The sequence below is a fragment of the Macrotis lagotis genome, chromosome 6 (assembly GCF_037893015.1).
Source record: "Macrotis lagotis isolate mMagLag1 chromosome 6, bilby.v1.9.chrom.fasta, whole genome shotgun sequence".
Classification (NCBI taxonomy): Eukaryota; Metazoa; Chordata; class Mammalia; order Peramelemorphia; family Peramelidae; genus Macrotis; species Macrotis lagotis.
The window spans coordinates 187934077-189087509 of NC_133663.1; the positions used below are offsets into that span (position 1 = coordinate 187934077).

The 1153433-nt window shown below is 36.3% G+C and overlaps 4 protein-coding genes and 3 pseudogenes across 8 annotated transcripts; 2 read left to right on the forward strand and 5 right to left on the reverse strand.

The window, feature by feature from the left end:
• Nucleotides 1-6615: 6615 nt before the first annotated feature.
• SOWAHC (sosondowah ankyrin repeat domain family member C) lies at nt 6616-12282 on the reverse strand. The gene has a single exon (XM_074192137.1). It carries the CDS (start codon nt 12183-12185, stop codon nt 10353-10355), a length of 1833 nt encoding a protein of 610 aa, XP_074048238.1. The 5' UTR covers nt 12186-12282; the 3' UTR covers nt 6616-10352.
• Nucleotides 12283-12820: 538 nt separating this feature from the next.
• Nucleotides 12821-81058, forward strand: SEPTIN10 (septin 10). Its single transcript, XM_074192141.1, has 11 exons — nt 12821-13136; nt 43366-43434; nt 44439-44553; nt 45429-45624; nt 47776-47962; nt 51105-51266; nt 54298-54394; nt 56144-56312; nt 64879-65011; nt 78487-78674; nt 79843-81058. Exons 1-11 carry the CDS (start codon nt 13107-13109, stop codon nt 79856-79858), a joined length of 1362 nt encoding a protein of 453 aa, XP_074048242.1. The 5' UTR covers nt 12821-13106; the 3' UTR covers nt 79859-81058.
• LOC141491527 (profilin-2 pseudogene) lies at nt 23062-25068 on the reverse strand (annotated as a pseudogene).
• A 78338-nt stretch (nt 81059-159396) lies between the features above and the next one.
• SH3RF3 (SH3 domain containing ring finger 3) lies at nt 159397-731985 on the reverse strand. Of its 4 annotated transcripts, none has more exons than XM_074192143.1 (12): nt 721691-731429; nt 711786-711953; nt 710384-710561; nt 416935-417210; nt 396604-396699; nt 334760-335113; nt 301294-301391; nt 272086-272256; nt 262228-262481; nt 250707-251041; nt 176314-176654; nt 159397-160246 (listed from the first exon to the last, which is right to left on the reverse strand). In XM_074192143.1, exons 3-12 carry the CDS (start codon nt 710513-710515, stop codon nt 160078-160080), a joined length of 2226 nt encoding a protein of 741 aa, XP_074048244.1. In that variant the 5' UTR covers nt 710516-710561; nt 711786-711953; nt 721691-731429; the 3' UTR covers nt 159397-160077. The 4 variants fall into 4 exon arrangements, with proteins under 4 accessions (XP_074048244.1, XP_074048245.1, XP_074048243.1 ...); XM_074192144.1 differs by having other exon boundaries at nt 710384-711288; XM_074192142.1 differs by lacking the exons at nt 710384-710561; nt 711786-711953 and having other exon boundaries at nt 731365-731985.
• A 16053-nt stretch (nt 731986-748038) lies between these two features.
• LOC141492297 (adenosine 5'-monophosphoramidase HINT3 pseudogene) lies at nt 748039-944248 on the reverse strand (annotated as a pseudogene).
• A 128246-nt stretch (nt 944249-1072494) lies between these two features.
• On the forward strand, nt 1072495-1120563 carry EDAR (ectodysplasin A receptor). Of its 2 annotated transcripts, none has more exons than XM_074192147.1 (11): nt 1072495-1076576; nt 1078870-1078992; nt 1081521-1081702; nt 1090472-1090557; nt 1105160-1105246; nt 1107459-1107584; nt 1107693-1107767; nt 1108082-1108154; nt 1112081-1112240; nt 1112715-1112775; nt 1118115-1120563. In XM_074192147.1, the coding sequence occupies exons 1-11, from the start codon at nt 1076481-1076483 to the stop codon at nt 1118435-1118437; spliced, it is 1392 nt and encodes a 463-aa protein (XP_074048248.1). In that variant the 5' UTR covers nt 1072495-1076480; the 3' UTR covers nt 1118438-1120563. The 2 variants fall into 2 exon arrangements, with proteins under 2 accessions (XP_074048248.1, XP_074048247.1); XM_074192146.1 differs by having other exon boundaries at nt 1072496-1076576; nt 1107456-1107584.
• On the reverse strand, nt 1102853-1102953 carry LOC141492393 (U6 spliceosomal RNA; annotated as a pseudogene).
• Nucleotides 1120564-1153433: the final 32870 nt, after the last annotated feature.

Genomic DNA, 1153433 nt, shown 5'->3' on the forward strand with positions numbered 1-1153433 from the left:
TGTGACCTTGGTTGAGGCCTTCTCCCTTTGCTTGAAGGGAGGGGTTGGAGCTATTGAATTCTTTTGCCTTCAATCAATGGTGGGCTTTACCCTGGCCTGAGGTCATTCCTCAGCTGGGCTGGTTCTTCTGCTCACACACCTGGGCCTGAGGCTGAAGTAGTTTGCATTTGTTTGTTTGGGAGGAGGTCTGAGTTGTAATGGGACCAGAGGAGCCCAGGATGGTGTCCTCAGCTCTCCTGCACCAGAACTCTCCCCCCAGCCTGGTCCCCAAGCTCCAGGGGGACAGCACCAGCACCAGTGCCTCGGCTCCCCTGCCGACCCAAGCCCCTGTCATCCAACCCCACCGCTGATCCAGCTTGTCCGGCTCTTGGGCCCTCAGACTCCTGGTTCCAATTCAGCTGTTAATCTGGCTGATCTGGGGCTGTTCCTCCCTCTGAGCCCAGACTCACCAGCCCAAATTCTGGCCAAAGCTGCTGCTGGAGACAAATCCCGAGGTAGATGTTCTTTCTCCTGGCTTTTCTTTCTGGGTTTTGTGGGTCGGATTTCTTTTAAGAGGTTTGTTTCATGCGATAGATGGGGAAGAGATCAGGAGACTTTAGAACTGTGCCTGTCTTCTCTCTGCCATCTTGGCTGGAAGTCCTTGACTTTAACAGTAGACATGAAAATCTTAACCTTTGATAGGAAATTCTAATGGAAATTTCAGGCATTATGGCAGACCTAAGGATGAACTTGGGGCAGGATAGCCCTAAGAGTACCCTAACAATACCTACAGACACCCTTTGGGGTTTACTTGACAAAGATACTGCAGGTATGCCATTACTTTATCCACCTCATTTTATGGATGAGAAAACTGAGACAAACACTGCAAGTGACTTACCCAGGGTCACATAACTAGTAAATGTCTGATGCTAAATTTGAACTATCTTACCATCCTACATATGAGCATCTAGTTCCACCTGCAGAAAAATCTGACCTTGACTGAACCACCAATTCAGGAACTTCATGAGGTCAAGGAGAGTCTTGTTCTGTGATTGGTACCAAGAAAGAGGCTTTAAAGATGCCATTCTTTTGTAGGATTAAAAAATGCAAAGCAAGGGGTGGCTAGGTGGCATAGTTGATAAAGTACCAGTCCTGGAGCCAGGAATACCTGGGTTCAAATCTGTTCTCAGACAATAATTACCTAGCTGTGTGGCCTTGGGCAAGCCACTTAACCCCGTTTGCCTTGCAAACCGCCCCCCCCCAAACCAAAAAAAAATGCAAAGCAAATCTCAGGCAATGGAGAAGGAAGTTTTGAGGTAAAGACCCAGCTTTAACTGACAGGGAGAAAAAGTTAGTGACTTTCAATATGAAGGTAACTGAAATGGAATGACACAACAGAAGACAGAATAAAGAAGCCAGATAATAAAGGTGAGAATGTTTCCTGCTTTAAAGGTTTTATGGTTTGGCTTATCTCTGCCAAACCACACATCAGTAGGACATTATTGAGTACTTTTAGAAATAAATCTATGTTCAGTTTTAGTATATTTGAACTGGGCTGCCATTGGCCAATCCTATTCCTGTGAAAATTGATATTTTCTAAAATTTCTGACAATTAAAAAATTTTAAATAGTACATTAAATTTTTTTTTTCTAAAATAACTAGTCCCTTTCAATGTTGTAAAGCTATGTTTTTACTTTGCTCTCTAGTGTGATTTTTGGTCAATCTTAAAATGGAAACTGAAAGAGTAGGAACTAAAAAAAAATTGAATGTCTAGTAATTGTCCCACAAATCTTTAAATTGATGTAGTAAGAAAAGAAACATTTTCTTCTTATTCTGTACTCTTCCTTCCAACTACTGAAAATAATTAGTTTAAATGCTGAGCTAGTTTCATTTTCTCTGGATCTGAATTAGTGGGCAAGCATTGACTAGAAATAAAATGAAACAGAATGCTTGGTGCCAAATGGATTAATAAATCTTACCTCTTGTTCCTCCCCCATTTGAAGATTAACTTTTGGTTTAGCTAACAAGCTAAATAAATGATTAGTTCTATGCAAAGAGCAATAGACCATAGTTGGAAGATCTGGATCTTCGTTTGAATTTTGTTCTGCCCCTTAGATTTTGGGAGCCTCAGTTTCCTCTTCTGTAAAATGAAGTTAGACCAGATGCTAAGTCCTTTTCAGCTCTAAATCCATGATTCTAGTCTACCCCTATCTCAATTACCAAATAATTAATCACCAATAATTTAAACTAACTGGGGAGATTCAAAATTAAATTGGAGATGCTTATGTGTATTTTAAAGTAATTTAGTGATGTTACTTCCTTTCCCTCTGCATCTTTGTTTCCCTAGATCCTAATTTAAACTTATTCTGGAGAATCTTTTCTATTTTTCTAGGTAAAAGATAAAAGTTATCTGATAATAAGAATAACAGTGAACATTTAAATTTCAATTGCAGGTTTGCAAATCACATTACAGTTACTCCTTAGAATAACTCTGTGAGGTGGATGGCAGTTGCCTCAAACAAGTTAAAATGTAATTGGGAAATATTTAACAAAATAAATAAAAATGCAATAGAACACAGATGATGCTGATATGTAGTTTTCTAAGTCAGTATGTAGCCAGCAGGAATCCTCAAGTATGGTTGAGTGGCCTCTGTTTCTATTTGAGTTTGACATCAGTTTTTTTTTTTTAGATTTTTGCAAGGCAAATGGGGTTAAGTGGCTTGCCCAAGGCCACACAGCTAGGTAATTATTAAGTGTCTGAGACCGGATTTGAACCCAGGTACTCCTGACTCCAAGGCCAGTGCTTTATCTACTATACCACCTAGCTGCCCCGACATCAGTGTTTAAACAACTAAGCATCTCCCATAATATATTCTGGACTATTCCTACCCAATACAAATTAATTTAAGCTTCTATGAGATTGTGAAAACAAAAATCAAAATTCGAGTCTGATTTTTTAATCAGTGATAACATTGATATATTCTTTTCAATGTTTGTCCTAGACCTCTGGAGGAAAAAAAGTTCATCTAAGAGACCTATGAGTATATGAGGCTTTTCTTTGATACTCTCTATGAAGTCTACAACTATATTGTGAATGCTCATATGCAAGTGGTTAATCAAGAACATATAACAAAAGCACATGATGCTGTAGACCTTTGGATTGCCACCAATCTCTCAATTATCAATCCACATTTATTAAGCAGCTAGTATGTTGCCAGGAGCTAAGCATTAGAAAAACCAAGATGAAAGTGAGTCAGTTCTTGCTTTCAAGGAACTTATAGTTTGCAGTTGAATAAGTGTAAGTTATGTTAAAAAAATAGGTTTTTGTTTGCAAGGCAAATGGGGTTAAGTGGCTTGCCCAAGGCCACACAGCTAGGTGATTATTAAGTGTCTGATACCAGATTTGAACCCAGGTACTCCTGACTCCAAGGCTGGTGCTTTATCCACTATGCCACCTAGCCGCACCCCTATGTTAAAAAATAAATGCAAGGTGATAATGTGATTGGCTTACCAGGAAGTGCTTCCCCTATCATATGGAGCCTTGTCATTATTTCACATTTTGCTGGATAAGTGAAAGCCTGCCCAGGTTTCTAGTTAATTTCACCCTTCATCTATTTTATATTTGGCAAGTCCTCGAACTCGGGATGGTTAGTCTTTCTGATTGCACTGTATCACAGATTTAGAGCTAGAAGGGCCCTCAGAGACCCTCTAGTCCAAACTCCTTCTAGTACAGTTGAGAAAGTGAGGCACTGGCATAGTAAATGACTTGCTCAAAGTCATATAGTACATAACAAAGCTGGGATTAGGACCCTAGGTCATTTCACTGCTACTATTCTAAAGGTTGTTCAAAGATTGTTGTGACTTTTGGCACCATTGATAAACAACTGTCCCTCCTTAACTCCTAGGCTATCCCAGGTCTTTATTCAGAATGAACCATTTCATTTTCTAAAAGCCCTAGAGTGCACCACCTTGTCATTCTCATTTTGGCTAGCAGTTCATAGATACTACTGTCTGAAATGGTGCCTGCTTGCATGCTTAAACATTTTCTTTGAGTTAGTCTTGATAACTCAGTCTATTACTCCTGCTACAATATCCAATTATCATCTATCCATTATACTAGATACACATCCAGCAATGAATTATGTTATGGCAAACATAGCTGCATTATTTTTAGATTGGTAGCATTTCAGATTTGCTTGTGGTGATTTCATGCAACTTTTTATGCCACATATAATTTACAGGCTGGGACTTATCTCCAAAAGACCAGGTCACAGATTTTTTTTCCTATTAATTTTTTTTCAGTCATAGCAACTCAAAGAGGATTGTCTATGAGACCACAAAGGATTTCCAGAGGTAGAAAGGCTTCAAGGAGTTGAAATGGTTACTCCTTGAAGTATGAAAAAAAGAAAGCCTAATATGTTTATAGTTTTATTATATGTGGGACATCTAGGTGGAGCAGTGGATAGAGCACCAGACCCAGAGTCAAGAAAAACCTGAGTTCAAATCCAATATCACACATTTATTAATTGTGTGACCCCAGGCAAGTCACTTCACCCTGTTTGTCTCAGTTCCTTTCTGTAAAATGAGCTGAAGAATGAAATGGCAAACCACTCCAGTATCTCCACCAAGAAAACTTCAAATGTGGTCACAAAGAGTTGAACAATAATATTTATAAAAAAGGTTCAAAGATGCCACTGAGCTGTATCCTAGATGAGGGCTGATTTTCCCATCTTGCTTAATTTAACAGCTAGTCAAACACCAGACTAAGTTACTAGGGCTACAAAGAATGGCAAAATCATTTCTATGTGATTGTAGTACACAATGCCTCATTTTGTTTTCAGTCACAGGAAAAATTTGTTAAAACCAGTCATTAAGCCAAATGTGACAATTGGGGCAAGCCATTTGTACTCTGAATACTAACTCCACTTGAAGTCTGATCTACTATACTGACATCATCTTCATGTGTTGAAGGGATAATCAGATATCATAATGGAATAATAAGGCAGCTTGGGTAACAGAATTCAGTGACTGCTCATATTGCCAATGAAAATCCTTAGACACAAAGGTTTCCCTGATACAGATAGCCTTAGTATTTTTCATTCTTTTGATTAAGGCACTTTAGGGTGACTTCTTTTTTGACTTTTCTTTGTGAATTCTCCATCATCATATTAAAGTGGAAACATCTTTAGATTTAGATTAACATAAGTTATGGTAGCTTCTACCAAATTAGAAGGCTTTTTAATGTATTGACAGACCACCACTCTTATTTGAGAACTAGACTAGATAAATTAATAGTCTCATCACTTGAAGGTTTGATATTTGATTTGGTTAACCCAAACTTGAGAACTACTAAGTCATAGAGGGATTTCAATTTGGGATTAAAGTTTGTAATCATGTCAAATGAAGTGATAGATCTTTGGCTGTTTTCTAACAGGAATGCTCCTGGGGCAACAAGTTCTCTAGTATCAAGGATATTTGGGAATTCTGGGGATTCCCAACCAAAGTTCATATAATTGTCAAATGGGATAGGGAATCAGGTCAGCTTCCTTCACTAGTCATCTTGGGCCTTGTAGGAACATCTCAGAAATGACTATTTTCCCAGAGACCTTAGAAGTTCAGGGTACAGCAAAAAAGAGGACATAGGCTCAGATCTCAGCTCTGATCCTTATTATCTTTATATTGTTAGGCAAGTCACTTTGTTCCCCCTGTACTGGACTCAGTTCTTCATCTGTAAAGTAAGGGAGTTGGTCTAGATGCCCTCTGAGATCACATCCAGCTTGAGTTCTATTCTATGATTCAGGCCTGGTATAGAATCAAAGGAGCTAACTGATAACAGAGGCAGATTCCTTCTAAGGAATCTGACCAAACCAGAAAGAAGCCCATTGCATTTAATCAGATGAAAACTAAACATATATCATTTAATTCTTCAGATTGGAACAAATTTACTATGCCAAACTCACACCGGAAATTTCTCTGCTTTTAAAGGAGTAGTTATTACACAAAACAGTTTAATAAGCTAAGATGAATTGCTGGTACCAGGATATATATTATGGAATTATAGTATCTGAAGAGATGGAAAGGACCGAGTCTTTACACTTTCAATGTGGTACATTCTATGAAAATTCTCCCCCCCGCCATACTTGTGACCTCCTTAAAGAATTACCAATGAAGAAACTCCTGAACTTGCTCTTCAACTTATGATGTCAGAGTTGTCTGAGGGAACTGAAAGTTAAGTGACTGGCCCAGGGATAGATTGATGTTAAGAGGCAGAAATGTGTGAAACCAGGTCTTATTCACTCAAAATATTCACTAAACCTTCACTTGTCTCTCATCATTTCCACATGGCTCTAATTAACAACTTCGACTATAAATTCTGAAGCCAGATGGAATAAATACATTCCTTTTACATGAATGTCCTTCAAGTATTTGAAGTTACCTATTTTGTCTTAATATTTCCTATCTATGAAAAAGGTACACTTCTCATATATATGTAATTATCTAGAAGAAAACCAGTGATATGATTTGCAAACAAAAATGGAAGCAAGAAAATCCACAAAACTAATGTACATTTAGAGAAACTTAAGAAGACTGACATTTAAAATCCATACATTAATATAATATTAAATGGGGAAAATTCAAAAGAGGCATTGAAGCAGTACTGTTACTGTTAAGGGATGAGTATATTTGTAGTTGTTTAAAGTCAAGTCATTTCTAATACAGAAGATATATTTAGGGAACTTGTGTCAGCTGTTTAAATAGAGTATTCATTGTTGTGATTAAACTTTAAATGTTTATAAAACAAAGAACTTTGTTCTTTCACATAAGGACATATTTTCAAAGATATGCCTCCAAATGAATTGTTCAGAGTACCCTATATAAAACATACACTTCAAAGGAAAAATAGTATTACTACTTCTTAGAGGTAAAAAGCAGGGCTTTAATCTTTCAGATTAATTAAAATATAAAAATGACCAATTCTTCTAGGTTTTAAAATAATAATGAGCAAGCTCAAGTGCTATTAGAGAGAGGGGAGAACCATGCTTTTCTAAATCTGTGCAACTCTGCAAGTCCTCTCTTCAACTTCTTCATTTTCATAGAAGTGAACTCTGAGTAAGATGAAAATCACAAAAGCAACACACACTGGATTTCTAGTTTTAGGATGGTTTATTGTTGACTGATCTGTTCCTTAACTATAGGTTGCTTCTTGTTGTTGCAATTATTTTTAAAAGCATCTTTCTCTCCACAAGCTATCTAAAAAAGTCACTTCTTAACTTTACTGCATCAATGGATGGGGAGGAGAAAGGCTGAAGTTCCTCATAGCAATGTCAATCTGTTACAGAAAGACTATAAACACTGACAACACAAAGAAAACTGAGCAAACTTCTAATGGGCAACTTTTATTTGGCAAAATGAAAGTTCAACTTCTTGCACACCAATCAAACTCTCAGACTTCCAAACTTTTACACATATATATCTGTGTGTATATATATATATATATATATATATATGTATATATATATATATATATATATATATATGTATATATATGTATATGTATATGTAAAAGGACAAGGCATCCTGGCCCCCAAGTTTTTAGGCATAAGACACAAAAAATGGTATCAAATTTTCAAGTTATACAGGCTAGCTGCAGTACACATACCATAAAAAGTTAACAATACACATTCAATAATTTCAAACATGTTCATTTTTTTGTATCACAGTTTTTAAATAAACATCTTTTAAAGTATCCAATACACATATATCCATGAATAGGCACACTTTACAAATTTCAGGTGAATACTTATAATTTGATTTCAAATTCTCTTGATTTAGAATTCTAAAAAATAATCAAGAGGAAATTAAAGTGTCAAAAACTGAAATATATGCTACAATTTTCATAGCTCACAAGCACATTATGACTGGGTAGATTTAAGATAGCTCCTATCTGGAATGATTTTTGAAAATGATACGAATATAAAATTTTGACATGTAAGCCAAAACAGATACTTTGGTGGGAAGGGGGAGGTAAAAGCAAGAAATACACAAACTAGGGCTACAAAGAGTTGGAAGATTAAACTCAAAAAATTCTTCAAAATAAAATATTCTGTTCAACTAGGTGCCACTCCTAGTTAGCTTAGTATTTTAACAGTACATTCAAATATATTTGTATTCTAATCAAAATATTATTGAATTATATTTGTTATTTTAAAACAGGAATGTCTAGACTATGCCAATCTTTACATTAGTCATTTAGAGGATTACAATTTTCAATCAAGATAAATTTTACATATAATTATAATTTTAATGCAAATTAGGAGCTGGAATTTTCATTTACAATTCTTCATTATTAGATGTTTTGAGCTTCATTTCACTGATGTTTTCTTTATAAGCTATACAAATGGTATAGAGCAAGTGAGATCTCTTAGCTTAAGAAATCCATTTTTTTTCCTTGCACAAGATTACAGATTGGCTCTTGACCTATCTGTGTGAGTAAAAAGTGCTTTTCAATCATTGATATGCCCCATTTTTATAACCACAAACAAAAAAAAAAATAAAGGCACCAAGGAATATAGCTTATGTTTTTAAAGGATAATTTTTCATATATGTCTTTATGCAACATTCCTCATTTAATGAAAGATATGACCAACTTGTTGCTCATTTCTGTAGGATGATATAGAACTCTAAATGTATTAACTCTGTGCAAACTATGCAGGGTTAAATTGGTCAGTTAAAGGATGTTCTCTCACTCTCTAACTACCAGAGTAGGTAGATGCTTATAAGGATGCAACAGAGTAGATGAATGCTATTTAAGTGAAAACTAATAAGAGCAAATCTGCTTGGGCTAGCTCTTTCTTAGAATTTTTTCATTTCTGTGACAGAGGCCTTGATATGCTTTAGTTAAGATTTCATATATGTGTATACATACGAATGACTATATTTCACATATATCTCATATATAAGAACTGTAATTGGGAACAACACTTGAAAGTCTTGGATCTTAATTGGCATTATTTTAATTTTGCTTATGTACAAAGAGACTGGGCAACCAGCAGCATTCAAGATATAGAACCAACCCTGAATTTTACTTCTTGAAGGGAAAGTGCCATTTTTAAACTTGGAAGATTTACCACTTGACTTTTAATTGACATCTTCCTTTAGTATACATATCTATTAAGTGAAAACTGTTAAAGTTAGCTAATGGGTTTAGATTAAGATCTTAAAATGTATATAACATTACTTCAGAGCACAGATAATAAGAAAGTTCAATTTGAAAAAAAAGTGAATTGTACCTTAAGTGAGAATTATTTAATAATAATAATAGTCTATTAAAGTCTAACTTAATAGCTACTTCCTAGGTCCATACTAGTAGATTGCCAATTCTAGTAAGCATTTCAAATCAGATATTATTTCTTTAAGCATCTCCACTCCTAGACTATGATTTAGGGTCAAAAAGCAAGGTCAATGGTTAGATGACCTCAAAATTATTAGCCAATTAAAAAAGTAATGACTAGGAATAGTTAATACTTAAACTGATTTAGGTCTGCCTAAAGAACTATTCATTTACAGCATGATTGGGTGCTGAATGTTTTAGGTCTGCTGGGCAAAGTTTCTAATGATGCAGCCCAGTGCTGAGTGGAGTGCTCCTGTATATAGTTAAATGGAATGTACTTCAGATTAACAACTCAAAAATAAATGTTACTTAATATTTGAGTTCACAGTAATAATAGACTGAAATTGTTTTTGAAATAGTTAAACTGCCACTGAAGATTGCCATTTTTACTCACATTAATCTTTATCAGTGCTTTTGCATTCTGCTAACTTTGCATTCAGTAGTAATAGTACCTCAAACAGCAAATTCATTTATAGAAAAACAATGGCAGCACATACAAATTTCATTACGAACTGCATACTGTGTTCCTATGAGAGTAGGGATATTTTTAAACAGATGCATCAAAAATTATGTACTCGATGCACAAAACCCAGTAACAGTAAAAGGTAACACTAAAAAGTTGTCCTTCCCACTTAAGTTTCTATCTAGATCCTAAAAATCTAGAAGGAAAAAAATCCTAAGGGAAGGAATCTGTTGGCACTGATACATACACCTCGCCCAAAACAAGCCAGTGTTTGTAGAGACTCAGCCATTTAGGGAAAGGTCTAAAAACTTAACCCAGTAGTTTGTTTATACATGGGTTTACCAAAGGGAATGCATGACCTCTTTCCCTTTTCTTCCCTTCCCCCAAGTACAGAACATGAGTTTATTTTCCTCAACTTTCCCCTTCCCCTTCCTATACTTATTCCTAATTCTGTTTAATACCCAAAATTCCCATGCCAGAGGACACATACTATATAAATTGCGCCCAGAAGAATAAGTTTTACCCAAATACATTGGACTTTGGTCTCAGTTTGAAGGAGGATGTGGAGGAGCTGCTTTTAAGGGGCCTTTCCTCCTCTGACAGTGGTTGTTCAGGGTCCCTGAAAGAGGGAGTGCTGTGAATGATCTGTGTTCGGAACCGGATTTTGTTGAGTCTGGGTCTCATCCTGCTGCTATTGTTGCCGCTGCTACCTGATGCTTTGCGATTCACTGACTTGCCCCCCGACAACCCATCAGCCAAGGAGTGGTGGTGGTGGTGGTGGTGGTGATCTCCCCCTTCCTCCAATACGTGAGACAGTTTATACGTGATCAGATGTGAAGGGAGCACTTTCGAGAGCTTCCAACGACCACTCCCACTTTCCGAGGTACTGTCCTCGTCCTCGTCCGGGGCCCCGACCAAGTTCCTGATCTCCTCTGCGATGCTCGGGTTCAGGTACTGAGAGGCCTTTTTCCCGCTGTAATCCCTGACGTCCACGTCGGCATCGTAGGCTCCCACCAGCAGCTTCACCACCTCCACATGTCCGTGCATGGCGGCCAGGTGCAGCGCCGTGTAGCCCGCACTGGTCCTGGCGTTGATGTTCACGGGCAACTGGTGCTTGTTGGCGAAGTTGACCAGCATGGCCAGCAGCTCCTGCTTGCCGTGCTTGGCGGCCCAGTGCAGGCAGGTGAAGCCGGTGATGAAATCCCGCTTGGCCAGGAGTCCGGGCTCGCAGGTGAGCAGCCCCTCCAGGCTGTCCCATTTGCCGTCGGAGGCCGAAAGCATCCAGGCGTGCTCCAGGGGGTCCAGGGCCACAGACCCTGCGGCGCTTCCTTCCTCCTCCGTGGAAGACGAGGCCAGGGAGGCGGTGTCCGAGTCTCCGCCGCCGCCGCCTCTGGCAGCCCGGCCCCCTCCCGCAGAGCCCCCGGGGTAGCCCCCTCCCACAAAGAAGCTCCTCTTCAGCTGCGGGGAGCTGCCCATCACCAGATCCAGCAAGTTCTTGCGGCCCGGCCTCGGGGTGCCGCCGGCGTCGCCCTCCTCCCAGCTCCTGGGCGGGGGCTCGGCCTCTTCCCCCGGGCAGGACCCCGGCAGCGGCCCCCGGAGCGGAGGAGCGTTGCGGCGGGAGTTCTTCCTGCGCGCCCCGACCCCCGGGGGCTGCACCTGCCCCGCTCTGGACGGCTCCTGCCTGGCGCTCTCGGCCGGCCCGGGCTGCGGGGGCGATTCTGGGTCCTCGGGGAGGGGGTGGCTCCCGGCAGCGGGAGCAGCGCGTCCCGGCTCTACCTCCGGTCCATTCGGGGTGGCCGGCCGAGCGCCGCCCAGGGGGCCCGGGGCCTCCCCGAGACCCGCTGCTTCCGTCCCCGAGACGCTGGGCCCTCCCCGGAGGGCCACCAGCCCCGCGAGGTCGGGCTCCCCGCCGCCCGGGGAGGCCGGAGGGCTTTGCGCGTCCTCCTTTCCCGAGCCCGCCGGCCCAGCCGGAGGCGAGGGATGATGCTCGCGGCCGGCTCCGGGGGGCTGGTCGGCTCCGGGGGGCTGGTCGGCTCCGGGGGGCTGGTCGGCTCCGGGGGGCTGGTCCGCTCCGGGGGGCTGGTCGGCTCCGGGGGGCTGGTCGGCTCCGGGGGGCTGGGCCCCGCCGCAGAACTTCTTCTTCAGGTAGACGTACTTGGCCCCGTCGGCGGGGTCTACGCGCACCGTGGCCACGGCGTTCACCAGCTGCTTGAAGCGCTCCCGGGCCCGCGCCCGCCGCGCCGGCTCGCCCCCCAGGGCCGCTCTGAAGTGCTCCACCAGCTCGGCGTGGCGGGCGCGGCCCCCTCTCTGGGCCAGGAACAGCAGCACCGCCTCCTGCCCCGGCTCCTCCATCCCTCCGCTCCCTGCTCCTCCGCGCTGCCTTCCCGGGGGCCGGCGGGCGGCGGCTCAGCCCGGCCCCATGGCAGGCGGGAAGAAGGGGGCGGCGGCGCGAGTCCTGCGGGAGCCTGCGGGGCTGGGCCGCGGCCCGTCTCCCCCGGCACGCCCGCCGGCCCGGGGCCCCGAAGCGCCGCTGCCGCGCCCCGCGAGGAGCGCCTCCGGACGGCCGCGGACACGGGCGGCCGCGGCCGCGGAGGGACGCGGACACGGAGGGACGCGGCTGCGCTGCCTCCCGCGGCGGCCGATGGCCACCACCTCCAGCAGCAGCCCAGGCGGCGGCAGCCCCGACCCCGCCCCCCGCGCCCCGCCCCCTGACCGGCCCCTCCCCGGCTCCGCCCCGTTTCCGGTCCCGCCCTCCCGCCGTCCAATCTCCGGCGCCGCTGAGCGCGGGGGCGGGGCTGGCCGTCTCCCCACGTTCCGTTCATTCTTCAGGCTCCGGAGGTTCCCGCCGGCGCGCGCAGACCTCCTCCGCCTCCTCCCTCTGGGCTCCCCCCCCCCCCCCCCCGGCGGCGGGGCCCGCGTGCTGGACCCGGGGCGCAGGCGAACGGCGGGCTCGCCCCCGCGGCGCGCGCCCCTCCCGGCCTCCGCGGGCTCGCGCCGGCGCCCGGCCTTGAGCGGCGTGGCGCTGGCGCCCCCCGGCGGCCAGAGCCCGGAGTCGCCCCGCTCGGCCCGCCCCTCCTGCCCCTCGGGGGCCGCTTTCCGCCCCGGCCGCCCCGGCCCCGCCCTCCCCGAGGCTCCTTCCAGACTCCTTTGCGCCGCTCGCTGCACCGGGCGCTCCCGCGGCCGCGGCGGCTCCTCCCTGGTCCCGGGCGCCCCGCTGCCTCGACGCTGGAGGGCGCAGCGCCCGCGGCTCCCGCCTCCTCCGGGCCGGGGGCCATGGCTTCCTCCGATGTGGCGCGCCAGACGGTGAGTGCGGCGGCGGGAGGCCCCCGGGGCTCCGCTTCCCCGCCTTCCCGGGGGGCTCCCCGCCGGGCCCGGGGCCTCGCCGCGCCGCGGGCGGCAGCTGTGCCCCCGCGGTGGGTGTGGGCCCCGACACCCGCACTCGGGCATCCGGCGGACTGGCCCCGGGCTGCGAGGGGGCGCTTCTGGGCCGGGGGGCCCCTGGGAGAGGGGGGACTGAGACCCAGAGCCCGGGCCGGAGACCCGCAGTTTGTGAGTAACTTGGAACGCTGGCACGCCCAGTGCCCCGCTGCACATCGCATGCACTTTTGGAGGATAACGCACACACTGGCATCCTGGCACTCGGGGCCCGGCTTGCCGTTTGGCCATTCCCAGCCCCTACCGGGACCCCTTGGGGACGCTTAGACCGGATTCTTTTTCGGTGCCTTTGCCCCCTTCCTGCGCTTGGCTGCTTTTCTTCAAATTTGGATCACCCTTTTAAGGCTAAGATCATGTATTAGACTTTAATAAAAAAAAATACCAATACCAAGCTTGTACTACAGGTAGGGAATTGTTTTAGGCATCAGGAAAACCAAAGTAAAGTCTCACAAAAAAGCTGTGGGAAATGGATTTGAATTTGATTTCCCAGTCTTGGCCCTTCCCAGCACACTTTCCACTATTGCTGCCACCCAGAACTATACAAATTAAGAGAATTGAGGAGCTAGATTACATAGCTTTCATTTACATATCACCCTAAGATTGCAAAGCCTATACTCTAAAATGCTATTTTAACTTAATTTTCCATTTGTTCCCCTTCAAAAAGTCACTCGACTTCTGTCTTCAATAGCCAAATAGAGATATATTTTCTATCTCAATGCTTTTTGCAAGACTTTAAGGTGTTATGCTCTCATAGGATTATAATTTAGAGTTAAAAGGTCCTTGGAGGCCATCTCATTCAACCTCATTTTACAGATGAGTGTTTTGGAGACTATACAGATGCTATTTATTATTCTCATTTGGATAATCAGAGCAGGACGAGTAGATGCTGATAAACAAATGAAGTCAGATTTAATTAGTAGTGGATTTGGATCTAATACTGTCTAGTTCAATTTCCACTATTATTTCCACAGGTTATAAATTTCTTCTATTTAACACTTTGTTCAAGTTGCAGCATTCTTTGAGCCTTAAGTTCATAAAACATCTTGATCTAGATTCTTATTTGTCCCTGGGTTCAGTCAAAATTTGACGTGTTCTATGCCCAACTATGCCCAATTCCTTTGAGTCTGACTTGATTTAAAAAAACAGCATTATATATATATCTATATATCTATATATATATATATCTATATATATATCTATCTGTAATTTGTTTCTTGTTTGGGAGTCACATAATATTCCTTTATCTGGTTACTACTGAAGGTAGGTTAGGAAGTTTTAGTTTTTTGGAGTTCTTTTTTGGTCTAGTCTTTGTTTGGGTGATGCCTTTTATACGTTAGGGGCTAAGTCATACAGCTCATTTTTCAGAGTTGGGACTAAAAAAAGTTTTTCTGACTCCAATGATAGAACTTTCTATCCCATAAATCATACTGCTTCTGATCTTTATTGTCTATTTCTGACAGCAGTGGGACTTTTTGAATGCAAGTGCTTTATTACAATTTTGTACCTTTGAAGGGATACTCATAATTTTCCATCAAATGACAACATTGGGTCTGTTGACTATTTCAGAATAGTATTACAGACATCTCAATTGCTTTTTCAGTTGTTGCGAGCTTTGGATTCTTTTCTTCTCATTCATTTCCCTTTTAGTTTAGTAAGTTTCAGCTTAATGAAAGGAAAGCTTTCACAACTATTAAGTCCTCTTCCCTTTCCCCACCATTACCATTTTAAATTACAGAATTCATGCAAATTCCTGCATCTACAATTTTTTGTTTTGGTTGTTTTCAGACCATTTTAGCTACCTCTGTCCTGTCTCTCCCCCCTCCCCCATCCAATTTCTATCCTTTCAAGGCCTCTCTTGAAGTTTTCCCTTTACCACTTCAGCCAGCAATGATCACAGTACCATCTCTTGCCTATGAACTCACAGCACTTTAAATGATTGTGCATACTGTGCATACTCCTTTATGATATCTTTTTGTACCATCATTATTGACTTACGACGTAAAAGTTTGTGTTTATGGTTTTTCTTCCCAGTAAATTTTTTTAACAATTTGAGGGTAGGAAAAAGCCATTAATTTTGTTTTGCAGATAGCACTTTATTCCTGAGTGGTATTTGCTAAAGGAATAAATTATCAATTCCTTATAGGTTTTAGTTTGTCTATGTTCTTTAAACTCCTAGTGTCGTTGTTATGCTATTTCTGTCTATATTTTCTAGATTATTCTAATTCTTTATCAAATGCTAGAAACATTCAACATGTAAATAAGAAGGCACAAAGAATATGCATCTTTGGTGAGGCAGAGTGTATTGGTATAGGGCACTGGAAATATAACCTGAATTCTCAAATGTAGAGAATCTTCATCTTTACATAGGGGACAGACCTTGGTATGTAGCAGGAACTTGTATTTAATTGAGTTGGTTGGGCATTTTGTTAAAAGATTTGTATTTGTTGATGAGATCACAAGACTGTTTCAATCTCCTTTTTCTTCTAAATAACTTAAAATAGACAATTTCCTAGGATCATGGAATGCACCTCAATCCCCAAAAGATAGCTTGCATTATATATTACTATTCATAAAGGAAATGTGGAGAAGTGAATGTTTCTACCCACCACAGCAATTGAAACAAGTTAAACATGTACTTGAGTTATTTTTGTATGATCATCACATAAGAAATATAAGATTTGAATTTTTATTACTATATTATTTGGTGTTATATCATGTTGCAAATTTAATGTAATAGTTGAACACTGTTCTACATGAAATCATAATGGGTAGGACTTCAGAATAACCTGGAAAGACTTGCATGAATTGATGCTTAGTGAACAGTGAGCAGAACCAGAAGAACGTTATACATTAACAGCAACATTAGGTGATGATCAACTATGATGGACTTGATCATTTTCAGTAGTACAATAATCAAAGACAATTCTAAAAGATTTGATAGAAAATACAATCCATATCCAGAGAAAGAACTGTGGAACTTAAATGCAGACCAAAGCTTATTAGCTTCAATTTTTTAAAATTGTCTTAGGTATCATTTTTTTTGATTTGATTCTTCTTTCACAACATGATTAATATTGATCTGTGTTTAGCATGGTTATACATGTATAGCCTATATTAGATTGCTTTCTGTCAGGGGGGAAGAAAAATGCAAACTCAATACCCAGCAAAATATGATTGTTGAAAATTACCAATGAATGTAGTTGGAAAAATAAAATATTTAAATAAAAATCAATTGTTCTTTTCCTAGTATCCTTACTGGCTGTGTGATCTTGGGCAAATTATGAAACTATTAGTGCTTCAATATTCCTCTGTGGAATGGAGGTTATAATTTTTCAACTAATATGGAGAGATTAGTAGAATAATCCTCTGATGCCTTTTATTGTGCAGTGTAGCTCTGTGCTTTTGAATGTTTGTCAGTGGAATGGAAACTCTGGCAGGTCCTATCAAGTTAGAAACATTTTGAGTAAGGGCTGGCAGTAATTCCCTTAGAAGAGTACCTACTTAAGATGTTAGAGACTTATTATCAGGGTTTATTATCAAGTGATGAATTATTTCTACCATAACAACTTATAAAGGTGGTAGCCTTAGGCAGTGTTCTCAAATTCTGGGAGTCATGAGAAGAAAATATTGGTTTGAACCAGTCCTCTCTCCCAAATGAAAAGCCACCTTTTCTCAATGACTGTTGGACCAGGACTGTCAGCTTCTCTCTCCCTCTCCAAATCTCTTTAAGGCCTGGATTGTGGTTTTTATGCAGTAGTCTTCTAGTTTTTCTCCATGCCTCAAGAACTTCCCCACTTGAGTACAACTTCCATTCAGGTGTCAAATCAATCTTCCTAAAGTGCACTCCCCAACCTCCTCAGTCAGTAAACCCTAACCTCCAAGATCAAAAATCCTGTTTGATGTCCAAAGACCCTTCAGAATGTGGATCAGATCATTTAGCTCTTTCCAGTACACTTCTTCCCCCCCCCCCCATCCTCATGAACTCTGCAGTCCAGTGATACTAACTTCTTTGCTTTTTTTTTTTTTTATCATTTAGAATGATTTAGCTCACGAGTTTCTTAACCTGGGTTCCACAATTTAGGGATATGTTTCAGGAGTTCTAGAAATTGGATGGAGAAAAAAACACCTATTTATTTTCACTAATCTCTAGTTCAACTTTATCATTTCTTTTCAAATATTTAAAAACTTTTGAGAAGGATTCTGTAGGCTTTCAAAGAAAGGAGTCTGACACCACAAAAAGTTAAGAGCTCTTGAAGAAGTTAACTGCTTTTTGATCTTTGTTTTAGAGAAGACAATAAACACTAAAGGGGGTAAGTCCTTCAGTTGCAAAATGGATAGAATTAAAGGTTTTTATCAACAGCAAGGTGATCCTATATAGCAATTCATAGAGACTATATAATAAAGGGAAGGGTTCTATAGTCAGGGAGAATATCAGGGAGGATGAAAGTTTGAATTCTTGAAATATGGGAAATTTGATATAAATAGAAAAACATGATAACAGTTCCTGAATACCTATTCTGATTAGGGGAATGTGGAGTATTTATGCTGAAACAAGGAAACAATTTTAAGATAACATTTATCTATTATAATAGTACACAATGTACAGTAATGATACTTTTTAACAAGCACCTATTCTGTTGGCACACTATTGCCAGAAACATTATCAGAAGCATAGTCAAGGATTCATTACTAAGACTACAAAAAAGAGCAAGGGCTATTGTAGTTTGTATAACAAATGTGTCCAAAAATGTATCTGAAATCTTTAGTCGAGTAAGGGTATTAAAGTTAGAAAGGAGGTGAGACCACCCTTAAATGCTTATCTTAGTTTTAGAAATTCAGTAATTTCAGTGTTCCTTTCCTTTTTTTTTAAAAAAAAAATTATTAATTCTCTGGAACTCAAGTACAAAGCCTCTTTTAAAAGCTGTTTCTTAAGATAAATGCACTTTTAATTATTCATTTTTATGGTGGTAGTGTTCTTTCCCAACCAGAACCCTGTTGCTCTCTCTTAGAAGGTAAGCCTTTGATTATAGATGTCTTGGATCTTTTTTCTTATTTTATTTGTGAAGTATAATAATAGTCTGTACAGGTTTAGAATAGTAAGGATGGAAATAGTTTTTTTAATAAGCATATATATATATATATATATATATATGCTTTAAGGTTTGCAAAGTACTTTTTTTACTTAAAGATTTTATTTAATTTGAGTTTTACAATTTTCCCTCTAATCTTACTTCCCTTTCCCCACCTCCCACAGAAGGCAATTTGCCAGTCTTTACATTGTTTCCATGGTATACATTGATCCAAATTGAATGTGATGAGAGAGAAATCATATCCTTAAGAAAGAAACATAAAGTATAAGAGATAGCAAGATCAGACAAAAAGATATCAGGTTTTTTTCTAAATTAAAGGTAATAGTCCTTGGTCTTTGTTCAAACTCCACAGTTTCTCTGGATATACAGATGGTATTCTCTATCACAGCCCCAAATTGTCCCTGATGGTTGCACTATTGGAATGAGCCAGTCCATCAAGGTTGATCATCGCCCCCATGTGCAAAGTGCTTTTACAAGTATGGTCATATTTTATTCTCACAACAGCTGTGGGATTGTCCTCATTTTACAGATGAGGAAAATGAGGCAGACAGCACTTATGTGACTTACCCAAGGTGTTAAATGTCTTAAGGCTGATAAGTACTTCTTGACCTCCAGGGAGGTATTGCACTATTCTTTTTAATTTCAAAGCTGTCTAAAAATAAATTAATGAAAACTTACTGAATTTCTATGTTGCTTTTTAAAAGTTATTACGTGAAAGGCAAGGTTTTAAAAATTATACAAGGATCAGAGATTGAGTTGGAAGAGAACTTAGAAGTATACATCCAAATCTCTCATTTATATATGCTATTAAAAAAAGTGGAAGACAATTTGATCACATATCTTTCACAACTATAAGTTGGGAATATAGTCTTTTTTTGTTTTTTTGTTTTGCAAGGCAATGGGGTTAAGTGACTTGCCCATGGTCACACAGCTAGGCAATAAGTGTCTGAGACTGGATTTGAACTCAGGTCTTCCAGACTTCAGGGCCAGTACTCTATCCTCTGAGCCACCTAGCTGCCCCAGGGGTACATTCTTAAATAAAGTTTAGCTATGATCACAAAAGGCAATAAATAATTTCAATTATGGAAAATGGAAATGCCTTTGCATAAAGCAGAATGAATGCAACTAGAATAAGAAGAGAAGTGGTCAGTTGAAGGAAAAGTCTTTGTAGCAAATGCCTTTGTTAAACATATATAATAGGCAATGTTTACATACATACATCTCTTTTTCTCCGTGTGTGTGTGTGTGTGTGTGTGTGTGTATACATATACATTTAGAAATTAAGTTCAATGCTCCTTTCCTTTTTTTTTTAAACATTTATTAATTCTCTGGAACTCAAGTACAAAGCCTCTTTTAAAAGCTGTTTGGCAAGACAAGTACAATTTTAATTATTCATTTTATGGTGGTAGTAATCTCTCCAGACTGGAGCCTTGTTCTCTCTTAGGACATGGGAACACACACACACACACACACACACACACACACACACACGTTCCTCATCTCTAAAATGAGTTGGAGAAGAAAGTGGTAACCTCCAGAAAAAAACCCAAATACGACCACAGTCTTGGATATGACTGGAAATGACTGAACAACCCATGTATGTAATGAACTGAATCATAGGAGACCAGAATAGTGGTCAATGGATATGAATAATGGTCAATGGATATGAATTGACAATTCATAAAAGAATTGCAAACTGTTAATCATTTTGGAACTTTTGTACTGATTTGGAACTTTCTTATGTTCCAGAAGCTTCCAAATCACTAATTAAAAAAAAAGAAAATCAGGAAAATTGAAACTTTTCCCCATATTCAACAAATTGACTAAATTGATAAATAATGAGAATAGTCTGCATTAGAAGGGTCACAGACAGAGAGAAAGGCATTCCAGTGCACTGTTGGTGAAGCTGCAAATCAATTTTGGAGAGCAATTTGTAATTATGTAGAAAAAAATGATTTAAATGTTCATATTCTTTGACCCAGAGAAACCTGAAGGATATTTACCATAAGGGAGTGATTGATTAAGAAAAAAAGTCCACAAGGGGCAGCTAGGTGGCACAGTGGATAGAGCACTGGCCCTGGAGTCAGGAGTACCTGAGTTCAAATCCGCCCTCAGACACTTAAAAATTACCTAGCTGTGTGGCCTTGGACAAGCCACTTAACCCCATTGCCTAGCCAAAAAAAAAAAAAAGAAAAAAGAAAAAGTCCACAAATACACCAAAACATTTATAGCAGTACTTTTAGTAGCAAAGAAGTGGGAACAAAGTAATTTCCATTGGCTAGGGGTAGGCTAACCAATTATGGTACACTCTTCATTTCCTACCCATCTCTGGATTCTTGGAATTCTTTGGACTTTCTTTGCTGCCCTCAGGAAACTTAACATTGAGAAATTGAATAGTCCTACAAGATCAATCAGCCTTGGTACTCAAGGCTTCATAGGAAAGAAAAACATTTTTATAGAACCTGCTGTATGCCTGATACTCTGCTGAGTGCTTTGTAAGTATTAATTCAGTTGGTCCTCAGAATATTTCTGTAAGGTAGATGCTGTTCTTATCCTCATTTTATAATTGAGGAAACTGAGACAAAGATTTAAGTGACTAACTTACTTAGTGTCACATGTGTATATATTTAACATGTATTTTTATTTTATTTTTTATTTTTTTGTTATTTGGTTGGAATAAATTTATTTCATCTGTCTGTAAACAAGGTGTTTTAATAGTTATGGCATTTTTGAAATGCATATTAAACCAGATGAGTTAGACTGTATTCCAGATGTAACAAAGTGCAGGGAAAGAAATGGATAAATCAGCAACAAGATTTTCTTTTTAAAATCTGTACATTATCCACAAGGCCCAAACAATATAAGCAAATACGAGAATGTCCCTAAAATAGTGCCATTCAAAATGAGAAACTCTTACTGGGTTAGATAAGGTCCATCTCACAATAGCAACAGTTCATTTTTAACAATAGTATGGTACAGAATACATATTAAAAAATTCATCACAAAACAGCCAAGTCAATTATTCCAACCAATACCACCTCCCATTTATTTTTTCCCATTTATTTTCTATACAGAAGTCTTCATTTGTATTTTATTTTTATTATTTTTTTATAATGAACATACAAGTTAGTTCCGTGCTTTGAACCGACAGCTTGGTTACATATACTTTGGATGACTGGAGCACAAGGCAAGTTTACTCTATAGCAAAGGTGTCACAGGCCAAATGCAGGTTTTTTTATTTTTTTATTTTTTTAGGTTTTTGCAAGGCAAATGGGGGTTAAGTGGCTTGCCCAAGGCCACACAGCTAGGTAATTATTAAGTGTCTGAGACCAGATTTGAACCCAGGTACTCCTGACTCCAAGGCTGGTGTTTTATCCACTACACCACCTAGTCACCCCTAAATGCAGGTTTTCAAATTTGAAATGTATCTATTTCAACTATTTTAGCTTATAAAACTTCCAGCCCTTATCCAAATATTGGTATTAAAGCAGCAATTCCATTTACTAAATAAGTCAGTCTAGACTACCAGTAAATATATATAGCTGAAGGTGGCAGTTTTTTCCACAATAACATAATTTCATACAAAAACCCAAGCTGCAAATAAAAATTGGGCCTATGAAAAAATTCGGACACACTCCAGATGATTATGTTGGGAGTATCTAATGTCCATGATGGCAGCCTTCTATAAATCAAATTTCTTTTAATTTTTTAATTTTTTTTTGCAAGGCAGTGGGGTTAAGTGGCTTGCCCAAGGCCACACAGCTAGGTAATTATTAAGTGTCTGAGGTTGGATTTGAACTCAGGTACTCCTGACTCCAGGGCCAGTGCTCTATCCAGTGCCCCACCTAGCTACCCATGTAAATCAAATTTTGAAAAACAGAAACAGGAGCTGATATGAAAAGACAAGACAGAGACCTCTCAAGTGCCTGAGTTATTGCAGTGACAGAAGGTCCCTGGGGAGTTAATCCAGATAAGTTCTGTAAGATCAAGGAGGAAGTGCACCTTTTGCTCTCCTGTGCTGTTGTACTCAAAGTAGTGTGTGCTCTAGACACTAGGACTGTGCCATTGTACTCAGAGTAGTGTGTGCCCTAGACACTAGGACTAGACACTCTACTGGAGTACAACACCACCAAGGCAAAATTTCCTGCAGTTCTCAGCAGCTCATAAACAAAAATAGTGTTAAAATAGATGAATAATTTAGGCACTGCATGAATAGATGGAAGCAAACAAAATACTGGATGTGGGAGGGGAGGGAAGAGGGTAGGAGAGAAGAGAGATGCATGCACTTTTTTCCTCCCAACCATGCTCTAGAAAAGGAAGACTAAGGGAGTCGTGTAATTGCTCAAAGTGCTGAAAGGACATTGATCAAATTGAAGATCATACAATCGGCACATCGCTTATTAGTGTTAACTTATTTGAGTAGTCTCAAGATCCTACTAATTGCTAAAAATAAAGCAATGCCCAAATTGGCATGCCCCCTACCCCCCAAAATTTCAAGGTATCATGCATATCATTATTATGCTGCAGTAATGGTGCCAGATAAGGTTTCTAGTACATACAGTGGTTAACATACAAATGATCCATATGGGTAAAAACAGAATCATGACATTCAAAAATAGGTCAATCGAAACAAATGAACTACCAGAGACAGTCTGGTAGCTATGAACATAAACGGGTGGTGATGAAGACAGTTGGTTGCTAGGTGGATGGGGAGAGGCTGCTTAGATGTCAGACCTCCTCAGGTATAAAGTCAGTTCAAATGTTTTCTTGTTCAGTGTCCCTCCATGGACACCTTCCTTTCCCATGACTATAACCAATGCTTGGCCAGCTCTGCCTGCAGCAACATTGTATGTGGGTTCTCCCCCTTGATTCTTTGTCCCAATGTCCATGGTGCAGTCGCTGTCCATCGTGCAGTCACGGTCCATGTACAGGCTGTCTCTGATTACTGAGCACTTCTTTGGCCCGTTGGTGAAGAAGCCCTCCTGGTCTTTGCCCAAGATCATGTCTGTTTCTGTTGGCGTGATGCTCTGGAAGATGTCCCCGGGGGTGGCCGCCCACACATCCTTGGTGTCGCAGTAGCCCACAATGGGGCCTCCTGGCAGCAGCCATGGCACATCAGGCTGTCCACGTAGCTCTGCCAGCTAGCCGTCTTCGAGCCCTCCCTCCGCACTGCAGCGGGGTGCGTGGGGCGAGTGCGGCGAGTGCATCGAGTGGGGCTCGGGTGGGCGGGCGGGGCCGCGCAGGCACAGAACCACTCGCTGCGCTGAGCCGAGCCGGGCAGAGACTCTGCGCCGCGGGCCTCCTAGGGCTGCCGTGCCCAACGCGCCCCCCCCCCCCCCCCCCCCCGTGAGAGGCCGCGGGCACCAAGGAGCATCGGCACAACTCTAACATGTATTTTTAAAAAAAATTATTTAAGGCAATGGGGTTAAGTGGCTTGCCTAAGACCACTCAGCTAGGTAATTATTAAGTGTCTGAGACCACATTTGAACTCCTGACTCCAGGGTCAGTCTGCCCCCCCCTTAACATGTATTTTTGAAAAGTGTTTTACCACTAATATATTTTCATTTCTCCCATTTTCTTCAATATATCTTTATCATAGGGATCCCAGACATTTTTGTTTTACTTTGGATAAATCTCCTCCTTTACAAATAAAAAGACCTTAAAATGCATGTTACTTGAGGTAACACTCCAAAACTCATTTTAATAAAATGAATCTAAGTAAATGATTAATAATGAATCCTAGGAGCTGAAAGAGCCAGAATCTAGAGGTGAGGAGAAATTTACATACTGTGGGAGAAATGGAATTCTCTGGGTAAGATTTAATAATTTCAATCAATATTTTTTAAAAGTGTTCATTTCAAAGGAATACTTTCATTGAATTAAAAAACAATTTTGATTACAAAATTAATAGGAAATTTAAATAAATATTTTAACACTGATTTAGGATGAAGTCAGTTGCCCTTTTAGTCTGCTACTCTTGCTTGAAATGCCAGTGGACTGGCCTCAATATATCAGCAAGTTGGAAAGCACTACAGGTTTTGAGCTTACAGTTGTTCTGAGCTCCATGCCTTGGCTACTCTGCAGCAGATCCTAGGACAATTGTATGATTTGATTTTAGAGGCACAGAAGTTGCCCAGAACACAGCTTCATCCTAAGACCAAACTGGATCTGTAAAAGGCTCTTACCCTGGTATACAGTCACAGGTCCTTCAGAACTCTGGGACCAAAATGACACTTGTGGCTCCTTTTGTTGATCCTAGGAGATCCTTGAAAAAAAGTGCATCTGAAGAATACCTGAAGAAGCAATGATTTATAAAGTATCTTCCTCGCTTGTTCCTATTTTTTATCTTACAATAACGGAATTCCAGTTTCCTCTGTAATGTCTTGGAAATTGTTGCGTCACTAAAATATGATATTGTACCCTTGCACACACCTATCTACCAGAGCTCTGAAATGTGAATAGACTGCAATGTGGCATACAGAATAAAGGTCAGAACACCTGAGCTGTTTCATGCATGGATAGTTGTGGGTAAATGTCTTTTCTAAAAATGAGAGGGACTGGATTATGTAACATCTAATTCCTTCTAGCACTGTAGTTCTGAGTTGAGGGAATCTATGAACATACAACCTTGTATCATATTGGAGGAATTGTCTTTTAGAACCATGTGAGAATCTAAGAGGAAATTCTCATCTTCACACCTGGAAGTACATATTGCTTGAGTTCTCACAGTGCAGTTCACTTTAGAGTTTCTCACAATTAAGTTCAATGTGAATGAATGAATTGAAATTTATTAAGTGCCTACTATGTGCCAGTGACATAGTTGACTCTGTTCATAATCCTTGAATACTATGGATCAAGGACACCATTCTGTAGATCCCAGTCTAGTCTCTTGCTGTAAGATTCTACTTGGTTCTTCCCGCCTTGAGTCCTTTTCATGATGCCCATTGGTTTTTGGCACTTTTTATGTTGACCTAGACTGGAAAAGTCATGCACTATGGTTTCTCCTTATATTTCCTGATCACTGCCTAGTTTGGTGTTTTTATTGAATTTAAATGTTGGAATAGTTTTAGAAGAAAGCTAGGGTGGAGCCGAGGTGGCAGAGAGAAGCCAGGAAGATGCCTGAGCACTCTCCAATTTCCCTCAGAAATACTGTTAAATCAAACCTCTAAATGGATTCTGGCATAACAGAACCCACAAAAAAGATGGAGTGGAGCAATTTTCCTGTTTAAGATATCTTGGAAGAACTTCAGGAAAGGTCTTTCTCACTCAGGTGGGATGTGGGAAAGCCAGTGAGAGGCTCTTGGCTGCAGCACAGATAGACAACTGAGGACCCTGGGTCACAGTTCAAGAGAAAAGTTATGAGGCTTTCAGTCCAGCAGAGAAGGCAAAATATTGGATCTAGGGCCCAGTGGGCATGACTACATAGGACTAGTGCAGGGAGCAAACTGCAAGCCAGGCTTCATTGCGGAGAGCAGGCCCCCTGGCCCCCAGCATAAGAAGCTCGGAACAGTGTCCCCTTTACCCCAGAAATGGGTTCAACTCTAGAAAATGAGCCCAAAACCCTCCAAATGAACCCTGCCTATTGAAAGCCACTCGGGCTACAGAGAAGATCAAAAAACAAATTCAGAACAGGAAAGCAGTGGCAAAATAATCCTGTGTGCAGCCTCAAAGAGGCATATATGAATTAGTTTCAAGCTCCCCCCCCCAAATCCTCTTGAAAGAATTCAAAAGGGATTTCAAAAATCAAATAAGAGAAGTATAAGAAAAATTGGGAAAATGAGTTAATACAAGAGAATTTGAAAAATTGGAATAGGAAGCACAGTGGTACAAAAAGTGGCCATATATTAGAACATGACATCACAATCAAATGCAGAAAGGCAGAAATATTAAATATGTCCTTTTAAGTTCATGATATAATAAAAATCACATGTAATAAAGAACCATGGAAAGATAGACTAAAAATTAGTTGGAATCTAAGTAACTTAATTCTAAAGAATGAGAGATCATAGAAGCAATAATTTTATCCAAGAGAAGGATGTGACTACATATCAAAATGTATGAGATGCAATGAAAGCAGTTCTTAGGGGAAAATATATATCTTTAAATGCTTACATGAACAAAATAGAGAAAGAAGAGATAAATAAATTGTGTATCAACTAAAAAAGCCAACTAAATATCCCCAATTAAATACCAAATTAGAAATTCTGAAAATTCAAGGAGAAATTAAAATGGAAAGTAAGAAAACTATTGAGTGAATAAACTAAGATTGGTTTTATTAAAAAAATATGCCAGTATCAGAAATGAAAAGGGTGTATTCAACACCAAGGAAGAGGAAATTAAAGCAATAATTTGGGGCTATTTGCCCAACTGTATGCTAATAAATCTGACTATAAGTAAAATGAATGAATATTTATAAAAATATAAGTTGCCTAGAATAACAGAAGAGGAAATAAATGCTTAAATAATCCTATTTTAGAAAAATAACAAGCCATCAGTGACTTCTCTAGGGCTAGATGGATTTATAGGTGAATTCTACCAATATTTAAAGAACAATTAATTCTAATACTATATTAACTATTTAGAAAACTAGGTGATCAAGGAGTCCTGCTAAATATGTTTTATAACACAATATGGTGTTGATATCTAAACCAGGAAGAGGCAATTATATAAAGAAAATTTAAGACCAATTTCCCTAATGAACATGAATGCAAAAATTTTAAATAAAATAGTAGCACAGAAATGACAATAATTTACCATTAGGAGAATACACTATCACCAGGTGAGATTTATACCAGGAATGGAGGGTTTATTCAGTATTTGGAAAATAATTAGCATAAATGGCCATATCAATTACAAAATTAACAGATACTGAAAAAAACTTGTCAAAATACAGCACCCATTTCTATTAAAAACAACTTGAAAGCATAGAAATAAATGAAGCTTTCCTTAATGATAAGCAGGATTTATTTATGATAGTTTTATCATTGAGCATTGTATGTAATGGGGATAAGCTAGAAGCATTCCCAAAGATGCCTATTAAGACCATTATTATTATTCAATATTTTATTAGAAATATTAGCTTTAGCAATTAGAGAAGAAAAAGAAATCAAGAGGATTAGTATAGGCAATGAGGAAACAAAACTCAGTCTGCAGATAATATGATAGTGGTATACTTAGAAAATCAACTAAAAAACTACTTGAAACAACAATTTTAGCAAAATTGCTAATATATAAAATAATTATCAGCATTTTATATTTTACTAACAAAACCCAGGAGAAAGAGGTAGAGAAATGCCATTCAAAATAACTGTCAACAATATAAAATATTTGGGAGTTTATCTGTCAAGACAAACCCAGGATTGAATACAATTACAAAACACTTCACACAAAGTTAGAGCTAAACAATTGGAAAAAATATTGCTTATGAGTAGGCCAAACTAATATAATAAAAATTGCACTTCTGCCTAAATCTACTTATTCAGTGCATCCCTATCAAACTACCAAAAAATTATTTTAAAGAGCTAGGGGAAAAAAATAGGACAAAACTGAGCAGTATTGCTTCTTCCATTTGGGCGAACTTTGCTAGTCTCTTGGGATTACTATTTCTCAAAATAGCTATATAGTTGTTTATATTATATGTATGGGGATGGTGGCAGAATTAGCATTATCATTTCACTGACATGAAAATTGGATGCTTTTGCTGGCTTATCTATAACCTTCATAGTTATATTCATAAAATAATATAACATTGCTATAACTTCATTTGGAACCTAATGTAATTCTAAACCAGTTTCAGGGTTTTCTTAACCTTAAGGGTATATAATTATCAAATTAATTTTCAAAGATTCCTAAATCTTGGTGTGAATTTTTAAGAGTGTTTGGATGTTTTGGAATTGACATATGTCTAACACAACTACCCCCATCTCTTTACCTCCCTTTTAATGGAATTCCAGGAGATATAAGTTCTTGGAAGTTCTGTAGAATATTTTAGAATTCCCTCATGTTCTGTATAGGTTATTTTTCTTTCAAAACATAAAAAGATCTAAGATTTACAGCTAATTTAGAAACTTGTCCCCCAGTATCCCATGGTCAAGCTTAGGTGGTATGGCAAATTTATATAAGGTAGTGAATTGCTGTAATATTTGGTTAGTAGAGTGCTTTGGGGAAAAATCATAAAACATTTTGGCCATGTGGAAGAACAATGAGTAACTCCTAACCAATGTCCCTAAAGAGTGCCTTGAATTTTTTTCATTGCTACTACTTTAATAACTTAAACATAAATGACATAATAATAAAATAATAACAAACATAAAAATAACAATTCTACCTAATTTATTCCTCTTTTTCAGTACCATACCAATCAAACTATCAAAAATTATTTTATAGAGCTAGGGGAAAAAATCACAAAATTTGGAAGAATAAAAGATAAAGTATATAAAGGGAATCAATCAAAAATTGTTAAGAAATGTGACCTAGCTGTACCAGGTCTCAAACTGTATTATAAAGCAGTAATTATCAAAACAATTTCATACTAGCTGAGAGAGTGGTAACCAATTCAGTGAAACTTTTGGAACAAAAATCATTATTTGATAAAAACTTCTGGGAAAATGGGAACCAGTATGGCAGAATCCAAGAATAGACCAATATCTCATACTATACACCAAAATAAGGTCAAAAATGGGTACATGGTTTACATATTAAGAGTGATACCATAAAAAGATTTGGAGATCATAGAATATTATTTGTCAGATCTATGCCTAAGGGAAGAATTCAAGATGAAAGGAAATATGGAGACAATTTTGATTATATAAAATTAAAAAGTTTTTGCATAAACAAAACCAATGCAGCCAAAGGAAAGCAGAAAATGAGGTAAAATTTTGCAACAGATATCTCTGATCTTAACCATATAGGGAAGTGAGTCAAATTTATAAAAGTGCAAGTCTTTCCTCAGTTGATAGTCAAAGGATATGAACAGGTAGTTTTCAGAAGGAAAAAAATCTAAGCTTACCTATAGTTATATGAAAAAGATGCTCCAAATCACTATTGCTAAAGAACTGCAAATAAAACAGTTCTGAGGCACCACCTCACACCTATCAGAATCACTAATGTGACAAAAAGGGAAAATGATAAATGTTGGAGAGGATATAGGAAAATTGGGACATCAATGCACTGGTGGAATTGTGAACTGATCCAACCATTCTGGATTATTTTATAGCTGATATATTATAAATATATTATATTATATTGCATTACATTATATTATATTATATTACATTATATTATATTATATTATATTATATTATAACCAAAGGACCATAATACTGTACCTACCTTTTGGTTCAGCAATAGCACTACAAGAGATTAAAAAAGTGGTGGTGGGGGAGAAGACAATTTGTACTCTTTATGGTGGCTAAGAACTGGAAAATGCGAGGATGCCCATTAATGGAGAATGACTAAATAAGTTGTGCTATATGATTGTGATAGAATATTATTGTGCTATAAGAAATGAAAAGCAGGCTGATTTCAGAATAACCTGGAAAAACTTAAATTGATGCAAAGTGAACTGAGCAGAACCAGGAGAATGTTGTTCATAGTAACAACAACATTGACCGATGAAGAACTAAATGATTTAGTTATTCTCAGCAATACAATGATACAAGATAATTCGAAAGGTCTAATACTGAAGAAGCATACTATATACCTTCAGAGAAAGAACTGATCCTAACTGAATATGGATTGATGCATTCTAGTTTCTATTTTCTTTTTTTTTTAAATTTTATCTTCTTGTACACAATAATATGAAAATGTTTTATATGATTGAACATATATGAAGTATATAGAATTGCTTACTATCTCAAAGAGTGGGGAGGGAAGAGATAGAATTTGGAACTGAAAACTTAAAAAACATGTAATTGGGGGAAAAATAAAATATTAAAAACATAAGTGAAAGAATAAATAGGTCTACATCTCTCCTAAACCTGGAAACATACCCAGAGTACACAGAAATGCATCATCTTGGGAAGTGATCCCTAGGGAGATGAGAAATAGCAATCCGTCCTGCAGAGGCTATACTCAAAGGTACTGAAGAGTCAGAAAAGAAAATTTTTTGCTGCCTAAGTCTTTGACACTGTCAAATGGTTCAACATCACAGTGGAAATACATTAACAAAAGTGGCAGTAATGTCTACTGCCAGTACTATATTGAGAGCAAGGGCTGTCCCTTTTTTAATCTCTTTGTGTCCTAAACACTTTGCATAATACTTTGCATAAAATGAGCATTTAATAAAAGCTTTTTCACTTATTCATGCATACATTAAATAAAAGTACTTGTTAGTCACTTAATTTTTTCTTTTTTTTGACAAAATTTGAAATATTGTAGGAACAATTTTGGGAGGGGGTAGTGGGGATTTTCAAATTTCCTTTTTTCAGTTAGTTTCCTTCATTAATCTGTCAGCTGTCAGCTTTTTGAGGGAAGTACTATCTTCTTTTGACTTGTATTTATATCACTAGTACTTAATAGTGCCAAATATAGTAAGTGCTTTATTAATGCTTATTGACTGACATTATGATTTTACCTTGTAGATTAGTTATTCTCCCTGTAATTCCCCTTGTAGATAAGGTTGAGAATTTCTTGACCTTATAATGATACAAAGTTTGAGAGTCACTTCTGATTGTTATCAGCACACATTTGGTATTATAATTCCTACAAGAAAAACATTTTAATCCTCAATTTATAAAAACAACAACCATGTAATGTCTGGAAGATATTAAGTTGACAAAGCTATTTATGTTTCTTCTAGGTGACTCAAACTTCCTGATCAAAATACTTGCCTACAAGGCGATTATAGGAAACTTTTGGGCAGTCCTCAGAAGCTCAGGAAATGAATAAACAAAGGAGGATATTTGATATGAACTTTGAATAGAATATCTTAATGAAGATTATATGGAATTTTGCTATAAAAACTGCAAAACATATCCTGTTGTCATATAGTTATTGTCTTGAAAACAAAATTTGCTTGTCAGTTAAGTTGCTTATTAAACTGTGAGTGAACTAAAAAAATAAGCCATGTACATCAACGGGCATATGAAAGCTGAAAACAAAACTATCAGCCAGGGTTTATTTGGTCCTATGAGGTCTCTGATTAATTAGATTGATTACTTCAAATCTCTAATTACATATCATTATCATGGGTATAACTGCCCATTATTAGATTTGTTACTTTTTAATGCCTCTGAAGTTGTTAGCTTAAGAAAGTGAATTGTAATGGTAATTTGATGACTGAAAATAATTTTTCTCTGGCCTGAAAATATGTTGCTTCCCTATCCAAAACTTTTGAAGACTCCTTTTATCTACCAATTAAAATCGAAACTCCTTAGTGTAATGTTCAAGATCTTCCATAATCTTTTGGAGGTCTATCTCTTTGGATCTATTGAACTTATATATTTATATTTACAATATGTATGTATGTGTGTTTATAAGTATAATTATAATAAAATTTCTCCCTAATCAAGCAGCTTCACTCATTCTTCCTTTACCTTTGTTCATCAGTTCTAGATTTTTATCCAAGTTTGAACTTCCTCTCTTCCTCCCTCTATATTTCTTTGTCTTTTATTTTCTCAGAGATTCTGGAGGAACAACATATGAGCAAAAAGGGTTCACGGTATTCATTCAGTAAACATTTATACCTACTGTGTGTCAGATACTTAATGGTAAGCACTGGGAACCAAAAAGAGGTAAAAGACAATCTGCCTTCAAGGAATTGACAGTGGGATTAACAATGTGAAAATAAATTTATGCAAAGCAAGCTATAAGTAGGATAAGTAAGAAATAATTAAGAGAGGGAAAGCATTGGAAGTGCCATGGTTTAAGGGAGGTTCTTGCAGAAGGTGGGATTTTTGTTGTTTGTCCTTTGCTCTCATAGAAGACCATGACATCAGAGATGTGATAGATGCCATGACATGCTAGTGATTTGGATTTAAGTGAGGGAAAATGTGCAAAGTCACCAGCTTCATCTGCTCCTTCAGAGCCATCTGGGTCCAGTAGTCAGATATCTATCAGAATGACTGTAGTTGACCCCAGATGCAGTTGGAGACCTTGGTCTTTTTAAAAATTAAGGACTTTCCCAGGTCTTCGTTAAACTGAGGAAATGCCCATTCAGTGATTAGAAGTGAAGCAGAGCCAAGATGGTGGTATTAGGGCAGAAATTTATCTCCAAAAAACTACAAAAGCTGTCAAATTATGACTAGCCAAAATTTAGGGGGGCAAAACTCACAGAAAGACTGAGTGATACATTCACTCAGTCCAAGAAAACAGGAAAAGTCTGTTTCACCAGGGCAGGGGTTGAGAAGAGCCACAGCACAGCTGGACCAAAGCCATGCCTGGCCAAAGCAAACTAGCTTCAGCGTTCTAGGAACATCCTGTGGGAGTGTCTGGGTCCCTAGGGGCATCTGGGTCCATGCCAGAATGGGAAGTTTCCAGACCTCTTGGCCCAGGGATGGCTTGAAGGAGCAGTGAGAGAACTGCCACACCAGAGTGAGCACAGAGCCAGCCTGCCTTGGAACAGCCCTGCAGAACCACCAACACTTCCAGAGTGCTCAGCCAACAGATGGTAAGGGGGTGGGGAGAGAATGCAGAGGTCTCTCTGCTATCCCTGGGGCAGGACTCTCATGTTTGCCCACACTCAGATCCAGGTCACAGTCTGTAGCTCCTACTACCATCTACCCTCTAGCAGGGCTCCTCCTCACAGCTCCATGGCAGATGGTAGTATTTGTGGCTCTCCACAGACCAGAGCACAGGCAAGAGAGCACTCAGAGCCTCTCATAAGACTTTGGAGGAATTAAGGTCCCTGTGGAGTGTCTCCAAACCCCCCAAATCTTGGCAGTATGGTAAATTAGTCATAGGCTGAGGAAATGAGCAAACAACAGAAAAGAACCTGACTATAGAAAATTACTTTGGTCCCATGGAAGATCAAAATACACCCAGACGATAAAGTGAAAGCTTCTGTATCCAAAACCTCCAAGAGAAATAGAAAATGGGCTCAGGCTATGGGTGAGCTTAGAAAAGACTTTGAAAAGTGAGGTAGAGGAAAAATCGGGAAGAGAAATGAGAGCAATGCAGGAAAAACATGAAAACCAAGTCAGCACCTTTACTGAAGTCAGCCAAGTCAGCACAAAATACTGAAGAAATTAACATTTCAAAAACTAGTTTAGGCCAAATGGAAAAAGCAACCCAAAAGGCAAATGAGAAGAATGCCTTAAAAAGCAGAATGGGGGAGCAGCTAGGTGGCACAGTAGATAGAGCACCAGTCCTGGGGTCAGGAGGACCTGAGTTCAAATGTGGCCTCAGACACTTAATAATTGCCTAGCTTTGTGACCTTGGGTAGGCTACTTAACCCCACTACCTTTCAAAATAAAGAAAAAAAGAATTGGCCAGTTGGAAAAGGAGATAAAAAACTTTGGAAAGAAGCTAATGACTTTGCAAGAAATCAAGAAACAGTAAAAAACACCAAAAGAACAAAAAATTAAAAGAAAATTTGAAATATCTAATTGAAAAAATAATTGACCTCAATGACAGATCTAAGAGAGATAATTTTAAAATTGTTGAGTTACCTGAAAGTCATGCCAAGAAAAATAGCCTCGACTTCCATTTTTAAGAAATAATACAGCAAAATTATCCTGAGATCCTAGAAACAGAGGGAAAATAGAAATTGAGGGAATCAACTGATCACCTCCTGAAAGAGATCCCATCCAAAAAACTCAGGAATATTTTAGCCAAATTCCAAAACTTCCAAATCAAAAAGAAAATACTACAAGCAGCCAGAAAGAAATAATTCAGCTACCATGGTGCTCCAGTCATTATTTTTTTTAAGGCTTTTGCAAGGCAAATGGGGTTAAGTGGCTTGCCCAAGGCCACACAGCTAGGTAATTATTAAGTGTCTGAGACTGGATTTGAACCCAGGTACTCCTGACTCCAGGGCTGTTGCTTTATCCACTTTATCCACTAGCCTCCCCCTTCAGTCATGATTACACAGGATTTGGCTGCATGTACATTAAGGGCTCATGGGACTTGGAATATGGTATTCCAGAAGGCAAAAGAGCTTGATTTACAACTGAGAATCAACTACCCAGCAAAATTTAACATCCTCTTTCAGGGGGAAAAGATGGACTTTCGATGAAATGGAACTTTCAGACTTTTCTGTAGAAATGACTAGAGCTGACAGAAAGTTTGATTTCCAGGTACAGCAGTCAGGTAAAGCATAGAGAGACTGGTTGGGTAGGACTAATTATGAGGAATTTAATGATGCTGAACTGCGTGTATTCCTGCATGGGAAGAAGATACTGATAACTCCATTTGAATATTCTTATTTATAAGAGCAGTTAGAAGGAACATATATAAATGAGCCACAGGAGGGAGTTGAATATAATGGTATAATATGATAAAGATGGAGTTAATGGGTGATAAAGTAAAGTACCGGGAGGAAGAGAAAGGAGAGGAAGAAGGGGATAAGATATTTCAGATAAGAATCAAGAAAAAGCTTTTTCAATGGAGTGGAACGGGGGAAGGCAAGGGGAAATGAGTGAGCCTTCATTCTCATCAGAAATGGCTCAGAGAGGAAATATCATACACACTTAATAGGGAATAGAAATCTATTTTACCTTAGAGAAAAATGAGAAGATAAGGATGGGATATGGGAGAATAGGGGGGAGGAAAGGGGCGGAATAGGTGATAGAAGAGAAGGAAGATTGTGGGAGAGGGTACTCAGATACAACACACTTCTGAGCAGGGACAAGGTACAAGGTGAGAGAGAATAGAATAAATGAGAGTGGAAAGGATTAGAATGGAGGGAAATATAGCTAGTAATTGTGATTGTGGGAAAAGATATTGAAGCATCTTCTTTGGTGGACTTATGATAAAGGCAACTCATCCCAGACACTGAGCCGATGGAATCTGAACACAAACTAAAGTACACTTTCCCCCCACTCTCACTTCATTTCTCTTGAGGTTTCTCTATCTTTTTTGGGGGAGGAGAGTTTATGTTTACTTCCATAAGATTATTGTAATAATAGGAAAATAAATCATAAAAAAAGAAATGAAGCAAAGAATGACTTCTTTTACCTAGTTTTTTAAAAAAAATATCTATCTGGGCAGGTGAGATCCTCTGGGTTTCTGGTCAAAACAGAAACAATTCCAATTTGCATTCACTCTGGGTCAATCAGCACCCAAACAGTGACCTAGTGGAGTTAGACTGGGACCTATTAGATCGAACTTAAAGGAGGCTGGGCTGCTCAGAAGTTCATTTGGAGGAGGAGCGTTCCACATATGGAATACAGTCAGAGAAAATGGCTAGAGCTGAGAGATGGAATATGGATTGTTTGTGGAATAGCCAAGAGATCAATGTCCTTGGATTGAAGAGTACATGTTGGGGAGTAGTGTGTAAAAGGACTGGAAATGTAGACATTGGCATAATAGACTGTGAGAAGAGAGACAGGAAGTGAGAGTGACAAAGGCAATATGTGGTAGCAGAGTGCTGGATTGATCACAGAGTCATCCTCTCCAAGCTAAATATTCACATTTAACCAAAGCAGCGGTCCCAAGGCAAAATGAAGAATTGCTGTCAAGAGATTAGGAATAGTTTTGCTAACTTGGAGGGAACACATGGTTAGCAACACATGGTGAGCAACAGTGAAGCATAATAGGAGTGGTCAGTTTTCACAGATTTGAATGTACAGCACTGTATTTGCTCATCTGGGTCAGAACATTTGCAAACATTAAGACTGGTTTGATGAAAATGATGGGGAAATGTAGAAGCTGCTAAATGAAAAATGAGAACTCCATTCTAAGAAGGCAGACTTTAATTCAATGTAAAATACAAGTAAAGTGTAGAGAGATAAAGAATTCTTGGTTCAGTAGGAAGGCAGATGAAATTCAGTTTAATGCAGATAATAACAATCCAAAGAGCTTTTATGATGCCCTAAAGGCTTTATGGGCCATAGACATGGTGCCTCTCAAGTACTCAGTGCTGAGTCACCTTGATTAGGAAAAGGGACATGATCCTAGAGAGATGGACTGAAAGCTTTCATAATATTTTTTTTTTAAAGAAAGATTTTATTTATTTTGAGTTTTCCATTTTTTCCCCTATTCTTGCTTCCCTCCCCCACCCCCCACAGAAGGCAGTCTGTTAGTCTTTACATTGTTTCTATGGTATACATTGATCTCAGCTGAATGTGATGAGAGAGAAATTATATCCTTAAGGAAGAAAAATAAAGCATAAGAGAAAGCAAAATTAAATAATAAGATAACGGTTTTTTTCCCCCAAATTGTAGGTAATAGTCTTTGGTCTTTGTTCAAACTCCACAATTCTTTATCTGGATACAGATGTATTCTCCATCACAGATAGCCCAAAACTGTCCCTGATTGTTGCACTGATGGAATGAGCAAGTCCATCAAGGTTGATCATCACCTCCATGTTGCTATTAGTAGAGTGTTCTTCTGGTTCTACTCATCTTGCTCAACATCAGTTTCATAATATTCTTAACAGACTCTAATCAATTAATGCAGAAACCATTGACCATTTACCTCAAATTGAAGTAACTCCATCCCTAGCTGAAGTTGCGACTGAAAAAGAGGTTTTGAATGCCATGTGGCAAAGCATCTGGTGCTGATTCTATTCCAATTGAGATTTAACAAGGTGGAGGGTCCATTGCCCATTGAAAAATTGACTAAAATTTTCCAGGTTATATGGCATAAAGAGATAATCCTGGGTGGGGATGGCTAGGTGGCACAGTAGATAGAGCACCAGCTCTGGAGTCAGGAGTACATGAGTTCACATCCTGCTTCAGACACTTAATAATTACATAGCTGTGTGGCCTTGGGCAAGCCACTTAACCCCACTGCCTTGCAAAATCCTTTAAAAAAAAAAGTTGTGATTGCCATAGTCACACATTATGACTTGTGGAAATGAATCCTGAGAGAATTCTATCATTCTAAATTAGCCACAGTCAGACACACCATAATTTGTCTCTAAAATACAGATGTTATTTTGGTCTTCAATAAAGGACAAGAATCAATCAAGAAGGGGGCTAGATTATGAAGAGCACTGCATTTTATATTTGTTCCTAGAGGCAATAGGGAGTCACTGTGTTGAATAGGGCTGGAATGGGGAGTTGGGGTGACATATTTAGACTTGCATTTGTACTAGAAGAATCAATTATTATGTTCATGTAGTTCATAATGTTTTATTTTTTATTTTTTAATAATTTTTTTGAATTATATATAATAATTTCTACCTATGATTTTTCTGTAAGGTTTTGAATTTTACAATTTTTCCCCACCTACCCTTCCCCTCCCCTATTCCCCTCCAAAAAGAAGGCAGTCTAAAAATTTTAATATTGTTTTTGTGCTATACTTTGCTCAAAATTGAATATGTTGAGAGAAAAATCATATCCTTGAGGAGAAAATAAAATATTAGCGATAGCAAAATTATGTAGTACATAAGACAATTTTTTTTTAAATTGATGATAGTAGTCTTTGGTCTTTGTTTATACTCCACAATTCTTTCTGTGGATACACATGGTATTCTCCATTGCAGATACCCTAAAATTGTCCCTGATTATTGCACTGATGGAATAAGCAAGTCCATTAAGTTTGATCATCACCTCCATGTTGCTGTTAGGGTGTACAATATTCTTCTGGTTCTGCTCATCTCACTCAGCATCAGTTCATGCAAGTCTTTTCCAGGATTCTCTGAAATTCCATCTCTCCTGGTTTGTAATAGAACAACAGTGTTCCATAATGTACATATACCACAATTTGTTCAGCCATTCCCCAGTTGATGGGCATTCACTTGATTTCCAATTCTTTACTACCACAAACAGAGCTGCTATGAATATTTTTGTACAAGTGATTTTTTTTTTACCCTTTTTCATGATCCCTTCATGGTATAGACCCAAAAGAGGTATTGCTGGATCAAAGGTATGCTCATATTTATTACCCTTTGGCCATCATACATTTGTTTTGGTAGGCATACTCCCAAGTATTTTTATACTATCTAGAATTATTTTTTAAGCAGAGTATCTCTTATCTCTTCCTGCAAGGTTTTGTTTGTGATTTATAGGAATGCTGATGATTACTTTATATCCTGCTACTTTGCTAAAATTGTTTCAACTAATTTTTAATTGAGTCTTTGGGATTTTCCAAATATATCATCATATCCTCGCCAAAAGAGATAGTTTTATTACCTCATTCCCCTTCTACTTCCTTTATTCCTTCCAATTATTTCTAATAATATTGGTAATAGTGGACATCTTTGTTTCACACCCTATCTTAGTGGGAAAGCATCTAACTTATTCTCATTAAAAAATGTTTGCTAATGATTTTAGGTAAACTTTGTCTATTTAAGGGGCAATCCATTTATTCTCATACTTAACAATTTTTTTTAATAGACATGTGTTGTACTTTATCAAAATCTTTTTCTGCATTTATTGATATGGTTATATGACTTTAAAAGCTTTTTATTAATATAATCATTTTCTATGTGTTAAGCCATCTCTATATATTAAAATCCTGATTGTAACATAATCTTTGAGCTTTGACATCCATATTCATTGATGAAATTGGTCTAATTTTCTTTATGTATTTTTAATATTCTTGGTTTAGGTGTCAATGCCATATTTATTTTTGTAAAAAAAGAATTTTTAACCCATTATTTGAAATTATTTAATATTGGAATTAGTTGATTTTTAAATGTTTGATTGAATTCACTTATAAATTCATCTGTTTCTGGTACTCATCTTTCATAGAAGCTGATATATAGCCTATTCAGTTTCTTTTTTTCTACAATAGATCAATTTGGATTTCCTTTTCTGTTTATCTGGGCAATTTATATTTTTATAAATACTTTTCCATTTCACTTATTGTTAGAATTTATTGGCATATAATTGAATAAAATAACTAATTTTGTCCATTTTTTTGGTTTTTCATGAAACTGACTCAGTTTTATTCATTTTAACATTCAATATATTAATCTCATTTTTAATTTTTTAGGATTTCCAATTTAGTGCTTAATTGGGGATTTTTTGTTCTTTTTTTAGTTTTTTTAAATTACATACTCCATTTGATGTTTCTTTATTTTCTTTATGTGACTGATCTATTCTTTTTTCCTTTTATTTTAGCAGCTTATTATTGTAATCAGGTTATAATACTGAGTTGTAGGTAATAGTGTCCCAGGCCTTAGTTCCTCTTTTGTGTTATTTTCTGATTCTGGAGGGCTGGGGAAGCCTAACCTCAGACACTTCCTTTTCTCCTCAGGTACTCCCACCACTCTGTTCTTGATTTCTCTAGTGCCAGTTTTACACTCACAGTGCTTTACTTGCTTCTTCTTGCCTATATCTATAGCACAGATCCCATCTGGTCATTGTCCTTAGGCCTGGCATCTGGAAACAATGGGAGTCCTTCACTTTTTCCTCCTTTCAGCTGACTGATCCCTACATTGTTCCTTAGATGAAAGATCTATGCATTACTATACATCACTATGATCCCGTGATACTGCCTCTTTTGATGCTTCTTGCACATGGCATTTTGTTTCCTGATTTTTTTTCCCTTTCTACTGTCTATCCCCCATTGCTGTAATGTTCTCTTTTTTTCACTTCTGCTTCTTTGGCTCTGCTATAGCTTCCTTCAAGACTCAGCTCAATCCCGCCCCCACCCCCAAAAGCAATCTGTCAGTCTTTACATTGTTTCCATGTTGTATATTGATCCAAATTGAGTGTGATGAGAGAGAAATCATATCCTTAAGAAGAAACAAAAAGTATAAGAGATAACAAGATCAGACAATAAGATAGAAGTTTTTATCTAAATTAAAGGGAATAGTCCTTGAACTTTGTTCAAACTCCATGTTTTTTTTTTATCTGAATACAGATGGTATTCTCCATTGCAGACAGCCCCAAATTGTCCCTGATTGTTGCACTGATGGAATGAGAGAGTCCATCAAGAGTCCATCATTGCCCCCATGTTGCTGTTAAGGATATACAGTGTCTTTCTAGTTCTGGTCATCTCAGCATCAGTTCATGCAAATCCCTCCAGGCTTCCCTGAAGTTCCATTCCTCCTGGTTTCTAACAGAACAATAGTGTTCCATGACATACATATACCACAGTTTGCTAAGCCATTCCCCAATTGAAGGACATTTACTTGATTTCCAATTCTTTGCCACCACAAACAAGGCTGCTATGAATATTTTTGTACAAGTGCTGTTTTCACTCTTTTTCATCATCTCTTCAGGGTATAGACCCAGTAGTGGTGGTATTGCTGGATCAAAGGGTATGCTCATTTTTGTTGCCCTTTTGGGCATAGTTCAAATTTCTCTCCAGAAAGGTTGAGTGAGTTCACAGCTCCACCAACAATGTAATAGTGTCCCAGATTTCCCACAACTCTTCCAACAATGATCATTATCCTTTCTGGTTATATTGGCCAGTCTGAGAGGTGTGAGGTGGTACCTCAGAGAAGCTTTAATTTCCATTTCTCTAATAAGTTGATTTAGAGCAATTTTTCAAATGACTATGGATTTCTTTGATCTTCTCATCTGTAAATTGCCTTTGCATATCCTTTGACCATTTGTCAGCTGAGGAATGGCTTTTTTTAAAAAATATCACTCAGTTCTCTGTATCTTTTAGAAATGAGTCCTTTGTCAGAAGCATTAGTTGTAAAGATTGTTTCCCAGTTTACTACATTTATTTTGATCTTGGTTGCAGTGGTTTTATCTGTGCAAAAGCTTTTTAATTTAATATAATTGAAATTATCTAGTTTGTTTTTAATGATGTTCTCCATCTCTATTTAAGTCATAAACTGCTCCCTTATAGATCTGACAGGTAAAGTCCTTGATTTTCTAATTTGTTTGTAGTGTTGTTTTTTATGTTTAAATCCTGTATCCATTTGGATCTTATCTTGGAATAGGGTGTGAGGTGTTGGTCTAATCTAAGTTTCTTCCATACTAACTTCCAATTTTCCCAGCAGTTTTTATAAAGAGAGAGTTTTTAATCCCAATAGCTGGACTCTGGTTTTATCAAACAGCAAATTACTACAATTGGCTATTGCACCTAGTGTATTCCACTGGTCCACAGGGTTCATAAAATGTCCTCTGTCCCTATTCAGTATCCTTTGCTAGCTAAATTAACCTTGATTAAAACCTTAGCTCTTTTTCTTGGCTTTTTCCAAGGCCTTTGGTATAGTGTAGCAGGGTGTTTAGGTGCTGTGTAATTTTTATTGTAGCTCTATGATATTTAAATTCTTTTTTCCTTGTTACTTGTAATATTTTCTCCTTAATCTGTTAGAGAACTTTGAAATTTGGCTATAATGTTCCTCTAACTTTTCCTTTGAGAGATTTTCAGGTGGTGAGTGGTGGGTTTTTTTTTGTCTATTTCTGTTTTACTTTCTTATTCTAGAATTTAAGAACAAATTTTCATGATAATTTCTTGTGGTATTTTATCAATTCTTTTTTGATCATAATGTTCAGGTAGTCCAACTATTTTTTATTGTGTCTTCTCAGTATTGTTCCTCAGATGAGTTGTTTTTTCTGATGATATGCTTAACATTTTTTCTCTTTTTTCCCCCATTTTGATTTTTTTTTTATTTCTTGGTAACTTAGAACATCATTAGCTTCCCCTTGCCCAATTCTTGTTTTAAAAAGAGTTATTTTCTTCCTTAAGTTTTTGATTCCCTATTTCCAGCTGGTTGACTTTCTTTTTGTAATTTTCTTGCTCTTTTTCCACCTAATTTAAGATATTCCAAAAACTCTTAGGGGGGATGGGACCATTTGACAATTTTCATTGAAAAAGGAGTGACTCTTTTAGCCCAACTATCTTCCTCTGGATACGAACCCCGATGTCTATTTAGCTATAGTGGGGTTCTCTCTCCTTTACTTACTCATTTTTAGTTTTTTTTTTTAGTTTTTTTTTTTTTTTTTTGCAAGGCAAACGGGGTTAAGTGGCTTGCCCAAGGCCACATAGCTAGGTAATTATTAAGTGTCTGAGACCGGATTTGAACCCAGGTACTCCGGACTCCAGGGCCGGTGCTTTATCCACTACTCCACCTAGCTGCCCCCTCATTTTTAGTTTTATTTCGTTTTTAGCAGCTAATAATATAATCAAGTTTTAGTCCTGAGGTGTAAGGAATGATGCCCCAAGCCTCATGTCCTTGCTACTGTAATTTTCTGATCATTGTCCTAGGACTCTGCTTTCCATCCCTAACCTACAGTTAGGACCTCTAGCTAGGCTGTCCCTTGCTCCCTGTGGACTGCTATTTTCTCTGCTCTGGAACTGAAACCAGGGACTCTGCTCTCCTGCAATTGCCCTTGCCCCTCTGCTACCACACTCAGCAGATATCCAGGATTCTCCTATTCAGACTTCTGACCCCACACTTTAAGTGGTGAAAGTTGCTGAGGCTATGGCTGCTTCCCTCCTCCAGCTGACCCAGGGCTTGTTGATTCTGCTTGGCCTGGAGGTGTTTGCACTTCACATAGCCTAAGGAGGCCAAGTCTTTCCTGGAGTCTTCTCAATTTGTCTTAGGAGGACAACTGCATTACTTCAACTCCCATTTATTTCTGCTGCTCTATGTTCACTCTGAGGTGATGTTGTTTTTTTTGTTTGTTTGTTTGTTTGTTTTTTTGTGGAAGAAATTTGGAGAGCCAAAAGTTTTCTGACATACTCTGCCATTTTCCTAGAATCCTCTCTTAGAAACATTTCTTAGAATCCTCAGTAGGTTCTGCCTACGGGTTTTGCACAAGGTTATATAAGTGATAGATGAAATGCCAATCTGCTTTGATAAAGTAACTTTCTATGCCTGGAGTTCCTTACCCTAATGAAATCAAAAGTTTAGATCCTGCCCTCCTCTTCCCTTCTCCTCAGAAATAATGTTATTTAAAAATTAGTTTCTTTTAGGTTGTTCGGGCATAATCTTTTTACTTCCTTTTGTGTTTGGTGAATTTTTAAAGAAGTTTTTAATTTTATATTTTCAGTTCTATCAGTCTCTTGGAGGAATGAAAACAACATGTTCCATCTCACAGGCAGGCAAAGAAGAAAAAATAGTAAGTATATCTTTAATTATATGATAATGTGAATTATACTTTAAAAATGATGCCGTGATTTGATTTTAACCAAGAGACCTTATGTGATAGAGACTTATGTTTGGCTTTAACTTATCTACAAATGTGTTCTTGGACTTAAAACCAGAATGATGAATTTAATAATTGTGAAACTTGTCAAATGTTTTTGATCTGGAAACCTCTCTTATCCAAGTAAAATACTGTTTCATATTTCACATCAAAAGAGAAAGAAAAGCACAGCTTTATCTCATTAGACCTAAATGCAAAGCATAGTATTATTTTGATGGATGCAGTCTTAGAAATTTGTAAATAATAAAGCTATCTATCTGATTGTGGGAAAAAGCTGCCCTAAGTGTTTAGGTTAACTTACTTTTCCTTGGACATATGTAAACCCACCGGATATCTGTCTGGGGATGCTTCATTGATTGAGGGATTAGATTAGATGACACTAAAGGGTTTTTTCAGTTCTAAATTATTTTGTTCTCTAATAATGCAATGAGTTTAATACAGTTAATTTGGATTTAAAGGGAGGAAGGCTAACTAGCATTAAAGAGATCTTTTCAATGATATATATACAATCATTACCAGTTTTTAAATATTATTTTATTTTTCCAATCACATGTTAAAAATCTTTAAACATTCATCTTTTAAGCATTATTAAAAATTATTTTTGTCAAATAATGAGTTTTTTTCCCCCAAAGCTTGGATCTTTGAGTTTGTTAAACAGTAAATTACCGTGATTATTAAACACTGTGTACTGTGTACTTGATCTCAGAGTAGAATGGCCATAGGATTTAGAGTGGGAATGGGACTTTGGAAGTCATCTATGCTAGAGCCCTCATTTTGCAAAAGAATTATGTAACTGATTCATAATCATACAAGTAAAGAATGAAGTAGTGGGAAACTAACTTTTTCCACTAATAATAATACAAATTCTTAAAAAATTAAACATTCTATATTAATTAAAGATTTCTTCTTATACTCAGGATGATATTCCTCGTTGTTTAAATATTACTGGCCATGTTGGTTTTGAAAGTTTACCTGATCAGTTAGTCAACAGGTCCATTCAACAAGGGTTTTGTTTCAACATTCTTTGTGTGGGTAAGTTCCAAACTTTCTTGACATTTTCTAACATTCTCAAAACATAAAGCATAAAGTCTTTTTTAAAAAAAAATCACAAATGTCCATTTAACATTTATCCAAGTGATTCCTAATCTGTAACCCACCTAAGTAGTCCTTATATGCAGTTTTTTAATTTTGATCTTTATTTACTTTAAACAAAATTTATATATCATTCAACAAATAAATGTACGTACTTTGACAGAATAAATGCTTTTGGAGTGTAAGTAGATGTGAAAAAAATAAAAGTTTACTGAATATTGATAGTAGTTTTTTATAAGCATTTATTTTCTTCAGTCAATATATGTGCAACTACTCTCATGTGGAAGTCTGCTAAATTTTTTTCAGTTTAAATCATAATCTATATCATACTTTTTTATTATACTCAAAATCATTTGAAACTACTCTTTAGATATTAGTTTTATAGTGACAATTTCTATTTGAGACAGTGGGCTAGAGTTTTAAAATTGATCAAAATAGCACTTGAATTCTTGAAATATAATAATTAAATAATACTTATTCTCTAATTCTTTAAGCATTTTACAACTTTTTGAGGGTTCTGATATGTTCCATGTATATTCATTTTGTTGTTTACTGGGCTCTGGGGGGCCCTGTAAAAATAGGGACGAGAATATCATCTACAGACTTGTTGAGAGAGTCAAATAAATAAATGCAAAATACTTAGCACAGCTGACACTTAGTAGGTGCTATATCAATGTTGGCTATTATTAGCTGTTATTACTGTAAAACACCATACTTTTAGGACTCTTGGGATCCTGAAGTTACTATTGAATTTTTGTTGATTCTTACCTCGCTGTGTTGCTCAGATGTATTTATGAAATTCCTTCTCATTTCAGGGGAAACTGGAATTGGAAAATCAACTCTGATTGATACACTGTTTAACACAAATTTTGATGATCTTGAATCTTCACACTTTCATCCAAATGTAAGACTTAAAGCACAGACATATGAACTCCAAGAAAGCAGTGTTCGGTTGAAACTGACCATTGTTAATACAGTAGGATTTGGTGACCAGATAAATAAAGAAGAGAGGTTAGTTACTTAGTTTTTCCTTGTTGATATAACATTTATTTAATATAATATTAATCATTTAAAGTATTTTTTTTTTAAAAGACAAACCTGTTTTCATGTAACTGCGATCTGCCTTTCTGCTTATGGTAGTTATATGATTTCCTTCTGTTATGTTTTTATCAACTTATATTTTGTATTTTGTTACTTTTGTCCAATTCCTTTAGTTTCTCCTGTTTTAAGGGACCTTAGGGGGTAGATCTTATTATTTGTATCATCTCCTTTGACTCAAATAACCTAAACTTCTTTTAGTCATTTCCAACAATTGTGACCCTATTTGTATTTTTTTTTTAGGCTTTTTTTTTTTGCAAGGCAATTGGGGTTGAGTGACTTGCCCATGGCCACACAGTAGGTAATTATTAAGTGTCTGAGGCCGGATTTGAACTCAGGTACTCCTGACTCCAGGGCCGGTGCTCTTTCCACTGCGCCACCTATCTGCCCCTATTTGTATTTTCTTAGCAAAGATACTGGAGTAGTTTGCTATTTCCTTCTCCAGTTCATTTTGCTGATGAAGAAACTAAGGCAAACAGCATCAAATGACTTACTAAGGCTGGATTTGAACTCAGGAAGAGGAGTTCTGACTCCAGGCTTGGGCACTCCATTCACTAGGCTCCTCTGTACTCTATCGAACTTTAGTAGTTGCTTAATAAAGTGCTTGAATGAAGGAAATGTGAATTGTCCACTTATTTAAAAATTAGCTTTAAGGGGTGATTAGGTGGCGCAGTGGATAGAGCACTGTCCCTGGAGTCAGGAGTATCTAAATTCAAATCCGGCCTCAGACACTTAGTAATTACCTAGCTGTGTGGCATTGGGAAAGCCACTCAACCCCATTGCCTTGCAAAAAAAAATTGCTTTAGAGTAAATTTTTTAAATTTTGATGTGTTATTACATTTTATAATTTTATAATTATCTTACCTTAAATGTTAAGAAATTGCTTATGTGGACATTGTGGAAGTGAGGGACTGATACTAAATGCTAACACAATGATTAGAAACAAATGAAGGTGGCAAATTTTTAAACTTTTAGCTTTACTTCTATTCAGAAATAAGTTTTCCTGAAAATTTCCAAAAACAATTTAAAGGGACAGCTAGGTGGTGCAGTGGATAGAGCACCGGCCCTGGAGTCCAGAGGACCTGAGTTCAAGTTTGACCTCAGACACTTAATAATTACCTAGCTGTGTGACCTTGGGCAAGTCATTTAACCCTATTGCCTTAAATAAATAAAATTTTTAAAAAACAATTTAAACAGGATCTTACTATATCAGAATTGTATAAATAAACAACATTGTAGTGTAGAGCAGTTCCCTGAAGAAAGCATAAGGATACCTTTCTTCATGTAACAGTTTTTTAAAAAATTATATTTATAATTTTTAGAAGTTGAATTTTATTATAATAATTAAACCAGAAGGAGTTGGGAATTTAAGGAATTCCTATTTTCTGTTTTCTTATTTAGTAAAAACAAATTTGAAAAGTGAATAATCCTCATTTCTTTTTCTTTATTCTTTTTCTTTTTTTAATTTGTGATCTGTATATCTCAAGTTTGTGTATCATGATACACATTTGTATTATACACATTATACTAAATGATCTGATTTAGAATTGTATTTGAATTTCTTTGAAAATAAATTAACTTACTCTTTTTAATAGTTACTGTATTTGCAAAAGAGTAATTCACATAAGTACTCAGGAAGCAGTTGAATGATTAACCAGAAGCTTTTCTGATGATAGTAAGTATTCAGATTTACAATGGAAATTGCTTTTAGCTGTTCAACAATTTTTGGTTTTGCTTTTCATTAAGACTTGTTTTTTAAAAAAAAATCTAAAAATTATTTGATTAAAATGTTTATTTCGGTAAGGCAGGATAGTATAGGTAAAGGCAAGAAGATCTAAATATATATGTTTCCATGTATAAAACTCAAAATTTCAAATTAAGTATCAATATTCCTTCCTGATTGGTCAATTGCATTAACCCTGTATATGAAGTGAAGCACACTATATTCTGTTGGAAAAATTGTTGATTTAGCAAATATCTTTACTATAGCATAACTGAAATTAATACCTTACTGGAATGTAAATATATGGTATAAAATACTTGAATAACTTTTTTTTTCTCCAGCTATCAACCAATAGTTGATTACATAGATGCTCAATTTGAAGCTTATCTCCAAGAAGAATTGAAGATAAAAAGGTCTCTCTTTAACTACCATGATTCTCGAATTCATGCCTGCCTTTACTTTATTTCACCTACGGGACATTCCCTTAAGACACTTGATTTGTTAACCATGAAGAGCCTCGATAGTAAGGTGAGATTTAGAAAGCAGACAATGTATTACTTCACCCATTTTCTGTTCTTTTTAATTTATTTATGTGAAGGCTAATCTTATTTTTTAAAAATGTACTTACATATATTTAAATTATGCTTATTTATGAGTGTTTATACATCTTTTTTCATTTATTCAATGACTGGGATATTTTAAGATATTTTTGGATATCTTAATATCCCTAATTAATATCTTTATTATATTAGGATATCTTTTAAAAATAATTGTAGATATTGGGGTATCTTTCAATAATTGATAACATATATTGGACTTTATGATTTATGATGAGAAAACTGAAATTTATGTGATTCTTCTATGGTTACACAGGGAGCACAGCCAGGATTTAAGCCCAGATCTTCTTATTTCAGATCCAGCATTCTTACCACTAAATCATAGCTATCTCTCTTGGTTTACTATTTGGAGACCCATAAATGTTAAACTCAATAAAGCAAAGTGAGCATAGACTAGGAACATTGAAATTAAAACTTGAATTCCTCTAGCATGTCAGCCTGTTTTTGGAATTCAGTTATTTATGAATTGTTTTCATAGTTAAATGTAGAGAGAAAAGATATGAATGATTGCAGTATGCCCCTAAATTCTCCTCTTGGCCCTATTAGGTTAGAGAAAGAGGAGGAAATTCATCAAGCAAATACTTTAGATGAAGTTCCCTGGTAGTGATGATGGTGTGAAGAGAAAGGTTTCAATATGTGTGATGACCATGGCTTCTGGTCAGATGAGAAGCTAGGATGCTGAAAGTAATGTAAATTCAATCTAATTTTGAAATAATATTTGAACACTTTCATTCTGAGACTTCACTAATGTGCAGAAATGGTATAGTTGTTCATTGTTATCAACTCCATACTTGTTGACTAGATAAAAAAAAGATTCTATGCTTATAATATTTTAATGGTTTTTGCAGAATCTCAGTGAAACTTGCTTGTTTTTACTTTTAGAAACAGTAAAGATGTCATAGGTAATTAAGAGTTGTGTAGCACATATAACTATAATTAGGAATCATTAAGCTGCTTTATATTAGTGAAGTAAACATGTCTGAAGAGGAAGGTGCAAGAAATGATTATGAGCCATTTGGAAGAGACAGCAAGTATTGTAGATCAATAGCAAAGTGAATAAAGAGTGTATGTGTGTATATATGTATATTATATATATCAAATCACTGGGAAAACATTATAATGTCAAAAATTGAAGAGGAATGCCTTAATTAAATATAAAATATTTTTAATAGTAAAAGCAGAGTGTATTATATCATTTTAAGAGGATACTCATTTGTTAAGCAAGCTACTTTTGATTATGTTTATTTTGAACTTGCCACATGAAAAATGTTTCAATATTATGTTTCTCTTGGCACCAAGAATTTTTCTGTTTAAAGAGTCATACACTTAGTAATATAAATTACTAATCAAGTAAGCATATAGATTAAAGAAAATTGATTTGCTCACATAATAGGGAGCCTTAGAAGGTCCTTTCTGGGCTAGTTGCTCTTTAGGCAAATAGGTGCCAAAATCACCAATATCCTCCAATTTATAGATTATCCTTGCAGTTTTTCTCATTTAGGCCTCTTCAGCTTTAATCATTCTTAATGATTTTCTGGCTCAATTTCTTAATTCACAGTGAGATGTTAGCATTTCTTTTTAGAGTCTCTATTCATGTTTAATACTGTGAAGTCAGTAGTATAAATGAAGAAATAAATTTTCTGTTTTGTAAAGGGGAAAAAAATAACCTGGAATTTTCTAATAATTTTATCCAGAGTAAATTTAGCAGTTAGGCTTTTATAGATAAGCTGATAAAAGAATATAGGAAACCAAATTCCATGAAAACAAACATGAGTAAGATGACTATCTTTATAAAGTAAGAAACAACAGGGGACTTTCAAGCCTTAATTGATTGTTCAGTTATTTTAAAAATTATTTGACATTATCCCAAAAGGAAAAACTCCTGTAGATTATTGTGACATATCACAAAGGTCAGATCACATGAAAAATTTAAGTAATTTTATTAAGACTGGAAAAACATTATAATGTTCCATTTAATGATCCTTAAAAACTGTTAGCTGAGTTTGATTTCCTTTTTTTATTGCGGAATGCTGTTGTGCATATAGCAGTGACAGCATTTCCTTTTAAAGGTAATTTTTGTAATGAACTGACTTGGATGTCAGATGAACTTTGGATGTCAGATTTTTGACTTTTCATTTGATAGGCAATTTATCATCAGTAGAACAAATAAATAGATGTTATTAAACAAAAAAAACACATTGTGAGTGAATAAAATTTAGTATAGGGGAAATGAGGAAAGCAAAAAATAGACTCTATAAGTGCTTTGTGCTACAGATTCTGACACTACTATATATAAGTGCATAAAGCTTTCACCTCCAAAAGTGAACAGCCAAAACTGCTGTGCAGTTGAATAAATAAAATTAGGAATAAGCTCAACTTTTTTCCTTCTTCCTCAAAGGATCTTTCCCATTCCCAGCCTGTCAGAGTGTGAAATTGTACTAGTGTATGTGTGTGTATATGTGTGTGTGTGTGTGTGTGTGTGTGTGTATTATATATATTTAAGTTAAGAGACTTTTTAATGTTTAAAAACTTTACATGAAAACTTAAATGCTCTTGAGAGGTATGGTAAATAAACTAATACCTAGTTGGATAAAGGGCTATGGAGAGGGAATGGGGTATTATCACATAGAAATAACTCTTTGTGAGGGGAGGAAAACAGAAACAAATCACCATTGCTTCTTGCACAGGGTTAACCCTGGTCACTTTGCATCTAAACTAAAAGGAAAGTAGAACTATCTTGTGCATTATATCATAAGATTTGAATATTTAGGTATATTGTTATTACCTGAACTTTTTGGAGGAGGAGAAGTCAAGAAAGAAGAGATTGGATTTCTAACCTAGATAGATTGTAAATTTTTTCCAACTTACAACTGACACTTTTCAAGGTAAACACCTATAGTTTGTGTGGTACATTAAAGAAATGATGTTAAAACAGAATTTGGTAAAAAAATTTTTATTGTCAGACTTAATTTTAACTGGGAAAGCTTTTATGTAAAAAATATAAAAATAATTTTTGGATGTCTGAATTTTTTTTTTTTAACAAATGCTATTAGGTAAATATCATCCCTGTGATTGCCAAAGCAGATACAATTTCTAAAACTGAATTACAGAAGTTTAAGATCAAACTGATGAGTGAGTTGGTCAGCAATGGAGTCCAGATATACCAGTTCCCAACAGATGATGAAACTATTTCTCAAATTAACTCCTCAATGAATGTAAGAGCTTAATATTTGAGTATATTTTTGTTTATGGTTACTATTATTGGCTAAGAGTTCTTTCATTTTAGTTTTCTTCAGCTATTAACTCTGAACATATTTAATTAGAAAAGTCTGATACTGATGTTTTATTTTACTGATCAGGGAAAATTGCTTTGCAGATTTAAATTCTTTTTTTGTTATTATTTTTATCTTTTTGTTTTTGCAAGGCAATAGGGTTAAGTGATTTGCCCAATCAAGGTCATACAGCTAGGTAATTAGTAAGTGTCTGAAGTCAGATTTGAAACCCAAGATTTAAATTCTTAAGAATTATTTCTTCCTGGGACAGCTAGGTAGTACAGAGGATAGAGCACTAGCCCTGGAGTCTGGAGGATCTGTGTTCAAATTTGACCTCAGACACTTAATAATTACCTAGCTTTGTGTGACCTTGGGCAAGTCACTTAACTCCATTGCCTTAAAATAAAAATTAAAAAAAAAAGAATTATTTCTTCCTGCCCTTATTCTTCAAACCCCTTCAGGACTGGAAGGAATTTTTAAATTGGATTATATATGATAATGTTTCAATCATTTAAAGTTAAGGAGAGCTTCCTACCATTTAATTAAAATTTAAACTGATTCTGTCATAAAGCTGGAAGGTACTTTTGAATTGATTCAGTTCTTTTAGTTTGTCTTCAATGAAAACAGGACATCTATGTTTACAATCTTATATATATGCACACATGTATTTATAATCTTGCTTTTTTTACCTTATAATTTTTTGTTTATTAGTGATGTTTGTCTTATGCATGGTGACCTTAGGGCAGCCCCAAATCTCCTGGTTCAGTAGTTTGATTAATGAATCTAACTTGTAAAGAAAATCTCCATTGTCTTTACTGTTTCATTCAGCCCTTCACTTTGTAGGTAAGTCATTTTTTTGGTGAGAATGTGTCCCTTTCTCACATATGTACCTATCAAACCTGTTCCTTTTATTGGACATATCAAATGGGTAGAGGAAGTCCAACTTGGTCTTGATGATCACATAGAAACCTGCATTACTCTCAGATCTTAGGTTATTGATGCTACCAGTCGAGGTGGTCTTGCTAGTTTCTGGCTTCCTCTTTTACCATGTCTGGTTTAAACTTCAAATTTCTAGTGAGGATCCAAAAACCCATGGTGATATGAGGTAGTGTTATCCATTAGTATAGTTACTTGTGGAGGAGAGGTCTACTAATATCTTCTCTTCTGAAAACCAAGGCTGTCTCCTTGTAACCTTGATACCCAAAAAGGATTTAAACATTTGATTAGTAGTTACAAATCTGGGTAGACATCTCATGGAAAGGGAGTGGAATTCTAAGTTAGAAGAGATCACCTGGGTTGTCATGTCAGGGTCCTTTGAGGGCACAGCACCACAGCAACAAATACTAGGAAATAGTATATTTCTGAACAACTCTTATCAGCATCATCCATTTTTTTGGTTGTTTCTCTCTCTTCAAAGAACTATATGACAACCTTTTGTACTTCTTCCATGATGGGATGGTTATGTCTACTTTGCCAACTGTTGGAAGCTTATCTCCTCCGCTCCTCTTTTTGTTGCTGTTGCAAACTTAGTTTCAAGGGTTGCTTTTGCATCTGTGGCAGTTCTCAAAAGACAAACTGCTGACTGGAGCCATATCTTCCCTGGGGAGCACTTCTGGGGTTCTATATTCACAATTTGGGAAGCATATAAATTCTTTATTAGCTTTTTTTTCCTTCAGACTAAATGGTTTTTTTTAAAAACACCTTTTTGCCTCAAAATCTTTTACAAATCTCTAATAGGCAAACAAGTCTTCTGGAGTTTTATCTTTCAGCCTTTGCTATTCTTATTTTTCTGTGTGGAATTTCTTTTGCCTTCTTTACTGCCTATTGGAAATTCTATTTATTTTTCAAATCCTACATTCCAACCTACAGGACTTGAGTATTTTATTTCTTCTCCTTTTCCCTCCTTTCTGTAGCAGTTAGTACAAGCTCATTTGTGAACTGATTGTTAAATTTGTGAGCATTTACACATCAGAAATCGGCATACTCTAAAAAAAATCATTGTTTTATTGATTGTACTTAAGAAGGTGATGGAGAAAATGTTCATGATTCATAAATGTTTAAAATCTGTGTTGTACATAGTGGTTTTTTTCTCTGAAAACATTAAATATTAAACATTTACCAGTATGCTCTTGTTTCTTGATCATATCTTCCTACTGCTTTAAATATATTTCCCAATAAGGAAACATTTTTTTACTCATTATAATCTATACAAGATCTATACTATGCTTTGTGACTAATAAATGCATTTTAATTAATTTGATTGTAGAATTTAGGGTTGCTTTAATAGAACTCAACTAATATATACAGTATTCACTGAATTTTTCCTTCTCTAATGCCTAAGCTGTTTTATGATTAACTATTATTTCAGAATTATTCCTTTTGCTAGTTATATATCCACTTAATTTGGTCTAAACCAGTTTTTTGAGTTTCTTGTTATGTCAACTAGACCAGAAGCAGTGCCAGAGTCAACAATGACTGACATTTATATAGAAGCAATTTACTTATCAATTTTTTACCTTTACAACAGGTATCTATATATCCATACATCTACCTGTCAAGATCTAAAGCTGAATTTGTTTTAGGGGTTGCTATGTAGTCAGTTTTAACTTAATGTCAGCTGGAAGTAAAATGTGAGGCAAGGGCTCAGGGCAGGACTATTTTTTGCATTTGATACTGTATTTTCAAGTTCCTTGCTTAAGTGCCTTGACCATTGTGAACATTTAATTAATGTTTGATGGATTTCAATTTTGTGCGTACATCTTATTAATATTATGTATGTTATTATTAATGAGAATAAAATCATGAACTTTGAAACCTAGTTTTAGTAATTTTAAGACACAATGCTAAATTATAAATAATATTGTTTTAAATAATTTTATTATGATATTCACTTCATCCAAATACTTGGAAATTTTGGTGTTTTTGTTTTCACATAGATATGAGAATGTGAAACATAACAGGAGATCTTTTTCAGGGACACTTGCCATTTGCTGTTGTGGGCAGTATGGAAGAGGTCAAACTTGGAAATAAGATGGTGAAAGCTCGTCAGTACCCATGGGGTATTGTTCAAGGTGAATATAATGAATATAAACAAGTATTTGAATGATCGTTTTAAGGAAATTTGCTTATAGTATAATTATCATAATTTTCAATCAGATGCATTATTTTAATCATTTATAATTTGCCATTGTAATTAATTTAGAAATTTAAGTTAAAATGGAAATTGGATCCAGTATTTTGATCAGGGTAGTGCTTATTGTAGGTGATAATTGTTTTAGAATAGCTACAAAAATGTTAAAAACAGATTTCTTTACAAATTGAGATGTACAGTCCATAGTATTGTGGATATAAATTTTTAATTGATCAAATTGTACATATATATATATATATATACATATATAAACATATATATATATATTTATATAGTGGGAGAGATAGGGGTCTGTGTGTGTGTGTGTGTGTGTGTGTGTGTTTTCCATGCAGGTTATTATTTTTTTATAGGTATTTTTTCCCCCAAGGCAATGGAGTTAAATGGCTTTGCCCAAGGCCACACAGCTAGGTAATCATTAAGTGTCTGAGGCCAGATTTGAACTCAGGTACTCCTGATTCCAGGGCTGGTGCTCTATTCACTGTGCCACTTAGCTGCCCCTCCATGCAGGTTATTAAAAAGTACAATTAACCATTCAGTCTCATTATATAAATTATACCTGTGTTTATTTTTTTTAAATTATTTCACCACAACCAAAATATTAGTGTTTTCATTGATGAGGCTATTTCTTCTAAGATAGATCACAATATCTATATAATTAATAGTGGATAGTTTTTAAAAGTGTGTGCATTCTCTCTTCCTTTCCCACCCCAAGTCATCTGGTCTAGCACATAGTGGGAATGTTGTTGATTTATTATTGTGGGGACAAATTCTTTGGTGATAATCTCTTTGCTCAGTTGATCCTAAGATGACATTCTGATCCTGGGACCATTTATTAAATCTTTCTAAGTACTTGCCAAATATGGTGCCTCTTTTGGATACTAAAAATAATAATAATATAATAGAAATTATTATTACGTATGCACTATATATGTCATATAATATGTACTTCGTTGTTGGATATCAGACTCTGATAAAATATCTATTTTCTTAATGTAAGAAATGTATAAAAATTTTTAAAAAATTACTCATTTTAACTTATCACATTGTATTTATACTATTTAGACACAACACATTTAGACTGTAGGAGAAACATACTTTGTGTCATTTATAATACAGTAATATAGTACACTTAGTACAAATAGTACACTTAGGTACTATTTGACTAATTGCTCAGAATCTTGGAAAGTTTGTAGCATTTATTTTTTGAGATTAGCAATTATTCTTTTCTTTTCGGCAAGGCAGTGGGGGTACGCAGCTAGGCAATTACTAAGAATCTTGAGGGCCAGTGCTCTATTCACTGCACCACCTAACCGTCCCAAGATAAGCAATTATTATTAATCAGTTTTAGATGAAATGACCTGATGACAGTTGTTTAAGGAGTATTATTAGAGAACCATTGGAAAATATGGAGCTAAATATCTAGATTACATGCATATATATATATATATATATATATATATATATATATATAATGCAAAGAGTAATTAGAAAATAGCAAAAGATACAAATCTATCCACTAGACATTGAATTTTTAACATCTTTCTGATTTCTTAATTAATTTTGCTTATAATTTAATTTTAATACAACTCTTTTGCTTTGGAATAGAATACAAGTTATTTCAAATGTTTGCATTATACAACACTTTTCCTACTGCCCTTTTTTTGACTAGTGGAAAATGAAAATCACTGTGACTTTGTAAAGCTCCGTGAAATGCTTATTTGCACAAATATGGAGGACTTGAGAGAACAAACCCATACTCGACATTATGAACTTTATAGGCGATGTAAACTGGAGGAAATGGGTTTTAAAGATGTAAACCCAGAGAACAAACCAGTCAGGTAAGTTGAACATTATTTTGTATGAGAAAGAACAGAGGTTGCGTTGTAATATTTTTTAATATAGAAGACCACCTGTAAGAACTTTATAGAAGGATATATGGGAGGGGCAATTATTCAGTGTGGCTTAGTGACTAGAGAACTAGCTTTGAAGTCAGAAATTAAGAATTCAGTCCTATTTCTGATGCAAACTGGGATAGGTCATTTAAACTCTGTGCCCTATCCAACTTTTATAAAGACTGTAGGTTAGAGAGACTTTGCTTTTATGCATTGGTAGATAGAATAAGGAAGTTTCCTTATTTGAAGCTTCTGATAGTAATGTAAATTACAGGTATGGTTCAAAACATTTTTTTTTATCTTTTTATAGAGACAGCATAGTATAGGTGCTAGAGGGCTGACCTCCAAGACAAGAAGACATGGGTTCAAAGTCCTGCATCTGGGGAAACCACCCAATCTTTCATTGTTCTAGAAGACTTGCATACCAATTTGCATTGGTAAAGGGAATTTTCTTGCTCTAATAACCAATGTAAAACAAATCCAGTCTCTCTCTTTCTCTATCTTTGTGTGTGATATAGATCTATGTACATATAGATATATGTACATAGGAAAACAGTAAAAACTGATTTTAAAAAACGTACAAAAACTGAGCACCAAATATTCTGTTGAAAATATGCCTGGGAATTAATTGTAAGACTATGTTACTTGATACTACATTTAAAATATTTAAAATAATTTTAACTTTAAAATCCTAATATTTCAATGCATATTTGAATTTATAATTTTGATGAGATTTATCATGGTAAAGCTTTGCAGAAAATTATTCTTATAGATGATTTGAGGTCTTTCTCTTCCTTCCCCATCCTGTTATCTATATTTTGGTCATATCTTAGCTTTTTACAAGGATAAGCACAGAAGATAGGAATGTTGAACTTTAAATCAGTTTGATTTTGCAACTCTTTAATCATGGATCAAGTTTAAATTTTGGCATAAGGGCTATTTAATTTATTTGAAGATTCCATTTTTATAGATGTCATAAAGCATTATTGATACATCAAGACTTCTTAAAAGATCCCTTTCTTGATTGGATTTCTCAAGCACATATACTTTGACTCTAGTCATGATGTTGTAATATTAAATAATATCACAACATCATGACTAGAGTCAACAGATGTCTGTCACTCTTTCCAGAGGAAAATCTACCTTTAATTTACTTTCTTAAGATTGGGGAAAGGAATGACATTGGTGGTTGACCTGCAATTGAGTAGTTATTTTTCAAGATAGATCAACTGACTAGTTACCAGTGGCTTCGTAAATCTTAGCTAGAGGTGTCTATCAGCAGAGTTGTCCTAGTTTAAATACTCTGATATAGACTGCCAAGGCTTCAGTTATCCACCACCTGTTTTGTTTCAATATTTATTGAAAACATGATATTTTCAGATAAGTAGCCCACTCAAACAAGGAAATAGTTGGTGTCTAAAAGCAACTGTTGTATTAATGGCTTAGTTAAGCACCTTTGTTAACTATAAAATTTAAGGGATGTAGAAAATTTTTTCACTGAGTAAAAGCGATAAATGAAAAATAAAAGTACAGAAGAAAAAAAACTGTCAAGTATTGAATTAAGAATTTGATAGATGCTATAGGAATGAAAACTCAATTTATCAGACATTTAGTTTCTGTTGTTTTATTCCAGTTCCTATGTTTTTGTTGTTGAGTAGTTTAGGTCACGTTCAACTCTCCATGACCTCCTTTTTTGTTGTTAACAGCAATATTTTTGACAAAGTTACTATTTGCTATTTTCTTCTACAGCTCATTTTACAAATGTGGAATTGAGACAAACAGGGTTAAGTGATTTGCTCAGGGATACACACAGCTGGTGTCAGAACCCATATTTGAACTCAGGTTCCCCTGTCTTCAGGGCCAGAACTTCTAAACATTGTCTTCTAGCTGCAATTTCCTTTTTTCAGTTTGTCTCCTTTCTTTTTTCCTGTCGTCATTTGAAGATAAGATCAATCAATGTTATTGGAAATTGAATTTATGTTTAAAAAGAAAGAAATATTGGCAAGGAAATTGTCATTTATATAGACTTGTCTATAAAGTTGGAAAAGATGCAAGTTCATGGGATAAGTTCTTTGTAAATCTGTTTCTGAATAATAAGCAAAATTACATGGTTTTTTCCTTGAAGGTTTTTTTTTTTAATTTTTCAAGGCAATGGGGTTAAGTGGCTTGCCCAAGGCCACACAGCTAGGTAATTATTAAGTGTCTGAGGTCGGATTTGAACCCAGGTACTCCTGACTCCAAGGCCGGTGCTCCATCTCTTGAAGGTTTTTGATCAAATGTTCTGGTTTAAATCTGAAATTTTTTAATTAGGAGAGTATTATGATCATCAGATAACTTCAAGAGCATTTCAAGCTATTCAATTCCAAAATTATTAAACTATTAAAAACTTTTTTCCAGTTTGTTTTTATGTCTAAATGGTAGTGTTTAGGGAAGGGAAGAACAATAGAAAAGAGCATTTATCTTTGTATTATGGTATCTTAACACTATGTGTATAATGGGGAAGGTAGAAACATAAAAGAGTATGAGATCATGTTGAAAGACTGCAAGAAGGAGCAGTATTTTAAAAGCCTTGTTTTCAAACATGATAAAGCAAAGGAAAGGATTTACCTATCAGAGATGGGGTCAATAAGGGGTCGAATCCAAGTTTCTGATGGAAGGAGAGATAGATTGATAGTGGGGCCATGGTGAGGAGACACTATGTTTTGAGGATATATATCACCTAGAGAAAAAAGTATAGAATTATTAATTTTTTAGGGTCTGTATTTAATTTTGGAAAAGTAACATAAACTTAATCTTTAACATAAAAACAGAGTTAGGCTGGATGTAGTAGTCAGCTGCCTGTTTCATATTGAGCATCTTGATAATATTACTGTTTTGCATTTTAGCTTTTAAATAATGGTTAGCATTTTTCTAATTTCCAATGATTTTTGGTCTCTTAATGTTTTCAGATTATGTGATTTTTTAAAAATAGAATAATAGTAATACCTGATATTCACAAAGCCCTTGGAGTTTTATTTTTTTTTAATTTTTAATTTTTTTAGGTTTTTGTAAGGCAAATGAGCTTAAGTGGTTTGCCCAAGGCCACACAGCTAGGTAATTATTAAGTGTCTGAGACTGGATTTGAACCCAGGTACTCTTGACTCCAGGGCTGGTGCTTTATTCACTGTGTCACCTAGCCACCCCATTCACTATGCCACCTAGCCACCCCTGCCCTTGGAGTTTTATAGAGGATCTTACATTTTATTGGGAAAATGACATGTACATGGAAGTGTACAATGTATATATAAATATAACTCATGAAATGGCAGGATTATTGACATGATAGAGAAATGAATTTGAAGTCAGAGAGATTTCTGATACTCACCAGTCCTGTGACTCTGGTAGATCACTTAACTCTCTGAACTTCAAATTCCTCATCTGTAAAAGGGGGAAATAATAGCACCTTTGTCAAGGTCATTGTTGAAATCGAATGAGATAATCTTTTTATGTAAGAACTTTAAACAACTTTCAAACCCATGTAAATGTGACTTACTTCAATAGACTATAACCTCATAGACCATAAATAGATTTCCCTAGCACCTAACCTACCAGTAGGTGATGAATAAATGTTTCAAAGCTCATTAGTACAGATATTATGAACTACCTTGATTCATTTTTGGATTGTTGCTTGGTCAAATTGACACCTTAATCTTTAAGCATATATCATGTATAGGTCATGAGACCTATATAAATGGCATTAGAATGTCATGCTTTTAATTAATTGAGCATAATCTTATTTATATTAGGTAAAAGAAATGCCCAAGTTTCTCATGTTTCATTAGTTCATATACAAACCAAAGTCTCCACTAAATCCTAAAAGCAATCTGCTACCCCAGGTGTGGCTAGCTGCCATGTTTTTACTATTAACACACTAGTCATTAAAATTTATACTTTATAATTGTTGTCTGATGAAATTTTGGAATTTTTAATGCTCAACTTTGAAAAACAAGCATGCTCTCTAACCATAGTTGCAGAGTTATTTAAATTCCTAGCATAATCACAACAATAAACTTCCTTTCCCTAAATCACTTAACCCTAATTGCCTCACATCCAGGGCCATCTCCAGTCGGGCTGTGAGTATTGGAACCCAGGTACTCTAAAGGAGCGAATCAATCAGCATTCAATTTAAAATGTTTATTGATATCTTATGTTTTTTATAACACCTTCATTTCTGAATTTACCTTTTGCCTTGCTCAGTGAACTATTCTGTGAACCAAAGAATTTTTTAAAAATCATTTCAGCAAAACTACATTTGATAAAGTCTGACGGTATATGCAGTTTTGCAAGCATTTATTAATCACTTAAGATGGGTCAGACTCTGTGTTAGGGCATACAAAATCAAAATAAAATAGTCACTTCTCTCAAGCACTTAGTAGAACTTAATAAATAAATGTTTTGATTCTGTCAGGGAAATTTTTATGTGTGTGTATGTGCATATATATGCACTATATATACATATATAAGTAGGAACTGTGTATACAATATAAATAATATATATGTATAAGCATACAAATATAGTTAAAATGTGTATATTTTATCTATATACATTCAAACACACATATGTGTGTGTGTATATCTATATATTATCTATGTCTAATATCTCTATATCTCTTTACACAAACATACACAAGTTATGTTGGAATGCCACATGTTTTCTTATCTAAAAAAGACTATTCTGTGGAGAGAGAGTAGCTAGGTGACACAATGGATAGAGCGCTGGGCTTGGAGTCAGGAGGACAGGAGTTAGAATCCAGCCTCAGACGCTTGTTGCTTGCTAGTTGTGTGACCTTGTACAAGTCACTTAACCCTAATTGCCTCATATCCAGGGCCATCTCCAGTTGGGATGATTCATATCTGGCCACTGGACCCAGATGGCTCTGGAGGAGAAAGTGAGACTGATGACTTAGTACAGCATCCCCTCACTCAAATCCAATTCATGTGTTTATCCTGACATCACCTCCCTGATGTTAGGGTCTTCTTTGAGAATGAAGGACAAATATCATTCTGTGGAGAGTTCACACAAAGTGAGCACTTATCTAGTGGTCAGAAAAAGCAATACAAGGACAATCTCAAGATCTCCCTTGAGAATTTTGAAATTGCCTGACATGGAAGACATGTTAAAGGAATGAAGCCAAGTTTTTCTGACCACAAGTCAACTGTGCCCTATCCACCATGCTTAGGGAATAGGAAGAACAAGAATAGTCTTCAGTTCAGGGAAAGCTTCCTGCTGGAATCGATACTTCAGCTGAGTTTTAGGATGCTAATCTAGTAAACTAGGTGCTAAGGAAGTGCATTCCAAGCATTATGGGCAGCCTATAAAAAGATAAAGATGGGAAATATAATATCTAGTGGGAGGGATAGCAAGCATGCCAGACTTTATAAAAGAGAGTAATATGTAATAAGTAATAGGTCTTTAAATAATTTCCATGCTGTTAATGCCTCAAAATATGAATTTTTGTGCCTCTTTCTTAGAGGACTACTCACTTTATTCCTCTATTATTGTGTCTGACTTTAGCAGCCTTACTTCTTGTTCTAATTTAATGTTTATATTCTGTAATGAGCTTAGAAAAATAGACATCTCAACTATCCTAAGTAACCCTTGTCCATCCCCTCCCAGAAAACCATCCTATATCACAAATAGTATTGAGAGAGAGAGAGAGAAAGATCAGCTCAAATGATTAATACATTGAAAAAGAAATCTAAGGAGTAATACCTATAGATATTCCATGCCTTATCATATGAATTCTGCTTGATCTTTATAATTGTTTTATTTACTTTTGTTTTTTGATGTGTAGTTCTTTCCATTTGCATTCTTATAGGTGCTATGTATATTATTTTCTTGACTGTTTACTTCACAAGAGGCAATTCATAGAGATGTTTCTATGCTTTTCTGTTTTAATCATGCACACAATTTTAATGTGTTATTTAAATTTGTAAATTCAGTTTCTTATTTTCAGTGTTGGGTCATTTTTCTTTGCAATATTCATAAAACTCATTATTTAACCTAGAGGTCATGTTTCCTTGTTTTATACTATTTTCCTGGTTTATTTGTTTTATATTCAAGGTTTTTGAGTTTGCTTTTTCCTGAGATCCTTGGCAGTTTTTTTTCTCCTGATATTCCCCTATTCACTTTCTGAAGCGGTAGTGGTGGGGGCGGGTAGAGTCACAGTCTCTTTTCATAACAGACAATTCATGGTTTACCAGCTCAGGTCTCTGCCTCAAGTGATTTTTGGATATTCAAAATTGACTCTAGATGTGCTCTTTATCTCGGGCTTGGTAGAGTGCTTCTAATTGTGTCTACTCCTCCATCCCTCCCCACAATGTCCTGTCCTGTTCTCTTTTGTTTCTTAACTCTTTAGCCTGGCAGTTAAAAAATCTGCCTTGTTGATGCCATAGGGTTATCCAATCCATCAGTGGTAGTGATCAAGTTATGAGGTTGCAGCCACTGACTGTTGTGTTTTGGTAAAATTCTGAAGCCTAGAGTCAGAGTCTACACAGCACTCAAGGGAGGGGAGAGGTGACCAAAATTTGTGGTTGATCTTGTTATAAGCTTGTGTTGGTCCTTGAGTCTGCTTGTGTAGCCTTTGTGGGAGATGCTGATAGGAGGTAGGGGAGAGATCCTGGGGTAACTCAGGGTCAGTGCATATCAGTTCATGAATTTTATTTTTAACATTTTTTTGACTTTTGGTGTCTTATGACCAAAGAGACAGATGAAATTGCTTTATTTTTGGTGCACAATTTGTTTTGAGAGGTCAGATTTCATCAGAGAAAATGTCAGTTCTCTATATTTTTGTTCCCATGACCTGGAAGTCTTCTTTTTAATATTTTATAGTGTTCAATTTGATTTTCAGCTGAAGTACTACTTAAATATGTGATACCTTCCATATGAATGGAGTAAGTTAACTGGAAAATAGAATAGAATATATGCACAAAGAGAACAATGTATAATGAATATGGAAAAGTTGTTTGGAATCAGAATGTAAAAAACTTTAGGAACCATTAGAGAAGAGTTTGTTTTATCTCAGAAACAACTTTCAATCACTAGTTTGTGCTTTAGGACTATAACTTGTCACCTATATGAAGGATGATTGAAGAGATTTGAGGGATTGGGAAAAGTTAGGAGATTATTGCAATAAACCAGATGAGAAGAGATTAGAACCAGAATCAGTTTGGTTGAAAGAAAACGCCAGAAATAAAATTGACAAGATGATAGGAAGAGGGAGACATTTTGAGAAGAATGATAGTGTATTCTACTTTGGAGATATATGTATGTATATACATACCTATATACATATACACATATACATACATATATATGTATATTATGCATATAATATACATATATAGTTTCAGATGTTAGAGCAGCTAGGTGATATAGTGGAGAGCTTGCTGGCCCTGGAGTCAAGAGGATCTGAGTTCAAACAATTCAACAACAGCAATAAATTTTGAAATCTAGTGTCTATTAGCTTTACATTTAAAGAAAAATTGTTCTCTTGATTTTTAAGATCTTATATTCTCTGAACTATAAATGACATTTCTTATCAATTTAATGAGTATAATCTTTCACAAGTCACTTAACTTGATGAGCCTTAGTTAATTTAGCTGTCAATTTCTTCTCCCTGGGCATTGTCAGGATCAAAGGGAGATGCTTTATGTTATAACAAAGTGTGGTATTATTGTTTTACTGTATATTGCCCCATAATACCTGGCACACATTTGAATAAATGAAGATTATTTGTCACTTGATATTTTTAAAAAGATATATACTAAGATGGATAGAGCACTGACCTTGGATTCAGGAGGAGCTGAATTCAAATCTAGCCTTAGACCCTTAATAATTACCTAGCTATGTGGCCTTGGACAAGCCACTTAACCCCATTGCCTTGCCAAAAAAAAAAAACCAAACCTAAAAAAATAAGATATACTAAGAGCAAGGAATTTTGTTGATATGAGTCATAATGCAAATGTTGAAAAAATTTTTTTCTTTGTAATTACTAAGTTATTTCTAATACTTCATATTTTAAATGTAAAATGCCAGTTATAGGAATAAGTAGCAGCTGCTATTTTGACAAATTGAAATCTTTGCCTTTACTGTAAGAGGACAGTTTATTTCATGTCTCTTGGAACTCTTAAAGAATTTATTTTTGAAATACTGAAGAGAATCAGATAGCACTGAATGTGCAAATGAGGAAAAATTTGCCTCATATAGAGAGTTATAAGCTCACTCTTAGTCTCTAAGAATTTCAGTAGAATTGTGCCTTGGGGAATTTCAAATTGTGTTAAATGCATCGAAGTTATGTGAATTCTACTGTTATTATCCTGCTTCATCACTTTGATAGAATGGAAAATTCTGTGTTGGGTTGTTCTAATGGAAGGGTGTAAAATGCAATAGACTGATTATAGAGTTTGCCTATATGATTGTATTTTTCAATTCTACCTATGAATGCATTGCATTTTATTATATCACTTTTAGTCTTCAGGAGGCCTATGAAATTAAAAGACATGAATTTTATGGTGAACGTCAAAGAAAAGAAGAGGAGATGAAACAGATGTTTGTGCAGCGAGTAAAGGAGAAAGAAGCAATTTTGAAAGAAGCTGAGAGAGAAGTAAGTGTTGCTGGTTTGAAGTTTTGTTTGTTTTTTATGTATTCTGTTTATTTCTTGTGAAAGAGTACTCTAGGAGCCCACCTGGTATTTCTTAGAAAGTTATCTTGCTGACAAGAAATCTGACTTACAAAAATTGGGCCCTTTAGGGGAGTACTCTTTCAACAGACAGGTCTTCTTGTCTAAATGTTATTGTGTTAGCATGCCATTCTCTGGGAGCTATAACTTTGTTTGAAGAGAAACTGATTCAGACTAACCAGATTTTTCAAAGCAGGTTTGGAATATGGAGAATTAATTGGAGGAAAGAAAGGGATGATCAAAACATTTGTTAGGAAGTTTATTGGATTGGCTGAGGAGTATGATAATAGGAGAAGAGTCAGAATCCCTTGGATTTGTCAGGATTTGGTCACTTGTTGGAAAAGTTTTTAAGTCTTTGAGAAATAGTTGTCAGAAAAAGATGCAGGTTTAAGAGGAAAGAGAAACTTGATTTTACACATTTATTTTGGGCTACCCATCTCTAATTTGGAGATGTCTTATAGACAACTAGAAATAAATGTCAATCTGGAACTTGGGAGAGTCAGAACCTTGATTTGTAACAAAGTGAGTTATCTGTTTAGGGCAGCTACGTGGGTATAATAGATAATGCACTGGGTCTGAAGTCAGAGCACTCATTTTCCTGGATTTAAATTTGGCCTTAGATATGTACTAGCTGTGTGACCCTGGGTAAGTCTCTTAATGTTTGCATCAGTTTCCTCATCTGTAAAGTGAGCTGGAGAAGGAAATGGCAGATCACTCCAGTACCATTGCCAAGAAAACACCAAATGGAGTCATGAATTGAATGGGACATGACTGAACAACAAGAATAATCGGCATAGAAGTGATAGTTGAAGTAAAGGGAAATAGTAGGGGGGGCAGTCAAAAGAATTCTGGATTTGAGTCAGAGAACCTGAGGTCCTCTCCTGCTGTGATCTATGCTCTCAGAATAGAATTGCCAAGGAAAAGAGAAAACAACCAAAGAATGACCCTTTTGAGAAGGTCTGCATTACATGATCAAGAAGAGACAAAGGAGATAAGGTCTGAAACCTTAGCCAGGTTCTCTAGAATAATAAAATATTCTTTTGTGAAAAATATTATTAATATTGTTGATCCTTCGACACTAAGTAGTTCAAGGAAACTAGTTATTTCTAACTTTTTGCTCTTTTAAGTATTTCTGGGTTTAACCAATAGATTTTTTTTTCCTTTTTAAAAGAAACATTTAAAACCGTGTGACAAGCAACAAATAGAATTAGCAGTTTCCAACACATTTTAGAACAAAATTGTATATGAAGATATTTTCTTTTTTAGTACTTGATAAATTCAACATGTAACTTTCATAGCTATTCTCCTTATTTGTTTAGTTCTTCTGGTTTTCTCTGGGGGAAAAACAAACATAGTCAACAAATTAAATTCTTACATTGGCTGTTTTCAAAAATGTATTTTATTCTGCATTTTAAGACCTAATCAGGAGGTGAGAATTGTGCATTTTCTTTAGTTCTCTGGAATCATCAATGGTCATCAATGATCAGAGTTTGTTTTTCTGGTTCTTTTCTCTATCCTGCTCCACCCAAGCTTTTCTAAAATGATGCCTTTCATAATTTCTTATAGTACTGTAATATTCTATTACATTCATATAGCCCAAGTTCAACTAATCCCTAGTTGATGAATATCCTTTTAGATTGAAGTTCCTTGCCACTACAAAAAGAATAGATATACATATATTTTTATGGACAGATCAAAGGCAAGGCATAGTTTAATAACTTGGATCATAGTTCCAAATGGCTTTCCAGAATGACTGGAACATTTCTCTAAGTGTAAGTGTCTTAGAAAATTTATTCATAGGGCTGTGAAATGCTAAGATTTCTTCCTTTGACCATTCATCATAGAAACTTGCTACAAAGATCATCCCCTGTTAAATTACCTATTTCCTTTCTGATTTTAACTGTTTTACTTTGTACAAAAACAAGATTGCCCATTTTGTCTTCTGTGAGTTTTCTCTTTCTGATTTGGTCACAAACTGCTCATCTGTCTAGAGATCTGTAAGATAATTTCTTTTTGGCTCCTCTAATTTGCTTTAAAATGAATTTTTATATGTCTCATATATCTTCTTGGAACTTGTCTTGGTATTCTATATTTAATTTTTGCCAGACTACTTTCTAATTGTGACAGTTTTTGTCAAATTGTGAGTTCTTTCCCTGTTGGCTGGAATTTGGGAGTTTTATCAAACTTTAGACTGGAAGGGTCATCTGCTGCTGCATATTTTGAACATGTTCCGTACCACTTATCAACCTCTGCTGGTTTGTGGATAGTTTGAGCTTTGGTACTGCTAGATCCTTCTTCCTTTATAATTTTTTCTCTATTATTTCCTTAATATATTTAATCTGTTTTTTTCCTCTAGAAGAATTTTGTTACTATTTTCTTACTTCATATAAAATCCTTTTATTGTTCTGACATAGAATAAGTAAATTATAATAGAGGTTTGGAATAAGTAAATTATAATAGAGGTAAAATATTGGCATTTTTATTTTTATTGATTTCCTGAATGAATCTATTTTGTTTATAGCAAAATATAGTTTTGATGAAAGAGTACTTGAGAAAGGAGAGGATCTCAGACTGGTCAATATGACTAGAAAGGACAATGATCAATATTGGAAGGGATGTGAGAAATCTGGGACACTAATGGAGCTATGAACTCAATCCAGCCTTTCTGGAGAGCAGTTTGGAATTGTACCCAAAGGGCAACAAAAATATGCATACCCTTTGATCCAGCAATACCACTAATGGGTCTACACCCTGAAGAGATTATGAAAAAGGGTAAAAACATCATTTGTACAAAAATATTCATAGCAGTCCTGTTTGTGGTGGCAAAGAATTGGAAATTAAGAAAATGTCCTTCAATTGGGGAAATGGCTTAACAAACTGTGGTATATGTATGTCATGGAACACTATCGTTCTATTAGAAACCAGGAGGGATGAGATTTCAGGGAAGCCTGGAAGGATTTGCATGAACTGATGCTGAGAGAGATGAGCAGAACCAGACAGCAACATGGGGATGATGATCAACCTTGATGGACCTGCTCATTCCATTAGTGCAACAGTCGAGGACAATTTTGATGGAGAATACCATCTATATCCAGAGAAAGAATTGAGGAGTTTAAACAAAGACCAAAAGGGGGAAAAAAACCTGCTATCTTGTAATTTTGCCATCTCTTGTACTTTATTTTTCTTCCTTAAGGATATGATTTCTCTCTCATCACATTCAACTTAGATCAATGTATACTATACCATGGAAACAATGTAAAGACTTACAGACTGCCTTCTGTGGGAGGAGGGAAGCAAGAATAGGGGACAATTGTAAAACTCAAAATAAATAGAATCTTTCTTAAAAAAAAAAAGAGAGGGGGAGGCTAGGTGGTGCAGTGGATAGAGCACTGGCCTTGGAGTCAGAGTACCTGAGTTCAAATCTGGCCCCACACACTTAATAATTACCTAACCATGTGGCCTTAGGCAAGCTACTTAACCCCATGCCTTGAAAAATCTTAAAAAAAAAAGGGAGAGGAGATCTGGGTTTGAACTCACTTCTTGCGCTATTAGCTGTGTGATGAATCATTGTAAGGCATTTTACCTAGTTCCTAATCTTTTATAAGGTTCCATTAGGTAATAGAGATACATATTAAAGACTACATAAAAGGCATCTTTTTATTAATATCATTATATAGACTAGGCTAATTAGAGTAATGTAAATATCTACCTGTCTATAAACTGCCTGAGACAGGAGTACTTTTCCATCACCCTGGTAGTGTTTCATCTAAGTTGTTGTTTTCACCCATTTGAGGTTGTTGTTTTTTTTGGTTTTTTTTTGGCAAAAGATAGTTGAGTAGTTTGCCATTTTCATCTCCAGCTCATTTTACAGATGAGGAGCTGAGGTAAACAGAGTTAAATGGCCTGCCCCCTGTCTGAGGCCAGATTTGAACTTGGAACTTACTGACTCCAGGCCCAGTGCTCCAACCACTGTGCCACTTAGATGCTTACTTTTCATATAAAGTAAATGCTTAATAATGGTTTTTGAATGAATTAATGAATCCAAATAAGGGTTGTTTCTTGAGAATTTTTATATAGTCCTGTAAGATGGTGTATAGCTTAGTTTTTTTCAAGTTGATTGATATTTTAAATGCAATTAAAAGAGCTTGTTATTGAAAAGAAGCCTCATGTAAATAATTTGAGAAAATGAATTTTCTTTGTTTAATTAATCATTCTTTGTTTAAATTGGGGTTTTTATTTGCACATTTAATTCACACATTCAAATTTATCTAAAGCAAGCCACATGAGGTCTTACTTTGTAGTAGCATAAATAACTTTAGTTGCTTTTATTTTTTATAATTTATCAATAGGGAAACATAAAGCATTGGTAATCTGTGATGGATTAGTAAACATTTTAATTATACAGATCCTCACTGTCATGAGAAAGGGGGAAAATAGGTCAATGCAATTCATTTGAATACTTATAACTATTTTAAAAGTTCATTGGAGAAGACTTATGACACTGTGTTTCTCTCAGGGGCAGTTTCATATATTAGAGCACTAAGGAGAACCCATATCTTGTTCTGTCTTTGTTATATATAAACTTTTGTAGGAAAGTCACTTGCAATCATTTCTGTATGATGGCTTTCTTAAGTTGCTGTGGGTCTCTGAGATACTTTTAATTTCTAGAGTGCTATGATTTTAAGTATAGGCAGCACTTAGATTATAAATTATTTCCAACTTGTAAATGGAATTGTGAACATTTTTCCCATAGAAACCATAAAAATTAAGTTCTAAAACCAGCCTACAAACCCACTTACCACACAATGCATTTCAACTATAAATACATACATGTTTATATGTATATGCACACACACATTATCTCTCTCTCTCTCTCTCTCTGTGTGTGTATATATATATATATATATATATATATATATATATATATATACACACACACACACTTCTTAGAGAAGTTTTTTTGGATCCATGTTGAATGTTTGAATAGAAGTAGATGTTCTCTTTTCCCCTGAATTTCCCTTTTTTCTCCATCTCTCTCCAAGTGACTGGATTATTATCCAGCATACCCAGCATAGATTCCTTGTCTTCAGAAATCTCTGTTTCAGGTCACCTACTCTCACCAATGTCAGATTTGGTCCTTCTCTGACAGTACAGAAAATAATTTAGAGGCACATGAGAACTTTAAAAAGCTAGTTCTTTCTAGAATTACTGCTTCCTCCCTTCTTTTGGATGGGGTGAAGAAAACAGAACATTTAGGTTACTCAAGTACTACTTACTTTACCACCTGGGAAAAAGTTAAATGGTTGGTTTCAACAGACTCGACTCATCTCTTCTTTTTTTCTATTAGTCTCCTTAAGGTTAGGAAGAATTCAGGAATCTTGGTATTATATCTTACTGTTTTTTAGTGATTTCTTGGGAGGGAAGCTAATTTGATTTTTTTTAAAATAAATTTTTGTTATCATTTTTATATCATCTGTATTTGTCCCTTTATCCTCATCACAGAGAGCAGAGCCATCCCTTAAAATGAAGTTCTCATTTACCTCTAAATTATTTTCTTTGGTGTCAGAGAAGAACCAAATCTGAAATTAGCCAGCTGAGGTGGCCGGGAGCAGAAATTGTTGAATAAGAGAAGTCCATGCTAGACATGTGGACTGACAGTCCAACCATTTGGAGAGAGATAGAAAAGAGGATCATAATTTCATAGATTTATAGATAAAAGACTATGTAATTTTAACTCCTCATTTTGCCAATAAGAATCTGAGGCTCAGAGAGGCTAAATTATTTGCCTAAGGTTATATACAATAAGTAAGTTTTTATGTGATCAATATATTCTAGCCCCTTCTCTGTAGTAAGTTAATAGAAAAATATTTCTCCTACATGTTTAATATTAACTAAGCTTTCTGGTATATGAGATATCTATTATATAACATCCTTATGGAGAAATGTAATTAAACTATTTTCAACAGCTATTCCAACATTCTCTAATATCTTCACAATTTAATGGTAGTAAACAGCAATGGTTCAAAGAAATATAGCATTGCTAAATTGGATAATATAATAAAATTATTTTTATGAAATCTTTGGGCTATTGATAATATTTATGAATTCAGGGATTAAAGAATTAATATCAAAGCAGAATTATTAAATTCTAAAAAAGAAAGTAGAAAAATCCAAGTATAGTTTAAAATCATAAAATCATGGAAGTCTTAAGAGTATTATGTTTGGAACAGATTTCAGTAGTAGCCAACTCATCCTACTCATATCCCTAAAGGAACCCTACTGTAAGAACTGACAAATAGTCTTCTGGCTGAAGACTCTGGCATAAGAATGCATCTCTGAAAATCAAACTCTAAAGCAACTCTTTTAGATGGCTCCTAAGAACACTAAACCAGATTAAAATGTAATTGGGAGAGACTTCCGGCCAAGATGGTGGAGAGAAGACAGGCACAATTCTACTTGATCTTTCCCCATCTATCACATGAAACAAACCTCTTAACAGAAATCTGACCCACAAAATCCGGAAAGAAAAGCCAGGAGAAAGAACATCTATCTCAGTCCTGGCAGGTGAGGCCCTGTGCAGAGGGCAGCTCAGTCCCGGATCAGCCAAATTAGCGGCTGAATTGGAGCCAGGGAGCCTAAGGTTCCAAGAGACAGACCTGCTGGATAAGCAGTGGGGTTAGACTGTGGGGGCTTCAGTCAACTAGGGAGCAGAGGCATTGGTGTTGGTGCTGATCCTTTGGAGCTTGCCGACAGGGCTGGGAGGAGAGTTCCTGTGCAGGAGAGCTGTGGACACCATCCCTGGGCTCCTCTGGTCTGAGGAACTCTGAGTCCATGCCTCCATCGCTGCTGAGGCCCCTTCCCAGAACAAACAATAGCAGAGTACTTCTGCCTCAGACACAGGTGTGTGAGCAGAAGAACCAGCCCAGCTGACAATAGGGAGAGGGATGACCTCACCCCAGGGTAAAGCCCACCATTGATTGAAGGCAAAAGGTCCATAGCTTCAACCCTTCCCTTCAAGCTAAGGGAGTAGGCCTCAATCAAGGTCACAGACACTCCAGAGAAAGAAACCAGCATCTCCTACTGGCCAGCCAGAGAAATTGCACTCAGCGAGTAAAGCCTCTAGCGATCCCAACACCAAACCCCTGTGAACCAGCCCCTCCCAAACTCTAGGTCTTAGCAAAATGAAGAAGGGCCAGCAGAAAGGTGGATCCATAGAAAAATTCTTGGAAGGAAAAGACCCTAACTCAGAGAGACCTAGAACCTCTGAGGAGAATATGATCTGGTCTCCATCACAGAAAGACTTCCTTGAAGAAATAAGGAAGGACTTTAAAAATCAACTGGAAAATTTGGGCGAGATAATTAATACCTTGCAACAAGGAAACAAATCCTTAGAAAATACAATTGGACAAATGCAAAATGAGAATAAATCCCTCAGATCCTCAGTTGGGGAAATGGAAAGCTCTTTCAAAAGTACAATTGACCAATTGGAAAAGGAATTGCAAAAGGTTAATGAAGTAAACTCCTCCCTGAAAAAAAGAATGGAGTCTGCAGAAACTAATGACTTCATGAGAGAGAGAAAGAGCCTGTCAAACAATATCAAAAAATAGAAAAAAATAGAAGAAAATGTAAAATACCTCATCAACAAAACCACTGACCTTGAGAATAGGTTGAGGAGGGGCAAACCAAGATTACTGGACTTCCTGAAAACATTGAAGAGAACAAAAAAAGCCTGGACTTATTATTAAAGGATCTGGTGATGGAAAATTGCCCTGATATCATGGGACCAGAGGGCAAAGTAGTTATTGAAAAAACACATTGGTCCCCTCCAGAAAAATATCCTAAAATAAAAACACCAAGGAATGTTGTGGCCAAATTCCAGGACTATCAGATAAAAGAGAAAATCCTGCAAGCAGCCAGAAAGAAACAATTTAAATATCAAGGTGCCACCTTAAGGATTACACAGGACCTGGCTGCATCAACATCAAGGGATCAAAGGGCCTGGAATGAGATATTCCAAAGAGCAAGGGAGTTTGGAATGCAGCCAAGAATCCACTATCCTGCAAAGATGAGCCTTCTCTTCCAGGGAAAAAGATGGAAATTTAACAATATGGAAGAATTCCAAAAATTCCTGATTAAAAGACCAAAGCTAAATAGAAAATTTGGACATCAAACTGGAAGTTCAAGAGACACATGAAAAGGTAAAAAAAAAAAAAAAAAAGGTGGAAAAAGAAAAAAAAACTGCTATCCATAAGTTGAAACTGGCTATATGCCAGCATGGAGAAAAAGATTCTCATAAATCTTGAGAATTGTAACTCTAACAGAGAGAATATACCTAGCCAGAAGTGATGGACATTCATGACCTGTCCATGAGACTGCTATCTAATGGGATGTAACTAGCTTTTTAAAAAAAAATTTAATATTTATTCTCATTTTGTACAAACAATGTTTTTTTATGCATTAATAAAATATTCTTGGTTAAGGATAACTGAAATACCCCCTCCCCCCCAAAATATAGACTCACTTGAGCGATAAAGTAAAGGGGAGAAAAAAAATTAAAATTAATATTAAAAATAATAATAGTAATAATTGTAGGTATGGCCAGGTGGTACAGTGGATGGAGCACCAGCCCTGGAGCCAGGAGCACCCAAGCCCATATCCGGCCCATATACCCAACAATCACCCAGCTGTGTGACATGCAAGCCACCCCAACCCCACTGCCCTGCATAAACCAAAAAAAGAAAAAAAATACCTAAAATAAAATAAAAGGAAATAGTAATAATAGTAGGGGTGGCTGGCTGGTGGACAGAGCACTGGCCCTTGAGCCAGGAGTACCTGGGTCCAAATCCAGCCTCAGACCAATGATCACCCTGCTATGCAGCCCCAGGCAGGCCACCCTGCCCCATTTGCCCTGCACTCCCCCCCCAAAATAATAATAATAAAAAATGTGCTTCAGTCTATGTTCCAACACCACCAACTCTGTCACAGGTGGATCACATTTTTTATGATAAGTCCATCACAAAAGTTACTTCCATATTTTTCCACTGTTGCCATTGCTGATTGCAACTCCTTCCTTTTGTACTTCTCCACTACCATGTACTATATTTTCTCTCTCCTTTCACTCTGTCTCTTCTGTAGGGTAGCTGAGTGGCGCAGCAGACAGATCCCTGGCCCTGGGGCCAAGTGGCCCCAAGCCCTCATACCACCCCTTAGGCCCAGCATCTACCCAGCCCTATGGTCCTGTACAGGCCTTCCAATCCCAGCCCCTTGCAAGAAGTAAAAAAGAAAATGTGTTATATCTGACCACTCTCCCCTCATGGTCCATCCTTTCCTCCTTTATTCACATCCCCACCCCTGCTACCCCCTCCTTCTTACTCCAGATTTCTATACCCATTGAGTATATATGCTGTTTCCTCTCCTAACCACCTCTGATGAGAGCGAAGATTCCCTCATTCCTCCTTGCCTTCCCCCCTTCCATATCATTGCAATAGCTCATTGTAATAAAGAAAAATCTTATTATGTGAAATATCTTGGCCTATTCTCCCATCTCCTTTTCCTTTCTCCCATTACATTTCCCTTTTTTCTATTGACACCATTTTTACACCATAATTTATCTTCAAATTCAGCTTTCTCCTGTGCTTCATCTATAAAAGCTCCTTTTACCTGCTCTGTTAATTGAGAAGGTTCATATGAGTATTATCAGTGTCATTTTTCTATACAGGAATACATGCAGTTCATCATTATTAAGTCCCTCATATTTTCCCCTTCTCCTCCAATCCCTATGCTTCACCTGAGCCCTGTATTTGAAGATCAAACCTTCTGTTCAGCTCTGGCCATTCCAACAGGAACATTTGAAATTCCCCTGGTTCATTGAAAGTCCATCTTTTTCCCTGGAAGAGGACATTCCGTTTTGCTGGGTAGTTGATTCTTGGTTGCATTCTAAGCTCTTTTGCCTTCTGGTATATTATATTCCAAGCCCTATGAACTTTTAATGTAGTTGCTGCTAAGTTCTGTGAAATCCTGATTGCAGCTCCATGGTATTTGAATTGTGTCCTTCTGGCTGCTTGTAATAGTTTCTCTTTGACTTGGGAGTTCTGGAATTTGGCTATAATATTCCTAGGGGTTGGTTTTTTGGGATCTCTTTCTTGGGGGAATCTGTGGATTCTCTTCATTTCTATTTTACCCTCTGCTTCTAGAATATCAGGGTAATTTTCCTGTAGTAATTCTTTGAAAAATGATGTCAAGGCTCTTTTCCTGATCATGACTTTCAGGTATTACAATAATTTTTAAATTATCTTTCCTAAGTCTGTTTTCCTTATCTGTTGTTTTTTCAATGAGATGTTTCACATTTTCTTCTAATTTTTCATTCTTTTGGTTTTGAAGTATTGATTCCTGATTTCTGGTAAATTCATCAATCTCCCTGAGTTCTGTTCTTTGTCTGAAGGATTTGTTCTCCCCAGAGAGTTTTCTTATCTCTTTTTCCATCTGGCCAATTTTGCTTTTTAAAGCATTCTTCTCAATAACTTTTTGAACTGTTTTATCCATTTGACCTAAGCTGGTTTTTAGCATGCTATTTTCTTCAGCATTTTTTTGGATTTCCTTGACTAGGCTGCTGACTTCATTTTCATGTTTTTCCTGCATCTCTCTCCCCTTTCTTTTCCCAGTTTTTCTTCTAACTCCCTCATTTGATTTTCAAAGACTTTTTTTGAGCTCTGTCATAGCCTGATCCCAATTTCTGTTTCTCTTAGAGTCTTTAGATGCAGGAGCTTGTGCTTCCTCATCTTCAGACTGAGTGTTTTGATCCTTCTTGGGCTCATATGCAAAATATTTCTCAGTGGTGTTCCTCTTGTTTCTCTGCTTGCTCATTTTCCCAGCCTGAGCCTTGTTTTGGGGGTGCTTCCTGAGCTTTTGGGACACTCCCACAAGGGTCTCAGTGTGTGAGGCTCTGTCCTCCCTCCTGGTCTGTGAATGACCATGTGTACCCCCCTCTGCCACAGGGCTGAGATGGGGGGCCCCCTGCTGCTCTATTGGGGGGCTTAGACTGCGATCAGGATCTGAATGTGGTCAGAACCCCAGAGTCCTGTTCCAGGGGTAGAGGACAGAGCTCTGCAGTCTCTCTTTCTTCACTCCCCTCCCTAGGTTCAATGGGCTCATGCCCTGGGAGTTCCTGCTTATGGGCTCTGCCTGCTTCTGTTCCTGGAACTCAGCTGTGCTGGCCATGCTGCTAGTTGTGTGCCCTGAGGGCTGGGCTTCACGTGTTTGCTCTGGCAGAGGGCCCCCGCTGTTCCCCCAATTTGTGCCCCGTGCTTCCCGGGGTGTAGGTCAGGAAACTCTCTCGCTGCTGTGAGCTGCAGCTCCCAGCTCCCTGGGACTGCCTCTGGGAAGCTTAAGTTCTTTTGCCCTGGCTGCCCCTCTGGCTGGCCGCCCCTCCATCCCTGGGGAGCAGAGCCTTTCTGCTCTTTTCCAGGTTACCTTGAGTAGGAGAACTGCCTCATTGGGTCCCTCTGTGGGTTCTGTCTCTCAAAAATTTAGTTAGAGTCCTTAGCTTATGAGTTTTATGAAAGAGCGCCTAAGACAAGATCCGTTCTTGTCGTCATCTTGGCTTTGTCCCCCTAAGCCATATTTTTAAAACAAAAAAAAATTCCCCAATTGACAAATGGTCAAAGGATATGCAAAGGCAATTTACAGATAAGGAGATCAAAGCAATCCATAGCCATATGAAAAATTGCTCTAAATCATTACTTATTAGAGAAATGGAAATTAAAGCTTCTCTGAGGTACCACCTCATACCTCTCAGACTGACCAATATGACCAGAAAGGATGATGATCATTGTTGGAAGGATTGTGATAAATTTGGGACACTATTACACTATTGGTGGAGCTGTGAACTCATCCAACCTTCCTGGAGAGAAATTTGGAACTACGCCCAAAGGGCAACGAAAATGAGCATACCCTTTAACCCAGCAATACCACTACTGGGCCTATATCCTGAAAAGATGATGAAAAAGGGTAAAAATTTCACTTGTACAAAAATATTCATAGCAGCCCTGTTTGTGGTGGCAAAGAATTAGAAGTCAAGTAAATGTCCTTCAATTGGGGAATGGCTTAGGAAACTGGTATATGTATGTATGTATGTCATGGAACACTTTTGTTCTTTTAGAAACCAGGAGGGACAGGAATTCAGGGAAGCCTGGAGGGATTTGCATAAATTGATGCTGAGTGAGATGAGTAGAGCCAGAAAAACACTGTACATCCTAACAGCAACATGGGGGTAATGTTCAACCTTGAAGGACTTGCTCGTTCCATTAGTGCAACAATCAGGGACAATTTTGGGCTGTCTGCAAAAGAGAGTGCCATCTGTATCCAGATAAAGGGCCGTGGAGTTTGAAATAAGTTCAAGGAATATTCCCTTTAATTTAAGGGGGAAAACCAGATATCTTATTGTCTGATCTTGTTATCTCTAAGACTTTTTGTTTCTTCCTTAAGGATATGATTTCTCTCTCATCACACTCAATTTGGATCAATGTGCAACATGGAAACAAAGTAAAGACTGACAGATTGCTTTCCGTGGGGGTGGGGGAGGGGGGAGGGAAGTAAGATTGGGGGAAAAATTGTAAAACTCAAAACTCAAAATCTTTAATAAAAAATATCTTTAGAGAAGGGAGGGTGCAGGAAAACTTAAAATTCAAAATCTTATCAAAAAAAGGTAGGTAGAAATTATCATTGTATATAATTGGATAATAAATAAAATACCTATATAATAAAAAATGTATGTTCAATGCTAACCTATTTGCTGAGGGGAGGGCAATGGGAAGGGAGGGTGGAAGGAAATTTTTTAACATAGAGATATATGCATACGAATGAAAATAAATTTTTAAAAACTAAAAAATGTAATTGGGAAATGTTAAAATAAAAATTCAATATGATATAGTTAATGTTAATTTATGGTTTTCAAATTTAAACAAAGCCCATAGAAATCTATTTCTTTTTGAGATTGACATCATTAATATAGTAAATAAGCACTACTCTTTGAGCTCTTACTAGCTGTGTAAATCAACTTAGCAAATCACTTAGCCTCTTATCCTTATAGGTAAATAATAATAGTATTACCTCATGAGGTTGTTGTGAAGAGCAAAGAAAATAATGTTTCTTAAATGGTTTTCAAATCTTTAAGTAATATGATTATTAGTAAAATACTTTCATAGAACAGAATGGTCTGTATCTTCACATCCTGATTTATTTTGTAATCAATCATATCTTTACAATGATAATCAAAGACAGTGGTGAAATTCTACATGGGAGTCTTTACTTGTTTTAAGAACTTGTGAAATAAGGTGAACTGATTCTTGGAGTTATGCTGCCACCATATGTATGATAATCAGAACTACACATTGGTTTCTTAGCTGCAGGCCAAATTTGAACATCTTAAAAGACTTCATCAGGAAGAAAGAATGAAACTTGAAGAAAAAAGAAGATATTTGGATGAAGAAATAAGTGCTTTTGCTAAAAAGAAAGCTGCATCTGAACTACTACAAAACCACCCTTTAAATGCATTTGGTTCGGGTGTGAAGAAAGAAAAAGATCGTAAGAAGTAAGTATTCTCTGAAACCTAGATCGTTAATGTAGGAAAAGCCACTACACTGAAAAGGGAGGTAAGCAAGAAAAAAAACAACTTTTCTCTGAGTCTTACCTGTACCTCAAGTATACCTGTGATAAATTCAGATGTGCTGTTACCTCAGTACAAGCTCAAACTAAAATTGGAATTAGAGGTATAAAGATAGTCTAAAGAAGTCTAAATACACAAGATTTAAAAAGGCTTTCATTCTTGAAATAGTTTTTCTTGATATATTTTGCTGATATTACTTATAGGAGAATTTTTATTTCAATAAGACTTTTCCAGACTTTGAATTCTGAGCCATGATGCCAAGCTTATAAAATGACTGAGCCAACATAGAGGGCCACCCTCATAGAAGGGGGTGACCAGGAGTAGTAGTTGAATTGTCTTGCGGGTCCAAACAAAAGTTAACTATGTTCAGAATAACTTTGGAATTTTCTCTTCTGGGATTGAAGATTCCCTTCTGCCTATTGCCTATCTGGCAGTTGCTATAATTCAGAATAACACCTTCTATATATAGTGATACCTTTGGAGATCTTTGCCCCTCTAACCTATCTTTTGGGTCACAGTGGCTTGAAGATTGTCAAAGAATTTTATTGTTACTCTGGCAGTGTGCATTACAAACTCAGCATTTTCAGAAATTAGAATTCAGTCTTAACACTTCTGAAAATGGAACCCTTGTACATAGTATCTAATACCTATAATTTATTCAGTTTCTATTTCATTACAATGTTCTTTCAAATTCATGAAAATGCTTAAATATTAAGACTTAGTTTTAAGTCAGAACTCAAAGTTTCAACTTTATTAGTTAATTAACAATTTGTTATTCCTTTTTTATGCTTCTCTTAGAAAGAAGGGCAGTAATTTTTTTACTGTTTTGGGTAATTTTTGTTTACTGTTGTCAATGAAATCACTAATTATAGTTTCTGAAGACTACAGATCATTAATTTTGAAAAACAGCATTATTTTCAAAATTCAGTTGTTCACAGTTTTGTCTGAAAATTCAAAGCTATTACTTTTTCTTACCCTTATGAAAATGTATTAATGTGGTTTTTAGCAAAGGTTATGCCAAACACATAACTCTAGGCATGTCTGTTATTTTCTCTTATACCAATGAGTCACCACTCTTTTTTTCCTCTTTCAGCTCCAGCTTTATGTAATAAAGAAGTTCCAGATTTATGTAGCAAAGATGATTATACAAATAAACATTATCTTTAGAAGTATGCTTTTAAAAAAATTATGTAATGTTTCTTTTGTTGTTTTTGGTTGTTTTTTACATTGTTACTTTTTTCTTAGGACATGTGTTAGATGACCGTAGCAAACTAGCAGTTGACATAAAACTACTTTGAATAGGCCAATATATATATGCCATCAGAAACTGATGTTAGTCTTTATTGCTGCTACTTTGAAATGCACTTAAGCTGTCTCTTTGTATTGCCAAATTCTTGACTTTTTTGCAGATGCATTGTACCAAAGATTAAACTTAATGTCATTAAAATACAGCACTCAGTCACAATACAAAGGCTGTATTATTGCATTTATATTCACATGAATATGTACAAGAACCATTCTTTTAAAAAAACTAATCATTTTGATTATTTTTAGCATACTAAAGCACCATTTAATCTTTTAGAGCTTTAAAGTAATATCTGAGACTGTTTAAACACTAGTTATAGATTATTGGTAAGGACTTTTTATAGCTGCATTATCCAATTATGGAATATGATTGTAACCTTTTATATCTTGACTTGCCTTAATTGATTAATGAAAACATGAGCAAGAAACTGCCTAAGTTTGGCATCCTCTTTTCTAGTGATTATTGCCCTTTAATTTTTGTGATATTTGTTTATATTTCATTGATTCATACCACCTAATTATTTGAATACTCTAAAATTATGTCTGGTATGTTAGGTAGGAAAAAACATGGTGAGTTCTTAGAGATAGATAATGCTTAGATAATAATCACAAACATCATACTATTAAAGATGTATACAAGTTTTAGATATCTCTGCTCTTCCCCCCAACATTGTATATTTGAATTCAAAGTGCCTTAATAGCATACCTGAGAATAACATTATTTGTAACCATTAGTTATAGTTTTGGGTTAATAATATTCTGTTTTTGTATTTGAATATCATTTAATAAAACTGACATTTAACTCTTGACAAATAAATGAATATATTTGCAGAATGTGTGTAAATCTCTTTAAACCTAACTCAAGAAACCTTTCCTGATTTAGTCAACATGGACTCTACTTTACTTCCATTTTAGTATCTGTTTCAAAGAAGACTTTTCACATATACATAGCACAAGGTTTGTCCTATCATTATCACTTGGAATCTTCTCTACAATCTGATGAGGTAGGCGAGATAAGGACTCCAATGCCATACTGATTCAGGCAAAGCACCTCTATTCATATGCCCTTGTCACTTAATATGTATTCTAAGGCTTGGTGAACTTTTCATGTTCATGTGTGTTAACAGACTTGTAGGTATGTTAGAAACTAAACAATGACTTCTTTTCACAACTGAATAATGATATATAATATATATTATATGAAAGTTATACATTCTCTTGATCACACTAAGTCTAAATTTTGATGTTTAAAAAGGCACAAGGACTATTTAAAAATTTAAATTCATGAAACATGTATAGAGAAGTGATTATTTGAAATAGTGAAGGAGCTTTGGTTAGACTATGACATTTTTCTAGACTTTCAATTACAAAAGCTGAGTTTCATTTCTGCTACATGGAAGGGTTTTTTTTATTGTTTTGTTTTTAAATAGGAAGCAAGTCAGGTTTATAAACAGTTGTTTATAAATTGTGTAGAGAAATTGTCACATATCTACAGCTTTATGAGAAACTGCTTTAATGCACAGTTTCTATTTTTTTTCTGGCTCATAACCAATCTTTAGAAAAACTTTAAAGTCTTTCTTCAATAAGTTCTTTTTCAACTTGATTTTGTGAGACCCAGTCTCCTCTTTCTTCATATTATTTTTCTCCTAGTTAATTAATTTCTCTTTTTCACTATAGGTGATCAGAGCATTCTATTCTCTTTTATCTAACTTCCTTTTTAAAATCAGAGAAGGAATCTGTATCAGTCATTTGAACAGGTTCGCTGAATGGCTGGGTTACCTTGATTTTGAATGCATTTCAAGATAGCCCAGATAGTATTTGCATTTTAAATATTTATTGCCTTTATTGGTGGAAATGCCTATTTACTATTTAAATGAGGGATTTGGGTTTTTGGTGAGCCGGTAGATTATGGAAAACTATGATCCAAGGTAGGATGATATGCTCACAAATGGAGATACAGACAACATCTAAGGAAATTTTCAGAGAAAGCCACTTTGAGAGAAGACAGTATTCAAAAACAATCCCTTTGCTGAAAAAAAATGAGGGAAATCAAATAGAGCAAGAGGAGGTGGTATCTATATTGACTCTTAAAGGAGAGAATGATGTCCCCAGGTCTAGATGAAGTACACTTGTGAAACAGGAGGTGGCATATTAGGTTTGGTTGATAGCTACATTCTTGGGAGGGTATCCCCAAGAAAATGCTATGCAAATTTTATTAGCATATTCCAGGACCTACAGCACATTTACATTTATTAAACACTAGGCACAAAACACTTGGTACAAAAAGGAAGTTTGAGAGGCCCCCATAATCTCTGGCCTGCACTATTAACAATTGTTTTCTACTTGATCTCTCTGTATCAGTTCTTTCACCAATTTGTCCTCCATTTACCAGCTAAAATAATTTTTTTTGAAAGTTCAAATTTGGCCATTTCACCCCTACTCAACAAATGTTAACAACTCCTTATTAACCCTTAAAATCTGGTTCCAAGCTACTTTCCCCATCTTATTAGACATTATTTCCCATCTCAAAGTCAACAATTCAGCCAAATTGCTGTTTCTCACTAATAAAAAAAATACTAATGTCTGAAATCATTTATTACCATATAAAGAAAGAAGAATGAGGGGGCGGCTAGGTGGCACAGTGGATAAAGCACTGGCCCTGGAGTCAGGAGTACATGGGTTCAAATCTGGTCTCAGACACTTAATAATTACCCAGCTGTGTGGCCTTGGGCAAGCCACTTAACCCCATTTGCCTTGCAAAAACCTAAAAAAAAGAAAAAGAAAAAAAAAGAAGAATGAATGCATAATCCTGAAGACTTAATGGTAAGTTGAAATGAAATAAAATGTACTTTTACTTCATTTTGGAGACAGTGAGAATATGCATGAAGAGAAAGAAAAGCTGTCATTTACCTCTTCAATGACCTGTTATTTGTAATTTTGTATATCTCAATAAAACAAATCTCAAAAAATCTACCTTTTTTTTAACAGATACATATGTGAAATTGAATAATTACTAATAAAGAATTATGTACAGACCTGTCCTATTCCCCAAAGAATATACAGGGATTATTTGAAAATAATGAAATATCCAGTCATATTACTCTTTATGGTTTTTATCATAAAATTATAAATAAATTTGCTTTCTTTTATAATTTTTATTTTTGTATATATTTTGTAAAGTCAATACAATTTATACTTAGCCTTTATGGGGTAATGTTCCCGGGAAATGGAGCAAAAGTAGAAAACATAAATGTTAAATTGAAATAGGTTAGATATCCATGACCATCAAAAACTAATCTTTTTTCTACAGGCTGCTGATAATAAGCTTTTCTGCATATAATTCTTTATAACAAAACATTAATTCTGCTTATGTACACTTTTCCTAAGGCAGTAACATGTCAGAGAATGATACCAGTCTACTCCAATATATTTATATGTCCATAATTGTGGCATCGAGGGAGCCAAAGCCAAAAATGTTAGGCAGGCAACCAGAGCCCACCCACTACTTTGGACCCTTGCTTATTAGGTAAGCAATTCTAGGAAAGTACTGGAAGTAATTCTCTAGGAGATGTTAGTTGAAGCCTCTAGAATGAAGATGCCACTTGTAAATAAGATAAACGTTCCGCTTGTAGAGGCTAGTTTACAGGCAATCAGTTTTGTAGTAGCATTCCAATGGTGGCTGGGCCAAGGGCAGGCATCAGTGACTTTATCAAACTTGTATGTCAAGGTCACTATGTAGTCTGGGTTTTCCCTCACCATTCCGCAGAAGAACTCTACCAAAGAAATACTTTGTGTCTATGATGGAGATGAAATTATGAATTCTCCCCAAGGACAGGACAGAAACATTTTGAATGATTTGTAAAAAGTCATAGAAAGAGATGCCATACTGAGAAGTAACCTGTAAAAGTTGGACCATTTTCCAGAAACATTACCCCCTACAAAAGTTGAGGATAAATTTTATTACTATAAAATATAAACAAAAATAAAAATTTTATTTTCAATTTTATGATAATGATTAAATTATTATGATTAAATTATGATTAAAAGTAATAAGAACTATAAAGACAGTGGTGGTAATAATGTATGATGATGAATCCTGTTAGCCCAATGGAAGGGCACATCTATGTCTGAAGGAACTGGTTTAAGAACATACTAGTAAAAATAGTAATGTCAGACAAAGTTTGGTTGAGATGGGTTTTATTTCAAAAATGGTCATGACCCTTCTAAATCATTCTCTTCATGGGTTATTTGAATGACATTAAGGACACAGTGAACATAAATAGATTATTCTGGCAAACTCCTGTCTATAGACAGTCCTGGGCAGTAAGTCTGCTACTTGGCTATCCAAGGTCACTGGGATCTAGAGGGAGATTGGCTGTATTATATAGACCAAGAAAAGAGTATTTCAAGGGGATCAAGACCTGTTTTAAAAGTTTCTAGAACAACTGTATCCTTTCACAAAGGAATGGCAGAAGTCTAAACATTTAGAGACAGGACCATTCTTTGTAAATTACATTCACAAACTAAATACACAAACTGATTTTTCTGTAAAGTCAGCAGAGGGTAAAGAGTAGAAAGAAAAGGCTTAATATTTTGCCATAATGCCTCAGCCTAGAACTTTCCTCACCTTAAGTTAGGAAGGTCTCCTCACCCTGGAATATTCTTTCTGCTTCCCCCTTCCAGAACTTTAATTTTGAGGAAAGATCCAGGCCAACCATGCTTCACTTCTTGCTTGACTCTACTTGTTGGAAACATGGTAGAGTGGCAGGAGGTACATACAGCCCAGCTTTCCCAGTACAGATCTTTCCCCTGATTGAGAAACCCACAGCAAAAATCTGAATTATTTTCCTCCAGTTTATTTTGGCATAGACAGATCTATGGAGATTGGGTACAAAGTCTGGTTAGGAGCGTGCTCCATGAACCGAAAGAAGGCTGGCACCAAGACAGAAGTGGTCCCATGGGTCCCTGAACTGAGCAGTGTTGGAAATGGGTACCCCGGTAGATCTATCACTACCCAGTTCTGGGTCAGAGACCTGTGGATTGAAAAGGGGACTTGTATCTAGGGGTCAGAGAGAGTAGTATACTGAATGAGGAACAAGTCAGAAGCAAAAAGTAGCTGTGTATTTCTATCCAGGGAACAGAGCAGGTACTCAATTCTAGCTTCCAGCCCAGTCTGAAATAATCCAGGAATAATCAGGGTAGGAATTCCAAAAGAACCTGTAGTTTGGTCTTTGAACATGTAAAACTCAGCATATTGATAAGAACTTTAGTCTACTGAGACTTAGAAACAGGAAAGTAGTCTTGCTCAGAACCAAACTAGGGTCAAGAAAAGAATTCAGACTGGAGAACAGCTAGTGGAATGGATCATATACTTTGGGAGTACTGAAAGCTTGCAGGGGCCCAACCTGAATTGTCCCTTAGATCATGAAATAATAACCTTCAATAGCCCAAGAAACAGTTGAGGGATCCAAAAGGATCATAACCTCTAAAGTGCCAAGAACCCAGAACACTGGTTCAAAGTCAAATTGACTGTAAGAATGAACAAGCAACTCTCCCCTCACCCTGGAAAGAGCTATTGAGATCAAGACACAAAGCTCAAAGAAGAGTATGACTCCAAAATATAAGCAAAATCTCAGAGAAAAATGTAGCTAGGAAAAATGCCAGACTTGTTTGATTTTTAAGAGCTAAAATTGCCTTTAAAACATAGTGGTGAAGGGGGGAAATGGGAAAAGAAAAGAAAACTGAAAGATAGAACAGGAAGTACAAGATGATACCCAAGAAAATATCTCACTGAAAATTGGGATTGACCAAATAGAAACTGGTGATTCATGAGGAATCACAAAATGTCCAAACATTCAAAAGATGAAAAAGCAAAATAGAAGAATCTCATAGCCACAATGCTTGACCTATAAAACAGCTCTAAGGAGAAATTTTTACAAAATTATTGAACTTCCTGAAAGCTATGATCAGAAAAAAAGCCTAAATATTATATTTTCTTATCATTAAATCATAAATTCAGAGAAAACTGCCCAAATCTCATGGGTAAAATAGAAATAATTTCACTAGTTCACCTCGTGAAAAGTAAAACATTGCAAATGAAAACTTCCCAAATAATCTTAAAGAATGTGAGTCAAAGAACTTATAGAAACAGTAGTTTCATTGGAGACAATATACCTTTAATGAAATTTGTTTTTCTATGATAAGATAGGGAGATATAGCCTTACAGTACTTGGGGAGAATTTAAATATTATAAAATATATTTTATAATTTTAAATTATAAAATTATTAGAAATTTTATAGTTCCATCAGTTGAAGAGAGAAGTAGATCAATGAATTGAGTGTGCAGTTGAAAACAAAAATTTCCAACTAAACACCAAAATAGATATTCTATAAAACAAGAATTGCATGAAATTGAATTCAAAAAAACTATTAAATCTCAAAAAACTAGAAACTATTTAGAAAACATAAAATAGTTGTCATTACTAATTTGATTTCAAATAAGAAAGCATCAAAAGTAGGGAAAATTTACAACCAATGAAGAAATCAAAAGAAAGCAGTAGCTATCTCACCCAATTATATACCATTAAATCTAACAATCTAAATGAAGCAGATCAAGATTTTAAAAGAAAAAATGAACTTGCTCAGATCAACAGAACAAGACATAGAGGACTTAAGTAGCAATTAGAAAAAGAAATTGAAGATGCTATAAATGAACTCCCAAAGAATACGTCCCAGGATCAAATGGATTTACAAGTCAATTCTACTGAACATTTAAAAACAAACTAATTACTATATAAGTTTTGAAAAATAGGAAAGAAATTTCACAAATATAGTCTTCGAATTTGAATCAGAGAAGATTCAAAATAAAGGGGAAAAAATAGCCTTATAGCCCTAATGTATTTTAATGTAAAAATTTAAAATAAGATATGAGCAATGGTGCTATAAATTATATACTTATTTATTTATGTCTTTGAATCTTATCAGATCAGATTTCAATCAGGCATGCCTGGACAATGCAGTATTAGGAAAGCCAAACATACAAGGGACCATAGCAATAACAAAAATGATTATCTCAATAAATACAGAAATTTTTTTTTAACAAAATACAACATCTATTCCCAGTGGGTTTTTTTTAAGCCATTAGAAAGGACAGGAATAATGAAGTTTTCCTTAATTATATAAATAACATCTATCTAAAATCAAGAATGAGCACTTGTAATGGAAATAAATTAGAGAACTTTCCAATAAGGTATGGACACGAGCTCTGTTACGTTTGTACTAACTGATCAAATATGCTAAAGCTTCCTTTTTTTTTCACAACAGAACCTGTCAATGGAGAAACACAACAGCTAGCCAGTCAGGAGGACTTAGCCATGCCCAGGTCTTGACATACTAGTAGCTCAGAGAAAAGCAAACATCTTGACTTTTGACTTCTCTAAGGGAAAGCAAACATCTTGGTTCCTGATTTATCTAAAGAGCAGCAAGCATTTTGCTTTCTGATTTATTGCATTTACATCTTCTCCCTAGATCCCTATTTCCCACCTGACTTCCTAATTTATTGTTTCTCCCTTAATCCTGACTTAGTCACAAATATTTTATAAATACCAAATCATTTCTCCCTCCTTTTGAGCAGTTGGGAACATTTTCTCTTTGTTTCAGCTTGCAAGTTTCTTCTTAGGTAATAAATGCATTTATGATCTTTGTAAAGAAGGATCAGATCATGTCATTCCAGGTTACTCTTTTGAGTAAGGGTTTTTGTTAAAGCAGAGTTCAGTGTAGCTAGGTGGTACAATGGATAAAGCACAGGAGTTGGGAGGACTTGAGTTCAAATCCAACCCCAGACACATGCCATTTACTAGTTGTATGACTCTGGGCAAGTCATTTAATTCCAATTTCCTGTCCCCCCCCCCCCCAAAAAAAAACCTTAATGAAATTTAGTACTAAAAAGTTTAACATAGTATTAGAAATGCTAGCTATAGCACTAAAACAAGAAAAAAAATTGATGGAATGTACAGGGGCAAAGAAGAAACAAAATTATTCTTTTTGCATATGAGATGATTATCATTTAGAAAGCCCTAGAAGGAAGGTAAATGAGTTTTTGTGTCTAAAACTTGTGACCACACTCTTACATATATTATCTATTCTTACCTTTCTGCTTCCTTTTATGTATTGTCTTCCACCATTAGAATGCATGCTTTTTGAGAGTAGGAACTGCCTTTAATTTTGCTTGTATTTGTATTCCCAGTCCTTAGCACAGTGTCTGCCACACAGCAAATACTTCTTGTCTAGTATGCATTTTTATTAAGCATGATTCAGGGCTGAGGATAGAAGAAAAGGCATAAAAATAAAATGTCTCTTGTCAAGGAACTCATGGTCTAATGGGAGAGATAACATGTTAGCAACTATGTATTACAGGATAAAGTGGGGATAATTTCAGAGGGAAGGCATTAATCTTAAGGATGAATGCTTCCTTGCAAAAGATTTGATTTTAGGTAAGTATTGAATGAATTCATAGAAGCCAGGAAGCAGAAAAAAGGAGAGATAAAGCTACAGGTATGGGAGACAACATGAAAATGTTCAGTCAGATCATAGAGTATCTTATTCAAAGAAAAGCAAAGGAAGCCAATGCGACTGAATCAAAGGATTTGTGGAGGAGAGAAGGTGTCAGAAGACTAGAAAGATGAAAAAAGGCTCAAGTTGTTAAGGTTTTTAAAACCCCAAACTGGATCTTTGATCCTGGAGGCATTAGATACTCACTGGGGTTTATTGCATGGGAGCAGGGCTCTATGGGCATACCTGTGCTTTAGGAAATTCAGTTTTACAGATGCAGGTTGGGTTAGAGGGGGAAGAAACTTGAAGAAAGGAGATCATTCAGGAGAAGGGTATTAAAATGGTCCAGGCATCTTGTTTGGAAGCAGTGTAAGAGGAGAGAAGGGTACATATACAAACAATGTTATGAAAGTAGAAGAGATGGTACTAGTTAATTGAAAATGAGATGTGAAACAGAGTCATGGATAATATCTAAATTGTGAGCCTGGGTGACTGGAAATATGGTGGTACATACAACATTAATATAGCAGTTAGGAAGATGGGAGAAGGTAATGAGTTCAGTTTTAGAACTGGTGAGTTTAGGATATCTATAAGACTCCCAGATCAAAATGTCCATTTGGCAGTTGAAAATGAGCTAGAAGAGAGGTTAGGGATGGACAATGCTGAGAATCATCAGCATTGAAATGATAATTGATTCCATGGAAGCTGATGAGAGGACCAAGCACAAGAGTTATAGAGGAAGAAGAGAATAGGGCAAAGACAAAATCTTTGAGGACATCCAGGATAGTCAGGCATACCTCGGAAGAAGATCCAGAAAAGAAAATTGAAAAGGAGCACTTAAACAGGTAGGAAGAGAACCAGGAGACAACTGTTACAAAAACCTTGAGAGAAGAAACTGTCAAAGAGAAAAGGATGATCAGTAGTTTAAAAGGTTGCAGAGAGAGCAAGGAGCAAAAGGATAGAGAAAATATCATTAGATTTAGCAATTAAGTGATCATTGGTAATTTTGGAGAGCAGTTTCAGTTGATTGAAATTTGGAGTCAGATAACAGAGTAAAGAGAGTGAGAGGAAATGAAATGGAGGTCTCTACTGAAAATAGCCTTCTGGTGGGGGCGGGGCGGCTAGGTGGCACAGTGGATAAAGCACCAGCCTTGGAGTCAGGAGTACCTGGGTTCAAATACAACCTCAGACACTTAATAATTACCTAGCCATGTGGCCTTGGGCAAGTCACTTAACCCCATTGCCTTGAAAAAAATCTAAAAAAAAATAGCCTTCTTCGGGCATCTAGGTGGCATAGTGGATAAAGCACCGACCTTGGAGTCAGGAGTACCTGGGTTCAAATCTGGTCTCAGACACTTAATAATTACCTAGCTGTGTGGCCTTGGGCAAGCCACTTAACCCCATTTGCCTTGCAAAAACTAAAAAAAAAAAACCAGCCTTCTCAAGGGATTTAACTAAAAGAAAAAAAGAGAGATAGGTTAATTACCTAAGAAGATAGTTCTAGTAGTAAATTTTTTTTTGAGTATGGGAGAGACATGGGTATTTTTGTAGAAAGCAAGGAAGTAGCCAGTAGATAGGGAGAGAATGAAAATTAGTGAGTTAGTAAGGCTGATACAGGGCACAACTGCTAGAGAAGATAGTTTGAAATGGGATCGTTTGTGCATTTAGAGGTGTTTGCTTTGGCAAGGAGAAGATCCATCTCTTCAAGGGAAATTATATGAATAATGAGATGTAACAGAAGGCATTTGAGTGATGAGATGAGGATGGGAGGAAAAGAAGGAGCTTTGGGTGAATAGCTTCAGTTTCTTTAGTGAAATATGAGAAAAGTTCTCAGTTAAGAAGTTCAGAGGATTGAGGAGGGATGAAAAGGTTGGGAAAAGCAGCTGTGATGAGTGGGACAATGAATTTATTAATGAGTTGTAAAAGGATCACCTTACTACCGGGTGAGGGACCAGTTAAGGTTTATATAGCAAATTTGTTGTGGATTCAGTTTAATTTCATGATTTTCTCTAACTTTGTTCAGTATCACTAGAATAGGAGTGAAAATAGCTGATGCTGGAATAACTGAAGGTTGGGATTTGAATAAGATTTGCAATAGGATAATTGGGCAAACGGTTAAAGAGAAGAGGACCGCGTAGAGTTGATCTGGTTTACCAAAGGGTCAGGATGGGAAAATTAATTAAGTACAGTGAATGTAGGGATGATAGCCTGGGAAAGAATTGAGGGACATAGGGATTGTGGAGGTCTCAGTGTTGGTAAAGAAGCAAAGAGAGAAGTGAAATGACAATATATAATCAGATGAACGAATTTTCACAGTTCACGTAAATGGATGTGGAGCACCTGGGATGATGAAAAAAATCAAGTAGGACCCTGTATAGCTGAAATGGACTGGAGAAATAGGTCAATGTAAATGAGTAAGTTGAAAAACTGGGAGGCTAGGTTGTTTGAAGACGTATCAATATGTGTGTTGAAATCCTTTAGTGCTGAGGAGAACAGAATGACTAAGCCAGACACTGAATTTATTGAGGAAGGGAAAAAAAGGTCCTAGTGGTCAGGAGACAACAGCTACCAGAATCTTGATTGGGTGGTAATGAATGATTTTGAAAAAGGCAGTGGGGAACAAGGAGCAATTCAGCTCCCCTATACAACTCATGAGTAAAGGTCCAAGTCACCATATAACGTGCTGGAAAGGGGAGCCAGGAGCAGCTAGGTGGTACAGTACTCCAGCCCTGGAGTCGGAAGTACCTGAATTCAAATCCAGCCTCAGACACAAAATCATTACCTAGCTGTGTGGCCTTGGATAAGTCACTTAACCCCATTGCCTTGCAAAGAAAAAAAAGAAAAGAATGAAAAGCGTAGCCAGAGAATCCATGTCATCAATAGAGAACCAGGTCTCTGTCAATCAAACTAAAAAAAAAACTGCTTCAGTGCCTATATTTCCTTTTTTCTCTTTCTTTTCTAAACCCTCAGCAATCTCTCTTCTGATCTCATTATTCAACTGCTCTCTCCAAAGTAATCAAGTGTTTAGCCATTTTTTTTCAGTTGTGTTCCATTCTTTGTGACCCCATTTAGGGTTTTCTTGGCAAAGAGACTAGAGTGCCATTTCCTTCTTCACCTCATTCTACAAATGAGGAAACTGTGATAAACAGAATTAAGTGACTTAGTCAGGGTCATACAACTAGTAAATATCTGAGGCTAGATTTGAATACAGGAAAATGAGATTTCATGACTCCAGGCTCTATACTCTACCCACCTGGCTGCCAATGAGACTTCTTTACTCTCCCCTCTAAGGTTTTTGATTTCTTGTTTTTTCTTCTGTTTGATGGACCCTTTCTCAATTTCCTTTGCTAAATCATCAGTCATTTTATGCCCCCTAACTGTATGTATGCCCCCTAACCTCAAGTTTCTCTTTGCTCTTTACATATTCTCTCTTTGTGTGTGGGTTCAATTATCTTTCTTATTCCAATGATTCCCAGGTTTATATTTCCAACCCTAGTCTCTTCCTTAAACTCCGGTCCTTCATTACCACTGTTTAATGGACATTTTAAACTGGATACACTATTGGCAACTGAATCAAAGATCTGAAAGATCTGAAAGAGAACTCATTACCCTTCTTTCTTCTCCACCCCCCCCCCCAACTCACTCTTCTTCTGAATTTCCCTATTACTGTTGAAGGCACCACCATCCTTCCTGTAATTCAGATGTCACATATGATTCTTCATATCTAAGCAGATGCCAAATCTTGTTCTTTTTATCTTCATATCTGTAGCAATGCTACTTTCTCTCTATTCATATAATCATCAATTTAGTTCATGTTTCTTCTAGACTATCAAAATAATCTTATCGTTCTTGACTCCTTCCTAGGAGGTAGCTAGGTAGTTTAGGAGATAGAGAGCTAATTCTGAAGGCTGGGTTTAATCCCTTAATCCCTCTTTAAACACCATTTACTAACAGTGTGACCCTGGGCAAGTTACTTAACCTCTGACTGCTTCTGTAAAATGAAACTATGAAATGAGGATAGCAATAGCAATTGAGGATCAAGTGAGATAATATTTTTAAGTACCTTGCACATTGTAGGTCTTAATAAATGCTTGCTTCTTTCTAATCTTTATTCCTCCAACTACTAAAGTGATTTTCCTAAATCACAGGCCTGTGTCCCTTCCCCAATTAAATTGCAATGGTTTCTAATAGTTCTAATTGTTCAATTTTCAGTAGTATTGGATTATTAGTGACACAATTTGGGTTTTTTGTTGGGGGGGGCAAAGATGCTGGATTGGTTTTGCCATTACTTTTCCAACTCATTTTATAGATGAGGAAATTGAGGCAAACAAGGATAAGTAAATTGACTAGGATCACACAGCTAAGTAAGTATCAGAGACTGCATTTGAACTCAGGTCTTCTTGACTCCATGTTGGGTATGCTTGTCTGGCTTCCCTAATATATTTAGGCTCAAATATGTACTTTTTAACAATTTTACCCAATCCCACCTTTTCAAGCCTTCTGACCCATAACTCTTCTCCAGGCATTCTAAGGTATAATCATATTATTTACACACACAACACTCCATCTTCTATGCCTTTGTTCTGGCTGTAGCCTATTTCTGGAAAGCTACAATCCTTTAATACTACTTGCTAACTAAACATTTCAAAGTGGATACACTATAGACATATGAATCAAAGTATCTGAAATAGAACCTCATTATCCTTTCCCTTCTTTTTTCTTCCTTCTTGGAATCCCTGGTATCTAAAGCTCAGTTCATATCTGCTACAAGAGGCCTTTCCAGGCGATGCGCAGCTGCTAGTGCTTCCTTCTTCAAAGTTTCACTGTATATATTTTAAATGTCTGGCATATACCTTTTATATCTACAGGTCTGACCACTAGAATGTAAACTCCTTGAGGGATGGAAATCTTTTGCTTTTGTCTTTGTATTTCTAGCACCCAGTTATTAGTGAAAACCTAATAACCATCAGCTTGTGTGATTGACTTCTCATCTCTTTCCTGCCATGTGTCTATTCGAAATTTAAATAAGACAACCAGATTGATTGTTTGTGTCCTTGCTAGCTTCTTTCCTAACTGCTAGTAAATTTTAGATAATTGTGCAGAATGTGTCTAGGGAAAAATGTAGATCTGAGTAAACCCCCTGATAGAAATAAACTCGTTATCTACCCCACCTTATTGAAGCCCTGCTTTTTACTCCTAACAGGAAACCACCTAAGATTATAGCTTCATCAGTATTTCCCAAGAAAGTTGAAACAGAAATCTCTCCCCCAGAAAATGGATGTTTCCTTGTCCCTGTTGTGCAGATGAAAATAAAACTTAACTATGTTTCCCAACAGAAAAAAAATCTAATTTAATTTCTTATGAGGATAGAGACAGCAGGATATCAAAAAAGATAAATCAATTCCTCAGTACTTGGTTTAGTTGCTTCCTGCCATGCGTTCCTATAGCAATGAAAGCAGGAGAGCTTGGAAGTCTCTGTAGCATATCTCCCTTGGCAAAGATATGGGAAGAGAGCTGAATTTAGAGGCAGAGGACCTATGGCCAAATCCTGCCCTGATTATTCACTCTCTGGATAACTTTGGCCAAGTCCTTCATCTGTCATAAGAAGGGCTTGGCCTAAATGGCCTTGGAGGCATTTTCTAGTCCTAAATTGATGATCTGTAATCCTTTTTTACTTTCTTAAAACAAGATTCTGCTATGAATTGGCTACGGAAATGCACATAATTGTCACTTAGTTTGTCCTAATGAGAAAAACCTGCCTATGGCCCTTGAATTCCCCTTACAAAAATATAGACATGTTTTTTCGCAAACAGTCTTTTCCTTTGCAAAGTCAGTGTGTTTATGACTTTGGCCAGCAGATGTTGCTCAATTGTCACTTTGGATCCAGGGTGTAGCTAGAAGACTGAGATCACCCAAAGCTATCTTCCTGACAGTCATCAATCCTGCAGGGGCATATTAATTGATTTTAATATGAGACTTACTAAAAGCAAAGAGACACACCTCAAACCAATGTGGAACAAGTGGTAATCTGTTAAATTGATCAATACTAACTAGGAAATCCAGGGATGGCAAGATTGTGGATAGAATTTAATGAATGTTAAGAGTAACCCCTGAATGTTCTCAGGGAAGGTTGACATAAACAAAACATATAGAAAAAATTGGGAGCAGCTAGGTGGTGCAGTGGATAGAGCAACAGCCCTGGAATCAGGAGGACCTGATTTCCAATCTGACCTCAGACACTTAATAATTGCCTAGCTGTGTGACCTGGGGCAAGTGACTCTTAACCCCATTGCCTTAAATAAATTTTAAATAAGTAAACTTCACAATGAGCAAAAGTAATTTATTGCCCAAATAAGAATAATAGACATGTTTACTTTTCTCTCTAACCCAGAACTACACTGGTGCTCCTGAGTTCATATAATGAGATGGTAACTATAAGGACAAATCCAGCTATTTTTCAAGGTAGGCTTCTGATCTTAAGATTTTCCAGTATAATGAATTTGAAGGGTCAATCATCTCCCTAAGCTCTATTGTTCCTTTGTCAAATGTTGTAGGACAAAAAATAAGCCCACACAAATCACCACTGTTCCTGTTATTATCCAGATTCTCTCAGGAAGAGATTAAAAGAGAATTGCATTTAAAGTAACTGCAGACAATAAAAGATATTTGGGAGTCTACCTGTCAAGGGATACACAGGAACTATTTAAACACAATCGCAAAACATTCTTCACACAAATAAAGACAGATCTAAATAATAAGAGTAATGCTAATTGTTCCTGGGTAAGCCTAGTCAATATAACAAAAATAACAATGCTACTTACATCAACATCCTCGAATAACAAAACTACTAAAGGATTATTTTATAGATCTAGAAAAAATAAAAACATTTGGAAAAACAAGTGGTTAAGAATATCGATGGAATCAATGAAAAAAATTGGGTAGAAAGGGAGCTTAGCTCAGACCTCAAACTATATGTTAAAGTTGTAATTGTCAAAGCAGCTTGGAATTGGGTAAGAAATATAGAGGCTGATTCATAGAAAACAAAGGTACATGATATGGAGAAGCAAATGAGCATAATAGTTTAGTATTTGATAAATTCAGAGATCTTATACTATATAACAAGTTAAACTCAAAATGAGGGCATGATTGTTGTATAAAAGCTGATATCAGAATCAAATTAGTGGAACATGGAAGAAATTATCTATCAGATTTAAGGAGAGAAGAGGAAATGATCAAACAAATGTTAGACAGATTCACATAAACCAAAATGGACAATTTTGATTACATAAATTTTAAACAAAACTAATGCATTTAAAATTAGAAGGGAAGCAGGAAATCATTGCATCAAGTTTCTTAGAAAAAGAACTCATTTCCAAGATGTGGAAATGAATCAAATTTGTAATAATTAAAACGATTCCCCAAATGATAAATGGTCAAAGGATAGAAACATGTAGTTTTCCGAGGAAGAAATCTAAACAATCAATAGTCATATGAAAAAATACTCTAACTTACTAAAAATTAAAGAAATACAAATTAAAACAACTAAGGTATCACTTCATACCATCAATGATCATCATATCAATCATCAAATTGGTTACATGGACAAAAAAAAGAAAAATGATAGTATAGTGACAAAATAAGTAATTTAATGTACTACTGGTAGAGCTATTACTGGTTCAACCATTCTGGAAAGCAATTTGGAATTAGGCCTCAAAAGCCTCAAAAAATTATACATAATCTTTGACCCAAAGATGCTACTACTACTACTACTACTACTAGGTCTATACCCTTAGGAGATCAAAGAAGAAGCATATCCATGTGCATAAAAATATTTCTAGCAAATCTTTTTGTGCTGGAAGAATTGGAAATTGAGGGGAAGCCCATCAATCGGGGAGTAACTGAACAAGCTATGACATTTTAATGTGATAAAATACAATTGTGAAGTAAGAAATAATGAAGGGGATAGTTCCAGAAAACCTAGGAAGACTTTTATGAACCAATAGAAAGTGAAATGAGCAGAAGCAGGGTCACAATTTATGTAATAACAATATTGTAAAGATAATCAACTTTGAAACATTTAGTATCTCTGATCAACACAGTGATCAAAGAACTGGATTTCAAAGGACTCATGATGAAAAATATTGTCCACCGCCCCCCCCCAATAGAAAACTGATGGATTCAGAGTGCAGATTGAAGTATATCTTCTATTCTTTTTCTTTTTATATGTGTGTGGAAGCATGGATAGTACAGGAATTTGTTTTGCATTGACTATATGTATATATGATGGGTTTTGTTTTTCTTGCCTCCTCAATTAATACAGGAGGGGGAGAAAGAAGGGACGGAATTAGAACTTGAAAAGAAAATTGAATTTTTAAAATGTCTTTAAAAAAGAAGTTGTAGGGGACTTCCAGCCCAGATGGCAGAGAGAAGCCAGGTCCTGTGCTAAGGGCTCCTGATAAACAATATGAAACAAACCTCTTAATGGGAGTCCTATGGACAAAACCCAGAAAGAGAAGCGAGGAAAACAACATGTACCTCAAGGTCTGTTTTTGGGGATCAGGGGTGTGGTGAGTGCAGAGGTGACAGCCAGTGGGGGAAGGGCCAGAGCTGGACTAATCTGAGATCAGTCCAGGGGGCTTTTCGCTGTGGGAACCGCTTTGCTCTGAGAAACAACTGGAGAGTGGAGGTGAGGCCATGCGACTAACAGTCTGGGACTTATAGAAAGGGATGGAGGGGAGGTTCCAGGCTCCAGCACCCCTACTGGCTGGGAGGAGATATTACACGCAGTGAGAAAGGCCTCCAACACCCCCTACTAGAAACTCAGTGAGCAAAGCCTCCAGTACCTCCTACTGTCCAGCTGGAGATATTGCACTCAGTGAGGAAAGCCACTAGAGATCTCAACGCCAAACCTGTGTGAACCAGCCCCTCCCCCAACACGATATCTTAGGAAAATGAAGAAAGTCCAGTGGAAAGGGTGGACCATAGAAAAATTCCTAGAAGGAAAAGATCCTAATTCAGAGAGAGGTAGAACCCCTGAGGAGAATATGATTTGGTCTCTGACACAGGAAAGACTTCCTGGAAGAACTCAGGAAGGAGTTTAAAAATCAATTGGAAAATGTAGGAAAAGAAACCCAAGAGAAAATTAACATCTTGAAACAAGAAAACAAATCCTTGGAAAATACTATTGGACAAATGCAAAAAGAAAATAATTCTCTCAAAACCTCAAATGATCAAAGGGAAAACTCTTAGAAAAATAGAATTGACCAATTGGAAAAAGAGGTGTAAAAGGTAAATGAAGAAAATTCTTCCCTAAATAAAAAGAATGAAGTTTATGGAAACCAATAACTTCATGAGACAAGAATTGGCTAAATAAAAACAAAAAATTGAAAAAATAGAAGAAAATGTTAAATACCTCATCAGCAATACCACTGACCTCAAGAATAGATAGAGGAAAGATAACCTAAAAATTATTGGTCTTCCTGAATACATTGAAGACAAAAAAAAAGTCTGGACTTAATATTGAAGGATTTAGTGATAGAAAACTGCCCTGATATCATGGAACCAGAGGGCAAAATAATTATTGAAAAAAATACATTGAACTCCTCCAGAAAGGGATCCCAAAATGAAAACACCAAGGAATATTGTAGCCAAATTCCAGAGCTATCAGATAAAGGAGGAAAATCCTGCAAGCAGCCAGAAAGAAACAATTTAAATACCAAGGAGCCACAGTAAGGATTACACAGGACCTGGCAGCATCAACATTAAGGGATGAAAGGGCTGGAAAGCAAGGGATCTTGGAATGCAGTCAAGAATCCACTATCTTGCAAAACTGAGCCTTGTCTTCCAGGGCAAAAGGTGGGCATTTAATGAAAATAAGAGACTTCCAACTTTTCTTGATGAAAAGACCAGAGATTAATAGAAATTTGGACTTCAAACAGGAGACTCAAGAGACACATGAAAAGGTAAAATTTTAGAAAAGGGGGGGGAAGGGGGAAAACTGTTATCAAATGAGATGAAACTGGCAATATCCCTATCTGGAAGAAAGACTTTAACAACTATCAAGAATTGTAACTCTATTAGAGGGAATTTAATTAGCCTGAAGAGATGGATACACATGACTTAATTGAGAAACTGTTATTCAATAAGATGAAAATGGATATATCCTTACCTGGGAGAAAGACTCTAATAACTCTCAATAATTGTAATTCTAGTAGAGAGAACAGCCAGAAGTGATGGACACTCATGTCCTTTCTATGACTCAGATAGAATGATTTAAAAACAATACCTCAGGGGCAGCTAGGTGGCGTAGTGGATAAAGCACTGGCCTTGGAGTCAGGAGTACCTGGGTTCAAATCCAGTCTCATACACTTAATAATTACCTAGCTGTGTGGCCTTGGGCAAGCCACTTAACCTCATTTGCCTTGTGAAAAAAGAAAAAAAATACCTCCTTAAAAAAGGAAGAGAGTAAAGAGATGGGAGGATGGAGGGGACTGAATGGGGTTCCATTCTAATTCTGTCCCTTCTTTCTCCCCCTCCTGTATTAATTGAGGAGGCAAGAAAAACAAAACCCATCATATATACATATAGTCAATGTAAATCTCATTACATTAAGAGGTACAAAAGACCTATTGCAATAGAGGAGAAGAAGGGAGGAGGTGAGAACTGCCTGAATCTTAGTCTCATCAGATTGGCTTAAAGTTAACCAACACACACTCAGTTAAATTAAGAAACCTCTCTTGCCTTTAAAGTGCTAAAAAGGGAAAAGGGGAGGGAGGGAGAGGAAAGGGGGAATCAAAAGAAGGAAGGGAAGGAAGAAGGGACAAAGGGAAAGGGGGGGAAGGGGGGAGGAGGATGGATATCAGAGGGCAAACACACTGAAGGTGGTGGAATTCAGAAACAAAACACTCAGGAATATGGATAAAAGGGGGAAAAAAGGGCAAAAATACAAACAGAGGGAAGATAACATAGTAGGCAATAAAGAGTTAGTAGTTATAACTTTGAATGTGAAGGGGATGAACTCTCCCTTAAAGTGTAAGTGAATAGCAGAGTGAATTAAAAACCAGAATCCTACAATATGCTGCTTAAAAGAAACTCATCTGAAGCATATATATATATATATATATATATATATATATATATATATATATATATATATATATATATATATATATATATATATATATATATATGGAGAGAGAGAGAGAGCAAGTAAAAGTAAAAGGTTGTAGCAAAATATATTTTGTTTCAGCTGAAGTGAAAAAAGCAGGGGTAGCAATCCTTATCCTTATTTCAGAAAAATTAATCTACTTATATAAATCTGACATTACAATCAATATTCCATACATATCTCTGTAAAATAAAGAGGTACATTTTCTCATCTCTTTCCAGACCATCATAAGTATATAACATTTAGTTTCAGAATTTTGCTCTTTACAGTGAAGTCATTTAGATTTAGTTTTCTTGGTTTTTGTTCACTTCACTCTACACCAGTTTATATCTTCCAGTTATTTTCTGAATTTTTCATATTCAGCAATTCATATAAAACAGTAATAGTCCATTCTATTAACATACCACAATTTAATTAGCCATTCCTCAATGGGACATACTACAACTTCTTTTCTTTTTAATTTTTTAGAAATGTTTTATTTATTTTGAGTTTTACAATTTCCCCCCAATCTTACTTTTCTCCCCCCACCTCCCACAGAAGGAAGTTTGTTAGTCTTTACATCATTCCCATAGTATGCATGATCTAAGTTGAGTGTGATGAGAGAGAAATCATATCCTTAAGGAAGAAATATATAGTATGAGATATAGCAGAATTGCATAATTGGACAAGTTTTTTTAAAAAACTAAATTAAAGGTACATAGAAAGTCTTTGGTCTTTGATCAAACTCCACAATTCTTTCTCAGGATACAGACTGTATTCTCCATCACAGATATCCCCAAATTGTGCCTGATTGTTGCCCTGTTGGTATGAGTAAGTCCATTAAGGTTGATCATCACCCCCATGTTGCTGTTGGGCTGTATAATGTTCTTCTGGTACTGCTTATCTCACTCAGCATCAGTTCATGCAAATCCTTCCAGGCTTCCCTAAATGCCCATTCCTCCTGGTTTCTAATAGAACAATAATGTTCCATCACATACATATACCACAGTTTGTTAAGCCATTCCCCAATTGATGGACATTCCCTCAGTTTCCATTTTTTTCCACCACAAACAGAGCTGCTATGAACATTTTTGTACAGGTGATGTTTTTACCCTTTTTCATAATCTCTTCAGGGTATAGACCTAGTAATGGTATTGCTGGATCAAAGGGTATGCATTGTCTTTTGGGCATAATTCCAAATTGCTCTCTAGAAAGGTTGGATGAGTTCACAGCTCCACCAACAATGTATTAGTGTCCCAGATTTCCCACATCCCTTCCAATATTGATCATTGTCCTTTGTGATCAAATTGGCCATTCTGAGAGGTGTGAGGTAGTACCTCAGAGATGCTTTAATTTGCATTTCTCTAACAAGTAATGCTTTAGAGCAATTTTTCATATGACTATGGATCACTTTGATTTCCTCATCTGTAAATTCTCTTTTGCATATCCTTCGACCATTTGTCAATTGGGGAATGGCTTGTCTTTTTTTAAAAAAATTGACTCAGTTCTCTGTATGTTTTACAGATGAGTCCTTTGTCAGAAATGCTAGTGCTAAAAATTGTTTCCCAATTTACTACATTTCTCTTGATCTTGATTACAATGGATTTTTTTCTGTGCAAAAGCTTTTTAATTTAATGTGATCAGAATTATCTAGTTTATTTTTAATTGTATTCTCCATCTCTTCCTTACTCATAAATTGCTTCCCTTTCCATCGATCTGACAGGTAAATTAGTCCTTGATCTTCTAATTGGCTTATAATATTGTTTTTTAATGTCTAGATCCTGTATCCATTTTGATCTTATCTTGGTATAGGGTGTGAGGTGTTGGTCTATTCTAAGTTTCTTGCATACTAACTTCCAATTTTCCCAACAGTTTTTATCAAAGAGAGAGTTTTTATCCCAATAGCTGGACTCTTTGGGTTTATCAAACAGCAGATTACTATAATTATTTCCTGCTATTGCACCTAGTCTATTCCACTGATCTACCACTCTATTTCTTAGTCAATACAAGACAGTTTTGATGGCTGTTGCTTTATAATATAATTTTAGATCTGGTAGGGCTAAGCCACCTTCTTTTGCACTACTTTGCCCCATTTGCATTGTAAAAACCTAAAAATAATATATGAGAAGGGAATTGTATCATTTTACAAATGGTTCTTTTTTCCTTTTTTGCAAGGCAAATGGGGTTAAGTGGCTTGTCCAAGGCCACACAACTAGGTAATTATTAAGTGTCTGAGACCAGATTTGAGCCTAGGTACTCCTGACTTCAAGGCTGGTGCTTTATCCACTACGCCACCTAGCCACCCCTCTCTGAGCCATTTCTGATGAGAATGAAGGCTCACTCATTCCCCCTCACCTTCCCCAATTCCACTCCATTGAAAAAAGCTTTTTCTGACTCTTATGTGAAATATCTTAACCCCTTCTTCCTCTCCTTTTTCTTCCTCCCAGTACTTTCCTTTATCACCCATTGACTCCATCTTTTTACTATATTATACCATTATATTCAGCTCCTTCTTTTGTCTTGTCTATATATGCTCCTTCTAACTGCTCTCATAAACAAGAAAGTTCACATGAGTTGTAAGTATCTTCTTCCCATGCAGGAATACAAACAGTTCATCATCATTAAGTTCCTCATAGTTAGTCCTCCTCATCCACCCCCTCTATGGTTCACCTGAGTCCTGTATTTCAAGATCATTTTGCTAGGTTGTTGATTCTTGGTTGTAAACCAAGATCTTTTGCCTTTTGGAATATCATATTCCAAGCCCTAACAGCCATTAATGTAGATACTGCCAGATTCTGTGTAATCCTGATTATAGAGCCATGGTAGTTGAATTGTTTGTTTCTGGCAGCTTTTATTATTTTCTCTTTGACTTGGGAGTTTTGGAATTTGGCTATAATATTCCTGGAAGTTTTTCTTTTGGGATCTCTTTCAGGAGGTGATTGGTGAATTCCCTCAATTTCTATTTTACCCTTTACTTCTAGGATCTCAGGGCAATTTTGCTGTATTATTTCTTGAAAAATGAAGTCTAGGTTCTTTTCTTTGTTGTGACTTTAAGGTAGCCCCCAAATTTTAAAATTATCTCTCCTGGATCTGTTTTTGAGGTTGGTTATTTTTCCAATGAGATATTTCACATTTTCTTCTAATTTTTGGTTTTGGGGGAATAGTTTTATTTCTTCTTGATTTCCTTGCAAAGTTATCAGCTTTAGTTTCATTCTGCCTTTGAAGGAATTATTTTCTTCAGAGAGCTTTTTATCTCCATTTCCAGCTGGCCAGTTCTGCTTTTTAAGGCATTCTTCTCCTCATTTGCCTTTTGTGTTGCTTTTCCCATTTGGCCTAAACTGGTTTTTAACATATTATTTTCTTCAGTATTTTTTTGTATTTCTTTCACCAAATTACTGATTTGGTTTTCATGATTTATCTGCATAGCTCTCATTTCTCCTCCAAATTTTTCCTCTATCTCCCTTAATTGTTTTTCAAGTCTTTTTTTGAGCTCATCCATATCCTGAGCTCATTTTCTATTTCTCTTGGAGGCTTTGAATACAGAACTTTGAGTCTGTCATCTTTTGAATCTTCCATGGGACCAAAGTAATTTCCCATGGTCAGATTCTTCTTTTTCTTTCATTTGCTCATTTCCTCAGCCTATGGACTGATTTGCTGCACTTCCAAGGTTTGGGGCTTTTGGGACACCCCACTGGGACATTAATTCCTCCCAGGTCTTATGAGAGGCTTTGACTGTTTTCTTGCCTGTGCTTTGATATGTGGATGATCACAGGCCCTTCTTTCTTCCCTGGTGCTGTAAGGAGGATCCCTGCTCAGCTATCATAGTATGGAAGTCCAAACTGCAACCTGGATCTGAGTGTGGGCAAACAGTTGAGTCCTTCTCCAGGGAGAGCTGAGAGATTTCTGCAGTCTCCCCCAACACCTTTACTGTCTGTGGGCCATGCTCTAGATGTGCAGGCTGGCTTCGCTGATTCCTGCTGCAGGTTTTCACCACAGGGCTACTCTGAGGCTGGTACTAGCTCCATACTCATTCTGGTACAACAGCGTTCTCTCACCACACCTTCAAGATTCCTGGTGATCCCTTTGCTGTGCTGTGTTGTGCTACACTGTGGCTGTGGCTGTGGCTTTTTTCTAACCCCTGGTCCTGGTGAAACAGACCTTTCCCGCGGAACTTCTAAATTGCCTTGGACTGGGAAATTGTATCACTCAGTCTTTCTGTGGGTTCTGCCCCCTAAATTTTGACTAGAGTCATAACTTGGTGACTTTTGGTGTTTTGGGGGGAATGAGTTTCTGGGAATTCCTGCCTTCACACTGTCATCTTGACTTCACCCTGGGCTTCTTTCTTAATCATATTCCTCATTTTCTTGTTTTTCTTATTTCTTATTATTTATTCTTTTTTTATGTGCTGTCATCCTTCATTAGAATATGAGCTCTTTAAGGGGAGGATTTATTTCTTTTTGGCTTATATTTGTATTTTTTTAAAGCAGAATTTGATATTAGGAGGACTTCTCTCTAGGATGAAAGACTGAATTGTTTTCTGTATAGAGGGTGCCTTACTTTGAGAGCTTGTTTAGTTGTCATTCCTGGTGATCATGTAATAATTGGGAATGAGACAGGCTTCTAACCATGTATTTCTCATTGCTGTGTAGCAACTTCCAATTGGCTGTTGAGCCTGAATTCCATGGATATTTTAAAGGGATATTGTGTCCATTGTTTGGCTCTTCTGGCTTCAAAGAAGTGAGATATCTTAAACTATCCAGTCAAGGCTAATGCTTGGTATGGGGCCACCTTCCTTTTATGCCTTTTTTTTTTGCTTTGAAACAGGATTTTGTGAGAATGTGAATAGTCTATAGGTCACAGCATTAGCATCTCCTACTGTTAAAACTTTTCCTTGGAGTAGCAGTAACTGATCAATTAATTAATAAATTAAAATATCCACTATGTGCTAGGTACTATGCAAAGATATAAAAAGAATCAAAAGACACTCTCCTTGCTGAACTCACAATATAAGGGGTGGAGGCAACAAACAAATATATACAGAACAAACTATATACAGATTAAATAGGAAATAATTAAAAGAGAGAAGATACTAGAATTAAGAGGGGTTAGGAAAAATTTCTGTAGATTTTAATTAGGACTTAACGGAAACCAATAGGAAAATATGAGAAGAAAAAGCATTCCAGGTATATGGTATAGCCAGAGAAAATACCTAGAGAAAGTGATGACGAACTTCATCAAGCAGTTTAGTCATTACCAGGAAAGAATGCCCAGACGATAGCAGGAATGGACTGGCATGAAGGAAAGAGTCAGCAATGGAAAGAAAATATTATCATCAAGAAGACCAAAGTTAGTAATTGTTCAGAAAATATATAATAAAGATGAAATATAAAATGGCTAATTAGCAACCTTGAAGAAAGTGTTCCTTGTCCCAGTGAAGCTGGAATATTGACCTCTTAACTAACTATCCAGAAGTACTAGGTTCCTAAATTCTAGTCTAATCAATTTATGAGGCACACTCTGATTCTTTTTGTGGTTTATCCTTTTCTTTTCTGTGTGGAAATAAAGGATCTGTCCCAAACCTGATTCATGTTCATATCCTGGGTACTTTTGCTGATTTCTCTTTTGGGGAAATCTTATACTAGGGCCAAAATTAGAATTATTTCCAAAGTAGGCAAAGTGGGGGTACTGAACTAGCTAATGTGAGGGTAGATTTCTCCCATTGAGAAGACAGACTTCCCTATCAATAGACCTAGAATATAACCACATGGATAGGTTCAGAGAAGTTAGGTGTAATTACCCTTGAGTCCCTTTGAGTCCCAGAATCATTTACTTTTAGCCCCTATACTAAATCTGATAATTCTTAAAGAGTTACTAAAATCAGTTATTGAGTTGTTCAATTACATGGCAGTAGTACCCTAATTTGGTGAGGATTAATCATGTGGACTTTGCCCAAATTCTGGAACATCACCACTGAAAATTTCCCCTTCATGTCTTGCCTATCATCAATCTTATTTATGGTGCCCTTGTGGTGCCTCATGGTTGGAAATGGAATAGAAAGGGTGGGGCAATATTGCTTCCAGGTAAAGCAAGCTTGATATAAATTAATATGAAGAACTGACCTTGGAGTCAGGGCATATTGGGTTCAACTCTAACCTCTTAAGTAAAAGTGGTTGTGTGACTCTAGACAATTCTTGACTTATAAGTGACAGAGCAGGTGGTGATCTGAACTGATATAGGATGAAATCATGAGTGTGGTTAAATAATTTGCTTCCAGGTACCATCATTGATTATCATACCCCAAATTATTGTCCTCCATTTGAGGACTTTATTGAGTCTCATTTGATCCCAGATTGTTCATACTTGATAATTTTCATTGATAAATTTATTCTAAAGTTATTCTTCCTTCATTCTACTTTGTACCATAAAGTGGATCTTGTTGTCTAAAAAAAAAGGCTATTGGTACTACGTACTTAGTTCATTTAAAAAATTAAAAATAAAGGTCATTTTTAATCTTTGTTTTAACTTGGCTTTATTTTTAAAAGGGGGGAATAACCCTCTTGGTGTTTTTATCTTTTCTTCTTTTTTTCCTCCTGTTCCCCTGGTAATTGGTGCACTGGTTTTAAATACTGTAGCTGTGGCACCCTCCAGCTGGAGGGACAAGCTGTGCTGTTAGTTAAAAGTGTCTCCTGCTGCCGAACCCTGCTGATTCAGGCTATTACTCAAACAGTAGCCACTCTGCGGTGGGTCTCATTCCCTTTACAATTCTTTCTACAAACAGCTCTCCTTGGACTTTCCTTCTTCCCTGTATAAAATGGAATACTTAAAGGATGTGACCCTTTGTATATAGAAAGACAATGAGAGTGGGATGGGATTTTTAAAAAAGCAAAACAAAAAAAACCCCTTTCTTGTATAACTCTAGGAAGATTAGTTTTCCTTAATTTTTGTTGCAATGGTACTTATATATAATGGATGCTAATATATAATGATTACAATTGAATTGAATGTGAGGCTCCCTCCTATAAATATAATAAACTAGAGATCTGTATTGCAGCTAGGTAGAGTACTAGGTCTGGATTCAAGAGAAGGCAATGAAAAACTATCCCAGTATCATTGCCAGGAAAAGCCCAAATGGGGTCACGAAGAGTCAGACATGACTGAGAAAAACTGAACAACAAGAGTTCTGAGGTTAATGGACTTAGAATACTACAACTAGAAGTCAACATCATGGCATGGTAGAGAGCATACTGGAATCGGAGTCAGAGGAATAGGTTTAAATCTAGATATGAGATTTGCTAGTGGCATGACCTTGGGCAAATTGCATCATCTTTGTGGGTCTTAGTTTCATTTGTAAAATGAGGACTAGGTCACCTCAGAACCAATCCTTCCAGTCCTAAATCAATGGCCAAGGAATCATAGATTTAGAGAAGCTGAGAGAGAGATTAAGTGAATTGCAATGATCAAAATGTTCCAATCCCTTCATTTTGCAAACAAAGAAAATGAGACCCAAAGAGATGAGATAATTTGCTGAGCATCATGCAGTTAAATAGGTGGTGGATCCAGGGTCTGAATCCTGATCCCTTTATTCTGGTGGCTCTGCTATATTAATGCACAGGTACTTCTCTACTAAAAGATACTGCCCCCAGGAATGGGAAAGAGAAAGAGAAGAAGGTATTGTCATCCTCCAAATAATGACTTAAGGGGACAATATTAAGAGATTTAAGAAGTTTGGAAAAAATTGTGAATGACAGAGCCATTGAGTGGCAACAAAAAAGAGCTGCAACATTATTAAGCTTTTAGGTCAAAGTCGACCCACTTAAATTAACTCTGAGGAGTCTTAGATTCTAGTTCTGACAAGAATGAACATTCTCAGATAATATTTTTGATGTTCAGTGATTTTTTCAGTCATGTATGATTCTTTATGACCCCATTTGGGGTTTTCTTGTAGAGATGTTGGAATGGCTTGGGGAAAGTGAGACAAACCAAGTTAAGTGACTTACCCAGGGTCACCTATCTAGTAAGTGTCTAAGAACAGATTTGAATTCACTAAGTCTTCTTGATTCCAGGTCTGACACTCTATCCACTGTGCTGTCTTCCTATCCTTGAGACTACATTAATTACCATTAATTAATAATTAATTAATTAATCATTAATTAAACTTCATGGCTTTCCTGAGAATCATCAAAGATACACGATGAAGATCAATCCTCATGGTAGTTGTAATCAAATTGAATAGTCCCTCTGCCTGGCTAACAGGGGTTCATCCTAGGTCCCAATGACAACAGTTGCATGAAGAATGAAAGTCTTGCCAGGGAGTTCGAGGAATGACCCTAAACCTTGTGATCAAGGACTACTGTAACTATTATGACTACTTTAATGGCCCAAATACTTCATGTCATTTCCTCCTGTGGGTCAACATGGAAAACTGTCAAAAAGGGTCCAAAAAACTAGGAGGTCTGAGTTTCTAGACCCTGCACCTCTCCCATTTTATTATCTTATTTTACTGGGCTTTTTTTCTTCAGCCATGTTATTCTATTCTCACCTAGGGAAATTTTTATTATTACTACTGGACTTGAGTTACTTCAGTTTATTTCTATATACAACAATCTCTTTTCATGAACTTGGTATTGTCTGGGAAATTATCCCTCCTTGCTTTTCCCCTTTTAGAACACTGGGTACTGGAACTCTCTAAAAAACATTTCATTGGCCAAGAAATGCCCTTTTATCTCTTCAGGAAGCTAGGATTCAGAAACTCCCAATATTCTACATTGGTTCCCTTCTCCACAGATGCAAAATCTGTCCCAAGGTTTTTCTTGGTCTGTATATTTCCCTAAAAGAAAAATGGGCTCACCCTGCCAGTAGTATTAATTGCTACCAATTTCTCTAGCATGAATAAGCACCTGTCTCCAGATATGGGTTCCTCACTCCCTTCTCCCAGTGTCCTTCCTTAGGGCCCAGATAAGAACCCACCAAACTTTACTGATTTGGGGAGTGTGCCATTCCCTCTGGGTTCCTTCTACTTGAAGCTCAAACAGGGATCCAAATTCCATCTAGGCTTCCAGTGAACTTTTTTCTATCATTCTTCCTATCTTCCGACTTGTGATACTTTCCTACAATGAAGCTGGTTTGCTTTACTGTTTTGCTGTGAGCTCTATGTTTTCTTGTATTGGACAGTTTGATATTTCCCAAATATTATTGAGTTTGTATTGAGGCAGAGGTATATTGGAAAAGTGTTGACTTTGGAATTGGGTGGTCTATGTTCAAACTCCATCTTTTCTATTTATTCTCTCATGACGCTGGGATTAGACTAAATGTGTTGTAAAGTATCTTCTAGCTCCAGATTCAGGTTCTTATGATCTCCCTGAGGGAAAAAAAGGCAAGAGAGCCAATTCTTCAATAAAGACTTCCTTTTATAAGCCTAGTGCAAAGTGTGACCTCTGACCTACTATAACTTGAATCCACCAAATCCTCCCTATTAGGAGTTATTTTTACTTCTTTTAATGAGGTTGTTTTGGGGCCTGCTTCTTTAAAGTAAGTAAGTTTATCAAGTCCATTAGGCACCTTCCTGGTTAGTTAGAGATCTGAAATAATTTTGTGACTTTCTAAACTAAAACACTCCTGCTAACTTACATATGATATTTCCCTTATTAGAATGGAATTTCTTTGAGGACAGGGAATTTCTCCCTTTAGTATTTGAATCACCAGCTCTTAAATTAATGCCTGTCTAACCCCATTTAGTATTTCTTGGCAAAAATACTAGAATGATTTTCCATTTCCTTTTCTGTTCATTTTACAGATGAAGAAACTGAGGTAAACAGGGTTAAATGACTTGTGTAGTCATTTAACACAGCTAGTCGCTGAGACCACATTTTTGATCTCACATCTTTCTGACTCCAGGATGGGCATTCTATTCACTGTACAGCCTAGCTGTCTTAGCGGATAGAAAATACTTAATAAATGATTTTAAATTAATTTGTTCAGTCAGTGAACAATCATTTATTAAGCACGAGTTCTGTGCTAAGCATTGGTGACATGGAGAAAGCCAAAAAAGGTCCTGTCCTTTCAGTGAGAGAGACAACATTTGCTCACTCACTTACTCATTCATTCATTCATTCATAAACCTTTTCCAGGTCTAAGTCCTAAGATCCTTTGTTAGATGCCTATAACTAGACATCATAAGATTTTTCTTCAGCTTTATGTTAGTCTGACATTGTCACCTTTGCTGTCAGGGAAAAATAAAGACTGTGCTGTCAAAATACCTCTGGGTCTTGAAGAGCATTCTGAAGTTTTCTAATTCAATAGAAGTCATTCACAGAATTACTTTCAAAAAGATAAATCAGTAAGGCTTCAGATTAACAGATGAAAATCATTCAACAAACTGAATTACATTTATTAGGCCATGATGGATTTTGAAATGCTATATTAAACAGACGAGTTCAGAGTAACATATTGGATTTGCCATCATTTTAATAACTGAGATATGCCCCTGGCTCTGTGCCTGCCCTCAGTGTACAAGTGCACAGAATCATTTAGCTACAATCAGAGGCGGAGAAAGCAGACAGAGAAGAGCCTTCTCTGACCACATTTCTGCTTTATACCCAAGGCTGTAAAGGGCCAACCTTAATCAAGAAGTGAATCTAAGAAAGAGCGAATTGTTCTAACATAAGAAACTGAGGCTCAAAGGACTGCTTTGAGCATAAAAAAGGACTTATATTATTGATATACAAGCATCAGTTCTAGGATCACATAAAAACATAGAATCACAGAATCTGAGTCAGCCTCACTGCTCATTGAGTCCAACCCAAGAATCCCTACGACAATTAACAAAGCAAGGGGTCATTCATCCTCTGTTTGAATGAAGAGGGGTCCATTACCTCTCAAGGCAGTTCATTCCATTTCTTGACAGATCTAATTGTTAGGATTTTCCAGGAGCAAGGTATGGCTGTGAGGGTTGGACTATATAAGGAAAGCTGAGTGCAGCAGAATTGATGCTTTGAAATTGTGGTGCTCGAGGACTTTTGAGAGTCCCTTGGACTTCAATGAGATTAAACCAGTCAATACTTAAAGAAATTAATTCAGGCTTTTCACTAGAAGGTCAAATACTGAGGCTGAAGCTTACATCCTTTGACCACATAATGAGAAAATGGGACTCCAATGGAAAAGCCCCTGATGTTGGGAAAAAGTGAAGGCAAAAGGAAAAGGGGATGTCAGAGGATGAAATGGCTAATGTCACGGAAACAATAAACATTGAACTTGGACAGACACCTGGTGTGCCATGGTCTGAGGTCAAGAAAAGTCAGACAGGACTGAACATTGAACAATAGCAACAAACTGTAAGGAAGTTAGAAAGAACATCAAACCTCTTTATATCTATTGCTACAAGTTCCAACCCTCTGGACCAAATAAAACATGTCTTATCTCTTCTCCACATGACAGATATTCATGTACCCCCTGAGCCTTTTCTATTCTAGGTGAAACATTTCCAGCCTCAACATATGACATGGTCCAGTTCAAAATAGCTTTGAACTCTAACATAATTTTTTTTGGAGAGGTGAGCCTGGGGAGTATATGTATTTTAGCGTGTACATGATGTGAAATGGGAGTAAACCTGTATATATATATATATATATATATATATATATATATATATATATTATATACATATATATGTATATATATCTATATATATAAACATTGGAGATTATGCAGAGGAATATGAGAATATGAGAAGTCAGACATGGTAGATTCAGTTCATACCAGCTCAAAATGAGAACTGATTGTTAAATTTTCAACACAATAATTTACATATCAAGAACTGGAAAATACCATAAAGCAGGGTTTAAATTACTGGTTTAAGTGGAGAAAATGTGAAATATGAGCATTAGGTAAATTTGTAGAGACTGATTGTGAGAGTGTGTGTATATATTTGGAATGCATGAGGAGGAGTGATGGGAAAGTGTGTGTGTGTGTGAAGGAATTTGGGAATAAATATGGAGGAGTGGGTATGAGGTAGGTAGGTTTGGGGACCCATGAATGAGTGTATAAAGTTGTAAAGGGGTGTGTGTGTGTGTGTGTGTGTGTGTGTGTGTGTGTGTGTGTGTGTGTATTTGTGTGTGACCTTGCATTCTTATAAATGTAAAGTTACACAGGGATGGGAGAAGGTGTTGGGCTAGAGAATTTGTGTGGATGCAAGGGGTGGATATGGGTAGGTATACATGTGAAAGAGATGAGAGAGAACATGTGGGTATGTAGAAGGTTTGTGTCTGAGTAAATGGGCTAATGGGGAGAAAGGGAACCTATGACTTCTAATTGGGAGTCAGACAATGACAGAAGAAGTCCTAGTGTGAAAAGTGTGCAGAGGAATCTAATCTGGGCAGAGACATAATGAAACTAAAATCTTTACTAACTGTGCCTCATTTTTCTGCAGTGCCTTTTCAGAGCTCATTCTTAATTTCAGTGGCTTAGTTCTTAATTGAAAATGAGTCCCCTGTAGGGACATGGGCAGCATGTGGCAGGTTTGTATTGAACAAGCCTGAGTTACCACTGAATGGGGTCTTACAAAAGCGTATGGTTTTTCTGGGATCGAGGGGACAGTCACATGTTGTGGATTTTGTAGTCTCCTGCACACTCAGCTGCGGAGTGCAGTTCATTTCAGAGGCTAATAATGCTGAGGATTCTGATTAAGCAGAACCAAGTTAGGCATGAGAACCTGCAGTGACAGCAGAAAAGAAATGATCCTTCCATCTGCTTCAGAGGACGGGCTAGAGAATAAGAGAGACCCCGAAATGGAGAGTCAAAAAAAATAACCCTAACTCCCCAAATGATGCTTTTAGCTGCCTGGCCATTCACTTGAAGGGCACAAAACAGTGAGATTGATGAAAAGGAAAGACCCCATATATTTTAGAAATGGAGCCAGTTTTATGTAGTAGGATAAACCTAATGATCAAATAAATCATCATAACTCACACTTTTCACTTATTTTTTTTATGACGAATGAGTTCTGGGGAAGAGTGTCCTTCACTGTATGGCCCAGGTGACCAAAGAATAATGATTCCCTCCCCCCTCCAAAAACCTCTAGAATGTAGGCTAAGACAAAGAAAGATCCTTTAGGGTTAACTTTACAAGTGAAAGACAATTAGCTAGTGCAGTGGATAGAGCACCAGTCCTGGAGTCAGGAAAATCCAAGTTCAAATCCAGCCTCAGATTCTTACAAGCTCTGTGAGCTTAACCCTGCTTGCCTCAGTTCCCTCATCTATATAATGAACTGGAGAAGGAAATGGCAAATCACTCTATAACTTTGCCAAGAAAACCCTAATAGAGTCACAGAGAGTTAGACACAGCTGAAATGGTAAAACAACAACAAAGTGGCAAAGTACTAGAAACTCCAGGAATGCTCATTAATTGGAGAATGGCTAAAAATGTTGTGGTATATGATTGTAATGCATTACAACTGTGATGAGTTCACCGCCTCTCATCTGCATGTTTCTAGTTACCTCATCTTTGCTTTCAGAGCTATCATTTCTCATCTACTTATTTCTTATTACCACATCTTTTTGCATTCTTGCCCCTTCCCTCCTCAGTTGAGTTGCTGGACTTCTTTGGGAGTCCAGCCTTCTCCTGGGGAGCATGATCCCCCAAATAAATGTTTTTTACTTGAAAAAATGAGGAGCTCAATGATCTTAGAAAAACATGGAAAGACTTGCATGGAATAATGAAGAGCAAAATGATCAGATCCAAGAGAATATTGTATACAGACACAACAATATTGTTTTAAAAACAACTTTGAGTGAATAGATTATTTTGACTATTATAACTCCCTAAATTAACTATGAAGGACATATGAAGAAAGACTCTATTTGCATCCAGAGAAAGAAGTGATAAAAAGAAGTATGTATAGAATAATTTTACATACACACCTATTTGGATCTAATGGTTGCCATCTTTAGGGTGGGAGGGAAGAACAAAAGGGAAAAAAGAAATTTACACAATAACTTTGTTGTATATTTAAAAGGAAGACCAAATTATATGTAACAGATTTGCAGTTTCATATGCAATCTTTTTTTATTCTACTATGTTATGGAAATGCTTGTTTTATTCCATAAATGCTCCAGGGTAATTTGTTAACTCTGGCACAAGTAGTCAAAGGGTATAATGAGAATTGCAATGTCATACAGTGAGTTTTGGGGAGTTGTCCCTAAGAGGAATGAGTTCTGAGGAATCAAAAATATAGACTTGACCTAAGGGACTCATTCTTGCTCCTGTGAGTTGTGGCTAAAGGTTTGACTCTCAGAAGAGCTAAAAATGCCCAAAGGCATATTTCCCAAAAAACCCAGCATACTTTCAGTAGAAATAGGGGGAGCAGAGAAGCAGCAGATGACAGCTGTTCAGTGAAAAAGCAGTAGGTGGCAGAAATAGCTCAATGGAGAAGTAGTAGAGCTTTATGACATTAGCACATCCACAGCAAAATAGTACATAGGAGCATCAGAAGCAGAGAGATGTTCTGACTGGGATGCACGCCTAAGGTATTCTCTTTCTGGCTTAGTGGAAGCTGAATCTGGGGAAAATTATGTCCACATATGGGGCATTTCTCCTTGTAGTTTATCTTGCTATTCTGTTTAATAAAATACTTTGCTTTGATTTAATGTCAAATCTGGATGGAACTGGTGAAGAGAATAAAAGATTTGAATAGAGACTGACCCAAAGAGAAATTTGAACTTTTTTGTAGCTTCCAGTGAACCTGAGGTACATACACCCTTTTAAAAAAATCACTGAGAAATCTCTACAGGCATTGCAAGGAGGTTAAAACTGAGTGGAGAAGTTCTTCATATTTGAAAAGCCCTCTGGGGAGAGAAGAGGTTTGTCTCAAATATACAGTCTTATATAGAGTTTTATAGAGACTTTCCCACAGATATAGCTGGAAAGTTAGAATCATAATTCTCTGATGACAATAAAGGACATAGCTTGGAAGTCATGCATTCTCTGTGATTCCTACTGGGTTTTGCCTCCAAAAGGAATTGAGTGTGTATAGAAAAGGTGAGTTATACATTTCTGAGAACTAGAATGGAACTTTGGGTAAGTCACAGAAATCAGTAGGTGATAGTTGTAGTCTAAAATCCTGGGAAACATGCTGCTTTTTCTTCAATTAGTAGCTGATTTTTTTCCCAAATCAGGTTCTTTCTGACCATATAAAAGATGTATTTTTTTTAAAAAAACAACTAATTATAGGAAAGACTTCTAGGACATTGTATTTCCAGTAAAATCTCTGTGGAGATTGTACAAAGACATAAATAAGAGTCACCCTGACTGATTGCTTACAGTCACTAAATAATAAGCACACCAGAGTCACTACTAACTTCTCCCCCTTCCCCTGCCCCTGTGCAAGGGAGAGAAGGAAGGAGGGTAGATTAATTGGATAAACTTTTATTAAAGATATATTATGTGGGGCAGCTAGGTGGCACAGTGAATAGAGCACCAGCCCTGGAGTCAGGAGTACCTGAGTTCAAATCTGACCTCAGACACTTAGTAATTACCTAAGTAATTACCTTGCCTTGGGCAAGCCACCCATTGCCTTGGAAAAAAACCACCCTAAAAAAAAGATATATTATGAGCTATGAGCCAGGAACCTTGAGTTAACCTGTGTTAATTGCTGGGAACACAAATCCAAACAAAGTTCTTGAACCCTCAGGGAGCTTACATTTAAATGAGGAAAACTATGGAGTAGAGTAAGTGGAAAGCAGGGGAGGGAAGGAGAGGCAGAGCTAGACAGGATTTTATATTTGATCTTGGAGGTGATAGGGAGCCATTGCTATTAAGTAGAGGGGTGATATGGTCAAACCTATATTTTATGAAGATTAGTTCCCCCTAAATAGGGAAGAGACTTAAGGCTAGAACTCAACAGCAGACTGTTGCAGAGGAGTCTTGAAGTAAGGTTATGAGGGCTTGGATTAGGGTGGTAGCATGACAGATAAAAAGTAGTCCTGACAGGATTTGATGGCTGATTGAATATGGCATTGACTATATCAAATTGCTTGGTATCTTGGTGAGGTGGAAAAGAAATGAGAGGAAAATAATTTGAAACTCAAAATTTTTAAAAAATGTTAAAATTGCTTTTATGTATAATTGGAGAAAAATATAAAATTATTCAAAATTTAAAAAATAAGAACATGAAGAGTCATTGATAACACAGATTTTAAACTCAAGGCTCTGGGCACTTATCTATGCCTATAAATTTCAGAGAAAGAAATTGAAGTGGTTTGCCATTTCCTTCTCCAGCTCATTTTACAGATGAGGTAAACAAGGTTAAATGACTCATCCAGTCACCCAGCTAGTAAGTACTCAGTCTTCCTGACTTTATTGATTTGTGCCATCTAGCTCCCTGCTACTTCTATTACTAACCAAAATTTTGGATGATTGATAGAAAAGAATGACCCTAGTGACAGGAATAAAATTGCAACGACTTTGTCATCCCACCCTCTCCTTTATCTTCGACACACAAATTGAGGTCTCTCAAGAGTTAAAAAATAAATATTGGTCTACTGTTTAGTGGCCGTAATCCTTGGAATCCCTGTAAAATTGTGTCTCCAGTATCATCTAATTGCACCAGTTCTTCTAAATGGCAGAAAGACCCACTAAATGTTTCTATTTTTGATATAGCTCCTGACCTAATGTCAGCATCTGAGTGTGTTGATCCTCTCCCTCCCGTGTTTTCAATACCATTCTGGTAAGCAATAGTAGCAATAACTGAAGCTCTCATAATAAACTCAGTGAAACTTGGCTTTCTTCTCATGCAGTAATTAAACATTGGGACGGAATGCCTCTCAAAGAGAATACAGAAAGGAGAAGATGTTATCTTCTAAACTATAACATACATGAGAGCCGTAGTTTCAGGAAATGAATCTCATGAGACACTTATCTCCATGGCAGAGATTTTGGACAGATTTATTGGATATATAACTATTTTCACATTTGAATGATAAGGGAGAGTTAGAAGTGACTTCATCTTTTATTTTCTTTTATAATTTCTTTTAAAAATTTTCCAATTAGACGCAAAAATAGTTTTCAACATTCATTCTTTTGCAAGCTTTTGAATTCCACATTTTTTCTACCATTCTCCCTTCTTTCTCCCATCCCTCTGGCATTTACATTTAAATTTGATATAGGTTGTATATATATGTATATGATACTTTTTAAAAACATATTTCTATATTAGTCATGTTGTGAAAGAAGAATTAGGACTAAGGGAGAAAAAACCCTAAAATGGAAAGAAAAGAAATTTTAAAAAGTGAACATAGTGTATTTTGTTCTGTAATCAGAATCCATAGTTTCTTCTCTGAATGAGGATGGCATTTTCCTTAATAAGTCTCTTAGTATTGTGTTTGATCACTGACCTGCTGAGAGAAGTTACTTCCACTATACTTGATCATCTCACAATATTGCTATTAATGTATACAATGTTCTCCTGATTCTGTTCATTTCATTCAGCATCAACATATAAAATCTTTCCAGGCTTTTCTGAAGTCAGGCTGCTCATGATTTCTTATAGAACAATAGTATTGTTCTTTATACAATAGTATACAGAATGTTCATAACATTCATATAATATAACTTGGGTTATATAAGGAGTATTTCACAAGATTTCATAATACATCTGTTAGCCCTAGCTTTATAATATCCTTTTCCTTTTTTTATCCCTTTTGGTTAAATCTATTTTTGTTTGTGCTTTGTTTGAGATAAGAATTTCTATCCCCTGCTTTTTTTTACTTCAGCTAAAGCGTAATATATTCTGCTTCAACCTTTTCCCCTTTATCCTGTGTGTATCTCTCTGCTTCAAATGTGTTTCTTGTATACAATACATTGTAGGATTCTGGTTTTTAATCCTCTCTGACATCCACTTCTGTTTTATGGGAGAGTTCATCCCATTCACATTCACAGTTAAGATTACTAATTCTATATTTCCCTCCATTCTATCTTTCCCTTCTTTGTACTTTTCTCTCTCCTTTCCCTTTATCCCTCCTCATCAATGCTTTGCTTCTAACTCCTGCATCTGTCAATCTGCCTTCCCTTCCACCAGTCCTCTTCCCTTTTCTTCTCCCATTCTCTTTTTACTTTCTCTTTACCTTTACTTTTCCTTTTCCCTTTCCTTTTATCACTCTCACCTTCTCCTTTCTTTTCCCTCCCCCAGTAAGGTAGGATAAATTTCTAAACCCATTTGGGAATCTATGTTTATTTCCTCTTTGAGACAAATCTGTTGAGAGTAAGATTTACTCAGTGCTCACACCCTCTCTTGTTTTCATTTACTGTAATAGAACCTTTGTGCCTCATCATGTGCTGTTATTTATCCTTCATTATCTTTTTCTCTTTTTCATGCCTAAATGTTTTATACCTGTCTTGTACTCATACCCTCTGTTAAAGTTTACTCCTTTAACTGTCCTGATAAAAGTACAGTTCTTAAGAACCATAAGTATCCTTACATCATAATGAATTTAAAGTTCACATCCTCTTTTCAAGAACAATCCCTCCAACTAATATAAATACAATCCTCAAGATCTAAAAGTTCGATCACATCACAGTCAATTTATACCCACACCCTCTGTCTAAATACCTTTCTTTCAATTGTCCTAAAGAGAAATATAATTCTCAATCATTAACTAATATTTCTCTCCCTTCTGTTTACTTTTATGCTTCTCCTGAGTTCTGTATCTTTTTATCAAGGAGTTTGAAAGTCCTCTATTCAAAAAATCCATTTCCCCCTAAAAGACTAGGTTGAATTTTACAGGGTAGTTGATTCTTTGCCCTCCAGAATAACATATTCCAGACCTTTTGATCCTTTAATATTGAAGCTGATAAGTCCTGCAGAATCCTGACTATGGTTCCCTGGAATTTAGATTGCTTCTTTTTGGCTGCTTGCATATGTTCTTTAGTTGAGAATTCTGAAATTTGGCTACAATATTCTTTGGAATTTTTATTTTGGGATCCTTTCTGGGGGTAACTGATGGATCTTCTCTTCTAGGATATTAAGACAGTTTTCCATGATAATTTCCTGCATATTGTCTAGGCTCTTTTTTCTGATTGTGGCTTTCAGGGAGATCTAAATTCCTAAATTATCTCTCCTGGATCTATTTCCCAAGTTGGTAACTTTTCCTAAGAAATACTTTAGATTTTCTTCTATTTTTTTCAGCTTTTTGGTTTTTTTGATGGAATCTTGGTGTCTCACAGAGAGTTATCCATTTTCATATGTCCAATTCTAGTTTGTAAGGTCATATTTTCTTCAGTTAGTTTTTTCTTTCCTGTTCTAGTTGGTTAATTTTATTTTATGGCTAAGCCTTTACTTTTAAAATTATTGTTTTCTTTGGTTAATTTATCATAGTTCTCTTGCATGACTCATTTCTTTCCATTCTTCCATTTTTCTTCTTCTTTTCATCTTTTTTTGAGCTTTTTTTTGGAATTCTTTTTGGAGTTGAGATCAGTTCACCAAATGCCTTAGAGGCTTCAAATGTAGGCAGCTTGTTATTGTTTTCCTCTTCTGAGATGGTATTTTTATCATTCTATCAAAATAGTTGCTGTCAATTATTAGCACTTTTTTTTTGTCATTTTGTCAGTTGAGCTCTGTTCCTGTGGTAATAGAGTATATTGTCCTAAGCATTTTTTGGCTGGGGGCTGGGGTTCTGAGCCTTGACTTTCCACTCCAGTATTTCTGGCTTACTCCATGAGTGAAGGATAGGTCAAAGGAAGACTAGCTTCTCAGGGCTCTGGGAAATCTTCTCTCAGAGCTAGGGTGGGGACCCTAATTGCTGGTGAAGCTATGTGACCCTAGGCATGTCATTTAACTTATGACTCAATAATTGTAATGTGTAGAACACTGTCTAGACATAATAAGTTATATAAATAATAGCTATCATCATTATCATCACCATCTCTTCTATGGAAAGGCCTACATCTTAAGTTACTGTTAAGTTATGTTAATACTGAAATCAGTGTTATTCCCTGAGAAATGAGACAATAAGATTCATCTGCTTGGGTGAATATATGAAAGAAATTTGGAAAAGTAGATAGAGGAGAAAGACCTGGGTTCAAATATGATTTCAGACAAGTGAATCTGAGCAAAACCACTTAATTTTCAGTCTCAGTCTCCTCATTTGTAAAATGGGAGAATAATAGCTTTTACCTTACAGGACTGAGGATCAAAATATCAACAATGATAAAAATGATAGATAACACTTTAGTGTTTTACAAAATCTTGACAAATATTGTCTCATGATTCTCACAATAACACTGAGAAAGAGATGTTAGAATTGTCCCTATTTTACTGAAGAGGAAACTGATGGTTAGAGAGGTCTTCCTGACTCTAGTGCTCTATCCATTGGATTACCAGCAGCCTCATATAAAACAATTCTTAATTCTTCAAATAGCATGTAAATGCTACTTTGGTAGTTATTGTTATCAAAACCTGATACTCTAAACAAGCTAGCTACAATCACCCACAGACCCATGGATTCTGGACTGGATGTTTCTCCTAGCAAATCTCTTTGCCAGGATAAACTTTGACATATTTTCAACTGAGTCTTCCTCTGAGGTCTGTTTGCCATGGGAGAGTTTTCAAAGGGTCCTGGCAACAAGATCATAAAGGTCACTGAGTCATGTAAACCTTTCTAACACAACAAGGTTTAGTCAAAGTGGAAATGCAGCAAACGCCAGAAACTTGAGCCAGAGATGCCCATAGAAGGAAGCACCTGGGTTAATTGGGGGCAAGTGGCCATGCTCCTCTTGGCTCAAACTCCCACCAGAAACCTGTGGAAAACCTCTTAACTGGACAGCTCATTATCTTGGTACCAATTCCATAATTGCAAGCAAACTGGCCACCATAAAAGGAAGATTTTATTAATAGGAATACTAGAATCAAAGAACATTGTGTACCCTCCAAGTGACTAACTGCATCCACACTTTCCACACGAAGTATTTTCCAGAGTCTCTTTTAATTTCCAGTATGAGTGTTCTTCTCATATCGGATATTCCAGGTCATTCTACCTAAAGTATGCCATAGTAGACAGAGAACTGGACTTTGAATCTGGAAAACTTGATTCTTACTAGCCATGTGATCCCAGGCAAGTCACTACCTTTGTCTGTCTCAGTTTCCTTGTCTGTAAAATGAAAGGGGTAAACACAATGACCTTTAATATCCTTTTCACTTTAAATCAATGATCTATGATCTTATTAGCCTAGCTGCTGCTACCCTACATGGGCATCACTTGGTGGAAATTATCTAAGATGAAAATCTTATGCATTAGAGTAAAGTTAAATAGGAAATAGGGCCCACTAAGTTGTAATGAAGTTTGCTATAGCCACATCTTGACTTATAAAACCACAAATTGTATATTTATTGTAAATATTTTCCAGTTATGTTTTAATCTTTTTTAAGCCACATCCTGTAGTATTGTTGGCCTCATGTATATGGGCCATGGACTGCACTTCTCTCTTAGAGCAGCAGATTCCAGACTTTTAAAACTGTATACCCTAATCATTAAAAAAAAATTGAACAAGCACCCCCAGTATATGTATATCTGTATAAAAATTACGTAGATGTCCTACTATATATAAATTAAAAAATAAAAATAGGTATTTAAAAGGATTACATAAGATGAAGTAACTTTTATCTATTAAAAATGTTAATTTTATTAATGGTACAGAATTTTTTTGATTTATTAATAAAACTGTTTTTAGCCAGAACAATGTAATTGAATAAGGCTCATTACCTTTGGAAAAAAAACTCTTTGTATGTCCTGGGGGAATAGGGTGACTCTAAAAGTGATAACAGTAATTAATTATTCACTTAATTGATCAATATAGCAAGCTAGTCAAGCAGGTGATTTTGCTGTTAAAGATAATTTTTAATTGAAAGATACACAATGGAATAATCAAATAGCAGGTCACAATGATCAGGGATTACAACAGTTCATCAGGAGGCATTTCCCTGGATTGTAGACATTTTCCATGTACAATGCAAAGAGATGCAAAAATACCTGATAGTGAATAGCATTGTTTTCAATTTAATTTCGGTCATTTTTATATTGGATTATGTAATGGATGATATCAACCTTATTTGGAGATTATATTTGGATATATTAGTTGTGTTTCTGTATGAATGTTAGGAACACTAAGAAGGCCAATTGGATTATCCTCATTGATGTTAGATAAAAGATGTACATAGTAAAGTTGGAAAGAGAGTCTGGAGCCAAGTTGTCAAGAATTTAAAAACCAAACAGAAGGGTTTACATTTGATTCTAGAAATAAAAGGGAGGTCTTGGATTTTGGGGAACACATCCCAAATAGATGTGCATATTCTTTTTTTAGAAATTATAACTAAAGCATACATTATAATTAGATTATATCATATTATATATAATTAATTATGTTAAACTATAATTACACTATTCTTCTATAATTAAATATTATAATTATAAAACTTATACAAAGTATAAACTTTTTTTTAGGTTTTTGCAAGGCAGTGGGGTTAAGTGGCTTGCCCAAGGCCACACAGCTAGGTAATTATTAAGTGTCTGAGTCCAGATTTGAACTCAGGTACTCCTGACTCCATGGCCTGTGCTCTATCCTCTGTGCCACCTAGCTTCCCTTCAAAGAATGAACTTTTAAAAGATAAAGATAGTATAATTTTGATCCTAAAGTCAATAAGTAGTCACTGGAGTTTGTTGGGTAGGAGAGTGACATGGCTTTTGTTGTGTCAATGTAGTTGCTTTTGACTATTTATAACCCTATTTGGGTTTTCTTGGCAAAAATATTGAAGTGGTTTGCTATTTATTTTTCCAGATCATTTTACATAGGAGAAAACTGAAGCATACAATATTAAGTTACTTGTTCAGGGTCACACAGCTAGCAAATGTTTGAGGTCAGATTAGAACTCATGAAAAGAAGTCTTCTTGACTTGAGATCTTGCACTCTATCTTGCACTAACTTGCCCCATGATATGGTTAGCCCTGCCTTTTGGGGAAATAACTTTGGCAGTTTGAAGAATGGATTGAAGAAAGGAGAAACCAATTAGTATGCTACTACAAGAGTCCAGGTGAGAGGTGATAAAGGCTTGAACTAAGGATGTTGTGAAAGTAGAAGATAGATGGAACAGATAAATAAAATTACAAACAAATGGCAACTGCTTGAATTTGTGAAGTAAGATTTCAAGAGATCCTGGAAGGAAGGCTCCCTCAACAGAAATAGGAAAGTTTGGACTTGGGGGTGGGAATAATATAATGAGGTCTGTCATGCACATTTCAATATTTTTAATTCCTTTCAAAGTTTCAAACAAAAAGTCAAACTTCACAACTCACAACAAACAAACATTTGCTAATGGATGGTGACAATCTTGGGTTTTTTGTATTAGGAGCCTTAGTTGTAGTGCCTCAGACTTGCTCTTGGGCTATACCAATGAGATTAGTGGAGCATCTCCCATGGGATATGAGGAATTCTGAGAGTCTGAGCTGAGTAGTAAGAAAGTGAGAAATAAAACAAATGGAGATATGGGTTGCTATGTTGAGGGCCAAGAGTGTTATCTGGAGTTGACATACAATTAATACCTGAACTAGGGGGAGAAATGAGGGACAGGGACAGGATGAACAAAGATACAGATCTTTATGCCTGTGACTGGGAGCTGTGCTAACCTGGGATTCTGGGAGAGGTTTCCTCAGTTTTGTTAGTTAGGTTTTCTATAGGTGCATGGTTTCCTTCTTGGTTTCCCATTAAGTACATGAGCAAGACTTCAAACTTAGATCCTCTGAATCCAAATCCAGCCACCTTCCACTCTCTCAATCTTACTCCTTTGTAAGGCCAGCCCAGACCTGCTCTGGTCCTAGCCCTTCCTCCTACCACCTGCATCAGCCTCCATGGAAACACCCTTTATTTAAGAAACACTAGACCCTTATAAAGTAGCAGGTCAACAGCTGCTTATATTGTTCACTATTTGGGAGGGAGTAATCTTTAAAGGCACTAGCTTCAATTAATAGCTACTTATAACAGGTACTTAGCTAATAAGTTGACTAAAGTGGTAATTAAAATGTCAACATCAGGAGGCCTTAACAGACAAAAAGTACAGGTTGCATCTACTAAATGACCAACAGCATCTTAATGACAAGTCAATGTGAACTATATTGGTAAAGTAGGAAAAAAATTGCTAGACTTTAAGTCATCTTTTAAGTTCAAATTCCATCTTTGGAACTTATTAACACTGACCACAGACCAGTACTGATTCTGTAAATAGGGTATCTTTGGGACAACATAAAACATAAATAAAAAAAGGAAATATTTTTTCATATACATTTGCTGCAAAAGTTTTCCCCCAGTCATTTGTGGGGTGTCTTCTTTTGCCTATTCATAGTTACACATAACACTTATCTCAGTTTCTCTATCTGAAAAATGAGAATAATCATATTTGCATAGCTATTATGAGGAGTAAATGAGAAAGTGCTTTGAAAAACTATAAATTCTATATTTAATCTATCCTTACTGCTATTTAGTCTGGAAAGGTATTTTTCCTATGATTTTTACAGCTAATGAATATTAGTGACTATCAGGAACAGGGACATGAACAGTGTATCTGGTTAAATCTTCAAGTTTCAAGGAATAGCAAAATAGAAGTTCTTTTTCAGACATGGAAGGGGCTTTAGGCATCACCAAGACCCACAATCCAGAGGAACAACCTTGCCCTCCTGAGCAAGGAGTTCACTATCTCACAAAGCAGCTCATTCTATCTTTCTGTCAGCTCTACTTAGAAAATTCTTTTTTGTTTTGAGCCAATGTCTGTCTCTCTAAAACAATGTCCACCAAGGGGTCCAGTTCTTCTTTGTGGAACATTGTCTATATCATCTTCTGTCTGACAACCCTTCTGATACTGGCAGAAAGGGTATTTCCTTCCATACTAAAGTTTCTATTTTCCTAGATAAATCTTCTTTTTCTTTTCTTCATATGGTAGGACTTCTGATAAAAATAGTGATACAACCTAGATCAGATTCCTCAAGAAACTTTTCAAAGATTTTAAAATATGTCACATGAAGCAAAGAAAAATAAAACTAAAGGGCAGCTTGAGTAATTTCCCTATCCAGTCCAAGATTGTACCACATGACCGATGAAAGCTTGTGGGTGCTATGATCAGGGTTAGATAAAGGGGGCCTGAAGCCAGCACAATCTGTGGTATACTGGACCTGAACCCATTGGAGTTTTGGTGCTGACCTGATGGAAGTACAGCAGGGAAGGAGTTTCTAATAGGTCATTGCTTAAGGAGACCTAGACCAATGGCTCTGCCCAACGATGTTGAATACCATCTCTGGTCCCCCTAAAAGACCTGAAGCCAGTTTGACCTCTAATATCTTGTCAGAGATTTAGCAAAGGAGAAACTCTACTTCTGGTTGGTGACAAATCAAGAAAATAAACAAACCCAGGAGAGTCTAGGAAGTTTAAAGCAAGAGGATCTCCATAAAAACTTAAAAGTCAGCCCAATCTCCTATATCCATTTGAATTCTGTTATAACCATAGCAGGGAACAAAGCCAACTCCTAGAAGTTAGCTGCACAAACAGGAGAAGACAGAGACAAGGATGAAGCTAGTACCCATGTTGAGCCAAAAAGAATAACTATAAAAAAGGAATTGAGGTAGAAGGCAAGGCTTGGTCCCATATGACCCAGAGTCCTTAGAACCAGAGGAGAAAGTGGAAGTAGAAAGAATCTTCCGGTCACTTCTTGAAAGAAAGTCCTGAACAACAGGAGTTTCTGAGTCAAAGGAAAACTATTATAATTAATCAGGAAAAATGGGAGGGAAATAGACAAAGGAGAAAAGGGAGAAGGAAGAATTGGAGGAAGGGTAATATTAAAAAAAATATAAAATAGCTTAACAGAAGAGGATATATCTATAACCTAATGTAAGAAAAACAAAATTTAAAAAATCATGAATTAATTTGCAAAGAGAAATCCTCAAAACCAGATGAATTTAAAATTAATTATAGCAAGCATTCAAGGAAAATTTAGCTCTGATGCTATATAAATTGTTGGCAAAATAGAAAAAATAAAGGGATCATGACAAACTCCTACAAAACAAATATAGTCCTCATGTTCAAATCAGAGAAAGATAAAATAGAGAAAGAAAATTAGATTTAGCTATGAATGAGACAGATGCATATGATGAAAAATACTGAACAGTCCTATGATATGGTTTCCAGATTTCCCCTCCCCCTGTCAGGCCATTATTTTCCCATCCCACCTTTTATTTTGTCATTATTTCTTTTATAATTTAAAATTCCGAACTAAAAGCAATACTTTAGTACAATGTGATTATTGAGCTCCTCAAATCTGTATGCTATGTTTTTGTTACTGTAACCTAAGTTTGTATTTAATTTAGAGGAACTAAATTTTGGTTCACATTGAACCTGTGTATCTAGTTCATTGATTTCCTCTTTCTCTAATTTATTCATATAAGCATTTTAAGATATAATATATCACCTGACAGCCACCTTGAGTGTATCCCATAGGTTTTGGTATGTTGTTTCATTATTATCATTATCTAGGATAAAATAATTAATTCTATCTACAATTTGTTGTTTGATCCATTCATTCTTTAAAATGAGGTCATTCAGTTTCCAATTAGTTTTGAGTCTATATCTCCCTGGCCCAATATTGCATATAATTTTTATTGCATTATGATCTGAGAAAGATGTATTCACCATTTCTGTCTCTCTGCAATTGGTTATTAGGTTTTTATGTCCTAGGATGTGGTCAATTTTTATGTAAGTGCCACATACTGCAGAAAAGAAAGTAAATTCCTTTCTATTCCCATTCAATTTCCTCCATAGGTCTGTCATGTCTAGGTTTTCTAACATATCAGGAAGATCTAACAATTGATTTACCTCCTTAATTTCCTTCTTATTTATTTTGTGATTAGATCTAACTAAATCTGAGAATGGGAGGTTGAAGTCTCCCACTAGTAGAGTTTTGCTGTCTATGTCTTCCTAAAAAACATTAGAGAAAGAACAAAAGTAAAAACCCCCAGTTAAATACCAAATTAGAAATTCTAAAAATTAAAAGAGAAATTAATAAAATTGAAAGCAAGAAAACTATTGAACTAATAAATAAAACCAAGAGTTGGTTTTATGGAAAAATCAATAAAATTGATAAACCTCTGGTCAATTTGATTAAAAAAAGAAAGAAGAAAACCAAATTGCTAATATAAATGAAAAAGGTGAACTCACCACCAATGAGGAGGAAATTAAAGTAATAATTCAGAATTATTTCTCCCAACTCTATGCCAATAAATTTGATAATCTAAATGAAATGGATGAATATTTACAAAAATATAAGTTGCCCAGGTTAAATGAAGAGGAGATTAAATCCTAAATAACCCTATTTCAGAATAAGAAATTCAGCAAGCCATTATTGAACTCCCTAAGAAAAAATCTCCAGGGTCAGATGGATTCACAAGTGAATTTTATCAAACATTTAAGGAACAACTTGTTCCAATTCTATATAAACGATTTGGAAAAACAGGTGAAGATAGACCTCTGCCTAACTCTTTCTAGGACACCAATATGGTGCTGATACCTAAACTAGGAAGAGTTAAAACAGAAAAAGAAAATTATAGATCTATCTCTTTAATGAATATAGATGCAAAAATCTTAAATAAACTCTTAAAATGACTGCAACAAGTTATCTCTAGGATAATACATTATGACTAAGTAGGATTTATCCCAGGAATACAGGGTTGGTTTAATATTAGGAAAACTGTCAGTATAATTAATTATATCAATAGCAAACCTATCAGAAATCATATGATTATATCAATAGATGCTGAAAACGTTTTTTGACAAAATACAGTACCCATTCCTACTAAAAACACTAGAGACCATAGGAATAAATGGATTGTTCCTTAGAATAATAAACAGTATCTATCTGAAACCATCAACAAGCATTATATGCAATGGGGATAGGCTAGAGGCATTCCCAATAAGATCAGGGGTGAAACAAGGATGCCCACTATCACATTGAACCTGTGGCAAACCAAAACCTCTAGGTTTTTTCTTTTCTTTTAAAAATGTTTATTATTAAACCTTAAATATTTCAATGGATACAAAAATATTAAAATAAAATGGGAAATAACATTTCTAAGTAAACTAAAAATCTGAATTAATTCTATTTTGCTTAAAAAAGAAAATATTTAACAAAATAATAAAAGCTAGAGGGTGCAATGGAGAGAGTACTGGGACCAGAGTCAAAAAGACTCAGAAATTTGATGAGTTAAAATTCAGCCTCAGGCAAATGCTTAAGTTGGTGGATACTAATCTCTGTCTGCTTCAGTTTCTTTAACAATAAAATTGGAGTGATAATAATAGCATCTACTTCCCAGGGTTGTTGTGAGAAGCAGCTGAGACAATTTTTGTAAGATACTTAGGACAGTGTCTGGCACAAAGTAGGTGGTTAATAAAAGTGTATTCTCTCCCTTCTCCAATCCCTTTTCTAAGTGTACATAGTGATCCTTTGCTTCTATTCACTAATTTTATATGTTTGTAGCCAATGTGGAGACCAGAAGTATCCAACATGACCTGAGGGCTCATAATTTTTCCCTTTGCTCTACTTTTCACTCCCTTGGAAATATTTAACAAAATAAATAAAAATAGAATTGAACAAAAATGAAGGTAATATGTGATTTTTTGAGTCAATATATGGTCTACAGACATCCTTATGTAAAGTTGTATCCTTTTCTATTTGAGTTTTTTTTTTATCATCAGTGAAGTATACTTCTTTTAAAAATTATTAATTATTCCAATTACATATAAAGATAATTTTCAACATTTATTTTTGTAAAGTTTTCTCCTTTCCTACTCTTCTTCCCCACTTTAGGATAGCAAGAAATCTGACATAGCTTATACATGTACAATCATGTTATACATATTTCCATATTGGTAGACCATGATTTCAATATTGCATCCTTTGATCTACATTGTTCTTTATAATTATTTCATTTTCTTTCATATTCAAATTTGTCATTTTAATAGCACAGTTATGTGTTAGGTCACAATTTATCTGCACATTCTTCAACTGGACAAAAGGGTTGTTTCCAAGTGGATTAGCTTAATTTATTTTTGGTTATTGGAGGTGTAGTGGTTAAAGCACTGTGCTGCAGTCAGGAAGATCCATATTCCTGAGTTTAAATCTGACCTTAGATATTTCCTACCTGTAAGACCTAGGGCAAGTCACTAACCCTGTATGCCTCAGTTTCCTCACCTATTGTAATGAGATAGAGAAGGAAAAGGCAATCTCTCCAGGATCTATGTCAAGAAAACCTCAAATAGGGTGGTGAAGAGTTGAACAAATTGAATAATAAAAACAATTAGGAATAAAGCAGTTGTGGATAATTTTGTATAGAGAAATACCTTTTATTTATAATAATAATTATAGCTCACCCACATATATCACTTTAAAGTTTGCAGAATACTTTCATCAAAAAAATTCATGAGGTAAGTATTAAAAATAATCAACTGAAATGATATTTGTAAAGTGGTTAGCTCAGTGCCTGAGACAAAGTAGGTTATAAATCCTTGTTCCCTTCCCCTTCCTTTTTTCTTTATACTTCCCTTATTTTTTAATAATGAAAATGAGATGAAGAAAGATTGAGTGAGTGACTTGTCTTTGCTACTATACCCAACAAACATGCAGATTTGAATGAAGTTCTTAGCTTCTTTCATCACAGAATGTCTTTCTTTAGGACTTAAGTCTAATAATGCCATCAATAGGTCAAATGGCATGACCACGTTTGTAATTTTAATTATGTTGCCAGATTTCTCTCCAAAAAGTTTCATTTCATAACTCCACTATCAATTTAATAGAGTACTTGCTTTGTCACAGCTCCATTGTTACCCTTAAATTTTTTTAAGTGTTTAGTCAAATTGAAAGATATAATAATGTACCTTAAACTTGTTCTAACTTACATTTCTTTGATCATTAGCAACTTGTGTTCCCTCCTCTACAGTCTTTTTTGGATGCCTCTTTGTAGTGTGAAGATGACCCTGTGTCCTTATAGGCAGTATAGAGATTGCAGTAGGTTTTACCAAACTGGAAAGAATTTGGATGGGGATTCAGTGTAGGGCTTATATCTACTGTCTGAGGATCAATCTAGTGAAGTTTGGGGAGATTCATCTTCAGGTTGCTTATGGGGTGATAAATTTTTCTGTCACAACAACTCTCAAAGACTGTCTATTAAGTTATAGAAGGGTTGTGACATATTAGTAGAAGGAACAACTATAGAAGAGAAATGACAGATTCTTGAAGTATGTTTCTTTTTTCAAAAATTGTCTTCATATATTTTGACAACTGAGAATGGGTACCAGTCTTGTAAATTTATATCAGTTCCTAGTGATGATTGATATATTTACTGAAAAGATTATTTTCCCTTCAATATTTTCTTCTCTTTAGTTTGGAAACATTGCTTTTTATTATCTAAATATTTGACTTTAGCTCTAATCCTCCTCTTTTGTCTTTTATGATTTATATAAATTTCTAAGTCACATAGTAAATCCATTAGAAAGTCATATGTAAGGATTTAAAAATGGATAGAATTAAATCAGGAGGACTCATCTTCCTGAGTTCAAATCCAGCCTCAGATACTGGACAAGTTACTCAGTCCTGTTTTCCTCAGTGTTCTCATCTGTATAATGATCTGGAGAAGGAAATGGGAAACCACTTCAGTTTCTTTGGCCCAAAAACCCCAAATGGGATCATAAAGAGTTGGACAAGACTGAAATAACTGAATAATAACAGCAGCAACAATAAAGAATTAAACAAGAGGAGAGAGGCATGAGGAACAATAAACATATAGCCTGTGTTCAGGACACAAAATACATTTGGGTGGCAGAGTTCTATGCAATTCTACTCTGACCAGAACAGAGTATGTGAAATATAATAAACAATCAATGTGGAAATCTGAAGAAGAGGAGTAAAATATATGATTAAGGATTTGATGATAGGGTAAAACCAGTTTCAATAGCCTCTCCTACAGAAAGTATAAATGCTGGTACTACTTCTTTATGAGGCATTGGAATCTTGAACAGTTACAATTTTAACTGCATTCTTTGAGGAATCTCTGAGGAGACTGAGAGCTTAACTGTTGTTTTGGAGAGGTACTTTTCATGTTAAAGAGAGTCTGAGTGAGGGAGAGAGCGAAATCTGATGAAGAGAACTTCTTTCCCAAGGGATTAATTTTAATTTTACCAAGATACATTTTTAAAAAAAGTTTTATTTATTTAAGACGATGGGGCCAAGTGACTTGCCCAAGGTCACACAGTCAGGCAATTATTAAAGGAATGAGGTCAGATTTGAACTCAGGTCCCTCTGACTTCATAGTCCATTCCTCTATCCACTGCACCACACAGATACCCTCTTTAAAAGAATTCTTAAAAGAGCTGAATGGTAGGGACTATTTCCTGAATTGGGAATTTTGCTCAGCACCACCTCATTCATATCGAATTCACTGGCATTTCATGGTATCACATCCCTGATGTCACTGTCCTCTTTGAGAATGAAGTACAAACAACAACAGATGAAGAAACTAAATCAGACAGAGGTTAAGTAACTTGTCCAGGATCTCACAAGCTAGTCAGTGTCCAAGAACATATTTAAACTTAGGTGTACCTAACTCTGGAGAACCCTAAAAACTGCATTGATCAAAAACATTAAATTTTCACATAGGTATTTTAGAAGATCAGAAGACCTCACCCACCTATTAACTTCTGGAGGGAAAACTGAAGATGGTGGGGAAGAGGAAGTAAATTCTCTATCTTTGATAAAAGGGAAGTCTAAATTAAGCCAACCAAAACAGTTCTTAACATAAAACAGAGGAGTTTTGCTTAGGGTGATTCTATTATATTGGATCAATAGTAGAGATGAGATTAAGAGCATATTTCCTTTTTATGTAATGAATAAGAAAAATACTATACATTTGTTATAATTTATGTTGAACTATATACATATACATAAAAACACATATTTAACATTTATTCTATAATATATATGTTCTCTTTTGATTTGTTGTTTTCAGTTGTGTCCAATTCTTCAAACCCCATTTGGGGTTTTCTTGGCAAAGTAATTTGTCATTTTTTCTATTTCATTATGCAGAAGAGAAAACTGAGACAAACACATTTAAGTGACTTGCTTAGGGTCACACAGTAATGCCTGAGCCTAAATTTGAATTTGGGAAGATGAACTTTGCTGACTTCATTCTTGGCACTCCATCCACTATCACACCTGTAGAAAACATATTTATTCCAGGAAGCCTTAAACAGTTTCAAAAATGAAAGAGTGGTTTGAAATTTATCATGCTATTCACACATGATGTGGATCAAAGGTGAAAAGTTGGTTTATATTCTTTAGCCACTTACCTTTTGATGAGGGTCTTATATTTTTTTGTCAGTTGTCCACAATTCTAGGATACCAGATATTTAGAAATATGATACAATGTTTTTTGCAGTTGATTGTTGCTCTTTTTATTCTCATAGCACTGATTTTCTTCCTGAAAATGTTTTAAAATTTTATAATATTGAAATTTCCCCTATTTTTGTGGTCTTCTCTTTCTCTTGTTTGACTTGGAATGCTTCTTGACAATTTGAAAATATATCATTCTATTCTCCTGTGATGGAACGTTTTATATTTTGGCCATATTTCCTTTTGAAGTTTATTGCAGTATATGATAGAAGTATGATCCTAATTTTTTCCAAACTACTTTTCAGTGTTCCAACCAGTTTTTGTTGTTTATTGTAGTTTATCAAATACTGGGCTAATATGCTAAATTGCTTATGGGTTTGGTTGGTTAGTTTGTTCCACTAATATGCTTTTCTATTTTTAACCAAAACCAAGTAGTTTTAAAGATTACTTATATTTAATATAGTTTAAGATCTGGTAATACTATTGTCTTTATTTTTTTCCCTTTATTTACCCTTGAGGTTCTAAACCCTTTAAAAATTAAAAAAAAATTCCCCCCAATTACTTGTAAAAAACAATTTTTAACATTGATTAAAAAATTTGAGTTTCAAATTTTCTCCCTCCTTTCTTCTTCTCCCCTCAACAAAAAGCAATTTGATATAATATATATGTGCAGTGACACAAAACATATTTCCATGTTATTTGTGTTATAACAAAAAAAACAAGAAAAATAGTGAAGAAAAAGTATGATTTGATTGGCATTCAGTTTTGAAAATTTTTTTCTGAAGATGAATATCATTTTTTGTCCCAAGTCTTTCAAAATTGTCTTTGAATCACTGTATTGTAGAGAATAATCAAGTCATTCACAGTTGGTTATCATACAAAATTACTGTCATTACAATATTCTTCTGGTTCTGCTCATTTCACTTTGAATAAGTTCATGTAAGTCTTTCTAGTTTTTTCTGCCATTTCTTATAGCACAATAATATTCCATCACAATCATATGAAATAACTTGCTTAGCCATTCCACAAATGATGAATATCTATCTACTCAGTTTCCAATTCTTTTTTTTTTTTTTTGGTTTTGACAAGGCAGTGGGGTTAAGTGACTTGCCCAAGATCACACAACAAGGTAATTATTAAGTACTTGAAGTCGTATTTGAACTCAGGTCCTCCTGACTCCTGGGTCAGTGCTCTATCCACTCTGCCACCTAGCTGGCCCTCCATTTTTTTAATGAAGATATAAATATTATATGTATATATACTTAAAGTAATATAATAAAATATATAAATATTTTGTACATGCAGTTTCTCCTCCCTCTCTCTTTCTCTTTCTCTAAGAGTTGTATTGCTTGGTCAAAGGATATGCACAATGGTATAGCCCTTTGGGCATATTTCCAAATTGTTCTACAGAGTGGTTGAATCAGTATATAACATCACCTACAGTGCATTAATGTTTCAATTTTCCCACATTTACTCCAACGTTTGTCATTTTTCTTTTCTGTCATATTAGCCAATCTGATAAGTATGGGGAGGTAGCTCAGGATTGTTTTAATTTGCATTTCTCCAATCAAGAATGATTTAGAAATTTTTTTCATATGATTATAAATAATTTTGATTACTTCATTTGAAAACTATTAATATTCTTTGACAATTTGTCAATTGATGAATGACTTTACTTTCTATAAATCTGACTTTATTCTCCATATATTTGAAAAATGAAGTCTTAATCAGAGAAACTTGTAAATTTTTTTCCACAGTTATGCTTACTAAGCATTTCCATTCATCTTACTTTTCTCCTATTTATCCTACTCTCTTTCTCTTTTCACCCTGTTCATTCTCTTTTTTTTTAGGTTTTTGCAAGGCAAATGGGGTTAAGTGGCTTGCCCAAGGCCACACAGCTAGGTAATTATTAAGTGTCTGAGGTCAGATTTGAACCCAGGTACTCCTGACTCCAGGGCTGGTGCTTTATCCACTGCACCACCTAGCTGTTCATTCTCAATGGTGTTTTGCTTCTGACTTTTACTTCCCCTAATATGCCCTTCCTTCTATCTACCTTCCCCTTCTCTAATTCCCTTCCCCTCCTACTTTCCTGTAGGATAAGATAGATTTCTATACCCAAGTGAGTGTGTTTGTTTTTAAGATTGTTATTATTTTGTAGCATTCTATAAAGTACCACCTTAGTGCCACCTCTTGTATAGCATTAAATCTGTAAATCAATTTGGGTGTTACTGTAGTCATTTTTACAGTATTGGTCCAGTCATTTATTATCTCTCCAATAATATGTCTTCCTTTAATTCTTTTTTTTTCCTCCACAAGGCAATTGGGATTAAATGACCTGCCCAGGGTCACACAGCAAATAAGTGTGAAATTTCTGAGGCCAGATTTGAACTAAGGTCCTCCTGGCCTCAATACCATGCTCTACCCATTTCACCACTTTAACTATTCCTTTAATTCTATAAAAAGTAGTTTATAATTGAATTTATTTCAGCTAGCTCCAATTATCAAACTGTCTTCCTATATTTTAAGACTTTTAGATAGTGAGACCTCTGAAGGAAGCTGCCGTTAATCAGCAGTGCTAGCATTTAGCATTAAGTAAAACCTATTAGCTATCAGATCCAGTCTCTTAGCAGACACAATAGTTCTCACTGAAACTCTTCACCACAATATCCTAAAACATTGTCAATCTCTTTTTCCACTTACTTTGGCCTGTTCACCCCAAGGATTACAGAATCAGAGAGAATTTCTAGTGATGATCAGCCTTGTGGTCTTCTTTGAATTATTTTTGCTTTTAATAATAATAATAATAATGCAAAGATCTCATTATTAATTGTACATTTGACTAACAGGGTTTATTGTGAAGGAGCTCTATATTGGCAAAAGCATCTGGACTTGTCTGACACCACACAGCTAGTAAGTGGTCAAACCAGGACTCAAACCCAAGTCTTTTGACTCCTAAGTTCAATACTCTTTCTGCTACATTATTAAATTTAAATTGCCAAGTTGTCCCTCCAGGTTTCTGCTTATTACCAAATGAGTTGCTCAGATTCCTGAGTTCTCTGGCCCTTTGACCCCTAGTTCTATCTTCCCAGAATTCTCTCAGTAGACGTAACCTCAGCCTTCTGTCTCCCCTACAAACCTCAAACAATAATTTAAGTAGCTTTTCTTATGAGTAGCAAACCACTGCATCAAACCCCAAGTATACAAGATCCAACCCAGAAGTTACCATATGACTTCTGAGGTTGCCTTAGGAATGGTTAGAGCTTTCAGGTCAAGCAAGTTCCTTTAGTGTCTCTCCCCTAAATTTCACATTTCAGAATTTTGCCAAGTGATATCCTGAAGAATCTATTTTTTTTAAACTGCTGTTTTTGTTTCCTAAAGTGAATAAGTATCCATGTGACATGTAACCAGGCAGTCTGATTCCCGGGGAAGTATGTAATTGAGTCAGCTTCCTCAGCACTCAGCATCTGGAGATGAAGAAGCAATGTTTAGAAAACCCAGTACATTTTGCCAGAGCCCCGTGTTGTTCTCAGGAAGGTTGAATGCAGGTTTCCGAGCAGCTTACCCAATGTGGGACTGATGGAAGGAATGCTTCCTGTAAATGATAACCACAGTGATGAGGACTTCATTGGCATCTAGGATTGGTTATTTCTGTTTCCAGGGCTAATGAGGGAGACTTTAGATGCTATACTGACTATTTGTAATTACATTGAGACTTCTAGAGGGGCTACTATTTATGTACTTTAAAGAATTTTTTTTATTCATTTAAGGCAATGGGATTAAGTGACTTGCCCAAGGTCACACAGCTAAGTAATTATTAAGTATCTGAGGTCACATTTGACCTCAGGTCCTCCTGAGCCCAGGGCTGGTGATCTATCCCTTGCACCACCTAGCTACCACCTAGCTGCCCCCCTACCATTTGTGTACTTTTAAACTCAAGATGAGAGGGAACATAGCCTAGACTAGAGATTAGACTGCTGCCTTATGAGTCAGCAAGACCTAGTTTCAAGTCTTATCTCTGACATATCATGGTCATGGCAAATGACTTAATTTTTTTTTTTAGGTTTTTGCAAGGCAAATGGGGTTAAGTGGCTTGCCCAAGGCCACACAGCTAGGTAATTATTAAGTGTATGAGACCGGTGCTTTATCCACTATGCCACCTAGCCACCCCATAACTTAATTTCTTAATGTGTCTCAAGAATATAAATTGCAAAGAAGGTCCCAAACTACCCTGGCAGAGGAAATTTCCATATCTGGGAGTTCTCTCTTATCAATAAAATCACAGGCTTGGTCCCTGTTCCTATTCCAAATCCAGCCTTTCTATCCATAAGCTTTCCTCCTTACTAGAGGATCACTAGAGAAGTAGAATATGATTGGGTGGGAAGAACAGAGGAAACATTTGGTTAATTTAAAGATTTAAAGACCAGGGCTTTTGGGAACCATGAAACTTCCCCTCATCACTTGACTTCCATCAACAAGTCTAAAACTAATTTATAAACTCCATACAGGCATACTCAGTATTGTGATGTATAAAAAATCTGAGACATAATTTCTGGGTAATAATTTTGTTAATTATTGATCACAGATAATTAATAAAAAGATTGGTCATTTGACTGACTCTCATGAACCAAAGATGAATCATGGTGGCTTCTTGATGCTTATATATCCTTGGAAGAATGGATTTTTCTTACAAGTGGCAATCAACTCTGATTGGTTACTAATTAATGAGAAGGAATTTTATAATGAGAGGTGAACCTATTTCTAATGAGGGCCTGAAGATGTAACTTTGATTATGTCATTCATTTTTAAAATGATACTATTTGAAGCCAGACCATCCCCAACCTAAGGTAACCTAGACAAAGAATCTTTACCCTCTTTCCCATCTCCCAAGCCTGAATAGAACACAGTGAGCCTGAATGCACCTTAGATTAAATATTTAAATTAAATTAAGGTTCTCTAGTTGGATGGGGTCTCCCACCTAGATTTAAAAATATGTATCCTATGGATTTAGACAGTCTTATGCATCAACAATGCCTTTCAGAGACTGAACAACCTATAGGTTTCTGGTTTCTGGATGAGGAAATAGGAGGGGGAAAAAGATCCTGGTCCTAAATTAGTAACTTATTATTAATATGAGAGAAATAACAATTTTTCTTAGTATCTTATCTGAACTTTATACTTCTTCTAGCACTCATCATGGAATTCTGCACAAGGAAGTGTCAAAAATGAATGTTTATAAAATGAATGAATGAATGCTGGCTCCTTGCTGTATAACCATAATTCTTCTCTAGTCTGGGTTACCTAAATCCTTAGCTTGGCTTATAGAAGAGAACAGACACATCTCTTGGCTAGTAACTGATAACACAAAACCCTTCCTTTTATATGTTTTAAGAGATTTTACACATGAGTATTACAGGGAAATATAAAGGAAGATTACAATATCAATCAAGATGAAAGTCATAAGTTGTTACAGAGGTGCTATGGGCCAATCCTGACCCTGTCCAGACTGATAGCTCAGGTTTGATGGTGGATGAAACGACATAGACTAGAGCAAATATAAAATTGAGGTATCCTTAGCCATAGAAGGAAAAGGACATTGAGCAAGGAGACCCCACTGACTCAGGAAGACACTATCTGCTTGTCTCTGCAGAGAGATTTGTGTGCTCAGCAGGTCAGAAAGATATGTATAAAGTCTCAGGAAGACTGACTACACAAAGGCTTTTGTGCCCTTAGGGAAGCTAGGTCAATGACTCAAGCCTGAGACCCTAGGGACAAATAAATCTCAAGGATGCTTTCAATACCTTTTAAAGGAAAGACTGCCCTCATCTGTGTGGAGTGAGGCACTAGGAAAAGCTTTCCTAGTCCACACGGCAGGATTCTAAGAAATATTGTTCCACAGAGAACATTTTCAGTCAATTTCAGTCTTCTTAGCTGCATTAGAGGAAATAACAGTTTTAGCTCTTTCTTTGTTTCTCTTTTCTTTGCCTGATTCCTCATTTTGATGAGATCTTGGTTTTTTTTTATTTATTTTTTTTATTAAAGAGTTAATTAGCTGGATGTGTCCTGGATTAAATGTCAGAATCATGTAGAGGAAGAGCGTTGGATTTTTAGGAAAAGGAAATAGAATGGAATACTGGCTCTGTCATTTAGCACCTATGTGATATCTGATCTGTTTTCCAATTATAAAGTGAGGGATTTGGCCAGTTCCCTCTAAATCTGTGGTCTTTTGGTCCTATTATTTGGATTCCTAGGCTAAATTCCTTTCAGTAACTTGCTTTCTTAGTCCTCAATGCAATCCAGTTATATCTAAGCATTTATTAAATACCTATGTGGTAGCTTTTGGGGAAAGTTTGGAAAAGACATGGTCAAGAAAGTTAACATAGTATAAGGTCAGGGGCAGGGAACATTCAGTGTGCAGGTTACATAAGGCTACCAAAATCATAAGGTCTGGCACTGCCAAGGCAACTACAAATGGGTCTTGAAACTCAATATATCTATTAGCTTTTTAGGGTTGAATTGAGTAAATGTTTGACCAAATACAGGAGGCTAATTTTTAAGTTTTGACCCTTGGGAGAGAAAGGTTTCCCCATCCCAGATCACTCCATAGAATAGGTTTGAATTTTGATTCTTCTGTTTATTACTGTGTGACTATTGGTGATTCACTTCACCTCTCTCTGGCTCTCAGTTTCCTCATCTGTAAAATGAGGAAAGTGAACTCAACAACCTCCAAGATCCCTTCGTGCTCTAAATCTATTATTCTCTTGCAATCAGTTAAGTAGGGAGATATGACATTTGCCTTATAATACAAACTAATACATGAGAGCAAGGAACAAAGCACTGCATTAAGTCTAGAATCCTTAGACCTGGGGAGGTTGGGAAAGGCTTCCTGAAGGAAATAACATTTGAGTTGGGCTTTGGAAGATAGGTACAAAGTCATTAGATGGAGGATGAGAAGGGCATTCCAGTGGACTTGGTGAAGAAAGACATGGATAAGAAGGAAGTTCAGAGTTTGTATGAACTATAGCAATTATTACTTTGGTTGGAGGACAGAGGAACATGGGAAGAGTTATAAGGCAATAAAAGTAGGTTGATGCCCTGTCAATTAATCAATAAGCATTTATGCAGCATGTATGCCATGCAATGATGATAGAAAGGTAAAAACACAAAAATAAGTCCTGTCCTCAAGGAGCTAATACTCTATTGGGGGAAATAATATGTAAATAAATATAATGCAAATGGCAATCTGGTTTACATGTATAAATAGATATACACTGTGTATGCATGTACACACACACACATACACACACATACACATACACATGGTAGAAGGGAAAGGAAGCTTAGCCAAAGAAGGATAGATTAAGATTCAAGAGATAAAGGATAAATGCTGAAACAAATTCCTGGAGGTTTGTTACCAGAGTATGAACAACTTCCTTTGAGATAGCAGGGAAGAAGGAGAGAGTAAGCATGACAAGGAAAAATTCTTAATAATGAAGAAGCAAAGTTTGAAAAACTCTCACTTCATAGCCTCTCCTCCACTTAAGCAAGAGACTAAGTTGTTTATTCTAAGTAGGCAATAAAAGTATGTTTGTGGATCTGGGGATAAATGAAAAAGTTTAGAGCATTTAATGTGGGAAATGAGATAGGAAATCAGTAATTTGTTGTTGTTAGTGGAACAGGATTGACAAGCAATAGTCAAGGCTTGGAGCAGCTAGGTGGAGATGTAGAACACAGTGGCTAGGCTTGGAGTCAGGGAGAACCATCTTTCTGAGTTCAAATTGGGCCTTAGACACTGGGCAAGTCACTTTAACTTGTTTGCCTCTATTTCTTCATCTTTAAAGTAAACGACAAACTAGTCCAATATCTTTGTCAAGTTGGGCTTTGGAAGATAGGTAGGAATTCATTAGATGGAGGATGAGAATAGCATTTCAGTGATTAAAAAGTCCATGTCTATTTAACCAGTAATTCCATTCTGAAACATTTATTATAAAAAGATCAATGATAAAAAGTCTCCAAGTTATTTATAGAAATACTTTTTGTAATGGTTAAGAACTGGAAGCAAAATAGAGATCAATTGATTGAGGAATGGTAGGATTAGCTGTGGTATATCAACATATGGAATAATATTATGTTATAATAAACAATTTATATGATGAACACAGAGAAGTACAGGAATACATATTAAATGATACAAAGTCAAATAAGTAAACAATATATACAATGACAGAAATAAAAATAGAAAGAACTCTAGAACAATTGAAACAAGAGCAAATAACTCATTTTGACCATTATAGATAGCTAAACTAACTGTAAAGGACATATGAAGGAAGACTATTTGCATCCAGAAAAGTTGGAAAATTATAGTTAAATTTGACCCTAAAGAAGAGATATAAGAAGGTACCACTCATTCCCTTCTTAGTAGGGGTGGGGAACTCTGGGTGCCAGCCTTATTCCATATGTTGGGTAGTTTTACTAAACTGTTTTTGTTTTAAAAGATGACTTTCTGGGAGACAGAGAAGGCACTGAAAACTATAGGAAATGTAAAAATAGAAGATGTCAATAAGAACTTAATAAAAAAAAAACCCTGAAGCCTTCAAGGTGCTTAATGAGGAAACTGGAAGAGTAATCTAAAATTCAGTGCATGATCACAATCAGGATAGGGACAAGGTCGTATGTAGCACATTGTATGGATTTGATGTGGCATGCCCAGTCATCTTGCTTTGTTCAACAAGTAATCCAATTTCTGTTGTTCTTTGTTTTCTACAAAAGTATTGCTAAGTCTCTTTGTAAATATAGAAATTTTCTTTCTTTCTTTAAACTCTTTTGCTTACAGATATTTTAGTCATTCTCCCCCATGTAATTCCTTTCCTCAATGCTTGGACCAATTATGCCCACCAATATTGTATCAGCATATCAACAATGACTTTAGCCTTTCCAAACTTAACTATTTTCATCTTTTGTTATATTTGCCAAATTGCTAGGTGTGTGAAGTGAATGTAGTTTAAAATAAACCTCAAAATGCCAGAGGAAAGGATGCATACACAAAGCAGTGGGAATGGCTAGCTATTATGGAATATCATAAAACCCAAGCTCTAAAATCTTCTAGTATATTTATCAGAGACTAACTGTAATAATACTTTCAAATTTTAGCTCTCCCTTACACCAGGGTTCCCAAGACCAAAGCTACAAATCTCAGAATATCTAAGTTTCAGCTTATATAACTTTACAGTTGTTGTGAGTATTCCCATAATTCTAGCAGCACATTTCAAATACATTGCAAATCTAGTATTCATAGTTCTGTCTCATTTTACCCACAACTATTCCATGAGTGCTCTGAGAAACAGAAAACTGTGTCAAATATGATACAGAATGTCTATGGAGGCTGAAAAAACATACATGACCCATCATTTGGCTGGTACTGTTTATGGAAATGCATAGATATATGTCTCTTTTACATCTGTCCCAAGAATCACATGAACTTGGGGTCTTAACTTTGGTAATAATGCACCTTGGAATATTATACTCAACAGCAGGTTTTCCCAAAGAGTTCAAAAGGAAGCCTTTTAAGATTCCTTAAATTAGTTAAATTAGAAACTTTTAGATTGGAAATTAAAATTGGCATCAAAATTATATTCAAATGCTTTTTCTAAAGGAGTTGGTTACTACTCCATGAAAGGGGTCTCATTATAAATAATACTTTGAATTACTATTTTTAACTTATAAGGCAAAATAAACTGCTGGTTAACAACTTTTCAATTTGTGTTTGTGATAAATCTCTTCTAGTTGCTCTTTATTTTGATTAGATATATGTATTCTAGTTTTGCCTACCCCTCTGAATGGTTTTAAAATTTCTTCAAAAACAAAATCTAATTATCCTTTTAAAATATCTATAGTTTCTTACTTTTGTAATTTATTTTTAAAGTTCAATGGCAATTTCATTACCATTACCCAAATTATTCACAAGATGCTTTTGTGTTTCTCCCCAAATCCATAATCAAAGGCAGATGCATCCAAAGGAAGTATAAAATGCAATGTAAACTATTCTTGAATACATGAGAACCTTTAATTTTACTTTATCAATAATAATTCATCCAATTATGAAAGAAACATTTAATTTCATCAATCATAAAATATCATATTTGGGTCATATCAGCATATCAGTATCTATCCTAATATAGCTGATTTATCTATCCACCCAGGGAATAAGAAAATGGATGAATATCTATTCTCTTGAGTATGATTCACAGTTGGACAGACAACTCATAGAACTTTTTCAGTATGTATGTCTTGGACATATGCTGCAAATAGACAATGACTTGAGTCTAAAGTTTAGCAGCAGGAGGAAGGAAGGGTAGATTGCTCTGGAAAACTGCAAAGTTCTTTTAGTTACTTACCTCAGTGTGTTCCTGAAACAAAGGCCCATGTTTCAATATTACAATTCTTCCAGGTATGTTGTATAGTACCTACTTGTGTGCTGTACTTATATTGTGACTTGTGTCATAAGTTACATGGAATATTAATTGCAGCCTCCTAAGAATTAAAGTTGAGAATCATCCAAAGATGATTCACATGAGGGGCTATCAGACAGTACAAAAAAGGAGTTTCAAAGTAGGAGCAACACAAAAGATATCAACAAAAGACTTTATAATTGAAGAAATAAAGGGTCACAAGGTAAGAATTTCATTGGTATCCTCAAGATTTCAGGAGAACTTAAAGAAGTCCCTGAGTAGATCGTGTGGATCTCTTTATTGTACTTACCTTATGAGTTGATAGAAAGAGTGATAAGAGTTGGTAGACAGGAATGAAATAGAATACGTTTTGTTGAAGGGAGTATTTTTAATTGCAAGATCACAGATCCATTAGAGTTGAGTGTAATTTGGAATCCATCAAACTGCCCCACAGAAGATCATTCTTGTGAAAGAATTTTAATTAATAGAATAAAAAATCCAACAATACCACTTTCATGTAAAAAATGGGTTAAAAAGTTTCAGGATTTTAGCTATCCTTTGAGTCACACTGTGAAAAGAAATACTCCTTACAAAACTTATGGATTGATGAGCTTATTAAAACAATTAAAAAATTTACATAACCTCCCTCAAGAAAGCCTATGCTGAAATAGCTTCCTATATTCCCATTTGATGATGATCAGTCTTATGATGAAACTGAATCTTAGAGAAATTAAGTTATTTGCCCAAGGTTATGATAGTAGTGTTAGCCATTTACTTACCTTCATACGGCTAACAATGGCTAACATTTACTACTACTACTAATCTTGGGCTAGTCATTTGACTTTCCTAGGACCTAGTTTACTTATCTGTGAAGTGTTTGGACTATTTGGCCATTTCTGAGGTCCCTTTCAGCTTTAGAGCTATGACCTTAGGTCAATCAACACTCTCTAATATGAATTCCTATAAATGTCTAATAATGAATTAAAAGAACCCTTGATTCTATCTCCTAAATTATCCTGTACTTTGAATGTGGTTAGAAAAAAGAGATAATTTTCTAAACCAAATTAATATTGATGAGCACAAGTTTATATAGCTTGGGCCATATAAAAGCATTGTCAAATTTAACAATGTAAAATAAAACCTTTAAAATACTTACATATCCATAGGACAATGGTGGATTTCCAGATAACTAGGTTTTCTAGAAAGTTTATTTTGTTTACCTCAGTGCCCCTGAATTCTGCCTCACAACCACATATAAGCATATAAGTTGGGAAAGATATTATAATTTTCTTCTCCAACTTCTCCATTTTCTTCTCTTTCAGTTGCTTGCCTTCTGCCCTCCTCTCTCTATATCTCTCTTCTGCACATGGAAGATAGGTTAATTTCTTACCATGAGTCTAAGGCTTCTTCCTCTCCTGTGAAAGAAGTCAGACAAACCCATAGTCCTTATTTTCTTTCAATTCAATCTTCCAGTTCATGATGGGCAATTTTCTTCTATTACTCAAGCACTGAGAAACTTGTTTTGTCAAATCCCTTCTGGTACAATATACTTTAACTACAAAAAGAGATGTTTAATTTTGAATTTCCAAGTGTAATAAGTGATTCACCTAAGGATGTTTATCAACAGACACACCAAATCAAGTGGAAATCAACAGCTACAAGATTCTTTCCAGTTGCATTCTCCTTGAAGTAGCAGTCCCATTCAGCATAGCTGGTTAAACTCCAATTCCTATCTTGGTTGTTGATAATCAAATGTACAGGACACTAATCAAAATATCACCTATTGACTCAGCATTCAGCCAACCCACCCTTCTCTGGAACTAAGGGATTTTTGCATTTTATTTTTATTTTTCATATGAGGACCGAATAGAAAAATACTCTCAGGAATGTCTTGATTGCTATCATTTCTTTAGAAAGCCTCATGCAAGATACCTCATATGACTTTTGTGATCCAAGTCTTATGTAAATAGTTGTATACGATTCTTCATTGAGAAGATGGATTAATGATTCATGCTTCACACCTGTGTAAGGGGAAGAGTTGGCAAGAACTCGAGAGAAGAGATCCTGGTCCTTAGACTTGCAACTGAGAAGAAGACAGTCCTACTGGGGTCTTTGAGGGACCAGAAATTGAGAAATCAGTTTCTACGAGGAGAATCTTATGTACATGACTTTAAGAGAAAGAGCTCAGACTAGAAGAAGCTTACAATTATTGCTGTTTTGGGGAAGGGGTTGTAGGAACTGAAAGATACTAACAGAAATTTAAGACAAGAGTTTCATGGTTTAATTGTGTCTGACTCTTTGTGATCCTAATTGGGTTTTTCTTGACAAAGATTTATCTTTTCCTTCTCTAGCTCATTAAAAAAAACCAGAAACTGAGGCAGAGTTAGGCTATTTTCCTAGGGTCACATAGCCAGAGCCTGAGGTCAGCTTTGAATCTGGGGAGATGAGTCTTCCTTACCGCAGCTCTGATACTTTATCCTCTGCACTATCTGGCTGCCCCTGAAAGAGACTTTAGACGTCATCAAATGCAATCCCTTTATTTTACAAATAAGAAAAGAGAGATACAGAGGTTAAATGATTTGACCTGTATCACATAATTTGTGTGTGTGTTTGTGTTTGTGGTCTGTAAAATTTGAACCTGGATCTTTCCAGCAATGGAAATGAAAATGAAAAACACTAAGCTTGACTGGCTGTTGCACTGATTGCTACTTAAAACACTATTTGGAAATACACCAATAGATGTTCATTGATTTCTAATCTAACGATTACCATGCTTTAGGTTTGTTGAGCACCTCTGGTCCAAAGAGAATCAAGTAAGCCAAAAAGTTCTAGGCTGGAATCCTTAGGTTCTCTGAGGTAGCTCTGAAGAAGAAGGCCAGAGACTGAAAGAGAGGTGAATTGAGGGACCCACCTCTCATCCTTCCCTCATTGTGATATTTCTAACTTGTCTATTTGGAGTCTGAAATAATCAGTTAATTATAAAAATCCTGTTCTCAAGAGATTCAGTTTCCTCACCTGTAAAATGAAAGGGCTGGTGTAGATGATGATGTAATTAGCTAATGCATAAAAGAGTAATAGGTAAAACACAATACAGAATGTAGTCAAGGTCTTGAAAAACAAGACAGTTATGAAATTGTGAGGCCTTTACATGAAAATAGTTCTCATGGATAAGATCAAATCAGCAACCTTGATTTTGCTGCCCATTGATAAAATAGTTTTAGTCCCAGAATGATTAGCCTTTGAAGTTATAGTGATGTTAAGTTTCTTTAGATTCTACTGTCCCTTTGAAGGAGTTGCCACAACAGAAACAGATGAGTCTGGAGCAGTGTGGACATCAGAATTTGAGCAAAGGGCTTTGTAAAGAGCTGCTGAGGCTCTCTGCTGGTTTTGATTTGTCCAGACTACAGGGCCAGCCATATGGTTCAGTGAATTGCTTGCATGTTCCTTGGCATAAGGGAAAATCAACTAAAGTGTGTATATTCCATCCAGTTAGCAATTTTGAGGCTGAGGGTAACTGCAAGTGTTATTTGGTTAGTTAGGCTAAGTCCCTCAAGAAAAGGGGATCCTATCTCTGATGATGGAAGGATCAGGGGAGAACCAGGTGTGTCTCATACTTTGAATACCCTTCCCCTCCCTTCCAACCCTTGCTTACCTAACTTGTGACCTCACAAGGAACTATACTTTTCTTAATCCCCAACCTGGAGATGAATTTTGACAGGAGAGAATGGGACTGGCAGGGTGGAGGAAACCAAGTGGCAGAATTTAAGTGGCCATGTCATTTTCCAATTGCTGCTGCCTCCCTGGGAATCACTCAACTCCAAACTGGGGCAGGAGATAGGCTGTCTTATGACTGGTTAAAAAGCCAAGTCAAGTTGGGCAGGTCTCTAGTGTATTAAGTGCTGGAGGAAGACTGACCCCTCCCCTCAATCTTGGTAAATGGTGGCTTTTCTGAGAGTCTCTGGGAAGTGAAAAATCTCCTCTTCCCCTCCCTTCCTCTAACTGCATTGTCCTATTATTTTTTGCAGAAGACCCAATCTCTTGGCTGCCTCCAAAGGCTCCTTCATTTACATTTAGATAGTTCAAAGCCTGTGGTTTCAAATCAGACGCTTGGAGGATATGACTGTCAGCCTAGTGCCACTGTGTCGGTTTCCTTCCTGGGCAACAATCTTAGATCTTGATAGAGGCAGAGAGTCCAGCATAGGGAGAATGAGAACTTTGTTGTATTCTGTCCTTGTCAGAGCTTAGCCACGGTATAGTGTTCAATTCTGGGAGCCATGTTTTTGAGAGGACATTGAGAAATTGGAATGAACTCAGGAGAGCGAGTGGGGTGATTAAAAACTGGTGGAGGGACTGGAGATGCTTAATATGAAGGAGAGAAGACTTGAGGGGAATATACCTTCCAGCTAGCTGTTTGGAGGTATTTGAAGGGCTGTCAGGAAGAGGAGAGATAAGATATATTTTGTCTAGTTTCAGATTTTTTTTTTTTGTGTGTGTGTGTGTATGTGTGTGTGTGTGTGACACTGGGCAAGTTACTTATGCCTCAGTTTCCTTAACTGTAACAAACTGAGGATAAGAATAGTTCTTGCCTCGTAGGGTTGTTGTGAGGATCAAATGAGATAACGTAAAGCATTTTACAAATTTCAGAGTGCTATATAAATGTGAGTTATTAGTGTAACCATTATCTTAGCATAGGAAGGAGATTTGTCTCTATTAGAGCTGAGGTGGGGAGTCCACTACCTCTCAAGAGAAACTCTCTTCATATTGGGGCAGCTCTATTAGCTGGGAGTCTTCTTAAGCTGAGATAATCTTTACAGTGAAAATGATGATGATGACTGTGACAACTCACATTTATATAACATTTGTTGTTGTTGCTATTGAATTATTTCAGTTCTATCTGACTTTTCATGACCCCATTTTGGGGTTTTCTTGACAAAGATACTGAAGTGATTTGCCATTTTCTTCTCCAGTTCATATTACAAATGAGGAAACTGAGGCAAATTGACTTAAGTGACTTGCCCAGGGTCACATAGCTAGGAAGTTTCTGAGGCCAAATTTGAACTCAGAAAAATGAATTTTCCTGATTCTAAGTCCAGTGCTCTATTCATTGCACCTTCGAGCTACCCCATACAGCACATTAAAGTTTTTAAAGTATGTAGCATAAATCATCTTATCTGATTCTTTTTAACAATCCTCAGAGGTAGGTGCTACCCTTACTCTGTGTTAAAGATAAGGAACCTGAGGCTTAGTGAAATTAAGTGCCTAGAATTCAAATTTGTGTCTTCCTAACTCTAACTTCAGCATGTTATCTATTGTTTTACCTAACTGCCTAAAAGCAATCATTAATGAAAAAAATACATAAACATACATGCATGAACATATACATACATACACATATATTTGCACACATTCATACACATGCATATATATGTATACACATAAATACATACAAGTCATTCAAATGAATCCTGGACATTTAGCCCAAGTGAAAAAAATCTTCATCCCTAAAGCCATCATACTTAGCAGAGGGATTGGTGTTGGATCTCAGCCAAGAATCAGTCAATCATTCTTCACTGTGTGCCTGAAAGAATTACACAGTGAGATGCTATACAAGAGTTAAGTAAGAAGCAGCAGATTTCCCCTTCTACTTCTTCCTCCCCTGCCCAGGGAGGGCCAGCCTTGGAATGGAAAAATGTTAACAATTGCATTGCCTTCTGGTTCTGAGAGTTTCTACCAATTTAAGCCAAGTACATGGGGAAGAATGTTTGTGTGTAAGGAGGAGTGTGTGGGTGACAGGGAAACAGTACATGAGAGCAATACAAGGGAGGAGAGAGATGGAGTGAGAGAAAGAACATGTAAAAGGGAGCATTTGGAAGGAAAAGAGTCTGACTAACTTGGAACATAAATGGTGTGAATGAAATTGAGACAAGCTGCCCAAGTTGTCTTTCTCTCCCTCATCTCCCCTAAGGAAATCTTGCTGTCTACTTCACACGATACAATAAAGTTGAAAGACAGAAGAAGAAGAGTTCTAGAAGCTAATCAATCACAGTGTCTCAGAAAGTGGAAAATTGGGTAGAAAAATATCATCCAGGTTTGGATTGTCTCTAGAGGAATAGCTGGGAGAGTATGGGCCTGTGCATTCCTGTGCTTTGCTTACATAGGCAGGCTGCAACTTCTAAGCCCTAGTTAGGGAAATCTGTGCATTTAACCCTAGGTCCCAATCCATTAGGGAATTAAAGAAATAGAAGCATTTCCCTCCAAGAAAGAAGGCATTTAAACTTCAGTTCCTCACACACAGCTGTGAAAAACACTAAGCTTGACTGGCTGTTACACTGATTGCTACTTAAAACACTATTTGGAAACACACCAATAGACGTTCATTGATTTCTAATCTAACGATTACCATGCTTTAGGTTTGTTGAGCACCTCTGGTCCAAAGAGAATCAAGTAAGCCAAAAAATTCTAGCCTGGAATCCTTAGGTTCTCTGAGGTGGCTCTGAAGAAGAAGGCCAGAGACTAAAGGAGAGGTGAATTGAGGGACCCACCTCTCATCCTTCCCTCATTGTGGTATTTCTAACTTGTCTATTTGGAGTCTGAAGCTCCATATTGAATAGTTCAGAGCTCAGTAGTGGCTTCATGTTTGCTTACTAAGTTATGAATCATAACAAAATTCTAGGAACAGCTAGTCCAACACATGGGAATTCCCAGGGAGTTACATAAGATAGAAATCTGGCCCGAGGAGAATTGGAACAGAGTTACAATTTTCAATGAATCTCAAAACCAGTAGAAGCATATGTATAGAGGAGACAGAGGCCCGAAGTCCTCTGACAAGGACATGGAAAAATGAATTCTTTTAAAGGTGGCTCTAAAACCACATTTCAGGAAAAGTGAGATCTCTGGCTATTTAGGCAACTGCAGGGGTGAGGCTGGGGAGGAAGGACCCAGGACGTTTATGAACTCCAGGGGAGGTCTTATATAAATGGATTCTGAGGCAGCTTGTTCTAGGCCAGCTTCTGTGGATGTGACCCTACATTATCCACTGGGTAGAATAATCATGACTCACATTTCTATAGCAATTTCAGGTTTACAAAACATTTTACTTCCAGCTTTGGCAAGTCATTCCCTCTGTGTTCTTACCCATAGCCTGAGGATAATAATACTACACAGAACTGTTGTAATAAAATATTTGTAAACAATAAAAATAGCCAACATTTATATAGTGCCTACTGTATCTTCAGCACTTCACAATTACTATCTTGAGACTCTATATCAATCCTGCGAGATAAGTGCTATTATAATCTCCATTTTACAGTTGAAGAAACTGAGGCAGAGAGATTTCGACTTGTTTAGGGTCATACAACTAGTACATGTTTGAGTCAGAATTTGAATTCAATTCTGCTTGAGTCCAGGACTCTACTACCACTACAAATCTTTCAGTCTCCTCTAAACTTTCTCAAGTCTGGTTTGTTGAACTCTCTTCCCTACTTCAGAAGTCCTCTAAAAATATATGGCATGGGAGAATAATGGAGGAGAGGAATAAAAAGGAAAAAATAAATAATAGTAACACATTTTAAAAGGGCAATATCTTTTCTGTTTTTTAATTGATATTTTATTTTTTCCAATTACATGTTATGAAAGTTTTTCAAAATTCATCTACATGCACATGCATATATATGTATATATATATGTATATACAAATTTTTTTTTTTGGCAAGTCAATAGGGTTAAGTGCATTTTCCAAGATCACACAGCTAGGTAATTATTGTCCTTGGTTGGATTGGAACTCAGGTCCTTCTGACTGAATGGAACTCAGGTCAGTGCTCTATCTACTACTATCTAGCTGCCCCTCACATGCATATTTTTAAGTTATATGATTTCCTTCTACCCTCCCTTCCCACTCCCCCCAGAATTGAAGAGTCAGGTGAATATTGTAAATACTCATTTATGTTTAATATTGTTTACAGATTAGTCATTTTCAGTATGAGCAATTAGGATTAAGGGAAAAGGAAGAAAACTATGAGATAGAAAAGAAATACATGAGACATTAAAAAAATGAATGAAAAAAATGAAGTGTTCATACACAGATTCTGTAGAGAAGTTTTGTTTGTTTTGTTTTGCTTTGTTTTCCTTCCTCTGGATGGGAATAGCATTGTCCATAGCAGATCTCCCAGGGTTGTTCTAGTTCTCTGAACTGCTGAGAGGAGCTACATCCATTATCTTTGATCAGCTCCCAATATTGTTAAAGTGTACAAAAAGGGGCATTTTCCAAACTAAGTTGTTTCCCTAAGTTTTTCTAGGAACAGAGGACTGAGGAGACCTTAGAGAGTCAAGTTGAATCCCTTTATTTTTCAAATAAGGAAAATGAGGTGTGGAGGGGAAAAGTGACTTGTCCCACAATTCATTAAAAATAGGACTTGAATTAAAACTTAGATTTCCTAACCAAAACCTGAACTGTACTACTCCCTCTTTTCCAATCAATGTATTGAAAAAAATTAGATTATATATGAATATATGTGTATATTTGTGTATGTATAGATTAGATATAGATAGATATAGATATAGATATATAGATGATAGATATAGTTATAGATATAGATATAGATATAGATATAGATATAGATATAGATATGTGTTATAGTTGCACCCAATCTCTGCAGAAGAATTAGGGGTAGGTATCTTTTGATAAGAGATATATTCTTTCAGCTGTTGCCCATGTAGGGTCCTTTCCCACCTTGACAGACACTTAGCTGCCTGCCTATTCAGTGATTAATTAGTCAATCATGAAAAATAAAATTACAACTAGATAACATGGTATAATGGGGAAAGGGTCTGGTTTTTGGAGTTAGAAGATCTGGGTTCGACTTTCAATTGTAATGTGCTAACTATAATAGGTCCCAAGCAGGTAATTTTACCTGTCTAGGTCTCATTTTCTTTATCTATTAAATGAGGGAGTATGCATTTTGCTTTTAATGAGCATTTCTATCTGTAAGAGCCTATTGCCTGCCAAAGGATAAGGCTTCTTTTAATGTGGAGTGTTTCAGATGGTCCAAAATAATGTATGCTCAGTAGACAGTCTTATGGGCTGGGCAGAGCTCCATCAGTGTTCAACAATTCATTGTTTTGGAATGAGGTCTGAGAGAAGCACTTGGGTTGGAAGGGGCTGCTGAAGGCTGAAAACCAGGAGCAGCTGGTTTTCTATTTCTACTGCCTCGCTCATCATTTTCCTTTACAATTTTATAATTGGGAATAAATGTGTCAAATCTGCAAGAGCTATTTTGGGGGCATGCAAGTCTAGGACACATGGACAGAGCCTTTCCCACAAACTGCCTCTCTCTGCATGCTCCAATACTCCTTTCACCCGGGCACTACTCATCAGTTTGGTTTGGATTCTGCTTATTCCACATTGATGCCAGACTCACCAGTTTGAGAAGGGGCTGTGGAGAGTTGAAAGCACCAGGAGATTATGCCATATGGAGTCTAAGGGCTTCTCTTCCTGGAGAGTAGGAATGAAATTGCTTGAGAGTAAGATAGTTACTTACGCTGAAATAAGAACAAGCTAGCCTTGCCTTCCCCTTGTGAGCTTTCTGAGCTCTGTTAATATGGAAAGTAGCTTGGTAGAGAGGCTATCCTTTTTGTTGTTAAAATGTTTTCTTATTTTTATTTTTAAATCACCTAAAATTTTCTCTGTACCTGTGTCCATTCCTCTCAGAGAACTATCCTTTCAAACAAAAAAAATTAATAAAGGAAAAAGAAAATGAGGAAAGATGCAAAACCAATCAATATTGGGGAAAAAAACTGACAATATGTTGCTCCATAATGCAGACTATCCCCTGTCCCCAACCCTGTGAAAGTGGATGGAGTTGGCTTCTGATAAGAGTTATCTTTCTGCAGGACAGCATGGGTTCATCTATGATCCTTCCTCACTGTGACTAACACCTGACTGCTTGCTTCCTACTGTGACCAATCAATTAAAAAACATATTAAGTATGTGCCTAGGTGATGGAACTATAAAGATGAAGAAGACAAAAAAAGATGAAGGAAGAACAGGAGGAGGAAAAGCAGGAGGAGGAGGAGCAAGAGGAGGAGAGCAAGAGGAAGAGAAAGGAACTGTAAAGATGAGAAAGACAAATTAAAGGAGGAGGAGAAGTAGAATGAGGAGGGGCAAAAGGAAGGGGAGGAAAAAGAGGAAAAAGATAGGAGGAGGAGGAGAAGGAGGAAGAGAATCACCTCCATTTCTAATTGCTTAAGTTCTACCAGGACAGACATTTATATCTATGAGTATCTCCAGAATAAGTAGAAAATGAGTACCAGATATTTAGGCATTAGTAGCTTAGGAAATGTACCCTGCAGAAGGAAGTACTTGGGGCGACTAGGTAGCGTAAATGGGCTGCTAGGTGGTGTAGTGGATAAAGCACCAGCCCTGGAGTCAGGAGTACCTGGGTTCAAATCCGACCTCAGACACTTAATAATTACCTAGCTGTGTGGCTTTGGGCAAGCCACTTAACTCCATTTGCCTTGCAAAAACCTAAAAAAAAAGAAGGAAGTACTTGAACTACATCAAGAAGAATGTGAGGGATTCTAGGAGTCAAAGAAAAGGAGGAAGTGTTGTAGGTATGGGGGATGACCCAGAAGAACAGAGGGGAATTTAGGAGATGGGAAGAATGGTGGAACTTTCAAAAGAAAAAGAGAAGTTGAATAGAGATGAATTTTGCTTTGCACATGTTAAGAATCATTTTCTCCAAGGTCATTTTCTCCTAGCATCTTCTTGCCTCTGTCAGAAAAGATGGAGCTGAACTAGATAATCTCTAAAGTCCTTTTTCTTCTCTACATCTTATTAAAATCCATAATCCTCATAGATTCAATTCTCTTGGTTGTCATTTCATCTACAAGGTAAGTTGCAAACTGGTCCTAGGGTCACAGCTTTAAGACTGGAAATGTCTTCAGAGATTAGGTAAACCAAACTATCACTTCATAGATAGAGAAACTGAGTTCCAGAGAAAATCATCTACTCTAGATAATCAATAGAGTGACAGAACTAGGAGAAATGAGGTTATGATCTTGAAATTCCAAAGTCATTCTCACATTTTTTTTTCAGGTTAACTTCATGAGGACCTTGCAAAATAGGCAGGACTCATTTATCATCTCTGTTTCATGGTTAATGAAATGAAGCTCCAATACATGGGATGATTTGTCCAAGGTCATGGAGCTAGAAGTCATAGAGACAGGTCAATAATTCATGTCTAGTTCCTTCCTGCAGATATTGTATGCAAAAGAAGGACACTGATACTAACTTACAAGCTATACTGCTCATTTTCCTCACTAGTTCAATAACTTTAACATTTGCTGGGGCAGAAAGAATAGTGATTTAAGTGAAACTGGAGGAATGCAGGCCAAAGGTTGGCAGTTCCCTCCTTTCCCATCTCTACCTCCTCCAAGCCTTTAATTACCTGAGCCCCCAGCAACACTTGTACCTTGTACCTCTGAAGAAGCAGTCTAGTAGTAATTTAGCAGATGAGCAGGAGAGGGCAGTAGCAACCCAGTGGAGAAGCGGCCCATGACAGCCCACTGGAAGCAGTTCAGCAGCAGATGACATCAGCAGCAATGCAGGGAAGCATTGAATGCTAGCTTCAAAGAGTTTTTGAGCAGGATTGCAAGTATAGGACTATGAGTTATTTGGGACATAAATGCTTCTCCTCCAGCTACTGCTGTGATTATCTGTGGGAAAATGTGCCCTAATATGAATAGGAGAAATTTTTTCCCCTTGCTATTTACCAATCAGACTATTCCATTTAGTGCTTTGCTTTGAATTAATACGTTTTCTAGAACAGGGGTTTTAAACTTGTGTGTGTGTGTGTGTGTGTGTGTGTGTGTGTGTGTGTGTGTGAGATGGACCTCTTTGGCAGTCTGATAATACCTAAAAACATTTTTAAATAGTTGAAAGAAATGCTAAATTTCAGTTAGAAATTAGTGAAAGTTAAGATGCAAATTTTTTCTCCATGCAAGCTTATGGATCCCCTGAAATCTATCCATGGTTCATGAACCTCAGGTTAAGAACTCTTTTTCTACTCTGATAAAAGGGAAATACTAGATGAGGGCTTATAATCTATTCTTATGCAGAGTAAGTTTTGTAGGGGACTATATTAGGAAGGGGGGAAGGATGTGAAAAAATAATATGTCTAGTTTTGCATTTGTTGAATTTGATTTTTCCTTTTATTCCTTTGGGAAATGGTAATGAGAAGATAAAGCCAAGGCAAGCTATGTTAATCCACCCTGTGCAATAGGAAAGCATAATACTCAAAGGCTCAACCTAAATTCTAGAACACACAAGGTTTTCTTCCCACAGCTGTTTGTTTTTTCTCAGGGGAGGGTGGGGACAAACTCTCTGGAAAGACTATTGGAAAAGAGAGAAAGGGTCACAAATAATTAAATAAATAAAACTTTGAGACAAGAAGACCAAAGAGAACCTTTACTTGTTAGCTATGGGGGGAAGGACTTCTTAGCCTGCTCTGGTTTTTCAATCATACCTGCCCTTGAGAATAGCAATCAACATCTTCACATTCCAAGGTCAGTGACATGGATACACAAAGCTGATTGGAAGGGGGAGAGAACAAGAAGGAGGGAGAAAGGGCAGATGTATTTGAAATATCTTGTCCTGAGACAAATGTTGATAGCATCATACGTCATCTTTAGGTTTCCTGTAGACAAAAACGTGCTTTCCTTTTCCCTAGAGAGGCTGTGTTGGCAGTACTTGGACTTATTGCTATGTTAACCTAGCACTTTTCCCAAGAATTTCAAGGCACAAAATAGTGCAAAAGCTTTTCTTTACTGGAGGAGCTCACTAGATTATAGAAATTCCCACACTGTTCCAGGGAATCTTGATGTCTTACACTCCCCAATTCAGAGTCACTCCCTTGGTCCAGCTTGGCAGAGAAGACCTGACATACCCCCACTTGACCTGTCAATGCCTGCTCCAAAGAGATGGCACAGCCCAGGATAAGACAAATTCTTCCTTTCCCTTCTTCTCTTCCCAACTTTCTATCAACTTGGGAGTCACACATTCCCTCTTTTCTTCCCAACCAGATCCTTTCTCTGTCCCTTCCACCAAATAAAAAAAAAACACTCCAGGGAGTCACAGAATTTCAAGTGGGAAGGAAACTAATATTCCATCTAGTATTAAAAAACCTTCATTTACAGATGAGGAAACCGAGTTCTGAAGAAATGAAATGAGTGAAAGAGGGAGCTTATGAACAATGTTCTTGCCTTTAAACTGTGAGTTAAAAAAAATCCTTGGCTAGGCAATCAACTTTTATAACTTCTCTTTGGGTATGCTCAGGAAGGCAGTTTGACATCACCTGCTTGCCTTGTTTAATTCTATGACTTTGTAGAGCTTCTGCACAACACATTTCTGCTGTCAGAAACACAAACTTTCCCACACAAATGGTGGGGCCAATTAGAGTTGGCAGGAAAGCCGAGGAAACCTTTCTTCATTAAAGTGAAAAAAGGATGAAAACAATTCCACCGTACTTTTCATAGACTTCCTCCCTCTCTGGGAGAATGATGCTCTATTTGCTGTTGTGACTGGTACTTCTCCCCATCCTTTACCTCCTTTAAGTAGATATTCTTGATGTAATATTAGCTTCTGTTTACTGGCACTTTGTGGCTCTCTGACAGTATTTCAGATATTAAACATTGGAGATAAAAAAAAACCCTGAAGGTTTTATCTCCATTTTTCAGATGTAGGACCTGAGGCACAGAGAAGTTAAGGGATTTCATATGGTTACTAAAAAACAGAGCCAAAAGTCTTACTCCTGTGGCATGTCATTTTCTTCAGGGTTTATTATCACTGGAGTAAAGAAGTCCACTTGATTCAAGATTTTTCCATATTCATTTTTATTTAAAGACTCAGAACACAGTCATCATAGTTCATTTGTAACCATCACTGTCAATGTTTCTTAAATCACACGCTGACACTCGGGTATAACAAAAAAACATTTTTCTGAGCTGTGCAAAGTACAAAGGAATTGTTCAGAGTCAGTTAGCTGAGACCATTCTGAGTAGAGCAAACTTGGCATTTTATAAAATGATGCTGCTGTTGGCCAGAAGAATGCTTTTTGCTTTGAAGGTAGGAAGTGCATGCACATTCTCTACTTTGCTTATCTTCCTTTCCTTGCATTCTCTTTAGTCAATGGGGTCAGGCTGCAGCTCATCCCTGCTGAAAGCGCAGGATGTCCTTGGCAACCCAGGACTCCACTTACATCATTTGCTGGTTGGTTACACATTCCAGACTGTGCTACTGCTCAAATGGTATCAGTTTGGCCAACAATGGCAACAACAACAACAAAAATTACTCAACAATTAAAACAAATGAACCATTCAGTCAAACCAGAAACAGGGGCTGCAAATAAGGTGTATGGTTTCAATATATCAAACACCAAGACAATACCATTACAGATTCTTCAAGGCAAGATACCCCCCACCCCTCCCCCCCAAAAGTGACACTTTGCTCCTTTTTGTTGTTGTTTTTGTGGTTTAAGTTTCAATTAACTAGGACTGTCACAAATGTGCTCAAAACACTGATTGAAATCACTGATGCTGGTTGTGTATTTCCTCCTTCACCAAATGCTCTGGCTTTGGTCCTATGAGATTAAGAGCCTTCTAGAGTTTGCATCCTGGGACCCTTGGAGGTGAGGCTGACTGTTAAGAGGTCTGCAAAGGACCAAATATCTTGTTTCTTCACTTTTTTTCAAAAAATGAAAATAGCGATTATTATTTTCTCCCTTCTCTCATCACCCAATAAAGTATCCCATTTGATGGTGTTGGAATTAAACAACTCTTTTAATTTGTCATTTCATGGGCTATATCATGTAAACCATAAAAGCTTCCTTTCTGGCTTGGATTCTCATGACCATATTTCTGCTTTTTAGCATTATATGAGCAGGAACAGAGAGTGAAAATGAAATTCACACCACATTCTTCCTTTACTTGTTAGCTGCTCTCCTCATAGAATATTTGAGAAGGGTGAAAGTAAGGGTTTTGAATTATCTGAAGGTATCGATTATCTGAGCTTTCACTAGAGATGAGAGTTGCCGGTATTTATCATTTAGGTGTCTCCATCAATCAATACACATTTTGTATAGTGATATGATTTTTATATACACACATATGCCTTTTTGGCAATTTTTTGCTTGCTAGTCAACTAATTTATCATCCCTGATGGAGATGTGCTGGTCTTGATCAATTCCACAGTCAGTGCTCTCTATTTTTAGGCCAGTCCCTCTCCCTTTTTTTAAAGGAACAAATTTCTTAAGTCTGCTATCAGCTTGGAAAGAGGGAAAGAAGTCCTTTTCCTCCTGACAATAACAAGATCCTTTTGGTGTTGGTTACCACCCAACAGTAATAAATAGCCACTGAACCATCCAAAAATATGAGATCTGAAAATAACAGCTCAGTATTTCAAAGGCACCATGTCTGGCGGGAGGCTGACTGTCTGGAATTTGTTTGTCACATCCATGAAAGCCAAGGAAACCCTACTTTCCTAAGGACAAATTTATGCAGTTCAACCTATTCAGAGTGTTTGTTTTTAAGGACAGGGAACATATGGATTTTTATCCTTTTATAGAGGAAAACATATCTCTTGGGAAACAAATCTTTTTTTGAACAAAACTACCTTTGAGATGTGACCACTTAGGTGGTCTTAAATGGTTGATCTATAACCAGTGCTTCTGTGATATACAGAAAAGCAAATATTTTTTCATAGATATTTTTCTCTAAAAATCACTTATTTTAAGATGCAATGCAATCAAAGCCTCCTGTTATCTTCCCCTTCTTCCATCCCTTCCCCCTACCCCCCTGACTTAGAGTTCTACAGAACAATACTATTAGATTTTCTTTTCCATCTTTGTGACACAAAATTGAATCTACTTGCCTTTATTGCACCTTTTAGTCCCTGGTAGATGGAAATCTGCCCTGGCTGGTAGAGAATGATATTGTTCATTTCCAATGAAATCTTGACCAAGCTGTGAATCTGCACAATGGTTGAGAACTGTACATTTTTAACAGTAAGAGATCACATTTTGAGAATACTAATTACAGCCATTGACGTTTCCCTCAAATGGAGTGAGAGGAAAATTCCACCATCTTGGACCAGTGTGGACCTGCAGTGTTCTTTTTATTGCCACGTAAAAGTCAGTTAAAATGGTTCCCTTCTCCTGGAAATGATCCCAATTCTTGAATAATTGTCACTGTCTAGACAGAGCATGGGGTTTTAGTAAGGGTTTAAGGAAATTGGCTTTTTTCAAGTCCTCTCCCCCTACCACCCAAATGGATTCTCTCACTTGCTCCATGAAACATCAGCCAAGGTTTTGATCTTCAGGACATGGACTTGTTGGTTTGCTCCAAAGTTCATATGGTAAATATAAAAACGTCTACTTGTTTGATGTCTCTCCCTCCCTCTCCCTCTTTCTCTCTCCCTCTCTCTCTCCACTGACATTCTCTCTTTTAAACAAAACCAAGTCATTCATAGTTTTACCAAAAGGCAGCACCAGATGTATGAAAAAATAGGAAATGTATGACCTATTAGAAATATATAAAGTCTAATAGCTTTTACATAAAAAGGTATGCCATAAGAAAAAAAGGTGATACTGGAGGGTAAAAACAAAGCTTGCTGCATATACTACTGAGAGGAGACACACAGAAAAGGATTCCCCACCCCCCTCCCTCCCCAAACAACCCAAAACCACATGGGGGGAATCTCTAGCTTTGGGAGGCCTTGCCCAGGGCAGTTCTCCCTTTCCCCCTCCAGATGAAAAAACACCTCCCCTTCTCTGAGCACCCTTGCTGAAATGATTAGGCAGCAGATTACTGAGGTATATAGAAAGGGTGACATTAACAATTTGGATTCCCCACTGGATCCTCCAGGGCAATGCCTGAATGGGAATTCTCCCTAAATGCTTCTCTACCTATGATACTTCCTCCCAAAAGAAGCATCAATGCTTCCCAGCAGCTCTCCTGGACCTCTCAAATCCCTCTTGCATAGGCAGGAAACAAGAGCACTGCAGCTCCCACAAAATAAGTTATAGTAATAAATCAACTTTCTTCTTATTTTCTTTTTAAAAGATATTTTCTCTCTATAATTTACACAAAGGGAGTTGGCATTTAAGTTGAAAAACCCAAAGTTGTGTTCTCTCAGTTAGTGTCCAGGCCAGGTCCCTTCCCCACCCTCTGGTCCCCTGGTTACAGAAACACAGCAGCACAGCCCTAGGCCTTCAGAAGGGAAAGCCATGGGAGTGTCTTTGGAAGGGATGGTGACAGTGGAGAAGAGTGAAGTCTCCCCTTTGTTTTCTTTTCTTGTGCTATGGAAATTTCCTCTGGAAGTTCTTTCGGTTTGGAGAATGGTGGTGGATGATTGGGGGAAAAGCCAGCCAGTCCTCATCAGAAACTTTCAACAAAGCTTCCAGGGAAGAGGCCTGTCCTCCCATTCCTTTGCAGTGTCCCTTTGTACCAGCCGTCCTCTCTCTTCTTGTGCACGAACACAATGTCTCCTTCTTTCAGCTCAATCTCAGCCTCACTCTGAGGAGGGTAGGAGACAACAACTCGGTACCTTGGAAATAAAACATCAGAATGTGTTCTGAGTACAGTTCTCAAGGAACATTCTCAAACGGTCAGTTTTATTAAGAAAGGGAAAATGTCACCATGATTAAAATGGAAGGGGTAAGACCAGAAGACAGGTATGAAATCTGACTTTGTCACTTATTACCTATTTGACCTTGGGGAAAAAATGATTCACCTCCCTTGGCCTCAGTTTCATCATTTGTGAAATGAGGGTTGGAGTAGATGATATCTAAGCTCCTTTGAAAGTCTAAATCTAAACCCATCGTCTTGTAACCATTTTTTAAAAATCCAATTTAATTTGTAATAGAAATACAGTGGTAGACCTCTGGTAAGATCCACTGTACTCTACATTGGTCTGATCACATTTGAAGTACTACTGTACATCCATTTCAAAGGGACACATTTTTAAGAGGTTCAGTTGAAGAGTATCCAGGAAGGTAAGAAGACCCCAAATCATGAATCTGAAATTGATTGGTATGGAGAAGAGAACATTCAGGTAGGAGATGGTCATTATTCTCCAATATTTGAATGGTAGTCATGCTTAGTGGTTTTTTTCTTTTTAGCCTACTAAGGTCAGTGGATGGAAGTTTCAAGAAGGTGAAGCTATCAAACAAATGAATCAGAAGACCTCACTAGGTAGGGAATTTCCAATTCATGATTTGGTTGGACTTGAAAATCTCATGGGTTCCCTTATTCCAGAGGGGAAGACTTACATGGATTTGAGGTCTTCTTTGCATCTCTGAAATTAGACAAGATGTCATTTGTCAACTTTATCTACCTATAAAATTGGTCCTTCTTCCCATGGGGCATGAACCTTTTCATAAAAAGAGTACTTAAGGAAAAGGATTGTTTAATGGAAACTTTGTGACCTCTGCTAGATGAATTATTCTAGTTTGTGTGATGGCAGCTAAAATTTTGATTGCTATAGTGATGAAAATAGTAATGATTTCTCATATTTATAACCCTTTAAGGTTTGCAAAACCCTTCACATAGATTATCACATTTGTTCCAACAATGTCATCATCATATAGAACAGAAAACTTAGAGAAGTTAATGCAATTGATAAGGGTCTGAGGCAGGCCTGGAATTCAGGAACTTTTGGTATGATGTTCAGGCTCTTATCACCTCTCACTATTTCAATAGCCTTCTCACTGGTTTCCCTGCCTCAAGGCTCTTGCCACTTCAGTTCATCTTCAACTCAGCTGCCAAGGTGAGTTTTCTCGAGTATAGACAATGTCATTCCCTTGTTCAATGAGCTCTACTGGCTTCCTATTTCCTCTAGGACCAAATATGAACTTTTTGGCTAGCAATTTAAACATCTTCACAATCCAGCTTGTTCTGTCTGACCTTTCCAGTCTTTTGACAATTTACTCCCCTCCATACATTCTATAGCAGGCAAATGTGGTCAGGGGAGGCAGAATGCAAAGTAAAAAAACAATAATGATAAAATAAAATAAATATTAATACTTGCTCATTGATCTGTGTTGGATACGTAATTTGTATGAGATTCCAGTCATTTTTTTTTTAGGGTTTTGCAAGGCAAACGGGGTTATGTGGCTTGCCCAAGGCCACACAGCTAGGTAATTGTTGTCTGAGACCAGATTTGAACCCAGGTACTCCTGACTCCAAGGCTGGTGCTTTATCCACTACACCACCTAGCTGTCCCTCCAGTCATTTTTATAGGCAAAAAAAAGCTGAATTTTTGTATTTTATTCTCAAATACAGAGAAAGATGTGAGGTGAGGCAGCTGTGAGCTATGCCTCACTTCAGGTTGAATTGGGCTCCTACAATAAGCATGTACTTATTGCTATTTCTCTGTATGTCACCAGTATGTAGATTCTTTTATTATCCATGCTCATTTTCCATAATTTAGATAATGTATTTCATGTATGTATATAAGATATTTAATATTGCTAATTTTGATTTTAACTGCCCCCCAAAAACCACCAGATGAGGCAGTAAGAGTATCTGCCTCACTGAAGGAGGGTGAGCCTCTGTTAGGCTCATAGAATACTGTTCATGCCCTCCCAATCATGGACTCTACCACATGTCATTGCTCTGTACAGCTACAATGACATGGTTAGTTATTTCAGTCCTCTTTATGATGCCACATAGAGTTTTCTTGAAAAATATTCTGGAGTGATTTACCACTGCCTTCTCCAGCTCTTTTTACAGATGAGGAAACTGAGGCAAACAGACTTAAGTGACTTGCTCAGGGTCACCTAAGAATCTGAGACTGGATTTGAACTCAGGAAGATTACATCAGGCACAGTACACATCCATTGAAGCACCTACTTCCAGTTTTTCAAGCACAGCACCCCATTTTTTATCTCTGTAATATTGCACTATCTCCCCAAAGTCTGGAATGCTCCCTTCTCTGTCTCTTGGTTTACCTGACTTCCCTGAAGACTCAACTCAAAAGCTACCTGATCTCAGAGGGATTTCCTCCTTTTCAGATTATTTGCCATTTATTTTGTACATATTTCACATGTAACTAGTTAGAGGTTGTGTCCCCCCCCCCCCCCCCATTAGAATGGAAACTCTTTGAGGGCAGAGCCTTGCTTGGTTTGCTTTTCTTTCTTTTCCTAGGATTTACCATTATGTCTGTCATTTGTTGTTGTGGTTTAATCATTCAGTTACATCTGATTATACATGTCCCTTTGGAAAGTCTTTGGGGTTTCCTTGGCAAAATACTACTTTGCCATTTTCTTCTCCATTGTGTCCCCATTTTACAAATGAGGAACAGAGACAAATAGGGGTTAAGTGACTTGCCTAGGATCAAATACCTAGTAGTGTCTGAGGTCAAATTTGAACTAATATTCCTGATTCCAGGCATTGTACTCTATCCACTAGCTAATGGTCCAGGCCACTGGACTCAGATGGCTCCAGAGGAGAAAGTGAGGCTGGTGACTTAGCACAACACCCACTGCCCACTCAAATCCAATTCATGTGCTTGTCATGGCATCATCTCCCTGACATCTTGGTCTTCTTCAAGAAAGAAGGATAAACAAACAATGGTCTGGTATTTAGTAAGAACTTAACAAATGCTCATTGATAGAAGTCCAAAGCTGGATCCCTGATTATTTCTAGGTTGCCTCTAATGAGTAAGGTGGATGGAATTGTGAAGATGTGCCTTTCAATAGCTATATTAATGCTCCAGGGGAAAAGGGGAGGGGGATATGAGACTTTAAATTGGCTGAGGGTAGTTTTAGGCCGAAGAACTTTCCAGCTGATTTGAGTGGCCTTGAAAGGCATATCAATATTAAGCAAACAAACCAAGCCTGAGAAACTTTAATTAAGACTAAGTTGTGAAAGTTTACCTAGCTTGAGAATGAGCATATATATTTTTATATTAACTTTATATTGACTATATTAACTCTATTGTATCATTTCTGAATTTGTACATTGTCTTCTCATTTTTAAACAAATTCTAGAAAATACTCTCCTGTATGGTCCCTCAACTGACCTCTGTGGTTTCCTTAAAGTTCAAATTAAAATTCTATCTTCTAGAGAAAGTCTTTCCTAACTCTCTTAATTCCAGAGCTTTCCCTCTGTTATTTCCTATCTGTTTTGAAATAGCTTGTATATATTTGGCTGCATGTTGTCTCCCCCATTATTTCTCGTCCTAGGAGGACCGATCACTTATTTGTGGAGGAAATCTGGAGAGTTTGGAATTTGCTGACTGACTTTGCCATCTTCTCAGAATCACCTAGATAGTTTGTTTCTTGAGGTTAAGGACCTCTTCTGCCTCCTTTGGTATCTCAAGTGCTTAGCACATAGTAGACATTTAATAAATGCTTGTTGATTGATTTATTGTGGTCTGGAGTATGCCTGAAACTTGACACCAAGATGGATGTAAATGGATGGTAAATGGATAGAAAATGGGAAGATTGGAGTTCAGTAGAATCTGATTCATGGAATCCCAGGCAGACTCATGGTCACAGAAGGTCAATCAACTCACCCACAAACCTTTATTCATGTTGGCAGTGTGTCAGGTCCTATGCTAAGTGCCCTGGGGATTCAAAAACAAATGAGAAAAGGGTTCCCATCTAAGAAGTTAACTTTTTAGTGGGGAAGTTGACATATATGGTCTCATGTATATGAAAAATAAATAAAAACTAAATATGAGGAAGTATAGGGAAGGAGAAGTAATAGTTGGGGGGAAGGGTAAAGAAAAGTTTTATATGGAAAGTAGTGTCTGAGTTGAGTTTTGAAACAGGGTGAGAAGGGGTGCATTTCAGGAGTTGGGAAAGGCTGAGAGACAGCAGATGGAACATTGGATATGAGGCACAGAAGGAAGACCAGTGTGGTTGTCCAGTGCAGAAAGAAGAGTAATGTATAACAAGGGAAAGCAGGTGGGGGCCAAGTTGTAAAGAACTTTAAAAATCAAACAAAGGGTCAGGTAGGTGGCAGAGGATAAAGCACCCATCCTGGAGTCAGGAGTATCTGAATTCAAATCCCGTCTCAGACACTTAATTACCTAGCTGTGTGGCCTTGGGCAAGCCACTTAACCCCATTACCTTGCAAAAAACCTTAAAAATATCAAACAAAGGAAATTATAGTTTAGCCATTAATGTTTATTTAATTATTAAGTGGTTTGATCAAACCTTCTCTCTCTCTCTCTCTCTCTCTCTCTCTCTCTCTCTCTCTCTCTCTCTCTCTCTTTTTTTTTTTTTTTAGGATTTTTGCAAGGCAATGGGGTTAAGTGACTTGCCCAAGGCCACACAGCTAGGTAATTATTAAGTGTCCGAGGCCGGATTTGAACTCAGGTACTCCTGACTCCAGGGCTGGGGCTCTATCCACTGCCACCTAGCTGCCCCCAAACCTTTTCTCAAGGAAAATCACTTTGGCAGCTATGTGTGAGATGAATTCCAGGGCAGATAATTCAGTTAGGAGACCATTTACATGTATAGTCCAGGTGAGAGATGATGAGAAACTGAAATAGGGTGGTGCTTTGTAAATAGTGAGTAGGGGATAGATGTGAAAGATGTTAAGGCAGTATAAATGACAATACTCAGTGCTTGATTGGATATGTGGGATGAAGGCAGGAGCCAGTTCCTCTGGAGAGTCAATGGGTAAATGTTCAGTGTGAGTTATAAGCAAATACTACAAATCAGGACCAAATTTATTGTTTTGTTGACTTAAGAAAATGATGGAGATAATGTCAATAACTAGAGAAATATTACAACTTCTTTTGCAGGGAAAGCTGGTTATTAAACATTTAGTAGCAATGAGGCTGAGGAAGACAGAGGAGTCAAGCATAATGTTAAAGTTGCAGGGTGGCATGAGTTGCAAGGTCAAGAGGCTCAGTGCCTTGAGTTAGGGGTTCAAAGATTGTGAAGATTTAGAAAATCTTAAGAGTAAATTGAGGGGGCAGCTAGGTGGTGCAGTGGATAGAGCACCGGCCCTAAAGTCAGGAGGACCTGAGTTCAAATCCAGCCTTGGACACTTAATAATTACCTAGCTGTGTGGCCTTGGGCAAGCCACTTAACCCCATTTGCCTTGCAAAAAAAAAATCTAAAAAAAAAAAAGAAATTGAGACAAATAGGGTTAAGTGACTTGCCCAGGGTCACACAGCTAGTAAGTATGTGAGGCCAAATTACACTCTATCCACTATACCACCTAGCTGTCCTATTTGAAGCTAGGGCCAAAGGAATGGTCCCCCGGACCCTCTCCAAGCAGAGGAATTTATCACCTGATAGCTCATGGATGAGTCTTTTTTTTTTTTTTGCAAGGCAAATGGGGGTTAAGTGGCTTGCCCAAGGCCACACAGCTAGGTAATTATTAAGTGTCTGAGACTGGATTTGAACCCAGGTACTCCTGACTCCAGGGCTGGTGCTTTATCCACTATGCCACCTAGCTGCCCCATGGATGAGTCTTAAACCCTGGGATTAGATCCTTCATAAAAATATTCTATACATTCCATAGTTCTCAAATTTTTTTCCTTTTGAATATGATCCTGATGGAAGCTATCCTTTCTGGGTCACATATCTAATCATCAAGGCTTTAAACTAGACTATGTCAATACTGTTAGTGATTATCTAAAAACAGCATCTTGGGCTATCTTAGAAGAGGGTCATCCATGAATGACTTTCCACTCAAGCTGACTCAGTAATCTGGACATGTACTTTGCATATTTGCATAATTACTAACAATAGCATACATTACAATCAGTATGTGGAAGGTGTGAGACAAGCAATGAAATTCTCAGTAACATAGATAGAAGGGAAATAGAGGTAACATTTAGTACACTCTCAACAAAGGCTACATTTACCTATTTTGTACTCTTAGAGCCTACAAACCTTCAGAGGATGGAGAGCAAAGGACAGAAGTAGTGATGCAGGGAAAAGATGAAGAGAATTGTGAATGTAGAAATTGGGTGGAGATGTAAATTGATTAGCAGTAGAGAATTACAGAAACAACTGTAAAATTAAAAGCTGCTTGGGTGGAGACCTTCCCCATTCTTGATGTCATTGTTTAATCCTAATCTCTAAAGATTTTACCCTCTACCTAATTCAGGGTCCAATATGGGGAAGGGAGTTCACATTTTGCCCTCTGGATGAGAGGCAAGACATAAAAACCTGGGTTGGACCCTGAAAGAACCTTCCTCAAGCTCTTCAAATGACCTTTATTTTTCAGTCAGGGGTCCAATCTCAGAAGTTTAAACCTTGTTTTTTTTTGGAGCCTCAACAATAGATTAAAACAGGATTTCCTCTGTACTCACCTTAGTCACTGATTTTCTGCATTTCTCCTCTGGGAGTAGCCTTTCTCCCTGTCCTCTCTGTCCCATAAGGTTATTTTTAACCTGAAGGTGTGAGGTTGACCCTATTTTGAGACCAATTTTGTGTCTGAGCAAGTTTACTATAGGGTGTCTAAAAAATCTTAGTGTTATGTTAAGCTTTAGTAACTTCAGAGGAATAAGTACTTCAAGCCTACAAAAACATCATTTGAAAGTAGAATTATTTCTTTTTCCTTTACATTCAGTTTTATGAAATTTGAATGATAAATTTTCATTTTAAATTTAATTTTCTGAATGATACTTCCTCAGGGCAATAGATTGGTAGAGGAGGTGCTCTTGCTTGGCCACTTCAGTCACTTGATTCATTTCCATAAGTTTTTTTCTTGCATACATCAAATGTATGCATCAGACTTTCATTCTTCAGATGATAGAAGGGATAGGATTTTCAGTCACTGAGTATCAGCTGGTTTTTATGAAGTTCCAAAGTCTAATAGTTTTAATAGAGTTTTAAAGTCAACTAGTATTTTTACCACTAGGTTGTACTGAATTTTAATAAGAAATATATTATTTTAAATTTTTAGTTAATTAGTCTTTCAAATGCTTGGTGTTATTGTTGTCAGGTTTTATTTGTTGGTTGGTTGGTTGATTTTTAAGCATTTATATTTTTCAAGTCACAGCAGCTTAAAAGTCCCCTAAGACTTCGGCCTTCCCTTATAGGGAGATCTCAATCATCCTGATGACTTATTATCAAACTCTATTCTTGTATTCTTGTTCTCTTTGACTGGGTTGCTGATCTTTTGTCCCTTGACCTAAAATCCTGATCAGCTAACTTTCCTGGACTTTAGACCTTCCTTAAGCTTATTATTATTCTCCTTCATTTTTGAAGAGGACCAATGACATCACAAGGTGATGTCTTGACTTGTTTATGAATTGGATTTAAGTGAGTTGCCCAAAATTGTCAGCCTCATTCTCTCTTCTGTAACCATTGATATAGAAAAATATTTGAGACTCAGAATTTTAGAGAAAGTCCTAAGTGAATTAACAGTTGAATTAACAGTGAATTAACAGTCTTGGGGCATTGATATTAGAAGAATTGAGCAGCTAGGTGATGCAATACCTAGCTTGGAATCAGGAAGACTCATCCTCAGAGTTCAAATCCAGCCTCAGACATTTACCAGCTCTGTGACCTTGGGCAAGTCACTTAACCTTGCCTGCTCCAGTTTCTCATCTGTAAAATGAGCTTAATAAGGAAATGATAAACCACTTCAGTATCTTTGCCAAGTAAAATCCAAATGTGGTTATGAAGGGTTAGACCCAACTAAAAGACAAAACTCATTGAGCTAGAAGAGCTGCAGTCACATTGTTATCTGTATAAGGTGGCCTAAGACATCTCTGGTAAATAATTTGAAGCCTTAGCAGGTATAAGGATTTAGTAGCTGGCAAGTGAATTATTTGAAGATCAATAACTGTTTTACTCCATGCAAATCCCTGTATTGAAGAACCATTTCCCTTGATTCTGCAAACTATATTTGTGGAGGAATGGAAGTGATGTAGTTAAACAACTGCTGCACCTCAGTTAATGTTTTGGGAATAATTCTATATTTGCTTAAAATCATCATCTCTCCAGATTTATAATTAAGCTCAGGCTCAAAGACCTGATTTTCTAGTATTGTCTTAAATAAGAGTTGATTGCCGCTAGCGGGGGAAGAGAACAAGTGCATCTTGTGGAAGGCAAGGCTGGCTGTGAACATATCTGTGTTGGCCCAGATTCCACACCAGCTGGGGAAGACAAGGCTTCACTGGGACAAGGGACACGGATGCCCCATATGATCAAAGCTCCTACTCCTGTGGAAGGGCGTTCAGTTGAATTCTGCATGTCTTCCATTAACCTGCTAATTAATAGTTGCTTCTCAAGACCTAGTGGCCCTGGCAGATACACTGGTGCTCCAAATGCGCAAAAATCAATTGGTCATCTTTTTCCTTGCATAATAAATCTGGCTGTCACTCCCTTTCTGGGTGCAAAGACAAATAATAGGAGTTGAAATGTGCTTGACTAGCTGAGGAGGGAGAAACAGTCTTATCATATACTGTCACCTTGTGTTCTCACTTGTGGTCCTCTGTGGGATAAGGACCCCATGGGCAAAACGGAAATGGGAATGCAGAATCTCCTTAAGTCAAATGATTTCCAAAGTGATGAATAAGAAGATCAGAGTGTAACCATGCTTGGCTAAGTCTTTGTCAAACACCAGGTCTGACCTCGGTGTCTCGGAGCTCTCATGGCTGGTGGATCTATTTGGCTGGGAGTGGGGGGAAATCCCATGTGATTAGTTTGGAATGCAGGGATTCAAATGATGGACTTCATCAAAGCTTTTGTCCAGCACCTGTAATTTCAAGGTGGTATCAGAATCCTTTTCTTCACCCTTCAATATTATTTAATTATATCCTTGTCAAAAAAAAAGAAATGTAGTATATTGTATTATAGAGTTGTCCTTGGAGTCAGGAAGCCCTGAATTCAAGTCCAGCCTTTGGAACATTGAGTCTTTGTGATCTTTGGCAGATCCCTTCATCTTTCAGTGCTTCAAGGCTCTTTCTAAGCCTGGAGTTCTTATTCTTCCAGTATATAGACTTGTTTTAAAAATTATTTTGGTAATACTTCAATGTAGTTAGTTTTCTTTGTAATCCTAAGTATTTATTTTATAGTCTTAAAATCATTATTCTGAGAAGGGGCATATAGATTTCACCAGGCTTTCTGAGGGGGGTCTATGAATAAAAAAATTAAGAACTATAGTTCTAGGAATTTGAATTACAAAGCAGGTGCCAATATGCTTTGGTAGTGGATGTCAGTGAAATCATAGATCCTTTCCAAAAGGGGGGGAACCCCTTTCTACCCTCTCTATTCATTACACATCTCTGTGACTCCTTTATGACTTTTATTCTCTTTTCTTGTGGAGAAGTGAAGCAGTTCACTGGCCATCTAGTCATAGGGACCTGGGTTCAAATCCTACCTTTTCTGTTTACCTTTTTGACCTCTAATAAGATACTAGCCTCTGTGCATCTTGATTTTTTCGTCTATAGAATGAGGGGTTCAGAACCTGAGGTCTTTTCTAGATCTACATCTAAGATCTTTTTCCTGCAGTTGGGAAATAGACTTGAGAGGCCAAAATAGACTTGAGAGAACCTGAGGTCTTTTCTAGATCTACATCTAAGATCTTTTTCCTGCAGTTGGGAAATAGACTTGAGAGGCCAAAGATTCTTGAGATAAAAACACAGCTGCCCTGAGGACAGAACAGACATTGTGAATAAAGCTTTTGCATCAGTCTGATACAGAAAGTCAACCAAAGGGCTGTCTACTCCTGGCTGGTCCTCCTTTGGATTCTTCCAAATCTCCAGTTAGTGGGAAGCAGCCACTTTGGCATCTGTTTTCCCTTTCCTTCCAAAGTCTGTGTTACATGCTTCTAGGCAAAACTTTGCTCCTGACTTCCTAAAAGAATTCTAGCAAAGCAAGTGGGCCCAAGAGGCAAAGATCTGAGGCTTCTATAGTAGGGTTTCCCAAAGTCAGCTGTCCTATGGAGCCCTCTGGGGCTAATACAGCTGGAGTTGATCTATTATCCCCACAGCCTCCAGAAACCTGGGATTATTTGGAAGCAGTCACAAAATTCAATCTAATACTGGAAAGCCTGGTGGAAAAACCTTAAGCTAGGAAAACAAAAATCTCTTATTTATACTACCTTGATTTCTGGTATGGGAACACCTTCGCTGTCAGAGTGAAAGGAGGTCATAGGGGTCAGGAGAAAGAGGCTGCTGTTCTGGAAAGGAAATTTTTTTGTGCAAAAATAAAAAGCAAGTTAAAGCTCTCTTCTCTGCACACATTGTCAATGAAGGGTTAACATTCCTGGAGATGATGATCTTAACCAAGTGTTCCAGCAGGGGATTCACCTTTTGTCTCAGGATAGCCCTGGGGTATTTTAAAAAAACCAGACTATAACTTCCACAAAAAATACCTTTATCCTAGGAAGGGAAAAAATTCATTTCTAGTCGTTGGTAGTGGTCATAAAGATGGCAAACCAAAGTCCTGGCATGGTGGCCTTGTTAGCTCTGGCATCTGCATGAGTCTCTTCAGGAACGCCAGGAAGAACAAACAGTCCCTGAGATTGCTCTGTTTAGGGCAGTACAAATGTGAACAGATGGCTGCTAGGAAGTAAGAAACAGCCCAAGCTACAACAGAGAATACACAGAGGTGGTTTTTTCCTCCCTTCCTCTCTCCCTCCTTTTGCACATGCTCACATTCTCTGGACATTTCCACTGGTATATGAAGCTCTGTGTGTGTGTGTGTGTGTGTGTGTGTGTGTGTGTGTGTGTGTGTGTGTATCTATCATGTAACAGAGGAGCAGCTTCAGGGGAGAAAAGAATGCACAAATCCTTATTCCTATTATATTTGCTTCAACTCCTTTCCCACCTACTCTCCTTACTCCCCCATTCTTAAGAGGAAAAAAATACAAAAGATGAGATTTCTCAGCGACCAAGCAGTTCAGTTCTGGCTTTTGCCTCAGCTGCCAGATGTGACACAAACAAGCAGTTTTCAAAATGTAATTTGTTAGAAAAAAAGTAATTTGGTGCTTCTGAGCAATTCAGTGATTTAATGAGCACAGATGGATGTGGGAAGAATTTAGAAGAGACAAGTGTTTAACGTTTCAGTTCAAATTATTCTAAGACCATGCACTATTCTTTCCATTGCATGAAGGTAATTAATATTCTCCATTATGGGCATTAAGAGCCACAAGACCAGTTAAGGATTGCAGCTATACCAGTGCAATGCAAGTTAAATCACAAATCAATTAGAGAATCTGTCCTGCTGTGTTTAATTAAGATTATTTCAATTACATTATTTTTAGGTTCAAAACCTCAAAAATCAAAGTGGTGAAAATCAAAGTGAATTCTTATCACAGCACATTGCAACTAGTTTTATTTGTATCATGGTGACCATCTGATCCTTTCTGCAATAAAACAATAATCAAAATGGACTCATTTGGTGATGATAGATTTAAGGGTACTAGGGAATGAGCATTCCATTCTCCTGCTTGCAGTTGGTGGATGGATGAGTGGTGAGTACATTTCCCACTTCCTTCTTCTTAAGGAGAAGCACTAGATTTATAACATTAGGAAAGCCTATATATGACATTAGTGAATGCTCAATGAAGGTAAAACAAATAGAAACTTAAGTGAATGCTGTAAAATCAAATGCAAGTGGTAATCCAACTGGGATTTTGATGGAAGCCCTCCACTCCCTACATCCCCCCTACTCAGAGTATGTATGTATATCTAGTACATACACACAGCTGTTAGTCTTAATTTTCCCTTTTCAAACATGTTTCCCAACTCTCTAACCATAAAAAAAGTTGTCCTAAACTCAGCAGGTGCTCATTCAACATTTGTCAAATGGCTGAAAGAGATAAGTTGACAAATAGGGTCAGATTAATGTTTTGGAGTATTTTGAGATCACATGAAAGGAATGCTTAAGAGACAATCTAAGGCAGAGTGATCAAAGAAGAATAAAACCTGAATTCATAGCAGTAAGAACTGGGTTTGAATACTGATTATAGCACTTACTACTGGGGCATATTGCCACTCTTAGATTCGTCCTCTATCAGATGGTATTAATTGTGTTGGAAGAGCCAACCTTATAAGGTTGATGTGGGGAACACAATAGGTAAAACACATGCTTTGTTATCCTTAAAACCAGCTGCTGTTATTATAAGTAGTAGACTAACCCCTGATTTTTGCAGATGAGTAAACTCAGGCAGGGGAAGGGTCTTGTTAAGGTCAACAGTGAGTTAACTGTAGGACCAGGCCTAAATCCTTGTCCAATGTTCTTTCTACCATGCTCTACTTCCTCCCATGAGCTCCACTAAGCAAGGTGGGTAAATTACCCAAATCCCAGGGCAGCTGCCCTCCTTTCTAACAGGAGGAGGAAAACAGTCACCTAATGGATTCTGGTGACAAAGTCTCACTGTCTTCTGGTATGACTCCAGTCCCTGGACTTCAAATTTCTATATTTGGAAAGAAGAGGGAATTGGACTAAATGACCTATGAATTCCTTCTATGTCTAGAACTATGATTTTATGATAACTCATGATGACAGCTTTAGTTCAGTTTCAGTCGTGACATTATTTGGGGTTTTCTTGGCAAAGATACTGGAGCAGTTTGCTATTTTTATCTCCAGCTCATTTTACAGATAAGGAAACTGAAGCAATAAAGTCAAGAGACTTGTCCAGGGTCACACAGCTAGTAAGTATCTGAGGCCATATTTGAATTCAAGACAATGAGTTTTCCCTGACTCCAGGCCCAGTCCTCTATCCGTTGTACCAAAGAACTGCCTGTGCCTTGATACTAAAGATCTACTTAGCCTCCAACAAGTGCTTGGGTTATATATCTATAGATTTTAAGCTTTTGGGGTACAGAAGACTTGGAATTTTTGTCTAGAAAAGCATCTAGTATATAATTCTAAGATGCTTGTTTCATGACAGGCCATATAGAAAAGGATGATGGCAAATCAGGTGAGTGAGATTTGTGTCTGGCTACTCTTGAAGGGCTATGCTTTCAGATTTGCCCTGGACTTATTGAGATTTTTACAAAGCATCTGGGGAATGAGGAGAATTAAATGCTGTTTCAAAGGTTTTTGTGGCCTTTTGGATTTTTTTTAAGCATTTAAAGCTAAACAAGTAGCAGAGTAAAATCTAATTAATGGGAATGCACAGTAAGGATTTGTGGAATTTTCTGAATAGTCAGGCTCCTGTGAAGATAAAATGAACTTACAAGTAAAAGTGCAAAGCATTAGGACTTTGTAGTCGTAAAATTAATAATAAGAAATGAGAAACTAAATATCTTAGAGCTGAAGAGGTCCTCAGAGATCATCTAATATTAGGTCTGTAACCAAGTCACATAAGAAAAAGTGGAAGGAGTTGGAGCTGTTCAATCTGGGGCGGGGGGAGAAGATTTGAGAAGACACATAGCAGAGATCTGCAAATACTTGAAAGGATGTCATGGAGAAGAATCCATGGCATAGACAAACTCTTTTTATTAGAAAATTTTTCCTTGGTACCTAGGTGCAGTGGTTAAAGCTGTAGACTTTAATTCAGAAAGACCTAAAATCAAATCCAGCCACAGATACTAGCTGTGTGACTGTGGGCAAGTCACTTTATCATTCTGCTTCAGTTTCCTTCTCTGTAAAATGAAAATAATAATAGTACTTACGTTACTAGATTGTAAGGATCAAATAAAATAATATATTTGTAAAATGTGTTGCAAACTTTAAAGTATTCTATACATTGTATTATCATCAGCATTGTTATTGCTTCTGGGTCTTTTCATGATTCAGTCACTGATTTTTTTTTTCCATTCTATACAGAGCAAGGGAAGAAAAGTCTTACATGGGTGAAAGATTGTATTTAGATGATTTCTAATGTGCTTTCTATCTCTAATATTTTGTGATTTTTAATGCCTTCATTTTATATTTAGTCAGAAAACATTTATTAATTCCTTACTTTTTGACAAGTACTCAGCTAAGATGGGAGTGATGCAGTCCTTGTCCACAAGGAGGTCATATTTTACAGATGAGGAAATGGAGGCATAGAAATTGTTGAGTAAATTCCCTTGTGCTTTAACTTTCATACTGAAAACCTTCTAAAATGCAACAGTTATGATCATTTAAATCTGATTATTATTTTTAAATAAAGACCCCAGTTTCCTTTCTTGTCAGAAAAACAAACTGATAAAGTAAACAAAAAATTTAATCCTTTGATACCTGGGGATCTTAGTGGGCCTGCCATTCTGAATATCAATTATAACTATATAAAATAGAAGGAGATTTGCAAGACATGTCCCTTGCCCAGGAAATATGTTAAAAACTTTTGTTTGTGATTTCTAAAACTAGCAAACAAACAAAACCCTCCCCAAACTTAAATACCTCATATGTTCTAATCCTGAAAGGAGAAGACAAGGAGAAAAAAATAATTAAATAGTTGTTTCAGTGAACTGGGTTCTGGCTATTACAATTACACATTTTTACTATAACTGCTGCATCAGGCTCAACTTTAAAACATAACTATAAATTAGACAATGGAGTTCTTTTAATGGACCTAAAATGGGTTCCAAATAAGCTTTTATTTAGGAGGCATCTTCTAATGTTTTAAAAATTGGGTGAACAAAACCTTATTTGCCATCACCTTTTTCTATAAGCTTACAACCCCTCTTCTTATTTTTCCATGAAGCAGTGAATTTCTGAGTACAAATTTACCTGAGCAGGCTTCACTTCCTATTTTTTTTTTGGCATGGAAGTAGGAGGAAGGGTTTTTTTCCCCTTTTGGAGCTTTGTTTTTTCTATTTAATAGAGCAGAAGGTGGCCCTTTTTGAAGCTTCTCCTTGTCCAGAATTTCAATTTCATCCAATAAAATATGGTTCAGAGAATTAAGATAGCTCTCTGGACTTAACCTTAAAAAGTACAACTACATTTTTTATCTCTATTTCCTGTACCAAGGACTCAGTAAATATTTAAGGTCCTGGTTGGTCTTTTCAGGAGAAAACTGACATTTGACAAGGTAGATTGAAATTATAGCATGAGAAGTTCCTGTAAGATATATAGAACTTTCTAAAAATGAAAGCTGGAAAAAGCTTTCTGACAGAAGTTATGGTTTCTCCTTAGGACATTCATATGAATTTGAGGAACTACATGACTAAAAAAGTCAAAACAGAGTTATGCACAGATTAATTAATTGGTTACATGGAGAGAATAACCTCTGATTTTTGTCATAGCACAACTAGTTCTTTTAAAGGTATCAGGAAAGGTTTAGGTTCAGGCCAGGGGACTGTTAATCTGTTTTTGTATTTTTTTTAATTAAAAAAAATTTTTTTGGTCTGTGCATATGTGTGTGTGTGTGTATGTGTGTTGTGTGCACTGTATGTGTTCTGTCAATCTGTTTTTGATGGAGGCTGACATTCCTATATATATGGTATTTTCTCAAGATTGCTTGTTTATTTCTAATGAATTCTCTTTCTTGTTGGATACGACTCACATTGGAAAATAGAGCTAAAACTGGAAGAGGCCTTAGCACAACATGAGAAAGCTGAGGTCCAGAGAGGATAAATATTGGCCATATACTGGGAGAGCAAGAATCTGAACCCAGGTTCCATGATTCTACATTTAGTGTTCTTTCCATTGGACCATGCTGCCTTCCCATGTTGAGACTGAACAACCATATCCCCCACCCAGTATTACAAAGAACAGGGAAGGACACAATGCCTATTTCTCTTGTCCTCATTACCTCTCTCGGGGCAATGGCTTGGGTTCTGGACGAATGGCTGCCATAGAAGGAGGAGGCTGCCTGACTGGGGATGAGATGGAGAAGTTCAGATCCAAGGAGCCAGTCTTCCGGTGCAGTGGTTCCATCCCCATGGCCCCTTGCATCTCACTCTCAATTGGGCAGGAACCAGCCCTTCCATGACTAGACAGCAATGACACTTCAGGTCCCACAGCACCCTGGAGAGCTCCCTCAGCAGCTGCTGCCTGGGGATCATGAGTTGGGGACACAGATGGCGGTGAGCGGGACTTCTTTTTGGTAGATGCTCCTGCTAGAAGTTTCAACAGTCCGCTTTTCTTCTCTTTCTGGAAAAATCACATATGAAATAGAAAACAAATGTTTTAGTTCTTTCAAATTCCCATGTTGTTAGCATGAGAAAGTCAGTTTAATTCTATTTGAAACTCAATAAAACAGAGTTATTAAGTTGGTTAGAAGAAGAAAGCAAGCTGTTTCAAACTCTTGTTTTCCTTTCTTTTTCTAAACATGATCTAAACAGATAAACATGGCCAACACATTTGGGGAAATTTGTTCAAAAGGGATTCTGTCTCATGAATGGATGATTCTCTTTATTATATTTCAAGAGGTCAAGGATATTTTTCTTGTGGGATTTCACTGATGTGGAAATTCCTTTAATAACACAGATTGGAGCCATCTACAGTATAATTTAATATATGATTTTGTTTCTGAGACTTTAAGTGATTTGTCCATGGTCACAGAGTCAGGCATAAAATTTGGACTCAGGTTTTCCTTACTCTATCACTGTATTCACTATGCCACAATACCTCTCATATGTTCTCTCTCTCTCTCTCTTTTTTGTTTTGTTTTTTTTTAGGTTTTTTCCAAGGCAAATGGGGTTAAGTGGCTTGCCCAAGGCCACACAGCTAGGTAATTATTAAGTGTCTGAGACCAGATTTGAACCCAGGTCCTCCTGACTCCAAAGCTGGTGCTTTATCCACTGTGCCACCTAGCTGCCCCCTTGTTTTCTCTCTTTTATGTGAAAATTCAATGGATATCACTCCTAAAAAATATTGAAAATCCAAAAGCCAATAAAAAGAATGGTTAATCTCAGATTCTAGCAATGACTCTTATCTCTACCCTCCAATTTATAAACTACAAAAGGAGACATGCATGAAATACTCATTTTATAGTAATAAGTAATATACTCTTTATTAATACTTCAATACTTCAAAATGGGTCATTCAACATATATTAGCTAACTTCATCCAATTCTTGCAAATTAACTTTGAAGTTCAAATGACAATTTATTAAGCAGTTTTAATAATCTCTTCAAGATTATGTTTACCCAAACTATAACAAAATTCACAGGTCTATGTTTCTAACCCTTTTCTATTCCAGGAAGTTTATAGCTTGAACTCCGACTGCTTTAGAATTCATAAAGATTGGGTGTACAGCAGTTGTAAACCCTCTACTCTTTTATTATTATTATTTTTTTTTGCAAGGCAATGGGGTTAAGTGGCTTGCCCAAGGCCACACGGCTAGGTAATTATCAAGTGTTTGAGGTTGGATTTGACTCCAGGGCTGGTGCTCTATCCACTGTACCACCTAGCCACCCCAAGCCTCTACTCTTTTGACTTTAAACTTTTAACTAAATATTTCCATTTTTCTTAGATTCTCAGCTTTAGTTTGTGAAGATACATGACTACTTCTGTATTTCCTACTGTTCTTTTCTCTAGTATGTATCTGATTTCCTATTTAGTCTGTTTAAACAATCTCTATTACTGCATGTTATATTCAAACATTGTTTAGAGTCTAGACTAAGAGCATCAGGGACATAGGGTTGGACTAAGTTAGCTAATTATTTTATGATAGGCTCCTTGGGAAAAATACCCAGCAATTCCTAAAGCCCCATTTTTCTTCCACCCATAGGCATCATTTGAAAACAAACATTGAGCATAATTTTACTTATATTTTCTTTCCCCCCAAAAGGATCCTATATGAGACATGAAATTCCATAGTTACATGAATTCACTGAGAAACTCATTGTCCTGGAAAGTCAAGATCAATGTTTAGTTAAAATATTAGAATCTACTCCAGCTCATCTGCAGTTGTTTCATGGTCCTGCTGAGTCTGCTTCTAGGATTTTCCCTTGGGTTTTCCCTTCTCACTATCCAAGGACAGATATAAAAATGGGCATGCTAATTCCTCTTGCACTAACAGCAAAAAGGAGGGTGAGTACTTGAAAACAATCAATTTTTGGCTCATTTTGCTGCTGAGGAAATACTCTAGTTGAACCACTAAATTCCCCACCATCAATCCCTCTTCTACCTCCAACTCACAAAAATGTACCCCCCACATTCTAATTTAATGGAAAGAGATATGAGGGGTTATCACAATATTCAGGCCAATATTGCATATTCACAAAGAACAAAGATTGTGAAGTAATTGGAAAGTTTAAAACCTTAAAATTATGAGACATTTCTCTCAGCATCCTCCCACTAGGAAGCTTCAACAATTCCCATTTCATAAAGTCCCCACCCCTCTGTCCCAAATGAGAACATCTGTGTTTGTCAAATAGATTATTCAGAGACTGTTCACCTTCAGGTCATTTGCATGATACAATAACTACTCCAGAGAAAGCCTTCTCTGATTAAATTCATGGTCTAGTGGGGCTCCTTTATTTACAATATACTGCTTTCACAATCATTTTATTTGCATTGTACAGACACTTCCTTAGAAAATTGAACTGACCAATCAATAAGCTTTGAATTGTTTTACAATTGAAGATAGATTTCCACTGATCCAAGATCATGTGATATTTATCATGTGGACTATGCTATGGAATAGAATAAAACCATCGGCTAGCATTGAAAATCAAACACCTATTATGTTCTAGGTAGTCTGCTAATCCTTGAGATATAAAGAGAAAACCTCAACAGTTAATGTTCACAAGAAGCCTACATTCTAATGAATAAGATAACACGTAGGTCTGTCTGGTATCTAATAAATATAAAGTGAACAAATTTAAATATAGTTTGGGAGGGAGGATACTAACAATTGAAGGAATTAGAAAGGTTTTTTGCATTGGATCTTGAAGGAAGGAAAGAATCCTATGATGTTGTGGTAAGAATGAAAAGACATGGAGAAAGAGTTTAGTATTCAAAGAACAGAAACAGTGCAGTTTGGCTGGGTTACACAGTATAGACCCAGGGCTAGACTGTGGATAGAAGTGCATGGCTTCATTAATACTATACTCTAAATGAATTGGTCTAATTGATTATAGACTCTAGATTGTATATGTATTGAAAATGGATGAGTCCCAAAGTGCATATTCTATCACTCAAAGTGAACTTCAGATGACTTGAAAATAGACCCTGATACTTTTGTGCCTTTCACATTCTACTATCCAGTTTAGCAGACACTTTATGATGAATGCATATGGCTTTTTCCCCTCTGGTGAACTTCTGGAAAACATGGGCAAAAATTACTCTGGATGGTCACAGATTTTTAAAAATTTAAGTTCTATATTTTTTTTTTTGCGAGGCAAATGGGGTTTAAGTGGCTTGCCCAAGGCCACACAGCTAAGTAATTATTAAGTGTCTGAGACCGGATTTGAACCTAGGTACCCCTGACTCCAAGGCCAGTGCTTTATCCACTACGCCACCTAGCTGCCCCTAAGTTCTATATTTTAAAATTTTAAATTTATTTTATTCTCCCTTCCTCCACCCCTTCCCTTACCCACTGAGAATGCAAAAAATAATTGATCTATTATGCATATGAAGTCACACAAAATGTATTTCCACATTAACCACCATGGAAGGGTTTTGATCTGTATTGATGGATGGAATTACAGAATTGAGACTCTATTTCAGTACATGGGTAAATATTGCCTGTCTACTGGAATCTCAAACAAAAATTCTGCATGAGATTAGAACTCTAGAAAGAATAGGCATTTCTCAGGATATCTAGAATGAGAATGAGGCCTGAAAAGGGCAAGTGACTTGGCTGAGGTCTTAGAGGCAGTACATGTCAGAGGATTTGAACCCAAGTTCTTCTGACTCTCGAGCTAGTATTATACTGAGAAATTTCCACATCTACTTGTCTAACCATCTGTTATATAATATCTATGGAGGATAGTAATGGTTCTTAGTACTCTTTGCTTGATGATGAGAGCACTGCGGACCATATCATTCAGAGGTTTGGGATGTTTATTAGAGAAAAGAGATTCCTTGGGAAAGGCAAGACATTTAGGCTAAGGAAGAGGGTGCTATATTTGTTCAAAATGTATGGTCCTTGAGAAGGATGATTTTATTTTTGTCTTTACATCCCCTGGTGCCTAGCATTGTGTCTGGTATGCCATGGAGACTTAATAAATGCTTGCTGAATAACTGATGATATATTTTGTCTCAGAGGACAGACCCAGGAACTCAAAAAGAAAGTTTCACAGAGATAGGTTTACATATGAAATGACTGGGGGAGGGGTCATCATCATGTTTGTCCTTCATTTTTGAAGAAGACCATGACATCAGGAGGTGATGCCATGACAAATACATGAATTGGATTTGAGTGAGGGGGTGCTATGCTAAGTCACCAGCTACACTTTCTCCCCCAGAGGCATCTGGGTCCAGCAACCAGAAATGAATCAGGAAGACTGGAGATATCCCAGAGGCAAGGCAATTAGGATTAATTGACTTGTCCAAGGTCACACAGCTAGGAAGTGTCAAATGTCTGAGGCTAAATTTGAACACCAGTCTTCCTGATTCTATTCACTGAACTAACAAAAGAAGCTTTGCAAAACTGGAATGAGTTCCGTCTGGAGGCAATGAGTTTTCCATTACCACTTGGAGGTAAGGTGGGGTGGGAGTATAGAGTAGATTCTTTAAAATCCTAGTTGTCACTAAGGTCCCAGACTCAAATGCTTCATTAAGTCTTCTCTGATCCTCCTAATTAAAGGTGGTCTCTCTCCTATGTCCATTTCAGGCTCTACTTTATATTACTCATTATATTTATTTGTACAAATGTCTTATCTCCTCCATTATGCTTTTTAAAATTTCTTTATTTTATATTATTACAATAAATTAGTTATAAGAATAAACATAGGGGTGGTTAGGTGGTGTAGTGGATAAAGCACAGGCCTTGGAGTCAGGAGTACCTGGGTTCAAATCCGGTCTCAGACACCTAATAATTACCTAGCTGTGTGGCCTTGGGCAAGCCACTTAAACCCATATGCCTTGCAAAAACCTAAAAAAAATAAAAAAAAGAATAAACATAACCCTCCCTCCACCCCAAGAAGATGAGAAACCTCAAGAATATATATATATATATATATATATATATATATATATATATATATATATAGAGAGAGAGAGAGAGAGAGAGAGAGAGAGAGAGAGAGAGAGAGAGAGAGAAAAGATGTATTTCAGTCTATGTTCAGATTCCAATGGCTCTGTCTCTGGGGTGAGTTGCCTTCTTTATCATAAGTCTACCAGAGAAGCTGCTTCAATATTTTTGCAACAGTTGCTATTACTAGCTGTATTTCCCTCCTCTCTATTTCTCTCTCTTTTTTCATCCTGTCCCTGTCCAAAATGTGTTGTATCTGAGTACCCTCTCCCACAATCTTCCCTCTCTTCTATTACCTATTCCCTCCTTCCCTCCCCCCATTCCACCTTATCCCATCCCTTTCTTCTCATTTTTCTCTAGGGTAAGATAGATTTCTATACCCTATTAAGTGTGTATGCTATTTCTTCTCTGAGCCATTTCTTATGAGAATGAAGGCTCACTCATTCCCCCTCACCTTCCTCCATTCCACTCCATTGAAAAAGCTTTTTCTTAACTCTTAGGTGAAATATCTTAGCTCCTTCTTCCTCTCCTTTCTCTTCCTCTCATTACTGCTCTTTATCATTCACTGACTACATCTTTTTACTATATTATACCATTATATTCTGCTCCTTCCTGGGCTCTGTCTATAGCTGCTCCTCACAGCGCTTATTAATGAGAAAGTTCATATGAGTTATCAGTATCTTCTACCCATGCAGGAATACAAACAGTTCAGTATCATTAAGTTCCTCAAAATTAGTCCTTCTCTTCCACTCTCTCTATGGTTCACCAGAGTCCTGTACTTGAAGCTCAAACTTTCTGTTCAGCTCTGGTTGTTTCAATAGGAAAGTTTGAAAGTCCCCTGTTTCATTGAAAATCCATCTTTTCCCCTGAAAGAGGATGTTCAATTTTGCTGGGTAGTTGGGTAGTTGATTCTCAGTTGTAAACCAAGATCTTTTGCCTTCTGGAATATCATATTCCAATTCCCACGAGCCCTTAATGTAGATGCTGCCAGATCCTGTGTAATCCTGACTATGGAGCCATGGTAATTGAATTGTTTGTTTCTGGCAGCTTTTAATATTTTCTCTTTGACTTGGGAGTTTGGAATTTGGTTATAATATTCCTGGAAGTTTTTCTTTAGGGATCTCTTTCAGGAGGTGACTGGTGAATTCCCTCAATTTCTATTTTACCCTCTCCTTTTAGAATCTCAGGCCAATTTTGTTGTATTATTTATTGAAAAATGAAGTCTGGGCTTTTTTCCTGGTCATGACTTTCAGGTAGCCCAATAATTTTTAAGTTATTTCTTCTGGATCTGTTTTCAAGGTCAGTTGTTTTTCCAATGAGATATTTCACATTTTCTTCTAATTTTTGGCTTTTTTGAAAGAGCTTTATTTCTTCCTGCTTTCTTGGAAAGTCATCAGCTTTCTTTAGTTAGTTCCATTCTGCATTTGAAGGAGTTATTTTCTTCAGAGAGCTTTTTTTATCTCCTTTTCCAGCTGGCCAATTCTGCTTTTTAAGGCATTCTTCTCCTCATTTGTCTTTTGTTTTGCTTTTTCCATTTGGCTTAAACTTATTTTTAAAATATTTTCTTCAGTATTTTTTTGTATTTCTTTCACCAAGCTGCTGATTTGGTTTTCATGATTTATTTGCATAGCTCTCATTTCTCCTCCCAATTTTTCCTCTACCTCCCTTAAATGTTTTTCAAAGTCTTTTTTGGGCTCATCCATAGCCTGAGCCCATTTTGTTTCTCTTGGAGGTTTTGGAAAGAGAAGCTTTGATTTTGTCATCATCTGAGTATGTGTTTAATTTTCTATGGTCACATTCTTCTTTTTCTGTTGTTTACTCATTTCCTCATCTTGAAACTAATTTACAGCACTTCCAAGGCTTTGTTTTTTTTTTTTTTGGACACCCCACTGGGACCTTTATTCCTCCAAGATCTAATGCTCTCTTGCCTGTGCTTTGATTATGTAGATAACCACAGGTACTCTCCTCTGCCCTGGAGCAGTGAGGAGGATCCCTGCTCTCTTAGTATGGAAGGCCAAATTGCAACCTGGATCTGAGTGTGGGCAAACAACAGAGCCCTGCCCCAGGGAGAGCAGAGAGATTTCTGCAGTCTTCCCTGACCCCCTTACCATCTGTGGGCTGTGCTCTGGAGGTGTAGGCTGGTTTCTCCCAATTCCTGCTGCAGGTTCTTGCTGCAGGGTTGCTCTGAGGCTGGTTCTCCTCACTCCACACTCATTCTGGTGTAGCAGAGTTCTCTCCCTGCCCTTCAAGCTATTCCTGATGATCCCTGGGCTGGGTTGGACTGGGCTGGGCGAGCTGTGGCCGGGGCTTTTTTCCAACTCCCGGTCGCAGTGAAACACGCCTTTCCTGCAGAACTTCTAAGCTATCTTGGACTGGGAAAATGCATCACTCAGTCTTTCTGTGGGTTCTGCCCCTCTAAATTTTTGCTAGAGTCATAATTTGATGGCTTTTGGAGTTTTTGGGAGAAGGAGTTTCAAGGAAATGCTGCCTTCACATTGCCAGATTGGCTTCCCCCACTTATAAGTTTCTTAAGAGCAGATATATGCATTATTTATCATAGTTTTATTGTGATGAGAGTTGGTGTCAGGGGTAGTAGGGTAGGAGAAATTTCTAAGCTGGTAGTTTCTTACACCAATGAAATCTTAGGTTCAATATCTATCCCTTATCCCTTCATTACCACACTAAGTATCTTGAATGAATCCTGTTTATCCCATAATTCAATGGAAGGCATGCACAAGGTCAGGAAGACTTGAGAAATTATAATATACAACACTCTAAAATTTCAGCTACTAACATCATAGTCCACCTTGTAGAAATAATGGGCTGATATCTGTGGTATAATTTCTAGGGCATCTGGAAGACTATTCTCCTTCACTTCTTCACTTTTTTTCCTTTACTAAAAAGAAACTAACCTTTCACTGTTTCTACTGTTATAGATTCATTTCATAGAGTCACTGGCATGTTCCTTATTAAAATGTAAATACTTCCTAGAGAGAGTAATACCTGAAGCTGCTCTTTAATTATTTATTTTGGTGTGGAATAGTTCATCAGAACCTAAATAAGAGCTGGAGAGAGGTTGTGAATAGAGATACTCAAAGAGAAACTCCTTCTCCCCAAAACTCCAAAACTACAAATATAAGATTGGGTAGGCCTGGCTAGAAAACAATTTCTTTGAAATATTGATAGGTTTGTCCATATTGCTCATTAGTGGCCAAAACAGATAATTTGACTTTAGACTTTGTAGAAACAATCTGTCAGTCAAAGATTATTTATCAAGTGCTAGCTAAGTTTCCATCATTGTGCCAGGGATGCAAATTGAATGAATGAAACAATGCCTTCTCAAAATAAGTTTATGTTCTAATGGAGCCTAAAATTGTCTTACCAATATTATCTCACTTGATCCTCAGAACAATCCTGAAAGGAGGATGCTGTTATTATCACCCCCAATTTATATATGAGAAAATTGAAACTGAGGCTAAGTGATTTCCTTAACTAAGGTCACATAGCTAGTTAAATTTCTAAAGTTGGATATGAATTCAGGTTTTCCTTGTTCCAGGCCCAGGATTCTATCTATTGCACCACCTTACAGCTGAAGGACATGGTAAGCTGAAAAGTATTCAGATGAACTTGATAGAGCATACCATTATGAAGATGAAATCGTCATGTTTCCGCTCATGAATCTTAAAGGTCTGTCCCATGAAATGGGAAATAGGCATGTTCTGTTTGACTTCCAAAGACAGAACAAGGAATAATGGTGGAAGTTACAAAATGACATTTGTAGACTTAATGTAAGGAAAAAAATTAACAGCTAGAACTATCTAAATATTAAATGAGATATCTCTGTTAAGATATTCAAGCAGAGGCTGGACATCCACTTTTAGGGTATATTATAAGAGGAATTCTCATTTAGTTATGAGTTTAACTAGATGATCTCTGGGATCCTTTTCATCATTCACTTCTTAGGGAGGGGAGATGTGGACAAGTCGGGGTGCATAATATATTTAGTAACTTAAAGGGGGGATCTTTTTATCAAATTTAATTCTTCTCTATTATAAGCTAAAGTGCTCCAGAAATTTCAATATTTAGCAAACAGTAGGTGAATGAATCAAGTCAAGAAACATTATGATAAAAAAGTCCAGATGGTTGAAAATAACAACGAATGATAAAGTACAGATTAAAGAAATATTGCAATTACTCATGAAAATACATTTCTACTAGCCCAAACTCTGTATATCTTAAGTTATGTGAATGGTATATATTTTTATGTGTATTGTTAATCCTTCATTCTTGAGGACCAGTGACATGAGGAGGGTGGTATCTTGACTTGCAGGTGAATTGGATTTAAGTGATTCAGATGCAAAGTCATCAGCCTCATTTTCCCTTCCAGAATCACTGGAGTCTAGTGGTAAGACTTTAGGTCAAGAGGGGTGGAGCCAAGATGATGACAGGAGAGGATTGTCTCTTAGGTGCTCTCTTTCAAAACTTATAAACTAAGGACTCTAACTAAATTTTCAAGAGACAGAACCCACAGAGAGATCCAGTGAGGCAGTTCTCCAACCCAAGGTAATCTGGAAAAGAGCTGAAAGGCTCCACTCCATGCGGTTGGAGGGGCAGTCCGCCAGAGAGAAGGAACTTCAGCCTCTATGGCTCACAGCAGTGAGGGCAGTTTCCTGACCTACACTCCAGGGAGCATCAGGCACAACTTGGAGGATCAGTGGGGGGACCCAGCCCTCAGGGCACTCAGCTAGCAACCCAGATCTGGGAATTGGAAGCCTGTAAGCAGGATCCCTGGGGCATGAGTGCTGAGCCTAGGGAGGGGGAGTGGAGAGAGACTGCTGAGCTCTGTCCTCTGTCCCTGGAACAGGACTCAGGGGCTCTGACCACATTCAGATCCTGATTGCAGTCTAGGACCCCCATAGAATAGCAGGGCCCTCCCCACCTCAGCCTCCTGGCAGAGGGGTACACTTATGGTCATTCATAGACCAGGAGGGAGGACAGAGCCTCACACATGGAAATCCTTGTTGGGGGGGGGTGTCCCAGTAATACTTCCAAAACCAGGCACAGTCTAGAGAAATGAGTAAGCACAGAAAAAAGAGGAACACCATTGAGAAATATTTTGCCTGTGATCCTAAGAAGGATCAAAATACTCAATCTGAAGATGAGGAAGTCCAAGCTCCTGCATCTAAAGACTCCAAGAAAAATAGAAATTGGGCTCAGGCTAGCTCAAAAAAACTTTGAAAATCAAGCGAGGGAAATAGAAGGGAAAACTGGGAAAAGAAATGAGAGAGATGCAGGAAAAACATGAAAAAGAAGTCAGCAGCTCAGTCAAGGAGATCCAAAAAAATGTTGAAGAAAATAACATGTTACAAACCAGCATATGTCAAATGGATAAAACAGTTCAAAAAGTTATTGAGGAGAAGAATGCTTTAAAAATCAGAATTGGCCAGATGGAAAAAGGGATAAGAAAGCTCTCTGAGGAAAACAAATCCTTCAGACAAAGAATGGAACGGAGGGAAGCTGTTGAATTTACAAGAAATCAGGACACAATACTTCAAAACCAAAAGAATGAAAAATTAGAAGAAAATGTGAAAAATCTCACTGAAAAAACAACTGATATGGAAAACAGATTTAGGAAAGATAATTTAAAAAATTATTGGAATACCTGAAAGTCATGACCAGGAAAAAAGCCTTGACGTCATTTTCAAAGAATTACTACAGGAAAATTGCCCTGATATCCTAGAAACAGAGGGCAAAATAAAAATTGAGAGAATCCACTGATGTCCCCGAGAAAGAGATAAAAAAAAACAACCCCCAGGAATATTATAGCCAAGTTACAGAACTCCCAAATCACAGAGAAAATATTATAAGCAGCCAAAAGAACACAATTCATGGAGTTGCAGTCAAGATCACACAGGATTTAGCAGCAACTACTTTAAAAGCTCACAGGGCTTGTAATATAATATTCCAGAAGGCAAAAGAGCTTAGAATGCAACCGAGAATCAACTACCCAGCAAAACTAAATGTTCTCTTCCAGGGAAAAAGATGGACTTTCAATAAACCAGGGGAATTTCAAGTGTTCCTGTTGGAATGGCTAGAGCTGAACAGAAGTTTTGATCTTCAAATACGAGACTCAGGTGAAACATAGAGAGTGGAGGAGAAGGGGACAATATGAGGGCCTTAATTATGATGAACTACATGTATTCCTGTATAGAAAAATGATACTGATAATACTTATATGAACCTTATCATTTAATAGAGCAGGTAGAAGGAACTTTTATAGATGAAGCACAGGAGAAAGCCGAATTTGAAGATATATTATGGTATAAAAATGGAGTCAATAGATAAAAGGGAAATGCAATGGGAGAAAGAAAAAGGAGAGGTGGAATAGGCTAAGATATTTCATATAATAAGATTTTTCTTTATTACAATGAGCTATTGCAATGATATGGAAGGGGGAAGGCAAGGAGGAATGAGGGAATCTTCGCTGTCATCAGAGGTGGCTAGGAGAGGAAACAGCATATATACTCAATGGGGTATAGACATCTGGAGTAAGAAGGAGAGAAGGGGGACAGGGCAAAGGGGAGGATGTGAGTGGTGGAGGAGAGGATGGACCATGGGGGGAGAATGGTCAGATATAACACATTTTCTTTTTTACTTCTTGCAAGGGGCTGGGATTGGATGGCCTGTCTGGGACCATAGGGCCGGGTGGATGTTGGGCCTAAGGGGTGGTATGTGGGCTCAGGGCCTCTTGGTCACAGGGCCAGGAATCTGTCTGCTGCACCACTCAACTACCCTACAGTGGAGACAGAGTGAAAGGAGAGAGAAAATCTAGTACATGGTAGTGGAGAAATAAGAAAGGAGGGAGTTGCGATCAGCAATGGAAACGTTGAAAAAATATGGAAGTAACTTTTGTGATGGACTTATCATAAAGAATGTGATCCACTCACAACAGAGCTAGTGGTGGTGGAACACAGACTGAAGCACATTTATTATTATTATTTTTTGGGGGGGTTGCAGGGCAAATAGGGCTGGGTGGCCTGCCTGGGGCTGCACAGTTGGGTGATTGTTGGGTGTCTGAGGCTGGATTTGGACCTGGGTGCTCCTGGCTTAAGGGTCAGTGCTCTGTCTACCACCCGGCCACCCCTACTACTATTATTACTATTTTATTTCACTTGGGGTCTTTTTTTTTGTTTTTTGCAGGGCAATGGGTTTGGGGTGGCTTGCATGGGGTCACACAGCTGGGTGATTGTTGGATGTCTGGGGCCAGATTTGGGCTTGGGTGCTCCTGGCTCCAGGGCCGGTGTTTTGTCCATGGAGCCACCTGGCCATACGTACTACTACTATTACTACTACTATTATTATTATTATTATTAATTTTAGTTCTTTTTCTCTCCTCTTTACTTTATTGCTCATGTGGGTCTATATGTTTTGGGAGAGGGGGTATTATGTTTACTCTTAAACATGAATATTTTAGTGATGTATAAAAACATTATTTGTACAAAATAAGCTAAACAAATAAATAAATAAATAAATGAGAAAAAAAGACTTAGGTCAAGATGACTGGTGATTACCCCTATATGGGTGTGACATATATGCTAGATGACTGGTGGAGGGTAATGACCGTTATAATTGCAAACTCTACAAACCCTGGATTGCATGTTCACTAATGATGAAATGGACCCAGATGTCATCTAGTTGACACAGAGGTCATCTAGTTGAACTCATAACTAAATGAGAATTCCTCTTATAATATACCCTACCAGTGGATGTCCAGCCTCTGCTTGAAGATTTCTAATGACTCTCCCTTAATGCTTGGCCTTAGTTTTGAACCAAATCATGAGAGCTCATTGATGATGTTCAGTAAGGTAAAGCTGATTGACAACTTGTCACAATTTTGAGTTCAGGAGGTGTGACTACCATAGATTTGGGCACTTTGAATAGATAAGATTATGTGATTATAAAAGAAATGTTGGACTTGAAGTCAAGAAACCTGACTATAAGCTGTGTGACCTTGTCAAAATTACTACTAGCTAGAATGACCAGCAAACTTACTTCTACCTTACTGGTCCTTAGTTTCCTCATCTGCAAAATGGGGAGAAGGTTATTTATACCACCAACCTCACAGAGTTGTAAGGACAATATTTTGTATACTCTGAAGTGCTAAAGAGCTGTCAGCTTTTAATAATAAGAGTGTTAATTTTGTATTAAATATTAGACCACAGTATATTTCTAATAGCTTCCAGTATGGAAAAAGCACTGGTTCTTCTAGTGAGAAGGTTTAAATATTGCCTCTTATGGTTATTGCTTGGGTGACCTTTGGTAAATCTTCAGTTTCTTTAGCTTTAAAATGATGGGCTTGGATCAGACTGCTATTAAGGTCCACTTCAGTTCACCTAGAGGTAACTAGATGACACAATAGAGCTTGGAATTAGGAAGACTTGCCTTCAAATATGATCTCAGACATTCACTAACTGTGTGACCCTGGGTGAGTCATTTAACCTTTCTCTGCTTCAGTTTCTTCAATTGAAAAACGAGGTCAATAATGACACCTCTGAAATTGTTGGGAAGACCAAATATTTGTAACATCTACCATATATTTCCTAGCACATAGGTACTTAATAAATGCTTATTTTCTTCCTTCCTTCCTTACAGTTTTGATTGAGCAAAAGATGAAGTATATTGAGGCCACCAGAGGGCACAATAAGATTGTTTCTTTCTTTACGAACTTTCTCCCCAAGTTGTCAAAGGATTGGCAGTACCATATCCATGCTCCACCCCATCCATCTCAGCCAAAGACTGGGGCTTTAACTACTGTAGGTTCTCTTTGGGATATACATGAAATAAGAGGATACAAGGTTAACCCAGGTCTCTTGAGAGTGTGGAGTGTCTCTTGAGAGGATAATCAAATTAAAAGCAAGACCTCCAGAACGCAAATGGAAGGTCTAAGAGAATGAATTTACAACAAATTATGTTGGCTAGTGGGTTGTAATGATATTGCTGGTGGTACAATGCCCCCTAAGTAGTACCTAAAGGCTTAATAGAGTTGATGAAAGTGACATAATGCCAAATGCCAAAACTAAGAGTCAAAATGATTATAAAATCAGCAAGAAATTGTCCAAAAAAGAGAATTAATTATGAAATTGAGTCCCATAAATTCAAAACAACGGGAAACTTCATTTTGAAATCCAAACACATTTAAAAATTTGTATGGCGAAAGTATATTTAAAATGCCAGTCAACATGGAGCATATGGATGTTCATTGCCAGATATCTAATAAATTCAATCTAGAAATAGTTGGAATTCCTGAAGGACATCTGTGACTCTCCCTTAATGCTTGACCTTAGTTTTGAACTAGTTCATAGGTCAATCTTGGACTTCTTTTAAAGCCGCATGATAGTTGAACGGAAATCCTAAGTTTTAGAGGGTTGAAATTAAAAGATTTTCTTGGGTTGTGAATGCATTCTGTTTCTATGGGGCACTCTACATTACTTACTCTTGGTGTCCAACTGATATATTTCAACTACCTTGATAGAATGGGAAGATCCTTGAAGACAAGGATTGTTTCATTTCTGGTCTTTGTCTTCCCAGCTACTAGCTGGCAATTCAGGTTCTTAAAAATGTTTGGTGGATTGACTGACAAAGATTGACAAATTCAGGTCTGGTAGCATAAAACTGCTACTTCAGCAAACTTCTTCAAGTTTTGTAGATTGTGGGATACATTTAACCAGAAGAGGAATGGTTTCATGAAGAAAGACTGGTCATTTCACATGAGCACTTTTTTTTAATGGATTTTTATAGTTCCCTTTCCCATTAAACTTGTTTTTATGAATATTCTTATATTCCATCATTTTACATAGCATTTTTTTAGGTTTTTTTTTTTTTGCAAGGCAAATGGGGTTAAGTGGCTTGCCCAAGACTACACAGCTAGGTAATTATTAAGTGTCTGAGACCGGGTTTGAACCCAGGTACTCCTGACTCCAAGGCCGGTACTTTATCCACTATGCCACCTAGCTGCCCCTACATAGCATTTTAAATTATTTTATATACACTATCTCATTTGATTCTTTTACAAATTTTGTGAGGTAAGTACAACACATTTCACCCCTTTTCACCCCCATTTCACAGATAAGGAAATTGAGTCAATCATTTAACAGTCAATAAGCATCCAATTAAGAATCACTATTTACCAGGTTGAGCTACCTAGCTATACCAAAAAAAAGGCAAAAGAAGGAGAAGACATTAATTAATCCAGAAACTTCAGGAAAAAATTGGTTAGAGAGACTTTAAAATTTAGTTAAAATGAGATTAGATAATTATGTGTATACTTTAATTATTTGTGCTACCATAGTATAAGTTAGTGAAATTTTGCTGAAGGAAAAATACCTCATAATTCCTCATTATTGCTTCTTGTTACAAATAGTGAGTGTTTGCTCTTGTATTCAATTTTTTCTGCAAGTATGAGGTCCCACTCTTTGAAGCCTGAGGTTTTCTGGGGTTTGTTGGATCAGGTAGTAGGAGCCCTGCATTAATGAGGTATTGGATTTGATTTCTGAATGGACCAGTTAGCTTTTCCCTAGTCTCCAGTTACCATCCCAGCTCATTTTACAGATGAGAAAACAGGCAAACTGGGCTAAGTGACTTGCCCAGTGTCACATTAGTGACTGGTCACAGCTAGTAAGTGTCTGAGGTCAGCTTTGAACTCAGATCTTCTTGATTCAAGTCCAGGCACTCTATTCACTCTATCTGACCCACAGTTCAATAGAGGAAACAAAATACACATAGAAAAGATAATTTGAAACAGCATGTTATACATACAAGTCAGTTTTCTTATTTATAATATGAGAGCTATAAAAGCACCCACCCAACAGGATTGTTGTGAGACTAGGGGAATTCAGACGATAGAGAAAGCATTCCCCACTGGGGAAAAAAGCAGAAAAGATAGTCTCTATTTTTCTTAAAGGATAGGAAGCTACTGAATTTCCTGAGTGATGGGGTAAGGAGTAAAGATACTCCAGATGTCTTGAAGGCTGGGAAATAAGATTGGGGCCACATCTGTGGTGAAGTTAAAATCCTGAGTGAGTTTATTTGGAATCTACCCTTCACTATCATCACACATTCATCTTCATTCAGATCTACTCAATTTATATCTACCACCCAATTAAAATTATGGTAGTTTTGTTTGCCAACCTCCAGGACCCTCCCCTTCTTTCCTCAATGAGTTCAGTGCCTTTCTCAGAATACTTTTCTCCTCCACATCTCCTGCCCTTGTACTAGGGGACTTCAACATATACAATGAATGATACTCCCTTAAACAATGAATCTCTCACAATTCCTCAACATACTCACTTTATATTATGTATTATTTTGTCCCACTTCAAACCACACAAAGATGGTCATATTTTTGATTTTGCCATCATATATAATTATACCACTTCCATGTTCATGAACTTTGAAATTTCCACATCTAATCATAATGTCTTTTTATTCACCTCTCCTTTTGCCTTCCAAACCCATACTCTATCCTTAATTCACTCTTTTATCCATGAATCACTCAATCCCTCTATTCTTTTCAAGCTTTACTTCCCATCTTGACCTGGTGAACCAGTTCACTTCTACACTGTTTTATCTTGAGTTCCTTGCCCTATTATCAGGTCACTGTTCTTGCTCTGCCAAGATCACTCCCATCATCTGTTGTTTTTACTCTTTTGCATGAACTACTGAACAAAGTTGGAGAAAGTTATGAAACTATTATGACTGGGTTGACTACAAATTTATTTTACATAACCTCAATTGGACCCTCAGTGCTGCAAAGTAATCAGTCATTTGTATGACCATAATTAATTCACTCAGTACAGCGACTCCTCCAGACCTTTTTATCACCCTCAAACATCTTATGGTTCCTGTTTCTTAACTGACTGAAGGCCTTTGAACAAGGGGATGTAATCACAGCTGAGCACTAAGTATATTAATTTAATAGTATTGGGGTTGGGTGGGCTAAATCTAGTAACTTATCTGCTGCCATCACCAGGGATAAAAATCAATTAGCAGATATATTAGTTCTTACCCTACACCAAGAAAGCATTGTTACACTAGATTCAAAATGAGATTTAAAGAAGTACAGGACTTGCCATTTAATATCTGTATAACTTCAGGCAGATCATTTAACCTATCTGAATCTTAGTTCCTCACTTGTAATAAAAAAAACTGTTAATAACAATACTATTTAATATTTATACTGTACTTAATATGTGCTAAGCACTTTGTAATTATTATTTGTTTGATCCTCCTAATCACCCTATAGTTATTATCATTATTTCCATTTTACAGATGAGGTAACTGAGGCAAATAGAGGTTAGGTGATTTGTTCAGGATCACACTGGTACTAAATGTCTGAGCCCATATCAAAATTCAGGTCTTCTTGACTTTAGACCCAGTGCTCTACCCTTTATACTTCATGGCTACTCCAAATTTACAAAAATGAGGTTGAACTTCATGGCCTCCAGATCCCATTCAACCCTAAATCTATAGATCCTGACCTCATGGTGATATGATCTTATATAAATATCAGTAGCTACAATTTTCAATTTTTTTAGTCGTTTAAAGAAATTTTCCACATTATTTACAGCATTTTCAGAAAAAGCATCATGATTACTATATAAGATTGTGTATATACACATTTGTATGTGTGAATATATATGTTGATAAATTCATTTTTAAAGCCTGACAGTTAATATTTCTGAATCAATAATCCCTGATTAAATATGACTGATTGGCTTCTTTATCTGGTTTTGGCAAGGACTGACAGGATAGTTGGTGAATACTCTCCAAAAGTTTTTGCCTTCCAAAATGGAATCTTCTTTAACGTCTTAAGCATCCAATTATTACAAATTCATTTGGAATTCAGTATAATTGCAGTCATTGCTCATGAGGAATTCATTTAATATTTATGGAGATGAGCCCACGCACTTCCTTTTGTAGCTGTTCCATTATAATTCAGTTAAGCATTAGTTAATGGACACTTTAAGTACTGTAGAGAAAAAAAATTGATTATAGGACCAATCTCACATAAGGACAAAAGGGTTTTTAAGAGGATACAATTTATGGTCAGTCTAAGCTAAAAGTTTTCTTATGTTGAGGGAAAAATGGATTTTTGAGGTTTCCACAAGGGATGCTGCTATATTAATATTTGTCAAGGACTCAGAGCATGGAGGAAGCCACTTTCCTATTATATTAGGTAGGAGATCACTGTTCTAGGTCTCCAAAAGCCATCAGCTACCTCTTTGCTTTCTTTTTTCTCTTGTGAAGGATTACTTCCTAAAAATAAGATTTTAAAATATTTTGTTTTATATCACTGATAGCTCTTTCCTTCTCCCAGTTCTAGAGAATAATCCCTTCTAACAAAGAATAAAAAAGAGGGAAAACTCTTCAGCAAAACCAACCAATACATTTAAAAAAAATTGATGTTATATGTTGTGAGAAGATGAAGGTGGGTAGGGGCAGGGAAGTGCCTTTTCATATTTCTTCTCTGGAATCAAGGTTCATCATGATATATTTCCAGAATTTAGTTTCAATTGTTTTATTATTGAGGGATAAGGATTATTTTTGATTCTGCCATTCAGAAACTGAAGAACACATTACTAACATTCTCTAGTTCTTTTAGCTATATATACATACTTGACCAGTAAAAGTCTAACTTGAGAAGGACCAGCTGACCATATTTAAAGACAAGCCAGGAATATCCCAATTTGAAACAGAGGAAGATTGGGATCCTGTTCCTGGATCAACATAAGAATTGGGGGAACTTAATCTTAAAGGTTAGTGCATAGAAACCTTACTATGACCCTATGGTAAAATGAAAGCCAGTCTTAGATTCCCACCACAGTATATTATGGTTGTTGTTCACCTTCCATTTTTGAAGAGGACCAATGGCATCACAGGTAATGTCTTTTTTTTTAGGGTTTTTTTTTTGCAAGGCAAATGGGTTTAAGTGGCTTGCCCAAGGCCACACAGCTAGGTAATTGTTAAGTGTCTGAGGTCACATTTGAACTCAGGTTCTCCTGACTCTAGAGCTGGTGCTCTATCCACTGTGCCACCTAGCTGCCCACAGGCAATGTCTTGACTTGTTCATAAATAGGATTTAAGCGAGGCAGAGTTGCACAGAGTTTTTAGCCTCACTATCTCTTCTTAAATCACTGAAGTGGCTTGCCCAAGGCCACACAGCTATTAAATGTCTGAGGCTGGATTTGAACTCAGGCACTCCTGATGCCAGGGCCAGTGCTATATCCACTGCGCCCCTAACCACCCCTTTAATCTGAAACATGAACTGTCAGGGATCTCTGAGGCAGGCAACATACCTTTTCCCTCAAGAAAAGGTCAAATTCCAGACTTTTTGAGTGACTGAACAACAAGATGTGAAATGGAGACATTCCAAAGTATATGTCTCTTATGATAGAATTATCACAAACACTAACTACCAAGGTCATAAAAGGACCAGTGTATAAGTCAATTAGTGAAAGGGGAAAGAACACCAAAGGATCTTCCAATCTAATGAGGAGAGGGACATGACAGGTTACCAACTATATATATTACAAGATAGAGGATAAATTGGAAAGAATTTCAGAGGGAAGGGACTTAAGATTGAGGAGGACTAGGAAAGACTTCCTGTAGAAGGTGGACCTTGAGTTGAGATCTGAAGGAAACCAAGAAAGTAAAGAGGGAGAAACTGGCAGGCATGGGGGCTAACCAAGGAAAATGCCCCAAATCAGAAGATAAAATGTCACATGCAAGGACCACTAGAAGCCCAGTGTCATTGTAAGAAGACTGAAAAGACAAGAAGGGGTCAGGTATCAAAGTCTTTAAAAACCAAACAGGATTTAAAATTTTAAATTACTATCTGAATGTTATTGGGAGCCTCTGGACTTTGTTGAATAGGTGTACAAACTTATGCTTTAGGAAAAGCAATTTGACAATTGAGTGGAGGATAGATTAGAGTGAGTAAGGACCAAGGAAGCTCAACTCATAATTGAGGATAAATACTCACACCTATTGCAGTCAATTAATCAAAAAGAATTTATTAAAAATACCAGATGCTGATGATACAAAGACAAAAATTAAGCAGTCATGTCTCATAATAGTCCCATGACCCTCATTCTGAGCTATTTTAATCTCTATTTTTCTGTATTTGACATTATTGTCTATGTCTTTTTATTTAGACCCAGAGGTGAGAACTAGTATAGTGAATAGGAATGCAAGGAGCCAAATAGTCTTGATGTAAGGAAAACTTTCCTAAAAATAAGAGGCAACCTAGAGTCTATATGGCAGCTAGGTGTTATAGTCAGGAAGATCATCTTTGTGAGTTCAAATTCACTCAGACACTTACTACTTATGTGACCCTGGGCAAGTCACTTAACTCTGTTCACCTCAGTTTCCTCATATGTAAAGTGAGCTGGAGAAGGAAATGGCAAACCACTCTAGAATCTTTGCCAAGAAAATCCTGAATGGTGTCATGAAGGGTTGGACACAACTGCAACGATTCACCAGTGACAACAGGGTCTATAAGGAGGTGACGGGTAGATCTCCATTAAAGTCTTTGAGTAGAGGGTTGCTTAATTCTCTCAAAAATGGCACCACCCAACCACACTCAGAAGTGAAGTCTGACCTGGATTAAAATGTAATTGAGAAATATTTAGTAAAATGAACAAAAACAATAGAATTAGTTATGTGGTTTTCTAAGTCATTATTAAATATAATAATGTCATAAATTAACATGTGGTTTTCTAAATCATTAGATGGTCTGCAAGGATCTTTATGTAAGATTTGATAGCACTTCCATTTGACTCTGCCATCTGCATTGTACCATGCAAAAGTTGTATTTCTTTTGGGGAATGTTCAAATAGATGTTTGTGGCAGTACTTCATAGCAAAGAAATTCTATGATTCAGTTTATATGCTTCATTCACTATGCTAGAAGCTTTCTTCTAATGTATACATCCTTTAGAGACAGGGAGATGCCTCAGTATATTGAATATTAGGCTTAGAGTCAGGAAGATTTGAGTTCAAATTCAGCCTTAGACACTTAATAGCTGTATGACCCTGAACAAGTTGTTTAGTCTCTGTCCTAGTTTCCTCAAGTCATTTAGCCTGTCTGCCTCAGTTTCCTCAAATAAAAAAAGAGGAAAATAAAGTACCTAGTTCTCCCAGAGTTGTTGTGAGGATCAAATGAGATAATATTTGTAAAGTACTTAGCACAGTGCCTTGTATATAGTAGGTGCTTAATAATAAATGCTTGTTTAAATAAATAATGAAAATCCTTTCTTAGATCATTTACATTACTTCTTCTATAAGTCAATATTAATAATAAATTGATTTCTATTTGCAACTGCTATGCATCTTACTCATTGCCTTCCTCCTCTGTGTGGCATTCAAAGCTCTTCATAACCTACTCCCAATTTATTTTTCAAGTCTCATTATTTATCACTCCCATGTGGTTCAATCAAACTATTCTAACTTGTTCACATATATCTCTTGTCCCCCATGCTTGGAATGAGATCCTTTCTTATTAATTTATTTTAAGATCCTTAGCCTTATTCATCGTAGTTCAATCACTATCTCCTTCATGAAATTTTTGTTGTTTTTACTACCTGTTTGGGCACTCCACTCTCAACAGTACCTTTTATAGTACCTTTTGTACATATACACATGTATATCATCTCCCAATAGAATGGATATTCTTTGAGGACAAAAAGGACAACTTTAGTTCTGTGTCCATTTCATCTAACATGATTTCTAACACATGTAGGAGGTGCTTGCAGAATATCTTTTTTGTAATAGAAAAGAGTTTATGAATTATATTAAGACAATTAAAAACCCAAACAATAATCAGTTCCTTTCATTTAAAGAGTCTTTATAGTTCTCAATTTTTTCATATGATTCTTCTAAGCTCCTTTTGCGGAAGACAAGGGAAGTATTTTTCAGATGAGGGTCTGATGCTTAAGTTCTTTGCCAAAGGTCATATACCTAGCTTGGTCATTTTTTAAATCCAAGTCTTCCTGTTTGTCCAGTGCTCCTCCACTATCATGTTACCTCTATTTGTTGTATAAAGAAAGATATGTAATGGTTTGCTGACCTTTAATTAAGTCTATCATCTGGAAATGGCAGCATATACAACATGAGATTTAGACAGTAATTATTCATATTTCAAAATGTGCTATTGTATGATTTCCTTAAAAAGCAGTTTCCCTAGGGCATTATAGCATCTTGTAGATCATTACCAATACCAATTAACTACTGAAAAGAAGGTATGGGGCAGCTAGGTGATTTAGTGTATAGCATACTGGCCCTAGAGGAAGGAAGACCTGAATTCAAATATGACTTCAAACTTTTACTAGCTGTTTGATTCCAAGAAAATCACTTAAACCCCATTACCTCCAAAAAAGAAAAGAAAAAAGTTAAAGTTTTGGGGAGTCGCAGAATCTCAGAGGGAGAAGAGACCTAAGAGGTCTAGTTGAGAATGTGCTAGTAAATTTTTAGAAACTCTCCAGAAAACTTCATGTACACATTATATTCTTTTAAGTTAAATGTATTTTATTAACACTTTCTTTATCATTTCTTACATCTACACATAGTTATCAAAAGAATAAATCAAACCTTGATTTGTAGTGTTTGCTTGTTTCAGAGATATAAATGCTCACACTGAAAATTCAATAATCAGCTCTTGTTGGAGCTGGTTTTAGTACAGCTAGGTCTAACACAATTGTAAACTTGGACAAGAACCTAGTTTCCAACAATAACTGCTAATTGAAAGTCAATTATATGAAATTATGATAAAATAACTGTGAAACAAAAACGAACTTGGTTTAGTGCCTCACATGTTAGAGTACTAGATTTGGAATCAGGAAGATCTAGTTCAAATTCAGCTTCAGTCATATTAGCTTTTTGTTCCCGGGAAAATAATTTAACCTTTGTCTGACTCAGTTTCCTGTAAAATGGGGAGAATAAAAGCATTATTAATATTATGAGGTAATAAAACCTCATAGGATTGTAAATGAAGATAAAATGAGATAAAATTTGTAAAACTTAAAGACCCACATGCTAGCTATTAGATAAAGAATAAGTTATATATCTTTTAGACATGGCCAACTAGAAATTTGTTTTGTTTGACTACACTTATTTGGTATGAGGGTTTTCTTTTTTCTATTTTATTTTCACTGGCATAGGATGGGGGAAGGTGGGAGGGAGAGAAAATAGAATGTTAATTACAATTTTTATTTTTTAAAAAACAAATCCTTAGGAAAAGGAATTGAATTATAAAAGGTTAAATTTGTATAAAACTTTTCAGGAATACAATTTGCTCTACAATGTGAGGCCCCCTGGCATGTGTAAAGTTAGAAAATGCCACATGCTAATGGAGAGTAGCAGTGGTTCATAATTCCCTCCCTAGCAGATTTTCTTTTCTAATTACAGTTTCCTGGCTAATATTGTAATTGGTTTGCATTCTCTGAGCATGTGCTAACCATGAGAAAATTTAGAAATTAAAACTTACAATGCAAGCTAGCCTGCATAAGAAAATCTATTATGGGAAAATATATAAAAAAGAGCATCCATGATCCATGTATGATACATGATCAAGAATTCATTGTGTATACCAGTCAACATCTTTGTAAATCCTAGGAGTATAGGAAATGAAGACCCAGGGAGTTACATAGCTTGTTTAAGATACTACTACTAGTAGTAAGTGAAAGAGCAAGGATTCAAAATTAAGTTTTCTGGATCCAATTCCAATCTTTCTATTACACACACACACACACACACACACACACACACACACACACACACACACACAAAGCAGATACAAAAACAAGGTCCTATTTGATTAAAATTGACACAAGAATATTGATAACTTCCTTAAACTGAAATGAAAGCTGGAGTTATTGTTACTCAAAATTGTTTGTCTTTAGAAATTACATAAATTATTCTCTTTGTACTATTCATTTTCTTCTGCATCAGTTCATATAAGTCTCAGGATTCTCTGGAGCTATTTCCCTTAACAATTTCTTTTGTTCCAATTTCACCTCTAGCAGCACAATATGAATTCTCCAAGTTGACCCTCTAAATTGTGGCCCCAGTCAAAAACAACAAAGCAGAACCAGGGTCCTATTTTATTATTTCTAAATGGGGTATCCAGGAGACTTGGGTCTGCTTAGAACCCTAATTTTTCCTCAAAGTAAATGCTTTGGGCCCATGGACACTCAGCAAAGAACTATAAGGGCATTCTGAGAGGTAGGGGCTGGGATAGATGGTGGTTCACTGTTGAGATCATCAGCTTGCTCCCAAGATCCAACTATTGAGCTGTGTAACTGCAACAACTTTAATACACAATATTGGAACTGGATTTACCCAGGCTGCTGGCACAAGACTTGCCCTCCAGTGGATCCCAATTAAAGGTTTTAAGTGTACTCCTTCCAGTTACACAGCCTTGAAAGAGTCCTGTAATGTTATTTTTCATCACTACCTTCCCAAGTTGGGTAATTTGCTTAGACTGGCATCAAATGGACCAGATCAAAAGTATTTGCCAAGCATGTTTTCATTAATCAAGAATGGGAGTTGTTCTCATGACCCCTTGGGAAACTTCTGGGAAACCAAAGTCTTTAGGTTCCAGGGGGAATATGGTGTCAAAACCAAATAGAATGTATCATTGAGTGATAGGTTAGCTTTACCATACTGTTGAAATTTTGTCACCATAAAATTAAACCATCGAGAGACAGGTTAGCTTTACTGAAATGTCAAAAGTTTGTTGCCATATGATCACCAACTATCCTGATCTTTCTATGTCAGGTCACTAGACTCACATGGGATAATACAAATAGCATCTTTGCATGCCCCCCTTCAAGTCATGACATCACAATCAAAGGACAACTTCTACTACTAGAACTATGTCCCAATAGTGTTTTATTATATTCATTTATATCATAATTTGTTCAATCATTTCCCAATAGATAGGCAACTCTTTAATTTCTAGTTCATTGCCACTATTAAAAGAGCTGTCATAAATAATTTAAATATATTATATATATATTTCAATATATATTATATATATGTCATTTTCTTCTATATTTGATCTTTTTAGGGGTAGAGGCTTAATAGTGGTCTTGCTGAGCTAAAGAGTATACACAGTTAAATAACTTTTTGTTTACAATTTTAAACTGCTTTTCATAATATCTGTGATGGAATTGATGATAGAATGAGACAGATTTTTTTTTGGACATGGTCAACTTTCTTCTTGAAAATGCATATTTCTTATAGGGTTTTTGTTTTATTATTCAAAGTCTGAGAGTTACAAATAGAGGGAAAAAGAAATTTTTTGCTCATTGAAAATATTAAATTTAATTATCTAAAGAAATGAAGCTCGAAAACAAAAAAGTTTGAAAAAAAAGACAGGCAGTGTGACTCTTCTATTCTCTAGGATACTGAGCTATTAAGAATTAAGGGGCTATAAAGAACCAGTTTCTTTGTTCATGTGACCCTAGGGCTTTTTATTTAATTTTTACTACTTTCAGTGTGTGGAATGTTCTACATTAATTTTTCTCTTCTACCTTACCCTTTGATGATTTGATGAATGGCATCAATATTTTTGGTTGATACAGTACATACAATTTTAAAAGAAGCAAAAGGAAGCAGTTAAATTCTTAGAAGTTATAATAGAGGGAAAACAGGTTACAGAAAACAATGGCCTCAAGGAAGGTCAGAACTTGGAAAGTGGAGAATTTTTAATTGCTCAAGCATTGATTGGAATAATACCATTTGTAAAACTGAGGAAGGAATGAGGAAAATTGCAATGAGGTCTTTTGAGGAAAAAAGCACTGCTAGGGACCTAATTCTTATCTGAGGATATGAGTTCAGCTAGACAAATAAGACCAAGGGATTTAATAAGCTCTCAGACATTCAAAATGGGGAAAAAATAAAAACAACTAAGGGAAACCACATCCCCCTTAGGTTTATGGAGTCTGACTCCAAGGCAAAATGACACACTCGGAAGCATTCTGATTGGAATTTTATGTTTGGGAGCCCTCCTAAAGGAGACAGAGAACAAGCAATTAAAATCTGTACCCTGTTAAAATTTTGATGGGGAAAGGGTATAAAGCTGACTATGTACAGAAACACACAGTTACTGTAAGCAATAAGCAGAAGGTTTATAACAATATAAATAGCCTGAAAATATACTTTAAGATAGCTCTTTTATTTCTCTACTCTATTTAAAATAAGCACAAACATGTTAGAAAGCTAATTAGAAGAGACAGAAAAATTGGGCTTGAACTATTGGGCATTTTAAGCACTAAAAACATTTCTTAAAAATATTGCACTTGTGAATAACAGAAGATAAAGAAAATTGATTTCCTAAAAATAATGGGGAACAGAAATCAGAGGAGATTGCAGTTTGAGCCTGTTTTTTTTCCAAATTGAGTTTTTCAAAGAAAAGGTAAATAAAGAAGAGATGCTTTTAATTTCTCAGCATTCATCTTTTCTTAATTTGGAAAGGAATTATAAGTCACAAAAACATCAACTTATTCTAGGTCTTGTTAGGGTCAATAAGATTAGATTTTAGGACTGAAATGGAGCTTTGGACAACAATGCAGGCAGCAGACAGTATGGTCCAGTTTATCACATACAACAGAAGAGCAAGAAACAATACCAAGAGTCTTGAAACTGTTATCTGTTAGAAAAATGTTCAATGTTGTTAGAAGATCTGGGATTTGACAAGTAATTTGAGACAACCTGAGAAATTAAGAAAATATTTCTTGACAGCACTGTAAAATGTAACTTACTAATGGGAAATGGAAAATCTTAGAGTTCTGTAGAGATAGCAGAAAACAGAATGGACAACTTGCTTTGAAGGCAGGTGGACCAAACCACACGGTCAATTAGGCAATTTATTTTTATGACTTGAGGACCTAAAGGTATGAGATTGAAACCATTAGTTGATTCAACAAAAATATTTATTTATTTATTACCAAAAGATTACTTGGGAATGCTATCCATATTATCTAATGCCTCAAAATAAATTCCGAGTCAACAAAAATGCACTAAACTGTAGATGTTCAATATGTGTAGAGGCATCGAGGTAATTTCAGTCATAAAGATTAGCAAAGACAGTTTTTCTGCAATGATGAAAGGCATCAATACACACAAACAGCTACATTTTAAAATAATTTAACGTGGTAAGTATAAAAGAGAACTATGAAGTGCTGTGGCAGATATGAGAAGGGAAAGGCCATTACTGATTAGGATGATGGGGAGAGAGATCAGAGAAGGTTTCTTGGTGGAGATGACATCTAAGTTGGTCTTTAAAGGGTGGTTAGAACTTCAACATTTGAGTGAGGAGGAAGGTAGTTAAGGAAGGGGGGTGAATTCATACTACATGGAACAGTAGAAGCAGTGATACAGAGTCAAGAAAATATGGGGGGGGGTGAATAGACCTGTCAGACTGAAGCTTACAGTACAAAAAGGAGAGTTGAATGAGAAAAGGCATTTTAGGTTATTAAAAGGTTATTTAATTGAGTAAGGTCTTGTTCAAATGAATGAGGATTCCAACCTTTCTTGGGAGACAACAGTGAGCCAACCATTGTTGGGTTTTGAGCAGAGGAATGATATGACCAGGTTTATCTGCAAAAGAAGAAAAATCTAGCAACTATAGAAGAAATGGATTGGAGCTGATAGAGTGCTAAGGTGGAAGATTTTTTCTGTTATTTTTCTTTCTTTTTCCAAATTACATATAAAGATGATTTTTAAATATTCATTTTTTTGTAAGATTTTTGAATTCCACATTTTCATCTTCCCTTTCCTCCCTCTACTCTCCCTAAGACAAGCAAGTGATCATACATTTACAATTATGTTATACATTTCCATATTTGTCATGTTGTGAAAGAAGAATTAGAATAAAAGGGGAAAAATATGAGGAAGAAAAAACAAAAAACAAATTTCAAAAAAGTGAAAATAGGTGGACTTTGGTCTGCATTCAGATTCTACAGTTCTTTCTTGGGATGTGGACATTATTTTCCATTACAAATCTTTTGGAATTATCTTTGATCACTGTGTTATTGAGAAGAGCTAATAAGTCTATCATAGCTGATCATCAGACAATGTTGCTGTTACTGCGTACAATGTTCTGCTTCTGCTCATTTCAATCAACAACAGTCTTTCTAGGTTTTTCTGAAATCTGCCTTTCTTCTTACAGAACAATAGTATTCATATCATTCATATACCATAACTGACAGGTATCCCCTCCATTTCTAATTCTTTGCTACCACAAAAAGAGCTGCTATAAACATTTTTGTACATGTAGGTTCTTTTTGGGGGGTGATCTTTTAAGATATTACTACCATCACTATTACTAAGGTAATCATGGCAATTGGATTGGAGAAAGAAACATGAGGAAAATACTGCAAAGGTAGAATTAAGAGAAACTGGTATTGGTTGGATTAGAGAGGCAAAAAGCAGGGAAGGGTCAAAGACAGCATCATGATTTCAGAAATGATAGACTCTGGTAGTACTACTGAAAGAAATAGTGAAGCCAGGAAGAGGAACAGATTTTTTGGGGAAAGATAAGCAGCTTTGTTTTTGACATGTACCTTAAGGAATCAATGGGACATATAGATGGATATGTCCTAGAGACAACTGAAGATGCTAGATTCTGGAACAGACTAGTTATGTTAAAATTCTGAGGATGATGTCAAGGAAATGCATGTTACTGGCTTATAGAGATTCTGAACCACACTGTAATTAGTGATGTACAATGGAATAACAGTTCTATAAAGACTCAGGTCTCATGCCAATATTTATTGGGGAAACCCAATACATATTCAACCAGGTGTGTTAGAGAAAGAGTTGAAAATTGTCTCCAGTTCTGGTTACTGCCATAATGTAGCTCCAAATGCTACAGCAGTAGGCAAAGAAATAGAAAACTGAATTTTTAAAAGTTCACCATAGGCTCTGGGAAATTTCCAGAGAGAGCATGGCCAAAACACTGTTGTGGGATTCAGAATGCATTAGCAGAGACTTGCACTTAGTTGCCCAACCCCGGATTACATGCTAAAGATAATGGCTACTGCTGCTGAGCCACCCCCCTCACTACCAGCAAGCCATGGCAGCCAGTTTCTAATACTAGTGCCCATGAATTGGCAAACAGTACAAAGCAGCTCAATCTTCCCAGCATGAAAAGTCTTCAGCTGGCCCTTATGTAACTACTTCCCCACTTTTTTTTTTTACTCCTCTTATTGCTGTAAATCAAGGAACAAAGATTTAGATCTGGAAAGGACCTCAGAGATTAGCTAGTCAAGGATTTTCCTCATACAGAGAAAGAAACTGAAGCCTAGGTCACAAAGGAGCTTAAGTGACTTTGCCTATGGTCATTCAGGTGCTGCGATGTGAATGCTGGTTTTCATTGGCTTGGAGTCAAACAACCTGAGGGAATTGAAGGGATTCAGACAACAAGAGGTTAATTGTGGGAACTGAGTGAACCACACCATCTTTTGACTCAATTCTGGAGCTAGCTCAATTCTCTTTCTACTAAATTATGGGCCTAGTCCAACTTCTGTCTTGTGAGAAAAGTTTATTCAGTTGTGGGAATTAGGAGAAAATCTTATTATATTGTTTGAACCTATCCTTGCATGGCTAGGAAGCTGGACCACCTCTACCTGCTGCTTAGAGACCCTTAACTAAGGACCCAAGTTATGTTGACTAGGAGCCTGTTTAGATCCTAAAATTGGTGCAAGGAGTTTTCTCACAATTGTACATCTCAAGAAATTCCTATGTCTTATCTGAAAACTGGTCTGCACTGATCAGTTAGTTATTGTTTCCACAAACCTTTCAGTGTTCACAGACATTTGGGGGCAGTGAATTCGGGGAATAGGTCTCCTCCCTCCCAACTTGGAAAGCCCCTAATCTTTCCTCCAATTAGAAATCAGATTATCCTAGCTGATTTCATTTAGTTAATAGATCTCATTTTATTGTTTTTATTACATAAAAGTCTGCTCCATCTGCGTTTGGGCCTCCAGTCTAAGGTGAGGAAGGGGCCTGGTCCCAATTTGTTAGGCAATTGGCATGCACTACTCAATAAATCAATATACCTGGAAGCATGAACTTTTGTTTCCTCAGTCATTTCATCTTTCACCCACCACAGATCTGAGAGGTAACATGTCAGAGGAGATTGTTTCTAAACTTGGAGTCAGTAAAGTCTGGATTTAAATCCCAGGTCAGACCTTAATAGCAGTGTGACTGGATTAGTCATTAGTCATTGGTCTCTTTTAATAAGCTTGATATACTCACCTATAAAATGAACTCTAAAGTCCTTTCTATTTCTAAATCTATGCTCCTATGACCTGGACTCACCTAATTCCTCTGGTATTTAACTTCTTCTGGAACCTTGGTCAAAATCATTTAACCTCTCAAAGCCTCAGTTTCCTCATTTGTAAAATTAAGGGGCCTGGTAAGAAGTAAAAGGCTCTTGAGATCTCCCATAGCTGTAGATGTATAATACTTTGATTCCATGACTTAAAATCACATCATGATGTTTCTTTCCAAGGTCCATATCACTTTGTTACTGTGATTGTCTCTTAACTTAGTCCCCATTTCCCATTTCTTCAGCTTCCAATCCAGTCTGCATACCACTGCCAGATTAAACTTCTAAAAAGCATGTCACTGATCATGCCCCTCCACTAAGAAGACAAAACAAAACCCTCCAACTGCTTCCTCCTAGCCTATAGAAACAATTCCCCAGCCTACAGCTCTACTCATAGACATCTGCTGTCATGATTCTCCAGACTTTTCTCAAAATTATAATAACAATAGAGACAATATGATAGCATTTATAGTGTCCATTATGTGCCAAGGACTATTCTGAGCTCTTTACAAATATTATCTTATTTGATTCTCACAACAGTACTAGGACTGTTTTTTTGGGAACATCCCCTCTTTATCTTTCTACTATCTTCCCTAAGTATCTTGAGCTTTTCATTGAAGAAGGAAATAAATGCCTGTAGCAAATTCTGTAGCAGCAGCTACACCTAAATTTTCATATGCTAAGACTGCATACTATGTGAATATTGAGATGGCTACTGACTAATCAAGAGTCACATTGCTATTAAGGTCTGATGCTATTATTTATCCCCATTTTTAAGAAATTTGAGGCAACTAGAAATTAAGTAACTTAACCAGGACCACACAGCTAAGGGTCTGAGTCCAGATCTGAACACAGTTCTTTCTGACCTCCAGACTCAGAATTCTATCTATTGGGTTTAACTATTTGTAACAGATTTGCATAAATATAAAATAATTAATAATATCTAGCATTTACGACTTACTAGAAATTTTTTTTACATACTCAAATTGTTTTATTTTCTGCAGTACTTGGCAAATTTCCAAAAAGTTCTATTTAATTATTGATGGCCAACCCTTCAGTTACCAAAACCTCAAATGTGAAACCCATGAATGTAGAGTGATAACTGTATGTCTACACATGTGTGAATATATACATGTGTGAATATACACATATACATATATAAACATACATATGCTGAAGGAAAATACAGAATTCAGAATTTACTTAGATATTGACTGCTGGAAGCAATGGTGGCTAATCAATGAATAGGCTATATAGATTCAGATCACACTGTTTTTGCTGCTCTCTCCCTTGGACAGGCTATAATAATTGAATATTTGTTTTGAATCTTTCCCTGTTTTCCATGAGATATAATGAAGATAAAAAAAATCTTCACCTCTAAGACTCAGCCAATACTTTCTAAATTTTGTATTTTATGCTCTCTGTTATACTAATTAAGCCTTGTGCTATAAAGGTCTCCTCTCATGTGAATTAGGGACTAAAAGTAAATACTATATAGTAAATATCATCATGGAAGAATTTCAACAACTACTTTGCTTAGTTATATCAGCAAAAACATGAAAGCAAAATTTGCAAGGGATAAATGGATGTAATTTAATTAATATTTGCAATTGATGAATTGAAAGGTACTAGCCTCAAATAGAGGTAATTCTCACCCAAAACAATGATATTTTCACTGAAAAGGGCTTTCATAGAATCTAAAGAAGTTAACCTTAGAAATATGGCTAAGCCTCACTGGATTATAAGGTAGAAAATAGACTCAAGCTAGCAATAGAATCAACATGATCATCTTTGGGATATAGAGAATGACATTCATGCATACACATCACACCTACATTGCACTGGAAAGCAAGGATGATATGAATTCCAACAGATTTCTTTTGTAAGAGCTTATAAAAAATACCATTACTATGCACAATAGCTATATGTACATGAGGCTTCCAAAATAATAGATGTAAAGACTGACAGTCTGTTGTGAAGGATTCCAAAAATTCAACTTGAATTTATTTTTTACTAGAACTATGACTTCTAGATAAACTAATACAATCAACCCAAATAGCAGTGTCATAAAATCCAATGAGATAACATTTCACATTGATGGGGCAGTTAGAGTCTGGGAGGTTCAATTTAGGTTTTAAGGCATAACTGGGAATTGGGGTGGAAGGGTTTTACTCAAAGGACAAATTTCTCAGCAAGTCCATTGAATACAAAGTGGTACAAGCCTGAATGTGTCAAAGAGACAGCTAGACAGTTTTATGGGAACTTAGTGAAAGAGAAGGAATTGAAAAATACAGTGAGAGCTATTGAGAAGGAAGGAAGAAGCTTAAAGAGGCTGTTAGAGGTCATAAACAGCATCTGAATTGCTTGCCCAAGAACCTGCTTCCAATCTGGGAGCTCATACATCTATCTACATGGTCTTGTCTACTGTAGTAAGATCAAACACTTGATGAGTCCTTTTAGTCCCGTCAGTAAACCTGACACTCATTATCATATTTTCTCAATCATTATCACAAATCTCCATGAATATTCAAGTGATATTTCATTAGAAGTAATAGTTATGGGGGAGAGGGAAACATATGTGGAGAAATTTCAACCAGCAGTTGGGGAAAATTTCCACTGTGTAAATCTATTCCAAGAGGATTTGGTACCAGTCATGCTTTGATCATAATTAGTTCAATTCTCCTCTTCCTGCTGGGGAATGTATTCCTCAAGCAGGAAAGAGAGAAAGCTTTCAACTGCCTCAGGCCTATGCCTGGCTGAAAGAGAGACTGGCTGAGCAGCTGGCAACCTACTTAGAGGCTTGTAGAAAGCTTACTGTCATCCTTTTAAACAAACTAGGCAATGATAAGAAGGAGTAACATGATTGAGATGGGAATAGAAAAAGCCTTCACAGGCTCCCCAAGAGAATGACCAGTCATGTAAGGTTGTCCCAAGAACCTCCCATCTTCATTTCTTCTGTGGCTGTTCAAGAATGGAGAAATTCTTTTTGCAGGGGTTGATGGTCTATTTATCTGTGGGGGAGAAGGAAGTCATTATTTTCTCTCTATATAAACTCAAATTAGCTACACCAATGTGAAATTACAGAACACTTTCTCTTGGGGTAAGGAGAGAAAACTGACTTTAATGTTTTCAAGTTTTCCAAAATTCCATCATGATCTAGATTAAGCTCTCTCTGAAAGCAAAAGGGGTCAGAGATTTACATAAAATTTAGATTCTATTTGGAACTAGATTGCAGAGCCCTGCTACAAAAGAGCATGCTATCTAAACTTCAATACCTTCATATCATAACGACTTTACAAAGAAATAATCACTTCCCTATATTTTGTCAAGTATTTCATGACATGTTTTAATCAAATCATCTCAAGAAATAAGCACAATCTGCATCATCTCCATTTGTTTTTTAGTTTTTTCAAGGCCATGGGGTTAAGTGGCTTGCCCAAGGCCACACAGCTAGGTAATTAAGTGTCTGATTTTGGATTTGAACTCAGGCACTCCTGACTCCAGGGCCAGTGCTCTATCCACTGTGCCATCTAGCTGCCCCCAATCATCTCCATTTTCAATGAAGAAAATTATTTTCAGAGAAGCTGTCATAGGTCAAAAAACTCCTAGGGAGTAGAATAAGAATTCTGACATCTGGTCCAGTGTACTTTCTCACTACCTACACAGTTGGCCTACTAAGATAGGAGGGGTGGGCAATAGCCCCCTATCAGGGTGCCATTAGAGTTGTCTCACAAGTTGTGGGCTGAGGAAGCTGACTGAGTTGGATTCCTCCATCAGCAGCTATGCATCGCCTTACTATTTTTTTCTTAAGGGTTAACCTTAGTTACAAGAGAAAAACCAGAGATACTGAGGTTTGAGTCACTGTCTATTAGTGCTAGGTTTTTTACTTTTGGGGGGGTGTAGAGGTGTAGTGGTTCATGTATCTGTGTGAATTTAAGGTTTTTTCTCTTTCTAGGGGGAAGGTGATATGGGTCATGAAAATGTTACAGAAGGCCCTGGGGATTTGTATATAAAGTTTGAGAACTGTTCCTTCTTCCCACCTTCCCCCATGCAATCTGGAAAATAGTGGATTCCCTTAGGCTGAATCTGGCTGCTTTTGCTTCTTTTCAGAGAGGAATCTGTTTCACAGAGAGATACTGAGCTCTTTAGGGAGCAGTTAGTGAGGCAAACCCAGGGAGAAAAAGAATGACCTTACTCCTTAAAGTTCCAGCTTGTGTTTGTGTTCATCAACTCACAATGCAGGGAATTACTGAAACCATTTTTTAATCTTCCCCAAATGCCTCTTGTGACAACTGGGAAAGATCTGTTCACACCCTGCAAAACCCAAAGGAAATACAGTCCATGTAAATGACCACCAGAATCCAATGCTAAACAGAGGGTACACTTCCATAGGAAGTCAAGATAGCTGTTCAGTCTTGGACATGTTTCCATCATAATATATTCTGGGTCAATCTTATATCTCTGATACTTTTTACATTTGTAGCCTGTTCACCCACAGTGTTATTCTGACTATAATCCAGGCTGCTAGCCAGTTTGAGGCCTCACACATTGTTGCCACATTTCCCTAGTGGAATACATTCACTGCTCTTGATTGCATCCATGTTTTCAATCAATCAAGTACTGCATCTGATAGTGAAGTTAGGGTTTAGACACACACACACACACACACATACAAACACATACATGCACATGCACATGCCTCTATTATGACTTGGAAAGAAAACACTCTTGATTAGCTTCTAGTTGTAGGTTCAACTGACTCAGAACCCCAGAGAATATTCTTTTCTTCAGTCCATTATTGTCAGATACATACATTACCATCAGGATCTCTATATAACCTAATTTTTTTCCTTAGGATGCACCATCTTGTTCTCCTCTCCTCCCTCCCCATAAAAAGATAGCAGTAGCTGCAGCAGAAGTGGATCTTTATGGGAAAACACATATATGCATGACCACACACAAAACCCAACAATCAAGGCGCAGTTCTTTCAGGGAAGAAAAGAGACTTGGGAGGGGATTCTGTGTGTGGGTGGGTATGTGTATGCATGTATAGTCTCATGTGTATATCTAAATTCTCTGACCTTGTGGTTTTCCAGAGAAGTCAGATAATTCCCCTTCCTGTTTCAGAAAATTTTATCGTTTCTTCTCAAAGTCCCTTACGAGTCAGTGTGGTGAGATCAAATTCAGAACACATATGTTCTTGTGAAATCACTGTCCCTGAATCCACTGGAGTGAAGAGGGTTCTTTGGACAGGGGAAAACAGGTGGATAAGAGGGAAGAAGATTATGTGTCTGTCTGTTGTCTGTGATGAAGTTATGGAAGCTACAAGGGTTAGCTGAAAAGCCAGAAACAATCAGATACACATACACATAACATACTGATGCTGGGTCAATGTATTCTCCTGGTATACCTTTTCCCTTACTCAAGGTATTAGGTATTCATAGTGCATATAGTTTAAATGAGTTGACTTGGGGAAGCATCAAGAAAAGCTCGGACACCTAGGGAAATATGCCCTTTGTTCTGCTGTGCCTAGAGGCCATGGTGAAATAAATGTTCATTGCCTTTTGGTAAACAGACATGGAAATATAGTAAAATGCTTAGTTTCCCAATAGATGTTTTTCTGGGAGATATATATATATATATATATATATATATATATATATATATATATATATATATATCTGTATAAAACAGTGGTCTCAATTATTAGGCCTTCTAGGTTGTAATTCCAAATTCCCAGGGTAACTCTGGAATGGATCTGTGAGGGGTTCTTTGTGATATAGGAACACATCAGCTTGAATTTAAGATAAAAATTCAAATCATCTGATCAGGAGCTATTTCTCCTGGTGAGCATTGTTAAGACCTGGATGAATTAACTGCATACTATGTGTGGATGTATCTATGTGTGCTGGGGTAGGTAAATATTACTGTTAAATCAGATGGGACTAAATGCTGAGGTTTGAATTCTCCTTTACAAATTCTTCTGGACTCAGTGCTTGAACCCGTGAACAAGATGTGACCCTTGTCTTCTTGCCTGTTCTCCCCCATGCTCTTATCTTCTCACTAAAGCAAGAAAACCCCTTGAACCTAGAAAAATTTATAGCACAGCATTCATCCTTTAAAAATGGACACAAAAGAAATTAGAAAAAAGAAGGGAAAGACAGAATGGAGGGAGATAAGACAATTGAACAACTTGGCTTATTCTCTTCTATGATGTGTCTGGGGTGTGTTACAGCTTCATCCTGTTGTAATAACTTCATCTTCCATTTGGATTTCAAACAGGCCTTTGGCATGTTTTCTTTAGCACAAATATAATGCTGCCATAAATTATTACATTAAGTGAAATGGCATTCAAGTAAAATCGCTGTAAAATCTGGCATCCTTCTGAAGAATTTTTGGAATGGAACAAAGATTAAATACATTATTATTTAGTCAGGTATGCCAAGCTCATTGCACTTTCCAGGCTCATTTTTAAATGAAACAGATGTATGAGGATAACTGTTCAATGGGCTAGAATGGGAAAAGTAATACATTGAGAGAATCACAGACTTCCTAAATTGGAAAGATCTCAGGGATCATCTAGTCCAAGTAATACCTGAAAAAGACAACGCTGTATCACATCTACTAGACAATGATCACTTAGCCCTCTTTTTAAAAATCTCAAGTGATGAGGAACCCACCATCTCTCAAGATGGCCTCTTCTATTACAAGATAGTTTTCATTTTAAGTTTTCTTTTACACTAAGCCTTCTATCCATTGCACCTAGTGTTGCCTTCTGGTACCCAAGTCCTTCCCTTCCACATGCTAGCCCTTCAAATACTTGACTGGAAGCCACAAGACCTTGGTTCTAGCTTTGACTCTTTTATTAATTCAGCATGTGATCTTAGAACAGTTACATCCCTCTTGATATCTGTAAAAAAGCAATATTTTATTGAGATCTCTTTTAGCCTGGGAAGTGCTGGGACCAGGTTCTTGAGAACCAAATATTAAATTTTCAGTGTGAGCATTTATACTTTGGAAATTGGCAAATACTACACATTAGGTTGTAATTTAGTATTTTGTTGATTATATAGTCTTCAGGGACTGATAAAGGAACTATACATATTTCTCCTCTGGAGAGCTGATTGTTAAACATTTATAAACACAAGGCTGCTTTTAGCTCTGATAGCATCCTGCCAAAATTTCTTAAAGAATGACTTTTTGGGGTGGCTAGGTGGCACAGTGGATAAAGCACAGGCCCTGGAGTCAGGAGGACCTGGGTTCAAATCCGACCTCAGACACTTAATAATTACCTAGCTGTGTGGCCTTGGGCAAACCACTTAACCCCATTGCCTTGCAAAAAAAAACAACCTAAAAAAAAAGAATTACTTCTTCATATACCACTCTTTGTTTCTTTTATTTTCTTTTGCAAGGCAATGGGATTAAATGACTTGCCCAAGGCTACACAGCTAGGTAATTATTAAGTGTCTGAGGCCAGATTTGAACTCAGGTCCTCCTGACTCCAGGGCTGGTGCTCTATCCACCACCTAGATGCCCCATACACCACTCTTTGAATATCAAGAACCCCCAATGACTCCCCTTGGCTATCATGCCATCTCAAACTCTGTACCTAGTTTTCTCAGATCCTACATAGCTAAAATTCTTCATTAATAGTTGGCATTTATACAGGGTGTCTCAAAAGTCTCAGTTCAGTTGTTAGTCATCAAAGCTTAAATTTATTTATTTATTTGTTTGTTTGCTTACTTATTATTTTAGGTTTTTGCAAGGCAAATTGGGTTAAGTGGCACCCAAGGCCACACAGCTAGGTAATTATTAAGTGTCTGAGACCGGATTTCAACCCAGGTACTCCTGACTCCAGGGCTGGTGCATTATCCATTACGCCACCTAACGCCCCTATTTATTTTTTAAGTTTTGTAGAGTGCTTTTTACATTTTATCTTATTTGATCCTCACAATAATCTTATGAGGTAGATATTGCCTCCATTTTAGAGTTGAGGAAATAGGTCTAGAAAAGTGACATTCCCATGTTCACATAGCTATAAAGTTTTTGAGATCAGATTGAATTCAGTCTTTCTGACTCAGTAGTCTAGCTATTTCAATACACTTTCCTACTGGATCTCTTAAATAGCTTTTAATGAAAAAGCATCATTATTTTCTGATAATATATAATGTGTTTCTCTGGACAGATAACATTCTGAATAGTAAAGCAATATTTACAACACCCTATGGTCTATGAATTCCTGGGGGCACAGGGTACTACAGAATTATTTCAATGGACTCATGAATGTTTAAAAAAACAAACTGCCTTCTGTAAATGAGATAATATCTAACATTTATGAATTGCAATTTTCCAAATGTAAATAGATTTTATTGTGATGAATAAACAAATTAATTTATTCATCATAATAACTTTTTGGCTCTTTATATCTTCTATTTCAAAAGATACTATCAGGGTCGGCTAGGTGGCACACTGGATAAAGTCCCAGCCCTGGAGTCAGGAGTACCTGAGTTCAAATCCGGCCTCAGACACTTAATAATTACCTAGCTGTGACCTTGGGCAAGCCACTTAACCCCATTTGCCTTGCAAAAACTAAAAAAAAAAGATACTATCAAGTGGTGGGTGACAAATTTTTTTGCCTTTAAAAACTTGGTCCTCATGATCACTGTTGATGGAGCTGAGAATTGGTTCAAGCATTTTGAAAAGTATTTGGAAAATTCTCTTTGAACCAGGAATCTATCCTGATGCTAAAAACAGTTGAATATATGCCAAAATATAGTAATACATTTTTTTTGTAGTAGCAAAGAAATGGAAATAAAATAAATACTCATTGACTGGGAAATAGTTTAACAAATTGTGGTATATGAACACGATGAAATATTACTGTGTTAGAAATGATGAAATATAATGACTGCAGAAAAGCATAGGGAGATTAATATAGATTGATGCAAAGGGAAGTAACCAGAATCAGAAGAACAATAAACACTATGTAATTATTCAACAATGTAAATGGTAATAATAGCAACAAAATGGTTGAAATTAAATTTTAACAAAATATAATGACAAAGCTTGACCCCAATGAAAAGATATGAGAAAGATCCTCCCTCTGTTCCTCCACAGAGGCTAGATGCCCCACTGCTACCTTGATCTTGACAAGTCCAAAACAAAACATCTGTCTTCTTTCAGACCTATCCATAGCTTTAACTTGTCTATATTTAATGAGTCACCAAAACTCATAAATTCAGCCATTTTTAGATATGGAGAGTTAAGGACAAAGAGAGAAGAGTTAAACTGTTGTTGAAACTGTGAATTGTTCCCTTTGTCCAGTCCTTTTGGTCTTCTTCCCTAACCTCTCACAAATCTTTCCCTCTCTTATCCATGCATACTACACCCACCTTCTATTTATATCCTCTTCTCTTTTGAATCTTGTAGATTCTTCTTGAAATGACCTTTTAAGATAATCTAGATAAGATATCAAAATGTATTGATAAACTTAATTTTGTTTTTCCTTTGCTGTGTGGAGGAAGGGAGGGGACACTTTGAGAAAATAGGTGGTATAAAAACTATGAAATTAATAAAAATAACTAAAAAAGAAGTCTCATAATCAGAAAGATAATCATTTTGATTATCTTCACATATTCATCTTTCTCTAAAGACAATCATTTACTGGTAGGAAACACAAGAGAATAATAAAAATCAGCTAACATTTTAAAGGTTACATAAAACAACTGACATCTCTTGTCTCATTTGATCCTCATAGCAACGCTATAATGGGGTTGATATTATTACCACTCTCATTTTATAGATGAAGAAAGTAAGGCTAAGAGACATTAAATGCTTTCTATATTTATTCAGCTACTAAGTATCTGAGATAGGAGGTGAGGCCAGGTTTTACTGATATCATGTCTAGCCCTCTTTCAATTATGGCACCAATTGCATATACCCAATGTACATACTAGTGTTATAAATGAATGAAAAGAAAAACCTGTTAGAGTGAGAGAAAATTGTACATTTTATTCATGAAACTTGCAAGATATATCTTACAAGATACAGGTACCTCACCTGGGGTGAAGCACAAATTAGTCTTCAAAGTCAGGTAATTTATGGTCTTCAGAAACTCTTTCCCCCTCCCTCTTGGATGTTCATAGGCTCTCAGAGTTTGAGTTACAATCTAAAAGGTCCACCCATTCCATGATATGCCCCTAATATGACCCCCCCCACATCATATGACACATGATATGCTAATGAACCCCAATCTTCACAAGGGGTGTGTGGGTTAATATTCAATTGCCTAATTGTGCAAACTCAGTAGCATTAGGTCAAGATCTCTAGGTCACTCTTGACCAGTTAAGAACCAGTTTGGTATTCCTGGAATGGGGTTAGGAAAACTCTTCCAGTCTTGTCATTGGCTGGGCCATTCCCCCTTTGTAAGGGATTCCCTAAGGGCTCCCCTCCACACCCTGTGAAGACCAACACCCTACATTTCTCACACTAAGGAGATAATATTTTAAAAAAAACTGACAAAAAATCAAAGTACACACAAACATGTGGCTTGATATTTTTCATTCTTTCTTTCATTCCTTAAGTCACTTTTGTGACCAGAATCCCTGGAGTCCATATTATAACTTTTACCTGCTAATTTTTTCAGACCAACAGGAAGAAATACTCAAGATTTTAATTCAAACCAGGCATTATTGTTATCCAGTAAAAAAATATTCATCCTAATGACACATTGCTCCTTTTCACCCTGTTCCCCAACACCTATGTCAGACCAGGGCAGGGCAGGTTTGCTCTGAACTCACCAAAGGATGTCAATCACAAGTGTATCTGGCACAACACAAATTATCAGCATAATGAATAGTATTATGCGCTGTTTTTCCTCATGTTATCCAAAACTTAATTAAGAAAATCAATTCAAGAAAACACTGACAAGCAAACATTCCTGATTAGCTCATGTTTGTGGGCTCAGGAAACCTAAGTTCTTCAAATTTAAGATCAGAGAAATTCCAAGGCTCTGTATTCAGATAGACAGTGGTTCTCAATCTGTCTGTCCCTGGAGGGAGAACTGGCTGTCATAAAATCATTTGGAGGCTGCCATTTAGCTTGAGTGAAGGATCACTTCTGGACCCATATGATGACTAGGGCAGACTGATATCGTTTAGTCATTTTTAGTTGTACTTGATTCTTCATGACCTCATTTGAGTTTTTCTTGGCAAAGACACCAGAGTGCTTTGCCATTTTCTTTTCCACCTATTTTGCAGAAAAGGAACTAAGGCAAACAAGGTCAAAGACTTGTCCAGAATCACATAGCTAGTAAGTGTCTAAGGACAAATTTGAACTCTAGTCTTCCTGACTATAGGTCTTATATTCTATCCCCTGTGTCACCCAAGGGTCAGTCTAGAAGCTCTACAAAGAATCCTATATAGTATAAGATTTTTGAGCTGGAATAAACTTTAGAGTTTATATATCCAAATATTAAGGTTAAGTGATTTGCCTTAGATTGAGTAATAAGTAGCAGAGTCAGAATTTGAATTCAGGTCTTCTGATTCCAAATCCAGGGATATTTCTTACCTGATTCTAATCTCATACTTTTTCTAGTGAGAAAAACCCCACTATGCCAGACCCCTGAGCAAAATTTCTAAGGCACAGGAGACTCTGTTTTTCCTTCTTCCCTTGAAGGTCCCAAGTTCTGATTGCCTTATGTTTCACTAAACACATATTTTCTCCAATACAAAGTCATCTATATAGCATGTTTATTGATAATGATGTTTGTCCTTCATTCCTGAAGAAGACCATGACATCAGGGAGGTGATGCACATGAATTGGAATTGAATAGGGGGGCTGTGCGTCACCAGTCTCATTTTCTCCTCCAGTTATCTGTATCCAGTGACCAGATATGGATCCGAATGACCAGAGATGGCCCTGGATGTGAGGCAATCAGGATTAAGTGACATGCCCAGGGTTCTACAGTTAATAAGTGTCTGAGACCAAATTCCAACTCCTATCTGCCTTACTCCAAGGTCAGTGTTCTATCCACTGTCCCACCTAATTAAGCCTTTGTTGATAATGGTACATTGCAGAGGCACAGTAGATAGAGTTCTGGTTTCAAATTCAGCTCAGACTCTTACAAGCTGTGTGACCTTGGGCAGGTCATTTAACCTTATTTGCCTCAATTTCCTCACTTATAAAATGAGCTGGAGAAGGAAATGGTAAACCATTTCAATGTCTTTGCCAAGAAAATTTCAAATAGGGTCCTGATGTCAAAAACAATTTTGTTGTTCAGTCGTGTCTGATTCTTCATGACTTCATTTTGGGATTTACAAAGTGTTTTTCCATTTCCTTCTCTAGTTAATTTTATAGATGAGGATCCCAGATGAATAGGGTTAATTGAATTGCCCAGGGTCATAATGCTAGTAAATGGACTTGAGGTTGGATTTGAACACATGAAGACAAGTCTTCTTGATTCCAAGCCCATTTCTCTCTCCACTTGGGTCACTTAGCTGCCTCTAAATCCCTTATTTTTTTTTGTATCCACTATTTTACTGCAACTGCATTCTTTAAGATCATTAAGGTCCTCCTTTTTTGTCTGTTTCTTCCTTTACATCTTTACATTGTTACCCATTCCTCTCCTTGATCCCCTCTCCTCTTTCTTGGTTTAAAGGACACCAAACTTCTATGATTCTTCCCTCTACCTCTCTGATCACTCATTCTAGGTCTTCTTTGCTGTTTCCTTATATTCCTCCCAAGCTTTAGACAAAGGTGGCCCCTGAGGCTCTGTCCTTGACCTTCTCTCTAATCTCTATTCACTCTATGTTTTAAATGACCATTCTTTTGTAAGATGACTGCTGAATTTTTATCTCTACCTTAACCCATTTCTCCAGAATTCTAGCCTCATATTTCCATCTATTTAATTGGTACTTCAAACTCAAAAATTTCAGAACAAAACTCAACTATTGCTTTTCTCCAGATTTGTCTCTGTTCCTAATTTCTCTCTATATATGTATCAGCTGAAAATAACACAATCTTTTTGATGAATTAGGTTTATAACTTCAAGAATAATCTTTGGATATGGGGAATGATGTAAAAGGAGTCAAGTTGCTGCAGTTGTTAATTGATCCTGTTGCCATATTTCTTTCCTTCCTATCTATACAACCGTAATAAGCATTTATTACTATATTTCTTATTGTGCTAGATGTTAGGGGTATGGGTTGAAACACAGAACAGCCTCAACCCCTAAGATTACCTTCTATCAGGAGAGAGAATTGTAATAGATACAGAGAGGCACTAGCACTATAGGGTGGGGTTATGAGAGAGAGACAGAGAAGCCCTTGAATAGATGATAGTTGAGTTGAACTGTAGCCAAGCTGGGGTTTTTAAGGGGCAAGGATAAAGAAGGAGAGCATTCTTGGTATGGGGGACAGTTAATACAAAGACATGGAGATAGAATGTCCTCAGGAAGACATTCAAAGAGGCCAAAGTGTATCTGACCCCACATTCAGAAATGATTCAAGTTATAAACCTGAGTGATTTTTCTACAGATTGTATGAAGGAGAATGCTGTCTCACAAGCCTGGGAAGATGGGCTGGAGTTAACTTGTGAAGAGCTTTTATCACTCCAAAAAGAGGAACTTGGATTTGATCTAGGAGGAAATAGGAAACCAGTGGCGCTTATGAGACAAAGGAGTGACATTGGAGTAAATCTGTACATTAGGAAGAGAGCAAAGCCTTAGTATCCAGTCCAGCATGCTGCTCTGACCTTATCACTCCTCTTCTTATATTTAAACTAAATTAACAAGCATTTTCGAAGGACATCATGTCCAACAGGCACTATGCTTAGTGCTACACAAATATCATCTCATTTTATTCTCACAACCCCTGGAGAGTTGGGGGGATAGACATTATTATTAAATCCCTTTTATGGATGAGGAAATGGGCAAACAGACTAAATGACTTCTTCAGAGCAAGATAGGTGGAACACTGGATAAGACTGAAGTCAGGAATTCAAATCTGGATGTAGAGGTTAACTAGTTGTGTGATTCTGGGCAAGTCACTTAACCACTCACTGACTACCTCAGTTTCCTAAATTTACTATTGGGGACAAGGATAAAATGAAACCATATTTGTAAAATGCCTAGCACACTGCCTGGGACATAGAAGATATTTGATAAAAACCTTATTCTTTTCCCATATAGCTAGTAAGTATCTGAGGCCAAATGGGAACCCAGGTCTTTCCAGGTCTAGCACTCTCTTTAGCCAATGCATTACTTAACTTCTTCACATCACTATGCTAGATAAAAATATCTTCAATATAAAGAAGAATAAGAGGTCTTATAATGGGGAAGAGAGATATATTGTTATATTATGACTATATTATATATAATAGGACACATATGTGATATTATACAAATCATTAAATGCTGTTATATAATATGGAACATATTATTTATGACATTATATAGCTTTACATAATATTATATAATGTATTATATATATATATATACATATATATGTAGCTCTTACCCATTACATTTTATGTTCTTGAGAAGTCATGTTTTTGCATCCCTCCAACCTAGCTCTGTGCTTTTCATGTAAGAGTTGCTTAATGGTTATAGAAATTAAAGCAAATATTGTTCCCCGATGCCCCTCCCCCCCATAGAGAAGGATACAGGCAAGAAGTGGAAGAGACTGCTTCTCCCTCTTCTCTTAGCTTGAAGGATCAGATCAGGATCAGAATCATTAAACTAATAGAAGAGTTATCTATACACATGTGAAGTTCCTCCCACTCTCTGAGTTGTTATGCTTTGTTTCTAAACCCCCTTCTCAACCCCACATCACACTCTACATGGAAATAACTACCACAGCAAAATTTTTGCTGGGGGATCCCCAGACCCAACCTTGCTCCATTCCTGATGGAAAAGAATAGATAAAATAAAGCTTTAAATTATTTTCTTAGTGCCTCCAGGCAATAAAGAGGGAACCCCTAAAATACCTCAGTTTCCTCATTTAAAAAATGAGGATGTTGAACTTTAAGACTTTCTATGGACCTATAATTTTAGAATTTCCTGTACAGAAAATAAACATCCTATTTCCTAGTCCTCGGTTCTCAATATCAGGAAAGTTGTAAATAAATTTAACTCTTGTGAAGCAGTTTCCTGCAAGATGACTTTAAATAAGCACTTAAGGTTCTCCTAAATGGTCATATTTATTATAAATATTGCCTCTCCCACAAATATGTTCTTAAAGCCAAGGGCCTTGAAGTTCCCTATGTATAGCAGATGTCATATAAATGCAAAATTATTATCAGTCACTTTCTTACAGCACATGTTTTTCACACTTTCGTTGCTCTGCATTACTTTGTCCTTAAATGTAAGTAATTGACTGAAGCACCACACACCAAATACCTCTCTTTGTACTTGTTGAGAATTTAAACATTGACTTTTACTGGAGACAACAAATGCAACAAGCTGAGACTTTAGTATGATCCCAATTCCTGCATATTTCAACAAGGTCTCATGTTTCTTTTCATTTTTAAGCAAAACAGGATGGGCCAGAAGCAAGGCACACTAGAAGCTTGTAGCCATGATTTGAATGTTTTCTATTCTTAATGGGGGGCAGCTAAGTGGTTCAGTGGACAGAGCATGAAGCCTAAAGTTGGGGAGACCTGAGCTCAAACCTGACCCCAGATACTTTCTAGCTGTGTGACCCTGGGCACATCACTGTACTCTGTAGCCTCAGTTTGCTCCTTGGAAAATTACCTGGAGAAGCAAAGGGCAAAACCATTTCAGTAACTTTGCCAAGAAAACTTTACTAACTGTGTGATACTGGCAAGTCACTTCACCCTATTTGCCTCAGTTTCTTAATTTGTAAAATGAGATGGAGAAGGGAATGACAAACTACTCCAGTATTTCTTCCAAATGGGGTCATGAAGAGTTGGACATAACAGAAACAACTGGATGACTAACAAAATTCCTAATAGAAGCAGCCATTAAACATGGGACTGGCATATTAATTTGGCCATTGATATTTATCAAATGTCTATTATATGAAGTGTGATAGTAAAGTGAATAGATTCAGAAAGTCTACAGAGCTGGAAGACCTGAATTCAGGTCCTTTTTCTGATACAGACTGTGTGATAAAGGGCAAATTATTCTTTTAGTGTCACCAAGCAACTTTTTTTTAAGGTTTTTTCCCAAGGCAATGGGGTTAAGTGGATTGCCTAAGGCCACATAGCTAGGTAATTACTAAGTGTCTGAAGCCAGATTTGAACTCAGTTCCTCCTGACTCCAGGGCTGGTGCTCTATCCACTGTACCACCTAGCTGCCCCTGAAAGTAGCTTTCTAAAAGGAGTTGCTGTAGAGGAAGGGATCTTCTCATTTGAAGTTCGCCCACACTGATGAAATCACACATCTGAACCAGCTCCCCTCCCCATAATGGGAAAGGTGAGAAACAGACAGGGAATAGAGGGAGAAGCAAAGATAAAAAAGCTACATTTCCTACCAAAAGGCTGCATATAATTAATTGAGTAGGAAAGATACAATAAATTTTGAAATAATTATAGTGAGAATACATATGAAGAAGAATTAATTCTCCTCATGAAGAAAAGAATATGGGAAATGGCCCTGAAGATTGTGGGTAGGCTTTTAATAGGTAGAGATGTGGAAAGAACATCCTACCTATAGTGCACTCCTGTGAAGGGATGGTCACTTCCCTGAGTATGACTCTAGATTTTGGCAGAGAATATGTTTACATATCTATGTATGTGCTTATTTGTAACCTGTTCTACTGGCTATAAGCAAACTGACATTATTCTTAGACACAATTCCCTTATCCAGTCCCCAGTAGAGGCTTGTGGGTTGTGATTATCATTATCATAATTCAAAAGAATAGTGCTTTAATTCACCTGGGGAAAAAAGTCAAAGATGTCAAAGTCCGAGTCTACAAAACCATCAACATCAAGATAATTTAGGTCCAAATAGGCTGTTTTTCTCCTAACTATGCAGATAATATGGAGCAAAACTAGCATTTTTGGGCTGAACAAATGAGTTATTATTTCAAACTCTCCATCTATTTGCCATCCCTTCATTTATCCACTTATCCCTGTGCTGTTATAGAGTTAGTTTAAAAAAAATCTAGTGGAAATGGAAAAGAGGATTGTAAATTTATTCTTTAGGGATTTAGTTAAGTGATGAGTGGCACCCTGAAGTCATTAAGAGGAATGATGTTTTCCCCTTTCTTAACCCTGAGCCTACTCCTTTTTGGTAACAGCTTTCTTCTCTGAAGATAAAAAGTACTATGTCTAAATTGAAATGACTACATTTTTGATATGCCAATGTAAAATGCAGGGTCTATAAGAACATAAAAATGCCACAGTGGGTCAGACTCAAGTCTTCTCTCTGATAGCAACACTAAAGGAATGGTGGGTTTCTTTCTTTTTTGTTTTTTGCTCCAATATTCAGAAGTTAGGACATTAATGTGCATACCAGCTATACTTAAAAAGTTTCTCAAGGATCTTTAACCCATGAATGAATTGAAACTTGTTAATTCAACAAATAACAAATACTCCCTATATCTGAGGTATTGTGTTAGATTCTAGGATCATAAGATCATAGACTAAGATCTGGAAGGAACCTTAAAAGTCATGAAGTCCAACCCCCTGAATTTACATAAGAGGAAACTGCCATAAGGAGAGATTAATTGATTTTTCTAAGATTACAGAATTAAGAGTTTGAGGCAGAATTTGAACTCAAGTCTTCCAGTGTATGTTCAAACATCTTTCACACCTTTCTTCTTTCCCTCTCTCCCTCTTTTTTCCCTTCCCTCCATTTTCCTCACTCCTTTCTTCCTCTCTGTCTGTCTCTCTATCTCTGTCTCTTGTCTCTCTCCTTCCTCTCCCTCTTTTCTTCCCTCTCTATTCCTCTACTTCCCCCTTTTCTCTCCTCCTTGTTCCTTTCCCTCTATCTTTCCCTGCCTTCTCCTTTTCTCTCTCTCCTCCCTCACTTCCATCTTCTTCCTCTTTCCTCCCCCTTTCTGTTTCTCTCTCTCTCTCTCTCTCTCTCTCTCTCTCTCTCTCTCTCTCTCACTCCCTCTCCCTCCCTCTCATTCTCTGTCTCTCTGTCTTAGGGAAAAAGCAAATGCACTATGTTGTAGACTATGAAAGTGTTTTAGAAAGTACAAAGCTATATATAAGTACAAAATGTATCATTAAGACAGTACCACCTTTTATTTGTCTTAAAACTACAATGCAGTTTTCAAGCTTCAGTTTCCCCTATTTTGAGTTCATGTGTCAGCTAAGGATGAATATAAAAAGAAGACACAAACCTTTAAGAATAATCATTGGGAAGTGTGCATTTTGTAAAAGGCATCTATATCCCTTTCATACTAAGTTGCCATAAGGTAATAAGGAGCTGACACAAAAAGAATGATAAAGAAAATAGAACTAGAATGGCAAAAAAGGAGGGGAATACTGCTTCTGAGACGATAGCATAATAATAGAAAGGGAGAAGTCAGAGCTACTCCAGAAGGGAAAATTGTCTTCATAGAGAAAAGAATAGAGTCATTATCACACAGAGAAAGAAATTGAGTCCATAATAAGTTTCTAGGTCCACATATATTTTTTTCAAATGTTCTGAAAGATCTTGAAGTTGTCGGTTCTCATGAATCTGAGAAATTAATGGGGAGAAGTATCAGCAGATGGAGACAATCAAACACTGTCCCTCTTTTTGCAAGGGAAGGAGAGATGAAGGTCTATATGTGTATATGTGTGTATATCTATATTTCTGTATCTATATTTATTATATATATATATATATATATATATATATATAGAGAGAGAGAGAGAGAGAGAGAGAGAGAGAGACAGATATTCACATACATATACACACATATCCCCACCTCTAATATTGTCATTATTTTTTCCTTCTCTTTCTCTTTCTTCCTATCTTGACAAAGGTGGAAGTACAATGACCACTGATGGCCCTGACTCCCCCTGCCTGTCAGCTTTGACTTGCTCTATTTCCAAGCTAGTCTCATTTGCCCCACTTGAAGCAAACCTTGGTCTCACACTCCCAGGGCTTACCATCTTGGTATGGGATTTATCATGAATATAAGATCACTACAGCTCTGCTACTGCTCAGAATTTCAGAATGCAAATGATCATTACTTTCAGTCCCCCTTAGGAGCAGACACTATTGGCGTATTGCTATCAAGTCTAGTTGTAATTTACAGTCTTAAAAGAGTTTCCTGGAGTACAAGAGGTTAAGTAGTGTGCCCCAGATTACAAAACCAATATGTATTGGAGGAAAGGACTTGGAAGCTGGTGCTGAGGTCAGTTTTCTGCTATGCTACTATGTCTCTTGTGTCAATGAGATATATTATTTTATTTTGTTGACCTTTAAACAAGGACCCATACACCTCCCAGAAAGTTCTGTAAATATTATGAATTTTCCATTTCTGGTTCTTTTTGACCTTTGTTTTATAAGATTTAAATTTTTTATTTTATTTTACCCTGGTTACTCGTAAAAACAAGTTTTAACATTCATTTAAAAACTTTTGAGTTCCAAATTCTCTTTCTTCTTCCTACCCCACTCCTCCTCATTGAGAAAGCAAGTTATTTGATATATCAATAAAATTTCCATAATAGTCATGTTATAAAAATAAACATAGGCTTTCCTCCCTCCCAAAAAAAGAAACCTCAAGAAAAATAAAGTTAAAAAAGTATGCTTCAATCTGTATTCAGACACCATCCAATCTGTCTTTGGGTATGGATAGTATTCTGTATCACAAGTCCTTCAGAGTTGTCTTGGGCCACAGTATTGCTGATAAAAGTAAGTCATTCATGGCTGATCATCCTATGTTGTTGTTACTTTGTAAATAGTACATTTCCCATTATATCTGCTTATGTAAATCTTTCCAAGTTTTACTGAGAGCATCTTGCTCATCATTTCTTATAGCAGTATAGCATTCCATGATAATTACATATCTTAATTTGTTCAATATTCTCTAATTTATGGGCATTTCCTCAATTTTCAGTTCCTTGCCACCAGAAAAGAACTGATATATATATATATATATATCTTTTTCCTTCATGTTTTTCTTCTTCGGGAATACAGATGTTGTAGTGGCATTGCTAGGTCAAAGGGTAGATATGATTTTATAGCACTTTGGGCATAGTTCCAAATTGCTCTACAGAATTGTTGAATCATTTCATAACTCTTCCAATAGTACATTAATGTCTCATTTCCCCTCCAACATTTGTCATTTTCTCTTTCTGTTCTACTAACCAATCCAATAAGTATAAGGTAGCAACTCAGATTTGTTCTAATTTGCATTTCTCCAATCAATAGTGAACTAAAAATTTTTTTTTAAAATATGGCCACAGATAGCATTGATAATCTCATCTGAAAACCTTTCATATCTTTTGATCATTTATTATTTAGGAAATTACTCTTATTTTTAATAAATCTGACTCAGTTCTTCCATATTTGAGAAATGAGGTCATTATCAGAGAAACTGTTTCAATACCTTTTCCCCATAGTTATTATTACTAACTGTACTTCACTCCTATTCCCCTACACCCATTTATTATATTCTCACTCTCCTTTCATTCTATTCCTTCACTTTCTTTTTTTTATGATTTTTGCAGGGCAATGAGATTAAATGACTTGCCCAAGTTCACACAGCTAGATAATTATTAAATGTTTGAACTCTGGTCCTCCTGACTCCAGGGCTGGTGGTCTATCCACTGCACCACTTAGCTTCCCCCTTTCCTGTTCCTTCTCAAGAGTATTTGCATTTGTCTATCATATCCCACAAATCTTCCCTCCCTTCTATTACTCCCCCTCCTTCCATTCCCTTCCCCCCTGACTTTCTTCTATACAGGGGTGTCCAAGATGTGACCTGCAGGGTGATTTTATGTGGTTGCCTATGGATTTACTAAATGCATTAGTAAACTAAGTTGAGCTACTGCAGAGCTCTCACTAAAACGACAAATCAAAATATAGTGTCTATTGTTTCAATAAAAAAACTTTTAAAAGTAAAGTTGACCAACCCTGCTCTAGAATAAGACAAATTTCTATATCCAGTTGAAAGTGTATGTGTATGTGTGTGGCCTCTCTGAGTCAATTTTGATGAGAGTAAAGCTCAGTCACTCCCTCTCAACCCCACCTCTCCCACTACTGCAAAAGCTTTTTCTTGCCTCTTTTATGTGAAACAACTTCTCCCACTCTATCTCCCTTTTCTCCTCTCTCACCTTCCATCTTTTTCATATATTATCCCTTCATATTCAAATTCCACCTGTGCTTTATCTATTTATGCTATAATAAATGAGAAAGTTCATATGAATTATCAGCAGGAATATAAGCAGTTCAATATCAAGTCCCTTATGATTGCCTTTCCTATTTATCTTTTTATATTTTACTTGAGTCTCATATTTGAAGATCCAATTTTTTGTTCATCTCTGGTCTTTTTATCAGGAAAGTTTGAAAGCACCCTATTTCATTGCTTGCCCATCTTTTCCCCTGAAGGAGTATATTCAATTTTTCTGAGCATTTTTAGTTGTAGTCCAAGCTCTTTTTGTCTTCTGGAATATCATATTCTAAGCTCTACAATCTCTTCATGTAGAGACTGCTAAATCTTGTGTTATCCTGAATGTGACTCCATGATAATAAGTTTTTTCTTTCTGTCTGTTCACAATATTTTCTCCTTGACCTGAGAGCTCTGAAATTTGTCTATAATATTTCTGGCATTTTTCATTTTGGGATCTCTTTCAGGAGGTTATTGGTAGATTCTTTCAATTTCATATTTACCCTCTGCTTCTAGGATATCAGGGCAGTTTTCCTTGACAAGTTCTTGAAAGGCTCTTTTTTTTTTTTTATTGTGTCTTTCAGGCTATTAAAAAAGTTTTAAATTTTCTCTTTGGATCTATTTTCAAGGTAAGTTGTTTATATGATGAGGCATGTCACATTTTCTTCTAGTTTTTCATTCTTTTGGTTTTGTTTTATTGTTCTTGATTTTTTCACAAAGTCATGAACTTCTCTTTGCTCAATTCTATAGTTTATGGCATATTTTCTTCAGTGAGCTTTTGTTTCTTCATTTCCTTTTGGTCAATTTTACTTTTAAGGCATTTATCTCCCCTTTTGACTTTTTTTGGACCTATTTTTCCATTTGACCCAGTCTCATTTTTGGGATGTTATTTTCTTCAGTATTTTTTTGTCTCACTAAGCTACTGACTTTGTTGTCATGATTTTTCTGCATCACTCTCATTTTCCCAATTTTTCCTCTGCCTCCCTTATTTAATAAATCCTTTTTGAGCTCTCCCATGGTTTGAGACCAATTCATATTTTTCTTGGAGGTTCTGGATGAGGAGGCTTTGACTTTGTTATCTTCTTCTAAATGTATATTTTGATCTTATCACCATAGTGATTGTCTATGGTCAGATTTTTTTTTTCTCATTTTGTTTGCTCATTTCCCCAGTCTATGACTTGATTTTAATCTTTGTTAAGTTAGGATTCTACTTTCAGGGTGGAAGATGCACTTTCCCAAACTTTTTATTTTTTTTTGCAGCTGTTTTCAGAGATTCTTCTTGGGACTTGCAAGTTTTCAATTCTTTCATGGTGATATGATCAAAGGAGAGGTTTTTAACTACTCTTTTGGTCTCAGCTCTGGTCTATGGATAACTATAAGCAGTCTTTTCTGCCCTGGAACTATGAGGAGGGTCCTTTCTCCCCTGCAGCAGCAAGAAGAGCTTCTCTTCTTCCTGAGACTGAGGCAGAATCCTGCCTCAGTGACTCCCTTCCCATCTGTGGACTGAGAGTCCTGGAAGCAGCTGCCTCTGCTGATTCAGTGGCTCCCAAGGACCACTCCTGGTGTGCTGGGGCCAGGTCTGTGCTGCTGAAGTCCGAGCTGGACTGTGCTCCTCTCTCATTTCAGTGTGGGAGACTTACTGACTCAGTCACCCTTCCATCTGTTCCTGAGTGGCTGGGGTCAGTTCAATCTGGCAAGGCTCTGCTACTCTGTATTCCTCTCTCACCCTGGTGCAGCAGAATCTTCCCCCAGACCTTCTATGATTTCTTGAGCTAGAAAATTGTTTCACTCACTTGTTTCACTTTTTGAGGGTTCTGTCACTCTAGAATTTGCTTAGAGTCATTATTTAAGGATATTTAGAGTGGTTTGGGGGAGAGCTCCAGTGAGTCCCTGTCTTTATTCCACCATCTTGTCTCTGTCCTCCCTTTCCTACTTTTTAGCATACATACATACATACACACATACAGTGACTGGCACTATTACACTAGTACTAATTTCATTAAAGCAATAATGTTTCATTTCATATTAAGCTGATTTTTTTAAAAAGACTTCAAAGTTTTCTATTGAGTTTAGCTAATAAGGGTTGTTTTGGGGAGCTGTGTTGTGAAAGTGGGAGGAAAACCTATGAGATGATGTCTGGCATAGGGAATTACTCATAAAGAGCCTCTGTAAATTGCTAACTATTTTGCAAAGTTTAGCATTAGAGAACAACCTAGGGCATGGAGAAGTTTGACTAGGTTGTCTAGGGTCATACAACCAACCATTATGTGTCAAAGATTGGATCTGAACCTGAGACATTCAATTCAGACTGATCCTCCAAAGCAGTGTTTTTTATCTTCTGCCCATTTGCCTTAAAACCTTAAAACTTAATCATCTTTAATCAGGACTGTTTTAGTAGCTTACTAATTGCCTCCCTTACTCCATTCTCTTCCCTTTCCAATTTATTCTCCACCTAACTGCCAAAATTATTCTCCTAAAAGGCAGGACTGACTATGTCATCTCTCTGTTCAACAAACTATAGAAGTTCTCTACTGGCACCAAGATCAGAAATAATTTCATCTTTAGCTAATTCCTTTTAATTTCTATTTTTGTATATTATAGTATAAAGTATATAATTTTAATAATAACTAAATATATCTCTATTTAGGATGTTCCAAAATTTTTTATTGCTAGGGGTACATCAACCAAAAGCCTGGAGACTGTTATTCTAATTTATCCTTGTAATACTCCTTTGATAAAGATATGTAGAATATGCTATGTGAATTAATAATTAAGGAAACTGATATTTAATTGCATTATATGACATGAAACATAGAGAACAGGGAAAAATTGGGCACAGAACCTCATATCACTTTGGCCTGAAATTTATCCAGCATAGCTTTTCAAAAAAAAGTTATCTAGATACAGTAGTTTTCATTCAACTCGAATTATTTCTGCTTGTAAATATGAAGGTATGTAATCCAGGAGAAGATTAATGAGTTTTATTCTCTTGCTATATGCAAATATTCCATGTGACTTTGTAAGATGTAGCCTGGAAGGAATTACTAAGTATACAACATGCCAGGCAAACAAAAATATCAAGTCTGCCCCAAGAGAGACTTTGCCATATGGTGAAATGATTGCTTGAGGCTCTCTTATTCTATTGTGGTTGTGGAACCATCTCTGTATACTCTCCCCCTTAAAAAAACTCCAAACATGGGGCGGCTAGGTGACGTAGTGGATAAAGCACCAGCCCTGGAGTCAGGAGTACCTGGGTTCAAATCCAGTATCAGACACTTAATAACTACCTAGCTGTGTGGCCTTGGGCAAGCCACTTAACCCCATTTGCCTTGAAAAAAACCTAAAAAAAAACCCCAACAAACTCCAAACAAACAAACAATCCCCACAGATGCATATTGCCATCCCCACCATGAGCAATACCAACAAATGTAATACTAACTTTCTCTTAGTTTATCTTTGGTGATAACCTTTGGTTATATGATTAAAATGGACACACATCAAAGAGTTATCTTGAAAATTTAGAAAATTTGTGTCTATGTGTGTCATGATACAGAGGTTGGGATACTGAGATAGTATGCATTTTTAGTACCATCCGTATGTATTACCTTCTGGTGTGGTTTATAGGATGTGTGTGTTTTTCTTTTGTACTAAAACCATCATCTCTGGGCACAGAGGGCTGGAAAAAAATATCACATTTCTTCATGAGCCGGGTGTGGAATATGTCAATTGAAAGACTGTAATACCAGCTGAATTTCATGACAATAGAGCAAGATCTTAACTTGACATCGGAAATGAAGTGTGTCCAGTGGTTCATGGCAGCTGAAGTATCTACGTTCCACATCAACGGTCACATTGTTAAATCTCTTGGTTGTCCGACAGCTCTAGTTCATGTGCTATTAGGATTATTAGAGTGAAAATAAAAAAAAACCCAACACTTGACAATCCTAATTAGTTCTGGCAAGCCCTACATGCTGGAGGGGGTTACAAGAGATGTACCATTGCTCCAAGTGATTCACAAATCATTTTCCATTTTCAGCTCTTTTCTTCTTTTCCCTTTAAAATTTGTGAAATTCTCTTCAGTGTTTTAACACAGCTGAAATTCTTTCAGCTAAAATATTTTTTCTTGGATCCATCACTATGGTGAAGTGTTGGGGCTGGGCAAAGCAGCACTTCTCAGGGCTTAGGCTTAGTACCTTTTAAAAATCATTTTAAATTAGCTCCTTTGGGTGGGCATGGGGAAATGAGACTGAGACAAAGGGCCCTCCTAGGCTAGGATGATGTGGAGGAGATGCCAATGTTACTGGTATTTTTGTCAAAATTTTAAAGCCTTGGAGCTGCTGAATCAGTTTAAGTTGAGAGCATGAGTTCTTCACTCTGACTTGAAGAAACAATAGTTTCCAGATTGAACCAATGAGTCTGGTTTAGGCTTCAGAATGAAATCTTCAACCTTTGGATCACTCACCATGCTTTTATTTGGTATCTATAGTAGCTTGCCATACATTTTGTTTTTCTGGAAAAGGATTTAGAAGTCACCTTACACTGCTTCTCCCATTTTACAGATGCAGAAGCTGAGGCCCTGAGAGGTTAAATGGCACTAGTAAGTGTCTGAGTAGGATTTGAACTCAAATCAATTTTACTGATTTCAAGTCTAATCTTCTATCCACTGTATCACATAGCTGTCAAGGAAAACAAGATGTGCTTTCCTAAGAAAATTCCATCAATATTGTTATTTTTTCCAATGTTACAATTTCAAATTTTGTACTTGTTTTTCCCCCAACATGGTGATTGCTCTCATGTGGATTTATCCATGACTTTCTTCAATTACTTTTGAGTTGTATTCACTGTCAGTAGGATTCTTGCTTCTCTTTTGATCCACAAATTGGCTGATTCTTGCTTATGTGCTACTGTTGTTTTTTCAGTCATTTTTCAGGCATATCTGATGTTTCATGATCCCATTTGGGGATTTTCTTGGCAAAGATATTAGAGTGGTTTGTCATTTACTTCTCATTTTACAGATTCCTTCTCATTTTACAGATGAGGAAACTGAGGCAAAGAGAGATTAGTGACTTGCCTAGAGTTACACAGCTAGTAAGTGTCTGAGGCCAGATTTGAACTCAGAAAGATGAGTCTTCCTGACTCTCCCACTGTACCACATGGGCAAAGAAAAATTCTCATGGTACCCAATTAGGTTAAGGAGTTGACCATGCTGAACTATGAGAAAGTAGGAAAATCAAATGGATGATTCAGGTTCTAGTCCTAGCTTTGTCACTAATAAGCAATAGGACTTTGAAGAAGTCACCTAACATCACTGGGCCTTAGTTTCCTCATATATAAATAAAGAAAAAAAAGATTAAATTCTTTTAAAAGTCACATCCAATTTAAAAATTTTGTGGTTAGATGCAAATTGTTATAGATGTGCTCAGGTCCTTGTTGCTCCTCATTATGTCTCGTGCATTTTATATTGTCTTGCTCACGATACTATCTTTGATAGAGAATTGGAAATCTCAGATTCTAAGTCCAAATCCTCTTACTTTACAGTTTAGGTAACTGAAGCCAGGGTGATCAAGTGACAGACTCATGTTTGTACAAGTAGTGATTCCATGTGAGATCCGAACCCCAGTTCTTTGATTCCAAAACCAGTTCTTTATAGTGGCAAGAATCACTCAGAGTCAGGGCCAATGTTGGCCTGTCTGGGGCATGGTGAGCTAAGTTTCGTGCAATGAATAGGATCCTCCCCATTTAGCCAAGAGGAAGTGTGCTTTCACCTCTCCTGGCTGATTTATTCAACCAGGATTTACTTTAGGGGATTAAATAAAGAGATTTACAAAAACTGATGCTGGTCACTCTTTGAGGCTTTTTTTTTTTTGACCTTCCAGTTTAATACTATAGTGTGCTTTTTTTTCTTTACCACTTATACAGTCTTGGCAGAGGGAATATTTTCAGACATTTGGAATCCATATCCTTGAAAGGATGAAGGTTGTCCCACTCCCTGTGAAGGAACTCAGCACAAAGATTTTTTCACTGAGATATTTGGTTCTGTGCTATGTCACACACTCAGCCCATTCCTGACTCTGATTTTAATATCTGTGAATCAATAAATAGCCCTGTGACATCTTTCCCCATCACTGGCTGTGTTTAATAGGCTTATGCAGCTAGTGTGTGATTACAGGAATGCATTTGCCTGTTTTAAAATTGGAAACATGCTTCCAGCAAATGGGAAGTCAAAGTTACTGAGCTTAAAGCAATTTCCTTTACATTCTGCATTTTGAGAGGGAAGGAAATGATGATACAAGCAATGGAGTGCTCTTTGTAATTAGAGGGGTGCTCTACCTTCCTTTTTCTGAACTCATAAACAGGGATTATTCTTTGAATCACCAAAAGATTTGCCCAGGAACCCCTTTGAACAGCAAGTTCCCCTGGTGCACTTAAAACATAATTGGATTTATAAAAAACTAATTTACATATACTTTTCCTGAGATTCATTCATTCATTATGTCAATGAAGATCCATTTGTGTAACTAGTTACTGCCTGTTTGAACTGACCCAGCTCCAAGCTGCCTGTAGAATTTTTTTTAGGTGCCTGTAGATTCTTTAGTGTTCTTATGCCACACCTATATCAATTTTCTAAACCTAAAGGTCAAACCATCAAAATGATTTAATTTGATTAAAGTATAAAAGATATTAACTTTCTTCCCCATTAGAATGGAAATTTCTTGAACAGGGGCTGCTTCATGTTGTCTGTGTATCCTCCACACTTATCAGGCACTAAGTGTCAGGCACTTAGAAGGAGCTTAATAAATGCTCAGTGACTGACTGCAACAAAAGAGAAATTTGTAATGGTAAAGAATATGTTGAACCAGACAGACAAGTGGCCAGAGTATTTGTGTGCTCTTTCCAGTCAATGTCTCCTCTGCATTGTCTTGGTTACTCCTTATGCTTGGTGATTCTATGCTCACCAGGCTTAATTAGGAGGGAGAGAACACACTTTTAGTCAGTGATATGTTACAGAACTTTAGAATAGAACAAATCTAGCCTGATACCAGGTGCAGAGGAAAGAACACTGGGTCTGAAGGCCGGGAGACTCATCTTATTGAGTTCTAATCAAGCCTTAGACACCTACTAGCAGTATGACCCCTGGGCAAGTCACTTAATCCTGTTTACCTCAGTTTTCCCATATGTAAAATGAGCTGGAGAAGGAAAAAAGCAAACTTCTCCAGGATCTTTGCCAAGAAAACCCCAAAATGGGCTTCACAAAGAGTTGGTCATGATTGAAAATTGACTTAACAGTAAGAACAACAAATTCTGGTTCTAGTCCTTGTTTTGTCCTTGTGTAGTTTGATGGGTTTATATAAAGTCACTTAATAAGCCTTTATTAAGCACCTACTATATGTGAGGCAAGATGTGAGGTGCTGGGGATAAGACTACATAAATGAGAAACAGTACCTTCACTATAAAACTCTCAGATCTTAATTTCTTCAAATGTGAAATGAAAGTTTTAGACTAGAAGACCTCCCCCACCCCCCATTAAGGAGTTTTGAAGATGTGATATTCTATGGCTCAGAAACAAATTTTCCCAGTGCCTTTATATGGAAGCTAACTGACTTCTACACTGTATTCTTAAACTATTTTAACCATTTCTGAACAAAATGGTTTTGTTGACAAAGGTGATAAGGTCAAAATCTCTTTTTCTAGGTTAGGTTAAGTATCAGAAAAAGATATACTAGGGAAAAGACTATCTTGTATCTTATCTCTCCTTCCCTTTTCTTTTACCTCACTTTAGGACCTCAAAATCTATTGATTTCCAGGTTACTTAAAATCATAGAATCTGAGATCATATGGTTGAACCTATTCCTAAACAGGAATCCTTTCTACAGAATCCCTGCAGATTCACAAAGACAGGGAATTAAGTACCTTTGAAGCTGCCCCTTGTACCTTTAGACAGCTCTGTTAGTGATTTTTTCTTATAAATTCTCCTAATTCTGTTCTTTTGGAGTCAAAAAGTTCAAGTCAAATTTTTTTTGAAGAGAATAATTTTTCTTGAAGAGAGCAATCATATTTCCCTTTGAGTTTTTCAAATATATATTAAGTAATTCAGTTTCTTAATTCATCCCTGTGCATTACTACATTTAATCCCTCACCTTCCTGAAAATATCTTCCCTCCAATTATCCCAGACACAATCCCAAATTAGACAGTTAACATCATTCATTGATACTATACCATCATCTTGAAATTAAACTTTCCTTTTTGTATTCATTCTACAGTACTTCCATTCATTCTATAGTACTCCTTGCTCATGTCTCTTGAAGCTGCTTATTGTCTTCAACACTGATCTCTGGTCCTGCAACTTTTTCATTGTTCCAGTTTATAATTCCTATTCTGGTTTCTCTTTATTTCCTCTGGTTAAGTTAATAATCAAACCTGGTCAACCTCTATCATCTATTTTCTCAACTTCTTTTCCCAGATGCTGAGTGCTTCTTGGAAAGTATGAAATCATACTAATTTTCCCCAAAGAGTTCAAAGGCCTAGAATTATGGGAGTGATTCAAATTAGATAAAAGTGAATAAGAAGTATAAATATGAGAATCTTATCTAATGACCAAATGGACATATTGCAGGAAGAACTGAAACATATCAACTTTGAAGTTCTTATAATAAATGAAAACATAAGACAAAAGAAAATTGTAACTCTAATAGAAGGATGGCTCATGGGTATTCTTTAAAATAGCAAAGAAATGAGTTTTAGCATATGTTCAGAGGTAGCAAAAAATCTTTCACAGGATAGTCAGTCATCATATGAAGATAAGTATGAAAATAATTGCAGCTACTGCAGAGGCTGCTGGATCTCCTATTTTTCCCTTTATTTTCTAGTAAAATCTCCAGATCAGATGATTCCAATATCTGTATTGAAAACCAACTACAGATTGGATATATATTGACAGATTCACAAAGGAAAGAAAGTATACTATGACTAAAGGAAGTGTCTTGAGGAAAAAAGAACTTCCACTAACTAAAAACTATTTTCTTTGCTCTTTTGAACCATATATGTATTGTGCATCACGATACATGTTGCTAAGGAGGAAGTGGCAGAGAGCAAGGCAAAATTGTGCACACCCTCTTATTCTTAGTAAGTTCAATGAAAATATGGGAATCAAGGTCTGGGAAAAAGGAATGAGGGATGTCCAAGGAAGCCTCAGGGCTCTATATCATGAACTCTTATAAAAGAATTGGTAGGTGGCTATATATGATAAGTAATAACATAAAGAATAAAATATTATATTTGTTATTAATGTGGAAGTTATCTCTGAGTCACTCTTACATATTCAATCAAACTATCAACTTATCAAGAAAAAGAATAATAATGAGAAAAGGAGATGGTGTGCATTAAAAAATAATTTAACTGAACCATCTAAACAAATGAAAATGAGAAATAGGAAATGGACAAGAGAAATGATAACATTAATTATAAACATTTTATGCAGAATATAAAGAATGTATAATGTAACAGTAATAAGATTAAAAGAGCCCATAGAGTACCATAGGTCAGCAAACATCTGACTTAACAGAGAGGTATGGCTGCTAAGGTTAACAATGAATTAGAATATTTAGTCATTTGTGAAATATTACAAAGAAAAATAATAGATGATTATGAGCAATATTATCTTCTAATGTAGAATTAGTAGATGGTAAAAACCAATTAAATAAAGTTTGGCAAGATATCTAACCAAGCCAGTCAACCCTGGATCATATCAGTATGAAAATGCAAGACATACAAAGGAAAAACAGAAAATATTAAAACTTTTTAACAAAATCTTTTTGCTGGGTAGAAAGACCTGACATGTACTGGCTATATGATTCCAGGCAAGTCATTTACCACTTAGGGTTTTTATCAGTTCTCTAAGACTATATAAGATGCAGAGAATGTGTTGACAATATTGTGCTAATTGCATCAAGTCCCAAAATATTTGAGAACCTCATGAAAGTGATCTTAATCATTTGAAGATGTTTGGCTTAACTATAAACAATGGAAAAACTAAAAGGAAGAAGAATATTTTTTACCCAATGAAAAAAAGCATTATTTATTTATTTTTAGCATTCTTTTCAATTTGAATTAAAAATCCTCTTCCTTTGTCACCCACTGAGAAGACAAGTAAAATCATATCAATTACACATATGAAATCATACAAAACATATTTTCATATTAGCCATATTGCAAAAAAAGAGCAAAAAAAACAAAGTGAGAAAATTATATTTAATTTGTACTCAAGAGTTTTTAAGAGAAAGAATTCTCTCTGGAGGTAGACAGCATTTTTTTTCATCATAAGCTCATCAGAGCTGTCTTGATCAATGTACTAATCAGAACAGCCAAGTCTGTTTTTTTTTTTTTGCAAGGCAATGGGGTTAAGTGACTTGCTCAAGGTCACATAGCTGGGTAATTATTAAATATCTGAGGTCAAATTTGAATTCAGGTCCTCCTGACTCCAGGGCTGGTGCTCTATCCACTGCTCCACTTGGCTGCCCCATAGCCAAGTCTTTCATAGGTGATCATCATTGTTTTTATTGTGCACAATAATTTTCTGGTTCTTCTCACTTCACTTGTCATCAATTGATATAGGACCTTGCCATGTTTCAACTGAAGCCACCTCCTTCTTCCTTTCTTATAGTATAATAGTACTCCTCATATACCATGACTAGTTTAGCTATTCCCTACTTGATTAACATTCCTTTAGTTTCTAAATCTTGACCACCACAAAAACAGCTGTTGTAAACATTTTTATACATATTGGTCCTTATTCTTTGAACTCTTTGGGGTAAGATCTAGTAGTAGTATTGCTGGGTCAAAGGGTATGGCACAATTTTATGGCCCTTTGGCCATAGTTCCAAATTGTTCTCCAGTATGGTTGGACCAGTTCACAACTTTGTCAAAAGTGTAATAGTTTACTTATTTTTCCTCATCCCTTCCAGCATTTGTCAGTTCTGATAAATGTGAGGTGATATCTCAGAGTTTTTTTAAATTTGCATTTCTGTAATCAATAGTGATTGAAATTTATTTTCTTCATCAGAAAAATGCCTTTTTTGTATTCTTTGATCATTTATCATTTGGGGAATGACTCTTATTTTTATTTTTTTTATAAATTTGATTCAATGTCCTATATATTTCAGAACTGAGGTCTTTATCAATTTTGATCGATTTTTAACAAGCATTTCAGTAGATACTCTACAGAATTTAGTCAAAAGTTTGACCAACAGTCCAGATGTAGAAGTTGTATTCGGAGTTAAATAGTAGGAAAAGAGCTTTTGGGAAATGACAAAGCTCCTTTTATGACTTCAAGCTTCCTATAAAAGCCAAAGTCTACCTTTCTAAAAAATGAGTATCACACAGAAGAGGTACATGGTGGCTGTGAGCAAGCTACAACATATAACCAACAAGAAAATTTGAAAAACAACAATATAAGATGTTCCCAAGGAACTGTATGATAGGAAGAGAAAATGGTCTAACAAAATGGCAAAAATGAGATGCCCTAGAAGAGAATGATCTCTCTTTGATTCAAATGATTAGATATCTAATCAATCAATTCAATTGTGGACCTTAGAATAATTGTGAAAAGTTATTTGATAAAGTGAAATGATGCAAGATAGAAACTGGGGAATTCAAACAACTAGATTGTGAATTTATAGTAAAAACACAAAGGAGAACTACTTGTGGGAGAAGGTTAAAAAAAAATCTCATCTTCTGCCCTGGACAGATCTCTTCCTTACACACTCTTTCCTGCCTATTTAAGGATAATTTCGTTAGTTTTGAAGAGTCCAGAGGCTGCTGAATCTCCTATTTTCCCCTTTATTTTCTAGTTAAAATCTCCTGATCAGATGATTCCAATATCTGTATTGAAAACCAACTACAGATTGTACATTTATTGACAGATTCACAAAGGAAAGGAAGTATACTATGACTAAAGGAAGTGTCTTGTGGAAAAAAGAACTTCCACTAACCAAAAACTATTCTCTTTGATCTTTTGAACCATTTTTTCCCTTAGATGATATATGTATTGTGTAGCACAGACTTTTAGGGGAATGTTTTTTGTATCAACTGTTCTTACCATATCACCTTGGTAAATATTCCTTTATAAAAGTTACCTGATTCTCAACTGACAATCATTGGGGGTGGAGAACCTATATTCTCACTCATCCTCTTTTTCCTTTTCCTAAGTAAGAGTGGGGCCCTCCCTCTTGGCAAAGACTAACCTCTCTTTTTGTTTATGTTATTAAAGATTTTATTTATTCTGACTTTACAATTTTTCCCCCATCTTACTTCCCCCCCCCCACAGAAAGCAATTTGTCAGTCTTTACTTTGTTTCCATGTTGTACCTTGATCCAAATTGAGTGTGATGAGAGAGAAATCACATCCTTAAGGAAGAAACAAAAAACGTAAAAGATAACAAGATCAGACAATAAGATATCTGTTTTTTCCCCCTAAATTAAAGGGAATAGTCCTTGAATTTTGTTCAAACTCCACAGTTCTTTCTGGATACAGATGGTATTCTCCATTGCAGACAGCCCCAAATTGTCCCTGATTGTTGCAATGTTGGAATGAGCAAGTCCATCAAGGTTGATCATCACCCCCATGTTGCTGTCAGGATGTACAGTGTTTATCTGGTTCTGCTCATCTTGTTCAGCATCAGTTCATGCAAATCCCTACAGGCTTTCCTGAAATCCTGTCCCTCCGGGTTTCTAATGGAACAATAGTGTTCCATGAAATATATATACCACAGTTTGCTAAGCCATTCCCCAACTGAAGGACATTTACTTGATTTCCAATTCTTTTCTACCACAAACATAACCTCTCTATTTTTGCTATTTGTTGCATACTTTTTATTTCTCACTCAATCAACCCGTTATTCTTTCTTTTTTAAATACTATTTCAGCCTCCACTAATTCCTTCTTTGTCTATAAACCCACTTATAACTTAAAAAAATAAAAGTCAAACTTTCCTTTTATTTTATTTTCCTTTATTCATCCCCTCCCCCTCCCTTTTCTCTTCCTCTCTTCTTCTCCTTCTTCATTTGGTCATTGTCATAACATTCTTCAGTAAGTAGTTGACATTTGTGACCTTTATTGTTTCACCATTCATTACTCTTCAACTCCTTGCTGACTCTTGTACTCACTGTTCTCCTAAAACTGCTTTCTTTAATTTTATCATTGACCTTCTAATTTCTAAATTCAATGTCTTTTTCTTAGTTTTTTAAAATGTTTCTTGACTTCTTTGTACTCAGTGACACTGTTGACCATCTCTACCTTTGCTTCATACTTCCAATTCCTTTGGGCTTCTAAGTCACCAAATTTTATTGATTTTCCTTCCCCCATTTTTTCTTTTGCTGGCTTCAATTTCACCTCCTATAACTCTGCAGTGATTTGTTTTATACCTTATTTCTTCTCTTTCCCATAGAAGGTTTTAATATGGTTATCATATCTGAGTTCAGGGGGTCTATGAAAAAAATTATATCACTTCCTCTAATCTCTAACTGAAGTTCAGCATTTCTTTCAATTATTTAAAAACAATGAAAGGAAACTATAAAAATAATAAAATTTAAGAACCATAAAAATTATTTTTGAAAAATACATTTCTGAGAAGGGGTCCAAAAGTTTTATTAGACTTACAAAGGAGATAATGACAAAAAAACAAAGTTAAGAAGCCCTACTCTATTATTATTTCTTTAATGATCTTATTCTTCTCAAAGTTTTAAAAGATCTCATTGAAGTAGCAATTCACTGATACTTATCTAATTTCTTTTCAAAAATGTTCTTTCTCTAAAACCTTACTTTGCATTATTCACATCCCCAACTATGAAAGATATTCTACAACCACTCCTTGTTTCCTGACCTTGTGTCATGTTTGCTTCCTCTGTCCTTTGCTGCTTTTTCTTAGGTCTTGGAATCCACTCCCTGACATTCATATATGTCATCCTTTTTTTCAGTGCTCAGCTATTTCCTCTGTGAATCCTTTCCTTGAATGTCCCCATCCAGAAATTATCACTCCATTCCTCTGACTTTTACATAATGATAAATTTCTCTTTTGTATCCATTGTATTCTGCTTTGTAAGAGCATTTTTTTGCATATATGCCGAACCATTCTTATTACATTATAAATTCCCAGAGAACAGGGATCATGTTTTCTTATTATGCGCTGTATCATGTAGCAGAGTATACTATTGGCATTTAATAAGTATTTGTTGACTAAATAATGGATGGATGTCACAAGATAATATAAAAGGCTGATCATTAAATGATTTTTATGGATAGAAACTGCTTTTGGAACTAAGAAGATGGAAATACTTTAAGGCTGCAGAAATCAAGAAAGTCTTTATGGAGCAGGTAATAGTAATAATTATAACTAGCATTTATGCAGAGCATCAAGGTTTGCAAAGTGAAAGACAGTTATTATCTCATAATTTTCCCAACAATCCTGAGAGATGGATGCTATCATCTCCTCCCTGGTGTCATGGTCTTCTTCAAAAATGAAGGATAAACAATATTATTATTATTATTATTATTATTATTATTATTACTATTACTACTACTTCCATTTTACAGGAAACTGAGGCAAAGAGAGGCTAAGTGATTTGTTCAGTTTCATATTAATTAGTAGATATCTAAGGCTGCATTTATACTAAGAGCTTCTTAATTCAAGGTCTAGAACTCTATGCACTGTACTACCCAGTTGTCTCTAAGTGGTATCAGTCTCAAAAGATTATCAGGTTATGAATTAGTGTGAAGAAGAGGGAATATATAGTTTTCCTTTCCCCCTACTGGAAACATTTATGGTAACTAAATATTCACAATATTAGCCAAGATAATATCTGAAATGGGATGGAAAAGTTTCTTTTCTCTGCTATATCACTTTTTCACATAGTTTAATATTTTAATACTTTAATGAATTCATGATTTCATTGCTCTAAGAGCTTTTGTCAGTGGCAGAGATCATGATATATTCTCACCTCATCATCCTGGGTGATTCTTTTTCTATATTATCTTTTTTTTTTTTCGATTTTTCAAGGCAATGGGATTAATGCCCAAGGCCACATGGCTAGGTAATTATTAAGTGTCTGAGGCTGGATTTGAACTCAGGTACTCCTGACTCCAAGGCCAGTGCTCTATCCACTGTGCCACCTAGCCGCCCCTATTTCTATATTATCTTAAAAGTCCTTTTCTGAGAGTCCAACCAATATGCTTAGAGCACAACAGTTTTTTTGGCTTCTACATTACAAGAACACCCATACAGCCATAGTCTGCCTATTATCTCCATTCTTGAAATATGATTGGCAAGCCAGGCATAAATCTCTTAACTTTGTATCTTTTATACCATTTTTTAGACACACAATTCATTATTAAATAACATATTGCCGCTTTATTATGCCTCCTGTACAGAAAGTATTTTCCCCCTTTGGGTGATCTGCAACTTTGAATACTGAGAGATTGTGGAAATCTATGATTTATAGCCTTAATACACCAATGGAAGAATAATGGGACTAAAGTAGGATTATATCTTAGGGATAAGCTTGGGGGTCTCTGAAAGTGCTGGGTAAATCTTTTTTAAAAAATGTTTAATTTTTCTCTGATTCTCAACATGAACATCTTCTATATATGTATATACATACATATACAGTGGGATATATACATTTATAAATGTGCATTATATATACACACACACACATACCTAATACCTGTGGAAAATAATATAATACAAATTCAAATGAGTCAATTGTACAACAGAATAAACCAAAAGGTTTATAGGTTGCTTTAAGAGGTATAGTGACTAGAACTTGGGAAGCAGTTGTCTTGCATACTGTAATATTTAAAAAGTTCAAGAGACATATTTCTTGGATAATTTATTCATTTTATTAATAAGGTTAGTGAATTTATTAATCAAAAGAAGTCAGTGATGCTCTTGAGTGCCAAAGACACCCATGGTAGTGGGCTTACAGTTTATATGCCTTTAAAAAAGGTTCCTGAGGGTGGTAATCAACTCTGATTATTAACAATTAATGAGAAAATGAAAAACATGCTGAGGGACTTATTTTACTGAAGATTTGGGGATGTATCTGAAATTTGGACTACTCAAATCTTGATCAAAGAGACTTATGAATTTCCATATCACCTGTCTGACAAAAGGGAAAACCCACATTTTGCCAGACCTGACTGAGTGAACACAACAAACAGAAATCCACTCATTAACCTAAAATTAGAATTTCTTTTTACTGTTTTTGATTAAATATTTAGTCTAGATATATCTTTGATAGAGATTTCTGGATGAGGAAGTAGAATAGGGGAAAAATATCTTAGTCCCTATTCATTTCTTAACTATTAATATAAGAGAGAAACAATAATTTCTTTCAGTATGCTGCCCTGGTAAGATTCCAGTTGTATTATGAACAAGTCCAAGTACCATATATTCCATGTGTTCCGTATGTTCCGTAAGTGAACTGACTAGAACATTAAGAGACTTTAAGCATATATCATCTTATGGTAGGTGGAAGTACTGAAAAAAGACAAGAAAAGCTCAAGGAATGAGTTGTGTCTACAAGTATTCAAGGAGTTATAGTGTGAAAAGTCATAAGATGAATTATATTTGTCTCTAGATGAAAAAACAAGCAACAGTGAGTAGAAGAAGCAAAGAGATGGGTTCAAGCTTGATCTGGGGAAAACACTGTGACAGTTAGGGCTGGCCCAGAGTAGGATGGTTGCTTTTCACTAGAGGTTTTTTAGCAAGGTTAAATGATTACTTGTCCAAAATATTTCAGAGGATATTCCCTCTTGGTTACAGGATGGATGAGATGGTCCTTGAGAATCCTTCTGACTGAGATTCTGTGAATGAAGGAACACTATCCAACTGAAACTGTCAGGGCCCCAGGGCAGGAAGGACACTGGTTCAGAGCTCAACCAACAAGAAGAATCACAAGTCCTGTCAGCACCTGACCCTTCCCTTGAGGTCTTTCATCCCACACCAGGCCTAGCCAGGCTTAATTTGTGAGGTTGCTTGGAGCAGAGCCTGAAGTGAAGTCTGTCAACACAATGAACATACTCCCTATCACCACTTATGTGGAAAAGGAATAATGGCATGCTCCCAACCATTTCCATGATAAAAATGAAATGCAGTATGAGCAAGGTTAACAGCATATTTTCTTCTCCTTACCCAGGGGATATCTCTGTACAAATCTCCTGTCCTCTGAGAACAAAACTACCACCCTTCTTTCTCCCAAGATGCCCAGAAGGACCATTAATCATGGCTTCTTTTTTCCTACACTTTTGAATGTGACTGTATCAAATTTCAGCCAAGTTCTGCACTACCAAAATGTTCAGTGCAGAAGAGTTTGGGTCTCAATGGAGAAAGAATGAAGCAGTGAGAGCTCATTGACTTTTTTTTAAAGAAAACTCCATAATGTTACAGGCCTGAGATTAGTGCCAAATACTTAAGAAATATCCTTTTGTTCCATAACCAGACATGAAATTCTAAGACAAGATTGGCTTGAAATGCATACTAAAGTGATGGAATTGTTTTTGTTGAAGGATCCCAGGGTAGTGCTGGAAGGGACCCCAGAAGCTTTCTGGTCCAACCTCTTTATTTCAGTGATAAGGAAACTAAATATCAGGGAGGATTGACTTGCCCAAGGTCACATAAATACCAAGCATAAGAAACGAGATTCAAATTCAGGGCTCTCTCAAGACTCAAGTTTTGCTGTCTTTCCACAGTACCATTTTGAGAGGTAGTAGTTCCTCCTGTTTCCTCCCAGTTGCTAGTAAAATCCTTTCAGTTATACTGAAAAAGATATAGATCTACTGCAACTTAGCTAACATTCTGTCAATAATTATGCTAACAATAAAAATACTTATAAGTTTCTGGTGCCTATGTATAGGGAGCTGAATATACATTTAGTTGTAAACAAAAGTACTGAAGGTTGTCACACTTACACTTCCAGGAACAAGTAGAATGTTTTAGACCTTTTATAAATTAAAAGAAACCTATTGATTAGATGGGGAAATTCAGAAGAGAAAAGCTGAATGAAAGAGAGGGTTGCTTGTCCTTATGATTAAAATGAATAATGTGAATTGCATACATTGCATACATTGCTCATAGTAAGGATCTTCCATCATATTCTCTGGGGTGTTTAGACAAATGTCTATTTCTATGGCATCTAATGCTCCCAGAATCTCATAATAATTTTAACTGACTGTGAAGGAGTCAAGAAGAAAAGCTTCTCACTCTGCATATACATAGCACATTCCTAAAACCACAACTTGGGTGGGTATTGGGCCAATTCTTGTCCTAGGCATATCAGCCACTAAGGGACATCCAGGAGAACTTGAAATGCAACATATTCTGCAAGGGGTGAAGGATGCAAAGTTGTCAACTCTCTTGTTTCTCAAATGTGGATTGTGAAGCCAGATTTAATCAAAAGGCATGGGGTTGTGGCGTCTATTGGACTAAACCCTCACTGCTGATGTATGAGAACTGTTAGCAGAGTGTAAACCCTGGGTGAAAGCAAAATATTTGTTAAGTGTCTAACAGGCTGAGAATGCTGAAAGCAGTCCTAGTCCTGGTTTTCATTAGTAACACACTTAGGAGGACACAAACATTGAAATATCATTTCCAATGTTGATCCCTGAGAGCTTGAATCTACAGTGTATCAATCACAGACAGCAATGAGTCATATTTAAGCCAGTCCTCTCTGTTGTACTGAGCCATAGCAAAGCAATTTTCTGAAAGAAATGGAAATGTTTACAGAACTCTTAAACATCTCCCACCATTTACAAGTCTGGCTTATTATGCTCCATCTCACCAGCCAGAAGGCCACTGAAATATCCCATCTTCCATCTAATGAGGCAAATTGGCTTCAGGGTCAGATGGTCAAATAAGAAACTAGGAGTGCACTCTAACTTTTATCTACCATTGTTGCTGATTTATACAATTTGACCATATCTCATGCAAAGTGCTATTAGAGAGAAATGAATGGATTAAAAACTAAACTGATTTTTCAACAGCATATCAGCCAAGCTACAGATGATCAGATGTAGACAAAAATAGACCATAACTTTTAAACTGAGAGCCTGCAGGCTGTGTTGGCTTTACCAAGTTATCAAATTAGTTTGAATCCATGACCCTAGGCTTTGACTTCTCTAGGGAGGGATGGCATAGCAGTGGGAAAAACCAAGGCTCCTTCTCCATAGCCATTAGTGAAGAATATTAATGGACTTAATTGTCCTATCATATGAAAATAACATAAATAGTATGTGAAACTGGCCAAAAGATCGTTGCTGTTCATCCTTTGTTCTCCAGGAGGCAATGAGGAGGGTGATGTCTTGATTTGCAAATGAACTGAATTTAAGTGAGACACAGTTGTACTATTATCAGCCTCACTCCCTCCTCCAGAGTCCAGTAGTAAGACACAGATCAAGACAACTGGCAATAGCCCACTCATCTGTAAAATGATGGGGGCTGGTCTATATGGCCACTTATAGAGTATCAAGTGAAGAAGAATCAGAAAGTTCTAAGAGACTTCTGAGTCTCTTAGATTCTAATTGGTTTAGATTAAGCTAATGTAACTCTCAATTTATAGTTTGGGAAACTGAGATACAAGGTCATAGCTTTAGAGCTGGAAGTGACCTCAATTAACTTAATTAAACCCCCTCATTTGATAAATGAGGAAACTGAGGCCTAGACATTAAGTGATGTATGCCAGGGAAATAAAGACTCTTGGCAAATGTTTCATACATTCAGAAACATAGCAGCTTTGTCACCAAAAGAAATTGAGGGGATACCCATTGAATGGACACTGACTGAACAAGTTATGGTATAAAAATGGAATGAAATACTATCATGGTATAAAAATGATGAAGGAGATAGCAAAGAACTGAAAACTAAGGCTAAACCCATGAACTGGAGAATGGATGAACAAGTTATGCTATAGAATGCAAGAAATTTTAAGGGTATAATTTCAGAGACACCTGGGAAGAAATATAAACACTGATGCAGAATGATGAGAACAGAAGCAAGAGAACACTTTATGCAATAATAACATTTTAAAAGCAAATAACTTTGAAAGACTTAAAGAATTCCAATCAAAGCAATAATCAATCATGATTCTAGAACAATGACGAAACATGCCATCTCCTGAAAGATGAAAGACTCAGGGGGCAGATTGAAACCCATAATTTTTAGACTTGGCAAATATGGGAATTTATTTTGACTATGCATATTAGTTACAAGGGTTTTTGTTTTTCTGTCCTTTTCCCCCCAGCAGGGTACAAGGCTAGTGAAATAGAAGGGATAAAAATAACTTTTGGTATGTTAAAAAATAAACAAAATTAGTAAGCAAAGTCTCTTTGGCAATTTTTAGAAGGCCAGTTGAGAAGTAAAATGGCTTGAGAGGTAAAATTCATTTCTGAGCACTTTATCTAAATATCAAATTAAGATCACAGTAGCTCTGAAATGTAGTTGCAAGGTAGGTATATTCATCATAGAAAGTTCTTTGAATACAGATGAGGAAAAATCAAGTATAATTCTTCATAGAAGCAAGGATCATGAAGGAGGGAGAAAAGGAAATAGATTTGAACAGGTTTTCAATATGTGGATATGAAGAAAGAATTCCATCCATAGTGCATTGCTGTGAAGGAATGTTTATTCCCCTTGAGATGTTTCTACAAACTTGGTAGTCAGGACCTTCATATCTATGTATAAAATCTCTGTTATAAACTGGTATATACCCAAGTTCAAATGGATAATTATTCTTAGATACATTTCCTCTATCAAGTCCCCAAAAGAATTTTGTGGGGTTATGATCAATCAATAACTTTAAAAGAATAGAACTTTAGGGGCGGCTAGGTGGCGCAGTGGATAGAGCACCTCAGTTCAAATTGGACCTCAGACACTTAATAATTACCTAGTTGTGTGGCCTTAGGCAAGTCACTTAACCCCATTTGCCTTGCAAAAACCTTAAAAAAAAAGAATAGGACTTTGATTCAACTGAGGGAAAAAACCCAGAGATGCCAGAATTCAAACTTACAAACTTGCTGTCTTCAAGATGACTCAGGTCCATACATACTCTTTTCTCCCAAATTATCCAAATAGTATGGGGAGCAAAATTAGTATTTTTGGACTAAACCATATGTACCAACTCACTATCATTTCAAACTCTCCAACTATGTGCCACCCCTTTTCTTATTCACTTGTCCCCTATACTGTGATATGTATAGTTTTTTTAATCTAGTAGAAATGTAGAAGAATATAAATGTAGAACTGTGAGATCTGAGTTATATGAGTGGCGCCTTGGAGTCATCAAAAGAAAAGAAGTGATTTACCCTCTAGTCCCCTTTCTTAGCCATAAGCCTTGTTTATTTTTTTTGAAAACAGTTTGCTTTTCTGAAGATAAAAGTAAATGAAAAGAATCAGATTTTTGATATACCAAGGTAAAACAGGGACTAGAAGAACATAAAGTTGCCATCATGAACTACATTCATTCTTTTCTCTGATAGTAACATCAAAGAATTTATTTTTTTGTTGGAATATACAGACTTTAGAACACTGCTGTGAATGAACTTTCAAGTCCTGAATTAATTTAAATTCATTCTGAACTAATATTTTAATTAAATTCAACAAACATTAAGTACCAATTAGGTGAAAAGCACTGCTAGGATCTGGGATCATAAGATTATAGCTTTAGAGTTTAGAGTTTTCATTAAACCCCTCCCTATTACAAGGGAAGAAACTGAGGCCCATTTAGGGAAAGCATCTTTCCAGAGTTACTCAAAGCAGATACAGGGAGGTAGAAGCAGCATTGTGCTTCCTAGAAATACTGAGAGTGGTATGCTTTCACATGAGAATCTGCCTAGTTTGTTTTTTTGGGGGGGGATATTTTTAGTTCTAGTTGGAGTTCTCTATCTTTGAAGGATATTAGTTAGAAGATATTTTTATTTTTTAAAAAAATCTTTATTGCTACTTATAGATAAGCCAATTCCAGGCTGTGGGTTCAAAAATTTAAGATTCTAATCTTAGCTCTGACAGTGCCTACCTTAGGTCTTGGAGTCATTCTGCCTGTAAAAATAGGCCAAATTTCCTTCTCAGGAGAATAGTGAAAGAAAGATTGGCTGCTCCCTCCCTGCTGTTAACACCTGGAAGAATCTGCTCACTTTATCCCAAACACCAACCAACTTTCTTGATTTCAGTCTGTTTCTGAGATGTACTTGAATTCCAACTAAGAAAAGAAAAAAGCTTTGAGACCACCTCTTAATTCCCTACTGTACATCTGATACTACCCTGGTTCTTAATGCTACCTATATAGGTGAGGCATTAGACACACAGAGCTTGCCCGGAGGAATGATTACCTTTTCATTCTTTTTCTCCTCTGTTTTGCAGGCTGTGTTGGTTGGGCTGGAAGTCATCAAGCTACTTATGGGCCCGCTGCCCATATCTCCATTCAGGTTAGCTGCACTGACATTGGGAGGTGTGATGGCCGAGGCTGCCGATGTGAGAGGAATGACAGGTCTGGGGCACTGGGCTCCAGAGACGACCTGAATTGGAGATTGGTGGAGGTGCTGTGGAGATACGACGGTGTGAGGCCTGATACCTGTGGCTGGCAGTCGGGATGGAGAGCTTTGGGTTCGTAGAGGTGATACTGTTGCAGTGGGTCGGTCTTGAGTCTGAGCAGAAGGGTGGGCAGCTGGATATGAATGACATTGGAGAAAACAGAACTTATGAATACTTAGCTTGAAAATTTCAACCCACTGCAAGATTATTATTTTTTAAAAAAATATCAACAAATGAGTAAAAAAGCATTTCCTAAATACAAGTGATAATAGAACAACCAATCAATCCCTGCTTTCAAAAATGGAACTACCGTGTCCTTGACCTCTTCAAAAAATTTCATCACATACCAACTCTATCACACAGATGGAGGAACTGAGTCACAATAATATTGTGTCTCATTATATAAAAACATTCTTTAGAAGCATCTGCATAGCTACTGAGAAGCAGACTCACAGTCAAAGCATTTCTGGGGATCATTGACCAGGAGTCCAAACCTCAGTAACTGATTAAAAAGCAAGAACAGAAGCATAATGATTAGTCTTCCTAAACATTAGCCTTCCCATTTTTACTTTGTTCATCTTGGAAACTCCCACACTTTTGCCTGATCAGTTCAACTAATCAAGAAGTGTTTATAGACAGTCAGGTACTAAGTACTAGAGAGGATACCAATTGTGTCAAATAGTATCCCCGCCCTTTGGGAGCTTATGATCTATTTGGGTGACAAGATTAATTTGCAAAACAGGGAACAGGGAGCTGTTTAATATAATTAAGTGTTAGATTGGGGGGATGAATTTCCCTTCTCTGCTTCTATTCATTGTACAAGGAGAGGAACACACTGCTTACTTGTACTGTGCCCCCCCCCCCCCCAGTAGATGCTTAATAAATATTTGTAAAAGTGAATTGTGGAATTAATGGGCATTCTCAAACTCAGATGGTAAGCAATGTGGTATAATGGAAAGAACTCAGAGGCAGAAGACCTGGGTTCATTTCCTACTTTTGGCATGAAATAGGTTTGTGTTAGACTACATTGGGATTCTTATCTTTTTTGTGTCATAGAATTTCTTAGCAGTCTATTGAAGTCTATGGGCCCCTTTGCTGAATACTTTTATTTGTTTTTTTTCTTTTTTTGGTTTGTTATTTTACAAGGCAATGGTCACCCAGCTAGGTAATTTTTAAGTGTCTGAGGCCGAATTTGAACTCAGGTCCTCCTGATTCTAGGGCCAGTGCTCTTTTAAATACATAAAATAAAATATGTAGGTCGACAAAGCAGCTATGATCTGGAATAAGGACAATTCATCTTGGTGAATTCAAATGCAGTCTCAGCCACTTACTGTGTGACCCTTGGCAAGTCACTTAACCCCTTTTGCCTCCTCTGAAGGAATGAAATGGTAAATCAATCCAGTATCTTTTGCCAAGGAAATCTTCAATTCAGATATGACTGAAATGATTAAACAACAATAACAGCAACAAGAGGAAACTGATTATGCTGACATACAGTTATCAATATGTTGAGAAAGCAAGTTCAAAGATCTCACATTGAGAATTCCTGGATTAGACAGATGATCACTTAGGTCCCTCTGAGTTCTAACTTCCTATGATTTCTCCATTTTTTCATCATTAACTGAGTAAGGTCTTGCTGACTCAGTTGTCAATTATAAAGTATGTATATGGAAGGTCAACTAGTCATCCAGCCTAGGGTTAAGGATGACTGCAGGTCATTCAGAAGATGAAAGGCATCCCTTCTCCCACATTTCATGGGTGAGGTAGGAAGTTAGGCAGGTAACAAGATGGAATTTTGGGAGGAGAGAAATAAAATATATCAGAAGGAAGCTTATTGGGTGGACATGAAATAGCAGTAGAAACTGAAAACATTTTTTTCCCCTCAATTATGTAGAGACTTAAGTGCCCTTTGAAAGAATAGGGCATCATACTCTCTTTTGAAACCCTGGTCTCTGGGGTGAGGATAGGCCTACATAAAGCAGTTGGTTGTGGAAAACAACATTGCTAAAGTGTTCATATAGATAAAGTATGTTGAAAACTTTCAGAGAAAACAGAAGATGATTCTATAATAATATATCAGGTGTGATTTAAAGTAGGGGATTATCAAGTACTGCCACAGGCACAAGCCTGGATTTAGGATTAATGTAGATAATAGTTCATTGTTTCTCCTTTGTCTCCTCATTTTCCCACCTTCCCCATGCCCCATCCCTGCCATACCCATTCCCAAACCTATTATTTAATCTTTTGTCCAGAATAAGGTTAAGAGCATTTGACTCCATTTTCTAAGAGCTTCTCCCCTCCCCTAACAAAGGCAAACAGTCAAAAGGTATAATGAATCAGTTTTAAGGGGAAAAATTCCTATCATTTGAGAAAGTGTTCAAAATCTAATAATCAGATAAATGCAAATTAAAACAATTCTGAAGTTATTATCTATTACCCAGAACTGTGAGGGATCCCTAAATTGTTAATTATTAGTGAAGATGGCAGAAGATGAGAAGATTAAATATTGGGTGTTGGGAAACAAGCACGATGGTTCACTGCAAGGGGTACTACTATGAAATGGCATGACCATTTTGGAAAGAAATGGAGAATTATTAGTGAAAGTTACAAAGCTGTTCATGTCTTTTGGTCCAGGTAGTGATGTGATTTTTATCAGTGGAAATGACATAAAATAAGATGCGTTAACATCTGCTTTGCCACTGTAACTTAAGACATGGGACTTTTCCATCTGACTTAGAGGGAAAACCTCCCATGTGTGTTGTCTCCTGTGTTACACTGTGAACCTCCTTGATAGCAGAGACTGTCTTATTTTTCTATCTGATTTCCATAATATTAAAAGCTTAGTGCAGGCTTTATCTATTAATTTATTTACAAAGAATGAATATTTTTTCAATTAAAATTTTTTTAAAAACTTTGAGTTCCAAATTCTATCCCTCCCTCCTTCCCACCCCCCCTTCTTCCCTTCCCTGAGATAGTAAGCAATCATGTAAATTTTATATGTATAGAGTTATATAGAAATTTCCATATTAGTCACTTTGTACAAGAAGACTCAAATAAAAGAAATAATGAAAGAAAGTGAAAAATCACATGCTTCAGTCTATATTCAATCAATATCAGTTCTTTCTCTGGAGGTAGATAGTCTGCTTTGGGATTGTCTTGGATCATTGTATTGCTGAGAACAGTTAAGAATTCACAGTTCTTCATCAAACAATATTGCTATTATAGTGTACAATGTTCTCCTTCATCTGATATCATGGTTATTACAATCATATACACAGTTTGTTTAGCCCTTTCCCAATTGATGTACATTCCTTTTATGTCAAATTCTTGGCTATCACAATAAGAGCTACTATAAATATTTTTGTACAAATAGGTCCTTATACCCTTTTTTTGCTATATCTTTGGGATACAGATTTAGTAGTGGTATTGCTGGATGAAAAGAATACACAGTTTTATAGTCCCTCTAAGCACAGTTCCAAATTGCTCTCCAAGATGGGTAGATCAGTTCACAACTCCACCAACAGTGCATGGTGTCCAAATTTCCCCAAATTCCTACCAAAATCCAATGTTTTCCATTTTTGCATTATTAGTTACTCTGATAGTTGTGAGATTGTACCTCAAAGTTGCTTTAATTTGCATTTTTCTGATCTATATTTAGAGCATTTTTTCATGTTACTATAGATAACTTTGATTTCTTCTTCTGAAAACTGCCTGCTCATATCCTTTCACCATTTATTAATTAGGAAATAACTTGTCTTCTTATAAATTTGCCTTAGTTCTCTCTACATATTGTATAAATGAGCTCTTTATCAGTGATATCCCCTCCCCCGCTTTTTGCTTTCCTCATAATTTTGATTGCATTGGCTTTGTGCTAATTTTACAAAATTTTATATAATCAAAATAGCTATTTTTACATAATGATTTATTTTCTTCATTCCTAATTTCTTCCCTATTCCACAAATCTGAGAAATAACTATTTCATGCTCTTTTAATGTGCTTAATATGTACCCATTTTGACTTTGTTTTGGTATATGGTGTGAGATGTTGATCTATGCCTAGTTTTTGCCATACTGTTTCCTAGTATTCCTAGCAGTTTTTGTCATAATAATGAGTTTTTGTTCCTAAAGCCTGGATCTTTGGGTTTAATCATATACTAGATTGCTATGGTAATTTATTAAAATGTAATTTGGACCTAATTTATTCTACTGAACCAACATCTATTTCTTAGCCAGCATTAGATTGTTTTGAAAATTACTACTTTATAATACAGTTTTCATTGATTCTCTTGACATTCTTGAACTTTTGTTATTCTACATGAATTTTTCTATTTTTTTCTGGTTCCATAAGATAATTTTTTTGATAGTTTTATTGGTATGGAACTGAATAAATTAGATTAATTTAAGTAGAATTGTCATTTTGGTTATATTGACTTGGCTTATCCATGCGCAATTAATATTTTTCCAGTTGTTCAGATTTGACTTTATTTGTGTGAAAAGTGTTTTATAGATGTGTTCATGTAGTTCCTGGATTTATCCTAGCAAGTAGACTTGCAAGAATTTTATATTGTCTTTAGTTATTTTTAAATAAAATTTCTCTTGCCTTTAGACTTTTTGATAATATAAAAATGCTAATGATTTATGTGGATTTATTTTGTATCCCACGACTTTGCTAAAGTTGTTAATTACTTCAAGTAGTTTTTTCATGAATTCATTACCCTAATTTTTTTTTCCTAATTTTTCTTCTCCTCTCTAATATTCTTTTAAAAATCGTTTTTTAAGCTAAGACTCTTTTTGGCCTGAGAGGTTTCAAATGTAGCCTTTTTAAATACTATTGTCTGTTTCTAAGTTTATACCTTCCTTCTTCCTATCACTAAGCTAGCTCTTGATGGTCCAATCATCAGTATAGTGATTTTATGGCAATAGACTTTTGACTGTAAAGTCATACTAACTCATTTCATAATGGGTTACTCATCAGCAACAAGCTTTTGACAGTAGGACAAAGCCAACCTGTCACTTAAAGGTCTATCCTGCTCAGCTTTGCATCTGTACTCCCCCAGGCTAGAGCTCACCAGGTGTCACTGGAATCTTAACACTTTCCATGGTGACAACCCCTCTCTCAGAGTGAACAATTGCTTGCAATGACTTTTTTTTTAATATGCTATTTGATGAGCAGCTAGATGGTCCAGTGGATAGGTCCCTGGAGTCAGGAGGACCTGAGTTCAAATCTGACCTCAGACACTTTATAATTATCTAGCTGTGTGACCTTGAGCAAGTCACTTAACCCCAATTGCCTTACAAAAAAACAAAAAAATTATGCTATTTGGGATTAGTTTCTTTGTTTTAGCAAAACAAAATTTATCATTCACTTTCTATTAAATATTTGATTGCTGTGAAGAGACTCAATGAGATCAGGGTCCCTTTATCCAACTCATAGCAACAGAGCTCCAGTAATTCTTGATTCCTAAATCAAATGAAAAAGAAAGGTAGATTTATTCCTTTAGGCCTCTAAGGGTTTCAGTTTTCTGAGCTACAAAGCTGAGATAACAGATGCCAATCCACCTCCCTGATGTTTAATGGATTGCTCCTTAAAGATATGAGGAATCCCAAAGTATCAAAAGTTACAATAATCTCCTATTTGAATGAATCAAATGCACTATAGATCCCTGCCAAAAGTTAATCCCTTTACTGTACAGAAAAGAGAAAATTTCAGTGAATCATTTTATTCATCCCAAATAAACAAAAAAGGAGAAAAAGAGAATGAATCTCAGGATAATAACTGTTTTAACCTGACTCCAGTTTGACACAACTGTCACAGCCCAGGTCGTAACAACAGATGTTATTTCATATTAAGCACTCAATCTAACATTATGCAATTTAAACTTGAGCATTATTGTATTGTTGTGCCAGAGGAAAAATTACATACCACACTGTAATTATTTTGTACCACCAGAATTTGTGCATTCATGGTTTTAACAACATAAAAAAAACAATAAAAACACTATTCTCAACCCCTGAATATGCCTTGAATATATAATGTGCTCATAAATCTTAACAGCATTTGCTGGGGATGTTAAATAACTTCACAAAACAAACAAAGCCTACTCAATCTGTGAATTCTGCCTCTTTTCCTTCTCACAGAGCTGTGTAGGAATAGCTTGCTAGATCTAATTATGTGATCACGAATTCTCTAGGACTTGTTGGAGCACTGATAGCTCTTGCTGCTCAAGGGGAATGAAAGAGAAAGGTTGATTTATGTCTTCAAAAATGATTCAGGGTTTTGAATTGTAAAAAGACCTTATAACATTGTGAGCCCTAACAGAATTTAGCTCCTTAATTTTAAAAAAGAACGACGGACAGGTCGACCATACAGATCAAGAGAAATGAAGCAACTTGGTTCATTTTATCTTTTCAGAGACAATTCTGTGACCTGCATGGTGTAGCTCTTTTGGGGGGTAATTTACTTGTCTCTCTAAATGACTGAACTCTTTTTCACTTAAGTTGTTTATCACCCAGATAGGAGGGAACAGTACTAATCTTCCAGGAAAGAAGAGAGATAGAATGGTCCACAGAAAACATCCCTTAAAATTCAGGCAATTTTGACAGTCAAAAAGGTCTACAGTAGTCCATTTCCATCTTCTACATTAGTCCATCTCCATCTTCTTGATGTGTTTTGCTAGGCTCTTCTATTGTTTTTACATCAAATGTGATTTATATATACGGAATAGTCATTTATTTACACACTACTAAGTGTCTCCTTTGTTTATAGGAAAGCATATTTGAGGACACCTAGCTACCTTTCCTAAGGAAAGTCCATTCTACCAAGGTGTCATGGACTGGACATTATTGGAAATCATTCTTTTCAAGGTAGTTTGGAAATCACAAATTGAAAAGAGGCATAGCCCAGTACTGTGGTTGAGTTTTAAAAACAACCAGAAACTACCCAAATCTCTTGTTCTACATAGTTCAAGTTATCTTAGGATTTTTTACCAGTTAGGATCAGATGTGATTTACTTTCTCCCTACCTCCACTCTTAGTTTCGCAACCATGTGTTAACCTGAAGTACTCTCCTACTGGTCAAAACCCCATTGAGATTTTTTATTTTTCTTTGAAGCATCAGATTATTGACAGAGGGAATATTGGATGAGGTTCACCAGGTTCTTATCCCTATGGGTATCCTGATTGCCTTTAATAAATATACAATTCCTCACAGCCAAGAGTTTCTCACTTTGTAAGGACTTTGCTGCTCCCATAGTCCTACTAACAACATTATGATCAGGGAGAGAGAGAGAGAGAGAGAGAGAGAGAGAGAGAGAGAGAGAGAGAGAGAGAGAGAGAGAGAGAGAGAGAGAGAAGTAGAAACTAGACTACTTTTATTTTTTTAATTTAAGGGGTTTATTCATTTATTTAATGGGGTTAAGTGACTTGCCCCAGGTCACACAGGAAACTAGACTACTTTTAGAAGAAAGAATTAGAGTAATCCATTTGAAAAAGTCACAATTGTCTATTACAATAAACAGCATTAGTTTGGTAGTCAAATCCCTGGGTTCTACCCAAGACATGTTGTATGTGCTTGGACTCATAGTCTTGGTTTCTTCATTTGAAGACAAGGAGGGGGTTACCCGAAGGCAGAGATCAGGAAACTATGATGTCTGGGTAAAATCTAGTCTGCTACCTGTTTTTGTACAGCCCTGTGAACCAAAGATTTTTTTCATTTTAAAAATATAATAAAGCATTATTTAAAATAGTGAAAATCATTGTTACTTCATAGTCCAAACAAAAACATGCTGCAAGTATGATTTGACTCAGACATCATAGTTTTCCAGCCATTTGCTTGGAAAGGGTTATTAACCTTGTTTTGTGCCATGGACTTCTTTGACAGTTGGTGAAACCCATCGACTTTTTTTTTTTAGATTTTTCAAGGCAATGGGGTTAAGTGGCTACCCCAAGGCCACATGGCTAGGTAATTATTAAGTGTCTGAGGTCAGATTTGAACCCAGGTACTCCTGACTCCAAGACCAGGTGCTCTATTCACTGCACCACTTAAGCGCCCCTGTGCCACTTAGCCGCCCCTGCGCCACCTAGCCTCCCCTGACCCATGGACTTCTAATGATTAAAAATGCATAGAATGAAAGAAAAAGGATGACAAAAAACTCAATTATTTTGAAATACAAAAACCCCATGTTCTAGGATGGTGTAGTGGATAAAACTCTAGTCCTGCAAACAGAGAATCTGAATTGAACTTTAGCCTCAGAGACTTACCAGCCTATGTGTGACCCTGGGTAAATCATTTAACCTGTTTCCCTCTGTTCCTCATCTGTACTGAGCTCTGGTGTTGTGGACATGCTGAGGAATCATTTTTAACCTCTCTAGCTCAGTTTTCTCATTTTAAAATTAGAATACTTGACAAAGTATCTAGTTACCATGGTAATAAGTATGGCTATATTTTTCACTCATCATTTCCAGAGCCTTTGATGCTAATATTTACCTTGTGACAATATGGTAGTCGCATTTCCATTGTCTGAAAGAGATTTTAGTAAAGTACTTTCCTAAGCATAGCGTGAAAGGTACTTCCCATGGTTTTTCTCCTCTCTCATTCTCCATAATGCCAATTCTTCTGCCATTTTGAGGTTTGTAATGTGCTTTCCTGTCAATTCTTTGAGTTACATTTTTATAAAGCATTAAGTATAATAAATCCCAATGTGTATTAATAACTGATTACTGAATTAGGACCAAGATTTTCTCCCTTTTCTACTTCCTCATTCAGAAATCAGCTCCTGTAGATTTTTTTTAGGCAGCCTTTGAAGTTTAGGACTGATACTGAGAGGGAAAACTCAAATCTTTTCAAAAGGTACAGAAATTTTAATGTGGTTGAACTGATGGATTCTGGACCATGATTTACTTAGACAGATTTTAGAAAATGTGGATTCTCTCTTTTGTCATACCAGTGTTATGAGTGTAGACAATTCTCTTTGATCAAAACTAAGTAATCAGAGTTACAGTCCTTTAGTCCCTCACTAGAATAAGCCCACCTCTCATTATATTCTTCTTCTTACTTGCTAACCAATCAGTCAATTGCCACCCTCAGGAGCACCCACTTTTCTTCCAAAGGCATTTAAGCACCAAGTGGGTTCCATGAGGGGTCTTTGGCATTCTAGAGGGTCCCTAACTCCTTTAATTAATTATCTGCTAGCATTCTTAATACATGATTAACTATCCAGAAACTATGACACTTTTTATTCATCACATTTAGGTATCCTTGAATCCATTACTTTGTCCATTACACCACAGTGCTTAGTTACCTTTGAAAATCATTCAACTCTCCATCAAAACAGTTGCATCCGTAGTGATGGCAAGGAAGAAAAGATTCTCAGTTATATAATTAAGCTTGCATAAAAATCCCTGATTGGGAGTGAGTAGAAGGCAGGAGGTATGGAGAACTAGGAGAATACTGCTGAGGACATGCCTTAACAATTTGCCTAACACTGCCCCTATTCTTCAACTGATGTATTCTAGGGGGTATGAAGTACCCTTTACTCTATATCTCTCTCCTTGATGAAATGAGAATCTATAGCTTCCATTGCAAGAGGAAAACAATGTAAACTCCTTGCCCATAGGAATTTTTGATTTTTATTTCCATCCCCAGTATTAGGCACAAGCCTGACACAAGTAGATGTATTGATTGATTAAAGTCTCTTTGTACTCTGCTCTTTTTAGACTTGGAGAATACTATTCTAGGTTCTAAGACTCAAATGGGATTATGAAGAGTTGGACATGACTGAAAATGACTAAACAACAAAATATGGAAAGGAGCAGCTAGGTAGTACACACTGTCTAGAGTGCTTAGCCTGGAGTCAGGAAGACCTGAATTTAAATCTGACCCAAGATACTAGCTGTGAAATGGGTAAGTTACTTAACTGTTTGCCTCAGTTTACTCATCTAGAATGAACTGGAGAAGGAAATGGCAAACCACTCTGATATCTTTGCCAAGAAAACCTCAAATGGGGTCACAAAGAGTCAGACATGACTGAAACAAATAACAAGAAAATAATGGATAACAATGAAATATAGAAAAGGTTGCTCTTTGATGGTGCAGTTTCCTCATTATTGTAAAGTCTTTAAGTAGATGGCCACTTGAAAAACTGAGGGCTACAGAAAATGTTTTAATGGGGATGCCTATTCATGTACACAATGGATAAGATGATCTCAGGTCTCTTCCAGTTCCATGAACAGTGATATGTTTAGCTAGTTTCTGATTCTTACCAGTGTTCCATCACTTTGGTGGGATTACAGGTTTTGCCCTGGGGTATATGACTTCAAGTTTTGTTTTTGTTTTTGTTTTTACCTTAAGTCTCAACAGACCACAGAACTGATTTTGTTCTCCAAATGGAGAAATTAATCTGGTTTCTCAGGTCAAGGAGTTCAAATGGAATTTTTTCTTCTATATAGTATCCCTTTACATTCTTAAAAAGAGCTATCATTTCACTTCAAGCCAACCGATCATTTCATAGTCTGGGGTGGGAAAGAGAAAGAAAGGGAAAATCTGCTTCATTTAAAAGGGACAAATTTACTTCCATGTGTTTTTTATTATCCTGACAGTGCCATGCTACTTAGCACAGCATCTTAAGACCATTATGCAACTTTAGCCCCTAGCATCTTCAGAGTCTTCTCGAGAACAACACGTTGCTTTCAAAACAAGCTGTGTTTACTTTTTTTTGCCTCAAAGATCCACCCCATAATTTCTTTTCATCTCATGCCATCCTGAGGCAGGCTAGTCCTCTTTACACAGTGTCAATCTGGCAGTGGATGAGTCTGGAATATAAACAAAGAACATCAACGATACCCACCTTCCTCAATCTCTACCACATATTCTTAGACACATTTCTGAATCGTAGCCCCTCTGAGAACTGGGGATTACTTATCACCTGTTCTGTGATATGCTGCCTAATTGGGGGATTTCAAACTGCATGGTATATTCAAAGTGCTATGTGATTGAACAACTATTGCTTCATCCATGACTTGACCGTAGGCGCCAGTGTTAATCTTATTAGTTGATTCTGTTCTCTGGCTAAATAAAAGGGTAAATATTTGTAAATTCTCTAATCTGTTTCAGCTGCTGCAATAGAATAATAAGATAAAACCAAGCAAACTTCCCCAAGATTAACAAAAGCTTATGACTATGATAAGCAAATAAAACTTCCCCTTAGACTGGACTAGCTGAGAGGTAGGTCAAAAGTTTTTTCAGAAGACTTATGCACCAGGGACTCTTGCATGTCAAACCCTGAATAGAAAGTAACAGGTACAAGTTAATCAGCATACATACCTATCTGCAAGGCGCTTCGAGCCTGGTTGGCTGCCTGCTTAGTTGAATGCCTCAGACAATTGCTCATTGGAGGAGAAGCTGCCTGGTGTTGGGGATGAGTCTGAGGGGCAGTGAGTGGAACAATGGGTCTGACAGTAGTAGCAGGGTTGGAAATGCTCCCTCCTCCTGGAAGAGCAGCTCCTGCCATCCCTTTAGCCAGTGGAGACCCTCCAGGAATATTATTTCGGGGCTGCCCAGCTCCTCCTATAGGAACCCTGAGTAAATAAACAGAATGGAATAAGGTAAAAAGATTCTGATGCAGACTTACCAAGTAGGTTATGTATAGGGAGAAACACCATCAACTCTTTGTAGAATTCAAAATAAGAGGGCCATATAAATGGAATAGTCATGAAAATATTTTGAGGGAAATTTTTACACTTGAAAAATGAATGTACAGTGCTCATTCTTACATGAGACCAGGCCACTCAAGCCATTCTAAAACAACTCTATGATGCACCTGTTCTCAATATGAATGCTCTGTGGAACACAGAGATATGAACTTTTGACAAAAACAAATCAGAAACACCAGAGAGTTTGATTTGGGGAAGAAATCATAGTTAAAAGAATATTGGATTTTGAGTTGGAGGACTAAGGTTCAAAATTCAGGTTTTGCATGTTCATTTCCTTATTTATTTGATGAAGATGTTTAGACTAGATGACTTCTAAATGTCCCTACCAGTTCTAGGATCTTGATTCATTCTTAAAATAAAGAACAAAAAACTCTGACCACATCTAGATGAAACAAATGACTCAGCTACATCTGACCAGGATGTTTTATGGAAGGGATGGAGCAATTCAACTAGTTGATTTTGTCGGAACGCATCTTTCATTTTATTTCCAAAGACCCTTGACCAAACTTCTGGGAAGTGGAACAGAGGGCATTTTTTGCCTTGATCAAGAATTTCAAGGGTTGTCAAAGTTCAAGACCAGAAACTGATGTTTTTTACATCAAAGTTTTAAAATGAAACTCAGTTGAAAGTGTTTAAGAAATGTAAAAGGGAGGAGTATGCAGAATCACCTTCAACTATTCCTCCCTGTGCTATTTCTTTATGCTGTTTCTGTCACTTATTTGCAGGATTCCTAGCTTTTCTAAAAGAATCAAAGGCATTATATCTGATCCCAGAGACATTAAGATGGACAGCTAGGAGTTGGGGAAATTTCTGCCTAATACTCAGTCCCTAAACAGAATGGAAGCAACTTGGAAAAGGTTAACTTGTGCCACCACAGTGACATAATGATATGTGGTCATTTGGTACCATGGAGTTGGGGCTTCAATCAGAGAGAAGACCCTCGATCCTTGATTCAGTGTTTCTGTTCAGTGGATATGGGAAAAACATTCAGCTGTCAAGAGGGGATGGGGCTTTTCTTAAACCATCGAAACAGGCCTGAAAATAACTACTCAGGAGGGACTCTGTCAGAAAACTAACAAGGAATGGTGATTTTATTGCAATTGCTACCTGGTGAACTTGCTTTCAAGCCAAGAGGCAAATAAACAAACAAACAAACAAACAAATAAATAAATAAATAAAGTAAGCTAGTGCATTATAGTTGCAAGATCACACTACTATTGTGCAGAACCACTTTGCTAAAATGATACATTTGAAGGACATGCAGAGTCTATTATTTATTCTATCAGCATTGACAAGACTTCAGTGAGACACCAACAGAGAGAAACTTATAATAATAATAAGTGATATTTATATAGTATTTTATAGTGTACAAAGCACTTTACTTATTTAATTCCATTTGAACCTCAACTCTGTGAGGTGGGTAATGTGGATATTATCTCCATTGTATAAATGAAAAAAAAATGAATAAAGAGAGATTAAATGATTTTCCCAAGAGCCATAAAGCTCATCTAATAGAAGTGAATCTATTTTGCATCAGGTCCTCTGAGAATGGTTCAGTTATGGAGCCTTGAAAAATTTTCTTATTGTGACTTTTCATGTAGCTTCTAGTAATTCACTATGCTTTCTCCTTTCTTTTTTTTCTGAATCCTCCAATTCAATTGAACATGTATTCATTAAGTACCTTCTCTACAGCAGGGACTGTGGTCAGCATTGGGGATGTGGAGATAAAAGAGAAAAAAGAAATGGTTCAATCCTCTAAAGATCTTACATTCTACTGGTTGGGCTCAAAGGTTATTGGATGGTAAGAAAAGTTGAAAAGGTTTTGGTATAAAGGGCATTATGTAATTAAGGGTACATGTACAAAGATTATCCCCATCCCTTTTCTTTTTCTTTTTAAAAAGAATATAATTTTATTTCTCTTCAAAAATAGGCTTATTGATATTTTTTTGTTTTTATCACTTTCATTTCTGAAAATATCCTTTCTGATTCTATATCCAGTAAATCCATTCATTTTAAATGAGAATTAAAAAGAAAGAGAAAAGAGACAAAAAAGAAAAAGAAAAAAATCAGCAAAACTAACCAACAAGTAAAGCAAGTCTGAAAATATATGTAATATTCTAAATCTCTATTGTCCTGCCTTTCCAAAGTAGGGAAAGAATGCATATTCTTACCTCTCCACCAGAGGTCAATTGTAGCCCTTATAATTTCACAGCTCTTAGTTTTGTTTGAGTGTTTTATAATTGTAATGTCTTGGTGTACTGACTCCCAGGTACATTTTGCAATTATTTTTAAATAGGAGTTCACCTTCTATTGTTTCTTACTTGATTTTGTTATTGCTATATAGCAGCTGTTCTAGAACTTTGAATCATCAGCATTTTTTAAAATTACTGAGAACTTACTCCAAAGAGCTTTTGTCCATGTGACATATCTATTGATAGTTATTATATTTGAAATTAAAACTGATAGCTTTTAAATTTTTTATTTATTAGATAATTTAAAATAACTAACTCATTGCATATGAACATAAATAACATCTTTTTTTATGAAAATACCTGTTAAAAGAAAAAACTAAAAAGAATGGCATCATTTTACATATTTTTTAAAAATCTTTTATGTCTGGCTTACCAAAAGACAGTTGGATTCTCATATCTGCTTCTGAATTCAATCTGATGTGAAAGGTTACTTTGGTTGAATAATATGAAGAAAGTCTGACTTCATATAGATTTATGTAGTTGGCAAAGGAGGAAGTATTTTAACAAGTGAATTATGTAAATATTATTATGAAGATAGTTTTGACCCTGTAGTTCCCATGAAAGGTTTTGGGGGGACTCTCAGGAGCCTATGCATGAAACTTTGAAAAGAAATGTTGGTGATTTCTGTGGATTTATTTTGAATCCTGATACTTTCTTAAAGCTATTATCTCTATTAGTTTCTTTACTGATTCTTTGAGTTTTCTAATACATTGCTAATATTCCTTTCCCTTTTGTCTATGTTTATTGTTTTAATTTCTTTTCTTTTTCTGGTTGCTATGACTTATTCTGTTGTTTTCAGTTGAGTCTGACTCTTTGTGATCTCATTTAGGGTTTTCTTGGTAATGACACTAAAATGGTTTGCTATTTCTTTCTCCAACTCATTTTACTTATGAGGAAACTAAGGCAAACAGGGTGAAGTGACTTGCCCAGGATTACACCTAACAATTGAGGCCAGGTTTGAACTCAGAAAGGTACCTTTCTCCTCTAAGCCTAGCACTCTAACTACTGTACCACCATTGTTGCTCAATTAGATACAAATAGCATATCTTGAACTATTATTGAATAAAAATCATGGAAAAAGACATTCTCACCTTTCTTCTACATGTATTGTATAAGCTTCTAGTCCATACCTATTGCAAATAATGCTAGCTTTCATCGTTAGATATGTTTCTCATCATATTAAGAATGGTCTCAAGTATATATTACTTTTCAAACAATATTTTCTTTGGGAACACCTATTTTTTCAGTTTGTGAAGTGTTGATGCAGGAACTCATTCTATTAACTCAGATCATGACCCCTCTAAATTAAGACTTAGTTAAATACTAGGAGATTGTCAGAGGCACATAGAAATTTTTCAGAGTTACATAGCTAAAAAATGTAAAAAAATATGATATGAATCAAGATCTTAACTCAAATTCTAGCACATGATCCAGGCTCTGCTGCCTCTATTATTATTTTAATCAATGATGATAATAATAATAACTACATATAATTAATGCTTTACTGTTATTCAGTCATCTCAGTCATGTGGTTTTTTTGAAAAAGAACTGTGGTAGTTTGTCATTTCTTTTTCCAGTTCATTTTTTAGGAATGAGGGAACTGAGGCAAACAGGGTGAAATGACCTGCCCAGGTCACACAGCAGATAAGTTTCTAATGCTAGATTTGAATTTAGGAAGATAAATCCTCAGTTTTTCACTGAGGAGCCACCCAGTGACTCATAGTTTGTATAAACTTTTACAAGTATCTTCTACTTTTCTTTTGGATAAAATGATAAGGTTTGGATAAGACAAATGGATAGATAGGGTCAGACTTGACCATACTGAAGTTCAGTTAATGCTTCAATGTCCATGTGACAAAGATTTCCATTAGAATACCCAAAAGATCTGTGATTGACAATATAACATTTTTCGTCACTGACTTTGGATATAATACAGATAGTATAGTCATCAAATCTGTAGATGACACAAAGCTGGGAGTGAACCTAGCAGAGAAGAGTCAGGATCCCAAATGATCTTGACAAGTCTGAATCTATAAGATGAAATAAATAGAGATAAACATAAAATCTTACATTTAGGTGCAAAAATATCAACTTTACAAGGACAAGATAAGGGAAGCACAGTTGGAGTGAAATTTTTCTGAGAGAGAACTGGTCTGTTTCAGGGAACTGCAAACTCAGTATGAGTTTGTAAGGAAATGTGGCAGTCAACAAAGCTAATGTGATTTGGGGTTGAATGAATGAATATTAAAATATTTCTTAAGTACTTACTTTGTGCCAGACAAGTACTACATTAAGTATTATGGAGAGATAAACTCAAAGGAGTAAAGCAGTTCCAATCCTCAAGAAGCTGACTTGCAAAACACACGGACAGACAGACAGACAGACAGACACACACACACACACAGACACGGAATCTAGGAAGAGTAGAGGAGAGAGGAGCTACAGTACAGTTTGATAATAACTGAGAAGTGAGAAAAGTAAGGAAAAAAATTCACCTAGAAGAGGCCAGGTGATTCTGGTGGTAATAGTGGTAGGTAATGAGGTGATTCTGGTGGTAATAATGGTAGGTGATGAAGAGGATGGCCAGAGAGGAGATACCTTGTCTGGAAGTGACCTCAACTGATGAGGAAGTCTGGATCCAGAAAAGATAAGGTAGAAACATTAATTATTTGACCATTAGTACAGTTCCAGGTGGTTCCAGTGGGAGTGGGTGGAGGAGAATGGGTGTAGTAAGAGGCATCCTTTTCAGGAATAGATCTAGCACTATTCTGTTTTCATCAGACCTCATCTGGAGATTGTTTTCTGTCCTTGCACATTTGAAAGACATTGATAAGTTGAAGAATATCCAGAGGAGGTCACCAGTTTAATGAATGACCTTAGGCTCATCTTATAAGGAGGTTAGTTAAGAGAACTGGGTCTATTTAGACTGAACAAGAAAAGATCGGGAAAGAATGGGAGTGGTGCAAGATAGCTGTCTTAAAATGTGGAAGGGATATTGTTCTATTTTGCTTCATCTCAAAGGGCAAAACCAGTAGCAATGGATTCTTGCTGTTGTTGAATCATCATTTAGTACTTTCTACTCTTTATGACTCCATTTGGGTTTGGGCTATTTTTATTTGTTTTTTTGTTTGGCAAAGATACTGTAATTTAATTCTTCTTTACAGATGAGGGAATTGAGGCAAATAAGATTAAGTGACTTTCCTAGGGTCACACAACTAGTAAGTATCTAAGGCTGCATTTGAACTCAGGTCTTCCTGACTCTAGACCAGGCACTTTATCCACTGTGCCACCTGGCTACACCAATGGGTAGAAGATGAAAAAATACAAATTTAATCTTGATAACAGAATAAAAATATTCTTAAACATGAGAACTGGATGACAGAGAGTGGAATTGCTTTAAGAAGTGATAAGTCCTCCATCCTTGAGGGTCCTCAAGTAGCAGACAGAGAAACATTTGGTAGGTATGTTATAATGGGGATTACTACTGAGTATTAACATAGATGGCTGATGAGGCTCCTTCCAGCACTCAAATTCTGTGATCTCTAAGGTGCCATTAAATGTAAAATCCTATGACACTATGGAAAATCATGATTTCACAGACCCCCAAAAGAGCTCTGATTGGCTTGGCATAGACTAGACCTTCTAGTCACAAATGATATTTTTTTCTTCCAAAGAGTCTTCGTTCTCAGTCTCAGATCTATTCAATGACACGGTCAGTTCTCATACTCCCTGAATGGCACTACACTACCACATTCTGCTCATTTATTTCATAGCTAAGCTATTTTGTCAAATCCAGGTGGAGGAATGTAGGTTAATGAGCAGTTTAAGCATTAAGGGGGACTAGTGTTAATCTTCATTGACTGAAATGCAACTCTAGACCTGCCAGAGCCAATTATTTTCACTGACTCAAGTGGTTTCTAAAAGGGAAACAAAAATACACTGTTGGCATTGTTGCTATATCCCCAGTCACTGGACACGACTCAGTCCCAGGTGAACTTTTAAGATTATTTTGCCTTAAGGATTGCAGGGAATTGGGACAAATCCTTTTTTTTTTTGAAAGGGAGGGATGAAAATGGTGAGAGTTAAAAGACATAGCCCGCAAAGACTGGCATTTGAAACCAATACTCACATCTTCTTTCTTTAAAATCTAGCACTGGAATGCTAACAGCTGGGAAAGTTATTCTACACCAATTAAAAAGTGCTAACAGAATTGAGGGGGAGAATTTAGAACCCAGACAAGCTTCTTTCTGACTTTTATTTGACAAGGATGAAGCCTGGGAAATATCTACCTGATACAAATGCTTTTGCTGTCTACTTCGTGGTTTTTGAACATGTCCTTATTGTGGGTCATATGAAGGGTATGATTTGACCTGACATTACCTCCCTGGACCAGTGAAATCTTCAAGTTCTTGTGCCTATGGTTAATCAAGAAAGGGTAAGAGTCTACAATGTGCCAGGCAATAGGCAGCTAGGCGGCACTGTGGATCGAGTGCCAGGCCTGGAAGGAAGACTCCTTTTTTTGAATTCAAATCTAGCCTCAGACATATCTGAGTTGTGTGACCCTGGGCAAGTCACTTAATTCTGTTTACCTTAGTTTCTTCATTTATAGAATGAGCTAGAGAAGGAAATTGCAAAGTACTCCAGTCTATCTGCCAAAAGTAACAATAACAACAACAAAACACAACCAAATGAAGGACACAAAGAGTTGGATAAAACTGAAAAATGACTCAACAACAAATGTACCAGGCATTGTGCTGGAAAACAGAGATAAAAGGACAAAAATGAAGCAATCCCTGGTCCAAGGGAGTTTGAACTCTGTTGAAAGAATGCATCAAACCTACACATACAAAGACATTCTCTTTCACAATTGAATGCAAACTGTTAGGTCAGGGACTGCTTTATATTTGCCTTTATATCTCTATTTCCATATTTCTGTGTATATGTGTATATATATATATATTTTTTTTTCACATTAACATAAATAAAAGGTAATAAAATACCAAGTAGTTTGCAAGGTAAGACACAAAGGGTTGTTGTTCATCTTTCATTATTGAAGAGGAAGAATGTAGTAGGAGGGCATCATATAGGAGGCAATACTTAAGTTTCATCTTGAAGGTAGCCAGGGATTCTATAAGGTAGAGGTGAAAAGAGTGTGCGTTCTCAGACCAAGGGACAGCTAGGGTAAATAAATGGACATGAGACATGGACAGCCATATGTGAAGAATAGAGAGATCAGTTTGGTCCAGGGTGGCCCAAGGGACTAAAGAAGAAAGTCTTTTAGAATTCTTTGAAAATGTTAGGTCACTGTGAGTAGGGATGATTTTATTTTTTGTAATGTCTAACACATAGTACTTAATAAACATTAGTTGATAGATTGATTTAGAGATCACACAGTGTGAAAACCACTGGCTAAGGAATATAGAATAATGGGTAAACTCATCAATTTAAAATAAATCAGTTATCTCTCTAATCTCCAAACTAAAACAGGGTTCATTAACTTCTATATAAGTCTGATGAGCTATAAAATATGACATAGTTACTCTATGTTCAGGTATATTAGTACTGTTTGTGGACTTTCAACATCCTAGGTTGAGTTCTCAAAGTACTTGGGCTCTGTTATTTGTCCATAGCTGTATATACACGATTCTGGGTTACACTTAATTTATTAGGCTATAAGTTCTTTTGAAAGCAGGAAGTAGGCCATATTTACCTTGACTTCCCTATTGCTAAGCCCAGTCCTTGCAAAGAGAAGGTACAAAATGTATTTTTGGGGAGGGTTATATTCGTCATATATACATGGCAGTACACACCATAATCCCAGATCCTAGGGAGGCTGATTTTTGTTTGGTGAATCTCTTAAGTTCAAAAGTTCTAAGATGAAGTGGGCTATCAGGTTGGGGTGTCCATAAATTTAACATCACTTTGATGAGCCCCCAGGAGGGTGTATATGTGTGTGGGGTATGGGCCACCACATTACCTATGGAGGGGTCAACTGGCCCAGCTAGGAAATGAGGCATGCCAAAGTTCCTGGGCCATTTCCATTAATTAATGGAGGGAATGCCATTCAGTAGGTACTGAATTTCAAGCCTTGTTGAGGTAAGGAGATCCAACTTTGAAGTATATATAAATGAATGGATGACTCAATAAATGAAATGAAATGTCTCCTCAGTGACAGAGAGAACTTTAGGCTTATTGAGGTCTCTTATACCTAGTTCATAGTAGATACTCAATGCAGTAAACTTGAAAAGTCTATTTTTGTCTCTCTTTGAGTTAATTTGCTTTTGTGTTCAGTCAGATTCCCCCAAATTTAAAAAGATCGTAATTAAAACATTACATGAAAATCTTTTGATTATTTCATAAAATTGTATAGGTACAAAGTTTGGTCAATGATTTATAACATCATGCCTATGAAACTAATGATTCACCAAATACCCCACATTTGTGAAATCATATTGTTTCATTAAGTTAAGGGCATCATCCCTGTAGTTTTACCTATTGTGGATTTTCAATGCAAAATTAGTGAACACTCTTTACCTCAATATTAACTACTAATGTAGTTAGGAGAATTTCACAGATGAAATAACCTTAAAGTTCAACTGGTCAGCTCCCTTTAAGTTACTTTATTGAGAGCTAGAAAGGACCTTAAAATTATCCAGTCAAGTCCTTACCCCCCACCCCATCCCCCTGCCTTCATAGAGAGGAAACTGAGCCTAAGAATGAAATGCTTTACTTGTTATAATTATGAGAGGTAGGATTTGAACCCTCTTTTCCTATTTCTAGATTCAATGCTTTGATTAATCATGAGCCCTCTCTTGTTTCTCCTCTCTGAAGTAAATAGATTGAAATGACAAATGGATTGGTACTGCAAGCATTTTCTTGGTTGCAGTCTGGGAGTTATAGATTGTATTAAAACCAAGAATTTTCCTAGGTACATTCCTCTAAAGTGTTTTCATGTTAAAACAAAGTTAGAAAGGCAAGTATGAAAAGCTTCTTCTACATATTTTCAAATGTAGAAAGGAAATTTAGTCTGCTATTAGTTAAAATGTGCAAGTGAAGTAACTCTGTTGGTTCCCTTAAAAAAATTCACCATTCTTCCCAAAGTCAAATAAAGATGACTTCTAGATGATTAAGATTATGGTATATTCTTGCATTTTCTGTAACCTTTTGGGCCTTGAAGGCCCAAATTTGAAGGGGACTACTTGTTCTATTCTCCTCACCTGGAGACAGGAGTCACGTAGTTTCCTGGGAAGACTCCAGAGATCCCAGTTCTCAGGGATGTTCCCTTGAACCAACCATCTTGACATTTCTCAATGACTCGGTACATTTCCCCCTTGCGCAGTTCCAGCTCATCATTCTTCTGGGGCTTGTATGCATAAAGTGCTAGGTATCTGTGGAAGAAAGCCATACACCAAAGGGTAAGCCAAGATGCTTAATTAAAGAAGGAAGAATAGACTTCACTTATGCCCCATAGTTATGGGATGACCTTCAGTGAACCATCTTACCAGCTATATAATTTTTTTCTTTCTTTTTCTTTGGGGGGGGGCAATCAGGATTAAGCCCAGGGTCATACAGTAAAAGTCTAAGTCTGAATTTGAACTCAGATCCTCCTGACCTCAAGATCAGATCAGTGCACTATCAACTGTACTACCTAGCTGACCCCATCTGAATACCCTGAAATATGACATCTTTTGGGAAAAATCAAGGTATGAACCAAGGAACTAATAATAGTAATAGTTTATCTATCTACATATCTATATCTATACAGCTATAGCTACAGCTATTTCTATCTATCCATTTATCTATCTATAATAAATGCTTTAAGGCATCCAAAGTGTTTTTATATTATTATCTCATTTGATCCTTTCAACCACTCTGTGAGATAGATGCTATTGGAAATAAAATATGAAAGAGACTTGTTCAGGGTCACATAGCTATTGAGTATTTGAGGGAGGATTTGAACCTAGACCTTCCTGACTCCAGGTCCAATACTTCAGTTACTTAAAAACCTACCAGTGATTTTCCAACCTTAGTTTAGGTGAAGACTTGCTTTACCCACTTTGTCCTATACCATCTAAAGGAGTTTTGTTTTGGGAGGATCTTGAACTGCTTCAGAAAACAAGAATCAATTGCATCTATGAAGCATAGCAGAAGTTTCAATAAACCTCAGGAAAGTTTTAGAATAAAAGTCATTGAAGTATAAACTTTTATGTCTTCCCCACATGTATAGGTTGCTTTAGGATATGAATGAAATCTCAGAGAGAAATGGGCTAATAGATTATCATTTACTTCATAAACTTAGCTGACAATAGTTTCAGGCTCCCTAGGTACTAAAAGAGGACACATCCCTCAGCTCAAAACATTTCCCTTATACTTAGAGAATGACCTCTCATCAGGGGAGTATGAACAATAATGATTGTAATAATAACTAGCAGAGTAGAAAGTGAAGAGTAGAAACTTGTTACCACATAAGTTTCAAGGTGGAAACAAAATGGTACCCAATCCAAGCAGGGTATTTTTATTGGTTTTGATACCATATGCAAAGCTTCTATATATAACTAGTAGATAGTGAAAGGCTGGTGCTATAGTGGATAGAGATCTGGTCTTAGAGTCAGGAAGGTTTGGGTATAAGTCTGGCTCATGACACCTAATGGTTATATAAGCCAAGCAAGTCACTTAACTCTTAGTACTCTAGGAAACAAGTTGCAGAGACTTGCCTTAGTGGAGGGAGTTATCTCACCTGAGAGTTCCACATAGATCTAATGAAATCACAGGTCTAGTGCTTATCCCTAATGATAATAATGCTAATAGCTAGCTGATATTTTTATGTTCCTCGAGATTTACAAAGAACTTAACATACATTATTTTATTTGATGCTCATGAAAACCACATAAGGTAGATGGCAAAGATATGATTATGCCTCTATATTAGAGATGAAGAAACCAAGGACAAGGAATAAGGTTTGCTAAGCAAGAAAAACAGTCTTTTATGACAAGCTAATGAATTTTTATTAGTGTACCAGGAAGGAGCAATAGCACAGGAGATCTCTGTAGATTTCTTGGATTAAAAAAAGGCAAACAGAACATTTTCACATATTTCAAAATTCCTAATCCTATATATTCTAAATGCTTTCTTCTTAAGTCAATAACAGGTTTGATTTCTCCCCCCCCCCCCCGCCGTGTGGCCCTCCTTTCTTTCTTGCCTCCTTTCCTTTCCTTTCCCTTCCCTTCCCTTTCCTTTCCCTTCCCTTCCCTTCCCTTCCCTTCCCTTCCCTTCCTTTCCTTTCCTTCCTTTCTTCTCTTCCTCCTTCCTTCCCTCCCTCACACTCTGTCTCTGATCCTCTCTTTCCTCTAGCTCCTTTCTCTTGCTTCTTCCTATCTTCCGTTAGGATCATATCTTGTATGATGAAATAGTGACAACAGTGAAGAAAATGTAAAGATAAACATTCAAAATTAAGAATGACATTTCTGCTTTGGGGAGAATAAGTAAACCCATTATTAAAAAATTCCACCCAGATCTTCATGAGCATAAATATTCAAATTTCTGCTACTATCCCCAGGTGAGGAAAAAATAAATCCAAAGTATCTGGATTCCCTTTTCATGTTTGCTCAATTTTGAGTGCTGTTTGCTGGTAATAAGGAAAGATGACTAGAAATAGAAAAGTCATATGAAAACAGAATTTACACAACAAAAGCCAATGTGACCTTAAAATGGGGATAGTTTGCTGTGGCAAGGGGGAGGGGTTCCAGCCACACTGCCAAGCTGAGACAAAGACTATATGGAGAAAGAGGGAAGAAAGAAAGGGTTCCTGCCATAACTGGAGGCTTGTAAACCAATAAAAATGACACACAGCTTTTTTATTTCTGCTTTCAAGGAAATATAATTGAAGAATAAATCCTGCTTAAGTTTGCCTCATTCTGCCTCTTTATGATGTCAGAAAAATCTTTTTGATTCTGTGGACAGTAAATAAACAGAAGTAATGAGCAGAATACCAAGTGTTGGGCAACGGTTCCTCGGGGTGTGCTTAGGTTGATGTGCTTGGCTCCATTTTTCTTGTGCACGTGGTATGAGGTCCTAATTAAATAATTATATTGCATTATTCACCAGATGGGAGAAACCATTGTGTACAGTCTTTGTTCAGTTTGCATAATCAGGTAGAAAAAAAGGAGGTCTCATTAACTGTCTCACAGAAAACAAGAGGCTCCATACATCCCTAAGTGCCTTAAAACAAAACCTCCTGACTTGAAATCTTCTGGTACCAGTGGCTATCCAGCCCTACCCTACTGGTCTGCTGGAATATAATGGCTGAGTCAAAACAGCATGTGGTACCACTGCCTTCACTTAGGCCAATAATTATCTTATCTGTACCATACTGTGTAGAACAACAAAAGTAAGTAGTCTCACACGGAAAGAGATGTGTTTACATTTATGAGCTGTGGTGAGAAGGGGAAAAATATATTGCCAAGGGTTCTAGGCTATTGATCTGCCATCTGACTTAGGGCCTGCTACAAACACTGGGAAGCTTCCTCTTTCCTCATTTTCCATATGGGGTGATGCTGTTGGCAAGTTTGGTAAACATTTTCAGATGAAAGGGACACAGGATCTGGGCCCTCCTGCTCTGGTACCCCAGAGTCACTCTCAAAGGGTTTCTTTTGTTTGATCAGAGCCCTGGCATGAGCCCTAAGCCTTATTCACAGCTAGCCTGTATGGTGTCATGTACATGTGTGCCACAGATCATAAAACACTTTAATGAGAAAAGTCTTTGGTTTCATTGAAATCATATGCAGAGTGTCTCCCAACCTCAACTATCTGGTTTTACTTCTCTGCTAAGTTTTCCTTACTTGAGAAGTCTTCTAGACTTGTTACCACATAAGTTTCAAGGTAGAAACAAAAATGGTACCCAATCCAAGCAGGATGTTTTTACTAGTTCTGATACCACATGCAAAGTTTCTATTCTTTTCTCCCATTCAGCTCCCCAGCTATCTCCACCCCACACAAAACTTGTGGTTTCTTCTGCAGCTGTGTCCTCCTGTGACATCTGAAGTCTACTTGGGGGAATTATGACCAAATGGCACCTCTTTGATTGCCAGTCAAAGTAAACTCCCATAGCGTATAGAGGAAGTCCAGACCCCCTCTGTGGAAAATCTAAAACTCAAGATGAAATTTAGCTGCTGAATATCCTTGGAACGTATTCCTTCTTTGCCTAGTTTCCCTTGGGCAGTAAATAAGGTAGTATCTTCTGCACGAAGCCTTTACTTATAGCCCCATTGGACATCCCTTCCTGAATCTCTTGTATTTAACATGTGTGTGTGTGTGTGTGTATACATGTGTGTGTTTATGTGTAATTACAAGTATGTTTGTCTATATGCATGTATACATTTGAACAGCTAGATAGTGCAGAAGATAGAGTGCTGATGTGGAATGTGGAAGACTTGTCTTCATGAGTTTGAATCAAGCCTCAGACACTTTCTAGCAAGTCACTTAACCCTGTTTATCTCAGTTTCCTCATCTGTAAAAGGAGTTAGAGAAGGAAATGGTAAACTATGCTAGTATCTTTGCCAAAAGAATTCCAAACTGAAGTCATGAAGAGTCAAATATGAATGAAACAGCTCAACAACAAAAATGCATGTATTTATTAGGATGGAGGAGTTTACTTATCCTTTCCTATATTTCCTTGTCAAATGGAAAAAAAAGAAAACCAAAAAACTTTATACCAAACATGCACAGTGAAGTTATGCAAATTCCCCCATAGATTGTATTAGAAAATGTTATGTCAAAATTTGCTATTTGAGTATCACCTCTGTCAGAAGGTGGGTAACAGGATTCCTTGATCCTTTAGTATGGTGGATGGTCATTGTGTTGAACAGTCAAAATTGTTTGTCTTTTCCTTGAGTTACCCTATAAAATGTTCTCCTTGTTCATTTGATTTCATTCAGTTCCTACAAGTTTTTCCAGATTTCTCTGAAATCAACATCCTTTATAATTTCTTGCGCTCTTCCACACTCTGCCAAACTGGCAGCCATTCTTACTCCAGGGACTTAATTCCTTGCTCTATAATTCACATAATGAGAGCAAATTAGGAGAAAAGTGAAGTGGAAATGAGTGGAAGCAGGCCTATAAGGAAGAATGGGAAGAAAAGCAAAGATCAGTGGAGGAAACTATCACAAGAAACAGATACAGAAAAGAGGGGAGAAAAGGTGAACTATGACTGTTGAAGGAATTATAGGATCAGAGATTTTAAATTAAAAATAACCTCAAAGACCACCTGGTCCAACCCCCATTTTATAATTGAGGAAATTGAGGTCCAGAGAGTACTGATTTTTCCAAGGCCCCATGTAGAAAGTATACAGATCCCTAAGCTTAAAAGTCAGCATTTTAGTAAAGATAAAAAAAATAGCAGAGGGAATATAGTAAGTGTGAAAATAATTTTTACAGCTAATCTTTCTGATAAAGGACTCATTTCTAAAATACAGATATAACTGAGTCAAATTTATAAGAATATAAGTCATTCTCAATTGATAAATGGTCAAAGATATGAACAGGCAATTCTCAGATAAAGAAATTAAAGCTATCTATAGTCATGATAAAATGCTCTAAATAATTGTTGTTAGAGTAATGCAAATTAAAACAACCCTGGGTACCACCTCACACCTATCAGATTGGCCAATATGACAAAAAAGGAAAATGATTAATGTTGGAGGGGATGTGGGAAAACTGCAACCCTAATACATTGTTGGTGGAGTTGTGAACTGATCCAGCCTTTCTGGAGGGCAATTTGGAGCTGTGCCCAAAGGGAAATAAAATTGTGCATACCTTTTGATCCAGCAATACCAGTATCCCAAAGAGATATCAAAAGAGTAAAAAAACCTGCATGTATAAAAATATTTATATATTTATAGCAGCTTTTCTTTTCTTTAGGATTTTTTTTTTTGCAAGGCAATGGGGTTAAGTGGCTTGCCCAAGGCCACACAGCTAAGCAATTATTAAGTGTCTGAGGTGGCATTTGAACTCAGGTACTCCTGACTCCAGAGCCATTGCTCTATCTACTGTGCCACCTAGCTGCCCCTATAGCAGCTTTTTCATAGTGGCAAAGTATTGGAAATGAGGGGATGCCCAGCAATTTGGGAATGATTGAACAAATTGTGATATATGAATGTAATGGAGTATTTTGTTCTGTAAGAAATCATGAGTGGCTGTACTTCAGAAAAGCATAGTTAAAACTTGTATGAACTGATGCTGAGTGAAGTGAGCAGAACCAGAAGAACATTGTACACACTAATAGCAACACTATGTGATGATCCACTTTGATAGACTTACTCATCTCAGCAGTACAATAATCAGACAGTTCTAAAAAATTTGTAATGGAAAATACTATCCATATCCAGAGAAGGCACTGATGGAGTCTGAATTCAGATTAAAGCTTATTTTTGATTTTTAAAATTTGTTTTATATGTTATGGTTTTTTCCCTTTTTTGATTTGATTCTGCTTCCACAACATGATTAAAATGGATGTCTAATCTATATTAGAATGCTTTCTGTCAGGGGGAGGGGGAGGGTATAGAGGGAAGGAGAAAAATATGACTGCTGAGGGGGTGGAGCCAAGATGGTGGCATGAAGGCAGCATTTCCGAGGAACTCCTTCCCTCTGAAACTCCAAAAGTCATCAAATTATGACTCCAGCAAAAATTTAGAGGAGCAGAACCCACAGAAAGACTGAGTGATACATTTTCCCAGTTCAAGATAACTTAGAAGCTCCGCAGGAAAGGTGTGTTTCATTAGGACCCAGGCAATGGGGAAAAAACCCTGGCCTCAGTGCAGCCCAGACCAGCCCAGGGATCACTGAGAATAGCTTGAAGGGGAAGTGATGGAACTCTGCCACAGCAGAATGAGTGTGGAGTGAGGAGCACCAGGCGCAGAAGCTGCAGTGAGAATCAGGAGAAACCAGCCTGCACCTCCAGAGTACAGCCCACAGATGGTAAGGGGGAATGGGGAAACTGCAGAAATCTCTCTGCTCTCCCTGGGTCAGGACTTTGTTGTTTACCAACACTCAGATCCAGGTTGCAGTTTGGCCTTCCATACTAAGAGAGCAGGAATCCTCCTCACAGCTCCAGGGCAGAGGGGAGTGCCTGTGGTGATCTACATGTCAAAGCAAAGGCAAAAGAACATAAGACCTTGGAGGAAGAAAGCTCCCAGTGGGGTGTCCCAACCCCCCCCCAAAAAAATCTTTGGAAGTGTTCTAAATTAGTCTTGGGCTGAGGAAATGACTAAACAACAGAAAAAGAAGAATCTGACCATAGAAAATTATTTTAGTCCCATGGAAGATCAAAACATACTCAGATGATGACAAAACCGAAGCTTCCATATCCAAAAACTCCAAGAGGAATAGAAAAATGGGCTCAGACTATGGATGAGTTCAAAAATGACTTTGAAAATCAGTTAAGGGAGGTGGAGGAAAAATTAGGAGGAGAAATGAGAGTGATGCAGAAAAATCATGAAAACCAAATCAGCAGCTTGGTGAAAGAAATACAAAAAAAACACTCAAGAAAATAATATGTTAAAAACCAGTTAAAGTCAAATGGAAAAAAGCAAACAAAAGGCAAATGAGGAGAAGAATGCCTTAAAAAGCAGAACTGGCCTTCTGGAAAAGGTGATAAAAAAGCTCTTTGAAGAAAATAACTCCTTCAAATGCAGAATTGAACCAAAGGATGCTGGTGACTTTGCAAGAAATCAGGAAGAAATACAACTCTTCCAAAAAAGCCAAAAATTGGAAGAAAATGTGAAATATCTCAATGGAGAAAAACAACCAACCTCGAAAACAGATCCAGAAGAAATAATAATAAGAAATACCTGAAATTCATGACCAGGAAAAGAGCCTAGACTTCATTTTTTTTGTTTTTTTGTTTTTAGATTTTTGCAAGGCAATGGGGTTAAGTGGCTTGCCCAAGGCCATACAGCTAGGTAATTATCAAGTGTTTGAGGCCAGATTTGAACTCAGGTATTCCTGACTTCAGGGCTGGTGCTGTACCACTGCACCACCTAGCCGACCCTACACTTCATTTTTCAAGAAAAAATACAGCAAAATTGCCCTGAGATCATAGAAGCAGAGGGTAAAATAGAAGTTGAGGGCATTCAGCAGCTACCTCTTGAAAGAGATCCCAAAAGAAAAACTTCCAGGAATATTATAGCCAAATTCCAAAACTCCTAAGTCAAAGAGACAATTCTAAAAGCTGCCAGAAACAAACAATTCAACTACCAAGGCTCCACAGTCAGGATTACACAGGATCTGGCAGCATCTACATTAAGAGCTTATAGGGATTAGAATATGATATTTTGGAAGGCAAAAGAGCTTGGTTTACAACTGAGAATAAACTACCCAGCAAAACTGAACATGCCCTTTCAGGGGAAAAGATGGACTCTCAATGAGACAGAGAACTGTCAAACTTTCCTATCGAAACAACCAGAGCTGAAAAGAAAATTTGATCTTCAAGTACAGGACTCTGGTGAACCATAGAGGGAGTGGAAGAGAAAGACTATGAGGAACTTAATGATATTGAATTGTTTATATTCTTGCATGGGAAGAAGATATTGATAACCCATATGAACTTTGTCATTTATAAGAGCTGTTAGAAAGAGCATATATAGACAGGACATAGGAAGGAATGGAATATAATGGTATAATACAGTAAAAAGATGGAGTCAGTGGGTTATAAAGAGAAGTACTGGGAGGAAGAGAAAGGAGAGGAAGAAGGAGCTAAGATATTTCACCTAAGAGTCAAGAAAAAAGCTTTTTCAATGGAGTGGAACAGGGGAAGGCGAGGGGGAAGGAGTGAAACTTCATTCTTATAAGAAGTGGCTCAGAGAGGAAATAACATACACACTTAATAGGGTATAGAAATCTATCTTACCCTAGAGAAAAATAAGAAGAAAGGGATAGGATCAGGGGGAATGGGGGCAGGGAAGGGGGGAAATAGGTGATAGAAGAGAGGGAAGATTGTGGGAGAAGGTACTCAGATACAACACACTTTTGGACAGGGCTAGGATGAAAGGAGAGAGAGAATAGAATAAATGAGAGTGGGGAGGTACAGTTAGTAATAGCAACTGTGAGAAAAATATTGAAGCAACTTCTCTGCTGGAATTATGACAAAGAAGGCAACTCACCCCAGAGACAGAGCCATTGGAATCTGTGCACAGACTGAAGTACATTTTTTTTCTCTCTCTCACCATACTTAAGGTTTTTCATCTTCTTGGGGTGGGGTGAGAAGGGGGTTTATGTTTACTCTTACAACAAAATTATTATAATAACATAAAATAAATAAGCCAAAATCATACTGAAAAAACTAATATTTCTGACAAAGCATTAATTTCTAAAATATACAGAGAACTGAGTCAAATTTTCAAAAAAAAACCAAGCCATTCCCCAATTGACAAATGGTCAGAGGAAGACGATTTACAGCTGAGGAAATCAAAGTGATCTAGTCATATGAAAAATTGCTCTGAAGCACTACTTATTAGAGAAATGCAAATTGAAGCATCTCTGAGATACCACCTCACACCTTTCAGACTGGCCAATTTGACCAGAAAGGACAATGATCAATGCTGGAAGGGATGTGGGAAATCTGGGACACTAATACATTGTTGGTGAAGCTGTGAACTCATCCAACCTTTCTGGAGAGCAATTTGGAATTATGCACAAAAGGCAACAAAAATGTGCATACCCTTTGATCCAGCAATACTACTACTGGGTCTATACCCTGAAGAGATGATGAAAATGGGTAAAAACATCATTTGTGCAAAAATATTCATAGCAACCCTGTTTGTGGTGACAAAAATTGGAAATTAAGTGAATGTCCTTGAATTGGGGAATGGCATAACAGACTGGTATATGTATGCCATGGAACACTATTATTCTGTTAGAAACCAGGGACAGGAATTCAGGGAAGCCTGGAAGAATTTGCATGAACTGATGCTGAGGGAGATGAGAAGAACCAGGAAAACATTGAACACTCTAACAGCAACATGGGGGTGATGATAAATCTTGATGGATTTGCTCATTCTTTCATTGCAATAAGCAGGGATAATTCTGAGCTATCTGCAATGGAGAATATCATCTGTATCTAGAGAAAGAATTGTGGAGTTTGAACAAAGACCAAAGACTATTACTTTCAATTTGGGAAAAAAAAACATGTTATCATATTATGTAACTTTGCTATCTCTTATACTTCATTTTTCTTCCTTAAGGATATGATTTATCTCTCATCACATTCAACTGAGATCAATATATACCATGGAAACAATGTAAAGACTAACAGAATTTCTTCTGTGGGGGTGGAGGGGAAGGAAGCAAGAATGGGGGATTAATTGTAAAAACTCAAAATAAAATCTTTCTAAAAATGATTGTTGAAAACTATTTTTGCATGTAATTGGAATAAAATAAATAAAATTTTTTAAAACAAAAGAAAGAAAAGAAAAGAAACAGCAGGGGATAAATGCAGTAACAACTTGGCTAAAGAAGTAGTCTTGAAATTTTTCACCTTAATACTTTGATCAATAAAAGACCTTTGCATATGTACTCTATAATCTGTTATATAATTATTTCTGTTGCTCAGTCATGTCTGACTTCTGCAAAGATACTGGTATGGTTTGCCATTTCCTTCAGCTCTTTTTATAGATGAGGAAACTGAGGTAAACAGGGTTAAGGGATTTGCCAAGGACAATACAGCTAGTAAGTGTCTGAGGCTGAATTTGAACTCAAGTTTTCTTGATTCTAAGCCTAGCACTCTAACCACTGCACCAGCTATCTGCCCTATATGTATTTAATTACCTACTGACAAGTTATAGAAGATATTAATGTAATAATAATATCAATTTTAAAATTTACACAAAAATAGAAATTAAAAAGGATGAAATGATAAGAAAGTAATATGTGATCCTAGGATCAATACATCATAGAATCAATAGGGAGTCTCCAGAGTTTATTAAATAGGGAAATAACATTTTAGGAAAATCACTTTCTTAGTTGTCTGGAAAGTGATTTGGATTAGTAGAGATTTGAAGCAGAGAGATCACTTAGGAGTTCAGGTGAGATTTGATGAGGGATTGTACTAAAATGACAGCTGTGTGAATAGAGAGAAGAGAGCATCTGTTATGGTAACAAGAGTTGGACATACAGAATAAAAATGAGGAGTTGAAGATGATGTCAAGGTTTTGGACTTCAGTGACTTCCTCTTGGAAAGGAAAGTTGGAAAGGAGGAAGATATGTGGGAAAGGTAGAGATTTGTAATGCAGAGCAAAGTTTGTGCATACCTACTCATCTTGTATAATTTATTCTGTACCTCTGAAAACCAAAGGACTCTTCCTCATTAGCTACTATTTGACATCCCCTTGGAAAGGAAAGTAGGAAAGGAAGATATCTGGGAAAGATAGAGATTTATAATGCAGAGCAAAGCTTGTACATATCTACTCATCTTGTATACTTCATTTTGTGCCTCTGAAAACCAAGGGCTCTTCCTCATTAGTTACTATTTGGGAGTACCACTGATTGGTACCTACCACAGACATGATGTCATCTGGGGAGAAGAGTGTAATAACATTAAGAAATTGGGTTGTAAGTTTTGTCTATATGACTAGGTACCCTCAGCAATTAGGAAGTAGCAATATGGATCCAGGAAGGTAGGGCTGGGAGTGGTGTGTGAGAAGGGTCATAGAGTTTTGTTGAAGACAAGTCCAGAGTTGATTATTGGAAAGATAAAATAGAACCTATGATCTTACCCACAGATATCCCTTATGGTCATGCCATGCCCCTCTGACTAACTAGAATTAACACAATCCCTATATTTTGAAGGTAGTTAGATGGTGCCTGGAGTCAAGAAGACCCGAGTTCAAATTCTGAACTTAAGAAATTTACTAGCTCTGACCTGGGCATGTTGTTTAACCCTTCTTGCCTCTGTTTCCTCATCTGTAAAATGAGCTAGAGAAAGAAATGACAAGCCATTCCAGTATCTTTGCCAAAAAAACCCTAAATCAGGAGTCAAGAAGAATCAGACCTCACTGAAACAACTAAACAACAAACAACAACAATGTGTTAGGCATTGGGAATATAAATACAGTGAATAAATACTACTCCCCAAAATAGAAGGGGAAATACTGGTGTTCAAGGTGCTTCACTTATGAGAATGCCATGTACCTCCACATAGAATAAGCAGCATAAGTTACTCCATGGACTTCAAGTATGATTCCCCTGCTGCCACCTGAACCACTCCTCCCTCTACCTCTACCTTTCAACTTATGTCACTGATACCATAAAACAGCTGGGGCAGGACAGGAAAATGAGATAACAGGGTAATTGGTAATTGAACAGGCTATTGCCAAATGAGCCCCACTCTCTCATTCCTTTTCCTTTCCCAGTGTGGGAGCATCTTGTGCCTTATGTCCACTGACTATGTTAGCCAAATAAATAGCTGTCCAAACAGGAGATCATAAAATCTGAAATGATATCTGGTAGAGCCAGCTGTCCCAGGTCACCTGGGAGAACTCTGTGAAAAATGTAGAAAAAGCGACTGCCCACACTATGCTTAGTCAGGGCTCTTGGTGTCTCACGTTTCACAGTCATCAAACTCACACCCAAAATTCAAAAATAAAGCAGGGTGTTAGTCACTTTTTTTTAAAATTAAAAAAAGGAATGTGAAATCATAAGTCAAGTTGCTTGATAATCAAGTATGATTAATACTTATAATATTGTATATTCCTTAGTGAAAATTCTTTGTAAAAAAATTATGCTCATTAATGTTGAGAAGTGAGTTAATGCTGTTTTCTCAATCTTTTATAAACTTCATATCTTACTTTGCCACTGACTTCTGGGCATCTAGGTGACACAATGGATAGAGTGCTGGGCATAAGGTCAGGAAAACTCATCTCCCTGAGTTCAATTCTGACCTCAGGCCTTACTAGCTGTGTGATCCTTGGCAAGTCACTTAATCCTATTTGTCTCATTTTTCTCATTCATAAAATGAGCTGCCGAAGGAAATGAAAAACCATATTTTACTTAAACATGAATATGTAAATTATTTATATTTAAAGGAAAACAGATTTAGAATTGGAAAGGACTTCAGAGACCATCTAGTCAACCCTTTCATTTTATAGATAAGAAAACTGAGGCCAAGGGCGGCTTAATGGTTTGTCCAAGATCACAAAAATAGTAAAACTCAAAAAATGAGATTTGAACCCAGGTTCTCTGACTTCAAAGCTAGGGTTCTTTCTACTGAACCACACTAAGGCTAGAGCCTTTTTCTTCCTAAAAGAATCTTTGTTATTAATTTTAAATTTCTACTTTTGAATCAAGTACATAAATATACACATAGTATTTTAGAAGAAATGACAAAATCTTGCAATGAGCAGACAAAAGTACTATGAACCAACTTCTACCCAATTTGTGTGATTCATATAAGATACCTAATGACACAAAATCCAGGGATATAACTAGATTTCTATGTTTTCTCTTGCAACTTTTCAATTTAGGATATGATGACAGACTGACATTACTATGTAGTCCCTGCCTCTTTTCCACCTCTCAGCAGAGGATCTCTCTTTTGTTTTCTTCTGAAAAGATAACTAAGATTGTGCATTCTTCTCTCTCCTATCCAATTCTACACTTCAAATCACTTCAACTTTCTTTTTCTCCACTTTTTCTACAGGCTCTTGTAAGGAAATGTGCTTGCCTATATCAACCCCTATAATAATGCCCTTGATATGATTCCCTTTGTATTCCCCCCTTCAATCATCCCCTTTTGGTCTTTGATTTTCAATATTTGTACATTCAATAGTTTTCTTCTGTGCCCAGATTGCCCTCGACTTCAAAAATATTTATTTGACCTTACCATTTCCTCAAGATATCCTCTTATATCTTTATACCATTTCACAGTCAATCTTAGAAAAAGCTACTTACATTCATTGCCTCTACTTTCTCACTTCTGATTCACTTCTCATCACGTTCCAGTATAGCTTCTATCCCCACTACAAAATATTTAGCAAAATATTGCCAAATATATTTATTAATAAATGCAATAAATTTTCATTGAAAATAAAATCAAAATTATTTTCATAGTCCTTCTTATTTCTCTGCTGTAATTCGTACTATTAGCCTGTTTTTTCCAGGGCAATGCTCTCTACTAGCTTACTTTGGACCTATTTAATTGATCCTTAATTTTTGAAAGATCATCATCTATATTCTAGTCTCTATGTAAGGATGCATCCTCAAACTCTGTTTTAGGTCTTATTTTTATAATCTCTTGATGATCTCATTAGTTCCTATAGGTTCAAAGATCATCTCTGTGCAGAGAATTAACAAAAATACATATTCAGCCCTCATCTCTCCTGAGCTCCTGCAACTCTATCTTCCTCCTGCACACCTCCATCTTGATGATCCATAAGCATTTCAAAACTCAACAAATCCAAACTGGAATTCCTTAATTCTTCCCATAAAACTATCCCTCCTCCTAATTTCCTTATTTCTATTCAGGGGACTGTCATTCCTCCAGTTACCGAAGTTCAAAACCCTAGGAGTCATTCATGACACTTTAGACTCACCATCATCACAACAATAATTTCAAAAAAAGTGGAAGAAACTCATTAACCACTCACTTGTCAAATTTTGTTGATTTTATTCCTTAACTTCTCTTGCATTCATCCTCTTTTCTCTACACACATCACAACCATCCTCAGTCAGCCCTCAATCTAACACCTCTCATCTAACACAAAGGCCTCCTAATTATTTTCTTCTCCCTTTTCCAATCTGTCTTCATCATAGCTTCACAGTGATACTCCTAAAGCAATGATCATGGCATTATCTCCAGGATAAAACAGAATCCCATCTGGCATTTAAAACCCTTCATAATTTGACTCCAATTTATGTTTCTGGGCTGACTATTTTTTTTAGGAATTCTTTATTTCTTTATTTTATTTTCAGGACTAGAGAGACTTGACCATGTTCATAGAAGAGAAAAAAAATGAAGATAAGATAGAGGGATGACTGAAAGACCAAAGATAAAGGTAGTTTTCCTATTCATCTATTTGCAAGTTTATGAATTTCATGTTTTTCTACCACCCTCCCCATGGAAGCCAACAATCATATTTCCGCATTAGTCATGTTGCGAAAGAGGAATGAGGAACTAAGGGGGGAAAATACCATGAGAAAGAAAGAAAAAAAACATAAATGAAGTTTTAAAAAGTCAACCTGGTATGCTTTGCTCTACATTCAGACTCCATAATTTTTTCTCAGGATGCGAATGAATGCATTTTCCATAACAGGTCTCTGAGGATTGTACTTGATCACTGAACTACTGAGAGGAGCTGTTGATTATTGTACAATGTTGTTGTTAATGTATTACAATTTGCTTTTGGTTCTGTTCACTTCACTCAGCATCAGTTCATGCAAGTCTTTTGATGCCTTTCAAAAGTCCAGCCACTCATGATTTCTTATGGAATAGCACTCCATAACATTCATGTACTATAACTTGTTCAGTCATTCATCACCTGCTGAATATTCCCTTAATTTCCAATTCTTTGCCACTACAAAAAAAGTGTTGCTATAAATATTTTTGTACATGTGGGATATTTCCCAGTTTTTATGATTTCTTTGGGATACACACCTAGTAGTGGTATTGATGAATCAAAGGGTATGCACCACTAGTGCATTAAGTGTCCCAGTTTTCCCACATTCTCTCCAACACTGATCATTTTCAAGTAGTTTTCCTTTTCCATTTGGTTAATTTTACTATTAAAGGAGTTGAATTCTTCTCTCAATGTTTCATAACTCATCAGCATGGCTCTCATTTCTTTTCTCAATTTTTCTTCTTCCTCTCTCATTTTTTGCTTTTAAAAACCTTTTATGAGCTTTTCCAAAAGGTCTTTCTGAAGTTGAGGCCAATTCACAAACTCCTTTGAGGCTTCACATATAGGCATTGTTACTGCTCTCCTCTTCTGAAATAGCATTTTTATTGTCCCTATCAGAATAGTAGCTTTCTATGGTTAGCACTTTTTTCCCCCTTGCTCATTTTCATAGGTGAGCTCTATACCTAGGGCTCAAGGAGTATAGTACCAAGCTTTTTGTAAAGCCCAGTAGGATCTGAGATCTGATCCTTGGCTTATCATTTGCCTATGGCATTGCCAAGTAGCATTTTGTTCCCTGTGTTAGGATAGCACAACCCAGTCCCATCTGTTGCACCAGTGTTCCCCAGGCTCAAATTTTATTTTCTGACATGGTGTTGGGACCCTCACTGCTGTGTCTTGACCTGAGCTGTGGCTAAGAATTTCGCTGTGGCTAAGAGTTTCCCAGTGGCTTTCCCGCTCTTCTGTCTACGCTACTAGATGCCCCTTCAACCCAGAGACAGACCTTTCCTGAAGTTCCTCCAAGATATCTTGAGTTGGGAAGTTGTTTCATTCTTTTTTTTTTTTGGATCTATAGCTTTAGAGTCTGTGTAGAGACTTAATTTAAAATTGTTGGGTTTTGGAAAATCTCAGTTTTACTATTCTTGACTCTGGTTTATGCATTTTTACCTTCAGAACAAAGTGCCCTCTTGTTGTTCTTCATTGATTCACCTCTACAATATTCTTCTCATTTATTTCTGCCTCCTTTTTTTATCTATTGCTTCAGGATGGGACAAATCATGGGAATAGATGAGATCACCAAGACCAGAGCAATGAGAAAGAAGAGAAGAGGTTTGGAGACTATTCACTTTTTGAAAATATGAGGAATAATGCAGAATAAAGTGAGCAGAATCAGAAGATCACTGTACATAGCAACAACTACACTGTGATGATCAACCATGATGGACTTGTTCACTTCACTTAATCAGTACAATGATCAAAGCCAATTCTAAAGGACTTGGGATTCATATCCAGGGAAGGATATGTGGAGTTTAAATGCAGACCAAAACTTACTATCTTCAATTTTTAAAAGTTATCTTATGTATTATATTTTTTCTCTCTGTTGTTTTTTAATTTTGATTTGATTCTTCTCTCATAACATAAATAAGATGGATCTATGTTTAGCATGATTATGCATGTATGACCTATTTTTTTTAATTTTGTTTTTTAGTTTTGCAAGGCAATGGGGTTAAGTGGCTTGCCCAAGGCCACACAGCTAGGTAATTATTAAGTGTCTGAGGCCGGATTTGAACTCAGGTACTCCTGACTCCAGGGCCGATGCTCTATCCACTGTGCCACCTAGCCACCCCATGTATGACCTATTTTTGATTTCAGTCTATCACAGGGAAGGGGTAGGGAAGGGAGGGAAGAAGAAAAATGTAAAATTCTAAACCTTGTAAAAATGATTGTTGAAAACTATTGTTCCATGTAGTTGGGAAAAATATAAATAAAATATTTTAAAAAAGAAAGTAAGAGGGGGAAGAGAAACCAACAAAAGAGAATAGAGAGGATTTAGATATTTTGGAAGAAATCCACTTAGTCAACAATCATTTAGTAAATGCCTGTTTTGTGCTAGACATTTCCCTAAGGTGATGAGAACAGAAAGAAGGGCAAAATTGATCTTTCACCTTAAGGCAATCACATTATAATGGGAAAGACAATATGCAAACAACTATGCTCAAACAAGAGTTATCATTTTCAGACTGTAGTACAAGTTTTTCTCTACACTGCCCAGAAACCTCCTCACCCTGGAAACTTAATCTACCTCTGAACCTCATCAATTCAAAGTATTCTACTACTCTTTTGGACTCTCCCTCTGATTGACTGGGTCCCCCAGAACTTCCATTTTAAGGAAGCCCAGGTTGGCTATTTGAAGTCAAAGAGAGAACATAGCTTGGGTGAGGGCAAGAGGAAAGTGGTGGATAACATAATACAGGATATTTTCAGACCAGAGAGACTTAATCATATTCATAGAAGAGAGAAAAATGACAATAGAGGAATGACTGAAAGAACAAAGACCTGGAAGAATACGACCAAAGACCTATATGAAGTAATTGATTTTGGTAGGGGAAAAATGCTCAACTGAGCTTAGACAGTATGAATCTATGGTAGACCCAGTCACCAGGATTTCATCATTTTTTCCAACAGTATACTTCAGGTCTTAGGAGCAGGAAAATTCAGGCATAGGGATTATCATGGTGCAAACTATTTAAAGACAGAGGGACAAGGAATTTGAACATGGAGGGCATTGCATGGCTGAAATAACTAATTTTGAATTGAAAAATGAAAAACTAAAGCCAGCACAATGCTGAGAATTTGGCAGAATAGGAAATATTCTAATAGGGTTAGCTAAAGGATTACATTATATAAGCAGCAGAGATTGGTTTATTCTAATCTTCCAAGATATAAAAGACAAAGACCCTCAATATTGACAGTAACTGTACTGGCTTTATTGTTGTTGTTGTTGTTCAGTCATTTTGGTCTTTGTGATTCCATTTGTGGTTTCCTTGGCAAAGATACTCAAGTGGTTTGCCATATCCTTCTTCCACTCATTTTACAGATGAGGAGATTGAGGCAAATAGGGTTAAGTGATTTGACTAGGGTCAGACAGTATCTGAGGTCAGATTTGAACTCAGAAAGATGAATCTTCCTGTCTTTAGGCCTGCTACTCTAAATATTGTACCACATAGCTGCCCTCATTGGCTTCATATTAAAAAAAGTATTATTGTAAACAAGCTATCTCAAGGGTATAAGGAAGACAAGATGGAAGGGAGAAAATGAAGATACTGCCTCCTTACATTTGGGATACAGAATCTGCCAATGTATAATCTGCAGAGACTAAAATCAAGATAGCCAGATCATGAACTGAATAATGAAGCAATATGAAAACATAAAATTACTATATGTTCAAGAAAGAGTAAGAATCTCATAGTCAGCTCAACATGTCTTAATTGGAACTTGCTGTCTTTCCTATCAACTCTTCCATTTCAAACCTTCCTATAAATTAAATTATGAAGTCACCATCATCTTCAGTCACTAAGTCCTGCTATGTCTGTGGCATCCTTAACTCTTCAATCTCATTCATAACAAATACACAATCCACCAACAAATCTTGTCTTTCCTATCTTCACAAAATTTTTAAGTCCTCTTCACTCCTTTAGCCATAACCCTAGATTTGACCCTCTTCATCTATTATGTGGTATATACTGCAATAACCTTTTAACTATAATCCCTGATTCAACTCTCTCCACTCCAATTCTTCTTCCACCCATTTGCCAAGATCATTTTTCTAAAGTCTCCTGTTCAGAGGACTCCAGTGATTTCCTATTAATAACAGGATCAAATATAAATGCCTCTGTTTGACATCTAAAACTTTTCACAATTTTCTGATGTTCTTATATTTGACTCCTTCTTAACACATTTTGTGATCCAGATACAGATGACTTGCAGTTCTTTGAACCTAATACTGTCTCCTATCTCAATCCCTTTGCATTGATTGTTAATCATGCCTGGAATGCTCTGCTCCCTCACCTTGATCTCTTAACTTCCTCCAAGACTTAGTGTGAATCTCACTTTCTTCAAGAGATTCCCTGGCTGCTAATGGCTTCTCATTTCAATTAATGCTCATGGATGTAGGCATCTCTCATCTAATTACTTATGTTGTCTCCATGTAAACTCCTTGAAAGCAATGACTGATTTTTTAGCACCAATAAGAACTTTATAAATGTTTTTTGATTAACCTTAGTAGGACAAAGCTGATCTAGATTTGTGCTAAGACATATCAATGATATTATAACAAGAGAATTGACAGCAAAAACACCTGGGGCTGATGGATGAGTAATTTGGAGGGGGGGGCAGGTAAGACAAGGGTGATGCTAATAAATACTGTGGGGTTGGGAGGAAACAGGATAGGGATTACTGAGTATGAGGTACCATTAGTTATCCAGAAGGCAGATAAATACAAGTTATGCATGTGCAGATTCTTCCCATAGCTTTTTGTATAGGTATAATAAAGCATTTAGATAAGTTCAGACTTTGTCTATTACTCCTGCTCCCAAACAGTTGCCTAACACTTAGAGGATGTTTTTTCCTTTCCTTTTTTTTTTGTTTTGTTTATGCAAGACACTGGGGTTAAGTGACTTGCCCAAGGTCACAGAAAGTAAATATTAAGTGTCTGAGATCCATTTTGAACTCGGATCTTCCTGACTCCAGGGCTGGTGTTCCATCCACTGCACCACTAGGGCAACTAAGCGGCACAGTGGATTGAGCACTGATCTTGAAGTCAGGAAGATAGGAGTTTGAATTCAGCCTCAGATATTTATTAGCTGTGTGACCGTGGGCAATTCACTTAATCCTGATTGTCTCACATCCAGGGCCATATCTAGTCTTCCTGATTCATATCTGATTACTGGACCTAGATGACTGTAGAGGAGAAAGTGAGGCTGGTAACTTAGCACAGCACCCCATCACTCAAATTCAATTCATGGGTTTGTCCTGGCATCACCTCTCTGATGGTCTTCTTCAAGAATGATGGACAAACATTCTTATTAGTTACTATGATAGAAAAGAGCATTGGGATATAAGATGAAATTAGTAGAAAGTTCACAATAGCATAAAGACTTAAGTTCAGGAAGGTGAAAAGGTACAGATGGAAAGATAGGAAATTATGCTCAGAGAAGGGAAAATGAGAGTCAAGAATTCTGGGAAGGGAATGGTTGGGGTCACAGCAAGGTTGAACAACCTTAACTGACCCAATCATAAAAATCCAGTAAGACATTTCTGTGAGTGGCTGAGGCATGATAGGAATGGAAATAATGGAAGCTGAGGAAGTCAGTGAAAACTGACATGTAAATATAGATTAATTTCCAAAATTTGGAAAATGACAAATTATGAAGACTATGAACAGTGAAAAGGACACAGATATCACAGAACCCCATTAGACAGCTGGTTTATAGTTCTTTAGAAGGAGAAACAGTGATTATAGGAGCCAGTCCAGGTTCACTATGAAGAACTTGCACCAGACTAACTTAATTTTCATTTTTTTGATAAGGTCATTAAACAAGATGATCAAGGGAATTCCAAAATCATGGTGTCCTGGTAAACAGGATAAAGAAATGGGAACTGGCTTATGAACTAGGTGAATGTAGGGCTTACCGAACAATCATATCAAAAATGTTTTGATTGATGCATCTATATCAAGGTTCTTTAATCTCATTTATATCATAGACCACTCTGGCAATTTGGTAAAATTTGGACCTTTTCAGAATAATGTTTTCAAAGGAATAAAATAGGTTTATATAAGAAACTAATGATACTGAAAGTATTAAAATGCTTTAAAAAAACCCCAAATTCATGGATTCCAGGTGAAGAACCTCTGTTCTATGTCAAATTGGAAGTTTATAAATACATGATGCAGGGTTTTGGACTTGGAACTACTGGTTTTGATAATGTTATCAATCAGCTTGAATGAAGACAAAGAAATCATGCTAATTCTGTTGCTCACTAACTGTGCGACTTTGAGCAGGTCACTAACCTTTAGGGTCTTTACTTCCTATAATTGAGGGGATTGGACCACCTAATCTTAAAAATTCTTTTGAATAAGTGGTATTCTGTTAAGTGTTTCACAACTGGCTCTCTGAAAATACTTGTCCACTTTTAATATTAATCTATATTTACGAATGTTTTCTCCTTCACTGTGTTATGTTTAATAAAATCAAATCCTGATTTCAGCCTTTGTTGATTTTCAAGGCGTAAACACTCATACTTAATATGAACTTAAAAATAAAAACTTAATAATCTGTTCTTACAAAGTGACCTGAGCTGGCTCTAGTACATCCTTGCTTCTAACTCAGTTCACATATTTATGAATGTCTAGCTCTCATTTACCAGCTATATCACTATCACTGAACCTCTATGAATCTTAGTTTTTTCATCTATAAAGTAGGGAGGGATACTACTGCTATTACTCCAACTCCTATTGCTACTGCTGCTACTTATGTTTTCATGCTAAAATATTAAATAACAAAGTCATATTAAATCTCATATAAATATAATGATAAATGTATTGTAAAATATTAAATCATAGTCATAAATGATATTATTTTTCAATTTGAAAATAGTGTGGATATCCTTTATTTTTGCTTTAAAATTTCCCCAACTTTCCTTTATGTTGTATCCTCACAAAATCTAGAATAGTATTTATTGGTTCAATGAACATACTTTAAGTCCCATAGTGTTTTGTCACCATATTAGTTTGGGAAATGTTGCCTTAGATTTCTATAGAACACAGTTAATTGCTATAGAATTTCTATAGAACACATTGTTAATACTAAACTAGTGAAAGAATGCTGATTCTAATGTCAGAGGATTTAGATATAAATTCCATCTGTATAACTTGCTAATGTGGCCTTGAAGAAATTATTTTCTGGGCCTTGGTTTGAGCTTCAACATGAAGAAGACTAGACTAGATGACTTCTATCACCCTTCTACTTCTAAATCTAAGGTGCTATGACCCTAGATCATCCTGTATTACCAGAGATAATTCTAACCTACTTCAAATCCTGTGATCAGCCATCAGTTATCTGGATCCTACTTCTTTCAGGTCCTATTTGAAGCCTTGATCCTTACATGACTATTATATCCCCACAATGCTCCTACTACTGGCAGGAAGCTCCATCACCTCCAGGAATAGGAAGTAGCTGATGGGACTTCATAAAACTGAAGACAAGCTTAGCATCACACCTAGAGAAAGTTAAAACAAAGAAATGAAACCTTACTGAATGCAGCTCTGAAAGTGGTACCTTGTTTTCCCTAGGAGAGCAGTTATGTGGAGGCTTAGTTGGAGGGGAGCCCTTGCATTCTTTCATCTCCTTTGCTTTTAGCTCTCAGTTATGATGATTGCAGAAAGAAGAGCAAGGGGCAGTGATTGTTTAACATGGCCCTCATGTGCTTGGTATTTTCTTCTTTATTTTACATTTGCTCAATGACTATCCAGTGAGTAATTCATCCCCTAGTTTAAATATTTCAAGTTCAGTGTCTAGGTGTACGTTGCTGGGGGAACTAGAATGTCAATAAGTGTGACTTCACCTTGAAAAATCTCTCCCTCTCATGATTTCTTTTCTTTGAGTTCCTCAGAGGAGAAACAAAAAGCAGATGGTATTTGTTGGATCATTTCTTTTCCTTGCATGTCACTGTTCTACACATAGTATCTGCATATCATACATGTGACTAATGGTGTAGTAAGACACTGGCCTAGTGTGGATGAATATGTCATTCTGGGTCTGTTTTTCTTACAAAAATGACTCAGAAAAAAAGGCACCAGATGGACCACACTTGAAGAGTGATTTATATCACAAGGAATGGATCAGCCTTCCTCTCAACTGAATGCCCCCAAGCATTCTCTTTCTCCCTGGGGCCCACTCTATTCAATCCCTGGGCATTCTGGAGTCCCAAATAAGTGTCACTAACCCTCAGGGTTGCCCCAACCTTTCTGTTTGGTTTAAACTCTGTTAGGAGTGTTAGTTTTTTGGACAAACAATTTCCTGGCAAAATTGGACAGAATTCCACAGTGCTAAGAAATGAAAGTTCTTATAGTCAGTGGCTGGCTCTTTTGGGGAGCCAGCTCTTTGCAAGGACAACTTTGTGTCTGGTAGGGTAGAGGGGAATGTTAATTGTACTGGCAAAGGATGCTTGTGAAAGGAAGGGATGTTTGTAGATAGCAGACTTCCACACTTCTTTACCTTTGTTTTCACTGAAAACTTACATTTTTTTCTTTCTGCTATCATATTGCATATACCCTACAGATCTCGGGATTGCTGCTGTTGTCGTTTTTTAGTTGTGTCCTACTCTATGACTTCATGGATATCTTTCCATAGGGTTTTCTTGGCAAAGATACTGGAGGTCACAGAACTATGAAGTTTCTGAGGCTGCATTTGAATTCAGGTCCTCCTGACTCCAGGGCCAACACTCTATCAGTTGTTCCTAACTGCTTTGATCTCAAAATAGGAAGAACTAAATTCATAAACATATAAGGGATCAATCTCCTTGTCCTTTTTCCCACTCCCAAAGTCCCCAATAATTCCATAGACACAAATACATTAACTTCTCTATGAAATAGTAGCAACTAAAAACTTATCTTCTTGAATTATTTGAACTAAAATCCATAGGAAGAAGGCAAAAGCTGAGTATTCACATCCAAGAAGAGGATGGAACTACTAAAAACAGAGTAGGGGTGGGAGAGGGGAAATTGAATAACATTCTTCACTGGCCAGTAATGAAAAGAGAATTGTCAAGATTTTTATTTGTTTTTGGTCTGCATCTGTGAATTCAATTGTGTAGGGAACTCCTACTCAGAAAACTTCTCCACTAATGAAGGTCAGTTGGTACTTTCTCTGGACTTTTATAGAGCTATCTGGTGCACTCAAGTAATGAGGACTTGCCCTAGGTCACATAGTACGAATGTGTCAGAGGTGAGACTTGAACTCAGGTCTTCCTGACTCTAAAGTCAGCTCTCTGTCCTCAATACCACACTGCCTCTTGGACAATAGGTACCTTTAATACTTTTGTCTGTTCCAGCTTCTGGGATTCCTAGTCCAATCATTCTGAGACAAAATGCAATGAGTTTATTCCAATTCCTTCTGCCTATCCCCTAAGCATCCCTGGTACTTCCCTTAGGTCAGTATAACATTTCTTTTCAAATACTGGCATTTGGTTCAGGAAGCATGCTTCCCTATTTGCTTTAGTGTCCTCATGAGAATATGCCCTATACCTTCTGTACTTAGACTTGACTGTTTTTTTTAGCACAACAGTCACTCATCCATGCTACCAACTAGAGCAAAGTCTTCATTACTTGTTAATTGTCCACTTTGTATTTTTTAATCTTTTCTCTTTTATTTTTAATTATTTTAGTTTTTAATTTAATTTATTTTTAAAAATTTTAACAACTATTCCCACTTTTTATTTTTTAAAAATTACTTCAACTTTTTAATATTCATTAATTTTATATCATTTCTCTGTTATGAGGCAATCATACTCTTTTCTGTCTCTTTAAGTAATAGCATTTCTTATTCTCCAAAGAGGATCCTTCAAAGAATTCTGCCTCTCTCTTTAGGAGAGTCAGGGTCAGACTGGCTGAGAATGAATATGACCACATTGTAAGAAGTTGCTTATGAGGGTAATCTACATTTTTCCTAAGAGTGGAAGGAAATAGAAGGGATTTGCTGGAAACTGAATTACTTGAGATTCTAAGAATTCTCAAAGTATTTTTTTTATCATGATAGTATTATGAATTTAAGAGCTGGGGGGGGGTTCTTTCATACATACCCCTTATTTTTCAGCAGAGAAAACTGAAATCCAGAGCAAATCATTCCAAGTCACAGAGCAAGTAACAGAGCTGGTTTGAACCCATGGATTCTGACTCCAATTTTCCAGTGTGCCTTGCTTATTCACTTTCTTCTTCTTCCTTTTTGTTTTGGGCATGACCTCAACTTTAGTGCACTTGGCTCTGAATAGACTACCTTATAATTATTATTAATGTTCCCCAGGGTCCCAAAGTCCCAAGTGCCAAAGCCCACTGAGATGGGATTCTTTCTTCATTGGAGGAGATCAACTTTATGCATGTGCAAGGGGTGGAGTTGATTTCTACCAATGAAAAAATAATCTCATTCCAAAGATCTTAAAATTAATTTGTTCATCTTGGATTTTCTGAGCTAGACATTTGAAGGCCTAACAATTCAGAAACTAAGAATCTGGTAATATGACAGGTAGACTTCTTGAAGCACTTTCCTGAATAAAACCTAGGGACCTTCTATAGGATAATAAGATCCATATGGTCAATGATCCAGTGAACCACATAGATACATACTGATTGTGTGCTCCTGGATAAGTCACTTAACCTCTCAATGGTCCCAGGCAACTTTCTCAAACTGTCATTTGCAAAGCATGTGCTAGTCTGTTCTTGGGAGTAACTCCCTCCAATAATGAAATCATACACTTGGTCAATTAAATTTAATCAGAGTGGGTATCTGAATTTCAATAGTAACTCTACTACTTTGAGCAAATCACCTAAATTCTCATGTGTAAATATTACTTTTTCTACATAATTCATCCATTCATTATGGGGAATTATGCATATAATGTCTGTACAAGCAACTCATTAACTACCAAGAACTATACCCATGTAAGATGGGGGGGGGGGAGGGAGATTAGTACAACAATAAATATTGACTTTGATGTTAAAATAATAATAATGATAACTCATGGAATGTTTCTAAAGATTTCAAAATGAGTTCCTTGTAAAAAATTATCAATCTTTATTTTATAGATGTAGATATTAACATTTTCCCTGGTCACACAGCTCATGAGGACAGAGGCCAAGATGTAGAACCAGGATCCCTGATTCAAAAGTTCAGTATTTTTTTTCCATTTGAGGTGTAAAGTATATTCCAAAGGGCTGTTTTGGTGATCAGGCTATTGGGGATTGATATGTAGACACTATTCATCAGCTTGCTTTATTGTTTGTTCACTAAAAAGGCTATATTCCTAGTCTTTATTTTTTTTAGATACAGTTTTAGGGAGAACCATAAGATACCAAACTTTCTGTACATTTCACAGAGTAAGCCCAGAGCTTTTATATCTAAGAGCTATGGAGTGAATCCAAGTACTGCAGAAAATCTGCTAATTCTCATTTGATAAGTTGACATGGTCAGAGATATCATTTTATCCTGCAGGAATGAAGTAAAAATGTGTTTTAGGGAGGGGAGTCATCAATATTGTATTGACCACTCAACTACACCCACTCACCCCCCCCCCCCCCCCACTGTATTCTGGTTGATAAAAACAAGTTATGTGATACACACATTCAGCATTAGGAGAACAACTCAAAACATAGCATTGGACAGAAAGTAAGACTTCCTTTCCTACATTAGATATTTAACAGCTCAGGGGAGAAAATTCCCACTGGAGCACATGTTTTGTTTTGGGGGTCAGAATTTGATCCATGAGTTTCTTTTTATCATTATAGAAATTACAGTGAAATTCAACAGAAGGAAAGCATCAGTTACACCACCCCCCAAACACAGCTATAGGTCCAAAGTCCAATAATACAGGTAGAGAACAATGAACTTTTAACCATGTCTTGCAGTTTCTATCTTGGTTAGTGTCAGATTGGTGGGTTAGCTTAAACTGAAAGGGCTGGCTATTATCCAGGAGACTATAGGTGGGGGAGACTGTCTTTATTTTTGTTTTTTGTACCCCCAAGATCCAGGATTGTACCTGGCACAAAAGGGACAATAAAGGCTTTGGTTAGCAACCTTTTAATGTGTCTATGGGTTTCAGATGGTTTAAGAGACCTCCTTTTATCTGCAGTAATATGGGACAGGGAAGCAGGGTAGGAGGGAGTCTGTTCTGGTTTAGTTTAGTCCTGGGAAATTGAAATATTTTCCAGTGGCAGAAAATGTGGAGATAACCTAGGAGATTTTGGTTGAATTGGCATGCACAGAAAAGATCTCTTAAAATTTTGTCTCTAGATAGTTATTGTGATACCTAGGTCAGGGAGGAAGTCCTTCACATCCTTTTCCAACCCAGAAAAGAGTGTCAAATTTTAGGGAACCCCTAACTACAGCCTAGTCACTGTTGTTCTTGCCTACATGTGGGGAAAGGTTGTAAGAGATTAATTACTTGCTATGGGTGTTCATCAGCTTGAATGATATAGAGAACAGAACAAGCCCTCTGAAGATGAAACACATCTCCTATTACTCTATCTCAATCTTATGACTTGTGAGACTGTGAACCCATAGTTAAGATTAAGTGAATCAAACTGTACTGAACAATTGCCAATGGTTGACCTGGGAGATCAAAAATTAAATGTGACTGCTCTTTGATCAACCCCAAGCTTGAATCTCATTCTCAATTCTCAACCTAAAATTTGGAATTTTTCCTACAGACCTCTTATGTTATCATCATACTTAGAGAGCCTCAGAGAATAAATAATCTTTTTTAGTTGACTGGTTGTAGTAACAGATAACTGAAACAGATGATCCATCAATTTAAGTCAAATATTTCACCACATAAGTCTTAAGGGATGTGTACATGGCTATACATGTGAATGTAATTAGTTGAGTCACTTCTAGAAAACTTTTTGAAATTAATCAACTTTTTAAAATACAGAGATAACCTAGGATTTGTTTTTGTTTATGCAAGCTGCATTTCATAATGACAAGGGTCCTTCATATCTTTAATGAGAACCTCATTTAATGCTGCCTCCAGTCCTTGTTGCTAGCTGTAGCTAGCAAATATGTTGTCTTAAACAGTCATTAAAAAAACCCAGTTATTTCTAAAAGATAAGAGCAAAAAAATAATCTAAGGTGTGAGATCATTCCTTTTAAAGAATGTGCTTTTAAACTATGGGTACCTTTAGAAGAGCTGTAATTTAGAACAGATTTTCTAAGTGAGACAGACACCTCCGACACCTTCACTTCCTGGCAATGATTCATCTGGTTATAAATATCCTCGAATATCCTGGAAATCTCAGAAATGAAAGGGAGGAGTCATTTAAACCTAATGTCCTTGTTTTTACATATTATAGATGAATAAATGAAAGATGAGAAATTTAGTAATTTTCATATCTAGTTAGTGGCAGGGCAAAGACAGGAAGACAGAGGTTCTGAGTACAAATGCTGCCACTACCTGTGTGGTCACGATCAAGTCACAACTTCTCTGTTTTCTCATTTGTAAAATGAAGGAATTGAATAGATGGCCTCTGAGGTCCCCCTTCCACTAGATTTTCACGGGTTTTGAGCATCATGTTTAGAATGTTCTTTTTCTTTATCTCATCATAGTAACCTTGGCTTCTTTCAAGTCTCTCAGAATCCCACCTTCTATTAGAAGGTCCTCCTTTCCTGATCTCAGTTCTAGTGCCTTCCCTCTGTTGACCATTTCCATTTTATATTATAGATAGCTGTTTTCTTGTTGTCTATCTCAATATACTATTAGTTTCTTGAAATGATAGTCTATTTTTTGACCTTTGTATCCCCAATGAGTAATAATCCATCAATAGGCACTTAATAAATGTTTACTGATTTCTTTGTCTGTGATCCTGTGATCTAGATCTCCTCAATTCCCCAGTCTACAGTGCTTTTTCACTAACATATTCTGCTTCATACTTAAATACTGAGATTGATCTGTGATCAAATGACATAACACATGTAAAGTTCTGTGCAAACACAAAATTATAAAATAATAAACATAAAGGTATAAAATATAAAAGTTAGTTATTATTTTATTAATTTGTATGCGCACTCAAATAATTCTGAGCCCACCTGTGCCTTCCCATCCTGTGTGACTCTCGCCCTGGACTCTTGATATTCATGTTTTCTGTCCAGATAACCTTGCTACTTACAGAGAACCATATTTCAAGGTGTAATGATAAATAAGAATCACTAAAACACCTCACAAACAAGCATAGGGTTGGGAACGGGGTGGGGTGAGAATACACACAAAATGATGGCTTACATATTGAGGGGAAGCTGGACCTTTGGGGATGTTCCCTGTTCTCCAACTGCACTTGTTCGGGGCCCAGCCACTGTAGCCGATCCAGCTGAAGAAGAATCCTAGAATTAGATAAGGGAGGAAGAAGAAAAGGAAAAGTAAGAATTTTTGAGTCCAGAAGGTGAGTTCCCCCAAAGATCAGGCAGTAACTAGACAAGCCTATTCCTTACTGACCTAGCTTAGCTGTCCTGTGCAGCCTTGGACCCATAGCCCTGTGAATTCCAAGAATACACTTCTGGAACAGGGGACATCAGCAAATTAGTCATGTTACTCTAGCCCTATCAAAATCACTCAGCTGAGACTTGTATGCTAGTCCCCAAACAACTTTGCAGAGAGAATCTACCTGACTAGCATTGAAAACCATTTCCTTTTAAAGTCCTTTGCATGGCATCCAATTCGATTAACACAACTCTATTTTCAAACAATTCAACAATATCAAACAATCCAATCTCATTAACATAACTCTGTTTTCAAATAGAGTAGCAGATTGTTTGTTTGGAGTCCTGTTTTACTCATACAAGCTAAATTTCTAAATTTATTATTTTTGAAAAAGTAAAGCAAAGAAATCTCACCAAAATCAAACCAAAATGTTTCATGTTACCAGACTTTGAGCTCCCTTAAATATTACATTATAGGGGACTTAAGAATAACTTCTTTAAAGAAAATGATAGTCATGGTACTGTACAAGAGGAAGGTATTGAAAAATGACCAAATTTTATATAGTGTGTCTGTCTGTCTCTCATATACACATACAGAAATATCTTTTATACATACACACATGTATACATACAACATATGCACACATGCAACATTATATCTATATATGTGTGTATACACATATACACATACACAATTCATTAGAATAAAAGCTCCTCAAGGTCAAGGATTGTCTTTTGCCTTTTTTTGTATTCTTAGAACTCAGCACAGTGTCTAACACATAGTAAGTGCTTAATAAATATTTACTGAATGAATGAATATATGTATTTATCTGCATCTATTTGCATATTTGTGTATATTTATATCTATTCTAAAATATCAAAACACTTTAAGAGCTTGTATAAGGAGACCATTTAACCCACTACTGCAGCAGTGATGAATTTTTTTTAAATCAAATATATAAATCTACTGAGAGACAATGACTTAAATAGATTAGAGATCTGGTTTCAGAATTAAGAAAATTTTGGACTTTATCCTTCAAGCTCTGCCTCTGATAATTTTTGACCGAATGACTCAGTGAACATCTCTTGTCCTTTCAAGGTCCTAGGCACCTTTCTAAATTGCAGAGAAGTTGCTTATCTGAATTGTGGGAGATTTTCTCATCAGAAGCTGCTATATCAACAAATTGATACGTATGGTTGAAAAAGAGAGAAATAGAGATTTGTTATTGTTCAGTCCTTTTAATTGTATCCAACCCTTCATGAGCCCATTTGGGGTTTTCTTGGCATATATACTACAATTTCCTTCTCCAGCTTATTTTACAGATAAGGAAACTGAGACAAGCAGACTAGCTTGCCCAGGTTCATACAGCTAGTAAGTATTTCTCAGGAAAATGAGTCTTCTTGACATCAGGTCTGGCATGTTATCCATTATACCATCTAGTTGCATATATACACACATACACCCAACAATTTAAGAAGCAAAAAGCATATTCTCTATCTGAAGGTAGAGCATACTAGAAAATCCAAATTACATAATTAGCCAAGCCAAGGGTACAGCCTTATGGTGGCTGGGACACAAGGAATGAGAGAGACCATAGGTATATGTCCATTTTTCATTACCCAGGTAATTATTGCTCCCTTCTTCAAGCTCTTATGTTCCATCACTTTTTGCACTTACTTCTGTGGCTCCTTATCAACTGATACTACACATTTCAAAGTCTTATGCTTGTTCAAAGCTAAGTGATGAGATAAGAAGAAGTAGGAAGGATACTCTCTTGGTATCACTGTCCCATGCTCTTAGTTGTTAGAGTGCTGTAACCTACTATTGTTTTTTTTATCTCTATGTCAATGGGACCTACCATCCTTACTGCAATCAGCAGCTGAATGCTCCACAGGGGACAAGAAGAGATGGCTACAAAAGAGTTAGTTGTCTAATGCTCTGGCTCACAGGTGAAGTTCACAAAGGATAATCAAGATAGAGGCTAAAGGGAAATCAGAACTCTGCTCAAACCAATCACTACAAAAATGGGGGAAAAAAGAGGTCTGTTGAGACCAAGTGAGTTGCCAAAAGTCACAGTTAAATGAGCATCATAGTCAAGATTTCTAAGTCCTTCGACTCTGAAGCCAATACTCTTTCCACTAAGCTACCCTGCTTCTCTGATTAGTTAATAAATTAATGAACTAAAGTTTGTATTGTTAGTTGGTTAATAAATATTTTATGGAACTACTATGTTCCAGGCATCTTCTAAGTGCTATGGATACAAAGAAAAGGCAAATTCACAGTACAATGTGGGATACAACATGAGAACAAGACACACATACACACACATAATGAGATAAATTGGAGATTTCCAATGAAGGCTTTAAAGGATAATCAGGAAAGGTGGGATTTCAGATGGAACTTTAAGGAGGTAGAAGGTGGAGATGAGGAAAAAGAGAATTCTATGCTAGAGTTCAGTTTCAAGCATGAGGGACAACCAGTGGAAAATATTTGGAGTCAGGAGATGGAATGTCTAATTTGAAGACCAGCAAGGAGACCAGTGTCACTGGATCACATATTACAAGGTAGGGATAAAGAGTCAGAAAATCAGAAAGGTAGGAAGGATGGAGTAATGGAGAACTTCAAAGGTAATGAAGAATTTTAAAAGTCAAAGAGAGATTTTATATTTGACCCTGCAGACAATAGGGTTGACATTATCAATTTGATAGCTTAGTGGAAATCTATACTAAAATGGGGAAGAGATTTAGGGCAGGAATAACAACCAGTAGGGCTGTTGTAATAATTTATTCTAGGCCATGAGGTGTGAGGGCCAGCTGTATCCTACCTCCAAAGGAATAGAAAAATTTGGAGAGGAGGGGAGTTTTAGGAGAAAGATAATAAGGTTAGTTTTGGACATGATGAATTTAAGATGTCTATAAGAATTAAGTCTGAAATGTCCAATAAGCAATTGGAGTTGCAAGACAGGAGGTTAAGAGAAAAGCTAAGACCTGACAAATAAATTTGAATATTATCTGCATTGGGCTGATAATTGAAACTGGAAACTGGTGAGGCTACTAGATAAAACAATATAGAAGAGAAAAGGACTTGGGATAGAATGTTGGGAGATATCTATGATTAACAGGCATGACCCAGATGAAGATCCAGCAAAGATCTACTGAATAGGAGAGATCAGATAGATAGGAGGAGAATCAGAAGTACATTGAGTGTATCCAGGTCAACATCCATTGCTGTAACCGAGGAGAATCAGAAGTACATTGAGTGTATCCAGGTCAACATCCATTGCTGTAACCATTCTACATAACAAACCGTTAAGTCTGAGACAACTGGGTGATCAAAAGACTGCGATGGACAGTGGATTTGAACAAGTTCCAGAAAGAAACATTCTCTCAGAAGATTTCTATTCATCTATAGCAGTTTCTTTGACTCTTCCTGGGTGATTTCTCATCCATATTCTAGCTAGTGCTGACCCTGAATAGTTTAAGAGGTCTAGCAAGGTAGAGCTGCAGGCAACCTATTGATTCTATACCATGTAGTTAACATCCTTCAATGACTGGGGACAAATAAAGGTGGTTAAAATATCTGGTTCTGTAAGCCACAGAACATCTGTAATCTATAAGAATCAAGAAACTATACATTTTTAAAAGCACAGAGTGTCTGGCAGGATGAAAAAATACTAGCAATAGTAAAACTAGGTTTCATTCATGTCTCCAAAGTAACTCCAAGTCTCAAAGGACTTAACATTTCAAACACTGACACTTATGAAAAAAAACACCTTAGATTTTCAAAGACTGCTAAGATCCAATTTTCAAGTTGCAATAGTCCACTTTTAGGTCTTGCCCTTTTAGCACAAATAGACAGAAGCCTATTTCCACACTTCAGAAAAGATGTAGAGGACCATATGGGAGCCCAGCTGAAGGGGATGGTCCTGGAACCCTATCCCTTTTTCAAACACACAGACCCTAGGGTATTTTTCCTTTTGCAGTTCAGCTACATTAAAATGGTTGGCAGTGTTTGTGCTAAATGTACTTGTACTTGCTCTCAATTAGGGTCAAAGATTGGGAAGCATTCTCCTACAAAATCTGAGACACGGCATATTCAAATCAAATGCATAGAATGACAAACTTGGAGTCAACAAGATCTGGTTGTAGCTCTGTGTATACTGCTGGAAAAAAATCACTTAGTCTCTCTAAGCTACAAGTTTTTTTGGTTTTGTTTTTTTAGGATTTTGCAAGGCAAATGGGGTTAAGTGGCTTGCCCAAGGCCATACAACTAGGTAATTATTAAGTGTCTGAGGCTGGATTTGAACTCAGGTTCTCCTGATTCCAGGGCTGGTGCTCTATCCACTGACCTAGCTGCCCCTAAGCCACAAGTTTTTATATCCATCCATTCATCTATCCATCTATCCATCCATCTATCTAGCAATCCATCTGTCATCAATATAGATATTTATAAATATATATAAATATAGATAGATATCTATAGATATAGAGATAAATAAATAGATGTAAGTATAAATATATATAGATAGAGATGTGTGTATATGTGAATATTCATGTATATGTGAGAAGCAGATAAATATGTTTATCTGCTTCTCACATCCAAACCAAATCTCTGTCTGCTTCAGTTTACTTAACTGTAAAATGGGGATAATATCAGGGCTGCTATGTGAGGATAAAATGAAATGATATTTGTATTTACAATAGCTAAATTTGTAGTTATAATAGTCAAATATAAATATGGTGACTTTACGTATCATGGTTTCAATATATCTTGGGCTGGCATAAGAAAATAAATGGGAATTTTGGGGTAGTTTTGTGGAAGTTGCAGACATGTGAAGGCCAGCAGATGACACAAAAAAATGTTTACAAACTCAGATATACAAGGAAAACATGTATAGTACAGTAAAATATCAATCCAAATTTTAATATAAGGTATTATACACAGTTAACAAGAGAAAAAAGAAAAAATTCAGACTTCTCTGGCACAAAAGGAAGGTCACCAAATTTTATGCAGACTTTCCAGATTGAGGGCAGCCTTGCCTCAATTTATGTGATGTGGAAGGGATAACTATATTTCACTGGATCCTCACAGAGCAACCCTGAGTGAGATAGGTGCTATTATTATTATTATTATTATTATTATTATTATTATTCCATTTTAGAGTTGAGTAAATTGAGGTTAGAGTTGGATGTGAGAAGCAGAATTTTAGAAAACTGCAGGTCAATATGAATCCTTATTGCAATCCTTCTCGTCCTTCCAAACACCCAACAAACAAAATAGTGCATTATGACCGAGAGAGAAGGGTAGAGGTTGAAGAGCCCAGCTCAGACTGTGGAATTTGTAAGATAAGGGAGTTGAGTACCATGGTATTAAAGGCTCAAGGTGCCATCTTTTCATGCATCCTCCTACTCCCCAGGGTGAACTGAACATAAAACACTCCATATGGTGAGGTTTTATAGGGCTCAAGGAGGATTCTACCAAGTATACATTTCAGCCTGAGGGTATTCAGAGATTCAGAGGACAAGATCAGCCCAAATCCTACATTTTAAGGAAAGATATAGGGGACTGATCCTCACATACAGCAGTGAGACTAAGGAACTCTAGGAGGAATTGATCCCTCTGCCTGAAAACAGATCCTAAACAGTTCTAAATTTGATTCAATTTAATATGTGTTTATTAAGTGTTTATAGTGTTAGGCACTGTAGAGGTGCTAAGAGTAGGTACAAGTCAATTTAATAAGCACTTATTGTCCACTATGTGCTAGACAATGGGGGATGCACTGGAGATAGGAACAAAGTCAAAAAAGCAGAGCTTATTTGTCAAGAAAGTCACAGTCTTAAAAATGAAAATGAAAATTGTCCCAGGATGGAAGGAGTGGAGAAAAGTAAACAAAACCATACAAATACAAACCATGCAAAAATAAAAATCATTATTTTTTGAAAGTGAATTACTAGGAAGCATTAGTGATTAGGGGCCTCAAGGTAGGTTTCAGGTAGTTGAGTCTTGAAGGAAACTGGGGAATATCAAGTGCTAGAGATGAAGAAGGAAAGTGTTCCATCCATAAGAAACTGCCTGTATAAAAGACACATGAGTAGAATATCTTTTACACCCCAAAACAGCAAGTAAGCCAATTGATTGGAATGAAGAGAATTTAGAGAGAGCAATGGGAAGGTAGGGGAAAGGTTTAGGAAATTAGGTTAGTCATATTTTAAATAGACTGAAATGCCAAACAAAACAGTTTATATTTTAATTCATAAAATACCCACCAAACAATATTTGCTGTTTTAAAAGAAAATATTTCTTAGGACAACTAGATGGTGTGGTGGGTAGAATACTGGGTCTGCAGTCTGTAAGACTCATCATTCTGAGTTCAAATATGGCCTGAGGAATTAGTTGTGTGACCTCAGACAAGTCACTTAAGCCTCTTTGCCTCAGTTTCCTCATCCATAAAATGAACTAGAAAAGGAAATAAATCACTCCAGTATCTCTGCTAATAAAACCCAAATGGGGGTCACCAAGAGTTGGATACAACCAAAACAACTGAACAACAATAAAAATTTCTTAGAGTTGGGAGTAGGGGTTGAAAAGAAATGAAAAGAACATTCTTCTTAATATCTTCTGAAAGCTTATATTGATGAAAGGTGAAATAGAATTTCAGTATCCTGGAATACTTGTCCTGAGCATGGAAATGTTGTTTATATTCCCAATCATGGAGCTTAGCTCAGTGAAAGGGGATACCTGATCAATGTTGTTGATTGGTGTTCAGGTATAATCTCTGCTCTCAGACCTTAAAATCCATGATGGAGAAAGGCAAAATTCTGAGCAACTTAATGATTAAAAGAATAACATATTTAACATTTCATTTTGAATTTTTATAACATGTCCTACAAAGGATTAGACCTCATCTGGATTAGACCGTTACCTCTAGCAGTTGCCACTTGATAATATTTTATGTTATAAATAATACAGTAGATGGTCCCTTTGGGGTGGATGCTCCCAGTACTGCAAACCATGAGGTCTAGGGAGAGGCCATTTTGAAATCAATAGTAGGGTGTGTTCGCCCTTCAAACCCAAAAGTAAGTTGAAGCAGGCCCTTAATTAATGTATATATGAATGAATATTGAATTCTATCTGTTACCTTTGATGGAATTTGGTTGAATGAAGAGACCCAGAAGAGATAAAGCGTTGGACACCTCTGCAACTAGTGCTTATTTCATTTTCTTTTATTTTAAATCAAGAAAAGGCTATTTTAAATGCATTTTGCCCAAAGCACAGATCTGTCTTATCATTGCATAAATTCCACTGGTTCCTTAGGGTTCCTCTGGGGTCAAATACAAATTTCTCTGTTTGGCATTTAAGGCCCTTTTCAGCTTGGCTCTAAGTTACCTTTTCAGGTTCATGATATATTACTCCCATTTCACTCCTGCTACAATTCATCCAGATTGGCTTTTTTGGTGTTTCTCATGCATCATGTCTGGTTATCTCTCATTCTTAGAATATTCTTCTTTCTCACCTCTAACTCTCTGAATCCCTTGTTTCTTTCAAAATCCAACTCAAGCACCATCCCCTATAAGAATCCTCTTCTTATTCCCTCTTCCCTGTCTTCCTGGCAAGTAGATAATGTCTTCCTTAAAAAAAACCCCTTCTACTTATTCCCTATATATTTTGTATGAATATAGCTCAAATACCTCTGACACATAGTGAACTGTATGATGGGAGTTGGCTATAGGTTGGAATGAAACCTTTGTGATTGCAATCATGAGATTAAGTACTAGAACACCAGACTTTAGAAATGAGCACAAGAGCATTTTTTGGAATTGGGGAGCAAGATCCCAGATGGCATGAATTGGTCGGTGGGGAAAGAAAGTAAGAAGCTTCTACAGGCACTTTGCCTTGTGAGTGCAGAGGCTAGAGCCTGAGACTTACAGGCTTGGTTCCAAAAACTGGTATCCATTTATTAGGAAAATTCTGATGTGTGACTGGAATAGATTGAAGTTATGACAATTTGTCAGTCCATTCGATTGGAGAAAGGGCAGTGGAAATTGAACTCCCAACCTTCCTCTCCTCCTTCTCCCATGCCTGCAGCTGACAGGAATTTTTCTACACAAATTCTCTATTTCTTTAAGTTGTTTTTAATTATTGATAGCTTCATATAAAACAATGACTGGTCATGGCTGCTGTGTGATTTGTGTATGCTTTAAATTGCAAATATGGGGATCAAAATGGAAGGGGCTGTTGGCTAGGATTGGTACAGAAAGATTGAAGTCTGCTTTGTTTAAAATAGATAATAGATAAAATAGATAATATTTGATCCTGAGTTTTTGATAATTTTGATGAAAAAATTAAATTATATAACATTGTAATATAATTATAATAGCATATTATAATATATTGCCTATTACATTATTAAATAATAAAATAAAATTATTTTTATGTGCTAATCATCTCAAATGAAGAATTAAAATTGGGTCTGGTTTATTCTGCTCCTTAGGTTGAAACTGAGGATCAAGACATATTGTTTGGTTGGGACTAGGCAGAGTGCACATACCACATTCTTTCCACAAATACCCAGTGTATAAGGTAATAACCTTGAAGAGAGTTACACTCCAGGACAGGTTAAGGAGGAGAGTCTGGGAAGAAAGATCATTAATTCAGAATCCCAAAGGTGGAATTCCAGAGAAGAAACTAAACACAACCATGCCTAGTTGTGTTCTCTTTTGGTTAAATATGTAGAAGTAGGCAACAGCCATCTAGAATCAACAATAATGCAAATTAAACTTTAAAGTCTATTGGATGTATTTTTTTGAGAGTCAGTTATTAAACATTTACCAGCACATCCCTGGCTATACATGTATACACTATAAGTCCCTTGAGGGTAGGATCTGTTTCTTTTTTTAACCTTTACATGCTTAGTGACTGGTGCAGTGTTTGGCACTTGATAAATATATGTTGAATGATTTATTTACTGAATATCAAAACAGAAATAAGTCAAGTCTCTTTAAATATCAGGAGGTATACTATATGTATGATACCCAAATAGGCTCCCAGGATAGAGTATTCAAATCAAAACAACAAGCAAGTTTTAAATACTATAAGACATGCCCTATGCTAAATACTCAGGATATAAATGACCCAAAAGTTCCTGCCTTCATGGAGTAGGGATACAAGAAGTAAAGAGATAAGCATATGTTACTATATGATGTAGCTACTTGATGGAAAGGATGCTTATGCTTGGGAGTATCAGAAAAGATTAGATGTGGGAAGGGTGGCTCTTGAGCTGGGAAGAGGTGTGGATTCCAGCAAAAAGAGGTGACAAGATCGGGTCAGAATGTGCAAAAACAGACACCGGAGATCGAATAACAATAAGGAAAGTTTGACCATGTCCATCCTTCATTCTCAAAGAAGACCCATTTGTCTTGCAAGTGATTTGAAGTGAGGATGTGCTGTGCAAAGACACCAACCCCACTCTCTCCTCCAGTCACTGGGATCCAGTGGCAAGACACAGGTCAGGAAAACTGGAGATGGCCTCAGATGCAGTGGGAAACCTTGGTCTTTTTAAGGTAAGGTCTTCCCCAGGACTCAGTTTGTCTGAGGCAATACCCATTCAATAGTTAAAGGCTAGGTAAGAGTTGATGTAAAAGATGACCTACTTTGCCTTCACAAAATAATCGATCATGGAAGGGAAGACCCTCAGAGTTTCTTTAGCTGGAATGCAGAGAACATATGGAAAACGAATGGGAATTAACTTTGAAAAGACAGACTGCAGCCAGATTGTGAATTATTTATTACCTTTCTTCTTTTTGATTGTAATTTTAAAAAAAATTCCCCTTGATTATTATAAACAGGAATGCTGTCTTATACAAAGGAGAACATAAAAAATTGTATAGGATATGAGTTGGGTTTTTGTTTTAAGTTTTTATTTTAGAAGAACAAAAAACTACTGCAGGTCCTTGAGCAGGTAAGTGACACAATCTATCTGTGTTTTAGGAAAACTATTTTTGGCAACTTTGGAGTTGAGAGGAGAAAGTGTGAAAGTAGATAGAGCAATCAGGAGGCTATTGGAATAGTGTAAGCAAGAGGTGCTAAGGGGTTTAAATTAAAAAGTAGGAACCTCATGGATGGAGAGAAGATCATGAATATGGAGATATTATGAGGGTGGAATAAGCATGACTTGGTAACTGACAGGATATGGGAAAAAAAGACAATGGGAAAATCTAGGATAGCTTCAAGTTATAAACCTGGATATTACTTAACTATGACTTCTCCAAGCTTCCATTTAAAGGTTCTTTTAAATGTTTCCACTTCTTTTACTAGCAGTTAGGTGGCATAGAGGGCCTGGAGTCAGGAAGATCTGAGTTCAAATCCAGTCTCAGATACTATATGACTCTGAGTTAATTCACTTAACTTCTATTTGCCTCAGTTTCCTCAATTGTAAAATGGAGGGTTAATAGCTGAAACTATGTATCAGAATTGTTACAAAGATTAGATGTAATAATATTTGTAATGACAATAATAATGGCTTTTATGGCTTGCATTTATATAGTAATCTATATGCTACATGTATATATAAATACACACAGAACTATATCATAGGTAACAAATACGTAATACATACCTGAGCTCAATAAATATGTAACTATATATTTTATGATATTTATTTAAAAATATAATTAAAATATATTTGTAATTTACAAATATGAGGCACTTGTAAAGGTACATATTTACAAATATATGTTTGCGGGGCAGCTAGGCAGTGCAGTAGATAGAGCTCCAGCCCTGGAATAAGGAGGACCTGAGTTCAAATGTGGCTTCAGACACTTAATAATTAATTACCTAGCTATGTGACCTTGGAGAAGTCACTTTAACCCCATTGCCTTGTAAAAACAACAACTGAAAAACAAAAAGCCCTGAATTTATGTTTGAAAAGTGTTTATTAGAGTGTCTGGCACATAATAGGTGTTAAATATATACTTATTTCCTTTTCCCTCTTCTTTGATTCTCTCTCTGATCTGTTGAGAAGTAGTCAACATTTCCATACTGCTACGTAAAATATCCACAGTGTCTTAACCAGTGACTTTATGTAGCTAAATTATTTCTTGCATTCTGATAGAGAAAATATCTCCTCAAACTCTAGCCTGTATTCCAGCTCCCCTTTTTGGCTCAGCTCTTCTCTATGAGTCTCCAACATCTTTTATGGTGGAGGAAGTGAGGTCACTATCCATTCCAGGTGATTCTAATTAATTAATTCATTATTTCCTTTGGGTGAATGACTAAACCTTCTTGAAAGAAGCCTAACTATTTTTCAATGTAATCAATTTTTGTCAAACAAAGTTAACCTAACACATTATAAATATAAATCAAAGAGTTTTTTATTCTCCTATATATATAACCATAACTATAGTACATATTTTTGCCAAGGATAATGGCCTACCTGCATCTCCAATTAATTATAACTTATAATTATAAGTCAGAGTCTTTATTGGATAATTCTCTTTATCTCCTACAGCATTCAGCATTCAGAAAGTTGATTAAGAGTGGAAAAGGACCTTAGGGTTCAATTAGTTCAATATTCACATTTTATGAATGAGGAAACTGAAACCCAGAGGGTTTAAAAGATTTCCCTAAGGTCACATGAAACATTAAACAGCTGGGCTGGAACTGGAACCCAAGTCCTATATCTCTGTGTCCTTTCTATTCTATTAGGCTCGCTTCTGGGGAGATGGGAATAATTTTTTAAAATGTAATAATTAATGAAGTTCCTGGAGTCAGTTGAGGTTGTAAATCTTTCATGGGAGAAGAAATTCTAGATGAGTTCTAATTCTGTTAGCTCAATATAATCCCACATGGGCCTCAGGTAGACTGTGGACTGAACTACTTGGTCTGGTAGACTGTGTCAAAAGGGCTGCCTCTTGAGAAGCCCAGAGTCTGGTCAAAATAAGCAAGCTGTGTTCTCTTCCTGTGTGGGGAAGTCAGGGAAGTTTCCTGTATTTATAGGCAATGGTTGCCAACCTGAAGGCCATAAATCCATACCATCCACTTTTTTTTCAATTGTTTTTCAACTGTATATGACTGTTCATGACCCCATTTGGAGTTTTCTTGGCAAAGCAACTAGGATGGTTTGCCAGTTCCTTCTCCAGTTCATTTTTTTTTAACAGATGCAAAAACTGAGGCAAACAGGCTTACCTAAGGTCACACAGCTCCTAGGTGTCTGAAGTTGGATTTGAATTTAGAAAGATAGCCACATAAAGCTCAGGGGAAGGAATAGGGTAGAGTACCTTTTTTGGAGAGTTTTCCTAGATGACATGCTTCTTAATAGAGCCTGAAAATCTCACGACTTGCTAAGAGGGAGGGGCAGCTAGGTGGAGTAGATAGAGCACCAGCCCTGGAGTCAGGAGAACTTGAGTTCAAATCCAGCCTCAGACAGTTAATAATTACCTAGCTGTGTGGCCTTGGGCAAGCCACTTAACCTATTGCCTGGCAAAAAACAAAACAAAACAAAACAAAACCCTAAAAAAAAAAAAAAGACTTGCTAAGAGGGAAAAATGCATTCTTTTAGAGTTCTATGATAAAGAATAATAAGAGAGGAAGCACAGTTCGGTGCAATGATGACAGATTCAAATAGAAAAGGGGGTCAGAAGCCTAAACTGGAGTAGCATATATTGACAGAAAACCATGAATCAACAATATCTATGTTTATTGTATTTTATTTATTTTGTGAAAAACTTCCAAATTGTGTTTTAATCTGGTTCTGGCCATACTTTGGAGGAGTTGCATGCCACAGGGTATGTCTGATGCCTCTGGTAAGTGTATAAAGACCTTCCAGTAAAAAACGATCTGGGTCTAAGAACTGACTCCTGATTGAGTCTGGCTGTGGGACCTTGGTAGAGTCATTTATCTGCCAGACAACTCTCTAAGACTCTAAGTTTGTATACAGCAGGCTTAACTCTGTATTGGTTGTGGGAGTTTCCTTTATCAATGGAATCATTCTTTCAATCCAAGAGAATGACTACAAACATGTTTCATGTTTCATAAATGATCAGCATGTACAGAAAAATTTGGAGATGATATAATGCTTATACCTGATATCCTTTTCAACATTAACACTCCCTTTTGGATCCATCAGCATTTATTATAACAATATAGGTGGTGTTAAGGCAAAAAAAGAATCTAATGACATGCAACAAACAAGAGGAATAATTTGGTTTGAAGTATACAATTTCATAGCAGAGTGACTGCTGCTTCCTCCATATCCTCTTCCCTTTGTCAGCATGATTTATATGTAGGCTAACTGGAAGTCAGCCTCTTTTTGCTTTCATAAGTTTAAGACAGATCTCTGATACTGCTTGTATTACTTTGGCAATTTAATATGAAAGGATTCTATGCCTTAAGGGATTGGCAAAGGCATGGCAGGAACAAGGGAATCAGAAAAAGAGTGATAAAACCAGGGAAGGAGAAAGCGAAGTTCTATGTGAAACTCCAGCTGCTTTGGAGAGAAATAATTGCTGCTATCAGACAAATGTCCTTATCACCATTACCATCACTGGCAGCCTGAAATCTTTACTCCAACTTCAAAGCCAAACCCTAGTCAGGCTTCACCATGAGGTCCTGCCACATTAACAAATTCAAAGGAAGATGCCTTTTAATGTATTAGATTCATATTTGCATCTTATTTTCAATCGTTTCTTTTTGAACCTTCTGCAAAAAAGGACAAAAAAATTGTTCACAAGGTTCAGCATCCTCAGATTAACACACCATTGACTGGAAGCATCCGAAGTGGAAAACCCAGCTAACGGCCCTTGAGATTCAGGCAACTCGTTTCTGTAATTCACTGACTCCATAAAACAATGACTCTAAGCAATCACTTTGGGTCTTAATGTTCCAAGAAAATAACGCAGAAGCATTTAACACCCACCAAGGCGGCCCACTATCGACAAACTGCGTTACAGGCAAGATAGAATGTCCTCATCAAATGTTAATTGCCAAAACAGGAACTAAAAAGGGTTTTTCCCTCTTCAAAACAAGCTCTTCTATCTGTCTCATCTTGGAAGAAAAGAATATATAATTCAAAGTAAATGATAATTAAAGTCAGAAGTTTTCCTCAGCTAAGAGTAAATAAGAAGTAAAATGATAGTACTGAGGGTATTCAGTGTAATTGACACAATCCTCATTCATTCATTTACTCATGCATTTGCTCTAAGGATCATGACTCTAGAGCTGGAAGGAGCTTCAGAGGCATCTGGTCCAACTCCCCCCCCCCCCCCATTTACAGATGAGGAAACTGAGACCAGGGATGAGTTGTCTTGTTCTGGGTCACATGGGTAGGGTTAGCAATGGGATTTGAACCCAGATTCTTCTCCTCTGGAGTCTGTGCTCTTTCCACTGTTCCAAATTGCTTCCCTGAAACCAAGTATTTATTAAATTTATACTGCATTCTAGGTACCATGGGGATACCAAGGCAGAAGCAAACATTCATATATATATAATATATATATATATATATATAGAGAGAGAGAGAGATAGATAGATATAGATAGATGAACATATATAAATCTATGTATATATTTATGCATATACTATATACATATATATATATATATATATATATATAGTCTTGAATTTATAGGGTACTTTGAGATTTGCAAAGTAGTATAATGTGGATCTTCACAATAACATTGTGAGTTTAGATGCAATCATTCACATTTGAAGTCCAGATAGGTTAAGTGCCTACGTAAGTGCTGGTAAGGATTTAAGGCAGGATTTTAACTTTGGTCATCCTATCTCTAAGGTGGTGTGGTGGATAGAGCACTGGCCTTGGAGTCAGGAGGACAGGAGTTTGAATATAGTCTCAGACATTTGACTCTTACTTCCTTGTGTGACCTTGGACAAGTAACTTAATCCTGATTGCCTCACATTGGGGCCATCTCCAGTCATCCTGTTTCATATCTGGCCACTGAACCCAGATGGCTCTGGAGGAGAAAGTGAAGTTGGTGACTTAGTACAGCACCCCTTCATTCAAATCTAATTCATGTGCTTTTTGTAGCATCACCTCCCTGATGTTGTGGTCTCAGAATGAAGGACAAAACATTTTGAATTCTATCCATTATTCTATCTCTCTCAAAACAACCCCTGCCCTCATGAAGTTTACACAAAAGAAATGACATGGACATAGAAAGTTGAACATAAAATACAGGGTGTTCCAAAAGTCTTAGACCAACTTCAAACTACTACAGCTTAAAACTGGTCAAAAAATTTTGGGACATACTATATCTACAAAGTGATTTTTCAGGTTAAAAGAGTCAGAAAAACCCAGACATAAATTTTGGCTCTATCATCAAATACTGAGAGCCCTGGGACAAATTCCTTTCCCTTTTGGAAGCATTATTTTCTCCACATAATGGATAATATCATCTGTCACCCAGTATTGTGAAAATTAATGGGTGAGTGATATGGAAAACTTTTTTGAATTACTATTCAATTAGACTGAAGTCTTTTCATTTTTTTTTATTATGTTACCCATACTTCATTATATTTTGACTTACTTTTTGTGGGTAACTAAGGTCCTGCTTTATTATAATTTCCTAGATTTTAAATGGTAAGCTTATCATTTAGACACCTGAGGGAGTTATGCTAATGTTAAAGTCATGAGATCAGTAGAGAAGAATGAGATCCATTATGATATGACTGGGATTAATAGTAGGGAAGATGCAGGTGGGTGGACAAAAAGAGGGCAGATAAATTAGATAGCAAAGTTCAAATCCCTTTCTCTGCTATAGAGACCCTAAAAAGTATTATCTCCTCATTTTAATTTTTAATGTGTCCAGAAAAGGCTGTAATCACCCCAAAGGAACAGTGAAAGACACATGTTTTATTCATTACAAGCTCCTACAATATTACACAACAGGGTAAATCAGACTCTTACAATCTTTCTTCCTCAAGAATACTTTATAATAAAACATTTATACTGGCCAATTCTTCCTTTCCTGGTTCTTTGGAGAAAAGTTGAACTACTTTTTTTAGGGTTTCCTAGATGCTAGACCAATGCTCATGCCTCCTATAAGCAGAGATTTACTAAAATGGAGCCAGCTGCTGACCCTGACATTTTTCCTTCATGCCTAAGACATGTTCAGGAAAGGGAGACTGTACTCACATAGGGACTTATTGCTCTGCCCTCCAAGTTCATACTTGTTCTGCCAAGTCTGGTTGTGACTTTGAACAATCACTTGCTTTTTTTGGACCTTTTTTAGTTTCCTCATTTTTGAAATGAATAGGTTATGATTGATAAGGTCCCTTCCAGTCTTAAAATTCTTCAAATGACCTTAACAATGAAGATATTCAAGAAGTAGAAATTGGTTGTAGAAAGGGAGACTTTACCATCAAGAAGCACTGTGAAATCATAGATTTAGAGTTGGGAGGAGTATCTGGACAAGAAACTATTGATTTCAACCTTTTTATTTGAAGGATAAGGAATGAACAGTCACCAATTTAACATAATTTCTTGAAGGAGTTATAAATGTACACACATATACATATAACAAATATATATGCATTCACAAATTTATATATATTTATCCACAGCTCAATACACATGTATATTACATGTATCTATGTATGCAGTACATACATCCATATATGCACATACATGCATGCATGCAAGTATAGTTGTCGCCCACCTCAATCCTCTGACTCCAAAAATAATGATCTTTCCACTGAACCACGTAGGCAAACCTGGTATTCTCCTCTGAAATATATCTTATCATTTTATACAGATGTGTTCTCTAACTTAAATCTGAAAAACAGCCAAAAGTCCAAGTATATGAATTTTCTTCTAAATCTCACTCTTGCAATTTCTTTCAGATTGACTTTTTTCCTTAGCTTAATTTTGCATTCTCACTTATTTCTCTTCCCATACTGACCCTGCTTTTTTTTCTAGATATACTCAGGGTCTGATTGTACTTTTTGGCTAAGTTACCATTCCTTCTCAGATAAGGTTTTCTAAGTGATTACTAGGTAGAAGACAAGAGGGAAGGAAATAAAATGGTGGAGCCTGGGAAGAAAAATGGCACAGCACATTAAGTCATCCTGGGTTTTGGAAATGGGGAGTTGTTGTCCTTGACTGCTGAGGTCAGACATAGTTATATTAATTTAACTGAAAGGAGGTGGTACCTATTCACCATGGTACCTGCTGTGTAGTTGGCCTGTTGCTGTTACTCTTCCAGAATTTGGGTGGATTTGACTCTCTACATCAAAGATGAATACTTATGTCAAGGAATGGAGGCTTCTTGACACTCAAGATTCTGCATTCTTACCATAATAGATCCGTTGCTGCTCCAATGTTTCTGGTTGTTCGTGCCTTAGAAGATGTGTGAGGAAGGGTGAGGGTGGTTTACTTAGGATCATAGCTATTGGGATTGTTTGATGGTGACAAATTGCCTTGGTACAACAATGTTCATTATTTTCACATAAATTGTTCTTGTTATTCACTTTAGTAAAAAAGGATAGGTGATTTGTTTTAATGGCAACTGGACTTAATAAGAAATTAAGTGGTTGCCTGAAATCAGGGGCAAAATAATTCGCTTAGAATAATTTGAATTCCTGCCCAAAGTCAACTCTTAAAAGTAAAAGGAAGGATGTATTGCCTCAAATTCTCCTAATGTACCAGCTAGCAATATTTATAACAAAATCAGATATGGATAATTCAAATATTAATCTCATTTTACAAGTGAGGCTATGGGCTCATTTTGGTCTAGACTCCAAAGCTAATGAGCAGCAAAGAAAGAATTCAAACTCAGATCTCCAAATTCTCCAGTTACCTCTTCCATATGATACAGTTTAAATCTGCCTGTAATACCTTCTTCCATCTTTAAACAGAATATGTTCCTTGAATGGAGCCTTAAGCATATCTTTTCTGTTGAAACCTGTTCTTCTTGCTTAAATGGTAGGCTTTTAAAGGCTATTTATTATTGTTCCCTCTCCCCCATCCCTTTTTTCTATATTATACTATAGTACTATCCCTGGAATCTCTGATGCTTGCAAACAAGAGTCCTGAGATTTGAATCATTACCTGAGAAAGTTATGGATCCACATTCTTGTCCTATTCCTGGCACCATCAACATTCAGCACTTTTGCTTGCAAATCTGCATACTCCCAAAGTGATGGTCTTTCTAAACCCCAAGTGTTTCTGCAACAGCATCTGGAATACTCTGCCCAAAGTGCAGCTCAACTATGTTTATAACATTTCAAGAAATACAGATTACAGAAGGAGGGCAATGTGTTAAAAATTAGTCCCATTAGGCAGGACTTTCCATATGATTCCTCCAATACTTCTGGAGCTGGAAGAGATCCTCTCCTTTTTGACCCTCTCCTTTTACACATGAGAAAACTGAAGCTCAGAGAGGTTGTGACTTGTCCAGAGTTTTGTATCAGAGGCAATATTTGAACCAATTCCTCTGACTCCAGAACTAATTCTCTTGTCCAGTTGTTTCAATTTGTTAAACTCTTCCAATTTGGGGTTTTTTTTTTAGTTTTTTTTGCAAGGCAAATGGGATTAAGTGGCTTGCCCAAGGTCACATAGCTAGGTAATTATTAAATGTCTGAGACCGGATTTGAACTCAGGTACTCCTGACTCCAGGGCCAGTGCTTTATCCACTGCACCACCTAGTCGCCCCTAATTTGGGGTTTTCTTGGCAAAGTTTCTAACTAGAGTGATTTGCCATTTTCTCCAGCTCATTTTACAGATGAAGAAACTGAGGCAAACTGAGACGAAGTGACTTGCCCAAGATCATATAGCTAATAAGTGTCTGAGGCCACAATTGAACTTGGGTCTTCCTGACTTCAGATCTGGTACTGGTTTCCCTAGCTGTAATAAGTCACAGAGGCTATTGCAACCTTTCCATTCATCATTGCTTTGGGGAAGAACATTTTCTCTTGCCCCCAAATATTTTTTTTTCTTTAAACAATCACAGATTCTTTTAAATGTCTCCTCTTTTATTTTTCCTCCATGAAACATTTAACATGCAATTAAATTTCTTCCTAGCTCAAAATGCTAAAAATAAAGCTCACATGCTCAGGCTACATGAAGTTCTCCTTGGTAGTGCTTTCTCCTCTTCAGTGGAGTTGGCGGTCTTTTTTACTGAGACTCAGTGGGCTTGAAAGCTGATAAGCAGCTGGCTAAATGAGTCTTTTAACTGCCAGAGCTCTGAGAAATGAAGTCATATTTCAGTTACTTCAATCTTTCTCCTAGCATTTTCTCCAGCCTTTAGCACCCTCACTTAGGTACAGATAACCACATAAACAAAGGGGGCTACACATAAAAATAGAAAATGGCAATGCCACATCTTAGCATTTTATGATGATGAATTTTAAAGATGCCCGGAATGCTTCCTAAGCTGAGTTCTTCAAATTTACTTCTCAGACACAAGGAATACATTTGAGAAATGTTCTCTTTTGATGTTCTCCCCCATGAATAGCAAACACTTATCCCTTATTGATTTGAAAGGGCATTTTTGTAATCTTAAGGGTTTTGTTTGTTTATTTGAAGTTGCTCTGTAAACCATCTCCCTGTTTAGATGTGCTGTCAATTTAAGTGCCATAGTCAGGTTTGTTTATCTGGACAGGGAACCTTGAAAAGAGCCTTGAAAGATAAGGGGTTTATCATCACCGCTATCATAACCACCATCACCATTACTGTCACCATCATCATCATCATCACCATCACAGATAGCACTTACATAATGCTTTTAAGGTTTTCACAGTGATTTAAAATATTATCTCATTTTATCCTCACAGTCACCCTGAGAGGGTGTAGTTGTTAGATTTGTTTTGCAGATGATTAAACTGAGACAAAGTTAAAGTGACTTGGCCCTAGAGTCCCAGCAGCTAGTAAGTGGCTAAGTCAGGATTTGAACTCAGGTCTTCCTAAATCTGGGCATCTATGTCTGGACAGTGGGTAGACCACCAAGCCTGGAATCAGGAGGATCTGCATTCAAATTCGGCCTCAGGGGGCAGCTAGGTGGTACAATGGATAGAGCACTGGTCCTGGAATCAGGAGGACCTGAGTTCAAATCCAGACTCAGACACTCAATAATTACCTAGCTATGTGACCTTGGGCTAGTCTTACAAAGACTTACAAAGTCCCACTGTCTTACAACAAAAACGCTAAAAAAAATTCAGACTCTGACATTTAATAGCTGTATGACCATGGGTAAGGCACTTCACCTTAGTTTGCCTCAGTTTTCTCCTCTGTAAAATGAGCTGGAAAAGGGAATGGCAAACCACTCCAGTAGCTTTACCAAGAAAACCCTATATGTGGTTGTGAAGAGTCAGATGTGGCTGAAACAACTGAACATTTCCTAAATTCATGTTGAACACTCTATCGACTGTGCTATTCATAGATTTATAGCTAAAAAGGACCATATAGATACAGTTCAAACATTTTGGAGATGAGGAAACAAGACTCAAAGAGATTAAATGACTTGTCCAAGGTTACACAAATAGTAAATCCAGAATTTGAACCAAGGTCTTCTGACTTGAAATCCAGAGCTCTTTAGTGTTAAAAAACAAACAAACAAAAAAAGCAAAACAAAACAAACCTATTTGAGCTCCTCTAAACCAAGAGATCCACCTTTTTCAATTCAGACTCATCCTTCTCTTAGTAAAACAGATGTGTTTATACAAACTTGGGCTTACACTGAATTTTTATAAACAAATTGTAATTTCTCCATTAACCTGCATTTTGGATTATTTTCAATTGGCAGAAATTCCCCAAACTTAAAAGTTTTCCCTGCTCCTAAGTCTCCTTGTTAAGCAACTAATGATCTATTAACAAATGCTTAAATGTACTTGGAGAAGTCTATACTTAAAAGTTTCTCCAGAAATGTAAAGACTTAGTAAGCTTTTTGATTTAAAAATATTTACACCAATACTCGTACTGTAATTTGATGTGGTTTATAAATTCAGCTTTCTATACAGTCTTTCCTTTAAGGGAGAAACCTGAATAGCTTCTCTCCCAGCTTCTGCCTCTGTTATCCTCTGCCTCCTACATTCCTCTCAAGGCAGCAGGATGACATGACTGAGTGCTATTTCATTATTCACGAGATACTTTTTTTTCTGGAATAAACTTAAGGATTGGGGGCAGAACCAACCCTATGACCTTTCTAAATAGTGGGGAGAAATAATTCATGAAGGATGAAAATGGAAGCAAAATGAGCCATCTGAGGTCTTGGCAAGCTGAACACACCATTGGGATTCTCTCGGCAGTCCCAAGGAGGGCAGGCAGCTTTGTTTAAAGTGCCACCATGACCTTCTCATAGGGCATTAAGAGCACTTGCATCTTAGGAGCCATGCTGGTCCTTCCACATGTGTATATGAGATGATTTAGCAATGGATGCTTTGGCATGAGTCATGATAACCATTAAGAATATCATGCCAATTCTCCAAAACTGACCCAAGAGCTGAGGAGGGTCCTCCAGGATAGGGACAGCAAAGGCAGGTATGTAATTTCATTTCATCATAGACTGAGCTTTCAGGTAGGTTCATTGAGCTATTTTTAAGTGGCCTAATTTGGATTACCTCAGAGCCCCAGCTTAATATCCTGATCTCTAAATACCAATCTGAGGATTAAAGAAAAATCTGAATTTTTTTGGTATCCCTACTAAGAATGCATCTTTGACACTCTACCTTTCTCCTTTTGTCAGATATGTAAACAAATATGATTATCTAAGGATTTGAGCTAAATTAAAAAGGAGTGATGTTCTTGCTCTAAACCTTACTCTTGGAGATTTCACCACTTTCCCAAGTATTCTAGCTCTTTTCCTAGTATCCATCCAAATAGATCCTGCCTACTCTCAGTTTCAATACTTTTAGTGTTCAAGATGTTCTTAACCTTTGAGCTACAAACTTCAGCTAGAAGGTATAGTGACTTTTGGTTCTATCTTCTACTTGCTATTTTGTTTAAAAAAATCTGTTGTATATAATTCCCAGTCCTTTTCTCATTTTTGTGGAGCACTTAGGGTTTGGCTCAACATCGAAGATACCAAGGTCATCCACTGCATCTAGAGCCAACACCAGTTGTCTTGAATCTGACTTGCCATTGGATCATAATGACTTTGGAAGAGAGAATGTAGTCAATGACTTCATGCAACTCAGCCTCAATTAAATTCAATTTATCCATAAATCAAAAGACATCACCAGATGGTGATATCATTTTGGTTTCCTTCTATAATGAAAGACAAGAACCAACCAACCAAACAGAACCATATGTGGTTCTGCATAATATTTAAGTTTGCATGATACTTATAGTTGCTCGGGTCTAGTTCATCCTATGATATTCTCTAGAAGGGATGTGCATGGTGGTTATCTGAATTATTTCCCGACTGCTTCCAACCCAACGTCTGGAACTTTGGAAGCCTGTTTGCAGTCATGCATAACTGAGGGGGAGGTACTGTGTGAAATGTTAAGCTGAAACTGAATTAGCCTACAGAGGTATGATCTCCTGGTCTTCTTTTTTTCCTTCCTGAATGGGTGAGAATCGGTGAGGCAGAAATGCAAGGATTGTCCAAGTGGAAGGAAGAACTATTGCTCTGTCTCTCAACTTGCTGATTGGGAGTGACCAGGCAAAATTTGGGATCTCCATTATTCTTCATCCAAAGTGTTACTTGACCACAAAGTTGGTAGCAATATCTACCAGAGGTGATAGCAGTGACTGATGAGGTGGTAGTGGATGAAGAAAGAGGAAAGTGCCTGTGGAAAGTCAGTTATCTATGGATGATAGTAGAAGTACACACTTTAGAAAAGACCCTGATCCTCAGAGCTCAGCAGACAACTATGAATGTAGAGGGGAAAAGGACTTTCAAGGTAAAGAATCTTGTGATATAGCTGAGTCTGACATATTCTCTACATATGTGCCTGACTACCTTTGTATTTCAAATTTGACCCTACTTTCATGTGCTAAAGAAGAGTGGGTCCCAATCTTGGGTATTATTTTTATATTATTTATTTTATATCTTAACAAATATCATTTGTAAAAATTAATAGTTTAAACTGATTTTAAGAGGGAACACACTAGTGGGGGGGTGCTTAGAAAACTCTCAGGGTTGTCCCTAGTATCTCAGGGAGAGAAGTTGTCAGCTTTGGCATCTCAACTTGCTAGTGCAAGTGGGATTTGGGAGACTGAACATGGTTAGGGTGAGGATGGGGTACTATCCTTTAACACTCATGCTGATTCTCCCAACTAGCTGTATTGGAATACAGTTTTATACAAATACAGACTAATTACCCCATCAGGAAGCCTGCTAAATGTCTAGTGTTTCTTTTTGGTATTCTATTGATATAACTAAGTACCTAATTTTCAACTCCCTGAAAAAATGCAAAAGAGTAGAGACAGTCTTCCTCAAATCTGTAAAATATTCTGTCTTTTTTACTGTTTACAAATGACAGTTCATGTTCTTTAAGATTTTTTTTCAAGCAATGGGGTTAAGTAGTTTGCCCAAGGCCACATGGCTAGGTAATTATCAAGTGTCTGAGGTTGGATTTGAACCCAGGCATTCCTGACTCTAAGGTTGGTGCTCTATCCACTGTACCACCTAGCCATTCCAATTCATTCTCTTAAAGTACTTATATCCTTCCCCTTGTCCTTCCCCTCCATTTTGAATTTGGTTAAAATAGAAATACATATAGAAGTGAATAATCAACACTGCCATTTGTGACATTTAGCATCTCAGCAAGATTTCTAAACACCTGAAATAGAATGTGAATCACCAAAAGTAGAATGTGAATCCTTTCCAACCTCTTTTTCCAAGGATAAACTATATTGTTAGAAGAAGGCAGAACATTTGGGACTGATCTTCTGACAATTTCTTATTTATTGGGGACCAAAAACAGGCAGAAAGATGTATATAAAAATGTACACACACAAATTTTGACAAACTTTTCCTTTAGATATCTGAGACCAGAATCTAGGTTTAGGAATCTGTAAATATCACCTTCACTTTCTGCTTCCCCAATTTCTATCCTTTTTCTCTCTTCAGGTTGAAGCTCAGAAACTGATTCTTTAGCTCCTACGGAATTTTCAGACTTAGAGTTTGTGATGCATAACAGACTTGTAGCTGCCCAGAACTGATGCTTAACAAGCTATACCAGAAGGAATTTCTATTTCCAGAATTCCCAGAGAGGCTATAGTGTCAATCTAACCAGTATACTGCTGGTCTCTAGAATAGCATTAAATGAGTATCTTTGAATTCCTTCCCTGAAAGAATGATTCTCTTCCTTTTTTCCCCTCTCATTTTTCCTTACCTTCTTTTTCCTTCCCTCCCCCCACTGGCTGTCATCAGCAATGAAAAACAATTATTAAATTTTTCTTTCATACCCCAGGCCAATATTTTCCCTACCTATGTCAGTATAAGATAAATGTCTCCTTGATGCAAAAAAATTGCCAAACTATTCTTCATGCATCATATTACATATTAATGGAGTAGGGAACTTGAGTCCAGGAATCCTAGGATCCCATTCTGGCAATAGTTTACTACTATTTCTTTGAACAAAGCAAAATGGAGGAGGCATTTAATGTCATTGAAATGAAAGATTAAAGTAATACAATTGTGGGATTTCCTGCTGGAAGGATCCTTAGAGTACATTTAGTTCAACCTTTTATTTTGATTATAAGGAAAAAAAAGAGAGGAAAAGAAAATGAAAAGAGTGAATTTTTGGCAGAGAAGATAAACCTTTGACTAGAACACAGGAAAGAAATTTGCAGGATCCAGAGATATGAAAACTTGCACCTGCTCTAGGTGACTGGAGCACCTGGCTGGTACAATGGATAGAGTGCCAGGTCTGGAGTCAGAAAGACTCAATCCAACCTCAAACCACTTATTTGCTGTGTGACCCTGGGCAAATCTCTTAACCTTACCTGTCTCAGTTTCCTCAACTGTAAAATGAGCTGGAAATGGCAAACTATTCCAGTATCTCTACCAAGAAAACTCCAAATGAGGTTACAAAGAGTTGAACCTGACTGGAAAATGACCTAACAACAACTCGAAGGTCACTTTCAGTTCCCAATCTATGATATTGTGATTCTAAAGGGAAAATATGAAGAGTGGGTGAGAACATCAAAAGCAGAATAACAAGAGTCTGAAAACTGTAGACACTTTGAAAGGGAGTAAGAGCTAATATGTTCTGGGTCTTGAGGCCAGGGATTCCTAAGCTGCCTTAGCCACATACCAGTTGTGTGACTGTGGGTAAGGCACTTCAACTCTCTCAGCCTCAGTTTACTCATCTGCAAGTGGGGATAACAATAACCCTAACTCCCCAGGTAGTCTTAAAGATCAAGTGAGATAATAACTGTATAATTCCTAGCATATAATAAACATGTTATTATGAAAATGCTATACAATATAAATTATATAATATTTAAAAAGCTATATAAATGTTGATTGTTGCTGTTGTTTGTGCTGTTAGACTCAAGTAAGGTAATATATATTAATGGCTTTGAGATATATATGTGTATATATATATATACGTTAAAGATAAGTGCTATATAAATGTTAGTATGATGTCATAAAAAATCTTTGTTTTATTAGAAATTGAACAAAATGTGTTTCTAGAAGGTGGCAATTTAGGCTTCCTTCTGACTTAAGATAGCCTTTATTTAATTTAACCTGTAAGTTATATGTGAGTTTTATGTCCTCATATTTGAAAATACTGCTAAAGGGCTATAACCTTTGGATCTTTTTGAGGAAGTTGGAAGAAGGTAGGGTTCAAATCTTGCCTCTGTGGCTTACTTGCTGTGATACTCCATAGTATCACAGACTAAGGGCCAGAAGAGCTTACTTAGAGCTAAGTGGACTCAGAGACAGCCCGCCCCCCCCTTTAGAAGATGAAGAAATAGATAAAGCCCAGAGACAATAAATCATTTGCCTGTGTTTTGAATCCAGGTTCTCTAACAACAAATCCAGCACAGTTTTCCATTTGCTCCTCACTTGACAAAATGATCTCTAGGCTCATTTTTTTTTTTTCATGATGAGGACCATCAGATCCAGGTAAAAGTTCTGGAGGATTCTGTTTTGGAGGATTAGCCTGTTAGAGCAGAAGGCTGAGATGAGACAATGCAAGTGGGTGGATCTCTAAAGATTATGTGTGGTCATTTTTATAGATGACATTGCCCAGAGATGTACTGGTCAATGTTTAACAACTAGCTCTTAGAAAAACAGGGTAAACTTTTAAAATTCATTTGTGCTAACATTTTCCTCTATCACCTTTAAATTCAGAAATCAACAAAACAATATACAAAGTCCTGATTTACAGCATTTGCAGATTTCTGAAGTTAAAAAAAATTCATGGGGCAGTGAATAGAGCACCGGCCCTGGAGTCAGGAGGACCCAAGTTCGAATCCAACCTCAGACACTTAATAATTACCTAGCTGTGTGATCTTGGGCAAGTCACTTAACCCCATTGCCTTGCAAAAAACAAAAAAAAATTCATGCTGAAAATTTAACAGTTGACTCTCATGAGTTTGAAGGAGCTGGTTCTTTAGACTGTGTCCCTATAAGGGGAGAGTACCTGAAATGATTGAGTAACAACAACAGCAACTACATAAAAGTCCTCTTCAGATGATAAAATGATTGCCTCACCACCATCTTGAAAGGGATGTAGAGACCTCCATATTGCAGATTGGGTAAGTGAGGGGCCAGAAAATTCAAATAATTTGCCCATTATTATGGATTATTAAGCATGAACTGACTTAGCTTAAGATTGAAAAGAATCTTAAGGTCAGTTAGGTGAACCCAGGAAATTTAAGACGAATATACCAGAAAATTAAAAGGTAATTTTCTATACAAAGAAGAATGATTTTGAGAATATTGCCTCATGAATAGGTAAGGAGATGGAGTACACTGAGACATTGATCTAATTGAGAAAATAGAATCCATGAAAGAGACCCAAAGATTTATAACTCCATTAACACATGGAGATGTGAGTAGGATTTTTGTAAGGGAATTCTAGGCCAGGAGCCAACATCAACATTGTCCTATTCAATGGATCCTGATGAAGCAGCCTCAGGATAGGGCCTGAAAGGGTGTGAGGCCTTGGGATGAACAATCAGATGACAGCTGGGCCTTTTTGATCTTGAAAATAATTTGCTCACAGCCTAGTAATCATCATGCATCCATCAATGCTAGTTTTCTTTGGTTAAATGATTAAAAATTCCAAGTATGGCTCACTAACCATATCAATTCTCTGGAGCTTAAGGAAATAGAAAACAAACCAGCATAAAGGAAGGAGGAAACCAAAAATTTTTGAGCCTCCTAGATATATACCATTGTGAGGGAGATAAGAAAAGGAGATAAGGGGTTCAGATAAGATACACCCCTTGTTCTCACATAGTTTAATGTATGATAGGGAAAATGATATTTTTGTGTCTAGGTGTATATACATATAACCATAACATAAAATCATGCATAAATGTATAGAGAAAGTAAAATAAAGGCTATGGAAAGTATGTATGATGGATGAGGGGTAAGTTAATTACAGAGTGGGGGATTGAAGCAAATTTATCGAAAGAGGTGGCATTTGACTTGGAAGGAGAAGACTTTAAGGTAGAAGATATTTCACAGAGGATAGAAAGTCCTGTGTGGAGTTGGAGAATGACAAATATTTTAGTCTGGTTGGAGCAAATGAATTTTATGCAGAATATATGGAGGGCAGTAATATAAAGTAGTATAATACAGATTGGGAAAAGTCTGGGATATCAGACAAAGGAATGTAATGTCCCTGAGCAATGGAAGTTCATATGAGTCTATACGGGGAAGGATGATTTTGAGAATACTTCCTCATGAATAGGTAATGAGATGGAGTACAGTGAGACATTGATCTGATTGAGAAAATAGAGTTCAGGTGGGTTCTTTATTTTTGTTTGTTTTTGCAAGGCAATGGGGTTAAGTGACTTGCCCAAGATCACACAGCTACGTGATTATTGTGTCTGAGGGCAGATTTGAACTTGGGTCCTCCTGACGCCAGGGTGGTTTCTCTATCCACTATGCCACCTAGCTGCCCCAGTTTTATTGGATTTTAACTCAGCTGGATCATGGACAGCTTTGGCCAAATTAAACAACTTATCTACAGATAATTTGGCTTCTCTTCTCTAACCGACAAATACAATCCTGATTAGAATCCTACATTCAAATGAGATCTTGACTGCTATTCATTATCATGATCAAGATGAGGCTCTCTCATCTCCTATACTTTAAAATATTTTATGAATTATGTTTTTTAAAAATAACTTTCATCTCTTAATCTTTCCTTCCACATAACAAAGAGAAAAGGAATATTCTGTAATGACTAGAGAGTTAGCCATGAAGCCAGGAAGTTCTGTCTCTGAAATCTATTGGCTTTGTGACCCTGGACAAGTCATTTAACCACTGGGTCCTCTTAGTTACAGACCTACATTGGAAGAGGGAGTTTCCTCATTCAGGAATTCTTTATCAGAGGTTCAGTCTGATCTTTTCATTATCCTGTTACAAAGAATGCAATTAAACAAAACAAATGGATGTAGTGACCATGGGTGACAGCATATGCCTTATTCTGCACCTGTATTCTGAAACTTCTCCTTTTGCAAAAAGAGACTGACCCAAGATGAAGAGAGAACTGGTTGGGTTGCTATGGTTATCTCCTATTTGGCACTCACCAAAGACAACATGCCTTCAGACGACCTGAATTTTCCCTTGCTGACTAATTTTGGCAAAGGGGAAGGATTACAACATGAAGGACTGGTCTCCAAAGCCCCTGGCATGTCTCACAAAGGGAGGGCATTACCTCTGGCACGAGTGCAAAGGAAGAAAAAAACGGGCAACAGAATCACCCAAGTGAGCCTCACAGCACACTCCCAATCCTGCTTTTCACATCAAGTGAATAATTAAAGGAAAAAAGGGAAAGAGGAGGAAATGGAAACTGCTTTTATAGAAGAAACATACACACACATACCCCAAGCAATCTAAATGAAAATCGATAGCCTTGACAAAACTAGATGTTTATGTTGCATACACAGCTGCAACGATGATCCTGTACAATTATTGGCACAAGAGTGGTGTTGCAGGAGGAGAGGAAGGTCCTCAGACATTGCGTGACTATACCCCTTATGGTGCTTGAGAGCAGACATCTATAAAGTATGGTAAGGTTTGCACTATACTTTAAAAAGGTTCTAACCTCACAATAACCCTATGAGGTTGTACTGCTTAATAATACCTGGATAGAGAAACTGAGGCTCAGAATTTTTGACTTGCCTAAGGTCACACAGCTACTACTTGCCAAAAGTGCAAGTCTTCATGACTCCAAATCTATCTCTAAGCATACTGCCTCTTATGCATAACAAACATCACAACTGCTGTGAAAGTAATTTTCCATAGGGAAAACAAATATTCTGTGGCCAAGATTGGGAGAGGGAGAAGACAGTGATGAAGAGGGAGAAATAAGTGTTGACAGGGGCATGATGCATCAGGATTGCATAGGAGAATGTCATTGAGAAAAATATCTGGACAAATTCACATAGCAGGGAGAAAGGCAGGGATTGTCCCAACATGATTTCTGACTTTCTATAAAATAACAGGGAATATCTGACAAGGTACACAAAATCTGTGCTTTCTTCTTTTGCTGAGAACCCTAAGGAAAAATGAAAGGATGACTGTTCTTGAATTTATATCCCAATCAAGGACCATAATTTAAAAGTGAAAGTGGGGTGGGGAGCAAAAGAACTCTGAGATTGCCCCCTCTTCATTGTTTTGTGGAGGTAGGAAATTCCCATGGACTCATCTTACAAAACAAATTTAATTTCCATCTTTTTTTTCACTCCAATCCATCTTCAACCCAGTGGCCAAATTGATATTCCTAAAGCACACATACTCCTGCTCATGAAGCTTAGGTGGCTCTCAATGACCTCTCATATAAAATACAAGTTCCTCTGCTTTACTTTCAGATCCCTAGATAGCAGAATGGATAGAATGCCAGACCTGGAGTCAGTGAGACTCATCCTGAGTTCAAATTTGATCTCAGATGTTTACTAGCTTTGTAACCCTGGCAAGTAACTTGATCCTATTTGCCTCAGTTTCTTCATTCATAAAATGTGCTGGAGAAGGAAATGGCAAAGTATTCCAGCATCTTTGCAAAGAAAACCCTAAATGGGGTCATGAAGACTGAACACACATACACACAGATAGATAGTTAGTACCTTTCCTGGCTTACTGTACATTTCCATCCTTCACATACTCTAATTCAACTGTTACCTCTTTGAGGATTATCCTGATTATTCCAGTAACTAAGGTCCTCCCCCAAATCTCTTGGAAAATGAAAGCATTTTATAGTCTGTATTTATTTATCTGTGCTTGCATTAGGCATGTAATCTAAACTTACATGGACTTTTGGCTAGCAAATTTTCAAAACATGACTCATTTTTATTTATAAGATAGCACACAAATCCTTTTGTCCTCAGTTTATTTCACAGCAAAGGGTCAAAAATGTTGGAGCTTTTAGTTCTGAAACTTGTAAGAGACTGACTCAATTTCAAGTTTTCCATGTTTTCAGTCCTTCTAAATGGTCATCCTCTCCTCCACTTGTCTCTTCCCATGGGTTTAAAAACCTTAGCTTGGTTCTATTCCCACTAGGCATGTGATTAACTCACTTGCATTCACCTTCCTTCTAACATGATCTCCAGTTTATCCTGTCTGTATCTTGAAATAATATTTCAGTTTGCATGTCTCCCTCAAAAGACTGTGAGTTCCTAGAGAAAAGGGAATTTTTATTTTTGTCTCTTTTTTGTATTCCTCTTCATTTAGCACAGTGCCTGTTACATGGTGGGTGGTTATTTAATAAGTGCTAGTTGACTTAACTTGAATCTTAGGACTCATAAATCTGCTAATTGCCCAGCATTAAAAAGGAAAAAGAAAACACTTAAGCATAATAGTTTGCATTTATATTGTATAGAAGCATAAATGTCTCTAAATCTGGAATTTGAATTGTATATGTTCTGACCCTTGCATTTGTGTGGATGAACTCAGTTCCAGAAGTTTAAGATAAGTAGTGTCAAACTCTAATAGAAATGTATCTCAGATCATTCTATATTGACTTAGAAAGATATATATTATCTGTGTTATATTGCATTTCTATTTATTTTGTTAAATATTCCCCATTTTTATTTTATTTAATTTTATTTATCTCTGGTTCTGGCAACACTCAGGAATGTTGTAGGCATGTGGCCTGGTGGCAACACATTAGATAACTTCTTTTGAAATGACTTGTCCAAGTATCTGGCCAGAAAGATTAAATCAAGGTTATAGGATTATCAGTCTGGAAGAAGAAGTCACCTAATTCAACTCATTCATTATATAGAGGAGGAAACTGAGCCCTTTGGGGAGTAAAGTGCTCATGGTCACACAGTCATTAATTGTCAGAGGTTGTATTTAACTAGGTCCTTAACTCTCAAGTGTTTTATCTAAAGAAGTTAAAATCAGGATGTTTTCTATTGTTTCATGCATGCATATGCACCATACATATTGAATTAAAAAACATTTCACATACACAATTTCACTTAATTCTAATTACCTGTTCTTCCCATTTTACAGAATAATAAACTCTGAGATAGTGACTTGGAATATGTCACACTTCTGGTAGCTGGCAGTTCCAAGTCTAAATTTCTAAGTTTCTTGTCCTTTCTGCCTGGCTATATTATGCCAGCCTAACTGAAATGAACACTATTTCTCTGGAAATTCATCCTATCCTGATAGAAATCATTCTTATGGGGAGTCAAATATGATTTATCTTCCACCATCAACTGAAACCCACACTTTACATTTGTTCCGGTGATTTTCAACGCTGGCTATTTCCAGATACTTGAAGAGCATTAACTCACAATCAGAATTTAGCAAGTTACTAAAGGTGAGAGAATATGAGAAAAATAAGTGACTAGTTGAAGTGGAAGGAAAGAAATGCAGTTCAAGCAGCACACAGAAGTTTCTCTATTTTAACCCCAAACTCCTTTTATTTTCCTCCATTTCCCCTTTGGGGAATAATGGAAAAACTAGATTAGAGATTCCATTTAACTTGTTTCCTCTATCTTGAAAGGGATTATTGGAAGGACATTGGTCTTTACAGTTCAATCAACATATAAAGACAGCAATACATCACCAAGTTGGACCAAAGATCTATAAGATCCCTTGTAGCTTTAAATCTGTGATTCAGGAAATACCTTTCAATATGAGCAACAACAATTTGCAAACATGAGAGGGACTCAGTAATTCCAAACTGTTTTCTCAGCTCTAAAAAATTACTCTTTTCTATGAAAGTTTGGGGAGAGACAAATGTCTCTTCCATATCTTTCTACCCTTCTTGCTTCCTTCTTTTTCACTTTTTCTTTCCCTCTTCCCTCCTTCACCTTCCCTACTCACTCCTTCTCACTGAGAAAAATAAAAATAAACAAAACTATCTTTGCCTGCCAGTTGATTATTGTCCTTTTTCCTAATAGTTCAGGCTTAAGATTTTCGTCTTTGAAACCATCATGTAGCTGAGAATGACACACTTAAGGAGAGGTTGAAATGAAAAAGCCACCAAATTCCCCATACTCTGTGTGATAGTACTGGGACAGGAAGATATCTCATTGGAGGGAAGGGGACCAGGGCATCAACAATTCAGGCAAACGCTTTCATTTCTATTGACCGAGAATAATTTTTAAAATGGTAACTGGAAACCAAAATCTTAGTGTTTGAATTCACTGACCACAATAATATGTAAAACAGAAATAGGAAGGAAGGTCTACATCACAGGATGGATCCTGTCTATTGCCTTTCAACCTGAAACAAATAATAGAGGTACAAGGGGACCAATTCTCATGGAATGGGATTTACAGAAGAGTTTGTGATAGACTCAGAATCAGCAAAATCATATTCAATACCTATGAAGCTTCAAGGAACTTAGAATCTACCATAATGAAAAACTGTTCTTTCCATTGGGCTATATCAACTGAAATGAAGACTATTGCTCTGGAAATTCATCCTATCCTACCAGAAGCCAAGCTTTTGGAGTTTGGATTCCATCAATTTATGCTCTACCACTTTTATCTTTATTACACTTCAGCAGCCGGGAATGAAGATGAGAAGTAAGCCCCTAGTGAACGAATATATAAAAACATTCAGCAAGACCTTTGTCCCCTCAGCACCACTGCATAGCCCCAATGAGGGGAGCCATTGATCTGACCCTATCACTACCCCAGCTCAGTATTACCATGATCTCGTGTTGTTACCTGGGCTGGAGCACTGGATGACAGGTGAGTCAACTCTCCAATTCTGGTAGCAGCCCGGGGATCACTAGAGCTGATCAAAACAGGAGCACTAATTTCCATGGAATGCCTATTGCTCATAGCCTGGGAGGATTTGTGCGTCATACTGAGGGCAGTGAAGGAGTGGCGTTTCTTGGCATTCTTCTTGCCATCGATACGCCGCTGAATGGCACTGACTGCTCCCGAGCTGCTTAAGGTAGAACACTGGGCCAGATTGCCTGCCATGTTGGTGTCAGATGGCAGGGAGACATCGCAGCCAGATGCAGCAGCTAAGCATGTCTTGTCCATCTCAATAAGCTGTTTGGCGGATTCGTTGAGCTGAGTGCAAGAGGGGAAAAAAAGGGGGGAGGGGGAACATTAAATAATTGTCACATGCTATTTCCAGCTCTTTGTACTCTCTTCCTTTCTCTTTTAGCACTTTTAAATAGATACTGGCAAAAGTCTTCAAATGGTTCTGCTCTTTCTAGCAGCCTGAACCAGCACAAATGCTTTTGGTCAAAAAACAAAAACACCAAAACTTTTATTTTTAAAGATGGAATGACATCTATAGGTTTTATTGAAAGGTTTTCTAGAAAAGTTGTAAGTAAATTCATATGGAGATATAAAAAATTCAAGAATTTCCAGGAATTTAATGGAAAAAAGTACAAAAGAAGGGGGCTTAGCCCTACCTGATCTAAAATTATATTATAAAGCATCAATCATCAAAACTGTTTGGTATTGGCTAAGAAATAGAGTGGCGGACCAGTGGAATAGACTAGGTGCAAAAGCAGGAGGCTATTATAGTAATCTGCTGTTTGATAAACCCAAAGAGTCCAGCTATTGGGATAAAAACTCTCTCTTTGATAAAAACTGCTGGGAAAATTGGAAATTAGTATGGAAGAAACTTAGATTAGACCAACACCTCACACCCTTTACCAAGATAAGATCCAAATGGTTACAGGATTTAGACATAAAAAAACAATACTATAAGCAAATTAGAAGATCAAGGACTAGTTTACCTGTCAGATCTATGGAAAGGGGAGCAGTTTATGACTAAGGAAGAGATGGAGAACATCACCAAAAAAACAAACTAGATGATTTCGATTTCATTAAATTAAAAAGCTTTTGCTCAGAAAAAACCACTGTAACCAAGATCAAAAGAAATGTAGTCAATTGGGAAACAATCTTTACAACTAATGATTCTGACAAAGGACTCATTTCTAAAATATACAGAGAACTGAGTCATATTTTTAAAACAGAAAGCCATTCCCCAATTGACAAATGGTCAAATGATATGCAAAGACAATTTACAGATGAGGAGACCAAAGCAATCCATAGTCATATGAAAAATTGCTCTAAATCATTAATTATTAGAGAAATGCAAATGAAAGCTTCTCTGAGGTACCACCTCACACATCTCAGACTGGCCAATATGACCAGAAAGGATAATGATCAATGTTGGAAGGGATATAGGAAATCTGGGACACTATTACACTGTTGGTGGAGCTGTGAACTCATCCAACCTTTCTGGAGATAAATTTGGAACTATGCCCAAAGGGCAACAAAAATGTGCATACCCTTTGACCCAGCAATACCACTACTGGGTATATACCCTGAAGAGATGAAGAAAAAGGGTAAAAACATCACTTATACAAAAATATTTATAGCAGCCCTGTTTGTGGTGGCAAAGAATTGGAAATCAAGTAAATGTCTTTCAACTGGGGAATGGCTTAGCAAACTGTGGTATATTTATGTCATGGGACGCTATTGTTCTATTAGAAACCAGCAGGGATGGGAATTCAGGGAAGCCTGGAGGGATTTGCATGAACTGATCTGAGTGAGATGAGCAGAACCAGAAAAACATTGTACACCCTAACAGCAACATGGGGGTGATGATCAACCTTGATGGACTTGCTCATTCCATCAGTGTAACAATCAGGGACAATTTGGGGCTGTCTGCAAAGGAGAGTGCCATCTGTATCCAGATAAAGAGCCGTGGAGTTTGAACAAAGTTCAAGGACTATTCCCTTTAATTTAGGGGGAAAAACAGATATCTTACTGTCTGATCTTGTTATCTCTTAGACTTTTTGTCTCTTCCTTAAGGTTATGATTGCTCTCTCATCACACCCAATTTGAATCAATTTGCAACACGGAAACAAAGTAAAACTGACAGATTGCTTTCTGTTGGGGGTGGGAAAGGACGTAATATTGGGGGAAAATTTGTAAAACTCAAATAATATCTTTAATAAAAAATAAAAGAAAAAGAAAAAGAAAAGTTTTCTAGTTTCCCCTCAAGGCTCTGGGTCAGAAATCAGGACACTTAATAGAATTTATGAGATTTCCTTTCTTTCTTTTTTAAGCCAAGCCTACTGGATTTGTTGAAATCTTTTACAATTCTGGTGTATTAGGCTCAAGAGATGAGCAAAGACAAGGAGGGATGAAATATTTTTTTTTCAGGAAAATATAGCAGTAAGTCAAACAGTGAAAGTTATCAGACAAATTCTGAATGTTTGATCTGAAGGTGAGCTTCAGTGAACTCTGGCTTCATTTCTCTAGCCTGTATTTAACATTATAACCAGATTTTAGGGCTTTCCTTTGTAGTCGTGGATCATTTTAGGAAAATCTGATAAACATGACTAGTGTCTAAATTTCTAATTTGTGGTTCATTGCTAAGAGTCTAGGAGTTTTGACTTGAATATTGTGATTTTAGTAGGAAGACATATTGATTTTTAGTAGGAAGCCAAGATGTAGCAATTATGAGAGTCACTACTCCTATCTTTTCAAAAATGGCCTTTCTGGTCAAGTGTCTGAGTCTGACTCAGTTATAGAATGTTGGAGCTAGATGGTATTTTGGGAATTAGCTAATTTAACTTCCTCATTTCCCTTAGATAAAACTAAGATAAGAAATCAAGTGACTTTTCCAATGTCTCACAATTAGTGAGCTAGACTTCTTCTGATTCTTAGACCAGTACATTTTGATCATATGACCAAGCCTAAAGAAATTTCTGAAGAAGATGGCAGAGAGCTGGAAGATGATTTCTTATGTTATTCTACTCTACCATCATGCAATATTATCAAGGTAGATACCACTCGGAAGAGACTCTGTTATTTAAGAGTAACCGTCAGAAGACCTTATAATTCAGTGGAAATACAATGATCAGATTCCAACATGGTAACTGGTAGTATTTCATCCCAACAAATTCAATAAATATTCTTTATTCATGAAGTTTGAGAGCTGTACTCTTTTTAAAGAATGCTTGGTATCTATCAGGTATCTATCATAGATAATAGCTGTGATTTGGGGGAAGATAAGACATGACAACCTCAGTGTACCTGGAGTTACAGTTTCCATATATCTGCCTCAAGTAAGGGATTCATTCATACTCAGCAACCTTCAGGTTAACATGTGACATGAATAACCTATCTGTTCTTTGTCATATGCTTTCTAAAGAATAAATTATGAATGCATACTGAATGGAATTGGGACAGTTAAGTGGCACAAGGGACAGAATACTGGGTTAGAGTCAGGAAGAATCATCTTTGGAGTTCAAATCTAGCCTCAGACACTAACTGTGTAGTTCATAGAAAGTTGTTTAATCCTGTTTGCCTCAGTTTCTTTCCTCTGTAAAATGAACTGGAGAGGAAAGTGGCAAACCATTTCATTGTTTTTGCTAAGAAAATTCCAAATGAGGTCACAAAGAATTGGATACTACTGAAAAACCACTGAATAATAACAAGGGAATAAAAATGAATTTTTTTCTAGGGCATAAATGGTATCTTATAACTTGGAAAAATAAACTTTAAAAATAAATTCTCTGTTCAGTCATCAAAACCTTTTTTATAACTGGCTCTGGTGCTCCTTCCCCTCACCATTTCAGTTTTCTTGCATTCCCCATCTTGTACTTTGTTATCCGAAGATACTGTCCCTACAAGACTCTCCCACTTCATCTCTGCTTCCTGGATTCTTTAGATTCTTTCAAGTCCCAGCTAAAATTTCACTAACTCAACTAAAGTTCCACTTACTATTCCTCTAGCCTTTTCCAGTCACTGGAATTTAGTGCCTTCCCTCTATTAATTATTTCCAATTTATCCTATATATATATATATTGTTTATACATGGAGGACTGGCATGTTGTCTCTCCCCCACCTTGTATTATGAGTTTCTCAAAGGACTGTATTAACTTTCTTTGTAATTCTCAGCATCTAGCCCAATGCCTGGTCCATAATAATAAATATGTATTGAATATTACAAACCATGAACCTTTTATTCCTGACATTTCAACTTAGCTCATCCCAAGGTCATAAGGGACAATTGTCATAAAATCACAAATATTTTTATTGTGTAAATATAAATGAGTGATATGGGATTTGGACTGAAGTTTTTGGACTAAATCTCCCTGAGAGAAGAGGAAGAATCATTGAACAATTCTGAGGTCCTGGGCCAGGTAGAGTAATCCTCGGACCAAGCAGGAGCCAGATCAGAAAAACAACAAGGATCAGGATTACAGAAGGAGACACAGGACCATCTTTGAGATAAAAAATGCCAAGATTTGACAAATGATTAGATATGTGAGGCAGTTAGGTAGCACTGTGGATAGAAGACTGGGCCTGAAGTCCAGAAGATCTTAGTTTAAATTCAGCCTCATATACTTACTGTGTGACCCTGAGCAAGTCACTTAATCCTATGTGTCTCAGTTTCTTCATCTGCAATGTGAGCTAAAGTAGGAAATGGCAAGCCATTCCAGTATCTTGGCTAAGAAAATCTCAAAAGGGATCACAAAGAGTCAGATATGACTGAAAACTAAACAATAATGGTTATGTGGGATGAATAAGAATGTTGAGTCAAGGATAATGCCACAATTTTTAACTGAAGTGTCTAGAAGTTACTCTTTTTGGGGGGGGGCAAGGCAATGGGATTAAGTGATTTGCCCAAGATCACACAGTTAGGTAAGTATTAAGTTTCTAAGGCCAGGTGCTCTATCCATTGAACCACCTAACTGGCCCACTAGCTAGAAGGTATTCTTAACAGAAACAGGAAAGTTTAGAAGGATAGGTCTGTTTTGGATATGTTGAGTTTGAGATGCCCTTGGAATATCCAGTTTAAAATATAAATCAACAAGAATTTATTAAACACCAAGGATAAATACACAATAATAAAAAAAATCCTAAAGAAATTGCTTTACTTTACAAGTGAATTCTATTAGCAAATCTTAGAAACAGATATTTAGTGGCAAAAATAATATGGTGGAAGAAACACTGAATTTGGAATCAGAAGACTTGGTTCCCAACCCTTGTCCTGTTACTGATATCTTGTTGTTGAGTCTGACTCTCTCAGTCTCAGTTTCCTCATTTCTAATCAAAGGTGTGAATTTCCAGGTCCTTTCTTGCAATATCTCATACAAGATTTGGGCACCAATTGAGTCACTAGGCAAAGAGTATATTTACAATCCATAGTTCCCAAGTTTGATAAAAAACATAATGGAGAAACAAACAAATCTAGTCTTATATTTGTATTATTATTTCCTGAGTCTTATCTAATTTTATTTAGAAGCCATTTCTTAAAGGTAAACTCATCACTTATGATGTGTGTGTTTGTGTGTCTGTGGGGGGGGGTGATGGTGGAGAGTAACGAAAGGGTATAAAAATTTCCTTTACTTCAAATGAGGAGGGTAAAATAAGAGTCTACATATAGATTGGTGATGGAGTTCTATCTTATCTACTACCCAAAAGGTTCCCTTTTCAATTATGAAGTTAAAGAAAGGAGAAAATGACTGGAAAAAATGTGATCTTTAAGGGAGAAGGGAATGTTCATTGATAAAACATTATTATGTACTAGGACCATAGTCCTGAAAATTAAGGGCTATAATCACCTAAGGCACACTCTCTATTTTTAATTTTTATAATTTTTTTAGAAGGATGAGCTCTACACATGCAAAGTATGGAAAAAATGGGATTTCTTATACACAAGGGCAACTTGTTAACTGATCTGTGCCATTTGCTTTGGGTTTAAACCTAAAAATCAAGAAAACTTCACATTCTATATCTAAACCAAGCTTCTAAATAGAGCCAGATAAGGTTCATACATATTGCTTTAAAATATGTGAAAAGACACTGTGTTAAGACCTTATGTACTTCTGCTTTGTTGTGTCTCTGCATTGACAATGCCATAATTCCTGACATTCCTCATGTTAGAGATTTTCTTCTCATCTACTCTCCTTTACTCCCTCTCCACCAATGCATTGTGGAAAGTGGAATGAATTGGGAGTCAGGAAAGGGGGCATCTAATCCTAACCCTGCCATAGACTAACTACATGACCTTATGCAAATCATTGACTCTCTCTAAATCTTGGTATCTTCTTCTATAGGATAAGAGAGAAAGTTACATGATCTCTGAACTTCCTTACAGTCCAAGATTCTTTCATTTATGATAAACTATAAAGTAAATCGGTTCCATGGGAACCAAATTGGAAGGTTTGGGGAGAATAAGAGACAAATCTAATTGGTTTTGTTATTAAGGATCTACTTATTAATGATCAAGTATGATCTGGAACATGGGCTGATGACCAAAGAGTGGGGAAAGAACAGGGAAAAGGAAACTGAATAGATATGGCAATCAGGTGACATAAGGGTACTAGGGCCCTTGAGGGAGGGGATCCCCCCCCCCACCAAGGAAGGAGAGAAAAATGGAAGAAAAAAGCATCAGAAAGATTACTTTATGAGTTAGCCTAAAGATGATTCTAACTGCAATAATAATGAGAGTGGATACATACTTTAAAGTATATTGCATTTTCATAGACCATTTCATTCAATTCTCATAAGTGATTTGCTCAAGATCTCCCAGATAGTTAAGTAGCTGAGGCAAGATTTGAGTATGCTATCTGATAAGTCTAGCACAGTCTCCATAATGTTATTTTTCTCCCTTTAGTTTGAGAAGAAGTTTGAGAGGAAAAATCAATGCTCTGAGGCTGATTTCCCATGGACTAATAGATAAGCAGATGAATTATCAATTTTTCAACTTCTTTCTTATTGGGTGAGAAGAGTTTGGACTCAAGAGTTTTTCCTTTTTTTTCAAAGGAAAGTAGCATCTTAAATAGTACACAACTCTTCTGGGTTGGGATTAATGAGATTTGAGTTTTAATCCTGGTTCTACTTTTTATCATTGTGATTTTGAGAAAGTCTTTTTAAACTCTGTAGGCCTCAGTTTCTTTATCTGTTTCCCTATGGCTCTAATTCTATAGTCTCATGAACATATGAACCAACCAGTTATTAAGCTACTTTAATCTGTAATTGCCACCTTCCCTTCATTACTCCTCAACATTACTTGAATTAAAAAAAATAAATTCTCATTCAAATCACTATGGATAGTGGCTGTTTGCAAAAGATGCTATCCAGACTGCTCAGGCTGCATCAAATGATGGATAGCGATGATTTCCAAATGGTTTCCTTAACTTGGGGCCTTTTCCCACAATCTATAGTTTCTGCCTGGAGGACTTTGACACTTTCCACTTCACTCAGTCAAAGATTTGGCTATCGCTTACTACAACACTAGATTAGGTACTTGAGAGACGCAAAAGTTAAAGACACTGATTTTGATCTTTGGGAACTTAGAAGTTCATTGGAGAGATGTCAGTATATAATTAAGTGATACCTTGTTTGACATATAAGTGCAATCAGTTTTGAAAAGGGCAGGATGATGAAAGTCTAAGTAGTCAGGCTTTATGGAGGATACTTTATGATCCTTGAAGGATGGGCAGTATTTGGAAAGCCAGGAGGGGACATGATAGCTCTCTACAAGTATGTGAAGTAGTGTCATAGAGAGAAGGGACTAGATTTGCTTTGTTTGACTCCAGAGGGCAGAATCAAGAGTAGTGGGTGGAAACTACAGAAACAATGATAGCCCTGATGTCAACACAAACTTCCTATTAATTAGTCATTCACAATTGGAATGGACTCCTTCTGTTCAGAAGTCATTAGGCAGAGCATGAACGAATATTTGTCCAATACGCTCTAGTGGAGATTCTTTTAAACTTGGGTTATACTAGATAGTATATTCATTTCTTACATTCTGATGTAGGAACCTTCCAGACCAGTGAGGGAATAAGGAAAGGAAAAGTCTATCATGATGTTTGCAAAAAATGCCCACCTGGTCATTGTTGCTGATGTTGTTCAGTTGTTTCAGTTATGCCCAACTCTCCTTGACCCATTCTGGGTTTTTTTTTTTTTTGTTTCATTTTTCTTTTTGGCAGAAATATTTTTTCCATTTTTTTTCCTCTACCTCACTTTACAGTTGAGGAACAGAGGCAGACAGAGTGAAGTGACTTGCCCATGGTCACATAGCTGATAAGTGTCTGAGACAGAATTGGATGTCTTCCTGATTTCAGACTCATTGCTCTATTCACTGTACCGCCAAGCTATCCCCTGATCAAGAAGTCAAAATAATCTCTAGTATTCTACTCTAAGTATATATGCTGCTTAAAATATATATATTTTTTCTTTTTGGTAAGGCAATGGGGTTAAGTGACTTGCCCAAGGTCATACAGCTGGGTAATTATTAAGTGTCTGAGATCAAATTTGAATTCAGGTACTCCTGACTCCAGGCTGGTGTTCTTTCTATTGTGCCACCTAGCTGCCTCAAATACTTAATATATCTTTCAGAACTCCTTTTATTCAATCAAAGATGGAATGATATTAAAGGGCATGCAGTGCCACCCCACTAGGTCAATCCTCTCTGAGTATTAGGCTTTGTTTCACCAGGAGACAGATTCTAATATCATGCTTTTTTTTTTGTATATTCCATTTAATCCTGTTAAGGAAAAATGTCAAATGCTCTCCACTGTATTTTGAACTGGTGGCCACCTTGATGATTTTTAAAAAATCTGTTCCATTTAAGCAGCGTGAGAAAACCATCAATTCATCCCAGGGCCATGCTTGCTCTTTGTAAGACCAAGTAGATTACACATGCAGTACTACGTTGATGTTATAGCAGCATTCAACAACATTGCCAAGGCAAAAGGGTTGTCAGCATTTCCATTACAAATACCTATTTTTCAGAGGGTGCTTATAAAAAAAAATCACTTCAGGCACTGAAATGTGTGATCTAAATCCAGGATTATTTCTTTTGAAATGTTGCTTACAACCCAGCCTGGCTGCTTTGTTTTGCTCTACTTTATGGTTCTATTCATTTGCTTTCGTAAAACTGTCCAGTTTGGAAAAACAACCCAGTGCTTTGTTCCCCAAGAGAAGTTCATGGGGACAGGATCACAGCACCTGAGTGTCTGGCCCAAATGGAAGAGCAGACCTCCAGGCACTGGCAACTGCCAAGACCAAGTGGAAAAATAAACAAGGAGGAAAAAAGTTGCACATCACCTTTTATGCAAGGTCTTCAAAGGATTTTATAAAAACAACTTACTATTCTTGGGGAGTTTTGTTACATAAACATGAGAGAAAGAATGCCTCTGTGCTGGCTTTAAGTGATTTATTTCTTCCAAGTAGCAATAAACATATAATGTCTTATTCATCTTCTCAAAATCTCTGTGAAGTTGCTATTAAATCCTGTATTTCACAGATGGAGAAATGAAGGCATGGAATAGATTTGATTCAATTAAAGAAGCATTTATTAAGGGTTAACTATGTTGGTACAGTGAATAGAGTGCCAGGTCTAGAATCAGGAAGCCTCATCTTTGTGAGTTCAAATCTAGGCTCAGATATTGTGTGACCCTGGACAAGTTACTTAATCTGTTTGCCTCAGTTTCCTCACATGAAAAATGAACTGAAGAAGTAAATAGTAAACCACTCTGTATTTTTGCCAAGAAAACTCCAAATGGGGTCATGAAGAATTGGAAATGAGTGAAATAACTGAACATCAACAACATGTTCCTGGCACTGTGCCAAATTTGGGGATTACAAAGTCAGAAATTCAACAGAAACCCTTCAAGTAACTTGCAATTTCTTTTGTAGGAAACTATTTACAGAAAAGTCAATATAAAACATGTGCAAATTAAATATAAAACTTTTTTTCTCCACTACCAACTGGAGGAATCCAGAAAGGTCCCTTACAGAAGGTGGCACAGAAATTGAACCTTGTAGGGAGCAAGAGATTCTAGGAGGTGGACTTAGGGAATAGCATTCCAGCTATGGGGATATATTAGTATCCCAGATAAAATAAAGGCACCTCAGGAACATGCCAAGCATGAACCATCGCCTCATCTTTTTATATTATATTAATAATATAATTCATATATTATTTAAATTAATTACTAAAAACATTGTTTTACTTTTTTCTCTTGAAGAAACAAATGTTCAAATTCAAAATGTGACATCTTTGAATATAGAGAGATTGATCATTCATTTATTATTTCTCTTCTTCACTATTTGTGTCCCTCTTACCTAGTTAAGGGCTTGAAACATAGGTAACATAATAAATACTCGTTAAAATGTATTGTGGTAGATATAATATAGATTTTAGAACTGCAGACATAATTAGAAAGGACTTTCAAAGGTTATCTTATGCAAAATTTCCATTTCATAGATGAAGAACCCAAGGTCCAAAGAGGTTAAGCGACCTTGACCAAGGTTACACAAACCCTTCTTCCCTGATCCCTCTTAATTCAGTACCTTTCCTCTTAACGATTTCCTAATTATCATATATACATATATAACTTGGTATATATTTGTTTTCATGTTGTCTCCCCATTAGATTGTAAGCTCCTCATAGGCAGGGACTTCTGAATCTTTTTTGTATCCTCAAAGGCTTAGCACTGGGCCTAGAACATAATGCTGCTTAAGAGATGTTTGATTACTTGAACTCCCCAAAGTAAGCTCAAGGCTATAGAAATAGAAACCAAATGGGGACTTGAAATAAAGTACTTGATCTACATGTCCAAGATAAAAGTTCCACAAGATAAAGTGAACACCAATTAAAAAATGAGTGTCATGAGGAAAATTCAAATAGACACTTCAAAATACTGAATTCCCATTGGTTTTAATCAACAATTTTATGTTTCTAAAAGTAACTAACTAATCAAATGAAGAGACTTGAAAATTATCATATAGTCAGTCATCCCTTACACAACTTTTAAAGAAAGATTTTATTTATTTTGAGTTTTACAATTTTTCCCCTATTCTTGCTTCCCTCCCCACACCCTCTACAAAAGGCAGTCTGTTAGTCTTTACATTATTTCCATGCTATACATTGATCTAAGTTGAACGTGATGAGAGAGAAATCATATCCTTAAGGAAGAAAAATAAAGTGTAAGAGATAGAAAAATTACATTAATAAGATAATGGGTTTTTTCCCATAAATTGAAGGTCTTTGTTCAAACTCTTTCTCTGGATACAGATTGTATTCTTCATTTCAGACAGCCCAAAACTGGCCCTGATTGTTGCACTGATGGAATGAGCAAGTCCATCAAGGTTGATTATCACCCCCATGTTGCTGTTAGGGTGTACAATGTTTTTCTGGAATTGCTCATCTCGCTCAGCATCAGTTCATGCAAATCCTTCCATGCTTCCCTGAATTCCCATCACTCCTGGTTTCTAATGGAACAATAGTTTTCTGTGACATACATATACCACAGTTTATTAATTTCCAATTCTTTGCCACTACAAACAGGGCTGCTATGAAAATTTTTGTACAAGTGATGCTTTTACCCTTTTCCATAATCTCTTCAGGGTACAGACCCAGTAGTATACATTTTCATTTCACTGTGTTTACTAACCCCTCTGAATCATAAAATACTGAAATTTTAGAGTTTTATGTGATTAGTAAAGTTGACTGTTTCACCCTCCTATTCAAATCAGGAATCTTTTCTACAATTTCCTGATGGGTAATCAATCAGTCACAGTTTGAACATTTCCAGTACTAAAGAATTCATTACTTCACAAAGTAGTCCTATTTGAATTTTTTTTAAATGAACCAAATCTTTCTTCTTGGGCTTTCCATCTCTTGGTTCTACTTTCCTCTGCAATAACACTAAACAAGTCTAGTGCCATCTTCTATTTGAAGGTAGCCATATTTCCCTTTTGAGAATAAATATTCCTAGTTCTATCAATAAATTTTCATGTGACATAGTATTAAGTTTCCTCATCATCTGAAATCACCCTCCTCTGGTTATGCATATATATTTTGAAGATACTCCTCTTCAAATGTGATACCCACAATTGAACTTACCTTTTAAAAAATGGCTCTAATGAGCCACTTACCACACATTGGACACTATGTTTCCATTAAAAAGGCTAGAGCTAAATGTCCTTTAGGCATTCATCATTCTGTTTCTTAAAAGTGAAAGGATAGTTATTAAAACTAAATTAAAACTTTGTGGTTTTCTTTTTTTTTTACATGCCATCTTTCTCTTGTTGCCATTTCCTGACTTTTCTAGTACAATTCAAATGCCAGATGCTTTTCTCCATTACCCCTTAATGCTATTTATTACTTTCAATTTATCATATATATATATATATGTATATCTTGTTTTTACATAATTGTTGTATTCACAAAACTGTCTCCCCTATTGGACTGTGAATTCCTTGTGGGCAGACTATCTTTTGTTTCTCTTTATAGACTCAACTCTTAGCATAATACTGACACATAGAAGTCATGGACTGAATGCCTGTTGATTGATTGCATGAATCACTGTCCAGTCATGTCATCATTATCCTTTATTATGCTGTTAATTGAAAAAAATCTGAATATAGAGTAACTTGGCTCCTAGTGGGGGTTATATTTTGCATTTCCTCAAAAGCCAAATTCCCTTACAGTGGCTATGTCATCTTTGCTCATGAACCATGATGGTTTCCTAAAGTGAACGCATTAACACTTCACCAATTCATAACATAAAAACAAATCCTTGTGACTCAAAATGCTATATGACTATCATCTTAATAGGCTTAAGTGAGCAGGAGTGGGTTAAACCATGTGCAGACATCCTAGAATAAAATAACTCACCATTAGAATATATACAATGACTTGTCTGGGTGACAAACCCATTGAGTTAGAAAACCTTATCCATCCTACCAATAAATTCCAATTTGTCATATAGGCCAACTCACAGTGGGGGGGTGGCGACTGGCTACTGCTAAGGCACTCTCAATTAGAAGACTATTTCACCAGCTGTACTATTCAGTACTGGACCATTCCCTGTGAAGTGGAGCACCCTGCACCTGCTGGTGTTTGCATGTAACAGCTGATCCTGTTTCAGATCCTTCAAGAGCAGCCACAATTTCCCACTTCATCATATTCTAAATTGGTTCAGCTTCATACTTACTCACAGGCTCCAGGTTTCAGGGAAAACAGATGGTTCCCTCCTCACTTAAGTAGGTGTTACTGTTCTGCTTTGCCAGTCAACAGGGGAAATCCTAGCTGAATTAGCCCACGTTTGTTAAGGGGAGGGAGGAAGAAGAGGAATGCTTCTAACACACTTCTCATTTTTTCCCCATAGCAGAACCTGCTGAAACATATTAAAAGTCTCTCTTGACTGTCACAGGGGACCTGTGGTGCATTTAATGAGTATTTCCTGGGACACTGTCTTAGGGCATTTTTTTTCATAGATATTCCATCTGGAGAAGAAAGTACTCCAGCTGCTGGCATCTAAAATATGATTAATCTCATAAGAGATGTTTATAAGTCCTGTGGGTGGTAACCTAATTTGCTTTCTCAAGTGGGACCCTCCAACACAACAAAATCTGTTGTGCTTTCTTATCCCAGAAAACACCCTCTTAATACCAACAACTCAATTATCTATAGATTCAGTATGACACCAATCCAACCATTTCAACAGAAGTCAAAGGTATTTCCAAATTCTGCACAACATAAGAAATCAAAATTATGCTTACAAAAATACATATAGGCACTTGTGTTGTTACAAAAATCATGGATGTTTCAAATGGAAAATCACTATCTTTCAGGAGTAGAAGACGAAGGCCTCATGAAATGCTGTCCTTGGCAGATGTATTTTTGGGTCCCCTTGAATGGAACAAGGTACATTCACATGTCTGTCTGTCATAAAGACCCTTCTCTGCTCTCCTTAAGTTGCTTGATGTCTGTGCAAGAATGAGGAATTATATTTCATATTTTTTTACTTATACTGCTGTCCTGTGTCCAAGGATAATTCTACCAATGACAATTATGATTATTGAGCAGAGAAGCCACTAAAAAGAATAATTGATCAACAACTCTTTCTAAAACACTTTATAGATAGATGTAGGGGTTGAGGAAGGGAGTATTCATCACTGAGGACAGAATGGAGGATAACAAACTCTTGCCTACTTGTTAGGTTTGCCTGCAGGACCATGGGTATATGCAATTATGTAATGAAACTGGGGATTTGTTAAAACACTTGCTTCTATTCTGTTGGCCCACCATGGAGGCTGTGATGGATGGGTCCTGGGGTTCTTACTCAGTAGGGTAATAGTCTCTTTTTGAAGTGATGGAATAAATATCTATTGTGGTTAATCATTCTTTATAGCTATTCACTTTGGGAGGAGGGAGCTAGTTAGCTAAGTGATTATGTGGAAGATGGATGGAATGCCAAAAATCTGTCATGTAATCAAGAGGCTTCCTAATTGGCTGAGAGAAAACCTAGGACCGCAGAATGGAAGAATAAGCTTCATTCAGTACAACTACGTGGCCAAACCCCAAATTGGCCAGGTGGTATTCTGGTAAAAAAAAAATGCAGAAGTATTTTTCTCTTGATGTCACAAGGGGACTCAGATATTGAGCAAAAAAATAAAATGTGTGGTACATTGTAAAAAAATGGGTCATGGCTCAGGCTAGGCTAGGCTGAGGAACCTAAGTTAGACAAACTTACAAGTTAAGCATCACCTAGTTTTAGACTAGTTTTATTTGTACTTACGCAATGATTTAGGGAAGTTGATTCTGTTTTGTTTTATTTCTTTGGTAGAACCTTGACCTATGATTTCACTGGTCTAGTTCCTAATAAAGAGATTCCCTTTACCAAAGCAAATTTGCATCTGGTCTGAAACTTATAATTTTAGAAAGTGACCTAAAGTCTTTGAGAGGTTAAATCACTTGCCCAAGAGGACAGAGTGTCAGAAGTGAAATTTGAACCTAGTTTGTTGTGCTTTGGAGGTTGTGCCTTTACTTATGACCCCATTTAATAACAGCTGAGGCAGCTAGAGAAGCAGTGGATAGAGCAATGAGTTGGGACTCAGGAAGACCTCAGTTCAGATACTTCTGTGTGACCCTGGGTAAATGACTTAATCTCTGACTGATTCAAATGCAAAATGGAGATAATAATAATATCTCCCTCCTAGGGTTGGTGTGAGACTCAAATGAGATAATATTTGTAAAACAAACAAACAAATGAAATGCCCCCAAATTCAAGGAAAAACACTTAAGATAGTGCTTAGAATAAAGTTGTTGTTAATCATTTTCCAGCCATATTCACCTACTCTTCAGGACCCTATTTGGGGTTTGTGAGACAAAGATGCTAGAGTAGATAATCATATAATAGGTACTATATAGTTTTTCTATCTCTTTCCCTTTGTCATCCTGCCTCTCCCTAATAACCTTAACCTTACATATGTTGTTTCTTTCCCTTATTTAAAAAAAACCTCAAAACAAAACCTCTAGTAAACCTTCATCTCATCATAGAAGGCAGGAATGAAAGTAGACTAAGAAAGAGTAAGTAGATGTTATTTTTACAACACCAAGTTAGCATGACAGGAGGAGGAAATTTGGAAGCCAGTCCAAATTCAGTTCAGGTTCCATGACCAGAGAAGTTCAGAAGTCAAGTACAGGGTAAAGATTCTCAGAGGAGGTATTAGTACCCTGAGAAACTGGCAAAGTTCACTGAAGGTCTAAGACTAAATGATGGATCAATCAGAGTGTCTATAGAGGTTATAAAATTTAGAGTTAATCCCAGACTAGATGGCTTTCTTTTATTTGTATATCTAATTAAGTTCCCTGATTTTTATTTGCATATTTTCATGCTTCTTAAGTTTTCTTTGAGTTTTCATAATGTCCACGACTTTGTGATTCCTTTTGGAATTTTCTTGGCAAAGATATGGGAGTGGTTTTACATTTTCTTCTCCAGATCATTTTATAGATGAGTACATATCTCAGGTCATATTGAACTCAGGTCTTTCTGATTCCAGGCCTGTTGCTCTATTCTAGCTATCCCAAATTTTTCTTGATATTTCTTTTTTTTTTTTTGCAAGGCAAATGGGGTTAAGTGGCTTGCCCAAGGCCACACAGCTAGGTTATTATTAAGTGTCTGAGACCGGATTTGAACCCAGGTACTCCTGCCTCCAAGGCCGGTGCTTTATCCATTACGCCACCTAGCCACCCCTTTTCTTGATATTTCTAATTGTCTTCACAACCCTATTCTTTTTCTGGATGTGGTAAGGACTGTACATAGGCCTAAGAACTCTATACATGGTTAATCTAACATTGATTTTCTTCTTTCTCTCCAAATTTATTGGGAAGAATTGAAAACAGGTATGTGGGAGGATAATAAATAATAAAAATTATCACTGACATATATATATATATATATACATATATATATATAGTTCATTAAAATTTGTAAAGAATTTTACATATTCCATTAGAGCTTCATAATGACCCTGGGAGACAGGTACTACAGTGACATTACCCCATCTTTTATTAGTTTTATATAGCTAACAAGCATACAGGATAGAATTTGAACTCAATTCTTCCAGTTGAGTAATTGTGATATTTGGGTAACAAGATGATTCAATCTGACAAGGCTGAAAGGAATAGGCATTCATAGTAATAAGGTAAAATTATTAAATCATTATAAAATGAGATAATATTTGTAAAGTGCTTTGGAAACCATAAAGCACTATGTAAATACAAAATCTCATTATGGTACCAAAAAGAAAGTATCAGAAAGATTCTTCTTTCTTCCTCCATTGTTATTGAACATGTTTACTTATGGATCATTGCCAGAAAACATCCTGGATTTATCACCAGGATTTATCAATTTATGATAGTTCTGAAGTGCCAGTTCATTCTGCAGTATGAGGCAAGTATAGAAGAGAGGGGAAAAATGACTTCCTGGATTTTTTAACAAGCAAGGCTATGAACAAATTCTCTATTTTAGTCTGTTATAGATTCATTCTGAGAAAACAATTTTAAAAAATGGAACTGAAACTGTCCCAAAGAAATAACTGAATGAACTCAAAATATTTAGTGCCTTGCTTAGATTCATTGTTGGCATTTGTTTTTAATATATAATTCCCCAAAGGGCTGAATACTGCATAGATCATCACGCCTGGCAGTCAGTCAGTTATCTCTTGGATATTCACAAGTCAATAGACTAGAAATGAATGGCCCTTAATTGCATGGAACTTTTTTGCTCAGGTAAAACCTCAGTAGCTCCTCCATGGAAGGAGGAAGACAGGTAAAAACAGACATGAATTGCATTGATAAATACCAATTGCTTACATAAAAGTTCATTACTTAGAGCACTAAGGGAGCGGCAGGCAGACAGCAGAAAATTAATTTCTATTGGGGGTAGAATGCTTTCTTCCTACTATTCTCTCAATTCTCAGCACACCACTTACCACAGAGACAAGGGAGTAGTCACATCTGTAGCAGACAGATGCTATATGTTTTCCCTTGATCAAGGTCATTATGCCAAGTCAATATTGTATTCCTTGGTAACTGAAAACTTCCAACAGCCCTATCTCTTTCTTTGTCTCATTGACAGAATCCAGAGACAGAATTGGAGATTTTTTTTGTCCATGTCACCCCCTCCTTTTAATTCAATCAGGAACTCCATGTGTCACAACACTCATGGAAGTATTTAATTATATCAGGTGAAAGAGGTTCAAGAATCTTCCATAATGCTATATTTCATAGACATATCTTTTTCAAATTTAAGAAAATTCATTCTTGCATATCCTTGTGAAATCTGATCCTTCCCCATTACAAAATCAGAGGAAATAAGGAGTAGATAAAATTCTTCTGTGTAAACTATACTTCTTATGCTAGAGAATAATCTTATATTGTCCCTTTATTCTCCCTTCTTAACGTGCAATTATCTATGAGAACTAAGGCTATCCTTGAAAGTTCTCATACATGGTTCTTCCATTAATGAAGTCCATCCAACTGTTATAGGGGCTTCATGCATGACTACACAACTTAAGATGATGACAACCATGTTGAAGATGCTTGGGACTTGTTCCTGGGAGAGAGAGATTGGCACAATTTTAGACCTACCTCATTGGTATTCTTCTCCTTGAGGACAGGGAGTATATTGGTTCTTTTTGTAGGCACAATGTTTAGCACAGGGCATAATCTAGTGCTTTGTTGCTATTGTTTATCAATGTCCAACTCTTTATGACATCATTTGGAGTTTTCTTGGCAAAGATATAGAATGATTTGCCATTTCCTTCTCCAGCTCATTTCACAGATGAATAAACTGAAGCAAACAAGGGTTAAGTGATTTGCTTAGGGTCACAGTGCTATTAAGTGTCTGAAGTCTTTCTGACTTCAGGTCAACCACTTTCTTTACTACTAGTACATAGTAGTTGCTTAATAAATGATTCTTCATTGGCTGATTGATTTTTTTGGTAAAATTTTGAGTTCCACTTTTTTTCTACCTCCCTTCCCACCCCTCTACCCATGACAACAAGTAATCTAATATAGGTTATATATGTACAATCATATTTAACACATTTCCATTTTAGTATGAGCTCTTTAGAATAATTCTCCAAAGCAACTGACTTCCCTTAGTTCTTCAAAGCCTGTAGGAAATGTTATTTTGGTTCTTTGAGAGCCATCAGTATCCCACATTTAAGGCCTGAAGAAACAAGAAACTGCTATTTAATTTGACAATAAAGACCTCTTAGTTATTGTGGGAGTCCCCTCTGGACTTGGCTCTTTGTGGCCTCCCCAACTTTGGATGCACTCTGGTTGATTAATGTCCTCTTAAAAATATGGTGACCAGAACTGTTAGTACTTCTATTGTGACTTTCCCAGGGGAGAATAATTGGGACTACCATTTCCTTATTCTGAGGAAGGATTCTGTGTCTATATGTGGGCAGCAAAAGGAAGTCATGGGACTAGTCCATGGAATGCAACACAGAATAAACTAGCTGGCTAGGGTGATCAATCACATTTTGAAAACAAATGCTCCTGGTATCCATGCAGACAAATATTTTGCAAAAGACTAAATTATTTTTTAGGGGTTAACCAACATAAATGATTCATAGTCTGATGTTTTACAAACTAATTCAATAAGTTTCATAAATGGTCCCACCAAAACTTCAGGGTCCTAAAATTCTTCCTGATCTGTGGTTGACTGAGTTTCTCTTTTCAAATGGAAAGTCCCAAATGGGCTCCCAGAACAAATGGAGTTTTGCCATTAAGTACTGGAGTCTTGAAATAGATTCAAGTTGTTCCTTTTCAGGTGAAAATCCAAATTTTCCTCAGTGAAAATTCCTCTCCTGGCCTCTTTAGCATATGGGTAGCCCATACATTTCTTTAGTGGATCTCAGCAACACCACAGGGAATAACAAAGGTCTAGATAATTTCTTGAATGAGTCTAACACAAAGAAGACTTGAAATTTCTCCAATGCATCCCAGCAACACTGTTTGTTGTTGCCATTGTTTTGGTACAGTCATTTCAATCATATATCTGGCATAAATAATTTGCTATAAAATAGTTTGCCATTTCATTTTCCTATTCATTTATAGATGGGAAACTGAGACAAATAGGATTAAATGACTTGCCCAGGGTTACAAAAACTAATCTGAAGCCAAATTTGAACTCAGGAAGATGATCCTTTCTGACTCCAGCCTTGGTACTCTATCCATGGCACTACCCTGCAATATATTCCTTATTTAAACTACTATTATAATGGACAGAGCAATGCAATAGATTATTACTCTTTAAGCATTTAATCATGCAAAAGTCTTTTCCGAGGAACTGCTCAGACTTATAAAGGAAACATCAAAAAATTGATTATATAATTATAGTCTTAAAAAAGTAAAAAATATTCATATTTCTTCAGTGAATAAAGTTAGAGATACTGGATGAGTCTTCTTGGCACAGGGTCCATTGTTCTACCTTTCCCTTGCAAGTTGAATTTCAGAAAGGACTATAATCCCCCATTTGAGACGCATGCTTAAAATTATAGCTCACTGGCCCCTACTGATGTGTCTATACATATACAGACATACATATATATATATATATATATATATATATATATATTTGAAATATTCAGAGAACCACTAGCTTAAAGCAAAGTAATTTATTGGAATAACAAAGTAAGAAGATTTACAATAGAACATTCCCACCCAACCCTATAAATTTGGGGTTTATTCTGCTGAAAAAAATCTACCATAGACTACAAGAGTGAGTAAGTAAAGAAATAACTTGATCACATGTGGGAAATACCTGTAGATTTATGTTATTCCCTCTTTGAGCCAATTCTAATGAGACCAAGGTTCAAGCCTTTCATACCCTCCCCCTCTGTATTTTCATTCACTGTAATAGTTCTTTCAAGTCTCTTCATGTGAGGTAATTTATCCCATTTTTACCTCTTCTTCCCTCTTCTACCCATGCAATCTTCTTTCTCACACCTTAATTTTGTTTTCTGGAGAGGAATACCTGGGCTTGATAAGAGAGAAACTCATATCTCTGTCACTGCAACTCCCTGATATCCTCCTATGATATCCCCTGAATTGCTCTCTTATCAAGCAAAACATCTTTTTCTAGTCATTACTTTTCTGGGCTTACTGGGACTGTTCTGTTCTGGTTGTTTTGCTCTGCTAGGTGGCTGTCTCTGGTTGCCTTCAGTTTCTGGATAACATACTTTTTGGTTCTTTCAGAAAGAACCATATTTTTAACCTAAGTCCATCAGCAAACCATGTCAAGTCCATTTTCTTAGAAGCTTGACTACCAGTGCTACCATTCCTGAGTAGCAAAATCAAATTATCTCCTTGTGTGGGTTCTTTTTAAATAAAAGGTTGAGGTTCAGGGAGCAATGCTCTTGAATATCCTTCCTAGGCTGCAGACAAGCTTATGTCCTATAGTCACATGTTTCTGCCAAAAGAAATTCTTGGTCTAGTTGAATTCACCATTTTTTTGATTAACTCAGAATGGGGCCAACTTGTTTTTTCTCTAGGATTCAAAGAATCTCTTACCCAATCATCAGGAACTCTTTGTTCCCCATTTAACCAAAGGTCAACCTTATTATTCCATTAGGTTGGTTGAAAAACTTCTTCATTTTTCTACTGATTAATAATGCTATCAAGTTGTTTAATTAAAAAAAACACCCAGTTTGACTAGGGAATTCCCCTGATCATACTCCATCATGCTTAGATTTTGATGTCTTCAGTGGAAGGGAAAATTACCACCTCATGAAGCAATTCCAATTTTCAGGAAGCTGTCTACAGTATTCTCCTTCTCCTTCATGTTGAGTTGAAATCTCCCTTCCTCTCTCTAATACACAAACATCTTTCTCCTGACCCTATGGAGCCACACAAAGGTCATTGATCAGTATGCCTTGATGTTGTTGTACAATTTCTTTTTTAATCACAATTTCTGAAATAACTACCAAATAAAAATTATATTATATACCATCAATTTCCTTCATATGAAATTTTTTGAATCTTCTCACCATCCTGATCATTCTCTTCTAGATGAGTTTCATTTGTTAATAGTCCTCCTAAAATTGATTGCTAGAAATGAACCCTCCATGTGGGGACTGACCAGAACAAAATAAAGTTACTTTCAGGGCAGTTATAATTACTGTAAGTTTGTGGAAAGAATTGCAGATAAAATAGTTTAACTTTTACCCATCATATCACACTGAATCATACTGAGATTACAAGCAAGTAAAACCTCCATGTTTTTTCTTGATATGAAATATTGTCTAGTCATATCTTTTCTGTCTTATAACTGTATAGTTTTTTTAACTTCCATGCAAGATTTTATACCTATTTATTTTCATCTTACTATATTTGTTCTCTTCCAGTTTTTGTAAACTTGTTGAATTATGACTCTGCTTTCCAACATAGAAAACGGTCAATCTGATATAGTGGAAATGCTCACTATGGGATCAGAATAACTGGATCCAAATCCTGTCTTTCTCATTTTACTACCTGCACAGCCTTGAGCAGATCATTTACCCATTTTGGACCTCAGTATCCTCATTATAAAATGAGGTGACTGGACTAACTGGCCTGTAATATTCATTACAATTTAGTATCTAAGATTCGATGATCTTATATCATTAACTATACCTTCTGACTTCATATTTTTTGCCAGTTTGATAACCTGTTGTCATTATTTCCTCTATATTCCAAAAGCCTTGTAATCTCCCTGAAAGTATTCCAGTCCAGTGAGGCAAGTCACAATCTGTCCACATCTTTTCATTCTGCATGATTCTCTGTGTATGTATTTGATTATGTACACACACACACACACACACAATACATTCATATACACAAACAACCCTCATTATTTAGTTGGTTAGGCTTAATTCTATGGAATGGCTACAGATCTCAGCTAGGAAATTGGAAGTTCTGCAGTGTTTCAGGACTTAATGAAATCAATTCAGTGTTGCCAGAAGTAGAAACATCCATAGAGATTCCCTAGTAATAAGATGTACATAATTAACCAAAGCTCTGCTGTGGTACATTTAGATAATGCAGTGGATAGAGCACTGGACCTCGAGTCAGGAAGGCTTGAATTCAAATCCAGCCTCATACACTTACTAGCTGGGTTGCCCTGGTTAAGTCACTTAAACTTGTTTGCCTTAGTTTCTTCAATCTGTCAAATGAGAAGTGGCAAACCACTCAAGTATCTTTGCCAAGAAAATCCAAATGGGGAAACAAAAAGTCAGACATCACTGAAAATGATTCAATAGCAACAACATTGCCAGATTTCCTCCACAATAGTCATGAACACCTCCAGTAAGCACACGTATCTAAGCTTTATGCTTTATCTAATATTAACGAACAGATGGTAAGGAAACAGAGTTTTTGTGTTTTGTAGCTTTCTAGGAATCTTGCATTATTTTGATGCCTACATGTGAGACATCTTATCAGAAGATATTGTTTAGGGTATCGTTTTACTCTGTAAAATCAAGTATATTTAAAAATAATCAACAAATAAATGATGAGGGTCTAAATCACAGTAAGCTCATTGTCGTATGCTAAAGATGTCTACTGTGAAATATTTTTTGTAGTTGCCTGTCTATTCCCAACTTATTATTCCTTCATTAAGAATGCCTTCACTACATGTAACTAAATCTGGCTTCAGACAGACAAAATTGTCTTCAGTTGAGTGACCCTGGGCAAGTCACTTAGCACTGATTGCCTAAAAAAAATTAAATTAAAAAAAAAGGAAAGAAAGGCCTCTTGGTGGCACATGCCCTGATCTGAAGGAAACTAGAGATTCATAAGGCAGAGGTGAGGGGGGAGAGCATTGTAGTTATGCTAGCTAATCTGTGAAAGAATTAACTTCTCCTAGAAACAATAGATAGAGTGCTATGTATTGAGAACAACATTTAGGTCTGTTTAGTAAGGGGGAGTAATATGTGATCACTTTGGAAAGATAGCAGTTAGGGAAAATTGTGAAGTACATTAAATGTCAGCCAAAAGACTTTGTATTTTATCCTGGAAGCAATAGGGGACTTGCTGAAGCTTCTAAAGATGAGAAATGGCATGCTAAGATCTATACTAGGTGGCCTAGGGGATAGAGTGTGAAGTATTTTTCACTTGTTGTCCCCCATGCCTGGAATTCTCTGTCCCCTAACTTCAATGGCTTCCTTCAAATCATCTTCCTGAGTTCAAATCAGGCCTCTAACACTAGCTGGATGATGCTGGGCAAGTTATTAATCTTGATTGCCTCAGTTTCCTCATCTGTAAAATGAACTAGATGGCAAACTAAATGGCAAACCACTTCAGGATCTTTGTCAAGAAAATCACAAATGGGGTCACAAAGAGTGATCTAAACCTGAAAAAAGACTAAACAACAAAAACCACAGACCTATGGCTTGTAAATATTAATTCTGCAGTTATGCAGATGATAGATTAGTGAAATGGAGGTAGAGAGATGAAATAATAGAGAAAAGAAATTGATGAGGGTCTAAATGCACTTTTGAACAAAGGCACGAATTCTTTTAATTTTTTTCCAAAGACCAATCTAGATATTGTATTTATACATTGCATTTATATTTGTATATGCAGTATAGGAAAGAGATCTCTAAATTTGCAGTCTAAAGAGGATCTGGGTCCAAATTTCAACTTTTCCCCCTTAATATCTTAAGACTTTGGACAAGCTCTTTAGCCTCTCAGGAATTTAGGTTCCTGATTTATAAAACGATGGGATTGAAACAGCTTATATAAAAGGTCCCCTTCAGACATAAATTCCATGTTCTTATGAACATGTTGTAAATGGGGGATTCATATTTAGGCAAGGAGAAAATTGAAACAGACAAGCTTCCAATTCTGAAATTCTATGATTCTATATCAATAAAGGTTATTCAACAAATACTTGGTCAGTTTTCAAATAGATATAGTTATTAATGCTTCCTGTATCCTTAAACAGAAAAGAACAATAATAAAAATTTTATTTGAGAATTGTCCAATTATACAATGGTATAATTATCCAGTTTTTGCCAAGGTAGAGTCATGAACTCTCAAGATTGGAAGGAAATTGGACATCACCAATGTCAGAAGATCAAGAAGCATTTATTAAGCATTTACTATGTACCAGTCACTGTGTCAAGTACTAGAGATAAAAATAGAAGAAAAAACCTTTTTTTTAATGGGGGAAGACAATATATAAAATGAGGGCTAAATGGCAGGAGCTAGGGAAGAGTAACATACCTGCAAAGGAGCATGATGGCTAAGTCTGGAGAATTGCTCAGTCAGTCAGTTGTTGAGACATTTTTTAAGTGCCAACCATGTGCTAAGGGCTGGGTATACAAAGAAAGGTGAATGCTAGTCTCTGACCAGAAGAAACTCAGACTAATGGAGGAAACAGTATCCAAACTAGTTATATACAGGATAAATTAGAGATAATCAACAGAGTCAAAGCACTAGTGTCACGAGGGATCAGAAGGGCTTCTTGAAAAAGATAGAATTTTAACTAGAATTTGAAGGAAGCCAGGAAAGTTAGGGGACAGAGAATTCCAGGTATGGGAAACAGCAAGGGGAAATACCTGGAATCAGAAAATGGAAGAGTTTTGTGTGGGGGTATAGCAAGGAGGTCAGTAGGGATGAAGGGAATTGGGGTAAAGTATTAAGAAGAATGGAATGGTTGAAACTTGTAAAGAACTTTGAATATCAAACAGATCCTGAAGATGATAGGGAGCTAATGGAATTTATAGTGTGTGTGTGTGTGTGTGTGTGTGTGTGTGTGTGTGTGTGTGTGTGTGTGTAAGACAGAGAAAGAAGAGACAGAAGAAGAAAGAGAGAAAGGGGGAAAGAGAAAGATAGATAGAAACAGGCAGAGAGAAAAAGAGAGAGGGAGAGGTACAAGGAGAGGGAGGGGTAGAGAGATAGATTTGCATTTTAGGAAAATTAATTGGACAGCCTTGTAGAGAATGGAGTAGGGAAAAAACTGAGACAGGGAGATCAATCGGAAGATCATTGTAATGGCTAGTCATTAGGTAGAGCCTATACCAAGGTGGTGGTAGTAACTGAGGAGAGAAGAAGAGAGAGGGCTCACTGAACACTTCTCCAAGATGGAGGTGTCTGGAAGAACTCATCAATGGAATAAGGGAGCAGAGTGAAAAGGCAGGTGAGGAATGGTGGCTAAATGCAAATAATCAGGAACAGTCACACAACCCCCTTTCCATTTTTTTAAAGAGGATAGGATAAAGGTTGGCAAAAGGCTTTATTGATCTACTAATGACCTATGAAGCATAGCTTAGATAAGAAAGAACTTGTTCTTTTAACAGCAAGTATCTTTAGTAGAGTTTCAGACAAAAACAAATCAGAGGGAACATACTTTACAGCAAATCTCTAAGCTGATTAAAACTGTTCTATCACCAGAAATTTTATTTCTGTTTTACAGCCAATATCAGAAAGATTAAACACACTGCTATTCAGTTTTCCCTGAAGAGTTCCATCGCCAATTTAATGGCTAAAATAATAGACCACTTCATTTGCAACTGTCTTAGTGTCAGAGTATAGGTGTTTAGATCAGATATATCATTTCTAAAGACTAATTAAAAGTTTTCCCAGAAAGAAAACCACAACAACAATAACAAGATTTAGTTCAGGAGTTTTTGACTTTTGCTGTATCACAGCCTCCTTTGACAATTCAGGGATGTCTATAAACCCTCCTCTGAATAATGTTTCTTATTAGTTATTTACCACTAATAATATTAAAATAAAGTTCAAAGGATAATTAACAAGCTAATTCTATTAAAATGCATTATCAAAAACTATTTGAAACAGCTAGGTAGTATAATAGAGTGCTAGGCTTAGAGTCAGGAAGATCTGAATTTAAATATGATTTCAGGCACTTAAAAGTTGTATGATCCCAGACAAGTGACTTAGCCTCAGTTTCTTCAAATGTAAAATGGTACTTCCTTCATATGTTTATCATGAGAATCAAATGAGATCATATTTGTAAAGTACTTAGAATGGTATCTGATACATAGTGAGTAATTAATAATTTCTTGTTCCTTTCCCTTCCCTATTAAAAAACAAATTTGATAGATCATGAGTCAAGACCTCCTATTAGATCTAGTAGGACCTGAATCATGGTAAATTGATTCCATGCCAAAAGTTTGAATTTAGAAAGATAATTAATAGTCTGGATACCTAGCAAAATATTATAAACATGCTTGGATTTTATTTTTGTTTATTGTTATACGTCAGTAATTGCTGAAAACTATAATTCTTAATCCCACTTTTAAGAAAGGTGGAAGAGCTAAAAGCAACAAAGAGTAGCTTTAAGCTTTTCCTAGTGGGTCAATAAGCAACAAGATAATGCCAAAATCAGATAGATTCTCCCATTTAATATATAATCTGTTGAATTACATGCTTATAGAATGTCTCCCAATGTGTTTAGAAACAATTTGAATGCATTACTTGAATTTAAAAAGTCTCTGGGAACTTGCAAATTTACATTCCCTTATTTCTAAACAGAAAACATTAATAAAATGTAACAGCAAAAGAGGGACATAATGAAACACAACACCTTTTCCAATGGCCTAGTATTAATCTCTGTAACAATTCATTATTCTCTTTTAGAAGTAATGGCAAGGCAGGGGACCCAAACCTGCATAATGAATTTTCCTCAGAAGAGTTTATCTACTGTGAAAGAAGGACTCTCAGAGTTTCTCTGCAGTGACTACAAGCAGATCAGCTCAGTTTGGGCTGGAAATGAGAAGAGCATCACCATTTGAGGCACTGCATTCACACTCTGGAACCACTTGGAGAAAGCTGACATTATCATTCTCCAGCTGATATACAGTTTTGCCTTCACATATAAAAAACAGAGGAAATACTTAAGAGAACTTTAAGAAGAAAAAAGACAAATTCAGAACTGGTCATCTCTCCTCTAAGGAAACTACTATTAGCCAATGGTCTCACTAGAAGTCAAAGCAACTTCTACCGGACAGATCTTGGCATCACAAATTTTCTTACTTTCTCCAAATAAAAGGAGGATTTATAATCTGTCAGCATGTGCCACAGTAAACTCAAAATGAATACATGAAACTCTTAATAAAGGTCATCATATAAAAGAATCAGAAGAGAATGATACAGCTATGTCTTTGAACTAACCAATGAACCAATGCATGAAAAAAGACTGATCTTATATTCAGTGTTCCCCTGAACTGACCTTATATTCAGTGTCCCACCTCTGCAAAGAAGTAATGTATACAACTATATCATTTCAAAATTAACTGATATTCAGGTTTTGAGAATATAAGATGCCACTATCCTCAATGCTTGTTTATTATTTAAAAAAAAACATTTTATTTGGGAAAGCCAAATGCCAACTTTTAGGCTCTCATACAATGCCTGTGTCCTCTCTCTCTCTCTCTCTCTCTCTCTCTCTCTCTCTCTCTCTCTCTCTCTCTCTCTCTCTCTCTCTTACTTTCTATGTCTCTTAACAAAGGTGAGTATTGGTTGATGGAGAAGTTAGAGCATCACCTAGAATTTGAAGGATGGCTAGGATTGAGATGACCGAAGACAGGGTAGGTCAATCTGAGGAAAAGGATAGGATATGAAAACAAAATGAGTGATAAAGAAAATGAAAAAGGAAAAACTTGGGACTCTTGGTTACATGAAATTATAAAACTTTTGAATGAATTCAACTAGGATAAAGCAAGAAGTGGTAGACAGGGGAAAAGTCTTTGTATCAAACATCTCTAAGAAGGATCTGCTATACAAGGTGTATTGGCAACCAAGATAAAAATGTAGGTCAAAAGATATTCCCCAATAGATTATCTAATTGGGCATAGCTCCCACATTAACAATAGGTCTTTTCCTGTCTGTTTTATGAGGGATTGTGAGGCTGACAATTCTAAGAAGCTCTGCCTCACTTAAAACAAAATCATGCATATTATCACCCTCGTGATGTCATTGATCTTCTTTTAGAACAAAGGATGAACAATAGCAACAAGAGCATAATCTAGTTCATCTTTTGTGGTGCTGCTCAGTGTTCAGCAATCTAACAATAAAATATGGCTTCATCAATTCTTCATCTATTAAAAAAGGGATAATAATGCTTCCATGACTTACATCAGAGAGATCTTATAAAAGAATAACTTTGTAAAGCAAATGAGCTATATGACAAGACCCCTCATCCTTGCTCTCAAATAGTTCACCATCAATGTAAGGAGAGGAGACTTATACACTTGAAATAGAGGTAGCATATACCCAAATAATACAGCATTTGAAAACCCTAAACTTTATTCGATTTTTGATAGAGATTACAGCATTAGAGGTAGGCAGGGGAAGAAGTATTGGTTGACATTTTTGAGGAATTCTTCATGGAGAAGGTAGACTTGGAGGATAGAGCTAGGATTTGAAGGATGATTAGGAGTAAAAAGGGCAGAGGATAGGTCAAGCTAGGAGCAGGGTGCTATACTCTGACAATAGTATGAGTAAAGAAATAGAAATAAAAACTAGCACATTCTTTTCGGGGAATCAGGAGGAAAGTAAACCTTTACTAGAGTTTGGCCTGTATCAGGGAATTAGCAGAAAATTAGGCCCAGAATATTTCTGAAAAAGGTTGCTCATTTTTAGCATGAGTCACATTTTACCTCAAGATCTAAATTAAATATAAAGACTCCTTCCCTAGCTTCCTTCTTCTGCCCACCTTAGGCAATCATTACTGACTGGATCCCTCCCCACTCTTTTGTTAACATAGTGCCCACACATTTCCCAGGGAAGGCCCTTTCTGAAAAGGACCTTTAATTTATAAGTGCTGAAGACATTTTTAAATAAGAACTTACTGGTTACATAGAAAACTTTTAAAAAATAAATTTTCAATATTTTTTCCATAACCTACATCCATGACTGTGGCTCTTCAAAAAGAAAAAGTATTAAGTACGTAGGATTACATAGGACTTCACACAATTACTATTTTGTCCATCACTTTCTTCAGTCTAGACAATGAACAAAACAGTAAATTATGGCTTGATTAATTACTGAGATGCAAAAGCTCACACTGAAAATTTGACAATCAACTGTCAGTCTGAGCTAACTTCAACATATCACTACACTACATTGCTTAATATCTCCTCTTTCCTGCTTCCAGAATGCTGCCCCTTATAACAGATGATAAAGAAGGGGAAACAGTTCAGCACAGCTATTACATCAAAAAAGTCTGACCACATTTTCAATGTTCCTCATCTTTACAAAGAAGGGAAGATGGTACACTTGTATCATTGCATTATTAAATGAAAGGTTTAAAGTATATAAATTCTTACTGTTCTCATCATTTGTTGATTATGAAAAAGCATTTGATTTGGTAGAGAAAAATGCCACCTTATAGGCTCTCTTACAACAGAGAATTACCATCCACATAAATACAATTTCAAAATTCTTTGAAAGATATAATAACAGAAATTATCCTATTCAATAACTCTCTGATCAAAAACATTCAGCAAAGCATTAAACAGGGAGTCACATGCTCAACATGTTTGCACCGCTCATGGAGATGATTCAATGCACAGTTCATGTTGAAAAGGGATTTGCTTTGGATGGTGAGAAGTCTCTCAATGTCCTTTTTGCATATAGGATTGTGCTGATGATATTAGAATGTGGAATACTGCAAAGACCTCCATGAAGAGATATGTAGTCACTAAAGGGAGGTAGCTAGATGGTGAAGTGGATAGAACACTGGCCTTGGAATCAGTAGGATGGGAGTTCGAATTCAGCCTCTGACACTATCTATGTGACCTTGGGCAATTCACTTAATCCTGATTGCCCCATATCAAAGTCATCTCCAGTTGTCCTGATTCATATCTGGCCACTGGACCCAGATGGCTTTAAAGGAGAAAGTGAGGCTGGTGACTTAGCACAGAAAGCACCTCCTTACTCAAATCCAATTCATGCTTGTCATGGCTTCACCTCCCTGATGTTGTGGTCTTTTTTGAAAATGAAGGACAAGAAAACAATCACTCAAGGAATTTGATCTGTTTGTTCATACAGGAAAGTTCAAATGGATGAAGAATTTCTATTGCCCAGATTACAATATGTATTTGAATAGACAATGTATAGAACTTTCCTGTCATATATGTGTGTATGTGTGTGTGTGTGTATGTGTGTATGTATATATGTATGTATCTAGGATCAACAGTAAAGATGGAAAACAAATTGGACCCAGAGAAGAGAAGAGTAAGAGAATAGGTTAGATTGTCTTTGGAAAATTACAAAGCTCTTTTCATGATCTCAAGTTTCCCAAGAAAGCAAAAACCCATCTTTTTAATATCAATATTATGCTGATGCTGTTGTATAGAATAAAAATAAGAAATATAACAACTTTTGAAGAATTAAAAATAAGTAGTACTTGGAGAGGCACATGATGATTATGAGTAGGCTATAACAAATAATTTAAAAGAAAAATGTCATCAAAGAAACACACGATAAAAAGAGAAGATGGTCTGATTATATATCAAGGTGAAGAATAAAAGAATGTTTCATGTGGAGTCTCACAATACTATGAGAAGGCAAGGAAGGCTTCTAGCCTGATGGGCAGTTTCTCTGTGGCAAATAGGTAGGAAGACATGTCAACAAGTGATACAAAAGGGGTGGCTAGGTGGTACAGTGGATAGAGCACTGGCCCTGGAGTCAGGAGTACCTGAGTTCAAATCTGGCCTCAGATACTTAATAATTACCTAACTGTGTGGCCTTGGACAAGCCACTTAACCCCATTGCCTTGTAAAAAACCTAAAAAAACCCAAGTGATTCAAGAGGGGCTGGGCTGGTATCTTCACTGTTCTGAATTTATGTGAGCTCAGGTCCATTTGAATATAAAATATAAATGAAGAAATTTAGAGGGTCAGAACCTATAGAAAGACTGAGCGATACAATTTCCTAGTCTAAGACAACTTAGAAGTTCTGCAGGAAAGGTCTGTTTCACTGGGAGTGGGGGTTGGATAGAGTTGTAGCGCAGTGCAACCATCCAGACCAAACCAGCTCTAGCCTTTCAGGAACAGCCCATGGGACACCTGGGTCCCTGAAGGTGCCTGGGTCTGTGGCAGATGGGGCAGTTTACAGAGCTCTTGGCCCAGGGATCATCAGGGACAGCTTGAAGGGGTGGTGAGAGAACTCTGTTACATCAGAATGAGTGCAGAGCTGGGCACCTGCCTAAGAGCAGTCCTGCAGTGAGACTCTGCATTGGAAATCAGTGGAGCCATCCAGCACTTCCAGAGCTCCCAGCCCATAGATGGTAAGGGGGTTGGGGGAGACAGCAGAGGTCTCTCTGTTCTCTCTGGGGCAGGACTCTGCTGTATGCCTACACTCAGATACAGGTTGCAGTTTGAGCCTCCATACTACCATAGTGGAGAAGGGACCCTCCTCACAGCTCCAGGACAGAGAGGAGCACCTGTGGTCATCCAACATACCAGAGCACAGGCAAGAGAGCAGTCAGAGTCTCTCACAAGACCTTGGAGGAATTGAAGACCCTGTGGGGTGTCCCAACCCCCCCCCCCCAAAGCCTTGAAAGAAAAGGAAGAATCTGACCATAGAAAATTACTTTGGTCGCATGGATGATCAAAATACACACTCAGAAGATTACAAACTCAAAGATTTTGAAAAGCAATTAAAGGAGGAAAAATTGGGAGGAGAAATGAGAGCTATGCAGATAAATCATGAAAACCAAGTCAGCAACTTGGTGAAAGAAATACAAAAAATACTGAAGGAAATAACATGTTAAAAACTAGTTTAGGCCAAATGGGAAAAAAAACAACCCCAAAAGGCAAATGAGGAGAAGAATGCCTTAAAAAGAATTGGCCAGCTGGAAAATGAGATAAAAAAGTTCTTTTAAGAAAATAATTCCTTCAAATTCAGAATGGAACTAAAGGAAGCTGATAACTTTGCAAGAAATCAGGAAGCAATAAAACAATTCCAAAAGAATGAAAAATTAGAAGAAAATGTGAAATATCTCATTGGAAAAAAAGTAACTGACCTCAAAAACAGATCCAGAAGAGATAATTTAAAAATTATTGGGCTACCTGAAAGTCATGACCAGGAAAAGAGCCTAGATGTCATTTTTTCAAGAAATAACACAGCAAAATTGCCCCAAAATCCTAGAAGCAGAAGTTAAAATAGAAATTGAGGGAATTCACTGATTACTTCCTTAATGAGATCCCAAAAGAAAAACCTTCCAGGAATATTCCAGTCAAATACCAAAATTCCCAAATCAAAGAGAAAATACTAAAAGCTGCCTGAAACAAACAATTCAACTATCATGGTTCTATAGTTAGGATTATACAGGATTTGACATTGTCTACATTAAGGGCTTGTTGAGCTTGGAATATGATATTCCAGAAGGCAAAAAAAAGAGCTTTGGGGGTGTCTAGGTGGCATAGTGGGAGTGGTTAGGTGACACAGTTAGGGCGACTAGGTGGCCCAGTGGATAGAGCACCGGCCCTAGAGTCACGAGTAGCTGAATTCAGATCTGGCCTCAGACACTTAATAATTACCTAGCTGTGTGGCCTTGGGCAAGTGACTTAATTCCATTTGCCTTGCAAAAAAAAGAGCTTGGATTACAACCCAGCAAAACTGAACATCGTCTTTCAAGGAAAAGATGGACTTTCAATGAAACAACTTTCAAACTTTCCTATTGAAATGACCAGATTTGAACAGAAAGTTTGACCTCCAAGTACAATACTCAGGTGAAGCATAGAGGGGGTGAATGAGAGGGACTAATTTTGAGGAACTTAATGATATTGAACTGTTTGTATTCCTGCATGGGAAGAAGATATTGATAACTCAATATGAACCTTCTCATTTATAAGAACAGTTAGAAGGAACATATCTAGACAAGGCAAAGGAAGGAGTTCAATATAATGATATACTATGGTATAAAGATGGAGTCAGTGGGTGATAAAGGAACATACTGGGAGGAAGGGAAAGGAGAGGAAGAAGGGGCTAAGATATTTCACATTAAAGAGTCAAGAGGGGCGGCTAGGTGGCATAGTGGATAAAGCACCAACCCTGGAGTCAGGAGTACCTGGGTTCAAATTTGGTCTCAGACACTTAATAATTATCTAGCTGGCCTTGGGCAAGCCATTTAACCCCTTTTGCCTTGCAAAAACCTAAAAAAAGACAAAACAAACAAAAAAAAAGAGTCAAAAAAAGCTTTTTGCAATGGAGTGGAATGGGGGAAGGCAATGGGGAATGAGTGAGTCTTCATTTTCATCAGAAATGGCTCAGAGAGGAAATAACATATTCACTTAATAGGGTATAGAAATCTATCTTACCCCAGAGAAAAATGAGAGGAAAGGGATGGGATAAGGGGGAATGGAGGGAGGCAAGGGAAGAGTAGGTGACAGAAGAAAGACAAGATTGTGGGAGAGGGAACTCAGATACAACACAATTCTGAGCATGGACAAGGAAAAGGAAAGAGGGAATAGAATAAATGAGAGTGAGGAGGAATAGAGTGGAAGGAAATACAGCTAGTAATAGCAACTGTGGGAAAAATATTGAAGCAACTTCTCTGGTGGACTTATGATAAAGAAGACAACTTATCCCAGAGATAGAGCCTTGAAATCTGAACACAGACTGAAGTACACTTTTTTCTTTCTCACTATTCTTGAGGTTTCTCTATCTTTTTTGGGGGGCAGGGGAGTTTATGTTTACTCTCACAACAACATTATTGTAATAATATAAAATAAATAAACCAAACTGTCACTCAGAAAAAAAAATCAATAAAACTAGGGAAAAAAAACAAGGAAAGTAAGAGGGGCTAATTAATGAAGTCTTAAAAATGTAAAATAATTTGCCCATGGTCACACAAATAATGAAATGCAGAGTTGGAATTTGAAACCAGATTTTGTGATTCTATACTCAGTGTATTTCCACTATTCCATATTCTGTGACCTAGTTATATTGACCATATACATTCTTCTATTTGTCTTTTTAGAGAACAATTTTGCATTACTGAAAAAAGTGTTGGACTCAATTGTCTCTTAAATATCTCCCAGCTATAGATCTTTGACCCTATATTATTCTGAGATGGTAGTCTTTTGATTTTCAGGTCTATTTTGTAACTAGGAAGAGTATGGATTCACTGAAAGGGCTAAATAATTTCCAAAATTTAATTTTATTGGAACCCCTACTTCAATTTGTTAGGAAAATGAGGATATGTTATTTGTTGATTTATTGAGAGAAAATATTGAGCAAAAATAACTATAATGATGATCCTCCATGCAACTGCTAAAATAATACAAATTTCCATGACAGATTCTAGAACAATTTATGGAGTATTCGGACAAGAGAAGACTAGAATAGGACAATTTTCTCAACTAGCGTTTGCCAATGTTTCCAATGATGTTCAATAAAGAATCTAAATAGAAAAAGAAATTTTGTTCCGAAGGAAGAGAAATTTTCCAAATTGTTCTGATTTGCAGATAACATTGTTCTACTTGCATTGGAACTCAGAATTCTAAAAATGTTCCTTAGTGAAATTCATATTTATTTGAAAGAGATCAGCTTAACCATTTACATTTAATATATGACCCTTTCTATAGGTGCCATTAAAAGTGGAATTTTTTGTCATTAAAAGTTTCATGAATAAAAAGTAATAGTTATAAGTGCCTTGATAAACTTCCCTCACTCTTGCTGCAACCTAATTATTGTCTATCTCATGTTGGAGGAAAGTCCTCTGATGAATAGATATTACATATTCTTTCCCTTTCTTAACCAGTTTCTCTTTGATTAGATTGGAAAGGACAGTAACATTGAATGATACTCTTGATTGCTCCTTAAAAGGCCCAGACTTATGAATCTGAACAAGTCTAGATTCTGGGCAACTTTGTAACCACTATGCTCATACCATAAGGCACTGAAATATGTCCTTCTCCATTAGTCATGGTACTGAGGAACAGAGATTTTAGTAGAAAATGCTCTACCATCTATTTGTCATTTAGAGAGAATTTGAGACAATTAAAAGAACAGACACACACAATCCAAGCTGACACAGACACAGGAAAACATGGGCTTGAATGAGAGAGCAACTTTAAGGAACACAATTCCTGGCAGTAGGAAGAGAGCTAGTCATGTACTCAAGGAAGAACTAGCCCCAGCAAAGAAGTCAAGCTGTAGGGAAGACTATATAGACTATTACTTGGGGCCTGAAGGCTAGAGGAGGTGTGAGTTGACTAGACCACATATGTTGCCAACAAGTTCAAGCATTCCTCTCTACTACTGAACCCAAATCTTCCTGCCTCTAAATCCAGTACCCCTATTATGCTATAAGGTCCATATAGCAATACTCCTTAAATAAATATTCTTGTTTATTATAACTTGATTTGACAACAAGTCTATCTATATAGGAAGATTACAAAGTGGGAGATAGCATGTCTAATATGATAGTCATAGTTTCACACTAATCTTTCCTTTCTGCTTGCCTACTTATACTCAATACCATCTAGTCATTTCATTTCTTTTAGACTGGACTAAATTTTCAGAAGACAAGTGAATGTGAACAATTCCATTTTTATCCTTGAGCAGCAGCTGGAATATTATGGATAAAGTACAATAATGAAATGATGCATCCAGTTTTAGAATCTACTCAATCTGTGATATGATCAAAAGGGAAGAAGAGACTATTCTTTGTCTCATTCTACATATATTTTTCTTTTCAAAAACTATTTTCACAAGCATTTAATATGTCTCCTGCCTACTGTCCCTATCTGATTGAACCCTCTCCCCAAATTTCATAGACCAGCCCAAAAATTCCACATTGATCAAAATTGTATATCCAATTCTATATTTTTTAATTCCATCATTTCTTGAAAGGGAGAGACAGGTATTAGAGTTAATCTTCAGAGAGAGAGAAAATTCCAGCAAATATCCAGGTAGTTGAAATCTTCCCCATCATTAGATCATACACCTATGCTAGATTTGTGATGTTTTTCCCAACATCCCTGTTCAGTTATTTTAGCTGTGTTTAACTCTATATTGGCCTCATTTGAAGTTTTCTTAGTAAAGATACTGGAGGGATTTGTCATTTCCTTCTCCAGTTCATTTTACTGAAGAAGAAACTGAGTCAAACAGGGTTAAGTGACTTGCTTAGGATCACACAGCTAGTAAGTGTCTGAATTTGAACTCAGGTTCAACTATCTTTCCACTGAGTCATTTAGGTGCTCAACTCCTCTGTAGTACACTCTTTGGTTTTCTTTTAGGTTTTTTTGCAAGGCAAATGGGGTTAAGTGGCTTGCTCAAGGCCAGCTAGGTAATTATTAAGTGTCTGAGACCAGATTTGAACCCAGGTACTCCTGACTCCAGGGCTGGTGCTTTATCCACTATACCACCTAGCCGCCTCTCTGTAGTACACTCTTACAAAAAAGTTTCATTATTTCTGGATCTGTTGTCCTTTATCCAAATTCTTTTCCCCAAGGTTTTTATATTTGGTTCTTGGATTTCCTATTTGGGTACTGCTTTATGTACTATGCTACTTTACAGTCCTTTTTTATTCATCTTGTTCTTTTGGAATAAAATATGGCCCTCTATAGTCACACTTCAGTCATGTGTCTTATTGTACCAAGTTTCAGTATCATCTAAGGGATCAAATTTACCTCTTTGAATTAGGATCATTAGATAGTCTTTTGTCTATTCTATTCATGTTTGGTAAATTTGCATTTAGTCAACTAGGACTATAAAATTTTCTCTTCTTGTATCTAGTGAATTATTATTGATCTTCCTGCTGCTTTTCTTCTATGTTGTGCCTTCTATTCTCTGTGATGCCTATATTGACAGGTTAATATATGCATATATGTATGTATGTATGTATATATATATATATATAGTATGTACTATATATATATTATATAACTATATAATATATATGTCGACAATTTTCTTACTCCACTCACATTTTCAGTTTAAATTTGTCTTGACTAGATTCCAAGAAAATATATTTTTACTGGCCCTTGTTAGGCACATTCTATCCTTGGCCAAGAATCTCATCATCCCTCTATTTTAAGCCATCCAGATCCTGTTTTCAGACATCATCTTCTTAGCCAGCTGTTCATTTCCCAAATCTGCCTCTTGTTCTTTTGAATCCCTAACCTCCAATTGGCAGCAGCAATGAAAACACCACCTGTGACCCTAAGGTCTTCAATTCCTTGCCTGGGATTTTACAGTCTTAGGAATGGTTTCTAGATTACTTCTGGCAGTATCATTTGTCTCCACATGAAACATCAAGGTTTGACAAGATTCAGATGGTTCTTTTGTTGTGTCCCAAATCCATGCTGCAGGAAGATCGTAGACCTCTAGTTTATATTGGGTCAGCAATTAGAGTTGCTTGGGTTAAAATTTACAAAATGATCATTTTAGTTCAGATGGAGAAATGATTATTTTTTATTTATTTATTTTTTAGATTTTTCAAGGCAATGGGGTTAAGTGGCTTGCCCAAGGCCACACGGCTAGGTAATTATAAAGTGTCTGAGGTCAGATTTGAACCCAGGTACTCCTGACTCCAAGGCCAGTGCTCTATCCACTTTGCCACCTAGCCACCCAAGAAATGATTATTAAATCACATATAATATCTTGGTAGCATCACAAGATTCAGTCTTGAGAATTTAATGCAAGAATTCTTCATCTGAAATCTGATAACTTGTTTTTTTAGATTATAATTTTGATTATTGTATTTCAATACAGTTGGTTTTATTGGTATTTTCTATATCTTTCTATATATCTTACTTTATTCATTTGAAAACTTTATTGTGAAAAGAGTCACATAGGCATCAACAAATGGTCAGAGGGAAAAATAACCACAAGAGATTAAGAATTCTTGATTACATCCAAAGCTATCATTTTATCATTGGGGAAACTGAGCCTGAGTGACTTACACATAGGTAAAGTAGCAGAGCCAGAAACTGAACTCAAGTCCAGAACAATATAAATATCCAATATAAGCAAGTTCAAAAACTAAAAATTTCTACCTTTGATTTCAGTGTTTGAAATGAGCTACTTGTCCTAATAAGAAAACCTTATTTAGGATAGTCTTTGAGAAATGATTTGAACTCTTAGAGACAACTATAAAATAATGAAATAGATTTTTGTGTGTGGACTGTGGAAACTGGTCTTATTACATTATAAGTCAAATGGGACATATGAAGGTAGTTGTAGTTGGGAATGAGTGATAACATCCATTTTTCCTCTCTCGGGGCACAAATCTGTTTTCCAGATAAACTCGCTTAATCATGTAGAGCGTCTGAACAAAATGCCACAAGATAAAGTTCCAGAACAATCTAAATTCCCTCTTTTCAGCCCTCCCTTTCCCTCTGACTCACAGATACTTCTTTACTATTGTATTTGCTAATACCTTCCCAGAGCATCAACACCATATGGATCCATTAGATTTTCCCAGGGAGTCAAGTTCACACCTGGCACAGGAGCACTAACAGGTCAAAGAAAAAAGATCCAGCCCAACAAAAGCTGTGTGCTGCTGTAAAGATTTTCTTTTTAAGCAGGATGGTCAAAAAGAGAAAAAAACAGGTTGAAGCTTTCAAAGAGAAAAATCAGATTTTCTTACAAGTCTGTGGAAGAAGTCCCCCCAAGGGACTTTCAACCCTTTTCCTTCTCATTCAGTTTTACATCTGCCTGTCTCCTTTGCTACTCAGTGTCAGCACCTGCCAAGACATACTCCCATTTTGCTCTGGTTCGATATTTATTGAAAATTCCAGTTTGGGGAAAGGAAAGGTGGTTTGAAGACAAATACTATCAGAGAACAAGAAGGTATCACAGATACCACTGGAGAAAAGAACTAGCTTTTATAACATATTATGATCCAGAGCAGCAGGGTTTTGACTGCCCAGTAATAACTCATTCTCTCTAATGAATAATTCAGGACAGGTGCTTTCTCTAATTCTTGTTTATGTTACTGTTCCTAAAGAAAAGTACCTGATTGTATGCCTATTGTTTGCACTGCAGGTGGATCCTGGTTGGGGGGAAAAGAGGGCTCTACTGAGATTCAACTCTTTGGTTATGCTAACAAATAGTAGTCCTCTGTCCATTCTTCAAATATGCCAACCACCTTGGCAGAAAAACTCAGTTCAGCAACCCAGGAAAACAAAACGGTACAACACATAAAGCATAATGGGAGTGTCTGAGCATACAAATATGATGCTCTTCCTTTCACTGATGTTAAGTGCACTTTTCATCTTCTTACCAATTCATTTCAAAAGAGGCTCTGTTCATCTTTGATTCTGAGAAAATCAGAATTTTTAACAAACGCACACTGAACAAACATCCACTGTAAGAGAAAGAATTTGAATGCATGATAATATTTGCTACAATAGCATTTGTTCATATTGATGCGCTGATCACTTGGCAGGATGTTGAAGAGGGGACTTCAGGTTGGATGTGGTTGTACTCAATCACCTCTGAGATTGAATTATTCTCTGATCTCAGGAGGTCTTAACAGAATGATGTTGAGATGAACTAGACTAAAAGTAGAAGGAGAAAGCACAGAAGTAGAACTAGATTCTGGCCAAAAATTGATCTCTAGTGATGCTCATACAGGGAGGGATGCAAACTCAAGTGAAAAAGTTACAGAAGGGGATGTCTAGGTATAGTGGCAAGAGCATTGGCCCTGGAATCAGAAGGACCTGAGTTTAGATTCAGACTCAGACACTTAATACTTACTTAATTGTGTGACCTTGGGCAAGTCACTTAACACTAATACTTTAAAAAAAATAATTACAGGGGACTATGATAACAGTCACGTTATTTGACTTTAGGATGATGACTCATGGACTAATGTTATTTTGATCTGTCGTTGATGTGGGCACACCTTCTAATGATGGCAATTGAAACCCACTCCTGTCTGCTCACTTTCTGTGATTCTGGTTTGTATCCTCCAATAAATCCAATATGCAGAGTCCATCCAATATTCCAGAGGCCTTCCTCTAGATCCCTGGACATTGTATGGATTTCAGTGGAACATTCCATAGACAACTCTTTGCCTATGATTTCACACACAATGCGATTATTTCAATCATGGCTCACTCCTTGGGATCCTATATGAAGTTTTCTTGGGAAAGATATTGCAGTGGTTTACCATTTCCTCCTCCAACTATTCTTGGTTATTATTTGCTTTTCCTACTTTACCAGACCATCTTTCCTTCCCTTACTTTTTCCTGGTTTTAAAACAGAAGCACTATGAAATTTCATTAAAAGATATCAAAACTGATTTTATCATTCCTAGATGCCAAGTTATCTCTTTATGCTGCCTAGATTCTTAGAAACATTAATAGTAAATGGTGTGCATAATACTGCTTCAAGAAAACTCAAAAGACTTGGTTTATACTTCATTCATTCAATACCAGAGGAGCTTTACATTTCTACAATGGTAGTAAAGAATGTTAGATTTCCATTGGAGTACTTATTTTCTCATTCAAAATCATAGGATTGCCATTCACTTCATTATTTTTGTACAACTAATAAAAGCAGAGGAAGTTTTGTACAACTAATAAAAGCAGAGGAAGTGACCGATTTTTCTAGGTGTTTCCCCTATGGAATGTATGCCCTTTGAAGGTAGGGTCTTTTTTTGAGATAGTGGGATCTTTATATCTTTCATGATTAGCACTTAGTGAATAATTACAATTTATTTAGTGAATAATTACAATTACTATATTATGGACCTAAATTTGTTCTTTATCATCAAGTTTCTCCCACTTAGTCAAAGAAAGCAGATTGAGCAGATACAAATGTTTAGCAAGTACTTGTTTATGTGTTTAAATTCAGCAATATCTATTGAAAACATTAATTTCTTTTCATATCCCTTTTTCCAATCCCTTCCCAACAATGTGGCAACTATGTTATTAGAATTGGAATGATGCTATTTTTTTTTGGTGGGTAATGGAAAAGAAAGACCAGAATAAGGAGGTCAGATCTTTTTTTTCAACTTCTATCATTAGGTTTCATTAGATGCAGCCAAGGCTTTCTTGTAGAAAATATGGTTGACAGAAGATGCAATCCTTTGGATGACCGAAGTTCACTAGCAGCTGCTTCTCAAAAGAAGAAATGATTGCCTTAAGGAAGAAGTAACTTGTTCAATTAACAAATGGGCCTTACCAAGTGGTTAAAAAAAACCCTTTCCATGATTTTTTTGGGACTATATCACAAAGTCAATGTGATTTCACAGAAAAGAAAATTATGATAATTCCAGGATCTAAGCTGGTTGTGTCATAGAACTCTATCCTGGGAAATTCATTGAATTTCAAGGGAAATTCATTTTGTTCAATATACTTCAGTCTTTTCCCTTGAAAAACACAGTGACCTATGATAGAAAATAGATGTTGTGATGAATAAAAATATGTTTTAAGGTAGAAAAACAGTTAGTGACAAAGTTGTTTTCATTGTAATATATCAGAATACAATTCACAGAGAAAACTCTAGAATGGGCAGGAGAAGGAAGGAAACAATTAGGTGGAAAGATCTGTGCTCAGAATGAAAGAAGTCCGAAGATACCTAAAATATTAAATGTATATATAAATATAAGATATAATATGAGATGAACCTTTCATCTTCCTGGAACAATAGGAGAAAGGACATCGATAGCCTTAAAGGAAGTAAGAAAGGGAAGACTAAAGTTTTGCCCATATTTCTGAATTTTCCTATTCCATTCATATTTCTGTCTCTCTTTGACATTAATTTCTTCCAATATTGTCCTCTCAATGATGGGGGGGTATGGCTTGCTGAATAAACTCCATAGAAGAAGAAAGGAGAGATTTCTCCAGTTTTCCAAATGAGATAAAACTCACCATATCACTAGTTTAGAGCAGGAGGTTAGGGTAGGATGGCAGCTAAATGATGCATTTTCTGCAACTCTTCTGGGTCACATCTAAATAAATGACTTCTATTGATTTTCCTAAGGCATGGGACTATATGGAGGGTCCTCTTTCCTTGAAAGGCACCCCACTATTGGCCCCTATATCTGAGAAGCTGCTCTAGAGGAACTGAGAATGTAAATCTTCCTATAAAGACTCATTTGCCATATGGTCTTGAAGGGAAAGCTCTGTAAGGAAACAATAAAAGTAAAGTCATTTCTTTCCCTTCTCTCTGCATACGCATGTGTACATTCCTAGTATATGCATTGAATGCAAACACATCAAAACACACATACAATCTCAGTCACTAGATTTTATTTCTGTTTGGTGGCTGCACATTTTCCAGCTAGTACATCTTTCTCTGGGATCCATCTTGTCCCCCTAAATTGTGCAGATTTGAATTTGAGGACCCAAGGCAGAATGCTTTGGGTCTCATTATCAGTATAAAGGGCCACTATTACCTGTGTACTATTTCTTCCAGATGAAGACTGGGGAGGGACATTTGGAAAAGTAATATTTCTATGCCAGGGAAGGACACTACAGATGCCAAAATAAGATTTCACCTACTTAACAATTCTGGCCATCATGACCTACTTATTCTCCCAGCTGCTTTCATTGCTCTAGCATAGTCAGAAGTATTTTTGTTTTGAATAGCATGTACATGCCACTTAGAGCGAATGCCAGTAGTGACTGTACTTCAATTGTCTCACTTTAATTTCTCAAAAAGATTCTGAGATTGAGCTTCCTCAACAGTGTTTTCAAATTCAAGAACACAAAACAAGGAAACTTACATAAAGTTACAAAGTTCAATTAAATGAAGGCTGAAACAGTTCAGCCAAAGCACGGAAGGAAACCTATATTACCACCTTGCAGAAACATATCCTGCCCAAGGAAAACAAAGAACTATTTTCATGGCATCACTTATATGCTGATGGCTAAAAGTGATGTACAACTTAAAGGTTTGGGAAGTGCTTCACAAACATTATCTCATTCAATCAAGATGCCATTATCAGTTTCATTCTACAGATGGAAAAAACTGAGGCAGAGAGGGATTAAATGACTGTCCAAAGACACATAATCAGTAAATGTCATAGGATACATTCAAATTAAAGTCTTCTCAACTCCTTGTCCAGCACACTTTACAATACCACCTATTTGGTATGGATGTGTTAATGGCATAACAACATCATTTCTCCTTCATTAATGACATCCTTATTCACCTTCCAGCTTCAACCTGTAAAAAGACACAACTTGTATATTTGCTTATTATCAATCTTCAAAATCACATGGAAATATGTTTTTAATAAAGCCTTAAATCTATTACATAATGCTACATTCTTGGATTATCTACCAGTTTAAGACAGGACATACCTAGGAAATGAAGGGCATCAAGCCTTGAACCCTAGGGCAAATCTATGAATGGACTTTAAAATGATAGTGTTAGGATTGGAAAGAATTTTTAGGAATAACAAATTTTAGAATTTCATATGACCTAATCTTTTCATAAAGAAAGAAGTGAAGACCTAGAAAGTGATTTGCTCAAGATCACATAGGTGATGAAGGATAGAGATAAGATTCAGACCCAAGCCTTCTGATTCCAAATGGACAGTGTATTTGAATAGCAGAGATAGGTTTAGAAATCCAAGTACAATATTACTAGACAAGTCAGCTTGACCATAATCTTTTTCTTCTCAAAATTTTTGGTAAAGCCTTGTTAACATGAATGCTGAATGAATGCATCTTCAAAGTATCTCCATAAATGACACTAAAAAGAAATTATATGTGTCCTGGAATAGGTAAGAAAGATTCCTTCAACCATTCCTGAGATGATATGCTTGCTTTCTAACATATTATAATCTAGAAATGTATCTCTTGAAATAAGAATTATCCAGTATTCCAGAAACATTGTAATATTGTGAGATTTTCTCATCTCCCTTTTCCTACTTATGTTACCTTCTAAAACTTTCATTAATATATCAAACTTCACTCTTAATTTCATTTATACAAACATGATTAAAAGCAAACTTGTTTTTAAGAAGTAACCAGCCCTGCTACCTTTTTTCTTATCCCCTGTCCACCTCCTTTCTTGTTCTAGTTCCCTGGCTTCCAAACTATTGTCCAAGGTTCTACTATGACATGAAGCCTCAATTGACTAGCCTCTATTTTCTATATTACAGACATATTTCAACATCATATTTTCAATAGCATTTATTCTTGAGCTATTCAGCCCTCCTTCAAGTTAAATATATTTGCTTGAGAAATTGTTTCTTAAAACAAATAAATTCCAATATGCATGTGAATGAATTAAAAATTTTTCATAACCCATAATTGGAAAAATAAAACAAAATATCAAAAGTAAAGAATAAATTTTAAAAAAGGAATTGTACATAGCTTAAAGGAGAAATAAACTAGAAACATTCATGTTTGGATAGTTTCTACTTCTAATGCAGTTCAAATTTCACCTAAGTAATTCCCCTAACAGAAGAATGTAGTGATGGTCTTTTCACCTCCATATGTATCTACCTGGATATTCCTGGATATGGAGACCATACAGGTCAATCCAGAATGGGAACAACCTTGAATTTTATTATTGCTTGAAAAGTTTATTATGATGACAATTTTGCAAACCCAGAGAAGTAAGGTCATTGGACAAGTATTTCCTATTGAGTATCAACAGCTAAATTCCTTGCCTCCTCACTATGAAGCAAGATAATAGTCAAATTATTCTTGACCACAGCTTAAGTTCTAAACCTGTTCTTTTCTTCCTATATACAGCAAGTGAATTGATAGGCGCAAAAGAAAGTAGATTACTAAGACTCTCACTGCAGTTGTCACTTTCTTCTATATCAAAATAATGGGGGAGGAGGATAAAATTATGTGATATCTATAGTGAATTTACTATTATTAAAGATAGGTTGTTATTATTCACATAGCTACTATTGCAATAGAGATGAGAAAAGTATATAACTCAGGCTCTGAAATCCATTGAGATTTTGTAGCTATAAATTAACAGGCCCTTAGAACATTAGCTTCTCCACTTATCATATACCCTGCTATTCATCCTCATACATAATATACTGTGTTCAACTTATACTCTGCTTTGTATTCTTCCCCATGTAGATATAACATTTTAAGGGAAAATGAAACTCTCAGACATTGTTCCTTAAAAAAAGTTACATCTAACAGCAAAAGTGTCTTGCCACGTTAAATTGAGGCACTAATATCTTCCAATCTGATTCAAGTAAACATTTTCCTTTCTTTAAAGGTTTCCTGAATTCTCAAGCTATGCAAAGAGCAAGGCAAGAAAACAGGAAGTCTGAGGTGTAGCCTTGCCTGTGTTATTACCTACCTTAGACTTTCCTTAATTGCCTCAGAGGTTGGACATGCTGGCCAAAAGAGCTAAAAGATGTGAAAGGGTAAATTACTATCCAATAGAAGGTATTGTTATCACCTGAAATCTTCCCTCACTAAATGGGCATGCCTTCAATGACCATATACCTGTTCCAATTTCATTAAGATGCTCATAATTAACAGTACAATTCACTCAAACATCTCTATTATTAGGATTTGTACATAATATAAGAATTTATTAACTACTGTGCAAGTCATAGCAAAAGCTTTAGAAATAAAAGTAGAAATGCACACATAGCACCATTGTTCCATTCCTCTCCTTTTGACCATGGCCAATAGGACAACAATTTACCCAAAGTTGACAGGTGTGCATAGAAGGGTTGGGGGTGGGGAGTAGTGGCTGTCAGGGGATTGAACGCACAAAATAGCATGGAAATGAGAAAGAATCTCTCCTACCCCTGAGCTTTGAGAAGAAAAAGAAATAAAGACAAGATGGTCAATCAGGTGGGGAAGAAACCTGCTTCTGGTCTTGGCAGCATTTTTCTGATAAGATGATATTGATAAGTCTCATCAGAAGCCAGCTGATGAGTCCAAAGAGGAGGCCACAGCAAAGCTAAATATAATCAGGGAAAGGGAAAATATGAATTACTATATGTAAATAAAAAATAAGAATTTTGGACAGCTAAGTAGTGTGTGCAGTGGATAGAGCACTGGCTCTGGAGTCAGGACTACCTGAGTTCAAATCCGGCCTCAGACACTTAATAATTACCTAGCTGTGTGGCCTTGGGCAAGTCACTTAACCCCATTGCCTTGCAAAAAAAACTTAAAAAAATATGAGTTTTGAACAATGTAAAGGTTATAACAAACCACATTATACTACCTTCCTCTTAGTACAGAAATATTTCTTTAACAACCCGCATAGATCACAAAATTACATGTTATAGGATTTTGAAAATGTGAGAGTTCATCTAACGCAACTCTCTCATTTTACAGATGAAGCAACTGGGCCCCAGGGAGATTAACTCATTTTTCCCATGTCATCTAAGTAGGAAGTATCAAAGAGGTCTGAACCAGGTTTTCTGAATCCAAAGCTTAGGTTCTCTACACTGTACCACAGTGCTTCCAAGACAATGTTCTTGTAGATGTTTTGATCACAGTTTCTAGGGACATGTAGTGTTCTATTTCTCACAATAGCCCAGCCAAATTTTGGACAGGTTTTATTGTTAGGAAATTATTTATAATGAAATTAGTTTCCCTTAAAATTTCTGCCCACACTGCTCTTTTGTTTTTGACCATAGGTAAAATTGATTTCTTTCAACTTTTAGAAGGTAACTTTTCAGCTATATAATGTTAGTAATAACCTCCCAAGGTCTCATTTTCAGAATAAATCATTTATCATCCTATACTGGTTTCAACACACTTCACCAATCTGATTATTCTTCACAGCATATTCTCTATTTGTCAAATGCATTTTTTGCAAGGCAAATGGAGTTAAATGGCTTGCTCAAGGTTACACAGCTAGATAATTATTAAGTGTCTGAGGCCGGATTTGAACTCAGGTAGTCCTGACTCCAGAGCCAGTGCTCTATCCACTGCACGCACCACTTAGCTGTCCCTGTCAAATGCAAATTCTTAAAAAACGGTTCTAAGTATATAATAGTCTCAATGGGGTCTGACTATTACAGACTTATGATGGTACTATTACTTCCCTTATTTTTTCCTAATAATGTAATACAAGATTTAATTAGCTCCCCCCCCCCCCCCCAAGAAACTACACCTTGCAGGGAACTAAAACGACTGATACTGGGGAAAAGAACTTAATATTTTGGGCCAAGGCTTAAGAAAACAGAGGAGGAGATCTTTTCCAGGAATGGGTTCTATCTAAAGAAGCTAGTAAACTATATTTGCCTGTAATTTGGAAAGCACCCCCCCCCCCCCATCCCTTCTGGTTCATATACTTCCTTTTTTCTTTTACAGTATACTCAGACCCATCTTTTACATAAGAAAAGCCTTTTCAGGGGCAGCTAGGTTGCACAGTGGATAAAGCACCGGCCCTGGAGTCAGGAGTACCTGGGTTCAAATCCGGTCTCAGACACTTAATAATTACCTAGCTGTGTGGCCTTGGGCAAGCCACTTTACCCCATTTGCCTTGCAAAAACCTAAAAAACAATTTAAAAAAAGCCTTTTCTGATCTTTCTCCCCATCCCACCCTCAATTATTAGCTTTCCTTCCCTCTTGAAATTACTTTTTATATAGATTTGACTTTTACTTACTTACATATATATATATATATATATATATATTATTTCCTGTTATTTCTCAGACAATAAAACATAAGCTTCTTGAAGGCAGGGTCTGTTTGCTTCTTGTTTTTGTATTCTCCATTGCTTGGCACAAGTGCTTGCATATAATAGGTGTTTTAAAAGTGTGTGTTAAATGAATCAGAGGTATGCAAATTTGATTAATAAAACTTTAAACTGAAAATGGAAGAGGAGGAAGAACACCACCCACATTTATCCATTTAGCCAGAAGTGACACAGAGTTGCAAGTGTAAAAGAAAGCACAGAAACCACAAGAATCAATATTCAAGAGGAAGGGCAGTGAGAAAACTCCTGATATCAGATTAAATTAAGGAATTTAATGCAAAGAGGTCATTGTGAGCACTAGGTTGAAGGATACCACAACTGTTCTATCTTTTCATTCTAACTGAACCATATATCAATTATCTATCTCTACGCATCCCTCTGGATCCAGCAGTTCTTGAATGTTACCTACCCATCAAGAGTCACCACCAAATGATATTATTACTCTGCAGCCAAACATACAACTTTATGGGACAAAGCAATCTAAGGAACTCCTCCCAGTGAGTAATGCTTTCTGGAACCCAAAACATCATGGGAAATAAAATTTGAGAACTTTTTGTTTGACTGTGAAAATTACAGAAGAAAGGATGACAGGGTAACAAGTGCACATCAAGATGCTATTCTCCTGGGAGGAAATCCAAGGAGACGCATTATGCAGAACATTTGAAGAAGGATTAAAGGAGAAAAAGAACTGATTTCAGTGTTAAGGGAATTCTTTGAACTACTCACACTTTAAGAAAATATGCACAGTAGATAGAACAAGATAAATGAAGACAAATACAAAAAATTTAGTATGGAAGTTCAAGACTATTCTTTGTAATCCTAAGGCAAAAAAGCAAGATGAAACTTATAATGAATTCTAAGGAACATCAAAAGCAGTTTTAGGGATACAGTGAGGATAAAAGAAGATCAAAAAAAGGATAAGATCAGTGCTCAAGATGGATAGGTAGTATGAAGGTAATGGATATATACAAGAGAAGTCACAACTGCGCAATTGTTATTTTGCCCTTTTTTTTCCTCCCTTAAAAACCTCAGTAAATATTTATTAAGCTCTACTCTGTGATAGGCACCATCTTCAGACTAGGAAGGAATGAACAAAAATGCTTAAGACAAATGAGAATATTAGTAGCAGAATATTTAGTTGCCTTCAACCTGGAAGAATTGCATTCTACCTTCCTAAAGGAATTCATATAGACAAATATCATGATCCACACTTATAGTCCCAGTTATCAGAGAGACTAAGGTTGATTGATGACTTGAATGAGGGACTTCTTGGATACAGTAGGTTAAACAAATTAAATGTCTAAATTAAGTCTGGCACCAATATGGTCAGCTCCTGGGGAGCAGAAGTTCACTAGGCTACTGAAGGAGGGATGAACTAGCCCAGGTAAGAAGTAAAGGAAGTCAAAGCTCAAGTTGTGTTCAATAGTGGGACTTGGCTCAGGAATGGCTGCTACATTTTCTGCCTGGGTGAGATGGGGAGACCTATTTTTTTAAAAAAATGGAATTTGCGGATGTGACTGCTTCAGTATTATCAGTGACCACTAATATATTATATAGGATAGGAGAGGTATCATGAGTCTAGGAATAAGCAAATGTGCCAATTCTTTGAAAAAAAAGAAAAGTTAATAAAATGGATTCTTTAAACTATTGGCTGGTAAGTGTGATTTCAATTTCTGACAAAATTCTTGGATGTATAATTAAAGGGATGGTTTGAGAGCAATTAAAAAGCTAATTCACTAATATCCAGCATGAATTCATATAGAACCTCAATTTCCTTTTGATAACATTCCAAGACTATTGGATTAGAAGCCACAGATTCAGCATGTCAAGTTGAAGAAAGTACTTCAGGTATTAAATACATCTAAGTAGTTATTACTATTGTTATTTCAGCAAGGCATTTGACAAGGTCTATCAAAAGCTTCTAGCAAACAAAATGAAGAAATATGGACTAAATGATGGTACAGTTATGGACAATTAAAACTAGTTAGTTTGAAGAGAAGAACCAAAAAGGGGAGGTTGGAAGAAAATCTCTAGTGGAGTACTTCAAAGGTTTTATTTTTGGCTCTCTACTTTTCAATATTTTTATTAATGTTTTAGATTAAAACCTAGGTGACATTTTATCATGTTTTTAGAAAGTTTAAAGCAAGGAAGGGTAGCTAATTTGTTGGTCAATATACTAAGCATTTAAATATAACTGGATAGCAAGAACGAGGATTAAAACTTAATGAGATTTAATAGGGATAAATACAAAATATTTTCCTTGATTTCAAAAAAATCAAATGTGCAGTAGAGAATGGGAAGAAAGTAAAGCTAGAAAAAAGTTCCTATGAATAAAAACATCTAAATTTGTATGCATGTATATAATTCAAGTTTAATTTGTCAAAGTGTGAGTTCTACTATGCTTTCAACTTCTGCTCCCCCCCCACCAAAAGTCAATGAGGCCTTAAATTACACAAATGGAAATAGTGTCCAGAAAAGTGTGTGGTATTAAGCCCTCATCAGATAACTGGAGAATTGTGTCCAAACCTGGCCAAAATTTATTCAAAATTGATTTATTTAATTACTAAGCACTAAGAATTAGACCCTGGGATATGAAGACAGAAATGAAAGTCTTCATTTTCTCAAATGATTTATAATAATAGTGGACAACCTAGGTATGTCAAAAAGAAGTTTAATTTGCCTAGTATAGGAAATCAAAATTATTACATAAAAGGATTTATGGAGGGCTGATGTGAAGTGGAGAGTGAAGAAACAGAGACTTTGTAGGAGCTACTGTGTAAAGGAGAGGTAGGAAACAAGTTTATCATCAAATATTGAAAGACTGTGTGGAAGAAAAATTTTCTTGTTTATCTAGGTCTCAAAAAGAGCAAGGAGTAGAAATGAGAAATGAGGAAATGTTACAAATCAGAGCTTCATTTTTGATGTTTGTTTGTTTTTGATAATCTAGACTTAATAAGGTGTTGGGGAAAATTAATTGTACAGATTAAACTTTAAAATGTGCTGAATTTTTTTTTTTCTGAAGAACTGTGTTAAACATTTACCCACAGCCCCCTGGTTCTATTGTTTCTTTTTTTCTTTCAGGTATTACAATCTCCTTCAATTTTGCTGAAATTATTATCCAGTTTATATTTCTCTACTAGATATGTGAAGATTTAATGAAATGTTTTCAAATGATTTGGGGTAATTCAGGTATAGTATGCATATGGTATTCTCCAAATTATCTATGTACACATATATTGTATACATAGGTAAACATAAATATATGAATGTGTGAACATATGTATGCATATACATAGATTTTTTTATAATTATTTCATCCATTTGGGAAAATTTTAAAAAATAACTACTTTACCATTTAGTTTTTTTTTTTAACATTTTAACATTTTATTTGTTTTCTAATTATACACAATAGTAATATGTATCCATCATTTTGTTTTTGTTTTTGTTTTTTAGATTTTTCAAGGCAATGGGGTTAAGTGGCCCAAGGCCACACAGCTAGGTAATTATTGTGTCTGAGGTCGCATTTGAACCCAGGTACTCCTGACTCCAAGGCTGGTGCTCTATCCACTACGCCACCTAGCCACCCCCTAGCCATCATTTTTTGCAAGGCTCTGAATTCTTCAATTTCCCCTTCCCTCCCCCATCCCCCCAGAAGGCTGTCCATGCCATACATTGATATATTGAATGTGTTAAAAGGGTAAACATAAGAGTAAACATAAATCCCCTCCCTCCCCCCCAAGAAGATGAGAAACCTCAAGAATAGAAAGAGAGGAAAAAAGTGTACTTCAGTCTGTGTTCAAATTTCAATGGCTCTGTATCTGGGGTGAGTTGCTTTCTTTATCATAAGTTCACCAGAGAAGCTGCTTCAATATTTACCCCACAGTTGCTATTACTAGCTGTACCTCCACTCTATTTTACCCACTCTCATTTATTCTATTCTCTTTCTCCTTTCATCCTAGCCCTGTCCAAAAGTGTGTTGAATCTGTTTTGAATCTGAGTACCCTCTCTCCTGATCTTCCCTCTCTTCTATCACCTATTCCCCCCTTCCCCCCATCCCCCCTCATTCTATCCCTTTCTTCTTATTTTTCTCCAGGGTAAGATAGATTTCCTCACCCTATTAAGTGTGTATGTTATTTCCTCTCTGAGCCATTTCTGATGAGAATGGAGGCTCACTCATTTTGCCTTGCCTACCCCCTTTCCACTCCACTGAAAACCTTTTTCTTGACTCATATGTGAAATTTCTTAGCTTCTTCTTCATCTCCTTTTCCTTCCTCCCAGTACTTTCCTTTATCACCCCCTGACACCATCTTTTTCCTATATTATACCATTATATTCAGCTCCTTCCTATGTCCTGTCTATATCTGCTCCTTCTAACAGCTCTTATAACTGAGAAAGTTCATATGAGTTATCGTTATCTTCTTCCCATGCAAGAATACAAACAGTTCAATATCATTAAGTTCCTCATAGTCAGTCCCTCTCTTCCCTTCCCTCTATGGTTCACCAGAGTCCTGTACTCAGAGATCAAACTTTCTGTTCAGCTCTGGTTGTCTCAATAGGAAAGTTTGAAAGTTCCCTGTTTCATTGAAAGTCCATCTTTTCCCCTGAAAAAAGAATGTTCAGTTTTACTGGGCAATTGATTCTCAGTTGCAAGCCAAGATCTTTTGCCTTCTGAAATATCATATTCCAATCCCAACTAGCCTTTAATGCAAACATTTCCAGGTCATATGTAATCCTGACTATGGAGCCACAGTAGTTGAATTGTTTGTTTCTGGAAGCTTTTAGAATTTTCTTTTTGATTTGGGAGTTTTGTAATTTGGCTATAATATTCCTGGAAGTTTTTCTTTTGGGATCTCTTTGAGGAGGTGATTGGTAAATTCTCTCTATTTCTATTTTACCCTCTGCCTCTAGAATCTCAGGGTAATTTTGTTGTATTTTTTTTCTTGAAAAATGAAGTCTAGGCTCTTCTGGTCGTGGCTTTCAGATAGCCCCAAAATTTTTAAATTATTTCTTCTGGATCTGTTTTTGAGGTTGGTTGTTTTTCCAATGAGATATTTCACATTTTCTTCTAATTTTTGGTTTTTTTGGAAGAGTTTTATTTCTTTCTGATTTCTTACAAAGTCATCAGCTTCCTTTAATTCCATTCTGCATTTGAAAGAGTTATTTTCTTCGGAGAGCATTTTTATCTCCTTTTCCAGCTGGCCAATTCTACTTTTTAAGGCATTCTTCTCATTTGCCTTTTGTTTTGCTTTTTCCATTAGGCCTAAACTGGTTTTTAACATATTATTTTCTTCAGTATTTTTTGTGTATCTTTCACCAAGCTTTTGATTTGGTTTTCATGATTTTTCTGCATCACTCTCTTATCTCCTCTCTTAATTGCTTTTCAAAGTGTTTTTTGTGCTCATCCATAGTCTGAGTCCATTTTCTATTTCTCTTGGAGGTTTTGGATACAGAAGCTTCGATTTTGTCACCATTTGTGTATGTGTTTTGATCTTCCACGGGACTAACGTAATTCTCAATGGTCAGATTCTTCTTTTTTTTGTTGTTGTTTACTCATTTCCTCAGCCCAAGACAGCACTTCCAAGGCTTTGGGTGTTTTTTTTTGGGGGGGGGACACCCCACTGGACCTTTATTCCTCCAAGGTCTTATGCTCTCTTGCCTGTGATTTGATATATAGATGGACCTGTACTTCCCTCTGCCCTAGGGCTATAAAGAGGGATCCTGCTATCTTAGTATGGAAGCTCAAACTGCAACCTGGATCTGAGTGAGGGCAAGCAGCAGAGTCCTACACCAGGGAGAGCAGAGAAATCTCTGCAGACTTTCCTGACCCACTTACCATCTCTGGGGGTGCAAGCTGCTTTCTCCAGATTCTCACTGCAGGTTCTGGGCCCAGTGCTTCTCACTCACATTCGTTATGTTGTAGCAGAGTTCTCTCTCTGCCCCTTCAAGCTGTTGCTGGTGATCTCTGTGCTGGACTGGGCTGTGCTGTGCTGCAGCCATGGCTTTTTTTTCCAACCCCCAGTCCTGGTGAAACACACCTTTCCTGTGGAAATTCTAAGTTATCTTGGACTGGGAAAACGTCTCACTCAGTCTTTCTGTGGTTTCTGTCCCTCCAAATTTTGGTTAGAGCCATAGGTTTTTTTTTTGTTGGTTTTTTTTTTGCAGTTTGGGGGATAGAATTCCCGGGTATGCTGCCTTCACGCTGCCATCTTGGGTCCACCCCCCTAGCATTTAGTTTTTTAAAAAAAATTTGAGTTCCCAATTCTTTCTTTCTCTGCTGTCTTTCATCCATTGAGAAGGCAAATAATATTTATTAATATTACATGTTAAGTCAAGAAAAGCATATTTCCATATTAGCCATGTTACAAAAAATAAAAAGCAAGAAAAATAAAATCACTGAAAAATATACTTCAATCTACACTGAAGAGATCATCACTTCTCTCTATAGACATCATTTTCTTCATGTCTCTGTATCACTGTCTTGATCAGAGTAGCTAAGTCTTTCACACTTGACCATTGATACAATATTGCTCTTATTATATACAGTGTTCTTCTGATTTTGCTCACTTCACTTTGAATCATTTTCTATAAATCTTTCCAAGTTTTTCTGACACCATCATGCTCAACATTTATTATAGCATCATAGTATTCCAACATAACCATTAACTTGATCAGTCATTTCCAATTGAAGTACATCTTCTCAATTTCTAATTTTTTACCATCACAAAAAGAGCAGCTATAAATATTTTTGTACATATGTGTCATTTTTTTCTTTGATTCCTTTGGAATATAGACCTAATAATTCAAAGACAACTTGGTTTTATGGCTCTTTATACACAGTTACAAACTCTTCCCCAGAATAGATGGCAGTACATAGCTCCCACATTAGTATACTTATTTTTTCTCACATTCTCCAGCATTTATCATTTTTCTTTTCTGTTATATTAGTCAATGTGTAAGGTGTGAGGTAATATCTCAGAATTGTACTGATTTAGATTTCTCTAATCAGTAGCAACTTAAAGTAGTTCTTTTCATATAACTATTGATAGCTTTGATTTCTTTTTCATTTTAAGTATTTTTTATTTATTTTTAATTCATGAAATTAAACAAGCATTTCCATAAAACATATAATAAAAAAGACTGCACATGAGACTGCAAATCTATTATGTACAAGTTACTATTCCTTTAAAATATATGATAAATTATCATTTGAATTCCCCTTTTTCTTCATTCCCTCCCCAAAATGGCTACCATAAATCACAAATAAGTTTTTCTGTGTGTTTGTGTGTATGTGTGTGTGTGTGTGTGTGTGTGTGTGTGTAGTTCTTCTACTCATATCTTTGATCATTTGAAGAATTTTGAAATAGTCCTTATTTTTATAAATTTGGCTCAGTTCTATATATGAGAAGACTTTTATCAGAGAAATCTGATAAATTATAAAAATTTATAAATTTTTCCCCTCATTTTTTGCTTTCTTTCTAATTTTAGCTATGCTGATTTGTTCATGTAAAACCTTTTTGATTTCATGTCATCAGAGTTATCCTTTGATCTTTATTCCTTGCTTGATCATAAGCTCGTTCCTTATCCATAGATCTCACAGGTAAATTTTTCTATAGCCCTAATTTACTTATGATATCACCCTTTATGTCTAAGTCATACAATTATTTTGACCTTATCTTAGTGTGAATGGTTTAAGTGGTGTGAGATATATGCCTAGTTACTCCCAAACTGCTTTTACAGTTTTCCCAGCATTTTTGTCAAATTATAAGTTTGTTGATCATTAGATTATTATAGTATTATGTCATTATTATATTATATTATGTATCTAATCTACTTTGCTGATCTATCACTCTATTTCTTAGCCAATACTAAATTGTTCTGATAATTACTACTATGTAATAAAGTTTGAAATGTAGTACTGCTAGGCCACCTTCCTTTTCATTGATTACCTTGATAATTCATGACTTTTTGTCTTCCAGATGGATTTTGTTGATATTTTTTCTAGCTCTATAAAAGAATTATTTGGTAATTTAATTTGTATGGTACTGAATAAGAAAATTAATTTAGGTATTTTTGTAATTTTTATCCTATTGGCTTGGCCTACTCATGAAATTACTCATGAATATTTCTCCAGTTATTAAGAGCTGTCTTTATTTGCGTGAAAAATATTTTATATTTATGTTCATATATTTCCTCAGTTTGTCTTGGCAGGTAGGTCCCCATAATTCAGATTGTATGTAGTTATTTTAAGTGGGGTTTCTCTTTTTATCTCTTCCTGATGGGTTTTGTTGGTAAAATATAGAAATGCTGATACTTTATATGGGTTTATTTTATACCTTTCAACTCTGCTAAAGTTAATTGTCACAACTAAATTTTTAGTTGATTCTCTAAGATTCCTTAAGTATATTCTCATATCATCTTTAAAGAATTATGGATCTGTTTCCTGTCTATTCTTCTTATTCTGTCAATTTATTTTTCTTGTCTTATTACTATAACCAGAATTTTTAGTATAATACTAAATAATTGTAGTGATAATTGGCATCCTTGCTTCATCCTTGATCAATAAGGAAAGGCTTCTAATTTATCCCTGTTACAAGTGCTTTTTCTTCATTTTAGGTAGATATTACTTATAATTTTAAGAAAGGCTCCAATTATTCCTATACTTTCTGGTGTTGAAGTAGTAATAGGTATCATATTTTGTTAAAAGTTTTTTCTCAATGATCATATAATATTTGTTATTTTATTATTTTATATGAATATATTTACTGTTAGCTAAAAATACTGTCCTCAGTATTCTCATAAAACATTATCTCAGCATTTCCTACAAATTTTGTGTATTATCCTTAAGTTGTTGGACTAATTGACCTTTCATCTATAGCAATTGAAAAAATGGCCATATCTTATTGCACCAGGTGGCCAGATTATCTGCATACTTGAATTCCTATTGGTGACTTCAGGATGCAGCTGAAGTAAATTTGTAAAATTCTTCCCAAATTTCACACAAGACATAAGTAAACCATTCTTTATATTCAATGGACTCAGAGGACACTGTTTTAGCTTCCTGGTACAATAAGTACATTAATTATACTATCAAGAGTCAGGGATTGCTTCTGACCACTGAGCCAGCATGACCAACACAGATGTAGCAAAGTTGCATTCAATTGAATCAATGCTGTTTCCATGCCTAATAACAACCTTTCCTTGCTAGGGTTAAATGAACCTCTTCTTTTTTAACTGTTAGATGTCTGTGAGTGGTTCTTTCTGTTCCAATTCTAAACCTGAAGTATAAGACCAGCCTCAATTAGGTCTTGTTCACACTCTAACCTTTCTAACTACTATATCATATTGCCTTTCCATCAACCATGCACATGTAAATTCATCTCATTTCCTTTTTGGATAGGATTAGGAAAAGCTATATTAGTCCTATCCAAAACAAAAATGAAATGAGTTTGCAAGCCCTTTACCTTTTTGTTAAAATCATCAGTTTTAGTTTAGCTAAAATCATCCTAGCTTAAGTTGCTAGGATACAGGGATGATGTCTGTTAACTCTCTTTGTATGGGGAACCAATACATCAACCTATGGATGAAGAGACGAAATACATTATTTGCTGTTGAAATGTTAAAAATATCACATGCTTTTGTACTTGAAAAAGCAATGTCAGTCCTAGAATTATTAGAGGGACATGATTGTATAATACACTTTTTCATTTGGTACTTGGAATTCCAATCCTATTAGAATAATTATATACAGAAAGAAATAAAAAGGATTATAAAGCATTTCACTATCAAGAAGTTAGAAAAGAAAAATCATGACAAATTTTTTCAAAAGGGGACAAATTATCAGATAGAAAACATTAAGGACTAATTAGGTTTGCTATAGTTTGGGGGTCTGATCACAATCATTTGGGGATGAGGGTTTATGAATTACTGTCAGAGAGAGAGAAAGCACTAAGTGTATGGAACATTTGGTAAGCAAAAAAAGCAGAGTTTGTGACATAAGAAATACCAATAGGAATAGAAATAAGGGATATGAAAATACCAAGAAAAGCTTTGGGGGGGATTTAAAGGAGGAAGATACTATAAACATTCAAATTTAAAGCAAAGATTGATCTGATATTAGGCTTGGCTATTTTTCCTAGTCAGTCCGATCTCTATAAGAAATTCTGCTTAAGGAGTTTCAAGTCATGTCAACACTGTATACATCTTCAAGTACAAGACAATCTTTTGGAAATGAGACCCAAAGCAAGCAGCCTATACAATATTCCTGTTTCTGGAAAATTACTTTTCTCCCATGACCCTGAAAGAAGATGCTTCACAGAAGAGTCACTGTATCTCTCTTATGGAGACTCTCTTACATGCAATTTAGGTGCTATATGTACCCAGTGAAGGGACAGACAATACAGATCTTTATTTGCAATCATCATGTTGTTGCTTCATTTTGTGGTGGATCCAAATTTCATCTTTAATATTTCATAACTGAGTGATCATGTCCATGACCAAGTAAAATTTTTTTTTGAGGAAGAGGTTTAAATTTTCTTATTTTTAAAATGAGAATGGATACCTACAATCCATACCTCAAAGACTTTTTGTAAGGTTCAGTGAGATAGGGTTTGCAAAACATTTTGGCTGATAATAATCCTATCACCAGAAGTCATCCAACCCTCTTCTTAGGAAGGGAAATTTCCATTTACATTTTAATTTCAGTGCATTAAGCAACAAAGAAATAATGCATTGCATTTTGCACAGTGCCTTAATCACCTCAGAGAGGGGAGTCAATCAATTAATAGAGAAACATAGACATATATGTAGATATACTGCATATAAAGTTATAACTATATAACATGTATATATTTATACATGATAAAACATGTATATAGATAAACTATACACAAACATGTGTATTGATGTACACACATATGTATGTTGCTATATATTATTGATCAATATGCTAATAAATTAATTAAAATGGAGCAATATATTATAATACATTATGTTTTATATATAATATTTTATTCTCATTACATGGAAGTTCCATTTTTACACTGGTGAAAAGATAATGGTGATAAAAAGAATCATAACATCAATGATGACATGTATAATCACACATATATACATATACATACCATGTCATATATATACCCAAATATATACATTCATCTGTTCATCCATTCATGTATTTATATTATTGATCAATATATTAATTTAATCAATATGCTATATTAATATTAATATATTCTTTAAAACTGATCACTAAATTATATTTTAGCCCTTTTGTTTTCAAAAGTACCTGTAAATAGAGGTATATGGCAGTGTAGCACCATATGCTGATCAAGTAGCCATCCCATTTCCTACACAAAATCTTGGTCCACATAGAAGGCTACTTACAAGGCACATTACTTTACCACAAACCAATGTAAGAATTCAAAGACCCTTGCAATACAATGTGGAAGTAAGGACCCAAGAAAATGAATGGAAACTAAAATTGAAGGAAAAGACAGAAAACCAGCTAGGTGCTTCTATAGAATGATTCTAAATTGAACTGATCAGCTGCTCCTAAAGACAAAGGGAACTCTGGTGGAACTTGAATGTGCCTTTTCTATCACACTGAGGAAATGCTGGTAGACAGGGTGAAACGAAAACTTATTCAGCTTGGTGATTGACATAGTAGAAAGATCTTGTGAATGAATTCATGGGATGTTAGATGAGAAGCTGTATTTTTTTTAAAACCCACAAAAAACAAGAACAAACAATAAAAACAAACTATCCAAAGAAGGCTTCCCCTGATGTTTCTAACAAAGAGAAAAACTATTTGAAGCTGGATTCCTTCTGAGTTTCAGGACTGAAAAAGGCTTTAGGGATCATTGAGTCTCACCCATACCTTTATAGAAGAAGCCTCTGTACAACATTCCAGATTAGTATGTGGAGTAAAGGAAGTACCACAGAAATACCGACTTAAAATTTAAGTCCTCACTATGGTCTGAGTAATGAAACCAACCTAAAATAATTGTCAGCATGAAATGATACAGAAGGGAAAGTCATAAAAAGCTTCTTCTCGTCATGCAAATGGAGAAACCTTAACATTGAAAGGATGTGGTAAAATGTTCACAATATGTTTGTGAAGAACCCAGACTTTCTAACTGCTGGGTCACTGCTTTCAGATCAGCAGACAAACAAAAATGAGCCAAGCTCCTGAAGCAGCAGGGTTAGGACTCTAAGGTGCCATTCTTGGGGGAACTAAGGAATCAGAGGAACAGAGTTCCAGAGTTCTCTTTAATGGAGAGAGGAAGGATACAGCTGAGATGTGAAGCCTGAGAAAACAAACTCTTCATGCCTGCTTTGTAAGGTCTCCTCCTCAAAAACTTTAAGAATGACCAGTACTGGATCAATTATACAGTAGATATGGAGTCAGGAAGACTAAAGTTCAAATCCTGCCTCAGACACTTACTCCATTTGTGAGTTCAGACTCCTGTCTGTCTCAGTTTCCTCATTTGTAAAAATGCAACTGCCTTTCATTTGAGGCCCAAATGAGATAACATACACAGGCATTTTGCAAGCCATAAGTTTGCTAGATAAAAAAAACCAGTAACTTAATGCTGAAAAGAAAGATAAGCAGTACATATATATATATATATATATATATATATATATATATATATACACATAGGAGTATGGAATAGGGTTATTCCTGGAACAAAAAAGTAAGTAAACAGATCCATATACCTGTGGACATCTTTAAATAACTCTGATAGTAGGGATAACTGAAACAGAATAAGGGCTTATATGTGAGAGACAATGTGGGGTAATACAATATTCCCTCATTTGACTACAAGATTAAAAAAAGGAGAGAGGGAATCACTGAAACAGGAAGGGTCTAAATTCAAAGCAAAGGAATAGTTTTTCTTTTATAAACAAAACCTGAACTGGAGTTATTTATAGAAAATGCCACAACTTCCAACCTATTTCCCATTCAGCAACACAACCAATTTATCCACTAGGAAGCTGGAGATTTGAGGCACATTCCCATGGAACAGACAGGAAATTATATGAGAGGTCAACTTAGTAACTGCCAATCTGCTAATCACTTTCATAAACCTCAGATTCTCCCGGGGATCCCCCAAATCCAGAGAACTGGGTAAGATTTACAGGCAGAGCAGGAAATATTCCCTTTGAGCTAAGCAACAAGAGATTCAGATCTGTTTGAAGAATCAGTGGAAAGTAGTACTTCTACATTAAAAAAAATTCAGTCAAGACTGTTCTCCCTGACCTGAAGAAGTATGGCAGCATCAGTGAGAATCTTGGGGGAAAAAAGGGCACAAATACAATTGAATCAACAGAACTTCACTGGAGAGAATTATGCACAATCAACCTGAGTATTCTGTCCTCATTTTCTGCATGTCAGGAGATGATTTGTAGCCAGAGCCTTTCCAAATTCAATCTAAGCTGGCAAAGGGGACATCCCCAGGATTACCAAGAAGCCTTGGACCAAATCCATGTGCAGCAGTTATCATACTTTATGTTATTTCCAAATAACCTGTTTCTCTCTTAGGAAATGGAACATCAAGGTCAAGTTGCCCCTATTTCTAGTTAGACAAACAATACTAGCAAAAGAGGAAGCCCTGCTCAGAGGCATGACCTTACCTCCACGTAGAGGAGAGGGAAAATTCCAATCTTATCTCCCAGCATTCCTTCTGCCCAGTTATCATCGACTCTCCTGATTACAGTCAAGATTTCATCCTAAGACACACAGGATCCAAACATGTATACACATTCATAGAGAGACAAAGCCAGACAGACATACACAAACAAGAAAAAAAAAAGAAAGGGATGAGTTAGTTTTACTTAATCTAAAATCAAACTATGCACTATCATCTAATAATTATACATTCAGCTATATGGAACATAAAAGGAAAACCTTTACATGCCCATCTTAGTGCTGACCCGTCCTTTCCTTCATCTATTCATTATTCTGAGGTTTTTTGTTTTGTTTTGTTTTTCCAAACAGGGAAAGCATCTATCAGTTTGCATCATGGTGCTGGCAAGTCAGTATTTAAAATCAGGACCCTGTTTATATCCAGTGGATTGAAAACTTTGTTTTTTTCCACTCTGAAAAAAAGTAATCAACTAAGCAAGAAGCCTTTAAAAAATTTAGATACAAAGAAGGAAACAATCTGGGTTCAACACCCTTTGTTTAGAGTCACTGGTACAAAATGCACAGAATAACCCTAGAGTTCTTTAGAGAAAGGAACAAAACTAAGTTTGAAATGAACAAAAATGGAAACAGATGGGGAGAAAAATTAAGAGGTATGAGACAAAGAGGAAAGATGAAACCCTGAGCCTTTCATGGGAGGATGGAAAACAGAGGAGGGGATGAACAGAAGGACTGCCACCTATGTCACATATTCAACAGAAGAGAGGGTCATATAAAGGGGCAGATGGGAAGCAGATGCTAAAAGATTGGGGGGGGAAAGGAGTTGAAGGAGACAGAAAGATAAAGAGAAATAGAATAGGAAGTTTTCTAGATTCTCTAGACAATACTGCCCTCCCCTATGTTGTATTATATATATATATATATATATATATATATATATGTATGTATGTATTCTATACTCTTGTATCCTTCAAACTTAACAGTCTTTCACACATTATAGCCACTTAATAAATGTTTGTTGACTGATTGACACATATCTGTTTCATACTTTAATAGCATGTAAACTCCTTAAAAGCAGGATCTTCCTCCTTTCTTTTCACCTTCCCTCCCTCTTCTCTCCCTTTCTTTTTTTCTTTTTTGCTACTCTGAACCTAACAAAATGCTTGTCATATGGTAGGTGCCTAAAATGTTTGTTGATGGATTAACATACCTAAGAGACAGACTTGGGCAACAATGGCCAAATAGGCATTTTATCTTTGTCATGTTGCCCTCATCCTTTCATTAAGCACGTCTTCCTAAGTATCTATCACTCTACTTTGTCATCTAAACCAGGATTACTTATAGGAATTGTTTTCTCTTTTCAAAACGTATCCCTCCTATAATCTACTCTCATATTAGTTGCTAGATACATCATTAGCCATTCTGATAAACTAAAAAGAGCTAAGATGTCAGAGACTGATGAACTTTCCAGAATAATGCCTGAATTTCAATATAACTTAGTTTTCAATTTTCTAATACCTATGCTGATGGGAAAATATCATTATCTAACTTTTTTAATTATGATCATCTAAATACCTTAACTCAAAGGAGTAGAGCAAGAATTTCAGGCCCTCTGATGGCAGGGCCATTGGGATATAAATTATTTGGCAGGAGGCACTTTCAACCCCCCCCAAAAGAACACATCAACAGCTGTCTGCACAGAAGGCCAGAACTAAACACCATTAGTCAGAAATATCTGCAGTAGAGGACAAGTGTATTGCCGGAGGGACTGTCTCAACTAGAGTTGATCTCCAGGGTTCAAAACTCTTGGGCAGCTTTCCAGGGCCTGGCAAAACAATCAAAGATGCAAGGAGAACTGTGTGAACACCTAGACATGCCTTTCAGGAAGGAAAGAAAAGGAAACACATGCTTATGGATTCTGTGGGGATGATGGCTCTCAGAACATGTTTATCATTTTTGAAATCCTCTTGTTTCTGCTTTAACCTTTCCTAAGAGGAAGATGGAAGTTAGTAGAGAAGGAAGTAGCATAATGATGAAAATAAAGAAATGTTGATTTTAAGTATGCTTTCTCAGCTTTATTGGATATTATAGGCTCCAGAATGGTCTATACTAGGGTTATGTAAGGAATGTTATCCTTTATCTTCTCATCTATTGTTAGTTATCTGTCAATTGTTTGTCAATCAGCATTTTCTTGCAAGATGAATGCCAATATTTAATTTTTTTCTTGGGTACTGGGACAGAGAGAGACAGGGAGAACAGAAGCATAAGACTGAGATGAGAACAAGGGAAAGAACGGCAGAGGCATTGAGGGAGAGAGGCAGGGAAAAAAAGTCAGAGAGGGAGGGGCATATTGAGGTGGAGAAAAAGCTCAAGAAACAACATGATCCCCATTTACTAGGAATGGTTTTGCTAGTGGTAAACATCAGAACAGGACCAAGAAAGCTGGCCTCAGTTACAGTTAAGATTCACTCAACTCAGATCACTGAAACTGGTCCAGTGAATTCCTTTTATTCATTTACCTCACTAAGCCCATAAAACAAAGACATTGAAAACTTTTGGTAACCATGACCTTTTGCTCTTGATTACAACCAGAGGGAGGCACAGAGGTCCTAGTAGAATGCTAAAATAGGCAGACATTATTTAATCTTTAAGACTCTTTTATAGATCAGACCTCTAGCAGGCCATTAAAGAAAGAAAATTTAACTTTTATATAAGGAAAAAATTAAAAAGGAAAGAAAAATAACTTAACTCCCTTCTAGGATGAAAGTGTATGGTTTCTTTTAGTTTTGAATCTCTTTTGTGAATTAATAAGACTGAATTGGAACTTCTTTCCTTTTAGAAGAAAAAGACATTAAATTAAATGATTCTTCATCTCATATAAACATGTATATTCTTATACATGATTAATGTGGTAGGAGATCTTGAGGAATATACTGAAAAGTTTTAGACCATTTCATATCTTTGTCAACAATTTGGACAAAGACATAGATAATTAAAATGAAAACTTATTAAACTAATGGATAGCACAAAGTTGGGAGAAATAGCTAATGTACTGAAAGAATCAGGCTTTTAAAAAGGATATTGATATATGGGAATGATGGGCTAAGCCTTACAACAAAACTTTTCACAAGAGTAGATATAAAATCCAAAAAATAAATTTTATAAATATGGTGCTGTTAGACTTGGGAGAAGGCATATGAAAAAGAACTGGGTTTTATAACTGACTAAGTATTCAATATGAGCAAACATTCTGACAGTTCACTTTTTAAAAACCAATGTATTACTAGATGGCATTATTTATTACTATATAGTATTCAAACCAAGGAAGATTAATACTATCATTGAATATTACATTGATCACATTACAGGTATTGTACCCTATTTTAAGAGAATAATTTACTATTTTGGATAACATATCTTAAGGAAATAACTTAGAGAAGGGAAGAATTGTCAATGGAAAGAAGACACAATACCTAGGATGATGGCTAACCCTATAAGTGTTTAATAAATACTGAAGCCAGTCAATAAACATTTATTAAATACCTACTATGTGCTAAGCAGCACAGGAATATAAAGAAAAAACAAAGACTGCTCTCAAGGGACTCACAGTCTAATGGGAGAGATAATACATTAAAAAACTATATGACTAAGATAAGTTAGAAACTATTAGAAGAGCATTGCGATTTTGTGATTCTAATCATCGATTCTATTTCTATCCCATGGGACTATAAGAAATAAATCACTTTCATTTGCAATAGGATGACAAATATGTCATGTCAATCCAATGTCAAGGTGACTAGAATGTCCAGGTTGGAGACAGGAAGGCAGAAGGTTGTACCCTGCCTTGAAACACTTAAAGCTGTGACATATCATTATCCTTTGTCATCCTCAGTTTCTTTCTCTATAAAATGTGTGATAATAGCCCTATTTCACAGGGCTGTTGCAAGAAACAAATGAAGTAATAAAGTTAAATCACTTTGAAAACCTTAAAACTACTGACTTGTTTTTCAGTTGTATCTGACTCAAGACCCCATTTTGTTTTGACAAAGATACTGGATTATTTTGCCTTCTCCAGCTCATCTTACAGATGAGAAAACTGAGGTAAACAAGGTAAAGTGACTTGCTTAGAGGTCCCACCACATCAAGTAAGTGACTAAGGTAAGATCTGAACTCATGAAAATAAGTTTTTCTGAGTCCAGTTCCTGAGCTATATCCTGGTGCTTAGCTGCCAGCTAAATAAATAAATGTTTGTTTGTTTGTTATAATTTTAATTAGTAGTATTATTGCCTACATCCCAACTCCTGACCACAAGCTCCTTAAGGGCAAGGAAGGTTTCATTTTTTTTCTTTCTAATTTCAAAACCCAGGTTACTGTCTTGTAATAATCATATGATATCATAGGAAAATAGATTCAAATATAGAAGAGACCTCAGATGCTGCTTGTGTAACCCTTGCCCCTTCATTTTAAAGATGAAGAATAGACATTTTCCAGCTAGTGGAAAGACTTAGAGGTCCAGGGTGAGGCCATGGAATAGAACTTAAGCTGTTGACATATAAAACAATCTTTAAAGAGTTCACTAGTTATTAAGCATATATCAAGTAATCCCTATGTGCCAGTCTTTGGGATGAGGCATTCATCTCGCAAGAAAATGCCAACTGACAAGCATTGCTCTTTGTCAGAGAACAAATAATAAAAGAAAAGACGAATGGTCTTTCTATAGACCATTCTAGGGCTTGTCACATCCATTAAAGGGAGGAAAGAATACTAAAATCAAGACCTCATTTCACTGTGTTTATATTCAAGCAGGGAGAGTTGAGATGGAAGAATATTATGATATTTCCTTATCTACTAACTTCTACTTGCCTCTTAGTAAAGTAGAAACAAGAGGATTGTGCCACATTAGCCTTACCCTCAGGAAGCTTACAATTGAGTAGAAGTTCACATGGTAATAGCTATGTACAAATGCCATATATATTGATTAGAGTGGTAGATAATCTCAGAGGGGAGTCAGTAGGGGAAGGAGGCAAATTGAGAAGAGTACCAAATCTGCAAGCATGGGTGGCTAATATTTTGGAAGTACCTTTGAAAGTATTAAGAAAGTTGAAAAGAAGGGAGTGTTTTGAAAAGAAGAAAATGTTTTTTTCTATGGACATTTTGACATTGAAATGTTTATAGGTCATTCAGTTTGCCATCTCTGAAAGACCGTTGATGACAAGGCACTAGACCAGGAGGAAGCTTTATTATTGTTGGGTCATTTCTGTTGTTTCTGACTCTCTGTGATCCCATTTGGAATTTTCTTGGCAAAGAAGTAGTAGTTTGCCATTTCCATCTCCAGCTCATTTATCAGATGAGGAAACTGAGGCAAACAAAGTTAAGACACACAGATCTGATTTGATCTGAAATTCTCCTGCCTCCAGAACAAATATTCTGCTCAATGAAATTCATTCATGGTTTCTGGGTAAGTGGTGATGCTGCCAGAGCAGCTGGAGTGGGGAAAATCCGAGAGGAACAAACTCTCTGACTCAGTGAGGTGAGAAATGCTCAGACTTTAATTTGCAGATTGTATAAAGTGGTTGAGGCAGGAGTTGAATGCACAATTTTCTATCACTAACCCTAATGTTCTTTGTTATTGCTGACCTGTTTATTAGACCATACACCTGTCTCAGATCAGCTAGTTATAGTCCCAGAAAATGATGTCTTGACAAACAAAGAAGAATATAAGAATTGTATTACTGAATAAATCTGCTCTTGCTATTCAGCATGTAATTTTTGCTGTCAGTCCCCCAGGTCCTCATATGTTTTTGTTTTGTTTCCATTTTTAAAAAAAAGTTTTTATTTTTTTTAAATTACACATAAAGGTAGTTTTCAACATTCATTTTTGTAAGATTTTTAATTCCACATTTTTCTCCCTCCCTCCCTCCCTTCCCTATCCCTCCCCATAAAAGTAAATAATCTGAGATAGGCTATGCATATACAGTCATGTTAAATATACTTCCAGATTAGCCATGTTGTGAAAGAAGAATCAGAACAAAAAGGAAAAGCTGAGAGAAAGAAAAAACAATTATATGCTTTTCTCTGCATTCAGGCTCCATAATTCTTTCTCACAATGTGGACAATATTTTCCATCACAAGTGTTTTAGAACTGTGTTTTTTCCTTTGACTTTAATGTCCATTGTTTATTCAGGTTTCTGTTTTCCATTTCAACTTGGAATATTCCAAACAGCCAGCATTGATGCCACTGGACCAGGGGCAGATCCCATCCCTTCAAGGGCCTGGATTCCAGAGCTACTGCTGTGGAATGGTGCTTGCCATTCTCTCTCTAAGCCCCTTTACCAGCTGGCAGCCTGCAGTATCCAGATGGGGAGGGTGAAACCGAACATAGTCCAGCACCCTCTGTGCTTCCTCAAGCATCACTCTCTTCCCTGCAGTCTCCTAGTACAGGATGCCTTGACTACTGAGCTAAGCCTTCTTTGTATTGGTGGATTAATAGCAGTTAATGACTCCATTAAATACCTTGCTATGAATGGTAGGGGGGGGGGTGATCAGAGGAATAATTTTATGTTATTTTCTCAACAAAAGGAAGGCGTAGGATTTTGGAGGAAGAATTTTCCTTTTTATTTCTTTTTTTCCCCTCTCTTTGGAGACAAAATGCTTTTGAACGACCTGCCTTTGACTTTCATTCTGACAGTGAGACATCTATAATGGGAGCACAGGTCCTGTGGCAATATGGGAGCGTGGAGGAGGCTTTCAGGCAATAACTGACACTAAGGCATTCATCTGATTTTAAACAAAAGAGGGTGTGATTTGGGATGGGTGGGGGTGAAACTCCTCTATGTGCAGATGGCTTCTGAAGTCATCATTTTTAGTTTCAGATTCATTTATATTTCCTGGAAATCAACTGACTGAGTATGAAATAATGTAGTATACAATATGAAAGTGACACATGGGTATATCTGGGAACTTTTTACTATTCATGACCACTTTGGGACCACTAGTAGGTATTTTATATGTGATATCACCATTCTGATTATTAAAGACAGTAAAATATTAGACTCCTAAAATTTGATTTATCCAGAGCATTGGACAAATGGTAATGCATTAGGAATTCTCTGAAGTTTCTATCCACTGGGATAATTCACTTGTGCCTGAAGACACTCAGTAAGGGAACAATGACATTTATCAAGTTATACCTTTAAATGATACCAAGATTTGTTAAGCTGTCTTTAATGGCATCCAAATTATTTGCATGGGAAGTCTTTGAGGCCATGTGTGAGAACACTAACACACACACACACACACACACACACACACACCCTCAAGTAGATACAGAGACATAAAAATGAGTTTGTTTATTCAATCAGTAAGCCTTTATGCTGCAACTATTATGGTCCAGATGAGTGCTATACTTTGCAGATATAAGTAAAGAATTAAACAATCCACATGATTAAGAAGCTTATATTCTAAAACAGGGGAGACAACAAATACTTATACAAATATATATATATATATGTATGTATGTATGTATGTATGTATGTATGTATATAAAACATCCTACATCCAATTGCTTGCCTTCTCAATAAAGTAGGGTGGGGAGGGAGGGAGGGAAAGAATTTAGAACTCAAAGTTTTACAAATGAATTTTGAAATCTATTTTTATATATAATTTGGGAAAAATAAAATATGAAATAAACTAAAAAGTTAAAATAAATATATATAGCACAAACATAAACATGATATACTTACAAAATAACTAAGTATTTTGAACATAAGAAGGGTACAAGCAGTTGGATCTTTCTACAACTATTTATTGCCTCTCTTTCAGAAACTCATCTGTAATTGCAGATCCAATTTTGCAACTCCTTCTGAGTCCCCCTAAGGTGTGTATGTATTCAAATACATGACATACATACACACACACAGGTATGTATGAATTTGGATATAGTTAGACTCATTCAAATTCTTGGCTTTGTAGGGAAAAGTTCATCTTAAATAAAAGTAAACATACCAGGTAGAATGTTAAAAGAGAGTCTCAAATTCTAATACTGCAGTAGACTCAAGTAACCTAAAGAATGTGGAAAGGGACAGTATAGAATAGATGGACATAATAGGGTTGCTCAATCTAAACCATTTATGTAAATAAGAAGTCATTAGAACTACCCCTAATGAAGATGACATGTTTTCATTTGATCATTTGTACCCAATATTCTGGTCCAAAACATAGGATTAACTTGTGTAGGTTAGGATCCTGTTAGGATCTTTCATACCTCAGGTTCAAGTTTGGTATTACAGTGGCCCTGATTAGATCCTTGATAGGATAGAGGGGGTCTTTCAAGAAAAGAACTTTCCTGGGAGTTGAGGGTAGGAGGTGGGGGAGTAGGGACTGTTTAAAAAAAGACAGCTAATGAGAAGGGATATATTGTCTGGTGTCTGTAAAAGTGACTATCCCAAATTTAAGGACAAGAGAAGAAAAATGGATTTTGTCATTAATTATTGGATAACATATTCTTACTGTGCCCATAGGAGATGGAGAACTAGATGTAGAGTCAGGAAATCTAAGTTCAATTGAGCTACAATTGTGCTCCAACATGTGCTAGTTATTTGATGTTGGACAAGTCATTTGATTTCACTGAATCTTTAGGTACCTCATCTGTAAAATGGGTATGATGCTTGCACTGTACCTTACAGGCTTGTGAAATAGCATTTCAAAATTTTTTCAAAAATTTTAAAGTGTCAGAGAAAACAACTATAATTATTAAATGAGTTACATCTATAAAGGTGGCTTAGTGAATGAACTGTTGAATCTGATGTCAAGAAGACTCATCTTCATGAGTTCAAATTTGGTCTTAGACATTTACTAGATGTTTGTGACCCTGTTTGCCTCAGTTTCCTCATCTTTAAAATGGCCGTGTATTTAGGCAGCCTTGAATTCAAGTTCTGTCTGTGATAAACACTAGTTTACACCTATGAGACAGTTATAGCCTCTGGGGGTCCCCAGGTAACTCTATAAGACTGTCAGACACAGACAAGAACTGTGCCAAGAAAAGGAGGTTTTCAAACAATTGTTCCCCATTGATAAAACATCACATGTATAAAAAAAAATCCTGTAAAAGTATGATTCCATAATAATTTGAGTAGCATTTATGTTTGCTTTGATTAAAAAAAATCCTGATTTAGTTATTGCTTTGTGGGACTTGCTATAAGATTTCAGGATTTAATTTTTTTTTTAATTTTGTCACTCTACTGAGTCATAATGCAAACTAGGTTTCTCTTCCTTTTTTCATTAGAAGTTTTTATACTATTTCTTCCTAGCTGCCTCAGTTTCTCGCACTACCTGTCTTTCATTGTTCTTAAATCACAGTTGCCTTGATTTCATAAGGATAACCTGTTGGTTACTGCTAAAACAACGGTCTGAGTTTCTTGCTTAAGGTTTTCCAGTGCCTCTAGAATAAACTTTTAACCTGGCAAAACATACTCCAATCTGCCACTCCTCTCTTCCCCAACCTTTACAGACTGATTTTATTAACTTTTCTTAAGTTAAATCAGGTTACCAGCCATTCTTTGGGCTACCCCATATGTCCCCTTCTTTGATTCTGATGTTTAGAATCCTTGTCATCCTTTGCATTCAGCCCTGGTGTCACAATCTCCTCTATAAAAAGAGCCACTCTTTCCACATCTACAACCCACACCCATATTCATACTCTTCCCCTCAGTTTTCCCAGAAGAATTTACATTTTTTTAAGAGTTTTCTTTTTCACTTTTATCTTTCTAGCCCTATTGTGTAGGTCACGCTTTGCACGTAGCAAGTGCTAAATGTTTATTGAATTGACTTGTGCCTCAGTTACCTCCTCTGTAAAATAATTGGAGAATATATATATATATATATATATATATATATATATATATACACACATATATCTATGTGTCTATGTAGGTATGTATGTATACTTACAAACATAGGTCCTTTTCAGACCTTGAAGTGTTTTGTAAATAGCATTATTTCTAACCATTCCAACTCTCTCCTCATGTCTTCCCAATGTGCAACAAAGGTTTTTTGTTATTTTTCATTTTTTTGCAAATTTTTGCAATATTTTGCGATCTCATACCCTCCCAGAATTTCAACTATCAGGGCAGCTAGGTAGCGCAGTGGATAAAGCACTGGCCCTGGAGCCAGGAGTACCTGGGTTCAAATCTGGTCTCAGACACTTAATAATTACCTAGCTGTGTGGCCTTGGGCAAGCCACTTAACCCCATTTGCCTTGCAAAAACCTAAAAAAATAAAATAAAGTCATGGAGTCGTGGCTGATCACTGTACTAATCAAGATTCTTAAATGTTTTAGAGTTGTTATTATAGTTATTATTAAATTAAATGCTATTAAAGTCATTATGATGTTATTATTATCATATAACTTGTTCTTCCTGGCTCTATTCACATCTTTATGCATGACTTCAATAAATCTCTGAGTTTTCTCTGATAGTAACTCCTTCATAATTTCTTACAGTATAATAGCATACTTTTATATCACTATAGTATCAGTTGTTCAGCTATTCTCAAACTGATAGGCATATCTTAACTTTTAGCTCTTTGTTACCATAAAAAGAACCACTATAAATTAGTCTCTGTATTTGTTTGACTCCCTAATACTCAGGGTATTGTATATGCTCAACAATGTATTTTTTTTAATTGATAATGATGCTCTTACACTCATCAATTAAACAGTCTTCTGCCACATCAATCATTCAATTAGTTAAAAATGGCAGATGGGAAAAGGGGGGGGAATGATCTTCTTCTTCCATATTCTTCCATAACTTTAATAGCTTAATCTCACCTCTAATTTGCCTAAATTTCTCTAAGTTCTTGCTGTTCATAAACTCTACTGTCATTAAATATCTGTCGCTATCTTTTAATACTTGCTGTGTAACAATAATATGACAAGGATCGCATTGGTGAAACACCACAGTTCCAAATCTGTTCCCTCCAGGGACTCAAAAGTTGTTACCTTGGATCTTGGCTGCACTTCAGATGATCACTTTCCCCCTCCCCTGCTCTCACAAGTCTTTGTTCTTATATTTTTAATAAATAAGAGATTAGTTGCATCATCAATTGTTGAGTGTGATACAGTAAGAGAACAATGACTCCCCTGAATTTGAGATAATTTCTGGGAAAATGAAGGAATTCAGGCAGATATCTGTGAGACAAAAAGGGGGAACTCTCAAGGTAGCCCCAAAGACAAAGCACTGTTGGTGTCTTTTCACTGTTGCTTAGTAACTTTCTACTATAAATACCCAGGGGATCAGAGGAATTTCTCTTCCAAAGACTGTATTTCTGGAATTCCCATCCCTTCCCTTCTCTCAAGTTACACCTTCACCATAGAAATCACTCTTGGACACTAATTCAACAAATATTTATTGAGTGCCTAATATGTGAAAACCTTCTTCTAGGTCTTGAGGAGATTATATAATAATGTAAGAGATAATCAGAATATGGATTCCTGGTCAGTTGCTACATGTACAGGCAAACTTTATGGAAGGACAATGGAGTCTTGGGGGTACAAACTGTATACAAATTAGGGAAGTTAGAGGCATTCAGTCTCATGTTACTCAATACAGCTTGGCACAAGCTTAAAGTATAACTTAAATCTCTCTCCCAGATACTCCATTCCATCCTGAAAATTGAATGACTAATTTGATAATACTTTCTTTTTGCAGGTTCTCCCTTATTTCCACCCCAGTACAAGACTGCTGTTATTTTTCTCAACTCCATTAGCCAACAAACCTCAAGACATTTCTGACTGGATCCCAGGGATAACCTATTTTAAATCAAAATTACTTAAGTTTCCTTAATCAAGTCCTCACTTGATTGCATCCCTAAACTTTGCATTTGGAATTACTTTTTCTCTTTTGAACCATGAAGCCTGTTCTACTCTCCAGATCTCCCTTCTGTTCTCCCTATCTTTGTCCTTCCTCCAGTTCTAAAATTATTTTTTATGACTCCATCATGTACCATCACCTTTCTAGGACCTCAACTATTCATCCAGTTCTACTCCCCTTCCCTTCTTCCCTAGACAACTCTCTGGATTCACCAAGACTTTACTGCTTGAAAAAATTCCTCTCTTCCTATTTTCCCCCAAATTGGGACAATTATAATATAGAATCTCATTGAGTTCAACCTTTATGAGAATCCCCTCTAGAGAGTAACTGGGGGAATGACTAAATGAGTTGTGGTAATATGATTGTGATGGAATAATATTGTACTATAAGAAATAACAAGCAGGATAGTTTCAGAAAAATCTAGAAAGACTTACATGAACTGATTCAAAGGGAAATGGGCAGAACCAGAAAAAAAATTGTACACATTAACAGTAATACTGTACTGAAATCATCTGTGAATGATTAAAATATTTTCAGCAATGCAATGATCCAAGACAACTCCAAGGGACTTAATGATGAAAAATGTTATCCACCCTCAGAGAATTGATGGATTCTGAATGCAATACTTTTTTAAAACTTCATTTTTATTGGGTTTTTTAAATTGTTCTGTTTTCTTTCAGAACATGTCTAATAAAGAAATGTGCTTTGCATGAATGTACACATATTTGCATGAATGTACAATATCAAATTGCTTACTTCCAAGGTGGGGGGATAAAAGAGGGGAAAGGAAGAGAATTCGGGACTCAAAATTTTATAAAACAAATGTAAAAAAGTTGTTTTTTACATGTAATTGGAATAATTTTTTTAAAAAAGGAATCCCCTATAGAATACATCTAACAAGTGATTATCCATCTTTTGTTTAAAGCCCTGGGAGCTATTTCTTGAGGTTGTCCTCTGCAATTTCACAAAACCCATGATACCTTTTCAAATCCTTGCAGTACACTTGCAAGTCACTTGCAAGACTTGGCCCATAGTCTTTTTGTGACTAAGTCACAAAAATAAGCATGGAACCAAGAAAATGATAGCTGGGATTTGTTTATTTGTTTTAACCAGGTCTGATTCACTGATTCAAGCAACTCTCAATGGGAACATAACCTGGGAATCCTTTTCCTGTGGATAGATTTTTTTAGGGTCGGTGGATTTTTTAAAAGTATTTTAATACTGGCATTTCAATATAACCAGATTCTATCATAATCCTAGGAATATATTTTATGCACTTGAAAATGTTATTCTGAAAAGGGATCCATAGACGTCATAGGTTCATTGATTGCCAGTAGGGATCCTTGACACATAGAAAAAGTTAAGAAATTCTGTTTGGGAGAATTTCCTTGGCACTGAATAATTAAGTATTTGACCAGAATCACAAAGTATATACTGGTAACAGGACTTGATACCAAGACTTCTTGACTGTGACCAACTTTATCCATTGCACCATGCTTCTCACCTAGGCCATGTTTCATTTAGATGTATATAGTTTAGGGCAGCTAGGTAATGCAGTGGAGAGAGCACCAGCCTTGGAATCAGGAGGACCTGAGTTCAAATTTGACCTCAGACACTTGATACTTATTAGCTGTGTGACTTGGGCAAGTCACTTAACCCCACTTCCTTACGAAAACAAATGAAAATAGATGTATACAGTTTTCAGCCATAGTTGAAATATCTTGTTCTATGCAGAGTGATGTCATTTTGGTCCTCTTCAAGAATGAAGGAAAGGGGCAGCTAGGTGGCATAATGGATAGAGCACCAGACCTGGAGTCAGGAGGACATGAGATCTATTCTTGACTTCAGACACATGACACTTACCAGCTGTGTGACCCTGTGTAAGCCAATTAACCTCAATTGCCTCAAGGAAAGGAAAAGAATGAAGGAAAAATGCCAATCAGCCATAATACTCAAGGATTTATGAAGTATTTTCCTCACACAACAACTTTGAGAGAAAGGATAAAAGATAAGGAAACAGAAAAAGTGACTCATTTGAGCATCCATAATTATTAAAATCTGGAATTAGGATTTGAATCCAAGTCTTCTAATGAAAACTAGCAAATTTTTTCCCTAAGTGAAATAGTCCAAACTGAACTGACAATTTCAGAACAGGGAATGAGGGTTAGAGATATTGTCCTTGGAGTACAATAAATTTTTTCTAGGTTTAATTTCACTTTAGTCCCAGAAAATGGAAATAACATGAGAATGAGTCCCAGTTGCCTGCTTTCCAAATGTGAGCATGTTCCAACATTGCTGATTCGTAAATTGAGAAGAGGCAAATATTCAACCAACTCCAATCACATGTCAGGACCAAGGCATCCTGGCGTAACTGAAGCACAAGGTTGGAACAAACTACTCTTCTCTCATTAGAGTTCTGAGTGACTAGACCTAAAGTGATAACCCTGAGGAATGCATATTGGTCCAGGTGAGGAAGAACATCTGGGCGCAGTCCCAGCAGCTGCTTAAATAACCCTGTTTTGTTCACCACATGATATAAGCTGCAGGGAAATGTGGTATACCATTTCTCATCTTTTAAAGTTTCATGCAAAAGCAACTACGTGATTAGTCAAAATGGTTAGGGAATTCCAATGACCCTTGAGGAATGACGGTATGTTAGTGCATCTTACTAGTTTATTCAAATTCTTTGAAAACTAGTAATCCCTATAGGGCTTATATATATCCCTATATAAGATAACTCCAATTAACCCAGACTCTGCCCTGCTCAGACAACATCTAGAGTATTATCGTGTGCAGGTCTGGGTAACCCATTTTAGGGAGGATGTTTGACAAACTGGAATGTGAAGGGAGGGCAGATCATGCCACATGAAGATCAAATGAAGAAACCCAAGATGCATAGACTTAGGAAAAAAACCTGAGAGCTGTTTATCAAGATTTTGAAAGAAATAGAAAATTGATCTTAGAAGGTAGAACAAGGGGTCATTCATGAAAATTTCAGCTTTAATTATTCTAGGTTATGGAAATGCTTGTCTCATTCTATAAATTGAAAATTAAATAGAAAAAAATTTCTTTAATGTTTCAGAAAAAACACATTCAGGCAAGCATTCCTGAAAATTAGACCTGTCCAAAGGGGAAATTTTAAGAAAGACACTAATGAACTGAAGACAGTCAAGAAGAAGGTGAAGAATATAAGTATGTGATGAAGGAATGAGAGAGACTATTATTGTTCAATTGTTTCACACAGGTCTGACTCTTTGAGACCCCCATTTGGGGTTTTCTTGACAAAGATCCTGGACTGATTTGCCATTTCCTTCTCCAGTTCATTTCATAGATGAATAAACTGAGGCAAACAAGATTAAGTGACTTGCCCAGGGTCACACAGCTAATATGGGTCTGAGGTCAGATTTGAAATCAGGGAGATAAGTCTTCCTAACTCTTGGCTCAGTCCTTTATCTAGTTGTGCCACTTTAGCAGATAACTCTGGAGGAGAGATTAGGGCTGATGACTTTGCACAGTTCTATCTCCTTTAAATTCACTTCAAATGCAAATAAAGAAAAAAAAATTGAACCTGTGTGGCAGTGCAGTATTTAGTGTCCTAGACTTAGAGTTACAAAGACTTAAGTTCAGATCCCACCTTCACCACCTACTAGATTGTGACATTGAGCCTTTGAATTTCCTTAGATGTGAAATGAGTGAGTTGCTCTTGACCTCTAAGATCCCTAATAGCTGTTAATCTATGACTTTTTGAACTTGGGTTCAAAAATTTAATCTCACAAGTGCAAGATGAAGGAGGCATAGCTAAATAGTTTATCTGAAGAAGAAAAAAGAGAAAAAACTAATAAACAGAAGTATATATATAGAATAATACAGAATATATGGTAATCATCTCAAGGGTGGTGGGAGGGAAGAAAAAAGAAAAAAGGAATTTACATCATAACTTTATTATATATTTTAAAAGAATAGCAAGTTGTACATAATAAATTTGTAGTTGCATGTATAATTATCTTTTTATTATACTATGTTATGGGCATGCTTGTTTTAATCCATAAATTTTGAATAAAAAAAGATTTCAGAGATTAGTAAACTGCAAGATCAATATAGCAACAACAACAAAATTCTAAGCCTTAGTTTCTATGGTTGGAAATAATCCTAGTTGTAAAACCTACTTCAAATTAAGAATAGATAAAATATGTTTTGCAAACCTAAAGTGTTATATAAGTGTCAGTTGTTATTTATTACTATTATTTTTGCTAGTAGTTTGATTGCAATTTAATTCAAGCTATTAGGGAAAGATCATCTCTGGACAATTAGAAAAGAAAAATCACTGAGGGGGAGGGAATTATGAGCAGTGTAGATAACAAAACAGGCAATTTATCTTAGTGGTGGTCATATTAAGGCAGCTAGGTGGTCCAATGAACAGTGAACAGGATTCTGAACTTGCAATGAAAGACAAGTTTAAATTCTACCTCCAACACTTACTTAGCTGTGCAACCCTTAGTCTCAAATTACTTAGGTAATAGAAAGTCAGTTAACCCCTGTCAACCTCAGTTTCCTCATCTCTGAAATGGGAATAGTAATAGTATCTACATCACAGATCAAATAAATAAATACAAATAAAACACTTCATAAACCTTAAAGTATTATATAAGAGGCAATGATGATGATGACAATGATATCATTTTTAATCTATTAAAAGGGAATGAGAGGTACAGGTGTGGAAAGGTATAGGTGTGGAGAGATCATGGTGCCCTCTTTGAACCTCTCAAGTTGGTAATATCTTCCCTCTGCCTATTAAACTTCATCTATAACTTTCCTTTGTTATTTTCTAAAGCACCAATTACATCATATTGTATAATATAAATACTTTTTTCAATTTATTCTTCTACTATACTATAATCTTTTTGAGGGCAAGGCCCATGTCTTATCTAAACTTTGCATCTCCCCAGTAATCTAGTGTTCTTCTCTGCATAGTGTAGATGCTTAATATAAGTTTGGAGGGAGCCAATTAGTGCAGGATATAGAACTCTAGGATTGGAGTCAAGAAGACCTGAGTTCAAATCCAGACACTTACAAGCTATGTGACCCTGGTCCAGTCACTCAATCTCAGTTTCCTCATAGAAATAAAGTGGAGGTAATGATACTATCTATTTCCTTTATCCGTGGTGAGAATCACATGATTTTATAATTGTAAAGTCTTAACATAGGCTTCACTTGCTACAGAAATGTTAGCAATTATTATTATTATTATTATTATTATTATTAATGTTTTATTAGTTTGATTAGAGCAGGGGCTATATAAAGGAATGAATACAGTTAAGACCCTCCTTTATTTTCTAACTCTTTAATATTCTTATGTAACATAGTAAATAGGGAATGCCAAGAGTAGTTAATATTGTCATATAAGGGAGACCTTGTTTGACACTAAATTTATGGCTCATCTTCTAACTAAACTGTGAACTCCCTGAAGTCAAGCAGAAGGTTTTATTTAAATTTCCTCCAGCACATAGCACAGTGCTCTGCAAATAGTATTCGTGGAATGGTTCTTGAATGAATGTGTGTCTTAGTATAGTAGGGATGCTAAGCTAAAGAGATTGAATGAGATGGTGAGAAGTGGGGTTGGGAGAAGAGTATAACTGGGACATATTCTATTATAATTGGGGCATATTCACTTATTAAGAAATCCCTAGGATTATATTTTGGGAAGACATGAAGTTAAGAGAAGGAAGTTACTTTGATAATTGGATAAGCAAAGCTTGAAACAGTGAAATTGTTGCTCATAACTGACCTAAAGACAAAAAAAATATCAAAAAGAATCTTTTCCCCCATCACCGTCAAGATATTTTATTTAAAAGGCCAAAAGAACAGGTGGGATTACTTTCACAAAGTGGGTCAAGCAAATTCACATAATACTAAATAATTAAGTAACAAACCTTTTGCCTTAAGAGGATCAAAAAACTATAGAGAAGATGAGGTATTGTTAAATAATCCAAAACAAGTGGGCTTTTAAAAATCATCCTTATTACTGATTTGTTATGTGATCCTGAGCAAATAATTTAATTTCTTTGGGTCTCAGTTTCCTCTTCTATAAAATGAGGGGAATGGACTCCTGGGCTTGATACATAACATATTTTTAAACCCTATATCCTAGTATCCACAGTGATTCCAACCTCCAAGAAGGGAAAAACATTGGTCAAGCCAAAGGGTTGTATACTTTTCCAGATCTCTTTAAATTTAGAGCAACTTCAAGTAGCATTAGACAAAAGGCTTGTATGGTTTCACATCCGGGAATGGAGTCAATGGGAGGTGTGAAGAGGGTGTTAAAGGCTCTGAGTTTTGTCACAAATCATGGGACAGAAGCCTTCAGTCTCTAGGAGGTTTTCCTCCAGAGAGAAAGGTCAAACTTCATTTGGCAAAGAAATGAACAGGGCCAGTGCTTTGTCTGCCCAACAAATCATATCTCTGGCAGTCTGCCCCTCTGGCCATTGGATAAAGTAGCAGCAGAGGGGCCCAGATCCTAGCTTCCTAGGAAGCTTCATCAAGCAGGTGACAGTTGAAATTAGCATCAGAACACCTTGATGAAAGAAATAAGGAAATACAGAGTTGAATCCCCTGTGGAAAATGAATTATTCACTGTCACACTGAACAATAGAACAAGATATAAATGGCAGTCAGGAGAGGATGGGTAAGACATGATAGAACCAGGACAGCAAAAACAGCTGGGAGTTGAACTCTTGGGAACAGGGAAAGAAGCAAATGGGAGAATAAAGTAAACATTAAGGGGGATTTTAAAGAAAGACTAATGAAAGAAGAGGAAGGGAGGGATGATACTTATAAGACTATTTCTTTCTGCCTTAAAATAGCAATTAAAAATTATTTGAAATCATCTAACAGTAACTTCAGAAGGAAAAAGCTGCAAACTGGGACTTTTATTCAAGGGATAAAATGGCACCCTTGAAATTTCATGGATGATTCAAAGGAACTGCCCTTAAACCTGAGACAAGGTCTGTAAGGGAAGAACAGATCAGCTTAGCAAAGCTACCATTTGCCTCCTGGAAACTAAACCACAAAGCACATCAGAAAAGAGTAGGAATCATTTCCTTTGATTGGTTCAAGAGCACAGCTGCATTAGAAGTTCTTATAGGTTCTATATGAGAGAAAATAAATAAACAGTTCACTATATATATGAAGGAACAACAAAGTAGGTATATGAACATGGGATCTTAGACCAAGAGCTAGATTATAGACCATAAAATTTTGAGAACAAAGAGGAAGAAGAAAGTCAAAAGGAAAGGAGAGTGAACAACTGTAAAAAGAAACATATACTGTTATTAATTATCAAATCAATTAAATCCAATTAAATGGAATTCCAATTGTTTTAAGTTAGCCATTTTATTTAATTATTCAAAAGATGAGCCTCACAAAAATCAGTGATATATTAGAAAATGAAGAGAGTTTGGAACTGGAGGACTTGGATAATTGGGCAAGTCATCTCATTTCTGTGGGACTCAATTTCCTCATCTGTAAAAATGGAGAAATTTAACTAAACCTTAAAAAACCCTTTCTTGCTCTAAATCAATGAACTGATGAAAACAATGAATTTCTTTTCATGACATGATGAAATGTATAGAGAGCTAGCCCTGAATTCTGGAAGACATGGGCAAGTCAAATTCTCAGTGGTCTAAGAAATTCTCAAAGACAATATGTTACAGAGAAGGTAATGATCTGCTGAGGGAATTTTCACCCAAGTGGACCCTATTCTGGTGAAATCATAAGTCCAGTTCATATATTCCTATCTCTATTCCTTCTTTTAAATGCTGGTCATTCCTCAGGCCAAGAATAGCTACCCAGACAGTTCAATTGGCTCCTGGTAAATGTTTTTGCATTTTGCCTCTTGTCAGCCTCAGAGTGAGACTGATTTTACGCTGTCAAAAATACCAAAAAACCAAACAAATCAGAAAAAACCCCAAAAAACTCATTCCCCTGAGAGTCAAATGAACTATTTTGGAAAACTAAATGATACTTTGTCATAGTTGTTGTTTTTCAGTTATGTCCAACATGAACCCATGGACTTTGCCCATGGAGTATTCTTGGTAAAAACACTGGAGTGGTTTGCCATTTTCTTTTCCAATATATTCTCATTTTTTAGATGAGGAACTGAAACAAACAGGGTTTAAGTGACTTGACCAGGGTGACACAGTTAATGTCTGAAGTCACAAGTTAATTCAAATCTTCCTGATTTCAGGCCCAATGCTCTATCCACTACACCACATAATTGCTCCACTGATACTTTCGTGGGTCCACTTTGAATCATGAAGTTTACTTTCTAGTCTTAATCTAGCAAAGCATCAAGTTAATGGAGAGGACCTTGAATGGAAAAGAAAGTAAAGATAAATTGGGTAGGTTCACAAAAACCTCAAATAAGAATGATTTAACACATGCGATGTTTCACTTTACCTTGGTGAAAGTTAAACAGTCCTTGTCCTGATCTTTATCCTTTATCTCAAAGTCATAAAGTGCTTTGCCCTGGGGTGGGGCTTGTGGTAAGGGCTTGATGCACTGAATATAGCTGGCTGGGAAGAAGCCATGGTTTCCATTCAGCTCCCCATGGTACCAGTTTTCATCCACCTTTCGACGCAGGATGATGATGTCTCCCTTGTTAAACTTGAGATCACCAGGTTCTTTCCCCTCATAGCTATAGAGGGCTTTGCCACAAGGAAGTTGGGAAATATTCTAAAACCAAAAGAAAGCAAAGAGTGAATTATTAGGACCCCTCATGGTGACTTGTCATCTTAGAGGGATTGGTTGAAGTAGGATATGATATTCTGAAGGTATTAAATGCTCAAATAAGAAACAGCAGGGCATGACCAATGCAGCACAGGATTTGGAGTCAAGGACTAAACTTTGAATTATTCTATTCTGCTATTATCTTTGTAACTTTGTGTCCTTGGACCTTAGTTTCCTTGATTTTGGAGAGAGAGTTGTACTACATAATCAGATTTATAAATAGAAACAAAAGACAGGAAACAAGGATTGACTGGTGATCTCATCAACTCCTATGGATTTAATTAGCTTTCTATCTTGACAAGTCTCAAATCAGCTTATGATGCCTCAAACTCTCTGCTGACCTCCACCAGTCTCCAACTGCTTTTCAGAAATCTTGAAATGGATGTTAAGTAGACCTACAAAACTCAACTTTTCCAAAACAGAGTTCATTATCTCTCACCCTAACCCCTTCTCACTCCTACCTTTCCTATTATGGTAGAGAACAGATATCACCATCCTCCCAGTTCCTGAGATTCACAATCTACAAGTCATTTTAAACTCCTAATTATCTCCTTCTGCCCTTAGCCAATCTGTAGCCAAAACATCTTACCTCTATAACTTCTCTCAAAAATACTTTTCTTCTGTCTACTAACCTTGCCACCACACTGGTGAAGGACTTCATCACCTCATCTGCTTATTACTATAGCCTGCAGGTGGGACTGCCTAGTAAGAGACTTAAGAGTCTCTGCCCACTCCAATACATTCTTCATTACCTATTAAAGTGATTTTTCTGAAGTTCAGGTCGACCTTCTGATCCACTGGAATAATGCTACTAGTCCCCAGATGACCCTCTTTTCCACTTCAGAGACCACTGATCTAATCAATTTCTTTTGCCTTTAGTTTATCATTTGTAGGTAGCTCATGTTCAGTGAGACCCTCACTCTTGCTTCAGATTTCCTAATCACCAGATTTGTCCATCTCCTGGTATTTCAAGTCAGAAACTGTAGGTCAGTGACTGATATTTATTTACCTTATCAGATAAAATTTACAAAATCTACTTTTCTATCAGGGTCTACATTTCTTAATCTCCCTAAAGTCTTCAAATCAGTCAACTGATTTATCAAAACCAAACGTGGAACAAAATGAGGGGCCAAAATGCCATGAAACTCAAGTCATTTCTCTGCCTTCAAAAGGGTCTTCTTATTACATTTATATGAGGGGCAGTTCTCTATCTAGTTCATCTATCCTATGTGTTTTTCAACATTTATTTCTGTACTCCAAAAGTGATTATTAAAAAAGGGAAAGGACCTACATGTACAAAAATATTTCTATCAGCTCTTTTTGTGGTGGCAAAGACTGGAAATTGAGGGGATGTCCATCAATTGAGGAATGGATGAACAAGGTGTAGTATATGGATGTGACAGTATATGATTGTTTGATAAGAAATCATGAGTAGGTGGATTTCAGAAAAATTTGGAAAGATTTACATGAACTGATGTTGAGTGAATTGAACCAAAAGAACCCTGTACACAGTAACAGCAATATTTTGAGATGAACTACTATGATACACTTAGTTCTTCTCAGCAACATAATGATCAAATACAGTTCTAAAAGATGTGATACATTTAGTTCTTCTCAGCAACATAATGATCAAAGACAATTCTAAAAGATGTGATAGAAAATGTCATCCACATCCAGAAAAAGAACTATGGAATTTAAATGCAGATAAAAGCATACTATTTTCAATTTAAAATTTATTTTTTTGTTTTTTCTTTCTTGTATTTATTCATTTGTTCTGATTCTGCTTTTACAACATAACTAATTGATTGAGTAGAAAGGGAGAAAAATTTAGAATTCAACATCTCACCAGAAATGACTGTTGAAAATTATCTTTACAGGTAATTGGAAAAAATGCCGCCCCCAAAAAAGAAAGAAAAAGAAGAAAAACTGCTTCTTTACATGTGGATTCCACCAATTTTTAATATATGTGTATTATTTTCCTGCTCTTTGCAGCAAACTCTTTACAGATGAAAGGGACTATACCTTAAATGTGAAAGGAGAAGATTGGACAAGCTTTTCTTTTTTTCTTTCTTTTTTTTGAAGCCAACAGAATTAAGTGACTTGCTTAGGGTTGGTCATACAACTAATAAGTATGCTGATGGATTTGGACCCAGGTCCTTCTGACTTTATGGTCAGTGCTCTATCACTTAACATCACTTAACTGTTCCTGATCTCTTTATCTCCAAAATCCTCTCCATTTCTAAATCTCTAATCTTAGTTCACCATTGTTCATCTGTCAAGATACTACCAGTTAGAAATGTTCTTCAGTATTTGAAACATCAAGGTAAAGGATTTGTACTGATTCATCCACTTTCTCATATCTTTTCCTTGATCATATGCATTTGTAAGGTAATTCATCAGCATTTAGAAGAAAATCTGTAGTCATGGAACCTGGTGAAATAAATGATCTAAATAGTTCTTTTCTTCCTTTTCACCAGCTTCTAACCAACAAAGTCAAGAAGTCATGACCTTTTAAGGATAATAAAGAATTTTTTTGCTTCTGGCCACAGGACAGTAGTTGCAAGAACAAGCACAATAACATTGCTCTAGTCACTGTTGAGTCTTATTTGTTTGCCCAATAGGTTAATTGATCCCTGAGCCTTCATCTTCCATCTGTTGCCTCAGATTTGTTGCATTATTCATTTGTTTCAGCCATTTCTGTCTCTTTGTAATCCTCTTTGGGGTTCACTCACAAAGATACAGGAGTGTTTTTGCCATTTCCATCTCTAGTTCATTTTGCAGATGAAGAAATTGAAAGAAATGAGGTTGAGTGACTTGCCCAGTGTCATACAACTGTTAGGTGTATGAGGCCAAATTTGAAGTCAGATCTTCCTGACTCTGGGCCCAGGATCAACTAAAGGCTTTATAAAAATCAGAGAGGATTGTTTTGGGATCATATTTAAAACTGTAAGATGCCTAGAGGTCATCCAATTAAACCTCTTCACTTTATAGTGGAACTAATGAAATTCAGGGACACAAACTAGGAAGTAAAAGAAGTGAAATATGAACTCAGAGTCTCTAATTCCAAAAACGATGTTCTTTTCATTCTTACCTCTGGCACTGTGAGGTATAAGCCTTTCTTTTTCTTATTCCCAAATCTTATATTCATTTCCTAATCAGAGTTATTTGAAGGATAATTTTTGTTCTTGTTTTTAATCCAGAAGCAGATTGTCATACTACTTTCCCTTTCTACTCCTAAAATTAATACCCACTCACCTAAACACTTTCCAAAGGTCAAGTGTATTTCTTTAGGGAAAACTAAACAAAAACAGACCAACTTGCTGCCATAAGGTCAATGCCCAACAATTTGTCCCAGCTGAAGCCACATTTTCTCACTAGGTCTGCTTTTCCCAAAGATTTCTTTAGTATCTGAATCAATCAATACTGACACAAAAGCCTGAAGCACTTATACACTGAAAAACTCTTTGTAGAGGGGCTTAATGATATGTTAGCAATTCAATTACTCGACATTTATGTTGCAGTGGAGTCAAACGACAGCAGTTAAGATGGAACCTGCTGGCAAATTGACAAAAAAGCCACCACTAAGAAATTAAATAGTAACACCAAAGGATTTTTCATTAAAGGATGCAAAGGGAAAAAATACAATAAGAAACAGTTTGTTTCCAATAATCCTTACCCTGGAAAGCTTTGTACTATAAGTACTTCACATTAAAAAAAATAGTCCAAAGTTCTTAAGAAGTAGAGAAAAGGGTATTTTATCCATTCAAATAACTAAGATATGTCTGGGAAGGATGTGAAGTTATTGAGTTCAGAGCATCAAGAAGATTCCTCTTCTACTAATAATATATATTCAACTTTCTTATTAATATACTAGAGCTGTGCAAAAGAAAAGGAAAGGAAAAAATCTATATAGCTAGCAAAACCTTGGTATATTATTTCCCTAATATCACATGCCATCTAAGAAGAGAAAGTTAACATCATATGGTAAAGATGATTTGACTACAGATCACTGGCAAGTGATAAAGATACTTTTCTATCTTAGATTCATCATGTATATATTATTTGTTTACTTAAATGTGTACATTGTCTTACTACCCTCCTTCCCCTTAGAAGGGTAGACTGTTTCAATTTTTTTCTATGACTAGTGCTTAATAGAGTGTTGAGAAAACAGTTGTTCCTCTTTCATTTTCTGAAGAGGGTCAATGACATCATGGATGATGTACTGACTTGGATGTACATGAATTGGATGTAAGTGAAGCAGAAGTACACGGTTATCAGCCTCACTCTTTCTTTCAGAGTCATCAAAATCCGATGAGAGATCAAAAGTAAAGATGACTGGTAATGGTCTGGGATGCAGTGGATGTTTTAGGTATATTTGATGTCTGACCATCTCTTAACAGTTCCACAGGTTCCACTTTGGTCACCTTCATGGTTCTAGGAACAAATTTTTCTCATTCGTACTTTCTATCAGGGAAAGTTTTTACATGCTCATGGAGGAATTTGAGATCTGCTGGTTGCCCTCCATCTGGATAGTCTGTCTGCTGAAACAGCATTACTGAAGTGTGTCCATTGTGCATGCTACAGCTTCTTGGAACCACAGTGAAAAGTGGACGCCAAAGGTGGATGCCCTGAAAAGCCCTCCCTCCCACTAGAGGTGCCTGAATGCCTCATATTCCCAGTAATCGATTAATGATTGCTTCTTGATTATTTTTAAGCACTTTAAGAGACATAAGACTAAAAGAATGATGTTAAAATCTAATTAATTCCATTATGAACAACTTTTTTTTAATCTTCCAAATGATAAGGACATATGATCTATAGCAGATATGGTACCTATAGCACATATTTGGATATAATCTATGAGAGTTTTATAAACATTTGAGACTAATTAATCTAATCAGAATTCAAGAGTAAAAGGAATCTTGGAGCTCATCTCCTCCAATCTCCATATTTTAAAATAAAATGAGAACCAGAAATGTTAAGTGATTAGCCAGACATCACACAGTCAAAAAGTAATTGTGGTAGGATTTGAACTAAGGTACAGTGACAATTCCAGTTTTGGTCCCTTTCAATTGAAGCACACTGCCTCAACAATAAAGATTTAAGGGGGTGGCTAGGTGGTGCAGTGGATAGAGCACCGGGCCTGGAGTCAGGAGTACACTTGGGCAAGCCACTTAACCCCATTTGCCTTACAAAACCTAAAAACAAAGAAAAAATAAAAAAATACAGATTTAAATTACACTAAATCCATTTTTTTGCCTATTCATATTATGTGTCCCTTATTCATCCTCTTACTTGTTTCTGTATGGACATCCTTATATATATGTAATATATATATGTATATATATATATATAAAACAACATATATAACTATAGTTATAAAATAATATGATATCTTAAGAATCCATGAGACTATAAACTCTATAGTATCAAGATATGAATACTTTTTCTTATTCTGTTACTCTCATGCTTAACGAAGGTCTCATGCCTAGAACTTTTTAAAAACTTTCCCAGTTCTTCTTAATCTTAGTGCTTTCACTCTAAGATTATTCTCAATTTATTCTGTCTATATCTTGCTAAAATCAAATTATTTGCATGTCATCTTCCCAGTGAGACTGTGAGCTCCTTGACAACAGAGGCTATCTTTAACCCCCTCTTTTTTCAAGTGGGATATCTCCAATGCTTAGCAAAGTACTGAGCACATAGTAGGTATAAAATAAAAGCTTTTTGACTTATTGCTTAAAGGTGAAGGTGGCTTGTAGGTACCACTTCCAGTCTCTTATTTATATATTTTTGAAGTCCAAATGGCTTCACCTTCCTAAAGCCTTCCCTGATTCCCCTTTCCTACGAAATCTTACAACGTTAGGTTGTAACTCTCCTTGTATTATATTATTTGAGGAAGTTAATGGTACAGCTGACAGAATACTAGATATGGAGTCAAGTAGACCTATGTTCAAATTCAGTCTCAGATACCTAATTAGCTGTGCAATTCTGTGAAATACTTAACCTCTCTCTATGCCTCAGTTTTCTCAGAGTTTTTCAAGGTTGTGATGAGGATCAAATAAGAACACATTTGTAAAGTGCTTAGCAGAGTGCCTGACCCATAGTAGGTGATCATTAAATTCATATTCCTTTTCCTTCCCTCTAATTAGCCATTATTTGCCTAATCATTTTGTCTCATCTGCTAAACTGTAGGTTCCTCAAGAGCAATTGTATATGATATCTTTGCATCCCACACAATATCTTGCATAGTACTTTACACAGAGAGTTTTTGGTAAGTATAGGATTACATGACCTAAGGCAACTGGTGGTGACTAGGTTATGATACACATTGAATATGAACAATTTGACCATCAGGACATTATAAAATATCCTGAGCTTTGGTTTCTACTTTGTAGGGTACCTGGGCTGCTCAGAAAAGAGACCTCTGTTCTCTACACTGAGCAGTAGAAATGTTCACTGACATCCTCATTTGCAGTAGAAGTCAAACAAATTTCCATCACTGCTACTGGCAGGAACTTGATGGGAAATTGAAAGAATAGTCTTCTTTGGGAGCCTGATCCCCCTCTGCAATAGGCAGATGTGCCAACTACAACCCAACACCAGATTCCCTGAAGATTCCTGATTTAGATATTTTGAGAAGTCCAATGTGGAGAAGTCCAAAATGGAGAACTCTCTCTTTGGAGTAAATACTTTACATGGATGCTGTAAGAATGGAGCAGAGTAGAAAGCAAGCCCTGTCCTAGGGATAATGCTGGTGCTGGCTGACTCAGGAAGGAGAGTCACTGTGAGAAGGGGTCAGAACTCCCTCTGACCAAATAGAAACCAGGGCATGCATAAGCATCAACTAAGAGCCAGTTGGGCAGAGTCAAGATGACTGTGTGAAGCTGGTATGCTCCCAGGGATTTTCCATACAGAAAATTAAATGAAGCCTCTACACAGACATTAAGACTATGATCCCACCAAAAAAAAGTTGAAGCAAGTTTTTAAGCATAGACACCTTAGACCATCTTCAGTGAAGGTCTGTCTCTTGGGGGGAAGGGGAAGTAAAGCCCAACTAGGTAGGAGAATGAGAAAACTAATGGAAAGTTTCTAGCCACAGAATAGTCCAGGTCCTGGGAGTTAGACAGCATCAAAGGTCCCAGTAGCAAGATAGCAGGTCTTCAGGGAGGGTTCCAACCCCAGATAGAGTCTGAACCCTGGGAATACTGGGACAAAAGACAGGACTGGATTTCTGCATAGGCAGAATCTGGACTTAAAGAAGGAAACAAACCTACATAGGGAACATCTGGGCTGCATAGACAACATCTTGGCCAGCAATAAGTCAGGGATCAGATCCCAGTCCCAGCACTAAAAGTTTGGGACTATACTCCCTATATCTCAGGAGCAGAAGTCAACAATCAAAATGAGCAAAAAACCTAAAAGAACACTACCTATAAAAAGCTACTATGCAGATAGAGATGATAAAAATGCCATCTCAGAAAAAGAAAGCAGTGACAAATTACCTACGTGGGAAGTCTCAAAGGAGTCTATAAATTGTACTCAAATTCAAAACATCATGGAAGAGTTTAAAAGAGAATTTAAAAGCCAAAGAAGAAAGGAAAAGGAAAAATGGAAACAAGAAACAAAAACTATGCAGGAAAAATTATGAAAAATTGACCAAAGAAATCAACTCCTTTAAAATTAAAAATAATCAATTGGGAAAAGAATGCAACCCTTCAAAAGATGAAATCAACCAAATAGAAAAGGAATAAAAATTAACTAGAACTCAAATCGACCAACTGTAAAGGGAATGCAACTCAACAAAAAGTAAAATAAACCAGTTGGAAAAGGATACACAAAAGTTAACTGAAGAAAATAAAATCCTAAAAATAGAATTGGAAAATAGAAACTTAATGAATCCATGAGGCACCAAGATTCCATCAAAGAAAATAAAAACCTTGAAAAAATTGAAGAAAACATGTAGTACCTTTTAGGGAAAAACAAACAATCTGAAAAATAGGTCCAGGAGACATAATTTATGAAAAGCCTAGATAACAAAAAGAGCCTAGATCAAAAATATCTTTCAGGAAATTATCTGGGAAAACTGTCCCAATACACTAGATCAAGAACATAAAATACTCCCTGAAAGAATACACAGAGCATCTCCAGAAAGAAATTCTACAATAAAAACTCCAGGGACTATCATACCAGAATTCTCAAATAAAGGAGAAAATACTGCAAGCAGTCAAAAAGAAGCAATTTAAATCAAGGGAAGTAGGAAAAGAATTACACAGGATTTATCAGCTTCAAAATTAAAAGATCAGAAGACTTGGAATACAATAGTTTGGAAGGCAAAGGACCTTGGATTACAACCAAAAATTTACTAAACTGCAAAATTCAACATGGATGTTCAATGAAACAGAAGACTTCCAAAATTACCTGATTACAAAGATCAGAACTGAACAGTGAATTCAGTCTTCAAATACAAGACTCAAGAGATGCATTAAAAAGGTAAATGAGAAGGGGCGAAAAACAATTGTTAGTCAAGAATATTAATCTGTATTCAATGTTACAAGGGAAGGTAACACTTGTACCTCTTGAGAATTGTGTTTCTTTTAGGATAAAGGATTGAATATAGTTGAAGAGATGATAATTAGAAGATGTGGGTATGATTGATTCTTATCCTTCATTATCAAAAAAAGACCAAAATGACATCACTATATTTGAGACAAATTACTGTGTGTCTATCTGTGGTTGATCTGACCAACATGACCTCAGAATGCTCTACCATAGGTTGGGCACAAATAGTCCAGGTGAACACTTGGAGTGTTTAGTTTAAACTTTTGTATCTCATGTTTCCTTTGACCTACTTTAATTCTGCCTTGCTCATAGAGTTCAGTACATTCTCTGATGAGGGCACATTATGCTGAGTGGTCCTGAGCTAGTAGTGCCTTTCATTCACTTCTAAGAGAGACCTTGGGGTGCTTCAGTACTTAGAGAACTGAGGCTCTATACATAAATCAGAAATGACTTTACTAGATTCCTAGAGGTTTATAGTACAATAGGAGGAGAGGTCTTACTTAGAAGAGTTGGACACAAGGAAATTCATCAAGGATAAAGACCTTGTCTTTATCTATATATTCCTTATCAGAGTTTTAGTACTATGTTTGGGTGCTAAAGGGACAGTGGAAGAAAGTGTACTCGATACTTTGGTTGGGGATGGCTGTAGGGCTATGATTGGAGTACTAAAAAGATGGAGGGAGAGAGTATACTTCGAGAGCCTGGACATGAGATTTTGCTTTGCTTGATACTCTGGCTACAGTTGGAGGTAGTATGCTTGGCGGGGGGTGGGTGTCTAAATGGTTCATGAAATGGTTTGGCTTTGTGTGATCCTTTGGCCCAAGAAGATAGTGTGTCCATGAAACATGTATAAAGAGATTATAATTTGATGTGATTCATGACTCTTGAGAAGTGCATTTCCTATGAGACAGAATAGGGGAGGATATTTAATGACTTTGAGGCAATGCTGCCTTTCAATCAATAAACCTTCAAGAATAGTAGTTCTATCAGGTCAGATAAAAGAAGGATATTTGGACACAGGAGATGTAAGTACAAGACAGGGATAAAACAATAAAAACATAAAAAGGTTAGGTATCAGTGGATGAAAAATACCATTTGAAGAGACACAAAGACCCATTAGAGTAGAGGGAAAGAAGGAAGGGTATGAACACTGAGTAAATCCTACTCCACAGAGTTGGCTCAGAGAGGGGATAAATTACATCCCCAAATTGGGTTTTAAAAAAAATCTATCCTACCCTACAGGGAAGTGGTGATGGGGGGGAAGGAAAGAAAATGGAAGAAGGAACTGATAAAAGGAAAGGTTAAGGTAAAAGTGAGAGCAAAGAAAATTAAAATTTGAATGAAAATTTAACTGGTGAGGAGGAATAAGAGAAAAGCAAAGAGAAAATGCAAACAGGGAAAGATAGCATGAAGGAAAATACAGAATTAGAAATCTTAACTGTAAATGTGAATGTGCTAAACTCCCCCATAAAATAGAAGTGGATAACAGAATGGATAAAAAACCAGAATTCTCCAATATGTTGCATGCAAGAAACACATTTGAAGCAGAGAGATACAGACAGGATAAAGGTAAAAGGCTTAAAACAAAATATATTATTCTTCAGCAGAAGTGAAAAAAAATCAGGATTAGCAATTCTGATTTCAAACAAGGCAAAAACAAAAATAGATTTCATTACAAAGGATAAGGAGGGAAACTGTATCTTCTTAAAAGATACCATAGAGGCAAGGAAATTAAACATATATGCAACTAGTGGTATAGTATCCAAATTCTTTGAGAAGAAACTGAATGAATTATAAGGAGACATGGACAGAAAAACTTGAATACTGAGAGATCTCAACCTCCCTCTCTTAGAATTAGATAAATCTAACCACAAAATAAACAAGAAGGAAGATAAGAAGGTGAGTAAATTCTTAGAAAACTTAGATATAATAGACATCTGGAGAAAACTAAATGAGGATAGAAAAGAATATACCTTTTTTTCTGCAATACATGGCACCTATACCAAAACTGAAAAGTGCTAGGCATAAAAACCTTACAATCAAATGCAGAAAGGCAGAAATAACAAATGCATACTTAGCAGATTATGATGCATAAAAATTACATATAATAAAGGACCATGGAAAGATAAACCAAAAAATTAATTAAACAAGAAACCCTAGAAATAATCAATCATTTCATCCAAGAAAATAACAATGAGACATCATACTAAAATTTATGGGATGCAATCAAAGCAGTTTTTAGGGAAAAATTTTAAATCTCTAAATGCTTATATGAATAAAATAGAGAATGAGATCAATGAATTCGGTATACAACTAAAATAGCTAGAAAAAAGAACAAATTAAAGATTCCCAATTAAATGCCAAATTAGAAATTCTGAAAATCAAGGGAGAAATTAATAAAACTGGAAGCAAGAAAACCATTGATCTAATAAATAAAATTGAGTTGCTTTTGTGAAAAAAATAGTAAAATATTAGATAAACCTTTGGTTAATCTGATTTAAAAAAAAGAAAGAATACCAAATTAGCAGTATCAAAAATGAAAAGGGTGAACTTACCACCAACAATGAGGAAGAAATTAGAGAATTCAAAGCTATTTTGCCCAACTGTATATCATTAAATTTGATAACTTTAGTGACATGGATGAATATTTACAAAAATACAAACTACCCATATTATCAGAAGGGGAAATAAAAAAACTTAAATAACCTCATTTCAGAAAAGGAAATTGAAGAAATCATCAATAAACTACCCAAGAAAAAGTCTCCAGGTTCAAATGAATTTGCAAGTGAATTCTATGAAACATTTAAGGCTTCATTAATTCCAATTCTATATAAACTATTTAAAAAATAGGAGAAGAAGGAGCTCTGCCAAATTCCTTTTATGGCACCAATATGGTGCTGATACTTAATCCAGGAAGAGTCAAAGTACACAAAGAAAATTACAGACAATCTCCCTAACGAACACTGATGCAAAAATCTCAAATAAAATTTTAGCAAAGAGATTACAGCAAATTATTACTAGAATACATCATGATCAGGTAGTATTTATGCCAACTAGGGAGGGATAGTTCAATATTAGGAAAACACTTAACATAATTGAACATATCAATAGCAAAATCAACAGAAATCAAATGTCTCTCAATAGATGCTGAAAAATCCTTTGACAAAAATACCACATCCATTCCTATTAAAAACACTAGAGAGTATAGGAACAAATAAGTTTTCCTTAAAAAAATAATTTTCAAAGAAAACTACAACATCAGGGTGGTGATGCCATGACAAACATATGAATTGGATTTGAGTGAGGGGGTACTGTGATGCCAAAACAAAAACATGAATGGGATTTGAGTGAGGGAGTACTGTGCTAATTCACCACCCTCACTTTCTTCTCAAAAGGCATATGGGGCCAGTGGCTAGGTATGAATCAAGACAACTGGAGATGACTCTGGATGTGAGGCAATCAGGGTTAAATGACTTGCCCAAGGTCACACAGCTTGTAACAATCAAGTATATGAGGCTAAATTTGAACTCTTATCCTGACTTCAAGGCCAGTGCTCCATTCACTGCTTCACCTAGTCTCCCTAAAATAATAAGCACTATCTATCTAAAAACATCAAGAAATATATGTAGTGGGGATATACTAGAAGAATATTTCCAATAAGATCAGGGGTGAAACAAGGATGCCCATTATCATTCAATATAGTATTAGAAATGTGAATTAGCAATAAGAGAAGAAAAAGAAATTGAAGGAATTAGAATTGGCAATGAAACAAAACTTTCTTTCACTCTTTGAAGATGATAAGATGATATACTTACAGAACCCTAGAAATTCATCTAAAGAGGATTTGAAACAATTAGCAAATTCAGCAAAGTAGTAAGATATAAAAAACCCCATATAAATCATTAGCATTTATATATACAAAGTCCAAGGGCAAGAGATAGAAATTACTTAAAGTAACTGCAGACAACATAAAATAATTGGGAATCTGCCTACCAAGACAAACCCAGAAACCATATGAACATAATTATAAAACATTTTTCACACAAATAAAGTCAGATCTAAGCAACTGGAAAAATGTCAACTGCTCATGGTTAAGTTTAGCTAATATAATAAAAATGACAATTCTACCCTATAATTAAATTAGTTTTTTAGTGCCATACCAATCAGACTACCAATAACTATTTTCCTGAGCTAAAAAAATACTAACAAAATTCATCTGGAACAAGAAAGGGACCTGATGAAAAAAAACTATAAAGGAATGTGGTCTAACTCTACCAGATAAAACGCCAGTCATCAAAACTGCCCCGTCCTGGTTAAGAATTAGAGTAATGTACTAGTGAATTAGGATAGGTAAAAAAAGAAACATTAGTAAATAACTATAGTAATCCACCATTTGACAAACCCAAAGACATTAGCTTCTGGAATAAGAACTCACTACTTGACCAACATTGTTGGGGAAACTGGAAAATAATATGGCAAAACCTCAGCATAGACCCACATTTCACAACCTATACCAAAAATTATGTTAAAATGGGTTCAGAATTTAGAGATAAACGGAGACATCAAAGAGCAATTAACAAATCAAGGGGAATGGAAAGGAGAACAATTTATGGTCAAATAATAAATAGAGTACATTACAAATTGCAAAATGGATTATTTTGTCTATATTAAAAGGTTTTTGCACCATATAAATAAATAAATAAAAACAATGATGCCAAGATTGGAGGAAAAACAGAAAGCTGGGAAAGAATTTTTATAGCTAGATTTCTGATAAAATTCTCATTTCTAAAACTGAATATAGAATACAGAGAAAACTGAATCAGCTTTATAAGGTTACAAGTCATTCCCCAATAAATGGTCAAAGGATATGAATAAACAGTTTTCAAATGAAGAAATTAAAGTTATATTTAATCATTTGAAAAAATGCTTCAAATCATCACTAATTAGAAAAATGCAAATTAAAACGACTATGAAATATCACCTCACACCTATCATATTGGGTAAGATAACAAAAAAGGAAAATGATCGATATTAGAGAGGTTGTGGGAGGATAGGGATTTAATGCACTATTGGTGGAATTGTAAACTAGTCCAAACATTCTGGAGAGCAATATGGAACTATACTTGAAGAGCAATAAAACTGATTGTACCCTTTGATCCAGCAGTACAAATACTAGGCCTATATCTGGAAGAAATCATAAAAAAATGGGAAAAGTCTCATATGTTCCAAAATTTTTATAGCCACTCTTCTTGTAGTGGCATAGAATTGGAAACTGAGGGGATGCCCATCACTTAGGGAATGACTGAACAAGTTATGATATATGAATGTTATGCAGTACTGTTTTTCTATAAGAAACCATGAATGGATGAACTCCAGAGAAGTATGAAAAGAACTGATGCTGGGCAAAGGGAGCAGAACCAAGAGAACATTGTACACATTAACAACAACTCTGTGTGTTGATCAACTTTGATGGCTGCAGCTCCTCTCAGTAGTTCAGAGCTGGGACAAAGACCTACTATGGACAAGGTATCCACATCTAGAAGCAGAAAAACAAAACAAACTACAGAATCTGCAAAAAAAAAAAAAACATGTTTACTTTTTAAAAAATTCTCTTACATTTTTTTCTTCCAATCCCATGGTTTCCTTTCTTTTCCCTTAGTCCGAATTCCTCATATAGAAAATGACTATTATATAAACATGTTAAAAACAAATGTACATGTATAATGTTCCTTAAGACTGTTCACTGCTGAAGGGAGGGGCATGAGGGGAGGGTGGAAGAAATTGTGTAACTTATAAATATGTATGTGGATGAATGTTGGAAAACTTGTATAACATAATTGGAAAAATAAAATATCAATAAGAAAAAATATACAATAATCCACTCACTTTCAGCAGGAATATATTATCTGCACAAATCAAAATCTGAAGCTGTGACTGAGGTTAGAACTGGAAGCTTTCAAAAGGCAGGCAAGTAATGCTTGCTGGAATTGAGTTTGTGAGCCAAATCCACCATAACTGGTCCTATTTACATGTTTGCCATCTTTTGCTGTGCACCTGGAGACTACAGGAGAGAGAAATACATAGGAGAGGGATCCAGATGGGGGGAAACAAAGGGGAGAAGAGAGGGGGAAATAAAGAATATTTCTAAAGGTGATAAGGGAGAAGAAAAGAGATAAGACATTGATGGAAGCTACAGAAGATTAACGTCTCAGACAAGGTCTCAGCAAAAATAAGTGATGCCATAGAAAGAATTTCAAGATATTTCTGGAGAAAAGGATTTTTAAAAATCTAAGGCTAAATCAGGAAGCGATCTTTACCCAGGACCCAGCTGAATATCAAGGAGGAAACTATTAAATGTGTTAAAAATTCCAAACAAATTATAACATACACCCATACACATAGCCTTGAAGAGTTTTTCTTCCAAACATGTGGTACTATGAACTTTGGGATTGATGAGTCTCAAAAGAAAGGATAACATTTGTGCTTTTACCAAGTCATTTTCAAAGTATTCATTTTAACTGATTAATTGTTAAACACATAACAATTATTAAATAATTTTTTCCCTATCAACTAGACTTTAAGACAGGTAAAGTTAACAGTATATGAAGAAAAGCTTTTATAGCTTTATCTTAGAAACTTTGAAAATAGAGGTAGCCAAGTCACATGAAAGCCAGTTGGGGATCAGAAGGACCCAGGTTCAAGGCACACCCACCCTTGACACATACTGACTTTGTGACTCTGAGTCAGAGTGCAGATTGAATATGAACTACTACAGCTTTACCATCTGAACATTACAAAATCCCCTGAACTCTGGATTCCACTTTGTAAGGCATCTTGAATGTTCAGCAAAGAAACCTCTACACTTTACTACAACTAAATAGTTCTACCTTCATTACTACCTAAAGACTGACTAAGCAGCAATGCACTGCAACTATTTTCTAGATTCTCTATGATTAAAAGCATGCAGACCAGTTGAAGATGATTTTTTTAAATTTTATTTTATTAAGGCAATGGGGTTGTGACTTGCCCAAGGTCACACAGCTAGGTAATTAAGTGTCTGAGTCCAGATTTGAACTCAGGTTCTCCTGATTCCAGGGATGATGTTCTATCTACTGCACTAACTAGCCGACCCAACAAGTTTTGATAAAGGGTTTTCTAACTATAAGTTCTCTATATAAATGACATCATGTTCCAAGGAGGAATCTAAAACTAACTCAATCAATCATGCTGAACATGACCACTTTCGTGGATTATTCTCCCTTTCTAAAAGTTGAAATATTAATTCAGTAACTTTAAATGTCAATTTTGTGGAAAAGCAAGGCAACAATGGGAGCAAAGGTACAAAGTGGGAAAATACAAGTAATACTAGGCAGTTTCAGAGAAAGTGAGGCTTATTACTTTGCACAGCTCTCCCTCACTCAAATCCAATTCACTTGCAAGTCAAGACATCATCTTCTTGATGTCATCAGTCCTACTGGAGAACAAAGGACAACAACTGGGCAGTTTGACAGTGACACAGTGAACCTGGTGAAATTAAACCAGTGAAATTAAAGATTACAAAAGTAACTTAACTTAAATCTTGAACTGTTTCCTGTTGAACTAAACTTGTTTTCAAGTATCACCATGAAGCATCAAAAATCGAGCCAACAAAGAGAAGGGGGGGGGGGAAGAGAGGGAAATACATCAGGGATGGCCACTGTATAATTAAACACCAACACCCACTGCAAGGCATTAATAATAATTAAAACTGATAATGTCAATTTCATGCCTCATTACTCAGATATATCACACAAATCTTACTGTATGCTTAATGTTTTATTCCTTTGAGCAAAGGATAAAAATACATAGCAGTTCCCTTCCTACTTTCTGATTGGTGAGATGCTCTGCTTTTAGCAAGCCAGGCAGCAGCCCCATGACAAATGCTTGTTCATTATTTCAAATAGCATACAGTATTCGAATCTATGCCAGATCTGCTAGACAGAAAGAGCTGAGGTCTATGCTGCAAGCAATATGGAGCCAGAGAATTGAACACCCCATGGAACAACAGCACAATGAGGTCTAGTTTTTCAGTGGTAAGGAATGTTAGATATGAAATCTGAATTGAGGACACAGGCAATTAACACTAAAAAAACCGGGCATCAGTAGATGCAATTTTTCTTTGCAATTTTAATCTAACATTATATTTTTTCCTACCTGTATAAATGCACTATGATATAAACAATTACAGGCAAATATAATTGAACTTTAAAATAAATTTTTTTATTCTATATCTTATTTTCTTTGTCTTATAGTTTAAAAAAAGTACGAGTTAGATGATGCAACTTCCTCTGAGGTAATTTTAAATTTCTAAGACAGGGAAACAAAGTGTCTCCCTTTATTTTGAGGAATTAAACCTTTTTTGATCAGAGAGAACTTTCAGAACCTGATTATGGCTCTCTTCTCAGGGACTTTTTAGGAACACAAAAATTTCTAATCTGAAAATACCACTTTTATATAAACAGATTTAAAGTGGGCCCTTAAAAGTCCATGAGTTCAACCCCTAATCTTATAAATAAAGTGAGGCAATGACTTACTTAGGGGAACACAGCTAGTAAGTGTTTGTGATAGGATGCAAACCCAGGTGTCCCTAAATTCAATTGCAGTTTTCTATATACTACTCAGAGTCAAAATTCAGACACAATCAACAACAAATACTCTAGATCATAACTTCTAATTAGTTCTGTACATTTCTAGAAAAGTCCCTCATGGAAGATGACAATATTTCTTTTTCCTAAGGTCATAGTTAGGAATACAAATATTATATCCTCTCTTAGTATACATTTCTGTTTCTCTCATTCATAAATCCATCTAGGTTATTTTGGAATTTATTTATATTTACTGTCTATACTATTGGGGGGGTAGTAGAGAGAGAGAATGAATTTCATTCAGATGGTATCTGCAATGTGAAATATTATTTCTTCTTAAATGCTCTCAACTTAACCTTGATTGAATTTCAAAAGGCCTTTTATCCAGGAAGTTCCAACTTTGGTGAACAGCACATGTCATCACATGAGAATTAAGTTTCAAAGATGGTAGCAAAACTGATGTTGGATTTTTGTAAGCCTCCTTTCCTCCATGTTCTTTCCAGTTATTGCTTTTTTTAAAAAAAATTATTTATTGAAGGCAATGGGGTTAAGTGACTTCCCCAAGGTCACATAGCTAGGTAATTATTAAGTATCTGAGACCAGATTTGAACCAGGTCCTCCTGACTCCAGAGCTAGTGCTCTATCCACTGTAACACCTAGCTGCCCCTTCTGCATACATTTCTGTCTTGGAGATGAGCATCATCACTTCTCCCCACCCGAGCACCATTTTTTTAGGCAGAGGGGTAGAAAGTAGGTCTGTGATTTCATTGAATTCTCAGATTAAGAAATGACCTCCCTATAGGAGTTTAGCACCTTCCATGCAATTTAAGAGAACTGGCTTGAGGTCAGAGAGTTTTAAATGGTTTGAGAGGTCTTCCTAACTCTGAAGAGCCTCTCTATCTATCCACCATGGCAACAATTTTACACTGCTAGTTTTTGTTTAACCCTTACTAAACATTTTCACATTCTAAATTTTGTGGAAAAAAATCTGTCAAATTGTAGGGAGTCTAAGTACCTAACAAGACACCTTGGTAATTAAGAAACACACATTCATTTTTTCTTCTCTGTTGTTTTTAAAATAGATTTTAAAGGGGTGTTTTTGTTTTTCTTTTATATTCCTCAGAATTCCCTATGCTGCTAACCAGATAAAAGAACCTTCCAATGTCCCTTTTTGTTTAGGTTTAAAAGTACTGAACAGCCTCTCCTCAAACCAGTGAGTTGACAAACATCAATTAAAAGCTTACTTATTTTCCAGGCATTTTGTTAAGCATTAGAATATAAAGAGTCCCAGACTTCTTTTATTAGACTCGAGAACAAGGTCCTTCTTTCAGTGATTTGGGGCTGCCCTTCTCTAAATCCAAGTTCCTTTCTCATTTTCTAAAGTCCCTGTATTACCTCAGTTCTCTTACTCCACCTATCATCCATTCACACCTGGTTGGATTAGTTATAGGTCAGTTTTTCCCCTGAAAATTGCCCTTCATGGCTTCACAATTCATAAATTTCATTCATACTTGTAAGGTGGTAACATACTTTCTAAGAAAGGCAGAGTGGTCAGGAGAGGGTTAAGGGACTTCCTTCATATTAGGCAACTCCCAAATGAGAAAACCTCTTACACCAATTCAGGTCTTCCCACTTGCTGAAAGTTATGGTCTTAGACCTCAAATGCTCAGAGGCTACATGATGTTCCCAGGGTAACAGTTATGTGTCAGAACCGAGGCAGGCACCTAGGTCTTCCTGATTCAAAGAACAATCCTCTAATGACTCTTGTACACAGCCTATGTGGGACAGTGCTGGAATCCTTTCATGACACATATACACGAATACAAACACATCTTTCAAACCTCAAGGTCAGAGAATAAATACAATATCCTAACTTTACAGAATGTTTTTCATGAAATAGTTCATTCTCTTATGTTGCTAGTGATACTATGTAGATACATAGTAGTTATCCTGAGAAAATAGGGCATTCATTGGCCATACTTCTGATCTTAAAATTGTAGGTAGTGACAAAGATGAATGATAACTGCATTAAACCTTAGATATTTCCATGTTTCAGGGACAGATGAAGTTGGTGATATGAAGCACTTTAGATTTCTTCAAGAGAATGGTGCTATATAAGGACTCCAGTCCTTAAAGTTCTTTTATTAAGTTATTCTTTAGAATTTTATAATAAAACTAGCATGTCATAAAAAATTAACTTTTTCAAGGCAAAATTCTTTCCTTTAACACTCTAAGGACTTGAGTTTAAGAAAGTGAGATTGCAGAATGGTAGAAACTTAGAAACTTAGATGTGTCCTCAAAGATGAGTCAGTCAACTTCTTGATTTTACTGTTGAGGAAACAGGGCCAAGCAGTTTATGGGATTTACCCAAGATCATACAGGAAAAATCTCTTCCCCTAGTAACCCATACACACATGCACACACAAATAAGTGATCCAATCTTACACCCTCATTTTGCAGATGAGACAATTTAGGTTTAGAGGTTAAATTATTTTTCTATGAGTTAAGTGTCAAAGACAGTATTCAAAATTCGATCTTCTTAACCCTAAATTCAGTAACTTGTTTATTCTACTATACTCACTCTAAATGTGGAGGAATCTCATGATCAAACTATATGAAACACATTCAATTATCAATATTAATGATGGACGGAAGACTATAGATTAAACCTTTGACAAATGATCTTACTAGATAGTAAGTAAATCTCTCCATCACACACACTGGATTCTCCTTTGTTTGTCTTCTCAATATCCTTTTGCTTTGGCCCCAAAACTAGCAACACAGAGTTACTGTAGACGGTCTTATTTTTTTTAATCAAAGGTTGGCTATAATTCATTATGATCAGACGTCCCAGAAATCCTCCCCCTTCTGTGGCAAACCCACCAAAACCTGTATTCACCTGGAGGTCACAAATAGCTTTAAACAGTTCTCATTTGTTTGGCAAAGGCCAGTTCTGGCTCCAAATTTCTTTCAGGCTGACATGGCTAGAAGCCCAACCTTCATTACCTGGCATTCAGAGAGATACTGGATATCTGTGACTGCCAAACAATGAAAAGCTCTGTCTGACTTAAGAACCTTGAAAACCTGAACGGAGGATGCTATCAGCTCTGACATTCCATTCTTGGAAATCACAACCTGAGTGTTTTCACATCCAGGACTCACCTGAGTCATTGTGATGTCAGTCGGTGAAATTCACAGAACCTTTATCCATGCTTTTAAGTCCTATTTCTCCCAGTTGTTTACATGCATTTTTAAGTCTAGGCCTCTTCACATAACATTTGCATTTCTTAATGTAGGGTTTTTCAAGCTTGGGCTAGACTTAGAACAGCAAATGAGCCAGCATCTTTGTGAAAAAGGACTGTTATGTATTAGATACCACATAATGCTTACATTATATTTGAAGTGCCAGACTTCATGGGGTCCTTATTGTTAATCAGTGGCTTATCAGAAAAAAAAAAATAAATTTTGTGAGCTGAATTTTTCTAAGGGCACAACTGTCTATCTCTCTGAGCCTTTTTCTTAAACTTCTATATCTCTCTGCATTCTACGATCCAACTATACTGGTTCTTATATCAAAAATACCTAAAATATGGCTCATCCATTTTGGAATCTGCTAATACTTTTGTTCCCCAAACTGCCCTGCATTGACTATAAAAATAAATAAATATGTGTGCATACATGCACATACATATATTCATACCTAATATACATATGTTTTTTTCCTTCAGCTCCTTGATGGCAGAGGTTGCTTTACTTTTGTTTTTGTATCCCCATTTCTTAGCAATTGACATACTGAAAGTTATACAATAAAAAGAGAGTAATAACTAATAACTTTGAAAGACTTAAGAACTTTAATCAATGCCATGGCCAAACACAATTCTAGAGGTTCCATGATGAAACATACTATCCACCTCTTGATAAAGAAATCATGGTCACAGAATGCTAGAGATTGAGAAATATAGTTTTGAAAATGGTCAGGAAGATATTTAATTTTATTTAACTCTGTGTATTTGTTAGAGGGATTATTTTTTCTCTTTCCTTTTAAATTGGGGAAAGTGGGAAAGAAACTATATTTTTAGTACTTAAAAAATAAAAAATAAATTAAATTATATTGAGATGGGAAGAAGAAAAAATAATCAAGATCTAAAAAAGTTATTAAATTAAATTTTAATGACTAGTTGGCACATTTCCACCTACCTGAACCTAGAGCAGACATGTTAAGGAGCTAGTACCCTGATCAGTTTGATCTCCTGACTCTCCTATTATCAGTCTTTATGAAGAAGTTATCAATGAGCAGTCAAAAATTCAGAAGTTAAAAAGATTCAACTAATCTCTTCTATGAATTAGACAGAATTAGACTTAATAAAGGAAAACTAGCTTAAAACCAAGTCCTCTTGATAGAAATTCTGTATGTGCCTTAATTCAGAGTGAAGCCAGAAAGAAATAGAGCAACTTCAAATGAAGCAGCGACAGACAAAAAGAACCATCCTCAAAGACATGATAGAACACCATGGAATCAAATCTTTTCCCTTAAATTAAAGATAGCATACCCATTCTCTCTGAGTCAAAAAGTAACAATGATTCTGCCTTAATACTTTTCACAGGTTTTACTCTACTTCGGGAACCTGACCCAATCAAGTATCTGATTAACGAAATCAGTAAATTCTTTCATCTGGCCTAGAGAATATCTGCCTCTGGCATAAGTACCTGGTTTTCAGCTTGGGTTTTGTAAGACATTATCAGAATATCCACAGGGCCTCCCTTTACCTGATTATTCTTGTTCTCCACACCTGGGTTTTGAGAAGAGTACTGCCATGCTATAAGAAAACTGACAAGGAGGCTTTATCTTTTTTCTCATCATCTGCCTCGGAGACATCTTCAAGTACCAGGAGGAACCTTTCCTTGAGGCCATTCATTTTTTTTTTAACTTTGGGAGTGTCTTGACATCCCATCATGTCTCAACACCCTAACCCCTCAGATGACCAGATGGTATTTGCTATTTAAAGTGAGTTAAATTAAATTTGTTTAGGGGTTTGGGGACATCCCCTGAGATAACTGGAAAATACCCTAAGTTATCAAAAAAACAGAGCTGTCAACCGATGACGTAGGCCCAGTGGGTCTGTCGGACTCTCTCTTTTTTGTGTCACAGACCCCATTAATAATGTGGTGAAGCTTATATGACCTTTTCAAAATAATGCTTTTAAATATGAAAATATAATTATACTGTGATAAGCTAGCAAATGACATAGTCATCTCAGTATAATATATATTTAAATATTATATTTATAATCAAAATCAATCTTATTATTTATAATTATATATTTATATATGTTATATTAATAAATCAAAACATGATATTATAATATATTGCATTTGTTGTGTATAATTATTATTTTATTATTTCATAAATATATTATATAACAATAAATTCTGGTATGAATAATATATACATAAATTATTATACATGTTTGTTTCTTTCTTTTCAGTCATTTTCAATCAAGAAAGTTCTTTTATGACCCTTTTTGGGGTTTTTCTGACAAAGTTTGAATCTTAGTGACTCTGGGATTTTCTTGGCAAAGATGCTGGAGTGGTAGTGCCACTTCCTTTTCCAATTCTTTTGAAAGATGAGGAAACTGAGACAATCAGGGCTAAATGATTTGCCCAAGATGATACAGCTAGAAAGTGTCCGAGGTCAGATTTGAACTCAAATCTTCCTGACTTCAGGACCTATTTTCTATTTACTCTACCACCTAACTCCCACCATATTTACACATATAAGCCTGTGTATATATATATATATATATATATATATATATATATATATATATATATAAATGCATCTGTGTGTGTATATATATATATATATATTTGTACATATACATATATATATATATATATATATATATATATATATATCCACAAAGCACACACAAATCTCATTCAATTCTTTCACAGAATCTCTTGATGATTCTCCCCTTCAGTCTCCCAGAGCACCTTTGGTTCTGAGAAGACAGATAGCATGTAGCTTGGTGATGGTGTTGAGGGCTTGCACCTGCAGCAGCTACTTGTCAACTAGCTAGCTCTTGTCTCCAGTCCAAAAGGGAAAAATCAGACAGCAATGAACTGAAGTATAAATGTTTATCTGCCCCTAAGAAAGATGTAACCTTGTTTCTCATGCTATGGCACAAGATTTAGGGGGCCAAAGATGACAAAAATCACTGTCATTTGAACTACATGACTTCTTTTGATCTTCCCTCACAAAAGTAGCTCTTCAGAAAACTGAATCACCTGCAAAAAGGCAATATTTGACCTCAAGATGGCCTTTCATTGGCTAGCCTTACCACTCTAGGTTTCTGCAGTCTAGATTCCAATTGCTATTTATTGTTGTTTTCCTATACATATAGCATAGAGAGATGGCAGAGTAGACTGAGAATTGGACATGAAATCAGGAACTCTTCCTGAGTACTAAATCAGATCTTAGACACTTGCTAGCTGTGGGACCCTGAGCAAATCATTTAACTATGTTTACCTCAGTTTCCTCATCTGTCAAATGAGTTGTAAAAGGAAATGGAAAACCACTCCAGTATCTTTGCCAAGAAAACCCAAATGGGCTCAGAAAGAGTTAGATATGAATCACACCACTGATTCCCATCTACATACTTCCCACTTTCTCTATCTCTAGTCTAACCCAATGTTTAGTTCTTGCTCAAACATCCAATTTTAACTCCTCTCTACTCACAAAACTGGACTAAAGGACTCATTCCTCAATATCCATTCAGAGCACGTCTCTATGAGATTCTGGGCTACCGTCACCCACTGGGAAGGCTCTAACAGATGCATGCTAAAAACTTGTAGGCAAATGTTGCAACCTTCAGCCCTAAACTGGGCAGCCTGGTGGCTCTTCCCTTGGACCAAAAGTATTTAACTCTAAAACATGAAACTTGAAAGAAAAGGAAATCTTAAAAAAAATGATACTTTTCAATCACTTGTAAAATCATCTCTCTGCCAATTTCAAAGACAATGTAACTTATAGTCTTCTCTAATATACTCTTTTCCTCTAAGCAGAAAGAAGTCACTGAAGGATAGGAGTTATGTTAGGAGATCTAGAGTCTAATTCATTTTAATCCCTGATTGATTCATTACTGGGTGATACTCTATTCTACAATAAATGGAGACAGAACTATCAAGGATTAATGAGTGTTGACAGGCATGGCAGTAGACCAGAACTTGATACTTGGGTAATTTCCCAGACCCTCACTTTTTGCAATGAGAATACAAGAGGGAGAAATTATGAGAGTACAGGGTGTATGTGTCAAAGACCAGCATGTTCTTGCAATAAAAGCTTCAGGCTAGAAGTTAAGAGACAAGTGTTCAAATCTTGAATTTGACACAGATTCTGTGATATTAGGCAGTAATACAACTGTCTTGAACCTCAGGATCATCTATAAAATAAGGAGATAATAATAGATAAGCTCTAAGGTCTCTTTTAGCTCTAACATTCTGTGATTCCATGGCCTCTGACGAAGTCCCAACTCTGCAGGTTTTCCATCAGAATAATAACAAATTTTTTGTCAGAGCTGACAGTGGTATATTTAATTACTTTTCCAACTGATTTTTCTGACACTGGTTATTGCACACACTTAAAAGTTAAGGCCAAAAGTAATCATAGGGCAAATCATTTACCATAGAAAGTGTCAAACAAAAATAGCAGAGCTATAATCTCTTCTACCAATGGCTAATCAAAGTATTCTATATAAGCCAATTCTATATCAGCAAAGGTTAAGTACTGCAATCACCAACATAATTCCTTCTATTTTTAGGGGCTGGGGGAGATATGAACACCTTATGCCAGCTACTTAGCAGGTGATGTGAATCAAAACTAGACAATAATTGTCCAATTATCTATTTCACTTTCACTTTGTAGACATAATCTCAGAGACTTGAAATGATTTAACTGGGAAGCTTTTAGACAGATTCAGAATATGGGTACTAGAAAAAGTAAAACATCATACATAGAAGGGCATCACACAATTTAAGATGGTTCTCTTGTTTTTTGGCTGGAGAAGATGATACTTTCATTGCCCAATTCTGTTGACATTTCATTATGGTCTGTTTTGTTCTTTACAATTTACTCAGAAACACTCCACTACAGCAATGATTAGGCACCACAGTACCAGTTGTTGTTTTTTTTCAGAGACATCTTGCTCTACTTCCAGCCAGCGTAGACATTAATTTGATGAATATTCAATGGGTCAGTGAAACAGCCATGCTGATAAGTGACCTGCCCTTCCAGAACATTCAAAATACTGAAGGGGGTCAAAGGAATAAATTACAAGCTTCAATTCCAATCTCTCCTTTTACAATAGCAAGAATTTGTAGCTAATTGCCATTAGGAGTTATTTTATGTTTTCATTATTTCATTCAGTAAAGTATTTTTTTGATGCAGCAAAGCTGGACAGCGAGATAAATGAGAGGAATAGGATGGTTATGCTTTTTACTGCTTTCCTTTAAGAAAAAAATAACTCATTTTCTCAATGTCCTTCATATGTGTTCTCCCATTCAATCTTTGCAACAATCCTATGAAACAGACAAAACATTATTTTCTCCAGTTTCTAGATAAGGAAACAGAGGCCCAGGAAGTTTCAGTGATTTATCTGAGACCACACAGCTAAGTAGTGACAGAACAAAAGAACTTAAGTCCCATTCTAGTTTCAGGGTACCATAGCTACTCTAGTAAATGGCACTTATTTAATATTGAGACTAATAATTGCAAATGCAAAAGACATTTTTATTTTTAGAGCTTCTGACAACTGATAAATTGCCAGATAACGAAGTAAACTTTTCCCAGCAGCTAATAGAATAAGGCAAGCTAGGTAGCATAGTAGATAAGAGTGAGGAAAGCTCATCTTTCTGAATTCAAATCTGGCCTTGGACGCTTATTGTGTCACCCGGGGCAAGTCACTTCACCCTGACTCACTTTCTCAGCTATAAAATAAATTGTAGAAGGAGATAGTACTAGCTCTAGCATCTTTGCCAAGAAAACCTGAAATGGGTTCACAGAGATTTGGACATGACTAAAATAACTGAACCATAAAAAGGTTGAGAACATTGAAAGCACTTTAAAACTTCCCAGATAAGGGGCAGCTAAGTAGTAAAGTAGATAGAACAATGGCCCTGGAGTCAGGAGGACCTGAGTTCAAGTCCAGCCTCAGATACTCAATAATTACCTAGCTGTGTGACCTTGGGCAAGTCACTTAGTCACAATGCCTTAAATAAATTTAAAAAAATAAAAATACTTCCCAGACATAATATGGATAGATCTCTTCTTCCTATTTAACATGCTATTTAATTATGTACTTTATTATAATATTAGTTCTAATATTTATATCTATAACAGCTACATACAATTATCTGGAAAACAGACCCCAAATATAATTTGACTTAAGAGAGCCAAGAAACTGAAAAAAAAAGAGACCATACCCATCTTTTCAGGCTAAACCATCTTTCACCAAAATATATAAATTATATTTTTATATTGTTAAAATATCATTTGGGGGTTCATTTCTGTTAACCTATAGAAATTATTAATTCAGGAAGCTAGGTGGTGCAGTGGCTAGAGAACTGGCCTTGGAGTCAGGAGTACTTGAGTTTGAATCTGGTTTCAGGCACTTAAAAATTACCTAGCTGTGTGACCTTGGGCAAGCCACTTAACCCCATTTGCCTTGCAAAAACCTTAAAAAAAAGAAATCATTAATTCTGGATGCTTAGTTACAGAAAGGTTTATTAGCTCTGCACCACAAAATTGACTATCTTGGTAACTTCTATGGACTTAAGGTGAAATTCATAAGTGTTTAAATGCAAAGATTCAGTTCTCCTCAACTCAGTACACAGACTGCTAGGGGCTGAAAATACATAAATATATGGAAGACCAAAAAAATTCTGTTTGTGTCACTTTAAATAAAATTTGCTTTAACAGCAACAGACAAAAAGACATAACAGAACATTAGTCTTATGGAATTATTGCATTAACTTGGGACACTATTATCTCATAATATCATCATAGCTCAACTCAACCATTCAATTTTTTTTAATAACAGCTAAAATGGTAGGAAGGAAAAAGTTACATCGTACAATCAGCATTAATTTTCCATAGGCAACTCAGTTAATGCTTGTTTTCTAAGTCTAAATTCATTTGTACTCAAGGAGAAAATTTACTGGTGATGTTTTTTTTTTAACCTTGAAATGTATTTTTGTGGATTAGTCAATCCAATTATTCCCTAATGCATTTAAAATTCAAGCCTTCATGCTCTATTAAAACAACCATAAACTCATTTAAAAGTAAAAATAAAGAAAACAAATATCCTTTATTCTAACTTTAAACTTTAGAAACAAGACAACTTTTAAGCTAAAGGTTTTTCCTCTTTCTCTTAAAGAGGAATAGAATCATGGATTTAGAGCTGGAAGGGAAGTATAGAGGACTTTGATGACCTTAGAAGAGAGAGTGAGCCAGATGACTATGCATAACTCTGTCTCACTTAAATCCAATTCATAAGCAAGTCAAAAGACCACTGTGATGTCATTAGTCCTCTTTGAAAGGAAGGACATAGAATTACAACAAATATTCCAACAGCTTCATTTTGCAGTTGAAGAAACTGAAGTTGATACTTGCCCAAGATTGCTCAGGTAGTAAATATTTAAAAGGTAGCTAGATGAAGCATTGGATAGAGTGCGGGAAGTGAAGTGGGAAAGATTCATCCTCTGGAGTCAAATCCTGCAAGACCTCAATTTCCTCTTCTGTAAAATCTATAAAGACCCATTCTAGCTCTAAATTTTATGAGTAGATGACTTCTCAAATTCTTAATGGTTATTACGGTAGAAATCAAGTCAGGCCAGATGACATTTTTTAACCACAGGTTATTCTTTTTTTCCCCCAATTGTTATTTCATCTTATTTTTTCCAATTACAGTTATGAAAGTTTTTCAACATTCATTCACATGTATATGCATATTTTTAAGTTAGATAATTTTTTTTCCAGCCTCCCTTCCCACCCCTCTCCCCTTAGCAGTGAATGGTCAGGTGAATATTGTTGCATACACATTTGTGTTTAACATCTTTACAGATTAGTCATTTTTGATATGAGGAATTAGGATTAAGGGAAAAGAAATGAAAGTATGAGGTAGAAAAGAGATGCTGAAAAAGTCTTTGATAAAATACACCATCCATTCCTATTAAAAACACTAGAAAGTTTAGGAATAAGAACCTGAGACAATCATCCAAAAAACTCCTTGAGACAAATAACAAATTCAGCAAAGTAGTAGGATATAAAATAAAGTCACATAAATCATCAGAATTTCTATACATGAACAACAAAGCCCAAGTGCAAGAGATAAAAAGAGAAATTCCATTTAAAGTAACTGCAGACAGCATTAAATACTTGGGAATCTACCTCCCAAGACAAACCCAGAAACTGAATGAACACAATTATAAAGCACTTCTTGCCCAAATAAAGCCAGATCTAAATAACTGGAAAAATGTAAATTGCTCATGGTTAGGTCAAGTTAATATTGACAATTCTACCCAAATTAAATTACTTATTCAGTGCCATACCAATCAAACTAACAAATAAATTATTTTCCCGAGTTAGAGAAAATAATACAAAATTAATCTAGATCAACAAAAGAACAAGAATAGCAAGTGAGCTGGTTGAAAAAAAATATAAAGGAAGGTGGTTGAACCCTGCCAGATAAAGAAGCAGTCATCAAAACTGCCTGGTACTAGTTAAGAAATAGAGTAGTGGATCAGTGAATTAGGATAGGTTCAAATGAAACCATAGGAAATGACTACAGAAATCATTATTTGACAAATCGAAAGACATCAGCTTCTGGGATAAGAACTCACTATTTGACAAAATTGTTGGGAAAACTGGAAAATAGTATGGCAAAAACTAGGCATAGACTCATATCCTATGCCAAAATAAGGTTAAAATGGGTACAGGATTTAGACATAAAGTTCAATCCCATAGATAAATTAATAGACCAAGAAATACTCTATCAGATCTATGGAAAGGGGACAAATTTATGACCAAGCAAGAAATAGAGCATATCATAAATTTAAAAATGGATGATTTTGACTATATTAAATTAAAAAGCTTTTACACTAATAAAAATCAATGCTGCTAAAATTAGAAGGAAAGCAGAAAGCTGGGAAACAATCTTCATAACTGGGAGTTCTGATAAAGGTCTCATTTCTAAAATATATAGAGAATTGCATCCAATTTATAAAGTTACAAGTCATTCCAAATAGATAAATCAAAGGATATGAATAGATTGTTTTCAAATGAAGCAATTAAAGCTATATATATATAATCACATGAAAAACTGCTCCAAATCATTTCTGATTAAAGAAATGCAAATTAAAACAACTATGAGGCATCGCCTCACACCTATCAGATTGACTAAGTTGTCTTAAAGGGAAAATCATCATTGTTGGAGAAGTTGAGGGAAGACTGGGACATTGATGCACTGGTGGTGGAGTTGTGAACAGATCCAATCATTCTGGAGAGCAATATGGAACTATGCCCAAAGAACAATAAAATGGATCCTATCATTTGACCTAACAGTTCCAATTCTAAACCAATATTCAGAATAAATCATGAAAAATGGGAAAAGTTCCACATGTTCCAAAATATTCATAGCAGTTCCTTTTGTAGTGACAAAGAATTGGAAATTGAGGGGATAGCCATCAATTGGGGCATGGTTGAACAAGTTATAGTATATGAATATTTTGGAGTACAATTGTTTTATAAGAAACCATAAATGATTGGACTGTAGAGAATCATGGGATGAATTACAGGATCAGATGCTGAGTGATGAAAGAAGAACCAAGAGAACAATGTACACATCAGCAACAACACTGTGAAATGATCAACCTTGATGGATGCAGTTTCTCTCAGCAGTTCAGAGCTAGGACAACTGCATTAGACTGGCTACAGGCAATGCTATCCTCATCCAGAGAAAGAAAAATAAAACAAAGCTAAAAATTCTTCAGAATCTGATGAACACTACATTCATCTTTTGAAAAATATCTTATATGTTTCTTTCCTTTAATCCTAAATCCTCAGATCAAAAATGACTAATCTGTAAACATGTTCAACACAAATGTATATGTACAATATTAACCTGACTGTTCATGGCTGAGGAGAAGGGGGTAGGAAAAGAGGGTGGAAGAAAATTTTGTAACTTAAAAATATGAATATGCATATGGATGAATGTTGAAAAAAATTCATAACATGTAGTTGGAAAAATAAAATATCAGTAAAAAATTTTAAAAAGAAATACATAAGAGAAATTTTTAAAAAGTGAATGTGGTATTCATTCAGATTCTATTGGGTTTTTGTTGTTGTTTTGTTTTGTTCTTCCTCTGGAATGGGATAGCATTGCCCGGGGCTACCTCCTAGGGCTGTCCTAACCTCTCTGAACTGCTGAGAGGACCTGCATCCATCAAAGTTGATTAACTCACAATACTGTTGTTAAAGTGTACTATGTTCTCTTGATTCTGCTCCCTTCACTCAGCATCAGTTATAGTAATATGTTCCAGAACAATAGTATTCCATAACATTCAGAAACCATAACCTGTTCAACCATTCCCTGGTTGATAGGTATTCCCTCAATTTCTAATTCTTGCCACTACAAAAAGAGCTGCTATGAATATTTTGGAACATGTGGCACTTAGCTCATGTTTTTATGATTTCCTCTGGATATAGACCTAGTATTGGTATTGCTCATAGGTCATTCTTATAAGCCTTTAGTAGTCTAGGATTCGGACTAGGATGAAAAAGAAAAACATTTCTGGGAAGCAGACATCAAAATTTCTGCCTGCAGAATTCTAAAATCTGTATTAACACCAGAAGTATAAAGTGGATTCCAAAAGTTTTTGTGCAGGTTGAGCTATGAAAGTTAAGACTTTGCGGACATGCTGTAGTTCTGAGGCAAATGACAGGTTTATTATCTCAGTAATCTAGGAAATTATTTCTAAGTCTCCAAATCTGATATTTATATTCTATGCCAGCATTATTCTGTGTGAGAGTTAACTAAGCAGGTTTTTCCTGAAAGCATTTGGGATATTGCATGTCATCTTTGCTTTTAAGAAAAAGTAGTCAACTATGCTTACTTTTTGAACAAATTGTCAAGCAACCAAGTGTAGAATAAGAGGATGATGCAAGATGTAAAGATATTTCAGATGGAATAAAAAAGAATATAGTTCTATGGCTATATTTTCTTTCAAGTCTAGTATAACCCATCATATACTATTATAATAATTTAAAGTAAAATATTTTGGGCCATATTTTACTCTTCCTAGAATATGTGTATTTTACTCTCTTTTCTCTTCAGTTTCTTATGCCAGCCATTTAAAACCAGTGCTACCAGCATTTGTCAGATTTTCTTCCTCACAGAAAGCAAAGTATAACTGAAACCATGACTACTACAATTCCTAAATCCTTGCAATCATGCAAAATTACACAAGAGATTCTCAGTGCAATTCTTCCAGATGTAGCCTCAACACTTCTTCCATCAATCAATCCAGTCATCTTCACATGCAAGAAAGACATTCAAGAAGTACATGAAAATCTATTCTGTATCCTCAAAAGTGGCAGAGAATATTAATCAGTACAGGTATTTTCACTGGAAACAAAATAAATTATCTAGTAGGCAGAGTGGTGGCTATGAAAAGAACCTGCCCTTTAGAGTCAAGTGCTATGGCAGTTAGGACTCCAAATTGACTTGGAGTCAGGAAAATCCAAATTCAAGTACAGTCTCAGTCATTTACTAGCTGAGTGACCCTGCATAAGTCATTTGAAACTACTAAGGCTCAATTCTATCATGAGAAAGTTGAACTTGGTGGCCCCAAGTTCTCTTCCTGCTCTATAGCCCTATTATTTCATTCTAAATCTTAGACTCTGACCTTATGCCAGTCACTTCAACCTTTTGATATTAATTTCTCTATGAGTAAATGAGCAATTAGATCCTCATCCTGCTACTTATAAGCTATGTTACCATGAACTGATCACCTCTCTAAACTTCTATTTCTTCATATGTAATATAAAAGGATTAGATTGATTGACTTTTGAAGTCCTTTGAATTTTAAATTTATGATTCTATGAATAATTCCTTTCTTATAGATTTGCTCCCCTTGATATCAAATAGTCTAGGAAGACTCAAGGAGGTATCCCAAATTTAAACTTCCTAATAATCTTTAATTTTATGTATAAAAATGGAATATCCTTTGTCATGTGAAGAGTTCCTTCACCTCTCTATTTCCCTAGAAATTGTGATAAAGTGTTTGTTTTCAGTTTGGAGCAGACACAATAGCAATATTTTCTCTGATTTCAGCAAAATATACTCTAGGTACTTAATAAATACTTGTTGATTGAAGGTATTAATGAACATAATATGTACAATCTATATAATTTTCCCCTTCAAAGAGATGTAACTAGTTGGTGTATACTTTCTAAAAACCAAGTGCAAAGAGACACTCAAATATTGAAACTGAACAATAATATCATGTATATAGAGATCTTTAATATCATTAATGCACTCAATAAGATCACATGTTCAAAATATCAGTTTTTTTTAATAATAAGGGTTTGGTTTTCAATAGATTAACTTGGGGGTAGAAAGATAGGGGAAACTTGAGACATGTTTAATATACAGGCATCAGGGAAGTAATCAAGAGAAAGCGAGAATTTTGCCTTTGGTCTCACATTGTCTGTAGCACTCTCAGTCTTCCATGATTTTAAATTCTGGATGAATCACCAAATTTTATCAGTGGCCCACCAATCCCACCAAAAAGGAATCACAGGAAAACATACAGTTGGATTCTTCACAAGATGTGGGAGCATCTTAATAATAACAAAAATAGAAAATAAATTTTTCCCCTTAGGTTTGGGAATCAAAGAGGTTCAACTGAACACGTGGCAAACATTAGATTTCAGAGGAGATTGCAAGGCTTATAACCTAGTCTAGAAAATCCATTTGGAGCAGAAAGAAAGCCAAACTCCCATTCAATGCAGAGAAACATTTCCATGGTATGCATGCGATATACTAATGTAGTATGGAAAAAGGTGCCATTAATCAGGAGTAAATCCTATAGTCTTCAGCCAGGTCCAAACTCTAGCTGAATTCTACAGGAACATTGCCTATGGGAGTAGCCTTACACCTAACCTATTAATATATATAAATCTCCAACCAGCCTCTAAATGCATCTTGTATCCTGCTGATGTCAGAAACTGCCAAGATTTTGCTTTCACAGTTTATTACCACACCATCAAAATATCTCAGAGGAATTCATCACAGTTTCTTATCATTTATCCTTCATGGAGAGGAGTGCTTTAGTACATGTGTATGTCTCATTAACATCTCATGTAAATCCACAAAAATTGTCCCCAATCCCATTTTTCATTTAACATGTAAGTTGCAGCAGTTTCATTCCCCATAACCTTATGGGAGCCTGTGTTTCCAGAAGCACTATATGGGAAATATTCCCCAGAATTCCACAAATGAGACAACCTGGCCCTCACTCTATGGTTTGTGAAAATGTAGTATGTGTTCTGTCTGCTGAAATCCCTTTACTCAAGGTATGGTATTTCCTACAATCACATCCTCCTCCTCTGAAAGCTAAGAAACACCTGGCTGATTTTCTGAGTCATGTTTCAGTAACAAAAATGAAAAGGAGACATAGGCTAGTGAAGAGGAAATAAAAAGACCCATTGAGAGATCCATGCCTGAAGGCTGACTTAAACAACTAGTAAGGTTAAGGAGGATAGTGGAGACAGGATACAAAATTTTACAAGGGTGCAAACGCATCCATATAGCTCTGAATGGGGTGGGGGGTGACCAGCTTCTTTTGGAAGCTCTTTCTACCATTTTGGCTTCTGTCTCATATACTAGATTATGCAATGGAAAGAAGATTTAGAATCCTAAAATTTGAATTGTTACAATGGCTTTGTCTGTTACTAGACTCTGTAAGCCTCAATTTTCTCATCTATAAAATGAAAATAATACTTGTACTAACTATCTCTCACAGGGTTTTTGCAAGGAACAAGTGATTTAAGGAAAGATGTTGTAAGGGTGTTGATATGACATAAAGCTATTGATATAGATAGATAGGGAATAGGTCTAAGATTTCATTGAATGAGGAAACGTTGAGGAGAGGCAACTTCTCTGCAAGTCTTAGAGGTACTGTAATGTTATCGTGGTTGTTGCTCATCCTTTTCAAAGAGGGTCAATGACAGCATGAAGTGATATCTTGATTTGTCAGTTAAGTGAGGCAGAATCGAACAAAGTTTTCAATCTCCCTCTTCCAGAGTTATCAGAGTCTGGTGGAAAGACAAAAGTCAAGAAGACTGGTGATGGCCCCAGATGCGGTGGATAACCTTGCTGTCTTTGTGACATTAAATGACTTTCCGAGGATTACAAAGCCATGATTACAGAGACAGGACTAGAACAGATTTTCCTGGTTTCAAGTGCTATATACCATACCAACCTAACTTTCATTTTTAGGGTGCCCCAATAGTCTTAGGGCAGTTTAAAGTTATTAAGGTTTAAACCTACACTAAGACTTTTTTAATCTTTCTTATTTTTTATTTTAAGGCGATAGGGTTAAGAGTGACTTGCCCTGAGGGGTGGCTAGGTGGCACAGTGGATAGAGCACCGGCCTTGGAGTCAGGAGTACCTGGGTTCAAATCCGACCTCAGACACTTAATAATTACCTAGCCTTGTAGCCTTGGGCAAGCCACTTAACCCCATTGCCTTGAAAAATCTAAAAAAAAAAAGAGAGTGACTTGCCCAAGGTCACAACTAGGCAATTATTAAGGGTCTAAAGTCAGATTTGAACTCAGATCCTCCTGACTCCTGGGTTGATGCTCTCTCTATCCACTGTGCCACCTAGCTTCCCCCTACACTAAGACTTTTGGAACATCCTGCATATTTATGTACCATTTTCAATGACAAATAACTATGTAAATATGAGTTAGTATTATCCTTAATAAAGGAACTACAGCAGGAAAAGAGTCAAGACATTTCATACAAGCTCTTCTGAGCAGTTCTCAATGTCAGTTAATACTTTGCCTATAGATAGGATCAGGAGAATAAGCTCATAGAGGAGAGAGATGGAAGTGATAGGAGGAATGGAAGAATATAAAATTACCTTTGTCCTTGAACCTTTTGAGTAGGACAGATCTATTTCAGATGCAGGTAGCAGGGGAGAAAAGGAAGGAAGGGTTTAAAATCACTGCTGTTCCATATCTCTCATAAAGCAAACCTTCCTGTTGGCAAAGAGCAACTATGAATGACACTAGAAAAACAGTTTTGCCAGTGGAGAGATTCTCTGACAAAAAAGGAAAACTGCAGACAAAGTTTGGCAAAGTAATAAAGTATTTCCCTTGTAGCAGACATCCAAGATCCCTAGCACCAAAAACTTTGCTGGGCTCTCAACTGGTTTTTCTTATTGTTGTTGAGTCATTTCAGTTGTATTCAACTCTTCCCCGACCCCATTTGGGATTTTCTGGAAGTGGTTTGTCATTTCTTTCTCCTGCTCATTTTGTAGATGAGGAAACTGAGTCAATCAGGGTTGAGTGACTTAACTAGGGTCACAAAGCAATTCGAACTGAGTCTTCCTGATTCCAGACCCATTGCACCATCTGGCTGCCCCTCATGAAACAAATGATTAGAACAGCAAGGGACCTTAGGGAAGTTATAGTCTAACTCTTGCTGGACTTGCACAAATTGCTCTATATATCACCCCTACCAAGCTGCTCTCTTTGAAGATTATGGTAAGACACAGTTTCAGAAGTGAATCTAGGACAATTTCATCTCTATGTGTATTTATATTGTTTTTATATGAGTATAGATGTAGATAGAGATAGACATAGACAAAGACATAGATATATAGATATAGATATAGATATAGATATAGACATAGATATAGATATAGATATAGATATAGATATAGATATAGATATAGATATAGATATAGATATAGATATAGATGTAGATATAGATGTAGATATAGATATAGATGATATAGATATAGATATATATTCCCACCCATATAGATACAAGGAATAAGAACTTAATAATGAATCTAACATTTATAATTTATATGGTGCTTTAAGTCTGTGAAAGTTCTTTACCCATGTAACCAATGTTTGATATACAAGCTTACACACATATATCTATACATATGTAATAATTACACTGACCTACATGTGTAGTACTTACTTTTTGATTTTACATATATTTTTATTTGCTTATACATACATGTAAGCTTCCTCTAACATAAGCTACTTGAAGAAAGTTTTTTTGAAGGTACTTAGCAAATTCTTAATTGATTGAAATAATACAAAAATTAAATTGATAACTAAACTATGACATTCATCCAAAGATCTCCCCTCCCAGCCCCCACAAAAATTCTGTTCTTTGAAATTCCCTCTCATTCTCATGTCTATTAAAAAGGTGAATAAAGGTTTAGGGAAGGTAAATGATTTGCCTAAAGACCAATAGCAGATAATTGAATCACAGACTCTCTGACTTGAGAGGTTGATAAGACCAAATCATGATGAAATAGAAAATCCTTTAGCCTCTGCTAAGTGATGGGCAACTCACTACTTCTTAAATCAGTCCCTTTCATTTTGGACAGCTGTAACTGTTGGTAGGACAACTACCAGGACCAGTATATAGAGCTCTAGGCCTGGAATCAGGAAGGCATGAGTGTAAATCTAATCTCAGAATTTACTAGCTTGGGTGACCCTGGGCAAGTCACTTAACCATAATTGTGACAATTTTCTCATTTGTAAAATGAGATAGAGAAGACCCCAAATGGGGTCATGAAGATTCAGGCTTAGCTAAACAATTTTTTTTAACATTTAATTTGAACTGAAATCATCCTCCTTGGTTATTCCTTATTCATTACTCTTGGTTTTGCCCCCTTCTAAATTTGCCCCTATGTCAGGATTCTTTCTAAATATGACATCCAGAACACAATTTTCCCAGAATGGACTAATTATTTGGGATCATTATATTTCTGCTTTACTCATATCACCTCTATCAAAAAAGTATGGAATCATATAAGTTTCAGGACTGTTATGTTATTTTATGGACTCAGTTTGCAGTCACTGAAATCCCCAAGGCCTATTTTTTTTTTAACCACATCTCCCTAACCTATACTATCCAGGTGCCTTTTTGAGCTCTAATATAAGATTTTTCATTTTTTCTCCTCAAAATTTTTTTCCAGTCTCCCAGTACTTCTCTAGATCCACTTCTTTGATACTTATGATACTGTCATTCCAAGCGTTCATTCAACCTATGGACTAATAAATAATCTTGCAAACAATAGAGTAGATCCTAAGGATATCAAAACTGTTGTTATTGCAGTAATTTTTCACTGCCTATAGTAACCAGAAGCTTTGATCAGGATTTGAAGCCTAGGAACCTGACTAAATGAAACAGAAAGGGGTAAATTCAGGGGAGATTGATGATACTTCGTTTCAAGAGCTGAACTGGTCTGAGAGCATTCTCTGTTTTGCTATTATAAGAACTTCAGTTATGAATACTTATTCTGCTGGGCTATATCCAGAGGCAGTGTTATCAGTTTCTGACTTGCCTTTGAAATAAATCCAAAATATTTTTAAAGGGGAAAAATTGCCTTGTACTTTTCTGAAAACAAAATAAAATTGAAATTTTTTTAAAAAGCTTTAAACTGTACTTTTCCCACAAATCTTTCATTTAGGGTCAGTCATGTGTTATATGAGATGGCTCCTGGGGAGAAGGAAGGAGAGGAATAGTGGAGAAAATTATGATGATGTAAAAAACAAAAAGACCAATGAAAACTTATTTAAAAAAATATGCTTTTTCCCTCCTCATCTCTGACTCATAATAATCCTATTCCTTTAAAGGAGATCTCAGGTGCCTTCTCCTACACAAAGCCTTTCCAGATTTCTCTAATTTTTAGTGATTACTGCCAATTGAGATGACACTGTATTTATTTATCCTGCCACTCCAGAGGTGTGCTTTTTGAGGGCAGGGAATAACTTTATGCTTTGTATCTCCAGAAGTTCAGTGCCTCAGGCACTTAAAAAATTGTTTGATCCTGGGCAAGTCACTTAACACTATTTATCTCAGTTTCTTTATCTGTGAAAAAAATGTTGAGAGGGAAATATCAAATTACTCTAGCATCTTTGTCAAGGAAAACCCCAATGGGGTCATGAAGATTTGGAGAAGTGAGAAAGGACAGAACAACAGCTATCTCCAGAAATTAGCACCTATCATATCCTGGGTACTGCACAGCTTCATCCAGTGGTCCTATAATTAATGTTTGTTGAATTGTTGAATTTAATGGAACAATACAAACTAGTGGAGTATCAGCACTTTTCTTTAGTTTTCAAATGCAACAGCAAATGAAATGCAGGCCAAATTTAAAGAGAAGGCAGTATTCGCTTTTCTGAAGGCCACAAAATTAAGCAAATTCACCACACACATTCCAATTTGACAGAAACTGGGCAAAACATTCTTTCTAGTTTTCATTTTAAAAAAATTTTTTTATCACTTCACACTACCTCCAGAGCCATACCAAAGCAGGAGATAATAGACAATATGTATACACTGTGTATATGTGTTATTTATGGAAGTACATTAAACTATAAAGTTAGTTCTTCTCTGTGTCTTGATTAAATTGTAAATCTCTTAAGGGTAGGAATTTATCATCTGATCTGGAAAGGTGTCTTCTCTATGTCTAGTACAATACCAGGAAGCCCATGGCTCCTAGTAAGCAATACCCAAATAGAATAGGAAAGACAAATTTATCTGTGACCAAAGATATTGGATTCATCATAGATCATGTCTGGAAACCATTAACCTGAATTTGGCTTTTTTTTTTAAGATTCCCAAACTGTGGTGGTGGAAGACTGAGAGAAGTGAGGAGCTAAGAAAAGAATGTCCATTGCCTAGTTTGTGTCAGGATACTGGAATTTATTTTGCCTTCCTTTTCCTGATCCCTCTAAATCAAGTTCAGTTCTTTTCTCATGGAATCCTTGGAAATGCACAAACCTTTCTGCTCACTTATTCCACCACTTGAGGGGCTGCCAGTGTAGCCCTCACTGAAATCTATCATCATTCTCAAAAAACATGTCAAAAGGAATACACCAAGACTTTTAAGGAGATTATCTCATCTCTCCTTGTCTTTGGTCAATCCCTGAAAGCATTGGGCATTGGATCTAGTTTGTCACGATGTTGTAGCCTTCATTTTTAAGACAAGAAAACTCATTACTTATACAATCAGTTAATTAATAAACCTTTGTTAAGTATCTGCTAGGTGCTAAGTGTTGGGGATATTATGGGGAGTTAGTATGGTCTAAGTGGAGTATGGGGTTTAGAGTCAGAAAATCTGGGATTCTAACTCTGGCTCTGTTGGGTACTTCAGTTTCCATATCTTCTTTAAACAAAGGGAATGTACTAAATAATCTTTAAGGTCTCATCCAGATCAAACTTCTGGAAATGTGATTGTTCCTGACTCGAAAAAATAAAGCAAAACTATTTCTGTGGGTCTTGAAGATTCCCCTTAATTCTAAAATGCTTATCTTTGAGAGTCCTCTCCTATTGACCTTCCTACAGGTAGTATTTTCCTTGGAATTCTAGTGATGATTCCCCCAAAATGATTTTTTTTAAATAAAAAGATAGTCAGTTGGGATAAGACAACAGCTGACCTAAAAACCGGGGTCGAGGAAAAGTATGCAGTTAGGTCTTGTGTCTAAATTCTTCCTCCTTGATTTTTTTACAAGACCCAACTGAATTATCATTAACAATAGAGAGGTAGAATAAGAGGGCTGGGAAAATGAGGGGGATCAGAGAGGGAAGGGGGAAAAACCGAGTCAGGGAAAGACTTTATTTGGGATACATCTCATCTAAATCTGATGACAATGAATGCCAGACACAGGGGCTGGCTTGCCTTTAAAGCAAGTCACTTTAAAGCAAGTCACTATAGAGTGACTATAACATTGGATTCTGAGTCAAGAAGAGATAGATTTAGACACAAGCACATTTCAAGGAGATGAGGGTTGGGAATGTCTGTCAGTAGAAATGAAGAATGAACTTGATCAGAAAATAGGAAAAACAAACCTAGAGAGACAGGAGAAAGATTCTATAGATCCTAGATTTAGCATTAAATAGACAAAGTACATATTATCTATATAATCAGAGAAAACAAGAGAGATGGAGAAGGTGCTCTCTTGGGGTAGAGGGAGAAGAGTGAAATGACTGCCGTGAAACTTCTAAGGGAAATGTTGTAATGAAGCTTGAGCTTCTATTCCTTGGTTCATGTTCTGGGAAAATAAATGAGAAGCTGACTCACCAAACACCCCCACAGGCACAGAGCTGCCATGTGGAATATCACCACAGCATGAGTTAGAATACAGCTCCTACTTCTGGTCCATGTGACATTCTCTTCCTGGATCCTGATGGTGTATCACTAATATGATCCTTAGCTTGGTAGGTGTCTTCTTTTATGTCTCCAATTGGATTAAGGGGGGAAATAAAAAAGCTTTTCCACAGATACTGTCAGATCCCTGGAGATGCATAACCATAAGGAACTGATATGACTATCACTAATATCATTAATTAAGGGCAGCTAGGTGGCACTGTGGATAGAGCAGCAGCCCTGGAGTCAGTAGTACCTGAGTTCAAATCCGGCCTCAGACACTTAATAATTACCTAGCTGTGTGGCCTTGGGCAAGTCACTTAACCATATTGTCTTGCAAAAGCCTAAAAAAAAACCAAAATAAAAAAATAATATCATTAATTAAAAAATAAGGTACTTCTGATCTAATCTGTACATAAGGATGTTGAGGTGTTGGTCAGAAACTATATATTCCTGACCCTCACAGAGTTTATTCTATAATAATTATAATTCTTTTATGTAGCTCTTTGGCTTTATGCATATTATTTCATTTAATCCCCACAACAGCTCTTCGAAGTGACTTATCATCATAATCTCTAGTTTATGAATGAGGAAACTGAGCTTCAGCAAGATTAAATAATTTACCCAAGGTCACAGAACTAGAAAATATCTGGATAAAGGATTCAAATCGAGCAGTTAACTTAAAAATCTAGTCATCAGGTCAAAATGACTTGTGACAGGAATTCTCTGCCACATCACCCCTGACTCTCTTTTGTGGTTCACCTCAGATATATCCTCTAAGAAACTTTTCTTGACCCTGCTTCCCATGCCTCTCTCTCTCTCTCCCCCAAACAACATTAATGGTATCTTTTGCCACTAAAACCTTGTATTTATTTTTGGGTAACAGTAGAATGTAAGCTTATTGAGGGGGAATTTGGGTATTATCTTTGTATCTTCAGAGTCTAGCACAACCCCTTGAATGTAATCAAACTCTTAGGAGTTCATTGAATTGAACAGAAAGCATGATACACACAGCCTTTAAATGAAAACAGATAATATGTATGACAAATGAGATTAAGTATGTCTTATTATGTACAAGGGTAATCATAAGAGAAAGCAGCAGTAGTTTGCCATCTCTGGACATGGCTAATTGGTCTGGCATCATAAATATCAGTCCTGCCTCCTCTCCAGAGATAGTTCAATGTTGACTGCTTCAATTTTATTTCTTAGCTTTCCCACTTCTCGCCCCCCTCCCCTTTACACAAAGAACGTGCTGTCCTGGAACCCAATTTGAGTGTCTGTCCAGAGGGAGATTGTCCCCTCTGACTTGGCTGGGGTCATTACATCCTCTTCTTTATCCTCCGGGCAAAAAAAAAATATATTTCAACTTTTCTAACCTAAGCCAAAAAAGCCTGTCCCAGGATAAGCCTTTCATTGCCAAGATCTTCTGATTGCATTTTTCTGTATTAGTCATTACCAGGAGAGTGATTTATTTAGAATTGGGAAGAAGAGAAGGCTTTTGGAAGCTGTGTCTAAACTGTTCATTCCAGTAGATTGTGTTAAGTAAAAAACAAAAAAAAATCTTGTCATACAGATTCTAGCAAAAGGAAAAAAGTCTTTGTATACTGAAGGAGGGAAAAATATTTTATGAATTACAATCTGATTTATAGCCTGCATCTCCCACCCCATTCTTCTCTTCCTACTTTGCTTAATAAAATAACTCAATGTTTACACTGTGCTTTTTATGCTTTCCCATATTTGTGTTTTAGTAGCCACACACATCTCACACAGTGAGGTTAGGTGACATGATTGACAAGCCTCCAGAGACTAAAAAACAGCTTTAACTTTGTACAAACATCTTCATTCTGAGGAGTTCAAAGCACTTTGCAAATATCACTTAAAAGATTCTCAACCCAACAATCCTGAAGTGGGTGGCAGCTCCAAAATAGTAATAAAGGTCATAGTTGAGGAAACAGAGACACTGAAATATTTTAGGACCAGTCTGTGGCAGGGCTGAGACCCAAAATCTACATTTCTGGCTCCTGGTCTGTTCACCCCCACTAGACTATTATCCTGAAATAGATTCTATTCAGGGGTATAGACTGGAGCCAGTTTGAATAGCCTCTTGAGAGCCAGTTGTTAAATTTTCAGTTTGATCATTGGATCTTAGGGATCTACAAATATCTCATATCAAGGCTTAACCTATTGTTTTGCTACAGATCTAAACTTTTGATAGTGATAGAAAGAGTGGTATTAATTCAGGTAAGTTTGAAAGAACAATTTTTTTCCCCTAACAAGTTCATTGTTAAATATTTACCAGCACAATTCTAAGTATATTTGACAAGTGAAATACAACTAGCTCATGTTCCTCACTGAAGATTTGATCCAAAATAACTTGAAGAAAGAGCATCTTGTAGGATCACAGATTTACAGCTGGAAGGAACCTTGAGGACAATCTAACCTGAGCCTTTCTTTCTGCAGATTAGAATACTAGGCTCAGCAAGATTAAATTACTTTCCCAGTCACACAACTAGTATGTGATGGAGGTTGTATTTGAACCAGTCTTCCTGACTTCAAGTTCAGAACATAAGGTACTATATTATGTTGGTTAGAAATAATACAAATCATTTTTCTTATGTTCAAGTCTATGATTAGAAAACAACACACCTTCTCCTGAGGTTGTTGGATTAAATATACAAACTTTTGTTGTATCATTTCTCAGTCCTGTCTGATGCTCCATGATTCCATTTGGTCTGTCCTGGCAAAGATATTAAAGTCATACATCTATTAAGTGTCTGATGCCAGATTTGAATTCATGAAGATAAGTCTTCCTGATTCCAAGCCCAGCACTTTATCTACTGAGCCACTCCAATATACAAACACACACACACCCAAACACAACTGTATGTGTGTGGTGGTGGTGTTATTTATATGGCAATGTTCTCTACTCATGGAGGAAATGTATATCTATCTCTGATCGTATTCAACTACTCATTTAATCTTAGTATCACCTACTTGATGGGCACTTGTCAGAAAGATAGTTAAATATCTGACCTCAGACAGTTTCAGAATCTGATGATTATTCATGAGGTGAGGAGCAAAGAGGGTCTGCTGGTCTCTACAGAATGCTAGGCAGCATTCCATCTCAATTGGAAAAGGAAAGCACTCCCCCCACTTATTTTCCTCATTTGCTAAACAAGTTAATACCATCTCCAGCTCTGGATTCGAAAAACTGTTTAAATGCAAGTAGCAACCCAGTGTAAGTAAGACTGGGGAGATGCGGACAGATAAAATCTCCTTCAAGTTCACTCCTGTCACTAATAGGAAGTGGTTTAATGCAACCACTACCAGGATTAAATGAGAGAAAGTTGGTTACATTCTCCAAGAAAATCTCTGTGCAATGCAGTTCAGCCACTCTGCCCACAACTACATACTTATCTTTCTATTCTATGTCTGTCGAGTCTCATTAAATTCCAATCTAACCAGTGGAAAGATACCTCTTACTTTCATCTTCTTGTTTTGTGATTTGTGCACAGAACTTTAATTGGTGTTAATAAGAATTGAGGCCCATAATCTACTACCTGAAGATATACCCACACCAGAAACTTGAATTCAGAGGTGGGGCAGAAAATTCATTTGAATTCTTATCAGCATGAAGGTTCAGGGGAAAAAAACACCCAACAACAAAAAGAATGAACTGATCTGGCTTTCTTAATGAATTAGAAATTGTATGTGTGTGTGTGTGTGTGTGTGTGTGTGTGTGTGTGTGTGTGTGTAGCCTTTGTGCATTGCTAATGTATTCTTTTAAAAAGGTTATTACTGCATTGGGCTGTTCTATCACAGCCAACTGGCAGGGCACAGCAGATTTATTCATTCAGCAAATTTATTCTTGCAGCACCACTCAAAATCAGCACAGTCTATTATACAGCACAGGGAACCATTTGTGAAATTATTTATAGCCTTATTTAGAAATCCAAGCTTCCTTAAAGACTGGTGATATTATTGGCTTGTTCAAACTCTAGACTTAAAGGCAAGCAGTGATTTTACATGACTCAGTTCTGTCTTCCTGTCTCTGCTCCTAAGGTAGAAACCGTTAAACCATTTCTTCCAGTTTGTCTTTGGCTTGGCCTAACATGGTGGGGATTTATAGGGCAGGACCTGAATTTCTAAATCTGACAGGAAATGCAAAACACAGAAAGTTCAGGTGGGAAAGCAGAAGGGTTTGCAATTAGTCAGTGAATTTGGGCTCATGAGAACCAAACAAGTTACCAAGACACTAAAGCAAATAAAAAAAATAATCAATTCTTCCACTTGTCAGACTGATTAAGAAAAATTAAAGCCTATGGTCCTTAGAATTCAATATTTAGTTTTGTTCCTAAATTATCAGTAAGGGTCATTTTCACAATGAAAATTCACCAAATAATTTTCTAAACTATACTCTATTATTTAAATCTGGCCAAAGCAGGATTTGAGGATTTTCAGTTTTCCTAAGTTAAAGTTTAGGCTAAAACCTTCTCTATGCAGTTTACATAAATGACATAACAATAACAGAAGCTATTAGGATAAGGCTCAATAGAAGACAGTTTTTTTGAGGGCAGACAATTGGCACAAACTACATGTATATTCATAGTTAGTGGTGTTATCACTATTTGGAAGACTATTATAGACTAGACTCCTAAATTGGCACAATAAATTCAGTCTCCAAGATGACTAATCTTATTGCCTTTAATTAATTTATCTTTGCTTGGTAAGGGACTTAAAAAATTTCTATCAAAAACACTACTTTCCTACTTTTGCTAGATGGAAACAAAGCATAATCTAATGTTCAATATACTAAAAGCAGACGATCAGAATTAGATAACTGCATGCCCCTACTCGACTAATTTCCACTTCAAATGTCTGTAATCTCTGTCAGTCCTTGGCAATGCATAACATTCTGGAGTGAGAAAAAGACAATTTGTATGCCACATTTGCTCTAACAATTTACTAAATTAAGTGGCATGATAGAAAAGGCTGCTTTTGATGAGAATAATATAAATAAAAGTAAATCAAGGAATACCCTGCCACAGTCATATCACAGTATGGGCCTGGTGTAGGGTCTTGCATGTGTCAAGTCCTTGATGAATGTGGTTCTCAGGGAAGAATTAGGAGAAAAGCAGTATAGACAAGAGAACTCATTCTTCATCTTAGCATCTGTTTGTTTCTCCATTTTCTCTCCTCTCCTTTTATATAATATACCTATGAAAGTTCTCATGACAGAGGTTAGGGAATTTTGTCCTTGTTCAGGAAATGTGTTGGTATGACCCATGGTGTTTTTTTCTCCATAATACCCAAACTTCCCACTGCCCTGTTCTCCTTTGCTCACATCACCTTTTTGATGCCTTTTTTTTTAACAGGAAAAATATTCCAACAATTTAAGAGAACAATCATCATGTACAGTAAGGTCATATGAAATCAAGAAAATTCATCTAAGTTTTTGGGAGTTGGACCTCCCCATTGTGTTGGAATATAGCTGAGGCAGCTACTCACACAGCAAACATATATCTGGCAGGTAGAACAATTTCCCGTTGAGCGCTGGAAGGGTGTAACTAACTTTGAATTAGACAATGCTAAGAGGAAGTGGTGATTCGTCATGCAGGACATGAGTAACATTGTACTAGGAGGTCTCGAATTGTTATATTAGTAGAGGGGCAAAAAAGCACTGTGCTAATGGTGGTAAGAATTGGTATGTCGTCTGTTATCTTAGATGATGATCTCTGGAAAGATGGAGACTGTCAGCTGCCTTCCCCAGGAAAAGGGATTAATGTCAGGAACTGTTTCCCATTAATTTTCATTTCTACCTCATTGCCTACTCCCACCAAAAAGGAACCAGTGACAATATTTGACCAATTGTCAAAGAAAATGCTAGTGATAACTAGGAAAGTTGTACAGGGTTAATAAGAGTACAGAAGCTAAAAGGTGAAGGTAAAAGAAATGGTTCAGGACCTATTCTTTTTTTAAATTTTATTTATTTAATGGGGTTAAGTGACTTGGCCAAGGTCACACAGCTAGGCAATTATTAAGTGTCTGAGGTCAAATTTGAACTCAGGTTCTTCTGACTCCAGGGCTGGTGCTCTATCCACCTCATCACCTAGCTATTCCTGAGGATCTACTCTTTAAGGGAGAGAGAAACAGAGATAAAGACAGATAGAAACTGAAGGAAGCAAGGAGAGAGAATGGAAGAAAAGAAGAAGCAGAAGAATTAGAAACAGAAGGAAGCAACAGCAGCAGCAGCAGCAGCAGCAGCAGCAGCAGCAGCAGCAGCAGCAGAAGAAGAAGAAGAAGAAGAAGAAGAAAAAGAAGAAGAAAGGAGAAGGAATAACATTTTTGAAACCTCATTGTGAATCACAAAATTTTGGGACAGAAATAAAGTAAGAAATGCTATTCAGTTGACCATCATGTTCACCTCAATGGTCCCAATTGGATGTCTCTTCTTTCAAACAGAATCTATACTACTTGAGGGGAGGGTGTTTCATCTTTTCAGATCCAAAGTGTGGTATGAACCTAGTAGTCCCCTGATAAATGCTCATTAATTGAGACTTCAAGGACAGGAAATTTATTCAACAGACATCAACAATCCATTCCAATTTCAGTCATTCATTCATTCCTCTTCCTAGTGGAAGTTTGAATTTCAAATAAAAGTGAACTTGGTAGGTTTCTCAACCCTTATTACTAGGGGCAGAGGTCAACATTAATTGGTCTCCTTTATTACACTACACAGATATGGTATTCTTCAGTGGAGGAGGGTTCTGAACTAAATTATGAAAGAACAAGGACACTGCCAGGAATGATGTTGGCATTTGAGCATAAGTGGGGATAAAACCAATCTGACACCTGCCTACCCTATCTGATTCCCACCTGTAATTTAATTCTGTCATAAATCTTAAAGAAACACTTAAAAAATTAAGGGGAAAGATAACCCTATGTTTATTATGTTAAAACAAAAGATAATAAAAGAGAAGATGGGGAACTACTGTTTATAGAACAAACCATGCAGCTATTTTCGGCTATGCAAACTTTACTTCACTTGGGTGATGGAAACAAGACATTGACATTGGAAGAATGTTTTCATACTAACTTGAATTTCATTTGGACTGTTACCTCTCTGGTAAAGCTGTAAGAGTGGGAAGAGGCAACATAATCAGCTCAGTATTTCACAAGTGGATTCTCAAATGAACTTCTACACAGAAGGCACTTGAAAACAAGGCCTCTAAGAGAAATCAAGGTTCCCTTAGAATTTACTCACCAAGCTTACAGGAAAGACTGCATATAGGTACAATTCCTTCCTTCAAGCCTAAGATCCTTTTTCACTGGTTCAGAGATGATATGAAAAAGAGTTAAGTCTATATTAAAATGTCTTAGCGATCAATTATTTCTAAATTCTAATTACTGCAAGCAGTTTAACTCTTGAACTGGAGAATCACATCTTTTTTATGTTATTGACTGCCAACAAATATTGGATTATATAACACTGAGGCAGGGTTTTTTTGTCATGAGAACAGATACTCAAAATAGGACTCTTGGAGGAGAATAAAACAGAAATGTCAACATTTTCCAGATGAACATAGTTCAAAGGTTCTATAATAGGCATTCATCAAAAGGGGATAGGAATTATAAAAACCTTCACGTTGGAAAAGACTTTAAACCTATCTAATCATTACATTGTTTATTAATTTCCAAAACAATCAGTTATCTTTCACTGGAATACTTCCAGTGACAGGGAACTTGCTACCTTTCTACTAATTTCACATCAACAACAATAAGTAATAATGAAAATAATGACAACAATAATAGCATTTATGTAGGGCTTTAAGGTTTGCAAAGAACTTTACAAATGTTGCCTCATGCTCAACAATCTTGCAAGATAGATGCTATCTTGTGTTCAATTTAGAGCTGAGAAAACTGATGTAGACAGAAGTTAATTGCTTTGGTCAGGATCATAAAGCTAGTGAGTGTCTGAGGTTAAATTTGAACTCAGGCCTTCCTGACTTTTGTTTTTTTCATTTATTCGTTTTTTGTTTTTGTATTTTGGCAAGGTAATAGGGTTAGTGACTTACCCAAGGTCACAAAGCTAGGCAATTATTAAGTGTCTTAGGCTTGATTTGAACTCAGGTCCTCCTGACTTCAGGGTGCTCTATCCATTGTACCACCTAGCTGCTCTGGTCTTCTTGACTCTTGACTCTATTACCCAGTTGTCACAAGGAAAACCATTCTACTTTTTGGACAATTTATTCTCTACTTCTAATTCCTCACCATTTTTCATAATTCTGCCTTCAGATCAATCCTTCCACCAAAAAGCCAGCCTTCAAATGTTTAAATGGCTAATCCAGGCACTGCCTCATTCAAATCCAATTCATGTGCTTATCATAGCATCACCCCCGATGTCATGGTTCTCTTCAAAAACAAAGGACAAGCATCATCAAATGGCTAATCTCTTCTTTAGTATAAACATCCTCAGTTCTTCTTGAGCCACCAATTGTCTTTCTTATTTATAGTGCATCCAGAACTGGACATAGAACCCCATTTGAGTTGTAAAAATGGTGGATCCCACCACCATCATATTTCCTTTATTTAGGACCTTAAAAGTTTCTTTTATCTTATATATAATATTTTATTTTCTACCAATTATATATGTTAAAACATTTTTTAACATTTTAAAAGTTTTGAATTCCATATTCTATATCTCCTTTCCTTCCTTCCCCTTCCTTGAGATGGAAAGCAATTTAATATAGAAAAACAATTTTTAGCATTTGGGTTTGATTTTTTTTTAAACTTAAAACTTTTAAAAACATTTCTTTGCTTTTTCTTTGTTTTTCATTTACATGTTTTCAAATAATTAAAAAAATAAATTATATTTTCTTTTCAGATCTGAATTTTCTGTCTCTTAACTTCCCCTGGGTACTCTATACTTTTTCACCATATAAATGTCATATGAAAATTTTTCTGGGGAAAAAGTTATTATGCAGCTAACTTGAATTTCACTTTGGCCTGTCTATAGGAAGTATGCCTAGCTGTGTTTGCGATGTTTGGCTTGAAACATTTTCCCCTTTTTTCCTTCACACTAAAGACCTCACTAGATGGGAAGGAGTGGTCCTAAGTAAATGTAATTTTTATTTTTTTATTTTTTCAGCACTTCAAAATTTTGGAGATTTCTTCAATGTGAATACTTCTTATCCTGATGCTGCCTCCACATGGACTTTAAAGATGTCTAGAATTCAATCTTCTGCTGATGATCCATTTCAAACATAAATTAATTGTTCATTAGCAAGTAGATACAGAGTTCAAGACCAGATCTATGTCTGAAGGAAGCGTAATACCATGAAAAGAATGTTGAATTTAGAATTAGAAGACATGGGTCTTCTCTACTCCTTAATCCTTAAATGACTTTGGAGGAAAAAAAATCACTTAACTTCTCCAGGTCAGTTTCTACACTTGTAAAAGAAGTGTATATGTTGTAGGAAATGAGGGGATTGGTGGTTTCAATAATGAAAAGTGGATTAGAAGATCTCTAAGGTTTCTTCTAATTCTGTATCCTGTAATTCTACCAATGATTTTCTAAGTAGCATGACTGCCCCTTAGGTAGGAAGTCCAGTGACAGTATAATGATGATAGAACTCCAAATTAAAGAACCCTCATAAGAAAAGAAGTTCGTTTCCTAGGTAGGGATCTTGGAGATGATCAGTAGAGTCAAACCAGGGTTCATAGGTAAATTAAGTTCATGGGACAGGTGGGAGGATGAGAAAGGAATTCTGAGGATTTATTGGTAGAGAATCAGGGAAATCACACCAGAACGGGGATTCTTAACCCATTTTTCTGTCACAGATCAGTCTGGCAAGTGGGTGAAGCCTGGGACTCTTCTGAAAAATGTTTTTAAATACATGGAAATGAAATACCTTGGATTACAAAGAAAATCAGTTATACTGAAATTGTTATCAAAATAGCTTTATTAAAAATTCACAGATACCAATTTAAGAACTTCAAAATTAGAAGGAGGGGAGCAAACATGAATAAGATTATGATTTGTTTCATCTTGGCTTATGGTGGCAAGCTAACCATAGCTCCACAATGGGGATGCTAGAGCCTTAAAGAAACTGGTGGTACATTTGCTCTTCTGACATTATTTCTGAGAAGCCAAGGTCAACCCCATGGCATGATGGGGCATCAGGAGAAGTCAGTTGTTTTATATCTTGACCTTTTCAAATTTAATCTTTTTCTTTTTCTCAAAAAAATTATTTTATTTATTATATAAATCCATTTATTTGATATATTTATATTATCAAATAAATACATTTAAGGAATAAATATGTTTATTTTTAATTATAAGGATGATTGTAATATCACATATTTTTAATATATTTCATAACCTAGTGAGCTATCCCATATAATAAAGATTTTAAAAGAAAGAGATTAAAAGAGCAGTTCAGCAAAACTAATGAATGCACCAATTACTCCTGGAAAAATATGATAAATATGATAAACTCTTTGCAAAAAGAGAAGAGGTTCTTCTTATATTTTCTTGGCCATTTCAAGTATTTACCTTCATTTTCTTTTCTTTATGCTTATAATGTTAGAGTTAATATGTTTATCATTTTTCTGGTTCTGTTTTTTTTCCCTGGATTAATTCCTATAAATATTTTCATTCTCCTCTGAATTCATCACCCTTGTCATTTCTTACAGCATGGTTACTATTCTTTCATTATATCCATGTACCACAATTTATTTAGCCATTCACCTATTATAGTTATTTTCTAGAATCAAAAGTGCTGCTATGAATATCTGAGGACATAATGGGACCTTAAAGTCTAATCTAAGGTCACACTCATAGCTGGTGGACATGGAAAAGAATTGAGCATACTTCTCTAACCACACCAACTAACCAGAAGTTATTGTTCAATTTCAAGATCTTGACTGATGGCTTCATTGGATCAATCTAGAAAAAAAAATTTCCAGCTGTGACAACAAGAAGAGAGATGGACAAGAGTAGCCAAAGATGGGATGTATAAAAGAGATGTCATCTACATAGTTGAAGGGAATACCCATGATAATATAAAAATAGATTCATCATTGGAATATATTGTTAATAATTCTTTTCAGTGATCCTTTACCCTACATGACCAGCCCAGTTTTTTCTCTCTTCTTAAGAATTCACATTGACAAATGATAATGAAGGGGGGATGAAAAGCTTGCTTTCATTTTTTTCATTTCTTTCTCTATTAAATAAGTGTTCTTGGCATATTATTCTTCTCATATGATTATTCACATCATATAGCAGAAGAACAAAATCCCACAATGGGGTTTTAGTATCAGGGAGCTATGTGACTATGCCATGAGGAACCATTGAATGGAAAATACTCCCTAGCATCTGTGGCTCAGCTTCAGATTTCAAAGCAATTCTTTTGCTTGCACAACTTTATAATCTTGGCATTTACCAAGTGCTTATGTTCTACTTAATCTGAAATTAGACAAGGATTTCAAACTTCACTACCAATCTTGGAATGACTCTTCTGCTTAATGGGGACTCTCTGCATACAATACATATATGTTCAGCCTGTTTGTGGTTTAGCCCAATAGAAACAGATTATACATCATTACTTCCTCCTCCTCCTCCTCCTCCTTTTCATTTTAAATGACAAGTTAAAAAAGAGATTTAGCCTAAAGAAGAGTACAAGAAAGTGGATTTGTAACAGGTTGAATATTGAGACCTATTAACAAACCAATTTGAACCTGGAAGAAGACAACATCTAATAGCATATCCCAGGACATGACTCTTGAATCACTCCAGCTCCACATTTTAATCAGTAACTAAGATGAAAATATAGATGGCATACCTGTCAAATTTGTGGAAGACCTGAAGCTGGGAGGGACAGCTGCACTGAATGTGAGAATCAGGATTCAAAAAAAAAATCTCAACAGTTTTGGAACAATGAGCTGAATCTAACAAGATGAAATTTAATGGGGATAAAAGTAAAATCCAGAACTTGGATTTAAAAAAAATAAACCACACAAGAACAGGATAGAATAGACAGAAGTTAATGTCAAAAAGATTTAAGAATTCTACTTGACTTCATGTTCAGTATGAGTCATTGATATGATGCAGCTGCCAAAAAATTATGTTTAGGTTGTATCCATATACAGGAGTCTAACTGTTCTGTCCTGCTTAGTCCACACCAGAAGGATGGGATCAGTTCTGAGTACATCCTTCACTAAGGTTAATGATAAACTGAAGTATGTTCAAAGGGGGAGACCAAGATGATGGGGAATCTTTAAACCATCTTAAGATTTGTAGTAGAAACAACATCAGATTTGAAGTCAGTTGACTTCAATTTAATTCCAATTCAGCTATTTCCATGACTTGAATGATCTTGGGAAAGGCAATGAAATTTCCTAGGTCTCAGTTTCATAATTTTTAGGTAGCTAGATGACACAGTAGATAGAGCACTTGGCCTAGAGTCAAGTAGGCAACAAATCCAGTCTCAGACAATGAATAGAAGTGTGACTGTGAAAATTGCTAGCCTCTTTCTGCCTTAGTTTCTTCACCTTTAAGGGGGGGATAATAATAGCATCCATTTAACAGGATCCCTGTGAAGATCAAACAAAATCATATTGATAGGGCACTTACATAGTGGGCCCTTAAGAAATATTTGTTACTTTCTTCCTCCCTCCCTTCCGTCATCCCTTTTCTCCTTCATTCCTTTCTTCCTTACATAAATAGGTTGGGTTAACTGATCTCTAAGATCCACTAATCCTTTGACATATTAAACTTTGATTATCAAAGATCAGTATGACCAGAGTTAAAGTGATTATTACGAGCCTAATCAAACCACTGCTGAACATAATTCCCTTGAATAGCATCCTTAGCAAATAGTCAATTAAATACAATTTGAAAACTTCCAGAAAAGAGGGGACTGCTTCCTCCCAAAACTGCTTCCTCCCAATATACTTCTTAACATCTTTTATAAACTGCAAAGTACTACATAACTTTAAGGATATTATTGATTATTTTTTACTGACATAGGAAACTCCTTATGAGGGAACTCTCTTTACCAAGCCCTAGTAGCACTTTCCCTGAATACAGCCTTAGAGAATAGTTAGCCTGAGGCACTGAAAGAGAAGTTCAGAGACTTATGTTGTTATTCTGTCATCTCTGATTCTTTATGATCCCCATATGGAGTTTTTTTTTATAAAAATCCTAGAGTAGTTTGACATTTCCTTCTCCAGCTCATTTTACAGATGAGGAAACTGAGGCAAACAGGGTTAAATGACTTACCTAGGGTGACACAGCTAGTAAATATCTGAGGTCAAATTTGAAATCAGGAACACTCATCTTCCAGACTCCAAGTTCTGTTTTCTGTCCCCTGAATCACCTAGCTGCCCCTAGGTAGACAGAAGTTAAGTGACTTGCCTAGGACTGAACTCCTTTCTTAAGGTACCAGGTCCAAGTTTCTATCCACCATACCACCAAGCTGCTGTCAGAGACTTATAGACAGTCACAAAGCCAGTATGTTTTAGAAATGACTTGAACCTGTCTCCCATTCTCTAAAGTCAGTTCTCAGTATGCCACACTGCTTATTTATTAATAGTAAGGATAATCATCAGTATCATCCCTTACATAAGATGGGTTTATTTTAGAGCCTTAAGCACACCTCATTATCAATGCAAGGTACCCTGGCACTTTTACAAGGACACATAAGTGTACTTTTTAGTCTAGATTCAAGCTCATTACTAGATGAAAATGTTCTTTCTGCTAGCAGACATCTCTCTTATACTGCCCTTATTTTATTTTAGAACTAGTATATATAAATAAATGTAATTAAATTTGACATTATTAAGTTAAGAGAATCAGCATTACTTTCTTTAAAGAAATAATATCTCTCCTGTACTTCTCTTGAAAAAAGCCTTCAAGCAACTCAAAGAGGTATAATGGAAAAAGGAACCAAGACTTAGAGTGAGGAAGTATAGGGTTCAAATTCCATCTTAGATTCTAAGCAGCTATGTGACCCTGGGCAAGTCTTTATTCATCTGTGTGCCTCAGTTTCTTCATCTATAAAGTGTGAAGGAGAAACTCAATCATCTCTAAGGTCCCTTCCAGCAATAAATTGATGATAATTTACATACTAGTTCTGTCTCATAGGGAATTCAGTTGACTCCTTGAAATTAAACCTCTATTTAAAGGAATTCAGAGAAGGACACATAATAATTCTTAATCCAAGAATGCACATCACAGAAGGGAACTCAAGCATGAAATGCAAGGTAGAAATGCTCTGGTGGATAGGACATCTTAATATCTTTATGGTCTGTGATCACATAAGACATCAGACAGTAGGGCTGGCAAAAATAGATTCGGTCTCTGATTCCTGAGTTGTTATTATTATCATTGTTATTGCTTCCCTGTGCTGACATTTATCACATAGCTATTAATAACTTGGCCTGGTACTGAAATAAGATCTATTCCTCCTAAAATTATTAATTAGCTCCAGAAAATCTGGCTTTAAGGAAAGGAATGTGACAGCAGTCAATGAGTTCCACAGAAACCCTGATAGGTAGTGTGGTGATCCAGTGGTATAATGGACTTGAAATCAGGAAGGCCAGCTCAGACATTCCCAAAGCTGAGTGATCCTGGGTAAATTACTTAATCTCTGTCTGCCTCAGTTTCCTCATCTATAAAAGGAGGACATAATACTACCTACCTCCCAGTGTTTTCAAGAGTATTGAATTTAATTTGTAAATTTTAAAGCACTAGATAGATAGATAGATAGATTTGTTTTTGTTATTACTGATTAAATAAGTTTGAAAATGGTGATGAGGGAGGGATGGTATAAGACTTAAAAAAACAGAGAAAAGAAGTTCCCTATCAGAGGTCTTTAACCTTTTTTTAATGGACCCCATTGACTATGGCTAAGACTATGGTTCCCTTCTAAGAAGAATTGTTTTAAATGCATCAAATAAAATATAGAAGATTATAAAAGAAACAAATTATACTGAAAATATATTCCTTTATAATTTCATCACAATTTATAGATTTTATAAAATTCTATTAAAATTTATAAATTCTTTTTAAGATTGTTTTATGATTTATAAACTAAAATTTTAGATATATATGTATATATTGTTGTATATATAATAATGGCCGCCCTTCATTCTCGAAGAATATTACAACATCAGGTAGATGATGCCATGACAAGCACATGAATTGGATTTGAGTGAGGGGATGCTGTGCTAAGTCACCAGTATCACTTTTTCCCCCAGAGCCATCTGGGTCCAGTGACCAGATATGAATCAGGACAACTGGAGATGGCCCTGGATGAGAGGTGATCAAAGTGAAGTGACTTGCCAAGGTTACTTGGCTAGTGAATGTCTGAGGCTGGATTTGAACTCCTGTCTTCCTGACAGTGCTCTATGCACTGTGCCATTGTAGTATACTTTATATATACATATATATATATATATATATAATATATTTATATATTTCATGAACTCCATATTAAGAACTCAAGTGGCATGTGCTTTAGACTAGATTAAGATGAGTAGGTCAGGGTGAGTAATCTCAAGCTATTGATTCTCAAGAAGTGAAATGATCTGAAGTTGACCCCAGAATAGGCAAATCAAGGTAGAATTTTGTGGTGATAGCAAAGGAAAATAGAAACTGTAGAGCAATACTGGATGATCTGAGAAGGGGGCCAAAAGGGGTCAAGGCAAAAGAGTCCCTGGGCTACTTTTCTCTCTCTAGCATCTCCTTCCCTCACTCAAACAGAGAAGCATTTATTTAGTGCCTACTGTCTGGCTACACTATCTTAGTCACTGCGTATTCAAATACAGCAATGAAAAAGGCAAGACTATTCCTATAGATCTATGCAAAATAAATACAAAGGACTTACATGAACTGATACAAAGTAAAATGAACAGAACTAGAACATTACACACAGTAACAGCAACATTGTAGGATCAATTGTGAATGACTTAGCTCTTCTCAGCAATACAATGATCCAAGAAAATTCCAAAGAACTAGTGATAAAGTATACTATCCACTCCCTGAAAAAGAACTGATGTTTGAAGACTAAAGCATGCTTTTTCAGTTTTTTTTACTTGAGTCTTCTTATACAGAATGACTAATAAGGAAATGTTTTATACACTATCTGGAGAGGAGGGGAAGGAGGGAAGGATAGAATTTGCAACTCAGACTTTAAAAAATGCTAAAGTTGTTTAATATGTAATTGGGGAAAATAAAATATATTCAATTAAAAATAAATAAAAAGGAATTTAGAAGGCAAAGCAAATGCATTGTGGGGAGGGGAAAGAATAATACGCAGTACTTTATAAAGGAGTTGTCACTTGACCTGAGCTTTGGAAGAAGCCAGGGATGCTAAAAGGCCAGGGTGAACATTCCATACACACCTGTGCAAAGAGCTCAAAGAGTGCTGGATTTGAGGAATAGTAAGAAGACCAATTTATCTTGAATGCAGTATGCATGATGATGATGATGAGGAGGAGGAGGAGGAGGGGGATGTTTGTCTTTTGTTCTCAAAGAAGATCCTGACATTAGAGAGGTGATACTTTGACAAGCAAATGAATTGGATTTGAATGAGGAGATGCTATGCTAAGTTACCAGCCCCACTTTTTCCTCCAGAACCATCTAAGTCCAGAGACCAGATGTGATTCAGGACACTGGAGATGGTCCTGGACGGAGGCAGAGTTAAGAGACCCAAGACAAGCTAGTGTCAAGTGTCTGAGGTTGGATTCTAACTCCTCTTCTCCTGACTTCAAGGTCAGTGCTCCACTGTGCCACTGAGTTGTCTCATATGACAGTAAGCTGGGGGGAGACTAAGGAATAACAACAATCTTCCTGTAATTCATATTCTAAGATAGCAACAAGATGAACTTTTATATGCTTCTAGTTCCAAGAAACTAAGAACTCCCATTTAGCAACTAAGTGGTTTGTTTGCTAAAGGATAGGAGTTAAGAGGCACAGGGATTGGTGACAAATTGGTCCTGGCAATGCAGTTTTGCTGTGCATGCTGAAAACAGTCAGGAAACTGTGAGATGGAAGCAGCTTTTGGAAAAGGCAAAGCAACGGAGTTTGTATGACTGAATTGAAAAACCACAGTGGCTCCCTATCACCCCCCAGGATCAAAAAGGAAAAGTTCTGTTTGGCATGCAAAGCCCTTCTTAACCTACCCTTCCCACACCTCACCTAGTTTCATAACCCTTAATAACCCCTACAATCTGTCATCCACTAACACAAGATTCTTTGCTGTTCCATGCACAAAATACTCAATCTTCCAGTTCTTCGAATGTTCACTAGCTTTCCCCATGCCTAGAATGCTTTCTCTTCTCATCTCTGCCTCCTGTTAGCTCAAAGCTGACTTTCTACATTGCAGCCTCTCCTGATTCCCCTTAATGCTAGTACCTTACCTCATTGAATTCCTCCAATTTATTTTACCAGTATTATGCTTGCACATAATTGGGGCTTTTTGGCTTGTTTTGTCTCTCTCAATAGAGTGTGAGCTTCTTGAAAGCACCAGCTATCTTTTGCCTTTCTTTGTATACCAGCAATTAGCATTGTGTCTGGCACCTAAGAGATGCTTAATAAATATTTATTGACTGTGCCATACAGTCAATGTATGTATCACCATCCCCTTCATCATTATAAAAGATGGAGGGAATTTCTAAGATAGACAATTATTTCTTTTTGAATTTTATGGACTGTGGTTTTAAAGTGCACCTAAATAGTAATGATCATGTTCATTCTCACATATGCTAGGCTAGTTTCTACAGACTATCGATTAACTATGATGGGCTCGAAGCAAATGATATGAAGAAAAAATGTCACGTTCATCAGTGCCATTTCCATTCAGCTGAACCCAAATAGGGACAGCTGCAATTACATGATGATTTCATTGACATTAGCATTGATTTTTGCATTTTGAAACTAAGATGTGAACTTTACAGCTTTCCAGCAGTAATCCTTCATTGTACTCACTAAGCAAGGCTGTGATGGCATTGACAACCTCCTTTAGAACTATGCTGATTAGCTCTGGGTGGGATTCTGGGGTGGGGAGGGAGGACAGTGAGTTAGCTCTGGGGCTGGGAGCAATGATCTGATTATTTGCTGGAAACCCAGATGAAACCTGTCTTTTCAAAAGCACCCAAGTTCAAAGAATTCAGTTTCCTTTCTTTTTCTTTAGATGTTTTGTCTTTTTTTTTCTGTTTAGGGTTTGGACTGAAAAGAAATCAGAAGATGAGAAAAACATTTCTGATGATATTAAAACTCTGAAACATTAGAAATCTTCCCCCTTAGGTTACAGTGGCAATAAAATATGGTTACAAACTTCTAAGCACCTGACTATTTATGCTAGGAAAAAAAATCATACAAATATCTAGAAAGATATTCTTTTTGCTGGGATAAATTTTACTGGATGAAAAGCTATGTAAGGAGGGGGGAGGTTGTTATATAAAACCTATAACTTCTGTACATTATTTTAAAAGGAAATTTAGAGTTTGAAGACACATAGAGCTCATCACTTTCAACTTTTCATTTTTATAGATAAGCAGAAACTCAATTTGATCCTAAGAACTTTGTCACTTGTCTAAGATAACTTGAAGGGTTGTATTTAGAGTGAGAAGACTTCAATGCAAATCCCAGCTTCACTACTTGTCTTGTGATCAGGGTCAAGTTACTAAAACTCATCCAGATTCCTTCATCTGCAAAATGGGGATATTACTGCTTTACATTACCAAATATGGGGTTGTTGTGAGAAAGTCAATTGATAAACCTTAAAGTAATACCATAATAGTAGTTCACAATTCCACCAGAGGAGTTAGCAGTCTAATGCAGGTTATCCAACTTGGATCTTGTATACTTTCTAACAAGTCATCTTTGGCTTCATAGGCTACAAATACAGAAAAATGGAATTTGAATATATCCTGACAAAAATGTCTGAAAATATGATGGAAACTAGCTTGGGATGAATGAATTTCAAAATAAGAAATTTATCAAGTTTTGATAGGAAAGGAAAACTAATTTGAGGATACCAGAAATGGAGGTGAGATAAAAGATAAAAGAATAGAGTCTAAGGACATTCATGATAAACTTCAAAGATTATAAAAAGTAATAGGGTCTGTCCTAAGGATAATAGATTGTGATGTCCTTGAGGCAAAGACTATCTTTTGCCTCTTTTTGTATATATACATATACATATTCATACATACATACTTATATGTACATACACGTGTATATGGAGATAATCTCATAGGAAAATCAATAGCAATTGGGGTAACTAAGAAAGGGCTTTCGTAGAAAGTGGGCTTTTAATTTAGACTTACAGAAAGCTAGGGAAACCAAGAGGAATGGGAGATATTGGGGGGAAATCCATAAAGAAAGAGTCAGGAGATGAAGAGTCACGTGCAAGAAACAGTAAGATCAGTGTCACTGGATTAAAGAGGCTGCCAAAAGGATTAAAATGTAAAAAAGCTCTGGAAAGGTAAAAGTAGATAAGATTGAGAAGAGCTTTAAAAGACAAATAGGAAAATTTTGCATTTTATCCTAGAGGTATTAGAAAATCACCTGAGATTTAGGAAGATTAATTTGACAATTGAGTTCAAGAGAGACTAGAATTAGGGGGTGACTTGATGAAGGAGACCAAGAAAAAGGTATTGCAATAATCCAGGCATGAGATAATGGAGCCCTGAATCAGGGAGTGAAAAGATATGGCTATATTAATGGAAGAACTGAAATAGGTTCATCCTAATATTCTCACTGTAAATTAAACTGATAAATGTAATAATTACTGAATAGGAGGGTGACACAGGTTTATTTGGACTAACAAACAAAGGAGTATGGAATTTGGATTTATCACAACTAAAAACAATAGGAAACATCATTTGATAGTATCTTGGTAATCTTGTATTAACATTTTCAAAAAGATAACCTTAAAGATAACTTCGGTTTTTGTACAAAAATCTGTTGCAGAGGATAAAGAGGTTTTTATTGTCCAGTTGATTCAGTCATGTGTGACTCTTTGTGACCCCATTTGGGGTTTTCTTGGCAGATCCTGGAGTGGTTTGTAATTTCCTTTTCCTACTCATTTTATAGTTGAGGAACTGAGAAAAACAGGAGCAGCTGACTTGTTCAAGTTCACACAGCTAATAAGAATCTGAAACTAGATTGAAAACTATCTACTACACCACCTAACTACCCTGGATGAGTAAGTAGAGAAATTCTATGAAAAACTTATAAGAGCATTTAAATTAAAATAATATATTTCAGTATTTAGTTATTTCCATGCAAAAGGTGAGCATAGGGGAGGAAGATGAAAAAGGCATCATAAAATGTCAGGCATAAGAAATGAAAGTATCTTAAATGTGCATAAACCAACTATTTAGAAGTTTGACACTAATATATCATGAATATTTGACACTAATATATCATGAATATTTTTTCCGAGAGACTCTTGGAGATACTGGGCTTGATAACTAGAAAACACCATCACATCATGTAAGAAAAAATGGACAGGAAATGCCCATTTTTTAGCATATAGTTGGTTGGCTAGCTCTTAGAAACAGTCTATCTGAATGTATTTTATTATATTTTTAAGAAATAAGAAAATACAGATTCCCAATGTAGTAGTCATTTTGTTTTTTTATTCAGCTATCTATCTATGGTCAGAACATCAATTTGGTAAGCAAAGAACAAAACAGAATAAAAATGAGAATATGATGTATAATCAAAACTACTGCAACCTGACCTATTCAAAAGAGTAGTTAATGCACTAAGATGAAAACTGAATCTAAGAATAAACAGTGACACAGACTACCAACATTGCTAAGGAAAGTTAACAGACATAATTCAATTATAACAGCAAAGAACTTAAAGACACTACAAAATACCATCTCCTCATCAAGTGGAGAGATTTGGCAGACCAAGGCAATACTGGTTTAGAATACAAATGTGTTTGGAAATTCTGAGCAATATTAACTTATTAATAGTGACTAGCAATATAGGAAAATTGAGTTGACAGAAACCTTGGTGAAAGGCCTAAATTAGAGCACTCTTAGTTTCTTTTAAGAAGGAAACTAGGAAGAGGACAGATGAAAAATGGATAATCTCTGAAAGATTGCTAACACTAGCAGCTTTATTCATCAGTGACAAAAGAGTCATTGCACTTGACTCTAGAATCATGGCCTAAAGCCATATCAGTTAGAAGAAATAACCCTGAAGAAAAAAGATGCAAAGAATCACTGAGTTTGTCCAATTATACATGTTGGAGGTTAGTGCTAGATAAGATAATTTTGAGGAAAGTAGATCAATTCTCAAGCTATTTGAAAAAGGGGAAGATAATGACACTTGACAAACAAAAATCAAGGACATTCAAAAAATCAATCAGTACCCGAAAAAGACAATTGAGAAAACAACAATGATTGTGAATCTATATAACTACTTTTTCATTGCTACAAAATCTTGATGAAAGAAATTTACATCAGTATTGAAAGCATCCTTGATAATGATATGAGAAGGGCAGTTTTTCTTCACACCATATTCTATTGTAGATTCCATTTTTCAGGCATATAATTGACTGAAAGTTTCAGAGTAGATCAGCTTCTATCAATGCTTTTGGTCCAATGATTTTAAAAAATCATTAGTTTTAGTAATAACAGAATATCAACTCAAATATTTTTCCAAATAAGGTGTCTCTCATTCATGATAAAAATATGACAGAGTTGCAATGAGAAACAATATTGTTTAATTACCTTCTAGTTAAAACATATTAAATAAGACTTAAACCTATACTTACCAAAAGTGATTTTTCATGGACATGAAAGAATATAAATGGAGCAGGGCTTTCTTTTTAAGGATCCTTAACTAATCTGGGATCTGTAACTTTTAAAAATAGATTTTATAATATATATTATATAATTTATTATAGAACCATATAATAATTTATTATATAATTATATAATTTATAATATATTATAATATATTTATAATTTATATTATATAATTTATATAACATACAATATATATTATATAATTTATTCCTTTTGCAATACTCTTAGATGAGGTTCATAGACTTCAGTCAGCCAAAAGGGTCATTCTTCTTCAGCTAAGGGTTTACCTTCTTCAATAATATAATTTTCTTCCTTTAAGCTTTAAATACCTTGTATGTTAACAAACATATCTAAAATATATTCTATGCTTCATTAATCTTTTAATACAGGATAGAGACTTTAATCTTCACTTGGTCACTACTAATTAATCAATTAAGTATTTATTTATAAAGTACTGCTTATTATTAACATGAACTGTGAAAGGCAGGTGGAACAATAGTAGAAAGAATGAAACAATTTCCACTGTAAGAAGCTTTGATACAAAACAAATAATTATTATTCTGAGGCCATGCAGCAAGGTCAATTGAGATATATGGAGATATTGTATATTTAGTTCAAGTTTGATTCTTATCATTTTTCCATTTCTTCCCTTTGTCTGTCAAAGGCCACATATCACCCTTTAATTGTTAAATAAGCTGGCTTTTTTTTTTTCTTTTGGTATTTTCAGAGGGCTTTTATTTGGGAAATAGGAAAGAATGGGGAAGAACTGGAGGGCTGTGATAATCATGCAAAATGTTTAAAGCATCAATGGAAGAGTTTTTAAAAATACGCAAAAGGGAACATTCTTGTTTTTAAGTATTCTCTTTTTCTTCCTGACCTTTCAGGTCACCATTTTACAACTTTTTCTTTCTCAAAAGTTCTCTTCCCTTGGATTTCATGACACTGTTCTTTTCTTGTTCTCCTCTTCACCATAAGATCACTCTTTCTCTATTTCATTCAATGGTTCTTCATGTTAAACTTCCCAAGCATAGATAGTCCCCAAGACTCTATGTGAGGTTCACTTGTCATCTTTCTCTCCCTATGGTGATTTCATCTATTCCTATTGCTTCAGTGATCTCCTTTAATCATGATTCTCAAATCAGTAGACCCAGTTTTAACTTTGCAGGCCCTCATTTCTCATTGTGTTACACATATTTGCATGGCTATCCTATCAACCCCTCAAATTCAACACATACAAAACTGAAATCATCTCCCAAATCAACTCTTTGCTCCAACTTTCTTAATTTTCTGGATGTCACTAGAATCTTAATTCAATCTAACTCTCCTCCTTCATTTTATATTACTTTACAGTCTGCTACAGAAAACTGGAAAATTATCTATCCTTTTTGCTCATCCTTATATACTGTCTTCTGCCCCTGTTCAGTGTGACTGACATGCCTGGAAATGAACTTTCCCACCTCATCTCTGCATTTCAGATAATGCATTTAATGCAAATAATGCATTTCAGCATTAAGCTTAGGTTCTACCTCCTCCAAAAATGTTCTTTGGACCCTTCAGGTAAAAGTGTTCATTCAATCTGCTTAAAAAACATTAAACTCCTAGGAAAGAAAAAAATGAGCATTTATAATACTTGTCAGTTTATATTATAAATTACATTTTTTACAATATTATCTCATGTTATCCTCATAACAACTTTGCAAGGCAGATGCTATAAACTGAAAAAAAACAATTATTGAGTTCCATGCCACTTGACATCTAATAAGGATTTAAAGCCATATTTGCATTAAGGTATTCCTGACCTCAGGCTCAACTTCCCATTCTTTGTGCCACCTACCATCTCTTTTTATGTGAAAGACATCATGGAAGATGGCTGTGTGAAGGCAGGAATTTCCAGTAACTCTTCACCAGAAAACCCTAAATGCTGTACAATTGTAACTCTAAACAAATTCTAGAGTGACAGAACCTACATAAAAATTGAGTGAAACAATTTTCCAATCCAAGACAACTTGGTAGATTCACAAGAAAGGTCTATTCAACTGGGACAGGAACTGGAATAAGTCCTAGCACAGCCTTGGCCGCAGTTGCACCACTTCAGAGTAAAACCAGCTTCAGTCTTCCAGGAACAGCCTGCAGGGCAGCTGGGTCCCTGGGGGCACCAGAGTTTGTGGCAGGGGGAGCAGTTTCTAGAACTTCCAACCCAGGGATCACCAAGGACAACTTGGAAGGTCAGTGGGAAAACTCTGCCAGAGTGAGAGCAGAGCCCAGTGCAGCTCAGGTATCAGTGCAGACCCAGCCCTGGGAAATAGAAGCAGGGCTGTAGAGCCACTCAGCAAGGAGTTGCCCAACAGCTGCTTCCATAATGTTCAATTCACTGACAGTAAGGGGGTGGGGGAGATTGTTGAGGTCTCTCTAATCTCTCTGGGACAGGACTCTGCTGCTTTGTCCATACTGAAATTCAGGTTGCAGTCTGGGGTCCCACACTTACAAAGAGGAACAGAGACCCTCCTCACAGTTCTAGGGAAGAGGGGAGAACTTGTAGTTGTTCACAGACCAGAGCACAGACCAGAAGAGCAGTCGGAGTCTCTCATAAGAACTTGAAGGAATTGAGGTCCTTGGGGGAGTATCCTAAAAACACTCAAAAACTTGGGAAGTACATTAAAACCAGGTCATAGGCTGGGGAAATGATTAAACAGAAAAAAAGAATCTGACCATAGAAAATTACTTTGGTCCCATGGAGGATCAAAACACACACTCAGAAGATGACAAAATCAAAGCTTCTGTATCCAAAGCCTCCAAGAAAAATAGGAATTGGTCTCAAGCTATGGAAGAACTAAAAAAAAAACTTTGAAAATCAACTAAGGGAGATAGAGGAAAAACTGAGAAGAGAAATGAGAGCAACATAGGAAAATCATGAAAACCAAGTCAGCAGCTTGATGAAGGAGATATTAAAAAAAATGCCAAAGAAAACATGTTGAAAACCATGTTAGGTCAAATGGATAAAGCAGTCCAAAAGGCCAATGAGGAGATGAATGCTTTAAAAAGCAGAATTGACCAGTTGGGAAAAAAAAGATAAGAAAGCTCTCTGAACAAAACAATTCCTTCAAATATAGTATGGAGTTAAGGGAAACTGTGAGAGATCAAGAAACAATACAATACCAAAAGAACAAAAAGAAGAAAATGTGGAATATCTCATTGGAAAAACAACTGATCTGGAAAATAGATCCAGGAGAGATAATTGAAAAAAATTATTGGACTACCTGAAATTCATGATTAGGAAAAGAGCCTAGGCTTCATTTTTCAAGAAATAATACAGAAAAATTGCTCTGAGATCCTAGAATTAGTGGGTAAAATAGAAATTGAGGGAATCTACTTTCATGATCCTGCTAGGTTCAGATACGCTTCTCCATTCACGAGGTGTTATTTCAGTAAGATAAAAGATGATGTCCCTGAAAGTCTAGAAATGGATTCTCCCTCCTCATTTCAGCAATTCATAAAATAGAGCTGTTACTCTGGTTGCTAAAAGTAAGAGAGGATGGGAAAACATGTAGAACAGAACATATAAACAATCTCTACTCTCCACAAAAATACTGTCCACTTGAGTCTAAAGTCATATAGTTCTAGGTAGAAATAGGAAATAAACAAACTAAAAAAAAACACTAAAAAAACAAACCTTAAACTTCATTTGGCAGGAAAAAAAAGAAGGATCCTAGGGAATATTTCATTAGCCTTCACTGAATGAAGTTTAAGATCAGTCTTGTTCAATGGAATTAGAGTTCAGATGGAATAAATATCATTTATAGTCCTTATCTATTAAAAAATCATCTCTTGGAATATATCCATCAAACATGATATTCCCATAGTCTTGATCTCTAATTAAGCAGTAAATTGTATTTCAGTTTTATTCCAAGATAATCACTTTTAGGAAGTACACATTCTGAAATAAGAATGCAAATATTGCTGCCTTGGTTCAAAAGGCAGAAGTTAGACTGAAAGGACAAAGTGACATTGGCTTGTCCCACTAATCTTGGAATATCCTATTAAAAATTCTTCAGATCAGGAAAGGTGTTTTCAATGTAACTTGTTCAAGAAAGAATTTAAGAGCAGCTAGGTGGCATAGTGGATAAAGCACAGGCCTTGGAGTCATGAGTACCTGGGTTCAAATCCGGTCTCAGACACTTAATAATTACCTAGCTGTGTGGCCTTGGGCAAGCCACTTAACCCTATTTGCCTTGCAAAAAAAAAAAAAACTAAAAAAAAGAAAGAATTTAAGAATAACATTAATATGGAAACACAAACCTTAATTTTGTGAAACAGTGTTAAACACGAGTGCAGTTCTCTAATGTTCATCCCAGTGAATTCAATCAATCAACAAACTTTTATAAGAAACTCACCATGTCCTGGGTGTTACTTGAAGTCTTACAGAAACAAATACAAAGAATGAAAAATCTCTATTGGTAAAAAGCTAATAAAACTGCTATATAATCAATAAACAGCATGAGAGGCTAAACATTTCACATTTATTTAGCCAAATGGAGTCAAAAAGAGTGAGATATGACTAAAAACAACCAAATATCAACAAAAACTGCTATAACACAGAAATATGAAAAACATAACTAATACAAAGATAAAGTAGTAGTACTCTCCTCCCAGAGATTTATATTTATTAATAGAAGTATATATATATATATATATATATATATATATACATGTATATATAAAAATACACATACATATGGAGAGAGACAAAGAGAGAACTGCAAGAATGCCAGCTCTTCAATGAAATCATTTGGGTAATGCCTAAGAGGAGGAGTTATAGGTTGGGAAAGGTATGTCTTTGTTATCGAAATCACAAAATAAACAATTTTATTTTGCCATTGTCCAGGATCCTTATTTCCCATGCACACATCTGCAAATATCCTATTCAAAACACACTTTAGTCCAGGAATTCCAGGTGAACATTTAATCAACTAATTTGTTATCAAGCAACATGTATTTTTCAATTTTATACAGAAATCAAACAATTTCATCTCCCAGAATAGGCTTGTCAAACAATGTAAAATGTGATCCCAATATTTCAGGTTGTGATTATGTTGACATTAAATAACTTTCTAGGTTCATAACAGCTTCTGGACCCAATCAGTAGATATTTCTATTTCCCACAGGTAGCTCTAATGAATTCCCTTTAAAGCACCAATATTACCTTACACAGCATGTATCTTCTTGCTTGGAGAACTTTATCAGGAATGATACAAAATCACAGTTGCCACATGGAAAAGCGCATACTACATAGGCAGAGACAAAGGGAAACCCACCAAAGCTCTGTCTCCAGAGATAGAGGTCCATAACCTGCTGGAGGCTACCACTGACAAATGAGCTTGCCTGGTATTGTCTCTCTACCTTGGCAAAACCATTATATGATCCCAGAAGTAGGTAGGTTATCACTCTGAGAAGTCCTGGATCTGATCTGGGGGATGAGTAGGGGGGAAGGGAGATTAGAGGAAGGTGTTTCAGGAGGCAGCATGGATCAAGTTAGAGTTTTTTTCGGCAGGTAGCTTGTGTCATGGATGACTTCAGCTATTTAAACCAGATGTTTTCTCTCCTTAGTGATAAATTTATTCTCTAGAATGACAAGGAAGCATGCTAGGAAGAAGGGAGGAAGGAAGGACAAGTAGGTTACTTGATCTCCCAAGATGATGTCTGTCCTTTGCTCTCAAAGAAGACCATGATATTAGGGAGGTGATACCATAACAAGCACATGAATTGATTTGAGTGAGGGGATGCTGTGCTAAGCCACCAGCATCACTTTCTCCTCCAGAGCCATCTGGGTCCAGTGGGTCCAATCTCCTGAGAAGGAATTAAGGGGAGATGTTTCTTTCTAGGTCCTGAAACAAGGGGACATAAATAGCATCTCTTTCTGCATCTTTTTTCTTTCCCTCCTGTTTAAAATCCATTTACTACTGCCCAGGCTGTGTTTTGCTGCCACATACTTCTATCATTTCTAAAAGGCCTATATGTCACAGCAGAGTGTGTGTGTGTGTGTGTGTGTGTGTGTGTGTGTGTGTGTTTGCGCATGTGTATGCTAGTAATGATGGGAATATTTCTTCAGAAAGTCACTTTGCAAGACTACAAAGAGTTGTGAGTGGAAAGTACACTTCAACTATGCACTTTGCATCAGAGGGGGAAAAAATCTCTGATTCTACTTCATGCTATCAGCTATCAGATAACATTTATATAGCACTTTAATTGGGGGGAGGAATATCAGTGTGTTTGGACCTAGAAGAATCCAGATATCTCATAAACAACCCATAAAGCTTTAAAAATTCATTGGAAGGAACAATGGGTGAAGAACACCCCTAAGCGGCACAGTGGATAGAGTGCCTTCCTAGAGTCAAGAAGATCTGACCTCATACACATGTATAATATTAGGAAAATCATTTAATCTCTAACTCAGTTTCCTCATCTGTTAAATAGAGTTAAGAATAGCACCTACCTTCCAGGGTTATGAAGATTAAATGAGATAATGTTTGTAAAATGATTAGCACAGCCACTGGTGCATAGTAAGCACTTTATAAATGTTCTCGCTGCTGCTGCTGCTGCTGCTGCTAATGATGATGATGATGATGATGATGATGATGATGATGATAATGATAAATACCAGAGAATTAGTTATCAATTCCTCCATCCAGTCTAGGACTACACAAAGACTATCAGAACTCTGCAGAAGCACAGAGTGGAGATAAGCTTGGGTACATAGAAGGCAACATGGAAAGAAATCCAGTTCCATGGCAGCAGACAGACACAGACTAAAGTCCAGTGTGGGAAGGGCTTATCTTCATCTTTTTCAGTAGATAGGAACACATTAGTATCAAGACAGCTTGGTGCTGAACCAAGAAGACAAAGTCAGATAATTCCTGCAAAAGGAAGGAAGGGCTTAGTTGCAGCCTCCAGAACAATCAAGTCCATACCATAAAGCCCCCAGTACAGAAGATATAAATAAAAGCTGACCTCTAAAGGAATACATTGGTCAGATAGGGACCCAATGAGTAAATCCAGAAGATATTAGAAAATCCACTAAAAATCCAAGAAAGGCTTAGAGAAAAGAATACTCTAGTCACAAGGACTATAAGAGTCATTGGAAGAAATGAAATGAGTTACAAAAAAGGAATAACTAGGAAGAAAAATGAGGAGGAGACTACTATCTCAGAATTGATAGTGGTAAGATTTACCTAAGGATTGAACTCTGAAAATTTCAAATAGATCAAAAAGAAAATGACTCTAGAGACAAACAGGAAATAAAACAAAACAAAAATTAAGACTGGGGAAAAAGAAAGAAGAAAACAGAATCCAGGTTGGAAAATGCTTTACTTGTACTGATTATTATAAAAACCCTGTCGTATGAGTGTCAGAAATATTCCTATTTTGCAAAGAAGGAAACTCAGACTGGGAAAGTTTAGTTAATTAACCTCATATCTACTTAGCAAGTATCTGAAGTTAGTATCTGAAGAAGGTTCAAACCCACTCCAAGTAGCTTGTCCACTATATTACTAACTGCCTTATTTACTCCCAACAGTAATAAAAATCACAACTCTGAAAAGTACAGGTATCCAACCTTTGGGCAAGCCCTTATATAATAGATTTTGTTCCCCTTTTTTTCTCTCTCCTTTAAAAATGTTTTTTCCCTGTGTCTGAAGGAGAACATTTTACTGAGGCAACATTATTTCCTTGAGAGGAAAAAATGGTCCACTGGTTTTAATGAATATTGTTAGGAAATTCTTCTTGAAGAGTCCAGTGTAATTGATAAGAAATAGGTCTCATGTTGGTCCTTGAAAAAGTGATCCATGAAACAAAATACACAAGAAGAGCAGCTTTTAACTTATCCTGTCTCCTGCCAGCTCTATCACTCCAGATGTCTAATTCATGAGGATAAAGCAAACTACTTCTGAAATCACCATGGGTTTCTGTAGTGCCTGAAGGGAAAACCCAACAGGACCAAGTTCAGATAGAGCCTCCAATGTTGATGGGATCAACAAAATGTATTTTTTTTCTTCCTCTTGCACATATTTGTTTCAATTAAAGCTCATTGAGACAACCCTGAGGCTCTAGAGACCACCTCCAGCAAGCTTCACTGCTGTTCAGGAGGCAATTTATATTGCTGCCTGGAATATTTGTCCTTTTTAATCATCTGCTTCACGCTGCTCTTTTAGGAGATTGTCACTCAGAGGCCCAAGAGCAGGAAGGAATATTAAAGTGATGGGTGCCCATTTGAATAGAATAAATTCCCTGCATACAAATGAGCTCCATTATCAAGAGTGGCCAGCATTTCTATGCCAGCATTTCAATTTTTGTCTGACCTTTACCTCCATCGGACTCCATTCCTCCATATAGTTTCAGACATGTCCTTGAAACAAAATTTCTACATAACAGTCATAAAAAAGTACAATTAGATAAACGAAGCAGTCTTAGAGAACCAACTGCCATCAGACAGCCATCTGTATTTATACTCCTTTAGGGCTCTCTGCCGACATTACTTCAGTCAATTGATTTTGTGAAGGAGGTCAAAGGACAAAATAACTGTCGTGCCTTTGGAAGAGAGCAAGAAGGTCTGTGCCAAACATAGCAGCCATGTACCCACTCAGATACACTGATGGAAAACAGAGACTTCTCAGTTACCCTCACTTCCAATCAGAAACTCCAGACTTGAAGAATCTTAATTGAAGTCAACAAGAAACTCAGCATCTCAGTGGAGTTGAAATAATCATAGCAGAGAAAGAGGCAGTTGTGGTCTAAGGAACACCTAGACTACCATTGTTTTCCAGTGTTATGAAATCATAAAAACCACTTATAATTAGTATGTAATTGTATATACACCATCTGATCCACTATATTTGCTTTATAAGCCATAATGCTTTCTCTTTAAGGTAAGAAGGATGTGGGAGAGAATTATACATGCATCTGTCTTGTGGTATTTTGCCACCTTTAAGTACAAGCAAAACATGTTCAGGCAAGGAATTATAGGATGTTTATGATTGGGTTTAAAAAACAAATCCTAAATACAAAACCATTTCAATTGCTTTGCCTTTCCTCTTTCTTTAGTCTTTCTGACGCTCTCTCAGTTTCAGATTTAAGGCAATTTTCTATCCAAGGAAAGTCCTAGGAATTACTCCAGGTTGCTTCTTGCAAGTGGAACCTCCTAGCAACTGCCTCTGCCAACTAGGTACAACACAAAAAGCCAGAAAAGGGACAGAGAATTTGGAAAAGGGGAATTAAAAGGGAAGGAAGTCTGCATGGTAGAAATCAACTCTCCCTTTTCCATCCTGTTCAGTTTGGTTGCTTTACCATTTTGTCTTGGTCAAGGCAAAGTACCTCCTGGAAAGTGCAGCTGTGAAAGTAATTGATGCCCTTAAGCCTACATCTTTGGGCAGTTGAAGCTGCTGTTTCAAAGTGAAGGAAAAGAATGCAGGATTTTTTTTCTTTTTTTTAAAAAAATTGTGTATGTAACACGAGAGAAGGAAAACATGCAAATAAATATGGTAATTATTTTTGCCCCAATGCTATTATTAAGGATGAGACCTGCTTTTAAAGCACAGCATGGCAACACTTTTCAAAGCTATTTATTTGATTGAAAGCAGCTCTAAGGGCAAAGGGTCAGGGAGGTCTTAGACAATCATTAGACAAGCATGAGGTTATAGAGTTATACTTGACATGAATTTTTTTTTCTACTAAGACAAGTGCTGATTCTGCATATCTTTTAGTTCTAGCAAGTCAACCATTCACAAATAAATACACCAAGGATGTTGCTTTACAGCCTACAGCATTTAAAAGGATCTTCCTGTCATTCTTGCTTTATTTTGATCTATTATTTCAAGGGTCCTCGCAGTCAATCCCTCACCCATCCACAAGCTATCATCCCCCACCAAACCTAAAATAAAGATAGAGATTAAAATCACTTCTTTCCAGGTCCCTAAATACTCAGTTATTGACTAGCAACTGTTATAATGTCATTGAGGGAAGGATTACCCTAAAATTTAATTTCCCTTTCTAACTACCTCAATCCCTAGAATACACATGATTGATGTTCAATAAATGTTTACTGAACTTAATTATAGCACTCTATATATTTCCCAAGTCCGTATCCCTTGCCCTGCCAATCCGTTTGCTATGAGTGACTTTATTCCATATTTTACTGCTTTTTTCCCTTAAATTTCAATTCACTTTCAATATCCCACAGACCTATCCAATAGTTTACCTTTTTATTCTTTATTTTATTTCCAAATCTGTTCTTATTTTGTTCCCCCCTCCTAAATTAATGTGTGCAGTTTTGTTTTGTTTTGAGCTTTTGTTCTATATTCCCTATGCATGAGCTACCTTCTACTTTTTGAATCCCAGATGTTCTCTTTTAGGTCCTTCCTGTGTCTTCTTATTGTTCAGTACATCTGCCTTGTGATTTGTGGCACTCAGCCAAAATACCCTGATTATCAAGCATTTGGTTTATATCTCACTTAGGCAAGCATCTCAGGGCAGGGGACCTTGTCTGGGGTGTTTTATGCTTTGAAAAGCAATATCTACACTTGTGTGGCCCATAAATAATGAAGACATCCCTTGTTTTATCTGGCAGAAATGGGAGATGGGAAAGCACAAGAGGGAAGAGAAACAATCCTCTTTCTAAGAAGTTATTAAACAGTAGTATTTGGTCTTCTGTCATATGTTATTTCTCAAAAAGTGGCTCCTTGTAGACCACTTCTCAAAGCTATAAAGAGGCTCTGTATTACTTAGAAGGGTAAGCATTTACCCAGAGGCTTCATCATGGATTGCTCAACCCAAATCCTATGTCAAAATTAACAATAAAGACTATAGCAAAGAACTGAGAGAAAAATAGTTGTATATGTATTGGGGAATGAATAAATAAATTGTGGAGCTTAAAAATCATGGAATATCTGTGATAAAATAAACAAATAGGAAGAATTAAAAGAAATACTGGAAGACATGAACTGATGCAGAATTAAATATGTAGAACAAAGAATAAATACACAGAAACTATGATATCATAAACAGAAAGAACCAAGTGAAACTGAATGCTATACAACTACATTGGTCAGGTTTGGTATCATAGAAAAGATGAAAGCTATATATTCCTCCTTTCTTTGGAGAAACAGTGAACTAAAGGGATTGGATATGCTACCACAATTTCAAGTTGCTTTGTCTTGAACTGTTTTTCCTCTATGAGTTCTGTTACATAGGAAGTCTTGCTAGGTAGGCATATATATGAATGAATGTAATGGAGAAATATATGGCTGAAAAAGATGGGATGTCCCAGAGGAAGAACAAGAAATAACTGACAGACAAACCACATGCTTCAATGGTTTTATCATAATGTCAGAAAAAAGTGAAAAATGTTCCTGTACTTTGGATAGACACACCCCTGCCCCCGCTGTGGCCATCTTATGGGAGTACCTGAAAAAGAGCTTTACAAGCTGTGAAGGCATAAATGTGTTGACATCTCTAGAAAGAATATCTATTGTGATGAAATTACAAATTCATTTGAGTATTCAAGGGTTTGTATAAATAACATAATAGTCAGAGAAATAGATAATATTAGTCTATCCTATTTAAAACATTAATGCAAATATAAATATTAATCATTAAAAAATATAATTAAAAAGATCACAGTAAAACTAAAATAGAGAATTAAAAAAGATGATAGACTCATAATAGCATTATTCATTAAAGCACAGAATACATGAAGCATATTTGCTTTGGATCTCATCCAATGTGATTTAGTAACTGGAATGTTTAAGAATTTCACGTATAAGGAAACTCCAAGCCATGAAACACCAAGAATCTCAAGACTTCAGTGTAAATTCAAAAGTTACTAACAATAAATGACTTTTGACCAAAGTTTGTTATACTTAAACACATAGCAAATTTATTTTCATATTCCAAGGGCAATATTATCAATTTCGCAGACTGTGCTATAAATGTGGACCTCAATTTTTTTTTCATTGAATATGTGTAGAGCCAGGAAGACCTGAATTTATGACCTCCTGTAATACAAACAAGTTACTTAACTCTGGGAAAATTGTTTAACCTCTCAATATTTAGTCCTGTGGTATCAAAGTCAAATAGAAATGGATCCCTGAGAGTAGAATATTGACTTAGAAAACCACAAATTAACATTATCACTATTTTATTGTAGTTTAGTTACTTTGTTAAATATTTTTCAATTACATTTTAAACTAGTTGGGACTACACTCAGGAGCTTTTCTAGTCGTGAGTCTGATACCTCTGCTATTTATACTCCCTAAGATTATCAGGGGTACTCAGAAGGGGACCTACATAGGTTGAAAGAATTTCCTAATTGGATGGATGGAATTCTACAAAATCATGAAAATGCAGAACTAGTCCATGTCTCCTCTGCCTAAACATAGATTCTGCAATTTCACCTTGGGGGGTAGGATCCAGTCATTTCCCCAAAATGCCAAAGTTCTCCCTTGATTTCTGCAAATCAAATGGGTCTGTTCCAATTATTTCATAGCTTTCCTCAGCTCTGCTATGTGACTTAAGAGTTGGGTTCCACTTTATCCTAACATCATTTCTTTGCCACACTGGCAAAATCTTCACTTTCAGTTCACTACCTAGAAGCTGCCAGAGCATCCTACTTCCATTCATCATCCAAACTTGTACATCCCAGAAGAATTGCTTTTCAGCAGATATTGTGGCAATGCTGTCAACTCAACTATTTTCCATAGCAGGCTTACCTTTCCATTTAAATGATTAGATGAAGCTGACTTTACACAGAGGACTCAAAAATCAGTCTAATAACCAAAAAGTCAAACTGAACTTGGATATAGATTTTGGTGGCAAGTTATACCATGCCAGACTCCTAAAGAAGAGCCTTGCCATTTTCATTTGATTTTAATGAACTAGTTAATCAAGGCATCTTCAGCCACTGCATTATAGAGCAGCAATAGTTGTTCAGTAAATGATGATAATCACTTAATTTTTGGTGAAATTCTGTGAAGAATGTTAGCCTATATTCAAGAGCAGAGTACATTGGAGGAACAGAAAAAAGAGCACTGAATTTGGAGTTTAAAGACATAGTTTCAACACTACCTTTATCATGTCGGGTAACTCAACATTTCTGAGTTTCAGTTTCTTCATCTGAGGGGTTGGACTATATAGCACTAAAACTCCTTATCTCTAAATCTGTGATCCTTCTCTCATTCTCAACTTACCATTCTGGAAAAAGTAGGTATTAAATTAGATATCCTCTAGCATCTTTTCAAATTGCATGATTCTGTGAACCACTTGCTATTTATTAATTATGACAAAAGTTTATGTCAAATGCATATTAACCATGGAAGGGAAAATGTTTCAGTATTAAGATACAACTTTCTCTACAGAGAAGATTAAGGTTGTTCCTGGGAATTCACATCACATCACTTATAATGAAAAACTCTAATCTTCTGTGACTTCCATATTAAGAAAGCATGTAAGTGCATGTAAACACACACCTAAGAACTCTAGTATGGTTTAATTGGCCAAAATGAAGAAAATGCTAAAGACTTTGGACATATTACACATCATGAACCAGTACATGAGTGCCCAGACATGTGAATAGCAAATTAGAAGCTTCACACTTCAGGAATGGAAACCTGCTTGATCTGGCAGCAGTTTGGGCATGGAAATCATGTGTACCTTTATTTAATTTGTAAGGAGAGAACAGAGTAAAGTATTTTGTTGCCTTCAATACAGTGGGGGAGGGGAGCAAAGTAAGGGTTTGAAAACAGATACAGAATTGCAGAGGAAAGAAAGACTCCAGAAAAAAAACCAGCTCTCCAAAGAAAAGCAACAGAAAGAGAACACCAACTAAGATTTGCCCATGCTTGTGTTCCATCTAGCAGTGACCTAATCACATAGAAAAATATAAAAAATACTGCAAATGATCTGGCTTCAGGAAGTAATGATGGTGAGGTAGAAAGAAATTGAATAAGGAATAACATTTTTTCAGGCTTTTAGAGGTCAAGTTTGGAGAAATAAATATGAGGTTGGATTTTTCTTAGTTTAGTGTAAAACTAGTTAAAAATCCAACAAAGGCAAATTGGGGCAGAGAGCTCCAAAGACTCTCCACTGGAGACAAGTCTGTCATTGGAAGCAAGAAGAGGGGAAGTAGGCAAAGACAGTCCTACAAATGACAAACATTCCAGACTCCCCAAAAAACTTTGGTTAGGAATTAGAAAGTCTTTCTAGCTAGTTGTTGATTTATTTTAAACTTGCTTGAGTTAATATAAGTCTTTAAGATCCAGATGAAATAGCAACTGGAATGAAAAAAGTGAAAATATAGGTATTGGAGTATCTTTGTTTATTTGATTTGGGCAGACCAGTAGTCCAAAAGTGTGTCCTTGTGTTATTGGTCTTAGGCTTCAACTCTCTTCCCCAGTGAAGCATCCTGCAATACAATACCTGGTAATAAAGGAAAGATAGAAGGAAAAAAGACAAAAGAGTAGGACAAGAAAATAAGAGATAGCAGGAGCAAATCTACTTATGAGTATAAAGAATCAATGTATTTGTAAACTTAAATTCTATAAGGATTTACAATTGCACTGTTATGGGCATCCTGCCAGAAACTCAGGTACAAGTCTTCTGTAATACAGCTGCAGGTCCTATGATCACCAAGATGGTGGGCTAGACATCTTCTCTGATCCTCAAACCTCTCAAGATTCTCCAAAATAAGAATTATGCCCAAGGAGTAAATTATTTGTTGGATTTACAAATGAATTCAACCAAACATTTAAGGAACAATTAATTCCTATTCTACATAAACTATTTTAAAAAATAGGAGAGGAAGGAGTTCTGCCAAAGTATAACACCAACATGGTGCTGATACCTAAACCAGGAAGAACCAAAACAAAGAAAATTATAGATCAATCTCCCTAATGAATATTGATGCAAAAATCTTAAATAAAATTTTAGCAATGAGACTACAGCAAGTTATTTCCATGATAATACACCATGATCAGTTTAGATTTATACCAGGCAGGCAGTGATAGTTCAAAATAGGAAAACACTCAACATAATTAAACATATCAATAGTAAAACCAACAGAAACCATATGATTATTTCAATAGATGGTGGAAAAGCCTTTGATAAAATACAACATCCATTCCTATTAAAAACACTAGAAAGTTTAGTGTTTTTCCTTAAAATAATAAATAGTATCTAGCTAAAACCATCAACAAATATTATATTTAATGGGAATAAACTTAGAGAATTTTCAGTAAATTCAAGGGTGAAACAAGGATGCCCATCATCACCATTACTATTCAATATAGTACTGGAAATGCTAGCAGTAGCAAAAAGAGAAGAAAAAGAAATTGAAGGAATCAGAATTGACAATGAGGAAGCAAAGCTTTCACTCTTTGAAGACAATACAATGATTTACTTAGAGAATCCTAGAAAATCATCCAAAAAACTACTTGAAACAATTAACAACCTCAGTAAAGTAGAAATATTATAAAATAAACCCACATAAATCATCAGCGTTTCTATATATGAACAATGTCCAAGAGCAAGAGATAGAGAAATTCCATTTAAAGTAACTGTAGACAACATTAAATACTTGGGAATCTACCTCTCAAAACAAACCCAGAAACTATATGAACACAATTATAAAGCTCTCCTCACCCAAATAAAGTCAGATCTAAATAATTGGAAAAATGTCAAATACTTATGGTTAGGTCAAGCTAATATAATAAAAATGACAATTCTATCCAAATTGAAGTACATATTCAGTGCCATACCAAATAACTACTTTACTGAGCTGGAAAAAAATAGTAACAAAATTCATCTGGAGCAGCAAAAGGGCAGGAATATCAAGGGAACTGATGAAAAGAAATGTAAAGGAAGGTGGACTCGCTCTACTATATCTGTACTATACCATACCATACCATACCATACCATACCATACCATACCATACCATACCATACCATACCATACTATACTATTCCATACTTTAGAGAAACAGTCAGCAAAATTGCCTGGTAATGATTAAGAAATAAAATAATGGTTCAGTGGATTAGGATAGATTCAAAAGAAACTGCAATAAATGACTACAGCAATCTACTATTTGACAAATCCAAAGATATCAGCTTCTGGCCTAAGAACTCACTATTTGACAAAAAATTATTGGGAAAACTAGGAAATAGTATGGCAAAACCAGGCATAGATCCACATCTCACACCCTATACCAAAATAAGGTCAAGATGGGTACAAGAGCAATACCATAGATAAATTCTATCTGATCTATGGAAAAAGGGATAAAATTATGACCAAACAAAAATTAGAGCCTATATTAAATTAAAAAGGTTTTGCACTAATAAAATCAATGCTGCCAAAATTGGAAGAAAAGCAGAAAACTGGAAAACCATCTTCACAACCAGGTGTTCTGATACAGGCCTCATTTGTAAAATATATAGAGAGAATTGCATCAAATTTATAAGCTCACAAGTCATTCCCCAACTGATAAATGGTCAAAGGATAGGAACAGAATGTTTTCAAATGAAGAAATTAAAGCTATATATAATCATACAAAAATGCTCCAAATCACTATTGATTAGAGAAATGCAAATTAAAACAACAATGAGGTATCAACTCACACTTATTAGATTAGCCCAAATGAGAAAAAAGAGAAGATGATCAATGTTGGAGAGGATGTTGGAGGACTGGATAATTGATGCATTGCTGGTGGAGTTGTGAACGGATCCAATCTTTCTGAAGAGCAATATTGAACTATACCCATAGAGCAATAAAACTATTCATACCCTTTGACCCAGAAATTCCAATTCTGGGACTATATACAGAAGAAATTGTAAAAAAATGGGAAAAGTCCTACATGTTCCTAAATGTTCACAGCAGCTCTCTTTGTAGTAGCAAAGAATTGGAAATTAAGGGGATGCCCATCAATTGGGCAATGGCTAAACAAGTTATGGTACATGAAACCATAAGTGGTTGGACTCTAGAGCAGCATGTAATGATTTACAGGATCTGATGTTGAGCGTAGGGAATAGAGTCAAGAGAACAATGTAGACATCAACAACATTATGAGATGAAGAACTTTGATAGACACAACTCCTCTCCACAGCCAAGAGAGCTAGGACAACTGTATTAGACTGGTTATGGACTATATTATCCCCAACCAAAGAAAAAAAAACACAAAGAAAAAAAACACCCCTACTGAATCTGATGAACACTTTATAAAAATTATCTCTTATGTATCTCTTTCCCTTAATCCTAATTCCTCATGGCAAGAATTACTAATCTGTAAATATGTTTAAAATATTTATATAAAATGTTTACCTGACTGTCCTCTACAGAGGGGAGGGGGCTGGGAAGGAAGGGTGAAGGGAAATTTTGTAATTTGGAAATATGAACGTATAAATGGATGAAAATTAAAAAAAAACAAAAAGAAATCATCTGTAACTGATTCCACAAACTAAGAAATTAAAATTTTTAAGGCGCTAACAATCTGTTAGTTAATTCCTAATTCCTAAAATACTAATTCAGCACCTCTTTGCTTAACAGTCCCCACATTGGACAAGACAAAAAGATGCAAAGGTCTATTATGCTCTTGGATCCACTCAGTTTCTCTGCTCTTGTAATCTTTGCCAATACAATCTCCCTGCCCTTGGCCTTACCCACCATTCTGTGACAACAAGCAATTGAATTCAACTTCTCCTTCCCATTTCCACTATTGAGGAGAAGGTGATATTAGCCAGCAAACAAAAACATAAAGGGAACTGGGGCAGAATACCAGTATTTGTGTATTTGAGGAAAGTGAGGAGGTTAGCAGAGTTCTACTGGCTGTGAAGGAAAGAGACTAGCTTGCTTCCATTGGAAGTCCATTCTGTCCTTTCTCATCTACCTCAGAAGACACTGAAGCTGAGGGATTGAGACTTGAAAAATGAATTCTTCATCATTGGAGGAGGCTGTGACAGCCTTGAAGCAGCCCTCAGGGAAGGTGCTATCAAAAGTGAAAGAGTCAGAAAGTGAGAGGGAACTATTAAAGGTGGAAATGATTGAAATTATCTAAGATTTTAGGAAAAGAAAACTCCATTAACCTGGAATACAAGTAAATAGTAAACTATTTAAAAAGAGAAAGGACAATGGTCTCCAGGACATCTAAATATCTCTGAATTTAAATTGTAAGACAAAGGGAAATATGTATGTATATATATATATATATATATATATATATATATATATATATATATATAATAAGACAAAGGGAAAAGGAAAATATATCAGAAAAGAAAGACAAATCAACATTTGTTGAAGCTGACCCTGTGGATTTCCAAGAAAGCAAAGAGTCACAATAAGATGTCCCCACATGGTTCAAGAGAGAAATAAGAATCATAAAAGCAGAAGTTTCGGCCTGCCCAGCAAAAATAATTGACAGAATAATAAAACTTGAATTCACAAAGGAACAAAAGAGAGTCAACTGATAGGGAATATAAATATACAGAAGTATAGGACAATCTGGAAGAAAAGAAACAAAGACCAATAGCTTTAAAATACAATCTCTAAAGTAAAATATTGATCTCAAAATGTTTAAAGACAACTTAAAGATATAGGTCTCTCAGAAGAACATGACAAGTCAAAAATCCAGAATGCCATAATGCAATAGATATAATATAATAAAACTGCATCAAACCTCTGAAAACAGAAAATAAAGTGTCAATCGAAAGAATCCACAGGTTTCCCTAAGGGGAACAATCCAAAACTACAAACTACAAGAAACGCAGTAATTAAATTTAACAATTCCAATAATAAAAAAACAAATTCTGTTAAATAAGAAAAACTTCAATTATTGAAGAAAGGAAATCTATATAAGACAAGACAATTCTGCACCCATTAAAAACTAAAGAAGGGAATAGAATGATTTGTTGACAAGACAATGGAAAAAAGATGAGTATTCAATAAAAGAGAGGCATTTGAAATATTTCTGAAAAAAATCATGTGTGCGGATAATTTGCTCTGCAAACAACACAAATAGCAGAAACATAAGAATGGCAAATAAATACATTGTGCCATCATTCAAAGAATCTACAAATAATAAATTATTCCAGAATGGAAAAAATATTTGGGGGGGTGGAAGAGCAAGCAAAAATAGAAATAGAAATTTATCCATGGTGTTAAAAACCAATGATTCACCATCACAACAAAACAATAACAAAGTACACTAAGGGACCTCTTTCTAAAAATGAATAAGGAGTGAATGAAAGAGTAATTTATAAAGAAGAAATGATGGTGGTAGAATAGACATGAAGCACTAACCACTAACCTCATGACATCTCACCAACAAGTGAATCAATTTATTTGGGTAAGGGGATGGGGATGGGAGAAGACTAAACTGCAGAATGAGAAGGAGGGAACATGAAGAAAGGAGAGAAAAACATAGAAGGGAAAGTACATGTATCTTAATTGAGTCAATGGAAAACAATAAAGGGAAAATTCCTTAGTCTGTCAAGAAGAAAGGCTATAGGAAAAATGAGAGGAATAAAACTGAGTCAATGTACAAAACTACTGTTTAAAAATTATATTACTGCTCAGTCAACCTAGGTGGGTAGCTTTGAATTTTGTTAGGCTAGTCCTTGATTCCATAAAGAAATGCTCTATAGTCTAATCCTTTCCAGCTTCAATGATGCTTCAAAGACCCATTTTACAAATACTAGAAATTTTCCCATCTCAGACCCTATTCTCTATGAACAAAGGATGTTAACTTCTTCATGAGACTTACCGAATAGTGCATTTGACTCTTTCTCAAGATCCTGGATCATTTTCTTTCCGCTTCTTGCTGCAAGGGGTAGAGTCTTAGACTCAAATTCTCATGAATTTCCTTTCTAGGAGTTAGGCTCTACCTAACACAATTGTGTGCTGCATATGTAATCCAAAATCATATAATTCTAGACCTGGAATTAGGATGACTCTAGATGAGAGACCATCTGTTCAACTCCCTGTTTTTACATATTAGAAAAGTGAGGCTCAGATTATTTAAATGATTTATTCATGTTCACAAAGGGCAATAAGTGTCAGTCAGAATGGAAACCCAAGTCTTCTGACTCCAAATTCTATGTTTCTTTCCACTGTGCCTTACAAGTCCTCTCAAGTCCTTGAAGCAGTTTTGTGCTTCATTGCTTCCTTTTTGGGGTTGAGGAAAGGCAGTAGGAAGAAAAAATAATAGAAAGGAATGCCATGACACAACAGAAAAACCAGAGTTACATATGTCTGTAATCAAGATAGGCAGGGAACTATAGAAATCATGCTCATTGTGTTGGCTTATGAACAAGAATAGAACAAAGCAACAAAGAGTTGGCATAGCCAGGATCTTCTTAAGCTACTATATAAGTTTTATAAGTAATTATACAGAAAGAAGTTAATGCCAAAGGTAAAGAATCCAAAAAAAAATGCTAGTGAGTATAAGATTGGCTAGTTTAATTCTGCTGAGAAAAAATGCACAAAAAAGTCTCATTTCACTTCCATTTAGACACAGTGTTTTGGAACCTGGTCCATGATGGGGCGGGGGGGAGTTAGACTGGTCAAATCTACAAAAGAGGTCTGAATAAGAACTGGCTCAGATTCAAGGACACAAAGTGTGATAATGTACCTGGTGGCTTAAGGGAAGCTGTGAAGGCTGTTCTTCTATCCCCAACCTTTGCATGATAACAGATATAGCAACATTCTAACAAGTGATTACTAGCATCGTGGGAATTTTAGTGTACTTGGAAAGGAAGTGAAAAAAATAGAAGTATGAAGAAAAGGTTTACCTTTTGCTAAGAGATAAATAAAAGTTCAAATTGGGAGGGGTAGAGATATCCTTCAAAAATATGTTATACTAACCTTAAAATTAAATTTAACTGGGGCAGCTAGGTGGTGCAGTGGACAGAGCACCAGCCCTGAATCGGGAGGATCTGAGTTCAAATGTGACCTCAGATACTTAAAAATTGCCTTGCTGTGTGGCCCTGGGCAAGTCACTTAATCCCATTGCCTTAAATAATTAAAATTTTTTTTAATTAAAACTAAATTTAGGGGCAGCTAGGTGGTGTAGTGGATAAAGCACTGGCCCTGGAGTCAGGAGTACCTGGGTTCAAATCCGGTCTCAGACACTTAATAATTACCTAGCTGTGTGGCCTTGGGCAAGCCACTTAACCACATTTGCCTTGCAAACAAAACAAAACAAAAAAAATCCTTAAAAAAACCCTAAATTTAAGTATATGATTAGGTCTGTGCCTTTAGGTATAAGGTCAATGCTCATGGAATTTTAAATATGTAATACAGGGAAGGGGAATGTGAAAAGTCAAGATGTGTTATACTAATATTAAAATTAAATATGACTATATGGTAAGGGACTTGCACTTTAGTACAAGGTTAATGGACATAGGATTTTGAGAATGTTGCCAAATAAGAGCACAGAAAAAGGAATGATGCCTGTATTTATCATAGGAAAAAGTATATGAGAAGTCCTGTGTGATCTCTGGAAATGAGATTTAGGTTGTGAGTATATGGCACTTCCTATTCCCATAAGTAAGCCAAATTAGGTGAAACAGTTTTGGGGATGAGTTTTTAAAAAAGTATCTCTGTTTATGCTGCAATCCTGAACCTTTATGTAGTAGAAGGAAGTCACAACAAATAGTATGGGTAGCAACATTGCAACCATAACCAAGGGTGATATCCAGTTTTTCCTTGATTAATCTTTTATATATCTCTGTATGTCCTTTCTCTGGGGTAAACACTATCTATGTATATCATGGGGGGAGAGTGCAGATGGATAATATCTATCTATTTGACAAGTAGCCTTGGTGAAGAGATCTGAATTGATTATGATCATTCAGTGAATCATTTGTGACCTCAGAACAAGATAGGCTAGGATTAATATTGTTCATTGATAGAAAGAGATTAACCTCCCATATGATAAATCTGCTAGATAAGTGTATATAATTGTATATGTATAGAAATTTAAAAGGATATGAGTTATATATAAGGCAACTAGGTGCCAGACCTAGGTCAAGAAGACCTGAGTTCAAAATTAGGCTCAGACATTACTATGGGACTCTAGACAAGTCATTTAACAACTCTATCTCAGTTTCTTATCTGTAAAATGGGGATAATGTCCAGAATTGTTGCAAAGCTAAAGTGAAATAATATTTTTAAAGCTAACTACTATCTCATATATGCACATACACCTATATGTCTAATATACATAAATATATGTATATCACTGACAAAAGTAGTGTTATATGCCACACACAAGTGTTTACATGAGAATTTTTGGCTGCATTTTCACCTTCTCCTTATTCAGGACTTTGCTGTTGTTCAGTTGTGTCCAATTCCTTTTGGGATTTTCTTGGCAATGGTAAGGGAGTGGTTTGCCAATTCCTTCTCCAGTTCACTTTACAGAAGAGAAAATTGAAGCAAACAGAACAGAAAAAAGAAGCAAACAGGTCACACACCTAGTAAGAGTCTGAAATCATATTTAAACCCAGATCTTTCCATTTTCAGGTCCAGTACTCTCTTCACTGTAGCTGGCTTGAAGCTAGTTGATATAAAAAAGGCAGAATCTACCTCCAGATTGAGTAGAGCATAATTCCATTCACCTTTGGTGTAGTAGATTAGACATGGTATTTAAGAGTCAAGAAGACTCTAGTTCAAATTCTATCTCTGCCTATTACTAGTTGTGTGACTCTGGCAAGTCACTTACCCTCTGGCTACCTCAGTTAAAAATGAGCTTAAAAATAGCACCCCCTTCCCAAGATTGTTGTCAAGATCAAAAGGGGTAACAAATATAAAGTGCTTTGTAAATCTTAGCGCATCTAAATAAGTGTCACCTGCTATCTGGCTAGGGTGTCCAACTTTTCATTTCCTGCTTTCCCTCCATTCCCTCTGCTTCTTGTTCCTTGAAATGGACAATCATTTTAAATACTCTGCAGACTCTCTTTAGCCCACCCACTAAATTCCCAACACTGGCCCACTTTCCATTTTATCACTCTGTTCCTATGCTTAGCTGCCTATGCAGATCCTATTTGTCATTCAATAGTTTTAAATTTTCATTTCTGACTTTTTAATTGAATGTTCAGCATGGCAGTACATGCTACATTTTGTAAGCATTTTAATCAATAAATAAATTAGCCTGCACTGCAGCCGCATCCTCCATCTGGTGCTACTGATAGAACACTGGAGGCTAACAACAGATGAAAGCAATCCAGCAAAGGAAAATCTCTGTGCCACGATTTCATTCTAATTATTTAGACCAAATCTTGGAAATAAGAGGTCTGTGACAAAAGAAGTTCCCTCAAGAGTATGGGCTTCCTAGGAACTTCACTGTAGTGAAAAAAATAAGGAAATGGGTAGTGAAAAGATTGTCTCCTGTCTTTTCCTGTTCAGAAGTCCTCAAATTTGGTGATGGGATCCTTATGACCAAAAAAGCCTAGGAATGCTGTAAAGAAAGAAGCTAGCACAATTGAGCTACACAATGGTGAGGTGGTCCTACCAGCTAAGAATCATTTCTCCAGAATTGCCGCAAGACCATTGGGAAGATAAACCATACACATTCTTTAAGGGGCTCCTATACAACATGATCTCTTACTGTAGAAAGCTACCTTTTCCAAATCATAGGGTTCAAGGAACAATCTGCCAAATTTAAACTGATGGGTGGTATAAAAGTCAGATTCCAAACCTCACTATTTCAAGAAGAAAGATGGTAAACAGTTTCTCATCAATCTCAATTCATTTAAACATTTATTATGAGTCACTCTTTGCTGGAAAAGGAGAGTCAATATTTAGCCCCCAAGAAGTCTATTTGAGAGGAACCTAAAAATGTAATCCCTAAACAACTTAGGAGCTCATTTCATTTTATGAGCCTCCAGCTACTCCAGAGGCTTCCCTCATGCTAAAGACATAATGATAGTTCAAGGTTATCAATTTGATTTTTATTGACATAACATTTAGATTTCAGATCTTCAAACTCAAAAGAAAAACATGAGCTACATGACAATAGTCACTGGTGGAACTTTATGTAACTCTGCAGCTGTCAAAATTTATATTTTTCTTTCTAATAAAAATGTCTGAGTTTGTGTGGGATATAGACAATTGCAAAACCAGAGAATTTAAGGATTCAAGTTGATGAAACAAAGGAATTTTAAAAACAAATTTTTTTGTAATTAAAGATTTTATTTATTTTGAGTTTTACAATTTTTTCCCCTAATCTTACTTCCCTCCTCCCACCCTCCACAAAAGGCAATTTACCAGTCTTTACATTGTTTCCATGGTATACATTGATCCAAATTGAATGTGAAGAGAGAGAAATCATACCCTTAATGAGGAAACATAAAGTATAAGAGAAAGATCAGATAATAAGATATCATTTTTTTTCTAAATTAAAAGTAATAGTCCTTGTTCTTTGTTCAATCTCCACAGTTCTTTCTCTGAATACAGATGGTATTCTCCATTGCAGGCAGCCCCAAATTGTCCCTGATTGTTGCACTGATCACCCCCATGTTGCTGTTAGGGTGTACAGTGTTTTTCTGCTTCTGCTCATCTCACTCAGCATCAGTTCATGCAAATCCCTCCAGGCTTCCCTGAATTCCCATCCCTCCTGGTTGCTAATAGAACAATAGTGTTCCATGACATACATATACCACAGTTCGCTAAGCCATTCCCCAACTGAAGGACATTTACTTGATTTCCAATTCTTTGCCACCACAAACAGGGCCACTATAAATATTAACAAAGGACTCATTAAGCATTCGCGATGTACCAAGGGACTTAGAACAGTACCTGACCTCAGGGGATTATAGTATTCTAAGCAAACACAAGGTACATGCAAGATACAACCTAGTACCAAGGAACTTTAGAGGGAAAAGCATCAGCAATTGGGGGTGATAAATCAAGGAAAGATCTACCTTAGAGAGCAGAGCTTGAGCAGAAGCAAAAAGGAAGACAAGCATTCTTAAAGGTGGAGGTGAAAATGAAGAGTAACAGAGAAGGGAGATAAAGCAATAAATGTGAGGAATCTCAAGCAGACAAATATGATGAGCATAGCATGCCTGGATTGAAATAAGGTATAAGAAAAATGGAACTATAAGAAGGGGAGGGGGAGTGAAGAACTTCAAAATGCTACACTGAGGATCATATGGAGGTCCTGGAATTTGAAGGTACTAAGATATAGGGTCCAAGTAGTGCTTTAGGCAAAAAAAGCCAAAAAAACTATCTATGTAGTAGCCTGGTGGAGGATGCATTAGACTGGGAAGGAATTTTGAGGCAAGGAGATCAGTTAGAAGACTATTGTCATCAGTTAGAAAACTATTGTCATAATCCAAGTAAGAAATGATATGAGCCTGAACTAGGCAGCAGCTGACTGAGTGGAGAGAAGGTAACACATATAAGGGTACTTCAAGAGATAGATACAACAAGATTTGGCAATTGCTTGCATTATGTGGGATAAGGATGACAATGAAATTTCAACCCTGAGAAAAGTGGTAGTGCCAAGAATGTACTAAAGAAGTTCAACTATCTCTTTCTATTTTTTAAAAATCTCTCTATTGCTATGTCCAAAGGGCTATAAAACTGCATTCCCTTTGATCCAGCAATATCACTGCTAGAAGTATATCCCAAAGACATTCAAAAATAGGGAAAATGACCTATTTGTATAAAAATATTTTTTGTGGAGGTTAAGAATTGGAAATCAAAGGGATGCCCATCAATTGGGGAATAGCTAATCAAGCTGTGGTATATGACTGCAATGGAATATTATTGACAAGCATAATATTTCAGAAAAACCTGGAAATGATGATAGTGAAGTGAAAAGAACCACAACATTGTACATAGTAACAGCAATACTGTATGATGAAGAATGACTAATAGGAAAATGTTTACATAATTGCACATGTGTAATCCATAATCTGATTACTTACCATCTGGGAGTTGAGGAGTGGGGAAAAAGATTGAGAGAGGGAAGTTGGAACTCAAAACTTTAAATAAAGATGTTATTTTTTTTTTAAATCTCTCTATCCTAGAAGCTAAGGGTACTCCTGGGGATCTTACTTAAAATTCTTATATTTCTTAAATATAAAGGAGAAAGAAATGAAGACTATTAGAGACAGTGTAGTAGGAGGTAAATTTTACTAGACTGAAAGTCAGAAGTATTAGTTTAGACTATGACAGCCCTTACTACCTGTGTGTTACTATAGACAAGTTAGCTTAATCACTCTGAGCTCATCTATAAAACTGGGGGAAAGCTAGATGGTCCCCAAGGTTACTTCTAGCTCTAAATCTGATATATTTGATTTACATAACAGGAAAGTGATGCCCAGAGGTAAAGATCCCTCTATACTTGCCCAAGGCCATAAATTAAGTTAATGCCAAAACCAGGACTTAATATTTATGCTTTTCCCACACCACAATGAATATAGAACTCTACTGGATAGATCTTGGTCACTGGTGTTGAAAGTACATTGCCCTTTGGGAGTACCTGGCAAGACCAGAAATCCTAGTTCTTAGCAGGGAGGCAACATAGTTCAGTACCAAGAAAATTAGATACAGAATTGGTGAATGTGACATCTGACACTTAACAATTTACTTGATATTTAATAAAAATCAATTAACCCTTCTAAACCTTAGCTTCCTCATCTATAAAATGAAAGAGGGAGAGACTTGAAAAAATGACCTCTAAGAATTTTCTCATCTCTATAACTGTAATTCTTTGACTATATGGTTGGTTGGTTCTTGTCCTTCATTTTCGAAGAAGACCAAAATGACATTACTATGTTAGAGATGAGTTATAGTATGTCCGACTATGGTTGATCAGACCAATATGAACTTGGAATGCTCTACCACAGGTTGAGGAAAAATTGTCCTGGGTTATTTTCTCTAAGCTTATGTCTTTCCTTTGAATTGTTTCCATTCTTCCTTGCTCATAGAGTACAATACCCTTTCTGATGAGGCCACACCATGCTGGGGTGGTCCTGTGCCTCCTATTCTGTATAATCAATTCCAAAATTCTTAAGAGAGACATTTAGGGTATCCCTGGAGCACTTGCCCTGTAATGAGTTCTCCATAAAATAGTTGTGTCTTTTTGGCAAATGAACACCTGCTATTTGAACACCATGGCCAGCCCATCATAGTTGCACTCTTTAGTAATGTTTGAATGTTTGACAGTTTAGCTGTCAGAAAGCAAACACTATTCCTTGATCCTTTCTGAAGTCACACTGGATCTCAGGGAGGTAACCACCTTCCAGGGAAAGAATCAGTCTATTGAGGAAATTTCTAGCAATAATCTTACCAGCAGTGATTAAAAGAGAAACATTCCTATGATTGTCAAGGACAATCTATTCCCTTTACCTTTATAGAAATTGAAAAAGGAGTCATTTTTGAATTCCTGGGGGGACATTCTCTTCATGCCTTATCACTGGAAAATTTTAGTTAACTTTTGAATGAGCATTGGACCCCCCCCCCCCACCTTGCATGTTTCAGCTGGAATACAATCAAGTGCTTTGCCATATGAAAGGAGTCTAAGGACATTCAAAACCTCTTCACTTGGAGCTTCTACTAGGACTAGATTGACTTCAATTTGAGGTAAACAGTCAATGGTTTCTGCATTGATTGATGACAGTCTGTTAAGAACACTACGGAAGTGTTCAAATCATGTCTTTAAGATGTTGTCCCTATTATTAATGAATGTGGCTCCATTAGTACTGAGTAGTTAAGATGCACCATATGTCTTTGACTCATCAATAGCCTTTAGGGCAACATGAAGCATGTCTACATAAAACTATATTTCATCTGCCTTCTTACTGAGCCAAGAATCCTGAATCTCTCTAAGCTTCACTTGTGGCTTATTTTTGAGAGGAATAAATTTTCTTAGAAATGGATGAGCTATCCTGCTGATAAACCCGGTGGAGTTGTTTTACATTTAGAAGCTTCTATACTTCCCTATCATTTTCACCAAACTAATTTTGATGCTTGTGAATGTTCTGATCCAGATGAGCAAATGTAGTGCTGTATACTTAATTTTTGAAAGTTGTCCACTCCTTTTTGACTCCACTGTTGTCAAGTTGGCAACAACCTGTTGCTCTCTATTCTAGAGAAGCTAGAGAAGCTTCTAATTTCTCTATATTAATTCTTCTGGTAGTTTCTTCCCCTTATCATCACTTTCATTGAATTTCAATATTTAGCTTGGAGAGGATGAATCTGTGATCAATCCAGCACTCTGTACTACACATTACCTTCATCACTCTCACACATGCTATCTGTCTCTTCTTACAATCATACAGGCTATTAGTTGCTAATGTTTGCTGTGAGAGTGCATTAAGGAAGTTTATTTTGATTAGATAAATGGAAGTGTCTCTGAAATAATGTCATGAGATGTCAAGTTTTCAGTAGTAGGTGACCATTGCTGTTGTTACTTCCAACTCCATTTCTCCAAGGACTTTTTGTTTTATGTGGTAGTCTGAGTATATTCTAGCATTCAAGTCACCCAGAAATATAAGCTTGTCCTTTCTTAACACAGTGGTGAGGTCTCCAGGTCTTCATAAAGTTTTTCTTTGGCTTCATCTGGGTTCATCATGGTGGATGATGACATTTTCCTTCATGTGGAATCTCATTATCAACAGTATTCACAGCTTTTGGCAGTCATTCAAGCTTGTTGACTAAATTAGTTTTGACTGTAAAACCTATCACAGTTTCACAGCACTCACTCTAAAAAAAATGAAGCTCTGACCAGTAATCTGGCCTTCATTTTCCACCTTGTTTCACACAAATTTACTATTTGATTATAACATCTGTTGAGTTCTCTTTCCACAAGAGCTGTTCATCTTTCAGATTATTGGATCTTGTATTGTCTATGAGTGTATATATAACAATGGTGAGTGGAATCTTCTTTGAAGAAGTTTTTGTACATTTTCTGGTGTTTCAACATCAGGGTGGGATCCCCACTTGCCATGGTAATCAGGCCAGGATTGGGTAAGCAGACAATTTTTAGGACACCTTTTCTGGCCCTTTCCTCACATCAGGGGGTAAGCAGTGCAATCCTTTAAAGGGCTGCGAATCCTCCTTCATCCTATGAGGAAATGACCCTTGATCTGGGTCACCTTTGTGCAGGGTTGTGACTACAGCTCCCAGTGTGACTACAGCTGCTTCATCACTTGCTTGTTGCCACAGGACTTTGAGATCGAAATGGTAAAGTAGTATGAGTGACAACTTTTGATTAGTAATTGGATTTAAATTGGATTTAAATGAAACAGAGTTGTATGAAGTCATAGGCTTCACTTTCTCTTCTAAAGTCATCATTGCAGGGAGGATAGGTGGCCCTGGAGTCAGGAGGACCTGAGTTCAAATCTGACCTCAGACATTTAATGCAAGCCACTAACCCCTGTTGCCTTGTAAAAAAACTAAAGTTATCATTGCTCAGTGGCAAGAAGGAGTCAAGACAACTGGTGATGGTTCTATATGCAGTCTCTTCACTTGGTGCCTTGGTGTCTTCAATGTCCAACGAAGCCCTAAGCACTCCCCAATGCCTACTTCAGATATCTTCACAATTGTAACAAATTGTTCTCATCTGACCATTCTACCAGTGGAAGAACTCATTTGTTCAGGGTAGACACCCCTCCCTCCAACCTCATTCATAGGTTTGAGATTCCTCAGTTATCCTCAATCTGGTTTAGCCCTCTACCAAAATTGTTTACCAGAGTATGACTAACGTGCATGGTACAGCTCAGGTAGACATCCAAGGTAGAAAATAGCCCTTAGAAGGACTCAGCAGTACTTACACCAGAGTTACTAGTCTTCCTTGAATACACCCTACATCTCTAAATCTGTAATTCTTTGAATATATATTCCTTATAGAACTTAGCTCTTTTATTGCTAAATTAAGATGTATACTCCAAGAATCTTCTGTTGGTAGAGAGGTGAGGGGCTAAACAGATTCTCAAATTTTCTTATCTTGTGACACTTTTATATTCTTAAGAAGTATCAAGGACTCTAAAAGAACTTTAGTTTATGCGGGTTATATCAATTGATAATGACCACATTAGGAATTACAATCGATAAATTCTTAAAATATTTATATTTATTCATTTAAAAATTAGAATAAGCCATTATATGTTAACATATGACATATTTTATGAAACATGTCTTACAAAACAAAAAACTTAATGAAAAGTGGCATTGTTATACATGTTTTTTTTCAAATACCTTTAATGTCTAACTTGACAGAAGAAGGCTGTTCTCCTATCTACTTCTGCATTCAATGTTTCTATATGCTATTTGGGTGAACATTTAAGAAGAAAATCCTGTCCCATACGGATACATAGTTGGAAAAGAGAGGAGTACTTTAATGGGCAAATAGCATCTTAGAAAGCCTCAGTTCCTCATTTGAAAAATGAGCTGAAGAAGGAAATGGCAAGCCACTACAGTATCTTTGCCAAGAAAACTCCAAATGACACTATGAAGAGTCATGCATGGCTGAAAAAAATATTGAACAACAAATAATTATGAAAACAGTTTTGATCTCATAGAGACCCTTCCCAGGAGCCCTCAGAACATATTTTGAGAAATACTGGACTCAAGGTTTAGAAAGGAACATACATTTTCAGACATGGTCAATATGAGGAATTGTTTGATTTCACTTGACCATACTTCAGTGCTTCTAGGGAGGACTTTTTATTCTGAGAGGAAGGTGGTAGTAGTGATAGTGATACAAAAAAAGAAAAGAAAGAAAAAAGTGTCAGTGAAGAATTCAGCAGAAGTTGTTCACAAGTAGGCATAGACAAATAAGGTAGTGCTCTAATTTACCAAGTTAAATTTAATGTATAATTTAAAAAACCTGTTATAGAGATTCATGGTTTCCCAGGTAATTTTCTTTCTGTAAATTTATAGTTTCAAGTTTGTGATAAAAAAGAAAATTGAAAAATAAAAATATGTCTTTAAATTATTTATTGCCTTATCTAGTTTCAAATTCAATGCAGAGTAAAGGACATTTTATAAAGACTTACTACATAGCCAATCTCAAAGACAAGGGCATGCTGGGGACAGAAAGGCTTCTGACAACATGTGTTCAGTAATGTAGGTCCCTAACTTCTTTCAACTCAGTTACTCCAAGGAGATCTAAGGTGACTTTTGCCTGCCTTTTTTTAACAGCCTTCCTCTGTCCTGATCTCCCACTAAGGATTTATGCTAAGGTAATATTAGCCTTGACTATATGCTGCCACCTCCTTCCAGTTAACAGAGTCAAAAGCTAAGGAGATAATGTGTGTCAACAGCACTGTCTTAAGATCCCATCACTGTATTTACTTGAAAAAACTGAATACTGAATTAAATCCTTCCTAGGATCTGTTGGTCCCCCCTTTCTCTTTCTCAAATGCAAAATGGTAACAACAATAATAGCAAAGTAAATCAGCTCACAGTCATACCAGTAATACCAGATGCCTCTGGAAATTATTCAAGGCTAGTAAGAATTTAGGCTGGCTAATAACACACTGGCAACAATTTCAAATTTTACATAGACTGGCATTTTATCGATGTAAATATTGCCTTCTAAAACAATTCTTTGAATTGATCCAGAATCTTTTATTCAAGATGATCAAATTCTTTCACCAAGAAGTCCTATTTAACACAAACAGTTCCTGCTTTGAAATCTAAAGGAGGAAAAAAACTGTCCTATCACAGAAACTTAACAACATTCCTTTTCAACCATCTATGTTATCATTTTTCCAGACATTAAAAAAATTATCCTAAGAATGAAACTTACTTGACTGAATCCTCACAATAGTGACACAGCCAAAAACAACCAATTCTGGTCTAAATCTTTCCCAGGAAATTGACAGAAGGAGAGGAAAAGGTGTGTAGGAAGAGTAGCTATGAGTTGAGAACCCAAAGATTCAGATTTCAGTCCTGGTTGCTCATTAGCCTTGGCAAGTCATTTAACATGTCTGGACCTAAATTTTCTACTTGTTAATTGGGAATACCACCACCTGATCTATTTTCAAGGTTGTTGTAAGGGTTAAATTGGATAAGGTATATAAAATACTTTTATATCTTTAAAGTTCTATAAAAATGTAAAGCATTATTACAGCCTTGAGAGGAAGTGCAATAATATTGTAAACTAGTAGAAGTGAAAGGGCTAGTCTGGGTTCCAGTGCTTAGTTTCATTGCTTATTAACCTTTTACCACTTCAGGTCTCAGTTTACTATTTGCAAAATGGTTCGTGTCCATCTTTTAAAGTTGTTGTAGGGATCAAATTAGATAATGAATGTCAATAGAGACAGAGTATTGGATGTGTAATTTCACTGGTAACTACCTCTACTAGTAGTTGGTACTTCCTCTGCCAGTTATAGTATAAAAGAGTTGCCTGTAAGCACTGAACCTTTTAAGTAACTTGTCCAGTGTCACATAGCCAGAATGTGTCAGAAACAAGATTTCAACTCATTCTTCCTGGAAATGAAAACTAAAAACACTTTGAAATCTGTAAAGACATTTAATAAAAAAAATGTAAAGAAAAATTCAACTAGCCATCTACCTTCAACAATTGACAATCAAAAATTGATTCCAGTGGGGAGGCTAACCAGTAGCTTAACAATTGGTGCTAGTAGTTAATGTAAAAGTTAGGGCACTACTTTAGTTAAGCAAAGGAAAGAATAGGATCCTCTGGGTAAAGATTGTCTGTTTTGTTGAAAATGAAAGCTTTCATTCATAGATTGGAAAATGATAGCATCCTTGAAAACAAAGGTTTCTCAATAAAGGAAGAACTCAGAAAGATTAGCTGTGGTGAGAACCTGGCAGTGACCTAAGGCTAAGGGAGGTTAAATTGAGATACTTGAAGTATGTCAAATTTTGGTATGGCTCACTCTGTTTCTGGGTGTGTTTGCTTGAGATGGGAAGACAAGAAAGAAGCTAAATAAGCTCTAAAAAGAATGAGACAGTTATGGAAGGGATTCTTCTTAATCCCAACTTTCAGATGAGTTTAAGTATATACACCTATGGGCAGGTGGAATGGGTGGATAGCAGGATGAAAGCAAGGAGGAGATATAGGAAAGCACTCCTCCTAGGATAAACTTTAATTGGGGAGGGAGAAGGTTGACACCATTCATGTTCCTTTGTTCCCTCAGCATATGACACACAGAAGATACTTAATAAATGCTTGTTAATTGATTGATTCCTATACTGGCCCCAGCTAGCAACCCCAGCATGGCAATTACCATCAACAGCTGCCACTACCACTTTTGTATGGACCTCAATGAGACAGGGACAGGGCACCAGAGATGGGGAAGTGACAGCTATGGCCACATTCCCAGACTTGGTAGAATTCTGGCTGGACAATAGACAGATTTTTCAACTTCATGTCTTTTTTTGGAACAAAATCAAAAGCATATGATATCCTCATGGAAGAAAACCATACCGACCTGTCTATATAAAATGAAATGTCTCATTTTCAATCTGATCTCTTAGAAATTGGACTTTCCAAACTGTTTCTGCTGTACATTAGTGAAAACCACAGTCCATTTCAATACTCAGTCAAACCTAATGGTATTTAACAGCTCCCAAAGAATAAGATGTTTATTGATCATACCATTTCATAAAGCTAGGATGACTTTTTTTTAACACCATTTTATGAAGACAGTATATTACCCAAGTTTATTCCTGAAATCACCTACCTATAGTAGTTATTTGCAAATGGTTTTCAGGTAAAAGGACAATTTAAATTGTAGAGTTGTCCCATCATACCTAAAAATTAAAATTAAAAAAAACTGAAACATGGATTGTTGTAAATAGAAGAATAGGTTCTTTCTGCTTTGGGGACACTGCTCCTGGGAATAGACATTATCTAGATAATAACACTGCTGCTCATCTATTCAGTAACTTCTTAACAAGGCTCAGAATAATAACATAAAAGGCATTCAAACTAAGGACAGTAAACAATACTGTCACTATTAAAATTAATCACTTATTACTAACTCCCATTTGTCTAACTCTTGGAGATTTACAATAGTACTTTCCTCCTAACAATTCACTGATGTAATATTGTTATGCTGATTTATAGATTATAAAACTGAAGTTTAAATGTCCTATCTGTAGTGCTAGAGACAAGATCCAGGTCTCCTTCTACAAATCCAATAGTCTTCTCACAATGCTACCCTTTTAATGTCACCCTGTCTCAGTTCCCAACAAGCAAGATTTAAAAACAAAGAAGAAATAACTAAATACCAATAGAAATAGACCCTATGAGGGTACATAAGCCACTTAGAACTTGGATAATCCTCACTTCAACCTCATTATGTCCAAAACTTAACTCTTTGCCCCCCCAAAAACACTATTTCTGACTTTTTAAAAAATCTGGGTCATCATCACTCACCTAATCTCCTGAGTTTGAAATCTTTTTTCTCCCTTTTCTCTCAGTTCTTATTCCCACTTACCAAGTCTTTCCAATTCCATATCTAGAATTTCTTTTTCATTCTTGCCACCTTATTCCCAGTGCCCTATTAAGTTCTCATCACCACTCGACTTTGATTCTACCTCACTGTGTACTTGTGTTACATACTTCTCTCCTCCCAAAGAATGTAAGCTCCTGAAGTAGGGATTGTATTATATGCTGTATTTGTATCTTCTAACCTAATGCAACATTGGTCTTAGCTATATACCATCTCCCCTAAAAGCTAGATAGATAGAGTGGATAGAAAAAGTGGTTTGGAGTCAAGAAGTCCACAGTTCAAATGCAGCCTCTTACACATACCAGTTACATTACTCTGGACCAATCACTTAACCTCTTTGCCTCTGTTTCCTCAGCTATAAAATGGAGCTAATAACAATGCTTCCCTAGGGTTGAGAGAATAAAATGAAATAATATTTGTAAAGAACTTAGGGTAGTGTCTGACATATATAAAAATGTTTATTCCCTTCCCCCCCTTTGTACCCATAATAGTGCTTTCTAAACAATGTATCAACTCTAAATGCATGCTATTTAGGGGCCCCATCTTGAAAACCCTTTCCCCAGTTTTGTGTTCCATAATGATTTCTAGGGACCCATTTCTAATAAAAATCCTACAGTTGGATTTGGACTCTTCCTCTATAAAACAATGAAGTTGCTATAATGTGTATATTGACCACAGAATGGAATAAGGCAGCAATATGAGACACCTGAAACCAAAATGTCACCACCAGCAACAACTTCACCTATTCTCAGGAGTCACCTTACCCCAAACTACTGTACTGAAACCTGATTTGATCAGCATCCTGCTTTCAAATCTATGCCCTTCAATAGTTTGCCATAGCTATTAGGGGTCCCAAATATTGGGTATATAGCAAAATATAATCTCCACCATAACTTCAAGGACAGATGGGTCTTATCCATGCGAGACTAATAAAGGCAGCTGTATGTCATTAAAATCAAAGCAACTCCTTTCTTTCCTTCCCCCTAACAAGTAGAAACCTGAAATTTCTCAGTTTATTTCTTTTCTGACAACCTTCTGCTGTTGATTTGCTGGCATTTTCTGCATTATCTTGACTATGCTTTAAGCAAAAACTGTGGAAGATGGCATTTTTCCCCTTCTTTTCTCTGACCAACAACCATAAGCAATATGTAAACTATGCATTTGTTTCTCAGTTCAATCAGCAACCAGTCTTGGCCACACAGATAAGATGACTTTCTGGTTCCATCAGTCACACCCCCAAATGAAGGAAATGATAGGGTACCTCAGGATTATCATAGGTTAACTATCAAATCAGCAAGTATTTTGGAGGATCATATATTTATTTATTCAAATTCATAGCTGTGATTTCATTGGTATGGAAAATGCCTGGTAAGGAAATATTTTATTGATGCAGCCATGCAGCTTATAATATTAAAACAGTTGCTAGGGAACACAGAAATAACTTGAACTGGATCAGAGTCACATTGTATTGTTGAAGGCAAAACTTGAACTCAGGTCCTCATTACTTCAAGGTCAGTTCTTTATTTGAAATGCAATATTAATTCTCTTTTTCAAGCTCTGTGAAAGATTCAAGTATAAATTATGATCCAATGCTCTCAATGTACTTATTATATTAATGTGTGTGTATATATAAACACATAATAAAGTACATATAGTATATGATTGGGGCAGTTAGGTGATAGGATGAAGTGCTGGGCATGGAGACAGGAAGACCCAAGTTCAAATCCAGAGGCAGACATGTGCTAGCTCTGTGACTGTGGACAAGTTTCTTTAGCCTGGTTGGCTCAGTTTCCTCATTTGTAAAATGATCTGGGAAAAGAAATGGCAAACCATGCCAGTATCTTAACCAAGAAAACCCCAAAAGGAGTCACAAAGAGTTGGCCACAACTGAACAATAATGAAAAGTTATTAAGTTTATATACATATATATATATATATATATATATATATATATATATAAACACTATACTATGCTTTTGTGTGCATGTGTGTGTAAGAGAGAGAAAGTGTGTGTGTGTGTGTGTGTGAGTGGGGGGTGGTTAGGTAGTGCCCATAAGAAACTTCCAGTGTGGAAACATTTGCAATATATAGCCTCCACTTTGGGAAAGGGTCCAGCTGTGCCTTAATGTCTGAGAATTTTCACCATGAAACCTCTTCATTACTACCTTTCCTCTCCTTTTCCAATTGCTGAATTTTTTCTATGAGGCTTCCATTTGGGGAAACCATCCATGTATCATGCTGAATTCTCCTCCTGTCTATACTTCTGACCTTGGGATCCACCACAAAATTATTACATGAGTGATATATAGTTCTCTTTTATGTGTTGTCTTCTCTCATTAGAATGTGAGCTCTTTGAGGTCAGGGACTCTTTCTTTTTGCTTTTATTTGAAACCTTGGCACAGCATAAAAAAACTAGTGCATAAATGCCTGTAAAGTACCTTGCCTAGTTTTAGGGTTGGAGATTTTAACCACAATCATATAAATTTCACTCTCTTCACTCCTGGATATCTTATAATAAAAATTTAAAGAGAGAAGAAAAAATGTTGAGAAAAACTAACCAAGACTTTGAAAAAAATATGTTTTATGTGGTATTAGACCCCCACCTGTGCAAAGGAGATAGCTTCTCATATCTCTTTTTGGGGGCCAGCTTTGGTCATTTTGATTTCTTAATACTGAGTTTTGGTTATTTGTTATTGTTGAATTTATTTTTTCTGATTCTGCTGACTTCACTGCATCAGCTCAAATGTCTTTGCTTGTTGCTTTGTATTCACTATACACATCAGTTCTTATAATACAGTAATATGCCATGAGATTCCTGTTCAGTGATTTAAGACATTCCCCATATGTTGAGCATCTATTTGTTCTAAATTCTTTGCTACCACTAAGAATGTTGCTCTTTGTGAGCCATTTTATTAACCTCCTTAGGGTGTATACTTAGCAATTAGGTCACAAGGTAAGGGCATTTTAGTCACTATCTTCACATAATGCCTAATTTCTTTCCAAAATAGTTAGACCCATTCATAATTCCACCCAAAAGTATCGATGTGCCTATCTTTCCACAATCCCTCCAACATTTAGCATTACTATCTTTTGTCATCTTTGTGGGAGGCGAAGTGAAACCTCAGGGTTACCATGACATGCTTTCCTTATTACTTGTACAATTCCTTTGTGAATGAACTTTTTGTATTCATTCACCATTTATCTATAGGGGAATGCCTTTTTGTTTTAATACTTACTGTATGGCCAAAAGCACATTACAAGTTGCTGGGCTTAGAATATACAGAATCTCTTTCCAGTTAAAACTGATTCTATAGTGCTTTATCTAGATTCAAAACCATCTATTTTTGCTATTCTTTTTCTGGGGAATATAAAGTCTTGATTATCTAAGTAAGCTCCCATTTACCAGCTATTCAACATCTAAAGTTATCTGGCCACAAGCTATTAAATGGCACCATTTTTTGAAATTCTTTACAAAATTCTCTATAATAAGAGAGCTGAGTGCTCATGGTGTTTCATGATGGCTTAGTCTTCCAATTTGTAAATTGGATATTTTAACATCTGTTAAAGTCAGAAGATGTGAAGTTAATGAAAACATGTGCATGGCTTTCTGAGCTCCTTTGAGAAAGCAACCATCTTAACAGAAGGCACCACGTCAAAATTGTTACATTATGTTTCAATGGATCCATAATTTCATCAACAGTTTTGCCTTCTAATTCTGCATCCCTGGGTTGGATTGCAATCTGTTACATTACAGCAATGGTTATTATTGATACTTCAAGCCACTGACAGCTTTACATCAAACAGCATGCTCTAGAAAAAGCATATGAAGAAAAAAGTTCAAAAACTTTTGTTGTTGTTAAGTAAAATATAAGTTGATACTCTGTAGTATAACATTCAAGGCTAAGAATACTATATTGGGCATCAGGGGATTTAGGTTTACATCATGGTTCTGTTACTTACTACTAGATCACACCTAATTTGTATGACCCTGGACAAGTCACTTAACCTATGTTTGCCTCAGTTTCATCAACTGTAAAAAATAAGCAAATTAGTAATACCTACTTCCCAAGTTATTGTGAAGACCAAATGAGATGATAGTTCTGAACCATAAATGTTTATTCCCTTCCCCTTCTCCTTCCCCCTTCCCCTTTCAAGTCATACCTTCTCTGTTATAACTTCCTTGTCTCTCACTCAACTGAGAATCATCCCTCTCACAATACTCAGTACATTCTAATTTGTTTATAAGAATTGTGTCTTGTCTTACCAAACCAGGCAAAGACACTCTCATGGTGAGGGTTTTGTCTTTATTCACTTTGTATTCCCAGTGATTAGCATAGTGTACTATTCTAAGTAATACTTTACCAAATTTACTTAATGGAGAAGATTCCTGAAGAATAATAGATTTTATATTGAGTAGAATTTAAGCTTCTTGAGGAAAGGGACTTGTTTTTGGTTTCTGTTTTATTTTTGGTTTGTAGCTTATACAAAATAGATGTTTTAATAAATGTTTGCTTAACTGAATGATTCTTAGCCTATATTTAAAGGTAGTGTGCCATAGGATACAGAAGTCTTACTTCGATATCAGAAAAATTGAATGTTGTAATCTTGGGAAAAGTACTCACTATGTACCCTGAAGTAACTTTCTAAGAATATATACAAATTGTAGATAATTTGTTAGTCTGTAAATGACAGAAGTTTCCATAAAAGGAATTATAGATGCCAAAGAAATCATGTCTAGATCAAAATTAAGCAAAAACTCTAAACTCAGAAAACTTTGTTAAATGCTGATTACAGTCTTCCTTAAAAAATATTTCATATATGAGGCAGTTAGGTGGCACAGTGAGCACTGGCCCTAGAATCAGGAGGATCTGAGCTCAAATCCAGTCACTGACACTGTGTGACCTTGGGCAAGTCACTTAGCCCCCCCCCATTGCCTTGCAAACACCAAAAAATAAAAAATAAAAAATCTCATATAGAAACAAGAACGTGAAATTCTTTACTAGTGGTGGGGGTAGAAAAGGAAAAAAATAGTATTTAACTATACTTCCTATCTATCTTAGTGTGTAGGAAGTATTCTTTAAAACAGCTTGTTATATACAAAAAGTAGGTACAAAATGAAATGCCATTTAGTGTTGTTGAGGTTTTTTGAGCAGGGGAATTTAAACATTTTGCTTCATTTTCAGGTTAGGAAGACCTTAGTGTAGCTTTATAATTAAATTCCCCCCTTTATAATTTTATGTACACCAGTCCAAGGACTGTTGACAAACCATTAGATTACAATATAATGCCATCTTCATTTACCAGCTAGAATGACTTCTTTTATGTACTTGATAAACTCACAAATAAATGTGTCGGTTTATTCATAGCTATGATTTGGAGTCAAAGATGTAATCTCTTACTGTCTATACACACTAGTAAAATTTCCTTTATGGTGCTACCATCTGTTTTTCACACACTAGTATGAAGATTTCCAGAAGCCTTCTAAATAAGAAAGATATTATATTCCTACTGTAGTAGCTTTCTAGCCATCTGGTAGCCTATATCCCACGAATCCCCTTTAGGAAAAGCACTTTTTCTTCTTTTTATTCAGTTCATATAATAAAAGATCTGAGTCAAAAATTCTCTTGGTGTCTTATTGTTTTTCCTTCATGCAGAAAGATGTGTTAGTAAATGGAAGAAAAAAATGAAATCTTTTTAGTGACAATTCAGTATCCACCTCTTTCCCTTGAACTCTCAAAAGCTCTTATCTGGAATCTCAAAAAAAAAAGTCCCAAGGAAAGAGGATTCTTTACTACTGTCTTTGTACTATACCATGTTATCTGGTTTCATATAAATTTAATAGCTAGCATAGAATAATATAAAAATGTCTTCCTTGTGAACTGGTTTTTAGGAAAAAATGCCTATCTTAATATTCCTCAATGTGTATCCTGTTGGAGCTCATTTGACTTGAGGATGAAACAGTAACAACAGAATCTATCCATTATGTAAAAGCTAATTAAAGCTAATGATAATTATTGTATTTTTTTTTGTTTCTTCCCCTATTTACCCCCAAATCAGGCTCATTTGCAATGCTGACTCATCTTTGTATTTAATAATAATTTGGTAGACTAACTCTGGAACTTAAGTCTGTCTTTGAAAGAATATAAAAACTTCGGGAATATATGGTCTATGCTTATTGCTCTCACTTATTCATCACTTGTTTATTCTTCATCTCTAAAGATTGCATCACAGTCACTCAAATGAAATTTCTCTCTCTCTCTGAAGTCACCTCTTAATTTTCAGGTTGCATGGGATGTCTTCTCAGTCTTCTTCATTCATAACTTTTTGTATCCATTGACAATGCTGGTCCATCCTTAGCTTCTCCTCCCCTGACTTCCAAGACATTGCTCGCTCTCTCTCTCTTGCTCTTCTCCAAGCAAAATTCTTTCTCTATTGCCTTCTGTCTCCCAAAGATGTTATAAGAATTAAAAGAGATCATGTGTGTAAAAGGTCTCAGAAAATGGTAATTTCCTCTAGGGATATAAGTTAATTAAAAATCCACAGATAAGAGGTACCACATATACATTTTATACACTTATTTTATTGAAACATACAGAAATGATTGTTGTAATAAGATCGTTCTCTCTACAACACATCACAAAATCATTTCATTGAAAGATATCTGATGATTTTTTTCTTTAATTACTTGCCTTGACTGTGATAAGTATTTGGCTAGACATCTCCAAGGTCATCAAGCCCAAAACCATAAATAAAGCCTAAATGGATCAGCAGTGCACATGAATAAATAAAAATTCTCTTTCATGAAATAAAACCTAGAAGGAAATAAATCAAGTAAGAAAAGGCCCTTGGGTGGAAAAGTAAGCAGCCAATCATGGCTCCAATTTATATGGATGTATCTCTGCTATTAAACATCAAACAAAAGAGGCCAGACTAAGGAATAAGGAAATGTATCTCTCATGGTTGGACTACTGAATTCTAATGGGTTTGTCTGCTTTGAAATGGACAGCACTTCCTTGACAGATTCCATAATGAAACTTTCATAAGTCATAGCATGTCTCTGTCATGCATTGCTTTCAGAGAGGAAAAAAGATGGGGATAGATCTGAACTCCACTTACAGTATGAACTCACTCCAGAAGTATGAATAAAACGTGGTTTATCACCTCACCTACTCTTCCTTCCCCCCCTCCCGCTCTTACTTAGAATCAACTTCCAACCTGTCCCTGATAAACATGTATTTTTCCATTTTTCCTTCCTAGAAATCCATGGTCCCCAGCTACAAGTTTCTAATTCTTAATCCTAATTAAGACAAAGAGTTTTGTACATTTCTTTTTATACTGATTTTAAGGGCAGTTTAATCCAATTATTAAGACTATTTTAGTAACTTTTCCTGGTTTAGTAGAAAACTGTGAAAAGAGGAAAAAACCATCATCTATCTCCATATCTGATGGTATACCCCAAGCTAGACTAGAATGACAAGCAGATTAAGATCACAATTCCTAGGACTACTATTGATAAGGTTTTCCATGGAAAAGACTCCATTAACCATTCTACCTTTCCCCTATTCTAACCCCACCTCTTCTCTCTCCTCTTGAATCTTTCCATAGCTCAGGAATGAATTATTTCTGTGATTTGCTCTTTATCTGTAATTATGAGATAAGTGTGATCTAAATGTAGTCCAGCACCACTGGTAGTCAGGTAAGTGAACAATGGTCATTGAAAAAAGTACCAACTTCCTAGGCTATGTTCATTCTCATACTTGCAAGTCTGAAATGTCTTTCTTTAGTTTCACAAACCTTATCAGGTAAACAGAAGATGAACACAATGTGGTCTCCTCTTTCCTTAAAAACATTTACATTTTTTAAAGGATAAAATTTTTAAATCGTTCGGCTATTCATATCATCACAGCATGTAACTTGATTTCAAGCAGATCATGGCAATTCTCTGAATGAGTCTAAATCAGATTTTAAAAAGAGTTTCAAAAGAAAAAGTATGGGAGCCTCAAAAGCATTACTAATCACACAAAATGGGCTAAATGCAGTTTCTTGTGAAACTTTCCATTCCTGTGAGTTTAACACATACCTGTCACTGTTATCTGTATCCTTAATAAAAATGCCTAAAACATCTTCTTTTCCAAAACAAAAATCCTATCTCCACTAAAAGCCTGACCCAAAAGAGAGTCCAGAGATAAGATCAAGCAGTCAGGTATATCTAAATCATCGTTCTGATTATTGTCACTTCTTAAAAACCTCATCACTTAGTCATAGTAAACCACCACAAAAATTGCAATACTCCATTGTGACCCATTTAGAATATATAATGCTGTTTTGGTTGAAATTGTGATTTCTTAGAAGCAGTTAGTGTCAGAGAGTAATAACTAGACTAGAGGATCATAGGGGGGCATTTAGGTGGCACAGTGGATAGAATGTCCAAACTGAAGTCAAGAAGTTGAAATCTGATCTCAGTTACTAGCTGTGCCACTCTGGACAAGTCACTTATCTGCCTCAGGTTCCTCATCTATAAAATGAATGGGAGAAGGAAATGGCAAACCAATCCAGTGTCTTTGCCAAGAAAACTTCTAAAAGGAGGCATCAAGAGTCCAACATAACTGAGACAAATGAACAACAAGTTATTGGGTGGTAAGAGCCTGGGTTAGAGGTGATTGTGATGTGAGGTGAAAAGGTCATATTTGGGATCTAGTGAGAAGAGAAAAACCTAGTCACTAGTTGGATTTGAAGGTCAGAAGAAGAGAGTAAAAGGTGATTCTGAGGTTGTGAATTCAGACAACTGAATGGATTGTGGTATCCTTAAAAGTAAATAGAAAAGTTAGGAAGAAGGAAGAGATTTGGGGGAAACAATGAACTTTTTTGGCAACTAGGTGGCACAGAAGATAGAGTGCCAAGCCTAGGGTCAGAAAGACTCATATCCCTGAGTTCAAATCTATCCTCACATGCTTACTAGTTGTGTAACCTTGGCTAAGTCACTTAACTCTATTGTCTCAGTTTCTTCATCTGTAAAATGAGTTAGAAGATAAAATGCCAAACTCTTCCAATAGCTTTGCCTAGAAAACCTCCAAATAGTGTCACAAAAAAATCAAACATAATTGAACAGCAAACTATTTTAAATAGAGGGTCTGATTTATAAGCATCAATATGAATGAAAGATATTTCTTTGGGGTTTAGATTTTTTTTAACAAGACATCTAATTTCAAAGGTATAAGTTGTTCCTCTGTCAATTGTAGGCAAAGAATTTCCTCTACCATTGTAAATAATAAGAACCAGCATTTATATATCACTGTAAGAGTGGCAAAATGCTTTTCAAATATTGTCTCAATTTATCCTCACAACAATTCTGAGATGTAGATGCTATTATTATCATCCCCATTTTACAGATGAGGAAACTAAAGTTGAGAAAGTTTAAGTCTCCACAATTTGTACATGTCTGAGTCTAAATTTTAACTCAGGTTCATCCTTCTAGCTGGCCACTTGCTGTTGCTAGCACTACCTGGAGAGCTAAGTTTTTCCATAAAGCTAGTGTGTGAAGAGGATGGACTCAAGCTCATGTCTTCCAAGATTAGATCTCTATCTAGTACATTCAACTGCAGAGAATGTAGAATGGGACAAATTCCAAAGAGGAGAATTTCACAAAAAAAAGCTGCAAAAAATACTGAGGTTATTTTCTGCTACAGAAATATCATAGAAGGTTATCTCAGGAATATTATTACCAGTCATACTTTAAACCAATGGTGCCAAAGTCAATTAGAAACAAGAGGCCACTAAACTATACATAAGGATCCATGCAAGTGTATATTTATTTAGAAAATTGCATATTAACATAACCTATATTTTATTGTTCTTTTATTTATTTTGTTAATTATTTTTCAATTACATTTTATTCTGGCTCTGGCCTCACTCCAGAGTGTTGGGGAGTCACATGGGACTTACTGGCTTGAGAATCTGACTCCTCCACTTCGGGGACAAAAAGGATCTCATCTGGTAGCAAAGAGGGAATAATCCATACAAACACATTTAGGTAGAAGAGAGCAAGAAAGGAGAACTCTTATTAAGCCAATTTGTCTGAATTTAAGTAATTAAAATGGAGTAGTAAAGAATCAACTGAAAAAAGAAAATCTGAAGACAAGACTTCAAAAGGCCTAAAATGCAGCTTTGTATTTACTTTATCTAATCACTATAGGAAGCCACTGAAAACTCTTGAGCATGACAAGTGACATGGTCAGACGTGTGCATAAGTGTGTGTGTGAGTGAAATTCATTCCATTGTTTCCCTAATAGAAATAATTGATAATAGCTTACAATATCTGGAATCAATTAAGTACTTGACATTTGCATGCATATAGTATACATACACCTAAACACACATACCTATATGTTTATATATTTTATAAACTATTATATATGTATAAATCTATAAAATACATTAAAACCTTATACATATTATAAATGCTTACTGTCTGAAAAGGAAATAAAATAATTTAAAAATACTTAACGCTACTGATGTTTAAAAATTGAAGGGGGTGGGAGGTAGAGAAAGGCAAAAAAATGTCTCCATGATGGCATATTATGATGAAATACAAGGATTCTGGGAACCTACAGCTATCGTCATGGCCTTTTGACATTCACAGTGATACTGAATGAGATCTCTCCAGTCTGAACCTAAGCATCAAAAATCAGCTGAAATATGTATCATTCCATTTAGCTATGATACAAAATTTTCACCATGGCCCCTGTTTAAAAGAGATCTCCTAAAAATTAAGACATGTTCAAAATCAGCATGCTTTTTTGCTCTCATTATGGCTCAGAAGCAAGTTGCCTCAAACTAAGTTCTTTTATTCTCCCTGGTGATAAACATAAAAATTATTATTGAATTTCTGTGCTTGTTTAATATTAAATTTGTGGTCATTTCTAAAATCACAGCTAGCAAAGACATCACTGTTGCTTTACCTTGGCCCAAATACAAAGTGCTATGGAAAATTCAACAATCAGACACCTCTGTCAAAATGAAGTGCCCTCCTTTCCAAATGATCAGATCCAAAACTTAGCAAAAAAATTCCCATTCCTAAATTTTAGAGTATTAAAAATCATTTCCATCCAAGTATTTGTGCTGCCAAGAAGTTAGATGTAGCTGTTAATATTAAAAAGAATTGTTTGTTTCATATCAATAGTTTGTTTACTTAAGAAAATTCTAGAGAGGAAAATCTTGTTCTGAGTTATTTCTCTTTTATGGGAATAGATTTTCTAATAGAGGAGAAACAATAAAAATAAATGCTTTCCCCCGCCTTCATTGTGTTTCTCTATGTACATAGGGTATCAAATAATCATGAAGAGAGCTACTTTCAGAGACAGGATGACCTGTGTTCAATTACTACCTCCGGCAGGTACTATATATAACCTTAGGTAAGGCATTTGACTCACTCAATAATCCATATATATAAGGCTGTAAGTTGCAAAATAGGGATTGATCTGAATGGAAAACAAGTTTTCTCACAAGACTCCCCTAAAAGAATGAAACTACCAGGCTGGACAAAAGTATAATTATAAATGGAAATATCTAAGCCTTATATGTAATATATATGGACTATGTATGTATACATTTCCCACCCCTTCTTTCAGACTTTTATCTATTTAGAGGTCTCTATAGGAATACAGAATTCCTTGTAGAAATGTAGACTTGAAAAGAGTTACCCATAAAACTACAGGAAGTCCTACCTTCCTAACTAATTGGAAGTCCAAGCATGAGGGTAGCCCAAATGCCTACCCCAAATATGTAAAGACTTCCTCAGCAGAATGAACAGATGAGAACAATTTGTTCCAATTCTATGAAGGCAGATGAAGCAGGTGCTGTGGAGTGCTAGGAGGTTGATTAGACTTTGAAGATGCCAAGCCAATTCAATACAGTCTGGGTCTTTTGACAGTCATTTTAACTTTTGTCCTGACATTGGATTTTGATGAATCCAGAAGAGAGAATGAAGCTAAAGATTTTGTGCAACTTTACTTCACTTAATTCCAATTCATTTGCACAATTCTAGTGGTCATGATATCAGTGGTAATCTTCAAAAAAGAAGGACAAACAAAAATCACTCCCCTCTCAAAGCTCACCATCACCTGGTGATCCCAAGAACTTCTGCATGGCAACTGGATCTGGTTAGCAATGCCCCCTCTCACATCTGGAGCAGATTGCCTGTTCTTATCAAGTCCATTTTTGGGTCTTATAACTTTACTACTTCAACCCCAACTTTGAGTGTGTCTCCTCCTAAACATATCACCCTCTTCCTCCCAGTGGGTTAGTTTCTTACACCTGTAGGGAAGAATCTAAATTGCCAAATAGCACACTTATATTGTTTATTTTTTCCAACTTGCTATATGGCATAATGATAAAGCTTTTATCTGTATCAGTTTCCCAAGTGCCATTTTCCTATAAATTTACCAACCCAAATGCTTTAACTTGAAGTCAAATAAAGCACTTGCATGCTTAAATGAGTGCTTTTCCAAAAAATAAATAAATAAATATTACTTGTGCTACACAGCAGGATGTAAATGACTTTCTAAAAAAACTTACTTTTTAGAGGCATTGTAGTAGAGTGGTTAGAAAGTAGCCAGAAAGAACTGCATCAAATACCTAGCAGCTGTGTAACCACCAGCAATTGATTTAGCCTTTCAGTACTTATGGCAACTCTCTAGGACAAAGAATTGCAGATGAACCGATCTGCATAGATTATGGGAATTTTCATCCTGGAAATTCCACACATCAAAAATCATAGGTTCAGGGCAGTTAGGTGGTGCAGTGGATAGAGCACGGGCCCTGGAGTCAGAAGTACCTGAATTCAAATCTAACCTCAGACACTTAATAATTACCTAGCTGTGTGGCCTTGGGCCCATTTTCCTTGCAAAAAAAAAAAAACAAACCTAAAAAAAATCGTAGGTTCTAATCTCTCACCTTACTCCTCCAAAAAGTAATTGCAAATTTACTTTTTAATTTTTGGATTGAACTGGTCTCAAATTCAATTTCCATTATACCCCAAAGATATGCAAGGAAAATCACCTTGTATCAACAAATGCCAAAAGAAGTGAACAGCTTTGTTTTGTCAATCTGCAATTAGCTGGGTACTCAGGACCCCTTCAAATACTTATGTGCTTGGATTCTGAGACCTTACACAGTCACCTTCTCCTCTGTCAAGTCCCTTTTGTCTCATTTTCAATCACAAACCTCAGTTAACATATTTGTTTTAGTTAAGTAGAGAATGCTGGAGACTGAATAGTAAACAGGGAAAAAGAATGGCACTTCATGCTTCCCCTCAGAAGTGTCATTAACACGACAAACTGACAAGTCATAATAATCCATTGTGCCTCAGTCCTGCACCTGGGTTAGGTAGCAATCTGTTCTGCACATGTGCCGCCAAGGGAACAGCTGAGGCTGCAGTCTTGCCGATGGAATGTCTGTCTTATGCTCTTCTAAAATATTGATCAAAAATGATCACAGGTAAAAGACTGAAAGAGAATTTAGTCTAATAGGGTTTTTTTAGTAAAAGAAATACTCTTTCACTAAGTAAGAGGCAGAGCTATTTTGCCAAATATTTTTCCATCTTAAAATATCAGAGGGGTATTTATTCTTTGTAGTTCTTTTAAAAATCTACACATCAACCCCCCCACCACGTAACTTTACTTCTGTACTTGAGATAATGATCTTATTGACTGCTGATTGAATATCACCATAAAATGTGCTTGAAATTATTAGAGAACCTGTAACTATAAAGAATGGTAGAAAAATAGTCTCATATCAAATGATGCCTATTTAATTCAGAGTTAATTTTAATTAACCAAAAAATGTAATTAGTCAAAAAAAGAAACTACTACAATAAATAAAAACAAATTAAGAAATACGTAACTAGGAGGTATAAATGCTTGCTACGGAAAGAACTTGGACCCACTAGTCTACAAGGCTGCTCAATGATGCAATCAGCTATTAAATGCCTTAATGGAAATGGTACTCTTCATAAAAGATATTGAATTTTATGAAATTACATAGCTATAGTATGGAATCATGAGTATGGAAGAGATTTCCACAGTCATGCCTCACAGCAGAGAAAGCTATGGATGGTTGCAAGAATATTTAGAAAGACAAAATTCAGAATACAGACAAATGACATTAGGTAAGGACTAGTATAATAACTAAAATATAAATAAAAGGCAATAGAAGAAAACATCTTCCAAAGTGATCAATAATTGCCAAATTTTTGATACAGAGCTCCAAAATTAGAACAGAAATTCTTAACCTCAGGCTCATGGATCCCCAAAGAGTCTGGGGATATAGATTTTAGAGGGCTTCTGAATTTGAATGAGAAAAATGTTACATGTTGATTTTTACTAACATACACTATTTAACATTTTTTCAATTATGACTTTTAATAATAATTAAACATTTTAAAAATAAAAATGTGGAACTTTTATGACATCATATTGCCAAAGGAATCCATGGCACACAAAATGCAAAGAACTTTGGTTATGAAATATATTTCAGGGGCGGCTAGGTGGTGCAGTGAATAGAGCACCAGACTTGGAGCCAGGAGTACCTGGGTTCAAATCCGACCTCAGACACTTGATATTTACTTAGCTCTGCAGCCTTGGGCAAGCCACTTAATCCCATTGCCTTGAAAAATCTAATATATATATATATATATATATATATATACATATATATATGTATATACATATATATATATACATATATTTCAGTTTGCATTTCATGAACTTCTGTGATGTCATATTATAAGATCTTTTTTGAATAAAGATTGACTTTCACTTATTGTATTTTTATCCTTAGTACAGTGCTTACCACTTAGTAAGAACCTAATACATGTTTACTGAATGACTGTTGCAGAGAAATTTCTGACCTGTATTGGTATAGGGAATTTTTTCACCTGAGAAATCTCTATTCCAATTAAATCAAAGATCCAGTCTCTCAGTCTCTCTCTCTCTCTCTCTCTCTCTCTCTCTCTCTCTCTCTCTCTCTCTCTCTCTCTCTCTCTCTCTTTCTCTTTCTCTGTATATATATATATATATATATATATATATATATTTACATATATATATTTCATTCCATTTCATTATGCTCCCAAAGAGCAGGGATTATACATTTTTGTTCTAATAACTCAAGCATCTAGCATAGTGATTTGCAAAGAGCTTGATAATTGTTTGTTACCAAATCTGAGAATGTCTGAGATTCTAAGCAATTTCATTTCAAATAAAACTTGGATTTATCTCATGCTGTCACATTTACCACTCCTAATAGAATGGTAGACCATTCCAGAAACCAGAGTACAGTGGGTGTATCATATATATGGATAAATGTATGTATACATTTCCCATTCAAGTGGGTGCAAGAGTCTCTTTTTTTAGATCTACCCTTTAGTTAGAAAAAAGTCAAAGCATTTATGTTTCAATAACCTTTTCCAAATTTAAACTAAGTGATGGGACCTCAGATGCAAAGGAAAGTTCCAACACAATACCAGATACTACTGATTTAAACAATTTAAACAAAAGTGAATTATCACATAGAGAAAGTATATCTTAAAAAGAAAATGATAGTTTTCAAAGAGCCAGCATGACTGCATCATGTCCAAGTTATGCTCCCAAAACCTAATTTCTTGTCTTGCCAGTATGGCTAAACCAATAGAAGAGAGTAAATGTAGTGCCCCTAGATTTTAGCAAGGCTTTTGATAAAGTTCTTACAGAGAAGATGGAGAAATGTGGGTGGGATGAAAATGCAATCAGATGGTAAATGAACTGACAGCACAGGTATTAGTGGTTGTATCAAGGTAGAAGGAAATCTCAAATGTAGTACTCCCAAGAACCTGTATTTGGAATGGTGCTATTTAATAGCTTCATCAATAATTTGGATAAAGGTGATTATAGTATACTTATCAAATCTACAGTTAACACAAAATTGAAGGAATAGCTAATTCAGGATCCCAGAGGATTGTAGCACTCAACTGATTATAATAAAAATGAAATTCAATAGGGGTAAATGTCTTATTCTTGGGTTAAAAAAATTAACTCTACAAATATAAGATTGGAAGAGCTATAAATTAATGTAGAATAAAATGATGTGAGTTTTTTTGAAAAAATTGGGCTGGGAGTGGAGGGAGGCTGCAGTTCAGTGAACCACAAGATGGCAATGTGATCAGGTGGCCAAAAAAAGTAAATGCAAAAATGACATTACCAAAGTTAATTAACAATTTAAATGCTATACCAAATTATTAATAGAATACTTTACAAAATTCAATAAAATTATGAAATTCATGTGTTGATAAGAGATTTAAAATAACAAGGGAAAAAATGAAGAAAAAGTAGAGATGAAGGGGGAATAGCACTTTTAGCCCTCAAAATATATTATAATGCAGCAGTTATAAAGACCATTTGGTGCTGATTAAAAAATAGAGAGGCAGATCAATAGAACAGAATTACTTTCAGATTCTAAAATCAGAAAGCATAAAACTCAATACTCTATTGTTTGACGAAATGGGAAAACATATTACTTTGGAAAGAACTTCCTATTTGATAAAAATTGCTGGAAAAACTGGAAAGTAGTCTGGCAGAAATTTCACTTTGACCAAAACCTTACACCATCTTCCTTAATACATTCTAAATGAAAATGTGACTTTACTATAGAAACTCACACTATTAAAAAAAACAAGAAAAGAAACAGATCTTATCTCTCTTATAGCTATGGAAGATGCTATCTTAATGAAAGGATAAAACAGACATTTTTGCTTACATGAAACTGAAAAGTTTCAGCATACATAACAAATAATTCACCTAGGTTATGAAGGAAAGAGAGAATAATTTTTATGTCAAATTTCTCTGATAAGGACTTTATATTCAAGATATTTAAAGTTACCAATGGATGTATATGGTCAAACAATGAGAAAAAATAGCTCTCAAAAGAATGATGAACTACTATCATTTATATAAAAGAATGCTTCAAACCATTAATAATAAAGTTTAAATGTAAATCAATACAACACTGAATTTTTACTTCACATTCTCAAAACTGGAAAAGATGACAAAAGATAAAGATAGTCAATAATGGAAGACTTGTTGGGAGATATTACTAGAAGTGCTTAGTTGGTGAAATTGTGATCTTAGCAGATCATTTTATGCATTGTTATGGCCAAATAGAATTTATCACTTATGGATCAACCATTGGTCATACACATCTCCAAACTTAAATCTGTTTTCATATGAATTAGTCTATTACCAATTGCATAGTCAAAACATTTCCTACTTAATAGGACAGAACAGAGCTCGAATTCTTTTAGGAACCAGGATCATCACTATATCAGGGTGAGGATTCAAAGTGATAATTTTAGTTAAAAGGGAGGAAGAATTACATATTGAATACAGTATTGAACTTGTAATCAGAATTATCTGATTTCAAATCATTTCTCTCTGTGGCTTTGGATAAGTAAATTAACTTCTCTGACCCTCTAGGATTATAGGTTATAGGCAGACTGTGTTCTGCATTGGTAGAAAGAATTTCCATAGGGAAAATTTCTTTATTATGAAATCCTATAATGTCCACACATTAATCTATTAATTTATATATAAAGATAATATTTTAAAAATCCAATTTTAGACCTCACCTTTTTTCTTCCCCCCTCAATTCATTTTCTTTTTTTCTAGTAGTCTGTCTACCAGACTAAGAGGAAAAATGGGCTGGATTTGATTCTTCACATAGCTGAAGAGGTTATGTAATTTTCTTGGCATGGCACCATCACTGTACTCTGGTTTCTGGAATGGTCTACAAGCATTAGCTCTAAACATTCTAGAGAATAAATGCCAATGAAAAGTCAGAAAAATAATGAAAACAAAACTTGACGTCATGTTATTTGCCATACTATATGGAGATTGAGCTAGTTGATACTCATCCAACTAGATTTCGGTCAGAGTTGTGATCCTTCCATTGAGCCACACCTTCTCTCCATCTATTTTCATTGGAGAGCTTTATGACTGTAGCTGGCACAGATTTCCCCCTGCTGTAGTCTGCATAGCAATTGAATGGTATTGCTTTCCTGGTTATAGTGGGTTTGATATTCAAGGTATGAAACTCTTGGCTAGTAAAGTTCTAACTACAGTCATGTCTTTTAATCCTTTAAATATAGATCATATGGTCCATGTTGTGTACATTCTCCCTCTTTGTCTCTCCTTTTCTCTCTCTCTCTCTCTCTCTCTCTCTCTCTCTCTCTCTCTCTCTCTCTTTCTCTCATTTATGTGAATATATGTATGTGCATATATATTCTCTAGATCTATCTATACAGAATACTTGCATGCAGAACAGAAACACACTTACATACATACATGCACAGTACTTTTTTTTAACCTTCATCAGAAGCAGTCATAAAATCCATGTTACAGGCTCTCAGTAAAAGGTGTATACACTAGGTGTTGGGATTTGGAATCTAGGGATTGTATACCCCTCCCATGCCACAGAGACCGCATAATATCGGTAGGAAGCCATAGATTACCAGGGAGGTGAATCGACTATTGAAATACACTATGATTTAGAAACCAAAGGTCTATTTAAAGGATCTGTCTAATTTTGTTCTCATCTTTAGGTGCTGAGGTACAATGTCATTTCTGTTCCTGCTCCTCTGGGCTCTATTCTGCAACAGCCTTGTGGTTTTTCAGAGGTGGCATTCTTTACAAATGATGTAGAACCCTGGACCCCAAAAGGCTGTTTTTGAGTCCAGCTATTGCTTGAGGTCTGGACCAGAAAATCAGGCAGCTGTTCATTGGAAAAATTTTGTCAGGCAATCAGTTCAGAGACATCTCTGGTGGCTCTTAACTAATGGAGAGATCTTTACTCTTCAGCCTAGGGATGGTTGTCTCCACCTAGCTTCACAGTCTTGCCAAAGGTAGATGCTAGACAGATGAGGTTCTGGAAGGGTGAATGAGTCATCCAAGGCTACCTTCATATCAGGTAATATTTGTTATTTTTAGTCATTTTTCAGTTGTGTCCTACTCTTTATGTTCCCACCATTGCTTTTGTTTTTTTGGTGAGGATGCTGGAATCATTTGTCATTGCCTTCTTCAGTTCATTTTACTGATGAGAAACTGAAGCAAACAGGATTAAGTGACTTAGACAAAGTCACACAGTCAGTAAGTGTCTGAGATCAGATTTGCCATGAGGGATATATCATCATCACCATTATCATCATTTATTATTTATTTAGTGCTTTCAAATTTGCAAAGCGCTTTACATGTTATTTCATTTGGCCCTTGCAACAACTCTGAGCCAGGTGCTACTAATATCTTCATTTTGCAGATAAGGAAACCAGAGTAGACAGAGGTTAAGAGTCTTGACTAGGGCTACAATGCCATTAAGTGCCTGAGGCAACATTTGAACTCAAGTCTTCCTGACTCCACACTCAGCAGTCTATCCATCTAGCTACTTTTAAAGTACATAAAAGCTGTCACATTTGTCTTACATTTTTGGACACAGAACTCAATATTCTTGGGAAGTAAATAAAATGAAACATAAATTTTATAATGGGAAAAAGAACACACCAGGTGGGGGGGGGGGGAGAAACTTCAGAGCAATGGGACATACACCTATATGGAACATAATCTCCTAGCAAGTAAGAATTTCAATTGATTCTTGAGATCATTCTACCCATTCATTTAAACCACAGGACAGGCATATTTGATTCAGATTCAGATTTACATACATTTTTAAAATAGTGAAATAGATATTAATTTCAATATCATACCTTAGAAGGATAATGAAGAAAAGAGTCACAAGTTACAAATCTAATTACAAACATGTTAAGAATTAAAGTGAACAAGTCTAGTATTTGCATATAAATTACTACTACTTATGAAGAATGATGATATTGATAATACTTGGAATGAAAGCTCTTTTAGGAAAACTGCTCCATTATAAGGAAAATCCTTTTAACATAGACTCAATTGGATTACAAAGTGTTTTGGTACAATGAATTGATTTTTAACAAAATCCTGCTTCTCAGTTGTTTCCACGTGATGCTGCCTAGACTCTTGTCTTTATCTCCAAGTTACCCCATTTTCGTATCTGGGACACTGGAATAAGACAGGTGAGACTTCATCTTATCATGCCAAGAACTGGATCTCCATATCTCTTCCCAAATATTTTCATACTATGCCACTATGAAATTATTCAATCATTGTCAGTTGTGTCCAATTCTGTGGTCCTATTTGAATTTTCCTGACAAAGATACTAGAGTGTTCTGAGTGTCCCATCTTCCTTTTCGAGATCCTCTTTATGTATCCTCCAGAAAGATAGATATTTATCTGCCCTCTGCTGGAATAGAAGATCCTTAAGGTCAGGGACAGTCTTATATACCCAGTACTTATTTCAGTGCCTTGAACATAATGAGCATTAAATAAATGTCTTATCCATTTATAACATTGCAAATCATATTCCTAGAGAAGAAATAGTATGTAGCCTTTCTGTAGTGATCAAAGAAGGGGAACGTATTATATAAGTTAGAAATGAAGAGCTGGCAGTCATTCATGGATTACAGAATTTCAGAATCTGAGAGGCATCTAGTCCAACATTTACCTAAGATTCCTTTCTTCTCATGTCTGATAAGAAACCATCTAGCCTTTTGTCTGATGATTTTGTAAGAGAGTCTATGACTTCCCCAGGGTGCTTGTTCAACTTTTGGATCTCTTTTAATTCTTAGGAAGGATCCCCTCACATCAACCATAAATTTCCCTCAGCAACTTCTACTCAATGTTTCTAGTTCTGTCTTCTGAGACCATGTAGAACAAGTATCTTGTATACTGCAGGGGCTCAATAAATGCTTGTTAAGTGATTCTCTACTCAAACACATAAAGACAATTTTCTCTTCTGCATTCTAACATTTGACTTTTCTTCAACCAATTCTCATATAGATATAGAATGATCTCAAAACTTTTCATGCCCTGACCTTTCCTCTCTCAGGACTTTCCAGTTTATCAACACTTAAATATTAAATATTATAATAATTTATTTTAAGTTAATGGTTTTTAGTTATTTTTAGTTGTATCTGATTTTTTTATGTCCCCATTTGAGGTTTTCTTAGAAAAGGCACTGAAGTAATTTGCCATTTCCTTCTCCAGCTCATTTTACAGATGAGGAAACTGAAGCAAACAGGGTTAAGTGACTTGCCCAGGGTGACACAGCTAGGAAGTATCTGAGTCCAAATTTAAACTCAGAAGATGAGAAAATCCAGGTCCTACCTGCTATACCACACAACTGCCTCCTATTAATGATTATAATCCCCTAACGTTTTAAGATATTATATCAACAATATATGCTTCCAATATGAATCCTAGGTTTGAACTCAAGGAATATTTTTTCAGATTCATTATATCCAACAATTTTCTCTAGTTTGAATTTACTGATAATGGAAAAGCACTTTGTTCTCTAGGGGGAGCTTCCATAATTTTTCATTTCCCTCTAGCATGACTTCTATTTTTAAAATTTTTAGCACTAAAATGCCACAAAACATTTACCACATTTATATAGTTTCCATTCAGTTTGGACTGGAATAAAGAACTACATATAGCACCACAAATGAGCAGAGTTTAGAATCAAGCAATATTGAAACCTTTTTAGTTTTAGGCCTAAAAATCTGTCACTGCCATCTTAAATCACATTCAAGTATTTAGTAGCCAGTCAGACTGTTGACTCACATAGAACTCTGAGTACACTGAAATTCTGAGATCTTTTTTAGAGAAACCACTATTTGCTCTGTTATCTGAAGTTGATGTTTTGAATGCAAGTATAACACTTTACATTTGTCTCTATTAAATGTGCTTTTAATTCACCTCAGACTTCTACTTATCAAAATCTTCCAAAATCCTGATTCTGACATTTAAGATGCTAGTAAATCTTCTTAGCCTTTTGCTATTTATTATGCCTTTCTCTGAGTCATTAAAAAAAGGTTTAAAAGGACCAAAAGAGACCAGGCACAATTCTCTGGAGCTCTGTATTTGAGATGTCTGTCCAAATGGATGCAGGCCAGTAGTGTCAAACTCAACTGCAAACAGGACCCATTAAACTATACATAAAGATCCTTGTAGGACAAATATTGATTTGGAAAACCACATGTTTATATAAAATGTATATATTATATACATATATATCATAACATGATATATAAGATATAGTTTATATATTTATACTTTATTTATATGTATATATTTTTTTATTAAAATATGAACACGTTAAAATCAAACCGGAACTGTTTTAATCTCATTCAGCTGCATTTAGGTGCATTGTGGGTAGGCTTTGTACTTGACACAATTCTTAGAAACTTATCATTTAACCAGTCCTGTATAAACTGAAATGTGTTCTGCTGAAGTCATCTTCTCTTTTATTTTTCTAATCTTTATCTTGTTTTGTTTAGAGGAGGGGAGGAAAAGGAGGGGTAGAGCAGTTGACAATTGAAATGGACTTTATTTAAGTGACTGAAGTGGGATAACACTGAAATGAACTGATGGTTTTTACCTGAGGGCACAGAAAAAGAAAGTTGTACAGTCCCATCTATTTCTCCTGTCTCTATTTTTTTGTACTGTATTCTTCAGAATATAAGAAGAGGTTCTTACTTTAGACCAGGAGCTCTTAATTTTTTGTGTGTTATGGGCCCCTTTAATAGCATGGTGAACCCTATGGATGCCTTCTCAAAATGCTGTTTTTTAAGATGGAAGCCAATTACTTTGTAATATCAAAATATTAACATGTAAATTCATAGACTACAGGTGAAGAAATCTTGTCTTGGGTGATAAGTTTATATGGGCAGACACCTAAGAGGAAGCACATGTTTAACAAGACCAATCATTCTGCCATTCAAAAATTAACAGATAAATGAAGCATCATTTCCTTGGGCATTTCCAAGTAAGGCTATGTGTGAAAGGATGCAGTTGGAGTAATAAAACATGAGTCAAAAATTCCAGATGTACTACTTATTAGTCAAATAATTCCTCCAGTTTTCATGGATTCTTATATGGGGGGGTTAGACTAGATGATTTTTAAGGTCCCCTCCAACTATATATTCTATAATCCTATACCTACCTTTTTAACAGAGTCTTTTTGTAATGGCATCTGTGACCATAGAATTTTATCAGGTCGTAGGTGCTCCCCATGGATGTAGACCACGTCATTGTTTCTCCATATATATTTAAACAGAGACTTGAGAATACATCCTTGGAAAGCAAATCACCTTCAACTAAACAAAGGTCAAAGACCAAAGGATCAACAAAATAGGGAAAAAATGAGCATCACAGAAACTAGCCTTGGCTGATGATTAATAGTTTCAAAGAACAGTATGTTATTTCCCCAGGCACATCTTTCACATCTGTTTAACATTTTATACTTTTTAAAAAATCACTTCCCTATTCAATGTTTACAACTACCATTCTAGAAGCTAAGTAAACTGATGGTACTATTCCCATTTTACAGATGAAGAAACTAAAATCAGGCTCTATTAAGTGACTAACTCAAATCCAGAGTCCTGCTCTTTTGACACTTCATACAGTTTTCTTTTCATCACATCATGGTACCATTTCTAATATTTATTACCTGAGAGCAAGGATTGTTTCAGTCATTTAAATTGTATCTCTACCATCTCCCACCATCCCTGGTATATAATAAGTAAGTATAAAAAAAGCATTAATAAATGCTTGATGATTGATAATAAACTTGAGCAAATTTATAGAACCTCAGTTTTCTCTTCTGTAAGATGAACGTGTTAGACTAAGAGGTCTCTGAAGCTCCTTTTAGCTCTTGATTCCAGGATCCAAAGACAGTGATTATTATCTACAATTCTAAAAAGAGTTATACCACCAATGAGTAGAAGAAATGCCCTTTAATCAATAACCTAATATCCTGCTCTGTTAATGGCCCCACAAGTACCTGTACATATTAAACTCTACTTTGGATTATTCAGACTCTGACCTGTCACTCCTATTGAATTAAAGGGTTCCCTGTTGTTTTGCTCTAGGCTCTCAGCTAAAGATGAAGACAGAGAAGGTGAACTCTTGCATCCTTCATGCCATAAGAGAAATACCTCAATCACTGCCCAGAAAACTATCCTTTGATTCGCACATCAAATTTGGGGTGAAAGAAGAGAGCAAAAAGGAGACCCTCCTCTTGGGATCTAGCTCTGGGGTCCATTAAACCTCCAACCTAAAAACTCTGACTAAGGCTTTTGTCAACCTGCAGATGCTAAACATATGGAATAAAGGAAACTTCCCAGGACCAAAGGAATCAAAGCTGCAAGGTCCCTGAGGGGTAATCTGGTCTGCCATATTTCACTACTGCTGCTGCTAATACTACTACTACTACTATAACTAATAATAATAATAATAATAATAATAATAATAATAATAATAATAATAGTAATAATGATTTCAATAATAGTTACACTAAGAAGAAAAATAAATAATAGCTAACATTTACATAACACATGTGCCAAGCAGTTTGGTAGCACAATGGTTAGAGTGCTGAATTTAGAGTCAGGAAGAATAATCAAGTTCAAACCCAGTCTTTTAGTCACTTTGTCTCAGTTTCCTCATCAATAAAATGAGCTGGAGAAGGAAATGGTAAATCACTTTGCCAAGAAAATCCCAAATGGGATCATGAAGAGTCAGATAGCATACTAGTATATTAGATAGCATATTATCTCAAATAATCTTCACAGTAGCCTAGACAAGTATGTTCTTTTATTATCCCCACTTTCCAGATGAGGAAACTGAGGCAAAAATTAAAAGTCTAGCCCAGGGTCACAGAGCTAATAAGTGTCTGAGGTGGAATTTGAACTCAGATCTTCCTGATACCAGGCCTCTAGGCATAGCACTGTCTAGATACCATAGAAAAGAAAAATCCAGAAAGTTTGAGTAATCTGTCCAAGATCTTACTAAGGAAGTAAGAAACAAAACTGGAATTTTAAATCTGATTGTCTTTTTTCATTTTTTCAATATTCTTTCTGTTATACCTCCTGGGGTAATTTCTGTACCTTCTCAAATAGTAGAAGCAAAGTGGTAGGCACTGGGGGCAGGGAATAAATGGAAAGACAAGTATTTGCAACATAAATTGCTTTCTAAATTTAGGCAACTTGCCATTCTTCCCATTATTGGGTATGGGTTCCTAAATATTGAGGTATTCTATCCTTTAATTTTTCCAGTTTTACTTTAGAAACACTAAGTCTACTATATATTTAATAACTGATCCTCCACTGACAAACAGCATGCAGTAGGTAGAAAAAGGACTGAATTTAATCTATTTGTTTAAAACCCAAACCAGAAAAGCTTTAGGAATCTATGGGTGGAGCAGAAGAATAAGAGTAAAGTATGAAGGTCTCTAAGATCAGAAAGTATGGCCCACAATCCCCCAAATGAAGGAAGCTATGCCCGCCCCATGGAAAGGATCTCTCAAAAACTGTCTGGGTGGGTCAATGCAGCTCACGACATCGGACTTGATTAAATGTCAGATTCATGGAACTAGAATCAGGAACAGTTTCCCTTTCTGATCCATTGAGCATTTCTAACCTATTCCTTCTATGATAGTTTATTAAGTATCTGAATAATCAAGAACAGTCTATTACTACTAGTTAGATTTTGCTTTCTTGGCATCAGTGAGTGGAAATTATTTCTGATGTAACTAATAAATATTTGCTCCAAATGACTGAACAAATGAGTTATTTCCTGAGACTTGTCTCCTGATACCTAAAATCTATTAGAATTTGGCATGGGATACACCTTTCTTTGTTGCCTAGGATCATAATGAAAAATTGACTTCTAGAAAGAATTTAAGGGAAAAAAAGGAACTTCTGGCAAATGTTAATAATCTTAAAATAAATGATGTCAGTGATTTGGAAAAAAAAGTGTATCTATGTAAATAATACATACATGTATATGCAAGTATACACATGCATGAATACATATAAACACATGGAGACATAGATGCTTATACATGCAGAAGTCATACACATATATTTAGTATTCTAGTAAGGAGCCAATGTGTCTGGTAACCCTGCAATTGTGCTAAAGCCAGTTTTAAAGTTCTTTGAATATGTGACATTGTTTTTCACTTTGTGGTCAGATTATATCCTTGTCCAAAAGAAATGAATACAGAATATAGTTTTTTGGCTCTTTCCTTAGAGAAAAATTAAGGGAGAATTAATTTCCCTATTTTCAGTCACCCACCAAAATAGTAAATAAACAAAAAAATCTACTTATGCACACAGGCCCCCGAATACCTGCTCCAGAAATTATATGTGTATAGAGAAGACTCAACTTCATGAATTTAAATCTAACCTCAGATCATTACTACCTGTGTGACCCTAATCAAAACACTTAAACTCTGCTTGCCTCAGTTCCTCATTTGTAAAATGAGTTGGAGAGGGAAATGGCAAACTTCAACAATCTTTACCAAGAAAATCCTGAATTCAGTCATGAAGAATTGGACATGATTGAAACAATTCAGCAATGACGACAACCTGTGTGTGTGTGTGTGTGTGTGTGTGTGTGTGTGTGTGTGTGTGTGTACACGTACACCTTAACAAGGTAATTTCTATTTTTTTTTAACAAGGTAATTTCTTAATACTTTAAGAAGGTAAGTAACAGGGAACTGTCAATAGGATTAGGGGTCAGAAAAAGGAAGCATCCAATTTAGTAAAAAGTAGAAGTTTTTTTTCACAATACAGATTTTTTAAAAATGAAAACATATTGACATACTTTCTTCTTATATCACCCATATTTCCCAATACATCTCTCCCAGAAAACTGAACATTTTACTAAAAGATTAAAAAGTTCAGCAAAATAAGGATCATATCTAAAAAATCTGACATGACAAGCAAGTAATCCAAAATCTTATCCCTATAAAGAAATGGGGAAGGCTCCTCTGTAATGATAATTTCAAATTTTTGTTTCTATTGTGTCTTTGCTGCGGTCCTTTCCAGTTACATTGTTGAAGTCATTATGTATATTCTTTTCCTAGTCCTATTTAGTTCACTTTGTATCTATTCATATAATTCTTCCCATCCTTCTCTGTGTTCCTCCTCATAGGTATTTCTAATAGTATAGGAATACTGCACTTGATTGATATAATTTATTTAGTTATTTACCAATCAATAAGCATCTATTTTGTTACCAGTTCTTTGCTATGGCAAAACTTAATTTAAATAATTTTAAAATATTTTAGTGGATATGGAACTGTTCTTGTTTGTCACAAACTTCCTTGGGGTACTACTGCTCTAGCACAGAATCTCTGACTCAGTGGGAAATGCACTTATTTTGAATTCCAAGACATACTAGTCTCTGTGGCACATAAATATTTATTTCATGATAAGTCAAGTTTCATGTGCTATAAAGTTAAAAGCTTGCACACACAAGGGTGTGATTTTCAAATTCCGCTTGGAGAGGGCCATATCTAACATTGGTTCTGCTGTCATTTCATGTCTCTCTATCTGCTTTACTATTTGGTCACTGCATTTCATTGTAACAAACTTCAGTGGCAGTTCATAATTTATTTGAGAAACCAAAAGTTAGGAAAAGAAACATCATTACCCCACGACCTCAATCAGAGTTCATTCATCTCAATTACAAATAATAATTACTTGGAGAAGAGGAGGAATTTGTCTTAGTCAGTTAAAAAGAGGCAGAAGGAAATAATGAATAAAGAGTCACACTCAGAGTCAAAAATACCCAAGTTCAACCTTTGGAGTGATCTTGGCTAAATCCCTTAATCCATATGCTCTAGATCACAGATGTCAAAGATACACACACACACACACACACACACACACACACGTACATAAATATACACATATATACATATATATGTATATATGTGTATATATACATATATACATACATATACATACATATATATACATACATATATACATACATATATAGATATGTATGTGTGTGTATGTATATATATATATATATATATATATATATCTCCTTCAGGCTTCTTGCAACCCACAGTACTCTAGATGCTGGCAATTAAAATACTCAAGATAAACAAAAATACAATAATGCAGAGGTAATGTTAATATATGGTTTTCTAAATCAATATGTGCCTTCAGTCATCCTTATGAATGGTTTAGTAATGCATTCTTATTGGATTTTGACATCACTTAGATAATTATCTAAGACAGTGTTGCAGAGAAGGTACTAACCTGTATTGGTATCAATCAGTGAAACAAGAATCTACTATATGCACAGATACTGAGAGGGATTTTTTCCTCAGGGGGAATTCAAATGAAATTACTAGTATAATCACTATTCTCATTTTAAAGTTAATTAGATGAAAGGTGTGTTTTTAGGAGTTTCTATTTTACCATCTTTTAATATCATATAAACCAAAAAGATGGTATGAGCAAGCCACATGTATGGGGGGGGAGTAATCATTTGGATGGGATATCTGTTTATTAAAGTCAAGAGAAATAGAAAAAATAGTCATGGGAATTTATTTCTTAGTAATCTACAACAAGGAATGAGGTCCTTTTTAGTAGTATTTACTTGCGACAGGGGTGTGGAACAGGAGTGATGAGATGTCAGATAAATGTCTATCCTTTTTCAAGGAGAAAAGCTGGACCTTACTAGAATTCAAATCATATCTGACAAAGGTTAATTAAAAGAGCCCCAGGTTCTACCAACATTAAAGTCCAGAACCCTTTGTTCTTTTGTTACCTAGTCCATTTATGACATCTATCATACTAAGAACAATTCTCTCCTTCAAGGAGTCTCATTAGAAACTAAAGAATGAAGATTTATAGTCAAACAAAGCATAAATATACATATATACACATACACATATACATATTTAATCTATGGATCAGGGACATTGAGAATATATCAGAAAAACATGATTGAGATGATTTGGTGGTAGAGTGAGGAAAAATAGTTATCAGTCATTTTTCTTTTTTGCCATTCTGTATTTTCCTTTGGTTATAATCAACATTTTTCCTAACCACACCTCTTATATTTCTGATATATTTGGAATTGTTTTGAACAGATGACCCTTGGACACCTTGATATCACCCATCTCCTTCCAAATGATAACTCTCTCATATAGTTTCAACATAAAGTTCTGTCTAGTTGGTTTTACTGTTTGCTCTGATTTTATTTCCTATTGGGTAGGAGGTAGACTCCGATAAAAAGACTGAAATCTACTGTATAGGGAAAATAATTTTTACTCAGAAGGTGTCATCAGTCATTCACCAAACTGCTGTACTGATTATAGTTAACAAACTGGATAGACAAGGGTTTCTGAGAACCAGATTTAAAACAATAATTAAAATTGTATTTGAATATTAACAAAATTCTAATTTATGCATTTGTCTATCGATAGTTGTATGTGTTTTATTTCTTTGTATGAGCCTGTAATAACCTCAAAACAAAATAAAATTATAATAATATTTGATTATTTTTTATTTTTACAGTTTATTCTCCCTTAGGTAACATTTTTTACTATCAAGTCAGTATATGCCATCATTAGCTCTGGCTAAAAAAACTATTTGCAAGATTACTCTTGGATTCTTAGACAAGATGAGACTATTTATTTAATATATGAGATTATCCACACATTTTGCTTCTCTTCCTCCCCTTTTCTGCCATGCACATCCTCCCTTAATTCTGAATATTCCACAGGTTAAAACTTAAAAAAAGATGAAACCCACAAATATATTGATTAGAAATACCACTCATAAAGATGTGGCAATGATTCCATTGAAATATTTATTACAGTCAATGTGCAATATGCACATAGCATGATGCAAGTACCTAAAAACAAGTGTGTTAATGAATGTTTATTAACCACTTGCTGTATGTAAAGCATTGTGCTAAGAGCTAAGGATACAAATACAAAAGAAAAGAGATAGTCCCTGTGCTTAAGGAGATTACAGTCTAATAAAGAAAGACTGTCTATCTGTGTTTCCGGATATAGTTATCTATATGTATGTATTTACATATATGTTTGCATTTACATGTGCTTATGTATGGTATAAGTATACCATTTGTATGTACACATACATTTTTACATGTAATGTATTTGAACTAGAGTTGAGGGAAAAAATAGAGACTGAGTTCAGATGGCATGATTTAGAGATGCTCAGCAAAAGGGGAGTGAAAATGGCTAGTTTCCAGCCAAAATTAGTGAAAAGCTCATCTATTAAAACCCAGACTCCTGGGGCAGGAGGCCAAGTTCTTTTTAGAAGATGGACTCGGGCCATAGAGAAAGCATAACAGTTTGCAGACAATCAGGAAGTGGGAGATATATAAAGACCCTGTCATCTTTGAATTTATAAAACAGTCAAAAGGATGCTTATACAAATACAATGCTACTGACAGTGACTTCAGATAATGTTTTAAGATTTGTAGAACATTTTAAATATTATTTTATTTGAACTTCCAGACAACCTTTTAAAACTAGTAAGACAGGTATCATTTTATTCAATTTATACAGAGGAAACAAGATAAGAAAGGCTAGACAACTTATTAATTATAAAACAGCAAGTATATACAAACTGAGGATATTAGTAACACAATGTCAGATGACTGAAATTATTCATTTTATAGAGATCTATAGAAGTCATGTTCAAGGTCATGTAGATAGCAAGGATAAAGCCAAGATGCAAAACCAGGGGTTTTAATTTCATTTGCATTACTCTTCCCACCCCATCTAATTGCAGTGTGCTATCTGAGGTCTAAAAATCATTTACAACATTCTGAAGATAGCGGGAGAATCATAATAGTCAGGAGGCATTTGGATCAGGGAGAATTATTAACAAGTAGAGGTAAGCAAAGGCAACAGACTAGATGAATAAGAAAGCAAAGAAAGTTATGGACAAATAGCATCTGATTAAAGCATAAATTACATGGAAAAAGTGAAGTAAGCTGGAAGGGTAATATGGCAAATTGGAAGATACTGATTGTCAAACTTACTTCATGCTTTATTCAGTAGTCAATGTTACATTCGTATCTTTCTTCCCTTGCTCCTGTCTCTTTTCCCATTCTTTCCTCTACTGCTCTAAACGGATTTTTTTTCAAAATTATGTTTTTAACTCTTTTGACCACTTTTAACCCTTTTGACCTTTAATTCTTCTAGGAATTCTCTTTAGATTTGTGATCCAGCTGTTTATTCTTTTGAGGTTTTTCTGGTAGATACTTTTGAATCATTCTGCTCTTCTTTGTTTATGTGGAACTTTCCTGATGCCATAAAAACTCTTTATCAGGTCTTTCTTTTGTTTGTTCATTTTTCTTGATCCATACTTTATATTATTACTAGGTACTTCTGGCAGGTGGAGTTGGTGTTGGGGGGAGATCTGGCCTGATCTTCTATTCTCTTAGCTTCCCCTTATGGTATCACAGCTTGGGCTGGGAGCCTGCAACTTTCAGTGTCACCAAAGTAATATGATGGAAGGTGAGGTCTACTCATTGTCCTCTAGATGTCAGCTGTACACATTCCTAAGGCAAATTTGAGTCTATCATGTGCTTTTTTTGACTGGAAGTTTCAGCAAAATGTTATTCAAATCACACACTGTTGACCTGGGAGACTCTCTTGGTTCAGAATGACTGTGAACAACTGGCTCCCCTTTGGTCTGGGACCACTGTGCTCTGCTTCAGGGATCAGAGACATTCACAACTATCATTTGCTTCACAAAACTTGTTCCAGAAGAGGGTGACTGCTACTCTCCACCTTGGATCCATGCTTTGGCATCATGTGTTGGGTGACAATGCTACCAGATCATCTAGCATCCAGGGCTTGTACATGGATCTTCTGGGATCTTTCTAGTACCTTGCCTTAACTCTCTGTGAGCACTGGAATGTACTGGAGAGAATCTCTCCTTAGAGTCTGTAGTTCTCTCTGCCTCTCTGCATACTCTAGATCTTTGTTGAGAAGGTGTAGAGCAGAGCTAAACTTTAATGCTACCTCTAACTCTGCCATCAGGTCTATGGAGTAAAGAATACTTAGATAGGATTTCATTGAGGATTTCTCTGGTATGAGTTTAATCATAAGATGGGAATTGTCACTATCTAAAATGATAAAGAAAATTTTCACTACTCTCTCTTCTATACTACTACAATAGATTTTTAAGGAAAGCTAGGAGGTACAATGTGTTGATCACTAGAGTCTGAAACCTGAGTCCAAATCTTTCCTCAGACATTTACTAGCTATGTGATGATAGTAAAATCACTTAGCCTCTGTCTGCCTTGTTTTCCTCATCTGTAAAAATGGGGATAAAATAATAATACATTCCTTCCAGGGATAAGCATGAAATGAAGTAATATTTATAAAGCACTTTGCATAACTTAAAATGCAAACCTTTATATTATTAACGTCATCATAACTAATTATTATTGATGTTAGCTAATTTTCAATATATCAACTAATGTTATATTAACTATTATTACTATTATATATTGTTCTCAATTGTTATTCATTCCTATTATTATCAAGTTATTATTAACTCGAGCCATTATTAACATTACTATTTTATAATCATTAACATTAATATCAATATATTATCAATTATTCATATTTTCACTATTTATAATAAATAATAAATCTATTGTTATTGTTTATCATATCATTATTTCTGCCTCCAATCTTACCTTTTTCCAATCTCCCTTGGCTATTAAATTCACATTCTCAAAGCACAGATCTGACTATGTAACTGCTTTACTCAAGAAGCTGTTGTGGTTCAAAGTCTGTCACAATTTCGTTCCAACCTTTCTTTCCTTAGAAATTTCCCATTACTTCACTTCTTCCATCCTACATTCAAGACAAATCAACCTATTTGCTACTCTCCACACACAACATTCATTATTCCACATTTGTGTTTAAACAATTAATCCTCTAGACAAGAAAACTCTCCCTTTTAATCTCTGCCCAGCCCTACCACTCCTTTCCCCCATACTTGGGTTATATTTTGTATTCAGTTTTCTGTGTACTTGCCATCTCAGCATAGTAGAATACAAATTGCTTAAGAGATGAGACTGTTTTCATTTTATCTTTGTTACCTTAATACCTGAGATTATTAATGTAGACAAAGAGATCTTCAGAATCAAAATGCCCTAGATTCAATCTCTCCTCTCTGACGTTACGTTTACTAACTCTAGGACTAAGAACAAACCACTTAATCTCTCAATATTCCAAGAAACTCCAAAAGACTAAAGTCAAAGAGCAGATGGTGCTTGGTATTGGTAAAGGGAGTTTTCTCACAGGGAGTTTTTCTATATCAATAAAATCAGAGATCTGATCTAAAATCCAAAATGTCCAGGACCTAGTTTCTGGTTCAGAGAAGCCACTTAATAAATATTTGTCAAGTTGAATATAATTTAAAAGAATTGAGCTGATAGTGGTATGATAGGTTCAGGAAAGAGATTTGAAGTGGAGGTTAATTAGGAGATCAGAGCAACAGTTCAGGCTGGAGTTCTTAAAACTAAAAATTAATTTGGGAAAAATTATTGTGTTCCTCATTTCTTTCTTTGTCATTCTGGCTGTTTCTCTCATATGTACATGATACTACATTTGCTATTTAGAGAAGACAGAATGAGAAATGAGAGAGAGGGAAAGAAAGTGAGAGAGGAGTCATTTGAGACTAGTATTTATGGGATAGATCATTTAGCATATATATTTAGCATTCACTTCTCTCTAATGGGTTAAAGATTTCATACTATTTTTAGTGAATGATGAGAACCAGAGGCAACAAAGAAGCACAAATTAGGGATGCCTTTAAGGAAGCATTTCCAAATTTAGCTGTCCCTCGACATTTCCTCTAGATTGGAGTATGTTCCATCAAATTGGAAGTACACTTTGGCCATAGGCATCTAATCAGATGTGCTTCATGGATTTCTTGTCACACATGCAAGCCAAACTATCACAGAGCTTAATAAGAATTTAATCAGTTAGTTCTTATAGTTGATTTTGCTACAACTTTGTTGTTGAGTTCCTTTGAGCAGTATATGTGTGTGTGTGTGTGTGTGTGTGTGTGTGTGTGTGTGTGTGTGTGTGTTTGCAAGGCAAATGGGGTTAAATGGCTTGCCCAAGGCCACACAGCTAGGTAATTATTAAATGTCTGAGGCCAGATTTGAACTCAAGTATTCCTGCCTTCAGGGGCAGTGCTCCATCCACTGTGCCACCTAGCCACCCCCCATATATACTTTTAGATCTGGAAGGGACTTCTGGAACTATTGATGTCTGACCCTCCCATTTTGCAGTCAGCCAGTAAAGTGACTTAGTAATTAGTGGAGACTTGGTCTTTGGACTCTCTAGTGGTTCTTTCCCCTACACAATGAGGAATGCTTTTTCTTGTTCAATTTTAATGTCTGCATAAGAAACAGCTTCAACAACTGGATTTTTAGAGATTTTTCATTAAGGGAAGTGAAATGGTGGGAGTATTGTGATTGGTGTTAGGATTTTTCTTCTACTTAATAAGTTTCCTTCTACATTATATAGCTTTTCATTTTTTATGAGTAGGTGGGTGGGTGATTTAATACTTCAGTGTTATCAGTGGTTGACAAAACAGCATCCAATCTAATCTCTTTACCTCTTTATTACTGATGGGTGGTTTCCTAGATCTTAGGGTGTAGGGGCTTCTATTTTCCACTTTCCACTAACAACTCAATCCTTCTGGCTTTATTAACATGTTCTTTTCAGGAAATAAAAAAAATATCATTTTGCAAATCTTCAGGAGTAAGATTCCAAGTTGCCTGGTGATCCTTAGGGGAATAATTAATTGAACACCACCAGAAGCATACCATATTTCAAGTTTAACCTTTACTTTTATGATATCGTAGGTATCTAAAATAATAGTTCATGGCTCCTGCAAAGTCTTGAAATGTAAGTGGGGCATAGGGTGATAAAAAGACACTTGATCAATGTGATTACTCCCCTAATCAACTTGATTGGATTGGAGGTATGGACTTTTGCTATAAGGGGACTCCTATCAGATAGATATGTACTCTAGGCTCCTGTTGAGAGACATGTGCCTTAGTCACTTGCTTAAAAGGCACATGAAATCCTCTGATTGGTACACAGTGACAGGCATTGACTTTTAAAGTAATTGATTACCAAGAGCCAATCAAAGGACAGTCTCTTATCCAAGGACCTACCCTTTTTAGATTTATATAAGTGAAGTGGGAAATGGCTCACTCCATCAGTTTATTTTTCCTTTTCCCCACTGGGAAGTAAGAAGTGGGAAAAGGAAGCAGCAGCAGTGAAATACAAAGTTAAGTATAAGGGAGAATATGCCCCATGTTTATAAAGAGCAAGTCCAAGACAAGAGTTGGTAGTACTGAAAAGTCAACCCAGAAGGAGAGCAATATAAAAGCAAAAAAAAAAAAAGCAGTAACCCTAGGTTTTTTGAAGGACTTCATTTTGCCCTCTTAGAAGGCACTGTAAACACAAAGAAACATATGACTCAGACCCCACTCTCAAGGGACCTTCAATTTAATAAAGACAAAGGAAACATAGCTTTACACAACTAACTATAATCTCAGGATTCTTGAGAAGTACAAATAAAAGGTGTCAATGACTCCCCCTGACTCTATACCTCTTCCCAGTGGCTCCTCAGAACAACACACCCTTCTGTTGTTACAACTCCCCTCTAGAATATCTCCTCCTTTTGAAATATAATTTCCTTAAAACAAGGGGCTATCTCAGTCAATCAACCAAACATTCATTATGAGCCTCCTATCTTCTAGCCACTATGTCATATGCTGAGGATATAATGAAACCAAGTGAAGCAAGGCAACAGTGGGGGATGATGCCAAGAGGTTCTGACATAAGAAAAGGAAAACAGGCAGCTCAGAGAAATTAGCCTCAACTTTTTTCAGTAAAATAAAAGGTCCTCAGTTGAAAAGGAGAGAAAATGGAGGTTTGAGAAGAGATCAAGAATATTAACTGTGGAGAATGAGATAGGATTCGAAGCCAGGATTTCTCTGCCTCTTAACCAATGTTCCTTTTGCTATTCTAAGCTTCCTGCCTGAGAAGAATCAATATGAAATTATATAAGTACTCATAAAATCAAAGGAACAAGTGGCTGTGTCAAATTCCAGGTATTTTCAAGTCTTTTGTACACTTTCCCTAACAGCTCTGCCAATGCAAATCAATTCCAATAACAGAATCATTTGCACTTCCCAGGTCTGTGGTATTTCTTTAGCAGTCATGGGAGCAAGCATGAAACCAGAAAGTCCATTTTCACTCTGACCTAAGAAAAGATGTGAAGTTAAATTGAGGGGTGGATATAAGCTCCTCTAGCTTATCTGGGCTTCTCACCCTTCTGCCTAGGCAACTAAATGACAACAGATCAATCTCTGTGCCGACCTTTGCTTCTATGTTGTAACCTCATGCAATCCCCATTCCTTACTGTGTTGTTTTATTTAATTCTCTGGGGTCCTATTAGGTACAGACCTTAGCCTAACAATTCTCTATTCCACATGGCACCAATGGGTTTGGAATTCACTATGTGGGAAGAATGATAAATACAATCACAAGAAAAATAAAAATGCAGAGATTCTGATGGCAATACAACAGCCTTAACTAAACAGAAAAACAGATGACTCAGGGGAGTGGGGCTAGTATCTATGCCTCTGGATACTTAGAAAAAATTAGGTGGAGGGATAGGCTAAGAATCCGTGTCTCTCAAGGCCAAAAGGCACCCGGCCTTTTAAAGCTAAGCTTCTCTCTGGAAGTTTCTGCCCTCACTTCAGGAACCCTTCAGCAATGGTTTTTTTTTTAAAGAAATACTTTCCATATATATACATACATACATACATATATATATATATATATATATATTTAGTTATTTGTTTCCTCTTTCTTTAAAGCATATACAAATAAATCAGAAAACACATTGATATTTAAAACAACCAAAAAAGATATCTCAAAACTACAGAACAATATTAGGTGAGGATTATGGTGTGAAGAAAGAATTCTCCCTGTCTAAATTAGGGGGTCTTAACCTTTTAATTAAAAAAGACACAGTGAAAATAGAACTATCTCTGAAATCACAAGACAAGTTCAAATCTCATCTCTGAGAGTAATCATTCAGGCAAGTCACTTAACCTCTACCATGGTATCTGCCTCATTTTTTCCCTCTGTAAAATAACAATAATAATAATAATAATAATAATAATAATAATAATAATAATAATAATAATAACCACCTCTCATGAATGTGAGGATCAAGGAGTTAATTTTTCAAAACAATCAATACAGTGCTGACAAAAGTAGGTGCTTAATATTTTTTCCCCAAAGAGGCAAAACTCTAAAGAGGAGAGATAACACATAAAACAAAGTTCAGCTTCAGAGTAGATAGAAAGGACCAGAAATCCTAAGAAGTATCACAGAAGGAAGACCCAGGGATCCTTACATTACTTCAGTAGATCAGAAGATAGTGCCTACCAAAGTCTGCAGTACAGATGCTAAGACCAAGAGGACTTGAGGGTACAATGGTAGATAAACAAATGTTAAGGTTCATTGGAAGAGATAAAGTTGGTGACTTTCAAATGATGTGGAATATCCTGAATAGAACCAAAAATGTAGACAAGTAGAACACAACTCAGTTTCCCCACCTATAAAATGAAGGCTTTGGACTAAATGTTCTCTGAAGACCCTCTCAGCTTTGATTCTTAAACCTTTTGTCCCCTTACAGATAACCTCATATTTTGATTTCTAGAGAATAAGTAAAAAATATTGGGGTTTAGGAAAGACTCAAGGAGAATATTAATATTCTCAGAAAATATCTGGACTCATACTATTCAATAGTTCTCTAACACTCAAGTTATACTTCACGAATAGCAAGAGACTCAAATACAGGGGAGTGTTGAAGGAGAATGTAGTAAGATCACAAATGCTAAAATGGAAAGGACTTTTGAAGTTACTCATTAGATATCTAAATCAACAAATATTTATTAAGCACTTACTATGTACGTACAAGACACTGTACTAAGGGCAAGGGAGACAAAGTTTTTTTTTAAAAACCCAACAACACTGGGGCCACCAGGTGGCACAGTAGATAGAGCACCAGCCCTGGAGTCAGGAGTACCTGAGTTCAAATGCAGTCTTAATAAGTACCCAGCTGTGTGGCCTTGGGCAAGCCACTTTAACCCCATTGCTTTGCAAAAACCTAAAAAACAAAACAAAAACAAAAACCAACAATTCCTTCCTGCAAGAAGCCTATGGCCTCATGAAGAATGATAACAAGCAAAGTACCAAATATAAACAAGACATATATTTATGAAATTGGAGGTAATTTCAGAAAGAAGACACTCGCATGAAGGACTTAGAAAAACCTCTTGCAAGTAGGTTTTAAACTGAGATTTAAAGAAGACCAGGGAAGCCAGGACTTGGAGACAAGAAAGGAGCATATTTCAGGCATGGCCAACTGGAGTGAACATGTATAGAGTCAGGAGACTAAGCACCGAAGCCAGTCAGTGTCACTGACTAGTAGAGAACATAGAGTACCCAAGGGGGGGGGGGCAGTAATCTGACAGATAAACAGGTACCATAGTAGTAAAACCAGCATTCTTTCTCATATCTCATTGTTCCCTTTCCACTAACCTGCTGCACCTCAATCAGGCTATTTTCCTGAGTCCATGATCAATGAGAAAAATGAATGAAAAAGTGATAAAAGAATTAAAGTGGCTAAAATGGTGTGAACTGCATCAGATTTTGAGTATAGGAGCAATGTTCTAATCCTGTCTCTATCAACAGTGTGATTTAGGTCAAATCATTTAACTGCTTTAGGTTTCAGTTTCTGGAACTGTAAAACAAAGGTATTGAACTTTGTTCTTTCCACAGGCAAAGTCTAAGACTTACATGAATCTATTCCTTGGTCAGATAGTCTGGAGAAAGCAGAGCCAAATCATTCATCTGAGTGATATAGAAATAGCCTTTAACACAGTAAATTTCTTCCTATCAACTGAATATACCTCACATACTGTCACATGAACCATTATAATGAAACTATACTTTCTGAGTTAGGGCTGAACTAGAAAGGAAATTAAGTGGTTTGAGCTGCCCAGACAGAATCACTAATACTTTAGTTATGTCCTGAGGTCTCTACAATGTGCCAGAGAGGACACTCCACCCCAAGGCAGGAAGGAGAGCAGGCCACAAGCACCCACATCTCTGGGGAGTCTATTCTCTCCTTTCAGGCTGGACTTCACTCAACATGGTCAGACCTGAGCTAAGTGTGGAGAGCAGGAAGGCAGTCATCTTGGTCAGAAGTAAAATATTCTTAGTAAGCTGTTCTTGCCACATTAAGGTTAAAAAGAAATTTCCTAGTATTTCAAAGAAAGCTGGGCTAGCCAACTTGAGCTCTTTTTCCTACTTTCTGGGGTATTTGTCATTTTTTTCCCCTTGGCTGCTCCCACCCCCAGAACTTTCACAATAAGCTAGTTCATGTACTAAATTTTAGTCTACAAAAAAGCAGTCAGTGTGGCACTGGAATGGGGAAAATTTCACAACTGCTCTATCATAATGCCATATTGTATATAAATATACATACCAAAATAAATACACAAGGACACATGGGAAAACACATAGGGTGAGGAACGAATAAAAAGAGACAGGCAGCAAAACCACCCAATGATAGGTTTTCCATCTTTCCATTTCTGCTTGGCTTATCTCACCTAACAAAAATTGGGAAGGAAGGTAGAGAAAACAAGCTTAGAGAGAAAATTATGACAGTTTCTCCACAATCTGACTCTTGATACTTTCTGATCAAATATGAAGGAATAAGTAAATTACAACTGTTGCCCTTATAGAAAGTTTCTTTATCATGAAACTTCACTCAGAGAGAAATGAACTTTTATTTGTCAACTTTTCTTATTGCCAGGCCAATGAAGATTCAAATCCCAACTGGAGAATCTAATTCTGTGAACCCAAAGAAGAATAACTGACCTTCTCACATTTTCAGCTCCATGGCAAAAGAAGAAATAAAATAACTTCTATCTTGCATGGTTCATTTATTTAAATCTTTTTTTCTTTTCCTCTGTTAATAATTATGAGGAAAAACATTAATGAATAAGTAATTACTAATTGTTTATGATGTAAAGAACAGTGCTAAGCTATGAGGATTCAAAGAAAGGCAAAACTCAGATATGGGTATGAATTAGTTGTCTATTTGGATGAAGGAGTGCTTTTATGAGTTGTATAAGCTATGAGAGAAGGGGAAAAGAGTAAAAGACAACTTTCTTCAAAAAATTTTGTTATCTTGTGTTGCCTGTGATCACTCACTACCTCTCTCTCTCCTGCTCCTTCTCTCTTTATCTCTGTCTCTCTCTGTTTCTCTTTCTCTCTGCTCTCTACCCCTTATATCTGTATCTCTCTTTGTCTCTGTAACTGCATCTCTCTCTCTCTCACACACACACACACACACACACACACACACACACACACACAAACAGGAGGTTGGGATGTATTATTTTGTGTCTACATATCTATTCTCAGTACCTACATAGAGTTTGACAGAAATAGTAGTCACTTAATGAATGCACACTGAATTGAACAGAGACATGTAAATTGTGACATCATAGCATGAATGGAAGAAAAGGATTGAAAGATTATCAGTTCACTCATGGGATATAGTTCTGTTGTAACACTAGAAACATTTTATTTTCATTATAGGAGAATTCACACATTAGCAGTCATTTACTGGGGCTTTTGAATTATGTTCACCTGTAAACATTTATTTCCACCATTTACAAAACCAATTAACCAAATGATTCTCCTCCAGACTTTCAAGCACTAGATATCTATACACAGAATCTTAATGATGCCTTTCTTACAATAAGACTTTGTAATGAAAAAACACAACTGTAACAATAATGAGAAAAATGCCAGCATTATAACAATATTACCAAGGCATTAACCTCTTGTGATATGTTAAAGAAGAGTCTTTGGGAAGGCAGTGTGATGACTCTATTAATAAATCTTAGTTTCACCCTTTGTCAAGCTCAGCTCTCCCTCTCTGCTTTCTCCATAGCCTTTCTTGCTAATGAACCTTGCCTACTATTTAAGTACATGCAATGTCCCTCCCTATTTGATAGGGTTGTAGGAGGTGATATTATTCAACGAGAAAAACATTGTACAACTACCAGACATCATCATCATCATCACCACCATTATCATAATTAGCAAAAGAGAAGGGCATCACAACTGGTCATGTGACAAAGGGACTAGGCCCAGGAGATATTGTTCATTTGCTGTGATTTCAGAAAAGAAAATTATCAAAGTGACCCTTACATATGGTTAACAACTAATAAATGTAATTTGAAAAGAAATTTCTTTATTTCCTTTCTAAAGTGGCAAAAGACACATATGCTCCTATGAGGGATTTGGTCCTTATTTTTCTACTTTATATGCAAGATGATAGATAAATTTCACCTATTATGATATAGAATGTCTATAAAGCAGGTGTTATCCTTCTCCCCTGATGCCAATAATACAAGTACTCAGCTTTCTTCAGAGTTACATGCAGTTTTCTCCTCAAATTAACAAATGCTTACATAAACAAACCGACCCTTCCTAATCCCAGGAAAAGATGATATTCTATTCTCCTGAAGGAAGAATTTAATTTCTCACTCCTCCACTACTCTAATTAAGTATTTGGTTAAAAGCTTACATTTTTTCCTTCATAGTATTCATTCATTTAAACATTTATTAAGTGCCTAGAATGTGTACTAAGCTCCTAGGGAGACATAAGAATACATTTTAAAAAGGAATTTCAATCATTCTTGGGGTCTTCCAATTTTATTTCAGCATAAGAATAGTAAAATCCTAAATCTAGTTTATCTTTGGTCTAGTTAACAGAACATCTGACTACCTATTCTTGATTGAAGTACAATTCCTTTTCAAAGTGTCATACACACACCAGTCTTCAGATCTTCTTACTGACCCTGCTTATGACATCAGTCCTTTCTAGAAACTTCTTCAAAGGTTCTGTATACTATGAACTTCTCAATCACTAAATTCAAGCTCCCCCCAGCACTACATAGAATAAGGCTTCTTAACCTTTTCTAACATAGAAGTCATTGGAAGACTGGTGAAGTCTATGGATCTTTTATCAGAATAATGTTTTTATATTTATAAAACCAATTAAAATGAAATGAAAAACTTTTTCCCATTCAAAATCATACATCATTGTAATCCACTGGTTCCCAGGTAAAGAATTCCAGACAACAGATCTTGTTTCTTTTTCATTTAATTGTACCATTTCCAATGCCACATTTTCACAAAGGCCATCTTTTCCAATGGTCTCTTTCCCAAATCAAATCTCTGAATTTTCAAGCAATCTTCCATGACTAAGGAAGCATCTTAATTGCTATGGAGAATATAAAGTTGTAGATATGGAGTTGCTACCCTCAAGCAGTTTGTCCCAACTTCCGAAGATTGCTAGCAGAAGAACAACTAAACTTCAGTTGAAGACTTAAGTTACGATGAGAGACACCAAGAGAAGCATTCACAGTTAGCCTCTTCAGGAAGCCAGAGAAGAAAGAAAGTTTTCTGGCAGGACAGTCAGAGAAAACACATGATTTATTCAAGAGATAGCATTTGAAATGAGCTTTTAGAACTAATAAGATTTTAAAGAAGTCTGATTTAAAAAAGGAAGGCCATGAAGACAAGAAAGTAAGATATATTCAGGGATACCAATTAAATTAGGTTGCCAAAGAAGAGAATTCAGGTGAATGGTGATTTGAACATAAGGGCCAAGATCATCAGGGTAAGGGGTTTGGACTTTATCCTACAGGTAATGGGGAACTAATGATTTCCAATGCATAAGAGAGATATGATAAAGTTAGGTTTTAGAAAGCAATCTTACATCAAGGTGCATGAATTTAATAGAGAAGCAGCAAGTCTAGGAGGCAGAAAGATAGACTTGCTCTAAGTTGATTCTAAGTAGGGAGTTTATTAATAGTATACCCTACTGATCTCATTCCCATCCCAGCTCTCAGTTGGTCTGGTTCTGGTCTAACAGTTTTGAGAGTTGAAGTGGCAGGTAGATTCTAAGAAACAGTAATCCTGCCCTGAGATCTGGGCTGGATTATAAAGCCTAACTGATATGCATAGCATTGTTTCATATGCAGTAGGACAAAGGAACCTAAAGGCTTTTATAGATATGGCAGTCTAGAATCAGAAGACTGATGCATCTTTGAAGACCCCATTTATGAGTAGACTTCTTAATACTAAAACATGACAGTTAATAAAATCCTGAATAGTGGAAGCAGTAGGAAAGCAAACAAACATTGCTAAACAGATTGAAAAGGAAGACCCAATAGGGATCTGGTAGTTAATTAGAATGATGGAAATGTCATATTAACACTTTGCAAAACTAATTTTACTTTTCCCCTTTCTCTATGAAAATACCATATTGCAAAAAGTACTAGCTTAAGAATCATTATTATCAGCATCTCACCATCTATCTGCCACTCATACTTTTCAAGCTGTTGTGTCCTCATATAATTTATTAATACTCTGTTATTTTTTATTTTTCAGTTATATTTGACTCTCTGTGACCTCATTTGGGGTTTTCTTGAAAAAGATACTGGAGTAGTTTGCTATTTTCTTTTCCAGTTCATTTTGACAGATGAGGAAACTGAGGCAAACAGGGTTAAATGACTTTTACAGGGTCACACAGCTATTGAATGTATGAGGATAGATTTGAACTCAGGAAGATGAGTCTTCCTAACACCAAGCCTGTACTCTATCCATTGCACCACCTAGTTATCCCAATATTTATTGTCTTTTAGTATACATATATATGTTTTATATTAGCAACTATGTATATGGTCGATCATCCATTCATTCCACACACAAAAGGAAATCTCACTATATTATGTCATCTAGTCTATGCTTATAAGCATTTAAGGAGGGGTGGCACACATCACATTCTATCATTAAACAATTCCAGTTACTAGCAAGTATTTCCTTACAGGGTTTGCTTTCTACCAAGCGTTCTAGCTTCTATTCTCTGATTCAAACAGAAGCCTAATCCTTTCATTGTATGACATCCTTTCAAATACCTGAAGACAGTTACCATAACCATACCTGCTCCCACCTTCCATCATCTGTTCTCAAAACTAAATAATCCCAAGTTCTTTCAAGCTATTTGTATATGATACAGACTTAAGGTACATTACTCACATGGTTGTCCTCTTTCTGGATGTGTTCCAAATGAAGGGGTATATATAATGGGGTTGGGCTTAAAGAAAGAATGACAGATTGGGTAAGAAGCAAAAGAATCTTGAGGAAGGACAGGATGAAAGGAGAAAAAGGAAAGGATAAACAGCAGAAAGCACAAAGTAGGGGAAATAAATTGTTAGTAATTCTAACTGTGAATGGGAATACCCATAAAACAGAAATGGATGACAGAGCAGATTAAAATCAATAATTCTACAATATATTATTTACAAAAACACACAGAAAGCAGTGAGATACATGCAGTGTAAAGATAAGGGACGAGAACAGACTCGCACTTCTCAATTATATTATTTTTGAATATCATGCCATCATAGTCAACTCATACCATACTTCTGCCTATGGATGGAGACTTCTTTCAACTACTCTAAAATGATAAAATTATCAGTATCAACTTCTATGTAGGAATATGAACAATTTTAGCACTTAATAATCTTAATGAATCCCTTATGATTTCTCTTTCCTATTTACCTTTTTATGCATTAATATAGATTTATATTTGCAAGTCAAATTTTTTATTTTTCTCATATTTTCATCAGAAATGCTTCAATTTCATTGAATATCTATTTCTCTCTTTAAAGAATTCTACTCAATTTTGCCCAGTAAGTGATTCTTGGGTTTTAATTCTAACTCTTTCAACCTATGGAATATCATATTTCAAGCCCTCTGATTCTTAATTATAGAAGCTGCAAAATCTTTAGTTTTCCTTAGTGTGGCTTTATAATATTTGAATTGTTTCTCTCTGACTGCTTGAAATACTTTCTCTTTAACCTGGGAGCTCTGGAATTTGGATAAATATTCCTGGAAGTTTTCATTTAGAGTTCTCTTTCAGGAGATATGAGGTTTTTTTTTCATTTTCTATTTTACCCTTTAAATTATAGGATATCAGAGAAATTTTCCTTGACAATTTCTTGAAATACGATGTCTAAATTATTTTTTGATCTGACTTTAAATTTTAAATTACCTCTCCTCCATATATTTTCTTATTCAGTTGTTTTTCAATGAGAGATTTTCACATTTTCTTCTATTTTTTTATTCTTTTGATTTTGTTTTATCATCTCTTGATGTCTCAGGGAGTCATTAGCTTCCACTTGTCCAATTCTAATTTTTAAGGAATTATTTTCTTCGGTGATTTTTTTATCTCTTTTCCCATTTCATCAATTCAGCTTTTGAAAAGCTGAAACCTTAAAGGTGTTCTTGTCTTCAGTGGATTTCTGTTCTTTTCATCATCTGTCTCATTCTGTTTTTAAAGGTATTTTCTTCAATAATTTTTGTGCCTCCTTTATGATATTGTTGACTTTGGAATGATTTTCTTGTGGAACTCTCATTTCCCCCCCTACCTCTTTTATTTGGTTTTTAAAATCTTTTTTTAGCTCTCCATGGTCCTGTGACTGATTCACATTTTCCCTCTGAGAATTTGGATGTAGGGGCTTTGATTTTGTTGTCTTCTAAGTTTATGTTTTGATTTCTTCTCTCACAATAATAACTTTCTATGGTCAGATTCTTTTTTGTTGTTGCTGTTTGTCCATTTTCCATACTATTTATTGACTTAACTTTCTATTAAAGTTGGACTGTACTCCTGGGGTAAAGAAACACACTGTCTTAAGTCTTGGGGTTTTTTTTGTACTGTTGTTTTCAGAACTAGTTCTGGAGTTCTGAAAGCTTTCGATTCTTTGTAAGTTGGTATGATTTAAGGAGAAGTATGATCACTCCTTCCTGGTCTATAAGTGTGTTTAGAGTCCCCACTCCTACAAGTGTTTCTCCTCACCCTGAGTCTGTGACCTGACTCCATGAATAAGCAGTGTAACAGAGTTCTGCTCCTGATTTCAGCAAAGGGGCCCTTGTAATCTCCTTCTAACCAGTTATCCAATCTCCTTACCATCTGTAGGCTAAGAGCTCTGAAGTCATCCCCATTTCATTCACTTCCAAGACCTGATGCTAGTTTGCAGGAGTTTGGTCTGTGTTGGCGTGGTCTTTGTTAGACTGTGTTCCATTCTCACCTTTGTGAGACAGACCCTTTCTACCAAGTTTCTAAATTGTCTTGTGCTGGAAAACTGTTTTACCCCATCCTTTTGTTGGTTTTTCCACTCCAGAATTTATTTTGAGGCATTAGTTTAATGTTTTTTGGAGCTCAGTTGAATCCCTGACTTTTTTTTCTGACATGTTGACTCTACCCTCTGTGAATGTCCAGCCTAGACTTTGTACGTTAAAAAGAAAGGATGAAATTGTAAAAAAAAAATTGTGCATGAGATAGGCACAGGACAGTGAAAAAGCCGGCCTAAATTCTACCTTGTATATTACTATGAAGATCTTAATCTTTAACTGCTTAGTCAGTGTTTGACTTAATATCAGATATAGTCTCACTATTATCAGACTATAAAATGATCCAAGACCTAATAAATACTTCCTGTAATCCCACACTATTTCTATCTAAGTATCTTCCATTCCTTTTTTAATATGGCCATTTATGCTTTATGATCTTCCACTAGTGCCAAAAAGCAAAGGAAGAAAGTACACAGTATTGTGAGGCTTTGCCATGGGAGTATGGTGAGTTTTGTTGTATTTTTTAATAGCATACATCTTAGAAGTGTCACTTTTATCATGTCTCATATTTCCAAAGACATTAAGTAGCCCTTGACATCTATCTTAATCACCATCAATCATAGCTCATGTTTGCATTCTGTCTATTTAATTCTTTTGGCACAGTCTTTAACTACACTGCTGTCAGGACAATAAAAACAAACAAACAACAATCATCATGATTAATTAGCACTATTGAGGTGAGGCATAAAATTTAGAATAGTGGAAGAGATTGGAATTTCTCTCACTTCAGAAAAAGAATGTTATCTGCATGACTTTTCATCTTTATTTCTTTCTAGGTTGCAAGAAAACCCATCAGTCTTCATGGTTCTCTTTTAATCTATACTTCCTGTAAGTAGGAAGCCATTATATGAATTTAATTAACCATACCTGTATAAGTGGGTAGTAAAATTACTCCAAGACTGCCACAGCTGAAATATTGGAGTCATATACAAGGCAATGACCCATACTTTAATCTTCTAGGAGATAAAGGTTATTATTTCAAAGCACACCACTGATCCCCTTCCCTTCAAACAAATACCAAGCAAAGAAGAAGCGATGATGTGAAAATCAAGGTAGAATCACATGAATGATGGGGCCAGCTCCCTTCCCCTAAGATTATACATAAGTTCATCTTTCTCAAAAAATTTCTGTAGAGAATATCATCCATACTTCTGGAATTGCAATCTTAATCTTTCACACAGACACACAATTGTGTGACTGGAAGCTAAAAGTTTTTCATTTGTCTAGTTATCTGATAGTTCATATCTGGCTGTCCAGTAAATTCATTTAAGAAAGTCTTTTTATTCCACATACAGCTACAACTATTTCACCTATGTCAACATCCTATCAATATACTGGGGTTTTTTTTTTTTTGGTGTGTTAAACTAGAAATCTAACTGGAGCACAAACTGAGAAAGCCATTATTCATATATCTATTAATTCTTGGTTTCCTAGTTTACTAGGACCAACAAGCTGACCTTATTATCTTCCCTAGAATGCTTCTCTCTTTCCTTTCAATTTTCCTTCCAAAGAGACACAGAATTCTTGAGAAGACCTCTGATGCATTTGTATCCTGAACCCATGAGTTCAGGAAACATAAATAATTCACTACCTCTGCTAAAATATGAAATTATTAGTACCTGGTAACCTGACTTCTGTTACTACTATTCTTCTAAAACTTATTTTACCAAATTCACTCAGGACTTCATGATTATATCCAAAGGCTTTTCACACTTTTCATTCAGCATTTTATATTGCTGACTTGACTCCCTTTCCATGGTTTCAATACCATTACCAACCATTACTTCTATTCCAAACATTGTTGAATGTTCTTAACTCCTTCATTGTTTCATATTATTCTTCTCTCCTTTTGAAAGTATGTGTAGCTCTCAACACACTCTCCTTCACCCTTTCCCCTTTTTTTCTCTTTCTGTCCCTTGGTCATTTAAGGCAGTGCAGTTGTATTGTCTGATGATGTTTGTCCTTCATTCTCAAAGAAGACCATGACATCAGGGAGAAGATACCATGACAATTGTATTTGAGTGAGGGGGGCTGTACTACATTACCAGCCTCACTTTCTCCTTCAGAGTCATCTGGGTCCAGTGACCAGATAGGAATCAGGACAACTGGAGATGACCCTGGATGCAAGGCTTTCAGAATTAAGTGACTTGTTTAAGGCCACACAGCTAGTAACTGTCAAGTGTCAGCATGGATTCAGACTCCTGTCTTCCTGACTCCAAGGCCAGTGCTCTATCCACTATACCACCTAACCGCTATGACCTCATACAAAATGAACTACTGGTTATTTCTCCATCTTTTCCAGATTACTACCACTTCCATATCTTTATGCTTGTCACCTGTGCCCCATGTCTACATGCATTCCCTCTACATTCCTACCTGGTAAGTTCCTTTGCTTCCCTCCATGTCCATTTCAGATAGCACGTCCTTCCTCCTTCCTCCTCAAATTTTTTTTTCTTGTCTACTTATCTTTGTTTTCATCATCACAGTACATATTGCAGCATAAACCTGTCTGTTTTCTCTCTCAATAGATTCTTGGGAGCTCCTTGAGGGGAGGGACTGTATTACTTATTATCCCAGGAACTAGCATTTCAAAAAGTATTTAATAAACAATTACTAAATTAAATCAACTCCTTTGTCCTGGCTTGGGAATTAGAAAATGAGTCATCAGATTAATTTATAGGTTTCCACAAAGAACAGGAACCACCTTGTGCTTTCCTTTCTTCCTAAGACCAGGTAGTGAAATAAACATTCCCTTCAAATTGTTTTTCCTTGCAAGCAATTCCTCCCACTCCACCCCCAAGTATTTCTATTTCAATTTCCACACTAGTGATTTAAGGGCCAAACTATCTAGATTTACCTTATTACTACCTGGGCCCTCCTAACTGTTATGATTTATTACAGGGCTAAAAATAAAAGAATGGTTTTCTGAAAGGCTATAGCTAGTGCTCTCATTTTATTCTTTACTCCCTCCCTCTTTCCCTCCCTCCTTTTCTCTCTCACATTTATTTTTCTACCCACATTCATAATCAAAAGTCTCAAAGCTCTACAGTGATTCATTATTTAAGTTCACTTGCTTTCACAAGTCCTTTATCCCTCCACCAATGTATGCCAATGTGGCACATAAGAATTCCTTACTGGTGATGGGGTAAAGTGGGGGAAGGGGTTCAAGAACCTAATTTCCCTAACATAGCATTTAGACTTATGCAAGAATCAGCATGTTGGGCTCAGATACTGTGAGTCCTTTGGGGTTTGTGGTTCTGTGCATCCCTTTGCATAGATTTCTTGAGGCAAAGTAGGGTTACTAGATATATTTGGTGAAATGGGGGGGAGATTAAAAGCAATCAGGAGATCATACTGGGAATTTTAACACTTTCTCTATCATCCCCCTCCAAATAAATTATGATATAAATGAAGGGATCAGGGAAAGAATCCTGCATCTCTAAAGGATAGAGCCGAGATATACATAACAAGAATCCTCCATCATAAACCTTTATAATTACTGCTGTTTGGTTATGGGAGGACAGAAAAGATCAGAGAGTTCCCTGGGTATCTGAGTACATGAATATCATCAATTTGTTTCAGACTGTACATCAAATAAACAATATTTGATATATTCTTAGCATTCTCCCCCATTTTCATAGTCATGTGGACAATCAAAATATTGGAGGGGTAATGAGACTGGCAAATTTGTAAGCTGCAGGGAAACACAACCCTTGGCACTTAATTCTTGCTTTGAACCTCAATGTCACAAAAAATGGTGCTGAAACTTCCTTTCTCCTCTCCCCCCTAAACGAGTTACTCCAAATAAACTATGAAAATAAATTGCATCTTTTCTGAAAAGCATCTTCCTTCAAACAGATGCGACAGAAGGATCAGGTAATGAGTCACTTGGAAGAAGGGAAAAATCCAGCCTTCCTTTTAATTCTCCAAAGAAAAAAAGAAGCCCTATTTTAAAAAGTCATAATTAATAATAATAAATAATGATAATAAGCATTTCCATAGCCCACTGAGGTTTGTAAAAGGTGCTATGTATTATTTCATTTGATCCTCATAACAAGCCTGTGAGGTAGTATTGAAGAAACTGAAAAAGATTACTCATTTAGTATTTAAGGCAATATTGGAATGCAAGGTTTCTTGACTCAAGGTGCTTATTTCCTGGCCAGCTAGATGATTCACCTATCTCATCTGTTAACAAGCTCCAATTAAACCCCTACTATGTGCCAGGAACCTAACTATGTGCATCAACAAACCAAAGACCTTGTACTTTGGAACTTTGTATCTTCCTCAGATCCAGTGCAGCACTCTGAATAATGGAAGGACTCAATAATTGTTTTCTGAATTGTTATCTCCCACAAGTTTCCTGCTTTAAAGCAGCCAGGTATAGAAAAATTACAGCAACAACTAAAATGCTGTCTCAGGACCAAAGAGAACAACACCTTTACTATGAGTCCAGCCTTAGAGAAACAGCTCTTTTTGGAGCAATAAGCAAGAATCAAAGGTTTAGTCACGTACTACATCTCCTTCTTATCACCTGCCAAAGACAAGGCATCCCCCAAGTTCAACAACATGCTTATGTGAGACTCATGGGAAGTCAGAGGAGTCACATGCCTACAAGCATATTTCTGTTTCAGAGCTATGCCCTCCCTGAATTCCTGAAACCCAGTGAAGGTAAATTATTTAACTTTGGGTAGCTTCAGTATGTTGTTGCCATTATTTATAACCTGTCAGCAGATTTCTCATGAACTCCTTTGATGAAACCATATGAAAACGAGGGATCCTGTGAGTTGCAGATCCCATCGTTTCCTTTTAAAAGACAGGCTTTCAACAGCAGGGTGATGTACAACAACCTTCCTGTCACCAGAGTAGAGAGGGCACAGCTAGCAGTTGACTGGTGGCTATGTTTTTACCTGAGGTAAGTAGCTCAAACCCAGCATGGTAGAGATGATGTCTTTGAAGTCCTTGTTCAAAGGCGAAATCCCTGATCACAGACTGCCCTGGATTTTGGAATCACCACCAATTAGTTTTATTAGGGTAGCTTCCAACCTGACAGCCAGGAAGGCTCAAACACCTCACACCTTAGGGGCTCAAGTTCAGAAAACTGTGACTAGAGACTGATCACCACTGACTCAGGGAGGGGAGGAAGAAAATATATTTTAAAAATAATGAATGGCAGTCATTTTTAAAGTGGCACCTGAAATCTTGATCTATAACATACCTGACTTCCTTTTCTTGCTGATTCTCCTCTAAACCATCACCACTATATTAGATTTAGTTTTAGAAATTTTTTTAAAAAAAAGAAAAGAAATTATTCAGAATCAGAATATTATGCATTTATTTGAAATATCTCTTAAATACTGACTGTTTGGAATGAATCACACTAGAGACTGGGAGGGGTAGATAAATAAATCAGTTCCTGATCTTAGGAAACTAGTCAGGAGAAATAAAAACACAAATACAGATAAAAAAGGAAAGTTAGTTGGGGAAGCAAATAGAGCACCAGACCTGGAATTAGGAAGACATCTTCTGAACTCTAATCTGGCCTCAAATACTTATTAGCTAGGAGATTCTAGCCATTACTCTATTTGTCTCAGTTTCTTCATCTGTAAAATGAGGAGAAGAAAAGGGCAAACCACTCCAGTATCATTGTCAAGAAAACTCCGAATAGGGTGACAGAGTTGGATACAATTGAAAATGACTGAACCACAAATACAGATAGAGTGTGAAGATTAATTAGATAAAAGCATAGCAACATAAAGTGATATGAACTTAAATGTTAAAGAAACCAAAAACTTCCTCATCAAAGTTATAAAAAGCAACCAAATTAAACAAATAACTTGTATGTAATAATATGTAGAGTGATTTTTTTCTGTTGATAATAACTTATGTTGTATTATTATATAAGATCACAGATTTAGAGCTGGAAATTGAAAAGTCATCTAGTTCAACCTCTTCAATTTATAAGTGAGTAAACTGAGACTCAGAGATCGTACCCACAGTGACAAAGCTAGGATTTGATTCTTTGAATCCAAACTTAGCAATCCTTCCATTACTACATATTATGTCAAAATTAAATTTAATATTTTAAAAGTATCTGTTATGATGAAATGGAAATTTCTTTGTGACCTCTTTAGTGGTTTCTCTGTACCTTTGGGCTCAGTTATTCTGTGACTTCCATGACTCGGGGCATATGATACTCTCCCCACAGGGAGGGAACAATAACCAACTAATTAAACTATACTCTTGTTTTTGTTTAGCTTTTTCAGTCATGTCCATTTGTCTAAGACCTCATTTGGAGTTTTCTTGGCAAAGATACTGGAAGTTTGGGATTTGCTCCAGTTCATTTTATAGATGAAGAAACTGAGGCAAAGAATGAGAAGTGACTTGATCACACATTCAGTGAGTGTCTGAAGTCAAATGGGAACAAGTTTTCCTGACTCCAGACCTAGTTCTCTATTCCACTGTACCTCCTAGCTACCCAACCTCTGCTCAGCTGGACACATTTGAGTAGAATTATTTAAAATTATATTTGAGAATATGTTACTAAGGAGCTAAAAGCTCATTGATTAAGAAAATTCTCAATTGATTGAAAGTGCTTGAAATTAAAAGTGCCATCTTAGAACCGTGACAAGTTGATCAAGTTGATGACTGTCCAAACAAGAGCACTGAGGAGCCTGACACCATGCCAAATGTAGATCACTTGAAGAAATTGAATGTTTAGAGATGTATGGAGAAGAGATGACTTGTAATGCTGGAAAATGAAGGCTGTGTTCAGGTATTTGAAGGTGGGCATGTAAAAAGGCTCACAGATTTAGAGCTGGATCTTATAATTGTTTTCAATTGATCCTGATGCGCAGGACTAGAACTGATGAATAGAAATTGCAAAGAAGAAGCTGCCTAATCTGCCAGGCATGGGGACACATATCTGTAATCCACAACACTGGAGAGCTAAGCCTGGTGGAACCTCAGGAGCTCTGAGCTGCAGTGGAAGTAAAAATGATTGAGTGCTCCTATGTTGCCACCAAGGAGAGGAATGGCCCATGAATAACCACTTACTTTCTAGCCTGGGTGAGGTGGGGGGGGGGGTACAATTTTTACAAAGTTACAGCATTTCAAAAGCAGAATGGATTGTCTAAGAAAGCTGTCTCTCTGTTCCTTTGCACTAAAGGTATTCAAAAGAAAACATGATTTCACATATGTTTAGAAGATGGTTTCAGAGGTTCCCTTTTAACCAAAATGCTATGTTCCACAGTACTGTGAACTTCATAAGGGTAAGTTTGGCAAGTCAATCCTACAGAGACAAGGAGAAGAAAGAAAACATTCTATGGTCACTGACTATAAAAAAAATTGAAAGAACCTTTGATGCCATCTAGTCCTACTCATTCTCGATCAAGAACAAACTTTGAAATATGGGTAAAAAGTGGTCATGACAACTTTTATCTCCAGAGTGAGAGAATTCTCTATAACTCATCACTGGCCAACAAGCTGATACAATATTATGAGTCTGGAACCATGCAGACCCAAATACAAATCCTATCCTACTATTATGACCCCAAGCAAGTAACTTAATCTCTGCCTCAGGCTCCTCACCTATAAAATGATAATAATAAAATCATCTATCTCTCAGGGGTATTGCAAGGATCAAAATGAGTTCTTTCAAACCTTCAAGTACCATATAAATGGTAGTTCTTTCGATGGGAAATTTTTATTTTCTTTCTTCAACCCACTGAATTCAATTGGTCTCTTAGTAACCTCCAACACTGGTTGGAAGAACTGCATATCTATACATATCTATATCTATATCTATATCTATATCTATATCTATATCTATATATTGACAACATATATAGTTGTCAATATTCTTAAATTGTGGAGCCCAAAAGGGACCAAGACCAGATATAGTCTCAGCAAAACAGATTACAGCAGACCTTCATCACTTCACACCTGGAATATTGCAATAGCCTGTTGGAAGGTTTCCCTGTTTCAAGTCTTGCCTCACTCCAGTTCATCCCCATTCAGTCACTCAAGTGATTTTTCCTAAAACCTAGTTCTGACCACAGAACCCCTCTACTCAATAATGCCTCCAGGATCAAGCAAAAAATGCTGTGCCCTTCCTAACCGTGTTCCCCCCTACCATTCCAGACTTCTTTCATCTTATGGTCCTACATGTAATCTTCAATTTAAATACTTGGTCTTCCTGCTATTCCTCAAGAAAATCTCTATCTCTTGACTCTGGATATTTTCCCTAGCTGTCTCCTGGGCTTGGAATGCTTTTCCTCCTTCTCTATGTCTCCTTTCCAGATACTCCTTAATCCTTGTAGCTTCACTCTGTTAATTTTCTCCAATTTATCCTGCTCATGTCCTGCTTGCTTATATTTGCTTGCACTCCTGAGAAACAAGGGATTGTCTTTTGCCTTTTTTTTGTATTCCTATCGCTTAGCACAATGCTTAGCATGTAGTAGGCATTTAATAAATGTTAATAAATGATACTGTGCTTCTCTTAATAACATGTAAAGTCTCATTAGCTAGTTTGGCTACCATATCCCCAAGAACAGGATGTGCTTGAAGAGAATTCTGTGTGCTAATCTGACCTTGGGTAACTGCTAGGTAGGACATTTCTGAAAAGTTTGAAAGGCTCTAATTCTGAGCTAAATAAAATCTGGGAAAGGAAGATATCCTTTCTGTCTTTCTACTCCTGTTATTCTATATATTATTATTATTTCTCTAAAGTACAGTGTCCTCTGTACAAAAAGTGACCAAACAAAACTTCATATCGTAGTGTGGAATATGAGATAGAGGGTGAAGGAAAGATTGGGCATCAGGGTCACATCAGCAGCTCTGTTGGTGGGGGACAAGGTGAGAGAGAAATAGAGGTTCAGGGACCATAGTTAATAATGAAAACAGAAGATTGTGTTTCAGTTAGCTCAATGCAAGGAGACAAAAATAAGTCATTTTGTTTAGATTTCAGCATGAGGGAAGTGCTGGGCCAAGAGCAAAGATTTCTTGGGTCAGTTCAGGGAAGAAGTCCATTCCCAGGAAGTTTCTCAGTTGGATTTGCAGTCAAGGCTGGATCTCTTCTATGCAATGAAATTGACTCTGAATTAGTAGAATTAGATTCAAATGCTATCTCTTCTTTAATCCCCCTTCCTCCTTTGACATTACCGCTTCAATTCACCCCTGGCATGAGCCTTTTGATTGATCTCCCTCTCAAGTCCCTTCCTATGCCAGTTTATTCTTCCGTCAGCTCTCAAAGAGATCTTTGCTTTTATTTTTTAAAATTTTATTTTTTATTTAAAGCAATGGGGTTAAGTGATTTGCATAAGGTCACACAGCTAGGCAATTATTAAGTATCTGATGCTGGATTTGAACTCAGGTCCTCTTGACTGCACCGCTGGTGCTCTATCCACTGTGCCACTGAGTTGCCCCCTCAAAGTGATCTTCTTAAAGTGTTATGTCTTACCATATCACTACCCTACTCAATTAGGTCTAATTGTAACCTGTTACCTCCAGAATCAAAAATAAAACTTTTATTTGGCTTGTAAAGGCTTTCATAACTAGTCCCTTCCTACTTTTCAGTACTTTAACACTTTACTCTTCTGGTCTCATTACTTTTCTTGAACAAAGCACTCTATCATTGCCTGTTTTGGTCCCTGTTTTAATTGCCTGTTCCTATTTCTGTCTTCCTACTTCTAAGTTACTTCCAAATACTACCTAAATTCCATCTTCTACAAGAAGCCAATTCCAATTCCCCTCATTGACATTGCCTTCTTTCTGGGATTATCTTCAACTTATCCTGCATATATCATACCTGAACATAGTTGTTTGCATGTCTCCCCCATTAGACTGGGGGCAGGGATTATTTGTGTCTTTCTTCATATCCCCATAGGGTCTGGCACATTCTAAGTACTTCATAAATGCCTTCTGACTGACTCTGAGGCATATACCTTGTGTGACACCTTGAACACATTATTCAACCTCCCTCAGCCTTCATCTGTAAAAGGGAGGGTGTTGTCCTAGATCAGTTCAGAGGCCCTTTTAGCTCTGGATGTATGATTCTACAGAACTTCACTTACTGAGTGTTTTCCTCACAAAATTCTTGATATAGAAGATTTACTATGTATAGAAAGCCATAGGTTCAGTGAAAGATGTAAAGGTAAATTCACTGTGCATGTCACTCGTTCTCTGTGAGCAGGAAAGAGAGGTAGGCAAAGAATGAAGGGAATACATGGTGATCCCAATCAGTCTGAAACTGGTGAGCAGGAAAGAGAAGTGGTGATTCCTTCAGACAGAGCTCTCTATCTTTGCCCTTTGCCACTACAATAGGGTAGGGCCAGTTAATTCATAATTCATAAAAATGTGGTTTTCAAAACAACTTCTTTTTTCTTTGGAGAATTTAGTAATACATATATATTTGGAAATAGAAATATATATACATGTTCATGTATAGAGAGATAGAGAGATAGATAGATTAGATAGATAGATAGATGATAGATAGAAAAATGGGCAGACATGGGGGGCAGCTAGGTAATTCAGTAGACAGAGCCCCAGGCCTGGAGTCAGGAGGACTTGAGTTCAAATCTGACCTCAGACATTTAATAATTACCTAGTTGTGTGACCTTGGGCAAATCACTTAACCCCATTGCCTTGCAAAAACCTAAAAAATAAAAGAAAAATAGATGACAGATTCATGATAGAGGGATAGAGAGAAAACATATGTATGTATACATATGCATATATATATATACACATTTATATATGTATATATGCATACACACAGACACACACACACAAATACGTGCCTAGGACTTTTCATTGGTCAAACTGTCTATTTAGTTTTCTATATACACACACATATAGTATTGCCCATAGCAAAATCCTAGTCACAGATATATGTTTGTGTGTGTGTGTGTATGTGTGTGTGTCTGTGTGTATGTATATAGACAGCTTGTTCATAATTAGGAAGAAGTCTTAGAAATTCTCATTTCTTCCTCTACTCTGCTTTCTCTCTATCCCTCATGTTTTTCTCTATAGCTTATTAATTTTCAGGATATAACAGAATCCTATATTATGACAGGAAAATAAAGCGAGAAAATAAAGTTATTAATTCACCAAGTTTCTGTCCTGATCTCTCTTTTCTCTAAATACTCTCTCCCTTAGTGATCTCATCAGTTCCCGGGGGTTCAATTACAAACTCCAGGCAGTTAACTTTGAGATTTATTGATTCAGTCCTGAACTAATCTTCTAACTCTAGTTCTATATTACTAACTGGATATTTCTATCTAGCATCTCAAATTCAACTTTCCAAAAAAGGAATTCATATATGTTGACCTCCCTTACCCCCACCCAATCCATTCCTTTTATTAAATTGTGAATATTTTGTTCATTGTGTATCACCCTTTAAGTCATCCAGATTTACAATCTTGGTGTCATTTTTGACTCTTTCATCTCCCTCAATGTCTATAATCCAATCAGATTTCAGGTCTTGTTGCCCATCAGTCCCCTCCTCTCTCTCATCACCTTTATCTGAACTATTGTAACAGCTTACTAACTTCTCCCTATTTCTGGGTTCTTCCTTCTCCAATCCATTCAACATAAGGTGAAAAATAAGTATTCCTAAAGCACAGACCTGACCTTCTCACATACCCCGTCAATGCAAAATCTTAACTAATTCTCTATTGTTTTTAGGATAAACTACAAAATTCTCAGACTGGCACTAAGAATCTTCACAACATAGCTCTCATCTACATTTCTGATCTTACTTTAGTTTATTCCCCTTTCATTACTTCCATTACTTTCAACTCTTCTGCTAACTCTTTCCTATAGATTACTTTCTACCTCCAGGCTGTATCTCTTTGATGAAGTCTGGAATGTATTTCCTGCTCCCACTTATCCAATAACATCCCTATCTTCTTCCAAACCTTAGCTCAGATACCACCTTCTAACCAAGGTTTTTTTTTTTGATAGCTAATTACCCCACCCATTTATCCTCCCTCTCCCATGAAATTACCTTGTATTTATTAACTTGCATATATATGATATGAGAAGCAAGGTTGTGTATTGAATAGAGAGCTGGCTTCAGAGACAGAAAGAGTTATGTTCAAGTCCCAAAATTGACACATAAAAGCTATGTGACACTGGATAAGTCATTCAACTTCTTAATGCCCTCAGGCAACTCTTTTAAGACTATATGAACAGAGTAGATGTAGTCTCTACAGGCATTGGGTAGTTTACAATTGAAAAAAACTGAAGCATATGACTTGCTCAAGATTGCAGAGCTAGTGTCTGAAGTTCAATTTAAACTCAGATCTTCGTGACTCCAAGTCCAGTGCTCTATCTCCTGTGTTACAATAGCTGCCTATCACTGCAGAGGCCGAGAAATTCAGTGACTTGCCCAGAATCCCACAGCTAGTATGTGAAATCAGGTCTTCCTCATTCCAAAATCAACAGTATCAATCTGATGTCTCATTTATCTGAAGAAGGGGAACAGTCATTTAAGAGAAGGTTGGAAAGGTGGGCTGGCTGGAGTCTCAAGGACTAAACTCAAAAAATGTCATTGGAGGGTTTCTGCTTTGGAAAAAAAATCTGATCAGGGCTGTGTATTAAAAAGTGCCATTGAGATTCATTCACTTCACTGGATAGAAAAAGGTCTCCTCCATAAGGCAATCTGAGGAACCCTAAGAAAGTTCTTCTCCTTCCCCCAAATCTTCAGCCTTCTCCCACTCAGTCTTCAATAACTGGCATTCTAACTTAAGGAATTCTTTTGTGGTATTAAAATAATGCAAATAGTCCTCCTGTGAGGAACACATTAAGCTGCCTCAGCACAATTAGCACCTGAGGAGAAAATCTGATAAACTAATTAACACTATATGACACCTCTCTGTGAGCAGAGAAGCATTCAATAAGCATACATGGAAAGAGAAATCAGGGGAAAGGAAGGTGGAGCACCTTGACCAGGAAAGTTAGAGCTGGGCAGGATAGGCATGTGGGGGATTTCTGGGTGGCAGAAGGGGAACTGGGACTCTGGGAAGCACCAGGTGTAATTGGAGAGACAAAATGAAAAATGAGAACAGGAAGATGGTACCAAACACACAGTTCACCGATAGCAAAAATTCTGCCTTTTTTATTCCTATTCCAAGTAAGAAAGTTAACACATTTATCACTTAAAGTGAATCCTGGGCGGGGGGTGCCTTGCTTAATTTAGAAACAGTTCTTTCTTTCCTGAACACAAGACATACAACTCCTAGTTTGTTCAATTTCTTTGTTCATTTGTTTTGTTTTGTTTTTTGGGAAACAGAGAAGGGGAAGCCCTAGCTGTGAAATTCAGGAAATGGAGAAGTGTACCAAAGGGTTTTATAAAGCAGAGACTATAGCGTCAGAAAAGGAACAAACCTTATTTGTATCTCCAATGGAATGCAAAGCTCCAGGGCTGCTCAGATTAAACAACTGAAGAGAGCAAATATTAACCTGACTACCAAAAGCATCATCCTCTTCCCTCCTCATCAGTCATGCAATTAGTCAGAGCTCCTTGACTTAAAATCTTTTTCAGACTTCTATTCCCTACTGACCAATGAGACAATTTTGCAATGAGACACAAAGGAGTGTTGAATTTATGTTAAAAACTATGGAGGTAAAAGAAAAAAAAGCAGCCCAAGGACATTTTTCCTTATAAAAGTAGAAAGAGTTGATATATAATTTTCTAGTTGCCTGAATAACTTTATTCAGACTCCCCTCTAACCCCTTAGCTTCATGCTACCATGAAACATGGAAAGTTTAAGCTTCAAAGGATGCTCTTCCAGAAAATAGGAATTGGTCAATAGAGATAAAACGAACTTCCTGGATGCCTTGACTCTGGTGTATGGTCGACACTAAAAAGTTCTGACTCCTCTCCCAATGACATTCAGATGAAATAAAAAATGTGACACTGAATGGTAATAATTTGTTGTCACCACTAACTTTCCTCTCAAGGGGAGAGGCAAATGCATACTCATGTGGGATTCTATATACATCTAGCAAGGATGAGCTATTAGATCATCCACACAGGTATCATATATCTTCCTTGATAAAGAATCATATATATATATATATATATATATATATATATATATATATATATATATATACATATATATATAAATACCATCTCATAAGATTGGGTGGTGATATGTAGTCTCTAGGGCAATGAAATACAAAAGATGCCATAGTCTGTCATCTAGTACTGACACCTAAGATATCTTGAAATAAAATCCTCCTTTGCAGTTTTCTCCAGTGATTCATTCATCAATAGCACAATGTTTTCCCTTTCACTATATAAACCTCAACATCTCACAGGGAAAAAAATGAGAAAAGAAAGACTTAAGAAATGAAATGCAGGCTGTAAAGAAGCAAGAAAAAGTAACATTGAAAAATGTGGCACAATCACAGCAGCAAATCCTCTGGAAATGCCAAGAGGGCAAGTAAGCAGGAGTAAATTATGGCTACTCTGGGATCATCTTCCCTACAAGTGTCAGCCTCCTTTACTCTCCTGTCCCAATACACTCACCTCAAAATGGAATTTTAAAATCATGTGTGGGGTTCTTTGAATCTCCTCTGGTTATGAACACATTTGCATGTGCTTTTAAGTAATCACTGGTTTGACATCTTTAAATTCCTCCTGTAGACCATAACAAATTTCCGTCTCTGTATTTAACAAGAATTAATATTATTTTACATTGGCATAGTCAAAACTACATTCTGAAATTACCCTAGGATTAGTATAATTCATGAGCATCAAGCTGAATGAGACCTGGATGCATAGCAGCTTGTAATATTCTTTGCTCACCCATTTTTTTTATTTGGTGGCAACAAAGTTTATGCTCACTTTTGAGGCCAGAATTCAGCCAATGTATAAAATTTCAGACACTAGTAAAAGAGAAGGATTCATTGGTTTTACTACATAGATTTCCCATATATCAATAAATTTTAGAAATTTTAGGAGACATCTAATTCAAAGACATCATTTTAAACCTATTTATTGACACCGGTATGAAATGAACCTGAATAGTTATAAAGATTAAAGACTAAAACAGAACATCATTTACATTTTGTATCATATTGCAAAGTCCTCCTTTGATGTCTCATTCTGGTGTACAGGATGTAGCATTTTAACAAGTGCTACCAAGATGCAAAAGTTTTGAGAATGGACCAGTGATAGCTTGCATGTCTGTGGCTGAAAGGCCTATCTTGACAAGTTTGGAAAGGCTTGTCACCAGGTTGGCCACAGGGTGATGAATGTTTCAGTTGAAGCAACGCTCAAAAGCCAGCTTACTAAAGTTGGAATGAATTGTAACCTGGACTGGTGGATAAAATATCAGTGCCAAAAAAAATCACATACTTGGGTATCAAATTGAGAGCATACACACACTTTCCATTCTTTATTCAAATCTAAATCTAGGTTGATAGGTGGGTAAAGAGACATTCAAAGAAAATATTCATTTTTCTAGATAGGAATAAAAAGGGGATTTCCTATTTTTACTGAGGAAAAACAAAGAGTAAATGTCCTTTTAATTATAGGATCATACATATTATATCTAGATGCAAAAGGAAAATTAGAGATCATTGAGTCCCACCCTTCCATTTTAGACATGAGGAAATTGAAATAATGAAAATACATGTCCAGGGACACAGAAATCTGAAGCAAAATTCAAACTCAGATCTTCCTGACTCCAAGTTTAGTACTCTATCCAGTGTGCCATTATTTCTCTCACAATACTGACTTAATCAGGTATTGGTCCTGCTAAGATAATACTTAAAAGTTCAACTGAGAAAGTAGCCTTTGTTTCAACATTTTACTTTCCTGCTTCAAGTGCTACTTCCTATAAATGAAAGAGAACTTATAGTTGAAACTCATGGTTTTGACTTTCTTTTTTATTACTTTCATTGGAAACATGACTTTGAGATCCCAGCTCCAATATTTGCTAGCTACTTGAACAAGAAGAAAGAGATGGTGAGCAAGCCACATAGTGAAGGCAAAAGATAGTTGCTCTCACAAATCAGATGAAAATAAGAAAAATGTTCCACATGTTAAAAGAACTCCCCCTATGGAAAACTTATGGTGGGACATAGGCAAGAAAACCAAGGAATGATCAAGTATCGATGGGATGCATCATTGGCAGGAACTCCCAGAGAGATGAGAAGTACAACAAGTGGCAATCAAGGCATTAATTTCTTCATCTCTAAAATGCAGATAATCATATTTATACTATCAACCTTAAATAGTTCCTTTAAGAAGCAAACTAGAAAAATGTACCTTTAAAAAACTATACTTAGGGGCAGTTAGGTGGCACAGTGGATAGAGCACCAGCCTTGGAGTCAGGAGTACCTGAGTTCAAATAGGACCTCAGACACTTAATAATTACCTAGTGGCCTTGGGCAAGTCACTTAACCTCATTGCCTTGCAAAAAAAATCTAAAAAAACTATACTTAACAAATTCATATTTATGTGTAAATTTTGTTTTTGTTCTTTGTATCCACAAATGTTCATTATTGTTGGTGTTAATTTAAAAAAAATTTTAAATTTTTTAGAAGCATGTAAATGCACTTTGCAATATTATTACAAAGATATTATCAAAATGTGAGTTATCATTATCTTTATTATTATTATTATTATTATTATCATTATTATTCATTATTGATACCGCCTATCCTAGTGAACAAAGGATCTGAGAAGACCTGGGGTTCAAGAACTGTCTCTGATACATAGAAGTTGTGTGACTCTGGGCAAAATACTAAAAGTCTCAGTGTCCACAAGCAAACGTCTAATACTATAAGGAATCAACACCCACAAGGTTTTGATTTCTGTCTTAATAGAGGAAATTCCTCACAGGGGGTTGACTTCACTGCTAAATCACAGTTCTAAACCAAAAGAGAAATATTTAATTACAACAGAGTAAGAAATGGCAGCGTAAGCAATGTGCTAATCTCATCAGTAAACAGAGAGACCAAGTACAAATAAATCCCTTCATATATTCTACCAGTTACAGAGACATAAACTTGAAAGTGAGGCCATGGTGCTCCCAGACACCTGCTCTTAAAATTTCCATGATCTGTCATACTTAAAGTCTCTTTCCCTTAAAGCATAAACCTTCATAAAACAAGGCAAGACTAGAATTTCAAGCAGCCCTAAGCATGAATCAAGACATTTTAAACTCTGAGCTTCCATTTGGAATACGATAGAAATGATTTCAGTTATTTCCCTTTGCTTGGTCTCTCCCAACCAGTATGCAGATGCAGCTCTCTAGTGTAACAGCATGTATTTATATCAGAGCTGATTTTCTATTCTGATGTAATTTAATGTATAAATACAAGGTCAAAAGTAATTATCAGCTATAAGTTTAATATTCATATCAAACATATAGATAATCTCATATAAGGTACAGAGATGAGAGGATCTCTTAATGCATGCTAGATAAGTTTGAAATAGTTTACTCCCTACCCCATATATACTTTTGCTTATCTCCATTGACTTTACTTTATAATGCTATAGTGAAAATAGTGGTGGCTTTTGGGGTCAATAATTTTTTCGATCTAGGTCTATAGGTGTTGGACCATTGGTGTGTCAAACAAAATGGCTGCCTGAAAATAGTATATGAAAAAAGTTACTTCCTCTTTTTGAGGCTCTACTCCCTATTTTGTAAAATAAAAGATCATCTTTAAGATTTCTTTCATATGATTTCCAAATTACCAGAACTTCTATATCTATCTTTGTGAGAATCACATGAGGTTATGTATGATAAATTCCTATTAAAAAGTAGAAAGTAAAAAGTAATTATCAGATTCTTTGTTATCTTATTTAAGCTCTACTCAAACTACATTCCAGTATACTTGGTCCCAACATATACTTGAAAGTGTCCCATTCTCAAGTCACTTGGAAATGTTGCACATGGATTCTTAATCTATAGGTTATAAGAAGTCACTAAATCACAGAATTTCCTATTTAGAAGGGAGCTCAGTGAAGATCTAATTTGATTAGCATTATAAAAATAGTCCCTTCTAAAAATTGCTTGTTCATATCCTTTTACCATAAATCAATTGTTGAATGACTCCTATTTTACAAATATGTTGCATATATATAATATTATATGTGTGTATATATATTATTCATTTGATTCTATTTCCTTTATATTTAAGAAATGAGGTTTAGCGAAGAACCAGCTGTAAAAAAAATTTTCCTCCAATTTACTGTTTTCCTTCTAATTTGGGTTGCATTGGTTTTGTTTGTACAAAACCTTTTTGATTTCACGTATTCATCCATTTGACTTCCAGTGATCCTCTTTATCACTTCTTTAGTCATAAATTTTCCCCTTAACCATAGATCTGACGGGAACAATATTCTATGCTGCTTTAATTTACTTATGATATCACCCCTATATAACTAGATCATTTCCCATTTTATTTTAGTATACATTATGAGATGCTCATCTATGCTGAGTTTTTCCCAAACAACTTTGCAGTTTCCCCAAATATTTTTGTCAAATGAAAAGTCCTCTAGCAAGAACTTTCTGAGAAAAGATTCAAGAATGTATGGAAATGACAAATACAAAATCTAATATATTAAGTGGGGGGGATTTGCTTATTTGTCATTATTGTTAACCAGAGAGAAGATAATTGATTGCCATTTGTGGAAGTCATTCTCAAATCAGTAAAAACCATAAGATCATTAAAGAGTGAGTCTACTCCCCCCAAATCATCACTAAAAGTCTAGGCATCTGTATTGAATTAATCAATCAAAAATAAACTAGATATTAATAAAGCCTTAATCAAAGTGAAAGGGTCATTGAGGTACCAAGTCATAGATAAAAGCAGATGATACCATGAAGAAAATATTTTGTGATTGATTGAAGAGAATCAGTAATGCCTCCATGAGGTTATGTATATAAAAAAAGTAAGTTAGTCCAGGAATTCTTTCATTCTAGGGGTATGGAGGAGCAAAGAATTTCTTGTTTATCCCACATAATAAACAATGCATTCACAAGACACAACACTAATAGACCTAGATAGTTACAGAAAGAGAGAGGGAGCTACTAGAGTAAGTAGCATCAAGGAGTGATGCTATGCATTAGAGAATAATGCTAGCTGCAAATTCAAGAAATGAATTCCACATACCAGAAATTTCGACTTAACTTTTTGTCACACATGTATCCTGTATACATGCCCTATTGCCCAATAGTAATAATACTATTCTCTAAATTTAAGCTGAATTCTTTTTTTGAATTATGTTGATCTGTGAGAAAGTGTGTTGCAGGAAGTGTTTTATAGTGACTAGTCTTATCATACATACCATGTCAATAAATTTTGATATTCAATTGTGTCCAATTCTTTGGGATCTTATTTGGGGAATTTTATTGGCCAAAATATTACATTGCCATTCATTTTACAGACAAGGAAACTGAGACAATCAATGTTTATTGATTTACAGAGGGTCACTCAGCCAGTAAGTATCTGAGGCTGATAACTCTTCCTGATTCAAAACCTGGAACTCGTTCCATTGTGCTACTTAGTTGCCCCAATTTCAGTAAATGCTCTTTTTTTCAAAACTAATTGATAAATTGTTAATGGTTAGGACAAATCTATAGGTGTTCATGAGTGATAGTATTAGAAACTCAAGACCCTTGAAGTTATGCCTTACAAGTCATAATAGTCACTCTCTGGGGACTTAACCCATTAGCATGTATAGGAATTGGGAAAATAGCTCCAGTCAAAATTTATACAAAATAATCTCTCCATAAGCATTTAGTCAGCATCTACACTGAGCCCATCACTGTTTGGTAATTCAGATACAGAAACAAAACTGAAATTACCCTTGCCCTAAAGGAACAGCATGAATGATATAAAAAATAAAAACACAATATTGGTCTTCAATTTAAGACAACTCCAACGTAACCATTTCATAAATAAATTTAATCAAGTGTAAAAGTTTCAATAATAAAGAAACCAAAGGAGGCTAAAAATCTGCCACAAACAAGGAGCAACTGATTTCTTTGCCGAGCAGAGAGACAAAAAACTCAAAAAAAACCCATTATATCAGAATAAGTGTATTTGTTGAGTCTTATGGAGGAAGATAGAGGAGATTATGAGCAATATTGTCTCATAAAACACTGAGACTCAGTAGAGGAAAAAAACAAAATAAAATTTAAGGATCATGGGATCACTGACTTGGAGCTAGAAAAGAGTTTCAGTATCATTTAGGTCAACCTTATTTTGCAGGTGAGAAAACTGAGACTCAAAGAGTTTTAATGACTGAGACAACAAAGAGGAGAAAATTGTGAAATATCTAGAGAGTTCTCACCATCAGGGAAATAAATCTGCCATATTTAGATTCTAGGATCATAGACTCCAACCTGTTCTAGGAAGATCTGAAAATGGTGCTGCAGAAAACAGGAGATGGGAAAAGCCCAAGTCCAAGGACTTGATCAAGTGTACATGAATGAAGCAAATTCTAGAGTTGATGATTTCAGGATGATTGAAAGACTCTTAGCCACCTTAGGTAAAGGTATGAATAAAAAAAAATCTCAGAGGTATCTTAGTGAAAGAACATTAGTTTTGGAGTAAAGGTCAGAATTCAAAGCCTACCTCTAACATTTACTACCTATGTGTGACCTTGAGAAAACTCATTTATCTTCCTGGGCCTACATATTCAAAATCTATAAAATGAAGATATTGGTATTTGAGGTCTGTTCCAGCTCTAGGTCCATGATCCTATCTTTTTTTAAGACCAAAATAATATCACTAACTTCTGACTCATCCTGGTAACATTTTTATGAGATTAATCTAAACTTCTACACATTAAAATTATCCTGTGACTTACCAGCTGTGTGACAATGCACAAGACACTTAACCTCTTTGGACTTCAGTTTCCTCAAATAGAAAATGAAAGAGGTATACTTTATAGTCTTCAAAGGACTCTTCTAATCGGTCTCTTTATCTATTATCATTAAACAGTAGGCCTATTAGTCACTAAAGAAGCTTTTACTGAGAGACTATTACTACACTGTTCATTCATTATTTTTTTTTATTTGTCCTTCTTCTTGAAGAGGGTCATGATTTCAGGGAGGTGATGCCAAGACATGCAAGTGAATTAGATTTAAATGAAGGAGGGCTATGCAAAGTCACCAGTATAACTTTTTTCTCCTGAGTCATCTGGAGATGATCCCAAATGAAACAGGAAACTCTGGCTTATTTAAGCTAAGGCCTTTAAGAAATCTCAGTTGATTAAGGCAATGGTCATTCACTGAAAGAAATAGCAAAGTAAGAAATATCAAATAGTAAAGAAATAGCAAAAAATTGGAAGCCCTTCAGGGTTTCTGGCTAAAACCAAAACAAGTGCTAATTCAGATTATTGATTTACAGAGGGTCAGTCAGTTCATAAAAAGACCAAGTGAGGTTTGGTCAGGGACCTATTATAAGTCAATTAATGAGAACTATTAAACAAAGAAAGACAAATATATGGTCCCTGTCCTCAAAGAGATCACAGTCTAATTAAGGAAACAACATATAAACAACCATATACATACAAAATACATTCCCAATAGATGGAAGATCAACCAAGCTGAAAGGTACTGGGTGGGGTGAGGGAGGGGTTGGTTGGATGGAAGGTATAGAAAGAGGTATTTGAGTTGAATCTTGAAGGGAGCTAAGGGAATCACTAAGAAATGAGGAGGCAGAAGGGGAAACTTTCCAGACCTAGATGACAGTAAAAGCTGATTATATATTTAAAATTCCATAACTGAACATAAAGATATATAGACTAAAGGATCCCATTGTATTTATTCTTTGTTGCCTATTTAAAAATATATATATATGCTATTGTGGCACTACAGTAGCGATAACACAAGATTTAGCAGCTTCTACATTGAGAGATCAAATGGTTTGGAATATGATATTCTGGAAGGCAAAAGAGTTTGAATTACAATCAAGAATCAACTTCCCAACAAAACTGAATATACTCTTCCAGCAACTTTTCCTCTTTCAGGAGAAAAGATGGACATTCAAAAGAACAGAGGACTTTCACACTTTCCCGATGAAATGACCAGAGCTGGAGAGAAAGTTTGATCTTCAAGTACAGGAATCAGGTGAAGCATAGAGAGGGTGGACAAGGAGGGAAAATCATGATGGACGTAATGATGTTGAATTGTTTGTATTCCTGCATGGGAAGATGATACTGATACGAACCTTCTCTGATATGAACCTTCTCATTTACTAGGGTAGTTAGAAAGAGCATATATAGAGAGAAGGCCAGGAAGGGAGTTGAATTTGAATGTATAATATATAAGAAAGATAGAGTTAATGGGGGAGGCAAAGGAATGTACTGGGAGAAAGGAATAGAGAGGTAGAATGAAGGTAAGTTATTTCACATACAAGAGATAAGAAAAAGCTTTTGCTATGGAGTAGAAGAGGGGAAAGTGAGGAAGAGTGAGTATGCCTTACTCTCATCAGAAGTAGATTAGAGAGGGAATAACATACACTTAATTGGCAAAGATAATGGAATGTTTTTTTCTTTCAACACATTTTTCCAGATGAGGAAATTGAGGCAAACAAGGTGAAGTGACTTGCCCAGGGTCATACAGCAAGTAAATCTCTGACATCAGATTTGAATTTGAGAATATCTTTTTGACTTCGGACCCAGTATACCATATCCTAGTACACTAATAGCAGTTATCAGAGGAGATACAGAGGAAGTCCCTTCCCAGAGTTTACTTTGCAATCTATCATCATATTCTAAATGTGATCTAAAGGTCAAAATCATTCAGGAAGTCACTGAATTGATGACAGTCTGGTAAACACAATTAATTAACAAGGAGCATATGGGGTTATAAGGACAGAAATTTAACAAAATGTTTCTATCCTCAAGAGGCTTACATTCTACAATCAGCTATATTTAAGGTTCTTAAACTGGCTAGTGCATTTATCATTTTGACCTTTAATGAATGTGCTCTTTGGAATTATAGAACAGAAATAGCAAATATGACAAATCAAGTAGCCATATCCTAACTCTGGTATTTAAACCTGTTCAGGTCTCAAATTAGAGTTAATGCGTCAATAGAGAATGATGGGTCATTAAAGATTATTTAACTAGAAGTTTTAAAATTGAAGAGGAGATAATAAACCAGAAAGGAACACAGCAAAGATGTTGGTCTAATTTAGTGACTTTCTGAAAGACTTACGATGCATAGATAAAGTACCAGGTCTGAAATCAAAAAGACTCATCTTCTGAATGTAAAATTTGACTTCAGAGATTTATTATCTGTGTGACCCTGGGCAAGTCACTTCACCCTATCATTTCTCTTTTGGTGTCTAATTTACATGCAGAAAGGAAAGCTATCAATTCGCAGTGTTGGAACTAAGGTGCAGGATTTCTATGCCTAAAATTGCAGATGGTTACAAGGGAATAAGGCCACAGAAACCCTCTGATACAAAGATACTGGTTTTAAAAGTCCAAGAGACACTTGAGCTTAAACAGTTACCTGTCCTAACACTGATTGTTCTGACAACCCTATGCAATATAACCCAGCAGTCTTGTAACCACCAATGGAGCCAAGTCTTCAGTCCTCCAAAAAAGATACAGACTGTATATCAAACATGCATTTGGAAAGGTATCCTTAAACCAAGACAATTATGTCTTGGCATTGAGCCCTTCTGGCTACATAAGCCAGTGATCTCCTCTTCCCCATCTGTGATGAATGGGTACAGAAGTAGGGGTTGGCATGTAGTCTCACACCAGAAGGCCTCCCAGAACAACTGAATTAAGAATGCAATTAACATAAATTAAAAGTGAATAATTCTGGCCTTTTCTTTGCCCTGAATGCTGTCTGATAACAAAGGGCAAGCAAGAACTGTGTTTACCCTTTCCAAAGATTCCAGACAATTCCCTGAACTACTAAAAATTCAGGGAGGAATGCTTAAGTAAGACAGAGGCAAAAGAAAAACAAGAACAACTACAAGCATTAGGACTCTGCTAAAGATTTCACTACAGGCCAATGTGAAATGGAAGGGACCTCGGCCATTATCTACAGAGAACCAAAGACCCTCACCCTTTTTTAATATTGATTTTATATTATTCTACTTCAAATGACTATATTCCATCCAAATTGAACTATTTCCTGTTGCCAAATCTCATCATACTTTCAGACATTCAATCCCACAGGCCATCTTCCTGCAGTGGACCCTGTCATCTCTACTTTTCAGAATTATCTTCCTTCAAGATAGAGATTCCAATCTCCTTCAAGAAATCTTCCTGGGTTTCCTCCCCGTTCAAAGCTTTCCTAGAACATTAAAAATCTTTTGTCAAACTTAGTGACTTTCCTGAAAGACGTGTGATGCATGGATAAAGTACCAGGTCTGAAATCAAAAAGACTGGTCTTCTGAGTTTAAATCTGACTTCGGAGATTTATTATCTGTGTGACCCTGGGCAAGTCACTTCACCTTATTTGCCTCAGTTTCCTCATCTATAAAATGTACTAGAGAAGGAAATAGCAACATTTAAGTATCTCTGCCAAGCAAACCACAAATGGGCTTACAAAGAGTCAGATAGGACTGAAATGTCTACTATGCACCATAACTCTTTATATTTTGTATCCCATGTTGCTGTTCAATTGTTTCAGTTATCTCTGTCTCTTTGTGACCCCATTTGGAATTCTCTTGGCAAAGATGCTGGAATGGTTTGCCATTTCCTCCTTCTACTTATTTTATAGATGAGAAACTGAGGCAAAAGTGACTTGCCCAGGGTCACACAGCTAGCAAGTGCTTTCTGAATTGAACTCTACTGTTGTGTTTGAAGTCACATATTCAGCTTGGAAGGATGGTAGCATCTGATGTTGATATCAACAGTATTTGTTCAGGAAATATTTTAACCTAGTCCAGACTGACTGAATTAATTCATAGAAGCCTTCTCTCTGTTTACTTAACAGACCTAATGATAACATCTTGTTTCACTAACTTGTATATATGGATTTTCCTTATTCCACCAGCTTAGTCTTTTATCAAATATTAAGTTGAATGGATTCCATCTCAAAGACAAGATTTCACACAGCCTGGCAGGTCATAAATTTAATTTTCAATCTCTCATTTTGCATTTGTTTCTCCAGAGAGCTAGAGTCTCTCAGGAACACATAACTGTAGTAGTAGGTGAAAAACGATGGCTTTGCCTAAAGACTTAATACAGTATTTATCTTTCTAATAGAAGGCAAGACCTGCCCATGATGACAAATCAGCTGGAGAAAGATTTGTGAAACAATTCCCAAACCTAATATATGTCTATTTTTCAGGAAAATGATTCTCTATAATGTCTGGTTTCAGTTTTATATTTATTTCTTAAATGTTTTATACTCTCCCTTGAACTCTTTGAATTTCTAGCTTAGATTAGAATCCATTGGGGTATTTTTTTCAGTTCATAACAGTATACCCTTAGAACTTGATTACAGTTAAAAGAAAAAGAAAATCCAACAATTACCAACTAAAAGCTACTGAGATATTTGCTACATACATACATGCCTTAAAGGAGACAGTAAGGCAGAAAACTCACCTCAGAGGCAGGAAGATGTATATTCAGGGGTTGCTTATTGACACATAGTGACTGTGAAACCCTGGGCAAGTCCTTCACCTCTTAGTGCTCCAAGCAACCAGGCTAAAACTCTGAATTGCATAACAGTGATTGATCATATTGGGAGAGCAAGTGTCTCATTTACATTAAGTTCCCTACAGCAAGAAAAATCAGAGGATCTAACTAAAAAAAATCCTCAAGGAAATAATTTTCTCTACTGGGATAATAGTTTAATTTAAAGATTTAAAAAACTATTGATTGAAATGAATTAAAAGCAACCCCCATACTTTTACCAACTTCTGCATTTATAAGGCTACACACACACACACACACACACACACACACACACACACACACACACAGAAACTTTTGCCTACTTACCAATAATTAGGGCAAAACTAGATAACAGTGAATTCAGTCTATGTGTAACTGCCATCTACATACAAAAGTTCTAAGATTTAGATACTATCTCACCTTAATGAATCACAATAATTGAGGGAGAGAGTCATGACCATCACACTAGGTGAAGAGTAGGAGGGTTCATTTAAGTCACTGGATATACATATTCAGCCCTTGAAATGGCTATCCCTGTCAGTTAACACTATCAAAATCTCCCTTTTTTCTAGGAAGGATATCAAGGACATCACCAGGAAGCAAGGCTTTCAGCATAAACAATTCAGTGTGGTGTCATGGTTAGAGGGCTGTATCTGGAGACAGGGAGAACTAAATTCAAATCTTGTCTCTGGCATTTACTAGCAGTGTAATCTTGGGCAAGTCAACCAACTCCTTCACAGGACATAAAATGAGATTGAACTAGATTGCCTCTATAGTTCTTTCTAATTCCAAATCTGTTATCTATGTAGTTCCATAAAATGAAAAAGTAACTCTTGTCTGGGTCATTTGTTAGAATGAGAACTCTTTGAGTTCACTTTCTGTATTTATAACTCCAGGCCTTATCACAGAGTGCATGCTTTACCTGTAATCTGCTTCATTACATATTTCCTGACTAAGCAAATGCTTTATAAACTAGAGGTGATCTATAAATGATGGGTGGCTATCTCTTTTATCTTTGAAGAAAAGTAGGAACCATGGACCAATGGTGTCCAATTCAAACAGAAACAAGGGCCATAAAATTATACAAAAGGATCCTTTCAGGCAGCATAATGAATTAGAAAACTACTCATTAACATTATCTATATTCTATTTTAATTAATTTTGCAAACTATTTCCCAGTTACATTTTTAATTTGGCTTCTGCCACTGACCACTAGAAGGTGGAATATATCTTAAAGATCAAGTAATTCAAGGTCTTTTTTATTTTCCAGATGAACAAACCAAAACCCAAAGAAGTAAAAAACTTGTCCAAACTCACAAAAGAAATAAGAAGAGCTAGAATTCCATCCTAGATCCTCTTACTTAAAATGCAGGACAAATATCTTCTTTTTGATTCAAAAATACACTCTAAGTCTCTGTCCATTGACCTCTTTCCTTCTTTTTCTACTTTTTCATCTACATCTCAAGGTTAACCTACCATGTCTCTGCAGGTGAATCCTAAATCTAACTTCTCTCCAGATTTTTCATTCCATATTTCTAATCGCCTACTTAGATAACTCCATCTAGAAGATGGAGTTACTTCAAACCCAAACTACCTAAAACTTGCCTCAGTTTTCCCTCTCAGTTTCTCCCCTTAGTATCTAGAGGCATAAAAAATTTAGTAATTTTATGGAGTGATGCTATTTTTTCCCTTCCAGGAGCTCCCAATCTAATGCAGGCAACATCATGCAAACAAATGTATATAAAGCAAGCTATATACAGAATAATTAGTATATAATTAAAGAAGGGAAAGAACTAAAATTAAAAGAGGATAGGGAAGGTTTCCATATAATGTGGTCATTTCCATCTTAAAATTTGATCTCCATAAATAAGACCAAATAACAACAATCCACAAATTAACAAATGCACATAGACCATTTAGCACTGAATTTTCCCATCTTTATCAGAGTGATAAGGATAGACACTGAAGCTTTGAATTTATGGGTATAGGCATCTCCTAGAAGAGGAAAGTCTCTCAACATTTGTATAGTCTTACAGAATTATCCAGAACACTCAAAATTAAGTGACTGACCCTGGGTCCCCTTACCAAGATTGTGTCAGAAGCAGGCTTGAACTTGTCTTTCTACCTTCAAGACTTATTCAACATCCACTGAGGCAGATTGTCCCTCTTGCCAATGTCCCTCTTTCAAATACAGTTGTTTCAATTTGCATCTTTCAAACTTTTGTCAAATCACACTTTTCTAGGCACAAAAGGAAGGTCATAGGATTCATGAAAGAATCATTCAGAACAGATATTTCTTTTCTATACCACTGATGCAGAGAGACAGGTTGTCATGGAAATTCTTCTCCCTAAGACATTTAAAAAAAATCAGTTATCTCTCTGCCTCCCATCACCTAAATATCAGCTCTAAAAACCACCCATCCTTTTCCACAGGTGGTTTGGGTTATGTAATGGAGGTCCTAGGCTAAGAGATATAATTTACGTCCTTTTGCTTTGACCTACTAAGTAGCAAAGAACACTTTCAACACAGGACTTTCCTAGGGGTGTATTTCTTTCCTATTCCACTGGCCGAAACAAGCCCTCTGTTTTTGTATTCAGGCTGATATTCAACAACAATCATGCCTCTTTTTTGCCTCATCTAATTTTTAAAGTTAAATATGAAAGTTTAGGTTCAAAATTTTTTGGTTCAGAGTAGGTGGCTTTTTCCTCATTGGGCAATATTTTACTTCTCACACATTCATGGATAAAATGAATCCTTAGTTTATTTGTGCTTGAGAGAGAAAATGGCTACTATGGAAACAATTCATTGAAGCAGTGACACAAAGTGGAAAGATTCTGAGCCACCAAAAAACTCACAAAGACTTCTTTTTTTATTATCATTGGAACAAGATCAATGCATCAACCAATTTTATGAGACACTTGAAACATATTTTTACCCTCTTTTGTCAAATTTTAATTAATTTAATTCAATAAATATTTATGAAATGCCTACTATATGCTAGGCACTGTGATAAGCTCTGGGCGGGGGTACAAAAAGAGGAAAGTCAGTCCCTTCCATGAAGGAGCTTCCAATCTAATGCAGGCAACAATACGTGAACACATTATATAAAGCAAACTATATACAGGATTAAATAGGAAATAATTAAAGGAGGGAAAGAACTAGAACTAAGATAAGTTTTCATATAATATGTCCATTTACATCTTAAAAATTTAGTCTCCATAAAGGGAGGGCAAGTTCATTTTCCTTTACAACTTAAGCTTTGTTATCCATATGTATATATTATTTTTATCCTTCTAGGGTACAGTAAACAGAAAGCAAAAAACTAATTCTAATCAGAGATATTAATTTATACATTCACCCACTTCATATATTTAACCTCCTCTAACCCACTAGTATTTAAAGTTGGTTTGGAAACAGGTATAAAAATAAATCATAGAAGCAGACCACTACTCAGGTTTCTTTTGTGTTCCTTCACAAACAATTCAGAATTATTGCCTCCTGTAATTACATTATCTTGTGGTAACCAATGGTCACCATACTGTTTTACTCATCCAGGTTCCTTTCTTTAAGTATGATTAGTGCAATTGCAGGCCCAAGACTCTCTCCTTGCATAGATCACATCAGATAAAATCAGAAAAATTTCTGGCAGAATTTTCCCTTCTAAATTTCTAGGTTATGTAAACATGCCCCAGATCAAACTAGTTGCTGAGCACTTCCACAATAGATCTGCAGCATTGATTATGAGATTAGTTTCACCATTATAGGGTAAAATTATAGATTTTTGTATGAGGTCACCTACAAGATAATTAGGTGACTGCTGAACCTGCATACAGGTTCAAACCAACCATAGGTGATCTTCGCCAGTCACTCTATTCAAAGCCCATCAAGAGGTAAAGGAGACAACTTAGAGAGGATGTTTTATAATGGTTACTTTGGTTCAGTAGAATAGTATTAATAAGTCAAAATAATAATGATTGCGACTGTTGGTATTTATGTAAGGTTTTACCTACCTAAACTCTAGTGATATTCACATCCACTCTAAAGAGATGTTATACTGCAATCTATACATACATACATACATATATACATGCACATTCATATCTGTATCTATAAGTTGTTCAATCATTTCAATCATGTCTGGCTCTTCATCGTCCCAATATCTGGGGGTTTTCCTCAAAAAAGATACTGGATTGCATTTCCTTCTCCAGATCATTTTATAGATGAGGAAATGAGGCAAACAGGTTTTGCCCAGACTAAGTATCTTAGGCTGGATTTGAAGTCATAAAGATGAGTTTTCCTGATTCCAAGTCCAGGGCTCTATACACTGTACCACCTAGCTGTGTATATAGATGTCGTTAAAGACTGTCACAGTATATAAGTATAATATATTATGTACATACACATATATCCACATGTATTGATATACCAGTATCTGATTTACAGTTGAATCACAAGGAAGCTAAAAGGTTCTGCTCAAAATCACCTGACTATTAAGTGGCAGATTTAAGGTTGAAATCCAGGTAATCCAAGATCATTTTAATTATATCTCAAATGGATCCAAATTTCCCATTAAACAATTTATGTACTCAACTTGTGGAAGTAATTTATAAGGTCAAGGGCAAGTTACATTTTGCCAGTGGAGACCCCACTTTACTTCTTCCCAAAAATGTATCCCCATTTTATAGGTGGGAAAACAAGAGCAGGATTTTTCCAGGATTTACACATTTTAATAAGGGTCTGAACACAGGTATGAATTCAAGTTTTCCTAATTTGAGGTCCAATACCACTGAGTCACCTAATTATCATTTAGTTTATATTGTTTTGAAGACTATTATTTGTATTTAATAAGCAAATGATGGGGATTCTGTAACTTTCTTGTAACTATGATTTTCAGCAAAAAATTCATTTCACCTCTATGTTTTTGTTTCCTAATTCATAAAACAAAGTTAATGAGTCTGACCCATGTCACATATCAACTGAAGCATAAGTCTGGACACAGGAAACAGTTCCATGTGTGCCAGGAAACAAAAATAAAATAAAATAGTGATGGCTGGGAGTAACACAACAGGATTTCCTCTCCTCTCCTGTGACATTAAGGTCTTCAATATTCTGAAATTTCCTAATGAGCACAGATCTGACCAGTTTCTTTGTTCAATTGGGTGGGGCATAGATAGAGCCTAGGATAGAGAGTTGGACCTGGAATCAGGAAGATCTGAGTTCAAATCTAGCCTCAAATCTAGCTATATGATCCTGGGCAAATCATTTAATCTCTATCTGCCTTTTCCTGTTCATAAAATAGGAATAATAATAATATAGTGCTTACCTGCTGAGGATTGTTGTGAGAATTCAATGAGATAAAAATTGGCCAAGTACTTTGTAAAACCTTAAAAATGCTATATAATACAAAGAGTTGAGAATCATTGTCCTCATTTGAAACTGAAAGTCTTTTACAAGATTATTCTCTCCCTAAAGCATTCCACATAAAACCAATAATAACAAGGGTAATCTTGTTCCCATAATGCACAGCTCAAGTAGAACTTGCAATTACTCTCTAAAGTGTAAGAAAACAGCCATTCAGTGTGTGAGGTATAATCAGAGGACTATAAGTAAGGAAATGAAGAATGTGGAACTATTTGAATATAAATTTTAGAATATAAGTCTTAGGGGTATGTAGTGGGAAAGAGAAAGAAGGAAAGTTTTTGAAGGCATTAGGCAGACATTCAGAAGTAGTTTATAATGACAACTGTCCATGTTCCATCCTAATTACCCATAGCTCAAGACAGTCTATCTTCAAGCCCCAAAATACCCCTTGCAAATAAAGTTAATTTAAAGCAGCTATTATTAACTTTGGGAGAATGGGTTATGGACCCCTTTAGCTTCCTGAAGAAGTTTATGCTCCCATTAAACAATAATGTTTTTAAATGTGTAAAATAAAATATATAGAATTACAAAAGAAATCAATTATGTTTACAGTTATAAAAATATATTTTTTTAAGTTCCTAGATCCCACATTAAGAAACCCTAGTAAAGTTTTGAGAAAGATCTTTTTTTTCCTTTTGGTAAGTATTGAGATTGAGAGTCCTACAAAGATCTCAGACAAATATCTTTAATCTTTGAGTTCTTCTTAATCTGTATATTTAACACCATACATGTTTGTTGCATATTCTGCCATCTTCCAAGTTACTTACCAGATATAAATAGAGGTGGACAGTGCAGTTCTTGATATACTCTTTCCAATCCTGTTCTTTGTGCATTACTGTGGCCTCCCACAGGAGTTTTAAAAACAGTCATTACATTACATTAATTAAGAAAATTGAACTACAAGTTCACTTTATATCTGGACTGCAGGTCTCCATACCTTAAGCAGGATTCATCCTTCACTTTACTTAAAAGACAAAGAACTTTCAAAAGTAAGCAATCCCTAAAATTATTCATGCAACATCCAAAGGGTGCTTACTCACGAGTCCACAATGAAGGGGAAGCTGGCATTGGGGCAGGGGTGTTGGATGCTCCTTTCCCCATCAAATCCCAGATGGAAAATAAGAAAAAATAAAAATAGAAATAACTCATTTTACCTTGAGTACTTTGTTCAAGACATCAGGAAGGTGATACTAGGAGTTGCAAGTGAATTGGATTTAAGAGAAGGCTATGCAAAGACACCAGCCAAATCATCTGAGTCCAGTGGCAAGATCAGGTCAACTGGAGATGGTCCCAGATGTAGAGGGAGACCTTAGTCTTTTTAAGGTCTTTAACAGATCTCAGTTTGACTGAGGCAGTACTTATTCAGTGACTAAGACTTCATAAGAAAGGAGGCAAAAAATGACCTTTTGTATCTAATAAAAAAATCAATCTGGGAAGAGAAGACCAGGGTTTCTGCCCAAAACAGAAATAATTGCTATTACATTCACTCTCAGCCATTAGAGCCCCAAAATTGACAAAGTGAGTCTTGCATTGGGACCTATTTTTAGCCAATCTAAAAGAGCCATGATTAGAATTTAAACTTCAGGGCACTGGCCTTAATAAAGAAATTTAGCCCCTTAAACCCCATGATATCTAAGGGACATTTTAGCCATCAAAATTTCCATTTCTTTAGCCATACTTTTAGAGGTAAGGCTATGAACCCCTATGTGGAGTAAGGGAGAAAAGGGAAGGTAAGTTCTCCAAGCTAAGGAAAAAATACGTCTAGAATAAAAAGCAAAGCAAACAAGAATTTATTCAGTAATTCACATTCAGTTATTCCAGAATCTTGGTATCCTACAAAATCCATTTACCTTCATTTTGCTTATGAAAAAAAACTAGGACTCAAAGAGGGCAAATAGCCAATAAAACGAGTCAGGCATAAATTCATGGTCACAGTTTCCTGATGTTGGAATGCTTCAAGACCACAAGCCTTTGCCCTACCAGCACCATAAAGAGATAAGACTAGAGAGAGGAGACAGAAGAACTGATAAGTAGTTCTGAAAATATTTTTTACCTAGCTTCAATTTCATATACAATGCTTTATTATCTACACTAAAAAGAGGGGAGGGGAAGCAGAAAATTCCTAATAGATCATTCCCAAATTACTGATATTTGCCTTGTGGATATAATGTATGGTTTATTTTGGCAGCAAATTTACCTTCCTACTTTTATTTTGTTTAGACTAAATGTTAAAATTAGCATCTATAGCTTAGCCTCATATCAGTTGTTGGTTGAGGAAGCAGTCCTCCTTCCTTTGATAAGTGGAAAAGGGAAGGCAGACAGGAAGTAAAAACTCTTGTAGATAAATCCAAAGTGCAAAACCTGTGCTCAGATAATTGAGTTTACTGTACATGCTTTAAAAAAAAATTCTCGGGCATTGTACACATGTAAAAATAGACTTTATATAGTCCATGCTTTTTTTTTAAGAAACAAAAACATCTTGCATCAAGGCAAAAATCTGTGAATGCCAATGTTAACATACTTGATAACTACATTAACCTTTTCCCTTAGGAGTTATTTTTTATTGTAACACACTTGTCAAAATGTCATAGTATTAGCTTGCCTCTCCCACATCCACCCACCAATACTGCTCAGCTGTGAAAAAAAAGAGCAATAATTAGAGTAGGAAAACAGCTACAGGAAGAAGAGACAAATAAGCACTCCAACCCTGACAATTTAATCAGGGAATTTCCAAGCAAGTTTTCTACACAGAAGCCCCTGCAAGAAAGATATGTAGAACCAAACAGAGGTTTGTCAACAGCTTTCTATGGCTTCTTCCAAGAAAGTGATGACAAATAGTTACATTCCAGAACCAACTCCAAAAACTGACATTCAGGAACCTTGAGGATTAATTATACCTAATGAAGCCTACTTTTGCCTTGCACAGTTAAACCTAGCTCCCTGCTACAAATAGCTTTGACCTTTCTTTTCCCTTCCACAATCTGGAATGTCTTCACCTAGGCTGGATTGAAGGATAGCCCTCCTTCTTCCTCCACTACCCCCCCACCAAAGATTCCTGCCATCTAATTCAAAGAGGATTTCAACTAAAAATGAATTAAGAAATTAAATAAAATGGGAAGGGGCAAGGGTGGTACAGATAAGATGGGATCCCACTTTTCCAAACATATTTAAGAAGGTAATGCCTGGCAGACCACAGACTAATAGAACAGGTTGCTGACAACACAATTTATTGCAACTGCACATTAATGAGACAATAAAACCTTTGGGGAATCGGCATGCACAGTGTAACACCTGCAACAAAAGCATATTACTGGCCGCTGTAAAGGCTACTGATTGAATTTCTAGCAGCATTATATGGAAGCGTCTGTGTGTTTGCCAAATAGTGCAAGTATGTATTCAGCAACATGGAAATTTAACCATTAGCTACCCTATGTGTACATAGAATGTAACCACAGTAACAGATCAGATATAAACCAACAGATGGATGTATCCAGGCATACCACTTCTCCAGAAAATGATCTCATTAATTATCAACATGTTTACTAGAAAGAAGAGACTAAAAATTGCCTCCCCTCCTCCATCATTCCCATAACCAATTTTATACTCAGTCCAATCACCACCACCCTAGTTTTATGGGTTATTTGATGTAGGGAACAGAGCACTGGACATGTAGTCAGGAGTTAAAATTTGGACCCAGATGCTTATTAGCTATGTGATCTTAGCAAGTCATTTAATCTGTTTGCCTCGATCTCCTCATCTGTAAAATGAGCCAGAAAGGGAAATGGCAAACCATTCCAGTATCTTTGCCAATAAAATCCCAAATGGGTCATGAAGAATTGGACATGACTGAACAACAAATTACTTTTTATTCTTGATATACTGAGTTAAGTATCAGCAGGAATGCAAGTCAGGAGATTCAAAGGTCCAAGTGTCCCTCTGCTGTTTCACTCAATATCTCTAGGATTCAGGTTTCCTTATCAATAAAATGGAGTGGGCTTGAGTTCAGAAAACCCTTTTAGTTCTAAATCTGTAGGGATACACAAGGTCTGTTTGAGAAATCACAATCTGGCCAGAGAAAAGGGAGATTATAAAGTAGATTATGAGAGAAGTTTAGAAAAGAAAAGTTGAGACCAGATTCCAGAGGTGTTTGAATTTGGAATTGATTTTATGGATGAAGGGAGCCACTGAAAATTCTGAGTAGTAAGAAGCATAATCTATAATTTATTTTAGAACAATTAACAACAGTTTATTTTAGAATGATTAATAATAAAAGTGGTAAAAAGTCTTCTTCAAAATTCCTCTAATTCCTCTCAAAGGCTATGCCAGTGGAGTACAAATTCTGAGAGATCTTAGCTGGTAAGGTTCAGTAAAGCTAAATTAGGAGAGGTAAAGAATTTTTCAGCACAAGTGACTCTAAGACCATATACTAACTTGTAGAAAGGTCATCTTCATCAGTGTAGGAAGTATACACATCAATGGAATCACAAATATTGAAAGGAGAAGGCAGCCAAGTAAAGGATAAACTGGGAGAAATAAAGGTCTAGAAACAGAAAGACCATTTAGAGATTATTGAAATAGTCCCAAGGATAGTTGATGAAGGCCTGAAGGAAGAAAATAACATTATTTCTGCATAGTTCCAGAACTTTTTTTTCTAAAATTTTGTTCCATGTTTCATATGCCTTCCTTCTTCATAAGTACCCACTTCACAACTCACTCACACCAACCTTACGGTCTACTCCTATAGTTCCTGAACCATGAATCATGATCAGCTACACTCTGGCATTGTTCCTAGACAGGGCATATCAATCCACTTCTCTATGTCTTCATTCACTGTTCCAGTAACTTTAAGGATCCAAGTGTCCCTCTGCTGTCACTACTCTCCTATGTATTTTGTTGTCCCTCATTAAAATAGAAGATTATTAATAGAAAGGGAACAGTTTTTACTTTTGTTTTGGTATCCCCTGTACTCACCAAATTTGTTGGTGCCTAATAAACACTGAATGATTTTTCATTCATCCATTCACTAATTCTGGTCAGGAAAGTTATTTACCAACTTTTTATGGATGAGGTAATCATGCTATTTCAACTTGTCCTTCACAGAGGCTCAGAAAGTCCATTTTTATATTATATTTAATTCTATTCTAATTAATACCCCATACCCAGAACTATTCAAAATCTTGTCCATTTTTCCTCTCCATTTCCACATTCTCCTCTTCTATCTACAACTTCAACTCATTGCTTCTCCTAGCTTACTGGGATTAAAACTTGCTCCTGAGTGAGGTATCTTAGCTCTTTTCCTCCATTCTATAAAATTTTCATCTCAGCTCACTCTTTTCTTTATCTTTTTTTATAAGAGGTAATTCTATCCTTTCTAATAATAATAGCTAATATTTATATTATACTCATTATATGCCAGCTACTTTAGAATTATTATCTCTTTTGATCTTCACAACAGCTCTGGGAAGTAGGTACTATTATCATACTTTCTACACTTACGAATAACTGGAACAAACTGGAACAAGCAGAGGTCACACATTTAGAAAGTTTCTGAGGCTGAATTTGAACTCTGGCCTTTCTGTGTCCAGGTCTAGTACTCTTATCCACCCCCCACCACATAGGTGCCCAAATTAACCCTTTTATCTATGCCTCTAATCCCATTTCTATTTCCTCTAGAAAGCTTGTATATTTTATAAATTCTCAAATATTACCTTACAGAATGAGATAATTTTGTAAAACGCTTTGGCATATAGATACTATGTAGATATTATTATTGTTGTTATTATCATCATAATCTTCTTCTTTTTCACCTCTACTGATTCAGTCTCATGTGTCCATAAAAACAACCAAGTGTCTAATCCTAAAAGTTATTTTTTAATATTCCCATTACCTTATTAGCCCAATGAGCTATTTCCACATATTTCTCCTTGCTTTTACCACTTAGTTTCTTAAAATTTAACCACACCAAATGCTTCCATTCTCTCTTTAATCACTTTCCTCAAGTTCTTGAAATTTATTGTTCAAGCCCATCACTCTTCAGAAGTGATTGTTTCAAAAGGGCACTATTGATTTCTTTTATAGACAAATCTAATGGATAGTCCTCATTTTCCTTTAGCATTCATTAAAACTTTCTCCTCCCTTGACTTCTCTGAATCTACCTTTATTTCTTTTCCTACCATTCACTGTTTCTTTCTTTGATTCCTTTTCTCCACTCTTTAAAGTGACTGTTCCCCTAAGACTCTGCCCTCATCCATTCTTTACTCTTGCTAGAATTTCTCCTTTGGTAAACTCATTCATTTCCATAACTTCAGTTATCACTTTTTTATGAATGGCACCTAAATCTGCATAACTGCCCAGCATCTCTTCATCTATATCATAAGATTTCTAATGGCCTAATGGACACCTAAACTTCACCATATCTGAAAACTACTTTCTGTTTAAGGTACTATTAATACCTAGTCACCCATGTGAAAAAGTCATGTTATCTTCTTTGGATGTGAAAAATGGAGAGAATTAGTTACTAAATTCTGCCCCTTCTACCTCCAATAGATTTGGAAAATACCCCATACATCTTCACCTTCAATCTAATCATGAGTCTCATCTATAGCATCCCAAAAAGGTGATGATCCAGTCTCTGTTTAAAGAATCATTCTTTCTATTCTCACTGTAATAACCAAAGTGCACCTTTAGCACCTACTTGTACTGGAGTCATCTCCTATTCCTTACCATTTTAATTGTGAGATCATAGATTTGGAAGTGGAAGGAACAAAGGTATAAGTGTCAGAGGGCTTCAATTTGAATCCAAGTTCAATTGCTTCCTACCAGTATGACCTTAGTCTATAAAGCCACCTCATATGTCTTTGGTTCTCAGTTTTCTCATCTATAAAACCATGAGATGATATTAGATGATCTTTAATGACCCTCCCAGTTGCAAATATTTGGAGCAATATGATTTTTTTTACATTTTAATTTATTTTTAAAGATCAAATATATCTCTGTTTGCTTGTTTTTCTCAACCATCTTCATGCTCCCTTAGTCTGAGGATGGGGAATGGAAAGGAAGAAGAGGAAATGCAAAACCTTTAGTAAAAATATTAAAAAATAAGCATAGTCAAGCAAAATAAATGATCATATTAGCCTCATTCAAAACTGTGTGACACATTAGTTAATTTTTCTCCTGCCTTAAGGAGGGAAACAACTCTTTATCATCAATTTCTGAATTCTCTGGAATTGTTATTGATTAACGTGTTGATCAGATTTCTTGTTTTTCAGAAACCTCATTTTTATAATGTTGGCAGCTAGCCAACTCCTGAATAAAGTCATAGACCTCAGTTCAAATTCAGTCATAGACATTTATAAACTGTGTGACTACCTACTACCTGCCTTGGTTTTTCTCACTTTCAAAATAAGGATAATTATAACACCTACATCCCAAGTTTGTTATAAGGATCAAATAAAAAAGTAATTGTAAAGTGTTTAGTATAGTGCCTAGCACATACAAAGGACTATATATAAATTAGTTATTAATAGCAGTATATATCAAGTTATGCTTTTTTCACTCAGTATAAGTTTAAACACACTTTCCCAGCTTTTTATATTTTCTTCATTTTGATTATTTCTTAGTCAAACAATATTTATGATTCCCTAGGATCAAAATGATTTTTGCTAAGAAGTAATTTAATGAATGGTTGTTACCTGCATCTTGTTATGTCTAGCACTTAACTTGAGTGTGAACATAGTTTCTAATAAATGTTGCTAAATACATAAAACACCAAGTGTAGGGCAATGCTTCAAGTAGAGATGGGAAAATAGGTCACAAATGAAATTTATCCTTCTTATGATTGTCAGAGGGTATATTACTGAACTTTTCAAGAGATTTTCAGTATAACATTGAAGTTGATTTTCTGTATTTTTATGTAGTATTCCAAAGGTCAGCAGTCATATAAATGACCCAATACTCTTATAAAGTTAGACTTGAGAACTTCTCTGGATACTCATGGCCTCTAAATATAGCACACCAAACAAGCAGCTCTTACTGCTAACCAAACTTTGACCTTGGTTTTGAAACAGCTGGCAGGGCCATGTGTTAATAATCTATTTACATGGTTGTCTTCACATTAACAAATGCAATGGAGTTTTAAAAGGGAGCTAATCTTACCCTAGATTCCTTCTACAAATGCTGACAAGAAATGTCTTTTTCTTTCTTTTTTTACTTGTGGGTTTCTTTTGTGAAATGTGCAAGATACAGAAGTTCTCACATTCCCATTTAAAGACTGCTGGGATATAATGTCTAGATTTGAACAACAGGGACAGGGCTCCTGCTATATATTCAAGTTGGTTAGAGGAGATTTCTTTGATGTGAAGACAACAATTTCAGCATTAAAAATTGTGGGGTCATTCAGTATGATTAACTCAGACTTTTCTCTGATAACAGAATGAAAATCAGCTCTGAAATGAGCTTTACACAAATTTACATCAAAATGTTTAATACAGTTACAAAGATTGTCCCTGATATTTTATATATGCTAATTAGATTTGGAAAGACACATTCATATCACTTAATCATGTTATAAAACACTTGAAAAGCAGTATTGGATATATTGATCTTGAGTGGAGTTTCTACACTTAAGAGTTCTCTACAATAATACAATCATATGACCACATCAAATATAAAAAAGAAAAAGTATAATGAATATTGGATCCAGTAGCTCTAAATGGATTTGTAACTTGAATATTAAAGGTTAGGCTACAAAAGAATTAGGAGAGAATCAAATTAAATACCTTTCAGAGCAATAACCAAAGGGGAGGATTTTTAATTAAAGAAGCAATAAAATTATCCACAAGCAGAAAATGTACAAATTTCATTACATAAAATTAATCATGCTTTTTGCCTGAACAAAATCAGTACAATTATGATAAAGACAAAAGGAGTCAATTGAGGAAAAATACTTGTATGAATTACTTTGTAAAGGTTCTGATGTGCAAGATATACATATATGAACATATACGTATATTGTATATACAATAAATAAAGAGAGAGAACAAGAGAGAGCAAAAGAGAGAGGATGAGAGAGACTTTTCTTAATGTACTCTAAAGAATATTAATTGGACATTGATGTTTAATTAATTTCAGATGTTCCAAGACTAGGCAATTTTTAAAAAAATAAATTAATTAATGGAGCTTGTCAGTAGGGTCTAAGAAGGCCAGGATCTAAGCAAAAGGTCTAGTCTACAAGAACAGCAATATAGATAAACTAGGTCCCCAACAGGTCTCTAAACACATATTTCTTACTGTTCAGTAAGGTCAATCAGCCAACTTCTTTATTTCCACATCACCTTACTGTGGCTTTTCTTTTCTTTCCTTTTGAAAGGCATTGTTTTTTGCAATTATATGTAAAGATAATAAAATTAGGACTCTAATCAAATTTTAGAGGGGTAGAATCCACAGAAGGACTAAATGAAACAATCTTACAATCCAAGATAACTTGGTATATTTGTGGGAAAGGTCTATTCCACCAGGACCAGGGGTCAGAAAAAGCCACAGTGTAGCCCAAGCAAACCAGCTCCAGCCTTCCAGGAATAGCCTGTGAGACACTTGGGTCTCTGGGGGCAGCTGAAGTAATTTCAAGACCTTTTGGTTAGGAGATCACCAGGGAATACTTGGAGGGTCAGTGGGAGAACTCTTGATACACCAGAGTGAGCACAGAGCCCAGGACTCAGGGTAGCTGCAGGAATCTATGGAGGCACCCAGGAGCTGCTTCCAGAACACTCAGCCCACAGATGGTAAGTGGGTGGGGGAGAGTCTGCAGAGGTGTCTCTCTCTCTCTCTCTCTCTCTCTCTCTCTCTCTCTCTGTGTGTGTGTGTGTGTGTGTGTGTGTGTGTGTGTGTTATTCCTGGGACGGGAGTCTGCTGTTTTGTTCATACACAGACTAGGGACCCTCCTCAAAGCTCCAGGGCAAAGGGGAGTACTTGTGGTCATTCACAGATGCACAGAACACAGGTCAGGAGACCAGTCAGAGTCTCTTATAAGACACTGGAGGAATTTAAATCCATAGGAGGGTGTCTCAAAAACCCTCAAAATCTTTCAAATAAATCATAGGCTGAGGAAAAGAGCAAAGAACAGAAAAAAAAGAATCTAACCAAAGAATCTAAATTGGTCCCATAGAGGATCAAAATACACACTCAGAAGATGATAAGGTCAGAGTTTTTGGATCCAAAGCCTCCAAGAAAATTATGAAATGGTCTCAGGCCATGGAAGACCTCAAAAAGACTTTGAAAAGCAAGTAAGGGAAGTAGAGGAAAAATTGGGAAGATAAATGAAAGAGATGTAGGAAAATCATGAAAACCAAGCCAGCAACTTGATGAAGGAAATATTAAAAAATACCAAAGAAAATAACATGATAAATACTGGCTTAGGTCAAATGGAAAAAAGCAGTCCAAAAGGCAAATGAAGAGAAGAATGTCTTTAAAAGCAAAACTGCCAAAACTGGCCAGTTGGAAAAGGAGATAAAAAAGGTCTCTGAAGAAAATAACTTTTTCAAATGTAGAATGGAGGAAAAGATAGTTGACTTTGTGAGAAATCATGAAACAATGAAACAAAACCAAAAGAATGAACAACTAAAAGAAAATGTGAAATATCTCACTGGAAAACAACTAACCTGGAAAAACAGATCCAGAAGAGATAATTTAAAAATTATTGGGCTACCTGAAAGTTATGACAAGGAAAAGAGCCTAGACTTCATTTTTCAAAAACTAATCCAGCAGAATTTCCCTGAAATCCTAGATGCAGAGGGTGAAATAGAAATTGAAGGAATCCACTGATTGCCTCCTGAAAGAGATCCCCCCCCCAAAAAAAAACTCCTAGGAATATTATAGCCAAGTTCCAAAACTCCCAAGTCAAAGAGAAAATACTACAAGCAACCATAAAGAAACAATTCAACAACTATGGAGCTACAGTAAGGATTATATAGGATTTGGCAGTCTCTATATTAAGGGCTTCTAGGGTTTGGAATAAGATATTCTGGAAGGTAAAAGAGCTTTGATTACAACTGAGAATCAGCTATCCAGCAAAACTGAATATCCTCTTTCAGGGGCAAAATGATCATTCAATGAAACAAGGTACTTACAGACTTTCCTGTTGAAATGACGAGAGCTGAACAGAAAGTTTGATCTGCAAATACAGGACTCAGGTGAAGCATAGAGAGAGTGGATGGGAAGGACTAATTATGGTGGATTTAATGATGTTGAACTGAGTGTATTCCTACATGGGAAGAACATATTGATAACCCATATAAAATTTCTCATTTATAATAGCAGTTAGAAGTAATATATATATATATATATATATATATATATATATATATATATATATATATATATATATATATAAAGGCATAGGAGGGAGCTGAATATAATGGTATAATATAGTATAAAGATGAGGTCAAAGGGTGATAAAGGAAAGTACTTGGAGAAAGGGAAAGGATAGGTGGAATGGGCTGAGATATTTCACATAAATGAGTCAAGAAAATGCTTTTGCAATAGGGTATAGAAATAAACTCAATAGGATATAGAAATCTATCTTACCATGGAGGAAAAAGGAAAGGAAATGGATGGGAGAAGGGAAACAGGGAAAGAGGAGAGAGGGAGTAGGTGATAGAAGAGAGGGAAGGTTGAGGGAAAATGTAGTCAGATACAATATACTTCTGAGGAGGAACAAAGTAAAAGGATAGAGAGAATAAAATGAATGGGAGGAAGGAGGAATAAAAGGGAAGGAAATGCAGTTAGCAATAGCTACTATGGGAAATATATTGAAATAATTTTTCTGATGGACTTCTGATAAAGATTGCAACCCATTCCAGAGACAGAGCTGATGGTATCTTAAGTACTGAAAGTACTGAAAAGTACTGAAGTACTTTCTTTTCCTCACTTCATTTGTCTTAAGGTTTTTCTACCTTTTATGGGGTAAGGGGGGTTTTATGTTTACTTTCACATCAATATTATTGTAATAATGTGAAAAATAAATGGATAAAACTTTTAAAAATTTATGGGTTCCAAATATTTTCTTCTTCCTTGAGAAAGCAAGCATTTTGATATAGGTTATACATGTAAAATCATATAATCATATTTCCACATTAATCACATTGTGAAAGAAGAAACAGAACAAAAGGGAGAAGCCACTTTACTCTGATGAGCATTCAGATTCCATAGTGCTTACTCTGGCTGTAGATAACATTTTCCATCATGAGTCTTTTGGAATCGTCTTGGACTATTGCACTGCAGGGAAGAGCTAAGTCAATCACAGCTGATTAGCATACAATGTTACAATGTTCTTTTCTCATTTCACTCAACATCAGTTCATGTTAAGTCTTTCCAGGTTTTTCTGAAATTTGCCTGCTCATTATTTCTTAAAGTACAGTTGTATTCTATTACATTTATATACCAACTTGTTCAGCCATTCCACAATTGATGAACCTACCCTCAAATTCCAACTATTTGCAACCACAAAAACAGTTGATGTAAGTATTTTTATAGGTCCTTTTCCACTTTATAATAATACCTTTGGGATATAAACTTAGTAGTGATATTGCGGGATAAAAGCATATGCACCGTTAAATTGCCCTTTTGTCATAGTTTCAAATTGCTTTCCAGAACAATTTCTACCAACAATGCATTAATGCCCCAATCTTCCCACATCTTTTCTAAGATTTATCATCTTCCTTTTCTGTCATATTAACCTATCTGATAGGTATGATGTGATACCTCAGAGTTGTTTCAATTTGCTTTTCTCCAATGATGATTAAGAGCATTTTTTCATATGACTATATTTAGCTTTAATATCTCCATCTGAAAACTTCCTGGTCTTATTCTTCGACCTTTTATCAATGACTATATGCTATAAGTTTGACTCAATTCTCTATATATTTTAGAAATGAGGCTTCTATTAAAAATATTAGGTGTAAAATTTAGTTCCCTTTCCAACTTTCCTATACTGGTTTTGTTTGAGCAAAATATTTTAAATTTAATGTACTCAAAATTATCCATTCTGCATTTCATAATGTTCTCTTGTTTGGTTAGAAATTCTTTCTTTCTCTTTAGATCTGACAGGTTAAGCTATTCCTCACTCTCCTAATTTGCTTGTGGTATCACCCTTTATGTCTAAATCATGTATCCATTTTGATCTTACCTTAATATATGCTGTGAGATGTCAGTCTACGCCTAGTTTCTACAAAACTGCTGTCTAGTTTTCAGAGCAGCTTTTGTCTAACAGTAAGTTATTATCCAAGAAGCTTGAGTCTGTAGATTTATCAAACAATAGATTACTATGTCTTGTGTACTTAATCTATTCCACTGATCCACTACTCTATTTCTTAATATCAATTAGGTTAGATGATTGTTGCTTTATAATATATTTTTAGATCTGGCACAGCCAGGCCATCTTCATTGTTTTTTCAGTATTTCACTTAATATTCTTAGTCTTTTGTTCTTCCAGATGAATTTTATTATTATTTTTTCCTAGCTCTATAAAATAATTTTTTGGAAATCTGTTGTGATATTAAATAGGTAGAATTAATTTAGTTAGAATTGTCACTTTTGTCATCTTGCTGTAGCCTACCCATGAGCAATTGATATCTTTCCAATTCTTTTGATCTGATTTTATTTGTATGAAAATTGACTTATAACTGTGTTTATATAGTTCCTGGGTTTGTCTTTACAAATAGAGTCCCAAATATTTCATATCATCTACAGTTATTTTAAATGGAATTTTTCTCCCTCCTTCTGCTGGGCTTTGTTGGAAATATATAGAATGTTGATGATTTATGTGAATTTATTTTATATCTTGAGATGGCTAAAGTTGTAAACTATTTCAAGTAATAGATTTTTTTAGTTGATTCTCTAGGATTCTCTAAATATACCATCATATTATTTGCAATGAGTCTTGTTTCCTCATAGCTTATTCAAATTCTTTCAATTTCTTTTTCTTCTACATGTTTAATTAAATAATAGTAGTGATAATGAGCACCTTTGTTTCATCCCTGATCTATTAGGAAAACTTCTATTTTATCCCCAATGCAGATAATGCTTGTTGATAGTTTTAGACAGATAACACTTCTTTTACGAAAAATTCAATTTCTTCCTATGATCTCTAATGCTGTCATTAGGAAAGGGTGCTGTATTTTATCAAAAGTTTTTTTCTGCAACTATTGAGACATCATATATTGTTGTTGATTTTATTACAGATATAGTCAATTATCTTAGTAGTTTTCCTAATATTAAACATCTCTGAACTCCTGGTATAAGTTATATCTGTTCATAGTGTATTATCCTGGTGATAAATTACTGTAACCTCTGCTAATATTTGATTTTAAAATTTTGCATCAATATTCATTAGGAAAATTGATGTATAACATTATACATTAATATTCTTTCTATGTTTTGACTCTTCCTGAGTTAGGTATCAGTGCCATATTTGTATCATAAAGGGAATTTGATAGGAATTCCTCTTTGTTCAATTTCTCATATAATTTATATAGTTTTGAAATTAATTATTCTTTAAATGCTTGGTAGAATTCATTTTTAAATCCATCTAGCCCTGGAGATAAATGACACATGAAGGCCAGCAGACTACACAGAGAAAGAATCTCAGAAATGTATAAAATACATTTTAGTATCATATATTATGAAAATATTTTATCTTACCATAACCATGATCTGACCATTATAATTCAGACTTCTTATCTGGTATGAAGGAAGGGTGAAAACATTTTACATGGATTTTCCATATCTCAGGGTTGCTGTACCCTAACCCCCAGTTGCAGAAGTCCTTTATTAAGGACCTTGACTATGGGATAGCATTCTCTGGGCAATTCATATTTTCATAAATATTCATCCATTTCACTTAGACTGTCAGATTTATTGCCACACAATTGAATGAAATAATTATTGCTTGCTTTCATTTCGTCTTCATTTGTGGTGATTTCTCTTTTTTATTCTTAATGCTGGTAATTTAATTTTCTGCTTTTTTTTCTATCAAATTAACCAAAGGTTTTTCTATTTTTTTGAATTTTTCATAAAACCATATCTTAGTTTTATTAGTTCAAGAGATTTCTTACTTTCAATTTTATTAATAGCTCTTTTGGTTTTCAGAATTTCTAAGTTTTTGTTTAATTGGGGATTTTTAATTTGTTCATTTTTTAGTTTTTTAAATTGCATGCCCATTTCATTGATTTCTTTTTCCTCTACTTTATTCATGTAAGTATACAGAGATATAAAACTTCCCATAAGTACTGCTTTGGCAGCATCCCATAAACTTTGATATGTTGTCTTACTATTGACATTCTCTGTGATGAAATTATTATTTCTATGATTTGATATTTGACCCATGCATTCTTTAGCATTAGATTATTTAGCATACAAGTAAGTTTAAGTTTTTCTTTCCAGGGACCTTTATTACATATAATAAATATTTCATCATGAATTGAAATGAATAAATTTACCATTTATGTTTTTCTTGCATCTGAATATGAGGTTTCAATGCCCTAATATATGGTCAGTTTTTGTGTAGGTATATTCCTTTCTACACTTATTCAATTTTCTCCAAAGGTCTGTTGTATCTAACTTTTCTATAATTCTATTCACTTCTTTCCTTCTTTCTTGTTTTTTTCTTTGTGGTTAGATTTATCTAGTTCTGAGAGGAGGAGGTTGAAATCCCTCACATTTAATTTTGCTGTTTATTTCTTCCTTTTACTCATTTAACTTCTTCTCTCAGAATATAGAAGCTATATATAAATGTTTAGTATTGATGCATATAGTTTAGTATTGATATTGCTTCACTGTCTATGGTACCTTTTAGCAAGATGAAGTTTCTTTCTTGTCTCTTTTAATTAGACCTATTTTTACTTTTGCTTTGACTGAGAGTACTTTTTTTCTTTCAGTTGAAGCATAATATATACTCCTTCATTTTTTACCTTTACTCTGTTCCTGCCTCTCTGCTTCAAGTGTGTTTCCTATAAACAACAAATTATAGGATTCTGGTTTTTAAACCACACTGCTACTCACATACCTTTTACATGCACAATTATGATTACTAACTCTATATTTCCCTCCATTCCACCTTTTCCATTTATATTTTTCTCTCTCTTTTCTTTTAACCTGTCCCTTCTCACCAGTGTTTTGGTTATGACCACAATTTACCTCAATCTGACCTCCCTTCAACCCCCCCCTTTCTTTTCCCATTCCCCTCCTGCTTCCCTATATGGTAAAAATAGATTTTTTTTACCCAACTATGTCTCAATTTGAGGCAGATCTTATGAGAATACTCACCACCTCTATTCTTTTTCCTCTATTGTAATAGGTCTTTCATACCTCTTTATGTGAAATAATTTATCTCAATCTCCTTTCCACTCTCCTCTTCTCCACTACAACCCTGTTTCATTCTTTGATTAATTTTTTTAATCATTACAACAAAGTCAACTTATACCCATACACTCTTTCTAACTGACCTAATAAAGAAATAATTCTGAAGAGTTACAAGTATCATCTTCCCATGAAGGGATATAAGAGTTAACCATGTTGAACACCATATTTTTTCTTTCCTGTTTACCTTTTCCCATCTGTAAAATAAGGGGGCTAAATTAAATGTTCACTGAGAACTTTCTCAGCTCTTGATATATAAGCCTATGACCTAGATCAGTAGCGTAAAATTCAAATATAAATAGTACCCTGCTAGCTGTATATTAACTTAGAAAACCATAAATTAACATTATCCACATTATATTATATTTTTATTTATTTTAACTGTATTTACACCCATAATTACCTTTGAATTTGGTTCAGGTGGCATTAGGTAGTTGTCCTGGCTAATGCAACCAGGAGTCCAAGTTCAACAATTTTGAGCCAGATCAATCCTTTCATTCAATAGACCAGAAAACCATGTACTAAAAAGGTCAAGGGACTTGTCCAAAGCACAAGTTTCTGGCTTGAGCACCCAGTCTCTTTACTCCTAATTGAACTTTTCAACATCTTTTTTCAATCTTCCCTTCAATTTTCCTTTCAATTCTCCCACAAATAAGCTGTGTGTGGAGAAGACAGACATGGCTACAGAATTTTGTTTACATTAGAAGCACAGACTTCTACTAATAGCTTTCAATTTCCTGTTTCACCATCAACTGCAAACATGAAGCTAACATTAAAAGAGTTCAACCCAAAATGGTTTAGGAAAATCCACAAGTAGATCTGCACTTTACTTACTACATTTGTGCCTGCCCTATCCTATCTCATCAAGGTAAGACTGGAAAGCCTTCAGAAAAGGTTGACAACTACATAGTCACTGAAAACATTTCCCTGAAAGGGTTGCTGAATTGCTCCAGAGGTACATGAAAAGTCCTGTTCCAGAGTAGAGTACTTTGGGAGCAGTCAAACCCTTCTATATTTGCAAACAGAATCTTGCCAGGGAAATATCCTGAAGTAATGTGGTTGGGAACTAAGCCTTAAATTGAGTGAGATCTGTAAAGGATTGTTTGAAACACCAAAAATGACAGAATATTGGCTAAAGATGAGTGGAATCTTGGCAATTCTGTTTTAGAATGGCCCTGAGAATGTCTGTGGGTGGGGGGAGGTAACTAAGGCTCACCTCAGAGATTCTGCTAGACAAATTGCCAATGAACAAGGATGGGTAATTAATTCTGTGACTGCCTATTGTAGATATAAAGGCCTGGACACTAGTTATACCAACTTCCAGTATGGCTTGGGACAAGTCTCTTTCCTAAGCTTAAATTATCTTAAAAAATAATGTTGATCTCCACTGCTTCTTCCAACCTTAAAACTTCAATTCTCCTACCCATAAGATGTTGTTTTATTAAAATTCATAATTGATAGGTCAGCTAAAAAGGTTTAATTTTAAATTGTCTGTAAGTAGAGTATCATAATTATCATACTAAATTTTATTATCTGGAATGGTATATTTGTTATGTGTGCCAATATGGATCTTCTGAGGAAAAAATGTCTTTATTCATTGTTCCTGAATTCTATCTTTCAATATTCTTACTATACCCTACAACAACCCACAGGATAGAACCCAAACTGAAATCAAGCAATCAATTAGTATTTATTAAGTCCCTACTATGTGCAAGCTAAGCACTGCAAATACAAAGAAAGGCAAAAAAAAATTAAAAACTTGTTCCAGCTCTCAAGGAGCTAAAGTATCAATGGGGGAGACAACATGCAAAAATTATGTGGAAAGGAAATATGTGCAGGTTAAACAGATGGTAGATTCAGAGGGAAGGCAAAAAAAGACTGAGAAAAGACTTATTACATATAGTAGGACTTCAATTGAGACTTTAAGGAAAACTGAAAAAAAAAAACCCCAAGAGGCATGGAAAGTAGCAAGTGAAAATAACAAGTCAGGGAATGAAATGTCAAGGCACAGTAAGAAGACCAGTGTCATTGGATCATAAAAGTACCTGGAAGGGAGTAAGATATAAGAACATCAGAATGGTAGGACGGTGCTAGGTAACAAAAGGTTTTTAAAAGACAAATAGAGAAATTCTATTTGATTCTAGAGGTCATAGGGAATTTATTAAATGGATGGAGGGCTGAAATGGTCAGTCATTTTGCTTTAGGAAGATCCTTGATAGCTAAGAGGAAGATAGAATAAAAGATATGAACTTCACCTTCTGTCTTTTTAGTAAAGTTGCTAATAAATCTTACTATTACATAGAATAAAATTTAGTCTTGAAGGAAGAAATCTACTGGACATTTCTTTGCAGACCAGCAAACTATTATTGTGTTTTATACACAAATGTTATTTTTCCTTTCCTCTCCCTAGAAACTTCAGTTTCATGCCTAAATTAAGTATGAGGTTTCTGAATGCCTCACCTGTAGTATACTAGATGAATGTATGCTCAATCAATGAATATGAAGCTCAACTATATAACCCCAGAAGGTAATCTTGTCATACACCTCCCCATAAGGAATCAATAACTTACTTAGAGCCTCCTCAGATGAAAATTGCCTACAAAGCAAGCAAATAATCCACCAGAGACAGAGCAATTGCTTTTCCAAGTCACCACCAACTGACTCTCATAATATCTGGAAAAGGCTATATTTCCTGGCTCTATGAATAATATCAGTACTCCATCCTACTTCATCCTGCCTGTATTTTCCCCCTACAGGACCATATATAACTGTAGATATCCCAACTTCTCCAGTTACCACTATCTGTTCCCCAACAGGAAGTCAAAGGACAGAAATATTTAATGCTATTAATTCATCAGTAGAAACTCCCTGTACTTTTATTGGGAGTATTTTAGGAATGGGGTGATGGTGGAATAGCTATTGGTTATGGACTTTAAATTAAGGAAAATAATTGGCCCAGAGTCACACTTTGGATCAAGATACGAATTGTCCTCTCCTATGAGTCCTTTCTCCACATCTTTTTGCAAGGAGGGATTGTTCATTCGTTATATTTTCATCCCCAACATTTAGTACAGTGCCTTTCTTAATAAATGCTTCCTAATTAGTCCATCAAGAATAGGAACAATGATTACCCTTGCCTGATTTTGCAGTGTATTTCAGCATCTTTTGGAACACTCATAGAAGGGAGAAAAGGTATTTGATTCCAAATCTAGCACTGCCCGCTGCCATTCACTACACTACTGCTGCCAACTCCTTTCTTATATCTGCCTCTAGGATTCCTTAGAACCTTCAAATTTTGGCAGTAGACCTAACAGGATTCATTTTCCTCCAACCCCTAAGGATGTGGTACAAATTTTGCAAAAAAAAATATTTTTACCTAAATTCATATTCTTTTTTTTCAAAACAGAAGGTAAAGTCTTTGTGGGTAAGAACTATTTCATCTTTGCCTAGCAGGGTGCCTGATAAACAGTAGGATTTTAATAAATGCTTGTCAAATGAATGTTAGAAAGAAAGGGATTTGATAGGAAAGTAGTATGTATCAGAAAACAGAAAATTAAGCTCCAGTAATTTGAAAATTAGGTTAAATTAGAGCTGAAGCAAAAACATCAGCAAGAAAAACACAAAATAGAAAATACTAATTTCAAAATTTACACTCAGAATAATCTTTCCTTTCAATATCATGAGAAGTATGTATCTATGTTCTACTCAAAACCACTGATAAAAACAGTGACTAGGAGAGGACCAGAAAAAAGTTCACTTTTCTCCACTACAGGATAACATTCCCAAAATGGAAATTAGGTTCTCTTGGCAATATTTAGCATTAATGAATATAATTATCACTTAGTAATGCCCTCCCTTCCAAGTGCTTACTAAACGTATCTCTAATAAGCTATTCTACAATTTTAATAGAAACAAAGATCAAGGCCCAAGATAAAATACTCACTTCCCAATACCCCACCCCCTTAAAAAATAACATTTGCCTATTTATTTCCATTCATATAATCATGAACTTGGAGAAGATCTTAGAAATCAATCTAATTAGGCTAGTTAAGTTGTACAGTAGATAAAGCACTGACCATGGAGTCAGCAGGATCTGAATTCAAATGTGACATCATACACTTACTATCTCTGTCAACTGGGGCAAATTTAATCTCAATTGCCTCAAAAGAAAACAAATCAATCTAATCTCCTTATTTTATAAATGAGGAAACTTAGACTCAGAAAGGTTAAGTGATTGCCCAAAATCATATAGCTAGTGTCTGAAACAGAATTTGAACTCATGAAGAAAAGTCTTCCTGATATCAAGCCCAGTGTCCTCTCCATTGTACCACCTAACTATCCCCAGCGAAACTAAAGACCAGCAAAAGTTAGAAATTTGGGACCATAGTTGGAGTATTCATTTTAAGTACACTTCATGTCCCCTATGTATTCAAAAGAATAAAAAGATAAAACCCACACAAAATGACAACTATTATAGGTTGAGTGGAAATTCTAATGGCAGGGTATTAGAAAGAGCCAGAACATTTAGATTCTGGTCCCAGCTCTGTCAAAAACTAGCTGTCTAACTCTGGGCAAAATTATTTAACTGCCCTCTATATACTTCAGTCTTTTCACCTATGAAGGGCATACTTAACTACTTCAATGCTGGTGGGAGGATTGAAGCTGTTCCTTACATTCTTAAAACATTTTGTCTGTTTCAAAACAGCTTTAAACATGCTATTATAGGATTACCTGGAAGCTAAAAAGCTAAAGCACCAGTAACTGGTCATTATTACTACTAAAGGAACAAGCCTATCACTAAAGTTCTATTGAGCTTTACATCTAATATCCTATGATCCTTCTAGTACCATGCTATTTACTCTGAAAAGCTTGAGAACTTTGACCATTACAATGATCCACAACAGGTCCAGGGGACTGATGATGGTACATACTCCTAGAGAGAGGAAGTAGATTCAGAATATAGAATGAGTCTGTAGAATGTACTTTCGAACATGAATTTATTTTGCTTGACTATACGTGTGTCTATGAATATGTAAATGTATATTTGTATGTGTGTGAATGTTTATATATATATATATTTATATATATATACATTATATATATATATATGTTGACTTTTTCTTTATAGTTTCAATGTGGGAAATGGGCAAATAGGTAGAAAGAAAAAAAGACCTAGTTAATTGAAAAAATAATTTTTTAAAGCAAGTAAAAAACACAACCTTTCACACTGACCTTTTGGTATTAGTCCTCTTACCCAAAAGGGTCAATATTTAATAACATGATACCAGGGCTAGAAGGATGAAGAGGTTTTATTTTGGCAAGGAGATGAAAAGACCTATTGCTTGGTTTTGCAGTTATAGGTAGCCAATAACACATCTATTCATCTTTCATTATATTTCTGCTTAATGGGAAGCATTTGAATGCATTCCTATAGCAGAGAGAGGAAGAAGAAATCTATGCTCATTTCTAGTTAAATATAACATTTTCTTTTGAAGACTGTTTCCATAACAATTTTGTCTTCGACCCAAAGTCCATATTTCAAACCAAATGAATATCCATATCTAGGGAAGTGGGAGAAATCAACACCTTCTAAATAGGCAAAAATGAGGGCAGTTAAGATTTATGGAATCCAAACAGATCTGACCAAGTTGAGAGAACCTGAATTTCCCCTTTGTGTGAATGCATAACATGAATAATTTGCTTCAGGTTGCATGTCTGTTGAGGAATGGGTTAGGATGACTTGTAAATTTGGTAAATACTTAAGGACAAACAGCCTGAAGTTTCTTCTTATGTTCTTTTATAAATTTGTAAGTTGATGGATACAGTGACACCAAATTCAGTTTTTAGAAGAAATTAAAGAAACCTAGATTGAGATGCGGAAGTTAAGTGGGAGTCACTTATACTGATGCCTTCATATAAACAAGGAAACAGAGCCCTAGAGAGGTGCACTGATGTGCCTACAGTCACAAAGCTGGAAAGCCAGAACAATTGGGATTTGAACAGGAGTCCTATGATTCTTTATCTATCATTCTTTCCAAGAACAGACAACAACAACCATTTTGCCTGCTTCATCTGTTTCCATAAACTATCTCCCACTCACCTGCTTAGTCTTTATGGAAATAAATGCAGCTGTATCAAGTGTAGTCAAAGCATCAAACACAGGCAGGAGCTTTGTACTCATATATTTCAGTAAAAGGAGGTGAAACAGACATGGGGGGAGGGAAGGAATTATTGAGGGAAATGCTTCTACCAAATTTTCCCATCTCCCAGATTTCTTCCTTTGTTTTTCTTTGCATACTTAGCCCCTTTGCCTGGTAGATAGCAAACACCTGTTGGTTTAACTCATTTTTTCAATGTCTCCTGGGTTCCATACTCACCTACACAATCCACTGAACAGTAAAGCAGGGATATATGATGTCCACAAAGCAATCCAGAGAAGCTCAGTGGTTCAATTTCATTCCCATGAATGATCCCAAGACCATCTCCTTTGCTCTTCAACTTAGAAAAGTACAGACTGTAGTTGATTAATCAATATTTATTTATTAAGCACTAAATACATACAAGGCACTGGCAAAACAGCAACAAAAATGAAACTGTCCTTGAGAAACTTCTATTTAAAAAGTATCACATACTCCAATAAAATCTATACAAAGTATTTACCGCTATCCCTTACACATCATGACTTTCTCCATCTCTGTTTCAATAGAGTTGGCATAAGAATTAAATGAAAATTGAGGGGAGTTTTGTGGAAGTCACAACTGACATGCAAGTATCACTAGCTAATATAAAGAAAGTTTAGAAATTCATAAATTCATAAAATGTATGAATACTATTATATGTCAATGAATATTTTACAATAAAATACTGTAAACACTCATAAAAGAAAAAGGAAAAAAAATCAGACCAGTCATATGCACATTTTCCACATCCATCAGGCATTGCAACTGTAATCCCTATGATGTGGGGTAACTATATAGATAGAAAAATATGAATTCCCATCCACTAAAGGAGACTAACACTATGCAGCAAGGTAGAATTGGTCCTTTTAAAAGTGTTCAGAGTGTGAATTTAAAAGAATAAATGATTTCTAAAAGTCTTATGTATCTTGTAAAAGATATATTCATTTATCTGCATAATATTCTTGCCTTGAGAAATGTTTTCCTGTAGGTTACTTGTACTCAGACTTCATTTGAAATAAAAATTGAAGAGTACCCTAATCGAGCCAGGGACAACAATCCAGAGGGATAGGGAACACTAAAAACAATTAGATCTGAAAGTGTGCCTTGCATGCTTGAACTGAGAGGGAAATTCCTAACAAGTCAGAGGAAAGCAAAGTCTCCCAGCAAGAGGTTCTGGCATGCACTTTCCCCACCTCCTTCCTTCACACGCTGCTCTAGCCCTCTCCTTCCTCCCCCCACTCTCAATACACACATCCCAGTCCCCAGATTCTCCACCAGCTCCTCTCATTAATCATTTGGAGAGCAGGCAAGACTTTGGGGCAGCCCCCGATTTAGAGAATTTCACTCATCTGTGTCATGTAGAGCCCATGCTCAGACAGGATGATAAAGGCTCAATAGGAATGAAGCAAGAAACTGCTTGCCAAGAACCACACAGACTTGGCCAGTGGACAAAACAAGGGGCCAATGCAATGGAAATGAAAACAAGTGAGGAGAAAGAGAAAACCAACATCTCTCTTTCATCTGTGGATAGACTGGGGGATGGGAAGGAAAGAGAAGGATATGAGAAGAGAGGGAGTTCAGGGATAGGAATGAAGGAAACACCCAGAAGTAATTTTTCAACAATCTAAACAGTTGAATGTTGGCAAAAAAATTTTTAAAAAATTTTAAAACATGCTATTGGTAGTTCAGCCAATTGCTTCTAAGCTCTATTGAAAGGCCTTTGGCTCTCTAATATAAGGGTGGGTTTTATTGTTATTGTTTAGTTTTAATTTAAATTATTCAGGCATGTTAAGAAACCATGGGATCCATCAAAGTAATGACAGCTATCAAAGTAGCACAGTGTAGGGAATAACTCGGTAAGAATTCACTCACTTCTCTAAAGGCCAGCAGAAGCACAAAATATGAATGTGAGGGACATTTTTAGCTATCTACAGAAATGTGCACCTGTTGGAGCTTCTGTTCTAAATGTCAAGGAAGATTATTTATGCATTATGCCAGAATTACTCACTAGACAGGGGTTCCTCTGTGGTGGACAAGTAGGGGATTCTCACAAAAAAAAAACCAGAATGAATAAGCTAAGAACAGAGGAACTTGTCCTAAGCAAGGCAGGAAACTCAGAACCACTGAAATGTTCTGGGGTAAGGATTGAGTGGGAGAGAAATGCCTCATCTAAGTCACTGTTTAAGAAAATATCTCCACTGGTCTGTGAGATTCCAGTGGCCTGGCTGAACTTCATTATTAACTTTCTTCCAGAAAGGAAAGATCTTTACGTATCTCAGAAATACTGAAACTGCATTACTAACAAAGAACAAGCAAAAGCAAAGAATAATCACTGTTCAGACGTTGAATTAGAGAACTAGAAGAGGACTTCAAACGTCATCCATTTCTATCCTTCCCCAAATTCTACAGATGAAAGAAAAAAACTGAGGCTCAAAGAGGTTAAGTGACTTGTATGAGGTCACATTAGGGTAGGATTTTAATTTAGGTCCTCTAGGTTTGCAGTGTGCCAAGGTTACAGGCCCAGAAAACCAAACATTTAGGGAAATTTCAGAAGTTTATTAGTTAAATGAAAACAAGTCTTCATTGGTTTAAACAAATAATTTTCCCCTACCATGATCAGTATAGCATCAGCACGGTCTTAACAGTCTGGGGAAAAATTCATATCCACTACTGTGCAAGATTTTCAGTGCAAGTTATAAAAATGCCTTCGAACATCCAGCTACTCCTCAGTGAGTTATCACCTTACAGAATTTCTATAATCATTTCCTTTTACCCTCAGGCACCTGTGGATTTTTTTCCCTTTCCTCTCTTCTGATAGATTCATTTTACATACTGAATACCCATGAAGTGATACAGGTAATAGAGCATAGAAAAAGAGGGGTCCCTGACACAAAGAATTAATATGGTAAGCATTTGAAACATGTGAAACTAAAGAAGAATGATTTATTTCCTTATTAGTAGATCAGCCATTAATTATGGTGGAGCCCCCAGAGCTTTGTTCCAAAGTACCAGATTTCAAAGATGCTGACAGGACTTACAGGACTTCATATATGAAGAAATAACAGGACTTAGCACTTAGTATGAGTTACCTGATGAAATATGCTAAAATATGGTTGACAAATTTCTCTAGACCTAACTTATGCAAGGCCCATAACCTTCCACACGGCCTCCTCAGAAGATGCTTTATATAAGTGATCTTGTCATCATGAGCTGAAATACTGGAAAACTCTCTACTCAATGCAAAGTATTCTACCACCTGCCCAAAGTAAAATAATTACAAGTTAAAGCTCTGGGTATAATGCTATTTATGCATTTTTTTCAGGCCCTGGTCATAAGCTCTCTTTGATCTTGTTCATAACCTTCCATCCCTCCCCATCATCTTACTCCCAAACATAGATGTCCACCAAGGGCATGACCTGGGCTTTCACCACTGTTCTTCCTCTGTCTCTCCCTCCATATGAAAAGAGGGACAGTAAAAGAGAAACAGAGAGAAATGAAGTGAAGAATAAAGACTACCCTAGATAGAAACAAGGCTCCTGACATATGATGCCACAGAGACCAAGTCATCAAACATGTTGCATCACTCATGGATGCTCTATGCTTTTAATTAGTGGTAGAGACTATTAGATAAACATGAATGGGGCAAAGAACACATCATATCCTAAATGGGACCAAACAGCTATGGGAAGTTATATTTACATGGATATGTAAAAATTAAATCAAAGGCACAAAGTACTTGCCTTGCTTGCCTGAGGAGAGAATAATATTTTCAATATGTGACAAACTTCAGCGATAGATTATCACTCCCTCTCTCTTATCAAGATACTCTTGTTTAGCCCCAATCCTTTTGATTCCTTACCACCTCCTCCTTATGGCTAAAATAATCCCCACTTTTGAGTTAATTCCATTAAGAAAATCCAGACTCAAGGGGACACTCAGATGATTCTGGTCCAACATTTAAAAGGGGAGGGAGGGCATTTACTCTAATGGAGGTGAAGAACCTGATGAAAACTTTCCAGCAAAGTCCTAGTGAATTGTTCTACCCCAGTGAAGACATATATCCTTTTAAACTTAAAGGAAGTGTTATCTAAGGGAGGCATTCCCTAGACATTGTCGACCAAAGCAAGAGCAACTGGCATCCAGTGTCTTATCTTTATAAAGTTTGTACCCATTAGCTACTGGCCACTTAATTGTGCCATTGGCTTCCCCTTACAGATTTTAATGACCTCAGAGACCCTAAACATCAGAATTGATGAGGATATTGTCCACTTCCATTTTCTGTCTCATTCCTTATATACTCTAAATATCTATTAAGGACTTCTTGGACATTCCCTTTACCATTTCTATGAAATCTGAATTCCTTAAAGGAGAGATACTATTACTATTATCAATGGCCCTGCTATAACCATCAAGATATATGACTTTCATAGAGATGGGGGAAATTGATAACTATTGGCCCTATAGAGAATGATCTTAATATGCATTTACATACCTTGGCCAATCATCACTACCACCTATTTCCCCCATGCAGTGATTTAGTCTTGGTGTTTACATAATTAGGGTGTCCAGAGGGAAATAATCAATAGGTAATCTTAGCCTCTTTGGATCCAGCGGTCCCTGCCCCTTGACTCTCATCAATAGCTCTCAGAGAAATAAAAGGCATGAAAATGAGAGCATGGTATGTGGGTCCTAAAGCAACCTCAATTTTGATTGGCTTGAAATTTCTGTTTCCTGAGTACAACAAATTCTTTGACTTGTCCCAGTTCTGCCTGCACAACACAATCCCCTTCAACCCTTTAGACTGCAACTAAAGTCCTTCACTAAGGTCAATGTTCATTCAAGTAGAAGAAGATATAGAAAATACAATACCTGAGAAGCCAACTGTTACTGGAATCATTGAATGACCTCTTGGCACCCAACAGTCTCTTCCAGGCTAGTTCCTTTTTCAATGCATTGTTGGAATAGATGTCTCAGGTCATTGGAAAGTTCTAAGATCAAGACAAAGGTTTCTGACCCATTGTTATTTTGGACAACTAAAAAAGGGAATACTGGAAGCTGCCCTAGCTATCACTTGGGTGGCGACTAGTGGGGGGGGGGTATGATATTGCTACTATCTAATCAAGTTAGGTTAGAGAAATGATGATCCTTATTAATAAGTTCTAGGGACTTGCTGTCATTATGCTTTCTCTTTGCAATTTCATCAGACAAACTGGATGGAAAACAAGTTCTTGAGAATGACTATGGATTATCTAACAGTTAAATTTTGCAGTTCCTTCTTTACTCCCCCATCTTCACAATTTGTGTGGCCCTCAGTTTCTTCAAAAGTAAAATATGTATCACAAAGGACATTTTGAGAGTCAAATGAGATAATATTTGTGAAGCACTTAGCATACATAGTTTCTGGCATATATAGTTCCTACCCACCTCACTTTATAGACCGAGTAGGCACAGCTCCTGAACATAAGTATAGTGGATCAACAAATCCTTTTAGTACCTGTGGCAGAGGCCCAAAGACTCAGCTCAGATACTACCTTGGTCTTTTCCTCATATAGCATCCCTCCTTCCTTCCTTCCCTTTATTAAATATTTTTTCTTTAAGATTCAACCTTATCAGCAATATATCCATACACAACTCTTCCATAACCCCCAGAATTCCAACAAAAAGTAAAATCCTAGAATTCAAGGCCTGCTTTCCTATCTTTGTATCCCTAGACTCTGCCAAAGCACCTTGAACAAAGAGGTTGCTAAATGGAACAAACTTAGGGACTAGATAAAATGCCAAAGAATTCACTCACATCAAATCAGACTCTTAACCTGTTCATAAATTGGGAGTAGAATGTATAATTATGAATTGGGTAAATTAGGTAAGACCAACAAAGAAATCCATGTAGGCAGGAACTGTTTCATTTAATCTTTGAATCACCCCTAGAAATTTGAACTAAGCTCTGAAGGATTTGCTGCTGAACTGAATATATGAACTGTTAACATGAGAATTTTATGGAAGGCCTAATTAGCTTTCACATGTCATTAAACCTAGATCTAACTGTTTATTTCCAAATGTTTATGAATGCAACTTTACATAATAAAAATTCAAACTTAGTTCTAGTTTGAAAAGTAATCTTGGTTAATTAAAAGAGATGCTACTCTCAACACCAAAGTTGTTTGTCATTCAGTCACTTCAGTCACATTCAATTCTTCCTGATCCCATTTCAGGTTTACTTGGCAAAAATACTGAAGTGGTTTGCCATTTCCTCAGTTCCTTCTCAGGCTCAATTTACAAATGAAGCAAACAGGCTTAAGTGAATTGCCCAGGGTCATACAACTAGTAACTGTCTGAGGTTGGATTTGAATCTTTCTGATTCCAAGACCAAATCCAAAGCACCACCTAGCTGCCCTCTTAGTCCCAATAGCCTATCAAAAAGCAACTGCATACTGCCTTAGACACTTAATAATTACCTAGCTGTGTGATCTTGGGCAAGTCACTTAACCCCCTTGCCTTGCAAAAAAACAAAGAAACTGCATACTGTCAATTGATTTGATTTGTGAACTGTCTGCTAAAATCTTCAGTAAGATGTACTCTTGGAAAAGGGCAGGCTGACATGAAAGAAAATTCAACCCCCTCTTCCAAATGAATTGTTTGGTCACTGACTCAAGCACGAAACTTGATCTATCATGGACCCTGCAGGTAAAAGTCTGATAGAGCTTCCCAGGAAAATTTTCCTAGAATTCTCACCAGGTGATTAACCAGTTGAAAGAGAAAAACAGAAGATTTGCAAAAACAGTTGGTATACTATGGGAGTTCTTAGAAATTACATATGCTGTTTGCTCTTAGAAGAAACATGAAGTGGATGGTTGGCCTAAAGCAGTATCCTCCAGGATCAACCAAATGAACTGCTTCAAATTGTAACTATAAACTTGGTTTGCTAGAATCAAGGGACTGATGATGGAGAATTTAATATAACAAGGTATTTATTTACCAAGAGTCAAAGAACAACATAAGAACAGGTGGCCTCTATATGGAAGCAATGATCACAGAACGCATTAGTGCAACTCAAGTAAATATAATGTTTAAATCACAAGATTCCCTTCCCGTCTGTTGTTGTTGTTCTGAAGGTTTACAGTTCAAGGGCTCCTTTGCTAAGCTGCATATTTTATAGATCATCTAGTTTCATTGATCTTTGTCAGAACATTCTTGCTTGATATAGCAATATTCCTTCTCTTGGATCAAATTGCCTCTCCTGATTTTTATCATAGCTGTTTCCTTCTGAGAAGGAGGCATTCATTGTTTTTTCCTCCCTCAGTTACTAAAATCTAATCCATTCTCTTAACATGTCTATGCTCCAAGTTCCAAAAACACTTAGGAAGAAATTATGGGTTAGATGTGAAGTGCCAAGAAAAGGAAATAATGGTATAATTTGAAAGATGCAAGATAGGAAGTAACTTCTAAATATCCAGTATGCTTTAATCTTTAATGAAACAAGGCATTTAATAGTACTACCTGAAATTTTAATAGTGCTAAAGTTTTGCTGTTATTGTTTCTTTTCTGAGTTGGGAGTAGGGAGGGAGGTAAATGGCTACTAAAATCAGAACAGAGACATGTCAGTAAAGATTTTACATTCAATGTGGGTTGAATCAATCTACTACTTATGACTTGCTTAACCTTAGGCAAAATATTTTGAATTTCTGATCTCCTATCTCCTCCTCTCTAGAGTCCTTTCCAGTTTTAAATTTTTTGATGCTATGGGACACAAATTCTGCTAGTTATTCCAGAGATTAATGCTTCACCAACTTTAGCTAAATATGTGATTACTTATTTATTTTTTATATGACTATTACATTTTCCTGGTGCATGGCAATGTTGGAAAAATATTTGACTCACCAGAGCCCTGGCCGTATCTCCCTTATATTAGAAAGCATGGAAAATGTGGACAATTTTTCAATGACCCCCACACAATTGACCCTAAAAGAAGGTAATTGAAAGTACTTCAAAATCTTTGTACCTAATGGGTGGTGATGATTAAAATAAAGAAGCATTACTTGATTTCTAAAGAAACAGCAGAAGCTTGAAATTCACCCTGATTCAACTTATTATTAGGAGGGAGTTATCTAGAAATTTATCACCATCACCATCACTTCCTTTATATGTCACTTTAAATATACAATGTATTTTAGATGTATTATCTTATTTGATGAGGAAACTATGCATGTCTATTTGATGAGTAGGGTTCCATGGGACTAGAAATCATCAGGAACTATAGCATGAAGGAGAAAGCAACATCAGATTTTCTTGTTTAGAACTGTGTTAAGGCTGAACACAGGGAAAGGAAGTGTCCCTGACCAAAATGAAGAACTTCTGAGGAGTCATAAGAAGATGGAGGTAGGAAAAAAACTACAGTGCCCAGGTGGCCAGAGAATTTGTGAAGGGGAATGATGATAAGAAATAAATAAAGTCAGATACCAACCCAGGAATGAAAACATTCAGGGTACAACCTGCTAGCAAAACCCAACATATAGCAGCAATTGAAGTTAAAAGAACTAAGATACAGTTTCCCAGAAGAAGAAATTCTCCATAAGTTCTGTCATATTAATTCTCTTTGATCTTCAAGTCAAATTGGTTGTGTTGTTTGCTTATTTGTTTGCTTAGCCTTGTGAACTATGTTCTTGTATAGTATCAGATCATCAGTATTATTACTTAGAATCAGATAATCATTCCAAATTTATTTAGGAAGAGGCAATGAAGCAAATAAATAAATAGATTAATTAAAAGCTCCCTCAATCATATCTAGACCATTTTTGTCATTTGAGAGCTTCTTACCCAAGGGTCATTTTAATGCTTTTTCAAAGCATTTTACAAATAGTTTCACATAATAGTAGAATTTCAAAGATGGAAAAACTTTGACAATTATTTGTTCAAAGTAAGATTCGAAAAAACTCCACAATAATAGGTCAACCAGTCTTTGGAAACCTCCATTAAGAAGAGTTCTACTAACTCCCAAATTGGTCAATACACTTAGAAAGTTTTTCCTTAATCTCCTTTTTAATAACTCTCCAATTTAATAACTTCTGCCAAGTGATCCTACTTTTGATCTCTGAGACCAAACAGAACAAATTTTAACTTTCTTCCATGTATAATCCTCTAAAGTCCCCAAAGTCAGTTATTGTTTCATTGGATAATTTTTTCTTATCTAGGTTAAATATCCCTACTTTATCCAAGAGCCCTTCATAAAGCAGGAACTCAAGAAGAAAGTTCATTTTGCTTGAACTCCTTTGAATCCTCTTAAGATCATCACTGCCCTTCGTAAAGTAGTACCCAGAATTACGCATGATACTCTATTCATAGTCTAACCGTCAAAGAAGGATTTTTCCTACCTAATTTCAGAAAATTATGCCTCTGTTAACTTACACCAAAATTATATTAGCTTTTTTTGTCATATTATGAAATTGTTATGTTAATCTAGAACCCGCAATGTTTTTTCATAGAAACTATCATTTATCTTTCCCCTCCCCCCACACACAATTTTGTACTTGAAAGCAAAATAAAAGAAAAAAATAACCTGATTTTTTCCTTATTAAATCTCACTTTGTTTGATTCAACTTTAGCCTAAGAAGATAATTTTATATACTGAATAAAAGTCCTCAAAGATGGGTCATCATTTGAAAAAGACATTACATATACTTTTATCCAAGTAATTGACTAAAAAGAAAAAGGCTGAATAAAAGAGTTACCTCACAGACAAGGAATTTTAAATGACTACTCAGAATTCAGCTATTCAACCAGACCTCAGTTCTTACCAAAAATCTAGGTAAGGTATAGCTTCATTATTTCTCTGATCTGCCAGTTTAATAACCCTGACTAGAAAAAAGAAAAGAAGAAAAGACAATAAGATTGATTTGACTTGACCTGTTCTTAATAAACCCATATTGACTCTTTGTGATCACATTGCTTCAGTTTTTTTAAGAGCTCCTTTAACCATAGATTTAAAATCATATTCTAGAATTTTGCACAGAATATGCATTTCTGTCATTCTCCTTGACCTTTCTAAAGTCACTGACATTGGGTCAACAATTCCTAACACTTCAATTTTTTTCCCTTCACTCAAATTATTTTTCTTTGTCCTTTTAGAATTCTATTCCTTTCTATTCTTTCTTATATGATTTTTCTTGCAAAAATTTAGCCTCCCAAGCTAAAATTGTCTCTGACATTGAAAAAAAATCACCCTACTTCCACCTGACAGAGACAGATGATGCTGCACAAGAAGTAAAGTTACTTACCCAATGCCACACAACTAAGAACTAATTAATTTTAATGAGGGAACTAGAACCCAGGATTCTTGATTCTTAATAAAGTCTCTTTTCATTTCAGTTCATTACAGGTGACTCAAACCAGTGTGAGGCCTATAATTCTTTGGGGAGATGGCTTACCAGTCAACAGATCTCCTTCTTAGGAAAGTTTTCTGAATGATTCTCCTATATTTTAATGACTCCAATTTTATTCCCTTCCCCCCCCTTTTTCTTGCGCCAATCTAATCAGTTCCACTCCCTCCTTAATGTTATGATTTAAACCCTAAGACTCTCATACCCTGGTTATTAAGGAATTCACTTGGGGGTTGTTCAGGTTTTGTTTTTCCTTGTCAAGGCTCAAAATGAAATGCTGTCCAAGTAGGAATAAAAATCTTCTATCCCCAAAGGCATGAATGCTTATTCAAAGTCCTTTTCTGGGGCATTTGCATCTGATTCTAATTGAGATTTCCTTCCCCCCCTCCATTTCCCCACCTATCAGCCTATCCACATCCAACTCCTTCAACTTATTCCTTCTAGACATTCATTTTCAGAAGAGAATCAAGGAATAAGGATTGCAAACTTAGCAATCAATAGGGGCTAGCAAGCTGAAATCCCACAAAATCTCATAGATCACCAAATCTAGTAACATCAGAGCATACATATTATTCTAAATTGTCACCTAGTCAAATTATGCCAACATATTTGTTTGCTGAGTGGGGGTCAGACTGGGAGGACATGAATAAATCAGATTTTCATTACACTGAGTCATTCTGGTTGCCTTCCCCAAAATCCCTCCCCATTTGTCAGCATCCCTGGGCTTTAGAAGCTGATGTGAGATTGTGAGAATCACTCCTGCAAAGGGGTGGGAAAAGGCTGGGAAAGAGAAGGAAAAACCATCCTTGGTTTTTGTCATAGTTGCTTTCATTTTTAAATTGGGTCTTGCCATATTCCAAACTCATCTCTCACTTATTATCCATGATTACCCTAGGTTTCTTTCCTAACACAATAAATAATTGTGTTAAATTGTTCCTCCTTTCCACTCCAGTCATAATCATTTCACATTTTTCAAGGATGAATCTCATGCTATTTCCTGCCCATATTTCTAACCTCTCCAGGGTTTTTCCTGCCTTCACTGGTGTTTATAACACCTCCCAATTTAGCATCATCTGTGAATTTCATTAAATTATTGTTTACTGTGTCTTACAGCATCATTAATAAAGATATTAAACAAAACCCAGGCTTGAAAACTGATCCCTGCGGCATACTGCTGGACACCTCCTCTCTCTGTGATAAGCTGTCATTTATCTTCACCACTTACAGTTCTTCAGCAAGTTTTCAATCTATATGACAGGGTTCCCCTTCCCATCCATTTGAGAAACATTCAAAGAATGTTTTCTCCTGAGGCCCACAAAGTAGAATGAATGGACCAGCTTTGTTAATGAGGAGAATGAGATGTTCTATTTAGGGGTCAGTACAATGGAAGTTATAGTATCAGGAACCACAAATAACATTTTTAAAAATTTCAGCATCCTCTATATTATTTCATCTATGCCCCCGAAGAAATCACCCTAAAAAATAAATCTTAGGTGGAAAAATGAAACAGTAGCTTATTCTCTGACTGATTTTTTTTTCATGGTACCCTGTCTTAGACCTTTAAAAAAAGACCTTTCATATGTTGTGGTTCATGCTTAAGAAATGGCTACTTTTTAACCAGAGGAACAGCAATTTCATTCACTCCCAGCAATTCTCCCTGTCTAAACACCAAAAGAAACCCAAGGCATGCTTTAGGAAAACAAAACTTCTACACTGTAAAAATCACACCCATGTAGCCTGCCAATCTCCCTCCACACCCTTTCTCCAAGGCACCGTTCAGTAAGTCTTCAGAACCACTGAGCCAGAGAATTTTCAAATGATCTCATGGCTCCACCGGGACCTTTTTCTCCTGCACATGGTAGAAGGAATCATGGAAATACCAGCCATAAATCCCCCCAAGCTTGCATAACTTTTTGAGCTCTTCATAACCTCAGGTATCAACCTCTCATTTTTCAGTTCATGTAGTTCGACCACACCCTAATTAACCCAAATCCATTATACCTGTTAGATGTGGGATTATAGGATAATAAATTGTAGAGCTAGAAGGTACTTCAGAGGCCATCTAGTCTAATCCATTCATTTTTCAGCTAAGGAGATTAAGCTTTTAGGAGGTTAAATGATTTGTGGAGAATCATTTGGCTAATAACTGCCAAAGGTAGAATTCGAACCCAAGACTCTTAAATTCTACATTCTAACCACTTCATTGTGTTGCCTCTTAGCAGCCTGGGTTCCAGACCATGGTTATATAATCACTATACATAAATTTTTTTCAGTAGGCAATCAGGAAATTTGATCTTCCCTTTTAATACAGGCAAAAAAATTAACATGCAACATTTCTAACTGATCATTAGCAGCTGATCTGAAGTGCATCCTTGTCTGTTGATAGCTTGAGAACTCTGGTTAAGTCTGACAAACCCTCCAACTGAAGCATTTTTTTTTTATGCAAGAAGGGAAAATCTCCACTACAACAAACACTTATTAAGTATCTATATACAAGGTGCTTTATAAGACATTGGGCATCTAAAGACAGTTTGATATTTGCAATGACTAAGAACTAATGTAGAGTAATGAGCATCTAAAATAAAAGATTCCATCACCAAATTAGCATAGAGATGACAAAAAACAGCATGTTAACACTTAGGTACAGTCAACGAGCCTCGTGGTTAATGTAGTATTTTCTTTTAAAGCCAGTTTTGACACTAGAAAGCAGACAAATTTCAGAAGGCTCCTTTTCAGTCAAAGATAAATGATCACTTAAAATGGGAACCAGAGGTAGCTAGATGGCTCAGTGGATAGCATACCAGCCCTGGAATCAGGAGGATTTGAGTTCAAATCTGACCTCAGAAACATGACACTTATTAACTGTGTGACCTTAGGCAAGTCACTTAACACCAGTTGTCTGGCAATAAAACAACATAGAAAAATAAAATGGGGAACCAACATTTCATGGTAAATAATAAAGGATAAAAGGAGGGGAGGGATAAATTGGGACAGTCTTGAAAATTGAAATTAAAATGATGAAATTGTTTTTATTTTGTCTTACATCTAACAAAATTAAGATTATAATTCTTAGAATGTGGTATACTAATTCTGAGAAAGAGAAGAAAACCAACAAATAAGGTGTTAGTTGTGTTTTTGAAGTTTCCCACAAAAAATTATGTGATAGTTTGATATGAAATTTTTCATTAACTTGCTTCATATCAGATTTAACTTTTACACTAATATCATAAAGAAGATTTTTGTTATAAAATACTGAATGTTACATTCACTTTTCTAAAGGTTTCTATTAAAACTTAGAAATTCAAATCATTTTTTCTTTTAGGAACTCCCAACCAATGAGGAAACACCAAACAAAAAATATATTGGCAAGATGGGCAGGGATAAGGGTTTGTGTTTTAAATCAGAGAAATATTTGTATTGAATATTTTCAGGTTACAATCATTTTTGCTTCTCTAAATTTGGAAGCAGCAGGATAGAGGATTGAAAGCAGGAATCAGAGTTGACAAAACATGGGTTCAAATCTCACATCTGACATAGACTGGCTATATGATCTTAGCAACATCACTTAATCTCTCAGTGACAGAGGTAATTTTCTATAATTTGCAGAAGGGTTCCCTCTGCATTGGTTGGGGGAATTATCCTCCTTGAGAGTTTTCTAAACCAATTAAATTAAAGTTCCAGGTACAAATAAAGCACAGCCCAATAATTGTGGGGCTCCAGACAATGGGTGCTTGGATGAGAAAGATCTCTGATGCCTCTAAAGTATCTTCCTTATATAACACATGTCCTCTTCAAGGGACATACATGTTAGGATAAACATAGTTCTCTTTAGAAGAGAGGCAAATTCAGAACCTTTAAGAATTATTAGAGTAGGTATAACTTTCTCTTGTCCACCTCTTAACCTTTTTATTTTTGAATTATCCATTTGGGATAGAGACTCAGAGAAGATGCCCCCTTCTCTCATTTGAAAAACTTATAAAAGACATCAAAGACATTATAAGTTTGCAGAAAGTCTTATTTGTTCTATTAGCAATCATTTAAAAAAAACTGAGAACCTGAATGAAAGTCTCAGTTTTATGTCAGTCATGAACATCAAAAGTTATTCATGATAGGAAGCAAGGGCTTCCAATAAGCATTAAGCTTGGTCTATTTTTTTAAACCATATATTTCAAACCCAAAATTTTCCCTCAAAAAAGCTTGTATTATAAATTAAAAGGTTGTAGTAAATAAATAGAAATCCCAACATATAGCAAAACCTCAGAGAGGAAAAACAAGGAGAGAATGAAAAAGAATAACATGTCTACAACTATTTTTAAAAATTCTAAAAATGAGTAATACTAAATTAAGTCCTTCACTAAAGACCAACTCTAATGCCTCATCATGACATGGAAGTAACTTCGTATTCTCAAAGCTTAGATTGTTAAGATAGCTAGAAGGCTGAAACTGCTTAGGATGTATAATTCTTGGGATGCACTATCATCCTAAAACTATTCAAATTACGGTATTTTTCAGAGCATTTTGGTCAATATAATTTCCTCAACAAATCTGAAATCTTCACTGAAAGAGAAAGCATCCACTGTAGTGATATTTTTAAAATACTAAATCAATTTTAGGGTTTTAAATAATTCATCTATTTTTAAGGAAGGATAGAAAATGATGTCACTTTCCTGATCAAAAAACCTCATGGTTTTTTAGGATGTCCTCTGACTTCAGAAAAAAGGTTGCAGCAACATGAAGGCAAGCCAATCATTCTATCCTTTTTCGTGATTCCCCCTTTTTATTGTAATAGTAACAATTTTTTTCCAATTACATGTGGAGATAGTTTTTAATAATCATTTTTGAATTTTTTTTTATTTTTCTCCCTCTATCCCTTCTCATGACAATAAAAAATAATCTGCTATGGGTATACATTCACAACCATACTTAACATATTTTCATTTCTGTCATGTTATGAAAGAAGAATCAGAACAAAAAACCACAAGAAAGAAAAAAACAAAACAAAATTTAAGTCAAAATAATATTCTTTGATCTGCTTTCAGACTCTATAGTTCTTTCTGTGAAGGTGGATGACATTTTCCATCACAAGACTTTAATCATTGTATTGCTGAGAAGCACTAAGGTAATAGTAGTTAATCATCACACAATATTGTTGTTAATGGGTACAGCGTTCTCCCAGTTCAACTCACTTTACTCAGCCTCAGTTCATGTAAGTCTTTCCAGGTTTTACTAAAATTCACCTACTCATCATTTCTTAGAGAAAGACAGTATTCCATTTCATTCATATGCCACAACTTGTTCAGTCATTCCCCAACTGATGGTCATTGCCTTACTTTCCAATTCTTTGCCACCACAAAAGCAGCTGATAAGAATATTTTTGTGCATTTCAGTCCTTTTCCCTTTTTTTATGATCTCTTTGGGTTGCAGACCTAAGAGCAGCATTGCTGCATCAAAGAGCATGCAGTTTTATAGCCAGTGGGAATGATTTCAAATTGCTCTCCAGGATGATTGGATCAGCTCACAACTCGACTGTGTCTGAGTTTTTCTATATCCCTGCCAACATTTATAATTTTCCTTTTCTGACATTAACCAATCTAATAGGTGTGATGTGGTGCTTCAGAATTGCTTAAATTTGTATTTCTCTAATTAATAGTGATTTAGAGCATTTTTTTTCTGTCTCTGACCATTTACCAATTGGGAAATGACTTGTATTGTTATAAATTTGACTCAATTCTCTATATAGTTTAGAAATCAGAGACTTTAACTGTAAAAGATAGTTTCCCAGCCTTCTGCTTTCCTTCTAATCTTGATTGCACTGTATTTTTGTGTGTGTAGAACCTTTTTAATTTAATTTACATGATTCCCCCTATACAAATGATATAATCATAGATTTATAGCTGTAAGAAATTAATAGATATTATCTAGTCTATTTTGCAGGTAAGGAAACTGAGGCCTAGAGAGATTAAACAATTTACTCAAATTGGATATTATGTGAAAGAGAGGAAATTTCAGGATTTGAACACAGATTCTGACTCTAACCCGAACTTTTCCCCCTACTGTACCACATTCTTTTTATTTAAACAAATAGTCAAGCACTAACCAATCTATAAACAATCACTATTGCCTCCTAATGCTTATCTACTTTTTTCCTAGAAAACTCTCCTCAGTCTGCATTTTCAACTCAATAAACATTTATTAAATGTCTTCTATATGGCAGTCACTGTACTAAGAACTGGGGATGCAATTAATGAAAAGAAAGTCCCTGCCCTGAAGAAGCTTACAAGTTAATAGGGGAGACAACACACAAAAGAAACAAAGGAATATTATACTCCAAGATACTGAAACCAGGCAAAGATGCACATGTCCACCTATGAAAATTCTATATACTCTTCATGGTCCTACTCAGATGTCTACTCTCTAATACCATAAAGACTGTTTATCCTTTCAACCAGATGTGATTTCTCATTCCTCTGAACTCCCAGAGTAATTTATGCCTCTCTAATAGCACTTATCATATAATACCTTTTACTGAATTATTTGTATACATCTCTTCTTCAAACTACTTAAATAAGACACAGTCACTGCCCGTGCCTTTATAATTCCAGAAACCAGCAGAAAATTTTGCACATAGTAGGCACAAAGTAAATTTTCATTAAATTGGACTTGGTCCAATCCAAGCTGGTCTAGTCCTGCTCACTCCCGATTCTACCACAGCTCTTTGCTAAAGGTGAACACAGAATTCAAATTTCTTCTGTGGAATTAACACCTGATAACACAGCTTTCCAGATTTACCTAAAAATAGATACTTCATGTATAAGATGCTTTCTAAACACTATTACTTTATGTTGAAGAACAGGACCTCCTAAATAATTCACATTGGGGCATCTTATGGAAGAAGAGAGGGGGTAAATATCTGTTGGATTTGTATCATTGATTATTTCTTTTTCTCACATATAAATAGTATTTTGTTCCTTAATAGGATAATGAAACATTGTTTTGTCTTAATTGCCAAAAACAGAAGGTTTTGCTGCATAGCATTACACATGTAATTACTGACATCACAAATATTTTCAAAATTGAAAACTGGTAAGCCTTCTTTCCTAGTACCTTTTCTTCCACTGTCTCCATAGCAACCCATCATTTTTACCGCTACCCCTTTCAAGGGACAAAGAAAACACAATTCAATTTGGAATAAATTAGACATGTATTCTTTATTTACTCAAACATACCACTTACATTAACTATTACCACTCTCCAAAATTAATAGAAAATAATAATTGCTGCTAATAAAAAATAAATTCCTGTAAACAAAGCCTTCTGTATATTCTGACAATATAATTACAAATAATAACTCAACCCATTGCTTTTATTCAATCATTGGTGTCCAGTTTATCATTATAGGAAGCAATATAGTAATACCAAAAGAACATTCAATTTGTATTCACAAAACCTGAATTTAAAAGCCTAAGTTTAAATACAGGCTCAGCTCCTTGCTAAGGAAGGGTATGACCATGGAGCAAATCCAAGCCTTAGTTTCCTTATCTGTAAAACAGAGATAATACTAATCATGTTGTCTGCCTCACAAGGTTGTTATGGGAAATCATGGAACAAATCTTAAAATGCTATGGAATATGCATTATTAATATGTACATAGGGGCATGCTAGAGCCAACTTGAACTGGTTCCCAAGTGCTGGCTGCTAAATTTTCACTGTGAATATTTATGCCTTGGAAATTGGCAAATGCAATAAAAAGACTTGATTTATTGTTTTGAGTTGCTAGACTTCAGAAAATTTTGGAGAAATTGTAAATTATGTGGGCAAAATTTAAAAGGGGCGACTAGACAATGGATAGAGTGTAAGCTGGGAATCAGGAAGACTCATGTTCATGAATTCAAATGTGGCCTCAGACTCAAATTGTGTGACCTCCGACAAGTCACTTAACCCCAGTCCTTATCTGTAAAAAGAGTTGGAACAGGAAATGGCAAATCACTCCATTATCTTTGCCAAGAAAACCCCAAATAGGGTAATGAAGTGTTGGAAACAAGTAAAAAACAACCAAACAACAGCAACAAAACTTAAGTTTGCTGATATACTTTTTTTTCCCTTTGTTGTTAAATATCCCCAACACATCTCTGAATATCAGCTTCAGTCATGCCATTGCTTTGTAGTTTATGTATTTTTCCAATCCTTCTCAAAGTTAATAAATTTAATGAGGCAGCTGCAGAGGTACTGGGTAGCACACTGAACGTGAAATAGGAAGACACAAATTCAAGTCCAGTCACAGACCTCTGACCTCTCTGAAACTCAATTTTCCTGTAAATACTTACCTAACAGGGTTGTTGTAAGAAGCATAAGGTATACATTTAAAACTCCTTGCTTCTGGGGCGGTTAGGTGGCACAGTGGATAGAGCACCAGCCCTGGAGTCAGGAGTACCTGAGTTCAAATCCGGCCTCAGACACAATAATTACCTAGCTGTGTGGCCTTGAGCAAGCCACTTAACCCCATTGCCTTGCGAAAAACTAAAAAAAAAACCTCTTTGCTGCTTATTAATAACTACAATACAAATGTAATCTAGAGGTAATCTAAATAAAATCAAGAAAAGGTTGTTTCTAATTCATTGGTATAATTAACTTAAATATTTAACAAGGTGATCTAATAAACCAGATACACACTTCTTGGGATAGGTGGATGGGGCAAACTATATTTCAACATAAACCTTGCAAATTTCAGCCATTCCTTAATTTATGCAGAAACTATCTTCACAGTTTGCTGTGTGGCAGAATTCCCATTTCAGAACCCTATTTGCTTTGGACCTCATTTGAAGGTATCTCACTAATGGATAGAAAATAAAAGGATTGGTCTAGAAGATGATCTCCAAGGATTCTTCCAGGCCTTAATATTCTTTTGATTTTATGAGATAGTTGATAAGAGTCACATAAGATTATTTCACCCATAAGTCAAGCCCATGAAATGAGGAATAGGACAAGAGTGAGGCTTTAGTCTATTTCTCCTTGCCTTGAACAACTTTCAGAAAGGAAATGTAATAAATTCTCATGCTACACAAAGCTAGGAGTAAAAAACCCTCCCCACCCTCGGCCATCTGAGTTATGAGGTAAATCATAACACTGCAGTCTATTTCCTTAGGTGAATAGGTAGATATTGAAGAAGTGTAAAATCAAGGTCTGAAAGGTTTTTTTTAATATTTTATTGATAATTTCTTTTTGATCCATTATCTTTCCTATCTTCCCCTCTCTATCATAAAAATGCTCCTTCTATAAATGCATATTATGTGAAAGATTCATGATTTTGTCACAGGAACTGTCAGTTACTTGATAGGAAATTACTAAAGAGGTGACTTACCTCATGGTCCCATATATTGTCAAAAGACAAATCTACAAATATTTATTAAATGTTTACCATGTGCCAAGAAAGGCAGTCTTGAATATTTGATAAAGGCATGACCTTAGAGCAAGGAAGACTTTGGTCCAAGTCCTGCCTGACCCACACTGTATTTATGACCTTGGACAAAACTCCGTATTCTCATCTATCCCACTATCTTTGCCAAGAAAACCCCAAATGGGGTCATGAAGAGTAAGAAACAATGGAACAACAATACACTCCTCCATGCTCAAGGACCATCAATTGCAGAGAAGTTGTTAAAATGCTTTCATAGGGAGCTTTCCCAACTGAAATCAACGGTCCAGTTACTAGGAGTCAGGTCTCCAGGACTTCATGACAAACACTCTATCCATACAAGGGAAACTACTTAAACAAACAAAAAAAATTAGCCAAGCTGAATAGTGGATTCAATGCTTTATACCCACAGTCTGCCATCTATTTCAGAGAAAAGGGAAAGGTATTTCATCAGTTCTATGTAATCAAGCTTTTTTGTGGCATATAATCTAATTTCTGATCTTTTCTTCATTTTGCTTCAGTTCATATAAGTCTTCCTTTAAATTCCTCACTTTATTAATTTCTTATTGAAGAATCATTTTCCATTTCATGTATATACATCACAATTTCTTTGGTTTCTCCTAATCAATGGTCATCTAGTGCTTTGCTAATATAAAATACTGAGCTGAGTATTCTGGTATTAAAATGAGACAAGGAATTTCACATTTTCTCAGGTACTTAAAGGTTTTATAGAAAGAGGCACTTGTCACTTTGCCTCAAACCATTCTGGAGGGCAACCCAGGCAAGTAAAAGTGAACAATGACCAAAAACTAAATGAAAAGAGTCTCAGGGAGTCTCAGGCTTTCACTGAATCACAAAGTGTCACCCCAGAGTAATATCAGACCTGCCAGTATTTAAAAAGGACTCAATTCTGAAACAATAAATTCTGCAACAAAATTGGCTATTCTAAGTAAATTAAATGAGTCTCTATCTCTCACACACACACATACATACAAACACACATATATATATACATACATACATACATACATACATACACATACAATCCCTTGTTCCCCAAATTTCTACAATACTATACTATTCTACCACATTGGATCAAATGCTCTGTACAGTTTCTCTTTGTACAAATGTATAGTTTTCTTGGCAGGGATGGATGAAACTTCCAATATCTTCAACCACTAGAATAGAATATACTTCAGTTATACATTAAAATGCTGTTTAGTGGTGAAAGGGCTAGACTTGGAGCTAGCAAGCCTTGAATCAAATCTGGCACTGATTCTGATTCTGTGGGGGGGGGGCGGCTTGAGCAAGTCATTTCCTCTGGGGAGCCTCCCTCCCCTCATCTGCAAAATGAAGGGGTGTTATACTAAATTATTCAATTACCTTTGATTTCCAGTATTTTGTAGATACTCTCTACTTGTCAAGCCAACATGGTAAGAAATCCCTCGTCTGCCTCTTCCTTTTTCAAAGTAAAAAAAAAAAAATCATTGTACATGTCAAAAATGGAAAAGTAATTCAGAGATCATCTATTTCAAATCCTTAATTTTACATATGAGGAAAACAAGGTTTAGAGAGACTTGCTCTGCACATGGTAAGTACAATAAAATTCCAATTTATTTCAGTCATAAAGCTAGTGGGTAGCAAAGCTATTGACTAAAGTCGGAGTCTCCTGCCTCCATAAGTTCTTTCCATGACACCTTGAAGTAGACTATACCTCTGTGTTCAATGTATAGATCTCAATATAGAAAGGCAAGGAACATATATTTCACTCCCATTTAGAAAATTAAAGTATATTATTATTGCAATAATTGCAGGAACAAGTAGAAAAATTCTTATTTCAAAAGACAAACAATTACAGTTGACAAAGGACATATGAACATGACAAGAGTTAATGAATTCACTAGTAACTATTTTCTGTTTATAGGCACAGGCCCAAATTTAACACCCCAAATGAAGAGAAAATGATGATATATGATGTGTAAATGGGTGTCCCCATACTACACCCTGCAGTCATGTCTACATTATGCCATAGCAATCAGATGAATACAGAAAAATCTGTTAATGAACAGGTTGTCTTGCCATCTTGCAATTGTGCAAATCTGAATTTCACAGATTTCACAGCACTAGAAAGGAGCTTTGTGACTACTCTAGGCCAATTCATGCCTGAAAAGGAATCCCTTCCAATTTATCTCCTACAATTAGTGCCCTAGTTTTCAAGTCTTCCACTAATGGGGAGTATTTTTTTCTCCTGAGACAGTCCATTATACTTTTAAAAGCTATTAAGAAATTGTTCCTTATTGGAGAAGGTAGTCAGATACAGTACACTTTGCAGAGGAACAGGATGAAAGGGGAGAGAGAGAAAAGAATAAATGGGGGTGGGATAAACAGTATGGAGGGAAGTACAGCTAGCAATAGCAAGTGTGGGAATAAAATTTTAAAAAAAGAACTGAGTCAAATTTTCCAAAAATAAGAGTTATTCCCCAATTGCTAAATGAACAAGAGATATGAACAGTTTTCAGAAGGTTTTTTTAAAACATCCTTCACTATTGATAGGAGAATTCAGCTTTTGAGATGCCACATTATACCTATTGGATTCAGAAGGAGAAAATGACAAATGTTGGAGGGGATGTGGGAAAGTTGAACCATTGATGCACTGTTGGAGGAGTTGTGAAATGATTCAACAATTCCGTGGAGCAATTTGGAACTATGGCCAAATGAGCATTGTGCTTTGACCTAGCAATGCCACTGCTGGGTCTATATTGTAGAAGAGATTAAATATGGAAAGAAAAGAATCTATGAGTATAGGGATACTTATAGCAGCTCTTTTCGGGGGGCAGGTAGCTGGAGATTGAGGGGATTCCCAGAGGTTGGGGAATGGTTGAACAAATTGTGGTATGTGACTAAGATAAAATGCTGTTATTTTATGGGAAATGATGAACAGGATGCTCTCAGTAAAAAAAAAAACCGTACATAAGCAGATGAAATGGGAAATGTATTTTATACAGAATAACAGCAAGCAATATTGTTGAATGAGTGACTGTGAATGATCTACTTTTCTCAGCAATACTGTGATCCACGAAGGACTTGTGATAAGCAATGCTTTCTATCCCAAAGACAGAACTGATGGTGTCTTCATATAGACTGAAGCATGCTTTTTTTATTTTATTTTTCTTGAGATTTCTATTTTTTTGTGGGACGAGAGGGCTATGTTTACCTATAGTAATGTTTTTCATGACTACACACTTTTAACCTACACCAATTAACTTGTTTTCTCAATGAAGGGGTATGGGGTGGGAGGAAATGAGAGAATTTGGAAATCAAGGTTTGGGAAGTAATATTCAAATTTGTTTTTTCAAAAAGTTGGGGGGGAAATAAAGAAATTACTCCTCAAATCAAGATAAAACTCATCTCTCTAAATTCCACTAAATAACAAGTCAATGAACTTAAAATTCAATTTCTTCAGCTACAAGATGCTAGGGATAGTAGATACAGAGTCAGAAAGACCTAAAATCAAATCTGACCTCAGACACATCCTAGGAGTGTAACCCTGAGCAAATCACTTAACCTCTGTTTGTTTCAGTTTTCTTAAATATGAAATGGAGATGATTTTAGTACTTGCCTCCCATAGTTGTTGTGAGGGGGAAATGAGATTAATATTTGCAAGGCTCCTGACAAACCTTAAAGTGCTATATAAATGCTAGCTATTTTTATATTTATGATTATTGTTTGATCTCCATTATTTTAACTATATAGTCCTCTGGAGCTAAATCTGGTCCTTCCTTCTGCACAGTGTTCCTTAAATACTTTCTCTCCCTTACCATTTCTGTAAGTCTTCTCTCCATCAGGAGATGGTCTCTGATCCTCTAATCATTTTGGTTACCCTTCCTTGGATGACACTCTGGTCAGGGATTTTTTAATCTGAGATCTGCAAATATGAATGAGGGGGGAAAACTACATCTTTATTTTTATTAACCTCTAAGTGAAATTTAGCATTTCCTTCAAATACTTAAAAACTATATTATGAAAATGGTTTCATTGGCTGCACTAGATTTTCATAACACACACAAAAGGCTAAAAACCCCTGCTCTAATTGGTCAGACCTTAATCCAACAATTCATTTTGATCTGACCAAGGCATAATATCTTTCCAAGTTCTTGACCTCTTGGTTTGGCTACTTCCCTATACTTTTCATTAAATTCTCCCCTGAGCTCTGGACTCAAATTTCTACCTATAGGTGTCTTTACCTGAATGTTCCTTGGGGGAGAATAGCAAATATTAATAAGTGCCTATGAGCCAAGAATTGTACTAAGTACTCAATGAATGTTATATTATTTGATCCTCAAACAACTCTAAAAGGTGAGGCTATTATTATCCCCATTTTATGACTGAGTAAACTGAGGTAAGTAGATATTAAATCTTTTGCCCAGGGACACACAGTCTGAGGTTAGATTTGAACTCAGGTATTCGGGACCACAGACACAACACTGTTCACTGTGCCTCCTAGTTATGTCATGAGTAGCTCAAAATCAACATGGGCAACAAGCTAGTTTATTTCTACCCCTTGTTCCTTCAACCCGTTCCTCCAACTTACTTAACTGTTTCCATCTATTCTAATGTCACTGATAAAAACATTTAAATTCTGATCCTTGACTTTTCATATTGTGCCTTAAAAAGTTTGGTTGTAATTTTAGCAAAGTTGCAGGATATAAAATAAACCCTCATAAATGCTCAACTTTTCTATATATAATTAGCAAGATACAGCAGGAAGAGCTAGAAAGAGAAATCCCATTCAAAGTAACCTCAGACAATACAAAATCCCTGGGACTCTATTTGCCAAGGCAGACTTAGAAACTTTTTGTAAACAATTATAAAACACTTCTCACACAAATTAAGTTAGATTTCAATAATTGGGCAAACATCAACTGCTCATGGATAGATAGAGCTAATATAATAAAAAAGACAATTCTACAAAAATTAAACTAATTATTTAGTGCCCTACCAATCAAAATTCCAAAAAAGTTACTTTAATGAGTTAGAAAAAGTTGTAAGTAAATTTATATGGATAAATAAAAAGTCAAGAATTTCCAGAGATTTAATGAAAAAAAGTACAAAAGAAGGGGGCTTAACCCTACCTGATCTAAAATTATATTATAAGGCATCAGTCATCAAAATTCTCTGGTATTGGCTAAGAAATAGAGTGGTGGACCAGGTACAGTAGCAGGAAATGATTATAGTAATCTGCTGTTTGATAAACACAAACAGTTCAGTTACTGGGATAAAAACTCTATCTTTGATAAAAACTGCTGGGAAAATTGGAAGTTAGTATGGAAGAAACTTAGATTAGACCAACACCTCACACCCTATTCCAAGATAAGATCCAAATGGATATAGGATTTAAACATAAAAAAACAATACTATAAGAAAATTAGAAGATCAAGGACTAGTTTACCTGTCAGATATATGGAAAGTGGAGCAGTTTATGACTCTTGAAGAGATGGAGAATATCACTAAAAACAAACTTGATGATTTTGATTAGATTAAATTAAAAAAGCTTTCACACAGATAAAAGTCACTGCAACCAAGATCAAAAGAAATGTAGTAAACTGGGAAACAATCTTTACAACTAATGATTCTGATAAAGGACTCATTTCTAAAATATACAGAGAACTGAGTCATTTTTAAAACAAAAAGCCATTCCCCAGTTGACAAATGGCCAAAGGATATGCAAAGGCAATTTAGAGATGAGGAGATTAAAGCAATCCATAGTCATATGAAAAATTGCTCTAAATCATTACTTATCAGAGAAATGCAAATTAAAGCATCTGAGGTACCACCTCATACCTCTCAGACTGGCCAATATGACCAGAAAGGATAACAATCATTGCTGGTGGAGCTGTGAACTCATCCAACCTTTCTGGAGAGAAATTTGGATCTACTCCCAAAGGACAATAAAAATGTGCATACCCTTTGATCTAGCAATACCACTACTGGGTCTATACCCTGAAGAGATGATGAAAAAGGGTAAAAACATCACTTGTACAAAAATATTTATAGCAGCCCTGTTTGTGGTGGCAAAACATTGGAAATCAAGTAAAGGTCCTTCAATTGGGGAATGGCTTAGCAAACTGTGGTATATGTATGTCATGGAACACTATTGGTATTTTTCTTGTTTTTTGAATTAAAGATTTTATCTGAGTTTTACAATTTCCCCCCCAATCTTACTTCCCCCCACACACAGAAAGCTATTTGTCAATCTGTACTTGGTTTCCAGAACACTATTGTTCTATTAGAAACCAGGAGGGAGATAAAGAACCATGGAGTTTGAACAAAGTTCAAGGACTATTCCCTTTAATTTAGAAAAAAAATAACTGCTATCTTATTGTTTGATCTTGTTATCTCTTATACTTTGTTTCCTCTTTAAGGATATGATTTCTCTCTCATCACACTCAATTTGGATCAATGTACAATGTGGAAACAATGTAAAAAACTGATAAATTGCTTTCTGTGGGGGGGGAGTAAGATTGGGGGGAAAATTGTAAAACTCAAAATAAATAAAATCTTAAATTAAAAAAAAGTTTGGCCATGGGAGTGGCCAGGTATCACAGTGGATAGAGCACTGGCCCTGGAGTCAGGAGTACCTGAGTTCAAATCCAGTCTCAGACACTTAATAATTACCTAACTGTGTGGCCTTGGGCAAGCCATTTAACTCCATTCGCCTTGCAAAAAATAAAAAAGAGCTTGGCCACTTGCAACTATTCATTTCCAGCTAGCATCTGTCCTTTCTGCCCTAAGTTTAAATTTTTATTGGCACTTAACTGTTTATTATCATAATAGCCTAATAGATTTACCCCCTGCACTTTTTCAACTCATTCTTCATATTCTATTCAAAAATATTTGTTGAATGACTCACTTATAAAATAGAGAATTGTCAGGTCAATCAAAGTATCTATCTCTATGCATCCTTACCAATCTAAGTGGATACTTTTTCTGTCTGCCAAATATTTCATATGTTCTCCCACCGCTATACTTTTATTCATACTGCTCCCTTTAGACTTTCAATGTTTTCATCCTATGATTGTTGAATTTTCATCTACCTTTGACAGAACAATTCAAATTTCACTTCTTCCTTTGCCTCTCTGTTGCAATACACTCCTACTTTGGACTCCCTTTGCTACATAATTCACTGATGCACTTTTGGAATATCATACATTGATCTCACCTCCCTACTAAATTATAAATTATATCTTAGTGCATATATATTTTTGTTAAATCAATGCACTATAGTGAACAAGAAATGCATTTTATGCAATGACTAAATTTCCTTTCCAAAAGATATCCTATATCTACAAAAATAGCCCCCAAATAGAGGACTTATTCATTCAATATTTATTCAGCAATTCTGGTGTACATGGCACAATATTTGACTGATGGGGTCAGGGAGAGGGACAAATAAGGTTTAGACAAGATTTGGTCCCTGCCTTCATGTAGCTTACAGTTGTTGGACAAGGTACAAAGAACAAATAACTAAATACTGAATATAATATTCCATAATTTTGTAAAAGAGTTATCAAGTGAAGTAATATGCCCATAGTCAAGGAGTCAATGCAATCTTAAATTACACCTGTCAAGACATCAGTTTGGAAATCAATTACCAGGTCATGGTGAAAACTGAAAATCAGCATCATTTCCATCTTTCCAAATAAATTTGCCAAGTAAACCTAATGAAGATGCAACAATGCCTGTTTTTAGAAAAAGATAGTAGACAGATTCTCATTTTGGTTTACTTTTCTGATTGCTCTTCACAAGCAACATACTCTGTGGAATTGGAAGGATATGTATTTGTTGAAGATATCTGTGCTCTCTTTGTTCAGTATTGACAGAAGAGGTAAGTTAAGATGGATCAAGGCAGAAGAAAGGGACATTGGTAACTGAGAGCAAGACAACATGAAAGTCACATAAGCCAAATATCTTCAGTCAGCTAACATGGATTTGTGGAGGATAATTAAAAAGCTGCTATAGACACATCCAAACTGGTAGTGCTAACAGAGCTTATATGAATGTGAACTGCTTAAAGGGGTAAAGAATGAAAAGTTAAACAGGAACAGAGGAGCAGATGTCATAATTTCTTCCACTGTCCAAACACTACAAAAAAATTATCAAGTTATGTAAAACTAACAAAACTACATAAATTGGGGAAAAGTTTGGAAAGAAAGTCAGAAAATAAACTATTCCTGTTATTTTGTTAAAGTCTGTAATCTTTTTTAATGCACATAATTTTGATTATATGGTTTTCTTGAATTTTATTCAGGTTTTTCCTGATCTGGGATATATTTGTTGAGACTGAGATTTGTGATGCAAATTTTTAATGGCATAGCTACAAATAAGCAAAGGAAATGAGAAATGTCTTTCTTTTTAGTTAAGCAGTGGAAGAATCCAAAGAATTTCAATGATATGTTAAATTTCACACACACACACACACACACAAACACACACACACACACACACACCTTATTTAAGTCATTGTCTTTGACTATCATAGAAAGCACTAGACATTCTTTTGGTTTGCTTATGTAGTGCCAGATAATGGAGGTGTGATACTCTTTGCCATGTGAAGCAAAGGATCAGCAGTCTTAAGAGGTATGTTCCAAAGAATTTCAATGATATGTTAAATTTCTCACACACACACACACACACACACACACCCCTTATTTAAGTCATTGTCTTTGACTATCATAGAAAGCACTAGACATTCTTTTGGTTTGTTTATGTAATGCCAGATAATGGAGGTGTGATACTCTTTGCCATGTGAAGCAAAGGATCAGCAGTCTTAAGAGGTATGTTCCAAAGAATTTCAATGATATGTTAAATTTCACACACACACACACACACACACACACACACACCTTATTTAAGTCATTGTCTTTGACTATCATAGAAAGCACTAGACATTCTTTTGGTTTGTTTATGTAATGCCAGATAATGGAGGTGTGATACTCTTTGCCATGTGAAGCAAAGGATCAGCAGTCTTAAGAGGTATGTAAAGATTTACATTTGCTAAGAGTCAGACACAACTGAATAACAATTGGCCAACAACAAAGATTATTTTAAAGCTCATAATCAAGTAGGTTGTTGGAGAGAAAACAGGAGAACACTAGAGAGTATGTCCAAAATGGGAAAGTGTTCATACCAACACATTCTTGAATTTCAAAAACAGGAAAATTGAACTCATTTTGGGTCTACCAATTAAATAGATCAATTTTTAAAATTATACAATAGTTTTAATAATACTGAGATACAAGCAAAAAAACCAAATCCAGTTAATTAAGTTTCCACATCAGAAAAATCTTCAACAGACAGTGGAAAGTCCCTGGAGCTGCTGAGACATAATAACAATGGAATTTGTTATCAGCAACTTTAGAAATTACAGTAGCATCTGAACCACAAAAAAAGAGGGAAGGAAGAGAAAAAGATATGAAACAAGAATTTCCTGGGGAAAACATGAAAAACTAGCACAAAACTCCCTCAAAGAAGGTCACTTACTCAAGGCCACTAACAAGCTGTGCTAGACCAGTGACTCTTGCTCCCTTGTGCACACATGCGCAGTTACATATCACAGGCAATAATGATTTCAACAATTTCCTTGAATGGTTCAACTTTAGGAAGATGCACATGCCTTAAGATGGAGGAAAAAAAACTTCAAAGACATAAAGATCTGAATCCTCTTCAGATGAGAGTCATGAATAGAGAATGAAAGACAGACCAAACACTACATTGCTAACTCAAGATAGTAAAAGAATCAGAGGACAACTAGCAGATCAAGCAGCTTCTCTATGAAGGATTAATAGAAAGACATGAAGGAGAATCATGAAGACTGAAGAAGTGTAGAAAGGTTATGATTTACACCAGGGGAGGAACTATCCACATTGAAGAATTCACAGAACCCTGAAAGCAAAGTAAAATGGAAAGAAAGTTAGGGGATGGGGATAGAGAATGGAGAAAAGTAAATATATTTTTGTGAGTTGGCTATTTTTAAAAGTGATCTTCCAGGCTATTCATGTTATACTTATTTTGTACTTGAGTAAAATAAAGGAATAGCCACATTTAAATTCACAAAGAACACAGGCTGATGCAACACAGATTATCTTGTCCTGAAAACATGTACACTGTTCTGGGTTCTGAGGTTTCCTAAAAGACATTAGGACAAGCTTCAAGTAAAATTCAAATGTAGCCAGAATTCATTCATTGTCTTCCCACCTTCCCATTCCTGTTTACCAGTACCATTTTCCTAGGCTCTATAATCAACTGTTTTTCATTAAAGCTTTTCTTCTTGAAAGAATTAAAAAAAATGTACCATAATGCTGATTTCCAATATGTTAGCTATAAAGCTTGTGCAATGCTGGCTGGCTTCACAACACAGGGCATTATTCTCTTATGAGTGCATTATTTCCCATTTAAACTCTATAAAGACATCCATTGTACAATGCTTATGTTTCTCTTTCCCAAAGCAGTACTTTATACTGATCGTTAGACCTTTAAAGACTAAAGCTATACTTGTTGAATCTATTGGTGTACCTCTTTTATTTCATTCATATGATAATAACAAAACATTCACCCTAAGAATGATCTGAGAATTTTATTACATGCAAGGAATTTTGGAGTGGGGTATATAAGAGACTCTACTTTTAAGGAGCTTAAAATCTAGCTCAGAAAAGAAGACACAGATATGGCAAAATGCCTTCTACTGGAGTTCAAGTCATGACTAGTATAGAAAACTATACTACTTCAGAGGAGAGAGAAATCCTTTCCAGCTCCAGTAATCAGGGAAAACTTCGTGGAAGAGGAGAGAATTGAGTATGTCTTTGAAAAAATAGTTCAGATTTTGAAATGTAGAAATTTTTGAGATGGTTTGGGGACAAAAATAAATTCCTGGCAGACACTTAAAGTCCTTTATAGCTTCGCTCCAAGCCATCTTTCCAACTTTATTACATATTACAATTCCTCAATGACTCCAAAGTCGAGTCAAACTGGTCTTCTTAGTACTTCTCATACAACCACACTCCTCCATCTCTGAATCTCTTTGTCTTTAAATTGGCAGACCTCCATGCCAAAAAGGTACTTTCTGAATTCTACCCTCTCAGAATCCCCAATTTCCTTCAAAGTTTAGTTTAAATACCACTTTCTTCATGAAACTTTTCCTGACTCCATCCTCAGTTACTAACTTTAACAAAAATAAATAAATAAATGCACTCAGAACTACTTTGTAGGTACATAGCTCCTCTGATATACTATAAGCTCCTTGAAAGCAGAGATTTTTCTTTTTTGAATACTTAGTGTCCAGTATACCCTCTCACATATTGTGTTACTTAATAAATGCTTATGAATGACTGGGAGCATTGACAAGAAGTCAGGAAAGCAAAAACAGCCTATTTGGTTGAAGCTTTAGGAGATTATAACAGAAAAGTAGGCTATGGGCAGAATGTAATAGGGCTTTAATGTCAGGTTAATCAGTTTTATCCTATAAGCAGTGGGATCCTTAGAAGGTTTCTGAGTGAGTAATGACACAATCAAAAGAGTGCTTAGGAAGGAAGAAAAGAATGGAAAAGTGATCAGTTAGGAGGCTGATCAATCAAAAAGTGTTTATTAAGCACCTATCACCTGCCATGCACCTGCTAAGCTCTGTTGTGAATATATATATATATATGTATATATATATACATATATATATATATATATAAATATGAGTGAGGTCCAACACCCACATCAATTAATCACAGAAAGCCCAGACATCTGGGTTAAATCAATCAAAAATTTAAACTAGGTATGAATAAGTACTTAATCAATTTGACAGAAATAAAGTACTTTGATTATTGGATAAAGACAAATGGCACCATATTGGATGAATCTAATGATTGGCTGGAAGAATCTAATACAACTTTGGGCTACATATAAAAATGGCACACTAGTGCAGAGTCAAATGAGTGGTAGTGTAAAATATAACATTGGAGGACTCGTGAGAGGAATTTGTCTAATTTGGAAGAAGGCTAGAAGTAGAGAAAAAAATGTCTCCCCACCTCACCCCCTGCACTCAGACCTTGGCCAAGTTAGGACCTTGAACTCTAAAAAGTGAGATCTGCTATCCTCATTCAGATATCAGAAGCTGCATGTAACTAGAGCAGTTGTAGCTGATGAAAGCACCTATTTTGCAAGTCTGCACAATGAAGAATAGCACATTCTAGGTTCTACAAGAGCACCAATCCTCAGTGCCCATCAAGGATTTATACATAAATGGAACTTCATCAAGGTACAACAAAAGAAGAAAAGGTTTCTAGTAACCAATAACCAGAACTTATCCTTCTGCTACACAGGTTTCCTGCACATGTGCCTCACTATAATTTTAATGTATTTGAAGCCATGTTCCCCAAGGTCATTATGAAGAGGAAAAAAGCCCTGGAGAGAGTTTTTTTTTTTAAAATAACAACTGTTCTAATTTTATTTTCTTAGTATATATCCTTCATAAAGTTATTAAAATCAGGTTAATTAATACTCAATGAAAAATATGCCAGGGTGGATTCCTCAGCAACCATAATAGAAACACCTTCCCTTTAGAGTTATCCCTGGAACTCTAAGGAAAGACCAAATTGCCAAAAAGTTCTAATTGAAGAAGTGAACCTAGAAAGGGTTCTTTTTAAAAACAGGATCTTTTTTAAATTAAATTTATTTTTTATTTTCATCCATTTATATATGCCTATTTCCAAGTTACAAAATTTCCTTCCACCCTTCCTTCCCACCCCACCCCTCCTCTCAGTAGGAAACATTCAGGTTGGCATTTTACATGCACATTGAACATATTTACAAATTAGTGATTTTTGGCATGAGGAATTAGAATTAAGGGAGATACATAAGTAATAACTTTTATGTAATGTTCATCAGATTTGGTAGGGGTGTTTTTTTCTGTGTGTTTTGTTTTGTTTGGGGATAATATAATCCATAACCAGTCTAATACAGTTGTCCTAGCTCTCTGGATTGTCAAGAGGAGATGCTTCCATCAAGGCTGTTCATCTCATAATGTTGTTGAATTGTACATTATGCACTTGGCTCTACTCCCTTTGCTCAGCATCAGATCCTATAAGTCACTCCATACTTCTCTAGAGTCCGACTATTAACGGTTTCTTATAGAAAAATAATATTCTATAGTATTCATGTACCATAACTTGTTTAGCCATTCCCCAATTGATGGGCATCCCCTCAATTTCCAATTCCTTGCCACAACAAAAAAGAGATGCTATGAATATTTTGGAACATGTAGGACTTTTCCCATTTTTTACAATTTCTTCTGGATATAGTCCTAGAATTGGAATTGCGGAGTCAAAGGGTATGAACAGTTTTATTGTTTTTGGGCATAGTTCCCTATTGCTCTCCAGAAAGGTTGAATCTGTTCACCACCCCACCAGCAATGCATCAATGTCCCAATCCTCTCCAACTTTGATCATCTTCCCTTTTTCTTATCTGGGCTAATCTAACATGTGTGAGATACCTCACTGTTGTTTTAATTTGCATTTCTCTAATCAATAGTGATTTGGAACATTTTCTCATATGATTATATATAGCTTTAATTTCTTCATCTGAAAACTCTCTGTTCATATCCTTTGATCATTTATCAATTGGAGAATGACTTGTGACTTTATAAATCTGATGCAATTCTCTATATATTTTAGAAATGAGACCTTTATCAGAACTCCTGATGTGAAGATTGTTTCCCAGATTTCTGCTTTCCTTCTAATTTTTGCAGCACTGATTTTACTAGTGCAAAACCTTTTTAATTTGAAATAGTTAAAATCATTCGTTTTGCCATTTATAATGTGCTGTAATTCTTGTTTGGTCATAATTTTATCCCTTTTATCTATGGCATCACTATTTATGTCTAAATCCTGTACCCATTTTGACCTTATTTTGGTATAGGGTATGAGATGTGGATCTTTGCCTAGTTTTTACCATACTATTTTCCAGTTTTCCCAACAATTTTGTCAGATAGTGAGTTCTTATCCCAGAGGATGCTATCTTTGGGTCTGTCAAATAGTAGATTGCTGTAGTCATTTACCACAGTTTCTTTTGAATCTATTCCAATCAACTGATCCATTGCTATATTTCTTAACCAGTATCAGGAAGTTTTGATGACTACCACTTTATGGTATAGTTTTAGATCTGGTGGAGTGAGGCCACTTTCCTTTACACTTTTTTTTAATCAGTTCCCTTGCTATTCTTGCCCTTTTGTTGCTCCAGATGAATTTTGTTAGTTTTTTTCTAGTTTAGTAAGTAGTTATTTGGTAGTTTGATTGGTATGGTACTGTAATTAATGTAAGTAATTCAATTTGGGTAGAATTGTCATTTTTATTATATTAGCTTGACATAACCATGAGCATTTGACATTTTTCCAATTATTTAGATCTGATTTTATTTGAGTGAGGAGAGCTTTATAATTGTGTCCATACAGTTTCTGGGTTTGTCTTGGGAGGTAGATTTCCAAGTATTTAATGTTGTCTACAGTTATTTTAAATGGAATTTCTCTTTCTATCTCTTGTTCTTGGGCTTTGTTGTTCATATACAGAACTGCTGATGATTTATGTGGGTTTATTTTATATCCTGCTACTTTGCTGAATTTGTTTCAAGTTGGTTTTTAGATATAATCTGCAAAAAGTGAAAGTTTTGCTTCCTCATTTTCAATTCTTATTCCTTCAATTTCTTTTTCTTCTCTTATTGCTACTGCTAGAATTTCCAATATTATATTGAATAGTAATGGTGATGATGGGCATCCCTGTTTCACCCTTGCATTTATTGGAAATGCTCTGAGTTTATTCCCATTAAATATAATATTTGTTGATGTTTTAGATAGATACTATTTGTTATTTTAAGTAAAATTCCATTTATTCCTAAACTTTCTAGTGTTTTTAATAAGAATGAATGTTATATTTTATGAAATTTTTTCAGCAGCTAATGAAACAATCATATGATTTCTGTTGGTTTTACTATTGATATATTTAATTATGTTGAGTTTTTTCCCTAATGTTGAACTATCCCTGTCTACCTGGTATAAATCCAACCTGATCATGCTTTATTAACCAAAACAGGATCTTTTGAAAAAAGTTTCTTGACTTATTCAGCATTCATTTCAATTGGGGAGGAGTAAGAGGAGACAAAAATCTAGGGATTAAACAAGGACTTGAAATCAGATGATAGAAATAGAAAAGGGTATCCTGATAGCATTGTGAGTAGAGCTCTGGGTTTGGAATCATCCATCCTTTGGGAAGGAAGGAAGGAAGGAAGGAAGGAAGGAAGGAAGGAAGGAAGGAAGGAAGGAAGGAAAGGGAAGGGAAGAGAATGGAAGGGAAGAGGGGACAGGATGGGGGGTGTCTTACTGACAAGAGTTTTTATTCAGTTCCCTGAGAAGGATAGTGCTAGACTCCCCCCACCCAAAACCTTTGGTATATAATGATCACAAGGACATGTGATTTTTAATACTGATACTTCAGTCATAAAAGACAAGGAATATATAAAGATCAAGATGCAATCACAGAAGGTATGGTGTTAATAATATAGTAACAAGGTGTTAATCACAAACATATTTATCTGACTCTTTGAGTCAGAAGACAGCAGTGTCACTGGAAAAGCAATGCTAGACAATTCTTCAACAGACAGTCCAGTTAGTCTGAATCTGGTCATTTGTGTAGTCCAACTCATATAGTCATACCAGGGGGCAGTTTGGTGAAGGAAAAATGTAAAGGAACCCTCTCTTCTAATTTTAAAATAAACAATTCCATCTAGCCTTGGAGGCTACTTACCAAAAGAGAGTAATCATCCAACAGCTGGGAAATCAATTCCAGAGAGCATAAGGCAGCAGAGGGAGTAGAGAATATATTCTAGACAAACACTGATGCACAGATATACATATATATATATATATATATATATATATATATATATATATATATATACATACATATATATACATACATATATATAATCACTCAAGACTGGAAAAAGTTTCTGCCAAGTTGATTTCTGAATGAAACTGAGCAGAGAAAAGTCCATAGGACAATTATCAAGAATCAAACTGAATGCTGAAAGAGCAACAAATCTGTAGAGATAGACCCATTAGGGTTTTTCAGAAGAATCCACTAGGACACCTAGTAGTATCAGAGAATTAAGTAACCAAATATTCTGCCTATGTGTGTGCCTCACTACTAAGAAAATTTAAGGAAATGGGTACTACCACTGTCCTCACTTTACCACACTTGCTACAGAGGCTATATTAGGGAGAGGGAGAACCCAGGATTATTTTGGGGGGGTAGTGTTTTGTAGCTACTGTTTTTATGATGCCAGATAAATAAATGTCTATGTCATGGCCTGTTTCTAAAGAGTGATTATTAATCCGAAATACAAAAATGAAGAGTTGTACACCATAATGTTGAGTGAGTACCCATAGGGTTCCTCTAAAACCCAGATGTATTAATTATACTCAAGGAGAGTATCCTAAAGGGATCCTACAAGTATGATCTAAAATATTCAGTCCAGCAAGATAAATGGTGTACTAAGTAAAAAAGAGAGGAGGCAATGGAATGTGGGGAAGGGGGAAGTACTATACTGAAAGTAAGAAAAGACTGAGTCTAATTCTACCCTGTCACTATAAGCAAATCTTTGGGCTATAAGTTTAGATTTACATGTGACCTTAGAGAAGAAATAGTCCAACTCCTTCCCTCATTTTAGAGATAAAACTGAGTCATAGGGAGCAGTAATTTATCCAGTGTCATAGAGAATTGAGATTTGAAGACAAGTCCCCTCATACCAGATCCAGGAATTTCTTTGACATAATGAACCTCAGTTTTCTCATCAGTAAAATGAGCATAATAATGATTATAGAACCAACTCACATCCACATCAACTCTTAAGAGTTTAGTATAAGCAAGTTTAACTAAACTAAATATTAAAGCTCATGAATGGGGCAATCAAAGATGCAAAACCTGAGAGATTAAGGGAACATAACTAGGAAAATAATTTATGCCTAAACAATGATATTGTAGAGACCACTTTAAAAGAATCAGAACCCATGATAAAACATGTTGCCTCTCTTCCAACAGAGATATGATGGACTCAGATTGCAGACATATTTTTGAACATGACCAGTGTGAGAATTTGTTTCCTTAACTAAACAGGCTCTATAACAGGGATTCGGTCTTTCTTGCTTTGATACTGTGATGGCTTTCCAAAAGGGCAGATGATGGTCCTAGTTCATTATCAAAGGGCATTAGTCCTAATATTAGACTATTTAAAATTTTGTTTCTATAATATCAGTAATGATAGGTTTGTTCTGAGCCAGCTAAATGATTTCCAGCCACTCTTGTGGCTGACCCAGGTTTAGGGGTATAGTCATTAATCATGAAATAAAGTTCCACTCACAAATATACTAATACAATGCAGTAAAAGTGACATGTAAAAAACCAGTCTTCTTACTTTATAATCATACTAAGAATAACATTTATGATTTCTTTACCATAAAGGGTAGCCAGAAGCTAGAAAATATTTTCTTTTCTGTTCAGAACCATGATTCTTCACCTGAGGTCAACAAATCCCTCAATGGGGAAAGAGATTGCAAGGAGTCCTTGAACTTGGTTTAGAAAAAAAATAGTACTTTTTTTAGGTTTTTACAAGGAAATGGGGTTAAGTGGCTTGCCCAGGGCCACACAGCTAGGTAATTATTAAGTGTCTGAGACCGGATTTGAACCCAGGTACTCCTGACTCCAGGGCCACTGCACCACCTAGCTGCCCCTGAAGATCTATTCTTAAACCCCTGAACCTAAGTGGTCACCGAATCTCTCTGCTTTAATTCCTCCATTGAAGACAAGATAATAAGAACATAACACAAATGAAAGTCAACTTTGATTAAAGGGAAGGGAAAATTCAAATAGTCATTTTTTTAACTGAATCATGATAAAATGAAGACATTTGTTAGGAGAAAATAAGGAGAGTCAATAATCCACAGGATGTCTAGAGATCAAATGTATCACAATTAGGAGCCTAAGATCAATGATTTCTAAGGATTAATAATATCAAATGCTCAGACAAAAATAACAAAGCTCACAAAGGGAATGAAGTAAGGGGAAAGTTAGAAAAAAAAGATGAAAAATATAGATGAACTGAGACCAGAAAAGGACTATCGTACCCTCCTTCCTTAAGTAAACAAACCAGACTTTTCAGCAGGGAGGGGGGAGACTTTTTAAAGAATAAGGAAAATATAATAAACAATTCTAAAAACTGATAAAAGAAATTATTTGAATATGCTAAAACAGTCAAGCCAACACATATGTATAATCAATATCAAATTTCTTTCTTTCTCAAGGATTTGGGAAAGGGTGTAATTAGGAAATACTTAATGAAATTAAAATTTTTTTGAAAAACAATGAAGTCATCTCAAGTATTTTTGGAAATAGATGGTCTCCATTTAATGTGAAATGAAAAGAAGATAATTCATATAAAGAAGGAAGGAGATTTTCCTGTCTCCTTCATAGCATCCTATAAGTTTATCCTATGATCTTTCACCACTCTTAATTGCTAGTAGTTGGTCTCTTTTTCTCTTGTATTCATTTGGGGACAGTCAATACAAACCTTTATAAGTTCTCCATTATATTCTTATTTCATAAAAAAGTAAATTAGATAATTAGGACATCTGTTATTTACCTAGTCCATCTCCAATTAGCTTATCTCATTTCATGTAGTACTAAAGTGTCCTTTTGAACCATCTGGCAACTACAAATTTATTTGTAAAATGCATTATTTTTTTAATGATGTTGCCAAAAAGTTCAATTTTTAAAATATTTTCCTTGTTTTTTCTGGCTTCTATAAAGTTTTGTTACATTTATGAATTCCAAAGATGGACAGATGCTTAGTATATGCTCTCTCACTATTTTTTTTTATTCTGTGGATCTCATTCTCTGTTTACTTACTAATTTCTCATCTTCAATCATTTTGTTCTAGCTTTTAAGACACCCTTGTATGTCAGAGTTTCTCCAAATGGCACCTAGACCATATGATGCTGCAAGAGTATTCATCATATAAATGCCTAATGCTCTTTGCTTAACTTATAATATTTCTTATTACAAACCAAAAATTTTATATTTTCTCTGTCTTCTTCCCTCCCCTTTCCATCTCCTCCAATTTATGCATACGTTTCAAAAGTCCATTTGTAACCCATACATATAAATATATATGGAGATAAATTCTCAGTTTGCAAGATTATTAATTATTAATGGTGGTCAGACTCTTAAACCAGTCCCCAAAACTAATTCATACTATAGTTGAACTATAAGGCTAATGGTACCCTTTTGAGTTCTGAGTTTTGAATGCTGGAGGTAATTTAGTGGGCAAAGGAAGACAAGAATGAAAAGGAAAAGGAAACTAATTTTTTTCCCTTTTTCCTTGTGTAAGATTGAACTTTGATGAAGTTCATAATAATTAGTCACCAAAGTTCTTCTAAAGGGTCTTAGCTCTCAATCTATTGTCTACATCTTTCTATTGAGAAACACTTCTGACCACCCTTTCTTATTCATCCTCTTTTCTGTAGGTTTTTGTGGCTACTTTCTCCTTTTCTCCTCCTACTTGTCTGACCATTCCTCAGTTTCCTTTGCAGACTCATTATCTATAGCACAATTCCTAACTTTGGATGTTACCAATATTTTATTCTGAATTCTCTTCTTTTCTCTTTCTAAACTGTCTTTCATGGGTTTAACTCTCATCACTATAGATGACCCCCAGATCTAATTATAACTAACCACGGTCTCTCCTAATCTTCAGATTCATATCAACAACTGCTCATTGGACATTTCAGACTGGATGCCCCAGAGACATTATATCTAAATTCATCATATACAAAAATGAACTCTTTATCTATACCCCTCTCCCTTTAAAACAAAACAAAACACTTCCATCTCCCAAATTTACATATTTCTGACAAAGTTATCATAATCCTCCCCATTAATTATTTTGTTATTTGTATCACCAGCATTTATCTTAATTTTGGGCATTTGTTGTTCAGTCATTTCAGTCATGGGGTCTGTGTGACCCCATTTGGAGTCTTGTTGGCCAAGATACTGGAGTGGTTTGCTATTTTCCCTGCCCATCCTTTTATAAATGAGGAAACTGATACAAACAATTACTTAACCAGAATCATATAGCTGGTAAGCTTCTGAGGCCTCATTTGAACTCAGGTCTTCCTGACTCTAGTCCCAGTGCTCTATCCACTGTACCACATACTTAGCCCTGAAGAAAAAGTAAAAACTCTCCTTCTTTATTACTCAGTCAAGCAAAGGAAATCCATTTTTGCATCCATTTTTATTAGAAATTCTGAGCAGGTACAATGGCTTTTAGACTTGGCAGTTTCAGACCTCTCTGTGTATAATTATAAAAACTAGGGCCAAATTTTCAAACAGTGCTCTCCTCTCCCCACTTCCAATGCCTACATCATATGTCACTGAAGACATATGATTCATTTAATAAGATTTTGTCTCTCCCAAAGAACAACGACTGAAACACTTCCTTTGGGAAAGAAAATCCAATAGTTATAAATGTTAAGAAATTTGTCTTCTCTTAATTTCATTTCATTACATCTAGCTACTCACCTTTGAACCATGCTAAGTAATTCCTTTCCACAGAGTCATATTTTAGAAGTCAATAGACCTGCTATGGTTTTCCCCAAGATACACATTCACAGACCCTTGAATCGTTGACCATAAATTTATCTTTTTTTAATAACATATTGCTTTCTAGTGGACTCTCACCAGTTATTAAATATTGCATGGTGACTCAACATACAGAAGTTTGTGATTACACAATTTATAAAAATCAGGACAAAAATTACCAAGTGTGCAACAAGTATTTATTTGCTTTGATGTGATCTAATTGAAAGCATGTTTTTACATACATAAGAGTAATATCAGTCACATTTATATAACATGGGAGAAAATATGTATTCCAAGCAAATATTATTATCATACTATTATAATATTTGTGTATAATTATACAGGGAGGAAACAAAAGCCCAGAGAGTTTAGATACCTTTGCCAAGGTCTCAGAGCCAGCTAAGGAGAGACCCAGAATATGAACCAAAGTGGTCTGATGCTAAATCTTGTGTTCTTGCCATTACTCCTTATTGAAAAATGTGAAATTTAAGTCCATTTCTTTAACCATTTGACCACTATGACCACCACCACAGCAACAAAAATAAAATTCCTCTTCGTAGAATTCCCAAATTTGTCTCAACACAAGTTGAAAAACGAGAATTTTGTGGAAATTCACCGAGGCATCAAAGAATACATATACATACAATGCTAAATTAATCAAAAAGCATTTAGTAAGTACCTGCTTTGTGATAGGCTCTATGCTAAGCACTTTACAAATATTATCCCATTTGATGCTTATAACAGCCCTGAGAAGTAAATGCTAATATTTTCCTCATTTTACAGAAGAAAAAAGCTGAGACAGATATAAGGTAAATGAATAGTCCAAAGTCTCACAGCTACTAAGTGTCTGAGGCTGGATTTGAACTCATGTCATCCTAATTCCAGACCCAGTGCATTATCTACTTTGTCACCAGTTACTTGAATTTGATTCTTAAGTAATTTTAGAGTTCTGTCTCCTATATTCTTTAAAATCCTGGAATTCTTATTTCTAATTCAAGGACCTTGTCCCTCTCATGATGCTCTAATATTTCTTTGAAAGTAAATATGGGGGGCAGCTAGGTGGCACAGTGGATAGAGAACCATCCCTGGAGTCAGGAGTACCTGAGTTCAAATCCGACCTCAGACACTTAATAATTACTTAGCTGTGTGGCCCTAGGCAAGCCACTTAACCCAATTGCCTTGCAAAAACCTAAAAAAGTTAATTTAACTTAGAAAATAAATATGGACAGATCAATATGGAAATATATTAAATATGATATACAACTTATAACAGGAGAAAGTATGGAGATGGGTGGGTAGAAAATGTGGAACTCAAAAGCTTATAAAAGGATAAATGTTGAAAACTGCATATAATTGGAAAATAGTAATAAATAAAATAAAATAATAGATTTGCAAAAAAAATGAAAGAAAGTAAACAATGGATCAGCTAGGTGGTGAAGTGGATAAAGTACCAGCCCTGGAGTCAGGTGGATCTGAGTTCAAATCTGACATCAGACACTTGACACTTACTAGCTGTGTTTTGTAACCTTGAATTTCATCCTACTGCCTCCAAAGAAAGTAAACATTTTACAGGATCATTGTCAATTAAAGTTTGCAGCTCTTTTCAAGGTTCAGTTCAAGGAATACCTCCTACAAAAGACCTTTTCTGGTTATTCTAGTTCTTAGTGCATTCTCTGGGAAATTACTTTGCATACATTTTGCTTTCACTTATTTGCCTGTGTTTCTCCCCATTTCACCTTCCCCAATATAATGTAAGCTCCTTGAGAGCCTCAGTTAATATATTTAAATTCCCAGAACTTAGTGAAGTTCCCAAGAGCATCTTGGTTGACAGTTAAGTTTTGGAAGGAAAAGAATGACTAGAACTTATGAAATAAACATCTTGAGGTAAAAGAATGTAACTTAGTCCATACTAAGTCCAAATTAAGTTCCATGAGAACTCCACTCATGGAAACTATGACTTTACACAGAAGGGCAATATTCATTATGTGGGGCATTTAAAACACGATCTAGCTGTGATTAATGAAAATAAGTTGTTCTAGCCTGTTTCATCAGATTAATGAGAACAATTAGGAACTTCACACACACACACACACACACACACACACACACACACACACACAGAATTGTCCCTCTCTTTCCTCCTGTGTCTCTTCAGTCTTTTCCCACCCTCTCTCCTCCTCTCCTTTCTTCCCTTCCCCCTCTTCCTCTCCATACACACACACACACACACACACACACACACACACACACACACAGACAAAAACTATACATAGACACACACATTTATAGAGAGGAAAAACAATCCCCCCTCCATAAAAAAAACCTCAACCTAAATATTTTCTATAAAAGTTAAAAATATCCTCTCAATAGCTTTTATACTGAGCAGTAAAGTTATTTAAGCTTTTCTTCGTCTAGTTCTGCAGACTTCCTTAATAATAAGCTAACAGATTCACTGAGTAAACACTACAGAACTATTTCCATCAATCACATTTTCAGTTTCATTCCACACAGAGCCTGTGGAACCATATTATGTACAAGAAATACAATTTCTAACCTCTAGCCAAACAATGAATGGGGTTAAGATCAGCACAATAATCTTTTGTCCCAGTTTGCTTGGGGGCTTTGTTGGGTGTTGGGAAGTGGATGTTGCTTATGGAGAATTAATAAAGGTCTTCATTCTACCTAGAAACCCTAGAAAAGTAGCCAGTGGTGAAACAAATATAACAACTATTTTATTGAGCTTTTGATTTCAGCTTTGATCATTTTGCAATTAAAGTGATCTATTTTCTAGGTGCCTATATAAGAAGTTGAAAAATCATTGTTCAAGAAAGATTAGAGGAAAATGGAGCACCTTGATCCAAATAAAGCAGGATTTTACTTTCTTATTTAGCTCCATGCCAAAAGTTACATAAAACTATTGAAAAATCGAAAAACCCTAATTCAGGCTATTCTTTTTTTTCTTCAGCATTTACAAGGTTGAGGACTGAACCTACCATTTAATTGGAATAGAGAGCTCTCAGGTGAGGAAACTTCCTTTATCAATGGTAGTCAGAACTTGAACTCAAACTTTAGTAACCTAGAGTATTAGAAGGTGTCTAGAAGTCACACTTGAACTCATTTGTGTCTTCCAGGCCCCTCTCAATCTAATATGGCCTCATTGTTAATATATTTTATAACAATGAAAGTCATAGCCTATCCAGAATAAAGCACTTGGTACAGTGTTAGGCAGAATTTATTTCTTGTCATTGGACTCAAGTGACTCTGGAGAAAAAGTAAGGCTTATGACCTTTGCCATTTAAAACCAAATCACTTGCAAGTCAAGATATCACCCTGCTGATGTCATTGGTCCTCTTCCAGAAAGAAGGATGAACAACAACAGGCAGTGTGCTCACTGAAGGAATTCCATCTTATTCATCTATGTCTCTTCCTCAGTGCTTAGTGAATAGGAGATATTTAGTAAATATTTATTGAATGGAATTTAGGTTGGTTATTAGTTTACACTTGAAAAAGCTTATGATGCAATACGGGTATGAATGATTCCATTGGATCCAGAAGGATATATTCCCTTTAGACATTCAGGACCATAAGAGGAGAGCTAGGTGCCACAGTGGATAGAATGTCAAGTCTGAAGCCAGGAAAGTCCAAGTTCAAATCTGACTTCAGACACCTACTCTGGGTTTGCCTCAGTTTCCTCCTCCATAAAGTGATCAGGAGAAGGAAAAGGCAAACCACTGCTTTCCATGTCTTTGCCAAGAAAACTCCAAATGGTGTCATGAGGAGTCAGACACTACTGAAATGAATGGGTTGAGTAACTGAGAAAGAATGCTGCTGTGTCTAAGAAGCCTCGCTTCATAAACATGAGGTATTGCTGGAGACAAATCAATTACTCTATGTACTATACAACAGTTTTCCAAGTCCCATAAACACTTACATATCTCTTTGTTCCCCCTCCAAGGTAGCTGCCTCCTTCCTTATGTTAGACTTATGCGAGGAACATTTAGGAAACATTTTCCGATTCTTCCAAATTACAAGTGCTAGAAAAAATGTCAGGTGCTTTAAGGATGCACCTGGAAAAACACCTTTGTTTTTTTTTAGAAAAAATATAACTGCATTTGAAGACGTTTGAAGAGTGGTAGCATTTTATTCTATTTATAGATAACAATTAATTATAACTAAATTGCCACATTTCACTTCTAAGAAACTGTGGTTTGGCAAGACTCATAAAAAGCTGCCACTGACAGCAATCACTGTTAAATGTAGCCAAGCAAAAAAACATTTTCCACAAAAACCTCCCACATGCACAAACAGGGTTGCAACAATTCCAGACTCCTTATTATGCCCACAAATCAGGTCTAGAAAGGTTGATAAGTTGCATCATTTTCTTGTCTTTCCAGTGATAAGAAAGACTAAAGCTTCACTCTATTCTATAAGGCAATGATCTTCAAGCACAAAAAGTAATATTTCTTATCATTTCTTTGATAAAATAATAGTGATGATGCTTGAGTGGTCCTGCCAGTAATAAATGGCAGCTAACATTTACCTTATACATTGAGGTTTACAAAGCAATTTCCTCACAACTCTGAGGAAAATGGTGGAAATTTTTAACCCATGACAAGTGAGGAAATTGAGCCTTCAAAAGTTAAGTGACTTCCACACAGTCACAAAGCTAGGATATATCAGGCATGGAAGCCAATGCCTTCTTGTCTTGACCCCAATTCTCTTTCTACTATGCCACATTGCCTTGGTGGCACACACTTTATCTCATAGACTAATATACCCTTAGGTTGTATTAGAACCAGAGATACACAAAATTAAAGGGGGATCTCATAATTTATCTAGCTCATCAACTTATTCTATAAAAATAAGAAGTTGTATTTACAACATTCTCATCAAGTGGTCACTTGATCTCAACTTGAAGAATTCAAGAGGTGGGGAAACTTACCATGTAAACTTTTTCCATTAATTTACAGCTCAAATTTATCAAGAAGATTATCTTTTTTTAGGGGGTTCTTAATTTGTTTTCCAATGTGTTGGGAACTGTATTCTAATGCAATTGATTTCCTTGGCAACCATACATATTTCATAATGTTTATTTAAAAATATTATTCTGAGAAGGGGGTCTTAGGCTTCACCAGACTTCCAAAAGTGTCCATGAAACAAAGAAAAAGTTTAGAAGTCCAGTTTTACTTTGAGCTGATTTACTCCCAACAGCTTCCATTCATCTGTCCTAATTCTGCCCTCTGATGCCAATGGGAACAAATCTATTTCTTCTTCCATATGAGAATTTTTCAAATATTTTACTACCATTATATTTTTCATTCCCTTACCCCAAATAAGTTCTCTTTTCCAGACTTTACATAGCCTCTTCCTTCAAATGATCTTCATGGTTTTGCTCCCTATTAATCCCAGGCATCCTCTTACTTCTTAGTATTCCTTTTAAAACACAGATTTGAAATAGTAGTCCAGATGTGGTCTGACTACAGCAGTACAATTGGACTATTCTGTTCCTTGCTTTGGATAAAAAACATTTCTATAAATGAAGCCCCTTTTATCATAACACACTCACCTGAGAACCAGCCTTGCTAAATCCAAAGAAAGTGAACAGAGTGGAAACCAACTTCTTTTGGCCACAGCAATTCATGAAATCATCTTTTAAGGAAATCAGGGATTGTTAATCTAACATAATTGTAGGTGTACTTATATTGATGAAATCAATTATTTTTTGGAGTATATGACAGACTGCTTTCCTGCCAATAACATTCAACTGTTGACTCATGCTTTCATTCCATTAAAACTGCAGAAGCAAGGACAGACTATGATACTGCTAAGGTGAACTCTAGGTTCACATTTATTGATACATCTATTGATATTCTTTGATTCTGGTCTGTCAAGTGATTTCTAGGGTCACTTAAACTATACTAGCATCCAATCTATTTCTGTTTTACAGGATAGACTGACACAATCAAATCCTTTACTAAAATCTACAGTTTTTTTTCATAGCTCTCTCCTTATTTATGAAACTAAAAACTCTATCCCTCCCTATGCCTGGAAAAAAGGGGAGATGGTAGGAATTTAGTTTGGCATGACTTTTTTTATTGAATTTATGTGCTAGCTTCTAGAGATCACTGTTCCCTAAACAGTCAGAAATTACATTCATATAATATTCCATTCTAGGACTTTATGAGAAGCTTATGTTAAGCTCACCGGGCTATTTTTTTGAAGTTTTCCTGTTTTGAAGATTCATTCCTCTGAATATTTACCCTAAGGTTTTCTACATAAATAAGATTAGAATAGATTCATAAAGGAGACTAAAACATTACTGTTACGTAAATTTTAGAAGGGCTAATCAGTACTAATAGAATATTTGGATTGTGGGGAGGATGTTTTGGGGGGGGCTTTTTAAAAAAAGTAATCTAAGTGATTTTCAAATGAATCTGGTGATACAGGAGACTAACAAAGGCAAACTGCTGCCTTCAAGCATTTGTTTTAATGACTAGATGGGTGATAATGTAATTGGGTGGCTTTTGTTTAGGAAGATGGTCCAATGAATGATGGAAACATTGGGTCTGTGTTCCAGTTCCATCTCCAAAGTTAGTCATCCAGTTATCTGTACAGTTTTGAAAAATTACTCAACTTGTCTTAAGCTTCCATTCTTTCCCCCACCTGTAAGCATTTGACATCAGTATCTTAATGTCTCTTCCAGTTCCAACAAATTATGGAAATAGATACCCCAAAATAAAAAGGTTCTAGCATTTTCAAAAAGTTTATTCTCTTAAGGAATTGAAACATTGCTATGCTATCTTTTTCATTCCATTAACTTGGATGATTTATGCAGAAAGTTTGTAAAATACAAGTACACTTCAGTCTAGTCTCTGTCCAAATATAAATTTCAATTCAGAGAATCCTAGAATGTTTTTGCTATATTAGCAAAGAGGGGGGAATCTACCTTGAATGAAATATTAATCTAAAAATGTTGAACAAAGACCAGTTTTTTACATGAGAAGACAATATGAGATTATCTTTCATCATCTTAAAAACTTCTATTTTTACAGAAAGTTAAAAAAAATATTCCATCCAAAGACACTAAATAAAGATTCTCTAGAGCAATTTAAAATTGCAACCCTCAATTGAGAAGTTTTTTAATTGTTGGTAATTTTATATATATATATTTGAATATTTTCAGAGTTCCATAATTTTTCTTAAGAACATCTCTGATACCTCATAGTACCAAGTAGATTTTGGTGGGCGGTTAGTTCAATCTTTTTTCAATTAACAAAAATCTATTTTCTTGCACTCCCAACCCCATCCCCCATTGGGGGAAAAATCTTTTAATAAATATGTATTTCCAAACAAAACAAATAACCATGTTCAAAAAGTATATACTTCATTTTATCCTCTCTCTAACAAGAAGTGAGTAGCATGCTTTTTCACTGGTCCTCGGAATTCATGGTTGGTCAAATCAAAGTTATCTTTTCAAGTTGTCTATCTTCATAATGTTATTACTGAATAAATTTTTCTTCTAGTTCTGCTCACTTAGCATCAGTTCATGCAAGTCTTTCCAGGTCTCTCTGAAACCATTGCCTTCATGATTTCTTGGAGCATAATACTATTCCATTAAATTCATGTACCATAGTTTTGTTCAGCCATTCTTCAATTGATGGGCAGCCTACTTGGGTTGGGAGGTTTGGTGAAGGGTGAGTTTGTTCCTAAAAAAATAGCTACTATAAATATTTTTGTACCTATGGGCTCTTCTCCTCTTCCTTTGATTTCTTTGGGGTATAGATCTAGCTAGTAGTGGCATTCCTGAACCAGAATACGTATGCACAACTAAGGAATTGGGGGCATAGTCCTGAATTAAGGCCTGTAGCTATTCAATCCTTTTAATCATGTTTATTCTTTAAGATTCCATTTAGGGTTTTCTTGAAAAAGATACTAGAATGGTTTGCCATTTTCTTCTCCAGTTCATTTTACAGATGAAGAAACTGAGGCAAATAGGGTTAAGTGATTTTTTTCCAGGGTCTCAGAATTAGTGTCTGAGGTTAGATTTGACTCAGGAAGTTGAGTCTTCCTGACCCCAAACCCAGTGCTGTACCCACTACATCACCTAGCTACCTGTGAGGATTTTGGTACTTGAAATCCTTTGGCAGTAGAACACAAGGTCTAACAGGTCCTACCAAGTTGGGAAGGCTGTGATTCTGAGGTTCAAGATAGATTGTGAGTTTGTCATCTCATTATCATACTGATTAATGATTAGAGAAGATTTTCTGCAGGCTGGCCACTGGGTGATGAATTTTTCTGGCCAAGCAATTCATGAAACCATACCCTGAGGCGTGATACTAATAATATGATAACTTTGAGAAGCTTAATCTATGCAACTTCACTTTAATGCCTCCTCCTGCTATTTGAAATAGGATGTAGAAAGTAGGTGGCAAAGTTCACATAGAGTAGGCTTTTGTTGTTGTTCATCCTTTCCTCTCAAAGAGGACTAATGACATCCTAATTCATGTGAATTGGATTTGTGTCAAATCATTAACCTCACTCTCTCTGCTCCAGAGTCATTGAAGTTCAGTGTCAAGACAAAAGCCAAGAAAACCACTGATAACCAGGGAGACAAGGCAAAGCTCATTTGAGCAAAAAACATTCTAGATTTAGAGTTGGAAAGCACCTTCAAAAAAAATGACAAAATAGGCTTAGAGAGGTGATTTGACTTGCCCAAGATCATACAGGTATTATCAGTGGCAGGATTTGATTGATGATGTTTGTCCTTTGTTCTCAAAGATGATGACATCAGCGAGTTGATACCAGAACATACAAGTAAATTGGATTTGAGGGAGGAGGTGCTGTGCTAAATCACCAGCCTTACTTTCTCCCTCAGAACCATCTGGGTCCAGTGGTCAGGTATGAATCAGTGTGACTAGAGATGGCCCTGGATGTAGTGGTAAACCTTTGTCTTTGAAAAGCTAGGTCTTTCCCAGATCACAATTGACAGAAGCAATGTCCATTTAGTCATTAATAAGAGAGAAATGCAGAGAAGAAGCAACCTCAGTAAGATTGCTTGGGGTTTACAATCCCCAAACCACTCTAGCTATCTTAGATTGGCCAACAATGGGTCTTAGGCTAAATTTATTGGTCAGTGTTTGGATCCTAATTCAAAGTGTCTGTAAATAGCAATTGCTTCTATTGGAGCCAGAAAATTTGAGAGTCTTCCCTCCCAGAAGGATTTTTTGAGATTTTGCAAAAGAGGCTCTTCTTGATCACTGAGAACCTGAAGGTCTTACCCTCACAGTTTAAAGACACTATTTGCATTCAGCTCCTCAAATTCCAGTCAGTACTCTTTCTAATTATGCTACATTACATACAATAAAGGTATCCTAAGAGGGTATAGGAACATGAGTTCATGACTTCCCTGGGGGAAAAAATTATAGTAGGAAGATGGAACAGAGAATGCACTAGACTAAGAACAGAAAATAGTAATTACAATAGTTAAAGCAATAAAAAATGTCATACAGAAAGATATTAAATGTACCCAGGCGAACTAAGAAAGACCTGTGGCTGTTCGGATATAACAAACAAGGGAACAGAGTCAAGTATTAACATATCCTTTGGTGTCAAGGGTGAGAGTAATGACTAAATATCAATATAGACTCTGACTGCATTAATGACTGACTTGGTGGCTTCAGCAGTTCAAGAATAGCTCTTAAATTACCAGACATGGTAGATATTTCAGAAACTCTGGCACAGAAGGTTAATTGCTCATATTACTATTGTGTCAACATCTACATTTAGATGTACTTTAATACATTTCATAATCTAAAGTCACAATAAAACACTGGATCGACTTTATGTTTCATTTTGCCCACAGATTATTCAATTTCTAATTAAAACCATCTCACCAAAAATAATGATTAAAATGGTTGCACTAAGAATCAGGAAAATCCATTGTTACATAGGATTCATTTGCTGTCTGTGGGGTAAGAAATCAGAACTTATACTGTGGTGCTCTGGAAAATCTTTGGAATCAGAGAACCTTAGTTCAAATTCTTCCTCTGACACATACTCATTGTGACTTTGGGCAGTTGACAACTTTTCTAATAGTCTATTTTCTGTTCCATAAAATGATGCACTTGAAGTAGATGGCCTCCAAATTTCCATCTAGATCTTTGATCATTGTTCTATAAGAAAAAGTCAAATTAAGACTCTAGACTCAACAAAATAAGCCTTTATCACACATCTGTATTTCTTAAACATTTCTCCCACTGTGATAAATATGATATGTTAAGGGTTTATTTGTTTTGTTTTCTTTTTAATACCTATCTGCCTCTTCAACTCAGGGATTGAGATCAAGATCATATTTGTTTAGGATTCCAGAAGAAAATAAACACAGCTGTCCTCACTCCTCCTTATCATTTCACTCTCTTATTATACACCTTTATTTAACTCCTCCAGTCCTAGTAAATTGTTTACTTCAGTCTGGGAAGAATTGTTAACTCACAAAATATCCCTGTCAAGGTATTTTGCAATCCAAGTCATACATGGAAAAATACATTGCCCTTCAATTCTCAGTGAAAATGGAATGAACAAAATAAGGGGAGAAATATCAGGAGGGACTAATTTTTCGGCAGACTTTCTCTTATCTCATGTGATATTCTTCACTCACTAAAAAGAAAATCATTGTACCTGCAATACCAGAGGAGTACTGTAAACCATAATAAATAAAAGGTAGCATAGTGACAATATGACAATGATGGCACATTTATCATGGCTACCCCAATTCAAGTTCATTCATTCCTCAGAGACAGAAATGGCAAAGTTGGAAGATTCTGCATACACTTATCTAATGAGACCACTTTTTTTTCTGGAGACCTAAAGCTATTTTCTACTCAACAATTACCAAGAATATTTTTTTCTTCCCAGGAGTCTAGACAACTACTTTATTACCCATCATCTCTGTATGATTTTTAAAGTGCTTCTTGCCCAACTGGGTGGGCAAGATTGACACTCTCTTCATTGAACTCTGGGCAATATTTGACATGCCTTGGCCAAACCTCCTCTGCTAAGGTGTTATAGAGTGCTGAGGCAATTAGCCAGATGCTCCAAGGGGATCAAAAAGATAAAAAAGGAAAGAAAGAAAGAAAAAGAAAATAAGCTCTTCAGTTCTGAGTAGCCTTAATTGGTGGGTGCTTTGGTAATTTGGGGAAAAGGGAAGTAGCAAGATGGTCCCATGGACAAGAGTATGGACTTGAAATCAAGGAAAGTTGAATTCAGCACTCCCTACCTTCAGACACTTATAAGGACTCTGGCCAGTCTGAGTTTTTTCTCTATAGAATATAGGGTAATAATAGCATAAACTTCCTAGGGTCATTGTGAGGATCAAATGAGATAACTAAAAGCTTGCTTTGGAAGCTTTAAAACTATGAGTACATACACAGAGGTAAATATGTATGTGTATGCAATATATATAATATATATATATATATATGCATATATATATACATGCATACATATTATATATATATGTATATATATATATATATATATCAGCTATTATCATTATGCTTAAAAAATGTTCCATTATGTCAGTAGCTAACAGACTTCTGCCCAATGTCTAATTGTAATGCTAAGAATATTAGTTACTAGGGAAATATTCAAATAAATTCTTCATATGAGTAACTCACAAAATTTAGAGTTGGAAATAACTTCATCTAGAAACCAATCTTCCAAAAAAAGAGTAAAAGACCTCTAGAGTTAGAGAGACTTAGCAAGATAACACATATGGTAAAATAGCATCAACAATATTTCAGTCATGTCCAACTCATGACACCATTTGGGGTTTTCTTGACAAAGATACTGGAGTGGTTTGCCATTTCCTTTTCCAATTCATTTTACAGATGAGAAAACTGAAGCAAATAGGGTTAGGTGACTTGTCCAGGATCACATAGCTACTAAGTATTTGAACTCAGTAAGTTAAGTCTTTCTGATTCCAAGACTAGTGTTCTATCTACTGTGCCACCTAGCTTCCCCAACAACAATAATAATCTTTGTCACTGGCAAAAAACTTAATATATGTTTTTAACCAATCCCAATTGCTCTGACTTCAAATTCTCCAACATTATTTCCACTAAAACTTGCTGCTTCAGCTTCCCTTAGGAAGATCACTTGATAACAGAAAAGCTGTTTCACAGGATCAGCAATTTAGAGCTAGAAGAATCCTTAGAGATCATATCAAGTTCAGTCCCTTCTCCTCATTTTACAAATGAAAAAACTAAGGTTCAGTGAGACTAAAACACTTGCCCATTGTCACTATAAGTAGTAGCAGATAAAAGACCACTGATTCTTTTTACTAAATAAGGTTTTAAATATATATATATATATATATATATATTATGTATGCAATTTTATCTATGATGATGAAATATTTCCATGCTCTAGATTAAAACCAAATATTTGGATTAAGATGGGAAAGGGGAGATTACCAGAAGCATAGGTAAGAAAAGGGAATGGGCATTGTATGAATAACACTTATCTGAATAGAACAGAAATTGTATGTTTGGAAACAACTGGAAAAAAAATTTATGTAATATTAAGATTGGTTAATGAATTGACCTTGAATACCAATTTAAAGAATTTGACTAAGATCAAGAAGATAATAAGGATTTAGTGAGATCCTTGTACAGACCAATGATAAAAAGAAAGTATTATTTTGCCAAGATTTATCTGGATATAAAAGACGGTTTACAGAGCAGAAACATTATATGGAGATGTTCTGGAAAAAATTAGTGACAATAATCAAGTTGTAAGAGAGTCCAAATATATAGAGTAGTAGTCAGATACCAAAATCATAGGCCAAACTCTTATATAGTGGTTCTCTTCACTCAATAAAATGGAACAGAAATAACATTGTCCATATGTACTTGGAGACTATGAATTTCATAAATAGAATAGGTTGGCTTAGATCAGAGAATCCCAGATTTGGGAGAGACATTGAAAGCCTTCTAGTTCAACCTATACTAAAGAGAATTCTGAGAAAGTGTTTGTCCACTGTCTACTGGAAGACTTCCAGACCTATCACAATGTAGGATAGTCCATTCCACTTTTCAAAGGTTCACTCTAGGAAGTTTGTTTTTTTTCTCCTTATATTCAGCCTAAATTTGCCTCTTTAAACTTACTCATTGTCCCAACGTCTGCCCTTCGAGGTGAAACAGAACTCTTCCATATGACATGCCCTCAAATGCCTAAGGATATTTATCCTCCCCAACTCTAATCCAAGTCTTAGGCATAAACATCCCTCCCTCTTTCAAATGTTCATCATTTGCTGTCTAAATACTCTTCTGGAGTTGTGCACCTGTGAAGTTGATTTGGTTTTAACTTTAGTATTAAATCTATCACTTATTCATTAAATTTCCTAACCCTAACGCAAATTTCTTTTCAGAAGATTCAATCCAATATTCTAGGTTAAAAATACCTTTCTGAAGTCTGACTATCATATAATGCATTAACTATTCCTCTCAGTTTGGGGCCATCTAACAGTAGTGTAATGATTGAGACTTCAAAGAATTTTTAAAGGTCCTTTTCAGTTCTAACATTCAATTGAAGAAGAGTAGACAGGTGCAAAACAAAACCTGCTTCCACTGGGTACATTTGACATAGATGAAAAGAGGGGAAATACATGGTACTGACATCCCTAGGCAAGAGGCAGGTCATCAATGCAATTCTAGAAGTAGGAATCCTGGCAGATGATCATTAAATTCAGGTACCAAAAGCCAAGCAGAATACTTCACTCAGATGTTAGCAACCTAGTCAGTCTATCCTAATTTCCATCTTGCTTAATAATAGTAATAATAATAATATATATATATATATATATAATCTCAAAAATAAGTAACTTTTTTCTTTAGGATTACCAAAAAAGTTAACTTCAAATGCTAGGTAGGGTTGAACTGCACAGAGTATGGAACAAAAGAATAGCATTTATATATAGTCTTATCTATTGTAAAATGGGGAAAAACACATGCATTACTGTACAAGGTCAGTGTGAGAAAATGCTGGATCAGTCAGAAAGCACTTTGTAAATATGAGTTATCACTTTAAAACTGACAAAAAACAGATCCAGCAGTTAATGGTGAGCACTTCTGGAAAGAAGAGCAGCAGGGCCAGTTGGGTGGCATACCTAAGTGGATTTACAATCCCCCTAGACTTTCCTCCGGAGACATCTTTCTCTGTCACTTCTGCTTCTTGACAAGAAATACTTCCCTGTAGATAACCTATAAGCACATTCAAAAATTAAATCACTCTCCAACTGCCCTTGTCCATGGAAACCAAAGGCAAGTATTTCAAGTTCTCTAATCCCCAGTATATGTTCACCTTCAATTAAAAACAAAAATACTTTCTCTTCAAAATCTCTAAGTCATAAAAGCCAGCTCTCCTTGCCTCTTCATTTAAACCTGCTGATGACTTGTTCAATCTTTCAGCTATTGTTTCAATGTCAAGTTTTTCAGATATCTCTGAGCAACAACTAAGACTATACCAAAAAATATTTTAGTGCCTTTTTTGTGCCAGATACTTGGGGTATTGAGACTACTGAGTGCTTCTCACAAGGAGTTTACATTATAATCTGATATCATTGAAAGAATTTTGGGTTAGGATTTATAGAATCAAATACTATGAGGAAACTGAAACTGAGAGGGTTTAAATATCAGAATCAGAATCTGAACTCAGTTCTTCTGAGTCCAGATTCAATGTTTTTCTTAAATCATATCAGGAATTAGTCCTAGCTGAGCCTTTTATTTCTGTAGTTTATCAAGTTTCTTCTTAATAATTATTGATCTGTAGCTTTGCAATACTCAACAATAGACAAGTAGGCTATAGTAATGTTATAAAACCTTTGACAAATTACTTGTTCTTCCTAAACCTCAGCTTCTTCAAATTAAATTAGATCAGATTAGGGTTAGGGTTAGGGTTAGGATGAGGTCTCTTCCAGTTATAGTTCTATGTATAATGGAAAAAACACAAAACTTTAAAGTACAAAAATTCTGGAGCATCTACAACCACCTGTCACTAACTGGCTTTTTCTTTTTTTTAGTGTTGTTTATTTTAATGTTTACTCAATTACATATAAATAAAGAATTTTAGTATTAATTTTGGATTCCAAATTCTTTCCCTTACCCCTTGCTTGAAGGGGTTATCCATTTGATATAGATTATCATGTTCAGTCAAGTAAAATATTTCCACATTAAGCCATGCTGCAAAAGGAAATAAAAACCCCAAGTTTTTTTTAAAGTGTGCTTCAATCTGCATTCAGATTTCATCAATTCTTTCTAGAGGTGCATAGCATATTTATTATTAATTAGTCTTTCAGATCACTATAGGGCTGAAAATAGATGTCATCCACAGATGATCATTGCTGTTACTATGTACAATGTTTTCCGAGTTCTGTTCAGTTCACTTTGTAACAGTTCATGTAAGTCATCCCAAGTTTTTCCTGAAAGCATTCTACTCATCATTTCTTATAGTTCAATACCATTCCATTGCAATCATATACCACAACTAGTTCAGACATTTCCCAACTGATGGTCATCCCTTCAACTTCCAATTCTTTGTCATCAGAAAAAAGAGTTGCTATAAATAATTTTGTACTCATAGATTCTTTTCCTTTTTCTTCAATCTCTTTGACCTAGTAGAGGGTATTGCTGAGTCAAATTGTATGAATATTGTTATAGTCCTTTAGCATAGTTTTAAAATTGTTGTTCAGTGTGATTGGATCAATTTACAATTCCACCAATAACAGTGCATTAGTGTATCTTTTTATCCACATTCCCTCCAGAATTAGTTATGTTCCTTTTCTGGCATATTAACGAATCTGATAGATGTGAGATCTATCTCAGTAACTGGATGATTTTAAACATCATTTAATCTCTCTCAAATGCCCTCATCTGTAAAATGAACATATACCTGGAAATATTCCCTTTCAGTTGTAAGACTATGTGTTTGCTCTTTTTCTCTTCTTCCTTCCCACAACCCCCCTTGCTTTGGCATTATTACTTCAATGGCTCTGAATAAACAGGATGCATAAACTAATTTCTGTTATTTAACAGTTTGTGTACAGTGGCTCTAGTTTTTTAAAAAATGCTTTACATATAACTTGTTCTTTCACTTTCTATAGTATTTTGGAAACTTCTGACAATCAGTCAGAAGACTGGAAGTAAACTTTACTAGTAGTGTCTGTATTGTCACAGAATGCATAGATTGCTATTATTACCCTCTGGAAGGAGAAAACATTCAAGAAGATATGATGTACACAGAAAAAGTTTCAGTTCTTACTTGGAGAATGTACTAAAGATACTCCACAGTCACTTTGCTCAAGGACTCATGTCATCATCTTTTAATTCATTTATTAACTCACTGAAAAGATACATCTGCATTTCATTATAATATGATAGTTTCTCTTATTAAACATCTTGTGTGGCCAGGGACAACTATGAAATATAATAAGGAATTTCCAGAACAACAAAATGCACCGATTTAAACTGTTACTTAGCTCTAAATCAGCAACATAAGAGATACAGCAAAGAGAACTCCAGGATAAACAAAGGAGAGGTTTGGAAGACAAATATAATAATAACAGACCAAGAGCCAAGCTCAAATTTCTATAAACTATATCAGTGATTTGTCAGATAGTTTCTTAATCAACCAATCCACCAACAGGCATTAATTAATTAAGCATCTACTCTGTGCTATTGTGTTAGGAAATTGACTAAGATATGAATTTTAAGGAATCTGAAGCCAAGTAGATTTTTTAGAGATAGGAAAAATAGGCAGAAATAATCTTAAAAATACAGGATATCAGTAAAAATTGTAGAGTAACAACAATGATAATAATAATAGTTTATATTGAATAGTGCTTTAAAGTTTTCAAAGTGTTTTTAAATTAATGACATTTGGTAATATAACTAGAAGATATAAACAAACTATACAAATAAAATGCAAGTCTAATGCTATACTCAGAAAGTGATCTAGTATTTATTTATAATGAACCACAAACTGAACATGGTAGCAGAGTAATGCAGTTACCAAGATGTTATAATACTTAAAAGATATGTGATCCTATTGATGCAGAACCCCCTTCACTGATACCCATTACAAGAACTATACCACTTGGTATCACAGGATCACAGAGATAGAAGAGTCCTTAGAGGAAAATCAAATCCAGTCTCTTCATTTTATAGCTAGTGAACCTGAGACTTAGGAAAGTTAAATAATTTGCACAGGGTCTTATAACTGTACCTGAGGCAGGACATAAACCGAAGTTTTCCTGACTCTATCTCCAGAACTTCAATTCACTATAGCATTCTATTTCTAGGAGACAACCTTCAAACTTTTCAGTAACACATACACATACACACACACACACACACACACACACACACACACACACACACACACAAACACACAAAACACATAATCCTGCAGGTATCCTGCTGACCACTGAAAAACATGGTCCATCTTGGCAGGATCTGCCAGATTGTATCCTGCTATCAAAATATTGGGAAACTTGAGGCCACCACTTTGCCAGTAAGTCAGTATAAAATACCTTCAGGAGAAAAGTTCTCAAAAAATATAAGGGCTGAATGAGTTAAGAAGAAAGGTGTTCCTGGGAGATGGCCTAAGGGATAGAATGCAGAATACTCAAGTGCAAATTTGATCCCAGATACTTACTAGCTTTTGTGATCCTGATGAAGTCATTTAATTCCCATCTGCCTTAATTTTCCTAAATCCCATAATTATTTCCCAGGATCCAATGAGATAAAAATTGTGAAGTATTTAGAACAGTATTCAATATATACTAAACACTTTATAAATGTTAATTGTTATCACTGCTGCCACAGGGTTTTTTGAAGATAAAATGAGATATTTGTAAAATGTTTTACAAAATTTAAAACATTTTTCTTCTCCCAGTTTTCAGTTGTGTCCAACTCTTTGTGATCCCATTTGGGGTCTTCTTGGCAGAGATCTTAGAGCCATTTCTTTCCTTAGCTCATTTGACAAATGAGGAAACTGAGGGTTAAGTGACTTGCCCAGGTTCATACAAATTAGTTTATTGGACCAAAATTTAACTCAAGAAGATGAGCCTTCCTGATTCTAGGCACAACATTCTGTCCTTTGAACCCCCTATAGAAATGTTATTATTATTTCTCATTATTAAATTCAATTGAGTTCCAGATTTTTTGTGGGGAAAGATTCAGAAGAAACAAAAATAATAAAAAGAGGGAGTCATTCTATTTGAAAAACTCAAAAGCCAGATTAAATCTATTTTCTAGACCTAGGGGACATACATATATGTATATGAAATATATATACATATATACATATATACACATATATACACACAGCTATCTATCCTTTGTAATTACTATTTAAGTAGTTAATTTAAAAATTGTGCTTTTAAGAACTGACAACTGACAAAGAAAAGAAAGGAATGATTAGTAGACAGGATATTTATAGGATGGAGACTTTTCTTATAGGTTCCCAAGGGAGGTTTGAAAAAAAAAGAATTCTCAAAATATTCTGGTTCCAAAATCACAAATTCTGCCTCAGTTTGACCATCAACAAAACAGCAGATATTTATAATGTTTCTTAAAGAATAATGAAACATTCCATAACCAAGATAAAAAAAAATGTAGTAAATTAGGAAACAATCTTTACAACTAAGAATTCTGACAAAGGACTCATTTCTAAAATATACAGAGAACTGAGTCATTTTTAAAACAAAAAGTCATTCCCCAATTGACAAATGGTCAAAGGATATGCAAAAGCAATTTACAAATGAGGAGATCAAAGCAATTCATAGCCATATGAAAAAATGCTCTAAATCATTAATTATTAGAGAAATGCAAATTAAAGCTTCTTTGAGATACCACCTCCCACCTCTCAGATTGGCCAATATGACCAGAAAGGATAATGATCATTGTTGGAAGGGATGTGGGAAATCTGGGACACTATTACACTGTTGGTGAAGTTGTGAACTCATCCAACCTTTCTGGAGAGCTATTTGGAACTATGCCCAAAGGGTAACAAAAATGTGCATACCCTTTGACCCAGCAATACCACTACTGGGTCTATATCCTGAAGAGGTGAAAAAAAAAGGGTAAAAACATTACTTGTACAAAAATATTTATAGCAGCCCTGTTTGTGGTGGCAAAGAATTGGAAATCCAGTAAATGTCCTTCAGTTGGGGAATGGCTTAGCAAACTGTGGTATATGTATGTCATGGAAGACTATTGTTCTATTAGAAACCAGGAGGGACGGGATTTCAGGGAAGCCTGGAGGGATTTGCATGAACTGATGCTGAGTGAGATGAGCAGAACCAGAAAAACACTGTACACTCTAACAGCAACATGGGAGTGTTGTTCAACCTTGAAGGACTTGCTCATTCCATCAGTGCAACAATTGGGAGCAATTTTGGGCTGTCTACAAAGGAGAGTGCCATCTGTATCCAGTTAAGGAGCTGTGGAATTTGAACAAAGTTCAAGGACTATTCCCTTTAATTTAGAAAAAAACAGATATCTTATTGTCTGATCTTGTTACCTCTTAGAATTCTTGTCTCTTCTGGAAGGATATGATTTCTCTCTCATCACACTCAATTTGGATCAAGGTACAACATGGAAACAAAGTAAAGAAAGTAAAGACTGACAGATTGCTTTCTGTGGGGGGGAAGTAAGATTGGGGGGAAAATTGTAAAACTCAAATAATATCTTTAATAAAAATTAATAAAAAAGAATAATGAAACATTCCACATTAAGTATATTTTGAAAATGAATTGAAACATATTCCTTCAGATGTATAAATTTTTAAAAATTCCTTTTAATGGTAATAATTTAAAAATCTTAACAACACATTACACAGAACAAAGTTTAACTTCTATTAATAACTTTAAATGCATTTATTTAGTCTGTTTCTATATTGGATGACCTCAGAATATAAGCTCACTTTTGTTTTTGCAATTCTCTAGCCTAGCACAGTGCTTACTAAATTGGTATATTTGTGTTTCCTTTTAATGGTTTTTCTATTCCCTATCTTGAAGTCATCCTTTAAGTTATCCTGCTACTAAATTAGAATGACAGTGTCCTTTTTCAATCTTTTGTGGTCTAGGAAATGAGATAATTGAGCTTGGTTATGAGTAGCACGTAAAGTAAGAATAATAGGTTTTGAATAGACCCTGTTTTGCAAGTAAAGTATTTGAGTTTTGAAGCATTGGCTTTGTGACATCAATTTCAGCTTGCAAGGACTTTTTTTTAAATACTCACTTCTTGATTCTCAGCTATGTTCTGCATAAATGAAGTTGTAGGTTAAGAGCACTTGAAATAAGTAAGATAATCACCAGAAAAATATTCCAATAGCTTTGCTATTTCCCCTAAAGGAATTGCTAGAATAAAAGAAGTTGGCATTTGTTTTATCAAATCAACTCCTCCCTCAATTTGGCAAAATCTCATTACCAGATGGTGAATGCCACATGAAGAAAGTTTTCACAATCTTGAGGTGAAGATAGAAGATGAAAAATGGTTGTACACCTGATTAAAAAAAAAAACTAAGCCAAAGTAACATTTCCAATGGAAGGCAATTTCACATTCTAAATACCCTAAACCTGAACACTTATCTGCTCTGAGAAATCAGCAGAAGCCTAATCTTTGAAACTGTACTGCTCACATTCTAGAGACACCTACATGGTAAAAAAAAAAAAAAAATCTGATTTTGCTTTAAAATTGAATCTTTAAAAATTGTCTCATTTCTTTTTTCAAGGAAAGAAATACACTGTAGATAACCACGAAATCAAATAATCATTAGATCGAGCTTGGAAGAGATCTCAGAGATTCAGTCCTCTTATTTTCCTGATGAAGAAACTGAAACTCAGAAAAAAAAAAAAAAGAATTTCTCCAAGGTCACCCAAGAATTAAGAGTTCAAAGATAGGTTTCAAACAAACCCAAATATTTTTCACTTCAAGGTCAATACCCTTTCAATGGTCTATACTATTTCCAACTCCCAACACATTCTTAATAAATGACTTCCCAATCATAGACCTTAGCAAATTTTTTAGCTTTTTCCTTCTCCCAAAAGACCTCCAACATGTTTCCACAATAGAAGGACTCTTAAAAACAAATTTAGTTCTTCATAAGCAAAAAACTAGATATATAGATTTCATGGTATCTTAACTCTTACCTCATGTATATGTATCATACTGATAGTTAAAAAGTTTGAGTCAAGGCGGGGGCTAGGGGGCACAGTGGATAGAGCACGGGCCCTGGAGTCAGGAGTACCTGAGGCACTTAATAATTACCTAAATGTGTGGCCTTAGGCAAACCACTTAAAAAAAACCTAAAAACAAAATTTCAGTCAATATCTAGATGAAAACAGAACTCTTTCTTCCTCCATTACCTTCCAAAAAAAGCAGTACTATTTAATATGCAGATAATTGATAATCTTAGTGGAGTTTAGTTGTGATATTTTTCTTTATATTAATAAGAAATATCTTGCTAGTACGGAGTTTATCCTAAATTCATTTTTTCCTACGTGAATTAATAGTTTTCCAATAATCAAAGAATCACTTTAAGCTCATTTTCTTCTTCCACTTAAACAAGTTAACTTAGATGGCATATCTATAACAGCAACACAGACCAAAAGAATAGATAGAAATTCTGCTTACACAAGACAAACAAAAATTAATTACAGTACTTTTTTAGCTTCGGATAACTAGCTAAACAATACCTATGATAAGTGCATAAAACTGATGAACTATTAGCCGCAGGATTCAGTTCCCTAAGTAAAGTAAATGAACAGTTCTTGGCTATTCCAATCTTTTCATGTAAGCTGTCCTAATAATTGATGCAGATGGTCACAAGATCAATTAGGCTGCAGTGATCGGTACTGGCCATGAAGACTGCCATAATGAATGATTAGGCCATTCTGCAGTTCAGTTCACCTACTTCAAAAAGTCACAGTTTAAATAAAAGGAAAATTTAATTAAGTGGTTACTTTTTTGCCTCCTATATTACACTGACTTCTGAATACTTGCAAAGGGCAAGGGCTACTAACTTGAAACAGCTTCAGACTTCTATAAAGGATCTTCTTTTTATGTAGATGAGAACATTTTTTAAAAAGAAAATTCCAAGAACATGTGAAAGTCAATTCCAGAAATGTGGAAGTCAAAAATGCTTTAGAAAGCAGGAGTGCCTTATAGAAGTTATAACAAGTGCCTCAGGGAAACAGAAAAACTGTTTTGCTTGTTTTTCATTGTTCCAGTCATATCTGACTCTTTGTGACCCCATCTGGGATTTTATTGGAAAAGGAGTAGATTGCCATTTTCTTCTCTAGCTCATTTTACAGATAAGGAAACTGAGGCAGGTAGGGTTAAATGACTTGCCCAAGATCACAAAACTAGTATCTAAGATCAAATTTGAACTCAAGTCTTCCCAGATTTCTAGTCTACAACTCTTTCCACTGCACCACCTAACATTATGGAACAGTTAAGGTTTATAGAAAAGCTATTAAGAGAAATGCTACATTTCAAGAACTCTGACGTTTAGAAATAGCTGTGACCTCACTGATCAGAGAATTTCAGATTTTCAAGACAAAAAGCTTTGTCCAACTTGGGTTGGGATAGTTCCTAAGAATCATAAAATGAAGTTCACATTTTCCCAGGAAACCTAAAGCAACCAATAAACATTGTCAACAAACTATTACTTGCTTTTATTGAGAAACAGAGGCATCTCAGCTAAAATGACATGCTGAAAACAAACCATTTTGCCACAGCAAGGGGAATGAGTTATGAATCCATTCAGTACCCATTTATATATTTTATGGGGACACAAAAATGAGGTTTCTGAAAATGAACCCACAAAAAGCATGAATGGAATATCTTTATTCTTCAAAAAAAGAAGTCATTGGTATGAAGTAAACAAACCAGCTCTCTTTTCTCCCTTCCTCCTGGGGGTCTTTTTGGAAAGTTCAAATGCCCTTGAAATCTCTCACCTGAGAATGGACAGACCTCTTTCATATTGAGCTGAACAAGAGCAGTGACCTGTTACCTGAATGGAAATGCTGAGGGCTGCATCCTAGTCACCCAAGGAAATAGCTCAGGCAAGGGAGTTCATAGTGGTTAACCTTCTGGAACACATTAGCTATACCAAACTCCCCAGTGTCCAGACTAAACAAGCCTGCTCGGTCCTTGATTTTATTCCCTAACAGGAAATGATTCAGATACAGTTCTGCACAGATAATAGATGGCAAGAAATAAATGACACCCATGTGTTCTAATATGTTTTACTGTAAAACAATGGGGTATAAAATTTCTCCAGCTCTAGCATACAGAAGTACCAGCCCTTTTTCTGTGTCCTTTGTCAAAAGTAACAAGGATGGGGGAGGAGGGGAATGCTAAAAGCGAAGGAAGAAGGGGAGAAATAAGGGGAAAAGAAGCTTTGTGGTGATGATTCTTATCTTTTGGATCAATATGCATCATCTAATTTTCTCAAACCATGCATTTTAATAGCAAAATGTCATCATTTTGTGTGAAGATGAGAAATGAATTGGAATTTAACAGAATGTTGGTTATAAATAAAAATAGCTAGTAGATAAAGGTCACAGATTATGCAAGTAAGAGAAATTTTTTACTGAGTAATTACATTTTTTGAGGGCAGCAATTCTTTACCCAAGTTTGGTGTTACACATGCCACATAAAATCACAACTTAAGAGAATTGAATGATATTCCTGCCCACCCCCAATCCCTTGAGCTTAAGAGGGTGCCTCTCCGTATGTTCCTGCTTATAGAGAGGTTATAGCCTATTCTCTAAAGACTTTAGCACTTGGTCATCTCCTTCACCTTACAATGTTTTTAAAAAACAACTAAAAAGCAGCTTATGTCTATTATACAAAGGTCACATAGCTAGTTAGTGGCTGAGTTGGGAATAGAACCTGTATCTCTTTCCCTTTTCATTGTGTCCAGTGCATTACCACAGTACTTCCCTAGCAATATAAAGAAAAACAATATTAAGTCTGTCTAGATAAACTTATATTGCTCCAGAAATATGATTTCTGTCACCATACCACTGCCAAAATTTCCATGTTATTATTCATCACATAACTTCTCCATGCCCCCAGGATACTATCTAAATCAATGATGCAGAACAAGTGCCAACCTGAATTGGTAAAGGAAATTTCCTCATCCAGGATTTCCCTATACTAATGATATCACTAAGTCTAGTCCTTTTTCACTAACCTATTGATAATCCTAAAGCATAAATCCAGGGAAATACTGTGTACCATGGTAAGATGAGATGCCAGATCATATCAAGCCACCCCAGACGGTGCATTGGGACAGGGAAGGGTGCCAATTGGCAGCTTTGTTGCCCACTCACATATGTTGGCATTATGTATAATCTGCTCATTTCAATTTATAAAAGCAATTTCATGTTTCTTGAAATACCTTATGTTGGTCATTGTGTTAATATAACAGTTTGTTTAGCAATTCCCCTTGTTAATGAGCATTCATTTTGTTTCCAGTGTTTTGTTTTTGTTATTTTGCTAACACAAACGGTGTTTCTGTGAATATTTAGTATATAGGGGACCTCTACTTCCATCTTTGACTTCTTCTGGGGTTTCACCTTTTAATAAGATCCCTAAATAAAAGAGTTTGCACAATTTTAGGGTCTTTTATTGAATAATTCCAAATTGCTTCACCCCCAGATTTCCAGTGAATTGGTTTAATTCAGTATTATAGTGGCATATATCCCTTCAACATTGCTTATGTCTTTTATTATGGATGCCAGTTTGACAGATGTGCCTTGAAATGCCAGGGTTGTTTTCATTTGCATTTTATTGAATTGTCAGTTAAGAAGCATTCATTAAGTCCTTGCTATCTGCTAGGCACCTGATAGGGGATTCAAAAAAATGCAAAAACAGTCCCTCCCCTCAAGGAGTTTACCTTCTAATCAGGGAAGCAAGCTAAGAATAACTAGGTAAATACAAGATAAACATATAGTAAATGGAAGATACTTACAGTAGAAAGGAACCAGCAATGAGGAGAACCAGCAGAAAGGGAGTTTAAGCTGAGTCTTGAAGGAAGCCAGGGGAAGAAAGAAACTTAAGGAAATGGGGGTAGAAAGCAGAACTGGCAGAAGGCAGTACTGTGGGACCTAGAAGCTAAGGATTAGGAATAGGCTAGGGTTTATGGAGACCAGAAGAAGCAAGAGAACAAACCCTCTAAGGGAAGGGAATAAGTAGAGAAACATAGACATACTGCCTCTACAGATATGCCTTTGATTCTGCAGATATGAAAACAGATTTCATGTGGTAAAAAGAGAAAACTTGGTATTATTTTCTTGTTACCTGCCTTTTAAATTGAATCCTTTTTAAAAATCATTACATTGGTTACAATAAACTTACTCTAGTGTTAGGTAGGTAGCATAATGAGCAAGTGCTTAGAGATCTCAGAAGACCTGAGATCAAATCCTGATTTAAATAATATTAACTAAGTGACCTGGTGCACATCATTTAAGGAGGAATGGCACGGAAAGGGAATGATAAGCATTTATATAGCACTGTGTGCTACATGGTTTTCTTTGCAAATAATATTTCATTTTATTATAATACCCATTTACAATTCAGAAGCGATCAGAAGTTAAGTGACTTACGCAAGGTCACACAACAAATGTCTGAAGCTGGATTTGAACTATGGTCTTTTTTATTCTAGGCTTAGTGTATTGTCTTAGGACTTTTTTTTTTGCAATTATTTTTTGTTTAAACAATCTTTCCACCTTAGTTTTCTCATCAGTAACCTAAGGATATCAGCACCTACCTCACAGAATTGTTGTGAGGATCAAATGAAACAACAATATTAAGTGATATATTTTGGAAACCTTAAAGTATTAAATAAATACAAGAAAAAAAATTTCCACATTAAATGCTTGTTGTCAACCTGTTGCTTTCAAGTAGTTGACTATCCATAGGGAAGAAGTCAAATTTAGGATGATTCCAAGGGTTTTGTTTTGTTTTTTAGGTTTTTGCTAGGCAATGGGGTTAAGTGGCTTGCCCAAGGCCACACAGCTAGGTAATTATTAAGTGTCTGAAACCAGAATTGAACCCAGGTACTCCTGACTCCAAGACCTGTATTTTATCCACTGCACCACCTAACTGCCCCTGATTCCAAGGTTTTTCTAAGGGGCAGAGTTATGTGTGCAGAACCATTTACTAAGATTTAGCCTTCAAGATTTAAGGAATCCAATCACCTCACTTGACACAAAGGTTAGAGAAAAGGGAGCTCTTTCTGCCCACGTATTTCTAGCACTTGTATCTGGCTACATATTGATCAGAATAAAAATCTTAAGATCTCTCTAGAAATGGTTGCAGCTTCCCTCACACTGTTACAGCCAGGTTCTACAGCTGAGTTTCCTGCTAAAATAATTTGCATCATTTTCAGAACCGGAAAAAAAAAAAACTGAAACATTTTAAATGGCATCTAACAGGATCTTTAAGCAATGATTTAAAGTAGTTTCACAACATGAGGTACTGCATATTTCTAATCAGTAGCAATCTCTGGGGTATACCTGCTCTCAGTTAATAGCAGCATATCTCCCTTTCACATCCTAGTTGTACAATTAAAAAGAGCAGTTCCATACAGTCGTGTGTTAATGCAATTAACTATCTCTGGCTTACTTTTACTTCGTCATGCAAACTGGCTCCTGGCAGGGGTCTTTTAACACTCAATTACCTCCCCTAACCCAAAGGACTACAGGGAGAAACAAACATATCTCAACACAGCATGATAGTGCTAGAATGATTCTTAGACTTACCTCTAAGACCAATGTATTCTTCTACAGGGAATAGGGAGGGGGAAGGGAAAAGATGAAGTGAGGGAAAGAAATGTTAACTCAACTGTCATTTTTCTGAATCACTTTTTCATACTGTGACTTTGTCATAATGATTATAACTTATGTATGACTACCCTATAAGTGTTAAGCCATTTTTTCAGTTATGTCCAATTCTTTGTGACCCCATTTGGGGTTTTCCTTGCAGAAATACTAAAGTTGTTTACTTCACCTCATTTGATAGATAAGAAAAGTAGGCAAACAGGGTTGAGTCACCCAACTAGTAAGTGTTTGAGATCAATTTGAACTCAGGAAGATAAGTCTTCCTGATTCCAGGACTGGTTCTCTATTCACTGAATCACCAAGTGTCACACCTGTAAACTCACCCTCTAAGATATTGGAAGGATGAGTACCAATGATAAACCAATAAGCCATGACAGTCAAAGATTCTGTTAGTTCAATACAGGATATCACAGAAAGTTATCAGAGGATAATGGATGAAACTTTACAAAGGGGAATCCTAATTACCATATGGCACTGGATTTACAAACCTGACCCACTTTCATTTACTGAACTAGCTTCCTTCCTGAAGGTTAAATATTCATGCAACTCTTGTCTAGCAAGAAAATGTGGGGGGGGGGGGGAAGGAAATTGAGAACAGAAAACAAAACTATGTTTCTACCTAGTCTTAATCTTGTTACTGTTAATCCAGTTATTTTATCTTTATGGATGACCGGATACCTCATACTTAACATTTGTTAACATAGTCCTGTTTCTGTCAAAGGTATTACCCTTCCTCCAGGTTCACAACCCCAGTGTTGTTCTCAATTTCTCATTACCCTTAGCCCACATAGGCAATCAGTTGCTATAATTTGTCATTTCTTACCTCTATAACCTCTTTCATATCACACCTCTTATCTCTACTCACACAGCCACTTTTTGAGTGCCACATCTAGAAAAGGTATGAAGTGAGTGTACTATGGGGTTTAAGGCTTATTTATATAAGACTTCCTTCATTATTAACAGGATGATAATTCCCAAAGGTTAGAATTGCCAAGGGAGAGGAAAGATACAGATTCTTCTGATTCCAAGCTTCAAAAGAAGACACAGCAGAGAAAGATTTCAAAGAGAAGTTAGCATGTTGAGGAGTTGGTAACTCAGGTACATTGCTGCAGCCAAACATGCTGGAAACTTCAGGAAAATTTCCTCATAAGTGAGAACAGAAACATCCTCTTATGGTTGGGCTGTGATATCTCACTTCCAGAGGGAGAACCTATGTTCATTATCTGGTATATTCTAATCTGCAAGGGTTTTCTGTTTTCTGTTTGGTATTTCCTTTGATAAATGGATCTATTTGCTATTCATGGTGTGTGATGCTCTTTGGTAAAAAGAGAGTCAAGGTTTTGACTATATACCTTGATGAAGTCCTTACCCAGTAAAGGGAGAGCAATATTTAAGAAAGTAATATTTAGGAAAGAAGATAGATGTAATTTTGGAAGAAGGTTTCCTGCTCCCTTCTTGGCAGTAAATAGTCAAAGCATACCATGGAGAAGGGTAGGCAAAGGAGACTCCAGTTACCATATAAGTTACTTCTAGACAATAATGGATAGAGTACTAACTGAACTTGCAATTAGAAAGACCAGAGATCAAATCTGCCTCAAATATGTCCTAATTCTATGACTGTAAGCCTGTCACAAGCCTTTCAACTTCAGTCTGCACTTCTTTGAAATGGTGGTAATAATAGTAACTATTTCACAGGGTTGTTGTAAGGATCAAATAACCTATATAAAACATTTTGCAAACCCTATGTAATTTACAAATATTGGCTATAAGTGTATTAATATTGTCATATTATTTATTAAATATTTGAAAATATTAAAATATAAGCTATTACTGTAGCTTCTTAAAGATAGATGCTCTTTATAGATACTAAAGAAACCAAGGAAATGTTGTTCATTGGGGAAGCTATAAATGTATTTTCTTGACTTAATTTATATTAGGATGAATACAATAGTGAGAGATCTATACCACTGATTACCCCTTGCCAAGTGGGTCCAAATTGAAAAGGGGAGAGTTTATTCACAAAAACACTTTTCAGTTGATGCTGGAAAAAATTATCTGTTATAGAACACATTATTTGCTGAACACAAACACATTTTTTACAGAATTAAAAACCACCTTTTTGTCCAGATAAATAATGGGAGGGGGGGAGAAGGAAGAAAGAGAAGGAGTAGGGAGAAAAGGGAAAAGGAAAAAAAGTGGGAAGAAAGGATGGAGGGTAAAGGGGAGAAAGGAAAGATTGGAGAGAAGGGAGGAAGGAGAGATGGAAAAAGGGAAGGAAAATGATTGGAAGGAGGAGAGGAAGATCATGAGATTGTGTTGAGATGTCTGTACTGTCATAATCAGTTACACAAATATTTCTTCTCCTTTCATTTGGACATTTTTATTTGTCTTAGAACTCCCAGTAGAATAAAATTAGTATTAAAGGATCACAGAATTAGAGATGGGTGAAAACTTAAGAGGATATCAAAACCATCTCTAGAGCACTCCACTGAAAATGAGGAAGACCTGAGTTCTGGCTCCGTGAACCTGGGCAAGTCACTTAAAATCTATCTGACTCAGTGTTCTCATCTGTAAATTAAAGACCCCTATCTCCCAGAGTTAGTATGGGGATTAAAATGAGATAATGGAGTTTGTACTTTGCTAGCTACAAAGAATTATATAAAAATGTCAACTACTGTTATTATTACTATTATTAAAGATGAGGAAGTGACTTGCCTAAGATCAACCAAGTGATACACATGAGAGCTAAGATTTAAATTCAGAATCCTGATTCTAAATCAATTTTGCTTTTTCTATTGTACAGTGTTGCCTCCCTATTTCTGCGTAGAATTTAACCAGGCACTTTTCACAGACTCCAAGTTCACTAAATATCATTGACTAACTAGTACAATCTTGGATTCACAAGACCAGTACCAACCAAGTGAGATTTTAAGAAAAGTATAAACAGCATTAAGCTTTATTATGCTGTAAACACATTAAATATACCATGCCTGGTGGACTACACACACACACACACACACACACACACACACACACACACACAGACTTGTAGTTTTAAGTATCAAAACTTTGGGAAAGTTCTGAATAAAAAGTGCACATATATTATGCATGTATATGAATTTGTATATGTGTCCACGTGGATATGTATGCATATGTGTGGGTGTATCCATGTATATTGTTGCTGTTTTGTTGTTCAATCATTCAATCACATTCAACACTTCAAGGCCCCATTTTGGAGTTTTCTTGGCAAAGATTTGCCGTTTCCTTTTCCAACTCATTTTTACAGATAAAGAAAATGAACCAGAGTGACTTGCCCTGGATCACACAATTGGTAAGTGTCTGAGGTTAAATTTGAACTCAGTTCTGACTCCAGGCTCAGTGCTCTATCCAATGAGCCACCTAGGTGCCTTACTTCAGAGACAGCACGGTATAACTGACAGAGTTTAAGGTAGGAATTAGATATAGTTCAAATTCTGCCTCTGATACCTTATTGTTAGAGAAGGAAGCCTGGGTAGCCAAAAGGATCTTGGGTCTCTCTGGGGTCTGAAGATCTTAGGTAATTGAATCCCCTGCTTAGATCCTCAGTTTTCTCATCTGTGAAATAAGAAGACCAGGCTAGATGACCTCTTAAGATCCTTTTCTAGTCTAAATTTATGGTCCTAACTGTGAGACTGTGAACAATTCATTTAACCTAGCTACACCATAGTTCTCTCCTTTGTAAGACTTTAAGACACTATATAAATTTCAGTCACTGTGATCTAGTCCAAAACATGTATCAACAAGAATTCCCTCAAATGCAGAGGTCTTTCTACTATATTATATTCTTCTCTGTGTAACTGTGTATTGCACCTTGAACCAAGAGGTAAAACTGACAGTCACCTCTACCTATTCACAAATGTCGACATGATGGAATTATTCTCTGCTGTAAGGTTGCAAATTTTGGCTACCGGCAGATTCAAATTAGAGGATAAAGTAAATGGTTACAGGTATTCAGCAAGGCATCTTCAGGCTGTCCTATCTCAGAGGTGGCACCCTCTTCATCTTCAAAATATCTCCTGCCAGTCTAACACCTTTGTAAATAAGTAAGAAGGCTGCTGGGACTACATCCACCTTGTTTTTCTCCTCTCTTCTTTTTTAACCAAAAGTATAGCCCCAGACAGTTAGTCAATCTTCTTTGCATCTCCTGCTGGAACACTGCACCAGGGAGGGAGATGGCCAAATGTCCAGAAATAAACCCAAAACATGAAAGCCATTTCCCACCAACCAAATAGTCAGCAGGAGGCATAGCTATTCTGTTATGATTCTCCTAGTGTGGCTCTGAATTGGTGACCCTGGGTTCAAAGACTACATGTCTGAGTTAATCACTCTCGACTTTTTCAGAAATTCTATTGAAAATCTTTCATTTTTAACCCAGTGGTCTTGTGAGTACAAGACCTTGAGTACTAACCTATCCTATTCTGATTTGCATATAGACCTTACTTTTGTAAATCTTGGACTTTGAATCTCAGGAAAGGGAATCTTATTTATCATTTTACTTAATCAGATACCAAGACAAAGTACATAGAGAGCTATCCTGGGAGCGAGGAAGACCTCCATTTAAATCCTGTTTTTTGAGGTATATTGATTCTGTGACTCTAGGCAAATCACTTAACCTATCATGTCTCAGTTTCATATCTATAAAATGTGTTGGATGACATCACCTCCATTGTCCTTTCTACTTACTTCTAAGTCTGTTTAGTCATTTTTCAGTTGTGTTTGCTTCTTTGTGATCCCTTTTGAGTTTTTGTTTGGTTTTTTTTGACAGAGATACTGGAGTGGTTTGCTCTTTCCTTCTCCAGATGAGACAAATAGGGCTTTTAATTGACTTACCTAGAGTCACATAGCTGTCCAGAGGCCAGATTTGAACTCAGGAAGAAGAGTCTTCCTGACTCCAGGGCCAGTTTGCTATCCATTGTACCAATACTTTATCAAAGATTAAGGTAGAGGCCCTACCTTCTCTATTAGTAATACTAAAATAGCACAATTCCTTTAGTCTATTTCCTGTTCTGAATGCTGGCTGAGGATGAACACTTCTTGGTCCTTGAAGTTCTCTTTGTGAATCCCCTTATCTTTTTTTTCCTTTTAGTTTTTGCAAGGCAATGGGGTTAAGTGGCTTGCCCAAGGCCACACAGATAGGTAATTATTAAGTGTCTGAGGCTGGATTTGAACTCAGTTACTCCTGACTCCAAGGCCAGTGCTCTAATCCACTGTGCCACCTAGCCTCCCCAGAATCCCCTTATCTTTGAAGAGTCTTTGGTGACACTGTTTCCATCTCCTTTATTCCATTTCCCTCTCTGCTATTCCATTATTCAAGTGGAAGTAATAAACCATTAACAGCCCTCCATAACAAAAAGTAGCTTTTGTTTTCAATTATGAGGAAGGTGATCTTACCATAAGCTTACAAAGAGACTGCACTCTTACCCCTCCCCCCAGACTTTCTCACTTTCACTCTCCACCATGTTGGACTTTCTCCTGCTAGCTCTTTCTTTTACTATTCCTAACATTTCGTCTCCCTTCTCAGGCATTTTCACTGACTGATGGTTCACCAGCCCCCTTTCCACCCTTGGCCTAGATCTCTCTCCTTCCCATCCTAGTTTCCTAGTTTTCCTGGTCTCCTTCAAGAGTCATCTGAAGACTGACCTTTTTCAAGAAGTCTTCCTTAGTCTTTGTGCCTTCCCTCTGAGTATCAGAAATTTATCTTGCCTATGTCTTATTTGAAGAATTATTCACATGTTCTTTACCCATTAGACTCTAAGGTCCTTGAGAGCAGAAACAATTTTTTTTAATGGTGCTTGTTTTATTTTTTTGTTCTTTTGCCAGCATTCAGTACAGTTGGGGCTTAATAAATGCTTGTTGACTCCACATTCCAAAAAGTCTGTCACTGGTCTCACAATTCTCATCTTCTGTATCTTGTATCTTAGTGCTAACTTTGACTCTTCCTTCTTCCTTACCAGCTACATTCAGGTAGTTGCCAACTTCTGCCATTTCTGGTTCTGCAATCTCTTTACATCCATTTCCTCCTCTCTTGCCAGCAGCCTCATAATGGCTCCTCTGGTCTCTACTCTACTGTTGTCAAATTAATATTCATATCTCTTGTTCACTCAAAACTCATCAGTGGTCCCCTGGTGCCTACCAAATAAATTTCAAATAAAATTCAAATACCTCAACCTGACATTTATGGCCATTTCCAATCTGGAACCACTTTATCCTTCCAGATTTTTCCCATCCTACTTCCCCATTGTATTCTGAGCTCAAGCCATACTCAACTATTCTTAATCCTCCCAAATGCAAGCTATGCTTTCTATCTTTCATACCCTTGTTTACATTATCCCTGTCCCAGGAACTCCCCTTTGAAATTCTACTAATACTTTATAATTCAGCTCAAATGCCAGCTCCTTTGTGACTTTCATGATTTCCTGTCAGTTATGATCAACATTTACATACCTCAACCTCACCTAACACTTTCTTTAGCCTCCTTCATTCACTTCTATATATAGTTATGCATATACCATTTGCATATGGAGTATGCAGTTATATTTAGTATCCCCCCTCCAATAGATTTATAAGCTCCACCTGAACCAGAATTAAAATTTAATTGATAAAGGGAACTCAAGTTAAAGAGAGTCCCTTTGCCAACAAAGATCTTTGTTAAGTCATTTTTCAGTCAAGTCCAACTCCCCTTGACCCCATTTGGGATTCTCTTGGCAAAGATATTGAAGTAATTTTCTATTTCCTTCTCCAGTTCATTTTCCAGATGGGGAATTGAGACAAACAGGATAAAATGACTTGCCCAGCGCCCATAGTGAATGCCTGAGGCTAGATTTGAACTCATAAAAATGAGTTTGATTCCAAACTCAGTACTGCACTATCTAACTGATAAGGTAGAACAGCACCTGCTCTGCAATTTATAGTTTCCAAAGAGTTACCTGGTACAATGAGAGTAGCTGTATTTTGAGTTCTGAAATCATATTGACTCAAATGCTGACTCTAGCTATTGGGCAACAATGCAATTAACTTTGTTAAAAACCAATATTTCTCCTTGAACCAAATTTTTTTTTAATTTTAACTTTAAATGTCTTTTCTACTCTGAAATAAGAACAGAATTAATAGGCCTATATAGTCCACTCACAACTATTCTCCTATATAGTCCAATCCTAATAGTGCACCTTCTAAATTCCCAACTATAACCATGTAAACATAGCAGAGCATTGAATTTGTTTACATCCTTTCCTTTTCCTATACTGTTACAAAATGTAGCTGACTAGGTATTTGACTAGAAGGTAGCCTGCTTCTAGTTATATCATCTATCATATCTTTAACATGGCAGGTTTTTGCATAATGCACAGATGGATCAAACTGAAAGAGGAATACAAATGCTTCCAAAAGGAGTTTTCAGTTATGATTTAGTCACAATAGGAAAATCTTCATGTCTCATACAAATATCTATGTGGACATTGATGTTGAGTTGTTTTAATCATGTCTGACTCTTAATGACCCCATTTTGGGGTTTTCTAGGCAAAGATATTAAAGTGATTTGCCATTTCCTTCTCCAGCTCATTGGACCAGTGAAGAAACTGAGACAAATAGGATTAAGTGACTTGACCAGGATAACCCAGCTAGTAAGTGTCTGAGGTTTCATTTGAATTCTTTAAGATGAGTTTCCTGATTCCAAGTCCAATGCTCTATGAACTGCACCATCTAGTTGCCCATCTAAGGGCAATTAAATATAAAAGGGGGGGGTTCAAAATTATGAGATGTCTTGTTCAGGTTTCTTTCTGATGTTGACTAGTACACAACACTTGCCTCACAATTACAAGTCAGGTGGGAGACACAAGGATTAATCCTAGTCAGAGTCTTGGTATAGAAAATATTTTTTGGCAAATCAAGAATTTAAGAGATCAGACTTAAACTCAATCTGTCCCCTAGTCTAATCTCTGTTCTAACTTGTGAGCTTGAACTATAATGCTTTCTCACCTTCTGCCTTCAATTTCCTTCATTCCAAACCCTTGACCTTGTAATCTCATATGTTGATTAGTCTTGTTTAACTTTTTTCTTTTTCTTTTTTTTGAACCTTTGTCACAAGGGATGGATTTCAATAACAATCAAAAATTAATGTTATGTTACAATTTTTAAAATTAATAATGTCTGATCATTCATATATGAAGAAGATAACATTGACTAAGTGATCACTGATGTTTTTCCAGCTCTGAGATTCCATGGTCCTCTTAGCAAAGGCAAATTAGCCAGAAATTGAGCCAGAAAAGAATGAAGCCCCTGAAAGATTTCTATGATCAAAGGATTCCAGGAAGTCCCCAGAGTTTCAACAATATGCAAAGAGTAACTATCCCCCTCTACTTAGGTACTCTTTAATATGAAACCAACATCCCCACCTTTTCTTCCTTTTAACAAAACAACAATAATGACTACTAAGAAAACATTTCTGAATACCAAAAAACCTCTGGAAAAGTCACATTTAAAAAACACATGCAAAAATACATTTGACTATAACACAATACACATAATGTACTGAAAAAATGAGTTCCAGGAACCATAAAATGTAGGGAGATACAAGAAGGGTGGATACTTCATCTCAATATACTACCACTCAGGGTTTTGGTGTTATTTTTGGGCAGGGAAGGAAGGGAATGGATCCAAAGACAACTGCCTTGAAAAAACTTATTTCATATACTTTCCAGTAGCTAACTGACTCTTTCAGTAAAGGGCAATGACTACAGTGCTATACACTTACACTGATCATAACAATATGTTATCTTTAAAAACAAGAACTTAGGAGGAGGAAGAATCTAACAGCTTCCTTACATCTCAGACTATTAGGGGGAAAAAAACTAAACCAGGCGGAAATATTAGGAAAGATTTCTTAAAAGCACCTGTTTTCACCCCCCCAAAAAAAATTAACATTAAGATCAAAGTTTCTGAACTGTAAGGAATTCAAAGACCATTTAGACAATCTATCCCCACCTCATTTGATAGATGAAGAAAATGAGGCCCAAAGAAATGATGTGACTTCACCCACCCACCCAAAGGCTTTGAACTGACATTGGACTTTGGAATCTCTTCTCTTACTTATACCATCTCTGGGCTCTCTGACTGGGACTTATATTTCTAGGTTCTGTTTATCTACCCAAGATCAAAAAATAAGAAAAGCTGATTAAGAATATAAATAGAAAAGGAAAGGAAGATTGAGTATAAACAAATTAGAAAATAGAATTTGGGAAGCCAGATACAAAAGAAAACTTGTTTTGACAAGCACACTTCCAATATGCAGAGATCTTCTATAAGTGTGTATATATTAAATAATTTAGCCTATAAATTGAATTGCATATATATTTAAAATGTACTAAAATGAATTTTTATGCATGCTAAAACCTAGGTTAACAGAGGCTCAAAGATATATCTAATGCTTATTATGAGCCCCCAAAATTAAAAATTTGATCAGAAGTAGTGGAAGCTATCCACCTACTCAGTGTAGTGCCAAATGGCCTTAGAAATCTCAAAATGGATCTTAGTAAACTTTATATATCTATTTTTAGTTCTAGTTAAGATCAGTTTCTATCCAAAAATTGTCATCAAGAAGGCTTTAAAATTTCTTTCCAACAAAGGAGATGGGTTTCACTAAGCCATCCAAATCCATTCCTTACTTCCACCAGGGCTATAGCAATGATAACTTGTCCAAAATTCAGTTCTTATCTTACGTCAATGGGACCCACTCAAAGTTTACTAACAATAGAAAAAGTAGGAAGGCACTCTCAGTTGTGACTGATCCATCATTTATTAAGTCTATGGTTCTCTAGGGGAAAAAATAACTTTAAAAATATTAATTCTTATTTTAAGATCAAAACTTCAGGATCTGGGATAATGCTCTGGTGATACATAGGAACACACTCAGAGTTGGTCTCCAATCAACCCTTTACTGTTCAATTTTATTTATAGAAAAAAATTAACAGTCATAATTCTACAGATAATGAAATACCAGAAGGGAAAAAGGATTGTTATTTGAGCTGTTGAACAGAATAAGTTGTTGAACAAGTTTTTATTTGTTCCAGGCTAAGATCAACTTTCAGTCTCTTTGTGACCTTCTCCCTGTTCCTGTTATTCATTCCTACAACACTACTGTCAGAGCCATTGCTCTACTGGTGCCAGTTGAACCCTGCCAAGTTAAATAGAGGACTCGATCCTATTAATCTACTCAACTTCAGTCTCTTATTTGGCTGAACCTGTTTGTCAAGTCCTTGCAACATCGATAACTACTCCTACTATTTTAAAAAATCAGAATGGCCTTCAAAATTGAGAGACTATAAATCTTCAAGATAGGTAAAGATTTCAACCATCTTAAAAGAAGAAGGTTAAATGACTTTTGGGACCAAAAAGAGATGAAGAGACTGTTTTCCAATTATAATCTACCATCTCTGACCTTGTGGTGTTAAGATTAAAATAAGACTCTAATCAGAGAACTAGTATTCAAAGTCTAAGACATCCATGGGGAAGGAGGAAATGAATGGGGAGGAAGAAAGGAAAGAAAATAAAAAGAAATATAAAGGAAGTTGAAGTTTTGAAAAGTAGGCTGTCATTTACTCTTCAGAAACCTCATGTTATTTAAACTTCGTTAACTCCTCCCATAGGAAATTTTCTTCCATTTAACAAAAAAAAAAAGGTCACATTTTAAAATGAATACAGGATTGACTCTCTTAAGTTAATTACAGATGGGGGGGGAAGAAAAGAAATTATTTGAAGGGGGTGATGGGAAATTGAGGTAGACAAGATTTTCTTAAAATCCTCCTGATTTTCCTTTTAAACAGCTCTTCTACCCAAGTCTAGGGTCTATGCTCTCATACTGTCAAGTTACTTCCCAGAATCCCTACTAGGGATTTGCCCTCCCTAGTACTTCTTGCTTTAAAAACTTCCTTCTGGGGGTGACTAAGTGGTGCAGTGGATAGAGCACTGGCCCTGGAGTCAGGAGTAGCTAAATTCAAATCCAGTATCAGACACTTAATAATTACCTAGCAGTATGGCCTTGGGCAAGTCACTTAACCCCATTTGCCTTGCAAAAACCTAAAAAAAAATCTTAAAAACTTCCTCCTAGGGCAGCTAATTAGCACCAGCTCTGGAGTCCAGAGGACCTGAGTTCAAATCCAGCCTCAGCCACTTGATACGTGCTAGTTGTGGGACCTTGGGCAAGTCATTTAACCCTATTGTCTTACAAAAATTCAAAAAGAAAAAAATCTTTTTCCATTTTCATTAGGATCTTCATTAGGACTGTTTTTCCCTTTCCATCTAATATGATAAATGTGATCCCCTTCCAGGTAGCTTTTCCATTTCACTAGAGGAATGTTAGAGTTCAATAGGAATCAAAGAGATAGGTCAAGGTTTATTAGTCAATCTCAGGTCTCCACATTTGAAATATTAAAGTGAAATGATACCTAAAGAGGTGTCATCAGCAAGTATACCTTTCACCGGAAAGCCAATGAGCAGGTGAGATGCCCTTAGTGGCAGGATTAAGACAACAGCTTGCCTTCATTTTGAACACTAGTACATTAAAGTTACATGAAAGGCATAGAATGAAAGCTGCTGGTGGATGTCAGATATTTCTAGTGAGAGAGAAAATAATTATAAGAAAACAACTAAGAATGCCCAAATTGAAGCATTGGTAACTATTAGCAGACACCTCTCAGTTTCCAAGAAACACCCACTACTTTCCAGGACTCCCCTTTCCCTTTCTCTACAATAATCTTATGTGTTGATCGGAATTTCAAGTAAAGAGCCCTGCCTTAAATAATAAAAACTGATTTGTTAAAACTTCACACATCTTTAAGCCACTCCCTAATTACTGATAAACCTAAACCTATAGCTAAATGCTACAATTTAGACTAATAAATGTTAGTTAATGTGATGGAACCCTCACTCACCCTGACAGCCTTCTACAACCACCCTCCCCCCATAGTATGCTAATATAAAACTTCCCTCTTCCTTCTATCATTACCCTTTCTTGTCTAGCATTTATCTCTTAAAAGTCAGTCTTTCCCTGCCTTTCAAGGTGATAATCAACTCAAAAACTTTCAAATGAACCTGTAGTATCATTGCCTTGGGAGTTTCCTCCAACAAAGCAAATTGCAACATATTCGTGCCTGCTCATCCTAGTGATTCTTGTCTGTGTCTTCCCAGAAGTAATCCTAGAGGTTATCTACCCAATGGGATAGAAATCTCTATTTGTCTTTACATCATGCTGGTACTAGTGAAAAAATTCTGGTTTTCCTTCTATCATCCTTCACTCTCCCTGACATGACTAGATCATCTTCTCTTTTTTATCACAGGGCAGGTCAACCATGACAATTAACTAAAAAATCTCTGTTCTTCTAAAAACACAAGCAGCCACTGCTGCACCTTAAAAAGCCTTCCCTTCCATTCCTATTTTTCAGAAGTATATATTCCAATAGATCAAATAATTTATACAATTTAAATAATAACATTAAGATGTACAAACCTTTACATATGAGGTTGATATAAAATTTCTTAGATCTCAATTTTAAAATATGTATACATATATAAATATAACCTGAATATGGTAGAAAAGAATTCTAGGTTTTAAGTCAGGACCTGAGTTATGCATTTACTACTTGTGTGGCATCTGGTAAGTTATTCAATCAGCCAACAAGCATTTATGAAGAATATACTATATGACAAGTACTAGGGAAACAAAGATTTAAAATACTTCCCTTTTCTGAATCTATTTCTTCATCTCCAAAATGGGGGTGGGGAGTGACTTGATCTGCTCCTTTTATCCTATTGTAGGTTAAAGTGAGGTGGGTTGCAAGATATCCTAAAGAATTCAAATACTCAGGCTATCTTCAAGTTCAGGTGAAGTCATTTATTTGGGGATCCTACTCCCCAGGAGAGTGCTGCTTTGCAAAGGGACTTAACTCACCTAAGGAAAAAGTGAGCTTTTATAGGGTAGGGTGAGGCAATCAGGGACACATAAATGGGGGTGAGGGGGCACAGTTGCTCAGAGAGCAAGAGATGAGGTCATAAACGAGGGACAATAGCCCAAAGACTTTCTCCTTTCAGGTCAGGACAAGGTTTACCGTTTTGTTGATAGGGGCTTGTCTTTTGCCTAGGGGCAGGGATTTACTGAGTCATTGCCAGGGGATTAAGAGCTTCATTGAATTCACCATTGTCTATGATCATTAATAAGATATATCAAAAAATATTGACCTCCAAAAAATTAGTTCTCCTTGTTGGGGTGGAGCCAAGACTGTGGAATAAAGGCAAGGATTCCCACAAGCTCTCTCCCAAACCACTGCAAATGCCTTTAAATAATGGATCCAACCCAATTCTAGAGATGGATTTAATGGGGGAGAAAGGAATTTACTGGGAAAAAGGGAAAGAAGAGGTAGAATTGGGCAAGTTATTTCACATTAAAAAGGCAAGAAAAGGCATCCACAGAGTGGATGAGGGGGAATGAGTGAGCTTTACTCTCGTTGGAAGTGGCTCAGAGAGGAAATAACATATGCCCTCAATTAGTTATAGAAATCTATCTTACCCTAGAGGAAAGTAGGAGAGGCAAGGGATAGGAGAATGGGGAGTGTAGGTGATAGAAAAGAGGGAGGATCATGGGAGAGGGTAGTCAAATGCAACACCCTTTGGAGAGTGAAAGGAGAAAGAGAATAGGATAAGTGAGGGTGGGGAAAATAGGATGGAGGGAAATACAGCTAGAAATAGCAATTGTGGGGAAAATATTGAAGCAATTTCTCTGATAGATTTATGTAAAGAATGTTATCCATCTCAAAGACAGAGCTGAAGGTTCTGAATACAGACAGAAGCATACTTTTCCCCCCTCACTACTTTTCTTGAAGTTTCTCTTTCTTTGTGGGGAGATAGAGTTTATGTTTAATTTTACAACATGACTATTGTAGTAATGTTTTTCATAACTATACTTTTTTAACATCCACCAAGAAACTTGCTTCTTCAATGGTGGAGACAGTGTAAGAGGAAGGGAGAAAATTTGGAACTCAAGTTTTGGAAGTCAGTATTGAAACTTGCTTTTGTTTGTAGTAGAGGGAGGGAATTTTTAAATAAAAAAAGAAAAAAGGAAAATACTGTTGTTATTTGTCTGTTTTTCAAAGGGGACCAATGATATCATTGGGTGATGTCTTGACTTGTGTTTCATAATCAATAAAACACCAACAAGAAAACCCCAGATCTGAACTAGAAGGTAGAATTTATCTAATATTTTCTACAAATGGCTCCAAAAGGCAAAGATCATATAATCCTCACCTTTTGGTTCTAGGAAAAGCTGATCTTAAACTCTCTCTCTCTCTCAAACAGGAAAACACCTAGTGTATCTTTAAAGTACTTATGATAACTCTTCACATACTTAAGATGGAAGAAGTCAGGTCTCCACATTCTCTTCTCCAAGGAGTCATCAAAAAGTCTTTTTTAATAAAAATGCCCAGGTTAGAAAAGAATGTATTTCCTTGCCCTGTGGCAATTTAGGCTCTAAGTCAAATAATGCTGACACAGACAAAGGACTTGCAAGCAAATAAAAAAGCTCCGAGCCTTCATAGGAAAATAAGGTTAAATAAATGAAGAAGCAAAGTACTTCAAAAACCCCCTCCACAAAATATGTATATAATTAATGGTTTGATTAAGAAGTGGTAAGGGGAGTTAGAAGGAGATTCAGTTATGCCAATTGCACTGAAGAAATAGACAGCTAAGTCAAAAGTATCATAACCATAGGGTAATACAGGATCATTTGAAATACAGAGGTTAACAACCCCCATACACTCCAATGGTCCCTGAGGACATCACTGATTTACAACATGAGTCAATCATTCACATGTATAATGATAATGCTGAGTCATCAACAAAGGATTAAATCATGCTCAGTGTAATCCCCCAATGAATTAGGAAAATGTTCAATGCATTTTGAATATCACAAATAGTAAAAATTAGCACTTAAAAAGAAAAACTTTCTTCAACATAACTGAATTTTTCCAGATTACTGAATATCTCATTTCCCAATGGCATCAGATAAAGAAGCATACATATTTCTTTACTTTTTTGCCATAAGTTGGCAGAGTGGATAGAGTGCAGGTGTGGAGTCAGTAATATTCATCTTTGTGAGTTCAAATCTGGTTTCATTTGCTAACTATGTGATCATGATCAAAGCACTTAATCCTGTTTGCTTCAATTTGCTCATCTGTAAAATGAGTTGGAGAAGGAAGTGGCAAAGCATTCCAGTATCTTTGTCAAGAGAACCCCAAATGGGGTCACAATAGAAATGACTAAGCATTAACTTCTGAAAAATTTTATCAAAAATTAATTTATTTTTTCTATTACCATTGGTGATATTTCTGACCAAGGACTTTTATAAAATCATAAATGTAACCAATAATTTTCATGCGACACACAAGTGGGGAGGCAATATGGTATTGCAGAAAGAATGGTGGGTTTTAAGTCAGAAGACTTCAAATTCCAGGTCTACCATTTTATGTATACCTATACATATATAGGTATACATATAAAAGTTTATTTTAAATAAGTCATATCCTTTCTCTGAACCTCAAATTCCTCAACTCTAACATAAGGGGGAAAGATGGGAAATTAAATAACAACTAAAAGGCAATCTAACTCTCTAGTTATATTGCATCAGGCTATTGTTCAAATTTATCCCATTATCTGTTTTTTATACAATTTAGAATCTTGTCTACTTCCAAAGGGTCTTTGAGCTAAGAATGCTTATTTTTACATTTTTGAATACAATAGAACTTTATTTAATTGTGCAAAAACAATTCTTAGCTCTCCAGCCCTCCAAAGGCACAGGATTTGAGAAGTTTGCTGTCCCTGATCAAAGATCTATGCAAATTTTATACAATGATATAGGATAAATTTTTGCATCACCTTTTTTTTTTGTTTTAGGATTTTGCAAGGCAAATGGGGTTAAGTGGCTTGCCCAAGGCCACACAGGTAGGTAATTATTAAGTGTACGTGGTCGGATTTGAATTCAGGTACTCCTGACTCCAGGGCCAGTGCTCTATCCACTGCACAACCTAGCCGCCCCAATTTTTGCATCATCTTACAAGAAAATGGACTTCAATAGGTGTTACACTGTTTAGGCACAAGGTTCCATATATAAAAATGCAAGCTAAAATTAACACTGTCTGTAGTAATATTGTCTAGAGCAATTTTGCTTTTTATCCCTAAATTTTTTTAGAATTTGTTACAATATAGTCTTTTATGGAATAATGTTAGATACCTTATTCTCAAAAGAGAGAAATATCCTATAGCCAACAAAATTATTCAAAATCATAGTGGCTTAGCTGAATTTGAAACAATAATTTGCACTTCTCTTCTGCAATTAGACAGAAGGTTTGTGTCAATAAATAATAAAATTTTAAAAATGGAATAAAAGTTAAAATTTTGCACAAGGTAGGAATTCCATAATAGGGTATGTCCAAGAGATTTGAATGCCAGAATCTCTTCAGGAATTATATTTCCTAGCAGCCTATGTACAAGGTCAATATATGATAACATCACCCAGAATTCTGGAGGCACATTTTGAATGCATTCAGTTTTTTAAAACTGTCTCAAAATGCATGACATATGAGCTGTAGGACTAGGTTAGAAGAATGAAAGAGTGACAAAAATAAGTCCTACCTATAGATCAGAGTTTCAAATGCCACCCAGTAACACTCCCAGGTACTGCCTGAACCAGTTTAAAATATATAATTGGAAAATATTTAATAAAATAAACTAAAAGACAATATAACGTAGATAATGTAATATAGGGTTTTCTTAGTCAGTCTGCTACCCACAGGAATCCTCATATATGGTTTACAATATCCTCTGTTTCTATTGGGGTTTGACACCAATGCTAGATCATTAGATTGTTAATACCTCTTGCTAGAGGCATCAGTAGAGGATTTCCTCCCTCTGATTCCTGACAAAAAACAGTAACTATCTCTATAATACTCTTCAGTTTCCATGCCAAAAAACTTCAGTGCCTCCTCTCAGAAAAATAACACCTTCCAGATGATGAAGCTTCAGTATTCATCAGTAAATCTCTAACATCCTTTCCATTCATTAGCCTGCAATGCCCATAGGGAGGCAGCAGCATCACTTACCTAACCTATGGATCAGCTTCTAGAAGTAGTTCCCAATATGGGCTCCTATTTCCTGCACTTTTCTATTACCACCTAACATACACTATCAGATTATTCAAACTAATCTGTTACTTTATTGGTTGAGAAACTCTACAAATTAATCAATTCAATTAATATGAGCATGAATTACATTTAATTGATCACCTAAAAGCCTAGATCACAAAGTAAACAGAGAGAAACAATGTTCCACCATCCAGAGGTGCCAAGAGATAGACTGACTGTCCTGCCCCAGTTCAAGACTGTAAGAAAGAGAACAAGATTTAGGAGTCAGAGGACCTGAGTTCAAATCCTATTCTTGATTACTTAGCACCTTCATGACCTTAGGCAAGTGACATTCCTTCAAAGACCTCAGTTTCCTCCTTTGTCAGGAGTCAATAGAATTAATTATTGTTGAATGAAAATAGAAATGGATCACTGAGGAGCCACATATTGATAATAACAATAATAACAGCCAACTTTTAACATAGCACTTACTATAAACTATTTGATCTTTATAACAACCCTGGGAAGTGTTATTATTCCCGTTTTGCTGATGAGAAAGCTAAGGTTAGTAAATGTCTAAGGCTGGATTTGAACTCAGAAACTTCACTTAGAAAAACCACAAATTAGGGGCAGCTAAATGATGCAGTGGATAGAGCACCCGCCCTGGAGTCAGTAGGACCTGAGTTCAAATTTGACCTCAGACATTTAATAAGTTGTATGACATTGGTAAATCACTTAACCCCATTGCCTTAAATCAGTAACATTTGTATATAAAAGAAAAAAGACAAACTAATATCTGTATTTTTTAAATCTGCTAAATATTTCCCAGTTTTAATGTGGTTTAGGCTGCACTGGGAAGTTTTTGCAGACCCTGCTTGGGTCTGTGATTCCTCTGGACTCAATAAGTTCTGAAGACCCCTGGTAGCTCAAAATACAATGACCCTGGAACAGATAATAGCTTGCAATTTTATAATACTTTCAAATTACAAAGCACTTTATAGATGTTAACTCGATTGATAGTTATCATTTGAGAGGGGAAAAAAAATCACTGTAAAGAACCAATGACTCTTTAGTCAAGCAAGGCTACACACTGTCCTACTTTTCCAAACTCCTCTTCCTTTCCTTCATAAAGAAAAAAATCTGGGAAAAATCTGATTCTGCATCAGGCACTAATTCCACCTGAATCCTACTCAATATACTTATTAGGAGGAAAGAGTCAGTGCAATCCCTTCTCTATCACCTTTCCTTCCCTATTCTATACAATCCTCAACATATACCATGTTTGCCCCAGATGTATAAAGAAGCACCCAAGTGATTCAAGAAGGACTCCAAATAAATAAGGATTTTAGGCTTAATCAATTTAGTTGAAAGAAATTTTGACAAAATTAAGGATAATCAGACGACTGCAATATAAACAGGGGGACAGATAGAAACATGCACACACATACACACACACACACACACACACACACACACACACACACATACAATTTCTTTAAAACAAATAGGTTAAAATGTAATTTAGTTACCAATATCTATCTTAGGAGTTTTTTAACCAAACAATCCTCACTAATACATTAACACATGATTTGAACCAAACAGATTCAGAGGTCCCTTTCCAACTCCAATTTCTGGGAATATTGAGCTAAGAGTTAATCAAGAATAACAGCAGAAAAGAGATAAAGAACTAAATACAAACCCTACCAAAAATAGGAAAATTTAAAGCATAGTTTTAAAAATATCAGTAACTCAGAAAGTAAGCATATACAAAAACTTGAGATTCTCCCTAGAGAACAGATTAATTCCCCAATGAATGCTGGAAATAGAATAATTAGGTTAATGTTTTTGCCAGACAATGACTAATCTTTTATTGCACCCATTTGCACACAGATAGAATTGCTGTCTACTGGACCAGGCAACAGAACAAAAGATTATTGGAGTGGTTGTTAAAGAAGATTGACTTTTATTTTTCATCTTTTTATCTATTGGTCTGTTAATCCAGTCATTATCAAGAGAGCTATGCTGCATGTGCTCCTTATAAACTTTTCATGGCAAATCACAGCTATCCTTTTGACCCTATTAAATCTTACCATCAGTTTCTTTCCCAAGAGGTCCAATTTCCAAATATCTACTAAAATTAAGTATATTTGTCATTGGGGAAGTGTCATAAAGAGTGATGTCACAAAGCAATAATTTTTACATATTTTTTTATCTTTTATTGTGAACTCAAACATCAACAAATATGAACAAATATTTCAACAGAAACAGGACAAAAATATGACTGCATGTAAACCTGTAAAAATCTTTTTAAATTAAACTAGATAATATCAAAACTGTCCTGGTTGTCTCTGTTCCCTTTAGGATACTGTTTTCTCTCTTCTGTGAATTAAATACTTGATTGATTCTATTTTCTTTTTTTCTTTCTTTTTTTTTTTTTTTTAGGATTTTGCAAGGCAAATGGGGTTAAGTGGCTTGCCCAAGGCCACATAGCTAGGTAATTATTTAAGTGGCTGAGGCCAGCTTTGAACTCAGGTCCTCCTGACTCCAGGGCCAGAGCTCTATCCACTGAGTCACCTAGCTACCCCTTTGATTCTATTTTTTTTGAAAAAATTACATTGCTATCATACTGCCCTTCCCCCACCCCAAAATTAATTTCCTCTCATAACAAAAAAGTATAATCAAATATAAATCAACATCACCTCTGCCAAGAGGTGAGAAGCTATTTTCATTGTCAAATTTGTAAAGTCATGACTGGTCACTTTTTTGATTATCAATATTACCAATAATATCAAGGAAAATTCTTCCTAATTCCAACTGAAATTATTTAACTTATGCAATTTTTTTTCCATTTTATATAATCAAAACTGTCTACTTTGTCTTCTGCAATCTCTATTCCTTATTTAGTTGAGATTTTCCCTACATACACCATTATCCATAGTTGTAAAGGTCATGTCCTTCCCTTCTCTAATTTATCTCAAGTATCCATTTAAAGTTAGAGTATATGCTTTTCTTTAGTACTTTCAACCTAATTTAACTTTTTTTTCAGATCAGTTTCTATAAGAGTCTCAAGTATATTCTGCTTTGAAAGACCTGGGAAAAGAGTCTTACCTATCAATTCACACATACTACATGTGGAAATAGTTTTAATAATGCATTAGCCCTCAAATATAGGAATGGATACAGTTATTTATCATGGAAACCAGTTCTGTCCAAGCAAATCTTTGCTTCTAACTGGTACACTCTCTAAAACCATGAGAAGATTTCGTTACTGGTTATCAACATTGTCAGATTTCTCCTTTTTAGTACAGTTACTTTCTATATATTAATAATGAGATAATAATTTTGAAAGAAAAGGAAAAAGTATTGTTAAAGTTCTTCTATGAATCAGGTAAGCACTGTACAGATAGTATCTCATTATATCCTCACAAGAATCTTCAAAGGCAGATAGCCTCATTTTACAAATGGGATAACTGAGGTAGATAGAGGTTAAGTGACTTACCCAGGGGAATACAATAAATGACTCAGACAAAATTCAAACTCAGGTCTTCCTAACTCTTAAGTATAGCACTGTGTGCACTGTATCACCTAACCTTAGTACCTCCAAGCTTTCTGATACTTCATCTCTTTCCATTTGGTGGAGTGGAAACCCTTTTATGGGACTTAGGGTTGGAAGGAACCTTATGTCTATGTCCATTTCCCCCATTTTACACCTGAGAAACCTTGGTCCCCAAGGGTTGAATTCAAGTGCTTTAAAATCAAGTCAAAGCTACTGGGAGGAAGATGGAAAAGGAATAAAAAGCAAAAGTGGGATTCAACCCCAGGACCAACAGTACTTCTCTTATACCTGGTGCTTATTTCAGGTTCTCTCCTCCTCAAAATGTACCCCTGAGAGAGGGTTTGAATCTCCGGTACACTAAAATATAAATGTCAGATAACACCATCAAACCTGCCTCTTCGAATAGGGATTTTCCATTTAAACATACGTTTTTTAAAATAAAGCAACAAGATTTCTACAGTGGAATTTCAGGCAATAGTATCTAGTTATGATAGGTATCAGGGAGTGAAGGGGAGATTTCTATTCATAGATATCAGATTTAGACAAGTTTGAAAGATAAAGCAATATTTGCTATAAATAATGCAGCATTCAAGATATAACTATTTGAAAGCTTCCATTAAATATTGCTAGTACCAGAGAAAAACATGAGCTTACACATGCATCTCTTTTTTGCCTTGTTCATACTCCAGCTAGAACTAGTTAATTGAATTTCTAATGATGAGCTATAGTTCACACTAGAATCAAACCTATGAAATGTAAACTCTTTATTAAATAATATCATTAAAAGGGAATGATAATCCCCACAGTCTTAAATACAAATCTGATAATGCACACTGTAAATAATAAAAAGCAAAAATCCAATTTTCATGCAGTGAACTTTCACATGTTCTGTTGTTTGCATTAAATTAAGCTTTATTCTGAATACTGAATTGCTACTCCAATATGGAGGTAATATGGTTACTGTACCCCAGTTCTTAACTTGAATATGAGCCTGAAGTCTTGGCTCATTTTGCAGACAAGTAACAAAGAATTTCCCAACAACAACAAAAAATAAAGTACAAGAAGCACACAACTCCTACCATCCCCTCCTCCCAATACCATCAAAAACAATGAATCTATGACACATTCACAAGTAAGGAAATAGAATTCACTTTTAATTAAACCAACTGCTTGTCATCCTTGGGTTGGAAGGAGGGAAGGCAATCTGACATAAGAGGGGTTCTGTCAGTATAGAATACCATGATGCTGAGCACTAGTCTAAAAATAAAGTAAAATTTGCTTTTTGCCATTTTCCCCCCAAAAAATAATGACAGAAAAATATAACTATAAACATCAATATCACTGAAAACCCAACATTGATGAGGGGACCAATTCAAGGGGCAATAGCTTTCTTTTCAGAAATCTGATCAATAGAGAGTATAAAAATGTTTGTTCTGGATTCTAGATTAATGTTTTCTGTTATCTTCTTATAACTCCCAGGGTTATCCTGTATTAAATTCAGAATAGAATTCCTGCATTAGCTTATTCACTATTACAATGACAATTTGGAAATCTCACCAAGCTGTGTATCCCTTATAAACCTACTTAAACTATACCATTCACTTGCAAATCCTTTACTGTCAATTAGAGAAATAGTTTTAGTATTAGGAGCTATTTCTGTCACTTCTTCAAAGTGATCTGATGCATCAGAGAGGTACAAAATCAGAAGATTCCTCTTCTACCTCCCCAAAAAACTTCAGGAGATATTTTTGAAAGTACTCATTTTCCTAATAATTTGTAGAGGAGTTTTAATAAATACTTTTGTGAAATAAATTAATATCTTTGCAGAAATGCATAAAACCTAGACCCCATGACTGCCTGATCAGGAAAGACCTAGTTATTTAATGAGTTTTATGCATAAAAATAAAAGCTCCCACTGGGAGGGACACTGGCTCTCTTCACAGGGTGTTTTATACTTAGTCAATAAGTAATTTACCCCCAATCTGCTACCAGTGCCCCCAATCTGCAATCCTACTGAGCTTCTCAGGAGTTAATTTTCTGTGGGTAATCAGTTCCAGATGTGGAAAGGAAGTCAGTGTTGTAAAATCGAGGGGTGGAAAAAAATCCATCAATAGAAGACCCTGGATCAATAAGTCACTGACATTAGGTTTTTCTGTGTTAGTAAACAAGTATGCATTCTCCATATATTCACTAAGTCAAAGAAGGGCATATAGAGCATTTTAGAGTATCTTCTAACTCAATCTTCTTATTATACAGAAAGCAGAAATGCAATGATCTGAAGTTCAAATTCTTATCATGTAAAAGCTCATTGAAAATGGGAATTGTCTCATTCAATAATAAAAATAATAACAATATACAATACTTTGGGGAAACTAGGGAACATAGAGAATATAATGCTAGACCTAAAGTCAGAAAGACTTGCCATATTTCCCCAAGTATGAGAAGCACTTTAATTTTGGTGTACAAAATTCTTAAAAAATGTATCACATAAACATTAATTCAAGTTTTATTCATCATGAAATTCAAGGAATTTCTGTTCATAGCTTTCAGGCATCTTTTGGACAAGTCTATCAGTGGACGCATGCTTAGTCCATTCCACCTCATGAACCTGAAGCACCCACGGTGTACTCTTTTGAAATCAGTTACTTCTTTTTCATCAATAATTCTTGCCTCATGCTGCGCCATCTTTGTGGACACAGGAATTCCAATTGCCCTTTGTTCTTCAACCCATCTCTTCAGTTCCTTCTCTAACTCAGGACATTTTGCTGACTGGCCATGGCATTTTCATTAGGGTTTCTTCTTCCTGCAGCCAGTCTCAAATTGTTTTCTCAGTTGGAGAAGGATCAAACTTATGTTCAGCAGGATGATTTCCATTCACTTTTGCAAACTAGATCACTTTGAACTTGAATTCAGCACCATACAAAAATCTTTTCTGAGCCCTTTCTGGGCAGAATGTGGCAAAATGTAACCTAATACACTGGTAACAAATGCAAAACAATGAGCACAAAGACAAGAAAATGCAAAAAAAAGCAGGAAATGCAAGTAAAAACTTCTCTAACCACTGTATAAGACCGTACAAGTTTTTACACCCCATTTTTTAAAAAATGGTGGCGTCTTATACATAGGGAAATCTGGTGTCTTCCTGGGTTCAAATCCAGTCTCTGACACTAGCTGTGTAACCTGGGCAAGTCACTTAACCTTATTTGCCTTGATTTTCTGATCTATCAAATGAGCTGGAGAAGAAAATTTTGAACCACTCCATTATCTTTGCTAAAAAAAAATTCCAGATGAGGTCACAAAGTGTTGGACACAACTGAAATGACTAAACAACAGCACTTTAAGAACTTCCCCAATTATATTTTAATCTACTTTTTAATGTATTTTATATGTTTTGTTAGAAAAGTTCCCAATTATATTTTATCTAGGCAAGGCCACACTGGGGAGTGTTATAGGTCACCTGTCACCCACATGAGGTGTTTAACACCTCTGAATATTTCAACATATGGTACCAGTTAGATACTACAGTAGAACCTCCCATTTGACAGAAGAATTGATTCCCTGCCCTTTCCTGTCAGTTCCAAGGATGGAACACTATTTCTCAGGAGGATTAGCCTCTACACATTTTCCTTCTGGACAGCTTTGACAACTAGCTATTCAATCTTATCTCCATAATCCTCATTTCTTTAGGCTACAAGGTGCCAAAAGAAAAAAACAGTAAAAATGGCTTAGATAATACCCAATATAAAGACTCTTCCTATCAGACCAGTAACCTCTTATTTCCCATAATTATTGTCCCATAACTGTTTTTTTCTTTTAATATTGAAGGTCAAAAATCATCTGAATGAAGTTGTCCTTTCTTTGAAACCTTTTGTAAAACCCTAGACAAAACCTAGATTCAGAAAGATCAGAGTTCAAATCCATCCTCAGATACTCACTAGCTGTGTAACCCTAACTAAATCACTTAACTCCTGCATTCCTCAGTTTCCTTAATTGGAAAATGGGGAATAAAATCTTCTCAGAGTTGTTGTGAGAATAAAATGAGATTGTATTTGTAAGCTATTTTGCATAATGCTTAGACTATAACAGATAATTAATAAATGCTTTTCCCCCTCCTTCCCCCCCAGTTAATAGGTATACAAAGGGAAAGATATTAAGAAATATAATGGAGAAGATGACATGCAAAATAGCTATGTTCATATAAGATTTAGATGGATAGTTAGATAGGCATTACAATGACAGTTTTATTGCTATCTTTTATTTTTCCATCATTTCTATTTCCAAACATATTTCTCCCAACCATCCCCAAGAGGCACCTCTTTGTAAGAAAAAAAGAAAAATAAATCAGTCAAGCAAAACTACATCAACCAAGACTAACAGTATATGTCATAGTCTCAACTCTCCCAAAAGAGAAAGTTTCATTTTCTCCTCTCTTCATCGGGGTAGACCTCATCACTAAAATTACAGTATATGGTTTAGTGTTTTGTTGTTGTTGTTGTTGTTGTTGTTTAAAATAGGGAATCAGTTTAATTCGATTCCTTTTAATTTAGCACCTCCCACACCCAAGGCACAACACTAGGTGCTGGCGACAAAGAGTCAAAACTAACCCTTCCCTAGAAGAACTTACATTTTCCTTGACAAGACTACTAAAGGGAAAGACGGAGGGATAGAGAATGGAGGGAGAGGAGAGACTGGGGAGAGAGGGGAGGGAAAGCACACCCATACTTAGAGCAGAAGAACTCCAAAGGATTGATTTTCTGAAATATTAAATTTATAGTAATAAAGTAGTTAGTTTCTATTTGATCCTCAAAAAAATGTTTCAGATATACCTAATTAATCCCTTATAATGCTTTAAGTCCTAGGACAAAAAAAAAGTGCTTTGAAACCTGAATGTTTTATCCTCCACTAGGTAAGGAAGTTATTCATTCCCTTAAGACACTAGATGCACATTTTTCTCCCCTTGCCTTGCTAAACTCCACTTAGTTACTGTCCTCCCACTAGAAGAGAGGCTCATATCTTCTTGCGAAGCTCTTCATTCATATGTGGTTTGTAAAATGCTGTGGGAACCTTTGGAATGAAGGCAAGTTTATTAGAGCAAATGATTGTCAGCATGAATATTAATGGCAATATTATTAATAGCCTGAAGTTATTTCCTCTAGGTACTCGACTCTTGATTATGAGTAGTGGAGTGTCTTGGGTAGGATTTAAGGAATTTATGCCAAAAGACTTTGGTCTTTTGGCACTAAGTCATTAGCTCCAAGTGGGAACAAGCCCTGCCAGAGGCCCAGTTCTGTCCTAGAGCATGACCAGTAAATGTTGTATAACTGCCAGTCTGTGATCTCCATCCAGACCCAAGAAGTGCGCTCCTATGTCCCTCCAGCACTACATTCAGTTGGCATCAGAAGAGAGGCATGCCTAAGAGGATGCTTCTGCTCCTTCTAGTTAGGTTGCTGCCTGTCTGCCAATGATCCTCCAGAGGCCTAAACTTCTCTTTTGATCAAACAACTAATGGAAAACTATTCACAGTCCACCAGTTTACTTTAAAATAAGTAAATGCCACCATGGTGTATAGCACTAAAATTGTCTGAGACTGAAAGGGCAACAGCTGTTTCATTCAGGTTCTGCCTTTAATCCAGTCCTTTGTAATCATTTGGATCATTTGATTCAAACACCTTTTTTTTTTGGTTTGCAAATTACAGATGCACCTTTCTACACCAGAAACCATCCTTTTAGCATTTTTTTAACGCTGTGGTTTCTGACTAATGGCATCTTCAATTATATATAATTGAGCATTTTGCTATGATCTAATGGGGCCTATTACTCACCAAAATGGAACTAGTCAACAGTAATATTCCCCACAGTCATCAATTACTTAGCCTTCATTCATCAAGGAATACCTGTTGGTGCGTACAGGTGCTAGTGTGAAATTTGAGCTGCAATATATCCTTTCTGTATATATTGCCATGCCAGTGATTTACTTGCAGATTTTAAAAATCAAATTCTTTTGCTTATAAATTAGTAGGTGACATTAATTTAATGTCTAGATGAATAGCAACCAATTATTTTTATCTAAAACAGAACCAGTCATGATTAAAAGGATACTAAGCCTTTTCTCCACTTCCTAGACCCAAACAAAGCTTAAATTACACCAAAAAAATTTTAGGCTTAACAAATGTCTTTCATGAAAGAACAAAGACTTAAAAAGACCAAGATATAATGAAAGATCATGGAATCTCAGTCCCATAAGGCTTTTGGAAAGAGAATTTATCTGTATCTCTCACAACTAGCTTAACTATGCAAGGGACTGAAACAACACACCCGCCAATTTTCCTTTCTAGCTTAGGGACTTAATTGGGCAGGTTATTCTTTCCCCATTCCCAGTGCTACTCTACACTCCACCTTCCCCGCCAAATTTGCCATTTTTGCTTTTGGAAACTAGTGTGAATATTAACATTAATATCCATTTTTTCAGATACTCTCCAAAACTTTGATGCAAAAGGTAAAATTGCCAGGCTAGTTAATAATTTATGAACATATCAATATTGAAAAGCAAGAAATGCCATTAATCTTTAGTGAAAGATGAATATGGTTGGTGAGATATATCTAATCCCAATTATAAGTATAGGTTTTAAATCTCTCTCTCTCTCTCTCTCTCTCTCTCTCTCTCTCTCTCTCTCTCTCCTCCCCCTCCCCCTCCCCCCACACACCTTTTTCTTTAGGTCTTTAATCTTTTCTCTGTCTCTCTCTCTCTTTCTGCAGGTCTTTAGACCTTTCTCTGTCTCTATAACTCTGTGTGTGTATGTCTCTCTCAGGCCTCCCTCTCCCCCCAACATCTCTTTGTCTCTGTCTCTAGCCCTTTTTCTGTGTGTCTGTCTCCCTGTTTCTAGACCTCTCCTTTTCTATTTCTCGTTCTGAATCTCTGGACTTTTCTCATCTCTTCTTGTATCCCTTTCCTCTCCCTGCCTCCTTTAAACTAACATTTCAAATAATGACTAACTTATCCAATCACTTTACTTAGAAATAAAGACATAATATGAAATACCTTGATTGGTAGTAACTACTTTTGTATTGTTGAGGGTTTTATGGTTTTAAAATACATGATGCACTCCAACTATTCATTCTACATCATTTATAGGCATTTTTCTTTTGGATCATATACAGTACTATGTTTAGTACTCCAAAATAATTCACTGAAGTGTTGACTTATCACCATATCTGTTGACCAGGCAGCAGATGGCTATATATATATATATATATATATATATATATATATATATATATACACACACACACACACACACACACACACACACACACACACACAGACACAGCTTTCTTTTGGGCCACAATATGGTACAAACAGTACAATAAATTTACTATTCAGTAACAACAGTTTTGCTTGGCACAAGTAATGTTAACACTGCTGATGGAGGCCATTCCCTCACAACATAAAAACTGTCACAAACTCTATTATTTAAATAACAAAGCAAAATTTTATTAGAATTTATGGCTAAAAGGAAACCTTAATGATGAACAAATCCAACCCCCTCATTTCACAAGTGATAGAAAAGATGCAGAAAGATGGAGACTTAAAACTCACACATATTTACTAGTCTTAAATGGGAGAGCTAGGATTTGATCTCAGATGGTCTGGGTTCAAATACTGTGGATTTGTTGTTATTCTTAACCTCTGTGCTTCTGTTCATTCACACATTCTCTGGCACATAGTAGGTGTCTTGACTTGACACCATATATTACCATGTGCCTTTTTCTTCTTTCTCAGCAATGTATAATGAAAATGAAAGTATATAATGGTGTTCATAAAACAAAAATCTCTCAAAGAGGGAAATTAAGGCAGAACTATTATTCTCATCCAGAAAAAAAGAGAATACTTCCCCCCTCCTTTCCCTCTAAGACCATCGGAAGTCTAAGTCTAAGGAATAAAATTCTACCAGTGAAATTAGTTAATAATTCAATAAATACTTACTGGCTCATTTTTAAAAAACCTGCATCTTCTGATAGTACCAATTTCTCCTTTAACTTTTCCCTCCCATACTTCATCAGCATCAACTCTGTGGCCTTGAGAACTAAGAATGGAGAAAGGATTTTGGTGGTCCATTCCCCAGGAATAAAATAGCCCATGTCCTCCTCTGCTTGTGGTTTAGCTACATGCAGGGGAAACAGTAGCAAAGAGAAAAAGAAGAGAAGAAAAATATATGAATAAGCTGAATTGATAGGCATGTAATAAACTGTCAATAAGAATGCATTAAGTGCTTATTATCTACTAGTATAGTTTTAAACGGGAAAGAAAGACCAAAATGAAAGTCTGTGACCACAGAGAGCTTACATTCTAATGTATCATTGGAGTTTGATGGTATCCTAAAAGCAGCAGGAGAAAGGTTAATAATAAAAGCTCACACTCATATAAATCCTTAGGGTTTGTTTCATTTGATTCTCAAAGGAATCCTATGAGATAAATGCTATTACCATTCCCATTTTATAGATGATGAAACTGGTATTGAAAGAGGTTGCACTATCTGTCTGAAGCACTTAGCAGTTAAATGCCTGAAAAAAAAAATCATTTTTCTTTAAACTCATGTCTCCTGACTCGAGAACTCTATCCATTATCCAAAGATATCCACTTTATCTTTATCATTATGGATATTGTTATTCTTCATAAGACTAAGATTATATCTCAAGAAACACCAATTCATATTTCCCTAATACAGGGTACTCCCTTATCTTTTTTTCTTACCTCTATCCCACAGAATCTCTCAATTCCTTTAAGACATAGCTCAAGTTCCCTTCTACACAAAGTCTTTCTTCATCCACCTGGGCTCTTCCTAATTACTTTGTCTTAACTTGTACCCATTCACAATATTTATTTGTCTCCTGTAATAAAAATAGGAGCTCCTTTGGGTCAGGAACTGTTTATTTCACATTTTTTGTATGGTCTCTGTAAATACTTGGCAATGTGCACTTGACAACTGATCACAGACTGATTTTTTTCACAATAACTCCTTGAAATAAATGATGCAGATTTGATCCCCAATGGTCAGATAAACCAGAGTTTCAAAAAGTTGCAAAACAAGTTCTTAAGTTTTAGAGTCAAAATTCACTATTACCCCCCCCCCACCTTCTTACCCTCCCTGCCCCACCCCCTACTTCTTCCCATTCCAAACTCTTCTAATAGCCTGTCAGAGATCTAGTAGATATCAGTCTAAACCTTCCAAAACCTATTTATATTTTCAGCTCATAACCCTTTTGGGTTAATACAGATTTCCCAAACTGTCTGACTTTTCTATTTGTATCCCCCACAATTAATAAATGCATTATTCATTCATTCACTTAGTCAATCAATAAATATTCATTAATAAATATCTACTTACTATGTACCAGACTTCTTTGGGACAGTTAGGTGACAGAGTAGATAGGGCTCCAGGTCCAGAGTCAGTGAATCATCTTCCAGAGTTCTAATCTCAGACACTTAGTAGCTATGTGCTTCTGATAAAGTCTCTTAACCCCATTTGCCTCAGTTTTCTCATGTGTAAAATGATCTGGAGAACGAAATGGCAAAGCTTTCCAATATCTTTCCCAAAATAGGTCATGACAGTTCAGACATGACTGAAATGACCAGCTGTACTAAGCAACTTAGGTAGACAAAATAAAAGCAAAAGGCAGTTCTTTCCCTCTACAATTTAACATGGGAGACATCAAATAGATTTTGATGATGATGATGATGATGTTTGTACTTCACTCATGAAGAAGATCATGACATCAGAAAGGTCATGCCTTGACATGCACATGAAATGGATCTGAGTAAGGGGTTACGGTGCTAAGTCACCAGTCTCATTTTCTCCTCTGGAGTCATCTGGATCCAGTGGCCAGATATGGATCCAGGTGACTAGAGATGGCCCTAGATGTGAGGTAATCCTTGCCTAAAATCACACAGCTAGAATGTGTCAAGTATCTGAAGCCATATTTGAACTCTAGTACTCCTGACTCCAAGATTGGTAGACCACCTAGCTGCCCCATCAAATAAATATATTCTAACAAGCTCTATAGGATAAACAGGAAATAATTAAGAGAAGAGGGAAGGCATTGTAATTAAGAGGGATTGGGAAAGGTTACCTGTGGAAGATGAGATTTCAGTTAGTGCTTAAAGGAAGCCAGGGAAAGCAATAAGTAAAGATTAGAGAGGAGAGCATTCCAAGAAAGAAGAACAGTCAGGAAAGATATCCAGAGAGGATAAAAGTATTTTGCTTGAGGAACAACTAGGAAGCCATGAAAGACTACATGGGGAGTAAAGTATAAAGAGGAATGGAAAAACATGAAGGGTTTTGAATGTCAGAGGATTTTGCATTTGATCCTGGAAACAGTAGGAAACTTCTAGTAAGAGTTAAATGGGGGAGAGGGTTTAACCTGGTTGAATCTTTGATTTAAGTAAATCATCTTGATGGCTAAATGGATTTTGATTTGGAGAGGAAAGAGAAGGTAAGCAGATCCACCAGCAGTCTACTATAATTATCTAGTTTTGAGGTGATTAGGGCTTCACACCAGAGTGGGAACAAGGTCAGAGGAGAGAAGGGGGAGAGAACAGTGAAACTGAAAAGCCTTGGCAACAACTGGGATGGGGAGAGGGGATGCAGGTTAAAGATAGTGAGGAGGCAAGCATAACACCTAAATTGTGAACCTGAGGGATTGAAAAGATATCTATTACCTGTACTAAGAGCCAAAATTCCACAGTCCCAGTCAGAATTTTTTATATCTGCTGATATTACTATTTTTTCACAATGGTAATACTTTGGGTCAGACAATGTGACAACTTTCATTCTGCTGATGAACTACCTTGAGGATTCTTAAACTCCAGTACCCTTTGAAAAGGAACCTTACTTAATTTACTGATCTGATCCACAGACACACACAAATGAATATTCAAAACACAGTTTCAATTATTTACTAGACAAACCAAGCAAAGCTCAGACTGGAAAACAGCAGTGAAATAAGTCAGGTATTCACTAACCAAGCTTTTGAATCAATGTTAAATTAAAATACCATTCAGATGTAACCAAATCTGGAGTTCTAAACCCAAAAGAACAACTCAAGAGTCTTGATAATGGGTCTAATCCTCTGATAAGCATCTCATTTTAAAGCTTCCTTTCAGTTGCTAAATTTACCTTAAAAAGAAAGGACTCATAAGTGTGCCAGCTCCCACTGCTGGAATCAAGAAGCTATTAAATTACCAGATGCCAGACTCTTTAGAACAGAAAGAGATGCCAGACTCTTTAGAACAGAAAGAGAAGAGTGTCTATACTAGAAGCTAAATCCTAAATTATGGAGAAGGGACTAGGAGAAAAAGGAAGATTCAAAGATATCAATTATTTTGTATTTCAGAACTATTCATTTTGGATAGACACAATGGGAACTTTTTAAAAGGGGTATATCTATAAAGCATGTGATTCTGAATTCAAATATTTACATGAATTTTTTATTTTATTTTAAAACCAATGCACCTGCCACAAGTCCACAGACTACATTAAGAGATCTTTAAAAGGATAGAAACTATTTTTAAATGTAGATGAAGACATCCAGAGGTTTTTTTTTTCAATAGAGCTTCTCCCCTCCCTGGATTTTTTTTTTTTTGGTAAATATGTATATATATAATAAACCCAAATGCCTTCCATCACTATGCTAAGACCACTGGGAAGCAGGACAGAGATGATGACTAATTGTGGCTGTTCTGAAACACAAAGCCAGCTGATCAAAACCTTGAAGGGCCAACAAACCAGCAATTGTCAAGAAAACACTCAGCCCACAGAAAGGAATACTGAAGAAAGAGTACTGGCAACAGCTTGGGGAAACAAAAATGGATAGAGACACAGAGGCAACTAAAAGACACCAATTTGGATTGGTTGTAGGGTTGATTTTGTTGTGAAAGCTGTATTTTTATTAGAGGAGACAAATGCTGGTCCAAATCATCATGATTACCCTCATCATTTATACAACTCTCTAATGTCACCATCATTTAATTTGTATCTCAGAATAGCTCTGAATGATAAACACTATAGATATTATCATCCATATTCTTCATATGAGGAAATTGAAAGCCCACAGTCATATAGATAGGAATTACCAATTTCCTTCCTGCAATGAATCCATACTTCAGTGTGGGTGCCACTACCTCCCCATAACCTATTTGGAAAGTGCCCCATTCTTCTGTTGTCCACCAAGGAGGAATTCTTATATAAATGTATTAAATATTTTTAAATTCATTTTTTTCTAGCTGCTCTTCAGGCAAAGTATATCTAATCAGTAGAGACCAGATCATTTTTTCATTTCATTGAGGTTTATGTCTGATTAGAATGAAGAATAATGGAGAAAGAGTGATACTAATCATTATCATAACAGTGTAATTATAACATAATCATAATAATAATAAATATAATTTCTATAATGCTTTAAGGTTTGAAAAGTGCTTTACAAATATGATCTCATTTTATCATTACAATAACACTAAAAGGTAAGTGCTACTTTGTCAATGAGAAAACTGAGGTAGGTAGAGGATCACACACCTAACAACTGTCTGAGACAGGATTTTTTTTTTTGGCAAGGCAAACAGGGTTAAGTGGCTTGCCCAAGGCCACACAGCTAGGTAATTATTAAGTGTCTGAGACCGGATTTGAACCCAGGTACTCCTGACTCCAGGGCCTGTGCTTTATCCACTGCAACACCTAGTTGCCCCTTGAGACAGGATTTTAATTCAGGTCTTCTAGATTCTAAGATTACTGCTCTGTCTACCATGAAACCTAGTCTCCTCTTCTTCCTTTATGCACAAAGGGATTTCTTCTATCACTTTAACATCTTAATTATAGCAGGAAAGTTGTCATAAGCCCTGGTAACTGGTAAGTAAATAAATCTCTCCTCTAAATACCATACAGATTAAGAACAGTACAAATTATCAAAAAGGAGTATCTAGTATGGAGATAAAAAAAGTAATGAGTTGTCATTAATATCAACTATCTCCACAATGACCATGTAAAGATCAAATACAAATCCTCAGAAAGAAGAAAAGAAAATTCAGACAACTCCTAAATCAAAAGGCAAGAAATTGCTGAAGTTTGGGAAAAGAGCTTAACTACATAAAGGCAATCCAAGCAAAAATCACCTGTCACAAAAGACATGTGAAATATAGGGTGAATGTCTGAACATTGATGATTTCAGTGATAGAAATACTACTGCTTACATAAACTCACAAGCTTTATTAAAAAGCAATCTAGGTGGTGCAGTGGAGGGGTGTCTAGGCAGTGCAGTGGATAGAGCACCGGCCCTGAACTCAGGAGTACTTGAGTTCAAATCCAGCCTCAGACAGTAATTACCTAGCTGTGTGGCCTTGGGCAAGACACTTATCCTCATTGCCTTGCAAAAAAAAGCAATGTAGTCATTTAATTGAATAGAAAATGACAAAAACAATAAAGTCTTTGGTTTTTTGTTGTTTTTTGCAAGGCAAATGGGGTTAAGCAGCTTGCCCAAGGTCACACAGATAGGTAATTATTAAGTGTCTGAGACTGGATTTGAACCCAGGTACTCCTGACTCCAAGGCCGGTGCTTTTATCCACTACGGCACTTAGCCACCCCTGAAACTGAAAATATCTTATTGACTAAGTCCATATCACCTGGGTCTAATTATTTGGGCAAGGTATCAATAGTTTTAATATTTATGAGAAATCATTTATAGTAAGTTTCATGGATTATTAATCATAGAACATAGAATATCGTTTCATCTAACCTGAGAATGCAAATATAAACCTGTGAAAGACCATTTTGATCTATTAGCACTATTCTGGGAAAAACTTCTACAGATGACAATTTCCAAGTAGTTCATCTAGAGACAGAGAATGTGCTAAGTGCCAAGGATACAAAGATAAAAGGAAAACAGTCCTTGATCTCAAGGAGCTTACATTCTAACATGCACATAAATTAGTATAGATGAACTATATACAAAAAGAATTCAAGTTAGTTTGGGGATCAGAATCCCTAGAAACTGATGAGAAAATTAAGTCTGGCTAATGTAGAAAGGAAAGCTTGAGCTGAATTTCAAGGAAAACTAGTGAATCTAGGACAAAAGAGTAAAGATGAAATAAATTCCAGTCATGGAGGGAAGTCAATTCAAAGGGGAAAAGATAAGAGATGAGGCATCATATATAGGGAACAGCAACTTTCCTGAACCATAAAGTATGTGTATAGGAATAATATGAAAGGTAGGAAAAGGATAGGTTGTGAAGAGCTCAAAAAGCCTTACAGAGAACATATTTGATTCCAAAGGTAATAGGAAGCCAAATATAGTTTGAGTTGAGGGAGAAAGGAGATGGGAGGAGCTTATGTAATACTGTTAGGGACTGTTTTGTGTGAGAAAACTGTAAATTATCATCACATAATACTTTTGAGAATCAGAACCTTGTTTTACTAAATGCCAAAGGAATGGGAGTGGATTAGGGTCTGGGATGGCTATTTAAGCACTTGTATTCTGGTGAATAAACGGAGTACTTGGAGATCTTGATGGAGTACTTGTATCCCGCCCCTCCAATGTTTGCCTGAGGAAGATTGAGGGAGTCAAGAAGTGGGACTCAACATATGACGTTTGAACTGGAAGTAAACGTATGGCACCCATAAAGGGACAAAAAAGGCGGAGTTATCTGAGTAAAGTCCAGAATAAGGACATAGCAGATACAAGCAAGAGAACCAGGTAACATCCCAGCATAGAGGACTCTGGAAAAAGTAACAAACAGGTTGTGTTACCCTGGGCTGATTTTAAGTTGGAACAAAGAGGTGGAAAGCAAAAGTGAGAAGACAAACAAGTATTTAGCATTAAGGAACCAGTGAAAGTAAGTTAGCATTAGGGAAAGCAGAAGTGAGAAGAAACATGTATTTTAGCATTGAGGAGCAAGTGGGAAGTGGAATCTCTGAGGCAGCGCCGCAGGGGACAAAGTTTCTTCATCATCAGGAGTCCCTTCCAGTGCCATGAACTGGATGCGGAGGACTTGCTTGCTGTTCTTTTTGGCCACAGCTGCCAGCCAGATTGAGCTACGCACGTTAAGTGGATCCTGCCACAGATACTGATGCAGACCCCGATGCAGACTGTGAAGCAGACCCTGAAGTAGATGACTGAATACAGCTAGTTTCACTTTTCAGCCCACAGCCTGGAGCCTCTAGACCTTTACTCCGGCAGCAGAGGGCTGAGCATTGCCTGCTTCTTGTGTTGAGAGCAAAATTGTCACGCACTGTTGGACAGTTTGTTATGGTGATGGCCACCATTCACAAGGTGCGACAACTCCAGGTTGTACTGGTGTTAACCGCTTAGGTGATTTCACATACTTTCTCTCATTCTCTGCCGCTTCCACCCTCTGCAGAGGGAAAGGGGAGGGAGAAGGGAAATTCTCCTTTTTGGAACTTTGAAACCGAAGCTTATGTCTCAGATGGAATACAGGCTTTGCTTCCCCTCCAAAAACTTATTTTAGAAATCAAGGGACCCCCGTACCTTCTTCCTTTTTGGGGGAGGAGGGGTGGGCAATAAATATGTGTTTCAATAGATTATTGATTGGGAAACTTCGTGGTTTAATTAGTTAAGAAAAAGGGGAAGAAGATTTTTTTCTGGGATTGGGAAATTTGGATTTTCTCTTTCAAATGAAGCCTATGCCCATGGTTTATGTTTCTGTTGACCGGTCTTGATTGGTTTTGTGTGTGTATGTGTATATTTGAACATCTATAGGGCATTTTACATCTCTCTACTGACCTAGAGAGTTGGGAAAAATGTTTCTATATTCTGACATCTGGAATTGGCCAGGGTATCAGTCTCAGCTTGGTAAATGTGATACAAGAGAGTTGTTTCTGTGTTCGTGCTAGTGTCTAAACTCCTGGGTGTGTGTATAATTTAGATCTGAAATAGTTAAATGTTACCTGAGTTAAAAGTTACTCCTTCTAGTTTGGGTTTTGAATTTGATTGCTTTGAAAGGAGTTTTTGTTGGCAAAAGAAAAACTTTATAATCTTTGTCTGTAAGTTGGGGATAAAATGTATTTCAAGGAATTTGGGAATATTGGTTTTGTTAAATTGACATTTGTGTACACTATTTTTGAACTTTTGTTTACAACTTATGTAGCATTCATTATGTAATAATTTTGTTTCCAAAACAAGAAGAGGGATATTTTAGGGACTGTTGTGTGTGGGAATACTGTAAATTATCATCACCTGGTACCTTTGAGCATCAGAATCTTGTTTTACTAAGTGCAGTGGGAGTGGATTAAGGTGTGGGAAGGATATTTAAGCACTTGTATTCTGGTGATTAAATGGAGCACTTGGAGATCTTGATGGAGTACTTGCCTCCCTTGCCTCCCTTGCCTCCCTTGCCTCCCTTGCCTCCCTTGCCTCCAACATTTGCCTTGGGAAGATTGAGGGAGTCCAGAAGTGGGACTCAACATCACATAATCAGAACTATGTTTTAGAAAAATCACTTTGGCAGCTGAGTGGATGATGAATTTATAGTGGGGAAAAGTCTGTGGCAGGGAGGATCAATTAGGCCATTGCAGATGAGATGATGAATGTCTCAATGAGGGTGGTGGCATATGAATAGAAAGGGAAAGATGTGAGAGATAGTGGTAAGATTTGGCACTGGTTTGGGTATTTGGGATGAATGTGAGAGAAGAGCCAAAGTTGAGAAGCTCTGTGACTCAGAAAAATAATGGTGCCCTTGGTAGTAATTGGGAAGTTTAGAATAGAGGTGACTTAATGGAAAGGGCCAAGATGTAAGTTCTGTTTTGGATATATAGAGTTTGAGATGCTTGCAAGACAGCCAGTTTGAAAGGTCTATTAGGTAGATAATGGTGAAGGGGTAACAGCTTAAGAGGTAGTGCAGGGTTATATAAATATATATCTGAAAATCTTTTGCAAAGAAACTATAATTGCATCCACAAGAACTGATGAAGCATTAAGTAAAAGAATCTTGGAGGCATGACCCTAGAGAATGGGCATGACTTGGAAGACATTCTAATCAAGATAACTGAGAAGGAGTAGTTAAACAGGTAGGAGAACTAGAAGAAAACAATGTCAAGAGCAACCCAGAGGAGAGAAAGTAGCCTGGAAGAAAAATTGGTCAACACTGTCAAATATGGCAAAAAAGGTCAAAAAGAATAAGCATTGAATAAAGGTTATTCCCAATTTGACAAATAATGGATTGGAGAGAATAGTTTTGGTTGAGTAATGATATCGCAGTTCAGACTGTAGAGGATTTATTAGTTAGTGAGGGAAAGAAGGAGTTGATAGTAAATAGCATAAATTATATGTATGATAGCTTGGCTAAGAAAGGGAAGAGAGATGTAGAGCATAGGCTAGCAAGTATGGTAGGATCTAGTTGTTCTTTATATAGACAAGGGAGACTGGTATGGTCAAAGGCTAAAGGGAAGCAACCAATGGACATAGAGACAATTAAAAATTAGAAAAAAGAGATATTATTGGATCAAACAAAAAGAGAAAAGAGGAGTCAAGGAGTATGGTGAGTTCATCTAGAGAAATGGTTGTCCTCAATTGGGGAAAATACCATGTCTTTACAAATAGACCAAAGAACAAAATAGTGTAGGATGATGTGTCAAGGAATTGTGAGATGAGAAGAAAAAAAGAAGAAAGGCCCAACAAATGGTCTCAACTTTCTTAATAAAATATTAAGTAAAGTCCTCAATTAAGATAGAAAAGAGAAAAATTCAATGGAAAGTTTGAGAAAAGAAAAGGAGTTTTGTAACAGAAGTTTTAAGAGTGACAGTTTAGGGGGTGGTTAGTCAGTGCAGTAGATAGTCAGGAGTATCTGAATTCAAATCTGGCCTTAGACACTTAATAATTACCTAGCTATGTGACCTTGGGCAAGCTACTTAACCCCAATGCCTTGCAAAAAAAAACTAAAAAAAAAGAGTGACAGTTTAGTCTCCAAGGAAAATGGCACCACATAAATGCCAAAGCAATGTAGTAAACTAATGGTGTAATTCATCATGGTTCTTTAATATGTTTTAAGGTATTCTGGTTTATGTCTATCCAAGATCATCGAAAGAATATTTGTTAGGTAGTATAAACATTCCCCATGAAATACTTGGTTGATTGGAGGATTTTAAGCAATATGGAAGAAACTTATGTTCTTGTAAATTTATGTTTGGCATTTATATCTTAAAGTATCAATAATGGAATCCCAAATTTAATTGAATCCAAGAATATGTTATAACTGCTTTAATGATTTGGAAAGAAGTAATTAACAGAGTTCCAAGAGAAGACCAAAATACTCTTACGCAATTCTCCTATTTGTGTTCTTGGCAAGAAAGAATAGCAACATAAAATAAGCTACAGAGAAAACACTACAACAGGTTCCAAAAAGGTGTTTATGTAGAGCTTACAGGTTTGCAAATCACTTTATATTATTTTATTGAATCTTCACAGTAATGCTATGGGACAAATATCACAGCCATTATCCACTTTTTTTATACATGAGAAAACTCAGGCTTAAAGAGATTAAGTGACTAGTAAAAGGTCACTCATCCGCTAAATTCCAATGGTTCAAATCAATCATTTAAAGTTGGCATTACTGATATGTGAGCCACAGAGATCTAGAATCATATGATAAAAAAAATGAGTTGAGCTGAAATTTTAGCTTGACAATTTGCTTTTATATTAAACGTGTATTCATAATAATCAGATATGTGTGACTATTTGTTTTACATATTAGACATTTAGAAAGATATTGGAGTGTGATCTCTAAGACTACAAAAGAAGGAGCACAGCCTTTTTAGAGCTGGGAGAAAATTTACAAGTCATCTATTCAAATCTGCACAGTTTAAAGATGGGGAAATTGTGCCCCAGAAACATGAGGTGGCTTTACTGAAGTCATAAGTAAGTTAGTGGAATCAGGATTTGAATTCATGTCCTCTGATTTCAGCTACCATGTTCTTTCTACTATAACAAAATCAAATATCTAAGTAAGTTGTACAGATGAAATATGCCAACCTTAGTCAAAGTCAGCACTAACTTCAAAACTACTATAAACAGGGGCGACTAGGCGGCAAAGTGGATAAAGCACCGGCCCCGGAGTCAGGAGTACATGGGTTCAAATCCGGTCTCAGACACTTAATAATTACCTAGCTGTGTGACCTTGGGCAAGCCACTTAACCCCATTTGCCTTGCAAAAACCTAAAAAACTACTATAAACAAAAGGCAGGTATGAAATCTATACAAAGACATTAAATACAAAGATATCATGACACATACCTGATTCTCTTTGAGCCAACTTTCATTCTGCAATGTATTGCTACTGTCCATTGTGCTGAAGTATTCTGGGAGCATCTGGACACACATAGCCAATGGAACTTGAGGAGCACGTAAGATTTTTTGCATAAATCAATATTCTTTTTTCCATAGATTTCATTACTCTTATAATCAGCTATTCCAACAGCATTTCTGAGAATCTCAAAGTAAAGATTAATACATAATAATTTTAACTTCTGACTCTACATTCAGAAACTAAAAAGCTTTTTTTTTTCCGAAACAATATTATCCAGTGGATAAAAAGGATAAACTAAGAATCTAAAAGCCTGAGTTCTAGTTCTGGTTCTACCAATGATAATGGTGACTTTATGCAAGTGGTTTAAACTCCTAGTTTTCACTGTCTCCATATACAAAATGCGAATGCAGTGAGTGCCCCATCTACTAAAAACAATATATAACATATATAAACATATTTTGTCCTTAGGATAGGTGCTTCATAAATTTAAGACGTTATAAGTACACGAAGCAAATTGAAGAGCTCCTAAGTTCCAGAAATATAACCTCAACCTTCCCATAATCTAGTTCAATGATTATTCAAGTCTTCAAATAAAAAGGAATGTTTGAAAGACTGGCCACAGAAGAATGACCATTAGTTCTCAGTAAGAATGAGAAATTGTTGTCAATATTTAATTCAATCTGTGATCATAACATTTCACCTACATCTGAATAAACATGCTTTCTCTGTTAATGTCAGAACCCTATTCTTCTTAGAACAAGCAATAAAAATTCTTCCCTGGGACTCAGACAGATTAAAAAAAAAGACAAATCCTAAAGACAGTTGTTGATACTCCTGAAATCTTAGAATGTTGAAGAACAGACTCTCCAAATAGTTGATCTTAGCCATTCCTGGAAAAGGACATGAGGAGAGGCTGTATTCTGGAGGTAACCCTTAAGTGAAATCAGATTCATACAAAATGCAAAAGAAACTGCAAATACCCACATGGGAGTTTAATGTCATTCCCTCCAAGCTTCACAAGCAATAAGCAATGAAGTCAACATCATGTTCTTGGAAAACACTCAAATATCAAAAAAGATAGTTCATGCTTCATTTCTAATAAAATTTTTATAAATTTTTATGTGATATAAAAATGATCTAGGCTTAAAAAAACTGTCAATGCATTTTGGATACTGAGGAAAGGAAAAAATAGCTTAAAAAAAAACAAGAAACAGTTGCTGCTTGCTCATATACAATGCCAAACCAATCCAATTGTAATTTTTTTCCTAAAATGAGTTTATGCCAGAAATACAAAATTCCTAAAAGATAAATATGAAAATTCTTAAAATATAGATATATAGAAATTTATGTAATGCATGTAGACAGGAAATTTCAAAAAAGAAATACCTTTCTAATAAAAGTTTTCTTTAGTGGTAGAGCAAGGACCCATTCTTCTCCTTACCCTATTTCATATAGGTGCAGAAGAGAGCAAGCATGAGTTATTTTGAATGTGCATTTTTAACTTGAATTCTGATGTGTACACAGTGTTCATTTCCTACTTAGAATGTTCTTTAGGTTGAAAAAGTCACTTAAGTCTCTTCTCTGATTTAAAGTGTTTCTATTCTCCTCTCTCTCCCTTTTGCTCACTTTCTTACAATTAGGTATATTTCACTAATCGTATGTAAGGTTTTGTAGACAAAAACAAAATATACTATTCAAACAGATGACCACCACATTAGTTGCTAAGCATAATATATTTGAAAGAACTAACTGAAACAATTCTCTTTTTGACTAGTTTTAGTTTATTTAGAAGGGCTATTCTATTCTATCATTAAATATTCATAAGGCATTAGGGTATAAGATTTTTGTTTGAAAGGATAAAGCAACCACTTCTATATAAAATTCAAACTGTGACAACATTTTCTTTCCAACTGTGACTCAGTTCAATCAGTTAAGGAAGTTCCATAGTCATGGCATATATTTTTAAAGCCTACTCTGCTACTAACACCTTCCCTGTTAGCCTTTTCTTTTAAGGTTAATTAAAATTCCAATAGGATAAACATCAAACATGCATTTCTAATTCAATAACTGAAGCTCTTCCAAGCAACAGAAAAATCTGATAAAACTGACCTCTAGTTGGCAAGAGAAGCTACAGAAAAAAAGCATTTCCCCCCCACCATCAAAATCTTACTGATTTTTATATCAAATACTGCATTCCATAATCCCTCTCTCATATTATAAGTAAAAGATAAACTAAAGATTGAATTGATATAACATGCATTTGAAGTAAGTGCATAATCTAAATACAATTTTATCATGCTCCACAAAGCCAGGGGGACTACTGTGAAAAGCTAGAATGTAAGAACAATTAACATATGATTCTACACTGCACAATCACACCATGAAAAAAATCTAATTCTAAATACTTGTAGACTAGTTATTGTCTCAAACAGATTAAAGGTGCTGTATTTAGTTTTGTACTGGGGGGGTTGCCAACCAACTAAATCAGCAGCCCTGGGCAGGATTATTTTCCTCTCCTGCTTTTCTTAAGCAGATTAGTTTGGACTTCTTTCACTTTTATCAACCTTATAGGGATCAGGAGGATTGGGCACATTTCAGAGGATAAGACAAAAAGAAGAAAGCAACAGGTTCAAGTACTCTCTATATGAACTCTCTTTGGGCTAAGCTAATCCACAGTTATTAATCATGGCCAGATTTTGATATTACTAACCTTTCAAGATTATCTAAGAGATTCCAACATCATATATAAAGGGGATGCTTTTTATTAAATATAACTCTATTACACCATCTTCAATTGTCATAAACTTGAAATTGTTTCTCCAGGTGAGTATATATTGAGCTATTCCCATTTTCTGACTATTCCCCAGACCAATCCATATTCATTATTTCAACAAACATTTCTCAACTACTTGATAAACACCATGAAAATTTTATGTTAGAAGCTGGGTGAGATACTAGGAAGGCAAGTCACTTAACTTCATTCAACCTCAACTTCCTCATATATAAAAGAAGAAGTAATAATAGCACCTGGCTCCCAGAGCCATTGTGAGAATCAGATGAAATAGTGTTTGTAAATCATTTATATAAGCATTAGCTGTTAGGAAACATGAACTAAGTTAACTGGTCATCATATCCATGATATTGGTAGTCTTCATTTGCACCAAACAATAATCAAGTTCCTCTATACAGGAGTAGAATAATCCTCATATGTGATAAGATAAATTCCAACCCCTAAAGGGCAGAACTAAGATCAAGGAATGGAAATTACAGATAGATTTAAGTTTAATATAAGAAAAATGTCCTACCAGTTAAGCCAATCCTAATGATGATGTTTGTCCCTGGTTCTCAAAGAAGACCATGACAACAGGGAGATAAAGTTTATCCTTGGTTCCCAAAGAAGAACATGACATCAGAAAGGTGATGCCATGACAAGAACATGAATTGAACTTGAATGAGGGGATGCTGTGCTAAGTCACCAAGCTTATTTTCTCTTCCAGAACCATCTGGATCCAGTGGCCAGATATAAATCAGGACATAGAGATGACCCTAGATGTGAGGCAATCAGGATTAAGTGACTTTCCCAAGGTCACACATCTCATGCATGACAAGTGTCTGAAGATGGATTCTAACTCCCATCCTTCAAGGTCAGTGCTCTATCCACTGCACCACCTAGCTGTCCTTACCATTCCTAATAGCAGCTAGTTGACATGCATATAGCATGTCACCAAATCATAGTCAGGAAGAACGAGTTCAAATCCAGTTTTTGACACTTCCTAGTTGTTTGCCCCTAGGCAAGTCGCTCACTCTTTGTCTACCTCAGTTTCCTCAACTATAAAATGGGGGATATTAATAGCTCCTACCTCCCAGGGTTGCTGTGAGGATCAAATAGGATAAAATTGTAAAACATAGCATAGTGCCTGACTCATAGAAAGCCTTAATAGATATTTGTTCCTTTTCCCCTTTCCTTTCAGTGTAATTCCGCAAGAAATAGTGGGTTCCTTCTCAATAGAATTACAAGCAAAGGTAAGAGGATGACTTAGTATTGGCAAGGTTGACTTTTGATTAGTATGGGTTGAATTACATGGGTTCTGAGGCTCATATTCTCCGAAGATCTTTAGAAGATATTCTTAAAAGGAGCTGGGTTTAGGGGCAGCTAGGTGGTGTAGTGGATAAAGCACCGGCCCACTTAACCCCATTTGCCTTGCAAATAAAAATAAAAATAAAAATAAGACTTGGGTTTAAACAGTACCTTCTAAAGATTTATGTTCTGAAATAATAACTGTTGAACTTAAAGAGATTATAGAAATTCTAAGCCAGCCTTTACCTAAGACTAGAATCTTCCTCCTAGGTAAGTGTGAGGAAATAAGGGCCAGAAAATGTTAAAGGAAAAAAGTTAAAAGGGCAGTTTGCAGTTTATTATCCAATGTAGTCAAAGCAACTAATGTGGAATTTGCAAAGAATATAGAATCACTTGCCTTAAAAATATTCTGAGATTAGGGATTCCTCCCTCCTCCATGGGGTGTTTGGGTTGGTCCTTTCTAGTCATTATCCTCTCACTCAAACCAGATCTTAATTATTTGTCTTTCAGTTCACAATGACTAAACAATGAGACAATTTACTTCCAGATTCAGAGATAGAATCTTACTTTTTCAAATTGATCCATTTAAGTAATCCTCATCCTTGAAATACAGTATCTCTTATCAACAGTAATTAAAAAAATACTAGAGCAGAGTCAGCTTAACATCAAAAAAGCAGTGCTTATGTTTATTATATTATTTAAACTGTAAATGTTTTCCCACTCTCAAGACTCCCTTGATTAGAAAACCTACTCTGGTTGGGAATTGACATTTAAGCTAGCACCCACAGTATCCTTCTGAGACCAATATAAAAATTATCAAGTAACAAATTATTAGAATGGTTTTCAATCTCACAATGATGGGCCCATTAAACAACATGAGATTCCATTTAGTTTTGTCGCTAGGATTTAATGTAGTTTTATGAACAATAAAACACAAGGAGATCTGTTTAAAGGACCTTACATATAGGAAGCACTCAAATATTTTTTGATTTGAATGCAAAAGTGGCTTCCAGCTAAAATCTTTTACCATCTTTACAATCTTTTACAGAACTGCTTAATAAATAATAATCCCTTATGTTTATAGAATTCCCACAAAACACAAATTGACATAGCTAACAAAGCAATGCCAGCAGGGTATTACTGAGTATCAAAATTCAAGCCTGGAATAAACAAGTTTATTTACATTTTAAAATTTGGGGATACTAGGTGGCCTTTAAGTTCCTTCCAACTCATCAACCAAAGCGTGAATTTTATGACCAGTGTCCCAAATAATGACCATTTAACCACCAGTTAAACATCTCCAGTGATAATGAACTGAATACTTCAATCAGCAGCCCATTCCACTTCTACTCAATTTAATTATTACAAAATTCTTTCCAGTATGGAGTTAAAATCTACCACCTTATAATTTTCATCCAGGTTCTACCTCTAGTATGTTGCAGAAATTCTAATCCTACTTCATCATAATAACCCTTCAAGTATGCAAAGATAGTTCCATGTTCTGTTCAAGTCATCTTTTCCATGGTCCTGCATTTTGATTTCTAATTCAGCATCTTTTCTGTATCCCTCATCATACTGGTAATCCTTCAATTTGTTGGTGTCCCCTCATCAATTCAGACTATAGTAGGACTATTGAAAATAATATCATTGATCTGATATATTTATTAATGCAGTCTAAATTTATAATAGCTTCTCAGAGGGGTCTGATTCCTAAATTCAAGTTTAGAGTCAAAACAAATTCCCTCTTTTTTTACATGAATTTCTATTTAGCCAAATATTTCCTGCTTATACTTGCCTTTTTCACTGTAGACACTGGCCTTTACTTAGAATAAATTCATGTTAAGTTAGGCCTCAAATATGGGTCTTTGGAACCATGAAGATCTGAAATTGACTTTAAACAAATGAGCCAATCCTCCTAAATTATGTCATCTCCAAATTTTAAAAAAAGCATATTTATCTATGCTTCCACCCAAATCACTGATACAAAAGAAATATAGAATAGGCCTGAAAACAGGCCTACAGCATACCATCAGAATGTTCCATTAATTCTTAACTGATATTCTTTTGGTCTAGTCATTCAAACAGTTACAGATCAAGTTAAATAAACCATCATCCAATTAACACTTTTATGTGCCATCCACAAAAATATTAAGAGAAAGTTATGCTGAATGCAGGTGCAATACATTTCCCTAATCATATAAGAACCCTGTCAGGGCAGCTAGGTGGGTAGAGCACTGGTCCTGGAGTCAGGAGGACCTGAGTTCAAATCCAACTTCAAACTCTTAATAATTGCCTAGCTGTGTAACCTTGGGCAAGTCACTTAATCCCATTGCCTTAAATAAAAAACAGTTTAAATTTAGAAATACTAACCTGCCAACAAAGCAAATGAGGCTAGTCTGACAAGATCTAGTGATCACTAACTACCCACAAACCATCAACAGATAATTTATTCTAGAACTTTGTTGGGGACAGATGTTAAATCCCTTGGTTTGCATTTTATAGAATACATGTACTTTAGGAAAAAAGCAAAAACCAAGAATCAGGAAACACTTCAATCATCTCCAGCACTAGACACCTCTAACAATCCTCCAGGATTCCTTATATATTGATCAAGATTCAGCAATCATTTCTGGTTACTCTTTCAGAGTGATATGATATAATTCACCCTAAATAGGTGATCAGAAAGTATTTAAGAAATGCTGGTTGCCCTGTAGACTTTAAACAACTTGTGCTTCTTTTACTGTCTCCTCACTTCTCCTGGGCTTTAACTACCTCTCAACCAAAGGATGAAAACTATTTTATCCTTTTCACTGGATAAAATAGAGACAGATTATAACCCTCTTGCCCCCATGGGTGAAATATCACATAAATTCCTGTGCAATTAGTCTTAAAGTCAAGCTTTCAGAATTCAGGGATGGTACCTCTCAGGTCTATTGAGAAAGAACTGGTGAGTGATAAAGTATTTTTTGTTGTTGTTTATTAAGTTAGAATAGTTAACAACCAAAGACCATATACCAGAGAGCAGCACTCAATTAATGGGTCAGAAACTATAGCTCTAGTACCAGCTCTTCTATTAACTAAGTACTTGACCTTATACTTAAGGTCATTTGACTTCCAAATCTTGGTTTAGCAGTAAAATGGGGATACCTGCCATGGATGCCTCATAATTTTGCTCTGAAAATCAAAAGAAATAACATATATGAAATAATCTTATGAACTGCAAAAAACACTATGCAAAATTCAAACTATATGTATCCTAACAAAAAAGTTTACAAGTTCACTGAATAAAAACCCTACTCTAATCATTCTGACTCTACTGACAACTTCAAAATTATCCAGAATGAAATCTAAAGGATATAAAACTACAAACTACAGGTGAATCTCCATGGCAGTGACCATAGAATTCAGAGACCATATATATAAAAAATTCTGTTCAAGGAGAATTCATATAAAGTCACTGTAAATATTTATCAAAGTATCACTCAGTGGAAAAAGTACATATTTTCCCTTAAAAACCAATCAATTTCAATCTCACCTCCCCAATGCTCCAGATCAAGTGTCCCTAAAAGTTTAGAAATAGTATAAAATGTGTTTCCAGAAATTAGGCATTTAGAAGACACTTCTTAATGATAAGTGCTTCCTTTGAGAAATAATAATAATAATCATGTTTGTCCTAAATTTTCAAAGAAGACCACAGCATCAGGGAAGTGATGCCATGATAAGCATGTGAATTGGATCTGAGTAAAGGGGTGTTATTCTAAGTCATCAGAAGCTGGTGACTTAGCATAACACCCAATGGCCAGATATAAATCAGGATGATTGGAACTGGCACTGAATTCGAGGCAATCATGCTTAAGTGACTTGCCCAAAGTCAAACAGCTAGTAAGAGTTGAGTGTCTGAGATTTGAACTCCCAGCCTTCTGACTCCCAGGCCAATGCTCTATTCACTGCACCAATGCTCTATTCACTGCACCACCTACTTGCTCTTCTGAGAAATAAACTGCATGTCCATAATAGTCCTTTGAGTGTTTATATTATATATAATATATATAATGTATGTAAAATCAAGGAAGAGAAGTCTAAAACTTAATAGACTATGGTCCTATGCTTATATGTAGTGAGTTTGGAAATGAATTTATAATTTTTTTAAAAATTGATTTTGCTTTAGGTAGTACCAAGGAAGTATTTTATTATCTACATCTACTAGAAAGAAATATAATTGGCAATATGAAGAAAATGACATTTTTAAACTTTATCTAAAATGTGGCCAGGCATTTTGAATACCATACATTAATCCGATTGGAATGTGAAGGGAAAGGTTTCTTATTTTAGTAATTTCATTGTATCATTTGATTTCATGACATTTTCAACAATGTTATAACATGTTTATGAGCTACTTAAATCAAAATATTCCTTATATCGATTCCTCAGGAAAAAAAATAAAAAGATCAGTTCAGTTTATATGAACAAGATAAAACCTTGTTTCCAACCTATTGGCATTGAGACTTTTTTATTCTTAAAGATGGATTATAAAAGTATTCTTCCCATTTAAAATATTCAGTAGAGGTTTTTACTCATTTAATCAGCATGACCCAGTCTTGCCCTTCATAGAAGAACCCTCCAGGGGTGGGTGTCACTGAAAAAAGGATGAGGGCAAACAATCCCCTAGATCTAAAAGATTTTGAAACCAAATTCACAGAAGCCTTGAAATTTAGAGATGGCCCCATTGGCTAAAAACTAGCAGTGAAAGCCACACAAACCCAGACTAACGACCCATGTGGGAATGCAAACCCTGCCTTGCTAAGAGCCATGAAAAAGACAATCGCTTCCTGACAGATGCTGCCAAGTCCAGTCAAGGGCTCAGCCAAAAGGGCTCCTTTGGTCACTTGGCTGTTAACTCTTTCCCTTCCTTCCAAAAAGGAGTTTGTTTTACTTTATTTCAACCAAACCAACTGCCCCAGACAATGACATTCTCTCCATCAGCAAAACACTAACAATTGAGACGAACTCACCTCATCAAAATGGGAGGTTGGAGGGGAAAAGGGCCGAGAGAAAAACTTTATTCACCCGCCATACAAAAGAACAATGGACTTGTTTTTAGTCTGCCAACTGAAGGTTTCAGAAGTGAGAATATGGGGGCGGGAGGGGGGGGAGGTGATTCCCGAAGGGTTGAGGTGTTGACAGAACCCATGAAAGGGGGAGGGTAAAAGGGAGTTCACCAGACTGATGGGAATGCTTTAGGAATGAACTATAAACTGGGGAAAGTGTGCCTTTAGTTTCTGTGTCCCTACAGAGATCCTTCAAAGTACAGGTGGTTGGGAGTGGAAGGGGCCAAGGAAGTGTAGGGACTAAGAAAAGCAGGTGCACAGATTTCAGAAGTTAGTAAATGACATGGTCCAGGAATCAAAACGTGGGAATGGATAGAAAAAATATTTTGAGAACTCCCAGGAAAAACAACCACAAAAAAAGATAAAGGAAGAATAGGGTTAGAAGGCGTGGAGAGAGCCCACAGTACATGCGGTTCGCGTTTCTCTAGCCCTTCTCTTCTCCCAGCCTTGCTGTTCGGTGGCGGTAGGTACCCACCTTTCCCAGGAGAGCGCTCCTGCTGGCTGCGGCCAACTCTCGAAGACTGGCGGCGGCGCTGGTGCCCCCGGAGAGGGTGGCGGCGGCGGCGGCTGCGGCGGGGTGAAAGGCGGGCGAACCCGGGGCATGGCCTCCGCCTCCCCCGGCCGGGGAGGGACCGTGCCCCCGGGCCGTGGGGCTGTTGCCGTTGCTGCTGCTGCAGCTACTACCCCCACCTCCCCCGCCGCCGCCCCGGGGTCTCTGGCGGATGCCATCCAGCAGCCTGACCAGGAGAATGTTGGCAGGCAGCTCATCCACCCCACAGCCCACCAGGATGCGACACTCGGGGCAGCGCAGCTCGTGGCGAGAGCAGACGATGCTCTCCAGACAGCGGCGGCAGAAGGTGTGCTGGCACGGCAGCACCTTGGCAGTCGTGTCCAGGCGTTCCAGGCACACCGAGCACTCCAGCAGATCCAGCAAGGAGGATTCGTCCATCTCCTCTCCCCCCGCCGCCGCCGCCGCCGCCGCCGCCGCTGCCGCCGCTGCCCTCCTCCTCCTCCTCTCGCCCTGCCGGTCCTCTTCTCCCTCGCTCTGCGCTGCGGCGGCTTTGGAAGCGCACAGCCAAGACGCGCCGAGGAGCATGGAGGCCGGGGGTGCCGGCTGCAGGGGACGCAGCAGCCCTAAGTCCGGGGTCCTGCGGGCCTGCCGCTGGCAGGAGGCATCAGGGCAGCCAGCCTCCGGAGGAAAGGCAGAAGAGGACACCGGCCAACTTCATCCACGGACTAACAACGGGTGCAGCCAGGAAACGCTAGCAAGGAAGAGCGCTGGGGAGGGGGGAGTCGTCCAGCCCCCTCTCCGGCTCTCTGGACGTGATGTCACCACCTCCCCTCTTCCCAAACACGCTGGGTCCCGGAGGCTACAGAAGCGGCAATGAAAAAGTGGCGCAGAGACGGCCCTTCAGACCGGCTCCAGGAGTTACGCGCTCTCTGGGGATCCGATTCCTGCCCGCTTCCAAACCCAAACCTCACCCTGCCTTGCGGCTAGATCTCCATTCCCCCCTCCCCCCAAGTCCCTGGGCCTCCCCCCAAGCAAATCAGCTATCCGCCCCGCAGGGGGCAGGCAGACCTTGGGATAAGATGAGCTACACCTGTCTCTCCCACGAGTGGGTGGGGCGCAGAGGGTAAAATCAGTCAAACAGGCGCAGGACGCGACTTAGTGGGCTCCAAAGGTTCAGTGGGGGCCCAGGGCTCCAGCGATGTAGCCTTCAGACCGAGGACAGGGAGAAAGCACCAGCAGCACGATCAGAGGAGTCTTGGGAGCTTTGTCAGAGCTTCCCCACCGCAGTCCTGCCAAACTGGACCGCCTCCGCGGCTTCTCCATGGGGCTCCCCACCACCTGATCGCAGGTCCCAATCGCCTTCCTCCCGGGAACTCCTGCGTTAGCTTTTTCTTCCAGGAGGAAAAAGAAAAGTGTACTGCAAGCTAGGTCTGAACCAAACTGGCAGAGTCAGTCACCTTCACTGCAGGATGCTGGGGACACTGGAGGGTGCAGGTTAAAGAAAAGGGCAAAAACCCATACAGTAATTCCCTGTTTGGCTGCTGGCAGCCCGCGATCCACGTTCTGTAATTTTCCCCTAGTCGTGCAAAGGAGAAGGGAACCCTTCAAATCTCTCTTCTCACCCCTGATAAACACGTTCTCCCATCGGTGATCACCATCTTCTCACCCCAAGTACAAAGATATTTACCGTGGAACTCAGAGAATTCGGTCAAGCTGATCTGAAGCGAAAGGGGTCATAAAGTTTGGTCTGTGGTGTCAGAATCCTCGTCATCGCTGGAGTCGGTTGGGTTTCGGGTTTGTTTGTTTTGTTTTAGGGGACACTCGAGCTGAGCAGAGGATGCATCATTCCAGACCGCTAACTCCCTGGAGCATCCGAAGCTTTCTGTCCCTCTGCTCTTCCCGAGGAATGACAGCTCCAGCGATACCCTGGGATGCTGCCGCAGCTGTCACGGCCGCTCTTGCTGCTAAGCACTGGAAGGCAGAGGTTCCTGAAGTTGGCACTGGCTGCACAATTCCCCGCGCATCTGATCTCTAGGACGGTTCCACACTTGACCTCCGGCTTCCTGACCTTTCTCAGCAGCTTCTCGAGCAAGGCCTCCGGCAGAACTGCAGGTCCTTCTAGGTTCTGTGCCCTCTTGCTGCCCTCTTGGCTCCCAGCAGGCACACGCTGCCCCTCCTCTGACCGAAGGAGATCGCCAAAGAAACTCTACTCTCTCACGTCCAAGGGAACGCAATTCCAGGGACTGAGATATCTTGGAAGCCTCCCTCTGTCTCCCCCTGCACCACTTCTTCACTCCTCCTCAATTTTCCCTTTGGTAAGAGAAGGGGGATGGTTGGGGGAGGGAAAGAATCGATTTCTCCTACCCGACCCCCTGGCTCAGGAGAGCGTCAGAGCAACGGAAATACGTACGGGAGGAACTGGAGAAGCTAGGGAAGTTTACTAGGTTTGCTTGCCAGCTGGAGTGAAAATATTCCCTGCAGCGTGCTGCCCTCTCGTGGTGCTTTCCTGTCCCAAATTCAGATTTTTGTCAGAATTTGTCTCCACTATCTGAGTGGCTCTCGGGTTCGTATTTTTTTTGGCTGGCTGAATGTACATCTATCTCTTATGCAGTGGTCACAGCATCTTCACGAGATCGGAATATCCCAGAAACGTCAGTTCTAGGACTTTTCAAAGGGGGGGGGGTCAATCCAAGACCTGCCACACCCTGGAAATTATGGCCATGGATCATGAAGGTCATCCTCTCTTTGTGTGGAGGGGAAATTTTCTTGTAAACCAAAAGACATTGCAACTGGAAAAGGACTTGGGAGATTATGTGCCACTCTCATTTTACAGCTGGAGGCTGGACCTGAGGCTTAGATCGTGAAGATTAATCAAAGGTCACACAAACATCTTATAAATTCCATTTTTAATACTAAAAGTTCAGGAATCATCCATATCATTAATAAACAATCTCTCCCAGTTTGAAGTACATATTATCTCCTTATGCTTACTATCCAACTAAACCCACTATATCTACAAAGACTCAAACTATGCTTCACATCCCCTCCAACTGTCCACTTCAACCACCTTTGCTAAGTCTACTTACAATGCTCTCCTCCTCTGCTTTCCACCTCTTGTTTTGTCATCAATAAATCAAATCAATACTATTACATTATCATTGTTCCTGAGAAGAGTTTGCCAATTGACTTCTATAAGGAGCAGCAGCCTTGTGATTCCCAGACACTCCCTTCCCTGGCTACCACTCTCATATATGAGCTGTCTTCCTCCATTAGAATAAGGTCCTTAAGTGAAGCGACTGGTTTATCTTGATGATTGTGTGGAATTCCCAGGCAGATACCTAATAAAAAATTAATGATATTTTTTCCTTTGACTCATTCATACTCTCTCCTGGTATGAATGAGTGAAAGAGGAAAAAAACATTAATTATATAGTCCCCTACATCTACCAGCTTTCATGATGCCCTTTTCTTGTTTGATCCAGTCCACACCCAAGTCAAATTCCAAGATCCATTTATAACCTTTACTTTTATACCATTTTACTCTCATTGAAGCTTCATTATGATTTCTCTCTCCCAGTCTTTTCCTATTTTCCTCATTTCAATGATACCCTTCAATTTTATTTTGAAAAATTATTATTTTTTTGTATTATTTTCTTTTTAGATTTTGAGTTCCAAGTTCTCCCACTCCCACCTACTTCTTCCTCAACCATTGAGAAGACAAGTAAAATGATGTCAATTATGCATATACATTTCCATATTATCCATGTCACTCCTTCCTCCCCCAAAGCAAGAAAATAACACTTCAATCTGCATTCAGAGCTTCCTTCTCTCTGGAGATGGAAAGCATTTTTTTTATCATGAATCCTCTGGAATTGTCTTGGATTATTGTATTTATCAAACTTTCATGGAAAATCATAATTGCAACATTGCCATTACTTTGCACAATGATTCCCAAGTTCTTCTTTCTCCAATTTTCAGCAGGTAATATAGATCTTGTCATTTTTTTCTGAACCCACCCTCCTCCATCATTTCTTATAGCACAATAGGATATGAGCACTATCACATGTTACAAGTATATAATATCATATGTAACTATGTTATAACCATCACTAACATATGGTATAACTTCTTCAACGATTTCCTCAACTGATGAACATCCCCTCAATTTCCAGTTTTTTGCCATCACAAAAAAAGTTGACATAAATATTTTCTCCATGTAGAACCTTTTCCTTTTTCTTTGATTTTTGGGGGGTATATCCCAATACTAAGCATAGTTTTATTGACTTTGGGGCATAGTTCAAAATGATTGGATCAACCATTTATTAGTCAAATGCTATAGCATTTTGTCATTTCTGATAGGTATGAGACGGTATTTCAAAGTTGTTTTCATTTACATTTCTTTAATGGTAATTTAGAACATTTTTCATATGGCTATAGATAGAATTGAGTACTTTATCTGAAAATCACTTGTTCATATCCTTTGGAATTTATCAATTAGAGAATGAATCTTATTTTTATAAATTTGACTGTTTCCTTTTTGAGAAGTGAGCCCTTTTTTAGAGCATTTTACTGTAAAAGTTTTGATATTCATTCACTATAGTATCTTTTAGTAAAATGAGATTTCCCTGATTATCTCTTTTAATTAGTTCTATTTTTGTTTTTGCTTTATCTGAGATTGTGAATGCTACCTCTACCTTTTTTCTTAAGATGAAATTTAATAGATTCTTTTCCTGCCCTTTATTTTAACTCTATGTTTCTGTTTGTGTTTGAAATTTATCTCATAAACAACAGATTGTAGGATTCTGATTTCTAATTTAATCTGCTGTCTGCTTCTGTTTTATGGGTGAGCTCATTCCTTTCACATTCATAGCTGTGATTATTGCATATTCCCTTCCATTTTATTTTCATTTGACTATCCTTTTCTCTTTTCATCCTCTTCCTAATCTATTTTGCTTCTCATCAGTGTGTCTCTTGATCTTCTATTTATTTTATTACCCCTTCTCCTCCTATTTCCCATTGGGCAAGTTACATTTCTAATACATGTGGATTATGTTCTTCCCTCTCTGAATCAATTATGATGAGGAAGTTCAAGCATTGCCTGCCATCACTCTCCATTTTCCCTTAGCTGGAAAAGATCTTCCTTGGGATTTCTCTTTTATGGGAGAAATATTTCCCTATTCTACCTCTTCTTTCCTTTTTCTCTCATTTGATCTCTTTCTCACTCCATGTATTTTTAAATCAATCCAACATTATCAACTCTCATACCCTCTATGCAGACTCCTTTTAACTTCTCTAATGATAAAATTCTTAGAAGATACATCTTCCCATTTATAAATGTAAACAGCATAACTTTATTAAGTAATATGATTACTCTTTCATATTTACTTTTTATGCTTCTCTTGAGTCAGATTTCAATGTTAAATATTTTATTTAGCTCTTTCATCAGAAATACTCTATTTCATTAAATATCCATTTTTTTTTCACTCAAGGTTTTCACTAGGTTACAATCCTAGTGCCTTTACCTTCCAGAATATTATATGTATAATATCACTCCTTTAATGTGGAAACTGCTAAATCTTGTGTGATCCTAATTGTGGTTCCAAATGATATTTGAATCATTTCTTATTTGTTGCTTGTATTATCTTCTCCTTGACCTAGGAGCTCTAGAAATTGACTATAATATTCCTGAGAGTTTTCATTTGGGTCTGTCTTTTAGGAAATGGCTGGTAGATTCTATTTCTATTTTATTCTCTGTATCTAAAATATTGAGGCAATTTTCACTTATAGTTTTTTGAAATGGTGTTTACATTCTTTTTGATCATGGTATTCAGGTTATCCAATAATTCTTAAATTATCTCTCCTCGTTTTATTTTGCAAGTGGGTTATTTTCCCAATGGAATATTTCACATTTTCTTCCACCATTTTATTCTTTTGACTTTGTTTTATTGTTTCTTGATGTGCCATGAAGTCATTAGTTTCCATTTGTCAAATTATTTTTAAAGAAGTATTTTCTTCAATCAACCTCTGTACCATTTTTTTTGCAATTAGCTGATTTCGCATAAGGAGCTCTTTTCTTCAGTTAATTTTTTTCATGGGGCAATGGGGTTAAGTGACTTGCCCAAAGTCACACAGGTAGTAAGTACCAAGTGTCTAAGACCAGATTTGAACTCGGATTCTCCTGACTCCAGGATTTTGCTCTATCTACTGCACCATCTAACTACCCCTCAATACATTTTTCAATCTTTTTTCATTTGACTGATTCTACTTTTAAAGAGTTTTTTTCCCCATTGAATTATTGTGCCCCTTTTATCATTGGGCAAATCCTGTTTTTTTTTTCAATTGATAGTTTATTTTATCTTTCCTATTCCATGTTATGAAAGTTTTTCAACATTCATCCACATGTTACATAATTCCAGCTCACCCTTCATTGTTGAACAGTCTGATGAACAGTCTGGTGAATATTGTACATATACATTTGTGGTTAACATGTTAACAGATTAGATGTCTTCTATATGAGGAATTAGGACTAAAAGAAAAGAAAGAAAAAGATGAGATAAGAAAGAAAAAATATAAAAGAAATTTTTAAAAAATGAATGTCAGGGGCAGCTAGGTGGTGCAGTGGATAGAGCACCAGCCCTGGAGTCAGGAGGATCTGAGTTCAAATTTGACATGATACACTTAAGAATTACCTAGTTGTGTGACCTTGGGTAAGTCACTTAACCCCAATGCCTTACAAAAACTAAAAAAAAAGTGAATGTAGTGTTCATTTAGATTCTGTAGGGTTTTTGTTTCCTCCTTATTGGTGGTGAGTTTACCTTTCTCATTTTCTTTCTTTTTTCCTTTTTTATTGTTTCTTTGAATTTTACAATTTTCCCCCAATCTCACTTCCCTCCCCCCACAGAAGGCAGTCTAATAGTTTTACATTGTTTCCATGGTGTACATTGATCAAAATTGAATTCGAGAGAAATCATGCCCTTAAGGAAAAAATAAAAGAGAGCAAATTTGAATGAGAGAGATCAAAATTGAATGAGAGAGAAATCATATCCTTAAGGAAAAAATAAAAGGGAGCAAAATTATATAATAAGATAATTTTTTTAAAAAATTAAATGTAATAGTCTAAAACTCCACAGTTCTCTCTTTGGCTACAGATGATGTTTTCCACTGCAATTGTCCCTGATTGTTGTACTGATGAAATGAGCGAGTCCATTAAGATTGATCATCAACCCCATGTTGCTGTTATGGTGTACAGTGTTCTTCTGGCTCTGCTCATCTAAATCAGCATCAATTCATGAAAATCCTCCCAGGCTTCTCTGAAATCCCATCCCTCCTGGTTTCTAATAGAACAACAGTTTTCCATAACATGCATGTTCCACAATTTGTTCAGGCATTCTCTAATTGAAGGACATTCACTCATTTTCCAATTCTTTGCCACCACAAACAGAGCTGCTATGAATATTTTTGTACAAGTGATGTTTTTGCCCTTTTTCATGATCTCTTCAGGCTACAGACCCAGTAGTGGTATTGCTGGATCAAAGGGTTTTTTTTAATTGTCCTTTGGGCATAATTCCAAATTGCTCCAGAAAGGCTGGATGAATTCACAGCTCCACCAGCAATGTATTAGTGTCCCACAATTTCCCACATCCCTTCCAACATTAATCTTTGTCCTTCCTGGTCATACTGGCTAGTCTGAGAGGTATGAGGTGGTACCTCAGAGATGCCTTAATTTGTATTTCTCTAATCAGTAATGATTTAGAGCAATTTTCACATGACTATGGATTGCTTTGTTTTCTTCATCTGTAAATTGCCTCTGTATATCCTTTGAGCATTTGTCAATTGGGGGATGGCTTGTATTTTTTTTATAAATTTGACTTGGTTCTCTATATATTTTAGAAATGAATCCTTTGTCAGAAATACTAGTTGTAAAAATTGTTTCCCAATTTACTACATTTCTTTTGATCTTAGTTACAGTGGTTTTGTTTGTGCAAAAGCTTTTTAATTTAATGTAATCAAAATTATCTGATTTGTTTTTCTCCATCTCTTCCACATCATAAACTGCTTCCCTTTCCATAGATCTGACAGGTAAACTATTCTTTGATTTCCTGGTTTGCTTATAATATTGTCTTTTATGTCTAAATCCCGAACCCATTTTTATCTTGGTATAGGGTGTGAGATACTGGTCTAATCCAAGTTTCTGCCATACTAACTTCAAATTTTCCCAAGAGTTTTTAATCAAAGAGAGAGGTTTTATCCCAGAAGCTGGACTGGACTCTTTGGGTTTATCAAACAACAGCTTACTGTAATCATTTCCTGCTATCTCTTTTGTACCTAGTCTATTCCATTGATCCATAACTCTATTGCTTAGCTAATATCAGACTGTTTTGATGACTGATGCTTTAATAATATAATTTTAGATCTGGTAGGACTAAGCCACCTTCTTTTGCACTTTTTTTCATCGAATCCCTGGATATTCTTGACTTTTTATTTCTCCATGTGAATTTACTTAAACGTTTTTTTCTAGCTCAGTAAAGTAATTTTTTTAGAAGTTTGCTTGGTAAAGCACTAAATAAGTAGCTTAATTTAGGTAGAATCATCATTTTTATTATATTAGCTCAGCCTGTCCTTGAGCAGTTGATATTTGCCCAGTTTTTTAAATGTGATTTTATTTGTGTGAGAAGTGTTTTGTAATTGTTTTCATAGAGTTTCAGAGTCTGCCTTGGCAGGTAGATTCCCAAGTAGTCTGAAGTTACTTTAAATTGGATTTCTCTTGATGGCTCTTGCCACTGTATCTTGCCAGTAATATATAGAAATGCTGAGGATTTATGAGGGTTTATTTTATATCCCATGACTTTGATAAAGTTGCTAATTGTTTCTAGTACTTTTTTAGGATTCTCTAGTTATACCATAATGTAATCTGCAAAGAATGAGAGTTTTGTCTCTTCCTTCCCAATTCTAATTCCTTCAACTTCTTTTTCCTTCTCTTATTGCTGAAGCTAACATTTCTAATATGATATTGAATAGTAGTGGTGATAATGAGCATCTTTGTTTCAGCCGTGATTTTATTGGGAATACCTTTAGCTTATCCCCATTACATAAAATGCTTGTTGATGGTTTCAGATAGATACTGCTAATCATTCTAAGGAACAATTCATTTATTTCTACACTCTAGTGTTTTTAGTAGGAATGGGTGCTATATTTTGTCAAAGGTTTTTTCACCATCTATTGAGATAATTACATGATTTCTGATAGATGTATTATTGTATAGTTACATTCCTGGGATTGGGATTTATTGCCTTTTAAAGAAATGCAGTTTCCTTATTTATCCCCTGGGAGATTTATTTTTTAATTTTGCTTTGTCTGAGATCAGACAAAGATTGCTACCCCTAATTTCTTTACTTTCACTGAAGTATAATATATTTTGTTACAATATTTTACCTTTATTCTGTGTGTATTTCTCTGCCTCAGATGTGTTGCTTGTAAACAACATATTGCAGGATTCTTATTTTTAATCCATTCTGTTATCTGCTTCCATTTTATGAGAGGGTTCATCCCATTCACATTTACAGCTAAGATTACTAATTAATTTCCCTTCACATCTTTTGCCTCTTTTCTTTTCTCTTATTTCTCCTCAACAACATTTTGCTCTCCTTTCCCTTTAACTTTTCTTTTTTATTTATTTATTTTACATAATTGGGGCGGCTAGGTGGCGCAGTGGATAAAGCACCGGCCTTGGAGTCAGGAGTACCTGGGTTCAAATCCAAAATCAGACACTTAATAATTACCTAGCTGTGTGGCCTTGGGCAAGCCACTTAAACCCATTTGCCTTGCAAAAACTTAAAAAAAAAGAGTAAACATAATCCCCCTCCACAAAAATAGAAAAATCTCACAAAAAAAACAAAGTGAGAGAAAAAGAAAAAAAATTGTACTTCAGTCTGTGTTCAAATTCCATCAGCTCTGTCTCTGGGGTGGATCACATTCTTTGTCATAAATCCATTAGGTTACTTCCATATTTTTTTCCCACTGCTGCTATTGCTGATTGTATTTCTCTCCACTGAGCCCCCCACTCCCATTTATTCTATTCTCACTCTCCTTTCATTTTGTCCCTCTGCAAAAGTGTGTTATGGGCAGCCAAGTGGTGTAGAAGATAGAGCACCGATCCTGGGACCAGGAAGACCCAAGCCCAAATCCTACCCCAGACACCCACAACCAAGCTGTGTGGCCCCAAGTAGGCCACCCACTCCTACCACTTTGCAAAAAGCAAAAAATGAGTGTTGTATCTGACAATTTTCTCCCATAATCTACCTTCTCCTCTATAACCTATACCCCCCTCTCCCCTTGTTCCCTTTCTCCCATTCCCTTTCTTTCCTTTTTACTCTTGGGTAAGATAGATCGATATACCCTATTAAGTGTGTATGTTGTTTCCTCACTGAGCCATTTCTGATAAGAAGGCTCACTCATTTATACTCACCTTCTCCCCTTCCACTCTTTTGCAAAAGCTTTTTCTTGACTTTATTTACATGAAATAACTTAGCCCATTCTTCCTCTACTTTCCCTTTCTCCCAGTACATTCCTTTTTTCACCCATTGACTTCATCTTTAAAATATATTATCCCTTCATATTCAACTCTCCACCTTGTCTAAATAAGCTACTTCTAACTGCTCTATTAACTGAGATGGTTCTTATGAATTATCAGTCTCATCTCCCCTTACAGGAATATAAGCAGTTCAACCTCATTCAGTTCTTCATAATTTACCCTTCTAATCCACCCTCTCTATGCTTCACATGAGTACTGTACTTGGAGATCAAACTTTCTGTTCAGTTCTGGTCATTTCAATAAGAAAATTTGAAATACCCTTATTTCATTGAATATCCATCATTTCCCCTGGAAGAAGATGTTCAGTTTTGCTGAGTAGTTGATTCTCAGTTTCATTCCAAGTTCTTTTGCCTTCCAGAATATCATATTCCAAGACCTACGAGCCCTTAATGTAGATGCTGCTAAGTCCTATGTTATCCTGACTACAACATCATGATATTTGAAATGTTTCTTTCTGACTGCTTGTAATATTTTCTCTTTGACTTGGGAGTTCTGGAATTTGGTTATAATATTCCTGGAAGTTATTTTGGGGGATCTCTTTCAGGAGAAAATTGCTGGATTCCCTAAATTTCTATTTTACCCTCTACTTCTAATATTATCAGGGAAATTTTCCTGTAGAAATTCTTTAAAAATGAAGTCAAGGCTCTTTTCCTGATCGTGATTTTCAGGTAGCCCAATAATTTTTAAATTGTCTTTTCTGGACCTGTTTTCCAGGTTAGTTTTTTCCCAGTGAGATATTTCATGTTTTCTTCTATTTTTCATTTTTTTAAATTTTTTTGTTTCTTGATTCCTCACAAACTCATCAGCTTCCTTTAGCTCTATTCTATATTTAAAGGAGTTATTTTCTTAAGAGATATTTTTTTATCTTCATTTCCATCTGGCCCACCCTGTTATTTAAGGCATTCTTCTCCTCATTAACTTTTTGGACTGCTTATTCCTGTTTAACTTAGCCTGGTGTTTTTTACATGTTGTTTTCTTCAGTACTTTTTGTATCTCCTTGACCAAGCTTCTGACTTGGTTTTCATGCTTTTCCTGCATTCCTCTCATTTCTTTTCCCAATTTTTCTTCTATCTACTTTATTTGATTTTCAAAATCTTTTTTGAAGTCTTTCATAGCCTGAGGCCAATTCCTATTTTTTCTTGGAGTCTTTGGATGCAGAAACTTGAACTTTATCATTTTCTGAGTGTGTATTTTTGATCCTCTATGGGACCAAAGTAATTATCAATGTTCAGATTATTTTTTTTGCTATTTATTCATTTTCCCAGTCTATGCTCTGGGTTTGAGGTGTTTCCCAAGCTTTTGAATGTTATTGGGACACCTCTGCAAGGACCTCAGTTCCTTCAGTGTCTTAGAAGAGGCTCTGACTGCTTTCCTGCCTGTGTTCTGGTCTATGATTGACCACAAGAAATCCACTTTGCCCTGGAGCTGTGAAAAGGTTTTCTACTCTGCTATGGCAATAGGGGACCCCAGACTGTGATCAGGGTCTGCATATGATCAAAGAACTATACACTTGTCCCAGGGATAGTGGACAGACCTCGATTATCTCCCCATACCCCCTTACCTTCCGTGGGTTGAGTGCTCTGGGAGCAGTTGCAGGGCCATGCTGGCCTGGGCTGCGTGCTCACTCTGGCAGAAGTTTCCCACTGATCTTCCAAGTTGTGATTCCTTGGTTAGCAGGTCAGGAAACTTCTGTTGCTGCCAGCTGCCCCACGGGCTGTTCCTGGAAGACTGGAACTCAGTGGCTCTGGCCAAGCATGACCCTGATTCCATTGCCATACTTTCCGACCCAAATGGAACAGAACCTTCCCACAAATCTTCCAAGTTACCTTGGGCTGGAGAATTGTTTCACTGGGTCTTTCTGTGGGTTCTGTCTCTCCAAAAATGTAGTTAGTCATAATTTTAATGTTTGGGGAATATTTTGGAAAAAAACTTCTGGGAAATTGTGCCCTCAAACTGCTATCTTGGCTCTGTTTCCCCTCTAACTTTTCTTTTAAATTTTAATGTTCAGTTTACTTTCACTTATACCTTTTCTTTCCTGTTTATCAGTGCCATCTTTGCTTTTCTTCCCCCCCCACTTGGTAGAGTAGTATATATATATATATATATATATATATATATATATATATATATATATATATATATATATATTAAACTTAATTGGGAATGTACCTTATTCCTTCTCTAGGTCAAATCTTACTTAGTTTCATACCCTCCTTTCTTTCCCTCTATTTTTATAGATCTTTGTGCCTCTTCACCCAATGTTATTTATCCACCAATGCTAGTCTTCTTCTTTTTATATTTTTATTGTTTTAACCCTGTCCTGTATTTACATCCCTTTTGTCAAATTATACTCCTTTTATCTGACCTGATAGAAGTACTATCAAAGTTTAATTGATTGATTGATAAGCAGCATTACCTTATAGCCACTAAGTACCCTCCCCTCTTCTGTCCCATTAGAAATACACTTTTCAGGTGTCATGAATCACATCAAATTATAATCATTTTATACCTTACCTCTTTTCAAGTACCCTCCAAGGACACACAATCCTCATGAGCCAAAGAATTATGCAAAGCCAAATCATTTCATGAACCACTTGTACTCCCCCAAGCATATTCTCTCCCACACTTTCCCTAATATGGTACTTCAACCCTCCTTAACTAAAATAGGGATTAAGGTAAAATAACTTCCTAATCTCTTTACATCCAACACTACTAAGTAGATTCCTACCCTCCGCCCCTATGGTACTACAAACCTCAAAGTATCTAGTAAAGTCTCTTCTGATTTAATTAAGTATAGACCCTCTAAGTACTCTGGTCTGGGAGACACTGGAATAGCAATACCCAGCATAGGATGCCCTCATCAGAGAAAGTGCTGAGTTCTCTGGGCAAGGCAGAATCAAAGTAGGGTAGGTCAAAGGAAATATGGGACACATATGTTTAGAGTAAACACCTCAGCTTTTCACCTGGACTAATTATGCAGGACTTATGGTAGAGCATTGTGAGCCCTTATTGTTCTGATCAGCTACAGTTGGATGCCCTATAATTTATCTCAAACATATGACATTTTGATCCTCTTCAACAAAAGAAGAAACAGCCATACCAATATCTTCTAAAGTACACTCTCTTCAGCTATGTTTATCCCTTTAAGTATCCTTAAAGAAATATAATTCTCAAGAGTTACAAGTATCATCTTCCCTTAGAGATTGTATACAATTTAATGTTCTTGACTAACATTTGGCTTGGTTTTTTTTTTTATGCGTCTCTTGAGTCTTTTGTTTGAAGATTGAATTCTCTGTTTAGTTCTGGTCTTTTTTATCAGGACACTTTGAAAGTCTTTTATTTCATTTAACAGCCATCTTTTCACCTGACAAAATATGCTGAATTTTGCAGGGTAGTAAATTCTTCATTGTAATCTAAGAATCTCTACCCTCAGAAATACTGTATTTCAGGCCTCTGATCCTTCAATGTTGAAGCTGATATGTCCTCTGCAAGTCTGATTGTGTATCCTTTGTATTTAAATTGCTTCTTTCTGGCTGCTTGCAGTATTTTCTCCTTTATTTGAGAATTCTGGAATTTGGCTCTTATAGTTCTTGGAATTTTTATCCTGAGGCCTCTTTCTGGAGGTGTTCTGTGTATTTTTTTTATTTTTTTAATTTTTACTTACTTTTTCTCTTTCACATTGTTTTATGTGGCTAATAATCTAGCATATCTCACAGTTCAGTAGTTACAAAGTACCACAGTATTCATAAGTAATGTTTTCAACAGTACCTTAATATTTTTTGCAAAAAAACTTACAAATTTTTATTCTTATTGTATTATTGTATATTGAAGATAGCTATCGAGCCCCTTTTTGATCTATTTTACTGAAAAGGTCAAGTGAAAAGTTTAGTAAACTGAAAAAAAACATTAGCTTCTGGCAACAAACATGATGAATTTCCAATAAAAATGATTTCCTCATTTTCCTTGGGGTTTCCAATTAGGACAGGGAGGGAAAAAAATGTTTATTGTACCTATATATACACATATCTATGGAACAACTAGAAGAACTTAAACTGCTTGGGAAAAATCTATGAAACCACACAACAGCACTTTAGTTTTGTTAAATATGTACATCTACCTAAGACCATTGGAGTCCATTACATCAATTTAAATTAAAGAACTGGCAAAGTGCTAAAAAGATGAGAAGCAAGAACAAAGCTCCTTTCCTGTAAAGTGATTTTTGAAGACAAAGACACTGACGGTGCTTTTACTGACATGGCAGGATTATTCTGAAGTTTTTCCTGAAAGCCAGGCTAAAATTTAGCTCATATTCAATCTCATTTGCTTTTTTAGTTTCAGGTCTCCCCATTCTGCAATGGATGGAGAACTTGGAAGACCCAGTTTCAAGTTCTTCTACCATTTCACATCTTACTATGTGAATAAACTATTCTAGGCCTCAGTTTATATGTAAAGAAGGGGTTGAATCAGATGATATTCAATATTTCTTCAACATCAAACATTTTCTAAGTCTAGGGTGTATATAATCATAAGTCTACTAGCAAGTCTCCAAAATCCAGTGACTAAAATTAAATCTTGAAGCTCATTTCACACTTCAATCTTAAATAAGAATGGAAAAACAATAGTAAAATTTAATTCCAGCTTTTGTATAAATATTCCATTAATTAAAAGTATTGTTTCTTTAGTAACAAAGTAGGCAAACATGAATAGCTATGACTAATTACCATTCCATTCCAACACAGAAGCTCTAATCCTTACATATGCTTTTATATTCATCAAATAATATAATTCTCCAGAAGCAATATACTATTATTCATTATTACTCACCATTTTGAGTGTAAACTAGAAAGAGATATACTAAAATGGACTAGCATCAAGACAATGGTACTTCCTTCTTTCATCAATGTATCTGATGAAATAAACTATCAGGAATAAGAATTTTGTTTATTTTTTTCCAGATTTGTGATTTCATCCATGTAGGGAACTGCTGCTAGGATGGAAACTCTCTACTAATGCAAACACATATATCTAAATTTCATCTTAGAGAGTTGCACTGGAAACTTAAAAGAAATTGTGAGAGTTTAAGTGACTTGCCCATGGTCACAAAGTTAGTATATATATTAACAGGCAGACCTTGCTATTTCTAAGGCCAGCTCTCCATCCATTATACCCTTGGCTTTTCATTAATTTTACAGGCTTCAAACAGGATCCCGTTTTACTTTACTTTATAAATCCTAAGCATGTGTGTGTGGGAGGGGTAATGGGGCAGCAGGAAGAAGTAGCATAGGAAGAACAAATTTATTCATTTTTAGGTTCTTCAGGCAGAAGAAAATTTTATCATTTAAAACAGTTCCTGCCCATTTTTAATACATTCATGAGTTTACGTTGTATAAGGACTCTTACCCACACCATGTCACTACAGGCAAAATCTCATCCACTTACAAAGAACAATCTAAATTTAATAAATTTAATGAATACATTGCTAGGAATCACAATCGCAGCCTTTATGAAGCTGAAGATGAACTATGTGAAGAAAAGCTGAACTTTAAAAGTGGGATGCACTCTGAACCAGTAGAAAGGTAAGTGGTATCACACACACAAGAAACCTTTCTAATCCAAGTTACTGGAATTCTTAGGTGGTATTTTTTCAGTATATTTAGAGAATATTTAAATGGGATGAGGTTAAAGGAAATGAGAAATAGTTATTATGAATTAGAAAACAGATCTTGGAATAAATAACATGGTTTAAATCTTCTTTCATTTCCTGTCATGTAACAGCTATAACCAAGTACTACTAATACTATAAATAACAGATAATAAAAGTGGATTTTTTAAAAAGATGAGCAGAATTTCTTGGAAGTGTGACCTTTTTTTAGACACACTGAAAAAGCAATATTAGAGGTCATCCATCAGATATGAAAATTAACTTATGCATATGTATATATATATATATATATATATATATATATATATATACACACACACATCTATGTATACAGAACCTTTTTATAAGTTTATTATGACCTGCAATGCTTAGCTGACAATCTCCATTAAAACATTCCCAATGTCATCAGGTACTTCTAAGAACAATGACCACATGACTCATTAAGAGTCAAACAGAAGCTTTCCTGTCTTTTCAGAGAAGGAGATTCTAGACTGCTTTAGATGGTCTGTCTCTAACCACATCAAGCTATACAATGGCAAAGAGATTCCTAAGCACCCAATTTTTAACTGACTGTGAGCCCAGATTAAGACAATTCTTCAACTGTTAGCATTTCCAGTCTGGAGACGTTCAATCAGCTGATCAGCTGTGATGAACCAGTATGAATTGAGTCTATAAACCAATCTGGATAAAAAGCCCAGTTAACCGGCTGGTGCCAGCACATGAAGGTGCAAGTGGGCTATGGAGCAGAATGGAGGCCAGTGGAAACCCATTCTCACATCATTCAGGTCTGCGACGTTTTTGTGCTGAAGAACAGTTTTTCCAACAGTAACCATTTTCTCCACTAAGAGTAAATCTTCTTTCTTTAGGGTTTTACAATTTCCAATGTGCTTCTTTGGCACCACAAGATAATGGTGTGGAGCACCAGGTCTGATATCTTGGAAGCAAACCAGGTCTTCAGGCTCGCAGGGCAGCAGTTGGGTGCCGGCCGATCCGACAGAACACGCACTTGGGGTCGTAGCCCTCGCCCGCCGGGGAGGCGGCCGCCCCTTCCTCCGCGCAGCTCCGCCATGTCCGAGGCCCCGAGCCACGGGCCTCGCTCTGGAGCCGGGAGGAGCTCTGTGTATTTTTTCATTGGCTATTTTGCATTCTTGATCTATCCCATATTTGGGCAGTTTTTCCTGGTAATTTCCTGAAATATGTTTTCCAAGCTCCTTTTGTGATCTAGGCTTTCTGGTAGATTAATAACAATTTTTTCAGGTTTTTGATTTTGTTAGATGAAATCTTGGTGTCTCATAGATTCTTTGGTTTCCATTTGTCCAATTCTAATTTTTAAGGTTTGTTTTTTGTTTTTGTTTTTGTTTTTTTAGTTTTTGCTAAGTAATGGAGTTAAGTGGCTTGCCCAAGGCCACACAGCTAGGTAATTATTAAGTGTCTGAGGGTGGATTTGAACTCAGGTACTACTGACTCCAGGGTCGGTATTCTATAACACTGCACCACCTACCTGCCCCAAGGTTTTATTTTCTTCAGTTAGCTTTTGTTAATTTTCCTTTTGGTTAATTTTACTTTCTTCTGAGCTGTTGGTTGATTTTATTTTTTGAAGAGTTACATTCTTTTCCCAGTGGTTATTTTTACTTTTAAAGGAGTTAATTTCTTTAGTCAATTTTTTAACAATTTTCCTGCATGGTTCTCATTTTTTTTTCCATTTTTCTTTTTCCTTCCTTCTTTTGTTTTTAAATTCTTTTGTAATACTCTTCTATAAGGTTTTGGATTTGATTCCAATTCACGGACTACTTTGCACCTTCCCATGTAGATAATTTTTCATTGCTTTCTCCTTCTGAGGTGGAATTTTTAATCACCTCTATCTGTATAATAGATTTCTATGGTTAGCACTCAGGTTTTTTGGCTTATTTTGATTGTTTGAGCTCTGCTCCTGAAGTATAGGCCCAAGCTTTTTTGTGCTGGGGCTGGGGGTCTGATCCCTGCCTTCTCCCTGACCAAGATGTTCCCTACACAGAGGTTTATATCTTTCTTTATGTCCAAGCTCTGCCTCCCAACCCAATCCTGTCTTTTGCCCCAGTGTTCCCACAGGTTCAGACTTTCTTTGGGCTTAGAACCCTTCCTTCTGGTTTGCTATCTAGCTTCCAGAACCTGTGTGCTAGCTGCTGGAACCTGGACTGCATTGTGGCTAAAAGCCACCCCCCCCACTGACTTTGCTGTTCTCCTGCTTAACTGGGCTTTACTTTCCCTTTTCCCCTGAAGGGACAGACCTTCACTGAAGATCCTCCATGATGTCTACAGTTGAAAACTTGTTTCAGTCTTGTCTTTTTTTTGAAGGGATCTGTGTTTTAATAACTATGTAAAGGTTTCATTTAACATTGGGTAGGGAAAAGGTCCAGGATCATGTAGCTACACACTTCCATCTTGGCTCCACAATGGTATTTTTATTTCTTTTGTATTTTTGGTGCTTCTTTTACCAAGCTGTTAATTCTCCTCTCATAATTATCATGACTCTCTCTCTCTCTCTCTCTCTCTCATTTCTTTTCCCAATTTTTCTTCTTTCACTCATATCTTCCTTTAACTCTTCTAGAAATTTTGTTGGACTTAAGTCCAATTAGAATTTTTCTTGTAGCTGTATTTACATTATTGTCTTCTTCAGAATCTGTCTTGGGCTTCTCTGTCACTTAGACCTTTTTATGGTCAAGTTCTTTTTTTATTGTTTAGTCATTTTTTCCAGACTTTCTTGATTTTTGAGCTTTAAGTTATAAGTAGAACTCTATTCACCTTAGGGGAGGGGTAGGGCCTGGGTCAAGCTTCAGGCTTTTTCATACTTCTGAGTTCAGAACCTCTTCTAAACTTGGAAGTACTTCCAAGATGGTATGATTCAGGGAGAGGCTGTGCTCTGATCTTTACCCAAGAAGGGTCCCTGCTTCCATATAACTGCAAGCGGTACCCTTCAAACTATGCCTGTGCTCCCTGTTCTTCTGTGATCACCAGCACTAGTGTTCCTCTTTGCCTTGGAACTGAGTCCAGAGTCCCTACTCTCTTGTGTCAAAACATAAATACTTTTATAGGCCTCAAAACTGCAGTCCAGAACTGCAAGTGTGCTATAGAGTTACCAGTCAGCAGCAGATGTACCCAGTGCAAGGATACCCATAATCTCTTGCTGACCAATTGTCAAACCCCCTTACCATCTTTTGTCTGAGAGCTCTCAAAAACTATTGCTACTTCCAGTGTCCTTCCAAGACTCAAGGCTGCTATTGCTGCCATGCTCTGAGTTGGTTCCCACAATGTTGTACCAGACCTCTCCTGCCAAACTCCTACATTTTCCTTAGGCTAGAAAAATGTCTCATTTTTTACCTTTTGTTGACTCCTCTGCTTCAAAATTTGATTTGAGGAGCTATTTTAAAGTTATTTGAAAAGGAACTTATATGGCCCTATAAGGTTTTTCAGAACACTTTACATATGATCACTTTAGAAAGATTAAAGAAATTGTAGTGGTCACACTACTAATAAACATAGAAATCAGGGTTTGAACCAGTCTCTCCTGACTCCAAGGTCATAACTGTTTCCACTATATCATAATTCCTTCCTTAATAGAGGATGTTGTCTTTATAATCTAAGATTATCATTCTTCTCCTTATTCTCAACCCTTTTGTAATATCTGTATTGCCACTCCTCGAAAAAACTTAGCATCTGCTTTCTCTGCTCTAGCTCCAAATCTATTCAATTCTTTCAAAGAAAGTGAGTATATTAGGCAGAATAATTCTATTAAAAATTCACACTATATTGAACATGCATTTCTTCTTGTCATTTTTTTTCATTTCTAGTTGATTCCCTGTCACATTCTTGAATTGGCTAATACAGTTTTTATACTTTTCTCAAGCCCCTATCCCCACCCTTTACACTTTCAACAAATTAATTCCAGTGTTTTACTGATCAGACAGAGAATCTAGAGTTCTTGTTTTTCCATCCTATCCAGTTCTTTATGACCCCAAGAGCCATAACACCGAGGTTGTGGGATTTTCTTGGAAAAATTACTGAAATGGTTGTCATTTCTTTCTCTAATGGATCTGAATAAGGCTCTGATATCAGAATTAAATTCAGGTCTTCCTGATTCCAGGTGTAGTGTCCTATTAACTGAGCTACCACACTGCCCTAGTCAGTCCAATAAACTTCCTCAATTTCTCTTCTCTCCAGCCCAATGTGTCCCTATACCTTCATTTATCTATTTTTATCTTCCATTTGTTCAACCCTCCTTAAAACTAGCTGATTTTACAAAGAGTAATGCTACCAGGTCAGAAAATTGTCTATTCAAAATTAATGTAGGGGAATCAACACTTTTTATAAATATTATACTCCATCCCTAGCTTCTGTGCATTCTTACAAGTTATTCCCTAAATTATCTCCTTTTCAGAAAGGCACATAGACAGGAAATGAACTATCATAAATTAGAATGTGAGCTCTGTGAAAGCAGGGACTGTTGTCTTTAAATCTCTAGGACTTACCACAATGCTTTGCACATAATAATGGATTAATAGTTCATTCATGAAGAATAGTAAAAAGAGGGGTTTTTTGGATGCAAGAATCTATGAAAAGAAGATATGTATAAGATTGTAAAAAGTAGATCCAATTGTAGAGCTTTTTAAATGATAAATGAGGGGGTTTATATTTAGTTGTAGGCCACCTGACTATCTTCAGCATGGAAGTTACACTGTTATTTTTCCTTTTAATCATTAGGAAAATTACTTCAGCAGATATATGAGGGATTGTTGTTATTGTTTATCCTTCATTCATTACAAGAGTGATGTCCCAACTTGCAAGTGAATTGGGTTAGATTGGAAATGAAATTAACTTGTGGAGAGGAGACCAGTTAGGAGACTCTCACAATAATCTAAGAAAGAAGTGATGAATCTCTGAACTAGGATGTTATCTGTGTGAGTAGACAGAAACCAAGGTAAGAAGTAAAATCAATAAAACTTGGCAACTTGCTAAATGTGTGAGGTTAAGGAAGCATGAGGAGTTGACATGAGGAGTATGACAATAACTGAGGCTGTGAATCTGAGTAATTAGAAAATTGGTGATGCCCTCAAATAGAAACAAGGAACTTCAGAACAGGTTTTGGGGTGAGAGAACATGAGTTCTGTTTTATACATGCTATATTTGAGCTGCCCTTGAGAAATTCAGTTCAAAGTATTGAATAGGTAGTAGTAATAATCAGTGATAAGGACTATGGTTAAGGAGAGAAAAAATGTTGATCTAGCAGCCATCTGCAGAGCTTAGCACATAGTCTTATGCCATAGTTAATGAGCAATAATGGATGATAATCTAGCAAATGAGATTGAGGAGAAAAATAAAGAGAGAGAAATGTTACAAAAACTCCGAAGAAATAACATCCAGAAGAAAAGGTAATCAAAGGCTTCAGAGAGATCAAGATGAAAGAGGTTTAAGAAAAAGTCCATGGAATGAGGAACGAAGAGTTTAATGGTAGCTCTGATAGAGCTGTTTCAGTTGAATAATCAGGTGGGAAATCAGATTGCACATGGTCTTTAAGCAAGAGAGAAGAAAAGAAGTGGAGATATGACATGAAAGGGTCTTTCCCCACTTAGGAATCTATCTAAAAAAGGGAATACATACACACATACACACACACACACATATATATATACACATATATATATATATATATACATACCTACATATATATATACATACATACATATAAATGACAAATCTTTGAGGAGATCAATGAAGGATTTTGTGTTTTATGCTTTGTTTTTGCTTTTTTTCACAGATGGGAAAAACTTAGATGGGTTTATAGGCAGAAAGGGATGAGCCAGATAGAAATTAAAGACTGGAGAGGAGGTTGGAGGGAGGAGGAGAGAAATCTCAGGAGGATAATCTCCCAGAAGAAGAAATATGAGGGCCAAGGATCAAAAGTACAACTAAAGGAGTTAGTCTTGGTAAAGAAGAGGACCCTATTTTCATTGAAAACTTAAGTAAAGTAAGAGAAACAATGCCAAGGAGATACTGAATAAGGGAGAAGAGAGAATTCACATCGAAAGATCTATTATTTCTCAGTGAAATATGAGGAAGTTCCTCAGCTGAGAGGATGTTTACTGGCATAAGGAGGGAAGAAAAGATTTAGAATAGCTTCAGTGAGACATTTTCTAGAGACTCAATTGAGAATAAAAGGATTGCCTTGCTGCAGTGAGGGCCTGGCTGAGATGAGATTCACCCAATTAGTTCCAGTGTGTGACTTCCTCTAGTAACTTTGTAGGTAGGTATGAATTTTAGCAGATTTTTTTTAATTGAAGGATGGGAGGAAAATGTCGTAGTGATTTTTTTGTCAACTTCCCTACCCCTTAAGGCAGAGGAAGGGGAAAAATTGCTCCTAGTAGATAAGCAAGCATATTGCCAAAGCTCACTGGAAATGGGAAAAGTACTTGACTGCCTGGGTCTTCAGAGCAGGTGAATAAGTTCAGTCCATAGCCTAGTTATGCACATATTAAGTCGCCAGAAGAGAAAGATGTCATTCTTTGTGATGACAATGAGGAAATAGAACATCATAGGGTGGACTCCAGGCTTAGAGGTCACTATGAATGCCACTGTAGCTATTTGTATACCTTAGAAACTTCAATAACTTTTAGTCTGTGCTGGATGTAATCTTGGGCACTTCTAAATTCCTTACTCTGGTGTATTATTTTGGGATTAATAGTCTCTTTTCCTTTATTAATAAATATATTTGCTTAAACCCAGGATGACTTAGGTGTGATAAGAGAGAGTGAAAGGATGCTAAAATAAATGTCTATAGGACAATAGGAAGGGTAGAAAGACCAGGTAAAAAAGAATGTGCAAACCAAGCAGACTCGAGATCTAGAAAGGTCAAGAGAATTTGGTGCCTTGAGTTAATGGTTAGAGATTAGTGAAATTTAAAAGTTAATAAAGGAGAAAGGTCTGGGACCAAAAGTGAGGAGTGAGAAGTATTCCAAGTATTCCAAGATTTCTTTCTTCAACCAGGCAAAAAGATAAAGATTTACTTCATCAACATCTTCCCTTTCTCTCTCTCTCTCTCTCTCTCTCTCTCTCTCTCTCTCTCTCTCTCTCTCTCTCTCTCTCTCTCACACACACACACACACACACACACACACACATACACACACACACACACACACACACACACACACACACACACACACACAGCATTGTGTTTACCATCACTTTCCCCTTGATATTCTCATCTTCCTTGATTTCTTTATCAGTGTACTTTTCTTTTATCTATCCCTTCTCCTTTGCTGGCTCTTCTTCCCTTCTTCTGCCCATTAAATATTGGAATTCGATTCAATTATACAAATACTATGTATAAACCTTGTGCTAGGAATCCAGAGACAAAAACAAAGCAATTGCTCTCAGTTCACCAGGACTCTTTTATGAGCAGCCTACATAGCACAGCGAATAGAATGCTAGGCCTGTAGTCAGAAAGAACTAAGTTCACCTGCAGCCTCAAACACTAGTTGTATGATCCTGAACAAGTTATTCCTATGATGTTAGATAACTAATTATTTCCAGAATTAATCCCACCTTGCCAAATTCTCACCTTTGGCTAAACTGTTAACTTTGTTTGTAATAACTTATTCTATCTCTACTACCTCCTTCACCCTATCAAAGCACTAGTAATGCCACCTTTCAAAGGCCAAGCTCAATTACATATTCTCCACAAAGCCTTCTCTAATTCTTATTCTTGTATCTTAATCTAGAAATAACTCTCTCTCTTCTCCAAACTTCTGAAGTATTCAATTTGTACTTCTCTCATTATTGTACATCTATATTCTGCCATGTATTTTAGTAATGAAAAATCAAGGCTGTTATCAGTGTAAGAGACCACTGACATTCAATTCTTCTATAATTCTTTAAAGTTTCATGGAGGTGCTTTATTTTTATGTTACATCTACATATTAGTCCCACTTCCTGATAGATCTCTTGTAACAAACTAAAACAGTTCAGCAATACTAATAACACAGTAATCTCATCTTAAAATACATGCTGGGGCAGCTAGGTGGCACAGTGGATAGAGCACCAGCCCTGGAGTCAGGTGTCCCTGAGTTCAAATTACCTAGAATTACCTAGCTGTGTGGCCTTGGGCAAGTCACTTAACCCCATTTGCCTTGCCAAAAAAACCCTAAAAGAAAAAGTTCATGCTACATTTCATGTCTGTATCACACACCCCCATAATATATACACCCACGCCCCTCCTGGGTTTAACCTCAGATTTGTATCTATGGGGAGGCAGCCAGAAAGTAAGTTAGGAGAAAGACAGGGGCTGGAGGAAAGGAAGACAGGTTATAACAAAGAGCTCAAGAAAAAAGAAAATTCAAAGATTTTGAAGATATGTAGATAAATCAATGGAGAAAATATTAACAATACACGCAAATATCATCACTAGATCTAGTAAAAGTTCAAACATCTATGAATAAATGCTTCAAAATAAAGGATACTTGATGAAACAGAAGACCCTGTAGAGTTTAAGAACAACATGGAACCATAGCAGGCTATTGCTGAATGATTCAAAAGAAAAAAGAATTTTGAGAGCAGAATTTATGATCTGCATAGACACTTACTAGTTGTACATCCCTTGTCAATCATTTAACCTTGTTTCCCTCAGTTTCCTCATTTGTAAAATGAACTGCAGAAGAAAACGACAAATCACTCCTATATCTTTGCCAAGAAAATGCCAAATGAGGTCACAAAGAGTCAGAAACAACTGAATAAAAACAATAGCAAAAATAATGAACAAATAGAAAAACTGGAATGTTCATTAGCAAATCTCATCAAATAAATAAAAGAGAGAACAGATGGGAAATGCAACCGTATATGAGTAAAACACAATCTAGAAGAAAAGAAGCAAAAAAAATTAAAAAGAAAATAAGTTTACTATGCAAGCAAAATTTACTGATCTCAAAGACAACATAAAGAATACAGTTTCTCAGGACATGACAGAACAAAAAAAAAAAGCTAAATGAAATGCCAAATGGAAAAATTTACAGATCACCTCCAGAAGGGAAAAAAATTTGCAGATGCCAAGACACATATTAGTTAAATTTAACAATTCAATTCAGAAAACAAGTTCTGCAAGTAATCAGGAGAATGTCTTTTAAATACAAAGGAAAGGAAATTCAAATAACATTCTGTCCCCATAAAAATGCAGGAAGGAATGAAATGATGTATTCTGAAAAGCAATGGAGTTTAGGATATACCCTTAAAAAAACTGAGCACCATACCTGAAAAAAAGATACACTTTCTTTTTTTTTTAACTTTTTTTTTTCAAGGCAAATGGGGTTAAGTGGCTTGCCCAAGGCCACACAGCTAGGTAATTATTAAGTGTCTGAGACCAGATTTGAACCCAGGTACTCCTGACTCCAAGGCCGGTGCTTTAGCCACTGCACCACCTAGCCACCCCTACACTCTCAATAATAAAGAGACACTTAAAACATTTTTAGGAAGAAAACCAGTAGTGAAGATATTATTTGCTACCAAACAATAGAAATGAAGGAGGAATAAATAAATATGGAGGCCAATAAGATAATGGAAACAGAGTGACAGTAGAGACAATCAGGAAAAAACACACAATAAACAATTTTCCTTTTAAATATACATGTATATATGTATATATATATACATACACACACATATGTATGCATGTATGGAAACAGATGAAGGCAGATGTCTGGTGGATATGATGGTAATAAGATGGACATGGGTCATTATCTAACAATACCGTATCTATAGGTGAATCAATATGGTTTCTTTAGTTTCAATGAAATTAATTATAACATAAGAGGATACATGAAATGGGGAGGGATGGGAGCAAAGAGGAGTATGTGATGTATCCAGATCAAAACAAGAGTCAGAAATGAGGGGATGGTGACTCTTGTGGTCTCAGGAAGAGAAGAGGCTGCAGGAAAATTGATTATAAGCAACTCTGTAAAAATCAGACATATAAAATATAAAAGTGATAAGATGGGGGGAGGAAGGGGACTACTATACATTAAGTAAAAAGCAGGTGTTACAAATGTATCTAAAAGATCCATATTATCTGATAAAGCAAAAACAAATATTCAAAAAATAAAAATGGATAAATAAGGGAACAGCATTATAGTGAAAGGAGTAATTGATGACTAATTAATAACAGTAACAAATTTATATGCTACAAATGTCTTATACAAATTCAAAAAAGAAACATTATCTAATCTATAAGAATATATGAACAGTGTTACTCAATTACTATAGGAGACTTCAATATTCTTTCAGTTTTGGATAAGTCTAAACAAAGATAAACAATAGGATGATATGGACCTGAACAAATTGCTGAACAAATTAGAATTTATATCACCTTTTAACTGAGATGACAAAAGAATATATACATATTTCTCAGCATCACTTAGAATTTTTATTAGTACTAGGAACTTTTACATATACTTTTACATGTTCTAGTAACCACATACTAGGGCACAGAGATATTACAAGCAAAAGGCAGAAATATTTAATACATCCTTTATGGACTTTGATGCAATAAAAATAGTAATTAGTTCAGGGATCACAAATGAAAAATATAAATCCAAATGAAAACTTAACAGTGAAATCCTACATAATAAGTGGTTCAAAATATATTGCAAAATTAATAATTGTATAAAAGAAAATTATAATGATGAGACAACATTCCAGATTTTCTGAAATGCTATTAAAGTAATCCTCAGGGAAAAAATTAAATACCTAAAAATATATATTAGCAACATGATAAAAGAGAGGATTAAAGAACTAATATATATTTTAAGAAATTAGAGATTAAATAAAGCAAATAAACCTAAAATAACTACAGAAGAGGAAATAATAAAAATGAGAGGAGAAATAGAAAGCAAAAATACAAATATACATAAAGCTTTTTAAATTATTAGCTGATCTGATTTTTTAAAGGAGAAAAACAAATAAAATAACAAATGAACAAGGTGAAATCACAGCAAAACCAGAACAAATATAAACAATAATTACAACATAGTATGCAACTAAATATTAACAAACAAGAAATTAAAGAATATTTTCCAAACTACAAAATACCCAGATGATCACAAAACCAGATAGAGATTTTAAATTTATCAATCTCAGAAAAGGAATTAGATCTAGCTGTAATTACCAAAGAAAAAGACTTGGGGTCCTGATGAATTCATAGGAGAATTTTATCAAACTTTTAAAAACCAGTTTTTACCCATACTCCACAAAATATTCTCAAAAATTGAAAAAGAAAACAGTCCACCATATTTCTTATTTTTATAAGAAAAATATAGTCCTAATACCTACACTGAGAAAAGAAAAAACCCAAAAGGAAAATAATAGGCCCATATCATTAATGAATATTGAGTAAAAAAAATTAACAAAAATCCATCAAACAATGTGCAATTTATCCAAGAAATCATTCATCACAACCAAGCAAGATTTATACTAGATATAAAAGGATGAGTAAAAATTAGAAAAGCAGTCAATGTAATTCATCACATTAAAAATAAAAACATTCAAAGTCACATGATCATCTCAATGATGCAGAAAAAAAAATCTTTGGTAAAAGTACACATTTTTTATCCTAAAAACAAACCTACAAAGTAAGGACATAGTGGGACATTTTTTGTTTTGTCTTTTGGGTTTTTGCAAGGAAATGGAGTTAAGTGATTTGCCCAATGTCACACAGCTAGACAATTATTAAGTGTCTGAAGTCACATTTGAACTCTGGTCCTCCTGACTCCAGGGCCAGTGCTCTATCCACTACTCCACCTAGCTGTCCCACCTTTTTTTTTAATAACATAAAATACATTCAAAAGCAAGCATCATATGCATTAGAGCTATACTAGAACCTTTTCCTATAAATACAGAAATGAAGCAGGGGGACCTAGTTTCCTCACTGTTATTTGATAAAGTTCTAGAAATGCTAGCAATAGCAATAAGAGAAGAGAAAGGAATTAAAGACAAAAACTTATTTATGAGGGATATGATCGTTTACTCATTGGAAAATCCTAAGGAACCAAAAAAAATTCTAATTGAGACAATAAATAACTTCTACATTATTACAGGCCACAAAATAAACCCTTTGTTTGTCCTTTGTTTTTGAAGAGGACCAAAGACATCACAAGGTTATGTCTCGACTTGCCCATGAACTAGATTTAAATTAGGCAGAGCTCACAAAGTCATCAGCCTCAATCTCTCTTCCAGAGTCATCAAAGTACAGTGACAAGACAAAAGTCAAGATGATGTCCTGGGAAGTTAGATGACTTTGGCAGCTTTGATGCCTGACCAAGCTTGAAGCATATCACAACATCTACTTCAGACCAACTTTATGACCACTGGAACAGATTGTTTTCATCCACCCATTCTGCTGGGAGAAGTCTTCACATATTTAGCTAGCCCCCTAAGTAACTGACAGATCTGAGCCTATCAGTTATTCTCAACCTGGCTTAGCCCATCTGTCAATAGTTTACTGGTGTGCATCCTATAACCTCTTAGAGCCACAGATGAGGGTTGCCAAATAGATGTGAAGCTCTGAAAAGGACAAACCTTAACACTCAAAGTATTGGGCCTCCCTGAATATTTAGTACATCCCATTAATGGAAGAGAATCAAACTGAACAAGCAGAAACCTTAAAGAACACATATCCAGTATTATGAGTGGTAATTCAGTGGGGAATTACAAGACTTCTGCTGGTTTTTGCAAGGCAATGGGGTTAAGTGGCTTGCCCAAGGCCACACAGCTAGGTAATTATTAAGTGTCTGAGGCTGGATTTGAACTCAGGTACTCCTGACTCCAGGGCCAGTGCTCTATTCACTGAGCCACCTAGTTGCCCATACCAGACAGTTTTGATGACTGATGCTTTATAATGTAATTTTAGAACTGGTAAGACCTAAGCCACTTTTTTTGCTTTTTTTTCATTGAATCCCTGGAAATTCTTGACTTTTTATTTCTCCATATGAATTTACTTACAATTTTTTTCTAACTCATTAAAGTAATTTTTTTTGGAATTTTGATTGGTAGGGCAGTAAACAAGTAGTTAAGTTTTGGTAGAATTGTCATTTTTCTTACATTAGCTTGACCTATCTATGAGCAGTTGATATTTGCCCAGTTATTTAAATCTGATTTTATTTGTGTGAGAAGTATTTTGTAATTGTTTTCAAAAAGCTTTCAAGTCTGCCTTGGAAAGTAGATTCCAGTATTTTATACTGTCTGAGGTTACTTTGAATGGGATTTCTCTTTCTAGTTCTTGCTGTTGTATCTTGTTAGTCATGTATAGAAATGTTGAGGATTTATGAGGGTTTATTTTATGTCCTACAACGTTGCTAAAATTGCTAATTATTTCTAGTAGTTTTTTAAGGTGATTTTTGGGTTTCTCTAGGTATACCATCATCACATGTCATCTACGAAGAGGGAGAGTTTTGTCTCTTCCTTCCCAATTCTAATTCCTTCAATTTCTTTTTCTTCTATTATTGCTGAAGCTAACATTTCTAATATAATATTGAATAGTAGTAGTGATAATAGGCATCCTTATTTCACCCCTGGTCTTACTGGAAATGCTTCTATCCTCTTCCCATTGCATATGATGCTTGTTGATGGTTTCAGAGAGATACTGCTTATTATTCTAAGGAAGAATCCATTTATTCGCACACTCTCTAGTATTTTTAGTAGGAATGGGTGCTGTATTTTGTCAAAAGCTTTTTTCAGCATCTATTGATATAATCATATGATTTCTGATAGATTTGCTATTGATAAAATTAATTATATTAACCGTTTTCCTAATACTGAACTGACCCTGCATTCCTGAGATAAATCCTATATGGTTATAATGTATTATCCTAGTAATAACTTGTTGAAATCATTTTGCTAAGATTTTATTTAAGATTTTTGCATCTATATTCATCAAGAAGATAGGTCTATAATTTTCTTTCTCTGTTTTAACTCTTTCTGGTTTAGGTATCAGCACCATATTGGTATCATAGAAAGAGTTAGGCAGAGTTCCATCTTCATGTATTTTTTCAGAGTTTATATAGAATTGAAGGCAGTTGTTCCTTAAATGTTTATAGAATTCACTTATGAATCCATCTGGCCCTGGAGATTTTTTCTTAGGGAGTTTAATAATGGCTTGTTACCTTTCTTTTTCTGAGATAAGGTTATTTAGGTATTTAATTTCCTCTTCATTTAACCTGGGCAACTTATATTTTTGCAAATATTCATCCATTTCACTTAGATTGTCAAATTTATTGGCATACAATTGAACAAAATAAAAATTATTACTTTAATTTCCTCCTCATTGGTAGTGAGTTCACCTTTTTCATTTATGATACTAGCAATCTGGTTTTCTTCTTTCTTTTTTAATCAAAGTAACCAGAGATTTATCAGTTTTATTGGTTTTTTCCAAGAAAACCAACTCTTGGTTTTATTTATTAGTTCAATAGTTTTCTTACTTTTGATTTTGTTAATTTCTCCTTCAATTGTTAGAATTTCTAATCTGGTATTTAACTGGGGCTTTTTAATTTGTTCTTTCTCTAATTTTTTTAGTTGCATATTTAGTTCAGTGATTTCCTCTTTCTCTAATTTATTCATGTATCATTTAAGGATATAATATATCCCCTGATAGCCACCTTGAGTGAATCCCATAAGTTTTGGTATATTGTTTCATTATTGTCATTATCTAGAATGAAATAATTAATTCTTCCTATAATTTGTTCTTTGATCCACTCATTCTTTAAAATGAGGTTATTTTGTTTCCAATTAGTTTTGAGTCTATATCTCCCTGGCCCAATATTGCATATGATTTTTATTGTATTATAATCTAAGAAAGATGTATTCATTCTTTCTGCCTTTCTGCAATTGATCATTGGATTTTTATGCCCTAGTACATTGCCAATATTCACATAAGTTCCATGTACTGCAGAAAATAAAGTATATTTCTCTCTATCCCCATTCAATTTCCTCCATAAGTCTATCGTATCTAGGTTTTCTAACAATCTATTTACCTCCTTAACTTCCTTCTTGTTTTTATTATGATTAGATTTATTGAAATCTGAGAACCAGAGGTTGAGGTCTTCCACTAGTAGAGTTTTGCTGTCTACGTCTTCCTGTAGCTCTTTCAACTTCTCCTTTAACAATTTGGATGCTTAACATTGATTGCATACATATTTAGTATTGAAATTACTTTATTGTCTATGGTTCCTTTTAGGAGAATATAAGTATCCTTCCTTATCTCTTTTAAAGCTATCTATTTTTGCAGCTGCCAAAGCAGCTGAGATAAGCATTGCTACCTCTGCTTTTTTCACTTCAGCTGATGCAAAATATATTTTGCTCCAACCTTTTACCTTTACTCTATATGTATCTTTCTGCTTCAAATGGGTTTCTTTCAAGCAGCATATTGTAGGATTCTGGTTTTTAATCCATTCTGCTATTCACTTACATTTTAAGGGAGAGTTCATTCCATTCACATTCAAAGTTATAATTACTAACTCTTTATTGCCTTCCATTCTATCTTCCCATTTGCATTTTTTCCCTTTTTTCACTTTATCCATATTCCCCACTCTTTTGTTTCTGAATACTGCCATCTTCAGTGTGTTTGCTCTCCTATATCAACCCCTCCCCTTTCTTTCCACTTCCTTTTCCCCTTCTTCCTTTCCTTCCTTTTTCTCCCCCTCCATGTCCCACCTCCCCTTTTCCCCTTTCCCCCTTTTAATACTTGAAAGGTAAGATAAGTTTCTTAGCTTAACTTAGTGTGTATAAGTTGACTTTAAGCCAAGTCTGATGAGACAAAGATTCAGGTGGTTCTCACCTCCTCCCTTCTTCCCCACTATTGCGATAGGTATTTTAATACTTATGTTTTAATCTAATCATAAAATAAAATAAGTACCTCTTAATCGAATGAGATTTACCCCCATTCAATCTCCTCTATACTCCTGTCTCCTTACTGTCCCCCTTTTTATGGAGGTATTGTTTTTAAATCATTCTCTCTGAGTCACAGAAAAGTCATGAGTGTCTATCACTTCTGGCTAAGTATATTCTCTCTATTAGAGTTACAATTATCAAGACTTGTTAGTGTCTTTTTTCCCAGGTAGGGATATAGCCAGTTTCATCTTACTGGATAGCAATTTTTTTCTTTTCTTTTTTTTTAACCTTTTCATGTGTCACTTGAGTCTCCTGTTTGGTGTCCAAATTTTCTATTTAGCTCTGTTCTTTTCATCAGGAAAAGTTGGAAAACTCCCATTTTGTTAAATGTCCATCTTTTCCCCTAGAAAAAAAGGCTCAGCTTTGTTGGATAGTGGATTCTTGGCTGCATTCCAAGCTCCCTTGCTCTTCAGTATATTTCATTCCAGGATGTTAGATCCCTTAATGTTGATTCCGCCAGGTCCTGTGTAATCCTTACTTTGGCTCCTTGATATGTAAATTGTTTCTTTCTGGCTTCTTGCAGGATTTTCTCTTTTATCTGATAGTTCTGAAATTTGGCCACAATATTCCTTGGTGTTTTCATTTTAGGATCTCTTTCTGGAGGGAATCAATGTATTATTTCAATAACTATTTTGCCCTCTGGTTCCATGATATCAGGGCAGTTTTCCATCACTAAATCCTGTAATATAAGTCCAGGCTTTTTTTCTCTTCAGTTTTTTTTTTCAGGAAGATCTATAATTCTCAGGTGATCCCTTCTTGATCTAGTCTAAAGGTCAGTGGTTTTGCTGATGAGGATTTTTACATTTTTGTCTATTTTTTTTGATCTTTTGGTTTTGTTTAACAGAATCTTGTTGGCTCATGAAGTCATTAGTTTCCATGATTCCATTCATTTTTTTAAGAGAAGAATTTTCTTCATTTATCTTTTGCAACTCCTTTTCCAATTGATCAATTCTATTTTTGAAGGAGTTTCCCATTTGCCCAAGTGTAGTTTTGAGAGAATTATTTTCTTTTGCTATTTGTCCAATTGTATTTTCCAGGGATTTGTTTTCTTGTTGTGAGATGCTAGTTTTCTCTTGTAACATCTTAATTTTCTCTTGAGTTTCTTTCCTACTTTTTCCAATTGATTTTTTTAGGTTTTTGCAAGGAAAATGGGGTTAAGTGGCTTGCCCAAGGACACACATTAAGTGTCTGCAACCAGATTTGAACCCAGGTACTCCTGACTCCAGGGCCAGTGCTTTATCCACTGTGCCACCTAGCTGCCCATTTCTAATTGATTTTTAAACTCATTCCTGATTTCTTCCAGGAAGTCTTTCTGGGCTGTAGATCAATTCATATTCTCCTCAGAAGTGCTAGATCTCTCTGGGTTAGAATCTATTTCTTCCAAAAAATTTCTCCATGGGCTCCCTTTTCTATGGCCTTTCTTCATTTTTGTAGGATCTTGTGTTGGGGGTGCTTATTCTCAGAGGTTTGCTTTTGAATACCCTAGAGACTTTGCTCACATGATTTAGTAACTCCAAGAGGGTCGGCCAGTAGTGGGGCACTAGAGGCTTTGTTCACTTGGTTTAGTAATTACAAGTGGGCTGGCCAGTAGGAGGTGCTGGTTGCTTTCTCTGGAGTGTTTGAAGCCTTCTCCCTAATCCTGGAGGGAGGAAGGAGGGAGGAAGGAGGGACAGCAGGGTCTGAATTGTCCTTGAACAATGGGCTGGGCCCTAGAGGAGGGAGTTAATCTCCCTTTCAACTAAGTGAACTCTGTTGCCCACTCATGTGCCTGAGGGGGTGGGAGGCCGGTCCTTTGTTCTGGGAAGAATGCTCTGCAAAAAGTATGGAGCCCAGGTCCTGGGCCCAGTTGGTTTTCCAGGGTTACTCAGCAACTCTCTGTACTGGAACTTACCTTCCCATCACCTGGGGCTCATCAGAGTTCCTCTCCCCCTAATCAAAGTTTATATGGCTGAATTTGGTCCTTGGACTGCCACTCACCAAAGTCTCTTGGCTAAGGTCAGTCCTTTGGCTTCTCCCCACTGCTGTCCCTATACTTACCCTCTGCTTTCTGTTCTTGGTTCACCCACTGTCCTCTGAGATGGACCTTGTTGGTAAGTCTTCTTCACCTAACTTCTTTTTCTGGGTGTTGTTGATCAAATTTCTGTTAAGAGGCTTCTTTCATGTTATTTTTGAGGGGAACCAGGAGCACTTAACACAGTGTCTGTCTTCTCTCTGCCATATTGGCTGGAAGTCCTTCTAACATTCATTTTTTTTAGGTTTTTGCAAGGCAATGGGGTTAGGTGGCTTGCCCAAGGCCACATGGCTAGGTAATTATTAAGTGTCTGAGACCAGATTTGAACCCAGGTACTCCTGACTCCAGGGCCGGTGCTTTATCCACTGCGACAACTAGCTACCCCTCTAACATTAATTTTTAATAAAGTTTTGAACTCTAAATTTTCTCTTCCCATTCCCCCCTAAGAAGATAAGGAAAATATATGTTACACCCTCAGGTAAAACATATTATTAGTCAAGTTGTGAAAGAAGAAACAAACCAAAAATAAAACAAAAACATAAAAAAGTGAAAATAGTATGCTTCATCTGCATTCAAAATCCATCAATTCTTTCTCTAGAGGTAAATAATGCTTTTTTTCATATCCTTTCCAGGAGGTACACATTGACAGTGAGGTTGATATTTGCATTGCCAGAGCTATCTCAGTATTTGGGAGACTACAGAAGAAAGTATGGGAGAGAAGAGGTACCAACCTGAAGGTCTACAGAGCCATTGTGCTGACTTCATTTGCTACGTGCCTGTGAGACCTGAACTGTCTATCAGTGCCATGTTAGGAAATTGAATTGTTTCCATTTAAATTGTCTTATGAAGATTCTGAAGATCACCTTCCACTATGATCCTTTCTCAAACTAAACTGCCTAGTATTCCAACATTACTACACAGAGTGCAATTACGATGGGCTGGATACATTGTTAGAATGCCAGACATATGCTTGCCAAAAAAACTATTTTATGGAGAACTCACACAAGGCAAGCACCCACAAGGAGGTCAGAGGAAGTGGTACCAAGATACCCTGAAGGTCTCATTGAAGAACTTTAGAATTGACTGTACAGCTTGGAAGACACTGGTACAGGACTGCCCAGTGTGACATGCCCTCATTAGTGAGGATGCTGCACTCTATTAGGCAGGCAGAATTGAAGCAGTTCAAAGGAAACATGGCATCTGTAAGTTTAGAGTACCCAACCCAGGTGTTCACATAGACTATTTGTGTCCAACTTATGGTATACCATTCTGAGCTCATATTGGTCTGATCAGCCATAGTTGGACACGCTGTAATTTTTCTCAAACACAGTAATGCCATTTTAAGGACAAGAACCAACCAACCAACTGTTGGGATTATTATGTATACCTCTTGAAGTCTGATTTTGGAAAGCATTTTGCTAAATAAGTGTCATTTAATATTGAAACATAAACCAAATATATCATTGAAACTTGTTCACAGCACTTACAACTTCTCCATTTGCTGTAATTGATGGTTCCACATATGTATGGTTTGGTGCTGGCTGATGGAATACCTGTCTTTTCTTGGGATTAATTATTAGGAAAAAATTAGCACAAACAACAGAGAATTGATCCCTATTTTGTTGAATCTCAGCTTCAGAGGCTGCATTGACTACACAATTATCCACAAATAGAAGATCATGCACCAACACTCCCTCCACTTTTGTCTTGGCTTGTAGCCTTTTCAAGTTAAAGAATTTAACATCAGTGCTGCAGCTGACCTTGAGGCCTCATTGAAGACATTTGATAAGATAGCTAAAAGCATCATACTAAAAAGTATGGAGCAAAGACACATTCCTATTTTACTCCATTGGTGACTGGGAAATCTCGATAGCATCATCCACTATCCAGAACCCAGGCATGCATGCTGTAATGAAATTAATGTGCAATACTGAAGAACTTTTCTGAGCAACCAGATTTTGACATAATTTTCCATAAACCCTTGCAACTGGTGGTACCAAAGGCCTTAGTCAGATCTACAAAAGTTGTATACAGATCTCTATTCTGTTCCTGACATGTTTCCTGGAGTTGTCGGGCAGCAAACAACATATCAATTGTTCCTCTACCCTTTCTGAAAAGCCACACTGACTCTCAGGAAGGTGACCAATTTCCAGGTGAAGGATCAGCCTACTGAGAAAAACTCTGGCAAGAATCTTACCAGTAATGACTAAAAGAGAAATATGCCTGGAGGCATCCTTGAATTCTTGCCATGTTAGGAAACTGAACCATTTCCATTTAAATTGTCTTAGGAAGATTCTTCTTGCCATATAACCTGGACAACTTCATTCAGTTTTTAGATGAGCAATGGACCCTCTACCTTGTAGATCTCAGTTGGAATGGAATCAACACCAGGTGTTTTGCCCCTTGAAAGGAGCCTAATGGCATTCAAAATCTCTTCTTCAGTTGGAACTTCGGCTAGGGACTGATTGACTTCAACATGAGATAAGTAGTCAATGGCTTCTGTATTGATTGATGATGGTCTGTTAAGAACACTATGGAAGGCCACTCTCTAGGATCAAATTCTTATTGTTAATCAATGTGGATCCATCAGCACTGAGTTTTTGAGATGCATCATATGTCTTTGGCCCATAAATCCCAACAGTTAACTTCTAAAGAAAAGACTGCTTAAGAAAGTGCATGGATATCTTGAAATATTCCAGAGTTAAAATAAATGTTTTCCTTCATCATGGAGACACACTTAAATTTATTTTCATTTAGTTTCATTTTTAAGTTAAGGTGATTTTTGTTTGGTTGTTCATGAAAGTTAAAGGCTCCACATAGCTAATAAAATTTAATAAAATGAAGAAAGCCTTTGTTTGAAAAAACAATAACATAGTCAAAATGAATATTAATTGAATAAAAGAAAACCACTAGAATAATCAAATGATAATATTCAGTTGACTGATATTTAATATATGAACTTCTATTCTAACAAACAAGAGTCTAAATTATCCAAGGAAAAGAATTCAATTATAAATAATATTGATGTATTCCTTGGAATATGTGGCATAGATCATGCAAGCTATAGGTATTAAATAAAATAATCAATCTTAGTGTAATGAAACCCTTTGAAGAATAATAGGATATTTATCCATTTCAGAGTAAAATTTAGAACTGAAAATGTCAAGAATTGTTGTTCCAAGTTGTTTCTGAATCAATAAGTCTTTCATATATTTTATGGTTTTATATAACAGTAACTCATACTTAAGTAGATTTTTTGAGATTTAAATAGATATTTTCCTCAAAAGTTATTGTGAAATGGGTTGTACAAGTATTTTTATTTCCATTTTATAAATGAAAAAGTTCAGAAAAACCAGAAAAAATTCATTTTTTCCCAAGGTCATCTAACTAGAGATTTAGCCAAAACTGAATCACAGGTCATCTGATTCTTAGATCAAGGCCATAATATTGTTCTCTATATATGTTCTTGCTTTTCTTCTTTAAGATAAACCTGACCTAGACTTCTCCCTACAGAGATCATGTTCTTAGGTGACTCCAAAGCTATCAATGTCAGTTCAAGGAAAGGCAAGGCTGAATCTTAATTATCTGAAATTTAGACAATACCCTACCCAAAAAGCTTCATGGCAATGTTGATTCAATCAACCAATCTTAGACACAACTAACAGTGCCCCTAGTCCAACATTTCACACAATATCTTCTAAAATATCTTTAATAGGTGGCTACTTCCAGCACAGGCAAATCTACAATCAAGCAAGCAGCCCATTCTATTTTTGTATGACTTTAAAGATAGTCAAAAGAGCTCTGGATCTGAAATCAGAAGACCAAGGTTCAAATTTCACTTTTGTTATTAATTGAAAAAGTCACTATACCTTGGTTTCTTTATCTATAAAATGAAATTGTACTTCATTTATAAAATGAAATTTTACTAAATGGATCTAAGTCAATGAAAAGGCAGATTAATAAAAAAATCTGTATGTTAAGTAAAAATCTTCTCTGTAACTGTTGCTCACACAACTTAGTTTAACTTCAGAGGCTATTCAGAATAAGTCAAATCTGTTCTTCAAATTCTTACATCTTTCCTATACCTTTCATTTTCTTGGCTAAACATGCCCAATAAATTCTCTACCATGAGCGAGGTCTCAAGACCTATCACTTTCCTGGTTAGTCTCCTCTGGATAGATTGTAAGTTCTATGAAGGCAGGAGTCACAAGTTCTCTGAGCTTGTCCCCATTTATCAGTCACAAACACAACAGGTATTTAATAAACGTTTCTTGAATCACTGAACAATTCCTACTAAGAGATGATGCCCCCAAATGACCACAGCTAACATAAATATAATGACTTTTAAAAATAAATGTTGTTATAAAATATCAACAATTAAACAAAATTGAGCTTATCTAACTAAAGCTTTGAAAATTCTACTTATTTATATTTGATAAAATTAAAAAGAAATTGATTATTTGCTCTGCCCCTTCTCTTTTCTCTCTCTCTGTACTTATAAAAGTTCATTGTTAAAATTATTAAAATATGCATATCCTATGTTATCACCTAAAGAGATCCAAGAAAGAAGAAGAGCCATTTGTACAAAAAATTATAACAGTTCTTCTTGAGGTAGCAAAATATTGGAAACTTGGAGAAGAAAGAACTGACTAAGTTATGATATATGAATGTGATGGATTATTTTTGTGCTATAAGAAATGATGAAAGGGGTAGTTTCAAAAAGAAATCTGGGAAAACTTGTATGAAATGATGCAAAGTAAAGTCAACAGAACTAGGAGGACAGATGATTCAGTAATAACAATAATGTAAAAATAATCAATTCTGAAAGACTTAGGAACTTTGATCAACACCGTGATTGATCACAATTCCAAAAGAATCACGATGGAACAGGCTAGCCATCTCTATACAGGCTATCCAGCTCAGAGTATGAATCCAACTGTTTTCCTTTTCCTTTCCTCTTATTTTGGGGGGAGGGTAAGTCAAATCCATGCACCATATGTCTTTGGCCCATAAATCCCTACAGCTAACTAAGAAAAGACTGCATAAGTAATTGCATGGATATCTTGAAATATTCCACAGTTAAAATAAGTGCTTTTCTGCTTCATGGAGACACACCAAAATTTATTTTCATTTAGTTTCCTTTTGAAGCTCTTAAGGTGATTTTTATTTGGTCGTTTATGACAGTTAAAGCCTCCACAGAGAAAATAAAATTTAATATGATGAAGAAAGTCTTTGTTTGGAAAAAACAACACACTCAAAATGAATATCAATTGAATACAAGAAAGCTACTAGAAGAATCAAATGATAATATGATTCCTACTAATTTCAGAAATTTGCTATTTGCTTTGTTTGTCTATGCTTGATTGTAATGGGCTTCAAGATTTTTTGCCTTCCCAATTGTTGGGAGATGAGGAGAGAGAGGAAATCTGAAACTGAAATAAATAAAATTGAATTTTTAAGAGTGTATAATTATTATTTTATGTCATAGTCAATGTGTTTTCTTAGTTGTTTTCTTTATATCATTTTAATCTTTCCATATTTCTTTGTGATCGTGTGATCTAAAGTACAATGATATTTATTCTATTACATTTAATATACTCCCTGTAGTGTAATAGATCTGAGATTGCATTAAGGACTCTTTTTTTTTTTTACAGATTCCAGCCTATCTATGCCTGCCTGTACTTTGATATCCTTGTCAGGGACCCACAGATTCACCACAAGAGATCCACCCAATATTCTGGTGGCCTTATACCCTTTTTCCTATACTCTAAATTTTATCAACTGATGACACTGGTTTTTTCATTGGTTATCACATGCTTTCACCATGCAACCAGCTCTAATGTATATTATCTATTAACATATTTTACAAATTGACCTATAAAAGATGGATAGAAGATTGAATCACAGAATGGATGGAGGGCATTTCAGGTATGATGGCTTTTAAAATCTGTGGAAGTGAATAAAATTTGCAAATAAGAGTTTTTCAAATAGACAAAGTGCAGTACATATACTCAATATATTCAGCTTCACCAAGCCAATAAAAGGACCAATATAGAGAAAACCAAAGAGAGACAAGGGCTAACTGTTTTGGTAAGCTGTGTCACTGTAGAAGAGAGGTTTCATTTATGAAAGTATCAGCAGCTACTCATTCCTGGGCCTAGAGCTACCCTGGTAGTTATGATAATTCAAGTTTGAAGAAAAGAGGACAATAGAATGTAAAGTACTGCCCATATCGCAGCTTTTGTTCAAACCCCTGTGTTTAACTTTTAAAACCTTTCACAACATATCTCTAATCTATATTTCTGTATATACATATATATATATATATATATATATATATATTTAAGATGATTCCCCCCCTTCCTTTACTCTGAGATCCAGTAAAACTGCTTTCTCTCTATTCTTTGAATATTGTACTCTCTCCTGCACAGATGATCCTAGTGCCTGGAATGCTTTTTCTTCTCACTTCCTCCTGATAAAATCTCTCTTCTTCTTAAAGATGGAAATCAAGACTCCCTTCTTCAGGAAGCCTTTCCTGATTCCCCCCCCCTCCTCTATTAGTGTTCTCCCTCTGAAGCTATCTTTTATTGAACTATTTTGCATTTATTATTTTATATCTGTTTTATATATATATATATATAATTATCTATTTCCTTGTTATCTTCTCCCTTTATAATTTATCCCCACAAGTAGAGATCATTTCATTTTTTTGTACTTGTAATTCCAATCAATCAAACATCTATCAAGTGATTCTAATGTGCCAGGTACTATTTTAAATGCTGGGGAAACAAAAAGTTGAGGCAAAAAACAATCTTTGACCTCAAGGAGCTTAAAATCTAATAGGAGACACAATATGCAAACAAATATGTATAAAGCAGATCACATACAGGATAAATTGGAAATAATTTAAAGAGAGGAGAACACTGAAATTAAAGGGATTTAGAGAAGGTTTCCTGTATAAAATGAAATTTTAGTTGGAACTTAAATATATTAGGCATTTAATAAATGTTTGTTGATTAACTCAATAGAAGAGTCTTATGAGGTACATGCATCTTAAAGAAAAAAGTCAAGGACACAGAAAAGGAACCTAAAGAGAAACATTGGGATGTGAAGAAGTAAGTATTCAGTAGCAGCCTCTATGAAAATAAGGGTTAAAATTGGAGAAGGATGCAGAGGAAAAATTCCCAACATAAATCCTTCTTGGTTGTAATGAATTCTCTAAAAGATCAATAACTAAGAATTCATTGATTTTCATTTGATTGAAAAACCTTGGAGATATTCTATAAACCAAGAGAAACCCTTTTAATGTACATAGAACTGAAGATTCAAAAAAAAAACAAAGAAAAATCAAATCAAAAGATTCATTCAGAGAACACAAGAGAGAAATCTGTAGCTGTTACTCCCCTCCAAAATACAGAATGCTGTTGAGAATCAATTTATGTAACGGGAAGCAGGAGACTAAACAAAAGTTTAGTATTGGGTAGATGATCTATATTAAAGATATGATTTTTAAAAAGACATATAGTTATATAAAGAGAGAATTAAAGCTTTACTCTATAGCCAATGTTTTCCATTCTGTTTCAGACTTGTCTTTGTCATATTTGGGGATCAAAACTATATTTGCTCCCCCCAAACTAATCAAGTAGCATATGATCTTTTCTATTTTTTGAAAAATATATGAAATAATTATTCTTTGAACTCTTGGAAGTCACAAATTCATCTGGTCTCGGTGCTATTTCAGATGGCATTCCATTGGCGGACTATCTGATTTCCCCTTCTGAGATTAAGCTATTGTCTATTTCTTGTTTTTCCAATGAAATATTTCACTTTTTATGATGATTTAGTTTTTCAGAAATTTATTGGCCTTCCTAATTTTTGCACTTGGAGTTTTTCTCTTTTTTTTTAAACTGAAGTGGACAGTTGATTTTAATTCCTTATATAATGAGGCCTGGCTAATGAAATTTCATCCTCAGGGCATATGCAAAATATTCTTGCCTATTGCCCAACTATATAAAACAGTCTGGAAAGTCTGTTTCTAGAAAATCATTATGACATGCAATGGAAAGGCCCTATTCACCAGTTTGGAGCATGAGCATACATGCAATTTCATGTGCAATTATCTTTTTTTATTATATTATAGAATTACTTATTTTATTTCATAAAAAATGATATTTTTTTTAAAAAGAGGTAAATTTTGATTGGCTGTTAAACCAGAACTGAAAATGTATTTAACAAATTCTAAATAGCTTATGGAATATAATTTTCAATATTTCCTTTAAAAGATATGTGTATTTATAATTTCTATTTTACCTCAGTTTGCAGATATATATACCCAATTACTCAATAACACCAAATTTAAGCAAAATTGACACAATAACCTCTACTGATAATATATGCCACATTCTGCACTTGTAGACCCCTACCTCTCTGCTCTAAAGAGGGACATGTCTCTTCTTCTTGCAGTGGCAGTATTTACTTAGAAAGATTTTCTACATCTCATTATATAATCTAAGAGCATTAAGACTGTTGAAAATTTAAGCTCCCCTCCAATGCTGATATTTCAGGAAAAAAGAAAAGTTCCTCCATATCCTTTTAAAACCACTGAATTGAGAAAAAAATCATTTCTAATCTACTAAGAAAAGCTAAAAATAATTTTCACTCACATGTCATTGTCTTCCCAACCTATAAGATACAATCATTTCATAACTATTCACATCACACAAATGGAGAACATATTTTTATTAATCAGCAAAGAGTTGAATTTGAAAGAAGCAATTTAATTAAACTTGGAATACAATAAATAACTGATCATTAAAAACCTATTAGTGTTCTTGCATTTCCTGTGTCTGCCTGGCTTTAAGTAATCACTTGCCTATACTTACCTATGTTATCTATAATTAAATACAAAAGCCATTTTAAAATGCCATTAAGGCCCTGAATTAAATTCATATTAGCAAAGAAATTTGGAGTTTAAAGTCTCCATTTCTGCATAGCTCCTCTCAGTCTGCCAGAGTTTGCTTTGCATTATCCATGGAAGAATGTCACTAGTGGCATGAATTTAAACTCTGTGATCATCTACAATAGTTTCAGGATGGGCAAAAATTATCTTTTGTTAAATGCAAAATAAGCAGCCTTTCAGTGGAGATGGAGTGTGTTTTCAAGTCCCATTGATGATGCAGGAGCTGATAATGGCTATGACAAAGAGTACTGCAAATTCTCCAATTTGGAGCTTCACACTTTTTGTTTTGTTTTAATAAATTTATTTTTCCATGCCTTTATAATCTGTCCCCTACATTGAGCTAATTTCCACTCAAAAAAAAAAGAAAAAGTAAAACTCACCTTATTTCTAGTTATTGCCAATCTCCAGATATCTCCCTGTACACTTTCTATCAATATACTCAGCTCTACCAAGATATTAAAAGGACCATGTTAGAGAATATCAGGGAAAGGCAAGGGCTAACTGTTTTGGTGAGCTGTGTCAGGGTAGTAGATGTTTTCATTAATGAAGTATCAACAGCTGCTCCCTCCTGAACCTAGAGCTGCCCTGGTAATTATGAGAATCCAAGTTTGAAGAAAAGAGGACAATAGAATTTAAAAAAACTGCCCCCAACTCAACTATTCTTTTATTTTGAGTGTATTCTGTATGTGTAGAGGAATTTGGAAAGTACCTGTTAATTAACATATTCCTGTGATAGCTTTTGGTATGGAAGAACACAAGGAAGATGGTGAATATTGTTTTGCAGGGTAGACCCATGTGGACACTGTCAACAATTGTTTTGTTATGCCAAATGGAATCCTTACAGACCTGACAATATTGACCATGCTGCATTTGAAACTATTGACAATATGTTTCAACCCCTTTAGGAATGACAAAATATATAAAGGAAAGAAATCATGAAAGAGGAATTAAATCATTTTTTTTATTATCCTCCACCCAGAAGCAGAGCTCTGCCTTAACAAAGAGTCAAAATCAAGTCATAGGCTGGGGAAATGAGAAAACAACAGAAGAAAAAAAAAATCTGACTAAAGGCAATTACTTTGGTACCATGGAGGATCAAAATACACACTCAGAAGAAATCTAAGTTAAAGCTTCTGTATCCAAAGCTTCCAAGAAAACTATGAAATGGTCTCAGGCTATGGAAGAGCTCAAAAAACATTTGAAAATCAAGTAAAGAATGTAGAAGAAAAATGGGAAGAGCAAAGTGAGTGATGAGAGAAAAATCATGAAAATCAAGTAAGCAGCTTGAAGGAATGTCAAAAAAGTACTGAAAAAAATAACATCTTAAAAGCTAGTTTGGGTTAAGTGGAAAAAGCAGTCCATAAGGCCAACGAGAGAAGAATGCCTTAAAAAGAAAATTAGTCAGATAGAAAAGGAGATACAAAAACTCTCTGAAGAAAATAATTTCTTCAAATGTAGGATGGAGCTGTGGGAAGCTGTTGACTTTGTAATAAATAAAACAATAAAACAAAACCAAAAAAGAATGAAAAATTAGAAGAAAATGTGAATTATCTCATTGGAAAAACAACTGACCTAGGAAAAAGATCCAGAAGAGATAATTTAAAAATTAATGGACTACCTGAAAGTCATGACCAAAAACAAAGTCTAGATTTGATTTTCAAAAAATTCTCCAGGAAAACTTCCCTGATATCATAGAAGAAGAGAAGAAATTAGAAATTGAAGAAATCCACTGATCACCTTCTGAAAGAGATCCCAAAATAGAAACCACCAGGAATATTATAGCCAAATTTTCCCAATCAAGGAGAAAATATAACAATCAACCAGAAAGAAACATTTCAGATTTTGTGGAGCTGCAATCAGGATAACACAAGATTTAGCAGCTTCCACATTAAGGGCTCATAGGGCTTGGAATATGATATTTTAGAAGAAAAAAGAGCTTGGCTTACAACCAAGAATCAATAACTCAGACAAATTCTTTCAGGGAAAAAGATGTATATTCAATGAAATAGGGGGCTTCCAGACTTTCCTGTTTAAATGACCAGAGCTGAGCAGATAGTTTGATCTTCAAGTACAAGACTCAGGTGAAGCCTAGAGAGGACAGACAGGACGGATGAATTATGAGGGACTTAATGATGTTGAACTGCTTGTATTCCTGTATAGGAAGATGATACTGATAATTCATATAAAACTTCTCATTTATTAGGGTAGTTAGATGGAGCATATATAGACATGGTACAGGAGGGAACTGAATATGAAGATAAAATATATTAAAAATATGGAGTTAGTGGGGAAGAAGGAGAGGAAAGGAGAGGTAGAAGGGGGTAAGTTATTTCACATTAAAGAGGCAAGAAAAAAGCTTTTTCAATGAAGTGGAGGGAGGGGAAGTGAGAGAAAGTGAATGAGTCTTTACTCTCATTTGAAGTGACTCAGAGAGGAAAGAACATACACACTCAATTAAGTATAGAAATCTATCTTACCCCCAGAGGAAATTAGGAGAGGAAAAGGATGGGAGAACAGGGACAGGGGGAAGGGAGGGGGTGTAAGTGATAGAAGAGTGGGAAAATTGTGGGAGAGGGTACTCAGATACACATACTTTTGAGGAGGGACAGGGTATAAGGAGAGAAAGAGAATGGATTAAATGGGGCTGAGGCAAATAGGATGAAGAGAAATACAGCTGGCAATAGCAACTGTGGGAAAAATATTGAAGCAATTTCTGTGATGGACTTATATTAAAGAAATGGTCTGAACTGAAACTGAAGCACTTTTTTTTTACTTTATTTTTCTTGAGGTTTCTCTTTGTGTGTGTTGGTGGGGGGGGTTATGTTTACTTTTATAACATTACTATTGTAGTAATGTATACACATTTATGTATGCACATTTTTTAACCTTCACCAAGTAACTTGCTTTCTCAATGGGGGAAGTGGGGTGGAGGCAAGGGAGAGAATTTGGAACTCAGGGTTTTGGCAGTAAATGTTGTAACTTGCTTTTGCATGTAGCTGAGGTTAAAAAAAATTTTAAATGAATTATTTATAAAAGTTCTTTATAAAAAACAAAGACTTAATAGGATTTAAAGTTTGAGATAATGTAATCATAATTCCTCAGATAAAGATAAAATTTTATAGGTAAAGAAACTGAGGCTCATGGAGGTAAAATGCAAATTTGTCCAGGAAGCAAAGAATTGTAAATTGAGGGATGTCCATCAATTAGGGATGACTGAACAAATTGTGGAATATCACTATAATGGAATACTATTGTGCTATAAGAAATGTGCAGGATGTTTTCCCAAAAATCTGGAAAGACATGAATTAAAGTAAAGTGAATACAAAGTAAAGTGAACATTGTTCACAAAAACAGCAATAAGGTGAAATGATCAATTGTGAATGACTTATTCTCATTAATACAATAATACAAGACTCATGATGAAAAATGCTATCCATCTCCAGAGAAAGAACTGTTGGAGTCTGAATGCAGATTGAAGGGTATAATTTTTCCTTTCAATATTGTGTGTGTGTGTGTGTGTGTGTGTGTGTGTGTATATGTATATATATATATATATATATATATATTTGTGTGTGTGGTTATTTTTGGTCTGTGTTTTCTTCTATGACATGACTATTATGGAAATATGTTTCTGATGATTACACATGTATAACCTATTATCAAACTGCTTATTGTGTCAGGAAGAGAGGAAAGGAGGGAGAAAATTTGGAACTCAAAATTTCAAAAAGAAAAAAGCTAAAATTGTTTTTACATGTAGTTGGGAAAAAATAAAGTATTATTTTAAAAATTTAGTCAGCAATTAAATAGGAGAGTCGTGTCCTCTGACTCCAGAACAACTTCTTATTCCACTGCATCATTTGAGTCACATTTAAAAATAAGTACCATTGAGCATAAATATATGTAGAGAACTCTCTGGCAGTATCTTCAAGAAGTTCATCAAAGTTCCAATTTCCTTTTTAAAGCAATGAAAGTTAGGCTCCTCCTTCAAAAGCATTTTAAACAACACCTCCACTTCATTCCCCCTGCCTCTTTATTATTAAACTTTATTTTTCTCCTCAAATAAAACTGTATACATCATTAAAATGCCTGTAGGATCATAGGTCCAGAGCTAGAAGGGACCTCAGAGTTCTTCCAGTGCAACACCTTTTTTCTATCATAGATATTGAATCTGAGGTCCAGTCATTTGCTCAAGGTTACCCAGGTAATGAGTACTAGACACAGACATTGAATCCAGGTCCTTTGATGCTAGAACCAGTTCTCTTTCCAACTTCTTTTAACCATTCAATCTTCCCTTCCCAAATCCTTTTCTCAAAATAATCTAATTAATCTTTTTTAAAAAAATTACCATAATCCATTTGTTCTCTCAGAAAGTACTTATACATAAATATTATTTTTTTTGTGATTTAGTGAACTGCCTGATGTAAAATTCTTTGAATCACAAATGAATAAGAGCACCTAGTACTTCCTGAGTTGTCAGAAGAAGAGGCACATCTTTCTATAACCTAACTTCTCTCCTAGTCCCACCAGAGGCATTCTGATAGGAGATGGACTTTTGTAAAAATAGCTCCAGTTCCATAAGATTATTCTTTCTAGCTTCAGAACAGTTATGTCAGGGGAGGAAAAAACATATTTAATTTCTATTCTCCCTTCATCAAATCATCTGTTTTGGGGTGGAGAGGAGTGCAGAAGGGAAGAGTTAAGAGTGACTCAGAACAGCTTTTCTTCTTCTTCCAGGCTTTCAGGTTCTTCTTTTAGTTTTTTGAGGGAATCATTATTAGTGTTTTACATTTTAATATAAAAGCATATTGAATTATTCCTCAAATATGTTCCTTCTTTATGTTATCATATTTGGACTACTATGCCTAGGTTTTTCTTGCAATCTCTAAGAATTTAGTGTCAAATTTTGCTTGGATCAGTAATGATTTATGAAGTACTTAGAGATTTGCAAAACTATATCTCTATAGAGATAGATAAATCTCCACACAAAGATATATACATAGATATACTCAGTAGATATTATATCTATCTCTACAGATTAGAGATTACCATCTATAGATATAGATAGAATTATAATCTCATGATAAAACAATCCAGTGAAATAGGTACTATTATTATCACCATTTTAAAAATGGGGAAACCAAGAATTGAAAATGCTAAGTGAATTTCTCAGGGTCACAGAACTGGTAACAGAAACAAAATTGAAACTCAGGTCTCACAGTCCTGTTCAGAAAGCATTAGAGATCTGACTTACTCATGCACCCCACACATCACTACTTAATCTGCAAAAATGTCTGACAAACCAGATATGGCTAAGATTCAAAAATTCAATAAGATTAAATTGAAGAAGACAGAAACCCAAGAGAAAAACCCACTGCTTTCAGAAGAAACAATTTAACAGGAGAACCAAGTGGGTAAATCAAATGAAATCTTCCCTGCCAATTTGCACTGTACATTCTAAAAGCATTGCCTTCTTAATTTTATTTCTTTAGCTGTTTAACTTTGTAAGATGCATAGAGGTTGGATAAAGTTTAAATGACTGTGCTATTCCTTTCAACATTAAAAAAAATAAAGGACTACTGACATTGAACTGAAAGAAAGCTGAGCTGGTTGTGTCTTCCATCTTAGTTTGAGTCATGTTGTTGGCATGAAAAAAATTTTTTTTAAGTTTGCATGTTGGTGAAAAGAACCCAGGTGAGACTACAATAAATCTAATTAACAGTAAAATTCAAAGTTGTACTAAGATTCTGCAAACTGTAAAATTCATTTAATCAGAACACATTTTTTAGTTCAAATGATTTTAATTACTGGAATGTACAATTATTTTAATATGTAAATAAAAAGGTTTAAAACCTGAAAAAAGTCACTTGTAATTGTCTTTGATCCTTGCATTGATTAGAGTAGCCAAGTCTTTCACAGTTGATCACGATTACAATATTGCTGTTACTGTACATAAGGTCTTGCCCTGTTTATCTGAAACCATTCCCTCATCATTTCTTATAGTTCAATAGTAGTACATCACAACTATATGCTATAATTTGTTTGACCATTTCCCCAGTTAATGGGTTTCCCCACAATTTCCAATTCTTTGCTACCATAAAAAAGACCTACTATAAATATTTTGTACATTTGAGCCATTTTCCTTTTTCTTTGATCGCTTTATGGTACAGATCTAGTGGTAGTATTGCTAGACCAAAAAAGTGTTCAAAGTTTTATAGCCCTTTGACATATTTCCAGATTGTTCTCCAGAATGTTTAGACCTGTTCAATACTCTACCAATAATTTTTTAGTGTCTATTTTCCCTCACTTCTTCCAACATTTGCCATTTCTGATAGGTGTGAGATGGGAACTCAGAGATCTTTTACTTTGCCTGTCTTACTCAATACTGACTTGGAGCATTTTTCATATAATTATAGATTTGATTTCTTCTTCTGAAAATTGCCTGTTTATATATGCTATTCATATATGGTCACATTTATCAACTTGGGGATGACTTTTTTTAAATAAATTGAACTCAATCTCTTTATATTTAAGAAATAAGGACTTTATCAGAAAAATTTGCTGTAAGATTTTTTATATTACTTCATTATCTATAGTACCATTTAGCAAAATGTAGTTTCCCTGATTCTTTTGCTTTGAATTACATCTGTTTTTGCTTTTGGTTTGTCTGAGAGCACATTTGCTACTCGTGCCTTTTTTACTTTAGCTGAAGCATAGCAGATTGTGCTCCAGCCCTTTATTATAACTCTGTGTGTCTAAAAATTATGTTTTTAAATATATAAAATAAAATACACAAGATTACATAGGATACAATTATATTGAAATACAGCTATGAAAATATTTCTTTTAATCAGTTCAAGGACCCCTCAGGTCGAGGAGCCTTGATTTAAAGCAGGATAATGGATATTACACTGTATTAGGAAAAGAATCTTTAGGTTCCAGCATTCTTTCCATATGTGGAATGATTTGGTCAAATCAATGGAACCTTTGAACCCTTAGCAGTTTGCTTATCAGTGAAAGAGAATAATAATAATTGTACCACCCACCTCTAGGTTGGTTATGAGGGTCAGATTTAGTGGAAACTCTCCATAAAGCAATATGTATGAGCAATTTGTTTTATTATTATTGGAATTCCGTGAGTCATGTCTCTCATACATGAGGGTCAAATGATTATTTTAAATGAATTTTCCATAGATATTTTCCTATGGCCTCTGAAAGATAAGGCAGGAAGGCACTTAAATTTCATTTGTTGTTTAGCAAAATATTTACATAATATGTTTGTCTCAGATAAAAATGTCTTTCTAAGCAAAGAGACACACAAAATTGAAAAATTATAGAGTCCCAATAGCAGACAAGTAAATACAGCTATCATGCCACACAACCTCCCCTTTATAGTCAATGCTGTACCATAAGTGTGAGATGTTACCAGATCCAGGGTAACTCACAATTTTCCTCCAATCTAGAGATTCTTAACCTGAAATCTATGGATCTAGAGGTGTCCATGAATAAATTTCAAGATTTGGATGGGAAATAAATTATATCATTATTTTCATTAACTTCTAATTGAAACTTAGCATTCCCTTTCATTATTAAAAAAAAGATGGGGTTCACAGGCTTCATCAGTCTTTCAAAAGGATTGATAATACTTTCACAAAAGGTTATAGGAAATTGAAATTTTCTGTTCTATGTTGTTAAGACAAATTAGATTTAAAAGCTCTCTTCATTATTCCTTATCCTTGCAAGTCTACTCAGGTAACCTCAGGTCAGTTGGATCATAATTCCATTTTTGTGATTCAGATAAATTCAGGTCACTCAGGTCATGATTCTACTCTTGTAACTTGTACCTACCTCCACTATTATGCTAAGATTTGTACCTCTACTCTTGTAACTTCTTCACCACCCACATTCCAGAGAAAATGTATTTAATATAAAGATTAAGCTATTATAACTACTTCCAAATTCCCCAAGCATGTTTCTCATTTATGGTCAAGAGAGTTTCAGAAGGGGATGTCCAAGTGATGTGAAATCAAGCTGATAGGAGAGGTTTTTACTTTCTAGTTAATAAGAAGGCCCACCTATATTACCTGAGATTTTGATCTGTCATCCTGTTAATCACTATAAAAGACAATGTCAGCCCTCACTAGGGGTCTTTGGTCACTGAGAGTTCATTGATTCCATTTATTGACAATTGCTAGCCTCACTAATAAATGAATCATGCTCAGAACTTTGCCTCATAAAATTTCTCTCAATAGTCAGCAATCACAAAGAGATTTGAGGGCATGATTCCATTCCCACTGGATATTCCTTTAGAAGAACTCTCCATAACATGCTACAGTTGATTTCACTAAAGAATTTCTCTTTGGTGGACTACCCCCCAAAATTGGACTCTCCCCCCAATATGATCAAAGTTTTCTGAGCCACAGGCAGGACTGAGAAATTCTTTTCCAGGGTAAGGGATTAAGTAGGCTGTCTCCTTTAGTGGTCTGGAACCTGATAGGACCTGGATGAAAGTTCCAAGAAGTCTCTATGAGGGTTAGATAATAAGTAGATTTCTCCCCATTGTTGAGAGAGCTAATAGAACCTACTGGAGAGGGAAAAGACCACTTTTGAAGAGGATCTTAAGATCCAGAAATCGGGTACAAAGTGAAATTAATGAGAATATAACTACTGAAGGATTTGAAATTTTGCCTGAGAAAGGGACTCCCAATTATCGCAAATTAAAGTCTATATGTGAGCTTCAGGAAGGGTGAGTTGGCCAAACAACCCTTCCTGCTGGTATAGACATAACTGATATAACAGGACAATTAAGGTTGACTAAGGTTGACTAAGAAGATCATTCCAAGAATGATCAATGCATTATTAAAGAATGAATTTAACAATAAATAGGATGTCAGCTTCCTCAGCAAAACTAATAAGCTAATTATATCAATTAAAATTAGGTGAATTAAAAAAGACACAAAATCAATCTGTTCATTTCAAGGTTAAGGAGGAGGACTTTGCCAGCAAGTGCTTCGATGATTCTGTTTTTGTATCTTAGTATTAGTAGTGAGTGTTCATCTCTGTCTGTCTACCTTGTGTTTGGTTTCAGTTTCTCAGTCTCTGGGTCTGTCATACCCAACTCCTTGTTCATAAACTGAATACCTGTGTAGATACTACAATTAATAGAAGCCTCTCTCAGACTGTCTTAAGCATGACACTAATAGTGTCTCAGTAGCAAGGGCTATTCATTGGAACACTGTGGACCACTAGAGGAGACTCCCTATAAAGTCTTCCTGGGTGTCCTTTAAGATCCATAAACTGAGGACCACTTCCCCAGTTGGCCAGTTTTACTGAGCTCCAATGTAAGGCAGTGATCAAGAGGCTCAGTCAAACCATGTAACTCCAAAAATCAAAACCCTGGTGTAAAATTAGAAATTTAGATCAAATTTCTTAAGTCTCATTTTTACATTGAGTTTTGCTTACCCAACTGCAGACAACAAGAGCAGTTAGTTCTGCTTTTGGAATCACTCAGAGACTATTCTGGGCAAAGTCTGTCTGTAAACTATCACAGAGCTATTTTCCCTGACATCTCTAATTAGTCCTTGGATTTTTCCTTAGACATAAAGGATTTAACCTATTAATAGTCACATCTATGCTAAGGGAGTATGGTTGTGTGAGCTTAGTCACAGAAAGCAAGGGCCGACAGGGAAACCCTATATCCTCCCCAGAGGGGGTTCCCTCATGCTGAAGATCTGTTACAAAACACCTCACCTGTCTTGTCTAATTTAAAATCAGTCAGCATATCTGTCAGCTAAAAAGCATCACCTGTGTTTTAGTGTATTTTGGTAAATTAAACTAACTTCTTGCTCCGGCCCAAATTCAATGAATATTTTTTTTTCAGGTAAAACTTCTCTTGTCTTCAGACTTTTAAAAAATTGTAAAGCAGATGATATTTGGTCCAGATGTGAATGTGAATTTTTCTTAATCACAGTGGTCTAGCTTGATTGGAAGTAAGGCCTATACTTGTATAATCACTTAGTAATGGTCATATAATCAAATTGGGTACAGATTTATCTACCATTTTATAAGTTGTTGATATTTATGCAAGTCTCAGATTTGGCATGATGCCAGCTTTGTTCCAGGACCCTATAAACATCCAATCTAGGTGGCAGACCATACTATATAGGATGGGCAGGACAAGTAGGCAGGAAAGACATGTGATCCTGGAAGTAAGTACAAGAAGACTTGCTATGAAAAGAAAGGAGGAAAAGTGAACTAGGAACTTGGGGAACTGAAAAGTTAATTTGGACTATGCAGATAGATTTATGAGTGAACTTATTGCTGTAGTCCCCACCACCACCATCATCAAGGCTATATAATAAAAAGGTATAATTCTCTCCAAGCCTCCAAAACATTCTTTTGGTCTCTCTGAATAAAGAACCTGTAAAGCAATAAGGCAAAGAGGAGAAAAACCTCCAGAGCTCCTGTCTTACAATTGATGTACCTGGCAGGATTTGTCAGAGGCTAAACTCTCCTGGACTTGTAATAGGCAATGAGGATTTGATTGAAATATACTGCTTCCCTCGATTAGATAAAGACTTACTTCTATCATAGTTTTGACAAGATTGAACTTAAAGCACTTACAAGAGAAGAAACCCTACCAGTGTGTACCTTATCTATATTATCATATATGTTTTTCTTTTTACTAACTTTTGCTTGTGACTTCCTCAATCCAAGGAAAAGTGTGTTATCTAAGCAAAGCACTACTCTAAAAATTGAGTTTTAAAGAATAGGACCTCTGTGGATAAATCAGAAAGAAAAAAAAAAAAATATATATATATATATATATATATATATGTATATATGAGAGGTTTAAAATTCTCGTGAATTTAGTACTCTCCTACAAATATTTATGCCATCACAAATGGAATTTCAGTTTTACATTACTTTACCTATACCCACATGACTAGAAAGTTATAAAATAAAAGCCACCTAAATTGAAGGATCATTATAAATAAGGGTGTAGTCTGATATAGTGAGAATGATAGGAGTGAAGGCTAAAGGTTACTTCAACAAGTAGAAGAAAATCAGAGAAATGATGAGTTCAGGGTATGGAAGAAATAAAATAGGTGCATTTTTAAGGTCTTTATTGTAACTGAAAGATTAAGAACAAATACTACAAATCTGTCCCCCCTTGGAGCATGATGTATGTATCATCCTAGTAGAGTTAATTTCAAAGGTCTTTATATATGAGGAAGAGGAAAAAAAGTTTGAATGGATCAGGTTGAAAATAAGTTGAATACTAAAGAAAAGGAGAATCATGTGAATTGAGATTAACATGAAGAAAAGGATTTGGAGTTGGGAGTGAGATTTGGGAAAGGTTGATTAGATTTTTAGAATTGTTTTTTTTTTTGACAAGTACTGAATGTCTTCTTCATTGCCTCCTTTCTTACCATCAGTTTAAAATCACATAAGAAAACTCCCAATACTTTAAATAGATCCAAAAACACACTCCTCATTATCTGTTATGACACTTCTTGTTGTTCAATCAAATCTGACTCTTCATAAATCCATTTAGGTTTTCTCAGCAAAGATACTGGAGTGGTTTGCCATTTTCTTCTCCAGTTCATTTTACAGGTGTGGAAATTGAGGCAAATAGGATTAAATAACTTGCCTAAGGTCATATAGCTAAAAAGTGTCTGAAGTCAGATCTGAATTCATGTGTGCCATCAAGCTTCCCAAAACACTTAGTAAGAGCCTAACAACCTCTCATTAACTAAATGACTGGTAACAGATTTTTCTTTGGTCTAATGCAACTATTTATGCTAATAGCTTTTTTTTAAAAGAGTGACCTGTCTTCTTTCATCTATCTAGAGTAACACTAAATTAAAAGCCTCCAAAGAAAGAGAAATGTGCCCTTTATTCAACCCTTTAAGGTATCTGAGTGGGGTTAGGAAACAAAAAGAATTGATTTGGCTCTTTGAGTGATATTAAAGAAACAAGGAAAGGGGAAAAAGTACCACCATGAAAATTTTGACTCTGAGCTAACTGAAAACAGTGGGACCTTAGGAAAACTGAGATTTTTTTTTTTTAGATGTTACCGTCAGTGGTCATAAATCCACTTTTTATTTGATCAAAGTTTCTTCTGAAACTAAATCATAATGTGGTCTTACAGTGAGATATGTTCTCTTATTAGGGTAAGTGTAGTAAATCAGAACTTAATGCAAATCAAATTTTCTATTTGACATTAAGGCATTAAGCTGGAAAGTACACGGATCAGAAAACCTGAATTAAAATCCATTCTCAGAAATTTATTGACTGTGTGACCTTAAAGCAAGTTACTTCACCTCTGCCTACTTCAGCTTTCTAATCTGTAAGGGAATGATAACAATAGCCACTGTGTCCCAGGGTTGTTTTGAGGATCACATAAGTGTTTAACAGTGCCTGGCTATATAAATGTTAGCTATTGTCATTAATATTATTTTCATTTATGTATTTATTTAATTGAATGTAATTACTGCACACTGGATAACTCTATACTAAATTTTAGATGTGCTTAATACAAAATAACAAAAGTGATTAGATGAATGATTTTCTAGGTAAGATAAGTTGGTAATACATTCGACTAAATTGACGTCATTTGACCTATTGCAAATTTAGTTTCATGTTTTAAATGCAAGATATCATATATGTTATTCTGTAAATTTCTTTTCTCTTCCCTCTCTCACCATAGAGATGGCTACCATTAGACAAAAATAGAAATATATGTATGTACACATATATGTGTGAATATGTAAAATTAATCTATACATCTATTTATCACTTCTTTCGCTGAATGCAGAAATTATCTTTCGTAATATGTTCTATATATTCAATTTGGATGTTTATAATATTCAAAATAACTTAGTTTCACTAAAGTCATTATTAAAACAATATTGCTATTACTGTATACAATCTTCTCTTTTACTAATTTTGTTCTTCATTATTTCATGCAAGTCTTTCCATGTTTTCCTAAAATCATCAAGTTCATCCTTTCTTATAGGAGAGTAGTATTCTATCCTAATCACATACTACGACTTGTTAAGCTATTCCCCAAAAGATGGGCATCTCTGCAGTTTCCAGTTCTTTGCCACCACAAAGAGAACTACTATAAATATTTTAGGACATATTAGTTCTTTCTCTTTTCCCCTAAATATCTTTAGAAACAGATCAAGTAGTGACATTGCTAGGTCAAAGGGCCTATATAGCATAATAACTCTTTGGACATACTTCCAGAATTACTCTCCAAAATGGTTCACAATTCCACTGACAATGAATTGATGTCTCAGTTTTTCCTATATCCCCTCCAATTTTTGTAACTTCCCCTTCTATCATTTTATCCAATTTGATAGGTGGATCAAGGTTGTTTTAATTTCCATTTCTTTAATCAAAAATGATTTAGAACATGGGTATCCAACTTTTAGGTCTTCTGAACTTGTCAGGGGCTTCATGTAGACTTTAATATTTATTAAATGTAATCTATGTTACCAATGAGTATAATAATAAAATGTAATAATGATGCATGAACAGGTTTTCATGGCTGCTTGTGACCTGCAAACCGTGGATTGGACATGCCCAATTAAAAGTATTTTTTCATATGACTATAAATTGATTGTGGAGGATCCCTCAGTATGGCTGTGGGGGCAGTGGGCTTGAGCTCCATGTGCCTGCTTCCACAAGGGGAAAGTTTCTTGAGCTGCCTCCTGTAATATAGACTATTGGTCCACAGCAGCCTTGAGTTCTGCCTCAACTGCAGGCTGAGTTGTACCATGCCTGGTCACTGATTGTGATTGCATGGCTTTCAGTGGTTTACAGATTCACTGCCTCTGCAAGGTAAGTATCCAAATATATCGTGATCAAGGTTCTCAGTACAAATTTGCTATCATAGATAAGAAGATGTTTATTACTTTCTCTCTTAACGGGACCATACAAGTCATTCAGAACAATAGAGAAAATGTTTTTATTATGGAGGATGAAGAATACAAGAGATTTTTCTAGAAAGAATCTGAACATATTTGAAAGGAGTTCAACTATGCAAATATTTTTTCCCTCAGGAGAAGTAGACTAAAGCAGACTAAATGTTTTTAATGTTTTTCTCTAGGTTATAGATGTTTGTCTGAAATTTTATTAAGCCAATAAGCTACCATTCAAGGAACAGGCTCTGTGCTGTGGTCTGTGAACTGCTATAGGTGAATGTCTGTTCTTGGGGAAAACCTAGGGGATGACCTTGGCATAGGCAAAGGTAGAATCATCTTGACTCAATTTCCCCATTATGCTAATTCCTTTCTAAACAGAAAATTTTCTCACCTGCTTAATTCTGAACTTGGTGAATAAACACAGTACATGTTTATTTGCTACATGGTTTACTACATTATTGACCACTAAATATGACTCATGCCTAGGAATCAAACAGCTACAGGAGTTTTTCCCCGTTTTGGCTTACATCAAGTTCTGGAGAGGGAACCTCTTGATTTGTCATATGTCCCTCCTTTTTCCTTTTATAATATTTCTTTTTTGTTTGTTTTTGCAAGGCAATGGGGTTAAGTAACTTGCCCAAAGTCACACAGCTAGGTAATTATTAAGTGTTTGAGGTTGGATTTGAACTCAGTAACTCCAGACTCCAGGACTAGTGCTCTCTATACTGTGCCACCTAGCTGCCTCTTTTTTCATAACATTTCCATGCTCAAGGAAGGTGATCTATAGCATCCATTTATACCAGGACTAAATGCATTCATATATCAATTAAAATGGAAACAACTAAGTATTGTAAGTTCTTCTGCTTTCCATGTTTACTAGGGTCATTATTGGCTCTCAATAAAGCACTCTTTTCTCCTCATGCCAAAATCTCCTGTTGTTCTACCACTATTTTATGCTTCCCTGGTTCCTCTTTGTACCTAGACATCCCTGAGGACTCCCTTTCCCTTGTATACACTGCCACTCCTTCAGGTAGTCCACTCCCTTATTGGGGTTTCTAGCACCAGGTAACATTGGTATTATAGGTAGCCCACAATTTTTTATTTTAGAAGGATAATTTCCTTCAAAGAGGGTAATAATTGCCCCTAAAATTAGTTGGCCATTTGAGATAAATTTTTATTACTTACTGAACATTAAGACTTCAGAGTTACTGCAAGCTCATATTAAAATCACTAAGATGTCAATAGGTGATATCAATTCCCTATTCTAACCAGCTAAATAAAATTTTTTCAGTTTGTCTTAAGAATTATATGTTCATGTATGAGAAGATATTTTTAAAATATTTCATTCTTTCAAGTTGATACAGTGATAATATCCTCCTAAGGAGGAATTAGATTTAGATAAGCATGCAAAATAAATATATAAAATAAAAAAAATTTACCTGAATGGCTTTGAAGTTTTATCTTTAAAGCTCATATTAAAGAGTTTCAGAACTCTGCCTTCTGTGATATTTTAAAATGTTTAAATTTTTTTTTTATTTCCCAGCAGCATAACAATTTGATAACATAGCAAAGGGCAATTGTAAGTAGTAATACTGAAGATTTTCCTTTTATATACCTAGCTTTACATGTCTATTCTGATAAATAATTATATTAACTCAGAAGGGCTCATTTTCCAAGTCAGGCTCTTTGGATCTCTTTTTAAGATTCTCTATTTAGTTTGATGATAGCAGTGTCCATATGAGGTATAATGTTTAGGTAACCACAGATGAGTTGTAAAACCTAAAATTCTCTGAGTTTGGGTGAATATAGGTTCTTTATACTTGATTGCATTATTGAGAAACCAAATTTAGGAGAGTGTACTAAATTGTATTTAATGTTTTGTAAAAGATTATAGCAGAAACATCTAAGAATCTCTGCAAATAGGGGTGGTTAGGTGGCACAGTGGATAGAGCACTGGCCCTGGAGTCAGGAGTAGCTGAGTTCAAATCCGGCCTCAGACACTTAATAATTACCTAGCTATGTGGCCTTGGGCAAGGCACTTAACCCCATTTGCCTTGCAAAAACCTAAAAAAAAAAAAAAGAATCTGCAAATAAACTGAACCACAGAAGATTCTAGAAGTTCCTCCTTTCAAAGATGCTCAGAGGGGAGACCTATTCTAGAATGGCCAAAAGTAGATGTTTTCAGAAACTTGATGCCTGAATGAGACATCTAAGCCTCAGATATGATAAAGTGACAAAATAAACACAGAGAATAGGTTCCTAGGAAGAAGACTTAATGTTCACCCTTCCATTTTCTTCTTTCTTCTTATGCTACTGTCTCTGTAGAGCCTACTTACTAAAGGAGACTGCCCCTCAGCAAAGTTTGTCAATATATTAGTCAAAGATAGTCTCAAAGACCAAGGGATGAATTGTTATAAATTAAGCCTGATGGTTTGTGTGCCATCCCCTCTCAAATTAGTCCCATTAAAGTGGAATAAATGGGATAAAATTTCTTTAGTCCATATCCCAATATAGGGTTACAGATTAGAATAAGCAGAGATACTAGCCCAAACTATAGATGATTTCATCATGGGACTTGTACCATGCCATAGTACTCTCCAAGTTCTATGCCTCTTTTGGCTGTGATAAATTGATTCCTAAGAAATTCATGATAGTTTACAGTGATTCATACTTCTTTTTCACAGCATTTTCCTTCTGCACTCATGGCTTCATTATGGAGTGTTATATATGATTTTTACTATATTTTGATTTGTAGCTTTAATTAGGTTAATTGATTCATGGGAGGAGAGCATCTCAAGAAACAACTGGGAGAATTATGAAATTGAAAATTGATTTTTAATTCTATTTTGTTAAGTCTTAAGCTACATTTTAAATTCCTCATCATTCTTCCTTACTCTTGTGAATCTGCTCAGGTAACTTCAGGTCACTTGGGTCATTATTCTCTCCCCTAATCTTGTAACTTGTAACTTCATATACCACCCACATTTCAGAGAAAACTTTAACCTAATGGTCAAGCTGATTCAATCAAAGCTGTTGTGTTGTTGTTCAGTTTTATTCAATCATTTCTGAATCTCTGTGATCCTATTCAGAGATTTTCTTGGCAAAGATACAGATCCTTCTCTAACCCATTTTAAAGATAAAGAAACTGAGGCAAACAGGGTTAAGTGACTTGTCTAGCATCTTCTTGATTCTAAGCCCAGTGCTCTAGCCACTTCTCCACTTAGTGCCCAAAGCTACTGTAGCCATTCTCACATTCCCCCAAATCACATGTCTTACTTATGCTTAAGGAGCTTTCAGAAAAGGGAGGTTCAAATGATGTAATGTTGAGCTGATGCAAGAGATTTTTATTTAATAGACAATCAAAAGAAGACACATCTATTTTGCTGTCATACTATTAACCATTATAAAAGACCCTGTCAGCCCTCACTTTGGGTTCTTTGATCTCTGAGAATTCATTTACTCCATTTATTGGCTATTTCTAGTTTTGCTAATAAATGGATTGTGTTCAGAATTTTGTTTCTCAGAATTTATCTCTCAAAAAGTTCATGATCCTGCTCTAATCACAAAAGAAATGACATTATGATTTCCATAGGAGTCTCCAGAAATAACTACCAAGTGAATGTTGAGCCACCCAAGAATGTCCACAGTCCTATGGGAAGTTCTAGGTATAGTTGTGGCAGTAATGGAAATATCTGCCAGGTTGGACAATAACTCATTGATCTTTGCCAAATAAATTGATATTGATCTTGAGACAAATATCCTCCAGGGAACATTAAGTTCCAAGTCTGATGTTTTATAAGACGGTATTCTTTACAGGTTTCACAGAATAGGCAATAGCTCGTGTTCAGCAATATGTGATGGCTCTTTATTAATTTTAATAACAGAAGTAATATCATTTTTCTCATATAAAGCTTTGTGATTTTTTAAAATTTTTGTCCCATCTCAAGTCATTTAATTCTGATGGGTTACATATAAAATATATTTATAAATTATCATATACAAATGGTATTTATAAATTATCAATATCTCCTGTCACCAAAAGAAAACCAGAATAGAATTCCCACAGACTTTATACATCAATTTCTTGTAAACTCAATATCATCAAATTCTTATTATTTTTCCTTTACCTAATTCATTCTTGTCCTTTCCCCAATGCCTTCTAGGTAGTTCATTTTTATATACTTCAGTATCTCTGCTAATCCACAGAGTCTTTATCTCAAATGTTGTTTTTCACCACTCTGTCCTCTTACTCTGCCTTTCCTTTCTCAGTTTCCTGTTATATGTTGCTTTTCTCCATTAAGAATGTAAGCTATTTGAAAGCCAGGAACATCTTCCTTGTTTGTATTGTTATCCCCAACACTTAAAACAGTGTTTGATATGTAGTAAGTGCTTAGTAAAGGATTTATCTATTTATAGCTTTATTATCTTTATTTTCTACCACACAATCTTGCCTAGATAACTCCAAAATCCTTTTTTTGTGGTTCATTTAAAAATCAAAGCTTTGCTATCACTTTTCCTCCCCATATCCTTGGATAGGTCCTATTCTGCCATGATTTGATATGGACTTTGAAGAGACTTTTTGTTTAAGACAGTTCATACAATATCCCCGCTTCATATTAATTTGATTTTCCACAGCCTCCTAAAATTATTTTCTCATGTCTCCATTCTCAAGTATTATCAATTTCTCTTTTATACATATAGATCCTCCTTGATATTTCTTTGAGTAATACTCTTCTGATCTTTTGTTCAAATCCTTGCTCTTCATACACACACACACACACACACACACACACACACACACACACACACACACACACACACACTCTGCCACTATCTTCTTCTTCTTTACCACCACCTTTTGGTCCACAACCTCTTCTGTTGTGAGAGGAAAAAAAAGTAAGAATTTTAATTCTATTTTCCTACTAGGAAGTATTAGCTCAGCAAATCCACTATAGGTTAAATCCTATCCATGGAATTTGCTTTAGTAGTCTACTTCCTATTGTACTGACTTCTTAATTCTATTCATCTAATCTTAGCAAGTAAGGGGACAAGTAGCAGACACACTCTAATTGAATAAATCCAATCCAATAAACATTTATTAAGCATGTTATTAAGTTCTATGTCTGGTATGAGAGACAGTGTGTATAATTGAATGTATACTGGAGTTAGAAGACTTTGTTTTAAATCCTGGGTCTGTCACTTCCTTCTTGTGGCACCTTGGGCAAGGTATTTAACTTTTTGGGGGTCTCAGTTTCCTCAACTGAAAAGCAAGGGTGTTGGACCAGATGACCTCTGATGTCCCTTCCAGCTCTGAATCTATGATCCTAAGAGGCATATAGGAAGGCCCAGCATGGTTCAATGAATTTAGTGAGTACCTAAAGTACCTAATGAATTAAATAAGTACCACAATATACTATGTGTAAGGGTACCAAAAAAAGGTAAAAGACGGTTCCCTCCTCCTAAGGAACTCAGAGTCTAATAGAAGAGTTGTTTCAATGTTTTCTTCTTCATTAGTCCTCAATCTCCATGTTTTTGTATCGGCTAACCCCATACCTGGAATTTATTACTTTCTTCATCTCTATCTCAGAGAATTTTTCACAGCAAATCTTCAAGACTTACCTCAAGTACTACATTATACATGAAGTACCTCCTATATCTTGGTTCTCCTACTACCTAATGTGCATTTTGTGGCTATTTTGTGTGTATACATATGGAAACACATATTGTATTCCCCAATTGAATGTAATCAACTTCAGATCAAGGATTATTTCATTTTTTATCTTTATAGCCTCAGTGCCTAGTATAGCATCTGACACATAATAGAGCTTAATAAATGCTTATTAATTCATAATACTCTTTTCTACACATTCCATGTTTTAGCAAAGTAGGATAAAGCTCTGACACCTGAAATGTGAGACTTCCTACCTCCATGTCTTTGCTTGCACAGTTCCCTATACCTCCACTGTCTTCACTTCCTTTCTCTGCCTAATAAATTTCTACTCCCTTTATAGATCAACTCAAATACCAATCTCTTCATGAGGACTTCCTTTATTTCCTCAGTGATAAATTTTACACTCAGAATTCACATAGCACTTGATTTTGTAATTCCAGTGTAACATGTATTATTGCTATTTGTGCTTTTGTCTTATCCCTCTACTACATTGTAAAATCCTTGAGGTGGGGGATGAAGCTTTCTTTAAGATTCTTCTCTATTCCAGCATCTTACACAGTTTTCAATACCCAGCAGTTACTTAAGGAAGCGTTGTTATTGTTATAACAGTTTTTCTCTTTAGTGAACTGTTCTTTCTCAGTATCTGAATATGGGCAAATGGAATGAAAAGTTTGTCTTAGTCTTCTTAAAGCTGGGTCACAAAAATATTTGAGACAATGCTATTGTGGTTAGTACAGGAAATGGATTCAGGAATATCCAGGAGTAAACTCCACCTCCGACACTAGTTGTTTGATCAAGGGCAAGTCATTTCACCTCTCTGTGATTAGCTTTCTCATCTGTAAAATGAATAGACTATAAAATGGCTTGCACCTAAGATCTTTTCCAGCTCTAAATCTATCATCTTCCAATCCTAGTCCTTCCTCCAGTGACAGATGTGAAGGCGTCATATGATGATTTTTTCCCGTTTTTCATAGATATAAGTAAGGGTCCCATTAACAGTTAGGACTTCACACCTATTTGAAAGAGAGATACCTAACCTACAAAAAAAATTTAGCAAAAATCCCCCCCAAAAAAACAGATGAAAGACCTTGTTCTATTCTCTTAATTGCTAAATATATTGACTTTTCCTTCAATATATCCTTAATTTCTCTGCATCCTTTGATGATCAACTCCAACCCTTTCCCCTCCCTAACTTCTTTATTATTGTTGAAGGTTCCACCATCTTCCCAGTTACCCAGGATTACAAACGAGGTGTCATTCATCACTCTCTTTCCCCTCCCCCAAGTTTTGTTATTTCTACCTTTGTAACATCTTTTAAATTCATCCCTGTCTCTCCTGCCAAGTGGTACCTAGCCTTTTGTAAATAGCCTACTATAGTCTCCCTGACTCAAACCTCTTTCCACTCCAATTCATTCTTCATTCATTTGTCAAATTTATTTTCCTAGTGGGCGTAATCAGGTAATAATAATAATAATGAGAATAATATAACAACAACAACAACAACAATAATAATAATAATAATAATAATAGCTGATATTTATATGGTCCTTATTATGTGCCAGGAACTTTACTAAGCACTTTACAATTATTATCTCATTTGAATTTCACAACACTTGGAGGTGCTATTACTATTCCTATTTTACAAATTAGGAAACTGAGACAAATAGTGGTTTAGAGCCTTACCTGGGGTTTTGTTGTTGTTGTTCAGTCCTTTCAGTCATGCGCAATTCTTTGTGATCCTAGTTGGGGTTGTCTTGGCAGAATATTAGAGTGGTTTGCCATTTCCTTCTCCAGCTCATCCAGAGGCAAACAAACCTTGAGGCAAACAGTGTTAAGGGTCCAAGATCAAATTTAAACTCAGGTCTTCCAGACTCAGCTCTGATGCTCCAGCACCTATTCAATAAACTCCAATGTCTCCTTATTGCCCCTAGAGTCAAATAAAATCCACTGTTTAACTTTTAAAGCCCTTTATAACTTGATCCTTGCCTAACTTTCCAGTAGTCTTACAACTTACTCTCCTCCAAGTACTCTGTTCCAATGATATTGGTCTCTTTGAAGTTCCTCAAACAAGGTGCTCCATTGCCCCAACTTTGAGCATTTTCACTGGTCACCTACTTTGAATCTCAGCCTCTTCACCCAACCCTCCTTGTTTCTTTGACTTCCTTTCAGTCTCAGTCAAAGTGATAACTTCTGTAAGAAACTTTTCCTTCTTAACCTTGGTGCCTTTCCTGTCTTTGTCTTACTTACACATAGCTGCTTGCTTGTCTCCTCTATTAGAGTGTGAGCTCCTTGAGACCAGAGATTGTTTGTTGCCTTTCTTTGTATCCTCAGAACTTAGCAGGGTCTGTCACATAGAGGCTCATAATAAATTTTAACTGATTGATTGATTGATTCTCTAATAACTTATGACTTCTTTACATGTTTCCTCTTTTTCCACTGTCTTTATTTTCACTTCCTTGTGTCTCTTAACAAAAGTATAGACCAAGAATTCCCACAGGCTCTTTGCCCGCTTTACTCTTCAATAGCATTGTATTTCTCTTATCATCGATGATTATAGTTTCCCATTTTCTTTGTTGACTCTTGCTCCAGCTTCTCTGACATAAAGACTACATTTTAAATACTCACTCCTCTCCTGGAGTTCTTGCCAGAATGATGTCATTGGGATAAGAAATAACAGGACTCAGCTTATATATTACCAACTCAGTTTTATCTTTGCACTTCACTTCCTTAGATTTTGATTAGTCTTTTTTGAAGAGAATCAGCAGTGTTCCAGACAGAGCACTGGCCTTAGCCCAAGAGGTCTGTATTTGAATCCTGTCCCTAATATCTCCTAGCTCTTAGAATCTGGGTTAAATCACTTCACTCTCCTAATTCTCAGATCTTAATGGAGATATTTTAAAAAAGATGCATTATTTCATCAGAGGGTCATGGTGGGGATAATAGTTTTGAAACCTTAAAGTACTGGAGAAATGTCAGAAATAATTAATATTATGAGATTGGCAATAGAATGCACACATGGGCAGCCTTGTCTCTCTTCTTTTGTCAGTTCAATTTCTTTCTCTTTCTCAATTGAGGTTTCTGGTTAAATTCATAGTTTCACATATTCCTTTGCATGGTTTCATCATTCTTCCATAAATATATATATATATATATATATATATATATTCCTATTCAGTTGAAATTCTAGTTTTAGTTTTGCAGAATTGCTCTGTTTTCCTCTTTTAAAAAATTATTTATTAGAAGGGATGGTTCACTGAATAGCTGAAGTAGAATGGGTATGTACAGAATTGAAGATGATACAAAAACAAAAGATATCAATAAAAATGTAAATTTAAAGATAAATAATAATTTATTAATATAATATTATGGTTTAATGAAGCTTTAAGATTGCTGAAGCATTTTGTATGTGTTAACTTAATAGATCAGTGTGAGAAAAAAAAGCTATCATTATCCCTTTTTAAAGAAAAGACTCTTTTTTTACAAAACTGACTTCAAGGGCAAGCAAGTCAGCCTAGCAAAGACATCTTGAGGAAGAGAAAGGAAATGGCATATATCAGACAAGTCAAACTATTGAAGCTATCACGGTTAACACTATCTCCCTTCAGGATCTGCTTGGAGAGACAATACAACAGTCTTGGAACAGCATTGCCTCTCAAACCCCCAGACCTGCTTGAAGCCCAGTTCCCATAATCCCCACAATAATTACAGAGAAGTCCTGGTAATGCTGAAAGAGCTTCATGGGACCCCAAGGGACCTGATGGGGGTCTGATAAGCTTTCCTGGTCTGGAGTCAGGAAGACTCATCTCCCTGAGTTCAAATCTGGCCTCAGATACTTATTAGCTGGGTGACCCTGGGCAATTCACTTAATCTTGTTTACCTTCCAGTTTCCTCATCTGTAAAATGAGCTAGAAAAGAAAGGCAACTCACTCTATTGTCTTTGCCAAGGAACCTCAACTGGGGTCACAAAGTGTTGCTCACAACTGAAAATGACTGAATGATAACTATATAGCACTATGAATATAAGTCCCCTGAAATTGCATTTTTTGAATTTGTACTGCATATTTCCATTGAACTGGAACCAATTATATTTTACATAAAACCATGTATTTATATAAATATAATTAAGAGACATACTTTATATCATTATAATTTCAAATAGTATAAATTCAAATATATGTGGTTACTTCAGCAAATTCCATATTTGCCCAGATTGAGAACTAGGTATATGAAGGGAGAAATTTATTGTGGAAAAGGGTCCCACCTTTCTCATCACTACCACCAGCAACTACTAACTGTACCAACTAAAACAAGCCTTAGAAAGTAGTATTCCTCAGACCATCAGGCCTTCTTCCAGCCCAAGGCTCATAGCATCATCCAGGAAAACTATGCCCATGAAAAAGAAACCAGCCATCTTCACCAGTTGTCAACCAACATGCATACACAAGACAGCAAGTTAGTCTAACTCAAGCTGATAGGCACCTCAAGGGAGAAACGGGAGGCAGGATGTACCAAGTAAGTTAAGCCAATACTACCATGTTAGACCCTGATGGAGATAGACCAGAACCCTGAATCTAAGAGCCCTTGGAATACCAATCCTCAAACATCATCTTAGGAAGCAACCACCATGGAGATGTAATCTGGCAACTTCTATTGGTGCCATAACTACAATTATTATACTACTATAACTATCCAGAAAAGAAAATTCTTACCACCCAAGTCTTTGCTAATGTCAAATAATTCAACATCAGAAATTGATATGATTTTATCAGTGGAAATGTTCATTAAAAGGAAGCATTGTCATCTGCTTTGTAGCTACACTCCTAAAGATCAAGGGACTTGCAATGTGAACCTTTCAATATATTTTATCTCCCCTATTAGAATGTGAGTCTCTTGAGAGCAGGGATTACCTTACTCTTCTCTTTGTATTCCTATATTTGTATACACTAAGTGCTTAATAAATGTTTTATTTATCCATTCATTCATCCAAGAGGAAACTGATGTTGAGAGAGGTTCTGTGGCTTACCCAGAGTCACATAGCTAGTAAATATCGGGAGAAGATTCAAGTTTAGGTCTCTCTGATTCCAAGTTCACACTTTATCATGTCATCTTGTCTCTAAAAAGTTATAATTCATCTGATCAAAAGTTTTTCCCCTTAATCTGAATATAACAAGCATCCTTTCCACCTTTGCCACTGATGATTGTCTTATGTCCATCAGAAAATGAGTGAATTTCTATCCTTTACTTTCCAACACAAACCACTGCCCCTTTTGAATCATGCTCTCAGCTGTTCTTAACAGATTTGGAGCAATATTCCTGCTGCATTTGTTCCCTTTAGGAGCCTTCAGTTTCTCATAAAGTCCCTATCACTATTTACAAGTTATTGTTAATAATCCTTATATCTTGGTATCAGTCTTACACCTTTCTTCCTCTTGTCACTGAAAACAATAGCCAAAGGTCAGCTCTAGTATCATCAAAAAGCCTGTAGGTCACAACACAAGGAAGTTAGCAAGCCTTGGAGCCTTTTTCCTCTTCAACAAATAGATTATACTTCCCACTTCTTGAGCTATTTATTTATCTACTGGGAAATCAATGGTTTCTTTATCTTTTGATTGTCTCCCAGTGATCCAGCTCTACTTCATATAATTGTCCCCTTTCATACCTCTTTTTACTCTTAAAACAGCTCCACACTGAACTCTATTAGCCACAGTTTCTCTCTTTATACTGCCTTAATCTCTTTTCTCTTTTTCAGTTCACCATCATCCTTTCCTTTGTTCTTTATGCAAGTTTATTTTTGTTTGGCCTTTTCTTGATCCTTTTTTTTTGTAATCCTCAATCCATTTATGCAAATTACTGTCATTTCTCCTTTGATTCTTACTTCTTTCTTTACTTTTGTATCTTCTGTCTATGGTATGAATTTCATTAAACACTTTTCCACTCCTTAAAAATATCTATTTTCATCAAGTCTTTTTCCTTATGGGAGATGGGAAGTTGCTTTTATTTTATTTTATTCTGAACTTAAGAAGTAAAACATTCAATTCCATAACAAAGCAGAACAGAAAAAAATGATTGTACATGAAACTGTAAATATATTATGTACAATTTATTATTCCTTTTTTATAATATAATAAAGCTTCTTTTTTCTTTTTTCTTCCCTACACAAATGTTTGTGTATATATGTAAAAAAATGCTAAGCATATTTCTATTTATCAGTTCTTTCTTTGGATGCAGATAATATCTTCTATCATATGTCCTTTATAGTTAATTTGGACATTTATAACAGTCAAAATGACTTTGTCACTCAATGTTGTTTTAAAAACAATATTATTGTTACTGTATACAACATTTTCTTAGTTTTGCTGATTTCCCTCTTCATTATTTAGTGCAAAACTATCCATGTATTTCTAAGATCATCAAGCTCATCATTTCTTTTAGCACAATAGTACTGGTTATTTTTAAATACAGAGAAGGGAAAAAAAAACATCAAATGTGGCATAGTGGCTAAAGTGAAGCAATTAGATTTGAAGTTCCAATTATACCTATGAAATTTTTAGCTAATGAACATGAGCCTCCCTTAACCTCTAAAATTATCATGGAACTTTCTAAGACTATCTTATAAGACATAGATGAATGGAAGTCTATTTTTATCCATTGACAAAATCACAATTTTTTCCACATAATGAATTTTTTTTAAGCTTGATCATTACCAGTGACTTGTTGGTAAATATTCAACAGCTGGATCTCTGTAGAGGAAATGTATGCACAGTTTTAGGTTTAATCTACATTATTAACTCTTTCTACATCACTTCCTCAAGTATAGATAATCAACAAGGATAAAATGAAACCCTGATTTGCAGCATTTGTCAAATTTCAAAGCATAAGTATTTATACTGAAAATTTATCAAATGTTTCTTGTTAGCCATCTTGAACTGGATCCAAAATGTCCCTACCTAATATTTATTTGCTGTCTTGAAAGAAGTTAGCAGATTAGGGATCAAATGATTCTAAATTTAGACCGGAAGGGACCTTTATTCTCTAACTTGGTCACTGATTTGCCCAAGAACATACAGGTAGCCAGTGGCAGAGATAGTCTTTGAACATGGATTCTCTGATTCCAATCCATTATTTTTTTCCATTGTACTAGGCTGACATATATCTCTGATTAATCCTTTTAGTGTGTTTTAAATTTTCTATTCCAGAAATTTGTTCATCTTCCACAAACCTCCACCAACTCAAACAGATTTTGTAGAATCAGTGTAGACTATCACTACAACTTAATACAAAAATAGTATCTTACACTGCAGATTTCAGAACCCCTTACATTTCTTTTACATATCTAATCAATTTTACTGTTCTGTGCTATATTCTCTACTTTAGTAAAGTAGATTCAAATGTCAACATAATAGAGAGAATGGGACATTGCAGGGCACAGAGGAGGACTATTATCCAGGGAGATAGTGCCTTCTTGCAAGACACATATTCTCTTTTAGAATATAAACTATCTGAGGGCAGGGGTTCTTTCATTTCTATCTTTGGTTAACTAGTGCTTAGCATGATGCCTAGTTTAATCAATGCTTGTTGATTTTTGTGCTGTGGGAGGAAAAAATCCTTGTGGTGCCACTACCTCAGTGAAGTTTCTGTAAATAACTAAAAACAAGTAGCAATTATTGGCTCTAGCACTTCTAAAAGGACATTCAGGGAGCTAAATAATGGGAAAGGGAGTAATGTATCTGGAATCCAAGCAGTCCATGTATGATGGTAAGAAAACTTGTTGGAAGACTCAAGAAAATATAGGAGAGAAATTGATTGAAGATGGGAGGATCTATACTACTGTAGTGCAATCAGTGTTGAATTCTAGGTCCACAACCACAACTAGGCTTTATCCCAGGATATCAAAATCTAGAAGGCACTTGATAGCACTTGTTTTCCTTCAAAAGGTAGAAAAGGCTGGGATTATCTGTTAGCAAGAATAATTAGTTATGAGAAATGTAGGGTGTTGGTCTTCACAGGTTGTGGAGGGGAGCCCTTAGGGAATCCATTACAAAGGGGGAATGGCCCAGACAATCACAAAACTGGAAGAGTCTTCCTAATCCCATTCCAGGGATACCAAACCCCAAACCAGTTCTCAACCTGTCAATAGTGACCTAGAGATCTTGACCTAATTCTACTGAGTTTGCTTTTGCACAATTAGGTAATTGAATATTAACTGACACACCCCCTGTGGAGATTGGGGTTCTTTAGCATATCATGCATCCTATGATGTGGGGGACGATCAAATTAAGGGTATGTCATGGAATGGGTGGATCTCTTAGATTGTAACTCAAACTCTGAGAGCCTATAAATATCCAAGAGGGAGGGGCAAGAGTTTCTGAAGACCATAAATTACCTGACTTTGAAGAGTAATTCATGCCTCACACCTAGGAGTGAGGTACCCATTTCTTGTAAGATGTATCTTGCAAGGTTCTTGAATAAAATGTACAATTTTCTCTCACTCTAGCAGGTTTTTCTTTTCATTCATTTATAACATTAGTTAAAATAGGAAGCTTTCAGATGGTATATTTTCTCCTTGCCTTAACTTCCCAGTATTGTTTGGTTGCTATATTTTCTCTTTCTATTGAACTTTGTGTCCTATAGTTCTTTTCTGATTCTTGCCTTGGTGTATAAAGTGTGTAAATGCAGTTTAATTGTGTCTCTTTCTCCCATGCCTTCCATGTGGTACATGCATTTAGTAGCTAACTATCTCCATCCACCAAGAATGGTTGGGAATGTCCAAGGGCCTATACATGAAGACATAAGAATCAGACAGGTAGACAATACTGTTGTCAGTTCCACCCTGCAGCTGCCTGTCTGAATTGTAATAATTGAGTTTAACCCCAGTTTCTAGTCTTTAAAGAATAGGATCTGATTGCAAACACTGGGTATCTTTCAATGGATTTTAAGTTTCATGAATCACATTTTGTTTACCAAACAGGTTTATCTCATTCCAAATGCAAAATGCATCTATTCTATTCTAGGAAAAGAACTATGATTCAATTTCAACACTTTGAGGATCTATGATTTCCTCCATGTGGGTCTCTCTTCATTGCTACTGATCACAACTCCATATGTGCCTTGGTATATGAATGGTATGAATTGCTTTGGACAAAAGAATAAATCAACTAGTGCCCAAAGCTCTGAAAACCAGCCTCTCTGAACTTTAAACTGATCTTTGTAAGAAAGAGACATGCAGTTCTTCACAAGGGCTATACTCAGACTCTTTGATCTTATTAGGACTTCACTTCTTCTCCATGATAATCAGGATTTTAATGGAGTCATAGCCTTAAATGATTTTTCCTTTCCACCATATCCTTCTTTGGGGGGGGGGGGGGGGAGATGGAAGCTTCTACATTAGTAAATTTGATCTTTTCTCATCCATAGTTCATAACCATCATCATACATCCTCCAAAACCGAGCTCATAAATCTCAAATGTCTGCACCCTGTATTAGGCAAAAATCTTGTACCTGTATCATTTCTTCTTCTATTACGAATTTTTAAAGTCCTCCAAACTAGTGTTTACAAATGCAATAAAATTTCTTCATGTTTTTAAGCAGTGACCTCTGCCAGGTTCTATCAAAATGGAACAATTTTGAATATAGATCTTTTTTAGTATGGTATGGGTGACACACCTAAAGTACTATAAAATGATAGTATTTTCTAAATTATAACATTAAACCACTTAACTAAGATACAAAGAGTTGGTGACAGAAGGCAAGCATTTGTTTCTAACATATAATGTGCTAGGCACTATACTAGCCACTGGAACTATTACTAGAATTTCAGGTATCCTTAAAAGCTCCAACTCAGCCCAGAACCTAGTCATTTTACATCTTTCCTCTTCAGTAGTGCACTTAGTGGGTCTTTTAGATTCCATCTAGTGCAAAACAATACTGTAATGAAAGAAGCCTTGGTCCTTCCCCACTAAGGCTATCATGTGGCCCTCTGTATCCAGGATTGGGTTATTTATTTATATTCACTTTTTTTTTTCATTTTAGGCAAAGGGAGAATGAGCATACCTGTGACCCATTGGTACCAGTATCCATTGGTATTAATGACTTGAGGAATAAGAAGTCACCTTTAAGAATGGCCTTAAACAAATTAGAAGATCAAGGACTAGTTTACCTGTCAGATCTATGGAAAGGGGAGCAGTTTATGACTAAGGAAGAGTTGAAGAACATCACCAAAAACCAACTAGATGATTTTGATTACATTAAATTAAAAAGCTTTTGCACAGATAAAACCAATGTAACCAAGATCAAAAGAAATGTAGTAAACTGGGAAACAATCTTTACAACTAATGATTCTGACAAAGGACTCATTTCTAAAATATACAGAGACCTGAGTCATATTTTTAAAACAAAAAGCCATTCCCCAATTGACAAATGGTCAAAGGATATGCAAAGGCAATTTACAGATGAGGAGATCAAAGCAATCCATAGCCATATGAAAAAATGCTCTAAATCATTAATTATTAGAGAAATACAAATTAAAGCTTCTCTGAGGTACCACCTCACACCTCTCAGATTGGCCAATATGACCAGGAAGGATAATGATCATTGTTGGAAATCTGGGACACTATTACACTGTTGGTGGAGCTGTGAACTCATCCAACCCTTCTGGAGAGAAATTTGGAACTACACCCAAGGGCAACAAAAATGTGCATACCCTTTGACCCAGCAATACCACTACTGGGTCTATATCCTGAAGAGATGATGAAAAAGGGTAAAAACATTACTTGTACAAAAATATTTATAGCAGCCCTGTTTGTGGTGGCAAAGAATTAGAAATCAAATAAATGTCCTTCAATGGGGAATGGCTTAGCAAACTGTGGTATATGTATGTCATGGAACACCACTGTTCTATTAGAAACCAGGAGGGACAGGATTTCAGGGAAGCCTGGAGGGATTTGCATGAACTGATGCTGAGTGAGATGAGCAGAACCAGAAAAACACTGTACACCCTAACAGCAACATGGGGGTGATGTTCAACCTTAAAGGACTCCCTCATTCCATCAGTGCAACAATCGGGAACAATTTTGGGCTGTCTACAAAGGAGAGTGCCATCTGTATCCAGATAAGGAGCTGTGGAGTTTGAACAAAGTTCAAGGACTATTCCCTTTAATTTAGAAAAAACAGATATCTTATTGTCTGATCTTGTTACCTCTTAGACTTCTCATCTCTTCTTTAAGGATATGATTTCTGTCTCATCACACTCAATTTGGATCAAGGTACAACATGGAAACAAAGTAAAGACTGACAGATTGCTTTCCATGGTGGGGGAGGGAAGTAAGATTGGGGGGGAAATTGTAAAACTCAAATAATATCTTTAATAAAAATAAATTTAAAAAAAAAAAGAATGGCCTTAAAGGGGCAGCTAGGTGGCGCAATGGATAAAGCACCGGCCCTGGAGTCAGGAGTACTTGAGTTCAAATCCCGACTCTGACACTTAATAATTACCTAGCTGTGTGGCCTTGGGCAAGCCACTTAACCCCATTTGCCTTGCAAAAACCTAAAAAAAAAAAAAAAAGAATGGCCTTAAAGACTCATAACACTTCTACACAAGAACTTGGAGGGACCAATTTGTAGAGGAACTATAATAAGAGAGAACTCACTCTCCTAAAAAATAAATATGTGATATTTGGGAGTATTTTTGGAGTTAGGGATGAAAGTGGTAGGATGTGTTTGTACTTTTGTGGTTGCTGTATCTTCCAAGAAAGTCTCTCTTTATAAAAGTTATTAGATGTTCCTTGGTTAAATGAACATGGAGCTCAGCTCCCTGGTACTTAACAGTGGGAGAACACAGCCATGGGAACTTGAGGTGATAGAAAAGAAACACTCCCCTTATTAATATCTCCCTAGGACTCTAGGGGTGGGTAGGAATGTAGCATGCTTGGCTCTAGTTAAGTAAGCCAGAGCAAATCACTACCAGTGGAAAGCTCTTTGCAGAGCAAAATGTACCTTGAAGACTAGACCCTGGTGTGGTGAACGACAAGCTAGGATGAACCATGGTCTGGTGCTGGCTACATATAGAGCGGCTGAGGTGAGGATTGACTCATTCACCCTTGGACTCAGTAGCTCCAGGGAAATACCAAAGCTGAGTAGATTTAACTTCCCCAATGTTATGATATCCAAGGTACCATAATGATGAAATCACTGATCTCTGATAAAAAATATTTAGCTTTGCTTCTTGTACTAAAATAATTCTGATTTCCTTCTCAGTACACCCAAAGGCCCATAGACAACATTTCTAGTCTTCCGTGTTTTTATATTTGTACTATATATCAGATATTCCCCTTCCCTTAAGCTCTGTTACTCTCAATACCACTTCCATACCCAAATAGATTCATTCTTTTTCTAATTATTTGTTCTATTTGGTAAGCAATATGACAAAAACAAAAACAAAACAAAAGTTTTCTGAATTTAACATCAGAAAGAATTGAATTTTCCTGGGCACGTCACCTTACCTGATTGCCTCAAAAAGCACAGGGTACAGGGCACAGCAGTAATAAATAAAACACTAAATGTCAAGTCAAGAATTACCAGTATTCAAATCTAGCCTCAGACACATATTAGCTGTATGACCTTGGGCAAGTCACTTAATTCCAATTGCCTTCCCCCTCCCCCCCCAAAAAAAGATCTAAATTCAAGATGCTTACTGGATATGTGACCTTCATATTTTTGAATAATAATGTCCTCAGAGGTAAAATGAGAAAAATAATGTTTGTACTTCTTATCTCACACACTTATGTTACAAGAAACAAATGAGATTTGTATATGTAAAAATGCTAGCTAATAACTAAAAAAATCATCCCCTTTCTTACTCTCTTCAATCTTTTCCTTCTTCTCAGGTGCCTAAAAAATGCCCAAGTTTCCCACAGTATCAAAAGTTTTTGTCCAATCATTTCCAATTCTTCATGACCCCCTTTGGTGTTTTCTCACCAGTGATCCTGTAGTTGTTTTCCATTTACTTCTCCAGCTCATTTTACAGAAGAGGAACCTGAGGGAAACAAGGTCAAGTGACTTAACCAGGGTCACACAGTCAGTAAATGTCTGAAACCAGATTTGAACTCAGGAAGACAGTCTTCCTGACTCCAGGTCCAGCAATCTATCCACTGCACCTAGCATTCCACCCTCAAAACAACTAGCATTAAACCCTCTCATGCCTTCAAAATGTTGTGCTACATTTATACTCCCTTTCCCAAGCTAACTCCTAGAAAAAGATTTTTATTTTCCTTGTCTCTGCTGTCTGTTTTGTTTCTCAACCATTTATAATTTGATTTCCAAATTCGTCTGAAACTATTCTCTCAATGCTATAAGTGTTGTCATAAATGCCCAGATATTATGGTAGGTTCTCAGATCTCCTTATTCTTGACTTTCAAAGTATTTTGCACTGTTAACTATTCTCTCCTGTATACTTGCTGCTCTCTAAATTTTTGTGATCCTACTCTTTCTTGGTTCCCTTTATACATGACTTCTTTATATCCTTTGTTGATCATCTATTTCTGTATCCACCACACTCTGCCCTTGTCCTGCAGATAGTTTCACTTTAGTCTTTGTATTCTCAACATCTAGCATATTGATTGGAAAATGATAACTACTTAAAAATGTTTGTTTCTTTTTTTACATATATTTATATATTTTTGTACAAATAATTTTTTATACATTAATAAAATATTCTTGTTTAAGAGTAAACAGAATGCCCCCTCCCCCCACAAAACATAGACTAGCTTGAGCGATAAAGTAAAGGGGAGAGGAAAAAAATTAAAATTAAAAAATAATAGTAATAATTGCAGGTATGGCCAGGTGGTTCAATGGATGGAGCCCCAGCCCTGGAGCCAGGAGCACCCAAGCCCATATTCAGCCCCATACACCCAACAATCACCCAGCACTATGACATGCAAGCCACCCCAACCCCAATGCCCTGCAAAAACCAAAAGAAAAAAAGAAAAACAAAGACCCAAAATAAAATAAAATAGTAATAATAGTAGGGGTGGCTGGGTGGCAGACAGAGCATTGGCCCTTGAGCCAGGAGCACCCGGGTTGAATCTGGCCTCAGACACCCAAAGATCACCCTGCTATGAGGCTCCAGGCAAGCCACCCAGCCCCATTTGTCCTGCACGCCCCCCCAAATAATAATAATAAAAAATGTGCTTCAGTCTTTGTTCCAACACCAACAACTCTGTCATGGGTGGATCACATTCTTCATGATAAGTCCATTGCAAAAGTTACTTCCATATTTTTCCACCATTGCCATTGCTGATCGCAACTCCCTCCTTTTGTATTTCTCCACTCCCATGTACTATATTTTCTTTCTCCATTCACTCTGACTCTGCTGTGGGGTAGCTGAGTGAAACAGCAGACAGATCCCTGGTCCTGGGGCCAAGATGCCCTGAGCCCCCCTACCACCCTTTAGGCCCAGCATCCACTGGCCCTATGGTCCTGGACAGGCCATCCAATCCCAGCCCCTTGCTAGAAGTAAAAAGGAAAATGTGTTATATCTGACCACTCTCCCCCCATGGTCCACCCTCTCCTCCATCACTCACATCCACCCTTCCCCCTGTCCCCCCCTTTTCTTCTTACTCCAGATGCCCATACCCCATTGAGTACATATGCTGTTTCCTCTCCTAACCACCTCTGATGAGAGCGAAGATTCCCTCATTCCCCCTTGCCTTTCCCCCCATCCATATCATTGCAATAGCTCATTGTAATAAAGAAAAAACTTATTATATGAGATATCTTGGCCTATTCCCCCTCTCCTTTTTCTTTCTCCCATTACATTTCTCTTTTTTCTATTGACTCCATTTTTACACCATATTTTATCTTCAAATTCAGCTTTCTCCTGTGCTTCAACTACAAAAGCTCCCTCTACCTGCTGTATTAACTAAGAAGGTTCATATGAGTATTATCAGTGTCATTTTTCTATGCAGGAATACATGCAGTTCATCCTCATTAAGTCCCTCATATTTCCCCCCTCTCCTCCAATCTCCATGCTTCACCTGAGTCCTGTATCTGAAGATCAAACCTTCTGTTCAGCTCTGGTCATTCCAACAGGAACATTTGAAATTTCCCTGGTTCATTGAAAGTCCATCTTTTTCCCTGGAAGAGGACATTCAGCCTTTCTGGGTAGTTGATTCTCAGTTGCATTCTAAGCTCTTTTGCCTTCTGGTATATTATATTCCAAGCCCTACGAGCTTCCAATGTAGTTGCTGCTAAGTCCTGTGTGATCCTGACTGCAGCTCCACAATATTTGAACTGTGTACTTCTGGCTGCTTGTAATATTTTCTCTTTGACTTGTGAGTTCTGGAACTTGGCTACAATATTCCTAGGGGTTGGTTTTTTGGGATCTCTTTCTCAGGGGGGATCAATGGATTCTCTCCATTTCTATTTTGCCCTCTGCTTCTAGGATATCAGGGCAATTTTCCTATAGTAATTCTTTGAAAATGATGTCCAGGCTCTTTTCCTGATCATGACTTTCAGGTATTCCAATAATTTTTAAATTATCTTTTCTAAGTCTGTTTTCCATATCAGTTGATTTTTCAATGAGATGTTTCACATTTTCTTCTAATTTTTCATGTTTTTGATTTTGAAGTAATGAATCCTGGTTTCTCGTAAATTCATCAATTTCCCTTTTTCTGAAGGATTTGTTCTCCTCAGAGAGTTTTCTTATCTCTTTTTCCATCTGGCCAATTTTGTTTTTTAAAGCATTCTTCTCCTCAATAACTTTTTTGAACTGTTTCATCCATTTGACCTAATCTGGTTTTTAGCATGTTATTTTCTTCAGAATTTTTTTGGATTTCCTTGACTAAGCTGCTGACTTCATTTCATGTTTTTCTAGCATCTCTCTCATTTCTTTTCCCAGTTTTTCTTCTAACTCCCTCATTTGATTTTCAAAGTCTTTTTTGATCTCTGTCATAGCCTGAGCCCAATTTCTGTTTTTCTTGGAGTCTTTAGATGCAGGATCTTGTGCTTCCTCATCTTTAGACTAAGTATTTTGATCCTTCTTGGGCTCATATGCAAAATATTTCTCAATGGACTTCCTCTTGTTTCTCTGCTTGCTCATTTTCCCAGCCTAAGCCTAGTTTTGGAGTGATTCCTGAGCTTTTGGGACACTCCCACAAGGGTCTCAGTGTGTGAGGCTCTGTCCTCCCTCCTGGTCTGTAAATGACCACAAGCTCTCCCCTTCTGCCACGGGGCTGAGGAGGGGGCTGCTGTTCTATGTGGGGAGGCCTAGACTGCGATCAGGACGTAAATGTGTTCAGAGCCCCAGAGTCCTGTTCCAGGGGCAGAGGACAGAGCTCTGTAGTCTCTTTCTCTTCACTCCCCTCCCTCAGCTCAATGGGCTCATGCCCTGGGGGCTCCTGCTTACTAGCTGTGCCTGCTTCTGTTCAGGGATCTGGGCTGCCCAAAGACTTTGCTTGCTGTGTGCCCTGAGGGCTAAGTTTCATATGCTCACTCTGGCAGAGGTCCCCCGCTGTTCCCCCACTTTGTGCCAGGTGCTCCCCGGGGTTTAGCTCAGGAGACTCCCCCAATGCTGTGAGCTGTCTCCCAGCACCCTGGGGCTGCCTCTGGGAGGCTGAAGTTCTTTCACTCTGGTGGGCCACCCCTCTGGCGAGCAGCCCCTCTGACCCCGGGGAGCAGAGCCTTTCTGCTCTTTTCCAGGTTACCTTGAGTAGGAGAACTGCCTCATTGGGTCCCTCTGTGGGCTCTGTCTCTCAAAAGTTTAGTTAGAATCCTTAGTTTATGAGTTTTATGAGAGAGCTTCTAAGAGACGTTGATCGCTTGTCGCCATCTTGGTTCCGCCCCCCAAAAAATGTTTGTTTCTTGATCATAACTATCAAGAGCTATTATTACTTTCCAATGTATTATGTATAATTGTTATTCAGTCATTTGTTCATGTCCAAGTCTTCATGACTCCATATGGATTTTCATGGCAAAGATAAAGAAGTGGTGCAGTCCTTCTCCATCAAATTAAGGCAAATAAAGGTTTAGTGACTTGCCTGGGGTACTAGCCCAGCTAGTGAGTATTTAAGATCTAATTTGAACTCAGGTCTTTCTTCCTGACTCCCAAGTTCAATGCTCTATCTACTGAGCTGCCAAGTTGCCTCTATAATATGTAATTATTATACAATATCAGGTATATCAGTCATGTCTGACTTTTCATGATGCCATTTAGTGTTTTCTTGGCAAAGATACCGCCATTCCCTTCTCCAGCTCATATTACAGATGAGGAATCTGAAGCAACCATGGTTAAGTGACTTGCCCAGAGTCACACAGCCTGTAAGTCTAAGAATGGACATAAACTCAGGTATTCTTTAATCCAGTCCCAGCTTTCTATACCACCTAGCTGCTCCCAAGTGCAATAAATAATAAGTACCTAATAAATATTTGTCAAATTAAAATTCCTTTTGTCTTTTCCTCTATTAATGACTGTAGATGCACTCTCCCCCCCTTCCTTTTACCTCAAGTAAATTTTAGACAAAGTTATGTATTCTCTCTTTCATTCCCTCTATAAGAATGTTTTATTTTCTGACTGTATCTCCTGCTGAAACCTTTTCATCTTCTCTGGTCAGGTAGATCATCTCTTCTGATGATCTCTTCTCTTCATCTCTTCTCTCATCTCTTACTGAAATCCTCTTTATTGCCTTTTCTTTTTCCTTATGGTCATAGAGAACCTTCCTGCATTCATTTGGCTAGAGGTTAGTGGCTCAGTTTTTCTCTTTTCATTTTCATTCTGGGTCCTTTTCATCTAAGGTTGCACACAATAATTTTTTTTCCCAGCAGACCCTGCTGTGCCCTTGTTCTCCATGCCTTAAACACCTTCTCTGAGTATTATATTCACATGGTTTCCTAACCAAATCTAGAGCATGTCTTTGGCTTTTTCCTGAACCAACTGTAACCTTTCTCTGTCTCTGAATGAAATGCATTCAGCAAGTAGTTAACCCCATTCACCTCATCTCACTTTTATTTATGAATTCTATTTCCCAGTTGGCAAAGGGGAAAGAGTCATAAGGGTATTTTTCATTTATGCCATCAAAATCAGATAAGACATTGGATATTCATCAATTAGGTGGAGAGGAATTCTCTCCACTAACTCCTCTTTCAGCAGATATTGTGGTTGTATGCATGTATCAGTGTGCATGTGTTTACTTCTGGCTTGATCTCAAGCCCCAAGTTGCCTCCTTTGCTTTTTGTCTACTTCATTAAGTAGAGGTAACCAACAGTAGTCATGAGGTGGATGTTTCCAACCTTTATGGCACAGCATGCACTCATGTGGTTGGGAGTCATTAACAGTACAGGTTCAAGGCAGCTGGAGGTACTTCCTATAACTGCACCCCTTCTCAGAAATGAAAATTACTGACCATTGACAGGAGAATGAGCTACTCATTGCTACCTGACCAGAATATATGAACCTTGAATAAATTGCTGATCCCATGGAGCTCTGAAATACAAATGAAATACCTATTTGGTAATGCCACAAAATGTTTCATGTTTTAAGTTTCAACCTCCCAGGAGAGTATATCATAAGTGATGGATTACTGTTACAATTTCAACCTGCACTTATAAGTCTTGTGTGTTTTAAACTTTTCGTTGTAGAAGAAATAGCTATCCTATTTTTAAAAATCCTCTAAGACTTCCATGACAGTGATTATAGAGATTCCTTTATTCATACAACTCAGTGGAAAGTCACAGGAAACAAAAAGTTAAGCAGAGACAAAGATGAGCCATTATCATGAAAGATGTAAGGCTCAAATAAAATAAGAATGTCTTATTGATAGTGAGGTTCCCCAAATGCTCTTTCTTGCAAATGATAATGAACTTTTTTTAGAAAGATTTTATTTAAGTCTTACAATTTTCCCCCAGTCTTGCTTCCCTCCCCCCCACCCCCACAGAAAGCAGTCTATTAGTCTTTACATTGTTTCCATGGTATACATCGATCTAAGTTGAATATGAGGAGAGAGAAATCATATCCTTAAGGAAGAAAAATAAAGTATAAGAGATAGCAAAATTACATAATAACAGGTTTTTTTCTAAGTTAAAAGTAATAGTCTTTGGTCTTTGTTTAAACTCCACAATTCCCTCTTTGGATACAGATGGTATTCTCCATCTTAGATAGTCCAAAATTGTCCCTGATTGTTGCACTGATGGAATGAGCAAGTCCATCAAGGTTGAACGTCACCCCAATAATGAACTTTTTATATTGAACCTCATAATACTACAAACTATAGTTATATGAAAGATTGGTTTAGCTATTATATAAGGAAAAGGAAATGAATGAATAAAAATGATTGTCTATTATAGCTTGGATAAGTGCTATAGGTAAATGACAAACTTGGGCTTGTAAACTTTGTCATGCCATAAGGGACATCATCAAGTGAGTTGAAAAGGAAGTCATTTCCCAAATTTGAGAAAGCTAACTCCCCTGAGAAATAACCACTCAGAGTAGAGGCGAGGCCTGAGGTCTAGTTTCTCTCTTCTCTTTGGGGAAAGGAGAACCTGGAGACCTTTGAAAGGTTTGGAGAATGTTGTACCTTCCATCTTCCTTTTTATGTCCTAGTCATTTCCCTAGATAAATTGATGGCATGTCTGTGTTGGGAGCCAAGGACAGACTGGAAATAGATTCAGAGAGCCACAAAGGATCCCAACAAAGAAACCATATCATTGTTTAAACAGTCAGGAATTGTGAGTTACTTCTTTGCCACATGGATTCTTGTTTGAGTCTTCTTTATCCTAGACTCTGGATGTACTTGTGGGAGAATATCTCACAGACATTTGTGGGAATATTTTGTAACAACTTTCTTACTGTACAATTTTAGTAAATATCCCCTTTCTAAAAGCTACCTAAGTCTAGCTAACTAAAGTGATTTTCAACTGATAATGAATGGGGAAGCATTTTTGTGGAGACTCAGGTCAATGTATTAGAGAATCATTGTAATGCCTCAGAATCTTGAGGGAGAAGATATACAGGAGAAATTACAGGTTTAATCCCAAACTGTTGTAATAAAGTGATATCACAATAAAGTAAGTCACATGAACTTCTTGGATTTTCAGTACATATAAAAATTATTATACTGTATTCTAATAAGTGTATAATAATGTGTCCAAAAACAAAAGCAATATATATATGTAACTAATTTAAAAAATTATTTATTGCTAAAAAATGTTAACTATCATCTGAACCTTCAGCAAGTCATAATCTTTTGCTGGTAAAGATCTTGCTTTAAAGTTGATGGCTGCCAACTGATCAGGGCAGTAGTTGCTGAAGATTTGGGTGGCCTTGGCAATTTCTTAAAATAAGACAACACTGAAGTTTGCTCCATCTTTGTAGAGGGTCAGACCCTGGGAGCGATTTTCACATATTCTTGGTGACCTTTTCCATCAGAGATATGTATTATTGTTCATTGTATGGATCCATTGGCTCTCCAGTGAACCCTGACCTGGGATAATCTGTGGCTCTGGAGGTGGTTGTAAAAGGTTTTTCTGATAGAGAAGTATGCAGATTTCTAAGAACAAATATTATAAATTTACCTAGGAAATTGTGAAGCTAGGTCTCCTTTAACCAGTCATTCCTGAGATAAGTTTTTGCTATAAAAAGTCTGAGTTTCCAAAAATAAAGTTGTTAGCTTTTCACCTCCCAACTCTGCTTGTTTGGGTATGTTTTTCTACCCAACCTGACTCTCAGAAGTTCATGTCCAGACCCACACAAGAGCTATTGCAGGCAACACATCTTGGGTCTTCTTTACACCTAAACACTTAGAGACCATTGTAAGGTTATTAATTTCAGCCTCAGGGAACTGGGAGGTCTAAAGAGAAAGGAGGAGAAGGGGAGGGGAAAAGGGAATGCAAGGAAAGAAAGAAATAGAGACAGACTGGGGTAATGATGGTTAGTAGAGCAGTCAAAATGCATACAATATTTATTGATTAAGATTGGATATAGCTTGTAGTTCCTCAAAATAGTTACAATAGTCACATCAAAGATCACTGATTACAGATTGTCGTAAAATATAATAACAGCAAAAAAGATTTGAAATATTGTGAAAATTGCCAAAATGTGATACAAAGACACTATGCGAGCACATGCCATTGAAAAATGGAACCAATAGATTTGGTCAATGCAAGGTTGCCACAAGACTTCAGTTTGTGTTCTAAAAAAGTGAAGCTCAATAAAATGAAGAACAATAAAATCTTTTTGTAATCTTTTATCACTCATCTGTGAGAGTAGGAGTTGGCTTAAAAGATCCTCAGAGCTAAAGTGGGCTACAATATAAATGTGAGCAAAGTTCCATCAGAGTTAGGAAAATTAGTAAATCACTGAAATCCAAAAATGGTATAAAAGATTCTTTATAGATTCTTTATACACAAAATTCTTCATACATACATACATATAATATATACACACACACACACACACACACACACACACACACACACACACAGCCTAACTTCAGGGAGTAGGTTATATACCTTTTTACTCCCTAAAATTATTTTCAACTAAGCAAATGCTAATGTATCCTTTATCTGAAAAAGAATTCAGAGCTTTGGGTTGGGCATCCTGACATCACCACTGAGTTAATGGAATAAAGACAAGTATCTTCATGCAGGTTTGTCAGTAACAGTAGTAAAAGGTGAGTTGCTAGATCAAGTGTTAGACAGCTTCTGATTTTCAGACCATATAACCAGAATAACAAAAATTCCTTCACCTTAGATTTTTCTCTCTTTGTTAGATGTATTAGAGCTTCCCCAGTAATTGCCTGTTGGCCTGCATCATTACTGATAGACACTCCAATATATAAAACATTCTGAACAAAAGAAACTGAGTGAATGTTTAAACTATTTATTTTAACTATACCATGCTTCAGTTTCTAAAGATTAATTTAAGACAATTGAGTTAAATAAAAAATTCATGCTACAGTTTTGGGTCCTCTTTTCCCTTTGCTTTACCATGCCACCAGCTATGTGACCACCTGGGGAGAAATAAATGAACTCCTGGGCTCTGAGAAAGTTTCCTTTAGAATGTAAATTCCTTGAGATTAGCAGTTGTTTCTGACTTTCTTTATATCCCCACTGCTGAGGACAATGACTGGCATATAGTGGATGCTTAATAAATGATTACTGAGAGACAAACAGAATGAAGAATAGGAAAAAAAGGGAAAAGTACCAATACCTATGGGAGTGAATTGCACTCTCTCCTTATTTTCTCCCTTCTCTGCTTCCTTGATAAATTTCAGTAACGAGAGATCCCAAAAGGTAGATCTATCTGGGAGTGTAACCAGTTTTGTACCGGTAAATGTTTAACAATCAGTTCTCCTAAAGGTAGGACAGAATTTTCATCTGAAATTTAGCACAAATAAACATAATAGGTTAAACTTGGATTAAAAGATCAATTTCTCAAGTTAATGGAGAACATGTGGCTAGACAAAAATTTGTCTGAAAAATATCTGAGGGTTTTAGGAGACTACAAGATCAATATGAGTGAAAAGTATGATGCCACAGCCAAGAAAGCTATTATAATCTCAGGCTGCTTTAAAGGAAATGTAGTGTACAGGATTGGGGGAAGGGAGAGTGAAAATTCCAGCTATTTTTTTCTCCTGATCAGACTATATCTGTTACTCTATTCATTTTAGAATGTTATATTTTAGGAAAGACAAGGATAATATGGAAAGTACCCAGAGAAAGGCAACCAGATTTCACTAGAAGTAGAGAAATAATATGTAAAAACCCACAGAATTACCAAGATGGTGACATGCTTCCCATATCATGCCAAATGAGAACTGGTTGAAAAAACTGTGAATGTTTAGCCTAGATAAAAGAAGACTGGTATTGAGAGCAGGGTTGGGAAGAGAGGATTGTTTCTTAAAGTATTTGAAGGTCTGTCATCTAGAGTAGAGGATCTTACTTGCTCAAGTCTGTCCCAGATGAGCAGAAGAATAAGGAGAAGTTGCAGGGAAACATTTTCATTTGATATAAGGAAAAATGTTGAAACAATAAGAGCTATTCAAAAGTAGAAAATATTTCTTGGATATAATGGGTACTTTGTCTTCTAAAGTCTTCAAATAAGGGCAAGATGATGAATTTTTAGGTTTGGATTGGACCATGTGACCTCTGAGGTCCCTTTCAACTCAGAAATTCTGAAATCTTGAAAATGCATTTAGGGATATGTAGAAAGGACTCTTTTAATTAATCAGATTTCAGTCCCTGAAACTTAAACATATGTTTCTCATAATTCTAGGGAATTCTGAAAATCCTAAAGGACAGTCATCGTAAATGTATTTTCTTAACAACTCATCATTTTCAGGCTAAGATTTGGAGTCAGAGGGGTGAGTTCAAATCCCAGTGCCACCTATATGAGTTTTTTTCAACTCCAAAAAGACCGGAATGGACTACATGTCTCTAAGATTCCTTCAAGTCTAAATTCTATAATCCAATAGCCCATAATAATCACTGACTACCCTTTATGTTAAGATTGCAAAGTCTTTAAAAATGGGGAGAGAGAAACTAGAGTAAAATAGTAGATCAGTCAATAAACAATGAACATCTATTAAGCCTCTGATGATGTTTGTCCTTTGTTCTTGAAGACCATGACATCAGGGAAGTGATGCCATGACAAGCATATGAATTGGATTTGAGAGAAGGAATGTTGTGCTATATCACAAACCTCACTTTCTCTTCTGGAGCCATTTTGGGTCCAATGGCCAGATAGGAATCAGGGCATCTGAAGATAGCCCTGGATGAGAGATCATCACAATTAAGTGACCTGCTCAAGGTCAAACAACTAGTAAGTGTCAAGTGTCAGAAATTAAATTTGATCTCAGGTCCTCCTGACTCCAGGGCTAGTACTCTATCCACTAAGTGCCTATTATGTGTGAGGCAATGTTATGAGTACTGGAAATATAGAGAAAGTCAAAAGATAATGCTTGCTCTCAAGGAGCTCAGAGAATAATATAGAAAGCAACATGTAAATAGCTATGTATGACTAACCTATATACAGGATAGATTAAAAATAATCAACAAAGGGAAGATACTAGAATCAAGGGGAATCAAAAAAATGTTCCTTATAGAAGGTGAGACTTTAGCTGGGACTTTAAAAAACTAGGGAAGACAGAGAGGAGGAGGAGGGAAAGCATTGCAGGTCTGGGGGACAGTCAGCAAAAAATGCCTGAGGTCAGGAGATGGAATATCTTTTTCAAGGAACAAGAAGGATACCAGTGTCACTGAATGGATAAGTAAGTACATGGTGGAATGTAAGGTGTAAGAAGACCAGAAAGGGGGAAAAGATCAGTAGATAATAGAGACTTTTGAACACTGGGGAGTTTTTGTTTATTCCTGGAGATGATGAGAGATAGAGATATTGAACAGGGGTTAATATTGTTGGACCTGTGCTTTATAAAAATCACATTGGCCCCTGAATAGAAGATGGATAAGAATCATAAGAGACTGGGAAGTGAAGCCAAGATGGCAAAGTAAAGGCAGGGACTTACTTAAAATCTCCCCCAAACTATTCTAAATACCTTTTAATAATAATGCTAACCAAATTCTAGACCAGTAGAACCCACAAAAAGACTGAGTGAAACAATTTTACGGGCCAAGACACCTTGGGAAATCTGCAGGAAGGGTCTGTTACATTGGGATTAAAAAGGACCCACAACACAATGTGGGCTGCACTAGAGCAAATCAGCTCTAGACATTCAGAAACAGCCAATGCGGAGCTTGGGTCCACGGTAGGTGGTGATTTCCAGACCTCTCAGTCCAGGGATTGCCAAGGACAATTGGGAAGCTCATCAGGAAAACTCTGCTGTACCAGAATGAGTGTGAAGCCCAGTCCAGCCCAGGCCTCAGCACAGACCTGGCCCCTGGGGACCAGGAGCTGCTACTTCCAGAGAGCTCAGTCCATGGATGGTAAGGGGGTTAGGGGAGATTGCAGGGGTCTCTGTCCATATTCAGATTCAGGTTGCATTTTGGGCCCTAGTCTCAGGATAAGAAGCAGAACTCACTGCCTGAAGTGGAGTAGAGACTCTCCTCATTGTTCAAGGAAAGAAAGGAGTGCTTGTGGTTTTCTACAGATGAGAGTACAGGCCAGAAGAGCAGTCATAGCCTCTCAGAAGACCTTGGAGGAAGTGAGAACATGCAAGTTGCTGAATAGTGTCCCTGAAAACAGCTGCAAAACCCCTCAAAATCAAGGAACAGTGTCTCCTCTACCCTGAAAGCAGAGTCCCATCTTAACAAAGAGCTAAAATCAAGTCTTAGGATTTAGTTTAAAGAAAAAAAATTTGATCATAGACAATTACTTTGATTATATGGAGGATCAAAATACACACTCATGAAGTCAAAGTTCTTACATCCAAAACCTCCAAGAAAAATATGAATTGGTCTCAGGCTATGCAGCAGTTTAAAAAATACTTTGAAAATCAAGTAAGGGAGATAGAGGGAAAATTGGGAAATGATAATGATGAAAGAAAATCATGAAAACCAAGTCAGCAGCTTGGTGAAGGAAATTCAAAAAATACTGAAGAAAATAACATCTTAAAAACCAGTTTGGATCAAATGGAAAAAGCAGTTCAAAAGGCCAATGAGGAGAAGAATGCCTAAAAAAGCAGAATTGACCAGATGGGAAAGGAGATACAAAAACTCTGAAGAAAATAATTCTTTAAAATGTAAAATGGAGCTAAGGGAAGTTAATGAAATCATGAGAAATCAAGAAGCAATAAAACAAAACAAAAAAAATAAAAACCTAGAGGAAAATGTTAAATATCTCATTGGAAAAACAACTGACCCAGAAAAAAAGATCCAAGGAGAGATAATTTTGAAATTATTGGACTATCTGAAAGTCATAACCAAAAAAAAACAAGCCTAGATGTCATATTTCAAGAAATTCTCCAGGAAATTGCCATGATATACAAGAAGCAGAGGATACAGTAGAAATTGAAAGAATCTACCAATCACCTCCTGAAAGAGATCCCAAAATGAAAGATTCCTGGAATATTATAGTCAAATTTCAGAACTCCCAAGTTGAGCAGAAAATATCATAAGCAGCCTGAAAGAAACAATTCAAATATCATAGAGTTACAGTCAGGATTAAGTCTCATTGGTGGAATATTCTGGTAAGCAAAAGAACTTGGACTACAACCAAGATGGAACTACCCAGCAAAACTAAACACACTCCTTCAGAGGAACTTTTCAGGTGAAATGATGAGAGCTGAACAGAAAGTTTGATCTTCAAGTACAGGACTCAGGTGAAGCATAAGAAGAGTGGACAGGAAGGGCAAATCATGAAGAATTTAATGATGTTAAACTGCTTATATTCCTTCATAGGAAGATGAAACTGATAACTTATATGAACCTTCTCATTTATTAGGACAGTTAGAAGGAACATATATAGACAATGCACAGAAGGAAGTTGAATTTGAAGGTATAATATATTAAAACCTTGGACTTGGGGGGGGAGAAAGGAACATATTGGGGAAAGGGAAAGGAGAGGTAGAATGGGATAAAGTATTTCACATAAAAGAGTCAAGAAAAAGCTTTTGCAGATGAAAGAGAGGAAAGATAAGGGGGAGTGAGGGACCCTTACTCTTATCAGAAGTGACTCAGAGAGGGCCATACACACTCAATTGGGTAAAAAAAATCTATATTATCCTAGGAGAAGAAAAGGATGGGAGAAAGATCACAGGGGGAGGGAAGGGGGGGTATAAGTTATAGAAAAGTAAGAAAAGGTAGTCTGATGCAACACACTTTTGAGGAGGGACAGGGTGACAGAAGAAAGAGAGTAGAATAAATGGGGTGAGGTAGAACAGGATGGAGGGAAATACAGATAGTAATAGCTACTGTGGAAAAAATATTGAATCAATTTCTCTGATAGACTTACGATAAAGAATCCTATCCGTCCCAAAGATAGAGTTGATGATGTCTGAATACTGACTGAAGCATTAAAAAAATGGAAATAAAACCTTTAAAAGAAAAAAAAAGGATTTAGACATAAAATAAATCATTATAAGCAAACTTGAAGATCCAGTAGTAGGTCTATGGAAAGGGAAGCAGTTTATGACCAAGGAAGAGATGGAGAACATCATTAAAAACAAACAAAATAATTTTGATTACATTAAATTAAAAAGCTTTTGCACAGATAAAACCACTGAAACCAAGATCAAAAGAAATATAGTAAATTGGGAAACAATTTTTACAACTAGTATTTCTGATAAAGGACTCATTTCTAAAATATACAGAGAATAGAGTCAAATTTTAGGGAAAAAAAAGCCATTTCCCAATTGACAAATGGCCAAAGGATATGCAAAGGAAATTAAAGCAATCCATAGTCATATAAAAAATTACTCTAAATCATTACTTATTAGAGAAATGTAAATTAAACTATCTCTGAGACCACCTCACAGCTCTCAGGCTGGCCAATATGACCAGAAAGGATAATGACCAATGTTGGAAGGGATGTGGGAAATCTGGGACACTAATACATTGTTGGTGGAGCTATGAACTCATCCAACCTTTCTGGAGAGAAAATTGGAATTATGCCCAAAGGGAAAAAATGTGCATACCTTTAGATCCAGCAATACCACTACTGGGGCTGTACCCTGAAGAGATTATGAAAAGGTGTATAAACATCACTTGTACAAAAGTATTCATAGCAGCCCTGTTTGTGGTGGCAAAGAATTGGAAATTAAGTAAATGTCCTTCAATTGGGGAATGACTTAACAAACTGTGGTATATGTATGTGATGGAACACTATTATTCTATTAGAAACCAGGAGGGATGGGAATTCAGGGAAGCCTGGAAGGATTTGCATGAACTGATGCTGAGCAAGATGAGCAGAACCAGAAAAACATTATACACCCTAACAGCAACATGGGGGTGATGACCAACCTTGATAGACTTGCTCATTCAATCAGTACAACAATCAGGGACAATTTTGGGGTATCTTCAATAGAGAATACCATCTGGATCCAGAGAAAGAATCATGGATCTTGAAAAAAAGATCAAAAACCATTTCCTCAATTTAGCGGGGGAACCCCATTATCTCTTATACTTTATTTTTCTTCCTTAAGGATATGATTTCTGTCTCATCACATTCAACTCAGATCAATGTATACCATGGAAACATTGTGAAGATTAACAAACTACCTTCTGTGGGTGGGGGGAGAAAGAAATTGTAAAACAAAATAAATAAAATTTGAAAAGGATCACTGTAAAAGATGAGAGTGTAGTGAGAGAACACGTTATATACTAATACTTACCTGGATTTTTGGTTCTATCAATGAGGGCTTTGTCCTTTAGCTGAAGTCAAAATATATATGTACCTTCTCATTCTTTGTGATTCTTTTTTCCACCTGTGTCATAAACATTATATTGTGGTAGTTGAAATAAATAGCTGTCATATGGTTGGGGGGAAAATGGAATAGTAAGAAACATAAATGCACCAAAATTGTGGTAGTGTCAGAGGAAAAAAGGAGGATCATTTAAAAAAATATATACAGGTAAAATCAACAGACCTTGACAAAACATTTAATATGGGAGGTTAAGGATGATATCTAGGTTGTGAAACTGAGTGACTGGAAGGATGGTAGTACCTTCCACAGAAATAGGGAATAGGATGAAGGAATAATATGGGAAGAAAATTATTGAGTTCAATTTTAGACATGCTGATTTTAAGGGATCTATTATACATACTTCCAGTTTGATATGTCCCAAAGGTAGCTGGAAAAACAAAACTAGAAATCAGGACAGAGGTTAGGGCTAGATAAATAGATCTGGGAGTCATCAGTACAAGGATGATAACTGAATATAAAAAGGAATTGATAAGATGACTACATGAAATAGCAGAAAAGAAGAAAAGAAAATGGAGCATGATAGAATCTTGTGATTTGTAGATGTGACTTAAATGAAAATCCAAGAAAGGAGACTGAGAAGAAACAAACAAGTACAAGGAAAAACAGGAATGAGTAGTGTCACAAAACCTAAAAAGAAGAGCATATCAATAAGATGATCAACAGTATCAAAGGTAGCAGAGTTCAAAAAAGTGAGGGATTGAGAAAAGGACATTAGATTTGACAAAAAGTATTACTAATAACTTTAGAGAGAGTAGTTTTGCTTGAATGATGAGCTCAGAAGCCAGTGGAAAAAAAAGAAGTGGAGGCATCTATTCTAGATGAACTTCTCAAAGACTTCAAGCACAAAATAGAGGAAAGATTGGGGACAATATTTAGTGGAGGATGAAAAGATCAAGTTGGGTTTTTTTAAGGATTGGAGAGATATTTGGATATTTTCAGATATTAGGAAGTACATCAGTAGAGAGAGAAAAATTGAAAATAAGTGTAAGATTGGAGATGATAGAATGGACAAAGTACTAGAAGATATTAGCTGGAATGGAATTATTTGTGTAGTGTATGAGATTTGCCTTGGCAAGAGAAAATGTCACCTCATTATGTGAGGAGGTAAAAGGATAGTGACAAAAGGCATGTGGATGTTGTGAAATAAAGAGGGAGGAGAGAGTTCTTGCTAAACAGTCTCAATTTTTCAATAAAAATATGAGACAACATTCTCAGCTTAGATAGTAAAGAAATGAAGAGTCATAGGAGGTATAAGGAGGGATGAAAGATTTTGGAAAAAACCTGTGGGTAATGAGTTAATTAGGGAAATGTAAAAAGATTGCCTTGTAGTAATAAGAGTCCAGTTATAATCATGTTTTTATGGGGGACTCAGCATAGTTTCATGATTTTTTCCCAGCTTTATCCAGCAGCATGTGTAGGAGCAAAGACAGAGGTAGTGAGAGTGATGTAAGGTTGAGGCTTGGCAGGGCAAGATCAGCAATATGTTAAGGGGCAAAGGACTAAAGAAGAAAACTGTAAAGTTGAACTAAGAAGGTTCAGATGAGGAAAGAATAATGCGACTAGTGTAGGGATAATGATCAGGAGTGATAACCTCATATGAGGAGCTGAGGGATTGGAGGTCACAGTGTGGACATTGATAGACCTGTATGGAGTTACAAAACAAAGAGCAAGTTGAAACCATAACTAATTATGATCAGATAATGGAATGTATGAACATAGAAGTAAAACATTGCAGGTGATCATAAAATCAAAGGTATGGCCATCTTTTTGTGTGACTGAGGAAGGGTAGAAGAGTAGGTTATATGTTGCCTTCTATTTTCATATGAGCAATAGCTCTGACCTCTTCTTTACCTAAATAATGATTTTCTTCATGGCTACTACAAAGAACTCAAATCCTACTTCTGACACTGATTACCTGTATGACCCTGGATAAATCACCTAAGTTCTCTAAGCCTCAATTTCTTCATATGTCAAATGAGAGATTCAATTACCTCTAAAGTCTCTTCAAACTCCAAATCTACAATCCTATATAATCTATGTGAAGTTGGTAGCAATTGGCTGAGGGGGAGAGGGAAAGAGGGTCTCTTCTTCCTGTCTCCATCACTGAAGTTCTAAAATTCTTATCTCTTATCATTGTAATAGACATATCCATCATGTTTTTTTTTTCCTTTCTCTCTCAAAAAACTCAGGATTCTAAATTAGTAAAACTGACATCAACTTAGGTTTAAGATTCCTAGAGGGAAAAAAAGATTATTTTGGTTTAAGTTTTTCTCTGTCTTAGGTTTGGGGCCCAGCAAGCATGAAGACCAAGAAGGATCAAAGAAGAAATAGTATGATCATAATATGGGCTTCATTAGAGCACTAAAACTTGGTCATTTCAAGTCATAGTATCACAGATTTAGAACTGAAAGCAAGAAATTGTGAGACTTAAAGAGATAGTGCATGTGAAGCACTTTATAAACCATAAAGTGTCATATAAATTCCTATCACTATTTATTTGTTGTTGATAATTATCCTCCAGACAATGGGCTTCTAATGACTTTATTCCCTGAATCTTCAATCATATTCCTGCTAAACTCAAGCAGCGTTATACAGAGCAATACAGTGGTATTATACAGAGCAATATAGCTGGCAGGAGTTCAGTGGGGTGTATGTATGTTGGGGGGTGGGGTATATATATTTAAATTTAATCTGTTATTAACATTTTCCTAAATCTAGAAATCAACAAAACAATAAATCAAACCCTCATTTGTAGAAGCTACCAATTTCTATGGTGTAAATTTTGTCAATAATGTAAATCTGATGCAGTAAGAATAACATAGCATCATTTTTTTTCTATTGCCTGTGGGCTCATATGTTCCACACAATAGTAAGAGCCCTGGGCAGTCATTCCCTGCTTAATAGCTCACACCTGGAAGATTAATGCTCTGTGTAGACATGGGCCCCCTAAAGGCATACAGGAAAAGATCACCCCATGTATGAGCAAGAAGTGACCACAATATCACCCAGGTTTTAACCAATAACTCTACCTTATTTCTTTGAAAGAGCAACTTGGAAGTATTATATACAAAAAGCAAGAATTATCTGTACAATAACTCTACCTTATTTCTTTGAAAGAGCAACTTGGAAGTATTATATAAAAAAGTAAGAATTATCTGTACAATAACTCATCCAAAAAACTTCACTTGACTTTTACCTGTTTTTGTATTTTCCATGAATTTATAGGCATTACACAGGACACAGGTTTCTATGTGGCAGAGCAAGAAAGAGCTTTTAGTAGCTCTTTCGCTCTGGCCTTGCCACTGCCTTTCTGTGTGGCTTTTGGATAAGTCTCAACCTTTATGGCTCTCTTTTTCCTCACTTTAACAATGAGGGGTTTCAACTAGATCCCAAGTTTCCAACTTATAGCATATAGATGCCCAGGGAATATGAAAAGGTTGTCAAGGGGATACAGGGAACATAGAATAAATAACTACATTATCTTATTGAATTTTCCAGAAACTCCAAATTGCTTTCCAATAAATGAAGTTATAAAATTGAGGATATACCCCTGAAAAAGAAAAATTATTCTAGCATGTACATAAGTATGGCAAACTCTGGAATTTTTTCCATGCTGAAAAGGGAATACAAGGAGGCTAAATGAAAAACCAAGAGGTACCAGAGACCAAAATATCAAGGGACACCTAAATTAGATGATCTCAAAGGTCCCCTTTCAGAGCTTAAGATTCTTTGGTTCATTTTCTCTCAGAAGGGTGGCAAGCTAAGGCATTCTGCCATGGAAACTTCACCCTCCCCTTTCCTGCATTAATAACAGCCTCTCCATATAATTTAACAATTTTCTTGAAGTGTGAATAAGATTACTTAAATATATTCCATATGCTTCTTACTTGCTGAAAGACTAGCTCTTTAAAATTGGAGTCTTTTGCACTGGAAAGATGGAACATGAATTTTTAAAGGCTACTCATGGTACCTCCCTAAATGTTGGATGCAAGAAGATGCACTTTAACACAGAAAATAAAATGTTCTGTTCCTTTTTTGGAATTACCACAAAAATACTTGATGGATGTCTATTCTGGCACTAGATATCAGTAAGATGGACCCAAGCTATCAAAATATTATTTGCATTCTGGCTCTATGACTCCTTCCCAGTAAGATACTTTTGGTGAAGAGACTCCCTCTACCAAGGCATAGGTTGGCAACTGTTCTTCAACTTGTGGTCATTGAAAGAGGGGTGTATCAGAATAGCAAGGAAAAAAAATTATGAAAAGAAGCAAAAATATCATTGATACGGGGGGAGTTAGGTGGTGTAGTGAATAGAACACAAGCTATGGAGTCAGGAGGACCTGAGTTCAAATCTGACCTCAGACATTTAATAATTACCTAGCTGTGTGACCTTGGGCAAGTCACTTAACCCCATTGCCTTGGAATAAAAAAATAAAAAAAACAAAAAAATGATTGATACCTTCTTACTTCTTTTTCTATTCCCTTTTCTGTTTCCTACTCTGAGGATTCAGTGACTCCCCAAACTTTAGCTGCTTGAAGATCCCCATTATGACATCCCACCCAGATGAGCCTTCTCTTCAGGGTCCCAAAAATTCTCTGGTTACCACTTTCCTCTCCTATCAAAACTCTTATATTCTAAGCTAAATGTTAAAAATTAAAAAAAAGAAAGAAAGAAAATAGAAAGCAAATTTAAGTCATACTCAAAAGTGAATGTCCCATAACCACAGTAACTCTTCTGGAGATATTTGCATATCAAAGAGAACACTAGTTAGCACAAACAGAATGAACATAAAAAGCTGGAGATGGTAAAAATTTCTCCTTAAACTCAGAGGAATACTTCAATCCCAGATTTCACACCTCCAAAGTATTCTCAGTCCTTGTAACTTGCCCAAGGTCACACAGCTAATAAGTGTCTGAGGCCATATCTGAATTCAGGAAGATGACTTCTTAACTCCAAAGCCCAGTGCTCTATCCCCTGTACCACCTAGCAGTCCTACTAAGAGGGATAGACAGGATGATCTCCGGGGTTCCTTCTCATTCTAAATCCTGGGAGCCTTTTGAACTTGTTTGCCTTTATTCCATGAAAATTTCTCTTTCAGGTTGAAAAAATATATTTTCTGTGACTTTTCTAGTATCCAAGGGATAAAGCTACACATATCCTATTGGAATGAAGTCCGGACTAACAGTTGGTTACCCAGATGGTTCTACTCAGCCCTTTGATGTTCTGAATTATTAGACAAACACCTTTATGTTTGTCTACCACAGGGAGTGTGTATATACCTCACCATTGATGCAGAATAGATTTCCTTCAGCGGTGCTTCTAATGTTTTCATGAATGATGAATGAAGATTTAGATTGGCGATTTCTTCTCTAAGAGGTGCATGTTTGCCAGGGTTACAGTCTGATGTGTTCCACAGCAATGTGGACTTTGATGTTTCATTCATAAGAAGAATTTAGGCATGCTACAAGAATTTTTGGGTCCAAATCAAGACATCTGGTAGACTTATACTCTGAGGGACCTAGGATTCAATGGCCATGATTTACATTCTCTTCTTTATTAGTTTCTTAATCACTTTTTCAACACAATCTTATTCTCAGATGTTCTGTTGCTGATGTAAGATTTATTGGTACAAATTTCAGTATGTTTTTTGACATGTAATGTTTGAAGAAGGAATCCTTATTCCCCTTCCCATAACCCTGCAAAACATCTTTTGTCTTTTTTGTGGGAAACTATGATTCAAGAAAGACAGCATGGGACTAGAGAAAGACTAAAGCCTTTTAAGTCAGAAAACTTTACTATCTATATGATCTTTGGCAAATAGTTTAACTTCTAAAGGCCTCAGATTACTTATCTGTAAAATGAAGAGGGGGAAGGGGCAGCCATCTATGACTTCTAAGATTCCTCCCAATTCTAATTTTATGATCCTTTTTGTTGTTCAGTCCTGTCCAACTCTTTGCCACCCATTTGGGCATTTTCTTGGCAAAGATACTGGAGTAGTTTACCATTTCCTTCTCCAACTCATTTAATAGATGAAGAAACTGAGGTAACAAGGTTAAGTGATTGCCTAGAGTAAGATAGCCAGTAAGTGTTTAAGGCCTGATTTGAATCCAGGAAGACTCAATTTACCTGACTCCAGACCAGATACTATCTACTGTTCCGCTTGGTAGTAAATTATGAAGTAGAGCCTAGAGAAACTGTAAGGTCTATGAGGACAGGGACTGTGTCTGATTTAAACCTGTATCTTTCTCAGGAGGCAGTTAATGCAAATTTATTGAATGAATGATTTGAAGTCAGAAAACTTGGTTTGGATTCCAGGTTCAGCTACTAAGTAACTTTGTGATCTTGAATAAATAACTTAACTTCACAATTCCCAGATTTTTCAACTATAAAACGGAAACGGTAATATCAGTCCTTAATGCTATACTATTGTTAAGGTTTGGTATTGGTGTTGGTATTGACAGGAAAGAAAAACCTCACCCCAAAATAGAAGAAATGAATCTAGAATTATAAAAGCCTCAAGATAGTTTTAGGAAGTAAGAGTTGTATCAGGTAGTGTGCTAAGTACTAGAGATAACAAAAAAAATAGTCAAAAGACAGTTTCCACCCTCAAGGAATTTACTATCTACTGGGGGAAACCACAGGTTAGAAAAACATATACAAATAGAATAAATAGGAAATAATGATTGAAAGGAAGGTATTAGAATTAAGAGTTTGAGAAAGCCTTCCCTTAGAAGATAGAATTTTAGTTTGGATTTAAAGGAAGCCAGGGAAATCTATAGGCAGAATGGAGGAAGGAGAGCATTCCAAGCATAAGGGACAACCACAAAAATACCCAGAGTTATGGCATGGAAAGTCTTATTCCTAAAAGAGCCAGGAGGTCAGTGTCATTGGATCAAAGACCACATGTCATAAAAAGAACAATAAGAACTGGTTTCAACTCTGGACTCTGCCCTTCCTAATAGTTAATCTCTCTAGACATGTTTCCTCATTTATAAAATGAAGGAACTGGACTAGATGGAAGCCTGTGGTCCCTGACTGTGGAAGCTCCAACATTCAATACTATTGTTCAGCAATTTGAAATAAGACATCAGAAAGAGAAAGAGTAGGTTTTAAACTACTGAATAAAGTGGGGAAACTGATTATAAATGGAACATGGAACACTAACTCCCTAAACCAAACCCATGAGAATGGCCACATATTTATCTTTCAATTTTTTCAATAGATTTTATCTCATCATTATATCCTGCTTCACTGGTATCAATTAAAGTCCTCCTACATTTGGTTCTTGTCCGTATCTTCCCATCCTTTGAGAATGTACCCAATACAATAGAGGTTTCTAGGTTAGTGAACATTCTGAGAGTACCTCTGCATCCCTAGATGTCTATATATCACCCTTTACTCTTGCTGTCCCACCTATTCCCATCATCCATTTCCTGGGGGATATCTCTTATTCTGAGGTATAGCATTACGTGGTGGACTCAGTAATGGTGGTGGACATAGCTAACTGGATTCAGATTAGGAGGAGGAAGAAGAAAGAAGAAGAAGAAGAAAGGAGAGAGAGAGAGAGAGAGAGAGAGAGAGAGAGAGAGAGAGAGAGAGAGAGAGAGAGAGAGAGAAGAGGAGAGGAGAGGAGAGGAGGGGAGAGGAGAGAGAGAGAGAGAGACAGAGAGAGAGAGAGAGAGAGAGAGAGAGAGAGAGAGAGAAAGTAGCTCTTCTGAAAAAGTCATCACAGATAATGCACTTATTGAAGTTTAGGTGAGTTCAAATGAAAAGCATTATCCCAGAGACAGCTTTAACAAACTTTGTGGCTACGTGGCTACTCTCTAGGGAAGAAGGAAAAACAGCTGCTAGTAGGGAGATTGTTAGTAAGCCCATAGTGGGCAACACAGGGGAGGGAGGAAGAGAGGATTAGTATTCATATTCACTCCAGTCAAGGGCCTTAGGATGTTCCAGGGATTGACCCTATATATCATTTCAGACAAAAAGCCAGTATGATACAGATGAGAGATTGTCCTGTTATCTATAGGGCTAGTAAAATGGAGGAATTTTCCAAATTATCAGATAAGGAGGTATAATGCAGAGTAAGAAAGTAGGAATGAATAATAGAGAAATAGGGAGTAAATTCCAATAGTATCCTTCCAGCTAGAGGCTAAAAATGAGGGGCTGGAGCCATTCTACTCAAATTGTGTTTTATTTGTTCACTCGTGTGTGTGTGTGTGTGTGTGTGTGTGTGTGTGTGTGTATGTGTGTGTGTGTGTGTGTGTGTGTGTGTGTGTGTGTGTGTGTGTGTGTGTTTGGCAAGGCAATGGGGTTAAGTGACTTGCCCAAGGTCACACAGCTAAGCATTAAGTGTTTGAAGTCAGTTTTGAACTCAGGTCCTCCTGAATCCAAGGCAGATGCTCCATCCACTATGCCACTTAACTGTCCCTATTGGTTCACTCTTATGCCACGCATGTCATTCATAGTCTTGACTCTTCTGATGTTGTGGTGTTCTAGCCATATGACATAACCAAAATATTTATATTTAGAAAAAATGGGCTTTTGTATTGAGGAAACAGTATGGAACTATTAGAAGCACTTTAACATTTCCCAAATGTTAAGAAGAGGTAGTCAGCTCTTTTTCTCCTGTCCAGTTCTGAACCTATCTCTTTTTCATCTTCAGTACTTACACATCATAACCAGACTGATGGTCCACCTGAGCCTGTTCAACAGTATATATAATCTACTTAACATTTGCCATCCACTTAATTTTTCTTGAATAAATTCTTAGTCTAATCTCTTTCTAGTGCTTATTAATGTTTATAGGGAGAACTTGTAGTATTCTGAGGCTTGATAAAATCAGTCCCGTGCCATATGTATCAGCTCACAGAGAATTGCACAGTTTATAGGAAGTTCCTCTTCCCCATAACTCTGTGCAGTACTTCACAGGTCATAAAACAAATGTCAAAACCTTTGACATCAGGGCAGTAAGGTGACATAGTGGATAGAGCACAATCTCTGGAGTTGGGAAGGCCTGAGTTCAAATCCGGCCTCAAACACTTAATAATTACCTAGTTGTATGACCTTGGGCTAGTCACTTAACCCCATTGACTTGCAAAAATCAACAGTAAATAAAACAACAAAAAAAAAAAACCTTTGACATCTTGTTTTGTGCCTTCCTTGACATAATAATCCAGAAGACCACTGAACACAGTTGTTTCTGAATCATTTATCATCTGTAATTTCATCAACATAGTGAACTTTCAGTGTGGGAAATCCCTTCATACAAATCCATGATGGGACCCACACTGGTTCCAGAGGCCAAGGACCAGGTTTCAAATCCCAGCTCAGTTACTTAGTACTTATATGTTCTTGGACAAATCTTTTAACCTTCCTGAACCTCAGTTTCCTCATATGTAAAAAGAGGGGATTGGACTAGATCATCTCTGAGGTCCTATAACTCTAACTCTATGACATAATGACTTGATGAAGAAGTCCTAGAGAATTGCCTGAAGAACATAGAAGTCAAGCAACTTGCTCAGGCTACAGCTCTCAGACACAGGATTTGAAAACCAGGTCTTTTTTTTGTTTACTTCAAACACAATATTCTGTACATTATGAAACCCTACTTCTAAATAAGTTCTATTTATGATATAAAAATAAATTTCTGTATGGATATTTGGAAAAAATATATAAAAATTAAGCACCTGTCCATATAGAGTAATTAGAAATTTGAAGAACTAAATTGCTATATGGTAAAATATGTTGTTGCTGTTATTTGGTCATTTCAGTTGTATCTGACTGTGACCCTGTTGGATTTTCTGGAGTGGTTTGCCAGTTCATTTTACAGATGAGGAAACTTATCTGAAGCTGTATTTGAACTTACAAAAATGAGTCTTCCTGATTCCAAGCCTGGTGTTCTATCCACCTTACTACCCTTCTAAAATGGGCAATTGGATTATAAGTGTAGAGCTATAGTAGCTTTTAGAGATCACCTATTTTTGTGGTGTCCCACTTGTATGAGGGCTGAGGACTACACAGTTATTGCAAGGGATCTTTGAATCTATATGCATAGCTTACATTGCTATTCTGATCTTTATTTAGCTCCAACAAAATATAAAACCTTATTTAGTATAATAAAGGAGCAAACCCATGTTCTATAGACTACATAAATAATGCCTCACATATAGGCTTTGTCATTTTTTAGGTGCATATGGATGTCATGATTGATAAGATAAAAATTTATTTAAAAGTACTTTTGAATTCATATGAGATGATTGTCATAATTTATTTTCTCAGTCAGTTAAATACAACTACTAATAAATGGAGGGATCTGTCTATTATATTATTTATGCCAATAAGGGATATGTAATCTAAAGAAGGTTAGGAAGTATGATTGTAATTCTCTGATTTTATCAATGGAATATCTTGTCAAAGTGATTTGCCCAAGACCACAGTAAGTGGAGCAGGAGAGATTTAAAAACAAACTCAGGGGGCAGCTAGGTGGCACAGTGGATAGACCACTGGCCCTGGAGTCAGGAGTACCTGAGTTCAAATCCAGCCTCAGACATTTACTAATTACCTAGCTGTGTAGCCTTGGGTAAGCCACTTAACTCCCATTGCCTTACAAAAAAATTTTAAAAAATGAAATAAAAATAAAAACAAACCCAGTAACTCTAAACCCAATATTCTTTTCTTTATACCTCATGAACTTCAAAACCTTAAAGTCACATAGATTGAATGGCAGTTAGGTGGTACCATAGTGCACAGAGTGCTGAAACTAGAGTTAGAAGATCTAAATTCAAATGCAGCCTCAGATATTAACTGTGTGACCCTGGGCAAGTCACTTAACCTCTGTTTGCCTAGGTTTCCTCAACTGCAAATGAGATAATACTAGTATCTACCTCCCAGGGTTGTTATGAGGATTGAATGAGATACTATTAGTGTTTGGTACATAGAAGACATTTAATAAATGCTTGTTTCTTCCTTTAAAGGTAAGAGAAATTATGAATAAGAAGAAAATTGGATGACCTTTATTTTCCTTAGAAAAAGAGCAAATGGATGTCCTCAAACCCAGACCGTCAATAAATTTTTGTTGACTGGGTTATAAAAACTTCAATCTTATATAAGGCTTTAAGGTTTACAGAAATTCTCCCCACAACAGGCAATCTAAGTCTTATTCCTAAGCAATGTGAGGTTCAGAGATATTAAATGATACTCTAATGACCACACAGATGGTTAGTGTCAGAACCAAAAATCTCAAACTGGGGATCCTAGCTGGAGACTCCTCAAATTGTACTACACTCTGCTGTGTCTCTAAAGCTTTCATTCATAGGATCCTAGGAAGAAGGTTAGAAGAGCCATTTAATCCAGCTGTTTAGCTTTCCAGATGCAAAAACTGAGTAATGTATGAAAGTAGAATTTGATTCCAGAGACAGTATTCTTTCTCACTGTTATTTCAAAACTTTTCATAAACAAATAAATTTTTAAATTCAATCCTGTTCTTATGGCAAAGAAATCTTATATGATAATTGTTTTTACCAGTGAAATCTGTCTAGAATCCAATGAATTTATCATTTCTTGTTCTCTTCTCCCAATCTTATACTTTTGAATATATGCCTAACAAATATGCATCAATGATGATAATAATGGTGATATTGATGATGGTGGTGGTAGTGGTGGAGGTGGTAGTAGAAATAACAATGATGATGGCTAGCATTTTATATACCACCTACTATGTGCCAGGAATTGCTAAGTGCTTTACAAATATTTATCTCATACAATGCTAATATTTACTAATAATTGATATTCATCAATAACTAATACTTCTTTAATTATCAATATTCATTAATAATTATTATCAATATCACAATAGCTAGCATTTCAATAGCACCTGTTATATGTCCATTTGAAACTTACAACAACACAAGATGGTAGGAGCTATCATTATTCCCTTTTTATAGTTGAGGATATTAAGGTAGACTTAAGGTTAAGTGACTTGCCAAGGTCACACAGCTAGGCAGTGTCTGAGGCTGGATTAGAATTTAGGTTTTCTTGGTTCCAGTGCTCTATTTACCATGCCACCTCACTGCCTTTCATCTCTGTTGACCCCCTTTCTACACATAGAACATACATTGTCCTTGCTCTCTGTTGCTGCTTTTGGCTTTTGGAATGTTCAAAGGCTATTCACTGCAAAGAAAAAATCTTCCATAGAACACCTTAAGCATTTCTCAGGAAAAGCTCAATAAAAATGGAGCAAATAAATGAATGATAATAAAAACAACTCCATGCTGCATGCTGCAATTATCAAAGCACCCCAGGCAGATTTCACCAATTAAGAAAAGAGTTTGATGTATTTGAGATGTTCTTAGGAGTTTTGTGACTTTGGGGGTGAAATGAGGGTAATACACATCTGTGAAAAATAAAGCTCCTGTGGTGGCCTGCAATAATATGTGATGATAGGGAAGCTTCAAGGGCCCCAAAAGCCAGGTTCATCATCTTACTCTTCCCATCAGCTCCCTCAAGACCTTGCTTTTTAAATGCTAGTCCACATCTCCATGAAATCTATCAGCAAGCTCCAGTTCTCCCTACCAGTAATGAGAACCCCCCTTTTCCTGTGTCTCGGGGGAAATAGTTTCATTGTTTATAGCCATAACTTTGTACTCTAGTAATTAATACAACCCAGCAAGACTAAAACATGAAATAACATGAAAAATTGGTCTTCTGAAAGCAGTGCAAATGATTAAATGGATGAATTAAAAAGCATTAATTAAGGGCTTACTGTGGGCCAAGAACTGTGCTAAGCATCAAGGATGCAAACAAAAAAATGAAGCAACCCCTGACCTTAAGGAGCTTGGATGGGATAGACAATATACACAAGAAAGAGGTGGCCTTGGAAATGGAGTGAGGGTCCAGAGAGTCTTGGGGATGGATGTTGTGCGTGTTTGTGTGTATGTGTGTATGTGTGTGTGTATGTGAGAGAGAGAGAGAGTAAGAGAGATTTTGCTCTATTAAATGCTTATCAAATCATTATCTCATCTTTACTTAAACACTTTCAGTGATGGAAAGCTCGGTACCTCACCAATCATCCTGCTCCATTTTTATTTTAAATAGCTCTTGTCTTAGAAAAGTTTTCCCTTCTTTTGAACCAAATTCTACATCTTTATAGGTTCTCACCCTGGTTCTAGTTCTGTCTCTTAGAGATGTAACAGAATCAGTCTCTTTTCTCTTCCATAGGATAGCCCAAAGTGATCATATCACCTTTACCTCTCTTCTTCAGATGAACTATCTGCAAGTTTTTTGACTACCTCTCCTATGATACAACCTCTAGAGCAGGAACCAATCTAAAGATCCACATCTGGATACACTATTATTTGTCAGGGTCCCTCTTAAAGGAAGTTGCTCCAAATAAAAATCCAAGTGTTTATTAATCAACACAGAATTGAATGATTCTCCCTTGCTCTTGATATTCTTCTTCTATTAATGCTTCTAACACTGTAGAAACTTGGATATTTTTTCCTTTTTCTTTTTTTTAGGCAGAGTTAAGTGACTTGCCCAGAGTCATACAACTATTAAGTGTTGTATCTGAAGCCAGATTTAAATTCAGATCCTCCTAAATATAGCACCAGTGTTCTGTTCACCTAGATAAAACCCCCTTGTTTCCTTTTGGCATCCTCATCACAATATTAACTCATACTGAGCTTGTAGTCTAATTAAACATAGAAGTCACCTGAGATGAGTCCCTTAATTTGAGAGGTGAGGAATCTGAGGTCTGGAAAAGTTAAGGACATTACACAGATGCTTAGTGGGCAACTAACTTAATTCTGACCTAAAATATATTTTTCAGTCATTTCAGTGATGTCCAAATCTTCTTGACCCCATTCGGGCTTTTCCTGGCAAGGATACTGGAGTAGTATGCCATTTCCTTCTCTAGCTCATTTGTCAGATGAGAAAACCGAAGCAAGCAGGATTAAGTGACTTGTCCAGGGTCACATGTTAGGGTTAGCATGTATCTGAGGCCAAATTTGAACTCATAAAGATGAGGCTTCCTGACTTCAGACCAAGTACCCTATCCACTGTACCATCTAACTGCCCTGCAAAATATTACAGGATATTTAAAACTGGAAGGAAGGAAGAGATCATCCAATCACAGTTATTTTATAGATATAAAACCACACTTCGGTCAGGCAAGCTAACCTAGCTGAAACAGCAAGGAACCGTGAAGGAAAAGAGGTATGCCAGGCAAGTCCAAAGAACTACCACCATGACCACCATCTCCCCTCAGACCCTCATGGAGATAGCCCAGGACCCTGAACCTAAAAAGTCTTGAGAATAATAGTGCTTTTATTTCAATGTTGTCAGTCTGGACCCTGGGAAGCAGCCCCTGTGAAGACTTGGCTTGGCAATTAGTTTTGTAAGCACAACATCACATAGTTTGGAGACCAAAGTTCCTAGAATTTTCAAATAATTCAACATCAGAAAGTGCTATGATTTTATCAGTGATTACAAATCAAAATTTTCTGACTCCAATACCAGTTCTCTTTTCACTAGCCTACATTTTCTTTCCTTGCCATCTTCATTATCATCTGTTTTGCTACAATACTCTAAGGACTGTGGGACTTTTCCATTTGATTAAAAGATGAAGAAATATTTGTTGATTCCTCATCAGAATGTGAGCTCCTCCAGAGCAGAGATTGTCCTACTCTTCTATTTGCCCTTGCAGTGCTAAGCATGGTATCTTGGCATAGTAAGTTTTTTGATCATTCATCCATTCATTTATGAGGAAACAGGCCTTGAGAAAAATGACTCACTTGAGGGAAGTCTTTCTACCCCAGGTTTGGATCATCCACAAATTTCATAAGCATATCTTGTACTTCTTCATTTAAACTGTTGATCAAAATAACGAGTAGGAGAGATTCTAGGGAAAAAGTCCTTTGCCAGTCTTCTGGATCTCACCTTATATACAGGAATCAACTTATTAATTAACCAACATTCCACAGATATGGCTGGTCAGGGTCAAACCTTGTACTATAATTCAGCAAAATTTTCTTTATGGTTTCTTCAGAAAAGGATTAAGAAACTTTGTCAAATGCCTTTCAGAATCCAATACATACTATACCAATGGCGATACCCCGCCCCCAACCAACCTACCATCTTAATAATACTCTCAAAAAACGAAATTAAATTAATGTGATTGGTTTGGATGATATGCTGTCCCTTAGTGGTCATCACTTTGGTAATATTTACAACTTAGAATTTTCCAGTGCCTTTTGGGATATGAAACATTTTACTCACAGTAAATCTCTGGAATAAGTAGTGCAAGTATTTACCCCCATTTTATAGATGGGAAAACTGATAGAGAGATTTCATTGTTTGCTCAGGAACATGCAACAATGTTTTACAGCTGGTTGCAAACTGAAATTTTCCGGTTCCAAGGTCAGTTCTCTTTTCACAATCCTGCATTTTCTTTCCTCACCTTCTTTTTTCTAAGTGCTCACAGTCTCTTTAGAGGTAGCTATTAGGCATATGGATAGACTACCAGTCCTGGACTCAGGAAGATGGAAGTTACAATCAGTCTAAGATTCATAGAAGTCATGAGATCCTGGGCAAGTCACTTAACCTCCTTGCCTCAGTTTCCTCAATTATAAATTGAACTAGAAAAGGAAATAGCAAACCACTCCAGTATCTTTGGCAAGAAAATTCTAAGTGAGGTGACAGAGTTGGACCTTACTGAAAAACAAATAAATAGCAGCAACAATATCCTTGCAGAGATTGCATTGATCTAATAGAAAGAGAAATGTACTGGGAATCAAAAGACCCAAGTATTGTTCCAGATTTTGATGCTGATTAGCTGTGTGACTCCTGAGGAAGTCACTTAATCCTGTCTGCCTCGGTTTCCTCAACTGTAAAGTGAGCTGGAGAAGGAAATAACAAACCTGCCAGTATCTTGGATACCAACAAAAATGACTAAACATCAACAAAATAGACCCTTTATCACAACTTTTCCAAATGTATTTATTTATTTATTGGTGATCAGCATTGAGCTCACTCATCCAAAAGGTTATGCAATGCACCCTTTTCCTCCTTTTTGAAAATGAATACATTTGCCTATCTCTAGTCTTGCAGTACTAGTCCAGTTCCTCAAAGATTAGCATATCTGCTAGTTCTTCTAGGACTCTTGACTGTAGTTTGTCTGGGCTTGGAGACTTTAAGCTTCTATAAAATAGCTAAATGCTTTTTTTTATTTTTAACTACCCTGGTCTTTAATTTCCTGTTAGCTAATTTGTTGAGGCATGTGGTAGAGGAAACATATCCAATAACAGAGATGGTTGGAATCAGACTAGAAAACTGGCTATCCTACCTTCTCTGGTTCATTTCAATTCAGGAAGCATTTAACTGCCTCCTGTCAGTCTCTGTACTCTAAGCATGTGCCCCATGTGATAGGACTCTCTCCTTCTTGCTCTGAATATACTTTTAAAAAATGTTTTGTATTATCCCTATCAAGCTTTTTAAAAACCTCAGATTTTTCTGTACTTTAAGGTTGAGTTTTTTCCCTTTTTTGACATATTTCTTGTAGGTTATGGTCATCTAAAACTATGTCCCTAACTTCAAGAGAAAGTCAATTATAAATTGTACCAAATAAATGAAAATCTTTTTTTTAAAGACCTTCTCTTCAGAGAATGAGATTTCATGACCAACTTGTATATAATCCATCCTACTTAGTCCCCTCTACTCTCCTTTAATGTGTATTAGACACACTGTGTATTGGGCATTGTTTATGTATTTAATTCTTTATTCAGCTTCAGATCATAAATAGCCAAAGGCAGTTTTCAAAGAAAGAAACTGAAGCCAGCAACAAATGTGATAAAAATCCTCTGCATCATTATTAATTAGAGAAATGCAAATTAAAGCAGTCTGTGTTTCCTCATCATGCCCATCAGATTGGCAAGGATGATTTTTAAAAAAAAAGTAAAATGAGAGTTATTAGGACTGAAGGAAAACAGGCACATAAATATACTGTTGATGGAGCTATACATTAGTCTAGTCATTCAAAAGGATCAAGATAAAAAAATTATAATAAAAGGAAATTGAAACACAAAGGCCTGAAGATCGTCAATTTATTAGCAAGGTCAACAATTGCCAATAAAAGGAATCCAAGGTTCCTCAATATCCAGAACCCATCTGACAAAGCAGTTCTTTTACCGTTGTTTACCAAAAGTGGGCCAGTGTTGTAAACTGTACTAAGGTTGTGATTGATCACACACAGGGAGATGAAGGGTGGGCTTTGTTTGCTTTGACTCAGAAAGGATATTTCTATAATCCAGGGCAACAGAGAAAAAGACTTAATTGACGCACATCTTGTGGTAGACAAACATACTCTGACCAGGTGGAGTTGTTTTTCCCCTTTCCCACTCCTTCCTCCCAAAATCTTATTGATTTTTGGATCTTTATGCTCAGACTGTCACATCTTGAAGTAGGGAAATTAAACTCTTACAAACTATGACTTGAATCAAGTCCAAATGTGATTCATAAGTTCTGATACACTGATTAGTTACAAATTCTCAATCAATAATCAATAAACAATACAAATAAAGTAGTGAATTGATTTTCAATTTCACAACAGCAGTTTGGAACTATGTCCCAAAAGTTATTAAATTGTCATGCACTTTGACCCAGTAAACAGGGCTATGCCTTCAAAGAAGTCAAGAAAGAAAAAAAGAACTCATGTACAAAGCTACTTATCACAGATTTTTTTGCTAACAGCAAAAAGAAGTGTGTTGTGTGTAGACTGGCTAACTTAAAGCTATACACTTTATTCATAATGTATTCACTTGACTCAGTCCAGCTGTAGTCAAGCTCTCAGGTGAACTTCGAAGAGGCAGGAGACAAAGATGACAAGTTCTCCATTTATTTACCAGAATCCAAGAGCTTAAATATACCCTTAGTCCCTGGTTTACTCCCAATTCACAAGGTGTTCTCCAATTAACCAAACAAGCAATGCCTCTGTACTGGTGGACTGCAGGTGATAAAGTTTACTTCCTCAGGGTTGTACTCCCACATAATACTGCTATCACCAGCTTAGTGTTTACACACAATGCTCCAGGAAGTGCCAAAATGTAAGGAACAGATGAGAAGATCTGGAGAGCCAATCCAGGTGAGCAGGCCATTGATGTACGTGGGCAAGAGGAACTTAAAGTCATTCCCAGTCATGCAATGACCATCCTGTGACCCTCAACAGTCTCTTACAGAATTGTAAATTAAAGAGGGTGCTTATCTATTGAAGAATGAATGAAAAAGGTATATTAACAAAATGGAAAATTATTATGGTATAAGAAATGATAAAATAGATGGTTTCAGAGAAGACTGGGAGGACTTAATCTGAAATGAGGTAGAGTGAAGTAAGCAGAAACAGAAGAGCAAGTTATACAATAACAATAGCATTCTAAAATAAAACAACTTTGAAAGACTTGAGAGCTAAGATCAAAATGCCAGAGGTCTGAATAGAAACCTACTCCCCATCTCCTAACTGAGAGTCAATCATCTCAAGTTGCACAATGAGACACTCATTATTGAATATGGTCCTTATGGGAATTTTCTTCACTTAACTATAAGATATTTGTTATGAGGCTTTTCTATATCTTTTGTTCAAAAGGGGGGAGATAAAGTAGAAGAAATAGAATTTCTATCCTAATCAAATAGAAAATTTTTTTTCTTTAAGAGAAAAATATCTTTAGGTTATTATATAAAAAGTGGGGGGACTTTTAACAGTCTTATAAAGTCATTTTGAATCTTTCTTTTTTTTTTAGATTTTTGCAAGGCAAACGGGGTTAAGTGGCTTGCCCAAGGCCACACAGCTAGGTAATTATTAAGTGTCTGAGACCAGATTTGAACCCAGGTACTCCTGACTCCAAGGCCAGTGCTTTATCCACTATGCCACCTAACCACCCCTGAATCTTTCTTTTGAAAAAGCACAATCCCAGGGGAGGGGGGGTTGGATGTAGGAGGGCAAACACAATGAAGGTGTTTGGTAGTCAGAAACAAAATACTGGGGAATATGGATAAAGGGAAAATGGGGAAAAATACAAACAGAGGGAAGATAACATGGAGGGCAATAAAGAGTTAGTAATTATAACTTTGAATGTGAATGGAATGAACTCTCCCTTAAAACGTAAGCGAATAGCAGAATAGATTAAAAACCAGAATCTGGCAATATTCTGCTTACAAGAAACTCATTTGAAGCAGAGAGATACATATAGAGCAAAGGTAAAAGGTTGGAGCAAAATATATTTTGCTTCAGCTGAAGTGAAAAAAGCAGGGATAACAATCCTTATCTCAGAAAAAAAGCAGCTGCAAAAAGAGATAGCATTAAAAGAGATAAGGAAGGAAACTATATCCTACTAAAAGGTACCCTCGACAATAAAGTAATTTCAATACTAAATAGGTATGAACCCAATAGTATAGCATCCAAATTCTTAGAGAAGTTGAAGGAATTATAGGAAGACATAGACAGCAAAACTCTACTTGAGACCTCAATCTCCCACTCTGAGATTTAGATAAATCTAACCATAAAATACACAAGAAGGAAGTTAAGGAGGTAATTAGATTGTTAGAAAACCTAGACATGATAGACTTATGGAGAAAACTGAATGGGGATATAAAGGAATATGCTTTCTTTTCTGCAGTATATGGCACTTACACAAAAATTGACCATGTACTAGGGCATAAAAATCTAATGATCAAGTGTAGAAAGGCAGAAAGATAAAATATATCTTTCTCAGATCATAATGCAATAAAAATCATATGCAATACTGGACCAGGGAGATATAGACCCAAAACTAATTGGAAACTAAATTACCTCATTTTTAAAGAATGAGTGGATCAAACAACAAATTATAGAAAGAATTTATTATGTCATCCTTGATGATGACAATAATGAAAGAGCATACCAAAACCTATGGGATACATTCAAGTCAGCCATCAGGGGATATATTATATCTTTAAATGCTTAAATGAATAAATTAGAAAAAGAGGAAATCATTGAACTAAATATACAACTAAAAAACTCAGAGAAAGAACAAATTAAAAATCCCCAATTAAATACCAAATTAGAAATCCTAAAAATTAACGGAGAAATTAATAAAGTCAAAAGCAAGTAAACTATTGAACTAATAAAACCAAGAGTTGATTTTATGGAAAAAAAACAATAAAACTGATAAAACTCTGGTCACTTTGATTAAAAAAAAGAAAGAAGAAAACCAGATTGCTAGTATCATAAATGAAAAAGGTGAACTCACCACCAATGAAGAGGAAATTAAAGTCATAATTTGGAATTATTTTGTCCAACTGTATGCTGATAAATTTGATAATCTAAGTGAAATGGATGAATATTTACAAAAATATAAGTTACCCAGGTTAAATGAAGAGGAAATTAAATACCTAAATAACCTATCTCAGTAAAAGAAATGCAACAATCCGTTATTGAATTCCCCAAGAAAAAAATCTCCAGAACCAGATGGATTAACAAGTGAATCTATCAAACATTTAAGGAACAATTGGTTCCAATTCTATATAAACTCTTTTGAAAAATAGGTAAAGACGGAACTTTGCCTAACTCTTTCTATGACACCAATATGGTGCTGATACCTAAACCAGGAAGAGTTAAAACAGAGAAAGAAAATTATAGACCTATCTCCCTGCAAAAATCTTAAATAAAAACCTTAGTAAAATGACCACAACAAATTATCACTAGGATAATACATTATGACCAAGTAGGGTTTATCATAGGAATGCAGGGTTGGTTCAATATTAGAAAAACTGTCAGTATAATTCATTATATCAATAACAGAAATCATATAATTATATCAATAGAGGCTGAGAAAGCTTTTGGCAAAATACAGCACCCATTCCCACTAAAAACATTAGAGAGTATAGGAATAAATGGATTGTTCCTTAGAATGATAAGCAATATCTATCTGAAACCATCAACAAGCATTATATGCAATGGGAATGGACTAGAGGCATTCCCAGTAAGATCAGGGGTGAAACAAGGATGCCCATTATCACCACTACTATTTAATATGATATTAGAAATGTTAGCTTCAGCAATAATAGAAGAAAAAGAAATTGAAGGAATTAGAATTGGGAAGGAAGAGACAAAACTCTCACTTTTTGCAGATGATATGATGGTATACCTAGAGAATCCCAAAAAATCATCTAAAAAACTGCTACAAATAATTAGCAACTTTAGCAAAGTTGATATGAAGTAAACACTCATAAATCCTCACCATTTCCATATATGAATAGCAAGGTGTAGCAGAAAGAGTTTAAAAGAGAAATCCCATTCAAAGTAACTTCAGACAATTATAAAATACTTGGGAGTCTACCTGCCAAGGCAGACTCAGAAACTTTTTGAAAACAATTACAAAACACTTTTCACACAAATATAATCAGATTTAAATAACTGGGCAAATATCAATTTCTCATGGATAGGTTGAACTAATGTAATAAAAATGACAATTCTACCAAAATTAAACTACTTGTTTAGTGCCCTACTAATCAAAACTCCAAGAATTTATTTTAATGAGTTAGAAAAATTGTAAGTAAATTCATATGGAGAAATAAAAGGTCGAGAATCTCCAGGGATTTAATGAAAGAAAGTGCAAAAGAAGGTGATTTAGCCCTACCAGATCTAAAATTATATTATAAAGCATCAGTCATAAAAACTGTCTGGTATTGGCTAAGAAACAGAGTGCTGGACCAGTGGAATAGACTAGGTGCAATAGCAGAAATTGACTATAGTAATCTACTGTTTGATAAACCCAAAGCATCCAGCTATTGAGATAAAAACTCTCTCTTTGATAGAAACTGCATGTATGGAAGAAACTTGGATTAGACTAACACCTCACACACTATACCAAGATAAGATCAAAATGGATACAGGATATAGACATAAAAACAATATTATAAGCAAACTAGGAGCTCAAGTAACAGTTTACCTGTCAGAACCATGGAAAGGGAAGCAGTTTATGACTGAGGAAGAGATAGAGAGCATCATTAAAAATAAACTAGACAATTTTGACTACATTAAATTAAAAGCTTTTGTACAGACAAAACCACTGTAACCAAGATCAAAAGAAATGTAGTAAATTGGGAAACAATTATTATGACAAAGGACTCATCTTTAAAATATACAGAGAACTGAGTCAAATGGTTTTAAAAAAAGATAAGCCATTCCCCAACTGACAAATGGTCAAAGGATATGCAAAGGCAATTTACAGATGAGGAAATCAAAGCAATCAATATTCATATGAAAAATTGCTCTAAATCATTAATTGTGAGAGAAATGCAAATTAAAGCATCTCTGAGGTACCACCTCACACCTCTCAGACTGGCCAATATGACCAGAAAGGACAATGATCAATGTTGGAGGGGATGTCAGAAATCTGGGACACTAATACATTGTTGGTGGGCTGAGAACTCATCCAACCTTTCTGGAAAGCAATATGAAATTATGCCCAAAGGGCAACAAAAATGTGCATACCGCTTGATCCAGCAATACCAGTACTGAGTCTATACCTGAAAAAGATGATGAAAAAGGGTAAAAATATCACCTGTACAAAATTATTCATAGCAGCCTTGTGTGTGGTAGCAAAGAATTGGAAGGCAAACTGTGGTATATCTATGTCATGGAACACTATTGTTCTATTAGAAACCAGGAGGGATGGGAATTCAGGGAAGCCTGGAAGGATTTGCATGAACTGATGCTGAGTGAGATGAGCAGAACCAGAAGAACATTGTACACCCTAACAGCAAGATGGGGGTGATGGTAAACTTAATGGACTTGCTCATTCCATCGGTGCAACAATCAGGCACAATTTTGGGGTATCTGCAAAAGAATACCATCTGTATCCAGAGAAAGAATTGTGGAGTTTGAACAAAAACCAACTATTACCTTTAATTTAAAACAACTGTTATCCATGTAATTTTGATATCTCTGATACTGTATGCTTCTCCCTTAAAGATATGATTTCTCTCTCATCACATTCAACTTAGATCAATGCATACCATGGAAACAATGTAAAGTCTAATAGACTGCCTTCTATGGGGGGGGGGGGGATGGAGGGAAGCAAGATTAGGGGAAAAATTGTAAAATTCAAAATAAATAAAATCTTTCTTAAAAAAAAAAGAAAAAACACAATCCTCAACAAATTTATAATTAACCTACCAATACTCCCTCCACCACAAATTGTATAGATCAGTAAAATCAACACATTTCACAATTTTCCTTTTCCTCATTCCATGGGCCTGACTTTTTGTACTATGTTAATAATATTGAGCCTAAGGACTAGACCTGTGATATACCTGAAATACCTGAATGGAGAAACTCCCATTCTCCATAGTGAGGTATTCATCAGTATAAATAATGAATTCCCTATAGTATTAGCATCGTTTGAATTCACAAAGTATATTTTCATTTAGCTAGAACCAATTACTTTGTTTTACATTATTATAATTTCTAATAATGTGAATTTGAATACGTGGAACTCCTAGAAGATATTTATTACTCATATTAATCAGGTCACAGATGTAGAAGCCAGCTTTGTCTTAGAGAGCTTCTTAAAGTATTAACAAAAAAGAGATCTGTCATATAGCTAGTATGTGGTAAGAGAGAAAACTTCAATCTAGATCTTACTAACTATACACCACTATCTCTATGATGAGTACCCATTCTCAAAATATGTGAAAGATAAGACAGTCCACAATTAGAAATAATTGGGGACATTTGTACTACCCAAATAAAGAAGTCATTAAGAGAATGTCAATAACTACTGATTCACATGCCTGCCTGCCTAGTCATCTCTACAAACTTTTAGAGTAATCCACAAAACCATTAAGATTATTTTTGATGAAACTATAAGGAGGAAGCAGGCTAGCTTTGGCAAATATTTCATAGCAGATCACAGTTTTATACTCAAACTATTAACTGTAAGGTCCTGAGAATGCAAGATTCTGTTGGGTTCATTATTTGTTGACTTTAATAAGAAGCATTTGATTCAATAGAGTAAAATATAGCCTTAAATGTTCTCCTCCAATAAGATGTTTCCTATCTCATGTCATGGTCATTCAAAATTTCTTGATGGAGGTACCAACTTAGATAATTTTGACATATTTTTAATTATTTAAATTTAATTATTGATAGAAAATGAAGGGGACATATTCACCAAAAGTGTTTGTTAGAAGTGCAGAGTTCAAATAAAAATGTCCCTTAGATAGTAACTTTCTTCAAATGCTCTTGACTTATGCTGATTCCCTCCAGATCTTTGCATTGAAGGGTCTTCTGAATGAGATCAGTAATCATTCAAAAGGGTTCAACCTAACTATCCATACAGGAAAGACCAAATGGATAAAGAGTGCCGATTGTTTACACTCTGATATGATAGTGTATGATACTGGTGGTCCATCAGTACATATATCTTGAAGAAATGTTATATATACAGTTTTATATATGTATGTATATATGTGTATACACACACACACACACACACACACACACATATATATATATATATATATATGTATATATATATATATATATTTAAATGCTATATATACAGTTAGCCAGGCCCAAAAATGAAGAAGAGCAAGTGACTGGATTAGACTGCACACAGAAAATTATTTGCCACATTCATTAATTACTAAGTTTTACTATGAAGCAAAATTTTAATACTAAAATTAATTCAGTGCTACAAAAATCAAGAATAATCATCAATGAAAAATATGACATCAATATAGACATAAATTTCAGAATATTACCATTGATAAATTATGTATTTAAAGCAATCTACAAGAGATATATAATTGAAAAATTAGCCATAACAGGTAGCTATTAGTATGTATATAATATCTAAGAGGAAGTACCACCATGTTTACTACAACCCTGCAGGGTGGATTTATAGGAGGACATAGGCAAGTATTTTACAACATTAGGGGAGGTGAATGGTTTCTGGGAGTGAGTATCCATGTAACCCCACCAAAGTATAGAAGTAAAATTTTCCATTTTCTGAATCTAATTTTTCTGTTTTGTATTTTGACCTATCTTTATTATACTCTAGGAGAAGAAGAAAAAACTGAACAACATCTGTTCCTAAAATATTCAAAAAAAATTTAGACTTGTAGATAATAAAAATGATATTTTTCTGTATTTAAATGTAATTTCTCCTCCTCCCCTGAAATTTCTGCCTCTTTATAAGGGGAGGAGAATGATGGCATATGCCTAATGCTGAAGAAGAAATATGTCCTACAAAGGCAGGTATTTCTATACTCAGGACAAGTCTTTGTGGGTGGATGATTATTGGAAGGGAAGGACTATTTCTGGTCCTACTACTGTTTCCCATGGTAAGTCTTTAATGGTAAGAGCAAGCGAAGACCTATAGAGAAGTAATAAATATCCATGGCAATAGGATGCTAGAGGTATGTTCAAAATTAAGCAGCTGGCTATAGGCAGAATTAACATCATCTGAAAAAGAGTAAAAACATCACTTATAAAAATATTCATAGTAGCCCTGTTTGTGGTGGTAATGAATTGGAAATCAAGTAAATGTCCATCAATTGGGGAATGGCTTAACAAACTGTGGTATATGTATGTGATGGATCACTATTATTCTATTAGAAACCAGGAGGGATGGGAATTCAGGGAAGCCTGGAAGGAGTTGCATGAACTGATGCTGAGTAAGATGAGCAGAACCAGAAGATCACTATACACCCTACCAGCAAGATGGGGGTGATGATCAACCTTAATGGACTTGCTCATTCCATCGGTGCAACAATCAGGCACAATTTGGGGGTATCTGCGATGGAGAATACCATCTGCATCCAGAGAAAGAATTGTGGAGTTTGAACAAAGACTAAAGACTGTTACCTTCAATTTAGATTTTTTTAAAAATGTTATCTTATGTAATTTTGATATCTCTTATATTTTATGTTTCTCCCTTAAGGATATGATTTCTCTTTCATCACATGCAACTTAGATCAATGCATACCATGGAAACAATGTAAAGACTAATAGACTGCCTTCTGTGGGGGGGGGGATGGAGAGAAGCAAGATTTGGGGGAAAAAATTGCAGAACTCAAAATAAATAAAATCTTTGGGGAAAAAAGAAGTAACATCATCATTCATCATAGAATCAAGTTCTGGACTCCACTGAGTCTTTGAGATGCAGTGATCTCATGTTTAAAATAAGGTGACTAGATCAGATGACTTTTGACATCTCTTGTAACTCTAAATCTATATTCCTGTGATGCTCTGAACTATAGTTCTTTAAGCTTCTGAATTTCTAAGACTTATATAGAGATAACAGGAAAGTTTGAATCTGAGTACAAGAACTCTATTCTTAAAACTTTTAGACTTTAGAGGCTTTGAACTGCTTGGTCTGAGAGAAACCATGGGTGTGCAACACATGAGATGATGAGTGAATATATTGGTCTTTTTTGTCTTTCTAAAGTCTTAAGAAATCTCCACATACAGTTGTGCCATGTCTATGTAACTGGCTCAAGTGGAAGATTCAGAGAAAAAGAATAGGGCTATTTCCCTCCAGTGAGTAAGAGCATAATGATCCATTAGAGCCAGAAGATAGAAACAGCCACCTTATCTCTGAGCCAAAACTTAACCTCAAAGCATCCTTTGATGTTAGGTAAAGAGTATACCCCTGGGGCAAGCATATGCTTAATAGTCTATTCCTTTTCATTGAACAGATTAAGGAAAGTGATCAGTAGTGTCTTCATTTGTAAAATAAAAATAATGCTACCATTTTAAAAAGGTTTTCAGGATGATACCATAAAGAAAAAAGTACAATGCAACCTTTAAGAAAAGGTGAATAAAATCTTAATATTCAAAATTCCCCCAAGTATCTGAATTTACTATCAAGAGAAATTCTATGAAGTTAAACCAGAAGCAGTCTTCCCTGAGCTCAAGATTATTATCCTAATGATTGACTATTTGGGGGGGGGGGAGCTAAAATAGCTTTAACCAGATTAATGACTCTACATTTCATGAAGCTTGTGGAGCTTGATATAGGGGTAAAACAACAATCATTGGACCAGCATTTTAAAGTAATCATAATAATTGAAATGTTATAGAAATGATAAGCTTTCAACAAAAAAACCTTGCATGAGCAGAAACAATGGGAAATATACTAAAAGCAAAGTATAGAGCTGTAGAATGTTTTCCCACATGTTGTAGAATGTTGTAGAATAATCAACTGGGAATGACTTACCTTTTCTATCCAAGAAAACTCTGAAGGACTTATGATAAAGAATACTATCCATCCCAAAGACCAAGTTGATGACGTTCCCTGAATACAGATTGAAGCATCCATTTTAAATTTTATTTTTCTTGAGATTTCTCTCTGGGGGGAGTTATATTTACTTTTAGAGCATGAATAATGTGGGTAATGTTTTTCATGACTACACATATTTAATCTCTATTGAATGATTTACTTTCTCAATGAGGGAAATTGGGATGGGAGGAAGAGAGAGAATTCAGACCTTGAGATTTTAAAAGTGAATTTTGAAACTTGCTTCTGTTTGTAACTGGGGAAAAAATAAAATAAAATTTTAAAAAATAATCATAATATGCTTATTATTATATGAATATTTATTTTGTATTTTTTAATGCAGATTCATATATCCAGTGGAAATAAGTATTGTAAAGACAAAAACAGAAGTGTTTTTTAGGTTATTTTTTTCAAATAGATTTGCCCTTGAAACTATTCAAAAAACCACTGGAAAGATTTTTGAGACCTACTATTAGTACATGGGTCATGTTTTGAGAAGTGTTGCTTTGGCCAAAAGGAAGAAATTGTTGGTTGTAAGGATGATTAATGACTAAGATCCCTTACCAACGACAATTGGGAATTCATCTGGACTAAAGCTTTTTCCCATTGATAGTTCCTTTATAGCTAATTTACTTTCCTCACCTGAAACTGGAAATTTAGTTTCTTTTTCTGAGATCCTTGTTCTATTGATTTGCTTATTTTATGTTTTTATAGATAATTCTCCATCTCATGAAAATTTTAAGTTTTGCTAGCATGTAATTATAGATTTCATAGATTGTGATTTTTTAGAAAACTTTTTGTTTGTTGAAATTTTATGTTTCATTTTAAATTTTGATAATTTGACTATTCTCACTCTTTTAATCAGGTTATCTAAAGCCTTATCAGTTTTGTTATTCTCTTCAAAGAATATGTTTTTAGTTTTATTTATTAATTCTGTAGCCTTTTTATTTTCCAATCACCCATTTATTTTCTAATTTTCAAGATTTCCTCCAGCTATTTGCTGATTTTCTCACTTTTAATTAAATATCTGGTTCATTAATCATCCTTTTTTTCTTTGTTAATATTTTTCTCAGTCATAATTTCTCCTCTGAGAATTGATTTAGCTATATCCCAGATATTTTTATTATGTTATCTCCTCATCATTTCTTTCATATAGTTATTCATTTATATGATTTGTTCTTTGACATTATTCAAGATGTCATTACTAAGTCACCATTTAAGTATGTATCTTTTGTTTGTGCCCCCAATATTATTTGTTGTTTTTATTGCATTATTCTCTGTGAGATAGAGTTACTCAGTAGGCAAAATCAGTTTTGTAAGAAAGGAAGACTGGGGTTTCAAATCACATTGATAATATATACTGATTTTGAAACTCTGGACAAATTATTAACTTCTCAATATTTTAGGTAACTCTTTAAAGCAATAAATTGCAGGAAAGGTGCTGGTAAATGGCAGGTACTACCCAGGAATTCCTTAAACCAGAGAAATTTCAGGTCCAGTCCCTATTGTTATGATTTATAAAGGATTTGTTTAGTATTTCAGTCACTACAGAGTCTGGTTACATTATCTTATTTATAATGTAGAGTAATAGAGCACAGAGCTTGAAATTAGGAGACCTGGGCTCAATCCTTTCTTATGGACTACATGAATATGGATATGATATTATTAACTTCTCAAAGTCTCATTTTCTTAAGAAGGCATCATGGCGCAAAGGGAAGAATGTAAGATTTCAAAGTCAGAGAACATGGTCTTTTGTTTTGATATTTATTAATTTTGTGTTCTCAAATATCAAGTCACTTCTCTGGATTTTAGTTTCTTCATCTGCAAAATGAGGGGTTTGAGGTTGATTACCTCCAGGAGAATCAGATTTAGATCACTGAACCTCTAATCTGTCCCTCATAAATTTCTATTTCATACAATTATTATTTAATCTTCATTTTCTTTCTTTTTAGGTTTTATTTTTTTGCAAAACAATGGAGTTAAGTGGCTTGCCCAAGACCACACAACTAGGCAATTATTAAGTGTCTGAGGCCAGATTTGAACTCAGGTACTCCTGACTCTAGGGCCAGTGCTCTATCCACTGTGCCACCTAGCTGCCCCTAATCTTCATTTTCAAAGAGGACCAATGACACTATGGGTTGATGTCTTGACTTGTGATTGAATTGAATTTAAGTAGAGTTCCTCAATGTCATCAGCCTCACTCTCTCTTCCCAGAGTCAGAGTCATTGAAATTCAATGGGAAGACAAAAGATAGATGGCAGTGGTCCAAGATGCAGCAGATGACCTTGGCATCTTCAATGTATGACCAAGCTCTTAGTGCTTCTCAGTGACTGCTTCAGCCACATTCATGGCTGTTGGAACTAATTGTTTTCATTTGGCCATTCCACTGTGGAAAAATCTTCACATGCTTGGAGCACACACATTTCTAATTCACCAATGGATCTGAGATCTGACAGTTACCTTTAACCTGATTTGATCCATCTGCCAAGATGGTTTTACCAGGGTGTGGCCACTGGGCATGCAATAGTTTCTAAAAACCACCATTACAAATGTGTGTATACACTATATATAGATATATAGATATGCAAACATATGAATACATATACAAATATAGTATATGTACAATTATATAAACAGCTATATATGTATGTAAATAAATAAATATATGTCTATGTTTTATATATATGCATTACTTTCAAGACTGTCCTACTTATCTGTGCTTCCTTCTAGACTTTCTTCTGTTCTCTTCTGTGATCTTAAAAGCATATTTCAATAACCTGTTATTGCAAACTTCCTTCTTCTGCCCCATTTAAAACTTAAAGAGAAAAAAAGAACCTTGTAAACAAGTAAATATAATCAAACAAATCCACATATGGTGTTAACAAATGTTTATCTCATTCCACCCCTTGAATCCATCACCTCTTCTTTAGGAGGTGGTTAACACACATCATCATTAGTATTCTGGAGACATGTTTGGTCATTGTATTGATCTGAATTCTCAAATCTTTTAGTTGTTTTTCCACAATTCTATTATCCTTTTACAAATTATTCTTGCTCTGCTCACCACCTTATCAGATGCTGGCTGCATAAAAGAGAGTTGCCAGCCTTTTCAACTGGTCTGAAGATTTCTAATTTAAATTACCTTTCACCCTATTTGCCAATGGTCTCTCCCATTTCTATATTATTCTATTAATAAGAATGGAGTTGCTTACCCAAATTTATTGGCTACTACTTACAATCAAGAAAAGTTCTATTTGGTTGTCTGGCCAAGTATCAGTATTTTCATCTTCTGTGGAAGAGGGTTTAGCCACTAGAGAGCAATGAGATCACATTCAAGCCATGAAAATCTGAGGTTACACCCAAAAAAAGGACTGTCACGCCCACAATAGGTAGGCGGTACAGGTAGTAAGTGGAGAAAGAAAACTTTTGGCTGGGTAATCAATTACATCTTCTCATTGGAGGGAAGTGTTCACGTGTGTGCATGTGTGTACACACACATAATTGCCAGCAGGAACGTTGATGTTTGTTCAGTAGCCAACTTTCTATAGGTAATTATTGAGCTGGATGATTGTATCTTTTTTTCTCCTTTTGTATGAGTGGAAGCAAGTAGCAGGTGTTTTAGGTTGTATATCTGACATCTTTCTGGGCCTCTATTAATTAAAAATTTTTTTTCCAGAAAGCAATAAAGCTTCTGATCTGACTCAAGTTCAGTGGGTTATTATCATCATCTTGTGGTCCTTCGTTCCTACAATAACCTTTACAGCATTAAGGTCTTCAATGGCTAGTCTGAAGAAGAAAGCCAAATCAGTCAAGGGACAACCAGCAAGTTAAAGAAAACTCCAACATTTAAAAAGGTTCAACTAGTAATCTGATACAAGATCAAAAGATAGGCCAGTAAGTGGCAGGTTCTATCTTCCCTCCCCCTGGGGATATACAAGCAGTCCTGGAAAATATCCAGATATAACTCAGAGGCTGCCTGGGACTGAGCAGGCATAATCCAAAGAGTGAATTTGGAGCTGCCCAACTATTTAGAGGGGGGAAAGACAAGGTTCAAATAATATGAATCTGTTGTCGATGAGGAAGGTGAAGAGATGTGGAGGGATATCAAGGGCCTCACATCCTGCTGTATGATACCAGGCTAGATCTCCATTACTCCCAAACTTAAAAATTTGGATGAGTCCCCATCTCCAGCAAGAATGCTCTATCCAGCTGTGAATACTTAGATTCATCCTAAAACCTTGGTCCTAGCTTAAAAGCTATGAATCTCTTTGCTCATAAACTCTGTTACAGCAAGACCCAAGAATAGCAGAGGTGCACAGGTGACTACCCTATGGCAGAAGAATTAAAGGGGTGCCCAATTCCTCCTCCACATTTTCCTTGCCTCCAGGGCTCCCTTTATTTCTATCGGATCATTATTATTTTTTTCCAGTAAGAATTAGGGAAATCCTTGTTCTAGTTCTAGTTATACTGAGAAGGGCTCTGTGATTGTGGCTTCAGTGTAGGGAAAAACCAAACTCAAGATTAAGCAGCTTACTGTCTTTGAGGCTATTTGACAGAAAGGTGGAATACTTACCAAGACAGGGATGTGATCTGAGGGACTCTAGAAATATCCTTCTCATTTCTATGCTTCTTGAAGGTTCACAAAGTACTTTCCTCAAAAGGTAGTACAAGTCTGATTATCTCTGTTTTACAGAGAAGGAAACTGAGGCTTTGAGTTCCAGTGGCTTGGCCAAGGTTTCATAAAGCAGTATCAAGGGTGTCATTTGAATCCAGATCCTTTTGTTATAAATCTATCTTTATTTCCATTGTACCATATTGCTTCCCATTATGAATTTATAGCAAAATTATACTCTTAGTTCTGTTTGGTGACTCAATGAAACTTAAGCAAAAAAATAGATCATTATTAATAAGACAATGCACTACCCCCCCCCCCCCGAGGCATAAACAGGGGTTATGGTCTTAATCCAAAAGATTAAATTTGTAATGGAATTTCAATTCATTTGTTCATTCAAACATTTATTTAACACCTAATAATGCTGTGATGTATAAGACATAACCAGTATCTCCAAAGAACTCTAATATAATATTATAAGGAAACAAATAGGTTTTTGTTGATTCCCACCCCCCAAAGCCTCAGAGTACAGGATCTTACTTCAGATAGGTATGCCTAAGAAAGACAGGAGCTCTGACTAATTAGGTGGAGAACATGAACCTTGTCTTCATAGCTTACCTTTTTCTTTTTGTTTCAACTTCTTTTACATACTAAATCAGAAAATAGGACTGACTAATCCTAAGTGAAATAGCTATCTGGAACATAGATTTATGATCTCTACCCAGGTAGAAAGTTGAAAAGAAAAGAGTAATCTTAGCCTAGGGACATTCTTGCCAGGCTTTAGTTAGGTAGCTATGAAGGTTGTGACTAAAGAGCTCCCTTATCACAGAGAAACTCTAACAGGATATCAATTAATAAATATTTATTAAGTATATACAATGGGCCAAGCACTATTCTAATCACTGGACATTAAAGAAAAGAAAGAGAAATAAAAAGCAGTCCCTGTCTTCTAGAAGCTTAAAACTAGTGAGAGGTGAGGAGGAAGCAACAGGAAAAGAAATATATATCAATTAAGCTATACAGAGAGGAAAAATGGAAAATAATTTACTGAGGAAAGATACGAGAATTAAGAGGGGTTGGGAAAGGCTTCTAGCAGAAGTTGGGACAATAGTTGAGAGAACTCAGTAGGTGAAATTGAGAAAGGAGAACATTCCAGACATGGAGGATAGCCAGAGAAAATGCCTAGAGCCAAGATATGCAATGTCATGGACAGCCAGGTCAGTGTCACTGAATTAAACAGTGCATATGGGGTTTAAGGTGTAGGAATACTGGAAAGGTAGTGGGGGGGGGCACTCAACACCCAGCAGAGACTACTATGATCAGTAGCTGGAGAGCAGAGAAACATTACCCAGATGAAAACACATGCTTAGAAGATGAGGAGCCCTGGCAAGGCTGTTAGGGACTATTGTGTATGGAAGCACCGTAAATTATCTTCACCTGGTGTACTTGAGAGACTGGAAAGTATATCTAAGCACTGGTATTTGATTCAATAAACGGAGACCTTGGAGACCTTGGTGTATAGGGAGAAACTTGTCTTCCTTGTCTCTGCCCCTCCAATGTTTGCCTGGGGAAGATTGAGGGAGTCCAGAACTGGGATTCAACATAATGGTGTCCCAACAGGGACAAGAAGGTGGTGTTATCTGAGTGAAGTCTGGAATAAGGACACAGTAGATACAGGCAACATCCCAGAGCAGAGGACTCTGGAGAAAGTAACAGGGTGATTTGTTACTAGGGGGCTGATTTTAAACAAAGAGGTGTAAAGCAAAAGTGAGAAGACAAGCATTCAGAATTAAGGAACCAGCGAACGTGAGAAAACAATTAAGTATTTAACATTAAGGAATCAGTGGGAAGTGGAGTCTCTGAGGCAGTACCACAGGGTTCAAAGTTTCTTCTTCAGCAACAGTAGGGTGTAAACTGAAAGTGAAAGACAAATAGTATTTATTTAGCATTTAGGAGTCAGCTGCAAGTAGAGCCTCCCAGGCAGTGCAGCAGGGTATGGAGCTTCTTCCTCAGCAACAGTCTGTACCAGCGCCATGAATGGAATGCCAGGACCTGCTTGCTGCTCCTTTGGGCCGTGGTTGCCGCCCTGACTGCACTATGCACTTTAAGCGAGATCCAAACCCCTAAACCTACAGGCAACTTTAGGGATCTCATCGTTTGCCTAAGACCCTGAAGTTGATGCAGACCTTGAGGCGGACAAAGAATTTCACTCTCCATAATGGTGTTGGCTACTGTCTACAAAATGCAACAACTCTAAATTGTACTGTCAACATCTCAAGTAATTTCAAAAGCTTTCTCTCATTCTCTGCCATTCCTCTGCAGAGGAAGGGGGTAAGGAGAAGGGAAATCTTCCTTTTGGGAACTTCAGAACTCAAGCTTATGTCTCAGAGGGAATGCAGGCTTCACTACAAGGACAAGACCCCTCCAAAAACTTATTCGAGAAATAAAGGGACCCCCATGTCTTCTTCCTGGTTGGGGAAGGTGGGGTGGGCAATGACTGTGTTTTTCAATGAGATTTTTTTCTGGGATTGGGAAATCTGGAATTTATCTTTCAAATGAAGTCTATGCCTATACTTATATTTCTGTTGACCAGTGTTGATTGGTTATGTGTGTATGTATGTGTGTATTTGAACATCTATAGGGAATTTTACATCTCTCTACTGGCCTGGAGAGGTGAGAGAATGTTTCTATATTTTGGGATCTGATACTGGTCAGGTATTAATCTCAGCTTAGTAAATATGATACAAGAGAATTGTTTTCTGTGTTTGTGTTAGTGTCTAAACTCCTGTGTGTGTGTAATTGAGATCTGAAATAGATATTACCTGAGTTAAAAGTTACTCCTTTTAGTTTGAATTTTGAATTTAATTGCTTTGAAAGTTTTTTGGATGGCAAAAGACAAAAAACTTTGTAATGTTTGTCTTTTGTAAGTTGGGGATTAAATGTATTTCAAGGAATTTGGGAAAATTAGCTTTTACTATTGTTTATACTATTTTTAAACTTTTTTTTACAACTTATATGAAATTCATTATGTAATAATTTTGTTTCAAAAAAGGATAAGAAGGGAGATATATTAGGGACTGTTGTGTATGAGAGCACTGTGAATTATCTTTACCTGGTGTCCTTGAGCACCAGAGCCTTATCTTACTAAGCGCCACAGGAGTGGGAGTGAATTAAAGACTGGGAAGGATATTTAAACACTGATGTTTGGTTCAATAAACAGAGACCTTGGTGTATAGGGAGAAACATGTCTTCCTTGTCTCCTGCCCCTCCAAAATTCATCTGGGGAAGATTGAGGGAGTCTAGAAAAGGAACTCAACATAAGAGTCCAGGAAAGGGAGTCAATACAAGACTAGCAGGAGCATTGTGACAAAAGGAAACACAACACCTAGTGGGTCCAATGAGAACAAAGCAAGAACATAAGAAAACATCTGTGGACCCACAGGGTAAAAGGAATAAGTTGCTTCTTTATGTATATACTCTGGCTACCTGTTTCCTATATATTTGAGCCTCTTATGTATAATTACATATATATATATATATATATATATATGATATATATATATATACTCTTTCCATTAATGTATATTTGTGGAATAATGTGTCCCCAAGTTAAGAGGAAATGCTATATTGTAATTTGTTCTTACTATGCTATTTCATTTAATGTCTTCACTTTGAACTATATCTTCAACTAGAGAAAAGAAATTAAAAGTAGTCTCGAGTTGTGGTTTCTTATAGATATGGACCCAGAGAGTATCTTGCATCTGGAGAAGCTATTCCAGTATTCCCTTATGTGAAAGAGGAAAACTCCAGGTGTAATCATAACTATCAACCTACAGTTTCATGTTCACTTCATTAAGTAGCCTTATAAAGTCAAGAAGCCAAACCTCTACCAAAATTCAACCCATCAGACTGTAGAAATCAATGCTATTGTAATTAAATATTATTGAGCTTCATTTTAGTCCTAAGTGCTGAATTACAGAGGTGTCATACATTTTGTTGGGTCACCATCACTCCTGAATAAGGAACCAAATAAACCATAATTGGAAAATACTTACAAAATAAATAAAAAATACAATAACACATAATATAAATGCTGAAATTATGAAGAAATACTAGGCAAAAAGCAAATAGTTAAGTTATGCCTTTCTATGCTGACTTTCTGTCTAGAATTTCCTCATTATCCTTAACAGGTAGTTTTTTAAAACCATATACAGTTTCCCAAAGATCCTGCTTCTTAATGACTATCATCCTTATTCAATAGTATCTGATCTCTTGTACTCTCTTCCTGGCAAAGCCAGTACACATCTGGATCATTGTCCTCCTGAGTTTGTAATTAATATAGGGTAAAACACCTAGCAGTCTTAATTTCTTACTTACTGATATGTGAAGACTGAGTACTCTCTAAAGAAATCAATCTTTTACCAGGATTACAGTTCTAATAATCATATTTTGACAAGGTTTTATTGGTCTTCCTTTCTATATATTTGATACCACTGCTGTAGACTACAGAGGGTTAAGAGTGGTTAGGATCAGAAATGTTTGTTTCACTTCACTGACCCTCCAACTAGCTGAATCAGAATCTAAAAAAGATAAGGAGAAAAATTTTAAAGAAAAAGACAAAAATGATAAATGAGACTATTTCCCAGTTGGCATAAACCTAAGTTAAATCTTCCCCATCACTTAATGAACCAGTTGGTATTCACTTTGAACAGAGTTTCACCTGGAATTCCCTGGAAATGTCATGCTAAGAAAGAATTCAGGTTAAGCTCACATAGAGAGTCATCTAGAGTTGTGTTATTCAATAAGACTTAACCAGAACATTAGACACCCCAAAGTGATATATAAGATGATAGATGGGCTTGAGTAACTTGATTTTAAATTCTGCTGACAAATAAACAATGTTTAAAGCATATGAAGTTATCATTTGTGAAATAAAAAGAGTATCAAAAATATCAAGGGAGAACACATAGGACCAATTTCTAAAGAATTGTTTGGTATAGTAAAGCCTCCAAGACAATAAGCCTCAAGCCATTTACTAATCACTTGATTTCAAGAAATCCTAAGAAGAAAAATCAAGTAATAAGCCTATTAAGAAGTAACTACAATTTACCTTTTCTTATTTAATTTTTGTCTGATTGCAAAAAGAATTTGTTGGTGGTTTGTTTTTATTAAAGGTGTTGGGCAGACTTTCAATGTATCTGCTCCAGAATGGTGGAACTGGTTTGGCAAAGATGGCCATGTTTTCAAGATCTTTCACATCTTTGTGGGTCTATTGATTTCTGAGAAAAAAAAAGTGTGAAGTTAAGACAGATTCTCTTCTAACAGTAATTACTTTAGAAATTATCTAGTTCATTTCCCCTACTTTACTGATAACTGAAGCCCAAGAGGTTAAATCATTTGCTAAAGGTCACAAAGTTAGAAGTAGGAGAGTCAGAATTGGAATTCAGATTTACAGTTGTAAATTAAACATTCCCAAGTTTCATGTTCTTTACACTACATCACAAATAACCTTCAAACTCTTTACCTCCACCAGGTAAATTTTATCATTTGAACAGAAAAAAACAACATAGCACCTTAATGAGTTAATTAAATCCCACACGTGTTTGAAGATCACTAACATTTTCAAATAGCTAAGTGGTGCAATGGAGAAAGAGCCAAAGAAGGCTTATCTTTGTGAGTGCACATCTGGCCACAGACACTTAGTAACTGTGTAACCCTGGGCAAGTCATTTTTTTCCTTTTTTATCTCAGTTTCCACATCTTTAAAATGAACTAGAGAATAAAATGGCAAACTACTCCAGTATCTTTGCCAGGAAAACCCCAAATGGGATCATGAAATATTGAACATGATTGGAAACATCTAAATGACCACCAATTCTATTCAGAGTACCCTATATGTATTGCATTTTTTTAATTCCCCTCCTCTGTCAAGGAGAATGCAGTTTAATGAAGAAAAATTAGATACAGATTAAACAATACAAAGTAGAAAAATACAAAAAAGTGGCACAAACAGAAGGCGGTGAGTTCAGAAGGATCACTTTAGTCTGGGAGAAACCTGGGCAAGCCTCACATGGCTGGGTTTGGGGGGAAGGGAAGGGGAAAGGCAGACCAAGGCTGGAATGTTTGTAGAGAATACTACATTAATTAAGAAAAAACTAACGTGTGATCCTTTGGGCCTGGTACCAAACAACAAGAAGAATAAGTGACTGATTACTATGAGTAAAAAAAGTCTTCTCTCCTCTCTCTCTCTCTCTCTCTCTCTCTCTCTCTCTCTCTCTTTTAAGCAAGTAACAAGAAATTATTAAACAATAAATATGTTCCAGATACACAAAAGAAAAGGGAGCTTACACTCTACTGGGGGAAAAGTACACACAAAAGGAAACTGTAAAAGATGTAAGGAAACAGTTCCTTCTCCCCTCCCTGGGGTATTGTCAAGAAAGTCAGAAACTGACCTTGGAGGGAATATATAAAATGATTGATTTTTTTTAAAATGAGTTTTTATTTTTACCTTTTGATTTTGCGTCAGTTCCTTGTTTCTCCAGACTGCCTTTCGAGAATGATTTCTCACCTCTCCTCTCATACATGCTGCATCCCTGCAACCCTAGATCTAGACTTAGGTTGACCTGAACTGAAACTCATGCTCAAACACTTAGTAACTGTGTGACACTAAGCAAGTTACTTAACCTGTGTGCCTCAGTATCCTCATGCGTAAAATGGGTATAATATAGAACCAACTTCCTAGGATTGTTATGAAAATCAAATGAGATTATATTTATCATGTATTACCAAGTTTAATGCAGTATATAAATGTTTGTCATCATCATCATCATCATCATCATCATCACATCTCTCACCACAGCAACTTTAAATGAGTTCCCTTCTTCTCCACCTTGGAACATATGCATGAACTTCCCTTTGCCTTTTAGAATTTCTAGTTTCTGTACAAGTCCAAAGAGATTCCATCACCTACAGTAAGCCTGTTCTCATTCAGCTACCCCCACATCCCACTGTAGGTTAATAGAATCTTGATTCTCAAATTGCTTTGTATTTATTTAGCTGCTTACATATTGTATTCTCCAGCAGAATATAAATTCCTTGAGGATGCATACTGTCTTTTCATTTCTATCTTTGTATCTCATAATGCCTTACACATAGTAGGTGCTTAACAAATACTTGTCCAATTGACTGTCAAGTAAGCCTTATGCAAACAAGGCAAAAAGTAAAATTAGAGCTTTGTCAATTGTGCAATCTTAACTTTAATGATTTATGTTCTGTTGAAAATAAATAAATCATGCAGCCCTGGCCTAAAGCAAGCCATCCAATAAATAAAGATCAACCATAATCCTTTATTGTCTTATATTGAATGAGATGAGTGATTCTTTTAAAGGGTCTAGGTAAACATATGTGTTTAGTTACTGGCAACCCAATGTTTTAAGCCATTACATTTTTTTGTTCATAAATAATCTTATTACATTCTCCATTTTTAATCATCTGTGACTGCAAAACATTCTATGGCTTTGTTCAGCATGATGCTTAAGTGTGTTATCAGAATGCTTTATTCACCAGTGGAAATCTGGTGCTCATTAACTTCCATGATTCTAAAGCCAATCAGAAAAACAATCTCAGACTCTAGAAGGGGCCTCAAGGTTCATGTGGGGCGATTCCTATCCAAATCATGAATCTCCTCTATAACATTCCCAATAACTGGTGAGCCAACTTCCACTTCAAAATTTCAAGCAACATTATCTCCTATGGCAACCCTTTCCACAGAGATAGCTCCAACTTTTAGGAAGTTTTTGCCTATTGTTGGTCAGTCATTTTTAGTCATGTCCAATTCTTTGTGACCTCATTTGGAGTTTCTTGGCAAAGGTATTAGAGAAGTTTGTGATTTCCTCCTATAGCTCACTTTATAGATGAGGAAGCTGAAGGGAAACAGGGTAAAATTTGCTCAGCATTACACAGTGAGTATCTGAGGCCTTTTTTGAATTCAGGAAAATGAGTCTTCCTAAATCCAGGCCAGCACTCTTTTCATTGTTCCACCTAGTCACCCAACTATAATCTGCATTATTGAAACATCAAAGACTAAAAAGGTCTTAGTGGTGAGAGGGTGCTTAGAGATCATCCCTAGAATAGAAAAACAAGAATTCATTCTTCTATGGTATCTTGAAATGATTGTTCAGACTATAAGTAATGTTGATGGTTTCCCCTTTCCTACTTAGATACCTAGTAGATAAAATTTATTTTGGTTTTGACAAGCATTTATTAAGTGCTCTACAGAGTATTGTTATTAATAAGGAAAATAGTCCTCATTTATAACTCAACTCTGAAACCTTGCCTACCAGTTTGACCTTTTCATCAAATATGACCTCCCAGCCCTCTTACTGATTCACCAGTTGTTGGGAATGGAATTGTCTTTCATTTTCAAAGAAGACCATAACATCAGGGAGTTGATACGATGATAAGTATATGAATTGGACTTGAGTGAGGTGGAGCTATGATAGGCAACTAGCCTCACTTTCTCCTCCAGTCATCTGGGTCCAATGGCAAGATATGAATCAGGATGACTAGACATGGCCCTAGATGTGAGGCAATCAGGATTAAATGACTTGCCCAAAGTCACACAGCTAGGTCAAATTTGAACTCAGGTCCTCCTGACTTGAGAGTCAGTGCTCTACCCATTGCTCCATGTAGCTGCCCCATTAGAGGGTATTGCTGGGATCTAGAAGGAAGAATTAGAGAACCTGGTATCCTGTTCTATCATAGCTTTCATAAATTTTCATTGATATTCCTGAGGTTACAAGATCATAGATCAGAGTTGAAGGAACCTAAAAGGTCATCTGGTCTAACCTTTGTATTTTACTGATCTAGAAACTGAGACTGCAGAGCAGTTAAGTCACATAGGTATTTAAAGAGAGATGAGTTTTGAATCCAGGACCTCTGACTCTTTGTTTTAGAATGATTCCCTCAAAGTGATGCATCCATCACTGGCCAGGAAAGACACAAATAAATTCTTTCCTTTCTTTTGCCCTAAGAAAGTATTATTTTAGGGACAAAATTAAAATGTACTACATAATAAAAAAATGATGCCTCAAGAAAGTCAATGCGATGGAATGTCTCTAGAGGAAGTTGTTAATATAGTAAGTGAATGCCAGTGTGTTGGCAAAAAGAAGTTAGAGAGTAAAACAGTTTGTATTTGTGGATGTTTAGGAGAGAGGGAGAAATTTTTAAATGATTTGCAGATTAGAGGAGATTCATTTAGTTAGGATTTTTTTACTTTGTATCCCAAGTACTAACTTGGCAAATATTTAATGCCTGTGGATTGATTGAGTTCTATGCCAATAGAACATAAGGCTGATAGGTTGTGCCAACCTGGAGAGAGCTTTCAAGTATGGACCCAGAGATAGACAGAGGACCAACCTTGCTCTAGAAAGATGTACATAATCAGAGAGCTGGTAATCTTTTATGGTCAAACATACTTATGAAACTCTCACTCAGATGTTGAGGGGTTGAGATCTGTGTTGGTGGATAAAATAACCCCTATCAATGAAATCAAAGAGCTTTTGAAGTATTGACATCATAAGATATATGGCTTTGTCAGTTTATTTTCTAAATCATCTGCAAGGCTAGACTAGTATATCTTGTTCACTTGATCAGTTAAGACTTTTTATCTATGAGAGAACTTAGCACTGACAATTAGCCATAATTAGTTCACATAATCTTGTGTTTAAAGATGGATGTGCATTCTGGAGTTGTTGGGCTTTTTTTTTCTTTTTTTTCATGTTTCCCTCAAATAAACCTTTTGAAGATTTTGGACACAAACAACTTCTTCCTAAAGCCAGTTACAAACTAAGATGAGCAACATATAGAGTGAAAATTATATCGGAGCTTCTTTTTGCTCTGAAAATTTGGTAGTTAATTCAAATAGCAGGAAGGATAGTGAACCTCATTGACTTCTATCCATAGGGTCTGGTTCTATCCTCTAGTAGCCAGTCAAACAAATGTAACCCCTCCTTACCAAGACATCTTCGAAATATTTAAAGATAGATACTATTTGTTACACTTGCACACTTGTACCTAGATGAAACAATATCAATTTAATTTGACAAACATTTTTAAGTGCTCACTGTCCACAAAGTAACCTCTCTAGGAACATAAATTGTAGAACTGTGCCATCCTTGATTGGTAGAGGAAGGCTCTTTATGAAGGAGCTCCCTACACTAATTCAATCAAGTCCAGACCAAAACATATGCAAGGTGTGAGACTCTGCGGTTTGATGGATAGAGCTGTCCTCAAGGTCAGAAAGTTCTGAATTCAAGCCTGGGTCTGGATACACACTAACTGTGTGACCCTGGGCAAGTCACTAAACATCTAAATGGTCATAGAGGCTCTCTAAGATGATTAGTTTATTAATAAGCATTTATTAAACATATACTAGGTTCTCGCCATTGTGCTAAAGAAGCTCAGATGTAACTTTGACTCTTTATGTTGCTCATCTTAGTTTGTAACTGGCTTTAGGAAGAAGCTATTTGTGACCAAAATCTTCAAAAGGTTTATTCGAGGGAAACATGAAAAAAAGGAAAAACCCAATATCTACACTTGAGGGTTAATCTATTTGGGATACAAAGAAAAAATAAAAGTCAGTGCCTATCCTCAATGAGCTCTAATGGGGAGTATTTTTCAGAACAACTACTTTTCTATGTTGGTAAATGATATTTCTGGTTATTTATCAATGAAATCACAGCTTCTGACAAATACACATAAGCCACTTTCCTTACCATTACTCTTTGAGATAGACCATCTAAATGTTATTATTATTATTATTATTATTATTATTATTATTATTATTATTTCCTACAGATACAAAAACAAACTTAGAAAGTTTACAAGGGCTTGTTCATAGTTCCATCATTAAGTAAGTAGCAGATTCAGTACTCAAACCCATTGATCCTAGACCAATGTCCTTTCCCCTGCTTTACATTGCATTTGATTCTGTATTTTTTCCTCTTCATAGGGATATCATTATAAACTGGAAGAAGTTTTAGAAATAAGTCAAGTACATAGAAGGGAAAGCCCTGGTTTGGGAACTTTAAGATCTAGGTTCTAAATGCAATTGTGTCTCTGGCAGGGAGAAAAAGATAAAGTTGAAGAAAATAAAGAAAGTAGAAAGTAACAGATTCTTCATAATATAAGGAACCTTGCTGGGCATCATTTATTTCTTCATGGCTACAGTCAATAGAACAGTGCTTAGAGAATTAAAAATGATCACAAACACAAAAAACCCATGGGGGTTTTTTGGTTTGTTTTTAGGGTTTTGCAAGGCAAATGGAGTTAAGTGGCTTGCCCAAGGCCACACAACTAAGTAATTAATAAGTGTCTGAGGCCAGATGTGAACCCAGGTACTCCTGACTCCAGGGCCAGTGCTCTATCCACTGTGCCACCTAGTCGCCCCAAGACCCATGTTTTAATTCTGGTGCTGGCACTAATTGATTGTATAACTTTGAACAAGTCATTTATGTGAAGGTCTCCTTATCTGTAACTTAAATAAGATTGATCTAGATGGGGGCAGGAAGACATCTTCCTGATTTCAAATCCAGTCTCAAATATAGTCTTATTAGCTGTGTGACCTTGGGCAAATCATTTAACTCTGCCTCAATTTCCTTACCTATCAAATGAGCTAGAGAAGAAATGGAAATCCACTCTAATATCTCTGCCAAGAAAATTCCAAATGCAGTCACAAAGAGTAAGATATAAGCAAAATGACTGAACATTAACAGTCCCTTCCGGTTCTAAATTCTTATTATCTAGTTTGATTTTCCTTACTTTAAGATCAAGACTCAGAGAATCTAACTTACTCAAGGTCACATAACCTTGACAGAGCCAGGACCACATACACCTTGCTTTGTATATCATGCTTTCTTCTTTAGTGATTTTTGTTCTGTTTATCACTTATCTCTCCACTCCCCACTTATAATCTAGCCTCCTGAGACCTTTGCATTTTATTTCTCCAGTTCATTGGGGTTCACTACAACCATGATGAAAGAGAAGTACCCTACAATGAGATTTTCTGTTCTCTGAGGGACCTCACCTCAAAGAAATTTTCCATTCTCTCCCTAAATCTCTTCCATCCTTCCAAAGAGGGCAGCATCTTGCTAAAGATTTAATATTCCTTCTCCACATCTCAACTTTTCTCCACCCCCACTACCAATAAATTATACTCTTCTGACTTTGCAGCAGTCCAAAGTATTTATCATAATTACGCTGTCTATAAAAATCATCTTTTCCAAATAGTCAGAGTCTTGTGTTCTGACAGGTCAGCTTCAGCAGCAACATCTGGCAATATACCATGGATTGGAATTGTTCTTGCTTAATGAACCACATCACAAAAATTGTGAGATAAGTGCAGAATAATGGGGGACTTCGGTGAGAGTACTGAGGATATTACCAGCTTGTTATGAAATAATTAAATGAACTCTATACTTATGCAAATACTTCAGGCAATCCTTACCACTGTCTCTGTGGTTCAAAGGGACTATAAATATCCCTGGGTATAAGAGAGGGAAACAATTGGGCAGAGTTTTTCCAGATTGTCCTTTATATATATGAACTTTGGTATGTTAATAAATGCTAATATTCCATAATGCACCACTTAGAATGGGGAGAAGTTCATTGGCCTACAAAAGGGGTTAGGCATTAAATCTATTTTTTTAAGAACAAAAACAAAAGCAGATTATTTTGGCAGAAGCTGAAAACCATCAACAAGAGCATGGGATATTTTGAAGCTGGCTTATATCCAGTGCCAACAACTCAGTTACAGCTGTTCATTAGATTCCCACTCCTCTGACCACTGCTAACTGAAATGAGTCTAATGATAAATGAGGCAAGGCTAGAAAGATGACAGCAGCAAGAATGGCTGACATTGAAAAATGCTTCACCATTGAAACGATGATAATGGAGACTCTGCAGTCACGTTACCTCGTTCCATCCAGAATTCTGTCTTTTCTGCTTGGAACACCAAAGGCAAAAACGTGGACAAATGGGGTGGGGGTGGAACTAGCCTCACTCTCCCTGGTGTGGTACCCCATGATTCTGTAGCAGGAGGGTGCCACCAACATCACAGGTGCCCCCTAACCCCAGGACATCTTACTCTGCTTCAGGACAAGCAAGATGCTCTTCTTGGCACAGTATGTCCATCTCCACAGCTGCAAGGGCCCCTCCTTCCCATATAAACATTTAATAAACATAATGACTAGCTACTTAAGCAGATCATTATCATCCTCCTCAAAAAGCTACTTATTAAGTGACCCATTTAGATGTGGAACCACAGTAGGAGTTCTTGCCCTTGGAGATAGACAGTCCTAAGACTGATAAGCTGGTCAATAATGTCCACCTGGTGAAGTGAATTCAAAGCCTTAAAAACATAACTAGATCTCAAGTATAAATTTCAACTCTGTATCGGATTTGGTGGCAGTTTGAGGTGGACGGTTCCAGTTACCAGAGAACCATCTGGGAAATCAAAGGATCATAGGTTTATTAATCAATCAATCAATTCTCAAGCATTTCACTTAAATACATTCAGCCTCAGGTTGTTTTTTTTTTCCTTTGTAAAATGGAGCTATTTATAGCACCTACTTCTCAGAGGGTTGTTGGGAAATTCTTTTGAAATAACACATGTAAAATGCTTTGTAATTCTTTTTTTTTTTTTTTAGTTTTTGCAAGGGTTAAGTGGCTTGCCCAAGGCCACATGGCTAGATAATTATTAAGTGTCTGAGTCTGGATTTGAACTCAGGTACTCCTGACTCCAAGGCCAGTGCTCTATCCACTGCGCCACCTAGCTGCCCCTGTAATTCTTAAAGTACCAAATAAATACTAGCTATTTTTATTGATATATTACTACACTGTTCATTCACTCTGTATCCAACAAAAGGATGCAAAGAAAAAGTAAAACCAGTGCCTACCTAAGGAGTTTACTTTCAGAGATATGTAAATAGATAAATATTGTTTTTATGTAAGTAAATGCCAACTATATGGGATATATGAGGTGTTAGTATCTTTGGTGTGAGGGTTTACTGAATCCTCTTCAGGGCTTCTCATCCATTGTTGGTATCTACCTGACCCTCAACTCTAACCATGGAGCTGTAATAGCATATGCAACAGCAACACTGATCTCCACAGATTCACTAGACCAGTTGAAGGTAATTGATGGGTCTCAAAACCATCAGTGAGTTAGGTTCACATCCCAGAATGTGAAGACTTCTTCCCCAGATGGAATGGGTGAAGAAGAACAATTTGTTCCAGCTGCTGTGCAGGTACTGTGGATTGCTTAGAGTTTGGTCAGACATTAAAACATCAAGATCATCTAAACTTTGATGACTCTGGAAGAGTGTGAGGTTGATAACTTTTTGAAACTCAGCCTCACTTAAATCCAATTCACCCACAAGTCAAGACATCACCCTGTGATGTCATTGGTCCTCTCTGATGATAGAGACAAAAAACACCACCAGATATATACAGAATAGATGGAAGGTAGACCTCAAAGATAGACCTAGTTATTGTGAGTACTGAGAATGGTCTCCCGCAAAAGATGATGCTTGACCTTAGTTTCCAAAGAAACTGTGGATCCAGAGAGGGGAAGGTCAGGATAGACTTTGGGGATAGTCATCTAGTACAACTTTTCATTTACAAGAGAATTAATGAGTCTTACAATGACTTGTCCAATGACTGGAGGTTCTTTGATCAATGGCTTACAGGATCTAGAGATGGAAGGGACTTGAAAAATTATCTAGATCACCCTCATTTTACAGATGAGGAAAGAGAGGATAAAGGAAATTGAGTGACTTGTCCAAGATCAGAGAGGTAATAAACATCAGAGGTCAGAACTTTCTACCATACTTATAATGTTTATTCTTCATTCTTGAAGAAAGCCATGACATCAGGGAGGTGCTGCCATGATGAGCACATGAATTGAATTTGAGTGAGGGGGTGCTATGCTAAGTCACCAGATTGACTTTCTCCTTCAGAGTCATCTGGGTCCAGTGGTCATTTATGAATCAGGATGATTGGAGGTGGCCCTGAATGTGAAGAATCAGGGTTAAAGGATTTTCCCAAGGTCACACAGCTGGTAAGTGTCAAGTGTCTGAGTCTCAATTTGAACCCCTGCCCTCCTGACTACAAGGCCAGTAGACTAGCCAATATTCCACATAGAGTTCTACCATACTAGGATCATTCTAAACATCCTTTGAAAGTAAACCTGAATGTGTCCAACTTATTTTTTTTTTAATTTTTAGTTTTTAAAATTTTAGTTTTAAATTTTAGTTTTAAATTTTTTTAGTATTTTTAGTTTGCTGCCCAGGTTGATTGTCTAAATAAAAGTTTCTCTTCTGAAAGTGACCTTAACAAATAAAGTTCAGATAAAAAGGATAAATACAAAAGAATGTGAAGATATTACTTTACCCTTCAACTGAACAATCCATTGGTGACTCTTATGTACATAATATTTGTTATTCAGTCATTAACCTGCTAATAATGTCAATCATAGTCAAAGAAAGATCATCTGTCACTAAACCCCCTCAAAATTATCAGAGATGGTTTCATATCTTCTATTAAATAAATGAGAATATTGGAATTCAGTTTCTCTTCATACCATTCATACAGTCCTAAAGATCAATTAATAAACACACTGTCTCCTTTCTTGAAAATGAATATTGAAGCTGCTGGATTTATGGAAGATATTGAGGATTTATTTAAGAAGACTAATTAGATCATGTTATACATAATGAAGTCTTCACAAATGAAGACATGCTGCAACCAAAATTAAGACCTGAAATCATCTTAGTTAAAATTCTTAACACCTGAATTATTTAAGACAGAAATTTTCAAACGTATTGCGTGATGGCCACCTTTGGAATTTACTGCCTCTGTCACTTCAGGTAAATTATTTAGTGTCTCAAGTTTCCCCATCCATAAAAACGTAGTGGGGTAAACTAGATACCCTTTAAGGTTTCTTCCACCTCTACATTTATGATCAGAAACGATAGATTTATAATCAATGTTAAGGCATGGGTTAAGCATAGAGAATGAAAGACAATTCCTGCATTATAGATTTTACAGACTAGATTTCTGTATGTGCATGTATAATAAAAGTAATTCATTTTCAATTTCATACCATAATATACAGTTAGAGAGTGGGCATCTGGGAGACCTTGCCCTGGGTCCACTTATGAAATCCCTTATGGGAAGTAGAAAAGTTCTTTTTGCCAACTGATAAAGACTTTGATCTGGAATTGATTTCTCTTTAACAAAGTTAACTCTGAAAAAGATAAAGTCACATGTTCTTGGTATCACAGGGTTGACTGAGACTCCATCCTGATGTACTTATTAGTCAAGTGGCATCTCAGGATGAAATTGTTGGAAGGCACAGAGAAGAGGGGAAAAAGGGAAGAACAGACTCAGAATCCTGGTTGAGAGGAAACTTATACTGGCCGACTAAAGGAAAGGACTCCTGAGGAGAGACAGCACTGAAATAGTCAAAGCAAAGCAAGACAAGAGTACATGAGTACAATCTTGAGACCAAATAAAGGACTTTGTGGACTAAGAAGTAGCAAAATGCCTATCCTATGCAAGAAAAAATACGAATCTTACCTTTCCTAGGTGATGCAATCAAGTAGATTAAGAAGTTCAGGAAAGTGGAGTAATAACCCAGGGAGCTTCCAATCCTAGAATACTAAAGTCTGTTCTAGAAGACAGAGTGCATCATTGGGGAAAGGGAAGAGAACAAGTATATATTGTGCAACAATGTAACAGGCACATACTTAATGAATATTTATGAAATATTATTTCATTAAAGGGAAAGTTCACTGTAGGGGTGGATAGCTTTTATATCAACAGTCCATCAATCAACAAGAATGTATTGTGCATTTACCTTGTACCTAGAAATGTGTTTCCTATTTTGCATTTTCTAACAGATGAAATAAAGCTTGTCCTCTATGTGAAATATTATTAGCCCGGGGGTTTATCTAGGAAAAGACAGTCATTTCTGTTTTGGATTTTTCCTTTGAAAGCCCCCCCCCCAAGGTGGGGGTTGGGGTGGGGGGGGTATGAGCTAGAAGAGATTTGCCCATGCTTGCCATTGCATCAGAGGTCTGCTTCAAAATCCAGAAATGGTAGCCCCAGTGAATGATTTCAGAGTCTTATTCAAAATAACAGCAGCAAAACCTCAAATCCTTGAGGATAACATGAGATGATCCTAAATAGGGGTTACCTAAATACAGAAAGAACTAGTAGGATATATAAACAGAGGTTTAAAAGACAGTGTGCATGTGTGTGTGTGTATTTATACATGTATATGCATATAGATGTATACATAGTCATGTTATCTTCATATAGAGTATTTTATATGGTCTTTTAAATCTGAGAGATATATGCACACATACACATTTATATACATACATATAATCATGTTATCTTTATATAGTGTTATATAAAGAGATGGTCTTTTAAATTTGATATATATATATATATACAGCATATGGTATTTCTATAAATGTGTGTGATCTTTTAAATATCTATAATATATTATATATGTGTGTGTGTGTGTGTGTGTGTGTGTGTACAAAACTATAGTTGCTATATAATTGTGAGCTGGGTATATAGTCAATCAGAATGCTTAGAGTGTGATGTCATACTTGCCCTACCAACTCTGTCCCCCAAACTTGCCTATAAGTATAGGGTGAAAAGTGGATAGAGAACTGACCTTGGTGATCTGATTCAATTCTCATTTAATTCACCTAGGCTTACTTCTTTCTGATATTGGGATGTTTCAGAGAATAACACTTGATCTTTGCTTTTACAGTTTTACAGGTTCCAGAGTACTTTCCCAGACTCAATCTGCTTGTATCCTCCTCAGAACAATTTGAGAGAGGTAAGGCAGGTATTTTTCCAAAAGAAGAAACTAAGACTCAGATAAATGATTTGCCCAAGATTATCATAGGTAAATGACAGTCTTTTGAGACATTCTCCTACCCATCTTTACCCTCACATACTTACCTGAGGAAATATTTCCAGTTATTTACAAACTTTCTGCTTCTTTGCAAGATGATAAGCCCTTATAGAACCTAGAGCAAGAAGAATATTATTATTTTAATGGAAACATATACAGTGTTTAAGTGCCATCGGCCATAGAATTTAGATGTCAATCCATCTAGGATTTGACTAGATTTTCCCACCAACTTTTCTTAACAATTAGATATTATTTACACTAATTATAATAACTCACATTTATATAAGTATCTAAAGCACTTTTCCCAGAACATTCCTACTATCGTAATATAATTGATATTTTCCTCATTTTAGAGGAAGTTTAAAGGAAACTGGGACTCTGAGAGGTTAAAGGACTTGCCCATGACAACATGACTGATAATGTCTAAGGCAGTTTTTGTTTTTTATTTTTTGCCATTCCCTAAGCCATCAAGAAAGTAAGAGTCACTTATTAAGTACCTATAATGTGCCAATCTTGTGCTAAGTATCGAGGATACAAATAAAAAAAATGAAACTATCCCTACTTTCAATCAATAAACATTTATTAAGCACCCACTATCTTCCAGCCACTGCTAAGTAGTGGGATAAGAAAAGGGACAAAAGACAATTCCTGCCCTCAAGAAGCTTAGAATCTAATAGGGAAACAAACAGCAAATATATATATATATATATGTATATATATATATATAGCAAGAATAAGAATACAGAATAAATATAAAATTATTTTATGAAGGAAAAGATCTAGAGTTAAGAGGGAATAGGAAAGTCTTCCTGTAGAAGATGGGATTTTAGTTCAGACTTAAAGGAAGCCAGGAGAGTCAGAAGGTCATAGATGAGTTGGGAAAACATTACAGGTGGAGCCAAGAAAACAAAATGCCCTTGATTGCTTAGGTACCTCCATTTGTGTTCTTTTTAGACAAGTTTGCTTTGTTCATAGAATTATAGAATTTATTGGGAACTTGGAAATTTTTCTAATCCAGGGAGAAAGGTGTTAGGATTCCCTAAGATTCAGAAAATCATTAGCAGAATTAGGTATTAAACCCAAGTCCTTTGATTCCAAATCCACCATTCTTTCCACCATACCAAATGGCCAACCTCATTGTACCATGGTGTCATCTGGTGGCCACCACATTTCTTAGGAAATTTCCATGCAGCCCTGGAACGAGGGATTTGCAGGTGTTTAAGCTTGTGAATGGTGTGCGTGGAGGAGGGGCTGAACTAGATGGAGCTGGCTAACCTATTCTTAATTCATCCTGAATTATGACTGTAGTCTACATTAGGGCTATAATGGATAAGGTCCCTGGAGACAAGACCAGAAGATGTTTTTACAGTAATTTGTATGTTAAAGATTTAAGAGTATATTATGAACATTAAAAGTGAAAATGATATATTTCAGAAAGAATGATGAGGGGAGGGCAGAGGATTGGAGAAAAGGGACAAGAATTGTACTTTATTTTTTTCCCACCAAAGAGAACCATAAAAATCACAGATATTCAAAGAAGGAAAAGAGGAACTTCCTGGAGATTGGAAAAATGGCTTATGTCATGAAAGCTTATTGGCAAGTCAAGGTCCATCATGTTTTATGGTATTGGTAACACATGGTACAGGGGAGAATTCAGCAACAGGAGTTGCCCAGATCTGCTTACTGGGAGCAAGCTTTCATTAGATCACAGTGTCAGAGCAGTCACTTCTGGTCAAAATGCAACTCTCCCAGGAAAGATTCTGAAGTTCTACCTGCAGTCCTTTTATGACACCAGAAAACTAGAAAAAGACAATAGAGGCTGCGTCTGTCTTTCAAGATGCATATTGATTTGCCCTGGAGCTGATGATTGTGATTTTAGACTCCCTTAGTAAAAGGGGGTGAGGTTCTGCTCCACTGCAGATGAAAGGCTACAGGAAAGACATTAACAGAGCCTTAACTAAACAGCCTTCTCAGACTGAAAAAATACCAACAAGCCGATAGCAATTAGATTTCCAGTGTTTAGAAGGGACATGAAACAACTCAGAAAGAAGGCATTGGCTACTGCAAAGCCTGAAGGCCAGAAGTGAAGTTTTTCAGGGTCATTACCTGGCAGGTGGAGAGTCCCAGGTGTTCATTAGTGTATCTAAAGACCAAAGGTTACATCTTTTTTTTATTCACATTCAACTCTCCATTACCAGGGACAAGTCATTCCCAGCTTACAATTTCTCCTGTCTGTCCTTGCAGTTTCTCTCTTGCTTGTTTTAAGTGTGACTAAAAGCACTTCCCGCCCCCCCATTATATAAACCTTCAGTGGCGCACTTGGGTTCACAAATGCAAAGTCAGTAGCTTACAAACTGTTAAGGGGAAGGGAAAAAGTATTTATATGATGTTTAACCCAGAACTGTGCTAAGCACTTCACAAATATTAATTCCTTTGATCCTCACAATAACCCTGTGAGATAGGTGCTGTTATACTCCCCATTTTATAGTTGAAGAAACTGAATCATACCAACAGGGGTTAAGTCCAGGATCACATAACTGGTGAGGCCAAATTTGAACTCAGCTCTTCTTGACTCTAGCTCTGATGCCCCATTCACTCTGTCATCTAGCTGCCTCTCCCAAGGAAGAAAGATTTCCAATATGATTCCATAGAAGACCTGTGTGGCTGCTATCTGTGGACCACCCTAGGTACTTCAGAAGATTGTCCAGGAAATGGGAATTTTTTTTTCAAGCACACCAGTTCATAAAGATGAAAGTGTACCAATGGTGTGATCTTTGAAGGATGAGGAAAATGAATGCTAATTCTTGAGTCATATGATATGGATTTATATCCTAACTCTGCCAGTAACTACCTAGGTGACTTTGAGCAAACCACTTGACCCCCCCTGGACCTCATCTATTCAAAAAAAATCAGGGATGGGAAAGGGACAGAGACTGATCTACATAGTTTCAATGGCCCCTTCCAGCTCTGCATCTGCCATTCTATATCCAGAAAGTATTACACTGATGAAATCAAAGAGGATAGAAATTCTGATGGCACTGAAAAATGAGAATTGATTACTTTTACTTCAGAAATACATATTATATTGAATTGAAGCCAATTCCAGATGGACAGTTATAGTTTCATAAAGGAATTTTGTTTTATTTTAGCATAGCTATTAATCTTGTGTTAAGCTCCTCCACAAGACCTATTTTAATGCCTCATCAGAATATGGAGGTAACCTTAATTTCTATAAGGCAAAGAAAGTAAAACATGAGCTCTGGGAAGATTCTACCAAGTTGGAAAGGATTCAAATGCTATCCCAGAAATAGGTTAAGCCTACTGTCCAAAATGAGACCAGCTAAGTGTAATAAGTGCTCCCTTACTTGATGAAGGCCATGTGATTATTCAGCACATATGAAATAAGACAATAATCACCTTCTTGGCCCTGAGCATGAAAATGCAATGATTCAGTGGATCTTTAAAAAAAAAAAAGATGATTCTGTCCCAGGTCTCTCTTCCATCAACTCTTTCTGTGACAAGTTGTGCTTTCTCTCTAAGAGACTTCCTGTGAATGGATAGTTTGCTCTATCACCTACCTGGGCATCCATATAACTATGAGCACATGGTAAATAAAGCCCATATCCTGCCTAGACAAGCCTGAGCCTGGGTTTTTTACTTCTTCTTTCATGTTTGCTTTTTTCTTGATCTTATGTAAATAGGTGTTAGTAGAGAGATGGACATGCCCAGGCTTTCCGGTGAGTTCAAGAGATTGTTCAAGAGATTTGCTGCTCTTGAGTCCTTTGGTAAGATCCAATTGGCAGCTGAGGGAGAAGTATTTAATGACTACAACGCTTCTTGAATAAGATGGTAACATGCATAAAAAGGAACTCAATCCATGATCTGACTTGACAGAAAACATCTGCTATAAAAGAAGAGAATAAGGTCAAAGTGAACAATACTAAACCTGCTTGTTCAATACTCCCACAGACTGCTTAATGTTCTGAGGAAGTCTTAAGTGTCAACTTCCCAAGAGACCATGACTATAGTTATAAATTAAGTTACTGGATTCTGTTTTAAGTACTTCTTCCCAAACATATGTGTGTGTGTGTGTGTGTGTGTGTAAGTGTTTTATATTTGGCATTTAGTTAATATGCAGGAAAAGGCTGATTGATCTTTTGTTCCCCAAGAGGATGAAAATGACATCATTATTTTGGAGTCAAGGTATAGTATGTCCAACTGTGGCTGATCAGACTAACATGAGCACAGAAGACTCTACCATAGTTCGGACACATATAGTCCTTATGAACATTTGAGATGGATCTCTAAATTTGTGCATCTCCTGTTTCTTTTGAGCTACTTCAATTCTGCTTTGGTTGTAGAGCACAGCACCTTCTCTGATGAAGGCATGTCATGTTGGCTGATCCTATGCCACTATCTCCCATGCCATGCAATCAATTCCAAAGTTCTTCAGAGAAACCTTGAGAGTATCCTTGTATCCCTTCTTCTGATTTCCATGTGTGAGCTTGCCTTTTGTGAGTTCTCTGTAAAAAAGTTCTTTAGGCAAATGTGCTTCTGGCATTCAAACTCTAGTAGAATTTAAATGGTTAGCAGTTTAACTTGAGCAAGAACCTCAGTGTCTGTTATCTTATCTTGCCAGATGACCTTCTGAATCTCCCTAAGACAATTCAAATGAAAGTGATTCAATTTTCTCAAATGGCATTGATGAACTGTCCAGATATACAACAATAAGATCAGCCCAATGGCACTGGAGACCTTCAGTTTGGTAGGCAGTCTAATAATCTCTTCTCCCTGCCCCCCCACAGTTTTTTTTTCAGATCTTCCTAAACACCAAGCTAGCACTGGAAATGAGCTCATCATCTACATGCAAATCCTTGGAAAGCCAAAAAAAAGTGAACTTTTATCCACAGCATTCAATATTTCTCTCTTTGCTATAGCCAATGGTTCCATGTATGGATGATATGGTTCTGGCTGGTGTAGAATCAGTGTTTTCTTGGTGTTGTTAGGTTAAAATTAGCAAAAGCAGCAGAGAATAAATACATTATTTGCTGCATCTTGGCCTCATTTTGGCTATTTTGTGTGCAATCATCTATGAAAAAAAGGCATGTACCAACTCTTCCTCCATTTTAATCTTGACTATATGAAATGCCTAACTGTCATATACCTGATTCATAATATATGTTGAATATTTTTCTTTTAAGCAACCCCTAGACATGAGATAAAATATAACATATAAGAAATTCTTTACTTAGTTACCTCTTTATTTGGTTACTCTCATCAGATGACAGATTTCCCAGGACTGAATCTGGTTCAAACCATGCACATGGATTCAGGGAAGATAGGACCCCTTAGTGGAAAACGAATGGAATAGTACCCTAAACCCCTGAGCAACCGTTACTACATCAGCACAAAGAGGATTATCAACAATGTAGCGGGGGGGGGGGGGGGGGGGGGGGGGGGGGGGGGGGGGGGGGGGGGGGGCAAGAAGGCAACAGGAGAAGAGTCTTTCCTAGGTATTCTATCCATAATATTTCAAAAATCTTAAAATTATGATTCTAACTAAATTTTCAAGAGATAGAATCCACAGAAAGATCCAGTGAGGCAATTCTCCAGACCAAAATAACCTGGAAAATAGTGGAAAAAATCCGTTCCACAGAGTTAGAGTGGTGGCCCCACCAGAATGAAGAAACTTCAGCCTCCTGGAAAGAACCCCAGGGCACCTGGGAGCCAGGGTTCCCACAGCAGAAGCAGTTTCCTGATCTGCATCCTGGGGAGCACTGGGCACAACTTGGAGGATCAGCAGGGGGACCTCTGCCAGAGTGAGTGCACAAAGCCCAGGCCCTCAGGGCACTCAGGGTAGTAATGGCATCCCAGATCCAGGAAACTGAAGCATTTGTGGAGCTGGCAAGCAGGAGCTTCCAGGCAAATGAGCCCTGAGTGCTCAGCCCACCAAAGGTAGGGGAGGGAGATTTCTGAGGTCGGTCTTCTGTACCTGGACAGGATTCTGGGGCTCTGCCCACATTCAGATCCTTATCGCAGTATAGGACCCCGATAGAACAGGGCCCCCTACCTCAGCCCTGTGATAGAGGGGTGCACTTGTGGCCATTCCACAAACCAGGAGAGCAGTCAGAGCTTCACACACTGAGATCCTTTGGGGGGCAATAATACTCAAAAGCTCAGGAAGCACCCCAAAACCAGGCACAGTCTGGGGAAATGAGTAAACAGAGGAAAAAAAAGGAACACCATGAGAAATACTTTGTCTGATCCGAAGAAGGATCAAAATACTCAATCTGAAGATGAGGAAATACAAATTCCTGCTTGTACTCCAAGACTCCTAGAAGCCAAGAAAAATGGAAGTTGGGCTCAGGCTATGACAGCTCAAAAAAGATTTTGAAAACCAAATAAGGGAGATAGAAGAAAAATGGGAAAAGAAATGAGAGAGATGCAGGAAAAAACATGAAGAAGAAGTCAGCAGTTTAGTTAAGGAGAGCCAAAAAAGTCCTGAAGAAAATAACATGTTAAAAACCAGCATAGGTCAAATGGATAAAACAGTTCAAAAAGTTATTGAGGAGAAGAATGTTTTAAAAGGCAGAATTGAGGGGTGGCTAGGTGGTGCAGTGGATCTAGCACCAGCCCTGGAGTCAGGAGTACCTGAGTTCAAATCCAGGCTCAGACACTTAATAATTACCTAGCTGTGTGGCCTTGGGTAAGCCACTTAACCCCATTTGCCTTGCCAAAAAAAAAATTTTAAAAAAAGCAGAATTGGTCAGATGGAAAAGGAGATGACAAGAAAACTCTCTGAGTAAAACAAATCCTTCAGATGTAGAATGGAGCTAAAGAAAGCTGATGACTTTATGAGAAGTCAAGACATAATACTTCAACACCAAAAGAATGAAGAATTAGAAGAAAATGTGAAATATATCATTGACAAAACAACTAATCTGGTGGCTAGGTGTTGCAGTGGATAGAGGACCAGCCCTGGAGTCAGGAATACCTGAATTCAAATCTGGCCTCAGACACTTAATAAGTACCTAGCTGTGTGGCCTTGGGCAAGCCACTTAACCCCATTGCCTTGCAAAAGCCTAAAATAAAACCTAATCTGGAAAACAGATTCAGAAAAGATAATTTAAAAATTATTGGATACCTGAAAGTCTTGATCAGGAAAAGAGCCCTGACCTCATTTTTAAAGAAATCCTACAGGAAAGTTTCCCTGATATCCTAGAAGCAGAGGGCAAAATAGAAATTGAGAGAATCCACTGATCTCCCCCAGAAAGAGATCCAAAAGAAAAAAACAACCCCCCAGGAATATTATAGCCAAGTTCCAGAACTCCCAAGTCTGCAGTCTGAAGGACACAATTCAAACATTGTGGAACTGCAGTCAGGATCACACAGGACTTAGCAACAACTACATTAAGGGCTCGCAGAGCTTGGAATATAATATTCCAGAAGGCAAAAGAGCTTGGAATGCATCCAAGAATCAACTATCCAGCAAAACTGAACATCCTTTCCAGGGGAAAAGATGGACTTTCAATGAAACAGGGGGGTTTCAAATGTTCCTATTAAAATTACCAGAGCTGAACAGAAAGTTTGACCTTCAAATACAGGATTCTGGTGAAGCATAAAAGAGCAGAGGAGAAGGGTAAAATATGAGGGACTTAATGATAATGAACTACATGTATTCCTGCATAGAAAAATGATGCTGATAATACTCATATGAACCTTCTCATTTAATAGAATGAGTAGAAGGAGCTTTTATAGGTGAAGCACAGGAGAGAGCTGAATTTGAAGATATAATATATTGTAAAAATGGAGTCAATGGCTAAAAAGGAAATGTACCAGAAGAGAAAGGAGAGATGGAATAGGCTAAGATATTTTGTATAAAAGATATTTATTTTTTGCAAAGTGCTATTGCAATGTTTTGGAAGGGGGGAAGAAGGGGGAATGAGGGAACTTTCATTCTCATCAGAAATGGCTCAAAGAGGAAACCACATACACATTCAATAGGGTATAGACATCAAGAGTAAAAAGAGAAGGGGGAAAGGAGAAAGGGGGGTATGGGTGATAGAGGAAAGGGTAGATCATAGGAGAGAATAGTCAGATATAACACATTTTCTTTTTTTACTTCTTGCAAGGGGCTGGGATTGGGTGGCCTGTCTGGGAACATGGGGCTAGGTGGTTGCTGGTTCTCAGGGGTGGTATGTGGGCTTGGGGCCTCTTGATCCTAGGGCTGGTGATCAGTCCACTGTGCCACTCAGTTACCCTACAGCACATTTTAGAAGAGGAACAGAGTGAAAGGAGAAAGAAAATGTAATAGATGATAGCGGGGAGGTATGGATGGAGGGAATTACAATCAGCAACAGTAACAGTAGAAAAATATGGAAGTAACTTTTGTGATAGATTTATCATAAAGAATGTAACCCTCCTGAGACAGAGCTGAGGGAATCAGAACACAGACTGAAACACATTTTTTTCCTCTTTCTTTTACTTTATTTCTCAAGAGGGTCTATATTTTTGGGGGGAGAGGGGATATTATGTTTACTCTTAAACAAGAATATTTTATTAATGTATTAAAAAATCACTTCTACAAAAATAAATTAAAATAAATTTTAAATTTTAAAAAAAACAATGTAGCAATGAGGTAGTAAATCCTTTGGTGACAGCAACCTAGGAAACAAACAAACAAAAAATTCAAAGTAGCCCTTCAGTTCTATGAGTCTCCTTCTATATCTGCAATGATGATGGGAAATATGTAAAAATAGGAGCAGAGGGAGCTGAGAGTGGCAACACAATTTTTAAGATCATTTATAATATCTAACTTAGTTAAAATATATATTTAAATAAAAATATATTAATATTCTTAATGTGCAAACCTTACCCAGTGATTGTTAAGTGAATATAAGTTGAAGTGTATCAGCTGTATGTATTCTCAGTTAAAACAAAACCAAAGAACAGAAGGAAGGTAAAGCTACTTGGAGAGATGGCTCACAGATTCTCCTTAAAGAGACAAATAAAGTTATATTTTATTGCTCATCCAAATGCAATTTTAAAAAATCATTTCATGGTCATCTTGTATTGCAGTGATCATATAATTATTTGCTAAAAGACCACCATGAAAATAATTATAGCTTATATACCACTACCTGTAGATGAGGATGAAAAGGTAGAAAAATTCTAATAATTCACTGAGACACTCCAAATGAAATCAGTACATACTTTGATCTTTGTTAAGTTCTATGCAAAGAGAGAACAGATGAGGATGGTGAAAAATATGTTGAAAAATATAGATCTGAAATTATAAATGAGAGGCCAAAACCCTGGAGACTCTACAGAAATCTCACTCCTATATACATAAATACTTTATTCAAAAAAAAAAAAAAAAACAATCAGAAGATGCTAAGTCCTGACTACCAAAATCAAAAATACTGAAGTGGTTCTATTTTGACAGAAAGGTAATGGCCTTTTTAATGATGTGAAAATCAACACCAAGTCAGTGGTCTCTCAGGCCACTCATTAGAGCAAATCATTTAAACTGTTCAAAGCTAGAAGAATAAACTTAAAATGAGAGAGAAAGGGTATATTTTTAGCACTCGCTCTGTCCAGACATTATTTTCTAAGTGCTATTTTACAAATATTTTCCTATTTGATCCTTAACAACAACCCTGCAAGTTGGTGTTATTATTATCTTTATTTTACAGTTAATGAAACTGAGGCAAAGAAAGGCTAAGTGAAGTGTGTTGGGTCTTCTTACTCCAGGCTTAGCATTTTATTAACTTAGCCAGTATCTGCCTCTTAAAAAGATATGGCATACAATTAAAACAACTCTAACCTGACCTATTTAAGCAAGTTATTGATAGAAAAAGTGAGAAAAACTGTATAGAGACTGATTATAATTCATGTAGGACTTGAACTGATGTCAGTCAAGTGCCATAACGAGCTCCAAAGAGCTTAAAAATGCCTTAGTCATCAACCCCTTGACTTATTTGCCAAATGGATATATGTAGCAGCCATGAGCAACACCGATTTAGAATATAATCTCATTTATAAAATTTTATGGAGAAGAATTGAAGAAGAAATAGAAGACAGAAAATTTTTTAAAGAATTTCATAGTAAACTCTTTTCATCAAATACAATGGAGTTGATGCACTTGGTCTCCGGCACCACAGTCCCAGATGTACTTTTTTTTAGGAGTTTTGCAAGGCAATGGGGTTAAGTGGCTTGCCCAAGGCCACACAGCTAGGTAATTATTAAGTGTCTGAGGCAGGATTTGAACCCAGGTACTCCTGACTCCAGGGCCTGTTCTCTATCCACTGTGCCACCTAGCCACCCACCCCCCCCAATGCACTTCTAAAGGAAAAGTTGGCATTAGGGGATCAATTAATAAATCTCTTTCTTTTCCAAAGTAATGGAAAAATCTACAGATATTACTAAGAGGCAGCTATGTAGTGCAGTGAATAGAGTGTATGACCTGGAGTCAGCAAGAACAAAGTTCAAATATGACCCTCAGACACTTTGTAGTTATATGACCCTGAGTAAATCACCTTTTGTCTATCTCCATTTCCTCAACTAATAATATGTTAGTTGTCCTCCTTATTTGAAGAGGGTCATTTAATCATATACATAATGACAATGACTTGCACATTATATTAATTATAATGCAGGTAGTGTGTGCAAAGATAGCCTGACTTTTCCAGAACTATATGGGTGTAATAATAGCACGTACCTCTAAGGGTTGTTTTGAGGATTAATGAGATAATGTTTGTAAAGAGCTTAGTACATTTTCAAGCACATATATTAAGATATTAATAAATTCCATATTAATATATTAATAAATGCTTATTCTTTCCCTCCCCTCACCCTAATAATAATAACAAAAGGTGCCGAATAGAACATCAACAATTTCTGATTTATCTGCCTGCTTTACCATCAAGAAGTCCTGAATTACTGGCTATGTGACCCTAGGCAAGTCACAACATCTGTCTGTCTTGGTTTCCTCAACCATAAAATGGTAATAATATCAACCTCATAGGGTTGTTGTGAGGATTAAATGAGACAATTTTTATAAAATGCTTAGGACAGTGCCTGGACACAAAGTAGATGCTTAATAGATGCTTATTTTCCCCCTCCATTAATATGAAAATATATATGTATGTATACATACATACACAGACAAACATACACACACACACACACACATTGAGGGCATCTTTATCATCACAGAATTGACTGAAAGATATGGAGAACACAAATCCCACTAGGTTCCTATTTGTTGACCATAAACAAACATTTGATTTGGAGGTGTTGCTAAAAAGACTCTCTTCCAGCATCTATATGTATTTTTCATTTTAAAGAATACATTACAAATTTTATTTTCAAAACAACCTTGCAAAATAGTGTTACTTTACAGAAGAAATTGAGATGCAGAGAAGATGCTTTGTCCAAACACACAGCTATCTAGAGAAAAGCCTGGAATCAAGATTGTAATCCAAATTCTGGTCTTCTCAAGTCAAATATAGGATTTTTTTCATTTATTCCATAGCTGCCTCCACTATAAGTGCTACTTATTAAGTTATGGGGGGGGAGGGGTTATAATTAAAGTGAATAAAATTAAATTTACATTGAGAATTTCCTGAAAACCTAGGCCCTATGTTTTCACTGATATTCCTCACTCTCAATATATGATTGTCCCACCTCCTTTTCCAATCATATATTTCTCTCTCTTTCTTCAGTTTTCATGTCACTTCCATGTACTTATCTGACAATTTCTTTTATGCTATCTCTCCTGTGCAGTTCTTTACTGGTAATATGCTTCAACCTATTCTTATCCATCATGCATTCCTCCATTGTCCTCTGGGTGACCTATAGCTTTAATCCTTCAGAGACCATTGCATTACATTCTATGCAACCATGTAGAATCTTGGGCTTAGTATTGGCATTAAAAAGAAAGACTTTTGTTCTTCCAAGAAGCAAGAAATCATTAAAATATTGCATATATCTCCTTGTTTTATATCTTGCTTGATATTTATAATAGAAGGTCATTGAGCAAAGTTATCTCTGTTATTGCATCTTTCAAGAAATCTTGGTATGATTTATAACACCGGTGGAAGACATTTTATTAGAGAAATGTTTTAAGGTGGTATTTTGTTCTTTCAGATCAAATATTTTTTTAAAAAATTAATCAACCAAGAAATAAACAGAATCTTACAATTCTGTCACTGTCAAGATATTATCTGATAAATGTTATCATTTGCAAAAACATATTTCTTTCTTTCTGGTGCATTTGCCAAAGATACTCTAATACCTGTTAGGTTGATCTATAGTTTGTTTATGGATACATGAGTGCAGGGGTAGGGAGTTAATGATATTTCCTTAGTTGCCTTCTTAGACTAGAAGCCAGTCTCAAAGTCAGAACTGACTCTGATATAATGGGTGTGTGACCCTGGACATACTCTCTAAGAATATAAATTTCCAACTAATTTCTAATTTGCATTGGTAGAGGGAAATTTCTCATTGGGCATAATTGAGTTAAAGAACACAAGAAAATAAATAAGTATATATGCATATATTTTACATATACAAATTTAACTATATACTTCTATATTTAAATAAAAATATACATGGCCTTATATCCACAGCTCTTCCCTACTCTTCTTGAAAAAAATACTCAAAATATGGGACAGCTATGTGGCATGGAGTAAGGAAGTCTTTCTAAGTTCCAATCTTTTGACTGATTTGAACTCGCTGAATGACCCTAGGCAAATCACTTAACCTATTTGTCTCAGTTTCCACATCTGTAAAATGAACTGGAGAAGGAAATGGCAAACCACTCTAGTATCTTTTCCAAGAAAACCCCAAATTTGATCATAAATATTTAGACATAATTGAAAATGACTAAACAACAACCCATAATATAGGTGTGAAGCTTACTTATAATCTACAAACTGGCATTCTATTTCTTGATTTAGAGTCCTGTCATCCCACATTCTCTTTGTTTTCTTCTCCTAGATTCAGCTTTGCATTGAAGTCATTAATTACTAGGGCAACTAGATGGTATAGTAGATAGAACACCAGGCCTGGAGTCGGAAGACCTGAGATCTAATTTGACTTCAGACACTTACTAGCTACACTTACTATAGGGCACTTCAATCTAATTGCCTCAGTTTCCTCATTTATAAAATGAGCTGTAGAAGGAAATGGCAAATCATTCAAGAATCTTTGCCAAGAAAATCCCAAATAGGGTCACACAACTGAAATGACTGAACAAAACACGAAGGACTAAACTATATATTGATTTAATTCAATGTGTGTTACCAAGTTCTTCGTACAGTTTCTCTACCTTCTCATCTTCTATTATAAAAGTTGCATAAAGTGCAATTATCCTCATTGAGGTTATATACTACAATAAGTTTATGACTATTGGGTAAATTTTATTTACCCTTTATGTCACCTACAATTTGGTATCATCTGAGACAATGACTCACAACCCTATTTTAAATAGAGTGACTTTTCTAATAATGAGCAACTAAACATCATGGAAAGCATGTATAGTTTTTCCTAAAACAACTTTAAAAGCCTCCCCCTTTTTCTAATATATTTCCCATTATTAGTCAGCTAGATGACACAATTAGTTAAAAACAAAGGTACAATGAAATGATGAACTACAAATAGTGTCAACAAAATATTTCTCCATAAATTAAGACCTACTTTCCCACAAATATAGGTAACATCAACGAGAAGAAAAGACACATCTAGAGAACATACACAGGGAGGAACATTCATAAAAGAAGTATTTAGGCAATATACATGAAGAGGAGGGATAGGGTATATGTGTCCAGGGCACATTTATAGAAGGGAAGCTCTTAACTCTAGTACAACAGGGACATCTATATCTTCTAGTAAAATCACCATGTCACTTTAGTTCCTTCTGCACTCCCTGCTGATGTTGGAGTCTCATAACCTGCCCCACCCCCACTTTCCCAGTCTTCCTATACTTTATATGCCTACTCCCCCAATACATACACACAAACACAAACATCATGTCAACCTGGAAGATTCTCCTTCTTCATCTCTACTTCCTGGTATAATCATTTAATTTTAGTACCTTTCTTTTAATGATTACTACCAATTTACCCAATAATTAATAATAATATTTATATAATTAACTTTATATAGATATTTATTTAAATAAATATATTATGTAAACATAAACATTTATATAAATATAGTATTTAAACGTTTATCTGTGAAATGTATTCCTATAAATATTTGTTTATATGTAGTATATAAACATTTATTTATATAAAATATTTCTATAAACATTTATTTATATTATATATTCATACACATAATATATTTAAATATTTATTTATATATTCATGTTAATATTTATTTTTATTAAATTTATAAAAATATGTTTAAATAATTATATTTATATACATATGTTTATATAAACACATTTCTATAAATACTTATTTCAGGAATATATTTGTATAAGCATTTATTTTTATATATTTATTATATGTATCCTATAAATATTTATAGAACTAATAGCTAGTATTTACTATGTGATGGCCCTCTGCGAAGCACTTTACAATTGTTATTTCATTTGATCCTCACAGCAACCTGGGAGGTAGGTGCTGTTATTATTCCCATTTTATATTTGCAGAAATGAAGGCAGATAGTGATTAGGTGACTTGGGCAAGGTCACACTTTTTTTCTTTTTATTTCTTTTTAGTTTTTGCAAGGCAATGGGGTTAAGTGGCTTGCCCAAGGCCACACAGCTAGGTAATTATTAAATGTCTGAGGCCAGATTTGAACTTAGGTACTCCTGACTCCAGGGCCAGTGTTCTATCCACTGTGCCACCTAGCCGCCCCTAAGTCACACTTCTAGTAGATGTATTTATACACAGTTATTTGATGTTGTCTCCTCCATTTCATTGTGAGATCCTTGAGACAGGGACTGTATTTGACCTTTTATATCTCCCATGCTTAGCATATAGAGACTGGCACAGTGTTTAATCAATGTTTTTTCACAGACTGACTCTTGACTGAGTCTGCTTTGTTCTGGTCTTCTTCAGACGCTCTGCCACTGGGTGCTGGACATTATCTGATTGCACATTGCTCCAGTAGACTTGGATCTCCTTCAGATACCACTGACCAGGTCTGTAGTCTGTGCAGAATATTGCTTTAGAAATAGTTTCTACCACCTCAAGCTTCTGGTTTAGCTGAAAGCCCTGAAATATTCTCCAGGAAACTTCAAGTACTGACAGCTTTTCCTATCTTAAGCCTATGGGCTTTTCTAGCTCTTTTAGAGAAGGCAGAAGTCAACAAACACTTATTCAATCCCTAAAATGTGCCAGTCACTGTGCTAAGGCTGGAACCTCTTGCTTTAGGACTAACAAACCACTCTGTTTTAATCCCTCAGAAGCTTGATCACAAACCCCTCCCATGTTCCAATTTCAGCTTTAGGTGCCAACCTCTGTAAAAGAAAAGGTATGGTCCTACTAGCTACCTGATGACCTTTGTCTTTGTCTTTTCTCTAGACATCTTCTAGATAAGAGACTTTTCATTCTTATGTCAGAAACTTCATTTTAGCTTATGGTAAACATTCCACAAACTTCTCAATTTTCAGTTTCTGAAGTCTGGACTACAAATCAGGAAAAGATATTTTGCCCAATATGTACTTTGGAATTCAAGGTTTCCCCAAATTTTAAACCCTAAATCATTTCCATTATCCAATGAAGATGAGTGAATGAGGTAAAGGCACAGATAAAAGCTAAGCCTAGGGGACAAGGTCATGTCTCTGCTGCTCACCTAAGCATATTCCAGAACTTTATTTGCATTCAACTCAATCTTTAAACATCTTTGGGGGACCTTCTCTTATATTAAGAACCACTTGAGAATTGAGAGGGTTAAAGCAATAGTCTCATTTCTCTAGCACCATTTTATTTATTTATTTATTCATTCATTCATTCATTCATTCATTCATTCATTCATTTATTTATTTATTTTTAGATTTTTGCAAGGCAATGGGGTTAAGTGGCTTGCCCAAGGCCACACAGCTAGGTAATTATTAAGTGTCTGAGGCCAGATTTGAACGCAGGTACTCCTACTCCAGGGCTGTTGCTGTATCCACTGAACCACCTAGTCACCCTCTAGCACCATTTTAAAAGCCAATGTGAACTAAAGATTTCATTTGAAATACTCATAAATTCTAATACTCCATAAAATTTTAATTCTTGAAGATGCTCCTGGACACCAAGTGGTTGATATGAATGTCTGGATATGGAGGAGCTGGTGACCTTGTCAGAAAGAAAATAAAAATCCAGTCAGATCACATCGTGCTTCTCATAATCAGGGGTCTGATCCTGTTGCCACTGGGATTTTTGGAGTCACCAATTAAAGATAGAATATTGGGGTAAACTGAGAAATGAGGGTCATTGAAAGGTGAATGAAACTGTGCACTGAGATTTTTAAAACTGCTCAGGAGTTTATTATAAAATATAGCAAAGTGGGGCAGCTAGGTGGCATAGTGGATAAAGCACTGGCCCTGGAGTCAGGAGTACCTGGGTTCAAATCTGGCCTCAGACACTTAATAATTACCTAGCTGTGTGGCCTTGGGCAAGCCACTTAACCCCATTTGCCTTGCAAAAACCTAAAATATAGCAAAGTAAACTGGTTAAAAAACTTTTCCTCCCAAAGGATCAACAGCGCTTTAGGACAGAGTGAATAACAAAAGACTAGGTGCAGTTGCTTGGTAGACAGAGACTAAGACAGAGAGAGAGGGAGATAGAGGCAGGGATAAAGACAGTCTGAGAGAGCTCACTGGGTCAGAGAGAGAGAAAACCAGTGGTGAGTGGGATCCAAACCAGGTTTTATAGCCTTGCCTCTTATCTGGACCCTGAGGGCAAAAAGGGAAATCCGAACCCCCCTTACTAATCTAAACAAGGTAAGGGGCTAAAGTCTGCTGGTTGGAAATAAGGAGACAGGATACAAATTTTACATTAAACAATGAAACAATAGTTAATTTTCATCTCAAGAGCAAAGTCCTGCCACACCCTTAATAAGTTTCCCAGATTTTAACAGCATAAAAAGATGACAGAATTTGTTCTGATTATACTTTTTCTACATTCACAATTCTCTGCACCAATCCTTCTGTTTTGTCTGAGTTCTTAGCTATCAAGAGAAATTTTAGTTTAATTTAAACTTGATCAACATTCATTCCATTGTAAAATTCCACATGAGAAAAATTTCCAAAATGAAAGATGGAGCAAAGAATTCTCCTTGAAAGATTTTACTACAGATAAGGAGCACAGAAAAGAAGTTTTTTTAATGTTCTATGATCCAGTGAGACAACTGGCAGTGAGAAGACAAAAAGAACATGAAAAAATATGCAAAATTTTCTTTCCCAAATGCTTTTCCAATAAGAAAGAGAGAGAAAGAACAAAAGAGAGTAAAGAGTGAAGAAGGGGGAGAGAGCTTTTTGCCATAAAGAGGGAAGCAATCATCTCTACTCTGTACTAGAAAATATTGTGCTCCTTTTTTCCTTAAACTAATGTAGGGGGCCTATTCAAATACCTTTGTTCTCTTATAAAACAGCTCCATCATTAGCTCAGTAAGAAGGAATCTTTTTTCTCTGATTTCTTAATGATAATCCAACCTGCTTTTGTCAAAAATTGGTTGTGCAGGAATGTATGTCTATTTTTCTTTCTTCATTCAGAAAGGACAAGATTAAATTTCCTTTTTTAAAAATAAATACAGAGGATTTATTGGAATCTTTTAAATGGAAAGAGTGAGAATCCTAGCAGTGATAAAATGAAGTCATAAAATGAAGTACTTGCTGGAAATATTGTAAGGAGATTTCTATCCAGCCATTAATTAGACTAACTGGCCCCTGGTAGGTTTGAGTTTTTGGATTTTTTCCCTAATTCTGAGATTCTATGATTCTTGGAATCACAGAGGACCTTAGTTGAAAATTCTCACTCAACTATTTGCCACTTGGACAGCTTCCTTATGTGTAAAATAATTGCCCCAAACTAGATGATTTCTAAAGTGCCTTCTAACTGACATTTTATGAGTCTTTGAGTTCTAAAAGATATTTAATTATTTTTCCCCCACAGAAACCAAATTCGGCTATCTTTGGTGTAAAAGGGAAAGGGGAAAAGGAGGGAAGATGCTTTATAGATGGCTGAAAGAATGAGGAACAACAAATGAGGATTTGTTTCCCCAAAGATTGATATCACTTTTTACTGTAATTAAAAGAAGAAATGAAAAATAATTTGAATGGCCTCAAAAGGGAAGACACTGAGGGATAGATTTTTGGAGCTTTCACATAAATCCCTAAAATTCAATTACAATGATGGAGATCTAGGATGTATTGTTATTATACCCCTAAGAAGGTCAATAAACTGTATTACAGGATCTCTATATTATTTCATCATGAATATAATGTAGATAAAGTCTCATTACTCCACATGTTTGTAGCCATTCTAAGCTAATTTTCCAGGATACCATCCTATAATTACTAAAGATTATTAAATTTAGCATCCCCTGATATTATAGGTTGTGTCATTGAGGAGACAGCTTGAGCCCAATATTTAATACCAGTGATATGATTAGATTCTGAGAAAGTAAATAAATAAATCATACCAAGCAAGAAAGAGAAAGAATAATGTAGCTTTAGCTAGGACATGGATGATCTAAATGAATGGTCCCTATGCTCAGAAAAATTCAATTACATAGAATGTGCAAACCTTTTATCAATTTAGATTTTTTCAGTGCAAGTTATCGAATATTGTTATACTCGACATAGTGCTTTGAATCTCAGTTGAAATTAGCTGGTGATAAAAATCTTTATAATTCAAAAAAAGAAATGAACTGATGAAGGTGAATATGAAAAAGGGAAAAAATGGGCATATTTAGATATATATTTTTGACGCATCCTACTGTTAGATGGGGAAGATAGGTGGCACAGCGGTAGCTGGGTCTGGAGTCAAGAAGACACATCTTCCTGAGTTCAAATCTGGCCTTAGATACTCACTACCTGTGTTATCCTAGGCAAGTCACCTAACCCTCTTTGACTCAGTTTCTCATCTGTAAAATGAGCTGGTGAAGGAAATGGCATACCACTCCAGTATCTTTTCCAAGAAAACCCCAAATATGGTCATGAAGAATTGGACACAAACTGCTAGGCAGAAATAAATGTAAAATAGCACTTGCTATCTGGGAGTGATTCAAGGAGATAGCATAGGGGAAAGACTTCTAGACTTATGGTAAGGAAATACCTACCTTTGAATCCCACTTCTGACATTTATGAACCATCTATAACTGAACAACTTTCAGGTTCCTCATCTGTAAAATTAGGGCAGTAATATCTTTACTATATCTATATCACCTTCACAAGATTATTGTGAAAATTCAGTTTATTATACATTTAAAAATACAATGGTGGAAAAAAATAAGTCAATAAACTTAGGATAAGAGACTCTATTTTAAAGGCCAGTCTTTTGGCCTTTCTAACATCCCTAAACTATTAAGCTCAATGCAATCTAGTCTTATGGCCTTGCTACCTGTTGGAAAGCCAGGTGGTGTATGTTGATTCTGACTTTTGATCAGTCTTTATAAATTTCACTAAATTCAGCTTTTTCAGTAAACTCCAGTTGTTGATCTAGTAGCTATTTCCTTTCCTTTCTTAAAAATCTTATGAGTGGGTAAAAAAATGTGAGTCCCATGTGATTTCATCCATATCCTCATATCCTTCTTGCTGTGGATCACTTCTCCTTCCACCAAATGGATTCCTTCTTTGCCTTCCAGTTGTTGTTCTGGCTTCCCTGTACCTACAGGCTATTTGGCATAACGCCTTACTAAAATTCAAATCATCTGTTCATTGTTTTTACAATTTCTTAGTTTATTTTTTATACTAATAGGGAGAAATCCCCTATAAAATTTTCCTGTAAAATTTTTCTATTTTTTTCTCCTTATTTCTTAAGTAGGAAATCCTCACCATCTAAAAGGGGGCATTTAAAAATTTTTGTTCCAGCAGTTTTTACTTCATCAAAATCACAAAGTCTCTGACCTCCAGCTATTATCATTATCATTATTCTTATCATTGTCACCCATGCGCTTGGATCACTTTCCAGATCTGAAATTGTCTACTGCTGATGAGTGCCACCTTATTTCTATGGTACCAAGAAAGATAAGTCTCACAGTACACTTTACTTTTAAATATTTTCTATCAATACTTGATAATATAAACTGAGCTAGGCATAAGGTTTCATTTCTTCTTTGGGCATTGCTTTAACTGAATTCTCTCTTAAAGATAGATACATTCATTGTATTGAGTTTCTTAAGGAATTCAAGCATGGGAATCAGTAACTCAGCCCTTGCTTTCTCCAGACAGAACAGGAGGTAGCAGAAAAGCTGTCATCCTTGGCCTCTCCATAAATATTCAACTGCCAAGAAACCAAGTTTCACCCTTGGTCTGAAATTTAGGATTTTAAAGGGAAAGGTCAGAGGTTGGCCCTTAGTATGATCTCTTCATTTCCTCTCTATTCTTAGAGGATGTTTTCAAATACCGTATCATCTCTGTCAACAAGACACATTAAGAATGACATGATCAAAGGATATGCAAAGGCAATTTACAGATGAGGAGATCAAAGTAATCCATAGCCATATGAAAAAATGCTCTAAATCATTAATTATTAGAGAAATGCAAATTAAAGCTTCACTGTGGTACCACCTCACACCTCTCAGATTGGTCAGTATGACCAGGAAGGATAATGATCATTGTTGGAAGGGATGTGGGAAATCTGGGACACTATTACACTGTTGGTGGAGCTGTGAACTCATCCAACCCTTCTGGAGAGCTATTTGGAACTATTCCCAAAGGGCAATAAAAATGTACATACCCTTTGACCCAGCAATACCACTACTGGGTCTATACCCTGAAGAGATGAGGAAAAAGGGTAAAAACATTACTTGTACAAAAATATTTATAGCAGCCCTGTTTGTGGTGGCAAAGAATTGGAAATCCAGTAAATGTCCTTCAATTGGGGAATGGCTTAGCAAACTGTGGTATATATATGTCATGGAACACTATTGTTCTATTAGAAACCAGGAGGGACGGGATTTCAGGGAAGCCTGGAGGGATTTGCATGAACTGATGCTGCATGAGATAAGCAGAACCAGAAAAACACTGTATACCCTAACAGCAACATGGGAGTGATTTTCAAGCTTGAAGGACTTGCTCATTCCATCAGTACAACAATCAGGAACAATTTTGGGCTGTCTGCAAAGGAGAGTGCCATCTGTATCCAGATAAGGAGCTGTGGAGTTTGAACAAAGTACAAGGACTATTCCTTTAATTTAGAAAAAAACAGATAGCTTATTGTCTGATCTTGTTACCTCTTAGACTTCTCTTTAAGGATATGATTTCTCTTTCATCACACCCAAATTGGATCAAGGTACAACATGGAAACAAAGTAAAGACTGACAGAGTGCATTCTGGGGAGGGAGGGGGAGGGAAGCAAGATGGGGGAAAATGTAAAACTCAAATAATATCTTTAATAAAAAATGAATTTAAATTAAAAAAAAGAAACACACAAACACCACAAAAACTCTGAATATTTCCAAATACAAAGAACAGAAAAGAGTAGACTGTATATGAAACTGAACTTCGTCCCCGGTTCGGGGGGGGGGGGGTTAAGCATATAATAAATCCAAAATGCTAATCTCAAAAAAAAAAGAGAATGACATGATCAGGGGTGACTAGGTGGCACAGTAGATAGAGCACTGGCCCTGAAGCCAGGAGTACCTGAGTTCAAATGCAGCCTCAGACATTTAATAAGTACCTAGCTGTGTGGCCTTGGGCAAGTCACTTAAAATCCAAGAAGAAAAAGAAGAAGAAGGAAGAGGAGGAGGAGGAGGAGGAGAAGAAGAATGACATGATCATTAGCACTAGACAAAGAATTATGAGACTTGGAAAAACGGAAGATTAAAAATCTGCACAATATACATAGGTAGACTTTATGACCTATAGAAGATTTGCCATGAGAAACCATGGGACAATTAGAAAAACTCAAATTGGAGATTCCCTTAGTTGATCAAGGACTTCTTTAAAAATGTTTTGATATTTGATGTGATATCAATGCTTGTATTTAATCTTTGTTCAAATCCTAAGCAGCAAAGATTGGAATTTCTCTATGGAAAACTTTGGTGATCATTAGCTAGAGCAGTAGCCAGCATCCAAAGAGTAGAATGTAGTAGGAATATTTTTTCTAGTTTGTCTTAAGCCTCTATTTTACAATTATTATATAAATTATTTTTTCTGTAAAAAGATAAGCACTTGAGTGATATAATAAGTCAATAACACATATGTCTGCCAACTATGGTAAATATCTATTAATAAAGTGTGCCTCCTAAATTTGGAAGGGAAAAAAACTGCTAATGGTGTGTCTTAAATTAGTTAAACAATATTTTTAACATTTGCTAATGATGTTAGTTTAGATTTATAGTTTCCTTTCATCATAATCTTAGGTAATTGATCACCAATCAAAACTTAGAATGGTTAGCCAGTTCCTCCTCCAGCTCATTTTACAGATGAAGATACAAGACAAACAGGGTTGAGTGACTTGTGTAGGTCACACAGCTAGTAAGTATTCAAGCTTGGATTTGAACTCAGGTCTTCTTGACTCTAAACTTGGCACCCTATCCACTGCACCACCTAGTTTCCCCAAAATACCCTTACCAGAATCATTAAAAACCTACCAGAGGCCTCACCCTTCAGCCTGTTATTGTATGCAAGTAGAATAGCCTCCTACATTACCCATACTTGGAAATTTCAGCATCTGGTATTTGTTCAATAACAGTACTAACAGTATGAAGAGGTCCTTCAAAATGAGGAGTTTTGACCTGTGAAAATAAATGGGTTAATCTTCCCAGAATTTGTCCTAATCAGGTACAAATGCTACCAGAAGTTTGGGTCTTGAGACAGAGCAAAACAGAATTAGGCTAACTTATACACTTATTGATATTACTCTAAGTCAAGGATTATATAGGTGTGCATGGGTGTTGGGAGATTATAGCTAGAGAGTCAAACCCTTTAAAATGGAGCCCAACCTTCGGGTTTTTATAGTTTTAACTATCATAAGATGGGATCTGAAATGTTACCTCCAGCTTTTCCAATCAAAGATGGATACACTTCCCCAACCCAGAAAGTGGAATAGGAATGGGTATGAGGGGGAACAAAACATCAGATATTGCAGTAAAAGAAATGCCCTAATATTATGCTAAAGATCTTCACAGTAGAGATAAATGTAAGGGCCATTTTGATGACATTAAAAAAGCAAACCTTTGTTCTGTTTACCATTGAGTGGGTTTTTCTAAAAGCACCCTTAACAATTGTTAATTAAATTAACTAGATTAAAAGGAGATGTTCTTTAAAATCTGTGTGAAAGCTGATCTTATCCAACAACTCAGCTCAGAAGGAGACACAGCCTCTGTCTAAGCAGAGAGGAAACCTTGTCATGAGCACCAGGATAAGATATGCTTACTAGGGAACTTTGGGAATTAGGTTGTTGAAGTTGTTCCTGCAGAGACTTATTTTTGTATTGTTGAATAGTCCATAAAGTTTGATTGCTTGCATTAATGAGGCTAAGTCTTATTAGTGTACCATCAGTCTAATAAGCCCACATGAGAGCAAATTGGTTTTACACACCATGCATTACAAGAGCTTTGTAAAGCTTCAGGTGGTACATGAATGTAAGGAACTAGGCTATTGGTGTATTTCTTTGGTGAGTCAATTCCCTCTACCAAGAGTGGTACTGGAAACTGTCTGTTCACTATGACTTAGAGTCTTTCTGAGAGTTGGCTACTATAACTGTAGTCAGTATACTCTCACAGGTAATTGATTCACCTAGGTTTAAACTGCCAATATGTTTCAGATATTAAATTTTGAACCCAGGTCTTTCTGATTTTTAGATCATTTTTCCATTTACTACTCTATCTTGGCCTCTCTATATCAAAGTTAGTTATTCTGTTGTTTGTTTGTTTTGAGACAAGGAGTTGTCTTTCAGTTCTCCTGCTTCTATCTTTGCACCACAGCCTTTTCAAGAGCCCATGTCTATCCCAGATCCTGGTCATCTATCTTTGCTTTCAACTCAGTGTCTTTTCCAGTGTTCCTTCTATAATAAAATTTCTAAAAATTTTTTTTGCATCACAGAACCCTCTGGCAGTCTAGTAAAGCTAATGCCCCTCCCTTCTCAAAATCTAACTTTTAGATAGAAGTCAGTAAAATTAAATATGTAATTTTTCCCCATCTAAGTTCATAGGCCCCAGTGAAATCTATCCATAAAACCCTTTATGGTCCATAAAACTGTCTTGCTTGGTGATCTCATCAGCTCCCATGATTTCAATTATCACTGCTATACAGATGATTTTTCACTTCTCTTAATCTCTTTTTTTCTAACACCAGTTCTAGAATCACCACCTACTTCTTGAACATGTTGAAGTGAATATTCTTTAGACAGTTCAAAACTGACATTTCCAAAACTCATTAACTTTCCCTCAAAACATTGACTTCTTTTAAATTTCCTTAATACTGTTAAATATACATTATCTTTCCAATTACTAAAATTTCAGCATCATCCTTGACTCCATAATCTGTTGCCAAGTATTATAATTTCTAACTTTATAACAGTTGTATATTGTCTTTTCTTCTCCATATATACAACTGCCATCCTGGTATAGACCTTTATCTCTTCATACTTGGTCTTTTGTAATAGTTTATTCATTGGTATCCCTGTCACAAGTCTCCCCACTCCAGTCCATCCTCCATTCAACTGCCAAAATGATCTTTCTAAAGCACAAGTTGGCAAGCAGACCCAAGATGGCAGAGAAGCCAGAAACTTCTCTAGGTTCTCCCAGTCTTCCCTCAAAAACAATATTAAACAAGTCTCTAAATGGATTCTGGATTGATAGAAAGCACCAAAGAACAACAGATTGGAGCATTTTTCAGCTTTAAGAGATCTGGAAAGAACTTCAGAAAATGCTGACCTCACTCGGGGAATCATGGACCAACAACTCAGGGTATAGAGAACAGAGAGCTGAGACCAGCATAGGTAGGGTGCAGAGTAGAACATTCACAACAGGGATTTTCAGTGGAGACCCTTGGATCCTGGTTTAGCAGGATAATGGCACAGCAGGATAGCTAGGAGGGCTCCAATGCAAGTACCCCATATGCCCTCTTCAGTCAGTATAACTGGCATGGATGGCCTCAGTCCAGTGATCAACCTTTCCCAAAGCAGGTTTGCCCTGACTCAAGAAGCTTAGGATAGCAGAACCCAAAATGAATAAGAAAATTCAGAGAAAAACTGCCAATAGCAATCTCTTTTGAAGGTAAAAAGGGCAAAACACCATCTCAGAATAAGATGGCAGAAAAAGTATTACATATGAAGCCCAAGAAGGGAATGTGAATTGGTCTCCAGCCCGAAAAGGGATTTTAAAGGGATTTTAAAAGCAGGTAGAAAAATTGGGAAAAGAAACACAAGAGATAGTCAACACCTTGCAAAAGGAAGCACAAAAATTGACTGAAGCAAATAAATCCTTTAAAAATACAATTGGGCAAATGGAAAAAGAAAAGAACTCTTTAAAAATAAGATTAACCAATGGAAAAGGAGATGCAAAAGCTAATTGAAGGAAATAATTCCTTGAAAAATGGAATTGGACAAGTCAAAGCTAATAACTATGAAACATCAAGAATCAGTAAAGCAGGGGCAGCTAGGTGGTGCAGTAGATAGAGCACCAGCCTTGGAGTCAGAAGTACCTGAGTTCAAATACAGCCTCAGATACTTAATAATTACCTAGCTGTGTGGCCTTGGGCAAGCCACTTAACCCCATTTGCCTTGCAAAAAAAAAAAAAAGAATCCGTAAAGCAAAATCAAAAATATGAAAAAAATCAAAGAAAATATAAAATACCTCAATGCAAAAACAATTGAGTCTGAAAGCCATAGTCAAAAAAAGAGCCTGGACAATATCTTTCAAGAAATCATCAAGGAAGACTCTGCTGATGACCTAGAACCAAAGGATAAAATAATCATTGAAAGAATTCATTGATCACCTTCTGAAAAGGATCAAATTCCAGAATTATCAGATCAAGGAGAAAATTTTACATGCAGTCAGAAAGAAAAAATTCAAATACCAAGAAGCCATATCAAGAATATTGAAGACTTGATCTATGGGAGCCAAGATGGAAGAGAAGAGGAAAGAATTACTGCAAGCTCTCCCCCAAACCACTTAAAAAACTGTAAATAATGACTCTAACCAAAGTCTAGAGTAACAGAACCCACAAAAAGACTGAGTGAAACAATTTTCCAGCACAAGACAACTTAGAAGATCTGTGGGAAAGGTCTATTACTCCAGGGTCAGAATGGGCCCACAGCACAGCCTGGCTGGGTCAAAAGCTCCAGGCATCCAGGAACAAATCACAGCATGCCTGTATCCCTGGGGGCACCTGGGTCCATGGAAGCAGTGGCAGTGTCCAGACTTCTCAGCCCAGGTTCAAAAGAAAACTCTGCTGCACCAGAGCCAGATCAGAGCCCAGACCAGAACAGGCCTCAGCACAGACCTAGCCTGAGAACCAGGAGCAGGCATGGGGAGCCACCCAGCAGGGAACTACTTGGCAGCTGCTTCAAGAGTACTCAACACATGGAAGATAAGGAAGTCAGGGGGGAGATTGTAGAGGTCTCCTTGCTCTTCCTGAGGTAGTACTCCATACTAAGATCCAGGTTGCAGTATGGACCCCAGTCTCAAGAAAAGGAGTTTTATTGCTATAGTGGAGCAGAGACCTTCCTCATGATTCCAAGGAAGAAAGGAGTGCTTGTGGTCATCCACAGACTAGAACACTATACAGAGAGCAATCATAGCCCCTCATAAGAACTTGAAGAAATTGAGGTCCCTGGAAAGGTATCCCTGAAAACAACTGCAAAAGTCATCAAAAGTCTGGGACTTTTGGAAGCAGAGCCTCACCTTAATAAAGAGTTAAAATGAAGTCACAGGCTAGGAAAACAAGCAAACAACAGAAGAAAAACAAATACGACCATAGACAATTACTTTGGTCCTGATCAAAATACACACTCAGAAGATAACAAAGTCAAAACTTCTGTATCAAAAGCCTCCAAGAAAAATATGAATTGGTCTCAGGCTTTGGAAGAGCTAAAAAACTTTGAAAATCAAGTAAGGAAGGTTGAGGAAAAACTGGGAAGAGAAATGAGAATGATGTGCAAAAACTCTTTAAAACCAAGTTATCAGCTTGCTGAAGGAATTTAAGAAAAATACTAAAGAAAATAACATCCTAAAAACTAGTTTGGATCAAATGGAAAAAGCAATCTAAAAGGTCAATGAGGAGAAGAATGCCCTCAAAAATGAAGTATTGATCAGATGATAAAGGAAATACAAAAGCTCTCTGAAGAAAATAATTCCTACAAATGTACAATGGAGCTAAGGGAAGCTGATAACTTTGTGAGAAATCAAGGAACAAAAGAAGAAAACCGAAAGGATGAAAAACTAGATGAAAATGTGAAATGTTTCATTGGAAAAATAACTGACCTGGAAAACAGATCCAGGAGAGATAATTTTAAATTATTGGACTACTTGAAAATCATGACCAAAAAAATAAGCCTAGACTTCATTTTTCAAGAAATAATCCAGAAAAACTGTCCTGATATCCTAGAGGCAGAGGGTAAAATAGAAATTGAAAAAATTCATTGATTACCTCCTGGAAGAGATCCCAAATGAAAACTGCCAGGAATATTATAGCCAAATTTCAGAACCCCCACGTCAAGGAGAAAATATTACAAATAGCCAAAAAGAAACAATTCAAGTATCGTGGAGGTACATCACTATAACACAAGATTTTGCAGTTTTTACATTAAGGGCTCAAAGGGCTTGGGATATGGTATTCCAGAAGATAAAAGAGTTTGGATTACAAGTGAGAATCAACTACCCAGAAAAACTGAATGTGATCTTTCAGGGGAAAAGATGTACATTCAGTTAAATAGGGGGCTTTCAAACTTTACTGGTGAAATGACCAAAACTGAATAGAAAGTTCAAGTGAAGGATAGATAGGGGAAGGGTTAATGATGTTGAACTTCTTGTATTTCTGCATGAGAAGATGATATTGGTAACTCATATCAACCTTTTCATTTATTAGGGCAGTTAGAAGGAGCATATAAAATAAGACACAAGAGGGAGTTGAATTTGAAGGTATACTATATTAAAAAGAAGTAGTTAGGAGCAGCAAGGTAGTGCCATAGATAGAGCACCAGTCCTAGAGTCAGGAGGACCTGAGTTCAAATAATTACCTAGCTGTGTGACCCCATTGCTTTTTTAATAAATAAAAAAAATTTAAATATGGAATTAATGGATGAGAAAGGAATGTACTGGAAGAAAGGGAGAATAGAGGCAGAATGGGACAAGTTATTTCACAAAAAAAGGAAAGAAAAAGGTTTTGCAATGAAGTGGATAGGGGGAAGGTGAGTGGAAGTGAGTGAGCTTTTACTCTCATTGGAAGTGACTCAGAGAAAAAAACTTTGGGGTCTAAAAACCCAAAGCATCTCATACAATGGTTGCAGATTTTTTCCTTCCATTTCTCAGTTTTTCCCACTTGTCTTTGTATTCATTGTTTCACATTTGTTACCAATATATTGCATTATATTTCACCACCTTCTGCCCAGAAATGACTTAGAAAAGATTTTTGTATGGTGCTGAATCCAAGTTTAAAGTGATCCAGTTTGCAAAAGTGAATGGAAATCATGCTGTTGAACATCAGTTTGGTCCTCCTCCCACTAAGGAAACAATCCGAGATACTATATGGGAAGAAGAAATGTCACTGCAGAAGAAGGCCATGAGAGGCAAGTCAGCAAAATGGCCTGATTTAGAGAGGGAATTCAGGAGATGAATAGAAGAGCAAAGGGCCAGTAGAATTCCTGTATCCACAAAGATGGTTCAGCAGGAGCCCAGAAAAAATTGCTGATGAAAAAGAAATGACTGAATTTCAAGGAAACAATTGGTGAACCCAGGTTCATGAAACAGAATGGATTAAGCATGTTCATGCATTAGACTTGCACAAAAGATGCCTGAAAGCTATGAGCAAAAGGTCCTTAAATTTCATGATGAATAAAACTTCAGTTCAATAACTTTATGTAAAACATATTTTTTTCAAATTTTGGACCCCAAACAAAGGTGTGTCTTATACATGGCAGCATCTTTTACATCTTATACATGGGGAAATATGGTAGGTGAAAAAAAAATGTTATTCAAAAGGATTAACCTGGTTATATACCTACATGGGAGGAAGATACTTATAACTCCCGAGAAAAGTATCTCCATTGGAGGGAGTATACTTTGACAGAAGGTATGGACATAAGTTGATTTTGATGGGATGATTTTTAAAAAAAATTAAGGTAATTAAAAAAAGAGATTGTACTAGGATGGGAGGTGGAATGGGGTAAATTGCATAACATAAAGAAGTACAAAGGACCTATCACAGGGAAAGAAAGGAGGGGATAAGAATTGCTTTAATATTATTTTCTTTGGTTTTGGTTCGAAGAGGGAATAACATATACATTCAGTTGGGTATAGAAATTTATCTTACCTTACAGGGAATTAGGAGGGGAAAATGGGGGACAAGAAAAGTGGGATGAATAAAAAGGGACAGGAAAAGGGAGGGGAAAAAATTAATGGGGAAAGGGAAAAGGGAGGAGGGGCTGAAATGAGGGAGGGCAGATTGAGGGAGGCAGCAATCAGAAGCAAAACACTGATGAGGAGGGATAGGGTGAAAGCAGAGAGAAAGTACAAAAGGAGTGAAAATAGGATGAAGGGTAATACAGAGTTAATAATCATAACTTTGATTGAAAATGGAAGTTAAGGAGGTGAATAGAATTTTGAAAATGTTTGATATGATAGACCTCTGAAGAAAATTGGAGGGGCATAAAAAGAATATGCCTTCTTTTCTGTAGTAAATAGAACCAACACAAAAAATTAACCACACACACACACGCACACGCACACACACACACACGCACACACATATATTAGGGCATTAAAACCTCACAAATACAGAAAAACAAAAATATTAAATGCGTCCTTTTCAGATCGTGATGCACTAAAAATCACATGCAATAAAAAGTCATGAAATGGTAGACTAAATTAATTGGAAACTAAATTAATTAATTTTTTTTAAAAATGAGAGTATCAAACAAAAAATCATAGAAATAATAATTTTGTCCAAGACAATGACAATAATGAGACAGCATTCCAAAGCTTGTGAGATACAGTCAAATCAGTTATTAGGGAAAATTTTCTATTTCTCAATGCTTCATGAATAAAATAAACAAAGAGAAGATCGATGAATTGGGCATGCAACTAAAAAAGCTAGAAAAGGAACTAATTAAAAATCTCCAATTAAATATCAAATTGGAACCTATGAAAACGAAAGGAGAAATTAATAAAATTAAAAGTAAGAAAACAATTGATCTAATAAATAAAACTAAATAACAAACCAATAAAATAAATAAACATTTGGTTAAACTGATTAAAAAAGGAAGAAAACCAGATTACAGTATTAAAAATAAAAAGGTGAATTCACCACCAATGAGGAGGAAATGAAAGCGATGATACAGAGTTATTTTGTCCAAATGTATGCCAATAAATTTGACAAATTAAGTGAAATGAATATATTTACAAAAAATATAAATTAACCCAATTAACAGAAGAGGAAATAGTTGAACAAGCTATCAATAAATTCCCTAAGAAAAATATCCCAGGCAAGATGAATTTACAAATGAATTCTTCCAAACATTGAAATAGCAATTCTATATATAATTCTATATATAAACTATTTGAAAATATAGGTGAAGAAGGAATTCTTTATGACACCAATATGTTGGCAATACATAAACCAGGAAGACATAAAACAGAGAAAGAAAATTATAGACCAATTTCCCCGATGAATATTGATTCAAAACTTTAAAAAAATTAGCAAACATTATAGCAGGTTATCGTTAAGATAATATAGTGTGATTTGGTAGGAATTATACCAGGAATGCAGGATTGGTTGAATATTACAGCACTATCAACTTAATTGAACATATTAATAACAAAACTAAAATTTATTGCAATAGAAGCTGCAAAGGCTTTTGACAAAATACAGCACCATTCCTATCAAAACCACTGGAGAGCATAGGAATAAACAGAGTTTTTCTCAAAATGATAAGTAGTATCTATTCAAAAGTATTATATGTAATGAGCATAAGGTAGAAGCATTTCCAATACGATAAGGGGTGAAACAAGAATACTTATCAATAATCACCACTATTATTCAACATTGTTTAGAAATGTTAGTTCTATTATAAGAGAAAAAAAAGAAATTGAAGGAATTAGAATAAGAAATGAGAAAACAAAATCTCACTGTTTGTGGATGATATGATGGTGAACTTAGTGAATTCTAGAAAATCTTCTGAAAACTACTTGAAACAATTGTCAACTTTTGCAAAAGTTATAGGATATAAAATAAACCCATATAACTCATCAGCATTTCTATATATTACCAATAAAGCCCAACAGCAAGATACAAAAGAGAAATTCAATTTAAAGTAACTGTAGACAACATAAAATTCGTTGGAGTCTCCCTGCCAAGACAAACTCAGAAATTAAATAAAAATTATTAGAAAAATACTTTTCACACAAATAAAATCATTGGAAATATGCCAATTAATCATAGGTAGGCTGAGCTAATATGTAAAAATGACAATTCTACTTAAATTAAATTATTATAGTATTAGAAAAATAGTAACAAAATTAATCTGAAGGAACAAGAACCTAAAGGGAATTAATGAAAAAATGCAAAGGAAGGTGGTCTAGCTGTACCCAAATCTAAAATTATTTATAAAGCAGCAGTCATCAAAACAGTTTAGTACTGGCTAAGGAGTGGTAGATCAGTGGAAGAGATTAGGTACAAAAGAAATAGTAGTAAATGACTATAGTAATCTACTATTTAATAAACTCAAAAGCTCCAGCTTCTCAGCTAAGAACTCACTATTAGGTAAAAATACTGGGAAAACTGGAAAATAATATGGTATAAAATAGCCATAGAACAACATTTCATATCTTATACCAAGATAAAGTCAAAATGGGCGCAAGATTTAAACATTAAGGGTGTTAACATAATCCAACCAGGAGAACAATAATAATAATATATCTCTCAAATCTATGGAAAGGGAAGGCATTTATGACCAAATTAGAGAGAATATTATAAAATACAAACTTTTCATTACATTAAATTACAAAGTTTTTGCACAAATAAAACCAATGTAATCAAGATTTGAAGGAATACAAAAGTTGGAAAACAATTTTTGCAGCTAATATTTCTAATAAAGGAACCATTTCTAAATTATTTAGAGAACTGAGTCAAATTTATAAGAATATAAGTCATTCCCCAATTGATAAATGGTCAAAGAATATGAAAGAGTTTTCAGATGAAGAAATTAAAGCAATCTAGAGTCATATAAAAATGTTCTAAATTATTATTGATTATATACAAATTAAAACATCTCTGAGGTACCACTTCACACCAATCAGGTTGACCAATATGACAAAAAAGGAAAATGATCAATGTTGGAGAGAATATGAGAAAACTGGGACACTAATGTATTAATGGTGAGGTTGTGAACTAGTTCAGTCATTCTGGAGAGCCATCTGGAAATTACACTCAAAGGGCAATAAAACTGTGCATATCCTTTGATCCAAGAATACTACTACTACTACTACTACTACTACTAGGTCTGTATCCCCATAAAGATAATAAAAAGGAGGGAAAGACCCACATGTTCAAAAATATTTATAACAACTTTTTTTGTAGGGGCAAAGAATTAGAATTTGAGGGGATGTCCATCAACTGGGATATGGCTAAACAAATTTTGATATATGAATGTGATGGAGTTCTATTGTTCTGTAAGAAATCATGACTTATATGAACTGATGCTGAGTAAAGTGAGCAGAACCAGGAAAACATTATAACCAGTAACAGCAACATCATGTGATAATCAAATATGATGTACTTAGCTCTAGCAGTGCAATAATCCAAGACAATTCTAAAAGACTTGTGAGAGAAAATATCAACCACATCCAGAGAAAGAATGATGGAGTCTGAATGCAGACCAAAGCATACTATTTTCCATTTTTAAATTTTATTTTATACTTTATGGTCTTTCTTGCCCTCTCATGATTTTTTGTTCCTTTTTTTGTTCTGATTCATCTGTCACAACATGACTAATATGAAAATATGTTTAAATAGTTATACATCTATAACCTATATGAGATGACTTGCTGTCAAGGGTGGGGAAGGGAAAGGAGGAAGGGAGAAGAATGTGGAAATCTTACACTAAAAAATGAATGTTGAAAAATTATCTTAGCATGTAGTTTGAATTATAAATAAATTTAAATTGAATTGCTGTTCAATCTTTAGGACTCCATTTGGGTTTTCTTGGCAAAGATACTAGAGTAGTTTTACCATTTCTTTCTCTAGCTCACTTTACAGATATGGAAACTGAGGAAAACAGGGTTAAGTGACTTGCCCAGGATCACACAGCTTCTATGTATCTGAGATCAGAATTCAGGAGACAAGTCTTTCTGGAACTATATGGTGCAATGGATAGAGTGCTGACCCTGGAATCCCAAGACACTTAACTATGTGATCCTCGGCAATTTTCTTGCCTCAGTTTTCTCATCTGTAAAATGAACTGGAGGAGGAAATGACAAACCACTCCAATATCTTTGCCAAGAAAAATGCCACATGGGGTCACAAAGAATCAGACACAACAGTCCTCCATCAGAAAAAACAACAGTCCTTCATTAGACTATCACCTCCTTGAAGACATGGCCAGTAAGTATCTTACTTCCTCTGCACAAAGTAAAAATGCTTATTGACTGACTAACTAAACTGTAAATGCCCCTTAAAGGACTATCACAAAAACTCCTTACCTTGAATTAGTTAATCTTATGCAATGTAATCCAATCTAGCAAGCATTTGTTAGGATATCTGCTAAATATACAAAGCACTATGATATCAAAACAAAAAATCAATCCCAGACAGCAAGGAACTTGCAGTCTGTGGAAGGGAGGGGATAAAAAAAAAACTACAAATAAACTAAATATAGAATGATCATTTGAAGAGGGAAAGAGAGTTAAATTTTATAGGATTGTGAGACTTCCTACAGGAAATGGCTAAGGCTCAGTAAATTGAGTTGATGCTTAAATAAAGATAGGGATACTAAAAGGCATAAGTGAGGAAGGAGTGAGTTCCAGGTGTGACAGATGACTAGTGCAATCATAGATCTAAGGTCTGATGAGTTCACTGAAGTTTGGAGCAAGGTAGCAAGTAGGGAGGCTAGCTGTGGGTGGAAGTCAAGCAGGCTTATTAGAATCTTGGTGCAGGCAGGTAACAAGTATTTAAACATTCAAGTGCAGTTGAAAGATGACCCACAAAAGGAAGAAATAAGGGAGATGGAAATGATGGTATAGGTTTGTGTATGGGGATGGCGGGTGTGAGAGGACAAGGTAAGGGAAGATATTTATGAATAGTGAAAATGGGAGAGTGATGAAAACAAACTCCCCTTGCTAAGGGGGGTTGCTGCCTATTTCATTCTTAAGTTCTTAAGTCCCTCGTTCTTTTGCCTTTGAATGTGCTCCTCTAGCAGCCTCCCTTGGACCTCTGCTAATCAAAGACTTGGATGAAATAGTGTTAATGGAGCATCAGCAGAGAGGAGCTGGTCACTGTACCATACATAATAGGGGACACATTTTTCTTTACTATTTCTGCTTCTTCTCTGACTTCCCCTTTCTCTCTAGACCTCACAACTTCTCCCTTATCTATGCTTTTGAACTCTCTTTCTGCATGTCTCCCGGAGTGCACCAGAGGCCTAAGTCCAAAGAACAAGAATCACCCTATCTTACCCCAGACCCCAGGCCAGGTTCCTGAAGTGGAAAGGAACTTACACCTGCTCCACTTCAATTATTGGGAAGTTTCTCCTGACATCAAGTCTAACATTGCCTTACTGGTGCCTTCAGGAAGAGGGATGGGCACCTCTTTTAGCCAATTACAGAAGGAAGACATCAGTCTGGACACAATCAATACCTGCAGATCTACTATGCCTCTCCTTCTTTCCCCTTGCTCCAACCCAAATAGAATAAGAGACTTGTGAAAAATCACTTCAAGGACAAAAAAAGAAGAGGCTTGGAGCTGTGTGTGTCCTAAAACACATTTTCCTGTCTTTCCCAATGTCTGATGGATGTTTATCCTTCATTCTTAAAGAAAACCAATGACATCAGGAGGGTTAATTTAAAATGCTTCACCCAAGTCCCCAGAATCAGTAAGGGCAGAAAGGAAGATTGAAAGGAAATGTTTGATATGAACTTCTTTAAGAACTACCTTTTAGTAAGCATCTTATTCATTTTTTTATACAATAAAATGTGAGTGGCTGTACTCTAGGCTGCCTATGTACTATAAATAGAAAGGATCAGCCAGGTTGAAGGAATTTTCCAGACAGAGAATAGGACAGAGCTCTAATATAGAGAGATTCCCATAATTCTCACAATTCTCCATTTTATTTTTCTTCTAAATTCATTTTGATTCAGGTTAGTTAGATAAAACAAACAAGCAAACAGTCCAACAGAGGATGTTAGAGGGAGGATGCCCTCTAACATAAGCATTTGAGTGAACTCTGTCTAAGGATTTCCCTTCCTCTACCTAGCTTAGCCAGCATTATATGGTAAATGGAGGAGATATTTTTCCCCACTTTGGGTTAATTGATAAATTAGAAAGGTAAGTGACAGCCTGCTTTTCTCTAGGCTTGCTGATTGACTAAATGACTGACCCATGATATTGAGATTTACAGAGTTTGGTTGCCTATAAATAATGTCTATTTTTCCTCTCCTCTCCTTTCCCCTCCTCTCTGATGCTCTCCTTCCCTTCCTTTCCTCTTCTGAAGTCCTCTTCTTCATTGCCCTCTTCTATTTTCTGACTGATTCTCTAAAGTCAGGAGTACAAGTTGAATGTTTTTGGTCACTTTGAACTTTGATAACCAAATTACTGCATGTCCCTATACCATATAAATTGCTTTAATAAGGGCCATGCCTGTTCTAGGCCCCACATAATTTGGATATACATTCTCCTCACCATAAATTCTCATTTGCTCTCTAGGTTTGAATGTATGCTCCCAAATTCCCCACCACTTGGGAGTTAAGCTGACAGAACTGTCCAAGAACTAGTAGACTTCAGAAAACTGTTTCTGTTCTCACTCCATAAAACCAGTTCAAGGAGCTGGGTCATTAAGATTGCATATTAATGAAAAAATGCCTGGGAACATAGTAATATCGACTTATCTTGACCTTATACTCTCAATAATTGGGTAGTGTCATTTCATCACAACCCAATACAATTCTCTAGCTCATTTCTTCATAGAGTATCACTAGATATTCCTGAATTTATGTATTACTAGATTCCTCAGTCTCATTCAAATGTTCCTCCAGCCTTACCCCTTGACTTCATCTTTACTAAACTCTCAGAAAATTAAGCTCGTTAACAAACTGAGGAAGTTATCTCCAATAAAATTTTCTAATACAATAATACCCATATATTATTTATAGATAACCCACATAAAATGTTACACTTTCAAGACTTTAAGTGGTGCATAATTATCTGCACAATAGAAGCCAATTTTTTCTACAATAGAAAAAAATTGTGGGGGTGCATTTCATTCCAATGTGAAGCACTACATTTCAGAGGAACAATCAGTCTTCATTGTTCTAATGCTTCCCAAAAATAAGCCAAGCTAAATGGAGTCAAGTCACTCCTTTACTTTCCCTTCCAGTGCCCTCCTCACACTAAGCAACCAGAGGCAAATGCCACAACATAAAATGCATTCATTTGGATTTCATTTCTTCAGTTTTGGGGACACTGTGAAATCTAATTTTTTTTTACATAAATGAAAATGTTATTATGGAAAACCAGTTTTGGGTTTTGAAATCCAGCTATTTATCATACAAATTTATTTTTAAAATTCCAAATGGTACTGTTCCCTCCACTGGTGCTTATGTGATTCTAAAATATCACCATGATCTGTACAGGGGCAAAAGTCAAATTATTCCAAGCAAAAAATTCAGATATGGTAGCTAACACAAGTGAAGAAGCATGGGAAGAGAAGCAGAAGGAGAGTAAACAGCAGGATATGAAGGTAATGGAATACAACTGTGCTATATGAAAGGAAGAAAAAGAGAGTTTCAAACAGACTTGGAAAGAGGTGTATGAGATGATGCAGAACAAAGTGAACAGAATTGGAAGAACAATTTATACTATAATTATCAGCATTATAAAAATGAACAATTTGGGAAAAGTTAAGAACTTTGATCAATCTTAATTATAGAATGTTGACAAAAAAGAATACCGCCTACCCTTATGAGAAAGATGATGGGCTAATATATAGAAGAGAAATGCATTTTTGGGTGTGACTAATGTGGAATGTTTTTTTGATGTGATACAGATGCCTGTTTTATTTTGATTTGGTTTGATATGGGGTTTTTTTTGCTTGCTTGCTTTTCTTCCTTTACCCTTTCTTCTTTCCTCCACTCACTTCCTTTCTTCTTTCTTTCCTTCCTTCCTTTTCAGTAGGTAGAAGAATGTAGAGAGGAAAAAGTGAATGTTTGATCATTAAAAAAAAATATTTTTTAAAGTTTTATTCAAAATCTACAAGTTATTTGTTAACAATCAGGATCCAAAGGGCAAAAATAGAAAAACATGACCTAAGTATAAGCAAGAATCTCTAACAGGTTGGAGTTATATAGTAAAACTACAGTCTCAGCTGACTTGCTTAGTTGAGTGATAGTTTTCTTCTTTTGAGCCACAGCATTATGAACTAAAACTCCTTCCCTGCTCCTCTAACTCCTATCCTATCATGTGCTGATGCAACTTCAGCTATGGACAATACTTCTTACCTTGTTCCTCTCCAACCCCCCCCCCACCTTTTCCAACAAATTCTTAAAAATGTCTGTGTTTATATTTCAACCAACACTATCCTAATTTAGTAATGATGGGAGCCAAAACATGCTTTCTTTCACCCATTAATGAATTACAGTTCACACAAAATTTCAATTTAAAATTACACACAAGGCTTATAAGCATAATTAAAATCTTTACTGATCATTTTAATTTCTTAAGACCAGTTTTTCCATTAAAACACAATTACATTTTTAAAAATGAGATTTTTCTTTAATTCAGACATGGGCTATGCTGAAGACCTTTGTACTACTTATTAAGGAAGGATTTGCTAAGCAAATTAAAAGTGGAAATGAAATTTCAAGGGATGTGCTTAATTTGCTTGAGAAGAAATTATTTTCAAGTACTTTGGAAGCACCCATTTACATAAAAATATATAAGGCACTAATTACAAATATCATTATCTGTTCATTAAAGTAGGTCCCTCAAAATCTTCTATTTGGCCATGTTTTACTCACCTACTTCAGCTTAAAGCATTCTTTTAAGTAACAAATTTTCATATTATCTATATACTTCTCTACTTATTTCAAATTAGTGAGGTTTGAATCTATATATGATATATACAAATATGCATATTTTTAAATGTTATCATTGTTAATAAACATAAGGTGGGTTTCTTTAAGGTCTTAGCTTATCTTCAGACTGACCTGAGTTCTAAATTTTTTTCCTTTCTCATTTTTTTGTTATTATTGGTCTTCACAACCCCACTTGGGATTTTCTTGGCAAAGAGACTGGTCGTGCTTTATCATTTCCTTGTTCAGCTTATTTTAGAGATGGCAAAACTGAGGCAAACAGGGTGAAGTGATTGTCCAGAAATCCATATGTCTAAGGTGGGATTTGAACTCAAGAAGATGAGTTTCCTGATTCCAAGCCTAGTTCTCTATTCACTGCACCACCTACCTGCCCCTTTCTCCTAATGGCTTTGGATTTATTGGTGTTAATGAGTTTGGAATTAGTCTTTCTGAATCAAACTTTCCATCTTTCTACCTCTTCAGTATTTTCCTCTCTTCATTCACTTCCAAGAGAAAAAATCTACTCTATCCAGATTTTCCTATTTCTCTTCATGGTTTCACTGTTTTCTCAACCTTGAAACATTAGTCCTCTTTGGGTCCCCACTTTTCTTCACTCCTCACATTCAATCTATTGCCAACTGATGCCCCTCACAAAAATGTATCTCACCTCTGATTCTTTCTTCCAATTTTGATTGTCATCACCTTGATTCAGGCCTTCATTAACTCTTGCATTTGTGATTTGCCTCTATCAGTGCAGATCTGTACATTATAATCTTAGAGGATGTTAAAAGGTACTAAGAGATTAATTGGCTTGCCCAGAGTCACATAGCAAGTTTATATAAGAAGCAGAACTTGAACCCAGGCAGGTTTTCTATCTATTTTCTATCTATAGAAATGGCATCTCTATACTCCTTAAATCCTTTTTTTTTTTAAGACTAACTTGCCTGGGGTCACACAGCCATCAAGTATCTGAGACTGGATTTGAACCTCTTGACCTTAGGGCAATTGTTTTATCCATTTTGCCACCTACTTGCCCCAATACTCATCATCTCTTACAAAAGCTATTGAAATAGACTCATTATCTTCTGACCAGTCTCTTCTTACCTCCAATTCATACTGTATTGCCTCTGCCAACTTAATCTTCCTAAAATAGAGCTCTGACAATATCATTTCTCTGCCTAAAAACTGGTTCCCTACTTGTCTAGTGAACTGGGTCTAGATTGCTTAGGTTCTTTACAATATGATCCCAGAAACTTTCCTAGTTTTTGTCTCCATCCATTTTTCTTCCTATACTAAATACTTCAGCAAATCAGTACTATATTGTGCTGCCCTAATCAGAGTTGACTTCCATTCCTATGAGCCTCTTCCCTCCTCAAATGCAACTTCCCTTATTGCATAGAAAAGTAGGATGGGAACTTCAGGTTGGAGTCAAGATGTCAGCATGAAGCTAATATGCTCCCAAAGCTTTTTCCTACACAACATAAATGAAGCCTCTACATAGATATTAATATTACAGATTGCCTCCCCTACCCACCCCCCACCAAAAAAAAGATCAAAGTTTTAAGTTGTAGACATCATGGAGGATCTTCAGTGAAGGACTATCTCTTGAGCAGGCAGGGGAGGAGGGGAAGTAAAGCCCAGCTAGACTGGAGGATGGGAAAGCCAATGCCATGGTGAAGCCCAGGTCCCAGCAATTAGACAGCAGGCCAGCAGGAAGGGTCCCAAATGCAGACAAAATCTGAACCCTGGGAATGTGCAGGCAACAGGCAGGACTGGGTTGGGAACAAACTGCTGCATAGGCAGACCCTGTATATAAAGGAGGAACCAAATTTCTGCATAGACAACACCTGGACTGCATAGGCAATAAGTCAAGGATCAGACCCCAGCCCTAGCTCAGAACTATATCCCTATACCCCAGGAGTAGAGTTCAACAACCAAAATGAACACAAAAACTAAAAGACTGATAACCATAGAAAACTACTAAGCAGATAGAGATGATTAAAAATGCCATCTCAGAAGAAAAAAGCAGTGACAGATCACCATTACCAATATGGGAAGACTCAAAGGAATTTTGAATTGGACTTAAATCCAAAACATCATAAAAGAGTTTTTAAAAGATTTTAAAAAGCAAAGAAGAAAAGAAAAAAAATTGGAAAAATGAAATGAGAGCAATGCAGGAAAATTATGAAAAATTGACCAAAGAAATTAACTCATTTAAAAATAAAAATAGGGGGTGGCTAGGTGGCGCAGTGGATAAAGCACTGGCCCTGGAGTCAGGAGTACCTGGGTTCAAATCCGGTCTCAGACACTTAATAATTACCTAGCTGTGTGGCCTTGGGCAAGCCACTTAACCCCATTTGCCTTACAAAAACCTAAAAAATAAAATAAAATAAAAATAACCAAACTAGAAAAAGAACATAGCTCATCAAAAAAATAAAATCAACCTACTGCAAAAGAAATGCAACTCATCTAAAAGACAAATCAACTAAATGGAAAGGGAATACAACTCAGCAAAAAAGTAAAATTAACTTATTAAAAAATAAATACAAAAGCTAACTGAAGAAAATAACCCCCTCAATTAGAATTGGACAAATAGAAACTAATAACTCTATGAAACACCAATAATTCTATCAAACAAAATCAAGTGCTGAAAAAAATTGAAGAAAAAGAAAAGTATCTTTTATGAAAAAGAAACGACCTGGAAAATAGATTCAGGAGATATAATTTACAACTTATTGACTTACCCAAAAGTCTACAACCAAAAAAGAACCTGAAAAATATCTTTCAGGAAATTATCATGAAAAACTGTCCTAATATACTTAATCAAGATAACAAAATGGTCCTTGAAAAAATAAACAGAACACTTCCAGAAAGAGATCTTAGAAATAAAACCTCTCAAATGAAGGAGAAAATACTGCAAGCAGCCAAAAAAAGCCATTTAAATATAAAGGAGGCACAATCAGAATTATGTAGGACTTAGCTTCAACATTAAAGGATCAGAGAACCTGAAATACTATACTCAGAGGGAAAAGAACCTTGATTTACAGCCAAGAATTTACTACCCTTACCTTTTCTCTCATCTTTCCAGATGACTTTCAGTGAAATAGAGGACAGAAAATTTGATCTTCACATAAATGACTCAAGAGATGTATAAAAAAGTAAAGGGAAAGGGGGGAAAATGCTAGTCAAAAACATTAAATTATATACATCCTACAAGGGAAGATAACACCTAGAACTCTTGAGGATTGTAGTTTTCTAAGGATAGTTAATGGGATGAATATACTTGGATGGGTTAAATATACCTGAATGTACTTAGAAGAGATGGATATAAATGAGACATGAATGCAAAGCTGATTATGAGGGTGGTATTTCCTATGAGGGAGGAGAGTTATTTAGAGGCTCTATACATAATTAAATCACAAACTGACTTCAATTTACTTGTAGTTCAGTAGGGGCAGAGGGTGGGAGATCACTTAGAGGGGTTGGACACAAATAGATTAGGAAATTATCTTGCCTTAATCCATATGTTAATTAATGAGAGTTCAAGTGCCTTGGTTGGGGTGCTAAAGGGACAGAGGGAAAGAGTGTACCTTATACTTTGGTTGGGGGCTTGTAGGTCTGTGGTTGGAGTATTATAAAGAAAGAGGGAAAGAGTGCACTTAGAGGGATGGGACATGAAAAGATTATGAAGTGATTTTCCTTTGTTGCTTTGTCAACAACTAAAAGGAGTGAGTTTAGGGGAGGGGGGAAGGTGTAAACAGCTCATGAAATGATTTGGCTTTACATGATGCTTAGGCTCTTGAGGATTGTGCAACTATGGAGGGTACTTGAAAGAGAGAGCAGTGTAACTCAATTATAATTTGATTTGATTTATGACTCTTGAGAAGTGTATTTCTAATGGAACAGAAGATAGGTGTATATTTAGTGTATATTTAGCGAATAAAGCAATGCAGCTTATCAAGCAATCAGTCAATCAACCATTGCAATTATATTTCCATTAGGACAGGTAAAAGGGTTTGTAGGTATAAGACAGGGTTAAAACAATAAAGACATAAAAGGGCTATACTGGGAGAAGACTAGACATTAGTGGTTAAATAACAACAGGTGGGGCGGCTAGGTGGTGAAGTGGATAAAGCACCAGCCCTTGAGTCAGGAGTACCTGGGTTCAAATCCGGTCTCAGACACTTAATAATAACCCAGCTGTGTGGCCTTGGGCAAACCACTTAACCCCATTTGCCTTGGAAAAACCCTAAAAAAAAAATACATACATACATATATATATACATATATATATATATATACATAAAGTTAAATAACAACAGGTGAAGAGGCACAAAGACCTATTATAGTTTAGGGAAAGTAGGGAGGATATGAACACTAAGTAAATCCTGATCTCCTTACAATCCCAACTGGGTTTAAAAATCTATCCTACCCTACAGGGAAGTCGAAGGGAGGGGGGAACAGGGTGGGGGTGAAGGGAAAGAAAGTGGAAGAAGGGATTGATAAAAGGGAAAGTGAAGGTAAAAGTGAAAATAAAGTTAAAGTTAAAATATAAAGGAAATGTTAAAGAGGAAAGTGAGCAAAACATTGGTGAGGAGGAATAAGAGGAAAAGAAAGAGAAAAGTATAAATGGGGAAAGATAGCATGGAAGGAAAAACAGAATTAGTAACATTAGCTATAAATGTGAGTGGGATGAACTTTCCCATAAAATGGAAACAGATAGCAAAATGGATTAAAAACCAGAATTCTAAAATATGTTGTCTATAAGAAACACATCTGAAACAGACAGAAACACACAAGGTAAAGGAAAAAGGCTAGAGCAAAATATATTATGTTTCAGCAGAAGTAAAAAAAAAAATCTAATCTCAGACAAAGCAAAAGCAAAAATAGATTTCATTAAAAGGGATATGGAAAGAAATCTTTTTAAAAGTTACCATAAGGGCAGTTAGGTAGCACAGAAGATAGAGCACAGGACCCTGGATTCAGGAGGACCTGAGTTTAAATCCAGCCTCAGACACTTAATAATTACCTAGCTGTGTGACCTTGGGCAAGTCACTTAACCCCACTGCCTTGCAAACAAAAAATAAAAAACAAAGACAATAAAGAATATATTTTTTAAAAAGTTACCATAGACAATAGTTCTATCATTGTTTAATGTATATGCACTTAGTGGTAGTGTATTCACATTCTTAGAGAAGAAAATGAACAAGTTACAGGGAGGCATAGACAGCAAAACTATAATAGTGGGGGACATCCCTATCTCAGAATAAGATAAATCTAATGACAAAATAATCAAGAAGGAAGTTAAGAAAGTGAAAAAATATTAGAAAAGCTAGCTCTAATAGACCTCTGGAGAAAACTGAATGGGGATAGAAAAGATATAACTTTTTCTCTGTAGTATATGGCATGAATACCAAAATTGACCATGTTCTAGGGCATAAAAACTTTACAGTCAATTGCAGAAAGGCAGAAATAATAAGTGCATGCTTTTTCAGATCATGATGCAATAAAAATTACATGTAATACAGGGACATGGAAAGATAAACCAACATTTAATTGGAAACTAAATAACCTAATTTTAAAGAATGAGTAGACCAAACAGAAAATCATAGAAATAATCAGCAATTTAATCCAAGAAAATGATAATAATTAGATATCATACCAAATTTATAGGATGAAGCCAAAGCAGTTTTTATGGGGAAATGCTTATATGTATAAAATAGAGAAAAGAGGAGATCAATGAATTGTGTATGCACCTAAAATGCTAGGAAAAGAACAAATTAAAGAGCCCTAATTAAATACCAAAATTAGAAATTCTTAAAATCAAAGGAGAGATTAATAAAATTGAAAGCAGGGGTGGCTAGGTGGCGAAGTGGATAAAGCATCGACCCTGGAGTCAGGAGTACCTGGGTTCAAATCCAGTCTCAGACAATTAATAATTACCTAGCTGTGTGGCCTTGGGCAAGCCACTTTAATCCCATTTGCCTTGCAAAAAAAAACCTTAAAAAAACAAATAAAATAAAATTGAAAGCAAGATAAAAACATTGAGCTAATAAATAAAAGTAAGAGTTGGTTCCATGAAAGAAACCATAATAATAGATAAATGTTTGATTAATAAAATTAATCAGATTAAAAAAATAATCAAATTAAAAAATTAATCAGATAAAAAAAGAAAGTATACAAAATTTCAGTATCAAAAAAATGAAGAGTGAATTCACTACCAATGAGGAAGAAATTAAAGAGATAATTTGGAGCTATTTTTCCCAACTGTTTTCTTATAAATCTGACAACCTGGGTGAAATGGATGAATATTTACAAAAATACAAACCACCCAAATGAACAGAAGAAGAAATAAAATACTTTAAAAACCCTATTTGAGAAAAAGAAATTGAGGATACCAACCATAAACTCCTTAAGAAAAAGTCTCTAAGTCCAGATGGATTTACAAGTGAATTCTAGCAAACATTTATGGAACAATTAATTCCAATTCTACAAAAATTATTTAAAAACATAGGAGAAGAAGGAATTCTGACAAATTCTTTTTATGACACCAATATGATACTGATACCTAAACCAGAAAGAATCAAAACAGACAAAGAAAATTATAGATCAATCTCTCTAATGAACGTTGATGCAAAAATCTCAAATAAAATATCAGCAAGGAGATTACAGCAAGGCATTATTAGGATAATACACTAATTACTAGTATAATACAAAGAGTTATTCTATGGAAGCAAGGATAGTTCAATAGTAGGAAAACACTCAACATAATTGAACATTCAACATAAACAACAGAAATCATATGCTTATCTCACTAGATTCATGAAAAGCCTTTGACAAAATACAACATTCATTCCTATTAAAAACACCAGAGAATATAGGAATAAATGCATTTTTCCCTTAAAATAATAAGTAGTACCTATCTAAAATCAACAAAACATATTATATGTAAAGAGGATAAACTAGGCACATTTCTAATAAGATCAGAGTTGAAACAATGATGTCCATTATCATCATTTCTATTCAATACAGTATTAGAAATGTTAGCTTTAGCATTAATAGAAGAAAAAGAAATTAAAGGAATTAGAATCAGAAATGAGGAAGCAAAATTTTCACTCTTTTGCAGATGACATCATGGTATACTTAGAGAACACTAAAAAATCAACTTAAAAACTGCTTGAAACAATTAACAACTTCAGCAAAGTAGCTGGATATACAATAAAGTCACATAAATCAGCATTTCTATATATGGACAACAAAGTCCAAGGGCAAGAGATAGAAAAAGAAATTTCATTTAAAGTTACTAAAGACAATATAAAATACTTGGGAATCTACCTTCCAAGATAAATCCAGAAATTGTATGAACACAATCACAAAACATTTTTCAGTGATTATAGTAATCTATTGTTTGACAGTCCTAAAGACATAAGCTTCTGGGATAGGAACTCATTATTCAACAAAACTGTGGGCAAAACTGAAAAAATAGTATGGCACAATCTAGGTATAGACCCATATCTCATGCCATATACCAAAACAAGATCAAAACAGGTACAGGATTTAGACATAAAGGGAAATACCATAGATCAATTAACAGATCATGAAATACTCTACCTGTCAGATCCATGGAAAGGGGAAAATTTTATGACCAAACGAGAAAGAGTATACATTATAAATTGTAAAATAGATGATTTTGACTATATTATATTTTAAAAGTTTTTGCACTAATAAAACCAATGCAGTCAAAATTAAAAGGAAAACAGGAAGCTGGAAAATTATTTTTACAACTAGGAGTTCTGATAAAGGTATCATTTCTAAAATATATAGAAAACTGAATTGAATTTCTAAGTTTACAAATTATTCCCCCCAAAATGTTCTATTGATTAGAGGAATGCAAATTAAAACAACTATGAGATACCACCTCACATATTTCGGTTTGGCTAAGATGACAAAAAGGGAAAACAATCAATGTGGGAAGATTGGGACATTAATGCACTATTGGTGGAATTGTGAACTAATCCAACCATTCTGGAGAGCAATATGGAACTATGCCCAAAGTGTAATAAAACTGATCATACCCTTTGAGCCAGCAATACCAATACTAGGCTTATATTCAGAAGAAATCATGGGAAAAGTCCCATATGTTCAAAAATATTTTAGCAGCTCTTTCAGTGGTGGCAAAAAAGTTGGAAACTGAGAGGATGCCCATCAATTGGGGAATGGCTGAACATATGTTATGTTATATGAATGTTGTGGAGTATCATGGTTATATAAGAAACTATGAAATATCAGAGCCTAGAGAGGCATGGAAAGAATTACATACAGGAACTGATGCTAAAGTGAAGGGAGTAGAACCAAGAGAACATTGTATACATCAACATTTTAAGTTGATCAACTTTGATGGATGCAACTCCATTCAGCAGTTCAGAGAACTAGGACAATCCTGGAAGATCTGTTACTTACAACGCCATCCACATCCAAATGAAAAAACAAAAACTAAACCAAAAAAACACAGAATCTGAATGAACACTGTGTTCATTTTTTCAAAATTTCTCTTATACATTTCCTTCCTATTCCATGGTTTTCTTTTCATTTCTCTTAGTCCTAATTTCTCGTACACAAAATGACTAATATGTTGAACACAGATATACATGTACAACATTCACTAAATTGTTCATCACTGAGGGGTGGGGGTAGGAAGAGAGGATGGAAAAATTTGTGTAACTTATTAAAACACAAGTGGATGCATATTGAAAGCCTTTCAGAAGAAGTAATTGGGAAAAAATAAAATATAAATCTTTTAAAAAGAGTAGGACAGAAAGAATCACAAATAATCAGAGTGGCTTTGAAAGTTACTTGTTGAAATTATTATACCTTTAAATAAAAAGTATTATGGAGATAATAGAGATTTGAAGTTTGATTGTTCTTACTTTTTTTCCATTTTATGTATGTAGAAGTGCTCATTTTTTTGACATTTAAGTTTAGTGATTCTATAAGCAAATTAGGAGAGCACAGAATTTGTTTACTTACCAGATCTATGAATAAGGGATAATTTTGATTATACAAAATTAAAGTTTTTCCACAAATAAAAAATAATTTTAAAAAATTTAATCAAAGCTCCTTTATGAAGCTTTTCCTCACACCCCACTCCCAAATTGGACAAGATACCTCCCTCCTTGGGATTCCCAAAGCACTTCCTTTCTATTTCTTATTTCCTATGAACACCAAAATTCTATTCTAATATCAAATCTTGGTATAGAAGGGATCTTGGATTTCCCCTGGCTATTTACATTATAAAACAAGCTCTTCCAGGCTTCTCCTAAGCTGATTAAGCTTTGACAACACTCAGCTGTGGACTGTGTGATTGTCACATATATCATAAACGTAGACATACCTAGAGTATGTCATTGGGGTATTTCATTATTTTTAAGGCCAAAATTCATTGAGTATTCAATCCTTTTATTGATGAGTTTGCCCCAAAAAAATTTGATTTGAGGAAGCACTCATACCAGCACTCACCCTAAACCTAACTTATATCAAGACTCCACAGATTATTTCTCAATTTAAGTTCATTAGCTTTCTAAAATGTACAGTTCTTCCACCTCTCCAGGCTCCTTTTCTGATTGATCATTTCAACTCCAAACCTTTGATTTAAGGAAGTACTCATGATAACCATGATCATTCCAAGCTCACTTAGCTTTTGATTCCTCAACTACTTTTCAGCCCTCCTGGATAACTCTCTCCCCCCCTTTCAGCTTCTTTTCCTGTGTTTTCTTATCCTCATTGAAATGCAAATTTGAGGTCAGAGAGTATGTGTCAAGCCTGGAGTTATGCACCAAAGACACAAAGGCAAAATGAAGTAGTCTCTGTGTTCCAGGAGTTTACAATCAAAGCATTAAAGTATATGTTAAAATAGTTAGCAAGCATTTCTACAGCACTTCACAAAAATTATCTCAGTTGAACCTTATAATAACTTTAAGAGGTAGGTGCTATAACTCCCATTTTATAGAGTTGGAAATAGAGGAAGCCAGAGGTTATTATTTCTATTTTACACTTGTGAAAACTGAGGCAGATAGAGGTTAGGTGATTTGCCCAAGGTCACAAAGTTAGCAAGTAATCTGAACAGGATTTAAACTCAGATCTTCCTAACTCCAGGTCCAATGCTTTCTTCACTGTACCACCTAGCTGCCTTTATATAGACATGTTACAAACATTTGCTGAGCTGAATTGAGATATGGAGCATAGGTTTAACTTAGATGTTTTTGTAATGAAGGAAGTCTCCTCAACTTCTGAAATGGATAAAGAAAAAAAGAATCTAGCCAAAGTAAAACATCAGTGAGACCCAGAGGTACTCTTAAAACTTGAAATGGGCTATTAAGAATGGAGATGGAAGGATGCTATGGGAATAGGACAATTCAACCCAACTGTCTTGAATCTTGGTCAATTTTACTGCAGAGATTCAGAACAGTTTCAAGGGTCTTTAAAAGTCTGGAAAATTCCAAATCTCAGAGCTTAAGTAATCAGAAACAGTCTAAGTGTAAAAACAAATTAGGTTTTTATACAATTATTCCTAACAAGTCCAAGAACATCTGGGTTATTCACCATCCCTCTGGCACCTGGGGAGGTGACTGGCAGAGATGGAATGACTGTCTAAGCACGTTAGGTTATTGCCATGTTGAAGTCACCAGTCATATCAGAAATCTTATTTCAAGTCTGAAGAAATTATATTTTCTAAAACAGATGTCATAACTTTCAACTTGTAATAGCTTAGAGAGGACTTCCAAGGTCCAGGTCAAATCTGAGACCTTCCAACACATAAGGAAAATTAGCTTTCTCTAACTAACATATGATACAATTACTGGTCTAAGAGGAGCTTCCAGTCAAGCCTTCAGAATTAGCAAGTTCTATTGTGAGATCAGATGATTGCTCATTAACAGCTACACCCGCAACTCTAGGGAAATTAATTTTCCAGTCTTACCTGAAAATTCCAATTAATGTTAGTTTTAATCAGACTATCTATGAGTCTCAATTTAAGTTTCATTTAAACTGCCTCTCTGAGAGAAGGCCTAAGTGTGACTTGGAGAACAGGTTTGATTTATCAAGGCTCTAGGATATGTCATTCCACTCAACTAAGGGAAATGTGAATTAGCATGGGGGGGGAGGGCCATTAATGGAAGGTCCATTAGTGAAATGGAGAAAGAAATGAGTGTGTTGTGTGTTTTTTTATAGTGTAACTAATGCTATGACATCTCTGGAAGCCTACATATATGCAATTGATTTCACCACAAATAACAGTTTTACAAGGTAAAGGTGAGAGAAGAAGCCATTCTATTGGCTTGAAGATATTATGGTATTAGGTCCTATTTCTTCCCTGGTCATATTTCACTTTCCTATAAAAGAGGGAATAGTGGATAGGATTTTTCATAAAGGACAAGAAAAAAGAAAGAAAAATAACTGTAAGAAAAAGAAAAAAAATATAGATGATCACCTAGGAAAATACCTTAAAATAGTTAGAATCAACAAGATTGATAAGCAGGCAGGCAATATCACTTTAAAATGGGAAAGAATCCACAAAAAAGGCATGAATTAAAGACAGTGAAACATACACACACACACACACACACACACACACACACACACACAAACACACACCCCTGAGAGGCAGTAAGAGTAGGTGGGCAGCACTCAAATGAAACGATCATAATTGCACCCAGAGGAAGTTCTTTCTGAAAACAAAGCCTTGAAGAAAGAGAAGAAAAGAAGATAAATTCAAAGAGCTGTTTATGTAACCTTAGGGGATTTGAACTGACAACCCCTGAAACATAGAAGGGAAATGAGATGGCACGAGGGCTGAATGCTAAGAAATAGAGCTTTTGGCAAGAGGTCAAAGAGAACGGAAGTAGGGTGGGGGGAAGGGGGAGAGGAAGAGAGATGGAGCAGGGAAAGGTGAAGCTTTTATCTTAAAAAGAAGTTAAGCATTTCTTTTAATGCAATTGGAATCTAGAAGGGGGGGGGGGGGAGAGAAAAGGATTCTTTTGCCTGGGATGGTTAGATGGGCAATAGTCTCAGTAGACTTGACCTAGCCATGGGTAGGTATCATCTCCTAATTTCATTAATGTCACTGACACACCCACTGTTACACTGAAACGATGAAAGAGGACCTCTAACAAGAAGTTTCTTGAGAAATTCTGCTGAGCTCACCAGAGCTTGATGTGAGCAGGGAGGAAGGATTATAGAAAAGCCACTGTGGCAACTATGGAATAAGCCAGAATGGTGTAGCCCCAAGAGTCACTGGGATAGTCAAGGAATACTTGACTGTGATGGAATCTCAGTTTCCACGAATGACTGGATGCTTGTGACATTTTAAACCAAATGTAGGCAAAGAATCTTTATAGGGTAGCCACCCTGTGTTTGATGTTGTCCTATGCACTGAAAAGGGAAATAGGACTCTCCTCTATATATAGGTATATACTTACACATGCACATACATATATTTTATATATTTTATATATATACATGTATATATTATTTATACATGTGTGTATAAAACCTATATAAAACATATATATATGTATGTATGTATTAAAACAAAAAGGACAAAGTCTCTGCTCTCTTGTAGCTTTCAGACTACTTGTAAAATCATGGAAGAGATTCTAGAAGAGGGGTTCTTACCTGGGGCCTATGAATTTTTTTATATTTTGCTATTTCAGTATAATTGGTTACTTTTATAATCCTATGTATTTTATTTTATGCATTTTAAAGTATCCTAGGAAAGAGTTCATAGAGCATAGACTGTTGGTGGGATTCATGACCAAAAGAAAGTTAAGAAACCTTCCCTTAGAGTTCACTGGATCACAGATTTAGAACTGGAAGAGAACTCTGAAGTCATCTAGACCAGCTCTTTCATTTACAAAACAGAAAACTGAGGCCCAGGGAAGTTGTTACTCCTTCTTGTTCACATAGCTATGAATTTGAACCCAGGTATTCTTTTTTGGGATTTTTTGTGAGGAGTTGTTTTTGTAAGGTTAAATGACTTGCCCAAGGTCACACAGCTAGGCAATTTTTAAGTGTCTGAGGTCAGATTTGACTCCAGGGCTGGTTCTTTATACCCTGCACCATCTAGCTGCCCCAAACCCAGGTATTCCTGATGCTGTCTAGCACCTTACTTACTATGTCAGATCAATATTCTTATTTCTAAAAAGATTTGGAAATAGAAGGCAAACTATGATAATTATCATAGTAGGATAGTTCCCCAGCCTCTGAGGTGTATTCTCAAGAAAAGGTAGCATCTTAGATTTCCACATCTCAATGAACCAAACCAATATAAGACCACATTCCAAGAACCACAAAGCTGGGACAATACAGAGAGCCAAAGGGAGCTTCATAAATGGGACCTTCTATACCCAGTATAACAAATGACAAAATGGCTTCAGCAAAACTCCCTTGAAGAAAGTCCCTAACCCTGTGTAAGAAACATATAACTTGGAAGATTGGCTGAATCTTCCAAGGTTAAAGAGCTCAAAGCAAAGAATCTAAAAAGCTGAGAATTAGGAAGGACCTGGAAGGTCACCAGAGAGGTTGTACAGTAGAATAGGAAAAAGTTCTTGATTTGGTGTCAAGAAAGACCTGTGTCCAAACTCACCTTGGCCACTTACTTGCTGTGTGAATGTGGCTGTCATTTAAATTCTCTTTCAATTTCTTATTTGTAAAATGGGGGTAATAATACCTGTAAGTAAGTATGTATGTCATGGAATTGCTTTGAGAGTCCAATGTAAATAATGAAAATATAAAAAGTACTCTATAAGCATTAATCATTATTATTTATTCCTATTCACATGTGGACAAGGGTATACTCTATAATATCCCCAAGAAGAGGTCATCCAGGCCTTAAAAGGAAAATCACTGTCTTCCTAAGGCACTTTTGAAAAGCTCAATTTGTTAGAAAGTTGCTCTTCATATCCAACCAATATCTGTCTCAGCAACTTCCACCTACTGCTTCTTGTTCTACCCTCTAGGAAGAAATAGAACATGAATAATCCCTCTTCCACATGACAGGCCTTCAAATACTTTAAGACAGCTATCATGTCCCCCTTCAGTCTTCTTTTCTCCAGGCTAAACATTTCCTTCCAATGAAGCTTATATAGCAAGTTTCAAGTCTCTTCATCAACCTAGTTCCCTGTCTGGATAAGCTCCAGCTTGTCAATGGTCCTTCCTAAAATGTGGTAGCCAGAACTGAACCCAAGACTAAGAGATGTGATTTGATCAAGGCAGGGTGAAAGTGGGATTGTAAACTCCTTCATTCTGAATATTATGCTTCTAGAAAGTCGATTCAAGTTCACATTAAATTTTTTTGGCACCTATATTATATTATTAACTCTTAGAACTTGTCCATTAAGATCCCAAGGACTCTGTGACATTAATAATTATCTGGTAATAGTCAGTATGTCCTTTTTTTTTTGCAAGGCAACCGGGGTTAAATGGCTTTCCCAAGGCCACACAGCTAGGTAATTTTTAAGTGTCTGAGACTGGATTTGAACCCAGGTACTCCTGACTCCAGGGCTGGTGTTTTATCCACTGTACCACCTAGCTGCCCCAATAGTAAGTATTTCTTTAGATGATTTTTCTGAGCCTAAATATAGGTCTTTATATTTATCCCGACTAAAATTCATGTTTTTAGATCAGCTCTAACTTATCAAAATATTTTTGGATACTGATTCCATCAGTTTCAGGTCAATTGAAATTTTGAAAAGCATTCCATCTATACATTCATGCAAAATAAGATGCTAAAATTAATGAGCAAATTTCAAAACCATGCCATCTATGCATTAATCCAATGTTATTCTGAAGGGGAAAAAAAAGACTCAAAGTCAAGGCCATACAATACTCTACTAGAGACCAAGTTAATATTGATTCATAATGACCAATCTTTAAGTCTAATCATTCAACTCATTCTAAATATATTTAACTCTAATATTGATAGCACACATTTTCCTTTAGAGACCAGAGTTCTATTGCAAGAAGACTTTGTCAAATGCCTTACTGAAATCCTTGTATTCTCCCAAGGGTAGTACATGTTGTGAATGTCTTATTCCAAGCAGAAAATGAGGTTAGTCTGCCATGACTTGTTATTGATGAACCCATGCTGGTCCTAAATGATAACCACTTCCCTTTCTCACAAACTATCCCTTTTAATAACACATCTGGAATTTTTCTAGGAAGTCAAGTCAAGCATATCAGTGTAGAATGTGAAGAATCAATTATCTTCTGCTTTTGAAAATAAGAACATAGTCTCACATCTCTGAACCACTGAGACTGAAGAACAGCTTAGTAAATTCTTTCTCTGTACCTGGGGTCTTGAATTCATCACTGAGGGATGATAGGTACTTTCTAAGTATCTCAATTTATGACTTAAACTTCATGTTAACCATTTATGTTTTAGCCCCAGTTTAATATTCACATTGCCAGAGGGAAAAGAATGATATGAAAAATTGAGTAATTCTTCCTTCTTTCCATTCTGCAGTATCATTCTCCCATCCATTCCCAAAGCAATGATCTTATCCTTTCTTTTATTTTGGCTTTGATCCCCAGCATGATTTTGAAAACTCATTTTATTCTTCTCTGTAATTATCACAACCTTCCAATCACTTTGATCTTTAGCAATCTTGACATTATTATTAAAAAAGCACCCTTTCGTGCTCATTTTCAAAATTTCTGTCCTTTTTTCTATACAGCTTTCTAAGTCTGAATCAATATGTTTCCTATGCAACCACAATGATTTCTTTAGACTACATGTCTTTGATGTACATCGTATGTACCACCATATTTTCTGTTTTTATCATGGTTTCCAGTTCCCATAATTTCTATTTTGACAACTAATTCCTTCTTATTAGAAGTAAGGATCAGACCCTCCTTATCTATTCATCTACATTTTACATAAAATGAAGTTGTGTGTGTCACCTTCTCTGATCCAACAGATGTCCAGATAATTAAAATCCCCATCACAGTTCCATGATTTTGTGACAGTTTTATTTCCCATTTCTAGAACTTATCCATTTCTTCCCTCTGCCCAAATGATTCATAACATTATCCCCATCCCAAAATTATTTCTATTTCTCCATTGCCCTTTATCCCTTCCATTTGTGGATTTCCTCAAAGAGGTATATCTTTTTCATATATAGTACTACTATTATTTTTTATTAAATTCTTGCCTTTTGAATAAAATATTCCCTTCCTAGACAGTCTGCTTATGAATCATACTCCACCAAGTTTCAGTGTCACTTAAGAAGCTGAATACAATTTTCCTTGCGCTAACATATCTAATTAATTTTACTTATTGCCTCATAGTTATTTGAGCTTTTAGCAAACATGGATAAAATATCCTTGTAAACTATTTATTTGGTCAAGTAAGACTCAATACTTCTAAAAATCATCTTTCCCATCCATGTTTTTGGATGCTTAAAAGAGAGATCATCTGGTTTTAGAATTGTGGAATTGTCACAAGGAAATAAAATTGTCACCATTATTTAGTTCTCCAGTCAAGTGCGAAACTTCTGATACTTTGTAATATGTAAATTGTTTTATTTTCTGAATATCCCACTGATTTTATATAGCAAACACAATAGAAGGAAGTTGAAGGAGCATTTTGGAATACGTATAAACATTATGAATACATAGAAGTGGGGTCACTGTCTAAAGAAATTGATGCCACTGCAACTGAGTAGGTATTCAACAATTGAGGCATGCCTAAAAATATTATGGGACTTAGATGCAATAGTAAATTACTGGCATCATAAATAAGAAAGCTACGGTAAAACAAAGGATAACTCATAGGAATTGCTACAAAGGGAAGGAAGCAGAACCAGAAAAACAATGTACACAATGATTGCAACAATATAAAAAGAATATCTATAAGAATGAACCTCCCCAGGGTATCTAGGTGATCCACTGGATAAAGAACCAGCTCTGGAGACAGGAGGACATGAGTTCAAATCCAGCCTCAAATCCACACCTACTGTGTGTCCCTGGGCAAGTCACTTACTCCATTGCCAGAAGAAAGAAAGAGAAAGAAAGAAAGAAAGAAAGAAAGAAAGAAAGAAAGAAAGAAAGAAAGAAAGAAAGAAAGAAAGAAAGAAAGAAAACTAGATAGAAAAGAATGACCTACCCCCTTCTTCTTTATGGAGTGGGGGGAACTATGAATGTGGAACACTATATGTATTTTTGGACTTAACTGTTGTTGGTTAGTTGTAATTAACTATTCCCCCCCCTTTTAATCTTTATTGGATGGTACTCTGAAAGGGGGAAAGGGAAAGAAATATTTGAAATTAAGTTGATATAACAATAAAAGTATCAATAAAATTTTAAATTAAAAAAGATATATTTAATAGTTAAAAAGAATTAAAATGCAAATACCCATGGTAGTATATTCAATTCCACAAGCCTTTTTTATGGTACAATGTGAGGTACTGTAGTAACAAACACCAAAATCAAATGATCCTTTCCTTTAAGTAGTTTACACTGTACTGACATAAGTTTTAAGAAAAATTATAAATTACTGATATGAATATTTTTCCAGAGGATAGGTTTTCAGAGCCAAGAGGAAAGTGGAAAGAACATGAGGTCATTGGACACTTGAAATGGAAGAAAGGAAATGCCACAGCAAAAGAAAGGGGAACAGAAGGGACCTTTGGGGTCCATAATTCTTATCATTACCAGCCCTGTCTTTGTTTTTTGAAGAGGATACTATTGAGATAGATAGATAGACTTATTGCATGCCTTGTCATTTCATCTGTTCTGAAACTGAGTTTTTCAAGGGAATAATGAAGATAACAAGTTGTAGAGTCTCCCTTACCAGAATATCAGGAGGATTCACTTTGATAACCTTTAGTGGAAGAGGACTTAATGAACCCAAAGTAGAATTGTGCTATTACTCTTCCCAGAAGCTCTTATTCCCCTTAAATTATTCCTATTATATCTAGAGCTGAAGAAATTTCAGATGCTTTCTAGTCTAAGTGCTTCATTTTAGGGGCAAAGAAATTAAAGCTCAGAAAATGACTAATCTTGTCCAAATTTATCTAAGTAAGCATCAAAGATATGATTTGCATCCAGGTCCTCTGACCTTCAATGTGCTTTTCACTCATCTTAAATGAAGCAGCTTCATATTGAAATTCTTCTTTTATCTTTATTATTCTCTTATGATCAATTTCAGCCATTTTGTAATATGGAAATTGTTCATTTACTGAATATTTTCCTGATATTACATAGCAAAGGGGCAGAAGGAAGGTTTCACATAGCAAGAGGCCCAGGACTGACTGGAGGCCAACAGATGGATAACACAGAAGACCACCAGATCTACATGAAACAAGGGTAAGTGTTCATGTATGTGTATGCATGCCCAATGTGTTTCAGAAGATTCAGTTTTGATGTGAGAAGTTATGACTGACCAATAGTGGTAATAATTCTTCTTCCATGCTTCATTAGATGAAAATTATTTCCCCTCTCAAGTTTGGCATATGGTGTTCATGACTAAAAAACTACTCTTTTTTGCTGTTAAGTCATTTTTCAGTTGTGTCTGACTCTCCATGACCCCAGTTGAACATCATTCATCACCTGATAATCAATCTTCTACTAATGGCCCTCTCCAAATTTAATTGAGATAGTTTTTGAATGAGAACCACTGTAGTAATAATAATAATAATAATAATAATAATAATAGTAATATTGAAGTGCTTTTACATATAGTATTTAATCCAATCTTCAGATTCATGTTATGAAAGCAATCTAAGAGCTCATATTGTCCAATATGACAATCTCCACCACCTAATAATCAGCCTTCTATTGATGGGCTTCTCCAAACTTAATTAAGCTAGTGTTTGAATGCTTGGCACTGTGTTAAGAATTTTATGATTAATATCTCATTTAATCTTCACAACAACCTTGAGAAGTAGGTGTTATTATTATTATCCCCATTTTACAGTTGAAGAAACTGAGGCAAACAGCATTAAGTGACTTGAGCAGAGTCACACAGCTAAAATGCATCTCATACTAGATTTGAACTCAGGTCTTCTTGACTTTAGACTCAAGTCCTCTATTCACTGCCCTACATTGTTACTGTCAAGGCTGAAGTATGCTTAACACATGTCCCAGTACTGATTAGCAAACCCCTTCAACTGCTGTCACCTCCTCAGAGATAGGAACACAAGTGCCTGAAAAATTAGTTTTTAAGTTTAAGAAAGAGAACAACTAATGATAGGTTAAGAAAAGCTAAAAGTATGGGGGCTAATTTTGTGTTACAAAGCACAGACCTTTCCCTAACATAGTAGCATCAAGCTGACATGCTAGTGATTGTCAGTGAACAGTGGCTTCATGCTTTATGTTTGCCAAGCGTCCTAGGCAACACTCACAACTTTATGAATCAAAATTCAACTATAAATATTAAAAATGTCACCTGCAAAGCCCTGAGCTAAGGAGTTTTGTGGGGCTTTTTTCCCCCTTTCATCAACAGGAGATGTGGCTTTGATCTGCCAAGAACACAGCCCACAGCTACACAGCTTCATTTGAGTTAAAGTGAGGGATGTTAACAATCATCATAAAGACCGGAACCTAGACCTTTCTAGAAGAATTGGCCCAGAGCCAAAGAGGGGAATTTGTTTTCTGCTTACCTGGTCACTCTCAGTCTTGATAGCATATCCAGGCACATCCCCTTAGCCTACCCACATCTCTACCTAGGCACAAAAGAAGCATACATACATACACACACACACACACACACACACACACACACACACACACACATTTTGATTTTAAAGAAAAAAGGAAAACATTCTTCAAAAGTTGGTCTAATTTTTAAAACTTTAATTTGTTCAAAGAATATGGTTTAATAAATAAACAATCAATAAATAAAATCTTTAATATGTTCAAAGCAGAAACAATAGCCCAAAACCCCTCTTGCCTTTTCCCTCTATGTACTTTCTTTTGTTTCCACTAACCTGCTACTTAGGCACAATAAATAAATAAAGAGAAACCATAACTTTAAGTGGAAAAATATTAAAAAAAAAAGTGGGACATAGAAAGTGAATTAAAGATAGAAGTAAAGAAAGTGAGAAGCATGATGACAGTGAGACTATAAGAGGAAGAAGAGCGGATTAGAAGAAGGTTGATGCCTTCCTTGTGTGTAATAGGCACTTAATAAATAGTGAATTAAATCAAATGGAATTGAATTGTTGGCAAGAAGAGGATGTAGAAAGTGAGGAAGACCAGAAAAATGAAGCAAGTCTCACACTTTCTTTTTAGCAAAAGTTGCCCATAAATGAAAATGTGTTTTCCTGACCTGGGTTTTTGTCCCAGTTTTGGTATTACACAGCAACTAAATTACTGAGTAAGTCACTTCCCTACACCTCAGTTTCCTTATCTGTAAAATGGAAATAATGTTTGACATTCCCATCCCATAGGGCTGCATGTATCATTGGTTTCCCTTCACATTCCTCCTGACTCTCAGGTCAGAGCTTCCAGGCTGTTTCTTGTGTTGGCCAGATCCTGGTTTGTTTTTTTTTAACCAGCCAATGGATTTAAGTAACTTGCCCAAGGTCACACAACTAGATAATTATTAAGTATCTGAGACTGGATTTGAACTCAGGTCCTCCTGACTCCAGAGTCAGTGCTCTATCCACTACACCATCTAGCAGCCCCAGCCAAATCCTGTTCTGAGTTCACCTAGGGGACATGAACTCTGGGAATTAAAAACAGAACTTTCCTCTTCCTTCCCTGCATGCCATTCCTGGTTCACTCCCTACAATCCTTGACATGCTACCATCCTGCAGGTTACTAGACCTTTCTTTCTCTTCCTCCCAAAAAAAATGCAAATAAACATCTCTTTCATCTTTCAAGTCCAACCTTCCTTCCTCTCTAGGACCACAGTATTAGTGACATTAATATTTTGTTTAAGATGAGACAGGACTTGGGGATCTCATCACCAAATCACACTAACCTGAAGATACTATGCCTGTGCCTGAATTAACCTCAGTTAAAGAACCTCTGTCTTTGGATTAATTAAATTACCCAAAATGAAAAAATTTCAATATATGTAGGACCATTTAATTCAGCCATTTAAATGAGACTATTTCTGTGAGTTTTTGGAGTTTTCAAAGGAAAAGACATAATTAATTCCTCACACCCATTTTAGTTCCTACTTTTTGCAGCAAGGTCTCACCAAATTAATGGTAAAGTCAATGTTATACAAGGAAGGTAAGAGGAAAAAACCCATGCACAAGAATTAAAGGGGAGGGGGCAGAGCCAAGATGGTGACAGGAGAGGATCATCTCTTAGGTGCTCTCTCAAAACTTATAAACTAAGGACTCTAACTAAATTTTCGAGAGACAGAATTCACAGAGGGATCCAGGGAGGCAGTTCTCCAACCCAAGGTAACCTGGAAAAGAGCAGAAAGGCTCCATTCCACGGGGTTAGGGGGGTGGCCTGCCAGAACGAAGGAACTTCAGCCTACCAGAGGCAGCCCCAGGGTGCTGGGAGCCAAGGCTCACTGCAGCAGGGGCAGTTTCCTGATCTACACCCCAGGGAGCATGGGACACAACTTAGGGGAATCAGTGGCGGGGAGGGGGAACCTCTGCCAGAGGAGCCGTGAAGCCCAGCCCTCAGGGAACTCAGTGAACAGCCCAGATCTAGGAACAGGAAGCAGATGGAACCAGTAAGCAAAAGCCCCCAGGCATGAGTGTTGAGCCTAGGGAGGGGAGTGGAGAGAGACTGTCAAGGTCTGTCTTCTGCACCTGGAACAGGACTCTGGAGCTCTGACCACATTCAGATCCTGATTGCAGTCTAGGCACCCCCATAGAACAGCAGCCCCCCCACCTCAGCCCCGTGACAGAGGGGTGTGTTTGTGGTCATTCACAGACCAGGAGAGCTTCACACACTGAGAGACTTGTGTGTGTGGGGGGGGGTGACCCAATAATACTCAAAAGCTCAGGAAGTACCCCAAAACCAGGCACAGGCCAGAGAAATGAGTAAGCAGAGAAGAAAGACGAACACCATTGAGAAATACTTTGCCTGTGATCCCAAGAAGGATCAAAACACTCAATATGAAGAAGAGGAAGTACAAGCTCCTGCATCTAAAGACTCCAAGAAAAACAGAAATTGGGCTCAAGCTATGACAGAGCCCAGAAAAGACTTTGAAAATCAAGTGAGGGAGATAGAAGAAAAATTGGGAAAAGAAATGAGAGAGATGCAGGAAAAAAATATGAAAATGAAGTCAGCAGCTTAGTCAAGGAGATACCAAAAAAATGCTGAAGAAATGTTAAAAACCAGCATAGGTCAAATGGATAAAATAGTTCAAAAAAGTTATTGAGGAGAAAAATGCTTTAAAAAGAAGAATTAGCCAGATGGAAAAGGGGATAAGAAAGCTCTCTGAGGAAAACAAATCTTTTAGATGTAGAATGGAGCTAAGGGAGGTTGCTGATTTTACAAGAAATCAAGATCAGAGGTGGCTAGGAGAGGAAACAGCATACATACATACATACATATATATATATATATATATATATATATATACATACATATATATATATATATATATACTCAATGGGGTATAGACATCTGGAGTAAGAAGGAGAGAAGGAGGATGGGGAAAGGGTGATATGCGTAATGGAGGAGAGGATGGACAGTGAGGGGAGAGTGGTCAGATATAACACATTTTCTTTTTTACTTCTTGCAAGGGGCTAGGATTGGATGGCCTAGCCTGGACCATAGGGTCAAGTGGATGCTGGGCCTAAGGAGTGGTATGTGGACTCAGGCCTCTTGGCCCCAGGGCCTGGGATCTGTCTGCTGCACCACTCAGCTACCCTACAGCAGAGACAGAGTGAAAGGAGAGAGAAAATATAGTATATGGTAGTGGAGTAGTACGAATAGAGGGAATTGTGATCAGCAATGGCAATGGTGGAAAAATATAGAAGTAGCTTTCGTGATGGACTTGTCATAAAGAATGTGATCCACCTGTGACAGAGCTGGAGGTATTGGAACACAGACTGAAGCACATTATTATTATTATTATTATTATTATTATTATTATTATTATTATTATTATTATTATTATTATTATTATTTTGGGGGGTTGCAGGACAAATGGGGCTGGGTGGCTTGTCTGGGGCTGCACAGTTGGATGATTGTTGGGTGTCTGAGGCCAGATTTGGACCCAAGTGCTCCTGGCTCCAGGGCCGGTGCTCTGTCTGCCACCTGGCCACCCCTACTATCATTATTATTATTATTATTATTATTATTATTATTTTATTTTGGGTCTATTTTTTTGGTTTTTGCAGGGTAATGAGGTTGGGGTGACTTGCCCAGGGGTCACACAGCTGGGTGATTTTTGGGTGTCTGGGGCTGGATTTGGGCCCAGGTGCTCCTGGCTCCGGGGCCACTGCTCCATCCACTGCACCACCTGGTTGCACCTGCTACTACTACTACTACTACTATTATTATTGTTGTTGTTGTTGTTTTTAATTTTAATTTTTTTCTCTTTCCTTTACTTTATCATTCATGCTGGTATATATTTTTGGGGGGAGGGGGTATTATATTTACTCTTAAATAAGAATATTTTAGTAATGTATAAAAAATCATTTGTACAAAATAAAAATAAATAAATAGAATTTTGCTCTAATGAAAAAATTCCAGTAAAAAAAAAAAAGATTTGTTTGGGTTTCTATAACATTATAATAAATTCTCTATTTAAAATGAGCTAAAAAAAGAATTAAAAGGTGGTGTAAAAGTTATTAAAGAATACCCTGAAGATGAGAGAAATGCTAGAATCCTCTAAGTCTGTATTTCAAGGGTAGTGTGGTATGGCAGCCTCCCCCAAAACTGTTTCCTTCCCCTTTTTACAGGAAAATTCCCATATTCAACATGTGTTAGGATGTTCCTTTGCTTTTTAGAAGTTACAAGAGTAGTGGTTGATTGGGGAAGTAAGGAGGAATTGATATGTTGGTTCTGTCTGTTTCTAGATCTGTGTTTTGTAATTTTGGAGTATTGTCATTTGCTGAAAAGTCTGAGGAAGAAGAAAAGGGAAAGAATGGGAGAGTCTGTGGTTCAATCTATGGTTGACTTTGAACCTGTCCTCTTAGAGATAGGAGCCTTGGTCTTCATGACCTTGGATGAACTGAGAAACCCCCCCCCACCCCCAGTAAATATGGTCATGAGATCATGCAAAAAAATAAAAGAGGGTGCCAAAGTTCCTTCAGGATCTGAATTTATGATTTCACTTTTAACTATTCCAAGTCAGCCTCCCCCTCTAGGACTAGAATTATTCATCTTTCTTTTTTGCTTCTATCATGGACCACTTTAGATGACTGGTGAATCCCAGGGATCTCTTCTCAGAATACTGTTTTTAAGAGTATAAGATAAAATATATAGGATAATAAGGGAAATCAATTATGCTGAAATGCAATCTTGAAAAAAAGGAATTCTTAAATTCACTAATTCCAGATTGAAAACCTCTGCTCTGAAGTATGCCAAAGGTGAAACAATCAGTTTAACATTCACAGGGGTCTTTTCTTTTTTTAATTTTATTTATTTATGGCAATGGAGTTAAGAGTGACTTGTCCCAAGGACACATAGCTAGGCAATTATTAAGTGTTTGAGGCCAGAATGCAACTAAGTTTCTCCTGACTCCAGGGCTGGTGCTCTATTCACTGCTCCACCTAACTGCCCTTCAGAGGTCTTTTTTTTTAAACTAGGGTGATTTGCATCTATGAAATGGGTTAGATTATTGCCCGGGTTCAGAGATTCTAACACAATGCCCAATGTGGCCCTGAGGAACATTCACAGTTTTAATTCTGGGATTGTGATGTTCATGTTTAATATAGCACCATGGGGAGAAGACTGATGTTAAAAAATGATTTTTATGGAAGAGGACAGCTTGAAATCATTGAAAACCTTGCACAACTTCCCATTTGAAATTATTCAGAGACAAAAGTTATGCTAATTATTTCCTTTCAATAAGATGAATCCTTTGAAGTGTTTCACAGTAATAATGATAAAATTCAATTCAACAATTATCCCTACTGGATGGAAATCACTGTACTAAATACTAGAAGTGGGAGATAAAACATGTATATAAGAAACAGACCCTGATCTCCTGGAGTTTATAGTCCAGAGAAGAAATATCTACAATCCAATTTGGATCACCATATTAGAGATCATTATGAACTTAGAATGATTAGAAAAAGATTTCATGAAGGAAGACTTTGTGAACTGAACTTTAAAGGACAAGCAGAATTTTAACATAATGGAATGTAGTATAGGACATCCCAGACAACAGGAGACATCATCAACTAAAGTACAAAAGTGGGAAAGCATGGGGTAATATGTGGAGGATGTGAAAATTCTTTGAAACAAGGAGTACAAGAAGGGGAGCAGTATGAAAAAATTAATGAGTGAATAAAAAACTATTATTAATAAATATTAAGATCTTAGATTTAGAGTTAAAATGAACCTTAGAAGCCATTGAGTCTAACCCCTTTGTTTTATGAATAAGAAAATAAAGGTACAGAGAGCTTAAGTGACTAATTGTCTAGGGTAGGATCTGAGCCCAAGTCTTTCTGACTACAAGTCTAGCACCCCATATATTATACCATGGTGCAATGTAACTACAGCCAGGCATTGATTTGGGCCCTAGAAAATAAATTAGTCACTGCCTTCAATGAGATTACAAGGGAAGACAACACCTTTAAAGTGAATGATGGCAAGGAAGGGAGTCTTGGACTGGGAAATTATAGAAATTGTGAGTAGAGCTATTGCATGTTGGATTAACATACCCTTTCCCAAAGTTGTACACAGATTGTGTGCCTTTGATTATAAATGTGTGTATATGTTTTTGTCTGTCTGTCTATGTGTATGGGTAAGTATGTTTGAGTGTGTGTTTACTTGCATACTCTTCATTCTTTGCCCTCCCCCTGATATAAAGTGAATAATGTGCCCTTTTCTGTCATGCTTCTGACTTTCCCATCTTCTGCCTAACACCTTAGATAAAGTCTCACCCTAGAATCTCCTTCAGTGTCTGGGACCTTCCACCCTAGAACATCTATTAGCTATGCCAGAGGTCTGGTAATTTTTTCTTTGTTTTTGTCTTTTTTGTATACCTAGCACTACAAATGGTACCTAGCATTCAGTAGGTACTGAATAAATGCTTATTGGTTGAATGACCTCCTTATTCAACTCCCCAGATTTCATTCTTCTTATTCTAACTCATAAAATCTGCCTGCCACTAAATTCAGATGACTCTGGAGGAGAAAGTGGGATTGATTACTCTGCACAACTCTGCCTCACTTAAATTCAGTTCACTTGCAAGTAAAAACATCACCCTGCTAATCTATGTCATCGGACCTCTTTGACAAAGAAGACCAAAAAACATTGTAATCTAATGTTACCACATTAATTGTCCTAATGCATAGTTCTAATCACATCACTTTCCTGATCCGAACCTTTTGATAACTCTCAAATAAAGTGCAAACACACTAGACTAACATTCAAGACCATCTACAATCTGGCTTCAATTTACCTTTCTAACTGTCAGTAGAGTAGGTAAAAGTATTTAGGGGAGTTAGTAGGGAAAGGAATTGTGTTTCTAGATCATACTTAGCAATATACAATGGTAATCAGAATATCCAATAAGAGAGACAGGAGTAAGAAAATGTAAGAATACACAATACAGATGTGGTATTGATGCTGCCTCAGTACAGATGCTGATCCTTTCTCCCTGCTGGCATCATCATGATGCATGGACACATGCACAAGTATTATGTTGTTCTGGGACTGAGCATCATGTTGCTCCAGAGACTTTACACAGTCCCTACCAAAAATGGAAAAGCAGAGAATTATGATAGTTATAGACAAGTGCCCTTTTCTGAAAACCACTATCAGACTGAGCTTATTCCTTTGAGAATTAGTAAGCCCAGTAGGTCAGTGAACTCATGTTACTTTTCTCATACAACTGCCCGCATGAATGTTGTACACCCTGGGCAACTGGCTACCCCCTTACTTTTCTTCTTCAGTGTCTCTGATCACATATTTCCCCAAAATACAAAATACATTTTCCCCTACTTCTCATCATTGAAATTCTGCCTGTTCTCAGATGCCTGTCTTGCAAAGTCAAAAGGTAATTTTTCCTTCCTCTGCATACTCAACATATTTTATTCATTCTGATGTCCATGATAACATTCTGTCATGTATTATAGTCATTGTCATACATGTCATCTTCCCTATATAACTCGGTGGCTTTCCTCACCTCTTACCTGGGCTATTACAGAGTTGTCTCCCTAACTTACAATTTCTCCACTCTTGCTTCTATCAATCATCTCCACATCCTTATCAAACTGATATTGTTAAAATCTCAGATCTGACTATGCTTTCTCTTCTCAAACATCTTCTCCAGTTTCTTATAACCTCAGTAATGCCATTTAAATCCTTCTATAATTTAACTCCCACTTATCTCTCTATTATATCATAATTTTTCTCTTTATCTTCAAAATGTTTTAATCAAATCACCTGCTTTCTAATTTCCACCCCCAACCTTCTAACTCCTGCCTCCAAGCATTTGCAATGTCTAGAATGTATTCCTTCCTCACCTCCATCTTTTGGAATCTTCTGTTCAGTTGTTTCATTTGTTTCATTCATGACCCCATTTGAAGTTTTCTTGGCAAAGTGTTTTTACTATTTCCTTGTCCATCTCATTTTTCAGATGAGGAAACTGAGGCAAATTTACGTGACTTGCACAGAGACATGGTAAGTGACAGAGTCTAAATTTGAACTCAGGTCTTCCTGACTCCAAGACTGGCACTCCATCTGTTATACTGCCGAGCTGCCCTTGGAAATCTAGCTTTCTTCAAAATTCAACAGATGGTATCTCCTGGAGAGTTCTTCAGTCATTCTTTTCCTTTTGAAATTGCTTTGTATAACTATGCATATGTTTTATATTTGTTTACTTGTGCCTATGTCTTCTCCCCTGATTGAATGTACATTCTTCAAGAAAAGTGTCCCTAATGTCTTTTACAAAATAGGCATTTAAGAAATATTCTCAGCTTTTTCCAAACAACACTGCCTATACTCTGGCCATGCTACTCATTCAGCTTCCACCAGAACCTGATCTATTCTCCCTGGGATCCTGTGCTCTGATGCATAAGGCTTTGTTTTATCTTGCCTAGAATGAACTTCCTCCCTTCCCTTACAAGCTCCCTTTTAATAAGTTGTCTTCACCCAACAGAATGTAACACTCTGAGAGCAAGGACTGTCTTGTATAGTTACATTTGTAACCCCAGAGCTTAGTACAATGCCTGGACCATGATAAATGCTTAGAAATACCTTTTCATTCATTCACTCAGATGTTTGTTCATTGAATTGATTTGAAACAGGGATCCTTTCTTCTTTATCTTTGCATTTTCCTAGTGGTTAATCATAGTACTTCCTCTTTTGCATCATAGTAGGCACTTAGAAAAAAATTTTAATGAATAATTGTATTTGATCGTTGTATTATTGGTGATATAAGTGTAGAAATCATGCTTATTATACTTTGGTAATTTAAATGTAAATATAAACATGGGATTGACATGTAGAAATATATATACCTTTTAACATATGAAACATCAAAATGTAACATATATATGTGAAGATATATATACACACATATATATGTATATATATATATATATGTGTGTATATATATGATGTCAATCTTGGTGGTAAGATTCCATTTGTCCAGAAGTCAGTTTTATAGCAATGTTAACTATCAAATAAAACATAGCTTGACCTGAAATAAACAAACACACAAAAAACAAAAAAAAAACAACATTTTGTTCTCTGAATCACTTCATGTTTTACACCAAAGAAAAAAATAGAGATAATTTGTGTAGAAACTATAGAAACAATTTTTAGTGTCAGGAGACAGAGCTGTAAGAAGTGGCAGCTGATGGCATGGAGGAGACAGAAGAACATAAAAAGCAAATCAGGCCTCCTGTCTGTTAGTTCTATAACACTCAGTCTGGGGTCATTTAACCAGAGTAGGGCAAAAAAGCCTTCCTTGCCACAACAGCTCCCATGGGCATCACTGCAGAGCCAACAGTGGATCTTTATAATGAGGAGCCTGAGTCATCAGTTAAAGGTCAAATTAAAATGAATGAATGAAAAAATATGTATTAGTTGAATACTATATGCAAAACAGTGTGTTAAGTGCTGAGGACACAAACAGAAAAGCAAAGATAATCTCTGCTTTCAGGTATCTCATATTCTGATGGGAAACACAACACACATAGTTGGTTTCAGTTCTAAGTCCTGTGGTCCTTAGGATGCAGAAGCTAAGGAGATGGTCATGTTTTTTAAATGTCTTTTCCATGAATAAAATAACATTAGTTCCTGATGTAGAACCACTTGACAATAGCAAGGAGTTTGATGTTGAGAACTAACTTTTCTGGGTCTTCAGAGAGATGGATATATGTATGTATGTATGTATGTATATATGTATGTATGTATGTATGTATGTATGTATGGATGGATGGATGGATGGATGGATGGATGGATAGATGATGGATAAGATGGATAGATGGATGACCAGATGGATGAGCAGATGGATGGATAGGTGGGTAGATAGGTAAAATAAAGAAAACGGAGAGACAGAGAGGGGTGATAGATGGATGGATGGATAGATGGATGGGGAGAAATAGATAGCTAGATGGACAGACATTTATGAATTGATAGAGAGATAATGGATAGATGGATAAATAGAAGGATTGATGAATGGATAGATGGAGTTTATTTATTATTTGGTAGAAATCTGATCTCTAAACCAGGAAGACCTGGAATTATATCCTGCTTCTGCCATGTACTTGCTTTGCAATCCAAGACAAGTACTTTAACCTCTTAGCATACGAGGCAACTTTCTAAGACTATAAATTGCAGAGAAAATGTTGACTCCAGTCTATAGAGTCTCTTCCTTAAACAGTTCATCATACTAGTGAAATCAAATCCCAATTTCTAGTTATTTTCCATACACTGCTTTAGAAAAAGAGGGGATGAGGGCAGCTAGGTGGCATAGTGGGGCGGCTAGGTGGCATAGTGGGTGGCTAGGTGGTATAGTGGATAAAGTACCGGCCTTGGAGTCAGGAGTACTTGGGTTCAAATCCGGTCTCAGACACTTAATAATTACCTAGCTGTGTGGCCTTGGGCAAGCCACTTAACCCCATTTGCCTTGCAAAAACCTAAATAAAAAGAGGGGATGGGACCTAGCAAAAAAAAGCATATGGTAGGACCTAAAATATTAGCTTTTCTTCAAATTCATCTGATATATCTTGTATGTTATCAATCCTATGAGATTATGAGATCTTTGAAAGCAAAGACTGTTTTTGTGTGTATGTGTTCTCAGCCTAACAGGTGGCTATATGGTACCATAGTGAATAATTTCTGGCCTGAAATCATGAAGACTCATCTTCCTAAACTCTAATCTAGCCTCAGAAACTCACTAGCTGTGTGACCTTGGGCAAATCACATAAACTTGTTTGCCTCAGTTTTCATATTTATAAAATGAGCTGGAGAAGGACATGGCAAGCCACTTCAGGATTTCTGCCTAGCAGGGTCACAAAGAGTTTGAAATGCCTGAACAAGAAAGAAAAAATAAGAAACTGACATTTTTTCACATCCCCCAAAATTTTATTGCTGTTTAGTTACAGTCTTTGCCTCTTCATAAGCAGTCACAAGTTTCTCTGCTCTTGTTGACTGTCTTCATGTCTCCAAGTCAGTCTGACTAAATGACCTAGGCCAGGGATCTTCACCACAGGAGTGACTATATAGAGGGATCTTGATGTGGGAGACTTTTTCCTGTCATCTGGAGGCAAAAGATAAAACTTGATGGTGTCATTGCACAAAAATGTGCTTCTGACACAGACTGGCATTAGCAAAAGAGACAGGACATGTACCCACATAAAAGCTTGGGCACTTCCATGACTTCACACCTCATTCATGTCAGGAATAATAAACAATCCAAGGCAAATAGAGTTTGTGGCCCCTTTGCAAAGGTCAAAGGGACACCCTGCTAAATTTCACAAGCTTTGATCATTTGAAAAAACTGATCATCTCCCACACTTCATCTTCCTGATTCTCATTTTTTAAATAAAGACTGCAGAGTCAAAAAATAACGTTATCCATTCAATAACACCTCTCTTCATTGGGAAGAGCAGCAATTGATTAAGATGGTTTTGTTTGAATGACCATAGACCACATAGTCTAACCTTGTCATTCTTTTCCTTAACTGGCTTGATCTGAGATTTCCTTGAATAAGGCATTTCACCTCTAAGTCTCAGTTTCCTCATCTGCAATATCAAAGAGTTGCACTTAATGATCCCAGGGCCTACAACCTTTATCCTGGGAAGGATATCTGTAGAGATAAACCTTGACATCTGAACCTGCTGCTACTGGAGACTTAGAATACAAAGATCTTATCACCAAAGTCCTTGGTTTAACATCAGAAACTGATGTGATATTTTTTCAGTGCAAATGGCATTAAATATTGTGCATTAATATCTGCTTTGCTGCCTGCTGCTGCTGCTGCTGGTAGTGGTGGTGGTGGTGGTTGGACCTTCCTTATTGAAGAGGATCAATGACATCACATGTGATTCTTGACTCTTGCATGAACTGGATTTAAATGAGGTAAAGTTGCACAAAGTCATCACCTTCATGCTCCATTCCAGAGACATTAAAGCCCAGTGGCAAGAATAAAGTCAAGATGACTGTTGGTATTCCAGGATGTCATGGAAGATCTTGACATCTAAAGATAAAGGGGATGTTCTAATCTTGTTTGCAGCTGCAACCTTCCCTATGTGAATTCATTAGAATGTGAGCTTCTTGAGAGTTGGGATTTGTACCCTCAGCATTTAGCACAGTTTTTTTTATACATCATAAACACTTAATACATTTTCATTCACTCATTCATTCATTCTCTAAGAACTTTTCAAGCTCTAACATTTTGTGATTATACTTAATGAATGAATGAATTAATGAATGAGCATGTATTTATTGAATGTATGTTATGCCAAGTACTTCGCTGAGCATTTGGGATACAAATAGGAAAGTAAGACAGTCCCTATTTTAAATTCTCCACTAAATTGGTTTTCCACCTCCATTATCCCATCTTGGACTGTTTCCAAAGATTCTTTTCTCAGTGTAATTACTAATCAATTGGTTAGCTGCTTGATAGCCCTCGCTTTCTGGCATTTGATGGGCAAGCCAATGTAATATAATCTATGCCTGTCAGATGGGTATACTACTCTAACTCAGAGGATTTGGGTTAGAGAGAACCTTAGACAGTAGCACTCATTTTGTTTCCCCATGGAAACTGAGGTTGAGGGAAATGAAGTAAATTTCCCAAGATTATATAACCAATATCAATATCAGGATTCAAATCTGAATCTTCAGAATCCAAAACTCAAGTTATTTCAGCTACATCTCCCTAACCCTTCTTTTCCCTTGATATACTTTAAGGTCATTTTCCTACTTCATATTAAGTTTGGCACCACTTTGCTATAATTGCAGTAAATGATTTTTTATCCCACTTTAAAAGTTTTAATTCTCACAACCCTAGAAACATGTAGTACAAATGTTATTATGCCCATTTTGCAAATTAAAAAAACAGATTCAGCATAAGTGATTTGCTTAATGATGAAACCTGGATTGGCCTTTTCATTCTAAAGCTGTGATTCTCCTTCAATCCTCTATAACAAATTCACCTGAAAATCTGAATTTGTTCATTCTCATTCCTTCATTATTTTTACAAGGCTTCTTCTGCCAGAAGCCACTCAGCACATGGATTCATATTTTGCCAGATGTTCAGATTCAGATGTTCACTTAGGAAGAAATATTCAGGCTTGGCATTGCTTGCCATTTATTGGGTGCTTACTGAATTGCTGGCACTGTGAAAAACATAAACAACCTATCTGGAACCCATTTATGTCACCTAAACCAGGGTTCACAGCTGCTAATACCTCAGCTCTGACCTCTCTTTTAAGACAAGTTTCCACCAGTTTCTATTTTTTTCTTTTGCTGCAAAGTTGCCCAAACATGTGCTTAACATGATTTCGACTCACAGAAAGAAGGCAGTTTGTTCGCACTTTTGCAAGTTTGGTTGACTGAGAGCCATTGTGAAAATTGTAGAACCTTAACAACTTCAGGGACATTAGAGATCAATCAACAAACAATTAGGAAAGTGTCTACTGTGAACCAGTACTGGAGATGTAAAGACAAAAAAATGAAAGTTCTTGACCTCAAAAAAGTCACAATAATAATGTCTGTCCTTAGTCTTCAAAGAAGACCATGACCTCAGGGAGATCATGCCAAGACAAGCACATGAACTGTATTTGAGTGCAGGGTGCTGTGCCACATCAGTGGCCTTGCTTTCTCCTCCATCTGGGTCCAATGGCCAGATAGGAATCAGGATGACTGGAGATGGCCTTGGATGTGAGGCAATTAGGGTTAAGTGACCTGCCCGAGTCTCACAACTAGTAAATATCTGAGATCAGATTTGAACTCAGGTCCTCTTGACTTCAGGGTCAATACTCTACCATCTTGCTGCTCTCAAAAAACTCATACTTTCAGGGAAGAATAGACATATATACTGAGTTTTTAGTCATTTTTAAGTCATGTCAACTCTATGTGACCCCATTTGGGGCTTTTTTTTTTGCAAAAATACTAGAATGGTTTGCCATTTCCTTGTCCAGTTCATTTTACAGTTGAGGAAACTGAGATAAACAAAGTAAAGTAACTTCTCCAGGGACACACAGTTTTAAGTATCTAAGACCATATTTGAACTTGTGAAGGTGAATCTGTCTGATTCCTGGGCTAGGTACTCTATCCACTATGCCAACTCTGTACATATATGTTCACATGAATTTAAATGTCAACTTCTAAACCTATATGTATTGTTATTTATATCACATGCATGAACATATATACATGCATGTATATATGGATTATATGTGGTATACCAGTTCCAAAGTCCATTAGTATGGGATTCTCGATGGATATGAATAGGTCACCCCACTGGAGAGGTAGGATAGAAATGGTGAGAATATGAAAGAGTTTTAATCTCTTTAGTCTATTCATTCTTCTTCAAGGTTTCATCAAATCACCAAGTTTGAAGTTTCAGAGTTCTCTTCAAGGTCACTTAGGTACCTGAAGTCACTTCAGGATTCTGTTTTCCACCTTCAAGCAAGAAGATATAAGAGGTCAACCTCACTTCAGGTTGCTAAAGGAAAAGATTCTAGGAAGATATAAGAGAAACCAATAATGTTCATCATGTCCCTATCCCTAGGTTGCTACACAAGATACTCTGAGGAACTTCCATTGGGTGAGAACCACAGCTCTCTGTTGTTTGAACTGAATTTGATAAATATACATCTATATATTATTCTAGATAAACTTTCTCTAATTTCTGTTTTGTTATGATTTGGAAAAACGGGTATTCATGATTAAATGTTATGTGGTTCATTGTGTAATTGGAATGTAGGGATGGGAGGGAGAGAGTCAAATCCTAGATATAAAACTTGGGATCCTTCCCACTCCAATAATGAATCAGTGCTTAGAAGTTAGCTCGAATCTGAAAATCTCATCCCCCAGAATAACAATAATTAAGGGAGCAGATACATATATATATATAATTTTAGAGTGGTTTCCGGCCCCAACTTCCTGCTTCCATTCCTAGCAAAAATTAAAACCTCTTTTAGAGAAGGGTAGGGAGAAGAGACTAGAGAGATCTTCTGCCTCCCATTGACTAAAACAATGATAATCCCATGATAGATGTAGGGAGACAGTCCTCACACATATAAACGTGTGTGTGTGTGTATGTGTACACAAAAATAATCCAGCTTCTCAACCAATGCCAAAGTCCCTTCTATAGTATCTCTAATAGGACATCCAGATTCTTCATGAACATGTTTAGTTATGGGGAACTCACTACTATCAAAAAAAAACCTACTTTAATCATGTTCTTTAAGAGATCTATTATTCTTCTTGGCAGAATCTACAGAAAGCTGATGTGACTTCTTGGGTAGTTAAGTGGTGCAGTGGATAGAGCATAGACCTAGAATTTGAAAGACGCTAATTCAAATCCAATCTCAGACAACTGTCTGAATAAGTACTAGCTGTATGACCCTGAGCATGTCACTTCGCCCTATTTGCCTCAGTTCATCATTTGTAAAAATGGTAACACCCTGGAGAAGGAAATGGCAAACCACTCCAGTATCTTTGCCAAGAACTAGTTCACGGAGTCACATGATTGAATGACTGAAGCAGTATGACTTCTTAAGTAAGAAATTGGGAGAGGAGCATGGCAAAATCAAAGGCCAATGGTCTTTCCGTTTTTGAAATACATAGCATCTACTCAAGGCTAAAATAGAAGAAATTACAAGGTTAAAATTAATCTATTGTACTTTCATAATTGTAATTCAATTAATAACAATGATCATCACTAAAGAAAAGGAAATCTGTACCTTACATGAACTTCTATACTGTTAGCATTCCTAATACCTTTAGATTGTAAGAATTGCAATTTATAAACCCATGATTCCTTATTATTAGATTACTGCTAACACTCTAGTGGTTGTTTCCATCTGGGACTGATAATGTTGCTAAATGTAGTGTTATTATCTGCCATTTGTAGCTGAGTTCATCTAATAAAGTCTCATTTAAACTGGAATCCGTGACTTTTGAGAATTTTTCTCCTCATCTGCCACAAACAGTCACATAAAAGCTGTTTGTCTACTTTTATCAAAACTAAATTCAGGAGGTTACCAGGGGGCATTCTAACCTTGGTCTCCTTCACTTGAAAGACCTCAATTTCTCAAATTGGGTAAAGGGTTATCAGAGGGTTCTTGTTCTTGCTTGTCTTTCATTTATGGCAATATTCCTTTGAAACGGCCAGTTTCTGAATAGCACTAATATGTGTTTACTTTCTTTGGGTTCACTGCTTATGGCTCTCTTTGTTGTTCTAGCAAACAGTCTTTTGTCCATTTTCAAACCATTACTATGTGTCATCTTTTCTTTCTGACTATACTCATCGCTCAGCATTAAAGGCATAAATGACAAGAAAGGAAATTAACAAATTATCAGAAAACAGTTGCAAATATACCCAATAGGTTCTCTGCATAATGAAAACTTTCCCCTGAATTCCCCTGCAACAAATACTGATCCGTAATATTTTGATTTTTCACTAGCCAGTGAAATCTGTACCAGGAACATCATAGTTTCTAATAGAATACTGAGCACTGGCAGAGCAGTCAGTTCTCAATAAGTAAGTGCCACACATGCCAAATCTGGTTCTATATTTTCAACTCTGTATCAGTGAAGAGAGTTTCCATAGCAAGAGTTCCTTACATTTTTGAATAACAGGATCAACCAGGGTGAAGAAGCATATGCCTGTTATTGGGGAGTGAGGCTAATAGATTGAGTTCAGGAGTTCTAAATCACAATAGGACTAAAATTGATCATATCACATTAAATCCAGTACCAATATGGTAAGCTCCTAGGAACCCCAAGGAAGGCCACCAGATCCCTAAGGAAGACAACTTAGTGAGTGGCCACTTCATTTCCAGTCTGAGTGACATAGAAAGGGAGGAAAGAAGAGAGAAAAGGGAAGGAAGGAAGTCTGTTTTGAGGAGGTTCTCCACTCATTTTTGAAGCCTAACATTCTTTTTCAGGTTCCTGAAAGAGTGAGATAGCAAATTGTAGATCAATTATTAATCAATAGTATTAATAGTTAATAATTAATAATTAATAGTTAATAATACATCATAAACATTCTAATGCCCTCACATGTATGGAACAGTATTCAAGACTTGAGGTTGTCTAGAAATAATAGCCTCTGTCTTCCCTTATATTTACTGTCTTTACATTACACATAACTCTGATAAGCATCTGACTTACTTCAAAGGTATATCATAGGCATTAGAAGACTCATCTGTTAAATAGGGATAATAATAATACCTTCCTCACAGCAATACTGTGAGGATCAATAAAATAATATTTAAGAACTTTTCAAACCTAAAGCATTCTATAAATGCTAACTATTATTATTACTATTAATTACTTTCTTTTATAGATGAGAAAATCCAGAGAGATTGTTTGCATAAGTAGGCATCAAATGAAGGCTCAAAATTCAGTCTGATTCCAGAACCAGTTTTTTCTACTATACCAGACTTACTAAGCACAGTCCATGTTCACAAGAAGTATTTTAATGCATCACAGAGCAATCTTCTCATCTTTATCTACTAACTCCACCAAAATAGAGGGTAATCTACCCATGGCTTCCCAAACTATATGTGTCCTGTCCACATCCTCTTATTGATCTTCCAATGACTACTACCTAATGAGGTGGTTATGTTTCATGAGATTTCTAACTGCTCAGGCTGCCCTAATTAACCTTCACACTCATATGACCAAGCAGTTTTTTCTGGTCATGTACATAATTGATAATGCCTTTAATAATGTATCTTTTGTTAAAGTGATTGAATCTACTAATATCCATCATACATTCTATCATTGCCCTTTGGATCACATGCAGTCATGGTTTCTTTTGACTCTTTAACGTACCCCAGGTTACATGAGTTCAGCATTTGTTGATTTCTTTTGATCTAAGTTGGAAAGTTGGATTAGATGACAACATGTCATTGGTTTGACTGATTTAACTTGGATAGAGCCAAGTTCTATCATGAAGACATCTGGTTATCATGAAAAAGTCTTTCACTGAGGAGTCAAGAAACAAACCACAATTCTACTCTCAGTTCTTCCTCTAACAAGGTGCCTAACTTGGATCCGATCACTTACCTTGTGGAACTTTATGGGACTGAACCATGTGAGAGGCAATGTGCTGTAAAAAAGCATTCAATTTGGAACCAGTGATCCTGGACTTAAATCTTTACTATGTTGCTTACTACTATTACACCACAAATCACATTCATTTTCTTAGAATCTTTTTGAGTCCAGCATATATTCAATGTCCCTACCCATATATCTTCATCTTCCTTTGCATATTAGTCCTATGACATCATGGTCATGTAAAAAGACATTTACTTAAAATGGAATATAGGTTAAATAAAAAAAAATTTAAATGACAGCTGATACTCCATTGACCATTTTAGATTTTCAGAAACAAAAGGTTTGTGAATTCATTCATCTCCACTTTTCCCCTGCATGTTCTATAAATGTTTACCACCTCCAAGTTACCCCTTTCATCTCTGTGACACATGAGAAAGCATGAGAATTCTGTCATGAAAGATGGTATGGAATCTTGTTTCTTCTATGCACAAGTTGCAAATATCAATTTGTATCCTGTTCCTGGTTATCCAGCCTTTGGTTACCTTACTCTTTTCCTATGGCTACCCATGTTCAATCATGTCAATTCCAATATCTGGCTATCTCTTCCATCTCTACAACTCAAAACTTCCCACAAATCATTTCTGTCTGAAGATATCTATCTATCTCATTAGTAACAAGAGTTAGTGTCTCTGTCCTGCCTATTATTTTATTGTATAACCCTGGGTAAGCTACTACTTCTCTGGTTCCTTGTTTTCTCATCTATAAAGTCAGAATCCTCTCCAAAGTCCCAGCCAGATTGCAATACTATGGTTTTTAGCATCACTTCCAGGTATCTGATTCTCTGAACTCTACTTTGAAGTCAATTATGTGTACATTTGTTTTCCTTCTATCCTGCTCCAGGGCTATCTAAAGTTATAAGAAAACTTGCCAGGAGATGCCCCTTCCTACTTTTATAAATAGGACTTTGTACATACTGTGAATTCCCTATTATCTGCAGATTGTGTTTTATGATACGCCACATTGTGATTTTTCTTGATTTCATGTTCTTTTTGATAGTATCGATAACGATAGCTAATTAATTCCTTTGTTCATATATCCTTTATGATTTTGGGAAAATAGTTTCTGATAAAGGTTTTCATGATTGTTTTTCCTAAATGATAACCATCATAATTTTGAAAGGCAATAGAAACAGTATTGGATTTGAAACCAAAGGACTTGAAATCAAAACTTGCCTCTACTACTGTGACCTCAAGAAAATATGCCTATTTGCAAAGGAGAAAAGTGAAGATGTTGATGATATCTTTAAGAGAGATGACTAAACTCAACCTCAGACACTAGACCATTTCTGCTACATTTGCCACTCTCAGAAAAATTTCTTTGAATTTATTTTATAAATGAGATGAGTATTTTGAAAATAAAGTAATAGGAGTTGCAATTTCTCTCCTTTAAAGTAAGCTGAATTTAGATAGGCTTTTTACCCTCCTTCCAGCCCTAAGTGTGTATATGTTCCTAAGAAATTATTCATGTGGATTTGGGTTTGTTCTTGTACAGCACTGACAGGTCGAATGCATTATGCATTGTGGAGGTTAATATACCCAACCCATACATTACAGCTGACATGACAGCGCTCTAAAATATTCATCAAATTCACAAGCCGTCCATGTTCACTAAAGCAAATAAACTACCAACAATGGGACTCTAAACAAAGAAAACAGCATTGACAAATGGTGCAAAAGCAACAAGGTACAATAACATCTCAAAGGCTTTCCTTCATTTTTTAACTTTGCTTTCTATGCTAGAAATTTTCATCTAGCTAAAGAGCATGCAACGAAGGCTTGTGCCAATCAGTCAACAAGCAATAGAAGAGACTAGGAAAGTTTCTTTCTCTCTGTTCCTTCCATTGCCTTCTCTCCCTCTCTATCTCAGAAGCCCAGGGCTGAGATCAAGACTGCCAAAATGCTAAGCCTGTGGTTCCACAGAGTCTCAAGATTCCGACAGAGAGGTTTAAGTCACTAAGCTGCCTTGGCTACTTTAGAGAAAGCAGTGACACATACTGGGCAAGAACAAGGAGTTCTAGTGCTTAAAGGATTTCACTTTTAAGTCTATCATTTGTAGTAGAGGTCATGACAGCTCAGGAGAGGTGTGTAATAAGTCAAGTGAGGTCTTAAAGGGTTTCTAGTCTGGTAACTACTTTTAGTTGAGGATAAAGAATAAAGCAGCTGGGTGATGTAGTATGTAGAGCATCTGAGACTGGAGTCAGAAAGACTCATCTTTCTGAGTTCAAATCTGACTTCAGACACATATTACTATATAATCCTGGGAAAGTTACTTAACCCTGTTTGCCTCAGTTTCCTCATCTATAAAAGGAGCTGGAGAAGGAAATGGCAAACCATTTACCAAGAAAAATCCCAGATGGAGGCACAAAGAGTTGGACAAGACTGATCAATAATAAAAAAAAAAAATAGCAGGAAAACAGGATTGCAATTGGTCCAGGGAAGAGCATAACTGGACTTCTTTCAATGATGAGAATTCTGGCCATTACTATTTTTATAATTATTATTATCATCATTACCATTACAACAACAATCCAATAATCATCCAGGTTCAGAGTCCTAGTATAATGAGGGTAATTAAGGAACTCTGATCCACATAATCTGGATAGTACTTCTAATGGAGCTGGATAGGGCTCTAGCTGGAGACTTAAGTATTTATCATGTCCCTTTCCATTAACCTCATGACTGAGAACTTCTCTTGCTGAAAAGCATACCTGAACAAAGATGGGATGGGTCACTTGGTCCCTATGATAGGGGATGAGAAGAGGTTGGTTCACCTAAGCTAAGAAGATTAGACACCTAGCAAAAGAGATGCCTAGAGGCAGTTTTGGAAAGAGAGAGAGTTTTAACTATCTACCTCTATCTATCAAGTTTATCAGGGTATAAGGAATCTTTGAAATGTCCTTCACATTTCCTGTGGGAAAATAAGGAAGTGGAAGGTAGAGGGCTCTCACTTCCTCCTTCCTCTGACAGGTATGATGGCAATCCCCATTACAGAATTTGGAAACAAAGGCCTGGCTCAAAATCTAGTTCTGCCACATAACACAGGTATATATCCTTGGGAAATCCACTGAACCTTTCTGGGCCTCAGTTCTATCAGTAAAATGAAATGGCTAAATCAAATGACCACTAAGGTTTTATCTAGCTACAAAATCTGTGAATTTTTTTAGGTTGTTTTTTTTTTTTTTGCAAGGCAATGGGGTTAAGTGGCTTGCCCGAGGCCACACAGTTAGGTAATTATTAAGTGTCTGAGGCCGGATTTGAACTCAGGTACTCCTGACTCCAGATCCCCCATGCCACCTAGCCACCCCCTATAAATATTTTGCTACAACAGCTAACTAATATTGACTGAGAGAGAGAGAGGTTGATGTTTGTCTTTTGTTTTCTGAAGAACACCATGACATCAGGGAGGTCATGATCAGGGAGTGAATTAGATCTAAGTGAGGTGTTGCTTTGCAAAATCACTAGCATTAGGAATTAGACAGGTGAGTTCTAAATAGGTCACCCACCTTCTCTGTACTTCAAGATTCCAGGTCATGAAAAATTATCTCAAAATTCTCCCTCTTAATTACATTTCCTATTAAAACAAATGACTATAGTAGGAGAACTTTGAGTGGGCAGAGAAAGGAGTAGAAAAATCTATAAATTGCAAATATTATTAACAAGGTAATGTGTGTTCAAACCTGAGGACTAATTTCCATATGCCCATATTCCTGTGCTTTGTCATCACAGACTCATTGTATATCCATGTATTTATTAGAAATTTCTATAGCTCCTAATAAGAAACAGATATTTCAGAAAAAAATAGTTTAGACCAAAATATAATCTGGTGTTTGGATTGAGATGGCCTACTAGTTGAGAATACCTGTGTTTAGTTAGTCCTGTGTCCTATGTGACCCTAGACAAATACTTAACCTCTTAGTACCCTTAGTCAATTCTCAAAGACAATAATTTATCTTTTCTAAACGAGATGACTCTCTGGCTGTCTGTTGAAACCTATGGACCCCTTCTAGAAATGTTTTTAAAAGTGTAAAGTAAGATACATTGAATTACAAAGGAAACCAATTACAATGAAATGCAGCTAGCAATTTTTTTTTTAAGAAAACAAGTTCACAGGGCAGCTAGGTGGCACAGTGGATAAAGCACTGGCCCTGGAGTCAGGAGTACCTGGGTTCAAATCCAGCCTCAGACACCTAATAATTACCTAGCTGTGTGGCCTCGGGCAAGCCACTTAACCCCATTTGCCTTGCAAAAAACTAAAAAAATAAATAAATAATAAGTAGACCTGACAGATAAAAGACAAGTCAGGAAAAAGTAAATAGCAAAAAAAAAAAAAAAAAGAAAGAAAGAAAGAAAAGAAAACAAGTTCACAAACTGCAAATCAGGTTTAAATACTATAACTGACAGAGGAAAGACTTCAGTGAGAGTTCTCAATTTCAATGAAATCTCAGGTATTGTTCCATACTTTCTCCCCTCCAAAGGGGGAAAAAATCCAGTATCCCTTACATTGTGGGGGGGAGTCTTTTTTCATCCACTGGCAAGTTTTCCTAATATCCTAATAGATTATTTTTTAAAAAAAAACATAAACTTGTTATACAACTAAGAGGCTGGACTGTCAAGAAATAATATATAATGATTTTTTTCCTCCTAATGCTGTACTGTACTTAATTTGTTGCTTTGGAATAGGACTCATATATATAGAATGCATCCGGGGAGCTGGACTAAATCCATTATTATTTAAAAGAGTAAAGAAAAAAATTGGCTGTTACTTACTTGCTGCATTTCAAACTTGAACCAGGACAGAGACAGAAAAAGAAAGGGGGAAGGAGGGGAAAAGCCATTTAAGAATGATTGGAAAGAGATTATTCTACATTTTGCAATATAAACATGTTTAAATAGACATCTGTATATGTCAAGGGATTACTTACCACCAGGTTCCCAGAGAGCATACACCCTCCTGTTTTTCTAATGATGGATTTTCTGCATTATTAAATTGTAACCCAAGTCCCCTGCTATGTACTGTGAACTTTTCACGGGCCGCAGGTGTGCTTTTAAACGAATAATTATTTGTTAGAAAGTTACATCTAATGTTGACCATAAGAATAAAGAAATTATTTTTTTAGTCTATGAATTTGTCTGCTCTTCCTAACCTAAACCATATTAACTTGATGATTGATAAGATATCTCTGGAGAGCTTATCAGCTGGGTCTTGCTTCATCCTAATGTCAAGTAGAGGTCGAAAATGGTTTAACTATTACATTACTGATCTAACAAAGGAGCCAAGATCTAATAAAAATCAAATGTAGAAAAATGATACAGCTCAGAAAGACAAATGAACCTTAAAAATATCAAGAATAAACTTCCAAATATTTTCCTGGCCCACACCTGAAACATGGTACAGTACAAATAACAGATAATAATAATAGCTATCATTTATATAGTGTTTGAAGATTTGTTTAACATATATTAACTCAGAAGATGCTCAAAAGAACCCTGTGAGGGAGATGTGAACATTATTCCCATTTTATACATAAAGAAATTGAAGATGAGAAGTCAAGTTTTTTGCCTAAGGCCACATAACTAAGTCAGTATCTAAGTTAAGATTTGAACTCAGGTCTTCCTGACCCTATTTCTAATATTCTATTCACTGTGTCCATCACATAGTTGCCTCCCTGGATTGGGATTGAGAAGACACAAATTCTCATCCTGTGACTATCTAGATGGGTCACTGGGCAAAGCACTTCATCTCTTTGCCTTAGGGGCTCCATCTATAAAATGACATTGGACTTTGGACTGGTGATCACTGAATTCACTTATTTAGTTGTTCAAAGATATTCAGGATTTGGGATGGGGGGTAATAGCTGAAGGATAAGTGAAAGATGAAATGTATTGGGGCATTGTCTTCTTTATCAACATATGTATTCATTCTCATCCTTTTGCTGAGACCATCTGGACAGGAAAGAAAGACCAGTCCCTGAGAAGGTTCTGTGGACATGTCCCCGAAGCCAAAACACTGATTTTAAAAGTCAAAGCCTCACTAGAAAGAAAAAAAAAATGTAAAACCTCATCTCCAGGGTAAGGTATTATGGGGCTTTCTATAACACAGAAAAGCAGAGGAAGGGAAAGGTGACACAAGGAATGATGGTAATCTTCAGGGGGAAAAAAGTATACTTTGGAGTTGCTACCACCTCTTTGAATAAGAATAGGTTCATAAAGCAAATGGTATAACAGGAGAGATTAAGGATATGGCCCAAGTAGGACAACTGATAGGCAGAAAATCAGCTGAAAAAACTTCATGTCAACATTCTCCCAGGACCATGGCACCATGCGATGAGGAAGAGCAAAGTTACCTTGAGTTGTTGAGTTTTACTTGGCTCAACTGTTGCCCTGTTTGAAGGAATAAGTAGAATAGTATTTAGGAACTAGTGTTAATGGTACCCAAAAAAAAACCCCAAGAAACCAAACCCTGAAATATGTCTCTCCTAAAGCTATGAATTTATAAAGGAAGAAGCTATGAGCCTAGTTACATGGTAGTCATTCTATTACATATTGATTTTATGCAATTTTTTATTATAAACACTGTCATAATATGACTGCTTATTTACACAACTTGCTCCATTATATTCTGCTTAGCCGACTAAGGCTCAGAAAGTTTTCCTGACAAAATAGAGGTTTGAGAGCTATTCTGATTAAATAAATCTTGAACTAATAAGAGTCAACAACTGAGATCTAAAACAGGAAATTATTAGGGGTTAAAATGTTGTTACTTTTGTCTTCAGTACCAGATTAGGTATTTTCCTTGAACTCCCTCTTTCTTATATTGAACAAGATCAGTCTCATGGTTGATTTAACCACTTCTGGCAATTTTAAAGGATACAGGTTGGAGGATTGTTTTCAAGTATCCAAAGTTTTGTCTATTTCTCAAGAGTGAGATGGGGGAAAAAAGGAGACTTCAGTCTATTTCACTTTACATGTCCAGTTCAGGACAATCCTACTGGCAATGGCTCAAGCAATAGCATTATTATATGCTAGCAAGCTTGTTATATTTAACTCGTATTTGTGAAATGATGGCTCAGAGAAATTAGTTCATTCCAATAATATTTTGTAAAGTAAATCAGTCTTTTAGGGGAAAAAAAATCTGATTAATTGCGCAACTTAAATAGCACTTTAATCTGTGGCAAAAAAATAATTAATTATAAGAATAATTTTATATAAATCATAGGTCTTTGATATAGAACCTCCAAAGATTATCTCCAGTCTCTATGGCTTGAGTCACATAAGATATTATTGCCCATTTTGCAGGTGAAGCAACTAAGCTTAAGTTTTTTTTGCCAAAGTCACATAGATAAATAACATGAAGAGAGAAATATAATCCAGGTGTCCTACAACCTACTACAATATTCTTTTCACTATATCTTGCAGCCTATACTAGTAGTGGTCATAAAATATAGAACCACATTTATTATTACTAATAAGGAATACTTTATTTATATCTATCCATCAGCGCTGCTTTAGCCTTGGGGGAAGGAGGGAGCAAAGTATACAAGGGTTCTCTGTGATGGAATGTTGGAGGATGGTGGGATTAGGAACATCTCAACACATTCTTGCTGCTAGATTTCTACATATTTATCCTTAGAGTATACATGAGACAGCACATGTTTGGAGGATGGGCAACCACATGGTTTGGGGAGGGGTCATAGATCAAATGCAATACTACATCTGGCAAGTAAAATTAGAAATTGATGAAACCAGTTCTTCTCATTCCTCCCTCCCTATTTCATCATCAACATTCATTCAGCGACTGCTAAGTATCTATTATATGCTTAAAACTGTGGGAGTTAAGAATGAGGAACATAGTAAGTCAAAGTTCCTGCTTTCAAGAAGCATAAAATCTAATAAAGATCAGATACTATAATACAAGGAAATATGTGATAAGAGCCCTACAAAAGTATTTATAAAATTCTTTGAGCATTCAGGTAGATAACAAACATTCATCAAGCACTTATTATTCACCAAGTACTGTGATAAACACTGGAGTTAGAAATATAAGCAAAAAGAAAAATAATCTCTCCTCTCAAGGAGCTCTACTAATGCAAAACATTTTAATAATCGAAGGAATGAAAGCTGGTCAGTCTGGGCCCCTCCCCGAAACAGCACTGGAAAGAAGTCTTCAATGGGAGAAGGGGGCGGGCATGACAGATAGATGTTCCAGGGTGAGGATGCCTTAGGCCCTGAGGGAAATTCCAGGGTCAGACTGTAGCAAATGAATAGTGCTGAAGTTCAGAAAGTCAGAAGCTCAGTAGAGAATTTCTAATCAACAATGTTAACTAGATACAAGGGTGAGCATAGTAACACATGAAGGTAAATAAAGGCCAAACCTTTCCATTTGCACCTTGAGATTAAATTTGCAAGTCTTTAAATTTGGTTGAAAGAGTTACAAATTTAGATACTTAGTTGAAAGGCCAAGAGAAAAGATAACATACCTGTTGTGATGAAACAATTAAGCCTACTGCACTTTGAGGGAGTAGTTTTGTATTCTAATCCCACTTCTGCCTTTAACTGGCTGGGTAATCCCAGGCAGGTCATTTACTATCTCTGGCCTCATTTTTCTCCAAGAAAAGGAAGTTGTTGGGGTGGCTAGGTGGTGCAGTGGATAGAGCACTGGCCCTGGAGTCAGGAGTACCTCAGTTCAAATCCGACCTCAGACACTTAATAATTACCTAGCTGTGTGGCCTTGGGCAAGCCACTTAACCCTATTTGCCTTGCAAAAACCTAAAAAATTAAAAAAATTAAAAAAAGGAAATTGTCCTAAGTGATATTCAATGTGTCTGGTTCCCTTGATGCTAGGAGAAAACAGTTACTACTCTGTTTAGTTATTACTAATTATATGTGTATTTGTTTGAAGTGTCTGTATAGAAGGTGAATTTTCAGAAACTGATTTCTTGATAATAAGTCTGAGAACATGGAGAGGTAGAGAAAATATGAATGTATGTCTATTATTCCAGTTCTAACAATGAGTGGAAATTTCTTGTCTAGACTTGGTGGGGCAATGTAGTAAGATACCAGTTTTGAAACCAGAAAATACAATACCAACAAATGGAGGAAAGAATTGTGGCTAAGTTAGGTTCTTGGCTTAATATGGCAGAACCATTAACAACTTGCTCAAAGTCTAGCATGCCTAGGTATCAGAGCATGAGGGGGGGGAAATGGAGCTTCTTTAATATATTATCATATTTAAAGGAACAACTAGCACTAGTTGAAGCTAGTGAATCTCATTTAGGCTACCAATCTGAGCAAAAACACAGGAATGAGAACAGAAATTTCCAGGAAGGTTTAGAGAGTATTAATTTATTTTTTCTATCCTTCTTACTTTATTACTTCAAGGAACTGAATTTTCATCCTTAAAGGTATTCCTTCTACATATACCAATTATAACTTCTCAATATTTTGCTTGATGGTCTTTAAGAGTTGTTAAGTATTTTTTTTCAGTTGTGTCTGACTCTTCGTGACCCATTTGGGGTTTTCTTGGCAAGGATACTGGTTTGGTTTGTCATTTCCTTCCCAAGCTCATTTTACAGGTGAGGAACTGATTTGTCCAAAGTCACACAACTATTAAGTGTTCAAGGAAGAAGAGTGGTCCTGATCTAGGCCTAGAATTCTATTCACTGTGCCACCTAGCTGCACCTTTTAAGAATTACTATGACCAAAAAAATTAAGCACTCTCTCCAAATTTAGCTAGTCTTTCTTGGTCAACAGGCATTCCATTGCCAGACATAGATATTGAATTTTTCTACCTAAGTAGGGTCTGCCAGGGCTTGTGATCCACTACTAGAACCTTCAAAAATCCAAAGTGACATTTTGTCATTATGAAACATTTAGAGGAAGACTTTAGTGGAGAATATAATGTATCTTATGTTTGAAGACACTCAAAATCTCTGTGCTTCTGTGTCTTATTTTGATAATTCCTTCAAGATTCAAATGAAGCATCACCTCTTCTGTTTCTCTATTACACTTCTCTGGAAATTTCTTTTCTTTTTAATACTCACTATCTAGTATTTGTTTGTGCACATAGCCTATGCTTTATCATAGAGTACAAGTTCCTCGAGGCTAGACATTTTCTTGTCTTTGCATCCCTAGAACCTTTCACATATTGCAATCAACCTGTAACCTAACCTTTTTTGAGGGTTTCCTCTAGTGTAAATTAATAATCCATCTATGCCTTCTTATCCTGTGTAATTATTATCTATGTTCTTGACAAAGAATATACCCAGTGAAGTAAAAGCCTTCCCCTAAGTCTTTTTTTTTAATGTTCTTATGGGTATCAATGCTGTACTTGAGCAGTTCATTTGTTTTCCCTTACTCTCACTATATCACCTACATAATCCCTTTTCTAATGATATTCTTACATGCGTATAGGTCATTATTGAAAATATGCTGCAGCCCACTTGTATCTAATATGCATCTCTCCACTGACTTTAGAGGTCAACTGAAATGAGATTATGGAATTTCATTATTCTCTACCACACAGCATCACCTGAAGAAATAAAAATATTCTACACTCAAAAAGATTTGTGTTCCCCTCATAGATCCACATGTAAACTATGTGTAAATAATCATCCAGCAGTATAGATTGGGGTATTTTATGAGTCATAAAATGCTATGTAAATTTTTTGTTGTTGTTATTGTTATCATTTTAGTTGTGCCTGACTCTCCAAGACCTTATTTGGGATTTTCTTGACAAATATTTAGCATGGTTTGCCATCTCCTTCTCCAACTCATTTTACAGATGAGAAAACTGAGGCAAATAGGGTTAAGTGACTTCCACAAGTTCACATAACTATTAAGTGTCTGAGTCTGTATTTGAACTCATGAAGATGAATCTTTCTGATTCTAAGTCCAGTGCTATATCTACTGTGCCACGTAACTACCCCCATATAGATGGTAGCTACTATTATTTTATTATTAATTACTATAAGTTGAGTCTCAGATTCTTTTTTTTTTAGATTTTCCAAGGCAATGGGGTTAAGTGGCTTGCCCAAGGCCACATGGCTAGGTAATTATTAAGTGTCTGAGACCAGATTTGAACCCAGGTACTCCTGACTCCAAGGCCAGTACTCTATCCACTGCGCCACCTAGCCACCCCCTCAGGTTCTTTATCAAAGGTTTTCTCCTCTCTCAACCAAATGCAGCTTCTTCTAGTTTGTGTATGATAGTACCTGAATTGTATCAATACTAGAACATATCAGGGCCTCCTTAATGAAATTCATAATTATTTAAAACATCAGCCTAATAACACATAATGAAAAAGTAAATCAATGAAAAACATTTATTGTCAGATTATGAGAGGTCATTTGATAGTCCATTGACTTAGCTTCTCAAAGGAAATATTTGAATCCGATGCTACAGCTGGATATTGCACTCAAAATTAAAAAGGAGAAAGAGAGTAGCCTAGCTTACATCTGGGGAAATGTGCAGTGCTTTAAATGATCCAGAGTTATCTTTTGGTATCAAAAGCCAACAAAGAAACATGTTTTCCACATGTAAATGTAAATCCTGTAATTATAAATCTCATTTAGTGGGATCTATGGTGTTCAGGGACTTGATGCAATGAGCACAATGTCATCCACAAAGAGGAACACAATCTCAAGCAAGTCTTTCCTTAACTAACAAAGGACAAACAACTAATTATGTGAGCAGTGATGTTTGTCCATTCTTGAAGAAGGCCATGGTAACAGGGAGGCAATGTCATGACATGTATGTGAATTGAATTTGAGTGATGGGGCACTGTGCTACATCACCAGTCTCTCTTTCTCCTGCCAAGAAATGTAGATCCAGTGGCCAGATATGGATCAGGATGATGAGATGGCCCTGGATGTTAGGCAATCAGGGTTAAGTGACTTTCCCTAGATCACATAGGGCAGCAAGATGGTGCAGTGGATAGAGCACCAGCCCAGCCCTGGAGTTAGGAGGATCTGAGTTCAAATATGACCTCAGACACTGCTAAAGACTGTAGTTTAAAACGACAAAGATCTCTTACTGCAACCAGGACCATCTCTAGTCATCCTTATCCCTATCTGGCCACTGGGTCCATATCTGAAAAGAAAATGAGGCTGGTGACTTTGCACAGCCCTTCTATGCTTGTATGTCATGACTTCACCTCCCTGATATAATGGTCCTCTTTGAGAAGAAAGGACAAATAACAACAACAGCCTGTATCTCTCCCATAACAGTGGCAAACACCTTCAGTGATGAGACTCCTTCTTATGTATGTCTGCCTCTCCTTTGCTCTTCATTTCTACATTCCCCTATAAGTGTTCCATAAGTGTTCCACTTAACATGCTGGGAGGGATTTCTCTTGACATTCCAAAGATACAAGTGAAACATGTTAAACTGTCAGTTTGTCCCTTACATTCAGCAAGTAACCAGTCCATCTTATCTTTCAATAATGCAAAGAAATCTTTGATAATAATCCCTTATCCTACCTTTTTCATATAATTCCTGATTTACAATATTTTGCAGATTTGTAACATCCACCAGATTCCTCTCCAATACACTTCAGATAATCCTTAATTTTAGTTCTTCAGAGATTTTAATGTTCCATGACTAATAGTGATACAACACCAAAAGAATATTTGTATTTAAAAAGATGGGCTTTTGTTTCAGGAAAAAAATTTGAGGTCATTAGATAAAGGTTTTCTCAGACACTATTCAATCTACTTGCTTCCTCTTTTTTTTTCCATTCTTGACCTAATACATGATCTATCCAAGATATATTGATTGACAAGTTCAATAGGTTGCCCATTCAACTATATATTGCAATCTAGATTTATTTTTTATCCATTTGGTTTTCCTGAATTGATAGACCATATTCTTTTGAATGATTATGGATCTCAATTTGGAGGCTCTAGAACCCATATATTAGGTACAGAACTGATACAAATACCCTGTTAGTTCAGGTTCAATGATCTCAATAAAGGTTTGTTTAGTTCTTACATAGCAAGGATATGCAAAAAAATGTACCATGGCAGTTAATTTCTATAGATGCCAATCTCTTTTCTCCATAGGGAAAAGTTTGTTCAGTGAAGTAGCATAGCCTTCAGACATCCACCAAATCAGAGAGGCCTCTACCTTACATGTATAGGACCTTTCATGCCTCTTGATGATCAAGGAATCACATCAGCACAGCTAGAGGCCATTCGGAAGCTGTCAAGGGAGGCATGATAGTACTTGAGTCTCTCTCCACCCACAGGTCAATCAAGTCCTGGCTTTGTCACCTTTTCTTTTCCTAATCTATGTTTGAGGTGAAGGGAAAGTGTGGTAGATTCTGATTCCAAATACATTAAGGGCTTCATTGATGAGAATATTTAAAGAGAACAGGAAGCATTCTTCACATGATTTTCTACACAATAGCACCTCTTTAACTGAAGGAAAGAATCAGACAAAAAAGATTCCACCACACTTATTGTTTGTCTACCCCCAAAATGCATTTGATTTATGGGGGCGGCTAGGTGGAGCAGTGGATAAAGCACGGGCCCTGAAGTCAGGAGTACCTGGGTTCAAATCCTGTCTCAGACACTTAATAATTACCTAGCCATGTGGCCTTGGGCAAGCCACTTAACCCCATTTGCCTTGCAAAAAAAAAAAAACCTAAAAAAAAGAAAAACCCAAAATGCATTTGATTTGGTAAAGCAAAGTATTACCTTTTAACTTCTTATCCAGCAAGGTGTATATGTAAAAATTATACATGATTCCTCAAAAGGTATAACTTTGTTCAACAACCCTCTGATCACTAATACCAAGTTAGGCATAAAAACAAGAAAATGTATGTTGATCATTGAGATAATTGTCACTGTCATGGGAGAGATATAGGAAGAATTCAGATTAAGGAAGGACTTGTTAGAGATGATGAGAGAATTCATTTTGTACTCCTCTTGTGGATGACATTGGTCTCACTGAATCAAGCCCCAAAATACTACAGAACCTCCTAAATGAAATCCATAATTTCAGGGTTCATTTGGTGTGAAAAACTGAATCATTAGAAGCACTATGCAATTCCTCAAATGCAATCTGGGACACCTTCTTCCTCCTTTTTAATTCTGGGTCCAATATCCATACTGACATTATCTGTCTCAGATGTTTCCATTGAAAAGCTAAGTTAAATAAACTATCAAAATGGCTTCCCATAATTTGACTATTAGCATTTTTCATTGATTTAGTTTTTCTTTGTGGATTATACTATTTATTTATTACAATAGTGCATGATAGTACATAAATAGTACAATAGTGTACTATTGTACTATTTATGTACTATCATGCATAAACCAGTGAAAGTTGCATATAGTTGAGGGAAAAGGGAGTAAACCCTGGGTAAGGAATTTGGGACTCAGATATAGAATATAAATCAATAATAATAGCTAATATTTATGAAGCACTTTATGATATACAAAAAATTACATGTATTAACTCATTTCATAGAATATTATCAGAATATTGATCTAGAGTTGAAAGAGATTCCAGAATCCATCTAATCCATTTCATTTTTCAGTTGAGGTCCAAGAGGTTTAAGTGATTTGCTCAAGGTAACACAGGAAGTAAATAATAGGAATGACATTTCAGCACTCTCTGACCCTAGAGACTATATTCATTCTTATGTACCATCAATGTCTCACAATAATCTATGGAGTAGATCCTATTATCATGTAAATTATACAGATGAAGAAACTGAGGCTAAGCAATGTTAAGTAACTTGCCTAAGGCCACACAACTAGCGACTTTATGAGGAAGGATTGGAACTCAGGTCTTCCTAACTTCAATTCTAACACTCTATCCTCTATGAGGTTGTTTTTAGAAGCAGTCCCTCATCTCCCAGGGTATATATACATATAGTTTTGGGGTTTTTTTACATTTCCTCCTTTGGAAATAATGCCACCATAAAGTTATTTGGGATAAAGAGCAAGAATATGCACAAGCTTGGTTGGAGAAAATCTCAACCAAATGTCAAAAGTCTGTGAAGCTTGTGAGACCAAGATAAGAAAAAGTAGAAAACTACTGTTCTCAGAAGCTACAAGGGAAAACAAGTGTCTACAATTCTCCCAGGCTATTAAGAAGAGCAATAAATAGCCTCAGGGATGGTGTTTGCCAGTTTAGAGGTTGAGATCCTGACCTGGTAAACTAGTCATGATCATGAGAACATGGAGAGAAATCTAGCAATTATAGTGAATAATAATGATTATCATAATGATAATGGCAGTTAATACTCTGCAAAACACTTTGTAAATTATCTCATTTGTTTCTTATACAAGGGTCATATAATCCTTTGATGTTGTGTATTTCAGTGAGATCAATCAATCCAACAGCAAATATAATATAGATACTTATTGTGTAACAGGTAAAAGGAGAGGAGGAGGGGAAATTGAGGCTTGGGATAGGAACTGATAAAAAAAAGAAAAGAAAAAGAAATGGAGGATGGATGGAGAGATGGAGAGAGAGAGAGAGAGAGAGAGAGAGAGAGAGAGAGAGAGAGAGAGAGAGCAAAAAGATAATAGAGCAGAAAGAAAGACAAAAGGAATCACAACAAAAGCATAATTTTACAGCACAGTTTCACAATTTAATGGACAACCCTCTCTGTTCTATTGTGTAAATGGAAGTATTCCTTTCAGTTGATGTTTAAGTTCAGAATTAGAAAAAAATAAATTAAAGTCATGGAAGAAGATGAACTCTCCAAGGGAAATCACGTTGAGAGAGACTAGAGCAGAAGGCTAACCAAATCTGCAGTCCACCCAGATCTGAGCATCCTCTACATCCCAATCCACAAAGATTTTTTTCTGGCAGCCTTAAAAAAAGACACCTTTCATTTCTCATCAGGGACCACAATAGAAACATGCTCATTTCAAGAGTAACACTGGGCCTCAGCTTCTCCAGCCAACACACTTGATAGAAAACAATGACCTATTGGGTGCTCATAAATACTCACATATGACATAGTTGACTTGACTTTCAAACTGATTCCAACAAATTGCATTAAAAGATTTAGTTCACTGAACTGGCAGCCTTATAATGGAAATCGTTTTTTCTTTAGTCACCAAAAAAAAAATGTGTAGATGCTAAAATTCTATTTAGGGGGAAAATATATGGGAAACTTATCTTTTATTTGATATTTATCCTCCTGCTCCCATAAGATGTTTATGAATGACCACAATATATCTTCATATAAACCAGCCAAACTAGACAAAAATGGTTCCAAAGAGTCTGACTTTAAGCTCCATGTACCAAGGAAACCTTGCTCTGCAAGGCAATAATGAAAATTCATTCCAGCTTAGCCAACAAAGAGCTAAATAAATAGTTCTGTCTGTCCTCTCCCCCTTCCTCAAGTAACATCTCCATCTCACTTGGATGACTATCTCCCAATATCCTTTATTATAATCTTTTTCTGCCCATATGTGCATTTCATTCTATAATTGAAGAAATATGTATGCATGACCTATGGTGCCCAATTACAAGGAACAATATAAAACTGTCATCTATTAGCAGCTTCTCTTATCATGTAATAAAGATCCTTAGAGTTCATGTAATCCTACTCACTTATTTTTTTAAATGAAAAGTAAACAGAGCCCAGGGAATTTTAAAAAACTTATACAACTAAATGGGAGACAAAATCCAAGTCATTAGGAAGTCAGTTTCTTATGCCCAAAGAACAATAATACTATTCATACCCTTAGACCCAGCGATTCCAATTCTAGGTCTATATCCAGAAGAAATTATAAAAAAATGGGAAAAGTCCAACATGTTCCACAATATTCATAGAAGCTCTTTTTGTAGTGGCAAAGAATTGGAAGTTGAGGGGTTGTCCATCAGTTGGGGAATGGCTAAATTTAGTAATGGTACATGAATACTATAGAATACTATTGTCCTATAAGAAACCATACATGGTCGAACTCTAGAGAAGCATGTAATGACTTAAGGGATCTGATGCTGAGGGAAGGGAGTAGAACCAAGAGATCAATGTACAGATCAACATTATGAGATGAACAACCTTGATAAAAGCAGCTTCTCTCAGTAGACCAGATAGCTAGAACAATTGTACTAGACTGGCTATGAACTATATTATCCCCATCCAGAGGAAGAAAAACAAAACAAAACAAAACATATACCAATTAAAAAAAAAAACCTTCAGAATCTTTTTTAAATTAATTAATTTCCATCCATCTGTACATGCATATATTTCCAAGTTACAAAATTTTCCTCCACCCTCCCTTTCCCACTCCCCTCCCATCAACAAGGAACAGTCAGGTTAGCATTTTGCATACATTTTTATTAAAAATATTTACAAATTAGTAAATTTTGGCATGAGGAATTAGGATTAAGGGAAAGAGATACATAAGAGATAATTTTTATAAAACGTTCATCGTATCTGGAAGGGTTGGTTTTTTCCCTTTGTTTTGTTTCTCTTCCTCTGCTTGAGGATAATATAGACCATTACCAGTCTGATAAAGTTGTCATAGTTCTCTGGACTGTCAAGAGGAGTTACTTTCACCAAGGTTCTTCACCTCATAAGGTTATTGATGTGTACATTGTTCTCTTGGCTCTACTCCTTTCACTCAGCATCAGATTCCATATGTCATTCCATGCTTCTCTAGAGTCCGACCATGTATGGTTTCTTATAGAACAATAATATTCCATAGTATTCATGTATCATAACTTGTTTAGTCATTCCCCAATTGACAGGCATTTCCTCAATTTCTAAATCATTGCCACGACAAAAAACTGCTATGAATAAACCTTTCAGAATCTGATGAACACTTTATAAAAATTATCTCATATACATATATATATATCTTTCCCTTAATCCTAATTCCTCATGCTGAAAATTAGTAATTTGTAAACATGTTTAATGAAAACATATGTAAAATGCTAACAATATGTTAGAGAAAAGTTTAAAATGATGTAAAAAATGAAAATAAGAAGATGCTGCCATACAATGAATACAATTTAAATCTAAACCTATTTTTAAAAGCTACTGATGCTGGAAAATGGAGAAAGATAAAAGAACAGATATTAATACAGGTTATCACTATATTCTAAGAATTTAAGAATTCTTAAAATTATGTAAATAAATGACTGTGGATACAGCAAACTCTTATCTCTTTTCCAGTCAGAGATATGGCAGACATAGGCAACAAAAATTTAGAATCTCTATTCAGCTGAAGAATCTTATAGAGAACTTTGGAAAATTCTTAGCAGTTTCATATCATAAAACAATAATGTTCAATAAAAACAGCTTAAAAGAAAGCTAGGCAAGAGACAAAATAAGCAAAATCTTCCTAGAAACCTACCTATAAGGATGAAACAGAAAGGAGAAGACTAGAAAAGTGGAAAAGCTCTGACTAGATTTCTGTAACAAATCGTTTTCCTCCATTAATGACAGAAGTACCATATTTGCACTATAATCTTATGATCTCCAGTGTTCTGCATGAGAAAATAGAAAATTTCAATTAAACAAAGAAAGAAAGATCTGGAACAAACCAAAAATAAATAGAGGAAGTCTGGGCTGGAGATAGCAAGAATTTGGAGGTATAAAAGAAATGATTCTCAAGCTATATGAAAGGGAGAAAGATAATTAATGCTTGGGAGGGGACTCAGAATAAAGATCTTAATATTACCAAAAAAAGTGACCAAGAAAATATCAGTAATCATTGATCTAGGTTGCCTATTTTTCCCAACTCTATAAAATTTTATGAGAATAATCTGCATATGCATTAAGAATATGCTTCATGGGTGCAGCTAGGTGTTGCAGTGGATAGAGCACTGGCCCTGGAGTCAGGAGGACCTGAGTTCAAATCCAGCCTCAGACACTTAATAACTACCTAGCTGTATGACCATGGCCAAGTCACTTAACCCCATTGTCTTGCAAAAACTAAAAAAACAAATATGCTTGATGAAAGAGGAAATATTTAGGCAAACTTTCACAAATGATATTCCATATCAGATCACAACTTTATGTTCACCCAGTTCAGTAAAAGATTTAAAGAATGTTTAAAAATCTTCCTGTTTATGGGCTGTAAAAAGGCATTTGATTGGATGAAGTAAAATTCTGCTTTAAAGGCTCTCTTTCGACACAGTATATCTTCCATATATTTCAAAATCATATAAGGTTTCTTGAAAGACCTAACCACTAAGATATTTGATAAACATTAAATAGGGAGAGAGATGTATGTTTTCAAAAAGTGCTTTCAAAGGAGGATATTTAACATAAAGTCCAAATTAGTTGAAAGACAGAGAGATTGAGAGAGAGTTTATGTATATTATAAATACAGCAGCAACTAGGTGGCACTGTGGAGAGGAATGCTAGGCCTAGTCGGAAACACTCATTTTCCCAAATTCAAATCCAACCTCAGACAGTTCCTGGCTATGTGACCCTGGGCAAGTCACTTAACCCTGTTTGCCTCAGTTTCTTTATCTGTAAAATTAACTGGAGAAGGAAATGGCACACCATTCTAGTATCTATGCCAAGAAAACCCCAAATGAAGTCATAAAGAATCAAAAACAACTGAAAGTGACAGAACAATAACACACATATATGCATATGTGTAAACATGTATACACAAATACATATATGGCAGTTAAATGAACAGAGCACTGGGTCTGAAGTCCTCAGACACTTACTAGTTGTTTGAATGTGGGCAAATCACTTTACCTTTATTTGCTTCAGTTTCTTCACCTATAATAATGTCTATCTCCTAAGATTATAGTGAAGATCAAAATGAGATAGCAATTATAAACCACTTAACACTGTGCCTGGCATAGAATAAGTGCTACATAATGTTTAATTTATTATAAATCATCATCATCATCATTATGATGATGATGATGATCATGTGACAAGGTTCTCTAGATGCTTCTTTTTCTAGTGATACTAAGGTGATTATAGTATCATGCCCCAGATCATTGTGGAGCTACCTAAATGAGATCCATCAACACTCAGAAGAGTTTGAGCTAATTATCCACACTGGAAAAATCAAGTAGATATGGAATGTGAGTTGTTCAAATTACCACATCAATGGTGTATCTTAGATAAATACTGTAGAGACTTAATAAGCTTGACCTAGAATTAAAAAGGCAGATGTTGAAGTGCCAACCAGATTCAGATATATATCTGATGCTTCAGGTTTTGGATTTGGACAAAATTAGACTTATAAAGAATCTAGCAATGTTAATATTATTACAATAATTTTGTTATGAGAGTAGACATAAACCCTCACCCCCCCCCCCAAGAAGATGAGAAACCTAAAGAATAGTGAGAGAGAGAAAAAAATGTACTTCAATCTATGTTCAGATTCCAGTTGCTCTGTTTCTGGAATGAGTTGCCTTCTTTATCAAAAGTCCACCAGAGAAAGTTGCTTCAATATTTTTCCCACAGTAGCTATTGCTCGCTGTTAATTCCCTCCATGCTATTCCTGCCCACTCTCATTTATTCTATTCTCTCTCTCCGTTCATCTTGTCCCTGCCAAAAGTGTGTTGTATCAGAGTACCCTCTCTCCCACAATCTTCCCTCTCTTCTATAACCTATCCCCCCCTTCCCTCCCTCATTCCCCCTTATCCCATTCCTTTCTTCTCATTTTTCTCTAGGGTAAGATAGATTTCTATACCCTATTTAGTATATATGTTATTTCCTCTCTGAGCCATTTCTGATGAAAGTGAAGGCTCATTCATTCCCCCCTTGCCTTCCCCCATTCCACTCCACTGAAAAAAGCTTTTTCTTGACTCTTATGTGAAATATCTTAGCCCTTTCCTCCTCTCCTTTCTCTTCTTCCCCATATTCCTTTTATCATTCATTGACTCCATTTTTTACTATAGTATACCATTATATTCCACTCCTTCCTGTGCCTTGTCTCTCTCTCTCTCTCTCTCTCTCTCTCTCTCTCTCTCTCTCTCTCTCTCTATATATATATATATATATATATATATATATATATATATATATATACTCCTTCTAACAGATCTTTAAATAAGAAAGTTCATATGAGTTATCAGTATCTTCTTCCCATGCAGGATTACAAACAGTTCAATATCATTAAGTTCCTCATAGTTAGTCCTTCTTGTCCACCCCCTTCTATGTATGGTTCATCATATTTCTGTACTTGAAGATAAAACTTTCTGTTCAACTCTGGTTGCTTCAATAGGAATGTTTGAACATCCCCTGTTTCATTGAAAGTTCATCTTTTCCCCTGAAAGAGGATGTTCACTTTTGCTGGGTAGCTGATTCTCAGTTGTAAACCAAAATCTTTTGCCTTCCAGAATATCATATTCCAAGCCCTATGAGCCCTTAATGTGATGCTGCCAGATCCCGTATAATCCTGACTATGGAGTCACAGTAGTTGAATTGTTTGTTTCTGGCAACTTATAGTATTTTTCTCTTTGAATTTGGAGTTTTGGAATTTTGCTATAACATTTCTGGAAGTTTTTCTTTTGGGATCTCTTTCAGGAAGTGATTGGTGAATTCCCTCAATTTCAATTTTATCCTATGCTTCTAGGATCTCAGGGCAATTTTGCTGCATCACTTCTTGAAAAAGGAAGTCTAGGTTCTTTTCCTGGTCATGACTTTCAAGTAGCCCAATAATTTTTAAATTATTTCTTCTGGATCTGTTTTTGAGGTCAGTTGTGTTTCCAATGAGATATTTCACATTTTCTTCTAATTTTTGACTTTTTTGGAAGAATTTTATTTCTTCCTGATTTCTCACAGAGTCATCAGCTTCCTCTAGTTCCATTCTGCATTTGAAGGAGTTATTTTCTTCAGAGAGCTTTTTTATCTCCTTTTCCAGCTGGCCAATTCTGCTTTTTTAAAGCATTTTTCTCATTTGCCGTTTCTTTTGCTTTTCTCATTAGACCTAAACTGGTTTTTAACATATTATTTTCTTCAGTATTTTTTGTATTTCTTTCACCAAGCTGCTGATGTGGTTTTCATGATTTTTCTACATTGCTCTTATTTCTCCTCCCAATTTTTCCTCCACCTCCCTTAATTGCTTTTCAAAGTCTTTTTTTGAGCTCATCCATGGTTTGAGCCCATTTTCTATTTCTCTTGGAAGTTTTGGATATGGAAGCTTTGATTCTGTCATCATCTAAGTGTGTGTTTTGATCTCTGGAACCAAAGTAATTTTCGATGATCAGATTTTTCTTTTTCTGTTGTTTACTCATTTCCTCAGCCCAGGATTAATTTACAGCACTTCCAAGGCTTTGAGGTTTTTTTGGGACACCCCATTGGGACTTTTATTCCTCCAAGGTCTTATGCTCTCTTGCCTTTGCTTTGATATGTAGATAACCACAGCACTCCCCTCTGCCCTGGAGCTGTGAGGAGGGTCCCTTCTATCTTAGTATATAAGACCAAACTGCAACCTGGATCTGAATGTGGGCAAACAGCAGAGTCCTGCCCCAGGGAGAGCAGAGAGATTTCTTTTTTTTAAGGTTTTTTGTAAGGCAAATGGGGTTAAGTGGCTTGCCCAAGGCCACACAGCTAGGTAATTAAGTGTCTGAGGCTGGATTTGAACTCAGGTACTCCTGACTCCAGGGCCAGTGCTCTATCCACTGTGCCACGTAGCCACCCCCCAAGCAGAGAGATTTCTGCAGTCTCCCCTGATTCCCTTACCATCTGTAGGCTGTGCTCTGGAGGTGCAGGCTAGTTTCCCCCTATTCTCACTGCAGATTCTGCGGCCTGTGCTCCTCACTCTGCACTCATTCTGGTGCAACAGTTTTCTCACCACTCCTTCAAGCTGTTCCCAGGTAATCCCTGGGCTGGGCTGGGCTGCACTGAGGCCAGGGATTTTTTCCAACTCCTGGTCTTGGTGAAAACACCTTTCCCGTGGAACTTCTAGGTTATCTTGGACTGGAAAAATATATCACCCAGTCTTTCTGTGGACTATGCCCCTCTAAATTTTGGCTAGAGTCATAATTTGACGACTTTTGGAGTTTTTCCAGGAAATCCTGCCTTCATGCTGCCATTTTGGCTCTACCCACAATATTAATCTTTAAAGTGAGATTTACTTAGTCATGGGGAATAATGAATTCTCAGCAAGAATAATTGCATTGTTCAGTGGAACAGAGCATCCCCATCTCTGTGTTACCTATCTTGTATTGTTTGTTAGAAGCCAGATGAAAAAGTTCCTTACTTTGTTTGGACTTAGAGCTCCATTAACATGCATCAAGGGCCTGAATTTAGTCCCTTGAGCCAATTAAATATAAAGAAGACTTTCAGCACAGTACTTTTTTGGGAAAAAATTATCCAAGTCCACTTAGCAGATATTATTTCTACCACAGAAGAGGACAGAAGACTTTAGGAAATTGTTTAGTGCTTTTAATTGTATGCCAAATTAATTTAATTAGTCTCCCTAAATAAAGATGTTAATTAGCATTAATATTCTTCCCATAATGTTGTATGGCTTCAAGTCAAAGATTATGTCTGTCTCCAAAGAAATAAATGATAGGCCACCTACAGGGAAATAAAGAGATTTTTGGTAAATATGAGAAGACTGTGACATGTTTTATGCAGTGGTGTCCAACTCTTTGTGGCTCCATTTGGAGTTTTCTCAGCAAAGATACTGGAGTGCTTTGCCATTTCCTTCTCCAGTTCATTTTACAGATGAGGAAACTGAGGCAAACAGGATTAGTTGACCTGCCCAGGGTCATACAATTAGTAAGTGTCTGAAGTTGAAGTTTATCTCAGAAAAATGAGTCTTCCTGCCTCTTTCAATGTTATCTACCAATGAAGAATTGCATTAGAGAAGCCATGAATGAGCTATGGAGGTTGAATCTATGATAGAATTTGGTAACTGCTTCTTTAAGAGATGAACATGGTGCTGCCACAAACAAAAATAGGAAACTCATAAGGAAAATAAGCTGTTTTTAGTTATATTGAGTTTGAAACAAAGAAGGGGCATTCAAGTAAAGATGACATAACTAAAAATGTGGGTCTTGAATGACCAGGACTTATAAATGTTTTCTGAATTAATTGAATTTTTTGCCCCTGTCTTCTCTCCACTCAAGTGTAAACCCTCTTTGCCTTTCACCTAGACTACTACAATAGCCTCCTAACTGATCACTCTAATTCTTCTCTTTCCTTTCTCTATTCCATTCTCCATTCAGCTGCCAAAGTGATTTTTCCAAGGCACAGTTCTGATCATGCTATGCCCTATTAAGTAAACTCTAGGAACATCCTCCCTCCCATTTCTAGGATCAAATGTAAAGTACTCTGTTTGGTTTGTGAGGGACTTCACAATCTGATACCAACTGATTTTTCCAATCATTGTATTCATTACCATTTCTCTCTACCATCCAACCAAACTTGCTTTTTTGTTCTTTCTAGGAAGGAATTCCATGAAAAAGCATTTATTTTGCCTGATTGTGCTAAGCAGTAAGAATACAAAAAAGACAAAATTACAAGAAAGAGCTAAAAAGTCCATGCATTCAAGGAGTCTGCATTTCAATGAGTGTGGCAATATAAAGATAATGATATACATATATACACACACATATATATATATATATGTATATATATATATATATATATATATATAGTGTAAAAACAGAAGTCAATTTCAGAGGAATTATATTTTATTTTATGTTAGGGAAAGGAAGTTGGAATTTAAATTAAGCCTTGAAGGAAACCAGGGAAATTGGGAGGCAAAAGTGAAGAGGAGACTATACCCATCATTCAACTACTATCTTTGCATTTCTCTACTGTATTATTTCCTGACACCACCTATTGGAATCCCTGGCTTTGGTCAAGACTATGAAGGAGGTCTTTCCTGGATCCCCCTCACCTGTCCAAGGTTATCTTGTTCAAACTGATGCAAGCTCCACATGAGCAAGCACTGATTGAAGTCTGCTTATTTCAGGAAAAAAGACTTGTCAGTAGGCTATTTGTTTGGAAATGATAATGCTTATATGCAAAGGAATGACTGCCAGTCGACTGACTCTCTTTCCTCCCTGGCTGCAATAGGAAAGACATGTATAAGCTTCTAGGCAGGGTGAAAAGGTTTATGACTCTCTTATTGTCTCTGTCTTTGTTCTTCCTGCTCTTCAGGGAAAAATTCACTAGTCAGCAACCATGAGAACTTTGAAAGGCCAGAAGAATGAACCACCACAAAGAGATCCAGAATGTATGCCAGACTGAGCATCCCTCACTTAAACCTACTGAGGAAGGAAGCCCTGAAAGACCAGCAAAGAAGTGGATCAAAGGGAGCAACACAAACTTGGCAGGGGAAAGCAATTGTTTTAAATTTGAGTTCATTCTCCCAAGGACCAAGATAATAAAAATAGAGATCATGTCCTATACCATATTAGGGGAAAATATTTGCACTTCTGTTCTTGCTTTAGTGAATGTCTTTATAAAAGTTAATTTCCTGGTACATAGTTGGAGCTTAATAAATGTCTGATGTTTGATTGATTAAAGAAACAAGGGCACTAATCTCTAAAATTATCAATAGTATAAGGGAGATCATGACAGTACTATGTGCTTGACACTAAAGAAAACACATCATGGGACACTATGAATTTATCTGACCATTCTGGAAAGTAATCTGGAATTCTGCCCAAAGAGTTATAAAATTGTGTATTCTCTCTGGATCCAGTGATACCATTAGTAGGTTTGTTTCCCAAATAATCAGGGAAAAAGGAAAAGAAGCTACTTGTTCTAAAATATTTATAGTAACTCTCTTTGTGTGTCAAGGAACTGGAAATTAAGATAATGCCCATAAATTGAGGAATGCCTAAACAAGTTGTGGTATATGATTGTGATGGAACATTACTGGGCTGTAAGAAAAAATGAGCAGATTCTAGAACTGAGGAGCCTCGGACTCATAATTATTCAAAAGGTAACTTCCAAAGTTAAAAAATATATTTCTTAGACTAAACTGTGCTCAGAAAACAAAATCCAAAAGCCAGAGAAAGGCAGCCAAGAACTCAAGGCACAATCTCAGACTCGGGAAAGGGTATGTCTCCTCCTGCCATGTCCTTAATGATGCAAAAGATGTCATTGCCAATGGAAGTACAGGGAAAAGTGCTAAAAAAGTAAAATATAGCCATCATTTCTTTTTTTAAGGAAAAAATAAAAATAAATGGAATTTTCCTTAAAATAAAAAAAAGAAATAATGAGGTTAATTTTAGGAAAATGTGGAATGCCTTGCATGAAATAAAATAAGGAAAAGTGAAATGAGGAGTTCTATGAGAATGTTTTATACATTAACAGCAGTATTGCTCAAAGGATAACAGAATGACTAAGCTATTCTGAGTATTATAAATATTCAAATCACCTAAAAGAACCATACAAGAAGATGCTGTCTCCAGAGAAAACTGATAAATTGAAGTATATATAGTACTGTTTTTACATATATACATTCATAATACAAATGCACATATACACACATATATGTGTGTATTTGCACATGTGTATATAGTCTGTGTTTAATGGTGACCTATTGTGCAGAATGTAGACAAAGGAAGGGAAATGATTTGGAACTTAAATTAGAGAAAAAACCTCAATTAATTTTTTTTACAAAAATGATTATTAAAAAATACACTAGCATGTAGTCTTAAGTTGATGGTATTAGGGAAGAGACCCATAGTCCCTCAGTAATACTAGAACTCTGAAGTAGAGACCCAGGTTTTTCTCTAGGGACCCAACTCAATGAAAACAAAAACCATGATAAATATCCTCAGATAGATATAAAGGTTACATTTATTTCGTATGTGTTTGTATATACATACAAATACCTATATTTTTATATATGTATTTCTGTATGTTGTCTCTTCCATTATAATATAAATTCCTTAGGCAGGGACATTTTGCTTTTGTCTTCATACTCTCTATACTTATTTTGGTGTCATAACATAGTAGGTACTTAATAAATATTTTACTCCCACTGGGAAAAAAAAATCAGGACTGAAGTTTGACAGGTCAGTAAACTTCCTCCTTAAGCATAAATTTATTGCCAATTCTTCCTAAAAACCATCAAGTCCAAACAACACACTCCATCTTTTTATTCTCTCACTTGGGTATTGTCACATCTAATCACTGGACTCAATGACTTCTTAGATCTCTTCTAACGCTCTGTGGGAACAAAATCTAAGAAGTCATTGAATCCAACAATATATAAATATAAATATATAAATGTCAATTACCATCATCACTACTGCTAATAGCTAGTGTTTACATATCACTTTATGGTTTTCAAGCCATTTTATAAATAATGTCTCACTACCTTTGTTCAGAAACATTAAAGTATTATGCAGTAGTTGGATTAGAGCTAAAATAAATGCTTAAATCCAACAACAGATCATAGTCATCTGTTAGACCCATGGAAAAGACATCATTTTGACTTCAAGTATGATTTGAATACTTATTTTGAATACTTATATGTATTCTTATTGATTTTTTAAAAATATTAACTTAATGGTTAATACACTTAAAATTTTAAGAAGTAATTACTTGGGGTGGGGCCAACATGGTGGAGTGAAGGCAGGAATTCCCAGAAACTCATTCCTCAAAAACCTCAAAAAGCCATCAAATTATGACTATAACCAAAATTTAGAGGGGAAGAACCCACAGAAAACCTGAGCGATACAATTTCCCAGTCCAAGACACCTTAGAAGTTCAGTAGGAAAAATCTGTTTTACCAGGACTGGGGATTCAGCCAGGCCAAGCACCTGGTTCCATGGCAGAGGGTGTGGTTTCCAGACCTCTTGACCCAGGGATCACCAGGGACAGCTAGAAGGGGTGGTGAGAGAACTCTGTTGCACCAGAGTGGAACGCTAGCCTCAGAGCAGCCCTGCAGTGAGAACCTGCAACAGGAATCAGCAGAGCCATCCAGCACTTCTAGAGCAGTCAGCCCACAAACAGTAAGGGGGTTGGGGGAGACAACAGACCTATCTCTGCTCTTCCTAGAGCAGGACTCTGCTGAATTACCATACTCAGATACAGGTTGCAGTTTGGGAACCCATACCACCATAGCCGAGCTGGGACTCTACTCACAAATCCAGGGCAGAGGGGAGGACATATGGCAATCCACATCCCAGAGCACAGGCAAGAGAGAAATCAGAGCCTCTCCTAAGACCTTGGAAGAATTAAGGTTCCTATGGATTATCCCTAAAACTGCCCGCAAAGCCTTGGAAGTATGATAAATTAGTCATAGGCTGAGGAAATGAGCAAACAACAGAAAAGGAAGAATAAGACCATAGAAAATTATTTTGGTTCCATGGAGGACCAAAATACATACTCAGAAGAAGATGAAGTTGAAGCTTCTGTATCTAAAACCTCCAAGAGAAATAGATAATGGGCTCAGGCTATGGATGAGCTCAAAAAAGACTTTGAAAAAGAATTAAGGGAGGTAAAGGAAAAATTGGAAAGAGAAATGAGAACGATGCAGAAAAATCATGAAAACTAAGTCAATAGCATGGTAAAAGAAATACAAAAATTACTGAAGAAAATAATATGTTAAAACCTAGGTTAGGCTAAATGGAAAAAACAAAACAAAAGGCAAATGAGGAGAAGAATATCTTAAAAAGCAGAATCGCCCCCTGGAAAAGGAGATAAAAAAAGTTCTCTGAAGAAAATAACTCCTTCAAATGCAGAATGGAATTATAGGAAGCTGATAGTCATCATTGCAATAAATCAAGAAGAAATTAAACTGTACCAAAAAAAACCAAAATTAGAAGAAAATGTGAAATATCACATTGGAAAAACAGATCCAGAAGAGATAATTTAAAAATTATTGGGATACCTGAAATTTATGACCAGGAAACGACTTTATTTTTCAAGAAATAATGCAGCAAAATTGCCCTGAGATCCTAGAAGCAAAATGTAAAATAGAAATTGAGGGAATGGGGCAGCTAGGTGGCGTAGTGGATAAAGCACCGGCCTTGGAGTCAGGAGCACCTGGGTTCAAATCTGGTCTCAGACATTTAATAATTACCTGGCTGTGTGGCCTTGGGCAAGCCACTTAACCCCATTTGCCTTGCAAAAAAACCTAAAAAAAAAAAAGAAATTAAGGGAATTCACCAATCACCTCCTGAAAGAGATCCCAAAAGAAAAACTTCCTGGAATATATTATAGCCAAATTCCAAAACTCCAAAGTCAAAGAGAAAATACTAAAAGCTTCCAGAAACAAACAATTCAACCTCCATGGCTCTATAGTCAGGATTACACAGGATCTGGAAGCCTCTATATTAAGGGCTCCTAGGTATTGGAATATGATATTCTGAAAGGCAAAAGATTTTGGTTTACAACTGAGAATCAACTACCCAGCAAAAGTGAACATCCTCTTTCAGGGGAAAAGATGACTTTCAATGAAACAGGGGACTTTCAAACTTTCCTATTGGAACAACCAGAGGTGAACAGAAAGTTTGATCTCCAAGTACAGGACTCAGGTGAACCTTAGAGGGGGACTAACTATGAGGAACTTAATGAAGATGAACTGTTTGTATTCCTGTATGGGAAGAAGATACTGATAACTCATATGAACTTTCTTATTTATAAGAGCTGTTAAGGGGTGGCTAGGTGGCGTAATGGATAAAGCACAAGCCCTGGGGTCAGGAGTACCTGAGTTCAAATCCGGTCTCAGACACTTAATAATTACCTAGCTGTGTGGCCTTGGGCAAGCCACTTAACCCCATTTGCCTTGCAAAAAAAAAAGTCTAAAAAAAAGAGCTGTTAGAAGGAGCATGTATAGACAGAGCACCAGAAGGAGCTGCATATAATGTTATAATATAGTAAAAAGATGGAGTCAATGGGTGATAAAGGAAAGTACTTGGAGGAAGGGAAAGAAGATGAAGAAGGGGGCTAAGATATTTCACATAAGAGTAAAGAAAAAGCTTTTACAATGGAGTGGAATGGGGGAAGGCAAGGGGGAATGAGTGAGCCTTCATTCTCATCAGAAATGGCTCAGAGAGGAAATAACATATATACTTAATAGGGTGAGGAAATCTATCTTACCCTAGAGAAAAATGATAGGAAAGGGATGGGATAAGAGAGGGAAGGGGGGATAGAAGAGAGGGAAGAGCATGGGTGAGGGTACTCAGATACAACACACTTCTCAACAGAGACAGGATGAAAGGAGAGAGAGAATGAATAAATGAGAGTAGGGAGGTATGGAGTGGAGGGAAATATAGCTAGTAATAGCAACTGTGAGAAAAATATTGAAGCAACCTCTCTGGTGGACTTATGATAAACAAGGCAAATTATCCCAGAGACAAAGCCATTGGAATCTGACCACAGACTGAAGTATACTGTTTGTTTCTCTCTCTCTCACTATTCTTGAGGCTTGTCATCTTTCAGGGTGGTAGGGAGTTTATGTTTACCCTCACAACAAGATTATTGTAATAATATAAAACAAATAAAAAAGAAGTAATTGCTCTAATAATCCAAGTAAAAATGGACCCCTTAAATCCACTGCTTTTTAACCAGACACTTTTAGTATTGAGAAGTATAAGTGTTGCCAATTTTCCAAGGTCACTTTATTGGGTACACAGAGTGGTTCAGTAGGGAAATGGGAATAAAATATTGGTATGTTTACAAATACACACAAAAAGTAATTTGAAAGAGGATGAGCAGAAAGGAAGAACATGTAGTTGAATTAAGGGGAAGGAGGGAGGAAAGAAAACCTTAGTTACAAATTTTTTAAAAGATAAAATTATATTGAAGAAAATACAGCTGGTAATTTTTAAAAAAAGAATCTTCTATTTTCTTAACTAAACTGTTAGTAATTTATGTAAATATATATACACTCTAAATTAAATATAGCATTGCATAAAACTAGCCTGGTAAAATTATGCAGTACAGCATCAGATATAGCAATAACTTTTTTAAAGAAGATATTGGGGGGCGGCTAGGTGGCGTAGTGGATAAAGCACCGACCTTGGAGTCAGGAGTACCTGGGTTTAAATCCGGTCAATGCGGTCTCAGACATTTAATAATTACCTAGCTGTGTGGCCTTGGGCAAGCCACTTAACCCCATTTGCCTTACAAAAAACCTAAAAAAAAAGATATTGGAAAATGGAGAGGACTTTGGAATTAAAAGGATTCTTTGAGATAGAGATGGTTTTCTGAGACAATGTGGCAGGAGAGCAGTCAGAATCTCTCATAAGACCTAGGGGGATTTGAGGTATGGGGGGAGGTTCTGTCCTCTACCCTGGAAACAGAGCTCCACCTTAACAAAGAGTCAAAATCAAGTCATATGCTGGGGAAATGAGCAAACAACAGAAGAAAAAAAATCTGACCATAGAAAATTACTTTTGTCCTATGGAGGATCAAAATATACATTCACAAGATAAGAAAGTCAAAGCTTCTGTATTCAAAGCTTCCAAGAAAATATGAATTGGTTTCAGGCTACAGAAGAGTTCAAAAAAGGTTTGGAAAATCAAGTTAGAAAGGTAGAAGAAAAGCTGGGAAGACAAATGATAGCAGTGAGGGAAAAATCATGAAAACTAAGTCAGCTGCTTGGTGAAGGAATTACCAAAAATTACTGAAGAAAATAATATCTTAAAAACTAGTTTGAGTCAAATAGAAAAAAAAAAATCAGTCCTAAAGGCCAATGAGGAGAAGAATGCCTTAAAAAGAAAATTGGTCAGATGGAAAGGGAGACAAAAACTCTCTGAAGAAAACAATTCCTTAAAATATAGAATGAAGCTAAGGGAAGCTGATGACTATAAAAAAATCAAGAAACAATAAAACAAAACCAAAAGAATGAAAAGCTAAAATAAAATGTGAAATGTAGCATTGGAAAAACTACTGATCTGGAAAACAAATCTAGAAGAAATCATTTAAAACATTATTGGTCTATCTGAAAGTCATGATCCCCCCCTCAAAAAAAAAAGCCTAGACTTCATTTTTCAAGAAATAATCCAGGAAAGCTGCTCTGATATCCTAGAAGCAGAGGGGAAAATAGAAATTAAAATAATCCATCAATCACCTCCTGAAAGAGATATCAAAATGGAAACTGCCAGGAATATTATAACCAAATTTCAGAATTCTCAAGTCAAGGAGAAATTATTACAAGCTGTCAGGAAAAATTCAAATATCATGGAGCTATACACAGAATCTAGCAGTTTCTATTTTAAGGGCTCATAGATCTTGGAATATGATATTCCAGATGGCAAAAAAGCTTGGATTCCAGCGGAAAATCAACTACCCAGAAAAATTGAACATATTCTTTCAGGGAAAAATATGGACATTCAATGAAATAGGAAATTTTCAAACTTTCCTGATTAAACAACCAGAGCTAAAAGAGGGTGGAAGGAAAGGGCACATCATAAGGGACTTAATGAAGTTGAATTGCTTGTATTCCTGCATGGGAAGATGATATTGATGACTCATATGAACCTTCTCATTTATTATTTGGAGGAACATATATAGACAAGGCACAGGAGGGAACTGAATATGTAGGTATAATATTTTATAAATGGGTGAGAAATTTTATAATGGGTGAGAAAAGAATGTACTGAGATGAAGGGAAAGGAGAGATAGAATGGGCTAAGATGTTGTACGTAAAAGAAGCAAGGAAAAGCTTTTGCAATGGAGCAGAAGAGGGAGAAGTTGATGGGGAGTGAGTGTCTTCTCTCATAGGAAGTAGCTCAGAGAGGAAATAACATACATACCCAATTGGATATAGAAATCTTTAGGAAAATGGGAGGAGAAAGGGGATGGGGGAGGGGAGGGGGATATAAGTGATTGAAGAAAGGGAAGATCATGAGAGAGGATAGTTCACACTTTTGAGGAAGGACAAAGTGGAAGGTGAGAGAGAATAGAATAAATGGGAATTGGAAAATACAGGCAGCCATAGCAGCTGTAGGAAACAATATTAAAGCAATTTCTCTGATGGACTTATGATAATGCAATCCCACTTTATTTTTCTTGAAGTTTCTTTTTCTTTACTTTTACAAAATGACTATTGTGTTTCATGGCTACACATTTTTAATGTACATTAAGTAATTTGCTTTCTCAATGGGGGGAGTGGGGTCGGAAGAAGGGAGAGAATTTGGAACTCAAGATTTTGGAAGTAAATATTTAAACTTCCTTTTGCATGAAGCAGAGGTTGAAAAAAATTAAAACTAAAATGAAAATAAGCACTTAAAAAAGAGAGAGATAGGGTGGAGTCTTTTCCATTTCACCAGTAATCTCCATACATTAACTGTATTTCTAAACTATAATTAATGACCTTTGCTAATTAAAGAAACCAGAAAGGAAGGGGTACTGAAATCTAATGTTGGCACATGATGTAAGCAAATAGTTATATACATACTTTCTTCCTCTGACTTAAACATGTGCCTTTGTACCCAAAAGAGAAAAACGTCCTAATATCCCATCATCTCTGTGCCTTGGGATCATTCTTTTCTCTAACTCTTGTAATCTATCAGGTAGTGTCAGAGGTTAAGCCTGCATAGTATTGACTATTGGTTTACTAAAAGGAAAAGAGTCAGAATGGCCTAATAGAAAGAACTCTAGAAATGGAGTCTAGTGCCCTATTTTCCAGGGCAGCTCTGATATTGATAATACCAGTTATGTGACAAGAGGTAAATTATTCCATCTCTCTGAACCTCAATATATTCATCTACAAAATGGAGAAAAAGTACTGTCTTACAGAGTTGTTGAAAAGTTGTCTCTTTATAAACCCAAGGTTCAGGGGCGGCTAGGTGGCACAGTTAAGGGGTGGCTAGGTGGCGCAGTGGATAAAGCACTGGCCCTGGAGTCAGGAGTACCTGGGTTCAAATCTGGTCTCAGACACTTAATAAATACCTAGCTGTGTGGCCTTGGGCAAGCCACTTAACCCCACTGCCTTGCAAAAAATAAAAAATAAAAAAAAGTAAATAAACCCAAGGTTCAAGAATAATGTGTTCTAGTTATGAGAGATTATCCTTCCATCTCAGGGCATAAGAAGCAAGACTTCTTTGGGGAAGAGAATCATAGAAGAATAGATTTTTATAATTTCTAAAAAATCATCTAATGCCATCTGATTCAATGAACTTCATTTTTACCAAGAGGTAAAGAGATTTGTACAAGGTCATTTTTCTTTGCACAATGCTTAGAATGCTAGATGTGGAATCAAGAAAATCTGAGTTCAAATTTGACCCCAGATACTTTACTAGCTGTCTTACCATGGGCAAGTCACTTAAGCTCTGTCTGCATCTCCTCAGCTATAATAAGAGGATAAGAATAATGCCTATTTCCCAGAGTTGTTGTAAGGATAAAATACACATAAAAATTAGCACATAAAAAGTTACATAATAAATAATTCTTACCTTTCCTCACCCCACTCATAAAAAGGTTATGATTTCATGAGAGATTAGGTTTATATGGCATAGCTGGGTATAAGGGGTAGACAAAGTTAGTACCAAAATAAGGAAGAATTTTCTAACAATTACAGGGATCTTAGGTTATGAAGTTATGAGTTCCCTATTACTTGAATTATTCAAGCTAGATTATCATCTTTGGGGTTATTTTAGAGGTAATTCCAACACTGGATAGATGATTGCATTAGGTCATGTCTAAGGTACCATTAAATTCCAGATCAATTCAATTCAGATTCCTAAATTACAAGATTTTATGTTTCTCCACCTACACACAGACCAAGATGAGTAAATCAGATTCTAGGTAAATTAGATCCCAGGTATACTAGAGTACTGTTAGTTGTTGCTTTCAAAGAAAACAAGTCATTCTCTTGACTTGTGAATGAATTGGATTCTACGCAAGACAGAGTTAGTAATGACAATGGGGATTCCTCGGATTCAAAGGCTTTTCAGTTAGATTCGTTCACATTACACATTCCCAAAGAAAAATATCACTCTGAAAATACCCTTCAATATCTATGGATAGGAGCTACCTACAAAAAAATCTTTTTAGAGTTGCTGAGAGACCCTTTTATGAAACATATCTCCCCAATATACCATCTGAAATTTTCATCCTGAAGGTGAAAGTTACTCTTTTGGGCTAAGGCTTTGTTTCTGGAAGACCTAAATACCTGGAAGTGGTAGCCCATTAATTCATTAGCCTCCACTATTATGTTAGCATAAATTAGCTTATCAGATAAAACATCTGGCATGGAAGCAAGAAGAGGAGCAGAAGGAATGATACACAGGACAGGCATGTTATGATAGCCTGAAGGGTAAAGAAACATGGAGGACACTATGTGGAATAAGCAGGCTTGGGATGAAGATAGCTTGGGCAGTAGAGGGATAGAAATAAAATATGGGATAACTAGTATAGAGATAATAATGAGAGGAAAGGGATAAATGGAAAAACCTTCAAAGTCAATGATGCCTAGATCTAGCCCTAAAGACATTCTTCAGACATAGTTTCAAAACAAAAACAAGAGATTATATGTGTGTGTGTATAATCAGCTGTAAAATATTCATTAACTTTTATCATACCTAGCAGCACAATAAGGAAATCAACTGGATAATTAATGGATACCTTCCAAGATACTATTTCCCTAAATAATAGCTTCCACCCACATGGGGGCTTCCTAATGCTTGGGGTCACAAAAAAAACACATGTTCGAAACTCTCTTATACTCCTTATACATTGGAAGGAGGTGAGGGATACTGGTCTCAACTCCACAACCTTACTTGAGACAGAAATGTAAAGACCCAACTGATCCACGAAGCTCTATCAAAAGGATAGGAATTCAAGCCATGATTTTAATGATATAATAAATTCCCAATTCAGGAACTTCTAGGACCAGGGACTATATTTCATTTAAAAATTGTATTTCCCTTAGTATCTAGCGCTTCAGAGGCTTACTAATTGTTTGTTGACTACCATTACACACAGTAGGCATGTTCCTCAAAGCTTGAAGGTACATCAAAATCTTGCAAATCAAAATAATTTTAAGGGTGATCTCAAAACTCTTCAGACTCTTGCTGGTCAAGTCCACATAAGAAAGACCAGAAGTATGACTGGGCAGGCAGGAAAAGACAAAGATCTTTCCTCACAAGCTTAGCTTTTTCCTCAGTCTTTCATCTTACATGGCAAAACAGAAGAATCTTAAAACGCTGAAAAACTAAGGGATGTCACCATACTCCAGAGAGGTTTGTTAGTTATTGGGTAAATAATTTTTTCATAACTTAAGAATCTGGTCTTCAGAGATGAAAATCAAAAAGAAAAGAGAAAGTTCATCATGAACTAAGGTGGGGTTACCCACAGTGACCTTGAGTCAAGTAACAAGATAGCTTAATCCAAAAAGAGAAGACTAATTCTAAAGGTACTACTTTTCTTAGAGGACTCTCTTTTTTGTTCTAAAGGAGCTTGATACCTCAGGAGGAGAATCCTGTATTAGATGTGAAACAACTAAGGATTTGAAAAGATCAAGCCAGGAAAAGTTTACTGATATTCCTAACTTTGAACTAGGTGATTATAGCTATACCCACTCTTCTCATAAGGAAAAACTAAGAATTTCAATTGAGTCAGAAGATGGAAACAGAAGTTCTGCCACCACATAATCAGTGGACATGCCTGACAGGGTTCATCAAAGACTACATGTCCATAAAGAGAATGGCAGGGGGGTATCATGTTAATATTATTATATGACATCAGCAACCCTGCAAGGTTAGAGTTTCTTCTCTAGTTTCTTCCCTATTCTCTTATTTCCCTTACATGTGAGCCATCAATATACATGTTTACTGTGTGTATTCTTTTCATATTTGTTCCCTATGTGAGCCTACTCTTCTCACCAATCATATATGTATTTGTGGTTCATGGTGTTTGCATTTTCTGTACCTGACTCATCTCCAAACCTTAAAGGTACCATGGGGCTCCAAAGATTGGATGCAAGGTCTGGATTCCATAGAATTAGGATATAACTTTAAAAGGTAACCATAGTATTTTGGATAGAGAACCAGCCTCAAATCCAGGAAGACTTGGGTTTATATCCTAAATTTGACACAGGGTAAGTCAGTTAACTTTTCAGTGCTTCAGTCAATTAAATAAATAGGACAATAAATTATAGAGAAGGGGTTAACCTGTTTTCATAGAAGTTTCTTTATCTGGATGTTGGTTACACCATTGAAATAACAGACTCAGTCATTAACTTTATAATTTTTCCTCCTTTAGGCTTTAAACAGTTTCAATCCAGGGAATATATGTATAGATGGGACATGGCCCTTCCTTCCTGATTCTTTCCAATAGATTTGTAGCATCTGCCGGTTTCCAAGGTGTAAATCCAATAACAATCAGCAGCTGTTGGCTCCAGCTCACCTCTAATTGGAGACCCACAGAATACCTGGGATGTCTATTAGATGCCTCCTTAGAAGGGTACCCTCAGAGTGAAGGGTACTCCCAATCCCTCCTGAGATGCTCACCATTAAAAAAGCCTTTTAAGAACTTTTAAAAAGAAATAATATTAAAAGGCTAAAAATAATTATATTACCAATTTCATTATGATGATGATGGTGGAGGAGGAGGAGAAAGAAGGAGGAGGGGAAGGAAGGAAGGAAGGAAGGAAGGAAGGAAGGAAGGAAGGAAGGAAGGAAGGAAGGAAGGAAGGAAGGAAGGAAGGAAGGAAGGAAGGAAGGAAGGAGGGAAGGAAGGAAGGAGGGAAGGAGGGAGGGAAGGAAAGAAGAAAGGAAGGAAGGAAAAAGAGAAGCAGAAGGAACTAAAGGAAAGCAGAAAGGAGAGAGAGAGAGAGAGAGAGAGAGAGAGAGAGAGAGAGAGAGAGAGAGAGAGAGAATGAGAGAGAGAATGATAACAATTTTATTTTGTTCTGTCTAGAAGATAGGCTTTAGGATCATCAGTTTGGAGTGGGAAGCAACCTCAGAGGTAGTTCAACCCCTTGGTTACCCAAGGTCATACATCTTAGTAAGTAGCAAAATTAGGATTTGAAACCAGGTTTTTTGATACCAAATCAAGTAATCTTTGCAGAGGCTGCCTCTGGACACTGGGTTTTCTTTAAGTTCATTTATATAATTATTTTGATCTTCACTGGTTACAAACTAAACAAAACTAAAGGTTCATGAAAATTATTCCTTTTCCTTTCTGATTTTTTTCTCCACCTTAATTTCCTTCCAGATGCTGGACCAATGGGCTGCTACTTGGGGATTGATGAAGAGTTTGGAGGCACCAGATGTATTAAGTGCACTAAATATTGTCCTGTTTCACATTAGCAATTATGAAATCATAGTTTTTCCCTACCCTAACAACTCAACTGCAAAACACCCTGGGATGTGAAAAAGACTCAATCAATCAATCAATATTGATGGAGTGCACCCTACTGAACAGATGCTTCCATCTGTAGCCACACTGTAGGCTAATATTCCCCTGTTAATGAACATCCACTGAGAACAGACTGATGAATGGCATTAAATTCTAACCCCATTACCCCAAAGACACACAGGATAGAAATTATTAATGTTCTAAACAAATATGAACTCTCCTACTGAAAGAATGATCTTGTTGATTTTTAAATGGGAACATAAATATGCCATATGCCACATTTCTAAATTTGGAGTTTATCTTCTCTCTCTCTCTCTCTCTCTCTCTCTCTCTCTCTCTCTCTCTCTCTCTCTCTCTCTCTCTCCCCACCACCACCATCTCTCTGTCTGTCTGTCTCTGTCTCTCTGATACAGTACAAATAGGTTTTCAATGTACTCCTGAGATTTCCTTTATTAGAAAAATGTAGTGATCTGTACTCTTCAGCTAAATGACAATATTACAGGTCATAAAAGAGATTTAGTATTTGAACCATTGAACTATTCAAGCTCCAGAAGCCTTTCTAACTTGGATCAATTTCAATTATAATTCTGCTACTTACATAGTTTGGGGGTTGGTGAGGCAGCCACAGCTAGGATGAATAAATGGACTAACTGGGACCTGGAAGTTGGGGCCTCCAAGGTGTCATTTGGACTCAGCATGTAATTAGCCTTTCCATTACTGGGTCACAGATTCCTCACTCACAAGAAAGGGCTAAAGAATTTTTTAAAATTGTTTTAACATGTAATTATGGGGGTGGGGCAGGGAATAAAATATATATTTTTAGAAAGAAAGGGTTAAAATCACTTTCTTTGTGTGAATTGACTTGCTGAAAGGCACCTAGACCTTGATCATAAATTTAGAGTTTAAAAAGTACTCTCTAATTTTAAAAATGAGCTTCCTAGAGTCAGAGAGATTAAGCGATTTTTCCAAGATCACTTAGATCTTAAGGCAGTATTTGCACCAGGGTCTTCCAACGCCAATCCTCTTTCCTACTGAACCACTCTATTTCACTAGTGACTGAAAAGAGTATGAAATATATGCAATATTAATTATAGCTTTCACCAGAGGAGTAATGACATACAAACCGGTTTCTCTCTGAGAATCTATTTATCCCATATAGCTTTAACTGAATCAATGATCCTATTTCCTTGCCCACCCCCTACCCCCAAAGCTAATGTCCTTGAAGATGGAGAGGGGTTCCTTTTTTGTCTTACATTACATTTCCAGCCACGCACAGTATCTGAGACAACTGATAAATGTTTGTAGAATTAAATTGGTCTTTAAGAGACACAGATACGTCAAACTAGAGCCAGAAAGAATATGCCTAAGGCCCAAAGAGTAAAGGAACCTAATTCTTCAAAGACACAAAAGTGGGGAGGAGGTGTAAAAGACATAGCTTAAACCAACATAGTAAGAACTAGTCAGAGGAGCCATAAACCCAAGGTTAAAAGGCCCTAGCCTAAAGGAAGAGTCCACCAACTCAAGGGGAGTGTTGACAAGAAAAACCTGGAAAGAATTGTTTAGAGCTTTAATCCTGAGCCAAGTTAAGGAACATGAGCCTCTACCTGTAATTTACCTCAACAATGTCTACCTTGTATCCATAAATCCCCTCAGCCTTTCATGAATCAATAAACATTTATTAAGCACCTACTGTGTTCATAATATTATACTACAGAAAATGAAAAGTTAAGATAAAGTATAGTCCTATAATCTGGTGGGGGTAGGGAGAACAGGATGAATAAAGCAGCTGGATAGGTAATTATAATACACAACTTTACATTATGAGTACCTTAGACCTTTACAAAAGAAAATATTAGGTGGTGTCTAAAGGAAAAGCATTACCAATTGGTAGAGAGGAAAATGAGGCAAAGATAAGGAGAGAGAACATCACAAACACGAATTCAAGCAAAGATGGCATGTTTGGGGCAGAGAATTATGTAGTTTGATTAGAATATGTGGAGGAGAATAATTTGAAATAACACTAATATGACAAAGTGACAATGACTTGCAGAAGGCATCAACTACCAGGCAAAGAAGATCAGCATTTATTCCAAAGGCAAAAAATAGCCACAGAAAAGTGATAAGACTAGAACAATGCATAAGAAAGATCATCTGACAGTAGGATGAACTATTTGAGGATAGTAGGATTTGAGGAGGGGAGTAGGAAACACAGGACAGGGCAAGATTGGAAGTGGGAATACTTATGGTTACTCTCACAATGGTCTTGGTCTAGACATGTAAAAATAAGGACTTAAAGATAATGGCAAAGAGAATAGAGAGTAAAGGAGAAAGATACAGAGGCAGAGGCAAAGACAGACAGGCAGAGAGTTACTGTAACATTAGAATCAACAGGATGGAGATATAAAGTGAGAGAGAAGGAAGAATTGAAGGCAATACCAAGCTTACAACATGAAAAAGAGAGTTGATTTCACAATATCCAAAAATAGTGATGTCAGAAGGAAGAGTAAGTTTGAAAGAACATATAGTCTTAGAGGGAAAGATAAATTCAGTCTGGGATATGTTGAGTTTAAGGTGACAGGGGAAGTTCCAACTAGAAATAGTCTATAGGAAACTGGAGATGTGGGTCTGAGACTCAGAAATGAGCTCAAGACCAGCTACAGGCAGGGTTATTCTGTTAAGTGTTTGAACAAACAGTTGCATGTGACATATTTTTCAGTTAACTTATTAAATTTCAAATTAAATTTCAGTGAAATTATTAAATGTTTTCCCTCACTCTCTTAAGACTAGACAATCAAAAACAAATAGTCATTTGCACATTTCTGAAGTGTAAAGTGGGGCAGCTAGATGGTTTGGTGGATAAAGCACAGGCCTGAAGTCAGTAAAGACCTAAGTTCAAATTTGCTCTCAGACTCTTACTAGTTGTGTGAACTTGTGCAAGTCTCTTAACGTTGTTTACCTCAGTTTCCTCATCTATCAAATGAGTTGGAGAAGGAAATGGCAATCCACTGTTTGCCAGGAAAATCCCAAATGGGGTCATGAAAAGATAGACAAAATTGAACAACAGTCCCAGAGTGGAAAGGAACCAGGAAACTGGGGAAGGGGAAGAGGACTAGGAAGAGCCTCCTTTGAATGGGATTTGAGCTGAATCTTGAAGGAAACCATGGGAAATGAACAGGTGGAGGTAGGGAAGAAGAAAGTTCCAGGCATGGTGGAGAGCTGGTACAATAGTTGGAGTCAGGAAATGAGTATCAAGTAGATCTAAGGTGTTGGATCATGAAATGCATAGAAGGGGGGAAAAAATTAAGAGGACTAGAAAAAAAGTAGGAGGTACCAGATTATGAAAAAACTTTAAATGCCAAAAAGAAGATTTTATATTTGATATTAGAGATGATAGGAAGTCAATAGATTTTATTAAGTAAGGAACATAGTCAGACCTTGATTTAAAGAAAATCACATTGGCAACTGAGCTTAGAATGAAATGGAGAAAGACTCAAGGCAGGGAGAGCAATAATGCTACTGCAGTGATCTAGGAAAGAGAAGATGCAACCTGAACTTGGGTGATGAGAACAACAAGAAGAAGGAGCACCCTGATAAATACTTTACAAATATTGTATCATTTGTATACAAGAAATGTGAAAATAGAAATGACAAGATTTCATAATAGTTTGAATATTTGGAATGAGTGAGATTTTGATAACACTAAAGTTGTGAGCCTGGGTGGCTGGGAGGATGATGGTGCACTCAACATTAATACAAAACTGTGGAAATAGGGGAAGGGTTAGGAAAAAAATAATGATTTATGTTTTGGATATGATAAGTTGAAGATAATTAGTCTGAGATATCCAAAAAACTGTGGCTTAGGAGAAAGATTAGGACTGCTTTTAGTCCTGGGAATCATCCTTGAAGAGATAGTAATTAGACTCTTGAAAGATAGTATAGAGTGTAAAGAAAAAATAAATCATGATAAAGCCTTTGGGCACACACATGATTGAAGAACCAGCTATAAGATTAGAATTGAAAAAATAGCACAATAGAGAAACAGAAAATAGAACTAGCTGTTATAATAAGGGTTTTTATGTGGTCTCTAATCAGGGTGTAATGGCTCCTTGATTGAAAAAGCTAAGTCTCCCTTCTCTGTGCATCATTTTTAGACTCCAAAAGTGTCAATCAAACATATTCCCCTCCCCCCAATTGTACATGTATCAGACAATAGAGAAAAGGAATCATTCCCAAGCTGAGGGGTCACTGAACAGTAGACCCTCAAATGCTAGTTGAATAGAATAGAATTGGCAATGAAGAGAACTGTAGAAATCTGTCAGTCATCTACCAGCCTCACCTTGCAGACCTGGACCAGCAAACCTGGATACCTGCCATCATTTTACTGGTTTGAGACATAGGTGAATCCAGATCTTCAGAAACCAAGACAGTTTTCTCTTCCACATCACAAATTTCCCCATCGCCAGTTTCAAAAAGTCTTTGGTTAGAGGTGGCTAGGTGGCATAGTGGATAAAGCACCGGCCTTAGAGTCAGGAGTACCTGGGTTCAAATCCGGTCTCAGACACTTAATAATTACTTTGCTGTGTGGCCTTGGGCAAGCCATTTAACCCCATTTGCCTTTCAAAAAAAAAAGTCTTTGGTTGGCATAAAATTAAATGGGAATTTTTTTTGGGGGGGGGGAGTTTTGAAGAAGCACAGATAGTATACAAAGGCCAGCAAACAACATAGAGCCTATGCCCAAATATTTGTCCCAATTTTATAATAAAGAACTGTCAACACCCCATAAAAGAAAAAAGAAAAATGGGGCAGTTAGGTGGCACAGTGAATAGAGCACCAACCCTGGAGTCAAGAGAACCTGAGTTTAAATCTAGCCTCAGACACTTGATACTTACTAGCTATGTGACCTTGGTAAGTCACTTAACCCTATTGCCTCACCCCCCCAAAAAAAAGCAAAGAAAAAGAAAAAGGGGGAAATCAAATTTCTTCTCTAGTACAAAAGGAGTATCAAAAAAATTTACATGAATTTTCTCAGTTCAGGGCACCAGACCTCTAGCCCCTCTGCAATGCAAAGGTGTAGCTATAATTTCCTTCTAAGCATGATATCTACAATTGAGGAATCTACCATCATATGAATGGATCATAGATTTAGAGTTGGAAAGTATATTTGGGGGCCATCTAGCTCACTTTCATCTTATGAATGAGGATACTAAGAGGAGTCAAGTGACTTGCTCAAGGAACCTAAGATCAAAATCAGATTAAACCCAGGTATCCTAATTCTAAATCCAATGTTTTGAGTCAACAAAGTTTAAAGTCACATTAGCCTAAAATAATAAATGGATTTCAATGATTCTAATTTTTTAATAGCTGCAAATAGTAGTTTTGAGCTAGATAATCAAAGTACATTTTTAGAAGCTGTTAGATAAAAGCAATATACTGTTAATACTTGAAATTTTTGTTTCTTTGGTATATAATTTGGTGATGCATATGCATATTCATAGCATATACTACTATACATCCAGGAAGATATGGAGATGAGCTGTGGCTGCCTGCAGAGACATCCCAGTAGAGGTATGGTGTAGGAAGAGATTAAAAAGCTTGCCAGCACTCAGTTCACTGGGTGTGACAAATAGCTGGAAGCTCCTTGTTGAAGCTCAGATACTTTGTTTGATCTAATACTTACTTTTTGGCCCTAGAATCTTGTTTCTTTCTCTGCTTCTCTATGCTGACCATATCACTATCTCCTCTTTCCTCATTCTTATTTAGTCATATCTGACTATGACCCCATCTGCAGTTTTCTCAGCAAAGATACTGGAGTGGCTTGCCATCTCCTTCTCCAGGTCTTTTTTACAGAGGAGGAAAGTGAAGCAAATAGGGTTAAGTGATTTCCACAATCATAGAGCTAATGTCTAAGATCAGAACGGAACTAAGGTCTTCCTATCTCCAGAGCCCTAGGCGTTGCACCACCATGCTGCTTGTCTTATACTCTATTTGAAATCCTCTCTCCAACTCTACATGTTGCCTTCTTTTGTTCCTGGACCTTGCTTTGACATTATTTCTTACACTTGCATCCTGCAAGTCCTCATATGGTGCCATGGAAGAGGGCTACAGCCCCAGTTCTTATTCCAGAGACCTAAGATTCCAGGGAAGACAGATAAGTGATATAGTGAAAAGAGTGTTGGTCCTTCAGCCCGAAAGACCTGAGTTCTAATCCAGCCTAGACACTAGTTGTGTGACCCTGGCCAAGTCACCTAACCCTGCCTTAGTTTCCTCATCTATAAAATGAACTAGAAAAGGAAATGGCAAACCACTTCAGTGTCTCTGTCAAGAAAACCTAATGGACAGTACAGCCCACAGATTCATGAAGGGTCAGACACAATAGAAAAACCACAAGATTCTAGAAGCTTAGACAGTCTTCTTCTACTTATTATAGAAATGGAATTAATTTGCATTCTGAACACTCCCAATTAACTCTTAGGGTATTTGTTTTCTCTTTTTTCTTTGCCTCTTTTTCCCTAGGGAAAATTTCTTTCACATCCCCAAAGCTTGTTTTCTTTCCTCTTCCCATGAATACATTTCATCCAGTAAAGAATGAGAAACTAGAGGGTACACAAGAGGGTGAGGTAAAAAAGGAATACTTTGAGTTCAGTGGCAGAATATAATCACCTTAGTGCCTCTCCAGAACAATTATGATTTTGAGTAAAGGCTAATTTGCATTAATTTTGTAGTATTTCCTCAGACACTAATGACCTTTGTGATGCTCTGCAAGTTGCTTACCCACTCTCAGCCTCAGTTTCCTTATCTGTAAATGGAAATAATAATAGCATTTCCCTTACAGGGTTATTGTAAGTATCATTCTTAATGAGGTGATATATGTAAAGTGGTTTTGCAAACTTTAAAGTGCTTAAGTGCTAATTGTCAGGTCAAAATTAGCAGAAACAGAAGAGAATGGATCCATATTTTATTGCATCTAAGTTTCAGGGGCTACATAGAAGGCAAAGTATGCAAAAAGAAAATCAGGCATCAATACTCCCTCCACTTTGATCTTTGGCTATAGTCTTTTCAAGTTGAAGAATTTATTGTCAATGCCATAGCTGACCTTGATGCTTTGTTTGTCCTCATTGAAGACATTTGACAACATAGCTGAAAACATTATGCTAAAAAAGCATAGGAATAAGGACATGTTCTTGTTTCACTCCACTGATGACTGAGAAATCATGAGAACATCATCCCATTATTCAAAATTTGGGCATGCATGCCACTGTGAAATTAACATACAACACTAATGAACTATTTTTTTTAGGTTTTTTTGCAAGGCAATAGGGTTAAGTGGCTTGCCCAAGGCCACACAGCTAGGCAATTATTAAGTGTCTGAGGCTGGATCTGAACTCAGGTACTCCTGACTCCAGAGCTGGTGTTCTATCCACTGCACCACCTAGACGCCCCTATACTGATGAACTTCTGAGGGCAACCAAATTTTGACAATTTTCCATAAGCCCTCACAACTGTCAGTATCAAAAACTTTGGTCAGATCTACAAATGTAGACAGACCTCTGTTCTGCTCCTGGTATTTCTTCTGGAGCTGTCAGACATTATGTTGACTCTTTGCAAAGCCACACTGGCTCTCAGGTATACACCTTCCAAGTGAAGAATCAGCCTATTAGGGAGGATTCTGGAAAGAATCATGCCTGCAATGTCCAAGAGAGGGACCCCACCCTCCAGCTCCAGGGATTAAATCAGGACAATCTATTTCCTTTACCTTTATAGAGAGTGGAAATATAGGTATCCTTCATCTCCTGGGGGATAATCTCCTCTTTCCATAAAACTCAGAAAATTACAATCAGCTTTTGTATGAACATTGGATCCTCTGCTTTGTAAATCTCAACTGGAATAGATTCAGCATCAGGTGAAAGGAGCCTAATAGCATTCAAAACCTCTTCTTTCAGTTGGAACTTCAACTGACTTCAACCTGAGGTAAATGTTCAATGACTTCAGCATGGATTGATGTCTGTCAGAAATACTATAGAAGTGTTCAGGCCAAGATCATGTCCCAATCACTAATCAATGTGGTTCCATCAGCACTGAATAGTTGAGATGCATAATATGTCAAAGACATAAATAGCCTTCAGGTCATCATAAAAGTGCTTTGGATTATTACTATCAGCATGAAATTAAATTTTATCTGCTTTCTTACTAAACGAAGAATCTGCATTTCTATAAGTTTTATTTGTACTTTACTTTTGATGGAATTAAATGCTACCTTCTTAGAAATGGTTTTGTTTTGGTATTTTTTGTCACTTATCAGCTTCTGTACTTCTCCATCATTTTCATCAAACCAGTCTTGATGTTTGAAAATGTTATGACCCAGATGAGCAAATACAGTACTCTGAATTTCTGAAAGTTGACCATTCTTTTTCTGCTCCATGTTGTGGGTTGGCTTAACTTTCTGCTCAGAGAACCAGTCTAATCTGTTGACATTAATTCTTCCTGGAGTCATTTTGCCTTGGAGCTGCTGCTTCCATTGAACGTAAATATTTATTTTGAAGATGATAAACCTATGATCAGTCCAGCACTCTGTGCCACACATAGTGTTTGTCATTCTCACATCCTTTCTTCTACTTACATTCTACTTACAATTACATAGTCTATTTTTAAATATTTCATTTATTTTTCCATTTACATGTAAAGGCTATGCAATCATTTTTGTAAGATTTTGAGTTTTATATTTTTCTCCCTCCCTCCCTTCTCTCCCCTCTCTTCCTGATAGAAAGCAATCTAATATGCATGTACAACTATATTAAACATATATCCATATCAATCATGTTATGAAAGAAGAATCAAAAAAATGAAAAAACCTTGAGAGGAGAAAAAGTCATAATACATAAAACAAGCTTTAAAAATTGGGAATAGTACACTTTGGTCTGTATTCAGACTCCAGAGTTACTTCTCTGGATGTAGATGGTATCCTCCATCATAAGTTGTTTAGAATTGTCTTTGATTATTGTGCTGCTGAGATGAGCAAGACCAAGACATTATCTCATCACACAATGTCGCTATTAGTGAGTACAATGTTCTTCTGGTTCTGATCACTTCACTTAGCATCAGTTCATCCAAGTCTTCCTAGGCTTATCTGAAACCCTGTCCCTTATGACAACCACATAGACTGTTAAATGCCAATGTTTGCTACAAAGGTGAATCCATGAAGTTTTTCTGTGTTTAGGTAAAAGGAAGACAGTGTATGTGATGAGAAGGTCATGAGATGCAGTGGTGCAGTGAATAGAGCATGGGTCCTGGAGTCAGGAGGACAGGAGTTTGAATCCAGCCTCAGATACTTATCACTTACTGTGTGATCTTGGGCAAGTCACTTAACACTTTTTGCTTCATGTCCAGGATCATCTCCAATCACCCTGATTCATATCTGACCACTGAACAAAGATGGCTCTAGAGAGAAAATGAGGCTGGTGGCTTAGCACTGCACCTTCTCACTCACTGCTATTGTTTCCAACTCCATTCCTCCCAAGGACCACCTACCTTGTCAGATAATTTGAGCCTACTATACCATTAAAATAACCCCAAATTATAAGGTTGTCCTCTTTTGACACATTGATGAAAAAGGGTCTCCAGGTCTTCATGAAATTTTTTATCATGGTGGGAACATAGGCACTGATGATGGTGGAATTGCTTTTTCCTGCAAATAGCAATGACATTGTCATGAGCCTGCCATTCACTCCTTTTGGTAGGCATACAAGTTTACTAACTAAATTAGTTTTGATTACAAAACCTACATCAGCTTCATGATGCTCCTCTTCACTGCAGCCACTCCAGAAAAACATGTATCCAGCTCTGACTTCGGTCAACTGTTCTTTTGCCAGCCTTATTTCCTTCATTTGCTCTTTGGTTGCTAGTTGGTTGTGATGCCTGCTGAGTTCTCTCAAAATAACAACCATTTATCTTTCAAGTCTACCAGATTTTGTGTTGTGTATGAGTTGATACACATTGCAAGTACCAATGGTGAGTGGAATTATCTTTGCAGAACTTTGTGTACATTTTTGGTGTGTTTTGACTGCATGTTGACCACAGGGTAGTCCCTGTCTGCCATGGTTATCAGGCTAGGGTTGGCTAAACAAAGAATTTTAACAAGGTGTGAGCAGTGTGATCCTTAATAGGCTTCTCAGACATCCAGGGGGTGCCAAATCCCACTGTTACTTTCAGTGAGATGACCCTATGGCCTGAGCTAACTATGTGCAGGGTTATAACTGCAGTTACATCAACAGGTTTGAGATCCCTCAGTTACCATAACCTTATTTAGCCTGTCTGTGGAAATGATTTACCAGAGTGTGGCCATTGTGCTTAAAACAGCTTCTTGGAGCCACAGGTAAGGGGTAAGTGAATAAGGTGCACACTAAAGGTGGAAGACAGCCCTGTAAAGGACTTGGCAACCCTCTGGACATAGGTACTAGTCTTCACTGAATACACCCTATACCCCATAGTATAGTATGAATATTAACTAGTGCTCTACTGGACTCTGAGGTAAATTTCTTTATAGTTGTATAACCTAGACTAACAGAAGCAAGGTTTTAACCCTAAAATTGGTCAGATCTTTCTTTCTTCTTTAAAAAATAACAATCTTTAAAAAAAATAATTGATAGGGGAGGTTAGGTGGCACAGTGGATAAAGCACCAACCCTGGAGTCAGGAGTACCTGAGTTCAAATCTGGTCTCAGACACTTAATAATTACCTAGCCATGTGGCCTTGGGCAAGCCACTTAACCCCATTGCCTTGCAAAAACCTATATACATACATACATACATACATACATACATACGTATATATATAGATACGTATGTATATAATTGATGTGGGGCAGCTAGGTGGCATGGTGGGTAGAGCACTGGTCCTGGAGTCAAGAGGTCCCAAGTTCAAATGTGATCTCAGCCACTTAATAATTGCCTAGCTGTGTGACCTTGGGCAAGCCACTCTTAATCCCATTGCCTTAAATAAATAAAATTTTAAAAAAAGAAAATGCCAAATCCCCTTAATATCTTTGTCAAGAAAACTTCAAAGACACAAGTGAAAATGATTGAATGACCACAAAACTGTTAAATATCTGTAATACTAAAGTATATAATCATGGGATCATTCCCAGCAATTAATGTGCAATTGTTTCTATTATCCTCCTCCTCTTTTTGATTCTACTTCCAAAATGTGTTCCAGCACCAGCTAGTAAATGATAGTGCTGATTCCTCACCAAATAAGGAAAAGATATCATTCCTATTTTCCCAGGATCTAGGTTTACAAAAAGAAAAATGGTGTAGGAAGAAAAGATCAATAAGAATCTCTAACAAAAAAAGAAGCTAACTTTAATTTTGGTGAAGTAAACAGGTTAATCAGATCAGCTGATTAACAAGCTCTGAGGGCATCCAGGTGTTAAAGTGGATAGAGAACTAGCTCTGGAGTCAGGCGGACCAGAGTTCAAATTTGGCCTCAGGCATTTAATAATTGCCTAGCTGTGTGACATTGGACAAATCACTTAACCCCATTGACTTGCCAAATTAAAAAAAGAAGTTCTGAATTTTATCACAATATCCTCCCTTAGCATTATAAATGCTGCGGTCACTTTACAATCTCTAGATTAGATATCAATAAATAGACTTTTTCTAAAATTGAAAACACCAAGCATCAAAATGAGGAGTTAAAGGAAAGAGGACATATTAGACTGAAATTAGACCTGTAAAATATAGGGAAATGGACACATGAATTGGCAGGATTAATTCATGAAAGATCTTTTCCACTGCAAATGTTAATCACAGGAACTAAGTCATGTGTTAAAATAGCTCCAAAATGTTCTCACTTATGCCAAAGTGTAGTTTCTTTAGATATAGTGACCATAACTGAATTTATACTCCTCTGGGTTGCTCTCTGGCAATTCTGAATGCTGCTAGTTGATGGGGCTTCCTCCTTTTCGTGATAACTGATCGACATCATTCCTGGTCATTCCTATGTGCAAGCTAAGCAAAAGGTCGAGACAAAGCAAATATGTGGATCAAGTGTTCTAAATTACATTCCATTTTTCCATAACCCTAAAAGACCCCATGTACTCAGAGATGGTCTAAACAATGTGCTCAGCAATCTAGCTTCATGTTCTTATTAAGAATGCTGTTGATAACCTTTTGCTATTTCTACTCCATCTTTTGCAAGATGTACAAAACAGAGAATTTTATCTTTTAAGTTCAAGACTCTTAAATTATAATGATAAGCAATATACCCTCTCCTGTTTTGGTGGTGGAGAGAGAGAGAGAGAGAGAGAGAGAGGTTGCTTGCTTTTGGTAGCTGAATGAACAGTCTCTCTTTGATTTTGGCAGGTCTGAAAAATATGCAAATTTTAAGGGTAACCACTAATGAGCATTCTTTAAGGTAATGGTTCATAAGAACAATCTTGGCCCTTGTTAAAGTTTTCATTTTCTCATCCATATTGTTTTCTTTCTCTTTTTTTTCACAAAAGGAGTAGCACTTACATCTACCAAGTCAAGGACCTTTTTCATTTTTATGGGAGGAAAGAAAGAAATATTTATCAAGCACCTACTATGTCCCAACACTGTGTTAAAAGCTTTATAAAATTCTCATTTCATTCCCACTTTAAGAGGATTTAAACCTTAAACAAGCCTCCATTTTCAAACATAACTGACAAAGTAGAAGTGTCAGAAGTCAGCAATAGGTAGAAAGATGAATTGTCCCAGGGATACTAATCCATCATCTCTCTTGACTTCACAAAAATTATTATAATTGTAGAAGTAGATAAAAAGCTGGCCTTAGGGTCAGAAGACATAACTTCAAGTCTTGCCTTTGACACCTCTTGGATGTCTGACACTGGACAAGTTCCTTAACCTCACATAATCAGACAAGTTTCCAAGAATTTAAATTTCAAAGGAAATGTCCATTAAATTGATAGAGGAATTTCTTATTTGGAAATTTCCCATATACCTGTAAAGTCACAATGACAGTGTAGTTCTGTCATCATCTTGGGTCCACACAAGAGAAAATGTATGGCCAGTTACCATGCAGACAACCAAATCAGATAATTCAGGGTAAAATATCCATTAGTATGTGTATTAGCTATTTGCATTGGTCTGATGAATCAGGCAGTTGCAACTCTGCTCTATTTTATTCTATGTAGATTCAACCTTAAAGTTCACACACACACACACACACACACACACACACACACACACACACTTTCTGTCTCCCTCTAAGTGTTCATTTTTTTGTTTGTAAATATCTTTTTGTCACATGCCATCCAAGAGGAAAAAATAATCACAGAATGGGGAAAAGGAAATACAGAAAACCATTTACTGTATAGTATTAAGGAGCTGTTCTTATCACATCCCCAACCTCTATCACTGCTAGGTCACAAAAGCTGCAAATCTTTTTCCCCTAAAGTTTAAAATAAATACATTTTTAAAATTCCATTTTGGAGGAAGAATAGACCAATATCAGACCATATGATTTAGTCCTAAAAAGCTCCTTAGAGATAATCTAGAATTTTAGACCAACACTGTCAATTTGTAGTTGATGAAACCCAAGGCCAAATGAGGTTAAGTGATTTGCCCAAGGACAGAATTTTAGGCAAGAGGGGAACACCCTGGAGGGGTAAGGGAGAAAGGGATAGCACAGAATGGGTGGGGGAGGTGGGGCTGGAATTCAGTGCAAACAGTGCTAAATTTGAAATCAGAGGCCATGGGTTCAAATACTGGACTTGCTTACAACTGACCGAATTGTCAGTTCCCTAAATTGTAAAATGAGTAAATTGATTTCCATGACCCCTAAAGTCCCTTTCAGCTCTGAGATTCCCCATAAAGAGTTATGATCTTCTACCTTGAGCTCCATTCACCTGATATGTCCCAAGCTTAGTCAACTATTTTGGAAGACCCAGGTCAACAATCCCCACTCACTCACTCTGCAGTTCTTGGTCAGTAGCCTTGTCCCTTTGAGGGTACCCCCACATAAACTCCTCTCCTAAACTCCTTTACATGTTGTTCTCTCCTATTAGAATGGAACATCCTTGAGGGTAGGGAATGGAGTATTTTGTTGTATTTGTATTCTCAGTGCTTAGCACATCAGCAAGCATATGTAGTAAGTAATTGCTATTTATTTATCTAAAGATGTATAACATCTATCTACCTATATATCATCTAACTCAAGATATATGTGTACATACAAATATACACACAAATACATATATATTATAAGTATATGTTTGTGTGTGTGTGTGTGTGTGCTAGATAGGCCAGAAATTAAATCAAGAAGACTTGAATTCAAATCCAGTTTTAGATCACTAGCTATGGACAAGTTACTTAACCTCTGCCTCAGTTTCCTTATCTATAAAGCTGAATAATAATGATACTTACCTCCAGGGTTGCTGTAAGAATTGATTGAAATAATTATAGAGGGGTGGCTAGGTGGCACAGTGGCTAGAGCACTAGCCCTGGAGTCAGGAGTTACCTGAGTTCAAAACTGGCCTCAGACACTTAATAATTACCTAGCTGTGTGGCCTTGGGCAAGCCACTTAACCCCATTGCCTTGCGAAAAAAGAAATAATTATAGAGCATATAGTGCTATATAAATGTTAATGATGATGATTATTATTATTACTATATCCTCTATCTACATACCTACCCATTGATCCATCTATCTATAGATAGATATCACTTATCTAAAGATATCTATCTTCTTAGGCAGCTAGGTGGTTAAAGTGTTGGATAGGATCTGGAGTCAAAGAAGACTCATCTTAAGTTCAAATCCAGCCTCCCACTTCCCAGTTGTATGATCCTGAACAAGTCACTTAGTCCTGTTTGCCTCGATTTCGTCATCTGTAAAATGAGCTAGAGAAGGAAATGGCAACACGTTCCAGTATCTTTGCCAAGAAATCCCCAAATGGCTTTATGAAGAGTTGCACACAACTGAAAAAGAACTAAAATGCATATTGTCTACTTGTCTATATGGATATAATCTATCTAAAGATATCTAGCTATAGATATCATCTAATAGATCATCAATCTATTTATCTGTATATCTATATAGATATATCTAAAGGTATATTCTCTATAGATATCTGTTTAACTAAAGATATATGTCATCTAATTTGCCTATCTATATAGAAATTTATCTAAAAATTTATAACTAATCTATCTGAAACTGTGAAGTCAAAAACCAGAACTTCTTCCTCTTTGCTCGGGGGTCCTACACCATAGTCTGAGGGTATAAGAGAAGGGATGGGGAGGGGAGGGTCTCCGCTTGGTTTCACTCGTTACAGCTTCCTACGGACTCAAAAGCCTGAAGTGAAGTGTAGTAAGTGAAGAGCTGGAAAAACATGCACACACGTGTCTGGAAGCTCAATGAATCCAACAGCACCCTCGCCTGTGGGTGTCTCGGTGGTGGGTCCCTTCAGTAAATGAGGTTTTTGAGTAATGATGCTTTAAAGTTGATTTGCCTTTTGAGCACTCCGATCCCCAGAGGCCTTGATTGCAGTTACCAGTAGAAGAAAGGACATCCACACCCAGCCAAAAAAAAAAAAAGTCTGGCATTTTTAGCTAAGGGGTAGCCTCTTCCAGAGGGCAGGAAAGCCCTGATGAGAAAGGCAAGCGGGAGAAGCCGCGGGAACTTTCTGGGAGAGACCTCTAGATGGTGCAGGTGAGTTTGCCGGGAAGGAAAGCCCCTGGCTCGCACACGGCTTTCCCAAACTCTCCGACTGGACGGTGCAAGGAAGGGAAGAGTTCCCGGGAAAGCTTTGGAAACTCCCTGGAGCTTCCGAGGCCGGCTGACCCCCGAGCCGGTGCTGCGCTCTGCTCCGACCCCCCCGGAGACCCTGCACTGACTGACCCTGTGGCGACCGGCTCCGGGAGGTGGGCGTTTGGGGCTCAGGACTGCCAGAACCCGGTCCCCCAAGAGCAGCGGGACCTTGGCTGGCGTTCTCCTACCAGCCCCGGACAACTGCCGGCTGCGGGACGCTTCGCTCGGGACCTACGGGCAGCGCCAGGTAAGCGCGGGGCTTCGCAAGGGCTGCGGCTGGCTCCAAATCCCCACTCGGGGGAGACAGGGGAAAGAGCCCAAGTGCACATTTTTGAAATGCATCTCATGTTTTCGTTATGTTTGAACAAGCTGCACCTCGCACTGTGTGTCCGCGCTCCGGGCTTTTAAGACCCAAGATCCCGCCATTGTTTGGGGGGAAACACCAGCAACCTAAATTCCTACCTCCGTGGCAGGTTTAAAGGGTAAGCACAACTTTGCATGTGCTCAACTGACTTCAAGCACTTGGGTTACTCAAAACAAAGGGTGCCTTCCCAGAGCCCTGGACAGTGTGCCTTTCAGGACTGAGGAAGAAGTTGGCACCTTCTAAGAGGAAAGTTGTGGGGTCGGTTGGTCTGTTCCTTTCACAAAACCAATCCACAAATATACTCACCACACCTAGAGGTCTCTTCTAGGTGAAGTTCTGAAGAACGTTAAGAAGAGAGATGTTACCAGTGTGCGCTAAAGTCATAGGACAGTGATAGTAGCAGTAGCAGTAGAAGTTGTGGTAGAGGTGGTGGTGGTGGTGGTGTTGGTGGTGGCAAGGGGGTGGTGGTGGTGGTGGTAGTAGTAGTAGTAGTAGTAGTAGTAATAGTGGTGGTGGTGGTATGAGCAGAAGCAGTGATGGTGATAATAGTAGCAGTGGTGGTGGTGGTGGTGATGGTGATGGGAGGGTGGTGGTGGTGGTGGTGGTGGTAGTAGTAGTAGTAGTAGTAGCAGTAGTAGTAGTAGTAGTAATAGTGGTGGTGGTGGTATGAGTAGAAGCAGTGATGGTGATAATAGTTGCAATGATGGTGGTGGTGGTAGTGATGGTGATGAGGGTGGTGGAAATAGTAATAGTGGTGATGGTGGTATGAGTAGAAGCAGTGATGGTGATAATAGTTGCAATGATGGTGGTGGTGGTAGTGATGGTCATGAGGATGGTGGTAATAGTAATAGTGGTGATGGTGGTATGAGTAGAAGCAGTGATGGTGATAATAGTAGCAGTGGTGGGGGGTGGTGTGGTGTAGGTAGTAGGTGGCATTTATTTACTGCTTTAAAGTTTGCAAAGCACTGGGTCCTTTAGAGAACCTAATCTTGAATCCTCTTATTACTACCTATGTCTCATTAAAGCAATCATTTCCTATCTTTGGGCTTTTTAAGTAAAATAAGATCAGACTTGATGACCTCTAAGGTCTCTTCCAACTCTAAATCTATTTCTGTGAAACCTAGCTTTCTATATCCAGCTCTAATACTTACTTACCTGTGTGAACTTGGAACAGTCATTTCCCTGGGTCTTGGGTAATCGTCTTGGGTATTATAATGGGCTTCAACTAAGTTACAACTAAGTTTTCTAAGTTATCATGTAGCTCTAAATTCTAGTGACCTTATGTTTCTATCTAATTGGTCCTGGAAATGAGAACTCATTTTGAGCAAAGACTTGATATTTCATTTCTAGCTCAGATATTTTATTACTAGAACCCCAGAATATCAGGTCATGTCCCATGATGAAGAGACAGATTTGAATTCAGAGTCAGAGGTATTCTCTCACTACTAAATGTCTTAAATAATTCTCATTAGTGTTAGATTAAAGGACCTAGCTACTAAGACCAGGGAGAAGAAAATGTCAATTAGGCAGAAAAAAACTGGTGACATTTCACATTACAGATATTTCCTGGATTAAGATGCATTGTATTCATTTAATGACCAAAGTCAAATTAGAAGCAGATACAGAAATTAAAGAAGGAATGGTGTTGAGAGAGAAAGAGACAGACAGATAGACAGACAGAGACAGACCAAGAGACAGATTAAAACATGATGGAGTGAAGACCTGGTCAGTTGGAGAATGATGGAATTGTCTGAATTTAAGTCAAACAGAGGAGTGTATTGCTGACATGAATAGTGAGGAGGACAGGGGAACATAGAAAAATAAAAATGAAACTAGACCTCTTTGTGGTCTGTCTTTGATAAGTAATCTAAGAATTAAATAAATGGTAGCAAATCTGAAATGTGAAAAAAGGTAGTGAGTTTTAGGGAATGAGAAGAAGCCAATTCAAGTGATTAAGGTCAGGAATATTTAGTTTGGGTTTCTTGCTTGTCATTGTCCAAGAATGCCAAATCATAACAACTTGAGCATTTGAATATACAATTTACTAAGTCCAGAAAAAAGAGAAATTGTCACCAACTGTGGGAAATCACAGCTTGTCACGATTCTCACAAGTGTTTACACTTCTTTCCAGAGATGAGACAGGGAGAAATTTTGAGAACTTTGGCAACAATCTCCTTTGCTTCCTAAAGTGCTCACCATTTTACTCTCCACAGACCTCCTGCCACTGTCTCCTTCAAGATTACATTGTAGAGAACATTCTTTGGCAACAGCATATCTGGGGGAACCCACCATTGACTCACCCTTATATTTCTTTAGGAATATTAATTATCATAAAAGCAAAGAGGTGGGTCAGGTTTCAATCTATAAATAGAAGTTAAGTGCCGTTGACATTTTCCTAACAGTCAACATTTGCAAAGTCTGAGAATCAAACATAGCTTGTCCTTCAAGACACCAGAATGTTGTGTGCTCGGGCCCATTTTACAAGTAGCATAGCTAAGGGTCACTGATGACTTAAGGATCACCAAATTGCCCACAGGCCATCAGTAAGCCTGGTATGAAATGTTTTTTTCTGTCCTTATGGTCAATGGGGCTTCCTGATAGATAGGTGCCTTCTTAAATGGGCAAATGGAACTTTGGTCAACTGACTCCCAGGCTCAGGTCCAGGTAAGTCCTGTGGTTAACAAAGAAAGGAATTCATGCTAAGGAAAATGCATGGGCTCATAACTTCAAAGAGTCAACCAAATCTGAAATTCAAACACTGCAGACATAAACATGATTGATTTTTGGAACTCAGCCCCACTGCTAAGTGGCTCATTCACCTCCCCATTCTGTTTTCTTACTGTTTTCTTCCTGACTTCAAGGAACATACCTTACACACCACCTCTGCCCTTGGGCCCTTTTCTCTTCTAATATCACAGAGGGCACCTGTCCCATTCTCCATTTTGGCAGATGTTGCATGATCTATCTGAGAGATTTTATCCCCTCCAATATCACAGTTAATTTAAATGTAATGAGCATACTTCATTAGATTAAGAGTTGTAGGGGAGACAGACCTAATTCCCAATTTTAAGTAAGAGTTTCAGTGTTAGATGTTTCATCCTCTCCAATTCGTTGCCTTCAGTCCAGTTTAACAACTCTTCCTACTGAGTTTTTCTTTAAAAGAGTAGAGCAAGAAAAAAATGTGAAATGAGAAGTGATGTGTTCACCCTGCTTGGAAGACCGTTCCTTTGTGAATAGGCTGAATTAGTTGGCTACAGAGGTTCCTTCCAATGCTCAGAGGAGATTCAAAGGTTTCTTCAAGGAAAAGGTACAATCCCTGGAAGATTGGTAACTTTTTCATCCTTGTGAGCCATCTAGCTGGCTGGTAAGGAAAGAAGGTTGAAGCTAGCAAGTAAAATAGGTTTTGGATGATTTGTGGGCTGTAATCCAAGCAACCCATGTCTTATGTTAGCAAAAGAACAACTAAGAATTGATTGTTTTTTTCCTTTTCCCTCATCAGAGTTGCTCTCTGGGATCTCAAAACATTGCCAAGGATTGGTTAAACCCATCCAGGAACGTTGTGAAAATGCATCTGACTGGGCTCTCAGGCTTGAAGTAGGGCTCCTTGCTCTTTCCAATGGCACAGCTGAGAGTGGGTACCAGACCACCAAAGTCCCCTGAGTAAACAAATACACAGATTCCAGTTGGCAGCTCCATACCTCTTGGGCTTTTGCAGACACAACTGGAGGCATTTAACATTTCTCAATAGTCACATGCCTGAGGATGCAAAATCTCTTTCTTGGCTTCAGAGAGGCACAGCTGCCTCAGTATTATCAGAGCCTGAGGCCACCTCCATCTATTCCAGCAGCTACTGCCTGCCTGCCTGCTTCCTCTCTTCTGATACCTCCTAGTTTTATGTGGAAATTTGCATATGTAGCTAACCAAGATTGCCTTTGTTCTCCATTTCCTACAAATCAAATTACTCTAGAATAGGTAACAATGATAAAGATCCCTACAGAGGGTGTAATATTTGTGGAGAGATACCCAATCAACAATTCACTTTACAAGCTAATAAATACCATCTCTGTCTTGCAGATTATTTTTCCCAGTGAGTCAGTGATGAAATCAGCTATAAGGGTAATAACAACAATAACAAAGCTACCACTAATACTAAGAGGAATCAAAGCCAGTAGTGTTGAAATCCAAGTAGAGTTTCTAAAATTTCTTGCATATATATTTACATTTTGTACTATGAAAATGACAAGATGCCAACAAATATGCAAAGCTAAAAAAAATGTGTAAATGCATGGAAGATCACAGAATTATAGAGTTAGAACCAGAAGGTACCTTCAAGTTCATCAGTCCCAACCTCTCATTTTACAGATAAAGGAAACTGAGAGTCAGAGAGAGACTAAGTTCACACAGGAAATTAAATGACAGAACTGGGATTCAGATGCTGCTCTTTTCACTCCAAATCCCATGCTCTTTATACTAGAAATATAATCCTATGCCTCCCTCCCTCCAATAGCAACAATAAATTTAAATGTAAAATAAGATGACAGTACAATGTTAATAAATTTTAAAATTGGCATTATACTCAAAGGATCATAGATCTCAATAGTCATCTAATCCAATGCCCTCATTTTGAGAAACACAGAAAGCCTAAACATCAAATGGAAAATGACAGGTGACTATTTAAATAAATATAAGACCATTCATTGCCAAATCTCCTTGTAAAACATCCAACAGTCTCTTGAGTTGCTCAATTGCATTAGAACGAGGGAGAAAAGAAAAACATCACAGGCTTTCTGTTAAAAGTCTATGGATTCATACTACTTAACTACCTGGAGCAAGTTGCTTTAAATTCCTAAACCTGTTTCCTCATCTGTGCAATAAAGGGGTTGGATCCTCTGAGGTCTTCAAGGAGAGGCTGAACGAGCATTTGTGGGGTATGTGAGGATTCTTGGTGATGTTTGCTTTGCATTCCCAAAGAGGTCCCTTCTAACTCTGAAATTCTGAGAGTCTTCTAGTATCTCAATGGTTTCTTCCAACTTTAAATCAATGCTACAAGGATTTCTATGCTGCTAAGTCCTCCTCCAGTGCCTCATGGTGGCGCAGATATGACCCTGCATTCTCAAAATGATGATATTGGAGGCCCAACCCTAGCAGGTCTGGGCCCTTGAGCATGGGTCCAGCTGAATCTCTATTAGTTGAAGACCAGTCTAGTCAAATTCAGAGAGATTTGTTAAGAGAAAGATGGCCACAAGGTGATGAATCTTGTTTGGAGAGGAGCATTGAAAATGAAGATTTTATTTGCAAACCTAAGAATTGAAACTTGTTAACACATTTTAAGCTTGTTTTCAAACTGAAAATTACTTCAGCACCTGATCAAGTGCCTGGCATGTGGTAGGTGCCATAAATGCTTGCTAAATTGAATTCTGAATCAATAAAATAGCACACACAAAAGGAAAACAGTAAAGAATTTACAAGAAGGAATGGTGCTGGAGAGGGATACAGCACTTACATAGTGTCTACTTAGTATAAGACACTGTGTTAAATACTTTTTTACAAATATTATTATCTCATTTGATTCTTATGTCAACCTTGAGAGATAGGTAGTATTCTTATTCCCATTTTTGAGTTGAGAAAATCGAAGCAAACAAGGTTAAATGACTTGCCCAGAGTCACCCAGCTAGTAAGTGTCTGAGGCCAGATTTAAATTCAGGTCTTCCTGACTAGAGGTTCAGTGTTTTATTCTCTATACCACCATCTGCGTTTTATAGAACTGGGTGGAGGCTTGGCATGCTATTCATTTCTACTTGATTAAAAGCTCAACTGGTGAAAAGCAAAGAAAAGAGGAAAAGTCAACATTAGAAGCAGCAGCTTCCTCTTCCCAATTGGGAGGAAGCTGCATTTTGATGAGAGGAGAAGCATTCATCCAAAAGCAGTCAATGTGTTTCCCTAAATGTTTTAAAAAGCCTCCTTTACTGGGTATGCCATCATGGAACTAATTTAGAGATCAATTAAGCACCCAATTTAGCATGCCAACCTGTTGTTCTCAATTGCAGTATGCATTTTATAAAGTTATCAAGACTCTCTATTGGGGCTTGGCTCTCTGTGTACAACAGAGCTGGCTGCACACTCCTATTAGTCTCTGCAGACAACCTATAGAAAGAGATGGGTGGTTTCTAGGGACCCTGAAAATAATGATTGTGCCTTGTTATTGAAAAGGTGCATAAATAGGTCATCAGAGGAGAAGTAGAAGTTTGGATTCATTAAGCCAAAGTTCACAACAGCATTACTGCTATTGTGCAGGGTAGTCAGTCAAGTTTAAGGGGCATTTAGGGGTTTGGGAAATGATGCAAATATCTCCTAGGATAATCTGTTTTATGTATCTAGATAGGTGAAATTTGTACCTTTCTGCTTCCATTGAGTTTCTGTGTCCATGTATAATATTTACTTTAGTTTTTAATTCTTTTTAAAAACATTTCATTTGTTTTCCAAATATATTCAACAGTAATTTCTACCTATCATTTTTTGTAAAGTTTTGAATTTTACAATTTTTCCCCCAACCTCCCTTCCCTCCCCCCACAGAAGGTAGGCTGATAATCTTTACATTGTTTCCAAGTTATACAATGATCAAAACTGAATGTGTTGAAACAATATATCCTTAAGGAAAAAAGTAAAATATTAGAGACAGCAAAATTATGTAGTAAGACAATTTTTTTAATTAAAGGTAGTAGTCTTTGGTCTTTGTTTTAACTCCACAGTTCTTTCTCTGGATACAGATGGTCTTCTCTGCAGATACCCTAAAATTGTCCCTGATTATTGCACGAATTGAATGAGCAAGTCCATTAAGGTTGATCATCACCCCCATGTTGCTGTTAGGGTATACAATGTTCTTCTGTTTCTGCTCATCTCACTCAACTTCAGTTCATGCAAGTCTTTTCAGACTTCTCTGAAATCCCATCCCTCCTGGTTTCTTTTGTTTGTTTGTTTGGGTTTGGTTTTGTTTTTTTTTTAGGATTTTACCAGGCAAATTCGGTTAAGTGGCTTGCCGAAGGCCACACAGCTAGGTAATTATTAAGTGCCTGAGGCTGGATTTCACCCTCCTGGTTTCTAATAGAACAATAGTGTTCCATAACATACACATACCATAATTTGTTCGGCCATTCCCCAATTGATGAACATTCACTCAATTTCCAATTCTTTGCCACCACAAACAGGGCCGCTATGAATATTTTTGGACAAGTGATGTTTTTACCCATTTTCATGATCTCTTCAAGGTATAGACCCAGTAGTGGTATTTCTGAATCGAAGAGTTAGTTTTTAATTCTTAAAAAAATAGAAAGGCATGAAATTTTTAAAGGCACCTTGGAGGACTCTTAAAGTGTATTTTCTTAAGATTTAGTCCTTAATATTGTTTTGGGTTGCACTTGTAACAGCTACTGCTAATACTTCCTGACCATAATGAAAAAAATAAATCAGAAAGTACATGTTAGGGATGTATTTTTTTAGACACTCCGTATTCTACAGAACTGAAGCATTTATTAAAGAAGGATACCATTAGAATCTGGCAATAACCATTTTTCTAAGAGTCAAATTTGTAATGAGAGCAAATCATCTCGACACTGTTAGATTTGCAAAAATGTGGTTTTCCTTCTGAAGGGATTCTTTTTAGCAGAAATCACAGATAACAAATTAAATAGCTAGAACTCTATCATAACACAGGTTCAATCAATCAATAAGCATTTGTTAAGCATAAGCCTAAAGTGTGCCAGACCCTGTGATAGAGCCAATACAATAACAATACAGTCCTTTCCCCCCTTCAAATGTTTATCAACACCAACACTGAAAATATGCAGAGCTATAGAAATGTGATTCATGAACATAATTTGAGGAGACAAGGCACCAGGAGTTAAGATGAGGGGAGAAATCAAGGAAGAATTGATACAGGAGAGGTATTTGAACTGAATCCTGAAGGAAATGGAAGATTCTAAGAGATGGGGGTTAGATGGGAGTTGTTTCCAGACACAGGGGACAGCCAACCAAATGTATGGCAGAATAAAATAGTGTTATGTAAAAGGACTGGTAAGAAGGACCACAGAGTGTGGAAAAGGGTGGGGGGGGGGGAGAATAGGAGGGGGGGAAGGAAATAAGTATTTATATAGCATCTATTATATGCTGTGGAATATATGAAATATAGCTACTAGATATGTTCCAGGCAACTATATTAAGTACTGTGCAAATATTATCTTTTTTCATCCTAACAACCACCCTTCCAGGTATCATATTCATTTTACAGCTGAGAAAACTGAGGCAAACATAAGTTAAATGACTTGCTAGGTCACACAGTCCCAGTGTCTAATGAGTCATCTGAATTTGAGTATTTCTGACTCAGGACTCAGGACTAATATACATTTTATACACACACATACACACTCATATATATATATATATGATATATATGTATATATGTATGTTAGATATATGTGTGTTTACATATATGTGGATAGATAGGTAGGTAGGTAGATAAATAGATAGATAGATAGATAGATAGATAGATAGATAGATAGATAGATAGATATGAATGATAAATTTGGAGACGTAGGTTGGGGTCAGGTTGTGAAAGACTTTAAATGCCTAACAGAAAAGCTAGCATTTGGTCCTAGAAGAAAAAGGGAGCTATGATGCTTATTGAATAAAGGAATGATAGAGCCAGACCTATACTTTAGAAAAACTATAAAAATGGGTCAAATAATATTTTCTGAAATAGAATTAAAAGTTGTTTTCAGTCATGTCCAATTTTTTGTGACTCCATTTGATTTTTTTTTGCAAAGATACTGGACTGATTTGCCATTTCCTTCTCCAGCACATTTTACACAAAAGGGGAAACTGAGGCAAGCAGGGTTAAATGTTAAGACACTTAAGTGTCTGAGGCCAATGCTCCTGCCTACAGGTCAGGCACACTATCCATTGCACTATCTTGTTGCCCTTAAATATACTAAAAGAGGAACATACAAAATCAGCTGTGGTATGATAGATTCCTGATTCAAAGGTCAAGAAGGCCTGTGTTCAAATTCAACCTCTGACAAAGACTGATTATGTGTGACTGGGCAAATAAATCTCTTTTGTAAAGTCAAACTCCATTAGAAAGAGGAGGCCCACATACTGATTTAGGAAACTAGATATTAGCATTATCTGGGTTCTATTATATTTTTATTTTTTGTTAATAACTTCTCAATTATATTTTTATCTGGTTTGGGCCACATACAATTTTGCAGGCAAGTTTTTTGAACCCTCTACTCTAGGCAACATTCTCAGGTTATAAATTGCAGAGAGGTGCTCTTTTACATGGGAGAAGGAGTTTCCTCACCTGGGATTTTTCAGTATCATTGAAATCATAAATTCAGTCCCTATCTCCCATAATGAAACTAACTTGTAACATTTTTGTTGCTAGTCTTTTCCTTGTTTGATTAATGCTCTATCTAGAATCATTTGAGAGAGAAACTCTCTCTAATACAGTATTATTATATATTTTCCAATTATTTTTCTCTCCTTTTGAACCTTTCTCCAGAGAATCACTCTAAGAACATCTTACATCTTCATTTTCTAGGGAAACTGAGGCAAAAGAAAGGTTTAGTGTCTTACCGATGACATAATTTTCCTTCTATAAAATAAGGAAAAAAATAGCAAATGACTGAGATGTTAGGGGAACGTTTGATCTTGGATCATTTATCATCTCTGAAAATGAGGAGCGAGACAAAACTTTCTCCTCCATTAGTGCCAGTGGGCTTTCAGCTAGAGCTTTCCACATGAAAATCATTATCCAAACAGACCACACACATCTATCCAACTCTATTCATTTGATGTGAATGTGTATAAAGCAGCAGAGTTGGAGAAGGCTACACTGATGATTATCATAGTTGTTGCTTTTGAAGGCAAATATTTATTTTTGTGAAGATTGCAAAACCAAGAACAGTAGAATATGAAATCTTCTGCGTGTTTACATAATAAACAGTGAGGAGGCACCAGCAGATTCTGCCTTCCCTCCTCCCCAAGATCTGGCTATTTCCCTCCTGAAGACACCAACTAAGTAGAAACAATGACCTCTGGAGAGGTGAGCATCACTAGGAATGGCAATCCTTCCTGTCTGTGAGGATGTGAATGTTTTTTCCCCATTGACGTTTTCTTGTCAAGGAAATCAAGAATGGAATGGTCCTGAACTTGTTGGGAATAATGCATTTGAAATCACCTTTCATCTGGGGCTTGGCACCATCTCAGCCCTCCCAAGGTTGTTCTTTCATTAGTCAACAACAGTTATTGATCCATCATGGTCTGTGCACAATGAAGAAATCCAGAAGGATGAGAAAACACAGTCCCTGCCCTCAAGGAGTTTATAGTCCAGTGAAGAAAGAACAAATCCTCATGAGGCAAACCAGAAGACAGAAAGAATAAATAAAAATTAGCATTGGCTATAAATGAAGTGTTGAGTTAATGGAGAGTTTCAATTTGTTTTACCTAAATCAGAGTAAATTTTAGGTAAAGATCACTTTTAAAATGAGGGGGGAAGAGGGGAAAATATACATATTGATACACAATTTGGTCTAAGTTCTACAATACATGTGGAAGCTAGCACTGTCTGGAGTTTGAGAGTCTTTGCCCTTGAAATGATCATGACTTGGGGTGGCTAGGTGGCACAATGGATAGAGCACTGGCCCTGGAGTCAGGAGTACCTGAGTTCAAATCCAGCCTCAGACACTTAATAATTACCTATCTGTGTGGCCTTGGGCAAACCACTTAACCCCATTTGCCTTACAAAAACTAAAAAAAAAAAATTATCATGACTATAGTCATCCATTCAGAGACTAAAATTGGAAAGGACTACAGGGTCATCTAATCCAATCTCCCATCTAAATTGTGACTTCTATCTACAACATCCCCAATAATATCTCCCTTTTAAATTGAGCTCCCTCTTATATAGAGCAGTTTTTAAAAAAAATAATCTTCTTTGAACCCTGACATGTATATGTATTATTTCCCTTTTTACAGATGAACTTACATTCAGGAAGGTTACACCACTTGACCTAGATTGCATAGCTGGTAAGTGGCAGAATTGGAAGAGATAGATAAAGAGAGAGAGAGAGAGAGAGAGAGAGAGAGAGAGAGAGAGAGAGAGAGAGAGAGAGAGCCCAAGAATGTTTCCTTCCTTGGCACATCATTCTTGAAATTCTGGAGTATTGGGGCAGTCTTCCAACTAGGAAGAAAAAATATCCTGGGGCAATGGTCCTCTTAGAATGACTAACTATGGTTGGATGTATAAATGGGAAGGGCTGTGAAATGGTTCTTTTTCTATCTCCCTTCTTGTGCTTCCTGGATTCTCTTTTTTTCTCTCTTTGTCTCTCTCTCTTAGTCTGTCTGTCTGTCTGTCTGTGTCTTTCTCTCTTGCTCTCCTTATCTACATGGTTACAACCTCCCTCCCTCAGCTCTAAGGCAGGATAATTGCACTGTCCCATTTGAGATCGTGACTACAATAGCAATCAAGTGCAGTCAAGTCAAAGTATCAGACAGGGTGTTGTCAGTGGTGGTATTTCCTGGCATCCAGGCTCCTGGCTCTCAGGAAAACTTTCAGGATAATACTGATTTTATTATCCACTTCAGTGGTAAGTGGACAATGCTATTGAATGAGCAGCCATTTGAATCACAAGCTTAGAGTTGGGCAGTGTTCAGAATCCTCTCTTTTAAAGTCTTAAGTGGCTAGCATTCCTGAATCAACATTCTCCAGAAATATAACCATTAAAAGATGAGAAGTTGTTTGCAAAGTACCACACATTCCTTCTAATGATGTATGACCCTGGAACAAATATTAAATATATATATATATATATACATATATAAATATATATATGAGCTATTCTCTAAACCTGTAAGTTGCAGAGAAGGTGCCAACCTGTACTCATAAATGGAGTTTCCTCACTTAGAGTTGTGCCAATGAAATCACAAGTCTAATTCCTATATGTGCAATATAGATTTTAAAATATTAATAGGAAATAAGGACTGAATCCTTGATTTCACTTGTATAGGAAATTCTTAGATAAGGAAATTATAATTATACAAGTTTCTACCTTCTATGTAAAGTATATTCTTGTAAAGCTGGCTAGAGCACTAGGTGTAGTGGCTTACCCAGGGTCTTACAGTCAATAAATTCAAAGACAGGATTTGAACTCTAGTCTCAGTATTGAGAATATTGAGTTGCATGGCATAGTAGAATAAGTGGACACAGACATATATATATGAACATGTACATATACATATACACATCATATATGTGTATATTTATGTCTGGAACTATGATTTTAGCATCATAGGGAACTATCAGTGAAGAAATTTCCTCTAACTAATGCAAATACACATTTTAAAATCTTTGAGAGTTTTGCCTGTTCTGAGGATACAAAGAAGTTAAATGACTTGCCCAATGTGGAACAGTCAGTATGTGTCAGCAGTGAGGCATGAACCCCTCTTCCTGACTTCCAGACACAAACCCTACTCATAAACTACATTATTCAGACATAGACATAGGTATGAATGGAGCCACAAATTCCTCCTCTAATTTCTTCTAGAGCCTGATCATGGTAAGGAAGTGACCCTGGCTTTTTGAAGGCTATGTGAGTGAAACCCAATAACCTTGAAGTAGAGAAAGTTTCAAGTGTGGCCCTAGAATCATGACTCTACTCCTAAGACTTCCCTAGAAATAGACATCTGGAGGGTAACTAGGTGGCCCAGTAGATAAAGCACCAGCCCTAGAGTCAGGAGGACCTAGGTTCAAATTTGGTCTCAGACACTTACTAGCCATGTGACCCTAGGCAAATCACCTAACCCTAATTGTCTCAAAAAAAAAAAAGATTAAAAGAGAAATGAAAGTTTGGGGGGTAAGTCTTGGAAGGCACATTTCACTAAAGTTAATAGCATCATATTTGAGCCAAGAGGGTTTCAGAGATAATACAGTCATATCCATCTTCATCTTGAAGATGAAATCATTAAAACCTAGAGAATTTTTCACTTGCCAGAGTTTTTTTTAAGAATTTCAGACAGTGGGGGCAGCTAGGTGGCGTAGTGGATAAAGCACCGGCCTTGGAGTCAGGAGTACCTGGGTTCAAATCCAGTCTCAGAAATTTAGTAATTTCCTAGCTGTGTGGCCTTGGGCAGGGCACTTAACCCCATTTGCCTTGCAAAAAACTTAAAAAACAAAGAATTTCAGAAAGGGGGCAGCTGGGTGGCACAGTGGATAGAGCATCAGCCCGGGAATCAGGAGGACCTGAGTTTGGATCTGGCCTCAGAAACTTAGTAATTTCCTAGCTGTGTGGCCTTGGGCAGGGCACTTAACCCCGCCTCCCATTGCCTTAAATAAATAAAAATTTTAAAAGGAACTTCAGAAGGAATTCAAGTCTTATATTTTCTGTTGGAACATTTCTACCTGAAAGTTCTAATATGTCTCAAATTCAAATTGTAATTCAATTCAGTAAACATGTTCATTAAGAGACTATAGTAAGGTGAAAACTAATGTGAAATCATGGAAAACCTGGGTTCAAATATTGTCTCTGACACACATTAACTATATGGCACATCAGATAGAGCACTGGCCTTGGAGTCAAGAGGACAGGAGTTTGAATCTAGCCTCAGATACTTGACCCTTACTAGCTAGCTGTGTGACCTTGGACAGGTCATTTATCCCTTATTACCTCACGTTCAACACCATCTCCAGCCATCCTGATTCATATCTGGCCACTGGACCCAGATGACTCTGGATGTGAAAGTGAGGTGACTTAGCACAGCACCCCCTCACTCAAATCTAATTCATGTGCTTGTCATGGCATCATCTCCCCTGATGTCATTGTTTTCTTCAAGAATGAAGAACAAACATTATAAGGGCGGTGGTCCTCTAAGACTAGAAGTTTCAGATACAATTAAAAAAAGTTAATCTTGGGGGCAGCTAGGTAGTGCAGTGGATAGAGCACTGGCCCTGGAGTCAGGAGTACATGAGTTCAAATCCTACCTCAGACACTTAATAATTACCTAGCTGGGTGGCCTTGGGCAGGCCACTTAGCCCCGTTTGCCTTGCAAAAACCTAAAAAAAAGGTTAATCTTGGCCCTTAGGAAGCTTACATTCTATTTGTGAAATCAACTTGTACCTGTATAAGTCTATACAGAAGAGATAATGTATATATATATATATATATATATATATATATATATATATATATATATATATATATATATATATATATATATAATTTATATGTAAACACATTTAAAAGCATTAATCACTAGGGGATCTGGATAACTTGGTCTAAAAGGAGGTGGCTAAGTTGAATCTCAAAGGAGATTAAGGGTTCTAGGAGACCAAAGTGAGGACGAAGTGATTTCAAGAATGGGGGATAGCCAGTACAAAGGCTTGGAGATGAGAGATATGTGAAGAATAAGAAAGCTATTTTGGAGATAATGTAAAAGGAATAATGTATAATAAGGTTGAAAAGGCAGTACAGTTATCCTATCCACTGCTTGGCTTACCCCATCTAAGTTTTAATATTGCAGGTTGACATACAAAATTAAATGGAAATGGGGGGTGGAAGCCACAGATGACACATGAAGACCAACAGCAGACATAGAAAAAATTATAAATGCATAAAATATAGTATCAAATATCTGTATAATATCAAATATTTTATCTTCTAAAATCATAATAATTCAGACCTTCCCTGGTACAAAGGAAGGGCCAAAACATTTTATGTAGATTTTCTATATTGAGGGGTACAGCATCCCTAACTCCCCATTGTGGTTGTAGTTTTTCCTTCATTTTTCAAAGAGGATCATGATATTAGGAAGGTGATGTCATGACTTGTAAGTGAATTGGATTTAAGTGAGGCTGAGCTGTGCAAAGTCACCAGCCTCATTGTCTCTTCCTGAGCCATCCATATCCAGGGCCAAGATATAGATCAGGAAGACTAGAGAGGACCCCAGATGCATTGGGAAATCTATATTTCCCATTTACATTTAATTTAGTTCAGGCTGCCCTTGGGAGTCATCCATTTTGGTTAAGGGCTGTATTTGACATCTTTGGTCCAAAAATGACTTCACAAATATCTAATTGGATCCTCACATTAACTTCATGGGGCAGGAACTATTGGAAGGTTTTGTTCCCATTTTGCAAATAAGTGAAGTCTCAACATGCCAATATTAACTAAATGTTATTGGTAGTTTTAGCATTGAACCCCCTGCAAGGCTAAATTATGAAGAACTTTAAATGCTAATCCTAGGAGCTTGTATTTGACCCTAAAGGTAATTGAGAACCACAAGTTTATTGACTAAAGAAGTGACATGGTCAAACTTTCACTCATCCAGATACTTGTTGCTGTCATCACTCTTCTTCCTCCATAAGAATCTGATGCAAAATCTTCTCTGACCCAATCCCTAACCTTTTAGCACCCTGAACTGGTAATTCTTTAACTTCCTCAACACCTATAAAGTCAGTCTCCAAATTACTTTAGGTTATTCAACCTCTAACCCTCATCAGTGCACACAGTTCAAATGAATTTGCCCCAGGGGACTGGATTCCTAGGTAAAGCTATGATTTAAAGCACTGTGTTTCAAAGGGAAAAAAAATGCTTGAAGGTAAGGTGTAGATTCAAATCCTAGTTCTGATACTACTTGTGTGGCCTTGGCCAGGTCACCGGTTCTGGGATTCATCTATGAAATTAGTGGGTCATATTGAGTAACCTCTCATTTTAAATGGATGATCCTCTGATCTTTCCTTTTTGCCTTTTCTGATCTCATTGCTCCCCCCTCCCCGCCCCGGGCCACACACACACACACACACACACACACACACACACACACACACACACACTGCTGGAATGCATTCCCAACTTCTACCTACCCAAATCCTACCTACCCTCCAAAGCTCACATCTAATTTCTCCCCTATGACAAACACTCTGAATTCTTCTAGCATTTAAGATTTGTATCATTAATTGCTGAAAGGTGATTAATCACGTACTGTCTTATGTTCCATGACCTTGACTTACCAATAATTGATATACATAAAACAAGAAATATAACCAGAACTCTAACTTTTCTTAAAGTTTCCAGTTGTTGGTGCCATTTTATTCATCATACCTATGGCATAAGTCTACAATGGGCTTATAAAGGTAATATGTGCCTCATGCTTTTTTTTTAATCTATGAACAAAGTTGTGGAGAGTAGAATGAAAGGTTGACCTGAAGTTAAGAATACCTGTGTTCTGTTTCAGATGAGTTTCTAATCTGCTACAGTGGAAGGGATTTCCACACTAAGAGTTCGCTACTCCCTGCCTCCATTTCTCTCTGGGCAAGCAAAATGGGATTAAAAATAGTACTCTCATAACAAAGCCCCTAAGGATTCCTTGTAGCTTTCTTGGGGGAGAAGGAACAAGAATATGACGTAAACTATAGCTGCAACAACCATATATTCCAGAAATTCCCAGGTTTGAGAAAATTCAATGGAAAAGAGCCTATTTTGTCATCAGGCTTTGCAACTTTTGTCAGGTTATGAGACTACATTTTTGGTTTGGAAAATATGGTTGCCATAGAGACAGTCTGTTATCCTGGATTCTCTTCCTGTGGTTTAAATTGCAGGAATTTTCAGAACTTAATTTAGGAAAGTTGCCCCACCCCATCTGGGAGTCATTTTAAGTTCATGTACTTTCCTCTTCTAGGGCCATTTGGCCTCAGTTTCTCTCTGTGCAAAATGGGTCTAGAACTACCTTTTCCATAACAAAATGCTTAGGACTATTCAATTCTATCAGCATAGCAAAATGCTAATAGAATTCAAAAGTACTTTAGCTGTTGTGCTCGAGCAGAAAATTCACCATGAGCTACCAATTTTTTTCCTTTCTGAAAATTTGTTCCTTGGAACCTCCTGGAATATGTAGCTTTTTAGTGGCTGTCAGTCACAGAGAGGCATTGGCCCAGGTAACCTGGCTCTTTGTCGAGGACTAAGAAGGCCTTAGGACCTATAATGTAATTATATCTCTGCTGAATCCATTCAGGATATCTTCTGAATAGAGGCTGCCAAATGCAGCCATATCATATTTCTACCTTTAACAAATGCAAGCTAAGTGTTCTTGTTTCAATAAAATATTCATCGCCCTTGGCATAGACAGAGGGGTTTATGCCGGATTTGAACAAGGTCCAGGGCCAGAGAGTGAAAATTATTCCCCATTTTAAAAGTGGTCGGGTGGCTTGTGTGAAATGAATGGGTGGCCTTGAGCCAGCTCCTCAGAGGCAGCAGACAGCTTCTTGATATGGAGGACAAGTTGATGTCTTCATGAGCTGCTGGCCGAAAGGCCAGGGCCCAAGGGTGCATGGAACCCTGCCCAACGAGTCCCTTCATTCATGTGCTCATCTATGGCAAGCTTTCCTTCTCTCTCTCTCTCTCTCTCTCTCTCTCTCTCTCTCTCTCTCTCTCTCTCTCTCTCTCTCCCCCTTTCTCTCTGTCTCTCCCTTTCTTCTCTCTGTCTCTCTGTCTCTGTCTCTCTCTGTCTCTCTCTTTCTCTGTCTCTCTCTGTCTCTCTGTCTCTCCCTTTCTCTCTGTCTCTCTGTCTCTCCCTTTCTGTCTCTCCCTTTCTTCTCTCTGTCTCTCTCTGTCTCTCTGTCTCTCTGTCTCTCTCTCTGTCTCTCTGTCTCTCTCTCTCTCTCTCTCTCTCTCTCTCTCTCTCCCTCTCTCTCTGTCTCTCTCTCTCTCCCTCCCCCCCCCTCCCTTTTTAATGAAGTCTTCCCAAAAGGGCAATAACTTATGAGTTAGGACTTGCTTGAAGTTGAGAAGACCTGGGCTCAAACCCAACCCCAGGTACTTGCTGTCTGATAGATTCTAAAGAAGTCAACTAACCTTTCTGAGCCTCAACTTCCATCAAATTGGAATAATCATAGTATCTCTTTGTTAGTATTGTGAGATACTATATATGTAAATATATCTTAAAGCACCATTTAAATGTAAGCAGCTATTCCAGAGCCCTTTGTTCTGGTTATGATTAAATTATTATCAAAGCAGTTCAGTAGAATCACTTGTCCTAGGTGACCTTTAACTTTAAATTTAGTAGAGCATCTGAGATGAAAAATATGTAGACATCTATTAGATCATTGATCAACAAATATTTATGGGTATCTATTGTCTAATTTGATTCAGTATGCAATTATTAAGGATCTGATAGGGGCAAAGCATCTTGCTAAGTACTGGGGAAAAAATGTTTAAAAAAACAAAAAATGAAGCTATCTGTTCCCCCAAGATGCTTATTACATTCTGTTGAGGAACTTGTAAATACATAAGTAAATACAAGGTTATTGGAGGAGGGAAAGAGCATTATAGACTTGGGATGGGAGGTGTGGGGGAGTGGTGAGAGATCAGGAAAGATTTTATATAAGCTGTGGTATCTGAAGGAAACTAGAGTCTTTTGGAGTGTTTACCAGTCACAGAGGAAATTTATTCAGTGATACAGAGACAGGAATTAGACGCAAAGAGTAGGAAACAGCCCTGCCATTTTTGTCGGAACAGGGAAAAAAGATGGGAAATAATAGGAAATATCTGGAAAGATACAAGGGAAATGGATTTATTTTTCCTTTTTAACCAAAGTTGGTATTTCATTGGAATTGAGAACTGGTGAGAAACTTTTACCACAGCAGATCAACATTTGTTGTAGTGGTTGTTCAGTCATAGCTGACATTTCATGACTCCATGTGGAATTCTTTTGGCAAAGATCCTGGAGAGATTTGTTATTTTCTTCTCCAGCTCATTTTACAGATGAGGAAACTGAGGCAAACAAGATTAAGTAACTTGCTCAGGGTCACATAGCTAGTATGTCTGAGGTCAAATTTGAACTCAGGTCTTCCTAACTCTAGTGGCTCTAGCCACTGTACCACCTAGTGCCCTAATCTACAGCTACTCTGAGAGCTGGCTAGGGCAAAAGAAGTTAGGTGACTCTCCAGGCTACATATGGCTAGTTTGTTTCTGAGTCTAGACATGAACCCCATATTTTCTGACATAGAGGCCAATTTTTTTATATATCACACCGTACTGCCTCACAGAGTGAGGTAGATTATAGAGGGTTTTTTCTTTTTTTTTTTTTTTAGGTTTTTGCAAGACAAATGGGGTTAAGTGGCTTGCCCAAGGCCACACAGCTAGGTAATTATTAAGTGTATGAGACCGGATTTGAACCCAGGTACTCCTGACTCCAAGGCCGTTGCTTTATCCACTACGCCACCTAGCCGCCCCTCATTATGGAGGTTTTTAATACTAGAATGAACCACTTGTAATTTATCTTAGGAAAAAATAAAATTCAACTAGTTATCATTTTAAAATTTTTCAACTAGTTATGATTTTAAAATTTTTCTGGAAAGACAGAAATTTTGATTTATAGATTGTGGAAACTGCATAGCTTTGCTTACTGGTCAGACCTGGATCTTCAGAATATTATATTAGCAAAGTAGAGAACAGATTGGAGGAGAATTAGATGGGTGGTGATGAGTATCTGAGTTACAGTGGTGGCCAAGTACATGAGATAAAGGCATAAAATTGAAACCATAAGATTCAGCATCTGTGCACCCAGTACTATACTAGTTAAAATCACAATTGATTAGCACACTGAATAGAGTTCTGAATTCTTTCAAAGTTTCTAATTTTTCCCCTTTTTACTATTGTTACCTGTTTTCATAGGCTTTCATCTTCCCTGTGTCAAGGAACTTACACCCTAGTTATATGCTTTTCCCTGTCAGCCCATGTATCTGGTTTTTGAGTCTTAAAGCAAGAAATTTCTTCCCTTGATATGTCCAAATCTCAGTCTATCTCTTAAGGACCACCATCCTCCCTGTTTTCAACAGATGATGTTCCCACATGACAGAAATGCCCAGTTAGAGTTGGAAGGCATAGAAGTAAAGGAAGTGTGATCCTGGAAAGAAGAGAGACTGAAACATAGGGGGCTATACTCAGATCTTCATTTCTTAGATCATGGATGGACTCTGTAAAGAATTAGGAGAGCTGTGATTAAACTAGGGCAACAAAAGAAGCTAGGACAGGAATTGGAGCCAAAGTGACTGTCACTTAGAGAGTACCACTCTACTTCAAAGGGTATCTCTTTCTTGTCCCAACCTAAAGGTCCCGCCTCACCCATGCAAAACACACACACACACACACACACACACACACACACACACACACACACACACACCACTAGCTGGAGAATACAACAATATTAATACAGTAAACATTATATATGCTTTTTTAGGTGTTCGGGAGGGTAAAAATATCTGATAAGAAACTGGCCTCTGGTATCTGGATGTCTTAGAACAAAGTCTAAGGACCACCAGAGTTATGTTGGCTCATGTACCATAGCCTGTTTATGTTTTTTAAAAAGTTTTTATTTCTATTATGCTACTTCATATAGAGCACTGGGCTTGGTATCAGGAAGACCTAGGTTCAAATCCTGCCTTAGACACCAGCTTTGTGACCTGTATGTCACAAATCAATAAGTCACTAATCAATTTAATAATTTATTAAGCATCTACTAAGGACCAGGAAGAAGGGACACAAATATGAATGAAATAATTCCTGCTTAAAAGTTACTTAAGTTCCCCATGCCTCAATTTCCTCATCCGTAAAATTGAGGGAAGTGGACTCACTGACTTCTAAAGTTCCCTTCCAGTTCTAAATCAGTGATCCTATAATCTAGAATTACTCATTCATCTGAGTCATCTTTGACCTGTCCAGTTTTTATAAACTTGGAAATGTATGGAAAGATCTGGACAAAAGCCACAAAGGATGAACAGACATAGATGAGTTGCATTCTGTATCACTGAGGAGAAAATCCATACTGGGGGTGTCTAGGTGGCACAGTGGATAGAGCACCAGTCCTGGAGTCAGGAGTACCTGAGTTCAAATCCGACCTCAGACACTTAATAATTGTCTAGCTGTGTGGCCTTGGGAAAACCACTTAACCCCATTGCCTTGCAAAAAAAACTGTAAAAAAAAAAAGAGAGAGAGAAGATCCATACCAATGAATTCATCAATCCATTGAAATGTTTTTTAAAAAGTATATATATATATATATATATATATATATATATATATATATATATATGTATATATATGATAAGCTATTGGATAGGATGATTCCTTTAGAGAAAGTGCTCTTAATGTTACTGAAAGAAGTAACTTTTAAATAGCCTGTCATGTATTTCTTGCTAGTTGTGATCATGAGCAAAGCTACAATCTCTGAGCCACAGGCAGCTCTCTAAGACTTAACTGTTGAAGAAAGTAAGGAGGAAGGAAACAAGCATTTATTGACTGGGAACCGTCTCTGGAGGTTTAATCCATAGGGCTAGGACAGCTAGGTGGCACAGTGGAGAAAGGGTTGGGCCTCAAACACTTATTTGCTGTAGGACCTGGGCAAGTAATTTAACATCTATTTACCTCAGTTTCCTCAATTAATAGTACCTACCTCCCAGGGTTGTTATGAGGATCAAATAAGATAATAATTGTGAAGTCCTGGCACATAGTAAGGTCCATATAAACATTAATTATTACTAGATATTATTATTAAATAGGTATTCTATGTCAGACAGTAAATAATATATCTTTTGAGCCTCATAACAGCTCTAAAAGGTAGGTTCTATTTTTATCCACCTTTTACAATTGAAATTGAGGCAAACAGAAGTGAAATGACTTGCCTTGGATCACAAAGCTAATAAGTGTTAGAGACTGAATTTGAACTGAGGTCTTCCTGACTTTACTATACACTATACCATATTCCCCTATCTCCATAGATTAAGCCTAAAGAGAGATAGTTCTTTCAAGAGATATATGTTGAAAGCATAGATCTTTGTTGTAATATCATAAATATTTTTACATAATACTATTAAGTTACAATAACAACCATACTTCCAAATTCAACCAGAAGTGCCTGGCCCAGTTGAAGTCGTCCAGTTCAAGAGATTTGTGCTTTATGTTGGAATTGTTCATTCAGATTATAGCAAACAGAGTCTGCTTTGTCAGTTAATAAAGACACACCTAATTGTGGGTTATTGCTCACAGAACCAGCTCCTTTCAATCTTGTGGATGGTCTAATTGTCTACATAGTATTAGACTGGTGGAGTCTTGCCGGGCCCAGTCCTTAATCTGTTGCTGGTCTTGATTTATGGGTGTTTTGGTTTTTTTCCCCTCCTTATAATTGCAGACTCTCAATACTCTCTGGTGATGTATAACTTTATAATTCTATCAAAGAACCTTGGCACTGTCTGTCAGTCCAACCTCTGAGCTGAGCTGAATCTCTTTTGTTATTGTACCAATATCTCTCCAAAGCTGCAAGAACTCAGCTTACAAAGTGGACACTTGAGCCCTTTATTTCAAATAGAATTTCTCTTCCTTATGCACCCCTGGTGAACATGCTTGCATTTTAATAGGGTCTTCTTGGAAGCAGTTCAAATTGTATCTGTTCAGGTTTACATAATCTGTTTCCCTCCGCCCCATTTGTGGATTATTTCTCCACTTGGGTCCATTTAACCAAATCTGCAGCTGTGCTGACAAATTCATTGATGCTTTCCTGCTTCCAGAACTGATTTTCATGATTCTTTTTTAGGGCTTTTCTAATATACTATTTCCATATTGCAATGGGCCTGGAGTTAGGCAACATTTTTTTTTGATTCTCATTTTTCCCAAATGCTTCTCCTCTGACTAACCTCCACTGCCCCTCAGGTCTGACCAAAGCTAGTTATTTGATTTTAATTGTACAAATTAATATTTTAATCACTATGAAATGTGCCCTTTCTTATGGCTCTCAGCCTCCATGTTTATTAACATCACATTTGTATTCCATAAACATTAAGATCCCTTAGAGCTCTGCTCTTTAGAAATTCAATTTGGAGTTAAATCTTTAAAAAAAATCTTATAAGGGCTACCAGACTCACAACTACTGCCAAGTCCAATCTTTCTGTGATTTTTAATTAGCTCTTCTGTATATAATTAGATTTAATGGGAAATGTAGCCACCTAATAGCATTGTGATTACTGAGTGCCACAGAAAATCAAATGGGTGCTGCAGGTCCTTTGCTTCATGTACTTTTGAAATCGGACAGTTTATGCCCTCTGCTTGCTACTTGTTGGCTCCTACACCTCTCATTGATGTGCCCTCAGACCCTAGTTACTTCAAGCCTCAAAGGCTGATTTTGTGGTCACATTTGGAGCTGTTCTTGAAAAGAGGCAGCTAAGTGGCACAATAAATAAGACCCTTGACTGGAGTCAGGAAGAATTGATTTCATATGCAGAATCAGACATTTTCTACCTATGTCACTCTGGGCAAATCACTTCATCTCTGACTATCTCTGTTAAATGGAAATAATAATAATAGCACCTACCCTGGAGTTGTTGTGAGGATCCAAAGAAATAATAATTGTAAAGTGTTTTAGAAAACCTTAAAGTGCCATATAAATGATACCCATTATAATTAATGTTATTAAAGGTATCATGTGGTATTTGGGTATTTTAGAGTACTATGATTTGGTATAGATAATCGACTTGGAGTCAGAGGACCTGAAGTGCAAGTTAGGCTCTGTCCTTTGTTATTTGTGAGACCTTGAGGAAATCATTTCTCCTCCCTAGGTATTTGTAAAATGGGTGGATGCATGGACCACAAGATCCCATTGAGTCCTTCTAGCCCCAAATCTTATGATCCTGTCTCAGATTCCAGTCTGTGTTCTCCAACCATTCAGTAGCTCACCTTTGAAATTTATTGACTGTGCAATATGAACAGCGCTCATGTTTATGTATCCCAGGATTTTCCTCATATAAGACAGTCAAATCAGTGCTCTGAGTCTTCAGCCTGGATGCCATTGTCTTCTTTCCTTTGGGGATCTATTTCTTTCTTGAATTTCTATTTGAAGAGGTTCATACTCCATCGTGTTGGAAGAATAATTATACAAGACAAATGGACACTTTCTCACATTCTTTCTTGAATGATTATTTAGCTTCCCTTTTCCTCTCCACTGCAAGCTATCCTTTCTCATTATTGAAATGACCTGCAGAAGAAGAAAGATAAGAAAGCTCTGTTCCTTCTCCATGCCTGGGCTTCTATTCCACCCTTCTCCCTCCACCCACCTCACCCCTCCTCTCCTTGACTACACTAAGAATTTCTCCAATCCTTCCTCTGCCCAGAATCTTCCTGAGTTCTCTTTTGTTTTAGATTCCCCACCCACCCATTCGCCCAAGACTCCTATCCAAACTTCCTACTACTCAACTGTTACTCTCTAGTTCTGTCCCAGATTCCTCAGACCCAAAGAACTCTACTGCTGAGGTTGTGGTGATGTGCCTACTTGTCTCCCTGTGCTCCTATACCTTTGCCACCTATTCTGCCAAATTTGTTTTTCCTATGAGAACCACTGACATGATATAGAATGTCTGTGTGAAAATGAGTCCAAGTAGGCAGCTACTCTCTCAACACTCTAGAACAAAAAACCTGAGCATTTACCCAAATCCCCTCTAAGCTCATCTCACACTATGATAGGATCATAAATTTAAAGCTGGAAAAGCAAGGCATCAAGTTCATCTCCCTCATTTTACAGATGAAGAAACTGAATCTGGGAGGTTAAATGATTTGCCAAGGATCACAAAGCTAATAAGTATCTGATACAGCATTTGAACTCAAGTCCTCTGGACTCCAAGTAAGCATGATACCCCCCTGGTCAATGTCTTCTAGTTAGGACTCCTTAACCATTTTTACTGGTTTATGGCTTATTGACTCCTTTGGCAGTTGATGAAGACTGTGGATTCCTTCTCAAAATAATGGTTTGGTTTTTTAAAATTAATATTGAAAGAAATAGTAACTTTCCAGTAGAGCTAAGTGAAAATAAAAATATATTTTTTCCCATCCAAATTCACAAACTTGCTAAAATCTATCCAGACTTAAATTAAAACCCCTGTTAAAAAAAAAAAAGAAAATACATTTGAGCTCTAAGTATTTAAGGGAATCCCACAAATGAGTACTGATGTTGTCTCTGAGGCCTCGACCAGAGGATAATGGATAAGGTTGTGCTAAAATTCTGTCAGTCTTTCCAACCTCACAAAGAACCAAAGTGCTATACATATAAGAGATGTTCAATAAATAGTTGTTAAATGAATGAATGAATAAATGAATAAAGAAGATCCTGAGAATTCCAGTAGTAAGGCCTTTAATCTTTCATGAACACCATAAGAATGGGAATTCTTTATGCACTTGAACCAACAGGCAGGACAGTCACCTTCAGTTGGGGGTTGGGCACTAGGCAAAAAAGAATATGGACCCAGGATGGGGTGAGAAGAAAGAGAGAAAGGAGCGCACCACTGAAGATAATCCAGCAGTTACCAATTCCAGTCCAATGGAACTAATATAAAATCCAAAGACCTGAAGTCCAGAGATCTCTGAAGGATTTCCTAGTAAATTGACTTGAGAACAATCCAGATGTCACAATGTAGGAAAGATATTTTACAATGTGGAATACATCCAGGATGGGGTGACCAGAGTGATCAGAGAACTGGAAACCCTAATAAAAGAGGATCAATCAAAAAGTAGTTTGAAATTATAGAAAGACTGAGTTTGTACCAATAGTAGTGTTTAAAAAAAAAACCTTCCTAACAATTAGAGCCATCCAAAAGTGGAATAGGCTGCCTTGGAAGAAAGGGAATTCCCTACTCCTGAAAGTCTTTAAGAAAAAGATTAATTTGAACTTGTCAGGATGTTATAGAAGGGAATCTTATTCAGGTAACAGTTGGACTAAACAGCCTCTAAGGTCCCTTTCCCTCTTTTAGATGATTTAATTTTGGGAATCCTCACCATTGCCTTGTTGCTACATAATTGTCTATACTATACTCCCATCTATCATTTAATTTGTCACATGAAAGAACAGCTAGAGACTTCTATCAGAAGGGGGGCTTTCTTAAACAGCATATTCTGGCTATCCCACCAACAAATCATTTCAAGGCCATTTTGAGTTTAAAATGATTCCTTCACTTGGAACAATGGGAGGCACTATTATAGACTATGGCTTATTCATTGTGGCTTCTTCCTCCCACAATGGTATCTTCTATAGTGCTTTGTACACAGTAGGTGCTCAAAACAATATTTGCTGAATGAATGAACAGTGAAGACACATTCTATGGAAGAATTGTTTAAGACTTAACCCTCTGAAGGCTGTGCCCAACCCTGACAATTCAATTTAATCCTAAAGACTGAGAGAAGGCAAGGGAAGTTGCCAAGCTAGCGAGCAAACTGGAGGAAAGCCAGGGCAGAGAGAGGGCAGGAAGCAGGTGGGGGGCACAGCAGAGAGGAAGAGTCACCAGTATGAATCAGACTTGGCCTAGGGCTCCAGCTCATTTCATAGTCAGTTCCTGCAGTGAAGCCCAGGCTCTCTCTTTATGTCAGCTTCCACTCTCCCTGATTCCCTAGGACACTCCTGGCAAAGGAATTTGATGATGATAATAATAATAGCTCACTTTAAGGTTTGCCAAGCACTTTACCTATATTACCTCATCGTGGACTCACCAGGTCCCTGAAATAGGAGCTATTATTATTATCTCTACTTTACAAGAGGAGAAACTGAGATTCAGCCACTAGACCATGATTTTATAATTAGTTGTGTTTGAGGTGAGATTTTAATCCAGTCCTCCTGATTCCAAGGCCAGTACTCTTATCTGCTGCCTCCTAATCATTTTTTCTTGTTTTACCCAATAAGGAAAACCTCATTATTTCACCAAATCCCATATCAACCAATCAACCATAACAGGGGATTGGGGATAGAGGAGGAATATATGGAACCAATAATGCAGTTAATTTGGTCCCACTTGCCTCATACAAACATATCATGTTTGTGACTGTACCAAGGATAGATTCATTTCCTTTCTTGTGCACATTTTCCCCACCCTACTTTCCCTTCCATCTTTGATAGAGTTAGTGAAGGAGAGGGAAGTGGTGATGTGTGAGAACAACAGCAAAGCGTTACTATGGTAACTGTGTACCTACTGGGTACCTGGCCAAATCTTTTATTATTCATTTTTCCATATAGGACCATAGTATCATCTATTAAGAGCTAAAAGAAATCTTAGAGGTCATCTAATAACAGATGAGGAAACCAAGACCCAGAAAGGTCAAGTGATAGAGGCTCAAGGACCTCCACCTACCAAAAGTTTCTCCTATTCCCTTCCACTCTTTTTGTTCTATCTTTCAGAATACCAGTACCTTTTAACTTTGTAACCCCAGAACCTAGTGCCTATATTAAGTGTTTAATAAATGCTTACTAATTGATTGATTGATTACCAATCACACATAGTCAGAAAGTCTGGACCTGAACCCAAGTCCTCTGACACCAGGTTTCTTTCCATAATGCTTTCTGTTCTCTATTTAGAGCATGTTTCTAAAGAGCAGCCCTACATTTCTTTGATTCTTTAACTATGTCCCCTTACCTAAAATGGTAAAGAAGACTATGGGCATGCAGTGTGGAATGGTGCTAAAAGCATGAGAGAGTTGGGAATCAGTAAGATTGGTGTCTAGTCCTGCTTTACTATATAGGACTTCTATTCCATGTGATCCTTCATCGCTGTGAATTATTGCACCTATTTTCTAGATAAGAAAACTGAGTCACAGAGATGATCAGTGAGCTTCCCAAGGCGATGCAGCTAATAAGTGAAGCTGAAACTGGAATCTGGCATCCTCTGAACCTCACTAAACCTTAGAATTTCCTCATGTGTAAAATGAGGAAATTGGATTAGACAATTTCTAATGTCCCTTCCACCTCTGACAGTTTATGAGTCATTCCTCCAGTCTGCTATTCATTCATCAAATATTTATTTAGTCCTTATTATGTGCATGATACTTTTCTTAGTGTTAGGGGGATCTCTAAAACCTGACACAAGTTCTGCCCTTACTGTCTAGCTTACTTTCTGACAAGGTGAAGTAGTTCAGACATTCAGTTATTTAATAAATCTTTAAGTATCTATAGTGAAATATGCTGGTATCTCCCACTCATCACCTACCATGGTGCTAAACCCTAAATAAATAACTCTTCAGTTAGTCAAGGTAGCAACCTTTGCTTTAATTAAGCAATTACCCTTAGCAATAGGAAGCTAAACAGAAGCATAATTCAAGGAGTAGCTCCTCATTCCTCACAGAACAGCCATGCTTCTTTAATTATCACATCCATAAGTCATCAAAATTGATTACAGCAAAAAGTTCTGAGAGGCCAGGAGGTGCTAGGGGATCCCATAATTTCAAGATAAAAAAGATAAATGAGTTTTATTTAAAGTCAGAGAGAAAAACAAACCAAGAATCACAAAACTGTGAGGAGAATCCAGGGAGATGGGGAAAGAAATAACTAATACTTTAGGGTTATATAAGTTTCCTTCTCTGATACTTAAACCCATGGGAAGCAATTCCCTAATTGGCTGGTCCTCGAAACAAAAGATGCTAGGTTGCAAAAGGAAATGCCAAAGAGCCTCTGCTGCTGCTCCTCATAGAAATGAGATGTCAAAGCTGACTTGGCCATGGATCAAGCTTTCAGCAGAGAGCAACCCAAAAGGAACCAAAGGGAACAAATCTTTCTCTGCAAGCAGTGTTGTAGAAGATGTAAGCCTTTCCCCCTGTAGCTAGAAAACACAATGCCCATTATCAGTAGGTAATATAAAGACACAGGACCCTATTCATTCATAATACACCTAGTCCCATTATATTGCTAGAGAGAACAACATAAGAGTGCCAAGAATTTCGGGTTAGCCGGATGCTTACACTTCCCAATCTTTATCTGTAGGTTTTACAGACTGTTGGGAAGTAGCCACAGGCAGACAGTTGGTAACCAAGTGGCATAGTGCTGAGCAACAGACAATGAATAGACAATAAATAGACAATAAATAGGTACTGACTGATTCACAATACATATGATGTGGTTTTATTATATGGAACCCCCCTCCAACCAGGTACCTCCTTCACTTTTCCACCAAAGCCCTACTGATAATTAGACCATTGAGAGACAGGTTATCTTTACTGTACTGTCAAAAGTTTATTGCCAAAAAATGAAGAACCTTGATGATATGGGAAAGGTCTTAAAGGTCAAGTCTCCCATTGATCACCAACTATCCTGATCTTCCTATGTCAGACCACTGGGCTCATATGGGATAGTGTGAATGGCATCTTTTGCCCAACCTTCACTTTAGTCAATCTTATATACAAGTCATGACATCACATGACTGATGTCATAGTCTTCTTTGATACCAAAGGACAACTACTACTACTACTTAGGTTCTAAACCAAGATTTTATTGTGGCTACTTGACTGGGGTCTCAGCTTATCAACCAGGGGAGTATTCCTACTACCTTTCTCCCCCTTTCCTGAACAGTGATGCTGGCCCTTAATATTTGGCAGATCTAAATTGTAAAAAAAATGGACAAAAATAAATGTAGGAAGAAACAGAGAGACAGAATGAAAGAGATAAAAGCAGAAAGAGACAGAGAGACAAATGTAGAGAAAAACAGAAGGAGAGGGGAAGAAGAAGAGAAAATGTGCACATTTACAAGGCCACAAAGAGAATTAAGCAATTAAAGATCAAAGGATGTAATTAATCAAAGGATCCATTTTCAGAAATGATTTTCAAAGGAGAAAATGTTGTAGCATAGTCTATATAATGACATATGAAGTTAGTCTGCCTGAGTTAAAGAAAAGAGTTTTTTTTTCCTTTTAATTCAAATTCCATTGTCTCTTCTGTTCAGTTTCACAAAATAACTATATTTGTACAAATGTGGGTTGGAGAGGAGAAATTTTTTTTAAATGGCAGGTGTTATTCCTTTTTCCATGAGCACTTTCTTAAAGGATCTCTTAACTTGTGTGTAAAAGGAATCTGTAGACTTTGTTCTTCTTGTGTGCATAAGCTATTTTCTACTAATGTGGCTGCTGGAATGATAGGCTATGTTACTACAAAGCTGTATTTGACAGCTCTTAGACCTTCTAATCTCAAGGATATTCCATCTTTTGTCTTTGTAAAGTCCTTGTACTCAACTATCATTGTTCCATAAAGAGAAACTATATCTTGGTGGGTTTGGGGTTAGTTTGGAACTGAAAAGCAAGGTTTCCCTTTTTTTCTACTAAACACAGGTATCACACCTTCAAACAGAAACATATAACCAGTTTTTATGTCATAGATCCTGCTAAATGAAGCTTTGTGGGGAGGGAAGGGGAAGGGGGGGGAAGAAATTGGCCTATGGAATAAGATTAAAGCAATTAAAGGATCAAACTCACATTTAATTTTCTTACAAAGATGCACTTTTTTTGCAATGACAGCATCCCGATCATTTTAAGTTTTATAGCCACTTCGTTTTGGCAGAAAAATGAAGAACTGCTTACTTTAGTCAGGAGTAGTAAACCTATTTGGTCATAAAAATGGTGCAAGGTGGGGGGGACACAGATTAAACAAAAAAATTAAAAAAGACCTATAAAGACTAATTTTAAAGACTTGTAGAGCAGCATACCTTCATGTTTCTGCCCTTTTCCCCCCACAAATCATCTTTTCTACAATAGATTCACTGCAGCTTCAGGGGAGAATGAATTATTAAAATCAAAGAAAATCAAGCCTCTGGTTTTTGTTCCTTTTTCTGGCTTTCTCCATGAATTACAAACCCACAAAAAGTCTTTACAAATTCTTGATCTTGTAACAGATTCCAAAAATTCAAGACCACCTGATATATTGAGAAAATATTTAGTAAAGAGAATTCAATTTGCTTGTCTTTCTTCTCCCCCTTATTTTTATGATATATTGGGTTTTTTCCAGATTGATTTTTGGTCAAGATCAAAATGTGACATAATCTGTTGTCTAAATTAATATCTGAGTTATAATTCCTGTGTCTCCTCTCTACAAATCACCCCTTGACTCTATACCCATTTATATTGGTCCTTACAAATAGATGTTGAGAAAAGTTGACATAAAACCACTACTCTAACAAAAGTAAGGATTGATGATTTGAAATTCAGATGAGCCCTACACAAAAATGGAATTGTATCTAAGACAAGTTTAGGTCATTGTTAATGGTTTACATTCAATTATGTCTACTAGAATTTCATTATAACTGATTTCTGGAAACTAAGATATGAGTCCTTTGTGAATATTTAGAAAAGGAAACAATGACCACAACAAGCCAGCATGGGTTCATCAAAAACAAATTTAACAGACTAATTTATTCTCTTGTTGACAAGGCTATCAATCTAGTCACTATGGAGGAACAGCTAATATACTACTTATAAAGCAGCTTTGAATTTTGTAAAGTGTTTTTCATATATTAACTCATTTTAATCTCAGAACAACTCTTGTTGTTGTTCAATCATTTTGGTCATGTCTGACTCTTTGTGACCCCATTTGGAATTTCTTGGCAAAGATATTAGTTTTCCATTTTCTTCTCCAGTTCATTTTACAGAGGAGGAAACTGAGGCAAATAGAGTTAAGTGACTTACCCAGGATCACAAGGCTAGGAAGAATCTGAGGTCAAATTTGAACTCAGGTCTTCCTGATTTCAGGTCCAGAGATCAATCTATCCCCTAAATCACCTAAGTAAAGTAGCTCTTCCACACCAATTTGCCTGCTTATGACAGAATTTCAGCACAACATTTAGCAATTTCTCACATTCTTAATTCCTTGTGAACAAGACAGAGAAGTAGAGGCTAAACCATATAAAAGATAGGAAAATTTGGAGATGGTGGAAGGACCAAACTAAAAGAGTGATGATTGCTATATATGTCCATTTTGTCAATTTTGAAGGAATTCAAAGTGCAGTCCCAGGAACCTGTTCTGTTTAACGTTGTTTTTTTTTTTCAGCAAATGGATGGAGACATTGATGGTACACTTTTTAAATTACCCTTGAAGCTGAGAAGAGCTAAGCAGTAGAAGACAGTACTGTGATCAACAGTCAACAGTCACTTTTTTATGCATATACTGGGAGTGCATATATAAACATAAAGAAAGGCATTCCCAACACTCAGGGAACTTACATTCTAAAGGGAGAAATCAACTCATAAATTAGAGTCGGAAAAACTCATCTTCCTGGGTTCAAATCTGGCTTCAGACACTTTCTGGTTGGATGACCCTGGCAAGTCATTTAATCCTGTTTGCTTCCTAATCCGTTCCCTGATTGATAAAATGAACTGGAGAAGGAAATGACTACTCCAGTATCTTTACTAAGAAGACAAACCCCAAATGGGATCACAGAGTTAGACACAACTGAACAATTTACAACTCATAAAAGGAAACTGGAGTGGGAAAGAAGAGAAAGTAGAAAAGTCCAGAGTGCAGACCGATGATTAAACAAAAAACATGACCTCCTTAAATAGATTCTGAGAGAAGCCATCCAAACAGAGGGAGGGGCCAAAGGTTCAAAAAGGACAATTATCCCTCCCAATTCATGTAGGTTTGGGACACAGAGGTTCCAGTGATTTGGAAAATCCATATAAAATTTTTGGCCATTCCTTCATACCAGGGAAATCTAATTTATTATGATATTAAAGATAGAATCTATTGATTTTATATAATACTATACATCTTTTTATGCATTTCTGAATTTCTAAACTTTTTCTGTTTCATTTTTTCTTCTTTGCATGTCATTTGTGACTTTCATGAAACTCCCCAAAATTCCCATTTAATTTTTTATGCCAACTTGTGATATATGAAACCATAATACAGGAAAGTAGCAACATGGAAGGGATAACTGTACTTCCAAGGGTGAATTCCAAAAGATCACCTTTCAAGATGATATTTGAGAAAATATAAGAGAAGATCACAAGAGAGTAGCATAAGATCTCCATAGACTGACACATGGGTTAAATCTAAAAAGACAGAATTTAGTAGAGACAAATAAAATTTATTAGAGATAAATAAAAACTCAACTGTACTATAAATTATGTGGAAAAAGACTCGGGGGTTTTGGTGGATTATGAGGCTCAATGCTAAGTTGACCTAGCACTCAGACAAACTGATGCAACTTTAGCCTCCAATAATAGAAATATGGCATCCAAAATAAGGGAAGTGATTGTCCTATTATAATTCTCCACACTTATAATATGATGTCCCATTTGAGTGCCTCATATGAAGAGAGTCATTGATAAATTATACCTTATCCCAAGGAGAATGACCAGTAGGACAAAGGAACTTAGGAACATACTGTATAAAGGTCTTTTGAAAGGAGTAGGGGTGTTAAGCTTAAAGAAAAGAAGTTCTTAGTTTTGTTTTTTGTTTTGGGGGAAGAAGGAAACAGCACAATCCTTCCATTCATTCAGTAAACATTTATTAAGCTAAGCACATCATAAGCACTAAAGATTCAAAGACAAAAAAAAAAGAGAAAGAAAAAAGAAACACCCTTACCCTCAATTTTATATTTTACTAGGGGGAAACAACATGAACAAAGATAAATAAATACAAAAATATTCACATTATTTCCAGGAGGGAGGGAAGTAGTGACTGGTTTGTTCAGGCTAGGGCTTGTGTAGATGTGCTACTGGAGCTGAGCCTTTAGGGGAACTAAGATAGAGGTGAGGAGGGAATACATTCCTGGCACGGAGGACAGTCCAGGCAAAGACAGAGATCCAATGGAATGTCATATATATGGAGAAGAACAAGAAAGCCAATTTGCCAGGAATGTAGACTACATGAAGGCTATTAATGTGCAATAAGCCTATAAAGATGCACTGAGAGCAGATGACCAAGAATACCATATTTAGCTTTAAATGCCAAATTTCATTTTGTATTTTATCCCAGAGACAGTCAAGAGTCATTGTAGTTTATTAAGAAAGGGATCACACCTCTGCTTTAAGAATATCATGATAGTGATCTTCCAATATTGGTAGGGATGGCACATTGTACACTACAAACAGATGAATGTTGATTGATTGTTTAATTGGTGTCTGTTGAGTGCAAGAGGGATTAAATTTGTTTTATGCAGCCCCAGAAGGCAGAACTAGAAGCAATGGGTAAATGTTAAAGAGAAAACAGCTTAATAAAAAAGAAAATGTTCCTAACAATTAGATCAACACAAGATGGAATGGATTTCCATTTTGGAATGGAATGGAATGGAATAAAGCTGGAGATCTTCAAAAAGAGACTTAAGATGTTCTTCAGGTTAGACTAGATGACCTGTAAGGACATTTCCAATTTTATGAATTTCATTATATAGTTGCCATTTTACAATAAGAGGGATACTGAAGGTATGCCTATATTCTTAGGGGACATGGTTTGAGACAAAGTTACATATAGTGTGACTCAATGAAGCAACTTATATTGGAGTTTTGCCAAACTAATTCACAAGTATTGTGCTGAAGCAAGAAATACAGTACAGCGCTCTAAAAAAAAATGTTGAATAGGAGTGGCTAGGTGGCTTAGTGGTTAGAGCACTGGCCCTGGAGTCAGGAGTACCTGAGTTCAAATCTGGCCTCAGACACTTAATAATTACCTAGCTGTGTGGCCTTGGGCAACCCACTTAACCCTATTTGCCTTGTAAAAAAAAACCCTAAAATAAAAGTATTGAATAGTTCAATTATTAGCATTAGCAAATACTTTTCACCCAAAAGCTAAGTAATAATGTTGAGTTTATTCTATATAATACAGAAACTATGATAGAAGAGGCAGAGTGGAATAGGGTGAAATTATACTGGCTCTGGAAATCAGAGGGGTGGGTTAAAATTATGCCTTTTGCAACCTATGTCACCTTGAGCAAGTCATCTAATTTCCCTGGGCCTCAGTTCCCCCATGTATAAAATCAGGGAGTTGGACTTTGAGGTCTCTTCCAGCTCCAGATCACAAATCCTATCATCTTGGGAGCAGTATGATTGATTTAGTTTGGAGTCCTTGAAAAATCATTCTCTGATTTTAAAACAAAAGAAACCCTGCCAAACAATAGAAAATGACTGATCCAAAATTAACTTGATCAAAGAGAGTCATGTTGGTGAGGCAGTGTCTTCCTTGACAGGAAGTTCAGTTCCATAAATTGTAGAGTCATGCTAATGTCAAGGACTGTTCATCATAGTTATCAACAAGCCAAGTTAAGAGTTGGAAGTCATCCCTCACAGTCAGGGGGAAAGCATGACATGAGATCTATATAAAACAATCTCATTAATTCTAATGTATTGGAAAGTTATCTCTTGAGTTGCTGATGCCTTGTTTTTCCAGTTTTCTGAATACGGTCTTTTAGGGGAGGGAGACTACATACCAGATGAGAAGGGGGGGAGGGTGTACCCTCAGACTATAAAGGTTTCCATATTCAAATTTCATTTGTGCTTTGAGGTAGCTAGCTACTTACTTTCTCCTACCTGCCTGCCTATACAGACATGGCCCCACCTCCCTAACATCAAAGGTTCAATTAATATAAAGACTAGGAAAATGAGCAGAAAGCTTTCAACTCTCAGTCACTAAAATGGGAAGCAAAGAAGTGCATAGCCAAGCAAAGGTAAGAAAAGACTATTCAAATCCCTTCAAAACCTGTAGAGCTTAGGAAGAAAAAATCCTTCCTGGTTAAAAATTCTTTAGAGAAAGGCTTTGGTGAGTTCTTAAACTGTTCAGTAGATATCCATCTGGTTATAGTTAGGAATATGTGGGTCTCTCCAGAAGTTTATTTTAAAAAGGATTATAAGTGTGGCATTTTGGTCTGTCAGATACAATACCAAAACTTTACAATTTCTTTGGGACAGGTTAGGAGAATGGAAGACACATTCACTTAAGATTGAAATCTTTCCAGTTTTATTAAGATGAAAGAAAAGCACTGTGATTGCTGATTTCAATTTAATAGAATAAAGCTAAATTGAGAGTCATTTGAATACCTTAAATACACTATTAGATAATATGAATTTGCCTTAAAGGGTTTTTCTCAGATACAGTCTGCATGTAAATTATTTCTAGTTTTCTGTAATTTGCAAATACTGCTTGAAGTAAAATTACATGTAAGGATTGGTGCAATTTTGTACAGAAGAGTTACAGTTTGTAATATATGAGCACCCATGGATTTACATTCAGTGCCCTTTTTTTTTCCTTTAGCCCCAGAGAGAGGCAAGCACTTTATTACTTAGCTGCTCAATACTATTATATGAGCAACGAGAACACTAACTCAGGTGTTGGGTTGCTTTGCCCTTTGTGATTATTTACTGTATTCACTGTTGTAACTTGTCTCCTCTTTAAGCAATAATCAATCTTCCATTTTCTGGAAATGAATCCCATTTCCTCAACTCTTTCTTGAAACTACTTGGCTTTATTTTCCAAGTGTTTTTTTAATTTCCTGATCTGTGAACATTTTGTGTCCTCAAATAGAAGGTAAACTCTTACAGACAGGAACTATTTCTTTTTTTTTTGTTTTGGTACCCCAGTGCCTACCGTAGTGCTTGGCAAGTAGACAACTAATACCTGTTTTCTTGAATTGAATTGAAGAAATATATATGGTGATCCAATAGCTGAATTATGATGTCATATTTTGGCTTGATCTTGATTTTGTTCTGTTTTACTCAAAGATTGACATACATATACACAAAGCCATTCCTTTTTGTGTCATCCAAATGTTTTTTTGGCTTTATCTCACCCAAGCTCTCTTCACATTCAGATGAGATTACTCACCATGTCATAATGAATAACTCAAAAGCATGGCAAATGCCCATAGGTTTAAATAGATCCCTTATTGCTTTTCTAACTTGGATAGATTTGTGTGCATAGATATTTATGTTCAGTTCCACTTCTGTCCATGAAAAAGTTATAAAGAAACACTTATAGTAGAAATGGACTTCATCATTTGAAGTAGTTGTCAAAGTAAGAACTAAAATAGTTCATGTTACCTTGACCAGCTCCATCGGCAGAAGCAACTCACCACACAGAGCCATTGAGGTTGGATCCAAACCCCTAAGATGCTGACCTTCCAGAAGCAAATATAGCATCTTTGTAAAGCCCTCTGTCAACTTTTAAAGTTAGAGACTTTTATCTTTATTAATTTAGGTTTAAGACAATCATATTAAAAGGCAAATTATATTTTTTCTCACAACTGCTACGGCTTTCAGGCCTATGAGCTGTAGGGCTTCAATTTTTTGTTTATTTGTCAGGGGATCTGAATATGTGACAAATAATGGCCTGACTCTAAGAAGTCTGTCTTATAAAATGCTACTTTATAGGTTATTCCCAATTTATTTCCAATCATTTTTTAAAATCCAAACCTGTGATCTTGTTTTAAGGAACTCACAGTAAGGAATTCCTCTACCATCTCAAGAGCTTATATGACTGTTTCCCTGAAAAGTTAAGTGACTTGCTGGCTACAACCAGTACAGATGTCAGAAATCCAGATCTGACCTCCAGAGCTCTCTATACCCAAAGCTACACCACAATTCTTGGAGCAGATAAAGTCTTAAAATGCACAAGGATTTCAGGAAGATTTGGCACTAGAGTCTGGAAGTGACCATATCTAATTTCAACTGACAGTTGAACTAGAAGGAATTTTAGGGCAATACAAAAAGAACATGTGATACTGAGGTCAGGAAAGATAAGTTAATAGGCAGCACCACCTTTTCCTCAGCATCTCAACACTTCTGACTTCAGTGAGATTATTCAACTCAGAACAATACCTCCCTGATTGCATGTAAATTTTTGCTCTGGCTCTTTAAAAGCCTCCTTTTGTGTTAATTCAACAATACTTTGACTCTAGAATGAAATCAAGAAAACTTCCTAGGATTGGAGTATGTAACCCAGAACTCTAAAGAAGAATTTTAAAACAAGATGAAAGCAAAAGAGGGTCACATTGAAAAGCAATCAACTTGCAGTTGAACTACAGTTATATTTTTAAAGAGTATGACACGGAGTGAGCGGACTATGGGTATGGAACACTAATTTGGTATCAAAGTCAGTGGATGTGTTGACTAATTTTATGAGCTACTTTTTTTTTTCCTTTTTCATTATTTGTAATAAGGGATGATTCTCTAGGTGGAGGAGAAGAAATCAAGATTAAGAAAAATTAAGATGATGTAAAAATAAAAGATGCCAGTGAGGAGTAGGGATTAAGGACTTGGAAAAAAGATATCTTTTATAAGTGTGAAACTTTTTTGACATATACCTTCTGCATTTTAATAAGTAAAATTGTCCCTGAAAAGTGCATCCTCTAACACTTTCCCCAAACTCTGTTATATTTTGAGCATGTTTCAGAGTGAACCAAATTCTAAGCTTCAAACTGACATCTGCATGATGTTGGCATCTTTTGCTTCCTGGATATGGATAAGTATGTGCTTGTGTAGATTAGAGATAGACAGAGACAGAGACAGAGATAGAGATAAATAGAGAGATAGATATACATATATATAAATATATATGCACAGACACTTTTTTGTATATAACAGTAATTTGAAAGAACTTTGACCCAATACAATGCTGTTCATTAAATCACCTTAATTTATTAAAGCCCTGGATTTGTTTGGGATCTATTATTTTGAAGCAGTCTGGCAATGGAAAAATGACTGGACTTGACTGGATCAGAGGATCTGTGTATATATCCTCTGTCAAATGAGGGGGGTAGATTAGAGGACCTCTAAGGTTCTTTCTGTGCTTATGATCCTAGGAGCCTATGAACTTCTAAATCCTGAGACTGCAGTGGTAGCTTAATGTCTAGTTAGTTCCCTGAGACAAATCACTGTTTCCATTGGGACTGTCATAGGGCTGTCTGTAGGTCAGCACTCTTGTACTTGAAGCCAACTTAGGAGAAAAGACAGCTATGATCCAAATGTCCCCTCTGTTTCTGAATACTGAATGTGTGTTTCTCATATACTTTGGTGCTTTTCGTAATATTCATAACCAAGGAAACAATTTTATCTTGGCTTCATGAAAAGTGATAGTAATCAGATGTTGCTCAGAAATATTCATTGAACACCAGATCAGGTGATAAACAGTCTTTGCCATGGAGAATTTGGCTGGTCCTGTCTTGTTCCATTGTTTTTTCCCACTCCACCCCAGAATATGGGTCATCTCCTATTCCACATTTCAAATATGGTCACTGATCCCTTTACAAAAGTCTATACTAAAATGAGGGGGCTTTACTGAGAGATAAGACATCAGCCCTCCCAAGATGCAAAAAATAAAAAAATCAAAGCATCAAAAGGGCCCTGTTGTTTCCATTCTTCAGTTGTTTCAATTGTGTCTGACTCTGTGTGACCCAATTTTGAGTTTTCTTGGCAAAGATGGTTTGCCACTTCCTTTTCCAGCTCAATTTACAGATGAGGAAACGGAGGCAAACATATTCATGGGTAAATATATGTTACCTTATGTAAATTACTTGATCTACCTAACAGTTCAGTTTCCTTCCCCATTTGTAAGGTGAAAGAGATGGAAACTAGACAGCCTTTTTAGACCCTTCCAGATGCAAATTTATGAACTTGTGATTCTTCATCTCTCCCATGCTATTGGCATCTGAGAACTAGAGGGTCAAGTTTGAGAAGCCAGAGTGAGGTTGGCAGTAGTATAATGGACAATCCAGAAACATGAAACCACAACAAGAAAACCATGACTCCTGCATCTATCTATTTAGCTAGCTGGGTTATGTAACCCTGAGTAGGTACTGTAATCACTAGGAACCCCATCTAGGTGACAGCTATCAAGATCATATCTAGAGTTTGTGTACCAGGATAACAAAAGTAGACAGATCTTTTTCTTGGATTACATTTCTTGGATTCTTGGATTGTGTAAGAAAGAAAGGAGTTTTAAATAATTTTTTCCTCTAGATTTGTTCATTCATCCTGTCATTTCCTCTAGAGTTCATGATTATTTCCATCTTGTTCCTGGACCCCACAACATAACCAGAAACTTGTGGCTCTCCTTGACTATATGCTCTATTCTGTTCCTATCAACTTGATTCTAAGACCTGGAGCAGGCAGGGCCAAAAGGTTATACCTCTTCAACTCCACTCTTGCCATAACACTTGGGAGAAAGATTGGAGCTATAATCACTAGTTTGTCCAGGGTTGGAGTATTTGTTGGGGTCTTCTACCCCTCTTAGTTTGATTACAAATTACACCTATTTTCCTTAGTCTTAGTCATGCCCTCAGTGTATGTTATTTGGAACTTAGGTTCACAGAAAAAGAGAAGTTTAGAGTCAGAAAAGATGTTAGTTGCCTACTAGTTTAATCTATGCCTGGAAAAGAATCCCTATTCCACTAAAACAAATGAGCAACAGTCATCCAACCCCTGCTCAAAGACATACAATGAGGGAGAACCAATAAGTCTCTAGACAACCCATTCTATTTTTGAATAGGTCTAATTGTTAGGGAATTTTTTTAAAGCAAACCTAAATTTATTTCCTTACCACTTCTATTCACTGCTCCTGGTTTTGCTTTCTGGGGTCAAATTGAACAAGTCAACTGGTTCCCTAGTTCCATTCAGGAGCTTGTGGAATAGGAATAGCAAGAAGTCGGTAAGGGTTACAGAAGGGCTTTTATGTATCTATGTTCTAGACTTCTGAAATCATTTACTCCAACCTGGATTATCATTGTTCTAAGGGATTTAGGATAAAATTCTCAGATAGTAATTTGATTTTGAGATATTATTATATTATCTTATTCTGTACTTGGTCGCATGAAATCACAAGTTCCTCTAGAAGTGGTCAAAGCACTTGATGTCCAAATAGCTCTATTTCTATAGCTTTCCTTTTTTAAGAAAACAGTCCAAAAAACAGAAACCCAGCTTCCTTCAATAATAAATGGATGGAAAATCTGATGTTTTAGAAGAAAACTGCCTTCCTGACAATTTTCAAACAGCTCTTTGAGCCAAGAAGCTGACTATATATGACTATATTCCAAACATTTGGATGTAGTCATGTGACTTACTCCTGGGGGCTCTTCAACCTCATCTGTGAGACTGATTTCCCCATCTTGGCTGCCTCATTGGATTCAACAACCATTACCGAGGTGTCAAGAGCTAAACTTGCAGACGCCATGCTTCTCCTGTGAGTGTGACCATTCTGCATGTCCCAGGGTGGGCTACATTTAGCATGATACCCTACAGACTAAGAATCACCATCATGCAAAAATCAGGGTTGTTTTTGACATCTGCACAAAGATACTCCAGTTAAAAATATATACCAATAGAGATTCCTTGATGAAAAATTCAGGAGGACCACAGAGGGAAAAAAAAAAGCCAACTTTTTGGTGGTGGGCTTCCATATCCCTCATTTTTAAATATCTCAGGCACATCCTCACAGTGAAGATTTTGCCTACTACCTTCCTTCCCCTCCCCACCCTCACCTTCAGCCCCAGGATTAATTTTTAACAATGGTTAAGTCACAATTTGTTGTTTCCCGCACACTCTCCATTTAAAATCATCTCTAGGATTTTTAGCTAGCTCCTAGTTCTCAAACTGAGAAAAACTGAGAAAACATCAACAAATACTAGGATACTATGTTTTCCTTTCACATGGACTACTCTCTGGAAAATAGGTCAACAAATGCTCATTTTATTTAATGCTTGTTAAATTCAGACTTAAATTAAATTAAGGGAAAAAAGAAAGAAGATTGACACTAAGCCATATTTCCAGGTTGGAACTAAGCTCCCTCTCCTCAAACATCATAGAGGTTGGCTGAGTCACTTAACAATCAGGACCCTGGAGTTATGTAGCACCTGTGCTCCTCCCCAGATGTGTTAGTCCAAAGCAACCTCTGGATGGCCTTCTCCAGATCCTGGAGTCCTTTGCTACCCTGCTCTCTCAAGTCCATTTAGGCATGTTTCCAGTAATGTTTCCAAGGGTCAGAAACTGATGAGAAGCAGCAGGAAGGTGTTGACATAAAACGTGTTCCTTTTTTTTAATTTTTTTCTGGCTTTGGCCCATGTTTACAGCAAGCCAAAGAGAGCACACTGTTCCATTTTTTGTGGGGTTTTGCCAGTTCCAATTGCCTCATTGCTGACAGTGGTTTGTGCTTGATTGGATCCTGACAGAATTTGGATGCTATTTAAAAGAAGAGGAAGAATCCCAGGACCAGGAGTTGGAAGAGACCTCAAAGACCATATAGTATGACCCCCCCCCATCCTAAAAATAAAGAAACTGAGGCTTAGGGGAGTGAAGGAGTTGCTTCAATGGCCTAGATCTAGAAAGTAATAAAACTGGGATTTGACTCTAGATCTTCTAAAAACTAAATCTCATCCTCTGTCCATTGCCCCACACTATATCCAGGTACATGACAGTAGCATCCCAATAATCTACTTCTCCAAGGACCCCCACCATAGAGTTTGAGCTGCAACCTTAACCCCTCCCATTAATTCTGGTGAAAAACTAGGGGCAGATAAAATTAAGATCTTAGAGGTCATTCAGTTCAAACTTTTTTTTTAACAAATGAGGAAACCCAGATACACAAAGATTAATAGTGATATTTGTTCAAATGTCAAATAAGAAATAAATCCCAGAGTTGGGATTTGAAATTAGGTTCTCTAATTCCAAATCTTTCTCTTTCTATAATACCAGGTTGTCTCTAGAGCCCCCAAATAAGACTCTTCTTTAACTTTCTGATGGATTTAAAGACCAAAATCCTCCTACCCACCTCATCTCAGCCTCTTCCTGGCATTTGGAACATTCACTCTCAGACATTCCAGTTTTCTAAGTAACAAATTACTGGCTCCGGGAGATTTCAACTCAGGTTAACTTGCCTGGTAATTGGACTCCAGAACCCAAGAGGGAAAGACAAAAACCCAGACATGGGGTCTTCATCAGAGAGGGATATGGTGAGAGATGTGAGCTCCCCCCTCCCATTTCCTGTGTAGATTTCCTAGGAATAAGGGCAGACTTAATATACAGCCCCCTCCGACCACATGTACTTGTTCTGCAGCCCCTTCTCTCCTAAAATCTGATTGTAAGGTACAGACAACCTCTTTTTAATCTTCTTATTCAAACTTCACTTTTCTCACCCCATGAAGTTCACCACTCAGGGACATCCCCTCCCCCAAATGCTTTAAAAACTTGTTTTTATTTATTTATTTATTTATTTATATTACCTGCTAAAGGAAGGACTATTTCATGGTTATTAATGAAAGTGATAGCGATCCCTGGTGTATTTATCTTAGATTATGTGGTCGTTATAAGATGAGGTACCCAAAGCAGTCAGTCTGCGGTTGATTTGAAAACAGACGAGTCTCAACAATGAGCTTAAGGAAAGGTGTCAGGTATAAATCTTGTCTTCAAACAGCGAGGGTGCATTCCAGACTTCAGAGACACTTCTTTGTGTAAAGTCTTTCTTTCTTTTTTTTTTCCCCTCTCTCTCGCTCTTTTTTTTTTTAAATTCTGCCTTTCTTTTCCTTGGGTCTGGAAGAGGATGAAAGTGCAGGGGTGTGTGCATTATTTTAGTCTGATAATGAGGGTGAGGCCCCCAGGCATGGTAATTTGGCAGTCCCAACACTTCCTGTAACAGTTTTTAAAAAAAATTTTTTTTATCCAAGAGCTGCTTAAAGACAAACATTTTTTTTGTTGTTGTTGAACTGCTGGTGGTTCATTTTATGCAGGAACCGTGCAATTAATCTTGTTTATATTAAAGAGACAGGTTGCCTTTGTCAGCTTTCCTGAGCTATAATTAATAAAGATCAAAAACGTTACAAAGACATAATATTTGGCTTAATGCAGATGAGGCTGTGCAACATCTGCCCCAATTAGAAAATCCAAAAGAAAAACAAATATCCTGTGCCCTTTGTGCTCAGTTATATTAGCAAAAGAATCTGATCAGTAGTCTTCTCTCAACCTTAACACCTCCCATTAATTCTGGTGAAAAAACTGGGGGCAGACATCAATTAAATTGTTATTTCCCAACTTCTAGTGCTAAAGACCAATTGAGTTTTATACATGATTGGAGGCAGTAAAAGTTTCTCCATGTAAAGGCAGCTGAAAGTTATTCAGGTGTGTGGGTGTAAATTAGAATGGCAAGAAGCCCAGGGAAATGGGACAGGGGCTAAGGAAGAGAATCTTCACGTGATATTTCATGTGATAGCATTGCCAGATAGCATTGCCAGGAGGAATTTTGTATTTGTCTGCTGTCCCCCCCCCACCCTCACCCCAAAATTTAGGTTATTTAAAGTCTCCTATTCAAAGAAGTGACATTAGAAAATGAAGGTGGGAGTTAATCAGATGAAGCAGAAATTTATGGACTGTCTTTTTTGAAGTATTAACTAGTCTTTTCTAAGGCAGTGTCAATATAAAAGGAACCACCTTTACCTACAAATGAAAAATCTCCAACTTACATTCTTCTGTAAACAACTACCATGGTGGCCATCACAAGTCTGTTTCCATTCCACAAACTCAAGGGTAAAGAATAATCAAAAAAAGTCTGAACTCTTCAAGGAACCACTAGTTAACTGGTCAGTGAAAGGAGCTGCCCATAGTCAGAAGTTTCAATCGTTATCCAAAGGATTTATGGAGCACCTACTAGGTACTACAGGGTCCACTAACATCTGATTGCCAACATCCCATGAACTGTGACATTGGTTCACCCAAGAGAAAAGGGAAAAGATCAAAATATATAGTCAAGAATATTGTAATGGTATAGTGGCTCTTTTGATGTAGGGTCATCATTCTATCCCAAATAGAATAAAAGGTCTTTGAGGGTAAGGACTTCCATTTTTGTCCTTATATCCCTAATGTCCAGCACAAACCAACCTAATATCCAACCCAGCAAGTAGCAGGTATTTAATAAATACTTATTGATTGATTATCACCCAAACCCTTTCATGCTCTCTGTACCCAAGACTTCAAGAAGCTTATAGCATAGTTCAAAGCAAAGGAGTTCCCTAGGCACACCCACAACATAGGGAAAACAAACACTGACACACTAAAAAAAAACCCAAGAAGGCAACTGCACCTCCCAAAGTTGTCTGTCATTGCTACAAGGGACTCTAAACTAATTCTTTTCCTCTTCTGTTAAAACATCATCTGTTTGCCATCCAAGGTGGTCTCACTGTTCATTCAGAACTAAGATCTATCTATGGCTGTCACTTGACCTCTGTGAGCCTCAGTTTTCCTATCTAATAAAGTGAGGAATTTAAACTAGATGATCTTAGAAGGCCCTTTTGAGTTCCAAGTCTATAAACCTATGGCATTCTCTTGATAGGATTCTGGACTGGCTTTATAATAGAGAGAGTAGTTAGTCACCTACATATTTTGATTTAAAAAAATCCTTAAAAGAAATCCCTAGGCTCCCAAGATGACTCTCCTTCCCTGTTGTCCACTATTAGAGATTTATTCCTTTAGATTAAATGATTCATCATCCCCCCCCCAAAATATCTTCTTTTAGAATGTGACTAACTAAAGGAAAAATAATTCACAAGTGTTACTTATTTTGTCAGATCACTTTTCTTAATGCAACTATCTTAGATAAATATCTAAGGAATGGTTGGAGTGATATGCCAAATGAATAAGACTAGACTATTGGGTAGGAGGTAGGAGACTGAAGAAGAAAGCAAAGAAATCCTTAACAATTTAGACTGGGGGCAGCTAGGTGGTGCAGTGGATAGAGCACCAGCCCTGGAGTCAGGCGTACCTGCATTCAAATCCAGCCCCAGACACTTAATAATTACCTAGCTGTGTGGCCTTGGGCAAGCCACTTAACCCCATTGCCTTGCAAAAAAAAAAAAAAACCTAAAAAAATGGTAAAAAGAAAACCAATTTAGACTGGCTCTTGTGAGGCACATTCTTCCCAAAAACTAATCAGAATTTTATATATAAAATTATAATCTACAGATATGTATGTTCCAGCAGATCCATAGGCCTGGGTGCTGAAGCTGAAATAGAACTAAGTTCCAATCATTGGTCACAATATAACAATATAAACAGATTAAGAAAATGCAACCTTTTGCCCCCTCCCCAATTCACAATACATTTTGAGTCATAATGAATAATGCTTTGTCTGTGATAAACAGGGACCTCCTATGAGGGAGCCACAAGACACTAAACATAGGATCATTTGTTATAAGTATCACTTTGTTCCAAGTATTATCCTGGATCAATAAGTGGTTCAGGGTAATAACAGCTAGAATTTATATAGCATTATGAATACCATCTTGGCTTCATCTTCCCACTTCTAAGTTCATCTCATGTTTTTCCCTGCACCTAAAATGCCCTCCTTCCCAACCACCAGGAGAAATCGTAATCATCTTTCAAGGCTCAGCTCAAATAATACCTCTGCCTTGATCATTCTAATCACTCCCTTCTTCTCTGAAGCTCTATAACACTTATTTTCTGACCCATTGTAAATTCAGTACAAATCCTGTTAGTCCTTATCTAATTGAGGGGAGCAGAAAGTTTCAAATGAATCCCATCCTCATTGTTTTCTAGATTCTTTATTTAAAGAGAGACCAGAGGAATGCTGAGGACACTTGGAGGGATTTATACCCTTTTATTTTACAGCCTTGGTAGTGGAAGACTGCAGGGCCAAGACCACACATATCTCAATCTGTATAACCCAAGTTTACTTATTAGTTCCCCAAGTCCCTAGTCTGCTTCTCCCCTTTATCCAGTATGCTCTGTGTCCATCCTTTCCTGCAAGCTCTGCCCTCTACATACTAGCTATCCACATGGTCTGCCCCCTAGCCTGGACATTTATAGGCACCTGGAACAAAGGCAGCAGCATGCTAAATCTAAGATATATAAATATCATCAAATACAAATAAGTTAAGGACAGCTAGTTGGCGCAGTGAATAGAGCACCAGCCCTGGAGTCAGGAGTACCTGAGTTCAAATCCAGCCTCAGACACTTACTTAATAATTATCTAGCTGTGTGGCCTTGGGCAAGCCACTTAACCCCACTGCCTTGCAAAAACCTAAAAATATTTATGTTATAGAATGGTAGTAGCTTCCAGGACCAAATAAGGATTGTATTGCTGACCTTGATTATATAACCCTTACTAAGTGAATCTTTAAATTTGGGCCTTATCTGGTCAAAATGAATCACTGTGATTGAGAGGAATTCATATTCCAACCTGGGCCAAATGGTTTACCCTACACCTATTCATGTGGTACATACTATATTATAGTGATATATTTACATGATGTCTCCTTAAATAGATTATAAGCTTCTGCAAGGCAAGGGCTTTGTGTTTCATATATTTTTAAATTTTATTTATTTTTATTTAAGGCAATGGGGTTAAGTGTGACTTGCCCAAAGTCACACAGCTAGGCAATTTTTAACTGTATGAGGCGGGATTTGAACACAGGTCCTCTTGATTCCAAGGCAGGTGTTTTATGCATTGCACCACCTAGCTGCCCAAGTGTATCTTTTATAACATCTGTGCCAACAGACTCATATTATTAGAGCCAGATTAATGAACATAGTTATTGTCCAACAAAGTATCTATTGAAGGATAAAGAACAAAAGAAGTATGCCCAATAAGATAGAAATAGAAAGAAAAGAAGGGGATAAAAGAGGGAAGGAGAGAGGGGTAATGAAAAAAATACAAGATTTGAAGAGTGATAACTAGTTAAAATCTTTTAATTTCTCTAAACCTCAGAACTTTCTGAAGTCTCACTATAAAATAAAAATAATAACTGTCCTATTGATTTTATGGAGTAGTTGTGATGATAAAAAGAGAGAATGAACCCACAGTGCCTTGTGAATTGTTTTACCATATATACACATAGTGATGAGTTGTAATTGTTTTTGGATGCACCTGACTGAAACTCCTCACCTTTTCAGGATTCTTGCTGATTTTAAGCAGAAATTCCATAATATGACCTTCCCCACAATGGAACTATCATTCCATGAAAGTGAGAGTTGGATTTCAATTTATCACATTATCTCCTTGCTTTTCCAATGAGGAGGCAAAAAAATTTTTTCTCAGCACCTGAACAATTTTAAAAATGAAAAGCTATTTTCCCTTCCATGAATAGATGACATTTTTGGTGCTATATAAATTTGTTTTACATGGACAAATCCATACCATTTTATATCAGAAATATCTAGCAAGAACTGAAATTTCTAGCATCTTTTGTTCAAAATATTATTTTTATCAAGTACCTTGAAAATTTAATTCTGCAGGAAAATAAAATTTTAGTTATCATTTTTCAGATTTCAAAGACTAGTTGAAATAAAATTAAATTGGCCTCCACAACCTATTTTCCTCTCAGCAAAAGAGAAAATCCTATAGCATATAATGAAGTGTAGCCTTATGGTTTTGAAAGAAATTTGTAACAACATAAATTACCAGCACAAAGATTGCCTAGTTCCCCCAACTGACAGCATTTTCTTTCTCCTTCTTTGCATCTCTCATTGAACTTTACTTATGTCTACCTAGGCATGTTGTATTTACCTATTATTATATGTTGCATTATCTATATTTTTGTTCTTACCATATCTCTCCTCCTAGATGGTAAAGTTCATGAGAAAACTGTTATCTATTCCTATTTTTATTCTTCATTATTCATAGTACAATATATTGCACACACTATATACATAATCAATGTTAAATTGTGAAAATTTAAATTTTGAAAAATCAAAACATGAATTAGATATGATTTCAGGTTTATGAAATAACATACATTTTCATCCATATTTGAATACAATAGAAACATATATCCAGGTATACAGATAACATGATCCATCACAATAAGTCAAATTAGATGGCTCTAAAATATTATATTTAGGTAATGTGTTAACTTGGTTAATCTTTTGTTGATGACAAAAAGAACAAAGCTAAATTGGAGCACCAGAATGGTGTAGAAACCTGCCTCCAACATTTACCATCTGTATTACCATGGCCATCATTTAACCTATATGTCTTGCCTCACTGAATTGTTGTGAAGATCAAATGATATCTAGTATTAATGTAAACTGTTTTTTTCCCTTTTTTTCCCTCACACTAGCTTTATGATTTGGGGCAAGTCATTTTACTTCTGTGGTAATCATAGAATTGAATAAGTGAATGAAAGAATGAGTAAATGAATGAGTGAATGACAATAAATGAGTGAATAAGTGAGTAAATGAATGAAGGAATGTATTAAGAAGCATTTTTAAGTGGTTCCTATGTCCAAAGTTTTGTTGGGTGAGACTAGATGATCACCAAGGTCCTTTTCATCTCTCATTGTATACCTTTTGATGTATTTTTGTTGCTTTAATGCTATTAGGCAACTCTTATGCCAAATCATTGGTTATTCTATCCTGTTATAATAAGAGAAAAGTGACATGGATGAAAAGTCTACTAACACAGATCTCAGTGGTCCCTCACAACAGCTCTATGCAGTAGCTTCTATAAGTATGATTATTCTGAATTTCAAAGGTCAAAGGATTTATTCATGGAAGATGTGTTATTCATCACAGATCCCAAATCTCATACCTAATAAATTGGACATTTATATAATAATGAAATGATATCTTTAATTAGATATTATGTCAATACCACATATATATAAAGTTTGCTCAGTTGAGCTTTCTTTTGTCATGGGACAGCTGCTGCCCAGAGAACAGTTTTTAGTGATAACCAAGTGGAAGAAGAGAATCATAATGGATAGAAAACATGTTCAGTATATATTAAGCACAATTTGATATGCTTTGGTGTTGATGTCCAGATAGCAGTGAGAGAATTATATTAGCACAATGCAATTTGGATTAGACAGAAATGAATGAATTGAAGGCTCAGAAGCCAGGGACACAAACATCTAATGACAAAGAAAGGACTTCCAGATGCCCAGAAATAACATTCTCATAGTTGGGGGGCAGGGGTAAATCCCAGGATACTGGATAATACTGTATGAGCATCAACCAGAGTATCAGGGTTTCCAAAATTCTTTATGAGCATTCAATAAAAAAAATGAAAGAAATGAGTTTGGTTAAGGGGAAAGAGGGAGTAATCTAGGAGAATAATTCACAAGGGAGTGTTTTGGATTGATCCTGACAAAAAAATAGCTTTTTAAAAAGATTAGGTATCCAATCTCAGGAGACTGTCTTCAAACTTAATAAATCTAGTCTGTATTAAATGATGAAACATGTATTTATTGTGTGATCTTGGGCAAATCATTAAATCTCTTGGGGTCTCAGTTTCTTCATCTTTGTCAGATAACCTCTGATTGCCTATTCTAAAATACTATGATCCTTTCTTATGTATCTATGGGAACTCCAAGGTGAGAATTTTCCTTTCAAGAATGCAGGATGGGGATGGCTAGGTGGTGCAGAGGACAAGGCACCAGCCCCAGAGTCAGGAGTACCTGAGTTCAAATCCAGCCTCAAACACTTAATAATTACCTAACTGTGTGGCCTTGGGCAAGCCACTTAACCCCATTGCCTAGCAAAAAAAAAAAAAAAAAGAATGCAGGATGGCACCTTCTTTGAAATTTAGAGTCTTAGAAAGTCACCTAGCACTCTGAGAGGTTAAATGAATTGCCCAAGGTCATCCAGCTAATATGTGTAGAAGGAAGAATTCAAACCCTCATCATACTGGCTCTGAGACCTCTCCTCACCACACTGTCTGGTGCTTCTGTTGATCAGTCAACAAGCATCTATTAAGCTCTGAGGATACAAAGAAAGGTAAAAGATAATCGTTGCCCTTAAGGAGATCACAATCTGAAAGTGTATATAACTATATTGTGACAAAAAATTATATGTACATATATATATATAGTTTTATATGTGTATATTGATATAGTCTGAGAAATTTTATTTATTTATTTATTATAGGGGACTTATCTATATTACGTCAGAATAACAGAGGGAAACCCATTATAAACTGCCCAGTCTTGTGGATATGGAAATCTGTTTGAATAGAAGATCCAGGTAGAAAAATTGTTACAAAGAAAGAAAAAGAAAGGCAGAGGAAAAGGGGAAAAAGAGAGAGGAGAGAAAGACAAAGAAGATAGATGATTTAACCAAGTTAATCTTGAACTTTGACTACATCTTAAGTCTGGATTTCATTCAAGAGGATTTTTCAATACAGTTATGGGGGATTGCCAGCAGGAGAGGGAGATCTTGTGTCCTTATAACTGTGAATCATTTCACATTCCTCACAATTGGCTATGATTCTTTAATGCCTTAAGGATTAATTCTTCAAATAACAATGCAGAGAACTGGAATAAGAATGCTTAACCATTGAACTCCTCTCCTCCCTACCCACTTCTAACTTCCAGAGATTTTTCAACAATTGAGATATCATAATATCATATCATCATCAGTATTTATTGAGCATGCACTTCTTTTCCCTCTATAATCTTGCCATTTTTGGTGATTCTTTCCTCATATCCATTCTGTTAGTTGGTCTGTTCATATTTTCCATCTTCTCTTATTTTTATTTATTTTAGGTTTTTGCAAGGCAAACAGGGTTAAGTGGCTTGCCCAAGGCCACACAGCTAGGTAATTATTAAGTATCTGAGACCAGATTTGAACCCAGGTACTCCTGACTCCAGGGCCAGTGCTTTATCCACTACGCCACCTAGCCGCCCCTCCATCTTCTCTTGTCTACTCTCCATCTGGATTTTTCAGTTTTCTTTCTTGTTTTCTATTCCTTATCTCACTAATCCAAAAATTCTTATCCTTTTTTTGTGTCTTCTACCCCTTTAGCATGAAAACCTGTGGATCCCTTCTCAAAATAAATTTTTAAATCATTGAAGAAAAAGTTGGGTTTCAGTTGAAGATTAGTGAGAAATAAAGATATGTTTCCCCATCCAAATTCATAAATGTCTGTCTCTCCACAGACCCCTTAGAGATAGGGGTAGGGGTTGAGGGGGTTAATGAATGTCAAGTGAAGAATTCCCTCCTAATTCCGAAGTCATTTCTTCATAATTACATTTTGCTTCATACTCTCTAATCCCTGTAGGAATTTTACTTTTTCCCATATAGCTTGCCAACTCCAAGCACCCTTGAGGAAAAATCTTTTTCTCCTTTCCCTTTTTCTCAGTCATGGTCTTCCTCCTGCAAATCTCCATTCGAGTCATTCTTTCCATACAAATCTTAGAAAAATATAGGCACCCAAAAGTTTTTTTCTATATACATGCTAAGTGATTTTGAGTGAGTGTGGGTTTGTGATTTCACTGTTGTAAGAACTTCCAGCATGGGAGTTTAAATTCCTTCGACTTCAACTTATAATTTTAGAAGTTTATCTCTTGAGGCATTGAAAGGCTAAATGACTTATCCACGGCCACACATCTAGTTTGCATTAAAGACAGGATCTGATTCCTGACTCTGAGTTCTTCTCTCCAACCATTATAAGACACTGCCCCAATTTGATATTTAATAATGCTGTATGTAAGTCTACTTTGTGCTGGACACTGTGAGGTTTGGCATAGTCTCTTTTCCTGGAAAGGTTAAAATATAAAGTAGGGAAAGTGTGAGTCAGAACTGGTTAATTATAAGCTATAATTCAGAAAGAGAAGAAGGCAAGTATAGAGTAGACAACCATTAGAGAGAGGACTTGAGAAATCTTAGGCTAACAGGGCTGCAGAGCACTGAACAAACTTTCTCCTCCTTATTGGGATGGATCATGACCGCCTGCTTCACAATACCCAAGTCACTGCTGCTGTTATAAACTGAAGACAGTTTTTGTTTTCCTAATTTGGGCAGATTCCTTGGAGTTTGTTTTAAGTTAAGGCTGCCTTAAAAGTCCTTGCTGAGTCAATGAGCTCCTGGCCCCTATGATAACCTTTGCTGAAAGATCTTTTGCCAGCCTCACTCTCCTAGCACAATGAGCAGCTTTGGTCTTCTTCCTTTTTGAGTCTTTTAAAAACGATATATTGCCAGCAGCATAAACTTGCAACTTAAATTACACGGTAATTTAGTTAAACCACGTGTCTTTAAAATATGCTTTTTAAACCCATCAAATACCTAAGTTTGGAGAACATCTCCCTCTTTAGATGAGTGTTTGATGAAAGGAATATCTTTAAAAAGTTAAGAACTTTGAAAATGATGACAGCACTCCCTCCTCATCTCCACCTGTTGTAATCCAACCCAGCCTTTGAGGTCTGGGCAGTTCAGGTGCCATCTTCTCAGTGAAACCTTCCTTCAAGGAAAGGACTAGGAAACTTTGCTAGGAGGAAGGGGATGACTTGGAGGAGGGGAAGGGAAAGGGGAAAAGTTGCTTTCTCAAGGGTGCAAGTCAATTAGGAAAAGGGGCAAGCAAAATTCCTAGAGGAATCAGAACACTGTGGTTTAATTTTACTCTTATGAAGTTTTGTTCTTTTAAATATTTTTCTAAGTGATTTTGAGTGAGTGTGGGTTTGTGATTTCACTGTTGTAAAGAACTTCCAGCATGGGAGTTTAAATTCCTTCTACTTCAACTTATAATTTTAGAAGTTTATCTCTTAAGGCCATTGAAATGCTAAATGACTTATCCATGGCCACACATCTAGTTTGCATTTACTCTTATGAAGTTTTATTCTTTTAAATATGTGTGTGTGTATGTATGTGTCTGTGGAGGGGGAGAGAGGAAGGGGAGAGAGAGGAGGAGAGAAACACTACCCCTCTACAATTTATAGCTCCATGAGAGTATTTCTTAGTTTTTGCTTTATCTCAATCAGAGCATTCATAGCACAATGGTTTTCTCATAGTAACAGCTAGATCACTAGATGAGGAAGGCTGCTGAAATTGGAGTTAGAAAGACTTGATTTCAAGATGCATAGACACGAAAAAAATATCGTAAAGCTACATAGACACATACTAGTTTTTCAGCTCTGGGAATGTCAAGTTCCAAAAGTAGCAGTTTCTTTATCTATAAATGGGGCCTATCTCACAGGGTTGTTAATGAGATTAAGATGAATAGGCATATATAGCCTTATGGATCTCAGTTATCAATATTATTCTGATTGCAGGGGGTTAATAACTTTTGTTTGAATGAGTAAATAAAATTATGCACACTGGCATATATTCAAAAGATATGAAACTCCTCTTGAAGTTGAAGACCTTCTAGAGAAGATCAGCAAGATGACCCTTAGGTCAGTAAAGTGTTTCTGCTAAAATGGAAGCGCCTTGAGGGCAGGGCCTATGTCACTTTTGTGCCTATATCCCAAGCTTCTAATACAGAACCCAGTCTATTAGAGGTGCTTGATAAATGCCTGGTAGTTGATTTAAAGAAGACAAATGAGATGAATTGGAAGATATTCCTCCAATAAATCAATTTTATGTTAGCCAGAAATCTCATCTAAGTTGGAGATAATTGCTGCTTGTTCAGAAACATCAGAAATCCATTGAGCTAGGGAATAATGTTTCATTTTCCTCTTTTAGAATCACTCACTTCCATCAAACTGAAACTCAGTTTATGTTCTACTTCCTTACATGAGACCTTTTCTGAGCTTTTATACTTAGTCTACGAGGTATTTGCATTCATACAATGTATGTAATGTGTAAATATTTCCTCAACAGAATATAATTTCCTTAAGGAGAGGAACAGGTTTATTTTTTATTTTGTATTCCAGCATCTAGTATATAATAGGTACATAATAAATGCTTTCTAATTGATTGGTCTTTTTTAATGTCTGTGCATTTACTCTCAAGTCATTCCCAAATTTTTAGTCTGATATTGTTCATGGTCAACAATTTTTTGGTAGTTCAAAGAAAGTTCACTTTAAAAATTTCTTAAAGACAAAAAACATTCTCTACTTTTAAGATTTTTATATTTACTCTAATTATTGGGTTTGGGGAAGGATTGTCTTATTATTTTCACCCTGGCATCCTCAGGCTCCAAACACTTTGGCACTGGTTTATGGGGCTTGGCATGGGAATCAATGGCATTCAGACTGCTGGTGAATGTGAGGTTCATAATGAAACACCTCATAAAAGGCATCTTTAAATACTACACCCTTTGATTCATAGGTAGTCTCCCTACATGCCACAAAATAAATAAGAGCCATTTTTTAGAATTGGAAAACATTGGAAAAACCACAAGAAGGCGGGTTAGTGCTGAAAATCAGCCCTTTAGTATAGTGAAGACCAGGATTATCACTAGCCAAGATCAGGATTATCAAGTCACCTTGAAGTATAGAGCTACCAGGCAACTTGACTATAGACAGAGTCATCAGAGCATAAAATTTAGCATCACAGGACTTGGGTGTGACCTTGGGCAAATTTCTTTATCTCTCTGGCCTCAGTTTCTTCATTTATGGAATGAAGGAATTAGATTAGATGACTTCCAAGGACCTAGGTATCAAAGAAGAAGAAAGACATAGAGACAGATTTGTTTTACGTGCTAATATGTTGCTATCCCATTACAAGAGTGTATAAAGTAATGGATTTAGACTCAGGAAGAAATGAATTTGAATCTTGCCTCAGATACTGACAGCTAAGGAACCCTGGACAAGTTACTTCTCATCTAATTTTCTCAACTACAAAATACAGATAAATAATGATAGCACATAACTCAATGGTGTTATGGGGATAAAATGAGATAATACATGTAAATTTAAGTGCTACATGCTATCAGCTATTGTTATTAGCTTTCAATCTAAGGAACTGTTAACCATCCCTTCATTTCCTACCTCTCTGGCTCCAGAAATTCATTGGTTCAAAAAAATTTACTAACAAAAGCAGATACCAACAGAGCCATTTTTCTTTTTCTTTTTTAAAATCACAAGCTTCCTTTGGAATTCAGTAGAATACTACTGAATCCCAGGACCATTTTCTACCCACAGAAATCAAATCTAAGAAGCTGCAGTGGTAAATTGACAGTCCTACTCACTTAAAAAAATTGGGGGCTACTTATCTGCTCTTTGAAAGACAAGTTCTATCTACAGTATAGGAGTTTCTATTCTTTAGAAGGGAGGCAAGCACCAAAGGACTCTGTATAAATCCCATTTTTCAAGAAGAAAACACTTCTTCAAAAGAACTCTTCCAAATACATGATTTAACAGAAATCACATGCCCAGGATACTGAATGACATTAATTTATGTCTTTATTCAATGCTCTGATCTTCTACCTTCTAGGACTTTGATATTTCATCTCCACAACCTCTGGCATATAATGCAGTAAAGGGAAGTATGAAGGCATAGTGGATAGAATGTCAGTGCTGCAGTCAGAAAGACCTGAGTTCAGACACTGCCTCTGATACCTACTGGTTGGGTGATCCTAGGTAAGTCACAGCCTTAGATTGGTCCAGGCAGAAAGAAGAGCTGACATCTATGTAGCATTTGAAGGTTTGCAAAATGCTATATGTATATTCTCATTTTACTCTGACCACATACCCTTATGCATCTTAGAAAAGGTACAGTCTACACTGAGAGAGGGAGTTTTTCCACGGAGGCTTCCCTAAATTATTGAAGTCTGAGGTTCTATGCAAAATTTAAAAAGAAAAAGGAAAAGCCCCAAGGAAACTGAAGCAGAAAGGCAAAGTTTTGTCCAAAAGCTACCAAAAGAGTTAACTAAAATTATCTTCAATAAAGTATTTTTTCCTACAAACTATAAAGAAGACACATGAATTCAAAAGGACAAGTTAGGAGCATAGATTTAGAATTAGGCTAAAGTTTGCTTTTGTTTGATAAAGACAAACAAAAACACCAAATATTTTGTCTCTTCATTCAATCAGTTAACATTTATTAAACTTCTACTATCAGGCACTATACTACATGCACTCTGCTCCAGAAATCTTCCTCAAAAGACCTCAATTCTTCATTTAGAAATTTGTTCTACCTTCTACCCAACTAGCAGTGAAATTCAAGGCTCATCTCTAACTAGTTTCTACCTGCCCTCACCTGTGATGATGCCACTGCTTTCAAACTCCCAAGAAAGAATTTTCATGGCAAAGTTCAGCCATGACATCAACCCCATGAATGCCACAAAAGAAAGACACAGTGATATGAAGAAAGTGTCATTGCAGTATAATCTACATATAAATGTACAACCTAATTATATTACCTTGGAATAAATTAAACCACTAATAGGTTTCCATCTTCAGCCTGCTAATTCCCAAATGCCCTGCCTTTGAGGACCACAAACCCCCTTCTCTATTTTCCAGTCTATTTGAATGACAAGCATCCAGTCAGAACCATGGTAGTGGATGGTAACACCAACCCAGCCTCATATCTGGTGCTCATGTTAATTCAGAAACAGCCTTAGCTCATCTTGCTTCCTACCCCCAAGGCCTTTGCATTACTTGAAAAGAAAACTCTGAAAAACAAAATCTCTTTCAAACCGGTAGAACAAGGCCCTTCATTTGACAGGAAAGATCCAAATTTATGAGTTTGCTTGCTTCGTGCTAGGACTCGAATTTTCTCAAACGGCCTCTCCAAAGGGGGACAGTAAATGGTTATTTATAACCACTGGAACATCCCAGTCACCTGCATGATCAAACACCAGCTGGGGCTGGGTTATTTCCCCATCAGTCCCAGCTGAGGAGGTGAGGGAGGGATTGGCTTAATCCTGAGATTAGGGAGGCGAGAAATTTAACTGCTTATGAACAAACAAACAATTGAAAAAATCCAGCCTAGTCTAATCTGAAAGGTTTGGATGTATCCAATTTGAATGGAGGGAAGGAGTGTTCTTTAGTCTTTTGAGAAACCCCCCAAATTCTCTTGGACTTTGTGAGACAACCCAGAGGTTACTTTTGTATTCTGTGACAGAACTGTAGATTCAACTGGCTTGTTGAATGTGCACATGTGTGTGAAAATATGTGAAAAAGAAAAGAAGAGAAACAGAGAAATAGAGGAGGGAGAGAAAAGATTCTTGAATCTCAGCCACCTACCACCAATGATGCTTTATTCAGTAACAATTCCTGTTGATAGAGCATTTTAAGATTTACAACATCCTCACAGAGAGACAGAGAGAGGCAGAGACAGAGACAAATATCCTGGGCTGGTATTTAATTTTATCCCCATTTTCTAGATAAGGAAACTGAGGCTACTAGAGCCACCCAAGTTCACAGAGCTGGCAGGTATCAGAGACAAGATATGAACATAGGTTTATCCCAAGTCCAAAACCAGTGTTCTTTCCACAATGTCAAACCAGCCCAATACCGTCACCCTTTCTAAAGTCAAAAAAGAAAGCAGCAGGGAACCCTGAGTCCTGCCAAGCTCCAAAATTGGTTGTGATTTGCTTCGCCCCGCCAAGAATTTTCAGAAGATCATTAAGTATATGTTAAGTAGAACAGAATTATGTCCACATGTACCAACTGCATAGTCTTTCCCCTCCCCCAACTTCTCCCCTTTAGATTTTTCCCTCCTTTTGCTCAGTGTCACCAGAGCAAGACAATGCAGCAAACACACTCAGTGTCCCCAGCTATCTTTGTGTCTTTCTCTGTCTCTGTCTCTCTCTGTCTCTCTGTCTCTGTCTCTGCCTCTCTGTCTCTTTCTCTCTCACACACACACACACAGACACACACGTGCTTTCCTCATGATTTTCTCTAGAATTATCATTCAATTCTAGTTGAATTCTAAGATGATTTGCAAAGGACCTCTGCAAGCATCCAGTCCACCTCCTTCATCTTACAGATGAGAAAACTGAAGTGCAGAGAATACCCATGGGAAAGTGCTTCTTTTCCTTGCTGGCTTAAATGCCAGGGGAGCTTTAGTGAAGGCAAAGTTCCTTTGCCAGGAGTAATGAGAAAAAGGCAAATGCGTGCATTCTGTTATTATTCCTGTTGCTTACACTTGTTCTTCAGTGCCTGTTAGAAATTACCTCTCAGCCTGCTAGTGTGCTGACTTGCCATTAGAAACCAAGAGTCAAATATTTCACTGAGGGAAATTTAGATTGCTTGCCACCTTCTAGATCCTCAGTTCAATTTTATTCGTGAACATAATGCTTTGGGTACAGTTGTTAGTGGGAATCATTTATAAGAGAAGTCTGGTGTAGGGAAAAGAGTATTGAGTATAGAGAATCAGGCAGTTAGGATGGAGCTCTGGGCTTGGAATCAAAAAGCCCTAAGTTCAAATCTGACCTCAGACTAGCTGTGTGACCATGGACAAGTTATTTAACCCCAGTCAATCTCAGTTTCCTTATCTATAAAATTGGGATAATAATAATAATAATAATAATAGCATCTACCTTGCAGGATTGTCATAGGGATCAAATGAGGTCAGATTAATAAATATTAATGTCATATAAATGATAAGTATTATTATTGTTGTTGTTATCTCATGGACCCCTAGGTGGAGAAGGCACCAAGCCTGGAGTCAGGAATATTCCAATTCAAATTTGGCCCCAGACACTTACTAGTTGTGTAACCCTGGGCAAGGCACTTCACCTGGTTTACCTCAGTTTTCTCATCTGAAAAATTAGCTGGAGAAGGAAATTGCTCTAATATTTTTGACAAGAAAACCCCAAACAGGATCACAAAGGGTTGGGCATGACTGAAAATGACCAACAACAAGATTATCGGTTCAAATTCCACCTCTTAAACTAAACAATTAGACAAAACTAGAAAAGTCACCTGACCTCCAGGACTTATTGGGGTTATAATCTGCACTGGTTGAGGAAATTAATAATAGGGGAAGCTAGGTGGCTCAGTGGATAGAGCATCTGCCCTGGAGTCAGGAGGACCAGACTTCAAAGCTGGCCTCAGACACTTAATAATTACCTAGCTGTGTGTCCTGGGCAAGTCACTTAACCCCACTGCCTTGAATTAAAATAAAAAAGAAAAGAAAACCTTAGGAATTAATAAGTAATAGTATTTATATAGTATCACCAATGTACCAGACATTGTGTTAAGCACTTTTTAAATATTGCATTTGAACCTCACAACAATCCTGGAAAGCAGATGCTATTATTATCCTCATTTAGAGCAGAAGAAACCAAGGCTGACAGCAGTTAAATGGCTTGCCTAGGGTCATTCAGCTAGTATGCATCTGAGGATAGATTTGAACTGTCCTGATCTAACACTCTTAGACACTGTGGCACCTAGAATTTCCACCCAGAAGTTCTCGAAACTTATGAAATTATAAATCATTCTTGTACGATGCATTTAATGATTTGTAATGGCCATTAAGCTATTTCACTGCTTGTTTCAATAATCTCTTATTGGTCTTGAGTGTTTAAGCATAACAGGTCAAAACGATTAAATTCATTTATGAGGCTTTGGACAGACTCATCATTTCATCTCTTCCTTGATGCTATTCTTTGGTCCCATACCACGAATGGTATAGAAAGGTATTGTCTATTTAATTCCTATATCACTGGTAACTAGTGTGTAAAGTTTCCATGGCAACCACCTGCTGAACTAAAAGTGCTATTTATGTAGGTCCCAGTTAGCAGTTCAAAGAGACCAATTCAAGGGAAAGCAGTTTGTCCTGGAGGGGAAAGGAAAAGGGTACCCTGGTGCTTTCCAAATTGCTGTAGGTGAATAGAAACAGAGATGGCTGCAGCCATTAAGTGTTCTTTCATTCTATTGTCAGGGGCAGACTTAGACAACTCACAAAGATGTCTCTGAGTCTCTATCACACTAAGATCAAACAATCTCATATATAAAAGTATTGCTAAATGGAAACTGTCCCACTGACTCATTGATGAACATGGCTAGGATAAACAGACGGGATTTAACCTAAGTTTGAGGAAACTTTATGAACTCTGGAAGATAATCAATAAATAACTATTAATCACCTACTATATATCAGTCACTGTGCTAAGGGCTGAGAACACAAATAAATACAAAAGAGAGTAGCTCACAATCTTATGGGGGAGAATAACTGGAATATTAACATACTTTATAAAGCAGTTTATCATAATGCAAAAACTGAGTTTCCTTTGGTTTAGAAAAAGCAGACCATACCAAATAATGAAATCCAAATATAACTATGTAATTTTGAGAACTCTGATTTAATAATATATTAAAATAACTATCCATTTTAAAAATGAGTTCACTGATGCCAAGTTAAGATTTCTTGCTTTAGATATACTAATGGATTACATGGACCGTCCCTTAGTTTCTCTTTGCTCCTACTATATGACCCACTAACTCTTTCTGATGGCTTCCTTTGGGCCACTGTTCCAGCAGAATGTGCCAACAGCCAACCAACTCCCATGATGTAATTCTTCATTTCCCTTTGAAATTTTAAATCTTCTTGTAATATATTCCAAGTCTTGAAGCCATTTTGGACTGGAAAAACATAGATTTTAAAAAGAAGGGCCCTTGTTTCAGGGAGCTTGTCATTTAAAGCACTATGGGTTTCCCAAAGGCAATCCAACTTATATCTCTACCACCTGTTCAAGATATGCCATATATCATGCAGAACAATGTGATTTAAGGATTTTTTTTGCCTTATAGCACATTTTATCATATTTCAAATTTTATAAATAAATATTAGCTTTATATGGCAATTCTCAGATGATGATTTTTTTCAGAATAGTTGCTACATACAAAATGTAGCCCCATGTGGATCTAGGTTATTTAATATCTACCCAACTGATTTTTCTCTCAAGAGGCTGTGAGAGTACATGCCTACCTTGGACTACAAAGCTGTAGTCTAGGCATTGGCTCTGGGCCAACCTTGGCTTCCTCTCCACCTACTGAATCTCTCTTTCCTGTTAAGAGCTCCTATTTACTTCAAAGAGAGTCAATGGGCTGAAGAAGAGAACTGAGGTGGGTGGGAGGATGGGAAAAGATTGGAAAAGGGAGAGACTGAGAGCTAAGAACCCCTTGTGTTTTAAATGACTAGGTCTTCAACCCTTGCCCTGGGTTTGGCATGCAGACATTCATTTCAAAATCCAGTATGATTAACTGGGATTCAGACAACACACCTTTACCCTGTGGAATGTCCTTTGGCCCCTACCACCAAGATGGAAGCCTTCTAAATTACTACAGCATTTTTATAATCCTTCAAATGAGTATCAAACTCTCTAAGAGCTCCTCCAGGGCTAGAAATAATAGAAGAATTCTTAAAACCTCTTGCTTCGATGCTTTCTCAGCTTTGTACCTAATTTAAACCTATTGATTCTAGAGCCAATAAATAGTTTATCTCTTAAAATTGTCGACTTAAAGGGATATCTTTGTTGTCAAATTAATGCCTTTTATTTGACGAACATGGCTCAGTATCCTGATGGTGTGTCTTACAGTAACAAATTTATTATACATGTGTTTTGGTTTTGCTTTAAAGTAAAATTGATCTGATTGAAATTCATTCATACAACAAACCTCATTTCATAAGCCAGTACAAATATTTTAATTTATGTGCTAATTTGCTGCCATTCAATGGACTTTGGATCAGGATCAATGACTGTGTTTGGATTCTAAAAGTTGATACTGGGTGGTCTTTGGCCCTATCTTTCTTAACAATCTCAGTAACCAGAAACAACAAAGAAATAAGACAGCAAGAATTTGAGGGTAGGGGCAGGGAATTGGCACTGCACTATTTGATTAGCAAGGACCAGAAAGCAGTTCTTGATTTTATCCAGAATGAAGTTGCAGAGACAATTAAGTTGTGACATTCTCTTTCTTGCTGAATGGTAAAGCATAGAGTTGTTACTAGAAAGGAATTTGCAAAAGTATATTGAGTGTCACGCATCACAGGCCACAGGGGAATGAATTATATCAGGTCTTTGCAAAAAGATTAGCAAATCAACTCATTCTTTGAGAATAGCAAATGCTATAGGTAGATAGATGGATAGAGGAATGAATGACTAGATAAAGATTAGTGAATGGAGAGATAAATAGGTATATGCATGTATAAATGTACAGGCAGCCCCCAATTTAAAAAGAGAATGGGTTCAGAAAATTCATATGTAAATTGATTGTTTGAAACTCAGAATTTACTTCAGCCAGTTAGTTAATAAACATTTATTAAGTACCTACCATATATTAGACATTGAGCTAAGAGCTGGGAATATAAGACAGCTTCTGCTCTCAATGGGTTCACAATGTAATCATAATCATTTCTCCACAGACACTATGTAAGCAATGATAGCTATGCTCCCCAGCAACCCAGAGAGGTTTAGTTATTCCAGAATGTCCTAGAAGTATAGGACTATTAGAAGTTCAAAATCTATCTACCCTGAAAAAATTTATTGACAGTTCCAAATTGAGAGGCTAGGTAGGAGCATGTCTTTCCCTGTTGGTGGTGCCTCTCTGGCCTGAAGCAAAAATTGGGGATTATGGAGGGCTATAGGCATTTAATGTTGAAAGGGGCTTGAGAAATCATCTAGAATGACATTGCACAGCTAGTAATTAGAAGAGCTGGGGATCAAATACAGGTCTTTTGACCCAAAATCATCATCTTTTTTTTTTGCTGTTTTAATGTCTAGGGAGTGGAGGAGAGGCAGGAATGGGGGCTCTATTTGGATAGGCTCTCTAAATCAGAGGATCCTCTTGCTCCAGACACTCTCCTAAAGAGATCTCTGGAGAATCTTTCTTTTTCCTTTTCTTCCAGTAACTCCAGGGATTGATTCACCCATGCATTTTATTCTGTAAGGCTCCTGGTATAGCTTCACACTAGATTTCTCTCCTGCTATTATGGAACAGAATATAATCTCATCACTTCTTCCCTATGTCCCTGTTCCTACATTAAGTACATAATCCTTCAGGTTTTCTCCCAGTAGGAAAAAAAACAGTCACCTATACTCACCAGTGCTGGGTCTTTGTTCTCAAAGTATTGAAGTTAGGTTCATCTATAATTTTGGAAGTTAACCGGTATGGTATTTTGTCAATGAGTTGAGTAGGGGTAGAGGTTGGGGAGAGAGAACAACAAGGACTGTGGCGTGGAAGTGAAACATCTTTGAATGCCCAGGAATATTGGCCAGGGACCGGTGAGGGTAAGAGTTAAACTTTCATTCTTTTCTGACTTATTCCCATCAAGTCCTATCACTTAGATCCCATGCACTTCTAACTCTGGGGTGAGGTGAGATGCAAAGCTGGAAATGGGTATGAGAGGGTAAAAAGAAGTTTCAGGGAGAGTCCATAGAAGGAAATAGCTGAGGAAAAGTCTGAAGCGATGAATGGGGGGGGGGGATTTCTGAGGTCAGCAGAAGCAACCAAGCAGCTGTCCTTAAAGTAAGGAAGTACAACAGGTAAAAGAGGAAAGGTATATACATATATTATATATATATATATATATAAATATATATATATATATATGAAATTATGAAATGGTGGTTGTTTATACTTTATTTGTGTCTCCTTTCCTAACTTCACCCTGAGATACTTTGACTTAATTTGAAGGATGTGATGAAAGAAGTTGTTTGTTTTGACTTCAAGCCTCATAGTACCTAAAAGAAGACTTAGATTAAGAGAATAACTGCCCTCTTTTATATCCTCTGAAAATGAAAGTTTGCTAACTGTAATCTTTTCATAAGAAAGTCTTCCAAATAATAGGTGCATCCAGTACCAAGTCCCCTTGAATGTTTGATTTATATTCGAGTCTAAATACTGGTGAAAGCTTCTCTTCATTGTTTATTTTCCATCCCCATACTGTCATTTCATGGATCCCTGTTCCTGTAATAATGTAATTAGTGTTCTGGGCAATTCAAGCCTTCTCTGACAATGCCAATAATCACGTTGGGCATTTAGAGATGCTTTTAAGCCAAGGCTGTCTGCAGCACTTCAGAAACAATTACAGCTGTCATCATTGGTTTCTATGTGAAGAAGCAGAAGCTGCAGAGCAGCTCAGCAACTCTACCCATCCATCAGGGAATTGACAGCCAAGGAAGGGAAGTTCTAGACTCTAGATTTCTCTGGGAACTATCACGGAGACTCCAAAGACCTTTTTCAATAGATAGACTCATGGAACTTCTAATTCAAAATCCTCATTTGAAGGACTTCTACCCTTAGACACCAAATAGGATCAAAGAGCTATGTCCATGATGCAGTTCAGGGTGCCCCAAACTATAAATTCAGTTCTATCAAATCAAATATACATTGAATCTTCATCTGTTAGACTTCCAAACCAGCTGCCACCACTACCACTACCTTCTGTTTTCTGGGATTTCTTGGGGGAGAGAAGCAGTCAGAAGCAATGTCCTTATTCTGTTTTGTTTTTTAACTTTTAAAGTTATTTATTTATTTATTTTGAATTTTACAGTTTTTCCCCTTAATCTCACTTCCCTCCCTCCACCCCCCCCCCACAGAAGGCAGTCTATTAGTCTTTCCATTGTTTCCATGGCATATGTTGATCTAAGTCAAATGTGATAAGGAAGAAAAATAAAGTATAAATAGAAATAGCAAAATAATATAAGACAACTTTTTTTAAATTAAAGGTCTTTGGTCTTTGTTCAAACTCCACAATTCTTTCTCTGGATAGAGATGGCATTCTCCATTGCAGATACCCCAAAATTGTGGCTGACTGTTGCACTGATAGAATGAGTAAGTCCATTAAGGTTGATCACCACCCCCATGTTTCTGTTAGGGTGTACAATGTTCTTCTAGTTCTGCTCACCTCTAAGCATCAGTTCATGCAAATTCCTTTTTCTATTTTGCTCAATGACAACCCATTCCTGTCCCCAGCTAATTCTTCCCAATTGATTTCAATGCTTTGGGGCAATATAAATATCACCTCCTGAAAAATACTTGGAATTCTCTATCCTATCTTTCAAATTATCTAATCAGTCGACAAGTATTTATTAAATATTTGCTATGGGCTAGCACTATGCTAAGTGCTGGGGATACAAGTACAGATAATGGAACAATTTCTATTCACAAGGAATTTACATTCTACTGGGGGAGACAATACATATCATTTGTATATATGCACATATGTACCACATAAATAAAAAATAATAAATACATGAAATAGTCAAATATAACTTGAGAGAAAGGGCTTAAGGAAAATTACTTGGGCAACAATGTATAGAATGGAATGGTGTATTGAGAGTCTTATAATAAGGAGACAAATTAAGAGGTTATTCTAAGAATTTAGGTGAGAGCTGATGAAGACTTATACCAAATATAAAAATTCTTCACAATTCCTAGTTCAAAGGTCTGGTCTAAGAGTCCATACTTCTGTGGGATTGGTACAGTCCCATGCATAAAATGGGTATTTTGAAATTATGGTCCGAGATTTGGGCAGCTTTTTTATTTCCTTGATATATCACTGGTCTTGGGTCAACATAAAAATATATTTTTGTGCCTGAAACAAATAGTACAAATTATACCTAGAGCAAATAGCATAAAACCTGTTCTCAGTTGAGTAGGAATTGGGAAGAAGGGGTAGTCAGAAGATTCTTACTCTAGGTTACTGCTTCTTGAGACAACATGAGGTGCAGTGCAGGCAAAGGGAAACAGGAACAGAAAGGAAGAGTTTATCCCAGTACACTCAGTATCCAGTTAGCTTCTGATTTCATTACATTATTCTTGATAATTAGGTGCAAAGTTCCATTGTTTCTGTTGAAGGACCACAGGACCTGAGAGAGTTATCTGAACTTGGCAACCTAGGACAAAACTCTACTCACCTTTTTCCTCTTATCAAGAATCAAACTCTAGGGAAATATCCATTTAAGAAAAAACTTTACTCTTTAAGGTAAGAACTTTCATAGTATTGCCAAATGCTTATAGAATACAAATCACCAAGGGAACTTTTTGCTGCTGTTTCATTTTATTTCATCCCAAATTATTGCAAACAACCCTTACTGGAGGGCAAGGAACTGAGGAAATGGCCCAGAAGCCCTTTACGGGTCCATTTTTAATCTTTGATTCCCTGGTTCTAATTTTGTTATTGATAACCTCAGCCCCTTCACCTCCTCATCATAGCCACAAAGAACTCTGAGTAAGGAGTCCACAGCATTCATGGAGAAGAGCCTTTATCTGGCTCTCCCTGCTACTTCAGTAACATGTTGGGTTCTGCCTGTGACTTGAAGTAATTTGAGGGGATTATGGGATCATAGATTTAGAACCAGAATGGTTCTTAGAAGTTATCAAGCCCAATCCTCCCTTCAATTTACAAATGAGGAAATGGAGCCCCAGGAAGTTATGTGGCTTGCCCAGAATCTCATAGTTGGTAAGTATCTAAGGTGGGATTTGAATCCAGTTGTTCCTGATTGCAGGTCCAGGTTTTTATCTACTACACTAATTTTGTTTGGTTTTGTTTGTTTTATTTTGTCATGGACTCTTTGGCTGTCTGGAAAAGCCTATGTACCCCTCTTCAGAATATTTTTAAATGCATAAAATAAAACATAGAATTATAAAGAAAATCTTATTACTTTGAAATATAGTTATCAAAATATTTTAAATATCAAGTTCTATACCATGCTGCCTCTCTCTGCTTATAGAATAGAGACTGAGACATTCACTTTTCTCTGGACTCCTGTCAGTGTTTTCTTACATATACTCAATAAAAGAAACCTGCATTTTAAAAATATTAACTAGCAAATGAACTAATCTCTTCACAATCTTGCATTAATTAGCATTCTCAGGCAGAGAAATGGAAGCTGCACAGACATAAATCATATCAAATAAAATTAATTCTGCTTTTCTGATAATGAGACCTACAACAACCTAGAGGGTGAATAAAAAGTCTGTTCCTGAAAATGGGAAGTTAGAAAGCCTCGTGGGAAGCTGGGGAGTGGAGAATCTTATAGACAATAAGGGAAGGCCACCAACAGCCTTCCTTTCCTTAACTCCACCCTAACCCCCGAGGGCTCTTATTGCTTGAAGATGGATGGGGTAGAGTTGGGGAGGAGCTTTGGAGGCAGGAAATGGGGAAACAAGCAAAACAACACATTTCACCTACTACATGAGCAGCTGCAGGTTTGAGGATTGAGTTGCCATCTCCAAGACAGGGAGGGGAAGGGAAGAGGACCTGAGGCTCACAGAATGGAGTCGCCAGCCAACAGATTTTTTTTGCCTCAAAGATCTCAGGGCTAAGGACCCATGTGTATTCCTTTCCCCACTTCCCTGTGATGCCTGTACCACAGTTACTACTGATATAAGTCACACTATACAGGAAAAGTTTTTCACCTGGCATTCATAAATAGATTTCAGAGTATCCATATACTTGATGAAGGTGGTGGGGGGGGGGGGAATTATCCTTATTTCAATGTAATTGGTTTCCTTTATAATGCCATGTATTTTATTTTACACATTGAGAACCATGAATTAGCTTCCCCAATTGGCCAAATGGGTCTATGACATACAAAAAAAAAGATAAAAATATTTGCTATAGAAATAGTTTGATGTATTGATGGCACTAGCATCACCCTTCTTTCCAATCACTGTGATGGATCGGTTCTGTAGGGTGTTTGTGCTCACTTAGGACCTAGTTCATGTTTAATCTCTAAGAGAATTTTCTCTCTGGATTGCTCTTTTCCCTTCACTTCAATCTATTTCTCCTGTAGTTCTCAGCTTTTTGATGTTAGTTACAACTTGCTATGAAAGAATGATAATTACCAGGGAAATCTGATATCTGAAAAAACAGAAGCCTGGATGAGTGGTACTAGCATTTCAGGTGGTGGGGTTGGAGAGGGAAAACTAAATTTTTTGGGAATTTTAGAACTTCCCTTCCCTTTCTTCCCTTCTGTATTGAATCTTCCAGTCTAGAACTAACCTAGCATTGATTTTTGTTTGATGCTGAGTTGCTTTTTAGGTCCTACTTCATATTTTCTGTGGTAATAGAAAGCAGGATAGGAAATACCAGGAAAGTATGAATATGTAGTACCTACAAGTAATTAGATAGATAGATAGATAGATAGATAGATAGATAGATAGATAGATAGATATGGATGGATGGATGGACAGACAGGTAAGTGGATCTAAATCCCCCTTAAAATTATCAAGCACATGCATTGAGCTAAGCATTGCACTAGACATTAGTTATACAAATACAAAAGAGATACAGTCCTTGACTTAAAGGAGCTTGTCTTCTATGAGAGAGAACCAACATTCTCACAGATAAAATAGTGCAGGATCTATACCAAAAAAAACCCAAAAAACCCAACAGAGTAATACTTGAGTAGGCAGTGGTAGGCTGCTAAATATTCAAAAGTAGGCACTCCTAAGACACATTTTTAATTGGTAACATTTCTCCATTACTTAAATGTAGACAATCAACCAAACGATCAAGTCCTGATTTTTAGTGTAGATTTCAGAGGTATAAATGCTCACAATGAAAATTTAAAAGTAGGCTCTTGAGAAGCTTAGAAGCTGGCTCCAGTACACCACTGGGAAGAGTATCACTAAAAACTAGGGAACATAGAAAAGGTCTTTTGAAGGAGATGGCACTAAAGCTGAATCTTGAAGGGAACAAGAGTTTCCAAAAGGCATCAGTAAGAAGAGAGAGAATTTCTGGCAAGAGGGACAGAGGCAGGGGATGGGGTAGGGGACAGAAAAAGAAGGCCTAGAGTACATAAGGGGGGCAGGAAATAATGTATAATTAGCCTGGAAAGACAGGCCAGAACTTGATTGTGAAAAAAAAAAAAACTCCTGAGCTTATGGTTTAGCCTAAAGGCAATAGGGAGCCAGTGAAGTTTCTTGTTCACAGAAGAGACATGGTCAGACCTGTGTTTTAGAATTATCAATGTAGCCACTGCATGGTGGATGGTTTAGAGAAGAGAGATACAGGAATCAGGGAGATCAATTAGGAGGCGATCAATTAAGAGGTGATGAAAGACTAGATAAGGATGTTTGCAGTATAAATAGAGAGAAAAGAGTGAATGTGAGAGATGCTGAGGAGGTGGAATTTGCTTGTATATAGGATAGAAGGAATGAGTGAGAGTAGATTTCTGAAGTTATAAATCAAGCCTGGAAGAATGAAGATTCCCTTGACAAATGCAGGGAAGCTAGGAAGAGGGGTAGGTTTAAGAGAAAGATAATGTGTTTATGTCAGTTATGTTGAGATGTCCATTTAAGGCTTTTGTGGAGATGTCCAGGAGACAATTGAAGATGGGTGGTTAAATCCACTGGGGCTTATGAAAGGTGATAGACAGAAACAGAAGAAGAGATACAAAGAGAAGGGAAGCCAAGAGCAAGATGCAAAAGGCTGACCCTGGAGTCCTAAATGCCTGTGTTCAAGTCTTATTTATCCAAGGAAACTCACTAACCACAAAACATTTCATTTTAGTCAACAATCCCAATATATTGCCTTCTACTTTCATAATACTTTTTTCAAAATTATTAATAAAGTTTTAAAAAATAGAAAAAGACAAGGCTAAGTGCTCTTTGGACAACTAAGTGGTTTAGTGGATAGGCTGCCAGGCTGGAGTCAGGAAGAATTGTCTACCAGAGTTTAAATTTGGCCTCAGACACTTACTAGATGTTTGACTTTGGACAAATCACTTACCTATTTGCCTAAGTTTCTTCATTTGCAAAATTAAGCGGAGAAGGAAATGGAAAATCACTCCAGGATCTCTAATACCCTCAAAGGGGCCATGAAAAATACCCTCAAAAGGGTCATGAAGACTCAGACAAGACTGAAAATGACAAACAACAAAAGAGTAGTTTTTACATCATTGTGAATTCATAATTGTTGAGTAAGTGAATTGATGACTGAATGAATGAATTGTAGCCACAAATGAATAACCTCACAAATTAAGTAAACAAGATTCAAGTGGAATGAGAATATCTAATACTACACACGGGGCCACTAGAACTATTTTCAAAATTAGCCTGCAGACTGGAAAGCAACAGGTTCCTTCTCTGTGATATAAGATGGTAAAGGATAATGAAAGAGGATTTTAAAGTCTGAGTCCATTATATTAGAGAAGTGATTTGTAATCATTTTATATCAGATTCTTAGAATCAAAACAGACAGGATGTCAAAGGAGGAGGAAACTCCTAGTACTGATTCCTGATTGGCTTAAACTCACAAAAGTAAAAATCTCAAAGATATTCCCAGTCTACCTTCTCTACTGAAGTTCTCAAGGCAACATTTCATTTTGCTAAAGCTTTAGAAGTGGAATCAAACTAGAGAAATATGCCCTATCCCCTTCATTCTCTCCTTTCACAGGAATGATATTAAAACATCTAGTCTCTCTTTTTCCCTTCCCTCTGTCTATCTGTCTCTCTGTGTGTGTCTCTGTTTCTGTCTCTCTCTCTCCTCTCTCTCTCTGTCTCTCTCTCTCCCCACTCTTTCCAGCATAGTAAAGTGATGGATTCATCAAGGAAAACCTGGTTTTGAATCCTCCCTTTTGACACCTACTAGTGAAATGACCACAGATAAGTCAGTTAAACACTCTTTCAACCTGGAGTTAAGGGAAACAGTTCCTATCCATCACAGGCATGTTGTGAGGATCAAATGACATGCTGTCTAGAGTCTAGAGTATTTTGCAAATCTTAAAGTGATATATAAATTTTAGTTCTTATTGATTATTATTATTATTATTATTATTATTATTATTCAAAGTATCAAGGTGGACAGCAGCATCATGTCTTCCTCAGGTAGCATCAGAACCTATTTCTTAAGCCTCTGAATATATGTTTCTGGCCTATACCAAATCGAAGCAGGCACAGCCCTTCACAGTACTTATAGGGATCCTCTCCAAGGCCCTGCTATAATTAGAAGTCAATTAAATTAGAAGCCATTCATATTATCCTTGGCAAGCCTCCAGCACACTTGGGCTCTGAGGGGGGGAGCCTCTCTGACTCCTCTGCCAGCTCAATGAATACCCAACTAAGCTATTGACTAGGTCTTTGAAGGAAAGGAACAGCATTTAGGGGATGCCAGTTCTGAGAGAAAATGAACTCTACCCCTTTTTGCTAGTGCTCCTGTTTTCATCTCTCCCACTTTCTCCTTCCCCACACCTTCACTTACCCCTTTCACCCCACCTCTAACTGTTCCACTCCCCTCCACCTCCAGGAGTCATTTCCTAAAGAACTGAAGGTACTGCACCACTCTAGCCTTTCCCCTGAGCTTCCTGCCCTGACCTGCTTCATTGCTGGAAGGCAAACATACAGTGAGTTCACTGCTGGGGTGGCAGGATACTTTAATCTTGTCTCAATCTATTTAGTGTTTAGAAATGTAAACTTTGGGCTCTCTAAATTAATTTAATAGTGTTGCAGACTATGCTCTAGAAAGGAACAACCATTAATAATTAGAATCTTTCTGGGAGGTTTTAAGATAAGGGCTTTTATCTTGGGGTTCATGAACCACCCTACCCCAAGAGGTCCATAGATAGATTTCTTTGAGGGGGTCTGTGAGCTTGTATGGGAAAAAAAAAGAAATACAACTTTATTCTCACTTATCTTTTTTTAAATTTTATGTATTTTATTTTATGTGCTTAAAATATTACTCTGAGAAGAGATTCATAGGCATCACCAAAGGGGGTCCATGACCTTGAAAAGGTTAAAAAAAAACCCTGATCTGGGAGAACCTGGAACGCTTTACAAGATACATCCTTGGACCACCATTGTAACTACTGGGATCAAATGTTACAGCCACATATCACAGCCAGGCTGTGAAGCCCATGGAGTAATGCTTCAGCTTCTCATCTATACTTTTAGAGGTGATCTTCTTTAACCCAGGAGCTATTGATGGGGTGGGGAGTATGACCTTCCTAAGTCATTGTAATCTCTACATACTAAAACATCATCAGGTCTGTTCAGGTTTTGGTGATGATTGACTTATGAAAACTAAGAATTAAGAACCTAGTGTTCCTGATGCTTAATTGAACCATAAGTAACAATGGGCAGCCTCTTTTAGAGAAAAGGATCACAGACTTCTAAATCTTTATATATTTTATGAAATATAGATGTTAGACCAGATCACTTCCTGCTACTGTAGCCATAATGGAAGTGAGCAGTAGTAATGGGGAAGCTCTCATCCTAGATGTTGTGTCAGAGCCTCACCTTGCTGAAAGAGCCCAGAGGCCAGGATGGGACCCTACAGAGCAGCAAACATTTAGTCTGTATGAAAAGACCTGAAGTCTTCAAAGCCCATTCCACATATTAAACAATTAGTCACTAACCATCAGGTTTTATAATAGATTCTTCAGTGTTCTCCAAGGACCTTTGTTATCTCTGAGATTTACTACCATGAGTGGGTGCACTTCTGGTTTAGGGCCACAGAATCAGCCCTAAGGAGGGAATAGGATTCAGTTTGAATACAACTTTTCTTTTTTTGATGTGCACTATTTATCCCTCAGTTTGGTTAGGGCTACATAAAAGTTTCATGGGCCATACACTCCAATAACCTACATTTTTTCCTAAAGGCAGTCTTGTTCACCAGGTTGGCAAGAGGAGAGAGCATTCATTTATTCATTCATTCAACAAATATTTATCAAAAATTGACTCTTTCCAAAGGTACTGTGTTAGACATATCTCTAAGGGGGGGATGAAGTTAGTTCCTGGAAGAAAAACATTGAGCTTCGTATTTAAAATAGGGGCAAAGAATCCTGGCAAAGCAACAATTTTCTGTTCATGCTTCCCCTTATCATGTCTTTTCAGGTGAATACCTTAGAAAATATGGCCCATGTGAGGGAATATAAATGGACCCATTTCCTTTCCTTTCTGGTGGTGAGTATGTCTTATCTCTAAGACTATTTCAATTCACTCCTTCCTCTGCTCACTTTAAACAACTCTTCATACTTTGGTGTAGAGAAGATAGATTAGAAGTAATGAGTTATATAGTTAAATAATGAGTTATATAGTTATATAATGAGTTATATAGTTAATGATTCTATAGATTTCAGCTCTTTTCTCCACCCATCCTTAAATCACTAAATGTGTAAGAAACAGTTGGTATGAAAGGTGTGAAAAAATCCTTTCCCATATGTATGCATATATAGAAGATAGGGCTTCCTAGCTGTGGCCTATTGTGATATAAAAGCCCAGGCTACAGACTAGCATTCACATAGAGAAACCTGGACCATGTTGGGTTGGAGGTTAGGGGAGAGGAAGAAGCCACGGTGGGAATTTCCCATCAAATAGCTATTTATCAAAGAAACTCACAAGATGGGTCTATACCCTGAATAGATCATGAGAAAGGGTAAAAACATTACTTGTACAAAAATATCAATAGCATCTCTGTTTGTGTTGGCAAAGAATTGGAAATTGAGTGAACATCCGTCAACTGGGGAACGGCTGAACAAATTTTGGTATATGCATATATGGAACACTGTTGTTCTATTAGAAACCAGGAGGGATGGGAATTCAGGGAAGCCTGGAAGGAATTGCCTGAACTGATGCTAAGCAAGATGAGCAGAACCAGAAAAACATTGTACACTCTAACAGCAACAGGGAATGATGATCAATCTTAATGAACTTGCTCATTTCATCAGTGCAATAATTAGGGACAATTTTAGGGTATCTGTGATGGAAAATACCATCTGTAGCCAAAGAAAGAATTGTGGAGTTTAAACAAATACCAAAGGCTATTACCTTTAATTTTTTTTTAAAAAAAAAAAGTTATTTTGTAATTTTGCTATCTCTTATGTTTTATTTTTTCCTTAAGGATATGATTTCTCTATCAGCACATTCAATTTTGGTCCATGTATAGCATGGAAATAATGTAAACACTATCAGACTGTCTTCTGGGGGGGGGAGCATGATTAGGGGAAAAATTATAAAATTCAAAAAAACAATAAGACACGGTTAAAAATGTGTGTGTGTGTGTGTGTGTGTGTGTGTGTGTGTGTGTGTGTGTGTGTGTGTAGCTCAACTGACAAATAACCAAAAAATTCACAAGTTGGATAAGGCTAGAGCTGGACATTGGATACTAACATTTATACCCTCCCATATGCAAAAAAAGGAGGAGGACCCTTATAACTACAAAGTTTACAAATGTAAGTCTGACTAATATATAGGCATGTGCCTAAAACTGTACTACCTAAGCTTACCAAAAAGGACAAATGGAAAAAAATATTTTGAGACACAGAGACAGAGATAGACAGAGAGACAGACAGAGACAAAGAGACAGAAACTGAGACAGAGACAGAGACAGACAGAGAGAAACAGACAGACAGACAGAGACAGAGAGACAGAGACAGAGGCAGAGACAGAGAAGTAGTCTGGACTTAATTTCAAAAAATTAAAAAATACAGATTTATTATTGAGAATTTCCTTTATAAAAAGCACTGTTATTTCATCTGAAATTAGTATTAGACCTAATACTAATTAGAAATGATTAGTATTAGAGCTGCATGTCCTTCCTCCTCTAGTTTCATCCACTCAGTTTATAGATGAGGAACCTGAGGCTGAAGAACTTAAGTGATTTATCCAAAGTCATTACAGGTACTGTGTAGACATGCTGGAACTTGAATCCAAGCCCTTAGACTAAAATCCAAAGCTCTTTCTATTGAGTAGATATATCTACCTTTGTAGATAATTCAATTTAGTAAATATTCATTAGATCAATTATAATATATATATATGATTTTGTAAACCTTAATGCTCTAAATAAAAATAATTCATCTTTATTCTCATTCTTAGTAATTTATTATTATTATTATTATTATTATTATTATATCTATATAAACTGGTTCAAAGTCATTGGGAAAATAGACTGTTGTAAAACAAAAAGTGATGAGTTCTAATGTTGGAAGAAAAATGCTGAAGGTGAGCTCATAAACTGAATAAACACTCCACTGAATGGATCTATTCTAAATACAAAAATACTTATACATCCCTGTATATCCTCTACCTATTCCTGCTTCCTCCTCTACCATCACAATAGAATCTTTGGAAGACTTAAAGACAGCTCTCTTTCAAAAGGAAATCTGTGAGCTTTCCAAGCACTTATCATTGGGCAAATGTCCAGTGATTAAAATGAGTGAAGAAGACAAATGTTGATTCCTGTTCTTGGTGACAGGTGTCTCTGATGTACCCAGCCAGCGCCGAGTATTCAAACTGTGGAGAGAATGAGTATTATAACCAGACCACCGGAATGTGCCATGACTGCCCCCAGTGTGAGCCTGGAGAAGAACCATATATGGTAAGTTCAAAATTCATCACTTTAACTAAGTTATTTTTCAAAGCAGACTAGACAGGTGTCATTCCTGGGCAAAAACAAAATACCAAATCCCAGGATGACCAAGGAACAATGTGTTAACTTGCTTTACAGATTCCAAAATATGGATGGATCATTGCTTCATATTCACATTTGTATATCTTTGATCTTCCTCAATAACTAGACTTTGGCAGACCCTGCACTTAATAAAATGAGGAGCTTTGGCCTCTTTCAGCTTAATTAAACATATTTCAAGTAATCTTCACAAGTATAAAAGGAATTCATTAAAAAAAAAAGGATATCTGATCATAGGTTCTGCATCTGTTTTCTTTGGGTGAAAAGTCCACCACATGTGCCTTTGTTAGAAACTTAAAACTTATAGAAAGCCAAAAAAAATAAACAAAACCTTTCAAAGGTATATAGCATAGGATCATGGTTTAAGAGCAGAAAAGATCCTTGGAGGTCATTCAGTCAAAACACACTTATTTATCATCTACCATAAACACTACTACTATTAAACATCTGCATGTGCAGAACTGTATTAAACATTCTTTTGTATAAGAAGAGGCCAAAGAGATTCCCTGCCTTCACAATTTAATTGGAAAGATGGCAAGCAAACAAATATTTACAAACAAGCTTTAGAGAGAATAAATGGAGAATAATTAACACAAGGCAGGAACTAGAATTAAGAGGGGAAGATTTTCTATAAAAATGGGATTTTTTGTCAAAATTTATGCCAGTGAGTGATGAAGAGGGAGACTATTCCAGGCATGGGGAATAGCTTAGTCCAAGCCTCCTTCTCATTTTACAGCTAAGGACACTGAGTCCCAGAGAGGTTTAAATGGCTTGCTCTCGATCACACAAGTTGTAAGGGATGAGATTTAGGGCAAAGAGAGGATTTGAATTCCAGTCCTTTCACTCTAAATCCAGTCCTATTTCCACTGTACCAGGTCACCTCACCTCATAGGCAATTGTCCAAAGTCAGCTGCCAGTACCCAACTTTACTAATAATAATTACTGTATTCTCCTTCCATTTTCCTTCTCCCTCTCTCCTCATACATGCAACTATCTACATTAGTGTTTGGTACTTAATGTAAGAGCTCAGATTTATTCCTTGACCATACTTTTGTGGGTACAGGCAGGCTGAGCCAAAGCCTAATTATTTGGCTATTGAGAAGTTGCATTATCCAGAATTATGAGGAATAAAGTGCCAAGGCAGTGATGAAGAGAGAGAACAACTAACAACCCACATTAGTGTCCCATAGCCAAGTCAAATATGGTGACTGCCAATGATGAGTTTAGTAGAACAACTTGTTAACCATATTCACAGGGACAAGCTATGACCTAGCATACCTCAGAGGCTAAAGTAGACCTCATTTGCATATAGACTGAAAATAGTAAAATTTTATGAAATGAAGATGATAATATCAGCACCATATGGTTCTTGTGCTCACATGGCTATTATAATGACTAAATGAGATAACTTTTGAAAATTTTAGAGCACTATATAAATGTTAGTTAATATAATAAATATATTAATCCTATTAATAATAAATAAATAGCTATAAATAGCAAAAGCATGAGTATCCCAGAGATTCAGTGATAAAGTTAACCAGATCATCCAGGTTTAATTCAGTTCCTTATTCCCCCCAATGCTCCCCTCCTTCATTTTGCCAAAAACAAATACTTAAAGGAAGTCTTCAAATTTACTACTGCTTATGGGAAAATGTGAAATAAATTTAAAAATGCAAGATAACTCTGATTTTCCTGTAGAAAAAAATATTATAATTGGTGTTGCATTCATGTTCAATTTTTTATAGAAACAACCAAGAAAACACCAATTTACTTGGCTAAAAATTATATAGCAATGAAAGGTATTACAACATAATGAAAAGAGAGCCAGCCTTGAAGTCAGGAAGACCTGGGTTCTAGTTCTGCTCTGACATGTATCATCTGTGGAACCAAGGGCATAAAGAACTCTCCAAAAGCATAAGGTATAAAGGAATTGCCACCTCCATTGATGAAGGAGGTTTATACATTAGCAGTTCCCTAAACTAATGAAATCACAGGTACAAACAAAAAAAAAAAACCCATACCTTTAAAAGATGACTTCTAATATGCATATAAAACTACTAAGTAGAGCAATAAGCTAACAAATCACATACATTTTATTTAACTTTTTATTTGAGACTCAAGCAAAAGGACCTTCCCCAGAAATTGGTAGCCAGAGGGATTTCCAGAACTCTTTAGAGGGACTATGGATGAGACCAGAAGCTACAGAGATCTATAAGCAAGTAGCTGTCCCAAAGGAAGGAAGGCTGCATGAGGCACACAACCTGAGGATTCCTGCCCCAGAGCATGGCAGCAAGCGATTAACTGTTGGGATGTACATATGTTGCCTGCTGTTAATGTCAGAAGCAATATCCCAGGGGCAAGCAGTAAGGGTTTCTTGGTACTGCTGGAAGGAGAAGCATTGAGCCTTGAGTACTGGTGGATTTTCTTTTTTGTTACAGACCTGTGGCTATGGTACCAAAGATGATGACTATGGCTGTGTCCCTTGCCCCTCAGAAAAGTTCTCCAAAGGAGGTTACCAGATATGCAGGCGTCATAGGGACTGTGAAGGCTTCTTTCGAGCCACTGTCTTGACTCCAGGTGACATGGAGAATGATGCAGAATGTGGACCATGTCTTCCTGGGTAAGGACTAAATGTTGTTGGGTCTCCTTTCTTTTTCAAGAGAAAATCTTGAGTTCCTTGTAAGGCAAGCACTCCAGAATGAGATGAGGTACTCTAGACTTTCCCTGATGAAAATATAGTTTTAAATGTTATATAATGTTATATAAGGGAATTTGGTCATTTAAAGTGTTATACGAGGGGTAGTTCTAATATTAACAGCCCAATTCTGGTTTCAGGAAATATGGGTTCTAGTAGCTCTGCTACAATCTAATGACATAACAGTGGGCAAGTAACTTATTCATTCCCTGCCTCTGTTTCCTCATTTGTAAAGCCCACCTAATACTACCTGCCCTAAACCCTTCAAAGAATTATCATGAGAATAAAATGGGGATGGGATGGAGAAATGCTTTGTTAAAATCATTATATGAATTCAAGGCATTATTATTCATATTTTATAGAAAGCAGTAGTAGGAACTCTGATTCTGGAGTTTAAGGACCTGGTTTATGTTTATCCAACTGATAAGCATGATTAGCTAACTTACCTAACTGTTGCTTATCTCTTAATCTTCCTAGGCCTCAATTTCCTCGCTTGCAAAAATGAGGAAATTGAGGTGGCTAGGTGGCGCAGTGGATAAAGCACCAGCCCTGGAGTCAGGAGTACCTGGGTTCAAATCCAGTCTCAGACATTTAATAATTACCTAGCTGTGTGGCCTTGGGAAAGCCACTTAACCCCATTTGCCTTGCAAAAAACAAAAAATGAGGAAATTGAAATAAATTATCCTTAAGATCTCTTAACAGCTCTGGATTATTTACTCTAAAATGTTGAGATGGTAGTTGGAGAGCCACTGAAAATAAAGCCAGGGCTATAACTCCATTGTCATTCACTACATCAGAAGACTTTGGAGGGAAAGGTGTTGAAATATGAGCTTAAAAAAAAATGGGGAGGGTGAAAGTGTCAAATCCTGACATTATGAAACAGCCTAAAAAGATCATTTCTACTATGGATATTGTTACTAGTACCCTCTAGTGGCCTGATATGTAATAATCTTCATATATATATATATATATATATATATATATATATATATATATATATATATAATTGTTAAATCTGAAAGGTAGTGTGGAACAGTGAATAGAACACTAAACTTGAATTAAAGTCTTGCCCTGGACACTGGCTACTTATTCAGCCTTAGACATATCACATCAATTTCTTCATCTGTCAAATGAGGAGGGATTGCTGACCTCTAAGAACCATTCTAACTCTAAAATCATGATCCTTTGAGAGCTACAAAGACCATAGTTACTACAAAGAGGTGAAATGTAAATATATATATATATATATATATATATATATATATATATATATATATATATGTTGTGGCTTGCTTCCTTGGGGCCCACAGCAGTGACCTCCCTCCCAGAGGAGAGCTGAGAATAAGTAGTCAAGCCACTACTGCCTTATGCCTCCAGCTCAATTTTATAATTGCTTAGCTATTACATATATACTGTTAAGTCTTCTGGGGTAGAACAAAGAATAATGAGGTAATTGTTAGGGGGTGCAAGCAATGTGTATACGCAGCTTCTTGCATTACAGGGTAGGAGGGTACGTTAGGGAGGAGATGATAAGGTACGGCTGTGTCTAGTGCCCTTGGACAGTGGGCGGAATGTCCAGCTCCCAAGGACTCCGGCTCCCAAGGACTCCAGCTCACCTTATCTCTCAGGGCGGCAAGCCAGCTCCTGAGACTGTCCAGGTGGTGGTTTACTTGGAGATGATTTGTGCCATGGCTGTTAGAATAACCTGTGTGTATATAAATATATATATATATATATATATATATATATATATATATATATATATATATATATATTATATGTACACACACACACACACAGGAGAAAGGAAGCTTAAAATAGAGAAAAGGGAATGAATGGAATAACTTTGGACTATAATCTTTCATAAGTAACAAGGTCTATAAGACAAAGAACATAGACCCTATCATTTAATTCAATTCAGTTCAATTCCATTCAACTCAACAAATATTTATGAAGTGCCTACTGCATGTTAAAACATGGAAAATTGCCCTAGTTTCTGAGATACAGAAGATCTATACTTCAACTTGTTTATAAAAATTGGAAAAAAAAACAAGCATGAAGGTACACACCTGTAATTAAAACTACCAGTTTGGCAAATCTCTTAAGCTTGGGAATTCTGAACTGCAGTAGACTATGCCAGTAGGGCATAGACACCAGTAGGGTGTCTGCAGCAAATCTGGCATTGATAGGGTGAGCTCATAGGATCAGAAAACCAACAGTTTGACTAAGGAAGAGCCAAACAGACCAGGTCAGAAATAGAGCAAGTCAAAGTTCAGTAGAGGAATTTGGACCTACATTTCCAGCCTAAGCAAGGAAGAGCCTATCATTAAAAAAATTTTTTTTTTTAGAAAAACAGGTATGGAGATGTCTGGAAAAATTAAAACAAACATTTAGTATAGGTGATACAATAAAAACCACTTTGAGATGAAATTGAAGAAGAGCCCAGAAGAATGGAATCCCTAGACAGATGATTAAACTTTGATTCTGTAAAAATGGTTTATATTTTCTCCCAAGATATTACTTTGAATATTCTTTCCACTGCCTTTGTGATAGATATAGTTAGCTACATTCTATCATGGGTTAATGATATGCCAATAAAAAATGAAGAGAATGAAACTGGCTTATCCCCCAATGTCTGAAAGGTAGTGTGGAACAATGAATAGAACACTAAACTTGGATTAAAATCTTGCCCCAGGTACTGGCTAGCTGTTCAACCTTAGACACATCACATCAGTTTCTTCATCTGTCAAATGAGGAGAGGAGGGATTGCTGACCTCTAAGAACCATTCCAACTCTGAAACCATGATCCTTTGAGATCTACAAAGACCAGAGTTGCTACAAAGAGGTGAAATATAAATCAATAATAATGAAGTTGAGGGACAGAAATTAAGTCTTAGGTTATAAATCCAGATCTGGCATTGTGAATGTTGAGATAGGGGAAACCAAGGAAGAATCAAGGCTTAGAACTCTAAACCCCACATTGACTTTTACATACACTGTAGCAAGAGTCTCCATGCCATAACTGAAAGACTTTTCTTTATGAATTCATGCCAGTTCTTTTTTCTCTATCCAAGGCTGAAAATAATGAAGAATATAAATTAGACAGAGCTAGAGTTCCAGTAGTATAAACCAAGTAGAAACAACTCCCAACAAACAGATTCTTGCTCAGACATTATTAGTCTAGATGATAACGACTGTATCAATCCATTCATCTGTTTTACCCATGTGAAATTCTGCCCTCTGGTGCAGCCAGGCAATGAAGATGGGACAGTGATGATATAAGGAGAGTGGCAAACTTCATAGTGACACAGATTAATTTAGAGATTTCTAGCCAAGTTTTATGTGACTGAAAACACAAAGCACCAATGCCTTGGGAGAATTTAGTATTGAAAATAATTAAGAGCACTGGAAAGAATTCACAGACAATAGGTGTGGGTAGGCTGCAACCCATTTCCAGTAGCAGTTTCCACCTCAGAAGGAGAAATAAAGTATTTAGAACAAGAAAAAGAATAATACCATAGCAAAAAAGACAGAAATTGGGCAAACTCAGTCTTATTTTTGGAATGCTCCCATTTAAAAAGAGCAAGAGGAAGGCTTTCAGCATACTAAGTAGATTTTTTTATGGAGGATTATGGAAAAAAATATGGACAAAAACTATACAGGATGTGAAGACAAAGAATGACTCCAATCTATATCAGTGGGAGAAATGCCCATACAAGCAAAAGTAGACCCAATAAAATAGTGGCCATGTAATATGAACTCCCTCTTCTCTCATTTTCTTCATCTCAGAATACTTTGACATCATCTCCCACTCTCTCCTCATTTCCCTCAATCTCTGATAAAGAAGCGACCTTTCTCTTTGTCATGTTCATCCCCTCCATATATGTACCCAATCCCATCCCCCATCATCTTCTTTGGCTCATCATATCCTCCTCTCTTGCACAAAATGGAGAAGGGAGAAGAAGAGAAAGCATGAAGTAAATTTCCAAGTTAGTTCTGAGGCAAGATATTACTATTTTTTAAAAGCCCAACCAACCCCATGGGTAGCCAAATCTAAAACAAAGTCCTTTAGTTCCAGATTCTTCCTTACCACTAAGTTTTATGACTTATGTCTTTATGTTTTCCAATATTCCCTAGGCTATCCTTTTGAATGTAACACACTACTTCCTTCCATCTCCTCTTGAAATTACATCCTCAGTCAATGTCTGCTCTAAGAGTACTCCCGGAGGTCAAGGACTGTTTCTCATTTTTATAGTATTGCTAGAGCCTAGTATACTGCCTTGCTCATACTGGAACTTAATAAATGCTGGTTAAACTGAATAATGATGGGTCATCCCACTTCCTTATTTTTAAATTCCCACTCTGGAGAACAAAACTTAATCTTCCATGCCATTTTACTAGGAAGAATTGAGAAAAAGAATTGGCAGGTTAGTTTAATTAAATTTATGAAAGACTGTTTATCTTTCCTCAATACTCTGTGGCCATTAAACTATGGATCCATATTACCTTTTATTTATCTTTATACTCCACAAGTATCTTTGGCCTTCACTTCTTGATTGTGGTTTGGCAAAAGACTTTTTCCTCATTCACTACAGGCTTTGCTGTGCATCAGTATGTAGCAGTGGCATTCTCTTGAACAATAGCCAGTACATGGGGCTTTCCTGCCTAGAAGGATTCAGTGGGTGGACCAGGGGTTGAAAGTGCAAAAAAAGAGAAAAAGAAAAGAAAGAAAGAAAGAAAAAGGAAAAGGAGGAGAGGTCAGATTTCAAAACCACCTCCCAAGAATCTGCTTATGTACTAAAGATGCTCAGTTTGCTGATTTGACATGCCTTTCCCCTCTACCCTTGAATGAGCCTATAGGGAATGATGAGAAGAATGGGAATGCCCCCAAATGGTCATTTCTGTGCTTCAATTTTTTTAGAGAGATATAGCAAGGCCCAGGGGTGCCTATTGTAAGTCATATTTCCAACCAACTGTGCCAAATGAAAGGAAAATCTTTGCCTCTTTTGCTTAAGGGAAATTGGTCCCCTAACTAAGAGAGCCAGGCGTTATATTTAAACTGACCATTTCTGGGCTATATGCCTTAAGAGATATTCAGAACTTAGAAAGGAATTTCACTCTCATGCCACCAGATCTATATGCCAACCCCTGGAATACTTAGCCCTTTCATGTCTGGGACTCCTGCTCTTTCTCCTTGATTCATCCCACCTTTGGTGGTTGCCTAAGGTACTCATTACATGTAGACCTGGGTTCTATCCAAGTCTCACTTCACTCTCTAACCACCATGTTGCCTGCAGGGACCCCAACTTTCTCCTTCAACCTCTTCCCACCCCTTCACACAGTGCTTTGTGAATAATTAAGGCTTAATAAATGTTTTCTTATCCCCCCAAAACATAAAACTTGGAGAATGTCTAGTGTAGATTCCAAATATGATCCATAAGTTGAGGTTCAGAGATTGTAGATTTAAGTCTGTAAGGGTCCTGAGAAATCATCTAGTCCAACTACCTAATTTTATAAATAGAGAAACTAATACTTAGAGTGGAGCAAATGACTTGTCCATGGTCATATGGTAATCAGTAGCAGAGCTAAGATTTGAACTGAGGTTCTCTAATTCTAAATACTGATTCTTTCCTCTATACAGTTATAGGATCTAAGATTAAGTACATAAATAGAATACAACTAGTCTCATTAATTAATAATGGTCAATTTTTGATATATTACTACTACTATATTGAACATTATTTCAAACTTATTTCCATTTCCATCAAAAAAAGGTCACGAAGAATAGAAAAAATGCTATTTGTGTTAAATTTAAATGGAAGAGAATTCTCAATAAAACCTTAAACATTGACATATGTATGCAAAGAGAACTATAGACTATCCTTTCTGGGACTTATTTTTAAATGGCACAGATTCTCATGCTCAAAATGCTTTTGGGTGTGTTTTTGTCTAAAAGAAGATAAAGTACATCAAATAACATTGGAGGTCCTTTTTCAGCCCAGTGATTTCAATAGTTGATCAATACAATCACCTACTTTTTTAAGTTTAAAACTTAGCTAGTATGGTCATTCTTGGAAGACTTGTTGCTCCTAATAGGGAAAAACAAACTCACAAAGAGGAAACAATTCAACTTCAAATGAGATAACCAAGGGCCTTGAATCAGTTTTTTATATATGAATTGGTTGGAGGAACTTGGGCATGGTTAACCTGACAAAGAGAAAACTGGAGGACCTGATATCTGTCTTCATGTATTAGCAGCTGTCATAGAGAAAAGAAATTTAACTTTTTTTTTCTTTTTGGTCTTAGAGGGTTGAATCAGCAACCAAAGGATAGAAGTTGCAAAAAGGTAAAATTAGGCTTGACACCTGGAAAAATTTCCTAACAGAACTGTCCCAAAGTGGAATGAACTGCTTCCAAAAATAGTGTATCCCCTCATTATAGTCTTCAAGCAGAAAATGGATAGATATTTGTTACTGTGACACTTCATTTTGGGTATGGGTTGGGCAAGGTGGCCTCTGAAGTGTCTTTCAGTGATTAGATATGAATGTTCATCATTTTACCTGTACTACTTCCTTCCTCACAGGAAAAAAAAAGATGGACACTTTCCTTTAGGAGGGAGTATTTGAGAACAGCTCTTAGCCTATTTCTTTCCAGGAAGGATTAAATGTAGACCCCAGTAACTGTGTCATCAGAGAAATGTTTTGCATACTGATTAATTAATATTTGTGAGAGAAAAAAAAGGGATCCTAAGATTTTTTTTCAATGGAGAAAGACAAAACAATTATTATGATAATACAGTTGGTAATGTTCCAAATTTATTAAGGTCTGGAGTTTAAATTTCCTACACAACCATCACTGAGGGACCAAGCTATCAGTAATAACTGCTGTCAGCTGGATGTCTGTCTCTTTATAAAACCAACAGGGAAAAAGGAGGAATAAAAGAAATGATTAAACAACAATGGAAAAATCCAATAGCAGGGAAAGATTTTTCATTTCTTGAATAGTAATAAAGGAAAATGTTGGCACTCACTCTCTTTATTTAATATTCTTTTCATATTGTGATAAATAACATTCATGATCTTCTGCTGAATGTTTATGTTTCTGGAAAACTTGTGCACACTGAGACAGGAGCCAAAGCCAGTGATTAGAAAAGCCTGGTATAACAAATTCAGGCTCTAAAAATGAGAACCACCTGTTCTGGCACATAGGATAAATGAATGAATTAATTAATCAATTAATTGATTGATTAATATCATTTATTAAGCACTTACTATGTTATAAACACCATACAGGAAAACAGGAATAATAGGGACAGAGAGCTCTGTTACTTGTATTAGAAGAAATAGTTCCTTTAGCCTCTTGCTCTGATTCTTGGGTCTATCTTTTAAAGTTGGTAAATCCCAGGGATATAGCAGAACAAATGTCACTTTGGGATAAAGAATGCAAAAAATTTTATCCATATGCTATGATAAATTGTTGAGGTATATGTCATCTCCTCTCCAGATTCCAATCAAAGTTTTGCAATTATAAAGGTGTTTAAGACTCAAAACTTCCCTCTGAGGAGGAAAAGGCTGAATTTAGATTACAGCTAGATTACATTTCATGCTACCTTTTAAAACTGACCCCCAGAGACCTACAATGAAACAACCAAGCAGCTGCCTTTCTAGCTCCTTCCACCATTTTTGGCAGCCCATCTAAACTGGATTATCTTTCTTCCAAAGGGCTCTTCTTTCTAGGTTGGAGCTGAAGTACAGGGCCTCAGTTGAAATTGGAACCCAGTCCAGGGGCCCCTGAACACAGTAGGCACTTCATAAATATTTATTATTGATGAAAATAATCAGAACTCCATTGTTTTTCCATTCATTCATTTCCCCCCATTTGGGGAGTGGTTTGCCATTTTTCAGCACATTTTACAGATAAAGAAACTAAGATACACAGGATTATCCCACCAGATCTACCTATACAAACAAATCAAACAGAAAAAAAAATTCAAAAAAAGGATATTCATTGTTGGAGGAAGTTCAGTTCAGTTCAGTTCAAAGAATATTTATTAGGCACCCACTATGTGCTCTGCAGCTTTATGTAGTGGATAAAGAACCAACTTTGGGATCAGGAAGACATAGATTCAATTCTGCCACATATTGGCTATATGAACCTGAGCATGTTACAACCTCTCAGGGCATGGAGCAACTTTCAAAGACTAAGTAATAGTTTTTGGACTATTGAAGAAAGTAAAAGGAATTCCCATACCAGTGAAACCATGGATCTAGTCCCCCCTTCAAACACACACCCCCAAAAGTAGGCAGGTACTGTGCCAGGGGCTGGAAATTCAAAGACAAATTTGAAACAACCAGTTCTGTCAAGGAGCCTGCATATGTCCTTATCATAAGTAGAAATTCTATTTCAGGGTAAGCAAAAAAGCCCCAGTTTAAACTCCTTAGGCAGAAGGTGGTTAGTTAAGTAGCATTCCAAATTCACAGGCTGTATGTTTTATTAACTGCTTTTGTTGTGGGACTACTCAGGGAGATAAAGCTGGAAATCTGTCAAAACTGATAAGGTCATCAAATTGGCAATAAGGAGCTGCTAAATCGTAGTGATTTTATCTCTCACCATAATTGGTCACTACTTAGCTACTCATGATTTTAGTTGCTCACCTACATTATTTGTTTTGTTTCATCTTGTCCCTTGCTACAGTTACTACATGCTGGAAAACAGACCAAGGAATATCTATGGAATGGTTTGCTACTCCTGCTTACTCGCACCCCCTAATACCAAAGAATGTAAGTTTCTGTTTTGGTTTCATTTTGCATCTTTAAATAAATAATGATGATAATATTAATTAATAATGATAATGGTGATAATCATAATATAAGCAAGAATTATTTGCAGTCTTTCCAAGAGAGGTGACATACTCAAGAAACAGTCTTAATTAACATATTCTCTTTCTGAAGTTTTGAGAATTGAAATGTTCAGGACCTGAAATAAATTAGTTTACCTGGCTATTAATGACTAATTAGAGTATTGGTACAAACAGAAAATAATAGATCACATCATCCAATCCCCACATTTTCCAAATGAAGAGATGCACTAGCTGGTTTTTTTCACACACACAAAGCTTGATATTTGTCACTTTGATAGGAATAAAAAACCCTCTTTCTATTTCCTCCAAGGAAATAAACTCAGATATTTTAGTATAATTAATTTGTAGCTAAAAAGAATTTATAGAGAAGATGAAACTAAAGCCCTGAAATGTGATTTGCTTGGGCAAGTCACTTAACCTCTGTGTTCTTAAGCCAGTGGCATCAAATTCAGAGAAAAATGGGACCACCAAACCACACATAAGGATCTCTGCAGGAGAAGATAAGCCAATCTTTTACCATTCCTCTTCTCACAAGATGCCATCTTATGATGGGAAGAGAGTAGGATAAGGAACAGCTTTTTTGTTAATAGTTTATTACTTTTGGTTTTCAAGTAACAAATATTTTAGTCTGTTCCTCCTACAACCCTCCCAATTGAGCAAATTTGAACAATCAAATAAAAAATCCAAAGTCTTCAATTCATAGTTTTATAGTTTAGCAAAACAAATTCCCATATTAGCAAGTCTTCAAATATAAGTCTCTTTTTGTATTTTAAGTAGACCACCTATCTGTGAGGAGGTGAGTGGCATATTTTGCCTTCCTTTAGATTCATTGTTTAACATTGCATTGATCAGAGTTCTAAAATGTTGAAATTATTTTTCTCCATAATATTGTTTTCACTATAGAGACTGTACTCATTCTGCTCACTTCACTCTGTGTGGTTTTTTTAAGGACCTTCCCATTTTCCTCTAAAATTCTCCATTTCATCATTTCTTATAGCCCAATGATATTCCATTACATTCTTAAAATAATTTATTGATCAGTTCCCCAGGGGGAGAGCACTCTAGTAGTTTCCAGTCCTTGGGTACCAAGAAAAGAATGGTTATAAATATATGTCTATCTATAGATCCTTTTCTTCTATTTCTTTTTGCCTTTTACTTAGTTGTTATATTATAGAAACCTTCAGAAAATAAAGAAGAGAAAAAGAGGAACTATAGCATAATATCTCTTCCTTCCCTTTTTTTCAATATTATGAAGATCTATCCACCACATTCTTCAATAACTCAGAATGATTGTGCTGTGAACTGGGACAGGGAGTATCTGAAAAGTGGGATCTAGCAATCTCCCTCTGCCTTTTGATAGGTCTTCAAAAGCATTAAAGTAGACAAATATGATAATGATGGATTTGCTTGCTTTTTAAATCTGAGATTGTCTACACCTCAGTATGCAAATGAATACACTAATTAGGGGAAACTTGTGAGTAGATTATCATAATGACCCATGGTGAAACTGGCTATCACATCATCAACCAGTCCTCAAATGGGAAAATCAATACAATTCAATTCCAAATAACTTATCAATAAATTCCTACTTTGAAAGAGTTGTAAAACCTCATTCCCTATTTGAAAATATCTCTTCCTACATATAAAATGAGAAAAATATTTTGTTTTCTTTCTGTGGTTCATTTTGCTCGAATATTTCTCAAATTTTTCCCCATTTCTGCATTTGTCTATCTTTAATGCAGGTCCTAAGTGTTGGATATAAACCCTGAAAAGAATAAGGCTTAGTTTCAGTAAGATCACAACAGAAAAGAGAGCTGAATTCAATAAGTCACAGGGATTTTAGACTTGTCCATTTAAAAGCATACGGATGGTGCCATGGAGTACCTATAATTTTGATAGGCATGTCCTCAGTAGAGCATGAAACTGGACCTAGTATCTGAAGCTTTAAAAATATGTATAAGCCAAATGTACAATAGTTATTCAGGTTAGAAGGTAGAGTAGCATGATTGATAGAAATCAATCAATGAGCATTTATTAAGGACCTACTATGTACTAGAAATTAGAAAGAGCTTCATAATGGCAAGCATAGAGAAACCCAGAACTCAGGTTCAGTCCTGCCACAAGCTACTTATAAGATCCTTGAGCAAATTATTTTACCTTTCCAGTTACCCTTAAAGTGAGGAGATTTGGAGTAGATGAAGTTTCAAGTATATATATATATATATATATATATATATATATATATATATATATATATATATATATATATATATGCTATGGAATAGAATACCAAACAAAACCAGAAAATCTAAGTCCTTATCCCCTCCCCTTCAAAAATATATGAAGACAAATAATATGCAATTTTCAGATGAATCTAAAATTATGATTTTTTTGGTTATCAATCAGGTCATAAGTTTCCTGTCTATATATGAGGTCTAAATCTATAGGTCTTTTCTGAGTTAGCATTCTTTTCTGAAGGATCAAGGATTTTCATAAGCACAAACATGAAAAGCCTTAAACTATTTTTGCTTTAGCTAGCCATACTGTGACTTTAACTCCTTTTGTAGTTGAGTTCATTCAAATAAGCCTTAAACTACATTTGTAATTCAAACCTACCTAAGCTACCCCAAAGGCCCAAGAGTGCCAGGAAATTTGAAGAAAATAAGAAAGGGGATAACTTATTACTACCAATCTTGCAATACTATAGTCTCCAAAAAATATAATTGGGTTTCCCTCATAGGTGTAGGTGGTAGGTATGGGAAAATTTGCATTTAAATATTGCATTATATTCAAATTATAGAGCTCTATTTAAAAAGTCCTTTTTCATGAGGCTTGTAGCAAAAAACAGCATAGATTTCAATCCTTTTCTCCCTCCCTCTGGTTACCTTAACTAAATCTTTCCATGTCTGGGAAGATGCTACCCAGTTACCAAAGCCCACCTAATCTAAGCAATCTTTGGGTAATCCTTAAATTCATGTCCTTACTTCAGTAATTAAGTATGTTAATATGAATTAAAGCATAGAACTTTGACCCACTCTGTTTCCAACCTGACCAATTCACCTCTTCCTTAGGCAGCTTAGTGCTCCATAGCACCTGCCCTTGGAGGTTTTACTGTATTGCTTCTAGATTCAGTGGGTTTTAGCCCAACTGCTTCTCAGAACTCTTCAGTTTAAACAATCCAACTAACCTTAGCCTCCCCTTAGTAACAGGTATTACACATATCTGCCACCAAGGTTGGTATCAGTTGTGTTTTTTAACTAAAACTTTGAGAAGTGCTTTGTTTAATTCCATGACACAAATAAGGAACTTCAAAGAAGAACCAGAGCAAAGAATGTCATAAAAAATAATTTAAGTTAAAAAAAACTGGTTATATATGCTAAGAGATAACATCCTTGTGATGTCAAGAAAAATCAAGGAAGGTCACTAGCAAATTTGATGTACTCCCACTGTCAAACTTACAGGGGTACATAGATAAGAATCAGACTATGATGGATGGATGGGCTATGGATGGGCTGAGATCAGCTTCATTGGAGGGATCATCCATATCTATGAGATCCTAGATCTATCTGAGGATATCTTAGGTGGACATCATCATCACCTTTTCAGCATTTAAATAAGAGATTCTTCACAAGCTCTGAATCAAATTGTCTTTTAAGTTCTAGAAACAAATTTTTTAAAAAGGGATAGAACAGAGTATAGCTTAAAGTTAATATTCTGTAAAGTCAAGTTTCTAAGAGATATATTCTCTAGCCCATTGTCCCCTAAACACCTTTGCCATGCTTTCCAATGGTCACCACATTTCTTGGACTCCGGTTAACTAGCAAATGTTTACTGAACATTTGCAGTGTGTCCAACTCTGGGTCAGATAGTATAATGGCATTTCAGGTAATAATTTCACCAGTGCCCTATAGGGGATATTTGAACTCTGTTGCCCACTTGCTTGTGAATATTAATGCAATAGTCCTTAGTATTTGAATCAGGGAATATTTCAGCCTCTAGTGAGTAAGTGCAGTATAGCAATGGAAGAAGCACTGAATTTGAAGTCAAAGGATCTGAGTTCAAATTTGGATTTTGCCACTTAACTTCCTATGTGATTTAGGCAAGTTATTCAGTTCCTCTGGACCTTCCTTTCATTCTTTATTATAGGAATTATAAATTTATATTTATAATGAAATTATAAATTTATATAAATTATATTCATTATTTATAAAATTATAATTTTATCTATTTATTATATATAAATATATTATATATTGTAAATTATTTATAATATTTATAAAATGAGAGGGTTCAACTAAACGATACCTTAAGACTCTTCTGGAGTTACTTAACCCTGAGATTCAATTAGTTATGAGCAAATAAACTGAAAAATACAGGAAAGAGATGGAAATAAGCCTTTATGTAGTACCTACTACATCACATATATTTTACAAGTATCATTTCATTTGATTCTCACAACCCTGTGAGGTAGTGGTTATTATCCCAATTTTATAATTGAGGAAACTGAATCAAACAAATATTTGATGACCTACTCAGGGTCACACACATGTAGTAAGACCAAATTTGAATTCCAGACCAAGTTCTCTATCCGTTGTGCCACCTAGCTTCCTTAATATGACTGCTGCTATTACAAAAACATTCACAATCCATGGAACTATTTTAAAATCACTGCTGACAAATCTGGCCTCAGACACACTTAATAATTACCTAGCTGTGTGGTCTTAGGCAAGCCACTTAACCCCATTGCCTTGCAAAAACTAAAAAAAAAAAATCACTGCTGAGTTGATTCTTAATAGACCAATTGAGAACCTAGAATGTGTTTTTATAGCTATGTTATAACCTCTAGGTAAAGAAGTTTATAGTGAAGGATTTGATGTTCCAACCCTTATGAGGTATTGTTATTCTCTTCTCTGAGATTCTAGCATATGTATAGAGTATGTGTAATCCTAGATCATACTACCATATCTCTCTCTTGTCCATCCATCTTGAGACTGACAAGCCATGGATTCTCTGGCTTCTACCTGAACCCTGTTTAAATCTCACTAATACTCTAAGAGATGTAAAAATTTCAACCAAATTTGAGGTTGAGGTTGAGGTTTTGACACCAAGCATATTTTGGAATGTTGTAGTGTGTTCTTAATCCCAAAGAGAATAAAATTTTCTTTTACAGAAGAGGAGTAGTAAGTGCAGGTGCTTGTCTCTTTGGGGATTTTTCCCCTATTCTCCCAAAATTTTCACGTATAATTAACAAAAGATCTAGAGAAAATGGCTCTTTTGGATTCACCTTGTACTGCAGGTGCATTCATTGGCATGCTCTTTAAAACCACATCCAAGGCCCGAAGTTGGCACTTTTTGACAAAAATCTGCCCAATTATTCTCATTGATAATAGGCTTAGCACACATGTAAAAACTGTAACACCTACTTATAAAAAAGGTGAAAGATGCTGGTGTTCCAGGGATAGGGAGGAGTTACCAGGGCACATGGTTCACAGAATTCAGGAGTATCAACATCCCATTCTAGCAAATGGGAACAAGTAAGGAGAGGGTCCTAGCTGAACAGCTCCCACAAGCCAAGGAGGACGCTGTCTAAAGTTCACAGATGTATCTTATAAAATACTGGCTTGAGAACATCCAGTCTTTCTTTCCTTCCTTTGTACTCTCATTGAATTCTGTTAAAAAATGACTAGTCTTCCATCAACCAGTCCTTCATCTTGCAAACTATGCTGTTGCTAAAAATGAAAGGACCAGGTAGGAACAGGGCTTGGGCATGCCCAACAGTCTGAGGTCACAGAGTTGGCAAAAGGAGAAAGAGAAGCTGTGGTGAACTCCCTAATTCTACAAAGTTAGCTCATCTTCTGTACAGTAAGTTATCCATGCCTTCTATAGGATCCAAATATTAGAGGATCACACTGGGCTAAGGACTAAGAAGATGTTTTCCCAGAAGGACCCACCCTGAGTTAGACAACCACAGATAATCAGGCATCCAATGGGAGGGAACAGCAATAAATGCCTTTAGACATACTACCTCATTCTCTGGTGTTTTTAGAACCTTCATGGTCTCCTCTTTGGATTCCTTCAACACAAATATACTCTCTCTGAGAGGAAATAACACCTCAGTCATGAAGACTTTTTCCTCTGAAATCTTTCTTAACAAGAGGCTCTGACCCTTCTTTGCTCTCTTCCCCACCCCCAACTCTGAATCTAGATAAGATTCATGTGCTTTGGGATACAAGCAGGTACATTATAAATCTTCGGGGAACCAGTGGCTATCAACATTGCAAGAAAGCAGGCTTCAATAGTTCAATGGCTCTTTTCTCATTGCTGAGGGTATAGATACTCCAGTGGTATTGATCATTCCTTTTCACACTATGAGATTCTCATCTTCATCCTTCCCATATATCTTCCAGACACCTGCTAGATTTCTTCCTCTAGATATTTTGACTTTTTTTGGCTACCAGTGAAACATTCAAGCTCTCTATTGGCTGTCTCTTGCTCTCCTCACAGATCACCTCCTTTTCCAGTCACACATTTCTTCAATAATATTCCATATGCTGCTTCTGATAAATAGGACATCACAAGAGAGAACAGAGTAACAGAGTAAAGAGGTTCAAACATATGCAATATGTTGGATAGCCCAAACTCCACAATGAATAGATGGATGGATGGATGGATGGATGGATGGATGGATGGATGGATGGATGGATGGATGGAAGGCTGGATGGATAGATGCATGGATGGATGAAAAAACATTTATTAAATGCTTAAAGTTTTAGGCAAAATATTGGAAATATGAATGGACATGCAAAACAGTCCCTTCTCTCAAGAACTCTTGTTTTCTAATAGAAGAAGAAAACAGAGAGGAGGTTTCAGCAGCAAGTCAAATAAGACCCAGGGGTACTTACAGGGTACCAGCAAATATAATCTTATTAATTATCATCAACTAATGAAGCAAAATTTATTTCAAAAATTCTTTACAGCCAGTTTGTTAAATAAATACAAAATCCAAAACTCACCTTTGGATAAATTTTGATTTTTGCCTCTCAGAAAAAGTATGTTGATATTAAAATAAAAAAGTATCAAATTAATTCTATGATACTTATTCTATACATGCATCACCTTGGACAATTAGCAGTTTGTTAGACCATTGTGCCTTTCTCCTAGTTCAATCAGACCTAATCCTAAAGGCATTCAGTCTTCACAAGATTAAGTCCCTGAACATTCACCAGGGTCTCTAGCTATGTATTTGAGGAAAGGTGATGTCATCCAATGGCTAGAGCACTGGACTTGAAATCAGGAAAACCTGGGTTCAAATCTTACCTCATATATGTTCTAGCTATAGAACACCATGCAAAGGAGGTTGAAATAATTTTTCTAAGGTCTATGACTCATAGGGTCATAGCTGAAAAGGACCTCAAAGGCTACCTAATTCAACCCCTTATTTTATAGATGAGGAAACTGAGCCCCAAGGAGGTTTAGTAGTTTGCCCAAGATCTCACAAAGGAGTAAGCATCAGAGTCAGGATTTGAACTCAAGTCTCCAGAGTCTCAGTTCTTTCTAAACCATTGCCTCTATCTGTTCTTTTATTTTGCTACATACTAAATTGCCTAAATTCCATCTCTCTCTTTTCTTTTTTTCCCCATTATCCATCCCTTCCTTGTAACATCATGCTCTTTCATTTTTAAACTGCAAACACAAGTATTTGAGGAAACCACTGGAAAATATTTTTCTTTAGAATAACCTCTTCAACTCTCTGTTCCCGACCTCTTCCACTGTGAGGTTAATTCCATTCCTGACTTCTCAGCTATCATAAAAAGAGACCTTTAATATGGGAATAGCTCTTAGCCCTTTTCTCATCTGCTTATGGAAGGAGGCAAGGAACTAGGTACCACTTAGTCCCCCCCTACTTTGGACCAGGAAGTCAGTCTCAAAACCTCTTTCCCACATCATGCTGGTTAGAATGCTTTGGGGAGTATCTAACCCCATTCCAAGGGCTTTTATAAGATTCTTTAATGGATCAACACTGTAGGATGGAGGGATGGAAAACAGTCTGAAAGAGTCTTATATGGAAGGGAGATGAAGTTTATTTAATTCAAGGTCAGAAGTTTAAAAATATCATTTAGATAAATAAGTGACAGGTAAAAAACCTTTCTTATTACACTTCTTCCCACAATCTGACCATTTGTACTTTCTCACCCATCTTTCTGTCTTTCACTCAAAATGCAACATTTCTTCATTAGAACTTAGGGATAAATGAACCATTGGACTGTGTCTAATATTACCATCGAGGCCAAAAGAGCAGAATAGGGATTATTTAATTAGCATAAGCCAGAGTTCAGCTGTAGAAAAGGGAAAGGGGGAGGAAATGTGGATCCAATTGGGAGCTGGCGAGCCTCAACCTGTCACTTAATCCAAAGGACAGACAAAGCTTCATATAGTCTATGCTTGTTTGGTTCAGGGTAAGAAAAACTATTGTTGACTTGTTACAGCCTGCAAGAATTGTTTGGCATCATAATTGTTTAATCAACCTTTGCCAGAGGACACTAAGAAATTTCATAAATTTGATCAACTGTGTGGGCCAAGGTCTCGGCCCCCCTCCCACAGGCCTGGACTTCTTAGTGTTTTTCATCTCAGCCTACCTCAGCTTCAGCTGGAAAACCACAGCCAGAAAGAAATGACAGGATGGAGAGAGATGACCCCTCTCTATACACTGGCCAGGGTCCTAGAAGACCTTTCTTAGGATTCTTGAATTATCTTACCAAAGATCAGTGGATGAATTTTTAAATGTCTTGTTTGCTTTGAAAAAGAAGCTTGGGCATGGCTGAAGCTAGTTTCATAGTATTGCTTATTTTTGTATTAAACTTTGATAGAGAATGGCATGATGATACACAAATTTTGTATAACACTCATATTCTCAGAATATTCATTGGTCTTGAACTTGTAGTTAGAAGACCTGGATTCAAATCTGGGATTTATTTTTTTACCCTGGGTAATGTTGGAAAAGTCATTTAATCTTTATAAGTCTCTGTTTTCTTATGTGAAAATGAGGCATTTAAATTAGATGGCCTTTAAGGTCCTTTCCAGGGGCAGTGCTGTGAACCATAGGGCTTGAAATTAGGGAAGATTCATCTTCATGGGTTCAAATCCAGGCTCAGGCAATTAGTAGCTGTGTGACCCTAGGTAAGTCATTTTACCCTGTTTGCTTCAGTTTCCTCATCTGTAAAATGAGCTGAAGAAGGAAATAGCAAACCAGGCCAGTATCTCTGCCAAGAAAACCCCAAATGAGGTCACAAAGAGTCAGACATGATTAAACAACAAGTTCCCTTTTAGTTCTAAATCTGTGACCCTTTGAGCTTTCTTATAATAAAACAAATTTCCTCATTATATGAAGGGGACTTTCAACTGAAGATGAAATTTTACTTAATTAGTCATAGTTACTACTTTGTATTTAGACTCTCTGAAGAATAAAACATTTGTTGAGAATTGGGGTGGGAATCTTTCAGTTTTTGTCATAATAAAATAGGAAGAAACATGCATTATCTTAATTTTACAAAGAGGAAACTGAGGAAGAGGCATGAAAGGACCCAACTGTTCATCTTATTCAAGTCAATCATTTTTCAGATAAGGAAGCTAAGATTAAATGATGTGCCCAGTATCCCAGGCTCCTTGAATTCTGGTCTGAAACTTCTTCTATCATGCAGTGTTGGAAAAGTGTTCTTTTCTCCAAATCACAAAACTTCTTAGTGACATATTGCCTCCCTGTACTCTGTGATCCAATGACTCTGGCCTTCTTGCTTGCACACAGCACTCCATCTCCCATCTTTGAAAACTTTCACTGACTGTCCTCCCTTGGATGGCTTCCATCCTTATCTCTGCCTCCTGACTTCCTTCAAGTCGCAGTTCATGTCCTTTCTTTCGAAAGAAGACTTTCTCTTAGTGCCTTCCCTCTGAGACTACTTCCGTTTAGATATATAGATATATTTTATTTAGAGCGAGAGATATATTTTATAACTATATACCTATATAACTATATATACCTAGTTGTTTATAAATTCTTTCCAGTTAGACTGTGAATTCTTGAAAGAAGGGACTGTTTTGTTTTGGGTTTTTTTTTTTTTTTTTTTTGCTTTTCCTTGTATCCTTAGCACTTAGCACAGTGGCTGGCACATAATAGTTGCTTAATAAATGTTAGTTCATCTGACTCAAGTTAGCCTGGCATAATTGAGATGACAACTCAGATTTCCTGAGTATTCTAGCCACTAGTTTTTATTATTCAGGACTATAAATCTATGACCCATGTTGGAGGTGAGGAGTTAGAGGTTGATGTGTTTGGAGTTGGCAACTCTGCTACTGACAAACTCACTTTTCTGCCAAAGAGACAACTCCCCCCCCCCCAAGAAGGCTTAGATGAAGTGATAAGATCAAATGAGGAAAGCATCAGACAAATACTTTCCTCTTTTTCCACTCCAAAGATGGCTATCCAACAAAGCTTTCCCTCTCCCCCTATAGAAAGACAGTAGTAATAGCCTCAACACCAAATAGACTGTACAATGGTTAGAGCAAAGGGTTTGGAGTTGAGAATACTTGAGTCAAATCTTTCCTCCAGCACTTACTTGTTATGTAGTCAAGTCACTTTGAAGTTGGGTTCAATAGCCTCTAAATCTATGATTCTCTGGGAATAGAGAACAAAGAGAAAAAGAAATAAATGAAATCTACAAACTTCTGAGCATTTAACTCCAATTTTTCCCCTCACTCAAATTTGTTTGGTTAACTTGTTATTGTGGTTCAGTGTCTTTTTACTATAAATAGCTTCACTTTTTACCATGGCCAGGCTGAATCTTTCAACTGAGCCAGACATTTTGAAATTGTTTTCCTTTGGGCACAATGGGAAGTGTCCAAGGGTATGTGGATGGATCAACTAAATCTACTACAACCAGATGGACGAGTTATATTATCTTATGCCACATTCTGGCTATGGCATCCTTGGAGGGAGGAGGGAAGCCTATTTGATTCTTAATCTACTTATCCTTTTATTCACATTTCTAGTGGAAAAAAATCAGTAAAAATGCTCAAAGTCAGAATAAAAAAAGGAAAGGTGGGGAGTTAAAATGAAATTGAGAAAAAAATAAGGGCTGACAATAGAGCCATTAGTGTCAGGCTTAAAGAATCTTTTCAAAAGAAATTGGTAGAGCTGAACTAGAGCAAGTCTCCATGATCTATCCCTTGCTCCAGCAATCTTCCAAGGAGAAGACTCTAGCTAACTGGGAACATTTAGGAAAATCCCACAGTTGATAGTGTGTGGGTAATGGGACAAAGAACAAGGGATCTATGAAGAATCTGTGGACTCAAGAAGAGGTCCTGGAGACTTGTAATAACCCTACATAAATCTTTCAGAAGGTCTTTTTCATTTGATTTTAATAGGGGTCTGTTTTAATAAATTACTGTTTGGGAGTTCTGCAAAATTTAAATCTGGGTCTGGATTTAATAGATGACAAAGTAGGAAAACATATCCCTTTCCTTGACATTCTGAGCAAGTTTGATTCTCTCACTCACTTTTAAATCCCCATATTTAGAGGGAAAGTCCTTTGAAACTCATTTTGGTTGCAAAGTTATTAGCTTGAAAGTACATATATCATCTTCTTGATAGAGCACTGTTTCATGCTATGCAATGTTTCATAACATTAAGGTTCGTTATTTAAAGAGCATGTATATTTTGCTTCTTAGCAGGCTATGTGACATTTTTCATATACTAGCAGACAGTTTAATTTCCTGTCTAACCTGAGTGATGGGTTGGGGCCTGAGAGACTTTATAGTACTTAGCAGAACAGCAGAATATTCTAGCACTTGCCATTTTTCAGTTGTGACATGGACCTGCCCAAATAAGCCAGCTTGCCGCTCCTTTGCCTACTCTTCTTAAAGCATTTTGTACAGTTTGTGTTTGTGCTAAAAGCTGCCATTATTCAAAATGTTCTGACATCACCTCCCCAAGCATGCCTGCCCTCATGTCTACTAGACAAGTGAATTGAATAGACTTTTTCCTCTGTGGTTTCCTGTGATTAGTGTCCAAAATAGGAGTTCTTAACGTGCAATCCCCTGTACCACTAAGGGCTCCAAGAATAGATTTCAGAGTTAGGTATATGAATTTGGTTAGGGGAATAAATATACCTTTCTTTTCATTTACCTCTACCTGAAACTTATCATTTCCTTCCATTACTTAGCAACATTTTTTAAAAATATGGAATGTATTATCCTAGCACAGGGGCCATGTTAATCTTCTCCATGTAGTTCCAATTTTAATACACTTGTCATTACACGGGAACCTGAGAAGGAATACATAGAATTCACCTGCCAAAATGGCCCAAAACCCCCCCTCCAAAAAAAGGTGAAGAAACCCAGGGCCGGAGTAATTATCTGAATGTTACAATGTCTCCTTCAATAGCCCACATGTGTTGCTTTTAAAATGCTGCTTTCAGGGGGATCAAGGGGGGGGGGGGGTCAATTTCTATATTTTCACCAAGATGTTTAAATATTTGATATTAAAAGAAACTTCCCCATTCTAACATCTTGTTTCTTTGGGAAGTGTTTATTGTAAAAGACAATCAATCAAAAAACATTTATCAAGTGCTGAGCATGGGGCTCTGGAAAATGGCTAACCTGAATAGAGCCCAATAGAACTGGGCTAGAGGGGGAAAGGAAGGAAGGGAGGGAGGGAGGAAAAAGAAGAAAGGCAGGAAGAGGAAACAGAGGGGGAGAGGAAAGAAGGAAGAAAGGAAAGAAAGGAGGAAGGGAGGGAACAGAGGGAGAACAAGGAAATAATCATTTATTAAGCACTTTCTATATATTTATTTCATCCTCAAAACAATTCTGGTGTTATTAGGATGCCCATTTTACTGTTGAAAAAACTGAAGCAGAAAAGGTTAAGTGACTTGCCCAGAGTCAAACATTCAATAAGTGTCTGAGGCCGAATTTGAACTCAGATCTTCCTGATTCCAAGCTCAAAGTTCTATCCTCTGTACCACCTAGCTGCCCCCAAAATAGAAAAATCCAAATATATAATATATTGAGAAACAGAGAAAAAGAGAGAAATTATGAGAAATTATTGTCCTTCATTCTCAAAGAAGACCATGATATCAGAGAGGTGATGCCATGGCAACAATATGAATTGGATTTTAGTAAGGGGATACTGTGCTACGTCCCCAGCCTCACTTTCTCCTCCAGAACCACTTGGGTTCAGTGGCCAGTTATGAATCAGGACAACTGGAGATGGCCCTGGTTGAGAGGCAATCAGGGCTAGGTGACTTGCACATGATCACACAGCTAGTAAGTGTCAAATGTCTGAGATCAAATTTGAACTTGGGTCCTCCTGATTCCAAGGCTGCTGCTCTATTTATCTCACCACCTAACTGCCCCAATGAGAATGGATTGAAAAAAATCAAATCCCTAGAGAGGAAAAGACTCAGGAGGGGACATGATGCATGTCTTCAATTATCTGAAGTGTCATCACATGGATGGAGGTCATATTTGATCTGTTTGGCCCCAGAGGGCCCTCATCCCCACCCCAAGACCAAAGGGTGGAATTTATATAGAGGTCTGTTTGGGCTTGATGTCAGGAAAAATGTCCCAATAATTAGAACTGCTTAAAAGTGAAATGGGCTGCCTTTCATTGGAACTCTTCTGAAGGCACTTACTCATTGGGCATGTTACAATGGAGATTCCTTTTCTGCACAAATTGGACTAGGAATCTGAAATTCTGTGATAATGTGATTCATCAGTGAATGTGTTGGTTCTGCCCTTGATTTGTAACCTTCTTTTCCATGGCCCAGTCACATTGACTGAATTAAGAAGACAAAAGGGTGAAGAGGAAGAAAGAAATTTCAAGAGACACAACTATTTTTATTGATTATAACAACCAAAGAACAAAACAAAAAACCAAAATTAAAGAAAGCAAACCACCATTGTCTGTTCAATCCTTGCCTTTATTAGATAGATCTGTACTTACTAATTTTTTCAAAACAAAATTCCCAGTGTATTACCTACAGTATCACTTTCTCACAGCACACCCCCTTCATCCCCATTACAGGGGTGTTCCATAAATCATTTTTCTGTAGAACTCTAGAATACATTTTAACTCTAAGCAACTAAAAGAATTAGTCACTTGTCATTACATGGGAACCAGGCCAAATTTTAACCTCCTCTTAGCTCCACAATATAATAATTGTTTACAGATTTTACAGTGCCTTATCCCTATTCATAGGAAAAGTTCCTTTCTGTAGTTTGTGAAAGCCCCCAAAGATTGGGATATGGTTTTAGGGGAGGTTAGTTATCTAGGTTTTATTTGTTCATTTTTCTTGATTAGTTGATTAGTTTGGGGTGAAAAATAAAAAGAAGCATCCAGAGTTGTGAAATCTCCTCAGGAGCAAGTGGCATTTCAAAAAACTGAGGTTTTCCTTTGCTAATTACTCAAGGGTGGAATCATTCCCAAGGGAACTTCACAGGAACTTATGGCAACTTTGTTCCCCTCACAGGTGTGGGAGCCACATCTGGAGTTTCCGCCAGTCTCCCAGGTACCTCTGGCACCAGCACCAGCTCTCCTTTCCAGCATGCCCATAAAGGTAAGGAAAGTGCTCAGGTATTGATCTTCTGGATTTAACTTCCTCAGAAATCTGGGTTAGGTTGGATGAAAGTTAAGATGAATAGAGGAAATAATTATTAGTAATGCTGCTGAAGAGTTTTTCCCACCTCAAATCACTTTTCTAACATGAGTTAATCCTCTAAGCTGGGCCGCACTGCTGGAAGTTAATAATTATCCCAAGCATAGCATAGGATTGATCACTCTCTGTGTGTCCTGTGGCCATTAGCCTGTGTTCTAAAGAAGTGCACATCTCTGGGGTCTTAACAGTTTCCTAAAGATATTGGTTAACAGGAAACTCTCCCCTTCCCCATCTTCTTCATCTCTGAAATGTGTGGTTATAGCACAGAAGTGATGTGACTGATAGAAAGGTCTTGAATTAATGAGCAAAGATCTAAGGAGTAGCAATAGCTATCTTTATGAAGATTTGGGGGTGCGGAGTTCATGCTTATATACTTAAGATACTTTAACTATTATGCTCCCTATTCTACAGATGAGGAGATTATGATCTAGAAAGGTTGAGTAACTTACCTAAGGTCACACAGCCAGTAACTGTCAGGGGTGCAATTGAACTCAGGGCTTCAAAACTCCTACTTTGTCCTTCTAATTCAATATGGAAGGATAGAGGAAAATGTGTAGCTGTCTACCTCTGCCATTATCTTAACTCCCCATCATGCTTTTTTGCATTTTACTTCATCTTAGCCCTAGAATATTCAATCAAATTGGGTTGGAAATTGTTGAGAAAAGGCAGCTTCTCCTGTACCCCCAAAACCTTAATATTTTTTCTCAAAAAGACCCTACTGCTATGTCCTGCTTAATGTTAAACTTGGTTTCACTGTGTTCCATTATTTCAACATTTTTAAAACATAATATCTGAGTACTTTAGTGTCTTTCACTAGACAATCCCCATCTCAGCCTTTAAAACCTGACCCACCCGTGGACTTTTGTAGAGGATTAAGCCAGGAAACCTTGTGGAGATATATGAATCTCATTTTCATCAGGACTCAGGGGAAGTAATGCACAATGCTGAGAATATTAAAAAGGTTATATCATCCATACCTGGCAACCAAAACTGTTACACATGCTCTTAAACTCACATACTGAGACCAATTACCCTGCATGCGAGTACTCTCATCGGCAGAACTGCTCCCTATGGTGCATTAATCCAAAGGAAAAAGTATAAGCTTTGGTTGCCAGAGGGGGTACCCAGTTCTGGACATAAGGTTGGAGTTCTTCCAACAACTAGAACCACATATGTTTTCAGTATGTCCACTTGGGTGAACTTGTTTTTTGGTGAGGGGAGTAAGTAGCATCCTGAGAACTCCTGCCAAGATTTCCTTCACAGAATTAAAACTGGCTTTGGTAATTAATCTATATTCCCAGAAACTGAAGGAACTGACCAATGCAATGATACTATGACTTAAGAGGGATAGGGGTGAGGGGACAACATCAAAAGTATAGTTGCCATAGAAATCTGATAAAACCAAAGGGAGAGTTTATAAGTCAATCTTTGAGGTGACCTTTGCCCCATTGCTGTCATTGTGTAGGATGCTCTGTTCAGATTGAGGCATAGCAGCACATTGCAAGATTAACCCAAAAGCTTTTTTCTTTAAGCAAAGATGGCTGACCCAATCTAAGGACACTGATCTCAGGTTTCCTTTCACTCTCTCATCTCAAAATGCTCCTCAGGAAGTCTGAGTCCTCATGGTGGTGAAGATAGATAGTATTTCTATCCTCATTTTGCCAAGCTAAGGGAACATTCCCAAGGTCTCAGTAGAACTAGAGCACATCTTGCTAGAAATCCAGAAACCTGGATTGAATTTTGGTTAGTTCATTGCTTCGTGTGTCTATCTTCCTATCCTCACCACCCCATTTCTACCCCAGATCCCCAAAGCCAAGAAAAGGGGCCAGGGAACTAGCATTGGGCATGAATCATGTGTCTCCTGTTAAAGTCTATAAAAACTGCATTCAGCTGGGGAATGATAATCTAATAGTAACACATGATGTCATGGTCAGAACTGGTCTTGGGAGCAAATCAATTTCATAAGTTCTTTTGAATAAAAATAGAAATCAATGAAATTTTAGATCTGACTGGGAAGTCAGGTTCACTAAGTAAAAATTCAGTTTTCAGCAAAAGTTCCTTTATAGTCACCCAATGATACTTATTTTTTCCTTTATTTCTCTGACTTCAGCAGATCTCTCAGGACAAGGACATCTGGCCACTGCCCTAATCATTGCCATGTCCACCATCTTCATCATGGCTATTGCCATAGTCCTCATCATCATGTTTTACATTATGAAGACAAAGCCTTCTGCCCAAGGTAGTTTACCCTACCCCCAACTCATGACCCTTCCATGAAAAACTACACCTGTTTACTCAATGCAGCCCCTAAGTATGGCCACTAATGAACTTCTCATTCATGTTCCAGCCTGCTGCACCAGCCACTCTGTGAAAACTGTGGAAGCTCAAGTCAGCAAACAAGAAGAGAAAAAAGAAGTTCAAGGTCTGAACAAACTGTTTTACACTTTTTAGCTTTCTCTGGAGACCAGTAGGGATTACCTTTCCCTTTTATCAGCCACCTCTGAACAGTCTTCCCTCCTAATTGCTTAAGCTCTTATGCCATTTAGAAAAGAGACTGGGGAAGTGGTATCTGGAGCACCCAAATTTTACTTAATCCTAGAGGAGTAATGAGAAGAATAGCATCATTCAGGGGGATTTACCTGGCACACACAGACTGCCAAAGAATTAGCTTACTCTCCCAGAGCCCTAGTATCACTTTCAACTCATCCCTCCATAAATCCTCTTATTCACCTGCAGAAAATGTTGTGATTTTTACCGAGAAGGATGAGTTCGAGAAGCTGACAGCAACACCAGCAAAGACTGCCAAGAGGTAAGGTCAGACTGGGTGGCAGGGATGCTACAAGTGATGTTAAGTGGCCAGGCTTAGAGACAGCTTCTGGCAGGGAACAAGAGAGACAACAGAAGAAGCCAACCACTTAGTGAGCTCAAAAGTTAACCGCACCAATCAGCCTATCCGGGCTTCTGCTGAAGGGCTCTGGAAGGCAGAGGATAGCAAGGATGACAAGGAGAGTGCAGCTTACTGGGGCTGGGCTGAGGAAGAACATATGTCAGCATGAGCCATGCAAGCACCTAATGGAGTTTACATCGACAGATGAACTTAACTTCCTTAGATTCTTACTGCTTTGGTTTACTAGTTGTTTGTTAGAAAGGTCAGTTTAAGGCAATGGAGACTAATTTCTGCTTGCTTGTTTTGGATAACCAAATTATCCCAGGCTTACATAAATGCTAAGGTTATCCTAATGCAGGAAGGAAGACATAGAATTAGGGAAGCCAGAGATTCATTTCCCTGGTCAGTCTACAACTTCTAATCCCAAATATGTAATTTTTATGTGGAAGTGAGAAGGATTTAAGAGAAAGACACATTTGTTGTCTGTAATGGGGGGAAGTAACAAGATTGGCCCAAGAGTCTGATAATAATGAATTAACTGGACATATTTTCATCTGCCTTAATAAAGCAATTCTCTGCCCTTTGGGGAAAGAAATCTTGATAATACTGTGTGATCGGAAGTGTTATGACATAATCGGAATTGACATTTAACAAAGATATATTAAGGAACAACTGTGTGCAGAACACTGTATATGGACAGGAGAGGAAAAGAGAACAGGACAGGAAAGGGCAGGATAGGACAGGACAGGAACAGGACAGGACAGTTCAGGAGAGGAGAAGATAAGAGAGAACAGGAGAGGAAAAATAACTAAATAAATAGTCCCTGCTGTTATGGAGCTTATTGGAACATGAATGTGTAGAGAAATTCTTTAAAAGCCTATGTTCTAGGAAAAGTAGAAACTTCAAAATAGGACTGTAAAAGCCACACCAAAGCCTTGATTTTGTCTTGCTACCTGCTGAAGTTGTTAGCTAATGGATCTAAGTAAGAGACACGGGAGTGGACTTGCCTGTTCCCTTCTTTCACCATAGCTTTCTATCATAGGCAGACAATGGATGAGTATGTGAGCTGACTTCCCATGAGAGTTTAAGATCAAATTAGAGAGTGGGCACATCATCCATTCCTTTTATTTTGTTTTTATCACTGTGCCTCCAGGGTTGTTCTTGAGTGTGGGCTTTATTGCTATAACCCAGTTACCCACAAATATAATCCTTTTCTTAAGATTTCAGCCAAACCACAAAAGAAGAACAGAATCCTTATGAAAGAATATTGTTTTCATATATTTTGAATGATTTTAATGAGCTGTGGAAAAGCCTTTTCTGAACATTGGCTCTTTTACTAGCTTAAAGCCCCAGTGCACACGTGCATAAGGGTTAGAAACCCTATTCAGGTAGCTCCTTTCGAGCCTGGCAGTGAAACTCCTGAGTCTAGAAAACAAGCCTTTTTCCTTTATGGGAGATTTAGTCTATCCCTCCTTTCCCCATGGCAAGGATTCCTTGGGCTGGATACAAAGAGGTGATGCCTATTTTAAAAAAAAAAGGAACATTTCTGACAAACTTTTCTAATAGCCTCAATCTTCCTTTCTGTAGTTTCTGCCCATTTATCTTTTCTGTTTGTTTATTCATATATTTTAGTTTTTCCCCTAGAAGTTAAATAGAACAAGTTTAACTCCTCTTCCTGTGACAATTCTTCATCTACTTAAAGATAGCTACCACATCCCCCCCTAATTTTTTTATTCTCTTCATTAAACCCTTCCTTCAACTGATGGTTTCAGTTATCTCACTAAGTGAGATGCCTTCCTCTAGACAGGCATTTGTTAGTACCCTTACTAAAAAGTGGCATCCAGAAACCTATTCAATTGCTAAGATCACTTTTCTAAAGTATTAAAGTCTGACTTATAGGAGCAGCTAGGTGGTGCAGTGAATAGAGCACAGGCCCTGGAGTCAGGAGGACCTGAATTCAAATCCAGCCTCAGATATTTAGTACTTACTTAGCTGTTTGATCTTGGGCAAGTCACTTAACCCCATTGCCTTATAAAAACAAAGTCTGACTTATATCCTCCTAACACCCCCCCCCCCCAGCCTTGCTAGGGTTCTTTTCTACCTATCTTATCAAATACAAAGTCCTCTGTTTGGTATCTATGGTTCTTTGTAATCTGATCTCTCTTACATCTGGTCCACCTCCACACAGTCTACCATCCAATTTTCCCTAGAATTTCCTAGAATAAAACTTTTAATTCCCTTCCCAGTGCCTTTGCAGAGGGAAAGGACTAGAATACTCTGCCCTATCACCTCTGTCCGGGGTATGCTGGAGCCATCCCTACTTGTGAGATCCCACTGTTAAGCTTATCACTCAGAGATCAGCAAATACCACAAATCAGAATATGATTTATTGTTTTGTTCATTGTCTAACTTGAGAAAGGGCTGGACAGTAAGTTAACAACACAGAATGAACCTGAGAATACATTGTACCTGGTTTGTTGTTGTTGTTGTTGTTGTTTGGGGGGCTTCCTAAGCAGATGGTTGTTAAACATTTCTGAGGATATCATTTTCTCTGCCTCTTAGCTTCCCTGGCTTCCCTGAAGACTCAGAAAGTCTATTTGCAGAAGAGCCTTCCTGGCCTACCTCACTTCTATTAGGCTAATGCCTTCTTCCCCTATAAGATTTCCATCTATTCTAATATACCTTGTACCTTTCTAGTTGACATGTTGCCTTCTCCATTAGGATCTGTGCTACTAAAAGACAAGAGGCTCTTTTACCTTTCTTGTATCCCTAGTACTTAGCACGGAATCTGATACACTCTGCTTAATAAATGTTTATTGACTGACATTGTGATATTCCAAATGTTGTTTGACTTAGAGAGAATACAGTGTAACTCTCACTTGGCCATTGTATTGCCTTGTCTATTCTTATTGACCTTGTAAGTTCATTAAAACAATAACAAAATCTTTTATTACCTTAACTGTCTGGGCAAAGCTTAGGCATTCTTCCATCATCTTAGTGTGTTTTTGTCTATTTTTAACCCAAATGTAAGATTTCACCTTTATTCCTACTAAAAGTCATTTTATTATATCTGACCTATCATTTTTACCTCTCAAGACTTTTTTTACAATGGAAAGATGATCAGATTTTAGTCAGATGTTCAAATCTGGGCTATAGTATTTATTATCAATATGATTTTGGAAGAATCAAATTAGTGCCTTTTTACTCCTAAAATTGTCTTCTGATGCATTGGATAGAGCACTGGTCTGGAGTAAGGAAGACCTGAGTTCAAATTCAGTCTCCTTCACTTATTTGTGTGACCCTAGGCAAGTTACTCAACCTCTGTTTGCCTCAATTACCTCTTCTGTCAAAAATGAGGATAATAATAATAAAACCTTCCTCATGGGGTTGCTGTGAGGATCAAATGTGACAATAATTGTAAAGTTATTAGAACAGTGTCTGGCATGTAATAAGTATTATTTAAAGGTTTAGCTATCATTATTATCATATTATCCATTTACAGGTCATCTCATCTCTAGAACATAAGCTCACTGAGGATAGGAATTACTTTGTTTCTATCTTTGTATACCCAATCCTAGAAGAGTACTTGGCACATAATAGATCTTTAACAAATGCTTGTTGAATTAAATTAAATTGATTATCAATCCTCACTTACATGACACACACATTCTGATTCACTCCCATTGGTGAAAGGAGCTCTCTTTAATAGACCCTCTCTTGGTCCATTTGCAAATATCCTTTAATTTGCATCCTGATCAAATTCTGCTAGTAATAATCAATCTAGGAGATGAATTTTATATGGCTCCACTTTGAAAGATGCCATTAACATTTCCTTGGTCTTTCCCCAGTGAAAATGATGCCTCTTCTGAGAATGAACAACTCCTGAGTCGGAGCATGGACAGTGATGAAGAAGCCGCAGTTGACAAGCAAGGGTCCCCAGAGTTGTGCTTGTTATCATTAGTCCATTTGACAAGGGATAAATCTTCCACAAACAACAAATCAACTGGGGTAAGTCTCCAACATGCACACACCATTCTTTTACAAATACCCACAATTTATGGATACACTAAAATAATGCCCTGCATCTATAATGTAGATTTTCCTGATTGATGGGAATTTATGGGCAAGAAACTTCCTTTCAGCAATGTCTTCGGGTGCCAAGGTGTTCTTCCAAGAAGCCATGGATATTGAGTGCATCTAAAACTAATTTCTCTATACTGTAGAGCCTCAGTGATAGGGCTATTAATGAATTACTTTGCAGGAAATAACATTTTTAAGTAGGTAGCTGGACTTTCGATAGAGGTAGAATTCAGCTATTAATGTCTCCCAAATTCACTCTACACAAATTTCTCTTACTCAACTACACTCTGGAAGAGTAAAACTGGGACTGGTCAAGGTTGTTGTTGGGAGGAGTCCCCAGGACGTTGCTGTTTCCATCAATATTAAATTGTGTACTTTTTCTATTTCTGTTTTTGCTTAAAGATTCAAAGTAGAAGAAAGAAGATCCTTGATGTGTATGCCAATGTGTGTGGGGTGGCAGAAGGTAAGCATTTTGTTTTTATCTGCCTCTCTAGATCCTGGCACAATATCTGACAAAAAAAAATAAATACCTGTAGAATTAAACTAAATTGAATGTCAGTCCTCACTCCAATATAGTTACAGTGGGTAAGTGTAAGGCAACATGGCAGAAAGGAAAGAGGGTCATTAAAGACCCCAGAGTCATTAAAGGAGAATTCATATCCTAACTCTGACATATTTCCTCACTTCTCAGTATTTCAGGAACTACTCAAAGATTTTAAGATGCAGAGTAGTTGTTAGTCTGCCTGGGTAAAAGGATCTTTCTCCTCAGAAGCTCCCTAGATCATAAGTCAAATCAATCCTAACTGCATGATCATAAAGAGAGATTGATTCAATATTTCTGATGTTCTTTAGAAGCAAGCTGAGCAAAATGGCCCCTACTAATTTATTGGATGCTCTAGATTAGCTAACTCAACTAACTTCAAGAGTAAGGGGAGTCAAGTGATTGAATGTGTCTAAACCAATCGATAGCACAGAACAGGGGTCCTCTCTAACCAGCCCTCCCCCCTGCTACCTCCTTAGAATAGACAAGCAAACATTTGGTCTTTTTTTTATTTTTTCAAGGCAATGGGGCTATTAAGTGACTTAGCCAAGGTCACTCAGCTAAACAAGTTAAGTGCCTGAGGTTGGATTTGAACTCAAGTCTTCCTGCCTCCAGGGCTGGTGCTCTATCCACTGTACTACCTAACTGCCCTACACTTAGCCTTTCTTGACAAGATCTTTATGGCATGTTCTTGAAACTAGAACCCCAAACAGTCCTTCTCCCAATTAATTCACATGTGGACCCAACAGCAAATGAGATTATTCTCTTTTGCCATCAGGTAAATGTGCCTTAGGGAATGAGCTAAACTGGGAATCAGAGGACATGAGTTAGAAGCCCAGATCTGCCAACTGTGTGACAAAGTACAAATGCTTCACATCTCTGGGTTTGGTTTTCTTCCTCAGCAAAATGAGGGGTTTGGGTTTGATGACATCTAAGGTCCCTTCCAACTCTAAATCTATGCTAGCATGATCAGAAACAGTTAGGGCGTGTCAATTCAATAACCATTTATTAAGCATTAAATTATAAATAAGCAAGGCATATATATAAATAATCCTTTCCTAAATGTAGAGAGGCTTTGTTTGGAATGCAATGCTCCTATAACCAAGTCAAGTAGGTTCCACCATCATCAAAAGTATTAGTTATCCACCAGATTTTCTAATACAAGGTATAAAGAGCTGTCCTCTGAACCAAGAAGACTTTGAAAGTTCAAGTCTCACTTCTAGTATATACTTTCTGGGCAATCCTTTAACTTCTCTGTGCTCTAAGCAGTTCTCTAAGACTTTAAGTTGCAGAGAAGTTATTGATTCTCGTTACTAAAAGGAGTTCCTTGTCTGGGAATAATGCACATCAATGAAATCAAAGATCCAGGCTCTATTCCTATTCCTGATCTCCCAGTGTAATGTAATGAGATGTAAAATGGTTGGGTAAAGGAAGCTCTGCTGCCTACCACTCAATTGGCAGTGCAAGTTAATGACTAAATTTGGTTATATTCTCTAATGGACAACCTCAGTTTGGCAGCTCAATAAAATAAAGAAAGGTCAAGGTTTTATACAAGTAATAAACCACACTCTTCACTCCTTAGAAAGCCTCCCAAAATATCTTACCCTCAAACTGATCATTTTCTCTGTAACAGCCAGTGGTTCAGCATTGACTGCTCAAACTGTTCTTCTGAGCCCTGAGCTCAGTGTGAATAGCTGGCTCTGCCTTCTATATCCAGGTTTTCCATTTCTTTGAGGCAAGGAGATAGAGTCAGGAGGACCTGAGTTTAAACCCACTTTGAGAGATTTCCTACTTACGTGACTCAGAACATGTCACTTAGCCTTTGCTTACCTGAGTTTCTCATCTATAAATTAGGGATAAGAATAGCAGCTAACACCCAGTGCCTTGAAGATTAAATAAGGCTCAGTGTCTGGTACTGTAAGTACTATATAAGTGCTGACTATTATTATTATGTGTTACCATCCTTTACACATAGGCCTCACCAAAGCTCACAATGCAAATCTGGACTTAATCTACTAAATAAGCAAAAATAAAAAAAAAAAACTTAAATCCTTCATTCGACTGTAAGTTAATGAAACCATTCTCAGTTTCCAGGTTAAGTGACAATCATCCAAATGATACAGATCCCTTCATTTCCATATAACAAATGGAAAGACACAAAGACTTAGGAAAAACTTGCCTGAGCTCAATAATCTTGAACAGAAACTAGAAAAAGTACCACCAATCAAAAAACAGGAAACTCTCAATCACATTTTTTCTTTCTTTGTACTCCCATCACTTAACACAGGGTTTAGCAAATAATAGGCTCTTAATAAATGCTAGTTAATTGAATGATCACCAGATTTGAAGTCAGAAGTCTTATGTTTGAATCTTGTTTCTGCCTCTGACTTCCTGTGTGATCTTGGGTACATCATTTAACTTCCCTCAACTTTAAAATGAGAGGATTGGATTTTTTGGCCTCAGAATCTTCTTCAGTGCAAAAATCTATTATTCCCCACCCTTATTATGATGTAAATGCAAGTTTTCTGAGTTCACTAAAACACTAGAATTTTTTTCTTCAAGGTTTGAAAAAAATATGTAAAATTTTAAGGCCCCTTAAGGAAGGAATAATAATAGCAACATTTTATTTTAATTTTTTTACATTTCTAAAGGAAAAAATAATTAGGAATCATTGGGCTGTTGGAAATAATACTTCATTCTAGAACCATACGGGAGCTGGTTAGAACTCACCCTCTGGAAACACCAGAGGTTTTTGTATTCAAGTCCTAACCTCAGACTCCACATCTTCAAAAGTTTGGGGTTTTTTAAAGCAAGTTATGTGAAAGAAATATTTCTGGGTCTATTTTACAAAGGAGCCTCTAAGGACAGTTTTGATTCTTTGTTTAGAACTTCTGAATAGGTGAAGCTATTTGTCCTCCCTCCTGTAGCATTTTTCATCTAGGGAACTAACAACATTTAACAGACAAGTAGTAGAGAAAGATCTGCTTTACAAAGAGAGAAACAGTTGTGAGCAGCTACTTGTTCTATGCTATGAATCAGTATAGGGTTCAGAATCCATCCTTTCCTCTATTTACCTCTAGCTAGCTCCTCCTCCTCTTCCACCCATTCCCAAATACCACTTCACTTATGGCTGCTGACCCCCAAGTTAATGAAGGTTTATCTTTCATTGGCCCAGTTTCAAAACTGAACAGAAAATCTGGTTAGGCCTGAATACTTGAGCAAAGAAAAAATCCAAGAGCAGGGGTTGGATTAAGAACTAAGCCTGTTGTGGCATAGATTATGCCACTAGCAAATCTCTGGAAACAAATCATACCAGGCCACTGGAAGCTGTCTGATACTGCTCAATGAAACACCTGTGATTCAGATAGCTAGATGTAGCTGCTCTTGAACCTGTTCTATAAAGTTTTTACCTTACTCCTATGCATACTCCAAAGCTTGAGAATAGGCTTCATAATCAGAGAAAATACATCACTCAAGTAGGAAGGGATTGCCCCACCTTCAGGCTGCCCTTTCCTGACTTCTTTCCCTTTTATCATACTGTAGAAATGAGCTTAAAATTCTGTTTTCCAATGTGACCAATATATCATCAGATTGAACCTTTGACCTAATGTAATGAATAGTTGTATATTTACTTACCTACAAATGAGGGGGTATCTGTATTCAGAGGTATCAGAAATTCTGCCAATAAACTTTCTAGAAAAGTTTCAATAGAAATAGCATGCCAAATTCTTTTTGCAACTTTCTTTGTTTTTAATATTTAATATTAATATAAAATAATATTATTTTATATCTTTGATAATATTATTTTTGATATCTTTCATTTACATATCACCTTCATTTCCCTGACTCCTCCCATACCCTAGGAGTGAGTCATCCCTTATATGAACTTAGATTCAGAGATGGAAAGGGCCTTAAAGGACATGTTATTCCTCATTTTATAGTTGAGAAAACTAAGTCCCAGAGGAATTAAATGATTTGCCCAGGATCACAGACCCAGTGAGCATCTGAGGCAGAATTCAAACACAGGTTTAAAGTTCTCCCCAATACACCATAGAGCCTCTTGAACACAGATTTTTAAAACCAAAGAAAGGAAAAGCAGCTGAACAAAACAAAGGAACACATGTACTACATCTGATATATTGTAGTATTATGCACTCAGAAGTCCCCCCCCCTTTAAAAAGAGAAGAAAGGGACACATTTTTCTCAAATCTCTTCTGGGGCCAGTCTTGGTCATTATAGTTACATTCTTCAGTTTTGTTTTGTTTTTTCATCACTTTAAAATTGGATCATTCTATGTCCAACTAAATGATCTTGTTAGTTGCCAATGGCATCTAATGATATGCTAAAGCAGCAACTAAAGGAACCCCAACTTTCTGATGACTTGCGATGACATGGAAAGGTGTACCTAACTAGCTGGTATTGATAGTAAAAATGACGATTACAGCTACCAGAGTGTATTACAGCTTACAAAAATTTACCCATAAAATCTCACTTAATCATCACCTGTGATTTTAGGTACTTCAGACTTTATTAGCCCCCAAAACAAAGAAAGGTAACATGACTTGCCCAAGGGACATAGAGTTAATAATAATTAGCAAAAATAGCATTCAAACTCAAATCTTCTGATTTCAAATTTGGTGAGGAAGAAAAAGTAAGTACATTAAAGCACTTTGCAAAAACCTTAAAGACTTTATGAATATTTCAGCTGTTGCTATGAAAAGAGCCTAGAATTATAGATAGTAAATAACAGACAGAGTGAGTATTTGAACCGAGGTCTCCATAAATCCAGTTGATTTGGTTTTGTCCAACTCTTCAGGACACCAGGTGGGGTTTTCAGAGCAAAGATCCTGGAGTGGTTCGCCATTTCCAGCTCATTTTACTATTGAGGAAACTAAGACAATCTGGGTTAAGTGACCAGCAAGTGTCTGAATCCAGATTTGAATTGCAGAAGATGAATCTTCCTGACTCCAGGTCTGGCATTCTATCCACTAGCTGGCCTTCCCTGATTCCAGCTCCAACTCTAAACATGGTGGCAGTGCAGGACAAGGCTTCCCTTCTCTGAACGCAGTTGCTAACTTTGGAGATTATATTTCCCTATCTCCAAGACTCATGTCTGGGAGATGATTAGTCAATAGTATTGCACCATTTTTATTATTATTTTTCAATAATTATTGTGCCAAGAGTGGTCTGAATTGAAGAGTCATGGAATACACATTTTTAAAAAGTTGCCTTAAAATAAGATTTCTGACCTGCTCTTCCAGGTCTCAGCCCCACAGAATTACCATTTGACTGCCTAGAGAAGACAAGCAGGATGCTCAGCTCTACTTACAATACAGAGAAGGCTATTGTGAAAACATGGCGCCACCTTGCTGAAAGCTTTGGCTTGAAGAGGGACGAGATAGGGGGGATGACCGATGGCATGCAGCTCTTTGACCGGATCAGCACAGCTGGCTACAGCATACCAGAGCTCCTCACAAAACTTGTACAGATCGAGCGGCTGGATGCTGTTGAGTCTCTGTGCGCCGACATCTTGGAATGGGCACAGGTCATGCCACCCTCACCTCAACCACCGGTCACAACCTGATGAGTGTCCTTGGGAACTGCCTCCCTTTTTCCTGGGATGTGGCTTCACTTCCTTCACCTGAGAACATTGCAGGGGTGATTGAGCTGGAAAACCTGGAACCAGCAATGGTGCCTACTTACAGGCTTCCTAAAAATTAAGGCTTTTCTCACATGTCACTAGGTCTTATCTTAGGCTGTTCTGAGGAGCAAGGGGAAGCCAAAGACAAAGTTAGAGATGTATTGGCTGTATTGGCCAAACGCTGTACCTCATGAGAATGAATGAGCAAACACATTCATTCAACAACCATTATTATATAGCACCTACTATGTTTTTGTTTTTTTCTTTTTTAATAACATTGTGCTGGGCACTATGGGAGGATGCAAAAATATATAAAGCATGGTCTCTGCTCTCAAAGAACTTACAATCTAGTTGGGGAGATAAAATACATATAATGGTAATACAAAGTGGTGCAGTTATTCATGCTTTGGGAGTTGAAAGGAGGAAGAGAATACTTCTGACCTGGGTATTCAAGTAAGGCTTCACAGCAGAAGTACTATTTATGGGAAGTTTTGCCAAATGGTATTAATAAACATATACTTCTTTATGCATCTTTCTATTTCCAAGTGTCAGTTCAGATTGGTCTATTAATATATCTGGCTTTGCAAGGAAACAATTAATTACAGTTGAGTTTGTGCATATTTCCTGTACCTCTCTCCAATCAATAATTTAGCAGCTCTCTGGGACTTACTTTGTAAAACATTTTCACAAAGCCAATAGATGTAAGTGGTCACTAGTTTCATTGTTTCCCCTTGTCACAAATCTCTCGATTTATTGGAGAGTATCTAATTGCAGATTAATCACTTTATATTTTCATAAGTAGCTCAATTTAAAGACATCAAATTCAAGCATCAAAAGCAACCTAGTCTATGCTCCTCAGTGGTAGATGGGAGAACTAGCTAGGGCCCAGATATCTAGAACTCTGAGGACCAGAGAGGTTAAGCAATCTACAAGGTTACATAGTTAGCTAAGAGTCCAAGCAAGGTCTTAAACTGAAGGCAGATACTTTAGGCCAGGGCTACTTTATTTATTTATTTTTTTAAAGACTACATCTCCCCATCTTGCCTAGGCTGGAAATGCAGGGATTCCTCACAGGCTTGATTCCATTCCTGATAAGTAGGGAACATTGACCTACTCCATTTACAACCTGGTCCAGCTGGCCCCTCAGTAGGGAGCCTGAGAGTTCCCTGCTTCTTGGTACTGGCCCAATTGATGATATACTCTCGATTGGCTTATCCCACTGTCCCCTGGAACTCCCACCACCTTTACCATGTGCTTCCATGCCTATGTGTTTCCAGCTTAATTTGTCTTTTTTTCAGAAAAATGCCCAAGGGCCAGTAAAAAGCTGGTATGGCTCTTTAAAGGGGAAGAAATGATGACTTACTGATTAAGGGTTTGGTCAGACACAAAGATCATCTAAATATTTCATGGAATAACATCACATTAGGAAATCTTCATCCTCTAATACTCCATCTCTGTAGAACCAATCAGGAAAGGACAAAGAACAAAATTCATTGGAAGGTAGACAATTCAAGTACTATATCAGGAACCTAGAAACCTACATCATAGCTTTAGCTACTTTTTCCCCTAGTTATACAGCTACTTCAACTCTTTGAGCCTGTTTCCTCATCCATAACAGGGTTGTGCTCACTGATTTATAAGATCACTTCCAGCTCTGGAATTCCATGATTCTATCATCATCAAAGTTGAAGTTCAGCAGTCCAATGAAGATGGAGATTTAGGAAAACAATAGTGTTGAGAAAGATGCACATGGAAACCATATGGATTTGAAATGCAAAATAGGAACTAAGACCATGAAGACTAAGTTTTGAAGTTTTTTATGGCAACTGTCTGCCATAACATTTAGAGATAAAGTTAGCAAAGTGACATTGTTCTTGGCAGGGTAGTTTTCCCAAAACTATAATTGCAAAGAGAGCAGCAGCCAACCCCAGTTATCACCCCAGTGGGTTAATTTACAGTTCATTGCTAAGATGCTGTAATGACAGGTTTCACTAGAGCTATTCCTAAATTAAAGCAAATTCCATATCTTACAAAGTAATATTTTTTAAATTACAAATCGCATGACTGAACAATAGCTTTGGGGTGGGGGAGACTGGGCATGGGGGGAGAGAAGGGGAATCAGTTGTCTGCTTGGAGCTCACAAATAATTTTTCTACTGTTGCAAAAGTAGAACATACTGTGATAGGATCATAATTAGGTCCTGAATATTTAATATCACCATTTACAGTCTCTGTTTGCTGCTGTTTTCAGATACCATTTTGTATATCCTGTGAGCTACATACTCTGAGGTGAAACTTAATTATCCTTTTAATTCCTCTTTGAAATCCTACTGTGCACCCTCTTCACCTTCTTCCCCTGCTTTATGTTAATGATGATGAAAGTCTCTCCCTTAATTAGTCAGTAAATGCCATATGGGATGAGCAATCTCTTCTCCAAAAGCTGTTTGTTGTTTGTTTCTTTTAAAAATTAGTTTCAATAGAGAAGACAAAATTGCTATTTCTGTCTTCGGGTATTTGAACAAGTCCAGTGACTATATTCTACAGTCATAGGTTTGACCCTGCCATCTTCCATCTTTTGGCCAAAGGTCATTGACTCACATGGAGGCAGAAACACTTTAAATGACATATACTGATAGAATTTTGATGAAAATACTGACTTTCAGAATCAGCTTGGCTGCCATGATGAGTGTACCACAGGCTACCTTTCAGTTTCCAGGGAAACAGTCATAATTTTATTATTGCTAAAACACACAGGAAAGGAAGCATAGCATGGTAGAGAAAGAGTGGGTGAAGTAAGACCTAGGTTTAAGATATGCCTCTGACCCATACTAGCTGCGTAAACATGGGTAAATCTTGAACCACTCAGTAATCCCAGGCAATTCTTTAAGACTGTATGTTATGTCAGTCTACATTAGTCCAAGGAGTTTTCATACCAGGAACACAGAGGAAATCGTAGGTTTGGAGAGAGAGAGAGAGAGAGAGAGAGAGAGAGAGAGAAGAGAGAACCAAATTAGGATGTGCCTGTGTCAGTGAAGTCTTAATTGCTAATAATTTTGTCTGACTCTGTATATATAACTTATTATATTGTACAATTTAAATACATAAATATGCTAATAAAGAGCATTAAATATGGTCTCTTTCATTATGGAAAATTTTTATCATACCTGATGTGTTGGGAAGCAGTATGATACAGTGGGAAAAGCTGTGGATTTGGATTTAGAGGACCTGGGTTTGAGCCTCAGCTCTTTTAACTGGGTTACCTAGAATGATTCACTTAACTTCTCTGGGCTTCAGTTTCCTCATCTGTAAAATGAGGAATTTGTACTGAATACCTTGCAGTCCAAAATCTATGATCTTCTGATTATAGAGTTGTGAGCACCAAATGTTATTTGCCCACAATTCACTGTTTGGGGGGGTCATTTGTTCCAAAGAATGGATAATTGAAATATCATTTCAGCAAGCATGTGGTTGATCCTTTGCCAAGTTGCCATGACTTATGGGGGTGGTTTGAAAATGGATTGTGAAACATAATGAGGCAATATGATTTTCAGGGCAGAACTCTGTCACCAGCACGTTTTCCAGCTGAATTTATTTTATATATAGTGTGAAACTTTTTTTTATAAGATGTGTGGGCCAGCTTCCCAATGCAAATTCTAGAGAGAATTCATGAGTGAATTTCCAAATGATTATATAAGAAGAAAGTTGAACCCAACCACTTGTGAAATATCCTAGTCAGAGAATTTTTAATGCCAAGGCCCTACAGATGAGCCCTACCCTGCCTTTTTCCTCTGGGATAGGGATAACTTTGTCCCAAATCCAAGCCTATATGGGCTGTGAGTGAGGCCACTCTCTCAACCACAGCCTCCTTTACTTCACATAAGTTATTCTTGAGTTCTTCCATTTCATAACTAATAGTTTGCTTCATTATCCATTTTTTAGAAATTGTTCATATTTGCTAGTGAAATCATTTACTTTACCTGTAATAGGGACCTTGGGGGGAAAAAGCAATGGGGGGAGGAGAAGGAGGGAGAAGTAGCTAAGTGGCACAGTGGATAGAGTACTGACCCTGAAATCAGGAAGTTTAAATTTGACCTCAGATGCTTACTAGCTCTGTGATCCTGGACAAGTCACTTAACCCTGCTTATCCCCTCCCCCCCCAAAAAAAACTCATTGACCTTGGGGACCTAAATGTGCATTATTGATCTTCTATAGAACAAATCTTTGAAGTGAGAGGATCCCTCCACCTCTCCATCTATTTGGAGCCCCATTCCTCTGGCAGTAAAAGGAAGGACCAGAGTGTCTTTCTGTAGGTATTTCTATAGATATTGCTTGTTGATTGTTTTTGTTTTAGTTTTTTTAATGACAAGGTAAAATTAAAAACCGAACAGAGAAAGGAGAACTGGGTCCAAAAGAAAAGAGGTATACACTGACATGAAGTCAGGAAGGACCTAAGTTTAAATCCAGCATCCATCACTTACTAGTTGTGACCCTGAGCAAGTCACTTAACCCTGTCTCTCCTCCCCTCCCCCAAAAAGAAAGAAGGTAGAAAGACAGATTTTAAATTCAAAATAAGGGAAAAAACAGTAACAGACAAGTTGACAACTCTTTGGTTGTCTTTAAATGGACATCATTTCTGTTTAGCCTGGTTATACATGTTTAGCCTATATTAGATTGCTTTCTGTCGGGGGGGAAGAGGGAGAGAAGGGAGAGAGGAAGAAAAATATGAAACTCAAAACCTTGCAAAAAAATGATAGTTGAAAATTTCCATTGCATGCAGTTGGAAAAATCAATAAATAAACTATTTTGAAATAAATTTTTAAAAATAGCTATCTTGGTGAAGTGGATGGAAGATTGGTCCTGAGTCCTGGAAGACTTGGATTCATGTTCTTCCATTGATACATCCTGGCTATAAATGACCCTGGGCAAGTCACTAAACCTTGTAAGTTCTCAAGCCAGCTCTGTAAAACTATCTATTACAGAGGAAATGTCAACTTAAATTGGTAGTTTCCTCACTTGGGATTTTCTTATACTAATGAAATCACAATTCTAGTCTTTATTCCTACAAAAAAAATAAGTTAACTTTACAATTAAAGCTTTCCAGAAATAGAGTGGAGTGGGTTTTCTTTTTTGCTGTTGTTTTTGGAGCTTTATCATTTTGTTTTTTTCCCATTTGCATGTAAAGACCATTTTTAACAATTGTTAAAAAAAAATTGAGCTCCAAATTATCTCCCTCCCTCACCCCTTCCTCCCTAAAGTGGCAAGCAATTTGATATAATACATATGTCCAAGCATGTAAAACATATTTCTATATAGTCATGTTGTAAAAAAAGAAATAGGTCAAAAGAATCACATAAAAATAAGGTGAAAATAGCATGCTGTGATCTGCAATCAGATTCCATCAATTCTTTTTCTGGATAGCATTTTCCATCATGAGTTGGATCATTGTATTGCTGAAAAAACTAAGTTGCTCAGTTGATCATTGCACAATGTTACTAATTGTACAATATTCTCCTGATTCTGTTCATTTCACGATGCACCATTTCATGTAAGCCTTAACAGGTTTTTTCTAAAATCACTCTGTTTATCTAAAATTCCTTATAGCAATCATTCTATTACATTCATATAGCACAATTTGTTCATGCCCTAATTGATGAGCATCCCCTCAATTTTCAATTTTTTGTAACCAAAAAAAGAGTTTCTATAAATATTTTTGTACAAGTAACCCTTTTCCCTTTTTTGAGCTCTCTTTGGGATACAGACCTAGTGGAATCTTGTTGGATCAAAATCTAAGCACAGATTGATTGTCCTTTGAGCATAGTTCCAAATCACTCTCCAGAATAGTTCCACCAACAGTGCATTAGTGTCCCAGTTTTCCTACATCCCCTCCAACTTTTATCATTTTCCTTTTCTGTCATATTAGTCAATCTGATAGGTGTGAGGTGGTACCTCAGAGTTATTTTAATTTGTATTTCTCAAATGAATAGTGATTTAGAGCACTTTCCATATGACTAGAGATAAACTTTGATTTCTTTGCCTGAAATATGCCTGTTCATATCCTTTTACCATTTATCAATTGGGGAATGACTTGAATTTTTATCAATTTGACTCAGTATTATATATATATATATATATATATATATATATATATATATATATATATATACATGATTGTGAAATAAGGCCTTTGTTAGAGACACTTGCTATAAAGTTTGTTTCCCAGCTTTGTTTTTCTTATTTTTGCTCCATTGGTTTTGTTTGTACACAATCTTGTTAATTTAATATTTTACATTAATTTATATTTAATTAATATTTATATTTAACATTTACATTTTGTAATGATTTTCCCCTTCTCCATAGATTTGACAGATAAACTATTCCTTGTTGCCCTAATTTGCCTCTGGTATCATCCTTTATGTTTAAATCATGTATGCATTTTGACTTTAGCTTTGCATATGATGTAAGATGTTGGGCTTCACCTAATTTCTTCCATATTGTTTCCACTTCTCACAGCAGATTTTGTCCAATAGTGAGTTCTTATTTCAGAAGCTTGAGTTTATCAAACACTAAGTGACTATGGTCATTTACTACTATATTTTATGTACCTATTCTTTTTCACTGATCTACTATATAGTAGGCCTGCTTTAGAAATAGTAAGGTGCTTTATTTTTAACATGAAGTTCCCATGCAAAATTTGGATGAAGGAAGGAAGGAAGGAGGGAAGGAAGGAAGGAAGGAAGGAAGGAAGGAAGGAAGGAAGGAAGGAAGGAAGGAAGGAAGGAAGGAAGGAAGGGAAAAAAAGAATACTTATTAGTGCTTATTATGTACCAGTCACCAGGCTAAAAGAAAGATAATCCCTGATCTCAAGGAATTCACATTCTAATTAGGGAAGCAATGCCTAAAAGAAAACTAATTTAATAAATCAAATAGCAAGATTTAGAAGTGTTAAGTGTATAGAAGTATGGCAGATGGCAAGATCCAGGGAATCATCAGGTTACATTGGTAGGTCAGATGACAGTGCCAGGGGAACACAGAGCCAATGGTAAAATATAGAGGTTCTCCATTTCCCTGGAAGGCATAGTTAATAACTCTCATCTTATCTAAGCCTTGTGATTGGCCTATTATATCAAGTAGCCTGAATGGAATCTGGAGGCATTGGCCTGGGAACAAAGGAAAGAAAAAAGGAGAGGGTTGATAAGTCTTCCGGTTGCCCAGTTGTTCCAGGTGGGAAATTATAATGCAATGGCAAAAATAAATGAGGATGCTGCTGAAAATGGATAATCTCTAATATTTCTTCCATCATAAAGATTCTATGATTCTATAATCATCTACCAAGTTCTTTAAATAACTTATTAAACCAAAAATGTCTTCAGAGAATTCTTGCCAAAGGCACAGCTTAGGGATTAGTTGGTTTTCTCAATTTTTCATTAATCTAATATCTTGTTACCACAACTTTCAACCAGAAGCCAGTAATGAGACAAGAGGGAAATGAAGAAGTTGAAGTTGAAAATATTCACTTGAAAATAATTCCATAGGTTTTTTTTTTGATCTGTGTTTTATTTCACAGCATGACTTACTTGGAAGTAGGTTTTGCATGACTGCACATGTGTATTCTATGTCAAATTTCTTGTCTTCTTAATGAAGTGGGGAAGGGAAAGAGGGAATATGGGTCTCAAAATTTGAAAGAAGAAATATCAAAAATGTTTTTGCATGTAATGGGAGAAAATGAAATATTAAATTAAAAAAGAAAATGAAAATGAAAAGAATTACATAGCATAGAGCATAGTGTATAATGAGCTGGACTTACAGTCTTAGAAAGTTTGGGTTCAAGTCCCTCCTTTGACATATACTGGCTATTTGACCCTGGACATATTACTTAACCTTTTAATGCCCTAAGCAACTCTAAAACCAAGTTAAACAGCTGGTGAATACTTAAAATTTACACTGGATTAGGAAATTTTCCCATTGGAAGTTCTCCATGGCATTAAAAGACATAAGAAAAAAAATATCTGGTTAAAAACAAAAATCTTAAAAATGTATTCCAAATCTTTCTCTCTGCAGCATGAAAGGTATCTTTTTTTGCTACTCTTTTTATTTTATCTTAGAAAAAATTAAAAGATGGGCAGCGTTATTTATGTTGTAATTGCTGCTATATATTATTTCTGGGGTAGGGGGAATTAATTCTTTTACATCCCAAACATATGGAAAGTTATATTTATGGAGCTAGGTTATCATTTTTATAATGTCCATCTTAATATAAGGATTCTTAATTTTTATGTCATGAACCCTTCTTAATTATCTAGTTAAACCTCTGGACCCCTTTTTTTGAATGTTTTTAAATGCATAAAATAAATAAGACTACAGGGAAAAACAATCATTTTTTTAAAAATTCACAGATCCCAAATTAAGAACTCTCATTCCAATATGACATAGATCATGACCTGTTATTTATTTTATGATCAAGTTCTAATTTTATGGGTACTAATATAAGAATCTAAACTGAAAGGTCACAACTTCTTATGTCATTACAGGTGACGTATACAGGATGTTATACTTTGGAAACCACAGGAAGTTTTTTTGTGCTGTAGTGTTTGCTTGAATATCTGAGTCCCATTTATAGACTAGAATGAAGTCAAAACATTATTCACTATAAAGCAGATTTCAGAATGTTTGGTTTGCCCCCAAGATATAAGTGTGTACCCAAAATAAGGACTTCATAAAATAGCCCCATTTCTAAGGGGTTTTTTTCAAGGCAAATGGGGTTAAGTGGCTTGCCCAAGGCCACACAACTAGGTAATTATTAAGTGTCTGAGACCAGATTTGAACCCAGGTACTCCTGACTCCAGGGTCGGTGCTTTATCCACTGTGCCACCTAGCTGCCCCAAGTAGCCCCATTTCTAAATGGTGTCATGGAATAAAGCTCGAGGGCAACAGTTTTTGCAAGATTTTTTTATACAGTTAGGACTTGGGATAGTCCCTAAATTGCCTGAGAACCCAGATAAAGCAAAACCCAAAGATTGGTGGAATTCCTCCTCTATGTCCATGAAACCATATTCTTTATCTTCCCTTTTTTGGGGGGGAGGTGATATTTGGGTAGTGTCCAAGACCCTTTAGGGTTAGTTGACATGACTAAATACATGGCAATCTACACATGCTTGAATTCTTTTGATGAAAGCTCAGATGGATTCTTCAGGCAAGATTGTTATCTTTGGGGAGTATTATTTATTCCTTACTTTAATGAGATAACCTCAAAGGCAGAGGAGATTAATAAATAACTGAAGAATTAGTACTTTGATATTTCAAGGAATCAGTGATCTCATTCATATAAGTATTCCTTCCAATTGGGCATATAACAATGCAAACATGTCTTCTCATCCCATGCAACTTTTGTCCATGCCTTCCCATATTTCTCCACAAGAGAAGGAGCCTACCTAATAGTATATAAGCTTTCCTCTAAAGTCAAGTCCACAGACCCTTAGGCATCTGTGAATAGATTTCAAGAAGTTCACTATCTATGAGTAATATTTGTCCAAGATATATGTATTGTGTAACTGGCTCTTTACATTGTCCATTCAATTGCATATCACAGTCTAAATTATAGATTTTCTTCAAATGCTAGTTTGTTTGGTTTGTTGGTTTGTTTTTCCTCCATGGATAGTTTTTTTAAGTTGCTAGAGATCTCATTTATGAGATTCTGCAAAGTTCTGGGGTCAGTACAAAGATATACCGTATTTCCTCATGTATAAGATGCACCTTTTTTCAAAAAATTTGGGTGTAGATTTTTTTTACTTGCATTTTCCACTTTTTTGTGCTTGTTGTCTTTGCACTCATTTACAATTTGTTAACAGTATATTAGGTTATGTTTTGCCATGTTCTGCTCAGAAATGGCTCAGAAAAGATTTTCAAGTTCAAAATGATCCAGTTTGCAAAAGTGAATGAAAATTGTGCTGCTGAACATAAATTTGGCCTTCCTCAAACTAAGAAAACAATCCAAGACTGGCTACAGGAAGAAGGAACCTGACTGAAAATGCCACAGTAGAAGAAGGCCATGATAGGCAAGTCAGCCAAATGGCCTGAATTAGAGAGGGAATGGAAGAGATGGATTGAAGAACAAAGGGCTGGGATTCAGATGGTTCAGCATGAGACCAGAAGAATTGCTAATGAAAAAGAAGTGACTGATTTCCAAGGAGGACACAATTGGTACTTCAGGTTCATGAAATGGAATGGACTGAGCATGTGTACATGCACCAGACTTGCCCAAAAGATGCCTGAAAGCTATGAGCAGAAGGTCCTTGAATTTCATGATGAATAAAACTTGAGTTCAATAACTTTATGTAATACATTTTTTTGAAATTTCAGGCCCCAAAATTAAGGTGCATCTTATACATGAGGAAATAAGGTATATAGTCAGTACAAAGAAAAACCTGAAGGACCCCATTTGGACTTCTCCATCATGTGCCCAGGAACTTTATCATCCTAAAAGATTACATCAACTTTTGTACTCACATCTCGGCAGTATCTGATTGGAGAGGAGTAAGAAGAATTTCTCCCAGAACCTCCATCTAAAGAGGGCACCCAGGGCAGGGATCCCTTCATTGCCCAACCTCCTTTGAGGGCTGGGATTGTCTTTCTTTTTCATAACACAGTGCCTGATAAATTATAGAATATATATGTTTAATATATATATGTATATATAGATATAGATAGGTAGATTATAGATATCAGCATCAACAGAGGGATTTTCCTCACCAGTTCTCTAGATTGAGGAAATTCAAAAATAATATCTCATCTTACAGATGAGAAAACTGGCCAAGGCTAAGTGATCTGCACATGGTTACAATTAGTAACTCAAATTCAGCATCCTCTTCATTCTATTTCCTTTCAGACCACTCATAGCTATGATTCTTCTTTCAATATTTACTATCATATTCCCTTTCAGCTATGTTAAGATTGTATCCCTCAATTCTATCAAAATTGTGGTGTTTCCAGCACAGACATCCTTTATGCATACTTGATTAACCATAACTGCTCTTTCCTCCTTTGTATTCTTTAATGCCATTTACATCCTGCAGTGAATTAGAAATTGTAATTCATGATGTGATAGCACCATTGCCACTTATGAAGAAAATAGTTTGTGGTGAAAATCTTATAGATTTTTTCCCATTCACTGTTTCTGTTGCCCTCCCACTTTTTGAGATGTGGATTAGTTAAATTTTATTCTTTATTTGACACAAATAATTATTGGTAAAATGTCATTCTTAGTTGTAACAATATTATTTTAACCACAATGATTATAAAACAAGATTAAACAATGTTTTATTGACATTGATAATCAATTCAATAACCACGATTTCTAAATAATCAGTTACTAACTGAAATAAAATACGAAAGGTAATATGAGGTAATTTTACAATTAATATTTAAGAGGGTCCAAAAATTTCAAAGTTTGGACCATTTAGGAAAATTAGAGTTCAACCCTTTCCTAAATCCATGATTTTGTGGATTTTAAATAGTTTAATAAAAGTTAAATTTCCTCTACGTCCAAAATGGAAAAAATGTGCATACCCTTTGATCCAGCAATACCACTACTGGGTCTGTACCCCAAAGAGATGATGAAAAAGGGTAAAAAAAATCACTTGTACAAACTATCCACATATATATATATATATATATATATATATATATATATGTGTGTATGTGTGTGTGTGTGTGTGTGTGTGTGTGTGTGTGTATATATATATGTCATGAAACACATTGTTCTATTAGAAACCAGGAGGGATGGGAATTCAGGGAAGCCTGGAAAGATTTGCATGAACTGATGCCGAGTGAGATGAGCAGAACCAGAAAAACACTGTACACCCTAACAGCAACATGGGGGTGATGATCAACCTTGATGGACTTGCTCATCCCATCAGTGCAACAATCAAGGACAATTTGGGGCTCTCTGCATTGAGGATACCATCTGTATCCAGAGAAACAACTGTGGAGTTTGAACAAAGGCCAAGGACTATTACCTTAAATTTAGAAAAAAACTGATATCTTATTGTCTGATCTTGCTATCTCTTATACTTTATGTTTCTTCCTTAAGGATATGATTTCTCTCTCATCACATTCAATTTGGATCAATGTATACCATGGAAACAATGTAACTGGCAAATTGCCTTCTGTGGAGGGTGGAAGGAGGGAAGTAAGATTAGGGGAAAAATTGTAAAACTCAAAATAAATAAAATCTTTAATTTAAAAAAGTTAAATTTTCTTATTGCAGAGGTTCTTAACTTTGGATCAATGAACTTGTATTATATTTTTTACTTTATATATTTAAAAATATTATTCTGAAAAAGGAGCCATAGGCCTCACTAACTACCAAGGGAGTTCAGAATCCTAAAATCAATTTTGAAAAAGTTCCATTTTGGTTTCTGACCTATGATCTCAAAGTAGCCAGAGTATGACTCTGAGTGTGAACTCCTATTTATCAAGGAAGCCTATATGTGAATGAATCTATCAAGGAAGGGCAATCGTCAATAAAAATGTACTATAATCATTGTCTGGATATTGTATTAGAGAACATCTAGGCCAGATTATTATTTAGACATTCTGAGGTACTTAGTTAAACCCTGGGTCGTCTTAATAATAGGTTATGGAAGTTATTCCTAGAAGCACCATCTCCAACACCATCCTCCCATAAGTGTAGAAAATCAAAAACTAGCTCAAATGGCCTTAGATAGACACAGCTAAACACAGCTTTCATTAGTCATTTCTTGCTTCTCCAATTCCTTGAATATTTTGTGGGCTCAGGAGCAACCCAACCCATGAACCCAGACAGATATTCTCATATGTCACAATAATAACAAAAGGGGAAGAGTCCAAAGACCCAATGACACCACTGCACTGCTCATTTCCCTATCAACATCACCTAGGTTCCATCAATTATAGGTGAATTTCCTTGGGTCACCAACCATCATAAAACAGCCCCCTTGCTACTATCCTTTGGTAATCTAAATAGGCCAGAACCAGTACAATCAGCCACTCTACTCTTTTATGATAGGCATGTTAGAGGCTAGCCTTTCTATGTGACCTAAGGCATCACTCATGGTCCCCCTTCTTCCTCCCAATCCCATATTGTCCCAACTCCCTTAGAAAGGAGACAGAGGAATAGAGTTTGTTCTAAATAAAGGTTCAAGAACTTCATTCTGAGAAGATTCAAGGAGTTAATTCATTCATAATGTCATGGTGACTAGGGAGAATGAAAAAAAAAGAAAGATAATGAGGAATGAACTGAATTTAAAAAACAACTCTCTGTATGTTTAAATTTGCAAATAGTCTCATTGATTTCAAGTTGAAAGGGATTCTAGAGGTCATTGAGTCCAATGCCCTCATTTTTCATATGAGAAAACTGAAACCCAGACAGGTTGACCATGCTCATCCAACCAGAAAATGTCTGAGACACGATTCAAATTTTCTGTATCCACTACAGCACTCTCTTATAGTAGAGGATCATAATACTCTACTATACACCAAGGGACAAAATCATCCATCATCAGTGATACTTTAATTATTATCAAATAACGCACAAGACAGAGAGACAGATGCTCGTTCCACTGTAAAGAAGGGTGTCCAGGACTGAGTTCAAATAATGAGGTCATTCAAATGCCTCTATTTGTGGTTAACATTATGCTGATTGTATCAAGTTTTGGGAGCCTTTTCAGTGAAATTCATGCCAAAAAAAAAAAAATGGTCTAAACATCTACACAAGAAAGACCAAATAGTTATAGCATGCATTTAGATGAGTAGCCTATTGATTTAGTCTATACATACATGTTAGAGAAACTGTGGATAAATAATAAGCAGATACTAGGAATGAATAGGTTGAAAAGAGTGAATTAGAATGCTCGTGGGAAATTGTAAAGTGTTTTCAATGATCCCAACCTGCTTCCTGCAACAACAACAAAAGATCATCTTTTTATTATCCGTATTCTCTTGGAGATGGTACACATCTGCACAACCTAGAACACTACATACAATCTTTAAAGAAACAAAATTGTATGGGGCAGCTAGGTGGTGCAGTGGATAGAGCACCAGCCCTGGAGTCAGGAGTACTGGGGTTCAAATCCCATCTCAGACACTTAATAATTGCCTAGCTGTGTGGCCTTGGGCAAGCCACTTAACCCCATTTGCCCTGCAAAAATGTAAAAAAAAAAAAGAAAAAAGAAACAAAACTATAATTTACACAAGGGGCTACACATACATGTGTATGGAAGCAGATTGCAATATAATACTAATGATTATCTGTAAGCAAGAAGCAGTAAAAGGAATATCATCCAGGAAATGTAAAACTGTGAGTGAGGAATAGCAGGTGAATGATCTTAAATGCACCAGTAGTGCCCACAGAAAACTTCTCAGAATGTAAACTGCAGCCTTAGGGGATGTCATCAACAAACATTACCAGGGATGTGATGGTGCATGGTTGGACTGATGTCTGAAAATGCAACCCTCCTCTCACCTAAGGAGCAAGGAATCAGAAAGCGCATATAGATAGAACATCAAAATGCCTTTTACTATCTCTAGGATTTGTTCAAGTAGCAGCTTCTCTCCAGGCCTTCATATTAAGCAGAAATATTTTTAAAGCGTTGCAAGAGGATTAACAAATTCTCCTTGATGTCAGCCAGAGCTTTGAAAAGGTAACCACTCATACAGGACTTGCTTTGTAGCCTCCAGGAGCAATTAAGGAGGAAGTGGTCTCCAGGGGAATTTAGTAAGTGTTAAACTACTTTAAAAAAAATTCCTCAACAACTTATGTGGTCCCCCTTTTATCATGTCATATAAAACAGGAAAAGGAAAGATAACATACATAAAAAATTCACACATCAATAAACTTCATTTTAAAGATAACACACACAAAAAAATTGTACATCAAGTAAAAGAAGTTCCCTTTTTAAAAAGTGATTGCAATTAACCCTACTCTTTGAGTATTCTTTCATTCATTGATTTATTTATTCATTCATGAATTCATTCATTCACTCATTGTGTGCCTAGTATGTGGGAAATGAAGAAGGTGAAAAGAGTATAAAAAGAGAGATAAGATTTTATTATATGCATTACATACATTTTAAAAAACATGCACATGGATGGGAAGGGAGAAGATAATGACTTTACATCTTGGTGGTTTTGTCTCTCTGTGTGTGTTAATGTGGTATAGTGGGTTTAAATCCCATCTTCCATGATTATTGAGCTTAAGCAGACCCTTTTCCTCATTTGTAAAATGAGGGCTGAATTAAATGGCTTCTGAGATCCCTTCTGAGGTAGATCTATGGTTCTGTGGTTAAAATGATATTATTGAAGTCTTTTCTTGTCCTCTATCTTCAGAGATTCAAGGAAAGCCTTAGAGGCTTTGGATGTAGCCACTGTTTTACGTCTTTAATGTAGTAGAAAATTATTAAATGGCCAGATTAAATAATAAACCAAAGTTTTATAGGACCTTAAAGTCCTGCCACTACCTGCAACTACATTTCTTCCTTTAAATAATAAATTGTCTACTTAGCAGTTTTCTAGATCACAGGGCACTTGGCGGCCTAGTCACTATTCCCAAATAACCAATCCAATATTTATTAAGCACTTAATATGTACCAAAAATTCAGGACCAATCAATTAACAAGCATTTATTGAAAATCTATTATATTTCAGAAATTGTGTTTGGGGTACACAATTGGAGATATAATTGCAAAGAATGAAAACTATTTCAGGCTGGCTCATACTTGTCCCAGAAATGTTGTTCAGGATTTTGTACTTTTCTGAAGAGTCTTCCATAATCTTAGAAGTTCTAGACATCTAGAAGCCTGTGAATTTTATCTATAGATTTCTCTTTTTTCATTACACTTCACCTTTGACTGTCCCCTGGTTTCCTAATCTGTACCATTTCATAGATGTGTAGATCTGTAACTGAGCCAAACTAAACTTATTTAATTCTCTCTAGGTATCGCCTTATAAATCAAAGCTCTCAGACACTTAATTATTTTTATGGCTCTTCTCTGAACTCCCTGCAGTCACAGTGCATCTTCCTGATAACACTGTGTTCTGAGGGCAGATTCACAAGCACATCATTAAATATCAGGACTGGCCTGGATTTGAGTTGAGATACTTCTCGATTCTATGTAGCCTGAAAGGTATACTGACTTTTCCTTAAAGCCATAAAATTCATGTGAATTAATAAGTGTTTATTAAATAGCTATTTTAGAGCAAGACCTGTCCCTGGCTAAGGATTAGGTATTCAAAGACAAAAATCAAACAGCCCCTATCCTCAATGGAGGGATGAAATGCACATAGATAAGCAAAGATAAGCAATCTACAAAATACAAAGCAAATGTAGATGTAGCACTAATAGAGGAATCAGGAAAGGCCCTGTGAGGTAAGTTTGATCAAGGTTGTAAAGGGAACAGAGAAAAGTAATACCCAATGTCCCTTCACTTCCTTTATAGGTCATTTTCATCGTGAACAGTTGAAAGGCAGAGAATAATAGGAGTCAGAGCCTAAAGGGGCAGACATTCACTTTAGGGAGGAAATAATCAGTACAAAGAACCTTTCTCAGATTGGTTAGGTAGTCCTCCATATTAATGGATAGGTATAGTGGGGCTTTGGACAAGTCACATAGTTGTTTGGACTTCAGTTTCTTCACTTATACATTAAGGTGATAGACTAGATCCATCAGGTCATTTCCAGGTTTAATAGCCCATGAGTCTAAAAGAGTGTGAAATAGAGAAATTTTCATTTGTCAAATTTTCACTTGCCAAAGAGATCCTCTATTACTTCATTTTTCAGTTAAACAGGAGAGAAAAATCTGTAGTGCCTGGGAGATAGGAGAATATAATGGCATGGATAACAGAGCTAGAAAGACTATCTACAATCAACAGTTGCTAGAGAACTACCAAAAACGTGGACTGAGGTTAACAATACAATAAGCCTTTTATGGCTCAGTCCTCTAAAGAGGATCAGCTTCATCTATCACCTAGTGTAGTGATCTATCTTTCAGCAATTCATTCTAGCTGAATCAGGGACACTGACCAACGAGGACCTAATTCCTAGATTATGCTCAGATATGCTCTTCCTGGTGAGTTATATAAAACATGTACAATATTCCTTTTTTGAGTTTCAAAATAACACCTGAAGGCAAGGTGAACCTAGTTCCAACTAGGATGGCCCTGTGGGATGGTGAAGAGTTTTCCAGATGATGAAGGAGCTGGAACTAATTTGTCCTAACCCAGGAGTGGACTAAATCATCAACTAAAGCACAAAGTCTAGCCAAGAACTAGTCCAGAAAACAAAAAAAAAAAAAAAAAAAAATGATTCATTCATTAGTGATGCCTTGCCAAAAAGCAAATTTGTTGGTAACTCCACAAGGGAAGGGAAGGATTTCCAGAGGCAAAGGTACTTCTGGTGCTATGTGTTTTCTACATTTATATCTGAATGCTTTTATAGTTTACACCTAAGTTCACTTTCCTCAAAAACAATGTGTGCAGAGGGGAAACTATGTACTGAGTATGGGGGATGCTTTTGTAACTTTTGTTCTTTTTTTTACCATCTTAGCCTTTTGAGGAAGTTAATTGATATTAACTAGTTAATTAATACTGGTAGGAATACACCAAAAGGGGACTTATGAGCAATTTTATTAGAAATCATCCTTCAACTGGCCAATATGACCAGAAAGGACAATGATCATTGCTGGAAGGGTTGTGGGAAATCTGGGACACTATTACATAGTTGGTGGAGCTGTGAATTCATCCAGCCTTTCTGGAGAGCAATTTGTAACTACGCCCAAAGGGCAACAAAAATGTGCATTCCCCTTTGATCCAACAATACCACAACTTAGTCTATACCCTGAAGAAATGATGGAAAAGGGTAAAAACATCACTTGTACAAAAATATTCATAGCAGCCCTGTTTGTGGTGGCAAAGAATTGGAAATCAAATAAATGTCCTTCGATTGGGGAATGACTTAGCAAACTGTGGTATATGTATGTCATGGAACACTATTGTTCTATTAGAAACCAGGAGGGATGGGAATCAGGGAAGCCTGGAGGGATTTGCATGAACTGATGCTGAGATGAGTAGAACCAGAAAAATATTGTGCACCCTAACAGCAACATGGGGTGGTGATCAATCTTGAAGGACTTGCTCATTCCATCAGTGCAACAATCAGGGACAATTTGAGGCTATCTGCAATGGAGAATACCATCTATATCCAGAGAAAGAACTGTGGAGTTTGAGCAAAGACCAAGGACTATTACCTTTAATTTAGGGGAAAAAAACTGATATCTTATGGTCTGATCTTGCTATCTCTTATACTTTATGTTTCTTTCTTAAGGATATGATTTCTCTCTCATCACATTCAATTTGGATCAATGTTTACCATGGAAACAATGTAAAGACTGGCAAATTGCCTTCTGTGGGGGAGTGGGGGGAGGGAAGTAAGATTAGGAAAAAATTATAAAACTCAAAATAAATAAAATCTTTATAATTCAAAAAAAGCATATAGTAAAAAAAAATCATCCTTCAAAATAATCCCCCCACTCAGGGCAGCTAGGTGGCATAGTGGATAGAGTACCAGCCCGGGAGTCAGGAGTACCTGAGTTCAAATCCAGCCTCAGACACTTAATAATTACTTAGGACTTAACCCCATTGCCTTGCAAAAAACCTAAAAATAAAAAATAATCCCCCCCCCCAGCATTCTAGAGACAGAAATGTTCACTGTCCTCTGGAAACAATCTGCTAGCATGAGTATGGGTTAGAAGAATTAGCTTATTTTTATAGCATATGGGAAGATATATTTATTTTTATTTTTTTGCTTTTGTTTTTACAAGACAAGGGGTTAGGTGATTTCCCAATCACATAATTAGGTAATTATTGAGTGTCTGAATCCAAATTTGAACTCAGGTCCTCCTGACTCCAGGGCTGGTGTTCTATTCATTGTGCCACTTAGATGCCTCAATATGGGAAGATTTAGAAATTATACTGTTATGGTATAAGAAAACAGTAAGAAAAAAATAATTTTCAATGGCAGAAAGATTGGTGGAATTAAGTGAAATTTCACTGGAACAAGTTTGGGAGCAGACAACATTTACTATCATAAATGATTAAACTGATAAAATGAAAATTGTGATTACCAGGTGTGTATGACTTAATAATGCCAAAATGCCAAAGCAGTAAAAATAAACAACATTATTTAAAATAGAAATCTTAAATAATCCAGACAAATTAGAAAGATAGAGGGGCAGCTAAGTGCACAGTGGATAGAGCACTGGTCCTGGAATCAGGAGTATGGAAATTCAAATCTGGCCTCAGACACTTAATAATTATCTAGCTGTGTGGCCCTGGGCAAGCCACTTAATCCTACTGCCTTGCAAAAAAAACAAAAAAGAAAAACAGATAGGCATGCTGAATCAAATAGAATGGACTTCAATTCAGGGAAAATTTAAAGCTGAATTTAAGTACAAACACATAATTTGAGTGTACAAGTAGATTTTATAAACAAGAAGATCAGGGGGAGAAGACAATACTTGAACCTCACTGTCATATGAAATGGTTAAAGGGAGGTAGACTACACGCATCAAGAATTTGGTCTAGAACCATTTTTAACTCAACAGAACCATAAGGGAACAGGAAAAGGAGGAAAGGAAGGTAAATTCAGGGAGAAATTAGTTATAAGATGTGTTTAGAGAGAAAAAGGGGTAAAAAGTTGTGGCTAGAGTCAGGTCAAGGGAAAGAGAAGAGGACAAAGAAGCTGAAGCAGATTGCAAGCATAGATAACTGGTGCTGAGAATATTCTTCTCTAATTTTTTTTTTAATGTGTAAATAGGGGAAGGAGGAAAGAGAAAAAAAGCATAAGTGAATAAAGTGGGGAAGCCCAATCAACAACATTACAGTGAACATGAATGGGATGATTTTACCCATAAAATGAAGAATGAATTAAAAAACACAATCCAAGGGGCAGCTAGGTGATACAGTGGGTAGAGCACCGGCCCTGGAGTCAGGAGAACCTGAGTTCAAATGTGAGCTCAAACACTTAATAATTAACTGACTGTGTGACCCTGGGCAAGTCACTTAACTCCATTGCCTTGCAAAAACTTTTATATATATATATACATATATATATATATAATATATAATATATATTATATATTATATATACAGATACATAAAACACAATCCAACAAATATATACATATATATATAATTACAATCCAACAATCTTGCTTACAAGAATGCTTGAAACAAAGATTCAAATAGTTAAAATAAGGGGCTAGAGCAAAATATATTATGCTTTAGCTGAAATGTAAAAAAAAATAGAGGAATAGAAATCACAATCTCAGACAAGACAATAGCAAAAAATATGCTTTCAGATGAAGTGGAAGCTCCATTATGATGAAAAGTATCACAATAAATTAATATAATAATTAATATATATATTGAATTGACTGACTCTGCACTTGATCCACTGCAAGCATCTAGCTACCCTTTTCAAATATTCCAATATCATAATCTGTTTGCAAAAATAGGAAAAGGAATCCTACTGAATCCCTTCAATAATACAAATATAGTCTTGGTAGCTAAATCAGAGAGAAGCAAAACAGATAAAGAAAACTATAGAAAAATATCCTTAATAAAAAGCAATACAAAAATTCTGAATAAAATAAAGCAAAGTACCTAGTAACATGTCACAAAAATAAAGGATTTTACTTAATAGACCAAGGTCAAGGAATATGAACAGGAAGCTTTCAAAGGAAGAAATCCAAGCTAACTATATCCAAATGAAAAATGTTTCAAATAACCCCAAATAAATGCAAATTAAAGCAATTCTATCTCATTTCTTTCATATTGGCAAAGTTGATATAAAAAGAAAATGACAAATAGTGGAGGGATTGCCAGAAAACAGATGATAAAATGATTTACTTAAAGAACCCTAAAGAACTGACCAAAAATTGAAATAGCTACTCTATTGATGTAACTATGAATTGTTACAACCATTTCTGGAAAGCAAAAAATTACTAAACTTTACAACCCTTAGAACCAGGGATACCACAACTAGACTTATACCTCAAAGAGATCCCAAAAAGGGGTGGGGAGAGCAAGATCCAACTGTACAAAAATCTTTATAGCAATTCTTTTTGTAGTAGCAAAGAACTGGAAATTAAGGCTGAGGAATGGATGATAAGATATAGTAATGCAATGAAACACTATAGCACTAAAAGAAATGATGAAAGGGAAGATTTATATGAATTGGTGCAGAGTGAATTGAGCAAAGCCAGAAAAACTATATAATAGCAAAAGTAATAAAAAACAAACACCTCTGAGAGACTTAAGAATTCTGATTAATAAAATGACCAGTTATGACCCATGACCCATAATGAAGCATTCTACTCACCTCTTAATAGAAAGGTAATAAATTCAGAGGACAGGCTGAGAAATTTTTCTTAGACATGGTCAATGCAATGTTTTGCTTGACTATTCAATATCCCTTTATATGAATTATTAACATTTTCTCCATCACTTCCTTAAGTCTAGACAAGCAACAAGCCCCGATTTCTAGCATTAGCCCATTTCTGAGGTGTAAATGTTCATCCTGAAAATGTATTGATTAGCTCTCCCTTTGAACTGGTTCTAGCAACTCTGAAATAGAGACAAGACAAATAACAAATGATTTACTAATTACAAAATGCTTTCTATGTCGAATAAACAAAGCAGTCAGTTTCCAATTAGGCATTCTCATAATAGGGGTAATTCAGAGAAGACTAGCAGCTCTAGTATGAGGGCTTACCACATTCAGTTTTTGAAGGTTGCTTGTTTACTTTTGGTGTCTGCCTGTCACCCAGTTCTCATCTGTGACTCCAAGAAGATCTAACATGTGTATAAATTTGGTCCATTGGTGGGCCAAATCTATTGTGGGGTATATTTTTCTCAGAATATTTTCTCTTTTTGTGGTAAGGTTGAGATCAGCTCAAGGGGCCTGTGATTATCAAGTCAGGTCATTATGTATTTATTAAATGTCCATTATGCCAGGTCATAAATCCTAAGAATATTAAAAAAAGCTAAAAACAATTCCTGCTCTCCAGGAACTCCAAGTGGGAGATAAATATGTATTGTTTAAATAATATATATTTACAACATACATAGGAGATGAGCAAAGAGGAAAAGCACTAGCATAAACGAAAATGAGAAAGGTTTCTTAAATAATGTGAGATTTTAAGAAGCCAACTAATGCAAATAAGGTTAAGTCCAGGGTCACATAGCTAGGAAGTAACGGAGACTGGATGTGAACTCAGGAAGAAGAGTCTTCCTGATTTCAAACCTAAGGCCCTAACTTGAAAAATCTATCTGCCACCAGAAAGAAGTTATTAAATAAATTAACATTTATATTATATAAAAATATGTCCGTGTAAACCTAGTAAAGAGATTGATTTCTTTAGAGTACTTAGTCTTCACATATCAATAAGTAAAAAAATAAGATCCTGGGTATCTCCCCCTATGTTAATTACAAACTCTGGACAACCATCAGGATATTGGAGACCTGTCAGGACAGGAAGAAACAGAAGATCAGATAGTATTGTACAAGGATGGTAGTCTCTGAGGAGCAGTTGGGTAACTGAATATTGTACAACCTCTATAATCTGGCTACAAAAGAAGTTAATATTTTCCCTATTCTATATTTTTGCATAAAAGTTTCAACTCTTTTCCAGTTCAGGTGTGGTCATTACCTGAATGGCCACTACCTACAGGTTAGAGGCAAGATCTCAGAGAATATAACTTAAGAGTGTCTAATCTATATTTTCTGTCATTTTATTTTACTCATATTTGTAAGGTTTTTACAGTTTTAGGGTTCACATAAGCCAAACAGGATTTTATATTTGATCCTGGAAGTAATAAGAAGACACTAAAGTTTCTTAAAGGGAAAGGACATTTGGGATGAGGGAAACTGGTTAGATTTTCTTTTTAGAAAGATCAGTTTTGGGGCAGCTAGGTGGCGCAGTGGATAGAGCACTGGCCCTGGAGTCAGGAGTATCTGAGTTCAAATAAAAAAAAAGATCAGTTTGAGAGTTGAGTTAGATTAAGTGGTTGTTGCATCTGTTTTTATCACCATCTGACATGACATTCGTCCTACATTTAATCTAAAGGCAATAAGAAGTAAAAGCCTGATTGATACTTGGAAGATAATTCTGGGAGAAGGCCCCATGAAGAATTTTATGAGAAAACACAATATGAGGAAAATTATTAGGAGGAGGTGAAGGGCCTGATAATTGTCAATAACCACTTAAAGAAAAAATGCTTAAAATAAAACATGAAATTAGTTATATCACAGCAATCAACAAAAATCATTTGTCAAGTCATAATCTTCACATGGTGGTTAGAAGAACATTGTCAAGGGTCTGGCACAGAGAGTCATACAGACTGTGGCAAATAATAATAATACATTAATATCCTATATATGCAAAATCTGTATGGTTGGTAAGTAAAGGATGGTCACGGGAGGAAAAGACTGAAGAATATATTGAAATATATAGAATACACATTCCAGATTTTCTTACGAATATATACACACACACTTGTACCATAATAACACATGAATTAATTTTAGAGTTATAAGGAACCCTACTGAACATGGTAAATGGGAGAACCAGGCTCAGTCACATAGTGAGAAAAGAAACTTGAATCCAGGGCTACTGATTCTTAAGTCCAGAGTTCTCTCCATTAAGCCACAATAAACCAAGGCCAAGGTAGTTTGTTATTCAGTACAAACTCCTTTTCATTCAATTAATGAAGAAAGAAGATAGCAAAGAAAATATTTGAATTAAAACCCCCTGGGTTAATTTTCCCTAGACAACTAGCAAATGTTTATATTCAAAATAGGTTAAGACAATTATTTCAAGAGAAGGATATGGAAAAATGAATCCATTTACAAATTGATAGATGGAAACTGCCCAAATGAGAAAAAAACTTGACTTGGAGACTTTAAAAGCACTGAAATTTACTTTTTAAAATTAATGGGTTTTCAAAATTGCATCCATTAAAGTCTTAAAAAGCTTTTAAGTTAAAAGACGTTTTAAAAAATACTTTATTTTAATTTAAAAGTTTTTAATTGAAATTAATTTTTTAAAAGCAATTTTCCCTCTGATCCCAAATTACTGATAGTTTCCCATTGCCTTCACTTAGAAATGCAAAAACTATGGAGAGAGTAATGATACTGTCAGTTCTACTATAACATGGATATGTAAAAATTGCACTATAAAAATGACAGAGCTTATAGGGAAAGTGAGTTTAGGGACATAAGGTTCTAAAACTTTGTCAACAACATACACAAAAAAGAAAGGCACCTAATAAAAAAATATAATAATAATTAAAATGCTAGTACTTTTTACCTATTAAATGGTTAAGCAATATATATAAATACCTCAATAAATAGTGATCTTATTCATAGTCTCAGGCTGTTTCTGGGCCTAACCCCCAGGGCTGTGCAAGGAATCTGGGCAGGTTGCAAATCTGGCTGGAAGTTTTGCCTGAAGGGGATGGGGACAAGAGTGAAGACCAGTCTGTCTGTGCTCATATCTCCCACTGCACCAGGAAAATGTTAATAATAGGATGCCTTCCTTACCTTGACAAAGATCTGAATATTCCTATGGAAATGTTGCAGCCTGTTTTTGTGAAATTAGTAACTTTCTACTTTCTTACTATTTCTCAAGGAAAAAAATCACAAAGAAGCAAAATTCAAGTTTGTTATGCTCAAAATGTTCCCTAATGGCATTGAATAAATGTTTTTGAAACCTATATCATAGCAGGACCAATTTACAGGGGTTAGAACAAATAGAACCAAAGAAAGTCAAACTTGGGCCCAACCCTTGGAGATAGTTGGATGATTATGTGTGGATGGATATTAGCTTGATAACTCTCTCTCTCTCTCTCTCTCTCTCTCTCTCTCTCTCTCTCTCTCTCTCTGTCTCTGTCTCTATCTCTGTCTCTGTGTGTGTGTCTTTCTGTCTCTGTCTTTCTGTCTCTGTCTCTGTCTTTCTGTCTCTCTCTCTGTCTCTCTGTCTCTCTGTCTCTCTGTGTCTCTGTTTCTGTCTCTCTATCTCTATCTCTGTCTGACTCTCTGTCTCTATCTCTGTCTGCCTTTCTCTCTGGGTCTGTGTGTGTATGTGTCTCTCTCTCTCTGTGCATCTCTACCTCTGTCTCTCTGTCTCTGTCTGTGTGTGTGTGTGTGTGTGTGTGTGTGTGTGTGTGTGTGTGTCTGTATCTCTGTCTCTCCATCTCTGTCTTTCTCTGTCTCTGTCTCTACCCCCCTCTCCCCTTCCTGCTTCCCTCCCCCCTGTCCTAAGCCCCACTGGGTGAGACAGGGTGCTGTCGCTCTTCTCGTTTTGTAAGTGGGGAAACTCCGGAAGCAGTAAGCTGACAAGAGAGATGGGAAAAGGTGCTGAAATACACAGTATAGAGCAAAGATTTTCAAAGTGAAGAAAGTTTAATTTGGCAGGCAAAGATTCTATACCTGCATCTGGACTAAGCCTTAGGCATGTTTGAACTGGCTACATAGTGGCTTTCGAAAGAAAGAGAAAAAAAATGATCTAGAGGGGGCCTTTCTAGTTGGTAGGTAAACTTGGGTTTCCTCAACAGAACTGTTGCAAAGCAAAAATGAGTGAGAAAGCCTCTTGACTCTCACCCTCTGAAGTCTGTACTTGCTAGAACAGCCATTTCTCTATTTACCTTGCTACTCATCCAAGAGATCACCTTAGATGAATCAATTCTGATTTTTCCTTACATTTAAATCAAAAAATGCCCTTGAGTTTTCTCCAAAAAGATCTTTAAATTTTTTTAAGGAATGTGAAAGAAAAATATTCTAGAAAGCTCTTATTAGCTCCTGACTTCTTAATACACAAGCTTTTAGCTCTACTGCCCCTTCCCCCATTCATCAAAGGTTTCAGGATAAAATTAACGCTACAACTGTTGATAAGAAATAACTAATTGTCTCTTCTTTCCTACTAGTCATGGTCAAAGATAGCAGCTAAATGACAAAATCAGACACGAGTATCTGACCACCTATGGGACATATATACAAACAAACAAATAAGATCAATGATCTAATTGCAATATTGTTTTATTTGGGAATGTATGGCCCCTTACCCGTGAAAATATATGAACAAACTATCTTTGGGGTGGGACAGGTTGAACACTTCCAGAGTTCAGAGATATTTCCTTTGCTTTCTCTCAGATTTTGGCAGCAAGGACTAGATAGACAAAGAAAGGCTGAACCTGGAAAAAGGAGAAAGAACAAGGAAAATGGAAAATAATAATTTGTAGGCATAGAGAGAAGACAAAGTTGAAGAAGAAAAAGGGAAATGGGATAAGCAATGGGAACAAGATGACAGTAGATTTCATTTATTATCAGGTGGTTTTACCCGAATGGTTTGAAGCAGGGCATCCAGAAGGAGAAAGCAGAAAAAATAAAAAGAGTTACAGCACAAACCAAGGCTCATTGTGCCAGCCACTCTAATCTCCAATTCTACCATGCTCCATCTGAGAGCATAGAATAATAATTGCCAAAATTTCCCAAACTCTTCTTTTACCAAGAATAAAGTATTAAGCAAACTTGTGGGGAGGTTAGCATTCAAGTTTAATCAGACATGAGTTCACGAGACTCTAAGTTCTCAGTTAAGGAATAACTAATGTGCATTTCCTGAGTAGAAAAATGTTTGACGCGTAATTGCATATTTAGACTAATTAATACCACTAGAGATATCCAAAAAAAAAAAGCAAATGAAAGTGTCTAGATTGGGAAGGAGGAGGGAGAAATGGCACCTTCCCCCCCCCCTAAAGATACTTCTGAATGATTAAGGTTTACCCAAGGGCATCCATGCTATTTTTTAAATCACTAAATGATCAACTGCCAGGCATATTATCATCAGAAGCTAGTCAAAAGACTTCTGACTAAAATGGCAGTTACTGGACCTCGAGGAGTCCAGATCCCATATAAACATCTCAGGAAGCTCTAAAAAATGCATCAGAATAAAAAAAAATTTGGGTGTAGATTTTTTTTATTTGCATTTTCCGCTTTTTGTGCTTGTTGTCTTTGCACTCATTTACAATTTGTTAACAGTATATTAGGTTATGTTTTGCCATGTTCTATAGAAAACTATGGAATCTAAATGCAGAGTAAAGTATATTGTGTTCACTTTTTAAAACTTCTTTTGTTTTTTTCTTTCTTTCTCATAATTTTTCCCCCTCAGTTCTAATTCCTCTTTCACAATATGACTAATATGGAAATATGTTAAATACAATGGGACACATTCAACTTTCATCAGATTGTTTGCTGTCATGGGGAGAAGGGAGGAAAGGGAGGGTGAGGAAAAAAAGGTATAACTCATAAACCTGCAAATATATGCATGTTGAAAATTACCATGTTGTTAGAAAAATAAAATAATTTGTAAATGCATCAGAAGAGACAATAAAGAAACAATAAAGAAAACCAAAACTAAACAGCTCTAATCTCCTCCATCCCAAGACTGAACAAAGAGAATAGTCAGAGGTTCTCAGTCAAGGACCAGTTAGGGGAGGCAAAAAATGTAGCTTGGAAGTAATCTGGACTGAGAGTAGGAGATTGGGTCAGACCAACATCTAGCAAAGCTCTGGGAAGCCTGAACCTGAGCTGCTGAAGGTGATAAGGTTAATATAAGCTCTAGGGCAACACAGTTTCCAAGTTTCCTCTGCACTAGCCAGAGTCATAGTAGAAGAGAAGGCCAGACTATCACCTGAGCAGCCCAGGACTGACTCCACTCCCAGGTAGTCCAGTTACAACACAGAGTCCAAGGAACCTATTTCCAAATAGGAAGAGACAGGTACAGTTCAGTGCTCAATTAGCCCATTCTAAGTCATACCAGGAGAGGATCTAGAGGAACATCTAGGAAGCAAAGTGATTGGAGTCTTGCAGGAGACCTTCTACTAGTGCATTCAACAGCTGGTTAGAGTCTGCCAAAACCAGAACAAAGGAAGGTGCCAGCTCCAGGTTTGGAGAAGGAAAAAGAGCCAGAAAGGGAACTAAGTTCAAAACCCAAGTAAAGCCACCAGGAGAAAATTTAAATCCAGTTATTCCTGCAGAGAAGGCAAGGTCAACAATCAACCATCACTCAAGATTATATAAGGAAAGGGATACTGACCGAAGCACAAAGCCTCATTGCTGAATCTGTGACTGGAGATAGAAACAAGATCTAAAACAATGAAGACATACTACAGACTGAAAAAAAGCCCAAAACAAAAACCCAGGAAAAAAGAGACTAACTCCCTCCAGCCAATTAAGAGTCCACAAAAAGGCTATGAGAATACTGGAAACAAAGGCTATAAGAATACTCTACATGGGAAAAATTGAGGAGCAGATAAGTGACAAAGTAGATAAAGTCAGATAAAGTCTGGGAGTCAGAAGGACCTGAGTTCAAATTCATCTTCAGACACTTAATACTTACTGTGTGACCTTGGGCAAGTTATTTATGCCCATTGCCTTGAAAAATCAAAAACAGAGAAATTAAGAAAGTATTTATTAAGTACCTATGCCCAGGCACTGTGCCAAATGCTTTACAGACATATTTCTTTTAATATTCACAATAATCCTGGGAGACAGGGGCTGTTCTTGTTCCTATTTTACAGAGGAAAAAACTGGGGCAGACAGAGATTAAGTGAGTTGCCCAGGATCACATAGCTAGTGCCTGAGGCTAAAAAGGAAACAGTCAAGAGTCTAGCATTCTATCCACTGAACTTTCTAAGGAAACACAAGTATTTACTTTTCTAGTATTCTCTATCCCTATTTTTACATTTCAAAACTTGGGTTCCTTTCTGATCTTTTTTTCCACAATATTTGAAAGTTCTCTATTCTAATAAAGGTGAGTTTTCCCCCTGTTCTGTAGGTTAGTTATTCTTGGTAGTAAACCTTTATTTTTTTCCCATTTTGGAATATTGTATTCCAAGTTCTCCCTTATTTTATATAGCTGCCAAGTCCTTTGTGATACTGACTGGGGGGGTCCTTGAAGCTGGCATTTCTTTCTGTTTGCAAGATTTTTTTTTTCCTTTTCAGGTAGACACTTTTCAATTTGTCTATGATATTCCTGGGTGTTTTCCTTTTGTGTTTTTTTTTTCAGTAATTTCACTTTGCTCTCTGGTTCTAAAAGTTATGAGTATTTTTGTTTATATTCCTTGAAAAAAGATGTCCAGATTCTTTTGTACTTTTATTCTTTTTCATTCTTTTATTCTCTGATGATTCTTGGACTTTTATTTGTCTATTTTCTAGGTCAATGATTTTCTATGATATAAACCTTATTTTTTCTGCCTTTTTCAATCTTTTGATTTTTTAAAAAATATTTCTTGGAGTCTTTGTTCCTTCTAATTTTCAAGGTAAGGTTTATTTGGATAACTGCCTTCTGTTCTTAGTTATTAATTCTCCTTCCCATATTTTTCTTTCCTAGTCCTCATTTCATTTAACATTAAATTTTGTATCTCATCATACAGCTAAGTGGTACAGTAGATATAGCTGTACACATTTAAAAAAAGACCTCAATAAATATTTATTGATATGCATCTTCCTTTCTACTAACTACTTAAATCACTGCTACATTCTCAATGATTTCAGGACAGGTATCCGCACATTCATCTTAAATTAACACATCCTTGAACTCTGTATCCATTTGCCCTTTTTTTCTGCAAAGAAATTTTCAGACTTTTATTGGAACAATAATTATACCAACTGCCACAAATCTCCAACTTAAATGACCCTCTTTCAAATATGTACACTTTCTAACTAAGAGTTATAGGTTAACCTTCTATTTCTGTGATTCAGAAGAGCTGAAGTGATATCCAAGGTCATTCACTCTGTCTGGAAGAAGTGAAATTCAGAACTAGTTCCTCCCATCTCATTGCTTATATTGCTGCCTCTTAGCCTGGATAAAAGCAGTAATTTGTGGTCCTAGATAAACTGATAAAGGTCAGATGGGAAATGTGAAGTGGAAGTCACTACTCTGGGCATCTTTATGGTTCTAAGTAAAAACATAAAGTTAATTCAATCAATGTCATTTTAAAACCTCATTATTAGTACATTATAACCCAGGCCCTCTTTAAACTCCAACAGCATGTTTGTGGGATTACTTAGAAAAACCATTCCTATGAAACTAACTCCTTCCCCTTAAAATTGTCTTGCCAATTTTTTCCCCATGGTCCCAGGGAAAAACATGATGACAGCATATGCCTATGAGCATGGCTACTTCCCCTTGTAAAAGATTCAGATATGAGCTGATTGCATGTACACCTATGTAAGAAAAAAGGTTTATGTATTAATGTAGTGTCTGTTATTTTCTTACTTGACAGAAATACCTGCAGAGCATAAAACAATACATTGGAAAAAGAAGCTTACCTATCTTTGCTTCGGGTTTTCATGAATATTTCTCTTAGTAATAAATTATTTTCAGTCATCAAATCTAGTTCAACAAGCACATAGTTTTGGGGGCAGCTAAGTGGTGCAGTGGATAGGGCACCAGCCCTGGAGTCAGGAGGACCTGATTTCAAATCTGGCTTCAGAAACTTAATAATTACCTACTGTGTGGCCCCATTTACCTTGCAAAAACCTAAAAAAAAAGCATGTAGTTTTAGAGTACTGAAATTTCATAGGTTTCTTATGGTAAAAGACATGAACTTATTTAGCTGTATCTTGTATGATTTTTGTTTTACATTCCTACCAAGATAGTGTAAGTGATTTATTTTTGTTCCATATATGAAAACCAATGAAGTATGGTCATTAGATAAATGATGAACTGTTGTAGAGAAAAATATATTATGTGAATTGAAACTTTTGGAAGTCAGATTACCTAAGTAAGGCAGGAAGATATCCTCAATGCTGTTTTTTCCAAAACTGTTCTTTGTCCTGGAGTTCACCCACCATGGGTTACCCACCAATAAAAGCTATTTCGTTTAGCACCAGATCAACAACAAAGGTCTCCAAGAAGAGGTAAAAGGTAAGAGTTATAGTAGTAATAGTACAAAGAATGAGCTAAGTAACGCTTGCATCTATATCACAGCAAACATATGTGTTAAGAAGGAGACTGGGAGCATTCCTTTCTTAATGATTTGCCCACCTGACAAAGCATTTCATAAAATCTTCTCCGTCAATCCCATTGTGTTCTTCCATGTTGACAGACAGTTCTGGCTTATCTATCAAAAAGTCATACTTACTCATGAATAAGATGCACTGAAGAAAAATATCTTGTTCTAACTCCCCACCATCTTACTGCCTCTATGGTAGTAAAAATTAGTCATGGGAGACAGATGGATCATCCAATCCAGCCCTGAGGTATTCTAAAATTCCCTTTCACCATATCTTATTATTCTATTTCCCTATATCTCAAGATGTCAAATAATTATCCACAATCTTCTACATTTTTGTTGCGATCATAGTGTAAACTGGGGGAAAAAATAATCTATGGGGACAAATTATATATGACCAATTCAATGGACCAATTTAATTTATCTCTCTCAGGGAGAAATGCAAATACATCATATTTATATTTGTGTGGCACAAAGTGACAAGAAAACCCTGAAACTCTTCTTACTTTGTGAGGGTTGATAATGCTTCTTCCAAGGAAGACTGGAGTTGCCAATTCAAGCAATCTTTCAGTCAAATATTTACTAAATGCCTACTCTATGCTAGACATTGCATTAGCAGCCAGGAATACTTTTTGTCTAAAACAGAACAGACTGTGCACTCAAAGAATCTATTTATATTCTATCCAGGGAAACATGTACATGCCTCAGTGTTGTGTCAAGTGGTCTTCAGTCTCTTTGCCTTAAGCTACTCTCTGTCCAGGAGGGCACTGTGTCTCTCCTCCAAGTCTCCTTCCTTCTCCTATGCCCCTCCTCTCTCTCTCTCTCTCTCTCTCTCCCTCCTTTTTCTCCATCTCCCCCACTCTCTCTTTCAGATGGACAGACCAATTCACTGAACTGCTTTGTTGCTATATAATGTATTTTGCCTCGGCTTATTTCTTATTCTTTGAGTTCTTCTAGTTTCAGACTTAGTTGATATTCTAACATGAGGTTCTATTATGCTCTTTTCATAATGGATAGAAAAATGATAGATCATTAGAGACAGAACTTTTAATAATCATTTACTATGCAACAGACACTGGACTGTGCTGGCAAAACAAATAGGAGTAAACAAAACAGACCTTACTCTCAAGGAGTTTACATTCTAATGGGGAAAGTCAGAACACAAAAAAAAAAGAAATTGGGGGCTTAGGTAAAAAGTCTATCTCTTGTGACTCAAGGATCCAGGGTCAGAATCTATTTTACCAGTGGGAACAAAATAAAGGTCAAATTCTAAAATTCCCTTTCACCATATCTTATTATTCCATTTGCCTATATCTCAAGACGTTTATCTTTGCTCTTTATCTTCCCTGTGACCTCCAGTATCTCTAGTCCTTTTCTGGGGCCATGACCCCTGTACTGACATACTCTCCTCTCTTCCTTGGTGGATCAGGCCAACCTCAACACTAAAATATTTTTCTCCCTAATCTTATCTTGCAAAAATTCCAAACTTTGGTTATTCCATCATGCATTTTCTTCATTCCTATTCACATACTACTGAACATAGGTAGGGGGGGAACCATAAAATCATATTGATTGGATCTACCATAAATTTATGCTACATCATTTCAACTAAGCCTCTCACTGAAGTGTGTCTGCTCTTTAAGTCTCTGTTGGATCTTCATCAAAATCAGCCCACTAGCTGGATGTCCTATCAAGGCCTCTCTGTCCTAGGCTCTTTTCTTTTTTTCTCTATATTATCTTGCTTGATCATCTCATTAGCTCTCATGGGTTCACCTATAATTCTTTTTGGAGGTAATCAGGGTTAAGTGACTTGCCCAGGGTCATATAGCCAATAAGTGTCTGAGGTCTCATTTGAACTCAGGTTCTCATAACTCCCAAGTCAGAGCTCTAGCCCCTGGACCACCTGCTATCTCTTCAGCTATTATCTCTATGGAAGTAATTCTCAGATCTATATATTCAGTAGAACTTTTTCTTCTGAACTCCAGTCCTTCATCAGTGCATCACAAACTGTCTTTCATATATCTCTAACTGAATGTCCTATAGGCACCTCACACTTATCAAAACTAAAACAGAACCAGCTATCTTTCTCCTCAAATTCTCCCCCTATTTTGACGTTTCAAACTACTATCAAAGTCACAACCATCATTATAGTCACCTTAATTTACAGCTGTGTCTTTTTAAGTTAGCTCTTGGACTCATCCACCATATTCACTCTTTTGTTAAATCTTGTTGTTTTTTACCTTCTCATCATCTTTCATATTTGCTGCGCTCTCTGTATTCACATAATTCCCACTTTAGTTTGGTTCTTCATCACCTCTCAACCAGACCACTGCAATGACCTTTTCAGTGATCTCCATGCCTCAAGTCTCATCCCACCCAAGTCCCATCTCAGATATCAAAGGGATTTTCCTAAAGTGTAGGTTTTATCATATCATACACCTTCCTCTTTACTTAATAAACTCCAGGGACTCCCTATTACTTCCAGGATCAAATATATACTCTATTCAGTCTTTCATAACCTAGCTCCTACTGCTGGTACAGTAGATGAAGTGCTGCAGACCTGAAGTCAGGAAGGTTTCACTGAAAACCAGTCTCAGCCATTTATGAGCTGTGTGACTCTAGGCAAGTCACTTCCCTTCAGCTTGTCTTAAATTCTTTTTAACTGTAAAATAAGGATCAATATTTGTAAAAATTGCTTAGCATAGTTCCTATTACAAAGTTAGGGATATATAAATACTTATTCCCTTCCCTTCCCCCTGCATTTCCAGGGGGAATGCTGACTCTTTTCATACTTTTATTCTCCATCTACATTGTAATCCAGTCATACCACCCTACCTGTTAGACTTCAGATATGATACCCTATCTCTTCACATCATGAAACTGGGCTAACTCATTCCCTTTGGCCAGAATGCTTTCCCTCCTTACTCTGACTTCTGAATTATTTAAGACTCAACTCAAAGGCTACATTTCCATGTCCTGACCCCACACTTCCTTGGCCCTTCCATTTTTATTGTACATATCTTACATGCCTGTAGTTATTTGCATGTCTCCCTTATTAGAACATGAGCTCCTAGGGAACAGAGACCATGTTTTTCTCCTTTCTTTGTATCACCAATGCTTAACACAATAAAAGAAGAAATCCAAGGTTAGCAGAAACCTCTCTAGTTCTGTTCCCTCACCTGGACCTGAGGCTTTTTCCTCTTCCTCCTCAGAAGTAGATGGCATCAGGAAAAAAGTTTTCTTTTTTATTCGCATCTTCTCCTCCTCCACCTTCTCTTCCTCCTACTCCATGTTCTCCATCTTTTCCTCCTTCCGGTTCTTCCAAGCAATAAATAACAGTATTGAAAACTATGGCCTTATTTCAATACAATATGAGATAACTTCTCTATTCTCTCACTTCAGAAACTACAGCTTCACTTTCATAAACCTTTTAGTTCACTTTTCTCGCCCTTTTCCCTTGTTTGACTAAGAAATAGATCTTTACCTAAGAAACATCATTCTAGCTTAGGATGAGGAACCAAAGTATTGTCTAATGCTAGATCTACTCTGACCCATGATCAGATAAAGAACAATTATCCAAAAATCATAAAATCGTACTAGTGTTCAGAATCCCCTGATTATCAACTTCAGCCTTTTCTGGGATGTCAAACAAATAAGCAACTGAAACACAAATCTTTCAGATAGGTTTTGTCTTAGGCAAGTGCATTATCTCCATGGATACTTTCTCAGAGGTATGTCTTCATGACCAGTTTTTGTCTTTTCAATCATCAAAACTGTCTTAGCCTGAAGGGGCTTATAATATTTTATATAAAACACCAAAAAATGCAAGATAATTGG

Coding starts and splice junctions, on each gene's coding strand:
- SOWAHC (XM_074192137.1), bottom strand. CDS start 12,185: ATGGAGGAGCCGGGGCAGGAGGCGGTGCTGCTGTTCCTGGCCCAGAGA.
- SEPTIN10 (XM_074192141.1), top strand. CDS start 13,107: ATGGCTTCCTCCGATGTGGCGCGCCAGACG. Junction 44,554..45,428: donor TTTCAACATTCTTTGTGTGG/GTAAGTTCCAAA, acceptor TTCTCATTTCAG/GGGAAACTGGAATTGGAAAA. Junction 45,625..47,775: donor CAGATAAATAAAGAAGAGAG/GTTAGTTACTTA, acceptor TTTTTTCTCCAG/CTATCAACCAATAGTTGATT.
- SH3RF3 (XM_074192142.1), bottom strand. CDS start 731,985: ATGCTCCTCGGCGCGTCTTGGCTGTGCGCTTCCAAAGCCGCCGCAGCG. Junction 417,211..731,364: donor GGAGCGCTCTCCTGGGAAAG/GTGGGTACCTAC, acceptor TTTTGGTTTTAG/AATATTTCCCAACTTCCTTG. Junction 272,257..301,293: donor GTCCAGCTTCCCCTCAATAT/GTAAGCCATCAT, acceptor TTTCTTCCACAG/ATACCTAGCACTTTATGCAT.
- EDAR (XM_074192146.1), top strand. CDS start 1,076,481: ATGCTTCCCCTTATCATGTCTTTTCAGGTGAATACCTTAGAAAATATG. Junction 1,078,993..1,081,520: donor CTGGAGAAGAACCATATATG/GTAAGTTCAAAA, acceptor TTTTTGTTACAG/ACCTGTGGCTATGGTACCAA. Junction 1,081,703..1,090,471: donor TGTGGACCATGTCTTCCTGG/GTAAGGACTAAA, acceptor CCCTTGCTACAG/TTACTACATGCTGGAAAACA.